This window comes from Accipiter gentilis, chromosome 32 (assembly GCF_929443795.1).
Source record: "Accipiter gentilis chromosome 32, bAccGen1.1, whole genome shotgun sequence".
In the NCBI taxonomy this organism is placed as follows: Eukaryota; Metazoa; Chordata; class Aves; order Accipitriformes; family Accipitridae; genus Astur; species Astur gentilis.
In genome coordinates, this window is record NC_064911.1 from 15741698 (window position 1) to 16895130 (window position 1153433).

A 1153433-nucleotide genomic window follows, 5' to 3' on the forward strand; every position below is an offset into this window, starting at 1 on the left:
CTCTCTGATCTTTCTTTCATTCACCGGGGGAAAAAAAATACAATTTCCTTCCAAATGTCTCCCCCAAAAGCTTTTAAGAGATAAACATTTCCCCCCTCCTTTATTCTAATGTAAACTTGAACCCATAAAGTTTCATTAGAAGAGTGTAAATCTTTCCCCTCCAGAAGTTATCTGCCATGTTTCTTCTTATCCTTTGGATGACTGCAGTAATTTTTACACTGTGCTGTCAGGAGTGTAATGTTAAGTGCTTCATTAATGATGATTTGTGCCATTGAAAAGTTTAAAATGGGCAGATCCTGGCAAGGGCCTGACATTATTTATTTTCGCTCTTCGTATTAAACTCTGCAAAGAACATTTTAAGAGCAGTTTTGCTTCTATTTGGGGATGCTATAAGCAATATTTCACATGCCATTGCCTCAGAGACAGCATTAATCGGGAGAACAATAATAATGGCTGCAGACATTGCTAATAAATATTTGCATTTATTTGTAATAAAAGGGATACATTTCACCGTGCGAAAGGAAAGAGATAAGTAGGGAGATGCTTGTCTGCATTTGGAAATGATGATGATTCCGGAGATTTGCTGCTTGAAGGGTTAAGAAATAATAATTGGACCTCGAGGACCCAAGCCCTGCAGAGCGTGGTGCAGCGGAAAGAAAATAGAACTGGGAGCTGGGGATTGCCCTACGGGACAGACTGGGGCTCCCTGGGGTACCTCGAGTAAAAGAAAATCAGGGGATCACACTTTCCTTTGGAGATAGGGAGGGATAGGATGGAGCCAGAGGTGGGATGGGATGTCTCAACGCTCTGAAGCGCTGATGGGTTTAGCTCCTCACCTGGCTCTTGGCTTGGGACCTGCTCCTGGGTTTGGGGGGTTTCCAGCATGTTATTTGCCTCGAGAGTGAAGCAGGGGGCAGAATTCATGCTAAAATACAGGTGGGATAAAATAGTTGCAGCACAACTTAATGTCTGGAAACTGAAAGACTTTTTTAACATTTCACTGTCTGTTGGAATATTAACCTTTTTCTTTTTTTTTTTTTTTTTTTTTTTTTGTCCCTCCCTACAGTATATTCTAAGTGGAAACAGAGGCTCATTTGCTAAGCAAAATTCTTTGTACAAAGATCAACACAGGGTGGTATAAAATGCATATGTTTTTGTTGCTTGACTACAATTTTTGCAAGGTGTTGTAAAAACATGAAAATTATTGGAAACAAATCTGAAGGAAATGTAAAATTTGGTCTATTTGATCTAAATAGACATTTTACTACAGCTCAAATTTCACATGACCTCATTTAAACACCAGGCATAGGGAATGTCAAATGCTAGGTAATTCCATTTGTGTGTTTTAGTTCACTCTGACTATATTTCTCTAGGCAGACTGGGGCTTAAGTATGTACATTAGTAAACTGGAGAGAATTACTTCTGAAGATTTGAGGCTCTTGTCTGTGAACTCCAAGATGGATTCTGGAAACAAAGAATGGGAATAAGCTGCCTTTCACAGTCAGAAAAAAAAAAAAAAGGTTAAAAGTGCCGTGTCCCAAAAATCAGTTTTAGGAGCAGTATTAAATAACTTTGCATGAAAGGAAAGGTCAAACACAGTATTAAAGGGCTCTGAATTAAATACCCTAGAGAAATTAAATTGTTAATAAAGACTCTTACAGCCCCTTTACGATTAGTGTTTCTTGGAACTTCGAAGAGACCAGATTGCTTGGGCAATGTAAAATGTCACTGGAAAAATATTTATTTAATCAGCATGGACTAAACCATATGAATCTTTGCCTGGCTTAACTCAGCTGCAATAATTTTCCAGCCCACATCTGCAGCGGTCAGATACCAGCCTAGCTGGGTCTGTGGTTCATAGTTCAGTCATTCATTGGTTCCCCTGTACCGGAGAAATCCAGCAATCTGTTTTATAGAGTGAAATTCTACAGAAATTACAGTTGCCACAATAGAAATAATAACCCAAAGTTAGATGTAAAGGGGTCCTCATGAATTTCAGTGGCCAGATTGCTATTTATTTCAGTACGACTGGGGAAAAAAAACCCCTGCACGAATGGGCTAATGACAGAGGAATTACTTACTGCAGATTGTATTTAATTTTACACTTAATCAACAAGCATAATTTAATTTAGGGGTAGAGAAAAAGAGCCAACGAGGAGGTACTTGCCATAGGAGGAGTCTGCAGGGGGAAGAGGAAGGAGGGATGTCCAGCTGGAAGAGCAAACTGGTGCCAGTGCCCGCAAAGGGGATAGAAACTGGGATCCCTCACAGCTACCGCACTTCTCCTCACAAAAAAGAGATTAACTTCTCACTAGGTTGCAGGATGCGGCAACCTTGACACGCTGCTGGTCCGTGGGATGATATGAAAGACAATAAAAGAAAGGAATGCATTCAGTGTAATTGATAGGGAAAAAAATTAACAGAGAAGCAGCAAAGAAATTTTTGTGAAGTAAAGCTTGTCGGGGACAGGCCCACCTTATGAGTTGTCCAGGCAGTGCTATTCCCAACAAATCCAATTAATCTGAAGTAGTGATGTTTATATCCAGGATTATGATGACCTCATGTCAGCAACAATTTGCTGGCAGTGTTAACAACAGCAGAACTCATACTCAGAAACTCCCGACACATTTAAAGCCACACAGATGTCATACGTCTACTCCCAGTGAGCAACACAAGATATTAACAGGCTCAGCGATCAGTTTTAAAAAAGTTTTATAAAGCCTACGTACACCCATTTGCTTTTTGACTACTGAAACTGCCTTGAGGTTTCCTTTTCCCCTCCCGTTTTCTCCACCTAAAAGTAGCAGTTTAGGAGTCCCATTTCCATTACAGATGCTGTTGGCGCATAACAGGAGAGTGCTTGTGGAGAAAGCTCTGGATTAGACATGCTCCCTGTGGAGTGCTCAAAACCCATTTCCGATAAAACGTGCTATTTGAGTTATTTTTCCTTTGTAAAGAATCTTCTGCAAAACCGTGCTGCAGCTTGGTCACGGTACACAAAGTGTGCGGTGCCCAACACTTGGTGTACGAAGAGAAGCTACAGCCGTGATGGGTAACGGCCCAAGCGTAGGGTCTGCTTAGGAAACTGCACAACCACCAATAGAACCGTGTGGAGTTTTTCAGATTAATGAATTACTCTCTTGAAATATATCTATCAATAAATCAAAATAACTTGTCAATGTGTGCTGAATTTCCTAAGTAGATTAGCATTCCACACCTTCCCTCCTTCCCAACTAGTACACGAAACCACGATTTTTTTAAACCTATTTTTACCTGGTTCTTCTCCCACCATAAACCTGGATCTGTTTGCATATTTCAGATTGACCATGCTGTGGAAATCTCAGTTGTTATATTTTAACATATTAGGGAACTGGCTAGATAAGGCAAATCCTGTACAGGCCCACTTTGAAAAAAGGCTGAAGTAAATATTCAGTTTGTGTAAATTATCTGAGGCTCCATACACAGAGAAAAGAGGATGCATGTCCTGAAGGAGGCAAACATTGCAGGGGGGGGTTAATGCCTCATCAACTTAGTCATCAGAGACTCAACTATAATAAATTAATCCTTAAGAAACCAAATTTCATTAGTTCCAGTCCTCACGGCACTAGAATCTAAATAAAACTTCCTGACTTTTATGTGTCAAATGATGTTTTGAGGTTAAATGGATCTCCCCCTTTCTCTCTCCCCCCACCCCCCCAATGCACCACAGTTAAATATCCTGAAAATTAAAGAAAATGTTGAGTCTCAAATGCAATCTTCCTCACTTTAGGAAGAACACTGAAAAATATTTCTTTAGGGTCACCCAAATGTATTTTTTTTTTCCATTTTTTATTTCTTTACCATGATTTAAAGTATTTTATTTTCAGAGTTTCAGCCATAAACTGGAGTCCCATCTGCTTTGCCACAGTTGGTGCAGAACAGCATGCGTGGTAAAACTTGCCTTTTATTTTGTGTAGTGTCTGTAAAGAAATACCCATTTCTTTCCGTGACACCAGACCAGAACTGCTCTTTCTTTCCAAATCCCATGATCCAGAAGAAGTGGGGAGCACAGAATTACTTCGCGTGCAGTCTTCAAATTTGGGCAGGACTGGGCGCGATTATAGCTGCTCTGCCAGATCTGCCTCCTGTCTTCTGGCAGGCAAGGTGATGCTTTTCAAAACTGCTATGTGACCAGAAAAATAGACTGGAGGAAGACAGAAAACTCTGCCTTTAACTCTGATGTGAAAAAGAGAAAGGAAAGAACAAATAGGATTGGTGATGTGCTGTTTTAAACCCCTTTGAAAGCTAGTAATAGAAATCATGAGGCCTTTTTTTGCAGGGAACACATCGTGGCCTTCCACAGGTAGACGTAAGGGTGCTCTGAAAATGCTATTTAGTCTGGGAACTGTGTAGGTTCACCCGTGTCCTTAAACTAGCCAGCCTGCCCGCTGGAAGGGTCACTGCCACACTGGTGGCTGCATGAAGGTGACAGATGATTTTGGCTCATGCCAAAAAATGGGCAAAGTAACATCATGCCTGTCTGCAGAAACTGTGTCCTTTGTCACCTTCATGCAGGCATCATATATCAATCTTAAAAATAATGAGTTTTTCTGTTTTGTCCTTATGAACAACAGGAATGTTAGTCCAGGGTCTCACCGCTCTGGAAAAGTGGGAGGAAAGCGAGCAGCAAACAAGTAAAGCAGTAAAAAAATGGGAAGAAATCATTAAAACAAAGGCGGGGGGTGGGAAGGGAGGAATGTCATCCTCATCTGAGAGGAAGAACTTGGAGAAACTGAGAAAGGTGCGAAAGCATGACATAGCACTAATGGGGGGCAAATGCAGATGTAGGGGTTTCTCCTACACCAGGAGAACCTTTGGGAGGTGACCTTCATCTCACAAAGTTGTGTAGAGGGGACAAGACAATAAAGGAACAAAAAGCAGTGTGCTGTAATGTGGCCTAAATTGGATATCCTTTTTTTCTTTTTTTTTTTTTAAGAAAAAGTATTTCTGAATCTTCATTTCCTAATCAGGGAATGTCACAGTTCCCTGGCAAATCCATGAAATAGGACTTTGTCAAGACCAGCGATGATTTTGATAGCTGGGCTGAAAGCTTTTCAGTCATATGTTAAAGAAGGGGAAGAAGTTTATTAAAGGAATTTTTCTTCCAACTTTTTTACTGAGTCAACATGAATTCAATGTTTTGTGGCAGTCTGAATAAAAAAGCCATAAACTCTATGAATCAAACTCATGTTCTCTTTCAAAGACTGGGTGTTTTTCTTATGAAAAGTATCTATATCTGTGAAGCCTGAATACTTCCCATACTTTGACTACAGAAAATGCAGAAAGCCATACAGATCTGGTATATCAACACGCCACATTCGCGAAATGACCGTGCGTCTACTTTATATTGTAGTTTGAACCAGGATCGCATTTTTGTCTCCGCTTACTACGCCTCACATCTGAGAATTGTCTTGGAGAACACAAACTAGATTCCTCGATGAAAGTGAACTGGCAGATACTGTCCTGGTGTCTACGTAAGGCACTTCAGCCGCTAATGAGCAATTAATCGATAAAGCCAGAGTAAAGCTCGTCTGGCATACGAAGTGCTTATGGTACGTATGACAGGGTCGGGGCATCATCAGCAGACCCGCTCCCGTTGCTTTGCATTACTTGCTAATGTAGTCACGGCTTAAAAGCGCCAGCACCCAGTGCTCGAGGGAACATCTAACCCACGGGGCTAAAGCGTATTTCCCAGTTGCCCGTTCTGGATGCCCACCCTGGTCCTTTTTGGTCTGTGTGCCACGGCGGGAGCTCAGCGTGCGACGTCTCGGGGAGATCTGGCCCCACGGCCGGGGGCTGAGGTGTGGGGTGTCTGAGCAAGTACCTGGGCTGGAAAACTCAGGAATCAAGACGGTTGGGTGTGCTACGCTAACAGAGACCAGCTGTCCACAGCTGATGAGAAATAACTGCTCCTGTGCCGAGTTGGAGGCACAGAGGATGAATTATTTGGGGCCAGAAGGTTTGTCTTTATGTGGAAATATTTCTCCTGAGAGTCCCGCGTGTCATTCTGGATGGTTTCTGTCTGACAAATGTAAAGCCCTGTGCTTGCTGCTTTTCAGAAGTCGCAGCTGCCTTAGGCAAATAGGGTATCTGTTCTGAACGTACATTAACCATTCCTCTAAACTCTGCTTGAAATTCAAATTAAACAGATAATGTATGAGAAGCCATAAGTTACTGGTAACGTGTACAAGAATGTTTTACCTTATTCAAGGCAATCGCAAAATTAAGGAGAAACACAACAGGGAATACAGGGAAGGCCCCAATTTTCTAAAATAATATTTTCTTTTTTTCCCCTCAGAAAACCCCAGTCTGCCTCCTCAGGTGTAAGGCCTCATTCCAAGGGCTTTATTTTTAATGAAGAGAAACCACCTCAAGGTTAGCCTTGAAAAAACACATAGTAGTATATTATCGTACTAGACAGACAGCTTTGTTAAATGATTTTTCCCTTCATAGGTTTCTCAGGCTTCTTAGACCGTATGTGTGAGCAGTATAGCACATACAGAAAACAATTTCATTCTGGACATAGAAGAAGAGGTCGGAATACGTATCACCATATAGACACTTGTACTCGCTCATAAACATACATGTATACTCACATGCACTGCCAAATAATCTTAAGAACCTGTCTTTTGCCATTCTGGCGTGCATACAGCTACAGAAGTATCAGTATCTATATCATTTTGACCATCTATATTTCTTTCTGTGAATGATAAATAATTAGTGGTGTAGCTATAAAGCTTATGTATTTCTAGCCAATGACACCTTCAAGGTCCCTCTGCTGCCTACTGCTTGACCTTGGTTTAAAAGCACACAGAATGGAAACCTTGAAACCAAGATCAGCAGGATTCATTCTGACAGAAAACAGATGCAGCACAATAGAGCAAAATACACATTTAATTTTAATCTTTTTTTAAACAGCCTGACTATTACCAGTTCTTAAAAAAATCTTAAGGTACAGACTGTCCTTCACACAAGTAGCATACATTTTAATACTCCAATTACATTTGCATCGGATAACACTGCAACTACAATAACTATAGCAATGTCTGTATTATTCCTCCCTTTAGACACGGTAGCAGGAGAACACATACGTACCTGGGGAAGTAACATAACAAAGGGCTACGGCCTTAAGATGAGCCTTCTTAATGAAAGATTCCTGACTTCATAAAAGTACAATAAGAAGCACTTTATTTCATAATATTTGGACAGGAAGGTTACGAGGCTTCGGTATAGACAGATGATACACAGTGATGTGACCTTAAAGATACTGCTTTTGTCTTATGTTACTTTTCAATTTTATGTTCTGTCTCAAGCCAGCTAATCTTGGACACGGCTTAATAGGCTTCTCATTTTCTGAACGGGAACGAAAAGAATATCTTTACAAAGTGGGGAACAGAATTTGAGATCACGTCACACCACACCGGTGCCGGTCCATATGAAATGGACAAAACCAAGCCCGGCTCTCCAGCTGCGCTCGTCCGTGGGCAATGGTCACCGAGTAGAAGGCTGTTTCAAGTCTTCCCACCAGGACGACCGATTGCCCCTGCATTATTCAGTGCTTTTATCGGAAAGAAAATATAAACTTTTGCCGATATAGGTTTACAACGTCACAAAGATGAAAGCGGTGCTTAAATAATAAAAAGAGGCAGATCACTCGTACAAAGCTGCCTGGATTGCTTAAGCTGCTCGTGACCAAAGAAAGAATGTCTTAATATTGCTAGACCATAGGAATGAAGAATATAGGACAATGTTTATGAGGTTATCCTGGAAAGCAGCAATACTTGAAAGAATTAACTTAGAATAATGGTAAAAAGGACTAGCGTTATAGTTGGATGAAAAAAGGAGGACATACTAAAGGAGTAGAAAAAGATACTTATAGTGGCATCTGTAGGAACAATACTGGAAGACAGTGTACATATCCAAAGTCTGTTCTTCATAAGAGTATGTGGAGATGGTTTGTAAAGACAGGAAGGTCTTGAAGACCTTTCTAATGATTTGGGTAATTTAAAGAATCATAATGTGAGCATCTGATTTTTGGAGGCACCTGAAAATAAACTACATTCCACAAATGGTTGAAGACTCAATGTAATAATGATTGTTGATCCTACTCTGACAAAGTAAAAGACGACTAACAAATTGAAAAAGTGTGTGGAATGGATCACTGTGACAATTGAATCTTTCTGTCATGCCACAAGACATTTCTGCAACAGCAAGGACTATTCCTTCTTTTTACACAGGTAAGCATTGTAGAATCTGCTAATCCATGACTCAACCTTTCTCAATTTGTGGACATATAACCATTTTTCAGCATACAGGCACAACCTTTTAGAAATTTCATGTATGCAAATGGTTAAAGAATTTCTGGACTTGTTCCCTTCTGTGAATTACACAGAAGCAGCACATAGGCATCCAGAGGTTTCTTCATCACACATTAAATAACACAACATTCTCTTTTCTGTAATGGGCATCTTTATGGACCTCAAATCACCGATGTAGTCTCTTTCCAATCTCTCCATTTTTCTACTTATCCAGTTCAGTGCTAGCTTGATGACAATCTTAGCCCTATAATTCAGCCCAATATTTGCAAATGCAAGAATTGCCTGATGTTTCATGCTTCCTTCTGGTGTTTTCAGGCATCACCATGTCATGGCTGGTCTCCCAGTTTAGCACGGACCAAACTTCTCTTTTTGCCTTTTAATAGGAAAACAGAAACTTTAATTCTCCATTTCCTTAGGGATCACTGTCTTCGGGTATAGCCAGAGAGCCCTTGTAGGACCTATTTTAGTAAGCTGGTTTTCATCTTTGTTTCCATTCCTGCGTACACACATAACCAACATACGTTCACACCCATACCTGGATATTTCTGAAGCTCAAAAAAGTTTGATTGTAAAGCTAAGTGGAATTGTGGAAAGAAAGTGCTTAATTTATTCTAGGAATATGGTTATGTATAGTTGAACAGGAGGTTTGTCTGCTGTGTTATTATACAAGGTCTTTTTTTTTTCCTTTTAATTTCTTCTTTATAAATTGAACTTTTTTGTGGGAAAAAGAGCAGATAATAATGAGAGCTTTAAGCACAAAATGTCTGATGACAAGAACAATGAGAAGACAAGCAAGATGAATAAGAGAATAAAGACACCGTAAGAATGGCAGAAAAAATCCTGGAAATCTGCACACAGGCCTGGGAGCATATTATTGAATCTGAACCATAAACTGTATTTAATAGAATTTTATCCATTGCACCTAACTACAAGGGTGAATGCAGGCAGAGGTAGGAAATATTTCTATGAATTGTTATGCTTACTGTTTCTCTCTTCTATTTCTTTTTATTGATAACCACTTGAAACTAAATTAACTTTTAGTTAAGACCCTTTTGTCTATAAAACTATAAATGCCCTATAGCATGTTTTTGAAGGCAAAATAAGCTCCTAACCTGAGAGACAAGTAAGAGGAGCCTGAGGTCTTTTCATCAAAGCAGCCTAAGAAATGGTGCATTGCGGACTTCAGCTAAGATGGCGCAGTTAAAGGGAAAGTCAACTGATCCCAGGAAGAGAAGAACAAACATCACCATTCTTTATAAATTAGATTTCTAAATTATTGTGGGGGATTCACAGTTCACAGTTTTGGGAAAAGGTTAAAGCAAGAGATTTTTGTTATGCAAGAACAAATCTCTCTTGGGAAATTCATTGCTGTTTAACTGATCCTCTGACCGGTTTTCCACCATTAGGTTGCTGGAACAAAGCCTGGGGACCAGTCTCCTCACCAGTGGTTACTGTGATGCTGGTTAGGATATGTCATTACTTCTGTCTGTACTGAAGCACCATAAATTAGTTAGCAAATTATGTATTTCACCTTTTAAAACAATGAAATCAGGTAGAGATTTATTTTTTTTTTTTTTTTAACATGAACTGGCCTTCACAGGCTTATGCACTTGGCAAAACCTTTGTTTTATATTTTAGAGTGCTGCTTTAAGCTGCTTAATCATAAGTAGAACTTTCCCCTCAGAAGCTGCTTATGTTGTTTTTGAAGATCTATTCATGAATGGGGCAGGTGTCAACTTCTTATCTTTTGAAGTGGTGTATCTCAGGGAGTCTGTTTCAGCTCTGAATTAACCTGCAGCTCTTGCAGGCAAACACAAAGCACTGACAACTCTACAAATACAGACAACTCTATAAATAGAGACCAAGTATTCATACACTCCAAAATGTGTGCTGATCACTGAGAAATAAGAAATGGACTTCAGAATATTGAAATACATAGGAGACACTGTCTTAATTAGATTCCTGTATCAATTTAGAGCTTAGAAGAACATTCTCAAAAGGCTTGATTCAAAAGGAAAAAAACAATACTTCTGATTTTCTGAGTAACAGCTGACAATTTCATTTTACTGACATCTTCTAGATTATAATTTGGCAACAGGTTGTTTTTTCTTTTTTTAAATGAGGGTCTATAATAAGTCCTACATTACAGTGAAATAAAATACGACTTTAGCTTTGGCTTTGTTCCAGCTCTTAAGCCAGAAATTGAATTTTTAATAATATCAATGATTTATCTTGAAATTAATATATTCAAACTACTGTTTAAACATTAATTAATATTAACTTTGCTTCCAAAATAATACTATTTATCTAATACCTAAAAATACGGAGCAGAGCATGAGGCTCCTGCTTATCGGCTGAGTTAAGCTGTTCAGCGAGTTACACTTCAAGCATTTAGAAATTTTTTTAGAAATTAACAACTCGACTCTATACTTCTCAATCAATGTGTACATATGGGCTTTGCCTACCTCTTTACCGATAGTGTAATTGTGTTGAAAATGTAACAGCAGCTGAGTTAGAATCGGTGTGGAGGCTGGCTGAAAGCTACCGAGTGGGTTTGTTGCAAGAAGAGAGTCCCCTTCCCTCCTTCGCCCCGCCTGGCCCGTGGTGACATCTCCTCTGGTCCTTGCCAGGCAGCTTCTGGGACTCCAGCATGTCGTGACGTGGAGCCCTTGCGCTGCTTGAGAGCTTAGAATCATAGAATCATCTAGGTTGGAAAAGACCTTTAAGATCATCAAGTCCAACCACCACCCATGCCCACTAAACCATGTCCTGAAGTGCCTTGCCTACACGGTTTTTGAATACCTCCAGGGATGGTGACTCAACCGCTTCCCTGGGCAGCCTGTTCCAACGCCTGACTTCATTCGTTGCATCTCCAGTTAGCTTTATTACGGCGTAAGACATGCCTCTGGCCATCCCTAGCCATGAAACACTGACCAACTCATTTTCCAAAGCTGTTGTGTTTGGCCAGTGGTACAGAGCTTCAGAGACCTCAGAGAGCTGCCTGCCTTGTCAGTGCTTACCTCCAACCAGGTCATAAAGCGACCTGAGATCTGGGAATCCATAGTTAACCGCAGCATTACACTGTATTTATACAATAATCATAAGTCACTTTGGACGGTCCATTTTCGGGAGATGACTGCCTTGCTCCCCAGACTGAAATCTCTATTCCCTCAGCCTTGTGACTCTCAATGCACCTTTAGCCATATTTTAACCTTCAGCACTGCACTCTCTGTCACATCGTATCGCTTAATACGTGCTGTCGAGCACAGCAACATTGCACCACCAGGTAAACCTCAGTGACTTCTGTATGAAAAGCAAGTTCATTTGCCTGGTTTTTAATAAGAGTTCCCCTTTAATATGAATGCTTAATATGAATGTTCCCCTTTAATATGAATGTTGCATGCATGCCCTTGACATACTTGCTCGATAATAATAATAATAATAATAATAATAATGATGATGATGATGTCTGCGTACACAAGGGTAAAACAGGGTAGTTTTTGCCATATTATAAAATCATGCTGGTTTACTGGGTTTCATCTCATTAGATTTAGTAATTCTGTTTAAAAAGCCAATTGAGCTGTAAACCACAATAGATTTGGGGATGTTTCAGGAATGACTTTAATCTCTTTACATTCAGAGACACCTTCCCTGCCTTCTATGTATTTTATATGGAATCTAGTGAAGTAATGGTAGCTGCAGAGAGGTAAAGGAGCCCTGAAATGCAGTTGATATTTCAGATGTATCAATAGTTTATTCTATGGCTTTACAAACTGTATGCCTTTACAAAACCACATTCTATGGCGAACAAAACGTCCTGTGCTGTTTCAAAAAAGAAGCTACTGAGGAATATGATATGGGGTTGCTAATCCTCACCAGTCAAACATCACATTAATAAAAAGATAATGGGAATTTACCCTATATAATCTTTAAGGGGAATTTTTTTTTTTTCAATTTGTCTTTTGGTTGTTTTCACCCTTTGGAAGGAATCTATTTGTTTTCAGAAGGGTATAAAATCCTAGGATCACTATTCCGACTCTACCATGCACAGGAAATAGAGACCGCGCTGTTTATTACTCAGCAACATCCCCCTTTTCTGTCCCTGTTCCCTGTGAGGGATGTGAGGAGCTGAGATTTTCATTACCTGTTGTCCCTCTGGCCAGGATGCAGAGACGACCCGTTCACAGCTTTTTCTTGGAGATCTTGTTTTCCCAATTATCTTCCTGCGCTATTTGCTTGTGACCATCCCAGTGCTGTTAGGGAGCTTCCAGCTCCCACTGGCTCCTTCATGCTGGTGGCAGCCGCTCACCATCCCTGGCAAGCCCGGCCCATCACTGCTCACTCCCCTTCCTCCACAGCTCTCCTATGGACACCTCCAAATTCCTCAGACCCCCCGTTTGAGTCTCCTGCGGTCACCAAGAGGGTTTTTCACACCAACCAACTCCAACGTGGCGCGGTCTCCTTAGGCTCCTCTGAGCCTGCAGAGATGAGGGAGCTGTGCCTCCAGTGCAGCTGGATACAGTAGGTGCCTAAAACTAGTCAGAAGGAACAGTGTTCTTTGTTTCTGAGATCTTAGACAACATTATTTTACCTTCTCCAAGATATGTACAGTGCTCTTATTGCTATTATGGCTGCAATTGTATTGATCATAACTGTGCAATTATTGTAATAATACGACAGTGTATAGCAATAACAACGATATTAGTTATTTTATCCATTTCAGTGAAAGACCTTATATTCCCAATACGGTAACACACATTTACTGTTCTACCACAGAAGAATGGATTTCTATCAATATAGGCCAAGATTTTTTCCTAGAGGCCCCTCTAGTTAAACCCCTCAATCCATTTTTAGGAAGCCAATTGCAGATTCTTGCTACTCTTAACTTTTGACAATGGGTTCACTTATGTGCTTACAAGGAGAAAATTTTTCTAAATCTTGGTTTTAATTTTTAATTATGGCATGAATATCTCAGATTCATCATAGACATTCAAAACATAATTTTCTGTTTAGAAAGCGGAAGCCACGCATTTTCCTCAAATGAACACTGCATGTATTGCAGTTTTTACTGAAATGTGACAGAATGCATCTCTACAGTAAAATTTATGGTTAAATAAATACCAAACAGGACTGGATAGGGGAAAACCAGCAATATAATCCAAACGCTTCATTCCAGGGACACTGCTTTTGTTTCTAGATAAGAATTTCTTATACTTCATACTGATAATCTTTATTCATAGTGTTTCACTAATGCAAAGAGATTAGACACTGACTTTCAACCTGCCTTTACCTCCTTTCACCACACAAGGAAATTGTGTAACATATTGAAAAAAGCAGCAGAAGATACTATTGGCCAAAGACCCATTCAGATCTTCAGATTATTAATGAAGGAGCGATACAGATTTAGTAACAATAGAACGTACCTTGCCCCTTTTAAATACTTAGGTTTAGGCATTCCTAGTGGAGAATAAAAATATCTGTTGCATTTGTCTTACCTGTTGTATGCTGGAGAGGGTGTGGCAAGACTGGTAATTTGGGAGGAATATTCAGTGACAAACACAGTCCTAGAAGGGGGCCAGTGCAGTCCAACTTTCAGCCTCTTGGAAGATAATGGTAGGGCCAAATTCTCTACACTTCCCCATGTTCTTTCAGAGAAGATAATGCTTTCTTCAGTGTTCACCTCAAGTGTCATTCCACTCAGATTTCAGAGCCTGCTCATAAGGATTTAGGGAAATTAATTGGAAAACCTTCTCCTTGAGAGTTTATGGAAGCGAAGACGTCACCAAAGTGATTAGATTTAGTCATACGCTAGTGAGAGACAACGAGAGACTGAGTGGGCTACTAGCAAGCACAGATTTATCTCTGCAACTGCAGCCAAGGAAAAGCGTCATTAAATCCTCTAGCCTTTGCTTCATTACTAGGTAGTCCTTGTTATGGCCTTATTTTCTCACCACAATAACCAGGAACGGGAGCTTGGCCAAACCTCTGTAGAAGTGGGCTGTGGTGTGGGAGGCACGGATCACATTGCTGCTCCTTGGGTCACCAGGCAGATGCGTTTTTGTTTCAGTGGTGTCTCCTGCAAGTCCAAATGAGGAGATCCTGAGGAAGATGGTGATGGAGACAAAGAACTGATTTCGTCCTAACTCAGGTTGTATCTTGGCTTGAACCACAGCCCCCAGCCATTAAAGCGAAAACCAAGTGGCTGGCAGACACTGCTCCTTCCCTTTTAGCACGGGCTGCAGCACAATTACATACGCCTAAACTGGGTGACTATAACCTTCTTAGTAGCCCTTCAATTAATCCAAAGATTTGCAAATAGCTTTCTTAGCTTTAATCTGCTTGCTTTTATCCTTTTCCTGCTACTTTGATGGATTGCCCAAACAGGATAAACAAGTGACAAGACAAATACTTTCAGAGGTGGGAAAGTACCAAGTTCGCAGTGCAGAAAATGCATGTCCTCTAGCGCTGCAGCCTAAATTTTACCTTAGGAACTCTTATTTCTGGGAAAGAGTAAGACGATGTCACCTTTCACCTGGCCTACTGGATGTGTTTAAATTAGCGCTTTAATTTGGATCTGGAGTAAACTTTTGAAACTACTCTCTCAACCCTTCTTGCTTGCGGTGCTTTGGTGTGCACCATGGGACAGTCTCAGAGCGTGGACTGGATTTCCTTCAGCTGAAACCAAACCCAAAGGAATGATCCAGGAACACACCTACCGTGCTCCAACCACTAATGGGCATTAATGGGCTCGACTACAGTAAATCTGAAGAAATCACGCTCTGCACTCAGAGGGTGAACGCCAAGTCTCCAGATGTAATGGTTTCGCTCTACGGATCGGTTCCCATTGCCCTTTTTGACTTGCTATGTGGCTGTAAGCAGACGTAACAATTGCGAATTGTTCAAAGCTCAGACAGAGTAAGCAGTTCTTATTTTATGCTGCAATAGAGCTGTCATGCTGCTTAGGTGTGTGCATACATAGCTTGAATATATAGAGGCACCTCAGGCTGGAGCTGCTTCTATCAAAGACAGGCTTTTGTAAGACAAAAAAAATCCTAAACCAAAGAGGAAAGTCAGGATTCCTGCACGGGGAAAGCAAATCTACTTTGCTTTCCACGTTTGGAAGCCAGCAGCATTATTGTCAGTGAGACAGAAGGACCTATGCTATTTTCTGTGTCCGAAGACTGCATATAGGCACCAACAAAAACTTCACATTGTTATGTGAAATCTGCAGCGGCAGATGGGATTAGTTTCTAGCAAACAGAAAGTCAGAGTGAGGATCTAGAGCTCGGAACCGTATCGAGTGCAGATGAACAAAGGACGTGACTGGAAGAGGAAATTCAATGGTTTATGAGGGTAAGGCATCTAGATGGTAAAACTGAACATCGTGAGACAGGCACGCGGGAGCTACAGGGGCTTGCGAAGCATTTGGGGAGGCACTGACAGGTATTGACGGAAGAAGAGATGTTCAGGGTTGCTGCGACTCTTTTAAGCAGAAGTACCCGTAACATTGCTCAGGCTAGGAGAAGGAATAGTGTCAAAAGCTGACACTCGTTTCTCTGACTGGTCGTGACAAGAGTCACATCTATTTGCTTATCAAGCTTGGGAGACACCTGTGGGAAATCTGAGTTAATTCTGGGCTGCCTGGTTTTTTTCCCTTGGGCCAAAATAATGGAAAGAAATACAGCGGAGAAACTACAAAATATTAGATTCCTCTGAAAATGGTTAATGGGGCAAATGGCTACTGTATGCAAAAAAAATTATTTTACATGCTTCCTGAGGATGTGGTAATAAGATCAGCCTGCATGTCTTGAGCCATCAAAGAAGAGATTGTGCAAAGTATGTCCAGCTCCTCTTTAGATCCACAAGACCTGTGAGTGCTCAGCACCTTCCTCAAGTCCAGAGGGGATGACACAATCTGCAGTAGACTTCTGGTGATTAAATACAAATATTTAAAGTAAGTTTAAAATGCTTTCCAAAATCTACTTTTACAACCTTAATAGTTCTATTCAAGGCTGAAAATAACTTTTGTTCTTTCACCTGAAATTCATTAAGATGCTAATTAACAAATCAAACATAGCTCATTAAACAAGAACATAGTAAATGTAATTTTATTCAAAGTTTCACCTTGGAAAAAAACAACAATCTCCTCAGATGACAAAGGACTTGCAAGTACTAGAGAATACAATAAGAGAGAAGGCGCAAAAAACATGCAGGTATACTCTTTCACCATGTGCCTTCCCTAACTGGAAAAAAAGGATAGAAATGAAGAGTCCTGTTTTCTCTGCTAGTATTAAACAAAGACCGATGACAAATATTATTGAACTGAATAATAAATAGTACTCCCTGTGATCTTAAAAATAGTTACTTCAATGTCATAAAACATTTATTTGAAAAAACCCTTATTTTCTTTTAATTCTATGGGATTTTTCTGAAAGGTGAAACTATTTTGATACTATTTAATACACTTCAGTGAAAAATTATTCTTTCTCAGTAGAAGTTTCAGGGGATTAACAGCTATCCAAACACTAATCTTTCATATCATGCATCATTAGCAGAACTAAAAACTCATATTCTACAAGGTTTTGGAGCACAGCTGTAGAATACCCAGAGCACACCTTCCAGCAGCAGAAATTAAGTAAGCAGTTGCATGGTTTCATACAGACCTCAGCTCTCTTAGTCAAAGGGTTTCTACTAGAACAGAAATTTCATCCTTTCTGTTCCAGACACCAGCAAATCAGGTAAGCAGATAATACTCACTTTAAACTTGTAGTTACATTGTTTGCTGGATCAGGACCGTAGCTGAGGTTCTTGATCTTCAGCAGAGGATTATTGCTCAGAGGCACATGGAGATTCAGACAGCAGTGCCGTGAAGTAGTATTGCATTTGTAGCAGCTGTATTTATTAAAAAAAAAGCTGTTAAAGTCTTTTGTGATCTGTGAAAAAAAAAATATTAAAAACCCCAAGAAACTCCCCCTCCAGGAGCCTTTTTCTTGTTAGCCCAGAGTGCTGTGATTTGAAATATGGCTTCGGTAATGTACTCAGCATAGAAAATTCTGAGTATTCCACTGGATAAAATGAATAAAAACACTAAAAGGTTCCTGCTAAACAATGAGATTTTTAAAGATATGAATAGCATTCAGGCCTTGTTTATGAGGCTGAGGAAGAAATATGTGAAGGAAAATGCTTACTGTGAAACTGGTTTTTTTATAGGTCAGAATAATCTCCCCAGCCTTAAATAATTACTTGCACATCAGTGTAGCCTGCTTACTATGGAGGAGAGGGGAAGAAGAGGGAACTGGCTGATCCATCCCTTGCAGCTCCGTGTAGGATTTTTCCCCTGCCTCTGCTGGCCATGTGAAACGGATTTGGAACTCCTCATCCTCTTCCCATCCAATACAGTGAGGACCCTGTCCTGCCACTCAAATACAGTCACATTCTTGCTAGCTCAGGTAGCACAATGTGAAGCGGTAAAAAACGTGATCTCCAATGCAGTCACATCAGCAGGACTTCCTACTGAATTGCACTTATACTGCCAAAACTGCATTTTAAAAATATAGCTTCCTTTTCTCAAAATTCATAGCTTTACTGTGCTGGCTATTCTGATAGAAACAATCCACAGACCTACCGGTATAACTGCAACTGTTTTCTGCCAGGGAAAGCAGCTCCTAAGATAGCTTCCCTAAGATAAACAAGGCAATTTATTCTAGGAAAAGAATGCCTACGTGGAAAATTACACTGATGTAACTATACAGATGGAGCAGTAAGTTTCCTCAAGACTGATCCTTCACTGTACTTTCAGGACTGGTTGCCTGAAGTTAGATCCCTAAATCTATTTTCTGGCACACAGACAAGTGACCTGATTTTCAGGAGTGCTCAGTGCTCGGCAGATTGCCCAGGAAACAGTTTACTTTTTAGTCACTACTGCTACTTTCAGAAATACTGCAAGACAGATGAATCTGGGTTGCAGGGTTTCCTCCAACTATTTATATATGGTAAATTTTCTTTTCCACTCACCTTGCCAAAAAATAGAACAATGCTACCAATTTCATTAATTTTCATTCCCTTAATTAAGAAACCCTCCATGCTTAAACAGCATCTCACGTTATGACTTTTCTCTAGCATCTGGGAAATGGTACAATCAAAATGCCATTCCTATCCCACGTGATATATGATTCCTCCAGGGAAAGAAAGTCGAGACCACAGATAATGCATTCTCCCTTTCTAGCTATTACAGACATTATTTAATACCGCACACAACTGTTTGTTCAAGTATATATAAATGTCTTCAATGAACTTTAACCCAGAATGCTTTAAAATGAAAGATACAGTCATTATGGTTGGGTAACGGAGAGAAAATTAATAGTCACAGATAAAGAAAAATACGATTTACGACCTGTCGGTTGTTAACTAACTAGTACGCGTGCCCGCACACACGTGCACTCTCTCTCGGGAAGCGCGGCCCAGGAGTGACGGCGGCGTGGGACGTGCTGCCTTCTGGCTTCTTTCCTGCTACGGGGCACCGGTCGGATCAGGGAAATTGCTGTGGGAAGGGAGGCGTTTGGGCAGTTCAGACTGTTTTCCCAGAGGAGCATTGGGTGATGCCACAGCTGCTTTGACACGGTCGGGGTCAACGATTTGCTCTTCAGTTGCGCACATGACAGTGCTAATACACGTTGTTCTTCATTTAGGATTTGGGGCACTGTCACAGCCTAGTCCTAGTAAAATATGAAACAGTGCATTGTAGATTGTTACTGTGCTGAGATTTTTGGAATGGAACATTCACATCTTTTTATATAGTTTTACTTGCTGCTATTTGAACACAATGAAGAAGTCTGTCTGCTTGCTCTAGTTAACATTTGTTGTGGTGGTTTTTTTAAGTCATGTCTGACCTTGTTCATGTTGTTTTGTTTAGTGTCCTTGAGCTTAGCTTTAATCTTAAATAAAAGCACAAGAAATGCTACGTTTTCAAAGGCAAAGCTGAAAAGCCATTGACAACAAATATTGCAATATTTTTATTGCACTTTACTAAACTCTTCTACTTGTTAGGAGCTCTGATTCAACCAAGCTAACAAGGTTATCAGATTATATGTCTATTGTCTTGTTATGACTTCCTTGGCCGAGTTCCTGCCGTAAACAATGCTGATGTGAGGCTTTGTTCAAGTAGCAGAACTGGAGGGAGCTGGAGGGAGGGAACGGTGCGGGGACGAGGGTCATGGAGCTGTCAAGGCCTCCACGGCGGTGGTGCGGCGGGGAGTGCTACCCGCGGTCAATATTAATCAGTCTCGCTACATGTGCTCTAGGTAGTCACTGCCGATCTGTGACAGCCAAGGACCCAGGTCTGGGAACCTGCAAAACATCCCCCAAGATAACAGAGACGCAAGCAAGCAGGACATTGCAGATATTATTTATCCGAGCTGACACATGCCAAAAAACCTTTGGAGGGAGGTAATTAAAACCATTTAAAGGCAGTAAACCTATGCATTAACTTAAAAATACATTTCCACTCGCTTCGTCGTATGCCAGAGTGCCCGAGTTACAAAAGGGACTGTTTAAATTTCCAGTAAAAAGGAAACATCATTGCATGCTACCTTTTCTGTTCTTCTGTGTAAATGCCACGTGCATTCAGATTTCCTCTAAGCACTGTCACAAACTTGCTGTCTCCCTGCCGGTGTAATTAATATATGCAACTATTGCTTTCTACATACCAGAGAATGCCAGGGCAGCAGCTGCACGGTTGCAGAACCCACATTAGCGTCACGCCATTTGGCTAGTAATTCTGGTCACTTTTTGGACTGTCACAGCACTTTGAGAAACAGAAAAAATATTAACCCTTTCTATAGTATCAGTTGGTAATGTGGAAGTAACAGGAGTACCTCACGGGACTATGGCAGGATTTACAGCAAAATTCAATATTGAATTTTTTCTGGAATGGTGTATGTGGAAGTAGAAGAGACGTCCTGGAAACCTTTGGTGCTCTTTCCCCTTCTTCCTCCTGCTCCCAGCAACTTTCAAGCAGCTAATGTTCTTGTTCACATACTCACCAATAATTAGGGATTAGCTGAAGACTCCAGTGAGTCCCTGTGCAGGTACCAAATAGGGATAGGAGACCTTGATTCCTGATGTCCTTCCACCCATGGGGAGATCTCCTGGGGCCGTACCCGGCCGTCCTCCCCATCTCCCCCAGACAGGACCCATGTCCTGCCCGTCCCCTTCTCTCCCCGCGGCTGGGAAAGAGTCAGCCGCGCTGAAACAGTCCGTGTCCGCACCCAGGCATGCCCCTTGGTAGGACAAAAGCTCCTCCAGTTAGTACTTTAAAAAAGCCTGCTGTAAAATGCGCTTCCAGACTGCTTTTTTGGGTAGCAAGGTTCTCGCACTGTGTGCGTACCATGCACAAGAATAGCGTTATGATTTCAAAAAAATCCTCTGGCTCCCGACAAAGCCTTGCTGGGTCACATTCGTTTCAGGCCATTGCAGTAAGGTATTTAACTCTCAGGCTGTTTGATGTTCCTTGCTTCCTAACACTTCAGAATCTATTTTACTTTCAGGTCAAATACAAACAGGGCACTTACTATTCATTACAACTAGGCATGTGTTACTAGCATTGATAGTGAGTCAAATTTTACTTTTTCAAAGGGAAAAGTCACAGGATCCAGAAGGGTTTGTGTATGTATTTTTCTTTTAGATGCTGGGTTTCACCTGACCTTCACCTTTGGCAGTTCTCTTTGTACCAGTACAGTTTCAGTGGATAGAGCTAAAACCAACTCACACGGGGACTTCACCAAAACGTCTTATCCCTATAGAAGCAAATAACTGAGTCCAGTCTTTGTGATTCAGGAGATGGTGATCTACACAAAGGGCACCAAATGCTTCAGCAGAGCCTTTAAATCTCCAGACCCTTTGAAGATTTGGTTTTCAAAACACAGGGAAATTGTGGCATTACAATTAGAGAGGCCTGGGTGAGCAGTTCATGACTGCAGAGTACAGAGACAGCTTAGTCATTTGGGTTCTACAGCTTGAAATCCCTCCTGAAGAGCCACACCTCTAACCTTTCAAATCAAATACGATGGCATCCCCTACGACCACCCGTGAGACACCCCCCCCCCCCCAAAAAAAAAATCAAAACTGAGAGAGAAAGAGAGGGAGAAAGAGAAAAGACCATGTTTCACATGGGAACACCTGGCTAGTAGCAGTCCTTCAAAAAGGATCTGGGGACTACAGTGGGTGACAAATGGAATGTGAGTCAGCAATGTCCTCTTGTTGTGAAAAAGGCATACGACAAATTAGGATGCATAAACAAGGGTAATGTTTTTAAGGCATGTCAAAGACTCTTTGCCCAGCATAGCGGGGAGTTGGCTGCATCCAACTCTGGACACTGTGCCAAAAGTGTAGAGAGTGTGCGCAGAAGAGTAACAGGATGATCAAAGTGGTTCCTACATTGCTGGTAGGGAAAAACACAGCAAGTGGGTGCATTATTCTCCTTTCTGGAAATGACAAGAAGTCACAAGCTTAAAGTGTCACAAAAAAAAAAAAAGGTGAAAAGACAAGATGGAGGACTGTGCAGCAGTAAAGCAAATTGCTTTGGGAAGTCGAGGGAATCCTGTCCACATAGGATTTTAAGAGCAGGGTAGACACACCTCTGGTAGGAGTGACATATAAAGCTTTGGTTTCCTCAGGCAGAAGAGGAAAACGGATCCGTGCAATTCCCATTTCGCATGAGAGTTTTAATCACTGAACCTCCAGGTGAAAGGGAACAAGAGGTGTTCTGTGAAGTCTGCTTCACATGCTCCATTGGGTGTGGAAAGGGAGACAGTTGGGACATTATTTGTCTGCTGAAGTGAGTTTTCAGTTTTCTGCTTGGCACTGTCCAACCTAGGGGTTTTTTTTTCAGCACATCCTGATGTGGCTTCTATGTTCCTGTGTATAAGTATCCATGAAAGCTGGTAGTTTTAGATATCCTCAGAGGTAAGTTGAAAGCAAGCAGGAATTTTGGAGATCTGAACTTTGGATGTGGATACTTATCAGCTTTTGGTCTCCCTGCATCCTTTAGAGGAAAGACTGTCTTGGAGAGATGGCAGGCAAGAAGGAAGATGAAGATCCAGGGAACTACAGGCTGCTCAGCCTGACCTCAGTCCTTGGGGAACCAATCTTCTTGGAAGTCACTTCCAGCCACATGAAGGACAAGAAGGTGATTGGGAGCAGCCAGTATGGATTTACTAAGGGCAGATTGTGCCTGACCAGCCTGATCGCCTTCTCTGAGGAGCTGACCGATAGCGTGGACGAGGAGTGGATATTTACCTTGCCTTTAGCAAGACCTTTGACAGGGTCTTCTGTAGTATTCTTAAATAGGTGAGTTATAGACTGGATGGTAAGAGTTGCAAATCGTCTGGATTGTTGGGCTAAAAATAAAAAGATGGTGATCAGCAGTACAAAGTCCAACTGATAGCAGGTTAATAGTTGTGACCCTCAGGGTTCATAATGGAGCTAATACCGTTCAACATCTTTATTAACGATCTGGACATCTGCCTGGGGAAGCAGTCAGTACGAAGGAGGAGGAGGGCAGGTTCATTCAGAGGAACCCAGACAGGCTGGGGAACTTCATGAAATCCAGCAAAAGCAAAACCAACGTGCTGTACCTGGCACGGCACAACTCTGCGCAGCAGTACATGCTGTGGGCTGACCGACTGAAAAAAAGCTTGGCAGGAGAGGACCTGGCGAGACAAGAAGTTGAACATGAACCAGCAGCAGGGTCCTGAAGCAAAGAAAACCAAAAGCGTCCTGGGGCACAGCAAGCATCTCTAGGGAGATGATCCTTCTCCTTTCTCTGGGCACTGCTGAGACCACAACGGAAACCCTATGGACAGTTTTGTGAAGTACAAGTACGAGAAGGTTCCAGTATGAGAAGGACACTGGTGCGAGTCCAGCTCAGAGGTACCATAGCGGGCAGGGGGCCGAAGCACACGAGGTGTTGAGGAGCAGCTGAGAGATGTGTGTTTGTTCAGTCTGGAGAAGAGATGCCTCAGGGGACATCTCACTGCTACCTACAACTGCTTGATCAGAAAAGACGGAGCCAGACTCCTCTCAGAAGTGCGCAGTAAAAGCATGAGAGGCGACGGCGAAAAGGGAAATCTGGCACGATACGAGGAAGAACGTTTTCATTATAAGGGTGGTCAGACAGTGGAAGAGGGGCCCAGGCAGGTATTGAAATTTCCATCCTTGGGGAGATTCAAAACATGACAAGACACGGCCCTGAGGTATCTGCTCTAACCAGACCTGCTTCCAGCCCACAGGGTCCTGGGATTCCATGCAAAACTCTGGACCGGAGTTTCCTTAAACAGATTACTTAACACAGGGTTTTGGTTTGCAGATTAGGATGAGTAAAGGACAGCAATACCCATGTGATCTTTCTGTTTGAAACTACTATTTAGATGAAAATTAAATGGTCAGGCAATGGGCATTAAGATGCTTTTCCAGTATTGAGGCTGCTATATATATGGTATAAGTGAGCAGAGAATCTACCAGCAAACCCTGGTGGTGCATCGATCTTAAAGACACTTTGCCCTCCTATCTGCTCCCTAGCTGTTCACCTGAGAGGTCTGAGGAGAGAGAAAAGATCTCTTCGGCATTAGGTGTTTTCCTTTGGTATTTGATTAGGCATGCTTGAATTTCTTAGCCTTTTGTATCCTGGGAACAGGTTGGTGTGCATCCAATTTTGCAGGGAGCGATATATGCCTGCTAAATGTATATCTGCTCCCCTGCTTCCCTTCCCTCTCTCACTTCTATTATAGAACCAGGAATACACAGCATGAGTCCATAATTTATTTAATATTATTACATATGTTTCACAACACAGTCTGGCTGGCTTGCCATAGCTAAACTACCGATCTTCAGGGCTCACCACCAACAAAATGTATCTTTTACTTGAAACAAGTTTTAATTTGAATCACAAATTCTTTCATGTCTGATTTATCAGCAGCGTGTTGTACGGTAAGGTTATGCAGGAATGAATCACTTTCCAATTCAAGCTCTACAATACTACCAGCTTATTGAAATTACGTATATCATACCCTTCAGGCATTTCAAGTGTACTGCTAAAATTTCAGTAGACAATTCCACAGCGTGCAATATTATTAAGATGAGCGGGTGCTTTACTTGAAGTTCATGCCTATCAGCCATAAGGCTGTGCCAGGCACACGGTTCTGATTTTTAAAATAATCCTTTTTTAAGTTTTTGAAGGATGACTACCAGACTGAGTCATTTGCAGCTGGACAAAGATGACACGCCATGACCTGATCAGTGACGGCGACTTCTTCGTATACGCCTTATAGAGCCCAACATAATCTTAACTGGGACAACCAAACCTTTAGGAGCCATACATACAGGGCTCATGAACTAATTAAGAATAAGCTAACAAGCTCATGTGAGACCTGAGCTCCTGTCACATCTAATTCAAAACTCAAACCAAAGGAAAAATAACCATCATTCATGACACTAGAGTTTGGTACATTTTTTAAATTCTCCAGCACAGTTTCCTAGCAGAAGAAAGCTTTTGTGAGTTTGCCATCTGTCTGTTAGTCCCCCTTAAACACTTTTTAAATGTTGGACAATTTTTAACAACAGTGAAAGAGATTTAATGGCCTCAGAGATGTTGCATTTCTGTATCTGGCCCACATATTTTATTGTTTCAAGCTATCATTTCTGATTGGTCTCATGCAGGATGTGCTTCCTGGGCCAAGAAATGAAAAAGCAGAAATTCCATTTCTATAACAACTCTTCCCAGAATGAGACAGGGGAAAAAAAAAAAAAAAAAAGTCCCACATGTATGCTATTCTCTAAGACTCTCAGCATAATTTTTTAGATTTCAGACCTGCATACACACCAACGCATGCACACACATCCACACACATGCAGGTTTTAGTTATTTTCAGTGTTCAGTGGAATATAAAATATAAGCTTTAGTTATTAGTGTTCCTGTTTTTCGATCAGAGCTGCTGTTGGGATTAGATACCAATAAATATAATAACTAAATTCTGCAAAACTCCGGGCAAATAAGTCTTTATTGGCAGACCTCCCCTTCTGATTTCTCTCTTCTCTACTTAAATTGTAAGCTTTTCAAGAAAGGGACTGTCTCTAAATACATTTTTGGACAACCCTTAGCATCTTGGGCTTGGTCCTCTGAGCATGAATATAATAACACACACACACACACACACCCCCCCGAAATAATATTTTTTCAGACTATTATGTGGGAAAAAAGTAAAATCAGTTATATGGGTAGGATTAATATTCTGTTAGGGTGGTAGACTCATAGCTCTATCTTGTGTGTGGCTGACTTGAATAATGTGTTTTCTCTACTGAGAACAAAACAGAAATCTTAATTTAAACCTCAGAAAAAAAAAAGTTCTTATTTTGCCCATTCATTCTCCCATCTCATTACAATTCAAATCTTTAGGAAAGCCAAAACCAGATTGTTTTGCTTAGCACTATTACAAAAGAATAAACTGAAGAAGAAAATATTTAGTAAGGATTATCTCTAAGAAATCAAAGTGGTTTAATGAATATGTTTAAACCCTTTAAGGCATTACCTCTGAGGCATGCCTTTTGCAAGCATTATTAATTTTAATTATAGGGATGTGACGCATATACGTTTGACTCGATCATCTTTTTATAAATTACTTAGCGTTAGCCTGCAGACTCTGCAAGATGAAAACTGTTTTGGAGTCCAGTGTTTGCAGAGCCTAGCAATAAGCAATACAAATAATCCTAATTTAGCCTGATCTATGCAGTTATAAATAAAGGCGATAGCTGGGTCATCCTGTCCCAGAAACATTTTCCTTACCACTGCTGATTTGAAGCATTTTTGGCATTTCATTATTACTTTTTTTCTGTTTTTCTTGGGAGCCATTTGCCTGGGAAAGCTTTCTTGAGGTGATTTGGCAGCAGGCTTGACTGCTGGGCGTTGGGAACGACTTCTTTTTCCTATCAGGAAGATAAAGGAATGGGACAATATAATTTCACATCATCTCAGTTTTGTGGGACCAGGGCTTGGAAGTGCAATATTCAGGTGACCTTCCACAGCAAATTAGGAAATAGTATTGTGGTCTTTCACTCTCTCAAGTGCCTAAGAAATTAAACTAACTTGGTGTAAGGTATTAAGATATCTTTGGCAGTTATGATGAATTAAAATATAGTACCCACGCATACCTTCTGACTTTGGCCTTTTTTTCTTTGGAATCTGACATGCTGGACCATGACTCAGACTGAGTTAAATCTCCTTCCTTGCAGCACACAAAGTCAAAGGTCAGAGGATCTGTGTACATTTTAAAAGGTGCTGAAAATGCCTGTGATGTCACTGCATGAGTGGGATGCATTTTTCTGAGATAACGTGCTGTAGGTCACGCCGCACTGTTATACTGTGTGCGATATACGCTGTAATATCCTATCTTGTCCTTTGTCACTGATTACCATGCAGGCCAGTAGAGGCAGGTGGGAGGCTAAGTGTATAGTTAGGCAATAACAAAATGTTTTTTCTAATTTTTCAGTGTGTCCAGTCTGTCTCTGGTGATGGAAATATGGTGATGAATTAAGTTGTTTTCCTTCCCTTCCCTTCTGCACTTCTACTTATGTCTTTTTATAAAGAGGTATAGCCAGAGATGGACCTGAAACTCTTGCCCTTTTTCCCAGGTCCAACACTCCTGAATTTTGTGCATGTTTAAAATCAAAGCTGTATCTAAGAATGATAAACAATCCTTATTTTTATAAAAACTCAAATAAGAAGAGGCCTTATGCTGGAACTGTACACCACTGATATGGGAAAGGATGGAGTTGGGGTGAGAAAAGCTACCTTATACTATCTAAGGACCTTGATCCCATGCTGAATTCCATGAGGTTTCATCTTAAAATCCAGATTCATATTAAGTGGCTTATACTTACGCTTTCTGTGAGTAGAAGTTTTAAAGAACAGAAAACTACTACTTAGCTATTTACACCGCAAGTTTCTTTAGTTTCTTGCCTATTATTAAGCTGAACACTAACAGTGATTTTGTGAGATGCAAAGAAATCCTACATCTTACAGTTCAGTCTTGAAAGAAGCTCAACAGAAGCACACGCAGCCTATCGCTGTTCTTCGTATCAGTAGCTATATACGTTTGCATAGCTCCCCTCACCTATGGCAGGTTAACAGCAGCTTCACAGTGTCTTAGTACTGGAAGCAAAATGACAATGATGGTAGATTGTCTTTCCTCCTTTTTTTCTTTTCTTTTTTTTTTTTTTTTTTTTAAGTTTCATTTAGTGACCTTAAAATTCCTCCAGAAAAACATTTACTTCGGTTTAAACTGTGAGTAAAAAGTAAAAGGTTAATGCATTATCAGCTCATTCTACCGCCTATTCTAAGCCTTTCAGTTTTAATTATCTATCTCCTGCTTCTTACAAGTTTAACCAGAAATGAATGAATAGAAATACCAAAGCTGAATAGATAACGTTGTCAATCAGCTGACTTTTTTGCTTGTTCTGCTTCACAATTTTTATTCATCTTAAGAGAGGATGAAAAATCATACAGGTACACATCTTTAAGGCACTAGGGCTAGCCTGTGATTTGGAGACTCATTCAGTTGCTTGCCCTGAAACACACTTCTTGTATGACCTCAGGCTCTTGTAAAATGAAGATAATGGCACTCTGTAGCTCACACAATGTCGTTAGAATGAATACACTAAATATTTTGAGATGCTTCAAATAGACGGGGATTAGATGGGTAATGAAGGTAAACCGGCAGGTGAATTTATATCTTGTTTTCTAAGGAGGAAACTAACGTTTAAAAGCACTGAGGTGATTACCTAATAAATCAGTAAACCTCAGTTTTGCAGTTTCAAGTTCAAGTAAAGAAATTGGGAGCACAAATTCCATAAAAAGACAACAGGTTTAAGTTTTCAAACCTGTGGAAAAATATACCTTTTTTCTTTCCCTTGTCCCTATAAAATGTGAAAGATGGCTTTATTGCAACATAAAAATAATTATCAAGATTTAGAAGGAGCTTAATACAACTTCAGTTTTCTCAAGTAAGTTTTTCTGTAACACCACAGGTAATTTAAAATGTATTTGGACTTGTGTCCTGATAAAATAAGGTAAACCCTGGGTCGGATGAATGTGCAGAATGGAATACAAAAGTCAGTGTATTTGTTCCTTCAAGTACTAAACAGCAAAGTTTGGAGTATCACAGGAGACTAATGAACAGCAGATTACATAAAAATGAGAGCTCAGTGCAGAAGCATAAGACAAATGACACAATACACTGAAGAATCACGATTTGTTTTAGAGACAATTTCATTTGCAGGAGTTCTGTTTAGTGCTTGTAATTGATTAAGTATGGCCTTAGCATATTTGTCAGGAGGAAAAAAAAAGAAGCTTGTTTTCATGGTATCTAGGTGAACAAGGTCAAACCAAAGCACAGAAAAAGATAATACCAATCCTAGTGTAAATATGAGAACACTTTAGAGGCTAGTTAAAATATTATAATGACTTTTCTAAAACGCACCTCTCCTATGAGAGGTTTGAATGATATTTCTCTGCTCCTTTTTAGGGTACATGTTATCCACAATAAACCCCAGAAATTGTCCATAATAAACCCACAAAGTTGTATTCTAAGAATAATCAAGACTTATTGTTTAATCAAACCTAGCTTCTCTTCCTTGGAATGGAGAAATGCTATTTTTTTTTCAAACCCTTCAAATTCTTTACTAAGCAATGCTGCTGTTGATGCTGTTACAGGATGTGCCTACTGTTATTAAAAATAATAAGAAAAAATAAGAAAGGAGACAGTTTCCTAAAATTTACTATTGAGTACTGCTGTCGATTAGGGTGGCAGCCGAGCTATAGGCACTGCAAAGCGTGGCAACGCGCAGCTCTCCCCTTCGTTAGCAGTGTGCTGGCTCTGATGATCGCTCACTCTGTGAAGTGCTTCAGGTGAAGGTCCAGCGCTTTATTCTGTAACATGGCTAATGCTAGCCTATAATATATCATGGTGAGAAGGCTGACTTTTTGGTTCATGGCAATTAGTTTCTTCTCCAAATTATTAAGATGAATAGTTACTGTAATTGCTGTCTCGGCTATGGCAACTGCAGATGCTGTTCTTTGTACGTTGGAGCCTTTTAAAAGCCTAAGTCATCTGCCTCAAGTATTTTCTATTTTCCGTTTGTTACCTTGTGTTTTCAGAAACTGCCCTCTTGTCCTTCAAAACAGGAAGGCTCGGTTGGCCCTCTCTGTTCTCTGCATTCTGTCGTATGCTCGTATCTTTTCTGTGCTTTCTTTTCCCAAACGGAATAATTAATCTTTTTTTTAATCTTGTTTTAAAAGGGAAAACATGCCCCCTTTATTTCTCTTCATCAACCCACAGTCTCATTTTGCCTTTTTTTTTTTTTTTTTTTTTTTTTTAGCTTGGTTTCCTAAGGCTTGCATGTGCACTCTCTTTCTCTGTAGATGTCTATATACCCTTCTATGTCAATTTATAACGGCATTCAATTCACGGACCAATTTTATCTAAATTTGTCAGGGGACAGAGTTCTCAAAGACAATTACCTCCTTATAAATAACTTTTAAACAAGCGGTTAAGAAAATGCAGCAATGCGACCTCACTTTAGCAGACCTCAGAGAATTCACACCTGACGGGGCTTGAGAGCGCTCCTGGGGAAAGTCTCGTTCGGAGAAACTGGGCTGCCCGCCTGCAGGCACTTACCAGGACCTCATGGAAGTACCTGTTTTTAATGAGGGGCATCACTGAGAAAGAATGAGGAGCTGCCAGCACGTCCGGGAAATGAGCGCGCGTTTAATGCGCAAGCGTTAGGAGGTGTTTAAGCACCTCTTGAAATGAGTGCTACCTCATAAGCATATACTTATTTTAGATCAAACCAGATCACATTTTTCATTTTTACACTCAATCTAGTCTTCTGTTAATTCTGTACTAATATTACGTCTATTCTGTGTGTGCAGGAGAGTAAAAAGGGTCCAAATGGAGACATCTATATTGTTCAACCACAGCCAAACTAGAAATACTAGAGGAGGTCAAAGAGGATGATAATGGTCTCTGTTTTGCCTATATGCATCCTTAAGGAGTATTTTGCACTTCTTTTTTGCTCTTTTCACCTTCTGCCTTTTATTGTTACTACTGTGAAATTTCAGCTTAGGGAATATACTTGATTATTCCTGGTACCACTACATGCTTCTTTGTGTTAACTTGCTACAAGAGATGACTCTGGTAAAAAATAATGCAAAGACAGGGCCTGTGAAACTGAATAATCCTTACTCATGTGAGCAGTCTCAGTGAAGAGAATTTTTCTAACAGCTGACTATTCAAGTACTTTTTGCTTTGTATAAAAAAAAAATTATTTTGTTTGCTTATGCTTTTTTTCATACAAAACCTGTTTTAACTGCACATGCTGTTTGACAAGTAACTTGACGCTTATTGAGAGAGGCTAATTCCCACAATACAAGCAGATCACAGTAAAGAATATGCTGTTTTCATATAATCGGAAAATAAAGTTTCCTATTTCCACTTGAAACAAACAAACTGCTTTCACCTTTCCAGTTATTAGTACTCATAAGGCGACTTTATCAGTTACTAAGGTAACATGGATCAGGAGACATATTTACTTATCTTTCAAGGCCACAAGGTTTTATCATAGTTAAGAGACAGTGTTACATTAACCTAAACATCTGCTGTGCATAACAGAAAAAAATCCAAATTATGTTTTGAGTGTTTACTATTAATTATAAATAATAAGACAGCTTTTATTGTAATGACATCAGCTGTGATGCGAACTTATAGTATAGGGTGTATTTAAAACTATTCCACCCATTTGTATATATTTGTCATTGATTTTTCTTTAACATTAAATGGCTTTTAAAAACACATAATTCTGGTGTGCATTCAATTCCTATTGTGCAAAATTTGCCAGATAGGCCCCTCCTCAAATGCCAAGGGAGGTTTAGGACTGGTCCGGCAGGCCCTGCCAATGATCTGCTATCTGCAAGGGTTCTGCTGAATTCCCAAAGGAAGTCAGTATTACCAGCCTGCTTAAGATGGTAAGACTGGCCCTCCTACGAAAAAGAAGACAGGTTTGACTTCTCTAGCAGTAGCATTGAAACAATTTTCAACATAATTTTTTATTTTGACAACTCCAATAAATGTCTTGCCTTGCTCAGAGAGATGCTTCTCTGATGCTTCAAGGGAGCAACATTCCCTTGAAGAACCATTAGAATGACTACACCCATCAGAGGACCACATACATCTTCCCAACAGAAAGCAACATTCATAAGAATAAATATAATTATCATGGCAACATCTTTGCAGGGCTCAACAAATCAAAGGCAATTTCTTGAAAAAATAACATTAGTATAATCGAAGCAATATTTTCACAATTGGAGATGTGAATGTAGGCTTTTTTTCTATAACTCAATTTAAGTGATTTTGCCTTACATCCACAGAATTTAGAAGAGAGTCGTGTACAAAAACCATACAGCAACAGATTTCTTTGGACCTGTTTCCAGAACTTGTCTTCATTTAATGTAGTTTTGTAGAGACAAATGCCCTGCTGCTAAAATGTCACAGCTCTCCTAAAGCCAGTGCTTCTGCAGTGGATTCCCATTGAGGAAATGCTGTATAGCATGAGATGCTGAGCATCTTCCACACACAAGTAGTAGCTATCTCCCTGGAGTCCAAGAGGCATGCAGTCCTGCAGCTTTCCTTCGAACAGGAAAACTGTTTGTCTGAAGCCAGTACTAAATGAACCAGAGAAATTCAGATCTATTAGGAAGAGCTTATATTTCAAAATGTGGCCATGCACTTTTTTTGAATTTTATGAATTCAGCATAATTTTATGTTACAACGATTTAATTATTTCTATTCCAGAAATTTTGCTTCAAAAATAAAAATGTTTTAAAAGTTGCTGTAACAGAAAGACTATCCCTTTCCAGAGAGTCGGTGGTAACACTCATCTGGTCATTGGGTCAACTTGTCTTCTGGCAAGTTAGAATTTTTTGCATTAGTCAAAGATCTGGGGAAGTGGAGCATGGAAGAGCAGTGGAGTGGTGACACTGTTCGGTGTCAATGAGGGAGCAAAAATGTGCACGAATCCAGCAGAAACTCCAGTAAGGCTGCAGCTGGCATGCCAAATGGACTGGGATCGTGAGCCCCTGCCCCCAGAACAAGGTCTAGGCCCACCAGAAGCAACGTGGCTCTGAGAAGAACATCTGCAAGACTCTTGTATCACTAGGGGAAGCTTGGCCAAGTCATCAGGCAAGCCGCAGAAGGAACAAGGTGAAATACCTCGAAATGAGGTCTTGATCCAATCACTAGAAAGACTCTGCCTTTAGGAATCTGTGGTCATTAGAAGATTTTGTTGTTTTATGAGAGGAGGCAAAGTCTGGGATGCTCCATGGACCAGCGCTCAGATGTTGTGCTTAGCAATGCCTGAAAACCACCACTGGTGCTGGATGTGCTTTTTTAACCGAGTCCGTGATTTTTCCCTCTGAAGTTCAGAATTTGACACTGTTGGGTGTATTACGGGACAACGTATGTTGTGAATTACACCCAGCCGGGGGGGCTGTAAATGCAGAGGCTGAATACGTGTGCTGCTCAGAGTAAATGGGTATTCCTTATTCGATGCTCGTATGAGCTGTATTTTTATAAGCATAGAAAGAAACACAGGCGATTCACAGAGCCACACAAAGATTTCTTCCTCTCAGGGCTTCCTGTGAGCACAGTGAGGAGAGCCTGAATCCTGAAGCATTTTTGGGGGGATGAGTCACAGTCCTCAATTACCTGTGAAATGTTCACAGCAGTCAGCCCTCCACCACCCACCTTGCATGGTCGCAGGTGTGTCATGGGTAGTTCCTGAAGTGGAAGGGTACATTGAGATTTGGTATTTACCCATTCTGCTTCTGACACTTGAACTGGCTTAATATCACTACCTACAGTGGATTGCATAGTGCATGCCCACCCTCAGGCACGGAGCTCAGACCCCTTTTCCTTAGGGGATAGAAGGACCTTTGGTTCAGATTTTTCTCTGTTGGTTGCAGAACAGCATTAACTGCAACAAAGTATTATATTTCAGTGAACCATTTTCTGGCCACTTTTCTCTATTTCCCAATTGATATTGTGGCCACCATTGAGTACAGTATCTTTTAATCTTATTTTTAGTCATAGGGTCCCCACCAAACTTATTTAAATTTTTCAGAATGCATCCCAACAGGTAAAAGGGCACTCAGAGTTGAAAATGTCGCACCTATTTATGACAAAAGGTTTCGTACACTCGTCTCCAATCTATTGTCAGCAAAGGTGAGAGGACCTTTTCTCTGCCACTCATCTACATGTAGAAACACCAAGTACCAAACATCAAATACAAAACAAGATATAAAATCAAGATATTAATAACTATGCCTGCAGGGCTTCTAAAGGGAGCAACAACCACACCCCAGAGTAAACTTCCCTCCGTACCCTTCTAATACCTCCATTTGGCATTGCACCGTTGAGTTGCTGGCCACGCCGGCATGGAGGAGGGATCATCCGGAGTCCCCGATCAAAAGGTCGGTGCGCGCTGGAGTCTTCGTGCCGTTCCCGCTGCCGGGAGTCAACCAGACGAACCAGGCAAAGCCTAGGGCCGTCCCATTCGGGGTGCCAAAATGTCATCCCAGAACTTGTGGGATCGTTCACCCGGTGTGTGAGCCAATAACGCACAGAATCGAGGTATTAGCTGTTTATTGCCGGTTCTGAGCAGAAAGCAGTGCTAAGGGGTATCCCCGCAAAGCTAGCGCACCCAGCACTAAAGAAGTCATTCGTTTACACGTTGCAAATAAGCATGATTACCACACTCATTGTTTATTAACCTTTTACTGGTGCCCATAATTCCGTATTTTAAAGTTGATTGGTGTATAGTGTCCTCGTCTTCATTTAAAGGTGCACTGTCTTTCAGTTTTACTGCGTGAGCTCAGTGGGTGAGGGTCTTCAGGTGGAGGTGGGTATCCTAATTTCTAGAGGTGTGGTCTTCATATTATTAGTAGTTAAGGTCACCTAAAAGGCATGTTTTTAACTGATTCATGTGGTATAGCCAAGCTTCCTGGGCAACCAGCCTACTGAAGTTTCTGGTTCCTAGTTTTAGGTCAATTTGTTCCTTCTAATTCATTGTCTTGTCAAGAGTTACTTATGCAAGTGATTTACATTGATCACTTATCTTTTGTTCCCTAAGTTTGTAAAAATTACAACCATAAAGATTTCAATATCAATGTTGTGTAAGAGCTTGCTCCAGGAGACTACCATGGTTCATTTTAGCTTCTGTGAACTTAGGAAGCTATTACTTACAGTTGTAGTACTTGGTAAGATAGCCCTGTATGTTCTCTCATTAGCTGTTTTTCAATAAATATCAATGGTTTCATGATGGATGTTACCCCCCTGAAGAATTAAGCATTAGATTTTTCAGTTTCAGTACAAAAGTCAGGGAAGAGGAAAAGCATACTGTTATGCCTATATTAAAATACTTTTACAGCCGTTAACTTGAGATGATTTATTGTTTGGGTCTTAGAACAGTGACTTGAGATGGGGCTGGAGGGCAGCTCTGCTGTCAAAGGTCTGCCTACCATTCTGGATTCCCCAATCTGGATAAGTTTAAACAAAAAAGAAATCACATGTGTATGTGTTTCAAAGACATGCTAGCCAAATTGACTTCGTTAGAGATTATCAGAGTCTGGAAATTAAATTTTTTTTGAGGTTTCTTTGCACATGGGACACTCTGCTGCCCAGAGGTTAGAGCACAGGCCTTCCTGATGGTGCTCACCTCTGGCTTCAAGCATCCCTCTGCTCTGGATAACAAAACTGGAAAGAGGATGCGTATCTCCATTATGTACTCATCCTTCTTCGTGGCAGGACTCCAGCAGTACAGAGGGAAAGAAAGAAGCAGCAGTTCCTCATGTTGCAGTGGTTTGACTTTGACGTCTACAAATAGCAGAAGTGGACATTTAAAGTAAGGAACACTGGAAAGGCATAAAGTTATGAAAAGGTAAGCTAGCACCATTCCTTCTTTTTCTTTTTGTCTTTTACCAGAAAGCACTAGCAAAGTGCTTCTTGGTTGGTGATATTGCTCATCAATCGCTATTGAAAGTCTGATCAGGTGGTGAAGATACCCTTCAGCCTGCAAGAAGGATTGCAGTGACAATGACTGCTTTTGGGGGACAAAGTAAAATTAACTTCTAGGTTATCCCCGTCAAGGACCATTAAGTCCTGAACTATGAGGGACACTGTGAACAAGTCATATTTTAACCTCCCGTGAGCACAAAAGCAGGCAGGTTCTTCTCCTCCCCCCAACAAATCTGACCTTCGCTGAAATTTATGTGAAAATGAAAAAATAAAAGAAGGCTGTAGCCCTGCCAAACTCTGATGATGTGACTCATTTTAATTACTGGTATTTGGAAATTAAATGGCCTGAGTTCCATTCGGTAGTTTGTTTCAGGAAGAATGATTTAAGCAAGCTCCAGAGTTGCAGCACCTTTTACAGCAGGTGTGAAGCAAGGCATTCATTTTTCTTTTAAAGGTGTCCTTGTAAGCATAATAACAATTAGGAAGCTAGGTCTTCACATCAGAATCTCCTGTGCGCTCTGACATTACCTCCTTGGGCTACTTCATCACTTCTAATTTTCTCAACAAGTTTCTCAAATACCAGTTTCAGTAAAATGACATTGAACAACATTAGACGTACATGATATCTCTAAAATCAAAACATGTAAGAGACATAGACAGCTAGAACACATGCACTGATAATGTAAGCTTCTTAATTAACCGAACTTCTTTCCCTTTGAATGCTTTCCCCTCATCAGCTTCATTAAGCCAGAATATCCACTACACCAAAATAGTAATTCTTCATTCTATGTATAGAACAGCTGAGGAAATAAGAGCTGTCTTAGGAGAGCAGTGGTGGGTTTCCTTGCTGTTGCTTTTTTTACATAGTTTTCTTCAAATAGATAGAAATAGAGAGAGAAAGGATCAGAGGAATACCTAGTAGCAATAGTAACACTACCAACTAATTCTTATAGAAGTCACAATACATTTATTCTTTTTACAGCTAATCTAGCTGTATTTCAATGGAGCGACTTTTCCATATATTTAGTGTGTCTTTAAAAGAGCACAAATCAGCTTCAAAAGATACAGGAGTTTGCAGTGCTATCTCAAAGAGAGATGATGGACTCTCTCGAAGAGAATTTTTCAGTACCGTTCAGTGTTTCTGATAATTTTTTTTTGCAGAAATATGAATTCACACATTCCGGAATAAGTAAATGAGGCACAGCTTTCCGATTTAGTGTGGAGAGGAGGGCTTAAAACATTAATTTGTGATTCTTGATTTTACTGAAGAATCCTGGAATTATTCTAAATATTTTAAATGTGGTTAGACTGTAATTTACACGGATGTTTTCAAATACGATGGTAATGATTATTAGTATTTTTATTACTGAGGAAGTAGCACCAATTCAGACTGTTAAACACATCTTGTTGTCAGCTTTTGAAACTGTATTCTGTACAGCATCCAACAACAGCAGGGGATAACCAAGGTATTTCTAACTGTTTTGTAAACTATGCTTTAAAAATGATTGGAGAAGTGAAGTTGGTACTTTTTATTAAAAGTCATGTTTTCCTCCTTGCATATCGCACTGAAGGACAAGACCAAAGGACTGAAGTACATTTTTAGACTGTTCACTAAAAGAAATTCTTAAAAAGAATCAAACAACAAATCAGGTTATAAATACAAACCATGAAGAGATACTGAGAATCTCTAGATATGAGACAGAAGTAAATGTATATGTCTGATGTGTGTTGTTAGTTCATTTTGACAATCTGTTATTGTAAAAAGAACAGCATATATCACAACACCAAGCAATATATATTTTGATATGGCTCATCTCAGCTGTGCACTACAGGTACAGGTTTTGCAAAATAAACTCATTTCCTCATTTTCCTGTGTCCCCATTTCCGTGAGAACAGGAGGCTAAAAAATGTCATAAAAACTAAAAAACAGGGAAAGACGTAAAAGTGAGCTTTGTAAACAGAGGTAATGAAAGAATTTCAGGAAGACATCATTATAGTATATTAGTCTGTATGTTCTTAAACTTACATTTTGAGGACCAATTAGGAAATATTTATTAACGGAAAGATTTTATGGAAAATCAAACACATTTTACTGACAATACATAATTAACCCATTATAAAGAAGGACCTTTCATCCTCAGTTCCATGCAGATTAAAACTTATTTTCTTTAAATGTTCTTCAACACTCTTGAACCATTTCAAGTTAAATTCTAAGGAGGCGTTTATGAGGGTCATAGTGGCTGAAGTAGAAGCTGTGGAATAGTACACATTGCATATGACTCCAGCTAACTGCAGAATCCTGGACCATCTCCTTTAAGATAATTTTTGTCCACATATTTTCAAAATATTTTAAACAATAGTGCCTGGCTGAGATAGGTACTCTCTTCCCTGGAGTTTCTTCATAGGTTTGAGGAACTGGAGTTGTACTTTGGAGGAACAGCAACTCAAGCTACGATTCTAAAATGGAAATACATGCCTAACTATTGATCAGAAAGGAATTAAACCACACCTACTGTTCTTTTGGATAGACAAAATTTCTACCGTTATTGCTTCTTTGGGAGATCCTCCTCATAACACATCTATTTGAAGGCTAATACTACAGGACTACATTTAAAATGGTAGTGCTATAGTTCCAATAGTTATGCTACAGAAAGCTTCAGAAATGAAGTATACTGTACCCGATCTCAGTTACGGAGCTAGCCAGTAATTCTATACCGAAATTCTACGAGAGTCCAGATTTATTGATGGTCTAGTTAACCAGAGCAACAAATGGCTGAAAAACAAAGGGTATGCAATATGTACAGATTAAGGTAAGGTGCTAACAGCTGTACTCTGAAATGAGCAAAGTACATTGTACACTTTAAAAGGGGGATCAACACTAAATGGTCAGCAAATGCATAAGATGCCTTCTTTAACTGAAGTATTCCTTCAGTTATTGGAAGTGAAGATTATAATAGGAAAAGGTGGGAAAGAGATGGATATTGCAGCAGGGTTTGCAACTACTTTAGTTCTGAATTTAAACTATACTCAAAAATTACCTTATTTTCAGCAAAGGAAAAGCTAGGAAATGGAGCAGCAAAAATATGTTGCAGTGGTTTCTAAGAGAGAAAAGATCTCCATTTCTCTGTAGAATGGTTATTTGCACTGTTATAACTACACACACATTTCCATTCCTGCATTTCTGGAGAGCAGATGTTTTTCCTGGTGTACAGTATGAATTGTGGGGAAGGTTAGCAAATAATCACAGAGGAATACACCCATGAAATGAGGTAAGTCTGTTATATGGTAGATCTTAGGTTGGGTTGAGGGCTCTCGACTCTCGGTGAGCATCTGGTCTGCTCCCCATCACTACTGGGCTTTGGAAAAAAACAGAGGAGGGCATTACTTCATAATCCCTCGGGATGGAGACTGATTAAGTAGGAGCTTAATTTCCTTTATACAAAGGGTAGCTTAATCGTTGTTCTGATGACTCTACTCTGACAGCTGCATGCTCCATTGATTCATATTTTACTTGTATGCTTTGGCGGAAAGAATTTGATACTCAATTTTGAGTTGAGTCTATAGTTTGGAAAAAGAGTACTGAGCTAAGTCTGATGATTTTGTTCAGCTAGAGATTCATTAGTGTCAGGGGCCCTGTGATGTACACACCTGTCCTCTAAAGCTGTAACTCTGCTCTCAAATTCAATAACTGCATAATTCACGAAAAGTCACTAATACAAGTATCGACGGAGAGGATTTCTCCTTTGGTGACATACAAATTAAGGTATCTTATTAAAAATCATGCCACCGTGTATCCTAGCACTGGGAATGTCAAAAGACTGATAGATGTAGCTTTTTCCATATTTTCTGTTGAATTTTGAAAGATATTTAATTCAGTTCTTGTAATGCAAACTGTATCAGGAAGAAAAAAGTAGGGAAGAGGACTGGCCTGTGTTTATTGACACAGTACTGTGATGAGATATAGCCTGTCAATGTTAGGTGCATACTTATGTGGCCATTCCGATGACATGCACATGAAAAGAATGATTTTTCACATGAGGTAATCACCTTGAATTATTCAAAGTGCAGCTTCTTCCTTCCATATCTATCATATATTACTGCTGGGTCAGATAAGTCGGTGTTAGATGGTGGTGACATATTTCAGTCCAAAGTGGGCTTTTAAAGATGAATTATAAACCCCTAAAAATAAAATAGGAGTTTATCATGGGACCTTCAACTACAGAAGCACTAGTAAGCATAATTAATACTGAGCTCCAGAATGGGCAATCTGCTGCAGTCCTCCACTGGAGAAGGAACATTACATGAATTAGAGTGCCTCATGTAATGAAGAGAAAGAGATCTATTATTACCATAAACTCTTTCTGGTTCCATTATCTTCACCTCCAAATCTGTATCAACTACCGTAGTGGTATCTATGGAAGGAATAAGATAGTTGCCTCAGGAATTCTGAAATAAATACAATCTGTGCTAAAGCTACAACATGTAGCGAGATACCAGCCTTTAGTTAATGGTCAAAAAAGATACAAGCACCAGAAATTAATGAAAGGTTAACATCAAGGATGAAATTGGGATAATTCTACCTGTGCTATAGCTTTATGGAGGGATAAAATTGGACTGGCCTTGCCACTCAAGCTACAAGGACCCTGATTAGACAAGCTGAGAGCAGGTAACAGGAGAAGAGCTCTTAAGATCAGACTGAATCATAGCTCTTTGGAGAAAACACGTTTAACAGTGAAGAACTCGGTACAGCAGGATTTATAAAAGAGAAGCATCTTTTGTTTGGCAACAGCGAAACACTGAATGTCAAACCTACCTTGATCCTCAACCATGGATTCCTGAACAGTGGATTCCACTCGTACTTTGACGCATAAAAACACAACTCTGAGTTTTTCACACCCCTTGCATTATTCTTATATTCATATCTATAGTTCTATGTGTACTATCACATATATTAGTCACAAAAGACAGAAGCAGCATTTTGCTGTGTTTCTAAATAGAAGCACAACTAAAGTCTACTGCCAATGGTATTTAAGCCAATAGTAGATCTTTAGTACCATTCACAAATATCTGCACAGGCTAATTGAAATATCTGTCTAAAATGTGGGTAATTTTTCTTTGAAATACAGCATACACAAAATATGAAAAATTTATTTTTAAACAAGCCTACGCCTTATTCCTCTTTTCTTCTATATTGTCTTTAAAAATAAAGCATGAAGAGAGGGAATAGTAAATCTTACTATTTGTAAAATAGTAGATAATACAAAAAATGTTTTAATTTCTTTTTAAGAAGATCCCCATCAGCCTGTTCTTATTTCTTCGGCAATCTCCACACTAGGGCATGTTGTGCAGCTGTCCCTCACTTTCAGATATTTGTCTATTTTAAGCGTCCTTCATCCTTTTTTTTCAGTTCTCATTTATACTTTCCCTGGCCACAAAACACCAGGATTCTCTCCACTGCACCATATAAAACGATATAGCTTTCTTTGTGTGTAGGTTTTTTTTTTTGCTGCAGTTGATAGTTATGGGTCTTAACTTTTTAAGTACAAGTTGTTTCACTATGCTTTCATAGTAGAGAAGGGGCAAGGTTTACAGGGAGAGGGCATATCTTTTACTAGAACAGCTGGAAAAAGTGTATGGATTTAAAAAAATACAATTCTCAAACGTAATGTAATTGAAGAAAATGTCCTTAGATCATTACAGCTGCAAAAACATTAAAACTGCAAAAATGCAAACATCAAAGTACAAGAATATACATGAAGAACAAAGAATCTGAATCAAGTATCTTATTTCTGAAGGACGTCTTTTATATTTATGTTATACTCATTGACAGGAAAGTGTACCTAAAAGCTTATTTATTTTTCCAGACATCCCAGTTGCTTTTAGTAAAAAAATTTTCCTTTACTACTTATACTATGCCTTGCTTTTATCCATCGTGGCTGTAACAATGCTACTAATTTTGAACATAGCCTTCACCTTGACTGAGCTTCATGTCATTGTTCCTCCTGTTTTCTATATTCTATATCTCTTACTGTACCAGTAACTTTGTAATGTGTTATTGCTATTTCATCTTGCTAAAGCATCTACATTTTTTTTCCTTTCTTTAAGCCACCCAGCACTTGAATGTATAAAGGCTGAAGCTTGAATTTTGGTACAGTTTAGTACAGTGTCCTTTTATCAGACAAGCATAACCTAGCTATAGGCATATGCAACTATATTATTGCTGTAATAATTCCTTTTTATCCAAAATATAGTGAAATATCTGCAGGTCACTGCAAGAGACGGAATGCCAAAGGGTGATTTTGAACATTTAAACATCTTGAAATGTTTAAAAGCTCCATTCAGCAGTCTTGCTCATATTGCACCTAGGAGAAGAGGAACTGGGGACAGAGCTTTCTTATTTTAGATCTATTTTACCTCCTAAAATGTCTTAAAAGTTTGATTAAAAAAAAAAAGGAAAAGAAGCCTCATGCTTATTATTCTGCTTGTGTTATGTTAGGATGCCTTATTGTGGGCCTTAGAAACAAACAAGGAAGAAAAGACAGAAGCATGTTCCGTTCTATCTGCCATTTCATCTCAAAGTGAAACAACTCCAGGTGAAGCAGTAACTTCTCTGCAGATAACATGATCTCAGCCAGTGCAAAACTTCTGTAGTGACCAGAAATTTCATCTGTCTCCGGAGTTTTAATACGACGGTCACCAAGTCCCTAGAACTGCCACTCTGCAACACCTCTGTTCACATCAGCAGCAAATCGAGTTTGTGCAAAGCCTGTTGTGGATACCACGCTGACCCAGGTGATGCTCCATCACAAGACAGGTTAGCCAAAAACTGTTCTGCTTCCAGAGCAGGTTCTACAAGTCTCCTCCACTATACAAAATGTCTTTTCACCTGTTTTTAAAAATAGTTTAAGTCTGTGTTGAACGATAAGAACATTTATTAAATTGCCGCACTGGAAACTTAAAAAATCTCTTCTCCTTGATGAGATACATGAAGCGACCGGTCATGCCCCGTTACTGTCGGCCAGATGAGATCTGCAAGAGTGAGGCTGGAAGCTGCAGGAGCAGCTATACCAGCTCATTTGCCTCTGTGAAACAACAGACATTACTCCCCTGGCCATTACTTCCTTCTCAGAGGCAGTACAACAACGTAGGCAACAAAAATACTTACGGAATGAGGAACTGGCCAGCAGAATGGGAAGCGAGAATACAAGCTCGTAGTACGAGAAGGAGGGCTGAGTGAGCACGGGACCACGGAGCACATCCAGTTTGGCAGGGGACAGGGAGGGGGCTTGACGTGAATTCTTACAATAGAGGAGAGATAGGGGCTTTTAACCTGGACATCTCAAAGGTCGTGGATCTCTGTCCTCAGAGACACAGTTTGTCCTTTAAAGACCCAACCGTACAAAGCCCCGAAAAAAATGGCCTGAACTCAGTGTTGAACCTAATTTGAGCGGGAGATTGGACTAGAGATGTCTCAAGGCGCCTTCCAAACTGAATGTTGCAATGAGTCAACGACAGCTGTACACGTGTGGATCCGTAGTGGAATGCTGCAGCACCAATGGGCCCCGGGCAGGCTGGACTGACTGCGCAGATGAAGCTGTTAAAGCAGATGGAGTCCTATCCTTACCACGATTATCAGGACGGTAGTGAGATTGCCCACGCAGTTAAACAGGAGACTGTTGTGGCATGGGAAATTGAGTATTCAACATGTACTGTATGCATACAAGGCATTTCACCTCTAGAAGCAACAGAATACACAATTTTCCACTTAGAAACACATATTTAATATCATCTGTGATCTTGGAGAGATTCTGCCCTTTGCTCTCCTGCCTGAGTCTGAGAGGTGCTGGACTGACCGACCACCCGCTGCGCCTCGGCCATGCGGCCGCTTGTTGCTGATGAGTTTATGGATGTTACTACTCCACGGACCCACCTGTGGACCATTTTCCTATTATCTGCTGCTTTCCCCAACAGTTTTTTACTGAAGCTACTGGTACCTTTTTATTTGATGTCATGTTTGTATTTCTTGACACATTTTTTAACCTCTGGCTAGTTCCATTTTCCCCATCTAACCCATTCTCTCCTCTACCAACAGATGCATTAGTTAGCATTTACTTTCCTTCCATATTTCCCCCCTCCAAAATATTTTTGTTATTTTTTCATCAGGTAAAGCTTGTTTAGCTTGCTTTCAAGGAATTTCCCTTTTTCTTCCACCTTTTGTCAGTAATTTTTCAATCACATCAGGATGTCACAAAGCCAGTTACGTAGAACGGTTACAAAAGTAAGGAAGCTGTTTAACTTGTCACCCTTCTGAAAGCATACCACCACCTGTGAGAACTATCATGTAGACCATATATGGCTGCAATACTGTTCAAATTTTATCATATTGCAGGTAAGATACCGTAGGCCACAGCCTTGACTAGACCATTCATAATGAAATGTGACAGAGGAGATGGAGAACCCTGTCATCCTTGTATTCTATATTACGCATTGTCATCCTGTCAAGTCAAATCTAATATAAATGAATCACATCAATCAGAAAATGTGAATTTCTGTTTGACAAGCTAAAGGAGCATAACATCTTCAATTAGACTAGCTACCTAAAATTAGCTACTGACACAAGCAAGTATACATGGTCAATTTGCCTGCCTGAAACTGAAAATCAAGTAAGACATATTAGATAATAGATAGCCCCAGAGTGAATGCAAGGCTGTAACTCATCCAATGGGCCATGCTGACGTCACATGAAACCAAATTAATTCAGCTATATATTCAGTTTAGGGTCATCTGCTGGCATATGATTTATAGTACATATTTTAACCTTAAATGCTTCAGGCTTTGTTCATCAATAATTCAGTTCTTTGGTTAGAAAAGATGGTAGAAGCTGAGCTCCATCTTGCAGGTGTATTCTTAAATCTTGTGCTGCTCTGGGATCCCAGCTATGAAAAAAAGATAGCAGGCTGGATAGGCCTTCTGTTTTTGTTGGTTCAGTGCACAGTAGAAACATATTTTCCACAAGTTTATTAGGATGAAATGAATGGAGGAAAGAGGAATAGGGAGAATATACACATGAGCAAGTGCTTAAGAGGCTTGAGTGTAGAAGATAAGGACGGATGGTTTCTAGATGAACTCACCCTGAAGCAGAGGCTAGGAATTGCTGAGAACCTCCCAAGGCAGGGTGCTAGCTCATGATCAGATGATTGCCCTGTGGCTGCCAAGTATTCTCCAGAGCCCTGTCCTTGGAGAGCTGTGGGTATGTGTTCCCTTTTCAAATGGACAATACAAAACCAGTTCTTGGCACCCTGTGCTCCACAGGTATCAGTGTTTAGACTATCATTACCCAATTACTGACCCAGAGATGTGTAAATCTGCTTCTCAAGGCTATGTTAACTCTTGCTACCAGTGTGGCAGAAAGAAATTAAACACACAGTAGACTCTTAGCAACAATTATCAGATATTTCTAACCTTTTCCACAGGGAGCCAGAGCTAAATTCAGGGGCTAGATGAATTGCTTTTCTTACCACTTGCCTTCTGGATCTTCAGAAACTAAAACAAAATAGATGAGGCTAAAAATCTGTAATATTTCCAGGTTTGAAAAAATCTATCTTCCTTCCATACAGACCAGAACTATAATAATTATAGAAATAATAAATATCAATTACAAACCAAATTATACTCCAGCACTCGCAACATCAACTTCCTTTAGGCTTGTGCAGCTATGATAGTGTCTGATCGACACAGAAAGCTCTGTACCACAGCTAAATAAGTACCTGCTCTCTCCTTCTTCCAGCTCTCTTTCTTTCTAGGCTTCTTTTCCTTCTCTTTCACATATTCCTGGTGGCTCACTGTTTTTCATGTATTTTTTCTCTTTCTGAGAGTAAATTCCTCCAAACTGCCACAATCACTTTGATCTAGTATAGGCTACTTCCATTTCCAGTAACAGCTCACACTCCTTGATTAACCTAAAACTCAATTAGTCTGGCAGCTTAAGCACTTCTAAAGAAATCTACTTCCAATAGAGAAGAATAAGCGGAATAAAGGCATATAGATTTTGAGACCTGAAGAGACCACAATGATCATGTAGTTTGACCTGCTGCACAACGTGAAACATCTTCTACAGACTGCTGCATCAGGTACTTTATCAAGCTTTAAATCTCTCACTGTAGTCATGTGTTACAGAGTAAAGAGTTTTCTCTAGTTAGCTCTTCTACTATGTCAACACCTCTCCTTACTGTCTGAATAGCTACTCATCTTCACTTTAAAAGGGAGGTTGATAACCATCACAACTTGTCCTTTGACTTTTCCAGAATGGTCCTGCTAATACATTAGGAAAGAAAAATGGCCACAGGCAAAGATTAAATACTTTGGGCATAAGGTGGGCAGGCAAAAACATTGCTTTCCTTACTGTAATTGGATAAAGACAAAAGAGAACAGATGAATCAAGAGACAGAAGTTCAATACATGATGAGACATCACACGTGTATTGGGCAGATGAACATACCTTTCAAATGTCTGGCTGCACCTACCATAATACAGAAATACAAGTATTTTGGTCCCATAACAGAGTAGAGGACATCAGGAAGTAACTTCAGATGCCAGAAATAACTCATTAAGCCACCTCTGTCCATTCCAATACAACGTTGAAGGTACACCTGGAGAACAGAGCATCAGACCAGTTGCACGACAGACAAGTTGTCCTGGAATTCACCCATTCTGCAGGCTGCAGACCAGTCTGAAGAACTGCTTCAGGGCTCAGGCACATGACTGACTTGCAGTAGCCCACCATGAAATTTCCGGATTGAGTTCATCATGCTTATCCCAGGACAGCAGTCTAGGATGAGATGAATGATGGCAAGGGTGCCTCTCTCTGCACTGACTCTTTCTGAAGGGAGCCTAAATTACTTTGATAAAGTCTGCCTTTTATTTGAGATGAATTTCACCTCCTGCTCCATGAGATGGGAGCTCATCCCTGTTGCACTGCTCAACTTAAGTATCAGAGGTTTGTGCTGAATAGAGGAAGGGTATCGTGCAGTTATGTTGACCCAGGTGATGAGCAGTAATATAGTAGGAAGCTACAATCAAATTGTCAAATCCTTACAAAATGGAGTTCTTACAACCCTTTAAGAATTTGGACCTTTGTCTGCCGTGTCATCTTTGCTTTGAGAGCAGCAGTTCTTTATAGATAGCACTTTCAGCCACAATTCATTTGAACAGTGTACTAGCAAAATACATAATGAAGAGCTGCAAAACTGTATTTGCGATCTAACACCAGAAAAAGACATCTACTAACAACATCACTTATCCTTTTCTTGGCAGGGCTATGCAGTATCTCTGGACAGCTCCAGAAAATACCGCAGCTATGGGAAGAATTTGATCCAGTTTGGATCCCATTGATAAATCATTCAGTGGGGTTCAGAGGAGACTGAAAATCTCACTGGGAAGTTTGCTTTAATCATGGGGAATATTTTTTTTCATGTACTTGACTGAGAAACAAAGACTAATTATATACATAAAAAAGGAGTGTTATAATTTTCCATTTCAGTATCTTTACAGTTTGTAATCAAATACCTCCAGCATCTTTTGTCAGTTTTGCTTATGGTTTTTAACAAGTTAATTGAAAACAGAAGCTTAAACAATGTTTTTACTCCTTTAGACTTTGCCTTTTGTACTTTCTTCTCTCTGTATCTCTCATAAATATAAAGTTAGTACTACTATTATGAACTTCTTATTTCTAGGGCTTCCTTGGCAGAGTGCTGCCCTTTTAGTTTCACTTCAGTTACAAGAAACCCTATGTGGAAGTGTGGAAGGAAGGGCCAGAAAGCTAACACAATTTATTTGAATTACGTGTGAATGATGCCATTTACTTGTAAACTATATAGCAGCTCATGTGAAGAGTGGGCTGCTCAGGGGTTCACTGCTGTGTTCCATTCTACTACAAAAAATCGGTTCCGGCCAAAACTCTGGGACATTGTCCAGAATCTTAATTACCTGCATTATTAGCAACTAAAAGGGATTTCTACTGTTTTTATATTAATTTCTATAAGTAGCAGAAGAACTTTGTCATGCCTATTTTCTGAACGATGATGTAATAGCCAGCCATAAACATTTGCAACTCTATGCTGTTTGCATCTGTTGAATGATTGCAGCTAGTTGTATGTATGTACTTTTCTGAAAATGGGATAATAGATATGGTAACGTAAATAGGATACTTTACAAGTTTTCTTGCACTTGTTGTAATGTGAGTTCCTAGTTTTGATTTTCATATTTCTTAGACTGATAGTGCAATTAAAATTACATTAAGAAAAGGAACAGTTAACATGAATCAAGGCCAAACGATGTTTGGGGCTCGGTTGTTTGATTGTTACTATACATAGAAAGGAGAGGATATTGTCTATACAATAATTCATCCTATTATTAGCATGGATCATTAAAACATACGTTCATTCCACAATCTTCTCAACCTTCACTTACATCAACAAAAAGAATTCCCCACACCAAAGTCAAAATAACATCATCACAACACAAAGGTGATGTTGTAAAGGTATTATTGTTTTTTTGGCAAGTTGACTTCTCCATGACAGGAAAGTCAAAGATCTTCATAAACTAGCAAATGATGACAAAATCATAAGGGCTCTTGCAATAGGGATCTTCAGATTTTCAGCATCTGTGGATTTATCCATTTCTAATACTTCACAGAACTGCTAATAATAAAAAGGAATGACTATGGAATGTTAATGCCATATATCTGAACATTGAAAAAAAATCACAAAATATCATTTTGAGGATATAACTTATCAGTGGTGTCATTTCACATAGTTGCTAGAGCTACTATGAAGACTGGGCAACGGGTCTGTAGAGTATCACACTAAACAATAAAAATCTCCATAGAATTTCAGCCTCTTAAGTGACACAATCTCATCTGTACACAGTATGGAGGCTCTACTACTTCTGCTGATATCAACAGGAATGCAAGGCATGAGCACTTTGCCAAATAAAGCCTCCAAATCTCTACCTTGTCTGCTTATAAGGAGAAATGGGCAGGCCTGCCCTATTCTGGTCAGGTCCTTATGATTTTAGCTCATGTTTTAGAAACATCTCTCTCCTGGAGTTTGTGTGGAAGGATTGCTCTTCTGTGGATTGCCTAGGTTTCAGAACACTAGGCTGATTTGGTAATAAAACCCGAATTTTCCACCCTATTAAGACAGCTGTTAACATTCAACTTTGTCTTCACAAGTATGGGTTTTTACAACCTTGAGAATAAACATATCAGACTGGAAACAATTAGAAGTTAAACATACATTCCTTTAAAATTGGTAATGACTGTACTGCTCAGGAAAAAAAAAAAAAGAAAAAAAAAAGGGCACTTTAACTGCCTGTATGCCAATTATGGTTTTGAGAAAAAAAATAAATACAAGAAAAATTATATTCACTTGACTGGTATTATCAGGCACTGAGGACAAAGGAAGTTTATAGGCTCATTCCAGGATAAGAGAAAGTTTGAAGAATTTGAACTACTGCTTCCACGACGAGTTTGTCAGATTCTGAGTACATGGTATTGTGCCAGCATCTGGCCTGAATGAAAGACAATACAGCTATAAAATTTATTAATTGGAGATGTCTGAGTGAGTCAAGAAAACCCCATGTTTATAGAGTGTTTTTATTATGAAAAATGAAACATCTTTAAGTGTATTGAACACTATGCTTTCCTTCTCCTTTTTTCTTCTGGAAATTCGTCCCCTCTGGATCTCAAATCCCAGGGTTGAAGCAAAAAAACCCCAAACATCTGGAGAGGAGAATTCAATATATTCTTTCCCCAGAATTTTCTAATAAAAGAGAAGAGATACTTCTTAATCAGATACAGTCTCTGGTTTTAATCAGAGTTCAAAAGATGAGCTTGAATATTTTCAATGGCCAAACAAACAAACAAAAAAGTAATTCAAATAGAAAGTAATTCAAATAGGACATTAAGACATAAGATTTGAAGTAATTTTCTTTCTTCCACTTGGGTACTGACTGTTTTGCATAGCCTCACTTAAAGAGGGAAACACCTAAGGAAAGCGCTGGGCAGCCCTCCAGACCAGCAGTTGTTCCTGTTTCCCTGACTGTTGCAATTCTGCTTATATTCTTTTTTACTCCCACTCAATTAAGCAACCTGTGTTTCAATTCCTTTAATTCAAAGGGATTTCCACTACAACTGTATGCATCTGAGGATCTTCAGTTCTCACACAAACTCTGGAATCCACTGTCAGTGACCTCATGGATTAAAGAAAAACAAAGATTGACAAAGCAAAAAACAAATCGGCAACAGCCACCAATATCAAAATAAACTGTCAGACAAAGGAATTGCAAGCCTTTGAGCTGGAGCCCACAAGAAGCTTCAGAGCTCATACTGAACTGAAAAATTAATAAAACTCAGTGGGTATTTCAAAAAGGATGATGCAGTTTTCACCTGTGTAAGACCTCTGTGACTTTAATGATGTGACTTTTGGTTTTATCTTTGTTACTGCTGGATCTCTGATTACATGTAGCCCAGAGAATCAGGATATACTCTGATGCCTAGTTCTGTTCCACAAGTTTCTCTCTTCTGCAATATTACCCAATTTTCAGACAACTGCAAAAAATTTAAACCTCCTTGGCCTCAGTTCCTTGAGTGTACGGTTCCAGCTGTGACCCGTTCATTGATGACTGCAGCTTTGCTCTCAGCCTTTACACTTTGGCAATAAATTTTGTTATGCAATTTTTGCCTCTTTTTCAGGAACCTTTTGTACCTATTTAACTAGGCTTACAACAGGGCAAGGGTTGGAGGGCCAAAGCTAACATCAGGCATAAAAATCTGTCCAAAGTCATAGGAAACCTGGAACACTGCATGCTGATGAAAGATTACAAAATGGGCTTCACAGCCTGGATGCATCTCAGCCACTGATAATGCTGAAAAGATACTGTGCCTGTTTGCTGAATAAACATCACATGGAAGTCATAGAAAGCCCTGATATGGCTTATGCAAACACATCCCTTGCCCAGGGATTTTCCACAGTAGGTTTGACAGGAAATAGACCCATTTAATGAGCTTTCCATTCATTTACAATGTGATTATTAAGGGCAAATGAATGTTTCATTTTCTCAGTCTATGTACTTCAGGTAATATATCTCACAACAGCTGTCAGCGCCACTTAGAATATAATCTTTAATTCATAGGAGAACAAATAATGGAGGAGGGGTGTAGGTAACAGGTATAAACTTATTTTTGCAACTGATAGTTTGTCTGTCTCTGGGCACTGCAACTTCTCTCACCTCTTCATCCCCACAAACCCCATATATTCTTTGGTCTACCCTCAGTTTTCTCTTGCTACCTTTCAGGACAGAGGGCTGCTCAGTAATGGTTCTCCATAGGATGCCAGTCCTTTCTGCAGCTGCCCTGCTGCTTGCTCAAACTGTGGTTTCACTAACTTTTAAAATTTCTAATAAAATCTCGCTGGTTGCTCACAGGATCTCAGCTGCAGGAGGAGAAGCCAAACAATGCTGATTTTTATTTTCTCTGCTTTGAAGGAATTCTTGCCAGATGCAGAATTGCTGAAGCTCAATTTCTGCTTTCACTTTGATAAAAGCACTAGGTCAGTGATGTTTCCTCATGGCAAGGCTATTATTAAAAATCATAGGAGAGGTTATTACATGAAGGCATTTTATTTACCTGCAGATTAACGGGAATTTTTTTGGCAGCTGCTCTCTTCCTTCTCTCCAATGGCTACGAATGTCTATACAAATAGTTTTGCAATTGATAGAATTTATTCAGCCTTGCAAAAGCAAAGCAATAAAGTTAAACCACCTGGTTAAAACATATCCTTTCTGCTGACCACACCATGTGGTTTATCTTAGAAAATAATAATCCACAAGTAGTCTTCTGTCTCCTTACTCAGCCTTCTGATCATACTATCCTTAGCAAGCTATTCTCATCAGTTGCTGAGGAATCTGGCACAGAAGCATGTTGACCTGAGAGAAGACTGAAGGGGAGAGGAAACGGCAAAAATATAATGGTCATATTAAGACTAGTATTGATGTGTGAAGAAATTATTCTCTTGTGAAACTTTGGCATTACTGCTCTTTGCAGGTGGGTTCTGTGGCAGTAATTTTGAAAGCTTCAAAATACAGGTTTTCATATGTTAATTTTTAGGCATCTTTAATGTTTAATAAAGACTTCAGACCTACTGATGGGAATGGATGAAACAGATGTTGTGAGTAGCTTGGAAAAAAAGAGCAATGGCTGCCTGGAGATATATGGACCAACAAGAGTTGCATATAAAGTCTACGTGAAGTACTTAAAAGACTGTTCTGGTACTTCTATTCAACGCCATAATTCTGTGTGAAAATTCACAGTAAAGGTTTTTCAAGAAAAGAACTAGATTTATGTTTTGTAGAAAGCCTATTCTGAAATGTAACCTTAGCTGTCAAATCACTCTCAGAACATTTTGATACCTACATATCTTTGTCAGTCATCCTTCTCAGCATATTGAAGAATATACATTCAATCCCTTTATTTTAAATAGGATTGTACAAGTTCTCACCTCTTTTTTTCTTGCTTTGCAGAAGTTTCGTTTGGAGAAGACAGCAGAGACTCAGTTGCCTTCTCAGAGGAAGTTGCAAAAAGAAACTTAAGAAAAGCTTCTTTAGCTAAAACTGAGCCATTATTTTTGTTTCATGCTTATTACTGAAACAGTGTTCAGCATTCATTTTCATAGACCAAACAGGATACTTGCAATCCATTTATGATTTTCCACCTTGCTTCTAAAAGTTTTTTTTAAAAACGAACCCTTCAGAAATCACTAGATTTTTGCTTACATTTTACTTCCCCCCACCATCATTAGCTCTGGCTTTGACAATAACATAAATACTGTATTGAGAATATAAGGTGGCAGTCTAAAGAAAACGTCCTCATTTGTTTGCAAACTGATGTACTTCCACTGAAGCCAATGAAGCTATGTTAGCTTCCTGTTGATCCTAAAGACTCTTCAACTGAAATCTAGCATGAAATGAGATTACATACCAATTGGAAAAAATAATGTAGCGTTATTTCTTTCAAATAGTATTACCTATCCTTAAAATGGAAGGTAATCTACTTTTATACCACAGCAGAGAAAGACCTATTTTAAGGTCATTAACACAAACTAATGAGGCTAGCACTGTGAGAATGGTACAACCCTGGCAAAAGGCACCCTGTAGTGTTTGTTGACATTATATACCTGAGTAACAGAAGTATGGACAGGTGACTTTTGAAGGACACTGCTGCTTGCAGGAATAGTTTATCATATATATCGTATAGATATCATATATAACCTACTGAAAGATAAGAATATGCAGCCTCTCACAGCAAAATATAGGAGCTATTTCGATTAAGTCCTGGGCAAAGTAAAATTACTTCATTATTTACTCATTGAACGAAAATCAATTGCTGCAACATAATCCTATTGACAAAACCTGCATGGACACATGGCCTATCAACAACATAAACAGTTACAACACTAAAATAAATAAGCATTCAGACCTTGAAAAAGACAAACTAGTCATTTTGGGTTTAGCATTAGAACTATCACACTCCTATGCCAAACGGTCACCAGGTTAACAAGCTTTTATTTCAATTAATTCACGAGAATGAAAAGAATTCTGATTCATCTCTGCTGTCCTTCAGAAGTACTCCAAGCTATGACCAAAGGACTCTTAACACTGGTTCCTCTTAAAAGGAATACTATTATTGGTATCACTAGTGTGTAGCACAGGAAACAGACAAGGCTGTTTTTACTGAGTGCATGCTGAAATAACTAGCACTTTCCACATTAGAGCTGTCATGATAGCTTCTGGAGTGGATGAGCCAAACCAGCTCGGCAGTGCACAAATTTTTTAAGCAACGTAGGACTTGGACATTACAAGTCAGATCAATGAGTTTATACAGGAACAAGCTTTAAAGTAGAATAATTTTGGCTATAATCCAGGGAGAGAGATGTGTGAAATATTTGAGTCCATTATCAACTCTCACTCCACATGCATTTTAATCTGCTTCCCTAAGGAAAAAAAAATAATAATTAGGCAATCGCTCTAAATTTGCTCACCAGTCTGCGTGGCACTACCCCATCTCAGTAACTTTTAACTGTTTGTCCAATTTCAACCAAAGTTGACACAAGTCACAAACCCACTACATTCCTGTAATATGTGAAGTAAGTAGGTGGGAGCAGTGGGAAGGATCCCTGTTAATGGTCACACTTCAAAATAGGCTGGTTTATGTGTTTTCCTCTCTTTTGACATCAGAAAAATCTGTACTAGTACTTTACTGCTGAGACCAAGAGGCAGACCTTGTTTTATTTTTAGCTCACACTGAGAACACTGTGTGGGACGCGTGTTTGTGCCATAAGCAGGAAGTATTTAAACACTTAGTCTTGGGGCTTTTGCCTTTCTGAACATTTCAGAAATGCCTCGCTCTCTGATAATCCTGCAAATGCTTTTGCAGTATCTGGATGTCCTCCAAGAAACAGTTCAGGCAGTCTTTGAAGAAGTCATCCAGAATTTAATTTTGCAAGATAGATTCATTACGCTACTGAATACATTTTTTAATGCATTAATTTTAGCAATTCCCAAGAACAGCAATATCAGAACCATACCCACAGTATTAGAGAAGCTAAGAGGCAACACTGTAACTTCATCTTCAGAAGTAGAAGATGACTGGAGCAGCACTTTGGGAATTCCATCATCACAGGCCCCCAGAACTCACTGGCACTGTACAGCACCTATACAAAGATCAAGCGTGCATGGATTTCAAAACTGTCTCTTTGCTATAGAATTCCTGTTTGAATGCGTGACCACAATTAAAACATTTCTTGCCTTCAATACAAAGATCACAGTTCTTGGTAAGATTTCACTGTTCTCTTTAAAGGCTTTTGAAAGGGAGTAGCATTATTTTTTGTCACGTAACAATTTATAAAAAATCAAAAGAAGCCCATCAGCTTTTGAACAAATGATGTGAAGGAATCAGAATTTCAATCAGCTGTGAGGGATTCTTCAAAAGCCTCGTGAGCCATTTAAGTGCTGTCACAAAGGCAAATTTCTTACAAACAGTACATTCTAAGCATAATTAGATCAAATCACAGTATTTACTGTAAATCTAATACTCTTATTCTTTTGTTTCCTTGCACTACCTGTTCAACGGCTACATTTTCTGGATAATTCAAGAAAGCTAAGTACCTCTGTGTTTTCCACACCATGAAAGGTTTTTGGAATATCATGCATATGTTCATCTTGCAATAAAGTATAACAGGTAAGAGAAAAAATGGTATTTAAACAGAAATTGGAAGTTGGTGTTGCATCCATAAGAGATTGCTACAGCATCAATAAGAAATATAAAAAGATGAATAGGACAGCTGAGAACGCATGAGCACATGTACAGTGTTGGATATCAGAAGTTTCAAAGCAGAAATGGTGTGGGTAGTGTAAGGGTGACTTTGAGAGTTAACTTTCTTATTAACTTTTAAAAGTAAGCTCTGCTAAACTGATTAATGGAAAAGTTTTTAATGGCTCAGAAGTTTAACTAAATTATTTCAACGTGCTGCAATACCAATTTACTTTGTTGTGATTTATTTCACTTAAGAAGCCTTTATAACAAAGACTGTCAGTGTCTGTTGGATCAATCATTGGAGGAATAATATAATTTAGGGGAAGAATCCATTTAGAGAAAATACTAAGTGACATGCAAATCTGTGCTTCAGACTTTTCAGGCTGTCCTGAATTTTGAATGCAGCTAGAGTTCCAACTGCTGTGCTCTCCAGAGCTGAATCTAAACTTGCATGCTACCAAAAAATATGAGAAAAGAAGGATGTAGATGAAATTTAGGAAAATTAAAACAAATTTTAAGCTGTACACTATGGTTGGAATTCTTCAAACCATCTGGGCTAACCAAACTGGGCTAATTCTGTTCTCATTGTAAGGCATGCTGGGGATAATGAGGGGAAGGGATCACTCAGGCAGTGTCCAACTCCTGTTGCAGAGGACATTATTATACAGCCCCATATGTATCTGCTAATGGATGCAGAGTTAGGCCAATGCCAATGTCAAGGAAACCATTCCTAATGCAGATTGTGTATGAATCTCGAGGGAGAAATTTATGCATATGAATGTTCTGGTTCTTCGTGGATTTGCTAAAATTAGAATTTTGTTAAGGCTTTCCACAGTGTCAGTGTCTTTTGTTGACTCCATACATTAAGGTTGTCACATACCTGTCCAATCCAGTAAGCTACTCAAGAAACAGTATAACTCCTGTATATGTGTTTGTCATTGTGTGCAGATTCCTTATAAACAAGCAGTAACTGTTCATCTTATACATATTTGTGTAAAATGTGGTTTCTATAGGTGGGTTACAAAATATTATATAAATATATGGCAGCTGAAAAAGATTAATTCTTAGGTCGGAAGCAGAAAGAGTTTTACTTGGAGAAGATATGTTTTGTTTATGATAGTCCAAATACCATTGGTTTTTTCATTAGCATCAAGTAAAAGTGCATTTACCATTATCTAGTTACTGTATTTAGTTGAGTCTGCCTAGCAGAAAAGAGCATTTCAAAGTTATTTTTATGTAACAGACATTCCCAGTATTACAGGACAAAGGAACTGAGACATGAGTTGATGACCTGATGAAATCAGTTATCAGATCTAAACAAAGGAAAGTCTATAGGTGTAAATTTCTCTTAAAAAGACCCTCTCAAGAAAGGGGTACCTAAAAGACTCCACATCATGTGCTTTCAGGAAAGAAGGAGGATTTTAAACATTATCAGATTTTCTACCATTAAACACTGTGCTTTTATTGCCCTCTGGTAAGATACAAGCACATCAGCCAAGCAGAAGCAAGTCAACCCTCTTTCACCTGGCCCCCAAGAGAGATCTTATTTACCTCCTAACTTAAGAAGCAGGCAAACCTTGAGGCAGGAGTTGAACAAGATGGAAACAGCAACATCTGGGATGACAAGAAGTGGGTTCTGGGGAACATTCTGGATGTTTGGGTAAGGAACAAGTTACCTGCCACAGGGAATCCTAGGAAGGGATCTTTCCTGCATCCTTCAATAATACATATCTCTGGATTTCACCGCAGTATTCAGTGTATAAAGTCAAACCTAATTCTTTAGAGTGCAGCCAGCCAATTTCCTTTGCAATTTCCCTTCCCACTAGTGTATCAACTGTGCCACTCAGCTTGGTGTCATCTGTAAATTTGCTAATGGTGCACCCAACCCCACTATCTACATCATTAAAGAAGTAGCTAAATAATAATCGGTCCCAGTACAGATCCTTGAGGGACACCACTCATTACTGGTTTCCACTTGGACATTGAGCTGTTGACTGTAACTCTGGATGCAGCCACCCAGCCAATTCCTTATACATTTAATAGTCCATCCATCAAATCCAACTCTGTCCTCATTAGAGGTAAGAATGTTGTGGCGGACCAAAGGCCATTCAACCAGAAATGCTCCATTCACGTAGTTCCAAAACATCATTAACTTCATCTATGAATAGGAGCACTACCAAGAAGAGCAATCTTCATATTGATCATTCTGTATCTTCAAAATTTACTGCACTTCCCACAGAAACATCCAAAGAGAAGTGTTAGGCTTCACACTGCAGTCAGTTGATGATATTGTGAAGGTCTTAGTGATGTTGGCTTTGCTCTCCTGGAGAAATGTTCCATGTTTGGTTTTGCCACGAGGCTCTTGAGTGTAGTACAACTGCTCTGGGACAAGGCTACAAGCATTTCAGCACTACGTGATATCTGTGGCTTGGCAGGTCACCACACAGACTGACTCCGTGTCTGCAAATGGTGATACTTTCGTCCCAACCTTCAATTCAGAATCTTGCTGCACACCAAGTAAGTTATATAGAATAGAAAATGTCGGAGAAAGCAAAGACATTGCTGGCCTCTGCCTGCATCTATGCTTTTTCTGTTCAATCTGTTCCTGAACCCTGGTCTGATCACATAAAAATCCTCCTTTTCTAAAGAGTTGTCTCCTACTGCTGATTTGTCTCTCATATGGGAGTTCAGTTTACTCTCTTTTTCTCCCAGGGCTCTCTATATAATAGAGTTCCAAGAGCATCCTCTACACTGAGCAATTTCAGTTGTTGAAACGTAGCCTTAACCTTCCTTCCCCTGGAATAATTTTGTTTCTCATGTCCATCATACTGGGATCTGCTACAACAGCTCTCAGGCAACAGCTGTGTGAGGGATGGATAGGCAACATTACATAAAGTAGAAATACAATCACGCTGTATCTCCATTAGCAAGTACTGCAGTGCAGCACAGTGGGAGCCAATGTGCAGAATAAAACAGTGCTGAGGATTCAGCATCCATACTATATGCATTTCAGGGGTTTTACTTTGGGCTAGCTCCAGTTTGGTCTGGAGAACCAATCCCATTAGCAGCTGGAGAGCATCAGGTACATTTCTGGGGAAAATCTTTCGGTTTAGCTTCACCCAGAAGAATCTAGTTCGCACAATCTAAACCCACACTATAATGCAAATCAAGACATAGTCTGTGGGGATATTGAGGAGATGCATTTTGAGAATGTCCTTCTGAGCTAACCTAAAATACTGACTGGACTGCTGTATTAGGTTCCTTCCTTGAACTTCTTTTCTTCTTCCTTCGCCCCTTCTTTTTATCCTTCAGAACTGTGTGTGAAGTAAGCTCTCTAAGATAAATCAATACAGTGTTCTTTTTAGCAATGGCACTTGTAATGATGGAAGGAAAAGCTGAGGTAATATTTTCATCTGTATTATACTTTTCTTCTCTTGATTTTCTGCTTAATATTTGCAGAAGCACATAGTACAGCACTGTCTCAAAGAACATTTTCTTAAAAAGTATCAGGCAAAGACACACCACAAAATACTAGAAGAAAACAGCTAAATCATTGTGAAAGAATTTGTATACAGAAAAGCAAAATATATTTCAAATACCATCTTTAAATTTGACATCTATTGTGCCTATACACTATTTTGAATATTTCTGAACTGTTAGGGATGGCTTGTTCATTGGTATCAGAGAATTATCTGTTTCTTAAGAAATGTCATCAGTAAATTCAAGTGAACTGGCAGAGCTGTTTAAGTTAAAAAGAAAGGAAAATAGTCAACCCATAACTGTCAGCAAAATTAAGTGAAGAAGGAATGGAATAGCATCAGCTATTAAATGAAGGTAGATTTTTTAAGAAGGAAAGCAAGCCAAAGATAGTAGATATGTATTCATACACGTCTGCCATCCTGGACAAGACAAATGAAGCAAACTTTGCATTTTAGCTGACACGCATGGTAAGAAGAAAGTAGAAAAGTGAGCGTGACTTGAAACTTGTCACTCAGAAGTTCCAGAAACGACGTACATCAATTAATATGCAGACAAAGGTAAATTTTGAAGTAACAGTCTGTAGACATGTAAGAAAACATATTCCCTTTAAAAACAGACTGATCTGTAGCCTCAAAAAGGGGCCTCAAAGCTCACCCTTAAAGGGGTTTGCTGTTCTTACTGGAACTACTGCTTTTACTTTTCAACTCACCTGCACACAACTACCCATGAACCCAACAGGGAGAATGGCACAAGAAAATCCCAGGACATACTACAACTAAAGTGGCCATTTTTCACCTCAAGTCACTAGAATAAATTCTGAACAAACCAATCAATTAAAAATGAAGTTGATGACTTTTTTCCATCATAAATGTCACTGGCTTTATTACAATGTTACAAAATTCTTTATTGATAATGCCATTTATTGAAAATGGCTTTGTGAAAAGAAAAATAATCAAAACTAAACCAAAACAACCTGCACTCCAACTCTACTAGATAGTCATTAAAAAATAGGCTTTATAACGCCCAGAAAGAGTCTGCTGCAGAAGGAGAACAAAAAGGCAGAAGCATTTTCCATAAGGAAATATAACCCTTTTCATACATCTGGTTGCAACCATGTCACCTGCCTGCTGCTGCCTGCTCCCTCTTTCAGAGGTTATTGCCCCCAGTAGCCTGGGGGCTCAGCTCTTATCCAAGCATTTGGTCCAAATCAGGTCAAGTTCTTTTTATGTATATCAATTTGCTCTGTAAATTCCCTAAAGAAACTAAGATTTCATATTCCTAATCTTTCATCATAATTACTTTTGAAATGGGGAGAATTAAACTAACCACAACCAAGGAAAATTTTAGAAAACATAACTCCTTATCTACAAAAGACTTGGGCTATTTACTAATTTAATAATCTAAAAACTAACTTCCCTCAGCAGTTTTTAGACATTTTCACTAGTGCAGACCTTAATCCATATGTCCACATATTTTAAGGAAAAATGTGGTCAAACTCTTCAGAAATGCTAGAGCGCAGAAGAAGGAGGCGCTATGCACAGATATACCCCAAATAGCTCTAAATGAACTACCTTATACAATGAAATCCGTAACAGTTTTGATAGTGCGGCTTTTCAATCTGCTGCTTGGCTGAACCATACCGATACAATTACACTGCTCACTGCACTGCTATCAGAGATAATCAAGTCAGTGCCCAGATTAGCTCTGCCCATGTTAAACGGTGCTATGGAGACTATTTCACATTGAAAACCTTAACTCTATTACGGGAAACAGTTGGAACCCTACATTCAAATTTTGTCCAGTTCTGGGGAATTTCCAAAATAAATTCTGAAACCAAGGTGGATTCAGGCAAACTCCATCTGGATTTTCAGGAAAATCTTGTTCACTTCATTATTTTCATTGTTTTGTATTTTGCTCAAAGACTGGTACTCCCTGCTAATCTTTTTCTTTTTCACTTAGATCTATATCTGTTTTTAGGAAACAACAGTATTTTTGACACTGCCACATAACAGTTTGCTGTGCAAATACTGCCATCTTTAAACATGTTTTGATGGAAGTCAAAGGTGTGAATTATGAGACTGATAGCAAGAATTTAGGGAATGCCAAGGGCTATTAAAGTAGTAGTAGATCTCATGTTCTCTGACAGGTATGCAATTCTGAAAGCACTATTAGCAGCTAAAGGCACTACTGGATTAAGGTTAGTATTCAGCTCTGCAGCTGTGATTAAATGCACACAGAATTGAGCTGTTGAGTGCAATTATTTTTAATGTAGTCTTTCCTGATAGCAGACTTTCACCTTGAACTAGGCTTCCTCCAGAAAGTCTGCTGAACGGTTTTCTCATTATAACCACACAGCCTAAGGGGAAAATAACCATAAGTTCCATCCAGTCACAGTATGCAAATATTAAACAGCCAAAATTCTTAATGTAACCACTTAAAATATTTCAGTCGCACCTCTTCCTATGTCCTACTGGCAGCTCATGAGCAATACAAACCATGGATATCACAGTGAGCCATGACATCTTTTGCCTAACTACTGATGAAAGAAAACTGTGGCTTAGAGATATGAGAAAAATTTATAATAATAAAAAAGCAATCAAGAAAGGGATCTGGTGAGGTTACCCATTGTCAGCTACATTTAGAGCATCTGGGCACATTATCTTTTACCTGTGTTTATCACAAGACATGAACTCTTTCCAGATTTGCTTGTAATGCTTAAAAAGAAAGGTTAATGAAAACCAGAGATTTGTAGATATCAGTAGCTGAATTTTCTATAATTAATGAATCTTTTTCTTTAGACATTACTAGTGCATAGTTTGGAATCATACTTCCAGTTAGAAACCTTCCATCAAACCTGTGCATTGCAGCCTTCAGACAAAGTCCTAGCTGCAAACAAACTTTCTATTTCTAGTCTCAAACATTTGAGAGCAAAGACCGTAACTGCTCACATCTAACATCAACAAAGTGGAAAATTTCTTGAAAAAGATGGGTCTCCTTCCTTCCCTCTTTCTACTGGGTGTCACTTCTGACCCATACTGACAGACCAGCATGTACTTAATCTTAGTAGTAAGAGATGATTCTTCAGCACTGTTTGGAGTCAATCCTTAACCAAACACAAAGTGTAACACTTTGTAGTTCCTGTCTGGAGTGTACTCTACAAAGACATACTTTTATATTTTGAAGTCTGCACATGTACTGTTATCACAAGAAGCTGTTAATAGTTGCCCTTTTATGTTCTTTTAAATATAATGCAAATCCTTATCCCATTTGGGATTATTCTGGTGATCAGGAGCTAGTAACACAGCTTGAAAACAAACTTTTGAAGTGCCATCTAATTCTGCAGTGTGGCAATATTTAGGTTTAAATTCCTTCCTATAATTGGTCTTTGTATGGAACACCCATTTTGGATAGTGTGGTACCAGCTGAGGCCTGTACTAGTATGACCATTTCCATTTTATATACCACCGCAACTTTCTTCTTGCCAACAATAGCATCTCTTATCCTCTTGCAGCTCTTGTTCCACAAGATGCTGGCTACCCAAAACATGAGCAAAAGCAAACAGAGCTGCCAGAAGATGGACTCCGCATAGCAGCTAAAAACTTTGGGATGCTTAGAGAACTGCTCTGAAAACAAAAGAGAAACCCTGCATGTTAAAAAAGCCATCACGTTCAGAGATCAAAACTGTTGACTGATGCCTACTAAAAGGCAGAGGAATACCTACTCCACAGTTTTATTTTTAGTCACTTGCATTAGCCACCACTGCCTTTTACATATTTCAGAAGCTGGGTGTGAATTAGTCTCAAAGCCCAATACTGTCCATCCAGGTTCTTTTAGATATTCCACACATGGAGGGTGTAATGTTTAATATCAAATTTAGTTAGTTAAAGGTTATGTTACATGGGATTTCTGATTTAGCAGAGTGATACAAAATATACTGCATAACACAATACAAATGTAAGTTACACTTAGCAAAATGCTTATATAGCAATTGCAATACACAGTTCAATCACAATACCAATTCCCGTTATCACCAAATGGTGATTCCCACTACCAGCCTCTATAATATGCTCACCACCATGACGCTGGGTATTCCCAGTCACCAGGAAAGCATATGTAGGCTGAAGGCAGCTCAAGCCCATTGCTCTCTTCAAAATTCTTTTGTTAGTTGTTCAGGTTTTATACTCTGTGTTGGGCTGAGGCAGGTATTCACTCCCCCCATGCTGGTCTGGCTAACTCAGGGAGATATTCACACTGTTCTAATGAACTGGGGGAGAAATGTTTACACTGCCAGTTGATCTGCTCAACTGTTGATCGCTGTGTACCTAAAATAAAGGCCACCCTCTGGTCCCCTTGGTGTTGAGATAAGTCAGCTTTTTTGCAACAGCCGTGGTCAGTCACACCCTGCATTATTCCCTGAGCTTCATGGGCACATCTCCTTGCCCATCTCCTCTGAGCCTTCTTCCACTGTAAGGCCTTATTGGTCCATCACGATTAGTCTTAATTTGCAGACTTTAAAAAAATCATCAGGGACACTAAATTCAAACCCAATTGAAAAACATGGAACAGAAAGTGCTTGAGTCAGTGGATATGGAAAAAAAAAAAAAAGTACGAATATAAAAAGATAAAGCTGGAACTTAGTCATGCTCTGAGGTGCTGTACAGGAGCAACTTGTTCTAGTAGGTGGAATACCTCCTTCCTAGGCATGCTATTCATAACCTGTGTCACCGCCCTGCATTACAGCTGACAAAACTATCAAGTACCTATATAAACATCACTGAATAACTGTCTCACTGTCATGAATAGACATTATTTTGAAAACATGCCTCTGTGGTAGGAAGGTATTCGTCCCCTTTCACAGACTGGAAACTGAAGTCTGAGACAGACTGTTTTATCCAAGGTCAGTCACAGTATCTGCTGTCCAAGCTGGGAAATGAGCAGAGATCTCCGTTGTGCTACACCAGTACTCTGCCAACATCCCACCTAACGCTATCATTATGTTTATATTGAATCTGACCTTAATTTAGATTTGACATCAGCTTAAAATAAGCTGCTGCTTGCAAGCCTCCTTGCAAGCTTGTAAGGAGTTAACACGGTTGAAGCTAAAACTTTCAGTAAGTGAGAGTTACTTTAATTACAGCCCACAACAGTATGGTATTTTTTTCTCCAAACAACAAGGACATAAGTCTCTATACAATAACTTTTCCAAATAATTAAAGAGAAAAATAGGTCAATATCAAGGATTAAGTGGTACAGCAACACAAGGTTAATCAAAGTTAATATTTAATTCACCAGGAGAATAATCCCGTTTTGTTTTTTCCAGGCTATACTTTTAAATGAAGAGCTAAAATGAAAATACAATAGTGTTTCGCTTTATTCCTTTTCAGTTCTTAACAATTCTAACATGAGGTCTGTAACATCACATCTTCCACTGCTGTTAAAGCATGTAATACCACAGGGGTCCATGATTCCTATAGCACAGTAGAATGTGTTAGATCTAAAATCTGAAATTTATAGTGCCAAATTCATATCATTAAGCCAACTATATGGACCTTTATAATCAAGGTAACAGTTATAATGCTTTCAGTTTGTATATCCGTAATTTTAATTGTCTTTGCATGAAGAAAAAGCTTCACAAATAAAAATAGAGAAAACCTCTTACTTTATGCTTTAAGGTGCTGATTAACTAGAGAACCATTAACACATGGGAAAAAATACAGCATCTAATGGCAAGCGGAAAGATGAAACAGGTGGTAACCAGAAATAAAGGTACCGTTAGGAAAACACAATAGGCAAATTTAAGTCACTATTACATTATTGTGAATTTCTTGAGTTCCTTCAATGCGCTGCCAGCATTTTTGTTAAACAATACCTTTTTTTTCTCTCTGAGGAACATTATATTTCTATCGTCCTTGGTATCTCTTCAGATTTTGTTATTATGAAATCATTTCAGAAGAGTGTTTCCAGTGAAAAGGACACTTGGTTTGTCACTGTTCTTTGCTTTCTGAATAACTTACATCATGTTTTTAAAGGTCATAGATGGAACTTTTAATAAACAAACTTTTCTTTAGACAAAATCCCCTTACATAGGTGTACAAAGTTGTAAATATTTTTGTTTATCGTTTTTGTCCACCAGTCAAACCATAGACACTGAAATAGAAGCAGAGCTGTTCTGCTTAAGTTTTTGAGCTGACCGTAACCATTTTAAATCTCAGAAAAACACACTCAAAAAGCTCTCAATACAATCACTAAGTGAAGGAAATCAAGGAAACCGAACAATAAAAGAAGTGGATACAAGACACCTTTTTTCATTGCTGAATTACAAGGGAAAAGGCAAATAACAATACCACCAACAAAGTCCTAGTCCCTGTTGTCGCTATATGTTATGGTGATGGAGCTAATGAAAGTCAGAGGAACTTAGGAACTGTTATGCACACTAGCCAAGCAAAGCTCCATTAACGCTAATGGAGCTCAGAGTAGCCTGGCACACCTGTAACAGATGCTATAAACTCCTCTAGACAGAGGTCTACACTTCCACAATTCTGTGAATTACCATACACATTTATAACATATTACAAATTATCAGTACCATATTTTAAATATAAAAGGCCTCTGCTCTGAGTGATTGCTTTTCCATAAAGAAAACCTATCAGTCTATTGTGTACTTTAGATCTCTGGACCTTTGCTCTTTTACCTTCGCAGCACATCACAGTATAATTGCATACAACAGTATGTGTCTGTGTGGTATACTTGAAACCGTTCGACTGACAACTATGTACTGCTGTCTAAAAATATCATTGTTAATGTGCTGAAACATTATCTTGTTGAAGTAATTTAGAGCTATAACATGTTTCCCTTCACCTTCCCTGTCTCTACACTCTGTGGTGCAGCTCTCAAGCACTGTACTTCCATTGTCCAATGATCGCCACAAAAGCGGGTATACAAAAAGGTGAATTTCAAGCAAACAGAAATGAAAAATTCACTCAAGGAACTGTGTCATAAAAACAATGGATGTGGTGCAATAGACATTTATATGATTCAACAAGGAGCTGTGCAAGCTAATCAGAAAAAAAAGTGATTTTACACACAGTTCATGCAGTATGGATGGACATAAAATTGAAGAAGTGGCTCTAACATGTAATAAGAGTTTACTTGCCTATTCTATTGCTTAAATTCTGATTCCCAAGCTGGTGGATAAATTTGGTTTTAATGCCATTCTACAGCAGATACAGTTTAAACTATCTGCTATTATTTTCCAAAGCCAAAAGAGACTATAGTCTTAGCAGAGCAGGATTTAGCATATTTAAGACTTTAATGATCTACTCTGAAACAGTATTTGTGAGTATCTATCTGGAGGGTTTATGTACTGAGAAACATGAAACGCTGCTGTATCCTTAATTCTGTTGTTGACTTGCTTGGAACAGTAGATAAACCACACGTACCTACTTCTCTTTCTGTAATTTGTTATAAACAATAATGAAAAGCACAGGCTTTGTGTGTCCCTAATTTACAACACGTAAATAAGGAATTACAAGCAATTAGCAAAATGAGGCTCTGATTTACAGTGAAAAAAAAAATAATGAAACAAACCCCAACAGAAAAACAGAGGGGTAGAATTCCAGGATATGTTGGTTTGAGTGAAGAGAGACAGATTTTATTTCATCTTTAAACAGATACTGAGCTATTCACCCTCCACTGGCTATGCCGAGTATTTTTTTCTAAATATTACTAGTCTCATTACTAAGACCGCAAGTTGCTCGTGGTATTTTAGGAGGCATATTATCCTCTAAAGAATCAGCTCCAACTTTCATAGGGGTATGGGTAAATTCTTCTCTACAAATGGAATTTCAACATGTAGCTTACAGACAATAGGTATAGAAGACTGGGTACTCAGAAAGGGTGCAAGTCACCTATAGCTGCCGATATGCTAGCACCATGCAGTTCGGTAGTGCTGGTTTTGTGCTTACATGAATAGAATTTGCCTTTCCTTTGCTGATGTTCTGAGAAAAGCCTCACAGGCTTGTAGGAAAAGTAAGAGAAAGCCAGCACAGTTTCATAATGTGCTGCTGATAAGAATGTCTGAACTATTACAGTCTATTTGAAAATGTCCTTGGAGCTTTAACTTAAGCTTCTCTGGGGGAAAGAGAAGTTCTAATAGATCATTCTTCTAATAGTAATGACAGCAAATAGCAAATGATATCAGTCAGCTGTTGTATATCAGGAAAAATTGCCTCCTGTTTATTTTAAAATGACATGGTCAAACCACATCTGCACTGTCTAATCTCACACATTTTCTGGAGAAAGGGCTTCTCCTGCTTGTTACTTAGTAAGGGAATAATAATAATTAAAGGAAAAGTCAGTGGAAAATGGGCACTAGAAGCCTTGCTGAAATAACATGTGGAGATTCATAGCCTACCTATGACAACAGTAAGCTGTTTGAGTCAGTAAATGAAATGCACACTGTAGTCCCACTTCAACGGTGATGCATGATGTAGCCTGCATTTCTCTTTACCCAGTAATGACAGGAACATCCTACTGTCTACTGACTGAAAAATGGCGCAGGCATTTTTGTTTACTGATGAAATTTTTCTGAAGGAGTAAAAAAAATGCTCCATAGTGTGGTAAGACAAATGGTTTTGAGTTAGGCTGAGTTAGGCCTGGCTGGAACAAAGTAGGGAAAAGGAAGCAAAAGCTACAGAGAATCCTGAACTAGGAATCATAAGCAAAGAGAAGGCTGAAGATAGGGTTACTGTCTTGCTTTGTTTTCTGGTTACCACTAGAAATTTCAAGTCAAAATCCAGGAAGCAAATGTGTCCGACACAAGAAAAAGTAGGGCTTTTTCACAATACTTTCTGCAAAGGCTGTTTGTGATACACATCATTCTTGTTGAGTTGATATGGTAAAAATGAAGAAACTTAATTCTACTACAGGTTTTCCAACAAAACAACTGCATTAACAATAGGAAAGAGGAGTCAGACTTACTTTTTATTTGTTTGAGCATGTAGAAAAGACCTGTCTTAAATATAAGCAAAAGATTTAACAAATTAATATAGAAGAGCTTGAAAGGAAAAGAAATCCTCTAGGCTTCTATTAAATCCACAAGAAAAATGATCAATTGCATCACTAACACAATAGTCCCTGCTCAGAACAGAACTCTGGGACAGAGTCCAATCCTTTCTTGTGTGGAGGAAAACAAATACTCTTTGTTATAGAAAAATCACATAACTGCCTATATTTCTGTCCAGTGACATGCAACAATCTTGCCCAGAGGTTATATCCAGTGAGAAGAGAGAGAAGTTAGTTCATTTGCTCTTTGCATGGAGACTAACTAAAGTATATGGCTTTTATTTTCCCCAAACCTGAATACAGGAGCAATCTGGTTTTACTTTTTACATACTTCACGGCAAAGTCTTGCTCATTTCAGTAGATCTTTTCCTTCAGATGAAATGCTAAATCAACAAAAAACCCCATAAACCAAGAGGACAAAAAAAATAGTGAATTTGCCTCATGAATCTTCTTGGTACAATTTAACCATCTGCTGATCAAAACTAATTGTATGTGTAGACAGAAAAGCTAAAGACTAATGATAAAATATGAAACTGCATCAACAAATTCTGAGGTATCTTCTGCCTCCCATAGGTCCTTACCAGTACAAGCAGTACTACAGATTTCAGAAGAAAGATATGGAGCACGGGTTACTAGATGTGACAAAATTCAGCCTTAAAAAAAGAGAAAGGAAAATTAAGTTTTTGAAATATGGTAATTCTGTGGGACAAAAAGTATACTCAAATGGAATGGATTTCATCTATACACATTTACAAAGTATGTATATCTATATATAATTATGTACAAAATATATGAACATATTTCAGAAAACTGAAAATAAAGTCCAGTCAAAAAATCATCTAAGAAGAATGAAGTGCTGTGAAGACAGAATGGGAGCAAGAGAAGCAAGACGGAACCCTGAAGTGTACAAAACATGCAAATAAGACAGTTACCTTGCCTTTAATAGCAATAAGCTGTAACAGCAAAGAACACAGAGAAACTTGTAGGCTTTGTCATCCAAACTTTGAGATGCCAAGAGTGTTTTCAAGGTCCTCAGTGTGGATGCATACTCCAGCTACACCCTGAATCCGAGACATGATGCGGTTGTATCAAGACACGTTTCCATCCTAAATCATCCCCTCATCTCCAGTGCCTGGGCTCGGTGCTCTGTGGCACCAGAAGTCAAGGACATAGAGGAATTTGTACTTGCTGCTCAACGTAGCTACTGAAGCTATCATCACCTTGTTATTTCTAACCTGTCCAATGTGCGGCAGAACCAAGGCAATTTGTGTGTCAGACCCTCTGTAAATGCAGGCCTGAACGTCATATGGATGATAAACTTTTCTAAGTAGTAAAAGAACTATGTGCACGAAACCAGTTTCTGCCAGCAGTTCTGCAAGTGCTGCAAACTGTCAGCTATAGAAATGCATCTATTATTTTAAATAGTTAAAAAGTTAAAAATCAATACTGCCAACCATCAGGGTGGAGAGCATCCAGTTAAAAACAAGTGAGAATGTACAAGACAGTACATTATTTCATTTTAGTAAATCACCCTTTTTAAAAAAATGAACTTAATACTCCAGTCAGAGTAAAGATGAACATGGACTATTTAGGATACACTAGACACAGTCTAGTGCCACATAAACATGGGGTGGGGGAGAAAGCAAAACTGCTAAGATCTCTAGCTTATCCATTAGTGATCTTGGATTTTTTCATACACAACATATTGTAGTGTTTCTACTGTTCTGAATTCTAAGTAACAGGATGGTCTACTGTTGTAATGAATATGCAAGCTATGCAGAATGTGTCTTCTGCATTCTTTTGCTAGAGCTTCTGTTGCTCTAAGATCCTCTTTGTGCCATTCCCATCAGTTCCCAGTGAATGAAGCCAGGGCAGAAAAGGCCTGATAAGACAGTTAGATTTTCTCTGTTTCACTGGTGAAAATGTCTATTAGCAGAACTGCAGCCAAGACATTAGGAATAAACCAAGCAAATGCCCAAAACTGTTTGAATCATTTGGTTTGACTTTAGGTATTACAGGACTAAATTGCAAGGCTATGAAAGAGTTGACCTGAAAGAGAGAGGTTTAATTTAATTTCATTTAATTTAATTAAGTCACAAAGGCACATTCTCCAACACTCTTAAGTTTGCAAACATTATGCTCAGACCACATTTCTTGAATCCATGGAAAATAATCATATGCCTGAAGCTAAGCACTAACAGAACTTTCCACTAGTTTGGACCTTAAGTAATGCAGTTAATAATCGTGATAAAATGTAAAATGTGAAATGGAAAACTAGCGATTAACTTGACCCCATAACGGTAGGATACAATTTATATGAACACTGGTCAAGCTTCTGCTCCCCCTGATTACTGGCTGAGCACCTTTTAGGACCTGGCTCACCTATGATCTTTTTGTACTGTACAGACTGAATAAATGAATTAAAAAATCACCATAACTGGAGGATTGAGTAGAAACTAATTCAGACATCAAAAATATTAGGCATAAAATAAAATTCTAGTTATGGAGGGAAAGGAATGGATGGATGGATGGGTGGATAGATAAATGGATGGATGGATGGATGATGGATAGCTCTCAGAGTCAAAATAAAATGAGCTCGGGGACAAATCAAGGTGTTCACAACCTCTTAGAACAACTTTCTGATACAACTATTTGTCTGAATCACACTGCAGGTCATGAATTGTTTTTCAGTCACTCTTGTTATCCTGATGTTTTTCTCCATCACTTCTGCAAATACTCTATTTTCTGGGTGTTTTGTTTGTTTGTTTGTTTTGATTTTATTTAATTTTTGGGGTGGGTGGGTGTGTTTTGTTTTTTCCTAGTTAATTTCCAAATCAGTGGATTTGATTCAGTTGTCTTATTTTTTAACCAAGGACTTAGGGCATCCCCAGACTGGTAAATTTAACATTGAGCTACCAGCTCAAACCATTGACGTATTCGTTTTCAAAAATACTACTCCTGTAACCACTGGGAAATGGACTTGTATTCTTATTATACACTTCTATCGTCTAAATAAAAAAGAAAACCAAAGCTGGCAGAGAAGGTTTTATGAAAATCTTTAAATCTGATAGTCAATCAAATGAATCTGTGTTGCTCTATGATCTTCACTCTAATTGATTAGAGTGTTTTAAGAAAGCAATCAACTTTTCAGCAGTCATCAGATCTTGAACTTTTCAATTCATTAATACAGTCATGATCTGCTTCAGAAACACCTGCATTCAGAATGAATAAAGTACATCCATATGGTGAGATGTATGAATACATATTTCTGAGGCAAATTTAATATCATCCCTGGCATATAAATCTGAAATTTATGGAAATTGCTTTTTTTCTTTTGGCATAAGCAGAAAAAAAAACCTGGTCTGCTTCTTGAACTAGATTTTCTCCATTGCCCTGAGTTAAGCACTTAGTTCTCAGCATCAGACAAAAAGGACTAAGCATGTAAGAACATATGACCATAGAGGTAATAAAGCTACTTAAAGGAGAGCATAACTGTACCAGTTTACTGAAAAAAATTCAACAAAATAATTCAGCCAGAAGCACACATTTAAGGGTGAATTTAATGGAACTAAATAATCGCACACATTTTTCCGACTATTTGGTGTTTAATTAAAAAAAAAAAAAAATCACATATCTCTTACATAAAATTAAGTACCAAATAAATCTTTTTGATATTCAGCAAACAGTCTTCTCTACTGGGAAACTGTAGATATGCTTGCTTGGATTATACAAATTTTGCTCTGCCTACTTATTCTACCTATCCTGTTTCCATTCCCTTCTGCATGGCTCTTCACCTGCAATGAAGTAGCTAAACAAATGTAAAGTTGCTAAAGCAAAGAGCAATGTGTTTCTCTGTACTTAACTCCAGGGTTCATTATTTTTATACCTGTTTTCATTGGTTCACTATGGGACTGTTAAGCTGTACTGTTTCACTGACCAAAATTACTGGGCTAAGCAGAGTTACATGCCCTGATAGTAAATATGTAATATGCAACAAGGTTATCATGCAGGCACAGCTTTAAATTGGGAAAACAAAGTCACTCCTTCTTCATTAAGCCACTATTTATCACTAAATTAAAACACTGAAGTTTTCACTCATTTTTAACAGTCAAATCAAGGATAGTAGAATGCAAATTGTGTGCATTAAGTTGGAATCTCACAATGCTGGCTTTTTTTTCCAGATGGTGTCTGTGAGGGTATTAAGCATATGCTTAATTTCAGCATAATGCTAGGTTTCTGCATTGGAAAATCTCTGTCTTCTTCCTGTTTGTTTATGTTTTCATTTAACTTAAGCAATTAACACAAAGAAATAAAATACCACTCTGATGGCTTTTGATGATTATGGAAGAACAGACCCTCCTATCCAGCTTTTCTAACCATATTTTCTTCTTCCCAGCCCCAATTCCCCAGAAAGAGTGCATGTGTTCAAGAAATGTGACACAGATGTGAGGTAGTATCTTCTGTGTTTTGGAGAAAGCTACTACAGATATGAATGGATCCTGAAGTTAGGGGCCCTGTAATGGCTACAGAAGCATTTTCAGAGAAAAACTCGGGCTTTAGAGAACAAACACCTGCATGAAAACACCATACAAGGGAACAAAGCAGATCAAGAAAAGTGGAAGAGGAAGTTTTGCAGAATTTAATCTGCCCTGGAATATTTACGGGGTGGAAAGGGCTCTGGCACTTCATCAGCAGAGGACAAATAGGCCAATGTTGCCAATGGTGGTACTAGAAACGTTGATTACTCCATTGATGTTAACTTCCACTATTTCTCTGAAAGTGGCACTTTGATCCAGAACATTCAATAGCCAGCACGATTCAGACCTTTGTGAATAGTGCTCACATTTCTCAATGCTTCATTGATGAGGAAATTGGCTGACCTCTGTTTCAGCTGATTAGAGAACCAAGTTTCCAATTTGTTTTTGTATGTTCAGCCAAATGAACATACCGTATTGAATGTGGCCTGTGGTATTTTAAAATAAAGTTGTATACTAGGCCTGGTGTGGAATGGGGAATGAAGCAGGGAAGCCATAATATGTGGGATGAATCTTAGCCTCATTGAATCTAGGGGAAAATTTGCTGCTGGCTTAAACAAAGCCATAATTCCACTGATAGATTTGCTCCCAATTCTGTTTTTGATTTCCTAAATAACCTCAGGCAAATAATTTCACCTCTTTGTTGCTTGTCCTCTCTGGCTTTGATTCTCTTCAGTCAATTGCAATAGTCCCTGTGCCAAACTGTTGACAGTCTCTAACTACTAGCTACAGAGTTCCTAAGCACAATGGCACTCTTATCTCAGTCTTTAGTTATCATCATACTACATAAATGACAATATAAAAGCCGACTGTGTCAGGAAATCCATGAGCACTTGGTATTTTCACTGGGCCAGTTGCAGAATTGCTGGGACTAATGATGAGTACTTACACATGAACCCTCACTGAAGAGAATCTTTTGATAGCTACAGACAACAGCAAACACCTAATACAGAAAACTGCACTACTCTGAGGCACATGGCATTGAAAACAGCGTATTGATACAAAGTACCTAAACCAGACAATGTGAGAGAATTTAGAATAGGCTCTCTCACTACATTCTTTCCCTTGCACTTATAGCACAAATTACACATGATATGTCTGCTTCTGTGTCACAAAGCCTACTGCATGTCAACACTGACTCAGAGCAGGGCAATTTAGGGTGACAAGTACTACTTGAGGTATGTCCTTTAACTTTCCTTAATTGTCAAACTTCAAGAGTTATCTTAAATTTAATTTCGTTGCATTTAAGGTCCAGCTTTATGATGATATAATTTATTTTGGACATTACCAGTGACATTGTTCTGCCTGTCAAAGGAAACATGAAAGAATATCATTATAATGAATACCCATGGACTCACATAAATCACTCAAAATACTTCAGATATGCATGGAGATTTTCCATTGACCCTGTAATGACTTTAATAAAACTGTTTCAACATGAGCTGTGTCAGCAACAGAGAGATGAAATGATGGTGTTTCAGCAACACCACCTTAGCTTTTAAATATTTTAGAAAAACACTGTTAATTTTCTTTTAGTAGTGTATCATCCTTCCCAAATTACAGTCTCACACTATAGCATAGACACCATATGCCAGGAACACATGGGATTTCCTTTTTATGTTGCTTGATAACATCAGGGAGCTCTAGTTATTACTTGGATCAAATCAAAGGTATTAGAAGTATGTCTACTCATCAAAATGAAGATGTGAAACCACTGTAGCTTTAATTTAGCCTTAGGAATGAAGGTGATATAACTGACAGCCTGGAGGACTTGGACAGTGACTGTCATTTCCATCACGTCAGTGCTACTCCTTCTAGACTTACTAAAACTATTCTTGTTTAATTTTGCAGGGTGGATAAAACCTTGGAGGACTTTCTTTGAACAGTCAGAAGCACTGCAGTTTTACATCAGCCCTAACACTGGTGTAATTCCAGTAATCAGAGAAGAATGCCACAAATCGGGGTGGAGTTCAGCATCTGCCACAGAATGGAATCAGACTCTTCATATCCTTTGGTAAGCAAGACCTTGGAAAAAAACCCCACTCACCCAGTTTCAGTTACAGTAAGGTAATGTTTCTCTCTCTTCTTTCCACATTTTTAATTATAGTCTGAACTGCTTCAAAATGAACTGCTCTTTGCTTAGCAGGAAAGACTGGCAAAGATTCAGGCTGGCTATGACATAGAAACTTTTATAAGAACCAAATTCCTCTGGGATTTGGAGGTGGAAGGGAAGAAGACTGTTGAGAGGAAAAGGAGGTCTCCAGGGAACTTCTGGGATTTGTGTGTGTAAAGGACTAACCCTCGTCAAGTTTGGTAAAGAAAAGCACACAAGTTTGCCTTAGGAGAAGTAAAAAGAAGCATCAAAAAATCAGATTAAGATTTCTATTCTTTATGTGAGAACTATTATTGTAAGGACAGAACACAGCTAATTGAAAGTAATAAGTCATACTTCAAATCAGAAGTAAACATGGCTGTTTTACTCCAAACTCTATCCCTCATGTAATTGCTAAAAGTTTTAGATATTAACATCTACAATCAGCAACATCCTCATTTCTCATTCTCAGACCATGCTCCTGATGTTCTGAGATTAAAAGTCCAAGGTAATGATGTGATTTACTGTGTTACAGGTGTACAGAGAAAACTTGTCCTTGAAAAGAGTGAAAGATTTAAACCGAATATGGTTCTGGATGCAAGAAAAAGACAATGAAGTGTCAATGATGACATTTCAGTTGTTGGTTTTTTTTTCTCCTTCTAATGTGGATCCTCTGCATGGTGCACACTGGTAAACAAAATAAATTATGAAGGTGTGAAAGAAGGAATTCCCAATCTTCCTCTTCTAAGGCTTTCCACTTCCAGTTTTCTAAGTTAAAGTTTTCCTCAACATGCCCACTTACTGTCCCTCATTTTCTATGTCATATGTACATCTTATGGCTACTCTATCACCATCCAGTGGCAGTGCCTTTCATCCTTCTTTGCAGGGACCTATTCTTTCGCTTCTTCACACACTTCTCCTCCGTCATGGGTGCTTCTCATCTAGCAACAACAAACGTGTTTCACTTGCTTGCCCCTCAGAACTAAAGGTGCTAGTATGGACATTGGAGACTAACAATTTTTTGCTCAGTAACTTTTCTGTTCAATGCTTTGCATTTTCCTCCATATCTAGAAAAAAACCCTCAGCAGATGATTCAGTAATGATGAACAAACTTCCTCCTCTTTTAACTCAGCATTTAGTGTCTCAACCTTCTCCTTGTCATGGTCACTGAAATACCCACAAATCCTTCATATTCACCAAATGTAGGAGGAGTGTAACACTAGCCAATGCTATTAATTTGAAGATGATTAAATCATAAGAAGATTTTTTTTTTTACTTCAGTTCCCTGAATCAAAATGAAATGAGAAAGGTATATATATACATCAGTGCTGTAGGCTCTTTTTCATCTTTGCTTCTAAGCAGATTAAAAAATCCTAACACATAACATGCGTTATCCAAAAGTTAACATAATATAAATGGCATTCTCTCATGGGCGCACACTAAATTCTAGTTCTAAACGAAGTTCCTTTATTGCTTGATTAGTATTCATGGCAGAACATTCTAAACATTATTAAATTGATTGCCTATGACACCCTTATTGAACAATTAACTCTGAAATACCTTGATTCATGTGGGGGTTTAAGTGAAATTTATACTATTGATTTCAGTATGACTATCCCAGTATTTAGAGTGTCAGAATGTTCTGAGAAGTGGAACTAAAAAATGCAAGCCTAACCACTCAAGTCTGTAGACATGAGAAGCATCAGAAGATTCAAACTCTCACAATCTTCTTTCCTGTTCTTTTTTCTTTTCTTCTTTTCTTTCTTTTCCTTTTCTCTTTTCTTTTTTCTTTTCTTTTTTCTCTTCTTCATTTTCTCTTCTCTCTTCTCTTTTTTTTCTTTTTTTCTTTCATCTTTATCAAGTCTGTCTTCTAGAAGCATAAACTGCTAGCTCTTTAGGCGGGTTCATACTTACTGCTCAGCTAAGACAGTTGTGTGGGTAAAGAGACCAAACAAGGGTTTGACATGAGGGAGAGAGACACTAAAGAAATGCACACTTATGAAAGTAAAAAACTTCAGTACTAGCCCTTCAACAGAAGTTGTTTACAGAATCAAATAGCTTCAGTGCATGCCCTTCTTGAAACTGTTAAAGGAGTCTGAACTAGGTAGGCTACAACAAGGTAACAGCCAGGCACAGATCTCTCTCATGTACTCTACCATCAGTCTCAGACACTCAAAAATGTAACCCTTGTTATTAAAGTATCATGAACAAGCCACAGCTTATTCACATATCTACCACTCTTCAAGAAGATACTGCAGTGTAATTAAAAATGGCAAAGTTTTTGAAAGATGACAAAATGAAAAGATTTTAAAGTATCAATGCATTACTCCCATTGTTTAATTAATACAAAACAGTAGAGAAAAGAGGGTGTATGTAGTCCAGCATGTAAACAGGACATGAATAAACAAAGACTTCTAAGCCCTGTCATTTTCTCCTGCCTTGTTTTTGCAGCTAGTGATAATGAGAAGCAAAATTATCTGTGCACGACTCTGCTGACCTGGCTAATATTTTTTTCCTCAGAAATACTGCTTATGATGTTCTCTAATGATGCAAGGTCAAGAGTAAACATTGCAAGGTAGTATCAGTGCAAAGTTTGGGGTGCACATCTGAGATGAAAGTGCCTGGTGCAATAATACCTACAACCACCCATATTAGAAGACACACAGTAGAAGACAATGTGTCTTAACAGCTCTGGAGATGCAAGAGGAATTGTACTAAAATCGATGTACTACTGGAAAAGTGAAAGAGGACATCTGAGAAAAAAACACATCTAGACCTATTGCCAGGAAGTATTAGAAAGATGGTGATAATAGCTAAAAATAATACAGAAGTCAAACAATTAAAGGATTAGAGATAATGAAAGAAAATGACTGTAATGGAAGACATACAATTGAGTACTGTAGTGAGTCACTGTGTTCTAGCAACATAAAGGTATTTTTAAAAATAATTGTCAAGTGTTGAATCAATGTTAATAGTTTTCCAATACTATTCACAGTATCTTAATACTTATCACCTGTTTAACAGTTGATGATTACCACTTTAAGGTTTTGAAATGGCTTGAGTATCCATATGGATCTTAATACCCATCACAAAGTGGGAAGAAGTTTGCAGCTTTGCCTGCATTCTTTACCAACCAAGGCTGATTTACAATTCAGGTGCTTCACTAGAGGCTTGCAATTCTGCTTGTCATTACATTTCTTAGTTACACTCTACCTGCAAACCTACCCAACTGCATCTTTGTCTAGCTGATTCTGAGAATGCCTAAATTGTCAGAGCCAAGAGTACTTCCGAGCTCTTTCACCAGCAATGTGCAGCTTTTGATTTGGGTGAACACCAAGCATGCTGCACTTCTTCTTCCCGTCTTACTCCTGTACCTTGGTGCCCATGGGAAGTAGCCTTGTGCCAGGAAAGAGCAGGAGCAGCCTCCTCTGCAAGGGATGGTGAGTCAAAGGCTGAGGATCACAACAAGGTGGACAGGGGCCATTTCCTCACTGACAAGGTGTGCATTCCCACAGTACCTCAACAAGTAGAGCGGAGCAGGCCCAGTGATGATGACTAGGGTCGGCCATAGTCCAAAGATCAGCAGGTCCAAGGCCAAGCCAGGAAGTCAAGGCAGAGGGGTCAAAGTCAGGTTGAGCAAAGTGCAGGGCCAGGCAGAGGCATATCTACAACGTAGCTCAGACAAGGAGCAAGGGCCTGAGCATAAAAGCAACTCCTGAACAAAGCAACTCCTGAACAAAGCAGGGAAGGCCCCCAGCGAGGCTTCTCACAGCTCTGTCTCACATAGCTCTGGCCTAAGGATACACAAATGCACATATCAGAACCAGCTTCGAGCACAGGCAGCTAAACCCTGAGGGTCTGGAGAAAGATGTTGCAGAACAGAACCTCTGCACCTCACTTACAGCCATGGCACCCTGTGTGCGTGGATTCCAAGAAAAGTACAGGGTATTATGGCCAAGTCCCTGATCTGGACAACGTGAACAAGGGGATCATGGAGTACACTATAATATATCACTCTGCCTAGGTTCAGCCAAAAGTAACCACTCAGATACAACATTCTTTAGATTCCTGGTAAGGCATTTTCCTGAGTGATTTGACATACCAATTAAAACATCAGCACTATGCAGTATTAAATGGACAAAACACACTTATCAAGAAGAATATTTCCATCTCTAACTCAGAGGATGCCTAGGCATTCTTGGATGATGATGATCAATGGCGATGAGGAGAAGAAATCCTAGGCCAAGAAAGCTCTCCTCTTGGATTGCTGGACCTGTTCACATTAAATGCATTATAATGCAGACAAATGCAAAACTGAAACAAGAAAGGCATCCTACCTCTGTTAATAAACAGCTCTCTTGTGGAAAGAAGGAGATCAGAAAATTATTCAGAGAGTCACAGCAGGCAAGCAATCTAACATGAGTTCCCAGTGAGATAATGACTCAAAAAAGTTTATATGATCCTTTAATGTATGAGAGCTAGAGTAATGAATGTGAGTTGAGGAATGACTATGTATCTCTCTATCACACTGTTGAGAATAGCATAATTGGAATATTCTGTGCATTTCTGATGTCCACTCTTCAAAGGGTGTTAGAAATTGGCAAAATGGCCACAAAGGACATCAATGGAATAGGCCTTCAGACAAAAAACATGTTCAGAGTGTTAGTTTTCAAGCTCTGCCTGTAAGCTGTTTCACTTATTAAAAGATGAGTTACTACTGACAGGCATAATTCCTGTGTTCTTAAATTAGTAGGGAAAGGTGTATCAGGAGCCTAGAAGTTATAAGCTGAATCTGGAAAGTAGTAGTGCAGTGTTAATTTTAGACAGTAAGAGTGATAAAATCCTGGATAAACAGACAGTGAGGTGGTGGGCTTTTACCTCTGGGACTGAGTTTTCAAATCAAAAATGAATGGTTTCCTGCAGAGGCATAGAGAAGGGCAGAAGTTGCACTTCAGTCAACAAAAGCTCAGTGTTTAACAGTGCCTTTAGGAAGTCCAACAAGGGGAGCTGGTGGTTCCAGCCAGCCTTAAAGTCTCTGAATCTCAGACTAGCCAAGGATGTTGTCTGGCTGCAGCTGAGATAGATTAAGATGTTAGTACTTCTCACTGTACTTCAGGCTATCAATGGCTGCAAGTACACTAGATGTACCAACATAACTGCCGGGTCACTCCCTAACCCAGTGTTGTTGAAAAGATCTAGGTTAGCAAAATCCTGTCTTTAAAGAGGGTAAGCCAACCTGATTATTTTGACAAAACTGAAGATGTAGTCTATCTTGTCTGCCAGCAGGACAGAATGCCAAATGATTTTTCTGCTAGCTACAGAAGTGTGTATTTTAGAAACCTGGTGAATTGTGATTGAAGCAAAGAATGTAGCTAAAGAACTGCAGAAGTTATTTGAAGATTATAAATATTTGAGATACAGATTTTAGATTTTAGGGTGAACCTATAAATCACTTATGCATCTGTCAAACTCATGTATGAAGAATGGTAAAAAGGAAATAAATAATTTTCTAATACCACAACATGAAACTGATTTAAGGAGAAATTATATCACTGATTCACCAGAAGGACGGTATTTTAAAATATCTAACTTGGGTGAAATATGTCTGAATTAAAATCTATGGAAAAATGTATAGATTTTAAAAGCCCTCACATTGCTTTTCAGATAAAATGCATGCTTACTTATAAGCTTATTTAAATGTAAATTTTTTATGAGTAGCATATCCCATGATATTACTCACAAATGTAAGTTTATTTGTGAACCTGTCAGTCTCAGTCAATCGGCTGCAATAACGTATGTATTTATACAGAAACGTCAACTTAAGAATTGGTGTAACGGATCCATAGTGTCCTATTGCCATAGTAGTGCTAGAATGTGTTTTATTCTTTATGCCACAACCTTGAACAGTGTCTTAAAGAGCTTAATTTACCAGCTTTTTGCCTGTTATTCATCTGTTGTTCTGTATCAGCAATGTATTCCTCAAGGCAAATAAATGTAATAAGCTCAGTAATTCAAAGGTATTTCTACACCAGTATTTTATAACACAATTCCCTTATTCATGTGTCATTAGGAGGAGTACAGATCAATTTCAGATAGCATTTAAAAGATTAATTTAAAACCAAAGATTGCTACAAGCCCTCTCCCTCCTACCCCTAGTTTTTCTGCTCTCAAGGTTTAGGGTTTTGCCTCCCTGAGGGAGCAGTTCCACATGGTGGCTGAGTGGAATAATGGCTTGCAGCCATAGTCCCGCTCTTTCCCCTTTCTCCTCCCACTCCTGGAAGGGAGGTCAGGCCACTCCTTTCCACCTGCTCCAGCACTGGTCTGATCCCTAGCTGAATGAGTTCAGTTCAGTGAACTGGCAGAAAATTGCATGTTTTTTCTTGATGGCCTAGACTTTTTGCTGATTCAGCCAAGCAAAATTCTGCCATATCACAACTGTTACAGCTTGTCAGATTGGGCAGAAACTTCAAAACATTACGGGGGAAAATAAAGCAAGGAGAGCACATTTCAAGGCTACTTTTCTTGTAATGACTTACAAAAATTCTGCCAGCTTAATAAAAGGATTTGGCTTACCTAGGAGTCACGTGAGTGCCAGAGCTGGCACAAGGAAAGCAAGTGCACCTGTGGAAGTCACTCTTTCAGCTCCAATGAGCTCCTAGATTGGCTCGGCTGGTCTTATGGGACTGCACTCCTAAGATGCCACACTGGGAGAAGTCTGGGAGCTGTACGAACTCACTTTGGACAAAAAAAAAAAAATAATAAAAAAAAATTACTTATATTTAAACACTGAAATGGCCAACCCCCAATAGCATACCTAAATGGTTTTAGATTGCAGGGACCCACAGCTCTTTACAGAACCCAAAAATTAATCTTTTTTTAATGAGGAGCTGAGTGCCTTTAACTGGAAAAAGCTGATAGTGTTGCTTCTCTTCCCCTCATTTTGCCTCCTCCAAAACATAGTTTCACTAGCTAAGGTGAATTAGCATATAGGTGCAACAAAAAAAGGTCAGGGATATGTGAAGGCCTCCTTAAATTGGCTATCTGCCAGTGGAAATATGACAGTTAAGTGCATGGTCCAACAACAGTAAATTCAAATTCAGGATGCCTACTTCTGTATCCAAAATGCCATGGCTCAGGTAGCATCAATCAGGCTCTTAATATGATCCTCCCAAGGAATCCATTGCCCATCAAGAAAGGAGACAACAGTGCCATCAGGGATACATGGTACAGCATATAGGTAGAACATTACTCATGGCGATACTTTTCCTTTAATCCCCACTTATTTTCAAGTAAACACTCCAGTAAAACAGGGGAACTGTGCATGGTGGTCAGTCTAACAAATGGGCAGTCACAATGAGAAACACATGAAAAACAGCAATATACTTAAATTCCAAAACTTTGTTTTAATGGAGTGTCTCTTATACAAAAGACATCTTGCCAATCATATCCTTGTAACATATTCCACACTCAACCCTTTTTTTCCAGAGAAAAAGTTAACTTCGCTTGTGCTAATCACCAAACTGAGTCTCAGTTTTTCATCTGATCTTGAGATCAAATTTTATTTTTCAGCATTTAAACTGGAAGGAATAGTAGGTGTTTAGAGGATATCAGGATCCAATTCCCTATTGGAAAAAAGCTCTCTCTCGAGCTAATGATGCACTAAAGCACTGACAGCATAAAAACAAATGCTTGTTTGGTCTTGTTCTGAAACTGAAGTCTTGCCCTCTGGCCAAGAACCAAATGTGCTACCAGATGAGTGATACAGAGACACTGAAGAGCAACATGAAACAGTAAGACTGCCAAGACTGCACTATATCACCCTCACATCCAAGGCTTTTGTCTGAGTTTAAAAAAAATAATGACCCACAACCCCTCCCCCCCCAAAGAAAAACAACCAAAAAAGTCACGAATAAGTACTCCTTTGACTGGAGGCATGTAAATCTATACATGACTGTACCATAAGGAGCTTGGTAACACTCATGTAACATCAGATCTCTTAGCAGAAATCGGACACATCCAGTTTTTGCTGAAAGTGTTTCTGTGCATTTTCCGTCAAAACAATTATCTGTCTGTGAGGGATTTTTTTTTTTCTTTTTGGTTTTAAATAGAAAGCTTTGTTGCCTTTAATTTAGTTTGACTGCTATGGTCAGGCAGAACTCAGACTTGAAAATAAAGACTGTTCAAATTGCTAAACTTCAATGTGAAAAACACTAATAAGTATTTCTAGGACATTCTTCATGTTTTAGCTGGGAAAGGGATGATCTACCCTGAAAAAAATGACATGTACATTAGGATACATTAAGATACATAAAGAGTTAGAAAGAGAGAAATGAGTGGTTACATGCAGTCATGAGGAGGTACACTTATAACTACAGTGATGTAATTTCTGGCACTGCATAGTAAATCAAGTTTCAGTTTCAGTATGGGATACCCATGCTGACATAGTTATCAAAGACAAAGCCCTTCTGTGTACGTTGGTTTAGAAAATAAACTGTGTCAGCAAAACCACTATAGGACAGTAACACTGCATCTACATTTGAGACTTGGTTGAAAGAAAAATGCCTTGAAAATTAAACACCTGCAACCAATATAGCCACATCAGGAAAAATTTCTATTGTAGACCTGGTATAAAAGCTAAATATCGCCTGTGTCTATGGCCCTGTGTAAGCAGCATCCTCCCATAAGAAGCAGAATGTTCCCACAATCGGAGTCCAAGGTCGAAACTGCAAGGGCAATGATCTGAGTCTCGACTGTACACTTTCCCATAGATACCTTCCAAGTCACAAACTCATAAAAACCACAATTAGATTCCACAGTCAGTCTAGTAATATGTACCTCATGGGAGAAGTGCTAGTCAAACCAACTAAAAGCTTAGGGATACTCATTTTCTAAAACTTGGCAAGATTTATCTCTGAAGTTAGTGGAATCCCCGCCCCCACTCCCCCCCCAAAAAAACCACAAAACAAAACCCACCAGCAAACCCACAAAAAAATAAGAAGAAGGAAGAAGACTAAAAAGGTAAAAAGAAACCCTCTAAAATCCCAACGTAACAATGTTGAGAAAACACTGATGAATACAACAGGGAACAACAGAGAATGGCAAGGAAATGTTCTAGAGAAGTAAATGAGTGTTTTCCCATTATCAGCGATACCTTTCAAATGAAAAATCTGGTAACACTTGATATTATTAAATTTCTTTTGGAATTCTAAGCATTATTTTTTCTTAAAGGATGTTCGGTGAAACGTCATTGCTACTCCAGGGACCCAACTGACCTGTCTGCAAACTGTAGACATCACTTCACTGATGCAGTATAACAGTTCTCCCCTACTGCAAAGCCAATAAAGGGCTTTATCATATTTGGGTCTGTGAAAAAAATGCATTTCATAGGTAAAACCAAAGGTATAGTACTCCAGATTGTGGACAACCTGCATTTGGAAAACAAGGTCTACTTGAGGCAGATAACTCACCAGTGCTTTATATAAAAGTGCCTTTTGTGCTGTTTGTAAAGAATAGCCCTTCTGAGTCCAATTGTGAAGAAATACTTGGAGAAAAAGGACCTATGTAAGCTGATAGGGTGGGACTGACTTCACAGGGAAAAGAAATTGCTGAGATTCAGCCTGAAGTCATTCTGTTTCTAAGAAATCCAAAGCACTCAATGATATTTGCTTAAAAAACATGCATACTTTTATTGAAAGAAAATGTGGCTTTCCAGGGGTCATTTAGACATCCCTTGGTAGCAAATAGTGATGGAGCAGGTACAGAAGGTTGCTTGCAACTGGCTGCTTTCTCTAAATCTGTGCCAAAGTTCTTCCAGATCACATGAAGCATAAAAAGTTTGTTTTAACCCACATGCAGCACACAGAAGTAACTCTTTACTGTACTCTTCTCTGCTGCACCTACTTTTAGTTAGGCTAACTGAGAAAGTAAATGTGCTTATTTTTCATTCAAGAGTAAAATCACATTTGGACAAGCACTATTCCCATATCCCTCCTGTGTAAACATCAAGCCTGAAAGGATTATTTCCTTGCTTTGGAGTCCATATGCCACTCAGAGGAGATGGGTCTCAGAAAAGTAGGTATCTGAGTCTAGAAGGAAAGATTCACTTCAGAACAAGCAGAGCCTAAAAGGAAAATCAAAATGTTTTAAACCGATGGATGGAACAACATAAGATCAGAAAGATGAGCCATGCATTGCAAAGCAGAGGAAGGGAATTATTCACGGGGGGTGGTTTCGTAGGGGACCCACATAGAGGCTGCAGGGGCACAAGCCCCACAACACCCTGATGGAGCCTTGCTTGCCCCCCAAACTCACAGAGCCACCCTGGTTTGGGCAGGAGCATGCCTGCTTCTCCCTCCCCGCACAGCAGAACTGAGGTGTTAATTAGGCACACGGGACAGCACTCTTTAGGACAGGCACATGTAAAAGCCCTTGGCATCATTAGCGGCGTCTCCTCTTTCCCCTCCACCGCGAATTGCATTCCTCGGACCAATTCCGCCCTTCCTCCCCTCAAAACACCTTCTCCTGCCTCACACCGCTCGGCTGCACGCCGGCCGCCATTTTGCGACGAGGCCCCGCGGGGCTCTCAGGGGCCGACGGCGGAGGGCAGGAGGGGAAGGCCTCGTCCCACCCTGTCCTGCTCAAAAAAGCCCGGGATAACATAAAACGGGCCGGAGGGGGAAAGAAGGGGCGAGAAGGAAGGGGGAGAGAGGGCCGGGCGAGGAGGGGGGCGTTTGGCCGCTCATCGCGCCGCAGCCGATAGACAGGGGCGGCCGCCTCGCCGGCTCCCTCTAGGCATCGCTGTCTCAGGAAAGGAGGAGGGTTTTCTTTTTTTTTTTTTTTCCTCTATTCCTCCCCCCCCTCTCTTCCAGCCAGTAAAGAGTGTCTGCCCCTTTGAACCGCTGGTACAGCGCCTGCGGCTGCACACACACACGCACACACACGCACAGCCGCCGGCTATAAATTAGTTACGAGCCGGGCAGAGGGCGAGCAGTGCGCGTCTCCCAGCGGGCCGAGGCGGCGGGGACCGCGGCCGCCCCTCCGAGCCGACCGACCGGCCTTCCACCCCGGGGTGCCATGGCGTGCGTGGAGCGCTGCCGGTGCTGCACGGAGAGCAGGCGGCACAGCAGCATCCTCTACAACATCCTGAGGAGCGAGGAGCGGGCGGCCTGGCCGGCGGGGCAGGGGCCGAGGCGGGGGCAGGCGGCCGGCGGCTGCCCCTGCGGGTCGCGGCGGCGGGTGGCCCTGAAGAGCCCGCAGGTGGCGTGCAAGGCGGCCTCGGCGGTGCTGGTGAAGACTCTGCGCTTCGTCCAGAACGTGCCCTGCTTCCAAGAGCTGCCCCTGGACGAGCAGCTCCTGCTGGTCCGCAGCTGCTGGGCGCCCCTGCTGGTGCTGGGGCTGGCGCAGGAGCGGGTGCACTTCGAGACGGTGGAGAGCGCCGAGCCCAGCATGCTGCAGCGGATCCTCACCACCCGGCGGCAGGGCGAGCAGACCCCGCCGAGGGGACCGGCGCCGGGCCGGCCTCACCACGGCCCCGGCGGCCCCCACCTGCCCTCGGCCGGCGAGATTCAGGCTATCAAGGGCTTCCTGGCCAAGTGCTGGAGCCTGGATATCAGCACCAAAGAGTACGCTTACCTCAAGGGGACGGTGCTCTTCAACCCGGGTGAGTGACCGGGCGGGGCGGGGGGGGGTCTCTCTCTCTCTCTCTCACAGGCGGCGAGCGGGCTGACGGGGAGAGCCCGCCCGTATCCCCAGCGAAACGCGGCCGACCCGCGGCTTTTCCTCAGGGGGAAGGAGGTAGCGGAGGAGGGAGACGCGGAGGAAGGTTTCACCCGCTGTGCCCTCTTCAGGGCCGGCAGCGGCCGCCCCCCGCCGCCTGCCTTTACCGCCTGGAGGGCGTCCGGCTGCGGCTAGGTCGGGGGTCCCGGCGCCTTCTGCAGAGGTTTTCGGCGAACAAAACAAACCCCAGGCAGTCGCTTAGGGAAAGTTAGGAGTCAGGAGCGGTTCCCGGCTCGTTTCCGAGCGGGGCGCCTGGCGGCGTCTCCTCAGAGGCCGGGGCGGGGGGGGGGACGACGGTCACCGGCTGTGGCGGGTCTAAGCGTGCTGTGCCCGGGAGGTCTGCCCGCCGTGGAAAGCGAGCAAGGCAGGGCTCCGGGAACAAAGTGCTGTTTGTAGCATTTATGATGGTTTTTGGGGGGTTTAGCCATCGTCTCTCGGTGTGGAGATTTCCATAGGTGTAGCTCTGCCAAGGGATTGATGGTCGTGTCGGTGACCTGCCTGAAAGGTAGCCGGCGGGTGAGATAGGGCAATTCCTAAATATGCCACTACCGCGTGGAAGTGGGACGTGGCTCTTCCGTGCTCCCACTGTCAAACTGTTGGTTAGACTGAAAAGGGGAAATCCTGCACGCTCTGTCGTTCTGTACCCTTACTGTGGTTGACCAGGAAACTTTCTGTGGTACGCTGGAGTTAATGCTGCCTGCCACCTGTAATCTGGAGCTACTCAGAAACAGCTGTCAAAAGATGCCTAAAATGTGAATGATGCATTTTGTAGGAGTGAACAAGTTAACAAGTTATTTTTATTGTCTTCCCCGCTGTTTACAGATCGCATCTGTCACTCTACAGGTGTCTCAGAGAGCATTCTTCAAAGTTTTTGTTTTATCAGCTCATCTATTTAACGCTTAAGTGAATGTTGGCAAACGTTGTATTTCAAGTTTGTGTAGTGGAGTATTATTGGACATCCAGAACACCAACATGATAAGATTTTGAACTGCCCTGTAGAACTTGGCGTGTTGATTCAGCATACAAGAAGTCCTCTAGCCATTTCATTTGTTTCATTCCTTGAGTGATAAATACAATCTGTAAGCTGTTAGTAGTTGTTCTGTAAGAAGACTGTTATTTTGTAGACAAAACCTATGTAAGCAAAATAATTTATTTTTCTTTTCAGATCTACCTGGACTGCAGTGTACACAGTACATTGAAGGACTGCAGAGGGAAGCACAACAAGCTCTAAATGAACATGTCAGACTCATTCACAGAGGTGATGAAGCCAGATTTGCCAAGCTGAATGTTGTTCTATCCTTGTTAAGATCTATTAATGCTAATGTGATTGCCGAACTATTCTTTAGGCCCATCATTGGAGCAGTGAACATGGATGACATGCTTTTGGAAATGCTTTGTGCAAAATTATAAAGGCATGTAAAATAATGAAAATAAATCCAATGCAAAGGAAGCCCTAGAGCAGAATAGTGTAAAGTACTGTAAATAAACTAACTTATTGTTTTTACATAGATAGTATTTTTGTATTCCATAATAAAATATTCTTTGAGTTCTGACATTAATTTTTATTTAACACAGTGTTTTTGGAATAAGATTACAGTCATCAAAGCAAGCTTTATGGTTGTGGAGAATGTTCATATCCAAAGCCAACTGGCTGTTCTTTTACCATGTCTCTGAATAAAGATCACGCTTACGATATTGTACTTTCAAGGTGAGTAATCACTGCTTTTTCAAAATAAGCAGCAGTCTAGGTTTACATTTTAAACATAGTTGGCATACAGAAGGGGGAAAGAACAAGCCATTTACTTCACATATTTCAGTAATATTAAAATAGGGTACCATCGTCAGTTCTGCTCATAGTTCGGATACTGGCTCTGTGAAAGGCTTACTGAAGTCAGTGAACTACTTCTGTTGACTTTAACAGAGTTGAAGTCGATAAAGAACATTAAAATATTCACCTAAGGCTTTCTTCTGTATGGGGAAAATGTGTTAGGAATATTTTGAGACTTAAAGTAGCTTGGCCAAGTTGTAACACTGGGAGTAAAACATTCCATTCTGCACACATTGGGCTCCAGGAGAGGACAGTAACTCTATTCCCCAAAAGAGCAAACAAAAATGCCTCTAAAAATATCCAAACAGCAGATGCTTTACGGGGTCAGGAGAACTACTGATATGCACTCCGTGTTTTTCTTTGCTTTTCATCTAGGTAATTGCTAGGTAGGATTTTGAAAGCCAGATACTTCAGGCTACTTTATTCCTACAGAAATACAAAATTATTATGCTGAAACATGGTGTACTGCTGGCACATCCATCAGAATTTGTCAGCTAGAATGAAGATGTCTTAATTAAGCATCAAGCTTATACATTCTTTTTTCTTTGTTTTGTTTTGGCCTTGATCCTTTCTCCCAAAGCAGTTGTTTGTATTGAAAAAAGTCCTATTTTAAAAGGGAAAATCAGTGATTTAAGGGAGATTTCTCTCATGATTTTCCTTTCTCTGTGTGCAGTTTTCTAGCCTTTCCCCTGGGGAGTATTGGTAAAAAATGGAGAGAGAAGTGTGACAGCGTTCCTGAAGTAAAAGTTACCAGCAACTCTATGTATTGTTCACATATACATTAACCACTAGCAATAGGAGGTGTTTTTTAAAACACCATTAATAAAAGTTGAGGCAGTTACTCTCCTTAATAGGAGGTGTGTGGGGAAGAGAGGAACGCGTTTGAAGAGCTTTCTTTTGCTGCCACCTTGCGCAAAGGATAATCACAGCTCCTACACTCAGGTAAGGAGCAGGGGGGACACTTGTTATCTTGTACCTGCCCTACCTTTGGAGAGGCAGCCAACTATTCCTAGGGGGACAACTTCACCCATAAGTAGTACCACAGATCGGGATTGCCATGGCAATAAAAATCTCATCATGGACTAGGATGCTGTCACTGAGCAAACAAAACAAAGCAAGAAACACAATCTCCATCCTGAAAAGCAATGGTATAGCTTATATGCACACTCTTTGGTGCTTACATAACTGGGTAGGGCTGTATGCCCTGAGGAGCTCCCCAAAAATGCCAAAGAACAAAAAGTATGTAAGTAACATGCTCTTCACTACCAGTCCAGACTTCAGACCAGTTCAGACCATAATACAGCAGGCTTAGTCTATGTTGATGCCTTTATATGTACGCACACATGCATGTAAACATACATAGCAAAGACAAATATATAGAGAATTATTTACTGTGTATGTATAAATGTTTCATGAGTTTACAATAGCTTCTGAGCTTATCTAACATCTGTAACATAAATATATATGTATATGTTTCCCTCTGTGAACAGCATATAAGCTTACAATAGTTAGGATGTCAGTTTCAAGGATGCTGACAAAGAAAGCTCTTCACAAAAGCACAAAGCATGATGATAAAACTTTTAAGTAGTGGTTAATGGCAGAAGATGAATCTGTGGTAAAGACTAAAAAAAAAATTCAACAGCCTCAGATTAAAACAACTTCATCTCCACTGAGAATTTGTTAATATGCACACTAGCATTCAGACTTTTCTGCTGAGTGGCAGAAGAGACTTTGTGGGAGTACTCCTAACAACGAATTGTAATAGCTGAACCTTTGTCACAGGCAAGGATTTTCAGCTGACGAGTCACTTTGAGACAGTTTGGATCTATTGTGCCACTAAATACAAAAGTTTTCATGACTCAGGTGGACCTGCTTACATCTCTAGGTTTGATATCTGAACAAATTCTGTATTCTGCTCAATTTTCTGAAGGTTGTCATGAGAAATGTTGCTTCTGTGCACAATGAATCCACCTTGAACTCGCTGTACTCATCATATTTTTCTTGGACCAGCAATACTGTTAGTCATTTAGCTGTTGTCTATTCAAATGGAAGCACCTGGGAACAGTAAGTAGGAAATCTGAATGGGAAAACCATTTTATCAAGGCTTTCTGCAGAGAACTGGCAAAAGATGTGTCTCTTCATAGGTCAGAGGAACAGGAATGACAAAGCAAGAAATTAAAAACTGACTTGTGGGAGGAACCAAGCTGAAGGCTTGGAGATCCACGCAGGAACTGGAGAGAAGAGACTAGTATGGTTCTGGAAGAGAGTGGGGAAGGGTCTGATTTTAGTGTGGGGACAATGTGCCAAGAGCTGACTGGAAGCAGGCAGAGAGAGATTGTAACTCACAGGACGAGGCAGACCTTGGGCAAAAGGGTGCCTGTGGGAGGACTCTGTGTCAAGTCCAGAAAATATTGCAGAGCAGGGAAGAACCTACCCCAGGAGCTGACCCAGAGGAGGCCACGGGCATCCTCACCAACCGGTCCGGGTGGCCTGTTCTCTTCTCCACCAGTGCCTCTGCTGAAGAAGGGGCCACAGTGGCAGCTGTGATGAGCGAGCTGCTCGGTCTTTGCTAGCAGAAGTAAGCAAAACTACTCTGTTGCCCCAGACCTTTGATGCTGGGTGCTCTACAGCACAGTTTTCCACCGGCAAAGACCGCTTTCCAGTTCAGATATTAACATGGCTTCTGAGGATTTTTAAGCATTTTCTCTGCTCTCTATCCCCAGCATTCTGGGCATGAATCTTCTCACGAGCACGGGGTTTTTCCAGCCCTCTGGGAAGTTAGGAGGCGTTTTAACTAAGAGCAGCCTCCCAAGCAATTTAATCCTGCAATCCCCACAGTGACTGTCCCAGATAGATAGAAGCGGTGCTGTACAAAAAGCCATTCCCATCCCACCCCAGCGTAGATGCCCATCGCCTGTGGTCAGGACTGCCACGCCGGCAGTCTAGGCACCGGCTTCTAATCACAAAGCGCCATTCGGCGGCGGTTACCGCTGCGCGATATCCTTCCCTCTGAAGAGATCTGAGAAAGGATAATACGGAAACAAACTCGCATTTTTAGTTATTGTGGTTACGAGTGTTTCTTTTAGATAAGAAAAAGCATGGCATTCATTTATAATCTCGCTTTTCCAAGTTTAACATATAACCTTTGGGTAGTCTTTCTAACAGTTTATTTTAAACTTCGGAGCAGTTTGCTGTTGTGAATAAACTGTGAATGCTGTTAATGCCTAATAAACAGTAACTTTGCTCCCAAAGGAGGGGTTCTGCAACCTAAATTTTCTTGTTTTGGTGTGACCTCATATACTGGCTTGAATTTATTATACTGTCAGTCATTTTCATTTCTCTTCAAAGACAGAACTTATTCCTCTAGTGGACCTTCTGGGAATTGCAATATATGGCAAAAATAAAAATAAAATAATACAATAATAAAATAAAATAAGACAAAATAAAACAAAATAAAACTAAATATCAGAAAGCCAGTTGGGGATCTGTTTTTCTTTCATTGAAAAAACATCCCAAACAGTGTAGGCAAGTGTTACATCAAGACATTTTGAAATTTTGAGATGCAGCTTGAGATCTGTGCATACATATTAACTTAGCACTCTTTAACGCTTGCTTTACCTTATGGAAGTCTAGTATTTTAAATCCAAAATGTACATAAGTAAGATTCAATAGCCGAAACAACTTGAGACTGGCAGAGGAACTTTGACAAAAATGTCCTTAAATCAACAAGCACTGTGAGGTCACAGGGCTATAACTTGTTAGTTGGCACTGTACGCAAATCCACAAATCATTCACGTTGTTGATATAAATCAGTAGTCATTTCACTGCTTATGTCAGCAATGAAATTGGCCCAGCTTCTTTTAGATATTGACACCCTGCCTAGATGTAGGTAAATAACCACAGGAGTGCTCATACAAGCACACATGATACACAAACACCTTTTCTTCGGTGTGTACTTAGGTTATATAAGGAAAATTGCACTAGTTTCAGGTTCAGAAAAAAGAACTTGTCCTTTCGTTTTATATAACCACTCACCGTTTTGACGCATAGGATGACTTTCACCTTGCTTAAACTGAGCTGTCTGAAAAGTTGTCGTGCAGTCTAGTTGGGGCATCAAGGCTCTGCCTGGAGCGGGTGGAGAGGCACAAAGACCTCCCGATGGCGCTGGATCCCAGCGTACCTCTTTTACGGCGGTGTTGTTGATTTGTACTTTGCAGAATAAGGCTAGATTCAGGTTATACACTGACCTATCAATCACTACAGTTTGGCAAAGTGAAACCTGGAGCCTTTGGAGTCACTTCTGGCAAAGCATTAGTCGTCTTCTCTCAGCCGAGACTGTAGTCCAGCTTCTCACATAGACACGTGTCCCTACACAGGTACAGATGAGTAGCAAAATATAGCAGGACAATTCATATCTTCTTTTTCTAATGGGGCTGGGTTAAGAGAAAGAACAAAAAAGTCAGTAAAGCCTACAAGAGCAGAAGAGAGGTATTTAGAAAGAAACTTTTCTACACATAGCAACATTCATGCTAGGAGCTAGCAGGCCTGCTGCTCCAGGTTTTAAGTACACAACTAATATCTGCCATCTTTAAATAAGAATTAGCCAAAGAAAATGAATCCATTTCTCAAAGAAAGAGAGAATCCAGTTTATTTTGTCTCGCTTGACAGATCTTTTTCTTATTTTTGAAACTGAAATGAGCTGTTAGGGCTCAGTGACCAAATGACCAAAATGATCAGTACTGGAATAAGGATGCTTTTTTTTTCCCCCCTTCTCTCTGTTTTTTCCCCCCCATCTTTTCCCATCTGATCTTTACTGGATCAGGAAGCCATAGGAACAGACATGACTCTGTGTTCAGAAGATTGCAACTTAGCAGGCAGTCATCCAGTGTGCTACTACTTTGTCAAGAACTCTGGTGTCCTGGTGAACCAGAGCTGGATGTGATCTTTAGGGAGGATTTCTGGAAAGCTGGGGAGCAGTGTTATATTTCTAATGTCTGGAATGATTAGGTAGAAACCCTGCTTCTCAATCAATTGACTCTCCAATAAGGTAAAGAGAGCAAAATCCTGTTGCAGGTGGGATCTGAGCTGGGAACATCAGCTGTTCCAAAACAAGGTGAAATGACTGAGGAAACTTTTATGACCTTTAACGTGTAAGTTATTTCTATCTAATTTCCAGACAAGCTAAACAGTGCTGAAGTTGAGGGATGTAAGAGTGACAGCTGAGTGGGCTCTGATAAAGAAGTCCCAAAGCTCAAGAAGTTACCGCTTTTAAACTGATTTGCAACAGCTTCTTTCTATCACTTCTGTGATATTTGAGTTCTGAATAGAAAACTTTCACTGACATTTGCTGTGGACAAATTATCACAGCCCAGTTAACATGGAGTAACTCTTTAAATTAAGGTTAAGTGGATCATGCAGCTGAACTTTAAGGCACTTAATGGGAATCAGCTGGAACTAGTTACTCTATCTAGAAATTCTGCTCAGAAACAGCTCAGACGTTGAAAGTCCAGCTCAATTAGAAGAACTGTGCCCTCCTGTGCCTGAATACATACCCCAGCTCTGCAGCAAAACTACAGTGGGTACGGCAGCAGTTTTCTCTCTTGGTTCTCTTCCTCCCTGCCTCATGGTGCTTTGGTTTTCATAGGAAGGTCATCAAGTATGTGGGCTGAAAGTAAGTTGTGATTTCTTCCAGTTAGGTCTTTGAGCTGGAAAACCATAGAAGGGTAATTGAACAAAGAAACCCTTTTTCCATCAGTTATTTTAGTACAGAACAGTAAAGGTGACAAGAGAAAAAAAAAAAAAGAAGATAAGCAGAAAAGCTAAAACAGGTTATAAATTATAGTGGGTATATATTCTGTTCTTCTAAGTAGGTGTATGGCTGGAAGGGATTTTGGGTGATCATCTAATCCATCCTCCTGTCCTGACAGGATGAATTATATACCATGTTATACCTGACAAGAGCTTATCTAACCTGTCTTTAAAAATTTCAGTGATGAGGTCTCTAAGACACCCCCATTCAGTCTATTTCTGTGTTAATACCCTTAAAATTTGAAAGTTGTCTGGGCATCTAAGCTGACCCTTCTGTATTGTAATATAATCCCTCATTTTCTTAATTTATTCACCAGCCACACAGATAAACTTTGTGGCAGAAGACCCTTGCATATTTGAAGGCTATTAATCTTAAATTTTGTGGAAAGCTACTTGCCTGAATTCTTTCATTACCATTTTGGTAAAGCAGAACACTTTTCTAACCTTGTGGTTGTAGTACTTGATGTTAAATGCGGATATATTTGAAATATCTTTTGGATTTTCTTTTTTCAAGGTGGTCTTGACACTTGTGATATCTTAAAACTCAACTGATCTAAACAGTTAGAAATACCCTAGAGGGTCTGTTCTTAAACTGTCAATGTGGGTGGGTGTGCTGGTTTTGGCTGGGATTGAGTTAATTTTCCTCACAGTAGCTGGTATGGGGCTCTGTTTTGGATTTGTGCTGAAAACAGTGCTGATAACCGAGGGATGTTTTGGTTACTGCTGAGCAGGGCTTACCCAGAGCCAAGGGCTTTTCTGCTCCTCAAGGGCTTTTTTTCTGCTCCAGCGCGGAGGCTGGGGGGGCACAAGGAGTTGGAGGGGACACAGCCGGGACAGGTGACCCCGACTGACCCGAGGGATATCCCAGACCATGGGACGTCGTGCTCAGCACATAAAGCTGGGGAAGAAGGAGGACGGGGGGACGTTGGGAGCGTTTGTCTTCCCCAGTCCTCGTTCGGTGTGCTGGAGCCCTGCTGTCCATCTCTGCTTTACCTGTTAAACTGTCTTTGTCTCAACCCATGAATTTTCTCACTTTTACCCTCCCAATTCTCTCCCCCATCCCACCGGGGGGGAGTGAGCGAGTGGCTGCGTGGGGCCGAGCTGCCGGCTGGGGTTAAACCGTGACAGTGGGGAAACTCGTTGGATGCGTAATTTTGAGTGCCTAATTGCCTTGTGTCTATGAAATGCGGTGCATTACATCAGTTCATTACAATATCAGCATGTGCCATTGTCTCAATGATCATTATGATGTTTTCCTGAGAGAAACAGGTTCTACTTAACAGTGGATTTAATTTACTTCTTTAAACTGTCTTAAACAATAGAAGGGAAAGAAAAGAGGAAAAGGAACCAAGTGCTTGTGTAACATAGCAGTTCTGCTGGAATTAGTATGCAGAGAATATGAAAGGAAAGCCACTAATCTTGTTTGCAACATGCCCAAAGAAGAATGCTTTACATCAAAAGTTAAACACTATCATTATTGCAGACCTTTTACTTCACAAACAACACAGGCTTTTATACATCAGAAATTTTGCTGGAGCAGAGGAAAAATGAAATAAAATAGAAAGAAAGCAGAAAGATTAAAGGAGCATATGATGGCTGCTATAGAGCCTGGCAAAATCTGCAACACAGCAGGTCTTTCTGTGGCTGCTATGCCATGCTCTGTCAAAAGCAGCTCCCAAATGTGGTGAAGGAAACGTTAACATTTCTAATCTTGGAAACATTCAGTGGTGCCATCTCAGTTTCATCAAAAGCCTGTAATAAAAAGCATCCAGAATGCTTTCTCTCGTGAGAGCTCAGTGAAACACAGATGTTGCTGCTGTGTTTTCCTGGAGACCCTCACCAACTCCTTTCACAGAGACTGTGGGCTTCCCATAACCCCATCGCTGCCTCTAACAGCAGCCTGCCATTTCCATCAGCGTTTTGCTCTGCAGAATTGCTGACGTTGTGCAACACCGTGCTTTTCTGCACGTTAAACTCGTTAAAACTAAGGCAGTAGTAGCATATCGTTGCTATTGCTGGGGAAGAATGCAGATACTGCTCGTATGCATCCTAAGAAAGAAGGAAAAAGCCCCAACTGAAGCCTGTTTCAGAACTTCCTTACAGAAATGTAAAAACAGCACAGCCCAAAAAGCAAGGGAATTACGCTAATCAATATTCACCTTATGCCCGTGAAAGAGCGATTGGGATCCATGCTGACATTATCAAAAGCTTGCTTTCTTGCTCATGTACTTTTCAATAACAGGCTTATTTTCCCTCTCTCTTGAGACTGGAATAGCCAATTAAGGCTTTTAAACATCTATGGATTTTTCCAGTAATCTGCACGGTGAATATTAATCATCTTCTGTATCTTACAATGCTGCTTCATCAAAGCCAGCATTTTTAGCTATTATGTTCTGTGACATCCTTCAGTTTTCCTTGAAATCTCATTCTTTTTCTTGATCTCTATCGAAGTATTATTTTTTCTTAGTTTAAATAGTTTCCTCCCTCAAAATATTTTGCATATGAATATTGGTATAACACGGTGATTCCTGTTGAACAACACTTTCCAATACTGTCATATGCACATGCAATCACACAAATTTTATGTATCTAAGCAAGTCCTCATTAATGTGCCTAGTTATTAATTTGGAAGAGCAATCACTGCTTACACTTGGAGCTTTGAAAGTTAGGCGTACAAGGCAGTCTTTGCACCTTGAAGAACCTTTGTCCATTTGTAACTCGGCTCTGTCTGACCTTTCACAATCTAACACTTAAATGGCAGCATGTATTAAGATGTATTGTTGTATTTGAGTAGTTTTAATGGGGAATTTTAAATCTGCACGTTATGGTTGCCAGCACTGATTGAGGACCTTGTGGCTATCATGGTGACCAGTGGACTCTTGGGGCAGACGTTACTTTCGACAAGTGAAACAAATCTGTCCTGTCAAAGGGAAGAACTGCGCTGAGGAAGCTAAGCAGCAGACCTGCTTCAGACTTGTTAAAAACTGGTGTTCATTCTGTTAGAGGAATTTGCAATTGGAAATTCCGACTATATCATGATAAAGTATATCACGCCGGATCTGACAGCTCAGGGAGGTGAGGCTGCTGCCACTCTGTGTCCCCAGGTCCAACTGGTAGTGAGGCTGAAAATGTATTCCCAGCAGGCACATGCGTGCACCCCACGTATACAGATACGGACAGACAGCTGGCTGTGGGGGTCACAGGCGGACGCTCGTGGCATTCACAAAACACAGGCAGCACCAGTGGCCTCATCCTGCTCCCCTCTGTGGCTGAGCAGGACGGAGGACCGTTAGTGGGAGTACACAGCTGTAGGCGTGAGGTGGATCCATCCAGCTCTCTCCATCTCCCCAGCTGATGGCATCTGGATTTATGAGCTCCCGAGGCTGCAGCCCCGCTCCAGTTGCTGGCACCACAGATCCCCAGACAGACAGACACACGCAGAAGGTAAAGAGCCCCTTACTGGAAAGCAGCTGAAGGTGGTCTTTAATAAGTAGACAGGCAGACTGCCATGATCGAGGGCAGGGCCAGACAACTGCAATGACCATCCCTTGCTTACGTGCAAATGGCCCCTCCGTTTGTTCCTCCCCAAACTGCCTAAATCCCTTCCTTTTTCTCACCTCTGATTCCTCCCTTAAACACCCCATAGTAAATCCCGTGCAATCCTAAAGTATTCTTCCCCTGCATCCCATAGCGTGTCCCACCCCTAGACAGCAACCACCCTTAGTCCAAAAGGTGATGCAGGGAGCTGCTCCCAGTGCCTCCTGGTGATGGGTTTCACACCTGGATACTGGGCCTGGGGCTTTGCTGGGGCAGCTCTGAGAAGGACCTGGACAGGGTTATACCCTTCCCGTTGAGTCTTCAGTTGGGGTTCCCCCCTGCCCGCTGTTGTGCCCTGGTGCTCCTCTGGGCTTTGATGGGCTGATGGCTCCTGGGATGGGCCTGGCAGTGGCTGGGCAGGGTATTATTTGGGGTCCCCCCCTCCGTTGCCTCTCTGACCCCCTTTGTGGGTGCGCAGATGAGCTTTTAGAAGAGAACCTCACTCATTCAGTTTGTCTTGTAACTGCAGTGACCAAAAACTCAGTAAGACTGAAAAAATAGCTCAGCTGCAAGAGAATAAAAGAGGTAGCCCATGCTAACCACCTGCCTTCTGAGACAAATTTGATATCCCATGTGCTTTTGTTTTAGTGATATACGATAGCTATGGCCGTTCTATTACAGATATAATTTGCGTGTTAGGCTGGTTTATCTCCCGTCTTTCAAAATGCACTCCCATCACTACAGGAAATACTTTTTTCTGTATTTCTTTGAAAAACTGCAGGATGACAACATCTCTTGAATAAATTTTAGTAGATCATAGATAATTTCATCACCAAAATTACATCAGTTATCATCCTGTCTACATTTGTTAGTTTTGGGGGCGAGTTACTGAGGAGATGTGATGATGGTGTGTCAATGCGTGCAAAGGCAGCTTTTGATTCCTAAGCACTTCATAAAAGTAATGTTCCTCTATGTAACTTCACAGTGCCGTTCTTACCTCCTCCATTGTACTTTGTCCAACTCATGTTACCTGCAGAAAAAATTTAATGATCCACTGTGTCGTTTCAAAGCAATGTCAGTAGGTTAGCGCATTCAGGCTAAGGCGAGACCCTTAGTATGCATTCATTCAATGCCGCTGATTTTTCTACAGGCAGGAGAAGTAACTTGAGCAGAACTTGGCCCACAGCATGACCGACATTTCACACAGCTATGGTGCCGCATCGCCCACCCCCCATCCCCAGTGGTATTTCAGCATCGCTTCTGAGCACCAAACTCACTTTCCAGCTTCCGTGCACAGTTGTGGCGTGAGAGAACTCGGTAAAAACCTCCTTCGTGTTTGGAGAGTTTAACAGAGTTTCCTAAGCAACAAATGTGCTAGAAGTGGAGCTGAGAGCCACCTATCCCAGCCTGCAAAGTAGTGTTAAAACTGAAGGGTAAAACATGCTGTCAAGCACCTGAAGAATGGCCTTTTCTACTCTGCCCCAGAGCAGTCTGTGTTAGTTCTTGTTCAGCGTTTGTCTAATGGGTGTGCAAATGCTTTATAGGATGGTAAATTCTAAGTCATGTTATATTTACCTACATAACATGCTGAGAGTATTCCTAGCTGCAGTGCAGCTTGAACTTGTAATTGAGGTCCTCTAGCACAACTGAAGTCCTAGTTCAAAAAATAAAGCTTGACTTGAACCGCAAGACTCAGGGTAATTTGAAGGGATTACAGAGATTATACTAACAAAGTAACAGTCCTAAAGTTATCTCAACAGATATGTAAAAAAGTGAGCTTTTGCAGCTGGTCGTGACTAGTACCCAGAACAAAACCCCCTTTCTTCTAACACAGGTTGCCTCAACTAATTCTCCGCAAAATGCGGTCATAGCTGTTTTATATTGACAGCAGCTCTAATTTGCTCCTTTTGAAAATGAAATGGGGGAAAAGCAGACAGAATATAATGGAATTGCTTGAGCTGGAAGCTAGACACGGTATCAAGGCTAGTACTGGAGAACATATAATAGGATTTTCAACTGATAAGGAACTTGATCTTATCTCTTATCTTCAAAGGAAATACTTCTAGCAAGCTGGCGTTTGCTACCATGGTGAAAGGCACGGATGCAAGGAGCAGACCTGAGGGAAGCATACTGCCTAGTGAGTTACCAACACCTACACATCGCGGGATTTAGATTTTTTTTTGGAAGCTTCTCACCCAGATACTATCCAGCCCCATCTGTGCTCAGCTTGAGAGCTCTGCTGTAGCCAGAGCTCAAAGCTGCAGGCCAAATTGGAGATGCATGAACTGATAAAAATTTCCTCTAATCCTACCTCAAGAATAAGTAACTGAAATGAATTCCATCAACTCTATACATTTGCAGCCGTGCCCCTGGCGCATTTAAGCTGATTGGCTTATTGCCATAATGGTTTCAGAAATATACTGCACTATAAATGCATGAGTTCTTCACAGTAGCACGTTACAATCAAAATTCCTACACATCTACACCTGCTATTATTTAAATTGCTTGCTGCAACTCCATTGAACATGGCACTTTATTACAATGGATGCTTAGCAAGAAAATCAAATAGGAGAGGGCAAAGGGGTAAAATCGCAAGAAAGCGAGAGCACATAATCAAAGAAAAAATATATAACGCTTTGGGATCTCCACTTTTATCCTCACGATATTAAATCATTCTCTTCTAGTCTGTAGGGGAGAATCTGAGGGACCAAGAAGGCTAAATGCAAGTTTGCAATGCTGAAATAGACACTGACGGGTGAAAGAAATCATGACTACTTAAAAATCATGATTGAGCCTCTCAGCAAATTCAGCATATCTAGGATTTCGTTCCAAGTGACTACAAGTGTCCAAAAAGGATTCCAAATAAGTTTAATACATTTTCTTCCTCATAACTTGGAGCACCATGTAAATCATACCCTGCCTCTAGAAAGGGAGAATAGATTCAAAACCATGATATATATCTACTACATTTTTCAGAGTAAAATGTTTGTAGGGGGCCCATTCAGCAATCCAGCTGCATGAAGTCTTCTGCATCTATAGGTAGCACAGGCCTGTGCCTCAACTGATACTTTTGGTTTTTCCTAACATATAGGCCCTAGCGGCCACCTTTCTTGAGATGGAGCTTCTCAGTTGGAAGAGCTGAATCCGCTGAGAATGTGCAGTTCTATCAATATTAAAGTTTCAAGAACTGTGTGGATTCTGACAGGAATTTTATTTGAAAAGAAATCCGCGGAGGTTTTTTTAATAGTCAAACATCCTTCTCAATATCATTGAAACAAGAGATCCATTTTTGTTTTCAAATTGCTTATCTAGTTTTGTCTTTATGTTTTAACTTTGATGAGCACCAATATGAAGCAGCAAGAAGCAGGATTGATTGACAGACAGCATTCTCCCCGCCCCCCCCCCCCCCCCATGAACTCTTTTGCAGCTTGTGTATCCAATTCAAAACAAAGACAATTTTGAAATTCTCTGTGAAACAGAATTTCCTTATGTAGTACACCTTTATCATTAGATATCTCATTCACTAATGGCAGGTGAAATGTTTGGACACATTTGGAAAGTATTTCCTACTGGATATTCTTCCTGGCTAATGATTTTCCAGTTAGCCGATACATTGCCTTACCTTGGTCTCTCTCGGGCATTCTAATCTTGGAAGAGACTCCTCAAAGTCCCACAGCAAGAGAAATTATTTGGTTTAAAACCTGTGGTGTTAAGGTTTCCAGTGGCACATTAATACTTAGACAATAATAACCATCTTCGTAGTCCATCTGACTGTGCTATTTTCCATTTAATTACCCAGTTGATTTATTAAAAAAAAAAAGTTAGTGAAATCTAAATTCTCTAACTATCTAATTTCAGTGCTGTCCTTATTAGCAGAGAACTTCATGGTTGTGTAATAACCTGCTGTATGCCTCTTCTTTTGCTACATTCATCCCCCTCTTTTAGGAATCCATCCACATTCTCAGGCATATAATAGGAACATATCACTTTCCTGATATCTTTGTCACTATTACATTTCCATGCCGTTTTCATTGCTGACTGTTCTCAAGGGCCACAGTCGCTTTGTGCCTGTATTATAATTCTTAGGCTGAAAGGACTAAAGCCTGAGATTTTGTCTATCAAGAAAAACATTTTGTTCCTATCTGGATATGAAATGCAAACAGCATAATATGTCAGACTCTTTCTCAATTACTAAATATAAACTCTTTCTGTATCATATACAAGCTGCTCTATGTCTCAGCCCTTTCCAACTCTTTCTCTATAGGCAATCTGTATCGTATTGTTTTTCACAGCTTAAACTGCAGGCATTTTTGTCTCAATGTTCAAGTAATCAACTTGAAAACTGGAATACTTCTCAGTTTTAGTATAAGTCTCTCTCCGGGAGCTGAAGTTATGCTAAAGTTAATATGGGGGGGGGGGGGGGGGGGGGAAGTGAAAAGTTGCTCTGTTGTCTTTGTATTCAGTAAAATCTTTGCTATATTCATTTGCCCCCAACCCTGCCCTGCATTTGTAAAGCACTTGTGGACGAATCAAATACTTGACATCTGAATTCTTTAAACTTTGCTATGAAAAAAGGTGATATTATTACTTGAACAAATATACTTTGTGACTTGGCAATAAAAAAGGGCTATAACTGAGATCCATGAATTGCTAAACATCATTTGAATTATGCATGCAAAGTTTATGGGACAGCCTATCAACTGATCATCTCCTTTTTGTCATTTGATGCATATTAATTTTATGCTCTACTGCTTCAGCTGCTATTTCATTAGAATGTTTACTGCTGTTTAAGGTATATTGCTTCACAACAGAAATAAAAGTTGTTGTTACATGCACATATTCTTTTCCCCTTCAGCATTGTAACCTGTGTAAAATTTATTTCCTTCAAAATTAAATACAAGAAGATAATGACTACAGTGTTGTAACTTTTGTGATTATGCAGGTATATTTTTTTCTTTTCTTCAAGATTTTTAAAATTAATTTAAAAATCAACAATGGAGAAAATCCAGGACCTCCTTCTTAGGTTATAGTCTGAATATTTTTTTTTAAAGACAGGGGGTAACGGGAAAGTTGGGAGCCAACAGAATTGTCTTGAGCCAGGCAACACATGGACAGATGACATAAATATTTCACTCAGAGCTCCTGGATTTTTTAGGACTAAAGATGAATTAAATTAGAGATGTGGGATTCATATATATAGCCATACCCTACCCAAACAAAGTCCGCCCCCAATCTGTCCTCAGACTAGTTTAAAATATCTGCAGTTTTCAAAGTGATATCGCAAGAAACAAGTAATTTTGCTGTGCACCTAAAATTCTCTTATTTCTCTCAATATGGCGCTGGGTCCTATTTTCAAAAAATGACTTTATCTAAGTGTCCCTGTGCCTTCACACGACATAAGAGCGGTCAACGTTAGCAGTATCGTTTGGATTGGGAGTGTACTTTTGAAGTGAATTTTCCAGTCGCTCCCATTTACCGTGCCTCGGCTCACACCGTGGACTGGTCTCGAAGAGCAGGAGCTGGGTTCCCTTCAGATGAAACTAAGCCAGGAGGTGAGTTCCAGCTGCTTGCAGGCATCCAGTTCATGGGCCTAGGCTAGAGTTAGTTCAAAGTAAAATATCTTTACGGCCTGTAGTGTGAATAAAAGGTCTTCAACACAGTGGTTTACTCTACAGGTCCTCCTGTGCTGCCCTACTTCTAGTCTAGGTTTGGTCTTTCATCCTGCTGTGTCTTCGCTTCTACCCCAAGCAGGTTTTGCTGCAGTCCTGCCGCTTTCATCCTCTCCTGACATGCTCGTCAGCCATCCCCAACCGTAATCCTAGAGAGCTAGTGGAGAAAACCAAACAGAACCAAACCTGGTGATAATCGGTTAGGTTAATGCTTTACTAAATCTCTTTTGGAACAGCCAACGTTTCACGTACTCATTGGTCATAGAGATTATTTCCCTCTCTAAGCTCCGATTTTGATGCTATACCACAGAAAAGGAGAATGAAAGATCCTTTGATCCTTATTATGTCCTTTTTGTGAGAAAGGGAAGACGATCTTTGCCCCTTTCTTTTCCTATTGCCTTCTCAGAGTGCGTGCACTGAACAGTCCTTGCAGTTGATACCTTGAATAATCTTCAGGACATTATGGTCCATCTGGCTTTGTAAACAGGCTGGGTCAAAGCACTTGCAACTTTACTCCTTTAATGTAGGTCTGATCTCCTCCATTTTGTTATCTCCTTAGCCTGATGGATGGAAGCTGATGCTTCCAAGTAACAAACCTACACATCCACAGGGAAATGCAATCACAAAGCCTGCGTAAAGAGATGACATCTACATTTGCATGCCTGCCATAGGAAATTAAGAGAGAGAACTATCGGCTACAGAAAATGCATAAATAAGGTATGTAACCTGGAAAGCTGAGATGGTTTGGGGAAAGGAGGAAAGGGAACACGGCTTTCGGTAATTGAGCACCGCCGGTTCTGGGGGTTACGGGGCAGGTGCCGATGTGGATGGGGTCGGTGGTCACCTGCAGGTCACCCCACGTTGGGCAGAGCGGCTGGGTCACGGTGGTTCCCTCCAGACCCAGGAGGTCTGCCGAAGGTCACACAGGCTCCCAGACCAACATAAAGTGAATTTTGTATGTATTTTGAATTTTGAACTTTGTATGTAAGTGAATTTTATGTATAAAGGTCTTAGGAGAAGTGAAAAAAAAAAAACCAAACTAAAACCCAAAACCAAACAAACAACCTTTTCAAAACTGCTTTGTTTTCATAGTTATGCATAAACTAGCAGTCCCCTGTATTGCATATACTTCTTTTAGAATATTAGGCATATTCCTGTAAGAGGAAGAAGATATGCTGCAGCTATCAAAAGATACAGAAGAAATGAGGAACATCTTCTTAAAAACAATCACTATCCTCAGAGGAAATCTGTGGTATTTTACTGTCCAGGTTTAAACCAATAAGAACATGGCTTCTTCTCAAGCAGTGTAATTTGTCACAAGGGACTTTAACTTTTTATTTTGTTTTCTCACACAGTATTTCATGACTGCTGTTTCCCTTACTTCAGTGGAACACTAAATTTCATGGAAGTGTGCCTTTTCCTTTCCAGTTGAAATATTAGGCACTGTGAATCGCAGACTGTTTCAGAAAAATAAGCAAACCAAAAAGCTTGGAATATTTTTTTTTAATACAATACTTGCCATTTGTGAAAAAAACCCTGTATTTTTAATTTGTGAAGGAATAAGGTGTCTGAATTTTCTGTTGTGAGAAAAAGTCTTCTTGAAATGTTCCTTTTTATTCCAATAATGTTAATGCAAATGGGAACCAGAAAAGGCATGAAAGACGTAGTGAATCAAACTGCATACCCAACTTAGGATACTTCAGTTTTAATTCTGTATCCTATCATAAATTTCCCAAATGATCAAACCTGACATGAGATAGTTCTGTCATGGCTGCTTCTAATACAGGGAGACACCTCAAATACAGTTTACTAGATGAGTGTCCTATGGAATATTGTTTTTTAAAGTATGTGGAAAACATAGCTCTGAAATTTCGATCAGTTATTTCAAGATAAGCATTTATATTTGTAAACTTATATTTACTTTTCAGAAATACAAATATGTAATGCATTTATGTAAATATAGCTGTATTAAAAAAAATTATATCAAGTTATGTGTTTGCATATATTTGTAATTATATGATACTCTTGTAGTTAATTTTTATTCTGGACTTGGTTTGGGCTCTAATACTGTACAAATAGTACCTGGCAGGAATAGTAAAATAGCTGAGCTTCTTGTTCTGGCTTTTGCAGCCCTGAGCACATGCTGCTGCACTGTGATGAGAAGGTCTGGCCCCTCGCAGGGGTAGAGCTGCGGCACATCCCATGCGTCTCTCTTAATTGCTGAAGATATGCCCGGTCCTGTCCACTCACTCTCTTTAAGGTATGAGACCTCTGGTTTAGCTGCAGTGTAAATTTGGCTTTGATTTCTTACTGGAGCATCATATATATTTTAGGTCTGTGAAACAGCGGTGCAGGATAATGTCACTGAACGCTTACTCTGCGAGTAAAACTGGAGCAAACATTCTCTCCTGCTTTGGAAAACCGAAGCCACGCATTTTGTACACCCGCATCTGAAATTTTGATTCATGCCTTGCTCTGAATGAGACAGCTACCTTACACGGCCAGCTGTGTCCCACAAAAATATAGAAATGAGCTGACTGCATACAGGTGTTTGCTGTTTGAAGGGTAGAATAACCTGGCTTTATAACACAATTTTACTACCTAGTTGTGGTAAGGATCTGCAGGTGGCACCTCGCTGCAGGCGCGCCGCTGAGGAGCGGGGTACTTTGGTGTGCGCGTGGGAAGGGGTTAGAGGAGGAGGTTGGAGGATGCCTTTGGAATCCATGTCGAAATTGAGGACTCCTTCTTCTTTGGCATCCTTTTATTATCGTTATCAAAGCCTCCCTGCTTATGAGACGCCGTGCTCTCAAGTCCCAGGTCTAAATTCCATTGTCTTGCCCTCTTGCCAGATTTTGGACACCAATATACCACCGAGACACATTTAAGACACTAATTTTCTTGTAAGCTATCTGTAGCCTACTGAGAAAGTACAATGAACCTTGCTGCACTTGTAGTAAAGAAAATAAAAATGCATTAAGGAGGTGGCAGGGGAGAGAACAGATCACTGCTTCTGGGAAGCACAATTAAACAGATTTTCTTCTCTTCTGCTTCGGTGTGGCAGATGTGAAATGCGAAAGTGGTAAAAAGCAGGTTTTGTACCGTAGGCGATGCTTTGAAAACCGAGCGGGTGAAAGAGTCAATGGGACGCTGCTAAAATATTGGAACGCAGGGCAAGAAGTGGGAGGATTTGCAATATCAACTTTTGACTGTACTTGAAGGCCCTGTAAGTACAATTTTGAGATAAGCAAACAAACAAACAAATATATCCTGAAGCATGAAATTTACTGGGGACTGACAAGAAATTCTCATTAGCATATGGAAATGAGAACTTTTCAGACACATGGGAACAACAGTGGCAGTAAATGGTATTACTAAATGGATTGTTTATCTATCACCTCATCTCCTGTTCACCTTCCTCAATGTTTTTAGATGGCTTACTACAGCAATAAATAAGAGTTCTGTGTGCTCGGAAGGCTACAAAATGTCTCCTTGCCTTCCTAATCTTAAGACTTAAGGATGTTATTTAGCATATACAATAGTATTCAGGTGCTATTATTCGTCAAGTATCATTAAAATATTTGACTCCTCACAGGTAGCTCTCCAGATTTTATGCTTATTACTGGCTTTAATCTATTTTGTAGGGCAGGCAGGACAATTTTTGCTTTGTATTAGCTTCCTAAAGCCTCAGCATTTTTTTACCATTTGATTAATTATTCTCATAATTTTTTACAGATTTTCTAAGAAATGGTTATTACAAATTATTACAAGTTATTTTATTGTCTTATCATTTTGTTAGGGTAGCTGAATACTTTTTACTATTTTACCTCAAAGCCATCCGGTTTATGCTAGTAAGCTCTCCTTCCCCTGAGATAATATTGTTTCCATATCTACCTCCTAAGTCTATAATTTTTATTTTTAAAAAAAACAGAATTTGCACATGCCAGGAACATTTTCGGAACGCATTTCAGAGCAGTGAGGGAAAATGTCAAAATGTAAGAGAAATTTAAAAATAGCTTACCGTTTCGAAGGAAAGAGAAGCAACCCAACCTACAGCAACCACACAGGGCAATCACCTTGCTGGCTGCTAGATTTAAAAGGCGCCAGTGAGAAAAGCAGGCTGGGAAAATCCTTGTCAGAATACAAAGCCATACCGAAACATTCAGTGATACCTGCAGGGAAAACTAATAAAAGAGACATTACTGGGGCAGAGACAATCTAAGTTTGACAAATTGAAAAATTTGAGATGATTATGTCACTTTGCTTCTAGGTGCTATTATGATTGCGTGGTAATAAAATCTAGGTTATTTTAAACAAGTGTTTTGTACTTAAAATTTAGTAGCATAGTAAGTCTCTTACTTTAGTATATGAAACTTTCATTGAAATACAGAACATATCGAAGTCCTTACCTACTTCACAATATGCTCAAATATGGGATAAAAATGCCTACTACAATACTGTATCTGCTCAAATACGTCATAAAAGTGGATTTGTTTTCTTGTTTCTGCAAGAATCTTTAAAGACTTTAAAAGACCTAGCAAAATAATTTACTCCATTCTAAGTAATTAACATTTTATAATTTAAAAAAATCCTATCTCTCTATATAATTTACTATAATTAAGTAATTTAACAACTTGATTTCATCAATCATAACCATGATCCTGGGCTTCTACACAGATGAGTCTAAAAATTTAGTAGCATATTTGAAGAAATATTATGGTAAACAAGGAAGCTAAATAAAACTGGATGTTGTCATAGCAAGCTTACTTTTTTTCCCCAGTAGCAACTGAATTGTAAAGAAAATTAACATTTCTTCCATCATCTGAACTTTGAACTTTTGTTCCTGAATATTTCACTATCGGTTGGTTATGACTGTATTGTTTTTATACACTGCAGTGCACAAAACTTTTTCATTACCTATTACTTCATATATTTAATGATTCCCATCTTTTGGCAACCATAGACCTTCTAGCTTTTCAGTTTTAAAGGTCCACCATACTTTGGCAAATTATAGTCAAATACCTAATCTTCTGGAGAAAAACATAAACAGCCTGCACCGTATATATCATTACTATAACAAGACTTCTGTTTGCCAGTTGACCTATTATGCAGGCTTACGAGATTCATTGGTAAGTCTTTTCATACAGTAATTACAAAAAAAGAAGTAAATATATCAGCAATGTAAATTTATTGTAGGTTGAAAAAGATATAAATTATAGCCTACTAAACTATCCAGAAAGATTGCTAGGTAGGAATATGTAATTTAACAATAAAGATATGTAATAATAAGGATATGTAATAATAAGGGGAAGTGCAGCCTCTATGACCCTGTACCTTTTTAATTTTATCTTCAGTCAATTCCTTAGTGCATTCAAAACCCCTCCTTGGCTGGCAAGGGTTCACACTACTTTCTGATTCAGAGCGGCTCAGCTTCTAGCCCGTGAACCACGATCAGCTTACAAAAATGCACCCTTCAACCCCTGCGTCGTTTCAGCTTTCCAGGGATGTATAAGCACATGCCAGGGAATAATTATCTGTTGCTCAGGTGGCACCTGAAAACTAATTTTTGAGCAGCCTCCTTTCCTGAGCTCTGTTAGTACAGGGTTGGCAATGCTGCATCCGTGTGAGAAGAAAGGCTGGAAAGGATAGTCGTCGTGTGTTTCTGAATGTGTTCCTAAAAAATCTTTGTACTAGTTGTAGTCCCTAGTAGTTCATTCTAGGTGTTGTTCCTAAAAGTGGCACCTAGTTCCTACTAGGTGTAGGCAATTACTGACAAATAACATGGACTTGTATAACCCAGAATGCGTAGCATGCCTTGTAAAATACAAATAGTTGTTTATTCAGTCCTTCCTATCTTTATGTTTCCAGTGTAAGGAGGACAAAATCCTGATGCTGTTGAAGCCAAATAGCTGTTTTGCTTTTGCTCCAGCAGTTAGGCTCCTTTTTCCCCTTAGGAATGCAGCTGCATTCCTGCCTGGAACCAAAGCGCAGATTTTCAGCTTAACTTTGAGATAAAATTTCAGAGAGAACATGCATTCACCCCCACACATGCTGTAAACACCCCCACAAAACGAGTGTATATCAAGCACGATGGTGATGTCGTTTATTTCTGCATAATGAACAATATTTTAAAGAGGGAGATTTTCTGCTGTAAAAATGGAATTATAATAATGACAGGGGAATGGAAATAAAAATTGATGACTAGTCAGGAACATATTTGGGTGTGGTGAAAAGATATTCAACTACCATTTATTTCAAGGTTAAACTATCAAATGCTCAAATATGTCTGCAACTGACTCAACAGCATTATAGCTGAATAGACACTATGCGATCAGAATACATTATATCCCCACAGAGGCAGCCCAGGAGGAGTGGTGCTGATAAACATGCCCAGATTAAGAGGAGTGACAGAAAGACTAAAAATAAACCTTTCCGACAATGTAAAAGTGCATTTTTTTTTCTAAATATTTTATTGAAAAAGGCCATATTGGATCTGCCAGCATAAAAGATGGTGTAAAATTCAGGGATTTCAGGTTCTGCTGCTTGTTCTGACGAAGCATCTGACTAAATTACAGCACCAAGCAAGTATTTCAGGACAGAAATCAGGCCTCAAAACAGCTTAAATTGTCCTGCAACGCTTGGTGTGATTCTTCTCGCTCTTCCCCCACTCTTCCACTCGTTCCCAGGGAGGTTCAGGAGAAGGCTGTGCAAGGCTTTTTCAGTTTGACTGTAGGCAGCTTCCATACGCTTGGGTTTTCTCTCAATCCAAGCTTCCCTGAATGACAACTTGTGCTGCAAAGGCTCAAAAAGGGCAGAATCAACTTCTAAATTTTCATGTTTTCCCAGGCTGATTCAATAACGTTATCATCTCTAGCCTGATAGAGACTATAAAATGAAATGTTTATGGGTAATTTTGGTTAGTGTTAGCTTGTGTGAAAAGTACAGCAGGAGGAATGTAAACTCTAAATTTTCTATGGTTTTTTTTCTCCATTAATTTTCCGTTCTGCTATAGTTTAGTGTCTCATAGGTCAGTTATGCAAATTTTACATAAACCAAAATGCTGTTGCAGTTAATTTGATAGAAAAAAAAAAATTAAAAATGGACCAGTCAAAGGAAAGGTATTAGATGAGAACAACCAGAGCAAAATGATCAGAACATCAGTGACTTTGTAAACTCGTCTTGGGAGTACATTCTTGTTCTTCAGTGTCTGAGCTCTGGGGCTCCCATAACAAACACCGTTGCCCCATTGCAGTTTGGATTCAGCCGTGACTGCAACTGTTTTAGTTTCAGTCCCATTACAAACCCATCAGAACTTTCAAATACAGTTTGCTTTTTGTTCTGGTTTAAGCCAAAAAGAAAGAAAAAAAAAGACTCCTGCTTGTTCAACTCCTTGTTATCCATTACTCTGAAATTTGTCTTTTCAAAACACATATATTTTTAGGTGCGATAAGTGGTAAGGCACTTTACTACTTATAACAATGTTACTTTAAAATTTGAGTCTGTGGATTGTGTATTTCTGAAGAATACTTTGGGTGAGAATCAGTGTGTCCCGGCATAGATGAGACGAATAGGTAAGTAAAAACCTCTTCCATAGAGCTGATTTTATCGTATTTGAAAGTGGCTGGCATATTTGTCAATTTGAGGATAATGGAAGATCCATTCACAGCTCCTGTTTTTATCTCAGAATTTTATTCCTGCGGTAGGTACACTGAAACACATCCCTGATTCATCAATAATAAGCTGAGTTTACACAAGTTATTTACTGTCAGTTCTAATATTAGGGATTTACCTTTGCATAACGCTGACTACTTACAGTGGTACAAACGGTACTATGAACATGGAAAGGTCTAAGTAATACTGAAGAAAAACCACTGAGCTTTACTTAGGTCAAATTCAGTAGACTATTAATCATCTACTTCTGCCCCCACAGTCTGGTGTCTGAATAGTTGATTCTCTTGCATATCTCCATGTTTTAGCTATCTTCAGTTAGCATTCCCATCCAGAACGGTTGCTATGCTCTCATTCATAGCAGCTAGGGAATACGTGAACAATATTAAGGACAGCAGCAGGAAATGCAGAAATACAGGCAGAACATCTTCCTTGAAAAAGCAGCATTATTTTGTAAGTAACCAGAAGCATGCATCAAGAACTGAACAAGTACATGAGCAGCAAACAATGTGGCACACCGTCGCCGTCGATTACCACTTCCAGACCAGATATACGTAGCTCACAATAGAAAACATACCCTGCATTAAATTTCAATTTGTTCCTAAAGTCCCTAGCAGGGACAAAACAGTTAGGGAAAAGGATATATATAGTCTTTGCAATAAAAATAGTCATTTAGTACTACTACTGTGCAATCTAATGATAATGGCGAATCAAACGTGAACATTATCAGTGATGAGGAGGAGGAGGAAGGGCAATAGGGTGGCATCTTACAAACTGTGTAAAGCTATAAAATTTTTCTACCCTGGAAGAACAAGATTAGCATAACCCTTGTCCCTAAGTAGTAATCAGTCCTGCTGATGTCAAACTGAGACTGGGCAGTAAAATTTGCATTCTTTTGATTAGGAGAACTGAGATTAACATTGGAAGTCTCCTCTGATTATATCTGAGAAAACGGGAAGTCCTGTGAGAACTCCAGAGGGAATGTGATAGCCTCCAAATGAGCACATTTTAAATGGAAGCTATCAGGTCTCTCATTCCTTTGAAGGCAGAAAAAACAGAATAACTTCAGACTGGTACCATGCGAATCTCATGCAGTTTATCTGATGTTCACTAACCACTTCAGAGCTGCTGCCATTCTAAAGGCCAAAGGAAAATGTGATAGTAAGAAGCAAAAGGAAGTGGAAAACACTGGTGGAGGAATGTGGAAGAATCCTGAACTGAGTAAGAGAAAAATATAAAGCCACTTTCATGACTAGTTGTGCTGATGTATTTCATGAGTAACAATGAGAATTTGCTTTTAGACATAAAATGAAATGAAAGAAAATACATAAATCCTACCCAACAACTTTTGACGAGGAGGGGTGGCTACATTTCTGTCTCTTACAAGGCCAATTACAGACTCCTCACAACTTTAAAGAGCTGGGTTAAAAGTAGGAAGATATCTATTTGAGTTTCCCCAAAGAGAGGTAATAGGCTTATTGACGCAATCACTTTTATCAATTCCTTTTAGCACTATGCAATATAAATTCAGAGTGACAAAATCTCTTTACTCATGTTCTGATATCTTCTGTTGTGGCAGTCTTCTCAGGCTCCAAGCCTGCGTGCCTATCTTTTGGGGTTTTTTGGGGAAACATCTAGCAAGATATACTGTTTCTTTCTGCACATGTTACAGTGGAGAAAGTTCCATGCATAGCTCATTATTTTGCTTAACATGAATTATGGTTTACTAGACCTTTATTGGCTTTTTTTATTCCTTTGCATTTGAGATTTTGTATTATATTAGTATTAGTTCCTGCAAGCATGCTCGGCTTTTTCTACAAATACAGGTGTAATGGATTCACTGAGTCAGGAGAAAGTCCACTGTACTTGGGTATCTTGTCCCTATTAGCAGCAAATACAGATGTCTAGAGAACGAAAACAAGCCACAATGCACAAGAACTCACAAAGGAGCTCAGAAATTTAGGGATTTCCTTAAAAAAAATTGCATCCAGACTACTCTTTTTCATAACATTTAAGGACCAGCTCCTCCCATCTGTGCAGTGGTCTAACTCTTTTCTGAACCCACATGAACCCACAGAAACCTCTGGCAGTAAGTTCCACAAATCAGTTGTGCTTTTTGTTTCTTTGAAGATTCTTCACAATCATTGCTTTGGTGCCTACCAGGGACATTTTTTTCTCCTGGTGGGAAATCATGGACACATGTTACAGGTTTGACGTCTCCTCACCGCTGAAGATTTTTATTTTTTTTTTAATTTGTGTTATGGAAAGAATTATTTTTCTTTCAACATTGAAAACTCTTGCTCTCAGAGCACTGTGCAGCCCTCCAGAGATTTCAGTTCAAACCCACAAAGTAAAATACTCTTCCTTCTTCAGAGAAACCCTCAGATTATTAGGCATGCTAGAAAGACCCCTGAGCCAGAAGAAACAATAGAAAATACAAAATTTATTCTGCGCATCCCCAAGAGGTATTCAGCTACATACTGCAGACTGCTGAGAGACATTTTTTTAGTCATACATGGCTGTGCCTGAAGAAGATGCCCATGGAAACTCTCCCTGCTCAGGGATGCAGGAATATAGTCTGTAGATGGCACTGCTCCCTCACTAGTTCTCTTTCCAAACGAGCCATGACTCGCAGTTTGTATTGAAGACATTATTTTTTCTCCTAGGGACATGTTTACTTTGTGCATCCTGAGCCACAAACAGAAAAAATGAGCTCTCATTCAATGTGATATTAGGAATGAAAATACCGTTAAACCTTTAAAGATCGGTATGGGCCATGTTTCACTTACCTTTTGCATTGGACTGCTTATACGGTTTTAATAAAATTGCTCTTCCTGGTTCAGTGGACTAAAGCCCTTGCTTTCTGTCCAATTTAGTGTGGAATTCCTTTGTTTCTAAAAACAAAACAAAAGGCTTGCAGGAGCCCACTTTACAAACACACAGACCTTGCAGTAACATGAAGACTTGAGTGTTTCTTTAAGAAAAAGAAAAATAAACTTTCGATTGATGAGCAAACAGATGAATTAATGAAGGAATAAATTACACACACACACACAAAGAAAGAAAAGTAAACAAATGTGTCCTACTTCATGCAGCAGCTTATGTTTGATCAGGCTTTCACTGGAGATACAAAGCTAGCAAGTAAATTGGACAAAGAAGAATTTTCTTCTCTATTCTCTGCAGCGTGGCGCCTCGGTAAGAAATGCTGGCTAAAATTTAACACTGGGCTGTGGCAAGGGAAGCAGCATACTGTAGTAATTTGGTGGCTGCGTGCTCTCCTTTTATTTATCATAAGCAGAAATAGCAATAGTGCTTGCAGTTAACATTTCATAATGTTTTCAAGACTTGTTAGATAAAGAGATGGTTTGCCTGAGTTACAGGATCTGCAGTTGTTTCTTCGAAGAGCCCTGTTGTCTCTGTTTGTTAGACAGTGGATTTCAATTTTCGCAGAGGTCTAATCTTGAGGACGTAAAGGTGGCCATCACTTCTGCTTGATTATTTACACTGATTTGACCCGCTCGTAAAGCCGTTCAAAACCCCTGTCCTTACATGTTTAGCAGAACTCTTTAGAGACTTGCTGTAAAAATCTTGCAGCATTCAATTTGCACTAGGCGTACACTTAACTCTACAGAAGGCTCTGCAGGTCGCCTGTCTTGAGCACAGCTTAAAAAACAGGAGCGACGCTTGCCGCTGCAAGTACAGCTCCTGACGCCGCACAGACAAACCTCAAAGTCTGCCGGCCTTAGGTGAACGTGCACGGGGCAGGAGAGCCGCCAGGGATTTCTGTACCACCTCCACATCTCGAGGGGTTGATACGGCTAGTCGCATTTAAGGGCTCCTAACAAGGCAGTGACAGATAACCCGTTTTATCAGGTGTAACTGGGCAGATCCGCTCTCTTTTTGGTCCCCGTCTACGCAGTACTTGGTTCTGAGGCTGCAGCCGCTTTACCGTGCTGTTTATCAGAAGGAGTTTGCTGTGCCCAGGCAAATCCATCGCTGCTTCTGCTCCTTCAGGTACCCAGAAGAAGAAGGGGAACGCCAAACTCTTGACTTGTCGCATTTCTCCCATGTCCCATAAATTGTAAACCGCTGGCAAATTGGAGGGCACGTCTCCTGTTGAAGACAAACTCTAATGATTGTTTTGCCCAGCCCTTAGCCAGCCACAACTACGGCTGAAGTTAACTAGCAGAGTAAAGCTGAAAGCGGATTGAATCTGAGATGTTCCTGAGGAGTTGCTGAATATTTCCATCCTTTGCCTTTTCTCCTTACACTCCTGTTACTCTTTTTCTGCTCCCTGTTTACTTACTGATGGCAGCCATTTCCCCTCTCCCCCTCCTCACCACGAACAAACAAGCTTACTATTTTCTTTACTGTTCCTATTTGAATTGTCCCTGTGTAAATTCACCAGGACGATAGAAGTGTTATTGTGCTATCTACCCCAACTGCAGGTCTTACGGATTTAAACTCAAATATGCTAAAACAAGTTTTAGATGATGATTCTTCGTTCTATTGTCTCTACAGAATTCACTGTTCTAAATGTGTTACTTTGGGAAGAAAAAAAATTAATATCTTGTGCTTGAGGCACCCTTGGAAAAAGCCAGTGCCCCACACGTACAACAGGGAGATATTAATCTGAACAAACGTGTCTGTTAGACGTATGAAGATATTCTCTATGTATTCTCCTTTGAAAAGCTGTCCCAGTCTCACCCACCCCACCTCGTTTCCCTCTGGCTCATTCTAATCTGACTCCTCTGAAATTTCCTTGACCCTTCCTTACTACTCTGTCTTGACTTTTCCATTTCATGTCTTTATAGATGGTAGACAAACAGTTTTCTTTGTACCTCTGACAGCTTTTTTTATAGCCACCCCTGTGGTTTTGAACAGCATTTATCTCTGGGCAAAATGGCTTTTAACTGGATTATTTAAAAACAGAAAAACAACAAACCAATTTATATGATGTTCCAAATGGAGCTTTTTAAGCAAGAAGGAAAAGGAAAATATTTAGCAGGACTGAAAGGTAAGCACTTCAGATAATGAAAGCTGATTGACAATTACTGTTGCTTTTTAAAGGGAACAATTGGACTGAAGTATTGGGAACAACTATTGTATCAGCTAATAATATAAGGAAGAGAAAAGCTTGACTTACTGATGCACTAACAAAGGTAAGTGCTAATTGCCTTTTAAAATGAGTAGGTTTTAATACTGAGCAAAAGAAAGTTGACAGAGGACTTGACAAACTACAGCACGCACAGAACTACGTCCATTGTTTTCTCAATGGTGTATCTAGGGTTGGCTTCAAGCATAAAGAAAAAAGACAGTCGAGCGGGTCAGCAGGGTAGGAGTAGGGGAAAAAGAGAATTACAAAGTGGCCATCCCCTACTGACTACTCTGCCTTGGTTGAGGACCTGCAAAGACGAGCTGACTTCTGCTGTGTCTGTGGGAAAGTCTGGGGGATGTAGGGCAGTAAGGGTGGCTGTGAAGAAGTAAAGCTCCTCTTGGAAGTATCCGTTGTTCTTTCCATCTCTCCTGCCTCACCGCAGGTTGCGGCAGGAGCAGCAAACCTGGTTCTCCAGGATCCATTCAAATCTGATGCTTCCAGAAAGGGAAAAGTTTTTCTTTCAGCCCTCCTCTGAGACCACCCTCATAGCTCTGCCTTCTCCTCTGGCTTCTTCTGTCCCTGTGGCAAAGCGGCCCCCGCTTGGCTCCACCACCTCGCAGAAGCAATTCACCAATTCAGCTTGACTCTGGATTTTTCTCTTTGAAACTGCTGTGAACGCATTACACACTATATAGAAATAGATCATCAAAACTAGCAAGCCAAAGGCTGTCAAATGACATAATGAAAATTATTGGCAATTTTTTGACATGAATCGTTCTATTGTAAAGTCCAGAGCTTTCTGTAGAAAGCTCTGGTTCCTTCTCATCTCAGCCACCACTGAGATGATGTGAACACAACTGTCAAGCACTGAGATGCTATAATGCAGATAGATACAGAAAACCCTGTGAGGAAATTAATAATGCTTTATTTTCATAGCAGGGATTTAATAACGTGCAGTAAACAAGACACAAGGCCACTGTTAAACAGTGAAGATAAATATATAAATACATATAAATGCACACACCACACACGTAAATAAATACATAAATATGTCTGTAAAATAGTTGATTCAGTTAAACAATCATCTATTGCTGTTAGTGAGGTTGTTTCCTGTGGAAAAAAAGAAATAGCGTGCAGCATGTAAATAAAGATAACCACATCTGCAACGTCCACAGCTAGCAGTAAGCAAATTAAAATCGTACACGGTACTCAATTCTTACCCAACCATTAACAACGATCTTCTGGATTTTTTAGGTTCTTGAGTTGAAATTGTCATTGTAGAAGAAGAAACAAAAAAGGAAACAAATCAGCGGGCTATCGCAGTCTGTATCTCTGTTGCAGAGACCTAGGCCCTCTGAGCTGACAGAATTGCGGGGGGAAGAGTTATCTCCTCATTGGCACAGCAACCCTCAGCCAGGGGCAAGATGCTTTGCAGCGGGTTTCACAGTTATCAGCTGATAGCAGAGAAACCTAAAACTGGAGTCCTGTTTTCTGTTCCAAGCTCTGGGCATATGTTCTGCTGGGTTTGCGTTCCTCTGCTTGTTCTTCTCTCGTATCATCACCTCTCCCCTGCCTTTTTCAAAGTTTCCCTCCCCCAGTCCTGCCTCCTGAGGTTTAGGGCAAGAAAGTGCAGGGTTTTTAAATCACTCTCACTAAGTTTGAGGGAGAGACAAGAGGGGGTCGTGGTTTAACGCCAGCCAGCAACGAAGCACCACGCGGCTGCTCACTCACTTCTCACCATCCCAGTGGCATGGGGGAGAGAATTGGAAGGAAAAAGGTAAAACTGGTGGATTGAGATAAGAACAGTTTAATAGAACAGAAAGGAAGAAACTAATAATGATAATAATAACAATAATAAAATGGCAATAATAGTAACAGGATTGCAATACATAAAACAAGTGATGTACAATGCAGTTGCTCACTCACCCAGTTAATTCCTGAGCAGCAACCCCCCCAGGCCAACTCCTCCCAGTTTATATACTGGACATGACATCACACGGTCTGGAATACCCCTTTGGCCAGTTTGGGTCAGCTGTCCTGGCTGTGTCCCCTCCCAACTTCTTGTGCCCCTCCAGCCTTCTCACTGTCTGGGCATGAGAAGCTGAAAAAAATCCTTGACTTAGCATAAACACTCCTTAGCAACAACTGAAAACATCCCTGTGTTAGCAACATTCTTCCCATACTGAACCCAAACCACAACACCATACCAGCTACTAGCAAGAAAATTAGCTCTGTCCCAGCTGAAACCAGGACAGAGGGTAAGTTTTCCACATTTAATTTAATTACCCAAGTTTCCTCCAGCGTACCTGGAACAGTCCCTGCAGGAAAGATGTCCTCAAATCCTTATAGCCCTTTGCTGCAAGCTGCTTCTCTTGCTGCAGAGATGGTGCACTCACTCCCTCCTCACCCATGGGGGTTGAGAGGGGACAAAGTTATTTCCAGCTGAACAACCTAAGTAATTCTTCACATTTTCAAAAGCTTATGTTAGTCCAGATGTCAGCATCTTTTCACGAGAAGGCTCAGACAAATCACAAAAGCCACTCTTGATATTGACAAGTATGAAACCACAGCATAGCCACAGCATTTCAAATAAAATATTTCCATATTTTTTAACATTTGCTAAATAATATGTTTGCCATAACTGGGAATACATCAAATTTAGAAAGAATATTACAAGCACCTGAAAAAGGGCCATCTTAGAGGAAACGCTGGACAAGTTTAACAGCAGAGGTTTTCACCTCCCCTGTGGTTGTTAATTAATTGATGACATATTTATTATCTTTACCTGCATACCCTTTAACATTTTCTTTGGATTTGGAAGACGTATTTCTAAGCACAGTGTCCTGGTTTCAGAGGTTAAACCACGACACACAGCTCTAAAGCTACTGGTGCTGTCCCATGGAAAGAAGAGGATAGCTTTGTAGGTAAAGAACTGAAAGGAGCACAGGAAATTAAGTTTTTTTGAGCTCCTATCAATATAAACTTTAATCTTTCCAGTCCTTGTTTGCCAAAATACAAACATTCTTCTGTTTACAGCTTATGCTGTTCTTCTAAATTAAAGGCCCCCACTGAAAAAGGAAAAAAAAAAAAAAAGTCATTAAAAACTGAGCTTACTAGCCAGTTAGATGGTAGACACCTCGTTCCTTTAGGGTCCTTTTGAACTTATAGATTTAACTTGCGAGCTTTTAACAGGACTTACGTTTTGTGTTTATTTGTATTTATTTATTTGGTTTTATTGTCCACTACTTTTTGCATTCACTGTAGTAGAGAAATGCTAAGGTAAGCTTAGACTGACTCCTATTGCAAAATAAACAATAGAGAACTTGCAAGTGCAAATGGGTATTTTGATGTGTGCCTATATAAAATATGCCTAAAAATAAAAATTTACGGTTTCTCACAAGCATATGTACATCTTCAAAATGCTGTCACAATTTTAGACATTCTGCTTGTAGTTATGTCCTCATTATCTTAGGTCTTTCAGTCTTCCATGTTTCAAAATAACTTGCTTTCCTATCTTAAATTACAGTGTGAAAACCAACTCTACAGCCAAGCATCTTGTGAACCTATAAACGGTGGTGCCAAATGAGGCCATTTGAGCTCTCCTGGATCACTGTGGGCTGTGACCAGCATCTCCCTCCAAGGTGGACGGACGCCTCTCAGAGCTCACGAGCCCTCTGGTTTGTGAAAATCAGAGGACCATGCCTGAAAGCTGATGATGGGACCTGAGCTGAAACCCTTCACTCCTTGAGGCTCAACCCTCGCCTCTTGAGAAATGCAGAGATGTTTGCAGTGAATATTTCCATGACCTCCAGGGGAATTTTGAACAGGTATACCTTTGTTTATATATATCTATACGTCTCTTTGCATCTGTGTGCATGCATGTGTGAATTGACCTAGGTGTCCAGCAGCTAGTGTAAATATTGCCATTTCGAATCCGTAATTAAGTCACTGTTGTGATTGTAGTAAATTCTACTGAATCATTTTGTAAATGTGAAGTTGGTCAATGATTAAGCGCTGCTAAATCTTGTGGTCCACCATAAACTGTGAATGACCCTTAGACTGCTTCTACACACATATAATCCCTTAAGACACAAAGGGTTGACCAAGTCTGGGACTAGGAGTGGATCCAGCCGCACCTAAGCTCCATCAGGAGTTTAGAAAGCAAGGGGGTCTTCTCTGAACCTTGTGACTCAACGGGAGGGTCTTCCTTACTCTTTTGTGTCTTCGGTCTCTGCATAAATCATTCTAGTTTGATTCTAATTTGATTTTCCTTTGTATGCTTCATGCCTGTATTAAGCAATAGAGTGAACCTTCCCATCGAACTTTGTGAAGTCGCGCTTTTATAAACTCCTGTGAAATCTCTTTTGCTCATACCCTTTATGGTGATTCTTTAAGCGGCCCAAACCACTCATTCACGACAAATTGGCATAGTCGGCAGGGTGTAAAGTAGTATCACTGATTACTTATGAAAGCACACTATTAACTGAAACCACATCTTTTCAGGAGAATATGAGTCCGTGGTAATTGGGATGAATGGGAAGCGATAGAGAAGCAATTGAATGATGCAAGGGATATGACCAAGGATGGAAAAGATAAAGTAATTATTTATATAATATTTAGGCACCTGCCTAGAAGCCGCCTGTCAGGAGAGGAAAAACCAAAACAGAGAGAAACAAGATCTGAGAGAGGAAATAGAAAGCAGAAAGGCAGCTGAAAATTGAGCAGCTGCAGAAGCAGTTACAGGAAGAAAAGGAGAAAACACAAAAGTTAGAAGAAAAGATCAAGATGGTGCCTATGCGGGCCCCACACCAGCCTAACCCCATGCAAATGAAGATATTAAGTGTGCCCAGAGGACTGGGATGGTGATATTTGGGTGATCCTGACGACTATGATGAAGGAAATGGTGACCCCTTGTTCTACTCAGATTCCTCTGAATATGAAGCAAGAGCCATCATTAAAGCAGAATACATTCCAATTCCAGTTGGTCTTCAATGACAACTGGTGAAATTTCTAATAGATATGGAAGCAGAAATTTCAGCACTAACACAACGGGATGCCAAGAAGCTGGGTGTGCGACCCAGGCGGTAGAGAGTTAAAGTCACCGGAGTAAACAGAGCAAGTGTTATTTGCCAAACTGCAAAAGTTAATTTATGGCTCCTGGGCGAGAAGCGCATGCTGTCTACTTGCTTTGTAGTTAAAGATCACAATGAAAACATTTTGGGGTTTGATGTTTTAACTAGATGAACCTGACGCTTGCCAGATGCCAGCGTGTGGTTCTTGGTACAAGTCCCGACCCCAGCCCCAGTAGAAACTGGGAGGCTACAGTGTGTGTACCCTGTGCAGCCCCTGCGCTCCCGGATTTAAAGATTACTAATGTACCGCAATACCTAATTTCTGCTGCAGCGTGAAAGGGAATTTCTGAGGTAATAGCAGACTTGGAAAAAATGGCATATTATTTCCAGGACACATTCCCCATATAATTCACCAGTCTGGCCAGACAGAAAACTGGGTGGGAGACAGCGGCTAACAGTTGATTACTGGCCCTTAAATGTCAACACAGCCCCACTACTAGCTGCAGTACCCGATATTGCAACTCTAAGAGCCACCCTACAAACTGCCGCACACCCATGGATGGCAGTGCTAGATGTAAAGGGTATGTTCTTTATGATCCCTTTGCAGGAGGAGGATAAAAAGAAATTTGCTTTTACTTGGGAAGGTATACAATATACCTTTAACAGACTGCCACAGGAATATAAACACTCACCTACAATTGCTCATGCTGCGCTTGCTGAACTCTTACAAACAGTCCCATTCCCTCCAGATATGAAACTGTACCAGTATATAGGTGACATCCTAATCGGAGGGACCTTCCCTGAAAAGGTGGGGGAAGTGGTAGCAGCAGTGTGGCAAGCACTACACGAAGCAGAAGTTGAGAGCTCACCTGAGAAATGTCAGGGACCAAGCAGAGAAATAAAATTTTTGGGTACTTGGTGGAGAGCAGACAATGCAGTAATTCCTCCAGATACTTTAAGTAAAATAGAAGAGTTGCAGATGCCCCAGTCTAGGAAGGAATTACAACCGCTTATGCATACTTTAGGATATTGGAGAAAACACGCACCTGGTTTTCTATCATTGCTTGCCCACTATACTCACTTTTGTGAAAAGGAAAACCGTGGAGATGGAACTCAGAATATGAAAAGGCAGTCAAAACTCTGATACAGGAATTAAATGCTTCAGTGTACGCCGTATCCCCAATCATTGCGCTGGGGTTAAATCACATCACCGTGCAACTGTACTCGCTCTGTTAGAACATAGAGTATGGGCCCAACAAAACGGAAACAAATGGCAAACTGTCGATGTTGATGCATGCGTTGTACAGGAACAACAGGGATTCATTTGTGAAAGTAATACCCTTAAGGTCCAAGATATTTGTCTTGACACTGAACAAATCATTTGTCATTTTGAAATACATCCTGATGAAACCCCTGAGACTGTACTTAAATATATTGGAAATGGATGTATTTGTATGAGAACCCTTTGTGAGTCTATATTTATAGACAACACCACTGTAGAGACAAATAATCACTCAAATATCTGTATGTATAATTTTACTGAAATTATGGGATGCGACTTTAAATGTTCAGCTCCTGTCACAACCTATCAATTGCTACAATCTAACTACACATCATATCATGACTTACTACCTACCCCCATTGGAATGGATTTTACATTGATGACAAAGCTGTTGCAACATGATGACCTGAGTTGATTGCTAAAACAAATTCAGAACAACAGAAAAAAAACCCTAACTACTGTCCATCATGATGCAGAGGAGATACACCATACCCTGGAAAGAGCGAAGAAAGATGGGGAACACCACTGGTGGGATACCTTATTAGGATGGTCACTGACAGCAACAGGAACTTTGAATCGAATGTTACATACCATTGTAATTTTACTAATTTTTGTTATATTATGCTTGTCATTGAACATTGTTCTATACGTTAGAGTGTGGAGGATAACTAGACAAGTATGTCTGTTAAGAAAACCTCCTCTCATACATAACATTGCTTAGTCACAAATCTAACAAAACATTAATAATTAAGCAGATCAACCAAAAATTTCCCTCAAATTACAGTTGGAATATGGCATCAATCTGTTACAGGCAGAGAGGCAAGAGGTGACCACAGCAGTACTCTGTGAGATAAAGACAGATTGACTTTGGTCACGGGATGGAATATGGTGGTGCAGCCCCCACCTCAGGCCACGTTGCGATGTCAGGACCAGCCAACATTGTGTTCTCCTGCAGTGAGTTGGGACAAGCTGGGACTTTCTTGTCCTGGCTATGGTATAGAGAGTTCAGATGATTAGGGACTCCCTAACCGCACCTGAAACTCCTGCTGGCGGGATCATGGCCCGCCCTGGAAGGTGCCAGAATTACCTGACAAGAACTATGGCCAGAATGGAAACACACTGACCAAAGCCAATCATCTTGCGAACCTAAACCAGTGGTCCCAAATGAGGCTCTTTGAACTCTCCTGGATCACTGTGGGCTGTGACCAGCATCTCCCTCCAAGGTGGACGGACGCCTCTCAGAGCTCACGAGCCCTCTGGTTTGTGAAAATCAGAGGACCATGCCTGAAAGCTGATGATGGGACCTGAGCTGAAACCCTTCACTCCTTGAGGCTCAACCCTCGCCTCTTGAGAAATGCAGAGATGTTTGCAGTGAATATTTCCATGACCTCCAGGGGAATTTTGAACAGGTATACCTTTGTTTATATATATCTATACGTCTCTTTGCATCTGTGTGCATGCATGTGTGAATTGACCTAGGTGTCCAGCAGCTAGTGTAAATATTGCCATTTCGAATCCGTAATTAAGTCACTGTTGTGATTGTAGTAAATTCTACTGAATCATTTTGTAAATGTGAGGTTGGTCAATGATTAAGCGCTGCTAAATCTTGTGGTCCACCATAAACTGTGAATGACCCTTAGACTGCTTCTACACACATATAATCCCTTAAGACACAAAGGGTTGACCAAGTCTGGGACTAGGAGTGGATCCAGCCGCACCTAAGCTCCATTGGGAGTTTAGAAAGCAAGGGGGTCTTCTCTGAACCTTGTGACTCAACGGGAGGGTCTTCCTTACTCTTTTGTGTCTTCGGTCTCTGCACAAATCATTCTAGTTTGATTCTAATTTGATTTTCCTTTGTATGCTTCATGCCTGTATTAAGCAATAGAGTGAACCTTCCCATCGAACTTTGTGAAGTCGCGCTTTTATAAACTCCTGTGAAATCTCTTTTGCTCATACCCTTTATGGTGATTCTTTAAGCGGCCCAAACCACTCATTCACAGCAATGCCCCACTAGGTAATACCTGAGTTCCCAGAAAAGCAAAACATTTCTATCACCGATTCGGTCAATTATACCATGTCCAATGTTGTGATATTGTCCTTCGTAGTTGTATTTCTGTATTAGCTGCAAATTGCTTTTTTTTCTGTGCCTTTAATAAACCCAGTACCAATAATGACACATACTGTTTCTCTGAGACAGGCTGAGGCTAAGAAATATGCAGAGCATGATTAATTAGCCAAGTGAAAGAAACTACCCAGCTGGCAAAAGTAATCATTGGCCCAAATGACCTTTGATGTCTCGGTGCTTTTGGCCAGAGGGTTTGGCAACTGCATGAGGGGGAAGACTAAAATAATCTACAACTAACGCGCATATTAACATTCTGAAGATAGGCTATTTTCACTGCAGAAACAGTGTGTTTTAAGAGAAGCCATTTCAGTTGTTATAAAGCCTGGTGGATTTAGTATTCTGGTAAAAGAAAAAAGAATCGGTACCTTAGTTTTTAATAATATATTCTCCATCTCTACAGTAAAAAAGAAGCACCTACACTTTTTAGTACAGTCAATATATTTTCAGGCTCTGGCACAGTGTTAAGCCTATGTGGTGGTAAATCCCACCATGTGGCAGTCATCTATGAGACTGATACTTTTTAAATAACAGTAAACCAGTTTTCACTGAACTGAAATATTTGTAGAAACAAGAAAACTGAAAGGCAGGAGCTTTGAAAACTTAAATAGTCAAGATAATGGTCATTAGCCTCTGTGGTTAATGAGAGAAAAAAGCATTTCTGGAGGATGTTTCAATGTACCTGTCTTAGACACACTTTTGAGAGTGGACTGAACAGATTCCTCGCTGTGATGCTTTTCTGCTCTACTGCTACAGAGAGACTAGATGGCTTACCAAAACTAGCTCCCTGACTTTGTAGGAGTTAACTTTGGTGAGATGGATCCACCCACAAGTACATTGGTGCAGTGATCTCTAATGTATACGTGTATATACACATATTATACATAATTAGTGTATTGAATTAGCATCACAAGGCCTATACAATGGGGTCATGACTCTTGGTTGGATCTCTTGTCACCACAATAGAAAGGAACAGAACCACAATACGTAGTATGTAGAGGGGTTCATATTTTGCCAGAACTTCTTAAAGGAATTTGTGGGAATTGTGCTAGGAAACTGCTGGAGAATCCCAGTGGTTGCTGTTTCCATTACAGGCATCTCAAACCACTACTGCTTCTCACTGGAGTTCAGTTTTGGTTTGGGAGTGTGGTCTCATCACATGAACTGGGTTCCTTTGGGGTGAATTTAAACAGGAAAAGGTGCTCCAGGAGTGCACCTAATGTGTTCCAGCCATTACAGGGCTGGAGTAGACTTAGCCTGAAGTAAAACTGCAAAGCACATCCCGTGTGGATGCCATCCAGCTGGTTTTGCTCAATAGATCTTCTCATGCAGGGCTGAGCAAGCTGATAACGTAGGCATAGCCATTACATACTAGAGATCATGCTTGTTCGGTCATGCCCATCCACAAAGTTTTACTCAGCACTGCATGTGTCACTTAAGCTTGTTTTATTGGAGGAAGCATGGTGAGTAGGAAGGTTATCATTCCGGTGATCAAAAAAGAGCCAGTTTGTACAGCTGAACCAGTCGCTTGGATGCAAACAAAAGATCCTGCTTGCTTATAGAGGCTTACCTGATTATTTCAGTTTAATCCTGACATGTATTCAGTCCTTGGCTATCACCTCCTCTCAAGTATTCATCATATATTTCTTAATATTTTACTCAGCAATTTGCTTAGCATGCAGTCCAACTAACACCATACGATTGCTCATGCACATGCCATGTCTGTCTGAATGACACATTTTTGGTCATTCCCTGGTCTGCAGATCCCCCTTTGACCCCTACTCTTTCTGTGGCTGAAAAAAGACATTGTAGGTACCCTTACGGGATTGGTACAGGCTCAACTTTTGAAACTCCGTTTGCTGTGGTCAGTGCCTTCCCTACTCTGTCACTCAGCTGTAAGCAGTTAACCACAAACATGACTTAAATCCTTTTCCACCCAATGTATAAGTCTCATCTCCCTTCTGCCAGTTCTCTATTAAATCACAGTTGTGAGAGTAAAGTGCCCTGGGCCGCTGCGAGTCTGTATATCTCACCCACCATATGAAATGAGACTCTTGGCTTTTATGTTGCTACTGGCCTTTGCCTCCTAGCCTGCACGGTGTAATGGAGCGACATCCTAATCTGTAAGTGTTGAAAGATGGGAAAATGATAACGTTTGTGACAAGTGAGATAAAAAGTGCATCTAGCTTAGATTTGGACTGTGAGAAACAGCTGGCCACTGTTAGTATTCCAGCACCTCCTCCTGTACAAAATTGGTCCAGGAATGCATGTACCTAAGTATATATATAACGACATATACAAAGTTCAACAGAGTTAACCTCATATTTCTTAGGAACGGCTGGCTTACAAAGTACAGCTCAGCCTCATCCTTCCCTGCCACACACAGCTCAGAAACCTTTCTGCTAAAATAAAATTTAATCCACGCACCTGAATCAAGTCCTACCGAGGCAAACGGCAGACTTTGAGAGAAGAGAGTCAGGCTGTATTTTTACTTTAAAGACTGTAAGAAGCATCAGCTTTAATCTTTGCCCAATGTACTGAGGGACTGTATCACTGCAATGCCTCCATCTGAGAGTCCACTGCCACAATTATATAGTCTGTGTGGTCTTCGTTTTATATTCCCCAAGGATATAGATACAGTCAGAAGGCCAGCAGTCCCGGAGATAAGCAATGCAGGAAATGGTGCCCGTTAGCATGCAGCAGAGCAACACCTCTTTTACTTGCTTTGCTGCAGAACTCACAACTCTTGAAGACTGAAAATGTAAATGTTGTATTAGACACTTGCTAATAAACACAACGTATATTGTCGCTAAGATCCTGAGTAGACCTGCAGGTATAAAAAACAGATGGCATGACTTGCGGATGTTTTAATGAATCTTGACTTGAGAAATTCTGTCTTATTTTAATATCATTAACTGACATTTTGTCTAAGGAGGATTTTTAATCTGGAAATTAGAGAAACTAAAAACGCCATGCACCAGCTATTGGTATCCAACACAGACGTGTCTGATTCGTTGGAAGCTGACCTTTTTTGGAGGACTTACGCCTCTCATTTGCTACCAGGAATGACATAGCAACCTCATTGGTATTTAAATAAAGGCAAAGCATTCAAGTTTATATGGAGGTGGTCTTCTCAAAACTGTAACGTTTTCATCAATACTTTTGAAACTTGTTGCAGAGCTGGCAGATCAGCACCATTATGCTAACAAAGCCATTTTCTTCTTCCAACTTGTGTTGTCTTAGAACCACAGCCCTTTCTATGCTGCCCAGTTGGACTTGCTCCTTTTTTTGTTTCTAGAAAATACCTGAAATTCTTTAAGTAATGAGGGTCAGAGAAAGGCCATTATTTCACTCACCTTAATTGTATCTCTGAACACCTAAAATTAATTCCTTCCTTAAACAAACTGACCCACCCCAACCTACTGTTCAGATTTTTTTTTTATTTTTTTATTTTTAAATTGTGAGAAGGTTCTGCAGAACATTTGATGTTTTGATGGTTAACCAGAACAATACTTTGGACATTCTTCCTAATATACCTACAAAGAATCTACCTTGTGAAGCAAGTGAAAGCGCAGAAGGATAATTAGGATATGAAGAATTCCACTATGCCGGTGTTATTCCAGACAGCAATGTCTAATGAATGAGAACACAAAGGCATGCAGCAGCTGTCAGTTGAATGCATGCCACAGTGCAGAGCAGCCCTATAAATGCTTCTGAAAGATTTATAGACTTTTATTTCTATACTGGTATTCTGTGAGCGCATTTTATTTGGAGGATAACGTAGGGGGAGATGGGATAAGGGTGGAAGAAAATGAGATCCTGAATTAGATCACAGATTAAGATGAGGGGTAGAACTGCTCATGAATTATCATGGGCTCATAACAGAGCTACTGTATATTCCATACCCCCGAAAAGCACTTAATACGTTCTCCGTGCCAGGGTGATTTTGGTTAAAAAAAAAAAATTAAAAAAAAATTAGATGGTCTTACAGCTCGCTTTAGCTAAGTAGGCATTTAGTAATTAATGCTTATTGGAAAGGGTTGCTCAGTGCTTCCTTACGCTCGTGAAGCTGTTGGGCTGTTTTTTTGGAAGCCCGTGTGCTGGGATACGCATACATGTCGCAGTATGTGCTCTCAAAGAGCAGAACAGGGGTCTGTGCATGAAGCCATGTCTGCAGGACGATTAAGGCGGTGACTATGACTGGAGCATATGGCTATGGAAGATATATATTTGCTTCTTTTGAATTTTTGTTTCTTCTCGTTTCTGCCTGGCATTCTCTGTCAAGTTTCCATGCTTAGCTTTGTCGGTCTTCCCTTCCCTGCTAAGGCTCACTGGGAGGAATTCAGCTCTGGAAATCACTCTCTAAAACTTGTTAAATTAGAGCTCAACTAAACCATGTTCAGCTGTACCTCATCTTTTTTTGTGACAATCACTGAAATAATAGCTTAGGAAAGGTTACCAGGAGTTATCTAGTTTATCACTCTGCACTAGGGTGGGATTTGGTCTCATTAGGAAACCTATGCATGTTTTATCTAGTCTACTCTGGAGTATTTTAAATGGTGGTCCCCCAATTACCCCTCTTGACAAATCTTTCCATTGTCTAATTGTCCTTGCTTTTAGCATTTTTATTCCTTAAATCTAACCTAAATTAATTTTCTTTCTTCAAGTTTCAGCCCATTACTTTCTATTATATTACTCTTAATCACTTGAAGTAATTCCTCCCCATATTTTGTGTTACGTCTCCTGAAGTAGTTAGACACAGTTATCATAGCTGCTCTTTGCCATTTTTCTCTCAACTCACAGGTTACATTCCTTCCTGTCACTTTGTAGATCATGCCTGCTAAACTACGTATTGTTTTTGCTGCCTTTCTTGCCATTTTCTCTAATTTCTTCCTGTCTTTTTATAGTCGGGAAGCCCACCTTACACAGCCAAAATAAAACCTGTTAAATAAGGAAAAGTGAACATGGTATCTCATTTTGTAGCAGCCATTTTAAGAAAGTGTTTTGAAGGTTTATCAAGGTATCACGCACCTAGTTAGTCACTTCTATAAGTACTGAGTCACCGTGTTCTGTGTCAGCACAATTAACTTATGTTAATGTATCTAATAAGTAGTCTGAATAATCAACCTTCTTAAAAGTGAATATATCATTTAATACATTAAAGTTTTTGTTTGGTGTCCTGGCAGAATCATTCAAAACCTGATTTAATCTCATGAACATTGCTGGATTTGTAATTATTCTGAGTTACACAAATAGTCTTGGAAAGAACAAAAATTTCTGAATTAAGTAGGTTGCGGGTCACGTTCAACAGGAAAAGAGCAAATTCACAGGTGACAGAAGTCGGCTGATGGCAGTAGAGATAACCGCACCTCCGGCAGCGAGGAGGAGGCAGCCCTCGTTTATGTCGAGAGTGTCTTTCATGCCGCTTCAGCTTGAGAAAGTCATACGTCAGAGAAGCCTTTATTAAAAAATAAGTGTTATATGAAAGTAAAGCTTTGATCACCTTATTTGATATGACCTTATTTTGCCCTTGGGCAGGCAATTTCAGAAAGCTGCTCTACATTTGAAAACTGGTAGTTGCGTTTTAGAACCACACCAGAACTCCAGCCAGCCACAGTTGGCAGCGTCTCGGATGGGGCCCACGGCAGCGCAGAGAGGCTCCGGAGCCCAGGCGGTTGTCGCTAATGCTTCTTGAGCAGTTTCTTGTAATCCAGAGTGAACTTGGGAAGGTTTGGTCAGGAAAGCTGCAGCAATTAGGAGCCCTTCGGTGTTACCGTTGGACACCAACGTCAGGACATTCTCTTCACTGAAGAGTTTATAACCTAAATATAAGACAAGGGACGATGCTCAGGAGAAAGCGCTGGTTACATCTACTTTGTGTTCCCAGGTTCTGGTGCGCGCTGGATTATGTCTCCTTTGTAGGGGAGGAAAGAGGTGGGTGCACGTGTCTTCCACTTATAATCTTGGTTTCTACTGCCAGAGAGGAGCCATGGTATAATCACAGTATCCTGGTGCTGGAGCTTGGCAGAGCTCAGCCAGGGCAGGAGATCTGGGCTGTCATCCCGGAGAGTTCAGAAATGCCACCGTCCATTGCAAAGAGCGCTTGCTAAATTCTTCTTCGCTTTGTGTAAATCGCAGTGAAGTTTGTTCAGGGATTTCTTTTTCTTGTACTCCAGGAACAAGAATGATAAGAAGAATCCATCACAGTTTTACCCCAAACTGTTGCTGCTAGTGACAAGCTCCAGGATGCTTCATTGCATGGCTTTGATCAGTCTGTGGTTTATATTTTAAAGAAACAAAACCAGCAAGACATACTAAGGTCAGACTGAGTTTTATGAATATGCATTTTGATAAAAATAGATTGTGTTTTCATAAAAATCTTTGCAACGGAAGTGGCTTTTGGGTTTGGGTATTCTGGGTTTGGGTCTTTTTTCTTTTTTTTGAGACCTAACGCACACGGTGTCTCCCACGTTGCCTTTTTTTCAGTGGAGCCCTGCCCTAAACGACATCGCTTAAATAGGCACCTCTTATAGAGCGGTGCAATTACATGGCCAGTCTTGCAGGTCAAAGAATTTGTATATCCTCATTAGGAAATAAATTATAGCTATATTCTCAGGACCATTTAATACTGCATTAGTTACACTGCCCAACCCTTGGAAGGTGCCAACTGTATGTGACAATATGTGATTTCTTAATTGAAATCTAGCCTATTATATTTGCAAATGCTATGCATGGCACTATAGCACACTGATCATTTTCCTCCAGCTGAAGCAATTCATTCAGGAGCCACGTGCCTGTTTGGCTGCTCACTGGAGCTGGCCTGACCCGAAGCATATGCTGTGTGGACGAGGGAAACAGGATGAGAACGCGTGGGTGGGAGACCAGACTGAAATTTTCCCAGATTCAGGTCCTTAGAAAAGCAGGGAGACCATTTCATCTAATTTAATGGCAGCGTACCATGCTGGCAGCTTGCAGTCATTTCATAAAACACAGTTGAGAGAAATGAAAAATCAACAAATATTATTGTCCATTTGAAAGCAACTATAATTCAGACAGAGCTCAGCAAATGGATTGCTGTTATTTAGGATCTGGGGAGAGCTGCTTATAATGCAGAGCTGAGCTATACAAGCTATTAATCCACACTAGTTGTGTTTCACACCTGACCAGGTCCAGATTTACTTTCAAGAACAGATAATTCTATCTATAACCATCAGTCTAACTCTCCTTGCACATATGCCATTAAAGAATTAATGTATTTCATCACGCCCATTGGAAAACCTTGTGATTTGACTCAGAAATGTAGGTCACAATAATGCCTTCGGACCATGCCGTTTGCCTGATAGTCCAAGTGAGCATTCTCAAATAGTCTGAAAGAGAAAAGCTTAAAAAGAGGAACAAGAATTCCACAAATAGCATAAGAGGAATTTTAATCCACACCAAAGTTAAGTTTCAGTAGGGCTACTGAAATGGGAGGTATGGCTAGAACAAAATCACTATGTCATCACACTGTTCTGGAAAAAAAATCTCTGCATGTGCCTCTATATGTAAGACTAAGATAGCATACATCATGGAAAAGTCTGAAGGAAAAACGCATACTGGAGAGGATCTGAACATGGTGTATGTTTCACCAAGAAATGCTGACAATACTTGGCCTCCCCTCTATTAAAAATAACTCATTTGGCTAACCACTTCATAAACTCAATATATAGAGAAAGTTGGTAATAAAGATTTTCATAGATTCATAATCAATATAAATAATTTTACATGAGAGAACAGATAGTAATTTCTGGATTAAGAGAAAGAAATTAAGCAGGTCTTGCTGGATAATGTTCTTAGAACTTCTCTAATTATTACTGTTAATTCCTTCTGTCATTGTGATCTGGCAACATATTTAACAGTGTTTTATTGTGTAATTTCTATAGCATTGGCCCATGTGTGTTTCAAACATATCAACCATATTTACAACATTTTGTATTTGGTAATGATTTTAAAATTATTTTACTGTTGGTGGGGCCACAATTTTTCCGAAATTTGTCCTATTTGGAAATACAACCTCGACTTAATTGGTATTTGGATATTTGAAAATCTAAGATGGTCCTGTCTTTTCAGTGCTATCAGTAAAGCCACATTGGAATTGGTTTCTTCCAAATTTTTATGCATATATTTATTTATCTTGTAGTCAACTGCTGTAGTTCTGATAAGTAACTAAATTTGAGTTTAAAATAATCCTTGCTGAAGGCCTTCAGTTGGCAAATGCCTTTTATATAAATAACAACGGGTTCAATTTAGGTTTTCATTATTTCTGATGGAAAAGAACTAGTAATACACTGGAGCTGTGATAATGCAAATTGAACAGATGGAATTGGATGAAAATGGCATAAAATTCTGTTTAATTATATTTATTCTTTTTTTTTTCTTTTACATGGAAAGAGCTTCATTGTTTGTCCTTTAAATAAAAATAATGAAGAGGATTTTGTAGGAGATAATAAAATTTAATCATATTTAATATGAAATAAGGCATTGCAAAGTAACTCAGTTGTTATTGAGAATAACTTTGTAGGGAAGTCCTTAGCAGTACTCTCGCTCAGGAATACAGATAGGGTACAAAAGAAGCAGCCTGTATTCTTGTGAAGTTTGTCGATGTATCCACGATAAATGTTAATGTGTTCATCAGTCTCAGAATGAAGTATCTCTTGTTTTCTTTTTTATGTTCCACAAACTTGAAAACAGCAATAAACAAAATCATACTTAGATAGTAAACTCTTTCAGAATGATTAAGTCATGACTGTGCTCTCATTTGCGCCTTTATAACAACAAATTTATAAACCCAAATATTCCAGTGTGCATTATCCCCAGCTTACATTACAGAAGAAAAATTAAAAAGATCATTTACAGCTTTTCTTTTTCATACGGCATTAAGTAGAAGCCTTAATGATCTGTTCCACGGTAACATCTGGAAGCCTCCGTTAGATAAAACGCTTTTGTGTTAGGTCCCCTACAAACATACGGTTGGAAAAAGTCCAACTCCGAAGGAGCTTTCACTCGCAGAAATGCTCGAGGAAGGGAAAATAATGACTCACTTTTTGTAGCTGGAGACACGAATCACAGAAAGGTGATGTGACTTGCCCAGGGATATACATGCAACCTCTGGCAGAGCTGGGATTTACGCTTTCATCTCACTGCTCAGTGCCTTAATCAGAAAACCTTCATTCCTCATGCAGCCTGAAAGTGACCCAGCTTTGCTGCAAAACATTTCTGGTTTTGAGGAAAACGTGTTGTCCAGCCGTTCTGAGCCCTAGTGTGCCTTGGGAACTTTCGGCACGAGTTCCCAGTCCCAAAATCTCCCTGCAGAATTTAAATTTGAGGGTCGATTTGCAGGACTCACAATACACATTATTAGAGACTGAGGGGCTTTAGCACAACTGTGAGAATGTATTTACAGCTGCCATCACATGCATCAGCTCTCTGAGATCTCTCAGTCGTTAAATTAGAAAAAGTGACTGAGTTTGTTTTAAAAGCATTTCTTTGTTTATACTCACTTGTATAGCTCTTATCCTGTGTTCCTGGCAAGCTAGCCTGTTCTTTTGTAATTAATAAATTTGTAGTCGACAGAATATAACAGCTGGGTTTAGTTCTTGTTCTTACAGTATTTCCGTTGGTTACCAGCCATTGCCATGCAATGAGGTTTGATATCAGATCGGGGTGAGTGGGCCGAGTTTCTGTGTGGTTGACATGTTAACAGCAAGGTTTGAAAGGGCAGATTTTTAAAACAGTGAGCAAAATGATTAACGTGAGACTGAAGGGCAAAGTAATAAAACTTTAAAACCACTAACTAAGCCTGGAGGCCATGTAGGAACATTGTAGTAGAGGCACAGATGGCGTGCATACCGATGAGCAGGAAAACATAAAAGAGAGAGCAAAACTGTATGGCTAAATGAAGAATTACGTAACTTTTACTGGGGCAACAGATGCATTATTTTCTAAAGCAAAACCCCACTGTAGGCAGCAAAGAGAAACTCAGATGGAAAGCTATAGTAGGTTCACTACCAAAAGAAAATCGGGGAGTGAAGCTGTGGAAGAAACAAATAACAAAAGATGGAAAATAATGAAGCGGCAACGGGAGATTTTGAGACACAGAAAGGAGTTATGCACCCGGTTTGCAACCCTGGGAGCCAAGAATCTCCATTGATGGTGTTGAATCTCAAGGTGTCTATAGTCATCTTGTTGGGTTGTCTTGGCTGAATGCTGAAGTATTGCAGACGTCAGCCTGTGACCTCCTTTATTCTCATCTCCTGAAGCTTGTGAGCTTCATGTCTTCTGCCTTTGGCACTGAACTACGTGTGTTGGTCAAAGTAATGACACACAGAGTAATCACTCTCGAGGGAAATCTCTAAATCATTCCCTTATTTTCAGTCCAACTAAAGAATGGATGACTCCATCCATGTTATAACAATAATAAAACATTCTGCCGTCCTATTCTCCTAATAGTGGTAACCTCTCTATTTTAAGGGGCTAGCTTTTGCCATCTGCAGAGATGAAGCTAAAAGTACAGCAGATAAAGATGCAAATTTTCTCTTACTGCCTTGGAATAACTGCCACCGAACCTGAATTTTCATTCGAAAGATCATGGATACCTGCAAGAGTTACCATCATATATACTCCCAGGTGATTAATAAAATGGTATTTTTTTTCTGAATCCATGCTGCCAGAAAGTCCTGAGAGCCACATTATTGTGCAGCACCCTTTTCTACCTGAAAGGCTCAGGTCCGGATGGGAATACAGCCCTGGGAGGGTCAGCTGGGCATGTGGGAAGCAGAGCAATGGGGAAGGTCAGGCAATCACAGAGGTTGCTGATCCAGCATTTCCCTTGTTTCCAACAGATCTTCTGAAGCACCTAAAAAGCCTCTACTCATTGGTTAAACTCTTAAATCGTTGCTGTCACCAGGGAGCACCATCAACAGATGCTAATTACAACTCTTGGGTTGCTATTACTTAATCTAGCCTATCAAATGCACTGCTTCACAGCAATAGAAAAAGATTTTCCATAGAAACTGAGAAAATATTCTCAGTCCTTCTGTCCAACTTTTTAGATGCAGGGTGGCTCGCTTCACAGTCTGTCTTTGAGGCATCTCATCCTGGTCACCAGCTGTGTTCAGATCCTCAAAGTCAGTTCCTAAGTTTCCTTCATTTTTAAGTTTATTGCCATTCTGCCCAAACTTAATCAGTTCTTTTATCCCCGTCTTCACTGTTCAGTGCCTACATACGTGGAGCTCTTTTTGCATCTTCAATTTAGAAAACATTAAACATTAGCGATATCACCCCTTCTGTTCTCAAGCTGACACAGTAGTCCTTGACCCTCAGGTAGTTTTGGAGCTTCTCAGCTCTGCTTCTGAACTCAGCATGAGGAAGTGTCACGCACTATGGGAGAAGCAAAGAAAGGTGAAATTAATTCCATTTCACATTCGTCTAATATTATACCGATAGCAATTGACTCGTGTCCTTGTGGATGCTGCACTTGGGATCTGCAGCTGGACTGTTACCTTATAAAGATGACTCCGCTTTTATTATCCATTAACTCTCTATGGTTGCGAAATAACTTGTCCAAGTATATGTTTGTGATAAACAGTACTGCTGAAATGATGCAAAAGCTTTAAAGATGTCATTGCGGTCTGTGTTAATGGACATGTTTTCAGTAGAATTTTATTTTTACGTGTGGCTTCAAATTTCACAGCACTTTAAAACAGATTAACAATGTTAGAAATGTGGGTGAAATACACTTCATGAGGCTATTCTGTGCCAAAACTAAATGTCTGCCCTTAATTCAGGGGCTGTAACTTCTGCATTCTTTCCATATTTTAGGCAGGAGTGATGAGACCCAGTGCCACGACTGGGCCAGGGGCATTTATTGAGCTTTCTGCTATTGTGAAGCCATGTGATAGCGTCTGAGGTCTAAAAACCTTTCTGATCCCTGTCTCGAGAAAGTCTGGTTATCTATAGTCCTCTACCTTCCACGTATAGTGGAGATACAGCTCACTGGACCACGGCATCAGTCCCTCTACTGGACATTGCGGAGGGCTTTCAGCAAAACCGGGGCATGTTACCAGAAGCCCGCTATGAGATATGGTAGACAGCAGTATAAGTTGGGCTTAAAGAGCTGAGGTACTTATTCAAATGATACATAGAACTACATAAGTTGCTTGGTCCTTCCGCATAGCGTTTCTGAATTCACTAAACTATACTCATTGGGTGCCTTTTAACAGGCAACACATTTCTATTCATAAGCACCAGGTTTTAATAGGAGATACAGAAAACTTTCTTAGGAGACAAAAGCAGCAACAGTATATCTGAATGATTGCTAGGTGAATCACTCCGCCGCCGTAATATTGACAGCAGTCTCTCCGTCTGTTTCCCCACCTTGCAACAGGCTCTTTAGCACAGGCTTTCTCCGTTCCGTTTATAAATCACCACATACGAGCCTATATCTCAGGCGTCTATCATCCCAGCACCTAGCAATACATTTGGGCAATCCTGCTCTGTCAGAGCTCGCCGGGCTCTGCGGTTGCTGAGCGTGAGAACCTCCTCCTCGCCCTCCTCCATAGGAGCATCCTCTCGCTGCCGCAAGGCCATTAGCGTGGGGAGAAGGCGGTGAGCAGGATGCTCGGAGTTACCGGGAGTGGCTTTTTGCCACTTCATTTTTTTTTCCTTCCCGATGCGTTCCTACTCTCTGACCGGTATACGGTCGTTTATGTTGACTCCCGAAGCGGTTTTGAGAAATCCTGGCTCGAACTCACTCCTGTGGGCACTGACACATGGGAAGAGTTCTTGATGTGCCCTCGCACCAGCCCTGGCCCAGCTCTGCTCCTCGCAGAGGGACAAGAGAAGGTCGGAGAAGGTCCCACGGTCCCTGCTGCACCCTGACAGGACACGCAGGGGTTGCAGGGGGGAATCCAGCACGGGTGCTGGTGGCTCCGTGCTGCTCACGGACCCCGAGGCTCTGTTCACAGCGGATCAGAAGAATACCCTGCGGGACAGTCGTATAGATTCGCTGTGTCTTAACCTTCCTTCCAGAATTCCTTCTTAGGGTGACAGGATGATGTGAGCAGGCTAGTGATCATAAATACCACACAGAAATAAGAGAAAAGCATCACGGGCATGGATGCTGGTGGTTATTTATGGCAAAGGAATGGCATTTTAGAGTGGATTTTGCTGCTTAGTTCACCCAGCTCATAACCTTCTTTCCCTGCTTGAGTATCTTTCCCAAGAGCTCCTCAAAAACCATCTGTAGGTTTGACAAACTGCTCTGCTGGCAGTGACATCTCATTCTCTGCCTTTAATTTTTCCTGGGGGCCTCGTGATTGCATTCGATTGTACGACATGCCCAGACAGGTAGTCGTAAAGGAGAAGGGAATAAAGGGCCTTTGGAAAAAGAAAATCTAGGAAGGAGCTGCCTCTGCTGTTGCCAAAGCAATTATTCTGGGTCTTCCCTATATTGAGTCTCTGAGTAGCTCCCAGGACAGAGCGGGGTTTGTTGCCGATCACCTGGGTTGCTCTGCTGGCTGCAGCTCGGTTTTGGTTGCTCTCTGCTCTGGTACACCTCAGACGTAGGCAGGGATGAATACCAGGATGAGTGGACTTTGCATGGAAGTTCTGGAAACGTTATGGGGTCCCTGTGTCCAGGGTTCTCCATAGAAAATGGCCTGTGGGTGTTTTAGATGAAAATTGAGCACCACTTGCCTCTAGCAACCCCTAAGAGCTATCTCCTGTTTAGAGCCCTGCAGTGTCAGGTCCCAGAGACACAGCCCAAGGTCAGCATTTCCTCAATTTGGGACGGGTCTGCTAAATACTTCATGTTGAATTCCCTAGGTGAAAAGAAACTGCACCCTAAAATGTTTGTCTTCCATAAGTTACTTCTAATTGCTTAACTGTTTCCCAAGCACTTTTTTTTTTTAATGAAAATAACTGTCAGGTTCCTACCAATTTGGGGTGTTTCACTTTTATTGTGCATTGACGGTTACTCGGCTTTTATAGATTGGCTAAGTGTTGATCCTTACTTGTTAATACAGGTGTTATTTAGCACACATAAAATGAAATTCAGTGTAACTACAGGAAGAGCTGTATCTTGCTGGGGAGGTGTGTGTCTGTATTATGTATGCATCTAGTTATCTTACAGCAGATATAGTATAGTATATCTATATAGTTTAATATGCAGATACTTTATAGAGGTCTCATATTCATGGTTTTCTTTTTAAAGAGACATTATAAGCCACATAATAATCATTCTAAACACATACAGCAGAACAACTCAACAAAAGAGGGTTTCATGACTAGAACTGATGAAGATGCAGCACTGTGTTGCTTTGGGGAAAAACAAAAAAAAAAAGAAAGATTTGGAATGAAAATTATTCCTGGATCAGAAAAAAGGCACAAGGAAACATGCTGATTAAAAAATGAAGTGTGCTCCACTTTTGATTGTTCAAAATTCTTTATGACCAAAAAAAAATTGTAAATGCTTAAAAATTCTAAATATTCACCATTAGATAATATTCTCTTCTGCAGAACACAACTACTATTTCCAGCTGTTTCATACCAGGACTTCCTAAATGTTCAGCTCCCCACATCTTCATTTCCTCCCTGGCCAAACTTTAATGAATACATAGAGTTAATATTTCAAATATTTTAAGCCAAGTAAACTAATTACCTTGGTGTAGTGTAAAGTCGAGATACCTATACATAAAGCTGTAACTACTGTAAACAACAGGAGTAGTGGTCCCAGGTGGTATATCTTGGAAAGCACTTTGCTTAAATTTCATCAGTAACATTAATGAATTGCTTACCGAATATTACAATTGCCTAAATATTCTGCAGCTGTACAACTGAGAGCCTGAGCCTTCTCAGTTCTTGTGTTCCTTTGAACAGTGTATCTCCTCTTAAAATCTTCTAAGATTTTGAAAAAGCAGAATAAAATATTCAGTAGGAAAAAATCTTGAAAAATATTGGTTTATGATAACAATATTAATAATTCTAATACTAAACCAGATCTTTTCATCTCTTCATAAAGAATTTATACATGAAAGCAACCTTTTTGATTATGCAGTAGTTCTTAGTCCTGCCAATGAAAACTTGGTTTGTGCTTTCATGTTTTTACAAGGTACATGCTGTGTATCCAAATATTTGAATACATCTCTTCATCTTTTATCTGCATCGATATTATTTTTATACTTATTTTCAACCTTCACGTGGCACTCCTTTTTTATTTTAAACATTGGGGAACTAATAAAAAAGCTTAGCTTCTTCTATATGCTTAAGGACATTATCATTAACTTCATTAATGCAATTTATAAAATCTTTAGCTTTTTGCCAAGAAGTGAACTTTTTAATTAATTCAGAAGTATTCATGGAAGAAGAATTGCTGTTCTTTGTATGTTGTTGCAGAAATTCCAGCTCTATTTGCAAAAATTGGACCATTGTTGTCTAAAATTTTTCATTACCCCTACTTTTAAATCTTGTAATTAGAAAAATCAAACTCTTCTCCCACTTCACAAGCCAAAACATTATTATCTTCTATTTTTGTGATTACTGTGAAAAGCATCTTCAATCCACTTCAAAGAGATAAAGTACAGCCACAGCAGGATTCTTGAACAACTCAAAAATCTTGGACACCTATCCTGTGAGGGGCAAAAAACCCATGTACGTCAACATGCTTATTGACTCTTAGTTGCAGAGATAACCATCCCTTTTGATATTTTTCAAGCCGCAGGGGGAGCTGGTTTATAGCAGTTAATGGAGTTGTGGGGTTTGGGAAGGAGTACCTATTGCCGCGCTTCCACGCCGCTGATGGGAGCGACCCAGAAGACCAGTTAGAAAGACCCAGAAGACTGGTTAGAAACCCAGCCCACAACAGACGTGTTTGCATTGAAGTTTTGACGCAACAGAAGGATGGGCTTGATGAGGTTACACCCTACCCAACCTCAACTTACAGACAGTGTCTCTCGGTCAGCGCATCTCGCAACAGCTGAAATCCTTATCCCAGTGCTGGCTGAAGATGGAAACTGGTATTGTATCCTGGGTTACAGGCTTCATGGACTATTATAATTTCTGCTGCTGCCTCCACCTGTAGAAGAGGACCGTGCCCCGTGACAGAGCCCACGCTGTTATTTGAATTGGCGTGTTGCGTGTACAGGTTTGCTAAAACTAAGTAAACCCATCTGTGCGGTCCCTCAGAAGATCAGTGGGCTCTCAGAAGTATTTTCAGAAGAGAAATGAGAGCAGTGCTGGACACGGTGGTGACTGAAGAGACAGCTAGTGAATGGCAGGGATCCCATTGCTGATGACCGATGCCAGGACAGTGCGGTACAGCTCAGCCCCGACCGAATGCTGATGACACCGGCCCATGCCTCGCAAAATCACAGAGTGCATTCAAGTTGGAAGGGACCTCTGCAGGTCATCTAATGCAAACACCCTGCTCAAAGCATGCCTTGCGATAGACCTCATATAGACATATGTCTGCAGTGAAAATAGCTTGTATGCTGAGATTCCTAAGGAATACCTCCTCCTTTATGTTATTATACACTATGAGTTTCAAAACAATTTTTACCCTACGTATAGGTGTCTCGGAGGTAGTAACTGGCATGGCACCATTCCAGGGAGTGGACCAATAAATAGTTCCCGTGTTATATTTAAGTCAGAAACTATTTTTACTTGACAGCAAAACTATTTACATCATCTCCCAAGTAAAACATCTCTGCCGATCGTGGGTTTTGCATGATGTTGGTAGCTGGATTCCATGAAGGCTATGAATGACAGAATTATGAGCCACCATATTCATTTATGGTCTGACAGCAGGCAGGGCAGGCAAACCAGCACACCCGCTATAGTGCTTTTTTGTTGGAAGAGTTAACCTTACAACCACCTCTGAGCGGAGAGTCTGAGTCTGGGACACAAGCCACATATAAGTCCATACTGCTAGTTCAAATTTTGCGAGATGCACGGCAATTCAGGCTGCAGGTGGTCAGCCAGGCATGCGGTGGCTATAGCATCCCCCAGCCACGGGGGAGAAACTTCTACCTCCAATGGCCTGACCAAGTCCAGAGCAGGGAGAGGACTGTTGCATGGAAAGGAGAAATTATCCTAGTTCTTCTGGCAGTTCTGATAAAGTGATCCCTACCAGGATACTCATTTTCAAGTTCTTGTTTAGTTTTGCCAGTATGCCTGTTGTGTTCTTTCTTCCTAACCTGTGGAAAATTGGGTTGAGATTGTCATCTTAAAAGGCAGCAATAAAATCCGTCAGATAGCTTTCTTTCCAAATTTCTGTAGCATATCTTCTGCATTCTCACAGTTTAAATCTGCAAAGTAAAAAAAACTCAAACAAACACGCTTCTCTCCCAGGAGTATAGGACCTGGGTAGGTAAGCTGATGCAAAAATATCTAAACATGAGCTGAAGCAACATTAGGAGTGGAGTGTATTCCATAAGCCAAATCATCCCAAACGTCTTGCATAGCATACAGAATTAGCATGCTTATATCTACACTTTCAGTTTTAGACTAAGGTCTTTCATCACCCTTCCGATGCAGGCAAAATCTTTTCTTTATTATGTGTTAGGACCTACAATATGTGAGAGTTTTAAGGTGAATCCATGTATATCTTTAGCATACAGAGAGCTATTTTATGTTCTAGTAAAATATGGCATTTTCCTTTATGCTTAAACTAGAAAGATTAGCTTTCTGAACAGAGAAAACTAAAACTAACCAGTAAGAAAAAGCAGAAACAAATGTCTTAAATGTGATTCTACCTCTATCCATTGTGTCCTTGCTTCTAGTCTTATTTTCAGTCAGCGTATTGTCTTGCTGAGTTTCAAGAGGCTCTACGTGCACAAGCTTCCTCTTGTGCCTAGAGAAATTTGACCTTGAGACCTGGTTTGCTTGCTACTTGCTGAGAATTTTATTCTCCTGCCACACTCTGCAGCACCTAGAACTGTTTCTCTCCTGAGCAAGCTCATCTACCCTCCAGGGTATACCAGCTGCTGATTTTTATTTTTTTTTTTCTTTAAGGGGACCAAGAGCAAACAATCCAGACTCCATTCATCCCAGTCACGTTTTTTTGGAATAAAATTAATTATGTGCTGACTGCTGAGCTTATTTTTGTTGCATTATATCCAACTGACTTCCCTATTAAACCCAAAAATATTCCTGTTTCATTGAAGTCTAAAACTATCAGAACAAAAGTTCAGCAATTAAAATTTCAGTAAATTATCACATTAGGATTTATCTGTGTTGTACTGAAAAAGTGATAATAAACTGACAAACACACAACCAGCAGTCCAAGTAAGGCCCACTCCCTCAGAACCACTTACAAAGAGCTGCAGAAGAAAGAGCAAATGAAACAAAGCAAAACCTTCATTACAACACTCCCAGTCTGAATACAAGCATAAAACCCAATCATCCTGCTTTTTACATCTGTAGATTTTGGTATCATGCCAAGATAATCAAGATAATTGCCAGCTCATTTTTTTCTAATGTTAAAATAAAATTGTTCAGCAAGCTTCTTCACGGTAATCAGGAACACCTCACATCCGCATTATGAAATGGACAATTTAAAATGTTTAGCTTAAAGCCACAATGCAAGACAAATGGCATCCTGTATTTCACTCATCAAAACAACAGGACACCTGACTGCAAAAAACCAGAGATCGTCACATCAGACAGGACAGCTGGCCACGTTTGAGTCACAAATATGCTTCTCAGATTCAGTATTATCAGGTAAAGGCCAGGAATGCCTTCTCTGCCTTACTTTAGCTTTGGAATGAGAAGGCTTTATTCGAATTTCTGATGAGAAATATTTCTTGATATCCCCTTTAGGGACTGCCTGAGAACATCATGTACTTGTGGCTGTGTGGAGGCAGAGGGTGTCTGATTCTATCAAAATACCAAGCACAAGCTCTCCAAATGATGGCATCTCCTCCCACTTGGAAGCCACCATCCCAAGCTGAGATGAAATCTCTAACCTTCTCCCAACCAGAGGGACATTCCTTGGTGCTATCAGACAACGTTAGCTCTCACTGAGACATTGCCTCAGTCCTGTTTTTGGGGCTGGAGAGGGATGTCTGGGCTTTTGTGCTCTTCCAGATCCCCTGGCACTAAAGGGCAAATGGAATGTCCACCCGCAGAGGAAGGCCGTCGAGTGCCTTTGGCACTTCTCCGTGCTGCCTAAATCCTTAATTATTTCTTGGGTTTGAGAGAGGCTGGCACCTACTTGCTCTGTATCCTGACGATACACAAAATAACCCCTGGATGTGGATGATCTGGGTTCGAATCACTTCCAAACCAGAAAAAGGGGGTCAGCCTCAGCCCCAGCCTTCTACATGAATGAGAGCCAATCGTCAGCCACGCCAGAGCTGCCTGGAGGCTTTTTTGGACAAAAGTTCATGGAAAGTTTTAGCTCTTCAAAATTTCCACGTCTAAGGGACTATCGGGGCGCAGCACGGCTGGGACAGGCAGCGGTGGGGTAGCGGGGCAGGGACCTCCTGCAGTGGCCCCGTCCCACCGGAGGTGGGGAGCAGAATTGGGCTGGGGATGGCGACCAGGGCGAGCGAGGCAAGGACAGGAGAGGGACTGGGCTGGGTACAGGGCTGGCACTGACATAGTTTGGGCCAGGACCAGGGAAAGGCTTGAGCTTAGAGGCAAATCCTGGGCAAACAGGACGAGGGCGCATGAGAGGAGGTCACTGGTGGGGCTGGTCAGGGTCAGCAAGACCAATTAGTGCGCTCAGGGCCCTGACAGTGAGCTTGGTTCGGAAATACTCATTAAAGTCAGCACCAGACTAAATGTCCTTTCATCTCCTACCAAAGGGTGGTGGTGGTAGGGAAAGGAAGAGCGCAGAAGGAAGACTGAAACCTCTTGCCACAAATGCAAATTAAAATATGTTCAAAGCAAAACATGTGCATTAATAAAACATATCCTACTGAGATAATTCAGCATATGAGATTATCTATACAAGAATGCAGCTAACAAACTGTCTTCTTCATTTTCATGTAAAATGAAATAAAGTAAAATTTTTTCAGACCAGTATGTAAATCAAAACCTAAATACAATCATGCAGTTGTTGACCATCTGCTTGCAGAGAACATTTTTGACTGTGATAAGCTATTTAATGATGTTGCCCACACTAACAATGCCTCTGAATTAGAGGAGTCATGTGCCTTGCAACGATGTGCTCTTATGTGTCTTTTCCTAAGTACCTTTATTGTAGTTGTTATACACTGGAATTTATCCAGAGTAGAGAGTAATTAAAGCTGGCTGAGAGCTCGGTTCTCTGAGCAGAATGTCGAGCTCGGTCAGATGAATGCTGTTTCAAGCTCTGCCAATGACCACTGACTGGTATTTCAGCAAAAGGCAACATTTAAAGTAATATAATGTACCTGGTCATGTTTTGCAATACTGTCCACGGCTTATAAATTCTTACTTGAACCCAATGTGATTTACTTTATCCTCTGTCACATGAAGCTTGATTATCCAGCTTATCATGCGTAACTGCAAACATCGCCCATAAGATTATTCACTTCTTTTCAAACTCAGCTGTAGCGTATGAAGGCTTGAGCTCCTCTAGCAGTGGATTGTGGAAAGCCTCTCTAAAACTCGTAAGTTATATTCACTTTAAATACACACACTTGTTATTAAATGTATAGCATGGCTTACATGGTTGCAAGAGAAACTGAGTAAGAGGTTTTGAGTTTTCATTTCAGGACACAGCATGAAAGAAGGTGATATTAATGTCAACACATGGCAGCAGCTGAAGCAAGCCCTAGGCTCAGGGACCTCACTCCCTGGGAAAAGGAGGAATGTCGACTCTGCCTAGCAGGATTTCTGAACTTGTGGACTGTACGCGGGATGAAATTCTTCAGGCTTGTCTCGAATCTTCCCAAGAGACTTGGGTTTGTACCTGTAGAAGTCAGATTAGTGGGTTTTATGAAAGGGACGCTTCAGTCACCACATTACTAACAAAGGGGAAATAAAACAAAAATTAAGGATCCAGCAAAACTCATCTCCAGAAGGGTTCTGGGGCTAACACCATCTCATGGCACACTACAGTCAAGTCCTTCTGTCGTTAATTACTTGCTTGGCTTGCAGTAGAGCTGAACAAAATGTTCCTAGTAATACTCCAAATGATGTGAAATATGCTTGTTTCTCAGGTTTCATTGCAAACGATATCATTACAGTGGTTTTGTTCAGATTCACAAAAATGTTTTGAGTGAAAATGGGTCTTTGTTGAGGAGAGAGGAATTGGTATTTATAGCAAAAGCATTGAAAAAATGCTAGTCTTTGCCATTCTGATGTGAAAGACAGTAGAACTCGCCTGAGCTTTATTTTATCTTCTCTGATCCTTAAGAAGAACCTCAGGAGTTATAAATACAGGTGGAAAAATGAAACATGAGACTAAATGATAACTTATCATGTTTCACCTTGCTTTGTTCCTACTACTTATAGCTAAATTAGTAAGGGAAAAGAATTAACTCATTAAAGGGGTAGAGATGATGCCTTACAGAACTTGAAAAATCTCATTACTTGCATGCAAGATAGAGTGGGCCTAATTTGCATTTATGTAAAACCACTGGAAGAAATGCAATTATACTAGCATAACTTAATGTGAAGATGAATCAAACTTGATGTCTTTCTTTATAGCTGTGGGGAAAAAAACTGGGTTTCACAAAGACCCTTTAAGGTGAAACTTAGGTTTCTAGTTGATGGGTTATTTCAATGTTTCTGCCTCTGGAAGGCAATTAAAAAATCCCCCCTCCTCCCTTTTTTTTTTTTTTTTTAAAGGTGACGTGGGGGATTTACTGGGAGTTACTTTTGGGTTATGCACATATCCATCATGTACACTTTGTAACTGAGCTGGCTGGTCAGCAAAGCTCAGGTTTGGTTGGGCTACCCTGCAAATTCCGCCCTTTGCAGCTAGCGGCATCAGGCTCTTTTAGCAGGGGCTCAGAGATATCTGGCCTGCCTGCCATCCACCCCACGGTGTCCCCTCAAGCCCCGATCAGAGACCGCACGGTGCAAATGTCCTTCATCCCTCACCCAGCACTCCCTCCCTCCTCACAGTCCCGCTTGTCCCCTTGCTCACAGCTCATTCCCTGCTGGGCTCTCCGAGCATCCTCCCCGCAGCCCTTTGCATCCAGAGCCCACGTAACGTCAGTGATTATATCAATGCAGGGGTGGACAACCATCCATGCAAATTCTTGTGCAAGTAAGAACCCATGTTTTATACGCTTAAAATAAATTTTTTTCCAGACCAGATGTTTGAAAACAATAATCTACGAGATGCGTCTCTCCTCTCTAAATTGTCATTGCCAGGGAGCAAAGCCCTGGAAACCTTGGTCCCTGTTTACTGGTCTGAATCTCACAGAGGACTAGTTTTTTAAAAGAGGAGCTCTTCTGGACGTTCCCCCGTATTTTTTGCTTGCTGGAGTTATTATATGATGTTCGTAGTTACAGCCAGTTCTCTGGGGATTTTTTGAGATGGGGGCTGAACAGGAAGAGCTGTCACTCATTGAAATGACTCCTTAGAGTCAGCAAGAAAGTAGTTATCTGGAGCTATATTATTTTCTGCATTTCAGACCAGACGTCTAAACCAGCATTTTGCAGAATGACTATGTTATCATTCTATGTCAGAAACAAACATTTCAGTAAGTAAATTGGGCATTCTGTGTTCTAGAAATAAGGGTCAGGAAAAAGATGCATTGTCTCCAAAAGATCTAACCTGAACTGACACTGATGTGTATCTGGCTGCCTTTTTAATATATATCACATATATATATTTATATAGAAATATGTTAATATATATAAACATATACAAACAATCAAATATATCAACATTTACTTATATATGTACCTGTATCAATATTCCAACAGAGGTATAGTATATTTATAGTATAAGTGAGAATAGAAGCAGCTTCTCGGAACTGGTTATTTTACCCAAACAGCAATTCTACTGTTTCATTGATTTGAAGACCAGAAAGAAAGGCCATTAAATAATCTCCAGCATAACACAAGAACATTCAGAAGCCACCTGTGAAGCTCATAAACATGATTACAACAAGAAGCACTAAGAAGCTCTGTCCATGTTTCAGCGTAGTCAGCTTTACATTAGTTTAGCTCAGGTACCAGAAACAATCTCATTGTAAGATACTGAGCACACTTTGGGGTTTCCTCAAGGTGTGTGTTGCTGAAGATACACTATTTTTACGACTCATACTGGTGTGTTTATAACTAGCTCAGCTGTCTCTAGGTGAGGGAGAGGCATAGACAGGTTCCATCCTTTGATATGCTTGGTTTAATGCATGAACCCAAGAAAAAGAAAACCTAATGGGCACCCCCTCCCAATTGCCACAACACTGCAACAGCATCCCTGAAGGTGTTGCAGAATCCAACTGGAAGTTTCTTGTCTATGTTACTAATTCAGCCCCATTTTTTTGGCAGGAAAATTTTAACAGGAAGGTAGGTAGGTAATCCTGTACGTGATTTGTACGTAACGTCAAGCGACATAATAAAGTGTACAAACATAACTAGAAGAGTACTGTAGTTTACTGCAGTCTCAGAACTAAATGGGTATTAAATTAAGTAGCAGCACAAAAATCAACAATAGGAACGTACAAGTCACCTGATCATAAATTGAGTTTCTTACTACATTACGTCTCAGCACAATCCCATAAACAAACTGTACGTGGTATTAGCTAGCACATTAATAAGCAGTTGACCAATATTGGCTCCAAAACTTAACACAAAATTAAGTTAAATATAGTAAAGAAGGAAAGAAAACGAAACTTTCTATAAGTAAATATAATTTTCTAAGTGTATCTGATATCTGTGGCATTGTGTTACATTTTTCCTGGTATAGTTTGTTGCAGATTTGAGTCTTCTTGAGTGGGTGTGTGAGAATTATATAGAAATTCATTGAGTTATCCAGGCTTACTAAAATATAGCTCTTGCTACATGTCATTTTCTAGTGACAAAGGGTACATAGTAATTCTCAAGGCAATAGGAAAAGATTCATATAGCCTATCTATGGCCATGATTCCTGTGTGCATTTGATCTCCCAAGAATGCCTACAGCCCCGTCAACATCTTAGAGTCAAGCACCACTCAGCCTTAAATTTATAATTTAGCATGTGCGTTCCTGTCATAGCTTTGATCTGAGATCTATTGTACCAAATACTGTACAAACACAATTAAAACAGTTCACAGAAGAGGTAAAATGGACATACAGCGATGGAGCGTGAACTACACAGTAACACGGTGGGTTTGAGGGCTTCCCTTTCTATGTCGTCTGTCTTTCAGGTATGTGCCTTTTCCACTACTGGGGTTCCCAGGGCTCTGCCACTAGCCCAAGTATAAGCCTTCCCTAAATTCACTGTCAGTTGTGGGTGTTTATTCCATTTTATATGCCTGCTTCCCTCACTCACCCATTGTCTGGATGATTTAAAGACCTAGTTCTCCCTTGCTAGCTTTTCCATTTCTCCTGCTGACACCTAATCTCCTCAGCTCCTCCTCCCTCCTACAACTTTAGCCTTCTTAGCAGTATGAAGCACACATAGCTGATGAAAACAGAAAGGGAAAATGGAGATGCAAACCACTAATTTAGTATCATCTTTTTTCAACTTCATCTTTTTAGAAACTCATCAGGGAAAATCATAGTGCTTAGGCAGAGTTTAACATAATTTTCAAACTACCCTAGCACAACTGAGCTGCATGATATATTCTGGTATCTCCAGAGCCAGAAATGACCCAGAAAAATTAAAGGCCCAGATGGGGATCATGGCTTGGTCTTGAGCAGACTGTGGATTGAAATGTGCAACTTTACAAATTTTGGAATTTTTCTTCAACCTGAAACTTGAGAAGAAGGACACCCACCAGCATACTGTTCGTATCCCAGAAAAGATCTGAACTTTCCTTGCATCCCACCAGGAAGCTGCTCTGCTCCAAAAAGACTGGATTCCCAAGGTTTTCAGTTCACCTTAGGAGAACATGCTAGTCAAATACAGGGGAAAAACCGAGTTCATGTAACAGTACAATACAAACCCCTGGTGCTTTCAAGTTAAGAGTGTGGCCACAAACATCTACCACTCCATACCTACAGAGCTGACCAGTGAGATCTGTTCGATGAACGAGAGAGAGCGCAGCAGAAACCTACAGCACTCGTGGTACTCCTTCATGGGAAGATCAAATGGCCAGTACCGGGGCTTGTTGCTGCAAATGAGGCTGAAATCCCATTTCTGCTCCTCCAGAAATCAAACACAGCAGACTCACGCTCAGCAAAGCAGCAGAGGGTTTCTCTTTTTTGGTAAGAAAGGCAGCTGAACCAAGCAACGAAGTGCCGTTGGTCTACTTTATTTGACAAGGCAAAAAAAAACCAACCACCCAGGGAACTTGGGGAACCTTGTAGAACAGTGCGAGAAGACAAGCAGGAACTAGCTTCAGAATAACTTTGTCTGCCCCCTGTCTCAAAAAAACCCACCCCACAACCCAGTAAGAGGAGACTGTGGGAGGAAAGAAAGGTCTGAGTCACAGCAGAAACAAAAAAGTGATGCAAAAAACCCAGCCTCCATATGCCATAATAAAGAGACCTCTTATGTCTTTAATTAGCTCATTATAGAAGGGTGTAAAGCAGATAAAGGAACCCAGTATAGAATTATTAAATCAAATGGTATTAAAAAAGAAAGCGGGGAGGAAAGAAGTTGCTCGTGATACAAGTTGTGCTGATAGTGTGTCGTTCTAAGCAGAAAGGAAAAAGAAGGGATCTGTAAAGGGTAAGGAAGAAGGATGACATGGAATGAAAAAGTTTGGACACAATCTGCTGTACTGGACTTGTCCATAGGAAGTGAATGGCGACATTATATTACCGCCAACATTATTTTGCTTACATGTCTGTATTCCTGAAGAGACTTCTCTTTCCATATCCATATTCGCTTTCAGCTCTCCAAACACAGTAATACCCCAGGTTAAAGAAATGTTAAAAAATTATGTGGTGTAGCATGATGTGTCAAAATGTAGACATCAAGTGTAACATTATCCTGACATTTAAAGATAAATGACACCAATTTCATGCTGTATCTACCTAGCCTCTGCTGTTATATGTTCTGCAATTCTGTAGCAAATGAAAGGAGAAGAGCACTTTAGGTACTATAAGTGTTCTGGCTGCAGCACACCATCAGCATAAGTTATACTTTTCAGCTCTATTGTCACAGAAATGACCTGCTAGATATTTTGGCACATTCACGCTTTGTGCTTCTTTATATTCCTTTGAGTTGCCAAAACAAAGCAAAAAAGGCAAATAGGCTTTAGAGACCATGGCATAATGCACTTAAACAAGTTCAGCAGCTTCTGGAAAAACAAGCAATCACAGAATAGTATCGGAAACACAAAGAGCTGCCTTTGAACTTACTCAATGCAAATGGAGTGGGAGGGTCTTGTAGTAACCTCCTCTGTGCCTCTCCATACGAGCTATGCTAGATAGTAGTTGGCATGACTTGGATCCTAGACGACAGGTATTTACTGCTTTCGTCCTTTTGTGGCTACACAGGGGATTGCAGGGGTTGTACTCTTTTATTCCTTTGGCCTGGTGAGCTCTTGCACGCGGGAGAAATGCAGGAATTCCTTCTTCTGAGCAGGAAAAGTCCTACTCATGGGTGGAGAGATAGGACTTCTTCCAATACCTCTACTGTACAGTACTCTCTGCTGTCTTCATTAGCAATCAGAGTAGCTGAAATGATGGATAATACTGAAAAAATGATCTAAAAAGGGGAAGACGTAAACTCTCAGTCTGAGGCGGGGCAGAGCAGGGGAAAAATTAGAGCAGCTCTCCGCTGGCTATGTAGCCCTGGGTGCACCAGATCAAGATGGATGATGCAATGCTAATCTCTCCCTGTTGTACCCTATGCTAGCTAAATTACAAATCTGACATCTTCCTGGAAGGAAACATAGAGCTTTCCAGTCGTTTTGGGTGCGCACTTAAAAATAAATAAATGCTGCGAATTTTACTACCTCCGAGACTGGCTGGTGAGGGCCATCTCCTACCTTGCAGCATCTTTGACCCTGTGCCTGTGGTGCATCCCGTCCTGCAGAGGGACAATTTCTGGTTAGTTATTAAGAGAGTAAGCTACATGTGAGCCGAGTGGTTTCTCATGAACATATGGTATCTATATCAGTAGCGCAGGGACTTTGGTACAGAGTTTACGCTAAGCCACATAGAACTGCAAGTACGTGACAGCCTAACCCTTCCCGTAGCTCTCCGACTACCCTACAGACTAACGCTTCACATTTGCTCTGGTAGGAGCTGGATACCGAATAGGCAGGTGCTGAGAAATGGTGAACTCGATGTTACCCGCACGTAAATAAGCGGAAGGATGCGATGCAGGTGAGAACAGGATCTCGCAGGCCACAGTCAGGACTTGTGAGTCCTTTGCAGTTCTCTACACGTTGCGTTTCTAAAGAATTCAGGTAGGCGAAGCACCACTTACCTCTCAGCTTCAGTTCTATTTTCGTGTTTCTCTTTCCCCACTCCCTAGTCTCGTCAGACAATTTATCCAACTGTAAGAAGGCCCCAAAGACGTAAATTCAACCTATACATAAAAGCCATAAAAATTTCACATGGTACATAAAGCTGTTATTTAAATTGTATGTGCAGTAAAATAATTTAAAATCAACTCTAGTTGTGAATTCAAAGTGTTGCAGTTAAAAATAGCACGGGTATTAAATTTCAGAATTGAAATATCATCAATTTGTTTTACACTAATTTACTAAAATTTTAGGTTACTGTATTCTGAGTACTGAATTTGAAAATTGTTATATCTTAAAATTCCTATCTTTCTTTATTTGGCTAAATTTTTCCGATACTGCCTGGATAAGTCTGGAATTTTTATTCATTCCTCACATAAGGAATTTAATTTAGCTTTTAACTAAACTGGTTACGCATACTTCATGACTTTCAAGAGAGAAGAAACTCTTCAACAGGAAAACATCTTCCGTGGAGCTGCCTATGAATGTGACTTTTTGCTCCCTTCTTTTTCTTCGTTCTTGTATCTGCCAGAAAATGGAGAAAAATGGGACTCTTCCAGTTTGTTCCATCACTGGGAACTAGTGTTTAACAGGTGCCCAGCCACGGCTGAGAGCTTCTGGTGGTTTCCCATCTAACTACTAGACTGGCCTATCACCCCTCCATTTCCCCCATTCACCTTAGTGCAGTCAAAACCACCAACCCTTCTTATGTAGGACATTATAAATCACTGCCCACATTTTCTGCAGCTATAGGACTGGTAAACATAGATGCGTTTATTTATACAGTTTACAGTGCCAAGAGCGAGGACCCCGGTTTGCGGCAGCCCAAAGCGTGGGCAGTGAGGCAGCCCCATTTCCAGCCCCCACTGAAAAAAAGGCACAGCCCCGTACCTACACATCTGAATGGTGCTGAGTTGCATCCTCTTGGTTTGGAGTTTGATTAGGGCTAGCTCGAAACTCTACACAACCCTTTTGGGAAGAAGCTTGTTACGCTTCAGTGGCTCTTACCCATATTTAGGGCTTATTCTGCCTCTTGTCAAACAGCATCGCAGACCTCAAGGTCGGAGGAGCCTGTAGGAGGGTACCTTGCTCACTTCTCACCTGTCCCAGGCTCTAAGGCAATATCTCATTTACCTGGGGGAAAAAAAAAAAAAAAAAAAAAAAAGTATTGAAGCATAACTGCTAGTCTAGAAAAAAGAAAAAGCCCAGATGCCTTTAGACATTCAGAAAAAAACCCAAACCCAAACCCATGCTTTGGCATGTCAACTGCTGAAAGACCTCTTCTTTAAAATGTGCATTTCCTGGGGAAATGCTAGGAATTTGTAGTGTCTTTTGAAACCATGTCACTCAGTTATCCTATTTAACTACCTGTGACATTCAGAACAGCAATACGGAAAATGTGAGATAAATATCAAGGGCTTGATCCTGCCCTTTGGTACAGCAGTTGAGCATCATTTCCAGTTGTTTAAAATCAGCTTCTGACTGCATATGCCCTCGAAATGTGGGAGGCAAAACAGGAAAAACTCCTTTGGCTGTGTGTATCTCAGCAGAAAAGGTGATGGCACTTTATTCAGGAATTGCTGCAAGTGATTTTACCTTAGTTTGTTATGTGAGAAATGTGATGTTCAGTTTGAATTTACACTGCCAACATAGAGCAATAATGCCGCCACAGCAAAAATGTAAGAACAGACTTTGTAAAGAAAATGAATCCAACGAGCCAAGTGAACAGTGCCCACGCAACTCAGTATCTCTCAAAACCACTGGCATTGTACTCATTTTCTTTCCAGAATTTTTCAGAGATGTTGGTTAGGCTTTTTTTTTTTTTTTTTTTTTTTTTTTTTTTTTTTTACACAATGCTCATTCCTGGCACCACTGAGTTTCACAGAGGTCCATATTGTCAGAAAAATAGTTTTAAAACAACTCATAAGCATAGTTTGGAGGCAAAACAGATTCCTTCTGTGTCTGACTCTATTCACCCAAAAAACTCCAGAAAATTATGCCTTTCCTACATGTGGCCAAGAATCCATAATATCTGCTGTAATGGAAGAAATATAGAGGGAGGGAGGAAAAAGGAATGAATAAAAGGAGAAGTGAGACAGGACAGATTCAGACAAGTAACACTAATAAAATACCTAAAGAAAATTAAGGGGAATGGGATGAACAGAATAGAAGGCAGAACAAATGATGTACTGAAACAAGCTGAGCAAAGGAGTTAAAAATCTGATAAGGGAACAGAGATGACAGAAACAAAAAAGAAAAAGGAAAGAATTAAGTTAAAAAAATCCCAGAGGAGAAGCAGAAATCCAAGTGCCTGTTCCTTCATTTGTGACACAAGCGTTATTTTTCCACTTACTTTGATGGGAATGAGATAAGACTCTTAATGAAAAGTAGAAAAATAGAAAGTTTTCTTGAAGATGAAGGAAGGGCAAGGAGAAAATGCTCCTAGAGAAAAATAATGAGAATTAATTCAACATTTTGAAGATGAAAAGTACTCTAAACCTGATATATATTATTATTGGGAATTGTAGAACTCACAGAAATTGGGAAAGAGAATTTATCACTCTCTTTTAACAACTTACAGTGGTTTCTCTTCTTGTCATAGAAAAAGCTCTCTGAAGAAGTGCTGAATGGCAGTTTACATTTCTGCCTCTTGTAAAGTTTTTGCCTTTTGTCCTTTCTTACCTCCCTTCTTCCTGATAAGATCAACTGAAAATGGGTATCACTCTATGGAATTTGCCTGGTACGTTGATCAATGGGGTGTGCGGCGTTTTTATGCTCCTAAAGTATGCTCAGAGGGCACAGGAGAAATACCTGCCAGTTAAAGCTGCTTCTCTGTAGCAAATCTGGAAAAAGATCAGTCCCTGCCACAGCTCTGGGGCTGAAAATACGATTTTTACGATTACCCTCCTATGCAACAGTGCGGCATCCAAACGTGATGAGGGAAAGGTGTTTTGTCGCTGTCGTTGTACGGGTGCTCCATGTCTCAGTGCTCCTCAAAGAAGGGAGAGTGTAAGGACAGGAGAGGGAAGAAGTAAAGGGGTACATCCAGTTCAGTGTGGAGTTCAAAAGGCACCCCAGCACAACCCTCCCTCTCCCTCACGGATGTATTGGTGTATGTATATTTCTTTATATTTTTATATTTTTTTAATGTATGTGTATGTTCTTCTATGTAGATGAGACTTCTGTCCTCCCCTTCCCATTAACTTTGCCTCTCCATAATCGCACTTTCCTCTTTTGTAACTACTTTATTTCCTTCACAAAGGGCGATCGACCCCCCAGAGTAATGGGGAATACAGCTAACTGACCACACGGCGGAAAAATATAATGATTTGAGAAGCCCTGCAAGACTGCCGTGGGAGGGGAGGAAAGCAATGGACATCACCTGCAAAGGCAGAAGCGCGGAAGGCAGCGGGGTCCGGGTTGCGGAAGGAGGCAGAGAAGACAAAGAGGAGTTTGAATCAAATCCTTTTGCTGAGAGGAACGAGTATGAGCTGGGTTTAATGGCAACGCTATTAAGTGAAGTGTTTCTGCTGCAGCAAAGAAGCAAAATGTTGTGGGAACACATGTTTTGCTGGTAGGGACAGAGAGGAATGACTGGATTTCTCGGATACATAAGAAAGAGCAGCAGGATTTAATGGCAATACTGAGGGGAAAAGAAATGAAGAGAGAAGTTTAAAAAAAAAAAAAGCACCGACTTTGTGACACTGATGACTACAGGAGATGAGAGAGTTGCCAGTGGTGACAAACAAAGCGGAGGATTTATGTGAAAAATGTGTAAGTTAACCTCCAGCAAAATGCGAAGTATCAGCAAAATCTGGGAAAGGAGGTAGCTACTGGATGATTTATCTTGCTGAGGATCATCTAGATGTTGTAGTAATTAACTTCTGAAATCCTCAGCTTTGAAACATTTCAGACACCTGCATTCCTGGGTTTTACATTATTCCCCAATTAACCAACAAAACTGTAACTTGACTAATTTCGGTTTTATCTGTGTGACTTCCTGGGAGCTGAGTGAATTGATGAAAGGAAAACGACATCACATAGGGTTGAACTTGAGAAAGTTCAGTCTCGTTGTGAAAGTAATCACTTTAAAATAACTCCCACTGTTTTCAGTACATTTTAATCTAACTCCTGGCTAAAAGTCAGCCTGTCCTTAGTGACTGAGTTTTGCTGTGTTTCGAGTGCTCCTTGTTGGCTTCCAGCTGCCGTTATTCCTGTATGAACTGCTGTCTCACGATAGGAGAGGAAAGCAATTATATGGGAATGTCTCAACATGGCATTCGCCTTTCTTCAAGACGCGTTTGCGAGAGGGACTTTGGGTTAGGTTCGGGTAACTAAAGTCTCATGTAACGAAAAGACCTCAGATGTGATCGGCGCTTTGGGCTCTGATCCCTGTCCTAGTACGCCGTGCTGGAGAGGTATGAAAGCAGTCTAAAATATTATAATCCTTCCCAGGGAAGATCCCTCTAGAGCAGAAAGTGTGGAAATTGCCAGCAGCTCTGTGGAATCAGAAGTTTTAATGACTCCTCCTGCCTCAGTTTGCCGTTTGAAAAAAATGAATGCTAATTTACCTGCACTTTCGAGATACTGCGGGAGGTGACCCACTTAAAGTTTGCAAACCGTTTTCCTTTATAATTTTTAAACAGTGTTATTTAGCTAGATTGAGAGCACTCGTGAGCGATTGTAACCATGGGCTTGAATTCATAATTGTAAGGCATATTTTGTTTAATAAATTCACAGTGAGAGCATTTGTAGCACCTTCAGTGGTTTCAAGTAACTTAGTGAAGGCTCCAAACCAAATATATGGCCCCATCTTGGTGAAAGACCCTTCTTGTCTCATTGTTAGCCTAAGATCTAAATAACAATAATAATAATACTAACAACAACAATAACAACAACAACAATAATAGTGGCAATAATCATCATCATCATCATCATGAAGCGCTCTGGTTTTGGTGACTAAGAATCTTCCCATTGATTTGAATGGATACTCGGTCTAAGATCAAGTCATCTCAACTTAACCTCCTTGACTGGATCTTTGTATGAAACTTTGTGTAGAACTGTTGATGTCACTGTTGTAGCAGGAATTCACAAAGTATAGCTTTCAAAGTTTAATGACCTCCAAAGATACTAAAAGCCATAGAGTCAATTGAGATATTGGTTTTGTGGCACACTGCGGTTTTTCCCAAGCCATTTCCCGATAACTCAGTGTTCTATAGGTGATAATTACTAATTTCTCTTTTTGTCCCGCAGGAGCCGATGACCTTATCATCTCTTCCTTTTCTAACATCCCTTTTTTCCTGACTGATGCCATCCACATTTTTCTCTCAGATTGTCTAATTGAGTAGCATAATTAAATTAAACTCAGAGCAGTTATTTCCAGTCTAGAACTGCTTTGAGATTGCTACTTCTATTTCATACCTAAAAAAGATCTATTATTTTCCTCTTTTTTTTCCCTACATATTTAGCCACGTGGTAGTCCAAAAACAGTTATCACCTTTCTTAAAAATCTTAACTCACTGAAGTCATTATCACCCTCATTATATAAAAGAAGAAGAAAAAACCCATATGTATCCATGTTTTAGACTGTATTGTGAGTTTTTTGAAATGTTTTCTATAGTCCCAGTTGCAGTCTGAGCAGTGTTGTTACAGAGAAAAATGGGAAGGTCCTGTTCTGTAAATAGTCACACACTCTATAATGCCGACAAAAAAAAAAGAAAATGGAACTGCCTGGGGATGGTCCATCAGGACATCAATTTTCTGCTGAAACCTTCAAAACTCTGTATCTGAATGGAGGTGGGGGTTTTTCCCCTACAATTGTGGAAGGAAGAAAAGTTAGAACATATATCTAACCCCCCAAAGTCATCACACCCAGTTTAAATCCAATGAGCACTTCTGACAGAAGGCTACATGTATATAGGGTAGGTATCATTTTATTATGCTGTATTACATTACTCATTGTGACCTGAAATAAATATTTGCAAAACTTTCTACTCTGGCTCAAGGACAGGACCAAAAATGAGAACGTAGGGAAATGTAAGTCTTGTAGAGGAAAACTATGTTTTGGACTAGGCACTGTTTGCTTATTTGTTTGTTTCCTCCAAATTACATAGTTGTTTTTTTTGTTTTTTTTTTTTTTTTTTCTTTACTATCATATACAAATTCTGAGTTAGTAAATCATCTGCTTTCCAAGCTATGACATTTACATTATTGGTCGTCTTGGTTGCCAGGAAATGGTCTTTCTCCACTGTTCCTCAGGGAAGCTAAAGAGCATCTGAAAGAGAAGCCGCAGTTACACTTTCTTACACCAGAGCCCACCATGCAGCTGGTGGAAAGAGCCTGGCTTGAAGGAAACCTCTGGGAGCAGCACTGGGCCCCAGGGGAGGAATTGCCCAGAGCTTGTTCACACCCGTCCTGGCAGTTTCTGCTGTCAGCAGATCTCTCGAGACTGAAATACTGCCCCGTGATTACTCTCATTATATCTATTATCCCAGATCCAACCAGCTCAACACAGGAATAGAAAAAAAGTGATGCTAATTACTCCCTAGTTATGGCTGTTGTGGGGTAACAAATTCTTTCGCCTAAGAACACTTATCAGGAAAGCTGGTGAAAGTTTAAGAGAATATCGGTAAAGTGCTGACTTCCTTAGCAAAAAAAAATTGTGTCTCATTCAGCTTTTAAAAGAGCAAAATTAGCAAGAGTAGAGAATCTCTCCCGTGTGTCTGCATGCCAACTCCTTTTGTTTATTTTTCTGGCATGACCGAATATCCACTAACCCTGCTTCTGAAATATATTTTATTTTGGGATAAGAGTCTAGATCACAGACCTCATGATAATTTTTCCAGTCTACCGTGAATGACGAGTATGGGTTTGATACGCTACCAGGTAATTCAGATACGGGTAAGCCCACCTATATCAGCTAGGTAATGATTCCCTTCTCCCTTTTAATTTTACAACATTAACATAAGAAAGAAACTGTAATGCAGAGGCATGGGCACGTGCAAAACATGCTACGGTATATGAATTTACAGACAAGCAATTAATCTACAGTAACTGCCCTGGGCAAACTCCTCTCCCACAATGTATTCTGGGGTAGCAAATGCTGTTTTCACTCAAAGGCAAACAACATGAATTTACATTTACCAATGAAAAATTGTGACCTGACTCTGTAAATTCACTCTCTACCTTCCTTTGTGGTAGATTGTTCATAATTTCATATACTAAAGCCTGACTGCAAATGAACCTCCACATCTCCATCTCTCTTAGCAACGCAAGGAATTGCTTACATTGGGAAAGTTTGTTTGAGAAAGTGGGCAAGTTATGTCAGTAGGAAGCACTGGTACACTGGTATAACTGTATTTACACTGGAATTGTAGCACTAAAGTACTAGCCCCTTTCATGTGGCAATCAATGCAGGCTAATGCAAAACTTGCATAGATTTGATCTAATATATATGCTAATGTACAGTAGAAAAGTGCCCCTCCTCTGCTCAAAATGACGGAATAATATGCACACAGATCAGCTCTCTAAGCAAAATCCTAGCATTTGCTTTTGTGTGGTCCCATGATTACTAGAACAAAGATGGATTAAAGCTAATTTGTACTTTGTCACCTTCATAGAATTAACTGCTTGTATTATGCATGTGCCAAATTTTTTTGTAGATTGAAATACAGACTAATTTCTTAAAAATTGATCCACGTTATATGACAGTAAATGAACAAACAACTAATGAGCAGGTAATTTTTCCTCACTGAAAAGCAAACAAATCCAAAATACATGATTTTCTTTATTATTTGAAGGGTGACTAATGAACCAGTTTCTTCTAGATTATTTGAAAGGCAAACAAATGGTTTTACTTTACGTGCTCCAAGTACCAGCAATTTAATGGTAGACGTAGTCCTAATTTCAGCCCTGGTGTTTAGTCCGTCTAGCACAATGTTCTCAAACGGAGGATTATAACCTTTTCGGGGACCAGGAAAAAATGCAAAAAGAGCTGCAAAATATTAAAAAAAAAAAAAGCAGTACTTTTCTATTTGTCTAACGCCTACTCATATCAAGAAGAGGAGATGCTGCTGTCATTACTAGCTACAAATATTTATATAAAGATATGTCAAGGGTAAAGCAAAATGCCTTGGAGTGCCGTCCCTCGTACAGCTCCCACAGGGCAGAGGAATGAACATTTACACCCACGCTGCATAATTGCAGAGTTCTCACTTTCTTGCCCCGAGGAAGTTGATCTCCAGCCATCCCAGAGATTAGCTGAGAAGGGGCTGCTCTTCTGAGAGGTCTGAGATGCTCTAGTACATCCAGCGTAGCCCGGTACTCAAAAAAGCTGGGCGCGCGTAGAAGCGAAAAGTCAATGGCAGTGGCAAGGACTTGGCACCTTGGGCAACCAGGCCAGGAGGCATTCTCTTAATCTTCTCACAGGTGGGTCAAGTGGGACAGAGGCCATGAATAGTTCAAAGCTCTTAGAAGAAGGGGTGTATTTTGTCATTTTTTCCACTTCTGCACTCTCTCTCACCTTCCATTTCTGACATATTTTCTAACAAAAACGGCAACAGAAAGAGCCTGCCCTGTAGCTGGTCTCTCTAGTTTAATTAAAAGCTTTATTTCAGCTTTGTACAGATTGTGTGTGCTTCCTCGCAGCAGTTTCAGCAAAGAAGAATACTGTCTTTGGTCCCACCAGTCATCTCCAGGTCAACAGCAGAGGTATGGTCCAGGGGACAAACAAGGACAATCCAGATTACTTTCCAGCTCGTCACTCACGTACTTGTGTTTCATCTTCATCTTTGTTTCACTTCTTCCTTCTTCCTTTCTGTAAAGGGTAAAATCTTTTGCTCTGCACTTTTTTTAACACGTGTAGTGCTTTCTGTAGAAATGAACACTCATTTCCCTTGTCACTGCCCAGCAACAGACTCCCCTTAAGATGAAACTAATGCAGTGGTTAAATAGAATTATTTCTCCAAATTCTCCCAAACGGCTTGGAGTGGCTGCAGTCTTTGACAACTCTACAGCTGCGTCATACTCACCATAACTCTATCATGCAAAGGTGCCTCTTGCTCTTCTGCATCTCTGAAGGTTTAAAAATAAATTTACCAGGAGAAAAAAAAATAATTGTATATAAAAAGCTCAGTTGTCTTAGCATCCTAAATTCCAGTCAGCCATAATGGAATCTAACTGGCAAGAGACAATGCCCCACAAGGACTGCATGTGTTGAGATCTGAAATATTTGCAACAATAATAACCCAAATGCCAAGGACAGGTCCACATTTCAGCCGCTCACCTTCAATCCATTGCTCCACTACAGCTCCATTTTTTTTCTGGGCCATGCCAAAGTGCTCATTTTGCCGTTCCTAGAGCAGGATGCCAAGTATAATGGACTAGCTTTTGGCTTGGATTTGATATTATCTCTCTCACAAGCACTCAATGTTTACTGCTAGCTTTGAATGGTAAGCTCAGTATAAAATGATAATTTTTTTGGTCTCAAATCTGTTTACTTTCTTAGTTTAAAATATGCAAATTTCACCTCAATCCAACAGGTTAGTTTGAATAGCATTTATTTTCAGATTGAGCTTCTAAAATGCAAAAAACTTCAGCTTTGTGCGATACATCATAGATTTTATAACAGGCTCAAGTGGATTCATAATGAATATTTTTTGCTGGACTAAAATTAAAATCAATAATATGTTAGTTATGCAATTCTTTCTGTTTTGTAACCCATTCTAAAGACATCCAGACATTGTCCTGGGCAACCAGCTCTAGGTGTCCCTAATTGAGCGGGGAGGGTGGACCAGATGACCTCCAGAGTTCCCTTCCAACCTCAACCATCCTGTGATTCTGTGATTCTTAAGGATTGAAAGGCAGCACAAGAAACGAAGGGAACATCTCAGTATTCTGAAGATTTTTTAAAAGAAATTGTCATGACCACGAAGATATTTGGTTATTAGAATATAATGACAATTTTTGTTGGTGGGACCCAGATATTGATGGGTTTTGGGAAGCAGAATGATGTTAAAACCAGGAGGATTAGGGCACTTTTTTGTATTCAATGAGCATTTTTAACACCAAGGCTGTTTCTGTTCTTATCTCAAAAAAAAAAAAAAACCTTTTAAGGATTTTCTCCCAGGCAGCCAGAAAGAGAGAGGCAAAGATCCCACTGCTTAGAATTTTCAGCTGACATATGAGCATGTGTAAGTTCTATGCCATATTAGGACTTACCCCCTTTCTTATAAATTGATATAGTGAGGGCTTCTTTTGGGTTAGCCATTTCTTTTGCACAAGGCTGCAGAGCACACTTAAGTGGATGTTTTCAAGTGATACAAGGTTAACTGCAGGTAGTGGTTCATCCTGTTCTGTTTCCTCTCATCCTTTCTTTCCAGTGAAGGCATATGGCTGATGTAAAAAGAGTTCCAGCCAAGAAAGTCTTTGATTTTTGTCTCCTGAAAAAGTGAAGGGGATTTCTCAGTAGCAAAATTGTGTCTTGCCCCTAAAGGTGTTGGCGACACGGGGCACTTTATCGCATAAACTCAAGAACTAAAAGCTGCTCCTGGACTTAGTTAAGTTAAACAGGCATGGATAGAGGACACTGAGGTTCAAGACCCTGGTCTGATTGACAGAATTAATTGGGAATGTCAAACTGTAGGTTTCCTCTCTTACCACTAAGCTACTGACTACTGTGGAGGTGTCTACCGGTGGGTGGTTGGGTAGAGGGGAATTCCAGCAGCTCAAATATCAAATTGGGAATATTTTCCAAGCACTGTGAAAACAGCTGGGTTATTTTTGACACATCAGAATTTTCTGATTAAAGATTTATTTGATGTTTTCTAATTGCTTATAAAGCTAAACAGTTGGGACTTACGGGATAATCGTATTAGGAGATTTTTACAATGATCATCAGTGGTAATTACTATTCTAAAAATTAAATGTATGCAATTACAATTCAAAACGAAGACCAACAGGGCATTTCCTACTACTACATGATATTTAAGACACCAAACAGGTTAGTATTGGAAGATATTTGAAAGGATGTTCTTTATAATGACAAATTCTGCAGTAACCAAGAACAAAGAAAAGGACTGTCTGACAAGGAACAGATTTTAGGGCAGCTGCAAAATCACTAAGGACAGGGGTAGACACACATAACAAAATTAAACAATTAGCAGTAATTGCTTAGAATAATTCTGGAGTATCTTTTTCTGATTTCTGACTTCCCTAGTGATTTTGCCTGAACAAAACCAAAAAAAACCCCAAATAAGTACTGAAGAATCTCAACTACTTGCTGCCAAAACAAGAGAGACACAAAAATGCCATCATGAGTTGTATCTTATAGGTGTCTTCTTCAATGCAACTGCTGTGGCTGAAAGCCCTAAGTGCGACAGATCTTAACTAAAAATATAAAAAAGTAATGGCTGCAGCTGCATATGAAAAGCAGACATGTTTCTTAGGTAACAGAGTGAGGAGCAAAGCAATATAAAAAAACATTTGTGACTGAGACTGTATCTAACCTCAACAAATTTAGTCACTGATGTATAGGTTTGTTTCAGAGAAGTCAGGGAACCAAAAGCTGACATTACAGCTTGTTCTGTCTCCTAGGCACCAGTCTGTCCTCAGCCCTTGTTTCTGCTGAAGCCTCGTTGTCAGGCCCCATTTTGCCACTTGAGCTGTGATAATCTGCTTCAGTTCTACATCCAAGACAGTGTTATTTCTTCAGTTTCAATATCTCCAGGTGAGCAAATCCCTATTTCCATTCCTAGTTCTCTTTCGCCTGTCCATAACCCTAGCTGGAAGCTACCTTGATAGCAGTTTTTATCCAGGGCTTGGAAAGCAATCCTCTCAGCATACAGGCATCCTCAGGGCCGTGAGAAGTGTAACTGTGAGAGCCTTTTACCTCCTATTGGCTTTTTCTTCCTAATAAAGTCCTGATAAGATGTATATGTTGTCCCCGAATGATGTTGTCCTGGTTTCGGCTGGGAGAGAGTTAATTTTCTTGCTAGTAGCTGGTATAGTGCTGCGTTTTGGATTCAGTATGAGAAGAATGTTGATAACACACTGACATTTTCAGTTGTTGCTAAGGAGTGTTTAGACTAAGTCAAAGAATTTTCAGCTTCTCCTGCCCAGCCAGCAAGAAGGCTGGAAGGGCTCAAGGAGTTGGGAGGGGACACAGTCAGGACAGCTGACCCAAACTGGCCAAAGGGATGTTCCATACCATGTGACGTCATGCCCAGTATATAAACTGGGGGGAGCTGGTCAGGAGGGGCAGATCACTGCTCGGGAACTAGCTGGGCATCGGTCGGTGAGTAGTGAGCAATTGCATTGCACATCACTTGTTTTGTATATTCTAATTCTTTGATTATTATTATCATTTTTTCATTATTATTATTATTATCATTAACATTATTATTATTTTCTTCCTTTTCTGTCCTATTCAACTATTCCTATCTCAACCCGCCAGTTTGACTTTTTTTTTTGCAATTCTCTCCCCCATCCCACTGGGCGGGGGGAGTGAGCGAGCGGCTGCGTGGTGCCTAGTTGCCTGCTGGGGTTAAGCCACAGCAGATGTACGTATTTCATGAGATGGATGGGAGCGAGGAAACTATTGGAGTCCTCTCTCATCGGTCCCTGCTCTGCATTGCTGCCAAAATCAGATGATCATGGTGACAAGTTCACTGTCTCCCTCCCTCCAGCACACTTGGTCCCAACATCCCTGTGTTTTCTGGGGGAAAGTTGTAGTAAAGGAGGGATCCGCTCCTGGAGGAAGAACAGCGTGGAGACAGCCCTCAGCCGAACCCGTGGAAACCAGCTGGGGAATGGGCAAGGAAGGTGGCAAGAATGCTGGCCTCGATGCGTCGTTCCCAGGGAAGTCCGTGTGGGGACACTCTGATTCTGTGAACACACAGATGCTGATGTAATCAGTGACAAATGAAGGCTGGTAATCACAATTATAATTGCATTCAGTACTATTTTGCTCAGGTGCAGTAACTTTTCACTTCCCCAAAACAACTGCAAGTGACTCTATTAATGAAGTGATTAAAAATGCCCCCAAAAGACCTGCGCATAATATGAAGCTGTGCTCAGAGCGCTGCCTGCAATCACGGGCAGGTTCAGTCCGAGACAAATCACACTGAGAAACCACTCTGATGGCATCTGATACTTCTCATAGGGCTTGGGGAGGCAGAAATGACTTTGGACATTGAAATCAACATTTTTCTCTCTCTTTGCAATATAATTTATTAGTCTTGCATATACCCACACATTCATACACGCATACTCATGTCCTCCCTGTCAGCTGTGGTGACACAAGTAAACCAACTTTATGATTAGTGAGACAGATTAACTGTATATAACATGAAGAGAGGAATTTGCCTGATCAAGTGGAACAAGGAACAAAGGTAAATTTGCCAATTCAAGGAGAGAATCTTACTGCACTTAGTATATTAGATAGGCATTTTGTTTCACCGTCTCCTCTGTAATGCGGCTAAGTCTGTAATTGATTTATACTTGGAAGTGTCAGAGTTCATTTAAATAACAGTATAGAAGGGGGGGGGAGGGAACTTTACAGAGACAGGATTTAAAAGCATTTACTGGATTAAATCAAGCAGGGATTGTTAGTGAACAGGATCTCCTACAAGGAACAGTAATTTCAATTCAAACAGCACCTCCCGTAATTGTGAAAAAGTAACGCTTTACAGAGGGAAAGATCTTCTACAGTCCACAAAACCAGTTTTTAAAATTGAATCTAAGAAGTTAAGTGATTTGGTCTGGGAAAGTTGCTTGGTAATGTCTGAGGTTTCCCTGACCTTTACTTGCTTAAAGGAAAGTTTAACTGGAATAAGTACCAAACTGTGCATGTGTGCACCATCATATATTATGAAATAAAAGCTTCCTTTTATCCTTTTATTTGTGCTTGTGAATAAAACATTTATAAAAAAATATACTACTTGATCTGAGATGTGATTTGTGTTTTGTTTCATGAAAGAGGCTGCAGCTCAATTCATCCTCCATAAAGCTGCCAGATTTGTTAATAGAATCAGCAAATATAAGACCCTGGTACACGCCAGCAGATATTTTTTACAGTGGCATGGGAATTTGAATGATAAATCCAAAAGAAATCTTCCTGTCCTGCAGACTGAGTAGATATTACAAACGAGCTCCTTAAATCTGAAGACCAGTTTCTCCCAGGAGAACCGGTGGAATCCCCAGTGCTCAACCCACACCAGATGTGGTCAGCAAAACACTGGAAAAGGTTGTAGGGTAGGGAACAAGTCTTCACAGGCCAGGGAATAGACTGGTGGACGGAATAGTCTTTGCCAACTCTTCTTTGATGAGATGCCATCAAAAATCTACTGGAGAAATCACAATGGAATTAGCACCAAAATAGAATTTTTAAGAAGTTTTAGTGAAGAAAAATGTAATTATAGCCCTAAAATACTCTGATCTTCTTGGCCTATGGATGAAAATTCAATGTAACAAATGCAAGTCTTCCACTGGACAAGAAGTATCTTTGAGAAGCATGTTTTGGGGAAAAGAAAAAAGAATTTCAGATTCTGTCTTTGATTTGAGATATGTACCTTGGGTTGCACTTGAGGACTACTGAAGTCTAAAGGAACAGTTTTATTCTATAATGTTTAGTCATTCTGAAAAGTGTAGGTTAAAGTATCAATATTTTATACTTCAGGTTGCATGTCATATCACTTAATTTCTATGAATGTCGTGGTTTAACCCCAGCCAGCAACCAAGCACCACGCAGCCGCTCACTCACTCCCCGACCCCGCCAGTGGGATGGGGGGGGGAGAATTGGAAGGAAAAAGGTAAAACTCGTGGGCTGAGATAAGAACAGTTTAATAGAACAGAAAGGAAGAAACTAATAAGGATAAAAATAACAATAATAACATGTCAATAATAATAAAAGGATTGCAATATCCAAACCAAGTGGTGCAGAGTGCAATTGCTCACCACGCACTGACCGATGCCCAGTTAGTTCCCGAGCAGCGATTCACCCCCCAGGCCAACTCCCCCCAGTTTATATACTGGGAAAATAACCTCCCAGTCCACATGCCCGGGTGGGAGCGGGAATGCTCCTTTTGTCCCAGAGCAACCCCTGCTCCTACATCCAGCCCGCCTCCCGCCACCTCCTCGAAAGCCCCAAATCCTGTCCAAAACACCCCAGACGGGCCCCCCTTCCCCCTCGGAGGCTGCCTGCATGACCTGAGCTTGGTCATACCCTCCCAGCCCCGTATCACCCCTCACGGACTGTCCCAAAATCCCTCACGCTTCCCGTGCCAGCGTCACCATCCGGGGATCTCCCCCCGGACCTGTTGGCCTGGGTCAGACCTCAGTGCAGCACAGAATGTCATGGGTGGGTGGTCTTGCGTGTTTTATAAACGTGCTTATAACTCACGGTATATCAGCTTAATATATCAGCTTAATCACACTTAGGGGGTGAACTGGAGGGTGGGAAAAGGAAGCGGTCTGGGTAACAGAAGATGCGTCCTAGCTCTGCTTTCACCGACGCTACGAGGCTGCAGCTCCCACTCTTAGGATGCTCGGTGTCGTGGCTTTTAATACTCTGTTACGCTCTTGAAAACGTTCCGTCAGGGAGAATATTAATCAGTATTTTTGAGATTTTCAGTCCAATGCGGTTAGACGGAGAGGAGGGGAACTGTGAAGCATCAGATACAGTCACTCATCGTTGTGCTGGTTTGGGCTGGGGCAGATTTCATTTTCGTCACCGTAGCTGGTACCGGGCTATGGTTTGGATTTGTGCTGAAAACAGCCTTGATAACCCAGGGATGTTTTCGTAACTGCTGAGTGGGGCTTATCCAGCACCAAGGGCTTTTCTGCTCCTCACCCCACCAGGGAGGAGGCTGGGGGGGCACAAGGGGTTGGGGGGGACACAGCCGGGACAGCTGACCCCGAGGTGTGACAGTCCACCGGAGAGGGAACGGTAGGTTACAGCTCCGTGAGCACCTCCACGCCTCGCAGTAAATTCGTGCTTGCTTCCTGACGAACTGGCACACCTACTTTGTACCAGGCTTGCAAACCCTGGGGGACGTACTCAAAGGAAATTTTTCGTTATAATCCAAAAGAATTATCATATCAATTCTACTGTAAGGATAGGGCTTATATCCTCACATAATGTGTTCCTTTTCCTTTGGGGTTCCCCTGACTCACTGGAAGTATGTTAAGTATTTTCTAGTGATACTTTTCAAAATAAAAGTAAAATTTTCTTAAAAGAAGTTTGCTTTTCTAAAAAGCATGGTGGAACATTTTGGATCAAAACACTTAGCCAGAAAGGCCTACTTTTTTCTCTGTCTTAAGTCTTTGTACTTCAATGCTTTCAATTCTTCACCTTTGGAAATGAAAGGAAAACAAGTAAAATAAAGGAATGGGGAAATAAATAAATAAATGAAATACAAATCAGGAAATAATGAGTTGGAAAAGTTTGAATTAAACAGGGTTGAAATGTTTTTGGTTTTTCATTTGCTTCATTTCTCTTAGGAAATCAACATAAAACCTTTCTGCTTTAAAGGGAAATTCACTACCAATAGTAAAATTTTCACCATGTTTGAAAAGTTATTTTCCAGCAAAGAAATTATTGATGGAAAAACTATAAATAATTCTTATTCCACTAATGTGTATAGCACTTAGCTGGAACCACAACATGCATTTTACAGATTAGCTGTAAATTGTCTAAAATAAACATTTCCTTTCATCAGTTTAGAATCTGACACTTGCAGTTGTGTAAGTTGGAATAAAGAAGAGTTCCAAAATGATTTGTTTTGTTTACCAACTCCATACATTTTTATCTTGTTCAGTTCATTTCCGCAGTAAACGGTCTTAATCTTCTTAATTAATCTCTTTGTGACTTTTTTATGCTTACAATAATTCTTATTGTTTGCCACTGAACAGTCTCAATTGCTATAATGTTACATTTAGTTTGGATAACCAGAGCCAAATACAGTATTCAATGTGTGGTTGTACAATTTTATTTGAAGACTTTATAGTTGGAGGATTATTTCTCTACCACTATTTATGCTCCTTGCAGATTCCCACGGGCAGGCAAGTGCTTTTACGGCCACAGCCACAACTGGACTGAGGCTTATTTGGAACGTGAAATGGTCCTTTACGTTTAGCTAAGAGGTTAGTTAACTTAGACCCCACCAAATACACTGGGGTATGTTGAATTATTGTCTTGCATTTATCAATATCGAACCAAGGCTGCCTCCATGCTCTGTATGAGATCTAGCCAAGCAGCTCCGGGGTGTCCCTAGCCTTGAGGGGGATGCTTCGCCTGGGACTGATCTTGTCTTGCTCTCTGGTCCCTTCTCTAACTCGGGAACATTGCTACTTGTGTGTCTGCGATCACGCCCCACCGTTACCCTTTCGCCTTACTGAAAACTGACCGTTTTTTCTGCTTTGTTTTCTGTCTTTAGCTGTTTCTCATCCCTGACAGTACTTTGTCTTTCATATCATGACAACTTACATTCCTTAATAGCTTCTTGTAATGTACTTTTTCAGAAGCTTATGAATAATATCTGATGAATCACGGATTCAAACTGCTCTCTGAACGTGCAGGGGCCAGGAAACAAAAAGGGAATCAGTAGATGAAAGTAATTTTGCATTATGCCAGTAAATCCAAAACTGATCAGACTGCTGGCTTAAAGAAATACTCTGCCTGCTGCAGAAAAGACAGAGGCTCTGAAACATGAAATGGAGTCCGAGGATTGTATTTTGACACGGGCACTAATGCACCAAATTGTTGACCTCTTTCAAAGCCAGTTGAAAAATATCTCACCTAAATGTCTAAGTTGGGTCTCTGTTTTTAAAGTTACAGACCTAGTGTCAGCTGGGTGGTGCTGGGAAGGGAATGAAAACAGCATGGGAGGCTGAAGAAGATTAAGCACAGTCCTCATGCTGTCAAAGGTTTAGCTCCACAGATATTAGTGACCAAGAGCCTTTGACAGGAGAAGATTTGCAGCAACACAGTGGAAAATATGATTCTTGCTAAGGGCAGGCTGTACCTGACTGCCATGTGATGAACTGTTTAATAGTTACGTTATTGTAGTGCTTGGGGCATCCAGGTAGAAGCCAAGTCTGCATTTCACTGGGTGCCTGCACATAGAGAACAGGAGTCTTGAGGAATGTTTCGGCCCCCTGAGATCATTTCCTTCTCCCTGGCAGAGAAATGGGAGCTGTGCACACCGCTGGGTTCGGTGGGAAGCTGAGGGTCCCTAGAAACCAGACCGACAAATTGGGCTGAACAGTTCTCTCCTTCCTTCATCCCCTTCTCTCGCGTGTCGCAGAAACTGTGGCATTTCACTAAAAACCAAAACACTTAAATCCATGAGGCAGTAAAGTGTATTTTACCACGAGATGATATCACCACGTCATCTGAAAGTTGTAGCTCATGGACTTGAAAACCTAGGTGTCCCTCAAGGGAGCAGTCAAACGTTAAGCTGTCTTTTCCCAAATCCACTGTAGTTTCCTTACCGTGGTGGCCTCTGAGACGTTGTCAACCCTGGGGTCCTACAACCAGCGTGTGCGAAGGAGAGGGAAAACCAAACCCAGAACAATTTGTTCTGGGAATACACTTGTCTTTCTTCTATTTATCCTTCAGGGCAATTTAAGATTTCTTTTAAGCCTTGAAAATGGTCTTCATCTCCCTTCCACTGTTCCTTTTCTTCTAAATGTTAATTCTGTAATGAGATCATTTAATGCTCCAGCTCTCCTCCTAGATTTTTTTTTTTCTCCTGGTTTCCCTAGTATTTATCAATGCAAACTACAAAATCAGAAAAATACAGACACGGCTGCCAAAATAACATCTGCAGTGGAGAACCTTTAGTAGTTGCAGATTACATAGGCATACTCAAAGTAGCTCTAAAATTTGCAAGTTTGAACGGTAATAACAGCTGCTGCAGCTGCTAAGACCTATTGAACATCTTTTTTAACACCTGCAGAGTCCTTTGCTGCTGCTGCAGGCTCACCCTCGTCCAGCGCTAAAACCACGACGAGTGTTCAACTGGTCGCTGTGATTGCATTTCTGGGAGGTGCAATGGTACCTTTGACTACGGTGTAGACATAACCAACAGAGATGATGAATCACCAGAAGTAGTAAAATTGTCCGTAAGTTAAGAATACAGAATGAAGCTGTTCTCACCTGCAAATTTCCATTACAAGGATGAGAGCTCTTCTAAAACATAATATTCTTGAAGGATGAAAAGACAGTGGTTCCCATGGTGATGAGAAAAAGGATATTGGAATGAACATGTGGAGGTCTCTTGAAATAACTAGCAAACAAATGATCAGTCGTGTTGATGAAATGGTGAGTAAACACAGAACTATGTATGGTTGAATCAAGAGAAAGGCACAAGCTATGGGCTGCTCTGGGGGTCAGGAAACACTTTGTTTTGTGTTGCTTAGATATATATGACTTTTGTGTGTGGGAAACCTATGTTCACTTCAAAATAAAAAGCATAAACCTCATTTTTATGGCTAGATATGGATGTATTTTTTCCCTCTAAGTATATTTATGCTGAATTGTTTGGGTTTTAAAGAAAAAAAATATCTTAATTTTACATGAAAGCAGTTTGGACTATGCTATTAACGTCCTATTTTAAGAACCTTTCAGAAATTGCGGAATTATATTGCCTTTTTGAAGGTCGTCAAATATATTGAGTCTGAATTTACACATCTAGGATTTTTAGAGATCGTAGTAGTGGTATAAAGTTTAAGATCAATCTTGAATTCTTCAATCTACTAAAATTTTCAATATAGCACATCCAGACTAAATGTCTGTAAGCAGATATGTTGTTAACAGAATATTTCTAATAACACTTCTCCCCCTGGTCCTCCCCAGGGAGTTAGTGTATTTTAGAGATTGTATGTCTTTTAAAACATATGGCTGCAGCATGGTAAATCACCAGCTAATTTTTAACTTTTCAGGCATGTTCAATCCCCAGATTTGAGGCATAATGAAAGAACGAAAAATCGTTCTGTGGTTTTGCCAAAGAAATCAGGCAAATCAAATGTAGATACAAAATTATTTGGTAGACAGAAAAAAGTCATTTAAAGGAAATGTAAAATCCCTTCCAGTGCAGGTGAGAATGTGACCGAGAAAAAAAACCCAGGGAACTAGAAGAGAAGAACAACCTGAGATCACATACCCATATCCTTAACTGGTCAAAAACTTCAGGGATTAATCTGGGTTTTGACACAATGAAAGAAAACTGTTAAAAAAGCACATCTCTTCTTTAAGTCTCTAACAACCCGGGGAGAGCACTGCAGGGATTTGGGCTAGCGTGGGTGCTGTATTGTGCCTTTTAACCGAAGCTGGATCAAACTGCAGCCTCTTTAAAACACTACCAGCTTCCTTGCCTGCCTTATTGTTCCTCTCCTGTGAAAAATGCACCTGACTTTGTCTTGGACTCTGCCAGCTGCTGATGGATTTAACCAGCCAGCCCTATTCACATCTTCCTGCTCGTCCGTTCTCCAGCTTTTAGGATCTCACGCAATTCCTGAGAGAGAGCATTTAGAAATAAATCTATCAAATGACCTCACACAGGAAATAATCCATTTTATTCAATTTCCTTTGCCATGGATTTAGCTTGCAGACTTGATATACAGAATCCTCATTTTGGTGTACTAAACAAGATCAAAGGTGACTGACTATTCCAAATTCCTTTGAAAAGCTAATCTGAATCATTATGCTTTAGACAACTTCTCTCCTAGGAGGCTTTTCTTTAATGAACCATTATTCAACATAGCACAGGATCTGCTCAACTAAAATAAACCCCAGCATCTCAGAATTTTACAGCTGCTGCAATTAAAGAGACATTGTCAGGCCAAACTTTTCTAAAACCATGGAGCAGAGTGTATTTTTGTTAGACGTTTAGATATATCTGTGTGTGTGTGTGTATTAAATTCAGTGTATCAGTCAAGAACGTTTTCAAGAAATACTTTAAATCCAGATATAATTGTCTGTTGCCGATATGCAAAAAACTGAATAGGGAACCTGATTCAGTGATCATTATGACCGAAAACACATTTGAGTTCATTGCTGTGTTCAAGCAGAAGACAAGAAATGATCTTATGAAATGTTAGGGCTTGATCCAGTGGCAGTGAATTAAATAGAACTGAGAATTAAAGTGAATGGAAATCTTTAAGCTCTTTGTCTTTCAGCAGGTGATGCTACAGTTCGTGGTAGCATTAAGAGCATCTGATTTCTTCTGAAAATATCTCTGGGCAAGAATATCTCTTCAGTACGCCAACCATGGTAGCTGTAGGTACTAAAACATTCAAAGTATTGTCATGAAAATATTCATAAGACTAGTGCTTGGAAAGACAAGAATCCATTTTCCATAAGAGAGGCTGATTCCATTATCTGATTTCCTTTAAGAAAATATGTGGGTAAGTTTTCATGTTTATTTATAGCTGCTGCTTTCATTATATCTTTCTTTCTTATGCGCCATTTCATACATTATGCAGGAGCAAAAATGAAACAAGACCCAGTGAAAATCTGGCTACAGAACAGCCCTGAATTTCACCAACTGAAATCCCCTGAAGTCTTTGGAAAAGGGAATATTTTCCGCTGCTGGTGAGAGAGGCATGGGCTGAGCCAGGGTGGTACCCAGGAGTGGGCTGGGCTCCCCATCGCCCGAGGAGGAGGAGGAAGAGGAGGAGGAGGAGGAGGAGGAGGTCAGCTCCCACGTCTCTGTGGCAAGAAATGGAGAGCCATGTCTGAAACGTGGCCGTTTTCACTTACGCAAGGGAACAAAGCACAGTGGCTTTCACTCTCATTATCCACACAGCCTTCAAGTATTGCTGCGTCTAATCTGACGTACAGAATTTCCAGTTGCAGGCAATTGATGCCTCCTCGGGCATCCCATTGATAAGATGCCTTCACAGATTAACAGCACTGGGTATGATTGACCAACTCTTACATCACCTTTAAAAGTCTAGGGACACCCTTTGGTTTTAATATCTTTTAAAAGATGTATTTTCTCTCTATCGTTTCTTTCCTGGACTTCCAGGAATTAAAAAAAAATAATTTTTTTTTTAAAAAAAAATCATGGCACCCTAATTCATGTGACTATTTCTACTCCTTTTTAATCTAGCCAGACTTCAACCATGAGAAAGATAATTTTATTCTTTTAACATTTGCTTTCACCAGTCTTCTGTAAGTTTTCTGTTAGCTGAGAAAGCTCTTTAAGGCATTTTATTACAGGTATTAATATGACATCTGATTAATACAGCCACCATTATAATTACAAACCCCTTGTTCCAAGAGGATAATTACATTTCATTTTCTTTTGATTCAATTATATTAGTATATTACACTTGCATTTTAATTTTCTGGTTTTAGAGTGTTACATTATGATAGGAAAGTTTGCTTTCTCTGAAATTTTGAATGTTTTTAAAGATTATATTTGGTCTCAATTATTAGATAATCAACAGAAGACATATAGCCGTATATAAAAGAACCTGCTGGTTCTGACAGTACTGTATTTTTTTCTATAATTTGTAACTTCCAGACTTTGGCCAAAAATCCACAAGAGTAAACAAAGTGCCCAATAAAATGTTAAAAAATAGTCACTTTCTGCTACGTGGCAACTGATACTGAGCTGGCCGAGAGAGACTGGCTGAGGATATGGCAACCTTCGGTGTAGATTCTGTGAACAGAGTGTGTCCAAATAATCATTTGAGTCACTTGCTGTTAAGCACAAGAACATTATCATTAACATTTTAACCTAAGCAAAATGGTAGAGTTACCAAGAATGATGTGTCATCTTCAGCCGACATCTTCCCACATAGTTACCTGTCTCGGGCAGAAGAATGATGCTTGCCTTCAAAAGGTACGTGCACACACAAGAAATTTGGGGAGAACCTTTAACATAAATAACCTCCCATGAAAAATGTCAGACATGCAACCTGGACTTAAATCTCACTCTCAAGGCGCTTCTGGCTGTGGCAAAGCTTTAAAAGCCAGAGACCTCATGAGAATTTCTCTGGGCAGAATTAACAACGTCAAGATTTTCTGAAGTAGCACAATAGTTAGTTGATTGATGAAATTAAGGTTGTAAGCGTCATATGCAAGTTAGATTTGTTTTTTTTTGTTTTTGTGGTTTTTTTTTTTTATAACTTGAAGGCTTTTCCTTTTCCTTCCTGCCCACACAATCATTTTTGTTAAAACCCTTCCATAGGGTGTTCTGGAAAAACACCAGATTGACATTTTGGAGACATTCTGGTCTCGGCATGTGCACAGAACAAGGAACAGCACAGAAACAAAAGTACAAATATCAATGTACTGGCCCAGAAATGAAGTGTCAGTCTGACTCTGAACATTTATAAATCAAAGAAGGGTGAGATTACTATCCACTTGGAGTTCTCCCCTCCAGGGTACCCAAAAGCGTGCCAATTAGTGCCAGTTGTGCTGACAGCTATTCATTAAGTCTATCAGGAAACTGCTCTGAGATTTAGGGGTTTCATTAATTCCTCTAAAAGCATCAGAGCCGGCGCTTTATCCATAGCGGGAAATCCGACTGCTTCCTTTTAAGATACCTCATGTATGCTTCAGTCTGGTCGAGAATAATTTTGGTGAGGGTCATAAGTGGCAGAATACGCTGCTTGCTTTGCTCTTGCCTGCTGAATTAAAGCAGCCGGCACTTAGGGGCAGTTCTGGCCCTGGCAGCGAGTCCTTTTCTTTTCTACTCCCCGTAGCAGAATCTCACCGCGCACCCGCTCTGCCCGAGCCCGTGATGCGATCTGTAGTTCTCAGGGATAAGTTCAGATCATACAGGCAAGCAAGAAGAACAACAGGAAGAGAATTTCCACTCTCAAGGATTTTCCTACACTTCAGAGGAGAGCAGCTGGGGTTTCCCCCCGCGTCCCACTCCCCAGAGGGGTGCCCTCAGCACCAGCTGCCTCCCCCAGCAGAGCCTCTTCTCTCGTGAGGCAGAATTTGTCGGTGCAGACCTCGACTGTCTTGTGTTCTGGGATTCACTTGGCTTAATTCTCCCTAGCAACAGAAATTACTATGGATGATCTTCCTCTTTAGCTTATGACATGAAGGATGAGAGATTAACTCTTGATACTTTCCTCTTGACTGACACAGTACGGATGCTATTATTAGCCATGTAAAGCTCGAAGTTTCTCGTATGCCAAATTTTTGAGGTTCGAGTCCCAATGACTGCCTTTTCCTCTAGAAAGAAAGAACCTCTGGGCACTGTTTCCAATTTTTACTTAATATCTTTCCATTTTTTGTCACCACTTACTCTGTTTTATGAAACCTGTGAGTTTGCGATGGCAGCTGCGATTTTATATATCTCTATCGTTATATATGCCTTGTATGTATCTCTATCGTATAGCCTTTGTCTTGTAATCGCATTAAACAGGCTTGGCCATTGAAGTCCTTCACAAATCAATTTTTTAAATTATTTTTTATTTCTTTTCTCTTAATTACTTCTTTTTCTATGCTATAACTTCAGGCAGGATGGCAGAACTGAAAATACTATTGGTACTAGAAAAGCAACAATAATTGATACAATCTAATCATCTCCATCTAAGTCCATCTCTATTTTTCTTTTTTCTTTCTTCGTCTTTGCAGAACATTAGAGTTAAGACTTGAGACAGATAGAATAGAGTTTGCTTCAATGCAATTCATGTAGATATGAGTGATATTTTTTCTTCTCATTTTTTTTCCTTTTTAACAAAGGCATTTCAATTTACTTTTACTCACTCAAATTCCAAGACGTGTGTTTTAAACAAAATGATTCCCATACTGTGTTTTTGAATTCTCATCTTTCAAATCTTTCCAAATGCAACTGGCATATTTATTATTAATAAACCTAATTTCACAGCCTCCCCACTTGCACATTGCTATGATCTTACACAGCCTTAACTGAAATGTGTGTGCGTATACCCATATACACATATGCGTTACATGAAATCAAGAGCTGCTTAACAAAGACGGTTTCTTTTTCCCCTGAAAACATTAAATATCTGTCTTGATGGCATAGTTTCAAAAGGCATTGTGTAACTCTTCAGGATACACTGTGAAATTCCCATTAACGCTAATGGGAGAAGAATTAGTTTCATGAACCGAACACTTCTGAAAACCTTGTGAAGACTCCACGCGTACAAACGTTTGCAGAAACTGTAGAAGGGATCCGGGGCTTTTATATTCTCCATCTACAATTTGTTAATGCATTAGGCTGTATTAACTCTGATATTTTTTTCTTTCTTTCTTGATTTTTATGACAGACTTTTCTGTCACTTTTGCTCAGAGCTGAAAAAATAGATGACTTGAGCAAAGATTTTACCATTCAGGCAAGTGTAAATGGTATCTTTTTTTTTTTTTTTTTTTTTTTCCCCTAGAATTTAATAAAACTTTGAGTTGAGCTGCTTAGCTCCTTCTTTCTTTTCTTTGTTATTTTGTAATTATTTATGCCCTTATTTCTTTAAGTGATTCAGAAGGTGACCTTGAAAACTAAAAGAATACGGATTTTGAAAGAAATAAAAGCACTATATAAGCACTAAAGCCTTGTATTACATATTACTATTATTAAGCTGGGCAACTGTCTTGCTATCACAGGTCTAGATCGGCCCCGGGGCGGGGGGGACGGGATGCCAGGGAGGGCTCAGCTGCCCCTGGGTGAATTCCCCCTCCAGGAACCACTGCTTTAACTCTTTATTACCTCTAAATTAGATTGTCCACCCAGGCTGCAAATAACCTTGCCCATCACGTAGCCCCCGGGCAATGTCTCTGACTTTCTCCAATTCTAAGGCCAATTAGGGTCTGTCTCTGGCTTTTCCTCCATTCTGGCCTCCCTCCCCAAGCGTGTTACAGAAGTATGACATTAGGGACAGTTACTCGCCAAATTCTTTCATTGCTTCTCCTTTTTTCCACCTCCTATCGGACTCACCTCTCCAGTAAGACCCGAGCAGATGCAATCCAGGGTCCACTTTCCCGAGTGGTGCTTTTGGGTGGGTTTTTTCCACGTGGTAAATGATTCAAAAAGGGTTCAGAATGGGACTGTGGCCATTTTTATCTGACTAATGGCAATTTATGTCCATTTCTTGATGGCGTTTGTTCAATTGTATCTGTGTACTCAGGTGACATCATGTATCCCCAAAAGAATTTTTAATTCTTACAGGAAAACCATGTTCCTACTAAGAAATGTAAAAGCAGGAACTACCCCTGAGACTGACAATATTTTGTTATAACCCTGATCTTTTCTACTGTAGAACAGTGAATTTCAGTTGATCAATTTATCTGTGAAATGCTTCCTTATGCCATAAAGTACTATAGAGGAGGATGGACTCTTCAAACAACACAAGGGTACTGCTGCCAAAATGTCTTTTACTTAAATAGAATTAGAGTCCACATTTAATGATGAAAGTGCTTACATGTGATGAAAGGGCTTCTACAGTTGCAGTGACTTTCTGATTAACACTTCCCAGCTACAAACCAAACTAACCAAAAGTAATTAATTTTATTTAACAGCTCCAAAATTATGACAGAACATAAGATTTACAGCGCTGTAAATCTTTCTCCTTCTCCTAAAAGAATGAAACACTTTGTCTAAAATACTAAAAGCAATAATTTCTTAAGTTCAGTTGATAATGGGCACTTGAACAAAACATAACCAGAAAAAAAAAAAAAAAAAAGAAGAAGAAGAAGGAAATTCCCATGAGAGCTGTAGGTTTCCATGCTTTTAGGAACCACATCCCTGGGTCAGGTGTCTGTGTCCTGAACCCCCCCTTGCCAAAAAAGGACAAAAGAATGAGCAGAGCTGTCCAAGGCAGCTAATAAGAGATTTTGAAAAGCAGGCACCTCCTTCTGACTGCGATTCTTTCTCTTGAATCTGGTTTAAGGTTATTACCTTATGCTGGCCCTGGCTAATAATATACGGAGAGGTGCGTATCTTTTGAGGTAGAGAGAGCAGAAGAGGAGACGGGCAGAGGAATGATGAGTTTAGGAACGCGCACCACCGCGGTGCTGTTTACTCAAGCAGGGATGCTCTGCCTGCCTGTGTGCATGTGCCTGACTTTATATACAAGAATACTTTATATATAAGAATACTTTATATATAAGAATAGCTGAAGTTTTGGCCCCTTCGTAGCCTACCGGAGTTTATGCACCAACTTTAATGGAAATGAGTTTTTGGTCAGAACCAGGGAACTTTTTTCACAAGCACATTTTTTATATTGGAATATAGTTTCTCATAGGAAGTGTCAAAGGCAATAATACTAATTCACTTCAAAAGCTTTTTTCCATTCAGCTTCTGTGATCCTATGAATGTTTTGGTTTCCATTTCACTTACACTAATATATCTTTAACTCCAGCTTCAAGACTAAAAAAATTACATGTGTTATATGCCCTGTTTGGAGAGACTTTTCCTTACTAAATATCACATACTTCATCAGATTAAATGAAGCAACATTTTGTTTAATAATCATGAAAATAATGAGAAAATCGGTGGTGCATGTTTAAATATGTAGCCAGAGCACTAGATCCAGCTGATAGAAGAATGTAATAAAATGGCATTTAAATTCTCAGTCTCATAGGCAATCATGGTGACATTTCTAAATAGATGTTACTAAATGAAGGATTTCAGTTTACACTCCCCCCCCCAAAAAATCAAAATTTTCTGTAGAGGAAGTTAATAGGTCCAATTTTCCAACTAGCACTACTTCAGAAAACTTCAATTATGAAGACCATTAGTCTGACCTCATTTACCAGCACAGAATTCACTTAAAACTGATTGTAGAAGCAACTTATCTGTCATGCTCTTTTTAAATACAAAGAACAAGAAAAATTGAATCAATGTAGTAATTATACTAAAATATCTTCATTTTTCATAATTGTTTTTACATGTTAACAAGCAAGAACAATGAAACCAATGAAGTAATTACTTGTTTCTATCTCATCCCCACTTTTGTAAGAAAAAAAATTAAAACCCTGACTAATTATTTTAAAAGTCTTCTTTTACCCCGCCTTACTTTTTATATCCTGGAAACCAGAAATTGATGTGTTCAGTGAAATAATTAACCTAAATGCTCCTCTTTTCTGCATATATTCATGTAATGTGTGCTGAAGAGAGGAAACAACAAACAAGTCTGGAATGGACTACTGTAGAAATTGAAATCTTTCTATTCTCTCCTGTTTGGATCACTTGTCCTGGGCTGAAAGGAAATACAATTTGATGCCTTTTCTAACACGGTTTTAAATAGGATTGCAGCTGGGCCTTGCCAGCAAGGCGCTTAGAGGCGTTTGTATTCTGCTCCCTTCCCTCCTCCTATGAGCTGATGCTGAGTAGAGCGAAACGCCGCAGGCGATGCTCAGACACCGACGTGGGTGGGGATCCACGCAAATACCGCTCAGGAGAAGTGCGTCCCCTGAGGTGGAGTGGCTACAGTTTTATAGGCTGTCACTGGTTTAAGCTGAGGTTAAAATGAGGACTTGCCTTAGACGTAGGTTAAGGGAAGAAACCTGCTTCGGGAGGATGCAATGCGGAGGGTAGGATCGAAGTTGGTGCTTGCATTCGCTGGTTTGTTGAACTGTGTCGTTGTCTTCTGCAGTGAACAGAAGTCTCTCGCTACGGATAAAGGCGGTGCCAAATTTTACTGTATCTACAGCTGCACGGTTATAGCTGGATGTTGTACGTCTTAATGTCAGATCCAGGTCACCCCTCTTTGGCTTCCAAAGTGTACGTAATCTATTTGTGTCTCAGAGACATGGTAGGACATGTAGTAGTGGGCATGGTGGTCTTGGGTCGATGCTTGGACTCGATGATCTTAAAGGTCTTTTCCAACCTAAACAATTCTATGATTCCATGATTCTATGACTTTTTCAGAAGTCAGCAACAAGTCCGCATTCTGTGAAGGCTGCAGGCTTGAGTTCTACTTCCGTGTTTACTAACACAGCCCACCTCAGAACCACTTCTCTCTTCAAGAATTTAAGGAATTACAGGTACGATACTCACCGATTCAGCTCCTTCAGTTTGGAACTGTTCCTGAAACCTAACTTAGATTCAGTCCTAAGTCAAGATTTAGGAATGTAGATACATATATACATGTGTACATATACATATTCTACACATATCTATCCCTTTACATATACACACACCAAGAAACACACCCACTCATGCAGCACAGCGACCACTATTTCCCTGGAATGACAACAAGGTATTCAACTTACTGACAATTGCTCTCACCCGGTCAGGACCAGCAATGAGCCTAACTAACTCATCAATCCCTGCTGTCCCCAAAAGAATCCCTAATGTTGAATTTACTGACATAGCCTTGCGATGCCCATGTTCCTCCCTTAAACATTCCTGTTGTCACTAATCCTCGTTCTAGTATCAGAATGTAGAGTATTATCCATGTAAGCACTTCTGGCTCCAGGCCTGACTGCAATCCCCACTAAAGCCAAATTATCATTACAGCAGAGGACCTCGTTATCCCCCTAGTTAACGGTAATACATCTTTACAAACCCTTACCCTTGTCCTGTGGTACTTGGGCAAGAAACCTAATATTTCAGGTTCTTCTGAGTCCTAACTCCAAATGTAACACCATCATCAACATGAAACTCGATTGCTTCCAGAGTTGCAGTAAATCCTGTCTGCGGTCAGAACCGTGCCACTACTTTTTGCACTTTCAAACAGGCTTCATGCGAGCCCTCAGCTCCTTGCACTTCCCAACAGAAGACTGAGGTCTCTTGCCTTTTTCCTGAGCCTCACCCATAATGCAGCTTTAAACATAAAGAGTCTACAACTTTCCATGGGCTACTACCATATCCCTGAAAATCAGAACTGATTTTAAATTATTTGCTTCTGCCGATGTTCCTGATCCTAGCATTAGCAGCTTGAGAGGATCTTGAAATGAATGTACCTGATCACCCGCTGCTTTCAGCCTGAGACATGATCCATGTTTTTCCAGTATCATAGCCTAGTTGCACCAATACAAACTAGCAGCATAAATCATAATCTCAGCCCCTGCTGACACCCAGACGGTTAACTCTATAAATTTAGAAGCATAGAGATACAAACCTAACTCCTGAACTGTAATCTATATCTGAACGCCAAGTACCATCCTTTGCTTATTTATACTCCAGCAACCTCTTCTTGTCCAGGACTACCCTTCAAGATGCAACTACACCAGTTCAGCTCAGCCCAACCCTGCAAACCTTGTACCTTGCTTCAATCAAGAAGCAAAAACTTTTTCCTCTGCCCTTAGACCAGAGATTGCCATATTGCTTGTTTCTAAATGTAAGCCTTTGTTTGACCACAGCGATAATCCTAGCTATTCAGTCTTTCTTGCCCTGAACCCTGGACTGAAGCTGAGCCACAGCTTCCTCATCCAGAAATTATCAGAGATGCATTACAATTTTCTGTAAGTTTTCAACGTCTTAGCCACGAGGATATAAGACGATTTAAGCAGTAAAACTATTTCTTTAGACATTACTGCCTCAAACTCTAACTCTAATATGCTTTGCTGACAAGCGGACCCTTCCGGGTCCAGACAACAATACGATACTTATTCCTCCCAGCCAGAGCCTTCTCACCAGCCTTGCACGACCCAGTTTATCCATTATTCTTCTTTTGTCTGGATTGTACTTCAAGACACAAACCTAACTGCAATATTTAATGTAGCCCAGTGACCTAAAACCTCCTAAAATATAAACCTAGCCTTATCCTCACCCAGAAACAATTGCACATCTTAAACCAGTAATTGTTTTTCACATCTGTGAATGCTCTTCCCTCCTGCTTTGGCAAGCAGATGAGCATGTGGTGAGATCAGACAAGGTATTACTGTTGGGACTGGCAAGATTTGAGTTAGAATTACATTTCGCTTTACCATTTATGACAGCAGGGGTTGGGAGTGAATAAGGTTTAATATATGAAGGCCCTAACCTTCAAGCTAACCAGCATCAGAGGCTATTTTAGCCGGTGATGGCTGGGAAGATGAACAGGTATAAACATATAATCATGTGTAAATTGGAAAGTTGTGTGGATGCTTGTTTTTGTTGGTGTGTCAAAGAGAAAAATGATAAGTTTTCTTCCTTTTTGGGGAGGGATTGTGGTTAGATTGCTGTTCTTATAGCTATTTATATAAATTGTCAGACAAAGTGATATAAGTGGAAAACTAATGGGGAAAAGTCTGAAAAGCTCATCGAACTAGCAGTGCCTGCAGCTTGCTAAGGAGTAAGAATTATACTTCTATATATAAAACATCAACAGGGTTCAATATTTGTTTAACTTTCGCCTGAACCAAGGAGAAGTTAGCTGTTTGACTGGGGGAATGGTTCACTGAGCTCTGGGTTTATTTGGGAGGCTGTGATTTGACAACCCAGACACTACTGTTTATTCATTAAATAAACTTGACTACCACCTCTGTTAAATATGCTTGGCTCCTGTCTTTATGAACGCTACCTGGGCCTCTCCTGAAACTGAAAAAACAAAAGCACATGTTTCTGATCCTGGTAACCTGTTTAATTCTATAATGCCAGTACGACTGCCTCCGGGCTAGCTGAGGGCTGTGGCTAACATGAAGTCTGAGGACTGATAGAGAGCTGGAGATATTAATGATAATGCTAGGATTTCATCAGGCAGAATTCATGTTAGAGTTTGTGATTAAGATTAGTACTCATGGCTTCTGCCCCTGGTGGGGACAGAAGCTGGTTTCCCCCCCAGAGTCTGTAAGAGCTAGGAGAAGGGACTGGTGCTATAAGCATATAAAAATTACATCCTCACTCTGTGGCTCTGGCATGATGTAGAAACACTTGGTTCTTTAAATCCTGTTACTTCTAGTCTTAATCCTAATGAAATTATAGTGCCACCGCCCATCAATTCCTAAGAGTGTTTTAAAACATTCACTTGTGAAAAACTCCTACCCTAGCCTCACAGGAGTGAGCAATAAATCTCCCAGTGCCTTCCTGCTCTCCTGTCCCCTAACTCTAGTCTTAATCTATCCATGACAGTGTACAGCAGAATCTGTCACTAGCTCAAGAATTAACATTAAAAGTCACCCATGTTAGTACTGGCCAGGAGCTGGCAAGAGATACCTGCTACGGCTGTTCGAGCTGAAGTAAGATTTAGAACAGTGGAGCCAGCTGTATATTTTGGTCCTGCTAAGATCAATAAAGGTCGTTGCTGGTACAGACAAATACCTTACGCAGAGTTCGGGAGGACGATGAATTAGAATGGGTTTCGTTACGGTTGGGGTTAGGTGTGGAACAATCCCGTGCTTCTGCCTGCCAATGCTGCGCGTCTAACTACAAGGAGCAATCTTGGAGCAGGGAAAGTTAATCCTGGGGTGTTTGAGGACTTCCAGATCATCCCTGGAAGAGGAAGGAAGGGTGGTCTGGATCTTTCAGGATACAGGGAGGGATTTTTTTAACCCAGGGTTAGAACTAAGGATAGCAGAGGCTGAAGAACTAGATTAACTCCTGGATTATTACTGCCAGGTTCAGTTTATAATTGATCCTGAGACTGTGAGGGTTAGTGCTTTATTGTGTTAAGGCTACATTTAGGCTTGTAGTCTTGTAGTCTCTGAGTTAGGAGAATGAATGTTAAGTATGAATTCTGCACGGCACACGGAACTGGTCCTTTTAGAAATATTTTGTGATAAGGTCCAGGTTAGATGGATCTTATAAAGTGTTATATTAAATGTGGGTTTGGCATTAGGCTTTAGGGCTAGAGGGAATAAAAATTATTGTATTGTATCAGGCTAAGTAGGAGTGAATGCCTACAGAGGTAAATGCACTGTGATTGCTGCCAAAGAGAGGGTTGCTGGTTGACTTTGTTGAAGGCAGGGTTACATCTGAGTCAGACTTAATGTCAGTCTTTAGGAAGACAGGCTGAATTTAACTAGGGGTTAGCTTAATCGCTTGCCTGTGTGCGAGTAAGCTAGCATCAGGTGAAAACACAATTTGGTCTTAAGATCCAGATAACTGCCACTGGAAGAAGAGTATGACTGGAAAGTGCTGAATAAAGGTGAGCTATATGTTTGTGATTACTGCTTGGGTTAATCGAGGTCATTATAGTATTATGTTCTTGCATAATGCCAGAATTTGGTTTAGGATTAGCATCAAGTCTGACAGTTGTGGCTCACTGACAGATCCTACAAAGCCTGAAGAGCTAAGATGAAGGTCAGTGCCAGCAGTGGCATTTGGGTTTCGATTGATATTGGGACTCAGGAAGGTCACTGCAGTTGTGTGTCAATGGTTGTGTTAGGGCAGGCATTTGAAACAGCAGAGCGAGGTTTATTGATCAAATGCGCAAGATTACCAGGGCTAGGATGGTATCTTAAGTAGGTCATGCGTAGTGCAGGGTCTAACAAGAATTGTTGCTCTACTGTGTGAAGTTTGTAATTAGAATTTGCTGTGTCAAGGACTAAAGAGCTGAAGCCAGCAGACTGGAGAGGAATCAAACCGAGAAGATAGGCTTGTTGTTTGTTCTGGACGTAATTATCCCTGGGCTGTGGGATACCTGATAGGATAACTATGTAGATATGTCTCCATGAAAAAAAATAAAATAAGAGGGGTGGGACAGTCTAGCTGATGGAAAAATTCTGATAATAGCCATGCCCTGAAACTGATTGCATAACCTTGCTTCTAGTCTATTACAATTTATAAAGCTCAGACTGCCTTGAATCCCCTCCACTTTGGAGCTGGAAATGTTGCCTAGCTCAAGTATAGGGTAGCAAAACCAGATTTATCCTGCTCAGGTACAGCACTGAACTCTAGCTAATAAGCCTTCTGAAATTCAGAGCAGTGGAGAGCTCTGGCTGAGCACAGACTCATTCTGCACCTGAGGTACATCAGGACTTATTATTTCAGATGTAGCTGAGACTGCCCTGAAATATTTTTCACTTGTAAAGCGTAAACTTCTGGTGAGTTATGGAGCAGATTTTGGGGAAAAACAATACAGCACAAACCACCCCAATTCCCCCAAAATTAAAAACCACCATGATACAAAAGTTGAGAACACATTTGCAAGTAACTGAAGAATAGGTTACTTTACAACCATAGTGTAACTATTCTAACTAAAATACTACACTTGCCTTCTACATATATGGAGTTGGAAGAGGACTTCTTTCTTAAAGTCTTCTGTGAAAGTAAAGTAAACAACAAGAAGAATAAGTGATATTCATAATTCCATTACTAGACATATTAATAAAAAATTACTCTCTTCGTTTCAAAAGGAAGTTTCACTTTAAAAAAAATGAAACAAATATTGCTAAAATCCTAGACATATTTAGTCTTGCTTTGACATAAGTATTCAATATATAGCCATATAGCAGTTGAAAAGATCTGAAAAAAAAATAAAACATAAAGGTCCCAAACACTTTGCAAAATGGTTTTAAACACTTGTCCTAGCTGAGCGTCAGAGAGCAGCTGATGTGAGCATTTCGAAGCAGCTCAGTCAGATTATGAAATAACATTGATAATGATGTTTGGTTAACGAGGTTTGGGCTCATTCTAGCTGTAAATGACAGGGACAAGGCTGGCAAGGAAGAAAAAGCCAGTGGTTAATGGTGAACAGAATGGAGTGATATTTTACACATGCATCCCTAATAAGTAAAAAAGAGGAAAGAATTAGGACTTGCAAACAGAATTTAGAAGTGATAGATTTTAAGGGAATTTTCTCATCTGCCACAAAAATTTTAAATAGACACTGAGAATGGGCATTTCCATACTGAACTACGGTTATCTCACTCTTCAGCATATATTCCAAGTTATGCTCCCTTTTCAACTAGAGGAGAGATAGGCATCCTCGGAATGGGAATAATTCCTCCTGTTTTAGCTATTGCATTATGTTTGGCTGGATTACTCTCTGGAGACACCTTGGCCTCCAAATTTTGTTTAGGGTAACAACAGAATAGGGAAGACAGTGTGTACGTTTTTACATGGAATTACCTGTTTGATTGTTGGAGTTGAACCATAATGTTTCAGTTGCAAGCACTCCAATATTAGCATGGTAACAAGTTCAAAGAGGTCATAATCCTGTCTGAGACGTTTGGATAGTTTCCAAATTAAAAAAAAAATATATAAAAAATCTGAGGACCAGGGTATATTGTTTTGATCTTTAATACAGAGAGCCAGCTAGATCTTCTGCGGTGTGCTTCACTCCTCTCTCACAGTGCATTCATCATCTTACAAGTGCACGCAAGTACTTTTGAAAACAACATACGAGGGCTGATGAGGCCTGCTGTCTCTATAAAATCATTTTGTCTGACATTTTTATAAAACCTGCATCAAAAGTGCTCTCACGAGGCTGTACCCAGTTAGGTGAGGTCAGTATGTTCCTGTTGTTATATGGTAAACCTACTCATTTTTCTGAATACGAAATGATTTTCTAAAAATAGTCAATTGTAAAACGATCTTAACTGGGGTAATGCAGCCCGTGGTAACGATGGCTGTTCTCCAAATTTGTGTAATCTTGTCCACTTCAGTGAAAAGTAACATGTGCATATATCGGCTGTAATCCTGCTCTTTCAAAAATACCCGTCCAACAGATACTAAGCAATGCCCAGTCACGCTAATTTTATGAACGGCCATTTGCATTTCATTACATGTATACTAGTGTAGAACGATTGACACTGGCGTTGTCCAGAGTTCATGTTTGCAGGCAATCTTGCTTCCATTTCGTCACAACTTTATTTTTTTGTAAGCACAAAGAAGGGAAAGGAGCGGTTGCGCATCCGTTCCTCAGTCAGGTGCGGCAACGCGAGCGGGGCTGGAGAGCAAAGCGGCGGGTGCCGGGCAGCCCACGACCACGGTACTCGCATTTCAAGCAGGGGGACAAGGAGGTTTCAGGCCAAGTCTTCTCTGGTTCCAGGGACTGACCCCCCCACTCGCACGTGGGGCACATTAAGTGAACTCCTGGAGAGTTCGCTGAAGTTCAGTTCCATCCAAAGGGAGTTCAGATCAAGTGCTCTGAGCCACCTCTGCGGTGTGCACTAAAGCATAAAAAAGAGGGAGCATTGGAGGAACACTTTGAAAGAGTACTCCTGACCCAAGTGAAACACTAATGCAGACGCTCAATGAGAATAGGCCTCAGGAAAGTACTAATGAGAATAAAACGAACATTGTTTTCACCCCCTTTCAATTATGGAGATGTAAGAGTCAATTTACCTCTCGCCATCACCAGCTGGCAAGTGAGATGAAGCAAACAGATTCCTTTCCTGTTTGCCTATAAACCTTGAATGATCTTAATCTTCTTTTAAATTCTGCTCCCTGGGATTATCATGGGAGATTTTGAGACTTAGACTAACGCTTCTAATTGCAGGCATAATACCAAAACGTATGCAGATGTGGAAATACAGTCCTTATTAAGTAAACAGCTGCAGAAATAGTCCCTTTCTTACTGAGCAAATTGCTAATGCAGAGAGTCAGGTTACCCTCTTCTTTCTTTATCAGCAGGAGAAGTGCTGGGGGGTAGCAAGGCAGTTTGGGACAAAACTGGCAGGCGCCCAAGGAAAGGTTTTTCCTTTGTGAACTACTGAAAAGTCAATGCTACCTATTCTATCTGTTCTCGCAAATCTTTGGTGAAATCATCAAACCGGTAGCGACTGAAGAAATGTGTGATGTGAGAAGCAGAATGTCATTCCAGTTGCATATATAACATCTGGCCTGAGGGAAAAATAAAATATGAGAAAATGAATTAAAAATAAGTTAAACAGAATAAATACAGAGCATGGAAGATGTCAGTGTGAAAAGGCCTTTTTCTGATTAAAAGTTTAATTGAATTTCCAAATGCTCCTCTCCAGCCAAATGCTGAGGAAGCTCTGTTGTGTATTCACAATTTCCTGGATGTCCTAGAACTGATTGATGACAAGCGTGCTATCATTTTGTCACAAGAGACAGTTATATATGGAAAGAAAAAGGAAATATTTTCTCAGCATGAAAACTGCAGGTGTATTGAAGAAGAAACTTGTTTTTAATACAGTGCCGTTGCATTTTCTTAATAGGTAGGACATCTGTGATCAATCACTTAGGCCTGAACACTCAGATAGATTTCGAAATGCTACCATTCAGCAGACTAGCCTGTAATTACACTGGGGATATGAGTTTAAATGCTCCCATTTAGTTAATAGTGACAGATTATAATGTAATCAATACACAGAAGCAATTGTTTACTGTTTGTGATAGCTAATGATGTTTAATTCTGAGAACTAATGACTTGGATAAAATGAAGAGTAAAAGCCGAAATCTCATTTGTGAGTAAGGCAAGTTTCAGTTTTGTAAAACTGCACACTGTTCAGAGAGTGAAAGACAAGAAAATGCCACTTCGACTACTACAAATACGTCATTTCAAATCGAGGGTGTTTTTTAAGTACTGCAATAAGCAACAAAGAATGATGAAAAGAAAATTCGCGTTAGCCAAAGCACAAACCAGGTTTTTACCAAAGCGTAACAAAGTCTCACAGAAGCCACTAGAAGGTTGTTTAAAAAGTGCAGTTTTGGTTAATTAAATTTACAGCTCTCAAGGACATTTATTTTAAAGGATTTCATGTCATTCACAAGTCATGTAGTCAGACATAGTCCATCATGAAATTTGAAGCATTAGCATCTTTATCAGTTAATATTGGAGCCAGAATCAAGGGGTTTATGATCAAACACCTGGGGGTTTTTTGTGCTTTTAGGGTTTTTTTCTGCTTTGGGAAGATGTGCTGAACAGACCATAACCTCAAATGAAGAAGCAAATAATATTATTGTTTTTATAGCTACTAAATCACACTTGCTAGTCCTCCCATGTCAACTTCCATTTTCTCATCTGCAACCTACTGCATTCAGTTGTGATTTGCTATGAGCTCAGTTAGCTATCAAAATAAATCAAATGTGATAACTTATTGGCACTAGATTGTCATTGTAAATATCAGTTAGAAGTGTGCTATTTTTAATTTTAAAAGGGTAAGTCAATAAAAGCCAACTTCATGTTCTACAGGGTGTTCAGAAAAATAGGCAAACTGACAAATTTTTGTCTCTAAGGCAGAAGAAAAATGTAAGGTGCCATTGTGGTTAGTGATCTTCTGATACACGCTATGCCTGTGCTTTTCAGGAACTAAAGGATCTGAACCTTGTTGCTATTTTAGATTTAAACTTTGGAAGAATAAAATCTGAGGGAACATAATCAAACACTGAAATGAACAGGATTCTGACGTATTTTGTCCTTAATAATGACATTAACATCTCTTTACAACAAGCGCACCATTGGAACTTGTCAAGTCAGCTTCCTGGTAGGAAAAAAACTGGATTGGTGACGTGGTACTAGGGTATCACTTGTTCCATCTAGATGCTGTGCATGTCCTTTGTAATGTGGATGGTCATAAATGTCAAATTCCACTGGAAGTTGCCTCTTAGGTGGGGTAGGCTGCAGAAGAGGACGGGTGGCTGCGGGCAACCCCGACCACCGCTGTCAATCTTGCTGAGATGCACTTGGGGCTTTCTTCAGAGTCCTCAGCTTTGACATAATACCCAGCGGCTGGAAATAAGTGCCTCTGAAATTCACTGTGTTCTAGGAAATTAAGGCAGGTAGCTTTCCATCTTCCCATATCTGCCCTAAAGAACTAGGTATACAAAATCTAGTAATGAGAACTATTCCCCCCCCCCCCCCCCCCCAAAGCCTTACATGTAAATGCTACTTGCTTAGATGTAAAAGCTATGTAACTATTCCCATCAGTCTTGTCTTCAGGAGGAAGGATGGAGTCGTGAAAATGAGCAAGCAAACACAAGACAGCACAATTGCTTTCATGATGATGAGGTTATTCACGTTTTTAGAGACTAGTTGTACCTACAGCAAATGCAAATCGAAGCTGAAGAGGACTGTGGAAAAGAGGAGAGGAGGGGAGATCCGCACAGTCCCCGCTGCTCTTCCCGGCAGCCGCCCGCAGCAGGGAATGGCAGAAACAGGGCTTGTGCCTCTCCAACACCCTTACGTGGATATGCGCTGTCTTGGCATCCAGTCTGGAAGACCATCTTCAGGAGCCACAAGACAATCTATGCAGGCTTCTGTGCTTTCGTATTTGGCTGCTTCTGCTCTAAATTTTAAGGATGAAGGCAATGGGTTAAAGACATCCCTCCTGTAACTGCTCTGAAGTGGAAACAAATCCTTAGCCAAGGATTTGCAATGGCAAAGATTTATGCTTTATTTACAGTCTAAATTCCTCCAAAAATTTGGAAAGGTATTTTTTACCACAGATTAAAGAGAAGCTACCCCTGGAGACAAAAATCCAAAGGTGGCAGACTGAAAGGGTCAAAAAAAAAAAAAAAAAGAAGGTTGACATTGAGCTGGGGCTTCCATTCTCTGCAGTATGTATTTCTGCCTCAGCTTATTTTTAGTTGCTTTTTCCTTTACTAATGTTGATGTTCCTGTTATTCCTGGCAAAACCAGAAATATTACCTTTGTCTCAGCTTCGTCCTTATCATCAGGAGTTCTTGAGGGATAATTCTCTCTCTGAGCTCTCCACAGAAGATAAACAGAAGGCCACTGCCACTGGAGCTGAAAGTCTCTCATATTTAATCTGGTTATATCCATGATATACTAGGATAAATATCTTAACCAGCTAGATATATAGGCTGGTTTACAAAGACATTAAAGAAAGTACTGATGTACGCCCACTGTTGTTGGGAATGTTCCCAAAAAGACTTGTCGCATTAGATCATTTATTCATGGCATGCAGCCTGAGTGCAGCTGAGTTCCAGCTGCTGACAGGTCCGACGTTGCTGCAGCCAATATCGGGGGGTTTCTAGGAAAGGCCGTGACAATCTTCTGCATCGGATGCCATCACTGCAAGGGCATTTGGAGGTTTCACACAGCATCAGGAAAAACTATTTGGTAAGCACGTGCTGGAAAACATCCCAAGGGACACAATACACTGGAGGTTTTCTCAAGGAGCTACTAGCATGGATTACTCCAGAACGTGGCAGGACCATAGGCAGGACAAGATACAAAATTTAGTCGTGGAATTAGATACATATTTCACCTGAACCATACTCCCTGTTAATTCACCTGTGCGTTAGGTTGGATCCTGAATGGCTGCATAAGCAGTAAGGAGGTTAAGAATCCGACCCACTGCGTTTTATACTTAGTACGGTTTTTGTTATTGTTATATATAGCGCAACAGGGGCATCTGATGCTTGACAAGTAGGGAAAGAACTACTCTGTTAAAACTGTCAGCAATTTCCATACAGCTTTTTAAAAAAAGTGTATGGAATTAAGCCAATAAAAAGCAGAAGTTTCAGAAACTTGGCGGTCGGTACAGCCTTGTACTGAAGATGACTCCCCACTGCAGATCCTTTGCGGGCTTCTGGCATGGCCCATAACCAGGCTGCTCACAGCCCTCCCTCTACTTCTCCCAAACCGAGACCACAGTGGTTTAATCTAGATGGTGACATGGTTTATGGTAATAGTCTATCATGGTGTCCATTGCTTTTCTGAATGTAGACTCTCATCCAAGTTGTGCCATTACGTTCTGGTGAGTGTATATCACATCTCCTAGGAAGGCTCAGGTCTGGAGTGTTGTGGTGACTAAATGGGATGGGGACGTCTACTCTGTTGTCTCTCTTTGGATGCAAACCAAATGATAACCACAAAGTATGGTTTAGTTTGTTGCTGTTTTTTAAAGGAATACGTGCACATAAATAGATAACATCTAATACCCCCGGCCACTTAAGATAATTGTTTTTAGACATATGCTATGTTAGTAATATTTAAATTCAGTCTGGCTTTAGTTCCATTTTCTGCACTGCTCAACTGAATTTCAGATTCCTTATTGTTATTGAAAACAGATATAAACTCCGATAGAAAGTGATTAAGCTATTTGTCTAGGGTAATTTAACATTTTGGAATTTTAGATAGTTCAGGTTTTAAATAGCTGTAACAACTTCAATTCTTCTTAAAGTTATATACTTTTACATTTAAAATTCTACTAATGTTTAAGTTGCAAATAATAAAAGCAATTAAGTTTTATTAGTTTAATAAAAGTGATGAAAGTGTTGTATTTTAAAAGATAATCTTCTAAGTAAACTCTAAAAACATGAAGTTTGCTGTTCAGTTAAGTGGGACCACTGAAAATTGCTTAGGTCACATATGCGTTATAATTTGGTAATTGCTGCAAAATTAGTTTGAGACATTCTATTAAAGATGCTCCAGAAATACAATGTACTGCTCATTCATGTGGATGCAGGAATGATCACAGAAAGAACTTAAAACTTTCGTTATACTTCTTATGAGGGTGCTGAGTTAGGTCATGCTTTATGGTAGCCTGAGAATCACTCTCCCTCTGTTACCAAAATGGATTTTTTCTTATGGGCAAGAAGATGATGTTGGCAAATATGGAATAGGGAGGGGGGAACAAAGGCCGGATCAGCATTATATAAAAAATCATCCATCTGAAAAAGGAATGAACACAATTCTCAACAATATTCTCCTCTGAATTACCTTCGAAGCACATAGCCTCTTGTGAAATTTCACTCTGACCATCCTAATCGGCAGACTCCAATGCCAAGCGTGCTCCCGGGAGGTGTGTCCGGATTCATTACAGCTGGAGCAAGGACTGTCAGACAGAAGAGGCAACGTGGATGCTGAGGCTGAATGTGCACCATGAAGACTAGGAAAAAAAAATTAAATATATGTGGGCATACATTTTTAGATTTAGTTTTGCTCCTGACTTAATCTAACAAGAAGTAATGTGTCCATACGTAGGTACTACTTAGAGCTACTTTGGAGTCCTTTTTAATATTCAGACACTTACCAAATGATCGTTTTATGCTTACAATGCTTTAGGTTGGTGCTGCGTTTGTTTAAATCAATGTCTGTTCTTTTGTTCCCTTGGATTTTCTCTTTCTTTTAAATGAAACTTTCATATTTGTGGTACAATAAGCTACTTCTTGCAAGGTAAGTCATGCGTTCTGCACCCAAGAGATGCCAGAGAGCTCCAGCTGAAGGATGCTATGCTTGGTGTAAATATTGCTGAAATCACTGTGCCTTACTCATGTTAGATAGCTGTCAGATCTGAGATAGCACAGAGCTTGGGCAGACAGTGTTTACAAGGCTCTGTACAAAAGATATGCAAAACCTTACATGAGAAACTTAAGTCTGAATACAGACTTTACTTGATTTTCCGTTCTCTATTTGTGGGACTAGTACAGTAGTCACCACTAGTGTCGGTACAGTACTATCCCAGAAAACAAGAAGCTAAGGATAGTAAAAATATGGGTTTTTCTGAAGACAAATACTAAGTCAGAAGCAAGAATTTTTGTCCTATTCTTGCAGTCCATACCATTGTCCTCTTTAGTGCTTCTGCCATCTGTGTCATGGTAAGCTTTAATAAGTTATGATTGCTGTGTTTTCTCCACTTATCTGAACGTAAAAACAATGAAAAGCCTATTAAAATATGTATCTGACTCACAATAATTTACAAATTATTAGGTAGTCATCTTCACCTACTTTCATGTATCAGTTCTTGTGTTTGTTTGCATTATTATTCCTGTCATATAGTTATAAACTCTTTGTTCCTACTGGGCATGCTTTTTGCCCTTTAATCCTTCAGGAAATTCAGGAAGGAAAAAAAACCCCAAACATTAAAGTCAACCTGTTTACTTCTGTCCAAAGAAAACAGCTAGCAAGAGATTCTGAGGCATTAAAGGCAAAAGGCACCTATGTCAGGCAAGAAGAAAACAAGAAAAAAGTTTTTTATTAATGGATGTGAAGCACTCTATAGTTTTCTTTTTAATGCCTGAACAACTACAGAATTTTTCTCTACTGTAAGGCCAGTCAAGTAATGAAAAAGTACATTTGCTAGGTTTTTATGAAAACCGTCTACCTTTCCATAAGCACAAATAAATTAAATAGAGGAAAGCACAATAAAATAGTACGAGCAAAGGAGAAGGACTCCAGGGAGATTCTAACCTTTAGTCAAGGCTGTAAGAAATCCCACCTGTTTGAGACAGATTCTTAGACATGCTTTTCAAGAGGCAAAAAATCCCACCTATGGGATTTTCTAGATCCTCATCTCCCGCTGAAATCTTTCCATGTTTAAGTATCACTTCTCAGGTATTAATCTCATAGTTTGTCCCATCCAGGCATATGTTGCATGGATTTACAATGAAGTCAGGAGGGACTTCTGGGAACTCAGCAATAATCTGGTGTCAAATCATTAAAGAAACTGTGTCTAGGTTTCTAAATCTCCAAATAGAAACAAACTGGGGAAAAAACCCCCAAAACCAGCAGTATTTATTATCTTGTCTTACAGAACTAAAATTTACTGTTACTAATTTATTTAATTGTTTTCAAAAAGTGCATGTTTTCCTGTGAAACAATAAGTGACCAGAACAAAGAACATTGCAAAAAATCCATCTACTAAAAAAGGAGGGCTAAATTCACTGAAAAAACCCCAATTTATTCTGGGATACAATGCCTTTGGTTGTCCCACATTGCTTGGGAAAAATCTAATAATTTGCTGGAGAGGGTGAACCTACAAACTTTAAGCAAAGTGGGAATGGCATGAAGGTAAAAGATATATGAATTTAGACATCCTCTTCATAAAGAAGCTCCTTACCCATAGGTTCCAAAGTCATTTTTACCTATTCTTTCTTTGGACTACTGAATATTTAATTACTGTATGTGAAGTAGAACAGCTTCAATGGAAGGGATTTATCCTGCCTCAGAAATCCTTACCTGATGATGCCTTGACGCTCAGCTCAGGCGTTGAATTTCTGTTGGGGAGAGACAACCCGTGCTGGCCTGAAGGGAAACGTCTAACTCTGAGAGAGAGCTACAGTTTATTATATGTTTGTTCTCATCGTTTTGTATCCTCTGGCGTAGACGTTCATTACTGCGTGTGCTATTTTCTGTGATTCGCCTTAAACGTGAGGTTTTCTTCCTGCACGGTGCAAAGAACATAAACCCTTAGGAAGGGCTGTGGATGTCTCTGGGCAACTGTGTGCCATAAAGATGGGCAGTGCATTGTCAGTCTGTGCTCTGAGACTAATTTTTCTTGACCAGTCTCAAATTCCTCCGTAAGGACACGACGCACGCTTGTGTTTTGACAGGTGGCAGTGACCCCGGCATTGAAAGATCCAGTGACGGGCAGACCATGCTAACAAAACTATACTTTTGGTTTTCCTTCTCCATCCAACTTGAGACATCAAAACCGGTCTTTTCCAACCTCCTTTTTTCATTCTTTGTAGTAAATGCTCTCCAGGTCAAACCATACCCCCCGTGTATATTGCTGCAACCCTACTGATTTCCCCATTCCCTTGGTGACAGCTGTGTAGTCACATTATCTTCATTTTATGTCAGCTGTGGCACCTAGGCAACCCGAGGACATCAGTAAATTGGATCATTGCCTCAGATTGCCTTAAACTGCAGCCAGGGTTACTTTGGTTATTTCTCTGAGGAAGCTCCCACTTACACCCAGCTGTAGCTGGCTCTGCAGGACTGATAACAGCAGAAGCAATAAAATCTTACATTTGTTACCACATTTACCAGGTATTACCCTGAATAAGTATCAGAAATGATCCTGCTTCATAGGAAAAAAGAAACATTTTTAATTTAGGCACTTTGCAGAGCCAACTCCCTGTTCTCCGCCCCAGTACATTTCAAAAATTTGATGTAAGTTGACAGAAGATAAGAAGATTTGAAATAATGCCTGACACTTCATCCATAATCCTCACTGCGGTGCCATCTTCCTGCCCTCTTTTAATTTAGTTTAATACAGTAGCAGGTGGCAAGGACATGTTAGGTGCCTTCACTTCAGATTTCCTGATTCTGTTAGACCACTGCATTCATTTGCATGTCATTGGTATACTTCATAATGAGAAACCTACTTCCTCCTGCGTGGAAAGACAATGAACAGAGCCACAAAGAACAAACAAATGAATTCTAAACCGTGGGCATGGGGTTAAGCTAAGTAGGAAATTAGACAATTGAAAGGTGCTTCACCCAGGTGAAGCAAACCAAGATAAAGTTGAACCACCTGTGCACAGATTTTGTAAGGGAAGTATTGAAGAGTTAAAATTCAGTTAAAAAGTACCTTAATTGGGCAGGCCTGTTGCTGGCCAAAGCTGAGCTGCTCAGCGACAGTGGTAGTACCTACGGGATAACACATTTATGAAGGGTAAAATCTGCTGTACAACAGCAGCTGGGAGAATGATGTGAGACTATGTGAGAAACAGCCCTGCAGACCTCCAGGTCCTGTGGAAGGGACCCACGCTGGAGCAGATCATGAAGAACCGCAGCCTGTGGGAAGGACCCACGTTGGAGAAGTTTGTGGAGGACTGCCTGCCATGGGAGGGACCCCACGGTGGAGCAGGGGACGAGTGTGAGGAGGAATAAGAGGCAGAGATGAAGCGTTATAGACTGACCGCAACACCCATTCCCCATCCCACTGGGCTGCTCACAGAGAGGAGGTAGAGAAGTTGGGAATGAAGTTGAGCCTGGGAAGAAGCGAGGGGTGGGGGGAAGGTGGTTTTAGATTTGTTCTTATTTTTCTTTATGCTACTTTGATTTTGACTGGCAGTAAATTAATTAATTTCCCCAAGTCAAGTCGGTTTTGCCCATGATGGTAATTGCAGCCAGCCAAAGTCAACTCACGACGTGCAAATATAGAGAAAACCCAAGATTCTACAGGAATAGCTCCACAATAAATAAAGAAGGAAATAAATGTAATCTCCATAGCAGCATGGATAGAGATATGTGAAATAAGAGAAGTTTTCAGCAATACAGCAAATACAGTTCAAACTGGAAGAAAATATTTTCAGTAATCTGTCTTCAAAACTTGTCTTGAAAGCTACTGGTATTGGTAACAGTTGCATGAAATAGCATCTCAACAATTCCACTACAGAGGAATGTCTCAGGGTAAAGATACCAAAACAAAGCAATAGTTTCATTTTTTGGAAATTCTTTTTATGTTAATCCAGATCAGGAACTTTCTTAAGATACTCAAAATTCTTTTCAACAAAATCAAATAGTATGACTAGAAAAACATGGTATTTTTATGTAATGGGAGGCAGGGAGGCCTAAATCATGTCTTGGAAAAGCTTGTTGTATAGAACAAAAAAAACCCAACCCCAACAAAACAAAACAAAAAAACCCCCACTGACTGTTGTTTTAGAGACAAAGTGCAAGATTTACTAATGTGTACCAGCTTTTTCTCTTTTTCTCATATTATACTACTAATAATGTATCTTTGTTTCAATCTGTGATTTAGCTGAATCTCATTTTTAGATGGCACAAAAGAAATCTCATGGTTTGCTTTCTCCTTTTTTTGCTTGTAGTTGGCTGTTCTTTCAAACCCATGAAAAGCATGTTTCGAAATATTACTTGGGTTGTTGTTTTGTGCTTTCAGTTAATACGTAGCCTGTCACGGTCTGATATTTCACATCAGAAGATGCTGCAGACTTTGAGAAGCATATGCACTGATTCATGTCCCAGTCCAGTTTTCTCTGGGAAAAGCTGAAGATTATAGTTAAATTAGGTCAGTAGATGGACTGAAAATGCAGAAGAAACTACTGAAAACACCTTTCTTATTTCTTCAGTCTTGATTAAGTCTACTGGTATAGAAATGAGGAGAAATAACAATCAGAGTTCAGAATACCATTTATGGAAAATTTTGTGTGTATGTAGTAAGTGATATTTTTTATTTCTCCACTGGTAAATTAAAAAACCCCAGCCTATCAATTATATTATACTATTGAGCTGAAGGCAGCTACATTCTATATACTTCTGAATATTATATAAGCTTAATTCTTTTTGTCAAGTCAAAATATGTTAAAATTTTATTATGATCATTTTCAGCTCCTACGAACAAGGAGAGAGCCAAGGGTTCTCTAGGCTGTTCCAGTTTCCTTACTATCTTTTTGGGGACAGAAGATACTACGTCCTTCGTACTTCACCCTACATACACAAGTAGGTTGACTGTCTAAGAACTCCTCTGAAATCTGCTTGGTTGCAGGCCAGAGGATGCTTAGCAATGTTGAAATTATATGAAGTCTGTAGTCTAAAGTGGTCTACAGTATCAAGTATTCAAAGCTCTCATCAAATTCACAAGACATTTGCTATTAAATACGGAAATATTTCAGGTCTCAAACTTTAGTGTGGTGCTGCTTAGTGTTTTCAGATGTTTTTTTTGAAATCGTGAAGATTGGGCACTTTTTTCTAAAAAGGATGGTAAAATTATCCCAAATTATTTCTTTCTAAGCGCTTAAGCTTTAAGACATGCTCCAAAACGTGTGAAACTCATTATAAGATTGTGAGAATTAGCAACTTTCTGCCCTCGTTTGCAGTGGATGTGAAGGAAGAGCTGGGGAACACAGTGACTCATCTACACGAGTTAATTAAACATTGCCTGTGGTGCTCTATTATCTCACTCTCACGTTGTTAAAAGGTTCTCTGGCATGATTTTGCTCTGGGCCACCAAGGGCTTTCCTAGTCGGTGCCTGAGCAAGTCTGCGTGACCATTCCTAATAGACAATTTGGATAAGGCACCTCTTTCAGATGCCAAAAGAGTTTAACAGTATCAATGCACCAGTTGGCCCCAGGGCCAAAGAATGGGCCCAGTCACTGTTTGATTTGCTAGTTTCAAGGTGACCAAAGTGAGGAAGACTTGTGAAAACGTATGTGGAAAAAGTATAGGGAAGAGCAGCAGACTCATTGGGAAAATCCCTTCCTCAAAAAGAATAAAAAAAAAACACACTAAGGAATAGAAAAAAGAGATACATACTTACAAAGTCAACTTAGAGGTCTCTGCTCAGATAAAATCAACAATGGCAAAAGTCAAACTGAGTTAGAACTTGCAAATAAACTTATGTCATAAAAATAGTCATATAAATAAACAAGAAAAGACATCCCACCTGCACCCCTGCTACACAGTAAGGATGGAGCAAAGATTAAAGGCAGTGTTGGCATGAATCCAAATGTAAATCAAAGCTTTGCCTTTTTTTCTGATAGGATTGATGAGGGTGGCTAGCCAACTATCCCAAAAGATAATGGGGAAGACGGTAGGCAAATGGAATTACTAAGTCCAAGAATAAAGTAAAACTCAATTTGGAGATATCCATCCCAAAGGTCTAAAACCACTGCACACTAAATCTAGGTCAAATAGTCAGAATTGTTAATACATTTCTGAAGTTGATAACTGTACCTCTTGGCTAAAGAATTGGAATTGTAATATCTACATTTAAGAAATGGAGAAAAAGTGAGAGCTGAGTACAGACTCCTTTATCTGACTTTAGCAGTAAGCAGGATTTTGGAATACTTTAGAAGAGACTACTGAAAGTTATGGAGGCAAATAAAAAAGAAGTTGAATAGTGTGGGTTTATCATCTACGCATTGTGCAACACCATCCAGGTAAGCCCTCCCTAGAAAAGAAATGGAAATAAAATAGATTTAATCAATCCAGGTTTCAGTAAAACACTTAATATGATGCTGTGTGGGAAATTATTAGTCAATAAAGAGAAATTGGTAAAAGAATAGATAAAGGAGATTATGTTGGATTATGTTGAAAAGCAAATCTTTCAGTCAGGAGAGGCTGGTGATGGAGCTCTTCTCCGGTCAGTCTTGTGGACAGTTTTACCATCAATGTCTTTGTTCTTAGCTGTGTTAAGGAAAAGTTCTGATTCACGACTTTGGGATGCACTGTCAATAAATAAGTCTAAGAATAAGATGCATAAACAACAGAAGGCCTTAAGACTTAACTAAAGGCTGGAAATTGATGAGGGATTGTTAACAACTGCATCCAAAAAACCAAAAATGAAAAATAACCGCTAACCCCAAACCCTTACATATAGAGTTCATAGTTTATCATAAGGCAATTCTGAGTCATTGTCCTAGACATCCATAACCAAAAAATTATTGTAGTCAGGAAAAATATGTCCGAAATAGAGACAGACATATCAGTGACATTTTACAAAGCATTGCTTGGAGATTTCTTGCAGATCATTAACAGGATACTGCAGGCTCAACAGGATTCAAGAAAGATGTTTTCAAACCAGAACCATCATGGAGAAACATTAATTATGCTGAGGGGGCCGAGTATTACGGGAAGACTAGACTAGCTTGTCTTGTTTATCTTAATAACAAAAAAGTCTGAGAAGAACATGGATGATACCAAATATCCTATTACTCTGTGTGTAAATGCAAAGAATGAGAACCATTTCAGCATAGAAACAATATATTTAGGATAAATGTTTAATGACTTCTGAACAGTAGAAAGTGATGGACTGGAACAATACACCTAAGAGAGAACCAAGAACAAAAATTATTTGGATTTAAGCTTAAGAAAAGCACCACACTGGGTACTTATAGTAAGGACTGGACATGATGGCCAGTAGTGTTTGTTCTAGTGCAATATTTATAGGATTGTGCTTTAATTCTAGTCAGTGGCACCTTCTAAGAGCTATCTGAAGTACGTACCAAGCCTTTTTTGGACATCTCTGGGCTTCTTTCATGGAGCGTCTTTTTCATAATTAATAGACATTTACACTTCTACCCCACAGCTTTGCAACTTATTTTCTACAGTGGCCACATCCTACAAAGTATTTTAAGACAACGAGGTTCTGAAGAGAGAAAATATTTCCCCAGAAATAATTTCCCAATTGAAGGAAGGGTGGGAAAATTACTTCACACCCCCTGTAAATTCATTCGTAGTTCTGGGAAGAGGGTGAAGGTCTCTCCCTCCCACGGTTAAGGCACCTACAAGTAGGAGTCAGGAGGAAAAACCAAATTCTTTTCTGCTGTTTCTCAGTGGATATTTTTTTACCAAGTCTAATATAAGGATGAACAGTTGCATAAATTCCTGATCTGTGAGCATAATCTCTCTAGGAACAGAGCTACCTCTCTCCACATTGAAATAAAAGCTCCATAACACTATAATTTGTCCTCCAGATTCTGCTGATGTATAAAAACTATTAGATGGCAAATCCCAAAAATTATCTACTTACTTAAAAGTTAATTCAGCTTCAGACTACAATAGCTCTTGTAAAGTGGTCCATGTAGGTTTGAAGGCCAGACCTCATTTCTCAGCCCCGCAGGACAAACTCTGAAGGGAACCTCCAGCAACTGACATTTTATTTTAGCGAAAAAAACCCACAAAAAATCAAGGATGGAATATCCTTCTGTTTTTTTAAGTCTGACGGCTTTTGTCACTTTTGAATCAAATCCTTGATGGTATTTAAGTATTTGTTTAAAAGAATTTCCACTTCTCCCATTTTTAATTAAAAGTTATAAAATTCATTATTTACCCAGGAGATTAGATCAGAGCCATTCCATCCTATTTACAACAAAGAGAGCCTGTACTAAGTCCTTGAAACCCCTTCTAATCTATTATATAAATATTTATTTAATCAGTTTAAAAATGCTAATTATTTACCAGAGAGACTAAGGCAACTTCTACAAAGTTGCTATGGATGAAAACATAGTTTCTGAGGGTTTTTTTGAGAGTTTCATGTACTTAATAGCCTGAAACAGTTCCCTTACAAGATGCTCAAATCTTTTTGGCAAATGTATATTTAGATTGCTATCTGTTTATTGTATTTCATTTAGCTATAATCTAAGGAGAGGGTTTTTTTCCATGCATCTATTGATTACATTAATTGCTAACTATTTGCTTAGAAGTGTATGTTCTGTGGTTTCAATCATTAGAAGAAATGCTGCTCTTCACAGTTACTTACCATTTTAAACTACTCTCTGCTTTCATACTCCCTGTACTGGGTTTGCGTGGCAAGGTTTTGGTAGCAGGGGGGCTACAGGGGTGGCATCTGTGAGAAGCTTCCCCCACGTCTGACAGAGCCAGAAATTAAACTAATTTCCCCAAGTTGTGGCTGTTTTGCCCGTGACAGTAATTGGTGAGTGATCTCTCCCTGTCCTTATCTCAACCCATGAGCCTTTTGTTATATTTTCCCTTCCCTGTCCAGCTGAGGAGGGAAAAGAGATAGAGCGGCTTTGGTGGGCACCCAGCATCCAGCCAGGGCCAACCCACCACCCCACCATATCCCCACTTTTGCATACCCAAACAAATATACGCTCCTTAACTTTACAACCATTTTTCCATGAGAATGTCCTCTTAGATGTATCAAAACAAGCAAGATATCAAAAGCAAAAACTATCTTCCCAGAAGACACCAAAATAATGTGGTATAAGGATAGTAGATGAAATGCTATGGCCAAGTAGAACATATCATTGGTAGTTTTACCCAGATGAGTTTTGGAGGCTAATTTGGAAGAAGTCACCTCTTGCAGTAGGGAGTGTGGAGGTGGCCAAGCTAGCGCTGCGTGGAGGAATTCAAACGATGTGGCTCAGCATTGTCCATCTATATCTCCTCTGTCTGGGGCCACAAACTGGGGCGAAGCAAGGTCTGGCGGAGGCAACAAGGAATTTATCACGTGGGGTGAGGTGTCAACCAGCATAGGAGGAAAAGCTCTTTTTCTTGCATCCTCTTTCATGGTATATTCCTTCTTTAGCGCTTTTATATTCTCTCCATTCTCTCCAGTACATGTGGTGCTACTGTGGGGTGCAGGATGATGCTTGCTGGAGAACAAACAGCCTGTGGTGGTTGTTGGCAGCCTATCCAGTGCTGCTGACAGAGAAGCCACAGTATATTCCCACATCAAATATTTGGGCTATGTTGCATCTGACAGCTGTCTTCACTATAGCCAGTACTAAATCTGACGATAGCCAACACCTAATTTCTCAAGACAGAAATTAGAGTGCCATATAAAGTAATCGTAAAGGGCACAGGCTTTGTCCTAGCTTTACCTTGCTCGGTGCACATTCCTCTGCAATGTTAAGTATGGAGAACATATTGAATTGGCTAAGGTTCATCAGTGTTCATAGCCTAGAAGAATAGTTATTTGATTTTGTGGCGTGCATATTGATTTCAAAGAGCAAACCCATTCTGAATGTAACTGGAAAGTCAAGCACTTTAAAGATCTCTGACTAATTTTCTGGAGCCCGTTTTTCAACCTCTAGACAATGCATTTAGACATCACTTCTCTGTTACTCTTTTATCTCCTCTGTTAGCATTATTCTCAGTACTGTAGTTCCCGTTCTGCTGAAAAATACGCTTACTGTTCATTTTACTTTTGACATTTGCTTTCACTGAGCTTTGAAACTAACCTGTGTGTCTGGAATCTGTAGGGATTGGCGCTCGGAAGATCTCGCGATGTACGGAAAGAGAAGGGTTAAAGGAGGCGGGATGACCGACAGACAGTATATAAGGGCGTGACGCAGTTGAATAAACGCCATTTGCAGCATCCTCATATTGGTGTCAGTGCTCTGTGGCCCAGGGTATGGTGGACCCTGTGCCGAGTCCCACGGGGTGATCAGACGAATGTCTACAAGTGGTGACCCTGACGTGATTGGACATCGGCGGATTACGCGGGGCGTAATCGAAGGCCTGGCCAGGCATGGAAGGAGTCCTGAAGGTGTTGGACTCATGCTCTAGAGAGGTAAAAATCCCTATGGGACAAAAAGAAGCGAAAGCTTGCCTAGAGCGGCTCCTGAAAGAGGAAGCGATAGAGCGCCCGGGGGACATATTGTCTCCTGAGTGCTGGCCGAAATGCACCGCGGCTTTAGCGGAACGGGCTATGGCGACACAGCATGGTCCGGAGTTAAAGACGTGGGGGCGGATTAGGGCGATTTTCAGGAAAGTGCGGGAGGAGGGCTTAACATGGAAGGAAGCAAAGAGATTGATGCACGCGCAGGCGGATCGGGGCGTGCAGGCGGATGGGGAGGCGCGGACAGAAGGGCTAACGGAGATAGCAGAGCAGACGCCTCTGGTGCTCCCAGTGCAGCCGTCGGCACCGGCCGAACCACCGGGATACCCTTGGGAGGAGTTGGAACGGGAGCGTGAACGGGCGAGAGAGGGGGAGCGGGAGAAAGATCGACAGTTAATTCAGGAGGCAGAGGAACCCGTGGCGGAGCAAAGGAGACGGGAGAAGGAGAGGCAGAGACTAGAGGAGGCGGAGAGGGCTGTGATGAAGGGATCAGAAAAGGAGCAGGTAGAGGAGGGAGCGGTTCCCCTGTATGATCCGGAGGATTGGGTGCCGGGACGTGTTTTGCGAACCGCGCCACAAGCGCACCCTAAGATGGCGCCGACATCCGCTTTCTCCCCGGATGTCTCTCCGGAGGTCGGGAGAGGCGGAGCACGGCCAAAGGAAGGAGGAAGGAAAGTCAGGACACTCCCACTTCCGCGCGTAGCGGAAGAGGAAGAGAGTGGGCCGGACTCAATCGAGGGGTCGGCTCAACGGTTAGAGGAGGCGTGGCAACTGGTGGGCGGACACCGCTGTCGTCCGCTGCACGCAGCGATAAAACAAAAGGCTATCTCCGGCTGTAAGGCGCAGTCGGCAGCAGCCAGTGAAACGGCAACGCCTATGCCTTTAACACCTGCGCCCGACCCAGCTACAGATCCGCTGCAGATGTTGCAGCGAGTAGTAGAGGAGATACAGGAGCAGGTGAAGCAACAGCGGCAGCTGCTACAAGCAGCTGGGGAACAGAAAGGAGTTCCCGATTCACCGAAGGTCACGTTGCCAGACTGGAAAATTGTAGCAAAGGAATGTGTTATGGACGGCATACGCTTTGAAGGACCCCCTTTAGTTTGCCCAGTCCAAGCTGGTCCAGGCGGTGTAGGGGTGGAGTGGTCTCCGTTAGATAGCAAGCTTTTGCAACAAGTGAAGAAGGCCGTGGATGATTACGGCTTCGGACATCCCATGACAGGCTCTCTTTTAGATGTGGTTTTTTCCGGTTCACTGACTCCCTGGGATTCGCGACAGTTTTGCAGTATGATTTTGACTCACACCTTTTTCTTGATTTAGAAAGAAGCTTGGACAAACAGATTACAAGCAGCACTAGTTGAGGCCCAACAAGAAAGACCCAGAAACAGGAAAGTGGGAAGGTGGGTGGCGCTTGGTGACACAGGGAAGAGCGTATGCTGCAGTACAATCATCAGAGCACCCAGACTCACGCGTGCGCTGGGTGCCGGCACGGTGGTTGAAACCAGACCTCAGTCAATAACGATTTGTTGTGAGTTATTTTGCAGGATGCCGTTCAGAAGATCATCTGAGTACCTGCACTGTGGTCGTTGTGACCCTTGGGTGCTTGTCAAGTATGACCGCTGTGGACAACAACTCTGGAGACGCACCAGCCGAACATCAAAATGGTGTGACCGATGTTTTGAACACCGCAGATCCACTTTACAGCAACCGCTGTGTGTACCCCATAAGCGGGGGACTATGATATGCTTTTAGACAAAGCCAATCAATTACAGGAGGCAGGTGACAGTGGCTTGACAATCTCCTCTCGTCGACCTGGCAATGGCTCCTGTCTTTGATTGCCTGAAAAACGTTGACCCTATTTGGAATCCTTTTGGTGGTGGTTATTATGGTTTGTTGTGGGATACCAGCACTGACTGTTTGCGTGCGGAAACTCTTTATACAGAGTGCGGGTACCCACCAGTACACGAATTACCATGAGGTGGTGGGATCACTTATACCTGTAACGCCAGTTTGTACCGTCGGTCATCCGCCATAGGGAGGGGGGACTTGTAGGGATTGGCGCTCGGAAGATCTCGCGATGTACGGAAAGAGAAGGGTTAAAGGAGGCGGGATGACCAACAGACAGTATATAAGGGCGTGACGCAGTTGAATAAACGCCATTTGCAGCATCCTCATATTGGTGTCAGTGCTCTGTGGCCCAGGGTATGGTGGACCCTGTGCCGAGTCCCACGGGGTGATCAGACGAATGTCTACAGGAATCCATGAGTCTGTTTCAGGTAAGGATGCGTTTCCCAGACCTTTTGGAATCCATTTTGAAAACTCAAGTTGCAATTACCGATCTACCTTGCATTGCAACCCCTCTTTTTTTTTTATCCTCAGTATCACCTTTTGTAGTATATGACTACCAGGGTGTCTTTTGTGATTCTTAGCAGGTTGTTTAACAGAAGACCTTGGATATAGTCCTCCAGTTGAAATAAACCAGCTCTTTACTTAGAACAGTTTTATTTGCAGTTCAGTGGATACCATAAATTACCTGAGTATTTAATTTTCAGTTATGTACGTATTACTTCAAATGACATTCTGATGTCCCTGATGCAGTAGTTAACATATAAGCTCACAAGCGTGTGAATAGTCGTATTTCAGAGCTCTGTTCAAGAACCTATGTTTCAATTAGATACCACACTGAATTCCTAAGGCGGCAAACCGAGTACTTAAAAGATGCATATTTTTTCATTAATTACCAAATTCAATTATCTATGCAAAATAAAGTAACTAAAAAAGAACAAGTAAAAAAAGCACATTGGGAAAAATCTAAAAGGGAAATAAGTATTCATAAAGAAGAGGGAAAAATCTATAATCTAATCAATGAATGAAGTTGATTATAATAATAATCTGGTAATCCAAAAAACCCTGGAAAGCAGAGATAGTTTCCTATGCTCAGGAACTTTGTTTCCCGTATTTGAGTTACAGTGTGCTGAAGGGGAGGGCTGTGTGGGGGCAGGAGCTCCTAGCAGAAGAAAAGAAAACATGAATGGTTCTGTGGTTTTGTCAGGAAACAGCCATCGTGAAATGGAGTTCCAGGTAACCACTCTGCGTGGTGGTGCGGGTCAGGAGCACCCAAAAAAGCTTTGCAGATGTACTCCAAGTATTTCAATCAGTACTGGAGCTTGTTGGTGCTTTTTCTCTGTCTTTCAGTTTGTTTGGCTCTGTCTCTGTCTTTATTTATTTTTTGGCACCAGGACTCAAGTGCTCTTCCAAGCAATCTTCTTGCTTACTTACTTTTCCTTGTGATTGCCTCTCTTCAAGCATGCAGCCCTATGTGGCTTCCCAGTCTGTTTACATGTGCATGATTTTGGGAAGGAATACCAGCAATTAATAAAATTTCTGCATTTGTACTTGTCTCAGCCGTGAGTCTAAGAATTGCAAGGAATGCAGAGTAATGCAGTAAAGAATAGAGCATTGTGTTCTTGAATTTTTTTTTTTATTAATGTCTGTTTAATAGCAATATTTAAAAAATGTAACTAAATATACATAAATATTTTTTGAATTTACAGTGGATACCATATTTCTGTGCACTTGACATGCTGGTAGTTAAGTAATCATAACTCTTACGATGTCTAACAGAATGCTAAATGCATTTCCTCCCACCATACCAGGCCAATGAATTGTGGTGATACAGGTGAAACCATGATCACTTAATCAGATGATCTTACTGATCTTTCGTATAGCAAAGACAAAAATCTCATGAGAAGTAGATGCAGCAGACCGCTTCAAAGTTCGAAAAGGTGACTGTCTGTAGAAACAATATTTTGTAATATAGGTCACCTTGACTCCACGCTTCGGACTGCAGGTGCAAAATACAGTGGTTATATTAAAAATGCATTTAAATATGAGTCGCTGCAGGTAAACAGATCCAGTTGTCATGTCTTAAAAGTCTTGTGATACTCACCAGCTACAAAGACACAGGGTGGTCTGTGGCCTGGGAGCAAGAAGATTGCTAACTCTTTTGCCAGCTTCAGCTCTAGCTACAGCATATGCTCAACCTTCGTAAGAGCTGCTGTGCCCTGGTGCCCGTCTGTTATTGCAAGACCCCAGATTCTTGTGTCACAGAGGTTCAAATTTGGAGCAATCCCCCTGGAATCTGAGGGGATACACAACTTAAAAAAAAAAAATAAATAAAAAAATACAAGGAAGCAGTGGGAACAAGTTTCTTGCGTCTTTCAAAGAGTTGAGGAGATGAGGGTCTTGATAGGAAAGCCAAAAAGAAGGTGATTGCAGCTCATGCGACTGGTATAACGTGGGTATAAACCCGTTGCCTTGAATAATGACACTCATGATTTATGCCATTGCAGTTGAGAAGAGAGCCACAGAGCTCACAGTCCGTTCAGAAAACCAAGGACGGAATTTGTCCTGGCCCAGGCACGATGTCATATTCAACAAACTTAAAAGCATTCTTCCAGGTTTTCAGTAATGCCCTTTTGGACATTTTCTTGGTCCCTTTCATTTGTACAATGACAAGATTGCGTGATTTGAGCTATTTCTGTTCCGGAACGGTCCCTGTATCAGTCAGTGTCTTCCACTCTGCTCACACACACCACACACACTGCTAAAAATAAGTTATTCACTACCGTGTTACTCTATTCCCCTGTCACCCTGTGGTTCCAGCGGACCTAAACAGTCATAAAACTTGACAATGCAGTAGTAAATCAAACACATATGTGTGCACCCATACATGCACACAAAATCTTTCCCTCGGAGAGTTACGAAACTGCACTACTTGCTTTACTATAAATAAATCCATAATCCTCCTTTTTTTTTTTTTTTAAAGAAAAAAGAACACGCATAGAATATATATATCCTAAAGAAATGTCCTTAAAAAATAAAATAGCAGAACAAGAGGAAATGACAAGAAAGGAAATATTAATGGAGGGATATTTACTGTTAAAAGTATTATTAAGCAAAAGGTCAGGTTCTCAGCTGGTGTAAGCTGGAGCAGCTCCATTGCCTCCAGTGGAGCTGTGCCAGTTTATCCAGTGCGTATGCTCTGGCCCAGTACGTCCTGCAAGTCAAATCACTGAACTGGAATCTTCAAAGCCTTCCCTATCATGCTGTTAAATTTGTACTGCTATTAGCAACAATTTCTTTTAAAAAAAGTTTGCATACGCAAATTATTCACATTGCTTTATTTTTTCTTTGTCAGTTCACAAAAAAAAGTATTTCAAGTTGTCATAACCTTGCATTTAGCCAGTGAAAGAATAATCTTGAAAGGAGAACATTTTTTTACAAACTGGACACATACCCTGTTTATTTTTCTCTAAAATTTGCACACCATAAAGCAAGTAGGGTTTTTTGTTTTGTTTTAAAACCTCCTTCAGATATTATTATACAAAAATATTCATATGCAAGTAATAAAGATTTTTGTTTTAAACATCCAACTTTTTTAAACCTAAAGCAAAAAGTCACACCAAAATGATTTTTTTTTTTTTTTTTTTTCCTGTGGTTTTTAAAATCTAGACAAAGTACACCTTGTGCTTTAACAAACCTACGGCATCATGTGCTCTTTACAAGGATTCTGGTGAATATGCTCATGTGTCATTATTCATTAAATAATGTAAAACTTGCCTACTTTTGTGGATTTTATATTTCCCTTAATCATCTCCCCCCGTGTTATTTGTGTTTGTATATATGTGTGGAAAAGTTAAGGCAAGTGCAATCAAAGTTACAAAAAAATCAATATTTCTATTGCTAACATGTGCAGCATTCATATTTGCTGAGTGATGTCTTTTCTCCTGTAAGAATAAAAATTGATGAAAATACAAAAATGTTTAATATGTTATAGTTGTTACAATAAGCTGTTCAGTTTTGTATACCAGGCTTGGTGAATTTTCCAAAAGTTAGGATAACATAAAACGTGTTCTTTTTAAGGTAACATACACTGGAACTAGGTAACATTTTGATCACAACTCTCTTGCTTCTCAGCAATGTGTATAATAGTACTACAAAAATGCAGTTGCTTTTAGCTATGACCCATCTAATTTTTTTAAAAAATAAATATAAGGTAATCTCTTCAGGTAAATTATTTAATATACAGTAGGCATAAATATAGGTTGATGACCTCAACTTTAGTGCTTCTATTTTAACTTAAGTGATTTTGAACAACGTGTATAAAGGAAGAAGCGTATTTTCCAGTTTTAAATCGTATCTGTAGCCTTAAAGAAAGCCTCGATTAGAATGCCTATGTTAATCTATGGTTTATATGGCAATAGTAATAAACATTTGGAAAAGGCAATGATGCTGAATCTTCAATTAAATTGTAGAATAACCAGAAATCCATGTTCACAAATTCTGGGCCTGATTCTGCTCTTTTTTTGCACCAGTTATACTCAGCCTTTATTCTGCTGACTCAAGTAGAATAATTTTTTACTTTTACCACCCATTAAGCAAATTGAAAAGAATGATCCCAAAGCCTAGCACGGCACTTGCTTGTTTCATTCCATCAATGCAACGTGGTTTAAAGTTGGCAAGTAGACGTTTATACCTTCAATGTATGTGCATGGATTCCAAAGGAGCTACAGAGCATTTCAACTGTGGTTGTTCCCAGGATTCCAGAAGGCCAGCTGAGAGCTTTATTAACAAAAAAGTGCTTTATCGAGATGCTTATCCAGCTATTAACTTTGAATAGCAGGCTCCCAAGACGGGACTGTTACTGCTTGGGTTGTGTTGCTGTGCTGCTTACGGACAGCCAGCTCCTCCGGAGCTGAGTGAAGTAACGGAATAAAATTAAAGAAACTAAATCCCCTAGACAAATTGCCGCTGGTAAAAAGATGCTGCAGTTGACATTAGAATCAAGCAATCCTCTACAGACCTTTGTTTCTTTATTTGTATTACATTTGCAGCTTTTTTTTGTAAAAGTGAAGGTGGTGAAATTTTTCCTCTACTAACTGCAAGTAGGCACATGTTCCTTCTTACAAAGGTCTTTTTGGTCATGTCGTTTTCTTACCTTCTGAAGAAAGCGCAGTTACGTACAACAGGCGAATAAAAATATATACCTATGAAATGGTGCATATGCTTAAGTTTATATATTACAAATAGTCATATGACACTAGTAACTGCACGGACTTTATAGGGTGCTTTTCTTGCAAAACTGATATGTGACTCAAAATTGTCAGCAAAATTGCGGTCAAAAGTGACAGCGGTGGATATTTGGATGTAATGTTGGGAGGATAATTTAATTCCATTTTACTGTAGGAGCTAAGAAGAATATTTTTGCCTTTTAGCACCCTCAGCTCCCTAACAGTGTTGGCTGCTTCACCACTGCCCAGCACCGGGCAGCTGCCTACTTTATTAGCTGCAGAACAGGTATAAAATAAAAACGATTAACAAATCTGCAAACCTTTATGATGAAACCAAGATGTTATTTTAAACTATTTCTGAGTTTGCTGACTAATATAGTAATAAAAAACCCCTAGATCACAATTTTACAGGACCTGTAAATAAGGTATAGCCGGTGACTAGCTGGGGCAGAAGGACAGGAGGAGGTGTGGGACGAAGGGGCAGATATCTGCGTTCTAGTCAGCTATTTGAAACAATCAATGATGATATTATACATTATTTCCATTGATTCACCTTGACTTTGAAACACCTGATTTTATTTTATTTTTTGAGTCTTAGGAGAACCTTAGCAAGCCAACAGATGGCAATCAAAAGGCCAAAATGAGAAGGAAACCTCCGTTTTCTCACAGAAATCTCATCTCTTAGTGAGCACATGGCATCGGATTCACTGTGTCTGAGACTCCGGGTACTACAGCACCTGAAAACACCATTTTCCCTTTCGAAACCTCTTTGTTGAGTGCCTCTGAAGCGGAGAACTGCCTGAAGTGGGAGCTAAGGAAATTCAGCCTAGTTTACGACGACTTTCCTCCAGTTCTCTGGAGCTCAACTCCATTCTTCCTAATGTGGCTTTGCCATCACTAAACTAATGTAGTGCAATGGTATCTCAATCCTGACGTCTGTTACGAAAACAAAACAAAATAAAGCTAAACAACCCAAAACCCAATACAAGGAGCAACAAGGAATGAAAACATCCTTGAAAATTATATGCATGTGCGGTTCAGTCTGTCTCCAACCCCTTATGCTCTAGAGTGCTCTTCGCCAGGATTTTGAAAGCAGCATAGCTGGTAAGGTGCCCAAAATGACTGAGCAGGGAATTTTTCTTCAACATTCCCTAAAGAACAACTTGGCAAGTGTCATTTCAGGCAGATAGTGTCTTTGCTGCTGTTTCTCACTCTTCAAATATCTAACAGTAAAAAAAAAAAAAAGGGGGGGGGGTAGGAATGCTATTTGCTTTATGTCACTGAGAGCTATTCACGATCTCTTTTGTTTAGGAGAGTGAAAAGGTAAGTGGAGAGAATAGGAGATGAACCGTACTGACTCTAATTATTATTTACAACGATAGGAACTCTGGCAGATGATTCAGGTAGATCCTGTCATCTAGAAAAAAAAAATTTCCTACCTCTAACAAGCTTATATAAATGGCTTCAGATAGCACCCAGGAGGTGAAGGAAATACCTGGTAAATTTGGGTATCTAGTGTCCTACAGGCAAAGGACGGCTGTGATCTCCCGTGGCAGCAGGACTAGATGAGTGCTAGTCACGTACCACCTACCTGGCTGTGGCACGACCAGGAAAGATCTTCGGTGTCCTTCGCCCACCCCGTGTCACCCCTAGCAATGGCCTGGTTGTAAGTTTGTCGTCTTCTTGCAGCACACGGAAAATGTTGTTCTGTGAACAAACCCAGGTTTGGGGGACTTCCTTGAATTTTTAGGAGAGTGCTACTTATTTTATTTTGTTGTACTGTTCTGTGATGAAATGATTAGAAGTTAAAATACCTATGTATAGGCATAAAAATGGATAAAGTGCTTTTTGTGAAGTAACAAAGATTCGACAGTGCTTATTGCAACAATTTTTCCGCAGGTATCTGCCCATTCTGCAGATTCATGTGTTTCGCTGAGGTAGGCGTAGGTTAGTGATCTCAAAGAAGGAGCCTGATGTCACTGAACTATTTTGCTAAGATAGATGGAGAGACAGTTTTGTCGCCGTTTTCCTCTCTGCTTTGTGTTTATGTAAATGTTCCATTCCATGTTGCCTGGGTTTTAAGAAGATAAATGTACAATGTTCTAATGTGATGCTGAAGGTAAATGTATAATACTAATTGTTTAAATTTTCTACTGAAATGTCCCCAAGAACTTAATTAGGTCTGCAGTGAGCTGTTCGCCAGAGAATATTAACTCTGGCAAACAATTTCTTCTAAGTCTGTAAATTCATTGCCGCTTGTGTTTTAAACTTAAAATGAAGAATGGGACTTTCTAAAAAAAAAAAATAGATAAAATCTCCCTGTGATTTACCTGTCATGCAAAGAATTAAAAGAAAATTTAGAACAGTCTCTCACATAACTTCCTACAAAACAGCAGGAGAAAACAACCTTCCCTGAAAAAAAAAAAAAAAAAAAGCAGCCCTTAAAACCAGGTTTAAATAGGGTTTAGTAATTGCATTGCTATTTTGCATTTCTTCGTTTATTTTTGTTTTTCGAGTCTGTGTGCAGACCCTGCAGCTCAATGGCAGATGCATGGGTGCAAATATTTTTTGCTCATCACTGATCTTTTTAAGACTTTCTTTTTACTTCACAGAAAGTTCAGGACAGTATCAGGATGTATCTTCACGTGAGCACTCTGCAGGGATGTGCAAAATGGTGTGCGAACTGCGAACAAAAAGAAAAAACTTTTTCCAAATCAAAGCTTTGTTCCTGTAAGGATCTTCTCAGGAGAGAAGACATCTACTCACCCCAAACATCTCCGCAAAGAGTTTTTGCAGGTACCCCAACCTGAGGGGTCACAGCTAGCTTTGTGTGCTTGTACTTTTAATACTGCCTCCAAGGTAAATGGTGGGGAGGGGATGGGATGGGATGGGATGGGATGGGTGGAATGGGAAGAGATGGGCTGGGGTGGGAAGGGAAGGATGGGGTGGGGATGGGATGGGATGGGCCAGGGTGGGAAGGGATGGGGTGGGGATGGGATGGGATGGGTGGAATGGGAAGAGATGGGCTGGGGTGGGAAGGGAAGGATGGGGTGGGGATGGGATGGGATGGGATGGGATGGGCCAGGGTGGGAAGGGAAGGGGTGGGGATGGGATGGGCCAGGGTGGGAAGGGAAGGGACGGGGTGGTATGGGGTGGGAAGAGAAGGGATGGGATGGGATGGAAGTTGCTGTGAGGCAGCTCAGGTGCGGTACTAGCTGACTGAGACGGCAATTTCCCGTAACTGTCATTCAGTGGATTGCACTGCACGCTAACCCAGCAAACTAACCTCTTTCTATGCTCAGTGTTGGCTTTTATGGGAAACACTGTCATCTCTTTCTACTCTTTCGGCTGCTTGGCAGTAGGGTACCTGTACTTAGCCAGCTGACGGCACTCGCGTTTTCTGTCACTAACGTCAAGGCTTCCTGCTCACCTTCTCTGTGTGTTGCCTACAGCAGGTGGAAGAGCCGTGATGTATTGAGCCTATAGTTCCTACTGCACCCACCTGACACAGGAGTAACGCAACACGGTGGCCAGAGGGCCCTGTGCTCGCTCTCTCCGCGCACACGGTCTCCCCACTGGTGAGCTTCTCAGCTGCGGCCATGTGGTGCAGCCCCTCACTCGGGTTTGCACTTTTTTATCCATCACCAAATGCGTTTGAGAGTATGGGCTCCGTAGGTATTCATTTGTCCTGGATGATTTTTGAGGGGGGCAGAGAGAGAGCTAATGTTTGATAAACAGAGAAAAAGAAGGTTAAAAAGGACAGGCATTTTATTTTCGGAGTAATTTCTGTGTTCCTTCTGTCATGCCTTGACGGTTGAGAGAGATGTCATTATAAAAAATATTAAGACTATCTCCATCAAGTTCTTAGCTCTCAGATTTTGCTTCAAAATGTTTTTCTAATAATAGCGACCCAGCAAAGAGATGTTCGTACTTTCTGTAAGGTCAGTACTAGATAGAGATTATCCACTTTATTTAACATATAGATCCTAAAGAATCATGTTACTCTTAATCCACCAAAATAAAAATATTTTAACTGACTACTGAATATTTCTGAAATTACATTATATCTAGGGTATTGGCTATTTAATGTTAGAATGCTGATAGGCTTTTGGAATGAGGCTGGTTGTTACAACAAACAGAGTAATTTCCTTCAACAACCCTCAGTCTAAATGTATTCATTTTTTAGTAGTCTGAGCAGCTTCAGAATTTATACATTTTCCAAGTAAGGTACCAGGCGTGCCTTTGTAATTTCTGCTCTGACTACTTCATGACTCTCTGGACTCTTGACCTTGCACCCGCAGAGCTTATTAGTCCAGAGCAAAGCTCCAACTTTGTCTTAAGCAGAATTTAAACAAACAAAAAGCATAGGCAAACTCTTAATAGCTGAAGCGTTTCTATTAGTTTCTCTCCCCAGGGCAACATCTCCGAGTTCTGGAACATCAACCCAAGGCCAGCTGGAGAAGTGCGATGCTGCCAACACGTCTTCTTGGAGGGTACAGCCGGAGTCGATGGGAAATAGCCCAGCAAAATTACATCACAAATGACAGCTCAGCATCCATCCTAAATTCAGTGAATCTCAAATGAAAGACACGATAGTGTTCTCCAACCTCCACTCAGTGGGCTAGTTAGGACGTGAAGAGTTGTGATAATACAGAAAAATGCAGACAAACTTGCAGGATTCATTATATGAGGCTCATTGTTATGAAATTGCTTACATTTTTTCTGATGCCAGTCATGAATCGCTCGCTCAGCTGAGAAATGGGTTAAAAAAAGTGTTCTAATAACAGCAAATCAGATAAGGGGTGGGTGTGAAGGAATCTAGTTACTCTGGATAATAAACTAAGGCTGTTACGGAGATTTTTTTAGCACTGACAGATTTCTGCCATCGTCTGTTTCACGACAATGGAAGACACACCAAAAACTCTCTGTGCCAGACTATCACCGAGTACAAAATCATTCGGAAGCGTATCAGACATACAGGGACATATTTGGGTTGCCGATCTGTCTGGATAGGCCACAAAAAAAGCCAGCTGCTCGATGTAGGTGAGCCAGGGTACGGAGCTTTGCGTGACAAAAAAAGCCGCAATACAGTCAAAAAACTGGTGTGTATTTTGACCTTTCTTCTCCATTGGCCTTTACGCTATTTTTGAGATTACTTTGCTGCGGTGATTTTTTTTTTTTCTTCTTTGGATTTTAATTAAACTCTCCTTAGGCTTGCTAGCTTGACATTTTCTTCTTTTTTTTTGTTTTCAATTTAAGAATGAAGGAAGCCTGTTTACCAGGCCAGTTTTCCCCAAATCTCACTGCTTTATCTATAATTTAAACGTGTCATTAATGCACAATATCCAAGTAAAACTTTGTGAATTTTAATCAGGCGGGTATAACAAGCTTTCCAATTATTTTGGAGCTGATTATCACCCATTATGTAACATACACATGGTTCTCACAGCTTTGCAGTAATCGAAAAATCTTAGTTTGCATCTAAGCCTAACAGTATTTAGCGCTGAAGCAGATCATATTGAAAGCGTTTGATGTTGGCTGCCAGGTGAGAACTGGGTCCCTAATAAAATGCAGAAGACATTTTGCTGCTGCTTTCCTTGTGGCCAAGATTTCGGCTTGTCACAGACTGCAAATATGAATTCCTTTGCTTTTCCAATTTTCTTCTCTCACACAAATCAATCTTACACTCATTCAACTTTATTAGCTTTACTCTCAAATCATACTGCTGCAACTGAGAACAGAATCAGACCCAGCAACGCACTTTGCCTTCAAAATAATTAGCTGCATACTGTACAGTCCCCCATTTCTGTCCAGCTACATGTGCTGTCCGGAGAACCTATATACTGAATTTCCACAGGTTGTGCAACAGAGTCCTTTAGTTTTATATCAAGGACTACCCTGATTAGAGAGAGCCTTAAAAAGACAAAGCACCACACTTGGATAATTCATGTGCATAGAATCCACATACAGACCCAAAGTTATTGACCAGGCAGAGTAAGTTTTTCCGATCGTCACACTGTGCAGTTTTTAAAATAAAGTGCTATTTGCTTATGGCTAAACCTTATATGTGACTATTGCATGCATGCTTCAGGCTGCATTGTCAAAAACTGGAACACCTTCACCAGAAAAGGATGGAGCCTAAGCACTGGGGCAATGACAGGTTTGGTTGAGGTTTTGTGTTTGGGGTTTGGGTTTTTTTTTCATTTTATTTTGTGTTCCGACAGAACTTTTGTCAAACATAGAGCACGTGAACACGCAACAGTTTTCTTCACTGTTCCCCACACAGAGCTGTTCGTAGGGATGGAATACTAAGGAGGAATATTTCTGAAGCCATAGACAGCTTCTCCATTTATTTCAGGTTTCGTTTTGCGGTTTCTTTCTTTTGTTTGTTTGTTTTTCTTTTGTTTAATATTATGACAAAAGATAATAAGAAAAACCTTTTTTAAGTAGTGTGACTATCAAACAGTATCCATCAATCCCTGAATCATGCTATTCAAAGTGCTTAAATCTACACTAAAAATAGAACAACAGAAAAGTACTCCCCATGTGGCTAGGGAAGGAAACACGTACCGATCGCCTAAATGTGACTGTGGTCAGATAGTTATATCCTACATTTTTTCCACATCCCAGTCTTTACCCCAGGGCATGTAATGGGGAGGGAAAGGGGAAAAATAACGCATTGCTTTCAGAGGATACCAGGGTATTTGGCATCCAGGCGAATGAAGGAAAATGCCATCAGTGTCTGACAGGTGTCTGTAAGAGCAAATAAATAATAGCTTTCTTACGCTAGGAAAATAACTAAATGTGCAAAGCTCTCTTAAAATTTTATCTGGCCTGGCAGCTTCATTTCCATTTTGTGGATGTTTTGGCACATGTCCAGAGGGAGACACCGTAATAAAGAGCAGATTGTAGAAAAGGACTTGAGCAAATTGTCAGAGAAATAAACATTTTTAAGCAAATAAAAAGCAGCGCGCAGCCCAAAGCTCTATTAGCTTGTTATGCAGATACTGAGATTTCTTGACTTTCACAACAGGAGCATAGTCATTTCCTCCCACGCTGTCAGTTCTGGATTACTCCCACAAACATCCCCCAAACTGCAGTTTAACCGCTCTCTACCCATCGCTTCTCATTAAGAAGACCAAAATATGATAAGCTGTACCTTTCTCATTGTGACAATCAGGATGACCGAACCCCACACATCCATTATATCGGCCAATATCATTCAGCTACCATAAAAATACCTAAAGCTAATTAATTACATAAATAGACTATAAGGTCTGATTGCCAGGATACCAGTTACGTTTCTGCCAACCCATGACTATATGACCGTGTGCTGCAACCAGTAAGTCTGCCCCAGCTCCTCTGCTTCTGCTAGCAGAGACCAGCAGAGAGCTCGGCCTCAATATGTTGTAGAGCTACAGCACCGCTCCCCTCTCTCTCTAAAACCAGAAAGGACTTTTCCATTATTTAAAACATGAGTAAGATGCTTATTTCATTTGTCTTAAAGATGCCCAGATGTAAACATAGCGGTTGGGTTGGTTTTTTTTTTTCTTCCCTGGCAGCCATGGTGCACGCATTATTTGCAACTCCTCAAAGATAGAATCATACATAAAAAATAAAACTAATTTATTTATTCATTAAAGTGAATAAATTGTTTTTAATACTTCCAGGTCTGATTTAAATATTAATTTTGTATAAATAAAGTTTATTCTGAAAACAATGATATTTGTTGGTATTCATGTCATTTTTTTCTGCCTGAGTTCTTACTGAAATCATGTTGAAACTAATAAAGTTTTACTTATTGTTACAAGCTAAAACCAAATGAAAGCAGAATTCTTAATCCTGAATATATCATTTTAAAGCAAATACAGTTTTTGGAACATTAAAATACAAGGGGACTCTGTAATCCACAGCAAAATAATGTTTTGCTCTTACTCTTTTAGAAAATAACACTTTCTGTAATACAAAGTGACAAACCATCTACAATACTGTCTTTTTATTCCCCTTTGGTTTGGAAGTCGTCACTGTAAATATCAGCAGGACTCTCTGCACTTCAGTGCCTATTGCCTCCCTTGTCTTACTCGCCTGACGATTGCAAACGATCTTATTTGCAGGATTTTGAAAGGGGGGAAAGAAAAAGTTAAATGCTTAAAAATAAAATCCACAACCACATTAATATTTTTCCAGGAAGTGTTAAAAATAGGGTTTGCTTTTATATTTATAAAAGGGATACAATCAACTCATTCTTAAAATAATAATTGAAAAAAATAATAATAACCAAACCCAAGAAAGCAAAAACCAAACCGTCTCTAGTTTCTACACACTCTGTAGTGACTACTGTGAAGCAACCGATACAGATTGGGTATATTCTGTTGTTTGACAGGTATCTACCAAGTTACATGTTAGATGATCAGGCTGTAGTGTTACCCCGAACGGGGGTCATTGTAAGGGCGGGGAAGGAGCAGTGTACATTACGGGAGTAGAAACGAAACTGGAGCTCTCAGTGAGGGATGGGGTCCTTCTAAGAACAGATATTCTCCAAAAGAGGTGAACTGCAGCAGGCATGGCCTTCAGGAATCAGGCTAGGCAGGCCAACAAAATGGATGGTGCTTCTGATATCAACATAGCTTTGTCCAAGCATTCCCAAGAAAGGTTAAAACCAAACAAACCAAAAGTCTAAAACTATACTAATGAAGCAAAAAAGTTTCCTATCTATACAGCAGTCTCTTCATTTAAAAAAATGTAAATATACAAATTCCAATGACATATAAAACAAAGTCGAAAATGTGAATGGGAAGAGACATGGGTAAAACAGGAAGACTGATGCTACAAAGAAATTGCAAAAACCGTATGTACAAGACCCTGTTTTTCCTCGTATGTTGTCGATTGTAATGCATGTTTAACAGCAGCAGTCGAGGATGTAGTTCCAGGCACTGGACTGCAGACTCAGCTCCTACTCAAGGGGGTTGACGGCCCCTTGCATTTCGGTCACCAAATGACACTCGATATACTGGTCTCCCGTGGCAAGAGGGGCAGTATCGCACTGTTTGTGTGAGCCTCTTCGGGATTCTGCTCCCGGTTAGTTTTTGTCTGTGGCCGCTGACCGTTTATAAGTGTCATAGGGATGTTGCAGTAGGTATGCTGGTTACCTATTGAGGTAAGCGGCAGGGTGCCGGTAGGAGGTACATCGTATTCATAGCTTCGATAATAGTGTTTCTGGCGCATCTGTGAATGATATGTGTTATGAAAGGTGGAGCGCAGGTCCGGATGGGCAGTGGCAAGAGCAGTGGAGGTGGCAGCAGCCATGGAAATTGCGGAGACTGTCTGCAGTTCCCCAAAGGGCCCCTGCTCACTGACATCTAAAACCTGCTCGTGTGTGATGGGTTCAATCCTCTTAAAAGGCATTTCGTACTGTAAACGTTTCCAGAACTTGGAATTCAACTTGTTGCATTTTGGTCCGTGCCATTTAATGACAGTGAGGAGCTTGATGGTATGTTTCAGGGCCTCGACCTCCTGGTAGTTCATAACTCCTCGTAGTTCACTGCATTCAATCAGTATCACTTTGATTTCGCCCGTGACTAACATGTTTCGAAGCCGCGTTTCCAGTTCAAAGATGCTCCAGCCTCTTCTTACCACGTAATTTGGAGTCATGACGATGATCAGTCGCTTGCTTTGGTCTACACATCTTGCCACGTCTTCAATGTAGGCTACAAAATAAGACAATCGCTCAAAAATCAATCTAAGAAAACACTCTGCAACACTCTGCTCCCATAGACTGGGGAGAAACGACAGGGGCAAATCCCCGCTCCCAGAAGAGCTCGCTGATATATGTAAAAACATCACTTGCAAACGTGCCAGGTTTACTTCCCAGGACACGGTCCTGGGCAACCTGCTCTAGGCGGCCCTGCCTGAACAGAGAGGTTGGACAAGACGACCTCCAGAGAACCCTTCCAACCTCAGCCATTCCGTGATCCTGCGAAACATCTGTTCCCTCAGGCGCTACGGATTGTGAGTGTTTGTTTATGAGCTGTGGTTTTGTATCAAGATCTGTATCTTTATTGGAACACGTGTGTCCGCCACCATTTTTTTCTTTAAAGAGGCAAAGTCACCCAGGCAGGTAACAGAGCAGCAACTGTGTGCTTCAGGGCTTCAGTCCCAAACCCAAAGGATACTCTAAGGTCAACTGTAGGGTTAGATTCTACTTTTCCTTTCATGCCCCCACCACACACACTCACAAACCCAGTGTTGCCTCCTGCAAATTAATGTTCAATTTGCTGTAGATTCAAAAAACATCCATGTGATCATTCGATGTTGTGCTTTGCCTATATCAAGCATCCTTTCTTATCTTTAGTAAAAGGTACTGATCTTAGTAGCGGTCTGTACGGTTACACTGAAGTTATGAAGAATGCTAGAGCAACTTACAAAAAAAAATCACTGTACGTGGGTTGTAATATGTGAAAGAAACATGAAAAAGATCTACTTGTTTGTACCAGCTGGAATCAATTCTCATTTTCAGCCTGTGAGAACGATCCAGTACCTCCACTACACATTTATCAGCAGCGGACACTAGCAGAACTCACTACTTTGCCCTACTGTAGATGGTATTACTAACCCTTGCCTTAGTCCAAACACAACTTTTTCTTTCCTGTCTGAATTTCTGTAATAAATACTTAGAAACCTGGCTACCTTTCCAGGTAAATTCTAAGGAACAGAAAACAAAGACCTCATTTGTAATGAGGTCTTCATTCCTAGATGGGCAAGCTCTCAAAAAATCTGTGAAAAAATGTTAGTCTCATTCATTTCCTTTACTTATGCATGCCCTTTCTGCACTGTCTCACCTTCAATCGACATAATACAAATACTAAAAAAATAATCCTCTTATCTGGCAAATACACATGAAGTACGTTTGGTGGCTTATCTTCACCATTCTCTAAGACAAGGGAGGAAAGGTGACATTCTGAAGGAGTAGGTATAGAAACGATACTAAAACCATCGCTGCAAACGCTGCATTTGCTGTTCAGGAAACACACCAGCATGAAGACATGACTTACTTCCTGTGGGAATCAGATCTCTGTCTGGTATGAACAACTTGTAACCATAATGCTTTTCAAGCATATCTGGTAGGATCTCAAGAGCAAATCTTTCTTCTTCTCCAGTTTCTTGATTCCACTGGTCAGGATCCACTTTGGTATAAGATAGATATGCATCATAGTCTTTGTTGTCTAAGGAAAGAGAGGAAGAAAGTAAGTTAGCTGATCCATTATTCTTGCAGATGTCCTAGATAATTCTCCAGGAATTATTTCTGGGACCATTTCCCAGGAATAGGAAATCGTTCAGATAAAATGGCAAGCCTTCACCCAATCTCCAGATATAAATCCATTCACCTTTCCCGTTTTACCTGGTAGAGGCAATCTTTACGTACACAGAGGCAAGGGAGAAGGGATCCATATCCATACACTGCAGTCAGTTTGTTCATAAGCATTTGTGTAAGGCTCCGTATGAAGGAAATCCACTCAACTGTGGGGGGACGGCTTGGGAGCCCAGAAGAAAAAAGTTGCTGAAAAGAATTGGAATTCTTCTCTAACTTTCAAAGGGAAAAGAAAAACATGGAAATATCTAAGCTAATGTGCAATTGTTTCTGTTGCATAGTAAAAACGTTTCAGTCTTGCCAAATTTTTACAATAAATTTAGGGCTTGGGGCTGGAATGTTCTAAGCATATGTGTAGCTTACTTGTAAAACTCATTAGCTTTCCAGGTCTGAAATTATTGCCAAGCTTAAATCTTTGCACCATCAGCTCCTGATAATGCAGTTTAAATCTCTTGAATTCTGTGTGCTTAAATTTGCAAATTTAATGTTGCATTAATGTACATTTCGTTACTTAACAGTGTGTTATTTCATTTCAATATGAGAAATAAATGTGCCTGTTTCTTAAATGTGCTTGGTGTGCATACTTGAAAGGCTGAATTAAAAGAGCCATCATTAATTTTCATTAGGAGGTCAATAATGCCAAGTGCTCTGGAACTAATTCAGTGGAATAAGAGGTCACGTTTTGACTTCTGTTGTGAAGAAAGCAGAAAAAAATCAATGGTGAGAGTAATGAAATGTTAACATCCTTCTAACTCGCTCGACAACACTATGCACAGGCTATCGAGAATATCAATTGCTTGTAAAAGAGACTTGATTGAATACTCATCTGTGTGTCATAAGTAACGTCATATTCAGTCAATGCTGACTTCAGTTATTTACCGAACCAATCCTTTCCTCGTTTTACACCTTTTTGTACTCTGGTAGCATTTTTTGGAAAAGCCTGACAAATGCAGGATAGGTGCAAAGAGTATAAATAAAATTAATGAAACGTCGCTAATCTTGAATAGTCCACTTCCTCTTCCTGAGGAACCATGTATACTATGCTCATTGACATTTGCAGATGACAAAATTAAAGTGGTAAAACTGTAACTACTTTCAAACTTTCCAAACCCATGAAATGACCGTGTGCTCATTCCCTCCCCTACAAAAATACACTTTTTGTGTATTGCCTATCGGATTGTTATATCCCCAGAAAACAAAACAAACAAACAAAAACAACAACAAAAGAAAGGGAAAAAAAAAAAAGAAAAAGAGGAGCACTGCCTTCTATGGTTCACTCTTCCCATTATTTTTCTTTGGAGGATTTGTGAAACCACGATCCTTAACGCTAGACAAGTGCCTAATGCCTTTGACAATGCCTTGAGATAACACTGAATGGATCAAGTATGAGGTAAAGGGAGATTACACAGCAGGTTTTTGCTTCTACAGTAGGACAGTGTTAACCCAGCAAGCGAGTTAACACACAGAAAGGTCAAGAGATATATGGGGAAATTATGACAGCCGACAAAATGATGATGAGGTAATGCCATTTTCTGCTGCCACCTTAGTAATGGTCCTAACCATAGCGCATGCTCAAGAGCAGTGTTGCTCTGTTGGAAGTCTTTGAGTAAAGATGAGAATGTATAATTTCTCAAAGGGATAAATAATAAGAAATAATGCAGTGTTCAAACTGTTTCAAAGGCTCAGGGTATTGTCTGTTAAGATGGTTTGCACATTCTTATTTAGAGGGAAAATTATTCTTGCTATCCCACTGTTTTCTTGCATATGTAATTATCGCACTGATGCATTTATTTGAAATATACATTTTTCATACCACGGAGGCTCCAGAATTTCTACTGACTACAACTGCGTTAGCTGGTATTGCAGGGAACATATTTATTTCCACCCTAGTCCCCTAGTTTTAACAGCATTTGAGGGGCAAAGAATGGCCAGGATCAAGGGTATGTCTACACAGATGGGTTCAGGCAACCATTAATTTATTCAAACTCCAATCCGGCAAGATACGTAGTCTGGTTTGGGAAGCTGCTAGATGCATTAGCACAGTGGTTTCCCTGAGCTATTATACTCCCCATCTGTCAAGTTTCTTTAATTTTGTTTAATGAAAAGTAAAAAGTTCAGCTTACAGCAGAATTACCTTATGTGGTAATTTTATTATTTGATGGGCTGACATACTGACATGAGCAGACAATCTGCAAAATGTGAAATGCCTGGGATACGCAGGGGATGATGACATATGCCTTTGTTTTACTTCCATGATATTTATGTATTAGCCTGCTTTTAGTTAACTAAAATTATTTGGGTTACATTGCCAACTCTGTGAAACATTTTAAGAACTACAGCAGGCAGATAGTTACGCAGCCATCAGAAGCCATCTTTTCTGTTATGTGATCAAAGAGCAATGGCATTATTTACTACTTTCTCTAATTGTTACGGATAGTCAAAAAATGTAGAATTTCAGTTGTAATGAAAAAGGTGAGAACTCATAAAATTGTTGAAATCTCCCATCTCCAGGCAAGTATTTAAATACACAGTAGGTAACGTCTCTGCATGTTGTTCTTCTCCGTTAAATGGTCCCACCTACTCCTGCTTGTAATGGGTGGGACTGATGCCTACATTCTAAAGAACATCTCTGATCTTAATTCAGGTTTTTTAATGTGCTGTCCCAATGGGCTGAGAGGAAAAGATGGGAGCCTGCAGACATCCAGATCTTACAGCTGAGTCAAACTCTGGGAGCTGGGGCTCGTATCTTGCCAGACTCTTGGCCACGTCATGTGGAACCCCTTTGCTCTCGGGCTGTTTCCCATGTAAACCTTCCTTCGAGCAACGCTTCCAGAAGTCCCCAGACTCCCAGCAAGCATGCAGGAAGTCGATCACTGCTTTTTTGTTTTCTTCATCGTTCACTGGAACAGCTATTTCACCCGTGAAAATATTTGGTGGCAGCACACCTGCCTTTTCCAAGAAAAAACCATTTCACCAGAAAACTCCTGATCTGTTCCTAATCACAAATCAAGTCATAAAGGACTTGATATTACTGCTTATGTTATTATGTAGTATGATAATTACAGATTTGGCTATGCAATAAGTTCAGATACTGGCTGGATCTAATATGCAGTGTCAGAAAAAAAGGGCAAAAATCTAACTTCAGAACAAAGCTGGTGGCAAACTAAGCTTTTCTTTGAAATGAGAATGTCCTCATTTCCCTTCATCAGCAAACAATTAAGTCTTCTATCCAAGCATCTTCAGAATGAAAATGTGATTGATTGTTGCTTGCACTTTGGCTTTAGATATAGATTATGCCATTTCGAAGATTTATTTTTTGCCAGGCTCCTGTGCATTAGCAATAAACTGGAATATAGTTACTCATTACCTGTTTCCTCCCACACTTAGGAAGAAAAATACGTGTTAGTAACCAAAGGCAGGGATGTTGATAATTTCATCTGAAACTTTTTTTCTTTCCCATGGAGACTGAAACCAATTATCTACGTATACTTTTGTACCTGAAAGCAGTCCTATCCTATTAACCATTTCAGGATTCTTTTTTTAGAAACATATCAGAATAAGTTGATCCTGAATTGCCTCAAGGTATGTTGCAGAGCTGTATTATGTTACGGCTGTCCTTTAATTTAGTGAGCACAACTGGGTGTGACGTGTGCTATCATGCAACAGCAATACTTTGAAACATTTTGGCGTATTAAGTTTCCCCTTCTCATTCTTTGTGAATGGACAAGTAATCCTCTCCAGTTATGTGGTTTGTAGTTGCTTTCTGCTGCCTACAGGTAGTATACAACTAGGATGGAGCTCTTCAACTCAACAGCCTCCATTTCAGTGAAGTTTTGTTGTATTCATTAATTGAAAATATTGAAAAAAACCTCTAAAGCACACCTTGCATGGCCAAATTCAGCCAGACTTGATATAAAAAAATTCTTTGTTATTCTACTGTAGACAACCGTGAGAGCATGTGGAAGCTCTGGATAAGTTAATCACAATGGGGCCAAATACCGCCCGTGCTCAAGGTATGATGCATTCATTCCACAAACGTTTCAGCCATCCCAAAACCACCAGTACTGCAAGACTCGGGTCAAAACGGACTGTGAGGTACAAACCTTGCCATATCATTTCAACTGTTCTATAGAGTTGAAAGTGAGGACACTGGGTAATGGCCATGGAGCTGTGCTCAGCCACAGATCTGACGAAATTGTTTGGATCGATCTTACGGGTAAACATTGAGGGTGAAATCCCAGCTTCATAAATAACAGGCAGAAACTTCATTTAGTGGCCCAAGATTTTAGCCAAAACACCTGTTGCACCATTGCCACATGCATTCTTCAGTGCTGTCCATTCCTTTCGGTACTCATCCAAACGTAGAATATATTCTCGTATTCCCTGTAACTTTCTACAGTGTTAATCCAGCAGAAGTGATATAAACTTCTAGGGCATGAAGTTGTAAATGCTGCTTGTTATTCCAAGGATGTGCTCGGCAGCAGTCACTTAAAGGCTCAATGTAAGCATAAAATGAAACCCAGACTCTATACGCATCTACTTTGTCACATGCAAATGGGATCTTTGGGTAAGTAAATTGCTATCAGACATCTAAGAACTCATCTGTATGCATGCTCTTTTAACAGCTACACATGAAGAAATGGTAAGCTGGTGCCTACAGAAAGACAGATGAAACTTCCTTTTCTACACGGACCAGCAAACAGATTCAACTTTGAATTTGTATTACAGATGTACATGTTTTCTAATGATTTCCATGCACTCCAAGATGTCAGAAGTTTGGGCCTTTTATTAAACCTTAAACATTGCAGATACTTCTCCTAGTGGGGGACAGAAGTATATATATGGATGAAAAACCAAAAATAAAAAAAAACCCTTCATAGAGTCATTTTTTTGTTATCAGTCATGTTCAAGCAGATGCCAAACTCTGATTTTCAGCTGGCATGATATATTTTAGCACAAGACAGATTAATAGATCGAAATAAAGAGAAATCCCACAATGTCATCTTTCACAGTGAATCTTATCTCATGAAGCTGTAAGACCGAGACACCAGGGTCAACCTCCACCTCTGCCCATCCTGAAATCCTCCAGAGGAATCAGCAGAGACTCAGACACACGTTGCTGGAGTCTAGGAGCAATGCGCCGATTTAACTGAGTTCCAGGATTTCAAGTAGGGGTCTTAGAAATGACAGACCAGATCCTCCCGTTGCTGTAGGGAGTTGAGGTCAAGCAGATGCAGGAGGCTTTCCTCTTTAAAAAACGTGCTGTGTTCAGGAAAGGTTGCAAAGTACTGGGCTTTTGAAATTTCCCAGAGACCCTAGTTGCTTCAAAATTATAATGACTATGGCATTTCACAATCTGTATTTGTTTCATGATCTGTGGGGCCACATTTAATGTACACACTGCAATAGTGTTCATCACCCTTAACGTAATAAAAAATGTAATTTAAATGCTTAGTTGAGTAAAATGCCCAAATCCTAAGTCTTTCAAAATGCTTATACTTTTCCTCACACTATTTACTGTTGCATATGACGCTCACCATAACATTTTCTTTTCCTTTCAATGTTAATAAAAATTAAGAATTACCAACACTAGCTTTTTCTGTGGCAAAGTATTTGTTAAGTGTAGCATTCCTAATGATAGTTCATATCCTTGTGCGGAGTGGGTAATGGTGAATTGGAGGGAGGTTTTGTAAATGAAACACTGGGGAAGAGGTTAAAGAAATGTAATCAATTCTAAATAGATTCTGGGGTTTTCTCAGCATACTGCAGACCAGAAAAAAAAAGGGTCCTTCATCCCTAGTAGGCACATTTATAAAAATATTAATGCAATTGGCATGCGTTTCTTTTTTTTTTTTTTTTTTCTACTCCTCCTCCCCCCATTAAGCCACATTGAACTTTGGAAGTCTAAAAACATGAAAAAAATAAAAGAAATACCAATTTTAAATTTGATTTTATAAGAACATTTATGAAAACCCCAAGATATCAATGCTGCGTTTGACATTTCTTGAAAATTAGGAGTGATTCCCAGCAGACAAAAAATTCAGTCAAAAAATAATACAATGACATGATTTCAAGTGTAAAATAAATTCTCTCTGTAAGCTATATTTTCCCTGGTTTTCTATAATTACAGCTAAAGTTTGTCATTGATAGATACATAAAATAGAATATTACTTATTTAAACCGAATAACCTATTATTAAAGTTAATTTTTTCTCTTATATTTAGTCTGATTTTTTATTCCTAACTAAACGAAGAGCACATCTCAAATGTTTCTCAGTCATTCTCATTAACACGGAAGTTTAAATTTATTACTACTACTGAAGACATTCTACTTTCAATATAAAAAAACTTGATGAAGCATTAATTTTAGAAGTTGCTCTTGACAGATATGAAAACTCGGAGATCCTTATAAGAGTTTCATAATATTAAAAAATTACGAAAGTTAAAAGATGGTGCTAGAAATTATTCTCTTGGTTGTTATGAATTATCTGCAGGTCAAATGCCAAACTAAGAAAAAGCCGTATTATTAGTAGATACTGAAAGACTGAGTGGAAACTACCTAGCTGGAGCCATAGCATAGCATGGTAGTTATCTATGAAAGACTGCAGGACACTAGCTACTATTTAAAAAAGGAGAAAGCAGGAGGAGGCACTAATAAAGAGGGTCACGTAAACTCTGAAAATGGAAGAAAATATTTTTTTTCTATACTAAAGAAGTTCCTTAAATAAAAAGTGTCAAGAAGTGATGCTCTTATTATGGTCCTAATTCAACAAAGCAACTAGCTCTAGCTACCTGTATAAAATACATGCTTAATTTTACGTATATTCCTTAGCTCTGTTGATCTCAGTGACAGTACTTGTATCCTATCATTGGGTTAAGTATTTTGGAGATAAGACAGCCTTGATCTAGGCAAAAGCAGTGAAAAGTTAAGTAAATCATTATAAATATAAAAAAAACCTCAAGGAAGGAATGGCTTGGAAACAGACTTTCAATCTAAGATTCTTGAAATCAGATGCCAATGTGCTGTGTTCATCTCACCTACCTCCAAAATCTGCAATGTTCTTTGGCCTTTGATAAAAAGACCTTCAAAGCTTAGAACCATTTGACAGAGCTGCTGGTTGAGGAACAGGAGATATCTCAGTCTTCACTGATTTATATATGGGAGTCTTCCCCCCCCCCCCCCCTACTTTACATCTGGAATTTCTAACCTATAACAATCTTCTAGTTTGGAGTCTAAAGATGTTCCTGGTGATATTGTTATTTTATTTTGTAATATAGATATATATATATATTACACATGTACTTTAGATGCTATAAAATAGGAGGAGAGAAAAAAGCGGTTATTTTTCTTTCAATTAGTAAGTTTCAAGGAAAGAACCTAGATAATCCTATATTCAGTGGAGACATAAATTGAGATCTTACTGTTTGAATTGCCTTTCAGATGTAAATAAATAACATAAACAAGAAGTTAAGAGAAGCAGTACTTTAACAATAAAATTGTAATTAAATAAGAGGAAAAACCCTTTTTGTAAGCAGTAATATTTAGAAAGATGAAAGCTGCATTTTTCTAAAGGTGATTTTAATAGAATTTGAAATTGATATTCATGGAGCAGGATTTCTTATTGCCACAATTTGCCAATAGCCAATAAGAATACGTACGCAGTGGTGAGGCGGCTATTGCAAACTTATTCTACGGGTCCCCAGGGAAGATTCTGTAATTGCAAAGTCACTAACTTCAGCAGTAATTTCAGTCTAGCTATACCTGCATAGCATAATCATTAACACAAGTGCTTTGGCGGTGCCTAAACTGTTGGTAGAAGTTATATTTGAAAGTTAGCAACTAAGTCACACTGAAACATTAAGAATCTGAAAGCGTTGCCTTTCCTTGCTGCATAAGAGGTTTACTGGAATGAAACCCGGGAAGCCACTAAGAAATGTATCTTACCTGCTCTTGTCTTGTACCGTTAACAAGATATTATCTGGGCAATCCCATAGGTCTCTCCATGAACCCTGTTAGTCTTTTGCAGCTAAATAACGGTAAGGACAAAAATCATGATTACCTAAGGACTCCCAGGTGCAACAGAGACTTCAAGGCAGAAACGGTTTCATCAACCTCCTAATTCGAGCATTGATTTGCTTCTCCTCCGCGAGCAGTAGAAACTCATCTCTTAAGAAAGTGCAACCAGCACAGCCAAGAACCAGCCACTATCGATGTCATGTACTGAATCCAAACAAGATTTCCTGAATTTACAGAGCTCATCAGTGACACATTTTAAGCACGTTAGGAGCGCTTTTTTTGTAATGCGGGAAAAACAAACAAACCAACAAAAAGCAGCAACGTGCAGAACTGAAAGTGAACTTTCAGAGTTCAAGTGAAAGTTCAGAGGAACTCGCCAGCCCTGGCTCCCAGGTGCCTTAGAATCATAGAATCATTTAGGTTGGAAAAGACCTTCAAGATCATCGAGTCCAACCATCAGAAAGGAAAGCTGAGAATAAGATCAGGGACACCGCAGAGAGCTCCTGTCCAATGTTGTAGAAAGAGCTGATGGGACCTAAAAGCACCAAGGGTCATCGTGACGGTCATCATATTAGCTGCTAAGCAAAGCTCTCACTTTCTAGTTATCAGCTACCTAGGGTTTTTTTGTTCTTGAGCCTAAAGCTTGACTTCTTGGCAGCCTAGCTGTGAGAAATGATATTTATGTAAATTTCATTAGGAAACTATTTACAGCACATTTGTTCAGACTTTCTCTTTAATTGCGACTTTTTTATTCTTATGAATTTTAATGCCAGCCTCTTAATGTAGAATTTCTTCTTTTTTATCACAGTGTTCACCCCTTGGTTATTAATTCCTTCATACAAAAACTTCCACGAATTTAAATGGTCACTAATGTACCCAGGTAACGGTAGGGGCTGGTGCCTGCAGACTGTTCCTGCTGCTAACTGTACCATATGGTCTTTTCTGTGAAACTGGAATCTGGAATGCAAATGCAATAAATACGTTCATGTTTTTGAGTAATTTTGCCTATCTGACCGTGTCCAATGGTTTTCAGCCTGTCAGCCGTAGACTTCTGGATTTATCCTTACTATACCTTAAAGCTGGAAACTCTCAGGTCTTGAAATGGCAAGAAAAAGTTGAAAATAGCCGTTTTGATGACTTTGAGCCTCCTGTCCACTTTCAAGCAGCATCATAAATGGTGGTACTTAGGCAGTGGTCGCACTCCCCTCTCCACCGTCGCTGTGTCTGCCGGGGCTGTCATGCCTGGGGACTGATCCTTGCACGATTTGATGAGCAGGAGCAGTCTCACAAAGTACAAAGTTGTCCCAGGTAAAATCCTGGGAAAATTTCCATAGATTTTAGGGGGCCTGGAAGTCAGCTTGTATGTCGGCAAAGAACGGATTTTTTTTTTTTTTTTTTTTTTTTTACAGTGGTATGATCTCTTCTGCTACAAGTAACCTTCCAAGGTCACAGAGTGCAAGGTAGAAAGAAGTCAGGGCATGTATTGATTGCAGGTACTTGTAAATGTTTACTTGCATTTTTACTCTTCTCTGTTAGTTAAAGTACGATAGTTTGTAAATCAAGCCATTTAAAAACTGGGAAAAGCAGCAAGGGAAGATCCTTGGGAAAAAACCAAAACATAAAAAGTAACTGCTAAAACACTCAGAGGATGATCACGGTATAAAATTTCTTGTGTTGGAGCTCAATTACGGCAAAATAGAAGAAATCATCACTTCTAAAAGTGGTTTTCACTAATAATGTGTTAGTTCTTAAAGTGCGCTTTATGGACAAGGCTTTTTAAAATAAGCTTTTAAGTTTAGAGGTGCAAATCTAAAAAGATTGCCTGACATTTAACAATAATCAGCCCTAAGAAGTTCCCAGTGAAGCATCAATTTCTGAAGATGTTGTTGTTTTCAGAACGCTACTGGACCTTTCTTTGCATACAACTCCAAGGTATCACCTTCATCATGTATGCGGGGAGATCTTGAACTGAAATTCTCCACTTAAATTTGGGAGACCACCAAACCGGTAGGGGTGAGGAAGCCTCACCAAACCTGCGGTGAGGAAGCTACTGCTTTGCCAAGGGTCAGAATGTTTTTCTCGCCGCCGTGCTCCAGCTCCCAGGGGGATCTGTCAGACGTTCCCAGTGAGGTCCCCCGACTAAACACCGGCACGTCGCGATGCTCCACACCGAAGGACACAACAGGGTGTCTGTCACACAGTCCCCCGGTGTGGAGTCAGTACAGAGTGGAAGAAAAAGCGATAAAACAGGAGCTGGATTTGATTTTATCCCAATTTAGTAGGAAAGGCAGAGAATTAACCATGAAAACAGAAAAGGGGGCTTCAATGCCCCTTCCCAGGAGACATTAAAGGCAAGACTGAGCTAAAGTGTTTGCAGGAGAGAGAAAAGAGCAGAAGGAGAGTCTAGTCCCCAGGAGAAGAGAGAAGATGGGAAATTCAAAGCTGCAAGTTAGAGAAATGAGGAATCAGCAGCTGCGATCCCTTGCTTAATCTACAGTACCCCTACAGAAAGTAATAAATTAAGTTGCATTAGCTGTGAGGGTTAAATATTTTGTTTTCAACTATTTTTCACAATTTACCCATACCTCCCACAGAAATGCATAAGCTGGCCTCAGAAAAACCGATGTGTCTAAGGCTTGGGAAAGGAAAGAGGAATTGTGATGAGATTTGACATCCTGAAGGGCTTGTTCTCTGATCAGGGAAGAAAAGAAGCCATGCATTTTAAAGGAGATTTTCAACTGAAAATTTTAATTGGACCTCACTTTTAAAGCGTTTTGAATCCTCTCTGGGTACAATATAGTGCACACAAAAAAAAGCGCCTGTGATATTTTGATGTTTGCTTATCTATATGCTGTCCCGAAGTATGACAGAACATGGTGTAAATTATGAATAGCACGTGGGCGCTGTGCTGTTGCACTGCAGGAGATGCGGTTAGAAGAAGATTTTGAGAGTTCAGCATTTCGTGTTTGTCAGTAACAAACTAAGCCAAAGGAAAGGATCTGAATGTACGTCTGTAATTTATTTCTGCACAAGCCATGGCTTGGTCTTCTGTCGTGGCATTTTCTCTCTGTCTTCTTGCCTTTGCAACAGTGTAAGTGAAAGAGAGTAAAAAGCCCAGCTGCAATAATTTCTTTGGCACAACGGGGTTTATGCACGTTGCTAGTACAGTGAACACAGTAGGAGCTACAGGTTGCTATTAGGAATCTCCAAGTAGTATTTTTCTTCTTATATTGCTGCGGTTAAGCACCCAATCTATCAGTGCTTGCATCGATCATCTAAGGAGAATCCCTGCTTTATCTCCTTTAACAATGATCTTTGCTCAGAAGGATAAACTGAATGGATATTGATTTTCTTCCTTTGGAATCCCAGAACAGTATCCTTTAGAGGTCACTTTTGTGCTGTTTAAAACGTGTGATTAAAGTATTGTTGTTCCCAGGTGACCAGTGTTGGGGATGGGAGGAGAGAGAGGCAAGCACGTAACACCTGGTAGAGCAAGTCTGCAAATGAATTGGAATCTTTTGAGATAACAATAAATGACAGCCGTAAAAGTAAGAATTACTGATACTGAGAGAGAAAACATTAAATTGCATCTATTTAAACAATGATTAATTAAACTGTCTATTTCTGCGTAATATAATATGACTATTAAGAAATTCACACAATTCATACAAGTAAGCATGCCCCTTTAAACTGGGGGCTGCTTTGTGGAGAAGAGACGATCTCAGCTCCTGAAAAAAAAGGTGTCTGCCAAAACCCGCCATGAATCACAGTCCATCTGGGCCTCAGTTTCCTCCTCTGTAAAATAAGTAGAATAACCTGATTTCCCCCCCCCACTGAGCTGCTATATTAATGCATCCTTCTTGTAAATCCAGTAGAAGGATACAAAATGTTCTAAAGTTCTTGGGCTTGTTGTTCTGAGCATCTTCTATTTTGAATCCTTGTGCATTTTTAGATGGGAGGCAGAAGTGGGTCATTCCCTAGTGATCTTATTATGGAAATCTTTCCCTTATATAAGGACCTCTAATTCTTCTCACTTATCGGTGAGAGATTTGGCCAGCGCTTGTTTATCAGTACGTATTTATTTTAATATGTCACAGTGGCTTCTGCCCACAGGCTATTACCTTGAACTGTAAAATAACTTATTAGTCTTTCAGTAAAATAGAAGGTCCTGTCACCAAAGACATAGTGGTAGCACAAAACATCAGGAACTCTGACCCAAGAAACCAAACGAAATTAATCAGAGCCTGCAGCTCAACCCAGTTCACTGTTCAACAGCAGTTTTGATTAGTAGGGCTAGAGGCAAAGAAGACCTTTTCCTTCAGTGCCTAAAAAGAGAAGGAAAGAAAATGCACGTATACATTTGACACAAGCCGGTGCATACGTTGCGTATTACTTTTGTTTAGGCTGGGTGTCCTTGAATCACAGAACAACTTTAATGACCATTAGCCGCTCTCTCAGTGATTAAGTAAATGAACTCAAGAAAATGAACTGCCGGGTACATTCCCAAACACTCGGTACAGTTTATTGAAAGTGATCAGTTTAAACGAGCAGTAAATTGAGATTCACTTCATCCTCTACCTATTTGGCGAGTACAATTAGGGAAGACAATCCCTAGCTTATGGAGAAGCGAAGCTGGCTTTCGGTACTGACAGAAAGTGAAAACCTTTAATGCGTCAGCGTTGCTAATCTACATTCAGTGTCGGGAATAAAAAACTAAAAGACACGGGTGTCTTCTGGAGCTCCAGAGAGCAGCGCGTACATCAGCCCAGCAATCACTGCTGCTAATGTGCTGTATGAGGAATGCATATTCAAGTCGGTGCCTAATGCAGCGAGAAATAAAAATTGCAGTTGTTAACACATCTTGAACTGAACTGAAATTTGGGCCTTGGTGGAGAGAAATGAAAGACAGGCATACTTAGAAAGTAGGAAACGTACTAAGAAGCTGCCTTACCTCCATCTAGTTCTTCAGCTCCAAAATGATTCCTGTAGAAGAGCATAATCTCTATCTTGTAACACTTGTAGATAGTCACTAAACAAACAAGCAGCAGCAGAATAGCACCAAGTCCACCAGCAAGCTCAACTGTGTACATCAGCTCTGCAAAGAATTACAAAACGCAATAATAACCACATTGCAAACCAGAGAAAGATTAGCAGCAGACCTCGTGCTTACGTTAAACATTAAAATAAAACAATGAATGATGGGTTATTTCTGTATTTTGTGATAGGGCCCTTGAAGAAATACTAATTCTAACTAATAGAATTTTTTTTCCTTTATTAAACTACTTTTTCCTCTGGTACACCATCTGAATTGCTCATTTAAGAAAACAACAATTGCTGGGGATGTGTGTGTGTGTGAGAGTACGTGCACATATATAAGAGGTATTTGATAACTCTCTTCCTTCACGCTCTCTGTAGATAGATCACAGTTTGCTTTACACAGATAAATGTTGACATTCTACTTACAATGAAAGCAGAGGTGACTGTTCCTTTTTGGGGGACTATAATGCAAACACAGCTCCTCCCTTATTCCACATAAAAATAAGAAGAGTTTCAGTCTATGTGATAAGATTACACTGATTTGATTCTTTTTTTTTTTCAAAATAAAAATAAATTTAAAAAAACCCCCAACAACACAAAAACTTGAGAGATGTGAAGACAGATTATCCCAGGAGCCCCACAGCCTCACATCTCAAGTTGCGTGTTAATATCTTTGACGCAGTTTCCCAACGATCTGCAGTTCATCTTTATTCTCCCCTTTCGCCCAGTGGGGTCGGCTTATACATAATCACAGCAAACCATCCCAATTTGTCCGTTCTGACGTTCCCAGCCTGACCGTGCCCCGCTGGTGTCTTTGCTGCACTCCGCCACTGGAGACCCACATGATGGATTGAGCTCGTCGCCACGTAGCTCCGGTCCTGAGGACGGGGACTCTGGTCAAATATGGCCACAACTGTCTACTACCAGTAGTATCCTCAGTGGGGCCACTTACCAGTGCATAAGCAATATGCCATCATGGACTTTCACCTCCCTCAGTCTTAACCACTGCACGCTCATAGAGGCTCACACAGCTACGTGGCATCCATTTTGTTGTTACTTTTCATTTGCTTATTGACTGAAAACTGGAGATGTTAAAAAAGGAGGGTGGGAGGAGGAAGAACGTTACTGAGAATTTTTAATCTGAAATGAGTAGATGGCAAATCTGAAGACCACCCATACTTTTCCAATATCACTTGGTTTTGAGGAACGCCAAGAAATCAAACCTTGGAAATCTAAGATATACAGTTTGCTTCATAAAAATCTGTGCCGGAGAAAGCTCAGTTCCGTCTTATTTTCACGGTATGCTCTTCCAGTGGGCAGCTTCTGTCTGAGTGAAGCAGGGTAGCCCTGAAGTAACCTTTTTTTGTGTGTGGTTATGCAGATATGACACTCCAGCACAATACAATTCAATTAGAGAAAAAAAAGGTTAGAGGAAAAAGTGACAATTCCATTTATTTTGACTGCGTCTACTGAGAATCACACACTTTTTTTATTATTTTCAGGGAACTGTAAGAAGATTTCATTGCTCTCTAGAAGACACTAAAAATGTAATAAAATAAAATAAAAAGGCATTTATATTCCATGTCATTCTCTCCAAAACTGTGCTGGAAACTCCTTTGTGTTAGATATTTTTAAGACCGACATGGTTATTTCAGACTTTCAATACTTTTCTGGTCCAGAGAGGGGAATGTTATTAAAAAACACCCAACAAAAAATTGTTTGCATAGACAAGTAATACAGTATTTTAGAATATAAATGGAAATGGAAATTACTCTGCACTGGCTTACTATACCCTGTTTATCATTTTGTACTACAGGTGATGCAGCTGTTCAATGGTAACTAGAAGAAAGACTTTAATATTTCGGGTTGCTAGGCACAAAGTACTCTATGTGCCTGCTGTTATGACTCATTAAAGGCAAGGGAAAGCTTTACAACTGGAAAACAGAAGTTTTTCCTAAATTAATGATTTCGAGATTAAAAGGAATAAATAACTGCAGGTAGTCATCTGTTCACTGTGCATGAAATCAGACTGCACTGCATCACTTTTGCCAAGAGAGTCCCTCTTAGTTATCTTTCTCCCCGTAAAATAATTCAAGATCATGCCTATACTTTTACTTCAGTAAAGTCTATTCAAACACACGTGAAACTGTCCTAAACTAGGCAACCAAAGCAAACAACAAAATTCCCTAAGTCGCCCTGTAACATACTAGAAATTACCTTTTCATGTGCTGCCGCTGAGCCCATCCTGATCACTTACGAGCACAAGGATAAGGTGGTTCTTTCTTAAACAGGTTTGTTTGCAAATTAAGCTTCACGCTCTCTCCATCTAGCACGGCAAGCTCGTATTTTCCTCTGGGCTGGACAACACCTATCAGCACACGTTCGCTCCTGCCTTGGGTGTTATTCGTCGGGGTTCAGAGGCAGAGAGGAGCAGTGATTAGCTTGGCAGACGGCTCCATCCTCACACCCAGACCTGCAAAAGCCCGAGCTAACCCCCAAAGCGCTGGAAGAGGGACAGGCACATCTGTGCAGCGCGGTGGAAGGCGGGACGGATTGGTCCGGGCACCGTGCCACACCACGCTGATGGCTTTCAGGCCTTTGGGTTCGTGTTTTTTCCAGGATGCCAATCCGTGCCCCAGGGGAGGGAGCGCTGGCTGGCTTCGAGCTGCCGCCGGGATTTTAGGAACGGCGTGACCCTGTCTTGCGCCCAACTAAAGGCGTGAGGAGTAGAAGCCTCGGTCCTGCCTCCGCTGTCGGCCCCTTGGGTGACCGAAGCCGTTTCACATTTCTGAGCCTCGTTTTTTCCCAGGGTGAACTGGGGAGGGTGCTTCTGCCTCCTTCGTAGGAGAGGTTACTGGTGGAAGGTGCTCTGTGAGCGCCGAGGGCGTTGGTGATGGGTATGTCAACAAGGACGTGGTGACTGTCAACGCTAAGTTAAAGCGTAACAACAAGGTTAGAGTGGAAGGTTACCTTCACAATAACAATTGTTTCCGCTGCTTTATTCTGCCCTTTGCATTGCGATTTGAGCACAGTTGCTGCAGCAGGCGTTACGCTCCCTTTGAAGTGTGATCTGTTTTTCCTGCTGAAACTCAAGTTTCCTGTAGTGGCTACACGCTAAAAAGATTCCATTTCAGCAGAATTCCACATCAGAGGGGAGAGACGAAAAGTGCAAGCCTTTTAAAACCTATTTAGCCTCCGTGTTACGTTGCTCAAATTACAGACCTGGCCCTCCTTAAGGAGCTGAGACTGAATGTAGAAAATAGTAGAGGAAAATTACTCGGCTAACCCTTAGGGGGACAGGCGTTCTGTTAAACACAACAAATGAGCGAGTGCCAGGGAGTTACATCCAGAAGCACAGCAATCATTTAGTTACAGGCAATTAACAATAGTCCTCCAGTAGCACAGGAACAGTTCTACTCCAAGGGAAAACACATTGATTACTGCAGCAGTAGTAGATTGGTTTCTGAATAAATAGCTTCAATTTAAAACAAGATTTGTTACAAGCATTTTGACCAATGGCTACAATTTTTTTTCCTTATCGGGAGGCTTTGGCCAAGCAACCCAGTGACAGAGATGGCTAATTAAAACAAAGTACTCATCCTCTCCAAATATCAGGCACGATACGGCTGGTAATAAACACACTCATTTTATACCGATTCTGTCCTAATTATAGGCATATTTGTAGGACAGATCTTTGATCTTCACCTGGCTTTAATATTTGATAAACTTCCTTTCACTGTGTCACGCAGGTAATTCACTTATCGTAGCTGGAGTTGTAACAAGAAAGTAAATAGAAGGGTGCCTCCAAAGATTCCTATCTTTTGACATACACGACATGCTTCAGGGACTTTACATTTAATGATCTGTGATCATTTAAAATTAATCTTATTCTATTCATTAGTCCACATACAGCTGAGCTACTAAGAAAAATAATTATATTTCAAACATTCTTTTCTTGTGATTTATAACTCTTCGAGGACATGTGATTTATATCTGTGTATTCAATTTCTGAGCCTGTTTCAAAATCCAATTACAGTCTATCTAAGGTTTCAATTTTGCAATCACTTACGCAGATTGCTTAACTTCATGGACTATAAGTAATCCCTCTGAAGTCAACAGGACTATTCACGGAGCTTCAGGTTAGCGCATACATAAATCTTTGCAACTTTGTGGCCAAAGCTCATTTCCATTCTCTGCTTGTCTTGGACGATTTAGCCCACGAAGCTACAAGGTTTGGTTAGAGACAGTCCTCAGTTTCTCTAGGTATGCTTTCATAGACTTCAGTTACGAAATGAAACATAAAGGTAATAAATAGAATTCGAAAGGGGAGCAGCTGAAGACAATACGAAAGCTCTCGTGACGACACCTGAGAGAAGGTAAAGAAGGCAGATGCTGACAACCAACGCAAGACCGCTGTGTCGTCACGTGCAGCGTTCGTTGTAAATGGGTGTGTGTCTTCTAAAGGAAGGAGGAGGCTGGCTGACACAGGAGTACTCATCTGAGTCTCATTTCAGACCTCAGCAGTAAACAGTGGGCAGAGTTTAGGTTAGGAAGAAAGAAACCCATACTCACAGTTTAAAAATGGAGAAGTATGTGCTTTTTTTCTGTCTCTCTTCCCCCCCCCCCCCCCCCCCCCCAGCTTAATACAGTATTCATTATGACATGGCTGTAAAACAATTTATCTTTCCAAAGTACAGCATATGGATACAGCATATGCATATCCAATAAACATATATATATATATATAAAATCTATTTTCTACTTTTTAGGATTGTTTGTTTGTTTCAACGTTCTAAACAAAATCTGTTTGCATTTAAGGTACCTAGATAGCTTTATGAATACTGTTGTGCATAATTATTGATAGCTATTGTAGGACAATAATACTTCTGATACCAGTAGAAACAGATTTGGGATGTTCATTAGCTTGATTATGAAATCATTTCTTAGCACAAAGTATATGCTTTCTGCCAGCATAGGCCACGCGTGCCTGTAGATGTCTGCAGAGTTGACTTAAGGTGGCTAAATATAGTTACAGTTTTTAATATGGTTTTCATTGCAGTAGTTTCATTTTATTTATTAGAGCTATTGAGACCTAGTTATCTCACTTTATTTTTTAGACCAATATATATATAGGACAAATTTCTGATTCATCTATGAAAAAGAACTAGTCGGGTTGGGGGTTATATGTACATATGTATACATGTGTGCAAATACAAGAGAGGGATCTTGTTAACCTATTCATTGGTATGGCAGGCAGCATATCTGAGCCTTGGTGCTGTTGCGTTTCTAGTGTTATTATAATAGAGACAGTAAATTATTATAATAGAAGTATATTCTTACCGATGACATTTTTATTTCTTCTGAGAAGTGTGGGATACCTGTTCCCAGCAGGAGAATAATTACACTGACTATCTCCAACAGTATGTTAGCTCAAAAGAGGATAAGGTTGAAAAAAATATAGATGCTGCAATGTTGCTGAAGTTTACTACATTTAAATACAGAACACTGCATTTTAAAGGCAGGTTATACTTCAGGTTGAAGGAACAAAGTGTCTTGGTGTGGAATTGCATTAATCTCTGGTTAGCTTCCCCAAAGAAATTAATTGCGTATGACTTCAAACCTTACTGATTAGGAGAGCTTCTATTTGCTTATTGCACTACAGAAATCAGACAGCCCACACAATTACTTCTTTTAGATCTTCTGAAAGAAATGAATGTAAGAAGCACTGGGAGGTGCTAAAATGTGGGGAAAAAATGGAGTACCAAGTTCCAAGGATGTAAGATCATAAAACATACTGTTTACATTTTTTCTGAGGATAGCATTAATGAATAATTTAGCTCTGCATGGATTATGGGAACAATTTGTGACATTTTATTTTAAAATATTTTCATCCTTGCCAATCAAGGTTAGAACTGCACTTAGACATTATATAAAGAGACGAGCTATGAAAAAAGTGGTACAAAAACCGTTTTAAAAAGGAATCTGTTGAACAAACCAACTTGTTTGACACTTTGTCAAAGGAAAGTTAGATTTGTCAGAGGAAAGTTAGATTTAGGCACATGCCAAGTAATCTGACTAACCTTTTTAAAGGAGATCTCTTAGTCCAAATTTCTAAAGGTAGCAAGAAACCTTACTGATGAAGAAGATGGTCTTATGGAGAGTTTCTGTCAGGCAGCAGTCTAGTATTCTACTAATTTACCGATTTTAGATGAGGTCGAGTGTAAAAAGAACAGTCACTTTCGGTTAGGTCTGGGCCAGGAAGGGAGGCGATATTCGACTTTTGTCCCTATGTCATGAACCTCTTGGGCGACTGAAGCTTTGCCCTGCCCAGCACAGTGACAACCTGAAGGCTTCTTCAATGGCCATAAGGGGCTGAAAAATCAATTCCTTTCAAATCAAATCAAATCAAATCCAATTTCAATTCCAATTCTAAAACCTGGTGAGGAACTCAGAAAAGCTTTTCCTGCATTGCAGAATAAAAACTGAATGCTTTATGCGCTGGAACGTGTACATGTGTAAGGTCTTAACTGACCAAGTGGGTCAGAGTTTCACAACAGTTTTGCTTCCACTGAGACTCAGAGATTTGCTGGAATGTTCAAGTAATTAGGACAAATTAACAGAAGTTTAAATATTAAATCCATTGCTCTCATATCTCATGTGATGAGCTCCCGTTCAGAAATTTCAGAAGCATCGTGAAGCTTTATGGCAAAAGGAGCTATAACACCTGCAGTTGCTTTGCAGAGGTTAGAAAAGAACTAGTTTCTTTTCTCTTTTAAGTTGTAATTGTCATCACTGCCACTGTGTGAAAGAAATCGTGTCCTACTGACTGAAAATGCTCATGAGATCATAAACTTAACGCATTAAAGTCCTTAAGTGACAAACCAGATTTACACTGTTATGTGAATGACACTGTAATTTAAGGTGCTCATCAGCAATTCTGTTATCTTTAATAACCATGTGAAGAAAATTCAGAATTACTTGCTATTCAGAATTTGCTATTAAATTGTACAGGAAATATTAATATGATGTTTATGCATTAATAAATGATGAGTTTAAAGTATGCCTACCTATTTGTAGGTTTCCTCAAGATTAATTTCCTATAGGAAATATTAAATTGTTTCTTTTTCAAACAGATACTCTCACGGACAATTTCAAACAGGATAAATCCCTACCTCTAAACAATTTATTTCAGTGAAAGTCTTTTTTTGTCCTGACAGAAAAAAGTTGTTTTAGGCATCTCTCATCAGCCTAGAGTCAACAAGAACCATATATGCCCATTGAGAACACCTAAAAGAGAGGAAAACAAACCCAAAACATAAAAGAGGCCCAGGAAATTAGCACAGAGAAAATGGGAAGAAAGGGACGGGGATACTTTGAAAAAAATGCATAATGTATTTTACCTGCTCTCAGTTCTGGTGTCTGTCCCATAAAAATTACAGTTATATTATTAAGCTTTTAAAATAATATGAATAAGGTTAAAAAAATAATTCCAAGATAGAATTTGAGATTATTTTTTCTTTGGCGTTTTAGTTGGAGACATGCAGACAAGAATTCACACCAAAAAAAATCACGAAATTGGGTAATAATCTGTTTCCAACATAGTCTATGATTAAATGAGACTATGAAGGCTTTGATCCAGCATGAAAGTCATACTTCTCAATACCTAACATTGTAGAAGAGCGTTCTCTCTCCTTATGCGTTACATTTTTATGTACTACATTGATAGACTATGGGCTTGTTTCTTGAATTAAAAACCTGTGAAAAAAATAGAATTATAGTGTGTGATCCACCCCTTATATCACCTCCAATATGTGGTCTGCTGTTAATAAATTTGTGCTTAGCTGCTGTCAGTACCACTCGCAAAATTAATTTCTAGAAGGTTCCTCTACCTGCCTGAACACTAACATGTAACTGCTACAGATGATAGATGATAGCTATCACCAATAAGTAACAAAATCAGCCTTAGATCATAACACGTAGTTTTTTTTTTTTTTTGCTCACACAAACGAGAAAATAACTTGATTATTGTAAAGGTGATGGAGATTTGGCCAACGGCTAGAGGAAGGGAATGAAAGTTAAATCTCCTGGGTTCCGATCCCTCTCTTTTTCTGATTATTTTTGGACAAATTTTGTGGGAATGGACCAGAAAAGGAAACAGCATTGCCACTGTCATGCTTAAAATGCTCTAATGCCTTTAGCTCTGAGTTAAATGCTCCCTATGCACAGCATCTGAGGCAAGTTAGGAGTCTAAAAATGGTTAGCGGGCTGCACAAAAACATAGATCATAGGTTTTCTCCGCTGGTAGTCAGAAGGAAAAAGCAGCTTAGGAGAAAACTGGGGCTCAGCTCCCCGAGGTGCAGAGGGCTGGCGTCTGAACTGGGTTCTCTCGTCCCGCACGAGTGATGTTGTGTTCCGCTCCCCTCCCCAAACTCCTCTCGGGAAAAGGGAGGCTCCGGGTTTCCATCCCAGTGCGGCGGCAGGGAAGGAGCAGGAGCCCCCGGTCCCCGGCTGAACGTGCCGGGCGCTGGTTTGCGGTGGGGACCACCGTCGGAAGGACCCTGCTTGTGTTTTTCTCCGAGGGGAGCGGTGTCCCCGCCGGGCTGAGCACTGGGAAGAGCGAGGAAGATGCATCCAGGTTTTTGCCGGTGATTTAGACTCTGAACTTCTTGCCCTTTCGGGGCTTGTGTAATCGCAGGCATATCCAAAAGCTCCCTCTGGAAGTTGAAGTTTACGGAGAATATACTGACCAGGGCGAAGCAGCAGTTGCAAGGGTGTTTGAAAGGCTTAAATTTTGTACCTGAATCCCCGCTGCAGCGTTTAGCCCTAAATACCTCTTTTCCCAAGAAGGCTCTTTGTTCAGTAACAGAGCTTTCTGCTTCCCTGTCCCTTCTGATCCTGGTGATAATGTACCACACATGAAGTTTAAGAAGGATTATAATTTCTTTTTCAGGTATCCAGTGAACAGTCCAGATTCAGCATTTTCATCGGCTTATACTGCTGGGAAAAAAGATCGCTAACTAGAAAACCAGCCAAAACTGATACCTCTGCAAATGCCTCGGTGTTCAGGAAGAAAATGTACCTATCCGTTAGGTCCCAATTGTTCTAAGTGAGCCAATAATCAGAAATTAATAAACAGCTAACTCATTCCTAGCAGAGACTAAATATGGATCTAAACAAGGAAAGCTAAACCGAAGTGTTGTCATGGTGATATACAGGAGACTGAGCAAGCAGTGCAAAGCTCCTCTTCCTAGGAGACCTGAGAGACTAGCTCCAATTTTTATCTGTCATGGTTAATTTATCATTTCACTGAAACAGTTGTCAACATGCAAAGTATGTAGAAGGCTTGTAACAGGTACCTTTTGTTTTTCGAGGGCACAACAGATTTTGTTTCCAAATGACAATTTCACATCCAGCCTTACTTAAAGAGGAAAAAAAATAAAAATATTTGGGGGAGTTTTTGCTATGTTTAGCTTTTTGGTATTTACAAGGGCAATTAAATATTGAGATTACTTCCTCTTAAGCATGTCATCACGATGCCACATACTGTGGTGTGTTTGACATACTGATTTCACCAAGAAAGGAAGCAAGGAAAGTAGACCCTTGCAAAATTTATGCAGGCACACTGTTAGATTAAAAAGCTGCTGGTCACAGAACAGAAGAGACTTATGCGTTGTCAGTCTTGGAGCTCCAGCTTGTATAGAAGGGAAAATAAGGACTCACCATCAGCATGTGACTTAAGACACGACGGTTAATTATGTACTGGTTTTAAAGTAATTTAAGCCTTAACAAAATCCTTATTTTCAGTGTTCCATGCACTAATTTCATTATTGAAGACAAGCCATTGGATTTCAGTGTTTGTTGGGTTAAGATCTTGCTCTGGGTTCAAACGACTCTGATTTAGGAGTATGTGACTACTAGCTGGTAAACTGTCGAGGTTCAATTACTTAGCAAGTTAATTTCCCCTCTCAGTAAATTCAAGGAAATATGGCAAATGCCAGGCTAAGCAGGACATCTGGTTATTTACATCTGCATCGCTTAAGAAGCAATGACAAGAGTCCAGAAAAATGGCTACAAATTAGTTCTATTCAATTAATTAGAGGCACCCCAAAATACGTTTAAATAAATGAGCCACACTATCTTGATTTATAGCTTCCTTTTAAACTTAGACAGACTTTGCATGCTACAGGACTAAAACTAGGGAAGACACCACTGCTTTGATACAAATTGAGATGCCACAAGTAGTTCAGCACCGCAGTAAGAATCCGCTTTGCTCACCTTTACAAAGAGCCTAAAAAAAGCGCGGTAATGACAGCGAAGTACAGACGCTGCTCCTGATTATTCCTTGCTCTCTTAAACCAGCGGGATGCTGCACGAGGGTGGGAAGCGTCAAGCCCAGGCATGCGGAGCACCCTCTGGGAGGTAAAGTGAACAAAGTGGATCTGGGAGCCTTGCTTTGCAAGAGATTCTCCACCTCTCCGTAATTATCTCCATGGGAGATGGCCGTGGCCATTAGGCAGGCTGGAATCACGGGATGTGAGCGGTGAGTCGAAACAGGAAGGTCCTTAGAAGTTTCTGTCATGATACTTCACTTTAGAAGTGTTGGTGTTAAACTAATGTGTTAGAAGAAAAATGTCCACAGCCGGGCTGTGCAGGAGCTCCCCCGGCATGGGGTTTAGGTGGCATTTCTGATAGAAATGGAATGTATTTTTGTTGGCTTTTCTAATATTTGGTTTTGTTTCTTACAGAAAATTATTACAGTTGTATTACCTGTGGCTTCCTATTATTTATTTCTCTATTGAGCCTTTATTAGTTTCAGAGTTCATGAATTATTAAATGCATCTTTTATATCAATATAATTAAAAGGTGTTACTGTATTTCTCCCAGTGACAGCCATAGTTAATAACAACCTTTCTGTTTGATTTTGAAAGTTGGACAAACGCCTGGGAAAAAATAATCATTGCCTATTAATATCTCAGGAAGCCAAAATTCATGCTTGCATCAGAAGGAATCTCTACAGGCTGACTGCCCCTATAATGGACCATTTCATGGAGAAAAGCTGCGTATTTACCCCTTTTATGTAGAAGAATACTGGCATGTCGGCGTCCATTTCCATTCTCGACGTAGCACGAGTAATTCCCCAGGTCTGCCTCTTCCACAGAGTCTACAATCAACGAGATGGAAACCTCCTGCTCCCCAAGATGTTCCTTGAGAACCCTGAGGAAAAAAAGCAACGATCGCTGCTATTCTGCTTGTATCATAGCGGAGCATTAGACAATCATGACATAATAATGCTACTTACAATTCACAACTCTCTGGCTTCAAATTTGGCTATGGTTTGATGAAATCTTAATTAAATTATATCATGCCCTTTTCTTCCTCATTTCTAATGAGGAGGTTTGGCTTTGTAAATGTTAATGAGAGCTTCTGTTAATTGTCTTTAAGCGGGATGATGTGCACACTGATAACATATTATTGCACACTCTGATGGAGACCCTGATCGGTAGTACGTGAAGTCTTGAAATGTTAGAAGACAGAAAAGTGAAAACCATTATTTGGGGGTTTAGGGTCACACTAGGAGTCTGGACCAAACCCACTATCTGTGCTCTTTCTGAGGCTCTTCAACATGTCACTCAGAAACTGTGTGTTTATGGCAGGGTCTGAAAAATTATTTCTTGAATGCATTTTAAAACGTGACCGTCTATTATAAATCAGGAGAAAGAACTGGCATACCAGATGCCACTCCTTCATACAGATGATAAATAAAAGAAAAGACCTCCTGCCTAAGACTCCACTTCTCTCTGCATTGCCTTCTTTACCTCTTAGCACGTCCATCAGCGGTCTCAGAAACCCAGCAAAGCAAATGACAAACCGCTCTAGGCTGCTCCCTCACACTCACACCTGACAAAAGAAGTGGAAACCGGCCTTCCTGCTCCTCCCTGCCCCAAATGAGGTTCTTGTCACTTTTTTATCAGTTTTCAGAATGCCAGGTCTCGGGCTAAAGGAAAGCTTTAAATGTGAAATACAGCTGATCTGGTTGTCACGTGCCATTTAGTGTATTGGTCTTGAGATTTATGGGATAAACTCGAAGCACACTGGGGGGGAAATATGCTTCCATTTTGCCTATATCTGGGGACATGGAGATGACCTTGAATGTCTATGTGGCCTTCTTGATTTTGGTAAAGGAATTGTCTCTGTTACTTTGGTTACACTGAAGAAGTCCAAGGCCAAGCTGAAAATGAGCATGACTTCATGTCTTTTGATGAGATAGTAAACTCCTATGTAAGAGGTGAAGTGTAAATAAGCTCATTATGTTTTATTATAGACAATCACTGTAGATAACACATCCGTGATTATTTAGCTTCCTTTGTAATGCACATTTAGATTTGCCTTCATTTCTGGGTTTGTCCGTGACATGTAGGCACAGTGGTATACACACATACAGGATTATAAATGGAAAAAGAATCTCTTCAGATCTGAGTAGATACTTCATATTGGATAGAAGTTGGTACTCTATGTCAAGCATGTAATTCTCAATACAAACCCACTTTTTTCTTAATTTCCAAATGAGGCAGCACTTTCAGGAGCAGTAAAAGTACATGACGTGAATTGCCAGATCCTCTCTAAAACAAGTATTTCGGCAGATATAAGCAGCCCACATAACAGGATGCTTGGCTCTCACAGGCCAGATAACATCCCAGGAAACTCAGTTTTTTCCTTGAAGAAAAGAAATCAAAACGTTCCAAAAGAGAAGCCAGACTTCAGCATTTATTTAAGGCTCCATGTTTTAGAAGACTTCCTTGGAGCTGTTTTCCTTGATGTATTTATCTTTCTTTATTTCATCTTAGTAACTGTCTTAACGGTTCTTATTGTAGATTGCCACAGTTTGAAAAAATCTCAGTCGGTGACACTACGGTGCTTGTGGGGCAGCTATTCTGCTTTTGCAGCCCTCTAACATCAGATCTGGCCAAGGCGTGCATTTTTCTGTTCTCTGCTGGTGGAGTTAAAAGGTAAAGAACGGGTGTTGCAAAAATAGGGACCGGGCCCAAAGTGTTCCTGAGCCAGTCTGTGATAACAAGTATTACATTAATTACCAAAACCAGATATTGACTGAAAAACAAAATGCTTTTTCTTTTACCTGATGTCACTTTCCCAGACTCGACTATCATCCAAGTCCTCAATAAACTTCTCCCCTTTCATCCAGTAGATTAAAGGACTGACATCTCCACTATATCCAAAGAAAGCTCGGCAGGTTAGATTAGCAGAACCGCCTGTTACAAAGAATGTAAGAAAATAAGTTATTTCAAAATTTCTAAAAAAAGTTTCATTTTTGAATCAGTTGCTTTTGTTGATTTAAAAGAAAAATATATATCTGTAGAGACCCTCAATTTCCAGCTGCTGTTGAAAATGTCCAAAAGTATCTACTTGTCTTGCAACTGTTGTTCAATATATTTTCTGAAAATAAATACAATAAAAACAAAATTAAATGTTACATAAGAACAGGATTCAATTTTGTATTCTTTCACCAAGTTTTCTATGTTTAGTAAGGAAATGAAAGACTATGTTTTTTTCAAAAAACAGCTAACTTAACCAAAGATTTCCATGTTTTCACTGAAAATAGATAAAGGTTAGGTAAAACAGACATGCAATCACATCTGTGCAATGGTTTTTGCAAAGAGGCGGGTAGATTCCTGTAGGGTACCATTTCCAAGGGACAGCCAGTAGAAAGATGTATGCTCATTGCTCAGTTATCTTTGCAGCAAAGTATTAAACACTGGAACTGAAAAAAAGAAGGCATCTGAACTCATTCTGTATGCTGTGGGACACATCTCACTGTATGAATGGGAATAACCATTAGGTACAGGCAGCAAGGAGCAGAAATTCCATATATGTGTGGCATTACTTATTTAATCATTACAATGAAAATTAAAAATGTAATACGCCTTCACTTTGGTTTATTTTCATCGTGTAGTCTTATATTGTGTTAGTACCACTTGGCTTTGGGGTTTCAGCTAGAGAACATCCAGGGATTGAAACAGTACTTTGCACGCATTTCGTGTGTTGGTAAGAGAGGATAAAACTAGCTATACTTTGGACAGCCACATAGTTAAAGATCTCCCATTCATGCTGTAAAGATGTTTGTCACAATATGCATCAACCCTTCTAAACTGCGATGTGCATTTCTTCACTGGAAAATTACACAGTGATTTAAAGAAGTGTTGTGATTTAAGGAATGTTTCCCCCCGCCTCCCGAGGAGAGTATTTTCATGGAGTTTATATTACTGCTGAGACCAAATTCATATTTTATTTACACTTTCAATTTTTGATCTTAGGATTTTAAAGCTGACTGACCGGAGCTCCTGGAAAAAAAACCACATGCATTACTAATGCTACTTCATTCTGTACCGAGATGCCATGAGAAGTCCATCTGGGTTCAACGAATTTCCTTAAAAACACACTGCTTTGGGTCAGGACCGGGTCCTTCTCAAACATATGGCATCAATATTTGAACATCTTATTTACTTTTTAGTATGACAACAAATGCAGGATGCTGTATAACAAGAAGATTAATTATTAAATAAATGTCTTATTTATCGGAAATGGTTTGTGGTTTTCTGCAACAGCATCTGACTCCTCTACCAGGAACTCACACATCCATGCCAAAAAAGGTGCAGAATCCAATGTCTGTAATGAAAATATGAAACGTCAAGGCAAGTACCATCTATGTTGCTTTCGCAAGCTGTTTAGGAACTGAGTCGCTTTTAGTCATTACATGAGCTTTTGGGCGGTGCCGCACCCTTTCCCAGCAATGCCTGCTGAGGAGACAGGAATATCCCAGAACTTGAAACGAGGATGGAGAGGAGGGTCTCATTCGTAATCAAAAGGTATGAAATCAAATCTCTGACTAATGAGACAGTTTGATAATCCCATCTCATTTAGAGCAAAGTTACCAACTGTAAGCTGAACATCTTCAGCGAGAGGGCAAAAACTCTCTTTCTAAAGACAACCACAACTCCTGTTTCCACACCCCAGGGACCAATGGTCAGGACCTCTCCCTGGAAACCCACCCCCTCAATCTCTACACAGCTCAAGAAGTGCCATTTGGAAGGAGAGAATTTTTTTCGCAGTCTTGAAGCCATTTGCGGGGAATGAGATGAGCGTTGGGACACCGCTTCATGTGGGTCAAGTACATGAAAACTTGTAAAAGAACATGATAAACTTCCTGGTTGTGCCCAGGACATTTTATCAGACGCAAGCCCAGTTTCTTATAGCAGTTGCATAGCACATATAAACGATCTTTTTTTCTTTTTTTTTTTTTTTTTTTTTTTATGATACATGAACATGTGAAAATGGAAAATTCAAAACCTTAAAGGATTATGAATATCTTGACCACAGTCATTCTATCTAGCACATGTTCAGGGCTGTGAAATGCCTAATAACCACAGCAATGGTGGACTCTGATCACTCTTGAAATGGGAGAAGGTATCTGCACATCTAAAGCAAAAGCAAGCTCCTGTGATAACTGGATAACCCACATGGCACTATCTACCAGTCTTAGAGGGAAGAGTGCTACCTAACCCATCACTGCCACTTCTTGGGCTTTTTCTGGAGCTTTGCCACCAAGTCAAGGCCCGGTTGAAACTTTTTAGCTTTTAAGCATTGGCACGATCACAGCTGGAGGGACTGTAGCTTCTGGCCAATTTATCCAAAATTCACACAGATTAGGCACCAACAGGTACTGAACCATCAAAGCTCTCCAGGCTCTTCTAGCTAACAGGCACCCACTGAGAGTTGACTTTCGCACTGTGCAGGCCTCTGAGCCTTTTACAGGTGAATATTAACACTCGTAAGTTTGGTTTTTAAAAACAAACGTCATTTGTTAAGGGCAAAAAATGTGAGAAAAAAAGAGTTTGTAAGATTAAGGCTTTCCTCCTCATTAAATTCGTAAAGAGATTTTCCCCTTAAATAAGACATGTAAACATATTTTTAAACACAGTACCCAAAGTTTCAAATTATTTCCGAGAAATAAATTAGGAAAGATGTAATGCCTCTTTAGTAGTACTGTGTGGATCACAGTCGCTGAGCAAAGGCCATTAGCTTGCCAGGTGTTCAGCTATAAATTCCCTACAGTGTCTACCTTGACCAATCTTCACAATAAGCCAGCGGGAAGTTCATTAGCAGGTCATCGAGAAAGATTCAGTGACCAGCTAATGACCAACTGTGACTATTAATGAGGAGGTCTCTTACTCCGGAGCTCACGGCTCGTTGCAGAGGGTGGCGGAGCTCACGCGGTGGAGCCGAGCCGCTCGCAGCGGCGGCCACATCTACGTAACGGGCAAAAGCTGACGGAAGGGTGATATTACGAGTGGACAGAGTATTTTGGGAGGATATCTCGGGCTCTGCTCCAGAGCTGCCCTCGTGTGAAGGAGTGTGCTGTAGGATGGGCAGCGTTTGTCCCTCGAAGCGCACCTTTGAGGTGAGCGGGCAGAAAATGCTTATTCTGGCACGGAGCGGCTGCTCTGCACTGAAGAAGAGCAGCGTCTGTTTTGAAGAAGTCTGCAGATTATTAGAGACCACGCAAAAGTTCAGTAAATAAATACAAGAGCTGCTTTGCTTCGGGTTTAAGCGAATGTATAACCCAACCTGTCAGCCAATTAAAAGAAATCACTCACAGTTAACCCTACGCAACTCTTTCCCTTCATGTGTTTTCTGTGCCGAGGAAAACTGTAGAAGTGATTGGAAAACTGTGAAAGTTTGATGAATGGATATGCAATGCTTTCTATGCTATTAATTTAAATTTTCCTGTAAATGCTGGATTATTACAGTTTTATAGTCTGTCTCTGAAGGAATTTAAATACACCTTTTAAATTAACTACATGTTTTAAATTAAATTATTAGGGAAATCTCTCTCTCTCTCTCTGTCCCCTTTGCTGCGAGATGTTGTAAATTCTTGAGAATGTTCTGTCCCAAGTTACGTCCTGGGTAAACTGCCTTTTTTATGGACCCTGGAAAAGTCCAAAGGCATGAGATTAGAATTATTAAGTGAAACTGATAGTGTTGGTGTTTTTGTCCATCCCCCCCCAAAAAAAAAAACAAACCCACAAACCCAAACAAAACCCAAAACACCCTCAAGAAAGGATAAAGAGAAAAATGGCACTTTTGACTTCTTAGTGTAATTATCTTTTTTTACCGTGAAATAGTGCAATAAAGGCATGTAAGAGAAGACCTAAAAAGTAAGGTTCAGCTGCATATTTCTCCATCGCCCTTATTTCTGAAGATGAATATGCTCTTACTGTATGGAGCTGACTTTTGTAAAAATTGCGCTATGTAACGCTACATGTTCCTGCTGCTGTCTGATAAAACTGCACTTTCAACTCTAGCCAACTGGGTTCAAGATAAATTAATCGAAAGCTCCTTGGCGTCTAAACGGCGAACAATTTTTGTTACACAGGATGCTTTCAAGTAGAGCAGAATGCAAGGAGGAGGGACCACAACAAAGTGTACCTCCTTGAAACCACCAAATCCCTTCGGCAGACCAACACACCAGTTTTGTGGCCATTTTTCTCGAACTGGCAACAATTCCTCGAATTAGAGGCACTTTGCAAACTACTGCTATGGGAGCCTGTGTCCAGGAGAGGGCACTGTCTAACTTCTAAACATTAAAAAACCCCAACCAAACCTCAAAGTCAATTCCTAGTGTATAAGCTCTAATTAAAAACATCAGCCTGCTAAGAAGCCGCTAGATGTAATTAGCAAATAGTGAATGTTTTGTGGTTAGTGAAATGTCATCTTGTATGGGCAGTCTAAATTACACTTGCACCATTAGTCATACAAGTTAGCATACACCGTGATGGCACCCGCCCTAGCCTTTAATTTAACAGATTCTTCAGTGAAAGACAACCAGTTTGGTTGGAAGCAATGCTAATTATCAGGTATCTTCTGCAACCCCTTTTTAGAAGAAACCTCAAAGACTTTTTATGGCAGTGAAGCGCTTGAGAGCCATGATCAGCATTTAGTAATGTTGAGGGCCAAAAGAGTGGCAATGTTAAGTGCACCAAAATATGGGACTTTCTTTTCCTGTACGTATCACATAAACCATTTAAACTTATGTAACGTGTAAACTTATGCACAGGCAGTACCTACACACTTATAAGTATGCCATTTATTCGTAATATTAACACTTCAAAATGAAATTATAAAAGGCCAAGGCAGACGCAATCAAAATCTCTCACTCACAAATTAAATACCACTCTTTCCGTTCGCGTTGGAGAAAATGTACTGACAAAGTATCAGTCTTTCAAGTGGAGGGATGTAAAAGCTGTTAACTTCCTCGCTGTGGCAGATAGGTGGCAATTCCTCACAAAGTCAATGACAAACTTATTTTGCCAATGACATCTGCCAAGCCCAGCGGGCAGGTAGGTAGAAGCTGCTCCTGTTTTCAGAGAAATCTCATGTCCTAAAACAGTTCAACAGTTCTTGAAAGCCTTGTTGTAAATGTAATTAAGGTAAAAAAAGAAAAAAAAAAAAAAAAAGAAAAGGAAAAAAAAAGGAAAATAAGGTACCACTTACTTTTGAGCCATGATCCTTCATATTCTCAGGATCTGTAAATCTTCCCTTAGAGCAGGACGAACTGCAGAGATTCCTCTCAATTCCTTCCTTGCCTATGCACAGTGTCACCTACTGCTATGCTGCCCTCCAGTTTACATATATATTTTCACATCTTGATACCTTGTACTCTTTTACCAGAGTAACTGTCTTGCTCCATATTTGATATAGCAGGTTAGGCCAAATTGTAAAAAAAAAATAAATAAATGATGTTTTCCAAAATATAACTGCAAGCTGGGAACTGCTAAATTCTAGTCTTGTTACTGAGTGGTATGTTGTGAAGCCTTTGGCAAGCCATCAGGTCTTGCATCCATACAATTGTGAAGATACAATGTGCAAATTCCCTCTACTTTGAATTCAGTGGATGTAGGTTTGAAAGAGCTGGGTATTATCATTCCACTAAATATTATCATGCAAACATCATACGAAGTGGCTGAATGTGATTACACAGCTGTATCTCTTCATTAATAGATCTGTCCATATTTTGCTATGCTGCAGAGCAGAATGTTGATTGCATGGGACTCTGAATTACATATTGAATGAGTTCTTCAGGCCATAACTGTGTAAATTTACAGTACACACAACCATTCCTCCACAAATAAAAACCCATCAGCTGAAGGTTTGCAACAAGATCAGAGAGAAGTTGTAGCTTTTGAACTTTCACTGAATTTGTAGATATCACTACTTATTGGAGAGGTTAAAACAAATCACTTCCCTGAATTTCGGATTTATTTTTTTTTAATTGGAAGAAAGCCGAATTCTTGTTCATTAGGGTTTTCTTTGGGGTTTGGGTGGGGTTTTTTTTAGCAACTAGCCTTCACCATAGGGCTAAACTCATTTGCCTGCTCTTAGCCCTCCAATGCCATATGAAAAGCCTTTTACCCTGCAAGGCTTCCAGCTGCTGAATTCCAGCTCAACAGCAGGACACTTAATGGAGGTGTCTGCTTCCATGTTCCCTGCCCTGAGGTATTTGAGTTTGCAACGCTCAATAAGGTGCTATACGGAAATGCACATGGTAAGATCCAAGATTAACCTAAGAATATGAAAAAATTTTTGGTGGACTGCTTCATAGCTCGTGAAGGAAAAGAAACCCAAATCCTTTCTGCTTTGAATGGGCTCCTCAGCAGCAGGACTGTCAGAGAAAGAGTCAATGAAGACAGCGACCGCCACAGCAGACTGCAGAAAGAGAAGTGATGTATGGGACTTTGGGCTCGAAATGCCCAGAACATCTCTCAGGTACGTACCCTGTTAAACTAACCTTCATTTCACAAGAGGTAACAAACCCCCTGAACCAATAATCTTGATTTTCCTAACAGCAGGCCTCTCCTCTTGATAGATGGTAATGTCAGGCTGATAAATTAGTTGTTCAGCAAGTATTTTTCATTCCCTCCTCTTCAGAAGTAGAGACTGGAGTGGGAGACAACTATCACAAGCATAAAGCAAGAGGTGCTAAAGAAAAGGAAAGTCACTGCAATTGTTTTATAAGCTTGACTTAACTTTTAATCTAGAAGCTCATATTTTCTCATGCTTTTTTTCAGACAAATGCATTTCTCAAACACTTTTTTCCTGTGTGCTCTCTGTCACAGAAAAATAATTTCTATTTTAGAACTTAGCTGTTTTTAGATATAAGTCACAAGAAAATATCCTAGGTAACAAAATATCTCCAATTGAAAAAAAAAAAAAAAAGAAAAGAAAGAGGTGGTTCTAAATGTCAAACTTCACATGGTTTTTAGCTCTTAAAGACTTACGACTCGGGAGCTTTAAATCTGTCCACACCGTGCATAGCTTAATATTGTTCAGTGTTTTGTTTCTGGATTCTTTTTCAACCATACTGCCTTTGACTATGGTGCTGTGGCTTTTGCATTTTAACGATGCTACGCGGTAAGAAAACAAGCTTAGCGTAGCTAGCAGCCTTGCGTAAAGGAGTCCCATACAGGTGCCTCAAAAGCGAGGCAGGGGGGTCATGTACCCAGGGACGCCCCTCACCAGACCTGACCCCCCCCGAACGGCCGCTTGCGGCTTTAGCCTTGTGAAGTTCTGCTCCGGGTCCTGTTTTGGGAAACTCCTAGAAAAGCAGGAGAGGTTTCCTGGTTATCTTTTTACATTTCAGGGAGGTTAGGTTAGGCAAAGAATTAAACCAATTCAATGTGTGCCATAAAAGACATACACATCATATTTATTGGTAAGAAATATATTAAGAACAGTAACCTCCTGGAGTTCTGTAGATGACTCTGTGCCCAAGCAACTTCAAAGCTGGAATAATGTCTTTCTTAGTTAAGGAAGACAGTTTCAAGCCATTACAGCTCTCACAACATTTTCCTCCTTCCCATACAAAATCCAGAGGCAAAGCAGGAGCAAACTGAAAGTGGCACTCAGGCGGCTCCTCTGAGTTAGCACACAGCTGTTGCTAAACTTGTTTTGCTAAGGAGTTACTTAAAGCAATGATAAATCCAGCCCACTCATGCCTACGATGACAACAATTTTCTAATACAGCACACTTGCAATAGCACATCTCCCATTTCACTTTGCTTTCTTTTACCTGTGCAAGCTGTAGAAAGAACTGACCTTTTTTTTTTTTTTTTTTAACCTGAAGAGTGTTGGCCCAACAAAGGAAAACATTTAAATCTCTTGCCATGGAGGTTTGTTATAAATCCTGTTTTCTTGTTCTTTCTGAACAGAATATAGTGGGTTTGCTTTGGACTCTAGTGGGTGCTAGTCCACGTCAAAAACCCCTGCACATAAATCACAGCAACCAGCTGCAGCCCCAGTACCTTCTCCAACCTCCCTCCCAGTTGCACCGCACAAGGCTTTCCGTACAAGGGAAAAGCAGACTATGTCCTGGATTCTAGATAATGACAAATAACACACTTTTTTTGCCAAAAGAGGTTAACTCTGGGGAGCTGTAGCAAACAATTTACTGTGTCAGATCACACTTAAATGAAAATATCAATAATCTTAAGGAACAGGTTTGGCAATTCAGTTTACATACGAATTATCGGCTATTCAACCTCTTGCGGCTATTTCAGCCCTTAGCTCCTCAGCCAGTTGATTTCTTCAGGCAGCGCACTTAATGAACAGCGTTAGAAACTGTGTTTTACTATGATGTCTCATAATACCTGCTCTTTAGCTGCTTTGGAAAGAGGGATTGTAGTGTTTGTGCAATCATTAGATAATTTGAGTATATATAGCAAATTCTCAGCTTTGGAGTCACATGGATATATTAAATAATAAGTTGTGGGTTTATTTTCCATTGGTCAGCCTGACTACCCTTTTCCTCCCTTTGCTCTTTCTTCATAAGCAAGCCTACCACGGACCGAGTAGGTTGCAGGGAATTATTCAGGCAAGGAAGTATTCTGAAGAATACGGTAGAGGTGCTGCATACGGAAGATACTTCATAAAAGTAAAACTTTTGGAAAGTAGCAGGCACAGTGTCACCTACACCTGCTAGGTGGATATTAAGGAAATTGGGACTCCAAATAACAAACAACAAATAAATGCTACATCTTCCTCTGGTGAGCTTTACTCTTCAGCGCGCACTGGAAACATTAGCCGTTCTAAGATTTTAATGAACTAACCAGTTCTGTCAGATCCCACTGTATGATGGAAAAAGTCCTTTGGAAAAGACCCAGGCTAGTTTGTCAAGGATGTGGATGGGGAAAACTACCATTCCCAAGAAGCAATGTGACACAACAGGATAAACACAATTGAAATAAACCACATCTATTACGTGAATCAAAATATTTCAATTTGGTTCAAAATGATGTGAAACCACTTCTCTGTTTAAATTTTCACCAGGAAAGCCATTAAGCACCACTGAAAATTGGAGCCCTGATGAATTGAACCTGTTGATTACTAACAAAACAGATAAATAAAATCAACACCAACTTTCCCTTTTACTGCAATAAAGCCCCTGACCATACGGAGGTATTTTATGCTTATTCATACTGGGGGTTTCTATGCAAACAAATGATATATGTATAGTTTAGATGTGTTTCTGCTTTAAATCGTGATGTCCCCGCCTTATGTCGTGAAGATATTGCAATGAACAGAGAAAATACTAGTTCTTAGCATATCCTCAGAAACAGCTGATGTTTGCCATTTACTTATCACATGGACTAATATTTGTTTATATAATTTAAAAGCCCTAACACATCAAATAATTCTACTGCATAAAAATGTGACTGCATGCTGTTTCTAACAGCACTATGTTTTCCATTTTTATACGAGAGCCATTACGCCATGTAGTCTTTCTACTTCTCTTGCACGTGAGAGTTAGTCCCATTTTCCAAAGAAAACCCTGAAACAAAATCCATGAAAACAAACCCCTATCATTCACGAAGACGCAAATGGAGAAACTCGATTGCTTGTCCGTGACAAATATGCTATACTCTTGGATCACACACGTGCTGGAATCTACTGCTATTGATCAGCGTCCTTTCTACACGAAAGGCAGACAGGCTTTTTCAGTATATACCGCTACGTAATTGCATACTGATAGACAACACTTAGTGAGGGCAGCTGCACAAATGCCACCAATGGAATAAAAAGAATCCAGCTAGCACTGTACACGTGCTATGTGATTTTAACGGGAAAAAGGTATAGAAATAGGGGCAAGCTTGAATTCTCGATGCTGTACTCTGCTTTCTGACCTGCAGGTATATGAGCGGAGCAGAGGACCTGTGTTATAACCAGAATTCCCACAGGAAAAAAGATGTTCTTGCACTACATAGGCAAGAGGGGAAGACGTGTTCTTGAACTCCTAAATAACACCCGCCGGAGGGCTGGCTTTACGTCGGCGATCACTCTTTAACACGAAAATGGCCTGGCCAGGCTGGAGGAAGAAGCAGAGCCTGATGTCTTCATCTGTGCTTGAGGTAGGTGCGAACCTGGGCATCATAAAACGTGCTTCTTCCAAAACAACTTCCTTCCCAAGAGTGATTAATCATCAAATTATTTTGGCTTCTTGCACATTTTTGTCAAGAGGAGATGCTCTTGAGTACTGCGAAGTCTGGACAACAGCAAGGCTGAAATGATTTATCTTCTTGCAGCAGCCACATGGGCGTCATTTCTCTAGTCCACCTTCATTCTCCTTTAGTTGTAATTTCCATAGTTGAACCGTACAGGGTCTTGCCAGCAAAACTTCTGAGAGATTTAAGGCTCCTGTATCTGAAGCCAAATACCTGAGGTCAGCAAGCAGGATATCAATCCTCATTACTAGCATAATTGTGAATTTCCTGATCAATTTGCACAACCTACCCTCCTCCTGCTGCACGCCCACCAATACTGTAATTTTTGTTTTAATTTTCTAAGTGCTCTGAGAGGCACGGGACTTGTGACATTTCTTAAAAGTAGAAGAAAGTGAAGGAAAATTTCACCTTGCTCCACAAAAGCCCCAGGAACGCCGAACGTTGTCTACAATGTTGTTTGTGGTTTTTAACAGTTTTTGCAGGTCTCAAAGCAAGGACTAAAAGCAGAGTTTGAGTGACAATACAAATATAAGGTACGACAGCTGCTGGTTACAGGAACAGAGACAAATATTCGTTACGCAGTATTTATGATACAAACTGGGCAAGGAGAGATGGGGCAGGCTGGTGTTTCTGGCAGTGCAGCTCTCTGCAGAGGTGCTGGGTGCCAGCCTGACCAGCACCCCCACTGCTCACCCAGTCCTCTGCCCCTCCACACTCGAGGCTGCCCGTCATCCCAAGCCGCACGACAATATTTTTTAATGTGGACACCCGCCCGCGAGGGACCAGGGTAAGTTTGCAAAACCCCTTTTCACTTGTGACTTGGAGCTAGAATTTTACTCCAGGTCTGGGGAAGAAGAAGAAGAGGGCATGTTAACCCTTGCACTACGTAGCCCATCATCAGGTGTAAAGAATACCGTTGCAGCTATAGGCTTTGATTTGTATTGATGCAATAATTTGAGAGTGTTGTTACAAACTACTGGGTAATAAAAAAGGGATGGATTTTTAGAAAGGGCTTAGTGCAGTGTTTACTTTCAGTTCTTTGGCATCTAAATGGCAACCCTTTAAAAATGTGTTATAATTGCGGACATAGGAAAATGAGTATTATTTATAAAACAGTCCAAAATGAATAGCCTTAGGCATTCAATATTGCTTGAGTACATGTCCAGCCAGTTTCCTAAACGTATAGTGTACACTCTCAATGGAGTTCAAATCCATACTATCTTAAATGAAGTCATATGGATTATCTAAAGTGAGAATAGTGGGGGAGGGGGGGGAACCCACAACACTTTAAAATCCTCCTTCTTTCACAAAAAAGTGGTTTTTTTTTTTTTAAGATGGTAATTTGGGATCATTACTCTAAAAAACCACAAGAAGTGGGAAAGAGGAGAACAGCCACCCACAACGAATCAGAGCAAAGATCCACTATCCCAGCACCCTGTACCCGAGAGTATTCGATAGCAGGAGGGCAAACGTCTAGATACGAGAGTCATAGTCCCTGAAAACAGCCTTAATTTTATGATGAAAATGTTGACAGACTTTAAACTACAGCAATGCCAATAATAAAAAGCAAGATCATATGGCTGTTCTCTGCAGGCAATTAAGCTGCCTGTTCTAACAGGATATACATATAAAAGAGGACCAGTAATCAGCTTCGTTAGCACGAAGAGACAAGAAAAAATAGCCTGCTGATAGAAGTTCATCAATGTGCTTTTTAACAAAACATGTGCATTTATCTGAGAAGTTAAAAGACAGAAAATTTATTGGTATGATAAAAAGCAGCTAGGTGAGCTTATCCAGTTGAACGCTTTGCCCCCAACTTGCTATCTTTTATCTTCTCCGGGTTCCAGGATAATCAGAGATAGCTATGACTGAAGTTTGGCAAGAGTTATTTGGGTTGGGTTTTTTTTAAATGCATTAGATTTTGGATAACAAGTATATTAAACTTTATTTTACCTAAAGTATTCTCCTAAAACACTTTGTAGTGTGAGATGATAAAGTTCAAGTGTTAAATAATGAGAGAATTTAAGAGGCATGGAAAAAAGAGGGGAAAATGATAAAAGGCAGAGGGAAAAAAGGCAAAGTTGTTTCCACCCTAGGTGGTCATTTGATGATGAAGTGAGGATTTTTTTCAGGACTGTGACGGCAGGCAGCGTTTCTTTGGTGTCAAAAGCAGGTAATAGGATGACATGGAGTGGCTGGTCCTGTAATTTTCTATTTCCTCCGAGTCAGTCTCTAAAACTAAAACCTGTCCTGATGAGTGTGAGAGAAAAGCTGACTCGGTGGGAACAGTAGTAACTTTTAAATGTCCTGCTGAATTGTATCCCCTTATACCACAGTAAGAGATTCTTGCAAAAGCTATTTCCCTTTTTAATGTTTAGGTCAGTATTGTGTGGAAGGAATAGCTGGGAAGCGGAAAAAGATTGTTGCTGTTGAGATTAGGACCTGACCTCTTCGAGGGTGTGTATATGGGAAGCTGGACGATGGTAATGAGAGGATAATTTCCCAGAGATGGGCTGCTGGCACCTACCCAGTGACTCTGCAGCTGCTGAAAAGCAGGTTCTAGTAAAAGGCTGAGCTGAAAGAGGAGGATATTGCTTTTTCTCCTCAAACCAAAAGCCCGCAACACTCCTGTTGCCCCACGTTTCCACAGTCATCCTTTCTCATCCCATCACCTCCTCCCCATCCTGAGAGACCTCCTGCAACTTCCAGCACCTCCAGGACTAGACCTCCAGCACCCAGCTCAGGCGAGAGGCAGCCTGATCCCTCTTAACATGGAGATAGACGTCTTACACCTCTGTCTTTACACATAGAGTTACGAAGGCTGGAATCTGCTAGGCCCCTAACATAAGAGATCATCAAATATTACGGAATTACTTTGAGGAGTGATCCAGAAGCAAAAAAAAAATAAAAAAAACAAAACAAAAAAAAGAAAGTAAAACACTGCAAAAGAGATGTGGGAGAACCGGCTGACAGCAGCTACTTTCCTTCACCCATGAGAAGAATTCTTCTGCTGTAGGTTTAAGAATGGCATTACGAATAAGAACTAGCTAAGAGCAGCAGTTTGCCATCCTGAATAAAATGAATCATTCCTAATATGATTAGCACATGTTACATATTAGAATGAAACTGAAATGTAAGTTTGAAAAGAGCATTTGTTGAAAAGGCAGAAGAAAAAGGTTGACATGACATTTTCTGCATAAATGAAGACTTTGAAGGGAAAAGAAATCTGCTTTTTATGTTCATTTTAGAGATATTTCTATTAAAAAGCTATTAGTTACTCAAATGTCAGTTTTATGAATAAAAACTTACCTTGGTGACACGGGTGATACTGCAGGTGAGCTGTTGTTTGTGTAAAGAGCTGCAAGCCCCCAGATTTTCATTAAGACAGACAAAAAATGCAGAACTACTAGCTCACCCTTTCACTAAGTGGGCACATGAAAAGCTCCAACAGATTATTTAAAATTACCCAGGCAAATCGTTAGATTGGTTAGACAGGAACAAAACCACATCTCCCATAGAAATTTTACAGTTTTACTTAAGAACTGACCATAAATGAATGATTCAGAGACTGCACACACTGTGTTCAATAGAATTAAGTTTCTGTACGTTAGACAGTGGGATGGAAAAGCAGAGGTTTCCAATTAAAAAAAAGGCTCGCCGTTCTGTTTTCTTGGATTATTTTTTTTTCTGTATCTTGATTTATTTACTTGGAATGGACTAGCACCTCCGAGCTGTTTGGCCAGGCTAGTCCCAAGAGCAAGGCTGGCCCGTTAAGCCAAGATGCTGGGATCTCTCCCAGGACTTGCAGGCTCTGAATTCAAGAGCTGCAGGAGGAGGCTTGGCAACCCTGCTGGAGCTTGACCCACCTATGTTCTGGGAGTTTCTGAGACGACAACTGTAGCCCACAATTCAGAAATTCAGACTTCCAGCTTTACTGATTAGGTGTGAAAGGCCCCGCATGAGTGTCGATACTCAAGACCGGGACATTGTAAACCTGGGGATCTCCACTGACTTGCCATAAATCTCAGAAGTTTGATTTGCCAAAATGCTGCGAAGCCCGTTTGTTCTGGGTGACGCTATCTTTTACCAGAAATTTCTGACCTTGACATTTAGGTGCAGTTTGAGCTCTGCTACGTCTGTTCTGTATGACTTTGGGATACTTACTGACACTTTCTGTTCTAATTTACCTGCCATCAGGGCTCAGAGAAATTCGTCCTCCCATCCTCTGTTTTGTTTAATTAAACTGCAAGGGCAGCAAGTCAATGAGATTTGGCAGTCGAGACTCCCCAGCATCAGCTGAATGAACGAGTAGGCCTGGGTATATTAGATGGTAAAACAATATGCAGGTATAATAACTGAAGTCCTAAAAGCGATATAGCTGTGAAGTGCTGTATTACATCGTCCGTACTGCTTCTGTACCAGAACTTACTCATTCGGAACCACATCGGCGATATAACTGTAGGATGCGTTGCATACTGTGGATCTATCATTACTTTTTCCTCTGTATAAACGAGATTAAAATTTCAATGGATCCTCCTTCTGGTGGAGGCCAGTAAATGTCGCTGTGATAACAAGCATTGCTAGTTACATTTGTGATTGTTCATTTCTTCATTCACTATTTCCTCGTCTGTTCCTCAAAGAGGTTACTTGTTTTGGCAGGCTACGTAAAGAAGTGTGAAGAAAGGGGAAGAGTTATTAATGCATTTATATAAAGGGTGTCAAGTTTAATTCAGTATAATCTGTAAGGCAATATTAGTTTCAATTTATTAGGAAAAGAATAACTAAAGCTTGAACGGCTAGACATGGGAAAGGGCTCTAAACAAATTGCTAGTGGAACCTTAGCAAAAAGCCCCCTTGTTATCACTCCGGTCTAGGCTACACTTCTGCAATGAGGAAACTGCTTAACACTCTGTAAGCTACGAGATGACTCATATGCTTCAAATCAAGCATTTACATAACTGTTTATAGGCTGGGGGCGTTGGATCATAAGCTTCAGGGTGGAAGAGAATAATTTCTTTCGTGCTCATCACACACCTAAAACTTCATTCCTTTTCCAGAAATCTTCCTGCTTCTAGTCGGAATATCTTTGCAATGTTTGTTATAACATCCCAGACATCTTTCTACTTCCTTTTCTTTTCACTATTGACTTATATCAAATATAGTGCTTTCTGGATGTTTTTGTTCTCGAAAGAAAGGCACAGGTTAAATGAAAAAAAGGCAAAGTAGTAAAGATAAAAATCAGGGAAAACATTTTGTCATTTAATTCATTGTATTAGAGAAGGAATTATAAATGGAAGAAAAACGTGTGCCGGTGACTACTTTGTTAATCTTATATAGAATCTCCATGTCATTATCCTACTATCAAGATGAAATCTATCTGCGTATGATCTAGAAATAGATGTACATTCTCGTGTGAATGTCCACGTCCTATTTAATGGTCCGGGTACTATTATTTCAACAGATTCCATGTTTCTTCAGTCAGTATGCGTGTAAGTCTTTCAAAATACACCCCAAAAGCACAATTAGTTGTGAGTGTTATTATAATAGGGATGAATTTGGACCCTAACAATATATCCTGATGAGCTTTTACTGGTTACAGATGATATTTGCTAGAAGATACAGATGTGAAGAAATTGAAACATTCATCACAAAGTTAGAACAAACACTTGTCCTGTCCACCCCTAATTAAAATCATTCTCACTTCCATGTTATACAGCCAGTGTGTACCCCATATATCGATTCACTTTTTTCTTCTTTCTGCAATCCAGTGGGAAACTTCGACCTGTTTCCTTTCCCAAAATGATTCATTTCACCTCTACTTTTCTGGATAGCATTTTGTATTTCTATACTGCCTTCATATCGACCATCTAAGATATTCTACAGTGCTGTTAAACAGCACAGCAAGTTTTCCAATACAAATGGCTGGCTTTACGTTTCCTGCCCGGTAGAACATAACGAATACGCTTCTGCGATCGCTAGCATGACGAGAAACCAATTGCTGAAGTCCTGCCCAGGCTGACAGCGAACCTCCCGTCCTAGTCTGGGATTTCACCCACTGTCTTCACAGCACCACAGCATTTTGCACAGTAATATGCCATCTGTTGATGGCTGGCAAAAGAACCCTCATCATTACCACTGCCCAGCTCAACAGCTGTAGTAGTGTAATAAAATCTAAAACCATTTAAGGCTCCTATTGCTGCGAGATAAATGCATGAGGACAGTCCATACCACTCCTTCCGTGCAAAAGCGTATCATCCTGGGGTCTTTTACTATGGGTGAACAGTAGGCAAATGGGATTTGGGTGTTTCTGTGGACTAAAAAGAAGGGGTTTAGTCAATCTTTCATGCCTGGGTCACTGACCAATTTTCAATGTTCACAACAGTTACTGATGTGCTGCACCTTGTACTTCTGGCTCATGTTATCAAGGAGAGCCCTGTCGAATGCCGCCTGTCTTCCACCCTCCAACGTGTTTGTGATGATCACACAACAAAAGAGTGCGGTGAACCGGGAAGAGGAATATCAAAGTAGCTCCTTTGAGAGCTGAGAAGAAAGATTAAATCTAAGTCAGCTGGAGAGAGTGAGTAATTGTGAGGAAAGACAAATCAAATCAACCCATACCTTGCAAGAAAGGAATTTTTTTCTGGTATTAGGGGATGAACACTTACTGTTAATACAAAAGGCAGTCATGGAAACACAGTGGTTGCAACAGAGAACTTTCAGACCACGGAGTTCACGTCCTTAGCACAGGATATAGTTTTCATACTTCCAACCTACTTAGTAGATATTAAACTGATGTTTTAGTAGAGCTTAGCCAAAAGACCAGCAAGAAAGTTGCATAATTATGTGTGAGATTTGGACAGATGCCAAGACAAATGCTTTTGCATTAAATACTATATAATTAGTTTTTATTCACTATAATGCTTTCAAATTCCCTGGAATGTATCCCCTTTATTGGTAGATTGAAATAGATTCCCTTTGGGAGAATGTTGGAGGGAATATTTACCCTCATGAAGTAAATACTTATTCTCTTCTCAATCGCCTGAGAACACAGTTGTGGTAATGGTTCTTTTGCCAGCTTTGCCAGTAATCTCCGTGGTTTGCTTGGATTCAAGTTATATCTTCGGGGGGGGGGGGGGGGGGGATGGGGATGGGTAATAATTCAGTTTAAAAATTAATTCTTTCTTCCTCTTATTCTAAATTTGCAGAGAACATAAGGTTTCTACATGTTAAAGATGCACTAAGAAAATCCTCTGGGTTTTTTATGCATAAAAAGGAGGACTATCTGGAGACTATAACATCATGGGAATTGACCTATTTAGTAATGCTTCCTAACTAATTCTTATCCTCCTCAGAAAGTCATCTTAAGTGAATTAAAAGGTTCATGTATATAAATTGCCTGGAACTATTCAAGGATGATAATAAAAACAAGCTGAAATTTGTAATTCTGTTGGTAGAGAGGGGAACTTTGTTAGAGATGGGAGAGAATGGAGTTGGTAGAAGGAAGAAATACCTACTAGTCATGCAAGGTAAGACTACAGGCTCGTTCACAAACAGAGACAGGCAAGGTCTGTCCAGATGCTTAGCAGGGTGCATTAGCTCTCATTCAGAATTGTGACAGTTCCAGTCAATCAGGACACTGGAAAGAACAAAATTCCCAGTAAAAGTCCATGTAGAACGGGACTATGCCTCCTTCCTCAGATGTACACAAAGCTTTTCTGTAATTCACTTTGCTTTGACCAAGGCAATGTTTTCTGCAGTGAATATCTAATTTGAGAAAACAAAGGAAGAAAGATGCAAAATTAGTTGTGAATTCAGATGGGTTTTGCCTGACAGACTAGAGAAAGGTAGAAAATATCAATAGAGTTCTTCTGACATTTTCAAGTAAACTTTGTCAATATTTCTTATTCTAATTTATTTTATTTTGAGAAATGACCTACCCTGACAAAGGAAAGATTTTTTTCAAAGGGGATTGGATTAAAAAACTGGAAAGGAAATGCAACTTATTGTCTTGTGTTGAATGAAAGAGTTGGCTGCTCCAAAATGAAACACTGCATGACATCATTGTTGCACCAAATATTCCTGAAAAGATTATTGAATTTCTACCCTTAGAATTGCACTCTTGTTTCTTTCCCAAGTACTGAACCTTGGCAGAATCAAATCATGAGGGCTGAACTGTGCTCATTAATGTGAGACCAGACTTCTCTAAGGTATTAAGCTCCTGTATCTAAATTTTCCTTTCACCATAGCCTAGCCTTTCAGGCAAATGGTATTTGGTAGAACAAGAGGGAAGGGAGAGGTATTGCATCTCTAGATATTTGAGTTCTGACAAGGGGCGAGATATGTAAACACAACATAACACTTTACATGCCTTCACGTGCTTAGACTTGTACAGAAACATGCAGAAAACATGCAGAACTTCACTAAAAGACTATGTAGGGGTTTTTTCTGCCAGCCTTTATATCTCCATATGTGACAGAATGGGAGTGGTACGTAACTTAATCTTGCTCAGCATACACCTACTGGAAAGACCCCAATCTGACAGTCATTGAGAAATCTGCAGAGCAAGGATTGTCTTGGCCAAACTATCTTCTGTGAGTTCCAATTTCCTTTAAAATATGCCATGTGAGTGATTCGTAATAGATTACGTGTTTGTATGGTCACTGTCATCCTGCTGGGATGCAGAGCAGCATGCGGACTTTAAATTACACAGAGCCTACGAAATCATGGAAGAGCCTGCATGGATTTTACTTGACTGCTCAGTATTCTAAAATCAACAGACTGAACCAAAGGACTTGGAGAAATGATATGGAAAGAGATTTTCTGTAGGTCCTGATTTTCTCTGGGCAACATATCTTCAGAACAGCAACAAATTTTACAGTATTTTAGCCAAGAGATGTTTATCTGTTGCTCTCTATAACACACACACAAATAAAAAAAAGAGAAAAAAATTTTTTGGTCATGTATCAAAATTGAAATAGACCATAAATCGTTAGGCTTGGAACAGTGTGCCACCACAGAACAGTTTCTATTTAGGTTACAGTGCTTTCAACATCTCAAGTTGAGGTCATTTTGACCTTTGTTTTAGCACTTCTATCCTAATATAAAGCCAGGAGAATTACTTGTGAATGTCATAAGAATAGACAAAAGGTGTTAAAATTTGCTGAACCGTTGAGACAATGGTTTGTATTTGGAGTTTGACTTGCATTTCAAATAAAATATTCTTTTCTGTGTATTCCATGCACCTCTGTAATTCAGATTTAACTATCCCAAACAGAGTATTAACTGGCGTGACGAATAACACTTGCCATGTGGATCATTCCACCTGTTCATGCTGTATGTACCCACATGGTATGAGCGAGAGAGAATGATATTTTTAATAAAGGTTTGCTTAGGGATTTTTTTTTTTTTTTAATGTTCAGAGTACTTTGGATTCATATTACAGAAGCCAGGTTGAAGAATTGCCCCAGGCACTTGGAGGGCAATGCTGGGGTTTCTGCCCAATGATTCATCAGAAAAGTCTCCACCACAAAATAAGGTTACAAAGAATTTATCAGTGTAACTGTAGAACTAACCAAGGACATATCAAAGCTCTCACATCACGACATAAACAAAGAGATAATTTATTAAACCAAACGTGCGGCTGATTTTTCCTGATTCTGAGGTGCTATGAGGATAACCCAGTGATCTGGTGGAAATGGCAAACAGCCATAATTAATCACAGATGTAGGACACAACCTTTCACACTGATTAAGCCAAAATACTCTGGAGATGACCTCTTGTTTTATATCTTGTCAAGGTTTTGATTCAGCAGCATGGAACGTGCTTTAAAGAACATGCTTTAAAAATCTCTGTCCCATCTCTGCTGCACTCACACAAATTAAATCAATTAGGCAAAACTCACAGTTTATAAAGGAAAGTACTTAATTAAGAGCTAAATTGAACTGGTATCAAATTATCTTTATGTAAGGGGGAAAAGATCATTTCTATCCACAAGTCTCAGTACTGGTGTAATAAACATTATAAAAACACTACAGAATTACAAAAAATACATTTCATGTTTTTATCCTTGCTTGTAACAGTCCTTATTACGGATGTTAAACTCATTCATCAAAAGGTTAGAGGTAAATTACAGAAATAGATTAAAGATGTACACAGATGTATGTGTTTGCTTAAATTTAAGTACCTGGTTACCCGTACTGAATCATTCAGATTCTTGAGGTTGAACAAAGTTTTGTTTTGTTGGACAAGTATCTCACAATATTGGATTTTCCCAGTAGACATTCTCTATAATGAAAACTACACCAGGCCTTTCAATTTCAATTGTTCTTAACATCTGGAAAAATCCTTTTATCCACTTTTAAAACCTTCCAAGAGAGGTCTCAGTCTCACTCACGACCACTGCCATTGCCTAATTAAGAATAAATGAACTTCATACATTAAGACAAGAAAAGTTAATCCAATAGAAAATTATACCTGGCAAAAATAATTGTAGGCTATTTTCAGCACCATGAGAAGAAAATACTAGTTTTAAATCATACTGAAAAGTTTGTATTCATGGCCATTTCAGCATTTTTCATTGTAGTTTGAATTAATATAGTGAGAACATAGCCATGGAAAACAAATTTTAAGCACAATTGACCATGTTAGACATACCATATATCTGAGTATAACATTGGCTTATTTAATACAGATTTTCACAATAACAGAAGATTTTCCTTGCTAATCACAAGTCCCCCCAAATCTATAGTCTAATAACATTCTTTTTTCTTGAATGGAGAATAATCATGTAACACAGTAAGACCTCTATTTTAAAGATCCCAAAGACAGGAACTTAAAAATATTAGGCTCAGCTGTGCCTACATGCTACCCTTTGGTTTCAAATGGAACTTGTATGGGAAAAGAGAAAGACGTAGTCTGCTCACATGCAAGTTAGTCTGAAATTCGTACAGGTCTGGTTTTCAGTGACTAAAGGCTGAATCTTCAAGTTTTAGTATGTCTGTATTTAATGTGTCCTTTATTAAAGTGTGAATCATTTCAAATGACTGACGAAAATGTTATAAAAAGCCATTTAATCCTCCTCTACCTTTCCACTGCATCCTGAAAGGTATGAGTCTATTCATATACTATTCACATGACACCATTCCTGAAAACCGGCAACATTAGGCTTGAAGGCTGCTGTCATTAATAAAATTCAGAGCATAAGGTGATATGTATGCTATAAAAAGGAGATTTCAGGCAAATAGGTCCGAAAATTTTCCATCACCTTTACGTTATTACCTCTGCTATTGCTCTGTTAAAAAAAAATAAAAAAAATAGTTGATTTCATCATGGCAACAATCTGGGTATGACGTTGGTTTTATATTGTTATAACAGGAAGTTTGAAATAGATTGACATACTATGGTAGATACTACCACAATCGTTCTGGGACCAAAAACTTGCAGAAATGCTTCTGTTGCTCGTGCATGCCATAATTTCATCTGAATGCCGGGTACAGTTTAAGCAGGCACACGCTCACTCGTCCCTGCTATGTGGGCACTGCAGCTTTTGACTCCTTGCCTGCTGTTGTTGAGCAAGTTCATAAAACAGTTTCCCAGGGCAGAAAGACTACAGGCAGCAACCCGGAGAAAGAAAAATATGACTGCACATCTTTCCGTAGGCTCAAGAGTATGAAATGACAGTAACTTACTACTCTGGTCCGACATTGTATAGCTCATGGAAAAAAGTAAATAAGAAATCTAATAGTATGGAAAGGAATTTTATTCAAAGTAAATTCTGTACGGTCACAGTTTCAACAGTCTTCATTAAAAACCATGCTACTTAAAAAAAAAATCCCACATGGACTTACAAAACATGGACTTAGAACACAGTAACTCTTTTCCATAGATGTCTATGCAATCATGGTCAACTAAAGAGAGACTCCATAATAATTTGAAATGAATTTACATTACAAGAGCCATTGGACATCACTGTCTCCTCATTTTCACTAAATGAAGAGATCTAATGTTCTGTCTTAGCCGGTGTTCTGCTCCAATTATTGAACATAAATTGCAAATTCTTTGCTAGTCCTAGACTTCCTTTGACATATGATTTAGGAAGAACAATGATCTCTAGTACCCTGGGATCTCTTTGAATTAAAATGCTGTAAACACACTGCTCATAAAAATGAAAAAAAAAAAAAAAAAAAGACTCCACAGAGGGTAGATGATGGGGACACTAAAAGAGGAAATTACATTAAAGAAGCCAAAAGGAAATAGCTTAACACCTTCAAAGATTTGGATGTTTAGACATTTCTAAAAATGGGGAAGTCAGAAGTGGAAGTACCGCTTGCTTTCTGCACCCACCCAAGGGACAAGAAACCATAACGTGCCCTTTGACTGATGGCAATTGCTTGCGTGTGACAGAAGAAAAGCAATTGTGAAGAGATCCAGCTCTTGCTCTTTCCCATGCTGTGAATGAAGAAGGTGTCTGAATCTTGTTATTTTCTTCCATGGCGTTTGTGATATCTGCCCTTTCCCAACAACCCTAACCTCTGAAGATCCACAACATCCCATCTAATTTCTACAACAGCCTTCTGTCTAGCAGTCTTGTAGAATGTTCTCACCCATTGCCATAAAAACCTGACTACCTTCTTTGAAAGCAGCTTTGACTATCAAAATCCTTCATGTCCTCACCTGCAAGGTCATTCAAAACCACTTTTACTCTCTCCTTATTCAATCTTCTTATTCTTTTCTGTTATCTAACAGTTTGCTACTCCTAAATTACTCCAAATAATGAAGTCCAGCCCAATCTCTTAATAAGGTAAAAAATACTGGAAAAAAGAAATGGATGTTTTGTTTAAAAATAGAAACAAAATTTTAAAAGGACCAAATCTAACACTATCTTGAAAAGTTTGGACTGATCTGACTTATCTTGAGATTTTAGTTCTTTAAAGCTTTTGTGATTTTGATTTATTTATTCCAATTGAACAATTTTGGGGGAAAAAGGTCATTGTAGGTCATGAAAACCGCCTCTTAGCCAGCTATGGCTCCTTGTATAGATACTTGATTTTAAAGTGGATACGTACACTGCCACTTGACAGAAAGTGCTTTTACTGCTTCCTTTTCATCTAAATCTTTTCCATTAACCAAGTTAGGGGGGGTTACGCTGGCAGAACAGAAATGATTGATGCATTACCATGGTTTCAGTAGATTCGGGATGCAAGTATAAAGATCTAGTTCATAGCTTTAAGTCCCTCCCTTTTGCCCAATGCTGCTGGTCTTAAGGATTTGTAGTATCAAGTAACTCGTATTTCTGGTTAGAAACTTTCTCAGACAGAGTTTAGCTGTGATAAATAAAGTTTACAACGGTCCAAGTTTTCAGTAAGGGAAAGACCCCGCTAGAGACTTGAAAGAAAAAGTAATTTAGAAGCGTTATTTCTTCATTGCCTACTACTGAGCTTTAATCTTCATTAGCAAATGGATGAATGGATACAATTTTCATCTATTCATTTATCTATCCAGAAGAAGTATTTCAGGACATTTTTATTACCTTTGGAATTTGGGATGTTTACAACAGCTGTTTTATACGGAAAATAATCCTTTCTGCAAAGGTGCACGCAACGAGGTGTACGGCGGGCAGAGCTGGCACCGTGGAGGCACGGGAGCAGAGGGAAGGGCAATATATCGCACAGAGCAGAGACGTGAAGGACAAGGGATATTTAGGGCAGCGCACAGAAAGTCAGCCAAAACAAATCGTTCAGCTCCATCTCAGTAACCTGTTGCTCAACTACCGATACCACAGGAGAACCCAGATGCCTGCTCTTTGCTAGTTAGGGGAGGAGGATTTGCGGCCATTAGATCACCACCTGGTTGCTTGCAGAACTCGCCTACCATCGACGCTTTTTTCAGACGGGAGGTGGTAACTCAGGAGTTAGCTAACATTGGAAATAAGCCATGGAAAACTGGCAAAACCTGATAGCTTTGCTGAGTGGAAATGTCATTTTTCTCAGCCTGTGGTGTTATAAGGTTGCAGGTTCGTAGTGCCTTCCGGTCTCTAGGTCACGCAGGGCACTCTGAAAATAAAAAGATGGTTTTTACCTAAATTCCCAGTCCTCCACACTCACAGTGGGATCCCCTACACCATTTTCACATGCTCACCGTTCAAAGTGGAACGATGTTGTAAAGGTTGTCTCATGAACTGAAAATTTGACATACGAGGAAAATTCCAGCATAAGCCCCCAGCTGGATGGTGTTTATCTCTGTTACACCAAGTCTTTGATGTCTCAGAGTTCGGCTTCATGCCCGCGTCCCTTCACCCACCGTGGCCCCCTTAAATTAAAATTCATATTTGAACTACTTAGCTGTATTGGTACTTGGGTAGAAATAGATGACATTTTCATTTTTTCCTTCAAAGGGTAGCTGTAGTGGCTCACTACGGAGTTAATCTTACACAAGTTTATCATACGCAAGATAAAATTTGAATCATTTAGACCAGTAGTTTTAAAGCTGTACTGTTTTAGTTGTCCTGAAATAATTTTTTTTTCCTTCATAACAAAACTCACTCAAGGGATATTAATATTGCCAATTTTTTGAACATCCACTTGCAGTTTGAATAAGATGCAAATAGCTACACTCTGAGAAATGAAGAAAACTAGGCTGCCTTTATATTTTACAGCACAAGGTTGAAATTAAACGTGCCATTTTTCACCAAAATATTGTTTCCCATTACTGAAGAGAAGTGATGGGCCTGAGGGCCTCATGCATTACAAATCTCATGTGCTTTAAATTGCTAGTAAATCACTTGCGGTTTTGCCTTTGGTAGTTTCTGCCGAGCTCAGCGTTTATTGCTTACAGCTGAATACAGCCACCTAAATCATCCATCACATTTTTATAACCTACTGTAGCTTTCCATTTCATACACCAAGGAACTGGCACGTCTTCAGAATGGGAATGGGCTAGCACACTCTATATACACTGAATAGTGCTAGATGTGCAGTTCGACGCCGTTTTTAATAGCGGGGGGTGGGAAATATCCTGGAGTTTCAGCCATCAGCAGCCGCCGGCGCTCGCACCCACCCACGGGAACAGGGACCCAGTGCCCGACCCTTCCCCGCAGGCTGAAGTTCACAGAGATTTTGTATCCAAATGGATATTACAGCCCATCCATTTACCCCAAAACTGTAAAGTCACTTAGACACATGCTTAGCGAGAACAAGGGGCTTATTTCCCTGTCATTTGATTGATCTGTCCTTTAGATGCTATGGCGATAGATTCTTACTGGAAAGGGATAAGTAGTTTTACTGCAGATACACTCCAAGTGGAATTTATAATTGTAATCAATAATAATTAATAATAGCTATTCATCATTAGTTACTAATCAGTATCAACTAATCATTATTTAGCAATTAATCACATTCACCTAAGTATTAATTATTCATTAATTGATCAGTATTAACCAACTAATACTTAATAATGGATTACTATTAACTACCTAAAAGCAATAAACTCTTCCTTCACAAAGGGACGCTTTTGACATTTTTCAAAACTTCCCTCATATTTATTTTCTTCCTCATACTTTTAAGGGGGGACCCCTGCTCCCAAAGATATGTCCTCTGATCCTTTGGGCGCACAGTCTGTGTTTGGGTTAGTCCCAGCCTGTCACAAAAAGCCCTATATCCTTAATTTGTCCTGGTGAATTAATTCACTCCAATAGACAGTGATGCATTAACAAAAAGTTACAAAAAAAAAAAAAAAAAGGTAAAAAAAAGCCAGTCACTGAGTTGGTACTTCAATATTTGAATATAGCTTTTGGCATACTCCAGACAACTGAGTGTCACTTCAGGAAATTCCAAGACATTTTCGATCAAAGCCCTTCAGAATTCATTCTTTTTCATTGTTCTGACATGCACCTTTAGCTTTCCTAATTCCGAGTATCAAAGAAATATCTACAGAGGTGCTAATGGGATACGCCACCCAGGAATTAGAAGCCCCTTTCAATGTGCTGACTGCTACCCAGACAGAGACAATCTGATGCTTAACAGCCCTTGCAGATTAGTTTGTGGAGAAGTGAAGACTAAAGTATGTTTCTTCTAAGTATATCTATAGCTTTACATGTATTATCCCAGAGTGCAGAGTCTATCAGGAAATACGATCTCATTTTCTCCAGGCACGACAGAAAAATCTTAAATTTGTGGGAGTCAGGCCAAGCATTTAGGCTGTACAATGCCTATGGAAATCCAGGAGTCTTCATCAAGAAGACTTTTCTAAGGAAAAACAATATTGAGTTTTTATTAAGGAAAAATAATATTGACACTCATTTCCATTTTTTTGTTCAGACTGCTTCTACTCACTAAATTCATATAAAATAGAATAGAAACAAAAGGAAAATGAATGTAATAAAACTGGGAACTCTGTGATTTCAGAAGCCAATATGTTTTACCCAAGGTTAGACTGTGTTCATAAATGCATGCACTTCACAATTTAATATGACTGATAAAATTTATTGCTGCTGAAAAAAATGTAAGTTTCAAAAACCAAGACAGAAATGCAGACTGGTATATGATGACCCATTGATTTAGGAAAAAAACCCCCACAAAACCAAACACTCGAGAACTAAATTTGCTCAGAACAAATTCTTATTTTTAATTGGTTTTCTACAGATAAAATGAAGATTTAAATGATCTTGAGCTGAATGTATCTGCTTATATAATAGGTGGTTGATGACACATAATGTGAGGGAGATCACTGAATCTCCGATTAACTGACTTCCAGTTGTAGTTTGGTTCTTATCTTTTTCTTTGAGTAATGGAAATGTTATAGCCACGCTGGATCTGTTTCAACCTGTGTTTATTCATCTGCTCTTTAGACCATAGTAGCTTTTCTGGCTATACCTTCATTCAAATATTGGAAAAAAAAAATAGAAAGGATAAACATGCCTGGTCCACAGCTGGTATAAATCAGCGCAGCTTCTCTGTCTTCAGTGGAATGACACCAATTTATAGCAGCTGAGGATTTGGCTCTTGGAGCCAAGTTATGAGCCAGATGAGCACAATGGGATGCAAAAAGAAGGCATAATGTGGCCATAAATTTGCTCAAAGGCTCTTCACATTTCAATGATAGTCTCTTTGTAGAATTCAATTAGCATTGCTGTTTCTACTCATAAAATATATGCCCTTCCTGAATCATTTTTTCTTGTTCTTTTACAGTATCCAGAGGCCAAATCTTACAGCTGCTACTGAGGCTAAATTCTACTGATTTCACAAGATGCCTTCAGTATATAGGCTGGACTATTTGAATAGCTACGTTAAACAATATGAACTCAGAAAGCAGTCTGGAAAGAGTCCTTGGAGTGCAGAATCTAACATTTGCCAGCTGTCTCAGCCCCTCGCAGGTTCAACCCACAGGTTTGCCTTAGCGCAGTCGTTTTATTTTTGAAATGTATCAATTACGTTTTATGTTGTGTTAGATTTCATGTGCTGTTTCCCTGATGTTGTACTAAAAAGTGTATTTGTGTGTGTGAAGAGTATGCTATAAATCAATAAATAACAAAAAAGAGTCAAAATCAAGTATCTTACTTACTGTGGGGTAATATTGCAAAAACTTGAGAGAAAATTACAGGAACAGCCTTTTTAATCTTGTTCGTTGTACAGCAAGTGAGGAAGTAATTAAAAACGACGAGTTTCTGTTAGTATGCCACTTGCAAACACCTCTGCCTTTAAAGGTTTATTAGAATTTTCAATATATGTAATGTTCTAAATTAAGAAAATGAGACAAAGCCCAGCAATACATCGCTACTGTTTTCATGTAGTTTCCTGCCTATTTAATCTTAATAGCTAGTTTGAGCCTTTTGACTGAGTCAACAACCTAAGAGGAGCAGTAATTGTGACCAAATTACAGTCCCTTCCCTGTCATTCCTGGGCTGAAAAGTCACGGCAACTGCAAAGGTCAGACTGTTCTCCTCCTTCCATGCTGCCATTAGCTGCATTTTTGAGATGCTAAATCAAGACTCCTTTTCCCGTCTACCGGAGAGTGATATCTGCATCCCAAAAGTGGCCGACCTTCTTGAGTCTCTTCTAGGTACCAGCCAGAAAATTTTACAAAAGAAAACTGTTCCTTGTGCCTACACTAACGTTCCGTTTGGGGTACGTTGTATGTTTGGCCTTTTTCCAATTACATCTCAAATTTCATCTTTTCACTTTGCCTGTCCAACTTCCAGTCCACTTTTTCACCCAGTTGCTAATGCAACATGTGCCCAGTCTCTCCCCTCTCCTTTCGAATTCCTCCTCAAGAACCCTTCTTAGAGATCAGCCACAAATTCTAACCAGTTCCTTTACTGGTATTACTAAGGAACTGACGTAGCGTAGTCTAGCATAGTCCTCTGGATATGGACCTTTTTAAAAGCGTTAGAAAAAGAAGCTTTATCAGCATTTTTGTGTCTAATGCGTCTGCCCAGTCATTGCCCATCTACTTTGTCTGTAAATTTTTAGGGCAAAAGCTATGTCTTCTTTTATGTTCTACAGAATGTGGAGCTGGTTGTGAGTGATTCCCGAAGATGGATAATCACAATAAACAACAAACAGCGCTCAGACTCCTGAGCAGTCCTTGGGCTGGGAACACATAAGACTTAAGAACATTCCAGAAGAAACTACAAGAGCTGGAGAATGTGCCTGTACCACTACAACGCAGGTTTTGAACTGTTGAAGAGAAACTAGATCACAGGGTGTAGCATTTAGGAAAAACACATCCTTTAAAATAAACATTTATAGTACATTGGAAAATCGCCTGGCATAGAAAGTTTCAGAAAGCTGATTTTATAACCAAAACTAAAAAGTATGAAAAAAATCATTGGAAACAAATCCAAATATTAAACCATGACAGAATTAACAATATTCTAAGGGTAAAAATAGTGACAAAATAGCACAAGAATTCTTTAGCAAAGCCATAGTGAATTTTAAGATGACCTCTATAAGATTTTCTGTTCCATTTTATCTGAGCAACAAAACCTTCTCAGAAACATTTTAATCGATGAACATAAACTTCCCTTAAAAAATATCCTCTGATTTAAAGGAGTAAAGCTGCCATTTGCTTTTGCGATTGGTAATTTTTCATCATGTCTGGTTTTTATTTTTCACATCCGGTCTTATAATTCTGCAAACTCAGGAAAAAACTTGCAAATTTTGCCTGTTAAATTATGCTAAACCAGTATTCAAAGTGAACCACTGTTTTTGTTGGGTGCTATTGACTTTGGAACTGGCCAGGCAGCTCAAAATGAATTGCAGCAAGTTTTGGATGTTCTAGTCAGATAATATTCAATCCGCTTCTTTAGCCATATATCAGGAATGGTATTTTTGTTCTTTTCTCTGACAATGGCTGTTACATACATGAGCAAAGAGCTCCTTTAGCAAACAAAAATTGGTCATGTACATGTGCTCTTACCCTGGCCTTCATTCTTCATTGCCTGTGGCCATTTAAGTCTGTATAAAAACGAACATAATGAAACTGTTTAATTTTGGCAGTATTTTATTCCCATACTGCTCGATAAGCAGTCTTTAAGCAACAGAGATCCGAGCACATTCTTTCCTCTCACCCTCTTTGTGCAGCTAGGGTGTTAGTCTCAGGATTTTTTCTCTTCAACAAAGACAATAGTTTTTTTAAAAAAACCTATGAGAATAAGGGCTAAATTTTAGTTTCCATTTCTTTTTATTTTCGGTGATACCAGTTAGGCTCAGAAAATGCAAACAAAACAGCCTTTCGTTTGGTTTCCCATACTTAAAGCTTTAATTCCGTGCCAGATTCTAAGTGAATTTATTCTACTGGCACTGCCTAGATGCCTGAAAAGAAATCACAGGAGAACCGACAAATTTTTTCTTCGTCAGGCAGAAAAAGAAAAATTATCTCTTTTCCTCCCATCTTAACTTGAACTCCCTAAACTGCAATGATTGCCAAAAGAATGCCCTGCAATTTTATTTGATTTTTTAAATCTGATATTACTAACTACCTAAATTAACTAAATAGTGTGAAGAGACTAAAGCTGGAAAAGAAATTTTTTTGCCAAAACCATCAGTCAGGTGAAGATCTGTCTTTCATATTTCACTGGAGGCTAACAAAGGCTGTAAATAACATATGGTAAAAAAAAGATTCAGATGAGCATAGCAAATAATTGGGATTCACTGATAATATGTACTTACTACAACAGTTTTCTATGGGTCTGGATTTTGATCAAATGGCAATTTTAAAACAGGAACTTCTCCTACTTTACCAATTTACTTCCCATTACAAAGTTATAAATGAGATGAAATCCCAGTTGTGACTGAAGCTGTCCATTTTCATGTCCAAATTACTAAGGTTTGATTAAGAGGAAATACTGATACATAGTTATGACCATCTTTTACTGGGCTGATGATGGCTGTATGCTGGGGTCCCACAACTGACTACAAAAATTAAAATTATGATATTTGAAGGAATCTCTCACAGAAATGTCGAAATAAAAATCTCCTTTTCTTTTGTTAGAAAGGCCATTAGAGATTTGTCTTTTCTAGTGAATCAGATTATGAAGGTTTTAAAAGATTCTTTTCAACTTAGAAATATATATAACAAAAGCATTGATAAAGTCAAAATCCATCATTGTTACAGCAGATTTTTTTAAAGAATCCAAGTATGGACTGCTATACAATTACTACCATCTCCCAGATATTAGAAAGAAATAAGTGAAAAGCAAAAATTGAAAGGTTTTGAGAGACAGTTGCCACTTAATCATTTTTATCTGCTCATTATCATCTCGGTATCTCAACCTCTGACCTGAAGGTAATACTTTACATCCTTTCTTCAGGTTTCCCCAAGAGAACAGCATTTGGAATAGAATACAGATTGTGAAACCACCTTCTGAAGCTCACCCGAGGGCTTTGATTCCTCTGGCTCAGAAACAGGGGGAAATTATCCCCTGGATGTCAGAGCCCCTCCCTGGCACTGCTGAAATTGGGGCACCATGACGAACCCCCAGGTCCACGAAAAGTTGCCCTGTGAAATCTCCAGAGAACTGGTGTTCCCCTTCCTTGGCTCTAACAACAAGATTTGGAACTGTGTGTCTGCAGAACAGTTTATACATTTAAAACTGCTTCTTTCTAAGTTGTTTTAAAAAGTCAAGGATGACCTTGGTCATGACTCATGAGTCTTGGTCATGATATCATGAGTCTTGGTTCATTTTCTGTTGTTTGAGAGGTACTGTTCCATAATGTTTCAAAACAATGATATGCCTAATGTAATTAATTACTTCACACAGAAACCTTTTTTGTCAAGGAAGCTTTGTTCCTGAGGGATACATCATTTTGTGTTGTGCGAGATGTGAAAGGAGAAGACTGTAGGTCACGTGCCTTCTGAAACATATGTTGTTAAACGTATACTGAGATGTGCTGCTAGATGGCATCTGAAATTCCTATGGCTACAGTAATATATAAAAGGATAACTAAAGAATATTGGCAAATATTTTTTGCCTTTTCAACAGCTTCCAACTTTCAAAAATGAAGGAGGAATGAAACACTGAATTTGCACAGTGACATTTGCCTAAACTACAAGTTCAATGAGTTTACTACATTAATAACTGCTTTAGGAGATTTTCTTCATTTTTTACTTTACATTCTTACGTTCTTGCAGTTTTTGCATATGATGCTTCATTTTTTTGCATACGATGCTTCATCAAAGCGCTTCATGTATTGCTACAGTCACACAGCCCTGTACTTTCTGTGCTTCTTTTGTGCCTTTTTTGCTGTTTTTACTCATAGATCTGTGACATATTCTGAAATCTGCAGCTGGAAAGAGACATCTCAGTGACCAAGCTCCCTGTATCTGCTTGTTGTCTTATTTTACACAGTTTTCCCGGGGAATGGTAATATCTCTGTAATGCACTTGCCTGTTGTCTAGTACAATTACCCCAGGGCACTAACACAATACAAAGAAATACATGAATAAATAAACAACAAATACGATATTGCAAGTCTGTTTGGACTTTTTTGATATACCACCTTTTTTGAAATCTTGTAGACAATTGGGATTAATAATCTGTTGCTAAAGTTTTCCTTTAGAAATTCAGAGAAATATTCTTGTGCATTGAATTATTTATATATATATATGTATCTCATTTGTTTTACTCTTGGGTTTGACTCTTTTTCTGATGTCATGCTGTCTTTGCTTTTCAGACAGCTCACCAGGATGAGACCACTTTTTCTCTAATTCCATGCATCAGTATGATTATTTCCAGTCACTGAGTGCCACTTAAACTGTGGCATCGTGGGGCACTGGACTCACCAAATCTTCAGGACCCCTGTGTTGAAAATCTGTCGCAGAATAGCTGGATTCTATCCACAGGCCACTGATTTCACACAGGTTTCAGATAAACCCTATGCTTTTTTATCTTTGTCATTATATGACACTTATCTGCATGAAACACTAGGAACCCTTCCTTACAAGCTGTTTCATAACTACTTTGGCTACTTTAAGTATGAATGATGTTCTAGCGCTATTTTTTAACTATAAAACTGGCCTAATTAAAAGACATATGAAACTTTCCTTTTCTGTGATTGATTGAACTTTTAGGAGGTAATTTAAGGTAAAAGGCTACACCTCACATGCTTGGGAAGAGACTTGAAACCGCCTTGTTTTCTTTCATTATGCTGTTAAAATTTTTAGTTTCAGGGACCTGAACATTTGAACCCATGCTCTTCTTGATGTGGGAGTGCTGGATAAACTTTTGTCTGTAATAAGCCAAGATGTTTTTAGAGAGGTATAGACTGGTAATGCAGATTTTTCTTTGATAAATATTTATTACTCTCCTACATAAAGCTATTGATGGATCCTCAAGTGATGCGAGCTGTCTGATCTTTACAGGAGGGATCACATGGCGAAGATACAAGAAGATTCGGCAACTGGAAATATGTTCTCCTGACATATTCTCATTTATAATACCTCCAATGGCACGGGTAGAAACAAATGATGTTAATAAGGTAGAAAATACTGATGTTCAGTGAATAATTCCTAAGAATCTCTAACTTTTATCATGGTTTTTTTGTGGTTTTGCTACTTCAGGTCATCTAATAAGAGATATTGCTTCCTACCTCCAACCTCTAGCGCTCGATCAGTGACCACTGTCACATGGGGTCCTGTATTCCGAGGGATTCTGCGTGCTGGCAACGCTTGACTGAAAATAGCAAAAAAGCTACTTCGGGGCTGGAGTGGTGGGCTGGTGAGGAAGGATGATACTGTACTCCTCTTGCCTAAGCACCAAACTTCTGCCCGGCTTTTCTTGGACAGCCGGGGAGCTGCGGTACCCCACTTGCTGTAGGTAGGTAGAGCTACACACTGCCACAGGTAAGAAACACTCCCATGCCCCAGAACGAATTCATCCAAATTGTTGTGGAGCTTTGCCCAAGCTAAAAATATGTAATTCGCCGCCGTCCTGGGAGGTGCTGCGACAGCATGCTACTTTATCGTCCATATCGGCTGTGAAACATCTCTCGTCTGCTTTTCAACTGTCACGGCAGGAAAAGCTTCATCCTGAGTTCATCTTTTAAGGCCATTATAATAACAAGCAAACAACCCGAGACAGTCATTACAGATTTAGTTTTAAACCCTTTCCGCAGGAGGGGGACAGAACAGATTGGTATTTTACCCCAACAATTTCAGAACTGCAATTTCTCTTTTGGAAGATGTCTCTACCTTGCTCCGTAAAATCTCTGGGTTTGGTAATAAAGGTTTTAAATTCAGCTCTCACTGTGGATGATTGATAACTAGAATGAGTATGCAGAACAGAAGGATTATGGAGAAAAATACTGAAACGTGTAAGAGGTCTGAAGGGATTGACATACAAGAATAGATTAAAATTTTAATATGTGTAGAGTAGCTAAACAAAAACTAAGAAGGGATTGATAGTCATGCAGGGAGTAAACACAATAACTTCAGGCAACTGAAGGAAATTAATCAGAAGAAAAATTAGTGAGAAAAAAATTAGGAATAGTAGAATCGATTAATTTCCCAGAACAAAAGGGGAATTCCCAACACTCCAAGTCTTAAATCCAATATAGAGGAAAACCATAATAAGACATTCTCTTGGGAGAATTCCTGCACTGCAAACAGATATTACTTCCTGACCTACTAGGTCCTTTTTGTCACTAATTTGTCTGTATATGTAATTAACTTTTGGAAGAATGCCAGAGAAAATACTGCGGCAAATCCTGTAGAATACTGTCTCCTTATTTTCACATGGGCAAAGGTGATAGATATGAACTGTGACATACTATGGGAAACATGTACTGATTCTGTGGTTTTTAAGAAAATGATGGTAGACTGTAAGCCAGGCCGGAAACTTCATGAATATTCAAATTAAATTATCTTTTTTTCCTATCCTCCCTACTTTGCCACCTGTACATTGTAATGTCTGTTGCTCAAGAGGTTACCCAGAAACAAGCTCTGGGAATATATTGTCCCTTGAGAAAGGTAATTAATTACTATTGTTTCCCCCAAAGGATTTCACTTTCAGATCATTTATTTTCTAAAGTCACTGATGAGCTGACTGGGAAAATGAAACACTTGAGTTTAATTACCAGTTAAAATTACAGCTTTCTAAGCAGGTACTTCATCTCATACCCTTTTTATAATTGTCTCTTCTTATGACATAATATGCAGTTATATCTGCTGCCTTTCACACTGTTAACAATGTCTTACTACCACTTTCAAGGCAAAATGAATATAAGATGATTGTAAGATGACTTAAGTGTGGCTTTAGAGTGCACTAAGCATAGCACAATTTAATCTCTCACAGATGCTTACATATTTTCCCAAGACTGGTGCGGAAATGAAGAACGGAAACGAACAAGTAAATTACTTGAAATGACATGTTGGCATTACAACTTCAAAATCTTTTCAAATTTTAGTTTATAAAATGTAATGCAAATGAGACAACGGATATAAACTGCATTATTAATTTCAGTGGTACACTTCGGTGACCACTGAACGTAGCACTTGAGGCCAGATTCCCAGCAGAGGGACCATAACCTCAGGACCTGAGCTTTCATCTGCAGTGGGAGCATCCTCACGGTAGGGTCATTTATAACAAAACACATATCAACACTGCTAGCCGCAAAAAGACTAAAAATGTCGAGAAGGAATATTTTATTCACCACTGGTTTTATAAGATCTGATTTTGTTCCTAAAGAAGAATAGCTTGCTTCTTCCTTGCTAGCTTGCTCAGGTATTTACAGACATGTTAGTCTTTACGTTGCTTATGCTGGATGATTAAATGGAGTTGCAGCTGAGTAATTAGCTAAACTAATAGTTCGGCAGTCTTTTGACCTCCATCTTCTTATATTGCCACCCTCATATTCTCTGGTACGGTCTTTGCAGCATTATTCTTTCTTCTAGGAGATGGGAGAGAGGAATTCAGTGTAGATGAAACTGTGAAAATCAAATTTAGGAACGGACCACACCAGAAGCCCAGCTCTGCAACTCAACATTTGGTCTACTCCAAGTAGAAAAACGTTTATTGCTATGACCTATACCTTATAAATCATCATTAATTCTGGTACGTATCTAAGCATACTTCAGGAGTCTTAGCCAGCAATTTTGTTTTATTTTACATTCGTAGTTATAAATTAGAATTACTGGAGCTAAGCGAGCTGCTAATGGGATGGAGTTATCATGCAGCTAATAACTGCATATCTTCAAAGATGATAAAGATTTTCTTTTTCAGGCATGGATAAAATTTATTCTTATTAATTGCAGATGTGAATTAATGAGACAAATATTATGATTTGAAACCATGTCATATTTTCATTTGTGTTATGTGTTGCCTAGGAAGAGTGACATCTAAGAGAAAGAAATAAGACTATACAAGTGTAAGGTCAGTTCTTAGGATGTTGACAAACCATTTGATAACACGCTGTTTACTGAGCTTTAACACATGCACACATAAATCAGAACTGAAGATCTCCAATACCATTACTGTTTATCTGGCTTCAGACGACGCTCTTATCAACTTATTGGAATGCTTCCGCAAATAAGAAAAATCTATGATGTTCAGTTGTTTGTTTATGTATCACTGACCACATGTCACTTTGCTTCTGCCTCCAACAAAAAAATTCTATGTGCTTTGACTCCTCCAGAATTCTCTGTCTCCTCCACTGAGAAAAACCCAACCCAAATCCACCAAAGACACAAATGTCTCTCCAACGTACTCTCTATAAATTACTGCACATTTCTTATTATCCACTTCTTCTGGCTAATACACATGGTCATAGGCCTGAGTTACCTCTTGAGTTTTACTTCTGTTGGTTTTGGGCTAATAGGAAAAAACGCAAACCAACAACCCCCCAAAAGACCAAAAAGTGCTAAAATCAGCTGTAGAGACCACCCAGAGGAAAAAAGTACCCCCCCCCCCCCCCCATCCCCTACCCCCTCTCTCCTTGGTTCTGGGATGTTTATTCCTTTTATGTTGATGGTGTAAAGTTACCAGCGTTTTTTTCAGTTGGGCTTTTTTCGGGTTTGTTTGGGTTTGGTTTGTTGGGGGTTTTTTTGTGTCTCACACACAAGATATTTCTTAAAGTTTTTCACACATAAACTTTCTGGGTTTGATAGTTGTTTATTTGATTTGCCAGATTTGAGACAGGATACAGGTGTATCATGTGAGCAAATGCTCAGAATAGAGAATTTCTCATGGTGAGAGTAAGGGATGTTGTAGGTAGTTTTGCTTCTCCTCCCCTTCTGCCTCCCTGGTTTCCCCTATGGTATTTACTATATTATGCTTTCAAATATCTGAAGTTTTTATATGACTTGACTACTAATATTTTTGAAGGCAATAGTAACGTCTTCATTAGCATTTATACTGTTTTACTTTCAGAAGACAGGAGAGATGACGTTAACCCTACCCATCAGGAAGGATAATAAAATCTTAAAAATACAAGGATCCAAATTAAGATGACAAGAAGCAGCACATTCCATGTGAATGTGTTAAATTAAATAGAATCCTCTGATACATAAGGTTACAGCATATGATCTATCTTCTAGAATATTTTGCACAAAGAATGGGTTACCTGTCTATTATTCAAGTTCTTTATAGACTCCAGCTAGATCAGCAAGGGCTTTAGAAGTGAAAGCACTCGAAGAAACTCTGCTTAAGATTTTGATCAGGAGTAATTTGTGCACAGAACAGAAGAAATGTCTTAGGTCACCAGATTTAATTGTCTCATCTTGTTGGCAAATAAAGCCAATAGTCAAAATGCAGCACCATTTCCTTAGGATGTGCAGTACCTTAACCTTCAGGTTTAGATTAAAAGCTTCACTAAACAACAGAGACTCAAGAATTCACAGTAACTTTTAACTAAGAGACAAAAATGAAAGAACTGGAAATGTGCTTGCTATCTGTTTCCAGTTATAATGAAAAACGGGGTTTGTCTCAATAGATCATTACTGACCCTTACAAAATGGAACATCCCTCCTTCAGAAAGCGAGATCTCTATAAGACATTTAGAAAGCCTGATTTCCAAAGCAGCTTCTCCCCTTTTCCCACTTCCATTACACCTGCAGCGGGTGAGTACTAATCTTAAGAATAGTTTAAAAAACTTAAAAAACACTTCCAGTCATTGCATACACAGCAAGCTGGGAAATCTTGTCATCCATTTTTATATGAAGATGCAACAGTGTCACCTGTTAGGCCGAGCTAGAATCAGATAGTTCGCATTGATCAAATGAGGAATACCTAACTGTGAGGAATTTGATCTGCCTCGGGCATTTTCTAGTGTTTGCTCAAAACCGTAAATCTGTTGTTTTTCTTAGTCATAAAATGTGCCAGACAGGAATGCAGCCATTTATATTAAAAAAAAAAAAAAATCAATATAAACTATCTTTTTTCTTGTTTTCCTGCCATAACAATGGAAACCAGGGTAACATCAATTTTATCATTATTATTTTTAATGTGGTAGCTAGGCAGGATGACTGCCACATTTCTGTTGGCAGTGCATAAGCAGAGGGACAGACATATTCCCTACCCCACAACGTCTAAAGTCACAAGCCGTTAAGTGGCAATCAGGTCCAGCGGCTTCCCATTTTGAAATCACGGGATTTCAAATCTTAGGTAAGGGATTCTTTGGCAAAGCTTAGACCTAACAAAGCCTTCCTTTGCTTCCTGTTTTCAGGAAGGCAAACTCTCATCTGCTGCAATGTCTTTCTGACCCGCCTCGGTTTCTGCACGGCTCACAGAGAGCTGCATTCTCCTTATCCCAGCCTACCTCATTTGAATGTGCTCTTGGCACGATAATATACCATCGTCATTCATTATTAATTGAGGCGGAGTGAGTCAGTGACTTTTCTGTATTATTTTTTCAGCTCAGATCTTGCCCTGCAGAGGCAGCTCGTGAGCCATTAAAGGCAGCAAGATGTTACGAGACCTGTAATGCCCCATAACTTTGATATGCAGCTCTCCCCAACACCTCGTTCAGGCAATAAATATTTTAGAAGGGAAGCAGACAGATAAGCGAATACGTTAATTACTTCATAGATTCTTATTTATGAAACGCTCGCTCCCAGATTCCGTTAAAAATTTACTTATTAGAGAAATGGCAATTTGCTTTCATGAAATGACCATAAGCCTCTCCCCACCGCAGAACCCACGCTGCGAAGGGCACACGGGCCAGGGCACAAGCTCCTCTCGAAGGGAGAACGCTTGCCCTGCTTCAGAGATCGAAAGCCCTGACAAAATTGTGCTAGTCTCATCGCACCATTTGTGTGAGCAGATATGCCCATCGTTGAAGAATAAAAAAGAAGTCATTTCTTTTATTTATGGCTCATTACCCTGGAACTTTAATGAACTTGTGGAGGGTCAGAAATCCTGTTGATGCTTCAAATAAAGCTGCCTTTCCCCATTGAGATAGTTGGTCTCTTTCAACTTGTTCCCTGATAAACGTACAGTTGCGTTGATGCCACCTTTATATGAAATACTCTTTCTTCTTTCTCCATCTGTGACATCCTTCACTTGGAAGATTTTTTTTTTTATGGCAAAATATTTATCTATCACTTCACTACTGGTTTTGATCTGTCATGGAAACGGAAAATACTTTCATTTCTCAAAATATTTCCCAGCGAGACCTAATAAAAGATCCTGATTAGAAGCCACGATTAACGTATTTTAGACCAGTCTGTTACATGAACTGAGTAGGACAGACTGTCTGAGGGACGTCTTCCCCTGCCCCCAAAGCAACAGATATGCCTGCACCGTGCAATGCAGGAACATATCGTTACTTCCAAAAAAGAGGATTTGTCTGTACGACACAGCTGGGCTGGGCTGGCAGCTCCTGTCCTAAACGTGTTACAGGCGTGCTAGCAGTTTGTATATGAAGTCTTCTACCCTGAATGCAGTTGCTAACGCTCCTGCCAATTCTCGGGCTAGCCCAGGTCTGTTGATGCAGATGTTGTAACACATGGTGCAGATCTGCTCAGAGAAATGCCCTTCCTTCCAGCCAAGGCTATTTGCCTGAGTGAGAAGTGGTAGTAGCAAAAGCAACATGTCTGAACTTTTTGACTGTTCTTTTTTCTCCTTTTTTTCTTGTCCTCCTTTGACTTTGGATGTTTTTAAATTCTTTTTAACGGATATTTACCACTACTGCTTCCCATTTCTGAACTATGACTCACTGAGTCCGCTTTAGTCTGTATCCCGTAACATCCTTCTGTAATTAGCTGTCCCACGGTCCCTCTGTTCCACCGGCATTTTTTCCCACCTTCTGTTGTCCTTGGGAATCTAGCAGCTCCCCTGTCTCTCACCACCTTCCCACACCTTGCGATAAAAGGACAGTACATGAAATACGTTCAGTAGTCTTGGGAACGATAGCTAGCGACTAATGAGGATTTCTCCCTTTGAGGTCAGTGCGCTCATGGCAGGACAGAGAATCACGCTCTTTCATTTGCCCTCTTTCTGGCCCAATAAATATCGCGTTATTTCTTGAAAGGGACACATAGTTCCTAGGAGCTTGCAGCTAACGTCCAGCAATCTTTTGGAGACAAAGGCAAATTTGTGTCCTCCCACTTGAAGGATGCCTGGAGTGCAGCCCTACTCCTTCCATGTGCGACAGCAGAGGTCACAGCAGAAATGGTCCCACCACCGTGTTTCAAAAGAAAGGACTGATCCTCCGCTCCATTTTTTTAAGAGAACAGCTTCAGTTTCAAACTCTGTGACAGCATTTAGATGCATGAATCCCAGTCTGACAGGAACTCTTCTCTGCAGACCTGAGTTAAGTACCAAAGCCTCTGAGAAGAGTGACATTTAAGTTAAATCCTGCTTTTCAGTACTCATACGAGGCACTTGAGGTGGCTCTCTGCCGCTCTGAAGCTTATGGCAAGTGTCTCATTTTCCCCAGACAGGCAGTTTATGGGACTGTTTTCCACTTTGGATTCCAGTAACTAAAAAATAAGACGTGGTAATGTTTAACTCTGCAGTGCTTAAGACACTTTTTGAATTGTTTTTCAATATTCTTTACACTCTTTAATCTTTATATTGCAATCTTAATGTTTTCGCTGATCGGTGCCACATTGGACTGACGAATCTCTTCATTCAGTCAGTCAAGCTGCACCTTATTTTTCAAATCAAAATATATACCACTGTCATCAGATTGATTAATACAAATAATTAGCCAAAAGAGACACCCATAGAGCTCTCATTGACCTAATAATTAGGACCATATACTCTAAAAAGACGAATGAAAGATGGTGGGCTAACAGGCAGATAATAAGCTTAATTTTTCAGCTGAATTACAGTTCATTAGTTTTTCCCTGTACACAGCTGAAGACAACAGACTGGTTTTGCATTGACTTTTAACATTTTGCAGCAGAGTGATGTTAAAGTGGATACACAAGCATTATTTCTGTGAGCATAAGTCTCTGATTAAAACCTTGCATTATTTTATTTGTGATCACATGCACTGTGAATAACTCCACAGGACATCTGCCTCTACAATGTACAGGATGAATAAAATTTCCCTATGAGTAAATGTCCCATGCCAAATCTTCTATCTCTACAGTTCCATGACACATCTTTCATACCAAAACTTCAAAATAGAAACAACTGAGAACAGAGATCCTGGAGCTGAAAAAGTCTAAATTCTGAGAAAATTAGGATTTGGGGTTGGGCCTTCGGAAAGTATGACTCACATTCTCCAAGTGGGTATTTCAACTGTCCTTTGCTTTTGGTGAAGGAATTGCAGAACTTCCTAACAGTTGTTCTTACTTTTCAGTCCCTTTTACTTCCTTTTTAGTAAGCCAGTAACACTGAGAAGTGCTGGTTCATTGTAGCCAGCGCTCCCTGATCAGTCAAGAACTTTTCATACTTCTGCTGTCACCTCTTTTCTTCTTAGGTTCCCTTCAGTTTGCAGAGTGAGCAACAAACACACATCTTTTTCTGTGAATTCTCTAGTGGAGACTTTCTTTTTCTGAACTCATCCATGTATCCAAGAACTGTTACAACCATACAGTAAAAGTTTCTGATAGTTCCTACATCGTGCTCAAGGTCTTTCTTTCATATCCCATGGGGTATAGACCGACTTTATAATTTTAAAAGAAAATAGCAGCTAGGATCACAATCTGGCAGGAGGAAGAAGTAGAAAGCATTGCATGCTTGTAAAGTTTAGGTGAGACAGGGATCTTTATTTCAGTGATATGAAAAGCCCTCACCTGAACTGATATTTTAAGAGAGAATAAGTGAGAGAATTCTTAGCCAGCTGAAATTGCTTGATTTTATTTGAAAAACAGGACCATGGACTCATAGCTACTATAATCAAAAGTCAAGATCATCCATATTTTTAGGATAAATTCTCATTCCTTTTAGCAATATATTGCTATTTAAGTGTGCGTCAGTCAAATCGGATAGGCACTACCCTGAGCTGACTGAATCTGGGAAGAAAGACGGTTCTGCTATGTCGAGAACAGAGCTATAGCCTATTTATCCCTCCTTTTCCTCCTTTTATAAGTCTCCACTTGAAACAGTAATCATATTATCACACATTTTACATAAAATTGAAAAAAAACCCCAGTTCTGCAGATTCCAAATGTCTAATGCATACGTGCTCCAAAAAACCTGCACATCAGCTGAACTTTTAGTGCAAACTCTCTCTACTTTTAAAATAAATCCATGGAAAAAGTTCTGCTTCCTTTTTCCTATAATACTACAAAGCAAAATAAGCAAGACACACTACAATGCCAGAAAGGAGAATGCCACCTAAAAGCATATTAAAGGCAACAAATACTTCATTGTGAATTCACGGCAATATTTCATTTCAAACAATCTCCCGTTCTTGAGTGCTAGAAATGACCCATTGTTGAAAAGCTATGTGATTTGTGACAGTTCAACGTAGGAATCTGTAACACACTTCAATTCTATTTCAGTAATTGCTGAAACGAGCATAAAAGACCATTTTTTAAAGATTTAGGGGGTTTTAATTTTTTTATCTGTTTCTTAAATCCACATTTAAGCAGACCACAAAAATTCCTGACTTTTCATCCTCATATGGCGCTCCTCACAAACGACACCACTCTTCGGGAGATCATTAAATTGACAACTTGCAACTAAAGCTCCCCCAAAATAAACACGTTGCAATTTATTCAGGGATACAAGCATGTCTCACCTTGTCAGCTTTCAGACTGTTGAGCTGAGAAAAATAGGTGCAACTTTCCATTAAAGGTCTGCTTTAAGCCTGGTAGTTAAGAACATAAAAATGGTACCTTAAAGATGCTTCCTAAATCCTAACTATGAACTGCTTAGAGCATTGATTTTCTGAAGTGCTGAGCACTCTGTAGTTCCCTTTAAAGTCATAGATTGGTCAGGGCAAGATAAATGCCTAGTGATTTCTGTGTGTCCAGCCTTAGATGCCCATATATACGGGTGCTTTTGTATTTAGGCTACATGTATAAGTGCTTAAAAGAAGACACTCCTTCCTTTTTACTAAAGTTGTTCTACGGGGATTTGTAGGCTACAAAATGGCTTTTCAGGGTGTCAGATGGTGTGGTCAGCTACAAAAGCCCTGTTAAAAAATTTCAGCTGTGAATTCTGGGAATGTAATCAAGATGAAAACACGCAATAGAAGCACAGCGGAGAATGACTGCAATTTGTTTCCCTTGTTTACCTGATGAGCCTTGAGTCTGCTGATATTCATAGCAGACCTAGCTGTTTACATGCGCTTTCTCTGAGTAAGCTGTAATAGCTACACCCTGTGCTTGGTGTTTACACAACATTTTACAAATGTATTGCAAGGCATTTTCTTAAAGACTTTGCAGTGACAGTCAACTCAACCCACTAGGCAATACTGGATGGGATGATTATTCATGATAACAAGAAATGACTGAAGGAAGCTTGCGAGTGGTCTCTGAATGCTAGGAAAGAACGCCGGGGGATGAGAGGATGATAGGAAGTCAAGAGAAGAAGAGGAAAAAAGTAAGGGAGAAGGAGGAGTAGGGAATGTGCAGATGAAGAGAAACTAGAAATAGAGAGATCAGTGAGATTGCAAAGGGTTTTGTCATCAAGAATTAACAGCTTTACCATGAAACAAAGAAGCAAAATAGTCAATAAATGGATTCAGAAAGGAGAGTGACATCATCAGAGCAAGAGATAGGAAAAGAAGATTCCTTTGGCAATGGCACTGAAAACACATTAAAATGGAAGAGTGTGGCAAGCAGTGAGGGTGGATAATTTTGGGGAATCAAATCCAGCCATGCTCAGCTCATAAACACCTGGATTTCAGCAATGCAGTATTATAGAACCAGTGGCTTCCAGAGATGTTAGAGAGGAAAAAGCCACATATTCTAAGGGTCTGAGTATGTTTGCGTTTTAAAAACATACCACCAGTGGGTCTGTACTTCACTGGAAGACACATTTACATTGCAAGATTAAAGTTGTTCCAAGAACCCTGAATCAAGGACATACTGCAGTCTGTCTTCTTGAACTCTAGCCCTCATTACCTTAATGGGCTTAACTTAGACCCTTAATCGCATCTAATACTGTCCATTGCTGTAATGATATTCCTCAGTCACAGAAGGAAGATACATGGTTGGCAGCCTGCTAACAGCACCGCATCAGGCTGGTCTGGAACTAATTTAGAACGAACTAACGTTCTAACGAACCAACGAACGTTCCTTTGCCGTGGGGTCAGGAGGACACGGTCACCCCCCTCCCAAGTCCTGCTATTCAGCAGAGATGATAACGAGGAAGCTACGCTCTCTTTGGTGGCCTGGCACCTCATTTTTCTATTTGCTAATTCTTTAAGACTGGATTAGGGAAGATCTGGGAAAGCTGTAGCATTTCTCTGCCGGAGATGCTGCTGCTGCTTGGTCCTTCTGTTTTCCAAGTGAGTGAGTCCCACCCCACATAACTGCTGTCCCATTTTACACCCCAGATACACATAGCCTTGTATTGCTACTGTGGTGGGATTTTCCAAAAAGGGGAAAAGGCATCAGGGGAAAGAGGTTAATTAGGCAGAGAAGACTTCTGTCCCTAAACACTGAAGCAAGTGCCATTATAAAAGTCAATGTAATGAGGCAAGTAGGATGGACTTTGACACAGTGATCATGTCAGGTGGGTAAAATTACCCCGCTTTCCTTGATAAATAATAAAATATAATTTATACTAACAAAAGTCTTAGCTCAGTGGAAATCTTCACAAATATAGATAAAAAGTTGCGCCTTTCCCTTTTTATTAATTTTTAAAATGCTCTCTCCTGTGCTCTGAGGATGTGGCCCACGGGTGAAAGGAAGATTGTCATTTATTCACATCACCTGGAACAAGACTTGGGCTGTTAATACTGGTGTTTAATACAGTTTATGTTTGGGAAACCTTAGCTAATTGAAACCATTTTGCTAAGGTGAGTTGGGCTTTTAGCTCTGCTGATGTCTATAGAAGACTTCTCTGTGAAAGTATTAAACGTAACTTAGCAATATGGTCTCAATTCAGGGAATCTTGTCCACTTCAGAAATGTCGCGGTAACCCCTACAGTGAATATTATTGATTATTCCAGTACTCAAAAAAAGTCTGTGAACTATGTGAGTACGTTATTATTTATTTTGTTGAAACAGACTCTCTAGTTTTTGAGAGCGACCAAAGTCGCAGAAGAATCTGGCCTTCAGGTGTCATCTCAGTCAATCAAAGAAATTACAGACCTCGCCGTGCCAAAGCCGTGCCAAAGCCATGCCAGCTTCTGCTGTATCTGAACCCCAGGCAGGTTTCAAGGTTAAAGCCGTATTTGTGTTTTCAGAGTTTTTCTTCATAATTTGTGAGGTTATATCTATGAATATTATAATATCTAATCTGAAAATTTCTAATAGGTTAAAAGGCAATCTATCATCATCTTTAAAATGTGATGTTAACAGCTTTATAGTTAAATTAGGCCATGAAAAATGGCTAAAGGTTGTCTATGAAAAAGCTCTTTTTTATGACAAAGATAATTGAACCCATAGAGAGGAAAGTATAAGCTGAAAATAATTCAGAAAATTTATCATGAAAGAGTGTCATTAGATTAATTTAGAGAGAAAATAACTTTTTTTTTATTTACCTATCTCTGATGAATTAATCTTTCTCCATACAGAGAAGCTAGGAGAATGCCAAAATGTTAATGATGAACATGTCAAAAGTTAGACTTTAACCTTGTCATATTCTGTGTAAGGCTGAGCAGTTAAAAAAAGTGTTTCTGACGTGCTTGTAATGCAACATGAGATGAATCTTTGTGAGCCTTTTTTAATTTTTTTGTTTGTTTGTTTAAGGTTAAGAGAAAGATGTTTGGGAAAATTTGAATTCAATCAATTTGTTTAGTTTTTCTCATGTCAATGTATTATGCAATGAAAGAGTGTTCTAGGAGCACTAAAAATTTCACTTCAGCCTGCATATAAAATGACTTAAATTATTCTCAAAATGTGGTTCTTTATCACAAGATAATGCAGATGACAGAACAGAATATGAAGAAGGGCATTTCAAGTCCTGTTACTGTTTTTTAGCTATGAATATTAGTTGCAGTGCCACTGACTCAAAATTTTTCCATTTTATCCATGTTTGTCGAGTAATTTATAGTCAGCACTACTAATTGCCCCAGTAATGAAACCAATGAGCATACTTCTAGAACAAACAATAATGAGGCAGAACATCCGAAGTAATAGATGATAACTAAGCTGTGTCACACCCTGGCACGTGTAACTTCTTTTTAAAATGAGTGTTCAAATATCATTTATCTGTTCCCTTAGACATTTTTCATAATGAACCTTCATTTTAGTTCTTCATTTTCTTAGTGTTCAAAGATAAAAAAACATTTTGAGCATCTCTACCTAGTGTTAGGACTCTGCAGAATTTTGTGAATTCTCATAAGAAACAGACATTTTCTCTTCATGACAAATGAGGAGTTTTAAACAATGAGTATGGGCGATATGTCATTTTTTTAAAAAAAAAAAAAAAAAAGAAAGATATGAAACTAAACATTTTATTGAACCTACTGGATATTTAAGTGGTATTCACCACTCATTAAATAAAAATTTTGTAATTATTTCTATTTTACTAAAGTACTGGTTCAGCCAAGAAATAAATTTTCCTCTTCAAAATGTAGTTGAAAGATCTTCTCTTTGGACAGGTTTTGTAAAAGAAGAAAGGCATATATCTGGGGATGTTTAAATTTGAACTTGTATATCTCAAAAACTCCATAAGCACTGCAATGTATTAAGGTGAACTACTGACACTTATCAGTAGAAAATTGGGGCTGTTTCTGCTCTCATTTACATTGGCTTCATATGGGTATATGCTGTTTACTTCTGCTAAATACATTTTAATTTAAATAAGCGTATGTGAATGTAAAAAGGAGTCCATTTGGGTTATTTTTTTCCCCATTATGTGCATATTTCTATACATTTCATTATAACCAAATTACAGCTGAGCAGCTGCTATAATGCATTTGGTCAAAGTTCAGGGTCGTTATGCCTCTGCTCCCTTCTCCCCCCAGTTTGCTAAATAGAACAGACAAAAAAAAATCTGTTCAGAAAAGGAGAGGAAAATGAAATCTGTTGTTCTGCCTATGCTTCTGTGGCAGTAGCTGGATGCAGTGTAAAGGAGTAACTGTGATGATGCTGTACCATCTTATTGTTCCTCCACAGAGCAAAAATCAATAGTTTGATCAAACCAGATATTAGCACAGAAGACAACAAGCTCCCAAGATATAAGGAAGGAAATTTTTTATAATGAGAGTGGTGAAACCCTGGCCCAGGCTGCCCAGAGAGGTGGGAGATGCCCCATCCCTGGAAATGTTGAAGGTCAGGTTGGATGGGGCTCTGAGCAACCTGATCGAGTTGAAGATGGCCCTGCTCTCACTGCAGGAGGGGGTTGGTCTAGATGATCTTATAAGGTCCTTTCCAACCCAAACCATTGTGTAACTCTATGAAAACAAACTGGTCTGCAAAAATGGCTGCACTTATTCATTGCATCATTTTTTTGTGTGGATGGGGTTGTGTACACAAGGACACAAAAATAAAAGTATATGTCTTCCATGCTCAGTGGATTTAAATCTAATGTTTGTCACTGGGGTACCTAATTAAAAATACATTTTTAACCAAGTTAAAGTTCATACAGAAGGAAGTTTATAGAACAGCACACAAAAATCTCTAAATTCTCTTTATATGAGAGTAGAAAAACTATGAACTTACTTCAAAGAAGAAAAGTACAATAAAAAAATTGACTTCATTACCTTTTGTCATAGATGACAAAATTTTGCCATAAATGGAGGGTCAGATGAACAAAAGATATTATCACAAGTATAATTTGGGAATACCTTTGATTTATTTCCATAACAAAGCACAATGTATTAAAGATCAATGAGATCTTCCACCCAGTACTTTTAGATGACATCACCTGGCTAGCTGCAGATACCGAATCAATAGCCCACCGCTTTATGAAGCTGAATTGTAAATTAACACACAGCCTCGGACATGTATTTTGAGATCTCTATGTAAACACAAGAGAGCACATTTCAAAATAACAACAAAGGTGTTTATCATTATCAGATAGAAAACAAAAATATCACTGTTGAAAACAAACTACAAGTGAAGTACTAGTGACCCACCCTCCTAAATTTAAATCCACAAAGAATGGTACAGGGCAAGAGAAAGGAGAATCTAGTAGTTTACAGTAATTCTCTTGAATATGTTGTTCCAGAGACATAGACTGTTAAACCTGGTTTTAATTATTTTTCTTTTTAATTAAGAAGCAAATAACCTTATTAGAATAATGTTCTTCAGCCATTCAAACCAGTTTTCTCCAAGAAACTCAATTACTGAAGTCTCTGCATGAGTTACAGAGACGATTCCACCAATCAAGAAGCAAAGGAAAGGTCGTCTTTTATGTTTCATATTCGGCATACTTTATCAGTGCTGTTAAATTACTTTTCTGTGGATTAAATTCCTGTTAACTGGTTGATTTTTGCATTTCATTAACTCAGATCATTATTAATGTCATGATATGTGCTAATGAAATACAGCTTCTTTCACTAATAGACTCTCACGGTGATGCTCAGATAGATCTTTTCCTTGGTAGTCTTTCTCTCAAGTACGCCTGAGATGAGGAATAGCCAAATCAAGATAAGAACATGCTAAAATAATTGGAATGTATCCCTTACATCTACACCTTCTTTCATAAAGATCAGTACACAGAAGAGCAGGGAAGCTGTAACTCCATCCGTCCTCGAGAAAAAGGAGATAGTACACAACCTCTCCTCCTTGGCACAGTTTTGCTGCTAACTGGGAATGACTCGGTGTACATCAATCTTTAAGTTTCTACGGTTTTTCCAAAGATGCTTTTAGGTCAATAAGCCGCATGTTTGGGAATGTAAAGAAACCATACAGACAGAGCGGTCATCATCCCTCAGACAGTCAGTGCAGTAAGCGTTTATGTGTATTTTGGGTACCACGGGTTGCCTCGGAAATTGAAGTATATGTACATATATATCCTCATATGAATTTAAGACTTATTAGCATACCTACCAGGAATGACCCTGTATCTAAGTAAATTTTTAAGATTTTTCTCAAAGACTTCAGCCATGAAATGTGATTATTGAATCTTCTTTACGTCTGGCCATAAGTACAAAAGGTCTCACTGGATGACCCAGAATGTTGTATTGAAAGAAAAAAAGGCCACAAATGCTGTCGGTGTGGGTAAGCTTCTAGTGGGCCCCCAAAATGGCAGTGCAGAATAAGCATCCTCCCATGACACCTTAACCTTTCATAGACAAAGGAACTGATAATCTAAAGCTGTTTTTCTGAGTCAGGAAAAAGGCGATAGGGATAACGTAGTGCCTAGTTCAGAATGGGATGAATAATTTTCTGGAGTCCACTGCGTTGACTATTCCTGTATTGACTCCACCTGTACTGACTACAGCAGGAATGTAGGAGCCTGGCTCACATCTAGACACGCGCAGGTAGGTATCCTAATCTGTAAATTCATTATCAATAATGAAACTGTAATATGTGAAGAATTCTTATGAGGGAATTCACAATTTATGAGGAGATGCTGAGCAAAAATTATCAAGCTGTGTAAGTACCCAGAAAATGAAGCAGTGTCCACAGCACCAGAACTTGAGCAGAATATTATTTCTGAACCTGTTATATCTCAGGTATTTTGTCACTAAAAGCAGGGAATGCATGCATACACACGCATCCTCCTGGTCTCCTGGCTTTTAAGTAAACAACTTGAGTGTAGAATAAATTGTTTAATTTTCGCAGCAAGACAAACTGACTTCTATGGGACTATCTATGCCCCAGATAGTCCCAAGAAACTTGTGGAAGAAATCACAACCTGTAGCATTTCAAACAACTTATTTAGAAGCACTGCATGTTTATCACAACTTAATTAGTGACAGAAAAAATAATAGTAGTAGCTAATTCATGTTCAATCTAATACCCTATGCATTTGTAAAACTAACCCCAAACCTGCTTTTCAGAGAAAGCATTTGGACATTTTGCTTATGAAGTTACCTAGAAAATCCCAGATTCTTAAAAGACAGTTTCAAGATATGTTTTCAAAAGCAAGGTAGCATCAAAAAAAGCAAGGTGTTTCTGGTTTTGCTTTCTTTCTTTTCTTTTAACTCCTTTCTTCCCCCCCCCCCCCAGTTCTTCACTGCCCAGACAAAATGCAGTAAAGTTGAATATTATGTTAACTGCAATTACCAATTTTTCTCAGACAACTTGTTATCTGAGCTCTTTCAATTACATCTGAAATCATTGGAATCACAGTTCTCCCAAGGGCCTTGCTTTTTTGTCTTCTTTTACTCAGATCTCATTGTGACAGTCTAGATAGAGGAAGCATTTTGTAGCATTTATTCGAGTTTCCTTCTTCTGCTCTTATCTCCTACCGCTCCAAGGGCAGCTTTACTAGAGTTGCCCGGCAAGTGAGAATGTTTCTTCTGGATTTAGTTTAGTCTTTCTATTTGCTTCAGATTCCTCTTCCCCAGTCTTACTAAGTCTTCGGATGATCCATTTTATTGACTGCATTTCAGGTTTCAGACCCATGGATCTGTTGTTCCAATCCAAGACCAGTCACAAAGATTTCTGTGCAAACAAATTCTAAAATGCAAACCCTGTTTCTAATTGGGATAAATTAAGAGAAATTAGAGTGAAGTACTATGGATCTAGGCCAAAGTGGCTTTTGTTTTCCACTTGAGATTTTAAGAACCCAGTTCTCTGTATCAGTTCTCTACAGCTATATCAGCAAAGACCAGGGTGATGTTGCCCTGAGATAAAAATCTATTCTGCAGAAACGGGGACTGAGCATAGAATGTCCTGCCCTGTAAGTCACATATTTCCTATATCCTGCTTACAGCCATGTGGACATTGGGGTGGTTTAAGTCTTTCTGCAGGTGACTATGTTTAACTACACATGACATGAGAGTCATGTTCTCCTTCTGCCTTACCCCTTTTTTGCACATGGATCACCCCAAAGCTTTTGTAATAGTGCCATCCATATGAAGTTTGTCTGACAAAAGAAGGCGCTTTTATTTTTTATACAGTTGTACACTCCAATTAAAAGAGTTTAAGCAGGATACGCTTTACTGAATGGCACCGTGCTACCACTGAACAACTGCAGCCCAGTGATGATGACTTTAAGTGAATACAAATAAAGTTTCCCAAACAGAAATATTTAATGCCTTTTTTGGGGCATTTCATTTACTTTAACTATTACATGTAAAATAGTTAAGATAAAAATATTTAGGCTATAAAATATATCCTAACATAACTGATTATTGCAACAGTCTTTCTGTTATTGTGTTCACACGGTTCAGGCTTAGAAAGAATTGAGAGCCCTAAGCAAAACCTTGTGCATGCTTAAATGAAGTGATCTTTCTTGAATCGCTTGCTAAACCACTTCCACGACTTAAGTGACAGTTTGCTCCTTTTCACATTCATGTTTTACTCATATTTCTACTCCACGATCAGCACTTGACTTCAGCACATTCGCTGTCTGACTGCAGAACAGCATTCAATTGAATAGAGAAGGATCTGGGTATCACATGTTGATGGAAAGTATCTGTACACAACAACTAGTACTTTGCTCTTGTCAGCGTTTGATCATTCCGTCATGGCAGGAGATGGTGCCTATGGCTCAGTTCAGATAGTAATGCATATGTCTCGAGTGCCATTTCAGTTGCACTTATCCAAGACGTTTTGCGGGATTGGTTTGGGAGACCAATGTCCTTGCAGCTGCAGAATGGATGGGATACCCTAGGCTATCTCAAAGTATACATAAAGGTGATTGAATCCTTCCCTATCTATCCTATAAGTCTATTTCCCCTTAGTCAAGAGTTAGAATTTTAAGCTGGTTCTTCTGTTTCTATTGCAGTAACACTTCCCTAGTTTTAAAAATATGACTGTTTGAATCTTCTTTTAATGGAGACTTTAAAACTCACCACCACCTATCTTTTCAAGGAAAAGGTTCTGCACAATAAACTAGAGCAGTGGTTTGGGGTTTTTTTGGTTTATTTTGTTTCTGAGATACATGAACTAGAATATGCCGGAAAAGACATCAGTCACTTCTGGAATTTTAATCACAATATAAGCACTATGAAAACAGTACCACTGTCTTCGCTGTAAAGGACTACATAGTCAGTACAGAGCTCAGGACACAAATTACATACAGCCCATGCTCTGGCAAACTTTGGCACTGCTGATGGAAGTTCCAGATTTACAAAACTGCAACACTAGCGAGTCTTTCAGTGGTAAGTGGCACTCTCCACAAACAATCATTTTTAAAACATCTGTTTTAAAATGTTACCGTGATTGACTAGGGCTGAGACTGCTCAGACTAGGTCAGGTCAAAGTTCCCTCTACCCCGGTACCCAGGCACCACTGGGGGTAAATAGGGGGTACGGAGGTCAAAACTGAAGCAGCAAACTGTGCTTGTTCTGAGATTAAGAAGATGCCGCCGTGCATGTCAGGGCATGTAGGTGCTTGCTTGACCCTGCTCTCTATTTAGCTTGTGGAAGTCTCCTCTTCCCTTAGCATTTAAATCCGAGATATTCTGGTTTAGCTCTTCCTCTGCTATTTTCTATAGGGTGAGTTAATACGAGGAGGACCGTATTAATAAATCATGAATCTCTAGCCCATTAAAAAAATTCTCCCTACAGATTTCATCAAGCTGCTCAGAGCTGCAGTGCAGTTCTGCAGGCAGACCTCTGCTCTGTTCTATTTACCAGGTACAGACAAAGTTTTCAGAGGAGCCTTGGTGTGAACTAAACTCTTTAAAGAGAGAACCCCACGTGTGCACCGAACCTGGTCCCTTTGGGCAACTTTGAGCCACATACGTGGAGGGGCTGTGCAGTCACAAGGACCGGTCTAAATCTTTCTGAAGTAAAACTCCAAAGTATAAAACACTGTCCAAATTCAGGCCATCAACACAAACCACCGCCGTCTATTGGACTACTGATACTGCACCAAATTGTTCGTCAAAGTAGAGATACTCACTGCCTCCAAGCTTCCAATTTCAGTTTATAAACTCCAGTGTGAAAGTGTTTTTCAGCTTCTTAAATCTCAGAATTCCCCACACTGGAAGGAAAACATCAGGATGGCATATGTTGTATCTATCTTTCAGCTGTCAGTATTATTAAACCGTTCAGGGCACAAATATAGCTTAATATTTGAGACAAAAAACCCAAGCAGATAAATAGGACTCCTGATGGCAAATTGTATGCTAATAAGAAACCAAAAGATGATTTATGAGTTGCAGTCCTTCCCAAACACCTTTCAGATTACTCAATTCACTCTCCATTTTTCAGCTTCGATTTAAGCACAGGACACAGTATAGCTGTATGGAAGCTAGCAAAGTCGTACTGGAACAGAACATTAGCTACAGATATAATATCTCTTATGGAAACAGGATAAAGGTAAAATTGATACATAGGAGACACAAGGGCACTTGAGAAAAGCAAGAAAGCCAGCAGCTTAAAAGCCTTCATGTGAACTGATCTGTGACATTTTGAGAGAAAAAAGAAATTAACATTTCTTCTGGAATGTGTAATATTCTTCCATGGGGAAAGGATGGAAAATGTCGTCATTTAAAAGTATACCAGATGTCAGATCTTTGGAGAAGATGATTTTCCTCTGTAGGAAAAAAAGCATTGGCAAGAATGGTGGATTACAGGAGCTAATTATTCTTTTTTTTATTTCTCTAATGCCTATAATTATATTATGACTAGGAAGTTATGGAAACATCGGCTACCAGCTTGCTGAGTGGCACGGTGTATTCCAGTAATAGCTATAGTGCATTCCCCTTTATAAAATTAATTAAGCTTTATTAAACCTAAAGTAATTTATTTCGGGAAAAGGCATATGGTATCTTGTGAAAGGAATCCATATAGATGCTGGAGGAACTGCAGTTGTGAACAAATATATCCAGTTTAAAATAGAATATCACTATCCCATGGACACTCTTTGATAGGATAAAGAGGCTTGCATTCCCATCGTTTGGGCTGGTGCTACTTCACAGGGCAATGGAGCCAGAGACATTGCAAGAGGATCTTCACATGCCAGGGGAAAAAAATGTCGATATAAAAGTGACAGAGCAAAAGGTCACTAAGTAGTGGCAGTTATACAACAGCTTTTGAATCTTAAATAGCAGCATGAAGGAGAAAAAAACCAAAACCCAACCACAACAGGCTGTTGTGGTCCTCAGTCTCAGATTCCATCAGTAATGGAGAAAGAGGGAGGGTTAGTAGAACTGCAAAAATGAACAGCAGTTTTCTTGGTACCATTCAAGTTAACTTAAATGGTATCAATGCAAAGTTGTTTGTTTGTTTATTTTGTTTGTGCTTTGGAGAAAATGTTCAGAAGCAATTCATCTTCATGTTAAGAATTTGCAATTTAAGATTTACTGTGTAATGTAGCCAGTGATAAATGGGTTTATCTATAACCTGCACATGTTAAAGCTTGGAAACATTTTTTAAACTTTTTTTCTCAGAAGAACTCTTTATTTATTTTTCTCCCTTTCCTTTTACTTTCTGGTTTAGACCAGTTCTTATTCTGTACTTGGAAAAAAGACCATGTTACAAGGTCCCTTAAATACAAAAGCTGGAGTCTTTTATCATAAATGTGGCCATCACTTCAAAGACACTAATCAGCAATCACATCTGGTCTCAGTTATGAGCCTATCATGAAATGAAGTATTAATCTCCTTTATTTGTACACATGAAGTTTGCAAAAATCATAGCTGTTGTTTTATATCTTTCTGTAAAATACAAAGTGCAACATATGGAAAAGACTTCCCATTGAAATATCCGTATTGCTGTAGTAGGTAAGAAAGAACATTTTACTCATAGGTTAATGACTTGCTAATAGTTGAAGGAAGAGAGAGATGTCTGCACCAATCCTGTCTAAAGGCAATTAGCATTTAAAGAGAAATAAGAGCAGCCCACGAAGGAAACTTCTTTGTGGTTAATTGCCTGTCAATATTTTCAAGGACAAGAAGAGATTTTGAAGTTAAATAAAAACATAAGCAATGGCATAAGTATGCAAGTTAGCATTCTCTTCTGTCCAAAGACTTTTCTCATGAAACATATTCTGAAGACGAATGGCTGGCACGAGGAACAAGCTCCTGACTGTGCAGGGTAAGTATGTGTCTACAATCTGGTACTAGTCCTAGGGAGAACTCCATCTAGGTTTACAGAGATTGGATTCTCAAATAATCCAAATACTTTCTTTTCTGAACACTTCTGTCTTTATAAACTTTGCTGCTCTTTTTTTTTTTTTTTTCTTTTAGGTTTTGTAAATTAATTTGTTTTCCTAATGGCATGGCTTTTATTTAGAATGATTTCAAGATATATGGGTAACATATACCTGTGGGATATTGTATACTTCCAAGATGTTCCTATGGCTTACCAAATTTCTGCAGAGAATCCACAGCATACTTCTGCACAGATGAGTTTGAGTGTCAGTACTGAAACGTCTAAATGGATCAAACACGAACTGGCAACTATTCTCAGCTAAGAAATTTCTTGTTCTGAAGGAAGTTACACTTAAGGAGTACACTTAATTCCTGATAGGCCTAATGGAGTTTATAATACAAGTATGCAAAATGAAAATTAAGATGAAGGACTCTTAGAAAGATTAGATGTTTCACGTGTGTTGGATATTCTCCAGCTAAGTCAGAGGACGAAGGTGTCATTTTGTACTTCTGAAACTACTTATTGCTAGACGGGAACAACAGCTACTTTTCAGCTCTATAAAATAATGAATCTACAATACTAATGCTAATGTTTTCTTCTGCAAAGGTTTTGTGATACTTTCTTTTGCATTGCAGTGTTGTTAAAAGTGACATAGTAAAACCCATAGTTCTGGGGGGAAAACAAAAACATAGAGCCAAAAGTTGCATTTCTACCAAGACATGCCAGGTACATGAGTGCAAGATATTTCAGAAAGAATTTACAATAATGCAGAGGAAACTCTGATTTTTTTCTTTAATTATTATTTTTAATAGGAACAAAATAATAATTATAAGCAATTTGGGAGGGGAATGTCTGTAGCTAACATTAGATGTATCAAAGTTAAGTGTCCATAGGTGAATGAATTCTTTATTGTTATACTTATTAGTAGTATTAATTTTCATCTCATAAGGAAACAAAGCAGTGCGATAGCCCAAGTCAGCAAATATTTACGTTAGGCCATCAAAAGGTAGAACAAGGGCACTAGAGAAAGGAACAGAAAGGGCAGGGATGTTACTGTCCGTACTGACTGCGAAGTTCTGGAAGGTTGTATGACAGAGAGCGCTTTGGAGACGCGGCGAGATTGTCTCCGCAGAAGAACTGGTCAAGGTGGAGCCAGCTGGGCTGCCTCGTACACGCACCGCAGCTAAACCACAACGCACATCCTCCCTCCTCCCACGGATAACTGGGACTTCGCTGCTTGCTGCGTCCTTGTTATCACTACAGTTCTCTCGCTTTCTTTTATAATTAGTATGAGCTAAATACGGGCAAAGAACAGTTTGGCATTCAGAAGATTTGAATTAGGCTCTATCGCTGATTTGTCTATGAATGCATGGGATGGGAGTGGGTTTATAACAATTGCTCTCAGAAAATGACTAAGGATTAAGTCACTTTTAGGTAGGAAACCCTGTGCATTGTCTCCCTCGCTATTTTTAGGCTTCTGCTCTTTGACACAAAGGGAAGTACTGAATGTATATGGAATGAGGCAGATCTATTATCGTAAAAATTGATGTTTAAAAGCACTAGATAGTTCGAGTGCCTACACGTTTGCATACCTAACTTGCTATCGGTTTTTCTAAAGGGCGCCTTGTCAAGCCTCTGTAAGCAGCCCTACCTTTCCCTTAAGCTACCTTAGCAGCACCTCAGTGTAGACAAAAAGCACATAAGTAATTACTTCTGAATATCCAGACCACAGTCTGTATGAACTCTGAAGCATGAGAGTGAGTAGGGACGATGGCTCTAAACTCGATGAATTAATTCTGTGAAACCAAATGTCCTTTTCTTTATTTTTCCCCAAGAACTCCCAGTCTCCTAAGGGGGAAGACAATGGAAAAATAATACGTCACTTTTAATCCCAGGGAACAGGGAAGAACATATTCAAAGTTTCAGGTCATAAAAAGAAAAAAAAAAATGTTAAGAAAAGAAAGAAAAGATTAAATTAACAGTGTCATCTCATTACTTCAGCTTGCTTTCAGTCTCAGTGAAACTACCAGTGGGAGGAGACACCAGGAAAGAACAAGAAAATACGAGGACAGGAAGAAAGACTGGTACAAGTCCTAGAGCAAAAAGCATTGTATCTAAGAATCAACAGCTCAGACACCAGAAATCATCATTATTATTAGCAGCAGGTTTCCCAGCAGCATCAGGCTCTAAAGCAGATGAATTTGGAAAAGTGACAGTAGTAAATGGCCTGCAAAAATGCTAGTGACAGGAGGTCTTCCAGGCTGGTGTCCAAATGTTGGATGATGCCACTTCAAAATAAAGCTTATCTATCAAGAATTTCTATTTCAGAGATGTCCAACTTTTAAATTGTAACATAAACCTTACGTAGTCTCATGTACCAGTACTGAGCTCACAAGTTCTTGAACATCTGCTATTTCTTGCCCTTTTGTAGCTCTGTGTAACCGAGATGTGGGCAAATCTTCCCTTCACATCCCCACAGCTGAGATTTGAGCCAAGCCCTGCAGTGGAGCCCAGTCACCATCGCTTCTTGATCCAAGAGACTCAAAGGATCTTTAAAAAACAGTCTAAACTCATGTTGTATAGGAGAACTACTGCCCTGGATCAGACCCAACCTTGAGTAAGAATGTGTAGAGCATTACTCCCCACCTATAATTCCAGTTTCTAAGTCTCACCAGTTTAGAAACTTCCTGAAACGGCTCTTGCATCTGTTAAGGAGCTCTTCCACAAATTTGCTTCTCCTTTCTTGAAGCCATTTCTATTTTTTGCTCTCAGTCACATCCCAACACACTAATCTTACAGCTGCTGAGAGCTGGTCAATAGGAAATACTCAGGACAGAAGTACATTATAGCATCCAGCAGCGTTCAGATATTAATGATGTGCTATGATTTGTTCCCTCCCAGTACCCCAAAATCAGTTACATTTGTTTGGGTTTTTTTTAAAAAGAAACTTAAACCCAAACACACCACCACTACCACCCCAATTTCCCTTGTCTTTAATAACAAGGACAAAGTATTTAAAGTGAAATGAGACCATGGCTCAATCCACTCACTTCCAAATCACTTCTTTTGTCTCTCTTTTTGTCTCCTTGATATGTAGGCTAAACCACTACTGGTTTGCTGTCTTGAAAAAAACCTCCAGGTACAGGAAAAACATAAAATTCCTCAGACTTTTATTTGAAAATTTTGCATGTGGGGGAGAGGAGAGAGGGGTTCCTGAGTTTAAGTTAATCGTGCTTGTGACCCCTTCATGAAAAACACCGTCAAGAGCCAGGGAATTTAATTTCCTTTCATAGCAAAGGAATAATTAAGACAGGATTTTACTTTTTGAACATTTGCAAAGTCTACATTTACACAGTCTACCCTGAAGCTAGCTGACCCTTGGTCAATGGAATTAAATAAGGACTTGTAAGATGCAGTTCATCCGACCTACTTTGGGCACCACTTGCATTTACTCCGAAGGACATCCAGATCAATAGATCAGAAGAAAATATCTACATTGCGGATTCCTTAATTTGTTCAGATGACTTTCACCCCTTCTTTGGATCCTGAAGGACTTGACTTCACTGTATGGCAGAGACAGTTCTGGGCATGTGTGGAGTCACAGATGTGGCTGGTAACTAAAACAAATAACTGCTCCCAAATAAAGCTGAGGCATTCCCGCTTGAGGTAGCAATGAACTGCCATTTCAAAGATTACAACTGTCTGTACAGAAGGCCTGAAGATCCACTACACCTTTCAGCGCCTAAATTCTTGTACCTTACTCTCTTTTGTAGGAGGGAGAACTAGGTTTTAGGAGGCTTTGTTGTTCATTACACCTTGTTTTCAATCTCGGTGTCAGAAACGGCCGCTACTGACGAGAATCACATTTGCCAATGTGTCAATAAATCGCAGGCGAAATACTCAGAGGTTAATGACTTGACCCTTTTTCCATCCCAAATTATCTTCTGAGACTGTTCTACAAGCGTGGTTTTTGTTACTTCATCTACTTCTAAAAACTATATTGCTTAGCTTTAAGAGGCAAGATGAAGAAGATCTATAAAAACCCTTCAGCAACCTGTGTATTTCCTGCTATTGGGCAAAATTCCATTTTTTATTATTTTAATTTTAATATGTAATAAAGATTAGAAAACCATATTCCCACAGAGATGAGCACACTCTAAAATTGGCACAGCTAGGGTTTGCTGTAGATTCTAAAGAAGACAGAGCTGCCTCATTTGGTTTTAAAATGGATACATTGAATATAGCACATGTAGGGAAGAATTAACTAACTGTAGCAAAATGTTTTTCTCAAGTGCTTCTCTCTGCTGGAAATCCCACTATAATACTTAAAATCTAAGATAATGAGAAAGCCTCTAAGCTGAAAAAGCAGTACCTCTAATCATTTCAATCCCCATTTAATATACAATTTTATAAAACAGAACAGCCTTCCTTATCCCAAATTCAGATTGAAATATTTTCTTTTCAAATTTTAATATATTATTTTGTTGCATATTCTTACAACATACTGCTACCCGCGCTGGCATCTGATCAACAGCAAACAGGCTCTTGCTACGCTTGGGAGACAAAAGCGAACAGGAACGTACAAAAGCCCGGTGAAAAAAAGCACCAAACTGGAGGTAAGACGCGGAGTACACGCTGAGGTGTGACAGCAAGGAATACAGCGTGCCAGCAACAGACAATGACAAGATCACACGGATATACACGATAGCAGGACCTAATCTGAAATAGCTGGGCTCAGTGAGAAATACTGCCAACTCCAATAAGAGTAAATTCCTCTACTTAGGCGAGAGGAATTTCGTTCAGCCGCAGGCGCGCGAGACTCCGGTATTGCTGAGGTGTTGACTTTCTTCTTCTGCTTATGGCACCATGGGGCACTAGGGACAAGTACGGAGAGCAGAGGAGTGATTTTCCAAGCGTGCTAGTTAGTGCCTAACATTTGCCATTTAAAGACTGGCTGTCCAGTTCAAAAGAAATCCAGGTTCCCTTTGTTATCACAAGATCTGCTCCTTGGGGGGAACTTTTCCAGGTTCATGTCTAAAACGCGATAATCCTCCTTCGGGACACGTCCCTCTCTTGCTCTTAATTATATAGCAATTCCAGATGCTTAACGTTCAGATAGTCAAAGGTAGGAAACTGAACCCTCTAAAGTTTGGGGAGGGGGAGCAGGGAAGCAGGAGGAGGGATGGAAGAGAGAAGGAGGTTTCTCATTCATTTTTATGTTCTTTTTCTCTAGTATCTAATACTCAACTAGTAAAGATTAATATTCATTCCTGCTAATAGCACATACGCCACATGAAATAAATAGTATCTTATTTGCAAAAAAGCCTCCAAACATTTTGAGAAACATTAATATTTCAAAGTGACGAAGGAGTTCTGCATGCCCGAAAAACCTGGAAGCCACTTCACTCGTAAGTCTATTGACTGAAAGTAAAAACAACTTTCACAATCTATTTCTGTTCCACAGGTTTTGTCCTATGAAGTGGCAAAATGGAAAAGGGAGTGTATTTCAATAATGCAGATGAGGTTTCTGAGTAAATCCAAAGCTTTCTGCACACTGTGCCGTCCTGATGCCCCCTCCCACTGAGGTAGCATGCCAGCAGTTTGGCTGCCATACCGGGATATGGACTGGAAATTTATTTATACACAAAGTAGATTAACCTGACTTTCTGACAGACATGAAATTACATCTGAACTGCTTTCAAAGTAGCTGAAAAGGGTGCTGAATGCCAGACGTGCTGGTCTTCGTCGATGAGCTTGAAGGATATAGTTTTCATTGCTTTTTTTTTCTCACTAAAGGGCCAGTATTTATAAAAGTTTGATTTCACATTGTATTTGCAGAAACTGCATTACTGAACTGAATTATTCCATTACTGTAAAGTTACGCGAAACTATGTTTCCTCATTGTTTTGGTTGGGATAGAGTTAATTGCCTTCTTGGCAGCCCGTAAGTTGCTGTGCTTTGGATTTGTGACCAAAACAGTGTTGAAGATAACACAGGGATGTTTTCGTTATTGCTGAGCAGGGCTTACCCAGAGCCAAGGGCTTTTCTGCTCCTCACCCCACCCCACCAGCGCGGAGGCTGGGGGGGGCACAAGGATTTGGGAGGGGACACAGCCGGGACAGCTGACCCCGACTGACCCGAGGGATATCCCAGACCATGGGACGTCGTGCTCGGCACATAAAGCTGGGGAAGAAGGAGGACGGGGGGACGTTGGGAGCGTTTGTCTTCCCAAGTCCCCGTTCGGCGCGATGGAGCCCTGCTGTCCACCTCTGCTTTACCTGTTAAACTGTCTTTGTCTCAACCCACGAGTTTTCTCACTTTTATCCTCCTGTCCCATCGCAGGGGGAGCGAGCGAGCAGTTGTGAAGTGCTTATGTGCCTACCGGGGTTTAACCACAACACTATGTGCTGTCTCATTACCACCTTTACAGAGGCAGAGGCTTTACATCCAAACATACTTTATGGAGCGCAATTTCTAGTGTGAATGTAGCCAAGTTTTTGATGGATAGATTCTTGTAGTCACTTGTTTGCAGAACGTTCAAACACGAGTTTGTATAATTTTATATAATTATGTAATAATATCCAAATCTGGGAGCATTATTACTGAACTGCACAACAAATGTTTAATAGGATCAGATCTTTATGTAATGATTTGACTCTTTGCATTTAGAAAATAAGGAAACATTAAGTAAACGTAAAAAAATAAAATAATGATTTAAATTAAGAATAAAAGAGATATCATCTGCACATGTGAATACACTATGCATATGACTTGGGTTATGTGCTGGTTTTAACATTACATGCTTTAGAGCAGCATTATAATGCAAGCATAAAACAGAGAGGCAAGTTAATAACGTTTGTGCAGTATGTCCTTTTAGAAAAAAGTATATGAGCTATTTCAAAAGCATGTTGGCAGTTTGCTAGTTATTACTTCTGGAAATAGTCCCATAAAATGAGTGCAAGCTGCCCTCTAAATTATAATGTAATTTTCTTATTTTAGTGGAAGGTAAGCATTTGGAATACCATCTTGTTTATCGCAAACAGGGAGCACCGCATTTGCTCGATGGAAAATTTTAATCAGTTAAGTGAAGTTTGTGGATCCAATTTAACCTTTGTTAGGAGTCTGGTTTAAATATTATACTACGGAATATGTTCCTGTTGAATTGAAGACAGTGACCCATCCGCAGAATTATCACAATTACGCATGTGAAGTTATGCGCTGCATGAGAATTTTTGTACACTGGAGTATCAACCCTGCCTACTGGACTTATTTTAACCAGTTACAAGGAGAACATTCTAGCGTATAATAAAGTGGGGTCCCATAAAGGATAACGAGTATCCCGAGACCCAACACATAGTCTTGATTTTGATCTAGTTTCCCTTGTTTTGTGTGGGGATGGGAGAAGCAGGGCTCTGGCCGCTTCTCCGGTTGCTGCACATTTGAGTATTTACTTGTCTAAGATGTGTGTAAGAGATGTTGGACCTACTGTACGTTTATGCACTGATTAATGATTATGAATAACTATTCGTATGCAGTTAATCCAATATATTTGCCAAGGCAAACTTAATGAGCATGGTAAGATCACTGTCTCTGAGCATGAACAACATCTACAAACCTCCCCAGATATGTCAGAGCCCTCTTTATTTTATGCATGTTTTGCACATAAGAACTAGGTCTTTTATGTCGCAGCATAACAAGCTCATAATATATGTGCTGTTCTATTAATGTATATGTGTTGAAGGTAGAAATATGGCAATCCTATCTGGAGAAGGTAAATCACTTCTCTGGGCAGTCATGCTTGGGTCCACTGTAAGTGGATCACAAAAGATGCCACCATCCAGCTCTTGTAGCACTCAAGCCCAGAGCGAAGGAAAAATTTCCCTGTAAAAGGGATGTTCCAGTGGCTTCACTGAGTGATACTCGGGATGGTTCAGTGGCTTCAGTAACCCCGGGTAATCAGGCTTAAAAAATCTCCAAGGGCTTTCTTCTCAGTGAGCAGTGGTCAAACATTACCCTGTACAAAGGTGTGCCAGAGTGTAAAGTATGTGGGCAAATACTGAACTAAGGACAGTACAACTATTTCAGTCACAATCATAATACATGTGAGGACTACCCGTCCTACAAGTTTTAATGTTACTTTGCTTACTAGTGCTAAAACAGAATGAGGCTGCAAGGCAGTGCTCCTGAGAGCCGGAACCTGTTACACACACTGGCCATGCGGCGCCAATGCCTTCAAAAGAGATTAATTGCAAAGGAAGATAATGTTCAGTATGAGAAAGGACAACGTAATATAAACCTCAGAAGTTTCAGAGGTTTGTGTCCAGAGGGAACCATTATGATCATCCAAATTTGATTTCCAGCAAAACAGCCCCAAAAGCTTCAACTACTAATTCCTTCACTGATCCCACATTTCTGGTGGAGTTTGAGCATATCTTTTAAAAAGACAGCTAATCCTAATTTAAAGACTTTAAATGATGGAAAGTGCTCCACAACCCTCAGCAAATTGTTACACAGCTTAATTACATTTTACTGCTGAAGAAGTCTACCTCATTTTGACTCTGAATTTATTAAGCTTCTAATTCCAGCCACTGGGTCTCATTCTCCCTTCATCTGTAAGATTAAAGAGCCTTCCACTACCAGAAAGCTTTCCTCATGTGGGCAGCTGCAGACTACAAACAATTCACCTCTTAACCTTCTTTTTGTTTAGTTAAATAGATTGACTTTTTAAAGTCTTTTACAGTTGAGACAGATTTTTCAACCTTACATTATTCTTTGCGTTCTTTTCTAAATCATTTCCAAACCGCTGACATCCCTTTTACACTCTTGAAATGAGAACTTGACAAAGAATTTCAATAAGTTCTTGTTAATATCGTGGATAGCACTAACCACCTTATACCTACTTGCTACTCTCACCTTTATAAAAACAAAGTCTGTGTTTGGCTTCAGAGCCACAAAATCACTTTGTGACCTCAGGTTCAGATGCTTGTGCCCTGGGGCCTCCAACTGGTCTAATGGAACAGGTAAAGGTCCTTTTGAAATTTTTTCATTTTAGATAGAGATCTTATTAAGCTATAATTCTAAATAACGTTCAGACAGAACCATAGTAAGAAATCCTTATATATATAAAAAACTGTAGTGCATGGAAAAAGCCATCTGCTCTTATGCATTATTATCCCAGGAATAAAACCATTCATTAGCTGAATAGGCAATAATATAGTGCTAATATAAATAATATTTGAATTAATTATCAAATTTTGCTAAAAGAATTAGGAAAAAATCAATGGGTTATAAATCATTGCTTACTAGAAACAGTTTCCACTTGGTTAACGTTAAATCGAAAATCAGGGGCTTTAGCTGAAGCTCTTATCCATTAAACGCATAAAGAACCCTACTCTAAGCTAGACACTGAAGTTTATCCTGAATAGTTCTGATGAACAGAGGTTTTAAACTACAAACATCAGTCCAAGAAATCAGTTTAGGATTTTAAATATCTTCGCTGTATCTAGAAATTTTCCACTTGCACTCAAACTGAAAGGACAGCATTACTCCTCCTCCAAGCGAGTAAGCAAGCCAAAAGGAAAACAGGCATTGCCAGATTTTTCTCTTATAACATTTTTACCACTCATGCTTTGGTCCCCAAGCAGCAGAGAGGTACTAGTTATAGTGGTTACTCATGGCTGGGTTGTTTAGGGCAGAGTTTCCACGTTCACAGAATTTTAATGATTTGTGCTACAAGACAGCTTCTTAAACACGAATTAAATTTTGAATCAGTGGCTGAATTGGTTTTGTTCCAATGCAAACAATTTTAAACACGATTTTACAGTTCTTAGTTCTAGGGATAAAGAAACATTGTTCTTGGCTTCTACTGCAATGATTGTCCATTTTCCTGAGGGCTAGACAGATCTCCTCAGCATCATTTTGGGGTTTCCTTCCTGTGAACGAGAATCTAGGGAACACATTTTCATCTGTATCATACTTCTCCCTAATTCCTTCTCACTGCTGCACTGTGTCTTTGAGGGATGGACAAAGGGCAGCAGTTAGCTCCTGCTACTGATTTGTAGCCTAGAAATTCTCCCTCCGCGGGACTTTAACTAAGTTTGTCAAGAACTTGGAAAGAGAGCCATGTCCCTTCTCTTTCTTCACATTCCTTATGGACACCCACCCCCGCAAACTTCAGTACAAGAGCCACGAGGAATGAACACCATCACTTTTCTATCCCTACTTTCCCTCGTACTGTAGACATCCGAGGAGAACCTACAGGTTAGAAAAGCCAGGCTTGTGCCGTTCCATCCTCCACATGTCCAGACTGGTCCTTAGAAAGCAATACTGCAAAAAGCAATTTGTTCAGCAGCTCGTATTCCTTCAATATAAGTGCTGACATTTGAAATTCTGAGATAACCTCTTATTTTCACACAGCTGAGAGAAACTGCTGCACACCTAGGGACTAGTGACATTCGGTAGATGAGCTGTGTTTTTTCTATTCAGCTTCTAAAGAAATTACTAGAAATTGCTTCCATGCCACAAAACTGGGGACATTCTCCTTTCTTTCCCCGTTTTAGCAAGTACTTAGAAAAAATATTAGCTGCTTTCTCAACAGTTTGTGGAGCTGTGTGAAACTGAATTCCTCACTTGCTGGAAGCAGTGTATTCAGTTTTTGTTCGTTTGATTTTTTTCATCAGTGTCCTGCTTGCGCACGTTGAGATCTTCTCTGAAAGCCAGATTATAACAGCTCCTAAACCTCAAACAGGATTGACAAATTTCACTTGCCTTTGCATATAAAACTATGTAAAGCCCTGAACTCCTCACCGAACTGCAAACAGCATCTTAGTACGTGGCTCACAGGCTTTGCAGCGCAGAGCCAAATCGGGATGAAGTCCCAGGGTCCGCGCAGCCCTCCAGTTCCCCTGTAACTTTGTGAAATTACATTCGTCATCTTAAAAGTTCTGCATGGCGCTAATGGGTAACCCTGTGTCATAGACAAATACGAGATTTGCAACCCTGTAGATTTTTAAGGTACTCCCCGTGGGGCCTATTTTGCAAATATTGATTGCAGTCAATGAAATAACTCATAATTATAAACAATGCTGTAGTTAGAAAGATATCCTGATCTTGGGTTCTATTTTTAGGAACAGAAAACAAAGCATTTCTGTTAAGAAACATTCAAAACCACTCAATGAATTCCAAGTACAAATAGTTGCTGCTGTTTCTAAGGAATAGTTACCAAAACATCGCAGGATGCTCATCTCTTTTGTTGTCCCACAGCAGTACCGCAGGCTGAATGCAAGTTCTGCACTGCTCCATGCTGAGATATATGGAATGCCTGTCAGGCTCAGAATAAAGTTTTGTTAGTCTCCTGAGCACCTGTATTACATGGTAGATTGACTTCACCCGCTGCCCATCGTTAAGGTCTCTGGAATAACTTTTCGAATGTTGCTAGACTTTGCTTCACGTCTTTAACTGAGAATGTGTTATTTTTGCTGGAAGTGTATTTGTTCACATTTTTTTTTTTTTTTTTCAGGTTGATGTTTTTTAGGCTAAATTTCTAATCTCCATATAAATACTAAATCTCAATATAGATTTTATGACCTCTTTGTAGTAATGTTACCACTGATATGACTTCTCTCTCCTGTTCTATATATCATCAGTAAAGACCATTCATGTGAGAATCATTCCAAATTCCACAGCAAAAATTAGGTATTAATCAAGATGGATAGTAAAATCTATTCCTGTGGAAAGCCACTAGACACTTCCAGTCAGCAAAATGCTATTTATCCTAATGATTAGCTTAGCTGTCTTCTGAACAACAAAAAGCAATTTGTTGACATTTTGTGCACAGAATCTTGCCCTCCATAAAACAACTAGCATCTGCTGTCAGGAAAGAAAAAGGGAAAAATATTTGTGAGAGTACCACAATTAGCTATTTATAGTTACTATGGAAACAAAGCAGAATCAAATAAGCACCAGAGCTTGTGTGATTACATTTTTGTTCATTTGACACTGTATTGAACCATAAGCCTGCTTTTAATAGCATTTTCTTTCAAATATTGATATAATTTAGTGTGATGGATTTTACATTCAGGAGTACCCTATTTCATGATGATAAGTGGAGAGATAAGAAGGCTTAAATTCTGCTAAACTATAAACACGAGCAATGTGCAATATAGAAAGTTTTACATGTCTAAAAGAACAAATTACCAAAGTAGGTTGTAGAACAGAAAATGTTGCTGCTCTTTGCCAGCTGTTCTTTACTAAAGAAAAAATAAAAGATCTTGCTTTTTCAATTCATGAAGATGAGCTCACTATCATGAAAAAAAAACATTTATGTAGACCTTATTGGGCTGCATGGATTAACTATATCACAGATAAGAAAATGGAAGCTTCTCAAGCTATGCTGAATCTGAAGATTGTTTTCATAAATGGAAGAACTTAATCAAAATGCTTTATCTATTTTAGCTTCTTTTTGCTAATAATACAAACATCATGAAGACAATGATACATGGAGGAAAGATTCCAGACAATACTTTTGTTCCAGAATACATTTTTGCTTGATAATGAATACTAATCTGATCATTGCCAAGTCTTATTGCAGATGCTTATAAAATTAACTCTTTAGCTGTGTAACAAATTGACTGAGAAAAATAACTCCTTAGCTGTGTAAGAAATTTATAGCAACACCAACATAAAAAACCTGCTTTCTTCTTCATACCTACCTACCTACTTTAAAACCAAAAAAAAAAGGTCAGTTTCAGCTTTTCACATGGTTTTCAGACAAAAGACAACATACAAATTATATATACACATAGAAATAAAAATTGCATATAGAAAATTTGCTTTGTAGTCCAGTTTATTCTTTGCTTGTACTTATATTATATTATGTTATGTTATTTACATATATGACTTGCGTGCAGTGTGTGTGGAGGCAGCCAAATAAAAGTTTATCCAATAGCTCCATCACTCTCACTAATACCGCTATTTGCCTCTGATCCCTCTGGCCTCTCTTGATTATTTGACAGGGAGAGTTATTTAGTGGTATGTTTTTGAACAATAGTACTTCTAAAACTGTGAAGGATATTAGTGAGATTTGTACACAAGAGTCTTGCCTGCAAACTGCAAGAATTGTTACCTAGTAAGGAAATCAAGGATTATTGGCTATGATTTTTTGCATGCAGAAAGTTCACTGTCAGAAATTTAGGATTATCATTGCACATCATGCTGAATCTTTACTCATGAAGAAGTTAGATTGCATCATTTCTGGTTTGATTCTTGAAAGATTTCAAACATCACTTTACTGAAATAAGCCCACAAAAAAATACCTACATCTTTTTGCCAAATGGAAATATTTTGTGATATAATGTTTTCACCAATTCTTTAGGAAGGAATTTTGCCATCTAATAACTTCACAAACAATTTTTTAATATTTGGTAACAACTATGATCTTAATTTCATCCAACTATGTAAAATGTAGTCATGAATATGATAACAGCTTATCTTTTGGTTTAACTTTTTTCCTCCAACTGAACACTGAACAATGCATGGATATTTTGTTTAAATATAAAGTTGTGCGTTCATTTCCATAATAATCAATGGTCTGTTTTTTTAATTCAAAACCCTGATATAGCTCCTGGAAAAGGTAACCCCACAAAGAACCAGGCAGACTGGAACTACTCCAAAAAAATTAACATCAATCATAAGCAGCTGCTACCTGTTGTAAATGTTAGCTCAAGCCCTGGAATATGGCATTAACTTGAAAGGGAACTTGAAGTTATGTATAAAAAGAACATCTTAACATCAGTGTAGAAAAGGTTTTCTTAAATGTGGGAGGGAGGCTCAGAATGCCATACTTTCTGACACCTCAAATACATTTGCTTTTTTGCACTCCACGATTTAAGTAAAAAATTGTATAATTAATTTATAGTTTAATTATGCATTAAAAATCTAAAATTTTACATTGTGCCTTTGTTCATATTTTTCTAAGCTCAAGATAGGCAAGTCATGTGGCACGGATTTTTATTTTGGGACGGGGACAGGTTGTCCAACTATGAAACCTGGAGAGACGCTGATGTGTGAGGTAACCTAGAACACGTAGTGCTAACGTTATATAAATGAGTTAGCAACTGATGAGGAATCCAGTGTCGTTCCTCACACAGTGTTATTCCCTGTCACTGATATGCTCCATGCAATTAGTGCACCTCCTCCTTAGGTATCCAATTCATGGAAAACGAGGAGAATGCCATTCTGTTTCTTTGTGTTTCAGGACATTTACGTTCTATCTACTTTATGTACTAGGCTTTTGCAAAACCCAAACCCCAGGATTAATGCTTAGGGGGAAAAAAAAAGTACATGCTTTAACTTTTTGTGTTATGGTACATGTGAAAATAGGGTTTTACATATAGGATTGATGCACGCAGTCATATCAAATCAGTAAAGATGAACCAAGCGGTACATTAAAGGGAAGAGGAACTTAGTGACGTCTATGAAAGATTAAAAAAATGTTGAGAGCACAACTTAAGCGCATGAAAGTAACTGCAGCATTTTACACAGTCCTTAGATGCAACTAATTTTAAATATATGGATTATTTTGGAAATGATCTCAATTTAAGAGTATTAAAACAGAAAAAAAGACAATACCGTCCTCTTACTGAAATTCACGTGTCCAGGCAGGTACAGGAGTGCCCCTGACGCTCGGCACAGATTCAGAGGTATTACACGTATCTACTACTCTCGCTGTTGTTACCGCTCATGGGCGTTACCATGGCAGTAGCCCCTGGGCATCTCTATCATGAAGGACGGCCAGCAACAGGTTGCTGTCTCACACATACGCTATCCATCAGCGTGTTTTCCTGAGACTCCTTCTAGCATCTTAAGTAGCTTCTGATTTTTCTTGGTTTTATCTTTACTCCCTTTCTTGGAGGAGGAGGGAGTTCATCTCGCCACCGCAGACAGAGAAGCTGCTTCACTGCTCCTTCCATAAAAAAAATCACAGTAATAAAATGCTTTAAAAGAAAGACCAAGCTATGGATGAAAACCAGCGCCTGCAGACACAGAGGCCACGAGTTGTAATTGCAACGGTAGCTCTACGACAAAAAGAAGAAGCTCTCGGTTACTGGAGTCCAACTTGCTCTCACACCCAGAAAGATTCCGACTACAACCTATTCTGTATTTATTTCAACTAATCACCAGTTCAAAGATCCATTTCAGTCATGTAAAGAGAATGACAGTGATGGTAGCACCTAATTTTTCTAATGACAAGGGACTTGTAGGTACTAAGACTGTAATCAAAGTTGTTGAAAATACTTTGACATCTTATAGAGTGCACACACGACTGTGGTGTGGTATAACGCTTGTATTGTTACGGCTTTGGAAAGCGTCCTGTCTCCCTTCCCCCCTTTCCTGGTGATAAACCCATCAAAACTCAGATTTCTTTTTCTTTACCACAGCTCATCATTCTAGTTCCTCAGCTGGGCTTGTGATAAGTTCTGTATTTAAATCAGCTTTTCTGTTAAGAATGAAATTACTTTATGGATGATATCCTGGTTCAATTTACATCAATAGCAATATTCCTTTCCCTTCGTTGGAGCCAGTATTTCATAATACAAGCTTAAATTAATTTTAAAATTATTACTGTAAGAAATGCAGCTTCCAGAGGCAGAATTTGTCTTGTTTCCAAATGCTTTTAATAATATAATTTTTCACACTTTCATATAAGTAAACTGTATCCTTGTCCAGGAAAAACAAAAGGACAGTGAAAGAGAAAAAAACCCTCCACTTCCTATAGTGATACCAAAAAAAGGGGGAAAAGCAATGATTTCAAGAATAAATTTAGTACAGTTGTGTACCACAAATGCTGTGACACATTAATCAAACTGATGGGTTTTGTAATGCTATTTCAGAAGGTTTTATCTAGGACATATTTATATATGTCCTGCTTTTCCATATTTTAAGACATTGGCTTCAGTTTCAGTATGAGTAGAACTCCTGAATTTTCTCACTTTAGAGGTATCATAAAATCCTTGTGATGTACTTAGATAAGTTTCCAAAGAACAACAGATTCTTGAATCTCAATTTAAATTCTTTTTTTGGACTGAAAAGGTCCTTCTATATGTTATTATGCCACTAATTGTTGACATGAGTCAAAGACATGCTTGAAAAATATTTCTATCATTTGGTGATGAACTTGCTTGGGAAGTGTTCCTAATACCTTAATAAATAAATCACTTCATATCAGATTATTTAATTTATTTTTTTTTTTTTTTTCAAACTGTAACTGACAGGCACATAAAGGTCTTTGAAGGCCTGAAATTTAATAAAAAGAACTACATTTCTTAGCCTCTCTTTCAGGTCTTTTTCACATTTGGTTCTCATTTTTCTGCCATCTTTCTCCTCTAATTTCTGACAACATCATGTCTGATGAAATTGAGTGAGTCAGTAAGAAAGAATGTGTTGCAGACTTCTGTTTATAACCCAACATCTGACTGATTTGAAATATTAGAACATCTTGTCAGCTATGTGAGGAAGTACAATGTGTTTGTTAGCTGGATTGTTGGTTTAGAATGTTTCTGGGTTTGTTGATAAAAATTATTATTTTTCCAAATACTGTATCATCAGGGAAAGGAAAGACAAATGTTTCCTCAGCCTATTACAATTAAAGAAGGCCTTCTGCTGCCAACAAATGTACATGTGTTTGCTTCTAAAGACACAGTCCTTATGAAAGAATTACAATAAATACATTTTGGTTGGTTTAAACAACAGATGGCTGACATCTTTTACACTTTCATTTTTCCAGTGCTATTTTACCACCATCTGAAAAGCTTGAATTGTAGCACTTCTTGTGGTTTTGTTGATTTTGTGATAGGAACCAATCTGGGAAGGCGTAATGACATCTCTGTGAAGGGCAAATGTTTTGCAGCAGTTTTCCGCACGTAAAGTCTGAGACAGTGAAAAAGAATAGGTAATCTAAAGAGTTTAGCTTTAGTTATGAAGCTTAGCTGGTGAGAGATTGGAGTGAAGAAAAACTGTGCTGGCAAGAAATTTCTAGAAAAGGCAGCGTGCCTCCTTTCTCCTTATTGAAAAATGTCAGAAATTACTGGAAACGTCCAGTTCTTATTGCTACACCAAGACCTTTGACTTTGGAAATAATTGACATTGTAAAAGCTCCTTTTTTCCTCTCTGAGCAATTTACAAAGTGGAAGATGTGATGGAAAGCGGAATAAGGACGGAGAAACTGCAAGGTTTCTAGATGAAACAGAAACGTTTGGTCTGAACGCGGAAACTCCTTAGGCGTGGATTCCCTGGTGAAAGCAGTCGCGTCAGTCGGTAGAAGTAAAAATCTAAAACTTTGTCCTTGTAAACAAACGCGAGTATGCCCAACTTCCCCGTGAAAGGCGGAAAGTCACGCTACACCCAACTACCTTCATCTCACGTTTCTCAGGCGCGGGCAGGAGAAGGCAGCCCGCCGGCTCCGTGTCCTCCCTCCCTGACCTTCTCCTTCCTCTCCTCCGCCCCCAAAATACCGTTCACACTTCTGCAGGCTTTAATCTGTCGCAGGGTACTCAAACGGATCCCGGGGAGGCTTACACAGAGCAGGTGACTGGCAAAAGCAGAATAAGTTGCTTTAAAGCAGAGTTAGTCAAATCTTTCTGGCAAGGGGAATGGCATCAAAATGTTGTTTTTTAGAAAGCTGAAAAGCTGCCCAGAGATGTGTCAGTTTAGACAAAGATGAAATTTTTAATAAGACATGTGTGAAGAGAGACAGAGAGACACAATTCAAGGTACAGGCATAAATGTACCTGCATTCTCACCCAAAATGCTCAGCCAGCATAACTCCCTTCTTTGAAAATGTTCAGGGGTTTTGTTTATCTTCCAACAAGTGATTTCAAAAGAAAGAAAGAAAAAAAAAAAACCAAACAAAATCCCAACACCTTAAATTTTGACACAAGATAGAATTGAGACTGCTAAATTTTGGACAAGTCTAACTTAAGGTGAGACAACTGAAAAGAAAAAAAGAAGATTTTTTTGGCAGCTTTCAAAAAATCCTGTAGTAGTTTACCTGTAGCAGTGTTAAAATAGAACTTTTTACGCTCAATTATTGTAGCCTTTAAAACTACAGTTTGAGAAAGTTTTAATTACGTTACTTTCTTACAATAAGCAGTGCAGGGAGAAATACCTAAGTATTACCTCCCTGTAAGAGAAAATTAATTGAAGACTGTGCTAATTTGAAAAATCATGTAATGAGGCAGGATGAATTATTATTGCATTTGAACACAGTGACATGTAGCTGCTTTCTTTTCTATTTTTTTCCCCCCATTTCTTGAGCAGTGTTCCTTATCAAAAGTATATCATGTTATCTGATCTAAAGAACAAGTTGGAAGAGCGCTACATATATATCATAGTCTGTATAAGTTGTCATTTTTGGGGAAAGGAAAACAAGAAAATTGAAGCACTGCAAAGTGCTTCAGTATCCAAAATATCCATATTGATTCAATGTACAGATGCGCTAGGAACTATGGTAAGTGATCTGAATTTACAACTCAGTCGGCACAAGAAGAAGTGTCTTGGAGCTGAACACTTCCACTGCTCATTTTTCCACTGTTCTGAGATGTATAGTGACTTTTTTTTATGAAAACCAATTGGCTTTAAGGACATTGGATAGAGGAAAGCAATATAGTGCACTAATCTCTGAGATACACAACATTTTGCAGAAGCTTTTGGGAAAAGCCGTATTGATTTGGAAGGCAAAGAAAGGAACTTCCCAATAGGAGAAAAGGATAAAAAACTTGTACATGGCTCTTAGAGACCAGGGTAGAATCTCAGCTGCCCTATAGATATACATAGTCATGCATATATACTGTTTTTCCAGTGAGAATTCAAGGTCGCTCCTAATGTTTAATTAGAAGAGAGATAAATACTCTTTCAGCATTTGGTTTGGGTTTGTGCTCTTTTCTGGAAAGCTGGCTTGCCTCCCTTCTTGACAGAAAGTAAGAGAATGAAACAGCAATGGTTGTAGAAACCCTCTAGAGGTACATCCTGAGTGAGACTTGGTGGAGCGGGGACTAAGCCACAAGGAGATCACGAACAAAAGCCTGTCTTCATATCTACAGATGAGCTGTACCCATGCGAATTGGCCATCACAGTGATGGAGAAATGGAGCGGGACACAGCCTCGCTCTTTCCACGGCGTGCAGAGCAGATGCCACTTTGGGAGGTCCTACCTGGAACCCCAACGCACTCCCCTTCTCCGTGCCGTTATTCCGTTCCAGCTGCAAGGTTTTGCGTTGAGCTTTGTTGAACTTCCCGAGTTTTTCTCCCGCTCATTTCCCGAGCCTGCTGAGTGCCACCCCCCCGCCCTGCCCTCCAGCACATCAGCTGCTCCCCAAAAGTGAGATGGAGTTAATGTGCCTTCACGCCTGATAGGGATGGGTTTTCCAGGCCAGGGCCTGAGTTTGATGGCTGTGTGCTTGTGCCGTGATAAAGACCGAAGATGAAAGTTGTCTCTTTATTAGCTGTTAGACTTAAAACTAATTCTGCCTTTCCGTCGCAAACCAGAAAAGGATTCACCCTTTGCCCACCCAAAGCATCTTTCGGCGCAGCACCTTCAGCTTTCCCTTCTTGCCTTGAGAAGGGTCCATAGGTCACGTGAAAGGAGGATATGAGAAAAAGCAGGAGGCAGCGTTACGCCAGCCCCATTCTCAAGACAGCGTTTATTTTACATTTTATAAACCGCTAAATTAAAAGTATCAGTATGTTATGCGTACAGCCTCATTAACACACAGAGCACAGAGTGGATTCTGCAAACAGTTAGATGAAAGGCTGGCTGCTGGCACCTCTCTCACCCGATATCTTTCTACACGACTCCGGGAAAATGCATTTTGTCCTGCAAAATGTAGCCTTACAGGTACAGCACCGGCGGGTACTTGCCTCCATAGCCACAGACCCAAACTTTTATCCTTGGGGTCAGTGCGCAGTGAAGAACAGTTTGAATTCATTGCACTGCTACCTGTGCAAGAGACGGGGAGGACAGGAGAGAATGGGCATATACAAAGTATTTTCTTTTCTTCTTGTGTAAGCTCAGAAGTGTCTCTATTTCTGTCTCTCCTAAAGAGACACTGGATAGAAATCATAATGCAAATGATCGCCACAGCTAGAATAAATGAATCATGAAGATGTACCTGTTCTTTAGCCGCTTTTGCATACTAAGGTGGCATTCTTAAAAACGTGTCTTTTAAAGTGTGGAAATATCGGAGAACTTTTTGAATTAAGTGGCTGGAGTTATTCAACAAAAATATACAAATTTAACAAGAAGCAATGTGAAGTCTTGAAGAATATAATGCAAAGGAATTTTGACTTAGGACTTTAAAAATGAACTAGACTTAGTATACAGAAGTTATTAAAATGATTAATAATGACATGCAACTACTATTGTAATTGCTTTACTAATCATAGGGGTATTATGCAAAGTTCTTTAACATGAACAACATCATTTGCATGCATGCTATTGCTAATTAGTTTGATGCTTTGTGCCAGCAGAATGATCACACACTAGGAGCGTATATTTAGAGTATTTGTAACAAGGAATTTATTAAAGTATATTCTTCTATGCTTGGTTATGATGGAAGACTTGGTAACTTTGTTGAACACTGGATGCCGTCATTGCCCTTTCCCGACTATGATAAAGGAGGGCAATGCATTCTCCGTAGTGACTGATGCAAAGTGGTGACAAGAGCCATTTATGTAGTTGGGAGAAAATAACCCACAGCACTTTGTGAAAATGACATTAAGCAAACCAATATCAAAACCAACGACAGCTACAGGCTCTTGAAATTCCTATCAATAACACCCTTGTTTTCCCCTAGTGACTTAGAAAACCAGAAGAAACACAGTAAGTCGGATTACACGAAAGGTCCTTTGAAACCTTTGGTTCTAGGGAAGGAGACCATCACCAGGAGGGTGAAGTCAGGTTGGTATATTCAAGAGACTCCTCCAGATGTAGGCTACATCCAGAGACCTATTTGAAAAGGTTAAGGAAATGCACAAAACCATCATGCTGCCATTAAAGAGTTTTCAATCTACTTTCAGCTTGGCAAAATTAAATATACATGCTTACTATTACTTTAAATAAGGAATTTATTGTTGTTGCATTGAATATTTTCAAAACTTTCATGCAGTAAATACTGCAAAAAACATCATAGCACACTCATTCATTTTAATTAGCCATGTTATAAATTATGCGAGTGACAGTGCTCAGCTGCCTAGCAGTTAAGTTAAATGCCATTTCTGTATTCACATGTAAATAACTGTGGGTGACAATTAAGAAAATGTTGATAAAGGAGTATATAATTACTGCTATTATCATTACACCTTAAAAACAATCGAGCACTGAGTTATACCTGTTAAAATAGAAAGCTCCTTTGAAGACAAAACCTAAAAGATTCTTTTCATATGCTTGTTTTAATCCAATTGATTATTATATGTTTAATGAATGCACAATACAAACCAGTATGGAAGACAAAGCAATAAGGAGCAAAGAAAAATATTTTTCTGATGATTGCATGGAATAAATTCTAACCTACTGTAATACAGTTTTAATTAGTCTGTGTTTGATACAAAGTGAGGATGAGAGGCAACTGACTTTTATTTAAGTTTTTCTTTTCTGTTGCCATAATTGATGTGGTAATTGTAGAACCTTGTGAACAGGTATGGACCAAACTTCTGTAACCATGAAATATTTTGTTAATTCATTTTGCAGTGAAAAACTGCTTAGATTAAAAAATGTATGTATTAATAAAGTCAAAACATTAAAACATATTTTAAGAGAGCGTTCAATTTGATTCGTTGTTTTGCAGTCTCTTCAAACCTTATTTTAAGAAACATAAACAGAATTTATTAAAAAGCTCTCATTTTCATGCAACTGTCTTGGTTTATGCTTCGTTTGATCCAAAAATAGTAGTTTTTAATTGTCAGCATATTGAAGGATTTTGTACAGCCCTATTTATATATTAACAACCCGAAGCTTAGGTAAAGACACGGGATTGCCTGCGTCAGTGTCACATCAGTGAGCTTTATTAAAAAGAGCCATCATATGTGTTGGCGAGATATTGACAAATGCTATGAAATGTAAAATAATTATTTTCCTCATGCATTGGCTGGGAAAAAATTACCACTAATAGTGTCAGCCAGTTACATTTTTTAAAAAATTGTAAGTTGTTTGATTTCCATTGATCATATAATTCACATGGTAATTAATTCTAGGTCATGGGATGAATTAACCCTGTGTGCTCAGAACAGTAAAAAAAATAATACATTGGCAGCATGTCCTATCTACAGCAGCCTTTTCTGGTTCTTTCTGTAGCGTGTCCACATGAGGGACACATGTTGTCTACTAATTTCCCCCTCCTCCCTCTCCCCGAAAAAACCAAAATAGGATGAAGCCACGGTTCTTTCCAAAGCACGCTAAGCCCAGCTGCATCTGGGAGGTCCTAATTACTTCTCACCACACCAACAATGCCATCGTGACTCACACGTTATTTATACTCCAACACTTCTGCCCCTAACTTCTGCCAAATTTTCTCCATCGCATAAAGTCACAAAAATGCACTGAGGTATTTCTCTTGCTGCGTAGCGAGGGTAGATTCAGCCGCGTTGTACATGGAGCGCTGTGTACCACTAATGCACTTCGCTCATCTCTTAGCATATAGGATGCTGAGCCAGTCTTGTCAGTACGGGTCCACTCTCGGTTATGGGTCGTAAAGCTGAGCCCAGTCACCACATTAAACCTGATCTGTAACTATTCCTGAATACTTCAGGTGTTCTGTCTGAAATATTTTTAGAAATACAGTAATTCAGTCATTTTCAAATTGCCCTACGCTTATTTAGTTGCCCTTAAAATCTGATGTCAAACTGCCATTACTGATGGAAGTGCAGAGGAAGAAAATCTGTGCAGAGCAGTTCCAAATGGAAGCACTTCAAGCAGAAAGTCATGAGAGCTGCTGGGAGCCCTTGCAGCAGTGACGGGTCTGGTGATAGACTGATCTCCCTAGCGTAAGCCAAGCCTGCTGGCAGCAACAGCTTGTCTCTTTTTTAGCTGATTTCAAAAGCATCACACAGAAAATTAGGTAAAAAATGAAAGGTGATGCTTCTCCTTTCTAAATCCCACACCGTGCACGATACAGAACTTTGCGTGGTCTGGCAAAGGAATGCAAAGCAATGAACTTGCAGGTAACGTTCAAGAGTGCACAACGACTTCTAGCTGGGGAGCAGTGAAAGAATTTACAGCATCTGTAGAGAAAAAACGTGGTTGCCTACGGCCCCTGGAAATGGGGGAGGGAGTAGTTCAGGTAGGGCTTCAGTAGCCCCTGGAGAAATGAATGACGACTAACTAAAAAGAGATGAAGGAAAGACAGTCTAATATTTGCTTTTGAGGACAGAGTGGCGATGACAATATCCTGGTGGATCATTACGCTCCCAGTCCAAATGTCAATGGCAGTGGCAGAAGACTTTTATTAGCCTTACCTTACTATGAGCCTTATCTTACTTTTTCACATATAAAAGCAAAGTTTGTTGGAAGACTTTGGCTGAAAATTATTTATCTTAGCTGTTCCTTCAGATTCCTTCAGTTTTGGCAGAATTCAAAAGCTTCAGGAGTGGGCACGAATAACAAAGTCAATAAGTAATTTGGTCAGTAATACTCATTTGCCGCCTTCTCTCCTTGCTAACAAATGGCACAAATAGTAAGACCAAGACACACACTGCAGCAGTATACTATCAAACTTCATTGTGGATTCAAATAAAATGGAAAAGGAAATCAGAACAAATTCTACTTGTAAACTTTCTGTAAAAAACAGATGAGATGCCATCCTAAAAAGTATTATTTCCATGTTCTTTCTTTTCTACAAAGATGGAAGAGGATCATTAGGAATATATATAACCCAGCAGGCAAGCAAGGGACTGTTAGACACCTCTGCAAATAGTGCATAATAAATCAGCGAAGAAAACCCATGAAGACTCCGCTCTTCAAAATATGTTTTTTAAAAAATCGCTACCCCTGCTATGACAGATGTAACTGGGTGGTCTAGCTTAAAAAAAATATCCCAGACAAATGAAAAAGGTTCTTCCCAGCAGCAGAGTCCTCTCATTATTTCAGAACTCAGGTTTGAGGCTTGAAGAAGCAGCAGTAGGGTTATTATCCTCTGTAAGATTCAGTCTCCGGTGACAATTTTTTGACAAACTCTAACAGGATAACAAGGTATGCAGGGCTGACACAGGAGGATGATAATGCACTTGAGATTGCCTTTTGAGTAATTACGTGATCCCAATTAAATTATTCTAGTTTAGAATGTCTTAAAAGGCAGGTCAAAATTTGGTATTCATTGTCCATCTTTCTCTAGGAACTGAAGTCCTGCTCGGTACACTACATAATTGCCATGAAAGTAATGATTAGAGCCTCATTGTCAGGCTTCATTACCGAGCTTCCTTTGCAGCACTCACAGCTTAGGTTGCTCCCCAGTTTTTCTTGCATTCGAATGCGTGAGGTTCTGGTAATAAACGTCATTTAGGATATATATAAAGGTACTGTCACCCCAGAGATGCCTTCAATCCTAATTAAGCATTTGCAGTCTTTCTAGAAAAAAAGGTTGCTATTTATGCTTGTTCTTTTAATAACTTATGAGTCTGGACCCTATACAGTCAAATACACCTTCTGATCATAATCAAAATGTAGATGCACTTTGGGAAAAGATATCCTTTGGTTAAAAATGAATTGCTTTGCCAATTTTGTCTCAGAAGAGTTTTTGCACTAGTATTCTAGAAGTAATCTTTCAAAGAAGCGCATTTCATCATGCAGGCATTTTTGATTACTTTTCTGCACAAAGTACATAGATTATTTGTCCTAAAGGACTGCAACTGACGGTGAAGAGACTGTTTCATTTACTTTAAAGAAAAGGATTAGCATTCAAAGTATCATGGGATCTTGGATGCTCTTTCTTTTTAGTGAGACAGCAAATGACTTGCGTTTGAATTTATGCATAACTGCTATGTAATTATTTTGATCAGTGAAAAATAACTAATTCAGGTCTACAAGAAATGTAGGCCAGAAATGGTCAGTTAATTTGTTTTTGTAATTAACTGTACCCTCTTACGGTTCTCTCTTCTTTGCTTCTACAGCCCAAAAATATCCTTGTATTTAGCATCAGTTATACCGCTCATCATTCAAGTAGAAGAAATTGGTCCATCTACCAACAGAGCATTTTCAGCTCAGATGTCAGAGAATGAGACGGCACCCAGCTATTCAATGGCAGATTGGATGCAACTCCCACTAGGCATGCAGTGTCAAGGCCCACAATCGTTACTTCACTTAAATGATGTCTTTCTATAATTTGGATCCCAAATGTCAAAAGCTTCATCAGCCTGCCTGTATACATGATGGTGAACAGTGTTTACCTCTTCGAAAACCCTCAAACCATACCCAAGCTAACAAGAGAGAAATGTGAAAAGGTCACTGGCAAAAAAACCCCTATGAGAGGCGATCAAAAAGTATTTAATAAAATTTGCATTAAGTAACAACATCATGAGCTTTGATGTTCATTCTTTCTCCAATACAAATTGTTGCAAAATTACTTGTTCACTGTAGGAAGCTACTGGGAAACAATACCTGCCTTATTGGTTGAGGTGGCTAATGCCTTCTTCTGGAAGGAAGGGGGGCTGACCCTTTTTGTGAATAATGATGTAAAAATGACTATTTAAAAATACTAGCTTCTCATAAAATAGATTTCAGCAATTTCTTTTGTGTACATATGTGCATATATAAACTTACATTACAAACATAATTTGGCAATGTGCTATACTGTTCAAGCAACATCTACAATGGTTCACACTTGTTAAAAAGCTTTCATAATCCCAAGTATCCCGTTAGACCAAACAAAATAATCACAACAGTGTTTAACCAAAAGCTTTTCTGAGTATACATATTTGGGCTGCAGAACTGGAAATTACGTCAATCTCGGAGACAGTGAGGGGAAAGGGCTCGAGGGGCTCGAGATCCGGCTTGCTACAATCCTTGACAATGAATTGCTACCGTTAATTTTTTAACTCACTTGTGAGTTGAAATCCAGAGGTGAAGCCAAGGGAATCTTCCAACTTCAAAGATGCTAACAGTTGGACAGCCAGGTTTGGTGAGCTATTGTTCTTTCCTTAAATAAATTTTCATTGCTATTAAAAATAAATAAAATCCATCTTTTTAAGAGCATGTCCAGTGTGTGCAGCTGGAATTTTGTGATGGAAAGAGCACGGTGTAACATTTGAGTTGATACAAGATTGGCCTTTCCCCAAGAGAAAATTATAGATTTTTCTACCAATCACAATGTAACGCATAGTTTGCCAGGCTTAAAGTGCTTAGCAATATTCTTGGCAAAGGCTGATATATAATCATCTGTCAATTACACTACTGCTGTGTGTGGGAAAAAGAATTCATTCTGACTACATTAAAATTTGAGCTCCTTAATCCAGGCCTTGATATCTTTGTTCTAGAGGAATACAGTTTTCTATGCAACCTAAGATAGAGATTTCAAGCTTTTCAGATTATTCCATTAACACCATGCATTACCTGGAGTGAAACTGGAAAGTGAGGGGAGTACTTTGCCGTTCAAGTTACAATAAAGCAAACTACTAGAAGTATAATTTGAATTCTCTTTCAACAGAAAAATGCATCAGTTTTAGTCCTAGCGTAGCCCAAAGAAGGAAAGCCAAGATCATCCAAAGCTTAAGGGAAAAAAAGCTGTTTACAGTATCACTTCACAGGCAACAAAAAGTTGTCTATTGCAACAATAAAACATTATGTTTCCTTAATGCAATTTATGTCCCTCGGTAGCTGTGGAAAGCTTTGTGTTTTTCTGATTTTGTGCCTACATATGTGAGCATCCCTCTGTATTCATCTCTAATAAACTAAACTTGTTTGTACTTTATGCTTGAGCTTCGTGCAGTTGAAGAATTTGTGATTCCGCCATGGTGCTTGCTTGTGAAACTTCTGATCCAACTTTCTGCATTGAAAAATATTAATGTGTCCTCAATATAATGCCATTAAGTAATTCTGAACTCTCCTGAGCCTCCCTTTTTTCAAGATTCAGATTTGCCTCTTATAATCTAACATACCAATCCTTAGAGTTTTAAAATTTGCTTTCTCTAAGCTTCTGTTGTGTCTCTGTTGTGATGTCTTTTCTCCTTTTTTCCTTGAGAATCATGAGGCCTCGTGAGTCCACGGTCAGAGTCAACAAATTCATTTCAGTAATCAGAGTCAAACTGAAAAGGTCTCCCTGTTCCTCTCTTCTGCAATAAAAACCCAACAACTTCAAGCACTGTCAGACACCTTGTGCTTTGCTGCATTCTTCACCTTGTAGCTGCCTGAGTATGTCAAGTCCCCTCTTACTACCAAATCGTGCCTTTCTTTAACTGCTGGGAAATAAAATCTTCATCTGTAAGATTCCTCCCTCCATATGATTCTCCATTTTAGCATAAACACATGTCTTTCTTCTGTTGTACTAATGAAATGAGAATTCAGTGTTACTTCTGGAGAGGTTTTTTTGGCACACACACAAATAAAAAAATTAATAGGTATTTAGGATATCAAAAGATTGTAAGTAAACTTTAAATTGAAACCTCAAAACTTTGTCTTAGATCTGGAAAGAAAAAAGCATAGGTTGGGGAGAAAATATCTTGCACACTCAACATACTGAAATAGTGTGTTTAATAATCTATTTCATTTTAATCTTGTAAAATATTAATGGTCTTTGCATAAACACTACTTCAAATCCTAGATTTTTATTTGCTTGGACACTATTCCATACAGTGCTGAGTTCCACAGACTATCTACATGTTGTATAAAGTAGAACCTCTCATTTTAAATGTGTTGCATTTTAATTTTGAATGGCCTCTTCTCCTTCTGGTACTGAAAAGGGTTAATAGAATTTAGTCTGTATCATTCATGATTTTATATATCACATCATGTAAAGGTTTGCTTTTTTCCCCACAGTAAATAGGATTAGTCTACATAATCTTATAAAATAAAAGCTTCTGCTGTTCCTGCCTCCAGACTTAATTTTGCAGTACTTTCCTGAATTTTCCAATTCTATTTATTTGTGAGATTAACTAAAATCAAACATGTTTTGTAATCAACACTTGCTGTATTTTAGAAGAGGCCATCCTACTAGTTGCGTGATGTTTCTAAGTGCTCTTAGTTCAAGGTGGGTTATTTTGGAAAATTGTGCTAGCAATTTTAAACTAGAACTTCATAATAAAACCTCATTTTTTGTGACGGTTATTTAACAGACTGACTTGTAAGTCTAAATCCCATTGCAAATCACTGAGACGAGGTATTATTGAAACTGCTGCCTCAGATATTCCTCTCCTTGCAAGGTGAATATAATCTAGCATCTTTTGTCACGGACTAATGAACTTAATTGCACCACTAGCATGTTAATTTCAAATGCCTTCTTACTATCGGCCCATCTCTTTTGATAGGAAGGAAAATTTAGGATTTTGAGAAAAAACAGGAGGAAGCGTACTGGACTTCAGACCAGGAGACTGAGGTCCAAATCACAGATGTGATTTGAAGAAGGAAAACGTATTTCAAACTCCATTTCATTTATTTGTCTTTTCCTCTAAACAGCTTAAAAGGTCCCTGCTTGCCCTTTGGGTCTATCCAAGACGGGGTATGGTTGGTCCCTTCACCTGAACCTTATTTCTCCCTCTCTAACTGTGAAGAAGGATCTGTCCCTTCCTTTTCCATAAGCTTTCTTTTCTGTCTTTCTTGAAGAAAGGACCTCTTTGAATTCTCACCTGCATGCTCAGGTCTCTCCGTGCCAGGCTGTACAGGACTATTTACCACTGAGGACTCGCAGGAGACCCATGAGTATCCAGTCACCCATATGTACTGTTCCCAGACTCCACGGTGTATCATGGTGTCTATGGTTGGACTCAATGTTCTTAAGGGTCTTTTCCGACCTAAATGATTCTATGAGTCTATCTCTGCACAAAGGATGCACCAGTGAGGCTGGCGCTAGCTTAAGGATCATTGCGTCTTGTCCTGCTTTTATGTGGGCCATTAAGCTTTTGGTAGACCTTGCATAGCTCCAAGAAATTCTCTGATTCTTACTCTTCACAGTCTCTCCCCACCCCCACCCCCAAAAAAAAAAAAAAAAAAAAAAAAAAAAAGTCAAGCTTGAGGATGGAAGTCCCTGATGTGCAAGGTAATGAAGTTTAGGAGAATATACTGGGGAATTAATACCGTATGTATGCTCTTCTCTAAGCACTTGTTACAGTTTGTCCTGAGATGAGAGTAAGGGACTAAAAAGATCTTTGGTTTGGTCTGGTGCACTGCAGACATCCTTTTGTTTATGTAGTTCAATTCCTTCCTGAAGCTTTCTTCAAATGTGCATGTTAGCTACCTCCCAAGAATAAGTTAACTGTATAATAACAGATGGCAGACATGCAACATTCAAGTACCAATAAAAGGAATAGAAATAAAATATTAAGCAATCCCTCCCTACACACAGGTGAGCACAAACACACAAAACGTGCACCGAAAATCTTGGTTTCCTGTACAAGCAAACCCCCCATGAACTCTCCAGGACAATATCCTGGGTGAGCGTCTGTATATATTTTCCCTAAGCACTTTGTTAAAACATAATAAAAAGAATCATGATTTGGATTTAATTAATTCACAAAAGCTGTTTATTGTTTAATATTCTGTCACCCCTAATTTTACCCTTCAATTAATTTTCTGCCATACAGTTATATGAGAAAAATATTTGTATGAAGTCATCTTCTTAAAATGCATTTCATTTTCCTAGCTGAAACAGACCATCTGCATGAGTACGCTGAGAAAATGAAAGGAAAACTTCACATATTTAATTTTATAAATCAGAATTATTCATATGATTAAGCTTTGTTGAGTTTAAATAACCAGCTGATTTGACATGCTCCTAATCAATTTGCAGAACTGTTATCTCAGGAAAGTAACCGAGATAGGGACTGCCTGACTGTACGCGGAATTAAGCGTAGGAAGCCTTGCCAGAGGGGCGGAGGGAGGGAGGGAGGGTGCCCTCCACTCTTTCTCATTGCACAGGATTTTATTTTTCCAAGGTGGGTGGTTGCCAGGAAACAGTAAATACAACTGAAGAAATGGATTCATTTGACGTGAATCCCATGAGCGGCGCGAGGGAGCAGAACACCGTGCAGTGACTAAGCTGAGGATGGGTTGGAGAAATCCACATTTGTTCAGGTGATTACTGAGCAAGCTACACACAATAATTTATTTTCGCATCCTTTCCTACCCTGTGTCCATCCCCTGAAAAAAAAGGAAGATGAGCGTAGAGCTGGCAGCCCCACGGGCTTTGCCGGCAGCTTTGCTGGGGTGATGCCTGGCACCCAAGAAGCATCGCTATCGCTCTCACGTGCCGATCGGGCACCAGGGCGCTCCCCGGCTCCGGTCCCACCTCCCGGACTCCTCTCCTTCCTACCCTGCTCTTCCCTCCTCCTTCACCTCTTCCTCGTTCCCTCTCGCTTAAAACCGTGGAATTAACGTCACATTTGCTTCCAGCTCTGCTTACACAACATTCATTTCCCATGCAACTATTTCATCCAGACTGAAATCTGCTGGATGCAAAGCCCATATCCTTCTTGGTATTTGGGTTTTTTTTTTCGTCTGGTACAATCAGGCGCTATTCTTGTTTGTTGCCATGCATCATCGCTGCAATAAACGTAAATAATAACAGTATGCGCAAATTATCCATGATTAACTGTTTCTGGGGTGAGATTATCAGCTCTCTGGGATACACCCCTCCCATAAGAAGTCTGTAATCTTATAGTAATATTAAATTATTGAAATGATTCAGAAATGTTAAAGCAGGAAGACTTCAGCAAGGGAAGCTGAAATCTGCAACTCCCTAATAACTGCTCTGACATTTTTCTGTAAAGCTATTTTTCAAAATACATTTTAATTGACAAATTTTGTTACAAAACTTGCAGATATCCTACCCTGGTAATTATATGTACAATTAATTTGGAAGTCTGTTGGAGAACAGAATTAGTGCAAGTAATTTCACTGTAAAAACAGGTATCTGTGGAAAGACATAACTTGAAGACCACATACAAAAATATCCCACTTTCTTTTTTATCCATTCATTTTTTAATAGATAACTGGTGAGAAATTCTTGTGTCATGGCTCACATTTCTGACTTGTCTTTGCTGTAATGTTGTAGACACATAATATTCTAGGAAAGATGTTCTGAGTTGGGTAAAAGGATATGTCTATCCAAGCAGCTCGTTACAACTACTGTTGCTCCCTGAGTCACCATATTTTATTGAAAGACTATCAAAAGTTTAGTTAGTAACTTTGATCTAAGTAGGGTTAATATCCTTTATCTATTCAACACAACCCTGTAATTCATACAGATTTGAGGACAGTAGGATCTTCTTGACCTTGAATTATTTAATCTCAGAAATATCAGGTTTAAGGACTAGTAAAAGAGAAGATTTTCCTCCATTTAAAAAGAAAAGCTACACGTCACCTATAAGAAACCAAGTTCTTCAGAGAAATCGGAAATTCAAAAGTGTAAACATATTTTGCACTGTGTAAACAACATCTACATCAGTTTTAACATTAATGTATGCCCTCTTTTACTGCACACATTTTGCAGAGTTTAAGACTTGGAAAGAAAGATCAAAGCATAAAATCGAGTCCGTAATTATACAACCCAAGCCCATGGGAAAAGGGGGGAAAAAAAGCATAACTTCTCATGAAGTCTGGCCAAGAGCTGGCTGGAGGTCTTTGGTGCCTTACGGAGCTAAAAAAGCCACCATTTCCTGGAAGTGGAACCTGCCTTGCTGCCACGGGAATGCGTGTGATGGAAAACTGGTATACGCTTACCCTGAGTAATGTGGATGTCCGCCAAAATAAAGAGATGTCACAGATGTGCCACTTACCCCAAGTGACGTTCCTCATGTCAGCACATATACTGTCAGGAGCACAATGACCAGAAATCAAAATTTCCTGAATTGCAAGCCTGTATTACTTCTCTCAAATCCCACTGCCGTAAGTGTTTACACTCTTTGCAGGAAGATTTGCCATAGGGAACTACTATCAAGGTAGGTCACACTTCAAGCCTAACAATTTTGACAGTATCCTTTCAGTACATTTCCTTTTTCAAAGGATCAGTGTGAGCTACTGCCACTTCTTATCATGTAAGAACACTCGCTGATCTTACTACAACCAACTTCTTCTTTGCATTACTTACTGGAAACGTAGTGACAAGGTAGAGCTGTCAGGAAACCATGTCCTCTACAAGTATCTCACCTTAGCAAAGTGCTAATTCGTACTATAACCATACTATATTTGTATTATATAAATATGTCTGTTCCAATGCATGCTCAATAGACAAAACTATTTTTTATACAATACAAACAACCATGGAAAATTTGTTAAATTTCATGATGTATGTACATAGTTGCAAAAAAATAAATCTTTATAGAGTTTTATTATTGTTACTTTTCTTGTTGTTTTTTTTTTTCTTTTATTGTTCTTACTGCTATGAAATATTACCTTGAATTAAATAAAAACACCCAGTAAATTGCCTATTAAGTGCATGCACATATGTGCATATACACAAATCCCTGGAATGATGAATACAAGAATCTAAAAATAATGCTCGTGCTGTTTTGGTACCTTTGATTTTTTCCTGTGTTTATCATTGTTCTCATCATGCTTTTCAGAATACCACCCATATTTTATTTTATTTTTTATTTAATTTTTAATCTTTGAACACGAAAGTACTTTAAAAAGTCGTCAGTGTTATTATTGCCATTTTGTTGATAGGAAAGATGAGGCAGAAGAACATGAACTGACCTACTAGTGGTCATACAATGTCAAGCATGGTCTTTGTCATGCCAGAAGTTCACCTTTCAGTCTTCTACACATGCAAGGTGTTGCTTTCCTCTCTACCTCTGTCCTCAAGGAGCTCAGCATCTTTTCTGGACTGTTGAGTAGAGTGATTTCTTAAAAAATATTCAGGACGAGAATCATGCAGAAAATATAGTTAGGCAGCTAGAATTACACTCATTCCCTGCTTCCTGATATTGCTCTTTTCCTAACTTATGTCACGAGAACAAGGCTGTGCATTCTTTCACTCCTTTTCTTGTCCCTGCGGTACAGGAAATGCAACGTCACAGCTGTGCAAAATAATTTCATCAGTCTGCCTGTAGTGGAAAAGCCTGGGTAGGTTTGACTTCAATAATCCAGAGATGTGGGTGTGCTGAAGTGAAGCAGATGTGGGATGGTAGAAATGCACTGGAGGGAATGGGAAGGGAATGAAGCAGAGGGAAGGGGGAACCCCATTTACTCTGGCACTTTCTTCTAGCTGCTAATCCCGAGGATACAGATGTCAATAGCATTCTTGGTCTGTTCAAGCCAGAAATCTATTACCTGCTGCCCTGCCAGATCCACTTAGATCCAGGACTATCTGTTCCTATGGTTATTCCCATTTGTAATTAAAATCAGACCTCTATCTATTTAAGCAGTCAGATACCATAGAATACTTGATGGTGGTAGTTTCATTTACTAGTGGTATATCCTAAGGCTTATTTTGTAAAATAAAAATTTAAAAAAAATTAGTATTTGCAATTGTGTTATTAAAAAAATACGTAGTCTTTCAAAATACACTTTGAGAAAAAGATATTTCTGCTTGAGAAGAAACTAAAGCCAGCCACATGCTAACTTAATAAAGGAATCACGGTATTTCCAACTGCCCTTTACAAATTTCTGAATTTCTTTGTGGTGTGGAAAACCTATGTCAAATCAGAAGTGTCTCTAGGTCAGGACTGACAAGCCTGTTGCAGTTCAGTGTGCTTAATTATCTAATATAAAGAAGAAGAGGAAGCTCAGTCTATGTACATTGCATGCTCATGTACCTTTTCTATAAACGATGTCACTTGCTCTTACTTCAAAGATTTTTATAGAAAAGCCAGATAATGTCATCTTCCGCTGAAATTTGGCACAAACATCAAATGTTTCTGGCAGCACATGCTCACCTTGCATGTTACTTTTACTTTTTGTAATATAGTATATAATCAATGGCTGTAGCATGGTTCCAAAGCAATTTAAACTACAGCCTGTTTTTAATTAACCAGGGGGGGGGAAAAATCAAAGCAAGCTCTCTCAACAATGTTTTGGCTGAAATGATCAATTTCTGTCTCAGTAATAAGGGATAGGGACTTAAAATAATTCAATTATTTTAAATATTTATGGAAAATTAAGAAGTAAAATTTGCTTCCTTTAAATGAACACTTGACACAAAGTTACAGAAGAAATTAACAGGTCTCTGGACTAAATACAAATACCCAGATAAATATATTTGCATATATTTCAAAATATCTGTAAAAGCAGCAGTAAGTGTGTAATCTCAGCTTTTCAGAAGCATACCTAGTAAGGAAACTGGGGTCCATTTACAACCAGATTTCCTCTTTATTATGGGCTTAAACTGCTTATGATACTGTAGTGCAGAGTGCAGTGAAAGCACAGAAAGTATCAACCAGCAAGATTATTAGAAAAAATACGTTTCTCTTCTGAACTCTGCTGAGAATTTATTCTGGAAGAGAGATTGCAGGCTGCCCTTTTGCAGTTACATGCTACCAGCTTGACGTGATGTAAGTCCAATTCATAGTCTCACTGGCATAAATGTTTGTGTCTCAGCCACTGAAACGGGTATTGGAAAAACTCAAATTAAAAGCTTGCTGATATCAATCTGGGAAGTGATATTGGTATCATTGTTATTGATATGGTGTGAAATAAGGAATACAATGACAATTTTTTAATTATTTTTTTTAAATCAGTTGATTTTAAAGGATTGGCTTGTGTGGTGGGTTGGTCCCAGCCAGCAGCTAATCACTCACACAACTGCTCCCTTGCGCCTCCTCCACGGTAGGATGGGGGTAGACAAAAGGCGAGAAAATTTGCGGGTAGAGATAAAGACAGTTTAAAGAGTCAAGGAAAGAGAAAAACCCATAAGCAATGCAAACTGCAAAGGCTGAAAGCAGCCACTAACAATCCCTGGAAGTGAATGTACCGTAAGAAAGGGAGTGAGCAACGGATCAGGTGAAGGAGCAAATAAGTCAACCTCAGGACCAGCAACAGAAAGTAACGGCCTGCCAAGTCACAGCTAAACAGATGTCGCAGCTATAAATTCAGGCTAGCACACCTTGATCAGGTCTGTCATTATCTTGAACCCCTTGAGCCCCACTCAGGGTATGAAGAACAACTGTGGTAGGTTGACCCTAACCAGCAGCCAAGGACCTACACAACCGCTCGCTCACTCCCTGCTCCAGCAGGATAGGGGAGACAATAGGAAGAAAAAACACTAAGAAAAGTTGTGGGTCAAGACAAGACAGTTTAACGAGTGAAGGAAAAAGACATAAGCAACGCAAGGGAAATCCCTCACCACCTCCCATAAGCAGACTGATGCCCAACCAGTTCTTAGCAAAGGCCACCATGGAAGCCAAACCAAAAATCCCTTCCTTTACCTCAATTTTTTGTTGCTGAGCATGACGTTACACGGCATTGAATATCTCTTTGACCAGTCTGGATCAGCTGTTCAGGCTGTGTCCCTTCCCAACTTTTTACACCCCTCCCAGCCTGCCCAATCGCTTGTGGGGAAGAGGACAGGATGAGAAAAAGAGAAAGCCTTGATGGTGTGCAAGTACAGTTCAGAGAGAGCCAAAACACGTTACCAATAGTGGTTTAGTCACAAATCCAAAACAGCACCATACGGGTTGCTACGACGAAAGTTAAGTCCATCCCAGCCAGAGCAAGTACAACTTGCTACAGATGATACTTAATCGCTTACGTTGCAAAATTAGCAAAAAGATTAGCAATTAGCAAAAGGGGACTGTTGTATATGTCCATCAATGCGACAGGGTTTGTAAGCAAAGAGGGGCAATCCAAGACCTTCCCAGTTCCTAGACAAGTCCCAGGAGGTTCTCGGAAAAGCCCTGAAGGCCTCATCACCTGCGAAGGAGGAGGAGGAGGAGGAGGTCATTTGAAGAAGTACTTCCCCACGTGGCAGGTGCTTGGATGACTACAGCATGAGTTGACCTGATCTCCCTCACATCCCGCTACGGAAGTCTCCAAGTTGATAGAGAGGCTGGCTTCTGGGCTTTCTTGAATTTGAGAGAATTACACCAGTCTGTTTAACCGGGAAATGCAGTGCTAACGTCACCTGACTTTTAAGTGCCATCTTAAAGCTAGCCTATCAAGGACCCCTCAGTAGTCGCTGAAGGGTATAATGTGTTTCCTTAGGGAATTCAGCCAACTACTTTACAGAGGTGTCTTAGGGTGGGATGAATCATCCACTTTAGGTACTTATTGCTCTCCAGGCGTTGATGTAGTTGTTCAAGTGCCAAAATGCAGGATCAGAAAGAGAAACTGTGCATATCACAAATTGAAGAGCTATCTTGAAACAAGGGTGGAGCTCCAAAATATAACATTTAGCAAATCTGCCCAAAGTAGTCACAGTTCATAACTGATTACACTTTATTTGCTGTTACTGACTGACTTTAATGCTTGCTCTCCAAAGGGGAAATAAGACCCAAACGACAACAACAAAAAAACCAAACCAAAACCATGATCAAGAAAGATATATGAATGCAAAACCAGAAGACAGCTGGACTTTTCCAATTGTAAAGTGAATTTTGGCCACCGTTTTCTGTCACTTGAAAGTGGTTTTGCAACACTAGCAAAATCTGGACCGGTCCTTTGTATAAATCGAATTTATTTCAAACAAGCTGAATTGAGAAATTGTACAAAATGAACTCTTATCAAAACCAGGTGGAAAAGAATTATTTTAGGTTTATTACCCAAGACATAACATTTCTAAATACTGAGTTAATATTTCTGAAAATAAGTTAACTCATTTTCCTTAAGTTGCATAAAGAAATAGCTGACAAAAAGGTACTTTGATGGTTCTTATCAGATTCCTTCACTCCAAACTCTCCAGTACATTTATTGCCACTAATTAGTATGCTGCTATACTGTCAGAATAGTAACTAACTTACACAAAATTCAAGCAAGTCTGGTAAACAAAATCACTGGCTATTACAATCATATATGTATATATGCTAGAATCATTAAAGGTGAGCTGGCAAACAAAATTATGAAAGTTTCATCCACTTAACGCATACTCACATGAGCTTGGTGAAGAGACCCATTCAAGCACATAACTGAGACAGACTGTTCTTTCCTCAGGCTTCAAAGATTTTTTCTTTTCACTACATTAAACCCTCATGCTGTTTGGAATTGTATTAAAGATCACAGCAGTATCACATGGTTGTAAAAATAATTTGAATTATTCTAAAGGATCTAGCATACAGCTGGGATTGAACGAGGATGGGGAATAACTATTAAAAGTTTTACGAATATTACCTGAGCCTACCCTGCTCTTTCTTTTAGTCTGCATCTTGCTAACCTGAACTGGGGGTGCCAATAGAAATGAGAGGTATGGGCAAGGTTTCTTCCACCGGTTCTGTTTTTCATATCAACAGTACTAAAATACTTCTTGATAATTAACCTGGATTCCGGTAATTTCTTGGGTTTTAAGAAAATGAATAATTCATCTCCGCAATTATAGCTAATAAAATAGCATTAAAGAGAGGATAACAACATTTTTACGAATTAGAGCTGAATTTTTTTCAGATGATAGTGACAACACAGAGATGCTTTACTGCTTGTAAACCAAAACTAAATCGCAGCATAGAACTAAGACATCCTTTTCTTAACTGATTGTTCGTAGTATTATGTTTTCAATTATAACCTCATCAGTTTTAGTTTCATTTTCATTTTTTGGCTTTTTTTTTTTTTAAAAAATATTAAGTAAAAGGTAAAAATGAAGAAATTAACATGTTATGGTTTCATTAATATGTACTGCTGTAAATACCTAACCCTGGGAAAATAGTCTGTAGTCACTAATGTAAGAGACCATGAGGAAAATAAACAAAATATAATCTATGGTGTTTCTGTAATATTTTCCACAGTTGTTCCAGAAGTGTTACATGGTCTGTGAGAACCTGCAAATGTTGCAGACAAAGTGTAAATGGTCTAGTAAATCCCAAACCTTTCATTTCACAGACTATCAATTGTCAAACGTGTGGGCTGAAATATAAGCTTTACAAGGCAATAATTCCATTGCAGAGTGTTTTTGGAAATGTGACATTATCACCTGTCGGCTTTTTTTGCTTTGGGTAACTTGTGTAAAAACTCCAAGCCTTTTCCATGATGCAGGCTTTATGAAAACAATTTTCCATAAACTGGTTAGTATTATATCTAAAATTAATGGTTCTCTTCTATGCAAATATGCATGTGATGCTTTTATAATGAGTGTAGAAGAGAATAAAACACTTAAAATTGATGCGACTGAGAAACTACACAAGGCTCATCATACTCCCAGAGAAGCTGTTCAGCAACTACTAAAATGAAAATCAATCCTCTCCATCTTGCAATTTATGGCCCACTGCTTCTGCTATCTTTAAAGATACCATCCTCAAGGGTCTACATATTTCCATGCAATGTTGGCACTTCTCTGAGAACAGGCTATACTGCAGCTCCTAAAGCAGGCATCCATCCCACGTGAGCTCCGATCTTTCCTACGTGCTTCACTTTTCACTACCTGGAAAACCTGAACAAAGTCTAGGATTTTAATGGCTGTTTGATAATTATATATGACAAAATAGAGAAGATTTGACAATTAAATTGACTGTATTTTTAAGTTCAGACTTCTGAAAGATGTTATGGATGTTCGTCTTTTTCATCAAGTTTGTAGGTAAAAACAGTCTATGGCTAAACTAAGATCATTAAATTGCTGGGCTCTCTCCTCAACTCTTGAGATTTAATGGACAAGATTGGATTTAGACTCCTAAAAAGTACAGCAATTAGTATTTCAGTGACTATTCATTCTCTTCCAGTGAAAAATACAGCTCAAGCACAGTCAGTCTAGACAAAACATGAAGTAGATGGCACATGAACAAGCTAATTTATTCCTAGTCAGTCAGAATGAAACCACTACGATTCTACGGGAAATTTAGAAACCGCTACCAGTTCACCCCAGAGTCGTATCCTCTGCACAGAATTTCTGAGTCATCCTATAGAGAGTATACATTTCTATAAAAAGGATGTAATTTTTCAATGAATGCTACAGGATCATCCAAATTTTTTTAAATTAGTTTCAAAAATCTGTTGGAGGTCTGTTGGGCTTCTACGTAGAACAAAACATTGGCTCAAAGAAAAACAGAGGAGTTCTGTTCAGGAAACAAAGACTAGGGTTAATGTTATCTAACATTAGCTGGTCACACTGCAGTCGTTGACACCTGAGCTAATAGTCCTGTTTTAGCTCTATAGTGAATTGAAATGATCACATTTAGGCTATTGGTCATCTGACCTCTATTAGTCATCGATATTAGGATGAAACATGTATTTCTTTCTGTTGACAACACAGAGTTCATACAAGTCAAAACTCTGCTTTCCAGCAGTCCGCATTTGGCCAAATAAACGATTTCCTTTATTTCTAAGGTTACTTTCTGTTTGGTGGGGTTACAGGACCTAGATGGATGCAAAGTTCAGAATCTGCCATAAATAAAGTGATTTCCTTATAGAAGACGATCAAGGAAGAACATTTGTAGAGAGATTCTGGCATGTCTCAAACTCAACAGAAATGTAGAGAGTTAGGGAATATAGTAATTCTCTCATATTTTGACTTTTGAGCAACATATTGAACATGTTGAAATTCTTGTTCAGATTCAAGCTATTATTTTACAAATTTTGTAGTTCCTAGAGCCATTTTGCAAACTTCAGAATTTGTCGCTAATATTTATATGGTTTTATATGTTTACTTTTCTTTACACTTTTCACTATATATTTATTTTAATACGCATTAATAAAAATAAGGTTTATTACATGATTTTCTGGGTTTCACATATGTCTCAGCGGTATTTCCTCCTTTGTCAAATACACTGATTGATAGAAAATCTCAGCATTCACCAACAATAAAGTATATTCACACAGTTTGTGATAAAGCTATATTACATATCTCAGACACGTGAAACAGAAGTCATAGATTAGGGCGCAAAAATGTATTACGAAGATAACTTAGATAAATAAAGATATGGCATGTTTTGAGTAGTTGAGGGATTTCTGTGAAAGGTCATTTCAGCTGTTAAAAACGAGACTCCACTTCACTTTGAAAGGGGATCAGAAGGATGTTAAGGTCTTTGTTCTACAAATTAAGCATCTGTGGAATATGTATGTTAACCCTTCTTTGCTTCATGTGTGCCCTAGGAGTCTTCGGTGCTTAGAAGACGTTAAGATTCTTGAGTACATAGTAAGACAGCAGCGTAAAGCGTTTTTCCTAACCCGAATAATGTGACAAATGAGCTCCTCTTTAGAGTATTTTAACAGTTTCCCTGACCTGCAACAGGAGGTGAAGAGACATCCCATTGTCCAGCCCGTCTATCTCAGGGACGGATATCAGCGTGATTGATTACAAGAGCTTGAACCCAGCCTGCAGCAAAGCAGCAGCAGTTTCTGATCGCTAGGGAGGGCTGGGCTGGGCTGACTAACAGCTTCACTGAAGTCGATCGCTTTTACACAAAGCATCTGTCAGGACTCTGCTACGAGACATTTACAAATCGCGGATCATGACAAGTACAGAATGTTCCCTGCTTCTGTTTTTCGCCTGGTTGAAGTTAGCAGTAAGATGATTTGTATTCAGTACTCTTGTTTTTCACCGTGTTACACCCTATTTTGCTTTAAGTACAGTTCAAAATTTCTCACCACAGCATAGCCAAATTAACTCAAGTTCTTCCCTGATTTTGCTTATGTAAAGGTACTGTAGGAGGGACCGCCGGGGACAGACACGCTGCACTTCTTTAACGGTGCACCTACCAAAGTTTTTTTCCTCTGCCATCTCTGCCCCACAAACTGATTTCAGGGTATCTCCTGAAGCCAAACTCTGCCACAGAGCTGACTTCATAGGTCGAGGTTAGGGGAAACCACACTATATGGTACCAGTTACTTAGCTTCTCACTAAAAATTATCACCATTTTGACATGCTCATTTGTCAAATCCTCTGTGTTCCTCCATGCTTTTATCCAGTCTTCTTTTTCTTTTAGCAACTTCGGAATGTGATAAAATATAATTATACATAATGAGATACAAAGTATAGCACTATCACTTTATGATAGTTGTCAAAATTGCGTTTAGAAAACTGTATGGGCTGCCTGTATGAATGCACTTCATTGCTGCCCCACCGAATTCGGCACTAAATTTTGCTAGCGATGCTTTAATGGAAAATCAGGAATTAGTTATCAAAATGTAAGGACTAATATGATCCCCAATGTTTTTAAATGAAAGATGGTGAGCAGGCCAGAGATTTTCATACTTAAAGTTAAAAAACCATGTCATAATTAATCCATTTATACTGTGCTATACTTCTGCTATTTCACCCATAGGCTTTTTCCTGTTTATTGTAATGAAAAACAGTGGGGAGAGAATTGGTAGGCCACTTCCATTATCATTCAAAATGCGGTACATATTTCATAACGCAATGTACCACGTATTCGGTATGCTAAATGAGAGATAAATGCCTATATTAATGTAGAATGAATCATGCTGGATGTCATATTCTTGACGCAAGAAATCACAATGTTTTAGCAATTGTTAAAGCAACAAAACCAGATTACATTTTCTAAAAGCATAGCTTTACCCCAGAATGAGTATGCAAAGGACACTTAATTTCTACTATTCTTATACTGGGAGGTAAAAAAGACCCAGAAAACTAGGTACAAAAGAGTTTTATACCATTGATGGATTCATAAATAGGTGTAAACAAGTCTGGACTTGGCTGAAATACAGGATACAGACCAGAGTTCATTCAGTGTGGATGTTAGCACCTTTACTCATTCTGACTTTGTAAAGGATGGGAAAAGCGACAATTGTCAGTACTTATGCAACACTTTGTCAAGCATGAAATGTGCTCCCTGCCAGGAAGTGTCTTTTCAGTTTAACCTCAAAATGTCAAAATTTCTCTGCTTCCCAAGTTTCCTGATCACCCCTTTTCCCAGCAAAGCCTAGAAGAAGGAAAAAGAAGAAAGCGTAGCAGAAGAAAGGAAAGAAGAATTTTAGTCTGCAGCAGACTGCGTCTAAGGATAAATATTCTGACACTGATTTCCAAAGCTTAGATATTGGTTTCCTTACACTGATTTTATAGTCCCATGTTATGTTCAGCAGTGATCTTTGGGCCATTAAGCAGAGAACAGTTTGAGAACACTGAAACTTAAAATATATATAGTTGCCAAAAAGTAAGCTTACGGATGGAATACAGTATATTTCTTGCCCAAGAGCTGACAAAGAAGAGCTGAAGCTTTTGGTGGTTTTGTGCTCTAATTGGAAAAAGCACAAAGCGTGCACTCCAATTTCGAGAACTGCATCCTGATTTCAACTAAGACATCACATTAGTTCGAGACAATTACCTAATTAGCCTTCTTCCAGTGTAGCCAACAGATGAAGTATTCACCCCAAACTTAGACACAGGGAAAAAAACAAGGCTGACAGCAAATAATGCTGTTTAAAGGGTTTCTTTTGTATTGTTTTAGTCCTTAGTAATGAGACTAGCTTTCCTTCTGTTCAATCATTAGTACACAAGTTACACTGCAGTTAATCTCCTGCACTGGCAGATTGAAAGAGTAAGAAATACAAGAACCGTGTTCTCAGGGGTGATCCCAGAAGTCATTCTGCATAAGATCTTAATTAGAAATAAATAAAAATGATGGACGGTGAAACAGCTTTTCTAAGTAATTCAGCTTTACTTACATTAAAGAAAGGCACAGTATATTATTCCTTGTGAAAAAGGGACACGTTGAAAGAATTTTCCTTCGTTCGTCTCTCATGTACAAGCTTTGAAATGAACATAGCAGAAAGAGAGGTAATTTTAGAAAGAAGGTTTGGATTTTTCTACTGCAAACCTAATGCCAATAGGGACACAGGAAAATCTAACCAGGATATCAGTAATCAGTTTTGCACACTGGAGCCAAACTTTTTTGCTCTACAGTAGAAAACAGGCTGCAGCTCAAAACCACTGAGGTCACTGCAGTTGCACAGATTTATACCAGCCGGGAATATCTACCAGCATTTATTACGCTGGCAATATTAGAGCTTTCAGTTTGCCTCTTTTAGGCCTGAATATGGGTCTTCTTACAAAGAAAAATCTTTCCTAAATCTGCTCCTAAACTGGTCTTTTTTGATAGGATTTTAAAAGACTTTTGAATGGGGGAAACATCACATATATTTTTCCCAGTCAGATATTTGTTTAATGAACTGTATTGGCTGATATGCCATACAGCATTATTATTCTTAATGTATTATTAATGATAATGGTTGCACCATCACTGATGCAGATTTGTAAATATTTGTATTTACATACACACAAACATACATGTAAATCTACCTATATATGTATACGTATGTACGTATGTGTGCGTGTATATATAGACGCACTTATAGTTGTATATCTAGAAAAGCAACTATATGTATAACCATATATATACAGAGAGATCCCAGAAGCCTCCAAGTCCTTAATCTGAGAAAGTGTGTAAAAGCAGACACATAATTCCTGTGGCAGCCTAAATTATACGCTGTGCCTGATAAGAGAGGCAGTATTACGTGCGTCTGTGACGTGACAGACCACAGATTGCTGGGACTCTGAAAGAAAAACCCAAGCCTTTCTTATTTTGTGTGTTCCCTGTAGTTAAGTGTAAGTGTATAATATTTCTCACAAATGTGTCAACGTTAGCAACTAAAAGAACCTGCTGACTTCTATGGAAGAAAGTTCTTTCTAACAATAAAATATTTAATTTTCTTCCATCTTCATTTCTAAATGAATAATACCATAAAATCGTAAATTTCGACATAAACATAATACTGACATGTAATGTAAACCCTGATGGAAAAATACATACTATACATAAAATTTTCCACGACAGAGAATTTAAATCTTACATAAATAAGTAATTTTACATTTTGTCTTTTAATGTGATTTATGCCAATTATTTTTCTTACAGAAATAAAAATATATTATTAACTGAAAATGAATTTATGTTAATAAACACTAGTTTGAGTAAATGTTCTGCCTCTATTATTTGTACATATGTGTTTCTCTGAGAATTTAATTTAAAAAGACTTTCTTCACTATTAATTATTATATGAACAAGATAAAAAGCCATAATAAAAAAAAAAAAAACAACACACGGAATGAAACTATTATTGATTTAAAATGTTCCTTGAAGAATAAGAATATACTAGATACCATATGCTGTTTCCTTATAAATTGGCTTTTATGTCCAAGGAGGTGGAAACTATACCACAGTGGGAAAAAAAATAGAAAAAAAAGGGATGCATCTTCAAACATAATTTCCTTTAAATTTAATTCCGAAAGGTATCTCTTTTTCCACGACTTCATAAAGTCTCGTAAGAACATAAACTGCCATTTAACACCGATACTGAGTAGGTTAATTAGTCTCATGAATCATGCACGTTGTATCAGGACTTCTGTGGCTCAGAGGAGACCACCAATGGCCCTGGCTCTTTTTCCATAGATGACAAAGGGCCTGGAGTAAATCCTTAACATCTAAACCTTACGGAATAAGGATAGCTCTGCGATCATCAGGGGATGCAAGGAAAGCTCCTTGCTGGCCTGCTTAGTCCACATTTTGTTCTACATCAAGCATTCTCCAGTTTTACTTGGAGACCAGAGTCAGAAGGACCTCTGATTTGCTCCAGCATGGTAATTCCCAAACGGAAAGTCTCCATAGCCAAGATGCTCTCTAATCTAAGCACACACAGAGGAACACGTGTTTTTGCTAGTGTTCTGCTCTGAAAGGTATCAGAACATGTCCAGGAAGAAGACAGCAAAACTGTCGGGTCGCTAACGCGGGCCAGCCCGCGCTTCACGTGTGGCTTTTCTGCCATCGTCCCACCTGAACCATTTCTTCCAGCCCGCCCCCAATTCCATGTGGTTACTCTCCATGAGATCCCCCTCCAAAGTCCTTCATCTGCCACTGACACCAGGAAAGACTCTTCTCTCTATTGGGAAGTTCTCCCGGCCATTCCTCCTATTAAAAATCGCGTTACTGTTTAAAATAGCTCTCTTCCACGTGCTATAGGGCTTCAACTTTCATCATCTAATGCAATTGAATTTTTTTTTCCTTGTTCTTTGACTCTTTTTCGTGGAGCAGGGAGTTCCTCCGAATGCTTAGCTGGGCCTGAAAGCGTTCTATGTAAACACCTCAGGAGACAGTGTCATCTCAAACCAACTAAATACGCCTCAAATTAAAACCAGTAATAGTCTGCCTGTCCTGGTGTAACTATAGGCTTCTGCAACAGTCAAGGAAAGTATAGACAGGGTCTAGGCAAATATATGCAAACTCAAGATATTCAATTCCTTTCAGCTTAAAGGCAGAAAAAGTATGATAAAGTATTAGCCACCTAGAACCTCCTCTGCCTCTCCCTGCAGGCTGGATTTGCTTTTTACCCTCAATCAGAAACAGAGACTTTGCAGCCAGGAAAAATATCTATTCTGTGGCTGCATTAATTTTCCAGTGGTTTCTCTTCCTCCTAACGAATTGAATCTCCTTTGTGGGCAACTGCTGCTAAAGGAGTTCCACTTGCCGTCTTGAAAAACGGGACACCTGAGTAAAGAGTTAATCCTGGCTTCCAGCCCGTCTCTGGGGGAACCGAGGACCAGCCCTAACAGTCATAGGCTGAACAGAAAATCCTTGATGTCACTATCAAAACTTTACGTTACGCTACATAGGGCTCCGATCTGTGATATCACATCAGGGATTGCGTACTGGGCAGGGGCGGGGAAGCAGGAGGAGGATGTTGGTCACCGCAAAGAAAGTTACCTCGGAGATACTTTTGGCTCTGCAAAAGGCAAGTGTTTAAGCCATAAATGAAAGTGGTCGTTATATTTATCTGACAGGGGAGGTTTGTTTGCTGTGGGAAACGTGGCAAGCATCCTGCGTGGAGAATGAGTGCGAGCGTGAGAGGTGTCCGGAGGTTGGGGAGAAGACGTGCCCTGGTGCCATCCCGGTCACTTGTAGATCCCAGGCTTTGCTCCTTGGAGGGACAAGCACCTCCCAGGCGCAGTCACCGCCACTGTTAGGACTTGCAGTCTAAACTATTATTTCAAGTGGAGATGTTATCTTTTAGGAGCTTCTTACATCTAGCTGGTTGACAATTTATAGCTAAAAGCCAAAATGCCTGACGTGATTTACAGACCTTTCATTAACATGAGCTTTCATTAACGTTAAACAGCTTCTACAAACATTTTAACCTGAACGTTCACATTAGTTACCTGTGCATAAACCTTAGAGTATCTATTCTGCAATAATTATTTGAAAGAAAGCCAACAAATTGTACAAAGGAAAGTCTGCAGATAACAAGAAAAATACAAACGAAAGTTTTTGACTGAACACATGTTCACGCCTTTTTTTCCCCTCAATATTCATTGAACTCCACTGGCAAGCTTTAGAAAACCTTGCAGAAATACGTACGGAAACAAACCCCATTCCCCTGTGTAATTCACCCCTCCCAACATTTTGTATACATTGCTTAGATTTCTGTACACTGTGCAGAAGCATGTTGCTGGAGGGGTTTCTGCAGCTCTTTTTAAACTGAGATAACCTTTCAAAACACACTGAAACATTTCCTGACTGCTATGTTGCAAAATTTATTGATTTTGGAATATATTAAATATACTCGTACTCAATTTATATAGCTATGAAAACCATAATAAAATAACAAAAACCCCTATTATTTTGCAGTTATTTAAATAATTTAATATTAAGTATATGTATTTCAATAAGGTTGAGCGCATGTGATTTTGGTATATTCTGCCTGAGGCTCTTTAAGTGCTTTTCGGACATTTATGCTTTCTCACAACACTGCAACAGAGATAGTAAATTATTTTCTTCATTTTGTCACAGAGCAAACACATTTAAAAAAACAGGTACCTTTTATTAGATGACAGAACCATCATATAACTTTGTGATGAAACATTTCTCCATCAGAACAGAAGCTTTTTATTTAAATTCTTTCCTTTTTGGGGGGGGATTTTTTTTTTTTTAATTGTCTTTTTTTTTTCTTCACCTGGAGGGATGGAAATCTGGCCAAATAAACTTCTGGTCCTCTATAGGTCTGCATGTAGAAATAGCATAGCTAAATATAGCTTTATGGTCCTGTTTGATTCAGTTTGCCTTCTCATGTCTCTTTTAAAGAGGTTTTACTGTGTGTGAATAAAACTACTTTTTTTTAATTTTTTTAGGCAGAAACAGGAACTCGCCCCCCCCCCATCACACAAGGCTTTTCAGAATGAGGCAACTGTGATGAGGCATGATCTTTACTCATTGCTGACTTTTCCACAATGTTATAAATAGCTTTCCTCCCCAGTTGATGAAACCTTAAAACATTTTATGAAACAGAATTCTCATGTTATGTTTTCCAGCTTTTAGCTGTAAGCGCAGGGGAAAATATCCCTATCTCTGGGCTCTGACAAATGATGATAATTGACATTACCATAACGTCTAAGAATTCCAGCCATGTAGCAGAGCATTTTCATGGCAAACACTACAACACTCATAGATGGTCTTAAGCTTGATGATCTTAAATCTATAATCTACATTTAAGACGAGAGGCAACAGATTGATATAGGCAGATGGAAAAATGCAAGGGAAAATGAGGCGATGGCATTAAAACCAGCAGTTTTTGCATACTAGTAATCTATTTTCCAAATTTCATCACAGCATCATAGTAAAGGAGAGTTTTAAGGAGGAATTTGAAGGAGAATGATAACAGCTCTGCAGAAACTCTTCCTAGCAGCAGGGACACCGCAAAAAAAACACCACTAAAACCAGAAAAGACTTTCTTGGTAATTTACACCACGTAAGTGAAGCACTTGGCTGAGGGAAGAAGAAAAGGTCTGCAGTCAGGGCAAATGTGGACCAGCCTGCAAGTCTAGGTGGGGATAGCTAGCCATAGATGAGAATGGAGAATGAGACTTGCAAAAGAAATCAAAAGGAAAGAAGTAATAATGAGAATTTAAAGGGCGGCACAAAAGGACCAGCTTGCAACTGAGGAGATAAAGGATCTTGTGCCCATCAGATCCCATCCTACTCCAGAGTCTAAAATGACAGCCCCGTCTCATATCAGTCTCACCACTTCCCACATTTGTTTTACGGTATTTCCAGGCAGATGCAGACTTGCTTTGCCTGTGGTCTTCACCGGCCAGATGAAAACCTACTCTGAATTGAAAGGCGAGATATCTTAGCTTACTCATTCACCGTGCCAAGTGCAGCTGCATTTCTGGCTAAGCTGACATTCAAGTAGGTAATGATGGCATCCGTTCAGAGCGTGGAGGAGGTGGCATTCTGCTTCTTGTGAAAAGACCTCATAGATATGTCATAGGAGTCCTGACTATGTAATGTCCAGACTATATTGTTTGTGTTTGGCATGTACTTAGCCTCACGGAATAGTTAACAGTACCTAACACCAGCACCCAAACAAAAGTATATCTTCTTTTCCCCCGCCCCGTGGCATGCAATAACAATGTAAGTGTCACCACTTGGCAGAAAGGTGCAGGGTTTGACTTGACCTAGAGGTGGGAAGATGGATCACTGCGGGTGAATCATTCCTACTTCTCCTTAGTAGGTGGCAAGGTGCTTCCTTGACTCCCTATGGGCTGACTTTTGATCTGAGCGTAAGAGAGGTGCCGTCTGCCAAAAGGATACTAGGGGTTTCCATAGAAAATACTGTATGTCCTACCTGATAGCTGAAAAAGCATTTACTTTTCCTTTTCACAGCACTAAGAAATACACTTTGTACCCGTTTCTCTCTTTCACCCTTTTTCACGTATTTCATCAACCTACTTAGTTTGACAATCTGGAAAGTTTGAGTTCTCAAAGGTCACTGTAAGGAATGGAAGAACATTTGGGCAACCTCAGAGCATTATTCAGTGAGAGACCAACCGTGTGTTGGAAGCAGAGTAGAAGATGCTTTGACTCCTAAGCATTGTACTGTGAGAGCAGGTGCTGCCACGAAGCCATTCACAAGTGGAGAGCACATTAGGTGAAGCTGTAGAGGCTTACGGAGAGAGGGGGAGACAAATATGTGCAGAGGTATAAAGCAAGCAATCACATTAACCCATAAAGATAACCCACAAGTAATTAGCCTGCTTAAAATGTTTAATCAGTTCTGTTCTTCTAATAAAATAACTCTACAGAGCAACATAACTTTCAGATTTAAACATGTATATGTACACAGAAGCACACAACCAAAGACGGCGTATGAGGGTGCAGAGTTTTCACAGTATTTGTCTGCAGACTATTCGCTTTATCAGTGTGTGTGAGAATAAAGATGCCCTCTCAGCAGCACAAAGTTTATGTGTATATTTTCTCAAATACTGTGTATATAATTTAATTCTAATTACAAAGTACGTACTTGGTAGAAATATCAATAGAATTGACTTCTAGCAGACTATGTGAAGCAAAGTTTAAAGAAATATATAATTTATGATCGTCACTGCCAGTGAGATACTTCTTCGTATTGGCATTTGTATTTATCATTTGGCTTAAATGAATTCTAATATAAGGCAAAGAAAAGGATATATATGGTTAATACTAAGCATTCATGATACTTTAAATGTTATTAAAATATCTCACCCACCCAAATGTTTGACTAACTTCCAATTTTGCCTGCTTTTCCTGGAAATTCTGTTAGACGTTAGAGAAAACAGAAGCATAACCCATTAACTCACACTATGGTACGCTGACTAATTCAGAAAACATAAAAAATGTCTCTGCTTTTTGCATCTAGTTCCACCTGTATCTTAAAAAGATGGGATTATTATTATACCCCAGAGGGTCACACATGTTAAGGAATGCTTTCTTGCTCTTTCTTTATTGAGACTTTTAGTCAGAAAACTTTTACAGAATTGAAGATTTTTCCATTTTAGTTATAAAAAATTTAGTTCTGAAAGAAAGAAGAAATGCTTTGTTATTGTGTGTTTTTTTTTTTCTCTGAATCCCTGAATTCTTCTTTAAAATGGCAAATTTGATTATTTAGAGCCTGAAGGAGTCTTTTACTGCCTTGCTGTGCAAGTGAAGGTCCTGTAAACATGAACTTATGTCGTGCATGTATCAAGGTGAGAAACGATTCTTCTTATATTTGGAGTGGTTAAGCAAATTATATCCAGCATTGTGCATCAATACTAATAGGAGAAATGTATAAAACATATCAATTGAAGCTTGCAGGTGACGCTGCAGCTATCATATGAGTTCAAAGGTGCAATTTATGCGAACAGCTTGTTCTTGATACTAAAGCGAGAGTTTGTCATCCACTCCCACGGACTCCTACTAAGAAAGGTGGCTCGATTTAAGCTTATCTCCTATCAGCATTATTCTGTATTCCTACACACTGGACTTCTTCCATCTCCTTTTCTAGCATTTCAAAGCTGACATCAACCCTTCTTGATAAAAGATGCTCTACTGGATTCTTACATGTGCCTCATTTTCCACCCTATTCCACCCTGTACTCCTTATCTCCCTTTCACAGTATGAGGCTGGTGTGAGCTCTTCTGAGAGATGTGAATTTTACCTTGAGTTAGTCCCTTCTAGAATAAAGGGACGTTAACCTTGCCGTGAGGTTTATCAATGGGCAGCTACACTCCACTGCGAGAGTGTGCTGCTCTTTTTATACTTTTTTATACTGCAACATCGCTTTGTTCACGCACATACTTCCAGACTCTGACATCCAGGACCAAATTTCAGTTCACGGTTTCCTACTCCAAGCTTTACTTTCCTACTGGCACCTTGCTTAAGCTTTACGTCGCAAAGCCAGTTGAAGAAGGAGGCACCGTGTCTGCACAGCCTTTCTCGTGAATCTAGTCCCTATCGGTGAGTCCTGTACAGAGAGCGCGATAAAATCCCTGTGACGGGTTACATTCCTTCATCCCACAAGTCACTATGTGTTTTTTACAGGATGGACAGGTAACGGAGAGGTAACGTGGGAAGGAGTAGGTCTTGAGATTATTAACATGAGGTAGATAAATAGCTGTGCAATTTATGGGGCTAACCTCCCACGTTACCTACATAAACCAGTGGAGAGAAAGAGGTATTTCCAGAGAGTTACAGAGAGTAAGAACCCACTCAAAATGCTCTGTGCCGCCTTTTGAAATTTTTTGGCTCTCAAGGAAGATGAGGCACCTAAAGAACTGCACAGAGGAGGGAAGAACAGATATCCAAAATCCTTCTGAACTTTGAAGAAACAGCCCACAGCATATCCATGGGTGAGAGAGATGGGTGAAAAGGTCATATACAGAGTACTGGGTAAAAGAGCTTCGGGCTTTCCTTATAATAATGCAGTTCATTACTGACTGAGAATAAACCGTACTCTGTCATCTTCCCTAAGGATAAGACACTAATGTGTGACATGAATCTGTACATTATGAAAAGAAGGTAGATAGGCAGCCGGGGCTTTTGGGCTGTTTCGTCTGCTGTGCTGATATTTCTGGCTTTTTTTCTGAACTGGGAAAGACGAGATAATCCCCCCTGCAGTGTCAACATATCCTACAAAACTCATTATAGAAAGCTTATGTTCTTGAACATTAAGAATGAAAGATCATTTAGATGCTAAACAACGGCAGCGTTTGACCTCAAAGTTAAAAAATCACTTTAAAGTACAGAGTTTATCAGATGTCAAAATACTGCATGTTCTCAGTAGTAAAACTATGTTATTCTCTAATCGATGTAAGCTAAGAATAAACATTTTTATTGATGACTGAAATTTATAAAGCAAAATCCCGTGAAAGCAAATTTCAGGCCCTAATTAAGAGATAAAATGAAATCTGAAACCTATTTGGCTATGTTATCACAGTAACAAGCAGGGATTTTTCTTCTGTCATTCTCTATCGTGTTGCAGGGCAATGCATCACCTAGCCTAGAGCTGAGGAGAGAACAAAGTGAGAAACCGTGTTTTGTTTTAAACTCTAGTTGTCTGTATATCTCTTCTAGTTTCGTTGTTGGTTTCCAGAGCACAAAGCATTCTTATTCTTCCTCCCTGAGAAGTAACAATGTCATTTCTTGATAGTACATCAAATACGTTCCCGTAAAATCTATTTTAGTTTTGCCTGCCTTCTTGCCAGACTTGAAGTCTGCGGGTTTGTCAACTCTTTCCAATCCCCCTGCAGGAAACAGAGAAAGGGTGACTGAAACATTTCTGCTGCCCTTTTTGTCCTGTCAAGGGGAAAAAAATCTTTAGCATTCCCAGATGTTCAGGTAGACCCCTTCACTGATCTCCTGTTCTCTGAAACACAGCAGCAGTGCAGTACAAAGTTCCAAGCAGACATTGATCTTGTTTCATCACTATCCAGCTCGGATAACTCTGGGTCAAAATAAATTCCAGAGCGATTTGAACATGCACTTTCATTTATATCTTCCAGTTCTGTAACTTCTGCAATAGCATATTCACGTAAGGCAGAAACTGTGCATTGAAATCAACAGCAGTATGTGAGGGACAGTGGAATTGGCCTGTAAATCTTCCTCATTTAAGCGTTTCTAGTTACGGAGATCGTCATCCACTGAGTGACCGCTATGGCCTACAGTGCTAATATTGAGGTGGAATACATAAAGGCTCCTGGAACGGTTGTTTGGGTACGTGGTGAACGGTTTGCTTTTATCAGTGGAGGTACAGTCATTACCATTATGGAAACTACAGCTACTGTGTGAACATGTGTACAAAGCACTTGTGTGATTCAAAGAATACTCTGTCTCTTACCGATTGCTCTGAATGACTTAAATGCAACTACTAGATGACATAATCTGCTCAGTTTTTGCATTTCTGTCTACACTAGAGCAACTCATTTTTCTGCAAGATTCATATATAAACGTATTATATTAATACTGAAATAATTGTGCAACAGTTTGCCCAACAAGGGCACACCTGAACTTTGAAAATCCCATTCCCATGAGCCAATAGATAGTACCTCAGTCTCAAAAACAAGGCAAAAAAGACTGTCGATGAAGGCAATTGGCCACAAAAAGTGGCTACACAAAAGTGGTTACATATTTCGCCTATGTCTAAACCTAGGACAGCTGAAACTTTTCCTTAATCTATTAATGCTAGTCAGATAAGATAACTGTGCCTATCTCATGGTTGCATGTCTAAGTAAATAACAATAAATCAAGGAAATACGATCTTTCAAAGAACACAAAGAAACCACTTTCAATTACTCTGCAAACAGAATTAGGTATTGCTGACTTAGTTTTCAAATCTACGGTCTTAAACAGGAAAGGATTCATTAATATTGCATTCTAACTTCATAGATTTTAAATTAATTTTTCAATTATCTTCATACATTAAGAACACGGGAAGAGCTTACAAAAAAAGAAGACCCCTCAGGAAAATAAACCTTACATACTCAGTTAACGTATCTGAGAGCTACATTTAATTTTTTCAATTCATGCTTGTGATATGTGTTATTACATCTGCTTAGGCAGCAATTAAAGTCTAATTAATCTATCATGGCAATTATACAGAGAAATTAGAAAGTTTAACCTGCTTGGCCATTGGTGGCTTTCTGTCAACTTTAGGTATGAGTCTGTTTTTAATGGTTTCATTATTGTTTATTTAATCTGTTTTTCTATTCTTTCCCTTGCAAAATTATCTCACCAACCTGTGAATAACTCCCACGCCCCTCTTCTTTTCTTCCCTTCTGACTTTTAGTTACATTGGTGTTGCCAGCAAATACATATGGACTGTATGCAGGTAGGAGCCTTCTCTGCTGTTGTAAAAGACTCCTCAGCACGCAGAAGATAGTTACCACTGAGATGTTTCATGACATTCACGCCCTCCCAAACACCCACCACCACCACTGATGCTATCAACGTTATTTCTTATCGAACTTCTGGCACGAAGGACTAAGGCAGATCAGGGAATGAAGGTGTACTGTGGCCAAGGCCATGTCTGTCTCATCCCTAATGTCCTTAAGAGTCGACGATGCCCCAGGGGTAAATTTCTCCCATAGCCTATGACGGCACTGGCGGTCCCTCCTTCCCTGCCCTTTGCTCAAATTATTGCACTCTACCCAAACCATCCTCAGGTCCCAGAATCTTCCCCTTGGTGTAGCAGCTCCAGGATTTTGCTGAGGAGCAACATAAATGCAGCAGAGGGGAAACAGCAAATCTAGCTTCTGCGTCCCCCACTCCTGGTATGGGGTGGGAGTGAGAGGGTTATTGCTCTAGATCTTGGGAAAGAGAAAAGGCGCAGGACAAGGCCAGCCTGCACGGCAGAGCATGGGACACAAGCTGAGTGGGACACAAACTTGCTTTAGCAAGGAGCAAGTCTGGTGTCTTTCAGCTAACGCAAATTTAAAATCACCGTACTACCATCTTGTCGACAGATTGCTTTGTCGCTAGTTTAACAGGTCTTTGAGACAAACCATAAAACAAAGAGTAAAAGAACAGCTTCAGAAGCAGCCATAAAGCCAAGGAAAGGAATAGGAGAGGAAACAGGAAAAGAAAAGAAATCTCTCCATGGTGGTGACAAAACACAGTATGAACAACATCGTGGAAGCACCTTCCCCCTCAGTGTTACTGAGCAGCTTGTATAAACAGAGCATGTGGCTACAACATACTATTCAAGGAAGTCAGTAACTATTCATCCGACACAAATACTCAGAGATGCAAATGGCGGCAGGCAGAAATATTAAATACTTCTGAAGAAAAAATGGACTACAATGCAATTGTTCATTCTATTAACTTATAATATGAAATTATTGAATACTTTGAATGCCTATCTCCTCTATAAAACCAGAAGGACATGGCTATAGTGTTAACTACGGAATTACGATTTGTTGACCCTATTAGAGTGACAGACAGTTCCTATAGCTGTTATTCATGAACAGCCGCGTTGGACTTCTCTTCCCCAGGCCACTTGGACAGATGACACTGCAGACAAATCCTCTGGTCCTTTACAGAGCACACGGATGCGAAGGAGCAGATGGAAGCTATTTGCTAGTGTAAGAGAAACACTGACATCAGGTTCAACGAGAGTATCAGCAGGTAGGCTTGCATAGATAGAGCTGGAGTGGTTTAACAAAATACCTGTTACTCTAACATGCACAAATGCAGGCATTAGCATGCCGCATGTGGTGATCGGAACTAAGGAGACATTACATTAAAGAGGGTTAGTCATGTTGACCCATGTGGATGGCAACCTGAGCTAAGCAGTAGAAACAATCAGATTAAGGTAGATCTACAAGGAATTTTTTTCCCCCATGTTTTCCAGTTAGTTTCTTTCACTCCTTCATCTGGAATTAGGCATAGACCTCAAGAAAATATTTCCAATACAAAGTTTAAAATTATCTATGGGGTTTAAGAAAATCCTTGTGCACACAACACACGCAACTGATCCTTCAAATCAAACTGCTTTATTTAGTTCTGTAGAGAAAATTTGGCTAAAAGTTGGAAGACATTGAGGTTTTCTTTAACTTTAAAAACAAGAATCTAATACAAGAGTTATATTTGCTAGACTAGCAGGTGAAAAAAGTAATTTATGTCCCCATAATTCAGGACATAGGAAATAGAAAAACCCTCAGCTTTTCTGCTAGAAGGGAAGGAATTTTGTCAATGCATCTGGGGAAGCACTGTTTCAAATGCTGAGGACAAAAGTAAATAGTGATTTATTTTTCCATGGGGAGGCAGCATGCCTACAGCTTCTCTACTGTCTGTCCGTGTTGTGTGTGCAATAGAGCTTCATGTCCCAAGTTTTCCCAGCACCAGCATGACAAGTGAGCTTTCTATCTCCTTTTTACTCAGATTTTTATGCTGTCTAAAGAGGAACACAACATCTTTCACATACTGTGAATCAATAGAAAGAATCCCATTGCCCCCCCCCCCTTTTTTTTTGTTCTTAGATCATGTTTTAAGAATTCATTCCTCATCCTCTGAAAATCAGGAATGATCACAGAAAATACGGCATATGGACAAACTACCTGATAGTTATTCTACCTACACACATGCACAGGAACCCATAAAAGCTGTGTGTTAAAAATGAAAAGAATTTATAAATATGTAATTAAAGCTTATTTTCTAATTGCATTTTTTACTGTCTGAGGACATCCTACAATAAGTAGCCACACTGAAATATCTGAGGCTTCCCATTGTGCTTCCACACTGTACTTCTCTGATGTTAGCCCTTTATCCCTGTAAAGGTGCTTTTCTGGCAACACAGCGATTAATGGAAAAAGAGGCAAGTTGTTAAATATTTAGCTTTCATGTCTTGTATTCTCTTGACAGAGATCTGCAAGAGCCTCACGTACTACAAAACCCTTTGAAATGCTGCATTTATAAAATCGTTTTCTAAACACTTTTAGCAATTAAAAATTGAAAACCCAGTAGTTTTATATATTGTGAAAATGTCAGTAAAGGCTAGGAAGTTATTATTATTTATTCATTTATGTTTAAATCAGGAGGATAGAGTGCTACCAGTAAATATAACATGCCCAACACTATCTCCTGTAGCTTTTAACGAACAAAAAATTCCCAGCTATCAAAGCCTGCAGGCATAAGAGGAAACGACTACTTAACCACGATTTTCTAGTGTTTTCTTCTTTCATCCTCTTAAAATACGTCTTTTTATTTTGAAAGTATGATTTTATAGTGCTTGTCCATTAACACCCTATTCTATATAACCACTTAGGGACAAGCAGCATCAGTGTTTCTCTTTCTGACGTTGTGTCTCATAGGTATATTGCCGCAAACGAACCTAGTGCTACAGGGCACTTTTTTATCGGCGTTTTTCAAAATAGATTATTACAGGGAGACCGAAGAAACTCCTCCCAACTGATGACACCACTAACCCTAAAAAGACAGCTCTATGCAAGGAATTGTTTAGCCATTAGTAGCTCCACAATGGGTCTTTCTGCTCTATCCTCTTTTCCGACAAGGGGATAGCCCTGAATATGTACAATAAAAGCGGAAGCGTGGCGGGGAAGGGAAAGTCACTTGCCTGCTGTTGGCCACCAGGCTCACTGGGGAAATGTCCACAGCTCCTGACCCTGGCCCGTCTCTGTAAGTGACAGTGATTCATTTCCTCTAACTAACCTAAGCCTTTGCCTTTCCGTGAGGACTGCAAAATGAATGCTGATGGCTTATAGTTAGACCCCATGTAAGAGCCTTCAGTTATTGCCTGTTGAGTTACTGAGTTGGATTCACACAAGTGTCTCCCAGGAAAAAACACCATGTATTTCTTAGCTGTTCCAGTCAGCTGAACCAAACCTTTCATGAAGAATTAGCTCCTAGAAATTCCAGGAGTCAGGTTATCAAAGCTTTGCTTAAGTGAGGATTAACATGACAAATTGCCTGACAAAATTTCCCTTTAAGAACTGTTTGTGCGTTTCAGTGGGTGAACACATATATGTAAAGGGACAGGGTTGGATACTATAAGGTCAGAAACAGACTCTCTACCTGATGACAATTTCAGAACTACTTCTGCCCTCTAAAGGCATTCCTGGCCTGCGTGGATTTGATGACTGCACAGATTTTTGCTAGCAAACAGAGAAGAAAGTGTGAGTAACAGAGATAATCCAGCATATCACAGCTCAGTACAATACCAAATGCAATATCCCATGGTCAGCCCAGAGAGGTAAACAGTCACTAGAAGGCAAGCATACCCTTGTTCAAGATAGTGCAGAGTTCTACTGGACAGGGTCTACATCATCCTCCATAGTTGATTTTAGTCATGAGCAGTCATTCTCACAAATCTTACATGACAGTAATAAGCTTAAAACTGAGAAAGAATAGTTAACATAAAAGTCTATGGGACCACAAGAGCTTTAAAGGCCAAATGAAGAGTGCCCTATCAATCATTCTCAAAAGACAGAGCACTTCTTGACCATCTTTTCCATCTTTTTTCCTCTTTTTCTTCTCTCTCTCTCTTCCCCCCCCCCGCCCCCGCCAGGAAATAAAAATATCGTGCTTTCTGATACATGCATCATATTTTCTGACACTTATTGAAATCTGCTTTTATATAAAAGTATTTAACAGAAACACAACTGGATAATTATAACCCAGCATGGTCTAATATAATCAGAAAATGAATATATTTCCTGGAACAGAATTTGTTTACATTTCTTTCAGTTCCAATTTGACAAACAGAAGGAATCAGAATTAGCCTTGCAGGCTGACATTAACCCAATTAGAAGATTCTTAAGGAATCTCTCACTTGGTATCTGTTATAATCCCGGCAGCACGAACAAGACAGATTCCTTCTGCTATGCCCTTATGCCCTTCCTTTACAGACATAATGCAGCCGCCCAATACACAACCTCCTTCCCTTCCGCATCTACCTGCTTCTCGTAGCACGCTACACTACCCCAACGAGGGACTCTATGGATTTCCCTTTCCTCTGTCACCCAATGGGGACCATGTTTGGATATTCTCCCTAAGGGGTATGTTGTACCCCACGATTCCCTCCTCTTGCTCTGCTGTTTCCCAGTCTTTGCTTGTTTTTCCTCAACCCCGTGAGGACATTTTCCTTGTTGGCAGAGGCTTTGTGTGCTTCCTGCATTGTCACCGCCTGATGCCTGAACTTCTGGTTTTGAATAGCCTTGATTTTTCATTCTGCTAGAGGCTCTCTGTTTATGCCCATTATACCTAGTTTCCCAATCTACTTCTTATTTCTTACGCTAATTACCATACACATCTCTTCTGCTTTCTCAGAGCCAGCTGTTTGGTTAGAGATCTTCGAAGGATACCTTGCATATCCTTAAAGTTATTTCTAAAGTTTAGGCTGTGCATTGAAATTTGAACAGAACACCAGGCACAACATATTGGAAGATTTCAATTCCAAATATCATACCTATCATTAAAAATCAACATCTGATAACAGAGATAAGGAATATAAGAAGCACTCGGGAAAAAATCTGCCATGAATATGCAACACAGCAAAAGATGCTGGGAGCATGTGAAAAGCTCTTGCATGTTTCATTAAGCATTTCTACACAATGGTTCTTTCCATAACTACGTAAACTGCTAATGAGGAAGTTTGTGTGTGATGTCTTGCAAACTCATGTATGCATAGCTCATTAAGTCACAGAAACTATATTGCTGATACAAAGTGGTCTAACAAAAGGCAAGCAGGTGCGCTGAATTCAATAGTATGCATTTTAGCATTTCTCATCAGTCTAGTCCATTCCAGAAGTAATGTAGTGCCAGAGAGGGAAACATGTTCTCTGTATTGCTGAAACATGAACAGGCTTCTGCCTGCAAATAATGATTATTTGGGATCAGTGTGGAGAAGACTACTAACAAATACTGCCTTGAAATCTGTAATCACTACACATAGTTTTTACTGCACATATGCATGCAAAAGATTTTCTTTACGTTTTATTTCCCATGAAAAATTGTAGGATGGCTAGATGGTGGATGCACCCAAACACATGGTCTGATCCCTTGCAAAGCTGCTGAAATAGCAAATGACAACTATACTAAGCAGCATATTTTTGGATCTTGGTGCAAGGACTCCTTCTGAGATTACACTATGACCTGACAGAGTTTTCTGTAGCCAGAAATGTCAAATGAACAATACAAAGGATCACTGGCGGCTTCTACCTTCATAAGAGTCCTGTGGGGTGCCTGGCAGCTGCAAAATGTCTTCTAGTAAGAAGGTTATTGAATAGATTGTATAGATTTTTTTATTTATCTAGTAGCATTTCCAGAGATATTTGTACTGTATGGAATAAGTTTTGTCCTCCTTTTCCTCTTTGCCTTTCTTTATGTTCTCGACTGGGAAGATAGTGGTGAAGGCAGAAGGAGAAGACAGTGTCCTTTACAGGGTTGAGACCTTTATGGGGTTCAGAGAGAGGCCAGCATGCTGGAGAAGAAGAGACTGAGGAGCAGGAACTGTAATCTAAATCTCTTTCCCAGGAAAGAGCAAAACAATTATTGCTATTGTGATAACAGCTCCAATAACTAGGTATCACTAGTTGAGCATTGCTCCAGACAGTCCGTACGTAGTAGAAGTCTTTCCTCCAAAAGCTCACAGTTTTTGTTTGTGATGAAACAAACGTATGGATAAACACGTAGAGAACTGTGAACCAAGCAAGTTTTAATAATTTCAGTCGCAGTTTGCTCTGCCTGGCCAACCTGGGTAAATGTATTTCAGCAACAAGTAGTCTGGAAGAGGATGATAGCTGCATTAACTTTTTTTTGGCCATGTATGAAATATACAGGTATCTGAGTGAGTGTTAGAGGATTTTTGATGCTCCTGTGGTGAGTTCAGGTAAGTATGTGGGAAGATGAAGAGGCTTCTGAGATAACGACTTCCTCTTGTTCAGTGACTTATCTGTCACTTTTATGGAGGATCCCGGGGAAGGAGAAAGTCTCTTCTACTCTCAGGATATTGGGTGAATCTTCAGCAGGAGTGGAAGCCCCTTTCATTACAGGAACTACCACTTGCAAAGCTTCTGCTGTTCCAAAAAACGCTCTTTCATGCAAATCTTTCTTGTTTTACTGCTACAAGAAGTGATTGTCCCACCTCTGCTAGCAGTATAGCCAAAGACTAATTGGAAGGTGAATACTTGTCTTTTAAATGTCTCTCAGACAGACAAGTGGAGAGCAGTCCATCACTGGCAGGTAGTCTAGCACTGCAAAAGGCACGGTGTTTGAATCCCAGATAATCCCTTGCAGTTACACTGGAATAACTTTCGGGAAATAATAATGGTAAGACAAGGCAGAGCCCAGACTAGGAAATCATCGTGATTCATTACAAGAGAAAAACATTTATGGTAAGGGTGGGTAGCTACTGTCTAAATAGAGCAAGCCAACTATTTGCAAAGAGAAATGTAAGAAACAGAACTGGAACTGGCAGAAAATTTGGTGGCTTTGGCCTTTATGTGAAGGATACGTACGCCAGCAGTACTGCATGTAAAAGTCTATCTCCAGCAGGCAGGGAAGATTACTAAAGAGAAAAGTGTGCAGCCCTCTAGAGAGTGAAGCCTGGGAGAGAAGGCATATTTTACATATAGATAGAATAAAATGTTGAGAGCGCTTTTTAAGTCTTTTTAAAGAAAGAATTATATTGTTTTTCCAATACAGAATTGATTCCATTGTCTTCAGGCTTCTGAATCATTTACATCCATAGAGAGATGCAAAATCTTGAATCTCTACTTATCTCATGTACCTAGAAAGGCTTTAAATTGCAAAGACATCTGAAGTTGATTGGCTAAAGAGAATCAGCAAAAGTTTGGGACAAGAGAAACTCTTAGAATTCCTTTGAATGCAATAGTTCTGAAATTAGTTTCATCATTACTTATGTATGTCAAACTTCCACCTCACTATTTTTTTGTACTTACTACTCAAAGCAGTATATTTTTTAAAAGTTTTATGAGAAGCATATATAATTTAAACATCCTTAATAATATTATCTACTTTAATCAAAATTCATGTAAAGATTCTGCCAGAGACACTTTTCCCCAGCATTAGTAATTATTGGAAAAAACCCCTAACATTAATGCAACACAAATTTTTTCCTTCAGCTGCACATTAGAGATTGTCCCTCAAGCCACCTACTTCCAGCTTATTTCTTTTACCATCTTATGGTTTTAAAGAGGCAACACAGATCTTTACAAATCTTGACTTTTTACTAATAACTGACTGATTCTTTTTCTGCCTTCTCCCCCCGATCCCCTTTCTCAAGTCTTTGCTTAAAGCAAAATAAGTATTCTTTGGATCAATGTTTTAAGTAGGCAGAACTCAGTAGCACAAGTGCATAAGGAAGAATAAAATTGATTGAAAAAATTTTCCTTTTATTGTCTTTCTCCACTTTAAGTTCCCGTATTAAACTGCAGATTTAACTATAATGTATTTATCTTTTTTTCTTATTTACTGCAAAACAGTCAATAGACAAAATCCAACTTCTCCTTGTCTCTTAAGAGACTTTCATGGCTTACTGCCATAAGGACAATGATGCAGGATGTGTTTTTTCATCTCTGTGTAAGATAACATGTTTTTTATGGATTTATTGTTATTCCATACAGCCTGTAAAATCTAGAATTATGGTAATCTGGTCCTACTGGTGCCTGTAATCTACACAGGCAACATGTGGATGCCAGAATCCTACATTTTCCCTTTAAGAATCTATATTTAAAGGCAGACTGCTGGCTTTAAAACAATATATCCATCTATATCCTTCATAAAAAGAATATTAAGTATTCTTTTATGCATAGAATTTACTAGGGAATAAAACTGATGATGCTTACATATCATGTTGGCTTTTCATTATTTAGACTGGATAGTCTTACATTTCCTCTAGTTTGAACTGTAAAATTACAACAAAAAAATTAGTTTTACTTTCTTTCAGGTTTTGTTACTGTTGTCTTCTGACCTAGCTGAGCATATTTCAGTGCTGCAAAATATGAGCTACAAAGACCGCTGGTAATCATTTTTAGATACTTGTATTTGGTTGGTTGTTTTTCTAATTAATTTGAAAATAAACCCGAAAGTTTAGTTCAAATACACTATCATGGTAAATTTTAATGAACAAAGTAAATTTATGTACATATATTTACCTGTAAGATATATAATGCGTTTTGGGGTAGGTAAATTACAGCTGTTTACTGTATGGAAAAACACCCTTCAAATTTGATATCTAAGTTATCATTCTGTAGGCAAAGGTCATAAAAAATACATATAGTCTCCTTTATTGAATGTGCTTGTAAGATAGAAAAACTTTATGGTATGTCCCTGCTTTAAGAAGAGCTAAGGAAAAAAATGGAACTTCCTAGAAATGGCATTCATGTATGATAAATTGCTCTACTGCTGGCAGATAACAGAAGTGAATATGAAAGAGACTTCGAGGTTTCGAAGTAGAATATAACTTTTGATGTACTTTTGATCTACGCTGCAATGTGCATACGCTTAAAATTCAGTGCTTCCCAACAGAAGTTAAAATGGTCCAGACAGTCATTTCTACTAATTTGTCATTACTAATTGTGAAGGAGCTGTATTTTGTTACCTTCTGAATAGTCAAAATAGATATTAGAAAGATAATTTAGTAAGGATTCCGTATTGTTCTTTAACTCACAAATGTGTTATCACGGTTTAAAGGAATTGCCTAACATCTTTTGTGCCACAGTAAGTGAGAATGTGTACTGTTACCCATTTGGAAAGCCAAGAAAATCCTGCTGTCTTAAACGTCGGCAACGCTTTACCTTGCATTGACAATACCCTAAATACACACCACAGGAACTGCTGCTAGGGGTCAGTTACTGAGGCTCAGCTGATCTACAGCTCAGTCGCTCTTGAGACCCCAATGAAGTGACTCGGAAATACCCGGCAATTATACATACACCACAGCTTCCATCTTCAGCCATCTCTACCTGGTGGAATCCTACTTTTCAACCGTGGATTGCTTGTAAACTGCTACTGGCAGCGCAACACTTTTCTCGGGGCGGGGGGGGGGGTTGAGGAGTTGTTGAAGTAGCACCTAACATACCGGGCATTTGCACCGAAGTGGAATCAGCTCCATTCCCAATTTTTTTTGGCACATCCCTTACCTACTTCTACCTGGGATCAAGATTATCAAGGAATCTTACACTCGCTAAGCGCCACTGTCAGCAGCCTGGTAGTTAAGGCTTTTCCTATAGGGCATTAGATTGGTCCGCAGTCTCTCTCAGCTTGGTCTTTCTACTCTCTTCTCCATCTGCCTGAAACCTCTGCTATCCTGAGGATTTCGACAACTCCTTGGAAAGCTCAAACGTGCTGAATACAGACCTAGAAATAGACTGCTTTAAACTCTCTTCTTTCCAAGAAGACTTAGACTCATTTCAACCCTAAAGCATGGGCTGCCACCCGGAGGGTAATCCAGCCCCCAGATTAATGAGACCTTTATATAAACCGTGCTTAGATCCAGGGGAGCCTCCTCCCCTGCGGCAGCTCAGAGCTGCCTCCAGGCACAGCACCGGCACTGATTTATCCCGCCCGGCGGAGCGACTGCCAAACACCCGCGTGGATCCCTTCAGCCATTAGGCTAATTCTGAACGGAGCGTACTGAATTTAGGACACCAAACCTCATGAATTACATTTCGTGCCTTGGGATATTATAACAGCTTAGAGGAGTTGGTCTACACCCACACTTGTTAACAAATTGCCACAAAGTAAAATGGGAGATAGGGGCAGGGACACTGCAGAGTGACGGATGGATCAGTGACACCATCCTGTCGTAATAAGGGTAACGCTTCTAAATGACAAGCAAAGTTCAAAGGAGAAGATGCTCAAGCTCTGAGAGATACTGACTTCTCTTGGTACAGTCTTTTGATCTGCTTCAGGCTGGAACTCTGCTTCTAATTACATAAAAAGCTGAAGCGAAATGGAGTTGGGAAAAAGCATGTGCGCAGACGCTTGCTGAATGCAGTGAGGGTGGGGGTTCGGTAGTTTGGCACCTACAGCAGCTCGCTATTCTTACAGAAAACTCTGCTTTCCACTGTAAAAGGGAAGAATTTCAAAAGCCAAGTGATTTGCTTTTAAAATGATTAATTTGGAACCATTTTCAGTGATGATTGCCTATAACATAAAGTCAGACCAAAGTAAAAATAAGATATCCCACAATCCTAAGATTAGCCATATGATACCTTTTCAGCGTATTGTACAGATAAAGTGGAGTCAATAGCCTTACTTGTGCGGATTGTATTAAAGTCAGTATATTTTTTCTATAACAAAGCAGTATTTCAAAGGCAGGAACAATCTTGAGATTATTTTTTTAATGCCACTAAGAGGAGCAACTAAAAAAAGTCTGAAAAATAAATCTTTTGGCATGACAATATTAAAGGACTGAAAATTTCCAATGAAAATATCATCTGCTAAAATTAAAATTGCCTTTGAAGTTTGATGAGCTGTATGACTAAAATCAACCCTTAAAAAGTATTTTTTATGTTGTTCTCAGTATCACTAATTCATCATGTATACTTCTGCTGAAAAGCAAGAACCATCAACCAGTATGCTTTTTTACTTATATAAATGAGTACAAAGGAGATGAAGTAGGAAAAACTGATAAACAAAATTAACTGAATGTCTAATTAAAGAGTTGATATGACTAATATACTTTTTTTCTTTTATCACAGTAAAATGTATTCCTTGCTCTCAAGTTTCTGTAACTGGATACCAGATAGCCAATTAAGTAACAGTGTGATTCATATCTAGCTTTAAATAACATCAAAATAATGATGGAATTATCTCTTGTGTTTGGTCATGGTAAATCATTAACACATCTCAGTTCATGGAGCTACACTTCAATGAATTTAACAGTCAAAAATACAAACACATTAGAAGACTTGGGCTATAAATTTCTATGATATACCATACCTATGACATTTCCAGTTACGAAATTCATGGTGTTAAATGGTTCAACGTTAACTGTTTCTGAAAGCTCTACATTAAATATTTTTGAAAGCCTGGCATTCACCTGCTGTGTACAGGTATCATAAAGGAAGATATTCACACACTCCAACTGCAGGCATATCATCCCAGATGTCTAAACAAAGAACCTAAAATCCTCCACAGTGAGCGGAGCGAGTTGTCAGTGTGCCAAAGTCCAGACAAAAGCCACCTGGATGGGAAGATCCAGGTAGCTGCAGAGCAGTTCCACTCTGATGTGATCTGATTTATGCCACACAGGTGCCTCTTGATCTATATCGACCCTATGGGGAACCTACTGTGCCAAGTATTGACTTGGAGTGATGTTTCGTAATTGATTTGAGCCAAAACACCTTTATGCTGTCTTCTCCCCACTTTTCTCCCCGGCTATGGACTCCCATTCTCACCATGTCTTGGCACTAGGGTTTGCTGCACTCATGTCACCATCAGCATAGCAAGCCATCTAGCTGAAATTGGTTTTCTTTCCTTTTGGATTGCTTTTCAGCTACCTGACGAACCTTGTGAGCGTAAGTGCTGAAGCTGGCTGAAAGAAGAGGAGAGTGAGGGGGCAGGTGTCAGAGCAGCACAGATTTACACCGCATTAAAGCAATCCTGAAACATCACACCATTAACGGGTAACCTACCTGCCAGATGAAATTGTGTGCCCTCAAGAGGCTCCACTGACTAATTCAAGAACCTATTTGAGCCAGAGGTCTAAAACCGCACAAAGTGAACACTCTTCTTAATACATAAATAGCAGGAGCACAAAGGTATTGATAGCAGAAGTTGTTAGGCATCTCAATGTTTTTTGTGCATCTGACTCTAAATGGATTTTTATGTTTTTCACAGCTTCCTCTTTCATGGTCACTGTGTCAGAAGCATTTTAAACGGAAAACAACAAAAACAAGGGGTTTGCATGTCCAGAGATTGCAGGAAACGGTAGCAAAATTTGCCTCCTCCCCAGGCTTCTCTCTTCTGTAAAAGTAGGAGCTTGTACGGTCCCTTCTCTCTTGAGCTGCTGGTGTGCTGGCTCAGACCGCCCTGGGAACCAAACTCCATTTTCTTCCTACCCTCTTCTCCTTCCCTCCAGGAGAGACTGATCTAAGGAACTCCACTCCCAAAATAAAACAAATCTGAAATAAGATGCAAGTATTCATAAAACTAAACCAGCAGGCAGGGAACTGTAGCAGGTACCACACTCTTAGAAAAGTCTTTCAAATACACAGAGTTATTCTTTGTATATGTCCCTCCAGTAAATACTACAATAGCATTTTAGTCCTCATTTTAATTTTTGCCTTAAACGGGGGTTAAATGTTATTGTTGGTAATACGATAGTGTACGTGTCTAGTATAGTAAGTAAATTATTCTGAACAACACCCTGGACAAACTAAAGATTGTTCATTCCCTAATAATAATTCCAAATAATTTCAGTCTTGGACTTCACCCTTGTAAAGGTAACTTTTGTTTATTTGTTTGTTTTTACAAAGAAGAATAATCTCACTGATTTGAGTGCTCACATGATGGGATGTATTTGCATTTATAAGCTTTTAAAATGCCTGACCTTTCCAAGGCATTGGGAAACTAAAAAAGGCACCTTGGATACTGTATCTATGATAAAATATCTGTTTTGACATTGATTACCACTTGAGAAAGGAAAAAAAAAAAAAAAAGAAAAAGAAAGATTCTATAATATTGGCTGCTTTATTTGTAAGTCATCTTTCTTCATATGGAAATTGAATATCTATATGAAAAGTAGAAAATGTCTTCCAAAAAGAAATCCTCTAATTTTGACTTAGGTGGGGTGAACGCTTTGCTTAAAAGAACCTAGTGAGAGATTAAAAACACACACAACAAACCCACAAAAAATCTTTACTGATATTTAAACTGTAACAAACCTGTATGTATCTTTAGTATCAATCTCTAAAAGTATTATAAAATCAGGACCAAGAAGCTAGCCTTCCTATGTTTTTTAATGAGCAGAAATGTACCATGCATGCTTTCAGAAATCCCATGAAAAATCTGACCGTGAATGAATCATTAAAAATTACAAGCATTTATTACTTCAAATGAATTGCCTAGAAAGCTGTGAAAGAAACAAAACATCTGACCCTACAGCCTCATATCTCCAATCTGTCCATTACAGTAGTATAGAGAGAGGTAATTTTGTAATGCTTGTTATAATTTTTTCTTAATAACCCTAATGTGCGTTAACTGAAGTATGTGCTTCATTTGTTTCAGTAGTGAATATGGATAGTCACTTCATATGTTTTATTTCTTGGTAAGTATGACACTTTTCTAATATTTCCTTCCCTACAAATATTTTCAGTTACACGCTAGTTATTGGAGTGAGATCAGTATACTTGTAATACAGCATGTATCTATTTAAAGGATACTTTAAGCCATTGAAGTGACTGGTACAGTAGAAGGTGACATTTACTGCAGAGTTCAAGGTAGATAAGCAAGTCAGGCCTTGCAAATAACTAGATCCTGAGGTATAAAAAAATTAAATTCTGGTTTTATTGAACTGGATGCCTTCTCTCTCTTTAATTTCCTAGCTCCATGGTTCTCAAGAGTTACCTCTGAGTTCAGTGGAACAAGGGCTTAACACCAGTTTCTTTGGACTTTTTCTGTATATACATTCAGATCGGCATGAAACCTAAGTGCTGAATAAATCTCTTGTTTCAGGTGATATTTTACTTTCCTGTGTGGAAACAAGAAAAAGTCACTAAGTAGCCCATTGTCAGAACTTTACCTTAGGCAAAAGGATAAGAAATTGAAAGAGGGCAGATTGTGGAAAATACTGCTGGTTTATCTTTTGCTTATAGCTGTCTAGAGCATTCTGAGAAGGATTTAGGGCAAAAATTATGATTGGCATGTGAATGTTGAAGCCATTGCTGGTAATTTGTTGTCAGATATGAAATTTGGACCAATAACCATCTGTATCCCATTATCCTCAAGCCTAACCCAAAGCAAAGAAGTTGACTGACCTACACTTCTTGATCATGCATTCATCACTACTGAAGTGTTATATGAAGGTTTCCAATACATGCCGTAAATAAACTATTGTTGGAATTTATTTTTTTTTTAATCAGTTATGCTATGTAGCATCAAACTGAATTTCCGTGAGTCTTTTTTTTTTTATTTGCAAGTTCCTCAGATATTAAAAATGATATAGAATTAAATAGCTAGTGAATTGGACATTTATAACAAATGTGTCTTGATTATATCTAGGGATAATATATCCTGTGTATTCATCCATAACACGCTATGTAAGCAGACAAGAATAGCGCCTCAGCATGCAGAATCTGAACTTTCAGTGTTACACATCTGTTAACAAATATAAAAAAGATCCTGTTCAACTGATTGTTTCGAAATATTCATACTGTTATGATGTTCTAAACTGTAAGAGTTTATCACAAGCATTTAAGCCCTTCAGCCCCTCAGTGTTCCTACAAATAACTTGCCATTTTCTATTGACATAACCATCAGGTCCCCAATAATTATTGCTATTAAGAATGCATGTGGATTTAGATGGATTTTTCAGAATGAAACCTGTGTACAGCACTAAATCGTAATACAATCTATAAATCCACAGACATCTCAGACAAAAATAACGTTCAATGCAGCTTCTTGTAAAATTACTCCTCATTTGGACTGCATATGTAGACTTCACCAATAATGCTGAAAAGAATTTATTCTAGAATGGGAAAGCAGAGTAATTCCTGGGAGAAAAAAACTGTACTAGTGTTTGTCATTCTACCGATAGCCTGAAGACATCTTTACTGAGATCAGCTTTACACGTGAAGACCATTGCTGCTCACAAGAGATCTGTATCTCTAGAGCAGAATATTCTGGAGGAGTTCATTAAGTTAAAATAGTTATCAATTATAAGTACTTAGAAGACACTATTAAATTTTGATTTTGACTTTTGCCACTTGATATTTTATATGCTTTTGCATAGTACCATTAAGGGATCGTTTTTTTTGTATACAAGGAAACACTTGTGTGTCTTTCAACATTAGATACGATGAAGAGGCTACCTATAATTTAAAAACACAAAGTACAGCTTGAAGCCAAAAATCTGGCTAAAATGATCACAGAACAATGTGATTCCTGATGTTTCAAATTTACACAATTACAGTCTTTTTAGGACTATAATTTCACGGGGTGGAAATCATGTACAGTATGTGCCTATTTCTAAATTGCATTTCTTGGTATATGGTATTCTGTATTTATTATGATCTTGGTTACAGTCAGTTATATCCTGCTGATTCCCACAGAGGATTCTTACTGAAGTTTTGCTGTATCTGATTATATTTTATTCTGCTAATAAAAGACATATGATTTTTGATTATTTAAAAAAGTCTTAAATAGGAACCCAAACTTTTGGATGATTATCCAACTGATATGGGAAATCTTTTGATTTTCCAGTCTTCTCTGATATTATAAAAATCAACTGGATGTTTAGCTTTTTAATAGGAAATGTGAAAAATTACACAAACAATCTGAAATAGAAAATTCTCATGTATCTAATCTGTACCTAAAGAATGAAATGTACATAGTTGCAGAGGGACTGAACAGACACTTTTTATCGCATTAAATCCTATTTAGATGCTTAACATAGTGCCTCAGATAAGTATGGTTTATAGTATCCTCTAGAGCAGACATTTCTTAATGGATTATAATCTAACATGAATAAAGAAGTTTTATTATTCCATCATTAAATCAGATAAATGTCTCCCAGACAAAGCATTAATAAAGTGAGATAAAATTTGAACAAATACATTGTCAAATTTTGTCTATACATATATATGTTCTATATATATGGAGAAATTAGGCATACATGTATATATATTTATTCTCAGATACACACACAGATGGAGAAAGAGAGAAAAATAAACATTTAAAATATGTAGATATGCTATTTCTAATATCTGAACTCTGACCTTTTAGTGTTTGTTTAAATTAGGAAAAAAGAGTGGAAGGAAAATCAGTTGACGTGTTGTCACTGAGCTGTAACTGCCAACTTTTTCTTAATGCAGTTGAATGTTTCTGACTCACTCACTGTCTCTTTTTTAGTAAACTATGTTTGGCCCTTCACGGACAGCCTCAGCTACAGAATAGTTCAATTAATGCAATCTGAAGGTTGAAAGTCTAAAGAAGGGACTATGGGGTACTTAGGAAACATTTTTGTTTTTTCTAGTAATCACATCTTAGTGATTAAAAACTCCCTTATTACCATGAAGTTTTCTTCTTTGCTAGATTTTTTTTTTTTTTTTCCCCCCTGAGTCAAGACCTTTGGAAGTCCTCAGTCCATTATTTATTCTGGGAAAATAGTTCTCTGCTATTCTTCTCTTTTTGGAATTGGAAAGGTGAGCTGAAAATGCCAAGACAAAATTTGAAAATTATTTTCTCTCTTTCCAGTAGAATGTGTAAAACAACACATATGAGATTTTGGTCACCTTGTATCTGGTTAGATAAAAAAAACTACATGCATGGTAAAATAGGTATTCTGAGTTTCCTCATAGCATTGCTTTGGAGAAAGAAACCAGCTTTTTGATCTTCCCTTCCCTTCCAACTCTGCCTCACTGAATGATACTGCTTGAGCACTTCTATAAAAAGCAGAAGATAATACTTATATTGACTAAATTTACTTAAATTGACTAAAACCCCCACTGCTGTTATTGCTGTTTCTGATACTTCATGGGCCCCCCGGTTTTCCATGAGTCTCTCCCATATGGTCCTCACTGAGCCTACAACAACAGGGCTTGAACTGGTTGAGGTATGTAGCTATTATCATTGACAAAAAAAGACAATAAAATTAATAGCAATATAGAAACTGTCACCCGGGTCAGAGTTAGGTAAATATTGTCCGTACATGATTTTCCGAAATGGTTGGTTTACATTTTGATGTCTATCTCTGTAGGGAAAAGTGATCAAAGACACTTTTTTTTTTTCACCCAGATGGTGAAAGCATACATATTCTTCATCCATCTACACCACATTTCAAACATTTGAGTTTTCATGAAGCAGTCTGCAGTTAAATCATTAACTGTGCAAGTGAGCCTTTAAGCAAAGCTTTTTCCATTGAAAGTCCTACGATTTGACTAGGTGAGTATATGAAACTGAACTTTAGCCCACAAATTATACGATATTTATACAAAATATTTTAGAACAGTGAAGTTATGAATTTCTCAATGAAAACTTTCTTTTAAAATATTGGTTTGTTGAAAACTAACTTTATACAATTAATAGTTCAAACAGAAAAAAAAAAGGACATTTTTTTTTTACCTTTTCAAAACACCCCTAGTTGTTGTGTGAAAGGAAAACCCCAGCTCTCAGATAAATAAAAAAATAGATTATATGTGTGAAGAAAATTTTGAATTTACAGTTTTGTTTATTCCCATGTGAAACTGGTGCCCATATTATGTTAAACTAGTCATAGAATATATCAAAGAACCAAAGTGTCCAATTGAATCACATGCTTTAAAAAAAGCTCAGTTTGGTTTAAAGAATGTTGGTGTAATCAAAGAGATAAACTTAAAAATCCCTTCATCATAATTAAAATAAAATCCGTTCCTATTACAGAGTGAATATAGCATTTAGATGAAATGAGCAGAGGTAAAAATTTATAATTGTAGATATTCTTTCATTTAATTTTCATCCTGAAAGGAGGCACAGATTGCTAGTTAGTTCATATCACTTGAGTTAATTTATTTATACAGCTACTGATTAAGCTAGTTAAGGAGGGCTTTTACGATTAACAAGGTCAATTTGTGTGGAAGATTTTAATGACAACACAGCACTATAAATGAAGTAGCACTCTACTCTCCCTGATGATTTACCTCTGGAACTTCTTTGTATTCTTACTTAAGAAGTAATATATTAAAAGCAGTTTTAGTGACATTTTTTCTTGAATATGCATGGGGAAGGGGGAGAAAGAAGCAAGCACCAATTAACTAGGTGATAACAGTCAATTTGATTTTCTTGAAATAATGCCCTAGAACAAATAGGAAAAACATTCATTGCATATTTGCTCACAAGACATTTTAGTGTTGGATGAAATTCAGGGAAATGCATTTCATTCAGATGACAGAGAAAGTGTTTAGGTGCCTGTCCAAACTTACGGTTTAGGTCCATTCATATAGTGCTGGAAATCCTTTATTCCTTTTTTCTTTTCTCTAACATCAAGCCTAGCTAAAAATAATTGAACAATTGCTTTATTTTTCTAGGTGAACGTTGGCATTTCAAGTTACAGCCTTGTGCAGAACCAGAAAATGCACTGAAAAATGGAGAGGACACCGGTTCACTAGCTTGTGAGGTGTCTAAAGTAATTACTGTGTGTTTTGCATTTTTTTAATTCCGATCCATTACTGCCTGTTGCGGAGGCACACCTATCTTCTTTAGTAACATGAAGATGGACTAACTGGATACTAAAATCACATTTTCTCAAGTCAGACTAAAAGTATTCTTCCCGTTTCCTTGAGGAGGACAGATATTTGACAGTGCTGGTGGGAAAAACAACGTTACCTGAAAGACAGGCAAAACTGAAAAGACTCAGAATTTGCCAGTAGAGAAAACAGAACATATTTTATATATGAATATTTATATAATGGATATGATATATTTATATAATAAATATATAACATCTACATGAATCTAGAGTTAAAAATGGAGTTATTTGACGTTTTAGGATTTTTCATGTGTAAGAAACAAAGTTAATTCCTTTCGGAACAGGTCTGAACAGAAAGGGTTGTATTTTTATTATTATTACAAGGGGTTGTTTTATGTTAGCAGGGATTTGTTCATTTGATTTTGTTAGCGCGTTGACGGTAAGAGGAAGAATATTGTGGGATGCGGTTCCTTGGGTCATTATGTTGTTCTTCATTAACTGTGCCTTGCCTCCCATTCATTGCCTGCTTTTCTCCCCTCCCGGGCATATGCTGCTGCCAGCCCACAGAGTGGCTCAGGGGAAAAACACTCCTCATCTGCTTATACTTCCAAGCTTCCTGCAGGCTGCATACTTCTGTAGGCTGTATTTGACATAATATTTTATCTGGAGTCATTGTTTCCAGAGAAGCAGTTTCTATTGAGGTCACCACAGCTACCTAAGAACCCTTTTAACAGGAGAAAAGCTTAAAAAGAAACCAGTATTTTTACCCTTGCAACAGGATTAAGTTATCGATTACAAAATTGGAAGTGAAGTTACAAACAAAAAACATTAAATGCAGAACAGGGTAAGTCGGGAACTAATCTTTCTTTCCTCATCTAGGATTTCTCTGCTTCGTGCTTTGGCTGTCTCATGCTGTCTTTTAAGAAAAGCCTTTGAGAAATGAATTTCTCCTTCAATTTCTATCTTGTGCTGCTATCCTGTGCTTTTCTGGTTCCTATTCAGTGTAAGAAAAAGAGATCTGAGATGAGGTCTCCAGATTCCTGTGACTCTCTAAGGTCGCTCATGGAGGCGATCGGCTGCAGGGCAGGCGCGGAGCGGGGGATCGTGGCGTACGGGGGGATTCCTGAGCCGGGGAAACCCCAGGGGAGCGTGGAAACCTGCCGGAACCGGCAGGTCCGTGAGGGAGAGCAGCTGACGAAGCGTGGGCAGGGCCACGCGTAATGGCGGCCGCTCCCCCGCTCCCACCAAGGGCGGCCCACGGGAGGGCGGTGAACAGAGCGGGCAAACAGGCCGCGGCGTGTCAAGGCAGAGCGCGGCGCGTCAGGCCAAGGCACGGCGCGGCAGTTGGCGTGGAAGAGTCCCTCTTCAAAGGTTGGGCAAGTCCACCCGACCCAGCAACCCTGGGTCCACACAAGGACCACACAACCCAGCACACGGCTCTGTGTCCGAGTGGAGACCAGTGATGAGTGGAGTTCCTCAGGGGTCGGTACTGAGACCGGCACTCTTTGACGTTTTTGTCGGCAACATGGACAGTGGGATCGAGTCCACCCTCAGCAAGTTTGCTGACGACACCAAGCTGTGTGGTGCGGTCGACACGCTGGAGGGAAGGGATGCCATCCAGAGGGACCTGGACAGGCTTGAGAAGTGGGCCCGTGCCAACCTCATGAAGTTCAACAAGGCCAAGTGCAAGGTCCTGCACATGGGTCAGGGCAATCCCAAGCACAAGGACAGGCTGGGCAATGAGTGGATTGAGAGAAGCCCTGCAGAGAAGGACTTGGGGGTATTGGTGGATGAAAAAAACTGAATATGAGCCAGCAAAGTGCAATAGTAGCCCAGAGATCCAACTGTATCCTGGGCTGCATCAAAAGAAGTGTGACCAGCAGGTCGAGGGAGGTGATTCTCTCCCTCTACTCTGCTCTGGTGAGACCCCACCTGCAGTACTGTGTTCAGCTCTGGGGCCCCCAACGTAAGAAGGACATGGACTTCTTGGAGCGAGTCCAGAGGAGGGCCATGAAGATGATCAGTGGGCTGGAGCACCTCTCCTATGAAGACGGGCTGAGAGAGTTGGGGTTGTTTAGCCTACAGAAGAGAAGGCTCTGGGGAGACCTTGCAGTAGTCTTCCAGTACCTAAAGGAGGCCTACAAGAAAGCCAGAGAGGGACTTTTTATAAGGGCATGTAGTGTTAGGGCAAGGGGTAACGGCTTTAAGTTGAGAGAGGGTGGATTTAGATTAGATATTAGGAAGAGGTTCTTTACTGTGGGGGTGGTAAGGCACTGGAGCAGGTTGTCCAGAAAGGCTGTGGTTGTCCCCTCCTTGGCAGTGTTCAAGGCCAGGTTGGATGGGGCTTTGGGCAACCTGGTCTGGTGGAAGGTGTCCCTGCCCGTGGCAGGGGAGTTGAAACTAGGTGATCTTTAAGGTCCCTTCCAACCCAAACCATTCCATGATTCTATGGTTGCAGTGCAGCCATGCTTAACACTCTCCCAAACATCAGGTGAATAGCAGGACACCTTTCCTACAACCAACTGCAGATAGCTTGAGCGTGATGGGAGCCTGTAGGCTCATAGGATTGAGGCGTGCAGATTCTACAGCTCTCGTTTCTTTCCTTTTGTCTTAGCAAGTCAAACTGCCGTTGTTTGCTTATGCCATAAGACTCTACCAGTCACCCCTTAGAGAACTCCTTCCTTAACGTGCAATCACCTTTTGGTCTGATGCTGTTTTACAGAAGCCATGCAACACAATAATGCAACAGGTCTGTGGTCCCGTGACATTAATTTTAATTGCTGGTGTATAGAAGAGACCAATATATATCCGCAATAAATGTCAGATATCTCTGTCACTCAGCAGTGCTAGAGACTAATTAAATGAGATATGCCTGGAGTCTTCCCACCTTGATCTAGACAGTGCATGGAGGTGCCCTGTTTAAGAACTGAACTCCAGTAGCTCCCTCAGCAGCAAACACACTGGGGTTCTTGAGGGCTTCCTCAAAAGTGTGCCCAGCACCACTCCCCAGAAGCCTGCCAGCAGGGGAAGATTTTGAGGTGAACCATCACTCCTGACGTTTCAGCACACCATGTGCACCTGCAGAAGCACACACATCCCTGTAAATCGTAGATGTGCCCCCCCAGGGCAAGTCCTGCCTGACACTTGCAACCTGCTTCATTTCCAACTCAAGGTGGAGGACTGCAAGGTGAGAAGTACAGAAATGTGGGGGGAGAGCGGGGATTACCCCAGCTCCCCACCTCACCAACTGGTGACCTGCTAACGAAATCCCAGACTACCTCAAGCTCCTACTTCCTTGCTCTCCCTTTTCTGTGCCACCCGGGCCACTTCTTCCCCTTCCACCAACAGGTTTATTTTCCAAATAAGGGACAAAACCACCACCCCGAACACATTCTGGAGGACTAACACGTTTTCTGGCAGTGTCTAGACCAGTCTGCAACATGTGGTCACCCCAAGCCTCAGGTGGGTGGCTTAGGTGGCTCTCTAAGGTTTGACCAAGTGAATTATTCCAACATTAAAATATTTTGTATTTTTTGAAGGGTATGAACTGGCCCCCTGAAAAGAACGCTAGCTTTCCTCAGTGAAAGTGAAACATAGACCTTTCAAACATTATCCAGCAGGACCGAGACATTACAACTAAGAGTGGAACAACATAATTTTCGTGTCAGGGAACTATCATTTTTTTGCACTTACTCCAGTTCTCACAGGCTTTTGAACAACAAATTAATATATTCCTGTAACTTCTTGATATAAGGCTAAGTATTGTAGCTTCACATTCGTTTGCGGTCAGACTTTCCCATCTGTGTCTGAAAGTGACATTTTCAAATTAACTCCTTCATATTCATCAATAGGTATTTAGTTTTCTGAAAAGTGTCTTTTCCAAGCCCAGCACTTCTCAGATAATTTAATCTGTTTCTCAGAACTATGAGAAATTGAAGATATGATTAATTCTAAAAATCATAGATAAAAAGCCTCTAGCTAGCTATTAATAATTACAGTCTTATTGAAATAGTCTCACCTATGCAGTATATTTAGCAAGACAACATCAAAGCCCCAAAAGGTTCTGCCATTTTTTTTTCCCATCAAAAATATCTCAGTAAGTAACACTAGTTGGGAAAAAATGTGTGGAGTCACTTTGCTTTCTCTTCCTTAGGCTTGTGTTCAAATGAAAAGGTAAAACCATCTAGGATTGTCATAAAGGAAAAGTTTTCTGAGTTGGTATATCAGAAACAATACGTTCCGAACAACAGAAAGCAGCTATAGAAGGAAATATGTTACATCTCCCCCTTTCTATACAATTGTTTCTGAAAACATTGTATATCAGCATGTCAGAATATTACCTGAATAGCATGAATCATTTTAAGTAATATTTTATGAATATCAAAACAAAGATTAATTATTCTCTGGCCACTATTAGCCATAAGCTGGCAAGCACCATAAAATGTTCTGCCAAAGACTGTCAGAATTAATTTGCAAGCCTTCTGCTTTTTCTGGTGCTGTGCTGCAGAATGTACCGAGTTTTGCTTGCTTTATTTCTTTTTTTTTTTTCTATGAGATTTAGACAACCACCAGATTTGTTTCCATTTTTTCCCTGTAGCTAACATGCTAGAAGATCTATCAATAGGTTACTGTTCTGACACAAAAGCATAATTCCAGTGTAACCTACTGAGGACTGTTTGTTTCTTACAAGTTGCCCTCTGTGTCAATCCACAAAGGAGATGGATTGTTATATCCTGCAAACCGTAGTAACTCATGCACTTAGCTTTGGAGCCTTAATTACCTGCATGGTGGTAGGAAACCAAAGTGACAAAACATACCCACTATCCACTAGGCTAGAAAAAGTGAAACAAAATGGTTTCTTCATGCATCAGTTTCTCTCCATTAATCTTTACATATATATTCATACATTCAGAATAATCAGATGCTATTATGTTAACTTCTCACTGTTTGCTGTATGTTTTTAGACCAGCGCAACATTTATAATTACAGAACATCTTTGCAATTTCCTAAGTAATCACCAAAGCAGTCTCGCAAGCAGAATTTAAACCACAAAATCCTACTGAATCCCACAGTAAATATATATAAATATACAGAAAAGAGGAAGTTTAGCAAGAAAAGCTCACGTACACTTATAACTACAGACTTTCAGCAAAGGTGAAAACCAGCATCATTAATATTCAAGAGCTTAGTATTCAGTGTTAATTACTACCAATTTTTTCTGTGAACAACAGCCTTCTAGACGGTGTATGATACATCTCGGCATGGAAACAAAGTATGCTTAATGCCTTTTCAATGAAATTATTAATGCCAACATACCATCACGTGACCATCATACATTGACACATCCAATACCTTCATAAAATTTGAATAGAAATTATGTGTTTGCTACTTACCTAACTGGGTCTCCTGAATTGTTAGCTTACTCTCCAAGGGGTGTAAAAGCTTTGGTGGTTTATCTGTTAGTGGTGCTAGAAAAGAAAGAAATTCACATATATAGTTTTCTGATTATTATTGGGTAGAATAAGACTTGATTTTATGCCTATTGTTTCAGGAATGCTTCAGATTTTTCTTTTGTTTAAATAAAGTTCACACCTTCAGTTGCTGTTAATGTTTTTTTTTTAGAGAGTAAATATAGCACCAAATTTAGAATCTTTCACATGCCAAGGTATTGAAGGCACTTGTGTTAAGTCATCTCTTTAAACCCTTACAAAAAACATGCACTGACATGTTAAAATTTTGTATTTTCATATCTATTATCCAGCATTTCATACTTTGTTATAATATTCAATTACCTTTCTATTAAATATAGTCATTAACAGAGAAATAATATAAACTAAGTTACTGTAAAACAATTCTGAATAGTTGATGAAAATTTTACTTAAAAAGATATTACCATCAGTGAAAATTTTGAAAGTGGATTACTAGAAAAAGGCTCAGTTCTCAAAATCCAGGGGATGGGTACAGTGAAATAATGTCAAGATTCCTAATACGATGACTTCCCTCCTCCCTTTTGATCTACCCTGAAATAATATTAGTTGAATTGGAAGAGTTTGGTAGTGGTCAAAACCTTCTGAAGGTTGTTGAAGTGTGTTCAATCCATGCAGCTAAATAGTGCTGCTATTCTACTAGATTCATCATCTGTATACTTAATTCGCAGCAGTGACATTGATTATTACTACTTTTGCTGTTGTTAGCAAGTGCACTCTTTACTGATCTGACAGATGAGTGCATGTTATATGAAAAAAAGAACATTCATTTATTTTTTTCTTTAAAATTGATAGTAAATGTTCATGGGAAAGCTCCAACTTTTGTAGTCACTTGGAACATTTTGATATTTTGCCTTTCAACTTTCAGTCTTTAACAGAGATTATGGGCTGTCAGAGATTTAAAGTGCATTTGACATTTTGATATAACTCTATAATATTTGTTCCCTCCAACTTGTCAAAATCACTGTTCCCTTTCTTACTGACACACACACATCCACATGTATATGGGTTTAATCTACTAAACACACTCATCTCCTGTCAGCTGAATTGCAGGAGAGCTTTAGTTGCATTCTCTTTACTATGTTTCCCCTGCTCTTTGAGTAAATTATCAATGCCCTTTAAAATCTACAGTATTAATTTGAACTGTGCACCAATTATAGAATGGCTTCATTATCAACTCATACATTTCTGCTTTACAGAGGTTTTCCTTTACCTGACCAGAGCGTAAACCCACCCAGTTGGTGTCTGGGATGTTGACCCATCAGATCTAGGACTGAATCAGAATATCTCTTCGAGGATGGGAAAAGAACTGGATTTGGTCCACATACCCTCTTTCAGTTCATTCTTCCAACAACAGCTTCTACTCTCTACAGGAAATCATTCTGCACTACAGACTTTGGAGAGAGCCACAGCTGTGACAGACTTTTTGGCAACATCTCTGGGTTGTTACTTTTCTTTACACCGATTTGAATGCTTTTTAGCTCTCTTTGTCTCTCTCTTTTTTTTTTTTCCTTTTTTTTTTTTTTCCTTGGGGGCTAAAGTGGGTGGAAGGGAAAAGGATTTGAAATATATTTTCCCTTAAACTGCAAAATTAGTCATTCCCATTTCTTAACTTCTCTGTAAAGGCTCATAATTTATCAGCACATTGACATTTTTTAAACATCATCCACTATGAATTTAAATTTAGTTTTGCAGTTCTGTCATTCTCAACAAAATTACCATTCATCAGATAATGTCTTCTGAGTCACTGTTGTTCTAAATCTGTTTTGAAACTCTTTGAGCAAACAAAGTTCTCTCATTGTAAGTAAAGATATAGTAACTGGTAGAGTTAATCTGAATGCAACAAATAAGTAGATTATAAAACAGTATTTTTCTCAGTTTAAGCAAAGATTGACATTACTTTTGTGGTCCTGTACTTCAGGTCTCTAAGAGGCTTCCTACTTTTAAATGAATAGGCACAGGATATTAATATATGCAGATAAATCATCCTTCAACAACAGTATGAAGTTATTATACAATTTGTGCCCAGTGTAATTTTCCCACAGCTTGTGAGGTTCAATAGATAATTTAACAGAGAAAATGTTACTGAAAATAATAAATTAGACACATAACTGATGTATCAGAATCACAGGAACATGTGGACTGGAAAAACCCTCTGGAGGCCAAGTGGTCCAACCTCCTGTTCAAAGCAGGTCCAATAGAACAGGTTGCCAGGACCTCACCCAGTCACGTTTTGAACATCTCTGTGGATGGAGATTTTACCGCCTCAGGTGTTCCAGCTCCCAACCACCTTGTGGGATGCACTAGACTCAATCCGGTACATCCATGTCTTTTTGTATGCCGGGGACCCCAACATTTGTCACAGCATTCCAGACGTGCCCTCACCGATACTAAAGAGATGCGAAGGATCACCCTCCTGGACTTGCTAGCTAAATTCTTGCCAACTTGCCTTTGCCAACTCATGCTCAACTTATTGTCCACCTGGGCTACCAGCACCTTTCCTGCAAAGCTTTTTCCTTTTCAGTCAGTCCCTGGTTCTGCACTGCTGCGTGGGGTTTTTCCACTCCTTGAGCAAGACGTTGCATTTGCCTTTGTTGGACTCCATGACTTTCTCCAACTTATCAAAGTTCTCTAAACAGGAGCCCTGGCCTCCACTTTGTCACCCATTCCACCCATTTTGCTGAGAGTGCCCTCTGTCCCATCATCCAGAAGTACATAAAAACCCTAATCGACATTAAAACAAAGATACACCAGAGGTGAACTGTGTTGTATATTTATTTTAAAGTGATAGTTACCAATATTTGTGGCCAGGAAGAATTCATGCTTAATAAGACAGTGCACCTCTAAGCTCTCTAAATTGAGGCAAATATCGGTATTTCAGTGTTGCATTTCCTACTGATGCCTACCAACCTGACGCTGTTGTGGGTATGTCTATACTACAACCAATCACATCTCCCAGGGCCAATTCCTTCACCCATCTGGAAAAGAGAAAGCATCCCTGGGTGTTCTGCATTCCAGAGTTTTAGGCTATAGGGAAATACTGTGACTGGGAGTAATATAGGCAAGGAAAATAATTTGAATAACTTTGTATACTTAAAATATCAGATTTTCGAAGGTGATTTGAAATGTGCCCTCAGTCGATCAACACCTTTAGTGTCTGTTATTTTATCTATTTTTTAGCCTACAAATGTATGAATGTTTTCCTGGCAACTAATCCAGGTGGACCGAGGCAGAGGTGGGTATTTCTCCAGCTGCCTCTCTCCCTTTCAAGTTTACACTCTCCCCAGATAGCAACTTTAATGGACAGCAGAGTTTCTGCAATCCTCATTTAGTTTAGAAACTCTGAAGTAGACCTATGCATCTGCTACAAGCTGTTTCATATCTTTCAAACCATGGGGTGCTAGTAGATCAACCCACCATGCAACAGGCTATTCAAAATTAATACAATTTTCAGATGGATATATTGAGGCACAATTATCTACTAAATTGAACAGCAGAACCAGAATTTAATCCTTTCTTCCTAAGCTTTTACTAAATAGCAAGAATCAAACAAAAATTACAATTACAGCTGGTCTCTTAAACAGGTTAAATACTTTTTTTAAAAGTGAATAGATGGAGGAAGGCAATAATTTTCATGTCCTACAAAAATATCCATGATTTCAAAGCACTTCCTGTTCTGTACTGTATGCAAAGAACCAGAACTCTTTTGACTGTGTTTAAAAAAAAATAAAGAGATGGTCCTCTTCCCACCAGGTAGTAGTTATCAACATGGTTGTCATCCAGGAGGAACAGAGTGTTCCGATTCCTATTCTTGCATGAGAGAGTTCTCAAGTCTCTTGGCAAGAATCTTCGTTCTTGAATATTATTACCTACCGATGCATGTGTGCACTTCTCCCTCCCTCTCTCCCCCTTCCCCCCCGCCTTTTTCTCTTCCTGTCTTTCTTTCTCTGTCACTGCCTTTTTTTTTTTTTTTTTTTTCTTTCCCACTTAAGAGTCGAGAACCTTATCCCAGACAAAGTTAACCAAAACTGGTACATTCCTCTCAAAAAAATAGGGTTTGACAGGTCAGATTCTTTCAATGAAAAGCTGTTGGATCATAAATCAAGTTTACAGCCCACCTTGTATTTGATTTCTGAACCATCACTGATGAATCGTTTGAAAAAAAATAAATGTGTCAAACTTGTTTTTCATTTGAAAGAAACTAAAGTTTAAAAAAAAAAAATAATCCCAAGTAAAGTAACCGATTCTGAAGCTGTATTAAAAATATCTGACTTCAGGAGATACCATTCAGCTGCAGACATATTGATCCTACTCAAAGAGGAAGTGCCTAAATTCACATTCCATGTCTATCAGATTGGCTGTACATTTAAAACATATTGAACAATTTGTCTTGCGGTAATGAAACTGAGAGCCACCACAATCAGTCACCCAACTGGAAACTAGCCAGAAGATAATATTTTTACATCAGCCACCTACTTCCATACTCCTCCTTCTAATCTGCCGCTTTAGCTATAGATGTTTACGGTCACATGATACATTTGCTCGCTGCAAAATTCTGTTATTTGAAGAGACCAGCCACCTGTTAGAATTTAACACAGCTAATGAAGAAAAGCGTAATCCAAACGGTACATCAAAATCTGGACATCAAAGAAGGAACTGCCTCAAAACCCACAAGCTTTATAATAGAAAAATAATAATTCCAAAGATCTATGGTTATGTCTGTTTTACAAAGTGCTCTCAGATTCGTCCTTGCAGATAGTAATGATTACAAATAATTTTCTTTTTTTTTTTAGAGGCACACAGGCCTGTGTGGAGTTGTCTGCACTTCAGAAAGCCAGTTATTGGCTGGACACTTCCCACAAGGACAAAAATTCACAGGAATGGCTGCCTTACCTGGCCAGTCCGAGTTTTCTGTATTTCAGAACAGTTCTTGTTCAGCTTTTTTATTGAACTAAAACTTACTTTCCGACGATGAAAACCCTTCTGATCTTTCTGAGATTTGAGATAATACAGTGAGATTCAACCTCTTATGTTTATGAACTTAGACCATTTTTAGAAAAAATGACTGATGTCCCTGGAAGATATTGCAACTATAGCACAGGATTGAATGGGGGAAAGAATTCATTAGTATGCTAAGCAAAATGTTCCTATACTTTGAAGTCAAAGGAAACCAGAGAGATGGAGTTCTTCTCTTGAAGTCCACACCATTTCTTTGAATTCATTCTGCAGTTCAGGAAGATTCCTCATCCCTTAGCTTGCCCCTAGAAACTAAGAGAATTCCTCATTACAATCTATTTTCCTGATGATTTTCTGAGCCTGGGTTTCTTTTTGTCCTTTCTTCATTCTGCTATTTTTGGCACAGGCAAATGACCTCGGGGACAAGGCACCTCTGTCAGAAGATGGATATTAGGTCTGATTGACTATAAAGCTGAACCTTCAGGCACTTAGATTGCTAAGTGTCCACTTCATGAGAGGGGTCTTGAAATAAAGCACTGCCATTGGAAAGCCATCATTTATGAAAAGCTGCCGTAGATGGCAGTATTTAGGAATCACAGGTAATTACAAGAACAGGAGGAAAAACTATAGTATTTCAGTTGATAACTGCAGTACCTTGGAAAACACTGATGTATGCTTTTGGGTTGCTTTTTTTTTTTTTTCCCCCCCAACAGTAATGTCTGTAAAAGAAATAATGCAGTAGCAGTAGTCTACAGTAGGCTGCAATAAAATTAATTATGTGCAGCCTGAACCTGCAGTCTTGAAACACTAATATACACAGTCACTGTCCAGATGAATATTAATATTGAGAACTCTGAGGTTCCTCAGAGCAATCGTGAGCAGAGCAAAACTTAAGTAATGCAATGCAAGGATGTTGGGTTTTTTCTTTATTTCTCCTAAGTATAGCCCTATGCATTCAGATATATCACTAGAGAAATCACTGCCTTTTAAAAAATAAATACATGGCAAGGTCTTCCGTAAAAAGAGAATCCTTTATACCTGCTTGAGACTTCTAACAACCTTAAATCTCATTTCTCAGTTACAATCAGGTCAGTTTCCATTCGCAAGGGCATCATTTAAAATCACGTATGCTATGAATTGCACAGCAGCCCTGTAAGAATATTCTGCCTCACTGTGTGAACAAGCCTGGTTATACCCTGAATCAAGCGGTTCAAACCGAGGGCAGATACGTATAAGGATAGTAAAGATACGTGTGTGTGAAGCCATAGGCATATGACCGTAAATGAGCTGCCTAATGTGACTTAGTTATCACTATGACTGATTGAAGATCAGCTTTTATCTTCTGAAATGTTCCCATGAATCTTGCATTGAGAGACAAAAAGTCTGCCTCTTCTTTCAGTTTATGTCTTTCTCATTGTCTTATCCTTACCACATACTAAAAAAACCCCACCCAACCCTATCACTTCGAGCATACAAATGAAAACGGTCTTTATTTCTCGTACCTAAACCTTTCTTCTGATGTTTTTCCCAAACTGAAGTTACAATCCTCAATTTTTTTACATAAGAAAATCTTCCTAAAAGAGCTATGCAATGCATTAAACAGAATATTAGGACTTCCTCTGAGAAAGTGCAGAAGCAGATAAAATGGTAACTAATAAAGAGGCCATTATTATGCAAAAGTTTCAATGATGCATATTGAGAAAAGAAGAGGCATTGCTAAAATGAAATATTAGAAGATGGAAAGACTATTTCCAAGAAGTCTTTTAAAATGTTTTGAGCTTGTGAGTCCCCTGTGATTAACAACAGGTTGAATACTGGAGGAGAAGAGCAAATGCAGCCAGATGTTGGCGTTGTCATTATCTGCTCATCTCTAATTGAATCTGATGTGACACTTGTGCTACCCCTATGATTTCAGAGAAGATCTATGTATCGCTCTTTTTTTTTCTGTTAGTTTTCTTGAACACACAGTGACATTTCCCAGTGGTCTCCAAGGAAAAAGTACAAATAATCAAAATGCTGTCATCACAAATGTTAATGCAGTCTTGAAATACAAAAGAACTAAGATTATAGGTAGTTAAAACTACTGAGTGAAATATCAGCCTAACATCTCGACAGTATTGGTCTCTTTGCGTGACAGATTTAGAATTTATATTTCGATCTTACAAAGAGGAAAGGAAGGAATAAAGCAAGGCTTTGATCCTAAAAGACTTTCTATTATAGGGACAGGATTCCCCCTCCCCCACAAAAAAAGAAGAGACCCAAAATACAAAAAAAGCATAAAAAAATATTAAAGGATCTAAACTATCTAAATTATATTTTTCTCTCTCTTGCATGAAGTTCCTCTGCATTACACCACGGTTTCTGTACAAAACTAATCCCTAGAGCAAGAGAATGGAAATGAGGTTTTCTCTGTAGGTATATGAAAAGGATGTCATGCTAAAGCTTGATCTGTCTGTATGGGCTATTAAATTTGTCCCTCCACTTCCATCTAAGAGACATCAGATAATCTGAACACCCCCCCCCCCCCGAGAAATAGTGAACAAGTTGTTTGCTGCTGTTGTCGCTATAAACGAGCATGATATATTACCTGTGTGTTAATTAAAATAAAAGCTCTTAGCAACAGAATGAAACCATGCATCCAGGACAACTTCTAGCAGGAGATTCTCTGAGGTTTCAGTTTAATGGTGAAGCTTACCAGCATTTCATTCAGCAGGAATTTTGTCTGTTTTGCCATGTGTATAGTGCTGGCTCATACGAGTCCTCTAGGTCAAAAGAGCCATCTCTCGTCCTGCCAGAGTGCCCTAAGTGGATGCTTTGCGTAACCATTTTTCTACTTCTGGAGGAGGGCACCCACACCCGTTGCTTGTCACACGTGCCAGGGCACTCTTATAAAACATGTCAAAATGAGAAATGGCATTTTGTGCAGTCTCGAACTCTTCCTTCTGCCCTTCTAGTGACAACAACTAGCAGACAAAATAACCTGAGGATGGAGAAGACCACTACAGTTGGCATGTTTTAGTACTCAGGCACTATGCTCCTGGTTTGACTTTGGCTTTTTCTCCGATTTTATCTACATGGAGCTTTCCCTAAAACATCCTTGTCTTTACTACTGTGTGAGAACAGGATGAAGCACATCCAGTTCACCTCAGTTAAACCGTATCTGCTGCAGTTTCTGCTATTGTTTCTATTCCAAGACAAATAAGAAGTTCTGGGAGGCTGTCTCCTAGCAATCTTAAGTCTGGAAGCCCATACTAATGTTTTTTGGAGGGACCTACATGGACCATGACCCTTACTGTAACTACTTGTAGACATACTTATTTGCAGTTAGAACACATGAGAGTATTTTTTTGCTCCTATACCTACATGTTAGGTTATGCCTTTGTTTAGAAGAGGCTTCAGTGAAGTGGTGTGTTGTATAAATCTTGTATAAGGCTTGTGAAACAAATAGAAACATGTGCAGTATTCTTAACAACTGGGCTACCTGAATACATTACATATTCATGAAGCTAAACAGAGAGTTATATAAATCATGAGGTTTAGGCAAACAAGTAAGAAAAGCCAGACTCGCACATTTCACATCAAGCAAGCATTCTGCAACACACACTATTAAAAATTCTCTGCATATCATCATAGATTTCCTTTTCACATAGTTCCCTCAATCTCTTCTCTTTTCTTTTTTCTCTAGGTTAAAATATAAAAAATTGGGGGGGACGGGGACGGAACGGAAAGTATCATAAGGTTATGTTCTCTGTGACTAGACCAAACACACATTGTCTTAACAATGACTCTATTATTCTTTATGGAAGAAAATCTCATTTAATTATCTGATTAATTAGGGATACCTACATTTTCTTGTTCAGCCTCACTTTCATGCTTTCCAGTTGAATCTTAGTGTTCACTATTATTTCTCTTTCTCAATCTTTTCCCAATCATTAAAATTTTTCTCTGAAATTTATCATTAGTTTTCATTTTTGGTCTATTATTTTGTATACCCTGTCTCAGATTTAGATTTCAAACTCAAGTAACTGGAGTGTATTTTCCCTCATTTAAAGTCATTTATTGTAGGACACCGATATTTGGAACCGAATAATAATATGCGTGAATCTGTTCCTGCCTTGCTCTTATTAGTCTCTCCTTTTTAGAGAGTTAGGGCAGACAGTTCTTGGAAATACTGTAGCTCATGACCTTTGAATACAAATTCTAGATACTCTATGCTTTTTTTTCATAATTAAATCTTTCTGCTGATAATGCTGACATTTCAGAATAAGATTTCTCAGCCTCTGAGGAGGCCTTGTAAAGGGAATAGGACCTTATGCACCCTGACCACTTCAACTCTTCCAAAGACCTGACATTTAAAGGCCTTGCAATTAAATTTTTTACATATTGCATGGAGTTTCCTCTTTCAGGATTTGTAGTCAACCTTTTAATTCTGTTGCTCTATTTCAAAATCATCTGATTTAAAAGGTGACCTGCTCTCATGCTCTCTGTTCCGGTTCTGTTGTAGACCTGCACACCTCTTTCATTTGTTCTCTGAGTCATTTCAGTGATTTAGTCTTCTGAATCTGTCTTTGCTGTGCTAGAAATTTGGACATACTATCCTTTCTTGTGGCCCAAAAAGTAAGTGTGAAAAATCCATAATTTCTACTTTTGTGAACACTGTGAAGGCTTTTTTTTTTGCTTTCTGTATTTCTCTTTGAGTGCACATTAGCTTTCCTGTCCACTTAGGCAGCTACTTCTGATCTGCTCCATTCGAGCAGGCTTTTTTGCTTTTAAGTTGAGAGATTTTGGACTGTAAGAAAGCAAAGGTCACTCCCATCTTCAAGAAAGGCAAGAAGGAGGATATTGGGAACGTAGGCTGGCCAGCCTCACCTTGACTTCCAGGAACGTGATGGAACAAATAGTCCCGGAAACCATTTCCAGACACATGAAGGACAAGATGATGATTGGGAGTAGTCAGCATGGATTTGCAAAGGGAAAATTGTGCTTAACCAACCTGATAGTCTTCAGTGATGAGATGACTGGCTCAGTGGACCTGACGACAGCAGTTGATGCTGCTTATCTTGACTTCAGCAAGGCTTTTGACGCTGTCTCGCGTAACATCCTCACTGACAAATGGATGAAGTATGGACTAAGTACATGGACAGTGAGATGGGTTGAAAACTGGCTGAACTGCTGGACTCGGAAGGTTGCAACCAGCAGCACAAAGTCCAACTGGAGGACTGTACCAGCAGTGTACCCCGAGAACTGGTGCTGGGGCCAACACTGTTTAACTTCTGCATTAGTGACCTGGATGACGGAACACAAAACTGGGAAGAGTGGTTGACGAACCAGATGGGTGTGTTGCCACTCAGAGGCACCTTGACAGGCGGCAGAAATGGTCTGACAGGAGCCTCGTGAAGTTCAACAAGGGGAAATGCCAAGTCCTGTCCCTGGGGAGGAATAACCTCAGGCTCCAGTACAGGCTGGGAGACAACCAGCTAAAAACCAGATTGGCAGACAAGGACCTTGGGATCGTAGAGAACAAGTTAGACAGGAGCCAGCAATGTCCTCTTGCAGCAAGGAAAGCCAACAGCACCCTGTTGTAGGCAGGGTGTTTGTTGTAGGCAAAGCACAGCCGGCAGGTTGAAGTAGGTGATCCTACCCCTTTACTTAGCTGTGATGAGACACATCTGGACTGCCGGGTCCAGTGCTGGGTTCTCCAGTACAAGAGAGGTGTAGACATACTGGGAGAAGGACAGTGAAGGGCCACAATGACGATTAAGGGGTTGGAGCATTTTGTACAAGGAGAGGCTAAGAGAGCAGGGACTGCTCAGCCTGGAGAAGAGAAGGCTCAGCGGGATCTTGTCCATGTGAAAAAAACTTGATGGGGGAAGTAAGGACAACAGAGCCAGACTCCACTCAGCGGTGCTAAGAGACAGGACAAGAGGCAATGGGACCAACTGAAACACAGGAAATCCCCCTTAAACATAAGAAAAAACTTCTTCACTATGAGGGTGGCCACACACAGGAACAGGTTGCCCAGAGATGTTGTAGAGTCTCCATCCTTGGAAATATTCAAAACCCAACTGGACGTGACACTCGGGAACCTGCCCTTGCTGACCCTGCTCTGAGCAGGGGACTGGACCAAAAAATCTCCAGCAGGTCTCCACCTGTTTTTTCATTTTTAGCAAATATTTGTACTTACAATCAGGTTTAGAAAGTCTGGAGAACTCCCAGGGTGTCCTGAGTAGGTAGTGTCTGTGCAGCAGAGGGGATGGGGGTGGAGTTGGGGGACATGCCGTGCAAATTGCCCTCTACATCTCTACAGTTTTCATACAGATGTTCTGCCTGGTTCTGTAGTGTCTGTGCAGACCCTCCCATTATAACAGCAGACATCCTGGCACAGGGGGCTTCAGGTTTGCATTATCTCTGTACAAATCTTGCCTGAAGTCTAAGCCCTGAAGTTTTAGTTTCCATAGCTTTTCTGTTTTGTAACATGGTAGGAAATCAAGGTCTACCATAGGACATTAAAACCAAAAAAAGTTACACAGTCCCTGTAAGGGGAGGGAGGGGAACAAGCCTGAGAACAATAATATCTGGTGCTTATTGTCCATTTGATGCACCAAGCTTTAAATAAAGCTCGCTATACAAACCCAGTATGGCAGATGTTATATTAGCACATATCATACGGTTACTTGGCAACAAACAGAGATTAGACATCATAAACATTTGGTCTGCAGAAATGTTACCAGAGCTGGTGGTTACACAACCATAATTTAATGCTCGGTGCATAAAAAAACCCACCCTAGTTGTAAAAAATAAGTGTATACTTGTATATTAAAATGTCTGTAAAGCAAGCTCCAAAACCAGAAAATCTTGTTGAAAATAATACTCCTATTACATATTGTTTTAAAAGAAAACAACACAAAGCCCCCTCTTTTAATTACAAACAAAAAAAGCATCATTGCTGGCAAACAACATAGATCACATTGAGTTGTTTCTTTTTCAGATACTGTAAGTGGGAGAGGATGACAGACTTCTATCTCTTTAGTTGACATTTTTTAAAAGAAATCTTCTCTTACTTTCCTTTCGAAACAGAAAACAGTGGTTGGATAAAGTTCATTTTATGAATTAAGGAAATTAATGCCTATTAAAGCATCTGCACATCAGATCATCTGGCAGTTTTCCTTGGCCAGAAACATGTTTTCTTTGGCTAGAAATCCATGCTGTCCTATTTCTTTGCAGAATCTCTACCATCATAAATTCACAATAAGTCTCTTGATTGCTATTACTCAGTTCTCTTCATAATCAAATATCTTAGGCCAGAGGAATTGGAATTGGTAGGCCTTCCCTTATTTTTCCCCAAGCTTGTCATTTCTTCTGAACGTAAGGAGGAATTTGTAATGGCATGTGCAGATTGTTTACACAGAAAAGTAAGGGTTAATCAGGAATTTTCTAATTCTGGAATTTTCAGTAGAAATGTCTACCTTCCTTGACAGAAATATCTTAAAAACACCACAACACATTGTTTTGGGGTTTCTGGGGTTAAAATAGAAGTGTACATTTTGGATACAACATTTAGAGTAAGGTCTCCTTAATATTACTCTTTGCCTGCCTAGGTTTCTGCTTCTTGTGGTACAAACACATTCTATTTCACAATACTTTGGTTTGAATCAAGGCCAAAGTTAAAAGATCAGAAATACTACAAACTCAAATTTCAACTGAGGGACTAGCTAGCTGTGTTAGCATCTCCTAATCTATCTTGGAGTTTGACTACAAGGCACTATTCAGTGTCATGCAGAGCTGTATGACCCCATTAGAAAAACATATTAAGACACTGTTGTGTCTGGGCTAAAAATGCTCTATTTCAGGAGTTTAATGACCTGTGCTGGTGAGCGAGGGAAGAGTGCCCTGCTAACAAATGTGTGCTGCTTCCAGCATCTGAGCTAACTAAGCGCAACTGCACAATACTTCACTATAACATATCATTAGTGATTTAAGAGCCTTAATCCGGTTTTCAAAAATGGTATAGGTACTTAGGAGCCTAAATATCATGCCAGTTCTCAAAAACTCATGACATGATATGGATCCCATTTGTTTAATTCCTATGCTTTTGAAAATCCCACTTGGTACCGTAATCCTTGTGTAAATCTTGGAGCAGGAATCTAAATCCCTGGAAAGCAAGTGACTTGTCTGAAAAGCTTTCTTTGGCTGAAACCTCAATTTTCCAGCAAATTAGACTCTTTCCCAATGGATAAGAAATCTGTAATGGAGTCTTTGTAGCAAGTATCAGCGTAACTCATTTTGCATAGAAATACTCTCTGCTTCTAGTTTATATGGCTGACTTCCCTTGCATGTTCAAAGAAGTGCATAACCTGCCACGCTGGAGAAATGAAAAAAAATAGTTGTCACTTCAGCCACAAGATAATAAAGCCAAACCTATTTAGAACCTAAAAATGTAGAGCTGTAGCAACCTCATAACAATTGAAGTTGTTTTTACTGGGAAATAGAGAAAGAAAAAGATTGAATCAGAAATATTGCAGCTTTTACAGATGCCAAATAAAATTATAGAGAGAATAGGAAAAGTTTGTTATCTTGAGAAAATCCTCATTCTTATATAGATTGGAAGATTGTTGCTTGGAAATATTTCATCTTTGTGGCTTCCGTGTTCAGTTTTGATAGTAAGGAACAAATTTTCATCCCACAAACAGCTGTGGGAAGTACCTATTACATTACACGGCTCCGGCTCCTCTAAGCAGAGAACGAAGGCAGATAAAAGTTATTGTGCTATGTAGTGCATTGGCTAGGAGAGGTCAGTCTGCCCCAAAGACTGGGACCTCTGCTTAATACTCTTAAATTCTCAGTAATCACACAGGGTCTATGTTGCTGTTAATATTTAGGCAGTAAACATTAGGACACAATGCCTCCCCAGACAGGACAGCAAGCTGCTCTACCAGAGGAAGTCATGAGGGTCTTCTGCATCAAATGAACAACAGATGATACTTTGTGCTCCTACATTACATTCCAAGACAAAGTAAAATAATCTCAGAAAGAAGCAATGCAGCCAACAAACCCCAGAAGACTAGCCTCACCACTTTTGCTTTAAATAAAAACAGGTAGGCACTAATTTAGACATGACTTTATGGATGTTTTAAATTCACAGTAATTATATTAGTAAATTCCATGTCTTAACAAGGGTGAGGGACAAGAAACAAGCATTTTAAAGGTGTGCATTTTAATTACTAAAATATGCAGACAGCTAGATGCATTTTCAAAGTCTCTGGATACCACATTCCCACTGTACCCCACAGGCACTAGGTAGTTAGGAAAACTAGGCACTCTGTATCAGGTACAAAGGGTCAGAATACGTGTCACAAGCATAAAGACTGTTCTAATATTTTCTTTCTGACTCAGTTATATCTCAGTTACGTATGGTCACATTGTTTGTTGTTTTCTTCCATGTAACCTCTCCCACAGATGATCCAGAAACTATTGTCTCCCTCAGAAGTTTAATCTACCTGTAACACTTGTTGGTGGCACGTATGGAAATTTTCTCCTGTGTTGTCTCGTACTACCATCCAGCTACGATGGCATGGTTTTTACTATTACAAGTGGGTTTCAGTTGGACTTCAAAAGCTATCACAGGCCCTTCTCATGACGGATTCATAATATATAACCCTGGGAAGAAACACTGAAAGTATCAGATCAGCGCCAAAAGTACATAATGACACTATTTTTCAAATCAACTACAAAAGAAAAAGGTAATTAGTATTACTCTTTTTTAGCAGTTTGAGAAACGCCATGCTTACGGCGTTCCTCTCTGCTTCCCTCCCCTCTGCTCAGCTTTCCGATTTGTCTAACACAAACCCAGTTAAAGCCTCATTGTAGTTGTTTAGAGCTGATCGTTGGGGAACACCCAATAAAAGGCGATGTCGCAAGGAATGGTACCTCACTAGGGCGGTGACAAGCTAATAGGCTGCAGTGCACTAACTTAGAGTAGTCATCGAGTGAACTAATTACAATTGCAAATGTAGACACCGCCGCACTGGAGGCTCAAAAGAAAGTGAAAAAGCACTCCAGAAAAAGGAAACTTGAGAGTACTTTGTGTTAGGAATATGTATCATTTTCAAGCATACTCAGTGACAGAGAGGAAGAGAATGAGAAAGGAAAGCAAATCACTCCCAAATTCGCTTTGCATAAGGAAGAGTGGAGGAAAGCATGACAACATCACACATTTCTGCTGAAATTATCTGCTTCATGTATATATGCAAAGCTTCAAATTCTTGCAGCACTTGAAGCTTTCTCCCCTATCATTGCTACTTATTTTGACAGAAATTAATTTATCAAGTGTTTGTGGGGTCCCAAACCAATTCCATATGTATATATTTACCCTTCATGTGTATTTCAAAAATATTCATCAATATGCTACAAGTTAAGCATTGTTCAGCCAGACTTACTTCTGATAAATTTGAAATGAATGTATTTAATTCATGACAGCAACAGAAAAGCAAGTAAAGAAACAAATAATGAAAATGGTATGAGGCCAGATATATTATTCTGTGTTTCTGTTCTGGAAGTACAACTAGCTTCAAAGTACAAGGTGGATTCAAGCTACCAGAAATCAATAAGCAAGAAATTGGAAAAATTTGTGATGTGGAAGAACCCTGGAGCCATGCCATAGCCATTTTCCTGGGGAAAACCTCATGCTAGGAAGCAACATGGAAGGCAAAAGAAGTCACAGTGAATGGGTGTCCCTTGATGTATGCACAACTTTTCTGCTGCTCCCTCCTTCTTTTTTAAAGGGCAAGTTGAGAAGGGAGGAGATTTAGCTTTAATACATACTTCAAACCAAACCAAACTATATCCACCAGCTAATAAAAAATGGAGTGCAAAGAAAAGCAAAAAAAAAATTATAAAATTACAAGTATATAGCAAATCATGCTAGAAAATTATCATGTGCAATGTTGGACAGATTTCAAATAACATATTTAACAATCAAATATTGTAAAGATAGTAAAAGCAGGCTGCAATAAATCTTTTTGAACAGAAAGGGACGCTGAAAGATTTGTAATTTTTGCAAGTATTTGGTGCCTTATATATTAATCAGAATGCCTCATCAATATGTGGATATTTCAGAGAGAGTTTCTAAGAGTGTAATCATTGTGTGAAATATCAGAATCATAGAATGGTTGAGGTTGGAAAGGACCTCAACCTCGGAGTCACCGAGCCCAAATCCCCTGCTCAAAGCAGGGTAAAATAACCAACTCATGGTCAAGGGACCTTAAAGAAATAATCTTTGTTGTGTGAGCAAATTTTTATCTTCCTAATCACGTTGCTGTATTTTTTTACAATAAAGATGTTCTGGATGAAGAAGGGAGGCTGTTTTGTTCCCACCCGCCTCTTCTTTGCCCATGACAGACCACCCTCGCGCTGGAGTTCTGACCCAAGAACTCACACGAGAATGAAACTCTCTCAAACTTTCTTAAAACAGGTTTTTGACTGCTAAAGTTTTTACAAATTTAACTTTTTACAAATTTTACAAGGGCCAATTTCTCTGCCAAGTGTTGTCACTTTTTGAAAAAACAGACTTACTAAAAGCTGCTTGTAAGTGATAGCCAAGTTATTAATAGCTGAGCACTGGCAGCAGGCTTAGGAACATCTAAAATATGTTTTTAATCTCAAGAATTACTTCCTACAATAGACTTTATTAATTTTATGAATCAACATCAGAAAAAGGTACTTCGAAGTTAAGAACAATCAGATACACTGAGATCATTTGCACACGTTAGCATTTTTATTATTGTAAATGCACCTTAAGATGCACTTACTAAAATGGATTTACCTCATTAATAGGCATTTCTACTTTTGTACTCTTCTGTATAAACCGTTGTCTTCACAGTCTGCAGATATGTTTTAGCTTCTCCACTCCCCGACCTCCCCAGATATTTAAGTAGCTATGTTATGCATTTTTCTGGGGTTTTGGAAATACACAAATGGAAAAGAGACAGGAGTTGAACACAGAAAAAGTAGACAGATGTCTGTGTGCTAATTGTAAAATAAATAATAAACATTTCTGTAATCCAAGGATGGCTAAAAGTTGGAACAAGTAGGAGCAAATCCTACCGACCTCTAATGAAAGTAGGAGATTCAAGGAAATAAAATAGACTGTCTAATACCCTCTATTAGCAGAAAAACAGTTGGTTTTGAGAACTGAAAATTAAAATGTGCAAAATCCCCATCGTCCTTCTATCAGCTGAGAGTTATTTGCTGATAGAAGTATTAAACTACTCTGCCATAAGGTAACTACTTAAATATATTCATTTTTCTTACAGATTTTCCTGCTGCTCAGCACTTTTGTCTGTATTTTATATTCAACCTTATAAATATTCAGAGCAGTCCATATTGAACTCCTCGACAGAAATCATTTCCACAGAAACCATTTCCCAAAGTAGATCTGGGTGCAGGACCCACAGTCCCACCTGTGGCTCTTCAGACAGACCTAGAGGAGTTTGTCCTAAAATCATGAGCAGTGCGTTCGACTTCCCTCCCGATTTAGAGAGAACAAGCTCTGCCTCTGGGCCAGTTGGTCCAGTCCGAGCCCATTCTCACAACGTGACACCTGGTGCAAACCCAGTGGGCTGGTCTTCTGTGTTATTTGTAGGTAACAGGTCCACCGAGCAAACTAAATCAGCACGGAGCTCCCCTTAAGTTGGTTGTTGCACTAGGAATGGAAGTTCAAGGTCCCAGAACAAAACAAAAAGGGGAATAAATGTTAAGACTTATAGGTAGACACTCAAAACTTATTTTCCCTGCTATACTGCAGGGACTACAGTTGAGGGGATGGATGGAGGAGGAGAAAAGTCTTAAAAACCACCTCAGTGACATCAGAAGTGATTGCCTGAAGTTAGCCTCCTTATTTACTTCCTGCTAGGCATCATTGGCTTAGGCATTTTGGAAAAAAAACCTTACATGATAAATGAAAACTAAATGCTTAATTGAAATTTGAAGTTACGAAGAGTCATCAAGAGATCCACATTTCCAAAACCTGCGAACAATTCTGGGCGCAAAACTTAAAAAAAGAAAAGAAAAGTGACCAGTTCAGGCTCACAGTGAGAATATGGGAAATACTTTATAGGTCTTATCTAGAAATTTCTGGATCTTCTCATTCAAGCAATCAACATGAATAAGCACAGTTTTCCCCATCTGATTTAATTAGCTGTAATCATACCGAACTACTGTAAGTTGGGCATCAAAGTTGTATGACACATCTTTTCAAACACATGTAAAATTATTGTGAAAATGAGTGTAACAGTAGCATCCACTAGCCCAAGGCAATTACAATTATTAGAAGTGTTTGTTTGGTAAAAGGTCACAATGTGATGGCTTGCATTTGAATGAAAGAGGCTTGTCGCTGCACAAGCTCTAACAGTGAAAGCATATTTATAATCAACCACGATTTAGTAATTTAACTTTAGAACTAATTCCATGTGCTTCTGAATATTTTAACAGTGAAAATTTAAACTACATTATCTTGACAGAAACGTCAGATTAAACTTTTAAACTGTTTTTTATTTCTGTACTCAAGCAGTTTATACCTTTACCTATGGGCATATTGCTGAATAAAGCATGCCGGGTTTATGAAACACCAACGCTACGACCGTGATAATTCCTTTAACGCGATGTGAACTGCTACAAACTTTTTTAACGACCCTTTCGAAATCACGTTAATCTTCAAGTTTCTCCCCACTGTCTCCTGATTAATTCACCCGCGTTTTGCTGGAGGCTACCCGCGGAGAGCCTTTGCCTTCACCTGAAAGGCTGGGGAGGCTGCTTTCGGTACAGGTCACATCACGTCAATCAAGGACCAGCGCTCTTCCTTCATCCAGCCACGGAGTATTAGTGACCCGGTTCCTGGAGCTGGGATTCTTTGCCAGAAACCAGTTTTCTAGCCTGCATTGTAACGCACTACAGCTGTAGAGGATGTAACGTAATTAGTCACTTTAACATTTGCTGCCAGCAGGTTGTCAAACAGCATTTAGGGAGAGAGGAAGGGGAATAGTATAGAAATTGAGAGAAATCTTAAAGGAGAATATTATGAAAATAATTATTTTTTAAGCACCGTGTGCCTCAAGAAGGAAATGGAATGAAAATGGAAACTAAGGTGGTTCCTGTTTGAACAACATGCAGAAAATGACAATGCATAAAGTTCCTGGTTTGCATCATGAATTACCCATGATAAACCTACCAAACCCATTTAATATGCAAAATCTATTTGTGTGTAGGGGGGAAAGCTATAATGATAAAATGATATCAAATCGATGAAGCATCCCTACTAGACAAAATAATGGTTGTTTTCCCTACTCTATAGTAAACTATGAACTTCTTAGGAGATGGTTTCATTGCTCGGGTTTTTTCCATTTTGATTTATCAATAAAAAGCCAAATAATATGCATAATTTAAAGATGTCATTACAAGCTGCCAGCAAAAAGTGCTGCAATATAGGTGCGTACTGAAAAAGGATGGTTCGCTCTTGTTGACTGCACGTACAGGTGAAATATAAGACAGAGTGCTGTGTTTAAACAAGGCATAGTATACCAAGGCACAGTACGGGTATTTGGAATGACAAATTATCTTAACTGCACAAATAAGCAGAAGAAAGATAATACAATCAGAGAATTTACAAATTAAATAAAAGAATCTACAACTTACTGAATTAAAAGTCTCTTACTTTGCATAACCTGTCACACATGGTGACCTGTGTCATTGTTTTAGGGACATTGTTTCATCTGTTTCACCCCCTTATCCTTTCCAGCCATGTAACAAGCCTATTGAACACCACCTGCCTTCCTATGAAATCCTGTATCCTTTCAAACTTCTGGTTTGAAGAAAACCCATATACTTTATTTTCCTTTGGAAAAACAATTCATCACTATCTGAAACACCGCTGTAGTCTTAAAACTTAAATATATCCAACATTTAATATACAAAATGCTTTATCTTGTGTCCCAGGACAAACAGCAAAATATATTTAAAAAAAAGCCGTATTTTTAAGTTTCCCAGCTATTGCCACATATGTCCCCTGGGAATTTTCACACAAAAGAAGAGGCTTTTTTAGCAACAAAACCAAACTGGGGATTTTGTTGCCATCTATGTCTTCTGAAATAGAACCAAACTGTAGACTATTTGCTATCGAAATAATGTAAGTGTCTAGCTACTTTTCTCTATGATTAAACTACTTATTGATTCACAGACAGACACATTGTAACTAATAATAGCCTTCTACTTCCCTCTGTACTTTCCTGTAAAGTAAAAATAAAATCAGGAAAAGTATTCAATCTTCTTATAAAAATCATTGGCAATGACATCTGAATCCTTTATTACCTCTACACGAAAAAAAAAAAAAAAAAAATCACATTTTTCCACAGGATATATTCTTCTGCATAAGAATCTATAATTTCTGTTTTCTCTAAAAAATGGACTCAGTTCATGCATGACTTATAAAACTGTCTTAGTATTTTGAAATTATTTATCTTGCTTAGACACCCAGGACAAACAGTGATTACTGTCAATGCACTTCTTATTCATAAATATGTATGGCAAGTATTATAGAGCTACATAAGTGAGAGCAAGTCTGTGAGCAGTACAGGAATGTCAGAACAAAGCTACATCAAGTTATTTATTTATTCAACTTCTTTTCATAATATCCAAACATCTGGTCTCATCTGGAACTGCTGGAAGTGGAGCTGTTCAAAACTTTATTTATTTGAATTAAAAGCAGTTGCAGTTTGTCTATATTTGGAACTTTTTCTTAATCGTATTTAATTTACTGAGTGCAATATTCACAAGCACGCACCTTAAGCTTACATGTTTGTTTACCAATTCCAGTTAAGCAATAGCTGAAGATGTGATTCTCCCATCTTCATCAGGTAATTAATCTCAGCACAAATGAATCCTCTCCAAACAAATTTTAGATACAACAAATATCAGATTGGCCTCTCTTTCTAAGTAGCCAGGTTACGATCTTGAATGTGAGGTTGCCTTTCTTCTGCTCCTCAGAGAAGACAAAACTGCCACTCAAGAGTTTTGTCTTTTCTACTTGGGGGGGGAAAAAACCCCCACCAAAAACCTCCTGACTACTAATGTTGTTTCTAACACTGAAATGTCAAAGCTTATCAGGGTGCTGCTTACCAGTATTAAAACTTTGAACTTTTTCATAGGTATAACAGATAGAAATGCCAAACATAAATGTAAAAGTAAGTCAAAGCAAGTAAGCAACAGAACAGCAAAAAAGAGGAGGACAAAATCCGAATATCCTTCCTGTTTCACACAATATCCAAGTTCCATATTAGTGTTGAAATTTATAGCAACGACAGTGGTGGAAAATATCACGAGCATATGCACAAACATGTGGTTTTGGGGCACATGACAAACTTTCATCTGTTTAGTAATATCTGTATGAATGTATAAGAGAAAGGACTCATGAATCCTCAGCGTAGACAACGACCCTTACCCGATGTGCAGCGAGCGTTTTGGAGAGTTGTATTTTTAGTACTTCATTTATTTTACTGCTAGATAATTAAAACCCAGACAAACATATATTTCAAACCCAAAATATACTATCTAGACTTCAGGTGCTCTGTTGCCTGAATGTAAGTGCTGTTTTTCTTTAGAGACGCTAATTGAGGCGAGAGAATGAAGAAGACTTTAGAAAAAAACAAAACAAACCCAATACTTTTAGTACCAATGCTGGGAGCACCATTTCCCTGGGCTGGTGGGGAAGCAAAGACCAGAAATCATAGCAAGGAAATATGTAGGCACACACACCAGCTACTAAATGAGACATTTTAAGGGGGGGATGTCACAAACAGGTCACTGGCAGGTTCTGAAAAATGGTTAAATACGAACTCTAAAACTAACGTGACTTTCTATCACTGGCCACAGATTTTGAAATGCGGTCACTACAGGCATTCATAGGAACGGTCTGTCACAGGGTGAGCAGGAATCTATAAAGATTTGTTCCGCTGCACAATATATATATAAACACACATATATGTAGATATATGTATATATGTTCAAAAACATATTTGCAAAGAAAGTTCGCTGCAACTCAAATAAACCATTTTCAGAACAACAGAGGATCAGCGATATCTGAGCACTGGAACTGCTCTAGATTAAGCCCCAAACAAGGGACACTCCAAACTTCTGACCTTGTGAAAGACACAAAGCTCACTTTAAAAATACAATTTTTCTCTCCAAAGAAGATTACAGAATTAAGGTTGGGATACCCGGCACAAGACTCCTTCAACACATATCTCTTTACAAATTTTCCTCTATGCATCACCATCCCTTGAAATAAACATGCTCCCGAAGTGCAAGATTTCTTTTAGAGGAAGAGAAAGAACATTCTCTCTCTTGCAATTCTGAAATAACATATGATATGAATCAGAAGTAAACAGAGCAACAAAAGCAGTCACGCCTCTAACAGCCCGAAATCATAAATGCTGTAAGTATTATGTGCTCTGATTCATCACAATGAATTTCACCAGGAATCTGAAAAAGGTCATTCAAATATTAAACACGCTACTGTTTCACTGAAGACAGCCTCCACTAAAAGCAAACTGTACCTCTAGTCTATATAATCCGAAAAAGGAATCTCAGCTGCCAAATGCCCCGATGTCCCGGGTTGCAGCTTCACTAGTGCTAAGCCGTCGAAACTTCGTTTTCTTCTCTAGCGCCTAAGCTACAGCTAAATGTTATGAGACTGTCAGTGGTTAATAAACCTGTCAGGAGCAACTCAGGCATTGAAATCTGGGGAGTTATTTGCAACGGAGAACTAGGAACTCATAGACTGAGGTGCACCTTGCTCCCCCGGGACCAGGAGGGTAAACCTCTAGAGCAACAATCTCTCAAATGGTTCAGTGCCCACAAAGTGCCCACCAGCCACCCTGTAAAACAGGAATTCAATATGCTCTGGGCTAAGGAGGCTTGTTCCAAGTCCCGTAGGATTACAATATTCAAAACCGTAGGCGGTGCGATAGCTGTCTGGTGGCAGGAGCTGTACCCGTGGCATCCCGACTGGGTCCCTTGGCGCTCTCTGCCCACGCACGCGGAGAGGTCGGCCGCAGACCTGGCGCGTCCTGTCGACCAGCTGGAATTGTCAGTTCCCGTCTTAGACTGGTTTCTAATCACAGTCAGAGTGGATTAAACTTTTAAAAGCTTAAACAGATGAGCTTGAGTAGTTTTAACTTGACGAGACGCTCTTCAGATCATTACGTCCTCGTCAAAAACCAAGGGAGTGTTATACTGTCATTCATTCACCAACAGGTTGGGATGGAGACAATAGCAAATGTCTTGAATGCAATTTCCTTGCTTGCTTTCAAATTTGCTGCCATATACTACACACAGAAGACGTTCATTTCATCGGCTAATCAGATGCCAGCAACCTTTGATCTTTGCTACCGATTATATATTGTTAAAAATACATTTGTCAGTGAAATCTGTCTTTAATAGAGCTCTTCGGAATCATTCAAAATATCGGAAAGAAGAGCACGATGTTTTTATCAAGTTTACCGTGGGGACTGAATTTCTACAGTTGTAACAGTACTATGGCCTATATTAAAGCCCGACTGATAACCATTGCCATGGTAACCAAAAAGCTTCAGAGAGCTTGTAAGAGTTTCCATAGGAGAGCTTCATAATAACAAATTTATACTTTTTTTTTCCCAAAGAGTCCATCAGCTCTAAGCAAACAGTTGTTTTATATATGAGCATGTATAAATAAATACATTAAAATATGAAAGCATCTTGCAAAATTAATTACGTCCGTGGATTTATTGCTAAAGTAGGTAGATGGTAAATTCTTCCTTGCAAGAAATCTAGATTTTGCAATGAAGTTAGAAAATTGATTCCCTCATTTAGTCCAATAGGAAGGTACTTATAATTAGCTCAAAGCTATCTCCCACCATGGGTCACAGGCAGTTAATGACACATACATTGTACAAGGATGTTTGACTTTAATGGTTGTACTGTTTGTCAGTAATTGTATCAGCAGACTGGGGTTTTTTTAGGTTATCAGAAATTGTTTAGGCATGCAGTACCAAATGGGATGAAGATGTATGTCTTTGCTGCAAACACTTAGATTCCCATCACTTTGCTGTTTAATGTGACTCCAGTTGGGAAGACGAAAATTTCAATAATTTGATGTAAACTTGGCTAGCTCTATAAATCACGGAATTCATTATTTAACATTTCCTACTGAAGCAATTTCAGACTCTCAGCTATGATAAATAAAGAACAGACAGGTTCCAGCCTCTCTTTAACCTCAGAAAATATGTAAGCCATATTTTTAAAAATACTTTTCTCCTCCAGGAGTTGTTCTAATGTATATTCTACACTTCACAAAGCTAATCTTCTTTTTAAAAATCAGCAAAATAACAGATATATATTACATATAAAATTGAGTATTTTAGCTAAAAGCAACCTTGCATTTGTTATCTAACATGCTTACAGCTGTAATAATACACCTCTTGCAAAGCATGTGGAACACATTGTATGCCTTATATTTATATCCCACACAACTTTCTCCATACTTACAACTACACTTTCCTAAATGTGATATATCCAGTTTCAAAATCATAAGCATCAAGGCATAATAATTTATATTAAAGCTCAAATGAATACAATACCAATTTCAGCATGATACAGTGGTTATAGATTATCTTATCAAATACCCATAAAATGCATTGTTATTATGCATATGTAAACAAACTGAATTGAACGAAATATGGATTTCCCCTTGAATGACCAACAAATGTTCAAAATGCTTGAACAGAATCTAAAAAAACCCCTCTCTCATTTTCAGTTCTTCCTTCTTCCACTTATCCTTGTTCCAGTCTAATGAGAAGTGAAGGGAAAATTGTTCTTCAAGGACTTCCACAGCCATGATGCAAAAGTGGTGTTTAGAAGAACACCCAGTAAACATTCAATATTTCAGAAGTGTATCGAATCGGAAAGATATCTGAACTCTGTGAAAAGCACCCTAGCAATAATTTCGAGATATGTGATAACTTATAGCATGCAGATGAATACAGACACTTTACTTTCTTTTTCCTAAAGTCAACACTGTCAGTCAACAGTGTTAAAAGAGTTGATACAGGGAAAAATCATTTAACTACTGTTTCTGTACTTCAAGTTCTTCATAGATGTTAAAAATAAGAGCTATTTCAGTGACGTGGTTTTGATGACTTTTTAAATAAACAGTTGAACACTCATGCTCTAAAATGATATGGTATAAAGCATAATGAAATGCTGAAGTATTACAAAATTATGACTCATTTGAAGAGTAATAAGCTGAAATCACACCATCATGCATGGCAATCGTATCTAGAGATTTCCTGGATTTTGCATATAAAAAACTAGCGCTGTGTAACATTAGGAGTCTAATATAAATGGGCTTCTTGCATATTCATTAATTATCATATATATAAGTGGAAATGAGAAGCATTTAAAAATGTGACCATCTATCATTTTCTATTAGAAACCCAAAGAGATGTGCCTCTAAAGTAGACATGGAGGAGTAACTGGTTCTTGCCCTCACGACCCCCCACTAAAAATCTCCCACCTATCAAATCATGATGGCCAATGAAACCTTGGTCCACCTCAGAATACAGTTTTCCAGGGGCTGTCTTCAGACAAGATCTATAGAACAATTTTTTTCTCAACTCCGTCCATCTTGTGTGCATCTGACTGTGCAAGAAGGCTCAGTGCTTAATATGGACACTCAGTCATGACGTCGGTGCTTAGGGCCTATTTTTAGGTGTAGGAACACCCAAATTAGCTGCTCAAATCAGCTACAGTCTGACGGAACTGTCAGCACGAAGCCCAAAGTGGGTAAGGCGCCTTCTCAACTCCTCTGCTAAACAGAAACGAAGCATAGCCCCTAAGATTCGTTCTTTCTCGGGTCGTTCAAACGATAGGTCCACAACCAGGCTAACTCAGAAAGGCAGACAAATGAAAGATGAGAGAAAACAAAAGCAAATAAACCCCCAGCTTGCTTTAACTTGGGGAGATTTTACAAATACACAATCAAACAAACAAGCAAGCAAGCAAAAGATAACTTTTTTTTCAGAAATGACTGGACCCCAATAGAGTATTAAAAGCTGTATTTTAAAGCAAAAGGAGTATATGTTCTTAAGTCAATATATGTTTATCTTGTGCCAAAACATCCCTGAGTGGCTCCACTCACTCTCACTACGTTTGTGTAGTGCTGCTCTTTGTAAGTACGCTGCTAATCAGCTAATGATTCTGAAGTCTTTTTATGTGTTATGAAAGAGCCAGTTACCAGTATAGTTATATTATTATATTATGGATCACTTAAAATACACATGCATACACATTTTTCTTTGTTTAAAAGTATCTAGTGGTTTAATTTTTAGGTTCTGAATTGCAATAGGAGAATGACAGAAAGTTGAAGTCCCTCTGGAAACCAGTGAATACAGTTCTGTTCGGACAATAACCTAATGATGCTTTTCCCAGTGTATTTGTTTAACCAGTTTGTTGTAATAGCCATATTTGAAGGGGAATGATATCCTTCTCTACCACGTCCTGTACAAGGCTGAAATCACTACTATATTTGAAATTTTATATGATAATAATGCTTATGCTAAGAGCAAAGATATATAGTTGGAGCTATTTGAAGACTAATGTATTTAATAACTAATACCATGTCTCACAAGGGATTAAAGACAACAGTTAAAAAAGGGCATTCTAGTTCTAAACATTGTCCTGCTAGAAGCAGATTTCCCACTTATACCTCCAATCATCATGGAAACATGAGTTATTAATTACCCTTCACTATAATTCCCAAAATAATCGAATTCTACGCACTGCTGTCTTGGCTCTTAGTAAACTACCACTGCTACTAGACTCTTGAAAGAGTGAAACCATCTTTGACCACATGATTTAATGTATCTGAAATGAGATAATTTACTTGTACTGAAGTATTTGAAAAATCAGGTGGTTTACACTTATTGGGATGCAACTGCCAGAGCTGCCAAACCTAGATCAGGGTATAGGACTGTATGTAGCTAGGCACAATGTCCAAAGATGTATCGGTACGCAAGCTGGTGTCCAACCCAAAGAAAACGGGAACTTTTGTGATTGTCATCACTTACACCAAACAGCTGTAGCCAAAAAAGTCCCTGCCACCGTGGGACTAATTCTATGTGTAGAGACCAGGGTGCATAAATCCCCCAAATTCCCCCCCAAACCAAATTACATCAAAAGTTATTGTCAGTATGAAATCAGACAGCACATTATTTTTAGTTTTTATTTATTCTAATTTTAGTTCTAGACAGAGTAAATGAGAAAACTTATTTTTGCTTTACGGCTTTTCAATTTTCAGCCTTTTTTCAAACTATTTGTACTCATGAGCATTGCCCATCAGAGTTCAAACGAACAGCATTAATAGTAGAAACATCAATCCTATATTTAGATTTTCATAAAGGTTATCAATCCACATCTCCTGCTAGTTGGAAAAAGCACCCCGCTTCCAAAAAGCATAAAAAAATTGAAAGCATGGTGATAGTCATAATCATGGCAAACTGTACTTTTTATTTTACAACTCATTATTTAAGGAACTCTTCTAGTACGGTCACAGTAATTGGTGATCACACAGTGTTAGCATATCATCCACCTTGTTCTGAATACCCTGAAGCAGATTTTCTGTGTATCATCTGCTGAGGTGATTAAGCTGGGATTTTTCCTTCTTTCTACTAGACTTTCCAGCACGTGTGTAAAATCAAACTGGCTCAAACTGTAAGAAAAGCACAGGGTTTTCCTACTGTTTGAGCCAGTTTGATCTTAATCCCTTAAATTGTTCACCAGATCTACAGAGAAAAAAGTACAAAGCTAATTTTTTCATGCTGGAGGACCACCGGTACATTAAGCAGCCATCGATCTCTCAGGATGAGCATTTGCAGCAATGCTGCTTCCACTTTCTCCCTGGTCCTTTCATAATTTCTGGTCTTCCCGTCCTGACGCCCAGGAAATGCTCCTTTCCCAGTGTCAGAGAACTTACTCTAAAAGACTCAGATATGTACTGCTCAGGAATCCTCTCTGAGTTTGGAAAGCTAGATATAAAATCTTTCTTAAAGGGGGTCACTCACTATACGAACAGTTTATTATTCTCCTCCCAGACAAGAATAAAACTAAATACCACACCAACAGCTTCTCTACATTGTTTTTTACAGTTTGAAGGCATACCTAAGCTCCATCCAGAAGCAAGAAACACAGACAGTTACAAAAACTATGAAAAGAAATGTTCAAATGTTGGCTTTTGACATCTAAATGAAATATGTATTATACTTAAGTAAAGCTTTAATGCAGGGTTGAAATTTGTACTGCAGAAGGGCATCTAACAAAAATATTCCCTACTCAGACAAATGTTATAGGTGAAGATGATTAGAGAATCCGTATGCCATTTCGTGTCTCCTACTCACGTGGCCAAATCACTCCCACCTAATAAAAGCCTTTTCTCAAGCCTTTGCCTAAAATGATTTTTTTCCCCATGCAGTTTCTCCCTACTTAGGGAGAAGCAGAAGCGATGCTCTGTGGAACAGATATTTTAAAGCATAGTATGTGCTTACGTGAAATGAACCAAATAGACCACTTTTGTGGGTTTTTTTAAGTTGCCAGTGGCCAGTAAAAACTGTATAATATAACTTACGATCATTGTCCAGAAGCAGTTTACATTGAAGAAAAGTGCATTAGAAATACATCTAATAAAAGCCTTTTGCTTATTCAATTTATTTTTTTGCACTAACAGAATAGCATTTGCTCAGCTGCTCAAAAATTAGTCAACATTTCATTTAGACATTGTGAATGATTTGGCACAATGAGATATGAGCTGAAAGTACTAATTTGCAGGTCAAAGGTAAAGACTTTTTATACAGCAGCATTGCTGGATTTTCTTTGTGTAAAAACAATACTGAAAAGAGGATATATAGCTAGGATATATCTCAAACCTCCTATGACAAATTCATATTTTGTTGCTTACAGCTTACAGTGACAGGAGCTTGTGTCACGAACCACGTATTCTGTTTGCTAAAAGCCTATATTACTTGTCAGTTGATGTCTCCTAGATGCAACTGTCTCCCATGCCAAATACTCAGTAAATCAGATAAAGTCTTTTCAGAGTGCAGTATTCACCCTGTGGAAGTTTTGTAGAAAATAAATAGTAATTTCTGAAGTGTATTTCTAGCTCTCTGATGCGAAGGAGCTCTAAATAGATTTTGTACAGCTTTTCTGATTTACTTGGATTGGAGCTATTGATACCAGCTGTGAATTAATAGAGCCAGGAGACACAGGATAGCTATTTGTAGAGTTCCTCACGAGGCAGGTATTTCAACTGTACCGGTGTCCCGTTGGCTGGTCATCAATGGCAGCTATTCTTAAGTAAATGTAACTCTGCAAGACCGTTAGAAAAGCAGAAGAAGAAATTCTACACAGCAGTTTTCCCGATAAAAGGAATAATATCTGCCTCCGTGACAGATGTAATGGCAATATTACTTTTATCTGCCATTTGTGTCGGAATTAATGATTATTTTTTGTTGTTGTTCTGGAACTTGCTGAATGCTGCTTGTTGTTTTGATTACACACCTTAAGGAAATATAGTGAATTCCAGCCTTTCAGTAATTGAAGACAAATATTAAAAAACGCTCGACTTTACAATGGACAAAATTATGAATTCAAGTCTCACCAATACTGTGCTGGACAAGGTGATGTTGGCAATCTTACCATCTTTCCTCACTGTGAAACAGTGAAAAGAAGGGAAACAATAAATCAGAAACATAAGAGACTGCCCCTCTCATCACAAAACCTAATGCTGCACAAGCTGCACCACTTTAAAATGAGTGGTGGAAAGATTGAAGATGAACAATAAGCAAACAGCCAAACACAGGGAGATGGCAGAAAAAAATGTGTACAGCAGCTAATTGCTTAAAAAGGCTAACTGGAAATAGAAGAACAAAATCTGAGCGTGGTTTCTACTTACATTGCTAGCCGAGCTTCTGAATGACCTCAGACTTTTCTTTCCGACTCATGCATTTCACTGAGCAGTATGTAATATGAATAAAACAGGTCTGAGAGCTCATTCTTTCATGGAACAGTAAAAAAAAACCCATTATGATGTTTTCAAAGAATGAGCAACCGTAAAAATAAGTATCTGACATTCCAGATGGGGAATGTTCCTGTGCTCTTCTCGGCTTTTTTGAAGGAGGTCGACTTTCACAGGATGATCAGCACAGAGGAGACACATATTAAAAGCTTTCTGAGAGCAAAATCCTACCTTTTTGCCTGCATTGACTTTTGAGTATGTTTGCTACACAGAAAATGCAAATGAAAGTAGCGTGCACGATTTTTTTTGAAGGAGGTCATATAAACCCACAAACATAAATGAACAAGTTTGCCCGAGACCCTTCCTTAAAGAATATATTTAGGATTCTTTAGTGTTGAAGGACTCCTACAACTGAGTGCTCTCACTGAGACTCATGTAAAAATACTCATTTACACCCTAATTTTAAAGATTCAAATACACCTTACAAATGTGGGCTGAGTTGAGGCATCCAATTTTAATTTACGTGTGACCCTATCATACTAGGACTTTACTAACAATCTGTATTCAGACTTACAGCATTTCCAATGTACAGGCGAAGACCCCGGGAAGGTGCAAGTCACAATTTTATTCAGTTAATGTGACACATTTTTCAGAACTTTGTCCATGATGATCCCATGGAATTTTGTAATGCCTTACTTTTTGTTTTCCCCCTCATCTCTATGCCAACAACAAAAGGAACGAGCCTGCCTAGAACAATTGTTACAACAGCAACAGAAAAATCCCTCAAGTATTACGGTACATTGGAACTACAGCAGAAAGTAATCACTCCGTGTGCACATGTCTGTATACATTTATGCATATGTTACTTTGCCCCATGGACTGAAGACTTATTTTCCTTTTTATGAAAACCAAAACATAATTCTACTTTAATTTTCATTTCTGAATTCACTGCAGTATAACAAGTTATTACAGAAACTATGGAATAGAATTTCAAAAATGCTATCAGTTCTCTCTAGCCTTTTTTCCATCTGTAGCCTGTTCCTATAATCCTCTCCAGATGAAGTCTTGCTAGGGAACTGAGGGGAACGGAGTGACTAATTTCAAAAGTGGAAGTGATAAACACAGGACGCCACACTCTCAGCTCTCTGCTCCTGTTATAGCTAAACAATAAAATTTTATGCCAGCAATTGATGGCGCTAGCATGGTGAAAGTCTACCACATAATAAGCTTATTTTGATGGTAAATTTTTTTGATTGTAGTTTATCTAGATAAAACTACGCTGTAAGGCTCGCCAGCTCCCGTACCATAAAACAACCTTCCGCAAGCGGTGCAGGACAGAACCTTTGGATAACCTGTTCTGAAGTAGGCCTACAAAATACGTCCTTTTCGAGTCGTATTACCACATCATCAATAGAATCCCACAGCCATGTTGCACCGTAATCAACTTTGCTGTGATGTGCTACTATTAAATAAAGTTATTACGCCTGCTTTCTTTGTTTCATCCCTGAAGTCGGTGAAACCATCAGGACACTTTAGTGCAGCTCACAGTTCCTCACAGCTTTCCATTCCGATTAAAGTAGTTGCAAGACCTGAATGTAACCAGAACGGAAATCCGGGGGAAAAAAATAAAAAAATGTAATTTAATAGGGTTTCTCCGTTACAGCTAACGAAGTTGTTATCAAGAAGCGTCATATTACACACACACCCCAGGTATTTTTTTTTTTGGTTATCGGTTTCTGGGGTGTTTCAAAATGGTTTTACTCGGAATTTCAAAGGCCTACCGCGGTACAGAGAGGAGCAGGAGAGGCTGAAAAGAACTGTGGCGAGAGGAAATCGAAGACCAGGAGGTCTCCTCCTGAGTCTGTAGGACCCGCTAAGCCCTGTCGAAGGACAGCTGGGGACAGAAAAGGCAAATTGTCAGGTGGGGAGAGACAGAGAAGCTGTCCTACACAGTAAAGGAGGAGATACCTCTTTTCTAACCAGTACGACATTTATTTAGCCAGTATTAACTCCTATAGAGGAATAATGTGTGTCAAGTCGCGGGGACAAAGGGAGGGTATGAAAATGAAACAAAAGGTTTCTTTCCAATCGGAATTATTTTACAGGGTAAAATCCACCTGCTGCCGCCAGATTATGGCATTCATCTGGTGGATCCGCACCTCGCCGCAGTTTGTAAAACTCCGGAGAAAGAAAAGGCAGTGGAAACGTTCTGTTGCAATGGGCTGACTGAAATCACAAGATCTGATGTTCTCTGTTTTCACAGATGCTGGCAGTTGAAGAAAATCTCCATCTGTACATTCCCAAAAGAATCGAGCTTAAACTACATATATTTTCAGAATGTAGACATACCCTACGGGATTGTCAGCGCCAGACAGGTGCTTCTACACCATGGTTTGTCTCCTAAAACCAGGCAAAACAGAAAGGCGAGTTGTCCAACATCACGCATTGACACCTAGGGCCAAAGCGGCACTTTGATCACGCTCTGTGTTGCGGTCTGGAACTAGAGAAACCAGAGAGTCTATGCCGAAAACAGCAGTCTGATGCGTCCGCTAAGGGTGCTTCATTAAGGTATTGATGGAAACATAATGAGATAATGAGTATGCAACCTCCGCAGCAGGATCAATGACTTTCCACATGCTAGCCTGTGTGCTAATCATCAATGAAGAAAGACGAGTCTAGATACAGTGCTGTAGCTTCTCTTTGTAATGAGAATAAGCTACTAATTCTGGTTTAGATGAGAAATAAATTATACCTGTACAAGCTATTTGAGAAAATTAAAATAATCAAGCATAGAATAAAGATTTATATAATCTTCAGTGAAATGAAAAAGCAAACAAAATGCTATGACATTTTTTCCTCACGGAGCAATCAGAGAACACAAAACATGGGTTTATATGATTTTTAATTTTTTTTTTTTAAAGAACTGAGATGCCCTGAATTCTGCATTTTGCAAGTACTTCAGTAAACAAATAAATTCTCTCCTCAATGAAATTGCTCAAGTACATTTGGATAACATATGAACTTATGGACGAAAGTAATGACTCTTTGTTTCCACTTAGACAACAACTCACGCTATGTATGTTTGAAACTCTCTGATGATATTAATAAGCATATATGTTATACAAGCACACAGTGCATCATAAGATATAGCATATGAGGTTGACAGCTGCATTACTTCCCCTTTGTAATGGCAACATGAAATAAATACACAATTATGATTAGTGCATAAAAAAATGCCTCAGAATCATTAAACTGATTTTTATGGCAAATTTCTTCATTTTCCTCTCCGATGGTATCACTGCAGGGCAGAATGGAAATACATCTCCATTCCTTCACATACTTTAGATTTTTTTTCACTTAATCTAAGCAATGGATTTTCTCAGTTTACAAGTAAGAGTTCTACTAATAACTGCTTTATGGGTTTCCAGGCACCGTGACTGGAACATCTGGCGTGGGCTGGAGTGTATCAGGATCCCAAACCCTGTCATGTTATTAACTGGATACTCGTTGTAACAGCGGCTCTGTGTCTGAGAGACAGGGAGACTAATTTTAGTTTAAATTGAAGGAAGTTTTGCCCCTCAATACTGGGGAAACTGCTATTGACAACTACTTTAATGTGTATAGTAGATCTAGACAGATAACTAGAAAATATTTATAATATTTTAGGAATGCCTAAATGACATTTAATAGCTCAAAACCAAATAGGAGGCGTGCAGTCATTGCTATTATATTGAACAATAAAAATATTATTTTCCCAATAACCAGTATTTATACATGAATAATTAATTAAGCAAAGATTCCACTAGGCAGTAGTTTTGAAGAATTGTTTGTTCACACATGGATTGCTTTTAAATGCTTGATTTAAGTGGAATTGAATCTACTGATACATGATTTTAAATCAAACTCCGTCTTAATGGCATTTTTTCTCTAAATATAATGTAAAACTACTGAATATATTTGCAATCCATATAAAGTGGAAACAAATGCTAAACCTCCCCTCCGAAGACATTATGCACTCGAGTGAATAAATAGCTTTTTATGAACTGTTTGGACATTAGTCAATTATTGTAATATTACTTAAATGTATGTTCAAAATTTCATAATCACTTTATTTTAAAGACCTATTTCTAGCTGTCAGAACTGATGAATTGATATCTTCTGTCTAAATGTAGAGTTACACTTTATTATTGAATAACATAGCGAATTTCCTGCTGAATGGGAAGTAAACTGCCATATGCAAGAATAATGTACTAATGCAATATGAAAGTGATGACAGACATCAGTTGTTTTTACTCTGTTTATAATCAGCTTCCAGGCCTCAGATTTTCCATACTAGTACTTCACCTTTCTCACCTGTTTTCTACTTAAAATATTCATCGAAACAGACATCAGAACATGCATCTGAGGATGAAGAGAGTGTGAAAACTGAAAGAAAAGCTTCATGTTGGTGTTTTTAAAAACAGTAAATCCTTTCAGGAGTCTCAATCAATATTAAGAATGATATAGAAATCATAATACCTTGACTAAGAGTAATGGATTGATGGCTACAGCAGGATAAAAAGGAAATATCTCTTTCAGTTGGAGCTGCAGGTATTGAGTACACCCAGGTGTAGCAAGTAAGAACATTGATTTACATTTGCTTGGATGAACTAATGGAAATTCTGATCAGGGCACTGATACTGCCATCTTCTATTTGACAATGCAACTTTATGTGTTTCGAGAAGGCCTGGAAAAAGCCAAATAAAAATGATTGCACGTTCAGAGCCAGAGATAAACTGTAAAATCTTTGTAGCTATATAATTAAATGAGAAAGTTCCCTTTTGTTAGACTAATCGACGAAAAACTCCACTGTTTTTTACCATCTTCCAAAGGCTGAGATTATTGTGTACGTTTTAAACTCTAGAGGATAGATGTCCAATTTTTACAAGAAACCGATAAACTCCTCTGTTCCTATAATATTCATAGCAAATCAATCCCTATAGCAATTGGGAAGAACACTTGTCACTCAGTTTCTCTGAGACAAGGAAATAAGATATCAAGCAAAAGCTTAAGGAACAAAAAATAACATAAAAACCATAAGCTTTTGAAAATGATTACAACTAGAAGACTTAAGCAAATGTAATTCATACTTTGGTACCGTTAGTTTATAATATATCATCTTCATTTCACCAAAATGCTGTGGTTCATTAACAGGACTTAGAAAAGTTGAATGCAAAGACTGGCAAGCCAATGTAACAAGAAAGCTGACGAATGAAGCTGGCATATTCCATGTCTTCACTTATTAGGTCCTTCCAAATTTTTAATTTGTGTGTGAACAAATGTCTTGATGCAGACTAGAAAGAACTAAATCAGAAAGAACAGAAAACACTTAATTCTTTATGAAAATTCTGTCCCAATCAATTAAACCAAATCAAGATTGTCTGCTTTAATCATGGAACCTTTCTTTAAGGACTCAATCAAAATAAAGGTAGCAGAACAGACAAAAAGAGAAAGCTACACAAAATCAAGCTAAAAGGAGAAAAATAAAATAGGTGTACAGAATAATGGATTTTTGCATTTAATAAAATAGGATTTTAATCGTAATACAGGTTTTACTGCCAAAAACTTGAGTGATTCATCACACAGTCACAGAGCAAATGTTTCTTTGTTTCATTTCTAGTCATGATGGAGGTGCTTGGAAGCATCTGCACACAACAGTTCTCTTAAATGAAAAGCCACAGTCTGATAGGATAGATTGCACTGCACCTTTAAATAAAGATTATACTATTACACATACACACACATACTCACTGCGCATATAACACTGTCACATAATGAGTGAGAGGCCTCATTTGCATATATTTCGGATTCGTTCAGTACAATTACATATTCCTCTGTTGTATTGTCCTACACTGCAACACGCCAAAATAGCATGAAAATAAATAGCGACAAGAAAGCATCACCACTTGGATAATTTCCCATGTGTAGTTGTCAGCATGTTTCACTCAGTGTTTACTGGACGTGAGTATCCACAAGATAGAATTGTTCTCTGTCCTATCTTGTACACAGTATGTGGATTTTTCTATCACAATTTCATATCCTGGAAAAACATATTTTGCAAAAAAAGAAAAAAAAAAAAAGTGTTTATGCTGAAACACAGTAGCTTTCTTTCAGCCTCCATTCATTACTACAAGAACGCAGTATTACTAAACATTCCTCTCTTTTAATGGCACACTTTCTTTTTAGATGTCCAGCATGAAAATTCTAAGAGCTACCAGAAAAGGTAGAGATTGTATTTACGCATTGATACCACGCCAGCCTGCAAGAAAATGCAAAAAGGGATGGCAATACATATTCCTGCATGAAAAAGACATTAAGCCAACCTAAAGAGGTAAAGAATAATTGAGAGACCCAGTCATGTGAAACTATAATAAAATTAAAACCCTGAAAACAATCCTTCCTCCACCCTCTCAGGTTGAAAGCTAATTGCAAGAACAATAGCTAGGATGAAACAAAATTATTTTGTCTAGAGCTCAAATTGTGTAAGAAAGTTTTCTAACAAATAAGAGGAAAATCAAGATTAAAAACAAGATCAAGAGTATTTTCGTCACACTTAGAGCCAGATTTAAGTAGACAGTAATTTCATAGCATCAAATACCATTTATATGTAATTTGGTACCAAATACTTTTTGACAGGGAATATAATTTTTTTTCCAAAAGAAACAAGCAATATGAGAATTCTGAGATTTAAGTAATTGGATTTTCACCAAAATAAAAGGCTTTTGTATATCGTCTTTGGATGCAGTATTTTTATTCCATTTTCTTAATCAAGTATTCTCCCTGGAGCTATAGGAATAACAGCGCAGTGCATGTTTTTTAGATTTCTCACTTAAAAATCTTTTTAACGCACAGATCTCGATGATTTATTACAAATGTGATTCATTATTTCCTTAGACTGGCGGGGTGGGGCCATCAGTATGTGCTACAGCAGTACTCAACCATTCCATCTCTCCTGCTGGTTCACGTAGAGGAAGAAATTTTGCATTTGTTTAGAACTTTTCACCTTTCTTTCCTTTGCAGCTGTGCAGTTTGGGAAGTTGTATTACAAAAGAAATTTGGCAACAAAATAGAAAGTAAAAATACAAATTAAAAGCACAAAAAGGAACAATACATTTTAAGTGGAATAACCCAGAGCACTCATAAATTCAGATGGTCTAAATAATTGTACTTTAAGAAAGGTTTTAGTTGCTTGTTGCTTGGTTTGGGGCTTTTCCCTCCTTTAATTTGATAAGTATTGATAAACAGTCTCACACCTTATGTATAAGTAGACCTACTTCTCCAGTTCAGTAGCGGGATTTTGGACTCATCTCCCGGAGTTAACTTTATACTTTTAAATTTATCTCACTTTTTTTGCAGCTGGAGTAATGCAGTTCAAATCAGACATGGCCTGGATGTAAGAATTCTCCCGAGAGAGAATTCTCAGCCCCGTTTCTCACGGGCAGAACCCTACAGTCCCTACAGTTGAGCATGTTTCAGTACTGTGTGTTTTGAAGTATCTTGTCTCAGGAGAGACAAGTCTAAAGCGGCATGAAAATAGGATTGTCACTCAATAATATGTGGAACATGTCTGCTTCTCTTCCTCAGGAGTGTGATCCCCGAACACAAAATTTAAAGGTGCTCACCCCTAACTAATCAGAACAAAATAAAGAGCAACAGAATATTTTTGCCAATGTCATGCTTTAGTCTTTGAAAATAAAACTGTTTGAATATAATACCGAAGTCATGGAAAACCAAACTGAAGTATTTTTCTGCTCAGAATTGTAAAGGCAAGGCATAAATGAAAGACGGGACTTAATACAGGAAGAACAGCGTATAGTAACTTCTATAGATTTAATTTCTCCACTTCAAGTTTTATACTTATCTAACAGCTGCTGTCCACAAATAAAATGAATCTTTTTCAATGCACCTGCAGGATGACTCTCCCTTAAATAATGATTTGTTTGGAAACATATGAAAGGGAAGTAGGCTTTAAGGCAGTATACACAAAATGTTCCAAACCAAGATTTCTGGATAATTAAAGAGAATAGAAATGTCACTGAAGGTTTTTTGCACGATGAATAAGTAGAATTTTTCCAAGACATAAATCTCACGGGTTTTTTGACATGAACTGTAATTTTTCAAGTTCTAGTCTAATTTATTTTGTGATAATTATACATTGCTCTGGTAAATAACAACTATTAAATCCTCATACAAGATAGTGACATTGCTGTGTCCTCAGTGGAAGCTCACAATGCCTCCAAACTCTTCGATTTGATGGATCTTGCTGAAAAGTTAGTTATGTGCCCATATATAACCATGGTAACAATGAACTTGTTTATCTAGCTAACAGGTTCAAAATTAGAAAACTGTCTTCAGGAGAGAAAATTTTAACCTTCACCCACTAGCTTGATGTTTTATAGGAATAAGCTAATTAGGGAAATTTTAATATTCAAATCAGAACACATTTGCATATGCATTCCATAGATTAAAATATCAAGAAACCAACTGAATATGGTGTTAAAAGACAGTTGCAAACTAACTGATGTTGTTCTTGTAGGAAGTAAAGATAAATAACAAAAGAGAAGAAAATGTACAATGTTATGTTTACAGTTTGGAGCTTTCAGAAATTAACTGTAAAAGATTGTCAGAGTTCCACCCCCTCAGTCCCCCAGGTTCTTTGCAGTAAATGTAGCAGAAAGAATGGCTCACGTATCCTTCACGTTTCTTCTTGATTCATTAGCATTAAACGTGAATGGTTGTGACACAGTAGCAGTTAAAGACTATTTTACAAGGACACAATCAGCATTTTATGTAGTAGAAAGGTACTAATAGAATAGATGCTGGTTTGCTCGAGTCATTTCACTATTACTGGATTTATAGTAAAACATCCAAATACTGTACAAGATGTACATAATTGCTGCAATGGATTTACTAGTTCAGCAAGTACTTTCCCAGGTCATTTGTCTGTGCAATGTAGATTTCGAAATATTTTTTTAGCTTGCCTTGAGGAAATTTCCGTTCTTTAAAAAAAAAACAAACAGGCAAACTAAAACAAAAAATCAAAGAAATATTGGACTGTACAAGATGTACAAAAATAATTTCAACACTGTAAACTCAACCATACAGGAATTTAAAGTCACAGGGATAATTCCAGCTACATAAATGTCACTGAAATTTACTAAAAAGTGGGAGTATCTTAATTACATTTAAAAGTATTCTTCTATGGAGCAAATCACAGCTCTGAGCTTAATGACTGTAAATGGACAAAAATTGAAAAATATTTGAAAACCAAAATCTTCTCTTTTCATAGGAAAACACAGTTCATCTGTGCCATAATAAATAACATTTTATGGTCGGACTAACCATAAATTCAAGAAAGGTGCAAAATACTGTCATATTCAGGTCTACAAATCAGTACAAATTAAAAACAAACAAACAAAACCCAATATTATTTATGTTAAAAGTTTTTTCACTAAAAATATTTTGCAGTATAGTAGTATTTTATAGTATAATAGTACTTTAAAGTATAAAAATACTTTAAAATTATTTTCATTTAATAAATGAAATAGTAGCCATAAAACTAATACTAAAGTATTGAAAAAGCACGATTCAAGGCGAAAAGATCTTACCCTCACATTATTAAGCTCAAGAAGGCACTTCAGTGCTCTGAACTTGCAAATTCCTTTTACTATTGAAGTTTGTAGAGAGTTGTGGTGAAATAACTTGGGTGTTTAGTCCTTAGATTTTCCTCAGTCCTTTTCAATGGAAATGATGGAAGTGAAACTGGTCTCAGTAGTTTATAACCCTTCCGTAATGAATAAAATGTTAGATGACTGTGAAGATTTCGTATATGTCAGAGACTTCCATACATTTTTGATGATGTAGCATCAGTATAACGGGTCTTCCATAGTTAGATGGTAGTCCCCCGTTCTTTTCTCCAAGAATACCTTGGAGGATGATAACGATCACTTGCTCACAAGCAGCGATATCTCCCCAAGTTTGGGAGCTGTAGAGGTTTTATCGCCTTTCTGTTTCCTATATGAGGTTGTTATTTGTCTAATTGCCGCTGCGTGTTGGCTAAATTGGGGCCTTCTTAAGTGTTGAACTGGGATGGAATCTGAATAAGACTGAATTGAATGGTAAACAGGTAAATTATGATGAAAATATGGAGGAAGGTTGCTTTGGCCATTTTGTTCAAAAGACCCATTCTCCTTTTGAACACACGTCAAAAGTAGTGTTAAGACTTTGGGATGCACCTTTTGGCATACGCGGACACCTCTCTTTTATCAGTTTTATTTGATGAAATTGCGTAAAAAAATTGCTGATGTTGAAGGCTTTTTTACCAAAGCCTACTAATACAAACATGACAAAGCAGACATGATATTACAGCTCAGTGTCATGGTTGTGTCTACCGATAACCAGGGCATCACTGTGAGCAGGGCTGCTCCAATGCAGATTTCAAATACAAGCAACGAAATTCAGCTACTCCAAATCTGAGACAAGTTATAAAAGCAGTTTGCCTGGCTGTAATCCTCGAGCCCAACGTGCAAAGCACATAGTGGAGAGACGCGATCAAGCAAATCTTACAAACAACATTATTCTCATGGTACACCAGAGAAACTCCCTTTGGTTAGGGGGCTTCACTTCAGACCTCCAGGATTCTCGATGGGCGATGCACTCTTCCACTTATTCCCCAATCTCAAATACATTGATCGCATCTAATTACTAATATTCCAATACCAAAACTCCTGTCACATCCTCCCAAAATTTGCTTTGATCAGCAGTACTTTCTGCATCCTAAGATATAGCAGTAAAGAAGGAAAGGATTACCCCTTTTACATATTACTACACAACACTGCTGATCTCCAGGATCTGAAACACCGACCACCTAGATTATCATGATTTCTCACTGACACGGACAAAAGAAGTCACCAGCACATATTCCCATCCCTGTATGTATTTGGAAGGAACTGGGAAAGGAATGAGAAAAAGACAGCAATTTCATACAGATATGCTGGAGGCTCTTGGAAAAGGGAAGGAAGGACGCTGGGGGCAGAGCTGGGGTAGTACTGGCTCATTATTGCCTTCCTGAAGTGTCCCTCTCTCACACATCATCCATTGAAAAGAGAGGAGAGCTTATCAGAGCCTTATTAAGGATAAACAGCAATTACTGTTTTGACAAAACCCAAAAATCTCCGATAATAATTTGTTTGTGAAAATTACTCACTGCTCTTTCATTTCTTAAAAAAAAAAAGAAGAAATAGCCACAAAGGTCTTTTTTTGTTGTTGAGAATATTTCCATTTTGAGCAGGTTTGTACACAAGAGAATTATTCTACTCAAAGGGCTGTACTGAGTCCTGTTCACATCTTTTTCCTAGTAAAAAAAAACCCAAACAACCAAACAGCACAGAAGTATCCCATGAAAAGAAGGATGTACAGGCGGACCAATCCTCTCCTAAGTACAAAATATCTCCAACCCTGATTCCAAAACCAACAGTAAATCTCAAAATGATGCATACATTTACAGTAGACTGAAAGAATCTGGAATTCATCCAGCCATCCAAAGAACAGTGATGTTTCCCTTTGTTTAGTGGAGATTTGTATACTTAGGTTGAACCTAGTGGAACGTTCTTTCCTAGATAACTGACAACATAAGAATAACGACCAGCGAGGAGAGAGGAAATCAAAATTTCCTATCAGTTCCGAGTCACAAAATGCATAAATAGCTCTTTTACGGTGCTGCGTGCAGACAGGAGAGGCTCCCACGGTCCAGTCTCCAAGCGCAGAGCAGGAGAAGACGACGTTTGTTCGTGTTCCCTGCCATTAAAGAGGATCGAAAGAAGGGCATGAGGCATCTGGGAAAGCATTAGGAGTTGGCAGGAGGGCAGCAGCAAATCGCCACGTATGTCTGCAAGGCTGGAGAGCTGGAAATACATCCCCGTTGGTGGGGCAGCACGTACAGCACCGACACCGGGAGACAGGTCGCACTGGGAAGGCAGCGGCGGAGGGTGGGATACCCACGGGTGGTCAAATCCACTGCCAGCCACCGCAAAAGGAAGTTTTGGGGGGATGTAGGGACGAAGGGGAGAGAATGGGCAACCTAAGAAATGGAAAAGAAGGAGGCGGAGATAAGTCTTCTAAAAGTAACAGTTCTGGTACAGAAACAGGTCTAGTGCCGCCTGTACGGTTTGTACAACTCCCCGCTACAGACGATGAAAGTGTGACAGCACCAGGCACTCGCTGGTATTTTCTCCACATTGGATTTCAGTGCAGAGCTACCGCTACAATGCTCAGAAAATTGATGAATATTTCATATTTAAAACAGAATCGGATACTAGCGTTACTCTATGACAAGGGAACTTCACAATGCAATAGTCCCTTATCTCACATGTGAGGAATGAAATTCTCATTTTGTAGGTAAAGACTCAGGTTCAGAGAATTTAATTCATGTACCCAAGGTGCTACAGGGAGCCTTTGGTAATAGTGGAAAGTGAGATGTGTCACACTCCTAGGCTAGCGTCCTGAGTACTAACCAAGCGTTCCGAAAAAACACGGTGCAAATTCAGTCAAGCACTCATGAATATACTTGTGTTTTTTCCTCCATGCTGTGGAGACATATACTCTACTTTCTTCATTTGGGTCATAATGTAACATGAAGCATGTGTAATCACAAATCTTAAATGGAAACTTGTCAAGTAAATTTTGAGGGAAGAAAAGGAAAAAAAAAAGGAAAAAATAAAGGTGCGCTCTCATGCAACTGCCTTGCACTTATGCTGACCTTATCATCCATATATCAGAAAAAAATCAGTAATTAGGAATTTTCTGACAACACATTTTATAATGAAGCCCTTATTGGAAAACATTTTTCCTATCAAATGCGTGGTAATAAGTTCTGCAGCCAGAAAAAAGCAGTATTTGGCAGTAATCAAAGACAACAGAGATTCTCTTTGAACTGCCATCAGAAGAGGAATACTTAAAAAAAACCCAAAACAACGTTACAAACTAATTGTAAAATTCGGTGAGAACGTTCTCCAGAATTCATTCTTGTGTTTTCCTCTCACAGACGGGCAGAAAAGACCTGTACCAGCCACGGTTACGCCCCTTCCTCCAGCTGCAAGGTCGTACGTATACAGTGCTACAACCTACGCAGCCCACGGAACTGCTGCAGAGGGAAGGTGGACTGGGGATGCGAAGTGACAGCAGCAGGCAGAATAAAATGCCAGAAGGAAAAGGATCTTGCTGTCACGTTGAATCAGGATTAAACTGGGGCATATGGTGTCTGCACATGAGATGTTGTACCCTCTTGGCATGGACCCTGGATACAGAAGTGGAAAGGCAGAGTCTGTGTTTAGGTATTGGGCCCTGCTCTGTACCAGGGAAAGAGAACTAGCTTGGAAAATAATACCTAGGAGAAGTAGTAGTATCGAAACATACTTTTTAAATCACCTGTCAGAAAACCTGAAGAACTTTCTTAAAAAAAAAATCCCTCTCTATTTCTTTTTTATTTCAACTGAGGAAATTTTTACTATTGGATTCTCCCAGCCAACCCACCTCATTAGAGCTTGAAAAGGGAGAAAAAAAAAAAAAAGAAAAAAAAAAAAGAAATCATCTTTTGCTCTGCTTTCCCCAGGGGAGTGTCCATATCCACATAGCATTTGCAGGCAGAGTGTCACTGCACCTGAGACTCCTGAAATTAGGCACAGCTGGGTGACTGGAGCCAGCTTTCAAGAAGCGACTGCCAGAGTGGGTCTCTAGGCTGAGGAGGGAAGGAGCACGTGAGATGAGAAGTGAACTAAGCCAAAGATTCACTGGATAGCCTGGCTTCTCCATCTGTCTTTTGCTTAGCTACAGCTATATTTTCATGCTCACTTCCGTAGTTATGGACACAAATACACATTCACATAAGAAATAACTCCAGTCTCTTTAGTGGTAATAGGTTCCGGGCAAGCTTATCTTATTTCCAATAGGCTTATTTCCTTCTGGAGCCTGGAATTAACTAATGGCACGTGTACTTTTTCCGAGAAGAAAAAAAGCAGTGCCCAGCACCGCAGCAAGTGTCTTGCTACCAGTGTGTTACACACTCTCCAGCTCCCAGTCTCATTCTAACTATAGAACGAGCAAAAGCACTTCGATGCTGCCTGGAGAAGTTGTGGCTGCCCCATCATTGGAAGTGTCCAAGGCCAGCTTGGATGGGGCTTGGAGCAACCCGGTCTAGTGGAAGGTGTCCCTGTCCATGGCAGGGGGGTTGGAACGAGACCATCTTCAAGGTCCCTTCCAACCCAAACCATTCTGTGATTCTATGATGCACAAGGATCCAAGGTTTTACATGGCAAGAGTATCAAGTTCATATTTTCTGCCCCATAGGTGCCTTTTTTTTTTTTTTTTTCTTCCCCTGTAGATTTTCTTGTATAGGTCATTTGAAGTAAGGATGTCAGCTTTACAGGAAGACAGACGCAAAAGCGTGGACCTCAAAGGTAATACTGAACATGCTGTAAATCTAAGAAAAGGGTGCTACTGAACCCTCTCCTTAATTCTCTGAGGTGGGATGACTCATTAAGGAATTATTTCAAGATTAGGTTGAGAGCAGGGAAGCGGCACCTGTGGCTCAGTGCCAGAAGAATGGAGAGATTCTAATAGGACCTTGGGTTGGAGACCTTGAAAAGAATAATCTTTCTGATGCACAATGTAATTTTTCTATTTCTTTTCTAGGAATTCTAACAGCTGTCTTCCCAGAACTGTTATATACCATTTATTTTAAAACACTTTTTCATTTCTGAAGTGAATCATTTGCTATAAAAGACTTTGTAATGACATCTTTGTGTCCCTCCGTAAGAAATAAGGCAAACATATTATTGCATTCATGACATATAAAATGTAATTCTCACTGGACTTCCAGAGTGACTTCATCTGCATGTTAATAATCTTTTCCTATGAAGAACAGGAGAAATTTAACATTTTCTCATCAAGATTCTTATGCAACCCATTTGTTGTGGTTTAACCTGGTGGGTAGCTAAACACCGCGCAGCCGTTCGCTCGGTCTGCCCCAGTGGGATGGGGAAGAGAATTGAAAAAGAGGTAAAACTCGTGGGTTGAGATAAAGGCAGTTTAATAGGACAGAAAAGGAAAGGAAAGGAAAAATAATAATAATGATACAAGAATATAAAAAGAGAGTGACGCCTGATGCAATTGCTCGCCACCCGCTGATCGATGCCCAGCCAGTCCCGGAGCGGTGGGCTGCCACCCTCCCATCCAATTCCCCCTAGGTTTATTGTTGAGCATGACATCCCATGGTCTGGAATATCCCTCGGGTCAGTCGGGGTCAGCTGTCCCGGCTGTGTCCCCTCCCGACCCCTTGTGCCCCCCCAGCCTGCTCGCTGGCTGGGCAGCATGAGAAGCTGAAAAGCCCTTGACTTGGTGTAAGTACTGCTCAACTAAACCATCAGAGTGTTATCAACATTCTTCTCAACCTACATCCAAAACACGGCACTGTACCAGCTGCTAGGGAGAAAATTAATCTCAGCTGAAACCAAGACACCATTTAAAAAAAATACTATCTTAGCAAATAAACTGCAGATTAACAGTGTAGTTGGGGGGGGGGGGGGGGGGGGGGGAAGGAAAAAGAAACTTAAAAGCATGTTTAGGTGAAAACAATGATAAATTCCTCTCTTCAGGCAAAAAAGAAAAGAAAATAAGGGGATTCTAAAACAATGACATAAACAACTTTCCTTTTTGATTTTTTTCCTTAACAAAGAGGTAGAATCTAAAAGTTCCCTTCAGTCAACACTAAGATTCTGAAGGTGTTTTTTGTGGAGAGATTTCTGGAGAAAAAAACCTAGTTGGAGAGATGCAGAAAGTATAAGGATGGAAAAGAGGCATCGCGCTGAATGCACTTTTTAGTCTTTTACTTTCTAATGTCTAGGAAAAGCTCATATATTTAAATGAAGATCATACTTGGTCATCTAACATTATTCCTTATTATCCAAATTTTGAATATTGCCTCAATTCACATATATTTCACAAGACCCAGCTCGCTTTAACAAGGCTAAGGCGTCATCTGAAAAAAACTTGTAAACAGTAAATGGAAGCAATTATTTTAAAGAGTAAAATTAGCTTAACTAAACAACTCCCAAAGAGTACTTCAGAAAACAACCCATCGTGCCCACAACTTTTGCACAGCTTTGAGTCTGGCCAGCGGCGGAAGGGATTCCCACATTACCCTCAGGAGGCTCAGACTTTTTGTTGAACGATCATCTTTAAGTATAAGAAAATATACGTGCTCAGAAAAAAAAAACAACTAGCACAACGGGAGAGAATAGAAGGTAAGAACTGCTCAGTGTGGCTGCTTGCCCGCTGGGAACTCTGGGGAAATTGTTCACCTCATTCCACGAGTGGCTAATGCAACTCCGCAAAGGTTCCTCAAACTAATTGGCGTGGGGGCATTTTGATTGCAAATATAGTTGTTAGCAAACCTGCATTTTTACAGAGTTGCTGTTTAAATAGCTCTCAAAGTAGGGCATCTAATTTGTCCATTTTTTATAACCTCGGTTAAAAAAAGATGGTATCGGCAGTGAAGGGAGTGCAAAGAGCCAGTGAAATAATGAGATAAACCAGAAAAACCTTGTAAGGGTGACAAGACAGGAAAGCCTCTGAAATACCTCTAATGGATGACTGTCGTTCTAAAGCACAAGTTATGTTTTAGAGCAATGCGTGATATCAATTGACAGCTGCAAAATAAAGAACAAGTATTTATGTGTACATTTATGTGTAAGAGATACACAATGGATACACAACTACAAAGATACATAACTATAAGCTCAACTCTGACATCCAAAGTCACCTTGTTCTTTTTTTTTCTTATTTTACTCTCATCATAAATCAACCTATATTAGTGGAATCTGACATATTAAGCACATATCTCAAATTACATTAATTGAATACATTCCTTTTGAGGTGTACATTGCTTTAGTTTATGTTTGTATGCTTACATCCTTACATGAGTTAAATATGTCTCAATATTATGATTTTTGAAAAATACTGGGATTTTAGTTAAATCAGAGAATGACAGAGTTGATTTAACTGGACATCTTTTATGTGGAAATTGCACAAGGTGTAGATGAAATAGAACACTTTTCATTATTATTTTATTTTTTTAATTAGCACTTATTATATATTACTTCCCCTATCTTCCCTATTCAAATTGTGGAGTGTTTGGATACTAATAATTTATTTCAAAAGTCTGGACACTGTGGTAACATTTAGGTTGCATCTTCTAACTTTATGGACTAAAAAAAAAAATAAAAATCAGGATATTCTGAAAGTACAGACTTCATCTAAAAATATTTTTATATGGCTGTTGAAAATTCATAAAATAGTATAAATTATTAGAACGTATTGTTTGACACTGAAGAAGAGAGAATGGAAGGTAGGGTTGGCTAAGCATTTATAACAGTGCTAATGGAAGGAAGGTTTTCCACTTAATTTCTGGTTTGATAAGGAATAGAAGTAAAGATGGTGGCTTTTAATATACTATAGATGAAGCAAATTTAACAGATACTAAAGAAATCTGAAGTTTTGTCTTACTTTGACCTTTCTCTTGTCTGTCTTCATGGTATTATCTTTGTGAAAAAAAAAAAAAAATCACAGATGCTCAGGAATAAGATTACTTCTGCGCAACAAGGATTTAATCATGTAATTTCACTCAGTTGGAACCAAGTTGGTTAAAAGAGATATATAGCACAGAGAAACAGAAGGAAGGCAGACTGAAAGAGAAAATTAATCTTTTCTGTGGAGGTCATGTACAACATTATAATGAATACAAAAAGTAATATTTCACTGCAATAATAATTCCTGTTACTAGCTTGATAATCATCTAGAAAGGTCAGAATATTTCTGTATACCACCCAAGTTATCCCCTACTGATACAAACCATGAAAATATTATTTGGCATGTTGTTTTCTCAAGAGTTAACATTTACAACCATGTTGAAGCATTTAGAATAACACATCTTCTCTGAGGCATCCCATGATATCTTCACTGAGCCTAGTACTTTCAAAGTTGAGCGTAAAAGCAGCCAAAAAAGGAAACTGCATAATAGATATGTAATTATTAAAATATGAATATCAAGTATAAAGACATAGAGGGTAGACAACATAATGACACCTAGTGGATTGAGTTAAAAGAAAAACCTTGTCATCCGGAGGAGCCATCTAATTCAACAGAATTTAAGGCAGTCCCATGACTTTATTACATAGATACACCATCTGGAAAGCAGGTTGGTAAGGTTGCTTTCTGTACCACAACAATTTAAGCCTGAAATGCGTAACAAAGTCCTTGGACTTATTCTGGACGTAGTTTGGTTTAAATGGACAAACGCCATAACTACAAAGCAATTAAGGACTGCTCAACAGACCGGACAAAAATCTTTTGTCGGAAGAGCTGGGGGGCTCTGCCATAGGTTCTCTGCTGGATGTCCTTCAAAGTGCATAGGTGTCATTTAAACTTTACACACAGGTTCAGAAATGATATAAAATATCATTATCGGTAATTCAGTTCAACTGTTCACCGCATGTGTGGATTGTTGGGTTTTTTTATTATCCTTCATTCAGTTGATTTTATTCTGTTTATGGTTTTGATTTGGTTTTAATTTTTATTTTGTTGACAATTCTTAGCATGACAAAGCTGTGTGGGGGTTTGTCTACAGTGTGGAGGGGACTGAAGTTCGTTTCTGAAAGTGGTGGAACTAGCTTGAGGTAGGTGGCTTCGGTGCTAGACCAGTTGAAAAACGGCTGTGCAGAACTCACTACAGGTAGCAAAATTTGCCTTCTGAAGTTAGTGCAGAGAGATAAGGAGGTTTAACCGAGCTGGGAGCAATTTGCTCTTGCTTGAACACACAAAGGGAAATTCCGGAAGGTGCTTGGCTTTGTCTTCAGATGCCAAAACGTGTTACAAATTCAGTTCTAGCAGACCGTTCCAGGACAGCTGACAGAAAGCTTGTGGCAGACCATGGCATTGTGCCCAAACCCCTCATACTACTTTGTCTCATCCGTCCAGCAGACCGAAATTCTTCTGGAAGTTCTGGGGTTTGCACATTTTATCAAAACTATTGCATAAGGCAACACGCAGTGATCTAGACGTGTGTCTTCACAGCCATGTAAATATAGTTGTCTATGAGCAAATATAGAATATTCTTCATATTCAGACTCTTGATTGACAACATGAATCAGGGCTAAAAATACAGTTAATCACTTTCTACTCTTCTGCAACTGACAGACCAAATGTGACAAAGATTAGCCATCATAATGTGTTAAACATGCTCTAAAGTTCCCACTGAAATGTATGATTCAGCTGCTTTGATATGCACATTTTGCTGAAACAGCACAATTAGTTATCTTCGGGAAAGTATACAATTGAAAGAGCAAAGTCTGCTTTTGATCACCACTTTGAAAGCTTCATTAGCACAATTTTATTCAGAGCTGCAGCTGCTTCTCTTTGCTGGTGGAAACTAATCAATCAAACTGCAAACTTATACTTCTGAAAGACTACAAAGCAGCATCCAAGGATCAGTATATTTTTGGTGTGGCTTTAAAGCACACTAATAAGGAACAGAATATGTAATTCTCTTTATACTAAATACACTATTCACAGCAATGACAGTTAATTAGCAAGTAAAACACAGAAGTAAATATTTGGCAAGATTACAACTTTTAAGAAAAGGAGCATAAAGGAACTACCGGGGCGAGTAACAGATGTTTCCATATTGTGTACCTGACAGGAGGGTATTTTAAATGAGGTCACTGACAAATTCTTTAAATTATGTTTTTTGTTTTCATTCAGGTCAGAAAGGATTACTAACTTGTCCCCTGTGATAGTCTGTAATTTATTAACTGGAAGCTGCTCTGTAGTTGTTGGTTTTTATCTCTTGACTGCCTCAGGCTACAGGCATAATTGAGGCTGCCAAAAAAACAGAACTAACCGGAAGGAGGTTGTGAAGAATTTTGTCTGGTTTTCCATCAGCAAATGTCTATGTACTAGTATGACCAAAAATTCTAGAGTGATCTTCGGCTGGACAAAGTTGCCTTCCATCACTTATAAGGAAGACGATAACCCTTCATACAACTTTGATGAGCATTTATGAATGTATAGCAAGCAGCAAATTCTATTTTGGATGCTCCTTTGCATGCAAGTGTTATATAATTTCAATTAGTTCAATGGAATAGTGCAGATGTCAACACTGGCTGTATATTAATTGGTTATAATATAGATATGGGACAGGTACAGGTGTCTATACGGCCATGTGGTGCACAATGGAAACACACTCCTTGCTGGATAGAATAGGGCTGGAAGGAGAGACACATTTTGCAGGGCACGGCGTCCTTAGAAAAGGAAATTATAAATTATTCCGGAGGGAAAGTATTGTAATTTTGGAATAATTAAGAGGGGCAGAATTAGCTTGATCAAGCAGCGTTCAGCAAACTCTTCCGCAGCACTCAGTAAACTCTATTTTACCAGTAGAAAGGCAAACACGGCCACAAAAGCAGTTTGGTTTGATGCAGACCCCAAGCTGTGCATAGAACAAGCCTGGGTGAGCCTGTTGGGTGTCGTACCAAGGCTCAGGGCCCTGCAGAGAAAAAGACCTGTGGGGATCCAGGCTGATTCCACGATGACTTGCTCGGGATGCCACTGCATTACACCTACCCATTTCATCTGGGCATCTCAGCCCCTCTGATACAGCCAAATTTGAAGCAATGCAAAACAGCAGTAGGAAGGAAGTTTTGCGACGCTAACAAAGTATCGAACACTGTAGATGATCAGTGCAACACCATTGTTGCATGGCAAGTTAAGATAATGTAGATGTCTCCTTGTTTTCGTTACATGCATTCAAAATAGGTACAGTGAGACTGAGGGCAGCTGAGGCTGCAGACATGTCATATTCCTTGTTCCAAAGCATCTTGAAAGATGCAAAAAAGCAGGTATATGAACTCATCGTTTTTAGGCTGGTGGCCGAGAAGTTGCAGTGATTTTAGCAAAATCCTTAACATTCTGCAGTCATTGAGCTAGCTGATAGTGTCAACGCACTGTGAAATAATGTAACATGACAATAAATTCTTTTATAGATCTACAGGTCAAAATCATCGCGTATCCTTGCCTCTATTCTCTGAAAAGAAACTGTCTACTGATGAGATTTCCTTTATGATAATCTGTTTTATGGTACCAAAGCCACAAACTGGTAGTGATTTGTGGTATTCTTTTCTCAACTTCAGCAAAGAAGGCATAATAAATCACTTGAACCTAAAAATCGTGGCCTGTACATATTAGGAAGTTACAAGCCACTGAAGAAAGCTTTTCAAAATGGACAGGCAATATTAAATCCAAAAATACTTTCTTGGAAGAACTTATGCAAGTGAATAATCCTTGTTCTGATACGTAGTTGAGCTAGCCCTAGGAAAAGTATATGCTATGTGAATGAAGAAAAATTTGTAGCTTCTCAAATAGAGATTTTTATTAACATAACGGGTATATGAATAATGAGGTAAAGCCCTCCCTTCTATTTCCCCCTCCAAGACTGTTTTCAAACAGTTACTTGGTTCTGTCATAGGCAATCTAATAAAAGAAGATATATTCTTCTTCAGATACTATTAAAATAGCCCGTATAATTTTTTAAAAGCAATTTGCAACAGACATTTTATTGTTCCAGAATTTTCATAGATGCCAGCTACTATAAATTAATGGGCATGTTACTCACAAACACAGGCTGCAGACAAACAGTTTTCCCAGAAATCCTGATCTCATTCTGTCATTCAGAAAGAACTCCCAATTTTCTAACATGGAGAAATCTTCCCATTTAGCACAACGTGTACACCTATGATCAGAAGACGTGTTAATTCAAATGAACAGTAAAAGGTCCGGCAGACTTTGACCCTTTTCACTCATATTCCTTTGAGGATAACATAAGTAATGAATGGGGGGTGATTTAATTAAAAAAATTATCTCTTCCTGGTTATGCCTGATTAAGTTCACAGACCAATAAAGATTAACACTTAACATTTGCTTGTTTTAACAATGCTCCACGGGCCTGTAGAACCGTGTGAGGACAGCATTTTCTCCTGTAAGAGCCAGCCCTATTACAGTGGGGGATCCAGGCTGACTCTGGAAATGGCTGGGATGTAGAGATTTTTAGGGGAAAAGCCATCATGGGCATTAAAAATCATTCTAAGACTTTAGAAAATTTCTTTTTAGATTTCAAAGGAGAAAACCAAAACCGGTCAGGCGGTGTTGGTGTCATCCTTCCCATAACATACCTCACCACCAAAGTTACAGCATATATAACTGTGTCAACAGGGTAGGGTTTCTTAAGCTTTCCTGTTTATGTGCAATTTCATACGTATGCTAGCAAGTCTGGATTAACAAATGCAAAACTCTTTTTTTTTCACATATATCCAGTGTATACGTGATCCAGATAAGAGAAAAATTAAATTGTCCCTATTGCTGGAAATTAGTTTAACTGTAAACAGTTAGCAAAAAATATGATATTGTTCTGGTTTTGTTTTTTAAGCATACATAAGGCTAGATAATGCTGTCCTCAACACATGCAAATAAGAACAAATGACATTCTGCCCATGTGAAATTAGTGTTTATAACCTCATGAAACACTACATTGACACAGAATTCTAAAGCCCTAAAGTTAAGGCGGCACTTTTGCCTTTCAGCTTCAGGGATATGAAAGGTAAGCAACTCACTTAATGTAATCAGCTGATTTTCTTCCGGAGTTCCTAGCATCTTAACATCCCATTAGATGTGATGAACCCCTTGTAGAGATGCCCATCTGCCTCTTGTGAATATTGCAGGGCTTATACACCAGATTTTGTGTGTTCAACTCCCATCACGAAAACATACATAGTCCTTAAACGTATTAGGCTATTAGACTCTCAAACGTCTTTTACTACATATCAGACTATAGCACACTAATAAATAACTATTTGTAAAGCTTACAGATTCTAGGGAAAGCCTGAGTTACTGTCCGCAATATAAAGAAGATCTTTTCCGAGTATGAAACAATTGCTAAAAAACTATTAAAGCTCCTAAATCACGCTCTCTCTAAACAGACTCAGAAAGTTTGTTGTCTCGTAAGGAAATCTGAAGAGATTAGCAAACAACTGAAAAAGTCACAGTTGTGACTCAGCAGCTTCCACAGGAAATTTCAAAGTTTATGTCCAGCAATAATTCAGGAGTACGCTGCAATATTTGACCATATCTGAAAGACCCTGCTGCTTCAGGTGATGGAGGGGCTCAGGGAGGAAATTTTCATGTAGCCCATAGAACTCCAGAGAAAACAGATCTTTCATAGTAAACGGGCTTTTCTGTGAGTGGGCGAGCGCGCTGCATTCATCTTCAAAAAGTATTTTGCTTTCCAGTGAACTGAAGCTGGACGTACAGATAGCTTACAGACAAATTATACGCTTACAGAAAGATTTCCCATACTGGACTTTAAAACTTTACCACCCATTTTGCACGCTTTCAATGAAGAACAAAATGTATACTAAATATTTGGGAGGAGTTCAGTTCTAGATGAAGCCTTACCAGGATTACAAAGCTCTTTACTGGTGCGTCTTACAGTGATGAAATATTCTTCACAGGCGGCACCGATGATGGAAATATTTGTGTAGGAGGGGGCTTCTGCCCAGTAATCTGCTCTCAGGATTCACTTCCATTGTATTTTGCCACTGCATCCTCCCTGGGCAACATGACCCATTGCTGAAGTGTTCTCATTGGTGTGAAGACATTCTTAACATTAAATCTAACCTTTGAGCTGCAGCAGTTTCCACTCTGGATGACAGAAGTCTCCCTCTCCCACTGGCCTGGTGTGAATTTGAGTGACCCAGACTTTTATTTTATTTTCCAAATTCTGCTAACTCGTTTTAGTCTGTACCACATCTATCTTTAAAGCTCCTAATCCTTATTTTCTCCTTGTCTTTGTACTGAAAGCAGGATGCAAAAATTCAGTTTATCCATTTTCAAAGCTTTCCCTTTACAACCAGTTCCTTTTCAAGATTTCCAGCGGTACAACAGTACCATCTCATTCGGTCATATTATGCTGGCATGTAAATCCTCTGAGGTTGACAAAGAAAGCCGGGCTCCACTTGCCCTCCATAGCTTGTAAGAGCAGCTACTGGAGATGCAGCACGCTTTCCAGTCTCTCTATGCCACCAGTGATGTCCACAAACAGATTATATACATATACTGGATATCAAAAATAACAGAGGATAGGGATGCATTTCACAGTCATTTACTGAAAAGTTCTCTGCAGGGACTGTGTGAAGAGGTTAACAAATCTGATAGTTTAATCTTTGGTGATATTTTTCCTGGATCTTTTATTTACAGGAAACAAGAGTTGTGGGTTTGCCTTAGTACAGACCCATACATGTCAGCTGGGTACAAATTTTTTGGTTGGAACTAGAGAATTACCTGCCAAGCTTAATGCACAGTGAACTTCACAGCTGGAGGCAGACTTTGTGTGTTGAAAGACAAAAAGCAAGCGCAAGAATTGTGTAAAACAACCATGCAGACATCACTAATTACTCAACATAAAGTTGTCTGGGCTCCATACCAGCCTTAAACCCTATCAGGAATTTGAAAAGAGCTGCCAAATTTGATATGCCACTAAGCGGAAAGTCCCAAACCTCTGCAAATTCCTACCGGCAATAAAAGCTGCAGCTACGAAACGCTGGTGGGGGGCCCAAAAGAAGGCAAACGAGGGCAGCGTCAGAGCCCGGAGAGCTTTGGGGTGCAGCTGGGCAGGGAGCGCTCAGGGGAACCCCCCCAGGACCTGAGCTCTCCTCCCGAGCGTTGCCCTCAAACAGCAGCTGAGCGGAGCTGCCAGCGCTGTCTGCGGGAAGAAGGTCGTAAGGAGCTTGGCTGCAAATGGTTTTCCAATAAATCAGCAAATCAAGTAGCTTACCTAGGTTCTGATGAGGCAATGGAAGAAAGCAAGTACTCTAGGCGAGCTTAAAGAAGACTCAAATCCTTAAGATTAATTTTAAAGAATATTTAACAAGATTTAGCATCCCAGTTTTTACAGATTGTGCTATTTAGGGAATCGTCTACGTATCACTTATATATCATGCACTCCCACAGATGGTTGCGTGCTTAAGTTCACCACATCCTCCTTCATTGATACACACATGCTCATTGACGAAATGGGGGGAAAAAACCTGGCTAAAGAATAAACTAAGTTTTGATAGAGACATTCGAATTATATTTAAAGATTTCGTCAGAGTTCCTGTTTCCTCAGGAGAAGAGACTCCCTAGCAACAGCAGACCAAAGTTTTGCTGACTTGGCAGGAAATTCAGGAAAACATTTTGCTGAAACACAACCAATAATTGTGACGGGAAAGTTGGCAAGCCCAGTTACGCTAACGGCCTCCCTCTATCTTGTGCGTTGAGAGAATGAGAGGAGCTATTACCCTCCAAATGAACTAGTAAATATTAAAGTTAGAACATTAAAAGAGAAGTTTCACTTCTCCAACTTAGACTTATTTACAAATAAAAAATGTATAATTCGATATGAAATTACTTATAAAGGTTTAAATGTGTACAAGAGTACAACGCTAAATACAGTGATGGGCCTATTTTCTTTCCCCTCTGGTTTGAGATGTACAATGGCTGTTAAAATTTTAATTTACTCCCAATTTATCATTTACGATCTCAAAATATGATTCAGAAGACCTTTCAAATCTCTTGCTCCAGTGACTTTACAAATAAAGTTAAACCCCTGCAGATTTAAAAATTGACAGAAATTTAAAAAAATGGACATTAACCACTCACTTTTGGGTTGGTTGGGTTTTTTTTTAATTTTCTTTTGGGAACAGACCACTGTCACCAAAATGTATTGTTCAAGAGAATATGTCACTTTTTTGATTGACCCCAAATTTCTGAAAGCATATTCATTACTCATCTGAAATCAATTAAAAAAAAGCAAAACACTACCCCATAAAATAACTAAAACAGTTGACTGGTGTGTATCTCCAGAGGATATCTTTCTGTGAATTAACTTGAGAACTATTCCTGTGATGAGGGAAGATGGTCTGTTCATGTATGTACAGATTTTACATACTCAACAGGATAATTTTCACTTTTGGCTTGCTCTTCCACAGGGGATATTGAAGCTGATGAGAAAAAAATGCTATGGGAAAAAAAAAAAAAAAAAAAATCGCTGTAGAAAAATGAAGGAAGTTTCACTGCCTGCAATATTTAACAACTGCAGAGGGCAAAACACTAAAAGCTACAACCAAAATAACCCTCTCTATAGATGATCTTGATCTTGCATTCCTTTAAATATAAGTGTCTACTGACTGAGAAAAAAAAATAATCGCTAGCTCAAGCCAATATTCAGAAAGGAGATTACACAAACAAGCTAACATGTTAGAGTATGCAGATCCCATAGAGACTTGTATCTACTTAGGATCTTATACAAAATTATATCTTTATCTTCCTCTCGCTTTCTAAGGCGACTGTAGGACATTAACAACCAGAACACTTGTTAAAACTGAAACAAGCTGTGGTTGCATTGTTGTTTGTGGACAGATTAGGAAAGACCTTCCAAGACTGTGGCGATGGCCTAACTTTTGAAGATGGTTATGGCTACACCTGCCCTGTGACACCTTCAGGATAAGTTGAGGGTTTTGCTTCTCAATTCTTTGCTATCAAAGAGAGCAAAGCAACAGCCCACGCCTGGCCAAGACTTCACACCTTCTCCTATCAACGTGCGGAGCAGACCATGTATTTTGCCCCACGAGGCTCGATTACTCCAGCTCAGCACACCCAGGTACAAAAGCACCCTTCTAGAAGAAAAGCCATAATTGGCACAAAACGCAAAAGACCATCTGCTTAGCAACTCTGAGGACACGTTATCCCTCCTTCTGTCCGCTCTCTCCCAGAGGAATGGAGGGATCAGCTCAATCTCTCTGTTCTGACACCTAAAGCCATCGGTAGTAGCTGCCTTCCCGCGGCGGCTATCATCTCTCCCCCTGTAACCTTCTGCTGTGCTCTCCCATAATAATCAAACCGGTGACCCACACGAAGCCCCAGGAGTGCAGGGAGCGACCCTTGTATTTCAGACGGAGCGGAGTATGACATTTCTGTTGCTAAAGATGCAAGGAGGACGCCGAATAGCGCAACTTCCAGAACCCAAAATTCAGTATTTCCAAAAGGCAACTGTCCTTTCAAAATCTTTACGTAGAATAAAACCCAGCCTTATCCTCCCTGACATAAATCAATGAACTAATAAAGCTAATTTTATAGGCTAGAGATATTTCTATTATAAATCCAGACAGCAGAACTTTGTATAATATAATCTGACCTCTTGCACAATAAAGCCCAGGAGACGTCACTGAATTTTCCACTTGAAATAAAAATTATCTTCTGCACATATTAAAAAAATCAAATCCTCATTTAAATGGTATTAATAATAATAATAATAAAAAGCTCTAATTGCTATTCTTTCCAGTCAAAAATTTATACATATTACAGGAATCCAATGTTTTGCTAGAGCTTAGATTCACTTCATTCTCCATGTCACTGCTTTTACGTAAAATATTCTCTGCCAATTAAAAGAAGTAGTAAAAAATGATTACTTGGTAAAATCATTTTTGTATATGCTAGACTTCTAATCTACACCCCTCCCGACCTGGAGGTTCAGAAAGCATGTGGAAACAATACGGAGCTAGTTGCAAAGGAAGTTTACTTATTTACCAGACAGAGAACGAAATTTTTAATTACAAGTGCCAGTACAAATGTAATGACGCAGCCATTTACAATGAGGTACAACCAGCAGATCTGAACACTTATTAATTTAAAAACACAAAGGCGAGAATTATGTCTGTCCTAACTGAAACTTTTAAATAATAAATAATAAGGTTATAGTAAATGACTGGGCCAAAATCCATTAAGCTCTTAAAAAACCACTGACACCCGCCCCTCCCCAAATCCCCCCCTCCAAGCCTCCCCATTTTTAGATTCAAAAAGCGCTTTGCTTTATTAGATTAAAACTAGAAGGTTTAGGTTTTTTCAAATAGAAACTTAAAGGCATTAGAGAAGACAGAGCTGCAACAAGTGGTTTTCATCCTCCTGTGCCCTTCTGCATGGCAGAAAGCCCCGGATTTCCCCGACTTGGTCCATGGAAACTCCTCCCGACACCTGGGGGCTGGATGTCCCACTCACCCACCAGTACCTCCCCAGGTTTTTTGGACAGAATTGAAAATACACACCCATGCACTGGCATTTACATGATAAATAAAAAGTCAGAGCCTATATTCCACACTGGCCTTTTAGCCTGTCTGTTTTAAAATACATTGCTATTAAGGATTAAAGAAAAACTTCCACCTTATCTATTTTTCTGTGGATTTTTTTCAGAATACAAGCATAGTATACGGCGTAGCTCCGCCTCAGTATATTAGAGTAAATATATAAAGAGAGGACAAAGTAAAACATTCAGGATTTTCACTGTGAGGATTCAAAACTATGGAAACATTTTATCAAGAAGTCTTATAACTTTAGTATATTTATATTGATACTGTTTTCTTGTCCTACAAAGACATTAACCATAAACACAAATGGGCCATGCTTTAATGATTTACAGAAGTTGTTTTTTATTACATTATCCCTGTTTTCATTTTGAGGAGTTTCACGAGTCATTAAATCAGCCAACAGTGCGCACACAATAGAATGTCAAGTAAGAGAAAATTATTTAAAAGAGATGGAGGTTTGTTAATAACAGCAACAGGAAATTCACTCTAAATGTTAACTTCTCATTAAAAATTGATTTTATCTCTACGCTATTAAATCTTTTTTTATGCATTGCACAGTCACTTCTCCATGTCAACACAGGATGCTGTACTTCTTTCTGATCGTTGGCCCATTTAAAATCCACACCGTACTAAAATGTACTCACCTTTTAACTAATGAGGATACAATTTTAACACAAACACAGAAATCCTGTGCAAACCTGAGAACATTTTTATTTAATTCCTTAGACAATTAATCCGCACAAGATGATTTAATTTAAGTATTAGCAATTTGATGTGACAAAGATTAGAAATACAAACTGCTTAGATTAATGTAAAGCCTGGACGCTGGAAGTGCAATTATCTTTTGCAATCAATTGTCATCCTTGTTTCATTTGAGATAAGTAGTAAAAGTCTAATGATTTTAATTTCCATACAGAATTTTGGAAGAAAAAAGGCAAGTGCAAAGTTACATAACAAAATACACAGATAAAACTCTGTGGTATTAATAGTAGCGATTATTCCTTTCTCATAAATTTTAGCAATATTTGGCATTGCAAATATTGATACTAGTATGCGAATATCAGAACCCAGCAGCATGTTTCCTTAATTGTATAGACATTTTAAATAAAAATGGGAGAAAAAAACCCCAAACTAGCTACTAGGTATTCAGTGGGATACATACCTAAGAGGGTGTTAGTGCTAAATATCCAACTCTCCAATGAATATTATATACAATTATTTGAGGGTCCTTTCAACATTTCCTGAAGAATACATTAAAAACTCCTTGTGATTACATAATTAATTCTTCACATAATTCATACAAGTCATTCTTTTCTATAGAAGCAAGAATTTGGCAAGCATACCATGATGTAGAGATATACGACAGATGAGTCCTAGTAGGAATTTATGCAGAGGTGTAAGTGTAATATGGGCTTGGGGAAAACTTTGCAGCGTAACAGATAAGACCACAGAGATATTCAGCAAAGACTAAAAGCATTGTTATATGTAAGGATGCATTTATTGTCATTAATGCAGCCTTGAAGAAGTGGGTGTTAAATAGAAGCACACTCGTGTAAATTAGCTTAGGAAAAACATTCTGTATGCAGGGGATGACTTGGAAGAAAGTGTTTTGTAGTTCCAGACTGATGCTGTGCCTGGAATTCAGAAAGGGGGATAAATGATACTATGAGACATAAACTAAGTGCACTTTCAGGTGTTTCCAGTGAAAATATCTCAACAAAAAAAAAAAAGATAAAATGAAGTGTTAGATATAACTATTATGTGTGGCAGAAAATAGGTGTTAGAGTGGATTCATTTATAATAGATTAATTTCTGCTTAAATGGGAAATGGAGGGGTTTGCATAAATCACGGCCTCGTTAAAATCTTTTTTTTTTCCTAATGGAAAAACCTGGATTTATCTGGATGTGAATTCTCTATTTGGTGGTACATATCTGAGATACAACCAGATACTCCATAACCACTTTCAGTCTGCATAGTTTGGTCTAACTTTTGGCAGATTGCTCACATCAATCAAAATCTTAGAGGCTACAGAGATCTTCCCCAATATATGTGCATTATCATGAAAAAAATCAATGTGTAGTTTACATATGAACATAGCTGAATAAAAATAACAGGAGCGGTCATTACATCTGTACTACAGCTAGCAAGTACAGACCGATAGAAGAGCTGTCAAATCAAACACCTGGTGCTGAAGACCCGACACACACACACACACATTTCGGGGTTTTCTTTTGTGCACGTGGATGACTGCCCTTTTTAAACCACAAACCAACCCCTTCAGATTAGCCCTATTCTGAACCCACAGATTGAATGACTATTTCCAGCTTTTACAGCTGCAGTTCATCCACGTGTGCAATGTAATGTGAGAATTGATGTTTATGGACTGGAAGACTACTTAAGCTCAAAGCTTAAGTATTTTTTTTTAATCCTTTTTTCAACCAAGTAGAATTTAAACTAGGTAGATGGCATCAGAATTATTTTCTGGCTTGCTTGGACTAAGATGGTTTGGACATTTTTGTCATAGTTCTGTATGATGTCCCAGCCTTCAAGGTTATCGCTTGATCAGTCACTGTTTAACAACTCTAGCATAAAGCCAGTAATGGCAATATATTGTGAAATGGGGCTGATCACAGTGTCTCTGCTTCTTCAGACTTATACAGACCGTAAAGAGTTATGAAAACTTTTAGGGTACCGCAGTCTAAATATGGAAATCCATTACGGCATTTGTATTTACATGACACTTTTAGATCAGTGCATACTTAGTGAATTAACAATGTGTGAATTTCTATTTTCTGTTCAAAAAACAAGCAAAGAACTTCACTATGATATGCTTTTGGCTAGCTTTACATTTCAGCAGAATAAAATAAATAATTTTAGTTTACTATGTTTATTGTGTTATAAACTTGCAGTGATATAGGTTTGTTTCCAAAGAAATTACCAAACTTAAGAGTCAATTTTTTTTAAAAAAAGTGGAGAATAACATAAGCAAATTGTTACAGAACAAAAGAACAGGACAAATAGAAACAGAACCAGTTCTTTATAAATGACTAACAGCTATTTAAATGTGAGCTGCAGATGATGGTTAAAAAGAGCATAACAAATACCACTCTATAAAACATGAAACGTAAGTTGTGGAGAAAATTACCCCTAAACCCACTCTTTTAATTGTAATATATTTGTACCGTAGTGCATATTAATTAGTTTCCACAGTACATTGTAAAACTAACATTTTTAAAAATAAAAAAGTAAATGGAAACAGCCTTATTTTTTTAAAATTTTGCACTATATTTATATTCATTATAGCTTTTTTGGGCATACTGGGTAATATAAGCACACAGCAAAATAATAAGCAAAACTGATCTAAAAGCCAGCACGTAATACTTCAAACCACTTTCCCTCCCTTCTTTCCAAAGAGCCTATTTTAATGCAGTGTCTAAATTTTCCCTCCATCTCATCTAAAACCCTTAGGTTAATCCAGCAGACAGTTATTTTGAAGCTGATCGTATATTCTACTCTGGGTTTACATGTCTCTAATGGTCTGTTTTGTTGAAAAAGCAGAAAAAAAGAGAGCTTTATCACGTGGTATTTTGAAATGGCACTGATTGCTCGCTCAGTGAGCACTGCACTAAAGGCATGACTGTTATAACATCAGCTCCTCAAACCCGGACAGTTTTCTGAATGCCTAAATAAAACTACTGGACTGATGCAGCCAAGTTTAAGCCAAGTCACACACGAGAAAAAAGGGCAAAACCTCAGACTTATAAAAGAAAACAGCTGAAATGACCCCAGCGTACCATACTCTGCTGATAAACAGAATTTCCCCCTTGCCTCCAACCCACTGCCCCAGCAGCCCCGTCTTTGGCTTTCATCATGTTTCTGCCCTGAACGGCAGAGACTGTCCACAGCTCCTGCGAGACGTGTATCACCCCGTCAGAAGAAAAGACTGCTCATTCATTTTAGCGTTTTAAATTATTTTGCTCTAAATTCATTGTAAAACTTGTGCTGAACAACACATGGACAGGGTCCATGCACTCTAGCATTCGACTGAAAATCTTAACAGAACTGAACACGTTAAACAGGAAAAATATATTTGAAAGCGGTATTTCAAAACGCTGAAACATCTCCAAAAGCTACTGGAAGAAGGTATTTGAGAGAGTTTCCTCTTACAATGTATTTTTAAACTTCAAGGTTTAAAATTTAGTTATTCGCATTGGCATAATCACTCCATATCCCTGCTGTCACAAGCTGTGACTATTATTATCACTAAATTTCACTGAAATAACATTATTTCAGATAACTTATTTAAAATAAACTAAATCATATTAGTTTGTCATTTGGGCAACAGTATGGACTGGATTTTATTTTTTAACCTTGACTACATATAATAAATAACTTATGCCAAAATGCAAATGTGACTTGATCTTATCTCATTACAAGCTATATTGTCACAGAAGTCACTGTTTATAAATTGTTCCACATTGGATCTATTCAGCAAGTGATCCATTCTGTCATCCCAAGAATCACAATGTGTTAGCAGCATACTCCAAAATTATTCTTGCTGCAATTTCTGAAGGTTATTGCAGCCAGCTACAACTTTTAGTCCAAATTGCTTGAGAAACACTGTGTATCAGTACCTAGGAAAATCACAAAAGCAATGATAATTGTATTTTACGAACCAAAAAATGTTTTGGAAAATGATTAAATGTTTATACTGAATGTTAACTCCAACTATTTAACTATAGATGTGCTCCTCTTAAGTTAAGAAGAACTATATATTTGGTTTTGCAAAAATGGAATAAAAATTCAAGTGTACATTCTAAGACTTCGAGCAGAAACTAACATTCAAACTTTATGAACTTGGATGAGCTTTTTTTGCAGTTTCCTGACTGAATTAAATAAAGCACTCAGCCAAGAGCAGATGTGTAATGCGGCATTGGCAGTGGGGGCAGGGGAGCTGAGAAGTAACATTATTTAGTGGGTTTTCTCGTCCGTGGTCTAAAGAATAAAGTCTTTCATTACTGCAGTACTCATGACTCCTTCAGAATTTTCAAGGCTAATTATTTAACAGATGATTTAATAAGTTATTCAGACATGAGGCAGTACAATACACTCAAAACTCAAGGATGGAAGAAACTAAACATTCTGTTAGATAGAAAAATGTCTAAGTAACAACTTCCCAATTTCAATGTGATTCCATGAAAATGTATTTTCTTGTGCACATTTAGGAATCCGTATCCAGAGAAATGCAACAGTCCTCATCAGAAAATCAGAAAAAATCTGCACATATTGCAAATTTTCTTCTTGAGACGGTAGCTTACCAAAGCATTGCACAGAAATTGCTCTAGAAAAAAAATAGCAGCATCCTTGCCTTAAGTATGAACACTGGAAAATTTAACTTTAAAGGTAACAGAGCCTCCATTCAGGGTTACAATAGTTCATCCACCAGCAGGTGTTATTTGTTTGACAGGAGGCTTATACTCCAAACAGGACTGCTAGAGAGAACGTGCAGAGAGCGAGAGAAAACACAGGGCATCCTAAAAATGGAAACCAAACGAAATTCATATGGGCTCATGCTCTATTTAGGACATGTATTTTTAAAAGGGACCTGGAAATAAATAATAGGATCTCGAAAGACAACAAATATCCACTGTACGCCACCACAGAATAACGACCCATTCAATAACGTGATACTCTAAAAGACGGCAAGTTACGTAGCCTAGATGAAGGTTGAGCTGGCGGGGCGTTTTGGTGTTCATGCTGTTCCCCACACAGTTCTTTCCTAAATTTTGGTATTTTATTAAGATTAATTTTTTTTTTATGAGGAGTTTGGGGTCTTTTTGGTCAAAATATTTAAGAACTGTTCGTATTAGTAAGTTTACTAGGCAAGAAAAAGAGACGCCTATAATTTTCTGGCTGAGATACCTAGCTAAACAAGATACAACGTGAGGTAATTACCCTATTTTTATATATTACCGTTTAAGAAGGAATGAGACATGCCCATTCCAGAACAGCAAATCCCTTGTGTTTACTATAGGAAGCTTAAGTTCAAGTCCCTGATTTGGATTTCTAACATGTCTTTTAGTCAAACAAATTTTTTCAGGAAATCTTGGCCTGCCCCAGGCTTTTCTAGCACAGTTACTTTCCAGGGAGTACTAAACAGAAAGTAAACATTTTCAGCCTTCCCCGGGTTTAATTTTTTAATCCTTTCCTGATGTGTTTCTAAGTTTCCAATCTGCCTTGACGCACAGACCTGCTCCTGGACTTTGTCCGTTCTTCTTCCCTGCCTACTTTTAAAAGAGCGCAAAGGCAGCAGACAGTAATACTTTCATTACCTGTCCATATTCTCGTGCTCCTGAGAAAGCTTTTCTGGCTCCCATTAACCTTTCCTCCCCCAGTGTGGGGATTAAGCACTGAATCCCTTTCACTCTAAAACATATTGCTTCTGCTCTGACAAAGGAAAATGTTGCAACCTTCTTATTTTTTTTAACATTTGCTAACGGCAAAATCAATAAAAAAAGGCCATGGAAAAAGTTCTAAAATAGCTGTGTTTAAACAAATTTGTACATATCATCTTTATCTTTTGGAGGTGTAAAGCCTATAATAAAACATAACTGCACGGTTGGTAAAATGCTGAGATACAAACTGTTTATGATAGAAACTTGCTATACAAAATGCATTTTGCCATCGCCCCTTGTAAACAGCTACCATGCTGATTCATTGGTCTTTTTGTCTAACTTTCACATCGGGGAAAAAAACCATTTCAGTAATCATATGTTCTCTGAGGTACTTTCCACAATAAATGTACTCTGTTAAGAATCTGCTAGAAGATCAGTGGACTATCATGGAGGAAAAGGAAATACAGCAAGCTTGAATAGATGAGTTTGCTTAGTCAGAACCTGTTTTTTTTCTAGAAAGCTAAGTGGAAAATAAGGTAAGTGCACACCGTAATCTCAACATATCTGTAATGTGACGATAGTTACATATTTTTGTACACTTAAATGTGCCTCCTATAGATCATTCAAATATGTTCTTTCCACTTGAACTTTTCAAAAATATGTCTATGTAGAAACTTCGTATTGTAGACCAGATTGCACCACAGCCAGACCAAGTCAGCCAGAATTTCTGTGCCCATCAACTGTATCAATTTGCATTTCAAGAGAGAAGATGGTCACTAGTAAGCTACTAATGCTCATCCTTCCAATTCTGATGATACATTAGACAATGATATTTCTTAGGTGAATTATTCTTATTAATTTTTTAAAATTATTATAGTTTTTTTTAAAGGAAGAGAGAAGGTACTTGAGACAAGCTAACGGCTTGGTGCTTCTCAAGGTCCTCACAGATCCATGAGACCAAGAAAGCGTACCCAGCGTTCAAGGAGCAGTTGGATTATTCCAGTACAACGGTGTGCATCCTGCCACATACCGCATGGATGTTTACAACAACTGTTGTTATGATTGCAAGTCACGGCAATCAGAATCTCTCCTTTCCTATCTTTCTGCTAGTTGCCATCCACCGAACTCGTTTCTTCTCTTTCTCGCTTTTCATTATAACCTCCAATTCACGTTTACTGCATGCTGCTTCGTTCTCAAAACGTGTTTCACTTATCCTACCTGCCACAAGAACTGTATCACGGTAAGTATTAACAACGCGGTGTGGCGGTTACTGCAAGCACTCCCAGATCCCTTAGGATGGGCATTCCCAGTTTCCTGAGTTCACCCCGACCCGTGAAGGTCTGCGAGACCTCTTGGTCAGCCCTGCAAGCCCACGTGCAGGCCCAGGGCATCGGGGCGTCCTGCCGGTGTGCCAAGGCTGCCAGGAGAAGGTGTTTGCCCATCCCTGTATCAATGCTCAGAGTCTGGGGTCTCCAAGGCTCTTTCTCCCCTGCTCTTCCCCACCCTACTGCAGCCTTTGTGCTGTCTTTCCAGCTCCTTTCCCTTCTGGGACCTACAGTTTTATGTTCTTCCCCAGCTTCTCCTGACACACGGTTCACCGTCCCCATTGACCATCACTTGGGTCCTCGGTCGCAGTTCTTCATCCTGGAGTTGCAGCTCCAAGAGTGACCCATAAATAAACAGTTCTGCAGCTATCTTAGCCATGATGGTGTCACCTGTGGCCCAATAAATCGGTAGCTATGTTCATTCAGTAATTCAGCAAGCGATGGTTGGCTTTTGTCTTGCCACGAGCAATTCTACATTTTTGCTAGGTTGACCCCAAAAATTTGTTTGCAGACCCTCGTCACCTCAGCCTTTCCTGATATCAAAAGAGATTTAAATTTCCTACTGCAACTTATCATGCCAAATCTAAATTCCTCCCTATATTCCTCCTTTAATGTTCACTCTCCTCAACTGCATCTTACTCTAAGAGCCTAAGAAATGTCCAACTGTGTCAGGTCAATGTTGCACCTAGCTCAGCAGCGGCAACAGATGTTATTCAGAGCCTGGCCACTTTCTGCAAACCTTTCCCCCCACAGAGTTTATCGCCCCTTTTCCCCTTTCACATCACAGCACAAACATGCTTAAGTCTCCTGCATTTTCTAAAAAAAAAGTGCCTTCAACTTTCCTCTCCAGCAACTCTTTTTTTGCCCTTTCTCTTCAATTTCCATGGGCACAGAATATTACAATGTCTACGCCTAACTGGGTTTCCATATATTTTCCAGAACCTATTAAAACAGAGCCCTAAGTATCATCTGTCCATAGAAAACAAATTTACCTTCTATTGTTAGATGGCAACACATCCCAGCACTGTAGTCTTGCGAAAAATTTACCACATGTAACTTCAGACATTTGGATTTGACATATCTTATACCTGTGCTAGTAAACCACATCTCTCCTTACTGCCATTTCAGAAAAAAAAACCAACAAACCCAACATTTTTAGGGACTGATCTGTTTCATATGGCTTTTTTAGAAAGAATGGGCTCCTAGTTGTGTCTTACTTCTCTCAGCTGTAAAAGAGCTTCTGTGGTTAACTCAGATGTTGAAGTCAGATAATCCCACTCAGACTTTGACACGATTTACTGGATGCCCGGCTGTAAGCTTAAGTTCTGTTGCCCAAAACAAACTTGTTCCCACTGTGCCTCCTTGCTACCATGTTCTTGTTACCAAAAGTCTCTATCCATCTCCATTGATCCAGGCTTTTAACTTGGATATCATCTTCAAATCATATTTCTTACTTGAGTCATCACATCTAGGCTACCTATATCTTGACAAGTTTTACTTTTACAATTAAGACAATTTTGATTTTTTTTTTTTAATAATTTTAAACTTTCCTAGTATAAACCCATTTGCTTCCATCTCAAATGAAAAGATATTCAAGAAGCTTGTGCCAAATTCATAATTCACTCTTATAACTCTGATAATACGAATTCCCTCTTTTTATTTATTTGTTGAATTCCTCTACCGTATCATAAATGAAAGTGGAGACAAAAGACTTCACAGAATATTGACAGTCTTATAATTTCTCCTTCAGTATCAGGGATTCACCTTGCATTTCCCACTTACTCACAAAGCGCTTCCTTCTCCATGTCCTCAAGAGCAGTTAACTATTTACAGTTAACAATGGCTTCTTGTTTCCTTCCAATCTAACATGTAGTAATCATAACGCTCTTAAGGATTTTTTCAGTCTTACATGGCAAGCTATTTAGGTAAAGAAGAGATTTTCTTCATTATACAAACACCTTTTAAGTGAGGTCTGGATAAGACCCCCTTCTATTGTGAGAGCAGAAATACAAAATTATATAATTATATAATTAAAATGTATTTTGTTTCGCTGCATCATTTTTGGGTTCATACTTTGTATAACAGGAAAGATTCATATCAAAAGGTCTTTCTAAGACAAGGGGAGCCATTAGCTCTCTTCCTCAATGGATGTTCTGTGGCCCATGGTTAAGTGGATTAGCTTCACTAAATTCATGTTGCCCAGTCCTATACATTAAATTCTCAATTGCTATCTAAAAATTACTTTAGTTGTAGTAACACTAAAATACAATCTGTAGGTATTCTGTGAGCTGTACTATCGTATTATGGCAATTATTTGGTCATTTTTACTTTCTAGGTTTCTTTTCATTTGCAGGAAATTAAGTCATTCCAGTATTCTGCTAGGAAAATGAAATATAAGTTCTTTTTGCTTTTTTTCCCAGTAATTATGATGCAATTTTGAATACTAAAGCAAAGGGTAAACGATGGAAACCACTTAATTATTTGATCCGTTAAATGTAATCAGAGCAAACAGTCCAGAAGGAATAAAGCACCACCTCAGAGTGAAGAAACTCGTTATAATCTGCGTTTCTTTCCTATCATCGGAAGGGTACAGTAAAGAGCGTGATATCAATAGGCTGAAATCATGGGAAGGTTAAAACTATTGCACTGGGAGATTATCTGAAATATTTGTCCAGGGAATAACTCTACCACGGCACGACGCAATACATGAGATGTGCGTGCAAAACCACCGAAAGGGCAAGTCACTGTACACTTAGACAACCTCTCACCAAATTCACCCCCTTGGGGATTCACATCAAAAAGCTGTCATATGCAGGAAAATTAGTGATGTTCTGAGAGGAGCTTTATTTCTGGTAACCAGCTTTAAATTCACAGCTGGACTTAGTGCCAAGGTGCTAACACAGCCTAGGAGGAGACACCTACAAGACTGCCAGCCCGGCCATCAGTGTGACGGAGGAACCGTTCACATATGGCTGGTGTCATAGAATTGCATGAGGCACATGTAGAGGAAGCATTGCCGTGGTTCACAGCAACAGAGCAGGAAAAGAAATTTCAACTAAGAGCTCAGGTACCATTCTTGAAGGGCATCTTGATGGATGTTTCCATTTTCTGAATCCTGGTTAAAAAAACTTATCTGCTACGAGCTGTAAATTATCTGCAAATCAGATCAATCTTTATACTTGCATTTTGTGAGATATATCATTAATGAATCAATTGATATTTCCCCCCACCCTACAATTCCCTGAGTAGTTTGTGTAACATACAAAAGCTGGCTCTGGGGAGGCAGGAGGTATATCAAATTTAACATACAAGTCTCTGAGTTTTCAGAAAAACTGAAAAATAAAACCGATGATTGATTACAGATGTTTCCTTGCAACTTACAGTTTGAAACATCTTAGTATATTAAAACTAGAAGGACATTGCTTAAAACTTATGCCTGTTATCAACCTAAGGTTGAAATTAAGAAAATTACTACTTTCTTTAGAATATTTTTCACTGTACATATAAATTAACTTCTATCCCCATCACAATTTGCTTTCACAGCTGGTTTTTTGACTTCTAATCTGTAATTTGGCTCCTGAACAGAATACACAGTTCAGGTTTTTTGTTTAAAATTCAGTCCCTTTCCCTAACCCCTTGTCAGGAACCAACTTTTGAAAACTAGGATTGGAAAGTATATAAAAGAGTATTGTAATTGTTCATTAAAAGCTTTCTGCGTAATTTTTTAAGTACTAGGAGACCAGCAAGAAAATCCCCTTCCCTGAACTTGTGTATTTTCACACAAAGGTAATTTTGCAATCTTTTCTAATTCAGTTTTCAGCAACATTTACCAACTGTAATAGTCTATACTTAAGACAACATATAAATGAAAAGGTTTTCTTCATAAGTACTTAATTTATATTAACTACGTCTTTCTCAAGATGGATTAATGTGGGTAGACTAGTGAGAGATGATAAAATACTCTCAGCAATATTTATGCACAAAGTTCATAAAAATATGCAACAGATTTTCTTTTCTTTTTGTCAGAGCCCAGTTATCAATATTTATAAACAATAAAACTCTAATAATAACCTTTCTGTAAAAGCCTGTTGTGGTATTCCAAGGAAAAGGACTTTAAAATTTCAGATTTCAAAATAAAAACCAGACTTAATTATAAACTTTCTTTGTTAGTGGCAAATAGAGACTCATGAGAAATAAAGTAAGAACAATGTACGCAAGATTATTTGATTCACAGACTTAGCAAACGTCACTTTTACTTACGTAGAACATACCAATGCATACAGACATACAAGATATTGCATTATTACATTAATGAGTTATTATAATCACTTTCAATAAGACACACGAACTTCAGTTCTGTTCTTTGTTTCAGTTTGTTAGCTCTTCCTTTCCATCAGCAATTACCAAACTACAGCAATAATAAAAACACATCATGTTGCTTTATCTCATATGAAATATATTAGGTAGGCAACTTGTCACCTTCTTTTGGATGACGATGAGAGGTCCAGAAGTATTTTCCTTACTTATTCTAATGGACATTTTTCTCTTTTAAGCAGATCAAAAAAGATGCTTTAATTTGCATGATGCAGTTCTTAATCTGTCTTTTGTTTGAACCACAAACCAGAAATTCAAGAAAAATTGCCCATTCTTTCAGATTCAACATCTGAGCAACTTCAAAAATGGCATCATGTAGATTTTAAGTATATGTTCTTTCATCATTGTTTTCCAGTTGGTTTTTTTTACATTTTGGTTTTTGGGGTGGGTGTTTTTGTGGGTTTTTTTTGAAGTGTAGCTATTGAATAAGCATAATGCCTACAGCATTTCTGGTTTGCTCCTCCAAAGGAAGTATGGGAGCTGAAACCCATTAATCACGTAGGGGCTGTGCTTTACATCGTGACATTGGACATGCTAGCCCCTGATCGACCAAAAGCACTGTAGGGGCATTTAACTCAGTCTGAGGTCTAGAAAGGAAAACCATACATTATTCAGAGATGTCTGGAACTTGAGGTCAGGAAGACAGATTGCCCAAAGTAGTGCAAAATTAAAGGAGTCTTAGGTTCTGACATGGATGGAATAACTTCAGAGAAGAGAAAAGTGTGGAATAACAGTAATGGAAATGTTATTTATTGACCAAAAAACACTGTAGTACAAGTTTCCTATCTTAGTGAGCTATCAGATAATAATGATCTTCAGATGCAATTGACCTGGATGAATTTAAACTCGTGACCCGAAGGTGACAGACCATATATCCCACTATGAGTTCTTGAAGACAGCAATCTGGCTTTGGCAATTACTTTTTTGAAATAGATAAAAGCATAATAATCCTTGCATGGCATAAACAGGGATCACACAATAAATGCTAAAAGCTTTGTAAAAAAATGTTGATTTTCAGCAACTTCTTTCGATAAAGAGAAAAGATTAACAAATTGATAAATGGCCATCATATAACAGAACTATTAGATAATTGGTCATGCAAATTATGAGGAGGACACCAGTTGAGAAGCATTCATACAGCCACCAGCTAAATTCCAATTATTTCTATTATACAGCTCCTCAGAAATAGTTTAAAAATTCAAATCAAAATAATTTTTTTTAAAAGAAATACTATGCAAACAGTCTGAATGAAAGGCATTTTGATGAACTATCATTTCACACTGCCTTTACATCATTATACACTTCTGTAAGTCCTAAAAAAAGATTCATGGAACAGGGCTAGCTTCCATTTCCCTCTTCTCTCTCCCTCTCCCTCCCTCCCTCTCTTTTTTAACCTCTCTTTTTACCTTTTCACTGCCATTATCTCCTGGATTTCCCTGGCTGAAAGTCTGTGCAGGCCCCTGCTTCATCGAGATTACTTCGATAGCATTCTAGTACTAATTCTACTCAAAATAGTTGTACAGATTAGAAGAAAATATGCAAATTGGGATTTCTACTTGAGCTGAATTATAGGAGTGGCATTTGTTACCTTATCGGACAGATAATGACATTTCTCCCAAGTGCCTTTAACGTGACGTAGAAAAAGTGGCAAATGCAAAAAACCCAACCAAACAACAAACCTTCTAGCTACCATTCATTCACTTCTCCCTACTTCTATAAATATCTATGTAGAAATACTAACGATTATGTTATCCATCTATTTTAATAAGTAAAAGTAACTATATTAATAAATGGGAGGCCCTGCAAAACCAGGGCCCCGAGCAGAGAGTTGGAGGGTGGTCGCTTGCCAGGATTCGCGTCCGACGGGCCCTTGGGAGCCAGCTGGGCACTGATGACGTGATGAAACCCTCTGATGGGCCCTGCAGGGCCAAGCCATTGCCATGGTGTTCGGCAGAGAGTTGAGGGGGGTCATGCCAGTGTAATATCTTACAAGATAACGTCATGCTCTTACAAGGCAGGCTTGAAAACCAAGGTGCGTTTAAAGTATACTGGCATTATACAGTATAATGCCATCATGGCATTGGGTGATTTGTCCAACTTGAAAGCACAAACAAGATTGATACATTACAAAATAATTTGGGGTCCTCTACAGTTTTAGTGAGTAAAGAAAATCAAAGTAACCCATTTTAAGTAATTTTGCCTAATGAATGTTCTCTAGATGTCTGTTAAAAAACAAACAAACAAAAAACCCAACCTAAAATATAATAGTAAGTTTGTACATATGAACAAAAATCTAGGTCTTTCCTCATCTGTCTTATCACCCATTTTCATTTACCAGGCCTCCTCTTATAACGATATCTCCAATGCCTCACTGTGTTACACATCCAAATAAGCCTTACAGGAGCAGTTCTACAAAAGTAACTCTATATTCCAGACTCCTCAGCTGTTGTATAGCATAGAAATTTCCACCAGTGCAAGCAAGTATTTCAGAATGCCATGCTGCTACCTTCCTTCCACGATTAAAGCTCCTAATTTTCCCTTCTTGTGGAATCCTCTTTCTTCACCAAATTTCAGTGCTTGACCTCTCATGTCATGGCTGACAAGCTTGCCAAATTTTTTTCAATGTGTTTTATTGAAGGGTTACCTGAGGTGATCATTATCTCGGTCTGATTATATTGAATTAGTCTACATCTGCATGAACAACCATTCTGCAATGCTGGTTATTATATTCCTACATCCAATTTCTTTAATTGGCTAAAATGGACAGAAATCGACCTTTTCAGCCTCCAGAGAATATTCATCACTCCAAATAACTTGTGTCTGCTTTCGTACTGACAAATTGATGGTACCAGCTGACCAGTCATCTCTGATCAGGTAGCTCATATTTAAACAAACTAACAAACAAACAAACAAGCTCTCTTCAGGAAGATTTACATGGACAACAAATAAGAATACCAGATAAATCTGAAATGAAAACATACACATAGTAAACATTTAAGGCATAACAAGGTATATCTATCAATTTGTCTTTAGAAAAATTTTACTAATTCCTTCACGTATGTTGGAAAATTACCACTTAGCCTCTCCAGATTTTCTCAGCTAGTCTGCTTGTTTTCATTTATTTATTTGTGTCTGTCTCACTATCCATTGATAAGCAAGTAAAACATCCTTTTCTAGACATTTCAAGGTCACAAGCAGCACTTAAAAAGCACGGATACCAAACAGTGTTCTTCTATCCTTCAAATACGCAGGTTGTCCTACTAAAAATTTTTAACAGAAACTTCAGCTGAAAAACCTCAGGTCTTCATTTTCACCTAATTTCATTTCTAATTGCCTGGTTCCTTGTTTTGGTTTATCTGACAGACAATGACTGACTCTGCTGCCTGTTAAAAGCCCTGATCGAACCTGATCCAAGGCAGCTGGACCCGTTTCTCTTTCTGTGATGCAGACTTGCGCATAATAAGACAAAACTTGGTGCCTTCCAGCATTTCATTTGCTCTCATAAACTGCCTTGGTAATGAATTGCCACTCTTTCAATTTACAAAAGAGTAAAATAACAAGTGGGGTTTTTTGTTGGTCACTATGGATGAAATGCCACCTCCAGGTATCCTCTGCTCTGCCTGTGCTTTACAAGCACCAACCACTCAGTGCATGGCAAACAACTGTAAAAGAAAAAAAGTTATAAACTTGCCACACGGTTGGCACCTCTTTTTCTAGTCGGTGTTTCATCACTTCCTCCTCTATTAGGAAAGTTTCACAAAAGTTTAATCATCCCTCCATTAAAACAGGCCCTCCACAGTAGCACAATATTTGTCTTCCAGAATTTCCTGCAGCTTGGAAGGTGTTTCCAATATTCTTATAATTGAATTTCCATTTAAGTCGATGTTATTTACATCATCAGGACTCAGAGATAGAGATGCAAATATTGAGAAAATCTCTTTCTCATATAAAGTATCTTTACGTGATAAATTGACGAACATTGACAGAGTTCAGCCAAAGCTCAACAATATTGATATTCATTAACTAAGCCGTGCTAAAAATTAGTAACTGCTTCACCTTCACGAGTCTTGGGAGACTTCATGAAGCAAAATTTCATATATAGGGAATATATCCATGAATACATCCAGAAAGTTAAAATCTTTCAGCAACTGCTCACATAAAGACAAAGATTTACTTAATGATTACTGTCACATTAACGCTTTTTCCAGACCACCAACAAAGGGGCCACACCGGCGTACAGCGAGAGACAACATGTTCCTTTAGTCATTACTAACAAAAGGTCAAATGAAGTGCATGTCCAAGTTCTCGTCTGTGTGGGACTGAAGAATACAGGATATGTTTCTACATTTATTACAGTGGGTGCCCTATAATGCCTTTGTTTTAAAAGATTTATCCCTTCTTTGTTTAAAAAACAAGCGTTTCTCAAAAAAGGCATTGTATGATATTTTATTATTTAAAGGGTTCTATTTCAGAGAACATGAGCGGTACTAAATTCATCAGTGTCTCCCTATCATCTTTAAGCAGAAGGATTAAGCAAAGAAATATTTTTTTTTCTGTGCCTTATCTGCAGTCTCACAGGGAGAGGACTATGGCAGACCTAATTATATTCACAATGAACTCAGAGGAAAGTGGTTCAGAGGTGAAATTTTCATTAAGACAATTACTCATATCTCCATATGTTAATTCATATACAGATGCTGAACTGTAGACTGAGGAGTTTCTAAAATATGTATCAACTGTATTTGAGTGTTAATGAGCTTTCTGAATACTTGTCATGAGAAGTCATGTACTCAGAAATTTGATAAATCCCAGTGACAGAGAGGAATAGACCCATTCAGACAGTGAACCTTCAAATTACATTCAAAGCGTGACATTTTCCTCCATGAGGTATCCGAATTAGCCATTAACCAAGGTAAGTGGAAACAACCTGACACCGAATGTCATCAGCAACGTGCAAAAAGGTCATCAGCTTGTTAATGTTATTCTCAGCACTTGAGCAACATAGGGTGGTATTACTTGCATCACATGCCACAAGAAGGTTTTTTTTAAAAAAAAAAAAGTTTTGTATGAAATGATACAGAACAATAAAATCTTGTTTGAAGAGAGTTGCAAGTGAGTGTTTAATACTAGAAAAGAGAATGACAATTACTGTCCTTCACGTTCAGAAGTTAAATTTTAAGACACAATTTTTGACACAGAAACCCTCTGCAACTTGATGTTAAAAATTTGTTAGTATTTTCCTCATGGTTAACTTGAACAGTATTTAGTGATACCTAATATTGCGTGGCAACATGTATATTTTTTATCACGTTTGAAGTTCAGGTCTAATAGTTATTTCTCATTGACATGACTAGGGCATTGCAAACTTTAGCATCTTTCTTCAAATCAAGTAATCCCTTCAGCCTGGTTGATATTGCAAAATCTGCCCCAGGCATTTTCTTTTTAGCACCATAAATGACATAGTGTTCAGCGCTCTTGCATACTTATGCTGCATATGAAAGTGGGAAACATTTATAACTATTGCTGAAATAAAGTGATGCTAAAAAGTTTAAATTTAACCTTAAGAAAAGTGAAAAGCGATGCATGCGTTTCTGTATTTTCACTCAGATTAAAGATGCTTACAAAATACAGAGGATCTGCAAATGCCTGGGTGAGTTCAAAGAAGCATTAGAGAGTCCTGCCGTCCTTAGCTGTATGACTATGACCAAAATCATAAATGAGATTAGGTTACCAAGAGGCAGGGAAGTAAGTTGTTCCTACGTTTTTCAAGTTTTTAGTGAAGTCAAATGCATATAAAATTATTGAAAAATATGCCATTTCTTTTTAAAAAATAATAGTTTATAGGTTTTTATTTCTTATATAACTACTTAGGCTTAGATCCTCAAATGCAATAGGCATCTAATATTAAACTTGGTTTAAGCAACTGACTCACAGTAAATATAGACTGAAGTGCAAGGCATCTCAATACCTTTGGGAATCTGAGTCATGGTAAACAATAACAAAGCAAACTAAATGAGGTTCACAGTGTCAATCAGAGACAGCTATTTCAGAGGAATTAAAAAATAAAAACAACAAAAAAACCACAGTGGACAGTGATAAATACTGTTATTTTTTTCCCACCAAAACCAGTATTATTACTTTAGGGACTCTATTGTCAGCACTTATGCACAAGCTCAAGCCAAAACACGTGGTTTCCATGAGTGATTTATATCTTTGGGAGGAAGCACACAAGCAAATTTCAGAAAAGACCTACAGGCTCAAGCTACGTAGTAAATTTTCTCCATGCTCTGTGTTGTATATAATATATATACAACATATACACTGAAGACATATAGACTGAAGTATATAGCTTCAGTCTCATTTCAAAAGACAAATTACTTTTCCCCACCAACCTCCCCTACATTTACCCCTGCAAATCAGTGGTTGATAGGTCTGTCCTCTCTGCTATTTTGATTTAATTTTATCTTGTATTAAAAATGTACTTTGTCTGAAAGTGTTCTATAGAGGTACACAGGTATCCTAGATTCCTGCAGTATTGCTAAGGTTGTGCCCTTTAAAAATCAGCTTCGTTAGCACAGACTTAAAGACTTTGAAGCGGCCAGTGAGATGATGCAACACATCATTTGCATTTTTCAACAAAGCTGCTATAGCTGTGACACAGCCAAGTGATGCCCCCCATTACTGAAACATGCCATGCTTTCTGCTGTGGGAGAGCTATTAGCTATTCTACTCGCCGCTCTCTAATTCTCCTTGAAATACTTGGGAAAGCAGAGAATCTGCAAATGATTAACCCATTTATCATAAATAACTGATAAGCTACAGCGCGGTTTTTATTTAGCAATAGCTTGTAGTAAGAGTAGCCAATGGTGTTAATAAATACGCACACGTGTACATCCAGAGAGAGAGGAGAGGGGAAAGGGAGGGAAGAACCATTTCCTTTTCTACTAAAATACAGCATTCTCTGCAACAAAATGAAACAACTAAAAACACTTCCGAGAACCGCACAAGACCGGAAGTGAACACCGCAGCCAATTACAAGTGCAGGGGCTAATTACTATTCGGCAGACTGTAATTAGCCCTGCTGGAACCTATCCAGAAGACGGGCTCCGACCCAGCCGCTCAGTCAACCCGAAAGCTGGCTCCGAAAAGCGAGCGCCCGGGGCCGAACGCTGACTGTCACGCAGGCAGCTACCCGTGGGCTCGGAGATAGCCCCGAAAAAGCCCGGCCAAGGCAGCCTGTCACAAGACCGGGGCAGCAAAAAGAGATCCTCGGCTTCTAGCGGGCGATAATAAAACCTCGTCTCTCGTTTTTCAGGCACGTACTCCCTCCCTGCACATCAGCTGACTGAATAACTGTCACAATTAAAGGTGCTTCGGTTGATAGACGTTCCAGCTGATTGATAATTTCAATGAAGTTACAAAAAGCCAGCACTGACATAAATTTCTCTTTTTCCGACTGGTATCACCAAACTTCAGGAAGGTTTTATATTGACAGTTTAACCTGACGTGCAACTGTCAGACTTTTTTTTTTTTTTTTTTTTTTTAATTATGGCATTTACATCTTATTTGTCCTGCGTACGGCTGCCTAAAGTCTGTAAAGAACTCTGTAAAAAACGAACGTAAAAAGTTCAGACATAACCTCAAGTCAGAACTTTTGTGCTTTTCTACCCCCTTTTGCATTTGCTTGCAATGACCTCAGCAGCCTCTCATTAAATAAAAGGATGAGGCAAGAGGCACGGCACAGCACAATGCTTAACAAAGGCAGGATTCTTGGACTGACACTTCTTATCCATATCTATTCATTTAGCCATATTTTGTTCGTTTATATATTTTCTAAGACTCCCAGAGGCTGGAAGGCACCTCTGGAGATCACCTGGTCCAAGCCTCTGCTCAGAGCTGGGTCCACGGCAGCAGGTTGCTCTAAATAAATGTATGAACATAGTTTGTACGCAACTAAGTTCTTTAACTTATTTGCTATTTTTGTTATCCATAATTACTCATTTTACTGTGAGTCTCCCTTATTTTTGTAACTTCCTTTTGGTTTGCTCCGTAATGGAAAAGGTACTTTTGGTACTGCTGATTTTGTATATGCCACTACATATGTAATAACTTATACAAACTTTTCCGATTCATTTTTTTCATGTAAAAAAATCTTCATAAAAGAAAAGGCTTAAAGGGTATTCAGTCTCAAGGTACATTAAACTGCGACAGTTTTATGAGTTTTCCTCCAATTTGTTGCTGAGGTAAAAGAATATTTGTAATGAACAATGAATGGGTTTGTCACTGTAAAAATATATTGATTATATGATACCTGAGGGTTTACTAATGTGTTTAGAGCTTGCATTTAGTAGTTAATACATAAAATCATAAATGTACCTACACCATTTTCTCATCTAAGCCCCGGTGTTTGGTTTCCCTTTGATCTCAGAAGTTTCAGAGTTTCTAGAAAAAGAAATGGATTTTAGGAAGCATGAGAAAGGTAAAGGGATAGAAACGCTTGTTATAAAGTAACAACACCGATGTATTCGAAAGTATGTAAGAACAATATAATTATAGTCATGTCTCTTTTTCATCATGTTTATTGAAAAAAAAACAATTGGCAGAATTAATTACCATAAGAGATGTAAGTGCCCGTAAGAATTACTGTAAGTGCCTATAAGAATTACCATAAGTGCCTATAAGAAATTAGGTGGTTAATTAAATGAACTATGTGAAGCTTTTCTTTCCCTTCCAGGATGGATCGAGCAGAGAGTATTTTGGAAAACACAGTAGGTACAAAGGTACGTGCTGCCCTGTTTGAACCCCTCTGACCTACATATGGGAATATATTTATGAGAAGACAGCGTCAGGGAGAAGTGCTGCAGACCGGACTTCCTCCGTGCGAGGGAGTTAAGTGAGAAAGATGAAGAAAAAACAGGGCGGCGGGTGGGGAACAGGACGGAAAAATAAATGAAGAGTTTGAAAACTAGTATTAGGAATTTTGCTGTGCTAAACACATCCGTGACTTTTATGGAAAATTTCTTTGCTGCGGTACAAATTATTTCACATGGCAAATTCAAGCAGGACTACTGAAGACTTTACGTAACGTTTCAGGATGGCATGGAAACAGTTTAAAAATACGCCAGAGAGCTCTGGGTGGATTTCACCCCTGCTATGTTTTACGACTAGCTGGGAGCCGTTGCTAGTACTTATCAAGCCATCATACCAATTACAGACCCTCACTGAAGACTGCATGTCCTCTGTGAGTAAAGGAACAGAGTTATATTGCTCTGCATAAGCAAGAATGCTTTTTCTGCAGGTGGTTCTAGAGTATCATCAAAAAAAGGTTACAACTTCCATCTAAAAATGCCAATATAACCCACGTTCTCAAGCATGTATTACAATGGAACCGTATCAATATAATGTTGTTACTACATAATCTATTGGATTCGCTGTTACCTTCTCTGAAAATCACATACAATTCCATTTGGTATTGCTAATTTGATCATACTTTCAGTCACCTGCTATTTCAGCTTTCTCGTAAAGGTTAACAAGGACATAAGCTGTAATCATAAGTTATCTGAGAACAAGGACCATCTTGACAGCATTCAAACCCTTCACAGGCTCTTACATTCTGAAAATGTCATCTTTGCTCAGTACCCCACAGTTCACTCAGTAGATGCTCCTCCTACCCACTTAAACAGCAAAAAGCACTCCGAAAAGATAGAATATCTTTTCTACTTCCTTTAATATGGAGCTAGATCCTTAAGAAACCTTGCTAATGTCACATCAGGAACTATACATGCAGAGTTGACAGTTTGGAAATCTGGACTATGCCCGTTGGATTGCAAGCACCTATAGGCTGCTGCACGTTAATGGGCACAGTGAGTTTAAAAAGTTCCTGCACAGACACATGCCTGGGATCTTGTGTGCGAAGCCAACGAGGAGTTATGTGGGATTCTGCCATTGGTGTGTTATTGTATTACAGGTTACGAGCATCTAAGCTAATTATTTTGTCTCAGGGAGACCACCTACTAATAGACACTTGGTTTTCAAATAGCATTATTACATGGAGAAACCAAATAAGAGACCTCAAAACCTTTTTTTTTTCCTGACAATGTTTTGTACCTTATTGGGAAAAGGAAACCGTGTATACTGCTTTACTGATCTCAACACAGAAGAGTTCAAAAGAATTCAAGAAATGATTGACACTTGTAAAAAACCTGTAAGACAGTCTCTCTTATAAGCATGACACTCTTAAACATTCATGCCAGTACCTGAACTCAGTTTTTGCAATTTGATTGATCCCACTAAGAGATATACACCGTTCAGTCTTCCAGGAGGTAGATATACAGGAAGCAACAGCTGAAAATATGAAATAGAGGCTCAGTGGTTAACCACAGAAACTAATAAAATTAAAGTTTTTGTGCTCATATGATGGTCACCAGATGAGTATTAAGGACTAATGACTAAAATTTACCTTGTTTGTCAACTATCTCTATTATGCTGAATTCTATTACTTTATTCTACTGAAGAAGTTATTATAAACCAGGATAAATTATATTTGAAAAAAATAGTTCATGGTGGTAAACTCTCTCTCTCTCAGCACCTTTAAGAGTGACAAAGGTAAACGGCAGGGTTCACAACAGGGATACTTTGAAATCTTCATAGATACTTGATTTTCTGCTCCTAGCAAATCTTCAAAGCCACTTCTCCATCCCCTTCTTTATGGATGAAAAATTCCATCCCAGACAACAAATAACAGCAAAGGAGAATGGTGAAGAGAGAGATGGATTTGGGCACTGTTCTTAACACCACTTTTGTTTTTTGAAAGCTACTGAGCTTCCAACAAGTCTGCACGTTTCAGTGCAGATTACTATTTTGTAGCTGGAAAACACTGAGAGATACAGTGTTATAGTCCAAAAGTATGATCAGTGAGAGCCAGTAACAAAATAATCATTCTCTGGTCCCAACTGCAATTTTTATTCTCCGTGCCATATGAATTAATCAGCAAAACTAATATGAGAAATTTATTAGGAGTGTCAAGAATTAAAATATGTCACAGTTTTAATCCTTGAAATTCTTATTATTGATCTATTTGTATTTGGAACAGATTTAAGGATTCCATTACAGAAATTCTCCAATATTCGTTGCACCAAGTAGCATGTTTTGTAGGCACCAGTGTTTAATTTTCAGACATAAGCCTAAGCTCCATCTATTGAGTATTTAATGAGGTTAAGATACATATTACCAGACGGGAGTATTTCTTATTAGCATTCTCCTCATACTAATTGTGTTGTACAACAGCAACACTGTAAATTGTTGATCAGTTCCAAATCCTGGGCTAATATATTCTTCTTGAGTAGTCATCTTATGTGACAAGATCTTGATAAAGCTTTAATTCCTATATGCCATGGCACCACTACATGGGAAGCGCATGGCCTACATCTCTCCAGGGTGCTACTATCATTATTTTACACTGGTATAGATACACAAATGAGAGTGAGGGTAGAGTGGAAAGAGGAGGAAATTGATAAAATAGAAAAACTTGTTCCAGTTTTACCGCATGCTGGCCCTCTTTTGTCTTGCTTAGCGACAACTACGCGTTGGTCATTTTTACTGAATTAAGAAAAAGGTGCTCCATTTTTCTTCATTTGATGCTGACTACTGTGAAATCCTTTCACGAGAGCAGCATTGAAAACTGTGGATTTGGATATTCAGATCTCAGAATAATTCACTGTGAGCAACTTGGTATTTAGTTTGCTCTCCTGCCCATTTCTGGGTTGGGAGCAAGAAGAAAGGAGGTTTAGATGAAATACTGATGATTTCTGAGAAAGGTGATGTATCTTAAATCCAGCGTATCTGATAGGGAACACTGTCATTTAGTATTTATGTTGCAGAACTTGCAAGAGACTTCAACACACAGTAAAAAAAGTAAAGGACAATCTAAAGAGATATACTGTCTGACAAGCAGGAGAAGGAAAGTACAATTGTGCCCTTTTTTCAAAGGGAAACCGAGGTACAAGGAAGGTAAATGTCAGAATGAAAAACAGTAGCAGAAAGCTGAGAGTACCCGAGTACTTCAGCCATGAGTCTGCTTTTTATCTCCGAAACAAGAATTGAGCTGCTCTCAGTTCTAAGTGACTGAGGATTTTTGCTTACCCGGAATGGACAGAATTTCACTAACCACAGCCCTGTAAAGTGTATACAGTGTCCCGTAACTGGGCTAAGAGGGAAACGGACGCCCCAGGCGTGAATCAGTCAATCACAAGATGTCCTCCGTCATCCCTTGCTGCTCTCCACTGATTACGGCGAGAGCCTCGATGACTCGCTCAGACGAAATACCTAGTGTTTTTCTAGCCTAGTGGCTAGAAAAAGGTGAGAAAAAACTACATGCTGACTTGCCACTATATACGTTATATGGGTTTGTACTTTTGTGGAGGTTATTTCTCTTCAAAGTCTTCAAAATAACTTCAGCCTTTGGGAGCATATCTGGGTGACTGCCTTATACTACTAGTATTTTAAATTGATTGCTATTTTATCTGTACACTCTAACTTCTGTAGCTCTAAAAATAATGAAAATTTTAAGTAAAGCTGAGCATAAAAGCTGACAGATTGAAGAAATTGAAACCAGCCAAACAAATACCGCCTTCACCTCCTTCTTGAGCACATTTAAAAACCCAGGATGCAGACTTCTTGTGAATTTATAACTCAGAAAATTATAAAGTATTTTCACTGGTTTCAGCACTCTTTGCACTACCATTTAGTTGAAAACATTTCAAATCACGTACTTTTAGATTTGAGAACCAGAATATCCTATAGCATGACAACAGCATCTCTTTGAAGCCTCAATCAATGTCCCAACTGTAAAATCAACTTGTTGATGTTCAGCAATGTAAATTGGACTAGAATTAATCACTGTCAATAACTACTGACAAATATTACATTTCCTCTGAATGGCGTGTACTGATCATAAATACCAGTTTTACAACTAGCATGCTTTCAATAAGCGTCTTAACCTTCGAGGACTAAAAATGACCTGTCAAGATATTCAGCTAGACAGAATAGGCACTTATGACCATATGTATGTACAATATTCTTATCCTGTCCTACAGATGATACTGGACTCGCATGATGAGAAGAAAAAAGTTTTAGATTTTTTTCCAGATGAATTATTTTCACCACCAAAAAATCCTAAACCACATAAAACATGTACAGAAATAGATTAAGAATTATATCAGAAATAACTTAAAGTATTTATTTGATCGCTAAGAGATTAAGGCAATATGGAAAAATAAAAAGAAAAAGGCGGCACAGGTAATGGAAGAAGTGACAAATCTCAAGTAACACACTTGATCTTATAGAATAACTTCCTCAAGTATTTGTTTTCAAATTTGTATAGTTGAATATTGTTTTACAGACATACATTCTTATAAATTTCTTCAACATAAGAAGCAATGCTCATATGAGGAATAAGTAGATAACTTGAGACTTTTCACTCAGAAAAGAGATGGCTGAAGGCAAATAGTAGGGAAGGCTATAATAAAATCATGAGTGTCCAGAAAAGCTGGGAAAGACCACTCACTAGTTTTTCTTATACAAGAACTCAAGAGCATCAAACAAAAGTAACAACAAAGTTTCAAAACAAACAAACAAACAAATCATTTTTCACACAATGCTTAGTTAAAGTAGTGGAATTCTTTCCTGCAAGATGTTGTGGAGGCTTATAGGGTACATAGGACTGGTCAAACAAGCGGTACAGAGATCAGAAAACCACTATTAGGTACAGTCAGCAGTGGAAGAATTCCTGGAACTTCAGGTAAGAAGAAACTGGAGGATATTCTCAGGAAATATCATGGTCATGCTGACCCTGTTCTTTCATTTCTCCTTATGCAACTACTATAGTTCCCATGTGGAGATATGGGTTAATTCAGAGCGGAATTAGTAACTTTAACAAGAGCTTCTGAAAGGTTCTGTAATTAAATCCCAGAATCCTCTAACTGAAAAACCTTTTCCCAAGACTAAATATGAGAAGAAAGCTTACTTCCACGAGCTATAGTACATGATAAAAAGAGTTTTAAATATTAAATGATATAAGCAACCATGTATAAATACATTCCGTATGAACGTGCGTCCTATTTAACTTTCTCAGCATTTGCCTTCCATGCAGACTTCAGTAGCTACTTCGTTTGTCTAAGAGAAAACTTAAACATACACTGTAACCGCTTTCTTATTACTTCAATGAAAAATTCATGTCTTAGGCTACAAATTTACGTTTTGTTCACTAAGTTTGCTATCTATTGGGAACTTAGAGTGTTACAGCTCTGCAGTTTGAAGTTATTTGGGTATTCAGGGAGAAGGGTAAGAGAAAACATGAAGGAAAGCTGATTAGTCATCTTGTTTTACATACATTTAATCCAATACCACTCGTATATAGTATTTATTTATAGCCCTACAGGCAGTACCTACAGGTCGATACTGCCAGTTTTAATATGAAATCACACATTATTTACTACCAGCGCAACACAAGATATAATTCTTCTTTTTTTTCTTTAATTTGAAGTGTTCAGAGTTATTCAAAGACTCTTAACCATGCTAAAAATATAGCAAACAGGATTTCTGTCTAATTAGAAAGTCATAGAGGTGCACATGAAAAGTTAAAAAATTAGTTACGTACCTTGAAACACTATAATGATAGAGTGATAATTAAGGCAGGAAAACTTTATAAAAATAAAACTAAATCTTCAATAAAGAAGTTTTTGGCATTACTATGAATTAGTCCCTAGAGCATTAAATATAGATATATATTTGGGTTTGTAATAGAATATATTGGGTCTGCAAGTCATGTCGTACCTACTTGTCTAGAAGCTACTAATTTAATAGAGACATTCAGCTTAAAACATATCAATTTTTATCCTATAAATTACTTATTCGAAAGTAAAAGCAAAAGTCAGGCTAGCTTCCTTGTATTTCTCTTTTTCACTACTTAATACACTACTACCATTTCACAAGCAGAACGCATATCCGTTTTGTCATTACAATAAATCTAAATTTACACTCTGTTGTGGTGTAACTGAAAGAATAGAGTAGACAGCAAGAGGGAAAATAAGGAATGTAAAAATGATTAATATACAACGCACATAGTAAATAAAAATATTATGCACCTTTAAAAGTTATATTGCACACCTATCCAAACAAGTGGTTGCGGTTTTATAGAAGCTCACGTAAAGATCATTAATGCTCTTTCTTCCTTAATAAAACTATCTAAGAGCCCTTTCAAACTTTATGATCTGTGCCGAAAATACTAATAGATCTTTCTGTGTTACGCTTCTCCTGGTTGAACTCAAAACCTAAAAATCAGTAGCCGCTCAAATTGATGCTAGCTATTGGCAGCAGACTTTTGTGGTGACAGGGACTTCTGCTCAGCTGGATCATAGGTTTCTTTCCCCAAAGAGGATCAAGCTCTGCTGAAAGTAACCGATAGATGCAAATAGGAGTCAGTTCCAGTGCCAACTAACAAAGAAAAGTCTCACATCAATACAAACCATTAAAGATCCTTTTGCACAAATATAATTTTTTTTCTAATGGGAGTTTAACAGAGTACAGCGTTTCTGATGGATAGAAATGCCTCATGAAGGAAGCTGATAATTGTGGCGGGGATATCAGTATAAACAGGCGATTTATGAGACTTTTGGGTTTTCCCTTCTTATAGCTAAACCTTATCTAAAATCAGAATTAGAGCCCGGCTAGAGAGCCTATGCTTTGAAACATAATTCTGATACACACAAGGTAGCAAGTTCAGTGCTTCTAAGGAGGCAGCCACCAATCAGTCGTGCCAGCGAGGTTTGGTTTGCCAAAGCACGGCCCTACTATCTAAAATTGACTTTACTTCCATAAAATATGCTACTAATATAACATATACTCATCTGAGAGGCAGCATCTTTCAATTCTTCTCAGAGAAGAAACGCCCTACTGACTTCCATCTCTCACTACGCGGAAAGAACCGTCATTTCTCAGATACTGTGATATAATCAAAGGGAGGAAAGTGATGTCAAAGGGACCTTTAATGCCATCCTATTTTTATCGGCACAGTTCTCTTCTTTGAGAATACATATAAGATTATACACAGATTCATGCTCCTTTTTTTCCCCCTCTATTGGCCATGACCATTACTACTTTAACTTCTACACATCAAACAAAGCAATCAGAAAAGAGACTGCTTGGCAAACTTACTGTATAGTGTCCTAATAAATATATTACTCCAAATTCAAAATGATTTATTAAAAAAAAAAAAAGGGCAAAAAACCAAACAACAAAAAAAAGCCTGAAACAAAAAATCCCAACAAATTTTCTTGGAATTTCAGTGGTAATGATGATTTTTAGAAATAACAATTTCAGGAACAGATTAATATTTCTAATTAGAAAAGTCTTTTGCCAATCTGAGACCTATTTTAAATACCAAATACAGAAGAAATAGCCCTTCTACCTTCAAGCAGTCACTTCTGCTTCATATTTTCACAGTTCATTACATTTTATTACAATTTTTGTGTAGGGACTAGAAATAAAAATATTCTTCCTTTAAGGAACAGAAGAAAACGGTGAAGACAATGTATTTAGCCTAACAACATGACCTTTTTTCTTCTGTCACTCTATTTACTCTATTTTTTCCTCTCTCTTTTTTTTTTTTCCTTTTTTCTGCAAGGGACTGGAAACTATTGCAGACAGATAAAAGATGCACTGTTTTGAGAGAATAGGACTGCCATTCTACAGCTATTTTGCTGCACAGCCTCTTTCCAAATTGATTTTTTTTAATCAATTCCTTCTGTGTTTATAAAGCTTATTTAGTTACTTATTGCAAAGCAAATTTCAAAAGATCACTCCCTTTTTCAATGCAATGGATAGTGCTCCTCCACTTTGATTATGTTCTGCTCTTTCAGGTGAACACAGTTCTCAACTGATTCCATGAATATTTAAGTGAAATCATAAAAGAATACAGTGAAGAAATTTTTTTTTTTCTTTATTTTTATTCTGCTGGTAGGTGATTATAAACAAGCCAGCAGTGCTGTAGTGAAGGGAATGACTAGAACCAACTGGGTATTTACAGTTAATATATTAAACGTCAGAATCATTGACAGTTAAAAGTGGTTGCTAAGAGCCCAAAGTACCATGACTAACACCAGAGATGACCAGGAAAGATGCAGTCTTTTCGGTTTGGGTCAAAATTAGAGGAAAAATTGGTTTCATAGGAAGCACGTTTCAGGTCCCAACAGCCGTATTATTTATTCTTGCCTCTTTGTATCTGTGCACGCATAGATGGATCTATGAAACTTGTGCCTATTTTTCACTTCATAAGTATCTTGTTCCTTGATAAGTTAAGAGTCAGAGAGGAAAAGGTTATCTGGAGGAAAGTCGAGTTTACAGACAGCTTGCTCCTGATCCAAGGGCAATCTTTTGCTTGCCCCAAAGCAGCTCTAATGGCAGAGAGAGGTATTTTTGTCACGCTAAGCCTTGACCTCCCGGGGCAGCAGAACGGCAGTCCCGTTTGTCCAACCTGTTCGCTGCCACGTGAGGGGAAGGGAATGTAGCTCTAGAAATGGTCTGAGGGTCAGCGAGGGGCTAATTAAAGTTTTCCATGAAGGATGATGATCCAGGAAGGAACAGCAGCCTACGGTAGCATCCAGAAGATATTTCATATCTTTCCTTTTCTATGCCTGCAGTTCTGAAACCGAGGGCAGTATTAATTCAAAATGCTTTACTTTTTGAACTAGTTGGTTTAACTTAAAAAAAAAAAAGTCTTTCTATAAATCATTCAGGGTGAATGCCGCATTACTTTGATCTCCACATGCTATTTGGAACATAATAAAGTTATGAACCTAGCTGGACTTACAGAATCTGAAGTCAATATCTGGGGACATTTCTTGCCCTCAGAATCCGATCAGAAGAATTTGTGACTGGAAAGACAAGCACGCAAAGAAGTGTTGCATGTCTCCATTTGTAATAAAGCAGTCGAAAGTTGCTTTGGAGAAATTTTTCCACGCTTTACTGAGTACAAAGCTAATGGTTAGTCCTAGCACCGCCACATCCAACCCGTCTTCATAAAAGCCTGCAGCCGACTAGAAAAATCTACGTTAGTTAGAAATGAGCGGGGCTCTTACCTGCCAACACCACTCCGCGAGGTTTACTTGTTGCATCAACAGCATAAGGGTTGACAGTCGTAGGCAACGGCGTACTGTGGAGTTTTCACTGTCAGTTTGACACCTCGCCTAGTTTAGAAGCGCTGTCGTCTTTCGACAGAGAAACGATTACCAAGTGGGTGCTGCTGGAAAGGATTTTGCACAGCTCGCCTCCACGGAGCAGGGCTACGGGCAGACGGAGATCCGGGGGGGTGGGGAGAGACAGGGAGCAGCGCAGGAATATTTCGGCTGACCTTTCTGGAAAATTTCAATGCCTGTCTCAGCTCTCACAGCAAAGTTCAGTGTTTCGTTTGACGAGATTGGAGCGGTAGCAGCGCGATGCAGCCGTGAACTTAAAGGCAACGGCTTTAAATTTGGGCAGAACGCTGACAGCAGAGTACAAATGTTCTGCCTTCCCTTCACAGTTTGGGAGAGGCAGGGCAGGCTATCACTATCAGTTTTCTTGTTAGTTGGCAGGGGTTTGTTTGTTTGTTTTGATGCAATACGGCCTTTCTGAATGCTAATACTGATTTTCACCCCATAAATTGCTCTTTGAAAACAATTATCCAAAAACTGAGTAAAAGGATTTACAATTTAACCAGTTTAATACCGTTAAAAAGTACATCTACCCACACCGGTCTCATAATAACTGTCTCCAACTTCATTTTAAAACTGCAGAATTCTTTTGTGAAGTAACGCCTCACAGAAAATACCAAGTGAACTCTAGGATCGTGATTACAGCAATGATGAGTTTCAAATGCAAGCGGCAAAGGCTGATCATCTCTTCAGGCCATCATCAAGAGTTAGTGCACGGACTGATGCCTACTGTCAGCTCCTGAACTATGTGGCTGCAAAATACAGCTGGGCTGAAGGGATCTTGTAGTGACATAAGGGAATATCGCAAATATTTTCTTCCTTTCTGTGTGAAAAAAAAAAGAATTTGAACCCAGCCAATACTTTAATAACCATCTTGATTTGACATTCAAGAGTTATTCTTCCATTTCTACAAGAGCCGCGGGCAAACTCTTGAAAAAAGTTTAGAAACAGGACACAGCCCATTTAATTTTAAATGAAGTTACTTGTCCCGAGTAGCGAACGACCACGGTATCGTGAACCAAATTCTTTTATTTATCTTCAAACCAGAGCAGAAGAGAAGGTTTCTTCAACCCTCCTTGGCTAATGTACTTTTGGCGCTCTGCCTACCAGTGAGGCTGGTAGCGGAGCCTCCAAAACTATTCAAGTCTCATCTTCTGTGCTGAGAGCACCAGTGAGGGTGCTAATTATCGCTGTCACGGCATTTTCTGTGATGTAGACATTTGTCAGACAGGAATCACAATGAGATGAGTCAGTTAATTTATAAACAGAAATTTAGTATCTTTTTCTCCCTCTCCTTATGAGTCTGCTACAGATGGCAGAGAGATTAAGAAAGATTTTGAGTTTTGAGTCTGAATTCATCAGCAGTGAAACTAAAGAAATTTTTTTAAAAGATCTCCAAATCTGGAACTGTCTAGACACATCCAGAAAGCTCCTGCCTATTACTGCTCTTGTAATGCTGTATTACAGCAGCTGCTTAGAACATGTTATTTATTTGTGGTGTTGGTAACAAAAATGTGTTTTTCAAGAATGACTGCCAGACAGGGGTGACGCTTCACCGACTCCAGCAGTGTCACAAAGTCAGCATTTGATGGAATCACTGTGCAAGAAACAGAATTATGTCACTCAAAAGACTTTGTGAACACTGCGATCTTTCAAGCAGCACATCCTAATAATTCATCACCAGTAGTATTACTAAGATTTTTTTTGAGCCTCATTTGCTGCAGTATCTGCCTCCTCTAACATATGACCTCCTCCCAAATTTCCTCACTTCCACACAGGTTAAGTTCTCAATTATACTTTTTTTCACTTATTTTTGCATTCATATTTCACTGACCATTAAGACTTGACTCGTGATTCTGGGGGGGGAAAAAAAAAATCTAAATAATTTTAGCTAATTTTTCCCGCTGTGTTAAGCAGAAATAAATCTCCTAGAAAGAAAACAAGGCATTAGCAAGCAATGTTAAAAGCCTGATTTATAATGTAAGCGTTCACTTTCTTCCAGATGACATATCAGAAAAAGATTAGAAGAATTCTAAGTGCTTGTCTAGTTGTTAAGCTGCTTCAGACTCACTTTTAGGATTTTTGCAGCTTTCGATCTAACCCCTATAACAATGCCTCAGTAGACTACCAGACACGTGGAATCAAGTTCCACAGGCCAGTCAAGGTTATTTTAAAACAATGCGATATGTGGATGCAAAAATCTCCCCTTACTTTTACCCGACAAAATAAAAAATATTTCTTATTTTGCCTAGCTAAAGTGTTGGGCTTTTTTTCAGTGCAGCAAGGGGAGGATGGAGGAGGGCTTACAGGCTGTGACAGGTTATTTGTATAATAAAGCCACATGAAACATTAATTTCATCTTTTAAAAACCTATTCTGATATTCTTTATGGATTTACATTTCAATATTATTTAACATTTATGCATAAGATGCACAGGTATTTCTCAAATGTCGGTATAGTTTGGCACCATAACCTTAGGGAGGAAGAAAAATAGGGTCATATATTTAACAGTGGTGTTTGTTTTGCTATAATGCTATTCCTAGATTAAAAGCAACTAAGCAAGTAAACCAAAACCATGCAGTACATTACATAGTAATAGTTTCAAAGGCAATTTGGAGCCTCTCACTTGTTATGTTACTTAGAATGAGGACAACGATTATAAAGCTTTTTAAACAGGAGAAGGCTACATAATGCAGATGAAATATTTCATGATGACAGGTAAAGGCAAAGCTGACAGGTAAAGGCAAAACTCTTCAATGGATTTCATATAAATTCTAAAATGATTGGGAACACTACCCTTTGGGGGGAAAAAAAAAATCATTATTTATTAAATAAGTAAATGATGCCTAGCTCTGCTTTTAGCTGGTGTTTTCACTGGATCAATCTACACAAACCTTGGGCAGTAAACTTTCATGAAAGCATCATTTCAGTGAGATTCAGGTAGGGCACATTCTTCACCAGCTGAATGCAGAAATACATAGTGTAAAAAAATTAACTAAATATCCATCACCTTTGAACTTCTCCCAGAATCTGACTACTCATAATTCAAATGAGCAAATCTTGTAAAATACTTGTTATAGAGCCTGTTGTTATATAAACAACAAATTAAAAGCCTTACATAACCTTTTTTTTTAAACAGAAATTAGAATAAAAAAATCAGTGTGATATCTCTGATATTCATAACAATATCTCAATATACTACCTCAAAAATGAAAATCCATTTAATAGTTTAAAGAATGCCAAATAGGCTTCACTGTAGCCACAGCAGTATTTTACCCTTCCCATGTATTCATACCTTTAATTACTTCTCACAGCAGTTTGCCCTCTTGTTTTTTCTCTATCTGCTATTTCTTTTATAAATCAGTTGTGCAGAGTAAAAAAGAAGTCTAAGCATATGCATTCCACTTATATTGTTTTCTTTAATGGAATGTCGACGACTATTGTACTTCTGAAGAGCTCCATTGTACCACGGACTGCTGAAACCTGCAACGGGTTTCAGAAGCTGTGATTACAGCAGCCATTCACGATGGCAGGTACAACTGTATTCACTTAAATATATTCCCACCTTTTGCCTAGCTCACCACAGTCTCCAGCGAAATACCGCCTTGTGAAAAATGGTACAGATTCCCGCGGTAGGGAAAATCATAAATACATTTACAGTAGGCCTTCTTTAGAAAAAAATTACTGTCTTCTCTGCGTGTGTTTTTCTCATCTACTAGTGGAAGCTTCTTCCTCCTTCCACCTTCGCATATTCATTTTCTCCCATACCCACTGAATCTTTCAGGGTGTATTGTTAAAGTCTTCCCGAGCTCCCATTCCTCGGTAGAAGGAAAGATATGTTTGTCTCAAACAAATGCTCTGTTTATCCACTCTTGAACTACTGTCTTGGTTTGAATTCACAGCAAACCTTTCCTCTGTGCCTGGCAAAACCATCATCTTATTTAGGAAAAAGAGTTGGTGCATCACTATAGGCATGAAAATCTGCCTCTTATCTCATAGAAGAGCTTTGTAATAATATACTCTAAGCAAGATTTTAAAATTATATTTCTCCTGTTAAAAGTGTCTTTTCCTTCTAGGGCGGAAAGTCACATATATTTCTTCAAAGACGTGTTACTCAAAATTTGGTAAAAGTTAAATACAGCTACATGCTGTTAAAAATATGTTTGTTTTTTTCTCCCCGCAAAATCAAACACCCACACAAGGAACTTATTCTCCTCTCCTCCCAGATAAAAAGTCAGCAAAGATTTTGGAGAAGGAAGAGAGGATTTGTTTGAACTGCGAATGTTTTCTGTTGACCGGTCAGCTCCATTCAGATTTAGTGAATGGGTCTGTGTATGTGTTTAATTATAAACATTTAAATATTTTTAATTAAAAGCACAGCAGGTAAAACTGATTTTAAAACAGTCATGTGACTATGCTTTATATTTGAAGGAGTAAAAAAAAAAAAATCATCATATGTCTCTTAGCTGTAGGGTGAATGCACTTCTTGGGCTCTTTCAAATCTTTTGACCTAACAGCCCACCACTGCAGTGTGAATTTTTTTTTTTTTTTTTTTTTAATTTTTTTTTTTAAGTCCTGTACAGACTACGATAAAGCAGGAAAATGCAAATAGTGTCAATGCAAACCCACTTCAGTATTTTGATTCCATGACAGACCTATTCCAGCACTAGCCTAGCTTCTTTTTTAAAAGGCTGAAATTGCAGAAAACAACTTTTTTCTATCCTAACACGCCGATAATGCTGAAAGACCTCTAACAAAATAAACACCCTTTTACTATGCGTGGTGAAGAATCGATCCATATGCTGAAAATTTAACTGTATTTCAGTTAATTTAACTAGATGTTATCAACTGCCATAAACAAACAAGAATTAAGACCCCCTCCCATTCAGTTCTTGAGTCAGAATTGCATTTCGTGCTCTACTTACTTCATTTACTCTTCCATAATGTACCTGAGTAGGAGCTATAAGGACCTTCTAAACATGTAGCTATCCATTCTGTAACAATTTAATTATTAAAAAAAGTCTCCTTTCTGCTCACAAAATCCTTTTAAAAACCCAAGAGTAGATTCATCATTTTTCTATTGACTCAGATAGTATTTTTAATCAAGTTAATGCAAGTTTTCTGTCCTTTGATACTATGAAGCACTCAGTTTAATAAGGAAACTAGGTCAGCTGGCATGTTTTTTTAGAAGAGTTACTTTGCCATACATTCCAAAATGGAAAGAAAATTTTCAAGTCATGAAAGTCTTAATTTGGCCTGTAAGACCTAAAAGCGTCATTTATATTGTTTGGGTTTGTTTTATCTTTGCTGAATTAAGGAACGTTTTTCAGAATTGCTGTTTTAAAAAGACAGGTCAGGAAAAAAAAAAAAGTAACACTGACAGCTAAAAGAAATTATCATGTTTCTTACAGAATTATTAAGTAATAACAGACCCTGAACTAGTATGTAAAGATAATATTGTCTTCCAATTCACATAAAGTATAGCATAAAGAAAGACATTTTCAGTGCTTTATGCTTTCTGTCCAGCCCACAGCAGGCATATATACCTGTACATCTTTCTGAGAGGAGTTTATAAATCATTATTCCCTCGGCTTTATGTGCATATCAAATCTACTATGACAGATCACGAGGATGTTCGTGAACCACATAGACAAGACGACACCTAGAGCAGAACAGTACAGAATTCAGCTTTGAAAATATGAGATGTAATCTGCCAACTAGCATTTATAATATATTAGAATAAGGCATTACAGAGCACATGCAAAAGTCTTTTGAAACATCCTTGACTTTTCAGAAGCCAGAAGAGCTCTTTCAAATATTTTTCTCCTTCAGTCTTTTGAGCCTGTCTTTGTCAGAACAGTAGCTGCGTAGGACTATTTCCTATTAAGTGTACAGCTTTTTATTTGTGCACAAGAGTAGGCAAAAATAAATGCTTTCCCTGTTATAATCACATAATTTCCAGTAAATGTCACATTACCCACATTTTGCAAGTGTCTTTTCTGCCTTAATCTCTGTTCCTGCCCTCCAATTCATCCTAAGAAACTGTCATTCCTCAAATGTGACCAAAAAATCTAGATATTGCTGGCTGTACAAAAATGACAAACAGTTCACCTAGCCTTATTTTTCTTTTTTCCTGAAGGTGTCGGAGTAGCTCCTCAGAAAACTGAATTTGCTCATAAAAATCTAGAATTTTTTTATTTTTTTTAAAAAGCATATGCAACCCACACAAAGGAATGAGCCTATTTCTATTTAAATTAGCTTATCACAATGCATTTTTTGCCCTTTGCCAAGTTATTCATGAGTGACTTTTTGAATTCTGAATGCTAGCTCAAAAATTCCAAAAAACTAATGGAATTGTTTTGAAGGAACAAATCACCTGAAAAAAAAAATCAAACCAGGATTTTGGCAACGCTCTGCCGCTGCATGGAGGGGCGATTGCCGCCTCCATTGCTCGGATGGAGGTGGGTACGTGGAAGCAGCGGTTCCCGCGGCCTTAAAAAAAATCGGCAGCGGGTTAAAAAATAACGGCGAGTTCACGGCGAGTAACGCTTGCCTCCCGTGCCGTGTGTGGAAGAGAGAAGGCTTCCTGCCAGAGCTAGATGATACCCAAATAATCACCTCTCTCCTCAGGTTCTTCACCCGCCTGGACATTAATGCCAGTTGATAGTGACATTAAAAATGCCCTGTTGGAAGACACGTGTAAGGAGTGAACAGAAGTAGTAGTTTAAAATAAATTTACCACCTCTACACTGAAATATCATAACCCACCTACTTACTAATAAAACATTTATTCTGTTTACTGCAGCTCTCCAATCAAAACCTTTGTTTTCAGAGAGGACTCAAGTCTCTTTAGGTTTAGGTTGAGTTGTATTCAGAATAGTGAAATATAAAAGGAAAGCTTTCGGTTGTCTTGTAACCAGAATCATCACATCAAGGAAAGAACAGAATGGAAAAGGGTACACTCTGCGTTACATGTGAAGCACAGTTTATTCTAGCTGCCAAAAAGAATCAAAACAGTAATATCTTAATAAAAAACCCTATACTTATTTTGCACAATGCAGCTAGCTTAAAGAAATGCATGCTGTGATTCCATCCTAAGAAAACTTAAATACCATGAAAAACAATAATAGAAATGTTGTTGTAGACATGATGGCTTAGACAAAACAAGGTAGAAGCAATATATTTTATTAGGCCAGCTGGTATATTAAGCCCCTGAGATCTGAAGACAGCCTTGTACACCCAAAAGCTTGCTTATTTTTTTCAGCTGTACATCTCGGTCTAAAAAACAAATAACATTCACACTACAGATTTGTTCTTGTCTGCTTCAAAAAGCTGTCATTAATTTTTGGACTTGTTTTATAACAACAAAATATTATGTAGAGCCAGCTTACCACTTTTAAAGATCATAAACATAACAACTGTGAAACCTTAAAGTAGGATTCATATAATTTAGATGCCTATATTATAAATCTACATTTGAGTCTGTCACCTAAAGCTCCTCTGACAGCCAAGAGATGGAAGTGGGACTTTGTATAACACAACTCATCTGATGTTTCGTGCATTGGCATTAAGAGGAGACAAGTCATGCCACGGAATCACTATGAAGAGCATTTACCTCATATGCAGATGGGCGTTAAGTATTAAACTTAGGTGAGAAGAATCTCACCTCTAGAGAAAAAACACACAACAGATCATATACTCAGCAGAAATAAACTTCCCACAACTTGAGTAGAATTATGCTGTAGGACTGTTGACTCCAGAAAGGTCTTATTAAAGACTGAGAATGTTTCTTGTCATATGCTGTGTCTGGAGAAATATCATCATCTTGTTGAACATGGGGAGGATGCAGCGAGAGGAGATGGAATGATTTAGAAAGGGAGAAAACTCACAGGCATCTTTCTATTCTAGTTCCTCCCTCTCCACTTTGTTTAAAGAACACAGAGGAAATCCACCGATTTATATCACTCCTCAATCTTGTTTCTATGAAGTTATATCTCATATTTTTAAATTAATGCAGTTCTGGATGTGAATATAATACTCCAAAGTGAAAGGAAAAACTGTATTAAAGAAATGAAAAATGTCATTGCTAGTTCCAGTTTCTTTCTCATATTCAGACAATTACCGTGTGTTATCAACTTCCCACAGCAAAAAATAAGTTGGTGAAATTGTTTTCCTATATTAAGCTCTCACACAGATAAGTAAAACATCAGAAGGTAAATTATGATATAATTTTGATTTATTCATTCCTATTCCTTTTCACATATCTTTCATTTTTAAGCTTTTCAGATAAAGTACCCTAGAACAGAAAATTTGTTCTCTTGGCTGCTTTATGTTAGCCCTGTACCAGTAAGCCAGTAGGTGCTTTATCCATACTGATTCCAGGAAGAATAGAATCAAACTATTCACTGAGTAAATTAGGAAGAACTATAGTTTCAGCCAGATCCAAAAAGAAACCTGTATTTTAGAGTCATGTAGAAATAGATGGGCAGGTTTTCCCCTTTTATTAGAGTAAAAAAATATTTCATCCACTGTTCATTCTGGTTTGGATGGTCACTATGCAGCTATCATGCCTTTTTTTCCTGTTACTAAAACACAGTGATGGTATTTTTAAATTTCTTTTTGAGAAGTAACTGATTAATTGAAAGAAATTCCACGAGAGAATAACCATTAAATCATCAAGGTGACTTGCAGAGTTGTATATTTTTTTTAAATCTGATTTCACTTTTTGAAATGAACTTGACTTCTGAGCTTTCTTAACACAAAAGTCAAAAGATGAAATATTGGCTCTGTTAAGTCAATGGGGAAACTGCAACGGATCTCAGAGAAACCAAAATTTCACTCTTGATTCACACTTGTAAAAGAATTCCAAGTAAAATTTGTTTCTTCAATTTGATATGCACTGTTTTTCCATTGTTTATATACTATGGTATTTTAGATGGTTAATTAATACTGTGAAGCAACAACATGAAAAAAAGCCTGATCACTTCTTTTTTTGGGGGTGGTGCAGGGGAGAGGACAATAATTCTCGGGTCATCCCAAGACATGAATACTCTTTTAACATAAGTGTACTTTCGATATAGTGGAATGTATCTCGGATACGTTCTATGTGATTTTGAGGCCTCCTAACACTGTATCCAAGCAGGTAATGCTGCAGTAAAAATGAGATGTCTGTCTTCTTTTTCTTTAAACAAAGTTTTTCTGCCTGTAATAACAATTGCAATGATTTCAGATAGATGCATTATCTGGAATTTCTTGCTGAACATATGTACTACCAATATTGTTTCACTTCATAGATCCGAGTTAAGAATTTGACTAAGCCAATTGAAAGCTACTGAAAACAATGGAAAATTGTCCTCCATTGTAAAGCTAAATACTCAGTGTAATTGTGTACAGACTGTTTTTAAGGATGCGTACAGATTGTCTTTAAGGATAGAGGCAACACAAGGTCCATATGCTATTGTACTTGTACCTTTGATACTCTAGTTTATTAAAATACCATCCTGGAAGACTCCACTGTACACATAAATTATCTAAAGCTTTCAAAGAAAAGCTAGGGAAATGATAAATGCTCAGTTAGGACAATATTGTTGGATTTAACATTCTCCAGGGGAACATAAAAGTAAAATGAAGTCTTCTGATTCCATAGCAATAATGCGAAACATTAACATTGAATGTCATTTATCTACATTTTAAAAGGTTGCTTAACAAGCATCTTGGGTGCCTTAAGAACAGATTTATTTAATTTTTGTAACATCTTATTGAACTAAGGGTTTCTAAGACTTTTATGTCTTTAGTAGTCACTAACACGTACAGTTTTGTGATAAACACTTTTGTCTACAGTTTCTTTCTCTCTGCAGAATGGAGCTCATCTTAATAACTTCACCACACTAAACTGAAACAATGGGAAGCAGCACCATGGTAACAACATCCACTCTAAATGTTTATATGTCAATATTCTGATATGACTCATGAAGAAAGGGAAACGGACTCACACAAGCAAACTTCCATCACACCAGGAAATGGCATTTCCTTAAATTTTTCTCAACTGTTGCAAAAAAAAAAAAAAAAAAAAAAAAAAAAAAAAAAAAATGGTTTGAAGTTCTTTTTTTTAATCTTAGTTTTTTACCTTAAAAAAAAAAAAAAGAAAAAAAAAGAGTCTAAAATAAGTTTTAAAAGTCATCAGGTTTCTAATAATACCACTATGGACAGAAATAAGCAAAAATGTCATAATTTTAACAACAGTGTACACAGCAACACACTGCACTTGTTACATAATATCTAATTGAAGTGGAATTCTTCATTTTTGTCAGGGAATAAGAAGATTTCTTCTACTGAATACAACATGTTAAAACAACCCCTTAACTTCTACCAACGCCATATTGTCAACAGGGGGTGCAGGACTCTAACAGAAGCCATGACTATACCATCAATTACACATTTTTTTTTTTAGCATCTGTTCAAGTAACTATCACAAATCGTACGTATTTTTCCCACTCGTTAACATTGTATGAGATAAGGAGACGCATCAACGGGCATGGCAGATAGTGAAAAAGGATGATTAAAATAAGCTTGCGAATTCTGAAATTTACTGTAATGTACTAAACCCAAAACTTTCTAATATATCTTAAGGTTTTATAACTAATGTTTTATTTTTACATTATCTACGCAAAAAGCCGCAAGAGACTGATCACCTCCTCTTCTGAAGACAGACTATCAGGTAGAGAGGAAAACTCAGGTTATAGCAAGGGAAGTGCAAAATATGGGGTACTTGTACAAAAAGCATTAGTAAAATAAGAAAACTCAGCAACAGTGGCCACGTCCTGGAGCATTTCTTGATAAATAACAGAAAAAGATGGCAACTAAGAAGGAAAAAATGTTATAGAAGGTATATTATGCATGAATTAGGACTTTGTCCAGGATGACGAGCATGTAAACGTATCACCCAAAGGAACAAGTTATACATCAGATCCAATTTAGCCAGAGGAAACTCTACTCCTTCTAAAGCCCACAGAGACTCTTTTATAAAATAAGTTCTGACCACCCAACTCTGTCTACTTCTCCCAATTACTGTCTGGAGGAGCTTCTCTCTCTCCAGGGACGATGGATGGGAATAATCTCCAATTATTAAAGCTGGCCTTTGCGGGAACCCTAATTTAGCGTATCACAAAGGTAGAAATGTCAGGTCACCAGCAGCAAGGTTCAAAATAGAGCTGGGACTCTGTCTCCCTTTAACTTTTGCATCTGTTCTTTTGCTAAGTTGCTGAAGTTGGTTTTCTAATTCATAATTTCAACCTATAGCATACAGTACATGACATCATTTGCACTTACTTGGAAGTAAAATACATCAAGCTTTGCTCGTTGCCGTCTTCATATAAGCCTGGTTTTGCATAACCCACTAATCCCATTTGCAAGGAATATGTTAAATGAACATTTATAGAAAATGTTTTAATCAAATCTCTACATAGCATTCTGATTATTATTACTTAAATGTACACAGGAGAGTAATTCAGACCCTTGTTTTCAGCCAGACAAAAATGATTGTACTATAAAAGAAGATCACTCATTTCTAATTAAAAAAAACCCAACCCTCCAACCCACTCTTCAGCCACAAATTCGTTAAACCTACAGGATTTTATGTATTATAGAAATGCTAAGTTGGTATTTTGAACATGCTCCTTTCATAATAAGTCTATTGTTTGCTTTATATTTTATTAGTCTTTGCACAGAATAATGGTAAATAGTATTTCTATCTGAGTATGTTCTGGAGTTGAATTAAATTCAGGACGAACAAAAGGAATGAGCATCAGCTCTGATAATTATTAGGATCAGCTGAAGCAAGGAGGGGCTGGGTGCATTCAAAATGGTTCATCCCTGTCATTAACTGCAGAAACCAAGCAGTCTGTTCTCAAGCTCTAAATGCTTGGAAAAAACCCTCTTTGTTCTTTAACACTTTTCTCACTTAGCACCTGCTAAAAATAAAGAGGTACATGCTTTTTGCAGCACCTTTCTGCATTCCAATGTGTTCAGCGAGAAAGAGAAGAACGGGAAAGAATTAAAGCCAACATTTTGGGGGAAAAAAGGGCGCACATTTTGTCTCACACAGTTAGAATACAGACCACTTACAGCAGGCTAAAACCTCCAAAGTTCCCCCTGCCGCCTTTTTTGTCTTCACAAAATATGGTGACTGGCCACATATATAAGATCCAAAAGTAGAGAGCTGTGAGGCTCGGTATATAATTCAATTATCATTATTTCTTCATACTATTTATTTTCACAGTGGAGTTTTCAGCACTAAAAATACGTATGTACATATAGTTATTTAAGATTTTCTGCTATGCCGGTGAAGACTAATTCTGCCAGAAAGCAAAAGAGACAAAGCTTATTCAACAAATCCCAACCTTTAAGCAACACTACAGAGTCAACTACTGTATAACTGTGAAACAGACAAGTTACATGCCCTTTTTTTGCCTAAAACCCTAAGGATGAAAAAAGCTAGGGGTAGCAGATGGAAAAGAGTAAACTGGCACTTTCAAGAATATTACAGAAATATTTTAAACCAACCAGGCTAAATTTAAATAAGACGACTTGTATCAATTTCCATTAAATTTAGTATTGCTATAGCTTGCCTGTGAACATGCTCAAATCTCTAAATCGAAAATGGTGCTCATTCCAGCAGGACTTGTTTTCAAGGGGATTTAAGGGGACTGATCAATGAGTAAAGACAATAAAGGGTATCTCTGAGGAAAGGCTTCCGGAGTAAGAACCTACTGACTAGCTCTGGTTCCATCTCTGAGGTGTAAGAGCTTCTTACTTTTAACAGAACGGAAACAATATTTTAAGAGTTAAAACTAAAGAAGTCATGGAGGAATTGAATAAGTAATGCTCCAACTGGAAGGCTGATGGGGTCTGTCTGCTTTTTGACGATCATCATGGAGAATTATTTGATATTGCAGTGGGGACACATATACTCTCTCTTAGACCCAAGCTGGTCTTCACTGGACCTGAATGAAATTCTGCAAAAGCAGAAAGAGTTTGTGCTTGAAAATGTCTTGGTACTATAAGTAACAAAAAGATTATTATTAAACCTAACATTTAATTAAAAGAAATCACTGCTGGAAAATATTTTTGACCCATGTTGTGCACTATGACTAAATTAATACTATGCTGTTAAAATATGATTCTTTCCGAAGTCTGAATGTACACTTAATTAAGTATGTCACAGAGAGCAGGTATGCCTTAATTAAAATTCCACATATAAAAGAAAAAACTGTTAATCTGACCATTCTGAAGGTATAATGTCTTTGAACATTGCAGGACTTTTTAGAACATGTAATTACATAACCACAAACCAAGAACTGCCAATTACTCTGTTTATGTGAATATTTTCATTAGTTACAAGCTAGAACAATCAGTGAATAGTTTGTATGTTGCAAAGCAGATAATTTCTAAGTCAGATCTCAGAACAATAAGGAAATTGATTCAAATCACTATTTGATTGTGTAACTCTACTCTCTGGATAATCTGCCTGTTTCTCCTTGCCTCTGCTAGGTAGAAGAAAGGACAAGAATGCTGCTTTAATCTAGATCTACTCTCTGCTTAACACGCTGAATCCTCTCACGTCAACAACCAGATACCTGTGATTTCTTAGCAAAAGAATTAACCGTTTGATTTCTTGCTAGACAGATATTCACCTTCTATGGACTACTACAAATGTGTACCTATGTAACATCTGGCTCAAGGATTTCTTGCAGCAGAGGTGAGGGTTTTTTCTGTTTCTAGAGGAAAGGCAGTACATTGCAGGACAGAAATGTAGAAAGTCCAAATTCCAATCTTACTTAAACACATACATGGAAACATAGCACACAGAAAATGGAAAAAAATAAGTGACTCTGTTTTCTGATCGTGGGGGTGCGATGCTGGCACACCCGCTATTACCACACGAGGTAAAGCTAATGAATACAGAGAGTCATTTTTCATAAATCCCATTCTGATAGACACATTACAAGTTGATAAACACATTACAACTTCCCATATGTTCCGACAAGTCTGAAGCAAATTGGTAATTCTTACTCATATTTTTGAATTTCATTTATTCTAACTAAAAGTATGTTTGGCAGAAAAATTTCAAATATCTTAGAAATAATTTTTTCCCCTCCTGTGGAGCTGGGATTTATTAATGGAATTTGTTCTTAGGAGTGGTTCACACAAAAGTCATCATTTATGGACACTGCCTGGAGACATGTTGGAGACTGTACATGAGAAAGATACATCATTCCTTTGTTTCAAATAATTATGTTTTCATTAACACAGTAAAGCAATCAACTATCAATTTAATTTTCTACTTTTAATTTGACATTTACAACATTTATTTCAGAGTTCCTGAATTAAAGTTTAATTCCCTTTTGAAAAAAAAACAACAAACAGTCCCTTCCAAACCCCATTTATTCTATATATTCCTCAATGTATGTCCAGGGCAACTCAAACTGTTTTTTCAGCTCACAGAGAAAGCATCAGAGAGGCACCTAAAAGCGTGAATCTCTTCCTCTAAAGCATTGATTACAAGTCTTATCAAGACATCGCTGCAGATGTAGTATAAAATTAGTAGTACTACAAGTAAACCTGCTTGTTCTGTTTACTCCCATAATATTATAAAGATGATACGAAGACCTCCAGTACTACCCAAGCAGTTTACTAATTTGGAGGTTGTCCTTATATCTGCCGGGGTTTGCAGAGGTGGAAACTGAATAATTCCCTCCGTATGTATTCATTCATTTTTAGCACATCATAATCAGCCAAGTCTCTTTCTGTCTCTGTCTAGTTAAACATTAAATACTGAACTCCTACCTACACCACAAGTGATAAATTCCATTTTTTTAAACTATTACTACGAATAGTACCATGCGTCTGGTTCCAGTGCTTTTTTCTTTCTCCTTTCTGTCAGTCTGAGCCTGTTTGAAATACTGTTGTGCAGTGGAGCACCAACCCGAGGGACAGAAGGGATCACCCGAGGACTGAGGGAATATGGACTCTTTGAATCCATTCGTCAGGTATTAAAAAGATAATTGACAACCTCCTGGTATAAATCAAATTCTTGAACACTTTGTCTCTGCTTTCTTCATATGAGAGTCAATCAAAGAGAGTATATGGATGTTTACTATGAGGTTAATCACTAGACAGTAATTGCCTGTCTGTACTGATCAAATAAATCAATTCCATACAAAAGAAGAAATATTAAGAGATCCTGGATTTTGAGCTTAAATATGATTGATTACTTGAATTCTCTCAAAACAACATAAACAATATGATTTCCAGACTAATCTACTACAGAAAATTACAAACCATAATTCACTATAATTTGTGATAACAGAGGGCAAATGGGATACATCGAAATAGAAAGCAAACTTTTCACCATAAAAGGAAACTTGCAATTTACCCTAATGCACAACATAAGTGCTGTTACTAATTGTTGGTGTGCAATATATTTATATATTAGATACTAAAGAGGAACAAGAAAAGCCCACAAAACTCCTTTTCTAAGATTTGTTTCTCAGTTTATTAGGTATTTTGAAGGTGCAAGAACTTATAAATGCAAGCATCTTTTATCAGCCATATGGAACTAGTTCACCTCCAGTTTGCTAGGAAAATCCTGTTTCTGCCTTCTTTTAGGGAATATACTGTGGAACTACACTACATTACATAGATAATGATGTACTCCAATGTCATCCTATAATCCTAGAGGCTAAATTTCTACCTTAGCTATACACTTCACATGTTTGTAAAACAGAGGTTAGAGGTCTGGCGAGGAACTGGAAATTTAATGGAGCATTCTTCATACTGTTCTGCCTCTCCGGACATTATTATTACAGTATATATTTTGTTTACATCTGTGATGGATTTTACATATTGATACGGTAGTTTTATATGCAGATTATATTAAATGCATCTTCTTCAAGTGCTGTTTCCTAAATTGTAGAGTTTAATTATGTTACATAATGACTCTGTGGAACTTGATACTTCAAAACGTTTTTGAAGCCAAGAATAAATGGATTAAAAAAAAATAATCAGACTAATGGAGAATAGGTTATTTGGTAACCACAGCACATGACGACTGAGATGAGGAAGTTCTTGAACTATAAGCTACAGCAAGCTGGGAGAGAATACCAGAGGAAAACTGCTACCATCCTTCAGTGACGCGCTGCTCAAACACTAACCCCTCCGTACCTGTCACCCAGGTGCAATGGTCCCACTGGGTTACATCTACTGCTGTGGGGTTGTAGCTACAGCTATTCTTATGTCCCAAGGCATTTAAGCACGTGAAGAAGTGTGATAGACTTAATGATCTTTTCTTCTGTTAGAGGTAGTGCTTGCTGAAGTTACCTGTTCTTTCACCGTATTTTCCATTCAAAACCAAGACCTACCCACACGCTTTTGGAATAGACCAAAACTCCGCCTTCTTCAACATGTTACACATACTACTGTGAAGTATTCAGGACAGCTTTAACGTATCAACCGTTCACACCTAGGCACACAGCAACGTGGTTTACGTAGGTATAGTGACTCAAATAACCGCAACTCAAACCACAATATTCAATGTTTGTTCTAAATATGAGAGATAGCAAGAGCCTGTAATTACCTGTAACGGTTAATTCCGTAGTTCTTCTGACAACAAAGTATCCATATTTTAACTCGCAAGTGTAATTTCCAATGTCATCCTCTCTAACTTCCCGAATGACAAGAGTGTCCTTTTTAAACGCAATACTCGATCTCCATGTCTTTGACTTGCATTCCTGTTCAAAGATAATATAACACGTCAGTGACTGTGTTCTTACACTGAAACTGGTCCGCTGTTGACAATGCTGCTCAGAGCCAAGGCAGCTAGAAAAAAGTCTTTCGATTGACTGTCACAAAATATTTTACTTGATTATCTTAGCATACTCACTGTTTATACAGTAATGGCTTTTTAAAAAATATTAAAGTATAAGAGGTTGAGTTCATTCACACAAACGCTGTCAATGACTCTTAAAAAGCCAATCTTTTGAGCTTTTGTTTAAGAAGCCAGCCATAGTTTTAAATTTGATAAAACTTCAGGTATTGATTGTATTACAAACACAAAATCCAAGATGAGTGTAAGCAAATAATTGGTTACACACCTCCTATCTTAGACATGCTGTCAGTTAATTTGGCCAGAATCCTTCTAGGCCACCAGTTTTTACTTATTAGATAGCATAGTCTTGTGTACCATATTTAAAAACATTTATGTTATCAGGTAAATTATCAGACTTTTAAAAAATAATTTGAATGCGTGCCAGCGCATACTTAAACTAGGACTTCCTATATACGCAGACATCTGTAGATGCCTGTGTAGGCAAAATACACAGAATCTACATTTCAGATTTACTGAACTGTTTGGGGACTTTCAATTGTGTGCATTAAGTACTAAAGTACTGAGTATTTATTTCCTGCACGGGGTAAGAAACGCAGAGCTCAAGCTGCTGTGCAGGGAAGTTCTAGTGTGCTGCCCAGAGGCAGCACTATTTTAAAGAACTTGGCCCTTAAGTAACGGTCTGGAAATCAGGACACAATTTTGAAATAAAGTTATTGATAAAAACAATGAGATTACATTTGCAAGTAAAAGCTAACATGTAAAGACCAAAGTTTTGGAAGTCTTTGCTGGATTTTATGCTGCAAAATTAAGCCATTCGTTCAGATAATAGCAGGCATAGCTATCCTATTTATGTCTTTCCAACTAGAGTTTACGTCTGAGTTTTTAGAAACACACTCTTTAGCCTGGTATAGCACAAGCAGTTGCTGTATAAGTAGCTCACATGCCTTTACCTTAGCATATCAAACCAGACTGGTAACACTTTTCTTTTTTTAGCCCTCTTGTGAGCAAAAAGCTGCCAATTCTTTGTGACATCCATAAATGGATATTAAGAAAATACCAGCTCTAAAGTTTACTAAAGGAAGGATTTGAATCTCTCTCTCAGTTCATTCTTTTCTATCCTTGATTCTGTTGTCTGTTCTTAACACATTTTAAAACAATCCAAACTTCATATCATACATAGATCATAAAAATCATAAGAACATTGCATAATATCTTGTTGAAGGAGAAAATCTTTTGCATTCCTTACCTTATACCACAGAATTTCAGGCTCCCTAAATGGAAATAAAAAATCCTCAATTTCAGGGCATGAGATTTCCTTGCTTTTGCTAAGTTCAGCTTTTTCAAAATATTTCATCTTTGAATTGTAGCAGAGTCCGGTGTCATTTTCACCCACCGTCAGCGAAATGGACACTTTCATACAGTAAGTTGAGTTTCTGTAATGCAATAAAAATAGAAATAAAAGTCCAACGTGGAAAAAAATAATAAATGCCAATGTACATGACATTGTTTTTAAGTCATTATTTTCATTCACAAGCAAAAGACAGAAAATCAGACACTGCATTTTGTGTGTATTTTATAGCTGCTCATAATTTTACTTCTTTCTCAGCCACTAACTACAATATTTAGAAGGCGTTGGTCGGCCTTACTCTACAACTCCAGGTTTCTCTCTCCTTTTCATCAAACCCCTCCTAACATTACTGTCCTTACTGTGTATTTGAGAACAATTTCCCCCAAAGTAAATACGGGATAAAAACTCCAGGTACTTATCAGTGAAATTAGACAACTGACATCCCGACAGACACCGTTCCGACAGCTCTCCGGGACGAACAGATCCCATTGTAGTACCACGGGCAAATGCCAAATCCGAACCGAGCACCACACCAAGAGCCACCTACTCATCAGATCTGAGCGTGCTTTAAAGTGGAAGTGGAAACTTTTTTGCAGCCTTTAATTAAAATGAATCTTGTGACCCTTCCAATTATAGAAAAAACGGATGTTTTAACCTAACAGACTGCTAACTCGTTTACCTCAGCCTTCAATCCCCATACTCCCAGGCCAATATGTTGCTTCTGCATTTTCTATAGCCATCATCAGTTCAGGCTCTCTCCTGAAACCTGTTACTTCTCCTGCTGCTGGATGTTGATACGCCAGGCAGCCGGAGGTGAGGGACCATCGCCTGCCTTCCCACATTTCACTATGCACTTTCATTAGGCTCAAAGACAAAATTACTTGATTCCCCCCCCCCCCCCCCCCCCGTTTGAGTTTCCAGGTGGGCAGCAAATGAGTGCGTAAAGTTGAGCTCTCCCCAGGAACACAGTGCGACAATGCAAGATTTCTCTCCTACTGTTTTGTAAATGCATTTGACCCCTGATCTGCTGAAAGAGGATCCTGCAGAGAGCACTGAGGAAACATTCATTTTCTTGTTTCTATTCTCAAACTCTATGAGCCGATTGCTGATTTACAACACTCTCATGTGTATTGGACATGGCAGAATATCAAAGATGGCTGCATTTTCTCATTCTCTTTAGATTTCTTAATATCTGTTTCTTTTTCTGTTCAAGAAGAGGGGACAGAAATGCCTAAGGACAAAGAATACGAGGAATTTCATTCAAAGAACTCTATGGCCCCATTTTCTAGAGAAAATGTAAACCTGAAAAGGAAGATATCTAAGTCACTATCGAATTAGGGAATATTCTTCCAAATGTAAAATCTGGAACAGAATGACCCTTAGCTATGCAGCTAATTCATGGATTTGTAAGGAAAACAAACACAAAATTAGTTCCTTATAATGAAGCTGTAAGTATAATTTATTACCCCATTCAAGAATCTGGCAGCTTAAAGCAAATAAAGTTGTTTAAACTTTATGCAAAGCAAAGAATGCATCCACTGAATATGGATCTCTCATGCTCCTTTTAAGCTGTTTAAGAGCCCATCACCTTTCTTACCTGTACATGTAATTTAAAAACATCCAGTATTTTAAAGAACACATTTTATTACTGCACATTATGCCATTCCTCCATTAAGGTGCTACTTGGAATACTTATTTATTATGTGGCTTGAAAACATCATAAGTAGTCATCCAAGCTAGTTTTTCCAACTTAGTAAAATAATCTTGCTCTGTTCTTGAAAGACTTATCCCTTGGAAATAGGAAGATGGTCTAAACAAACCATCAAGCTCTGGGGGTCAAGAGTACAATAACCAGATGAGCGGATTCCATTACTGGACAACAGAAAGCAATACATAGGGAGGTATATGTTATTTAATTTGCACATTTAAATGTACTCTTTTATTCTTTCCCATGTGTTTGGGCATTACATTGTGTTCATGTTATTGAATCTCATGATTTAAAAATTTCTAGAACGAGCTGGGATAAAAAAAAAAACCAAACACCAAAACCAAACAAAAAACCCACAAAACCCACTTAACTGTCATCCCATTCTCTGAGGAAGCAAAATTTTCATATATGTTTTTTTGTCTTCCTGCAGTTTTCAGAGTGAATTGGCCAAAAAATCTGATTTATGTTTTGGTCTACTAAGAGCTCTGTTCTGCAACAGTGGTAATGTCAATTGCCAGAGCTAGAATTCCTTCTGAGGCACATCCAAGTTTCCATCGCAACAGCAGATCCCTTACCAGATGCAGCTTAGGCTTCCTGCTCTGTAAGAAGAGAGGTATTTTGGAAATTTCTCAGAATGTTTAAACCCATTGTTTGAAGAGGATGTTGGTATTTAATGACTCAAAGTTGTGTGTGTCTTATGATTTGAGTCATATGGATATAAACCTCCTGCAGACAGAAGCACAAATTGGCTGAGCTTTAAGGTAATTATGCTCTAAACTGTCAGCTATAAGGTACTGAAACATTTTGGGTGGATATTTTGCCAGCTGAGTTCCCTAACAGAATTTTCTCTCAAAAGCCCGAAGTATCATCAAAAGAACTTAAAGCTCCAGGTGCCCCCCGGTGACACAGACTTTCTTATTGTGACTCTAAATACTAACTGCACTGTCAACCTGACTCACCTCGTACTCTGTGTCAGAAACCAAGGCTGTTGGGATGAAACAAAACTCAAAAAGAACGATACAAAAGGTAGAGCAACACAAACAGTATGAGCAAAGGAAACCAAGCTAATGGGCTCACAGAACAGAAAAAGAGAAAGAAAATTAAACAGTCCCTAGGTGGGAATGAAGGAGGAGGAGGTGAAATTGCTAATTACAACTGGAGCATGATGGAAACAGTAGATGTGGAGCCCCTCAGCTAGCAGAAAAAGTAGCAGGCAGCAGAGCCCTCCAGCAAGCATGCATACACTGCAGAGGCTAAAAAATGTTTGTGTGTTCCAACTAAGAAAATTTGCCATATGTCTCTTACTGGAGGCACCAGATCATACAAACAAAAAAACCAACAAAAAAGTATGTCATGAATTTAAGGAAATTTTATAAACCAATGGAAACCCAATGTTACATTCATTATTAAGAGCAAATGCTGCAGACAGTTTTTCTCCTTTTGCTCTCCAGCGTGGTCCAAACTGTGGATCTTTATCACCAGGCAGCTACACTTCAAAGCAGTACAAGTCTAAAAACTCAAATCTGCAACAGCTATTCAGGTAATTAAAATCACACAGGTTACAAATACATTGTAGAGGAGGTACTAGAACTCCCTGTATTTCCTCATTCTTATCCGCAAGACTAAGTTGCTTATTAGGACTCGGAAAATATTCATCCACCTGCTACCACTGATGAATAAAAACTATTTCATATGGTACGACAGAGGGTGTCCCATTGTTTGACATGGACTCATGCGGTCATCTTCACCCTAACGTGTCATTTATACACTATTAGTCTATAAGTAAAAGCAAGATAGCAATCATAGCTACTAAATATATTGATTCCATTACAGGTCTTTTACTTTTGTAGCCATTTATCATCCTTAACATTTTAAAGCCCAGTAGCAACGGATGTGTGATTGAATCCTGTGATAACAATAGGACAGAAGAGTGTATAAATGGCTTAAATTCTCCGTGACTTCTATATCCCAGGAGTAGTTGCTCTAACGCCCAGCTTTCCACAGTTCCCTTGAATCAATGGTTCACCTTTTCTTATCTAATATTATTTAAACTCTTGGTTGTGCAGTAGCCATGTGAAAGCACATAGAGCACCAACTAACACGAGCCTGTTTGAATAAGAACAGGAGACTTCTGCTTTTTACCCTTTCCTCTGCATGAAATGACATCCACCTCACCGGTTCATCAGTACCTTTATCACCTTAATGTTAGCTGATCTGCAACTGTCACAGATGTACATTCAAATATAGGATATCTGTCAGATGAGATACCTCGATATTGACACCCTGTGCTAGAGAAGAGTGCGACGGAGAGAAGAGCAGAAAAGCTCTACATCGAAAACTAAAAGAAGGCGGTTAAGTTTGCAGAAGAGCATGAAGTATGGAAAAGTCTTGTAAAGAAAACAACGGTACAGCTGAGTAAAGAGGAAATCTTGATGAAAAGCAGGAAAATGTAGGTTAAACAACCACAAATACAGCCACATTACAAAGTCTCTCAATTCTCCAGACAGTGACCCAGAAGTCAACACCCTGAAGACGCTGCTTGATTCATGACGCAAGTTAGTAGTTTCTAAAATAAGATCAATTTTTATTTACAGTCTTCTGAGATTCTCAATTACTATATACAGCTATATTTTCCTTGAATTAAATGCAATTATAGCAATTTGTAATAGACGGGCCTCTGCAATACTTCACTCTTACGACTAAATTAATTAGGTAGACTGAATGTCAAAAAACTTAGCATTGCAATTAACTATTTCTACAAAACAAAACTTGAAATAATTATTAGCCACTGAAACTGTTTTATGACTATCACACATTCATCAGCTCAAGGAATTGCAGTACTTGTTGCTATTTTAAAACTTCATTTTTCATATTATGCAATTATAAATTAAAGTGAGCCAGTGGAGTAAAGCTTTTCATGTACCTACATAAGCCATGCTTTAGCATCAGTATAATTATCAACACTAACATTATCAAAAGGTTTTCTTCAAGTGAGCTTCTGAGCTGAAGAACCTCCTGACATTTTGAAGATTTCTTTTCCTTTCTGTGTTCCTTTTCTCTGCTTGAACTGACATCCTCTTTGGGATGCTGTTTCTTTGAGATGCAGGCTCGAAAATACACATATGCATTTCATGTTTTTTCTTAATTGAAAAGAAGATGGTCAAAGTAGAAAAAAAACCAACGGAATGCATCTTGCATTTTAGGTATTTAGTCTAGAAGCATGGCCCACCTTCTTCATGTGGATCTCTACACAGCGGAAGAAAAAGACAACTAAAAAACACCTACAGGAAAGTCTGTGTGGAAAAGTGTGGGACTGTCCTGCTACAGTATCATCTGTCTCTGTTGTTGGTCATGTCTAGCAAAACGAAGACTTTTGTGAAGTTCATCCCGAAATAGCTATGAAATCAACAGTGCCCAAAGATCTATAGACTACCGGGATGTACAGGTAATATTCTCTAAATATTTTCAAGGTCTTAGCTTTGGAGTATTTTTTCATATCTGGAAAGGCAAAGACATATGTATTTCACATCTAGGTATTTTTCTTTGGATCAAGCACTGTGATTATAAGAATATCATAGAGGATACGCTTTTGATCACTATCAGTCAATCAAGTAGCAGAGAAGAAAATGTGAGCTGTTGGCAAGAATCATGAAGGGTGAATGGACCTGCAAATACAGAACTTCCACTAATTAATACAAGGCTGAGAGCTTGTCTTTAAATACTTGTGAAGTGGGTCCTTATTGAGTACAAATGATAAAAGCATACAAAAGATGAAAGCATACATCTAAAATCTTATTTTCAATGGATTTTTTTTTTTTTTCTCTTTTTAAAGAAAAAAAGGCAGAAGTCTGTACTATAATCCAAAATATCCATGAATGGACATGGATCAACTTTCAAACCTCAGACAAAAGTCTATACAAAGAACAGCTTTGAGAAGCTTAAAGAAGGTAGAACTTTAGGAGTAGAAAGATTTGAGTTGAGAATGAGTTTGCTCTAGTAAGATTAGATTATCTTTGTTGGTTGTTTTAATTTCTTTGGGGTTTTCCAAATGCTTTGCATTTACAAAGGCACGACAAAAACATCTTTCTGCTTCATAAAATCAGGTTATTAATCTTCTCCTCTAATACTAAACAACGTAACACATAACTTTAATGCACTCTTAGAAGAAAGACATGAGAAATAATTTGAAGAATAAATAAGACAGGATGTTGGAAAATTCTTCACAGCAGCCTGTGAAAACAAATTTCACACACAGCTGAAAATTAACATTTTCTCAGTCTACCCCATGTGAAAGAATGCAAGGAATATGGATTAACCATATTTTTCTAGAAAAGCAGGACACTTGTCTTCACGTTCAATATATACCTCAATTCTCTTTTTAAGGGTCAGTATATAAAAATCTCTTATAACTGATTTCTATCCCCCCCCCCCTTTTATAGTTCTCAGGAGGTTTCATGGGTTTTTTTCACCTGCATTTTTCATTCTATTCTGCATTTCACCTGTAAACAAGAATTGATTACACAGAAAGCATCTCCTTTAAACTTGGTGAAACACAAAGCAGAAGAGAGAAGAAATAGGGATGGATTTATCACTTTGCAGAGAAAAAAATATTTCTCTCAAAAAAATGGCATTTATTGTCATTTAACAGTAGGAGGGAGGAAAAAACACACACACTAAACCCCACAAATTAACTTCCGAGCCATCAAAAAACATTTCAAATAAAAAAAAAATAATAGGCACATTACCAATAAAATAGTAGAAATAAATCTCTTACAGATCACATATTGAGTCACTATACTAAATTCCTTGTCAGGCAGGCAATAGACAAGAGTAAACATTACGCTTCCAGGTTAAGTTAAACTTTTAAAAGAGAGCGGTATATAAAAGACATCTGTGTTTTTTTCGTTTGGCTTTGCTTTGCATTTCTGTGTTGCGTGTGAGCCTGCTGAACATATGTGGTCAGGAACATTCTGCACATCACCTTCAGGCTCTACCTTTTGCCAGGCTGCTGAGTTTTCCATGCCACTGGAAGATACAGAATCCCACAACACTGGATGTGGGATGTATGTATGGATTTTTTGCCCTCGCATGGAAACTATCCGGGGGGCAGCAACTTATGCATCACCACAAGAAAAATCAGGGCAGGAAATTTTTCCTGTATTTCTAAATTCTACCATGTCAAATATTTCCAAGACTTTTCTGACCTTCATATAAGATGTCGCAATTACATTTTTGTACACTTACATATGCTTAAGAAGGGTCTAAAATAACTCCTGAGTATAAAGACTGGTTAGCACTGCCTGTTGCAGTAGTGTTAACACCATTTTGAAATTAATACTTTCATAGGCTTGCCACCATGCAAAAACCTGTTTCTACTTTCCCTATCATTAGAGTAAGCAAACTATTAAAAACAAATAAAAAAATAGACTCAGGCAGAGATGAGATATTCATCGGCAGTAACATTAAAAAGCTTGGTGGTTTTGACAAAATGTGTTACTCGAGACTTTTTTTTTTAACACTATTGTACATAGTCCAATGTGGTATCAGTTAATCCAATACAAAAGTGTCAATACATCTGCACAAGATGAAAATACAACAAGTTATTACATTAGGAAAGAAAAAAAGAGACACATGTATTTTAATTCCTACTGTTATACTCAATTTTGTGTATAATAGTGCTTTAATATGTAGCACATAAAAATTAAAAGCCATTGTAAATTCTATATAAAAACAAACTAAAGGAGGAGGTGACAAAGTTACTAGAAGTCTCACAGTCACTGTAATGTTCAATGGTTAATGGTTATTAATACGCTAGAGACTCAGCCAAGTTGCTAATTTCTGTGTCCAGGAAGAGAAGGAACAATCAATCTGAATGAAATTTATTTCATTTTTGATACAAACAGATAATGAAGAGAATCATCACAGAATACTAGTAATTAGTAATAACATTACTAATAGTTTTTTTCATTAATTACCACTGACTAGTGATACTTGTACCATGTTACCAAATGCAGTTATATTTAAAGCAGTAACAGCTCCATTTAATCGGAATTAAGTTACATTCAAATGCTACAATATTATTAACTTTTCCATACACACACAAATGTATCCTAACTGTAATTCTATCCGACTTGCTACATTTGTATAGAACCATTAAATTTAAAAGAGGCTAAAGCAGCCATACTGCCCATCTACCGATGTACAGATTTGTGTTATAGCAGCCGAGAGCCTGTGGGGCAGAGTCACAAAGAATCGTAATATTAAAAGAAGATCCCCCCCCCCCGATGTCTAATCTCAGATTTTGCCTATTCTCAGTCAGTCTATCTGCTGTGATGTGGTTGCTTTGAAAAAATGGCCCTGGGTAACCTGTATTGGCTCAACTAACAGCTTTAACTCACTTATCGCATGATACTTTTGGGGGGTGGGATGTTCTGTTGTTTGTTTATTTGTTTGTTTCTGAACACGGTAATAAGAAGAGTTGACAAGCCAGTCAGTGAATTGTAGCCTACTCTGTCCAGTCACAAACGTTCACATGTGTAAAATTAGCTAGAACCTTTTCCTACATACAAGTGAAGCTTTTCATTTACCTATTTTATTCAATAGATTTTCAAGCAGTAAAAAAAGGAGATCTAAACAATACAAAATACAAAACCCAGAAGCAAGAAGCTGTTTGGGGATTTTTTTGTTTTAAGACAACAAATCCATTTAAATCAAATTTATCTGAAAAAGAAATTAAATTAGCAGGTAACTTATCGGAGAGAAAAAAAGAGGAGGAGGAGGAGGAGAAGACACAAGGGAGAAAGACAAGAGAACACACACAGAGCAAGAGTAGTTTCTCTGAAGTTTAGCACTTACAATATTGACATCTACATTTAAAGGAATTTCTTAGAGAAATAGACACTTAAAGCATAATTTCTGTATAAAATACATCTCTAAAACGGGCCAGTTGGGTTACTCTCACGAAACTCCGCTTTTTGCCTGCACTGAATAAAACCCGGTAATTGTCAGCCTCCTCCTCAGCCTCCCCACGGAGAGCTCGGCGGTGGATTTCTACAGCTTGGTGGATTTCTACAGCTCGGCACTCCCCAGGCAGCATCCCTCATCGTTCCTATTCATGACAGGAGGGAAACTGGGACTCCGTCCGTTCTTGTCCTCTCCCGCGCGTAGCCTTCACCGGCAGGACAACGCCGGCGAGCATAGCGTGTAGCTTAGACCGAAGACACGCCGCCTCTGGGACTAAAAAGAAGCGCCCTTTGGAAAAGTCCTCCCCACCCTCCTGAAGAGGGAATTTTAACCCAGCCCCTGTTTTGTGTGGTTGTAGGCTGCAGCCAACTTGCTTTAAATGGGAAGAAGCAGTTCCGCTCATCAGAGGTGTGGAGGGGAAGACTATCTAGTACACAAAGGCAGCACTTGAAGGAGAGATGAAGAGGGCAGACAGACCCCTGTTGATCCCGGCATTGATCACCAGGCACAACATCGTCTTTCTGCCGTTCTAAACAAGGTGTGACGGAACCGCTGTGCAATAACGATACCCGCAAATGCAGCCAGACCCTCTAATAATGTTTTTCATTTAAGACGGCAGTCTTAAGTCTTTGCATTCCTCTGCATACCCTTTACTTCTCCTTCATTTTCAAGGGATGTCATACTTGAAGTACAGGGCCTGTCATGACACTGGATTTTTGCAGGGTATATTACACACGATGACTAATCGGGAAGTTAACTGGCAGCAAAGTAGACATGTATTTTCAGTGTACATCATGAGAGCAAATTCTTTTTTTACCCTTGCAGTAGCATTACTAGAAAAATTGCAGGTTTTGCATTAATAGAAATCAGTTATTTGTACTGAATTATGTTACAGTATTATGCTATTTACCAGGGTAAACACACTGGAAAGCAAACTGGAAGCAAAAAACCCTCTTTTATGTTTCGCCTCGTCATACAAGCTGAGTTGGGAAAGCAATTTTATCGCCAACTCCTCCAAAACTGGACATTAAAAAAGAAAGTCTGAGAAATGCCTTTTCTTCACAGTATTTTAAGTTTTACTAAGTAAACTTGGCCACTGATGTCAATATTCACTTTCTATAAACGGTCCATCCCATTTCAGGGAAAAACTTTTGTTGACTTCATTAATTAGGGTTTTCATGGTTTTGTAGACACAATTTGGTCCTTTTTCAGTCCAACTAACTACCATTAGAGTGGTTTGGATGCCTGAAAGCTGGAGAGAAAAGCATCCATTCAAGAGAAACACAAAACCACATTATTGATAAGCTACTTGCGCTCTTGGCCAGTGGCTCCAAAGGCTCTTTGTGAGGTTTAAAACTTTCGCACAAAAAATTTTCAAGCCTTTAGAGACCAGTGGGGTTGTTTGAGGACACGCCTGAGGTTTTGGGCCACGGGGCGAGGGAGGAAGGCCAGCGTACGTCCCCTGCTGCAGCCAGAATTGCTGCCGCGCAGTGAGGTCTTCTTGGTGGCGGGGTCTGATGCCCTCAGCACTCTGCGGCTTCTGGCCCATTTGTTCAGTTTTCTCACTTTTTCTGCAAGGTTCCCTTTTGTTGTGTGTAGTGGTGGTTGGTTTGTTTTTGTTTTTTTTCCTCCCAAACTCTGGGATGGCTGGCTCCCACACTCCCTGGCTCTGGTAGCTGAAATCACAGATTGCCTTTTCCACAAAGCTTCCAGAGCCAACAGAGCCGCAAGTGCTGGGGCTGCAAGAGCTGCAGGAGCGGGGGAAGAGAGAAGAAAAGTGGAGGGAGACAGACAGAAGCCGGCTGGAATTTTCCTCTGCGCCTTCAAAATTATCTCCTGCTTCCACACCCCGGGGGGCCAACCCAGTTTGAAAACTGCTTGTGACCTCAACGGAATTACATAAGCCCTGATTTCTTCCCTCAAGGGTCACCTAATTACGTGCTTGATACTATGAAATAACGACGGCCCACGAGCCTCTAGGACTATTTGAATATCAATGCTCTGCAAGATACTTGTTTTAATATGTTTGAATTAGTCACACCAGAAAATATTGTTTGGCTTTAGTGCCCACTTCCATCCTTGGAAGCCAACGCTTTCACATTTTTTTCTTCTGACACAAGTGGTACATGCTGCCGCCCCAAGTTTCCCCTTCTCCTCTCCAACCCTGCCAAAAGAGAATGTCAAAGTACAAAGTCTAACTGCATTAGAATAACGCTCTCCTTGTGTTAGAGAAAGCTACCGACTGACGTGAAAGGCTTTTATTGATGTTCTGGACAATAAAAATGAAATACAAATTAGCCTTTAGAAAGGGAATTGAATTTTCTCATCCTTATAATACCTTAAAGCTTCTTCTGTGAGTAAGCTAGAAAAAAATATATGTGTGTACACTTTTATGTTATTGACTTTTCTGTATGATCTCTGTCTTTTTAAAGTCTAAGTGAAACTTATCCCTTTGTGAGAGCTGGAATCAATCTGACATTTATTTCCACATTTTAATAAAACCTCACTTTCTTAGTACAAAATGCTTCAACAGAACTATGACAATAACCTTAATTAAGAACTTCTACTGGCAATTACATGGAAGGCAAAATTGCATAAAATTAACTAATTTCCCCATAAAATATATTTGTTAAAAATTAAAGCTTCCTTTCAGATAAATTAAAAAATAATAAAAAAAATCCATACTCTTACAGTAAGGGAATATCTAAATATTCCTATAGTGAAACTCTGTACTACATTATAGGACTATATATCCAAATACATTTTATGTGAAGTTAAAGCTTTCTGTCAGGTAAGTTTAAAAGAAAACTCCCATATTCTTACAACATACATTCCTCTTCTCTACATGTCTATACATATATATGTATGTATAAATCAGTCATATGGGTGTATTAGGGATTCCAGTAATTGTAAAACTAATCAGAGTAGTGTGTGTTTTAAGAAAGTTATAAAAAGGTTTTTAAAGCATATTAATACTATACCTATATGTTATTCACTGCGAGTAATGCCCGTTTTTTAAAACAAATTTCTATTAAAATATTTGGTATGTGAACTCCTTCAGAGAATAGCACTTACATATGGATTGCAGATAAAAATGTTAGAGGTGGTTAAAAAGGATGGGAACTAAAAAACCTATTGTACTTCACAGAGTATATAGGGTGAGTACAATATGGATTACCACTAGTCTGAATTTAATAGTACGTTTAATATTTTAGTGTTACTTACAAATTTAGTGCTAAATTAGCTACTCATTTCAGTGAGGCTTCCCAGGATCGTTAGTGAAGAAATTTTGGGCCAGTGAGTCATAAAGCGCTAAAATGGAGACTTGTCAGAATGATACTGAACGTTTTCGCTGCGGCAGATCAATGTATATTCCCAAAGGAGACAGAAGTATGAAGAGCTGTGCAAGTATACTCTTACAGATGAAAATCCCTTTTGTTTTCTACAAACTGTAGTAGGGAGATAATACCTAACATGAAACACCTCTAGTAGCCTATCTCCTCATAATTCAGAAGATGATAGTAATTGCTGGTTTTTTGGAAACCAATGGTCATAAAGAAGAGTAAATTTTATACCTTCCTTAGAACCATAGGCCCGAATAGCAGAAATGCAGTACTGTGGCTTCTTTGGAAAATGACAAGTTAACAGAGTTTTATTATTCCTCCCATTTCTTTCATTTACAGAATCACAAACCAGGTGAGGTTGGAAGGGACCTGTGGAGGTCACCTGGTCCAAACCCCTGCTCGAGCAGGGCCACCAAGAAAGGCTTGTCCCGCACCCTGGCTGGCCGCTTTTGAATACGTCCAAGGGTGGAGACTCCCCAACCTCCCTAGGAAACCTGTGCCAACTCTCAGTCGCCCTTAGAGGAAAAAAAGCGGTTCCCAATGTTCAGAAAGAGCCTCCCGCGTTTCAGCTTGTGCCCGTTGCCTCTTGTTCTGTCACCGGGCACCCGTGGAAAGAGCCTGGCTCCATCCTTGCACCCTCCCTGCGGGTATTTGCGTACATTGATAAGATCCCCCTGAGCTTTCTCATCTCCAGGCTAAACAGTCCCAGCTCGGCCTGTGCTCAGAGGAGAGATGCTCCAGTCTCCTAGTCAACTCTGTGCATCTTCAGTGGACTCTCCCCAGTCTGCCCATGCCTCTCTCGTACTGGGGAGCCCAGAACTGGACACAGAGCTCCAGGCGTGGCCTCACCAGTGCTGAGTAGAGGGGAAGGATCACCTCCCTCCACCTGCTGCCACTGCTTTGTCTAACACAGCCCAGGTTGTCATTAACCTTCTTTGGTGCAAGGGCACAGTGCTGGCTCACGTTCAACTTTGTTTCCCCCAGGTCCTCTTCTACAAATCTGCATAGATCATTATTCATGGAACACCTGTTTTCTAGTGGGTTTTTTTTTTACTGGCAGGGAGTGGAGGGCAACTCTTAAAGGAAAATACTTTTTCAAAGTTTTATATAAAAGGGAGAGAAAAAAATAACAGTTGGTATGAGAATGAAAGGAAAAAAAAATGCTTACTAACTGAAGCCAGAGGCCCTTAAAATGATGTCTACCAGTTGGTGCAACAGTGCATGCCCGAGCAGCTGTGCCTACGCAGGGTTCTGCATTCAGGAACAACTGAGTGCTACTACATCCTGATGACTCAGAAGGTCATCAAATATTGGAACATCTTTACCACCAAATCATCCCTTTTGCAAATGCAATCTGTCTTCTTTTATAGTACCCAAACTGAAAGCATTATTGGAAACAAAGAAGATGCTGAATGGCTTCTCCCTTGTTCCCTCTCTTTGCTTGATGAATTAGCACAAGTGCAACCTACAGTTCTCAACTAGAGCTAAAGGAGGACAGATCCTATCGTTCAGTCTCAAATAGTAAGTTAGATTCTTCTGTTCAGCTGTTAGGCAGCTGCATAAAGAATATCCCTTGAAGGTTTCTGTCTTTTTACTGAATGATTAGGTATTTATCTCTTGCTAACTCTGCATGAGCTTGTCTTTTTCTGAATAGAGATTTCTCATGTTCCATTAACACAGTTACTCATTAAAGGTAGATATGGACAGTTATCCAAGAATTATAATATTTATTAGAGATATTAGAAGAATGACATCTGCACATGAATAAGATTCCTTTGAAATTTTCTCCATAACTCTTTCCCGTATCTATCCAGTAAAAATGGGAATAACTACGACTTGCTTTGAAACCAGACACTAAGCTAGAGAAAAATCATCACATTTATTAGATTACTGCTTCAAGGCTAACTGTTTCCTAGCATACTGATGCCGCTTCTCCAGACTCCTGGAAATTCTCTAATGCAATTGCATTACAACTCTCAGTTTAAAAAGTAAATAATTCCAATACTTATGACTGCTACGTTTGTTAAGAAATAGTTTTAGCTATTCCTGTTTTACACTTACTTTCCTATGAAGAAACAACAATTCAGAAATCAGTCTTCTCCACCAGAAGCAGAATTAGAGAGAAGGTATCTCAAGTAGTACGACATCCCAGAGATGAGTGTAAGAGCACTGCTGTATGCAGATCGAACCAGAACTCAAAAGAAAGTACCAAGTTTCTGCAAAAAAGTCAGTCTTTGGCAAAGCTCGACCTGCTATCAAAGCACAACTTTAGAAAGGTGCAAGACCTTGATGAGATTTATACAACTGAATACCTCAGAGCAAGTCTTGAATTCCCAAACAAAACATTTACAAGCTGAAAAGAGAGCAGGATTTGAAGAAACAGATCAATAAACAAAGGAATATAATACAATTTGGATGTGTCTTTCATCCAAGGGCCATAAAGTACATAGAAAATTTATCTATTAACTATTTTTGGCTGTATTCATATGCAAAATAGTTTCCAAAATTGCCTCACTGTGATCTGTATCGACACAATAAATATTTTTAGCTCACACTAATTTAGAGCTCTAAAACATGATCCTGATCCGCTTCAGGCTGTTGCTGAAGATCAGAGTCACGGAAGCTCAGAAAACAGAAACCAAAAGTCAAATTTTATGCATGTTATGTTCCTATCAACAGCATCCCTGAAACCAGATAACAGGCAAGCAAGCACCTCCACCCACCCCAGGTCCCTACTCTGCCCAGTGTTGAAAGCGTTAGTTCTCAGTCCAGCCTGCCTGGCTGCCCTTACATGTACTAAAAGCCATCTTTACGTCCACACGTTCAAAGGAAAGCGTAGAAATGCAAGCTTTATCCAGCATCAAAGCACTCCTTCCCTAGTCAAAGCCGTAAAATCTTTTGCCAAAGAGACAGCGTGTCACGATTTCTTCTCACGCTGACACCAAGAAGAACTGTTGCCCTATAGAGCGCCTCCTGAAAACACAAACCACGTGGTCTGCATGTTGTCCGTGGTCTCCAAGACTGTAAGCATAAAAATAATCAACTTCGCAGAGAAGAAAAGAGAGCTCAGTGAGCCATTTTAGGTAAATGGCACTCAAGGATTCCATGGAACTAATTTCTTGAAGTGGCTAGGGCAGCCAGAGGGGCACGCTTTTTGTTGCAAGGCTCTCAAAGCACAAGTTGAGACTCCGTGTAAAAGAATGAGTAATTCTCTTGTTCCGCAGCATCCTCAAATAAACTCATTCTTGTTTTCCTGATCCTCTTGACACGATGTAAAAAGCTAAGAGCTGTGCCCCTTCACGCCTCTCGATGCCAGGTTTCCATCTCCAGTGGCCAGCCCCAAGCAGAACGTGACGCATTTAAGAATTCAGCAGAGCCTCAAGTTTCAAACATATGAAACCATACTATTGTTTATTATCAGCCACCAAGCTAAATAACTCTGAGGTGAAAAATGAAAAGGTTACAGAGGCTTCAGCTGCCCCAACAAACAGAGAGGTTATCAGGATAAAGCACAGGCAGGTGCCAGACACTCTGACTATATATTTTCATTTCTTGTTTTCGTTTTCAAGCTTGCTGCTACCTCCCATCCTCACAAGCATGAATCATCCAGAATATCCAGACATGAAAATCCAAAGTCATGTGAGCAGTGGCAAAATGAATGTATGAAAGCGTTTCTGCATAGACAGCTTTGAATAATTTTACCTAATTCAAGCGTGCCTGTGTAAGCTATTTTAGTTTGACAAAAAAGAATTTTTGCTTTACACGTTTTAATCCACATCTCAAATGTAAAAGGTAAACTGAAGGAGGCTAAATACATTTCAGATAATTGAAAGTCACTTTCTTTTTCACTTGGACCCTGGCCCAACCTTTACGTGCCAGTGTCTTTCAGCAGAGATATATGAGGGACAGTAGCAGAGACCTCTCACACATTATTTTTTGGTGGTGGTCTCACAGAAAAGCCCACTTCACTTGTCAGAAACGCAGAATGTCTACTTTGGCACGGCTGGCTGCCTCCTCCTGTAGCAGGACACAGCTTCCAGCTGGGCCGGTGCTGCCAGCTTAATTATCTGCTGGTCCTTGTGACCTAGCTTCACCCCCAAATTCCCCACCAACTAAATATAGGAATAGCTGTATAACACGGTTTAGTTCAGTTTATAAATACGCTATGGCTCAAACCCCTGCCATCAGTTTGTAAATCAGTAGAGAATTGAATGACTATATAAACTCCTTCCGAATAGAAAATTTATTGTCATTTATGTACCACATTTTCTGTTTTATATTTTTGTTTCTGCAATCTATTTCAGTCACAATTTTTTTCTTCGGATTGGGCAAGAAGAACAAAGAGAAACTGTAAATTCCTGTTGTGATTAAACATTTTGTCACATTTTTCATGGCTGAATTCATACCTATTTGCAAGCATTTTAATATTCACAACGATTTGGGTTAGCTAGCTATTTTCTAGCCATTTGTTCAGAAACGTGACTTTCGCTTGCACTCTTGATGCCTTTGTTCGAGGCGGTTGAACCCAGTAACCAGAGAGATGAGAAGATGCTGCAGCTCTGTGCACCAGGTCCAGCCAGGCTAAGCACCCGATACGTGAGGGTGCGCAGGCACACACGTGTGCCCACACGTGCCCATGCGCAGCCGGTCACGCCGGCAGACGCCTACACAGATGCACAGCGCTCGCAGGGACGTGAGCGGCAGAGCTGGCCCAACGCAGTTCTTCCCCTCCAGCTGATGAAGCTGAAGTCAGCTAGCGGAACGTATACATATACGTGCATAAGACCAGGAGCTGGCCCCAGGTCCCGCTGCTCTGCCCGGTTGCTGGCACTGGCACGAGAGGTTCGCGGCACCCAGCAGCCGCTGGAGCTGGGACATCTCCTCCTCCTCCTCCCCAGCTGAAGTTCACTGCCACGCACCAACACCTGCTTAGCGTAGACAACGCAGCCACGTGGGAGATAGAAACGCCCTTTAATGAGAAGACGGGACAGACTGCAGGGCTCAGACAAGAGTATCCACCGTCAGCCTATTTACGCCGGACGGCCTTTAATCTCCTTTTCCCCCCAGCCCTTTGCCTTTCACCCTGTACTCCAACTATTTCCCACGCTTGTTCTCAATACGCCTTAGTCCTTTTCCCACCTTCCCCTAAACATTTCAAAATAAGTTCGCCAGAATCCCTTCAAGACATCGTTCAGCAATATTTTTTTACCTAAACAAAAAATGCTTTTCCTCCGGCATCCCTTAATAAGTCTCGCATGCCCTTCAGCCCGAAGGCCTTTGCGAGAGGGAGCCTCTCCAAGTGATTTCTTTGGGTGGTTTTCCACTCACGGGTCACGGGGGTTTCTTACCCATCACTGCTCCCCTGACCCTCTCTGGGCCTTTGTGGTTTCCAGGATCATCTTTAGGCACTAAACAATCTGATGAGACACTACACGTGTGACAGCAGACGAGGTATCAGTAGATTTATGTTAAAACCGAAGCTCGTCAACCCGTTCTCAGAGACGAGACAGGGTGACGGTCTTGACAGGCCACAGCCATCTTCCAGGTCGTCTTAGTTTTCTCAGCTGGGTTTTTCCCTGCATCTCTTTCTAACTGGTCTCTTCTGCTCGCTTCATCACTCTCCTGGACAAAATCCCCATCAGGTTTCTCTCCAAGACCGTTTTTTTTTTTTTTTTTTTTCTCTAAAGTGCTCGCTGTTTAATCTAAAGACTTTCAATTCATGGCATCTTGTGGTAAAAGTAACGATCACACTCACAAACTGTCACAGCTACATTTGAATGCATCATATTCTGGCAATGTTGTTGTCTAAAGATTTTCTGAAACTTTCCAAAAATCAAAGAAAATGCACACAAACCCTCTAATCAGTTTCCGCATCTTCCTAGAAAACTTGAAATACAACTTCTGTTTTCTTAGTGTTCAGCTTCACAGGGGTATTTCTTTTACCCGGGTTTTCTGTGAAAGTTATGATTTTCTTTTTGCCTACCATTTCTATGAATCTCCTTATAAATATATAGATAACGCATCAATATAAATTCCTTAAGTCCTAAATATTCTCAAACATTTATTTTTTTAGTGTCCAAGAAAATAACAGAAATATTTATCTTCTAAGCTAACCAGTTTTGGAGCTACTACAAACAAAACAAACATAAAATAGGAGCTAAAATACCAGATAAAATTCTGGGATAGCATAATTATAAACGTCACCAAATTTTACTTTGAGGAGAGAGAGAGAGAACATATTTTAAAAAAAAAATCAGAAAAATCTGTTTCTTTCTGAACAACTTAGGGGTTGTTTGTTTTTTAAACAGGGCTTGTTACGGGAAATCTTCCATTGTAATTACGGATTAGCAACTGCTACTCCATAACACTGAAGCTTTCCGTGTAATTTCTTTTTTCTCTGTTTTTGAGGAGGAAAATAACTCATAAATATTTCAATTTGCAATTACTGAAAGATAAAAAGCAACACTGAAATGCCGAGATCTTGAATAAAAGCACAACTTGTAGTACACCACAGAAAATATGCAAGGAAAGGGTTTTGTTGAACTGCCCAAAGCACCGACACAACACAAACGTTTTGAGGAAGATGATTTTGAAGCCGTCGTATTATATTCTGCTTCCTTCTTCTGCTGGTTGGAATTTATGAGACTCTCTTGCTGCTATTGAGATCAATAGCAGAAGTCCTACAGTCTTCAATCTGCAGAGGTGGATTCTTCCTTTTTACATATATACATTGGTGTTAGGGACAAGAATATCGTATGTTATTGCAAAACGTGCTTACAACATAATATTTGGCCTTTAAGAATTTATTTGCACCTTCTTTAAGGATGCACATACAATTATGGTCTTTTCCTGTTATTAAATTCAATCAACCTAATTTTTGAATCTCAGTCATTACAAAATATCAATGGCTGCAGTACAGCTATTAATCAAATGCATAAATATACGTATATTGAAATGTAAATTGTCTCAGAATTGAAGGATATGTTATCAAAACTGGAACAATAAATGGAAGTTTTCTACATTTTCTGTATGTTTGAATCAAGGATGAATAAGCTCATATTCCTCCTAACACAGTCAAAACATCTGAAACATGGCAACTTTATGTAAGCAGTCCAGAACTCAAAAAAATGTTAAAAAAAACCCTAAAATATATTGCATCATAAAAGCAAACATCAATTTTAATGTATGAAAGCTCTGACAAACATCAGTATTACCCCAAGAGCCCTCTAGGATGACAGCAACCCAGTCTATTACTATGACAAGAAAATAGTTATAAAACCAAAGTTGTTTTCACACAATAGAAAACACTCGTAGGAAAACAGTATCGGAACAGCTTTCCTGGCTTCATATGTGTTTTTTAGTTTCTACAGCTATTTTGCAATCAGTATTGATGATATTAGTCTTTCACAGTAAACACGGCAAACTGCAAAACCTAATAAACCAAAACCAAACTGCGCCGATAAGTACTACTAGCACTTGAGGGTTATTTGTTAGAGCAAGATGGAGGTTCACTAGGAATAGAATATTTGATTATTCCTTACTCCTGCAGCTTCTCATTGCAGACTACCCAGCTAAACCAAACTACTAGGAAGACTTAATTCCACAAATCGTGGGGTTTGGAAGGTGTTCCTTCCGAGCATCATCAGATGCAATTATGCAAACAAGACGTATGTTTGAAGGAAAAGCCATATCCCGCGGTTATACTTCGGTTAGAAATAGTTGAGGCTATCTCAGCTGTCAGTATTTATAACCCAGTCCCAGAAAGCCTTGGGATTTCAGGGCGCTGTCCCTCCTTTTTAAATTAATTGTAAGCTATCAGTTCTGGACAAGCAAGATTGAACACCAAAAAGCAAGCTGTGTGTAGATTTTACTTATTTGAGCAGATTTTCTCAATTTTGGTGCAAGCTAATACAGCTCCGTATCAGGAGTTATGAATCTCCCTGCAGAGAACAGAATTGAATATTTTTGTTGGTTTTTGTTGTTGTTTTTTTGTGGGCAAAGCTGTGTAACGGAGTTCTGTTTCCCATATCAGTTCAGCGACAGCTCATCATTACTTTGTGACTGAAGGCTGCGCTGAACACTCGGCAGAACTAGGCTTATTCTGTTGACAAAGCGGAATTTCGCCGCAATCTGCTGAAACGCCTAACCAGAGGAGAGATGGGCCGCCTCTTCCAGCACACACATTCCTCCAGCTTCCTCCTGTAGTTTCCCTGCACAGCTGGACTCGTGGCTTAAAGAAAAATATCATCTGTGGTGGTTTCAGACAGCAACGTGGTATGTGATTTTCAGAAGCAGAGGGAAGTCCCTACAGTGGCATGCAGCATATGCACGTTTATATATAGATATTCAATGTTTTAAAACTAGGAGAATTTTTTCAAAATTATTTTCAAAAGCATTGCCTTGATTATGATGAAATGCAAAAAAAAGAGGGAGGCCCTGACTTAAGCGGTAACTATATGCCTTTAGCTCTACCTTCCTGTGTAGTTACAGTGTGAATCAGTCATTAGTTATATGATTATACGTGATTTTTCACTGTGAACTTCGCTGATTTACACAACCAGCATAGATCAGAGATTCCTAACTTTCTGACGCTTAACGTATCAAACTACAAAACTTTCCTTTCTCTAAAAAGCTAATTGCCAATTACTAAATCTCACCGGACGTGTTGGAATTCAGAGCTGTGGCTATGAGGCATGCCATGGTGGGGCTCAGGAGCCCCTACAGATACCTTGGTTTATTCAGGGGGGGAAGGAAGGGAGGGGGCAAAAGGGAAAAAAGGGGGGCAAGGGGGAAAAAAATTGGGGGGGAAGCTACTTCAGGGCAGAAAAAAAGTGACATTATTCTCCAGAAGGTCACCTGGGCTACTGAGGCCCCCAGGTTAGAATAGAGGCATGGAGAGACCCTGTCTATCAAGCGTAACTCAAAAGAAAAGAGAGTGGTTATATAAACCCTCCGTCTTCTCTCCCCACCAAAAAAATCCAAGAATAAGATTGGTTTTGAGGGGAGAGTGACAGATCTGACTGCAGCACCACTAAAATATCATTCTTTTATCACTTGCCCTCATTTCAGTTTTAATAAGCTCTCTTGGCTCTCTTATCTTTTTATGTTCACTCCGCAGCAATTAAACAGAAATGCAAATGTCATACCCGTTTTTATAACAGCGCCTCTTATAAAACTGCAATAAAGTCAGCAAACGATATATTTGTTAAATGATCTATCGTCTTTTTGTCAACAAAATCCAGCTAAAACGAGGATAATGCCTCTATATGTACCATATGTGTGTTTGCATGTTGTATAAACATGGGAAGATTATTAGTTACAATTCTAGAACAACTTCCGAGGAAGCATTAGATTTTGAAAGCTCAAATCAGTTAAATAAGGCAGGAAGAGAGTTTATGAATATTCAGTTTGGTTTTCAAAACAGCTGTTCTATTTGACCATTAAAAAAATTATCCCTTTTTCATTCAGTATATGCAAACATCCAGTAAAGTGAGATTACGTTCACACAAATATCTGGTAACTACTTTAATTCAGACATTTTTTCATACAACCCTCTTCCCCCTTTAAAGGGAAGACTCATCACAGAACAAACAAGAGAATTCAGATTTATTTTTCCCTGTTTTTCTCCAAAACCAATCCAGCGACTGACTCAAGAAACTGAGTCTAGCACACAAAATAATTCAATAACCATCCATCTTGAATAATGAACAACGTGCTCTTGCAGCGATGACAGCTGCTCACTACCACCAGCAGAAAAGACCTCACCCAAAGTATGAGGGGTACGCTTTGCCACTAGACGTATTTCGACACAAAACGCCGTCCGTCTCCAGCTCAGGTGTTTGCCTGTGACCTCAGCCAAAGGCAGCCGAGTGTTTCACACTCTGTAATACGTTTGCCTCATCATCCATGAAGCGTAAAAGTGTTATTTTGCAGAGGAGTAACTGACACGGAAAGACTACGTCCCCACTCCTCCCCATAGTAATAAGACTAAATATCACAGAAATAATTTAAATCCAATTTTGAACACTTCCTTTCCATAATCAACTCTATTTCTGAATCAGCGTGTTACAGGGTGAAGGAGCAGGAGCCAGAAAGAACGTACGAAATAAAAAGCTGCATTCCTATTTCATTTGTAGCGTATGAGTACGACCCTTCCTTGTGACTCTTATCATTTTTTCCTCCACTTGTTCAGCATTTACACAAACTATTCATAGCCACGTGTAACAGCAGGAAAATGGCAAGAGTGAAATCAAGACGCGGGTAGCCTCAATAGCGGTGACCGAGCCTCGGTCAAACAGCAACACATTCCGGGTAGATTGGAAGAACCAGGCAAAAATAAAGGACTGTAGTGGGTTTTCAGGGCAAGGTGTTGGCAGCGGAGGGCTGCAGAGGTGGCAGAGAAAAAAGGTGCAGAGATTCCCCTGCAGCCCGTGATGAAGACCCCGGTGAGGCAGGCTGTCCCCCTGCAGCCCAGGGAGGTCCATGGGGGAGCAGATCTCCACCTGCAGCCCGGGGAGGACCCCACGCCGGAGCAGGGGGATGCCTGAAGGAGGCTGGGAGCCCGTGGGAAGCCCACACTGGAGCAGGTTTTCTGGCAGGACTTGTGACCCCGTGGGGGACCCACGCTGGAGCAGGCTGTGCCTGAAGGACTGCAGCCCGGGGAAGGGACCCACGCTGGAGCAGGTCGTGAAGAACTGCAGCCCGTGGGAAGGACTCGCGTTGGAGAAGTTCATGGAGGACTGTCTGCCGTGGGAGGGACCCCATGCTGGAGCAGGATAAATGCGTGAGGAGGAAGGAGCAGCAGAGATGAACTGTTAGGAGCTGACTGCAACCCTCATTCCCCGTCACCCTTTGCCACGCCAGGTTGGCGGGGAGGAGGTAGAGGAGTTGAGAATGAAGAAGTGAAGTTGAGCCTGGGGAGGAAGAGGAGACTGGGGGAAGCTGTTCTTAGTTTTGTCTTTGTTTCTCACAATCCTACTCTTCTTTAATTGGCAATAAATTAAATTAATCTTTCCCAAGTCAAGTCTGTTTTGCCCATAAAGGTAATTAGTAAGTGATCTCCCTGTCTTTATCTTGATCCCCAAGCTTTTTCATCTATTTTTTTTTCCCCCTATCCTGCTTAGAAGGGGGAGTGAGAGAGCAGCTGGGTGGGCATCTGACAGCCAGCTAAGGTTAATGCACAACAAGGGCAAATCATTGTTGGCACTGAAAGTAATTTTGAATCCCAAAGGCATGAGAAAAAAAAAAATTGGTTTTAATTTTTACTGCCGCTTATTCTCTAATATTTTATTAGTCTACTATCCTGCTCTGCAATATCCTTATATGTTAAAAAATGACTTTGTTTTAGATAGGCTATTATATACTGTAATCTTCAAAAAGTACATTCATTAGACATGAGTTGCATGATTTTCTGCAGAGTTACAGAAAAAGGAGACAGAACCAACACAAAGATGACATGGTAGGCAGGAGCATCACTTGTTCGAGTATCACTCGTTTAATCATCACTTTTCGAGACTAGACAAGAACATTACTTTGATGTACCATACCAAGTATTCTATTATAATTTTGAATACTAAAAGGCAGAAAAAGACCATAAAATGTAGCATGACTGAAAAGCTGTCTTTAAAAAAAGACCAGAAAAACACTACATTGCAAAAGAAATGGTTTGAATCACACATTGGGGCAACTATGCACTGAGAAAGGACAATAAAATACCTTACCTACAGCCAGGCCAAGCCAGAGTTCTTTTCTCAATTTGAAGTAATTTATTTTGTCTATTAAGTTTTAAAGGCGTATTTGTTACTTTCTCTTCATTTGGACTATGACTCGACATTTTTACTCTGTCATCCTAAAAAGCTATAGTTTTCTCTGCTTTGCTCTGACTTTTTCCTTTTCTTTTTTTTTAAATCTACACTGCATCAATAGCAAAAACATCTTGAATCTAATCCTTATGTGTCATGTAATGTGATGAATGGAAAAATAAATGCAGAATCACACAAGTTTTCAATAGTGCTTCTCAAACACTTTCCACAACACGTGTAGTACAAGCTCAAAGCCTCTGTGTCTTGAGGTAGAGGAGTAGCTGTAGGTACAAAGCCATGTCTCCAGTATGTAACAAACAATAATAGCTCGTGAACAGATGTTAAAAAAATGTGGGGTTTTGCTAGAGTATTTGGTGTTTCTCATAATAGACTTTCAACCTTCATTTCCGTAAATAGTAAAAATAACAACAACAATAATAAAAAACCAGTAAAAGGCACAAAAATAATTCTAATCAATACCTCGTCCAAAATAAATCACTTCCAAAAAATGAAGCAACCAGTAGAGTAATTGAAAAAGAGACCAAGCGGCAGTATAGTAGAGCAGAACTAGCACAGAGCAATTCCTGCTTTCTGTCCCGAGAGGCAGTAGTGTTCCGCTGCATGCCAACAATCTGGCCCGCTCCCTAGAGAAGACGCTTGAAAGGGACGCATCATTCAGTACTTCTAAAAGGTTGAACCAAGGGTTTGGATGCTTTCATCGTCTAGAAAATGGAAGGAACCTGAATGCAGCTGCTATTTACTAAGCAGGCTGGCCTTTATGATCTCTTTAATAGGTCACAGTTAGATACTCAACGGTAGAGGCATATAAATGTTTACAACGGAACATAGATTTTACAAATCTATCTCTCTCTGTACACATCAATTTTAACCCCATTCTTACAAATGCCTTTATACTGAAAATAAACTGAAATCCCACATGCTTTTCCTGTAGTTCAAGTCTTAGAATTGTAACATATTATTTGTATTCTAGTAGTGTCAAAATGCTCCGGTCAAAATGAATGCCTCCCTGTTTTAGGTGTTGTGTATAAACACTCCAGAAGAAAGCCCTTGACTGAAAATCTTACATTAGAAAAGAATCGACCTTTCAAAAAGAGGAGGAAGAGTGTTTAAGATACAAAGCTACATTTTTTGTTTTACTTCTTGTTTCTGAAATTTTACCTTTTTTTTTCTAAACATGCAAAGTAAGCGAAGACAAGTGTGCTTAGACTACAACTGGTGACAGGTAGATCATTGAGAAAAAAAACCCTGAACTTTTAAAGAAGTGTTTGAAACTGTTTGTGTCCTGAGAAGCAGCAGAAGATAGGCAGGGCAAGCAGAAAGGGCGGCCTCGAGGAAGCCCGGCACCGAGACGAGTGATCTCTTAAGCATCACGGAAAAGGATTAAGGTCACTTTGTTCCTCATCTGAAGTCAGTTGCAGCAAACAGGAACTTTTCCACTTAGTTCAACAGACTTGGAGCAAGGCTGTTTTCCACAAAGTTTCTTTCCTGTGTGAGGAGGAAGAAAAGGTGGAAAAAAATTCTTTCAGAAGTCAGTCAGCTCACAACCATGTGCCTTCACAAGGGCTTAATTAGACTTCAGGTGTCCTCAGCTCACCCCGCAAGAGCCAATATCAGAAACAGGAGTAGAAAGCCTCCCGAGTCGTCTCTGTGCAAGTCGCCCTGAAGATGCCATCACAGAGGTTGCACCAACCCCGCTCCGGGACCAGGCACGCACCGTGCGCGGCCTCGTGTAAACACGGCCGAGGACTGCCGTTCGAGGCCATTTCTCAGCCTGCCTTTCATTATCCCGAAGGGAAATAAATCTTGTTACAATTGGTAGAGCGGTAGGGAATTGGATTCTTAAGGAAACTATTTCTCTAACCCAAGTAGTCAGCAGATGCTGGTGCATAATATCCTCATTTCCAACAGCATTTTTGTGTGAAGAGCTGAGGACAGAAAAATGAAAACCCTTGAAATAATATTAAATTGGTTTATAAAATAAATCCATGAAAAGTTGCTGCAGAGCGTAAAGACCCATATGCCACTTGCATATTTTAAGGAGATAGGAACAGGATCAGCTGCAATATGAAGCGGACAATGTGTTCCAGAAACAAGGAGGAAAATATGGGTTTGTCCGGGTGTTTAAGTTATAATTAAGCCAGCATCTCATGAGACGGAGGTTAAAGAAAGATTTACACTTCCAAATAGTGTATTTATAAAATGGGGAAGAGAATACAGAGAAGATATGGCAAAGACGTACTAAGCCCACTTATGCGGAAAACATTTTTAAATACCTTTCTGTACCACAGTAAAAATGCTGTGACTACACAATTTCTTGTTTTCAGATAAATGAAACAAAACAGTTTTGAAAGCAGAGAGAAAAAACTCACTTTGAGAATTATTGCCTGTGTCAGCAGCTGTTACTCAAATTTCTTACATATGGTGCCAAGAAAAAACATGGTCTTCAGACATATTATAGTACATTGCATCATTGTGTAATTCTGACAGTCTGAGAGATATTTATTTCTTGAATTCTGTTTAGAAGAATACATATACCAAAGCTGAGCAGAATTTAAAGCTATTTAAAACAGTCAAAGCTAACAGAGTAAAGGCCCATATGCCAATATACAACCCCACCCCAAAATATAGCAGTTGTGTACACAGACACAAAATCATCCAGGACATACTATAAAAAAAACAAGTCTTGAATGACTGCAGGCAGACACTTTTCCAAGGAAAATCAAGGAGTAAAAAAAAAACAAACAATTTTTTAGTGAGAAAAAAATTAAATAAATCAGTGATTGCTCTGAGGAAAACTAAATAATGTTTCCAATAACTAAAAAAAACCAAACACACAACCCAGACTGCTTTGCCACTAGTCCACTCAAGTATGCTTCAGAGCCAGCCGTGTGAAGACCATTCCTATGACCTGCAGCAGAAGGTACCCTCTACAGGGAAGATGAATAATTTCAGTAACCTGGTATTAGAGCATTAACCAGGACCATGAAGCTCAGCTATGGAACTACTCAGAAATCAATACAGACTATAGAACAAAAATTCAAAGTCCAACCAAGCAGACAAATGGTGCAGGAAGCACTAAGGCTTTAGGTGAGAAGGTACAGACTCACGAGATCTGGTTTTTTAATGTCTTTTTTCCTCCACTGCTTTTACTGGTCTGTCCTATGCTAAACTGCTTTTCAGTTTTCCCATGAATCAATGGGTAATATTAACACTTAGATAATAGAAAGACCCATACAATAGTTGTGCCTATTCAGTCTTAATCTTCCAAAGACATTACGGGATGGTTTATACTGAAAAAAACAACTTGCAACCTTTCCAAATGCAGAAGGAAAAGGAAACTTTTTAGCTTTAGCAATTCCTTGATCTGCTAAGAACATAATGATAATTTAAAAAAATGCACCAAAGCACTTTCTTTGGTGACAAAAATTGTTTTGCAAAACTTAACTTAAATATTCCTATTTTTAAAATGAAATAGGGTTCCTGGGTCTTTGGGTTTTGCTGAGTCTTGAGTGCAGTAGACAGAAATGCTGATAACTACAAAGAAAAATGATCACTAGTTATTAGAAGTCTATTTTTCTTTGGCAGACCTATGGTGTTAAAACCCTATGCTATTGGGATTGCAATATTAATCATCAGGTAGGAATGCTTTACTAGTGTTCAAGTATATACAACCCAAATGTTTTGTGATTCTCTGTGCCTAATGTTTCTTAAAGCCAGTTAATAGAAGGTTTTCAAAGACACCAAGCTATAGGAAATGTGGTCTCGTAGACCTTTCTGGGAATTCCAGCAATTAAATATAGTTCTAGAATATGCTATAGTAAAAAGAAAAAAAAGTAAAAAATTGACTACTTATAGTAAGTTTCAGGAGATGAAATTGTAATATATGCCTCGAGTTTATTGAAAAAATTAAGATTTTAACTATCCATCTACTATTATTTTTCAGGCTGTAAACTCAGGGTATTGCTGTTATACTGTACTGATATGAAATACGAATTGTAAATAATGTTTCATTTATTTTCCTTTCAAAGAAATGCTTAAAAGGAAATTATTGGGGGGAGGGGGGGCTGGCTGTAATATATGAAACAGCGTAATTAATATTGCTGTGCCAATGCATCTTATTCCTTTCATAACCAGACTGCATAATCTCCAAAATTCTCCATACAGTAGCAGTGTGGACATCTTCAAAATATATTTCTGAATAGAAACACTGAAAAACACACTGCACTACAATGATATGAGCACAGTCACTGCTGTTGAGCCATAGTTGGGGAAAGACACCTCATTTGCTAAAATACGCGGTTCCTTGTTCGGTAGTGTCTTCTCAATACCTCGACTGCCCGTTACTTCAAAGTGGAAAGAACTCATGACAATTATTGCCACTAATCCAAGAGGACTAGGAGTTTTGCACCATCGTTTCTTAGCAATGTTGGTCACACTTTGTGCGGTTTAATAATAAATGTAAAGTTTAATACCTTTCAGTGCAACTTTCTTTGTGCTTAAAGTGACTAGCACACCAACTTTTTCAACAAATGCCTAGTAGTGCAGTGGAACAGCATCCTAATCTGACGTAATAAGCCGTAATGAATGAGACAACACAACATAGACTTTCAGAAGGTGTACGGGCATATGATTGACATCATGTGTAGCGTCGTTGTAATTTACGGCATAAGCAACAGAACATTTTCAATTGTGTTTACATGCTTTTCTCTAAAAATATTAATAATTGTTCTGAAGAAGAATACTAGCCTAAGCCATAACCATGCACCTCAGATTGGCAAGTCCTTGAATGAACAGGAAGCTTCCATTTGTATAAGCATCTACCTGAACAATAGAGGAGATCAAATTATCTTGTTATTAAATAATACCCGTATGTATGACTAAAGAACTATACTTGTGGAATTCTTTCAAATACCACCTAAGTTTCTTTACAAGATATAAAATAGAAATATATTGACAAAATCTATTAATAGAGAGATTTACAGGACTGAAAAGACAATTAGACACACATCTAGCTTGTACTTCTCTAAGTTCCAAACAATTCTGTCACTTTTTACCTGTTCAGCTGACAAATTGAGGAAGAAATGCTTCATAGTACCTTGGCTGAGGAGACTGTTTTTCAGCAGTCCACTACCTTCATGTTACTCTCATTAGGAATGTCTATTTTGCAGATAAATACAGCTTTTCAAAGCCTAGATTAATCTTTAAGGTGATTCAGATACTAGATCTGTACATTTCCATATCAAATTTCCTGCTCTTTAACTTCATAACCAGAAATTTCTACCTGTAGATAGAACGTTATCTGCTCATTCCAGCTTTAGAAGTCAGCATGCTTTTATATGACAATGTGCAATTATTAACTGGTAAGAGAATAGTAAGGACAAATGCCACAGCTTGGGGACTATTAAAATAACATCAAAGAGGTAAGACTCACATTCTCATCAAGGCAATATAAAACACTCACTCTGAAACCTTTCAAAATTTAATTTGATATTTTGCATAAAGAAGGAAACTGACATTTTATAAGCCTAAAAATGAAATTGATGGCCATGGTTAATTTATATAGAATATGTTAAATTCAGTGAAACTGAGTGAGCATTTGAGAGGTGAGGGACTTGGATAAGTTGACCCAAGATAACAATAACAATTAACAATAAAGCTTGTTTGGCTTTTCCCGAACATTTCCATGTGCATGCGTTTTTCAATGTTAAAACTACAACAGCTGAACTGTGACTTAAATACCCTTTTGAACCTTGAAATCCTTATTCTCCTCCCAAAAAGAAACCAAAGCAAAAGAGCGCCTATAAGCAAAATGCTCAGTCTTTTAATGTCTGTATTGGGGAACTGAAACTGCCTTTAGGAGCTTTTGAGTGTTGTTATTATCAGATGGAGAAATTTCAGACAGAGCTTCTTATTACAAACCGCGTTGGTTATTTTTTTCCTTTCAGACAAAAGTTTGGAAAAATATTCCTCCATTTTCCTCCAGAACAAAAATGTTACAATGACAACAGTTTGTTTGAAACAGAAATCACAACTTTTGAATTTGTCAGATTTGGATTTTAGTATTGTTTAATTCAACTCTTTAACCATAAGACTAAGTAATTTATAAGAAAAGCTATCTCAATAAAGTGACTGAGTTTTGCAGAAGGAATGGTGTAGGAATCCTCAAAGGCAGTTGAAAGACGCTATTTTCTTAGTCATGAATATTCTTCATTGGCATCTGAATCCCTTCCAGGGGAAGATAGGTATATGGGTAATGTTACACAGTACTTCGCTAGCATAGTCTGAATTTTTTGTTTTGTTTGGAGCTCCCTGTCATCCCTCAGACCAGGGATTCAACTGTCTGATCCACAGCCAAGCGTGTGCAGTGCAGCTTGGAGCCTTTGGCTTAGTTCTGCTGAGAGAATTGTTTTAAGATGTGAGAGTCTATGTAATCTAAAGCCATAAAAGATTGGAATAATAACCGTAATTGTCGAGAAAATAATAGCTAAAGATTTCCAGAGGAAAGACGCTACCGTGAAAGTTGCGACATGTTGAAAAAAACCCAACAGAAACCCCAGGAACAGCACGACTCGGCGTGCCTGAGGATCAGCCCCCCTCAAGGAGCAACAGAGGCCAACTCTTCCCTATCCCATGGCTGTCTCGCCATCGGCATCTCACACACATCGGGGGGCTCAGTCACAGTATGGATATATTAAAGCTTAACACGTTACTGCCAGCTGTCTCCTGTAGGCGTTGGTCAATAAATAGCTGCCGAACTTCTCTGTAGTCTTAACTCGTGCGCGTACTGTACGCGGAGCCTGTGCGCAGCGGACGATGTCTCACCGAATGGGACCCACCGACAAGTCATTTCTCTCTCCTCGGGGAAAGCTTCTCTGGAAAACCGAGCGCTCTTTTTGCAAAATATAATTAACCAGACTAGTGGATACGTAAATGTCTTTTGAAGATCTGGACTTCAGCCTGAAAAATGATATCTGTGTATGGTTTTTATAGGCTTGTCTTAAAAGTTAAGCTCCTCGGTAAATGTTTTTTGAGAGGCAGGAAAACCACACAGTTAACCAAGGTGCTGGTCTAGGGTTTCAGCAGAGGCAGTTTCAAGTTCCTCTGCCACCATACATTTTCTGAACGATTTTGAGTTAGTTCAGTTAGATACTTTTAAATGTTTAAGCACTTAAAGTTCATACAAAGCAATGGGATTTAGGCTCCTACATACCTAAATGCAACCTGCCTGGACTGTGGGTCAGGTCCCTCTTCACTCCCTTCCCCTCAAAGAAGTGTTGCAAACATGAAAGATTGACAGTTGTTCGGATAAGGTACGATATTATATACTACATTAAAAGTACTTAAAATCAACAGACTTGGATCAGGATCTATTTTGAATGGTATTTCAGTGACTAACAAGGTTTTTTAAACTATCAGGGGAAAAAAAAAAAACCCCACAACAAAACACCTAAATGCTGTGTTGCAGAAAAAAGTTGCCAAAGGAATTCAGATACGCTGTTCCCAATATTAAGGAGCATAATGAATATGGTCAGTCAAAATACAGTAAAGTGATTGAGGAAAGTCACTTCAATTTTACGCCTGCTTATTCATCTTCTCATTCCAGTCACTTCCAAAAGTTTTCATTCCTGAAAGTTTGTCAAGTATCCTAGGTTGGCACCTGTGGAATAAGTACTTTTGATTTACTTCCAAATACTACCTGGTCTTTACTGAAAGTTATGAACCACATATGGAATCACAGTTACCAGGTCCATACAGCCATTAAAAAAAATAAAAAAAAAAAAATATCATTCTGGTGTTTTACTTCACCACAGCAAACAAAGAATCACAGAATAATAGAATCATGGAATCATTTATATTGGAAAAGACCCTTAAGATCATCAAGTCCAACTGTTAACCTGACACTGCCAAGTCCACCACTAAACCATGTCCCCAAGCACCACATCTATGCATCTTTTAAATACCTCCAGGGATGGTGACTCCACCACTTCCCTGGGCAGCCTGTTCCAATGCTTGACAACCCTTTCGGTGAAGAAATCTTTCCTAATACCCAATCTAAACCTCCCCTGGTGCAACTCAAGGCCGTTTCCTCTTGCCTTTTCACTTCTTACTTGGGAGAAGAGACCAACCCCCACCTCACTACAACCTCCTTTCAGGTAGCTGTAGAGAGCAATAAGGTCTCCCCTCAGCCTCCTTTTCTCCAGGCTGAACAATCCCAGTTCCCTCAGCTGCTCCTCATCAGACTCGTGCTCTAGACCCTTCACCAGCTTCGTTGCCCTTCTCTGGACACGCTCCAGCCCCTCAATCTCTTTCTTGTAGTGAGAAGCTCAAAACTGAACACAGGACTCGAGGTGCGGCCTCACCAGTGCTGAGTACAGAGGGACAGTCACATACAGCGAACAAAACTCTTTAAATGTTATCTATAAAAACCATAAATTCACTAAAAAGAAAGACGAGCTGTTTGGAGAGAAGCCACAAAGTTCAGCAGGCTGGACACCAGAATCAGTGAACTTTAATAAAGTGAAACTCGCTCACAAAATGCAGACCTCAAATGAAAATATAGTGAATGAGAGTACTATTTCTTTTCAATTTAAAGGAGACAAGAAGGTTGCAGTCATCAGAACAGAGAATTTGGATATTTTATAAAGGGGAATCATACATCTCTTTTTTTATTTTTTTTTTTTTTTTAGTATTATTAGTTACAGTTTGCATCTTTTGCAAACACAAATACGTAATTTTAAAAAATTATTGGAGAATACAGCTCTAATAAACTTTGTTCATGAACATGTGTAATGTTTACAGAAAAAATATCTTACATAATTGTGTGTGTTTGTTTTTAAACTATCAGGAAGATTCAGAAAAAGCTCAGCAAAAGACAAAACGTTAACAAATTTCTGCTGCTTCTCCAGCTCGTATCACATCAGGCAACTTTGTACATTGTCTTTTGAAGTGTCATGGTATTTAAAAATGGAGACATGGCATCTAGTCTCACTTTTCAGTATATTTTCTCATGGAAAACAAGGAGACATTCTCATAGGCCTCTGTTTAATCCATCTTATCTACTTCATGCACAAGTGAAGTTTGTCTGTGAAAGACTTGCAGATCTTTATCTGCAAGGCACTGTACAGCAAAAATTACTATTACCGACAATAATTGGTTGTGATGGTATTTATGCACTACACTACCAAACAAAATTATTGAGGACGCTTTGCTATAGTGTTTAAACCATTAGTAATTTAGGATTCTTCAACTGCTAAGTATGAGATGTGGGCAGTTCTGAGCACTCTTTTCAGATTGATTTTTTGGATGAAAAGCCTTTAAAGATGGCTTACATGGAGAGAAGATGTTCCTTATTATTATTATTCTTTAACAAATAAAGGTTCAGTAATATGTTATATCAGACTGTGTAGAAAACTACGCAACAAAATCACTAGCATCTAAATAATTTTTGTCCACCACATACTTCTGTTTCTTTTTTTCTTTGTTTCTTTTTCTTAACCAATAATAATTACAAACTCTGGAGAACTGCACTGTGGTTCTTTCCGTTACTACAGGAGAAAGTAACAGAATCGACTAAAAACCTGAAGGATCTCCTGCAAAGCAAGAGAATGTCATCAGCACTAGAAAAAGCTTTGCTGGCTGGGCTGCTGTCTCTTCTGCAGAAGCCTACGCCCATTATATCCATCAAACTCTGTGCTTGCGTATCGTGCTCCGTGAAAACTTTCTTCTGACGTTATTCTACCCTGAGCATACAGTTGTGATCGCAGCTCCTACTGATTTTCCTAGTTAGGGGCAGGGATCAGGCTGTACGCAGAACTACTGTATTACGTCCCCTCATCGCTCAAACAGGGAAAGGGAAAGCAGCGTGGGAAAATCAAATCCTTGTGGGAGCTCAACTATGAGAAAAGGAAAAGGGGTGAGGGTGAGAAATGAAATCTTAGGGATGCCCAAGGATGTGACATAAGAAGTGAGAAAGTGGGATCTCCCCCTCCTGGCCCCCGCCCCAAACTTCTTCCCCTTTGTCCTTGCTTTTTAAGGCAAGGAGGAGATGCAAGAGATGACGGGCTTTCAATGAGAAATGAAAAATAAAAGGGGAGGAGAAAAGCATAGCCAGCAACTCAAGAAGAGGTTCCAGAGAAAACAGGAAGGAATTACAAAGCAGGGTGCTCAACACCTGCGTGCACTAGGGCCGTCTTCTCCCTGCAGGACAGGCAGGAGGTCCTGCGAGAGTTGTCATGAGTTTACACCTACTGCTCCAGGAGAATCTTCTAGTTTGTATTCCTGAGCTAATTAGAGCCATGGTATTCACAGGCAGCAGAAGCTTGCCCACCCAAGTGCCCCTCTTGGACGAGAAGGGCAGGACCCAGGAGTGAGAAAACAGAAGCTCTCACACGCAGAAGGGTTTCCAAAGACCCACCTGGGATCTGACCAAGTGGGTGTCACACCACCACCCGAGGTAGTTTGGGGGCCCCAAACGGATGCCCCATGGGTGTGGGTGGGGGCTGCTCTCCCCCCGAAGACCCCAGGCGCAGAGGTCAAATTCGAGCAGGTCCCCGCATGGCCAAGCAAAGGGTGGGGGACTTGTCAGGGTCTTCAGTGCCCGCAGCCTTCATCAGTGGTGGAAAACCTAGACAAAAGATGCTTTGGGGCTGGTTCTGGCCAGCTTCGTTTGCAGTAAGAGAATCACAGTCTGAAACTCTCATGGGAAACGAAGCAACTCTTTACGCTTTTCAGTCATTCTTAGTTGTCTGACCACACTTATGGGTAGGGAGGAAAAGAAAGAATAGATAGATATACAGACAGATAAATCAATCACAGCTATATCATTACCTCAAAAGTCCTTTTAAGGCACCATCATTTCAACTGCAAGTCATCAAGTCAGTCTTTAAAGTGGTGGGGAATGACCCAAGTTTCCTATTCCATCTTTGATATAAGCATCCACTAAAACATTCATCCTTGCACACACTTCTCAGCGCAGGAGAGTTGGATTCTAGGTAACTCTGTAGCTCCTTATAATAATAACCGTCATATGCGAGGGAAAAATAATCAAAAGCAAAAGGTTACATGAAGTATCCATACAGAGCATGGATTCACAGCTGTACTCATTTCCTATATTGTCCATCCCTTTGGAACTGCTGCATGGTTTTGGCTCTACATAAATGGCTTCACATCAGAAATTAATTCAGACCAAATAAAGCCTCGCTATTTTGAATATTTCGTAACCAGATATTCCTATTTCAATCAGATTACCTAAAGCATTAAATCTGTATTGCCAGACACAGGACAGTATATTCTTGAACTTTTTGTTGCCAAAGGGCCATATTGCTCTTCTGTCCTATTCACAATATGTGGTAATTGATTCTAAATTTAGTAGTGATTATGTTTTGTTTACGTTACTAAATAAAAGTTATTTTCAAGATTCCTGTACTGAGATTTCAGAAATCTTTTTTCCACTTACACATTATATTAAGGATGCTGATACTTTTTTTTTTTTTTTAAAGCACAGTGGGGTGGGTTGCATGAGAAGAGACTGAATGCCAAATATTTAACTTTTTTTTTTTTTTTTTTTTTTTACAGTTAACATAAAGCCTGCTTAGTAAGTCCTATCAGGAATATATTTTTATTTTTGTTAATATCACATGGCTATGACTACCTTAGTGATTAGTAAATACAGTAGAACAGATTATAGCATTGAATAATTGAACTTGTACAGAGACAGGTGTACGCTGTACCTTTGATTTTCTTAATTAGAAATTTTATTTAAACTTTTAGAACATAAAAAGGTATTTGATCTCTCTGCTGCTATATAGGTAAGCAGATCATTGATAGTAAACAATGATAAAATTGTTTTTCACACACAGGCAGTTCCACACTATAAAGCTGGTTCCATGCTGAAACAAACATCAGATTTCCCTCATGTGATTGCTTTTCCAAAATATATTGAGTGATGATAATTGATAACTTCAGAAGCTCTGTGCACTACAGTGAAAAGACAAAGTATATATTTTTGATGGTATGAAATAAAATTTTCTGCAAGTTATCAAGTGACTCACAAAACCATCCCTTTCAATAGGGGACTAGTCATAATTCAAATATACTATGTAGAGTGGGGAATAGCCAAGTATGGTATTAAATGTGTACTGCCTATACAGCTGTTACTGTACTGATCAGCACTTGAGCATGTGCATTGCATACAGATAAAAAATAATGAGTGTATTCATTATGAGTGATTCACAATAAAAGATAATTAGGAGGTAAAAATCATGATGCAACGCCTAAGGAAGAGTGTACAAATAATAGACAAAAAAGGAGGATTCCAGGCTGTTGGATAGTTTGACTTCACTGAGCAGTACTAATTTCATCATGAGAAAAAAAAAGTACGTATGTTTGCTACTAGCCATTGTCTCTGAATAAGTTGCCCTGTGTGACAAGTCCAGATTTAAACCTGTCCAAGGTTCACCGAGTAAGCCAAGAATCTTTTTTCAAATGGCAGAAAATACTGGACTGATCAGTATTAATAGTAATTATTTTCCAAGTGGCTGATCCTGAAAGATCCCAGAGTAGGACAAGACCTTCAGTATGCTGAGGGAAGCAGCAGCCAAAATCCTAAATTACAATCCTATAAAAGGACTGCATGAGAAAGATAAGCCTGAATGCATGTTAAAATATATATATATTTCAGAATTTAAAATTCATCAAGATGAAAAAGTTTTCATTAAGATGTTAACTCAGGTCCTGTCAAAACAGTATTACTGCTTGTGCCAGGAGAGAGAACACTCAGGCCATCGTTGATTTCAGAAGTGTGGACTTCACCATTAGTGGAAAAAGAATACACTCATACTCCAGCTACAGCCTTTTATTATAGGTTTTGAGGCACAGCTCAAGTGAAGAACATCTCACCTTGCATGAAAAAATACTTGAAGAGCAGATATTGCAAATGGGAGAAGCAGCATGCTCAAATCAAGGGAAAAAGCAATAACTGTCATGGACTATTTCCCAAGATTGAGCCATTCATTTTTCAAAAACTCATAAAACTTCTCTTAATCTTCATGTTTGCTAGGTTGCCCTCAAGATCAATCAATTTCTTAAGGCTGTATGATGAATTAAAGATGAAATTGCTGCTATCTGATCCAAAATTATAGAAACACACGCCCCTTGCAAGTAAATATACATGTAAATGGTTATGACAAAACTTGAAAAATTAAGAAGAATTTATCATAGTCACTTTATAGATATTCTCTAAATGCCTCCATTGACTATACAGGCAATGTCATGGCAAAACTATGGAGACATCATTATTTGCATGCTTTTTAGGGCTGTTTTTGTGTAGCATTATGACTGAAAAACAATTAAAATTCAGGTCTTCAGAGGCCCAATGGCAATGCTGTCACAATGCAATTTTAGACAATTCAATTTAGATGCAGCAGCTGCTTTTCAATGAGATTTTGATGTTTACCCAATTTTGCTGCTGGGTTAATTGAGTCATATTGAGGTCAAGTGGCTTGTCTGCAATCACCCAGATGTAGGCTCTGTGAGAATTACAGCTCAGGACTATCACAGCTATAAACCTTTGTTTCCTCCAATAGGGCAACAATACAAACAGAAATAAAATAACCAGTGAAACACTGTCAGGAGAAAACCGTCAGCTGCCACAGCAGAAGATTACTTGGGTTACTTGTATTACTAAAGAATAGCCATTAAGTAAAATGCAAGAAAATACATTAACAAGAAAATGAGAATAAAAGCGGAGCTAAATACTTTAGAATTTATTTCATTTTAACAAACTGACTTATTTTAAAACATGGCAACAAGTTAAACTTGAGTAATAACCTGAACAGTCGAGCTTAAATGAAATCTCTTCCTTTTGCCACAGGACAAAATAATTTCTTACTGAACTCATTACATAAACTGACTGCTCCTCTGTCTGAAAGCAATATCCAACATCGTAGGCAATGTGAAAAAACACATGCTCAAAGAATAACTTGAGCTTCTGAATCCCATTGCTGAATTCTGGGAAAAGGTGTCACGGAAAATGGTTCTATGTGCAGCTGCAATCTCAGCTGCAGCAATAAATAATTAAAAACTCTAAAGTTTTACAGCGGCACACATAAATAATTAAGATGAGCATATTTTCACTCTGAATATCATACTCCCCTCACAAAACCATATTTTAAACTGTTAAGGAATCCTAATTCGGAAGTTAGCTATCCATTATTAAGGTGCAAGCTACAGTATGCATGACTAGAGACACGAGTTGTGATAGGGTTTTGGAGTGAGGGGGGAGATTTTGAATGAGTGCGTTCCCACGCACAAGTACAGGTAAACAGGTACTCCAGGACGGAACTGATGGCTCAATTAATAGCAAATGTGATGGACAGAACACGGCTAAAAAGTGCCAGGTCAGAGAAGCAGAAGCGGTGTATCATTTAGAGGAAGAAAAGATAAGGAGGTGGTGGTGTCACTAAGACAACAAACTAGCAGCAGTAGCATTTCAAAAGGCCTTGAGATAGGTGACACAGTTAACACCAGATGAGGAAAAGGACTCACGGAGATGAGGGAAGGAACAGAGCAGCACACCTACATTAGCATTTTAATTTGGATCAAGAGGGCACTTTCAAAGATAACTTGTTGACCATGCCTACTGCAGTCTCCGAATGTACCAACCAGGCTCTTTCAGAGGAAAGAAAGCTGAAAGATTGCTCCAAGATCACACTTAATGTGCTCCAGCCACCACCAACAGAAGTTCACTCCAAGGTGCTGGACTGCATCTAGGCTAAAACAACACACCAGAAATAGACGTATAACAGATGTCAGATCCACAGCACCAGTTGCTTTGCTCTCCATCAAACCCTACAGCCCTGCATTTCCTGCAGGCAGACGTAATCCTTTAAAAGCATTTAGGACTCGGTAGAACCTGAAATAGTTTCATTTGGGGAAAGCTAGAGAAAAGCAAGGCAAAATTCTTTGCAATTTGGGGTAAGCATCATCTTTTTAAAAAACAGAAAAGGAGAGATAATCACTATAACTCTGAATGGACCAATGTAGTCATAATTTAAGTTGACCTTCAGGGGTCATCAAATCCAAACCCCTACTCAAAGTGAAATTTAATAATGGACAAATTTGCAAGCTCATCACAGCCTACTCCAACAGTCAGATTTTTCATGAATAATCTTCATGCTATGTATATTATCTGTCTATCATACACCTATATGTACATTCCTCAACACTTACTGACAGCTATGGGGGTTTATGTCTTTTTTTAAGAAAAAGAAAAGTCCAGCTTGCTTTGAACAATTATCTAATCGCCCCAGAGACACTTCAGCCTCCATACTTGTGTAAATAATGCCTAAAAATATACAAAAAAAGTTTCTTTCAAAAATACATGAACAGCATTCCATAATAAAGCAAAAACATATCAATATTCTTTTGGAATTCCCTACTGTTGTTGCAACAGTTCTTGGAAATAGCGCTGAATCATTAAGTAATGCTAGTCCTTAGAGGCCTAGTCATAACACTGGAACATTAAAAAGTTAGAATAGCAATTATATTTTGACATAGTAACACCTACTTTTTACTTGCTGCAAATCAATAGTTAATACACTGACGAATGCAAAGCTATGCTCAAGAGGAAAGGAACAAACTAATAAAGAAGCAGAAATCAAAGTCTGCCACTACCTAGTTATGTTTTCACACACATATGTATATACATATTAGCATACATATATAAAAACACCCGCACACATATATACACACACATACATATATAAAAGATATTGTCAGTATTTCATTTCAACAAACTGTTTTTTCCAATGGAAAACATTTTTCTTAAAGGTAAAAATATAGAACATGCCCATACGTTTCCTTTTGGGCTAAGAAACTGAAAGTACAGATTTCAGGTGAAATATTAGTCACACACTCTCTCATCTTGAATCTCATCACTTGAAATTTGTATCTGTGGCCGAATCCTTTAATTTGAATTCATATTTTCATGAAAAATCCTAGCAAACCACTACTCAATTTCCCTCTGTTTTTAATTATCACAATCACCAAAAAGTGGGCCCACTCAAAAACTACTTTTACAATACAGCGCATAGCTCTGCTTTTATAATCCTACGACAGCACCGTCTCAAAGGTGATGTATGGAATTAAAACTTAACACCATACCGAAGCAGGTAAGGGCCAAAAAGTGTTTCTCCTCGGAGATACTCTTGAGCCAGCTGGCCACGGGCAAGCAGCCGTAGGCAGCCCTGCTTGAGCTGGGGGGTTGGACCAGGTGAGCTCCAGAGGTTCCTCCAACCTCAGCCGTTCCGCGATTCTGCAATTCTGTTATTCTGTGATCGAAACTGATGTCTAATCAGGTGCAGGAAAAACACCGTCGTATCACAGCCTGCGTTGCTAGACACGCTCTTAGGAGTCTCCAGAACGTCTGTCCTACGTTAACAGAACAAGAACTTCACCCTCCGATTTCTTTTTCTGGTGGGATTACAGCACCACATGTAGGACCAGGATTCAGGAAACATGGCTTCTATTAACGCTCCTCCACCTGCTCTCGGATCACGCTGTCGTTACGAGTCCCATCCCCATGTGGTGTAACATGTCAGGTGCCACAGGGTTTAGTTAGTGGATTAGGATCTCTCGCTTGCAAACAGCTCCACATCAGCAGGTTGTAAGTGTAACTGCAGGAGAAATAAAGCCTAACAGTACCTACCTGTTCTTAGCACATCTGATAGACTAATTCCCATGATACATGCTTTGTACCTTTCGGGGAGTGCTTTGGTACGGTTGAAGAAGTTCTGTTATTCTGGTTGAGAGAGGATAAGCTGCTATTTTATTTAATTTTTGCCCTTCTAACTCGTGTTGCTGATGCCTCAAGACTTGGATGGGTGCCCCTTCTTTTGTCATCAAAATGAATTCATTAGTTCCTGCGTCAGAAGAACCAGTTTCAACCAGAAGATGCAATTGATCACAATTTTAAAAAATGAAATAGGAAACGGGGTGGAAAGCTTATCATTCTGACCTTGTAAGTGAATCATGAAAATAATGTTCAAAGGGATCTTCAAGAACAGCGTTACATAGCACACACTGTCATTTTTTAAAGTTGTATTAATAACATTTGAATTTAACTTTTCAACTGCAAACTTTGAGCTTTGCTAATGAGAAATATAACAGCAGTAGAGAATTCCTCTTTAGAAGAATAATTCTCTTTATTAATGCATGATAGCACGCTCTTATCTTGACTTTTAGGTACACAGACAAATGTATGTATACACAGACAATGGATGTATATACAAAAACACTTGAGGTTTTTAGCCTGCTGACTCCAGAAGCTTTAGCATTTGTTCTGTCTGTACTAGTAAGATGAAAGGATAATATTCATGTAGCTTGGGTATGCTAGGCAATAAATTGTTCTGGTGGTTGATTAAATACTAGACCAAAGCCAAGACATTTAATCAATGCATAAAGCCCTTTGTTGCCTGCACATTCCACCGTCATGAATTTAACTGCTACTCTGACAAAAATAAAATACTTATGGACAACATGATCTTATAAGCTGCCTCTCTTCATAAGCTCCCTTTCTTATTTTCAAAGCGTTACACGTGATGTGATAGTGACACGATTCATAATCCACAATGTTCTCCACGATCCAATCTCAAAAGATGAATCTATCTGCATACATAAGATTTATTAATTGCTTTCACATTAGTTTTGTCCCTCATGCATACCCTCACATGTGGAAGAAAAAAAACAAAGTACATTTTCAGATAGAATTAATGAGGTTGATTCATTGTGATTTTATCCACGTTATGTGTTTCATATCAAAGGTCCATAGGCTACTTTGGCTGCCTGTCCATTAATTTCAGTGAAGCATCTTGCTAAAATCATCTATGAAGTTTTGTCTTTTCACATGTAATATGAATTATGTACAGACCACACATAACACACAAAATAAGACAAATGCATATAAATTCACGATCTGGTAAACATTTGCAAGGATCTGCCTTAGAACTCCTGAAGTTTTTCAAATGATGTATGGAAATATATTCTATGTCCTGGAATTCTTTGGAACCTTTTCTTTGTGCTGTTTGTAATGTCTTTTTTTTTTTTTCCCCATTTGGTATGACTGGACATTTACATGTTATCATACATACATCATATCATCCTTCACTACACTATTGAAAAAAGGATTGAATGAAAGAGCAACGAAGAATGAGTGAGACAGAAGGAATAACAAGGGTACTGGTCAGACAGGAACACTCATTTAGCACAAGAATACAAAAGAACAACTATTTCACAGCATTACGCCCGTCCCCTACTTCAGGCCTTTCGAAGCTCCTTGCTAAGTTTCCTGGATAGAACTATTTCAGGTTCCTTCTCAGGGAAAGATCTGTTACCTAACAAGGTGCATTTTGAGGAATAGAAGCTGTCATTCCATTGCCAAAGATTTTGGTTTTTTTTAACGTCAGAAGGGATCATACTGTAGTCTCCCACCACAGAACCTTGTCCTGCCTTTTGCTGAGCCATCCTACTCGATGTTCCCACCCTCTGTCACATATTTAGGTACTAGATGCAGAAACTAAACAGAAGCTCACGTCTGCTGAGCATTATTTACAATCACTCCACAGACCTCGTCAGTCACCGCACCCCTAGGCAGAGTTCCTTATCCTATACATGGGATGCATGCTCAGTTCTAGAAGTTTTAACGCATGGATGATGGGATGAAATATATACATTTTGGAAGAGACTCCACATTATGAGAATTAAAATCGGTGTCTACAGCTACCTAATTTGTCATCTGCCAGATGTCTCACTTGTGTAGATCTGCCAGGAATGATTATTTATTTTCTCTAGAAAATGGAAATCTGATGGCCAGAGAAGGGATTGAAATGGTTAAACAACCCATTACAAATATATAGTCCTAACACAGCAGGATTATCTCTGCCTGCTGTCTGTCTATGAAGGGTCTCAACTTTATCCCCATACGCTCCTGAAGGTAATTTAGTTTATTAATTACCTCTGCTGGACATTACATAACTGGTACACTTCAACACACACTTTATTTCAGCTGAACTCCTAATATTTCCTCATTGGAAAAAAAATGTATAATAACAGGCAACTGCTTATTTATAGACTTGACTACGCACTTAACCTTTTGGAAAACAAAATTTTCAAGTTAGTTGCAAGATCCTTGTCTGTTAGCTACCACTATTACAAACTTGGAAAAACTACAGCAGGATTTGCACAATACAGGAAAGCATAAAAACATGGATCACGGTATGGTTTTGTAAAATAGCTGTTGTCATATTACAGTACTTTGAACGTAATATATTGCATTCTTGATTTCACTTGGACTCAAAAGAGCAGTATATAAATGATCCGACTTTGTTTTCCACAATATATTACTAGATGGTTAGCGAGATATTTCTGGCTTGTTTTCTTTCCTGAAATTAAAATTATTCTGAAGGCATGATTAAGATACATTTACAATATATTTTTTTTTAGGTTCCCTAAAGCCCATTAAAAATCATTGCAATTAAATAAGACAACTATCTCTAAACTGCTTAAATCACCACTTAAATCATCCTTCTTCTCCGAGAGTACTACATACTAGAAGAAATAATGGGCTGTGAACTAGAAGACAATACCTGCAACTGTCCCTATTTCAGTGTGTAAGAACATATATATTCTTGAGGGAAATCTAAACATGTATATCCTCCTCTCCCTCCTTTCCTATACATACCCTAGAGAACTGGAAACATTTTATGTTACTATTTGAAGAGGTCAGCCAGTTCTCCAGCAGAAGCCATTTATTCTAGCAAGAAGCTAACCTCTCCAATTTACATAAGAGAATCATGCATGCCTGCGCATAATGCCTGTTCTCCGAGTCATAAAAGATTAAAAAGAGGAGGCATCATTTTCATTGCCTCTGAGGAGAAAATATGTATCTTCAAGGCTATAGGAGGAAAATTCCACAGAGATCATAGAATATCTCAAGTTGGAAGGGACCCATAAGGATTGAGTCCAACTCCCCGCTCCTCACAGGAGCACCGAAAACTAAATCATCTAGAGATACAGTGGTAAACATCGGAATTTTCAGTAAATATAAATAACGTGAACTCTCATATCCTTATTTTTTTGTGATCTTTGGAGTTTTGGCTCGTTTTGAACAAGATGTAGATTGGCTTTTGCATAATTTCCACTTCCATCACTTATCTAAATGCATTTTCATATAAAGTTCATGACCTAGCCAGGATCACAAATACTGTAAATATGGAAAGGCCTTTTTGACATACTCTGCATGTCAAACCCCTTAAACTTCTTTTAACTGAAGTAGTAATTTGCTAATTAATGAAGCTGAAATTACTGAAAAAATAGACCCTTTAAGCACTTAAAATGATAACAGAAAAATAAACTGCAACAATTCTGAGAGCGTAGTACAGGATGAGTAAATTACCCCATTTGCTAGTGATTGCTAACTATATTGCGACATCAAAATCACTCTAAACACATGAAAATTACTTCCTTACCAATTTCTATCAATTGCTGCATAACAGTAACAGTTATTGAATAGCAGAAGATGGTCCCCTTGCACTTAATATTTTCTCCTTTTCTTGGTGACAGAAAATCAAAACCGTCATCCTACTCTGTGATTATTTATACTTTTAAAGGAAATATCATCCACGATGCAATTCAGATTTACATGAATACAAAGACATATCATTTTCTGTACTGTAACTTGCAAAATTTCCAAGTTTGATATACAGTGCTTCAACAAAAATAAATTTGGCTCTCACAGCTCGTCCAGATAGAGCTATTAAAGAATCAGAAAGAGGTAAATGTTGCTGCATATAAAATGCTCGCAACTTTATTAATCATGTAGCTGCTCACTCAAAAACATTACTCCCCCTTTAGCAGTCTTCACACTGCTAAAACAAGAGTCTGTAACAGTCATTCTGTCACTCAAATTAAATTTCTCTGATGCATTTTCTAAACACCAAAGAGTAAAACACGGTGGTCAAAGTACCGCATGTCGATGATTTTTCTCAGTGGCAGCAAAGGACTGAAACACAAGCAGACCGCTCATTTAAAATTACTGTTTAAATGAGACTGAGAGAAGAGATTGACAGTAAGGTTCGCTCTAGATTCCCAAAGTTAAGGTTTTCATGCAACATTAGAATATTACACCACAGGCTGCTATAGAGCCTCATCCCCATTTTCACTCTGCCCGTCCATCGTTGTCGAGGGAAGACACACATGCTTGGATACCCCCAGTATCCCAAATAAGACAACGCCTGGTGTCCCGTGTAAATCACTTTATGTCAAGTCTTATGTGGGAGACCCAGCAGGGACCCACTGTCCAGCACAGCTTAACTCATCCAGCAACCAGCCGTGCCTTCTCTGCCCTGGAGGGACTGGGGGACTCTCATTTTCAGGGCTTGAAAAATGCCTCAGAAAAATCTGGGTCATAATGTGCTTTTCTCATATTATTTTGTCCATGCAATTGTATCTTACTTTTTTCATTGACAGAATGTAAATGCCACGAAAGCTGGCACAAGTCCTGTTTTCAGACCATATCAAGTCCAGTGAAGTGGCATTTACTGATTAATCTCGTTGGTCTTATTATTTTGGATAGAAGCACATGTTAGAAAAGGGGAGAAAAAAATTCATCCAAACTCTTCTATTTTAGCTGATTTCATTTCATTTGCCCTCTGCCAATTTTCCTCATGCACTGAACACCCACAAGATTTGAAGACGTGTGGGAGGATTTTTCTCATAAAGAATAGGAAAGTACAGCTTAAAAGTACCACTCTAAACAAATGGTACTTTATTACATACACTGCTGGTTTATTGCTCTAATTAACAACTAGGTATTTTCTCTCTGGTGAGCCATAGGAGAGGTTAACAGAGTCCCTGTTTTCATTCATTCCCTTTTGAAGACTCCCTGTGACCAAGAAGTCTAATGCTGGGACTGGTACCGTTTTAGAGGGATCCCCTAAACAAAAAATTCCTACAAAAAATAAACAAACTGATACAGAAAACTACTCGTAGTGGAAAAACTGAACAGTTTTTCAAAAGCAAGGGGCAATATTTCAGGGCGGACAACCGTTCTAATATAATACCCCTTGAATAATGAACAGACCTGAGCTTGAGAGGGCGTTCCTGGGGCCCATAAAGGAGTGTGCACGCTGGTTTGGCTTCAGCACTTGAGAGCCAAATGGAAAAATTAGCAATTTCAATAAGCACGAATGGAGTATTTACCGCCAGTGTATCATAACAGTCCAGCAGATCTCACATTTACCCGAGGCCATTCTGCTCATTTCAAGCGATGAATGGATCGATGCAACATTGCTGTCAGCAGGAAAAGGGACTGCCACTTTCCAAACCCGAAAGCAACGCTACCGCGAAGGAAATCTTTTGGGGGGAGGGTATTTCGGCAGGCACCGCCGGCATCGAGCGTGCCTGCCTGGGGACGCCTGTCCTGCTCATTCCTACGGGGGGGGGGGGGGGTTACAAGAAAAAGACAACCTAGAAATGGGAAAGCTGCGTGCGTCGCCATTAAATCTCATCACCATCTTCGAGAAGTTTAAGGACAAGGACTCAATATAATTCTGTATAACGTTAAATCTACACAATTTGTTAATAATTTTTCTACCTATAGTGCTGTAGAGCCTGGAGTAAAATTTATAGAACAGAAGAGTCGGAGGTGACATTAATTTTAACAAGGTGTACACACCCCATTAAAATTAAACCCACACAATTCTACTGCCATGCAATCTGTAGATTTAAAATACGTGAACCAAAAACGTGAAGTAAAAAAAATGAGATGTAAAGGAACGCAGTAATTAAAGTTGCCTTAATCCTGTCACCCTGTGTGCCTATATTACAATGTTATCTTTAAATACCACGAGCACATTTCTTTTTCCCCAGCCTTTCCTCCAGTCAGCCACTTCCTCTTCTTATTTGGCACCCTGGATGTACAATGGATGTACAATCCCCAGTAAATGTGCTCTGATCTCATCTTTCTTTCTATCTTACCACTCAGTATGCAGGTCCCGATTTTACTTACTGCATATCCTGAACCGAATACAAAGGATTTCATTTCCTTATAAGCTCGTATATAGTTTTATCGCTGCACTATCCAAGTTTTTCATTAACCTTTCACCTTTCAAACTAGAATATTTGACTGCAGTCTCCCAGGGAAATTATTTGTCCTTTTTCTGCCCTGTCCTGAAAACTTGAGCCAAACAATTCATAAAGAGCTAGTTGTTTTCACTGGAGAGTTAACTGAAATTTTCTGTTCTTACATTAACTCCTCTCAAATAAACCTTGACTGAGTGAATGTGACCATTAAATGACATGTACTTGGAACGACTGCACGAGCAGCTGAAAACTCTTAGCTTATTCCATATGTAACTTATGTAGACTCAATTCCTGAGTTCCAGCTGCTTAACTGAGTACCCCTACATTCAAGTTAAGGCTCTACGTGGTTCACAAGGACATTACCAACAACACTTGAATTGTACTTCAAATGAAAACACATTAGCGATGATAGAAGGAAAGAATGTGTTTGTATTTTTTAACAGCTCTGCAGCTTTTAGTGTGAGCTGATAACTGCAAATCCAGGTCCCACTGGAGTTATCAGCCAATTTCCAGTGACTAAGAAGTCAAAGTCTCAGTCAAAACTCAGACGCTTTGGGAGGGAACAGTTTTCTATTGAAAAGTACTCACATTTTCTACACTTTACGAGCATAACCCTTTGCTTATTGGGGAAAGAACTGCTCCTAAAGCAAATGAGATGCAGGTGCCTTGAAGCCAGAACAGTGGCTGCAGTTAACGCCGGGTTTTGCCGCAGCATTAGGTTAAGTGCACATCCTCAAGATACTCTTTTCCAGCTCAGCTGGGAGTCATGGCAAAAACCGCCTGTCAGTCCTGGAATATTGCATATCCACTGGTCCTGTAGCGAACTGAGTCAAGAGTTTTGTTTAGAAGCCTCATCTTTTGATTTTTACACTTTATTATTACTGTCATGCAGCAACATGCTGCAGGACGCTGCATCCCACATGTCCCTTTTCTGCATTCGTGTCGAAAGACCTGGGGTTTGCTGAGGATCTGCTCTGTTCAGGAGCTGAACAGACACAAGCCGTTATTGAAACACTGTCCCATCAGTTATTCAGGACATGTTTTGGTGCTATGACACACAGTGAGACCAAGAGATACAAGACGTCAGCATGGTATCTTTTTATTTCCCTTCATGTAGTTTTTGTAGGCATCTCACTTGGGCATTAATTGTGTAATCCAAAGCCTGATTAATACCATACAAAAATCCCCAACCTACCTGGCCTTGGCCTGAGGCTAGGTGCCACACATCAGAAAGAAGAACTCCCTTATGTTGTCATATTGGCATAAAAACTCACAAAACCGCAGCAGAGGTAGAATGAATATCGAGGCAGAACTACACCTGGGACCAAACACTGAACCGAGCTGTTCATATTGAATGGGGTTAATTGTAATGTCCAGAAAAGGTAGACAGACACTTCGGGGCAGGGGGGAACAAAATGCCAGAGTGGCCAGAATCCACAGTGCAACCCCAAAAAGAGGAAGGCCAAACTCATTCCAATGACTTGGCCATTTTCACATAAGAAGTCTGTGACGGACAAAAATTAAATCCAGTTTTCAAGCACATCCTCATCAACCGTATTCTGACCATCCCCTCCTGCATTTAATTCTCTTTCTTGGTTCACTATGCACATATATATATCTATGCATATGCTGGTGTGCAGCTATGGATATACATGTGCATGCGCACGTGTGTGTATTCACATGCAGACATCACCTTCTGCAATAAGTGAAAACACGGCCCTCTTCGCTATCCGATCTTGACTAATTTTCTAAACGAGGTCCAAATTTAGCACTCAAAGGTTATACCATAATGCTTCCTGCATTAAAAGGCTGAATTAAGATTATAGAGACAATCTTGACCTTTGATCATCTTCCCAGCCTCTGCAATTAAATACCTCAAGATCTGCTGGGTCAGCCTCGTCACCTTTGACATTAGCAGCACCAGGCTACATTACTTTGACAGACAGCAGCACTAACCAAGCACCAAATATGCAAATGTCATTAGTTTTCCTCTATAGTGGGAATTTCTGCACAATATTACTTTCAGTGTTACAACTAATTTTCACTTGCTAAGTCTGCTTGTAAGCTTTATGTCTGGAAGATATAAAAACAAATAAATTGTAAATTCACCGATGTCAGACTACCATCAAGCCCGGATATATTTACTACAAAAGAGCTACACTTTAGTCATTCTACACTCACCACTGGAACTGATGAAAGAATTCCTTATGAAATATGGTCACTGCAAACATGGACCTTTATTTATCTTATGCTTACATGTGAACTCTGACTTTATCATAGCAGAAAGAGAGAGAGAAATATTCTTTAAATCCAGATGATTTAAGTGTTACAAGATCTCATTTTATTACTTCTAGCACATCAAACCTAAAGTTACTCTGAGGTCTTGTATGACTTCTCCAAGTACTCTACCCTCTCCACACTGGACTATTGATTCAGGTGCATCAGCACTTCTGTGGAAAACCTGCTCTTTGACATTGCCAGACCCCACAAGTAACTCGCTTCGCCTCATGTCCTACGTTTCCAAGGCAATCTTTCACCAACATACAGCTGCGTGAAGGAGTTATCTGCTGCTTTTGTCCTCCAGTTCCCTCCATGCTCACCAGCTATCAACTACCTCATAATGCAGTCATGAACTGTTTGGGTCAAACACCTTATCCATATATACTTTAATGGACATGAACATTTGAGAATGGATGCTACTAAAAAAATTATTATTGACCAAAATATTTTTTAAAATATTTAATCCAGATCCCTCTCTTTCTCAGTCTCAGGAAATATACAGATGTAATAACATCCATTAACTGTTTTTCAGGTTATTTACTATCTTGAGGCTCTGGATCTTCATTATTCTTCAGCAACAATGTTAATTATTAACTATGCCATCTCAGTGAGATGGGCAGCATCTAATTTACATTTTGAAAAAGAAACAAAAAAACCACATAAATGCTAAATGTCATTTTTAGCAGAACAATGATGCATAGTCTTTCCAGTAGTAGTAGGTTATAATTATAACATTTTACATAATTATTATTTAAAAAAAAAGTATAAGAGACTTCCTTTAGCATCTATTCTCAAGTTTCTGTTTTTATTAGTAGACTGTCAGATTAGTAAAACTTGATTAACCCATCTGTGACTATTGGAAGATACCCTTAAAAAACAGGAATAATGCATCTTAATAGCCATCACTGTTTAAAACAATTTTACGTAAGAAACCCTTGCCATAGTGAAAACAGATAAAATTCACAGGCTTCATCAACATAATCCACTCCAAAATTATTTAGACATGACTGGGAAAACAGAGGGATTTCTTTGTTTCTTTAAGACTTTAGAGACTGAAAAAACAAGCAAAACAAAATTAAGTCAGAAAGCTGCTTTCCAACAAGAGAATATTGATAGCTTGCCTTCAGGATTCTGTAGGCCAATACATTTATTCTTCAATTTCTTCTCCACTTGTTTATCACACTCCCCTCCCTTCAACTCATCCCGCTCTTTCATTTTGATTAGAGATACCATTTTACTTCCAAAAGGATAGCCACAAAATTTTTGATGTTCAAAATCAGTGAGGTAAAGTCCTCAAAATAATCAAGACAGTTTTTTAATCTCCAAATTATTCCCTTTATTATTATTACTACTTTATTTGGTCTTCCTACATTTAAAGCTTTGCATTTTGGTCATGTAGCATACCTGATTAATTTTCCTTCATAAGTCTTGCTAATGAGAACCAGGTACTTTTCCCCTGCCAAAACAACCCCAAACCAAAACCACACAGAGAAATCTGGAGCCATGTGCATGAGCTGAGAGATATCTTACACGCTTTCTCCAGTTCTTGCATTTTTATTTTTTTTTAGTGATTCACTGCTTTCAAGATTTTCTCTGGAACAATAATATTACTATTAAAAGTTGTTTAAAAAAAGCAATCAAATAAACAAAAAAAACCCCAAACACACCACACCTGAAAATCTCTTACTAGTGCTTTTGTCTAGCAGCCAGAATTTCAGTAAAATTATTTACTGGACTGCCAAAAAAAAAAAGAATCTGTTACACATACCAGAAAACTTAAATGAAAACATAAAATTTATTTAAATACTTTCTACTTATTTTTCATTGATACTTTTACCACTGGTTTCCCCCTCAATGATTTTGTTTTGCCTACAAGTTTCCAAATGTCCAGCTGACTTGGATCTAAATTTTCTTGAAATATTTCTCCTCATAGGTAAGAAATAAAAAAAAAAGAAAAACAAAAACCCCAAGCCCCAAACCCCCAAACATTGTTCTCTTTTTAGATTTTTATCACCATGCCATCCTCCTACATTTACCAAATTTTCCACAGCACACATGAACACCTCCTTGATAAAGAATAAAGCCCCAGCCTGAAGACTTGCACCAAAGATGTTTCTCCCTCCTTCCTAGATCAGATAAAGAGGAAGGCACAGGATTTTTTTGTATTTTGATGAATAGAGAAGCTTGAAGAGAAGAGAAAGAGGGGCAGAGGCCTCGACCTTTCCAATCTTCTGTATGCTGGGGACCACAAACCTCTTCCTCGTTTTTGGTCATGTTGGGTGCCTTTGATTTATGGAGGGAGAGGAGAAAGAAGCACAGATCAGAACAAGGACCACGAAAGAACTTCGGAACGCTGCTAGGATTGCTTTGGATCAGTCCTGGTTTGGGGGAAATAGTCTAATTGCTGGGGGAAACAAGGGTTGATCGAATTGTTCCAAAGACATCCGGAAAACATAGCACCTTCTTCCCAACTTTACTCATATTCCTACCATAGCAGCACCAGAACGCAGTCAGTAGGCAGGTTCTCTCCTTTCTCTCTGCTGTATTTGTAAACTTTCTGGGTTACGGCGCACACAACCCCTTTTCAGATTCGACCCTTCTGAAAAAGTCATGCAAGACTTCACCGCAGATCTTCTAATATTTGATGCTTCTTGGAGTCTGACTAAAGAATCTCAGCTGCTGCTTTTCTTTCCCATTCCTAAAGGAGCATTTGTAATATTTATTTGTGCAGAAACCTTGGAAATGTTAATCTAATTACTGAGAGAGCGCCTTGTTTGTTGAACGGATGGCTTTTAAGTCAGTTTGATGAATTTTGGGAGCCTCAACCACTATTTCAGATTTGCATTTCAGAAGAATTTAGATTATAAGTTAATTCAATCACATTACAGTCCTACATTATAGACTCTTCAAATAAGTTTAATATTTTAAAATGTCAGTCTCATGACATAGCACTGAGTACAGAGATATGTCCCTTAACTTTCACATCAGCCAGTGCATTTCCACGTATGTGATGTGAATACAGCAATGAAGTTAATTTAGTTTGGGATTCAGTTTAGGACATTTCAGTTCTGAGATCCACTTACATTCATATACCTGTTTGCTATGTCTAAACTCCTACTGTAGCTGTCAGTCTGGCTGAGGGAGCCTAGCAAATGGTTTAGCTGAAAAAGCTACAAAAAGCTCATTTTATTTACCAAAGAGTGGGTGCGTGGTGGCATGTGGCTTGCCGAAATGTATCCCACATTCAGCCTCCTCCAGATCCAGTGCCATATATGTCATTCCCTTGCAAATGTCTTGGAAACGCTCCTACTGCCTCTAAAATAGTATTAGACACCTATCCCTGTGTAACCGAATCAAGCCTTCACTATATTTTAACGTCAGCTAAATTGCTCTCTGGCCAGAGAACAACAGGAATTCAAGAAGAAAACAATTCTCATGGAGCTATTTAGCATCTAGATGCTTAAACCGAATTCGATGCCCACAACACAGAGGTAAGCATTTGCAGGACAGAGATTCAAAATACAATTTGAAAGAAGATGTAAAGAGCAAACTGAAACGGTCATACAAGAGGTAGGAGGCCATATTATTACTAGCTACACAACTTGGTTGTTTTGAATTCTGTTAGAGAAAGAAAAAAAATCTATAAACAAGTTTTGGAGACAAAGAAAAAATTGAAGCCATTGTTTTGAAAATATGTGCAAGTCGGTTTAGTTCTTTGCCTTTGTGTTCCATCTTCTCTAGTGCCTGGAAGAAAATTATCTACCCTTGACTTAACATCTGCTATATGGAATCAATTTTACCTGTATTTTCTACTTCTCCCACATTTGCTAAAAGGGCAACTGATAGGCAACTTTTTCCACATTGTTACAGGGCTTTTGCTCTTTTCCCAAAATGGACGACGTGAGCAGGAGAGGGCAAAATGGACGACGTGAGCAGGAGAGGGCAAAATGGACGACGTGAGCAGGAGAGGGCAAAATGGACGAAATACCACCTAGTCTTTAACAAGAGAGAAACTGTGTTTCCTACTACAAACAACACATATTAAGGCAACCTGACTACAGCTTAGGACTTTTCCCACTGAAATTACAGCTGCAAAACCAAACATCACAGTCATATTTCACTATTATACTGAAATGAGATCTGAAACGTTACTTTTTTTGGTCAGAAATACTAATTTAGTTGTGACAAGAAGAACTTTGAAGAAGTTGAGCAATCAACTTTGAACAAGAAGAACAATCAAAGGGCAAGTGAAACTCATTTACTAAAAGCACTCTTAGGGAAAAAAACCAATAATAATAATAAATAATAATAATAAAATAGTGGAAGCAAAAGTCAGACTTAGTTATTTGTTACATTGCTGTATTTCAGCAAATATCTCAACAACAAAAGAATTAGTAGTAAAAGAAACTTGGTAACACATAGAAGGCTTTCCTTCAAATAATTCTCTCCTTAAGCATTGTCTATGCCTTTCCTGTAAGTTCCGAGCTGTTAGAATGGGATATTAAGAATGCCTTCTGCTCAGTCACACACACCAACCTCTTCTTCTCCAATATCAACATGCTTCCCCTATTCTGTGTAAGTACAGGCATTACTTATTTTCCCCTGAGTATAAATTAATATACCTTTTAATGGAGTCTTACCTAAAACAACTCTCTGGACTAGCTCTTTTAGCACTCAGACTTGCTTACGTCTAGTCCACCAAGACTCTTCACTTAAAATCACAATTACACCCCCTGTAAAGATCACATTGCTCTTTTATCTACTCACCACCAAGCTCGCTTGTTTTTCAGCATCCAGTTCTCCCTAAGCCAAGCAAATAGCAAACACGTGCTGGAATTTAGCATTATACATAGCTTATATCAACTTAAGCACGACAAGAACTACCCTGCACTCCCCTGTTTCTCTCTTCAGTATTAGGCACTCCTTTTGTCCTAACACATGTGAAAAGTATTTATCATGTACCATAACGATGCTAATGCCAGACAGCTGACCTCCTGCAGGGTCAGAAGGACGGGGGGAACGGTAGATTTCTATCACCTGACTTCTAACAAGCATCAGCTTCAGGGAAATCCCAGATCTCATTTATTTCTAAGAACTAGCAACTGCTTTTTCCATCTGTACAGGACACTTAATGTAAGCTCCAGCAACCCAACCTGTATAAATTCCTAATGTTAGCCTGAAGGCTTTTTCTACTCACCAAGGCATCCCTAAGTCACAATGAAAAATTTCATGGATGTCTACCAAGCTTACATTGGAAAAGGAGATGGATCAAACCTTGATCATTAGAAGAGACATTCCTAGTCAGGGTTACCAGGCGCTTTCACAGAAGAAAAAGACCTTGGAAAAAGCTCAGACAAGCTTACAAATGGAGCGTAGGAATAATGAAGGCACAGTCAATTGCCTGCCCTGCTCTCTACAAACCAAAGCGACACGAAGGAGGGGACCCAGGAAACTCCATCACCTGCGTGCAGTCAATGTTCTGAACCTGCAACACCACTGCAAGAGCCTGTCAGAGTTGTTGACTCCTGTGCAAAGACCTGTAACGGTGGTTCGAAGATTTAAATAACCCAAATGGTGCAGACATCTCCATCCTCATTTTTTTTTCTCTTTTCCTTTTCCATCCCCTCAGTTTTCTCGCCATATGGCTACGAATGCCTGTTTTCTAAATGCTTACAAAACTACTTTCTTCTTTTTCTTTTTACTTCGTGGGCCAATGCTCTAAACCAGGACTTCCAGGCTTCACTCAAAAGCATCCCAATAAACGCAAATCATGCAAACTTGCAAATCTGCATTCCAAACTACTTTGGAGTCATTGTAAATCTGTTTCTAGTGCTCTTTTTCTGTTAATTACTTTACCACTGTGACGATACTTAGTTAAAGGAATTAATAGAATAGCAGGCTCTTCTGAGAGTTATTTCTGTGTATTGCTAGAACATTTGGTCTTCCTTTAAGAAAGCTTACTTGTACTATCCATTGTCAGATTTCTTTGTTACTAACAGAATTAAATGTAACCAGGGCTCCCATGCAGATCTAGGCAACACCATGGGTTTGAACTTGTAAGATAAATTGCTGTAAGGCTTAATTTTCAGATATTTTCTCTTTTTTGTTGGTTTTGATTTTCATTCAGATTTAAGATCTCATTATCTGAACACTTACTCTTAAGATAATCGTTGGTAAAAGCTTTATAAAGAAATAAAAAATATTTGTAAGTATATATGGCCAGTGTAAAAGCCTTTCCTACAGTAAGACTGATTATAAAAATGGCTGGTACCATGAAATGGTAATTCCCATTTGTAAATATGTTTTACATTATTCAAGAGGTTGAAGAAATGGTGCTTGCCCAAGGTTTATGAAATATTAATTGTATTTCTTTTTTGCTCACCATTTCCTTCACTAAAGCAACGGTTTCCTTATACATTCCATATTCAGGATTTCCGATAATGCATTAAACAATTATGCGCGTACATACTATAAGTACATGCAATGTATGGGTTTTAGGAACCAACAGAATGATACATATAGAAATAGATAATCTTCTTAAAATGAATAGAACAAGACTTCACAATATCTGAAAGAACACGGGTAATTCAACAAGTTACTGCAGGGGATGGTTAGGCTCCATTGTTTATAAACAAACAAACAAAAGGACTGAGGGAATTTTCTCTAAAAATAAATTGCATCTATTCTTATTTTAAACTTCATATTTATTATCTCTATGTATTTCACAAAATAACTACCTGCTGATAATAATGCGTCATTCATATACCTGCAATTATTTTAAGTAGCTATACATAAACAAACAGTTAAATAGTTACATTGCTTACATAAGCTATAATTGACACGATCTATCAAAGCTAGATCTATTAAACTACAGAAAATCAATATTTTTGTATTTGAAGATGATCAGCACAGGAACACATCATACCCAACAGAAGAAATTTATGCTATCTAAAATTACAATGAATTTTCACATCATGAAGATAAAGGAATATTTTTATAAATTCACAGCAATCTCAGGTTTCCAATCATGTCTAAGAAGAAAAAAAAAAAAATAAAAAAAATTTGTATATTCTTCTACACTGTGATGCTTTTCAAAGGAAATTTGAAGCAGTTTTGGTTGAAAATTTTATAGAGAAAATTAATGTTCTTTTATTTAAAACCTCTCTAAAGATATTCTATTTTATTTCTGTCCTAAAAAATGATACACTAACTGAACTATATGGCGGGGAAGTTATGTGATGCAGCAACATAATGTCTGTAGGTGTGGATGCATGTGTATATCCCTGTGTAAACATAAAAACAAAACCCACAACTGCTGTGAAGTTGAGCAGAGCTATTTAAAATACAGCTGAACAGCAAAGATTGAAGCCCACCTTAAAAAACGAGTTAGAAACAGGCATGTTTGAAGCCTCTGCCTCCAGATGTGCAAGGCCATAGCAGGGGTAATGAAGCTAAATACGAGACTGGACAAAAATCCTTCCATCCTTCCTTCCTCTCTTTCTTTCTCTCTTTCTTCCTTCTTTCTTTCTTTCAGAAATAAATCCAGAAAAGTCTATATGCATTACCTCTTTGTCTCAAGTGCTAGACTGTGTGTGACTAACAGAAACCGTTAAAGATTCCCAAGCAGATGCTCAGGTTTGTTAGTGACTGGGGCTGCAAAGAGATTTGAACCATCTCCGTAGTTGCTGTTATTCCCAGTTTGAACCTGGCGGTCAGGTCTGAATTTGAAACTTCAAAGCTGAATACGATTGAAGGAACTATAGGCAGTATTTTCATGGCTGTTAAGTACCTAATGAATTTATTTTAAGTGTGTGAAAGTTGGAGAAGGCTTTTCATCTGTAATGTAATTTATAATGCAGTATTTAAACTCCTATTGTTACCGGGTTTTGTCTGGATCTTGTGCTTACTTTATAGCCACTCACATGTTTCCGAACAAGGCTTGGTTGCTTGTATGTATTTTTCTCCACTAAATATTTCAGCTTATCAAAGCAATTCATGTTTGTAAACATCCAAACACATAAGTCTGCACAAAGACTCAACTACAGAAAAGTAAAGGGGCTACTACCACCATCATTAAGGACAAATGGAGGACAAAGTAAGATGTTACATATTTTAAGTCCAGAGTGCTTTCTACAAGGGAAGATATATTATCTCTAGCTCTAAAGTGAGAATTTCTAGTTACAGATGTAAAAGCAACCTGATTTAAAAACATGAGTTTAAAAACGACAAGGTCATTAGTTAGTGTGGGCATATTCAGATTCAGAAAGATGTCTGAATTGCTACTTACACTGTATGCAGTAATAAAGATGATTTCGAAACACTATTTAACTGATATACCGATGCAAAACTCTGGCTGAATGTATCATAAACCCCTATTTTGTCTTTTGCGATACAACCCACTGTAGCACTTTACCATAAATCCCAGCCCAGCCTTCCTCTCAGGCTCCACTGACCTGAGCTGATGTTAGGTTGGGCCATTACTGGAGGTACTGTAATAGAAGTTTCCAGGCAGGGAAGGAAAAAATGAAAACATGAAGGAAATGTCAGTTTAACAGGAACAATATTTCAGCTTTTTTTGTAACATTGAAGGGGGCAGAAAGTTTGTCAGAAACTACTTAGTACCTAGTGTTATTCCAGGTGTGTATATATATACACATTATTTCTGGGAGCTTGAGTTGAATACATATATATATTAACTCTTTGTGCAGCTTATCTAGTTATATTTACTGCCCATATACGATAAACAAGAAGCAAGCAGGTGACGTGACATCTACTGAAAGACTTAATAATGTATATCTTCTGCTTCCTTAAAATTGCAGCATGCAGAAATTGCAGCAGAATGGTACAGTGCTGTACCTGAAACAAATTAAATATTATTTTCTTCCTTGAAAGCAGAGTATAAGCCCATAGATTTTCTACCAATCAGCTCATAGTCCCTCTTTTTTGACTGTAGTAAGCTGAAAGGTATTTCTAGCTGCCTATCTCCTCTTTTCCAGCTACGGCTGTGCAGCAGTGCCTTGATAATAAGGCTCAGTCTTGATTTTCTCAATTCCTTTATGGCAGCCAGCTTCCCGTAGGAAGAAAAGCAGGGATAAGAAATTAAAGGTGAGAATATTGTGAACACTACCGGACAAGGATGAAGGTCGTTTCTTTGCTTCTGAAGGAAAAAGAGCCAGCCTTCACTCCTATCCCTAGGTTAATTTCACTGAAAACGTGAACTTTTCTACCTAATACAACTCCATGTTTCTACTGTAATGTAGTCACTGTAGAAATTAGTTTGGCCCACTACAGTCTGCTCCAGCATGTTGTTCTCTACATATCCCATGTAATAGATATATTTCTCTTCCTTACTGTTGGCACAGGTAGCAAAGGTGCAGAACTGTGCAGAAAGGAGCTTCCGAGCAGAGAAAATAGTAAGTACTGGACTGTTCCACCCCTTCGAGTAAGTTTGAAATAAAACTAGGCAGAGCCATTTATTCAAAGCAGAGTTCTGCTTTTGCTCATTTACCCTTTACTGCCTGCCCTCGTTACCTCGCCGGTCCACCTCTTCTGCTCTCCTACTCAAGTTACTGCAAGCGCCGCACTCAACAGAAGTTTGCTACTAGGTAATTTTAATTCTTAACTGAGCTTCTCAGTTGTGTCTTCAAAACTAAAATAGCTTATAACATCATTCTGAAGGCGTTTAAAGCCCTTGTCATTAAAATAAACAAAAACTTCAAATCTGTAAGAAAAATTTCCTAAATCCCATCCCTGCAAGCTTCACTTTGTTCCTTGAAAGAAATTACAGTTCTTGTTCACTAATCTGCCTCCAGATGCTCTGGTATAATCTACCAGTAGCCAAGCTTAAAGTGACAGTGGGGCCGAATATTCTGATTTCAGTGATGAGACTGAAGAGCAGTAAAGAGCAGTAGACAGCTATTTTACGTGAGAGGTTTTTCTAGATATTTCTGAAGCAATAACTTTGGAAGTACAGAGAGAGTACATAATTTTGCCAGATGGCATCAGTTCAGCCTCTTATATTTTTCTTTGTCAGATAATCACTTTTTAATGTAACAATCTGAAGGAACGAGGGAAAAAGGGAACCATTATATTGCCGAGTAATTAATTTTATATATTTCAGATTAAAATATCAAATACATGCTTATCTCAGGAACATAAAGTATTAAGTTTAAACTTGATTCCAAATGGGCATTCAAAACTATTTGAAAGTAACCTTTGACTGTATGCACACAAAAAAAAAAAAATAAAAATAATAAAAAAAAAAAATCTCTGATACTGAAATGAGGATTGTGACTTCTACCAATAAGAGTCTTGATCATACTCTTGAAAGGTTCCATCCAACAAATCTAAAACTGAAACACTGATAGAAGAACAAGCACAGGCTCCTTAGTACCAACCCTTTAACAAATACTTGCTTATTCTAGTGGGTCTCCTCGAGGTGAAAGGCTTTGTACCTGTTCATAAGAGTATTCAGGATCACAAACTAATTAGTACTGTATTTTTTTAAAATCTATCATCAATCTACACATATAAACACTGACAACTGGAAATTAAGCATGTGCTAAGAAAGCAGTTTGTAGCTCAAAGTAGATTAGAACATGCCCTTACCCACCTCCAGATTAAAATCCATTTACAAAAAGCATGAATAAAGGTTGACATGGTAAAGACATTTTAAAGTATGTCTGATTAGCTAAATTCAGCATTAAATCATACTTGCTGAAAAGTCCAATATCAGCTATTTAAGGTTTTCTTTATCTAAATAGAGGGGACTCATTATGGCATTTTAAATACTGCTATGGAAAAATTGACAAAACTGTTGCCATTTTCATGGCTACTGTTACACCCTTAGGTGAAAAAATATTAATTTAAACATAACTAAATACTCTCCTTAAGTAGCTTAATGTGTAGTTTTTTGTGGTTTTCTTTTAAAGAAAACCATCATCATCATCAGAACCACGCTGAAAGTGCTGCAAAACGTCTCACAGGTTATGTAAAGAGCTCAAAGAATAAATGTTTCGAAAAACACATCATCTGGTAAAAACCTCCTTCACCACATACAACCCAGGCAACATTCCTTGCCTCCTCCCTCTCCCCACCAAAAAAAAAAAAAAAAAAGTAGCCACTAAACATCTCCAGGTGCTGGTAAAACAATTTCCTTATTTTCTTTGCAGCATTGTGTTCCTTTTCCAGCCACTCAGTCTTACTCTTTCTTTTTGACTCTTTCTATTGTGTCTCAGCAGCAAGACCATTTTTATAGATGTGCATACAGAGAGGAACACTGCTTCATCTGTTCAACTAACTGCAAAACCCAAATTTTTCAAACCGTTGAACAATTGGTAGCGACTCTTCTCTGTACTTTCTATGTACAAATTCTAATTTGCGTCATTTCGCATCTAGTGAAAATCTAGTATAAGGCTGTGAGACAACATGAAAGTGCCTAGATGACCTTTTTGACTGCAAAGGGCTGGAAACAACATCTCAGTGCAAACCATTTTAAAGATGCAAAAAGAAGCTGAACACCTGTTCCGGAAAGCAGGAAGCAGAATCTAGTCCAATTTATGGTGATGAAGCTTGGTGCATTGGAAGGTTAAATACCTTTGGAAGATATCTGGCATTCAGCCTCTATTATCAGGTTAGGCCAGATGTGTTTCTAGAGGGTGTATGTCTGTAAAAATGCTGAAATTTCACCTTCCATTTTCCTTGATGCAACTACTTTATGTCAAATAACAATTTTTTTGCAGAAAAAAAAAAGAATTAAATGAAACCATCTAATAAAATCCATATAAAATTAAATCTGAATGTGAATAAGAAACTTTTTACGCTAGGATGGTGATTGTAGGAGTTAAAGCAGAATCAGGAGGAACACATGACTTATGAACCCAGTCCCACCCCTCTTATAAATTTTAGATTTTGCTATAAATTACTTAAATTTACACCAAAAAAAGGATATAAAATGTTCAAGACACTCAATAGTAATTTCTACTTAAGCGTGAAACACTTCAGGGAAGGGAATACCAGGAGGAGAAGGAAAAGGAACACACTCAGAAAACATTTTTCTTTGGCACAAAAGTCTCACTCTTAAGAGCCTCGTTTCATATCTGATTAATTAAAATGCAGTATATTAAAATACAGTACCTTATAACACATGCATAAAGCCCGCTGTCTTGTACCACTGTCGGTCGGAACCAAATGGAGTCTTCTTCTTTGCTCATTCTAGTTCCATCAAAAGCTATAGGTTCCTCAAAATCTCCGGGTCCAGAGCTTTTGTACCACATCAAACTAAGCCCAGCACTTTGGGCCAGGGAGTAATTAGCTCTAATATATCCATAAAAGAGTGCGCATTTTATACGAACAGGTTCTCCCACTAGAACTTGATATTTCTTGTAATCCACAGACCAGTCAGTGCATCCATCAGCTAAAAGAGAAGAGAAAATGACAAAAGATTATCCAAGGCTTCCGAGAGCAGTATTCACGCAGCGACCTTTATCGTGGGAAAGGATTGCATTTGAGAAAAGCTCCACTGAGTGACTAGCAGTACTCTTTTGATCCCTGAAAAAATAACTGCATTTTCACACCGTTAATGCCCGCACTTGTCTGTGCAGAAGAGAGTTATTATGAGATTCTTGTGTTAAATGTTGATGATTTCTGAGATAACTGAGCAATTGCTCTTTTTTCTTTTGTGGAACTCCAGCATGAGCAATTATAAAATACCGGAGTGAAATCAGTGCAAGAGAGAGGCCGTGTGGTACACAGGGTGTCATAATCTGTGAGCTGCATCAATCAAATACCTCCAGGGTAACCATGTAAACGAAAGAAGGTATTACTCAGTGTCAGAAGACATTAGGACAAGGACCTGTGGCCTGAACCAAAAAGTGTGAAACTTTGGGTTACATTTGGAGAAGAAACTGTCTTAACAAGAAGAGCAAATGTGCAAAACGACACTGCCAGGAAAATTACTGTCAGTATTTTTCATGGATTATTCAAGAACGACTTAAGCAGATCTTACTTGAAATTCCTGGCTTTCTAGGAGTACATTACAAATTAATTTAAATTATTACTGTTTTTTATTTTCCCCTATCGTGATTAGCAATAATTCTAGAATAATTTTTATATTCTTCACCTGTTGAATAATGTCAGCCACTACCAATACTGTCCCACAATAACTGTTCATCAGAAAGCAACACTAGATTTTTTTTTACTTTCTCAACCCCAGCAACAAAACCAAACCCGAAACACAGAACCCCCACCCAACCTCCCTCCCTCTTCCTCATTATTTTTAGTTAAGAATACCAAAACAGCAAAAGGAGAACTGATACCTTCTACAATGGTTTGCTTAACAAAAGCTTATGGGTTTTTTTCTTAAGGAATTTCCACCATGGAAATTCACCATTAGGTTCATTCACTTAAAAATTTGGTGTCCAGCCTCAGCTAGTTAATCAGGCCCCTGATCCACTCAGTAGAAAGCAACCAGTACATCCAAAGGCCAATTTTTTTCCATCTTAAAATGAATATCTATGACACATATAAATATTTGGTCTTTGAATTTTCCACTTCTTTTCATTAACTTTAGAGCTGGTTGAATACTGACTTTAATGGAGAATTCAAGCTACTGTGCAAGATAAAGCAGTATTTGTACTTTAAACATAGACAATGTTTTCAACTCTTATTTGGGAGAATAGAATGCCAGTTAGTGCTTTTTGCAATTTAAATTTGGATAATACCACTGTACCTACTATACATAGCAAAATAAGGAAGACACAAACATCTTCAAACATCACTGTAATAACAGTATTACTGTAATAAGTAATAACCGAAGTTGATACAGCATTGAAAGATGGAAAAAAAACCCAAATAAAATTAAAATATTAGAATTAATTTCGATTGTGAACAGAATTCACATAGAGAAATATTTCATATATCTTTGGATTGTCTCCTCCTGCCTTTACTTTTAAGACCAGAAAGGGACAATAATATGTCCCTGTTCCAATTTTCCTACTCAACAGTCCCTAAAAATTAGCAACCTTTACAAGACCCTAATACGACATAGATATACTCTTGCAGAAATTGAAGTGAATGGTGACAAGGCTACGCTATTAGCTTCCCCATAGGCATTAAGAAACTAACTTCCATTTATATCAGAATTCATTTACATCTTTGATAATTTCATTTTTTACCTTTCTGAAAGAGCATTCTCTCTCTGATCTGATTCTATTTCTCTCTGCTGCTAAATCCCCATGCCAAAAAATGAATTAACAGGCACCTCTAAGCAGTGTTAATTCCATTATGTAAGTTACCAGGTAATAGCTTCTTCATCATACTTTATTATCAAATTGTAATCTTGCCTTTCACTGCCTAATTAAGTTAGTATACTTTGGTTTCTATTATTAGTCTGCTAGTCATGTTTTCTCTCTCAGGATATTCAGTTCTAATGGTTCCCAGTTCCTTGAGCTTGATGAATCCATGAGAACATATCATATAATAACACCAACTCTATTTCAAGCCTTCGTATTGAATGAAGGATTAACTATGCAAAGCAGATATCCTTGACTTTATTTCAGCATGCTATTCCTCATAAAAAGGTGCTAAGGATCACCTGCAGTCTAGTTTAGTAGGCTTAGGCAAGCATGTTAGCAAGTATTCTATACTCATGCTACACCAGAGAGAACTTTATCAAACTTTTGAAAATTAACATTATTAGAGTTCAGTTTCTGAGTCTTAAGGAGAATTTTAATAATAGACTGAATGTGTAGGCATTGTATTTACATTAATGCTCCGTGAAATAGTTATTCCAAATATATAAATTGGATGACAATTCTATGGAAAGAGAATACAAATCGAACACTCCTAAATGCCTAGAATCATCTACAGTTTCACATTAACGCTTCATATCACAAAGTACAACCAACATTACATTTTATGCTAACTATTTACTGAACTATTTGATCATTTCTTGGCACTAACCACATCAATATGTCCCACCAGATACCTTATGAGAATCTCAACTCAAGCAAATACGAATACCGGCATGCTCAAAATATTACGGATTTGTATTTTATGTTATATCTAGTGGTGTACTCCAGGGGTGAACGCTGGGCCCAGCCCTGTTTAACATCTCCAGTAATGATCTGGATGATGAGGCAGAGTACCTTCAGCAGGTTTGCTGATGATACAAAACTGAAAGGAGAGGCTGATACACCAGAGGGTCATGCTGCCATCCAAAGGGTCCTCAACAGGCTGGAGAAATGGCCTCACAAGAACCTCATGACATCCAACGAGGAGACGTGCAAAGCCCCGCACCTGGGGAGGAGCGACCCCAGGCACCAAGATGTGCTGGGGGACACCCAGCTGGAAAGCAGCTTGGCAGAAAAGGACCTGTAGTTCTGGTAGACACCAAGTTGAACATGAGCCAGCAATGTGCCCTTGCAGAAAAAAAAAAGGTATGCTGAGCTGCAGTAGTCAAAGCAGTGGCAGCAGGTGGAGGGAGGTGATCCTTCCCCTCTACTCGGCACTGGTGAGGCCACGCCTGGAGCTCTGTGTCCAGTTCTGGGCTCCCCAGTACGAGAGGGACATGGACAGACTGGGGAGAGTCCAGCAAAGATGCACAGAGTTGACTAGGAGACTGGAGCATCTCTCCTCTGAGCACAGGCCGAGCTGGGACTGTTTAGCCTGGAGATGAGAAAGCTCAGGGGGATCTTATCAATGTACACAAATACCCGCAGGGAGGGTGCAAGGATGGAGCCAGGCTCTTTCCACGGGTGCCCGGTGACAGAACAAGAGGCAGCGGGCACAAGCTGAAATGCGGGAGGCTCTTTCTGAACATTAGGAACCACTTTTTTCCTCAAAGGGCGACTGAGAGTTGGCACAGGTTTCCTAGGGAGGTTGGGGAGTCTCCACCCTTGGACGTATTCAAAAGCGGCCAGCCAGGGTGCGGGACAAGCCTTTCTTGGTGGCCCTGCTCGAGCAGGGGTTTGGACCAGGTGACCTCCACAGGTCCCTTCCAACCTTAACCGTGCTGTAATTCTGTGATTTATTACAGTTAACAATCAGTGATAATCGTAAGAAAAGATATCCTCTTCTCAGTGAGGTCTTTCAATGAAGTGAACATGAGTGTTTCTCGTCCTGCTTACAGAACCACCAGTTAAACTCTGCCAACACTGACATTCGAGTCACTTAGAGCTGTATTAACCTTATTACAGCCGGAAGCTTTAATACCTTAAAAATCTTCCAGAAAATACCTCACGCTACTGCTCAGCCAATGTGCCTTCATCTCTGAGAAGGTGCTAATGGAATTTTGACAGATGTAATAGAAGTTCATCATTCTCATCATAGGACACAGACACCCTTCTGTGATATTTTGTGATAACAGTGATATTTCAGGAGATAACTGTCTATCTGTGCTTAAAATGCTCCTATTCCCCTGTAACTGAGGAGTATAAACAGAGGCTTAAAACCAAATAACGGAAAGAAAAATAGACTGTCATGTCCTTAAAAATGAGATTACTGTGAACACTCAGATAGATGATAACGTGCATGCACAGTGACTGACATGTCCTGTGTGCACTCTGAGCACACGTGCATTCTTCAGTCTAGGAAAACTTGGATGTATCAGAAACCTAATATAAAATCCTGATTTCCAAATTCCTTGAAGCATGTAAAGATACATTTTCAGAGACCCAAAGATGAATTATATTCATGATGCCTTTTACATTCATAGAAATCTTTAGATTTTTCTCTTGACATTGGCAGCTTAAAAATGTTACATATTTGCATGTTAAACACTCGTGTTACTCCATAAATAGGGATAGAAAAGAGCAAAGGCTTAATGTTCATTCAGACTCGTTAATATTAAATAGATTGAGGGATTTCTGTTCAGTTTTGTATTCTAACTGTGGTCCATTTCTACTTTGACTGGATTTGCTTTCTTTTCTTTGTGTATAAGTAGGGCATTGACCAAAGAAAATATCTAACATTTCCCTTCTTAGTTATGGCTGCTACCAACACACAGACAACACCTACTTTTATGCTGGTTCAAAACAACTGTGGGAAAAAAAAATACAGTCAAGACTTTTCAATGTTTTTATTTCTATCGTCACATCATCAGGCAGTCAATCATCTTTATTGTATTTTATAAATTGGAAAGTACTTGAATAATTCAACAGCTTTGAAATTTCAGAACTGCCTTCAAATGAACGGTTGTAGTCCCTGATCTCTATTTTAATATGCTGCCAGTTATTGCTACACATAATAGCACAATACAGGGTCCAGGATGAATATCATTCACTCGGTTATTTGCTTGAGTGATTTCAGGGTATGAAATAAACCACACTACATCACTGTCCTCATAATGAGATCATTCTGCTGGATAAACAAGCTTCTTGCAGGCTGTACCTGCTGATAGGATCCAGCACACAGAATATTTAACATTACTGAAAAGGTCTTCCCCTTCATTTTTCAGGATCATATGTATCATTTTCAAGGCAAAATTCAATGCTAAAAAGGAGAAAAAAAAATAAAGCTAGTAACTCCTGGGTCCACTGCTACAGCCTGGCTTCGTTCAAAAGCTTCAATTCAATTAGTAGGCTTCAGAGTTAGTAGAGGCGTTCAAGTTTCCAAAACATTGGTGGAAACCTGAATTCCAGACATCTAAGAAATTTAGGTCTGACAGATGAAAACAGTTCTCCTAAAACATTTATAACAGTAACAGCAAATTCTCCTAAATGTATTGCGCTTAATAATATGTAATAAAATAAAAATTAACAGGTTGATTTTTCCCTGCTTATCTGTTTGTAGTTCTGTTCTTAATGCCATTTCCTACAGAGAGGTTTATGCAATGTCACTGTGCATTCTCTTTATTTGTCAGCCACTTCAGGATTTTTGAACACATTACACATTTGCAACCAAATCTGACAAAGAACTGATCTCATAAGCTGTGAAAAATGTTTAAGTAAGGGAGACAGCACCAGGTCTTGTTCCTAAAGCTGGGAACTTGTCAAGGATGGCATTGGCGGATGCAGAAATAAGAAAGTAGTATGTTGGGAGAGTAAATATGATGGGTAGAGAAAGAAAAGAAAGGATATTGTAGCAGTGCTGCTAAGATTTTTGGGCAGGGTGGAGATGTATGGGGCATAATCTGTCAAGCAAACAGGCTTCCCTTAACTGGCTGTTCATAAAACAACTTTTCAAAAAGTTTATCAAGTGATGCCTAAGACCTGAGGTTACTTTCTTTACAATAATTTTCACAACAATATTTTACCATCAAAATCACAGTCTGTTCTAGATTGTCTCTTCTCACCCTGGTTGTTTCTTTTTGTTTGTCGCTTAGACTAGCTAGCATTAGAAAAAGAAGAAAAAAAAAACCAAGATTTTATACTTTATAGCACAATTATTACAGTGCCTGAGACAAATAACTCTATGCAACATAAAACATGGTATTCTAGCATCTATTTTTGGTTTGTGTATCCTTTTATTTGCTGTAAAAATGAACTCTGACAGGAATGAAGAAGCAGAGCTTAGAAATGCAACACACTACGGAGATGCGAAAGAGAACATGGTCAGTTCTATTCTTAGACCACTTAGATTTTGTACTTTCAAAAAAGTATCAGTATAAAATCGGAAACATGAAAAAATATGGATTTACCATTACTACTACTGTTTTCAAATGACGACGTCAAGTATGTTTTATACAGGATTAAATTCCCTTTTGCACTAAGACTGCTATTACAGCTTTGCACATTACTATGCTGCACTTTGGTTTGAGATAGCATTTTCATTTTGAAATGCCATTTTTCATTCTCCTGAAAATTCTTACAAAAATTATGTTGTAGGCTAAAAACTTACATATTTCATTCTCAGTCTAGAACTGTGTAGTGGCTGGTATCAGGGGGTGCCAATAAGGGAAAAAGAAGTTGAAGGACATTTGAGGGAGACAGAAAAATTATTTGGATACCATCATCTGCTAAAGAAGTTAGCTCCTAAAAATTGCAATTGTCCCAGCCCCACCTGAGAGAAGATTTAAAAGTGGCAGATTCTGTAGTTGAGGAATCGTGGCATATGCACTAGCCCACAGGAAGAGGAGTAATGGAAAAAGAAAGCTATGGTTCACCATAAATTAAAAAATAAAAATGCTGTATTTCTTGGCTTCAGAATACTGCACTAACATGAAACAGAGTACATGTGCCTAGATATTGGACTACTTAGAGGCAGAATAAGTGTAAAAATACCTTTATGTCTATCTGGGGGGAAGTTTTTATGTCATTCTCTCTTTTCCCTAAACCAAGCCAAATTAAATAGTATTTTTGTCTGAATTAACACTAATCCTTTAATTATCACTATTATATTGTAGTAAAAGTTAGACCATGAAAGTTATTTTTAAGAAAAAAACCCAGAATAAATATACTACGTAAGACAGAGGAACCAAAGGAAGAACAAATGCATGTTGAAATTCCTAAGTTCCTACTCTAAAACAAGAATTCTTCCCCGACGCTCATTCAGTCCCTCTCGCTTCTTTCAAACCCTTCTTTTCTGGTTCACCATGTCATATAAAATAGGAGGCTTAGTAAACACACCTTTAAAGGTAGCCAAGCTCATACTGACCATACTGGTTCTGGTGGGGTGACCCCAGCCAAGCACCCACACAGCTTCTCTGTCACTAAGCCCCCCACGCAACAGGACAGGGGAGAGAATAGGAAGGGCGAAAGTGAGAAAATTCATTGGTCAAGATAAAGATAGTTTAAGAAGGGAAGGAAAGAGAAAAAAAACACCGAAGCGACGCAAAGGCACTCACCACCCACCTCCCACAAGCAGACGGATGCTCAGCTAGTCTCTGGAACTGCAAATGACTAAAACAAAGAGTAACCCAACCTGAAAAGAAACTACCATGGGAAGTGGTTACACTAATTTCTAAAAATTGAACAAGCACATGTAAGGATGTCTTTCAGAAAGATTTCCAAGAAAAGAGAATCTCTGGGCCATACTGGTGTATCATGTTTTACAGCAGATGGCAAATTATTTAATCCCTTCCATAATCTCTTATTGTTGAAACTGCTTCCGAAACTACATTCTGTTCTCCAGTAGCTTCATTTTGGAGATTATGAGGACGATCAAGGATTTCTTCATGTGGGAATTTCAGTAGCACTTGAGTAGCAGCTGCACTTTATACCTTTAGATCTTTTTCCTACAAAGAACATAACTGCTGAATATCACAAACAAGTTGCTGAATATCAGCTGAACTGTGATAACTAAATATGTGAAGACTCTCCACTTGGAGTAAATATAAGAAAATTCAGCAGGTTAGTTCATAATACAAGGGGATTAAAATTAATCAGATTAAGACGTGCATAGGAGAGTGCAAACACCTTGTTGCAGTGTCTTAGCTAGTGGAAATTTCTTAAGCTCCATTATCATGACTACATGACTAGGCCTGTGCAGAAATGGAAAGAATTGCAGTGAGTGCTTCAGAAGAGCTGAGACCAAAAGAAACACTATTTATTTCAAACAGGCAATGAGTCAAAGGATCAATTTTTACTGTAAAGTCTCAAAGATTAAAAGTTCTAACCATATAATTATTCAATATACATAGGCCGTCAGGTTGCCAGCAATAGTATATATTAAAAAAAATAATTACATATTTCTGTTTATTAATCTGTTCTACATCACCTTCACGCTTAAAATACTGGAAGAGAGTTGATATATTGAAACCGTGCTCTTGAATTAACAATATCGATATTCTTTGTCAAAGTTTATGTTAACTGCATACGACTGCTAGTGATTCTGATGACTATTTATTGCCTACAGGCAGTCCTACTAGACTCAAGCTGTAGACAACAGATTTATTTACGGCTGTCAGGGCACCAAAGTGTGGCCTGGCCATGAGAACCGTTGCATCGGGAGACAGGAGAGTTTTTCCACGGGACAGGTCAGACGGGGGTCTGCATTGCCCTGCCATCAGACAGGGGTAAATAATGATTAAAGATGGGAAAAAACCCACAAGCTGCACCTTGCATGTAGCTGTCTCTTAAGCAGGTGACCCATGTACTTTAAAACATAGTTGTCCTTTTTAAGAGAGATAAGCCTATTCTATGTTGTGCCATTACATATCTTAACAAATTGAAAAAAATACACACCGTTAAAAGATATTTCTAAATATTTGGTGTACTCCTTTGTGTACATGTATACAAGCACGCAAGGTCCAGAAAGGGATACATTTTCCTTCTCTTTTGCATTTCTTTTTAATCCTAAGAGCCCTTTAAAATTTTCTGTGTGAACAGCAAATTGGGAAAATAAATTCTTGACATTACTCTGAAGCTTACTACCAGCACACAATACATCACCCAGTACCACAACAGTTAGAAAATACGTACTAGCCAAAATAGGAAATGTAGCCATTGTCAGTTTGGAATTTGTTAACTAAAGTAGATCCCATTTTATATAAAAATTACTGTTATTTAATGACTACTAAAAGTGGAATATAACAGACTGGGGGGGGGGGGGGGGGAGGCGCGGGGAGGAAAAAGTATGCTTGTTCCATAAAACTACAAGAAAAGCTTCCATATATGTGCAACACTGGGATAATTTATCATCAAACTGCTAAGAAAGAACACATTTGCTTATGAAATAGAAATTAATTTTTAATTGAAGAAGTTTTTATGATATATGGTCTTTTCCAGCAGATGTTACCAAGTACAAAACATGGTAGTTTAAAGCCAATAGGAACCTCATGAAAGACTTAGCCAGGAACAACAATATTAACTGAACTTTAAAGATAAAATATTAGCTACAGTAAATCTGCACTCCATGGATTACAAAAAGTCATTATAAATCTGTTTGTACACTTTTTTCTGTTTTAGAAGAACCCATATTATTATAGCATCTGGCATTTTCCTTCCTTTTTTTTTTTTTTTTTTTTGTCCATATTAAGTCTAGAAGCTAAAGCTTATGAAAGATATTAAGTTTTGTAAATCTTTGCTCCCCAGTTTGACATTTCCTCTGTTCCCATATGCCACATGTTTGCCACACTTGAGGCAGCTTACCAAAGAGAAAGAGGTCACCAGAGTAATACAGTAGTTCAGTACTTTAATCTCATTAGGCAAAGGAAATGAAAATCATTACTATTTGAGTTTGAGAAGAAAACTTTGCTCCCTTCACCAAAGCTTATTTTAAAGCTTAGCATGAATGTTTTGGCTGAAGCAAATCTAAAGAAATAGAATGGATTTAATTGAGTTAGGAATCCAAATCTCACAAGAACCAGATAAAAAGCTTCCTCGGATACCTTTGTGGGTTGGGTAAGCATGCTGATGTGCCTAGCAGCATTGAATTTCAAAGGTGAAATCAAAACATCAGAGCATTTCCCTTTCCTTCCTTATGCTATATCCTAGCATAGGTCCAAAACAAAATTAAGACTTGTTAGATAAAGCAAAGAAAATACATTCTTATATTCAAATACATTTTTGCATCCTGACTCAATGCATACCATAGAAATATTTTTGGAATGAAATACTGCAAACATTTTCAACCAGAAAAAAATGTCACCTTCAGTTTAAGGACAGATTTTTAGTATATTATGAAATAAACTTTTCATTCTGGGTTAGTGAACAAACACAGAATATTTCTTTGATCGTGGAACCGCTTTTTCCTACAGTGCCGTTAGGACTCATGACCAGGTCAGACGGCCCAGGTTTGCCCTAGCAGCCACATTTCTCAGTGGTCATCTCATACAAGATCCTTGCAGCCATAAAAACTTTTGATGAATGATGAAAACCAAATTATGCCACTAGACATACGGTTCAGCATGAAAGTTGCACAGGAGAAAGGATTTGGACTTTGGTCATCCAAATCACAGCTTCCAAGGTAAAGAAGAATAATGCAGTTTTATGCTGATTTACTTCAAGAATTGTTTTGGTAGCCCCATACTAGCTACTATGAAGAAAATTAACTCTATCCCAGCCAAAACCAGCAAAACACCAAAACGAAATTCCACAGACTGGGTCAAACCAACTTCAAAAGATTTTATGATGTTTTAACTGTTCTTACTCCACAGCTAGGTAATGTAGCAGAGACTCATTGAAAACTTAAACCTTATAAATCCCACTGAACAGAAAGGAAATCTATATGTATTTCAAAGAAAAAGAAACTTGCACTGTCGCTATAGTTCTAAGTTTGCATGCAGACAGGCAAAGTGGATCCTGAATGCTCATCGACATTTCTCAAGGCAAGAAGTAAAGAATTCAGCCCAGTGGTGGTCTCCAACTCCAGACTTTTTTCCTGGATGTTTACCCCCCGCAATCAACATTTGTACGATATTTATGCAGTACTCCTTACCTTCCTACATTTGGTGCTAGCCACCAAGAGGTGAGAGAAGGCTTTTCTTTCTTGGTGTAACAATTTGGCTGGGAGAAGGGACAGCATTTGCTAGGAAAGCAGTGGTAACTAACCAGAGACAGAAAAAACCTAGGGCAAGAAGCACAGATATCTCTGGAGAGAGTAAAGTTCCGCAGATACTAATTCATGTGCCAAAATTGAGAATAAATTCATAGATAAAGTTGGCATCAAGACATACATTTCAGATTAAGGCTGGGGGATCTTTTTGCTATTGCTGTCATGTTTGTTTATGCTATGCAGCATAGATAACCTCATCAACAGGCAGCAACATCAAAATCCCTGTGTTTTAACTGGGTTTAGCTGTTCTAAACCTTAAATTTTCCTTAAAAACGCTTTCCAGAGGAAAAATTGCAGTTCTGATTTTCAGAATGCTACCCCTTTGCTTCGAATAAATGGAATCTCATGCTGCATTTTCTTCCACAGACTAGAGAGATTCCTTAGCTGACCTGTAACTATTTTCTATGAGACATTAATCTGCCCTTTCTTAGCCATTAGGTGGATCCTTACAGGGTATATCATCCAAAGAAGCCAGGCACACAAGACCAACAGGACTAGGAATTACAGCATCATATATGATGGTAGCAATATCCCCCCCCCCCTTTTTTTTTTTTCCTTAAAGGAAGAATTATTTTTCCTTTGAAATGCAAAACACCCTAAAATAAACAAAACTAAGTATAATAAACTATCCTTTCCGTTAGGCTTAGTAGTCACATGGCTGTCTAAAGATAAAGATGTTTCTTTAGTCCAGAGTAGACACTAGGCATGACTGCACTAGATAAACATCGTAAGAAATTTCTTACTCTCCATGCTTTTAGTTAATTGTATAGCATATGGTCATACTTGAGTTACATGAAAAACTGAGCTACTTTTAATAAGTGAACAATTTTTCTGAACATGTTCAAAAATCCACTAGTGCAAAAAATTAAATAGAAACGTCTATTTTTTAAATTAAAGAAACTGGCCTACAAACTCATACTACGCCGTTCCAGTCACTGAAGGAATGAACATTTTTATAAAGGAATTCAGTGAAATTAGAAATGGTTGTAAGAGCACCTTATAACCCAAATATTCCACCGAGAGTAACTTTTATTGAGTGATGCTTCACTCTGTTTGATCTCTGTGCAGCCTTTTTGCTACCTCAAATGCACCGAGGTAAAGAAAACGCTAGTATATTTTTCAAGATAAGGTCACAGAGTTGAAACAGACTTTGATCTGTGATTATTTAAAATTTCTTCAGGGATTGTTCAATTTAGCAACCAATTCACCTTCTATCTACCCTCACTGTCCTCCTCTGCACATGTATGCACACTTAAGTACACGATTTAATTATTAACGATGAATTTTGCTGCACAGTGTAAGGAATACCGATGAGAGAGAGATCTGAGTGCAAACTGGAGCTGTGCAATTTGAGGGTCGTTGGTGTCATAGCCTGCTGCTAATATCCTAGGAAGGCAACATGTGGAATGCACAACCATTGGCTCAGATTTCTGCCAGGAGAGAGGAGATGTGACTGAAGCAGACAAATAGATGCGGATCCCATCATCCGTACGGCCAGAGACGAATTTGTGTTTGTATGTCCAGACTGAGAGGAAAAAAGGACTTTTTCTGTCAGAAAAAGAAAACCGTTTCCCTCTTTTTCTATCCCAAACTAAAGGGAATAAAACTAAGGGGAATTAAGTAGAAAAAAGAGGATATTAAAAGTATCTGAGAGAACCAAGACTGGCGGACACTGAAAAACAGAGAAGACGACATATGAAGATACAACACAGTTAATAAAGGTTAACGTTTGTTTATGAACACTAGAGCTTGTACTGCTCCTTGTGTTTTTTGTTTTGGTTTTGTTTCTTCTCAGCATCCAATCCTTTTTTATATAGATTCAACGACAAACAAGTGAAGTTCCTGGAAGAGTTCATATTATTTCCCCAAATTTCCTTTTCTGGGGTACATAATATATATCAACTTCGAAGACGCTCCAACAGTAAGTTTATGCATGAACATGTTTGACTGCTTTATGATGTGTTAGGCTTAAGGTCTCTCTCTTATTTTCTTTCTGGAGAGAACTGCAATTTCTGGTAGAAAGATATAAGAAGATATGGAAGAGCCTAAAATGACAACATTCAGTTCTGAATTTCTAGCAATTCAAATATGGGGAGGAAATTTCACCGGAATACAACATCCTTTTTGCTAACCAAGTTACTCATTTTGCTTGGGCTTCCTGCAGTTTCTATGCCTTCAGATGAAAATACTTGGGACATTCCCGTTGCTCCAATGGGTTTTTAGGCACTGCGTTAACTGCCTGAAATGCGGATACAGTAGGAGAGCAATAGTCTACCAGGACTCTCTAGGGAGCCAGGAAAAAAACGAAACCCAAACCAACATATGTAAATATACACATATACATGTTTTATTTTGTTGTTTTTTTTTTTCCTCCCTGCCTCCCATATAAATATTCATACCTATTCTGAGTGAAAAAAACAGTTTACATAGATGTATAAGGCAAGATGAGGTTGGCTGAATTTAGCCTGCCCTGGACACGAAACAGCCGAATATCAGCACAGCAGAGTGCACAAGCGGTTCAGTTTTGTACTTGAGGTTGGGAGCAACTCTGCGCTAATGAGACCGCGCAGCTTCCAGCCTGGAGAGCTGCAAAGCTCAGGACTGTCAGTGCCGGCATCTCCAAGCAATGTGTAATTTCTACTTCTCTTCCAAAGAGCAGCTCCGTCTCTGAAAGCAGCCAGAGAAGTTACATCAACCCCTCATTCATTTTTCCACACGCGGCCCCAAGGGTTTTGTGAGTAGTGCCATTCATTGGTCATTTTCTAGTAAGAAATCAGCGCCGCTCCAGTAGCCCAGGATGGCTGTTCACGTGGTATTTTTTGGCATATTAGCCAAACAGTAGGAGAAGTCATATGTGTCTCCCATTTGACACTCGAGTCTCATTTTCCACTTGGGTTTGTAAAGAGACTCAGAAATAATATTTATCAAGCTTTTCCTCAATACAGTCATCTTACTATCAAGGGAAACTTGTCTTTGAGAGCTGAGCAATGTTTTCTACGCTGCTGTGTTGCAGTCCTTAAGTAAACTTAGCTCTTAATACGGGTCATCAGCAGTTTAATTACCACCTTTCTCTAAGGCTTGATCTTTAATGGCAATAAACACACCTGAGGAAAAGGTTTAATTTTGTTTGTGGCCTAACCTTAGCAAACAATGTCTTCCACCAGCATGTATAAAAAGATTACAGCTTTACAGAAAAGACCTGATTAATGTGAATGACCCTGATGTGGAAGATTTTGATAGGAATCTCTTTGTCTTTCAGCTAACCTTTGAAATAAAGGCCAACATTTTTCAAAAGGATTATTTTTATTTAGAAAAATCCATATTATGATACCCAGAACTACAAACAGCAAGCCAGAATAAAGAAAATCTAAGGTAAGATTAGACGCCTCCTGAAATGGCAATTGCAAATCAGTTCTTTGGTGTGTCACTAACCAAGAAAGGTAGGCAAGGAAACAAAAGCAAAACTAAAACACGTCCCCTGTGTAGTACGTGTGAAATTCGAGGGGGTCAAACCTCACTGTATGGCATACGGTGTATTATTTCACACATGTAATAGAGCAAATAAATGGGATGAGGCATGTAATTACTAATCCCAAGATTCTCACAGCCTTCATCCTCAGGAGTCTTGTTTTCTGTTTCCTCAGAAGTGATTTTGCAAGTGGTGACAGAAGAAAGAAGGAAAGGCTATTTTTAATTGTACAAACCGAATGATCAAAATTAAAATCCAGGTCTCATAATTAATTTGGAGCACTTTACATGATTATATATGAACTCTAGATGATATGACTTTTTTATTATTATAAAAAAAAAAATAATTAGTAACTCCATAGTTAGGGCCACATTGAGATTTGCACTGAAAGCGGGATTAAAATCCTTTCATTTCACACTTCGTTGACTGAATTTCTTTTCCAGAGTTAACACACTATCTTCAGAGCAGAACTGAATTTTTTTTTTCTGGAAAATACTACCTCTCAGAGAAAAAATCATAATACGAAACTGATCCCTTCTGGAGTCCTCTTTCATGTTCTAGATGCCTGTTATTTTTCTTCTCAAAATCACAGTAATCACACAGTTCAACCTTACATTATATATGCATGTATATAGCCACATTTTAGACAGGTCACGTTTCAAAGCACATTTTATTCTGTTTATGCATCATAAACCCACAGAGAAGTGGAATTACAAACCTAAGAACTTCTTTTCTTTTTTCTACTATTCAGCATCTCACCCTATCACAATGACTAGTTTGTCTCTTCAGCTTTTTGAAGAAGAGATAACTGCAGAAGCTTCAGCAGAATTATCTGTTCAATTCGCTGAAATCAGAGTGCCTGCGAAACTGGGTCAATCTTAATCAAAAATCTTTTTTTTTGAAAGAAAGTTGGAAAAGAAAACAAGCGGACAATATTAAACAGTAAACTCAATAATATTTTCACTTTTCCTCTAGAAATCATTATATTTTGTATTCATAGTACTGGCACACCAATGTGGGAATTTAATAAAATATCAGCGCTTGAAATAAAACATTTACTAGACTTGAATTTTTTCTCCTTTTTGTGTGACAAAATGGTCAAACATTGTTATTCAGAACAAATCCAAGTTTTAAAATGAACCCTCCTTCACAAAATGGTATTGCCAGCCTCTGGACTTGCCTTATCCTGTAAAATCTCTGCTTTCCTTTCATTGGAAAGCTCCTCCTCTATAAAGAAGCTCCCCAACTCGACACTCGGTCAGGAGTCACTCAGCTTTATTCTCCAGGCAGAGTAGAAATTTTCAGCTTGACAAGAAAATTAATTCATGTATAAGACTTTCACTTCATCTTTGACTTCTCCACTTTCTCTTTAAGGGATTCTTATGCTCTTTTTTGTTTTGTTTTGTTTTTTTTTTCCTTTCCTGCAGATATCCAACATAGCACTATAAAGTTACTGAATATTGTCTGCAATGAAAAATTTTCTTTAGAATATCAAATAATTCCTATTGTGATACAAATACCTTGAGAAGGAATAGAAAAAGTTTTTAGAACTAACACTGCTATATGCCTGATATTTTGTTTCCAGGCTGAAATAGCCTGAAGATCTATTGTGGAAAGCCTGTTTAAAAGACCCATTTGAATATCTAGTCCCATCAAGGCATTCAAACACGTAGAATTATTAATTCCTTTGTGAACTAGGCCCTATTGAAATGGTAACTATGTAATGTAAGAGTAAAAGAATTAACCACTGCAGATAAAAGAAATTGAAATGAAACTCTAAAATGTTAGACTTAAAAAAACTTACATAGTAAACATATGGTAATGAAAAATCATCCAAAAAATAAATAAGAAACTGATGATTTCATAAATTAATATTTCGATCTTTTTCTTGAGTTGGCAACAGCTGCTTAGCTTTTAATTTAATCTGCATATAAATGCATTTTTCTATCATTTATTAGACAGTTCTTGACATCATAAGATCCATTTCACCAAAATGAACATGTAGAGATATTGGAGGTTAATGAAAATAACCTTTCACATGAAAATATGCGATATCTGCTTGAATACTAAATAAAATGAAGTATACACAAATGGAAATGAAATCCATTGAGTTGTATCAGAGAGCAAAACTACTCCTAGACACTGTCATATAGTTTGCCTACTAGGTACAGACTTTGAAAGAAGAAAAAAATGCCCACTTTTTCTCTCCCTTAATGAAATCACCCACTGTTCTTAATGGCAGGACTGGGCCAGGTCTTTTGAGTCACTGGCTCTAGTTGTCTATCGGTTCAATCAATGGAGGAAATAGAGAGTCTTACATTAATTCCTATCTCAAGACCACTTAAATACTTTTTTTTCCTGAAACTCCTGCTGGAAATTGCTTCATAATCTCCTTCCTCTAGTGTTTAGAAATTATCTTGTAACTCATAGCCCAGATTTAATTTATAGCTTACATTCATCTGTGGTCAGTTTCTATTTGCATTTCTTTGTGCAATCGTACCTCATTTATCTTCTCTTATTTGTGACTAGCAATTTGGAAAAGCCCCTGCAACCACCTTATGGTCATCTCTTATGCTTATCTGAAATGCAGAGGGGAGAAAAAAACAATTTGACTCATTGACGTGTACCGTGATCACTGTAGTACAAGGAACACTCCCTTTTGAAGAGGTGGGATATGACTAGTAGTACCAAGAAGCATATTTGTAGCATAAAATTATATTAACAAAACAATGATTTTACTTTTGAAGAGACATTAAAAATCTTGGAACAAGGGTATTTTAAAGATGAAATTACAAAACAGAAGCACTGAAAAAAATTGCTTCAGCTACAAGTTGGCCTCTATCAAGATGGGTTTAGCTTTGTCAGAAGAAAAACACAACTGATTTTAATAAATCTCTATCAAATAAATCTCTATCAATATCTTTATCAATACTCAATATAGTCACATCAGACTATATTCAGTTATTTCCTTTAAAGGTTTCTCCGGTTTGATTAAAACAATTCAAGTTTTTACTACAGTCTGTACAGTCCATACAAAAATGTTGTGATGTCTCCTTTGCTTTTTTTTTTCCCTTGTGTTCCTAACTAAGCAGATACACACTACAGATTCAGAACTGAAAACTTGATATGCTGCCTGGCAGAATCTGGCATCACTCCATGAGAACAATTACATACAATTTTCTTTCTCTGTTTGGTCATTATGATATATTCTTGACATTTTAGACCTATTGTAAAAGTACACACAGAGAAGCAGTGGATCCCAATACAGCAATTTGAAAGATTGGAGAGATGTGTTTGTAAGAGAGAGAAAACAATGTCATAAGCAGTATATTTTCTTCATTTTACCAAGAGATGATTCTTAAGAAAAATCCAATTCGTATATTGTAAAACATATGGAAAATCGACACTTTAGAGTTGGAGTTTGGAGTCAGATTGTCTACTTCAAGTATCTAACTTAAGTGCCTAACAGAAATGTGGTTTTCTGTCTACTCTGTAGGGAAAGGTCTGTGAGGGGGCAACCCGGAATGTGAAAATTAAAGACTTAAAATCAGGTGGTGCCTAAATTGCCTGCATATGCAGACGGAGACCCTGAGCACCGAGTCCTGGGAGGTGAGACCTCACCTTGGGGTGGCAACAGCAGCCCCTGCCCCTGCCGTCCTGTGCTGCAGCGACAGATCATCTGCCTGCCCAGGAGCTAACGAACAAAGACAACCTACAGCATAACAGATGGATTAAAACCAAGCAGATGAATTCAAACCAAGCTCGTTGCCAATTTATCCAATGATACTTCATTATGAACTGGGATGGATCCTGCAACAAGGGGAAGAAAACGCAAAGGAAGGTTGTGCTGCGTAGCCACAGATAATAACCACTACAATTTCTAAGACAGAGAGTCGGCACTTGTATAGCAGAGCACCTACACGTGTTTGCAAACGGACTGTTCCTTTTTGCTAAAAGGACAGAGTAATCCCCAGTTTCCCAGTGAAAGAAAATCACATCCATACTCACTACCGAGATCCTCATCCCTTTCCCCACGCCCCTGCCAAGGGGAGGGCTGGAGGGCAGGAGACAAAACCAAGGTGGCATTGCGTCCGAGAACCCCTGGTCGAGCATGTTTCCTCTCCTTTCAGCAAAACACAAAATGACTCCCCCCGCCATGAGTATGAGTCTTCAAAAACCAGCTCTCAGCGGCTGCCAAGCAGGAGTCAAGCTAGCAAGCCCGTGTGAAGGAATCAGGCAACTGAACCAACCCAGGGGCTGAAGTCAACCCTCAGCGCTCCACAGATATTCCGCTCGAAACCATTTCAAAATCCACACACAAATACATCACAGCAGATTGCTTTCACCCAGTGAGAAACAAATTAACGTCTATCTACAAAATGATGCTCTGTTGTACACTTTGTCCTTCTCTGCAAGTCCCTCTCCGGTTTTCATTCAATTTTAATTCCTGCTCAATTCTGGTTTTCTGAAGAGTGAACAACTCGGGGATTGCAATTCTGAGCTGCATGTTTTCTAGCTAGTGAAAAATGTATGTGTTCCAGTAGGTGTTCTTGCCAAGACAAATACAATGTAAAAACATAGAGATTTTCATTATTAAGCCTGCTTTGTCAGATATGGGATTTTCAGAGTCCCTGAATTCAGTCATAATATTATCTGCTCTAAGAGATTAGGTAAGCAAGTACTAATTAAACTACTGGACAACAGCCAAGCTATCACTGCTAACCAAGAGTTACCTGAACAGATGCATCTCAAACAAAGGCAAGGGATGCTACTTTAAATACCTGTCTGGTTTTTCAGTTCATCAAACCTTTCAGATGATACAGTCTGAAGCTTACAAAGCTACTGGATTTTGTCTTTTGATTTTGGAAAAAAAAAATTAACAAAAGAGTTGAATTTAAAAAAATGACAAACCACAAACCAATACTCTTAATGGATGTGTGATTTCTGTAAATTCTGTAAGTTTCTGGAAGGCAATCTAAGTACCTTGTCCTTTCCAGCTGCAGGAAAAGTTTATCTTTCACCTGGCCGTAGATCAATGTAATATAATTAGTTAGTCGGGATGTTACCTGCTAATTCTAGTACCCATTAAAAAAAAACAAACACAAACTATAGGATGGTGAAAGCAAAAAATCACTCTTTCACAGACATATAAGCTACCACACTGTATCTCACTGCTGATTTTACACAGGCCACTAGCTCACGTGAATTCAGACTCTGAAGATATCTGTGAGTAAGGTCTTGCAGGCAGTTTCCTGTTACCCATCGTGAAAATCAGAAACGGGATTTCAACACTATGATCGTTTGAAGTCTATTAAAGCTCTTCACAATTTTCAACCGGATCTTCACTTTGATAGCTAGATCAGTTCAGCACTTTCTACAAGTTTTTTGTAAATGTGATGTTGTGCTTGCATTGATGAAAAAGAGTGCTTCAAATGTGTAATACTCTCTTTCTCAAAGAGTAAAGATCCCACATACGTTGTTTTAAGATGGAGGCATTATGTACCATTCCATCAATCTCATCTGTACCCAAAGTATAAAACAGTAATTAATGAAAATTAATGGGGATACTAATTAGGTGGGTTTGAATACCTGCTCCAAACGTGTAAATCCAAATAAATCAAAAAGTTGTAAAACCAAAGTATAAAAAACCTCCGCACAATAACCAAAGTTGCTCTGACGTGCACTGCCTGACAATTTCCTAAACTACTGAAATACAAACAATTGCTAAAATGAAAGCAATGTGAAATCAGGCCAGAAATGAACGGAGGGGGGGAAAATGTGTGCCAAAGTGGACATTTCTCAGTGTTCTAACTGGCAACCACCAGTGCAGAAGTACGGCGTTGGCAAAAAAAACCAACCCAAAACCTCAACATTTTTATACTAACCAACAGTACTTTGAGGTGCCAACTTCTACTCTGTATTGGCAATGTGAGCTTTACTTTTTTTTAATATACACTGTAGCTAGTATTTTTCTTTTGATATTTAAAGAGAAGGACAGAGGATAATTAAAAAGTAAGTTTCAGTTACTACCAAATTGTTTTCTTAACCTTCACCTATGCTTTTTGACCTTCATGGCAATAACATGATAACAGCAAAGTAAGAAGTAGCACATGGTTTTTGGTTCCTTCGTATCTTAAAACATCTGTGACAGAGGTTTCAGGAAATAATTATTTTGATGATCTTAATTTTCTACTGAATATAAAACGATTTCATGACATTCCCAGCTATTAGGAAAGTGAAACAATTAGGTTATTTGTGAGCTACTGGTGCTTTTTTGTTTTGAGAAGTCACTGCATCATCATTACTTTATAAGTTGCTATCAAAGACGCTTCTAGGAATGAATAAAATCTGTATACGCATTGATGTTTACTACTTTGCACCAGCAGAAATCGCCGTATTTATACATATTTTAGTTTTGGTATGACCTCGATTATTTCTGTTGGTCAACTCCAGGCATCCAGCTCAGTGACAATCAAATACAGTGTTAACCAAGAAACAAAAATGTATGATAGATAGCCTTTACAAAACAACATTGTTCCAATGTATGTGAATATTGCATTATTAATTAAAATATTCATAATTAGAAATAATAACTGCAATATATTAAACGTATGGCAGGTGAAGTATCATAAAAGGAGTAGTAATACCAAAACATACTTTCTCTCCTTTGACAGGGAGGTTGAACTTCACAGGTATGGTATTTTAGGGGGACTAATAAAAGGACTCAAAACCTCATAACTTTTCCTTATTACCTACACTTACCTCGTAATTCCATTTGTCTTCTGTGGGTTCAGAAATCCCTAAACTGAGCATCTCTAACCCTTCACTCTCTGTATCTTTTTGCTTAAAGAGAAGTGACCACTTACAGCTTGGGCTACTTACCAGGTTTTAAACAATAAAAAATTAAGAATGCATGTAAACAAGCTTTTATCTGTATTCAGTTCACCTTTTACACAGGAATGATTAGCTCAATTTTCATAATTTCAGATGACAAGCTGTCAAAAACATGCTTTTCCCGCTCCTGATTTATCTTGAAAAAGCACTACCTCTCTCCCATTAAGTTATTCAAAATCACTAACCAGAATATTTAGAGTGCTTTAAAACAAACAAAAAAAAAAAAAAAAAAAAAAAAAAAAAAAGAACAAAACATGTACTACTGCAATACAAAGCTGCGTACGATGTATATGAGTTTACACAAAGAGCCATTTTTCCTCTCCCAGGCATCAGATCGAATACTGCAGATATATGTCAGGATTGTCAGAGGGTAGCAAGACAGTATCTACAGAGAACAGGTGAATTAATGTTGAAATACCCTAAGTATTGATTTATAAATCCAGTAAAACAAATCAGTGAAACATCTATTTCTTGAAATAATTCTCATCTTTCCCACATGTCCTAAAAAGACATTTTACATATTAGATGAGGCACTGTGCAATGCTGATATCCATGTAGGAAAACCCAGTCTACTCCCACTTTGACTGTACTATGCTGGTCGTTAAGAGTTCAGGAGGCTTACAACATACTTGGGTTTCATTTCTATTTCCCCCTCCAAATTTCTTTCCGTTCCCTAGAAAGTGTATTTCTCCTTATTGAGTTCTGCTCTTAGTTATATACATTTTTATTAATGTTTGTAGTCTGGCTTTCCAACTTTAAGGGTTTGCTAAGGCGTCTCCCGGCGGGATCTGAACCTGACAAGGAATAGGAGGACGAGATGGATGCCAGAGTCTTGGCAGCTCTTCTCAAGATATTAAAACCTGGATCCTGCAATACTTACACAAAAACAAAGCATATTTTAAATAATTTGAATGGCCGAAGTTAATAAGACCTCCCACGAGCTGAGACCCAACAGCTTCTCCTCGGCTTCTTTTTCTTTCCTGCTTTTCCACCCTCCCTTCTTCCATTTCAAGCAGGTAAGAAGCCACGAAGCAGATTTGATGCGGTAAAACACACAAACACAGGGAGCGTGTTTGTCAACGGGATCTGCCTCTATCGTATATTCGGCTTACTGAAACTCAGACCGCAATTCAGTATGCCTGCCCATACGTCAGGGAAGAGTCCCATTTTCTGAAGCTTTTGCCAGAACAGGCACAAATGAGCCAGCACCACGCAGCACGGAGGCTCTCCAAATCTTTCAGTGCCTTACACATCGGTAATTATTTAGTCAGGAAGCATACAGAGGAATTAATCCCTACCTGAGAACCGTTTGTTGTTGCAGCAATAAAACCCCTTATAGCAGCATGAGTTGTCCATACTTTCATAATAGAGCTCTTTTTTTCCCTCTAAGCTTCATGTAATTACATACTTAGAAGAATTCAGTGCAGCAGACTTCAGCTTTACCTATCAAATGTCTTCCAGACCTCATTAGGAAAGAAAGGAATTGTATGAAAAAGCTAATTCAGTTTAAGGTTCCAAACACATTAAGTTTGCAGGTGGATGTTAGAATTTTCTATCATTTTTCTCTGGCATATATAGTCATTGTGCCTATATAGGTGTAAGTATAAGTGTAAGTATATGTATGACATAGGTTAAAGAGTGTTAAAGGTGCTTCTAATCTGGTGACGATGAACATTAAAGCTAGCACAGGTTTTCTATCTTCTTGTATTTCCTTCCTAATTTCAAAGAAGTCCTCCTCTCCCCCTTGTTCAAAAAGTTTTCTTCTCAGAAAAACAAACACACACATAGACAAAAAAAAACCCAAAACAAAACAAAACAACAATCACCAGGTCTGAGATTCAGAAATTAAAAAAAAAAAACAAAACCACAAGATCATGAAATGGAAAACACCTACTCGTAAATAAGCTTTTCCTTTCTTGGTGCTGTTTCACACACATACATTGGGTTTCAGACTTGGGTTATGATTATGCAAACACATACATAACACTTAACTACATCCTTGCCTTTCTTCCTCCTATTATATTTAAGCTGTGCCTCATTTTGTACTATTAGTTGTAATCGCAGTCATGACAAATCCACAGGATTCTCATAAAGTCTAAGAAATTATGGTTAAAAAAAAAAGGGAAGAAAAGCTCATTGAGTTTGAAATGATTGATTCATCCAACTTGTCCAGCAGCTTTCGTCAGATCTATTACAGAGGTATCAGTAGCAACACCACAGTTAACGCTGTATTGAGATGTACACATAAAGCAGGATTAAAATTCTCCCATTTCACCCTTCAGTGATTAAAATTAGACTCCAAATGATGTAGCAACTTTTCAAAAGATAAGCATGTACCAGGCAATTTACAGATGAATATTTGAAAATAATTCCCTATTAAACATTTTCCCCAAGAGCCTCAATGCACTGGCATCACCTTAATACCACAAATGTAATGATTTTTCACAAATATACCCTAATCTTAGAAACTTTCAAATTCAAAATGCCTTTTAGGTAAGCATTTAAACGTTGTTATTGACCTTGTTTCTCTTTTTTCTTGTACAAGTCAAACAAGATCATGTGCTGAATCCTTCAGCTGTGCCTAAGCCATGTAAATACCTCTGTGCTTTATGCGCACTACTGCCTGGTCACCTCCATAGCTCTGACTGTAGCTTTTACTATAATTGATTACGACTACAGATTGATTACGAAAAGAAGAAATTGATGTCAGCACTGACAAGTCCTTAGATGTTCCCCAAACTTTTTTTTTACTGGAAACCCCAGCAAATTCATCCAATTCCTTAAGCCAAGGAAAAAAGTATCATGAGAGGCAGTGTTCAATTAAAAATAATAACAGTCCTGCATTTTATATTGCCTTCCTCAAGTACTCTTCCTCTCTCGGACCAGGGGTGTTCCGAGGTAGCGACGCTGTGTTAGCCCAGTGGGATCTGTGGGCAGCCGTAACAAACCAGAACAATTACAATTCGCCTCAGCCACCAGGCCATGCATTTCCCATGAACCAGACACCAAAGTATCTTCAAAATCAGTTCTGACATATTTTAATAAAACAAACAAACGCAGTATTTCATAATAATATTCAAATCTTTTTAACTAGTTACAGGGTTTTTCTGTTTCAGAGTGATGGTATCTTTTGTATTGTGTTCAAGAAAAGCAGCAAGGAATACTGGGTAAAAGCAAAGTTTTTACACTGATAATACTCAAAGGAATTAGAGGTATTGAATAGAACATTGTGAAAAACTTAAGCAAATCCAGTATGTTGGTGAAATACCTACAAATAACTCAAGGTATTTTAAAAAATCTTTCTGTGCCCTATAGCAGAAAGGCTTTTTCCTACAGAAAGACTTTATTAGTTCTATGAAATGACTGTGAAGCACATTTTAATGTGATTATAGTTTCCATCCACGGATACCAACATAACTCAAGTGACACAGGTGTGGTATTGAATTTATACTGTCCTTTATGTCGAAGCCCCATGGTGTTTGCCAAAATGATTAAAAATTAATACCAAAGTAATATATTCCCGTAGGATTGATAGGATCTTATCTAGTAGAGTCACCAGTGGTTCCTTGAACATAAATCCTAAGTGGAGTTACGCTGTGCAAACTGTCTTTTTAATCTCCTTAGTTTCTTTTAACATCTCACCATGCCTATATTATCCGTTGAAACATCAACAAGTTTCTCTCTGGGTGGTGGGCAAGATGACATAATAAAGTCTTTACAGTAGCATCACACTGTTCAACAGATAGATTTTTAGCATAGAGTGCAATAATTTTTTTCCGATATACAATGCCTTGTATGCAAACATTAAAGCCAACAAAAACCCTGTGACTTTCATATTGTTATTTTGTCATAAAATAAATTTTATTCAGTTTAGACAGTCTTCCATTGTGTGTGTCAGGGTGAAAATTACCAGTAGAATGCACAAAAGCCCAACCTAAATACTTGCAAGACCACAGTATACAGCATTTTAAAGAGAAAGACAGTGGTGCCTACTCAATGGTTGGAAAGAACCATTGCAGATTGTGAATCTTAGGTGCTGTATAAGAACTCTAATTACTTAACAGTCAATATTTGACTTAAGGCTTACTACCCATCAACAAGACTGCAAAAGCTAACTGGTAAGCACCAGACTGTTGTGTTTTGAATGAAGAGTTGCAAATTAAGGTTTGGACTTCTCACGGTGATCCCATGCAGGGCTTCCCCTAGAGAAATGGTTCTGGTTCAAGATCTTCTGAAGGAAAATTACATAAGCTGAAAGACATTTCATTTTACTCACTTTATTTAACTTGTAATTGATTTGTGACCTGTGGAGGTAGTAGGATCCTCTCTTCCTCTGAGATAAAGTTCTCCGAGTAGAAATTAGTTGGAAATCCTGCCATGCCACTCTTTCCAAGGGGTTTTAAATTTTGCACCCTGCTCTAGGTTTGCTTAAGCTTTGCATTATCCCAAGGCAGCCTCAAAGTTGAGTTTTAAGCAACCTGACATCAAGGCAAATAAGGATGTACGTGACTCAAGCAGTACCCCAAAGGACCCCAAAGTGTATTTCCTCTAGCTGTTCCCAAACAGATGCCAGATCGTTCGCCGATGAGTCTTTCGTGAAACTTTCCAGTATCCCAGTCAGCCTCCCAGCCTATTCAAATGCCACTGATTTTGAGGACAGTGAAAACCCACCACTCTGACATACTAACACGAATTGGCCTTCTATGACTATTAAAGTACTTTGCCATCACAAGAAAGTTTTTTGGTTTATTTTGCTGCACTCAGGCATTCATGCTGCCAAATACCAAATGGCTCTGCTGGAAATCATATCATGTTCCATGGAGATGGCAGGCTTTTTTAATTTTATTTAGAGAGAAGTAATTGTAGAGGCTGCTGTGCTTTCCAAAAATAGATATCTGCAAAACAAATTAATTTTACATTTGCATTTTATAGCCTCTTCACGGAAGAATTTTCCCTCAAAATATGTGAGTTCGAGAAAAGTAACACATTATTAGTCACTTTCTCAAAAGCACCAAACATGCAATATATATTATCTAAAAGCCTCTGCTTTATTTCACAGCATAAGTTTTCTCCTTTGAAATGTTTTACGTGAAATACATGACAGAATTGTCACCTTATGTTGGAGTTTATGATATAAACAAGGTCACTGTATAATTCAGAGCATAAAAACTTGTTTTCTGATGGGGAAAAAAATGGAGTCTTAGTGTCACGCTATAAAGTTAATTGGACCACTGGGAAAATATTTCAGGCAAGTAGCTACAGTAGGTATTGCTTTGCTACCATGTATAGATATTTTCTCTGAATCCATCAGTTTGGTTACATTTTCTCTAAGAGAGTAATTTAAATTACGCATAAAGCTTCTCTCTAACCTATTTTACGCTAATATCAATACAACATGCAAATCTTCAGCAAGATGCTCTTGCTGGGAAGTGAAGTTCACTGCAAAAGGCTAAGTTTACAAGCAGTTGTGAAGGCCTTGTGAAGAAGCACAGAGGTTACTACCAGATCAGCCGAGCCCAGAGCGATTGCTCCTCTTTTATCACTTGCAGTAATAATAATGTTCCGCTTTAAGCACAACAATTGATTACTGGTCACGTCTTTCGGTAAAGTTGAAAACAGAGGAAGAATTAACTCGAGCTAAGGAAACAGGTGACCGAACCCTTATGAGGTAGGATTTATCCATGGATGACTCTCAGGGCTAGGATTCAAACTTAGAGCAATGACATCATCAGATGGCTCTGACGTTTCTTGTGGTGCATATTTAAAATCAGAAATGCCAGGCTGGGGGCACAGAGCCAAGCTTTATAGTTCCTTTAGCTCTGCCTGCTGATCTGACCTTAGCCTTAGCTGACTTGCTTAACTGGCCAGCCTCCAGATGGAAATAACTTCCTGAAGAACGAAGAGAAACACCAGCTTTATGATTTCAGCAGAGTAAAGCAGAACATGGAAATAAGGATAGAGAATTTAGACATCCTGTAAGAGAATAGGAAGGAAGGATTACTCAGAAGGATTTCTTCCAAAGCACTAACATAGCTTTTTGAGCCTTTGCCAAAACACACCTTTGAGCAGAGTTAAAAAATATTTATACTATCCTTTAAGAAAGTATGCAACAATCTGTAGAAATACAGGTACGTGTTATGCATGCGGCATTTCTGGTGCTAATTGTTTCAACTAGATTTTTTCAATTTTAATATTGGTATAATATTATGAAGTGCAATCTGGAATAAAAAGAATGGCTGTGAGAGTGAATAGTAAGTTGCATTAAACAGTACTTCCAGCTGGCGATGCTTTGCCTTAAGTGATTCCTTGAAAATGCAATGTAAATTAAAGGCCAGCTCGTGTAACGGGACTTGATACTAGTTCATTGATTATTTTTTTTAATATAAAAATTCCTGTCTATGAAAGCTCTTATGTAAACATTTATTTCTAGGCAAACATAATCATGCATCTTCACAGCCATACAAATTAAAGAGGAAAACAAAACATTATAATAATGGATAAAGATTCAATTTACATTCCATTTTCTACACACGTATGGGAAAACCACGTATCATTTTATACAGTCCTCTTGATATGTGTGTACATATAAGAACAGCCTCTTAACGTCTTTCCAGTTGTTTTTCCCCTCCTCACTCAAATAACACCTTTGAATATTAAGACTGAATTATCAGGCAGTGACGGTCTAGTTGTATCACTGGAACCGTCATACGTGAAACCCACAGATGGACTGCAAACATCTTCTGGATAAATAATATTTATCATGTTCCTTTGAACTTTTCACCTGCATTCTAATCATTAATATAGCTTCCCCTCTCCCAATTCTTTTAACAATGCCAACCTCTCCGCATCCGTCAGGAAGCATCCTGTTACCAAACTATTTTGCTTTTTCTCTTCCAAATGTTGATTTTTGCCCCCCCACCAGTTCACATTATTGTGAAATCTAGGACAGTCATCACTCAGTCCTGAGCCTGAAAAAAACCGGAGGATCTCTTGCTCCTGCTGAGTCAGAAAAGGTTTCTTTATGCCACAGGAAGGGAGTAACTGACAGCTTTATAATGGGATTCACTACAGGAGGTAAACGCAAAGCGGAGGACTGACTTCACGCTAGGTACGCTAGTTCACCGGTTTCGATTATATAATGTTACTGGCACATAAAGAAAGAAACTCAAAGGTGAAGCAAATCCTTTCAAGATTATTGGAGAATATACTTGTAGAATTAATTATCTGATTGCTAAACCTACGTTCACGTAAGGAAAATTCACCATTAGTCCCTCGCTGTGAGGCAATATAAAATTAAATCACGTCACATCAGGCACCTCGAGGTTGGCGCAGAGGCAAAAACTCTCACGTTTTATGTTAGATGATATGGAAAATGAACAGCAAAGGTACTTTTGGTCTTCCTACCTTCAGAAGGCTGTCACTGGTAGCATTCGGTAGAGTCCGACTACTACAAGCTTACATTGCAACCTTTAGCAAATTCTGCCCTTCATCAGTTCTTCATATTGAAAATCCTTCTCTCATAGCTTTGTTTGGTTTTGTTCCATGAGATTTGCAAGGTATTTAGGGCTGGACAGTGCCTTTATGAGTATGTGTACACTGCTCACCACCGCCAGATTCTGAGCTGTGCCAGACACTGTAGCAATACTAGGATTATGATTTACCATACCGCTTTCATCCCCGAACAGGGTTACAAAATTACTTAAAATTCTCATTGCTTTTGAAACCCTGGTTTTTTCTTATGACAAATATGGGAAGACACTTGTAACTTGGTAACAGCACCTGGAGACTTACAAGAAGGACTAAAACCCCAAAAGACACAATGAAATGCTGTTCTATGATAGAAACACAAGTAGGGAATTATGAGGAATGGAGCACTCCTTTTAAATCCCTTCTGTCAAACCTGAAAATTATTTGTTTTTATTTAGGGTATACATATGAAAAATATTACTCCAATAAGGATGGAATGCCTATAAAATGGTATTTATACGAGAAGAAAGTCCAGCTAAAAAGAATGGTACTGAAAGAAATGTTATGTAACTTGTTTTTTTTTAAAATAAATTTTATTGTCTTGCTCCTTAATTTCCAGTAATCTACAAAATCAGTCTACAGGCTTCAGCACACACCAGGGTTGGTAAATTTGACCTAGAACTGGCTTCCAACTGAAAAATAATGTTGGATAAAAGCCACCTTATTGCTCTCTTCTTACCCGCAGAGATGCTATATTTCTGCAAGTCAAGCTGTACATAATCTGTGCAGTGTCAGAAAACGCACTCGTGCACTCACGCTGTGCCACATAAGTAAACAAGAGCAGCTGTAATCCCAATAATGCAGGACACCCCCACTCACTAATATTTCAGCTTCTCCCTTGATTTGCCTTAAAGAAAGGGGGGAAATCCACAGGAGTTATTGGCACTTACTGTGATCATTTGACATAAGACACTCAGGTTCAGCAACATCTTCCCTGACAAGCAGATTTTACTGTTATATATCCCTTACCAAGAGCATCAGTGTTGTAAATTTTTTTTCTTATCACAGTATGTATTTCTACAATCTCTGACCTCTTTGTGCTCTGAGCCCAGAATAGTCCCATATCCTTCAGCAGCAATTCTGTACTTTCTTTCACCAGGTATGACTGTGATATACCTTCTTGTCAGCTCTTGGCAGGCTGCTCGCTTGCAATTTTCATTTCAACTATAAATCTTTTTTTAAGTAGGTATTTGTTTAGCTTATGTACTCAACGAGTTGCCTTTGGGTTTCCCCCCCCCCCCCCTTTTTTTTTTTTTTCCCCTCCCCCAAAAAGAGAAAGTCTGAAATAGGTATTCTGGAATGTGTTAAATTTCTCTCTTTTCTTTTTTTTTCTTTTTTTTTTTCTTCTTAAAGCTGTGAAGTCTGCAAACCTTGTTGACATATCGAAGACTATTAATTTACCTTCATTGTAATGTCATATCTACCAGATTTAACAACTTCTTGGCTCTCATCCTAGCTTTTTTATTTTATTAACATGCTGCTCTCATGTTTTGGACTTTCAACCCTGTGGCCATGATCATCTCTTTGTGCACATGTTCATGCCACAGCTACCTGTAACTGTGGATGTACTAACACAATATAAATATGAAAGTGTAACAGTAATGTTTAAACACCTCTTAACACCTCTGTCTCCTAATTTTGCTCCTACTTGTCTATCCACATTCAGTAAAGCTGATGGTTTACAAAGCATTTAGATAATGAGCTTTACCACCAGCAGTTGTTCACAAATATAATCAAAATCACTGATAAAATAATCATAATTTAGCATCAGCAACCTTCTAGAATATTAATCTTAATTCCCCCCCAAAAGTGAATCTTCCCTCCTCCCTCCTGTATTTCTTCAAGAATTCTATCAAGAATTCTGTCAGCTTCAAGATAACATCAAAAAAGCTACTAAATCTTTCTTCTAGAGTTTGAAAGAGACATTGATTTGAACTGAAATTTGACCAGATATTTTCAGGAAGGTTTGGAGGTGTCTCATTATTGCACTTGTAACTTGGTTGACGATGCAAATCTGAGTACCAAAATCTCATTTGAAAGGCAAAGCATTTTTCTGCCCAAAGTTAATTTTATCAGCCCAAAAATTAAGGTCAAAACCAAAATGCCTCCCGTCCTTAAGTCTCAGCCTGCCAGAAAACACAGTGTTTACAGTGCATTCTCCACTTAAGCTGACTACAAAGCCTTCCATTACAAATCCCATATTTTTACCAGAATGCTAACGCCACAAACCATGACAAAATAAAGTCACACAGCTCAGTAAATATCTGTACTACAATACACTGATGTACTACAATTCCCCAGATTCCCAATTTTTCTTGTTACCCAAGGCTAAGCGGTAATGTTACAATAAATTTTCTATGTAACTTCTAAGAGGCCCACTGGACTCAATGATCATTTCTCTTTTTATGTAGGAAAAATATGTGCTGGGGAAAAAAAATTGGCAGGTTTAGGATTTCAAGATGTAACCTAGTTATAACTTGTTACCTACTTGTAAAGGATTCTTCCCCCCAAAATAAGCTTGTTGGGTTTATTCCAATCGTGTGTGTTGCTTTCTTTTCCTGATCATTTGTACTTTCTTCACTAGTTTACTTTGCAATTTATCTACTGCATTTAGTTTTGCCTGTATAGAGTTCCTCCCTTTCCTAGGCTCCCTTCACAAGGCACTAAAAATTTTCTAATGCGGCGTACCATATTACTTCTTATCTCAGCATTCTGGCCGTGACCTTCAAAATTAACACCCAGGAGAAAAAGAGATTGGTGATGCAAAACATATATTTGCAATAAGAGATACGCAAATACAGGAACACCTGTATAGTCCACTCGAGGCCTATCTATAACTCCATCAAAATTCTATAAAAAATTCAGAAAGACAAAATTCTCGCCTGTCATCCTCTTACATAAATCTTCACCTCCTCCTAATCTGTTTAAGGTTACCAGAATTTTGCACACAGGCTAAATCTAAATAATTGAGTTTTCGATACTATATCCATAAACTAAATAACTGAGCACTCTTTTAAAATAAGTATGTGTAAATTAAATTTTTAGTGATAAAACCAGGGCTTTTCCACAGTAACGTGGAATCATAAGATACATGCCTAGAAATTACCCAGATTAACCTGCATAAGAGGTTATTTTTTAATGGTAGCGTAAGTGTGCTCTAGGGAAGAAAAAACCACACATTTCTATTCCTTGTATAAACTTCTTGTGGACACACTTTAAAAAAAAAAAGTCCTTACTCTCAAACGTAGCCTGCAAATGGAAGGACAACTTGTTATCTTCAAAACCAAATTATCCCACACGCAGATCTAAAAAGCTGATAACCAGATGTCGAGACATCAGCTGTAGCAACTAAGAGGTTTCTTCATTGTAAAGAGCAGAAGATTGAGTATTATGTTCCATAAAGAAAGACCAGGACAATGAAATGCTCTCACCAGAAAACTGACAAAACATCTACTGCAGATTTAGGGGGCTCAATTTTTCCTTTTCCCGGGGTGGCGGGGGAAAGGTCTAGGAAACGATGTGCCATTCCGCATGCATGTATCCAATGGGATGCTCATAAAAGAACTGTTAAAGAACAACTTGTCCTACGCAGCTAAATAAAAGAGCATAAATAGGCTCTCACGATGAATCACAGCCATCTGTGCAGGCCAATGTATGTAGAATTAAAAGGTGGTTCTGGATATTATAATATCCCATCTTCAATTTATGGAGAAAAAGCAAGTGACCTACTTCAATCTCTCCCTAGGTGGATTAGATGGTCTTTTCCCTGAAAAAAAAGGGGGGGGGGGGGGAGGCATTTAAATTACTATTGGACAAATGTTTTTCCAGTTTTTAAGATCATGTACACAAGAGCATAACTGTCTCTGTCTACCTATATAAGCCCGGATACCTGCAAATTTGACCTAGTCTTTTTAATATACTTGCAGAAAACCTTCCAACCTCCATGTTGCTGCATAACCTTAACCCAAGACCGCTCTGGCCTAGGGAAAGCACTAAGGCTTTGAATAAAATATTTTTATATTTACATTTATTTAACTACGTCAGGGAGTGAGAATTAGCTACCATTCATTATTTTTCTTCAACTATATTAGGCTAAGGCAGAACTACATTCTTTCCCATTGGAGAAAAAACTCACAGGCTTTTTTTTTTTTTTTTAAGTAAAATACTTAAGTCCTGGTGGATTGCATGACTGCCAGGAGAAGCGACCTAAGGAGGGCAAGCAGATCAAAACTTTGGCAACTCAGAAATGAGCTATAATTTCTCAAGTTCGAGCACCTGTTTGTAGCTCAAGCTTAACAGCACTAGTCTGGGGGCCAACTTTCCTTTTCTTCCAAACAAGCTCTTCTAATTCAACCTCTTCAGTGCTCAGCAGTCTCCACATGATGGCACCATAAATATCTGAAAGTGCTTTGCTTGACTCTGAAATCAGGCAGAAAGCCTGGTGCCAGTGCATCAAAGTGCTGAGATCATTGTTACACCATACCTCTACCCCAAAACATTGTATCTGGCTACTGGTTTGTCCCTAATATTCTTAAATAGTTTTGAGTGTTTCTCTCTAGTCAAGAAGCAGGGTAACTTCTTGATCATGCTTTTTTGTTCTTTGACCAAAATATGTGACAAGCAACAATTTTTCTTCTTCAAAGACAAATAATTTAACTTCAGTAGTTAACTTGAAGATAGGGTTGTTTTTTTTTCCAATAACTGTTATTAGCCAAAAGATTTTTAATAAAATGAACCAGGTGGAATATCTTACAGGTAAAGTTGTTATTTGAATTATGCAAGAGGACTATTTTACGTTTTTTAAGATAGAGAAGTTGCTAAAAAATTTAATTCCCTCCAAACCACTGAAGTCAGCCGCAAGCTGACAAACAGCTTTATAACTGTTTCAAGCAATAAGGAAGAACTGTTTATCTTTCTACCTGACAATCAGGAAAACTTGGTAATTTTTGTTTGTTTATTGCTTATGTTGCTTCTGATAGCAAATTTTGCCTTACCTAAACTATATTTAGAAGTTCTATGAGTCAGGCCTTATCTGAAAAAAATTTTTATCTTGCAAAGTTTGAGATTTTCAATTTAGGAAAAACCAGAGACAAGATTTTCAGAATAAAGCATGCAAGATTCCTGTATTCACAGCAGGCTCCAGACAACTTCAGAGAACTTTCGTCGCAAGGGTGGGAGAGGGTAACTTTCACTGAAGTTACTCAGTCACTTTCACTTCCTTCATTCTCCCAAATACAGCCCACCTTCCACACTTGTCTTAGAGAAGGTGATTAAGTAAAACAATTTTTAAGTTGGCACCAGAAAAAAGGTCATCAATGCCTTAAAGAATTTATAGTATGCTACTTTAACAATGGCTGGCTACATCAGAAATATAAAGTATGCGATTTACTTTAATGAAATTAGAAAGTGGTTTGAAAGAAATCCAACAGTCTGTTTTAACCCAATGACAGAGCACTGGATCTTTTGATGCCCTGTCGTCTTAGGATCCCAAATGAACATTTGGTGTACTCTTTTCCTTCTGTCCTTTTTTTTTTTTTTTTTTTTTTTTTTTTGTGGTACCTTCACTGGGCTGTGTGAAATTCCCTGTCGGGAAGACCAGCTTTATTTAGCATCAGTAGATCTTTCAAGAAGGAAGTGACTTATGAAGAGGTTGACTACAATGTTGATCACAGTGCCTCAAGCTTACCCATTTGTGTGATCTCCAAGATCAAACTACTCTGCCCCCCTCACCCAAGGTTCGGAGCATAACTCTCCTACCGACCTTTTTAAATCTCAAATATTTCACCCCATTTTTTTGTTGAATTACATAGGTACTGTAGGAGCCCCTCACAGAACAAAGTACATTATAGTATTTATCATCACTGAGGTCCATGTCAGCACTAACAGAAGGGTTCTGTGCATACCTAGCTTGTATCTGAAAACTAACCCACAGTAGTTTCCATCAGAGGAGCAGAGCTGTCGGAGAATGTCCACGTCATGGGATATAACACAGTTTGTCCTCTCATTTATGACATAACTCAGAGCCTTCTAGCATAGCCTACAAACACGATCCACTAGAATTTCCACCCTGAAAATATTTATACAGATATGAAACAGCCACAACTAACCCAAGATGTGACATCTACAGTTTCATAGAACTGCAACGAGCTCCCCGGTCCCAACTGCACCAAGTCTCTTTGCTAACGAGCTGCACATCTTCTCCTACTGCGAGCCATGTGTGAAAGCAGGAAAGACTTTCATACTGTTCCAAGAAGTTATTCAATTGTTTTAATTGCCTCTAGTGTGTCTGCAGGGCAGTAAGTAATTTGTTTAAATGCCTGCAATGATTTGGAATATAACAGGAAAAATGGAAATAAGATGTTCATTAACTTGTTGAATATATTTGCATTAACGTCAGTTTGAAGGCATGTAAAGTGTAGATCTCTAACTCAATATACAAGGAATTATCACAATATATCAGTACAGAAAGCACAGTGACAAAAAGTTAATGTCAGTAAAACCCAGCACAGCTTATTATAAACTCACAGGCAATTTGGAACATGAGTTTAAAATAGACTCTTTCAAATACAGTTGCTCTTGAGTGACTTATTTTATTTTTGCTAATGGAATAAGGTTAAAATGACATGATGATAAGGAGTCTCAACTTTTTAATTATGTATCTCCTCTCATTTTAAGCCTCCATTCTAGTATAATTTCTCTTCACTGACATACAGGCTCTGGCTCGACTGATGAAAGCAGACTCCATCTGCCCGTAGTTATCAGCTGCGCCTTCGCTGCCGCTGCCCGGGCACGGGAAGGCTGCTGCCACTGGGATTGGAGAGCGTGGCTCCGTTCTGGAAATGCAGCCTTGTTCCAGCATGCCAGGTCTTGTCTAGGGACATCACGGTCCTCCTCCTCCTCTTCCTCACTGAACCCGAAACAAGTAACTAATGTATTCCCTTAGGTAGAAGCCTCACACAGTCCTCCTTGCTAGAGGGTATATATGAGATCATCAGCCATTAAAAATGGAAAGGGTTAACGTAGTGCTACTTTTATGTAAAATGCAAGTATTTAGTCATTATATATAGTGCCAGGACAACCCTAATTTTGTACTTAAGTAAATTAGCATATACTCTAACCATTTCTATTGAAGAAATATTTTTGAATTTTTATGCTTTATGCATAACTTCCTCATTTATTATTAATTCTCACTGAAATACTTCTCTTGCCAAGTGGCAAAAGGTATATTTAAGTTGAAAAAAGGTTAATTCACACCCGTTTCTGTCCTTCCCCTTAGGAAGTTGAAGGAGGGAGAACAAAGGGTATCTTTACATCCCACATTTTCCCTCTCACATTTGGGTCCCTTGGTCTCCCCTGCAGTGACAAAACAGTTTCTTGGGTCATCCTCAGGGAAGCTCCTAAGTGTGGGAATGTAGAAATTCTGGCAAGAGGTAGCGGGAGCCGAGCGCTGTACTTGGCAGAGGCCGGGGTTACCCAAGGGTAGTTAATTCTACCAGAGGACATCAAACAGCTCCCAGCAGCTGAGTGAACGCCCGGGGAAATCCTCAGCGTCCCCCCCGCTTCATGCCCTACAGGACTGCGTTGATGTCGACAGGCCATGCCATGGAGTACCTTGCCAAGTCACTCTGTCAAAGCGTGTCCTAGGACGCTGGTTTACCTCGCACGAACGGGAAAAATCCGTGACCTAGAAATAGCAAAAATGACTGCCATCATCCCACCCAAGACAACCGCCAGCTTGCAACACGCTATCGACAAATTCGCTGTTAGAATTTATGTTCCAATAGCGTATTCCTCGAAGCACTATCTGCTGACTCAAGTTTCAGTGCTCTGTTGCAAATGCATTCAGCATGGCCTCTCTAGAAATCGATCCATATCTGAGAAAGTCAGAGGAGCTAAACACAACGCTACTTTCACGACTGGAAGCCCTATCTCCTTTCTTTACAACATGATGAAATTAGTTATTAGTGCTTTGTCAAAGGATGGTTCCACTTCCCTTTCACTTGCTCCACAGAAAATGTTTTCCTTTCTGTGAATAAAGGGAAAAGCAGAAATATTGCGTTTGTGATTTTAATGCTATGGTTCGTGGGAGCTGCAGTTCAGAAAACAGCCACACAGCTGCAAACAGCTGTTTCCCAGATGGACAAACATCTCTTGATTTACAATGAGTTATGGGAGATACACTGGACTCCAATGCTAGAATAAAACTGAAATAGTTGCGTAAGATAACATGAAGACCACCATAAATACACACATTGCTTTTGCTTACATATATACACATTGTCTTCCCCAATCAGCAAAATTTGCATCTGATTTTGTGAAATTCTGAGGATTTGTTTTCATGATTTTGGTTTCCTTTTTGTTTTTGCTCATGTTTTCCTTTTTAAAAAAAGTTTATCTCTGATTCTAGTTCTCTGTCAAATATCACTGCAACATTAAAAAAAAAAAAAAGCTCTACTTTAAACATTTCGTATTTTATTAAGACTTTTTATTCTTCCATACACTTCTAAATAACATAAAGATTTAAAGATTATGATGCATATGAGAATTAAGTGACTTCAGTGTAAAAAATCTCAACATATCATATCACTTCTGGTTCGTAAAAAAGAAACTCCATTTATTCCTTCTTCAATCAATATATTTACTGCTTTTAAGAAAAGTTATTGTATTTTAAAAGTTTTCTCCTCTAAGACAGCAATCTTAATCCCGAAAGGGAAAGAGAGTCCCCTAACAATAGAAGTAATGGCAGTTCCACTCATGTCAACAGTCACTTTTCAGTATTAGCTGGATATATAATTTCAGTTATTTAAATTCAGGTGTTCTTGACCTAGTTTCTTTTTCTTTTTAACCTAAGTAACTAAAATATCTAGAAAAAGGCTGCAATGTTTCTACAGAGATTGACAACATTAAGCATATGATAATATTGAAGTTACATGCATATATTTCCTTATATATTGCCACCCTGCTTGAATATAGAAGGCTGAATCAAGTGAGGAAGGTAAGAAAAAGGCAAAGCAATATCAAAGATGACATTCCCCACGCTGTTTCATGACAGACAGTTAAATAAGCCTCAGCCTGTCACCTGCTCAGGTGGTAAATTTTCCTCAAATGGAAAGAAACACTCCAACCATAAGGATGCTGGTCTGGAAGGCAATGGAACAAGAGAGAGGTGCACCGGGGCTGAGTTACAAACAGCCCACTGCAAGAAAAAGTCATTCTACCCGAGGAAGAGATGATATTAATTGGGCTAAAAGGAACTGTCAAAACTAGGCAAGGAAGGATCTCATTTTATGGAAGACTTGTAAGTATTCTGTGCTTTTTTGGTTTTGATCCCTTTGTTCTGTAGGTTATAAAACTTGGGATGAATGAATGAACAATACTTTATGTGGCAAAATCTTGTGGTTGGTTGTTCACTGAAAAACTGTTTCACCGCACATTTATTTTTTCAAAGGCTCATGGGCCAATACTGATTTGGCTTCAGGCTAACGGTTTTAAAAGCAGCAGGATTTCAGCCTAATAATGCTTTTAAAAGCGGCTAGGTGGTCTGGCCTCTCCTCAGAATGAGGAGCAGAAAACAAGATTTGTCATTAGAAGGTGCACTCAAGAGTAATTAAAATTAATTTGAAGCATAGCCCTCTCTGGTACTATAACATCTGTTTTGTTTTACCACGTATTTGGAGTAACAGTTGGTCTTTGCTCTTAACGGCTTCCATAATGAAGTGAACCTTAAGAACTAATTCCTAAACATCACCAGCTTGGATTCCTAAGCATGCTCAATTATAAGCCTTCTCGTGCCCAGAAAGGGCTACTAGTTTCTTATTACGGATAAAATATATATATGCAGGGTACCACCACTTTTTGCCAAGAAAGTATGTTTTAAAAGAGATGTTCATATATAATTTCTACTGCGTGCTACAGCTGAGACTGTAAAACAGCAATAAACGCTTAAATCTCTAAACCCACCGCCTTTTGCTAACATGAAGTAGGAATAAACTGTCATTTAATCACATGACTTAGAGTGGGGTATATTCCATATAAACCTTAATATTATGAAATAATGCTAGTTGCCAGAAGGGTCTAAACTGAGATATTTTTAAACCACTTCTAAGCAGCATTTGATTTGTATCTTTTGTCCAATTTGAAAATGACCAATGGGTTTTCTTAAACTATGAAAACCTGCTGAATGCATAGTTCTTTGTCGAAAGCTTTATGTTTTTAGAATATGCTGGGCATCCATCCATATAACTTAAATACAATGTTTCACACAACATTTTTGAAAACTAATGAAACGCAAAAGTGATCTCTCGAAATACAGAGGTCAGTATGATGCTTCTGCTTAAGGAGTCAGTTCAGTTTTCAAAACACAAAATGTTTAAAGAAGAGAAAGGCAGGAACATGAAAAAGAAGCCATCATTTTAAACTGATTTAGTTAGAACTTTATTTTCTATTCATTGAACTTCACAGCAAACTCCCACTGGCATCAGTATTGCTGGATTAGATATTAAGTGACACCTCTACACTCTGCGGTTAGACTGGCAAAGCCAGTGTGGTTTCCTACATCGCTTTTAATCTCTATTTCATTACTTCTGACCACTTCTTATTGATATTCCTTAACCACCAATAATAGTTTCCCAATTTTTAAATTGCTGAGGTCACAGAGGCTTAGTTTTAAATACTATTACTCTGCATCAGTTACCAGCTCATCTGTTCCTCTTTTTCTGTTACATTCAGTACACCTAGTGCATGCCATCATCACACATTTTAAGGAGCTGCAGGCAAATATTTTCTTGCATCGCTTTGATTTTATTTTTTTTTTTTAAATTTAGATTTAAAATTTGTGTTTGGATGTAATTTCACAATGATGAATTGAACTAAAGCTTTCTTGGGTTTGTTTTTCTTCTTCTGAAATGAAGAATTATATCCAGAGTGGAAAAGAGTGTTCCCCCTCACAGACTGCCTTGGTGAGACTTCTTATAGTCTTAAAAAATGAAAAAGAAAAATAAGCTACTTAAGAAAATTAGTTTCAGTGGAGTGTCTTCTTAAATTAAATACTTTTCCTGATATATTTTGATAAAGTAAATATCCTCATTAGTGATTTAAAAAAAGAAAATCAACAAAAAGATCTGGTAATAAATTTTATACTTCATGCGATTCAGCAGCAATTCAGAGAGCTTTCAACCTAGCTTTTGTGACTTGTGCCCATTCATCCATAGGAGAAGATCAGCTTCGAGAACATCTAAGGAACGTGAAGGTGCACAAGTCCATGGGACCTGGTGAGATGCACCTCAGGGTCCTGAGGAAACTGGCAGATGAAGTTGCTATGCCACTATCCATCATGTTTGAAAAGTCATGGCAGAGTGGTGACGTTCCTAGTGACTGGAAAAGGGGAAACATAACCTCCATTTTTAAAAACGGGAAAAAAGGAAGACCTGGTTGAATACAGGATGGTCACCCTCACCACTGTGCCTGGCAAGATCATGGAGCAGATCCTCCTAGAAACTATGCTAGGGCACATGGAAAATAAAGAGGAGATTGGTGACAGCCAACATGGCTTCATCAAGGGCAAACCGTGCCTGACAAATTTGGTGGCCTTCTACGATCAGAGTTACAGTGTTGGTGGATAAGGGAAGAGCAGCTGACATCATCTACCTGGACTTGTGCAGTGACACTGTCCCACATGACATCCTTGTCTCTAAATTCGAGAGAGATGGATTTGATGGATGGATCACTCAGTAGATAAGGAACTGGCTGGCTGGTCACACTCAAAGAGTTGCGGTCAACGGTTCAATGTCCAAGTGGGGACCAGTGAGGACTGGTGTCCCTCAGGGATCTGTATTGGGATCAGTATTATTTAACAACTTTGTTGGCAACATGGACAGTGGATCGAGTCCACCCTCAGCAAGTTTGCTGACGACACCAAGCTGTGTGGTGCGGTCGACACGCCGGAGGGAAGGGATGCCATCCAGAGGGACCTGGACAGGCTTGAGAAGTGGGCCCGTGCCAACCTCATGAAGTTCAACAAGGCCAAGCACAAGGTCCTGCACATGGGTCAGGGCAATCCCAAGCACAAAGACAGGCTGGGCGATGAGTGGATTGAGAGCAGCCGCGTGGAGAAAGATTTGGAGGTACAGGTGGATGAAAAACTGGATATGAGGCAGGAATGTGCAACAGCAGCCCAGAAAACCAATCGCAACCTGGACTGCATCAAAAGAGGGGACTCTCCCCTTCTACTCTGCTCTGGTGAGACCCCACCTGCAGTACTGCGTCCGGCTCTGGGGCCCCCAACATAAGAAGGACATGGAGCAGCTCTAGAGGAGGGTCGTCAAGATGATCAAGGGGCTGGAGCACCTCCCCTGTGAAGACAGGGTGACAGGGTGCTTCTATGAAAAAATGATAAACCAAACTCTTTCTGCTGTCAAATAATAAGTGCATCAAAACGTTGTCTGCATATGATATCTGCAATATAAGGAAATCAAAATCCTAACCTTTTGTGAAGAAATTTAAAAAACAGCTCTTCATGACCTAGAAAGCTTGCAGCATGTGCTATTTGTACATACATGCTTCAATTAATTGCCAAATACATTGCTTTAATTTCTGAAAGGTTTTTCTTCCTTTTTGTTTTTAACATGTTCTACAAAAATCTCCCTACTGGGAAGACTGCAAGTGAGCAGACATATAGAGTCATAAGTAAATACACTGTATTTCAGAAACTGAATTTTATATATTAAAGTCAAGGAAAGATGTCTGGATGTGTGCTGTAACATTGGAGTTTTGCAGACGAGTTGTGTAGGACTGCGTCAAACTTAACACATTTGATGGAGGTCACAGAGTTGGTACATGGCTTTCAGGGGAATTTTTAAAATGGGTAAGAAGTATGAATAGCAGCTTTCTCCTGATGTAGACAGCCAACAATTATCTAATGGAGTTGCATGTGGTTCTCTGTTCTAATTTAGCAGAAAAAAATCCTCTGAATTCAGGATGCACATCAGAAGTACTCAGCCTCCTCAGCAAAGAGAGGCCCCCCTTTTCTGTCTACCTCTTCTTCCACTACCATGTGACAAACATAGGGAACTTATTTGCTTCTATGTTTTCTATCCACAATACATTTATTTCTATAACAACTTCACTGGCACTCAAAATCTCATTCTTTTCCCTCTAATTTGGTTTGTACTCTTTCCCCATCGTATTCCTTTATAGAAGTTCATTCCAGTCTAAGCCTCTGTGGTTAGAAAGATTTCCACCACCACATTTTCTTACTGTGAAAATGTCTTTTCCCAATTCTAATTTTTTCACCCCAAGTTTCTTTGCAACACAAAGTTTTCTTTTAAAAGCATTAAAGCATGCTAATACAGAGTTGAAAATAAACAGAGTCTATGAAAAAACATCCCACAGAATGCCATGATGCCCAGGACATTTGCATGATTATACAGAAACTTCAATTTCTATCTGTTCTGCTGAAATCTGCAGATGGGTTTTTAAATGAGAAACTTCTCTCATGCGTGTCATTGTAAGAAGCAGCGGTAACAACACCCACCCTAATTCAGTAACTGTTTATAGGTGCAGCTCCGTCCCACACTTGCTTAGAGCTCCCTTGACTCTCAGAAGTTCTTCAGAAGTTCTCAGCATGGATACTGCATCTTATACACGCTCAGTTAACCACAAGTCCAGCACCTTTGCCAGTACAATTCTTCAAAGATGTCAAGAAAAAAAACAAACCCTTGCCTTATTTAAAGTACTGGCAGAAATCCCACCGATTTTGCTTGAAGCAGGATTTCACCCAAAATGTGGCAGTTCGCAGGTTAAAGAGCAATGGTTTCAGTTTCACTCACCTCATTCTCTGTTGGTAACATGCTAGTCCAAGACAGTTGCATGAGCTTAAGTTATACGCTTTTGCTTTCTGATACCAAAACACAATATTAGCACGTGTCCTTCGAAGTCTCAACCTGCCTTCTAATGGTCTGAGATCACTTTTGTTTGAAAAGTATGAAAGGAAACAAATCGAATGGGCATACTAAAATTACTGTGTCATAGCATTTGATTCACCATATCTTTCTACCTAAACACGCTGTAATACTGGTGTTGAAAATGGAAACATTTTTGCAATTACTTTCCCTGAAGAGCAGAATTTCAAATTTGACATGGTCATTCAGTCTTCCCTGTGGTCACTAACGACAGCATAAGAATTCTTAGGATTAACTCATTTTAATTACACTTTTGTCTTTTTCCTGGGGAAAAAGATAATAATGTGATCTGTTGTGTCAGGAATGGTCATAGTGGTGGTGTTCAGCATAGAAAGAAAAGTATTTCTTAAAATTCAAAAGGAAAAACCATGACTGGTCAATCACTGAGTTTGAGGAGAACAGGCATTGGGGAATATGGTAATGAGAAAAACAGGTTAGGAAAGGCTTAAAAATGTCTTTTGTGAAAGAATTCTTGATTGCTGTTTTGAGTCCTCAGTTCTCAACCATAGCATTTTAAACAGTTCTAAACGGTCAGCTTTTTATTAGAAAAATCATAGTAAGATCAAATTTGGCTTTTAAATAAGTGGATTTTTTAAAAAAAAATGCCCATTTGATTTAATTTTCAGAAAAGGGAAACTACTTACTTTATGGGTTTTAAGGTTATAATTATTTTGATTTTGTTTTGAACATAGAACAAAATGGCACATGTCTCTAAATTTAAAAAGGATTATGAAACACTTCCATAAAGCAAAACGACCATTCTCCAAACCCTGTTGTTACATGAAAAGGAACAAAAATGAAAGTGGCAGTAAAGGTCTTCCTGCTTTCATTGTTTTGCTTAAAGGTACAGGCACCGAAGAAAATTTATTACAGGGCACAAGTGGATGTAACTAACTTCTCAGATCACTGTACATATAAAAGTTCCTTTCAGGATAATTCTGGAAAGGAAATTGAGGAGAAGGACGCAAAATTTTAGTGATATCCGGATAGATAGTCAATGTATCTTTGTCTAACTTGTATTTTTCACTGTAGAATAAATGAGCAACGTAGGCAACGTTACAAAAATGACATCCAAAGACACGCAAGCTCTTAAATACGGTTGATGCATGTGCTAGAATGCATGATGATAGATAGGGTTTTCCATTACAGTGCAGAATATCTGAATTCAGTACAGTGCTAGCTACTATTTCGAGAAAAGCACAAACGCCCTCTTCAAACAAAACAGATTGTTATTTCTGAGGACATGAAAAATAGCTTATCAACATTTTATAGTCAAAAACCATTATGGATCCAAAAATCACCACAGGACGACATACCAACAACATTGCTGCTCCAAAAACTTTGTGTTGAATAGTCTTAGGTTTAAGACCTTGCAGCTATTTAACTATTAAAAAGGCTCTTGCTAAACTGTAGTAAACACTAAGCATTTTTCTTCTGCGTTATCAGCTGAATTTCCTTCTACATTTTCTCCAGGATGAGTATAGATTGATCACACACTCAAAACCAAGCTCTAAGGAAGTAATAGCGGAGATAAACCCTCATACTAAAGAAAGCCAGTTTCATTTTTCTTAAATTATAATGAAGTGAGCAAAGAAATTCTGAAAAGAATTTCTTGAAGAAGGGTTTTATAAATAGGAGTGAATCTTCTTTAACGGGCAGAAATGAAGTTTTTCAGTAAAAGAAGCCACCTCACTGAACACATTTTTTGTCAGCAGCTTTCTGCAGGTTTTACTGGAAAAAATGTAGTTAAAATCTAAATATAACTTTCCTTTTTCTTTTTTTTTTCACACCAAAAACCCCCACCAAATAGATATCTCACCACCCGTTCCCAAGGTAAGTAGCCCAGAGAACTCGCCGAGCCCTACGGATTTGCAGGACGCTGGAGCCGGACAGCTTTGGGGTGAGCCAGCTGAAGCCAGAGCCCTTCAAGGAGCCGCTGCTCAACCCAAACCCCAGGCGCCCACGTCGCTTCGAAGGTCGGCGCCACCGCAGCCGCGCGCGCCCGGGGACCCTGAGCATCCGCGATGCTGGCGACGGAGACAGCCCACCTATTCCTGCCTGGGCGGGACTCCATATTTCTCGCGGAAAGGACTCGTGGGGAGGCGTTTGGCTCGGGGCACGCGTTTTCCTGCCCGAGGGCAACGGGACAAGGCTGGAGTCCAAGTTCATGGCTGCTACAGAAACCCCGGCTGGAGACAACGCGGGGCACGAGGGATTCATGACCGCGGTCACTCTTTTCTGGGGGGTGACCTTTTCTTTCGCCGGGTATTCTGATTACTTCTTTGAAGAGTAAACCCAGGTGCTTTGCATTTGCTATGCGATCAAGCCTTCTGCTTTAACTCCAACATGGACGCCACTGGCTATGAACTGCTCTTGACGCTCCAAGGTCTCCTCTAGGTATGACTGCATAGCCCCCAGTACCTTGTGATAACACACTTCGTTTATACGTGACTTCCTCTCCTTGCCACTTTGTGCAAAGATGCCAACAGCTTATGAAACTTGAGTTAAACTGCTGGAGAGAAGCCAAGCTAGAAACATGAATTTCACAGGCTTGTACAGATAGGCAGATCGAGCGCCCTAGGAAGGGCTCTGACACATATATATATATATATGTATATATATAAAACTCTGCTTATCAAATCAAAGAAGGTAACATTTTCAACAGGCAGCTGGGCAAATCTTACAATCTGAATACTGGAAGAGCACCTTGAAGGATCTTAAATTCAGAAAATAATAACGGTCAATATAAATGGGGAAAAAAGGTATACTTCTCCCATCCCTCCAAAAAAAGTTTTTATTTTTCTGGTGGTTTATTTTACATAAATTTTCAGTACTTTGCAATGCTATATTATGAAGTAGATGAGATTCATCATTTGCCCTGATAAATATGTTTGTTTGCAATGAGAAAAATTAAGCTTCCCTTAGATTCACCTCTGCATTCTGTGGCAGAGAAAAATCCAAATGCAAACTGAAAGCACATATTCCATTTCATCTGTAGAAGCAATTTCAAACAACTGAAAGTACAAGACTATGTTGCTATAGTTCCAATTTTAAAGCTAGAACTACACCTTGAATACAGCTGCTGTTATAGAAAGTACAGAATGCTGCCCTAGAATATATTATAGAGAAGAGTACCAAATGTTTTAATGTTAAAATAAGAGAACTTTTAATATTTTAAAAGAGAGAAAAGCTATACTTAAACGTTATCTTCATTGAATAAAAAAATATAGCCACTATTTTATTTTTTAATAAAATTCAGATAATAAGGTAATTGCTTATTACTGTTTTTTCAGCTTTCTTATTTCTGAGCCTCCCTCTCAAATGTGCTATTAGGTCTTACATAAGCACCACCAGCAATAAACACTACAATGCTTGGTTTAGTAACAAAGCTAGAGGTTTTCTACGATCATAATTTCCCAAATAGTATTAGGAGTCTATGACATGAAAAAAATCACAAAACTAGAACATAGTTGTTCACTTCCAGCCATCACTGCCTAAATGAAATCTGTCTGCTTACCAGCAGCGCTTTAGTTGTAACTTTACGACTTTGCAGGGGCTCAGAACGTTTCTCCACATTATACCAGGAAGATGATGTACAGACCAATGCCACTGACGTGACAGAAAAAAAGATCACTTGACGGAGAAATAGGAGATTCAAACAAGTTGCTCGTTTCACCATCGCCAATATCATAAAAAATTAGCCTTCCCTGATTTTCAATTTGCTTGCAATATTCCTCTAAAAAGGACATGCATTTGAGCAACACACAAAAAATATAGAGAAAAGTAAATAAGACTAGAAGACTTCTTTTTCCCCCGTGACTTTTTAAGAAAACCGGAGAGCACACCAGCACAGGCACAATCCCTGTCTGCAAACATCTGCAAGTTCATCCCATGAAGATGAGAAGTTCCAAAGACAATTGGGTTCCATTTCTTAGTTCTTGATAGCCAAGGGCTCAGTTTAATAGTAACTCATTTTACCTATTGAAAGTATTATGTTTATCATATAGAAAGTATTCTTCTGGCACACATTCCTTAGTAAATATTTTTCTGCATGCTAGAACTTCTTTAGAAACTGACAAACATTTCAGTTTTCAGATAACGTTTGAAACATGGGGAGTCAATCCAGATCTTAGACATGTAAAGTTTAAAAACACTGCAGTCCAGGAGTTCAGTCTTCCCAAAGCCAAGAAAAAAAAGCCAACCCCAAATCTAAATTATTATGTTTAATAGCAGAAACTTTATGGAAACATAATCTATAATAGAATCTAACTATAGCCCATGTCAGCAGATTATAATATTTTCATGCAAATTGAACTGACAATAAATCTGTCTGATAAAGAATCAAAATTAAAACTGTAATCTTAGCAATAGTTGCATGTAATTTGCATACACATTGTTCATTTCCCAAGCATGTTTCATTGACTAAAAGTAGGGGGGGGGGGGGGGGGGGTTAATGTAAATGTGTGTGTATATGTCTATGTGTGTGTGTACACATAAAACTCCCTTAATAGAAAATGTAAGTAAAGAGTATATGAAAATTGGTAATTAAAATAGTTTCGTATTAGGAATGTAATTGTGTAACAAATCCCTAGAAGTAATGTTACAAATATCATTAAACAGGAATCTCTAACTAAGTAAAAGAGAAAGGTTAGGTGTATTTGCACGGTTACAAATGTATAATTGCTGGTAATGCTGTATGATTCTCACAGGGAAGAAAAAAAGTTCTATGTGTTTTTTTAGAACAAAAATGGAACAAAGTTATTAAATTGGCTATGTTGTATTTTTCCCTCTCCTGCACTAGATTTTGATTCTTGTAATACTCTAGCTAATGCTCGAAGATATAGACCTCTATGCAATTACAAACAGTGTCAGCTGGCAGTTATCTGAGCGGAGCAGATAATCCTGGTTCACTTCTATTACAGTCTAAATCTATTTTTTCCTTTTTCTTTTTTTCAATCAGATGCTCTGTGTCATCTAAAGAAAACAATTTGATCACACAGGAATGAAAATCGCTATGAAACATAAGGCATGGCAAATGAAACAGACAAGTTCCTCATTTACGAATATTTTAAACCAGCATGACTATCCAAGCAATGTCTTTCTTGAGTTCTACGACTCTCCATATTTCTCACTTTTCCTTTTTTTCTTTACATTTTCTTCTCTGCCATGTCTTTATTACTAAAACAAAAACGACTCAAAAAAACCCCCCAAAAACGCCAACCCAGAACCAAAACTGTATTTTCGTAAGATGAGTTGCTGTTTAATGCCAGTCTTAGATTCTGCTTAACAGTACTGGGTGCTTATTGGCGAGTTATTTTCATGAGGCGACATTTGCATATGCCAAACACAGATAAAAGAACTCCCACAATTAAGCATCCTCTGAAACACCACCTTTGTAAGCTAAATATCAATTACCTCTGAAACGCCACCTTTGTAAGCTAAATATCAATTAATTAGACATTGACCAAATCCATGCATTTTGTGGGAGATACCCGAGCAAAAGCTTGCAGGGGGACATGAAATCAGTCATTTATGTCCTCCTAATGTTCGCATAAACACATTGAAGTCTGCTGTATTGAATAGCTTCAAGATGTTGATTAAAAGTTTAATTCTCTTGGAGTCACAATAGGTTTTCCAATATGAAATATCCAAAACCTTAACCATTCTACTTTCATCTGCTGTCTTTGAAATGGAAAATAATCTTGAGACCCTCACACACCTCATCGCTAAAGATGTCAGATTAGCTCTGGTGTTGCAAGACCAGTGTAACCCTACACAAGAGAAGCACATTCTATTTCTTCTGTAAAGTTATTTTAGCACGTGACTCCTTATTACTTGGAGCTGAGTTTTCCCTGTTAAATGTATATGACTCTTCTGAAGTGCTTTTCTAGAAAACTGAAAGATGTTTTATACAGTAAGTGACACAATAGTGCAAGTACATTGCAAATCACAACATAATAGCAAGGGGCATTAGTCATGCGATTAACAAAAAAATCCTGCAGTTCTCTAGTCTAACACAACTAGCTATAAACTTTCCAGAAATAACTGAGATGACATTAACACCTGGCTGGAAAAGCACTCAATCTTGAGTTTAAATTTCCCAACAATGAAGAAAAAGAAAATTTTGGAAATTATTCTAATCTGAAAAGTAGATGCTATTAATTGACTTTAACCCTTTTATCAAGAGTCTTTAAAATGTACAACATGCAAAGGTAAGGAGGCAACCAGAAATAGCAATTTGGAGTTCATTGCAGCCTGATTCACCATATTTCTCAGGGTGAGTTTTCAGGTTTGGGAACTGGGAATTCAGGTTTCAGAGTTGGGAAGCCTGATAGGTTGGTATCCACAGAAATCAGTGCAGTCATGGTACCATTTACTTTTATGTAAGCTAATATATACGCGATTCATCTAAGGACCACACAACGTGAAAACTTTACCAAGTGTGCACAGATTTTAAAAACTAAAGAAATATCTTGTCACAGTGCATTCAATACCACTGAAACCAGGATTTAGTAATGCACATCCAATATAGAGAGAATTCTGGAAATAATATATCAACCAGGTTTCTTAAATGTTTAAAAGACAGGTATGATACAGAGGATTTCCTTACTTAATTCAAGACTGTTTAAGGGAATCTGCTGCCATCAAGCCTTCCACACCAGAGAAGGCAGTTTCCTTCCCCTCCCCACCATCATAACCAAGGAAATGTTAAGGCTTAGGAGTATACATTTCCTGCTACATTCTAAATGCTTTTCAACTACTTTCTGCCACTCCCAAAATATACTGAGATGACATTTATCTAGAGGACAGATATAAATGTGGGTTGAACACAATGTGTTTTGGAAGTAAACCTGAAGTTCAGCGTGGGATAATACAATAAAAAAGTACGTCTGAAGCAGTTAAGAAAAAGCCAAAATATTTTATGTGGTTGACCAACAGGAAAGGACAAAAGATGTCTTCAAATGGTAACGTCAGCCTGTTTTTAGACCATACTTAGAACCCTTGTTGCATTTTCATTGTGTTTTATATTTGAGCTAGCTGTGTGACAGCTGGGATTTGTACTGATGATGATGTCTGATGAAAGAAAACCTGAATATTCAGTAGAAACTTTTTTTTTTTTTTTAAATATAGAGGAATTATATAAACTCTTCAAGTTTCATTTTAAATTCAGTATGTTTGCCCTATAATTCTTCTCAGAACACTGTTCCAAAACTTTTAATGCTTAGAAAATTTGTCAGTTCTAACACATTTGTGATCAATTTATAGCCACTTGATCCTGTACCAGCATTGCTTTTTTAAATTATTTCCTTCTTCCTTGATGTTTACCTTTTGGACAGAAAATCATATAAACCCTTAACGTTTAAGAAGACTAACGACTTGATTATTTCTTCTCATATGAAGAGCCCCGACCAGTACTCTTAACCCATTCAGTTTAAGTTAATATTTTTGATTCTGAAAACCTGCAATTGTACATAATGTTCCAGACAAGACCTTGCTAAATTTAAACTTATTCTATCTAGACTTCCACAGTATCCCTCTTCCTATCATGGCAAAAGATAGCAACATCTACACTAGAGAAGAGATTCACGCACTCTAATTTATAAACTTCACAATTTAGTATCTTATCTTCAACGAAAATCCCAAAGAAATCTAAAAGAGCAGTGTAAGGAAGTTCAGGTTTCTCAGTGGATGGCATCTTCCCTGAACATGCAAAGTTGTGTCTTGTAATTTTGTTTTCATCTTATCTCAGAAGCTGCGGGAGATGTTATGGGGAAAAAAAAAAAAAAAAAAAAAAAGTTTTGTTTTGAACTGTCAAAAAAGTATTTGGCTTCAATTTAAAATCTTATCATAATGTGTTCCATGTTATAATTATGCAGCATTCAAGTTCAAAACCAGCATTCAGTTTCTTGACACTTACAAGGTTAAGTTCTCAAGCTTTTGTATCGCAAGAATATGAAATTAAGAGATCTAGCCTAGTACTGCAGAACAGCCACTTCTCTCCAGACATTAAAAATAGATCTGATAATGTTCTGTTCCTTCCTTCCAACATAGTAGGTATTTACAAACTTCAGATATGGGGATGGCCTTTCTAAGTTACCAATTTATTCTATTGTGAAACAAAGCACATTTTCATAGGCAGACCGTAGCAGAACACACAATACAAATTAAATAATCTATCAGCAATATTTACATCATGTACACTCATGAAACAAGTGTATAAAGTTTTTAATTCCCTTATTAATCATTATTATGATTAAAACCAGATCTCTTTCCAAATGGGTACTTAACGCCAATAATATGCTTTTACTAACTCAGCCTTTTTTACCTTGATTTAAAAAAAACCGTAAACTTAACAGGAAGGACTAAAGAAAGTGCAGGAAAACAAAATTCATTTCTAATGTAGCAGGTTAGAGATATGCAATGTATAAGCACTTTTCAACTTTCTGCTCACAGAAATGTATCTCTGCACTTTTCAACTTTCTGCTCACAGAAATGTATCTCTATTATGACTTTAAAAATTTAACTATGCCATGAAAATAATTCTAAAACTTAAATCTACAAAATTAAAAAATATTTCTGTAGGTTAAGAATTTAATCTCCAACATCGACAGATCTTAAACTTTTTTTAAATTTTTTAAACCTGTTTTTCAATATCAGATTTTTTCTTCAATTCTGTGGCGCTGATAAATGCTCAGCTAGCCACCAGTTTCTATATTCTTTCCACCACCTGAGGCTTTTGCATACCTTATCATGGTATCTTGTTTAACGTATTTGCAATTGCTTCTAAACACATATCTAAAAAAATATAAATTTCATGGGGATATCAATGCCAAACTTTCCAAACTAAAACTTAAAACTGAGGGCTACAAAATTGTTTCAAGTTTCCATCCAAGTTAAATTATGTAAAAGAAATAACTAGATACACATTATTGACCAATGGTCTACATTACGTTTCCAGACCTCTACTAGGACATACAGCATAGATCAAACACTCGCTCCTCACTCCCCTATACTCGTCTTTCCTAGTCATACCCATATTATGAGAAACATTTCCTAGAGAAAATTTTTTTTTAGGCATCCTTTTACAAAGCCCATCTCCCACTGTAGTGGGGAAAAAGGCAAATCAAAGCAAAAAAAGTAGTGCCTTTTCATGTGTTTGTACAAACACAATTTTTAAAGTGTGATTTCTCTTGTTTATTCTGATACAAGAAGAATAGAGAAACAGAGTTTCTGAAACAAATACTCTCATTAAGTGAAGTAGAATCAGTATGACTCCATTACATTTACAAATTAGTAACAACATATAATTGTGATATTGAACTAACACAAAGTTTTCTCCATTACCTCTGAGTGAGAGGAATTTAACTAATCTTTTCAAAGAACTGCAAGAATTTCTCATGGAATTGTGGTAGGTTTAACCAAAGCTTTGGATAAGATATTCTTTAGCTTAATCATACTGTAATGCAGTACAATGCAAATGACTGAATAAGAGATTAAAAGATAAATGTGTCCAAGCACTTTTTGGTTGTCTTTTTTTTTTTTTTTTTTTGTCTGTTTTGGAGTTATAAAGCAACAGAGACATTTATTTTCTGTTCTGTGACTGGATATGCTAAAGAAGATAATCTGAAAGCTAAGGAATGGAAAAAAGGGTGATGAAAAAAATAAATGAAAATATAAATGGGGTAAAAAAAAATTGCAAATCTTGTTTATATTTTCAAAGCAGCAAAAAAGCATTAATTACTGAATAAAAAGAATTAAAAAATGCTAACACAAATTACTGAAACAATTCAATATGTATATAATCTTTAAGCATAAACATGATTTAATATTTTCAATGCTGTTGTAAAAAATATTTTCAATTAGGTCTGTTTATCACATGAAAAATATCTTTTTATTGACGTGTCAGCTGTTAGTAAAATTAGGTCTAACCTCATCAAAACTTTACAGTGTTAGGAGACTTTTTCATATTTTATTTTATAGACATCTTTAAGTATGAAACTGCAGCTGGCACTAATGTCACAGATATAATGTCACAGATATTATCAGTTTTCCAGAGCAAGGGACTTTGAAACAAGACAGCATCCAAATGCATAAAGACTCTAGAACAGAACAGAAATTATATTCTCAGTATGACCCCAAAGCCATTTTTTAGAAACACGTTCTAAACCCAGCTCCCGAAAAAGGTAGAGAAAATGTTTCAAAAATCTCAATTTATCATCCATCATGCTGTATTTTTATTATGTTATACTCAAAAGCCCTTCAGACTCCTCTTAAAATTACTAGGTTAAATTTGTCCTGTCACAGGTCTCTCGTTAATGTAATACAGATACTTTCTTCAATACATCATTCACCAAATATTGGAACAAGATGTCCAAGAAATCCATATAATCACTAACGTTTTACTTAACTTGTTCCATGACTGAGACTTGTTAAAGCTGGGGCTCCGTTGACTAACTACTGACATACTATCTCAAAACACTCGTCAAAAGCCATGCCTTTCTGACAGCTGTGAAAACACTGAGCAAATTTCTACTGTAAAGGAGTAGTCAATCACTTTCACCATCCCTGCAAGGCTACTCATTCCAAAATATCACATTATTATTAAAAAGAAATACTTATTTTGCAGTAAGAAACTTGACGAGGTTAGCATGTCGCTTCCAATTATCACTTAGTAGATCTCTGCTTTTTAGGATTTCTGATTTCTAGGGTCAGCCTTTTTAAAACATTTAAGGAAGCATTTTACTTTCTTTAACAAGAGCCATGACATATTGTGCATATGTATATCTTTCCCTTTTCTTCTGCGAATAACTGGTTTATAATCATATTTTAAGATAAAAATAAAAGTTCAATCAATAAAAAGAAATACGAACCCCCAAGTACTCGGCCTGTGTTAGAACATTAGGCACCGTATTAGGCAATTAGAATCTTTTGGTTGCTACTTTCTAGCTTAAAACTAATTGTTTACAATTCTGCCTTCTAAATGCCTCCCACAGGAGGACACCTGAGGTTTGTAATAAATAGCTAATGAGAATAAATACACCAGGATAAATCATGCTGAGAGGCCACCATTTACTTCAGCTTCTGTCAAGAGAGGAAACCCAGATGTGGATACAGTTCATACATTTTATGCCAGAAAATTATAATATAACAAGTTAAATTGTTACTGTGCAATTAATTAGAAAATATTTTGCCAAAGGTATAAGCAACCCCTTCAAAAAAAAGTTTAGCAATGTTTATATGGCGTAAGCAATCATCATGCACAGTCTTTGCAGCTCTCCAGAGTTGTTTTTTTTTTTTTTTTTTTAATTGGGTAAAACAACAGTAAACATCTTTTCGAGGTGTTGTATGTGAAAAGAAACTAAACTTTCTGTTTTGAGTGAGCTTATTTACTGTCATCATAAGATATTAACATATTAGTATTTATTATCCAGATATCAAGGGAACTAAACTGAACAATTAAAAAATTATCCTCCCCCAGTTGTAACAAAAGGCATTTATTACTGTAATTTAAAACCTTCTTGTGTTTTTTAGTGTTAGGTTTGGATTTTTTTTTTCTTTTTTCTTTCTCTAATTAGAGCTTTATGAAACAGAACGCTCCTCACCTGTAGAAAAAAAGAACTACCTCTGCTTTGCACCTCAGGGCACTTTAATAGTGCTAAACACTCAGGACCTTTTTTAACAAAACCGCACAAACACAAATGGCCAGCATAAACAAATAGCTGAATAAATTTCCGTGTTTATACCTGTGCTTTCAAAAATCTGGAGTAAAGCTCTACCTTGGCACGAGGCTTCCCATGAGTCTCCATGACCCACAGGTTCACCCGTTTTCCTAGTCTTAATCATTTCAGATCGTGAAAGAATACACAACAGTTTTTTAAGCAGGTGTCATACAAAGCAGGTGATGGACTACAGCTTCATAAATCTAGAATTGAGACAAGTGACATTTCTCTCATTTGATATCTAGCTTTGAAATATAAACTTCTGAATCCCATTTTTGTGAGAATTAATTTCTTCAGGACAAGCACGAACAGGACTTATCTAAATGAGCCATAAAGTAACTAATATCTATTATTAGCTATCACTTCAAAAACGGTGTAGCTCCTGCTGAATTCAGTTAAAAGATGGGAAAGATTCTCTTCATACACTCTTAGGAAAAAAGCTGTTTATCACTCCAGCTGTCTGTGAGAAAATCAGTATCTTCTTACTCTAGCCTGGTACACAAACCCCACCATCAACTCTCCTCTCAAAGATTATTCAGTTATATCCTTCTAAAAACCATTAAAAATAAAACTTTTGTCATAACACAGTCCTCTTCAGAACCAGCAAAAGAAATCATTAAAATATGCGATGAAATGAAATATTTACTCTTACATGCAAGAGAAAGCCTACTGGTATTCCTGACAAGAAAGCGCAAAGAGGAGGGGAGCCGAACAAGAACAGGAGCTTCCTCCTGTACGTCTTCACATGCATGTGATTAGTTCACAGGTATGTTTGGCAAAAAAAGATTTTTGCATTTTGGATTTCAATTCTGGCTGTTCAAATGTCCCTAGAATCCTTTTGACAGATTTGCTTTCCGTTGCTCAGGAAACAGGCGATGCCACTATTTCTCCCCCCTTCCCCCATTGCTTTATTATCTAAATTAATTAGATTAAAGCCAGACAGTAGTATTCCTGGCACCCCCCACCTTTAACAGCCCAACTGGACTGACCTGCAAAGAGTAAAAGTGAGCTCTGGGAGCTGCCGGTGCTGACAAAGAGTTATGAAAAGGAGAAGATGGTCACGGCAAATTTCTGTAGATGCAGAGACTAGATTAACTTTCTTACATGATAAAGGCGGTACATTTATTTTAAAAGTGGTGAACATAATTATGTGTATGCTTTTCGATTTACATTTATTTCAACTCATGGATATGGAAAAAAATAGCTTGATGATATACAAAAAATACACTTATTAATTATCCTTCTGTTGACCTACTACATTCTCATTGGGTGAGATTCATCCCACCCATTAACTGCAACACGCGAGTATGACCTATCATAGACGTTTTACCTACTCAGAACAGTTACACTGTGAAAAGCAGATCCAAAAATCATACTACAGGTGTGAAGCAGAGATGTATAAGAAAGATGACTATACATTCATCACAGAGTAATAACGCGGCAGCTGTTAAAGGCCAGCTCACATCCCAGTGAACTCAGGGGACATTTCCTGAGTTGTTTCAGTTTGGAGTGGGTTTTAAAACCAGGTAGCTAAAGATTGGTCATGCTTTCAGTTCGAGGCAATCAACAATAAAAGAAATATTCGACTTTATTTTAAATTGTGCAATGATTTCTATTGAAAGTTGGCAGCTGCCAGCATTCCAGAAAATGAGCCTGCTAATTTATATGCCAAAATAGGAGCATTTAGCTGCTGAGAGACTTGATAAATCTATCTCTAAATGACTATTTGCTAAATCAAGTACATATTTATAATTGTGTAAGATTATATTCTTTTTTCCCAGCATGAAACTAGGAATATGAATTTCTTCTGCATAGGAACAGATCCACTGGATTTAGTCCTATCCGTGGCTTAATGCTATACTGCTCAAAATGTTCTAATTATAAGATCCAGCCCGAAGTTACCCAGATCTTGTTTTCCTATCAAAATAGCCAAGGAACACTTTATTATAACAATCAAGGATACTATTTAATGAGGTAAAATTTAATTTAGAGTTTTGACTTAAGGAATAATGCTAATAATACTAGTTTACTGTCCTTAATGATACCCAACATTAATAACCAAGAATATGTCAAAAGACATTAGAATGCATTCACCATACAAGTTACAGTAAAAATTACCTGGAGGTTTCAAGACTAAGATATCATTAGCTAACAAATACAAATAAAGGCACTTCAGTTACTTTGGAAATATAAACAGTGACAGAAAACATGTAACATACTGGATTAAAGTCCCCAAGCTTAAAACAATTTTTTTTTTCTTATTACCTCTTCTACTGATTAGTGTCTGCAGAATAAATTGAAGTTAACAGGATAAACATACAAAACCTAATTTAATTTTCATGCATGTAATAATTTTGTATCAAATTGCAGTGGTAATAATGAATGTTAAAATTCTAATGAAATTGTTAGTTCTTATAAATTAAATACGTGTGACTTGACAAACAGTAATACCCAAATATTTCATATGTTACAGCTGGAGATGAGATAGTATTCTGCTAGATTTCTCCAGTCTTATTTTTAAGTGGCATCTGGTTTAAATGCTAGTTGTTATAGGAACATTAAAATGAACTTTTCAACAAGTTGGTACTGAACAATTTTCATTTGCAGTTGTTAGTTGTTATTGTTAAAATAACAGTTTCATTTGCAGTTGTTAGTTGTTATTTTAAAAAAAAAAATATTTGTATGCTCCTGGTTTAACTGTGGTCCTTGAAAGCTACTTGCACCTAAGACCTGAGTTGCACCCAATTCCTTTTACCTCAGATCATTCTAGACCTATAAGAATGGAATTATTATCAAACATGAAATGGTGGCCTTATGGTAAAGCAAAGTTGATATGGAATTATTTCAAATAAGTCAGGGATAATAGATTTACAGTCGTTTTCCCTGAAAGCTACTTTGTGTCACCAAGCTTGACTACAGCAATAGTTTCCATAAGCGTCATAAAACATAGATGGTGTAGTAGAGTGGCTGGATATAAATGAGTTGCCTCGCCTTTCTGCATTGCATTTGCTGAGTTTCCAGAATTTCAATTCCTCTGAGAAAGCTATAAATAAATGGTCTCTGGTGATTTCACTTGCCTGTATAACTAAAGGTGCAGTCAATTTTGGTAATCATGACTGGGAGTGGGTAAACTGATCTCCTTTCTTGCAAGAACTATTATCAGAGACAACAAAAAAAACCCTGCACGGTGTTCCTTCTCTCTCTTTCCAAATGGATCTCTCATCGGCCCACTAGTTTTACTCAGGATTGTAAGGTCACAACTCATACTGTACAACACAGAACCAGCAGTTCATAATTCCACTATCAAACATGTAATACCTTTGATAAATATATACACAAGCACACATTGAAGCAGAAGAAATACACAACTTGTTAGAGAAGAGAATGCAAAGAAAATGCTGTGTGTGTATACAAACACATTTCGCCCTTCGACTGATGATTTATGGAGCCTTTCTTCTTCAAACCCGATGGCATAAACCAGCGTGATAACTATCTTGAACATCGAGGTTAAGACAAGGCATTACAAGAAATGTATAGACAGTAGTGAACTTATCTCTGTTTTGAGTATTTCTGTGAATTGATGTGAATGGTTAAAGTAAGAAGAGTACAGCAAGATTTCATTCAATTAAATTAATAATTTTAGACTGATGGAGATTTACCTTCCATAAATACTTTAGAATTCACACTAGATATTTGGATTTTACTACAGTACTAGCTCTTGGCATTGCAGCAAATACAATGGCAACTGCTAAAGTCAGTGCGTTACATGAGGCAGTTGTTTTTTGTTTTCAGTTATTTTGGGGACAGCCTAAAATTGACTATTACTACTTAGGATAGAATTATAGTAGGACTTTTCTGTAAAGTGTTTAAACTTAAGGTCATTACAATGTTTCTCAGGCAAATTCATTTTATTCATATACCATTTCAGTCAAATTTTATTTTTCTTGTTTTGACTTATTTTCTCTATAACTTGATACAGTGTATTTTTACAAGTTCTATGTCCTTTTTTTTTTTTTTTTTTCTCTTGCAATACTTCTCCTACTTCTAACAGACTCTATTTCTGTTTTTCCTTCTCTTTCCGTTATCTATACTAACTCTGCAGGATTTTGTATATGCTGATTAGATGTTATTTGCAGCACCAAGCTTTTGCTTAAAAGATCTTTCTCTTCCCAGTCTCCATAACCCTAGAAAGCCACTGAAAGGTAACTTACAAATATAGTCTGGACTATTTGACTTTCTCATCTTACATAGACCGGTCTCCTCAAAAATCTTATCTAGCAAAGTCTCTATTTCTTGTCCTTACTTACCACGTTTCCTGCATTTTATGCCTTCCAAGTTTTTCTTAAACCAACATTTCAAAAGATACAACTTTGAATTTGACAGCCTATGAAAATCTCTCAAATTTCTAATTTCTCAGAGAACTCAATGTTCTCTTAATTAAGTTGGCCTAATTATGACAAAAATTAAAGAGAAAATACTTCACTTTTTGAAGTGTCTTTAAGGCACTTTAGCACAGAGCTGGTATTTAACGAAGGCATTACTAATGAATTCAGGTATTTAAGCTCATCCTAACAGTTCAGGATGTTTTGGGAGCTTAACACCTAGGCACAAGCTAGTTAATTCTCATGGAATTAATCCTTTTATGAAAGCCCTTTAGCTAACATTGTTTCATTTTAAAGGTTTAAGGAATCTGTTTTGATTTAAATTAAATGAGTTCTTGAGTATTTAAAGTAGTTTATCTGTTGTTTTTCAGCTTTCAGTAATTCCAAACGTGAGTCTCTTTTAATAACAGTTATTATAAATGGCAGAAAATGCTCAAGATATAGTTCAAATTATTTACACCTCAAGTTCTATCAACGTTAAATAAAAGAAAAATATATTTGCCCTGCCTCCCCCCACGATTAAGCTGATCTTCACCCACAAATACAAAGCTTGTTGATGTCGGACAACGCCTTCTACGCCTGTGGAGCCACAGAAAAACAGGGACAACCCGCAAATACAGAACCTTGTTAACCATGCTAACAGGAATTTGATGATTCACGACCTAAAAGAAAACTTCTTACCATCCCTGAGCTGAGCTAGATCTATAGAGTTGATTACGTGACAACAGTTGTCAAAAAGTAACACTTGATTTCTTTCTCAAAGAAATGAGAGGTGATAGATAATATACAAGTAGCAGATCTGATACTGCTTATGTAGGACTTTCTTAATTGGGTCCCAGACTGCATATCAGCTTAATTTAACATGGTGAAACTCAATTAAGCTGTTTTAACTCAGTCAAGCGCTTGAACCAGTTTAAGTCCTTAAAATGGTGTACAATTTACTTTAGAAGTTTAATGAGTGTAAGGTAGTGATTCAACTCCTAAAATGTGTCTATTGACATTTAGCATTTTTCCTTTAAATAGGTCTTACAAATATAGAATCATCATTTATCTACTCATTTAACTGACTAAGCTAGTTTTACTTTTTTTCCTGTTTAGTTCTGATGGCACTGCATAGCTAATTTGCTGATGGGAAAGCCAGCTGGAACCTCTTATGTTTTATGAATGTTAAGGCAAAACTCTGACCTCAGTTTAAACTGTGCAGGATCACTGATACCAACAAGAAAAAGTGGGAACATAATTCAAAGACAAGTGTTCTGCAGTTGAAACGGAACAGATAATTTGGCTTGGTTATCTATTTTTGTCACAACATTTTGTAGTTTTCCATGCAAAAGGAGCAATCCCACAATAGAGTTTGAATTATGGCCCCCAAAAAACCCAAACCCAGAAGAAAAGCGAAGGTCTTAGATGAGAACACAAACTACTTGGAACAAAAAATGGTAGTCTGCATCTATAGGTAGTCATTAAACACGATACCGGCAGTTTTAGGTTTATACAATGAAATGCATTGCAAAACAAGTCAGAACAGAGCGGGATTTTTTCCTGCAGGGAAAACAGTTTAAAAACTTTGTAATGCCAAGTGCAAATTCAAACAGCTTTGAGCTGAAAGTCAATGACATGCAGCAAATATGCAATCCCCAAAATGCCGAATTAGGAAACGCTTTCAGATGAGAGCCACTTGTGAGCAGGAAATGCTGTCTTAGTAGCTAAAAAAAGTACAGCTTGTATTCAAAACCACTAGCTTCTTCTGAGAACCTAATAAAAGTTGGGACCACAGGACTGAAAGATATAACTCAAAAAAAAGACTGAACAGAATTTCTTCAGTCTTCATTTTCTCCCCTTGAAAACTCAGAATTTTCTGATTTATTTTTTTCTCATTTTTCCACTTATAAACCTCAGGTGTACCTCGTCTATTGCTCACATGTCAATACCTGCAGAAGACTATGAAGTTTATGCTCCTTAAAGAAGAATTTGTGCTGTCTCTCTGCATCCTGCTCTCTTCTTAGCCTACTGAGAACCTTCCACCCAACTGTGGAAAGAGAGGACTGGGGAGCTAAGGGCAGGGCTGCACACAATTCTTCTAGTCCCATTAAGAAATTTCACTGAAAGCCACACCTTGTATCAACTCCATTTGTAGCTGAAGAAATACGGCGGCCAAGTCTCTAACAAGACTGTTTCACTGGAAGTGGAGCAGTGAGAAGGACCAGTCACGTCTACAACCTGCCCCATTTGTCAGTCTGATGAAGAGCCATGAGGCCTTCCTACCACCAGAAATAGCAGGAAGGTTTCTCAACCAGTCCTTGTCACACTTTAGGCAACGGCTAGCAGGCTTTCCTAATTTTCTGAGCTGAGGCAAAGAAAAATCAGACGGGGGCTGAGGGTTCACAGTATGAACCAGTGAAGTATCAGCATGTTTTAATAAAGACTTACAGGGATGAAGGTTTTAAGTCACAGAATTTAGGCAAGTTCTTGAGCTTTAAATAATTTTTTCATGTTATTTTGAGTAAGAACACGACACTGAGCGTACCCAATGTCTTAGAAAACTTAACTACCTACAGCAAATTCAAAATTTATAAGGTTTCCCCAATTGTGAACAAATTCTTACTGAATACGCTGTATAGCTGAATACCATGTTTTCTGAGGGACATTAACAATTCTTGACGGATGTTTCTGCAGAAGCAGAAATAGAAGGGAAGACAAAAGATTACATTAGAAGAGTCCAATAAAAATAAATCTGGTTTATCATTTGGATAATCCCTTTATTTTGTGGGATAATCATGGGAGAGAAAAAAATATCCTCAAGACCTTACTAACATCCAGAACGCTTCTGTAATTAACAGTCCTGTTGACAAATCCCTAATATGCAAAAAACCCCCATGTCTTATAAGTGTGGCAAACACTTACAAAGATAGGTACAGCACTCCTTTTTCTTCAGAAAAAGGAAAGAGAAGTTCCAGCCAGAGATACAATTTTATCATACGAAAACTGTGTTCCTTGAAAAATGAGCTGGGAAAGTAACTTAAGCTATTTGTAAACCCTATAAGAAATGAGTGGCACTTAGGAATCGTACGGACTTGTGACTACTACCTAGCATCTTAATGACTGGCTTTACACGATAAAAGTGTCAAAGAAGATGATGTTCATGAGTCACACATTTGTTAAGTATCCAACCTGCACACGCATAGTGAACCTAACAGTGAAATGACTAGCCTACTGAGGAGAAAGACCTACAGTCCCGCTAAATGGTAGCCCTTCACTCTCTTATCATGGCATGTTTCCTCGCCCGAGCTTTTTCTTTTTGTTTGCACTAACTCAGAGAAATAATGCTCCAATAAAGAGTCTCATTTTCAAGTGTTATCCCATACTCTGTGACGGTTAAAAAAAATCTTCAGGGAGACTAAAGGAGGTTTAAGAGCCCTTTTTACAGATGAGAACCAAGACACAATATAGCCTTCACTTTAGCTGCCATGAGGATGAAGTAATTGAGATTTTTGAGGTATATGGATCCTTTGACAACAGAAGCTCTACAAACTCACAGTTAAATTACTGCAGTAGACAGCTTCCTACCTCTGCCAGTGGATGCCATCTCCTGCAATCACACATTCCCCCACAACATTTTAGAGGGGAAAATAAGCAGGTTAATCAAATGAACCTTGCCATGTTTCTTTTTTTTTTTTTTTTTGACAGTTTCTAGTGTCCAGGCTCTTGAACAATTCTGAAAGCCTCTTGCTTATTATGCAGGATTAATTTCTACTCAGTTTCCATGCAAAATCCTTAGGATCTCATGATGTGGCTTGATTAAAATGGATTTCATACCTTCTATATTGCTCTCTCTTTCTTTTATATTCTATGTCCTAAAAACTTTTTCAGTTACCGTGTTCTAGCAATAAAAGTTACAGTGCTATGCAGAGGCAACTTATCAAAGTGACAAAGAAAACCTATGATGAGAGAAATTGGTTTTAGGTGTCTGAAAGGCAAACACTTACAAAGATAGGTACAGCGCATGGTATTCCATTTTTTCCTTACATTAGGGAAAGGGAAGAGTTCCTGTGAGAGAAAAATGAGCTTGAAAGCTTCCATCCAGACCACGCTCAGTATGTATTTTCCTTCACTTTTTCCCTAAGTGCCTTTTGGTATATGCATGCCTTTTTTCACTGTTGGAAACCTTGAATAGCTTTTCCCCTCCCACCTTTGGTAAGTTTTATCAAACATGGTGTATATTTCCAATTTCCATTTCAACATATCTCAGAAACACGTTGACAGAATTTTCTGGTCTGTCTTTCAGGTCATATAAGGAAGTATTGGGAAAAAAGCATCCTGGCATATTAAATAGAATGTGAGATGCTTCCTGTAAATATCATTATGATCTTAATCCTGAATACCATTTTTTTCACGGAAATTTGCATTCCTTTTCCAAGTAATCACTTCTATTGAAGAGAAACTGAGGTAGCTTGGGTCAAATTTTAGGCCAGACTAACAAAACAAAAAGCAGCAGAGATGGTAACAAAAACTAAGTGCATTCTTAAAAACAATAAAATACCTGTTTTCTAAACCTCACGCTTTTCTCTCTCTTTGCCTATGCACCTTCAGCTTCTTGCTCACCTCTTCCGCCTCCAGTCATTTGTGAGCCTTCCTCCAAACCAGAAAAGTTTTACCTGGCATCTTAAACTGTGTTTATGCTGAGCTAAGACACAGAAGAAAGAGAAGCCAAACTGCAAACGTCAAACATATTTTTCTAAAGCCTATAAAATACTTGCAGCAATTACTTTTAAAGGGGTTGACTGCTTTGGTTTTTTTTTATGTGAACTAGGAAGCGCGATGCCAGGAGTTACACTATTCTTCCAACACACAGGTGTGCAATAAGGGACTGGAAAGGGTGGAGAAGGTTTGGGGACCACCACGAGGAGGAGGGAACCACGGCCACCACCCACCTCTTGGTGCTCCAGCCCACCACTCGCTCCAGTGGAAACCCAAAAGGTTTCTTTTCCCACCAGCCTCTTTGCCTGCTAAGAAGATCCCAGCAGATCGTAGTCAGTACAGAGCATCCTCTTACTGCTGCTACTCACATTCACCTACCTGAGCTTCTGCTGGAGCTCACTGGCATGAGTCTTTAGAAACCACGTTCATTTTCTGTCTGGAAAGAGCTGTCTCTGTATTTCCTTTCCCCCGCCCTATCTGAAGGCAGCTGTTACAGCCAACATGCGCTACGTTCTCATGGATTCCCAAACCACCACAAACATCAGAGAAAAAAACGGCTTTTTAAAATACAGAGCAATCCCATCTAGTGTGTTATTTCTGGTCTAGGAAATCACTGGACACTGCAGAAGAACAACAGAGCAAAATCTTTTTTTCTTCATGTTGCGTTTCAAAAATCCTACATATTGAATGAATTAACCCTTAATTGTGTTTGTTCTCTATTCCTCTTCTGTTTATGCGGCGATGAGACATACAAATAAAAAGGGTAAATGGACCAATACTGCCCTACTAAAGAAAATGTATTATCTAAAAGTCAGGTGTAGAAAAGTTCTAAAATTAGAGATTAAAACTAAATTGTATAAAGGAGAATTTGGAAAGGGCACCTACGTTTTTGTACATTTTTTTCATTTTACAGACAAAATAGTTACTAAACATCTGCAGTTAAGCTGGTTTAAAATATTTTTCAGCTAGTTCAGGCCTGAGCTTTAAGCTATATTTACTCTGACCAAATTCCAAAACAACGTGGCCTTCCTCTGCATACCAAAAACGTGCAAAAAAAACCACCCACAGGTTAGGTATTACTTGATATTAGCAATGCTATTTTCTACTTCCAGGTTAACAATGCCTTCAGAAAACTAGCTAATAAAGAAACATCCAGAGCTTTTTTCCAGTCCATTAAATCATCACCTTATGATTTTATGGGTGATAAATAAGGAGTTTTATTTTAGACACACTGTCAGGAAGATCTTTATTTATAAATTCATATTTATATATGCATTCATTGAATAGTAAATTCTAAAATGATGGTACATGCTGCCCATAATTTAATGACATGACCTTGTGTTTATGCTCTCTGAAGGGACAAAAGGTGGAAGCTTGCATTTTAAGCCAGGAAACATATGATCACCCTTTTATAAACCACGGTTCCAATACAGTTCTCACTTAACTCATTGTAAAAGTCCTTCACGCTTTAAAAATTATAGAATTTTCTATGCATGTATTACTTCCTCACACCTTGTTTGTGGACAGTATGATTTGGAAGAGAGGAAAGAGGATTTGTGCTCTGTTTGGTCCTCACCAGCATTACAAAGCATGAGGAAAGATCACCTTTGCTTTTGTCCTTACATAGGGGCATCACAATACCCATTTTAGAGAGTTTTCAACAATGACAAAAATTTTTTTCACTTCTGCAGACAGGAAAAGTAAGCAGTTTAAGTCCTTTCAGTGCCGCTACAGGTATCCTTGATCTTCACGCTCTTCCTCCAGAAAGCTCCAACCCGCTCGTATTTTTCCAGTACCACCTCGGTTATACCTTATAAACTCAACACAAACCGAAATGCTTAAGGGAATTGTTTATTCATTTAGGCTGTTTATTTGTCTTTGGCATGGGGAGTGCACCTACTCAATTCAACCACAGCAACCTGCATTCGACGCGGTAACGTGTACCAGGTAAGCAGGGGCTGGTCTGGCCATGCCCTGTGCCTGGTCTCTCCCGTCTTCGCATTAAACTCCATTTTGGGCTCTTTTCCTGTGTGAAGGGCTCTCTATCTGCACGCACGTGGGTGTGGGGGTGTCCACGTGGCAGTATCTGGAGTGGGATCAGGGCTTACGGGGCCGTGCGTGCCCGCCGGCCACCCACGGGGCTTGTGACGGTGCGTGTGTCAGGGCACGTCACCAGCGAACATCAGCCTGGACGGGCTGGTGAGTCGGGTAAGCGGCCCCGGATCCGGGGATCCAACAGGCCCTAAGTCTGGGGAAAGAGGTGGGAAGACCAGAGTCTACTGGAGGGGCCAGGGACTCCATGCCAGCTACTGGAGAGAGGCGAGAGAGAAGCGTGCGTGTGGACGTGTGCGTGGACGTGCGCGCGCACATCCACACGCGTGAGGAACTTGGGTTGAGAAGGCCCAGGGCTCACGACTGGGTAGACCGAGACTGACACTCCAGCTGAAGGGCAGTCGTGGGGTGTACGCATGCGTTCATGAGCCTGCTTATCTTTTGGTAGCGGCTGGACCCGTAGGCACGGAGCTGCGGCAACTTCACCTCTACCAGATTCAGCTTTCACACGATTTATGCACATCTTCTCCGCGTTGAAGATGCGTTTGCTATTACAGCCACGGCAGATTATCTTTGTTTTTCAATCTTTTAACACACAAGGGTTCTACTTGGCACACAAATAATTTAAATAATTCATTAACCTCTTGACCTCAATCAACACAAAATTATTCTTACTTCCTCCTCACATAGCTTTTCTAATCTTCAGACATTTCACTAGATCATATGATACAAAGAGGAACGAAGATGAATAAGCTCAGTAAGACGCAACACCAGTCTTAACTAACACATCTTAAAATAAAGGACAGATGGCCTTCCAGAACACAGGACACACTGTTTTCTCTCTCAGTTATTTGTGAAAAAACTGTTAAGGCTCATGAAGAAGTATAGATTGTCTTTTCAAAGCACCCAGGTACTAATGAAAAATTCATTTTTTCCCTCAAAATCACACTGTTTCAGGAAAGAAGAAATACTAATAACTACATAAGAGGCACCTTACCATACAGGGTAAATTTTACGTTACTGCTGTTCCGCTATTTCCATAACCTAACATTCTCACTTGCAGTGTGATCATCCAAAACAAACAAAAAAATCATCCCTTGCTTTTAAAAAGCCGGAACACAACAAAAACTCACTTTCCAAGCAATTAAACTATTTTATCTGTTCTGGCAACTCTTCCATAGCTCCTAAGCTGTTCTTTACCTGGAAAACGATCCAGAATGGAGGACAGAAATGTTGTAAAATTAAAGCGTTTGATGAGGAAGGGCTGTGCTAGTTACAATCACAGCTAGGTCCAGTAAATGCAGCAGTGGACCCGATTACAACCAGTCTAGAATAACTTTGAAGAACACTGGGATCATTAGACTGCTTCAAGTAGTTGTAAAAGGCTAAGTATAGATAGATAAATTTTATTTATGCATATACATATATATACATACACACACATACACACACCCAGTAAGACTGCAGATAATCTATGGGAAAAGTAACTAGTAAGCCTATTAAGGGCTAAATAGACATCTTTTAGATTTATAACATCAATGTTTACATCTCTATCTCTGGTTAGGAAGCAGCATGTATTCTCTTTTAATGATTTTCCCTTTCTGACTTTTTATTTTCTGTTTCTTCACATCAATTTGTTACATCCACCTAATGACAAGCCAATGCATTGAATCTCAGACCACAAAACCATGACAATATAAAATTGGTCCTAGCAGGAATAAAACATTTGAACGGCCTTATAGATGGTCAATCAGACCCATATTAAAAGCTTCTGTGCTAGGGAGGAGGGCAATGATCTGAGGAGGGTGAGAACCTCCAAGGCACCTGAACAAAGATTTCAATTAATAAGAAGTTAGTACTCCCTTCAGCTCCTGTCTCTCTGCTGCCGGCAACTAAAAATGTGAGGATCCACTGCAACTTAATACATGGTCTCCTTCCCTTCGCCAGGGACTGTCCAGTATCTCCAGGTCTCAAAAGTTCTTATTAGACCAAGTAAGATAGGAACAGGAGTCCCCTTTTCTCTTCTTCAGCTCTCTTCTTCATTATTTGTAACTGCACAAACTAATATTCCTCCTTATTCACCCCCCCAAATGGCTTTCACATGCTGATTAGATGTTTTCCAGCATTTATTCTTCCCTTCATCATGGGAAGAATAATGGGATATGGGATATTCGTAATGGGATAACCTGACAATGGAACACCTAAATATTCATAAATTATAAGCAGAACTTGGGTCTGACAAAAATATAAGTGCCTGCACATGCAACACAAAGAGTTTAAAAGTGAAGCTGTTTTTACTGTGAATTCATTCAAAAGGGTAATGGAGATAATAAAACCAGCTGAATATTGAGTACATTTTAGACTTCTCCTATTATTAAAACCATTACATATAATATAATGGTAGCACTCAAATCATGAATCCCCTTTAAATACAATTGCATACTATCACAGCAATTTAAAGCAGACAGTTGTTTTGCATGTCTCTTGAGATCTCTGATGTTTTAACTGTGTTTGTCTTGAGCAGATACTGTGAACTGCCTAAACTTTCTGGTTTACAGTGTGCCATGCTATTACAAGGTTAGTAATCTTTTTTTTTTTTTTTAGTTTAAAAACAGGGTCTTCAGATTGCATTTAAGATCAATAAAATTCCACATCCTTATAAAAATTAAAAAAAAAATAAAAATAATCTTGCTTATAAAACACTTGAGGAGTATTTTTGCAGACCTTTCCATACATGTAAGTTCTTGGTGCTCACAAAGGGATTATCTGGTAACCACAAAGCAAGAGATACTGGTTTTATTTACTTAGCTTAAGACCTGTTTAACGAAAGCCAAGAAGAGATTCAGACTGCTGTAAAGGGAAGAAACATCGGAGAGCACTGAGCAGAGAATGTGTGTGGGTTTTATCACACCAGAGCCAATTCTCAGCGTGAAGTCTGCAGCAGCAGTGGTTGTTGAACAACTGCCTCGATGTAGTGCTTCAGACCAAGTTAACTCCAAGACAGCAGAAACAATTACTTGTCTGCCATGAGAGTTTCTGTCTGAATTATTTTTTTTTTAATCTAGAAATAAAACTTATAAGAAGCAGCACTAAGAGCAATCACAATGTTTTATCAGTTCTAGGAGGCACAGTTTTCAAGGCATCTCGCTTAAGTCATTATTATAGAGAAGAGTTTTTACCTTTCCCCCCATAAAATACTACATACTTTCATTTCTAGCATTTTTCTCCAGCAATATCACTCAGAAATGCTCAAGTGGATGTGCATTTTTAGCCAGGGTATGTCATTCTCTACAGTATCTTTGCAAGAGAGATACACAGGGAGTGTGTGTGTGTGTATATACATATTATTGAGCGCCCTTAACACGGTCTCACTTCTGGACCACCGCTATGTGTGGTGTCAACTTCAAGACGTACCAGAGTTTGGAAGGTCCCACCAGAGCCTTTCTAACAGAAGACTGAGCACAGCTATGGCAGAGCAAGACAGCAAATTCCAGTCATTCTGCAGTTGGCTACCATCTCACAAACGGATGAGTAGAGGGAGCAATTTTCCAAAGACGAGTTAAAACTTCTCTTGCTATTCATGACCTTCTTTATCATGTCGCACTAACTCCTTCTCTGTGAGGGAACAGAATGAATCATCAGCCTCCGTCATTTTCAGCACAGACCCCTAATCTACAGAGGTATTGTCGAGGGTCAAGGTCTTTAATATGGTCAAAATCCATGCCAATACACTGGGATTAAAAAGAAGTTGAATTTCTAAGTGGAGAGGCACTGCAGATGGCACATGTGCATCCTAACAGAGTGTTTTACAAATTCTGTTCTGCTTTAGAGTACAGACAGGTTTTACTGCCGTCCCAGATGACCTGTTAGAATTTCCTAGATTCATTTCTTATATCAAAAAAAGAAAATTGTTGTATGGTAAATTTTCAAAAGCAGCCTACAAAATGAGTATTATAGACGTAAAATTTGTTCTCACAAATATCTATGTGATGTTTATTTGCGGTTGATGCTTGTTAACATCATATACGTATTTAGTGACTTGATTCACATGCATCAGTAGCCATCCTGGAATGACCTGAGTATAAATCTGGAGGAAGGCTATAAAGTTTGTTTTCCCAAAATATAGAACAGTTTTCTCTCTTCAATCCAGCCAGCTTTTTGAGAGCAATGAATCCTTAAAAATCTAGTGCTTTTATTCTCTACCAGCTCTATCAGTCTTTCTCTTCGCAAAGTACTTTCACTCAGACTTTGTATAAATCAGAAAAAGAATTTACTCTGTCCTATCAGAGTTAACAGCATTCTTCCCTTTGAGTGAAACTTTGCATTAAAAAAAATAAATGTTAACAAGCAGCTGGATTATCATCACCCAGTTTTCTTTCTTTGTCTCTATTTTGGAGATATTTGGAAGCATTTTGTTATTAACATCTATCTGTGCAGTCATTACATTTGTAAACAATAGTTTCCTGATCATATCTCTATAAGTGTGTATGCATGGAAATGGAGAAATAATGATTAAAGAAAACTGACAAATTAAGACGGAGAAATAGTATTCTAGGAGCAAGTCTGTGTGTCTTCTAACGTGCCAGCCTTGTCCATCTACACTGCAGCTGGACTGTAAAAGGTGTACGGTGACACGGTTGACAAATTAGACCTGCCAAGAGCTACAAAGAGAGGAAAATGGAGGAGATTTCACTACACAAGAAAACAGCATACTTTCTTCGTTGAACTGATTTTACAGAGAAACCTAGTGCGTGGTTTAAAACAAACATATGTAAATAGAGGACTTTTTACAGAAAACAGTCCTCAGACAGAAACCCTTCATAACAATAGCCTAGTGAATGGAAAATTGAATTGACCCGAGTACAAAAAGCCTGCTATCACTCTCTCTTTCTTTTCCTCCCGATCCAGCGAAGCAGAATAATACCTCACCGCCTGTACAGTCTTTCCGTTCTAGGCTAGGAAAAACATATCCTACCTGACAGAGCACCAGATTCCCTGGTGCCAACCTTCAATTTAATTATACAGACAGAAAGGATTCTGAAAAGACTGATGTGTCAGTAGCGATCAAGATCATTAAATCCAATCCCTATGAACAAAATGTTGAGTCATTTTCAAGAGGCTGAACTGGAATGGCTCCTGGCCTTTAGCAAACTCATTTTGAATCAGCGCCCACCCTAGCTCTGCTTATGGCATACAGAATCTGCTTTTATAAAATTTCGAGCTGAAGAAAAGTGTTTGGGCCCCTTGTGAAGAAAAGGCTCCGGGGCTGCAGCCTGCACACTGGCAAGTTCTTCACCAGGTTTGCTCTATTTGCATCCCACGCTTAGATGAGCTCATTTGGTAGCAGAGCTCCCAGGTGTACATTACTTTGATTTCTGGACCCTGTGACTAACCTACATGCATCTTCTAAAATAAATTAAAGTCTGATTCCATTTCCTGACTTTAACATTTCCAAAACGAATGCAAATTCATTATTGATTAAGTTAGGGTCATGAAAATTTTTAACTCCTGATTCTAGTTTCATTCTGGTGTTTCTCCAGTATACGGCCATTAAGACTACCGGAGTCACTCCTGATTTAAACAGACACATATAAGAAGATTCCTGACACTACGTTAAGAGCAGATATAAGCACTGGGCAGAAAAAAAACTATTTCCGTGCACAAAATTTAATTGAAGGCATCCGAGAACCTATTGGCATTTAATCATTGATTCAATTATACGCCTCCACAAGCCTGAGAATATATAGGTTTTTAAGTGAAAAACTGAGTGCCTCATAGTATCACAGAATGCAGTAGACCATGTTTTTATTTCAAAGCTTTAAAATACTTTTACTATACACAGCCACAGAGAAAGACAGCATAAGGAAGAAGAACGGCATATTTTCTGACACGTGAGAAAGAAGAGAACGCACTAATAATCAGTTGAATTTTAAAGTTCACATTTTCTTACAGCTTTTCATAGTGTTTTGCTGCAGTTTCCTTTCAAACATTTTTTAAAGAGAACGACCCTGAATATATTTGAATGCGTGGCTTCCTGTCACAATTATCCTAACCAAGATTTCACAGTTCTCAGCTTGAAACCTATAGACTTAAATGAAGCGTGTGCCCAGCTTGAATGAAAATCTCTCCAGAACGGCTGTAGAAGATTCAGAGAGCTGAGTCAGTATATTACAAGCAATATGCCCACATATTACTTGAGGTCGTAAGTGATGTGCCCGCTTCAGCCCTCTCCTCTAACATGTGGAGACAACAGAAGGAAAGAGCATGATCAGATTGTGTCCTATTTCTCCTTTTCTTGTGAAACACCTCACTCCAGTAACAAAGCATTAATATGAACTAACACGGAGGTTTGACAGTCTTTCCTTCCAATGGTATCCTCGTACTCACTGTGGGAAACAGAGATCATTATTCTAATACAAAAAGACAACTTTTTCGAATGTTAATCTACCCATAAAAATATTTTTTTAAAAAAAAATGATAATTACAAGGGAAATAAAGTTTAGTGAATGTATCTTGCCTCTACTACTTTTGTAATGTGTTTGTGTCCACGGCCTTTGATCTACTTATCCTTGCAATGAAAGCACGAGACGATTTTCCTATTTTACGAAGACTATGAAAGGTATAGAGACTTTACATCTAAGCTACAGGATTTGGGAGTTTTCAACCACATTTGTTATTCATATCGGAGTAAGCCCATGCGTGCACAAGTTCCTCCACCTCTCAGCTGAACCACGGATTCTATGGAAAGGCAGTGCAAGTGTATGCCTTGGATAGAAATCCTAGAGGGATGTGAGTTCAGTTGCAGCTAAAGATGCTAAATAGCGTGCCATCAGTGTCTGGAAGTCCTGGAAAAGGAAGCTGGTCATGTGTAACCCAAGTTCGAAGTACATTCTTTGGTATGGATGAAGAGCGACTTGAAGCAAGTGGAATTTCTCTAGAATTAAAAATGTGTGAGAACACAATTAGACTTTCTTTGTCCCTCCGTAGCGAGTTACCAAAATAAAAACTGTAAATATAGCTTTCATTTTAAATGCAGCCAGTTGAGATTAAAAAGTGTGCCAATCTTTTTCCCCCTATAGAGCAGCATCACACATTAATGGAAATTAGGTCAAGAAAGAACTTTGCATATCTGGTCAAACCTCACCTATTACAGGACATTAACTTTCAACAATGTATTTATCTCCCAAATTTAATAACTGATAGGTAGTTTTCTCAACTAGATAAATACACCTAGTATTAAAAAAAAAAATAGGCCTTACTTATTGTATGAATTTGGTGCCAGCTTGTAGGTGCTGACTCTTTCTATACCTTTCTCCCTTATATTTCCTCTGCATTACTTTTCTCCATACAAGGCTATTTATATGATAAAATAAAGTTACTACAGTGCCCTTTCTCAATGGCATTTTCACCAGGTTTGTTGACCTCTTCTGTGGGTTCGTTTATCCTCTAGTTTTCTAAATCCTTCAAACAACCTGAAGGTCATAAATGCCGAAATATTGGCCACACATGTGCTCTGCAGAGAGAGAGAGAACTGAGTGTGGATTGGAAAGTTTTCTTTTGGCTCAAAGTTTATTTTCAGCCTGAGGTTGAAAATGTTATTTTCAAACTTTGTTCACCATTATATTTAGAAATGTACTTATTATTGTTGTTTTTTATATTATTCCAGGATGAAATAAGGTATATTGCAAAAGGATATCATGTCAGGGTTCTATAATATGACATAATATAATAGCTGAATTATTATGTTATTTAAAAAAAAATAAAGTAACTTCCAGCTGGTACGATTCTCCCCTTATTTTCTTCTTCAGATTATCTATAATTTTGAGGTAACTATTGAGGTAAATATTAAGTCACTTTTATCTTTCAATAAAATGAAAATGTGCTGAGAGGACTAGGACATGGAGAAGTAGTTTTCAACGGTCAAGAAAATAATCCAGGTTAACACAGGTATATTGGCAACATCTGTTCTCCTAATTAATATATTTAGTGATTCTTCTGCTTCACTGTGGAAAGTGTCAAGATGTCAGAACAATTTCACACCCAGTTCCAGTAGCTAAACGCCTGGCATTTCATGTCTGTCACTCCACTCTTCCATGAACTGCCTCCAGATGCTTCTTGGTCTTCACCTCTCCCCGTAAGAAGCTGGGACAAACGAGCCCTCTTTGTATTTCTTAACAGATTGGTGAAAATAAAGGGGATACACCTGAATTCACTATGGAAAGGGAGATCCTAATATACAGAATTTGAGTTCTACTCTCTGCCTTCCATCCCAGCTTTTCTCAATGGATGACTGTCCTTCTGAAACCACAATATTATGTCCTGGTTAATCCATGTTAAATGCAGAGCTTCAGAATCAAATGCAAGATTAACATGGTAGGAGGCACTCGCGTATGCTTATTGACTTCAAATTAAGCATCACCAAACAGTTAAATCAGTGAAGGAAGAAAAGATTAAAGGCAAGGCCTAATTTTCCAACTGTGTTGTAGCAGGAATGCTGATCTAGATGGTAACATCTCTTGTCAAACTGCTGACTAATGATATATTTTCCACCTATGGAGTTCTTATGCAGCACTGTCACTTGTATGCAGTAAACACGTGTTGCGTGTGGCTGTGAAAAAGACCTATGAGTAATGGAACACTGTTTGAATCGGAGAAAAAATTCCCTATCCATCAGATTTTTGTCTTTTTTAACATTCTCTGTTATGAGTTAATTATGCTGCACATTATAAAACCAACAAACTGCAAATGATTAAAAGAAAAGCATGTAAACAACTTTGTTGTTCCATTAATTTACTTAGTTATACCCAGATTCTTGTAAAAATAACAGCTAAAGTATGTGATTGGCCATTTGTGATATGGCCTCTTGTACTGACCCATCCAGAAGCCTTACTCTCATCCAGTTTTCAACTTGCTTTAGTCTCACTATTGCAAAATAAAAATTAACTTCCTGCTTTACCTTTTTTATCATTCGAGTCCTGCCAATTTGTAAATTGGAATCTTAGAATAACAGTTTCGAGAAATTGTCTCTCCTTAACAGCAAAAAGATCTATGGGAAGAATAAGAAACTGGGAAGTTTCTAAAAATAAAGGCAAAACCAAGGCCATTTCCATGATGTTAAGAGTTGGGTAATGATTCTATTATAAAGAGAAAGAGAATACAGCAATCTCTTGAAAAAGGTGATTAAAACCAGGTGTGGTTTCTCCCTCTGATACAGGGAAGAACTTGTGATATTAATTTTGTAATCTATGTCTTAATGGTTCAATTTCAAAAAAAAAATTCTAAATGAATGTAGTGAACAGTAGAGACCGAGTCTCCATTCTGTATTATGTTCTCTTTCTTCATATTCAAATAATTCTTTCTAGTGCCACATGTCGATTTGGGTAATCTCGGACAACCTGCCTGGAATATTACAGCTTCCTATGTAGGATAAAACATGGGAATGACTTTTTCTTTTTATCCACTAAATCTTTCAGCTTAAATATATATCTATTTCAACTCCCACATACCTCCCTTTTCCAAACAGGGGTAAGATAAAATATATCTCCTTTTATGTTTCATGCAAAAGTATCTATTTCTTCCTTTTTTTTTTTTTTTTTTTTTTTGGGGGGGGGGTGGGGGCGGGGGAGAGGCAACAGGCTGAAGAAATCTTTATTTTAACTATCCTTTTCTTGTGATGGATTGGCGCAGGTAGGTGCAAGTAGCAGCAGCTCTGTTTCATTTCTTTTCTCCTGGACAATATACCTGATTTTCTGTTATCTGTGGCTATAAGAAAGATAATTTTCATATTGACCCATGTGATAAACATACCGAACAAAAATGAAGGGTATTTATCAACTATATTGATATAAACTAGTTTGCACTGATCCTACGTATAGATAAATAAGTAGACAACAGACGGAAAAAAAAAAAAAAAAAAAAAAGGCCAGGGGAAGAAAACTATTTAGGCTGTATCATGATAACTGTGAAAACAGTATATCCGTAGTTTATCTCTTGGAAATGATATCTCTGGTTTGGAGATCACCATGTTATTTTAAAATGTACTAACCTTTTGCTTGTATTTCATACGAGCTACTTAGCTGCTGCAGTAAACTTATATAACATTGCTGTTTGACAAATAGAAAAAAACTTACGCTCAAAAAAAGCTCAAAAAACCAGCTTGCTAAACAAATACGATTCAATTACACTATCACTAGCTATATGTAATATGTTAAAAAGAAACTATCCTGGAAGAATCTTCATTTTAAGTTGTTTTGAGAGTATTGCACATTCCCAGCTGAAGTTCTCAACTGAACTATACTACGGGTAAGTGCAGGTTTTAACCAACTCATGCAGTAAGTGTTTCATTTTTTATGTTTTCCAATAAATTAATTTCTTGCTCTATGTACTTGTCCTCTTTTTCATAAATGAAAAGATTTTTTTTTTAGACTGATTTTAATCTTTTCTTGGAGCCTATAGTACATATAACATCAATATCACCTTACTTTCAGATAAAATTCAAAGCAGGAGGATAAACATTGTTTTATAGGAACAGCCCACTGTCCTAATGACCAAAATTATTAAAAATTACTAAATTATTACCAAACTATTAAAATAATATTTAGCAATCATTAAAGCATCATTAAAACTTTCATAATAAAGACATTATAACTAGTAAATTATTTATATTATATAATAAATTATTATATTATATTATATATTTATATAATATATATTTATATTATATAATAAATTATTTATATTATATAATATTATTATTATATTATTTATTAATAAATTAATAAAGCAGGGGCTTCCAGCATGTTCTGAAGATCATACACATGCAGGTAACACTATTGCATGCTCCTTCCCACTTCACAAAATAGCAATAATTTAGCTAAGCATGTCCTTCTAAAATGTTTAAAATATAAGTTCCTCCCTCATTGTAGTACAAATATTCCAGGATCCCAAGGACTAATTTTATTGTTTAATAGATAACTTCATTGCAGCACACTCCCCAAACAAGAGATTTCAGCTAATTTAGTCTGCCATTCAAGTTTCTCATGAGGTCTGATACATTCCACCCAGATGGCAAATTACTCCGTGGTTCTGCTTATGACAAAGTCGTGCATCTAACAAAATAATTGTCTACCTACAAATTGTCTGCTTACAACAAAGTACTCCTTTGAATAACTTCAGTGAATGAAGAATGATCTTTTTCTTCCCCAGCACGAACAGTATATCTGTCTTTAACAGGAAACTCCTTCATGATTTTTGACATTTACATTTATTTTGATCCACCCCACCAAGAAGCTGAGGGGATGGGTCATGAACTTCCTTCCCTGTGCTGTCGGAACGCGCTATGTATATTATAAAACTATCTTCAGCAATACTTATTGCTGTTATTAGTCTTTTATCTAAGTTTCTCAACAAGCTTTGGTGAAGATATTGGGCTTAATCTGCTCCTTTCTCCACCAAGCCTGTCTCAGAGCTGAAGAAAAGAGGAACTTACATTACTGAGAGAAACACCCAGTTCTAGGGGTTTTGCTCACATTCTGGTTTTGTCTTGCTGTGTTTCTTTCCATCAAAGCTTTTCATCCTTTTCGTTTCTCAGCAGGGGACATTTTTACCATCTTCCCCTAAAACTCCTTTATCAGATAGAAGGGGTCAAATTCCAGCAACAAATGGACCAACACACAACTTTAATTTGAGACCAGAGCTTTGCTGACCCTCATTACTTTTTCAGATACAAATGCTTTGCTTTCCTTCACTCTTTCATTCTCCTCTATCTGCCCCTTAATGTCAAAAGGAGGATGTTTTCTTATCTCTCTCATTAATCATCTCTGACACTCAGCTAGAAGCCTTATCCGCAGCAATCGCTCTGTAGCATGCTATAAGCTGGGTTCACCTCACCGTAGAAGAGGACAGAGTCTTTGACACTGTGATCTACAGACACGGTCTAGGTGGGCTCTTTTGCTCTTTCGGTGGTTTTTATGGGGAATCTTCATCATACGATGTCTTGTCAACCTACGTTACCTAAGCTTGACAAGATTAAAGAACATCAGCCTCGTGCACGATGGCCAGAAAAAACTTCCACACTGCTATGCGATGACACTGACTGATAAAATGGCTGTAATGAAAATTATCAGGCTTTCCTCAATGTAATTTCAAGAAAAATCTTACTGCATCTTTAACAGCTCTTGCATATTTTTTTCCTCTTAGAGACAGGTAAATGAGGTGTAATAAGAATGTTATTATATATCACATACACAGCTGCTTATGTATATTTATATAAGTATACATATGTATGTATGCAAATGTATGCATATTTGTGTATATAAGTATACAAATACACACATACTATATGTATACACTTGTATTTATGAACACGTAAATTTGTATAATGTCACCTACCAAATGTCTAATCCTGCATACAGCTTTATATACTTAAAGTGCCTTTTTGTCTTAGGTGGGATGAAATCCGACAGGATCTCTGACCATGAAAATGTCACAGCTAATATAAGTTGGATATAAAAATCTGGTTTGGATTGTCAAAAGAACATAGACATTCTTAATGCGTACCAACGGAAGAAAAATGTGACTAATCTATGAAACTTGGGGATGTGATCTTACCTGTAGCAAAGGATAAAATTCATCTTCTTAATGCCATTTAGTACACCGAAGAAAATATTGCATATTTAACATGTTAATTAGATTTTCTTCCCCAATTTATTTTGTTCATGTTGCAGGAGAATACTACTGAGTTGGTTAATTAGTCTCAATGTTTGCAACAACAAAAGCATTAATGCCCCTGAGTGGCATAGAATACTCATTGGAAAGCTATGTTGCAATGTTTATTACTTTACAGCGTTTCAGAGTTACTTTTATTAGACTTAAAACCAAGCACATCATATCAGATAGATAACTTTTATATCAAAACACAATTCTGATATTTGTCTAGTATAACTATTTGACTATTAAATGATTTTTTTTTTAAAAAACAGTAAAAACGCATTTTCAAAGAATGTTGGAAAAGTACGTTTTTCAAAATAATGGTATATTCACCATTATTGTGCACAGAAAGATGTGCAAGAGGACTTACGATCGGTAGTAATGAGAACTTTCCCTGTGTGTGTTTAGCAACTGCTGGAAAGACTAATCTGCAAAGACATAGGAAACATCTAAAGTATGGATTCGTATTTAAACGGAAATAAGTTCTGTAATATCTAATATTTCAACTTTAAGAAATAATATGATGAACGCACATTCCGAGCCTGGAAGCAGGCCAGCTGTGTCCCTGCGATACTGAACAGAACCCCCCAAAACTAGGTTGCTCCCAGAGAGAAACCGCCATCTCTACAGGACGCTGCGCTGGGTGGATGGACCAGCTCCGATAGCTCCTAGCTAAAGATCAGCAGCTATTTAAACCGCTCTCTTGCATATGCACTGGAGAAAAGCAGCAATGCTTACCCAGTCCATTAATTAGACTCCCCTGTGGGACTGGTAATGGGCTACAAGGAAAATCACTTTTGGATACACAGCATTGTGCTTTCGCGAGTTTGGCGGCTGACTGCAAATTCATCTTTAGTCCCAAGAGGCAGAGGAAGTGTAGGATCACCTGCCTTTGGCAATCTTCGGTCAATACGGCTCCCAGACATCGTGAAAACTAATAACGTTCATATCTGTGTAATCGATTTCTAATGGAAAATAGCAATTGCTGCATCAACCGATCTATTACTATGCGCTGAAATAGAAAACATGCTATTTTTGTACAGACCTCAATGTAATGGCACCGTATGGACAATATTCCTAACAGTACAAACCAGCAAAGTTTAGGGGTTTTTTTGTAAGTGTATTTGTCAGGAAATATCCTTAGATTGATTACTTGCTAATTTTTTTAATGTATCTCACGTTAATCCTTCAGGATACGCAAGGCAGCTGAAAATCAATATCAAGCGGCTATTAATGGTGGCATTTACATGACTGAAAGATGGAATACCTCTTTGGTGCATCTTGAAAAAGACAATTTTCTTTTGTATAGAAAAAAAAAATAATCTTTCATTAAACTTTTCCTTTCTGTGTGCTTCAGGACCCTGCCATAGCCCATGCAGAATTTCAAAAAATATAGTCCTAAGCAAAAAAAAAATAAAAAAAAGGCAGATAAAAGAGCACCAGTTACGAGTCATTTAATGATAACACGAGTCAGAATCTTTCTGAAAACACTAATACAAAACTAACCTAAAAATCTTTTACTCTCAGGCCCTGAAGCATTACATTAATATGACTAGTAGCCCATACTGAAAACAACCAATCAACCAACGAACCGCAACAACAACAACAAAATCTCATGATATTCTGTATTGGCAAAGGGAGGGGAGGGAAGGGAAGGGACTGTAACTTAAGTCACACCAATATTATGACTCTTGATTTCTAAAATGTATCACATCTGAGCAGCCAGAGAACTATCTTTTTGAAAGAACAAAAGACATAGAGCATAACAAAAAATTCAAAGTCATTATGGACCTATCAAAATGTCATTAAGAACTGCAATATAAATAAAAAATATGGCCCACAAGTGTTGCAGAGGGAGTCCTCATGGACCATATTAAATGTAAAAATAATGCGAAACAGTGATTGAGAATCGGAAAAGCCAGTTTCCCACCAAGGACGTAGCAAAAGAAATATATACTGCCTAAGCCCCATAACTCATGATTCAAGGCATTTCTGAAGTCTTTGTGTTTTCCCAAACTAGCTGAAGTGTTGTCAGTTCCTAAAATATATTTCAGAACTAGGCATCATTTAGGAAATATGCAGTCATTTCGAAATGTAGTGACCTTTGGCATATTGAATCATGAACATTTTGACCTTTGGTCTATTAAATAATACATCCTTTGTGTAATGCTTTTGGACAGTGTCTCCAAAAACTATGTATACAAGGGCATAAGTTTAAGACTAGAAAACAGAGAGGCTTTTAAAATGTAAGCTGTTATTACAGAACCTATCAAATAATTAAGAAAAGGATAGGGACAAGTGTCATGTAACAGAAAAACTGCTAAAGATTTTCTTGCCTATAATATAGACATATTCTAATACATTTAGTCTGTTTACCAAACTGAAGAATATGGAAATGAATACAATGCATCATATTAGAGAATAGTAAGTGACAGGAATGTAGGATTCAGACTTCACTTTTGAACTACTGCAATATGTGCCTGAGCTACAGAAACAGAGTTCAAGAGCCTTTAGTTTCAGTAGGTCAGACAAAACTTTCTGTCCAATTAATATTTTGACAAAGCACCTTTTCTCTGAACGACACTGACAATAAAATCCTGTATAATATTAGCAGCTTGTATTTAACAGTCTTAGATTACTTCAAACTTTCCAGTCGTTCTCAAATGTTACGCACAGTCGGCAGTTGACATGAACAGACCAAGTAACGTGGTCCAGCTGGAAACAGATATCCCCAGAAATGTTTTTCCTCCGTTGGCCTGGTTCAGCTGCAAGGCTGACCAACAGGGCCATTCCCAGATGCCATGGTCTCCCAGAAAATGCTCCAGATTCTTGCAGAACATTTAAAGAAGAAGTCATCAAACCCAGATGACTTAGATACTGCCCAGCAAAGTTCTTTCTATCAGACATACCTCCAGTGATGCCCTACTGCAGCCTGGGAGTCTTGTGGCTCGCACACAGCCACACTCCCAGTGACTGCTGCTCTCGGAAATTCTCCTAAAAGAACCTTTCTCACACAATTACTCTCAGTCTGGCCCCAGGCTTTACCCATTTCAGTTCCCTTAGTTTATCGTGTGAAGTAAGTCTATGGAAAAATCAATATGAAATCCAAAGATAGGACACAGTAGGATCAAGAAATTTTGCCTTCTTTACTTGAAAAATAGCGTATACAATATTTTCTCTACATAGCAGTGCAAATGGAATCGCAATCTGGTCTAACACTTACAGGGGAGTCATAAATAACTCAGTAGAAATACATTTTTGTATGCTGTTTTTTCCAGCATTAAACTGATTTTGTTCCTTTAGAGAGGTCAATGTAAAGTGTTTACATTACTGTATCTTAGCGTTTTCCATGTGCTTCTGGTAACAGTGATGAAAGAAGTTACAAAGTGTGAATTGTGTTGCAGACATCAGTAAGATGTCATTGCAGTATCAGAATTTTTTTAACGAGAGAGCTGTATTTCCCTGGAAACAGAAAAATTCAATGAAATTAGGTTTAGCGCATGAGTCATCTAAGCGAATTAACTATTTCTCCTGTATATAAAACATTACTCACTTAAAGCCATAAATATATCATTAAAAATATAACAGTCTACAAGTAGAAATGCAAACACATACTTAAAGTTTTGTACAGATAGCTCCGACACCTTACCTTAAGCATATCGGCAAGCTACTTCAGTAATTTCAAACTCTGTTTTGCTTATTATAATTACTGTATGGAAATGTACTCAGGGTATTACACGGCCAGCAGCTAACCATTCATGTGAACAGGTCTATTAGGTTGGCAGAAACCAACGAAACCCCAGAAAGCACCTGTGTTTCAGTATGAAAATCTAATTCCGTAGCAATAAAAGTAAGCTAATATTACATTCACCGAGTTATGAAACCACAAACAGGGGGGCGAAAACTCGAGCCTTTCACGTGACGGGGCCCCGCAGCGACGCAGCATCAGGGCGTCTCTGTCAACGTTTTAAGTTTTTCAAAATTAAATTCCCCTGGGACAGCGTGCCGTGCAGTCACAGGGCATGACAGTTCTCCGGGCAAAAAGAACCAAACTCGAGTACAACAGGTAACGCAGGAAAAAGCCGAGCGGCGCTGGGGATAGAGGCGGTTACGTTTCTTCGTCCCCAAGTCTCGGCGCTTCTCCCTGTTTTCAAGCCGAGAATGGGGAGGGTGGAAAAGGAAAGTGGGCGCCTGGCTCTGCTGTCCCTCCTCTCCCTTGGCTAACGGAGGTGCCAGCCATGCCAGCAGGGCACACTGCACCGAGCTAAGAGATAAATGATGCTCCTTGCGTACCTCCGGAGCCGAGGGAGACGTTCTGTGCTTCCCAAAGCAGTAACTCCCGGGGGCTCCGCAAGGCAAACAGAGATCTGCATCACCCCGGCTTGATCCATCCCCAAACAGTCACAGTCTGGCGCCCCAGCAACCAAGGGACTTCCAGAATGTGACATAAGCCCTTTCCTTCAGCGAAAGTAACAGGTTTCTCCAATTCATTAAGAGAAAATGAGGTGAAAAATCCCCACAGAACAGGGTTTCATTCCAAAAGGCACTACTAGCCCATGCTCCCTGTAAGCTAATCCACACCAGGGAAACACCATCTGAGTCTTCTTGAAGAAACTTTATTTGAACAGCTTGATTGCTATTATGAACCTTGCCGTGGGAGTTTGGCTTTTAGCATATGTGAAAGTAAGCACGGTGTGCTCTGCTTTATGCATATAAACAATTTCCCCATAGTAACATAGTAGAGACCGCGCAGACGAGACACGGCCACAAAGCCCGAGCACCTCCTTTGAATGACTCTCCTTGTTGAGCAAGTTTTAAACCAAAAAATCGTTCAATAAACTGCTGTTAAAGTTATTGTGGGTATAGAAAGGGTACGTATATTTGGGGTATAAAAGGGGAAGGCAAGAAAGCATGAGACAGATCTCCAGCTTATTGTGACTTAAGCAAAAGACAAACTAGTGATGAGGGGAATAAAGAGACCACACTGTGGGGTCCAGCACATTTATAGAGGCTTGATATGTAAGGGCACTCGTACAGAAAGACTTTTATGCTGGGGAAGAGGCAGAACTGTGTGCATGGAGCGCTGCTCGTGCTGCCACATAAAAACTTGAGCAGAGAGTACTGTGCGGGGCTGCTGAAGGAAGCTGCACTTCTTTTTAAAAAGTAGGTAGTACCTCAAACTTATTAAGTAACGCAGCACACGCTGATGCACAGAATGCTCGTAGAAGAAAAAAGAAAGGCGATGTTTTTAAGCACTTGCGGGCTCTGCCACCCTAAATATTTCAGAAGTATTAGAACATTGCCCTAAGCGTCGAGAGTCCTGTTCTGCATTACTGGAGTGCCCTCAGAAAAGGGCAAGGAAAGTGATCTCCACTGGCACTGGCCAAGTATGCGGGGATGGATCACGGTTCAAGGCTCTGAGGGGGAGAATGCACACCCACGATTGCACATGATTTCAAAGTGAGTTAGGAACAGGAAGATTTTAATACCCTAGCAGGCATCTATTCAACCTCCGGATGGCTAAATATCTTGTAAAATCTATTCTCCCCTACCAGACAAACAAAGAAAACCAGGTAACTTTTATGTATTTCACTGCTAGCTACAAAATTGCTCTAAGATGATGGAAACCTTTATACCCCCAACACAGAGGATGGGCCTTCTGGGTTTTGCCAGCTGCCTGCAGAGCCGTCTCCAAAAAGGATTAAGAGACTCAAACAATCTGAAAACAAGACACCTTTATTCTTTGAGTTGTAGGATCAATCGTTCACTGCTACATATTGTGCCCCGTGTCATTTTTCGCTTTTCCAATATTTTTATTTACTACACAAGTTTCTTTTCTTTGTCTTCTGCCTTTTTCTTCCTTCATAGGATGGAATGGCTGAAAAGGATCTGAACAGGTCACCTAGTCCAACCTGTTGGGTCAGTGTCAACTAGCCAGCCCCTGTGGGTCTCTTTTTCTCCCTTTAACTCCTTTTGCTGAAAATTGCTTCTTCCTTCTCTAGATTGACTGGGTAATTTTACAGCTTTCCAAAACATAATAAAGCTTTTCAATCACTTGTCTGCATATTATGAAAAAAAACCACTAAAACCCTAGGTTATAAAAAATTCAGCATCCGAAGACATGCATGGCTTGTACTTTATTAAACTGAACAAAACAAAAACCCCTCTGAAATAAGTACTTAATGTATTTTGCACACATTCTTCCTGTAACAAAGGAATGTTCATTAATATGTGCATCTCTCTGTTTTCTAAGCAAATACCCTACCGGCATTGCATAAAAAGATTTTGAACGTGCCATGTTGCCCCAGTATCTTCAAGCAGTAGAATAACCACTGATTTATGGACCGAGAGTCTGAAGAACTTCCACAGAAAACAGAGAAGAATAAACAATGGCAGAAAAGGTTGACAATGATGTATCAGTCAAAGCATTTTTTGTCTCAGTAGACAAGGTACAACCATTTTTCTTGTAAATAGGAATTTCATCATATCTCTGGTCAACCTGGTGATATCACCCTAGCCTTGATAAAAAGTCTATAACATGCCTGAAGGATAAGTATCAGACGCTAAATCAAGGCTCCTTTGTAGGTGCGCTGTAAGGCAATGAAATATCTTCAGAGCAGTATTTCCCAGTTTTCTTTCCTATTTCTAATTCTTTGAAACAGAGTAATTTAGATTTGTTTAAAAAAAAAAAAAAATCTAACTTCATAATACCTGGAAGTTTCCAACAACTAAAAATCAGAATAAAATAAACATTGTTCTATGGTTTTAGACGTTTCAGTTTTAATTGTCCTATATTTTGTACAAGTTTCAACTTTGTACAGGTTTATACAAGTACCGGGAAATTCTAAAAACTCACCTAAAACTTTACTTAGACTGATTTCTTTTCTAAAAAAACACTGACATGAACTCACTTCCACTTACTTAAAAGCTTGTTGTATGCATAAGCATGATGATAGATTAACGCTGTGACTAATTAAAGCTTCAGGTTTAGTTAATCATCTCATAATTTCATATTTTTCAAAATCTCAAACTTTAATATTGGAAAGAAAAGCTGAAGCGACCTCTTTTTGTTTATTTCCCAGTCAGCCAGAACAAAGGCCTATCATCAGTGCTTTTCAGGCAGGGAAAATTGATGAAACAGGGAGAGTTTGGAGCAGTATCAGAGAAGGAAGAGAATCCGATTTTGTTAGACAAGCCCATGGAGATGATGCTATCCAAAGATACAGAGAGGCACATAAAATGGGTTGTTGTGTCCTTTAAGGTTCTTGGAGCAATGCCTTACTCTTCAGTCATATAATGAGCAATAACTAACACCCCTAACCTGTCTGTGTGCCAGCAGTGGTCAACCTTGGCCCAAGTGGTCAGGTGGACAAGGTGAACACTCCTTAGAACAGAAAAAAAATTAGTATCTCTAGAAATTGCATCCATTTGACATATAGAATAGTTCTGAAAGCAATGCAAAGCTTGCTTATGTGTTTTTCACTTCACACGTATGTCTGTGTTCTATGGCATGTTAGGTAAATAACTATGTATTAAAATGATAACATGCACTTTGATACATCAATGATTATTACAGTTTTAGAAAATGATGCAAAATTATATTTCTTTTCAAAAGTAGGCAAAATGTCAAAGTTACATAAACCCTTAAATCCAATTTTGTACTGGATTTAATGAAAATTTCTATTTATTTAAAGTGAATATATAATTAAAAGGTATTAATTTAGTTTTGTGTTGAAGGCTATTTATACAAAGCAAAAATTGGGTGAGCTCTCCAGCTAACATACAAGAATAAATGAGAGCAGGTTCCGTGATAATACAGCACACCAACATTAGGGCTAACAGGCTAAAATTGACTGTTTTCCAACCTAATAAGGTAGTTGTAAGTTCAAAGTAGGTTCAGAGAAAAATATTTTGACCTAAACTTTTAGTTAGTTTTGATTAGTTCAGTGGGTAAAAAGCAAAACCTTTCTGGTTTTGGCATACAGAAAACAACAATAGAGAATGTACTTGCACTAAAGGAAAAATGGCCCATTCGATTTCTGCTGCATTCTTTATTTTCTGAGTCCAAACATGACTGTATTTTAGGTGTCAAGTAAAATTATGTTAGACAGGTTTTCCTTGTCCTTGTTTGTTCACATCACAAAACTGGCATGTTTTTCCAGTTCAGCTGGAAAGAAACAAGAGAGTTGAACTAATGGACTCAGGTTTGAAATGATGACAGTAAAAGAGCAGCATTTCTCTGCACCATACTTAACTGTAAAGTACCTTGCAAAAAAATCTACTTTAGGAACAAAAGGCTAGTTCAGAGTGGCCAATAACTACATCCTGAATCCTTGCATGAAAGAAAACATGACCTAAATGCTTTACTTTGACGCCATATGCTAAAAAAACACAGCAAAGCCGGGATTACCCCCATCCCCGATCCTACAAATGCGTAGTAGAAAGCGCACAATGCTTGACAGTGGCTCAATACAACATATCGTTTCTCATCCCACCTCTAAGCAATGGCAGTTTGGCAGAATTCTGACATGTTACAGTTTTGAGATGTTGCTTACAGAGAAGTGAAACTTTAATAAACCTTCATCTAATAATCTCCAAGTAAACAATCTTTTTCTTGTCTTTTTTTTGTTTTTTTCCTTTTTTTCCTAACAAATTTATTTTCATTTGGGTTCTTCAACAGCCTAACAGAACTTTGAGTTCCCAGGGCTTGAAAGTATCCAAATAGTTAGCATCATTCCCCTAACACATATTTCCAATGTGAGGGACCAACGGAGGATGTATCTAGAGTTATCTGGATATACCTAGAGCTGTGTAGATATATGTAGAGATATATCCTGGAGAGGTGGGAGAGAGGAAACCGAGGAGGACAACGCAGCATAAATTTCTACTTCCCATCTCGCTCAAAGGACCTTCCTGTCTCTTTGCTCTCTGGAAACAGATAGGTAATGACACTGAGATAACAGTTATCTCAAAAAGACAGATCCTACATATACGTCCTTAAGAGAACATATCTCTGATTGCACTGCCTTCAGTAGTAAACCTCGGACTGACGCGCACCAACCCCCAGTGATAGAGGACTACTGCGTTCAGAGTTTTCAGTACTGCCTTTAAAGCGTAAGTGAAATCTTTACTTTTGAAAAGTTTAATGATCTTCATTTGCTAGCAACACAATTTTCCAGCCCCTCAAGTCAGAATGCTACTGCACGTGTTTAAAAGATTTTTTTTTTTACTATCCTGATGATCAACATTCTCATCTGCTTCTGCCCTGCAACCAATATTGGATAATATTGGAAAATATGTTTTGATGTAAAATGCTTCCCCTGACCTGTGGGGAAACACAGGGTTATTAATCATAAATATGCTCTCTAATGAACCAATTTCTTCACTTGACCAGTGCCTTTTGTTTGTCATTGCTGAAGATTGACTTGGATTCTGACCTACAACGTTATCTGGAAAGGATATTGAAGAATATTTCAGTAATGAATATGTTTCATTTAGAGACAATGTTAGTTCACAGTCACATTAAGTCAAAAGAGAATGTTTTATTACCCTTACATTAGTGGGGTGATTGATTTTTTTCAATGTACTCCTGAAAATCATTACGTATTCTCACACACAATATTGACGTCTCCTTTATGAGTTTGAATTTGTTGTGTAGAAATGTCATTCCTTAAAATTTTCAATGGAAAATTCACAGAATATCGAGAGCAATTGCTTTATCTTCTCTAAGTCAACATCCCATCCCTGATCCCGTCACTTCAGAGGAAGGTTCTCTGGATTGGACAATCAGAGAGTAGATGTGAGGAAGGTTTCCTCTTAAATCTGCAAAGCCAGAGAAAGTCTGACTTATGCTCTATAGCTCGTTTTACACTTTTTCACATCAATAGCTTAAGTTTTAACACCAAATAGTTTTGCATTCTATATCAGTGACTTATCCTTTTTCTAAATGCCTGATAAGACACAGTGGCCATGAATTGCACATTGTGTGGGAAAAATGCTTTTAAAAACATATTTCTTCTCTCCATTACTATTTTTTCTGTTATTATTATGGGGAAAAAAAAATAATCTTTACCTTTCTGTTTTACCTTTCCTCTTTCTAATGTAAAATAATATCTTCCCAGTCTTTATTTAATGTCTTCATCTCTTTCTAACAAGTTTATTCTCATTTCTCTAGTTCTATACCTATTTAAAGTGGAAGATCCAATAACTACAAAATATTTGAAGTGTAGACTGTATGGACTACTAATTTATCGTTTATTGCCCCACCCCAACTGCTCTGTATGTCACTCATGTAATGCATCTTCTGGAAGAGTGTAACATTAATTAAATTTCTTTCAGCCTGATGAAGGTTCTTTTCACAGAATCTAGTCAAACAGACTCTAGATGATGGGGAGAATTTTCTTTGTTTGATTCACAGATTCTGCATTTTCCAAAATTACTATTTAACCTGGAATAGAAACTTTTGAAGTATCTGTTTATTAAGAGGAAACCAAAATGTTATTACAGGAAGGAATTAGTGCATTTGCACTGAAACACAGTATCTGAAAGACACCATAGGGATTTGGGGCTGCAGAAGAGCTTGATGTTGATGATACTGAGATAAGTAGAGGAAATGGAAAGAAAGGGTTTAACCGAAATGTTTGAAATATATTTTTTGGTTGGATTGTTGCTATTTTTAAAAACTTGAAAACATAAATCATCAACGTTAAATTCTAACGCAAAATTGTGTAAATCCTTTGTTCCTATTCACCTTTCATCTGTCAAGAGTGACGTTTTTTCCTCAGTGTTGCCAGTGATTTCATAACTCAGGGTCCTTCCCTCGGGGTACCTGTGCGTTATGGATACGTTACGAAGGGTGTGGATAGAACCCCGAGTCAGACAAGACCTGAAGGGTAGGTATTAAGGAAACCGCTGCTCCAGGAGCGGTTCTGAGAACTTCTGCCTGTTAGACGAGCCTGTAGGTCATGATTCTTCCATTTTTGCCCAGCTTTAATTTATGACGTGCAAATTTGGATTCAGCTGTTTGAAGCAGCTATAAAGCCAAACATACCCTGGGTGTACACCCTCGAGGAGATCTCTGAGGACTCATGCCTGAAACATACAGACCAAGCTGCAGTCTAGCTCCTCGAAGGCATCAGAAAGTAGTGAAAGAAAGCAGAAGACAAAAACTCGGTTCTACTTCTTTCCATTGGCCTCTTTCAATAGCTTACTGCATAGGCTTTTGCACATACCTTATCTTTCTCTAATTTATTTTCCCTATCTGTAAAACACAGAGAGCAGCAGATGTACCACAGGCTGAATACAAATCAGATTCTTATGAAGAACTTTTTGAGATCCTGAGGTAGAAGGCATCTTGTAAGTGCTAAATATTATTATAATTACAGCATAATTATATGTAGTAGTATTATCTTTTTGTCACTATGAAATCACCTTACTACAGCAGTATTTTCTTAATTGCCATATACCCTGGTGGAATCAGGACTGTGCCATTTGACCAATTGTCCTAATTATTTGAGATCCTGAGAAATATATCACGCTGGGAGATTTTTTTAATTACTAAGAAAACAGGCTTAGGTGATGGAACAAATACCTTTCTCTATATATGTACCTGGTAACACCAGAAAACCAAATCACATCCAAAAAATGAAGTCAGAAAGAGTAATTAATTTTAAAAACCTGGGTGGAAGTATGTTTTATTCAATAATCTTCTCAACAGACTGGGGAAAAGCTCAAGTAAAATAAAAGACAAAGTAGGGTATCTGTCACTACGTAGAAAGTTGTTCCTGTTAACTTCAATGAATTCACTTTTGCACTAGACCAACTGTTTTGCCAGTTAATCAGACCAACATCACCTTCATCCACTGCTTTTAATTAAAATACCCACTGCACTGTTACTTCATTTTGCTGCTTCACCTGTTTCTTCTGAGTGTTTCGCCTGGACTGGGAGCTTTCTCATTTAGGTATCTTTAAAGCTCTGGCAGTTGCAAACCCCTCGTATTTGATGTATAAGCAGTTGCAAGGCAAATAAAAGCAATACCAGAGTACCTTCATCTCTTCAGAGTAGTTCTCTTTATTAGAGTATTGCGTCAGCTTAATTATTTCATACCAAAGGACTGATATGTTACTCTAAATAGGAGTAATACTATTTTGTTTTATTACTAACTTGCTTCTTTTATACTGGTAGTATTCTCTGTGCCTCTCTCCCTCTCCTCCCTCCCTCCCTTCATGGCTTCTTTAGGAATTATGGGAGAAAGAAAGACAATGAATACAAAAAGAAGAATGAGCACCTCAGAAATTCATTCTGATGTTGAGACTTTGAAACGAGACCCATGTAGACGAAGTCTAAAACCTCAGAGTCATAGTCCCGTTACGAAGAAGAAAAAAAAACAGGATTTAGTTTTGTAGACTCTTGCAGACACAAAGCATCCGTAAGCGCTCATCAAAGCAGGGCTGTAGCTACTGCACTGCCTGTGATGGGTAAACAAATAGAGAAACAGTTTCCCTTCACACAAATGGGGACTTTAATGGATCTTTTTAAGAATACTAATGCTAGATAATGCACAGGGACCTTCCTTGGGCTTCCCTCCGTCTTCTTAAAACTAAATACTTCATTATTAGTATTATGCTGGACAGTCATTTTGAAGCAAGGAAACACATTCTTGTGTCGTACCCTAAATTATGCAATTTCCTAAATTCTATTTGGCGTGGGCTGACCCCTCCGTGGCAGGTGGAATGAATACCCCTCTACTGGCTGCAGATGCAGAAAAATAGAGAAGTAAAGGTCTGGAATATGGTTTCTATGAGTCACTCAAAAGAATAATTAGTTTAAAATTACATTTCAATAAGAATGAAAAAACATCTGTGTTTGCTGGGGAAATAAAAAAGTTAAAACCCATTAAGTATCCTGCAGAGTGTATCACAAACACCTTCCCATCCTGCTTTACATGTGAGAGTATGACTACCGAAGAAAACGGGCAAAGGGCCCTCTAGGAACGAGGCTTCATATCTTTCCTCACTGATGGGGTGTCTCCTTCCCACCATAGGATATGTCGTTATTAATTTTTATTTCCCCTTTAGGAGTCGTGCTGCGGTCTCAGTCACAAATTTGCATAACGTGTTATGGTACCTGTTCTCAGGGACTAAAGGGAATACCATCCTGGAAACTATCAAAAAAATCCAGTTACAATCCCACACGTCCACAAACTCCAGAGTCTAAAGCTTTAAGCCCCCAGCTCAAGGGGCTTTGACCCAGAGCCCTGTGGTCAGCAGAACGTGCAATAAAAGATTCAAGAATCACATTGCCCCTGCGAGGAGGAGGAAGTCACACACCCTGGCAGATTCCTAAGCCAGCAGGTTCCTGAAAGAGGAAATCCTTTCTCCAGACAGTGTGATTTTTGCTACATCGGGGGACGTTCAGATTGGACATTAGGAAAAGTTTGTCACTGAGAGGGAGGGTGGTCGGTCACCGGAACAGGTTCCCCAGGGAAGTGGTCACGGCACCAAGCCTGCCCGAGTTTAAGGAACGTCTGGATGACGTTCTCAGTCATATGGTTTAGATTTAGGCGGTCCAGCAAGGAGCAGGGAGTTGGACTCAATGATCCTCATGGGTCCCTTCCAGCTGGAGGTATTCTATGATTCTGTGATTCCATAAAATCCTGTGATTTCAGTCACACCTCAGGTGAGACAAAGCACCCCTTTTCCTGGCTTTAAAAATACATTATTTTGGGGCCTGTAGACATAAAATGAGCTGCTTACATGTTGGCAGTTTGTTTGACAACAAGAATGCGTAACGTCCGCAAAGAAAATTTTCAGTTTCCTTCTATCAGGTTTTCCCTGTTGCTTACCAAAAACAAAAAGCGTGCAAGCCCAGTACCAATCTACCTCCGGCAATTTAAGAGTGGGGAAGAGTGAATTTCATGCTAGTTACCTAGAAGAAAGACAAAACATTCCTGATGCATGTAGAAAATACACAATTATTCCTTCAACCTGAAAATAGGACATCAAAATGATGAAGCTAAGCAAGTTTATAAAAATCACCTGTTGCCTGTTAAAAAAACCCAAACCCAAGAGCCCCTGGAGCTGTGTTACAAGCCTCTTGTGCATTACCTAGCAGAAGCCCTTTTTTTCCCTTTTCTTTTTTTTTTTTTTCCCTTCATTCTTTTTCTTCTTGTAAATCTGAATTTTAGGTCAATTCCTCTCTGTTTGCCTAAAGTATGTATTAAGGATTAAGTAGATCTTCCAAAAAGCTGCATAAAATAATTACTTATGATTAGGATGTATCTAGTAAATTGGCTAGTTATATTTCTTCCATTCTAAACATTAACTAAAATATGCAACTAGTTGGTTAATTCTAATCTACTATTTCATATAGTTAATGAATTATTCATAGGTTCATGCAGCTGCTGAAGTACTGCAAAAGTTTAAATTTAGCACTCAGATGGTACACGTGGCAACTCGGCAATTTTTATTTTTTGGAATATGGCTTTTAATTTATATTCATATGTGATTGATGTGATGTGACATGCTGAGAGTACAACAGATAGTTTAATCAACAAATGGTCCTTATGAATAATGTTGATGGTAAAAGTTCTATTCAATTTCATGTCACTTTCCTCATCCTAAAAATGAATTTCAGTTCTTGTTCAGCTCTTGACATTCAACGCGTTGTTTTCTTCCATAGCAAAACATCTTAAAACACTGAGGGAGGATGGACAGAAATTCAAATAGGAAATAAATTATGATAACATTTAGTGTTTTCTATGAGTTTCATTTCCATTTCTACTTATCTTCACTGGCTTGGATTTGGTGCAACATTCTCTACCAGTTACAATAAGGTTTTAGATCAGACCCTATAATTTGTCAATATATATAAAAATATGGAATAGAGTTGCCCTAATTGGCATGAATATTTTTCTTTATCAGAAGAGCTTCTAATGACGGTTAGTGAAGTTCCTTAACTCATAATGGTCAAAATATCATCAAGCGGCAGAGCACTTATTTTCATGACACTGGAGAGGGGTTTGCTTTCAAGATATTATGGCAGCAAGAACCAAATTCTTAATAAGCTAGACACTTCCATGGAAACATGGGAGTGGCAAATGTCTTTCACTCTAAATTGCATAAACTCTTGCTTTGTAAAAGCTAAAATTCAAGTACCTACTTCTTTGAAAAGCAGAGCAGAAAATAAATGTAGTATTATGCTTCCTAGCTTATGGTCTAGGAAAGGTAGAAACCCATGTGTGATTTTCACATATGCAGGTTGCTGGAGATGGAAAATGTTACCTCCAGAATAAATGTAATGCTGTCATTTATAACTCAATAAATAACTGGCAAACCTCGAAAATACTACTCTAAAACTGAAGATGACTATAGATCTCAGAAAAAAAAATCACAGAAAGTGATTGACAAGCATTACTGCTACGCTTTTGCTCACTGCTACTGCGTAAAGACATTGGGTCAAACAGACGGTAGACTTACTCTGCCCTTTGGATACTGTCCTGAAGACATGCCCTGTCCTTCGGAAACCCCTTCTCCCAAGTGGGAAGGGAGCTTCCCACAAGCTTGCATCTGTACCCCCTTCCCACCACTGCTGCGGGTAGGAGCTTGCAGTCCTCCTGGCTCCAGGTGCTGCGGACACTTCCAGAATCTTTATTTCTCTTGTCCCCACTCTTACCCCACCCCCGTTATAGCACTAAAGCATGTGACTGTCATCTTTCTCTAAGAATAAGAACTAGGGTCCAAATATGTGCTTGGTATGTTGCTTTATGTTGCAGCTACGTGTCCTATTAAAAGCCGTAATTTGATGTTTTTAGTATGACTGGAGAGGAACACATACCAGCTTTCCGAGTTATGATAGATATGAGCAACTAATAGGATTTAAAGACATCATAGTGAAGATAAATCCATTGGTGAGGGTAGATAAAGGCTAACAGGTTTTTTAGGTATTGCTTCTATCAGCAAAAAGCTAGAAAAATGTTTTTAACTAGTCATCTCGTTCTGTTCCATCTGTAAAACTTAGCAGTTCTACAAAGATTATACTCAAAACAGAAAAATGAATCCTCTTTCCTATGCTGACTGGGGAAAAAAAAACCCCATGATCTTCTAAATACCTAAATTTAAAAAAAATATAACCTAAGCTTTCACAAGACTATCTTGGTTTTCTTTCATTAAGACATTTTCACAAGTTACACTGAATATTAAATGGTGTTTTATTAGTATTCAATCTTCAAAAACATAAAAATAGAGAATTGAGGATAATGAGGAGTCACTTTCTTAGACTAATTCTGCTCCTCTGTAAGCACCTAAATGAATAAGCCTATTTTATGAAGAACTTACTTTTCTTCAGTAACAGTGCTGCTGGAAATTTTGGGTTTGCCTAGAGGTAGCTAAAATATGAGTATTCCAAGCATTTTTAGATGCTTGATTTTTTTGAAAATCTCAACCTCAGTCTGCCCAAAACAAGTTAATTAGGGCTAAGAATGATCTTGAGATCTTAATAGCCACTGTCAAATATCATTTTATAGCAACATACAAAAAGTAGAGAAAGACATTGAACTCTACGGTTGTCTACCATTTGCTCTTTGGGAGCAGGCACCTGGAGCATGGACGTTCTGCCTATCGCTTAGAAAAAAGTACCTATTCAAGACATTGAAAAATGCAATGGCATAATTTGCTAGTTAAACTGACTGGTTGAGAATTCACACTCGACTAGGTTGAAGAATTGTTCTATGCAGGGAGTCTCTCGGAGACACAGAGACTCCTCAAGTGCGTGAGCATATGGCATGATCTACACTTCAGTGTAGGGGTTGCATTCTCTGCAGAAGAAACTTAAGGTGTACTTGTTACGCTCAAAAGCTCTCTATTGGCAAAAGGGAAAAAAAGCAACCCACCTTTTATGTAATATCAGGAATTTATCAGTTCTGAAATTGAAATTGCACAAAGAAAGAAAAAAAAGAAGAAAAAAGAAGGGGGAAGAACACTATTTCAGGAGAAAGTCTCAATAACACTACAGTTATAGTGTTATACAGGGATTTCTTACTTTGTACCCCTTTCTGTGGGGTTAATCTTACCCTTCCACTGCTTCTATAGGTCCTACAGTCTGCAGCATCAGTCTGGGACTGGGGGACTGTAGGATGCCATCAGCACCCCATAGTCCTTCCCCGAGGACTGTTATGTTGACATTGATAGCTTCTTGCTCCTCATTTGAGGGTCAGTTGTATTTGTTTCGAACACATTTTTTTGCACCTTGATTGGTTTTTGGTTTGGGTTGGGTTTTTTTTTGTCTGGAAGGCTCCTACTATATCGGAATCTACTATATGTCAAACACCTTTCCTATCTTGTATACTTGTGCTTTGTTCTCCTTGTTACTTCTAAAAACCAGTTCTACCCAGCTCTGAAGGCTGCATTTCTTTAGCAATAGGTAATTGACCACTGATGAGTTGTTTATAGCCCTGGGACTTCTAGTATCACCTTGTGCCACCTCTTAGCATCCCATCCCTGTACTCTCCCTACGCTGCACGCTGTTTTCCCACTTCTACGGGCTCTGCTTCACTCCCATTCTTTTATTCCATTACACTACATCACTATGGTAGGGTCATAAATAGTTCATTCTACACAGAATAATTACTTAGTAGTACTATCTATATAAAAATTATGGTTATACTACACAGTTACACAAAGCTCAGCAAAAGTAAAGCAAATCAGGGAATAGCCATCTGGTCATTAGAATATTGCTTTTACAGCTAAACAATGTGAAACATAGCTCTGAGCAGTCCAGGAGAAGTCCTGACAAAGGCTGAAAAGTCCTGAGGCTTTGCAGAGCTACTATGAAGCCTGAAACCTGTTATTAGCAAGGTCAATACTGTATTTATTAGGCTACAGGGCTTCACTTTTGGATTGTCTCATATACATTCAGAATAGCAAGACTTGCCTAGAACATATGACTGATTTTTGTAGATTAATATAAATACATATTAATTGACTTGGCAATGCAATGGAATAATACACAACAAATAATTACTGAAGGTTTACGATTTATGATATGCTACCCAAGAAAGATAACTGAATGGCTGATCTACAGTGTAAACTGAATAATCATAACTTCATATTTTTTCAGCAGAAAATGATTTTGATTAAAGGCCAAGCTTTGCCCTTAGTTACATATGCACAGCTGCTACTGATGCCAATTGTAGTTATGGGTGTGTGTATCTGAAGGACGGATCTGTCTCTGAATAGGGATGGAAATCGTATTATTATTTGCTTTCAAGAAATAATAGCATTCTGGAACCTCAGATATTTCATACATAACAAAAGGAATTATTTGGTAGAGCTAAAAATCAATTGGAACAGATTCTATCACCTTTGTGGAGTAGTACCTATCTACCTATTTGATAAATTACCTTTCTGATTCAGTAGAATTATATTCTGTATAAGAAGTATTCAACATGAATAACAGAAAGAAGAAAAAATGGTCTTAGGAGCTATAAATGTTTCCCAAAGTTTAAGATGTATTATTATACAGAAAATGCAGAAGACATTAAAAGAACTCATTTCTGAAACTCTTTTTATAAGTCATGTAAATTCAGATTCAGTCATTTTAGATGCAGGTAGAGCTCTCATGAATTTAAAGCATTCTAAATTTGAAGCAAAACCACTTTGCCACTCACATTACAGAAAATTACCAGTACGTATTGAGTTGTATATTGACAAATTAGGCATTAGAAACTCAGATGACCAGAAAGACAATAGCACAAATTACTTTAAAGATCCTTCAATTAAAAACACATGATCTTGTTCTTACTTGCATTTCTGGGATATAAATAACACACCAAAATAGTTGGGTTTACACAAACATATTTTTTCTTTTTCTTTTCTGTGTATAAGTAAACAAGCAACTGTGGAAAGTACACCTAATTTGCATTACGGTAATTTCAAGCTATATTTGATTGTTTAAAATTAAATTATACATTTAACACTCCTCCTATTGAACATACGTTGACATACACGGAAAACAATTATTAACATTTTTCCTCTCCTGTAAAGTTTTCTGCTAGCTGCTAGGAAGAGAAAACCACGACTTCTCTATCTTTCTTTTAAGATCTGCTACGTTTCTCCTTAATGTTTGTCACAAGTCTGTACTTTTCAAATTTCACCTGAAAAGTTCACCCACTCCGCAATTTGATAAAAACATCCACATTCTAACGTGCAGCCTGTATCCCTATTTTCTCATAACTTAACTTCCAATGTCAGCAAAATAAGAATGCCTATTTGCAATGCATTGTAATAAAAGCAGTTTAATACAAACAAATCAAATACTCATTTTTCTTCAAATGTAGATAAGATCTTAAACTTCATGGATCACCACCAAAATCATTTTAATCCAAGCATTTTTGATAATAGAGTCACTATTTCGCTGACTATACCACCTTTATGCAAAACAAACATTTACTTCAGTCACCGAGCGGGAAGTTGCCCACAGATGTACTTTATAATTCAAAGTTTCTCAGGTATAATTTGTGCTTTGTTACCTTTCTAAAATATACCTACTCTTCTTTTAAATGTACTTTTGCAGCAGAAACATGGGGCCCTGAATTTACTGGAAGTTCTTCTATAGAATTGAGAGGGTAAATGTGGAGAGGTAGAGAGTAAGGTTCAGTGATGCTCTATCACTTTGCACAGTTGCACATAATCTCCTTACGCTTGTCCTATGTAATAAATACATGTGTGCAATAATCTGCCATACTCATAGTAACAAAAAAAAAAAAAAAAAAGGTAGATATTTTTAGTTTTGTTTTTAGGCTGGTCATGAGAATGAGAAAGACCTTTCTGCATTCTCAGCGTAGACAGCTGTAGCGTTGTCACACAAAAAGAGGCAGGCTGCTGCCCTCCATTGCAATCCCAAGTTATTTTTACCTCCTGTCTTTACGAGTGGGAATGTAATGGTAGAGTTGAACTGGTAGAAATGAAGCAGGACTTTGGGGCTGATGCCAGTGAAGACAGGAGGAACAACAAGACTTCAATAGTAGTGGTGAGCTGTTGCAATAGCTCAGTTGTTTGTGGAACTAAGGTCTTAGCAATATGCCTTAGTTGACATGAAATTTGATGGAAATAATAAAAACAAGGAGTACCTGTCAAGCTGACACAGCTCATTCCAGAGCTATGGAATTTATGTCCCACCGGGCTTCCGATATTTAAGGCGCTGAGACTGTTATGTGTCATGGGCGTGCAGAGTCACTCGTGTCAGCATCCACCTATGTCTGCATTCTTAATTCTTCAATTAATTAACAAAGGCAAGGAGATGTGACTTTAGGTCAAATGCCTGATTTTTCTATAGTTACAGTGAAAATCTGTCCTTTGATCTTCGGCATGTGCTGACCACGGAGGAGGAGTAGGCTTGGTGTACACGCTCCTGTTAGCTATGCAGACAGGGATCCAGACTGACAACGACTTCCAAAAAAAAGAAAGTGTTTGAAGGCATGTCACTGTGAAAGGAAGGGGAAGGAGGAATATGCAAAAGAATATGCAAAACAAGTTTGCCACATTATTATGGAAATATCGTTCCTATGGTAATACCTTGCTGAATTGATGGGTGGGACTAGACTTCAGAGACAGTGCATAGCCACGGACAGGGCACTTCACGAAATACCCAGTGACGGTTTGGTTGATCTCGGCTTCCTCCGTGCTTTCAGATATGCTTCCACACAGGCACAACCTAAATATTTTGGAACTTGTCAACTGACAATCCCAAAAAGAAAAATTCGTATTTTATCGAATCCCTCAGCTGAGGTTTCTATCAGCCAAAGCTGGTATAGTCTTTCAAGGCATTACATCCAGAAACCAACGGAGTCTAACGTTTGGGTATTTGGTTGTTAGATTTCTACTTTGTTTTAGCCACCTAGATTTAAGTATGATATATCCTATTTTGGAGAAGACAAAAAAGAAAAGGGGAAAAAAAAAAAAAAAAAAAAAGGTGAATCTGTCGCCAGCTGTACCCAGCAACTCAGGGTAAGAAAAAAAACCAAACCAAACATTAGGCACTCCCTAACTTTCTAGCTTAGCTACTAGCACCAGTGTTTAAAGCATGCAAATGTGTATGTAACCTCAGGATTTGGGAGCTGCGCAGCTCTCTACTGGCATGTCACTTTGCAAACTATTAATTTGTTCTGGGCTTTACTATGCTGTGCCAAAAAAAAAAGGATATTATTCCTCCATGGCCTACTTCATCAGGCTGCTGGGACTGTATGCTGAAGTACGTAGAGAACTTTAAAAATATATAAAGATAGGGAAAACTTGTTATTTTAACTGAATACAGAAACGGGATTTTGAAAACCAGAAGGGAAGTTTACGACCCAGAAGAAAGTCAGTGGGACGCTTCTTAAATTCTCCTCAGTATTAATTTCTCTCCTTACTCTGCTGTAGATAGCTAAGAAATAGGAAAAGCAAAGCTCTGTAGTCTAGGGTTTTGTTTGGTTTCATTTACTTTTTTAGCCTGCCATACCTTCCTGTATCTTTTCAAGCAAATAATTTCAAAGCTAAAGTGTGGTCTTTTATCTGCTACTGATACTTTGAAGCACTGACCTTAATAAATTCACAATAGAATAAATTTAGATGTTGTAAAATAAGATATTATGACTGTAATCTCTCTCACACACAAAAGATACCTGTATATATTTCTAAGACAATCTAAAACTCAAAAATTAACTGCATTATATTCTCTTATTTAGAAAATTGAACAGAGATATATCAAGTTGAGTGTCCTATAGCAAAAGTTACTTATTTCTCTAATGCTGAGGGGATAAGACCAGCCAAAAAAAGCAAAAATAGACATTAGAAAGTATTCATAGTAGCTGATTACAGGGGGGGTTGTATACTATTAAGAGTTAAAGATGCAAACAGAGATTTTTTTTTAGGAAAACTTATGCTCTGAAGAGAGCTGAGGTCCCTCTGTTAAACGGTAGTGGATTATCAGGCTAGCATCCCACTTGGTAGTAAGCCACTTAGAGATGTCAACAAATAAATTTATCTTGTTAGGGAAATCGCCTTGAACAACCGCGATCCTGAGATACAGAGAACAATCTCTCCAGCCTAAGCTGCTTTTAGAGATTCAAGGTCATCTGCACACCAGAAGATCTAAGCAAAGAGGGAGGAAAGACATAGTGGACAACCTGCTTGAGTCTTTAGTAGTACAGCTTTAAAAGACAGATAGTGAAGCATAAACAATAGCTCCTGGCTTTGGAGATGGATACTAAAATGCTCTAAGCAGAAGTAGTAGAAATACATTGTGGCATTCTGTCTGGGCATTTGAGTTGGGATAAAAAGCCCTGCCCATCCAGGAGAAAAGTCAGTTCCAAGTGCAATGCTTTATAGTCTTCCCATAATTCAGGTTTCCAAGACAAACCAAGAATTGGCAATTGCTAATAAAAGCAGTCATTATCTTATTCCAAACTTTAACAGGTAGCTTACCATTCCTGAATCCAAGAAACTTGAAAAAAATATTATTTCTATTGGATAAGAATATTTTTTCTCTAGGTAGTTTACACAAGTTCTTACACCTTTATACCCTTTAAGTAAACTAGTATGGAATAAAATTTCAAATGAATTTAAGTAGAATCTATTCTCAACGTAAAAAATTACAGCTAATGTTCAATGTTTATTATGCTTCTGCTTTCTTTAACCTCACTAAGCAAATTCGATATGAACTTTTTGCACCCAAAAATACTATGTGTGTGTCTATCCTTTTATGATTTCTAGCAACAGGCAGATAAGCAGGTACTATTTCTGTATGTATAAACGTTGTATAGACCATTCTCAATCAAAACGCAAGATCTCAAAAAATGACACTGAATAATTAAGTGTGTGCAAAGTGTGTTAATGTTGCCCGTTTTTTCTACCCTTAAAAGCCTTCTCTTAGAAAACAATACAAAAAAAATATTTCTCCAAAAAAGGCTATGTAATAAGTTCTGTCCCATAAACAAAACCTCGGAAACATATGGCAATGGGGAAATATTTAGTCAAAAAAGGCGGCTCTCGGTCTGATAAATAACAAAGAAAAAAAGAGAAACAATATTTCAGAATCAATGTATTACATAGGTTGAAAAAAAGTAAAGCTTTGTTTTTTTTTTTACAAAGGTTTGTACGTAAAAAACGACAGATATGCAATTTTGTGAATTTTTGTAACTTTCCCATATTTTAAGGCTGACAGAATTCCTTAGACATAGTGAAGAATGAGCATCAGAAAACTACACTGAATTTTTTTTTTTTTTTTTTTAAATATTCTAGCCAGCTAATCATTACAATGATGCCAATATTAATACACAGTCAGGCTGACTTTCTCCCTTGGAAAGAATAGACCGAGTGCTAAGATGTATCTCAACCACCTTAACAATGCATAAACCTAATCCAGGTCTTTACGGCATTTAGGCACAATGGTCTCGGAGGACCTACAGCACAAAAAAAGCTTATCAATGTTTAACAGACCTCAGCACAATGCTGAATATAGGATTAGAGACAAACAGGAACACATATCACAAGATCCTTAGGGTTTCTGGCCACCAGCAGCTAAATTTGTCTGTAATTGGCGCATACGGAATAAAACAGAAACATAAAACATGTTTATTCTCATCCTTTTTCCTTCTCTCTTTTCTTTAACCAAGAAGAAAATTTTACCTACAAATTATTTCATTTTTCACACTTTTTAGCAATATGTGTGTCAGGCAAGAGTGCACAATGGTAAAACGGCTGATCACTTCTTGCTTTAGGAGAAAAAAATGTAGTTTTAAGATTTGCCATTGTTCAGGCTCAATTTCAAAGTAGTGTTTATTAAAGACTTTTTAACAAAGATATTTTCAGTATAGCTGTATAGCACAATGCAAAAGATTATGCCTTTGACAGTTAAGAAGATATTTTCAAAAGATGTAGGACTCTTGAAAACACTAATAAAGCTGAATGAAGCTATTTGCTCAGAGATGTAAAAAAAAAAGGTTGTAAAGTAGTTTTGGGTTTATTTGCAGCACTTTCTAAATGCTTTGTGCTATATTTTCCTGCCCCTAACTGTGCCAAAACTAGGTTTTATTTTTGCATTTGAAATTGAAATGCAAAGTTAGGTGTTTCTTTCATTAAATATAGCCAGTGTATGTAGATTTTTCTAAATGCAGATACACCTGCTTAGTATTTGACACTCACTAAAGGATATACTCTCAAAGTAGAAAGAGTTAAAGTAGAAAGGTTGAAATTACAGCAGAATTATTTAAAATTAAATGGTATCTGGAGGGCAATATGATAATAAAATACACTTCTGAACACATGAGAGGGGGCTGAAGTTCCAGGAAATTGGCTTAATTCTCCTAATATACATATTTTTTTCTCCTTAGGCTTTATACACTTTCCACTTTTGGCAGGAGGCAAAAGTGCCGCTGTTGCTGTAAAAAGCATTTCTACAGTGTTTCAAACATGACCCTAAGGAGGGTACACTACAGTTCACATGAATTAATCCTCCTAACTTCGTAGGCTGGCTTTGAAAACTTCATCAACCTGCGACATTTGGGTATAATTAGTTGAATCTTCAAGCTTTGGATCTGCATTGCCACGCCTTTGAGATTTGGTAAACTGTTGTCTTAAAATGCCATAAAACCTCTGAAGGTCTTGGCGAATAATTTATTCAAAGTTCGTTCAGCAAGTCACTGTACAGTACGGCTTACTGATCCCAAAGCACTGCATGAGACAATTATGACTTGGCTGAACTGTTCTAAAAGACATCTCAGAAGCATGAAGGTTTCTTCTTCCCAGTCTTCTTCCCATTCGAGAAAGAGATGATGCTTGCCATGATCGGTGTTCGCTTCCATTTTTACCGCAAACTTTTCACATATTCTGCTTTGCATATTTTAAAACAGAAATTCTGCGTTAAAGGCAAAGCTAAATGTTTATTCTACTAATACAATTAAATATCTTCGAAGAAACTTAAAAAGTACATCATCAGTGCTTATCCTTTTATCTCTTTGAAGTTACTGTGAAGGATTACAATTATCAAACTGAAAATCTGTTTAGAAAATATAACTTTTCACAAATGAAGATTTAAGATTTCACTTAACAGCCCCCTTTTTCTATCTTTTCTTGGGCGACTCCTTTCCACTGGTTGCCTGTTTAATAAACAGAACTGTTGGATAGAATTTAATTTCAATGTGAGGAGTCCCTCAAAAGGGTTTCTATTTATTTTAGTTAGATTAGGAAGACTGGGCATTTTTGGTTATTATGTTTGGCTGCAGGCCAGAATATTCTCTGTTGACAAACGTGAAGAATTTTTCAAACTAGCTTAATCCCTTATAGGTTTTGAAGTCACTGTGTTCATCATTAAGCATTTAAATAATCTTATTAACCTCATTCTTAAGAGTCTGAATTCCAGCTAGGGGATGGCAGCCAAATACTAAAATCCTGTTTATAATGGGAGGTAGTCTAATAAATCACTTATATAGTATTGAAAATATTGCCCTGATGAATAGGTTGAAGAGGAATTTTCTTTTATGGGCACATTATGCAGAATTATCCATTATGAGGTTTTCTCTTTCTTCAAAAGAATCACCTCTGACTCCTGTTCCAGTTTTTCGCTCAAGTCTTATTTTTCTTATACCTCCTTAGAAGTGAAGGTATTAGAGATCATTTTGATACATAGAAAAATGTCTGTGAGAAGATCAACTGCATGTCAGAAGATCATCTGATACAACCTTCCCTCAAGGCAGAGCTAATTTCAAGGTAGAACAGGTTGCTTTCAGCTTATCCCGTTGAGACTTGAGCAAGTCGAAGAACGGAGATTTCACAGGTTTTCTGGGACAGCGGAGGGACAATTGAATATGTTACTACGTTAGCCAAATAGTCCTCTTATGCCATGACTAGCGGAACTGCTTCTGCTTTATCAGTGCTTGGATGATTGTTTGAACCCAGACAATGACCACTAAACTTTCAAAGATTTCAAATTATGGGCTGTGTTCCAAGAACCCTTTTTCATATTCCTCAGTCCCTCAGGACTATTGCTGTCTTTCCATTCCAGAGCTTTCTCACTGCAACAACAGTATCAGTGTATCAGCGTTTAAAAAAAAACCAAAAACCAAAACCCCAAACTCTCAAACTAATTGTGCACATAATTCTATTACACCAACACTGCAACGTACAGAGGATGGACAGATATTACACATAAAAGTATAAAATGATATAATAACAATTTAAAGTGAATGTCTTTGTTACTGTGGGGCCTTTTCCCCTAAGAATTTGCAAAAATTTTCTTCATATAATTGTAATACTTACAGGAATATACTCAAGTTATCAAACAGTAGAGTTAAGAAGTCCAAGATAATGTATTTTAGTCATTTGAGTTAGAGAATGGAGTGAAGGGAAGAAGAAAGCTAGAATACTTTTCAATGTCTTATGGGCTTGATGGAGACTCATAAACACATATACTTCTGAAATTTCTCTTTCTCCGAACTTATCGCAAATAGGAAACCAAAACAACTATGTTTTACTAAAAATGAGACACTTATACAGGCTCCTCTCCTAAAGTTGGAAAAAATAGCTTTGTGGGTAAAGTATATGAATTATTTATGACCTATAAATGAGGAGAAATCATTGGTCATAACAGTTGTGAATGTGCTTCAAACCTGGCCTGAAAACATGTCATTTGGGAATGCAGGAATATCTTTGGTTCTAACTTTCTAAAAGGAAAAAGGAAGAATGGGCACAGTGCCTGGAAAGGCACCCTCTCACATCTGCAGCCATTCAAGAGAATCAGTTCTCCTGAACCAGTTTTTGACCAGGTGAAAAGAAGTGATGAGGACTCTGACAAGCTGCTTGAATTCCTCAGCATAGATATGGCTGGTGGCACGCACAGTTCTTGAATTCCCTCATTACAGCACTTGCATGCCGTGATAGAGATGGAAGGAACAATTCGGAACTTCTAGTTTGATTTTCACTCTTTTCAAATCTGAGGGATACCTAGCTTAAACATAGAAACCTAAACACACGTAGATATGTAGTATGTGTGCACATATGCACACGTGCACACACACAAACATCCATCTATAATACGAAATAACACCACAAAAAGTTTTAATTACTGCTGCGCTGAATATAGATTACATTTTTGGTGTTCCTGTATTTCTTCCATGTCCCTCTGTTTGCTTTGTTTATCCATCTTCATAAACGTGCATTATGTACTTGCAAAAAAAATGGCATTGTGCTGCACTCCTGAAACTTTACGGACCGCCATTGATCCAGAAATCACAACGCGATAAACACTGCTTTACACAGTTTGATGACAGTAGCTCTTTTTTTTTTCCTCTATGAAGCCAGTACACTGCACTATTTATATACATCCTTCATAATAGAGCTTTCAGTTGTCCTTGCTGAATGGTATTCCTGAGGTTTAATCCAAAACGTAATCCTACTGAACTACTTGGAAACACAATGATTATGCAAGCCCTGCAGACCTTTCTCATTGCAGTGACTATGACAGAGACCGGCCTCCCGTGACAATTTGTAGGCAGAAGGGTAGGAAAAGAAGCTGAACTAGGCATTAGATGCAAGCAGGGATAAATTTGGGATTTACATGGAAATGGGGGCATATATTTCCCTTAGCATCTTTCAAACTTTACAGACAATTGCTGAGTGACCACCACTTAATTTCCAGGAAAATAAAGAAATGCTGGTACTATGTCTATGAAAACAAACAGAGCTAAACAGCTACAGTGGCCTGTGCTGAGTTTAACTGGTACTTCATTTGATTACAACTTTTGAATAATTGCAGATATTCTGAGCAAAGACAGTCATGAACTGTACAAACCTGACTCTCTTCCTCTCTTTTCCGTTCTCTATGTTGTTCATCAGATTCTTAGATCAGGAACCTACCTGTTAGCCTACAGGGCTTTTAAGAACTTGAATATACAAATATTTATATTAGCAATGATACTACAGTGTCTGTACTTCTCTGTCTGCACATGTTAACCTATGTGCAGAGCCACTGGCACAGTACAGAGAAGGATTTGTAGGATGATTAAAAACCAGAAACAACTATTAAATGAAAGAAGGATAATAATGTGCTGGAAGGCTGATGTGTGGCTAGCTTGGGCTATGAAACCAATGGGGAAAGACGGCTTGCGACATTTCCTTCTGGCAGGGAGTGGGAAGGAGAGAGGGGGAGAGAAAGGGCAGAGCAAAGAACAGGAAGCGAAAGCTGCTGTTTAAACTAAAGGACCGGATTGGTACAAAAATACATGGGTGCAAATAGCCAGGAAGATGGGACCGTAATTTTGGATGAGCCTTCTAATAGGGCAGGTAGACGACAAAACTAAGGTGGACCTTTACCAATTGCTGAAGGTGTGATATCCCAGAATTCAAAAGAATTTGACCTGATTAACCTGAATGTCCTCTTGTCCTGAAGAAGCAAGGTTATCAGTGTCTCTTCTTCTAGATACCAATAAAACCTAAATACTGATTGCCTGTATGCTGATTTAAGTATGCTTGTGGATCTATAATTACCAAGTATATGTGAAGCATTACAGTGGCAATTTCTTAATATGATTTGCTACCTTAAGTAGTTGGATCATGCCTGACCACAGGTCATACGAGTAAACCAGCCATACATTGTGTGCTTGGATAATACGTGCAGATGAAACAACGGTTTCTGTAAAAAAAAGGCTCATGTGGGCATCACAAGGAGCAGGGCTTACTTTGAAGCTTGGAATTAAAACCTTTTCTGATGCGGCATTAACACTATTTGCAGATATACATAACACTTCCTTTTATTTCTGTCATCTCTCTCCTCATTATTACTGTATTGTCTAGTACATTGTCATCTTTGACAGATGCAGAAATCTTTGCTAATGTTTGATTTGTAAGTGCGCAATATGAACAAAAGTAAGAAAAGTCATCCGAGAAAATAGCAGCTGAATTTTAGTCTAGTGCAAGAGCTCTAGCAGGTAGCACAGAGAAGTTTCACTGCTGAAACATCATTGAACTTTCCGGTAGAATAAGAAAGAGGATTGTGAGAAAAGTGCCCTAGTGCAAAGAAGCCTCACAAATACATAATCACCCAACAGAACAACACAGGAAAGGTCAAACTGGCTCACTGTGCTTGGAAGGACACAGGAGAAAACTACTAATACACATCTATAAATGGTGGAAAAGGACGGCTGATCCAATAAATGCTAAATGCTCCCCCCTCCTGGGTCCTCAGGGAACGCATCACTTCATCAGAATGCCTACAGCACTTTGCAGAACTGAGCAAAGTAAATATAAAAGCATTCCGAACTAAAAATAGGGTGACCACTGAGCTCTGAAAAGGAAGACTAACGTAAACTATAATAACCGATCTCTTTATCGTTTGACAACAATGTGCCTTTTAGATGACCATCTAGTAAAAACTCATTGACTGTTGCACGCTGATGAGTGAAAGGGAATCAAGGTCAAGTTGTTAAGGAAGAAAAGAAGATGGAACAAGATCCCAAAATCAATCAGTGCAGTCCAGAACCAGGGAAATAAAAAGGAATCGTACATACAATAAACAGTGAACAAAATCAATTGTTTTCACTTCTTGCAGTGATGCCAGTAATTATCATTTTATAAAAGCTCAACTTTTTTTTTCTATTTTTTTCTTTAAAAAAAAGGAAAAAAGAAACTATGAGAATCTGAGCTTCTATTTGCAAAGCTAAATTTCTAAATTTTATAGGTTTGCATAGATGTTTGAAATACAGAAAACATGAAACCTAGAAGCTCTAAAGTAACTCCAACACAAAAAGCGAACAATATTATTTAAAATTTTCATCGTTTAAGATCAATGTCATGATAATTAGTTTAAAATTTACTAGTTTGTGATTTTTGGAGAGTATTTTTTTTTCATTGATGGGGAAGAAGAGATTTCTCAAAAATGGCAGAAATGAAAAAAGACAACTCAAAAACTTGCAGAAGCATTTAGATCTGCCAATCAAGGTGGCAGGCAGACTTTTTGTAATACAATGGTCTGAATAGAATTTATTTCACAAGCAATGAATGTTGGTTCTACAACGTCACATGGACCTTCCCTCAGGAAAATATACTGGTGCCAATACTGCTCAGCATTATCATTAATGATCCAGACGATGGGACGGAGCACACCCGCAGTGAGTTTACAGAGGGTACAAAACCGGGAAGAGCGGCTGGTGCACCAGATATCGATGTGCTACTGTTCAGGAGGACCTCAACAGGCTGGAGAAATGGGCCAAGAGTTTCACGAAGCTCAACAAAGGGAAATGGCAAGTCCTGACCGTGGAGAGGAATAACCCCAGGTCCCAGTATACGCCCCACGTGGAAAGCAGTTTGGCAGGGAAGGCTCTGGGACCGACACCAAGCAGGACACGAGCCAGAAGCTTGCCCTTGTGGCAAAGAAGGCTGATGGCATCCTGGGCTGCGTTAGGAAGAGCGTTGCCACCGGGTCAAGGGAGGTGATTCTTCTCCTCTACTCAGCGCTGGCGAGACACATCTGGAGTGCTGGGTCCAGTGCTGGGCTCCCCGGTGAGAGAGAGATGTGAACCTACCGGAGTGAGTCCAGTGAAGGGGTTCGGGGAACGGAGCAGCTGACACACAAGGAGAGGCTGAGAGAGCTGGGACTGCTCAGCCTGGAGAAGAGAAGGCTCGGGGGGGATCATAAATACCTGCAAAGAGGACAGAGCCAGGCTTTTCTCAGCAATGCCCAGTGACAGGACGAGAGGCAATGGGCACAAACTGAAACACAGGAAATTCCACTCAAACGTAAGGAAAAACTTCTTCACGACACAGGTGGACAGGAACAGGTTGCCCAAAGGTGTCGTGGAGTCTCCGTCCTTGGAGATACTCAAACCTCAACTGGAAACGGCCTTGAGCAACCTGCTGCCGTGGACCCAGCTCTGAGCAGAGGCTTGGACCAGGTATCTCCAGAGGAGCCTTCCAGCCTCAGCCGGTCTGTGAGTCTGTCGTTCTGTGTTTTAATGAACAAGTTACACAACTCAAACTTCTTTTCCAGAGTAATTGTATTTTTAGATCGCAATCTCTTCTTCCGTGCTTCCCTCTCATTAAACTTGTCAGTATGACCGATGTTTTTATAATGCTGATAACAAATTTCTACCTACCTAACACATACAGCACTGCGTAAGTCTGGGAAACCAATTCTGGTAAACACTGGCAGCTCCACAGCCGCTACACTCTTCCTACCTTCCATCATAACGAATGAATGCTGATGACTTATTTTCTAGAGGGAGATGAAATGAATCTTCATAACCCTCTTTTCTTTACGCCTTGTGTTTCAATATTTTGATGCTACGTCCACACTGGTCACTGGCAATGTATGTGTACTTAGTAGAGGGAATGCTCCAGTAGGCACTAAGGGCATGACTGATCTTTCTCCACAGATTTAGTTGTCGGTGTAATGCAAGCACACATCTAAGCACATATGTACCTCTAATGAGTCGTAAGATAAACAAGGGCTTTGGAAGAAGATTTATATTTTTAGAAAATTTCTGAATACCTAAATAATTAAAACCAGTTTTCAATAGACTCAGAGCTAAACATAAGATATACATATATATACATATATAAATATATATGTGTAAAATATATCAAAGTTATGGCAAACTCCTGGAAGAGAAATTGGGAATTTGAGCACCACAGCAGGTAGAAGAGTTGAAAGAGATTTTTAATGTAACATCACATTCTGGTTGTGGGGTTTGGTGGTTTTGGGTTGTTTTTTTTTTTCTCCATCTGTACACAGCGTGATTAAGAAGCACTTTATTCAAGATTTAAGACCAGGTTGGTTTGTGTCCATCTGACTGATATCGGCAGCCCAGACTCTAGTCTTGAGAGCAGGGCTGTTATTCCCAGAGGAACAGAACTCAGCTTGATCTGACTAGAGACTTCGTGCTGACTTGGACAAGGGCAAGGTAGGTTGCTCATGTGGACATGGTCCAAGTCTCAGATCAATGCGAATTATCTTGTGCATGCACCCGTTAAAATAAAATCAGCCTGTCCAATATTGGGAAACAGCTGTTGCAAGTGAACAAGTGAGGTTTGGATGTCTGTCTTCTGCAACAAGCTCTAAAAATTGAGAAAGGAAAAGGACAACCTAGCCACTGTGTATGAGGCAAACATAGAGACAAGTTGTGAGAAATCCAGGTTAGTCAGGACATGATGATTCCAACTAGTATGAAGCTGTTCATAAGTTTACCTGATTGAAGAACTGCTCACAGCTTGTCAGAACTTCAGAGCTCTGTAACAGAATTGAAATGAGTATGTAGCAGCTTTCATTACACAGAAGCAAAAAATAATTGACATCGACCACCTGCTGAGAGACCATCAGCACTAATGTAATGAACTTCAATTTGCAGAAGACAAAAATGCTTTGCCACGGTGATGAACAGATACTACTATACACTTGACTTCTCAAAGTGCTGTGAAAAGCTGGAGTCCTTGAAAAGACCATAGAAAGAAAATCATACTCCATGGTAGTTTTACTGAGCTAGCCACTCTGGCAGCGAGGGTCTGTGGGCCTCCTTCTATGCCTAAATATGCATAGATCCATAAATGCATATTCTAAATATGTTTATGCATATACACGTGTACACATATCCATACACGTGCATACACTTATGTACACGTGCATATACACACGTATTTGTATATTCACACACAAACTTATGTAGTCTCAGTATATATTCATCCAACAGGGCAAGCTGGAAAGCACAATGAATGGTCATGAAGAATCACCCAAAAAGAGCTCCTAGTTCCTAGAAAATCCTTGAAAAAGAACTAAAATATACATGAAAATATAAGAATCCTCAAAACAGATTAATACAATTATGTAAAGCTTTGCAGAGTCTACAAGTGCATGAGGGGTTCCAGTAATAAATATAAAAAGAGAAAAATAACATCAATGTTTGAAAATTTGGTATGCCCTGCTAAAGGAAGGAAGAACTGGGAGGACGAGTGCGCTCTGTATAGCTCTCCAGAACCACCACGCAAATGCAAAACTAACAAACCTACAAATCAACCTGTGGAAGATATTGAGAGAAATGACTCCAGAGAATAAAAGGTCACTAAATTGTTTAAAAGCCACACATTCCTTAAACCAATGGCAATTAGAAGCCAGAAAGTATTTCAATATTTGTCTACACATGTCTATGGGCTGAATTCTTTAGACCTGTAGGTGATGCTGATAAATAAATCTATGTCACGGGAGCACTGCCTTTAAACCGAATGAGGATTTGACCCACTAATGCTGAAAAAGTCTCACTGGAGATGAATCTGGAGAATTATACTTGATAGAAAGTCAGAGATTTTAGAAAACAATGAATTACAGCCTGCATGCTTAACAGTGTATTGTCATGAAAAAGCATCCCTGCAGTTCTAACTGTGGGCTCTAACGTAAAAGCTGCTACGAGCCACCAGCATTCTGGTAAGCACTTCTGGAAAAGATTAGGACTGAAGCACCATGACAACATTTTATTTTTATTTTTTAATATACCAGTGTTTTTTTCCTTCATCTAACGTGTTTCTTACTCAAGCTGTGCTGTTTATTCTGCTCTACACCCTGAAGAACATCACAGCAGAGACCCCTTTTTTACAGAATTTTCATACAGACAGACATGTTCTCTCCTGGCACACAGGCAAATGAGAGCAGAATTTGGATGTATTTCTTCACTGACAAGGGAACTTGCACAATATTTGGTATTCTGAGAACACTATGTTGGTTAACAAGACTTTAAGTCAGTCTTTGATACTTAGGCTACCTTTTGGTGCAAAAATGTGAACATTTATTCAAGTTAGATATGCTTTTTTTTCTCTGCACACTATACAGAAAAACTATGCCCAGGGGTTTCTGTCTGTGGTGGAATCACAAGAAACTTTGAAAACTAGAGAACACAGATATAAGGCTAGTGAAAGTATGTTACATAAGAACACGCTTTTAAAATAATAATTAACATAGCGTGTAATCAAAACCGAAGACAGTCACCCCTCAGCATAAGGGTTTTTCTAACAGAAAAAAAATCCCAGTTAGAATTATATGAGCACTACCATTGTAAGTGACATCATACTGATAAACAAGAAAGACGTACCTTATTTATGGGAGACTAGTATCGTCCTTCACAAGGATATGTAACTCTGTATGGCAATGATATGTGGAAATGGCTTTTGTTCAAATTCCTGTATTATCTACTATTTAAGATAATTTGCAGAAATAAAAATCTGTGATGCAGCAATTAGGTGAAAATCTATGTAGAAATAAGCTGATCATTTCCATAAATCCACACAGATTTAAAAAGGGGTCAATAGTCTCAGAAGTTCAATGCAGAATTGAACTGCTCCACCCTGCCCTAAACTCTCTTCTAAGTTATTTTCAACTGTGATTATTATAAGGACACCAAATTTAATTAACTGCAGATTAATCTACAAGAGATATGAAGATACTTTGCAGAGCTCTGGAACAACAATTTCTGAAATATAAGACGATGAACAGTTGAATAGTCAAAAGCAATATGAAAAAAAAAGTTCTGTTACATGTTACCTGAATTTCCCAATTCAGACAGAAGAAAGGTATTCAGGTTTGGAAGTGATGCAGGTATGATACATGTATTTCTAGAGTAAGAGAAACCAAGCTGATAGACAATCTATTTAAAAAAATAATAAACTATATTCCTTAAAAATATAATCCTAAGTGTCTCATGTTGTTTTGAATGTAGACATGTTGCCATTTATAGCTGGGACTGTATCTTGCATGATACTCCCTCCTATCCATTGGTCGCACTGGAAATTTTAAAGTAACAGCTCCCATGTCAACCCCCTTTTCCTCCCACAAAATCTGCACTGTGCCTGTCTGAAGCGTTGTCACATTGTATAGAAAAACAACTCCTGTATTAAAAAAATCCTCGAGCTCCTGTAATTCACATTCACTCCATAGAAAATAGTAAATTTTCTCCTGATGGCTTAAATTCCAAACGAGGGTCTTTTTGGAAAATGTGTGCTAGCCAATCCGCAAGTCATCCTGTAGTCAGACAAAATTTAAAGCATTTCCTGAAGGAGCGCCTTGACATATGGCTTATAGACAGTTAGATGAAACGACTTAACGGCCTCTTCTGGCCTTAAGTCTATAAGACTATGAAAACTATAAAACAATTTAAAAAGTCAACAGAGGAGTCAAGATCATTTCAAACACTTTGAATCTGATTCCTAGTACAGCCCCAAATACATGTAAGCTATCAATATATATTTGACTTTTCTGGTGGATCAATGTCTCTCTTCTGAAGCAGTTTAAATAAAGGACACTTGAGGATTTTGACTGAGAAAACCATGCTGGATTAGGATGATCACTGCTCTCAGATCTTTAATCAGATGACCACAAGTGTGATTAGTGGGTTTAGTGTATCTATCACATCACCTCTGTGAGTTAGAATGATACCGTCGTCCCCATTTGTAGTTGGCAAGCAGGTGCTAAATGATTTACTGAACACAGAACAGAGACTTACTCAGGATGGAGCAGGAAATTGAACCGTCCCAATTTTTATTTGTTTGTTGCAAATATTTTGTAGACAAAGAACAATTATTATTTTCAGTTATTAGACTGTCACTTTTAAATTAAAGGAACAGTGACAGCAATCTGCAATGCCAGTCTGCGGTTGTCTTCTCCATTGCACAGACGAGGAAATTATTTGTAGCAATAATTGTAAAACTTTATCCCCTAACAAAGTTGTGTGAAAATAGATGAGACAATAACCCTGGCTTCCAACAAAAAAAGTATTAATGAATACATGCAAAGCTTGCATGAAGGGTATGAAATCCTATATATATAATATACCAGTATGCATATTTATATATTTTATATATTTATATCTATTCATGCCAGTATGTACATTTATACCAGCATAAGGTATAAATGACTTACAAGTACAGTCAATTGGATTTTTGATACGCCTTACTATGTGTTTCGGCTGGAATTATGTACTATGGAGAAGAAATGCTGTACGTACACTGGATCATCTGTTATCTTACAGGAACTGCTACGCTGGAGCAGACCGGTGATGGGTTCAGCGCTCTGTCTTTAACACTGGCCAGGGCCACATAGATCAGAGGAAGATGCGATGTACCCATGGTGGAAAATGATGGAGTAATCTGCCTCCTTAAAACATATCTTTGTGCTCTTGTCAGTTAAAGATTATCTTGTGCCCTGAAGAGCGATGTTAATGACTTCGAGGATGAAGGATTGAAGCTTCTTGTTTCAAGCTGCAAAGTGTGACAGATATAAAAAGAAATACACTCTCCGAATGGGTTGTGAATATGCCTGCTACAGTACTCTCTGAAACATATTATCTTCAATGGTACCAAAGAGAAAATACTAGACTAGATGGACTACTAGTCTGCTCTTGTCTGCTTGCTATTTCCTTTAAAATATGGGAGAATCACTTACTATCCTTCAGTTATTTTACTATACAATTTTATACTTATAACAGTAGCCAACAGTGGTAAGGATTAATATTTTGTAGACAGTTATCCTCTAGGAACTGGGAAAAGATATGTCATGTTGCTTTACTAACCGTGTTAAAAATTTGACAATGGCAGAGTTAAAACACTGGATGGAAACACCTCTGTTTGTTTTTGCATTTAAATTCTGAAGCACATATTCAAATGTGCTTAAATGAACAAGAATATTTTTTTATTAAATGAGTAGTCAGAATGTTGAAAAAAGTGTCAAAAGGTGCAGAAGAGTAACGTGACAGTACAATAGATAAACCAATACTGAAAATAATAAAATGATGCATACTGGATAAAACAATCCTGATTTTTTTAATGTAAACACTGAAGAGGACTTACTACTGGTAATTAGTAACTACCCATTGTTAACCTTACTACATTGACAAAGATCTTGCAATTATGATGAAAAGTTCTATGAAAGTATTAGCTAAAGGCTAAGGAGTTAAAAACCTGAAGAGCAAAAATTAAACCAAAATGTTTAAGAATGAGAAGAAAAGGAAGAGAGAATAAAGCAGTTCTGGTCCTCATATCCCCTAAAGGATAATAATACTGGAGAAGAAGCAAAGAAGGGCAGCAAGGATTCTCACAGACATACAAACACTTCTGTGCGAGAACTGACCTTTAAACCTCAGGCACGTAAGAGAGGTCTGTGAAATCATGGATGCCAAGAAGGTGGTGAATAAGGAATGAGTGGGTTTTGTTTGTCATAAAACAAAAATGGAATTAAAGGACTGAATTCATCAGACTGGAGGTTCAAAGTAGGAGATACGCTATCACTTTGCCCATGGTTGAACTCTGTGCATGCAGGTAAATGATTGCCTCAGTTTGCGTAGGCTAGAAACATTTCTCCTAATTCATGGGAGAAAACAATCATAAAGAATGATTCAAGATAACAACAGCTGGCTAATAGACAGTATGAGTAGACCTGAAAAATATAATAATATAGTTGCCCCTTGCCTCTTCCCTGTCTGCCACGGACTGGTGTCAAAATTAAGGTGCTGAACTAGATTTAATTTTTTTTTTTCTGATCTGGTATGGCTAATCTCATACAGTATTATAGTAAGTTTAAGCTATTACAATGCCATTTCCCAATCTCTGTTTCCAGGATTGCTTCCTGTATCTTGTCCTTTGCTAATGTATCATCATCCTTGCTTTATTTCCTTATTTTCTTAGGCTACTGTATTTAATTCAATCTTTTGGGCTGTCTCATTTTCAAATGTTACTATACATTTACTAAAATATATGTTTTATACATATGGATATATATATCTCACATATATGTATATAATATATATGCACACACAATATATACACTACAGTGTCATACAACTTTATACAAATATAATTATTCTTAGTAATTTTCTGCTTGGTTGGAGGAACATTTTCCTATCATGAGGAACTACTAGGTAGTTTAACAATAATAGGTGGAATGGTTATAGAATTCAGTTCTGAACTTTAATGAGGAATTCATATCCTTGTTATATCAACTACTGAAATTCCAGGTGTCAGGAAAATAGGAAAATAACTGAGAAAAACCAAATCCTCAGTCATAAGATAGTTTTGGATTCTGTTGCAAAACTTGACACTGATTTGAAGCAAAGCATTTTCCCTTCTGGCAAAATATTACTGCTCCAAAATAACAACCATGAATGTCAAGGAGATTCTTCCAGCTTCCTGTAACAGAGTTTGCCCTAAATTCTGAAAAGACATGCAACAGAGCTGGGTTATGACTTTCCTGTTTTCTGATATAGTTACGTCTACAATTGATACTCTAGGCCAATATTTTAAAAGATACAGTTGCATTTTTCTGGCTCAACAAGAATATATTTTCTTAATATAATCTGTAGGTAGAATGAAGGAAAATATACTTAGTCCATTGACTTTCAACTTCAAAACGTTTATTGTGAACTTTCCCCTTTCAGGTAGGAGTTCCCAGCTTTGTCTATTGTTCTCTTGGAATGAGAGCCCATTTTTTAATTAGAAACAACATACGGCTTTAATTAGATAATAAAACCACCTCATTTTCCTTGTTGTTTCTCTGGTTTATGTTCTAAAATGAATGCGGTACTTCTAAAAGTTGCCTGATGCATTGCTCTCTGGAGATTGTGTTCGAAAGTACATGTTCTTTATCCTATTTGTGGTGATCCAAGACATACCATTCCTTACTGGTTTAACAATTTGAAGAAGCAGCAATACCTACTTTTTTTAAAAGCCATCAAATGCAGTCTTTTCATTACAGGCAGTAAAATTATGATCTTTAGAGAACCTTGTGTTTTCTGCAAGTCTTCTCTACTCAGGTATTTATTATACCTATACAGGGTAATACTGCTTGTTTCCTTCACAGAAACAAATATATGTGACTTAGTCACTCTTAAATGATAAATGATAACTGACAATCTGAATTCACTTAAAGTCTTACGGAAACAAACCACTTGGCATTCTCAAGAAGATACTATTCTCAAATATACTAAAGCACAAGCCAGATTAGGCGAGCAAAACTCATATAGATTTGTAAGTGACAAGCTATACATAGAAGAATGTTCCTGGTTGAGACTTTAATTATGACCCAAACACAAACGTGGAAAATTATGATGAGCAAAATGAATAAAAAGTAAGGCTATTACTTGAATTCTATTTTCTTTATACTGGAACGTAATGAGACATGAGTAATGTAAGCATGTTTTTCAGCATTTATATTTTAAACTTAAAGCTAGAATTTCTACGTGGAACAAAGCAAAATTTCAGTCCAGTAATGCAATTATGCAAGAGGTTTATTATGTGTGTAGTCAGCTAGCCTGAGCTCAGCTCCATCCTACCACGCTTCTCAGGAACACTAGGAACACCCTACACTAGGAACAAAACCAGCCAGCTGATAAAAACCCAACCAAGCCACGTCTACACTTCACCGTAACAGTGTTTCCCTTATTCTCCCCTTTCCATCTTTTCCACTTACATCCTCAGAGTATACCAATTAACTCCAACCAAGAGCCTTTTAGAAATCCTCGTGCTTCATTCAGCATCGCAGCACTGCCCGGCCCGGGAGCCGACAGACGATGCCCGTGGTCCCTCGGAGCGACCGTGCCGGCCCTGACCAGCCGCTCTGCGGCCGTGGGTCGCCGCTACCCCTGCGTGGGTGAGGGCACCCAAAAGAAGGGCTCCTGTGACAGTTCCCACGCGTTCCACTTGCAACTCGTTCCCTCGCTTTTGCCTTTGAATGTGCCGCTTCCTTGCAACCACTTTTCAGTGGCACAGCAGAAATGGGTTTTGGGTTCCCCCCCCGCCTTTTCCTAATCTTAAGGAAATTTTAAGTATAAAATTGGATAAGTTTATAAAAAGTAACTTCCCCTGTTCTTACTGAGAATATGCAAGAACATATGAAGAGTCTACAGCAGGAGTGTTTGTCCCTGTAAATATATACATGAAGCATTGCCAAAAATAAACAACAAACAAAACCACAAAACAAATAGCAAGGAGAAAAGACACCCCAGAACTCTCCTAAGGAAGTTTGTTTTTCAAAATGTTTATATTTATAGAATAGCTTCCATATTGTTCTTTTGTTTTGTTTACTTTCAAAAATACATTTAAGAAGTCCATCTGTCTAGTTACCTGGGTGGTCTCTTCCTGGCTGTGATTCAGCTAAGTATCATTTTCCAAGGAAATTCCTATCTCCTTTTATCCTCAGGAAAGGCTGACTGATGCTCTTTCCTCAACCCTGACAACCCAACGTGACATCTAAGTGCCTGCTGCAGCAGAAGAAATGCCCGTTGTTTATTTGCCAGGTGGCCTGTAGCTTTCCAATTCTTTTTACCAGCTCCAACTTAGCGCTGAGCTGTGCTCAAGCTGCCCATCATAAACGGGTCTGTAACAACTCCTTTCAGATCCATCAAGCTCTTTTTCTTTGAGAAATATCAGTCATAGCTTGGTGGACATGGTCCCACAAAGGCCATCCCAGACTAGCTGTTATGGTCAGCCACGTCGCTTTTTGAGTTGGTTTATGCTGGCTGGGTGAAAGTGCTTAAAGCAGCATAGGAGAGCAATGAGAAATAGCCAATGCATATTTTCCAGCTCTGAAAATTTATTTTTAATTTGTTGCTTGTGGTTTTGCCAATTCAGTGGGTTTACATTTCACTGCAATATAGAAGAAAAGGTAAGCATGTCAGTGGTGGTCGGTTTGATAATGCCAAAACTTAGCTTCCCTAACAGAATTTGGCAACTTTTTCTCCACTTGAAAGCCTGACTTTCCACTCAGAGGTAAATAGCTTAAATTTAATGCTGTTAATAAAGCAGTTGTTTTATTCTGAAGTAACTTATACCAACAATATTTCTAATACCATAGCATTGCTGTCTCACAAGATAACCCCCAAAACCAACTGGAAATACACTAATATAATGAGTGATTAAGTTCAAAAAATCACATATAGAATTCCAATCTAATGGATTTACAGATGGTAAAGTGAGAAAGAAGGTAAAGTCTTAAGAAATTGTAATCCCTTCCTCTTCTGTTACCCACGCAGAATGTACTATATATACTTTTATATTAACTGTTATATTCCCTGCCCCTCATGATTCACAGTCTAATAAATGTCACCATATAACAAATTTTCCCTTACATTTAGCTTTAATCGTCTTGAACTTTTCCTGGGCAGTTAAGGACATCGGCATTCCCAGGACAAAAGACGCTTTCACTCTAGAAGCCTTGGTCAACACAGAATCATCTGCCGCGATGGCTGTTGACCATTGCATGACAGACTGAATTTTTTGTTCGATCGCTTGCATGGCACTGAGGTAGAGTAGCAAAAGGTTTTATGATTGTGAGTCCTATTTCTAGTACTCACACAAAAACAAAATATTTTTTTCATCATCACAAAGCTAACCGTAGGAGAAAAAGCGCTATTAAGCAGAGAAAGGTACTGATGAAATATGAATTTGAAGGTTAGGTTTGAACCTTCTCAGTTCTGTCAGTGCAGCACTTTCAAGCACAAGAATTTCTGATATTTAATACTTGTAAGTATCTGCTGCTAAGTGTCTAATAAAAGTCACTGATTAGCATGTCATGAAGGAAAAGATTAAACACCATTTCTTTGATTCCTCACTTCCAACGTAATTTCAGCAGTTAGATTACAATTTTCCCTTCTAAAGTTCAACCTATGGCTCAGAATATGAGCTGTGGTGAACGCAGTTCTATCTACTGTCTCTTTGAAAGTAATTGGTAGCTGCCGTGTTGTAATTCAGCATTTTAAAAGTCAACAGGCACTAAACTATTTTTTTTTATTGTTGTTGTTATTATTATTAGTTGTAGCTGAAGGAATATGTGCACAGAAGTTGGTAGCTTGGCACCAACAAGGAAGAAACTGCAGGTGATGGCATATTTTTGAAACAGCTGGGAAGCTTACTTATTCAAAACGTCTCAAAAATACAACAAATAAGAGATAATCACTTAACTATGCACTTATGGTAAATGACTTGTGGGAAATGAGCATGAGCAACTCACATCAAAGATTTATAATCCTCATCTTCATAATTCAATCTGAAAATTTTTCCATTTGAAACAAATACGCTCAAAGAGAAGGATAAGATATCCACACTGGAAAGCAGCCATTATCCTTTGCATTCTGGTCCGTGAGGTATTGCTTACTTTAAAAACCCACCTTCAACAAACAGAAATGCCCACATAAAACCCACAAAGTCTTATTCCCTTATGGCAGCTATGCCCACTCCCAAAAAAGAACTGGGACCTGACAGCTGTGGTTTATCCTTTGGTTCCTGCAGCTCCATCTCCGTTGGCCTGTTGAGAACGGGCATTGCTGCTGCTGGGGAACGGGAGGCAGTATACGATAGCGACAGTCAATCACAAGCGAATGATAATCAGATGATGACTAATTAGAAAAGTGGATTACTTGACCTTCTGGAAGCATCTACAGGATATTGAATAATGTTATTAAAAAGGTCCTGTGGAAGCAGAAGCAAGTTCTAGGCTGCTAATTGGCTGGTTTATTATAAGAAAGGATGCATCATTTCTATATATTAACAAATCATTGGCATTCTATAGACTACCTTAGGTTAAACAACTTTTTAACAAATATTCAGAAAATTTAATTAAATTGTCCCCAAAATAACAAAGCCGTATCTGAAAATACCTTTCTTCTAATACTGCAGTCTTCATCTTAACTGAGACAGGTAAGCATTGCCACATCTACTTACGTTGATAAACTATATTAAAGCGAACACAAATAATCCAACTTTTGAGGGAGGAATAGATGAAAATTCTAATGATGATAAAATATATTATAATTTATTTATTTTTTACGTTAATACAGAAATTATCCCTACTAACTTAGAAATACTGTAGCATGAAAAACTATCATCCCTGGAGAAACCAATTTTTTTGAGCATCTAATATTTTAAAGGACATATCACTAGACCACAGTGTATTTCAGAGTTACTTATTAAAAAATTCTGTAATTCTTTCTTGGGTTTAAAGGCGTTATTTCGGGGAATGCTATTTCTTTTCATTAACGAGTGCTTCACTGCTTCAGTGACTTGTGATAGTTGGGCAGTTACAGATAAATTTGATAGACCTAAGGTCTTGATATTTTGATGTAAAATAGCCAGGCATTTTTTTCCTCAAAATTTATTTTTTACTATTGTAAAAGAAAGTCAGACTTTTTTTTTTTTCCTATTAAGTTTTCCTGTGTGCCTTTTTGCTAGAAAGTCTTTGTATGTCCTGAAAGTTGAAAAAGACTTTTTTACTTCATTAGCTCTTCATATTTTTATCACTCTAGCAAAGACAGGAAACAAACTGACCTCAGACCATCCTAAGTCTTTTTTTCCAGAACTCTTGAGCTACGACTGCCTTTTCACTTAGTACATGGTTCAGATATTTTCAGGACTGTATTCAGTATACCAAACAAAAGAAAAACAGAGGCTACCTTTAGAGGAAAGTATCTCATTTTCTAACGCTAATTGTGGGGTTTTTTTAAGTCCATGCACAAATAGACCACAATAGAAATTCTGCCTAAATACCAAAATATATAAATCTAATTTACAGAAAAAAAGCATGACAACTAGAAACACACCAACAATTCTGCAAGTTGCATAGTGAGTCTGCAAGGATGCTGGAGATGCCAGCTGAATCCTACACGAAACACATACCAAATAAAATGTGCACCACAAGCACCCACTAATGCATTAGCCATGTTGCACAAGAGCTTTCAGGGCTGAGGACAGTACCGGGAGCTTTTTCTTCCCTCACCTTTGCTGCTTCTTGCCAATACGGTCACGCTGCGGAGAGAAAACCGCCACAGCCTCCCGGGGGACTTCAACCTGCAGCTGGGGCCAAGGAAGCAGGAGAGAAGAAAAGATTCCCTTTTTTGCCCTCTTGATTTTCAGACTTTGGACTAACTAGACAAGAATCAGTTCCTTCTTTTTACAGGATTCTCGTTAGGACTCCCTGACTCCCAAGACACAGCCCCTCTGCCCGACACAATCCTCCAAGAGTAGTGCTGTGTATACAGCAGTCGAATCTGTACTTAAGAGTTTTGGCATTGTTTAATATCATACACACCTAAAAATGCATTATATTTCCTCTCAGAATCCCGTCTTCAAATTTTTTACACCAATATCCCAGCAAAACTTGCTGTCTTTTAACCAACACGCTGCCAAACAGTTAAAAACCCGTCATTTTTGGAAGGGCTATTGCTATTACACTTCTATTGACATGAGAGCTCAGCAGTTTTAGAAGTGGAGGAGGAGAAAGAAGAAAGACTGATCAGAAAAATAAAAAAAAAAAGTGCTGCTTTCACCTGCATTTTGTGCCACCTTTCAACACTTACATATTCTTTCCCTCTCTCCTTATATTCTCTATGCTCCTTGAATTGTCCACTTCCTAATTTTTGTATTGTTCCCTCATTTTCTGTCCCCGGTATTTGTCTCTTTCTTTTTCCACGTCTCTTCTTCATTGGTTTGCAGTTAAAGCCTTCTTTAAGACCGGCTCCTTCCCACGTACCAGCTCCCCCGTCATTGCTGCATTATCAGGCAACAGAGACAGAAGGAGCAAGGAACGCCACCCAGTCTAGCACAGGCGAAGATGGGCGAGCCATTTTTGTTATCAAATGGACAGAAACAATTTCACACAACTTGACAGATGCAAAGAAACAATATTCCTTAACCACAGAGAAATATTAAGTTAAGAGCTATTTGTAGGAAAATAATTTTATTCTTTGTTCAGCTCAAAAACAATTTCAAACTGACGGCGCTCTTTTCAACTTCATTTCACCCCGCATGCTCTAGGCCCCCTGGTTTATTTATGTTCAGTGTTTCCAAGTCTGATTATCATTATTATTTCAAGGTTAAATTAGTGTTTGCTGTTCTTCTCCTTACAGTTTAAGCTGACTCAAAAATATTACTCTGAATTATTTATTGCCTTTTTTCTTGTATTATTACATTCAGAAAGCGCTAGTTTGTTCTAAAAATGTGAGTGGCAAAACCTTTGCCCTTACTTTTTGGCCTCACATTACAAGGACCAGTCAAAAATGCTCATCTCCCTCCTAACATGAGCTATTCACCATTCCACTCTGTGCCATCAAGTGTTAAAATGGCTTTTACAACCTAGTGTAAATGCTAGCGCATGAAGAATGGTTAACTGGCTGAGAAAATAATTTTATTGCTGTTTTGAATCAAATTACACTGTTAGTATAGGGGAGGCGAGTGTTTCCAGACCCATTCCCTGTATTCTCCCTTCTCTTTTTGCTTTAGCATGATGACGTGCTTATTTAAGGCCATTTTATTAGACACAGGTTATACATATATGTATATATACATATTTATATTTACCTATAAAAATTAACCACCATCCCCAGCTCTTCTCATAGGAGTTTGAAAAAGCAGAGATTGTCATGAAATGTGTAGTCATGCCCCAATTTTACCAGCCCCATGCTGAAGTCAGCACGTAATAGCTCATCCAGTGGAGAATGCTGAGATGCCAACTTGTCAAAGACTAAATCGGGGATTATCTCGGTGATGCTTCTGTTTCTTTGAACAAGACTCTCTTGGTGCTCGGCCAAGCTGTTGTTAAGTTACATATTTCCATGTCTGTCGGTCTCTTTTAGAACATAATGAACTACGGAGTTTTGTCAGATTTTGAGGATTGTGATTTTTGCATCTTTCCCTACATATGAGGCAAATTATAATTATATCCTTACATAAGGTATGCAGCCTGGGCTCCTTTTCTGTTTTTTTAATTATTATTTTAGCAGCTCTCATAAATACCACAGAGTAAAATGTGAACTTGTTATTCCTTTCTACTTTGCATGCCAGGAATTATAATTCTGCAACACTTATTAACAAGTCTAGCAGAGGGTTTCATCTACACTATACTTCCCATCAATACATATTGCCAGGATCAAGCTTAATAAGGTAGGTACTGCCTCCTCCTGAGCATGGGAAGGAACAGATCTGCAAACAAAATGGCATTATTCTCCACTCACTCTGCAGCCAGGGAAGTCTCCTTCCGAACTTGAATTGTGCCTTCATACAAACCACCCTCCTCTGATATCACACCCTGTTATATTACGTATGATTTCTAGACTAATGTCCTTCTGCATCGTTTGTTTGGTTTTGCAGGAGAAAGAAAAACATTTCCTTCATAGAAGTACATCCAACAACTTGCCTAAGCGAGTTAGGATCAATGCTATTTTTCTTACTTATGCTCTATATAGATTTTTCAAATACATACAGATCTAGATGACATTCCTCTACCAAAATTGTAATCATGTGGGTCTCGGTACTTTTTTACTTGACTTTTAATGGCCTTGCCAGGGAATCCTATGCTTTACTACACAAAATGTCATCCAAGTACATTGGAGAATAAATCATACCAGCCTACACCTCTGAAGAGTAGATGGAAAGTCAGTAGATTTAACAATACATTGATTAAAATGTCCTTCTGATGGAAAAGGCGTAATATAATATATCACAAAACCACACCGTTTTTTCACATACCCTGATATCTCAGGGAAAGCTCAGTTTCTATCAGTTTTGTGTTGGGTTTTTTTGTACGGACTAAGCGTTGAGAAAGTCCAGTGCTGAAAATGATCGATAAACTACATTCCTTCCTGTTAACCCTCATTTTACTGTCATTCTAATGTGGGAGAACATATGCATTGTACTTAAGGGACAATGTGGAGCGGGGGGAAGAAAAAACAACCCTAATTTTTCAAATGCTATTTATATTTTAAAATCAACCAAGGAATTTTTTTTTTTTTTTTTTTTTTTAACATCATGTCTAAATTTGATAAACTGAAACAGGGGAGATTTCAAATGGATTTAAGTTAAAAAAATTTTGCTGTGAGGATAATGAAGCACTGGATCAGGTTGTCCAGAGAGGTTGTGAAATATCCATCCTTGGAGGTTTCCAAAACCTGACGCGACAAAGCCCTGAGTGACCTGGTCTGAATTCAGTACTGTCATCGCTTTGAACTCCTGGTTGAGCAAACATTGGGCTGGAGACTTCTGTGGTCTCTTCTTTCCCGAGTGATCCTATGATTTGTCAATGAAGTAAGGTGTTCAGATCATTATTCATATCACTATATGGCAAGCAGTCAGTAGCTCAGCATGGCATCGGGGATAAGCTGCTCTAAGTTTGGACTGCAAGAAAGCAAGCTTTTACCAGTAACAACATCTTCACATTTCTGTCATTCTGCATTTGTAAATCCCTGTTCCATTTTCCTAGTGCTTTGATTCCAGCACCAGTAAATTCACTATACTCTTAAGGACATATACTCTCAGGACCAGATGATTATTTGTCTACGTGTACGTGACTTTCTAACCAATAAAAGCGATACCCATGTTTTTAAAGCTCTTTGGAAAACAAACAAAAACAACCAAAAAAACCCAACCACCCCCCACCCCCCCACACTTCAAAATAAAAAGAAAACAGAAATACATTAAGTGCTTATACAGTGTGATGCTTTTAGTGATGATTTAAAATAAGTTGGGAAGATTCCTAAGGTCTGAAGGTCATATTTTTGCAGTGACTTAGATGACTACAAACTGGGCTGTTTTCCAAAGTGCCTAATTACTAAGATTTAATGGGAATTATTTGCTCACCCCATTTCATTTCTTCTGAAAAATACATCTATCCACTCACCTTCATTTTAATGAACGTATATACATTTCAAATTAGCCTTAAAGTAACTAGTGTTTGAATTAAAGGTTTAAATTTTTCATTACTCAGTTTAAAATCCTTTTTAAAAGATCTAATTTTTTTAAAAAATCTACTGCAGTAAAATTTAGCCTTTCTTCTGTCTTGCATTTGCTGTTTAATACAAATGATTGAAAATACTACTTACTTTGGAAAAAAAAAATAATAATCTCGACCTTATAATTTTAGGTCTCCCTGAAACACAAGTGACCAAAGGCCAAGATTTAGCCTCATTTTATTGTCTTATACTTGGCAGCCTGTAGATTTTTCTACAGCAACAAAGTTTGTTACACAATCATCGGGTGTATCTTGTTATCACAAGACACAAGGATGAATTGGAAGCGTGGGCATCAGCTTGGTACGCACCGATTAGGCACGGCTGCTGCTGTTTGGATTTCCTGAGGTATCTGGTAGACACGGCCTGTAGCAGCAGTACCTCACCTTCTGGGCAGGCAACTGGAGACCAGAAAAGGCACTATGGAGTGTCTAATATAATGCTAAATGCTTACGTTGAGGCAAATGAATTACTCCCTAATAGCCCTTATGCAAGATTGACTCATTAAATATAGTGGAAAATAGTGGAATGTTAGTTGATAGACTTTGTCTGTGACTTCGCAATTATTTTAATTACAGAAAAAAAGACCTGAGCTTTGATACCACCTATGTATGTTCACTACAAAACAAGTAATCTACCGTAATAAAATATTTCTCACTACTTTATATCATCTCCTTGGAAAATTAACATATTAAATAGAAAATAATGAGATTGTAGAAATAAGTTATTCAGTGACCCTCCAACTGATACTAGATATATCACCTAACGGTCTCCCTTACAGGCCATCTTTTATAACTCCAGTGGTTTTGTGATTGATTTGAGATCGTCTCTTAAAGACCACATTTATTTCAAAAGTCCTGTAGTTACAGAATTACATAGCAGTCCACAATTCTCCAAGGAGCTATTATACTCAATTGTGTCAGCACTACCACAGATTTTGTTCTTTTGTCAACATTTTGCCCGCAAAAACTCAACCAGCAAATGCAACAACTGTGGGTTCATCCAATGGTTAATGCATCAAGCTCCACCTTTTCTGAGGTGGAAGATGCAGCAAAGTGCTCTTTCATTCAAAATTCCTTCCATCCTTCATGGGCTTGTCACACATGAACAACAACGGCGAGTTCACACATTTTTTTTATAACATGTATTACCACAGAAGATAGTATTGTAACTACTTTGTATCCCTGGTATGAGTTTGATATGTCACGTATTTATGCGGGTCCATCCCACGGGACAGAATATCACATAAAACGCAATGTTACATCCTAATTCCAGAGCACGCCAAGGCAGTCAGTGAGGTTCGTCTCCCCTTCAAGGAAGTCATCCAGGTCAGAGCTTTCTTTTGTAATTCAGAGGTGGAGAAAACTAGTCAGCCGCTCTGCTGACCTTTCTGTCTGTCTGCTTCTAGAGGTGCCTTCTTTTCCACGGACTACAGAGCGAGCATCAGGTGACTACATCTTATTTCTAGACGATTAAATTTGGCCAGATGAATCCTACCTATAGCTTCCATACCACAAGGAAGACATCACAAAAATGGCTTCTTATGTTAAATGTTATATTATATTGAGACAGAAATAAAACATCAAACACAGTAAAAGCTGGTGGTAAACAAATTCAGATTTGAATACGTCTTTTTTTTTTTTTTTTTGTCTCTACCTTGAATTGGTTGCTGTGGTTAACACCACTGGACTAGACTGCAGATTAATTACTTTCCATTCTTTCAACTAATGAGAAGCACTGATGGTGAGGAAAAAAAAACACAAATTCCAGCCAGTTGCACACAGGGTGCACACTCTTCACACACTCATCACGGAGGGGGGGGTGTATGTTTCTATGATATTCAGGTACGTAGACAATGACGAATTAATTTCAGAAAATGAAATCAACAATGTCTAATAAAATTATTATCTGTTCCTTTCAACTAAGAGTTATCTTCCCAAATCGATTAATCTTGAGACTCTTATGTCCAACAAATCTATCACAGATTAATTTATTATTCCACACGCTGCTGTTCTCTATGAAACCTAGCAAGACATTTCATGACAATAATGCAAATTTTTAAAGTCCCTTCTGAGTTTATTGTTCCATGAACCACCAACAAATAATAAAGTTGTCTCAGGGCAAGTAGAGTTCTGCTGTCTGAGTGAAGACACAGCTGAATGAAATTATATGGGCCTAATAAATAAAAACATAACTGTGTCCTTCCAAATATAAAATGATAAAACCCAACAAACTAGCAAAGACATTGCTTAAGCAAATGCTTAAGCATTCCTATCCAGATTTAGGAATGTTTTAATTATCCTTTAAGGAAATATAATTTATTTTAATTATATGATCTACCTCATTTTGGTGGTGGTGGTCATAAGCGAGAGTGATTTTTTTCCTACCAAAGTAACATGCCTTTTCTCCTAAATGGTGATTTTCACACTAGATTCTGTAAATAGGAGGAATACTGATTTTTTTCAGTAATGCCCTTTTGTATTGTATTTAAATTGATTTCACTTTCCTTTAAAGAAATAAACTGCACTCATTTTAAGTTTAATCTGTATGCAAATCATCATTTGCTTAGATGTCAGAAGCTTTACTTATGTTAACATTGAGGTCTGGCCTGTAGCTCTTTGTGCTTGAAAATATGCATTTCCTTGTAACTTTTTCCAAGTTCTCAAGTACTCCTAACAAGAAACTCGCCTTGAAAAATATAAACCCCTAAATATTAATATTCCCTGCTCAAAAGAATGAGGTCAAATTCTTGTCGTGATCAGCTTATTTGGAAAAGTACTTATCATTACTTGCTTAAATGTCAACTCATGCCTTTGAATCTGAATGTTTTATTTAAGCTTTAGAGAAAATACTAAAATAAAATGAGGAAAAAATGTGTTAATAAACAACTTTAACCACAAAATAATTACATTAGTGTAAAATGAAGTGAAATTTCCGTATTTAATACAGAACTAATTTTTTCATGACTCAACCTACGTAATACAATAGATACGATATAGTTAATGGAGAAGATTAGGTATGATACTACACCTTTAAATACACATGAAACATATTTAGGCACAAATCTATGGTTTTAGAAAGGAATTGTAAGTGAATATATAGCTTAATAAAATAAATGATTCATAAATTGACAAATTTCCCCTATTTTCAACTTCTTTTTTTTTTTTTTTTTTTTTTCCATCAGTCTGGTTGCTCCTGTAAGTTATAGAGACATACCATATACTGTACCACATTCACTGGGGAAGCAAAGAAAACATGCCTTCAGAAATCAATTTTCTAGCTTACCCTGGGCATAAACACTAACTATTCTAACAGTAACCAAATGCATTAGTGTGCAGATTCACAGAAAACCATCAAACTCAGGTGCTGCCTCTGGCAGCTACTGGAAGAACATTATAGAGGTGACAACAGGTGTATCTTCCTACCATATGCTTAACAACAGCAAATCCTCCTTTCTACAGAAACTTCAATAGCCAGACAATACTTTGTGATTTTATTTTTTTCTTTTACTTGATTGCTCAAATAGATCTTTAAAGAAGTAACAAGAAAATTGTTTTTTGTCCCAGGAAAAATGTATTTTGGAATTTGTATTTTCAGTTTTTTGAATCAGAAGAATGAACAGTTTTGGAACTGATCACAAAATGAAATGAAGAAGAAATATTTTAAATCAAGTCAATGCTTTTGAGAAATTCAGCATTTTATGAGATTTATTTGGATTGACTTAACTTTTTCTAATACAGTACAGAAGGATGACTCCTACTGTGTCTGTTCCATAATAAGAGTCACTGCAGCAGTGGATTCTACATATGCTTGCAAACCGCTGTAACTGAAAAAAAAGCCACAATTTTTACAAAAATCAATAATAAAAAAGGATTTGGTTTGGTTGAAGCATGCAAATAGAAGTTGAAGTAGTGCTCTAAACACATAATTTCAATTTCCACCATTGACTGCTGGAAGTACGCAGCCCCTGTGGCCTCACTGAGAAAACAACAGCCAAAATGTTACTATGGGATTTTTTTTTTCCTCCCCTAAATGTGCAAATTGCTCACGCAACAAGAGTCTGCAAGGGGCACTGGTAACAATGCCAAGCGCAAGAGTTCAGAGAAACCATTTTAACAGAAAATGACTGACTTCCGAAGTTGTTTCAAAGGAGCCAGAGCTACAGCCGTACACAACGTTCAAGTGCTGTCCGCTGCAGAAACCTGGGTAGAACCTGGGACTTGTTACGCTGTACTCCATCTTAACCGCTTCTCCTGGAAAATACACCTTGCTAAAGCTAATTGAAAAGGAGGTCTGACCCTTTTACATAAAATAACAAAGCAGATGTGCTTTACACATATGATCATTCTGCGCATCGGTACTTTTCTAGGTGGGTAGTTGCTATAGCAGAGTACCAATTAATCGATTAACTTAATTAACTCCGAGAGAAAAGGAAAGATGACAAAGTAATGAAAACACAGCTCCCGCAAAATCAAACAGAAGACTTGCTGAGATGCACGTGAAAGTTGGAAGGGGGCAGTTCCTTACAGGGCACACATATTCCGCATCGATGACGGAAAAGTTGCGCGAGGAGATGGAGGTAAACAAAAGGGAGACAAATCAAGTGGTGTACGCCAGTAGGACACAGCTAGATCCAGGGGAGGCAAATAAGAGCAGATGATCAAAAGAGCTTTTGGAAACTTATTCTGACAGGAACGGCTCCTATTGCTTCATCCTGTTCCACCATCTGCAATGGCTTGGTCCCTTGAGAGGTGTCCAAGGTTTTCATGGGTTAAAGCATGCAAAAAGCATGCCCTGTTCTGTCGTTGGTGTGAATGCAAAAAGCACCACACAAGTCACTGGGAGTGAATCCTGTATATCTACAGAGAACCTACTGTGCCTAACACATAGTTAGAAAAAAAAAAAAAAAAAAGAGAGAGAGAATAAAAACCACAAGGTGTTGTGTCTTCTCCATGAGTTAGAGAAGAGAGGTCAACTCAACTGCTTAAAAGATAGCAAAGAAAATAAATATAACGGTCAAGAAAAAGCTAAAACATAGGAGAGAAAATGACCACTGAACTCCAATATGGCAAAGCACAACAGATGATGCAACATCTCATTAACTTCGTGAGGGTTATGGTAGGAGTAACATTTTATAGAGGATGAAATGATCTTGATCAGTTTTTTCTGTTTTAGCACCAACAAATAATCAGATAATTTAGTATTTAACAAAATGAAATTAAGCTTATGACAAGTAAATGTCCTTCTTTTAAATAAAAGCAAAGAAAGTTATTTCCATCACTTGCATTAACAGCAAAATTATTAAGTAAAAAATATATCTACTGCAATGCACATCTCCACCTTTACTTATGTCTCATTCTCTTCAGATGGTTGGTTATCTGATGTTGTACCAAGTTTGCTATAAGGCAGTGTCTTTCATTTTTTAAAGAAACTCCCCAAACCTCCTGTGATATCAAACTCGGTACTTCACTGCACTGAAAGTCCTCCTCCCCACCAGCAAAAACGGCAAGACCTATTTGCGCCAGCATTTCAGCCCAGGTAAGGATATCAACCACAAGGAGTGTAAAAGTGAGAGCTTGCCATTCACTGGGGTGACTCAGATTACAATTTATGCATCCCTAATTTCAGACAAGATAAATGTCTGTAGCTAGAAGAAAACCATCAACTGCAGAAACTTTTGAAGGGCTTTCTTAAATTGGTAAGCACATTGACCAATAAATGGAAAAAGAATGTCTATTTTACTATGTCTTGCTACATAACATTACTATATCTAAAATTATTTGTAATCGTTTGTATAAATTTTGTTACTATACCAAAACCAAGGAGTTTTATACCATGCAAGCCTTTCTGCAAAGCTTATGGGCTAATGAATATCTAGGATTCTCTCCTTGATGTCAGAATTTCTATGCATTTCTACTCATAAACCTTGCATTTCCTGTGAAGTAGGTGGAAAGATAGCAATGGAAATATCATGTGCCTAGACATTTCTACTTTAAAAAAATAAATAAATCCCTGTTTGGGGAATTCCTTAGCTGACAGCAGACTTTATCATTCTCTAAGGTTTGGATCAAACATCTAAGAAACATTATTTCTTGGTTTCATGTAAACCCATTGAGATTTGATGAAGTTGTACTATTTTTTATTTTCATGGATGGGGAAAGTACATGATCAAGCAATTAATTATTACAGTATAACACAGCTATTAAAGAAATAAAAATTTTCAATAAATGCTTTCCTTTTAAGGATTTCTCTTTGTAACCATACTATCTTTTTATTTTTAATTTTCCCCATCTTAAAGCAACTCTCTGTACCTGTACTTCCTCTTCCTGACCAGATCTAGAGATGCTTTTGTAACAGAAAAATAACTTGTCATTTCTTAGCTGCGATAAAAGACTGTTCCAGTGTGCTGCTCAACAAAACAAAATATGAAAGGGAAAGCCTGCAAATGTATTACAGAAGAAATTCAAAGTCTATTAGCACAGGAGGAAAGACTATGACCCTGGAAAGACAGAGAGCTGTTTGGCAAACAGTTCATTAGAAAAAGAGAACAAAATACTAAAGATCACAGGTGGTAACCTAAATTATTCTCTTTAAAAGCATGGTATCCACACTGTTTCCTTTCATCTTGTCTCCAGATAACTGTGTGGAAAAATTTTTATATGCACATACACAAAAGACACCGTAAAGGTGATTATCACCCACTAGTAATTTTAATTCTAGATCCCTCAGAAAAAAGGTCCATGGTCTCTTCTTCCACCTTAGTTCACTTATGCTTGGAGCACTGGTGGTTTTTCTTGTATAAAATGATAGTGCTCTGTGTAACAGCTGGGAATTTTTTCAGATTTGCTAAGAATAATGCTGAAGAAGTGCCAGGTTCCCTGATTTTAGCCACGAAGATGAGGGAGAATTATGTGAACTGTGTTTATAAAAATCACTATCATTCTAAAAGACCTCACCGTAATTTGTGTTGTGACAAGCAGAAAGCAGTCCACACCAAAATAGTTTTTGTACATTACTCTTAAGAAAGAGAGGGAAAGTCCACAGAACTGTAGAGAGGATCTCAGATATAGGTTTACAGCTGCAAGTTGTCAGACAGAGTGGAACTGAGAGAAGAGGAATTTTGATAAATGAGGAATTTTCCACCTCAGGATGCTCTTGGATAAAGACGACTCTGCAGCCCTGTTGCCAAATTTCGCAGATAAGAAACGAAGTTCTGTGGCAGCTCATATACGCCAACGACGAGCAAATATAATTTAATAATGGAGAAATGTCAGTACCTATATTTGTCCTGCAGTCCAAAAAAAGATGTTGAGCAATTATTTTAAAATTTAGCATGCACTGGCAATGATCTGATCCATTCAAATGTTTTGCTTTCCAAGCTGTACACGTTCTTAATCCATTTACATTTGGTGAAGTTTTTCAGAGAGTTAATATAAAAATAGTAAAGATTGAAACATATCGATAATGACCAAATTTCACTTTACCTAGTTTTAAAGCAGTGTATAATGATGAAGTAACAATATAATAACAATATTTTTATTACACTCCAACTCAATTGCAGAAAAACTGTCATGAACTTAAGGTTATCCACTGATTCCTTATGTATAATCTATTTCTGAAATGAAAAGTTATAGCAAGGCAAGCTGAAATTTCTCAGTTTCATCTGCCTACTATCTTTTCAGTAGTACTCTACAGGCAAGGCCCCAACTTTCCTAAGTCTGAGCACTAACCTGATGCATACGGCTGAATAAGGCCAGTACAGAATGCCTGAGCTTTTTAGGATGAAGTCCTAAAATTCAGGCTTATTCCTGACTACATTTGGCCTACACAACCTCCACATAAAGCACTCAAACTTAAATCTTAATACTCTTTCACTACAGTACTCAGAGTTCCTGCTGGGTTTTAGTCTTTTATTTTTTTATATATATATATACACACACATATATATATTCTCTTCAGTGCTCACTAAATCCTGGATAATGTCAATCTTCATGGTAAGATCCTTATATTTATAGTAGCCAGCATCGAAATAGACCACATATACTTCCTTAATATATGTTTGCGCCAACCGCGGCAAAAGCTCTTCTCTTCTGTCTCTAGTGAGTCCATCATTCAGTATGGTTTCACCTCAGAGTAACACATCTATAATACATGTTACTATCAGTTTAAAGACAACTGCCTTTTCTTTGTATTTCCTTATATATGTTCCCCATTGCTTCGTAAGTTTTTTCCAGCCAGAAAGCACAACTAGTTCATGCTATCCCTTAGCAGAGCCTGTTGAATTATTACTGCTTGGATGTGTTAAACTTACCACTTTCTGACAGCCTCTCTTCCCGGCACGAAGGCTGCGAGAGATGAGGAACCTGTCATCAACTGGCAGCTTGCTAGCCTTTGAACCTCTCCTTCTTCCCGGGATGAGTTCCAGAAGACACAGGGGAAGGAGCCGTGTTTTCCCCAACTTTGTGTTCTCCGAGATCTACATTTGTGTTGCCTCAACCGAGGTACAAATAGCGCCCAGAGAAGAGGAGAACAGCGAAGCGCTGTGGCCATGGAGATATTCCCACAGCGCGTAAGAAAGAGCATAAGTAATTGAGCAATACTAATGGTGGGGAAAGATGTCAGTCCAGATATAGAGTCTTACAGAATAAATCTGTGCTTGCCTTAATAATTCATTTTCTGGTTTTTAGAAGTTCAAATTTAATAATTTCTTGTCCTCTAAGTGCGCGAGACGTGACTGAGCAATTTTGTGTCAACAGCGTTTTAAAGTAATGAGCAAAATGACAGGCTTTTATTTGGATTTCAATCCACAATGCACTGTAGAAGTGATTAAAGAGGAACATCATGAAGTTGGTTGGTATTACAATTTCTTCATATGGCAAAAGATATCTATTTTTGGAGGGTGCTGCAGAGCACTTGATTACATGATCAACATTAAACAGTTATAATACCTCCCTTGTAGCCAAGTAAACCACTAAACAGACTCTCTAGATGGATCTGAGAAAACCCGCAATTCTGCAGCTGCGATTTGCAGAATGAGGATAAGTGGGAAAAAGACGTAACAGTAGCTCAAAATACCCATCGCCCAGGGAAAGGACATACAGGGCTCCCATTTCCTCGCTAACATGATGTTAGGAAGCAGGCACTATTTTTGTCCTGGAGGTAAAAAGCAATCTTTTTTATCGTATGTATGGGGATGGACGTGATTCCAGACACTGGCAAACACCTGTAGAGCTGGATGAAGAACCAGCCACCCAGCAGAATTGCAGCTAGAAAGGAATTAATAGGGAGTAAAGAAGGGAATTCATTTATCAGGTATAATAGCTATGCACTTCTGTTTCTAGGAGATTCTTGAACATCAGTATTTTCCTTTTTTGGTATGATTTTGAACAGTTCAGCTCAAGCTTTCTGAAAGCGTGATTCCCCTTTTTAACTTGCCATCTTTTTGTAACCTCCTAACGGCACAAATTTATAAAATGTCACTGTCAAATGTTTAATGGAGAAAATAATCAGCTTACTTTAGGGATTGATATATAGTTTCGTTATAGAGATAGACAATAGATATAGATAAAAGTTCTAGATTTTTCTTCTTTTAAAAAAAAATCTTTTCCAAAATACTTGCAACCACTTTTGAGTCCTTTTATGAACCTGAAGTGGAGTCACCCCTCTGAGACCACTGCTTTGCACTCTAGCAGGAGGGTCAACAGGTATTTCAGATTCAGCAGGCAAAGCAGAAATAGAAAATGCCAAAAGCAAGCATACAAGGTAGGGAATGTATTTTGCTCAAATATGAGATGACTCTACATGTCTTATCTTTTTTCCTGGCATTTTTTTTTCCCCAACAAATGTCTTGTGACCATTCAATGAGAGGTCAAAGGCTGCTTAGTGAGGTAAAACCTTGCATTTTTTTAGCTTGCCAGGGCACAATATGCCAGGAACAACATTCTCAGAACACATGAACCCTATTTTAACATGATTCATTGTGACAAACTTGCTTAAGCACAACATTTTTCTTATACTTACATCAGAAAAAAACTTAAGATACAGAGTTTAATCCAAAGTTTTGTGACAAACGTAATTCTTCAAATATTTGTTTGTGAACTCTAAGCAAGTTTCATAAACCTTTGACACAGGGAACAAATATTTCGTGAATTTACTTATTTTATAATGTTCTGATCGCAGAGATTGCTCATCAAAAAGTGACCTATTATTTTATCTTCTTAGCTTTTCTTTTGTCCCTCAGACATTTGTAATGGCCTAACCAAAAAGGCTGCGAAAGTTGCCTATCCTAAAAGCATTTGAGATCAGCTATCCCAAACTGTAACAAAAAACCCAAAGAAAATTAATTTGGTAATTTATAATTTTCTGTTACTAAAATTCAGAAATGTTTCATGCAGATATTTACCCTTTCACTTCTCCATTTATGCATGCAGTAACTCTCCTGCCAAGGTAAATGTGACCTAGAATATAATTAAACTTTCATTTTGAGAAAGAAAAGGTCTCATATTCATTACTTTAAGAGTTAAAAATGGTGGCTTGAGTTACAGGTTAAATAAAAAAGGGGCTTTTTGAATGATGGTATCTCTTTTCCAATGAAAAAAATACTATAAAAATTCCTACCCATCCCTTCCACCCAGTGTTCAGTTCTTTCCTTGACCTGTAAATTTGTAACGTTTTCCCCACTAGAATTAAATTCTATCATATGGTTTCCAAACTAATGAGGAAGATAAATGGCAGGACAATACTCAGAATGGTGAAAACAGAATGCATGGTCCAAAGAGGAAACATGCAACTTTTCACAGCAAGTTCCTAAACCCGACTCCAGCTCTGACATCACTTCCCGGCTCTATATCTATGTTCCACTTAAATATCCCAATAACTATCACATTTTAATTTTACATAAAAGGAAAAAAGAAGCATAAAGCAATATAGAAGAAATATAACCCACTAATTTCAACAGGGAATAAAGAGAAGACTCAAGGAATTAATATAAGAATAACCCTAAAAATGCAGGGTAGATTTTGCATCAGTTGTTTACACAAATGTAGCAAAGGCAGGGAAGAGCTTCTAGGAAGAGAAGCTTCTGCTCTGCCATGTTAGGTTAGCAAACAGGTAGAAATAGCAAGATTAGTGGCAGGATGATAGGAATACTGCGACACTGGCACTGGCATATACCACAGAAATAATAGAAATGTCTAGAATTACAGTTTAAAAAAAAAAAAACAACAGAGGAATTTTTTTGAAAACTGATAACTAACAAGGAGAATTTTCCTAAAAGAAGCCGTCTCCTGATGGGCTACAAAAAAGGCTGTACTGGGAAGATGTGATTCTCACTCTGAGGAGACCAACAGGGGATGATGAGGACAGTGGGCTAGAGAGACCATTGGGCGGGGGGGGCAGGTCCATGTCTGTAGGCTGAGAACAGAATGCAAAAGGGATTATTTTTAATTATCCCAAGGGCAAACTCCCTTTGGACCTGCTGCATCAGCAGGGTAAGCTCTCTCCTGGACTGTTACGGAGGAACCTGTTCCGGGAATACGGAGGAGATACTTGTCTCTCGGACTGCCACCTGCCTAGAAATTTCCAGTAGCTTTATATTAATTGGCATTTGAAACTATTAATAAGGAAAAAGAAGACTTTACGAGAAAGTTCATGCCACTAGATTTTGTTTGTTTTCCCTGTTCTCTCTCTTTCTGTATTTTTCCTTGCAGATTCGTTTTGCCTATGACCTAAACAAGATCAGTCTCAGCAAGAGGTACTTCCTGAGAGGTATTTCAAAAGTACTATAGGTCTTATGAAAGAAGATTCTATTTGCCATTGAAAATGTACTGGATTTTATTTAGAAGGACCAAAAGAAATTAGTGTTTTCCGTATTCATGAGAATTCTGCTTTAAACACTGGTTTCGAGCTTATTTTCAGTACATGAAACCCCACTAACGCAATAATTTTTTTTATAGAGTTCATACTGAAAGCCTCGTATCTTCACTGTTAAGTCTCCCAAAATCTCCTTTGTGCAGCTAAGCTATTTTTCAAAATCCAACCAAAGCCTTAGAGAATACTTTTGAACTCCAAAACACCTAGTTTCTTATCAGTTTTTTTCTTCTTGGTACAGGTTTGCACCAATTTTTACTCTCAGCTTGTTCCTTAGACAACCTACTGTTTGAGAAGATTTTGGCATAAAATACAGCTCGGGAGAAAATAATGTACATTAAAAATAGCAGGGATTTAACAGACATGAAAGGCCTGCACTCACTGGTATTTACTTGGATTTACTTTTAAAGTCTTAATTCCAAGTTGTAGATGCTTTCATGAAACACAGAATAACAAAATCATAACATACAAACTTACCAACAGCCTTTAACTGCGCGTTCCCCCACTATGTCTCACATAAAGCTATTTCTTACAGAGACTCACTGGGTTTTTTCTTTTCTATTTTCCTTAATACCTCATTCCAACCCACTATGTGTAGAATGAACAATGTTATATTATTACGAAGTCATCAGATCTGAGTTCTGTCACGGCAGACTAGTGAATTCCTAAATCTAGGGTACCTGGCAGAAAAAAACAAGCCGTCCTGAAAAGCAAATTAATTTCACGTTACTTGTATTTCGTTTTGAATGCAGTATCGAAATAATGATGATCTTACGCAGTGAATAACACAGTTTGCATTGAAGGCAATTTCAGCGTGTGACACTTTTAATATTGTAATTTTTTTTCCATTTGACATTTTTGTGTTCTTCCTCTATGAGTCTAGTTTATCAAAAGGGGTTTTGCTTTGTTTGCTCTACTGTATCTTTGGATGCATTATTTTTTCTACGCTGATGAGCAGTAGCCATTGGCTTTGTGTTTATTAATAGTCATAAGAGATGTGGGATGGTCATGAAATAACACCCAAGGTTATGTGTAGGCCTGGACCTGCTGTTGAAGAAATACAGCAGATTAACATTTTGTAATGAATGTCTTTCTGAAAATTTTCCAAATCATTTATAGGGAAAGACTTCTGTTGATACCTATCATTTTCAAAAATGACTGAGAAATAAAAAGTTGTTTAAATCTTATCAGGACCTTTTCAAAACGGGGGGTGGGGGGAGAAGTTGAATTGCAAGATAATAAGTAAAAGGAAAAAAATAAAAAAACCACTGTTAACAGAAAAATGCTGGGCTCGGTTTACTGCTGTATCAACATACAATGAAACATTTTGACTTGTCCAACATATTTTGGCATTTTATAAGGTATGTGGTTAAAACTGTTCATTTTTTATATCTCTGATACACTTAAAAAGATTAAAAAACCATCCGAATTGTGTTTTCATTGGGATTTTCTATTGTAGCAATAGGCAAAACCTTTTAGAAAGACATTTTTATTATAAAGGCTTGTGGTTCTAGAGGTCAGGGTAGAGTGAAGTAGTCCCAGCATCCTTGTTCTCTTTTCCTCCCAGTGGGGGGGGAAACAAAAGTAAAACTGTACAGTTTAATATAATGGTTATAGAAATCTTGTAGCTAGACACTGCTGACAGTTGTTTCGGGAGCGTGGCACCACCAAAAAGGCCCAGCTGACCTATCAGAGCATGGCTTTGGGCAATCGGTGTCCTCGGCAGACAGCAAGATAGTGAAGCAGATTCTTGAAGTTCAGCTCTCGCCCTCCTTTTATTTTTCAATCACTTTGATTAAAATCAGCTCTCGATCATTCCCACCCTGTGGCTAGCAGCGTGCACATCGTGCCGCAGCTCGGATGGCACAGGACAGCCACAGCGATGTAGCACCAGCAACAACATCCAAGAGACAAATCTGTCACCTGGTCGCCTCCTGACTCTTCTTGAGCATTCCTCTCCTACTCAGCACGTCAGCTCCCCCAGTGCCTTTCTATAATCAGTGATTGAATTATCCTAGTACCTACCCTCATTACCAAAGACTGATCAGCATTAAAAGGTGGAAGTTACATTATTATTAATACAAAACATTCGGTTCCCTCCCATTTCATCAAATTAAACAGAGAACTGGATTGACCAGTAATTAAGCTAGGCAAAAAGCAAAATACACAGTAGAAATCCACACTTTATATTATTTTTTTTTTTACACTGAGGAAAAAAATATACGGTAATTGCACAGCTGCTTTGTTTTCAGTAGTTCTTACTAGAACTGAAAGAAATATGATTAGATTTCAAAAGAGATGAAAAGTTTTCACTGGTGATAGAACATATATATATATACACACACACATATGTATTCACCTCAGTTCAACAAAGCCAGAAGCCTGAGCTTAAATTTCTCCCTGCTTAGTAAAGTACATAAAAGTGCATTTAACTGTTTAAGGCATGTAGAAGAGCTATTTCCTTTGTTGCTGGCTCATTTGCTGCTCACAGAAATAGCAATTAAATGACTGATAAATCTCACAGTTCCCACTCATTCAGTACCAGTTAAAGTATGTCCAAGATGCATGAAATGGAGTGATCTGCAGTGATTTACATGGGAGTGCGTGTGGGCTGGGAAAAACCTTAACCTGGTTTGACCGAGTCATTGCTGCACTTAAAAAAATTACAAAGTGACACATCCTATTTGTATTTCACAAACTTCCTACAGCCAGGGAACTGGGGGTAGGGGTGGTGTGGTTATCTCCTTATCCTTGGCCTCTACCACTGAGATAGAAGGATTATAAAGTTTTAATTCTGGAAAGAATTCCATTCTTCTAAATTGGACAATAGAGGTTATCTGTCTTCCACCTCTTGGGACCTGGAATGCCAAAAGTGCTCATTGTCAGATTATTGTGTTTATGCCTCTTCACCCTATTTTATCCGGGTCACGCAGCCAGGCTGACCTACTGTTTCTGGTTGTGCATCCCACATTCCCTCTGAATACTTCCTTCACCCGTTCTTGCTCTGCAAGTTTGCCTGGCATCTTAGGAAATGTCGTGCCTGAACTTTTCAAAAGGGCAAGGCTATAGCTTCGTTTATACAAAGGATATCACAGATCTCAAACAACATGTCCACCTCTGTTTCAACAGAGCTAGAAATGAATATCCTACAAACTTTATCAACACTGCTTTCCCAGCTAGCAATCAAACTGTGAAGGTGTTGTGACAAAGTCTGACATTTCTCCTCCTCACATAGAACGTGCTTTGCACAAATTATTTTCTTCCACAACGCAAGAACCTCTTCAACTTTGTCAACTAAATTCTTCCCTGCGGTTCTTCCTGTCATTTCTGCTATTTTTACCACTTTGAGTATTTGTTTGTATTGCATCTGCAACAATTCTGTATTTGCAGTTTGAAGGCATATGAATTTTACAGCCTATGCTTATAACAAAATATGAAATTCAGTGAAAAAACAATAGGTACCTTCCCTTCTTCCTTCCCCTAAAATGTTGACAGATCCAAGAGTTTTTTGTCAGGTGGCTTTTATTTTCTGTCCTTCATGTGTTGAAGGTGACAATGAGTAATTTGAAAGTCTTTTTCATTCGACTGGTTGAAATGTATGTGTGTGCGCACACGTGCACACATGCATGCATGTGTATAGATATGCATGTCAACTGAGGAAATAAACCCCAATACTTATTGTCATAGAAGATTGCAGCTAATTAGATACTAACAACATTGAGGAGGAAGTCAGATCAGAAACCCATGAACTACAGGGTTAGGCCAAATATATAATAGTAAAACAGAGTAAAAGGCACATCTAATCTCGCTGATTAAAAATTAAATAGGTGATCAACCTCTCTTTTTTTTTTACTTTTTCTCACTTGATACATAATCAGGAATGCAAAAAGGAAAAATTCCCCCCCAAGCCATTCCAAATTATATTCAAGGAAACTAACCCTCGTATTTGGGCTTGCTTATCTATTTTAATATATATTTCTTGTTCTCAACATTAAATACGTTATGACACTGTAGGAAAAAAAAAAAAAAGCCTTCAACAAATTTCACAAGAACCATTAGCGTTGAGTCTCTTCTGGAATGGTAAAAGACTAAAATACACTTACAAGAGAGGCATACGTAGTGATCCTACCTGGAGGACCACAGTACACTGTGGAGTTAGCGATCCACATAACAGCTGACGCCAGCAGACATCGGACAGAGGATAAACTCGTTTGACTAATCGCGAAGGTCATTCTGCACATGCTCCCACTTGGAACTGGGCAATGACGCCACCATCAAACCCTTCTCTCTATCTCAAATCCGTGTGTATCTGAGAAAATACTATAAAAAGTCCAAAGACTGCAACGTTGTGAATCCTTCCTGGACAGGATTTGCGCAGCGTGCTATGCCCTGACTCTACAGCCCCAAAGCCGCAGAGCTCAGGGTTCCCAGCATCTGAAGGGACATAAGGTATAGCTCCAATAAATAGTAGTTTAATCCAATACCTTACGGAGTATCTTTTTTAATGGCATCCATAAGGAACACTAGCATTGACGCAGTACAGCATCAGTGCTCTTACTGCAAGTCTTACCTCACAGAAGGAGAAGGAATAATTTTCAAATACCCAGTAAGTGATGTGTGCATGCTTGCTCATGCGTTAGCAGCTCATTTTGTATGTTAAATAATATCTATTCCTACATATTATAAACATATATCTAGAAATTATAGAAAGGCAAATACATAAAAGATAGATACTAACAAATACATATTGTGAAGGAATTAAAGTCTTTTCAGTTCAGCTCAGCAAATCAGGTTTCCTGGAAGTGACGTGCTTCTATTTTAAAACTTATCAGATCACCTTTCAGTCAAAAAGTACAGGATTTTGTAAGTCACGCTGAGTCCATTCTATTAACTAAAGAAATGGGGCAAGCAATATGTCTGATTTAGATTAAGACAACCAAAAGAGAATTCAAAAAACCAATGAACTAGGCTAATGCTGGCTGTGGGCTGTGAGATGCATATGCAGGATGAGTGGGTAATAACTGAAATGATGAAATTCGAAGGAAAAAGGATATTGCCTCATACAGTATCCCAAAGTGATAATTTTTATACATTTAAGTATACACTGCCACCTTCATATTGAGACATAGTATTTCTTCCAGCAAAGATTAGAAAATAGTGATTTATAAGACGATTAAACTTTTTTCAAAAATTTCCATGTTCATGTACAATGACATAACCTTTAAGCCTCAAGAAACTTTCTCACCTATTGAAAAATCTGACATCTGGGGGGGGGGGGGGGGGAGGGGGGGAAGTCAACTAAATGTGATATCAAGTAAGCTGTTCTACTTGCTAAAAGAACAAAAAATAGTTGAAAAAATGGGTTAGTCTTCATTTGCATGAATAAATGCAGTTACAGTCCAATTACCATGCTAATCTAATTACTACTGGACAGATCTCTGAGTACATCTGCAGACTTTTTGGTCAGAACTGAAAGAGAAAATAGGGAAAAATGTGACTACCTTTGTATTGTCTAGATCCCTTGGGCAGCTGCAGCCTAATTTGTTTTGTAAGACAGAGCAACCACGAAACTGCTCCAAATCGTTTTGCCTAGTAATTGTCTCACAGGGGCTGTTACGTTGCCCTCACCTACCAAAGCACATAGGACATTAGCTGTAATGCCTTCATTTTAGCCTAGTATTCTGTGACCTCTAAGGAATTCTTAGTTTTTCTATTTAGGAAAATTTCTGGCTCCACATGCCATCAAGTTTTGATATCATTTTGTCCTATATGAAATCATCTCTCTTTAAAAATTCCATTTCATTTCTGCTTGTGACAATGGAAACAGGACAAAGGAAAAAAATTAATTCTTCTGTGTCATACTGAACAATATAAAGTGCTTGACCTTTCCTAATATGCTTAAAGCATCAAAAAATAAACAGCTGCTGTCCTTATTTTAACAGTTCTTTAATTAGATAGCACACTGTACACAAACCCAGATTTTATATGAGATTACATCACATTAAGTCACTCTAAAGTCTACTGCAGATATTTTAAAACTGTTTCTTTTTACTTAAAAGGAAGCATTTGCCAAAAAGTTCAACACATACCTAGCAAAAGCATTCAGGGTACGCGTTTATTTTAAGCCTGGATTGTGTGTATTAAACCTGAAATCCCTTTGCAGTCTCCAAAACTCACTTCTAATGCGATAACTCTAAATCGTGACCTGGGATGTCACGAGTTTCTTTGCGCCTCTTCTCTTTGGCACAGGATACTTTACCTTCTTGCCTTTTAAAACGAAGAACCACAGACGATGGGTGACTCCCACCTCCGAGCGGAGAGGGGGCACGTACGGGCTTCAACCGCTGGTGCTGCACGGGGCAGAGCCCACGTCTCCCACTGGGTGGCTTCCCGTAAAGCACCAAGAAGCTTTCAGATGAAAGCAGAGGGACAGAGCGCTCAAGAAAAAACAGGACTAAATTCCCACTACGGTTTAGAGAGGACACATTATCTCTGTTGCGTTTTTCAAAGTAACTTAGGCGCCTAAGTACAGACAATTACCCGACAGCACAGGGTATTTCTACACTCCCAAGTCCTACGCTGAAGACCCTCAAAGGCCAACAAGTATTAAGACGTACCCCTGTATCTGACATTTCCCACTGACTGAAAATTTAGCATACAAGCTGTTCCAACTTTCTCCCTGAAATAACACTCTCCAGACCTTGTACAAGAAAAAGCCTAATTAGACGAACCAGTTACATAGATGCGGATCCCAGTTTCTCAGTGCTCTGGAAATACTCAGACCGAACGCTCCTAAAAGTCACCTTCCGAAGGCAGGAAAGGGTTTATTGGATCTGGGCAGCAAGTGCAGGTCTGTCGTCCCACAATTTTGAACTCTCCCACGAGCTACAGACCACTTTGGGCCCACACGTCTCTGTGTCCTTTCCGTAGAAACCAGGGCAAAAAGAAAAGACTGTCCTGCCTGCGTGGGGACAGGATGCAACCCAGACATTGTTTTAAGAGACAGAAGCTTGAAACTGTTCCACTACACACAGTTGAAATATAATCTTTGAGAATTAGTTTGTTGTTGGGTTTTTTTTTTAAATTATAGAAATATGGCTATATTAGGCTAATGCGGCTAAAATTTCAGTAATGAGAATTAACAGGTGAATCTTCACAATTTCATTTTAGCTTAACATTATTCTCATCCAGTTTATATAATTGTAAAGCAAATGTACCGCACAGACTAAAAGTTAGAAATTTATTATCAGCTTCTGTTAATAAGGAAAGTATTAATAAATTTCTCACTTTTATCTAACTGACATTTTAGCCCTAAATTGTGAGATTACAGATTCCTTAAGAAATCTAAGTATGATCAATACCCAACAAGGAACTTAGCAAATACAGAAAGAAAAACTGGGACCAGTCATAAATCAATATGAAAACAGACTTTTCCAATACCGTTCCTACAAATCCTTCCAGGCAACGACAAGCTCAGTAATTAGATATCTGACCTTTCCCATTGTTCACACTATGAGTGTTAAACTTCCCACATTACCCGTTACTGTTAATTTTAATGATTAGGTCAGCCAGATGTACAGCATATTAACATTCTGCCCAGAAATCAAAATGTTCCTTCTTTCACCCACTCTATTTCTGGTCGTTTATAAATTTGCATATGACAATATTCCCTTTTTACATGAAACGTCCCCGACTTTTGGCTCAAATTTGCAAACATTCAGAATAAATTTCTTGTATGCATCATTTCATTGCTGCAAGTTGTTGCATCAGATTAGAATAATGAATATAAAATTAGTAGAAAATATTACAAAATAATAGATTGTTTATTTCACTCTGAACCCTCCATGTTATGACTAGTTTAGCTATGGAGCATCCAAAGTTTGCTTCCTCAGATAATTTTTTTTTCAGGAGAAAAAATGTGCTGTACAAATAGGTAATTATTATTATGGATAATAGCTAATATTATTCAGAAAGTAGAAACTGCAATAACAAATTTCGTGCACATCACGACATTAAGTGTGAAGGAGCATTTATAGCAAGGAAATACGAGTGTAGTACACTCACTTCCAGTTGGGCTGGAAACATGACTTACAATTTGCACAATGAAGGAGTTTTCAGCAGTAAAAGCTGAAAAGGGAATATATATTGCAAATGAAACAGGAAATTGAAAATAAACAGGAGGCTATAAAAACTCTTACCATCTATTCTGTCCTTACACCTCAACTCCTTATCCCCTCTGATTTTCCCCACCTCATTTGAAGAATGTAGCTGCAGCACTGACAACAGATTATGCCTTATGCAAGGAATAATATGTGTATGACATTGTTCAAGTTATTTTACTTATAGTTTGGTGTTTTTTTAATTTTGTACAATGCTACCTTGTTTAAGGTTTTCTTCAGGGACAATTATTCATGTTGCCTCTGTAGACTAACATACCTATTAAAGGGAGCAGGAAGCTTAATGAGATTGATCCACCCACAAAAGTGAATAATGTTTTCCTACATACAGTTTGACCTTAAAAGTTCATTATTCTGAGAGACCTACTATCTCTGGAAACATGGAACACTTTTATCTTGACCACTTCTATGATTTTCAATGTTTAGTCAGCATACTCCTTGGAATGGAAAACGTAAATGAACAAAGTTGTATTTGATTGATTATATTCCTTTGTGATTCTGTATGAATTCACCCCCACATACAGACATACACCTTGGCATGCCCGGTTTTCTTGGACACCCATCAATATCAACCAGAAGTAACTTTTAAAATGGATTAGTTAAACTATATAAAAGTCCTGCCTGGACACGCTCATTCAGAATTAAAAAGTCTTGCATTTGGTTTAATTTAATTTATTCAGGGTGTGAATCCACTAATCTACTTTAATTATGGTGCTCTGAATTCACAACTTTAGTCAATTTGGGTTAACTTTCCTGATTGCCTTTATGTAGACAAGTCCTAATGCAATTGCAAACCTAAAGCAGGATTACCTTATAACCAATTTACATATTCTCACTGTACATCCCAAGTCAAGATAAATTTCACGGGTTCCTGGATGGCTTTCATAGGTTTGTGTAGCTAGAAAGGCCAAGATGCAATCTAAATTCACAGAAGACACAGCATTTCTCTTGAGTCCACCAAAAAACCTGTTCAAACAATCTGCATTGAGGTAAATGCTTCTAGCTGGAAGATAGGTGGGATGGACACTTTAACCATGTGGGTCACTAAGTATCCCATAACACTTGTCACAGGATTAAAAGTGTTATTCCCGAGATACCCTGAGTAATTACCTTCTGTCTTCCTAACTCCCCCCGCAATCTCGACTGGATGCAATATTCTCTGCTCGGCAGTGGAGGAAGGGAAATCCTGCTATGACTCCTGAGCGGCTGCCACTTTGCATTTCAGGGGCGGATTGGGTGACCCGTATCACCAGTTGAAATACGGTTAGCAACCTCAGAATCCGCAGAAAGCAAAAATATATAATTATTTATACACTATTTTTTTCAGTTGTTGTATTCCCTGAACTGAAGAACGCTACGTATTGGCATTTCAGTAAAAGGGAGATTTGACAGCGGTTCTGTCCTTAACAGTACATCAAATGCTTCCCTAGATATGAGAAGAGGCCTAAATAAGCGTTAAGGAAGTCACTATTAAAATTGTATTAATTGGAAATTTAATTAATATATTAATTGACTTTTTAATTACATAAGTATCAATGCTTAGATTTGTTAAATACAAACTTTAAGAAACCTCAAAAGTTTTTTTTTAAATGCTACCAGCCTAAAAAACCTGAGATGATCTTCAACTACTGAAAATAAACATATTTCTTGCACGCCTGTCTGTCACTGTAACAACAGATTTTGATGTTTTCTTACGCCAAAGCCTTAGCTAACACTATACCTGCTACAACAAAGCAGGAGGTGCAATTGTTTCAAAGTCAAAAGGTATTTTTGTTCTTGCATCTAATCGCTTCAACTGATAAAAGAAATCCAATGTTATAAAACTAAGCATAATGGCGAAATGACTGGACAACAATACTAAAAAAAATTCACTGTATTTACAGATAAAGATATTCGAAAAATGAATTACTGTTTAGATCCTGAGAGCCCCAGGATGACACACCCCCCCCACACACCCCCCGTACACACACGCACAAAGACTTTGGCACTGTTTTCTAAAAACCATTCAAAACACTTGAGTATCTGCTTTCTCCTTTTAAATAAAGTGTAACTATTGCAGTTTACTGTACTACAGCGTGTTGTAAAATTTGTAAAGTCTGAAAGAGTCTCTAAGTAGATAGGAAACAATAGACAAGAAATTTCAGATATATTACTGTTTTAATCAAGAAGCAAAAAAAGCATCCTTTTTTTAATTTTAAAAGACATATTGGAGTTTGTACTTTCAAAAACTCTTGCATGTTGCCTATAAAAATAGCTTATTGTTTTCTTCACATGGAAACAGCTAAAAGCAGCAAGGACACTGAAGTCAAAGTCCTGAAAAAAAAAAAAAATCACCTCTTCGGTGTTTCTTCTCTTTTCTCTCCTCCTAAGTATTTAACTTACTGCCATTAGAGTAGCTTTTCTGATTTTCATCCAAGCAGCAGTCAGGTATTTCTGGAATTGCCGCTAACATTATTAATAATGTGTAGTATAGCTTTTTTTTTTTTTTCTTTCCCCCCCCAAAGTATTATGTGATGGCCTGGACATCACAGTATGCTAACGTTTCAAAAATTGGTTAGGTAGCAGGCAAATGGAAACCTTGATCTCCTAAAAGCCTAATAAAGGCACTACCTACCTTTCAAATTGCTACTATGAATGTCTTTTCATTATAAATGCAGTGATGGTGAACATAATGCTTCTAATTGTACAGCACATTTTAGTCCAGAGATCTGAGTATAGTACACAACAACAGGTAAGTAATCTGTATTCTTTTTTTAAATAGAGAGCAACTCCTGCATGGAGAGATTAAACACTTCATCCACAGCCACACTAAACGGCTTATTCTCCAGCACAGAACGGCTCAGCGGAGGTTGTAGAAGAGGACACCGTACTTCGTACACCAAAAACCTTCGTTCTCCTACCTAAGTCGTTACCATCTACCTGGCACATAGAGTTGCTATGGGGAAAACGATTCCAGTTTTAAAAAGTTTAGGATGCAGGCATCTTTGAGTTAAAAACGCGTTCTGGAGAAACTGCTCTATCAGCAAAAGCTCAGAAAGATTATTAATGGTAGCACTTGAGCAGGTCAGCTCTGGTAGGGACGTGACGAATCCTGCGCAGAACAACTAAATCGGTGCCTTGGGAGGGGAACAGGAGGGGGCCACGAACACAGTGCAGAGGGAACTGAGGATCTGTAATCGCGCCGCTGTGAAGTGGTATGAATTTACAAACGTATTGCTTCAGATCTAGGGCCTACATGCAGGTCTAGGTCTCCCTGAAGAAGCTAAGGAGAGATAACAGTGTTTAAGAGCTAATCTTTTGAGTCTAAATTCCCCAGATAGATGATACTGGTCTTGTATTTTTAAAAATAACAGGGGGACTTCTGCCTACTCTGGTCCCTCTACCACTTTTTTATCATTTCCTGGAGCATTCGAAGGGTTTACAAGGAGGTTCTTTGGAATACTTTTTTTTGTTCATTTCTAAAGTCAGTCTGAAGCTCCTGAGCTCTGCTGTATCTCCGTTTGAGGCGCTGAGTGGCACTTCGTCGTCTGATCCAAATGGGCAGAGGGAGACAAGTCACCGTTAAGTACAGCTGTAACTACTGCCCACTTAACAGGAGTTCTTGGGAGCAGGAGGTGGGATTTCTCTGATATAAACCCTGAGCATATAGCCCTCTGAGGATATATTTTATAGATATTTTGGATTTAGATGAAATGCCAGTTATTTTAATTGCAACTGCCTAAGACCTTGGTCTTAACAAGTAGTGCTAATGTGGCTTTTGGGCTGTAAGACCCCAGGAGCAGGACTAGTTTTTCCTCTTGGTGTAATAAAGAAGAATGAGGTATCATCCCCTTTATAGAAACTTTTTATGCTTCTGTATTAATTATCCACTGAAGCAACCTTAACCTGCAAGTAGTTAAAGTAAAAGCTTGGTAAGTAACCATATTGGCACTGAATTTTTAAAATTTTTTTTAGACATCTGCATTTTAATGGTATAAATCTGCTTTAGCAAACTACGTATTTACATATTTCTTTAAAAGTACTGTATTTCTGGGATGTGTGAGCATATGTATGAGGCAAAGAATTAACAGACCTGAAAAAAACTTTAACAAAAATGTCACTATCACTATAATTTTTTTCTATTATTTTGATTTTCACAAATAGATATTAATCTTTCCTACTGAGCTATTGGTGATAAGATGACCAAATCTATTCAGAACACACACATAAAGAGAAGGAGAGAAAGAAAAAGAAGAGTTGTTTGGTGCGATACCCTGATTTATGTTGTCAGGAAAGCTGATATTTGTCCTTTTATCCAACTATTTTAGCATCTGTTATTCCATGTAGAACAGATCTTCAAAACACTTATATACAAAATCATTTTTAAATAAGGAACAATGGGAAATTCTAAATTCTGATTTCCAGGAAAAGAAAATACCTGGTTGCCCTCTGAAAATAATCTGTATGCTTATTTTTGGTTGGTTCGGTCCTTTTTGGAGAAGGTCCATGAACAGCTGAAACTATTTATAAAGTGAAAAAGCCTTAAAACGTGAAGGAAATAGGGACATACATTTCTGTAACAATCATATCTTTGTAGTGACTCTCCAGATAATACATTGAGATTGTATCGCAAACTCACATATATCCATACACAATAAAGTCAATCAGCCCATTTACAGTCTCAAAACAGCACGGATCACTCTGATGATAAAAGTGAAATCCACTCAAGATTATTTTTCCATTCACTAAAATTACCAAGAGGCAGGTGAAGGCAGCTTGCTGAACCACTGTTTGGGATACCTCAACAATATCGTTAAATTGTAAATTCTAACACTGTGCCATCGATTACTCTTAAAAAGCCTATGACTAAAGCCCACCTAGACTGACCACAAGGACTTCTCAGGAGAAATACCATTTCATACAGCTCCAATAAGTACACTTTTCGTTAGAGCAGCAGGCAAGAGAAACTGGTTGCAAGCCATAGTAACATGGAAGGAAAAGTGTCTGATCCTTTAAATGTATATAGGGGTATGTGTGCATTTGTGTGGGTGCACCTACAAAGATATGTATCTCTCCCCAGTTGAAACATGTATGATATTCATACTTATTTTAAAAGAGATATACTTAATGAAAAAAAGAAAAAAAATGAAAGAAAGAATCTCAGTTCAGACATAAGTTAAGGTAATTTTCCTACCTAAAGATCTATTATGTCCAATAATATAAAAAGGGACCTTTTTTCCCTTTCAATGCTTATGCAATTTAATATTGTTGAAAGGTGGTTTGGTTTTGGGTTTTGTTTCATTTTTAAGGTTTTAAACTATTTTTGTAATAAAAACATGAGGGCATGGATTTTACTAAATCATTTTTTCTTCCCCCCCCCCCCCCCCCCCCCCAAACTGGCAAGTTTTGTTACAGCAAGGTACATTCACTTCAGTGCTCATAAGCTCAAAATAACAGGTACAAACTATACCCAAACAACACTCACTGGGTTTGATAGAGGTATATGCAAGACGTTAGGGCTGTGTTTTGGTTTTTTTGGGTTTTTTTTTTTGTTGCTGCTGCTGTGATGAAGACCGCTAAATCATCACCGAAGCAACACTAACCAAATGAATTTCGGCTGATCACCTCCAGCAATGCTGTAATCTACGACGGGAAGCGCAGTAGCTTTTAAGAAGCAAGAAAAGTAACAGAATATGCGCCAAATTGAAATACTAGGAAAGAGGTTTTCTCATTCACAACCACCTCAGGCAAGACACTTAGTTGTCTGTCACACAGAGTTTTATCAATAGGGAATGTAACAAAGTTATAGATAGCACGGATAGCTTTTCCAATCAGTGATCCTACAAATTCACGTTTGTTAGTGATTGGCTGCAAAAACTGAGGTGGTTTATCTAATTTCATTGTCAGGCAGCTTATTGCTCTGTAGTAGGAAAAGCTTAAGATGAACTCTTCCTTAACATTTTGAGTGTGCAAAATATCATTCTTCACTAAATTTTACAATTTCGGAACAGAAGCGATCTTAAAGGTTAGCAGCCTCAGATCAAATTAGTTTGGTTATTATTTTGCAAAATGGCTTTGCCTAGTCAGCATCAGTATTCTGTTTTGTATTTGTTTATTTCTTGTAGACAGTCACTCATTAGCAGTCGATACAGACGGCTAGACATAATGATGCTGCTTAATCTCACAGGTTTTATAGCAAACTGTTAAATGTTTACCACCTTGCTGTAGCTGGGTCTGAAGATAGCAGACTTTACAGCTTTGTTACTTAAATCCAGAGCTGATTTTCAGGCATAATTCTGAGACCAAGTCTGCAAAGGAGTTCCAGGTACTGATTCTTTACCTGCCCTGTAACAAATTTTTTGTTCCAGAACCATGAGTAAATGACCTTAAAAGAGCCACTGAAGAAGAGCCTTTAAAAAAAAGCAAACAGCAAACTACCATCCAACTTAATGCCACGTGATTAGGCTCAGAAATTTATTTGAGATTGAAATAGATAACCCGATCCATTCTTGCAGTTTGTCCAAATATTAGTCAGTGCCTAGTTCTTTAACCAAAAGGGCTTTCAGGTGATACGGGAAGCCAAAGATTTAGAGAATGGTCTAGCAGGAGAGCAATTTCTCCTGTCATTTCCTATGGGTTTCATATTGACTTGAAAGTACATAATTTAAGAGAAGACAATTAGCAACTTTTATGGAAGGCAGTGTATAGTATAATGGATATGCATATACAGTTCCCAGTATAAAACAGAATTCAAAACTGGAATACAGACAGATTCCTCAAGTCATTATGCAAAAAATCAATATTCTTCTTCATTATATGAATTAATATAATCATACAGAAAATCTCGTTCTTTGCAAATAGTAAGAAAAATGTTAATGAGTATTACCTGAACCATAGAACTGCCCAGGTTGGAAGGGATTTTGACAGATCATCTGGTCCAACCTCTGATGGGAAAGCAAGCCTAGATGAGATTAGCTAGCACCCTGTCCAACCGCATCTTGAAAACCTCCAGTGATGGGGACTCTACCACGTCCCTGCGGAGGTTGTTCCATTGAATGATTGCTCCTACTGTAAAAATTTCTTCCTTATGTGGAGATAAAACCTGTCTCGGTGCAACTTCTACCCACTGCCCCTTATCTTGTCCACGTGGCTCCTTGTGAAGAGACAGTCTCCATCCTCTTTATAGCCACTCTTGAAGTATTTTGCTTTTGCTCCTCAGTACACTGGTCCAACACACTACAGTTCATTTATTTTCCAAGAATTTTGTGCCAAATGCATCTCCATGGGACAAGATAAGTGACAACAAAGCCCTTGAATATCTTACTATTTTAATTTATTATTTCTTCTTTATTTTCAAATTAGTTAGAATAAATTCTTTTTTCAATCATATCTGCACCTTTGTCAGCTAAAGTTCCTCTCTTTTTTAGCTTCAGAGACTGGACTATACACCATTATATAAAGGAGGCCTTAACAATGCCTAAAATCATGACAGAGTTTTTGAGGGGTATATTATATATGCAGTTTGGTTACCCATAAGAGACTGATTAAACTAGAGCTGTGTCCTGAACTGCCACCTCTAATTTATGTGCTTTTGGTTTTTGGTTTTGTTTTTTTTTTTTTTTTTTTTTTTTTTTCTGATTAGCTATGAACTGCCCCGGTTGTCTTCAGTATTACCAAAGTGCCCATTGGCATATTTCTTGTTCTTTCTGTAATGCCATTAATCAACATACTAATGAGGATGAATCTGAAAAATTATCCTTCAAAAATTTCATTACTAATCCTTATCTGGAGAACTCTTCTTTTAATATAAACCCTGTGCAGTCTCTTGCTTAGCCAGTTCTTTATCTCCTTTATAGCTCTGCTCCTTATTTCCATCAGCTACCCCTTAAGTCACTCTACTTCAGCAATTAAATTATCTATTTCAATCAAGGTAAATTAGAAACCCCACATCATATCTGTCTCAGACGTTATTTTTGTTATGATAAAAGCATATTTAAATAATTAGATATCATTTACCTTTGATATAATCTTGCAGATTTTATTACAATTTCTATTTGTTCCCCTGGGAACATTTGCTCTCCTTTAGAATCTGTTAAAAGATGCTTGAAAATTGGGCACCTAAATCAATGTATTTTTTCAAATTCCTGATTAAATGACCAATGTCTTCATATGTTAATCGTCCACTTCAAATAAAAATAAGTCTATTCTGAATTTTAAAATTAAGATTGTGTGCTCAAATTTGAGTATCACAGTTATTTTGCTTGATAAAGTCTTATTCTTAAAAATATTTTAATAATAAATATTATAGCCCATGGAATCAAATATATTTGCAAATATTTTACTTGCATTTTTCTACCATTTGACTTGTTTCTAATCACTGTTCTATAACAAACTGGCTGGGAGGAACAGCAAAAAAATTTTAACCTGTTTTTTTGCTATCTTTACTTTTGTAATATTCTAGTCTATTCGCTAGTAGTTCTTTGCAAGTCTCTTCTAAACAGTAGTCACCAGTGATGTCCCGATGATATGTCAAATACTAATGCCTGTTAAAGAAGCAGCAGGAAAAGAACTAATAGGTTTCTAATGACCTTATCTGAAAAAATTTGTAATATTTTAAAAATTCTAATTGGACTGTTTTTTTCTTTTTCTTTTCTCTTTTTTTAAATTAGCAATATGACTGGGGGGAAATGATAAATACATCCAATTAGTATATTTCAGTTTTTCATCATTTTCAAAATTGATAGCATTTTAAAGATAAACTTTTCTTTAAAAGTAGACTTCTTTCAGTAATACTCTCTGTGAAAAATGACTAATTTGAGTCTTTATGTTCTTTTTCAAATTATATGAAATCATATTAATAATGGCAATTTTTAAAACAATTTCATTAACTTTTTTGGGGGGGAAACACAGAATAGGGGATATAAAAGCTCCATTTAGGGGTCTGTAATCAGCTCGTAAATGATGTGACCAATTGACCATGAGAGGATATGACTAATTCAGATACGAATTGAAACCTATTTTCAAGTTCTTCAGCTGACTGTAATCGTTGTAGCAGTAACGTGTCATTTGCAAGTTAAATTTTTCCCAAGTTACAGAGGCTGAGCTGAAGGGTTGCAGCAGGGCTTGCAGAAGCAGAAAAAATATTTTTTGTATATTGTTGCCTTTGTGTAAGAACTTATACTCAAATACTGATCAAAGTAAATTGAATGTTCAGCAATAAAACATAATTACATATCCAGAGAGCTAATAATAAAGAGTAAAACAAACTGTAATCCAAACACAAAGGCAAAGCATGCAAATGAAACAAGCAGGTTAAAGATGATGAATTGGCAGTGTTAACAAAGATTTATAGAGAAAGAACATCATTTAGCATAGCAGAAAAAAAAAAATCTATTAGCAAATATAATCTCCCTGATGCACTTCCTTTTCGGTCCATGTTAATTCTTCTATTAGCAAATCTCCAATGATTTTGCACTGAATATTCAAGGGAACTGAATCAATATTAGGGAATCATATTATTCCCTGCCAGAAAGGATTCATTACAGCTACTGAGAATTTGTTTAAACATATGAAATAAAAAAATGCCAAGACACCGTATCAAGTGATACAGGATCCAAGTGCTCGAGACCTATGGAGTTCTCATGGTAACCACCAGCCCTGCATCTAGGATGTACGAGGTCTGACCGGGAAGCAGTATGCCTAATTGCTCCTGCCTTAATTTAGATTTTTGTTTCTTTCCTTCAACTATTATGTTATGAAGTACAGCCAAGCTTTATGTGTACGATAAATCCAAGAGATCAATATATTATAAATTAGATCCTAATGAAGAACCACCTTAGTCAGCTCTTGTGCATGGCGGAGTACCGTGCTCCAGTTCTGGTCTGGAAAGCTTTAAACCCTTAACTACTACAAAATGATATCCCTACCTCTTAAAATGAGTACAGCCAAAGCACTCTGTTGGATAGAGTACGAGCAACTGATTTTCTTTGTGCACAGCTTACATGAGCGTAAGTTTACCTTTAAATTTACTTTTGTATTTAAGAAAAGTCAAATATAAGAATTCAACATACATCCGCAGACTATCCACGTTTTAGAAAATCTGGCAGAAAATCCTTTCTCTTTTTGCGTGCCTCTCTGACTAGATTTTGACTCGCTGCAATTAGAACGTACCTAACTAGCAGCACCTAAAGTAGAATACAGGTAATTTGATTTTTACTTGGCATAAATGACTGGACAGCATTTAGACTGCAGGGCGATGTCTAGAATTATTCATATACACTGCAATATGTTCCTCACCGTTGATAATTTCTACCCAAGTGAAGCATTAATTACATTCTGAGAATGTTTATCATACAGCTACTGGGATTCTCCACTAGCAAGTAATACACAGTGTCTACTGCTTCAAAAATGCTCTTCAGTCCGAGTTAGAGAAGGGCTCTGCTCCGTAAGGCGTTAACATTTGAGGTCCAAGCTAATAACCACAACCGACGTAGAAAACATGATTTCCTACTATCAGTTCTGTCACAGTTACAGAGGGAATATAATTTCAGCTAGAATTCAAATATTTGAATCTGGAACACAAACTGGCTTATAGTTGGCACAAACCTGTAAGCATTTAATCTTCCTAAGGGACCAGAAATTACACCAGCTTTTCACGCGGTATCCAACGCTGCCGGCCTGCAGTTACTGCTGAAAGACTCGGCACAGGACCTGAGCCCCTTGAAACCCAAGGGCGATGCTGGGCATCGCTGCTTTGCCGTTCCCCAGGCGGGCTTTTGCCCACTCCCCAGCGCTTCCAACACGGTTTCACTCCTCCCATTTCCTATCCCACACCTCGATGAGAACGCTTCCTTTAGCACTTAATGACTAGGGAAAGGGGCAGGTGAGGAGTAGAGAGCGCAACTGATAATGTGTATAGCTCTAATAAAGCTAAATATGTCCATCTGCTAATTCAGTTATTAAAAAATGCTCCCTCTATAACCTTGTTCAGAAAAGCACTTAAACATTCAAGAGGTCTCTCTGAAATCGGTGGTGTTATTCACACTTTAAAGCTAAGTGCTTTGTTGGACAAGGGTCTTCATACAGATAATAAATGCACCTATTCTCCATTCCCATCCAGCAGCTGAGGAAATTTCCTTTCAGAATAACTAAAAAAATTGTTTTAGAAAGACTTTTTACTACAACAACAAAAAATTATTTTAACTTACAAATAGGATAGAAAATTTCTACCTTCAGTGACAAGGCTAAGCGTTTCATCAGAAAATTGAAAACCAAAACCCGAATACTGTTGTCTTCTGCTTTTCGGCGCCTGTTTTCGGTACTTTAGAATAAAGAAAAATGTTTTAAGGTTTTTTTAATATATGTTCAGCCAAACTTTACATTTCACGGGAAGGAACAAAGCCACGTGACAACGACCTACTTCAATCAATTAGAAATTGTAGATGGTGGTTTTGCACTTTGAGACGGGTTTTTCATTGAGCTAGTTTTATTATGTCAACAGTCTTGGCTCCTCTAAGAGTCACTGCATTGCTACCACGGTGAATGTGTCTGAGGGTCTGCGTGTGCTTTCTGCTTTTCTTTCCTGGTGGGAAAGAGAAAGCTCCTGTGCTGTGACAGCTCGACTACTTACAGTCATCCTGAAGTCACACCCAGAGAAACAGTGTACTTGGCAGTGTCAGGAACAACTGGGTTACTAACAACAGAGTATTAAAGTGGAATCACAGAGGTAGAGGATCAGCGAACAGTAAGATACTGTGATATTGAAGTCGTTTTTCACACCTCTAGTATAGTGAATACATTACACATTCATCTGTGGCAGACCTTACCGGTCAACCTGCGTCTGTGGGCTCACAAGGCTTTTAAAAACACGTGTCACCTGAACATGTGCACTATTACAAGTTTCATTAAAACCATATTTAAGACAAGCCAAATTGGGTTCTTGGTCACCAAAATTTAACGGTCTATTGCCTATTTATCTTGGCAGCCAGCTAATCAAATGCAACGAAAAGTGACACAGCAATGCCTAGTCGGTGAACAAACACATGTGTTTTTAGCGTTAATGAAGATCTTACAATACTGACTACTGTCAGACTTGGCTGGTGATGAGAAATAAAAAAAAAAAAAAAAAAATCAACTCTCCTTACTGGTGTGGAGTCTTATTCGCATACATAGATGTTTTAATAACTTGAGTTCTCTGTAGTTCTTAGGTGTAACCAATCCGTAATGAGTTGGTGATCTTCTAGGTGTCCTGCATGGAAATATCTAGTATTTCTGCAAGTAGAGATTAATCTCCTAGCTGGTACATTCTTTGCGCTGAGTTCAGTGTACCACAGTAGTAGTACTACCACTGTACTGTAGTACAGTGTACCACCATATGTAGTTCTACATACTGCCTTGGTGCAAGATAACGAAATATTAACCAACAAAATAGAAATATTTTTGCAAGCCAGAAACCATAAAATCATAAAATTCAGTATATTTCATGCTCATAGCTATTAAAAAACTAGTCTGCAACTGCTAGTAGTCTTCTGTCACTGGGTCCCTGTTAAAAATCTCCCTGGAGCAACCTTTCCAGCAATAAAACTCCTTTGACCTGGCATTCAAACAGTACTGTGGGCACAAACCTTGGTAGCGTGTGCTTTCCAGAGTCTTAGTTATGAAAATATAATGCAGATGCAATTTCATGTATGTTTTTGTAGGCAACTATACTCTAACCGTAGGACGGATTTCAAGCCACTTCAGTTCAAGGCAAATCAAAGCAGAGAGGAATAATTTCCTGCCTCTTTGACAGGGACACAAACTCTGAACAGAGTACAGTCGCATTCTGCCGGGAAACTGTAGCAGCTGCAGCAAACATATGGAGCTGCCATGGAAGAAAAGCTGTTCGGTTTGTGGAGTGAGACCCTAATCAAAGTGATTGATGCTGGATATGATGCAGAAATGCAGCAGATATCCCTTTTGAAGGAAGATACTTGAGAGAGAAATACAAAATGCTCTAACAAATGGGACAGGCTGAAACACCTGTAATACCTCTAGGATACATGTTAAAATCACTTAGAGTTATATTAGCAATGAATCATTTTTGCTAATAGAAAATATAGAAGTTATAAAGTAAAAATGAATCACTGGTCCAGGACTCACCACAACATCTGGATTACAGTCATTCTATCTCCCTGCTGCGCATATCTGATTTTTTACACTATTAATTTATCCTCTTGTGGTAGTTGGAACTGTTACATTACTTACATATTGGAAAAAGGGGTGATACAGTAACTTATTTTTAATAGGATACAAAAGTAGGGTGTAGTCACTGAATCTTGTGTTAAAGGCCAGATTCTGGTAAACTTGCTTTCATTGAGTAATACCATCAAAGAGAAACTATATTAAAGCCACTGGACCTTTTCCATTGCTGTTGAGGGAAACATCCTTTTCTTTTTGAGTAATCAGAGCAGGATTCTGCAGAGAAGGGAATATTTCCTCCTAACGAATCAACTGTACATAGGTATGATCAGTCATGCTACTTTTCATCTTTGTTAAATAAACAGTAGGATGAGCGATAGCAGTTGCAGTTTCACAAGTTCATTAGCGCCCAAGAGATAAGCTGAGAAAGCTATTACTGACATACTATGTTCATGAAGAGTTGGTAAACTCGGGGTCCCTCTGTTCCACACATATGTAAACTCTAAAGATTGGGTTTGGGTTAAAATGGCGTGTGCTTGTCCTCTAAACCAGTTCTGGCTGCCATTCATGCTCCCCCCCCGCCCCCATCTTCTATTTATTATCATATAGAAGGAAAATGATAATTTGTTGTTATTAGGTGTCCATTTATCTGGATAGGATGCTAAATAAAACAATAAACTGCTAGACCTTAATCTAACTCTAAAGAAAATTCTATTGGTTCAAGTAAATGATTAAATACAATCTCAAACGCAACCGAAGGATTCTACCGTGTCTTCAGCTCTGAGGCCAACAGACGGGTCTGGATCCAAGCAGACAATGTTCTGTGCATCCTCAGACCCTCAGAAAGTGCCACCTTGACGATACACCTGCTGCTCTGCTAGCAATACGTGAAGAAAAGACATTTAGCGACTACTATGAAACTGGATAAGCATTGTAAGGAATGTGTCTGGATGAATGCTAGGACGCCAAAAAATCTGAATATTAAAAGTATTGTATTTAATTAAGGTGAAAACTGTTATATTCCAGGCAGGAAAAAAAAATAACATGGCTACCAGTAAAAGTTAAGCAAGCATTATTAGAATTTCATGACAAGACTCCATACTGTGAAACACCAAAAATGTTCTGTTTTTCTGTTGCCTTTATCTAACTTCTGATCCTTGCTTTTGCAATATGATATGGAAACAAGCTTCTAAAAAAAAAAATTTTTCCCCAAAGGTATTCATATGTGTTAGATCATGCATATGCACTGAGCCATAGAATACTACAAGTACATAACTACAAATACATACTGGTAATTATGGAATTTTTAAAGAATGTCTTCTTAATAAAAATGCAGAGTAATGGATGTTTCAGCATAAAGTGAATTCCCAACAGTAAATATAATCTATAATAGACAGAAAAGCACATGTGCAGATTTCAGTAAACCTATAAGAAATCTCCCAGTCAAATGAGTCTTACCTCCTCTTAGATCACTCTAGTGTACTGTACATCAAGTTTCAAATTAAAATAGTCAATTACTTCAGCTACCATACAGAAGAAGAGACTTACAGTAAACATTAACACTTCCTTTAATGCTGCTATTTTTTTCAGCTGGATTAATTTTCTTAAATTACAGTCCTATTTGGATTACCAGTGAAGGGAAATACATTTTTTATATATCCAATGTTAGCCTGTGTTGCTGTCATAAAAGCTAACAAAAAAATTCGTTTCCATGTGTAGCTTGGGAAGATACAGTTGGACAGACACATTCAGAATTAACTAATTTTCAGGCTGCTAACTTAGAGTTAGATGAAGTGAACTAAGCTAACTATTTTGTTAAGCTTTTAGTCTAAATTGTTTTTCTGAGTATTCCAGCCATTTAATGAGGACTAAAAAGCCAAGGGAAACAGAGCTGAGGTATCTAAAATGAGTGGAATAAATTTGCTTTTTGGAAATTCTAGTCTCTCCCCTTGACTTTAACAGATGTCTACACAGCTAACTTAGAACAGACAACTAACTTCTAAATAGCTCAATTCAGGGGAGATATTTCCCAGTCACTGCATCAGAATAAGAAAGAACATGTTTTCTGTTAAAATAGTCCAGCTGGTAAAGTGATTGGCAATAAAACCTACTGCTTCCAGATACAGTGGAACTCTTTTATGTATTTATGATATTTGGCAAATGTTCTGCTCTTAAAATCCCGGGTGCATTTACCTCCCACTGAAGTAATTGAAAGCCAACAATTCTCAGGATCAGTAACTATAGGACTCCATGAAATTATTTCAGTTAAGTCCTTTCTTGTATAAGCAAGCTTTTCCATATGCAAAATGAATTTTCTTTCATAAATATTTTAATCACATAGCATCTGACTGATATCAAGACGTCTTTGCAATCAAAAGCAGCAAAGGCTTTTTGGGCAACCAGCAAAGCCTTCAATTTTTCCTTGCAATACTTCTGCTGTATGCTCCAAGCAATTATATATAATTTAACACATATTACATTCTGAAAGGAAAGTCAATAGCTTGCCTATCTTCTGAACCTTTAAAATCTGATGAAAAATATCCTTGACAGTGGCAATAATCCTGTATTTGGCCAACCATATATTTAGGGAGAAGACTACAAAAAGGTTTATATTATAATTTTCCTCCACTCCATTCCTCTAAAAAGAATGATTTATTTAGGGATATGCAATCGCTAGTCATGCCCTCACTGCACACACACTCACGCTCTATCCCCACCTGAGCAGAGAGAACAGCTTACACCCAACTCCTCCTCCCTTTACATCCTAACACCAAAGGGAGCCCGATTTCATAACTGCTGGAACTGACTCACGACCGTGGGACCCTCGTGGGTCCTTTCACTAATAGAAACGCAAACGTCAACTGGTAAATTGTACCTAATTTCTGAAGTAATATGAAAAAAAAAAGCCCCATTGCACTCAAGGGTAGTTCTCCAGAGATTTCTTCTCTCCCACATGCAGTTTCTCACTTTCAAAAACTGTGAAGAGAGTCCTACTGATGAATACTGTGTTAAAAGCTTGTCTTCCATACGCTTATTCTAGATACACTTTAGTCTTTAGATATACTAGAGGCTCTTGAAGTACTGAAGTTGCCCTCTACATCCAGATGTGGAGAGAGTGTGAAGAGCTGTCTCTGAAGAATAGCCACGAGCAGGTTGAAAGCTTAAGGGTAAGAACCAGAGACCGAGGCAACAAAGGGAACCTTGTGGTTGGTGTCTACTACAGGTCGCCCGATCGAGGGGAGCCCGCTGACGAAGACTTCTTACTCCACTGACAGGAGGCATCGCGCTCGCCGGCTCTCGTCCTGCTGGGGGATTTCAACCCCCCCGACATCTGCTGTAAAAGCAGCACGGCGAGCTGTAGGCAAACCAGGAGACTCCCGGAGCACATGGGGGATAACTTCTTAAGCCAGGTAATAGACAGCCCTACCAGAGGGGACGCGATACTGGACCTGATGGTCACCAACGCAAGCGAGCTAATCGGTGACGTCAAGATTGGAGGCAGCCCGGGCTGCAGTGATCATGCACTGGTGGAGTTTGCAGTCCTGAGGGATATAGGTCAGGCGAAGAGTAAAGTCAGGACACTGAATTTTAGGAAAGCAAAATTCCAGCTATTCAAGGAGTTAGTCAATGGGACCCCCTGGGAACCTACCCTCAGGGACAAAGGAGCAGAACAGAGCTGGCAGATCTCTAAGGACACTTTCCATAGACCGCAAGAGCTCTTGATCGCCAGGTATAAGAAATCAGGAAAGGAAGGCAAGAGACCGGCATGGCCGAGTCGAGACCTGCTGGCCAAACTAAAGGGCGAGGAGGACATGCAGAGGCAGTGAAAGCACGGACAGGTATCCTGGGAAGAGTATAGGGACGCTGCCTGGTTGTGTAGGAACAGCATCAGGAAGACCAAGGCAGAGCTGGAGCTGAACACGGCAATGGACACAAAGAATAATAAGAAGGGCTTTGACAGGTATGTCAACTAAAAAAGGACCGCCCCAATGAGCAAGACTGACAAAATGGTAACAACAGACGAGGAGAAGGCTGAGGTACTCAACTTTTTAGCCTCAGTCTTCACTGGCAGCGTCTCTTCCCACAGCTCTCAAGTGGATGGACTGCAAGATGGGGACTGGGGGAGCAAAGCCCCTCCACTCTAACCATATATTTAGGGAGAAGACTACAAAAAGGGCCTGTTGCAATAGGACGAGGGGTAATGGTTTTAAACCAAAAGAGGGTAGATTCAGACTAGATACAGGGAAGAAATTTTTTACGATGAGTGTGGTGAAACACCGGCCCAGGTTGCCCAGAGAGGTGGGAGATGTCCCATCCCTGGAAACGTGCAAGGTCAGGCTGGACGGGGCTCTGAGCAACCTGATCGAGTTGAAGATGGCCCTGCTCACTGCAGGAGTGTTGGACTAGATGGCCTTTAATGGTCCCTTCCAACCCAAACTATTCTATGGTTCTGTGCTTCTGTGATACTGGCTGCAGTATAGCCCCACGCCATGGGAGGGGAGTTTCCTCTTGGATAACTAGATCCCAAATAATGTAGTAATATGAAGGAAACTCATCATTCAAGACTTTCTTTGTGTATAAGCAAGAAAACCCTTCATATTTTTCACTTCCTGAACCTCTGAGGACAAAGAATGCAGCAGAAATCACAACCACCTCAGGAACAAAATATTAGATTCTCTGACTGAATACAATACCTACTGGGATCAACAAAAGTACAGCACCATGCCCACTGCAGATCATTAGAGACTTCTATAAACTCGGTTATAAATGCAATAGCTTTGGAATAAATAGACAGAATAAAAGAAGCGACATGAGTCACAGGAGGTAGGCTGTGAGGAATTAAAACATTTGGTTTCATTTCACTTGAAAACGGCCACTTCCTCCACCAACAAAGAGTACATACGTGCTTTCCTTAATGTTTTACAAAAAAGCGTTTTCCAAAACCTCCGTGCCCCAAGTCTGAATCAATCTTAAAAAAGAAGAAAAGGACAGCCAACCAGTACTAATTAAGTTCAGTATGACTATCACAGCCTGATTTATCTTGATTCTCCTTAAGAACATTAATTAACTTTACAGTAAAGACATAAGCACACAAAGATATATCTTTTAAAACAGGACATGTACTTTCAAAAGACATAAGTTGCAAAATACTTCACTATATTCTGACTGTATACGTACAGACATGACTAGGAACATGTGAATTTGTAAAATGATGACTAAGCAAGTGGTGTACGACTTTGAAATGAAAGGTTCATCCTTGCTTATCAAAGAAAAAGTGATCGTGTTACCTCAAGAGATAGTATTTCATCAAAACGCTACTTGAAAAGGCAGCTTTTCGTTTATACAGTTCAGATTTTAGACAGCACATGTGCAAGAGATAAGTACCAACCAGGTATTGGTAGGAGTACTGGTATTAGCAGCAAGCATAGTAGGTGACTGGTATTCTTTCCATAAAAGTTAAATATTCATAATACTTATAAGGTAGTCAAGTCTTGTTTAATCCTTCTTTTGAAAGGAAGTTACTTTCTTTTTCATACAGCCAACAGTTGCTACTAACCTCCACTTCTCAGTGCTGTCGTCTTTTCACTATCTAAACATATTATTTAACTCTTACAAGTCTCCTAACTCGAGGTGCATTTGTTGCTGTCTAATTATGTTGAAGATTTAACAGAAAGTGGTTTGCTTATTCTTTTCAGATTTGGAGGGGTTTTTTACAAAAATTTGTTTCATTCTAGCAAATACAGATTTAGTCAAAGGTCTATATGAATCAACCAAGGGAATTCTGCAAGAGGAAGGAAAAGACAGACAGTCTAACTCTCAGATATCAAGCTTTCTATTTAATGCTCTTTATTGCTTTTAGAGTAATCTGTCTGTAATAGGTTGTCATAGACAAATGAGTTTTTAGGGACCTGAATCAAATTCATTGACAGGTAGAAATTACATTTGTGACCCTATCTAAAGCCTAATCCTTTCCTAAGACAGTTCCTTCTCTTCCTCCTCTTATCTTTCAGCTTCTTATACAAGCTCCTGTAGCTTGCATTGAATTGATTTCCTTCGTCCAAGGTTTCCCGGTTTTGCAATACAGCTTTTTTCCCCCGAATGCCTGTAGGTTTGCCATCCTGACCTGTCCTCATTGCCGTCTACATGTTATTCATTACGTTCCTTAAAACGGTTCCTATCTTCAGTCAGACTTTTGATTCTTTCAGACTTTATCCATCCCTGCCTCTCAAATATCATTTACTGTCCCAAATCAACATAGCCAAAACGTAAGATCTCGTCAACTCTTCCTCTTTCCATCGTGACTAGTCTTTGGATCATTCTCCTCCAAGGTTTTATGAAGTTTAAAGATAGACAAACCTGGACTTAGAGAAGTTTAGAATACTGCTTTCAGCAAAATACTATTCTTAAGTACTGACATATGATAAATATAATTCTTGGATATGTATCAGTATCTCAAAGCTTGAGAATATTTTGGTGCCAAAATTCCCATTGGATATATTTAAAATGTGCTAGGATATTGACTGTTTGAAGGACAGTTGAATATGGCTGACATTTCTGAATCTTTGATTCTCATTTATTCTTTGCCTGTAAGAGATATAAATTCCCAGGAAAGTCTAAACTTGAGTTAGAATCTCTTTTTCCTCCCTATATCTATTTCAACAGCTTCCTATTCAATCTCTTTCTCCTAAATCCTTATATTTTCCTGTTAAGTAGAGTTTTTATTTGTGAATGGTTAGATGTCAGATATATGATTGCACCTTTGAGTTAACATATGCTTGTCTCCCATGACACACTTGGGTTCCAGAAAATTAGAAAGCTGATTAATTATACCAGGAACTGAACTTCATTATCTCTAAGGAAAGAATGTACTATGTACATACATAGTTTTATGTATACACTTTATGTATGATTATTATGTACAGCTAAAAAGGTATTTGAGTTCACTTAAAAAAAAGTAATTATGTCTTGCCTGTAGTCCTGAAGAAAACAGAAGTTATTGGTTAATTTTCAAGGGAGTTATCATTAACAGAAGAAAGGAATGTGAAACTCATAACCAGCAAAACAAATGAGGAAATAGATATTGATTTCAGTAGGAGTAGAGTTGGACCTAAATTTGATAAACTAGCAAATGCAAGATAAGATTGTATCGAGGGTCCTCAAAGAACACTGAAGTTGAACGTCCAACTGTTTCCATCTGGTTTATTTGCTTTGCTCCATTAGTAATTCATCCTCTTTTGAAACAGAAAATGAAATCAAAGTACAAAATCTTCTAAACCTAGTCAAGAAACTCATATGAAAAGTAACATATGAAAATAGCCACACTTTGATTTGGAACTAGGTTTCTGCACACATAAGTGAGAGGATAATCACTTATTTGAGAATTACAGCTGTATTTATTTGTCCTTACAGATTTTGCACAAATGAGACTTTACATTTATAACAGTTTTTGACAATGTGCTATCTGTATTGTGACACTACACAGATCATTAGCATTCATTTTTAGCCACAAACAGAAGTCGTACTGCTGAATATATCAAAACCTGTAAAGCCTATTAATTAGTAACACTGGCAGTTGTGTGATATCTTATTGTCATTCATCACACAGCTTTATTTTGGTTTAAAATTATATAACTAAAGGGCTTTTTTCCTCTGTCATTCTTCATTTACAATCTCAAGCAGGGACAAACCCACACAAACCCACACATAATATGGCCTTATTAACTGAAAGCAAATGCATCTGAAACAAACAATCTCTGCTCATAAAATAATATTTGAGCAATTTCTGACAATAAAATAGACAAATTGCTAGTCCAGCAATTCAAGACGATGCACGTCCTAGAAACAAGTGACTTTAGCTGATAACATTGTAAAAACTACATTTCTTTTGAAGTAACATTTACAGGAGTTCTTATTATCTGTACATAAATGCCAATAATGTAGTCTGAGTGCTGACTGTAATAAAATCAGACTTTTTTTTTTTTCTGTATCCATTAGAAAAGCTTCCATCTGTTTTATTTACTTGGCTTCGTTAGTAATTTATCACCTTACCTTTTGAAACAGAAAGCAAAATCAAAGGACAAAATATTCTAAACCTAGCCAAGTAACTCTGCAGTTGTACTGAAAGAAAACCCAGACAGGCTGTAAAGTCAGTCCGTCAGTTTTAACATGAAGTCAGCAATACAAAACCCTGCAAACATAAGAAACCAACATTTACAGATGCTGCAGTACGTGCTGCTTGTAAGAACTCACAACTCATTCTAAAGTCACAAACCTCTTTCACTTGGAGAGGAATAATCTTAACTAGAACGACAGAAGCTTCTACCACAAAGCTGTCATATGCCTTTAAACAGATGTTATTAGGTAGCAATATTAACCAGCGGGTCAAGCATTGCATTGGTACTCGGGAACCCCTGAACAGTAGTCCGATTTAACTGCCTAAGCATATGCATCTATTGCCAGATGAGAGATAGCCCTCCTTGAAATCACCTGTTGGTCCCAGAACGGTGCAAATCTCTGCAGGCTGTCGCACACGCCGGCACGAGGATGTCTGGGATAACCCAGCACACCTCAAATAGCAATAGATGGCTACATGAAAATACTACCCCGAGTCAATGCAGGCAGTGGTCTGCGGCAGAGATTCACTTTCCTACTCAGTGTGACCACTTCAGAGGGAGAGGAGTTACTCTTCAAATACAGTGACTTTATTTAGCTGGTCTCTATTTATGATAATGCAATTTTGAACACATGGCAGAGCTGTAATTACTCCTGTAGACACCTGAAGAAAGGTATCTTACTCTTGAATGGTAACCCTGCCTCAGACATCCAGTGTCTCAGTAGCCTATCTAGAGTCCCCCAAATAAATACCAGTACCAGCAAATGAATCTTAAATGCAGTAAAGATTAATGAAATGTTTACAAAGCAGTATGAAAAAGAAAAGTGAAATTATATAAATTGGAATCTCGATTAATACCAAGTATGTGAAATGAACAGAAAATAAAAAGCTCCAAGAATGAAAGACTTCCAGACTATGGAAGAAAAATGTGCTGAAAGTTATCAATGTAGTAGTTGAATTGTGAAGGAGCTGGGAAAAAATTACTCTTTGGGAGGCAGAAAAAGAATTGTTATTTTCTTCTATTTATCTTCAGAAGTCTTACAAAATGTAAGCATTTCGCGTTTTAAAGGTCAAAAGTAGATTCCCTGGTGCCTTTTTCCTTCTCATGAAGGAGAAGACAGAAGTTGTATTTATCATTTTAAGTCTAAAGAACAACATAATTTTGAAATATCACATCAGAAGTTCATTAGAGAAGCTCGATTTCAGAAAAGTCTTCCTGCTGCAATATATCACTAACATTTCTCAAAATGACTGTCTTCAAAAGAAGGAAAAATTCTTTCTTCTAATGAGTAGAAGCACATAAACTATGCATAAAGTTAATTTGATACAAATCCAAATGGTGGATTCCTAGCTAAACTTCTTCAGGTTTTTGACAGAAAACTTAACAAATCATTTGGCAAGAACATTCCAGCACCTAAACCAAGCATCTCCATAATTGAGACAGAACTTCTAAGCGCTCTCCCTCTGTAGTGCTAAGGAAAAGAAAAATGTTATGAAATGTCTTCTGCTAGAAACTAAATATTTGTGCTTAGCCAGTAGTTGAAATAGCCCAGCAGAAAAAGCCCTATATTGTTCAAAAATGGGTACTTACGCAGAGCCAGGAAAAAAACTACCCCAGTTCACTTGTCCTCTATGATTTGTATAATAGTTCAGTAACTACCAGACTAATATTTCAGTTTTCATCTCATAAAAATCTGTTTTCTCTCAAGTAGCTGTTGTATTTCATAGAATGTAAGAAATGAACTAAATAATGCCTCGTGAATCTCTATTTTACCACATTGTGCACAATCTCTGCTTTCCTTATGACCTGTTAAGTGTCACTCAGTGCGTAAGAAGTGAAAAACACACTTGTTATGACAAGTATTGCCTGTGGGCTCTGAAGTACCCCACTTCCTACATAAGTTTTGTCACCGTGTATAATTTTAAATATTTGACTGGGAGTTGTCATAGAAAAAGACTGACTGAATGTGTGGTCTTGCACAGTGACATTATACTGGCTTATTTTCAAAGATGAATACCTTGAAATCTGTTTAAAATGAGATGATGTTCCACGACAATATATAACAGCCAGTCTACTGGACAGGTGGAAGAAAACAAAGGCATTCATCACAAAGAGATCCGATTGCTTAAAGAGAAGAAGGAAAAGCAGCACTGATACATGCATTTATGTCCACAGGTCCAAAAGCAGCAGCAGTTTTGCTCAAGCCAGACTTTGAATTTGAGTTATTCCTAAAATGAAATGATGAAGTGGAATCATGATCCAGTGGTCTCTAAGCCTGAAGTGCTTCACTGTCCCCAAATGCCTGCATTTTCTCAGGAATTGTTCTAGTATATCTGTCTATTTTTGAGAGACAAGAGGAGAGAGAAGGAGAGAAAAGGAGAGAAAAAGGAGAAAAGACATTATTCTTTAAAAAGTTAATTGTTGTCTTTCTGCTTGAAACCACTTTAGTTGACTGAAATTATGAACATTGGAAAAGGACAGACTGAGACTATATTCTGCAACTCTGCAGAGGAAAAAACTAGTGAAGAGGAGTAGAGGCACTGTCATGATACACCATAGCATGAATTCAGAATTGATTTTCTTTACTTGCTGGACAAGAGCACATTTTTATACAAAGCTCTGTTCATGTCCCATAGCTATTTAGGGTCTGTAGGAGGAAATGTTGACAGTCTCTTTCTTAAGCCTTCTTGTAGCTAATACTGCAGCCACTGCCAACTTGGCATTGCTAGGCTTCTATTGGACTCTGTGTAGGATTTGTAAAGCCCAACAAATCGAGAAAAATACTTGCCTCACAGCAACTACAGGATTTTCTCTTAGGAGATAAGTTTTACGAAATGTGTGTTGCTTTAATGATTAAAAATTTCTAGCATTCAGATAGGCCACAAATCTATGGACTTACTGTGATTAAAATCTATACTTTAAAATACATCTTTGTGTTGGAAGAATCAATGTTACATCTTTTAATATCTCTGCAGGGAAAATACATGAAGATTTGCAGTGACTCTGAAACAATGAAGAAGTAACAAGTGCCATTGCAAGATGCTATACTATTTATTGTTTTAATTAAATTCACAATTAACATTATAGTACAGCTTTAACTTTTTCCTCTTTTCAGTAATACTACTCGAATGGGCCCTTGCAACACAGAGCAGATAATTCCACATCATTTTAAATATGAATCTATACCAGAAATACAATTAGCAAATATTGCCACTAAGAGCCAGTGTGCTGCATGCATTGTTGAGCTCCAGAATGGTTAAGTATTTTGCATTTTGAACAGGCATAAGGTTCAGGAAGAAGCAGAAAGTGGGGAGAAATTACTGACATTTTTGCTGCAGAACTTTATTCTGTATTTCTGGATTCTCTTTTTGTCATGAAAGATCTGCTCGTACTGTACTGAACACATTTTCTGACGGTACAGAAGAACACAGAAATGACTGTGTTGAGTCAGATCAAAAGCCCATCAAGCCCAGCTTCCTTCCCACAGTGGCCAATAGCAGATGCCTAAATAAGAAAAAAGGCACCACAGCATGGTATGTGCCAGCACTCTTCCAGCCTCCAGCACTGCTCTTCTGCAAGGAAACCTTTGGTTCAGGTTTCAGGAGAAAGGAAGAAACGTCCAGGCTGAGTATATGACGGGTATTCACTGTCACAAAGTAATTGTTGACCTCCTTTAACTAGCACCCAGCAGGAACTGAACACCAACAGGCAATAAGAACAACACTGGCTATTGTAAAGGGGAAGGAAAACAGCCCGGATAAAAGCTGCTTCTTGACTTTGTACTTTGGAGTAGTGTTATGTCCTCAGGTTTTCATTTACCTGTAAAAATCCTGGGGGAATTCAGGAGGAGAATGCTGGTGCTGGGGGCAGTGATAACTGAAGACCCTTCTGGCTTTCCAGACACTGCGTGTTCATTCAGGTCAACTTCTGATGTGATACCGTATTCCTGCTGATATAGTTTAGAATGGACTTAAATCACAGTACTGAAAACTGTGGCATATGGTTAGGTCATTGATCCCCCTCCTGGTATTCCAGTGAATACTAGGATGCAAATCTAATCCTATGCTGTATCTTCAGCTACGAAACTGTTATTTTAAAGTACTGGTCTATTGCCATTCAGAAAGTAAAGCCATTTTCTGAAATTCACAAAAATGTGTTCAGTTACACTATATTCAAAGTTTTGTCAGTTCATGAAATCCTATGCTACTGAGTCTCCTCATAGTCTTACCTTTTTTTTTTTCTTTTTTTTTTCCTCTTTTGTTTTTTAAAGTTGCTGCTGTTATGAAAATGAGATCAAGCCTTCAGGGACGTTGGGACCTGTATTTGGCATAAAAAAATCAGCTGCTGCTTTCACATGCCCTTATCTCTTTGTTCAGAGTGAAACCCATTAGTGGCAAGAATTTACCTTGATATGCACCTCTATTTTCTCAGCAACACAGTTGTTTAAAAATTTAAAATGGCAATGATTTGTGAACAGCAACAGTAAGTGGAATCGCTAATGAAAATATCTCCTTTATTAGTTCTCTAACTGCTCCTGTCTCTCTCTGCGCCTTCTGTAAGCTTGATACTCTTTCTTCCAGGTTAGATGAATGTTTCAGATTTGTAGCATTTGGTGGGGAGGAAAAAGACAGCTTATCATCACCCTAAACTAGGTGCCTGAAATACGAAGCTAAACTGAATCGCCCACTTCTTCCATCACGGAAGTGATTCTGGTTTTCCATTGTCTATAGAAAGACTGAAATGACATTAGGCTCATAAGTCTGTTACCAAGAGTTAGGCAGTGTGAATACGTAATGCACTGAAACATGCTTGAACCACCACAACGATGCCGAATAGACCCTGTAAAGTTTCGTGCATCTTACATCTCATTAATGTTTCTGGGCACCCAATAATCTTGCTCAATTGTACGTATACATATTTACAGAAGACGGTAGCCATTAAAAAAAGGAGAGATTTAGTATCTACAGTATTCTAAAATGACTCTGAACTGTAAATTTATATATATACATTATATATATACACATTTTTAATATACATATATATATATAAAAGAAGACATGACTACAGAATATAAAAATCTATGTGATACTTATGTTCAGGCACACCCCAAAAAGTTAGCCAATAAAACAGTTATTTCAGTGTTTCCAATCCAAGGTTTCATGTGGAATCTGCTCTCCAAAAACTATACATATATAACTGAATGTTTACTTCATCATCTTGTCTAATAACTAAAACTAATTTAAGAATTCATAAGTTCCAAATACCTTGTAGACTGTCAAATATACATCAGAGAGTTTCCTTAATAATATCTACCTAATGCAATAATTGCATTTACTCCTTTACTGTTTGTGTGGGCAGGAACAGATTTAATTGTAAAAGCAAAAATGTAGAGCTTTTAGCAAACTGCTAGTTTCATTCGTTAAAGAAAAAATAAAATAAAATGTAGGCCAAACATTCTTGAAATCACACCCCCCTGGTTTCTTAATGCTACAACAAATAAACACAGTATTTACTATACATCACCATGTCCAATAGAAATTGATGCGGACAGTAAAACACTTTGTGTTGCACACCTGACATCTATGATGTACATTTTTTTGCGGGTTTTAGTTTAGACTGGTTCTAGTCTAGCTCCACAGGCTGAACACGCAATCGTGACTAGAGATTTTAGTCTAGTTTTATGCAAAAAGAAGCCCGACTATTCATTCCAAGACTGTCCAAAGATACGAATCAAAGTACAGTGTGTAGGGGAAAATAAGGACATTCACTTAAAAAAGATCCCTCCTAACTTCAACTAAAACACTAAAGTACATGCAGATTAATTAACGTAACAACTCCTATATTTATTGCTGCTTTAGTACTACTATAAAATGAAATCTCCTCACTAAGTTATTTCTTTTAGTTTTGGTATCCATTTAATGAAAGAGGAATTATTCTAACCAATTACAGTTTACAGCATTTGGTTATACAACTCTTGGCTATTTATGCCTCTTTCAATGTGACACTTAAATTATCAGAGCAAAGGCTCAAAGTTGCAATACCTGAGTAAACATCATCTACTTCAAGAATAAATAAGATCTATACTCTATAAATCTGGAATGTCTAAAGACTTGCAAATTTGGGCAGAAAAAATTGCAACCATTTTGAAAAAAATACGTTTAATATTATTTGTAATTTAGAATTCTGCCTTTAAGCACCAATCAGCTAAACATGAGACTAAATGAAGACAGTATATGAAAAGATTAAATTTTTCATTCACAGGGTAAGAAAAGGAAGCTTTAAATTTCTTAGAACAATTGCTGAAACCACTTATCTCTTTTCAAATCTACGTATAAAAAATTGAAACGCTCATCATCTCCTGAAAATATCATTCAATATTCTGGAAGAGTCTCTTCTAGTCAAGCAGACGCCCCAAGGCCTAGAGCACATTCCCGTGCTGGGCCATCCTGCCCAGGGTGCCCCATGCTGTCAGTTAAGCCCTGGGGGCCTCTAAGGGTGCACATATGCCCTTAAAATTGGAAAGAGTAATTTGATATTCCATTTTTATTCCGTTGCCAAAAAAGATCCAACCTCCCAGTTTTCTTGTACGAAGCAAAAGGTCTACTTAGGCTGCATAAAATCATATAAATGTCCAGTTCAATAGGACAGAAGCAAATTAATGTCCAAACATTTAGGGAAATGAGTCATCATTATCCGCATCCCAAGTCATATCAATGACCGAAGAAATTGTTTACACTTTTTTTTTCTATTTTCTACAGACATTAGGACACGATCATTTAAGCAATTTTAGCGCAATCTCATATAATCAAGTATGTGTGAGTTTGTTTGGGTAAGGGGAGGAAAACAGAATTTCTTTCCTATTTGATAACAGAAGAGACTGGTAGCACTGAGAGCGACAAGCCTTTTCACAGGGGGTAGGAGTAGGGTCCTGGTTCTTCTCCACGTCTGAGAAACTTTGAATGGCGTGTAATTAAGCGTCAGTTGAAGGGATGGAGAACTCGGATCAGTTACTGTTATTTGACTATGAAACATTTCAATTGTTTACATGTCAGCAAATTATTTGGGGTAACTGATACAGAGGGAAAAAAAAGTTAGACTATAATCATTTTCACAATGCCATGAAACCGTGCAACTCGGAGTGATAGGAGACTTCCAAACGAAAACAGATTTCGCTAAACCCAGAGGCTGGGAGCTGCAGAGGCCCCAGTGAGTTAGGAGCTTTGATAGAGGATTTTTAGGATCTCTGCAATGGAGCCATGTGCTCAGTCAAGCCTCTACAATTTTACTATTTGACATCTTATTTCAACACACCCTGAAGTGCAGCCGTAGTGGACTTACAAACTCCACACTATGAGCTGGGAAGATCTTCCCCCCAGCCCAAGAATCTAAGACACTGAAGCCAAAATACTGAAAGCCTTGAATGCCTTTCTAGTGCCCCCAGAGCCTGGGAAGCCTTGCCATGCATGTTCTCTTGGAATTTTAGACTTACAGTACAGGTGATTCCCTGCTCTATTCTTTCTCTTTTTACTTTGGCTATGGCAAAAAAAGTCCAATCAGCTATTTTCATAACCAATTTCCCCTTCCAGAATGAGGATGCTCAGTCAGAATATTCAAACAAAGTAGAAAAGGTAGCGTGAAACTACTTCTGCACAATTAACTAAAATATCCCCCCCCTTTTTTTCCCTTTATGTAAAATAGTATAGATTGCATAAATTTTGCTGCCTGCAACTTTGGAGTACAATATACTAAGACTGTGATATGAAATATCTGGTTAATTCTTTTCTATTTCCCAGGTGGCAGTACTAATAGTATTATTCAATCCAAATAGAATGTAATAAATAAACAGTATAAAGGTAGTGCACATAGCAAAACATCCATAAAGAACTAGTAGCTACATTTTCCTTGAAAGTTACATGTTCCGGTTCCTAGTAATATAAATCCACAACAATTTCTTCCAGAATATAAATATGCCATTCATACACACACACATATCTTTTAATAATATTGGTTTCTATTTATTCAACCGATCTTCCTGACAGAAGACTTATATACGTGACTCATTGTTAATGGGTAAAAAAATACTAAATATAACTCTATTTGATAGTCAGATTATAACTAAGGGGAAATTACCATACATTAATGTCACAAAAATCGTAACAAACTACCAAACTGAAATTTTATTTTCACACAGTGCTGAATCACTACTTTTTCTGGCTATTATCTATATTCTATACGAGATACTCTACCCTATATTAGACTGTGATTTGAAGAGAGAGAAAAGACATATGAAATTTTACCATGAAGAGCCATGCATAAATTGGAAAGATTTTATGAAGATACCATTATGAAATCTTTTATGGTTTTCTGCTGAAAAATTCTATTTAAAATGTAACATGCCATTCAGAAAGTTTCTGAGAAATAAATTAAAAAAATATCTAGTGCCATCTCAAGTTTAGCTGTCCAGGTATTTAACTGTTACTACTAGGAAAAAAACCCAAAGTTTTTTTATCTGGCCTGACAATGCCTTAATTGCAGCTCTGACCACCAGATATTCTTTTATTGCTATTTGACATGCCATTACTCTCAGGCAAATCTTTTTCATTTGAGTGCTTGCCCTCCTCATGCAAGGCAGCCATCTTGCATATCTTCTGGATGCATTAAATAGTCTCTTTAGTCTCCTGCTGTTTCATTCATTTCATTTTTGTCTGAGACCTATATAGACATGCAACTTGTTTTTTCTTTTTAGTGGCCTGACTTTTATTATATTTTCTTTTATATGTTATTATGTGGTAACGGTAGTTTCTTTGAATTTGTATGATAGGACTTAAAAGCCCCAAACTCATAGCAAATAATATTTTTAACAACAATGAATTCTAACGAATTAAGTCTACAATAAGTATTAATGACCACACACCACATTCTGCATTACTCTGTTAAATACCCCCAAAACTAACTCATAAGCAGGAATTGCGTGGGAAGAGAATTTGTTCTTTTTTTTTTTTGTGAGAGATAGCACTTGTCTTTAAAGTACCCGCCTATTTGGGATAGTTTAGAAACAGGCAATTGCTAGAAAGTCTATTCCTGCCTTTAAATTAGTGACTTGAACTGCAGATGGACTGAATCCCAAATAAACATGCTGTAGAAACAGATTTTACATGCACCATTGAAACTTATACAATGTTCTAACCCCCACAGTCACTAATACAGAAGTTTACAGAACATTACAATCCAGTCATTTGTGCCACAATATTTAGAAAAATGTCACGGAGAGTTAAAAAACCAAACAGCTATTTTTTACTGAGGTATATAATACAAAAATCCCACATCACCTCCCCCTTTTTTGTGCATTGTACTCTGTTCTAGTACCTAATAAAAATAATATTGCTTTGAAGATGTTAAATGAAGACATTCAGTACTTCAGTTTTATTTGTGTAGAAAAAAATTAAGAGCTTGATGCTCTATTTCTTTCCATTTGCAGATGCATAAAGCAGTCACTTCAGAAAATGAACACTGTTAAATTTATAGCTAGTGTGTTCTCATTTAGTCTAATCTCTGCTAGCTCAGCATAACACGCTGCCTTTACAGAGTGCCTACTAGTAAATGCACCCTAACAAATTTTCTAACAGCTAAGGAAGGGAAATCGTCCCTTTAAATGTTGGTATACTTCACAGAAATAAAACGGTGTAATATTTGCATAATAAAGGTACCATTAGAAATAAAATAAAGTTATAATGCAACTTCTCATTTTGTAGCTGAGCACCTGGACACAGAATTGTTATTTCATAGCAGATTGATGACAATGTTTACCTTTTTATATTAACAAGGATGTAATTAATTTTGACAAAATCATTAAAGAGCCAGATAGTATACTGTCAACTGTCTCTTGTTCTCAGATACAGTAAACAGCAAGCTTACATCAGCTATAATCCTTGGAAACTCCTTTCATAGTTCTACACTGCAACTCTGGAAAATTATCTTCATGAATAGATTAACCTGTCGAGATGTTGGATGCCACTGGTTAATCTGCAAAACAGAGTTTTTCTTCCAGCCTCAGAACATGAAAAATATTTACTGTCTAAATGGTTTTAATCGGTAAGTACTGAACACCTCTGAAAAACTTTGGTATTTTAGATCATTTTTGCATAGTGGCATGTTCACCTTGCCAGAATGCATGTCTAAATAAGCTTATCAGGCAGCAATGACATTTCAAAATAATGTCACTGGTTGGATCAAAAACAGATATTAGTGCAAATGTCCTTAGATCACTGTTGCATGAAGATAAAAAGCTCAGCAAACGTTAAGTACGAAATTGGCTTGAACTTCAAAGTTTTCTGACTCCTGCCTGCGTGTTTCAGACTGTACAATTAAGAACTCGCATTCCTGCAAATCCCCTTTTCATATAAGTTGCTTATGAGCATCCTGGACTCCAGCCCTAGCTAAAATTACATTACCTTCTTTATGTCCCAAGCACCCTAAACAGTCTTGGAATCTTTGTCCTTGATAAAAAAAAAACCTTCTAAGATCTGATGTGGACAGAAGATCTGATAAGGTGCAGATCTCTTACCACTAACCAAAATGGAGATCAGAGAAAAATTTGGTCCTCAGTATGAGAATAGTCTCTGTTTATTCATTTGAACATTAATGATGTATCTACAGTTCTGATGATTCGCTTATATGGATCAGAAAATACACTTTGAATTCTTCATGTACTTTGCAATAAAAATGTTGAAAGATTATGTTTTAGATTCCACGTGGGGAGAAGAAAATGTTAAATCTCTTTATCTGAATAGATCATAGCTATAAAAACAATACCAAAAGAAATAAGAAAAAACCCTACTTCAGCTAGAAGAGAAAATGCTGATTTTTTTTCTTAGAGAACATACACTATGAAATACATCCTTTCATTTATCCTCATATTACGTATGATTGAGGGTCTAGAAGGTAACCATGGAGTTCTAGGGATGAGTAAGTTAAGCAAGCTCTCTTCCTTATCAAGAGATTCACCTAAGGAGTACTTCAATTTGTTTAAAAAAAGTTACAACAAGAAAAACAAACCCCACCTTTCTGCACTACAGAATTTCGACCTTAAAAAAAAAGTTCTCAGCATGTTTTCCTGTTATTTTCCACACTTCTGTATCTAAACTACATACTAAAAACATGATCAGTTTTTGTAAATCTATGGAAGGGATGCGTGACTGGCAATGGGAATATTTGGTATCACTTTTCCATTCTTTTTGATAGACCTTGTTTCTGGAATAATTAAGTTGAATTATCATCTCTGTTAACTAAAACATTAAAATAATTCTCTAATTTTGGAGACTATCCACACTAACCAATCTATGAACACTACAACCAATTAATTCTTTTCTCCTCTTAGCTTTATATTTTTGAACTCTGTAACAATCAGACAACGCTTGATTAAAAATACAATATTTAATAGATGTATTATCACTAGATCTTTGCTCTTACATAATCACAATTATTTAAGCCCAGGAAAAAATGCATGACAAATGGTAGTCTACTATGCATATTCTAAGTGGTGGCATAAAACAAGCTAATTTCATTTTCGATGGAGTTTGGTAAGTTTAGGAGAAAATATACACAGTTGTAGCAAACTGAACTTGATGACTCCTTTGGAAGGGGTTTTATATCAACTTCAGACTTTTTGTCCCCATACACCGCCCCTTTGCAGAGTTAGTTAAAACTATTATAATCAAAAAGCACTAGAGGTTTGGGGTGACATCAAGAGACATTTCAAGCATGTTGGAAAAGCAAGTCCTTAAAACCTCACAATTCTCGAAGCAGGACCTAATTCAATTTTGGTTCACTGGGGCTGTGTGGTTTTCTATTCTGCACAACAGCCATGCGACTGCAGAGAAACAAGAGGCAGCACCTTAAGGTTAAAGGAGGAAAGAGCAACTCTACACACACATGCATGCACAAACCAACTCCCCCAGACCCCCAAACACGAAAAAAGATGAATGTTGACTCATCTTTGTCATTTCTTTTCCCAATTTGCTTGTCTATTGCCAGGCACATACCATACATGTTTCTGTTACCTTTGAAAGAGCTTCCCCATGCCTCCAGTACACAAAATTGGTATGTCTGAATTCTGTTCTACTTAAACTGAAGTATGGAGATTGAGTTTTAAATGGTCTCCCAACATATTTTTTTTAAGAGAAGCACTACTGATGTGAGCTTTTAGGGTGAGGTAAGTTATTCTGCTTTTAAGCAGATAAATTTTGAATGTAAGTGATGTAAGAAGACTATCTCACCCTTCCCATAGGTTGGAAGGTTGAATTTTGTCAGTGCTTTTGGATTACATAATGACTAACTTCTAGAACAAAAATGTCTCAAAGAAAAGTTCAGGAAATCACCTGACAAGAGTGGATGGATACTATTGTGGGATTGTATCAAGCAGAACCAAATTAATATTACAAATTACTTTTAAAAACAAACAGAAGTCCTTGTATGTTGCTTTTACATTACATTCTAGGTCCTCTGACTTGACGATAAAGAAAAACTGAAGTGATAGTGATAGTAATTAACAGTAATTAATAGCAACAGTATAGCTATTTTATTTGGTTCTTCTTATCTTCCAAATAAGAATTAGGAAGAGGGAAGGGACAAAGGAAAGGCAAGAAGAATGGAAGAAACAAAGCTTAACATATGGAAGATGTCTCCTTACCTCAGTAATCTGTCCCAAAATAACCTGGCCTCTATTCAATGTTTTTAATAGGGTCTGCCTACCAATATATGATGTCTTTGTTTTTCTCTTGTCATGGATACTAATATAACCATCTGTATTGTGCACTGGGGATTGTTTCCATGCTGTATGTCCATTATTTCTTCTTAATAGTAGATTATTTAAATAGCTGAAGCAGAAAACTTAAAAAATACTAGATATATCTGATAGCAGACAAAGAACAAAAAGCTACTACTGTTATTCAGGAGAGATGTAACTCTCGGCTTATTTACCTGAATTAGATGAAATAAGCCCTTTGAATCTGAAAAACGGAGTTACAAATCTAAGTTTTCTTACTGTTTATTATCTCAGCTCAAATAATGAAGCTGATGACACTTTTATAAAAAAGTTTAACAGTAGAGAAAAGACAATCTCCTGCATTTGGTCAGTACAGTTTGGAATGGAAGAAACTTAGGAATATTTATTCCAACATCAGCAGCCAACACATCATGATCTATCAGAGCTTTCATACTTGCTCTGTGAAATAATTTCTTGAGTCATAAATCTAGAAGAAATACTGAAGCAACTACGTTGTATTTTACAAATAGATTACCCTTCTTAATTATTTTAGAAACACTTTCTATGCCATAACAATTTGTTTCTAGATCAACTATTGGTCACCATGTACCCAGGTAGCTGGGAAACAATCAAACTAATGATCAATAGATGATAACCAAAACCTTCTGTAATGTTGGTTTAGGACATGCACAAGTCATTCAATCTCTTAACAGTTCAGTAATCACAAAGCTATTAGCAAGAATATGTGTTTCAATTTAAATCTATGTGTCAGAATCTGCTGATCTGTGCCTCAGTACTTTTGTCAAATAGGGCAGTAGTTTTGGTCCAAAGCATGCAAGTATCCAAGCCATGATACTTGGATTGGCAAATACTGTGATGACTGAAACAAAGTTTGCACTTGGATAAAAGAGAGCTTTGTTACTTCACTATTAATTAGTCTGCAGATGGTAGTAAACACTTACAATCTTTCAGAAGCTAGTGCTAGGAAAAAAAGAGGCTAATAAAATGTTTATTATTGCTGTGGCAGTTAATTAAATTAAATTTCTCTTATATGAAAGCCTACTTTTCTAAAGCACACAGCAGTATACCAAAAGGCAATATATAGCTCTTTAAAAATACTGATCAAAGCCTCTTGCCTTTGAAGGCACAAATAATCTATGTAGCCTCATGTACAGCTTTATTCCTCTTTGTTTCCCCTGCAAGACACACAGGTCTTGACCTTGAACAGTTCAAACAGTGACATATGAAAATACCTATTTAGTTTCATGTCTGAATTTCTGGAAGTAATTTAGATATTCAAGAGTAAGTACACCAGAGATGATGTGGTGCTCATAGCAGCAACATGGAAACTATATTTGTGCAAGATACTAAGAATCAAGACCCTTGGCTTTTGCTGTTAGTTTTGACTTATATTGCCTTGGGCAAGTAACTTCACCGCTTTACATTATGTTTACAATAAATGAAATAATAAAAACCTGCTGAGTTGAGAGAATACAGGATTCTGAGAGAGCTGAATTGTACAGGTTGCATTCCCAAACTATCATGGTGGGGATAGAAATCAAGTGAATCCAGAAATCACATGTTAAAGTAAATTGTGAAAAAGTTATTCTGTTAACTAGCATCAGGTATGAATTCTGTGGAAAGTCTGTGGTATTGGTGGATTCTGAGGTCTTTTACAGGATTAATTTGATAGAAGGCGGTGTTGAATGCTGGTTTTAGTGTCCTAGGATTTGCAAGACATCTGTGTGGGTCTAGCAGATACGGATCTCTGAGACCTCCACTGCTCTGGAATCAGAACCCGAATCCTGATGGGAAAACCTACAGAATCTACTACACTAGACACTGAGGGCAGCGCTAATTATCTCCTCCTTTTATACGAATATTTACTATATTTACTATATTACTTCTAAAAGTTTCTCTTAACACATCTCATCGCCATAAGTTTTAGCAAACTTAAAGGGTAAACTCTCCTCGAAAAATTTTATTTACTATGAATATTCTGCCCTCTTCTTGGGCAGTTTGCGTAGCCATCAGCACCCATGCTGCAAATTATGATAATAATGCTCAATGTATACTTGAGAGTGAAATACAGAAAATAACATCATAGAGCAAAACTCATTTTCTCAAGCCCGACTGACACACACACACACACCACCACCACCCCAAACAAACAAATACCTAAGTGGTACTTCTAACCAGTAATAACCACTGGTATATTCCATTTACACACAGCAGTCAGAGGTTAGTGGATGTGACTTCTGCAGAATGTGTGTTCACAAGAAAAAATGAAAAATGAACATGACCTGGGAATTTCAAGTTTCATTATTTATCCCATGTTTGTTTCATTGTTTATCCCATGAATTTCTTCCCACTGATAGCATTGGACTGAGAGAGATTTTGTAAAAAAGGAAAAGTGAAAATAAAATCTAAATATAATGAGGCCTTTAAAAGGGCACCAAGATATGACAAAAAACGTTAGAAATAGACCTATATTTGTGCTCCCGAATTTTGACACTAGTAAAGTGTGAGGCAAAGCTTGGATCTGACTTCATGATAAGATGATTCTTTTAATTTGATTGCAACACTTATACTTGGGATCCAAACTTCTGAAGAGTGAGTTGTTCGGGGTTGCCAAAGTGGTGTCATTAATATTTTACTCCAGTTCTACCTGTTTATGATAGCTTTAGTTTGAGGGAAATTATGTAGCATCCAGAAACTAGCTGTACTAACTAAATCCGTAGCTATTCTAGTGGAAGCTTTCATTATTTACATCCTGTTCTTTAATTTCTTTTAGAAGTCAATACAATACATACCACTACATTTTGAATTTTATTTTACTTCTAAAATTTTAGAAAAATCAGGTCTTTTCATTATGCCAGCAGTACACAAATGTGTCTTTTCACTTACATCCTCTTGTTTTCTCACCTGCAGGCTTGCAAATAGCCTTACAAGGTGGAGCAGATACAGGAACAGGGAGCAGTGGGATGAATTTCGGACATTCACACCTAAACCTTCTACAGCCCTGCTTTGTAGCAGCTTCTTTCCTTAGGAGCTGCAATGAAAGAAGCAGCTAGAAACAGAACCAGATGATTTATGAATCCAGGTTGTTATGGCTGTTAATGGCCTTAACAGGATTTTTTGCAGCATGGGCATGGTTGCAGGGGTCACAAATGATTTACTTGTATCATCACTCATCTTGGAAAGAAATGTAATCAGTTTGGCTGCAGGAACTGGAGAAATGTAGAGACACTCAATTCCTTGGAATATTTTGGAAGAACACAGTTTCCACAAATAAGTGTCTAAACGTTACACATTTTGGGAATCCTGCCATCAGTTTGAACAATATGGATATTAGACCTAGCAAAATCAGAGAGTATTTCAACAAACAGAGAATTAATTTCGCAATAAAACAAGCAAATAATAACAAACAAAACCCCAAACAGTCTCTAGGAAGTGACTTTGTTCTGAAGCAAATATCATGCCAACATGATCTCTGAAAAAGAGAAGGTAGGATATATGTTAGAATATGTGGAGGAAAAGGAAAGTCTTTATGTCACCAGAAGCAACAAAGAGGGACAACTGAATCGTTAAATACTACATGTTCTTCTAGATAAAAGGAAAGGGCGTCCTGTAGCTACCACAAAATAGAAAAAAAAAACCAAACAAACATAGGAAGAGCCACCTAGCCAAATGGACACTGGGAAATAAATGTATAGTGTAAGCAGCTGGAGATGGATGAAAGAAAGGTCTGGGTATGGCACCAGGCTAAGGCATTACATGTCTCAGGTCTTAATATCTGTCATCAGTTTTTATACGCAGGTAGCATTGTAAGAGCTAGTTTTACATGAAGTCTCATTAAACTTAATTTTTTTTTGAGAAATTTAAAAGTTAAGCATGGATTGATTGATGGGAACTTCACCTTCACTTCTTAAATATTCATTAAGTTAACCACTGTTTTCCACTTTTATAAAAGACATTAAATGATATTCAGTTCTAATACAAACAGGATGAATGCATATGAGTTCTGGAACATAAAAACTTCTTTAAAAGTATTCCACAAATACTTCTTCATATGACATTTAAATCTGTCTTCTGAGAAGAAAAAAGTAATATAGGTATTGTTAATTTTGCTTCTCAGTTCAACTGTAGAACTTATAGCATTGCCTGTTGCGATAGGACAAGGGGTAATGGTTTTAAACTAAAAGAAGGAGGATTCACAGTAGGCCTAAGGAAGAGATTTTTTTATGATGACGGTGGTGAAACCCTGGCCCAGGTTGCCCAGAGAGGTGGGAGATGCCCCATCCCTGGAAATGTTGAAGGTCAGGTTGGACGGGGCTCTGAGCAACCTGATCGAGTTGAAGATGGCCCTGCTCTCACTGCAGGAGGGGGTTGGTCTAGATGATCTTTAAAGGTCCCTTCCAACCCAAACCATTCTATGATTCTGTGAACACCGTATTAACTGCATGGCACATAGAATTATTTTTTTTTTAAAAAGCTCAGGTCTGCAAAAGTGAAGGTGACACAAGAAGTGTGACGTTCTCCTAAAATTGAAAAGCAGATAAGTTAAGATCTCAGACTCGCACCTACAACCAAAGCTGCCAGCTGCTTCCCACACTGCCCTCCTCATTTTAGCATTGCATAAGAGGAAAAAAAAAAAAAAAAAGACAAACAAACAAAACAAAACAACAAAAAAACCCCAAACAGAAATAAGTAAAATGGGTGGTTATTTCATTAAAGAAGCAGCAGCCCTGTATTTAACACATTTATGTTTAGCACCTATATACACATATAGCAACATTAACTATTGTAGCTCTTTTTTAAAAAGATCTTTTGTGTAAAATGGAAAGTATTACCAGAATGATCCCCAAACACTTCTCATATTTAGGGCTGTATTAAGTCTGACAGACTGCAAAACACTGCAGATGGAACATTGTGAACATACTTCACGCTTTATTATAAAGAAAAGAAGGATGTTCTCATCTGAAAAGTTTGCAATGTCTGTGAAGCTAATCTAAAATAGTAAAACGAGAAGAAAGAAAAACAGGCAACTAATATATTCCCTAAGGACTGAGTAAGCTTCATTACTAAGTAGAAAGTTATACTCATCTTTATCATTTAGTGGAAAGATTATTTTAATGTATAGAAATACGGTATCATTTTCTCTGATTGACATAGTACTAAATAAAAAAAAAGAAAATTATAAAATATTGACTAGATAAACACTTATTTCTTCCCTGGAACTACACTCCATCACAAAAATACTCAATTTGAAGCTCTGAAGCTATAACAATTGCTTGCATTTAGAAAAGTACAATATATGAAAAGAATCTTTGTAACCTAACCAAAATTGGCAGGATATTTCAGGCTTAAAAGAAAATAAAAACTGGGATGTTTCAGAAAATAAAATGAATCATAATTGGAAGATTTAATCAAGAAATGCCTAGCTTTGTACTCAAGCCTTTTAGTTTAAATTACAGATGGATAAAGAAAATATAATAGACTAAATAATGTGAATCTGTTGAGTTCAGTGTAGAAACTCTAATAAGAATAAATAGCAACCTAGTGCCATCATTCCTCTCGCTTCTCAGAACAAACTTTTACATTTTGAGACATGAAAATCTATCAAATTATTTACTGAGGTATTATAATGGTTCCAACTCTCTCCTGTGCCCACAATGCACAAGAACTGTACTGCTAACATAGCTGAAAGTTCATGGGCAGATTCTCCCCTGCAGGTAACAAAGATAGTCCAGTTTATGGCGGTTAATTATCTGGCAAAAAGAAAGCCATGTTCTGATAACCGTAACACGGAATAATCTGGAGTGCCTTTTTTAAGACACATCTTAAACCAGAAGGTATGATTCTGAGATATTCAGTTTATCTTTTGTCTAACCCTGAAATACTGCACTTAGTTATTAGTATCATTACTTCTACCTGAGAAGCTTCATAGGACCTTCTCGTTTTGATGCTCCCTCTACATTTGAACTTTTTCAGCAATACCAGATCAGGAATAAAATCAGGACATAATCCAGGAATTTTTAATCATAAGGGAATGCGATATGGTATTATGACAATGTGTGGTATCAGATACAGTTGTATTTTAAAGCGAAGCTGTAAGAAATGTTTATAACTACTAATTACAATTGTCCTATAGAGGAAATCCGTATCACTCCTCTGTCTCAAAATAAGGTGGGTCACCTTGCTGAAAGGAACTCAAGTATCAGGGTTACAAATAGCGGAGAAACAGGAATCTGACTTTGTTGCTTAGTAGTAAATCTCTTTATCTGGGAGAAGGGAGACATGGGATCCGATTCCTAGCCTCTTGGACTAGTTTCAAATTAACCGACTAAATTTTGCTAAATTTATCAATGGCCCTAGAAGCAAGGAGGAGATCTGATGACTCTCCTAATCAACTGAATGATCCAACCATTACGCTACTGGGAAAACGACTATCTTTCATATATTCTCCCTAGCCTAATGAAACTTGCCTCCTTCTGCAGCACAGGAGAGCTGTAGGGAGGAGGTGCAGAGCCCCCTTTTAGCACAGCTGGGGGATGAAATCCCCCCCCCAGATGTGTCAGACATACAGTCTGAGCCTCCTGGATGAAAGCTCAAGCAATATGAAAGAGCTATCTAGGCTCAGGAAAAAACACATATCACATTTGTGTCTTACTGGATAGTTCTAATAAATGCACTCATTTTGGATGGTTCGCAGTTAGCTTTTTGGTGGTTTATGATCCTACTACAACATGCTCAACCGTTCCTGTGCAACATACGGCACAGTTCTCTGAAAGAGAGCTCTGAATGTTGTTCTTGTGATTACACTCTATATGTACTATCACTAGCTTTCAGGAATACACAATACAGAATCTTTAATGGCCGTAATCCTAATTATTCCTGTACCAAACGGCATCACAACCTGTCCTACCGGGACTGCAGTGGTCCTACAGCGGTCCAGTTCACAGTCGTTGGGATACATCAGCCCAGTGAGATGGGATGTCACCCGTTCTATTACCTTTCAGCTATGGGACAGAAAGGATGGGAAACCCAACAGCTGAAAAATCTGCTTTAGGCCTGGTATTTATCACTGTATCCATGCAGCCCTGAGCTGGGATCTGGCCGCTCCTGCTGAACAGATTGGACTTCCCAGTAGTATGCAAAAGGATGATAACGTCCTTTCTGAAGGTATTGATTCCTTCCCAAAAAAACTGAACATTGTTTTTGTATAACTCTCTGTCCCCAATTCCTGCCGCATTATAGATGGAAATACATCAAATATGGAAAACATCCTGGTTACTTGCAGTCTTTACTTGTTTAGGACATCCAGAAAATTTATAAGGCCTTCCCATGCACATAAGCTTAAAAGTCTGAATTCATGAAATGAAATTATTTTCTTTTCCAGTCTTAATGTTGTTTTAACATATTTAGGGGTTTTGAAGTTAATTCCCAAGTTTACAGTCTGCTGTTACGAGAGTGCTTGGAATAGCCCACGTTTTATCTTCCGCCCTGTAAATCTTAACAGTGCAGAGCACTCCACGTTTCACACACCACGTAAAAGATACGTCGTAGCCATTAACCTTCCCCTCAGTTGCTGATAAAGTAAAATAGGCCCATTCTTTACAGTAACAGTAATGTATCTGTTCAGATAAATATTCCTCTTGCTGCAATAAAGTGTAGTATTTTACAGCCGCATACCATCTTTGCAAACTATAAAGTGGCAATTAAAAGTGAATATGAACAGAATACTAAGTGAAGATTCGAAGGCAAAAGGGACAAAAGAGCTTTTGCTAAAACTTCCCTCAGCAAAAACTGAAGTTCAACATATAAATCAACTAATATTTGCTTATGTGATTTTTGAATCTATAGCAAAGATATAATATTAATGAATTCCTGGTAATCACTTTCTGAAGGCTGTAAATTTGATATAGTTAAGCATCTAACATTCATATCCCTGGTCCTTTTTTTATTGCACGCAAGCTAGTTACATCAGGAGGCTGTAGCTGAAGGACCGGTATAACTTAAATTTTAAGAGGCTATTTTGTAAATATATAAACAGCGTTACACTTAACAATATCAATAATTTAATAAAATGTACTATGATTTCACAATTGTTCATAATATTAAGTCTAGCCAGAGACTGAGATTGAGGAGCTCTGCCTTCGTCTCGTTTCCCACGTAGCCTCGTGCAAATCACTGACAGTTTCTCTAGGATGCCCACACCGCAAGATGTACTTTAGCATCTCCCAACCAAGGAGCATATTTAGGATCAGCTCAACACTGACTGTGAGGATCAGCTCATCACACTCACATGCAAGAGTCGGGTGGTGGCCTAAGACAGTGAGAGCCACAAAGTTACAGATCTCCTCTTTCTTCATATTTTGTGTACACGGCACATTCACACAGCACTGATCCCAGAAAAAGACTTGTGATGCTATAATGCCCGAGAAAATATGCAGGATTTGCACTATACAGTAAGATTAATACTCCTGAAAAAAATCCATTCATGGCTCTCATCATATAATCTTATAGCCCCAGAAAATCTTTACTGGGTGTGGCATGAAAACAGCCACATTATTTGCCTCCTTCTTGCATATTTTACTCATGACTTTTATCACTGAAAGACTTTTTGACTGACTTATTTTAACTAAAAGTTAAAAGAGATTCTGGAAAAGCAAATAGTAACTTCAGATACAAAGTAGCATAAGGAGACATGCAGCTTACCAGTTTTGGAAACTACTGGGAAATACATGCTCAAATACTGGTTTGAGATATTTTTCTATTTGGATATCACTGTCAGTATAATTTTAACCTCACATATCAAAATCCACTTCAAATCAGCCAGAAGATTTTTCAAAACAATAATTTATAATAAATTACTGATCAAAGTAAGAAGACAAATCCCTGTTTTTAAGGCGCTCTAACTGCTGATCATATAGGGCCACAGACCTAGTGCCACACAAACTGTGAAGTTTGAAGCCATACTGAACTACTTGTGAAACAATTCTCTTCCCTTTTGCTCTCTGAAAAATGTAATTCCCAAAATTACAGAAAAAAATAACACGAAGAAGTGAAATGAGCTATACCTAGGTCACTGCCAAACATACAAGATTCAAAAGACAATAAAGTGTGTATTTTTGCCAGTCAAAACTATTCCCATCACAGTCCTGTTGTGCTGCTTGCCACAGTACCAGATGAAAAATAAGCAAGCAATATAACAACTTTCCCCTGCCCAAACCCCCCAGTCTTAAACATTAAAATCATCTGAACTGGAATGAAAATTATCAACATTTATTATGGCATCATTAAGTGATTCAAGCTATACATATTGGGGTACAATAAGCCAACGCGTTCCCTAAAATGACACACTGATTTTTTTAAATGGAACACGTAAATATATATTGAAATATACTTCAGTCAAATTCCACCTTGCAGCTGAATAAAATAAATAATTTAATATGAAATAAGAAATTGTTGTGCATCAAGAAATAAGAAATTGTCATGCATCTGAAGGTAGATTAAAGCCTCATGTGCACAGTTAGACACACATGTAATATGATGCAAATATACATTAAACCCGCATGATACACCCACATATGATAGATATGTATATGTACGGCATGATACCCGTTCATGATACAGGTATGATAAACATATATGCAGGTTTAGCTCAGGCAGCCTGTACAGCTGTAAATTGCTCCTAAGTACTGCTAAATTGATTTGCAGATGTGAATATGGCACAAGGTTGGAGCTGTATGAACATGAATACAGAGGGTTGTAGGGGATTTGTTGCAATTATGGAGTACTGCGTATACTGCAGAATTTTAGAAGGGGATGTAGATTTGACTAAATTCCATAAAAATACGCTCAAGCACTGGTGTGGGCATTATTAAACTGTAGATCTTGAAACAGTCAAGGTGCTTGAATTACGTATTTACTGCTTCACCCATGATCTTCACCTGATGCTTTTTCCATTGCTGTACTTTCAGGTGCCATGCATTCTCTTCTGTTTTAAACATACCTGAATGCAGACTTTTTATCTGAAAAAAAACCACCAAACCAACCACAACCAACCAACCACATATTTTATTTTTTACAGATTAAAATAATAACAATAATAATAATAATAAAAATACCCTCATAAACAATAGGCATCCATGGCCCTGACTGCCAGAGCTTTTCACCACTCGTGCCTCTTTCTGACTTTCCTATATCACGTGTGAGTGCTGTGGGAATAACTTCCATCTTTTTTGTCCAGTTCTCAATTTAGTTCATTATTGTTCTTGTAATTTTTGAAAAAAGAGAAAATACAAAATATAAATTGCAGTTCTAACAGTGAATGCTACTGGAACAACTAGGAACAACTTCCAGCTTCTGTGCCTCAATGACCACTTTTTTTTAAAACCTTAAACTATTATTAACTATTATTAAACTACTATACTAACAGGTTTCTGTTACTTATCTCCCAGCACTGCAATGGAGATTGGAATGTTTAGCTATTAGCTGTTGTGAATTAGACCGGAGATTAAAGGCACCAAGGATTATAATACCTGTCATTCAAAATCTCATACTTTATGTTATACTGGCGATTTATACTAATTTCAGCCATGAGTGACAATTTGCTTGTAGCCAGTCAACTCTGAGAGCTTCCTGATGGTGGCTGCCCTATAGTGTCAAGGTGACCTACATCTACAGCATTGACCGAAAGATAAAATCTGACTTCTTCCCTTGTGCTGGCACAGGCACTTGCACACCAGCCCACTGAGTCAGATTAGCGACTTGACATGTCGCTAATCATTTCTTTTCCATTTCTTCTTTAGTTTCCAATTTAGTTTTTCTAATAAGGTCTCTTCGGACAAATTAAAGTTAAAATGATACCTAAGAATAAAACAAAACTCAGCCATATGCCTACGCTGTTTTTCCTTCGTAATTTGCAAGAAGGTATATGTGTTAATCCCAGACAAAATTGTACCCCAAGGAGTTAAGAAAGCATCACTAGTTATGATTTTTTTCTAATGTTTTTATGAAAGCAGCCAAAGAGAATGAAAAAGCTTCACAAACTGGTAAAATGCTTTGGGAGATATTGTTCTATGTAATTACTGTGGAAGCCCTGGACACCTGATTGGTAAAAAACAACCTTTTAAAAGATGACAGCTGCTGCAATCATGGAAGGGAAAAGAACAAAGCAATTGTGAGCACTGAAACAGAAAACAAAATAGTCATTTCTGTAGTTAGTACAGCATTTTTGATGCTACCAGCACATCAAAATCCTTTTTTTGCTTCTTTTTTTTTTTTTTTTTTTTTTTTTTTTAGCAACTTACCTAACATTCAAGAAAAGAAAACGTATATAGGGTATAGTCATTTATTATTCTATTGAAAATTGATTTTACTCCTCCAGAACGTTTTATTCTCATGCACATTCTGGCATAAGCAGGTCTAAGTTGCAACAGATTCTTCATAAGTGAACTGTTAATCACTGATTCAGTACCTATTGCCTTGCAGTTATTCATAACACCAGATTAGAAAGGATCAAGATGAAAGGCTAATTACAAAAGGGAGGCAGCAGAACAAGCCAGTAGTCAGACCCCCCAGCACAGAGCCCATTAGCAGAGGCAGGACAAAACAATGTGCAATTTCTTACATTAGATGTTGCTCATTGTTGCATTTTGCACCTCTTATCAATTCTTCACTTTTACACTTCTACTTAACAATTCTTCAAGACTGTGTGGTTCTAAGTAAAGATCTAAATAATTGTTTCCCCTTGAATCACAGTTACAACTTGACATTAGTATCTCATAAGTATGCACAGCAGTCTACAACAATAGTATGACTAGGATGGTTGAAATACAAGATTCAAGAAAGACTTCAAGTCTTTAAAAAAAACACCTTCTGGTTTATTGTTTTCTGTATCTGGGATTTCCAAAAAGCCTCCCACCCAAATGCCAGCAGACAAGGGACTGGCTGAGTTCCAACACCAGATACATTTAGTTTGGTACGGCAGGGCAATCCTCTGTTGTTTAAAATTTAATACAAATATACAGTAACCATGCCAAGATAAATTATAGCTCAACTAGAAGGGAAAGGCTCAATATAGAAAGATCTTCAAGAAACTCCATCAGTGGCATTGCTCTTTGTATGCTACTACATTCTTGTGTAAGGAAAGTCTGATCGAACACAACTGTCTCAGTTTAAATGTTACATATACACGTACATATCTGACTGTTTTACTATATCTGTACTAAAGGATAGATCTAACTCCGTTCCTCAATTCCACTAATGTCTCCTTGTTGGCTTCTAAAAGGCAGCAGGGTCCTGATGCTGTAATTACTTAAGAAAAATCCTATTTCATGACAGACTCAAGAATTTCATGCTTAGGAAGACAGCTACTTGTAGAAGTGAGGAATTTTTATCCTGGAATATTACATTCCATACTCCTGAGGCATGCTAAAGTCAGCTCTCCACTAAGCTATTTGAACAATCTTTTTCAACGTCTTTGAACTGCATTGTTTCCAAATTTTATCATAAAGTATTCACTGTAAGTTTACAGAAAGCATTTTTGTTATTGAGCAAGCAGAGCATCCAACCTAATATTATTCCAATGCTCAGAAAAACAGGAAGTTATAGGTTATTTTACACCTATGTTAATTCCATAATAAAGTTTTCAGAAATAAATGCATAAAAATAGTTTTAAGAATCTGTGAAAATATTCTAATTTACTATGGTCAATTTTTAACATTTAATGTGTTGGTCACAGTTTACTTCATGTCTTTCTCAATGCATAAAGAGAACTGAGGTAAGCCTTGTTTTTAGAAATCTGACTCTTGTTGAGTCTTCACTTATCTAAAAAAATCTTGCAAAGTGATCCTTTTACTGATGGTGATTAATAGTACATGTTATCAGAAGGCAATTTAGGAAAAATAGTTAGCAAGAATCTTTGTTTAAAAAGATTTACAAGACTTTGCATCCTTAGTCACGACTTGTGGAAAAAAATACTGAATGATAAAGGATAGCTTTTCATCTGAATTAAAAGTTTAGTCACAATTTGTAGGCAGTACTCGTAATCTTTTAGCAGTTTGGATGCTTAGTCATTTTTCTTATTTAACAAGATCCTTCCCTACACTTCAAAACAAAAGAATAAAAACCCAACATAAGCTCTACAATCCCCTTTTATTCCTCTCACCATTACGGGGAAATATCCTAAATGTCCACTGCAAGATGTTTTTGGAAGCATTCCTAAGACTGTACAACAGTAAGGCTGAATGGGGGAGGGAGAAATGGCCAGTGACTGAGAGCTGAGCAGTTGCCTAGAGAAAGATCTGCACTCTGCAAATCTGTTTCAGAAAAGCAGAAGTTTTCATTCAGCAAAGTCCAGCTTAGATTTGCAGAAAACAGAAATGAGAAAATGGCAGATAGGTGACCCGCTCCTGGGGAAATGCAAAGAAGCTTCATGCTTACTTGTTCTGCTGTGTCAAGGTTTATGGAGTTCATGTAAATAAGGAATCCACTTGATTCTCTGTTCATTTGTGAAAGTGGTATTATTAGGAGCACGTTAAGTTATTCTACTGAACAACCTTTTTAATCTCAGTCAAAGAATTTAAATCTATATGAGAATTTTTAATCTTCCCATGAAGAATTATTTTTACACTGTTCTTGTTAAGTATACTTTCTTATATATATTTATGTGGACTTTGATTTCTCTTGCAAAACATTTATGATTCCGATTGTACAAGCCAGTATAGAGATAATGAATTTTAGCAACTACTAAAAATCAAAGCAAACAATATGTCATAAACTAGGAATATGTCTTTCCTGTGTAATATTTCAATCACTCTTTATCTCTAAATCACCATTTTTCTTTCTAAATCAAAGGTTTACTTCCTATGACAAACATCTGATTCTAGAAATACTGTTCAATAGTGATGCCTATTTGCTTCAGTTTTTGCTGGTTTCTCCTCTTTTGCTTTCTCTAGTTGTTAAAAAATGGCTTTCTTTGCTAAAGTTTGTTCTCTCAACGGTATTATAAAATCTGTTACTATAGTTGTCAGTTTACTTTGTTGCAGAAGATACAGAACGGTACAACTGTTCCAAGAGTTCCCTTTTTGAAGGGAAAAAAAAATAATAAAACTATAGTCAAGATTGACTGTCAGTGTAGTGTTTGCTAAGAATGCAAACAAAATATTAAAATATCAGTAGCACATACCATGTTACAAAGCTAATGGGACTATCATGAAGTACAAGACATGAGTATGCTGTAAATGATTTCTGATACAGAGCCCTGGCCATTCAAAGTGATCATGATGAATTATTCTTCAAAAAGAAATTCCAATTCTGAAGAAATAATATAGTCCAAATAACATTTTTCATGAGGGTTAATGAAAAAGCATTCCAAAAGTATTTAAGATAGGTGGGAAACAGTAGGGATTTTGTAACAAAAGAAAACAAGTATTTATAAAGACGTATATACAATTCTAGTTTATCAATCAAAACGCAAATACCTGCAGGAAAGGCTCCATTTCACATCTAACGTCGAAGAACTGTACCTTACATAATGCTAGGAGAACCCTAGAGCTGGGATCATACAGTCAAGAACAGCAGATAAAGAGGATACCTGAAAGAGTGACTGGTCGAGCTGATGTATTACCCACTGAGGGTCTCACAGCATTGCACTGCAAAGCAAAAGTCCCGTTTTGCAATTTTTAATCCACGAGTAACAGACAAAACCGTGTGCAATTCTCTCAGTTTTGGGAATAAAGTACATACAGCATTGTTCTTAGTTAGAATTATTTAATTTCAATTAATTAGAATCATAAAAACGTAAGTTGATAAGAGTAACATATGCAGAGATTGTAAATGAAAAATCCACAAATTTGGAATTTTATCACCACAGAAAGCAGAAAATACTTAAAGGAGCAACTTCCTACCTGATTTGTGAATAATGGGAACATTTGCATTATATTTATTGTTATTGTATGCCTTTATCACTTTTATTGTTGTGCTGTAGTATAGCCCTTTGAAGGTCTGCCAAACCACTGCAGCTTGCTCAAATGCAGGGCTGAATTTTAATTAAGTTTAGCAAAATACTTATTGAATTTGCTGAGCCTGATTAGTCCAGTCAACCTGATAGACATGCAGAGGGCATCTTGCTTACTTGTTTTAATAACTGACAGAGGCAATTAATAGAGTTTTGTGAAATATTTAATGTGAAAAATACAGGCTATCATCACCTCTTTTCACTGAGAATCTTAGGGTTTTTTGTGTGTTTAACATGGCTACGAAAGATTTCTTGGAATTATGAAGTGCTGAAAGGTAATTCAGTATTCATACTTGTGAAGAGTAACTCTAAAAGATATGCACGTTGTTTCGCTAAAGTATTCCCCAAATATCACAGTCCAGTGAAAAGCAGTTTCCATGGTCTCTGCACAGTAATATTAAATATGGATGGAAGTGGATGACTTCTTACAGACAACTTTTTACTTTTTCATGGAACTGATACAAAGACCTCCTTCCAGCTTATGCAGTTAGACCATCCCCTTTTTATATATATATACACATCTTCAATCTTTCCTGTGAAGCATGACTACCATTTATTCTTTATCTTTTTTCTCTGTGACAGCACCAACTTCACTTCATTAGAAGTTCAAGACACAGGTGGGTTTTGACATAGTAGCAATGTCCTTAGGACACTGCTTAGGAACATTGGTTTTCCTGTTTTCTTCTACCTAGTCCCTCAGTAAGTTTAGGGGAAAAAAAGCTTGTGATGTATTAAAAACAAATGTATAATAGCTGTATAGCTATCCAGCCAGTTATTCCTGAAGCATTCTAAGAAAGGAATAATACTACTTAAATAAGGCAAAGAATATCTAGAAGGATATGTGACAGCATTCACCGTAAGATGTTCTAGGTCCCAACTCAGATATGAAGCATTAGTAGGGTACTGAAGTACCCAACCTTTAGTATGGTGAGCAAGACCATTGATACTCTTTAACTTCAGTATTATTGTCAAGAAAGGATATGAAAAGTACACCAAAATTAATAGAGAGAATTTACATTCACTTCGAGGGGCTTGGTATCCAGCTATAAGTAAACAAATTTCTAACTGTAAAACTAAATAAAGATTCCTTATGCAGTGACTAACTTCAGTGATCAAAAAAATCCCAGAAAAAACGAGCGCAACTTGGAGCAGAAGCAAGAGTAGTAAATAAATTACCACAAACCACAACACTTAAAGACTGAATTACAAAGACCTAAGACCTGTCCTTCCTCTGACTGAAAAGCTAAGAAAAACAGAAATAAGGAAGATGTATAGTTGAAAGAGGGAATAAGTATAGTTAAAAGGACAGTAAATTAATGTTTTAGTGTCCTTCAGTTTAACTAACAGTTTGCCTATGCACGCAGAGGTAAAGGGTGCAATAGGTGGTGCTAGTGTTTGATTTCACTGTTCAGCAGCAATTTTCTTTACCTTTGGTGTGCAGAATCAAGGCTGACGGTACCAAAAATACAGAAGTACTTGGAAAAATATTCCATTACAGGACTTTGTCTCAGTCTACAGACAAATGCCCAGAAAACAGAGTAATATGTTTTTCAAAAATATTCATTACACGTTTTCAATTCATTACAATTTTCAAAAACTGTTCATTACACCTCTTTCCCCAGCCTCTTGTAATTAATCATCTCTGTTACCAATCAAGTTAAAGAGACACAAACCTATGTTATCCTTCCTATTACCTTATTAATCTGAATGTGTCTATGTCTAAGCAAAGGATTTGTTTTTACTAAGCATATCAGAATTGGACAAGAACAATATCAGAAAACAAACAAAAAACAAACCCAACACCAGAAAGCCCTTTTACCAATTACCTAATCTACTGATCGAGAGAAGCTCTATGGCAAAGGATTGTGTGAATTGCACAGAAAATTTCCAGCAACATTGGCTGTCGGAAAATTTTGCTTGGGGTCAAGTATTTAAACTTATTTTCTGCAATCCTGTTGCCACATAAAAGAGGAAATGAACACTTACATGTACTGTCAGCACCATGTTCACTGCTGCTGTCCATGGCATCCTCATGTTGTCCCACTCAGAAGGGTCAGCCATATCCCCAAGCTGGTGTCTTAATTGGGGTGAAGCCTTTATTGTTCAAAGGACTGATGAAGTGTAGAAAATAATTAGCATATTCCAGACTCTGACTTTACTATGTTGTTTACAGGAATTTCCCTTTGAGAGCTCTATCAATTATATGCAAATTCTTTCCTGTATCACTGCCTAGCTTCAAGGATATCAATCTAAATTTATAAAGCAAACTCCACCATTACTGTTTTTTTATCAAGATATATAAGCTTTATTGAGCTTAATGCAGCTCATTATTTCCATTTTTCATCTTATAACTCTTTGCCACACAGATATTATGCATTTATGAAAAAAATCTACAAGATTAAGATAAATATTGCATTATATTGTTCAGCAGACAGATCAATGTCACACAGTAAGGAAAGTAGAAGCAGCATTTACCTTCTCAAGAAGCTTCAAATAGATAATAATTGTTTATCCTTACAAGTTTTTCCCAAAAATGATCTGAAAATTGCTAGCATTTTTGGTCTATGTCCAGAAGAATGATGGCATTATCCAAGACATTCAAGAATCATTCATGTAAAAATTAGTTTGATACGGTTACAGACAGCTTTGCCAACAGTAATGCTTTATCTTTTGGTTTTCCACAAGTACAAATACACATTTTTTCCAAGAGATGTTATGAACTAATTTCAAAGATCCTCTTCGAACATCAAAATACTGAATCCTCTTTTTTTCCTAAAGCAGCATTTCTTATTGCAAATTTTGTGGAATCTAGGCACCTTTCGAGCTATTTGTTCACAGTAAGTGCCTGCCCATCACGAGCATTAAATTTTTGGCAGGCTTCCATGGCAGATACCCTCCATCTGTTACTGCTTCATAGAAATGGTACCTTGAGGTCCACTTGACCTATGACCCCCTCAGACTCTCCAGCAATTTAATAACATTTTTTTCTCAGTCAATTAAGTTGACAAAAAATGCTGCGTGGAAACATCTCAGGTTCTACACTTTATCCACGCACAATTCCCCAATCCTGGGGTTTTCAGGACTTCTCCGAGAAACTAAGACTTTCAGACTCTGCCTTATGGCAAGAGTACCAGAAAGCCCCAACAAAAGGTGTCAAAATTTTCCCTGAACCTTAAAAAGAAATTAACTCAAGTGTTGTAAAGCCTGGGGCTCTCATGATCCAGGGTTCTGGTCTCTAATGAGAGAACATGGAAGTGCTGAGGTTGACAGACTCAGCTGGAGGCTTCGGGCTTCTGGGGTCCCTCCTTTACAGCCAGAGTTTTGGAGACTGCCTTTGAGAAGAGGAATAAATGTTGTAGTTTCACAACCCATGCATTTGGTGGGACTACTTTAGAATTACAAAGTTAGGGAAACTAACATAAAAAAATTCTGTTACCACAAGCATGAATAATTCACAAGTGTGATGGGATGTTCTGCTTCCCAATGTTTAACAGAGCACCAAAACCAAGTTCTATTCAAAAATACTAATTGTACTGATACATAACAAGAGATTTAAGACGTGACACCACAGAAAATGTGCTTTTATTGTTCTGATAATAAAATGCATAAGGCTTCGGCATGCATGACACATTTTCTGGTCATCGTTTCTTTTGCATTTATAATAGAGAATCTGTTGTTGAATACGTATTGCAGAACTATTCTTATTTCAGAGGAATCATCGCGTCACAGATTCAATCGACTAAGAAAATCTAAAAGCTGACACTTTGACTTGGGACATTCCTATGTTAGATTTCTGATTTGTTGGCAAAGGCTAATTGTTTGATCATGGCATCATTTCTCAAAGATTGTGTCCTGAGTTGTCTGGTTACCTAGTGAACCTTAAAACTTCCAGTTACCCTAGAGCAAAATACTAGGAAGAGAAAGAGAATAGTAGGAATGAGGTTGCTCAACTCTGAAGGCCTGGGCAAACACATTAGATGGGGAATTGAATAAAAAGGGAAGGGAAGGGGAAAAAACAAACATATAAGAGAGAGGGTGGAAACAAGCTAAGTGCTTTGTCTTACAATTCAGAAATATTCTACATTCCCACCATCAGAAACAAATTCTGAAAATAGAATGCGTATTTTTTAGCATGTCTACTTTACGTCTTGCGAGTATCTGTTGTAGCCTAGTTCCAATTATATTAATGAGAAGAGAAGCAGTCACTGACATCCTGATATAGCTCAATACCATCAGACTTCTAGGCAACCAAGTGAAGAGAATTATTTCAGGATAGCACAAAACCTCCAAGAGGGAAAGGCTCACACGCACACAGATGCATACATAGATCATCTGCGGTCAGAAACAGTATTAACAGAATATTGGCTTCACAAGTATTAGATGCACATCTTCATAGAGATTACATTACCTATTGTCAATTGTTCCGAAAAGGGAAGACTTAAAGCTATGAAACCAACTTTTTCTTAAAGTCACTCTTCTTATAAAGTCACATAGAAAGTTTAAATAATTTTCACAAACATTTCTAAGTGGTTTTACCTACTACACATTTTTTTTTTTTACTTATGAAATAATATGCATGAGTCAAGCTGAAGTACATACAACAAACACAAGTCAAGCTGAAGTAGAACCTACAGTAGAGATTTTTTAGGTTATCTATTTTTATGCATGTACTTGCATGGGTGTGCATGTCCTTGTGCACAGAGGAAGAAAAAGAGAAAGAATATGCTGCAGCGGAAGCTTGTTCTGAGGAGAGATGTGGGAAATCATCACTTACAATGCAGCAGCTATCTAAGAACTGCATCTGGATCTACAAATGAAGGCCCCAAGTCTGAAATAAAGAGAAGCTAGTCTACTTTGCTGAGAATGATTAGCTTTTTTTTTTTTTCCAGAAATACCAAGGAAGAGCACTGACATTTCAAAAGTTTACATGACAAAGCAATAAAACTTACAGCTTTATTTTCAAACACACAGAGGAATTTTATTCAAAAGAATTTCCTTTTTGTTACTTACATCAAAAAGTCCTTTTACTTTAGCTCTTGTATCCAAATGTCTTGTTGGCAAATACATCAGTACTATAGGAAAAAGGTGAGGAATCCAATTTTGTTTAACGTGGCTGGCTTTTTTTGGACTTTATAAACGTAAGTACATGTTCCTGAAATGAAATCCTGGCCTCAGCTGCAGTCAACTGCAAAACGATATGTGACTACCTTATCGTCCAGACTTTATAACAATACCCTTTTCTAAAAACATTGTGACTGACAAATAAACCCCTACAATGGAAGAAGGCTCAGAGGAGATGGGCAAGGAGATGTGCCCATGAAGCTCAGGGAATAATGCAGAGTGTCACTGACCACAGCTGTTACAAAGAAGCTGACTTATCTCAACACCAAGGGGACCAGAGGGTGGCCTTTATTTTAGGTACACAGCAATCAGCAGTTAAGTGGATCAACTGGTGGCATAAACATTTCTCCCCCAGTTCATTAGAAGAGTGTGAATGTCTCCCTGAGTTAGCTAGAAAATATTGCTAGAGCCCTTTTTTATTCAAAAAGAATAATTTTCAGGAAAATACTGATGCTTACACTGAACATTAGAAGAGAACCTTGCAAAACCGGTAGTGTCCTATAATTCAAAATCTTAGGCAACACAGCAGAAAGGAAAGACAATCTCCTAAAATCTTATCATTTTTCTAATCCAAACTTTTTATTGATTTTTTAAACAAGAAATTCAACAATATGTCACAAACCTGAATTCTAACCATGTAAGTATTTCGTCTGGTCTTTCTTTTATAATTACTGCTCCCTAGTCTCCTATAATTTCCAAGAATCCTGTATGCATCAGCTATAGTAGATTTTCTCTAACAACTTCAGCGCTACATTATCCGAAATGCTACTGCTATTTCTTATGTTAGCTATTGAGAAACACTGCAAATATGATGCTGGGGTAATTGATAGCAAATGTTGACATTTTAATAGCAGCTACAAAAACAGGTGAGATTAAGGCCAGAATGGATGAGCTATTACTTCTGCACCCTAGATATAAATGGCATTCCTATGATTTATGAGTAAATTTAATGGCTTTCCTCTTTATTGTGCTCTACAAGTAAGGAAAATAAGTGAAAATAGAAAAAAAAAAATCAAAATTCACACAACACAATGCTTTAAAAAAATCTAAAGCTAGAGCATTCTCATATCCTTTTAAGAAGAACAGAAAGTAAGATTAAACATTAATTTTTATTGCAAGTAAGAATAATGACTGCTTGACAACTTGTTCATGACAGATAATGCGGCAAAACTTTCCTTTGTTTTTCTAGAAGTAAGACTTACTGAATGTATTCCATTAACCGCTCAGTACCTGGTCTGAAGACCTCTTGACTGTTCCATCTTTAAATACAAAACACCCTTAGGAAACCTCTCAGGAAGACTACTTAAAAATGAAGAAGTAATACGCAGTGTCATACTTGCCTGTAGCACACTCAGTTTCTGTCCTAACGCTTGCATAAAGGCACACTCAATGCGTGACTGTGAATGCACAGAGTAAGGATTGCTTTTTCTTCCTCCCTCCAGTATTTATTCTGTGCCTGGAGCTTCTGACATGATCATAAAAGAAAATTAATAGCATACATTATTCCCCTTTCCAAGAAAGCTTTACTTACATAGTGCATATATCAACTCAAAGGCAAATACAAACTAAATCCATTATCTTCACCAGGTAGCGGACAATTTAGTGATGAACTAACTGGTAATGAAGTAACACGTGGTCTCCAAACACGATCATTTGATTAGGTCTTCTGTGGTCATTTGAAAATCTGTGACCATTTTTTTTTTCCTCCTGACTTTATGTAGCAACAAGAACATGACAAGAAAAACCAAGCAAACAAAAAGCACACAGGTGTAACATTCCAGATATGTAGGATAGGACCAATGTATGGAAAAGGAAGGAGGGTGGGTAATGAGACACGTTTTTAACACAGAGAAGAATCTGTCTCAGTTCTGACCAATCTTTCACGGAGACGTACTATAAGCCTTATCTGAAGTCCATGGCACCGACTCACAGAGAAGATGAGGCAGGAAGGCACCTCCAGAGATTGCCCAGTCCAACCCCCTGCCCAGAGCAGCGTCAGTGAGAGCAGGTTCCTCAGGACTGTGTCCAGTCGGGTTTTGAGTATCTCCAGGGATGGAGCCTCCACAGCCCCTCTGTGTCAGTGTTTGCCTTCAATAAAAAAGCATCTGTTGTGTTGACAAGGAACATGATGAGTTTTGGTTTGTGCTTGTCGGTGCCTGCCCAGTCAGTGGGCACCACCGAGAAGAGTCTAGTTCCCTCTGTATTCCCTCCCATCAAGTATTTACACACACCAGTAAGATCCCCCTGAGCCTTCTCTTCTCCAGGCTGTCCCAGCTCTCTCAGCCTCTCCTTGTATGCCAGATGTTTCACCTCCATCATCTTTGTGGCCCTTCACTGGACTCACTCCCATATATCCATGTCTCTCTTGTACCGGGGAGCCCAGCTCCGGACCCAGCACTGCAGATGTGGCTTCACCAGGGCTCAGTAACCAGAAAGGATCCCCTCCCTCAACCTGCTGGCAAGACTCAGGCTCGTGCAACCCAGGCTTACCCATGTAAACCCCTTTTTTGCTGCAAGGGCACACTGCAACCTCATGTCCGACTTGGCGTCCACCAGGACCCCACGGTCCTTCTCTGCAGAGCTGCTTTCCAGCCACCCCTGGTCTGTACTGGTGGCTGGGGTTATTCCTCCCCACGGGCAGGATTTGGCACTTCCTTGCGTTGAACTTCGTACCGCTCTTCACAACCCTCTGGGCCCAGATGTTCAGGTAGTTTGAAGTCCACCCATCTAAGCCATGCTTCATCAGCCTGTCTATGATGATGCTGAGAGACGGTCTTCAAAAGCCTTACTAAAGTCGAGGTAAATGATACCCACTGCTCTCCCCTCATCCACCAAACCCATCACCTCGTTGTCGAGGGATATCAGACCGCGTAAATGGAAGGAAGGGTTTAGTTTCAGGCCTTTGGTTTCTAGGTGAAAGGAAACTAATGGATGAGGTGAGGACAAGATAAAGAAGATTCAGACCAAAAACATATTTTGCAATAGAATTTTGTATTGTTAGATTACTAATATTTTGAACTCAAAAGGGTGAAGAAATGGGCATCCTCTCCTCTTCCCTCTCTTAAGTAATTAACCAGGACATTGAAATGTTGAATAAATACAATTCCAAAAATCAGTACTGTTTCTGAGCTGCTCAGCTCAGTTGCATGTGTTATGAACAAAGGAAGACAAACATCTCCCTATACATTAACGTCATTACACAGGTAGCTGTTTTGTCTCAATTCAATAAATTAAAAGGATTTCAGTGGGGAAAAAATAGCACTGCATGTACATTTTTAAAAAGAAAACGTTAGTGAAACATCACTGTCAAAGAATTTTAGAACAGTAAAAAAGATATATATACCTTCAATACTCAGAAGTGCTTCTTAATCAATTAGTACTTAAATCAGTTAATAATAAAATGCTAGTTTTGCCAGACATTACCAGTACTCTAAAAGAAAAAGTTGACTTTCCTGTAGCAAGAATGTAAATTCAGCTTGACTATTCTATATAACCAACAGCCTCCTCTGAAAGAGTAAGTATGCAAGAATGGGATGAGAAATCTCTTGGGTAGCAGATAGCCAGACTCAGATTTGGAAAAGGATTTGCCCAGTTATTTTAGTTCGTGACTTCTCTGCTGAAGGACTTGGATCATGTATTTAAGTGCTTTGCTGACCAACAGAGCAACAACCTTGTATTTTGCTTGTGTGCTTGACTGGTTGATTGGTTTTGTTCCTTCACACATACCAGTTGCAAAATTAAAACATCTGTCTAGTTTTGATCTGATACTGTGATAACCATTATTATATCTGAACGCTAGCTACTTTCCATGTTGAAACAGATCATGGCCTAATCCTGTACCCTTACAAATTCCTCTGGCTTTCATCTGCTACATAAGGATTTAAATAGGCAAACAGATTACTATATTATCTTTCATTAAATAACAATCATTCATTAAATAAAAACATTAAAGCAAAAAAATTTAGATAGATTTCTCTTTCTTGGCTGTTTTCTCAGCCTTGAGATCTCCACCCTGTATACTTTGTTCTCAGGATTACAAGTTTTACTAGAACTAGAAAAAGTCTTTAACCTTGGGAGACATGGCGGAGACAGATTTCATTAGGTGTCCAGGTCTCTGGGGAGAGGGAATTGGATTGATTTTGGTTTAGAAAAAATAAGACTGCAGATTTGAAAAATAGAGAATTAAGCAAGAGCATACATTTTTGCTGGAATATCTGACTCTGCAAAAAGCAGAGATAAGAATCTCACCAAAAAAAAAAAGTCCTTTAAGGTAGGAAAAATATTTTTAATAGTAAATCTGTAAGCTTTTATTGATTTACTGCCAATATACTATGATGAAAATACTAAATTTTAACTCATCTTAGGAATTATAAGGGTACTTTAAGGAGGCATTCCTTTGTGAGGCAAATCTTCTCTCCCACACCCATAAGTGTTTTTTTTTCTTTACTATCTTTGTACTTGAGATACATTTTAAATATACTTAGTGTATATATTTTTAAAATATTTACTGAAACTTGGCTAAAGCACAACTATGTTAAAAATACGAGGACATACTGGGGGAGTGATTAGAGAAAGGGAAAATCATGAGGAGAATAAAAGCACAGAGGCTGTGAAAGAACAAGATTCAAGAAAAGAAGCGTGTTCAACTGTGCTGAAGGCACAGGAAGGATGAGACTGAAGTAATGGCTCTGTTACCTGGCGAGGAAGAGGTCATTTGAGTATAGTGCCAGGGAAAAAAGGCAAATTGGAGAGGGACTGGGTGGGGATGAAAGGAGAGGAGCTCCAGACATCCATTAAAAACAATGTTCCATGAACTTAAGAGATTAAAGCAGTAAAAGGGATGGTGTGGTCACTGGAGAGGTAAATCAGGTCAAGTGTGTTTCCTTTTCTGCCAGGGAAACTAGGACATGTTTAGCTTGCAAGAGAAGAGTACCAAGAGAAACTGAAATGTTGAGGAGAAAAATAAGGGAGAGGGAAAGAAAGGCACAAGAAAGAACAGCATGAAGTTCAAAAAGAACCAGCAACCGTGACTATTGAAGAGGGGACAGAGAGGGCAGGAGCCCACGAAAGAAGATAAGAAGTCACCAATAATCTCCTACTAAAAATCACAAAAAGGTCAAGGTACTGATTTCAACAGTTTCAATTTTACCTAGTCTTGCATTTGCTTTGTAGCTTTAAGCCTTCAAAGGTAGTTAAGTGAGGAACAGTGAAGTCAGGCAAAACACAGAATTTAGAGGGTATGAGCCAGCTACTGACCAGGCTGACAAATCAATAACAAAAAGACCAAAAGTCTTATCAGACAAGGCTAGTGGAAACGAGGGACATAGAGAGCATGTAGCTAATACAGGTCTACCTGAAGTTAAAAGTGAAATAACTGTTATTAAAAAAAAGAAAAAAGGAATATACCAGAACTTCCAGAATCAGGCCTGAAATGTCTATTATGCAATTTTTTTAAAAAATGCACATACAGTTAAATTGCTGAATATTCACAGTATGTCCCAGGGATAACTCTCCCTATCTGTATTATAAAGATATAGAAATATATATAAAGATAGCTATGATTCCTACTGGAATTAGAAATTATTAACAACTGAAACACTAACAACATCAAAAAAGATTGGATTTTTTACCTGAATAGCACCCAAGATGCAGTCTCGTTTATTTAAAACATAAAATGTGTGATTCCTGTCTCTGTGTTTTCACATTCTAAAAGCAATAAGAAAAAGAATCTCAGAGTGAAATCCTGTTACTAGTATCTTGTTTCAAGCTTCACGTGGATGTCAATAGAACCAGGATTTCTAAGCAGAGATATTAGCAGTTCTCCGTTATATCTGTTTAGTTGTGCCTGCGTAAAGGAGAAATTAATTTTCCCTCCTCTGAACACGACCTATGAATAAAGATACATTTATTAGATATAAACCAACTATTCTAACAGAACACTTACAGTATTGCAAAACTAACTCAGGCCTGAATATTCAAACCCTCTGCATATATATATGTTTTAATGACATGGCAATACAGGTTTGTTTTGTTGGTTTTTTTTTTTCCATAGAATCCCTGCTGCATTCAATTATATAATGGGCTGTGCTTGTGTAATGACAAATTACTCAACATCCTCTTTCCTCCTCATTGTTACACCCTTCAAGCCATTTTCTGAAAACAAACTGCAACATCTCATCAGCTTTTTTGACTCTTCATAGCCATCAGTAAATAATTTCTGCACCACTATGAGACAGGAGTGCACTACTGTCCCATTCTAAAGAAGAAAAATAGAAGCACAGAAAGAAAACTAAAAAACTCTTCTAATTTCTTCTAATATTTTTACAGAAGATTGATAATAAATATGCAAATGCAGCAGAACTGAAGCTGCAAACTTCCTAATGACTTCCAATATTTCTACAATATTAATTAAAACAACATTAAATCTACTGGTTTACTACATTTTATACACTTAATTTCTATGATTTTAATAACAGTAAGTGCGACAAAATGCATCAAATGAATCATGGCTAAAAATATGAATAATCCACAGATTTCTGAAACAGTAACTAACAACAGTAGCAATTTACTGTCTACAAACTACATAGTGAGACACTGTGCTTGAAAAATGTCTGTCTTCTAATATCAGAGGAATGGTGAAACATGGACTTCGAAGTGTCTTCAAACAAATACACACTCTTCTACCCCATTCTCTCTGACCTTTCACTCAAGCCTCCGCTCCTTGCCTCAGACTCAGGCATTTTTCCTTAAATGCTTCATCCAAACACCACTTTTCTCGATACCATACTGTTTCCTAGTTTCTTCCCTTTTCTTATACAGCCATTCCCTCATTTTTGTCCCAAATACCTTGATCCATGTTCACTTGCCCAGATGCTCCATTCCTGCATCTGCTTCCCCAAAACCGTCTCCTGCTCACATCTCCCCTCCCAGGCACTACCCATGCCCACCCACTAACATCGGTCTCGGTCCCTTTCTCTGCCTGGGTCTCCCCATCGGACCCACCCTCCTGAATGCCTTCTTCCCTTCTCTTTCTCCTCTTCCTCAAGTTTCTCTCTCAGCCTTCCAGTGGGATTTCAAGGACACCTCCCATGTCTGCCTGCTCCAACTCACCTCCCGTGAAAAGGGCCAAGATTGCTCCCTGAGTTTTCCAGACAATTTAAGCATTGTCCTTTCCAGTTGCACTTCAGAGAGATCTATCACTGGCTGCAGGAGAGAGGGAAGGAGACAGGACTCTCCTACAGCCGTTCCCTGCTGTAGAAATGACGGAGTTCATGGAGCTCCACAGTAACCCTAGAGAGATAGGGTGGGTTGCTTTGGAAAACAGGGATGCCATGCAGCAAAACCACCAAATTGCTGAGATCAGGCCTGGGCAGGTACAGCAAGAGAACTGTGATCAATAGTATTTCCTTATTAATAGCGTCAACGTCTAATACACCAGACTGTCATCGGTATTACGTACACTGAGAGTGCGGATACGACTGTATTGTCTGCACAATGCCGCCCGTTACTTGGCATAGGAGGTTCTTACTCCCAGCACAGAAGAGTGTCTCCTTCTCTTACTTGCTTTCGGTTCAGCTGCACCAGCGCCGGTTGTGCCCCGTGCAAGGCTCGCGTCTTCGCCAGCCGGGCTGCCGAGTCCTGGGAAAGGCCAAGAGAGCCAACCTCTACAAAATCCCCGGCAAGGGTCAAGTCTCTCCCCTGGAACACGTGCTAGACCTTTCCAACAAACAGCTACCAGCACTATTACTGTTAAACGGGTAAAGCTGTATCTTTTCCCCTGCTTTTTGTCTTGAAATCTGCTCACCGGTTTGGACCAAAATGAGTCAAAACTGCCTTGAGGCAGATTAGCAGTTGAGCACTAATCCCTGTGCCGCAAAATCTGGAAATTAAGTAAGAAGGCGAGGAGAGAACTTCCTCCGTGTTACTGCAGAGCCAATTTAATTTTCCTTCGGTACGTACTCTGTACATAACACTTGTACACCTATAAAACCTCCGCATCCCTTTCAACAGTAGTGGCTGCACACTGGATCAATAACTGCTCATCTAAAGAGTCTCAAGAGGTCTGCTTCCCATCAGCTTTACATAAAAACACAATGTTTTGTTCTTTGTTTTCACTTAAATCACTCAGTTTCAGGATTAGGGGGTACATGGGCCTGAAATTAAGGGGTTTTTCTTCTTTATAGTTATGTTTGGATTACTTAGCAGGGTAAAAGAAATGCCATGGATTTTACTTCCTTTGCTTAAATAAAAATAGGGAAACATAAAGCACACTCTCCTCAAGTCTAGCAGGCTGGTATTGGTCCTCACAACATTAATATTTTTTCTTCTTCTGACATCATTCTCTTTTTTCAGCTACTGAGTGTATGCTATTTTCTGAAGCATATTTTCTCTTAATCATTGCACTGATTTATATCAATAGTTTTGGTACGTGTTCCTCAGTCACAAAACCTAACCTAAGCTCCCTTAATCACCCTCCTACAGGCATTTTGCTTTGCCTACGTGCTCATGAAAAACTTAGAAATTTCCAGATATTTCCATTATTGTCAGTAAACTCTAAGTTGTCTTAGAAAAAGAATCCGGTTTCTCTCTAGCCCCACTATTATTTTAAGATAATAGTCTGTATTTTTTAATTTAGTATTTGCAGGTTGAATAATTTAAAGTCGTCATGTCTTATGACTCACTAATGGTTAACAATTCAAAAAGCAGTAATTAACATTCTGCAAATTCCACTGACAATTCCAATTATACACCACTGTATTCTCATTTGACTACATCTCAGATTATGAGGTGGAATGAAAGGCTGTACTCCTTATTCTCTCTTTGTTTTGGGCTCAGGAGGAATAAAAGGGTAGCTATATATTTATATCATTGTGATTCCATGACTTGTAACTCCCTGGCTGGAATGTAAATGATCAAAATCCTAATTTCAGACTTTCTAAATTTTTGCTTATCTTCCCCATCATTCAGAATAAGAAAGGCACTTGGGGACCTCCATCTAATTTGGCATTGTCAGTCTATTGTCTCAGTTTGCAAGTCTTTAGTGTTATTTCCACTACCGGTTTTGATATGCATGAGCTAAATCTCTTGAGACTGGTCAAAAAGAAAAGGGAGTTATGAAACTTTAAAATAAAAGCTCAAAATTCAAAACACACAAACATGTAAAAAAAAAAGACAAAACAGATATTCCGGCAACCAAATAATATTTTTAAGAAAATATACTTTCAGTATGTGTTTTCTGAGAGACAAATATCAAATCTTCAATATGAATCCAGATTTATTTTTTTTGAATGACTGTCTTCATAAGCTACTAGTTATATTCCACTACATACAGTGAGCAAAAAGCAGGGATTCCACTGTGTGTGTGTGATTCAGCTTATTGGATGAACTCTTGTTGACTTGGTGAATTTATTCTTCTGCATTATGCTAATTTTTGCTCTACTATTTGCCTGGCTCAGGCATTTGTTGTTTTGTTAAGCAGAATAAAGAAAAAAAGTTTTCTTTCAGTATTTGAGAGTTATTTCAGGATAGTTGGTAGAATTTAGAATCTCAGAACAAAGCTGAAAACTGTCAAACCTGAAAAGTGTTTCACATTAGTTTATCAAATACTTATGATCAAATTATTTGCAAGCAAATTGTACATCTTTTTATATATTTTCAACTATAAATACTGAGAAAGAGAAGTTGTCAATAAGATAAACATTGGTAGAAGTTTAAAAATTCAACAGTCACTTTTTAATCTCTTTAATCTTTTTAAACATTAAGATCTCCAGTGAAGTCAGCAGAGTATTTCCAACTTATGTCAGTTGGTGCTCTGCCTGTGAAAAGTAATAATTTTGTCTTCCAGCATATCTAAACCAAACATGAAAATATTTCAGAAGTATAATAGCCCTACAAGTATTTTAACGATTATTACTTGCATACTTTGTACACAATATCACCTAAAGGTCAAGAAAAGCTCCAGTGTTTTGTGGAATTTGTTGGTATTTCGTTCATACCCAGTGATGCATTATGCTGGTTCTCAAAATGTTTTCATAAAGTTCTTATATTTCTATTAAATCCCAAGGCAGAATAAAAAGATAACAAAACCCCAAAACAAGTATGTAGTCAAAAGTCAATTAACAGACTTCTGAGAACCTATAAAGTGTCCTAAATATTCATTAACTGCTCCTAACCTCCAATAGCAATAAATACTTGTTAGAAGTGATGACATTTTATATGTAGGTGCTCATTTTGAAATGCTGAGGAGGTAAGCAATCGCCTTAGACAAGGCCTTTTATTCTCTTTTTCATAGAAATGATCATGGCTTTTTCAACAAATAGAAGAAAATAAAATTATTTCGCTGTATTATGAAGAGGACATCAAAACAGTATTTTCTCTTAGTATTCAGATCAAACCAATTATTAAAAGTAAGACCCAATGTAAACATAATACTTTGATTAGTAAGAGAAAGGTACATTGTTATGTTTAAACAGTCATTGATTTTCTTAATATAAAAGGATTTATTTTACGTTTATGATGGTTTATGGTGTAATAGCAACCATGTTTCTTTATTCTGTTTTTCACAGTGCAGATAAAAAACTATTTTAAATACCTGACTACATTATTTTCTTACATGAGAATAAATATTCAAGCTTGAATAAACCCACTGAGGATTTTAAACTATATCATTATTTCGTTGCAAATATATCTCACTGAAACACTAACCAAAAATACTGATGTAAGAGAAATGTTTAGCCAGTATTTGCATTCTCTGAAATTATTGGCAATTTTTTAGCTTTTTTACTGGCATGTGATTTAACACCTCTACATTTAAATTAGGAAAGAAACATAAAATAAATGTCAAAAGTGTGTTCCCCTTATCTTATCACAATAGTTTACATGCAGATCCAGTGGTGATGAACATAACTTCTCCTCGGGAAGGTACCTCCAGGCATCACCTCATAGTATAGATGTCACTGCTGCTCTACTCTTCTCACATAAATTTTGGGTTAAAATGTTGTCTCAGTAGCACAGGCACTTGAAAAAGCATTACACTTTGCTTCAGAAGTCTTTCCTTGCATTTTGATTAAGTTTGCTTAAAAGGCAGAGGTTGAAAATGCCACGGTTACACATCAGTTTGTATTGAGGACTGGTATTCCCAGGGGGATTGAGTATCCTTAAGGCTCAGTGTAGAGATTGGGGGTTTGGAGCTTTTTTTCCTGAATTTTATGAAGTTTAAGTCTTACTTTGTGATGCCTGGTTGCACAGTTTAGAACAACTACAAAAGAGTTCGATAAAATACAAAGAGTAGCAACCAAAACGGATAAAGACGATAAAATGCGTGAGGAAAACTGAGAGATAAAGGAACAGAGCGTAGTCTACAAAACCTGAAAACTTCAGGGGATGGATCATATCTTCAAGGTAACAATACAAATGAAGGAAATAAATGACCCCATTTCTGAAACAGTGAAATAAAGAACAATTGTCCACAGAAGAAAAAGCGTGGACTAGGATAAATTAAAAAATAAGAACATTATAAATGAAAGTGGGTAAGAAGCATCATACAAAAGTATTTACAGACATTACGGCTGTAGTCACTTAACTGACAATGTTAGTTGTCAGACAAGAGACCTCTCGTGTTCTACAGTTAATAGATTAATCCTCTATAGGCACGATAACCTTCAAACCATGGCAGCTCCCACTGGGAACAACAGCATCTCTAGGGAATGGGGAACTACAGCTGAGTCAAATACTTGCTTGCTACTTGAATCAACTCAGAAGAAAGAAACAAAAAGAATAATAAAATATGCATTACCAAAATGTAATGACAGTTCATGACCCTTTTCAGAAAAATCATCTGAAAGCACTTTGATGTAATTAAACAAACTGTGGCATCTTTGGGGGACTAGAGCAAAACTGACCTCAATTTTGTAGTTTAAAAATTTTAGAATATGTTTTCTAAAGAGTCTTTAAAGACTGAATACTTAAATATGCCCCTGAATCCCTCTCTCATTTCATCATTAGATATTTATAATACTAGTGTTTCAACAAAACTGATATACAAAAAGTGCTATTATGGACATGTTCATTTATCATGATGTCAGTATTATATTATGAGGGCTACGGGGAATTAAAAAAAAGAACCCCAAACAACCCAATTTTTGCATGCCTGTCTTTTCTGGAGCTAAACTTTCCCAAAGTGATACCTCAGAGGCAGCTCAGTTCTAAAAAAGACATGATTCTAAAAACCCCTGACAGTGCACATTTATCTGCTTTTATTCTCTCTTCAACTTTATATTGAATCTTCTTATTTTCCTATGGAAAAGTTATTGAGCTGTTCAGACCTTTAAATAATACGGCAAACAGCAAAGAACCACAATACCTCTTGTTACAAGAAATAAAGTTCTGACTTAAGTCATACCTCTTACAATATTTGTGCAATATTATTCTTTTAAGACGACTCACCCGGACAGTCTTTCAGAACATCTTAAAGGGCTACTTACGAATAAGGCAAAAAAAAAAATCAGTATTAAAGGAGACTTGTGTGAATGTAAAAAATTATCCTCAGGTTCATTTACAGCTGGTTGGCAGTTATCTGTCAGGAAGCAGACAAGGCTGGGTTACAGCCTCGCTACTCTCAGCCTTAGTGAATTCGGGGAGCTCGCGGCTGAGCCGTGCAGGCAGGACGCGGGAGAAGGAAGCACGAAGCGGACCCAGAGCTCTTCCTCCGGCTCCCCGGGCAGCCACACCAGCGCCGCTACCTCTGCTGACAAACGGGAGATGCTTATTGTGTACAGTAACTGCCCAGTTCACTCTGGTGAATAATAAACTAGGCCCTTCTAAAGTCACTTTAATTCTGAACGAGATAGTCCACAGATGTTTAAATACCATTACATTTCTGTATGTTCACTTCACATCTTGAGGGTTTAAAGTAATTTTAATTACGCTTATTGACTTCACCCGTGAAGATGGTTCATCTGATTTCTCGGAATCTTGGTCCTAGTAAGACCAAGCAGTAAGGTGTGTTTATGCTTGTTCTCCTCACAAGAGAGGAAGTGCTAAAATAGTTAATCCCGTCATTAGCCTCATAGGTAATAATATACAGCAAACTCAGAAGACTGGATCTGAAGAACTATCATGACATACAATTTAAACCAGTATCAATAGAAATACATTTACAAAAAGAAAAGAGTATAGTTTGGGTTTTTTTTTAAAAAAAAAAGCAATCAAGCATGCCTACAATTCATCTGAGGGGAAAATTTTATGCCTCAGAAATCTTGTTATTCAGGAAAGATTTCCTTCCCAGTTTTTGGAATTAATTGTTTATTATTACTTGTTCAAGCTGCAATTACCATGTGTGCCAACTATACTGAGGAAAACAGAAAATCTATTTGCTTGAGATTAAACTAATTTAATTTTCTATTATTTTATACTCACAATTTATTCTGAAAGTAACACAAAACATAAGAACTTCTCCCTGTATCAACTACTTTGATAAAATGCAGTATCTGATAGATGAGCAATGGGAGAGAGAGTTCTGTTTTGGCTTAAGAATTCCTCTGAGAACACAAACAACATTCAGCTGGCTATTTCAAGAGATAGCACGAAGAGAACTAACTCAGGGTGGATGTTCTCACCATATTTTCTATTGAAAGGACTGTCCCCAAAGTCGGTAACTTCTCAAAAAATCCCTGATATGTTACTTACTACTAGTGACTGACTGCGAAGTGGAATACCACTCAATTGTATGAATACTATGAGGTTTTGAAATTTGCTAATCACCACACTGAAGCATTATGGAATATTGTGACTCTCAATCAATTCCTTAGACTCGCTCCAGATTCTTTTTTACATTTTAGTTACAAAATTCCATCTTGGACCCAAGAAATGATCCTAGCATATAAAGAAATGCTTTTATATAAAACAAATTGTTTGGTAAAACGGAAGTTTGGAATTCCTTACTGAATTCATGTCACCATCCTGCTTCCAATCTCAAATAACATATCATAATCATTTAGTATGGTGTAAATAAATACAAAATAAATGGATAGGTCCTCTCTCAGACAGTTTACAGTTTAATGATTAATATATCATTTATAATTTGTATGTGTTTTGTTATGATAACAACTATAGAGGGTTGCCTGCGTTTTCACCAATTCTACAGAAAGAGCAGGATGTGAGAAACGCAGATTAGGAACTGTAAAAAAAAAAAAAAGAAAATAAAAGAACAACTTATCAGTGATTCTGCCCTTTTAGTTAATAGAGAAAAATGCATAACAATTTAAAGATTAGCCCATAGCTCTCCACAATTTTCAGTACCTGCCTTTCAATTATTAATGTCTAAACAGAGTCAGGACAAAGTCTATGAAGTATACATCTGAATGAAAGAAGGGAAAGATTGTGCTTGGTAGTTTATTAATTATACTGGCATTATGGATCATTCCCTTTTGAATTTTCCTGTGGGGTAGGGACCATAAAAGAACTCTAATGCTGGCTCCAATGTGATTAGCTGAAACGTCTAAAAGTTGTATATCGAGGTCTGTGTGGTCTTTTGGAATAAAGTATTTTTTAAAGGATTTGCAAGCAAGATTGGACTCAAAGATAGGAACATTCTATTTATTTTGTAAGCACAGCATATTAGCCATAAATGCGGCATAAAAATTATGCCAACTGACCTTTTGTTTAACAAATTTTAACATAAAATATGGTTTTGCATATTCTTTGCTGACATTTTGATGCATTTATTGAATACCAATATTTTAATCTGTGAGGGTTTTTTATGTAGCACGATGTACGTTGCATCAAGTACAGATATACTAATTCTGGAATGCTTACAACTGCAGCTCATTTAGCTGTGTAAAGCACTTTCTTTCATATATTGCTCCTTCTTTATAATTTGCCCAGTAGCCAGCCATCAGCAGCAGGAGCCATCAGCAGCAGGAAGAAAGAGGAACTCATCTCGCAATTAAACACTAGGTAACAAAACAGTGCTAGGGATTTCCTCTAAGGTTTGTATTCCTTGCAAATCTTGCCCTTGGTCTTACTCTTAAGAATAATTCCATAATTACAGGAATTTGTCTACTCTGTGTACCATATTTTCAGTATTTCAACTATTTGAACTTTCTGAAGTTAGTTCCTACAATAAATTTATTTTCTATGCAGTATCTTCTGAAATGCTTATCACCGTAGTATTTGAGCACTTTCATTACACCAAACAGTGTCCTTACCCAAAACGATGCATAGCTAAGGAAAAAAGTTTTTCATGTACTAAAAGTACATTTGATTATAATCTCATTATGGAAACACACCTTCTGAGCAGCAAAGATGTATCATTTTTTATTTACATGCTGGTTGTTTTTTTTTAAAAAACAGGCTTATTCTGGTTCAATTCCCAGACATATGTTAAAAGTTCTTTTAAGCTGTATATTGTTGTAAAAATACATTACTGTATGTCCCAGAGGAGACAGTCTAAAAGAATAAGTTTTGGGGGACTTTTAATAGCTACTCTCAGTTGTGCCACTGATGTGCGCTTTGGCCTTGGGCAAGTAAAACCTGTCTGCCTTGGGATTCCCCATACATAAACTGGATTACAAGCAACCATGGGAATGTAGTTTTGATTTTTCTTTAGAATTTTCTGCTGTTTTCATCATGGGAGGTCCATTTCTCTAACCAGTTTCTATAGCTCTCATTTTACAGTGCACAGGCTGCTCTAATACATAACCAGCTCTAACTGTAGTTTTAGTACAGTTAGGTCTTTGTAGACCTTTCAAAAACGTTGGGTTTTTTAATTCTTCTTTTTAACTAAGCCAGAGACGATACAAACGTAAACACTATGGTATGTGATTTCAGCAACCAAAGGAGATTCCCTACAAAGTTATGTTTACTGGTACTTTCATTTTTCAAGCTAGATGAATGTGGAAACAAATGAGTCACTATCATTCATAAATGTTCCAGGAACACATCTCTGGCTCCTCCAAAAAGCAAGTATCTGCAGCCAGCTACATCGTAATCACAGTCAAAAATTCAACAGAAAACAACAGAAATAGGGTAGGATCAGTGGAAGGGGGAGGTCCCATTGCTAGCCTTTCTGAATTTGGCTTTCCTTTCTAAATCTTATCTGTGGCAAAAAATGTGGTTTTGACTGAATGAAAAAACAGCAACATGATTTTAAATTCATATTCTGGTTTTAGTCTTGGATTACAAATAGCTGCAGTTACTATATGTTCTACTACTGATGTTCACAGGGAGGTTTTTTTTTATATTTATGCATTTGATTATTACTTACTAACACCAAGACATCTGCACACTATAAAAAAAATCACTCATAAAATATAGCATAAAATATGGCTCAGCAGTATATGAGGTATATGAGCAGTGGTTGCCAAAACCAAGTTCTACCAGTGTACCTGACAGAAAAAGTCTTAGACATTGCTGTTTCTTCTTTATTTCACTAGGGCTGTGGAGATCCATACAAAACTAGCAGATAAAAGTACAGGCAAAGCCCCAGAGGACAGAAGAATACGCATGCTTCACAGTGCCACAGGAAATTAGCATCCTTAAATAAGAATATTTTCCAAACTGTATCTTGTTTCAAAATGTACGATGGTTCAGGTATTGGGGATTGGGGATACAAACTGAATCACAGATTATGAAGTAACTCAGATGTTATCAGTTTCTAAGTTTAGGTGAGTTCTTGGTTTAATATGTATGTAATACCAACGTGCTCTTATATGTAACACTACTCCTTGATTCCTTATTTAGAGCTTTGTTGTTGTTTTTTGGGCCGTGGGTTTTTTTTGTTTTGTTTTGGGGGGGGTTTTTTTTTTGGGGGGGGTGGTGTTGTGTTTGTGGGGTTTTTTTTGTGGGTTTTTTTGGTTTTTTTTTTTTTTTTTTTTTTTTTTTAAATGAGCCATACTCAGATTTCCTTCTTAAAATGAATTTTCCAGAAGTTCATAGTTCATGACAAACTTTACAACGTTGAAAAAACTCACGTATCTAGATTAAACATAAGTTGTTATTTTAACCCATTATGTACTGACTAGCGGTAAGAAAACTGAGTGCTTTTTAATGTTATTTTAGTACCTATTGCACTGATACAAACTTATAAAGGAAAAGATAAGGCTTTCTTAGAGGCTTTGAAACGGAAACAAAAGTTTGAAAGGTACATTTGTCTACTAAAAGCTTTTTTTAATATTTCCTTTTGCCTAGTGATGAACAAATACACTAACAATTTAAGAAAAACACAACATACTCTAATACGTTTTCCTCCTTAGTTCCCCCTCTTTCATTTAATTTTAACCTTGATGGCTCAAGGTTGATTTCTTTTTATTATTTTTGTCGCTATGTAATATATGGGAGTACCCATGCGTGCTTATATTTGTTTCTCTAGGACGGTTCTGAAGTGCCTATGGGCTGTACATTTACTTTCTGTTTGACCTCATGCCTAGCTTGTTAATTTGCTTTCCTTCAGGGGCTTTCCTCTGCTTTTATTTCTAGTTTATCCTAAACTAATTGAAATGTAAATTACATCAAGGATATAAAGTTTGAAAAAAAAAAGTGTGCCTTAAAAATAGTAATATATTCATGTGCCATGGATAACCTGTGCACACGGAGCAGCAAAATTTATGGAAAGAAGTATTCTTCCCATCTGCCCACTCCTGTAAAAAAAGTTCACTTTAAAGAGATCCTAGAAAGACCAATCCAGAAAGGGCAGAAGATATTCATAAAATATATGTATTTCTGCCAATAACTATCTGAATAACTTGATACTGAAATTATACTGCAAAATTTAGCAACTACTTCACTGTACATAAAAATTAAACAAGAGATTCTGAAACAGATAATTTACAAAAAGCAGCAGCACATAGAATAGTCTGTAACACATACAAGTTAGAGATAATTTTTCATTTTTCAACACTTTTTGAAGAAGAGTCAGCATCATAGCTGAATGTGGGAAAAAATCTCAAAGAATTAATGGGTGAACTGTAAATAATCACACAGTTTTATATATGAATTCTCTGAGAAAAATAAGTCACCATTTCTAGAACAAATTTCACGTAGGGTGTTTTGTGCTCTGACATCTTTGTAAATTTCTTAGGATTCAAAACTCAACAAGAGCACTCTAATTAAAATATTGTAAAGTTTTCAGTTGGATTCCACAAAAAGCATAGCTCATAGATATGCCCGTGATGTGGCAACATGGACAAATATTCCTGCATTTGGAAAAGCACGCTAGGGATGCATGGGATTAAACTGCTTTGCAAGGATTTGCAAGCTTCAGCAAATTCTGCGTATCACCAGCAGAGTATGACAAAAGTGTTTCTCGGTTAAAGACCTCTCCACAGGAAGAATGGACAGGGGTTCAGCAAAGGTGAGGAAATTAGGGTAAACTAGGCACACACATCCCATTATGGAATAGGTTACAGGTGCCATATAATGTAAGTGTATATATCACTAGTGTATAGTGATATTAATACTGAGAAAAAAAGACATAGTGAAAGGTAACTGTGTTAAACACGTATAGAGGTGTCAATTAGGGAAAACGCATTGGGAATTTGCAAATTGTGACCATACATAAGAAGAACACCTTACTGAGAGAAAATTACGTCTAATTCTTTGTTTCATTAAAAGAATGGTTTCTCTTTGAAATGTGTTTACAAAACGCATGAGATAGCAGAAGGCATGTCTAGCTATCACTTGGTAAATCAGGAAATTTCAGCACATTATCATGCAGAACTGGAAAGGTCCACTTACCGGACATCAAATGTTTTCAGTCAAACGACATTAACACTGTTTCTCTTATGCCAATCAAGTGTTACGTTCAAGTGACTATGAAACACTTAGCACTATTACTAGCATAGCAGACCAGCAAGCCTCCTTTAAGGCTAGAGACAAGTATTTATTTGGAACTACAGATTCACTGTTGAATTCTGGAGAGATATGGGAGGAATAAGCAATCTCACAAAAGAGCGTTTGACAGGAAAGCAGAAGAGCACATTTCAGAGCTAGGCTTTGGACATTTCCAACACAAAGGGAAAAATAAAATCTCTTTGCTTTGACTGTTACTGCCTGTAATATCAGTTACGATGGAACTCTGAAGAAAATAATTAAGGATAGCAAGAATGCCTGGAACACTGCATTCTCAACCCTTTTATCAATTTAACACAGAGAGAGCAAAATATAAGATAGAATTTTACTTAAAGGCACCATGTTATTGATTCTTAAAGCGTTACAGAAAAAATGTGAAAATTTTATGAAATTCACTTGAATACTGAGCAAAACAGGAGATAACATTTCATAGTGGCCTCATAAAAAGTATTGCTTTTTAAGAAAGATACTGATGCTTGTTTTGTGTAAGCAGAATTCAATCCACATTAAGCAAAGGAATCCATGCTCCTGGCACACAGCAGTGGAGGTTTTACAACACAGTTCCTTCACAGTAAGCTCTCCTAAATAACATAGGGAAGGTGTTGAAAATTAGTGTGCTTGCTTTGTTCTGGTCAATCTTATTATAAAGCTGCCTCCCAGTTAAGTAAACATTCTGAACAATACATTGTACATATGATTCTCGGGGATTAGCAGAGTTTTTAGAGTCTTAAATAATTTGAAGTTACCTATTTTTTAAATACTGTTAAATATAAGGTAAGGCTTCAAAAAAGACAAACAGTAATTAAGCTGAAATCTTCAATGGAAGTCAGACATCTGAAAGTCAGAAACATCCCCCAGATCCAGTTTTGAATGGGTCTGATTACTTAAAACGCGTGCTATAGCAGTACTTAATTTCCCACATCAGAAACTGTTCCTTATCGAGTAGCTAGTATAAAAATGCTAAAGTGACAGTCTTTATCCCAAATAGATTCTAATCTACTAATGAACACTGCAGGACTCAAAATTTATAATTTGCAATGAACAAATATGGTTAAGAACTGGTATGGCAACGGAAAAAGGTAGAAGAGGTCTGAGATTACAGTTTGAAGTGTGTAATGATTTACTACCTGCCAGAAAAATGTTACAAAAAGCAAATGCATTGCAGGACTTAATCTAATTGACAACAAAATAGCTAAACTGCAAGGTCTTCACCAAAAACAGTGTGATAGTTGATGTTTTGGTTTGTTTTTTTTTTTTTTTTTTTTTAATTAGGACTGCTGTGTTAACCTGTAACTTATGCAGTCTTAAACTAATTTCTGATAAATTCTAGCAGATATTAAATTTATTCCCCAGGATGGTGGAAACACCTGGATACACATGAATTTGTAGGGCTGTGATTCTCAGAAGCATGATGAAGAAAACCCAGACTAAATATTCACATACTGTGAATACTAAAAAGACAAGTCTCCTTCTCTACCCGACTCCGGTACGCTGCCTATTTCAGAGACTGTTTTGGCTAGACAGTACAATTATTTTCTTATGACTACCTGCCTGTGATTTATAGTTCTGACTAATCTTTGTTGAAAGTTCCAGAACAAGGAAATGAGCAGAAGGAAAAGATGTATTTTGTTCAGTCAGTCTTGGCTTAGGCAGAATTGAAGATTATTTTGCTGAAATGACAAGAATCAAGCTAACATAACTTGAATCATTCCAATTTCAAAGGAAGGGTGTTTACCAGCAGCTACCAGTTGCTAGAGATGGAAATGAGAGTCTCCTTACCACCATGTAAAGAGATATGCCTCATCTGATAAGCAGCTGAGGCCTCATAATATCTGCAACCAAAACACCTGTTAGAATTAGTCTGAAGTATCTATTTTTAAACATTTGGCCATCATGTAACTTTTAGGATTCATTCAAAGTCATCTGGTAAAGAAGTAAAATCCTATGACTAGCCTTGTAGCTGCTTTGGAGCACTTGCACAGTGGCTTTAATTGGGCACCTAAAAACCAACAAATCACAGACATTTCTGAAGAATGTGGAAACTTGAACTGCAGAGAATATGGGTGATAAGTCTGGATGTCCTGGAAACTTTTAGCTTAACTTTCACTGAATACCCAACAAATGTACACACACTGCTATCCAGAAAATCTCAACAGTAATATGATATTCCCAAATATCCCTGTCCTCTCTACCTTCTCAGGCAGCAGTGCTGAATGTCCTACCACACATAGTGAAGCGTATTCTCACACCTTTCATCTCATCTGCTTCTTCCTGCTGGAAACCCAACACCTCACACCAAAATCCCCAGGTCTTACTCTGGCTTGGAAAAATCCAGCCCCATGCTTCATGTTCCATCTTTCCTCTCCCACGGTGAATTAGAAGTCCAGATCCCAGAAAGGGATATGACAGGGAAAATGTACATCCACTCAAATAAAGTGTGAAATGAAGAGACCAAAGTTTTGTGCCCAGCCATCATCTTATTCCTGCTCTCCACACACAGTTATGAATGCATGTCTTCCTTTTTCTCCTACTAAACTTTAGCAGAAATTAATTATTTCTCCCTTTACTTTGTGAAAATGTTCATAAAGAGCTATATAAAATCAGTGTTCCTAGTTTAATAAAAAATATCTGAATATAATTAAATTTATAATAGATGACGGTGTCTGTCTTTTCCCCCCTTTTCATCTTTGGAAGGTGAAAAATATATTCTGGATCACAGAAATGCTCCTTTCAAAGTTTTTCTCAAATATTCTATAGTACATAAGCTAGTTTTACCCTAATCAATGCATACAGTTACACCTTTCAAATACCTTGAGGGGAAAAAAGTCTGACCTTTTGTTGCAAATCCGGAAAAAATCCACGATGAGAGAAAATGGTTATCGTCATGCTGTCTACTGAGTGATTGCTGATTACACCCGTGTTTTGAGTACAGATGCTTCGTCCCCAAGTTCACAGTTAATACAGAAATACAGAATGAAGATTCTCAGCTGTTACAAATCAACAGATCCCCAACAACCAGGGCAGGATCAGTAGGTGGCCGAGAGCTGGGCTTCTCTCCCCATGGGTAAGACTGCGACAGCGAGGACTCAGCTGGCGGAACACCCAATCTCCATCGCTGGCCAGTGGCCCGTGCCCAGCAAACACTACGAGAACACCCATATCCCAGCACATCTCCAGTTAACCCTGTCAGCTTCCAGCCATTGCTGGCTCAAGGACTTCCCAAGCCTGTGGTTGTATCATTTGGTTTTAACATCCCTTAATGGACTACTCTTTCACGTGCTAATCTTTTTGCAGCCAGGCAAACTTTACCAATGCGCTCTAATGAATCGCTTCTGTACCTTTGCTCTGTCATAAACAATCCCTGAGGATGGTGATGAGAGTCTTGCAGAAATCAAAGAATATCATTTTTTGTGACCAAGTATCTAAGCACAATGTCTATAAAAGCATAAAACCTTAATTTGTTAGTGTAGGAAAGCAGCGTGAAATGAATGGAAACCCAAAGAGGACTCCGACATCCAATTCAATTATTATGAAGTAGTGAAATTTTAGTAGCACTATTTCAGTTTTACACAGCTACACATTCTGTGATGTGGGAGTTACACAGAAAATACTTATGATGTGGAAAAGTATTATATGAATTTAAAGATACTTTACTTTCAATGGAACAAGGAAGAAACACCATTATTTATTCTGAGATTCAAAAAAGTAATTTCGTTATTCTCTTCTGCCTAAATGTAACTTCATGAAGTACCAATCAGTATTTAAAAGCAATCCTGAGGATTTTTTTAATTGAAAAAATTCTGAATTATTTAAAATGCGACAGTAATTTTTAGCTAACATTTATGTTAACAGCAAATCATTGCACTCCTTTAAGACTGACTTGACATTTTTGATTACTAAGCAAGGTTTGACACGAGTGATATGATATAACAACACACATTTTAAAAACTGAGGTGTCTGGATCAACGAATGAATTTGACTTCTTTAAATCTCTATTAAGTATGTAATGCTGCATATAACTTTAAAACATAGTAAAGCACATGCAAAGGAAAGATTCAATTTCAATCTCTGCCTCCAAAGACGGATAAATCAACCTATCAAAGAAGGTAGAGGTGAGGAGAAAAATGAAATATCAGTGCAAACTCTGCTCTGAATTTCAATATGCTTACCAAATGACCCTCCTATATTTGGATGGGATTGCTTCAAGTACAGGTGCCTCTTATTAAAAGCAAACAAGATTCTCTGTTTCAGCATGTTACTTCACAGCACCTAATAACTGACCGAACACGCTTACCCCAGGTTGTAATTCTGATAGCACACCAGTGGTGCTGCTGTCCCTACTAGATACTCACAACAAGATGCTACCAACGCATTCACAGAATCACGGAATGACTGAGGTTGGAAGGGATCTCTGGAGGTCATCTGATCCAACCCCCTGCTCAAGCAGGGCCACCCAGAGCCGACTGCCCAGGACCGTGTCCAGGCAGCTTTTGAATACCTCCAAGGAGGGAGACTCCACAACACCCCTGGGTAATCTGTGCCACGGCTTGGTCGCCCTCATGTTCAGACAGCACCCACCACGTTTCAGTTTGTGCCCGTTGCCTCTTGTTCTGTCACCGGGCACCCGTGGAAAGAGCCTGGCTCCATCCTTGCACCCTCCCTGCGGGTATTTGTGTACATTGATAAGATCCCCCTGAGTTTTCTCATCTCCAGGCTAAACAGTCCCAGCTCGGCCTGTGCTCAGAGGAGAGATGCTCCAGTCTCCTAGTCAACTCTGTGCATCTTTGCTGGACTCTCCCCAGTCTGTCCATGTCCCTCTCGTACTGGGGAGCCCAGAACTGGACACAGAGCTCCAGGCGTGGCCTCACCAGTGCCGAGTAGAGGGGAAGGATCACCTCCCTCGACCTGCTGCCACTGCTTTGACTACTGCAGCTCAGCATACCTTTTTTTTTTTCTGCAAGGGCACATTGCTGGCTCATGTTCAACTTGGTGTCTACCAGAACTACAGGTCCTTTTCTGCCAAGCTGCCTTCCAGCTGGGTGTCCCCCAGCACATCTTGGTGCCTGGGGTTGCTCCTCCCCAGGTGCAGGGCTTTGTACTTCTCCTTGCTGAACTTGCTGTACCTATATGTTTCTACGTGTCTTCTGATGGATAGCTATTTCTGTAGTCCCCAAAAGTATGAGCACAAGATACAGAGGCTTTGAACCCAGCAAGCACAAGATGTATCAGAGGCCCAAGGGCTATCAACACAAATCATAAAAAGTCAATTACTGTTTAATGAAAGACCTTTAGAGCCTCGGTAAAGATGGTTTTGGGGATAACTGTTAAAGAAAGATCAAGCAACCGGGCTGTGTTATCAAAAGTATAAACACGACCCCAGGCAAATCTGCAACACCCCGCAGCCACATCACGCTTCTACGGGTGAAGGACTGGGAACACAGACCACTTGCTGAAACTCTGCCCTTTCGCAATAACTGCTTGTCCATTGAGACGGCTGTTGCCATTGAATTTGGGATCCAGAGGATCAGGGGAAGGGTAAGCATAACAACAGAGAAAGGGTGAATATGAGAAAGTGTTTCAGTTTTCACTGTAACACTATTGAGAATTAACAATATTATTAGCTAAGACAATCTGGAATTTGTTCGTTTCATTGCAATTTGACCTCCACCTGCCTTCTCCTAAAGCCTGTGGCATTGGGACACTGACCTAAAGCAGAACTGCACATGGCAAGCACGTTTCCTGCGTGCAACAATTCCAATCTGTTTTCTGGTTTGGTGATAACCACCACCAGCAGAACACAAGAAATTAGCTTACGTATCAAAAAGCAATGAGGCGATGGTGACCGCTTATGAACAAAGCAAAGGAGCAAATAAAAGAGGAAGAAACTTCAGCCGGGTCAAGTCTGGACTGATAGAAAACCTTGCCTATGCAACTTGCAGAGCTCACACTGTGCTGAGGCTCTGCTTGCCCGCACAGCCCAAAAGGATCTAAGGATTTTGGAGCGCAGGCAAACAAGATCCAAACATCTGAAAAATCATGAATTGCAGATAGCAACATCTCCTTTGTTCCTGAAGTAAAGAGAATCCTCATGACCTAAGAACCTTGTCTACTCAAATTAGCACTGCTTGGAGCAATTCGTACTAATAGTAATTCTTTGATTAGAATAACTCTGAATTCTCAACTTTGCATACAAGGTATGCTTCTTTAGTTTTCATAAATTAGACAAGATATTTGGTTTGGTACCCTGCCCAAAACAACCGGTTGTCAAATCTGAAAGCAACACCAAACCACACGGCAAATCACAAAAATGTCCACTCCTTTTGGCTCTAAATAGGGTCTAGTTCTAACTTGAAGTGCCTAGTTCTTAATTTTAAAATCACTTATAGTCTTGAACATAATTTCTTCAACAAATTTATACTGCATCATTACAATTAGATGCATGCATGCATGAACTCCTTAATCAGAAATAGCTGAAGTCAATAAAAATACTACACATGCAGACAGGTATAATTTAAAGTGAAAAGTTGTCTTTCGACTTTTTTAACAATAACAGCATCGCTATATCCTTTCTCAAGACAACAGAAAACGGGTTTTAGCAAACACTCTACAGGAAATTGGAATTTTAAAATTTAAGGCAAGCTGAAGTACTAGTGGCTGGCACAATTTCTGGATATCCAGTATACAGTGAATGTGTTAAACTGCACATTTGACAATTTTCAAAGTCAGCAAGGATGTGACTACCAGCATTTCAAGGATTTGGAAGTCCCTGAACAGGAATCTATTTTTATGGCTGAGATTATTATTTTTTTTATACATATATGTATATATATATATTTAAGTTAGGAAGAAATCTATATTCTCACTGAAATTCAAAGTTGGCTTCAAGAAATAAATTATAGGGGGTTTATTATAAATATTTTGTATAATCAAATATTTTGTAATATATTTCACTCAGAGGTATACATGGCTGTGAATGTCACTGCATACTTAAATGATCAATTCTCATATTGAATACAATACACAGAATAGATAAATTTATATTTCCCACTTCTCCTCTGAGTTATAAATATCACAAAGCCCACTAACCTAAGACAAGAGCGTGAGGGGCAAGTTAAAAAGTACATTCCAGCAATATTTTTTTTTCCAGCAATATTTATTTTTCCAAAGGGGAACAGTAAAGAAGCATGGGGGATTTTGTTTCTTAAGCTTCGCGCGTCTTTGTTTTCTGAAATGACTGGAAAGACAGCGACTAAGTATGACAGGACTCCGGCAGACTTGCAGGGTAGTTTAGCTCGTACTGACATCAAAGTTGAAACCCTAAGCTATCACTCTTGCAGTGAACTAAGTATCACCTTGCTTTTCTTACTGGTTTTGAGCAGAAATTCTACTCAGAGAATCTGAGAAGCTTCATCATAGAAATCTTGACATTCTTAGGAATTTTTTTTTTTTAATAAAATAAATTCTCTGGTGAAAATTTTTAATACAAAGAACAAAACGAGAAAACTAAAGCCAACATTTCCAGCAGTCTGCTCAATAGTTTAAAGGAGTAACTCTCAACATACACTATTTCCACCAATTATAATAACACAAAGGCAAAGAAATACAAGACTACTTATGTCATTTAAACAGAAACTACAAAATAAAAGCATATGTAATGGTAGAGAGGGCTTTGGGCAGGCCAACTCCAATTGAGTCTTGTATATTTTACCAGAGCTTTAATTGTCTTCCTTCATGGACAATGAAATATGGCACATGTGACATCTTCTTAATTACTTCTTGGGCCTAGATTAGTTATTTTATTACATAAAGTGTTATATTGTTAAGTTGTGTTTCATACAGATTTATAGATCATTAGCTAATTATATCTAGTATGAAACAGGGTAATTAAATTGTCATTAATGACAGTTAATTTGATGTTATTAAAAAAGTGGCAATTTTATTCTACTTAATTTTAATGCAGGAATGAAGTGCACTATAGCTTAGTTACAGCTATGCAAATAATTAAAATAAGAAGTCAGAAGTGTTCTAATAATAGCATCTTTTCCCCCTTTAAAGGTACATTTACTTATTTTGGTCTTAGTCTGAACTTCAATAACTTGCATTGTACTTCATTAATTAATGAATACTTCAAGAAATCACAGAGCATGTAGTACTGAAAGGACTGGACATAAAATATCCTGGTATAACATACTGCTTCAAGCATTTCAATATAGTAGGGAACACAACTGCTCTCTGATACATCAATTCTATAATCTGTTATTTGGAAAGGAGTATTTCACACAACTCTCTACCTCTTAGATGAATATATAATAAATACAGAAAACATAATGCAATGTAGATAGCACTGAAGACATTCTATGTTGTCATAGTCATTGATTATTCCAAAAAAACTTGCTGACATGCCCAGGAAATTTGTATTCATTTGTTTAGGATCTGTGTCTGTACTCTTCTGAGGAGCAATGCATTGCTCTTCCACTTATCTTCTTTTAAAACTCTCTTTTAATCTGAATCTATAAACCAACTTTACCTAAATGAAACCACCCAAACAAACTCTTTCCCTGTATTTATTATCTATTTTATTTTTTTTTTACTATTTCTAAGCCATGAAATTACAGATCTGCAGAGCTCTTTAGGTCTGTGCAACACCTTAAGGAATCAAAGAGTCTGGCTGTGTGCATGCCTGATCCAAACACTAATTCTCAAAATTCCAATTTGCAATTCACTAATTCACATATTTGCAAAAATGGAGATTGAAGTATCACCCCAGATGATCAAATGAAGGAGAAATCAATGTCTCTAATGAGACACATCATGTTCACATGTAACATTAACCATCAGATTACTGGGAATTCGCCCATGAGGAATCTATACAAAAAGAGTTTCCACATAAAAAGTAACATTTCATATTTATACTGAATACACATGATTAATAAGATCTGTCAAGGTGACCTCTAACATGAAGAGTTTCATAATGGAAGAGGCACATTATTTCATTAAATCTCACTATGTCACATAAATTCAGTAAAATATGCATGCTTAATAAAACTATGCATATAAACAATAAGCAGGACTCAGTTGTATAATTAATTATTGTTTAGCAATCATGGATGAATGTTCAATAATCACATTAAAACAAACTCTTTTTACCATGATGCATTATCAAGACGACATGGGTGATTTTTCCCTTCTATCAAATGCATCTGACTGATTTTTCTTGTCTACAGTTTCAGTTCGCCCATCCAAAGAGTTTTAGTGCCTTCAGAAACACTCTTGATCTACAAGGATTCAGTTTTCTGACAATCTTCCAGATGATACGAGGAAAAAATAGAATTTACTAAACTTATGGAAAACTAAAAAAATTCATACATATGACAGCTGCAGTTCAAAATCTCATTAATCAAAAATCTATCTGCACTAAAAAAAGTAATTTCATAAGCCATCTTTTAACCCAAGACTTTGGCTAAGGACTTCAGTTCTGCTACTGATGCTGAAGAGCAGAAATTTGATATAAACTAAAGCAAATGGATTTTTAAAAAAAAAAAAAAAACAACAAACCCACAACATTTTTATTCCAATGTTAAATAGGCACAAGGGATGCCTATGAAAAAGAGAATATAGACTGTAATGCAAACATTCTTAGCTAAGTTTTCAACCATAAAGGGGAAACTGTATTTGCCAAGAGAATACACTCTAAGTATCAATGTTTCACAATGAAACCTTTTGTAAAATTATGCTTGTAACTCTTTAAATAAGAGACAGCATCTATCTTTAGTGATTGCATGTAACTAAGGATGTAGTGTTTCCCATTTCAGAAAATTTTTTACAAGCTGCTTAACAAATGCAAACATTTGAGTACTTAATATTAAATATTTGATTTTGTAACACTGATTTTTTTCATGCTTCTTCAGTTACCACTGAACATTGTCATATAATACAATTCAACAGCAAAGACTAAGCAAGTTCTCATCCCAAACCAAAATGCTCAGCTTGGAGGCTGGCAGAGAGGGTACTTTTCTCCCTGAATCAGTAAGAGAAGTTCTTTCACATTTTCAGAATTCAGGACTGTGGGCTGCAGTTTTTCTTTCATAATGCAACTTGAATATCTAATTATTTTCTACCTCACAGCTTGAAGCCATGAAGTGTACTTAAGTCCACTAAATGATGGTGAACAGTAGTATTGCAAATTTATCAACAAATCAAGCACGAAGTCCTCCATGTAAAGACCCTGATCATCGTGACAGCTGAAACCGGACAATAAACTTTATGCTGTTGCAACTGTATTATGTTGAATTGTTTTATAAACTAAAACCAAATCCAATTTCCTGAAACTTAATTGGCAAAGCAGTTGCCGCTTAGTTAATTTTGCAACTCTATCCAAAGCTCTCCTCTACTGTGAAAGTAAAAACATTTTCAAACATGAAGAACCCACTGGTTAAGCAGAAATGGCTATGTTGGGTAATATAGCAGGTCTTAATGACCCAACAACTTCAAAGCTTTTTTGGGATCATGAAGGCTCTGGTTCAGAATATTAAATAAAGGTAGAACATTCAGATTATAGTATATAATACAAATTAATCCTAGGTTAACAGTGAAGCAATATTGCTGTTAGGAGTATTTTCAAAAGCATGGGCTGCATTTTGGTAAATCCATTTGGTAAATCAGATTTATGGGCACACTTTGCAGATAGTTCTTAGAAGAAAAAAGAAATTTAAAAAGGGAAGCATATCAATAATGTGGCAAGCAAAGAAGAAATAGAAGTTGAAGCCACTGCTATTTTCTTGTATTTTACCTATTTTTTCCCCCCAATATAGTTTGAAACAAAGATAGCTTAGCCAGATCCTCATGCAATTCAAATGAGCATAAAATCTATTAACATCAACAGGGCTATGCTACAGAAAGATCCTCCTTCTTTACTATGGCCATGCAAGAAAAAAGAAACCAATGGCACTTGCCTTACAATTTGCATCCAGAAGCTGGCAAGACGCCACTGTGCAATACTGGAAAGACATGAATTGTAAGCACCACACGGACACAATAGGAAAGGAAGGATTCATAATTCATGGGGCTTAATAGGGCTGAGCTACATGATCTGTACTTTAAATACTGCAGAAATCTGTAGATAACTTCTTGGAAAACCAAAGTTAATCTACAGAAGGAATTTGGACTTCACCTTTCCCAGCCTGAACTCCAGCTACTGTGTGACTACCAGCAGACAAGGAAGGAAAAAGATTATGTCATCAATGTCGGCTGTGTTCTCATTCCCTTTTTCTGGGCAGGAACAAAGAAGTCAATAACATTTTTATATACAAATCTTGGAGGCACAGTTTAAGACTATGTTTATAGAGTACACTCTGGCCCAGAAATACACAATACTGTTCTGAAATGCTTTATTCATCTTGCTATATTTACTTTTATAGCTTCTCTCTTGAGTCAAAAGGTTATAAAACACTTTTAAACAATTAAGCCTAAATTAATGTTTTTATCATGCCATTTTAATTCTTTGTGCAGTGTTCATGTTAATTCAGTAAGTTAAAAGAAAAGCTCATTAACTTATCATAATATGAAAACTAAATTTGCCACAGTGTAATATTTTCTGAAGTTAGTTACGTAGTCATGAAATGTACTACTGAAGGTCATCTCAGAGATGAGCTCATGACTGTTTAAGTGGCTTTGGAAACTTCAGCTTACATGCCATAATACTTTTGTCCTTAAACTGACAAAAGAACCGTACACCTCTACAATGAATGTATGCACCTTGATATAATTTTTGTACACGTTAAAATATACTTCCTTCTTGAGTCATTTCACTGCAACTATTTCTTTCATTAGACAGATTCTAGGGGAACAAGGGCAAGATTGTCAAAGTCATTTAGGCACTTCATCATGGAGTCCAGCCATTGCTAGGTCTTTCAAAGTATGAAAGTCACATTCCTGCATGCAGGAAATTGTTTCCTAATAGACTATGGTAATTTTAATATTTTCATGTGAAGCTTCAGAGGTCTAACTCCTACTACAAATCTACGATTCAGTGAGCCTCTGGTAATTTTTAAGTGCCTAAGATTTTGATTTTGTTATACTAGTTGTTTCCACAGCATACCAGACAGCAGCACTGTATTAGAAGAAATGCACAGTGTCAAATATAGACTCTGACGCACGGTACTTATCCCTCTTTTCCTATTTTCATTTGAAGTAAGGAGAAATCTAACATCTTGTAGTGGCAGCATAAACTTGAACCCTGACAAGGTATTACTTGAGTGTGAGGTTCTAAACCAAATATAAACCTTCTACAAGAAGGTTAAAGTGGTTGATATAAATGAAGAGAGACATTGATATAAAGGAAAAGAAACAGTCGATAACTACTCGTAAGCAGAAAATGTTGCTCTGAGATGTAAATGGATACTTTGCATTGAAATTAATGATCTTGACACCGTATAGTTGTAACTAAAGGAACAAATAGAACACAAAATACAGCGAAAAAAACTCAGGGAGCAAGGTTTTTTGTTTGAATGGAGTGCACTGGAGCCTATTGGTATTCATTAATTCATAAAACTTCACAACTGATCACTCAGATTTGGCCAAACAAACATTTGTCGCCATGCGTGTATTTTCTACTCCTTCCAGTCTTAAAACGAAGAATATAGCTGAAGTACTTTGCAAATCCTCAGTGTATTGAGTTTATACTGATATTCCTCAAATGCTTTCTCAACCAAAGATTCAAGAGCAAAAATTCACTAATAACCAAAAAGCATAAGTAGTGAGGGTAGGATTCAAGTGGGGAGAATGAAAAGAGGAAATTGGTAAGCATTAAATTTTGCTAAAGACTAGCTTATTTGGGTTTGCTTCTGTATGTGTGTGTTTGATCATCTGTTCAAGACGCATCCCTAAACAAATCCAGATACCTCTACTGAAGCCAGTTACACTTTACAGAAATCATAAGATAATCAGATTCTCATAAATACTACAGCAATTTCCTGTTGGTGCTTTTGTAAGTGGAAATTGAAATAAAAATTACTCATATTTTTAATGCCATATTTATGAGGAGAGAAAGACTGGGGATGTAAGAACCAGTCAGTTTTCATTATCCCAAACTGTCCTGCTGGAGATATATGCCCCTTATCAGCTGTGAAAACATGGAGAAGCAAACCTGTGACCTAGAGCTTTTATCAGACTGACCACTAATCATAAATCAACTTACTCGAAGGGTTTTACACATCAGTAGAACAAAGGCTTCTTAACCCTATTTAAACAGGTTTCATTAATAGAAAGAAATACTGAAGATGAAGAGGAAGGAGTTGAACTGTTTTCAGTAAGGAGCCCAAATCGAAGTCATTTTGCAGAAGTATTGTTGTTTGCTGATTCAGGAGTAAACGATGGAACCATTAGGGGAAGAATGAAGAAGAAACAAATACAATGATACAAAAGATGATCTAAAAGACTATTCTAAAATGATACATTATATATAAAACATACCTTGGGCATTACAACCACATTAGTATGGTTTTTTGTATTAAAAAAAAATCTGAATAATGCAGTTTGTCTCAGGATGGCCAACTATCTTCATAGCACTGTTAAATAACTTCAAGATAATTATGAATTATAAAATTAGTCAGCCAGTGAGATTATGAAATTATACTTTAGTTTAGAATTTACTCTGAGTATGTAATGGGCTAAGAGTTATTGAGCACTATTTGCAGTATAAACATCCTGTCTAGAAGGTATGCTTTATAAAAGTCCCAATAACAGTGGTCATCAGTGGGATTGGAGTACTTAACTACCCTTTACGGTTCTTAAAGTTCTAGCTTTCTGCTTCACTGTTCATTTTATTTCTCAAACTATAGTCTAGAATGTATATATGTTAAGTAATTTTTCATATGGTTTGTCATGTATTTTTTTCATCTACTTATATTAAAATAACTATACCTAGAATGTCTGCCTTATGGAAAAAGAAGTGGATACACTTCTATACCCATCTAGATTTCATGCACTGGTGAGGTTTCGAATGCAGACTAATTAGAGAGAGACATAACTGAGAATGAGGAATTAGAGACGAAATTGGAGGAACTATACTTGGTTTCTGGAATAGAATTCTTTCAGTTTTGCTTTTTTTTTTTTTGTCCCCCAAGTTGTCTATGGTTTAATCTCCCTGTATGTATTTGTCATTAGAGCATGGCATTTCAGAATACACATTTATTCTTTATAGGAATGAATCATAGAAAGTCTCTCTACAATTAAAAAAGTCTGTGTTATTTTATCTATAGTCAATGAATCTATTACCTTTTCTCATTTTTTAATTTTAATATTAATTGCTGGTAAAAGCCCAGTAAGAGAATGCATCAGCTGTGCATTGGATTTATGAATACATGAGAAAATGAGGTTAATATACCCAACTAACTGCTGTTCTAAACTGTTAACTACAATACCGGTTCTACAATAACATTTGGACTAAGCTGTGCTCTGAAAAACATTAAAGAAAATAAAATTTCTTTTCATGAAAACATACGTATTGTGCATTTCTTAGTTTCCTTAATCTTACCAACCTGTATACCATTGCAATGTGGACACCATCTTTTGTGGTCGGTCATAATGAAAAAGGTTTTTATTCCTCATTCATTTCTCTTATGGACTTATCATCTAAATGACAATTATCACCGAGATACAGAATACACAAAATGTATTGTATCATACGGTGCTAGAACCTGTAGCACAATTCTGGACATGATTCATAAGAATTCTGGTGGTTTAGCATATTCTAGGATTAGTCCTGTGTGGGAAGAGCCCAGGTCTTCCCTTAAGCACTGGCATTTTTTAGTTCAGAATTAATTGTGCCTTGTGGAAATTCTGAAGAGGAGAATGAAGTCTTTTTTTATGCTAAATGTCTTCAAGGGGTTGCAGTGAACACAGATGATTTCTCATGCAGTGAATGGGAATTCAGGTGTATTTGTTCATGATTCTAATTTACTGCTTTCACCTACATTATTTCATTCTGATTAGGTAAAACTTTGGCTATATAGACAAATTGTAATCATGTTCATCTGTCAGGAAACTTCTAATTTATGCATCTGTCAGAAATAGATTACATTCTTTCTGAATTTGTTCATCTTTTGCAGGTGAGTGCTGGTCTGTATTACTGATGGAACTTCAGCATTTCCTTAATAGGATGAAATTTTATTCTTTGAAACAGGCAGACCTTTTCAAGGCCTTAAAAAAAGAAAGGATATACAGAGACTTTTTAAAAGCTATTGGTCTTTGAGATACTAAATAAATGATACATCAGCAAGGCTACATATAGTGACAGTCCTTGGCCCTGACAGCCAAGACAGAACTTAATTAATCCATCTAATTTATTAATTTAGATGTAAAAACCCTTCAAAGCTAAAATCAGCCTTTCGGTCATTCTGAGTTATGAAGTACAATTTATTACATAACTTCCATAAGAGGAAAATTAAAAAAAACAAACCATCAGTCATCTAAAAGGTGCTAGCCAGGCTGGTAAATTTGTTTCTAGAAGTTCTATCGGACTCTTAAATTTACAGTAGCTTCTATTTCATGTCAATTTGTAATGAAAACAAATCTGCTAGATTAATTACTTTCTATACCTTCTAAATGGTATGGATAAATGTAACTACAGTGTTACTAATGTTCTCCAGTTAGGAGGTTATACAGCCAGTCAGACTTATAAAAGAAAAATCCTTACCTAAAGTTTTAAATTGTACAATGACAGAAATGGTTTCCAGTACTTTCTCTGAGACTCAAAAATTCTCAAGAGAAACAAAGAAACCACATGTTCCAATATACCCTGACACTTAAAACAGAGTGTGTATTTTAAGAGGACTTGAGTCCCAGCAATTTCCTGTACAGATGAGTCAAATAAATTGCTGTGTCATGGCTCTTTAACAAAAATAAAACATTTTCAAAATGCCATTTATCACAAACACTTATCTGTGATTCAGTTCCAAAGTCCATTCCACCAGAACAAGATTGCATCAAGTATCCTATCATATCATGATAAGAAGATGCAATATAAACGTTTACCACACACACACACACACAGACTTGTGTATTAGATTAACACAAAGATAGGCTTTTTTTTAAAAATACATACAACTTTCAGCACTTCAATTTAATTCATGGAATTATTTCAGCCCAAACTAGCATCTTAGTCACCAACCTTCCTCATACACCCAGAGCAACACCTAAATCTCTGCAAGTCCACTAGCAGAACTCTGAGTCTAAATTGCACTTTGTCAGTTTTTCATGCCTCTCTGTGCCGAAATAGCAATAGATGAGTTGTGTTATTTACTTCTCACACAGGCATCCTCTAAAAGATAACTAAATACTTAAATAAGTATGAATTTACCCTGTGTCAAGGCATGACACAACCCTTTAAAATAAAGCTCATATTTCTCCCACACCTAGAAAGAAAATAATTTCTTTAAAAAACTGTGATATTTCAGTGAGCTTGGTATTATAGAAATGCAGAACTGTAGATACGTTATCCTCCATTGGATGTGAGACATTACTGGGGTTTCTTTTATACTGGCAGACTGTTCAATTGAAGAAAATGTGTCAGTATTATAGCATAGTATAGAAAAATCATCTCTCTCCATATGTTCTCTTAATGACTTCATTATTCTTTTCAAGATCTACGAACAAAAAAGAAATTGATATGTCGCATATTTGAAAATTTGATGATAGTAAGTGTTGTGAACACAAAGTGAAAGACTGGTAGCATGGCACTTTTGTAACAGTGAAGAGCATCCAAGTCAGCAAAATGTCTAAAAAAAAACAGGAAACGGAAGGTAAAAGTAGGAACACATACAAGCACAACTTGGCTTTGCATCTTGAAAGAACCAATCAATCAGAGCTGCCTACAGATTTAAGCTCTGTTAATATTATTACATGAAATGATGCAGAATTATGATGAGATTAACTGAAATAACTTACTGGAGAATTGTATATATACACATATTTTCCAGGTAGCTGGATTTAAAGCAGCCTGGTTAGATACTGCTCAGCACAATCCCACCTTACATCCCTACAAGTCAATCAGATCACAACTACTGACAATCAGGAAAGGACATCACTTATAGTGTCCACACGTGAGCAAGGCAATCTCTTTCATTGCAGATCAGTCTACAGCCCTTTTTTATTCCTTTGGAAGCCATTTTATGTAAGTTTCCTTAAGATAACCGGAGTGAGGAGAAATGTTGTTCACTTGATGGAATAAGAGAAACTGGAGACAATTTTGCATACAAACTGAGTTTAAGCTTGATGTTTTTAAATGAAATTTACAGCAACGTTAATTGTTTAGAAAAAAGATTTCCCTGCCTTATAGTCACCTGCATTTGGAGAGTGGAGAAGTGGGAGGGGCACAGCTAAGTAATCATTTAATTAAATGTATCTTTTACTTGAACATAAAGTACAGCCCTGAATCATACACTGTTCTGTCTGTCACTACATTTTTCAGGGACCATCTGAAATAGTCATCTGGATTTATTTAACACTCAAAACCAGAAAGGAAATAATTTTGGTTTCTTTTTTCTTAAGAACTATGCTCTGCCACACCATTTCAGTTAAAGCAAGATAAGCAACAACTCTGACACACCAGTTGGCACTCTTCACATAACAGGTGGAGAGGCCTTTAGCACCGTGCACATTGTTAAAGGATTTCCTCTGCTCTGGGAAAGATGCAGTTATGACAGAAGTAAAGGCCAGAGGTAGTTTTTAAAGGCATCCCTAAAAGAAGTAGATGACTCCTAATTGTATAACAGATGAGCAGGTGAGATGGGATGAAATTCTGCTTTCTTTGAGGCATTTTCTTTCACTGAATTGTTTCCACAGAAGCCAGGAAGAAACTGTGGGATGCATCCTTTTGAAAGGGAGCCTACAAGGTAAAAAAACCCCTATCATTCCAATAGAAAAAGTAGCCGGGAAGAAGGAAGGAACTTTATCTTCTGAAGGAGGGTCCTGCTTCGAGAAGTCCTGCAGGCAGAGAAGTATCTGCATGGCTCTGTGCAGCCAGGTCCCAGCCATACCCGGTGGGTGCTCCAAGGGTGCCCGGACTCATACCAGCCTCCAATGGTAGCCTGCCACTGGCCTAACGCTGGACTTAAGTTACAAGTCCTTCACGTGTCAATATGTGTGTAATCTACTACATACCAGTAACGTAACTTCTCGGGTCAGTAAGAACCACTGGGGCTGTGGAGGAGAGAAAAGCCCAGAGCACAACGTCAGAGGCTGGGTTTCAAGTGTATGTGAAGCAAGGCAAAGGTGGATTTACATCTGAAACCTTGCCATCACAGGTCAGTCTTCTGATCGCTTATCTTTTTTTAATGGACTGTGTCTTTCTCTTTTCTTCCGTGCACGCTTTTCTTTCTCTAGTCCTCAGCTTCCAAACATTGCCAAATATTTGTTCAAAATGTATGCCTTTCTATATGAAGTGTTAGGACAAGCAGAACTTGCCTACAGAAGTTGGTCAAGAAAATGACATTCTAAATCAGTTAACAAAACAATAAGGGCAATCAGGTATAGCTGCACTACTCAATAAAAGATCATTTAGCTGTTAAAGTTGTTTGGATATCCTCTCAAGTCAGAGCAAACCACTACACCCATGTCCTGTTATAAAATATGTGGAGATTATCACAGTCCTTTAAAAGGAGATTCTGCATTCTGCAGTAAAAGATGGAGGGGAAAAAAAACCCTTGATCTTACCATACTTTATGTATTTGTATAAGCAATGAATATCGTATGCCCCAAATAGAATTGCTATTGTCTTTACTAGTCACTACATTAATATAAGCAATAAAGAGTAGACTAATAAATGAAGCTTTAGAATTAAAATACTTTATCTTAAATAGTCAGTGTGTCTTTCAGAATGCAATGATTCAAGTCTCTGATCACTTTTGCTCTTTTTCTTGGAATAACAATAATGGAAGGAGAAGACGATGCAGAGAACGGATCCAAAGGCAGGGAGAAAGTATGATCCCATTTTGGTCTCAGAACCCTTAGGGGATTGCCTTCTCTCAAAAACACAAGACTAATCACAACTAGTGAGTAACTACCACCTACTGTTATTGTTAACATATTACAAACCTAAGTACTGGTTTTCTTTTTATTATAACAGATCAGCTTAGGAATATTTTAAGGCAGAGAAAGAACCCTACTAGCCCTATCATGCTTACCAAAATTAGAAGATTGGGTAATAAATATTGCAAGATATTAAATTATTATACTGATATGGTCCAACAGAAATTCTTCTTGATATAGAGAAGAAAGCCATTTAAGATCTAAAGAAAAAAGTCATTGGAAAAATGGAAACTGAATTTCCATTTTAGAATAAACTCTCAGTACCACTAAAAACATTTTTAAAGTGACAATAAAGAAAGAAAATATAAAAATTCTGTGTTATACAATGCAAAACACTGGTACTGGTTCATTAGTATATAGCTGATTGTGCAGTACAAAGATACTATTTTACTCTTTTCTTGGTATTTTAAACATTAGCATTAGGAAAGAAGTACTCAGAATAACATTTAATCCAAACACTTCTGTTGACATGAAAAACTCCAAAACACAATTTTTCCACAAATTGTTTCCAGTCTTTTTCAAGTTAAATCTGTTGTTGATACTCCAATTTTGACAATGAAGTCACGTGCTAGTGGAATAGTTTATATCCAACAGAAAATAAAACGTTGCATTTATGAACAGCATATTTATTTAACTAGTGCATTAGGTTTTGTTTAACATTTATTTCCTGTTTCATTTTTTATTCCTGATCCACACACATATAAACAGATTTTGTGTGTCTCTTCACAATATACTACCTCCTGCTAGCAGCTCTCAATTGTGAGCTTTGGTAATATAGTTCTGGCTGGTAACAACATTCTGCCTCTTTTGATTATTGTTACTTAAAAACTGTTTATAAAAAAGAAAAACACAACAAAACCAACCAAAACCCCCAAAATAATATTAACAGTTTCTGTAAAAGGTGCTGAGAAAAAATTACTTCTGACTATATTGAGGTGAGAATAGGATAATCAAAGATTTAGTAACATAAAGATTTCTATACATGTTCTTAATTTTAAATAACTAAAAAAATAAAAATGCACCATATTCCCTTTCTTTAGATTTGTTATTTTATTTTTACAGTGAAGGAAAACCTCCCAACTTCCAACAACCCATTTTCTGTTTTGTTTTTCCTTTAAGATATTATGGAGGAACATATTGTGGCATGAGTTTGACATATAAGAGCATCAAAGTTCTGAGTGTCTCCTTTTCATCTCAAGCGCTAATTGGAATGACTAACGCATATAAAAAGTCTGGTGTTAGTAAAGATCTCAAAGTCAATCATTGCTCCAGAAATATTCAAGCGGATATTTTCTATTGCCCTAAGCTATTTGGAATACAGTAACATTCTGATCGTAATAACGAAGTTGTGATGAAGCATGTTCTGCACAGGCATCTCACCAAATATGTTTCTGAAGCATTGCTGTCATTGCACAAGTTCGCCATAGATCATCATCACTAACGTTTCTGGAAAGGCTTCTGTTGAGTGTGCATGAAGCAAAATGATAGCACCAAAATGACAAGCAGCAACTGAAGTTTATTCTTCACTGAAGAGAAATACATTTTGTTTGCATGTTTTACTGGCTGGTAGAAACAGACAACTTAAAAGGGGAGAAAATTACACACAAATAACTTGGAGGAATATAGAATTCATTCTAAACATGGTCTTAAGTTATTTGTTTCTTCCTAACATTATTAATGAATAAACCACAGTGCCAGACGTATCATCTAACCCGGCACAAAATAGCAAAGGTGGCTATAATGAAACATTCTATCCCTATGAATTAGCACAGTGTAAGAGATAATTAGTGTTTGACAGGCATGCTCCCTAGAATATAGTTTGCATCAGATATTCTTTTGCCAGTGTATCTGAGCCCATAACTGCCTGAATATAACTCACGTTGGGTGAACTATCAACAGCAGCGATGGATCCCTAGAGCTCTGATTCCTGTATCATGAGTCAAATCATCAGTTGTTCTGTATAGGCTTAGCTGATTTCAGAGAACAGACCCCTACATTGAGAGACTACTGTGCATTCCCATTATCTTCATAATGTAGCCCTCTACATATATTTTTCTTCCATTATCAACCTGAAATAGAATTTATTTCCCTGCAGATAATTTCTCTTAGCACAGTTGCACATACACAGAAATAGGGTATTTTTTTTTCTCTTTTTATACGTAGAGGCTAGCACAATGAAGTTGTTACACTTGACTATGACAGCACTACAATAACACTAAGGAAGTATTTTTCCTATTTCTTATCCCATGAGGAGCAGCAAAATCAAAGCAAAATCATGTAATCCATTAACAATTTAAGGTTTTTATTTGTTCCTAAAAAACCTTTCATATCTCAATGTCACACTATTTTCTCCTACATTATTTCCTCTAAGTCAGAATATATTTACCATAACATTTAATAACTGAAGGAAAAAACTAGTAATTTTTCCCATTTTTATTATTCTAGGGTGCTTAGCAGCAGCTGTAGATGCTTGGATACAGGTAGAAGAATGGTCCAAAACTACACAAAACAAAGTATCTTAAAACCAAGTGAATTTTCTGGTTCTATTTTTGACACTCAATGCAATAAAACTGAAAAGATGATAAAATATGAGTAGGGAAAAAATTAAATATGCTTTTGTTTGGCTATGATAAAGCTATACTGGGATAGTGATAGATTAGGCTTACACCAAGCAAGTCGAAGTGGCAAAGACTATCAGAATTACTCATCTGTTGCATTTCCAATTTTCAAGATTTCAATGCTATGACAAGCAAAGCTAGACTGTCCTTTTCAAAACCTCTTGGAAATCCCTCACCGTGGCAGCTGAATCTGCCTTATTGTTTTCCTCAGCTACATCATAAGGAGAACCCTCGCATTTCACTTAGAAAAAGAAGAAATACATCACATGGTAAATAGAGAAATTGAAAGAAACTGAAGTAAACCAAATCATAAGTAGAAAATTAAAATAACATTCAAGACTATCAGAAAAACACAATCTTGTCACAAAGAAATTTGCATGAGCAATGATGACCTTTCTCTTCATTCTGGAGTACTTTGTCATACAGCAGAATACCACACTGTGCTATTCCAGGTTTGGAATTTTCATCTTTCATTTTCAAGATTAAGGTAATTTTTTTGTCCTGGTGGTGATATACTAGAGTTTGAGTTTTACACTCAATTTCAGCAGCTATTGACCCCAGCCCTATGTCTCTGGAATTTTCTTTTTGGTATTATCCCATCTACAAAATGAGTAAGAGATTAATTTCAGGAAAGAATGCGAGCCAGATAAATAAAAAATGACCGTCATTAGAGAAGAGAGAAACACAAAAGGTCTATTGGTGAGGAAGAAAGAAAAGGCAGAATAAAGAGAAACAGAACTGCAGCACCTAAAGACATATCAGGTCACTCAGGAAAACTAAACAGGTGGAAGAGAGGCTTCTAAATTTTCACATTGATTCTTTGCATTATTCAAGTGAATATAGAACCCCATTATAATGTGGTGGAGGAGAATAAGGAAAAGGTATTTCCTAACCCAAGGACTTTGCAGAATTAACGAACAAGCCTAAACATCACAACAAATTTTGAATTATCTCTTTAGACGACTAACAATAGTTCTGCAAAAAGGCTTTTAAGTACAAACAAAAAAGTTTGTCCAAAACACAGAATCTCCTGACGCTAAAAGAATATGAGGATAAACAGAGCTTTTTTTGTCTGTTAGCTTGTTTTTTGTTTAGGACATCTGTGTCTAGTATAATAAGCTGTATTGAAGAGACTCCTTACTGTAACAGAAATTTTATAGATATTCATGAAATCCCAGGCTTGTGTGTTATGTATATACTTATACAAGGTACTAATCTGCTACCAGCCCACACACATACATCACACACAAGCTTGTCACCAAGATGGTGATTAACAGAGTGCTTCTTATTAGCATTCGACCACTAACTTTTTCTGACTCGTGTTGGCAGGTGTGCCTCTATTGCTGGAGGCAACTGCGGTAAAGACAGGGAGATCTAGAAGGAATCATTGAAACAGCCAGGTTTGGGAATGAAATCGGAGATTTGCAACCTGTTATTATGATTTCAGTGACAAAGGGAATAAATCCAAGGGTGAGAGTTTGAACTTTTGCACCATTCATAGCTCCTATGGGTATGAGAACGCAACCCGCCCAAGAGTTTGGTATTTTCGCACACAGGCATGGTGAAGCTTTATTGTTGCTTTTGATAGCACAGGGATTGTGAGACTCCATGTGGCTCTGCCCCACAGGCAGCTCTCAAAAGCCTTACTGTCTCAGCTAGGAGTCACCGGGACTGCCTCTGGCGCTCAGAAAAGCTCAGAGGTGCTGATGATACCATCACTCTGCCATCCAGATGAGAACAGTCCTTCACAGGGATGCAAAATAAGGAGAATGGAACGTGTATTCACTAGCATCCTTTTTCCTGCCTAGGTGCTTACAGCAAGACGTAAAAGCCAGAAACTGGCCTGGATGAGCAAATGAAAAACCGAAAAAACCACTTTTAACATTAAGAATGAAATCATGATAAGCAACATATGATCTACCTACAAACCACAATGTATAAGCTATTCATACTATTCTACTCTTATAAATACATAGGCAAGAGACTTGTGATGCACAGGGAGAATATCTCCCTGAATAATTCAAATTGGACTTTTAAACACCGAGTTGACACACAGTTACCCTAGCTGGGCACAGGAAGCACTCATCTGGCTACCAGGAAGACCAATCACAAGAGCCACAGCTGGAATTTACATGGAGTGTTAATCCTACAAATAGTAACAGATACCACCAGTCTGGTGGTTTTTCCCAGGAGAAGCAGCAGACTGTTGGCACGGTAGACAAAGATGGTCACACTTCTCTCGCACGCTCAAGCTGTGCTTCACAAGCCATATTGCCATTTCACAATGAAAAATAAACTGACATTATATAGAGTGCTGTGCAACCAAAGACATTACTTACTGGTTTTCTTCTGAATTTTAAATTTTACATGGGAACACACAGTGACATAGGCCTATATTTGCTTAGATATCTGAGGAAGTGCCACTGCATCTGTAGAAATGTTAACCCAATTAGTAAACTCCAAATGTCAGAAGACTAAAACTGGGAAAGCCTAGTATGTATAAACAATGCACAGAGCTATAGCGCTCAGAGGAAAAAAAAAAGACCATCGAGTTTGTGCTAAAAGGTGACTGAGATAGAAAGACTCTCAATTAACATACATTGCTGGTATACACCATTACGGTCTTGTAATGAAGGAACTTTTTTACTGTTCAGAATTACTTTAGGATTTAACGTGCAAAATATGTTCAACTGAAACAGATTTTACACCCATACAAAAATTTTAAATGTACATTTTAAGTGTATGTCAATTATAACCTAGGGAAAAGTTTGAATAGAAACTTCTTTTTTTTTTATTCATTCGTTTTTCCCATCAGACAAGAAGGATGGGAGTGCAAAGGTTTTTTTTGTCCTTGCCCAAAGACAAAGAAATAATCGGGAGTACTGGATGGATGGACTTCCATTTACAACCATTAAATAAAAGCCACTAACAGTTGCTTGCAGGCATGAAAGACACCTTTGGGATTAGCACTTTATAAAATTCTTTTGGCTTAATAGACAAATGGCTGTTTATATACAATATATATAAGCTCCTATTCCTCAGACACTTAAATCCTCTTACTCAGAGAAAATGTACATGCTTTGTGATTACATATCCATTGGCACATTTACCAAGCAAATAGTCATAAATAAAAGTGGGAGAAGGAAGGCTGTATTTCAGGCTTGCAGATGTTACCCAAATTTGCGGCTAGATGTCAGCCACAGTTACTCATACTTTTTTCCCAAAATATCTATTTGTTTTACACAAATTGATTGCATGTCCTATATTTGGCACTGAAACTTCTTCCCACTGTTCTTTGCAACACTACAGCAAAGCAAAACCAGAAAGTATCACAAACTTCAATCATTAGGGTTTTATTTGAATCTCAGACCCTGAGTTCCTCAAGTCAAATGACCTGAAAAGGAAGAAAGATGACAGCCCTCCAATCTGGCTGAGATGGAGAGAGAGAAGGGGGTGGCAGGAAGAGGATGAGCCCCTAGTCCAAGTCTAACAATGCATTTAGTCATTTGCATTTGGAAATATGGGGGAATCTTGGGATGAAGATGAAAAAAGGAGGGGAGATTAAGTGAACCCAGCCAAAAAATCCAACAGAATATATAGAAAAAGGCAGATTTATTTTAAGCTTGATATTTCTAATCAGAACTTAAATTTTCAGAGGTCTGTAAGATAATCACAGGGCTTTGAAAAAATACTGAGCTCATCATTGTAGTATTTATTATGCATCGTAAATATAAGTATACTTTTTCAAAAGATTAACTGACTGAATCGGGAAAGAAAAAATGTTCTTTGACAGTTAGAAACATTTGCATTGAAAATTCAGAAATACAGAAACTACTTTTTCATATCTATTGAAACTGTTCTATGCATCTTGGACAGACTAGACAAAGCAATGCTGTATTCATTCTACCTTTTAAAAACTAACACATTACCCCCCCCAAAAAAAAAATTAGGGGTTAAATTACACTGGAAGAAATGTGTAAATGTAGTTTTGTAATACTGTGGAGTACCATCTTCAGCGTTGAGAACAACCTAAAACTGTCAGAGTGCTGCTGTGCTGTGTTTATCAACAATTCATAAATACTGAAACAAAAAAGGTCCATTAATATGGCAACATATGTGGCACATATATGTCCACACATATACATAAAACTAGCTATAGGACACTTTTGTAGTAATTCCTATCTGAACTGGAAAATGTTTTTAGGAGGAAAGAATTCCTTGTGGTGGGTTGACCTTGCCTGCCAGACAGGCACGCAGCCATCTTTGTTAAAAAAGAGAATCCGCCACCATCACTCTTCCAAAGGTTAAACAATCATACTATAAAAATGTCTGCTTGATAGCTAATCTAGTTTTCCAGCTTCAACCTTCAGCCATGTTGGAACTTTCAGTCTTCGTGATTTTTACTGCTACATCATGGATATTTGTATTAATAAATGTCAGGGCATATTAGAAAGAATGATGCTTTTAAGCATTCATTTTCATAAATTCATTTTGCATTCACTGCAATAACAGCAGTCGGAAGAAATTTGTTTTGTAGTAATGTGGCTGTCATATCTATTTTAAAAAAAACTTTGTTCCAAGCTGGCATGATTATACTATTAAAATTAGGTGCCACCAGACAGTTCAATAAAGATTTATGATGTAGACATGTAATGTAAGCAAATCATTGCCTGATTATTAGTTAAAAAAAGATACCATAGAGGCTGTGTAGGTCATCTCAAAATTTACCATCAGGAAGGTTTTAACTGATTAAATTCTGGAATAATTTCTTGTAAGAAATAAACAACCTGCAGCACTAAAAAATCCATCCCTGACCGTTCAGCTTCTAACAAATCTGTAAGTCTGCAAAATATACATATAGAATTATCAGCCTGTTAGCTTTGAAATACTAAAATGCAATGCAACATCTGCCCTTTCCTCTGAGGCTGTAATGAACTCCAAAGATCCCTTCTCACAATCATCACATCCACTTTACTGAAGAAAGCACTGGTTTGCCACACAAACACAACAAAAGAAGCAGACAAGCACAAATGCAATTTGTTTAAGAAAAAAGTTAATGAAAATGAAGGAATAAGCATCATTAAAACTCCTGTTTTAAATACCGTAGAAAAGTGATGACAGATCTGAGATGCATTTTTGGAGACTTCAGTCTTGAAATTTCTCCCAGTACTTCAACATATCTTTTGAAATTTTGTCATTTTAAAAAAAATTATTAAATGTTAGAGGAACAAAAGGGTTTTGGTTGGGTTTTTTTAATACATAATTACCAGCTCTTCAGAATGATTTAAATGTCAATGTCATGCTTGTTTTAACTAAATCTTTCACCATCACACAGTCAGTGAAGTAGAAAACAGGTTGTAAAACAAATGAGGAAAAAACTGCCCTCTACCAGCTGTTTCAGTGATTCACTGATTAAAGGTTTTTAAAAAAAGAACAAACCAAAATTTCATGCCAGATTGCTCAGGTTAAGTAGTTTCTCTGAAGTGTCAGAGTACAACCTGAGTGACAACATTTAGAAGGATGAGTTATCTCTTTACCACAGTAATCCTTAGGACACAAAAATACACAAATCTTACGCATGATTAAGATTGACAAGAAGTGGCAATAATTCTACAACAGGACCAATCAGTTCTGCAGGTCCATGCAACAAGCAGTGCAGCAGAACAAACCATAACATACTTCAGTGACCTCAACAATTACTGAGATTAAATATTGGGGGTAGAGGAAGGAATAGCTCCAACAACAAAAAATTCCTCACATTCAAAACAGCGTAGAAATAAATTTTTACAATGGTGAGGTTGTGGATCTGCTCTCATGGGAGGTTTCCAAAGCTGAGGACGCCTCCACTGAATAGAAAAGCCACTACAACAGGCTGGAAGCAGAGCCTTATCCAACAGCCTCCAGAAACTCTGCTTTTACTACAAGCCGCTGTAGATGTTTTTGATTGACTGGATATCTACATCTCTGAGGAATTTGTTTTTTCCTTTGTTGAATTACAGGTATTCGTGGAAATATGCAGGGTTAACTGAAGATTTTTCTAAGCAAGCAACTTGACTGTGTCTCAGGAGGGTCTGTTTGGTTCTTCCAGTACTTAGGAGCAGCATGTATAATTACAGAATTTAGCTTTAACACAGCCCATGTGCCTGAAGTTGTTAATAACCAACGAACTTCATAAATGCCTAAAAACTGAGTTGCATAACTTGAACATTAAATTTCCATTATTTTAGTTTCTTAGCTGTCGTGCATTGCCATTCAGAAGTTTCATAAACAATCCACTAGCTACTGAAAGGATGAAATATAGAATTGAATAGTCAGACTAAATAATTTTGGCTGTCTTGGAAATATTGATGATTTAGGGTTTCTGTTAATGGCAAAAACATCAGGCTTCCCACACCTGGCACTCTGTTCCCTGCCAAAGCATGACAAATAATAAAATGTGTTCTGAATACTAACATACCCCATGTCCCAGATCACAGCAGAGTATTTTCAATCCAAGAGGAACACCTGTTTAAAGATTACTGTATGCTTATTGCGAGAGCTCGGGATTTTGAGTCACAGTTGCTTACCTTTCTTTAGAGGTGAATCAGACTAAATATTAGGGGCTTTAGGTTTGTTTATGGGTTTTATTTTTTTACAAGCACATAGTAGTACATAGGGAAAGTTTCTCCTTCATGGTACACATGATCTATAGCCAAGCTGATAAGATGTGCAAATTAAAGGATTTGGACGGGACAGACGCCAAAAAAACCTAGGTAATTTCTGTATAATGAAAAATATTAGTGAATTAAAATACTACTAGGTTCGTGCAAAATATGGAAACAACCACATTAATTGTACTAATAGGCAAGACATTAAACAATAAAAAAAATATAAACAAATGAAGGGTATTCCTATTTCAGAGCTATTAGGACTCTGTATGTTATTAGAAAGGTAAATACAGAACACAAATTATATTACCTTTAATGAAGATAGGTGCTGTAAGCTTGCAACGTATTTTTATGAGAAGGGGATCTATTTGGTATGTACATACATATCAGATTTCTAGAGGATCTCTAAATAGCATAACTTCTGTTGAAAGTATTGAATCATGACAGACAAGGAACAAAGAAGCCAGAATATATTGTTATCAACTGTTCATTTGGATCACCGTCTCTTGTCATTTCTGCAAAGAAGGAATCTACCAAATTCCATACATAGTTCTCCCCCAAGGAAAATTAAGCCAAAAAAACCCAAATTTAGATTTCACTCTCTTTCTTTGAAGGTAATTCTAATGTTGAAGTAAAATGGAGGTATTGGATAAACAGATGTTTGCCTGGTTTTCTTCAGGAATGAAGTACTGATTGAGGAAAGATAGAGACATGAGCCAACTTATGAAGGAAGAAATAATCAAAGATATAATGACAAATAATTATTTGAATACAGGTTCATTAACAACAAACCTACGTGGGTTTTATTTTTCTTTCTCCTTGTATTTTGCTTCCCATCTGATAAAAAAGAATTTCCATGACACATTCAATTTTTATAAGCCAGATTCTTTCAAGGATTTTGTTACAGTTGACACAAAGCTCCCTTAAATTCACACACTGTTGCAATATGAAAGCCTTCTCCTTAAAAATCACTAATCAATAGTGATGCTTTCAGTTTGTCTGAATAAGTGAAGAAATCTCAGCACACACAAATGAAACCTGACCAGAAGAGGTGTCAAACCTTGATGCATTTGTCAGAGAGAGTGCATGATTTGGCTTCATAATTGACAGACCTTGTAGCGATCTGGAAAAATGAAGGAAAAGATAAAAAATTGGAATCTCGCCACAACTTCTCTTCACATTCTGCTTTTCCTCTAATGGAAGTTAACATCTGATAAACAATTATCTAGTGAAACAATAAGCCACAGAAATGCCGAGTGGTTTGTGATGAAGAAATGACTTACACTAAAGGTATCTGTGCAAGGTGAGATGCCTGGAAATATTATTTTTTTTTTACTTTTTTTTCCCCTGTATTTTTAGCATTGCTGAAAGTGCTCTATCTCTGATCAGGTGGTTTTTGTAAAATGCCTTTTCAGCACCTCAGGGATGGAAAAAAAAAAAACAAGTTAGGAGCATGTTGGAAGGAGAAAGCTGTGGTTCCATTTAGGATTTCCTCCTTAACTTTGTGGAAGAAATCTGGAAAAAGAGAAAGGCATAACCTGAACTGGGCCAGTTGGTACTACTCAAAGAACCAGGGAAGCTGTAGGATTTTGACTCTTATGCAGATGAGCAAGAATAAACAAGAGAAATTTGGGTCATGGGAATAATTCCTAGGTTGCCTTAAGGAAAGCTACTTTGAAGAATGAGAAGAGTGAATGTCAGACACAGATCGGAATATGTTCTAGATTTATCAGACTGTGCCTGATTATATTATTTTAAAACCTGGATAGTTAGGGTAATCAAATACGACCTACCAAACAGATACAGCAAAGGCTTAATTACGTTAAAATGTGAATGGACTTCAAGGATGCAAACTGCAGTACAAATCCAGAGGGCAAAATATGTGATTATGAGCAATCTGATAATATCTCAATAACTAGTCCTCCTATTTGCTCACAATTGATTTGTCCTGTGGTGTTTAGCATGAGTTATACTGATAAATACTCATGGATTATCAAGTTAGCAATGATGCTGAAAAGTTGCTATGAGCCTTTTGAAAATGTTCCAGTGTTGTAGTTTAACTCCAGCCCGCAACTAAGCACCACGCAGCTGCTCACTCACTCACCCCCATCCAGTGGGATGGGGGAGAAAATCGGGAAAAAAGAAGTAAAACTCCTGGGTTGAGATAAGGACGGTTTAATAGAACAGAAAAGAAGAAACTAATAATGTTAATACTAATAAAATGACAACAGTAGTAATAAAAGGATTGGAATGTACAAGTGATGCGCAGGGCAATTGCTCACCACCTGCCGACCGACACCCCGACGGTCCCCAAGCAGCGATTCCCTGCCCACGCCAATTCCCAGTTCCTAGATGGGACGTCCCATGGTATGGAATACACCGTTGGCCAGTTTGGGTCAGGTGCCCTGGTTGTGTCCTGTGCCAACTTCTTGTGCCCTGGCTGGGCATGAGAAGCTGAAAAATCCTTGACTATAGTCTAAACACTACTGAGCAACAACTGAAACCATCAGTGTTATCAACATTCTTCGCATGCTGAACTCAAAACACAGCACTGTGCCAGCTACTAGGAAGACAGTTAACTCTATCCCAGCTGAAACCAGGACATCCAGTAATTGTTTTTCATTTACTCCAAAGAGCTATACTGCTATCGCATTTATAGAATCAGTTTAGTACTTAATAGGATTTAATACATTTCAGAGGAAAGAAAGCTTGTCTATGATTTGCCCTATTTTTCAGGATAAATACTTCAGTGCAAATTCTTCACTGCCATTGCATAGACAAACTCCAAGCAGTTACTGCTTGGATCCAAGTTATCAAAAAATCTAATGCATTTAACTTTGTTTTCAGTTCAGGTGTTTCTGAAAAGAAAGCTTTAGGGAAGATGGTGAAATATTTTTTTTACTTTGTACGCCTGCATGAAAAACAAATAATACTATTCAATAGCCCACTGTCATGGGACTAGATGAAAGGGGCGAGGGGGGTCAGAGGGGAACTCTCTTCTGCTACTATTTAACATTAAGGTAACCAACCCTGTGGCATGATCCTGTCAATACAACCAGAGGATTTGCCAGTTCTCTCACAACAAGTATTTGGAAGTCAACTTTGTATAAAAGCAGAGATAGTCAGAAGCTAAAAGTTTTAGTCTAGTAAAGACACTCAACCTCAACCCTTAATCTTAAAATAAAGAGAAGGGAAAGCGTGCATGAATATGCAAGGACTTAGTCTCTTATATTTTCTTTTGGGGTGTTCAATTATTTTACCTATTATTTCTGAGAGCACCTAGGCACCTGCTCTATAACATCAAGTCTGAAAGCAAACACTGTGCAGGCAGAAAAAAGTGATGATGTACCTCTAGTATTATGTGAATTATTGTCAAATGGGTCCTAGGTGAGAGAAGTTAATAATATTCTGACCTAGTTAAACTACAGACTGTGAATCGTAACTTTCTTCCAGTTTTCTAGTTAAAAAAAAAAAGTCATTGTCCTAAAGAATCCACACTCCAATCAGTGATTTTTATAGCACTATTTTACATTTCCCTGTAATGGCATTAGTTGCAAGCCAATAATAATTCTGTCCAAAACCCAAGGGTTTTGGTAGGACTTGCTCCCTCAGCAATATAAGATACCTTTAGAATTGCCATCTTCACAGCAGCAATTCTACGCATAGGTAATGGTATCAATATTCATACGAGAAAATCATTGACACAAAACCAGCACTCTATACAGACACATTATGTTGCAAAATATAATCAGATACAGGCAAGACAGCGAATGCCAGAAAAAAGGCTTAATATGCAGATTTCTATTTGGCTGGAATTCTACAGAAAGTAGAAATAAGAAACAAGGGTTATGTCACTGTTTAGCAAAAGCAATTTTTTGGCCCATTGGCTCCATATATTTTATTTTAGAGTTTGCAACTAAAGAAGATAATTTTTTCCTCCTTCTCAGCCTGCCTTAATATAATTTTTTGTCTTGGGTTTTATGTCTAAGTAAAATGGGTTGGTAATTATTAGTAATGGAAGAAATAATTATATGTTCACCACTACTTCAGTGAATAAACTGTAATCACTGAACCTTCTACGACAACACATTGGACATTAAGTTCTTCAAGTGTAAGTTATACCATGTACTCTTAAACACATGATTGTATTTCTTTCTGAACAAGTAAAGGGAAGTGTTGATTGGATTTACAGTCTGTATCTTACATTATTATAGTCTATTTCTTATATTTACAGCTCAAAGAAAGCTTCCTGTCCCAACCCTCAGTAATATAAATTGTCAACATTTATTGCAGCCAATAAGCACAGTGAATTTATATCAACCGAAGATGCATTCTACCTTTTTTAAAGGTTGATTTAAAACGTAACATATAAAGGAATTAAGATAATCTAGTTGTAAACTTAGTTTTAATGCTTTGAAAATACACCAGATTCCTTTGTGAGAAAAAAAACAATGAAAATTAACAGGCAAAACAAAATAGAAATATTTTGGATGGATACTTATACACTTTTTCAGCTGAACCATAACATAGTAAAAGACGGGTACCATTTTAGGAGTTTAACATTTTAGTTAAAAGTTTTCTTTTAAATAGCCAGATTCAAAGGAACGTATTTTTCACCAGTTTCTTTTGTTTCCTACACTCTGTTATCTCAAAAATACTTTGTAAATGAGTTACTATCTTAGGTGTGCTCTGCAAGCCTATTTTCCCATTCTGCAAAGTGAAGTAAAAGAATCCACCTGAACGCATTCATCTCAAAGACATCCTCTGTTACCACCTAGGAAATGGTACTTCTTGAGTAAGTTTCTGTAAAGCACATGCTCTGATAAATTTCTTTACAAAGGAGAAGACATTACGTATATGAAAAGTGGAGAGTATAAGACCTTGATTTAATGAATAAAAAAAATTCAGTTAAGTGTTTAAATGATGGGGAACTTTTTGGTGCATTAAGAATAAGGTTTTTAGACTAGGCTGCAATGACGTAACAGCAGTACGTTGTAAGCATTATTTCATAACTGTGTTTTCTTTGATCTTTATGCTAAAGGAAGCCCTAAAACCCGAATATCCTGATCATGTTCATACTTAACACAGCAGCTTGACCTCAGGAGCTCTTTCTCCTTCTCTGACCTTTTCCCATTCTTCAGAGAGAGAAAAATGCAGCAAATAGAAAATCTGACCTCTAGAAAGACTCCGCTTCACCATGTAGAAAGCATAGTTTGTTTTGGTGACAGCTTTATTCACACAGCAGGATGGAAAAGCGGCAGTATCCTAGGCTGGGTGAGGGATGTCTCTGAAGGTTATTCTTTCAGTGTGTATGTATTGGGTGTACCTGGCAAGGTTTTGGTAGCCGTGGGCTTCTCTACATTCTGTGAGAAGATGCCACAAGCTTCCCCCGTGTCCGACAGAGCCAGTTCCAGCTGGCTCCAAGACAAACCCGCTGCCAGCCAAGACGGAGCCCATCACTGACATTGGTAGTACCTCTGGGAGAACATTTAAGAAGGGGACAAAACTGCAGAGAAGCAGCAGCTTTCACCATACAAACTATCACCTCTGAGAAAGTATTGAAAAGTCAGGTTCTATGTCTAATATTCTGAATTTGAAACTTGACCGCTGTATTTTGAATTCACATCCTTTGTGGATTTTTTGCTATGACAATGAGGAGCTTCCCACAAAGCTCAAAGTGCACACTTTAAATACAGTGTGCACACACACCCCCACTCTCAAAAAATCTCCCAAGCCCCACAGCCAGAAGACAGGAAGAGAGCCAATTACTTTAGAGTATTAATACTAAATATCAGGCAAGAAGCAATGAAAAATGGGCATAAACCGAGTCATATTTACAATGAATTACCCATTCTGCTCTTTCAGCTCATGCTGCACTGGGCCTTAGTTACCAAGTATTGCGACCAAGATGAATTCACTAAACCCTTAGAAAGACTATTAGTAAGACTCTGAGTATTCTTGGCAATAGAAAAGAGTTTGCTTACATTCCTCTGCTTGTCCAGAACCAAATGAAACAGAAAGTGTTCCTTTCCCCCCCATCTCTTTTTTTAATATCATTCTTACATACTTTTATCTCTACTAGTTCAAATAAAATTCTTCAGATTTCTTATGCCTTGTTGATTTACTAACTTTCCCAAAGAACAGACACAGGGAGTGTTATTTGTGTCCCTTACTACGCATGATGCACTCACACGGCAAAGAAAAGTATAGATTGCTCAAGATAATAGGCACATTTGTTGACTTTCTCATACTTGTCCTAGGTCTACATAACTGATTATACAACAAAATTCTCTTTGTGTTTTTTTAGAACCTGTTTCATTCAGTTATTTACAAAATTACACAGACAGAAAACAGCTCTTAGAAAATTATATGTTCTCTTTCCCTTAAATATAAAATGGACTTTGTCCATTTGTACAGTATGTATGCATATTGCATCAGGAACTAATTGCACTTAGTGGCATTTTAGAGAACGCATCAAGAAGACACTGATACATAAAAAGTCTGTGATGGTGATAGCTTTTTTCACTTAAACATCTTTCACCAACTAACCCATTAGAGGCCTGTCATTCCCTTTTCTTTCTTACTGTTAACATTGAAGAATTCTTTGGGAAAAAAATCTACACAATCATAGATAGTAGCAGTAGATCAAAAAAATGCAAGATTCATACAAAAGTTAGTAATTTAACGTCTAAAGCTGAATATGAAATGAGTCAAAGGTCAAAGGCCCAGTTTTGCCCTCTGATTTTACAACGCACTGTATTTTATAAGCCATTTGCACATATTGATTAAGATAGGAAAAGAACAATACTCAAGGAATCGCCCTTTCTTTCCCAAGTAGTATTTAGGCTGAAGTGCTAGGAGGCCCTTTTTAGCTTCAGAACTGCAGCGGCTGAGAAATCTTCACAGCATTTTTGCATAAAATAGCGAGAATAAAAAAATGTATAAAAGTCATCTTGCCTCTTTGATCAACAGTGAAGGAAGGAATAGAGGACAGAGAAGCCACAGTACGATTTCTTCATCAAATTAAATAAAACCAAACCTACAGCAGGGCTTGATGTTTTTAGTTTTTTAAAAAGTCAGAGTTACACAGATCAAACTCTAGAACACAAAATGCAAAACCTCCACATTATGGATGAACCGCTCACACATTTGGTACTTGTGAACCACCACTGGAGAGGAAGTTTATCTCACCGACATCTCACTAAGCTGCAACATAGATCTGCTTTATTTGTTTGTTCAGCATTCATTGTGTATGCGCTTGTTTTTCTTTTCAAGGGTGAGGCTGGACACCAGAAAGGCAAGCTGCTTTACCCTGACTGCTGCCCTGTGGCTTGAATGGGACACTTCTGGGGGAAAAGGGCATAGTTCTCTTCTTGACAGTAACTGAGTGTGCTCAGAAATAATTTCTGAGTGCAAATGCACAGCACAGAATAAGAAAGACCATAAACATGGGATCGGTAGAGGTGGCACAGGCAAGAAGTGTCCTGTGAAGGCCAACAGTCCCAGAGGTCTCAGAAATAATGAAGATTATAAAATTTTCCTAGGGATCCACAGGACACTACAGAGTTTTTGTAAATCCATGAGCCACTGAAAAGTACTGGAATGAGAAGGAGCCCTCCTGAAAGGACACAGTGGATTGGGAAAGCTTATTTTCAAACATCCTGTATTAAACTGCCAGATCCAGAAGATCTAGGATTTGTCTATTGACAAAATTGCCTTTTGCAGTTGAATTCTAGCAAAGATGTACTTCTGGTAATTAGCCCCTTTCACTGTGTTATTGGCATCCATACTTAAGGGAAAGGATGGGGCTCTTCCCCCTCAAAGTTTGGTGATTCATGATCCCATCACACATCAATATTAGTAGGATAAGTACCTTCTTAACAAACTGGAAAATTCGGTAACAGTTAACAGGTGCTCATGCTGGTATAAGAAGCCTTTCCAGAAAAGAGCTGTGAGAAATTAAGTGGAAGAATCTATTCTTCTGAAAACAGAAATTCTCCCTATATCATCCTTCATTTTTATTTTTTAGCTTAACAAAGGTAAGCCTTAATTTATTTTTTTTCCCCAAGAAAAATAGTATCAGTTTATGCCTTTAAACTTTACCCATGACGGAAGATCCCTACTTTGTAAGCAAGGACTTGCAATGAGGCTTGATGCCAAGCTGAGGACAATAAGGAAAATGTGACAAAATCAGAGGCTGCAAAGTCAAGGGATAATCAATGTGAAAGCTGGAAATTCACAGAAGGAAAGTAGAAAATTGGTCGAGAGAAAAGTCTGGGAAAGCAATAAACTCTATGAATATTACAGTTGGTAAAGGCTCTGCTTTGATTTGCTTCATCCTTAGATGACAATACTTACGTAGCCTTTTACACTGAAGATGTCTGTAACTTTTCTTTAAAAAGTCCTTTTCCATCTCAAAATGGAAACAACCAACCTGACACACTGCTGAATAAAAGACTTTCCTCATGCAAGTATGGAATGTTGACTTCATCCTAGTCTAAAGCCAAAAGTAGGTGGGGTTTTTTTTCATAGGAGTCCTATTGTATCAAAATTGTATGGAGAAGGCCATGGAACGAAATCAAACTCATGAGGTAGACACATTTTTCTTGCATCGGATCTGTTTGTCCACAACAGTCATGAGATGGCCAGATACTGTTATCCAACAGCAAGGAACAGCAAGTCACTATGACCCCTTTGTACTGGGACATCAACCACACTGACCTTCTGTGCAAGAACAGTAATAGATTGATCTATGGAGCAGATTTCTTCAAATGGGCTTCAAATTGTTCACCCAAAAAAAATCATAAAACTGCATAAGGTTTTTCATGCAAGTGGTTTACATAATAAAAATTTCCATGTCTGCGATGCAGCAATGTGCTGCAACAGAAGCCAAACACTGATAAACTCTTGATCAAACCTTTGCAAGCCTAAGGCCTTCTTGGATATCGATATTTTAGTTGATACATAATAAATTAGCAAACACTGTGGTCTGGACTGGAAGATCATGAAAGAAACATGAGCGGAAAAACAGTTTGCAGGAACCACTATCACCACCAGTTATATTCTTCAACCTGGCATCCAAGCAAAGACTGATAAGCCTCAGGCTGAATCTTCTTTGCAGTCTGTTATATGGGCATAATAATATGCATGCAAGTCTTACAAGGAATGATATCCTACTAGGATGTGTTAACAGGATCTGTCTCTTTCCACTTTGATTAGCACTCCGTTTTTCCTAGCCAAGTCTGTATTTTCAAAGTGTTCATCTGTACCAAACTTGGCCTGCAAGCAGCATAAGGGAAGAGACAGGCACTAAGGAATGATCCGCTTCATCCTAGGAGAAGGGAAGTCCCCACCTCTGGATAGAATTTTCTCTCTCCAGACTTCAAACAGGAAGCTGGAATGACTTGCTTAAACCAAAATTAGGGGAGATCAGTATCACTGCTCAGAAACATCTGTTTCCACCAGCTGATCTAGCCACTCATGACACACACTGATTTAGGTATAGCTTCAAATGCACAATATTTCAAATATATATTTCTAGAGATGACCCCTCTGCAATTTGAATACCTTCTGTACATTTTTATTTTCATTTCAGGACTTTCCAAGATGTCTGCAAAACAACCTTCCTGACCAAACTCTCAGCTCACAAAACCACTCTTAAAAACGGGAAAGAAAAAATTTGCTTTCCTGCGTTTCACTTTTCTGTGAAATATGTAATCTACGATTATAATATTTAAGATAATCAACAATTCTTTTAAATATTTTTCAGACAACCTGAAAGAAAAAAAAAAACATCTGAGCATTATACCATGCATTTTGCTGATACAGTCAAGCCTATTAGGAAGTAAATATTCATGGCCAACTCCCACACCCTCTTTGTGCCAAGAGAGTGAGAAAAAAATATATGTACATTACTGCCACAGTAGGATCATTTGAAAAGTGAGTCATGGATGAATGAAAAAGAAAATAAGATACCAAAAAATGCAGCATGCAATGAGGACTGAGATAACACCCAAAGCACTATTATCTCATTATCTTTCCAATATCTGTACAATGTCCTTGCATCTTTCCTACTTAAAAATGAGTAAAAATTGCCTTAAACACTTAGGGTCACATACATAAGTAACCTAGATAGCAGTATATGTTACTGACAAACTGAATAGTTTGCTTTATTGTCTTTCTTTGGCCACATACACATTTGATCTCAGCATGTTGTGCATTTGTTTCATGTCCAGTGTATAAAAACTCAGTACAACATATATCATTTGCATGTGTCCTCTCAGCTATTTACCTGTGATAAACAGCAACTCAAGCCACACTTAAAGCTATTCTTGATGTTAAATGAAAGTTCTGTCAAAGATAAAATGAAACAAACTGCATTTTGGAGTTAAAGCAGAAGACTAACACAAGAATATATTTATTCACTTGAGATGCCAACACAGTTCCCTTTAGTAAATGGAAGCATTGCTGTTTTTCTTCCTCCAACCTTCTCACACACCTCACTGCCTTTCTGAGATGGTAAATATTACAAAGCACAACACACGTCTCCTCTTAAAAATCATTTTGGCACAAGCAAACATACTTGCCAACTTCAGGCTGCAAAATTGCATTATATCTTAAAGGAGTACAAAAAAGTTGCATTTACTCATCAACATAACAAAACAAGGAGCTCCACATACCAGGGTTACCTTTAAATACATAAATAGATACCACCTGGTGGTGAAATTCCCAGGCAATATTAGGTTCTTTTGTTAAATACTGTATTTTCATCAGTGGTGGTAAAGACACTAGTAAACATTTTGACAGTCATCCCTAAACACAGCCCTCAGAAGTATTACAAAATCTTGGAGGCTCTTTAAGCACTAGAAATCTTCCAATAGGCCTCTATTTTATGGATCCATATTCCTAAAGGCTTTTTGGCACAGTGACTGCCAACTGCTAATATCCAGCTGATGAAAACAAAGAGAAAATAGCTTACTTTAACTATTTGTTTGGGTTTTTTGTGGTTTTTTTTTTTTTTCAAAAAAACCAAAGCAAATCTGCAGGAAAAGAAATCCTTAGTTGTTTAATGAATACACTCCACAGGACTCCATTTAGTAGGTAATCCTGAACCTTGAATTAACATTAAGTAGTCATGTTAAACATATTAATTTTGTACAAGTCAATGTCAATATTAGTATCAATTTCAGTGTATATTGACATCAAAGCAGGATGCAGAAAACAACTTGCAAAGGAAAAGAAGAGATACAAAGGCTGGCTATTTGGACTGCTGGCACACCCATCAGTGCCTGCTATTTCTTTGGGTTTTTTTTCTTCATTGATCTTTAATACCTCTTTCTAGCATGAGTCAGTGGTATTTTCAATGACTGAAATCAGTAAAAAAATGTTATTTCTTTCACAGATATCTATGAAGAGGAATAAAGACAGAGAATTTTAGTTGAGATCTTTTCACTAGGAAAATTGCTCCTCATATTTACCTAAGGTTGCAACATTTGACTTCAAAGGGCCTGACCAAGCATCCACTGATGTGTACTACATTGATTTGCAACAGACTTGAGTTTAGCCTCTAGAAAATTGGCAACTTTTACACAGAAAAAGAGTGCATTGTTATAACAACCTTTATACTTCCAGTGGTTGGTTTGATTGTTTTTCAATTCTCAAACTGTTTCTTCATTACTTTCACCTTTCCCAACTCAAAGCTTTTCAACCTACTCTATAACCATTCAATCCCTTCACAGAACTAAAGTTGCCAGAGGAGAGGAACCTCAATCCATCCCACTCCTACCAGTTTGATGCCAGTGCCGGCAATAGATGCCCAGAGCCTGGAGAGGGATCCCAGGTCAGCAGGAGAGCCCCTGAAGAGCAGCACAAAGGAATTCCAGCCGCTCCAGCCAGTAAGGCAGCTTCATCAGGGGCCCAGCTTAAACACCTTTATGCAAAAACACATACCATGGGGAATAAACAAGAGGAATTAGAGACAGGCACATACCTGCAGGGCTATGATCTTATTGGCATCACAGACATGTTGGGATGGCTGCTATGACTGGAGTGTTGGAATGGAAGGATACAGGCTCTTTGGGAAGGACAGGCTGGGAGGATGAGGAGGGGTGTCACCCTCTATGTCAGTGACCAGCTGGAGTGCCTGGAGCTCTGCCTGGGGATGGATGAGGAGCTGATCGAGAGCCTACGGGTCAGGATAAAAGGGAGGGCAGGGAGAGGTGACATTATAGTGGGGGTCTGCTACAGGCCACCCAGCCAGGAAGACCGAGCAGATGAAGTCCCCTCTAGTCAGATAGGAGCAGCCTCACGTTCACAAGCCCTGGTCCTCATGGGGGACTTCAGTCACCCCAATATTTGTTGGAGACACAACATGGCAGGGCATAAGCAATTCAGGAGGTTCCTGGAATGCGTTGATGATAACTTCCTTCTCCATGTGATAGAGGAGCAAATGAGGAGAGGTGCTATGCTGGACCTTGTTCTTACCAACAAGGAGGGGCTGGTGGGCAATGTGCAGCTCAAGGGCAGCCTTGGCTGTAGTGACCGTGAAACGGTGGAGTTCTCAATCCTTAGGGCAGTGAGGAAGGCACACAGCAAGCTCGCTACCCTAGACATTGGGAGAGCAGACTTTGCCCTCTTGAGGGATCTGCTTGGTAGAGTACCACAGGATAAAGCCCTGCAGGGAAGAGGAACCCAATAAAGCTGGTTAATAATCAAGGATCTCCTCCTCCAAGCTCAGGAATGGTGCATCCCAACAAAGAGGAAGTCAGGCAAAAATGCCAGGAGGCCTGCGTGGATGAACAAGGAGCTCCTCGACAAACTCAAACACAAAGAGGAAGCCTACAGAGGGTGGAAGCAAGGACAGGTAGCCTGGGAGGAATACAGAGAAATTCTCCGAGCAGCCAGGGGACAGGTCAGGAAAGCTAAAGCCCTGAGATAATTAAGCATGCACAGGGATGTCAAGGGCAACAAGAGCAGCTTCTATAGGTATGTCGGTGATAAAAGGAAGACTAGGGAAAATGGGGACTCTCTCCAGAAGAAAATGTGAGACCTGGTTACCCATGACATGGAAAGGATTGAAGTACTCAACTTTTTTGCCTCAGTCTTCACCAGCAAGTGCTCCAGCCGCACTGCCCAAGTCACAGAAGGTAAAAGCAGGAACTGGGAGAACAAAGAACTGCCCACTGTACAAGAAGATCAGGTTCTAGACTATTTAAGGAACCTGAAGGTGCACAAGTCCATGGAAGCTGATGAGATGCATCCGTGAATTCCAAGGGAACTGGCAGATGAAGTAACTAAGCCACTATTTGTCATATTTGAGAAGTTGTAGCCTTCCAGGGAAGTTCCCACTGAATGGAAAAGGGGAAACATAACCCCCATTTTCAAAAAAGGAAAAAGGAAGACCCAGGGAACTACAACCCAGGGAACTACAGGCCAGTCTTACCACTGCGCCCAGCAAGATCATGGAGCAGATCCTCTTGGAAACTACGCTAAGACACATGGAAAATAAGGAGGTGACTGGTAACAGCCAACATGGCTTCACTAAGGGCAAATCATGCCTGACAAATCTGGTAGCCTTCTACAACAGGCTTACAGCGTTGGTGGATAAGGGAAGAGCAACTAACATCACGTACCTGGACTTGTGCACAACATCTGACACTGTCCCACATGGCTTTAAATTGAAAGAGGGTAGATTTAGATTAGATGTAAGGAAGAAGTTCTTTACTGTGAGGGTGGTGAGGCACTGGCCCAGGTTGCCCAGAGAGGTTGTGGCTGCCCCATCCCTGGCAGTGTTCAAGGCCAGGTTGGATGGGACTTGGAGCAACCTGGTCTGGTAGAAGGTGTCCCTGCCCGTGGCAGGTGGATTGGAACTAGATGATCTTTAAGGTCCCTTCCAACCCAAACCATTCTATGATTCTAAGTATATGTTCAGTACCAGAAACAGTTTCAGAACAAATTTGGCAAACTGAACTCTTTTTCCAGGGTTAGCATAAATTCCCCTCAATGATCTTAAAAGCAGTAAGTAACAATACAGATAAGAATTCACTGGAAACTGTGAAGTATCTCAGTTTGCACCTTATTTAGAGACAAAATTTCCAACATATTCCTTTGTAGAAATAAATAAAGACTTATAATTAATTAATTTAGCAACAAAGATGGGAGATAAAAACAACAGCTATTACAGTTCAGCTATAACTTTCAAACAGCTGTGACCATCTTAAAAAACAATTCACCTGCTTTTGTCTTAGAATAGAAAAGTTAAGGTCTGGAAAACTATATATTTCCTCTTTCAATAAGTTACCTTAGAGAATCTATGCTGCACATTTCAAGACACAGGGTAAAGTTAACATTACTGCATTGATCAAGCATAATGAGACAGTTGCTCTGTGATGTCTGCTGCCGATGTTGAACGAGCAGAAACTGTACAGTTTCACGCAATATCATACAACTTAACTCTATGAAGTGAATGATGTAGCAGAGAGGTAGCTTACCCTTCACTATTTTATTTTAGGAGAGAAACTGTATAAACAGCACTTGAAACTAGAAAGAATGTAATTACCTAAAAAGATATAAAAACATATGAAAGAGTTCACAAAACTTTGTGTTCATTCCCATCCCCTCCACAAACAAGCATCTGAAAGTTTGCTATTAGCCCCTATTTAGGAACCTTAAAGTACATGATTTTCAGAAATGTCCAAAGAGCACTTCTTAGATGAAATAAGCTTTCAAGTTCAAGATTCATTTTAGTATCAAATTTGATTTACCAAAAACCTCAACTGAATTATTTCCAAAATTAAGATCTTCATCAGTACTGTAAAAAATGGAATTTTATCATGGAATTAAGTTTCATAGGTAATTCAGCAAAGTCCATGAACATTTTTTCGTTTTCCTCAGAGAATACTGAAACAAATATTTATAGTGGACTGATTTCAACATTTGACTTAAATTCAAGACATGAAAATATCAGGAAATACTGTAATCATCATGCAGTGCATTCAATTTGATAAAATCTAACCAAAAGAACTCTTCTAATGATAAGTAGCAGTCACATTAGATAGCAAATAAAAATTACAACCATTAAAGCTATAGAGTCTGGTGGCACACACATTTTCACTTGGGTAGAAGGAACTGAACTGATTCCCTCCATGGGAACTCCTGGTGGTTAACAGTAACTGGGTAAGTAGCAACTGATCAAGATTAATACAGAGAATGTGGAGACTGGACCAACATTAAACACATTGAAAAATTATCTGAAGAAAAAAAGTATTAATCAAGAAACTGAAAACAGCAGAATTCAGCCTCCAATAATACATTCACACACTGCTGGAGAGTGTAAGCACTGATAACGGCAGGGAAAAAAAAGGGAAAATTAACCAGATTATAGAAAGGATCTCTGAACACTTTAAACTGAGACTATAAATTACCCTAGATAAAGTTCCATGTTCAGCACTGTCATTGATAGGTACAGGAGGTACTAGTGTCTGTATGATGACACATCTGATACAAAACTGTACTGGTCAGATATCATTTCATCCTAATGATCCCAAAATACTATCTTCAGACTTGTAGATGTGCTGCCTAGGTTATACTGAACGTCCTGCTCCATTGCTGTTTAAGATCTTCCAATCTACTTAAGAACTTCAGGGTAGTACCATGACTTTGTTTGTTTGCCATTCTCTACACACTTACTTGACTTCTGCATGAAACTAAGTTAACCTTACCACTCTTCTCATTTCTTCTTCACAAACAGAATCATTAAGTTTGGAAAAGACCTCTGAGATCATCAAATCCAACTGTCAACCCAACACCACCATGCCCACTAAACCATGTCCTGAAGTGCCATGTGTACGTGGTTTTTGAACACCTCCAGTGATAGTGACTCCACCAACTTTGAACAAATCCTATCTGTCCTATTTGGGAAAGGGGGGCTGGGGGAGGACGGACCAAAAACATTAATAATCTTATTTAATCTTTAAAAAGAAAACCGCGTGCCAGCAACAGTTTAGATTTTCATTTCAGTCATTTTATGCAACCTTCCTGAAATGAAAGGATAAGCATCTAAGGGTATGATTACTTAAGATTTTGGCTTGAAGACATCTGGGTGTTTTTTTCTATCTTCAAAGCTGTGACTCAAGTCATAAATTTGACAATGCTTTCAAAATTTTTATGCAGAAAAGCCTATATTTTCTTCTCTTTCAACATTGTGACCATGACCTTGGATTCTTCATTCTCAACATGATGACAGCAAAGGTAAAATGAGTAATCAAGAATGATGTGAAGATAATTGTAAAATTGAAAGTAAAACCACAGCTGCTCTGAGGAAATAAAAGGCACCTTATGGCCATTACTTTAGCATACTCTGAACGGAAATTGCTTTTGCTACTCTTTCACCACAAGAAAAGACTGCTGTTAGAAACGTAAAAAATATCCTCACACCCAAGTTGTAGCTTATATAATGTACATTATATTCAAAAGAAAAGTTTTACTCATCTATTCAATGGAAGATTAAACAACTTTATAAGGACTTCCAGTAATCAGTAGAAGGGCTTAATTGAAGTGAGAATTATTTTTGTACACTATTTTTAGGTTCTTAACCTCTTGAGCCAATGCCTACTCAAGTGCCCTAGAGAAAAATCATAGCTATAAAATGTTAGAGACTACTACTACTACTATCTTCCCAAAGCATAGATTTGTCAGCAGGATATTTCATTAGTTGTCACTGACAGAGGTTAGAAACACATGTTCAAGTTAATTCAGAAGACAGTGTCAGAAACTAGGTTTTATATTCTTACACTAAAGGGTGGCGTCTCTTTGCAATTTCTTGGTAGAGCTTGCAAGCCATATTTACTAGGTAGAGTACTAGTGAAGCTGAACAGTAAGAAAATGCATGCGCACTCTTCAGATTCCTAGTTGGAACTTAGCAATGCATGCAAGAAAGTCATCAGCAGTTAAACTTTACTTCCTTTAAGGAAAGATAGCACAGTTGAAGTTAAACAGGTGTCCTCTTGACCCAGTTTTCTGAAAAAGATAGCCCAAGCCTAATAATGAAGGCTTCAGGAATATTCTAGAGACCTGTGATCTAAAAGAATGGAGAAAGGTTCAAGAGTAAACCTAATAGTTTTAAATTATTCCCTCTGCCATGCTCAAAAGAATCATGGAATCTTTATGTGCACAGATATTATTCCACTGCAAAAAAAAAAATAGAAACAACATTCTCAGAGTTTGTATAACAGCAGCATCCTTCCTTTTCCTGTTTTTCCTTGGAAGTTTTAATCTAGAAAGCCCTTCCACAAGGGACAAATCAAAAAGAATTTGTAACTCACAGATGCCACCAAAGTTAGCAAAGACTGCATTCTCACATCACGCAGCTGAATATTAGAATTTCTCTGATAATCATTAGCTCTTTATTTCATCTCTTTCTTTCTCTGAAAACACATGGCATTTCCTTTCCTACTGGAATCAAAGTGAGACAAATAAATCATTACCTAGTTTCCATAGTAATAGGCAAACCACACAGAAACACTCAGAGTACAGTAATTCCTGTCTTGGTCTTATTTCCAACAGTTTTTAAATTCTTCTCTATTTGAATAGTATGTCTACGATTTAAATATTTTATGCAAATTAGAAGTTAGCAAAAGAGAGAAAACAATCTAGTTCACAAATCAGCCAGTCCTAAAATCTCTCTCATTACTCACTTCAGAAGAAAACTGATTTTTTTTTTAATGCTCCCCTTTTCTCCTGCTCTCCTCTAATTCAGGAATGAGTAGTAGGAAAAAAAGAAATCACTTGGGCTATAATCCTGTATATATGTAGCTTTTCACTGTCCTTAGAGTCATTGGTAAATGAAACCAGTGAAAAATGTGAAAATTTGTAGGATCAAAGTCTGTAATATTTGGTGGAAGTCATCTAGATCAGCAAGAGCTATCAAGAGATGAAGGAAGGCAGTTTAAATATTCTTTTAAATAAATCAATTTTAATTGCCACAGTCCTAAGATTAAGAACATGTTGTCTGTCTCAAAAATTATATGTTAAAAAAAGGAGAAAAAAGTTTTGTTAAAACTATTTGCATACTAGCTGATGAAAAAACCACAGGCAAACTTAGGTTACTTTTTTCACAGAACACCAATTACAAAATTTAGAGCCTTTCGACCATCATTTCAAACAAGTCTCTTTGTAATATCACTGAATCTTCATTTAGTTTCATTACTGATTAATAAGTTAATCTAAATCAAATAACTTATTCAGTTACAAGACTTTTGTAATATAGGAAGTTTTCTGATAATTTGTTTCAATAATTGCTGGCTTTGATAAAATCCAAAATAGACGTAAATATCAACCATCACTTAAGGTGATCTTAATCACTTGGTAGTCAACACATGACTGTCTCTTGTTTCATTTATATTCATTCCTGCTGACCTAAACCAACGCAGAGATAACACAGGGGGAGAGTGCAATGGTTCTGAGGGATGGACCTTTTCTTTAAAAACCCAGTTTGCTTTTAGGCATAAAGTGGGTGAAGTCAAACAGAGGTTGCAATATTAATATGTCATACCAAACACCCAGAGAGAATAAATGTCATAATATTTTCAATGTGTATCACTAATGTATTAAAATATTTATTATATTCCAAATTAAGTCCAGTTAAATCATCAAAAGGCAACAACTAAAACGAGTGTAAAAATGACAGAAGTTGAACATGTTGTTTTTTTTTTTTTGGGGGGGGGGGGGGGTTGTAAATCCAGAAAAATTAATAGTATTGAGCAGCATGAGTAGTGAATCACCACAGAAGAGAGATTCAAACTGTTCCTGACTCTGAAGACGACTTTCAAGATTTCATAATTTTATTTCTTGTATTATTCACATCAGTATCCACTGGTACTGCAGCTTATCTATATGTACAGCAGTGATAATTTATACAAACTTAGAATTTCAATCATTATAAATTATTTTAGTTGGTGGATATATAAAAGAATTCATACACTAAAATAATATTTGGTCAACATTAAGGATGTCTGAGTAAAAATGAATCACTACCCCCATATCGAGTCAGCAGTTCTATTACCCTGAGGTAAACTGCAAGTAAATATTGTATAATACAGCCATCAGTAATCTATGGGTCTGAAATGCCATTTCAAAGTGCATAATATTTTTTTCCTAATTTTAGTGTCTGCACAGTACCTCTTGGTGAAAACTCTAGGTTTTGACAGTAAAATTACTGATTGTAGATTGGTATTCTCCAGGGTGATTCATGCTTGCATTACGTTTTTCATTATTTCCTCAAGCTGCCATGAAACGTGGTGGTTACAAGCCAATTGTGACTTTTTCAGTTTTCCATCTAAGAAAGTTAACTGGGTTTTACAGAGGCTTCTCTGTGAAAAATACATATTTATCAAATACCTGTACTTCCTTACACCTTTACTGAAAAGAACTGACAAAACCCCATATTTGTCAGCACAAGAAATAGCAGACATCCTCAGATGATTGCACTGGGCTAAGGGAAGCATTACATGCTTCACCACTGCAGGTTCACGTCCAGAAATAAAGCTAGATCCTGATTTTAACTACACGCATCCTTCAGAGGCAAGTCAAAGTGTGCATGTAGGGTCAACTCCGCAATTCATAGCCATGCTAATTGAGGAAAGCAGTTGCTGTACTTCATTTACTCCATCCTTGGTCATTCTCCTCTCCAACTCCCAGTCTGGACAGAGAAGATTTGGCAGAGCCTCCTTTCCCCATTCAGCAATGGCCTGAGCAGCTCAGATCTGCCTTTGAGGGAGGAAGAGGCAAAGGTCAGAATTTGCTCCTGAAAATTATTATTCTGATAATAGTGAAATAAAAGAAACTATTGCAGGGACAAAGATGGGCTTTGAAGGAGGAAACTTTCACGTCTGTCCATATGGTAGGATTTCATAATGTGAGCCTTCTGACCTTGAGCATCCTCAGGGCATCCTTGCCTCTGACACATTCACTGCAAATTTTGAGGAAGTAAATTTATCATCCAAGAGAAAGGAATTTTGTTCTGAGGACACTGACTGGCTTATCGTCCCAGAAGTAACACGGACACCCAAAGTGCAACAAGAAAAATATTTTTTGTAGGATGAAAGCTAATAGCCAAGTCTGACAATTTTTATATCAAAATCAGGTTAGTATTCCGGATGGATTTCGATACCAGTTTCCAACATCTGTAGTCAAACACATCTCTTACAATGCTAGTTCTTACCAGTCTAAAGACACTCCTGCAGACCAGACATTAACTTCAGCAGGACCAAAATATCTTAACCTGCTTCAAGACAAAGACACAAATCCATGACGCACAGCTACTACACCACAAAGTCATCAAAATCCCCGATGTTGGTGAATCCCATTGCTTAGAATGGCCCTTCAGTGGGAGGAGGAGTGTCTGCACGCCCGAGTGAAACACCAGAGAAACCCAGTCCTAGGACAGAGGAATCAACTATTAGCTGGAACGCATCTTAGCAAGGATGCTGCTGTTATCGTGCAGTCACTATTGGCGGATGGAAATTCTGTCACGGAGGAAAGACAACTAAGCACCCGGTAGATTTCTACCACTAAGTATGAGTTAAGTCACAAGATGAGAAAGTCAGAATTTTCTTACAGCTGAGACAATGAAACTCATGTCTTTCCAAAACAATGGTACCCTGACCTTTCTCTTCCGTTTTAAGAAAATACTACTCATAGGTTCATACAGATAGGCTGTAGTGTGAGAGTGTATAGAGAAAACATTATAAATGTCATCTGCAAAACAGTTGTCTTTTAGCTTAGATCACAGATACTCATCATTAAAAAGCAAGGTCAAAACATCAGCTGCTCCTCGATCAATTGATTTTCCACAAATTTTGGTGTAGTAATTATATCAAACTACAAAAAATTCAGATCACCATACTAGCAAAGCAAGCCTCACTACTGCAGTAGTAGAGTACAAAACCAGCATCTTTATTGCATCAGGAATTGCAGAGAGCATTTGTTCATAAGGTAAAATATGCTTAGTGTTTAAATCCTACAGTACAATAGAGTAGTTATAAAGCTTTCACAGTCTCCAACTTCATAAAATGCTCAAGGGTGAATTGAGTAACTGTAAACGTGTCTGCTCTGTAGTCTACTGGAATATTAAGCATCATAGCAGACTTCAATACAATAGATACTGAAAAAAAGATTATTGGGAGAAAAAAAGAAGGAAAAAAGGTCCTCCTTAGAAGCTTAAACTATCAAAAATACTCAAGTCACCACTTTTTACTAGAACTCCAAAATTTCTCTTCCATCTTATTGAAAAGTTGTCCTTCCCCTAAATATCTCTAGTAATTTTATGGTATGTCTCATCAACATAATAAACACAATGAAAGCAGAAAATAATTTAATACAAGAATATGGCAGCAATATGCAACAAGACAACCTGCCTGAAATACATAAGCCTCTGACATAAATGGCATTAAAAACCTGTATAATTAAAAAAGGGGAAAGAATCACATTTGTTTGCATATGTATTCAGAGTTTCAGCCAACTCACTAATATTCCTTTTAATAATGGCAGTATCTCCGCCAGATAAGTGGTGGCTATGAATACATCATTTATGAAGGGCTTCTTTGCCATAGAGGAATGATTTTAATCTTTCTTAATTGGAATGAAGAACAACAAATTCTACTTATGCCTTCTATTTTTAAATGCCTTTGTGCTCATTTTCTATTACAACTGCAACTGTATCCATTTGTTATAGATTTCTTTCATAGTGAAAGAACTATGGTGCAGTTACTTTGGATAATGTGCATCCTATCCAGCCAGAGTCCTCTGGCTACTACTTCTTTGACCTTGGGAAGTCACAAATTCTCTGAATAGGGATTTCCAAACAGATATGGTTTATGAATTAAAAAAATTGACTAATCCCCTCCCAATAGTTTCCTGATTATTTCTTTTAATGGCAAGTACCTAGTTTATGCAGAAATGTCCAAGCTATTTTTTTTTCTCTAGTATTTCTATTTTAATACATCGCTGTAGGGTTTCAGACAACCATGTATTTGCTGTTCCATTCTTCTGCTCTGTTTTATATAGCAAACTTCCTAAGTAATCTACCTTTTATCCCTTCATGAACCCTGGAGACATACAATATCCCATTCTGAGGAAAGAAGATGATTGGGTTCAGAGTCAAAGACGGGGACTAGGTACATGATGAATATGGAAGTACAGAACCTATAAACTGCCAAACATCCACAAGGAATTCTTTTCAAGCTTTGACTGGCATATTCTAGTAGAGGAACATTTAAACACAAATGTGTATATATACACAGATGTACAGATACACAGTTCAGCAGAAAGTTAGATCTCACAAGCTTTACTTAGAAACATGTGAATTAAAAAAAAAGCCTAGATGTAGAATTGACCAGAAAACCAATATTCTATTACATAACAAATATCAACATTTTACTTTGTTATAAATTGCTAGTAAGAGCAAGAGACAGATTTGTGGGTTTTGTTTTAAATTTATCCTTCTGTAAAAGGGCTACTACGTACTGCCTCAACCATTTATATAAAACATAGGAGACTCAGATTCACAAACCTGTTCTGAAGTAGACAATTAAAAATTTCCTGTGCCATATTTCTTTCTTTTGAACTAATATTCCATTTCAGCTCTGAAAATATTTCCAAAGCTTTAAATTTATACATCAGTATTTCCTGCCAAAAAAAAAGAGAAAACCCAAAACCTCAGAACACCCCCCCCAAGCAAACAAAGTATTCCTAATTTGCCTTTCTTCCTTTTTTTTTTTTTTAATTCTACACTTTCTATTTCAGGATCTTAATCTGTAATCATAAAGTACATGAATATGCATCATATTCAGAGTGCTGCAGGCTTTGCGATATTTTAATGCTTGAAATTTTTCTTTTGCTTGCCTCTTTCAAAACATAAAAGATGCCCAATGGCAATGAGTTTTGTATTATAATTAAACAGCTTTTTTCCAAAATAATTCTGTTTCCTGAGAAAGATATTTCTGATATTCATGCTCAATTATATGTGACTACATCACCCACTAACCAATTTTTAAACAAAGAGACCAAAGGTTTGGGTAACAATTGTGTCTTAAATTCGTAGTTAATATGTATAAAACCAATGATTCTCTTTAGCAATGAAATTTGCAAGAAAGAGACCAGAGACTGCAGAAGTTCACGTACCTAATATTATTGTTCTTTTCACTAAGTTACATAGATTTAGTCTTGTGCATAAATTTACTTACATACTTCTAAACCCTTTACAAGGATCTAAGTTCAAGCATTAATAAACTGCACAAAATGAGACTAGTGTAAGAGAGCAATGGATTATTCTCTATTTTTTCACCTCTTTCTGCTCTCCTCCAGAACAGTACTGTAGCACTTAATATTTTCAAAGACCTTTACATATTTTATCTTTCCTACAACATTGCTTTTAAGAACGTCTGTCTGTATGTTGTATATTTCTGTTTTAAATTCAAGGTGCTGAATTTGAACTTTAAATCCATGAAGTAATGTGGAAATACTTTCCTCAAAACTTTACTTCAGAGACCATAGCTCTTAATTGAAAAGATTGTCTTTCTTCTGTTTCATACATAACAGAAGTTAGCCAAGGGAATCAAAAGTAGATATGTCTTGATGATGGGGGTATATCTAAGGTTGAAAAGGCTAAAACTGAATACTAGAATGAATGACAAGACTGTAGACTTTTACTGAAAATTGTGTTAAAGAAACACACTTAAATTATTACTAAATTACTTAACTGGAAAATCTGTTCTGATTTAAGAGTATTGCACAACAGGAACCACAAAATGGCTTAGTCCTAGGCTATAACTCAGAGGTTGCTTAAATGAACAGAATGAAACTCTATCCTTGATATAAAGATGAAAAGCCAAATATTTTTTCTTTTTTATTAGTAGCATCAAGATTTTTTATTAAACAAAATATCAGAATTCTTACACCTTCAAGTACTAGGTTTTCTACTGTAAAACTACTAGACAATCCTACTGAAAATACATTCCAAGTTCTAAATATTCTATCTGTATTTAGATCCATTTGTTTCACTCAGAAAGAAACAGAAATCATTACAGCAAAGCATATATTCTCCATTCTGATTTGTAGAAATACATTTTTGAGATGCGCCTTACTCTTATCTTATATCTCCCATCATTTAAGCAAAGATGCTAGAATTCAGTTAACGGAAAAATACAGCGATACTTATCTATGAAGTAACATGTAAAAATACCATCTTAATAAATTATGACAGTTCTAAGATGATACTTTTTTATTTCCATATGTTTTGAGATAACGTTTTACAAATGGTTTGATATTATCTACCTGTGAGCTTTATTCTCCCTATTCCCAATCCTTGGCCATGTATTACCAGCCATTCCTCATTTTATATTTTGGGTTCTTCCCTCCCATCAGATTAGTCATCCTATGTGACCCTCTGCATGGACATGTAATTGCCAGTGCTGATACCAGAAGTAGCAGGTGAGGTAGAACCTCCTTTTCCAGTAGCAACCCAAGATCAACAAAAAACCCCAACCTTAGCTGTGACATCAGGTATAAAGGACTAAAGCAGAAGAAACACTGAATTCTCTAGGGCATTTGTAGATTCCAAGGGCAGTATAACCAATGGCCATTACAATGTCTTGGCTATATAACAGAAATAATGAATCAATCTACAATATGTATTTTCCTGAAGAAAAAAATTAGGTCTATTCCAGAAGGAAAAATTTGTATAAACAACTGTTACATACAAATCATAAACCTGAACTCTGGAAAGTTTATACACACACATATAAAGTCACATATAAGAGTTACGCATACACATATATGCATGCTCCTTCTATAAAAACAATGGTAATTCTCCTACCAGCTGTATTTGTTACTTGGAAGCTAATTAAAGAGTTAATATAACACCGAAAATGTCAGAGTTATCTATATCAACTTTTTCCAAAACATTTTCTCCAGTATGCCATATCAAATGGTCAGGCAGAGGCTGACACATTCACAGTCACTCAAAATTTCCCACCTGTATGCAGCTTACAGATGTGATGCAGGAACAAAGGGAGGCTCTGCTTTTCTGCACGAGCAGCTGGAGGCCAGACTAGATTCCTCAGGGTATCTCAAACAGTGCTACACACTCAAATTTAGGCACCTGACTAGAGCCCTAACAGGCTCTTCCATCAGTAACATCAACCAAAAAAAAGTTCTTAAAATTTATTTAAATAAGAAAGGTCCCAGAGATTGCTTGTTTGTTCACCAGTTGAAATACTCAAACTTCGTTTTGTTTACAGAGGACCATTATCCCTAATGTCAACAACACATTCTTCTAAAACATATTTTACCACCACTAGTTAAGTTTAGTTTGAGGTATCTAAACAGCTTTGAAAAACTGCCTTTAGATTGCCAGATATGCCATGATTCATAAAAGCAGCCAAGGAGGAGGAGGCAATCAGCTCCAAGTCTCCTCATATCCCGGGCTGGTTCCCACTTACAGATTCCCTCATTCCACTCCAACATTTAGTGTGATAAATTGGCACATTTACCTCATCAGTGCTGATTCTCAGTGGCTGTACCAGTGATTTAGCAATGAGCAAAGGGTGACACCAGGAACATCAGGAAACAGAAACCTATCCCTAAATTTCTGGTTTGGTAGGTGACTGACAATGAAGTTGTTTGTTTACTTTAAGAAGAGAATTTTCTGAAGAGAATATTCTTTTCACTTTTAATATCTGGAGGTGAAAAATGGCTTAGAGCCACAACTCACTTCTATGACTCACTAAGTGCATTTCAGTTTATCCTTTTCCCTACTTTAATATTTCTTTGGTTACACATACAGCTTCAGAAGTTCGTCAAATATTTTTTTCCAAATTGTAACTTTTTAATTATTTATTTTCCCTTTTAGTAAATGCAGATATGCATATGTATACACAGTGTTTACAGTAGCACATTATTCGGTCTATGTACTTAAATACCTACTAATAATTACAAATGTACACACATATTAATAGGAATATTGAATAAGAGAAAACATCAACGGGTGATACAGCATATCCACTACAAGAAAAGAGGCTATAAACAATGAAACCAGAAGAGAGTTTTGCAACATTCCACCCTTTTGGCATACTTCCTGGCAGTCTCTAGTAATGACTATATTTATTATGAATTGCCACACTCACATGAGAGTTATATTAAGCTTCCTGGATTCTCTCTTATCAATCTAAAAGCAGCTGCTTTAAGTACCCTACCAATTCTCAGGTGCAAGACACCTAAATGCTTAAAAAAAAAAATAAAGCCCCCTGAATCTCAAATACCTATGTGCCTGTAGTTGTCACCCTCATAGTAGCACTTCTACAAGAAAGCTATTTGTTTCAGGGTTTTCTTTAAAACCTACTTATCCTAAAGTGTTCTGCTTTTAAGAGTTTCATCCCAATTTTTATCCTGTTATATCATTATATAATGAATTTGGTTGTGAAAGGTCAAAAAAATGCCTAACATGTTTAACTAAAGAGTTAGTAAACTGGATGGCATGAAACTCTTTTACCTAGAAGCTTTTCCCAGTCAGAGCACTATTGGTCATTTTTCTCCTGAACTGGCTCCAATTGCACAGGGTTCTTCTATGACATGAAAGAGCTCAATAGATAACAGGAATGGGCTGTTGAGGAACAATACACCGAAAAGCAGAAAAATCTACACAGGATAGAATCTACACAAACAAGCTTTTGTATTAAATTATCAAAGTATTATATTCAACGTGACTGTTGATGGGAGAGAGATGACATTAAGACATCTGCTTTAATGACCTGAGTGTTCTTTTTGTACAACTGCAATACAAGCATTAAGTTATAAATACATTTTGAAGAAGTCTTTTCTGGGTGAAGCCAATGTTTATGATAAAATACCTGCTTGTTGTTTTGTGGTGGTTTTTTTTCTAAATAGTTGTGGCTTTAGGATAGAGCATATTCATGGTTTCGGTTTAAAGTGATGATTGTTCCTGCTCCCTGTGTTACTGAAAATAATCTCTAAATGTATATGCTGTCTACCTAGACTGATCAGAAAACTGAGCCTGCAATTCTCGCAAGGGATTTAGTATGCATGGCTGTTCTTATTTCTCCAGAATGCTCAAAAGTGTATTTTAATGATGGAATTTTAAACATGTCAACCTACAGCAAGAAATTTCACCTTCATGAATCAAGATCAAATCGTTACATGTCAGGGGAAAAAAGTCATATATAGAAAAGCAGACAGTACCATGTACAGGATTCTTGGTGGGAGTTCCCAGTACTATTTGATCTGCTTGAGCCAGCAAAGTTTTGAGGCGATTACTTCCTTTAATTTTGTTAGTCAGTGCCCGTCTATTTGGTTTTTGTTTGTTTCAGAAGCAGCATTTGTCTTTCACTCTCTCCGAGATGACAGGCTCCCTATTCTCCTATTTAGGTCTCCAGCTCCAACACTGCTGGCTCCTGCCTGAGGGACTCTATAGCTATCATCTCAGTGCCTCCTCCAGGGAGGGAGGTGCAGCCTGCTTTAGCACTGCCATTTAACAGTGTGAATTAGAGAGCAAAGAAGAGACTCAGCATGGAAATCAGTCAGCATGGTATTCTGGCAAAGCATTTAATTCCTCCCATCAGGACAAGAAGGAGGAAAGAAAAACAGTTGTGTGTCCATCTCTATGAGAGACACTAAATGAACACTAAAATGTAGCATCGCTTTGTCTTTGCCAGTGTAGTTACACTTCCTAGGGGGGAATTAATTTTTTTATTAAATGGTGCTTTATGGATGCATAGGTATTTTCAGATAGGAACAGGAATTACGCTGGTGCAAAACATTTATACTTATGAAAATCCTTCCATATTAAGGCTCTTTCAGCATGGAGGAAAACCAAATTACACCACTGTTTAAATTAAACAGCAGTACTTCAAGTATAGACACTTCATTTAACACAAGAAAAGGAAAGGGAGGCAAGAAGTTGATATGTGAACTCTGCATTGAGTTTATTACTAGGATTTAGGCAAGAGCAAGAAATTTTCATCAAGTCATTTGATTGTCTTAATTATACTATCTTTGTAAATGTGCAATTTTATTAACTGAGATCCACCATAAATACAAATGCAGCAATAAATCTTTGCTTTATGTTTTGAAGAAATCTGATAAAACATCCTTCCTTGGCCAAAAAGAACATAATTGGCTTAGAAAAGAAACCTTGCATAACATGTGATAAACAACACTTTGGCTCTGGAACATCTGTTGGAGGCATAGATTACTTCAGCTCTACAACTTTGCACAGATTACTTAAAACATCCTCAAACTGATTGTGAATATTTTTAATCCTTCCAGTCTTTGAGTTGAGTTCACAGAAAGCCATCTCTTGTTGCCCTAACCCACATCATCTTCAAGGCAGGAAAAGTAACAAATCAAGCTTAGTTTCAAGGAGCCCAAGCCGAAGAAAAAAAAACCAACCAAAAAAAGACTGATAACAATACGTCCACAAATAACATCAATCTTTATGCATTTGGTACTGAGTTAGACTCTTAAATTCCTGATCTTTCTTGAAACACTCCGATTTTATTCTTTTATGGCAGTGGCAACTTTCAAGATAGACATTTTCACAAAACATGCTGCAAAACATCCACAAGAACACAAAAGTGTCTGAAAGATAAAACCTTAATTTGGCCCAGGCGATCCCAAAACACTTTTGTGAGTACAATAAGCATAGCAGTGAAATCTTTTAGTCACTATATACAAAACATGAATTAAAGCATCTTTAGTGTAATTTCTTGATGCAAAAACTTCCATCTTGTACAACTTTTGAGTAAGATCCCTTCTGCTGAACATAACATTCATAATTTTGCCGCCTCTGTTGAAAAAAAAAGCATAATTAGGCAGCATCTCTTATGCTTTCTGGATTGTTTAAAACACCATCATAATCTGGGATGTTTTGTTTTACAATAAAAAGTTATTATTACCTAACCAAGACCACCATCACAGCCCATACTGAGGACAGAACAAATATCAGTTCTCAGTAAAAACAACGATTTGTAGAAGTTAGGTCTGAACAAAATTCAATCTGTACTCTTTCACAAAAAACTATTTACTTTGCTCTTTCATGGCCACCTCAGCTATAATCATAGCTTGTTGCTTCAAGAAGCTATAATAAAAATAATTCATTACAATATTTTTCAGTGAAGTAATGCATGTTTCATGAAAAAGAGTACATAAATTAAACAAGCTCAGTTACATTACCTAATTTAACTCAAATCAAAATATCACCATATGGCAGATTTAAAAAGTCTTGAGAGCCTCAGAAGTGGAGCATGGAGGACATCCCACAGCTCCCAAGCACTGCCAAAAGCGTAATCGCACTGTAGAAAAGGCCCAGTTAAAGGATACTCAATCTACTCTCAGCAGTTCTCTCAAAGCACATTTAGTATGCATATGGGAGAAACGAACAACCCAAAATTAAACATGAAACATAACTAAACCAGTGCTCTCTATTGGAGTGAAAGATAATAATTTAGTCTTGCTGAAGAGCATGTGACTGATGCAAAAAACTCAGTATCTTTGGGGAATGCTGCAAGTAACTTTAACTCCTTTTACTTTGGTGGTGTACATGCATATATGATTTTCGTCCAGAATTCATACCCTGACACACAGTCATACTCTGACAGTACATTCAAAACAGGTGTATTGTTGTGTTTCTGGAACTGTCTCAAGTAATTGCAAAGAAAGAAAATGAAACCCTTCTGTGACAGCCTTCGTGACAGCCTATGGTAAAAGTTTGTAAATGACCAGTGAATTTGGGGGATTTAAAAACAATGAATTGCAGTATGTTAGCATCATACACTGTTCTCTAAAGCCATATTCAGACCAAGAGAAAATACTAAGGAAGGCACAGTTTTAGAGTGTTAACTAAGTATACCTCTCATCAATAAAGCAGCATCTTGGTCCTAGCTACATGCTTTGGATATTTGATAGGTTAAAATAATTAGACTAAACTGCAACCTTACCCGTATTTTAGAATATATTTTGATTCTTTTATGGATTTCTATGATTGAAAAAAATTAACTTACATCACTAAAGAATTTGGTTTTAAGAAACTGACAAGTTCATAGTGTTACTCGATTTCACAATGAAAGAAGTTGGTTTGGAGTTGGTAATGTACCAGGTTGAACAGCATATTGGTTACGATATGTTCTTAAAACTATTAGAAGTAGATGTTTTTAGATTTCTTAAGTGACAAATATGAATTCCCAATTGCACTTATAGGAAAAGGGGTTTAGTAAAGAGAAAGAAGTGCTTAAGTAGACTCAGTAACAACTCTACAATAGCATTCAAATCCTCATACATTGACCTATGTATAGACAAATTCCAATTTAAAAAACACAATGTATTTGTTTTTCAAGTGTGAAAAACCAGCAGCTTATTAGTTCAAAAGATTACTGACTAGATACTAATGTATTCAGAAAGCAGTAATGTGCTTTAGCTTTCTGCTATTTATACAAGACATGACTCCACCAAAAGCTGCAGATGTGTCCTCTCAAAATAAACAGAACTTAATCCCTTTTTTGTGACTTTATTTTTTATTTTATTCTTTTATTAACTTGCTAGTGGGGCATTAAAAGATCAAGAGAAAGTATACTTTCCTTGTCCCTTGATTTATCAGTTCATTGTTTTTCTTTTCCTCAAAGCCCAGCAATTTCAAGAAATAATGCTTTTGTCTTATTTCTGAAAATTCAGAACCAGAGGAAGACAAAACAGTAACTATAATTCTGTAAAATACATTCTCATCACACAAGTAGGCAACTGAGTCCAGAAGTGACTACACAGAACCCTACAGTTTGCATCATAAAAGATCAGATAATATAATATTCCCCTTCAGGTTTTAATTTCATAGATTCTATTAAAACAAATCTTTTAACTAAAAAAATTTGCCTGGTGTCAGTGATCACTGGGATTTCACACAGTTATCTGGAGAAGGTTAATTTTTTATTATTCTATAGAGAGAGTTTTATTATCAAAAGCAAAGTACCAGTTGAGGACTCTTGTTTTCAAAAAACAAGTTTGAATCCATTTCCTCTGCACTACTAACTGAAAAAAAAGCAACAATAAGTGTATTTTGATCATCATGCAAGATGACAGCAGTCTAATTAGGAGGATCAGGCAGGAAAAGATGACACCACAAGAATATTTTTTCTACATGTGAGAAGAAAAAAAACACATGGTCATTACTGGCTATATTACTACTTAATGAAATTTTAATTACTGAATCTGACAAATATTGCTTAAGTGAGTTACTTTTAATTAAGCTAGGAAAAAACAGATAGTAGATACACTAAAAAGTTAATGTTATTGAATATTTGTACTAAGAGATTATAGAGTCTGCACCGTAATTACTTCCCTAACTTTATCCTACCTGCACTTATCAATAAATAAGTCTGATCAATACTGCTGACAGGAAGATTTAATTAAATGTATGCATTGCTAGAGCATAATATAAAATGTGTTCAAAGACCTTGCCAGTAAATGTAAAGTCATGAGATTTTTTTTTTCCAGATTTTGGGGAAATGATGGAAAAAGATGAAGACTTCTTCATATCCTTTGATTTTAACAAATGATTGAATAAGCTAATTAGGTCATGCAAGCTCTCTGCACACTGTATTGAACCTCTTCTTACTACACATTAAATCCTGAAACAGAGCTCTTAAAAACTAAGTAAATAGTCCTTTAATTATTAATTGCATATGTAGTCAATTTTGTATTGTAGCAGCAAAGTCTAAAAGGACAGGAAAGGCTAATTTACTACTGCATAACACAAACTAAGATACTTACAGACTGCCAAATTCTGAAAAGTCAGTCTCATCACCTGGATTTTATCAGAATATTCTTGCAAAAAGACAGTCCAAAGTAAGTGTTAAAAATGGCATTATGTTATCACATATATAAGATTCAATTTGTATTAGGATAAATTTTTATGGAAAGCTACTGTGATTCAGTCCTTAAGTATTTCTGCACAAATTTGTTTATCTCCTGAATTTTATGTTTTTAAAAATCTGGATTTTAACACGTATTGGCTGTAACTTATTTTATTTATAGAATATCTCAGGGTATGAGGCCTCATATAGGAATAATTCTCAGACTATGCAAAAGTGTATTGGTAGAACGAGAGGTACTTTCTTAGACAAGACTTGACCCTCTTAGAGCAAATCTTGCTGAGCTATTCATTTTCCAACAGAGCTAAAAAGCATTATCTGTGTTGTGATGGAACAAAATGCTTTTTACTGTAGTAAAGGTTTGCAGTGCAATAATCCTGAAATATATACTTCAAATCTCAGGAGAGGTTATGAGGATCATGTAGCAACATCAAACTGGCTATATATCATTAGAGATGCTGCTAAAAAGGATGCAAATTTTAATTTTGCCAAGAATTATTTTTTTAAATTCCCCCTACCTTCATGTTACCTAACATTTTAAATTATTAGTATACTATTCATTAAGCATGAAAGCATAAAATATTTTAAAATATGACTAAACACCAACTCTCTATTGTTTCCACGGAATACAACTACAAGTATCTGAAATATTTCCACTATCAGAAAAGTGTATAACAACTCATTTGATACAGCTATACTATGGATAACATGCATATAGTAAACAGTCTAAGTTAAATGAATCTATTTTCTTGAGTATCATCTAAAGAATATTATACTATCCAGAATCAGTGAAAATCGTCCATATAATTTGGGAGTGGCACAGGGTCCCAATGAAAAGAAACCCTTTACCCTCCCCCCGCAACTACAAAAGAAACAGAAGTGCCACAAGTAGTTTATACTATACTTTTTCTCTCTCATAGCAGGTGCTAAGATCCATAAATACTCTCTGGTAGCAGGAGTTCACACTATTGTCCTACCTGTCTTAAAGCTGAAAAAAAAAGCCCATGCCTCACTTTTGTCCGTGAAGCGATTTCCCAATTATTGGTGCTTCTCATTCTCTGAAAACTAGTTTCCTAAAAACTGATACACCTGAATCACTCAAATGTAGAATCACATGCTACCTCCTATAAGAACACAGACTGTAAATATTTTTACTACCTCCAGCAGTTCCTTATGAATTTAAGAATACTTTGGGAAACATGCTATTTTGCTATAATTGCATCTTTACTCCACTTTACTGCGAGCTGATGAAAATTCATACAGCACGTTAAAAAAAGAAGAAAAAGTTATCCTCCACTTAATTTTCCACAGTTTCTTATCAGCCTTTTGGAAAGAGCAGGTACACAGCTCTGACATAACCAAGCTTGTACGCACACTGTGCCCTCGATCAAGGCAACGGAACAGGAGAGGGAGAATTAGTAAAGTATGAAGAATGCATTCTGTTTGCAAATTTTGTAAGGAAAGGAAAGCTACTATAAATTTTATAATAATCAAAGATTTGAAAATGGTTTTAATGATGACAACTATGGATGAAATTAGGGAATCACAATCCAGATTCCAGTTTTTCCTTGTGATTTTTAATTTTACCCTAAACTTGAGAGCACCTCCATCTACAAAAAATTAATCTTGAAAACACAATGAATCAAATAAATGAAGCAAATAATTCTGCATTCATGGACTCATATTAATAATGATACTCATGTAAGCCCTTTCTAGAAAAAGAAAACAGCAGCTCTTTAAATGTTTTGGTTTACAATCTGAAAACGAAGAGAAGAAAGCCAGATAACTAATGCATTCTCATTTCATGACTCTTTAATAACAACTTTGATATAAGACAGAAGAGTCTGACAGGTTGCTTTTTTTTTTTTTACTTTCAGTATTCATTATGAGAGTCAAACTTTTCTTTTTGCCCATTAAATGTTCTCTACCTTAACTGAAACCCTTCAGAGGCTAACATACATGGATTTTCCCCCCCCCCTTTCTTTTCTTAGTCTGCATCATCTAGTCCATTAATTTTGAGTCAGCTGCAAGTAACAGAATTGTATACTATAGGGAAAAGGTGAAGTAAATCTATTTTGAAAAGTGAAAATTATTTTAGGCACTCCTATTTAGCAACATAATACTGTAGGACTTAGGAAGAGCTTTATCTTCCTTATTTTCTCCTTTTCACTCCTGAGCAGCCATATGAGTAAGACCATAGTCAATTTTCTGTTGCACACTTCAGTGGAGCAGTGCTTTCTTTACCTCCAAGCCTTTATTCAGTAATTTCCTCTTGCCCCTTTTAAAGTTAAGAAGCAAATAGCTATGTCAAAACAAAATGTTTTATTCTGTGCTCATGTACAGTCAGCAGTAAAAGTTCATGCCCTATTCCCAGAGCTATATTACCAGGGTGTAAAAAAGGAAAAAAGCAATTCTTAGTGACTGCTGATTTGTGTCCCCTCTGAAAAAAAAAAGATATTAAAAAGATCACAGTTTACCATATCTGGAAGGACAATATTGACGAGAATAAAAAATATATTCAGAAGTTCACAAGAAGGCACTGTCAGTGACAAGGAACAAATACAATTAAAAAACCATCTTGGCACACTGTCTTTCAAATTATGCCACGTGGGTTCGAATTCTTCAACAAAAAGTCATAAGCAAAGATTGTTACTCTGTTTTTAAGATATTGAAAAACCACTTAAGCTTTCAGAAATCAGGAGTCATTAGTACTGTATACAACAGGGAAAAAAGATACTATTAATAACATGCTCCTCCTTCTATTATACCCAACTGACAAAGACACATGACTGACAAGAAGCAGAGAAAAATGTATACCATGTTGTGATGGGTTGACCCTGGCTGAACACCAGGTGCCCACCAAAGCCGTTCTATCACTCCCCCATCCTCAGCTGGATAGGGGAGAGAAAATATAACAAAAGGCTCGCAGGTCGAGATAAGGACAGGAGAGATCATTCACTATTACCGTCACGGGCAAAACAGACTCAGTTTGCAAAATTAACTCAATTTATTACAAATCAACCAGAGCAAGGTAATGAGAAAGTAAAATGAAATCTCAGAACACCTTCCCACCACCCCTCCGTTCTTCCCGGGCACAACTACCCTCCCGGATTTCACCACCAAGCCCCCCCAGCGGCACAGGGGGACAGGGATGGGGTTTATGGTCATCACACGTTATTTTCTGCCGCTTCACCTCCTCAGGACGAGGGCTGATCACACTCTTCCCCTGCTCCAGCGTGGGGTCCCACCCACGGGAGACAGTCCTCCACGAACTCCTCCAACGTGGGCCATTCCCACGGGCTGCAGTTCTTCACAAACTGCTCCAGCATGGGTCCATTCCACGGTGTGCAGTCCTTCAGGAGCACACTGCTCCAGCGCGGGTCCCCCACGGGGTCACAAGTCCTGCCAGAAAGCCTGCTCCGTGGGCTCCTCTCTCCACAGATCCGCAGGTCCTGCCAGGAGCCTGCTCCAGCGCGGGGTTCCCACGGGGTCACAGCCTCCTTCGGGAACCCACCTGCTCCGGCGTGGGGTCCTCCACGGGCTACAGGTGGATATCTGCTCCACCGTGGACCTCCCTGGACTGCAGGGGGACAGCCTGCCTCACCAGGGTCTTCACCACGGGCTGCAGGGGAATCTTCGCTCCGGCGCCTGGAGCATCTCCTCCCCCTCCTTCTTCACTGACCTTGGTGTCCGCAGGCTTGTTTTCTCTTACATGTTCTCACTCCTCACTCCGGCGGCAGTTTCTCCCCGTCCCAACTTTTTTTCCTTCTTAAAAATGTTATCACAGAGGCGTTACCACTATCACTGATTGGCTCGGCCTTGGCCGGCGGCGGGTCCGTCTCAGAGCCGGCTAATATAGGCTCGCTCTCTCTCGAACACAGGGGAAGCTTCCAGCAGTTTCTTACAGAAGCCACCCCTGTAACCCCCCCCCCCCCCCCAAAACCTTGCCAAACAAAACCAATACACATGTGTGGAACCCAGAGTAAATTATTTGCATTTAGACTACACTAAAAGGAAATTCCCCTGTGATGACAAGTTAAATCACCAACCAGTTATCTAGCCACTTTTTTTGCTGAGTGAATAGGCTTTATAGTTTGTATTTTACTGCATGCACTGATTGGCCTAAAGATAGGAAGGACATGTTATATATTCTATGGAAAAAAATCAGGAAGAAAATGGTTTTTTAAACAGTGAAGATTTGCTATTTTCTGTGTAGAACCTTTAAATTATGCAAAATTACATTCATGTCTGGCTGTTACTGTGGTGGTATTACCTTAATATAAAAAGTCAGTGCAGGAAAAGAGGATCTAGCAGGCCAGAGATCCGTATACACACAGAAACACATGCAGAAAGATTATTTGAATTCAAACTTTTTTGATAGAAAAAAGTGCAAATTATAAATATATATTATATAATGTCCTATTTTAAGTCTCTTTCTACACTTAGGAAAATCATAAAAGGAATGAAAACAGGTAATAGTATTAGATTTGCCGCATACTTTCAAACAGATCTTTGATTACTCAACAAGACTGTGGTAGGTCTGTTGTTACTATTGCTATTATTATTGTATTATTAACAGATGGGCAACAGTTCCATGGAGGACAAATTAAGCTAAACTGTATTTTTATGGTTTCCTTCAAGTAGTTTCCTAGGCCTAAATCTTTGTATCTAAACAGACAGCCTAACTTTTCAAGAAGTAGTCAATGACTAACAACTTGTTTTTACTTCCAATTCAGTTACTGACCACAAACAAAACGGTGAAAATTAAGGGATTTGCATACCTCCCTAAATTCAGTCTTAGTCTACCCTTACACACAAGTTTGGGGTGAGGGAAACAGCCAGAATATTTTATCCCATTTTTCCATGTTGTTCTTCAACATCATGACTAGGATTCAAAACAAAACAAAAAAAAGAGTATTTATGCATTAGTAGAATCCTTTCTATTGGTTTATTAAATGCTAAGAGATGTTTTTGTGAAAGAACAGCAAACCTTCCAGAGTAGGCACCTAATGTCCTGGCGAGTTTCCTGGCATTCACTGCCATCTAGAAGGGAAATTAAGCTCTTTCTGGGTGTTATTCAATGACTCTGATCATTCCTGCTGGGTTCTTGCTCTTTGGAAAATCTCTCTGTAAGGATTTTAAGAGGGCAGATTAGCAGACAGATGATTCAAGGTTGGGGCACTTCCCAAGCTTTTACCACTAAATTTCCCACTGTGCTAGACGTAGAACTGACAAGATTCTCCTCTTCTCTCTCTCTTATGGGCAATTGGAAAAAGCAGAACTCAAATCAATCTAAGAAAAGTTTTAAAAGTGTTTTCAAAGAGTTTGTGGAAAGCTTTTAGTGACATTCAGTAAATAATCAGTGGAGTTTGAACAAATAGTAAAAAGATTTTACTAATTTAAACTTTTTGTGATCCATCAACAAAAAAGTCAATAGTTTCACATTGCAATGCTAACAAAAAATGCAGATACTTTTTTGAGCAGAGATCTTGTTAATAATAGGTAAATAAGTATCTTGAAAATGTACTTGGTAACAAAGGATCTTTCTCCTTAAAAAGATAAAGCTGAAACTACAAGTCCTACTAGTTTCAGGCTCCACAAATGGCACCTCCAGGTCAGGTATAAGGCTCACATTTAACTGCATTTACTACAATTTTCAGTTTCCTTCCATTTCTCAAACGCTTTCACTTTCACTGAAACAAAGAGCTGAATTCTGCTTTTAAATATGAACCTTAATTACTGACAAAAGCAAAGACCATGCTTCCATCAAAACCTCTTCAGCCAACTCCTGAATTGTCCTACCACTATTGCAAAGCTTTATGTTTGTAGGCAAGGAAGAAAGAAATTCTGATTATTGAAAAAGGGTAATTAATTCTATTATTTTGACACCCAAATTATTAATAGGCCGTTTTTCAAATACAGCACTATTTTATTAACTGGGAATTAACTGGGAAAATAATTATGCTGAAAAAAATCAGAAACTGCTTTACTCTTCTCCTTAAACCCTTTTTTAATTTAAAACTTGGAAGGAAACATAGCTATGAAACAATTTGACAGTTATACAAAAAGAGTGACAAGCTCAACTGTAATGATCTCTTTAAAAGCACTAAAAAAATAGGCACAACAGAGCCTGGATTTGTCCTCAGATTCTTTAAAACTCTGCACACTCCTCTGCTTCACTCAGGTGGACAAGACTACATCACTTTTCATTCCAGTCCTCAGTTAATGAAATCTCCAAGACTGTTATCAGGTATACAGCAACCTGATTTATTGCAATACTGTTTTTACAGTTACGAAGACTACATTATTATTATTGTCAAAATTAAAACCAGGATTGACTACCACAGGAAAAAAATTAAATCTGACACACTCAGTGGATGGCTGAAATAGAACTGGTTGTGTGACTTGCCACATTTCTAGAAGAGGAACTTTGAAATAAAATAATCTTAAAATATAATAACCTTAGGAAAAGAAATTAAATGAAGAAATGATTAGAGCAAAACATGTGATTTATTCTTCTTGTAAATTTGAATGTCTTCACCTTAAATTACTAACATGTAAAGGCACTGCAGCATTTCATTTTCCAATTTCTATTAGCTCTGAAAGACTTTTTTTAAAAAGTCATTCTATTGTAAAAAAGTAATGATGCATATTTACTGTGGCATCTCTCATTTCACAAAAACTTGAACAACTAAAGAGCTGAGAATTGGTTTATTTCTAGAGTTATACACTGAGTTAGCATTTCCTAAATCTGTTGGAAACAGCAAACATCATACTACTGAAGACTTCTTTGGTTGTATAGTAAGAAAGTATTTATATTAATTTATACAAGCTTTACAAACTTCAATTTTTTTCCTAACCACTATGTTGCTTTCAAAATTAATTCCACAGCATAATTTGTTTGCCAATTGTCTTAAATTTATTCTTGTTAAATGGATTACGCACAAGTGTGCACACAGATGTTCAGAGTTTGATTTAGCATGAACCCACAGATCCTACAAACTTAAAACAGACACACAGATTAATTTTATCATGAATGTGTGGATAGAAGTGACACGAACACAGCTTTTATAAATGTTTCTGAACACAGAGAAGCTAATATCGAAAACCATTTAAAAAAAGTAGCTTGATTTGGTGAAAAAATGTAATCCAGTTCAATTCAGAAAACTACTCTGTGTGAATCCATTCATATTGTTCAGCACAGGAATTACTGATATTTTATGTGCTACAGAGAGCATACATGGGAAACAGAAGCTCTGGAAAAATAAGGTAAATACCCATATAGAAAGTGGATCAAGCACAACTGAATCTGGGCATCACAAGTCCAAGTCGTGCCGGGGCTCATGGTATAAATGATAACACTTGCTGCTGATACTAAAACAGCAGTGACACCAAGGAAAGAGAGGAGGCAGTAAAACAGAGAATGATTTAAGTTGCACAGGAAAACAAGCACCTTATGCAAATTATCATGAAGAAATTAATGGAGACCAGGGGAAAAAGGGGAAGGAGGTGAATGCATTCATTGTACATGCTACAGACATACTGGAAGACAAAAAGGATCTAGGAATAGAAACAAAATTCACACTGTTTTGCACAGCACATAATAGCAGTAAATAAAATGACAACAAAATTCTAGCATGAGTAAATAATAATATTGAACATATCCCTGCCCATTCTATTTTAGGACTCTAAGAAAAAGTAGCCAAGTACAACAGGAAATAGTATATTTGAGTTTTGGCATGTGCATTTATGCACATTAAAATGAAAATCACAGAAATAGCATAGAATATAGAAACTAGAGGCTTTTAACTAACTGAAGTTTAAGAAAGGAAATAAGATATTTTAAAGCTATTTTCCAGTTTTTCTAGAAATCTTGGAAACTACATGTAGTTACTAGAAGATGCTTACAAGAAATCCCAGGGATTACCACTGATGAATAGAAAAATAAGAACACTGGAAGCGCACTGGTAAACTAGCAGTGTTATATCTGCTGGTTAATAGAGATTTTAAGATACTTTGCACGCATTGTGGGAAAAAAAAAAGGTAAAAGTAGCCTAAATAATTCAAGATCTTCTTGCCAGGACACAGGCTAGAACTATGCAACACAATGTTCAAAAGATACAGAGAAAAGAGCTCCAACCTATGACATCCTGTAACTGTAACTAAACCTGCCTGTAGCAGAAAAGGTCCTCCAGCCGCTGTGGTTTTACACCATAGAAGGTCTTTAATGGTTGCACACAGTTATAACGAACCACTTCCACCCTGGCCCATCTAGAGCGAACTACAGCACACAAACACAGGATAGTCTTCATATACCTCTGAAGATGTCGTCAGTGTTAGGATAAGTTTTTAGATATGCAGCAGATAAATACCTGGAATCAAGCACTGGGGTATCAAAGGAATGAAATTATGGTAACAGGTTCCCAAAGGGTTTATAGAAGCATCCAAAAGGAAAAAAATCAGCCCCGACTACAAAATAGAATAGTTGAGTAATCCTCAGACTACCTCTATTAAAATACACTTTAAAAGTAACAATAAGAAAAAGAAATGTAGGTCTATGTTAAAAAATCTTGTTCTTTCCTTGAAGACCATGTCTTAGACATGCATATTCCATTTCACTATTCTATTTCTTGTATCACTTGCTCCTCTGAATCTCAGACAAACCCTTGAAATGCACTATAGAATACTTAAATTACACTTGCTTGAACATCATTCGATTGCAAGCCAATCCAATTCATTTAAAACCCCTGAAGATTCAGGTTAGACTTTTTTTAAGCCAAATCACTGGTATCACAGTAATTTCCATTGACTTGTCTCTAGCACTTATTAAAATACATAATATAACAATTTAGTTTCCTATTAGCATAGCCCTATCAGACCTTTGTCTGAGGGTCTGACTCACAAGTAACCAGCAGATAACTATGAAAGTCAGGAAGACCCTGTTAAATTGGTGCAAATGAGGAGAATCAGCCTACACTAGAATGGTCTTTTAAAACAAGTCTCAATTATTTTTTTCAACTCTTTGAAGCTCTAGGGAAAGCAGAAATCAGAAGACTAAATCTGGCTTCCATTACAGCATAATAAACATGAAAAATCTCCATATGTTGAAAGAAAAGAAAACATAGGAAATAAAAAATTGCCAGAAATAAAAGCAGAAGTGATTGAAACTAACTTGAGTATATTTAGACATATAAGTAATCTGCATAACTGAAAAACAAAGTGTTCCATTATTTTTAGTGAATGTAGTTAAGTGAGAGAGTATGCTAATACTGACTGATTCCAGAATATAGAATCAAATACAGCAGCACGTATAATCAGACACCATATAAAGTAAAACTCAATTTCCATGATGTCATAGTCAAGGAAGAAAAATTGAACCTAAAGAAATTGTAACTCCATGGATTTTCTTAGACTGATTTTTGACATCAGTGGGACAAATGTGTACCATGTCCTCTTCACATTTGGTTTATAGCATAAGTATTTTTCCAAGAAGATTGATCATTCCATGAATTTTTCAGTATCTAAAAAATGAATTAGGAAGAACAGGGTTAATCTATTAACAGTTTGCTTTCTCTACTGGCTAGTAGCTAATGAATTCCTAATTAACTGTAAAAAAATATCATCCCCACAGGCATGATTCAGATGAACATTGGTCTTGCAATGAAGCTAAACTGTCTAAAGATAAATTTAAAGATTTAAATAAGGTTCACAATAAGTCTAGTGGAAATTGGAATGGGTGGTGTCCTCCATTCAACAACTGAATGGGAGGTTTCTGTGTAAACGCAACAGTATGTTGTAACTGAATTAATCGTATTTTTTTACTTCTCACTAAAATAACATGCCAAGTGGTTCTTTGATGAACCCATATGTAGCTTCAAGTATTTACCTCTTATTTACAGCAGTGCTCAGATATTGTTTTTTGCCTTTGACCTAGCTTCTACCAAATTCCTTGGAATGATTATTGTACAAAATGCCTGCAAGTGTTCCAAGCGTATTCTCTATGTTCACAGCTTAAACTTGCATCACCCTTAGTGAAAACAATCTTGTTGCTTTTATTCATATACATGGCGAAGTACACAATCACAGATAGGTGTATACTTCCAGAAACTTTAACGTAAGTGTCTACTTTAATAGGGTTAAATAAAAATTTAAAAAATTTGTTTCCAGAATTTGGCATTTTATTACCTTAAGATGTCACTAAAGCTTGCGTTGGAAAAATAAAGTTAAATACATGCTTCCTTTTCTAAGGTACAGGACTAAATTAAATGCATCCTATTTCTTCCAAAAGCAGTGAGAGAGGATTGGACAGATACTCCTAGAGTACACCAAAATAGATATGATTAGGCACCATAACGCTCAGGACGCACAAGTGACAAATCTGGATGGATTGTAAACCTATTGGAATTTTATATAGCACCCTATGAAGCTATTTACAGTGCTTGGAAGTAGAGAGATAACTATAAGTATCAATCTTTCCAAAAAAAGATACTTTTTGTGGAGGTGATTTGTTTTCTATTTCAGATGCAGAATTTAAAATCTGATGTTGATAAAAAGATGTAGCTTTTAAAGGCAGTTTTGTCGGTATGCTTATGTCAAAGATAAATGAATTAAGTAATCAAAGAAATGAAAATATTGAAAAATATCAACCTTTTAAAGAAAGCCTGGATTTTAAAAATTTAAAGTCAACTTCTGAGGCTTTGAATAACTGGTAGTTAAATTTTAAGTGAGACATTTCCAGTGATTTTGATCTTCTCTTCACTCTGTGCATGTAGTTATATAATTACAGTCCAGAAAAATATTTTAAAATATCATATATTCATAGTAAGCAAACTCTGAGAACTGTAGCTGAACAAAGGGAGACAAATGTATTTTAATAGTCAGTTCCTTCCCCGGGGAAAAGAAACATGAAGCAATGCGCAATGCAGTCAGGAGGTCATAGTTAAAAAACAAAGACATTTTTTTCTTGGAACATTGAGATGAAGCATTACATCATGTTACTCAGCAAAACATCACTTTCATTAGACCACTCAAGGTTCTTATGTGCAATGAGACAGATGTTAGATGCTTTAGAAAATGCTAGTAGGGCTTACATTGCTGATGAAAGATGAAAAGTAACTTTGAATAAACAGCACTGGTTTCTGCTCCGCACGTACATCATGGAAGAAATATGTCTTCTTTGCAGACAATCAGATGGTTATTATCAACTGACTAAGTATTGGAGGAAGTGCCTCAAACCACATATGGAAACATATGATACTGGCATCAATGAAACTTAAATTTGCTATGGGACGTTGGGAAGCCTCTATGGCTAAAGATCCATAGAACTTTTCTGTCATGTTCCCTGCTCAACAAGGTGCCTCTTCCATTGCTTCTCTTAGCCTTTGTGGAATTGAATGTTAAGTGTCTAAACCGGTCCTATGCACTTGATGGTAAAACCCAAGAGCTTCCACAAAACCACCATTGCTCAGACCTCAGTCACTATTCTCTGCATTTCTGAACTTTCTCTGTTGAAATGAGCATAAGTTTTTGAAAGGTCTCCAAACAGTTTCATATATGATAGCCACATACATTATAAATTAGTTCATCACATCCAGACCTAAATGTAAAATAACTGCCTTTAAGGCTAGTAGTCTTTAACTCCTCTCTCAGAAAGTGAAAAATGCTTGTATGAAGCCTCCCTTAACTATGTTCTGTTGTTTTTTAGTACCACATTGTAAATGAAAATCTGCTACAACACTACCTGCTTAACTTTTTAAAATTAGAATTGATAAAATTTATCTCTAGACCAAAAATAGTCCATATCCCCAAATCCTAGCAATAACACAGAAGTAAGAGAATTCTGAAATATGTTAAAAACAGGTGGAGTTGAACAAGATTTTTTCCTTCATGCTTTAATAAACTCAGTACAGTAACAATGTCTGTTGGTTTTGGGAGAGAGCTTTTAACATTTCATTAACAATTCAGTTTCATATCTGCTTTATGTGGACTGTGATACTTGGAGCAATTTTTTATAAAACTGCAAGTTTATGCCCAAATCCATGTTCCAGTCTTTCCTTCCCTGCTCTGTTGAATACAAAGTCTACGTTGACTGCCACTTTTATTTTCAGAAATTACTATAAGTCAATTCTTTAGCTGATGGTAATTGACAGGATCTCTACCATATCAGCTCCCACACCAGAAAAGAATCAAAAATAGTTGAGAGGCATGTTCTGAGATAATTAAACTGAGAAGCACCTGACTCCAAAATGCCACATAACATGTGACTTTTAGTATTTAAATTTTGTCTCAAAGTATTTTGTAGAACCTGCCTTCAGCTGAAGGGTGTTTGCTTAACTTCTTTCCTTAGTAATATAACACTGCATGGTCACAGCTTTGAATTACAGTACATTTATAAAAGTCAAACATCAGAAAAGAAAATTACTCCTCCCTGTGACCATAACATAAATTTAGAAGTGGAGACAAATTTTATGGGATTGAAAATGATGTGGCTATTAATTTAATAAAAGGCTTTTGTAGAAATGCCAAACATATCATGCAGTCTGCCTGACCGCAGCCCCGCCAGTCCTCCCCACCACCAATCGAACAGGTTATCCCATTGTGTTATTTTTGATCTACTAACATATTTCAGACTAGAAGGCACAAATATACACTACACTGAACAGAGGAAATAAATGTGATGCCATATAATAGAATCTCTCCTAGAATCTTAACATTACAGAAAGTGTTTTATTACTTTTTCAAAAGTTCTCAGTCAGCATATCAGGGATGTGCAGTGCAGCACTAAAATAAAAGTTATATAGCCATTCACAGAGAAACAAACAAATAGAAAAATCTTCTTTGATGGTCAAAAGCAGAATTTCAGAAGTCAAATACTGACTTCTGACATTTGACATCAAAAAACATTTTGTTTTTAAAGCAGCGAGTTGGACTCAGTCCATAGCTCCACTGATTTAAATCTGGATGTGCTGTTTTGCAAACACTGAAGGAAACCTAGCCCCTCCCTAAAGATTAGAAACTGTCTTTAAAACATTAAGTGAACACATGAAAAGTGCAAAAGTTGAACATTCATCCACAATTTAGTTGAACTGCAGGCAAAACTAATTTAACTTCACCACTTTATTATTTGTCATTTTTTGATATGCACTTATAAATGTCAAAACACTCCTACTGGAAAGAGATGAAAATTAAAGGGCTCAACTGTTACTGAACAAGGCACTTTCTCAAGACTAATGCAATGCAACATCTCGCCTCATTCTTTGTTCAGTCTGTTGAAAACATGGATCAGGGAGCATTTCGTGGCCAGAGAATTGAAGCTACACAGATAGGAAGAGATGGTAGAGGAGAAACTGGAAACTTTATGCTAGTAAAATTAGGCCAGCAGCAAATTACTCCCTTCCTTGCCCAGAGCAAGGATGACACAGGAGCTGTGACTCAGATACGTGTCTGAATTTTGATGCCTCTAGGGCATATCATGAAATAATTCCATCCAACTATTGCACCTTCTGTGCTTAAGAAAGGCAATACAATGATAGAATCAATTATTGGGAGAAAGTATATAAAAGTTCAGGCTATTTTAAAATACATGGATGATCCCTAAGGGCTATAATTGATGAGTAATTCGCCATTTTGTTTCTTCTTGTGAAGTAAAAGAATGAAGTGTCATACAATTCACTCAGTCTACTGAGTTTCTTGAAACTGAAAAGATTTACATTTGTTGTGAATGCGTTCTAAAGATTTTTGAGGAATTTGATTGTCAAGAGCAGTGATCTTGAAAAACAGCTAGAGGAAGTACTTTTTATTCACAGAGATTGTCAAGTTGAGAAGCTCGATAACAACTCAAAAGTGAAGGGGGAAACTTGCCAAAAGAGCTGGATTATTGGATAGAGCTATTGCTGGGTAGAAACAAGTGAATATCCAGAAAGGAGGAAAGAGTACATTTGAAAAGGTAAACATTAACACACATTTAATTAAAATCTAAGAAATTATCTTGGTAGACTAAAGATTGAGATTATGTTCTCTGCTTTTTATTATTTTTTTTTTTAAATACACACTCCTCATGGAAGTACCTAATTTATAAGTTAACATTTTCCTTATATTCCCACACAAAATATTTTATAATTGCTATGTTTAACTATACTAAAGTCCCTATGTAAGTTACTACTTTTACTTGTTCAGGATAAATAACGTTTCCCAGATCTTCTGATATCTGAAATACACTAATGTGGCTGACTAAATAAGGATGGCTTGGTTGTTAGACACAACTGATTGGAAGATTCCAAATCATTGTATTTCGAGATCTCTTCAAACCAATGCTGCACCTTTGTGTGTGTCTTTCTCTCTAAACCTGCAGCTGGCTCATCACATAGATACTTCCCATATGTGAAGCAGACTCATGCCACCGATGCTCTGTGTGGGGCTTGCAATTCAGTACAAGGCAAGTTTAAAGTTGCTCATCCAGATTTTGTTTTAAAAAAAAACAGCTCTCCCTTCATCTTAGAGTGCTTCACTTCTGCATAATCCCATGCTAGCTTCCTTCAGCCAAGACTTCCTTCAGCCAGTAACAGAATGCTTCTAAAAACCAGTTCGAAGTCTCAGCTTTAAATGTGAACCACTCTGCTTTAGGACTGTTTTGTTTATGACATTTGTATTTTATTTTAAAGCATTTTTCCAGACACAGCCCTATAACTGTCTTGGGAACTGAAGAAAATGGAATGTTACACAAAACAAAATGAATTCAGAACTCTCATTTTGGTCTGTCTTTGGTTTTAAATCACCTCATCTCCTACCTCTGGCCAGAGATTTATCTCTTTTTTTCAGCAGAAGCAATTCAACTCCCCTTTAGGACTCCGAGTTTAGCTATATGTGTATCAGTTCAATTACCTGTGATTAGCTTCTGAGCTGACACTAATCCCTTTGGATGTCAACCTCAGAAAGAAAGCAAAACTAACAAAGCAAACCCCACAGAATCTGACCACTGTCTCTATGGCCCAACTTTGACCTATATTTTATAGTTACCCAGCAGAGTCCTGAAGAAGGTATTAGAAACTGGAACATCCCATTCAGAAGACTCCAAAAGTGCTCTTTCTACCCTTTAAAGCAAAGTTTAAGTTAAAGATTAAAATGCTGTTGAAAAGTCAATTGTGGCCAAGGAGATTTGGTCTACAAACATTTTGGTGCTTACCATAAAAAAAATTATCCACTGATCCCATCTGAAACAGACAACATCCCTAACCATGCTGGAACTTCTCTGTCCCCCCACTCCCCTACAGTTTCCATCAGTCTGCATAATTCTACAGTTTTAAGACATATATTGGAAAACAGGACTCTACGCATGTAGGTAGAGATAATTATATTTTTTTTAGAAAAAACAAGGATATTCAAAAATATCATGTGCAGAAAAATAATGTTCAGAAATATTTACATTATATGCAGGAGATGCAGGTAACTATAACATAAATTACACAATATTCAAGGTAGGTAAGCTTTTGCTTGGGAAAATTTTGTTTCTCAGGGACAGGAAAGTCATCCTTACTGTAATAAAGTTCCAAGGAATTGTAAACTTGAACATGTTTACTTCTGAATTATAAAGCCCTATAGAAATGGAATACTTTCATGATAGTCCAGCTTAATCATTGTGTCCACTGAATTTGGGTTAACTCCTTAACAATTTACTTTGTTTTGCAGGACAACCCTTCATTATATATACACTCTCCTCCAGGTGATCTGCTGCCCCACATGACCCAACAGTGACAGGACAACCTTCTTCAACAAAGCACCCATTCATCTAATAGAAGATATTGTGCTTCCTAACAAACCTTTCCTTGTCTATATCCTTAAACAACCAGTGCTACAACAGTACCATTGTAAGTTATTAAAACTTACATGAAAAAAAAATTTTTTTTACATATTTAATTAAGAGCTATAATGGATTTCTCAAAACAATAACTGCTAACATTGTGCTGTTAAAAATTGTGAACAGAAGCTTTACTGAAACAATAGTAACTAATACTGTTAATGCAGCTATAGGCAATTATAACTGGACACTTTATTGACATTACTGCTGGATTTCTAGAATAAGGATGAGTCCTTTTGAATGATTGAAATTGTGCGGTTTAGTATTTTTGTGCCTATTCCCTAATTAAAAGGAGTAATACACGTTAAGATTTCTATCCAATACAAAAAAAATACTTTATTTTGTAGTTATTTGGATAGGTTTTTTTCAAAGGACAAAGTATAACAGTGCTTATTATTGTCCTCTTTCTAAAAAAGTCATAGAAGATAGCTAATTCAAACCTGAGCTTGTTACTCAATAATTAGTGTCATTCATTGTTTCAATGAGGTATTCTAGTACACTAGATATGTATCAACTTAAAAACAGTTTTTTGATAGTAGAGGTTTTATTGCCAGAGCTAGCAACACTTCTTCGAATTTAAAAGAAAATATTTATTCTAGTGATCAACAGAATTATAAAACTTAAGGCATTTTTGAAAACTCTCTAAAATTCTTCCCAATCACATAGTGCGTTTCAAAGGTATTACTCTTAACTACTAATATATTAAACAAAATCAGAATTATTTATTTAAACCCCCCAAATTTCATATATTATATTTTGAAGGTTTTGCAATGAAATTAAATACATTTATATGTCAACAAAATAAAAAAAATGGAGTGGTCCATCAGGCTTTTACTCACATCAGGAATTTAATTTCCACTAGCCTTTAACAGAAGCAATTAATTGCCCTATGGAAAAGAAAGCAAAAAGCTTAGATAAAAGAAAAGTATACATATGGAAACAAGTTATGCAGAAAATTGAACTAATTGTATATTAAATTCTCTTTTGATTTCATCATAGAGCTTTTTTAAGCAAAAAAGTTAATTTACTTTTTTTTAATTGTTTTTTGGTATTTTACTGAAGATGAGTTATCAATCAAGCCTATTATCAACTAATTAATTTTGCATGTTTTTGGGGGTTTTTAGTGTTGGTTTTTTTTATTTTGGGGTCTACATCAGGCATAGTTTTTAATTCATGCATTAGCTCATTCTGAATGATGAGAGAATATTTTATAACAGAAGAGCACTAGCAGAAGGCAAGAGGCCAAAAGTAACTATGTCAGCTCCCCAGAGAATATGTGCAAGCTCTATCCCTGAAGGTTTTAAAACACTCATCATGTGGATAAAGCCCTGAGCAACCTGGCTTGATCTCAGAGCTGACCCTGCTTTAAACTTGAGACCTCCAAAGGTCTGTTCCAACCTGAATTATCCTACAAATCTGAAAAATCAAAAGTATTACTTGGCCAGCTTCAGCTCATGACTAAATCTTCATGCCAACAAAACCACCTAAATTTAAAAAAAAATCTTTTGTAGTCAAAAAGCACTTCAATATTATTCTAACAACTGTACCACAGGAAATCCACACCAATTACGTATCTCATTTAGTTGTGTTTCCTCACAGGCCTATCTTTAAATCATGCTGTTTAACCATATCCTTATGACAACAACATAAGGATGCACTTTGCAGAACAGTAATACAACAAACCACCTCTTCCTTCACTATATGATAAATTACTCTTGTATAAGCAACTCACTGATGTTTTTAAAATTTGATATATTCTACTTAAAATTAGTAATTTGGGGAATATTTCTATATAGTTAGCATCATTACATTATCTTGTTTCTGAGAAGTTTCTCAAAGAGTATTCCAATAGTTTACTTACGCATCAGGTTGCTTTTCTAACACTGTTGTGACTCGTATTGGGAAGATATATGAAAAGAATAAAAAGAAGTGTGGCCAGCAGGTCGAAGGAGATGATTCACCCGTTCTACTCCGCTCTCGTGAGACCCCACCTGGAACACTGCGTCCAGCTCTGGGGCCCTCAAAATAAGACAGACATCGACCTGGGAGAGCGGGTCCAGAGGAGGGCCATGAAAATGGTAAGAGAAGTCTCCTATGAGGAAAGGTCGACAGAGCTGGAGCTGTTCAGCCTGGAGAAGAGGAGGCTTCTGGAGAGACCTTACTGCAGCCTGCCAGTACTTAAAGGGGGCTGATGAGAAAGATGGAGAGAGACTTTTTACCAGGGCCTGCAGTGAGAGGATAAGGGGCAATGGTTTTAAACTACAAGAGGGTAGGTTTAGATCGGACAATTTTTACAATGAGGGTGCTGAGGCACTGGAGCAGGTTTCCCAGAGAGGCTGTGGCTGCCCCCTCCCTGGCAGTGTTCAAGGCCAGGTTGGACGGGGCTTGGAGCAACCTGGTCTGGTGGAAGGTGTCCCTGCCCATGGCAGGGGGGTTGGAACTAGATGACTTTTCAAGGTCCCTTCCAACCCAGACCATTCTATGATTCTAATTAAAATTACTGTTTTTATTTTAATGAAAGTGCCATGCATACGTATAAAACATGTAAGCAGTAGCATATATAGATATATGACTCCTTTTAGTCTGAAATACTAAAAGCTGTACAGCTTTCCACCAACAACCAACCTCATTTTTGCATGCTCTTTTTTCTTATCTAAAAGTAGGTATAACCACAGTTGCAGTCTTTCAAAATGTTGAAAGATGTTTTCAACTTTATTAGGTTGAAAATTTGAATGCATTGAATAGTGATCAATGTGTCAATGTAAAATTCCTAACAGGCATTAGAGAAAAAATCCTCAGGGTCAAAATGTGGACCTCTTGCTCAGGTTAACTAACCAACTATAAAACAATCCTACTGAAGTTAAGTTATACTTAAAAAATTATCTAATCTTAGTAAAGAGATCCAACTTATTACAATAAAAACAGACCTAAGTAAAAAGGTTAATGGTAATTAAATGAGTCTACATCTATTAAAATAAAAAGCTAAATAACCAAAGATATGTGAAAAAAGGGTAATGGATAATCTACCATGCCATCTGCAAAAGACAACATTAAAAGGTCAGCAATGACTGAAAAAATTATTTATCTTTGTGAAGCCTCTTTCTCAGAATATTTGCTGTTTGTGTATCTTATCTTTTTGTCCTAAATCTTGCTGTGTGAATTTCTGTTATTCATTACTTCAGGTTCAGGACTGAAAGCTACACAGTATGCATAATTTATCAATAGGTGTAAGACAACTGTTTTCCTATGTGTTTTGGAGGGAAGATGCATTTTGAAGTGGAACTAACCATCACAAATACAAAATGTACAAAATTTAAAAAGTAACATTACACAAGAACCTGCCATACTACTATTTCAGTAAAGTTATAAAATTACAAACTTCAGATTTAACAGTAGCTAAAAGCAAGTCATTTGTGGTAGATTAAATATTTTCTCCATTTTTATCTCATTCAAATGGAAATTATCTTATCAACTCCGTATTTGTTTATTTTCATATGCACAACCAACTTTAATCATTTGTATTTAGATTAGGTTATTATTCTCCTCTAAGTCAAAGACTTGTTCAGCAGGTATTACGATTTCCCCCCAAAATGACAAAATATACAGCACTGTACTACTTATACCAAAACTAACTATAATGAAAAAGAAATCCAACCCCCAAAATAATCCAGAAACACACAATAAAGCCCAGCAAAAAAAGAAAGAAGTCTTCAAGAAGGGGGAAAAAAGCAAATTCACCTTTGCTTTGACTGAAGCAAATGTAAACAGAAATTACTCTCACATGCGACTTGTCACTGAGAATTCATCACAGCAGCAAAAGACTGTGAACAAAGCATACATAACACATTACTATGCTCTCTAGAGTGTGATGGAACTTGATGCCTGACCTTTCCCCATAAGAGACAAGATTTAAAGCCTTCATACTAAATTTGGCCTAGAAATTAAGATCAGGCAAATGGGAGAGAAAATAAAGAGCTATTTTCCATGAACTTATTAATGAAATCAACCTAATAAAACAGAAATTAAATTCAATTATTTTAATAACTGCAGGTAGAAAAAGAAAGGAACTGCAAAGTTTTCAGAGTATAACAAAGCAGCTTTGATGTAAGCAAACAAAGAATCAGATACTTGTAAAATTACATGGCACAGTGTGTCACAGTAATTCACTTCCAAGAGTTTCTATATATTGCTAACAGCTGCAACTGCCTATCAGAAAACTAGATTCCTGTGATTTTCAGTTTAAATAAAATTGAAGTTCTGCTTGACAGAGTTTGGAACTTGGACATAAAATCCTCAACAGCAACGTTTTTGAAGAGGACTGTTGTTGCACTGTCTACAGGTATGTAGGAAATTGCGTGCAGGAGACAGAGGCCTCTTTCTCTCCATTGATCACAATTGTCAAAACCTTGAAGTTGATGAATGCATCTTGGCACAGAAAACCAGCTTTTAAGCCCTTTCTCAGGTTTCTCTGCCCAGGAACATCTAACAATTTGCTGTTCAGTGATGGGCAACTACCATACCTTGTTACATCTTTCACCTTGTGTGTCTATACTGAAGGAAATGGGAAAAAGTCTTAAAGTACCATGGAACATGCATTTTTCCCTCACCTCTCTTACTGAAAGACTGAGTCATAGAGAATAACTAAACCCAAACAAACAAAAAACCATCAAGCCTCGTCTCTCCCCAAAGTTATTAATTCTGGAGACTTAGCACAGGACTTTTGATCTCATGGCTAGACTTACCAGAAAGGAAAATTTTAGTTATTTCAAACACACAATACATTGATGGTGAGACAGCAGCTCTGCTGAATAGTCTTGTTCAAGCAGTTTGAAATGAATGACTGATTCTCCCCACTGAAAACAATAGCATTTGTAGGTATGAGCTATCATGAATCTTAGGTGCAGCACCTACTCTAGATTTGCTATCAACTGCAGCATTTTAATGTAACTGTCTTCAATGCCAAACACACACAAACATTCTGGCTTTGTACATGTATGAGAATAGCATGACCTACTTTGAAATGCAGATTTATTACACATGCCTTACTTAACAGTGACAAAGTGGAACAAAATCATGAATGAAGCAGTCCACCTAGTTAAACATGAATAAAATTTCAATTCTGTTAAGTCTGCCCTGAATTACAGAGAGCACAACACCAGTCACATGATAGCAAGGACAGCTGCATTTGAGTCAAATCTTATTGTGAAGGAGAGTTAACAGCTTCTCTAGGCACTGTAAAAGTGTAATTGCACTGGAATTCAATCACTGCATTACCTCCTAAAAATTGTCCTCTGCTTTTTATAGCACAAAGTCTTTTTTTTTTGGGAGGCTGGGGCAATGACTTCTTGCATTTTGATGTACTGTAGTAGTAAACTCATATTGATAAATTTTTAGGTTAATGGCATCCTGTCCAAAAATTGTAAAAAAGTAGTTCAGATAATAGTAACAGTTGATGGCTATTTCAAGAGAATCAATAAAATTTATTAATAGACTGAACTATGTTTGTCATGGATTTGTCGTCTTAGAAAATTTGGGAAGAAATAATAGGTATTCTCCTTATCACAAATCTTACGAATTATTTTCAAGTGGTTTTTACGAAATACATTTCAAATATATAAAGAAAAATTTTTACAGTTAAAAAATATAAGCCATCCTATTCTATCATTCCTATTGTTTCTATCAAATAGCAATTTGTTCCTCCTCTCCTTGACATGACAACTACTTTTCCCAATAAAAATGCATTTTCTGAGAAACATGGTTTGCCACGATTTCTTCCCAGACTATTTTAAGTTTCCTACTTGATCCGTTAATAGCCCCATTTTGCTAAAACTTCACAGCAAGTAGTATACTATAAAATGAATGCATGCATATTTGTAAGCTTGCAATTCTGCTGAATAATTGTTTCAAAAAAATTTTATTACCCAACTAGAATTTTCTATTACTGACCCTTATTCAATTTCCTAGAAAAATACAAAGCTTAAAACCAGATTTTTTTTCTGTCTCAAATTACAAAAATATAAATTATATTTAAAACACTGCCAATGGCAAAAATAAACCTACAATATGAAAAAGTGATTTTGTTGCCGAGTGCTTAAAGTGGCCTGGCACAGTCAGCAGAATGAAATCAGGGCATTTGCTGGCCTCCAGGAGGCCACAAGGTATGCATTAGTCACTCCTAGAACAGGCAGCTTGACTCCTTGTCATACTTGGCTCAATCTGTTTGATTAGAAAGCGCTCAGTTTGACAGTATTGCCCCATGTTTTCCATCCACCTTTCCTGTGCTGCACCCAGGCAATCCCCGATGCAACAGCTTAACAACGTCTCTATAGGCTCCATGATCTCTAGGAAGGAATTGAGCCTTCCCTCATAGCCCAGATATCTATGCATACGTACAGCGATTTTGCATTGCTCCTTGTCCGTCTGTTTTGCCTTCAAGATTAACTCTGGGTTACATGGCAAATGACATTCAGCAGAAAATTTAGAGTTTCAGACAAGCCAACCTTGTACTTAAAAATATTAACAACAGTTTTACTTCAGGCTGCGCTCTTCTTATCTGGACGACCCATGTATGTTGCTGGTTTTCTTGAGAGTTGTTGACTTTATGGCCTGCTCTTTCATTTTTAATATCCCATGTCACTGTCTTTGTTCTACCTACTATGAGAAACCTCACTAAAAAAAATAAGTGAATTATATAAAGTACACATGAAGGTAGCATTCCTACTATAAGCCAATTACTTTTCCCGTAAGAAAATACTACGTTTCTTGTGTTATCAAGGATATTAGCTATGGGTAAATGTGAGGTGGCAAGGGAACAGTAAAACACACATTATGCACACTCATTTTTCCATGGTCTTGAAATAAAGACCATAAGAGCAAAAACAAGCCTGAGCAAGAATGGCAGAAGATTTCAGTACTGCAATATAAAGGACGACCTTCTCTTTTCATGCAGTTGCTTCCCACATATCTGTGTATGCAGCACTGACAGCACTTTCTCCCTCCATCTTTCAGAAAGAACAAGTCAGTAAGTATTTTAATCTAGGATAGATTTCATCAATTTTAATTTGCTTTAAGTGTAGCAACAAAACATATTCTAATGGGCAAAACTTATCATCACAGCTCTTATTTCTGTATTTTAATAATATTTCACAACTGAGTACACTTAAATAAAAAAAGACAAGTCTATCAGACAGTCATCACTTGTCCTTGAGGTTTTTTTGTCTCCTTATTCTCCACAGTCATTATTCTACACAAAATTGACAGCATAATATTCAAATAAATAAATCTTCTGCAACAGCTATTTCTGATCAAAGGTCACTTGTTCTTTTACATCTTCTAGGCCATTTGCCATCAGATGCCAATCAGTGAAACAACCACTAACCATTCCCCAGGGAAAACAGGGACTGTGGAAGCAGAGAGTCATTCTAAACAGCTACTAAAATTCAATGACCGAACTATGTAAGAATATCTATTACTGTCCTTTTGGCTTTAGATTTTGCTTTGTCTCCTTTACTATCATTAGTCATTTCTTAATATGTATTGCACACTATAAAACGTTGACCCTTTGCTACCGCAAAGACAGTCTTTTCACATACTGTGGTATTATTCACCATCTCCCAGGACTCTGAAAAGTATCAGTATGGATCCTAGCAACAACAAAAGGTCATATAACTATTTTTAAAATGCCAGCCATCCTGTTCATAAATGCTCACAGGACAAGTAACAGTTACTGCTTTCACAGTGCCTCCAAAGTAAGTAACATGTCACAAAGGATTTATGCTTGCAATGCAATCATTCCTTATTGCTCAAATCCTCCAGCAGCACAGAATTGTGTTTCCTTCTTTCTTTATACTATAGCTCCCACCCCCTCTATAGTAAACAATCCACATCATTGCTGTTCATTTGACATATTGAACAGTGTCTTTAGCTTAAAAAAATAGAGACCATTGGAGCTGAACCATCCCCATGGCCAAGCATCTGCTTAAGCTCACCAGCAAAACTAGTATTCTTTCCAACAAGATTATTCTGCAGTTTTTTTTCAAATGAAAACTATACATTGAAAATCACTCCATACCAATGCTACACATACAACGTTCTGTAGCTAGAAACATGCTGTATTGTAAAGTATTATTCTTTTAAAGAAAAATACACACTTCCCACATACAGTTGGCATAGACAAAAAAACAGGTTCAAAATCATATACTAAAGGAACCCTTTAATTCCCTGAATATGCAAAAAGTTACTAAGTTAAAAATTAACTCCTACTTTCTTCCAGTATTCCTTGATTCACAAAAAGCAAGTCATCCTTTCCTCCTAACAATAATTAGGTGGGTTTTTTCCTTCATAATATAAGGTGGCGAGGACCATATCAAAACTGGCAGAAATGGCTTTGCCAGAAATGGCTGCAGGATGGGGACACAGATACTCTTGCTGTCTAAATAAGGTGCTCAAGGACACTAATGGCTCTTAACATCCGGAGTCCATGTAGAAATAGCAAGCCACAAAACTTTTCTGTGGGCTATATTAATTCCAGGAGGCCTCACGGTTCTGTCAGACAGCAAAAGTTCAGGACAGAGTGAAAGCATTGAAGGGGACAGAGCATTTACACAGTCCTCACATCTCTAGATCATCTAGACCGCCCTCCCTCCCAGCAGGCATAAGGCATCATTCATCTCCATTGACCCCATTACTATATATTTAGGCATATTGTTGTTGAAGATTTTCTATCTTTATAAGAAATGTGCAAGTAAGAAAGCAAATACCACCCTCCCCCACTGACACACACTATACAAGGTGTATGCCTTATAATTAGGCAAAATCCAAGAAAGTGGATACACTCAGTCAATTCACTGTTCAACTACGAAGAAAAGGTTTTAACATTAAAAATAAACTTTACTGATTTCTACTACACATTAAAACAGGGAGGAACAACCATCTTTAAATTGGAACAAAAAGGGTGCAAAAAGTAAACAAAAGCATCTTTTATTCTTAGCATAAAATGTGGAAGAATATTAGTGTTAAAATCAATATGGAATGAATGAATAGGTCAGGACATAAAGGTGCCTGAGAAAGAACAAGGTATCTCCATAGTGGTTTTAACTGCTTAACCTCATCTTTCTGTTCTCCCTCAAAAAGAAAAATGTTTCACAGTTTTCCCCATTGAGTCCCACAGCTACAACCACAAACAAGGCTGCATATTTATATGCCAATTCAAAATGAGTGTTTTGAAACAATTCTCATATGAAGTAAGGTTCACTTCTTAATCAGGTCACAATGCAAAAATATTCCCATCCCCTCAATGAAATAAAAAGGTACATACATCTTTGCTTAGGACTGACTTTCACTATACTTTTGCTTCTTGTCACCAAACAGAAACAGAATAAGATTTTCATTGTAATAACAGTAGTCTTAATTGTTCCAACTTAAAAAAATCCTTGCTCATAGAAGTTAATCTTGTACATCAGATAGACATAGATAGACTCTAAATATTATTTCAGGTTCTGTGTAACCACCCAAAAAGCCACAAGCCTCATCAATTAATAATGGAAAACTAACATTCTGTAACAGAGTGAAAACAACAGCTAGGGGCCATTAATATCAATTGACACAAACTCCTATGGCTTACAAGAAGCATATCCTTTAATTGCTGTAAATGCTTTGCTCCAAGCTCAGTGTACTTGGAGTACTGTATATGTGAGTGTTCTGCCTACAAATTGTGTAAGAAAAAGAACAGATATATGCCTATCCATTTATTTTTTGAACCATCCAATTACTATTCAACACATATCAGAACCAATATGACATTCATCAACTAATTACCTTTTGACAAGAATCCAAAAAGAAAATATTTAGGCAATCAAAACAGGCAGAAAGAAAAAAAGAATGGCACCACTGAAGGAAAGACACTAGGAAGAATAAGATGATCGATGTAGTACTCTGCACTTAGGACACCAAGTCTCACCCAGAGGGTTATAAAAAAATAAATAAAAACTACAAATACTCAAATACTGGGTACCAGACCTTTGCTAAGCCTCAGCACTTAATTGTGTGCAATTTCTCGGAGTGTTTTTGCCATGTAAGCTGGATTCTATATATAGATATGAAATTATTTTCTGCAAAAGTGACAATTCAATTATTAGGTACAAACAAGTAAGCTAAATTCAAAAATTCTTCCTATCTGAAAAGAGTTCTCAAACTGTCTTGACTTCTGTAGGTATATCCCTTATATACAGCACAGATGAAGATTTTTTTTTTAATGAATTACTGAGCTCTCATTATGACATTTGTCATGAGGTGTAAAATCTTGGCATTGTTGATGTTAAGCCCTACATTGCACAGGTCATGTGTTCCTTTTCCAGTTAAAAAGTGTTTTTAAAAAAGAAAAACTGTCTTGTTTGTGCAGAGATATCCTTTATACATCTGATATTATGCTCTAAAATATACTTAATCTTACATGAGAAAGAACTCACAAATTCAGAGAGCCGTAATTTAGAAAAATGTCTGCTTATAGTTCTTAAGGGGTATATAATTTATCAAAGAAAATAACTACTTGAGATTTCTAGTATATATTTCCAGTCTGTTCCTCAAAATTCCACTTGTTTTAGAAGCAAAAAAAGCCTTGAATTATTTTTACCTAGTTAGAATTAATGTTTTTCTTCTACAAACTAAAATTCAGAAATACCAACATGACAACATCAAAGCTCTTTACTTCCTTTTTTCATAATGTTTATCTTCCATACAACTAGAACCACCCATATTCATTCATAATAGCTAAGGCACAGAAATACTAGATATTAAGAAGAGAAGTAATCTTCCGCTACCTGACAAAATACATCTATAGACTTCAATCTCATCATAATGATGTGAAGCATCTCATACATATCCTAATACCCCACTGCTGGAAAGAATGTCCTTCCAGTTAAATTATTCCATCACAGAATAAATTTGACCTAGAAGATTTCCATTCACAATAGCAGAACTGAACACCAAATATTAACTCATAAGGCATAATAATCTGTAGAAAAACAGAGAACTACAGACAGTAATAACAAGTCTCACTTTTTTTGATACAAGGCAACACCAGTTTGCTATTAGGCAATACGAGTGTATAAAATGCCACTACACTAATACTGTCTAATTATACTAATCAAGTCATAATTCTTAATGTAATTTAAAAAATATTTTTGCATACTTTTCCCCCCATTCTCCCTTTTAGCAGATTTTTTTTAACAAAAAATAATTTTATGTATTGTGTATTCAGCATCCTTGGAAAAAACCACCAGATGGCAATGCAGTGTTCATACATACATGTTACAGGAAAAAAATCTGTATGGATCAGCATGAGGCTCCTTCCTAACCTACTTCCTCTTTGATGAATATTAAATAATTCATAAGCAAAAACTCTATTCACCACAAGTGATCAAATACCACTCAATCTGAAAAGAACAGACTTTAAGAAACTTGAGTTTCTTAGGATGAAAAACCACATGGGTTAAAAATCCACAATTTAGTTCAAACTATGAAACAGGAAAATTTCAGGAAAAAAGTCACTGAAAGGAAAACATTTAGAACTGTATTACCATAAAGTTCTCAAAATACTATCAAGAACTGCATTGAGCAACACTCACTGGACTACACAAAAAGTAAATCTATGCACTTTTTAGGCATACTGTAAATTTATATGAAGTTTCACAACACACTAAAAACCAGGCATTATTTCCTACGCTTTTGAGGTTTAATCCAATTCCAGTAAAACCACATGCTGAACAAAATCAAAAGGTGTAGGCTTTAACAGAGGAACTGTTTCATGAAGCGAGATGCTTTGAGATATTTCAAAAGGCCAAGAAGTAGTGCAAGAGTCATCTTCCCATTTAGCAGATCACATCTGATAGCCATTATGTGCCAAATGAAAGTTCATCTTTGCAGTTACTGTTGCAGGCTCTGAAGCCTCTCCAGAAGTTCACAGAGATTTCACCAAATACCTAAAATGCCCAGTTAACAACAATTACATCTACTCTGAAGTCAGTGGTTGGAAAGGCGAGGCTTGAGGCAAAGGATCTTTTCTTTCTTGCTTGAGAAGGCATTACAACTTGTAGGTGTTGTGCATTCAACTATAATTGACAGGGAAAGATTAGGTGTGCTTAAGTCTAATTTAGTTTTCACATACATGGATATAGGAAGAAGTTTAGTGCATAATTTGCATTTATTAATGGAATTGTTACTGGAACTGCTCATCCAGCCATTCTTATGTAACAAACAGTTATTACATGCTCTAAATGTAAAATAAATCCATTCTATGTTAGAGTAATTTGAAACTGTTCATTGTATTACAGAAATTATTTAAAACATTAACTGGAAAAAAAAGATGTATCTTCTGTCAGATAGGAACAAAATCATACATACAAGATAAAGTGTTAAACAGGTACGTCACACAGCTGTGAGCAAGCTAATTTAAAGCATGTTTTCCTGCTAATGTAAAATTTGATTAATACACTTCCCTTTATACCCTATATTATTATATTTAACTGATGAATAGCACACAGTGGTAGGAAGATTCAAGGACTGCCTTTAAGTAATGTCATTTAAGTGCTTTGCATAATGACAGCTCTCATGATCAGAGATTTAATCCAATGCAGCACAACCTAAGCTTTCTCTTGCGATGTTTTTTAACCTGCTTTTCAATCAACACAAAGACAAGAATACTATATTGATCCTAATTGTTTACATATATAGCTAATTATTTGATATGACTTCAGTCCTGAAAGCCAACAGACAGTTGGAATTGTTATCCATTTTTAGAAATAAGACCAGAATTTGAGTCTATAGATTATTCCACATTTTCGGCACGCTGTGAATCCTCACTGACTTTCTGAAGGTAGGTTTTCATGTTCTTGACAGATCAGAGAAGTGGTTGGAAATGTACTTCTACCAGATGGAGAAACTCATACTTTTATTAATCACTATCTTTTTAGCACAGCTGATAAAAACTTACAAAAGAAGAGAGCTGAAGTACTCTAGTAGGAAAAATCCAACTGACAATATAGAAAAGATGTATGTCCAAGGATAGATCTCTTTTTAACATGAAATACTGAAGCTAAATATATAAAGAACACAAGATTTGTGTTCTCAGGTTTGGTACTTAGAAATAAGCTCAACAAAAGTGAATTAGAAGGAGTAAATCACAATTAAGACAGCTATTTAGCATATTGATGCAACAGCTTCTTTACTTCTGATACATTCCTTTAATTCATGACAGAGGAGGAAGTACATAAAAGCAACACATCTCTAAAGGTGGATACTACTACTCCATATTTGTAATTATAACATCTCGTAAGTATAAAAATATGCAAACATACTTATTTTGCTATTCATGTTTACTTTAATGCTGATATTTCAAGGACAAAGTGAACTCACAAGTGGAACTGACTAAAGAGACATAAACCATGTCCTCACCATCCTCTGCTTCTGGTTAACATGTTCGCATAAAACTAAAGGTCTATTTTCCAAGTTGATTTTTTTTTTCCTACTTGCAATTATAAGTTGCATTAGTTTTAGGAAACCATTTCTATTTTCATATTACAGATAAGTGAATCTTATTTTGCTAAAACTTCTGTTAAAATAAATAAGGTTTTCTCTGTTGAAACACTTCAGGATTGCAAAATAGGCCTCCCAAGCACCCAAGGGAGGAAAAAACCAAACCAAACCAAAGAACAACATAAACAAATCAAGCAGCATCACACATGTTACTACATTCCACCTACTTCTGTGGAAGTTCTTCAAGTCTAAAGTCACTAAACAATATGACCAAAGACAGCAAGATCTGAGATTTCAGTAAATCAGAGATTTTTTCCTTTGCGCACATACAGTATGACAAACAGCCCTCTTGGTGGTACTGCTAATCGAAACTACACATACGGTAAGCGGATCTCACGGGAAAACACCAAGAACCCCATGCTACAGTAACATATGATCCAAACACTTCCATTACAGTTTTCCCTTTTCATTACAGCATCAGGATGAGAACACATTCTGTACATCTTAAAAAGTATTGTATGCTCTTTCTTTTGCTAGACAGCAATTATATTACTTTCCCAAGCAGAAATTAAAATGTATATTTACCATTTTTCTTTGCATTGGTTAATCAGAGGAATCAGTCCATGTAGTCCAGCTTTCCTAAATTTAAATAACCCCAAATATATTTTAATCTTAAGTTTTGGTTGAGGAATACCTTACTTTATAGTGGTACACCTTATTTGCCTTCCCTCCATCTACATTTCCAGTCACTAAAATATTGGAGACAATCAGTTTCATAATGTTACAAATACATTCCATTGTCAATACAAGATACAATTTAAGCTCTTGCCCAAAATGTATAGAAGAACTGTGTCCTCCCTAAGCACCAGTTTACAACAGCTACCAACCAACTTGTTGGAAACAGATTTAAAAAAAAACAGAGCCAGACTTCTGGAACAGTATCACAAAAGCTACTTAAAACACTCCAATGAAAAAAGGAAGATAACTAGTAACAACAAATCTAATTAACTACCTCCATCAACATGGGAGTAAGACTTCCATCAAGGTTTTAGTGTCCTTCAGTGCCATAGAGCAAGGCAGTTTGCAGAAGTAGTACCCTATAATTTTTTCTTTATCCAATGAAAAGTGAAAGAGGGGAAAATTAGAATTTCAGGGTGACAGACAAAAAACGAACCCAAAACCACCCAACCATCTCAGTATTGGTGTTCGCTTTATTTACATATGAAGATAATTCATCTATAGTAACAGTATGAAAGATGTTTGGTAAACATGTCACCCTCTGCTTGGTTTCTGAAAAACTGCTTATATTTTCTTTGCTGAATTAAACTCTTCAAGCATGTATCAGGTAGCCCTTTCAAAAACACATTCTGCTGTTCACTTTTCATGGTTATTAAATTTAATGTGCTTGATCTATTTGTTTTATTACAAAAATCAGTAGCCTAAACCAAAACTGCATGATCTCCATTTCCAAGAGATTCTTCACCATAAAGTATATAGTCAAACAGATAAATCTAGCAGCTCACATGAACAACACTGACTGCAACAAAGTCTTTTAAGTTAAACAGTTCTGGGAATAACTTTCCTTTGGCAGATGAATTGTTACATTGATTTCACATTACATATCCAATTCTAACATTTTTGGTTTTTTCATCAAGTTCACATGACACAGCATAGTCTAAAAATATAGAGAAGCTACTAATTTTTTTTGCTGCAGAATTCGAAATCCACTTCACTATGTTCCAAACCACCATAACAACACCTTAGTATACATTTGCAAACATTAAGCACTTCTTTCCAAACCACATTGTAACCACAAAAATAAAGATTTACTTACCTGATCCCCTTTTGGTCACAACCTTCAAGCTCTGAGTTAGAGTAGCATACAAGAGAATCAAGTTGGGAATAGGAGCTTTCATCTTCTTTCTGTGACTGCTTCCTAGAGTACCAAAAAGAAGAAAGAAACACTGATTTTATATTGGTGCTGAAAAACTTGAAGTAACTAATCATAATATTGACATTGTGGAACAGCTGAATACAGTGTTTGTGAGCAATTTAATGCACCAAAAATCATCTATTGCTCCTGAAAAAAATATGTAAACTAAAATCACCATGAAAAACACATGCACACACTACATTTAACCCTGGAGCTTAAGTTCCACTTTTGTCTACACATTGAAAATTCATTGGGTCCCCATTAAAACTTTACAACAGATCTCCTGAATGAAACAACTTGGATCAATTTAATCCATGAAAAAAGTCTTATCTTTTCACTAAACCTGCAAAATAACATCTAGTTCTTTCTTTTTATCACATAATCTATTTCCACTCCCCCTCCCCTGAGGAAAAAGAAAATAATGCCCTTCTTCATTAGTTTTGCTTCTATTTATTAATTCCGCAGATTGAGCACAAGATTCACAATGCAATGAACCATTAATTAAAACCAAATCCAGTCATCTTCTTAGGAACAGCAAAAGGCAGAAACATAAGAGTGCACCAGAGAAACCAGCAGGGACTCCTGTAACTTGGAACTGAGCCGAAACCTCAGGAGCAAGTTCAAACTAACATATTCACTGCACTAAATCAGAAGTGAATGTTACTAGGATGGGAGAGGGGTGGATCACAGGTTGTGGCTCAGCCTCCGCCTCCAAGATGTGAATAAAAGTTCTGCATTTCTGTTACTTGTGTCCTCTGGGGATTAAGTGGTATGAGCAGCTGGTGAAAGCAGGGACTAAACATTCTGTTAATTCCCCATATAACTAAGAATCTGTCGTCTAGTCGAGGTGATTATCAGCTTTGTTCTGGAATGCTTGACAGGACCACCCTCTCACATTTCAATGTGTTAAAAGGTGAAAGGGAGGCCAAATGTGGGAACCGGGAAAAAGAACCATATGATCAATGGTTCTTTAATATTATAAAGACCCAGAAAAAAACAATGTGGTTTTGATATTGACCTCTGTTAATCACAGCACTGTACAGCAACTGAAAAAGTTCTCAAAAGAAACCACGTAGTACAAGCTTTGATTTCAAAAGAGACCATGAATCTTTTGCATTTTCATTGACAGTCAGGTGACTGAGCACCCAAGACATTTTTGAAAGCAGAATCTTAAAATATCTTAATCTTAGAACACATTAGAAATAAGAAATCATGGGGGTGTGAAAGAGCACATTATGGGAAGAATTACTTAAAACAGTGATGACTTCATATAGAAACCATGTTATAGCTTTACAGTTTCAAGACATTTGAGAACAAAGCACAAACCTACTGCATTCATGATGATGGCCTTATTAAAGATGTGAGAGAATACAGTTTGACAACAACATTTTGTGATAGCTTATTTTTTATAACAATGTTTATACTCCCAGAGAAACAAACAAGCATCAATATGTTTGCTCATTCATTGTCTGCAAACAAACTTTAGCATTTTAGCATCACAGGTGAAGGACTATCATTTACCTACATTCACATACAACTTCAGAAAAGTAGGCAACAGATTGCTTCTCAACATAAAAATTAAAATATGAAATACAGGATTTCTGTGAGTTAAATTATGTGCAATGGTAACATTTTTAGTTAAGTTTATAATTTAACTAAGTACCATGACAACTGGCAGTTATAAATAATATAGATCCTTAGAATTTTAGAAGCTAGAAGTGAAGGTTAATTTTCCAGGGGCACAGTGAGTAGATATCACAAAGTGTCATGCCATATTTTACTGCAGACCTGAGTCGAGCTTTTGGAAATGAAAGTCTCATTTCTCAGTCACTGCACTAACTGATGCCACAGGAAATCCTGAAGCTGATATCTTCAGCCTCCAGGGTACTAGCAAGAGTCAACTCCTTGCTCTGTGGGAGCCTAATAAATACTGTCCGAAGAACCACAGGATCTTACTATGCAATTACAAATTCACTAAATAGGTTCTGACTGTGAAAGCAGATCCAAACACATCCTTTTTGACCATACATCAAAAGATGATATTGCTGATCACTGAAAGAAATGCAAATATATACATACAATTGCATATATGTATGTATATATGTATGCATGTATCCCTATGTATTTATACATATTTTTGTAGGGAAACCATGCAGTAGCTATAAAGCTTGAAGTTATCAAAGAAAGGCTCAGTAAATACAATAATATCAATAAAAACAGTTCAGTCAACTAAATCCTTCTTTTGGTCCATGCATATATCACTCATTTAAGTTGTCAAGTCAACCAGAAGAACCATATTTATTACAATGGTATAGCAAGGACTGCCTTTTAAACATGCGATGCCACTGTGGAAGCCGTTGTGATGTACACTTATTCTCAGAGATTCAGGTCTAGCTTTAAGGCATAAGCAAAATTGGCTGTTGCCTACATTGCTTGTGGTAAATCCCTAGAAAGTAAAGTCTGCTACTGTCTCTGAGATAGCAGAAAGCACATACTGCTAGAGGGGAAAAAAAGGGAGGGATGGCTCCCAGCAGCAGCCATTGCCTCTTTGCAGCAATATGAGCAACAAGTTAGATCTCACATGGGCTCTCCCCAGAGTTTTCCAACCCTTCTCTTCTGTTACCACTCCCTTTTCTGCAGGAGAAGGTTTTCTGCTCTCTTCTTAATTTTAAAAATCAAAAGCTCAAACAAAGAGTTAAAGATCTGTGTAGTGGATCTGGTGCCTTACGGCTTTGGAAGTTGTCTGGGAGGTTGGAAAATCAGCCTCATCTCATTTGTATGACTGATTCAAAACGGGTACTTAACATTGCATGTCCCCTGTTCCAGGTGAACACCTCAGCAACTGGCTTTTCTAGAAAATGGCACCCTAGTGAAATTGGTTGTAAAAACAAAATAGGAGAGTCAGAAGAAAATAAAAAAGAATCATCCCAAGGGAGATCCCACAAGTCCACTTGTGGGAAACACCCTCACTGTTGCAACGAGTATGCCTGAGGCCTAGACCCTGTAACATTCACTTAGGTTTTAAACTGAAAAAACAAAATAAAAGGCATAATTTTGAGATGCCAAATTCTTAACACTAACTGGAGTGTGATATCTCATGAATTGGAAACAGCGTTCTTTCAGCAATGAATTTGTTAATGAAGAGACTGTTTTACTAGTCACCTAGCTGCAATTTAATTTTCTAGAATAACATTAAGAAATTCTGATTTTTAAGAAGTAGAACAAGTCTGCTGTTTCTTTAAGCAATAGGCAGATAAACAGCTTACATACACATCTACAAAAGTCCTTTTTTTTTCTCCTGGTTTTCAGTTACCTTCACCAAAAAGCTAAGACAATGTATGGTAGTTATAAACTTAATTGCTGCTTTTTAAGTTGCATCAATGTTGGCACATTTCACATGGTCTTCGGCTATAAGACTGCTAGACTCCATGGGTGAATAGCAGACTACCAAAATCTTTTAGAACCAGGGATTTTTGGTTGCCCTTTCTTTATACGATAGCAAGAATTGAAACATTTTTTCATCTTTAAGCAGTATTCAAAACTTCAGATTTTCAGTAGTGGGTTGTTTTGTTTGCCTGAACCACAACACTGAAAACGTGTTGAATATTCCTGGATAAATATATTCCACACAAATGTTAAATGGACATATTTTTTCAAAAAGTCTCTTCTGTCAAAGGTGTCATTGCTTGACACAAAAATGACATAGAATGCCTCTAGCACCTGTATCACCAAATATCTCATTTTCCAGTTGAGACAGAAATGGAAATACAGCTGTATCTCAACACTAACATTCTTTGGGGAAATGCCAAGAATGCTTTTTATCTTAAGCTGTCATAAACACTCACTGTGAGGAAAATGCATACACATATACACATGCTTCCCAAAACAGCTCAGCAGAGATTAAATTAACAATAGTAAGGCAATTCCTGATAAGGCAGGAAAATGGAAAAGAAAATTCTCATTTCCTAATTTTACTTATGTTCATTTTGGGCCTTTCCCAAAACTTGAATTAAACTTAATTGAAGTAAGAAATTTTCCATTGGCTCAGCCCCTTACAATAACTTTAAGGGGTTGATTCTCAGTTAGCCTATAAATGCTAGCTAGCTTCCATTACCTAATTATCTGAAAATAATTTTTCTTCCTGTGCTGCCCTTCTAACTTTGAATAATGTTCTTTTATACATGTTCAAAATCACTTCATTATCTTCCTCCATCATATCCCCTTCAAAGAAAAAAAATTAAAAGATTGCAGGATCCTGTGAACCCTCTTAGCAGTGTCATGAAAGTGCTGTTAGCTAGCAAATTAGTCTGCTTTAACAAAAAACGAAAAGCAAAACATACAAACAAAACAAAACTCTTCACTTAAGCCTGTGTATTTTCATGCGGCAGAAAAGCCTTTAAACAGTTGTAAAAAAATCTCACAGTTTTCTCTTTCCCTTCTTGACAAGTGATAACTGGGGTACGCACTGAAAGGTTTTTTTCTTGGTGCCAGTATTGTGAAATAAGGCACAAAACTACCGGTGGTAAACTATGAGAGAGTAACAAAATTACAAGGAAACATCACCTGAATACATAAGAAGCAAAAATGCCTGTTCAGTAACAGTCTTTTTTTATGTGGCAGTTCTTTACAAATCTCTGAAGAGCATGTCATTAGATCTCATGAAGTATAAAGGACAGTACAAAACATTACTATAGTATTAGCAAGTATCGAGAACAGAACTCAAACAGCTTGAAAACAATTGCTTTAAATTCTTAAATTGCAAGGAAAAAGTAAAATTAGAATCAGTGCGATTTCATAAACAAATGTCAGTTCATTGTCATGATCTGCTATGTTACTGCCCTAGAACAGAGAGCAAGCCCTAACAATAATTAAAAGGTTAGCTAGAGGAAAATACACCTGTTTCAAAGACTGAAGTCCATAAAAACAGTCCTTTCCAGAGTCCCAGAAAACAAAAAGATTCAGCAATCAATTTTTGAAGAACTCATGAGAAACCAGTCATAAGCACCAGGAAGGCAGTAAGGTACTGGGTTTCCTTTGCAAATCACCCTTGTTCCTCCATGCTAAGCAGCATTCCTAAGTTCAAGAAAGTCGTGACTGTCATGACAAAAAAACCAAAAGGAGATGATTAAAAAAAGCAGTAAGAGTTGAAGGAATGGTGACAGCATTTTAAGCAGCAATAAACAAAAGCCAATATGCAACCTGTCCAGCAGAGCAGGCTGTGAATAGGAACAGCGGAGTCCTTCGGAGAGCTTTCCGACCAACTGCATCATGGCATCTCCCCTAAACCTGGCACTCATTACTGCTTTCTTTCAAAAATACTTTTTATTGCTAGGATTTTCATCTCCTTAAGACACCATCCATCATGCAAGGTACAGTACACATGGCAGTTTGGCTGGAGGAATTTAAGATCGTTCCATGTATCTCTCTACATAAAAATATAATCTGCCATTCCCAAAACTTTCTGTTAAGAAACATGCATTACTTAAACATATGAAGTAGTTAAAAATTATTCGACAAGCAAGAAACCTTCTGTCAGGACCAGAATCCTGATGGTCTGGCTCAATAATTATTTTCCTACTCTTGTGTAAAACAGTAATGTCAACAACAGCTTTTGCACTTAACATGATGGACTGGCAAACATTCATATTTTGCACACTGTTTGTATTGCTTAATGTGTTCCTAATTACTTCATTAAGTGACTTTTTTGTTTGGTAGGTAACAGATAAGACTTCTGAATAGTGCTTTTTCTATTATGAGACAAATAAATTGCAGCAGATTGCAGATACCTGAAATGTAACATATCATATGCTTGAGAATCCTCTACTGAAGAAATAGTTGAACATCTTGTCCCTCTGAACTATAGATTAAAATAGTTACATAGCTGAAAACTATCTAACACATACTTTGGGGAACTGCTGTGGCTAAGAAGAGAAAGTACAACTTCAAGAGAGACATAAAAAAGGGAGATGACAGTGGCTTTCCAAGGGTCTCATAGCACTTCATGGGATCCAGGTCAGCAGGGCATCCTTCTCAGTTCCAGATAATTCACCAGGGTTGGCTCAATCAGTCAGAAGTGCTAGTACAAAAAAAAAGGCAGGAAAGGAAAGCCTTGGATAGCATGCCAGCGAGTTATTTACTCTCAGAGTAAGGGAACAAGGGATTGACAGGAGCTTCTGTTCACTCCTAAGAGCCTTTACATTAGATATAGAAATACATCAGCCTAGGTTTAGAACAATCTAGTATTGTTAGTACAAGTACATGCCTCCATCTTCATAGTAAAGGCTTTTGCAACAAAACATGTGGAACCAAACTGGACGGAAACACTTGATGGAAACAACATATCTAGTAGAATACATAAGAAATGTGTGGTCATGATGCTAATTAGGCCAATGGGTTAATGGAAAATTTGAAACTGTAATTTCTTTTTCTGGAAAGAAAACAAAAAAAAGAAGATAGCAACTTGGCAGCAAAGTTACAGACAATACTCAAAAATTAGCTCAACAGCAATGTTTAAAGCTAGTTGGAAAATAGTTGCACTATTACTTAGTTTCTAAAGGGAGATAGACTAGCAGTGTGCAAGAGAATAAATAAAACACTTTGCCCTTTTCATAGTCTTAAGTACGTAAAGTTAGATGAAGAAGAAAGATTCAAAGATGATCTTCAGCATGGCTTTGAAATGCTGTCCTTCCGGAAGGGAAAAAAGCCTTCCTTCCAAATCTGCGTGCATGGGTAACCAGCACTCAACTTATTATGGCATGGTTTTGGCATGTGAGATATCTAACCTTCACCATCTGCTCTTGCATTGGTTCCTTGACTATTCTGTATCTTTGCTTTTTGGGGATGGGCAGCCTTGTTCTTGTATCAAGCTGAAATTCCATCTCTGCCAAAACTGACAAAAAATTTTAATACTGCAAATATCATTTCATTGGATAACTCTAACTGGCTGTGTTTTCAGGCAACCGAATGAGCTCTTGAAATATTTACAATAGCAGCAGAATAACCTTGCTCTGCTAAGTATGTTCACCTATATGCGTTTGTGGAATTCAAACTCCTTTTCTACATATGGTATATTTCCAAAACTATTTGCAGCAAAACCAACAGCAGAAGAGCTGGAAAACTGTAGTTTCCTACCAGTAGTTTTCTCCCATTTTCTACTCAGCAAAGAGTAGGAGTTATGCAGAAACATAATACGTTTGAAAAAATAAATTTGCAAGATGTAACTTAAAGTAAGAGTAGAACTCCAATTTTGAGTTTAAGTTAGGATAAAAGCACTTTTTAAAAAGTTCAGTCTTCCTAAAATTCTCTGAATAGATACTTGATAAAATAAGCACAATGTTCCTCTGACATTGACAGAAGATTCTAGGCATTTCAACTAGCAATAAGCATTACAAGAATGATTTAATCCCCAAAATTCTCTAAATAGTATCTCCCATCTGATTCACTAATGAGAGATATTTTCCCTCAAAACGAAGGACAGAAGGATGTGGAGGATGAAGCTCCACTGTGGATATTCTGACAGAACATTTACATGCAGGATAATAAACCCCCTCACCATCACAAAGATTATCGGTTTACATAACACCAACATCAATTGTTTTCTTCTATGTTATATACAGTACATTATATATTTCCCTTTTTCCAGTGTTGATACTTGTAACACACTCTAACTAATGCAATGTTATCTTACACCCTTAGAGCATGACCTATTTCTAATTTAACACTTACTCTACCCTGCCACATTAAGTGTTAGGAAAGTGGTCTGTAATTTACATTGCACTTCATACTGCATGAAGTCACTTTGGAGTTGTGAAAAGGGAGAAATAAATGCTTCATTGTCATGGTTTAAACCCAGCCGGTAACAAAGCACCATGCAGCCGCTCACTCACTCTCCTCCCACCCCGAGCCACAGTGGGATGAGGAGAAAATATAAAGAAACACCTGTGGGTCCAGACAAGGACAGGGAGGGATCACTCCCCACTGATGGTTACGGGCAAAAGACAGGCTCAACTTGGGGAAGAAACAAAATCAATTTAATTTACTACCAATCAAATCAAAACAAGGATACTGAGAAGTAAAACCAAACCTCAGAACACCTTCCCCTCATCCCTCCCTCCTCCCCAGCTCAACTCCATTCCCAGTTCTCTCCACCTCCTCCCCCCAGCGGCGCAGGGGGACGGGGAACGGGGGTTGGGGTCAGTTCCTCACCCCTTGTCTCTGCCGCTCCTTCCTCCTCAGGGACAGGACTCCTCACTCAGCCCCTGCTCCACCGTGGGGTCCCTCCCACAGGAGACAGTCCTCCATGAACTTCTCCATCACGGGTCCTTCCCATGGGCTGCAGTCCTTCACGACCTGCTCCAGAGTGGGGTCCCTTGCCCGGGCTGCAGTCCTTCAGGCACAGACTGCTCCAGCGCGGGCTTTAACATGGAGTCCCGGCCATCTCAGGGGGCCTCCACTCCCCTCCACGGGCTGAGGGGGCACAGCCCGCCATTTCACCACAGGCTGCAGGGGCACCAACCTCCCTCCACACACCTCCTCCCTCCTTCTGCACTGACCTCAGTGTCTGCACGGGGGTTTCACATCCCAATCTCCTCCCCCACTGCGGGTTTCCCCTCCTAAATCTGCTCTCCACAGGTGTTTCCACTTGTCGCTGATGGGCTCGGCCGGGGCCAGAGGAGCCGGGGAAGCTTCTGGCAGCTTCTCACAGGAGCCACACCTGTGGCCCCTAAGCCCACTGCCAAAACCCTGCCAGAAAAACCCAAAACATTCATTTAACCCTTCTCTTTCAGACGCTAACTGGCAAGCCCTTTACACTTGTCCAAACCAGATTTTGACAACCTGCGGTCAGACCCCAAGAGCACTACTGGGCCTGTCTCTGTCTGCCCACCCTCCCCTGAGCCTCCCCCCACGGGCCCAGGACCCCATTTCAGCTCATCGCGGGGGCTGTCAGTCCCTGCCTTGGTGACGCTGTAGGAGTGCTGGTCTCCAGCTCCATCTCTGACCCTGCCTCCTGGATGGGATCCACACTGGATCAGTAGCCCGTCTCAGCACGGACCCTCTCGTACACGCACTGTTTCCAGCCCTGCCTCTGCCGTCACCTCCTTGTGCTCCTGGCTAGAGGCTCCGGATGGCCCCTGGCCCTGGCTCACCGCTTGCCACACCAGGGGCTGTCGACGGAGCCGCACGCCCTGGGCGAGGGCACGGGCTGTGCCAGCATCGCCCTTGGGACCCGGCTTCCCACTGCAGGGGGGTCGGTCAGCCCCCACGGCACCCTGACACCTTGCTCCTCAGCAGCGTCTGAAAGCCAGAATAACCGTTCGCCAATGTCTCGAACCTGTTTGTTTCCAATGGGAGAACATTGCTCATGTTTTAACCTGGGAAGAGTCGCTACTTCCCCTTGAAAATGCAGGGATTTAAAATAGTTCTTTGTTTACAGAAATAACAATAAAAAGCTTTAGAAGTTCACAATTTTACCGATTTCTTTATCTATAATAAAATTATTTTAAGATGTCAGCCCACTATAAGAAAGAGGCTCACATATAAAAGCATTTGGGTAGCTGCAATTCAGCATCTGTATGGGATTTCACAGGCAAGCTACTGTCTGATAAAGACAAAAGGATCCATATGATGAATTTACTGTTTGTACAAGAACAACCACCACCTGAAGATAAATTAGCGGACGAAGGATAAGCCAGCTTTACCGTTCAGGTACAGCATCTTGTGTATAATAATTAAAAGCAGAACAATTTCTACCAGGATCACCATCATTGAATTCATTTGTAAAGGATTCAAGCATTGATGATATAATATATGTCTCTGCAATTTATTAAAGTTGTAGGTAGAAAACTTCAAAACTGCATATGACTAAAATTAATTATGTCCACATGACAACTTGTTATGCCACATTGGACTACCCAACACAGTGGCTGGAAGATAACCACTATTTCAAAGGAGAGGGATTCCTCAATTTTGCTTTATTTTCCTACAACAATGGTGAGTATAGCCATCATCACAGCAGCTCTTTCTGCTCTGTTCTGCAGTCCATCACTGCGAACCAGCTTGAGTACAACACTGACAATCACATCACAATTTCCTAAGTTCTGATCTTTTACTGTAAAGAAGAGCAGAAGAGTATAAGGAAGAAAGGATTGTAAATGGCGCTAAAGCTCCTCCCATTAAAACTGGAAAGAGTTTAGCTGCACTGAACGAGACAACTTTGAAACTGCCCAGGCCCATCGTTCAGTGTGGAATGACATTCCTTAATCCTACTTCATTTTTAGTGTTGATTTTGTTGCTTTGTTTGGCTGGTTTTTGAAAAGCATGTCTTGATGCCTTTTAATTTCTTAGCCAAACTCTGCTCACTACTTCACTGCCCTAGCACCAACTAGCTACCTAATAATCCCAAAACTAAAGAAACTTTCATTGCTTGAGTAGAAAGTAGCAGACCTATGACTCTGTTGCTTACCTACATCTGTGATCTAAAACTGTACTGAGATCCAAGGTCAGACAGGGGTGACGCTGGCCTAACCAACTACAACTTTTAAGTGCTGCTGAATAGTACCGCTTATTAATAGCTGCAATTTATGGTTTGACACTAAAAGGAACAGGACATTTCCAGAAGAGGCAGATCTTCCTGTTTACCGATGACGTACTACCAATGTGTATCCATGAAATACACAATGTACAAACTTAAAGCTGCAACTTAAAGCTGATGGATAACACTAGCTGTTCCAAAGCCTTCAAAAATTAATTTCAGATTATAACAATGGAAAATATAAATCAAGTAAAGATTTACATATATCTAGGTCACAGGCTGAGTATTACACTGTAATTGCAGCACATTCCGTATGTTTCTGGCAATTTTCATAGCTGGGAGCTATTATAATGACATTCTTCAAAATCTTGATTTGAGAATAATGATCAAAAATTACTTTCCTCTGGAAATTAGGAACACTGTCTTCCACCATGACAGGTACTCATCTACCCTGTCAAAACTGGGATTTCAAATACTCATGGATTAGGAGGAGACTGAGAACCACTTTGCTCTCAGCTGTGGTAGATAAGACTTGGGATTCCAAGCCCCTAATTCAAAGCTTTTTGTCTTAAAATGGATGAGATGCTTAACAGAAATAACAGAAGAGGAGACTGGAATCCTGGGACGCTTCCTTTCCTACAGGAGTGCCATAACTATTAAGCCAGAATTTGTCTCCTTTTGCTTCTTTTCCAGGCCCCTGAATTTAGTATGCACAGCTGCACAGTGCCTTGTTTTCCCTAGAAATTATAGAGATTGCTGTCATCAAAATAATTGGATGAGGCATTTGGGAAATGTGGGTTCAAATCCTTCAAATCAAGAAGACTTACAAAATAATGCTCCCATTTCCTGAGCATGTGCTGTAACTCTGTAACACACATACACATTGTGTGCTTTCAGAGGAGTAGTTTGCACTGAGTAAAATGTTATCGTGTAAAATAAATGCAGCAAATGTTTATGGGTAGCTCATTCAAAACTATTCAGTTAATTTCTACCCTGTTGTACAGGGTAGAATGATTCTCATCATATTCACTAAACATAAAAGTAGAGCATTCCATAAAACTTTATCAGCTCCTATTGTGAAAGCCCCCAGGAAGCCTTAAAACCTCACCAGAAATGCATCCAGTTTCCAGAGAATTCAAAACTGAGCATAAATGCATTTGTCCATGAATCCATCCTACTGACTGACTACCAATAAATTACATATACAAAATCTATATTCAGGATAACACTGCTGAGGTTTTACCTTTTTGAAAAATGGATGTCTAAAATGTAAGATTTTAGGCACATTCTAAAAATACATGCATCAACAGCTGATGGTTATAATATTTCCACAGGATTCTTAATTCAGGCACATACTCCCCCATGCACACTAAGAAAGAACATGATCTCTCACTCTCTAATAGCAGCCATCCCAGCCTCAGACAATGAACTGGGAAGGCAGTATTTTTGGGGTTGCTGCAGAAGTACCAGAAGACCCGCAAGAAGTGCCAGTCATCCGACTGTTCCTGCCTCTTAATTGTTCGAGGCTGTTGTGCTCACACATTAATTGGGAAATTGGAAGTGGATGCATATGCGAGGTAAATTTATTTCACAGGCAGTGAATTTGATACCATACATACAAATCTTATTAACTCTTTGTTGGTTATAATACGATGATATTAATAACAGCTATTACAGGTATTAAGTAAGCTAGAAGTAGAACAGTTTATGGGGTTCTAGTCCTTTCTTCTTCTTTTTTTTTTTCTTTTCTTTTTATACTTATTTAATGGAGGTTATTCTGGGGAAGGAGTTTGACCTAGGGTTTCCAAAAACCAATTCTGGAGTAAGAGTCTTCCATTGTTTCATCAGAATGACCAAAGGACAATCGTTTAGAAGGTCAGATACCAAGTGGACTTCTACGCAGCCTGTTGTTAGCTCAGTATTATTCATTAATTGTTCACATGATGAGAAAAATATTTTATTACATTTCCAGATTAAACAAGGTGGAATGAATTGCATAAGTGTTTGAGGTCAGGGACAGTACTGAAAATTATCTTGACAGACCACAGAAATAATACGAAAAAATAGAGAAAATGCTAGAGAAACAATTGTAAATTATCAAATTAAGCAGATGTAATCAAACAAATACAGAAAGGATGAAGAACAGCTGGCTAGATATTGGTTCTCTAGAAAAGGACCTATCAATTATAGTAGATTAGAAGCTGAATACCAGTCATACTACGTTTCCTAAAAAAGTTAATTGCCATCCTGGGATGTGCACAAAGCAGGGTAATTGTGGAATCCTTACCTTTAAAGATCTAAGGATCTTTACAAAAGTACATTTAAAGTTTACACACATTGCCTCAGTACAGCTGACCTTGACATTGGGCAGTGGAATAGTTTTATTCCATGCTTTTAATTCTATGAAACTTCCTCTGAAATTAAGAGTGGGATGTCTCTGAAGCAAACACGCTCTGGAACATAGTCCTTCAAAACAAACAAACAGGGAATAAAAGAGTCGTTAAGAGAGAGCACAGAGTATAGAGCATAGATAACCATCAGTTCACTAGTATTGGCAGTAGCCACTGCTCCGAATGTATTGTTTAGAAACAAATGATGGTCCTATAAGGACTTGCTCACAAGTTAGTGCAGCCAACACGGGTTGAAATACTGGTTTTGTCTGACCTGTTCAACATTCAAAGACAATGAGCATTCCTAGAGTAGATAACGGCATTGCTCATGTTTGCCCACAGTTTTGGGATAAGAAATTCTGAGGTGGATCTAAAAGCTACATGTATGTTTCATTTGTTATGGCATTGTAGCTTATGACAGTGTCGAGCCTGGCCTATCTGCGAAATTAAAGCCTGTAAACAATGCAGCTTAGCTTGTGCACCACACCTCAGAAATAGCCACACTATCAGCTCATCTCATATTTTGTGGTAGGAAGGCAACCTTCACAGGGTTTCCTATTAAAAAAAGAAAAAAAAAAGAGAAAAAAAAAGAATCAAAAGAATGGCTTAGAGGAGATGAAAAGACACTCAAGGCAGATGATTACATCAGTGTCATTGGTTTATGGTAAAGCACAGCAACATGTGGCACTGTGAGTCCAGGCATCACAAAGTGTAAGGGGTATAACTAGTGAGTGAAGAAGTAGGCATTTAGCTCTGGAACTGGGAATCAGGCAAAAAGTAGCAAGGAGGAAATGTGAATTGGGAGAGCAAATCAAAAGTAAGAGAACTGCTAAATTACAGGTGAGCAAAAGATGAGGTTTTTACTTGTGGGTATTGTGTCTAGAAGAGACCATCATGCTTGAAATGCCCCCACAGTGACTTTCATCCTTAGCCATGCTGGAGAGAATATAGGGAGAACATAAGAATTCAGGGTGAGGTGTCTTTCAGATCTGCATTAGATCCACTTTACACAAAAGGTGTAAGTATAACATCCTTGCTCCTTGCTAAATTACCTGTTGTAGCTTGATACTTACATCTAGCCATTGCCTGCTGTTCATTGCCTTATATGTCCTGCTCACAGTTGTACACACTTTATGGTGTAATGCCTAATAGCTGCAATCATTACATATAATAGGGCCAGCTAAAGAAGTCAGAAGAGTACATTCCTTACTGACTTTTGTCCATTCAGGACAGAAACCTATTTTCTGTTTAATGTGCATGCATTGTTAGTAATTATGTGCAAATGAACTGTCAAAGGAGACAAGTGTAATAAGAAAATCCTTAAGTAAGCAGAGGTTTTAGCAAGTGCAGAATATTAGCACAGCTCTAATGGAACAAGTCTTAGATACTCACCAAGAAGCTTTTAGCTCTATTATATATAAGCCATTAGATACTGTCAAAGTTTTGGCTATCATCTTGTATCAATCAACTAACTTGAACTTCAATTTTTAATACAAGTATTTAATAAAACGTCTTTCAGTCCCATGTGAATCAATTCATCTCCTGCCTTCGAAGCAAGGGACATGATAAGGGTTTAGCATTCTCAGGCATACTCTGTTTTCTGTATCTGCCATCAGATAGTCACTGAAACTTTATATTTTATACAGAATCTTCTCAGCACATGCAGTATTTCAAGGTATTTCATACAGTCTACAATATTTAAAAGACATTAATCTGCCATAAGGATAATTTTGTCTTTGAAGTACATATATTTGGACAGGTAAGGTAATTCTAGTTTTATAATGTATACAAGTTTTAGGCTTTCTTGCAAACTTGTTCAATGAACAGAACGTCAAAAAACTTTGCTGAAACACGTACTAGAATGAGCAGAGGACAACTCCGAAAGAAATGGAGATGCTGTCTATCCTGACAACAAAACCTTTGTTGTACGGTAATTTTTAAGCAAGTATTAGCACTAAGCATGTTCAATATTACCTAGGCAGAATATGCTCCTTTCAATGCTACTGATTTTAGGGCTTGTCAATACTAAATGCTTTGTCCTGAGAGTGCAGGGGTAGGTGAGGTGTGTATACCTCCTGCTTAGGGAGAGAGCCCATGGCTTATGCTGGGCACTGCTACTAAATCTGCTGCCCACACAGACACATGACAGTAATTTAATTAGCTACGAAGTATCTAGGGTTCTCAACTGTTTACTTATACTGCAGGTCAGGCAACTAATAAAAAGGCTGCCTCCTGCACAAAAATCCCTTGCCATTTTGCAGAAAGGACTGGTTTTTACTTCTTTTTTTTCAGAAGAACCTGTTTAAGGTATCGCCAACACAGGGCAAAGCTACAGTTTCAGTGACGAAGCAAGCATCCCAGCTTGCGTTAAGACAGAAACCCTCATTTCCTCCTCAGTTTTACGATACGGTGACACAAGCACTAGAGGTACATATATGGCAGTTAAAGGGAAATCAACGTTTAAAGCGTTTACTAAACTGCATTTATTCTTTAAAAACATTAAGCTAACTGTGTGAAACAGCATCTTCTGCTTTGACTGAGCAGATTCACCCACGTCACAGCTCCCCACCTCAGGGCTCCCCACGCGAGGACCGTCAGGGCAGGCAGGGCCCGGCAGCCGGGGCCTGTCCCACCGCCCCAGCCAGGAGCAGGGCACCCGCCATGGGGGCACCGGGGCAGCCCCAGCCCCGGGCATCTCCCCTGGGTCTGGGCCCAGCCAGGCCGTGGGCCCACGGGTGGGCCCGGCTCTGCAGGCCCCACGGTGGGGCAAGGGCCGAGGCGCGGCAGGGCCTGCAGCTCGGGGCCCACCATGGAGCCTGGGGGTATGCGCTGAGGAAAATCTATTTCCAAATTTCAGTTCGATTTAATGAATTGATAGGGGTCCTTATTTCTAAGACTGCTTTTACTCTGTCCTCCGTCACGCTCTGTAAGGTGAGACAGGCGTTGTACCAAGGGTCTTGTCAAGGACTAGCCTGACAGCAGCATAAATATATTCTTTTATACTGAAGAGTGTAAGGGCTACTCAGGAGCTAGGAGAATAAAAGTAACAACCACATCACAAAGAAAAAATATTTTCTCCAGCCTGCATCTGCAAGTATACTCCAAAGCATGGCACTCCCCCTCAAAGCAGAATTAAAAACTGCTCTTTTGAAGAAAAAGACATCCCCTCCCCCCCCAAAAAAGCTACAGGACTTGTAAAGTCTGAGAGAAAGGAGTCTAACTATGTGAGGACACATATGGCAGAATCAGAAGAGGCACAGATGTAGGCTTGAGGCACTGCTGCAGACGCTGCAGTCCTAAAAAGGTGCCTTGCTCCATCACCCCCTGCCTCTGGTTCCCTTCATCGTGTATATGCATTTTGTGCTAGTTAAGAAGTTCTAAACACTTTAAAATACTTTCTTCGCCACCATTCTGGTGCATCCCCAAAGACAAGACAAGACTCCACCAGAGGCAACAGGGATAAATGTGATGGTGTGGTAGGTAATTAAGCTTTGCAGAGAGGTCTAAAGAGAAGGTGGAAGGCAGCAAAGTCAGGTTGCATGATCACACTTCAAATGAAGTGGCTAATTAGCATTGCATGTGACAGAAGGCATGGCAGAAGCCAACGCAAGATGCCACTCAGACTTACAAAATTTGAAGCACAGAGTCTTAATATGGTGAAACTCTACAGCTGTTTGACAGGTGTCCACCAAAAGAAATTTGACTTAAATTGTCACAGGTAGATTAAAAGATTGATTTATTAGAGTAAAACAAGTCAGATCCAACATCAAGATTATAGAGTACGTACATCCCTATGCTTACTTTATTAGATACTTGTCTTTCAAGCATGTTGCTGAAGGGACCCAAAGATTCTGTTGATTTTACTTCTTAATTTTTTCCTCATTTGATTCTACAGTTGAAAAATAACTACTTGGCAGTTCTACTTCCATTTTTGCCGCCACCCTTTGTGCCACCATTTAGCATACATTTCACTGACCAGTGTGAGTGTGCTATTCACTTTTGCTCTGAACAAGGAATCTTCAAGGAAGGGTCAGATGATGTGGGAGGGAAAGAAGAGATGGAAGTAGGTAGCACAGCTACAGCTGTCAGCGCTTAGGTCTCCTTACACTGTCACTGAACCCCTAGCTTAAGTCACCTACAAAGTTCATGACGCCATCCTTCTATCTTGCTGAATAACCTGACTTACTGCAATGTCCGAGTACAGTTTTGCGTCAGCAAAGCACGTAAGGTTAGTGTGCAATGCATTTATTAATTCTGGATTAATATCCTGTGATATCAAGCAGCAATGAACTATCTATATAGTTCACATAAATGAAGCTAGCTTCAGACAAAACAGTTATCCTGGAACAGAACTACATATTCAGCTTGCTGAGAGGCCCAGACCACCTACATAAAAAAGAGCTCTCCCCAAACATCCAATAAGTGTTTGTGAAGTGCAGTTTCTGAAATGAAAAGACTGCATTTGGACCAATTGAGCAAAGCCCTTTAGCGTGGATTTAAGGGCATGCTTAATTAGACCATTATTAAACAAACTAAATAATCTTAGTTCGACTAGTCTGCAGTTTTTCCACTTTTTAAGTAGATGAGACACAGTATTTTTTCAATAGATGCAGCTTAATTTAAGTAATGTTATAGTGGTATGAACCAGAATCAAATCAGAATGCTTCTCAAAGTCAGATTTCTTTATTGAATTTTTACTTTTCAATAAGATATACAATTTGAGTAAGTCATTTAACAATTAATTGCTTATCACTAAACATGTATTTAGATGGGGAAAAAAATCATGACTTGTATCTGAAGTTGCTACTGTTGTAAGAAGCATTGTTAGAGTATTGCACACTCTCTTGCAATAGCAATAAACTACAAAAACTTTACTGAAATAATTTAATGGAATAATACCTTTACTGGAATAATTACTACTGAAGTATTAAATATACATATTACGAGTTTAAATGTACAAGCTTTTTGTTTTGTTAGGTTTACCTTAGCTGGAATGTTTTGTGCATCTCTTCCTCTAAACTTCCACACATTAAATGGAAGCTTTGCATATGTTAAGTAGACTAAGCATATGTAGCTTGTATGCTAAGGAAACAGAGTTAAATATGGCAGTTAAAGATTAGCTAAGATTTGGGTTGAATGGTTTATCCTGAGAGTCTTCTGCCACTGTAAGTCTGTCACCAGTAAAGGTTTGTTCTGACTTTTGCCAAAAAGAGTTAAAAATCATGTCCATACGTTATCTTTTCCAGTTTATCGTTCATACCAATTTATCAGCAATTTTGTGAAAATATCAGTATTACAGCCAAGAAAGTCCTTCTTCTGAGTGTTGCGAGTTTAAAATTACTTGTTTTACAATGTTCTCAACAAGGCTAATTCTCCTTTCTTTGACAATATGTCTAATTGTCAATGGGAGTTTTTTATATAAAAGGGATGACTTGCCTCAAATTGTAGTCTCTGTTCATCCCAGTTAGTTGAAAGTTTGGACTGGAGAGGAGAAGACTGCAGCTCTCATTTAAATTCATTAATACTGTTATGAAATCATTTAGCTGTTTTATGTATTACAGCAGCTGCTAGTGTAAGTTAAAATAAAATGGGAAGGGACCATTCTGCTTTCAACAAAACAGTCTTTACGGGCTTGAATTTGGTAAAGACATCATGCTATCTTTTGATGACTGTTCCCTGGATGACTATCTCCGTAACAACAGATGATGCTTGTGTAAAATTGTCTGAAACAAAGGGGCTTCAGTTTGTAATCCTATTCTCTGCACAGTTTGATTAACAAAACAGGCAAGACAAGGAGCCAGATTACTTAAAAGTATCACCCTCTCACCACCAGTCCCCCCAAAGAACCTGAGGTTCTTACTCAGAACATTGTATCTCAGCTTAACCACATCACTTCTGAGTACAAGAGACCAGTTTTAGGATTAACAGATCTCTCTTCTTGCTTTTCCTTACCCTTCTTAAAGGCAAATTGCTTCCAAGAAGATGAGATCTCCTGTTTTATTCCTATAATCTGCATGCTCACCAAAGTCTCTGAAGACCATCATCTGTATAAGCTCCACCAGAAAATATTCACCCACTTTGGGTGAGAGCATAGACATAAAATCTCAAGGACTTCACAACTGATTTTCCTGTCACAATCACTTTTTGGAATTAATATGTTCTCAAATGCATCTGTTTTCCAGGTTTCTTACCCTTCATTTAAATCAGGAGTCTGATAAGGAAAGGAAGTTTTTAAAATATCAATGGTACGCATCAATGTTTTTCTGAAAATCTAGACATTTCTTTCACTCATTATGGTTAATATATATCCAAAGATGTACCCTCAAGCCACTATCTCATAGTTCTGCTGCTGAGTAATACTCCCAATAAATATAACTATATCCATAATGTTTATGATTTAATATTAAAAAAATGAATTTTTCATTTCTATAAGGGTTGCACACCCACTTCTTTGTTTTAAATAGTAGCCTCTATGCAGAACACAAAGGGCAGACATGAAAAGAGCATGGAAATGTTCTCCGATAGCTGAAATAAAAATGGTAAATTAAAAAGGAGAAGAAAAAAAACCCTAAGAAAAAAGCTTGAACAACAGTATTTGCCAGCTTCCCCCTTATTCAAAGGTTGGAAAATAACAGCAAAGCTTATTTGAATATATTCCAAATGACAGCCCTTGTGAGGGACTGAAAGGAGTTCATGAGATTTAATAATTAACCTTCACAGAGGATGTACACCATGCCAGAATGTTTTTACTCTTCCCATGCTCTATTTTGTGCCTTTAGATTTTTATACTTTAGGCAAACAGTCAATGAGGTACAGACTTCTCTGAGAACCCACTTAGAGACCCCATTTTCATAGAAAAATACATTTGCCAAACAGCATCACTTATTCTTAAGCAAAAACAATGAGTCATTTAGGAGTCTAAATTAGAAAAGATCAGAGTAATAAAACCTTTACAAGCTGTCAGATGGTTCAGTGTTTGTGCATATGACTTCTGTGAGGGTAAACTTGGAAAATCCTGAATAATTCTGCTATAATGCTGTTTGGAACAATCCTTAACCTTTCAACCAAATCAATTATTTATGAAAGAGTGAATGCTTTGCTTACAATTGCATCTGTATTTTTAGGAAGTGCTGGAGTAAACATGATTTTGGTGTTTAATACCAGCCTAATAAATTCTGAGTGCCACAGCAGAGTGGACAGGAGAGAGAATAAATTCTCTGAAGTTTTAATTAAACGCTAATGTGTTTTAAGATTGTAAGTGTGTTTTGATGAATTGATGATTACAAAACAAAGAATTCAATTACCCATTCTTGCTTAGATTTTACAAATGCATTAAGTGTGTGTGGAAGGAAAAGAAATTAAGTAACAAAAGGATGTCATCTGTCAGATCTACTAGGGACCTAAGGGGAGGAACGTGCTGAGCCTTGCAGGGAATCTCCATTATAGTGCATCATTCCCTGCAGACTGTGCTATGACATCTGCAAGAATGCACTCTGAATTTATCTTTTATACCTAGCATAGTTCTGAGTCCTCCACAAATGGAAGAGGATTTTTAGATTCATGTTAAAATGCCAAATTCTGACCTGGCTTTATGGAAGATATTTTACATTTAAAATAATAACAATAAAAAAGCAAGTTTCTTTTCAAACTTTTTATTCCCTGTTCCTGCTTGTTCAAATGAAAATGAGTAAATGGTGAACTCAGTTTCATGTTGAGGATCACAGAAGGATTTGGTTTTAATTTCTGGTTATATTATACATGTGCACCCATCAGTTATTAATTTTAGCGTTGAGTGTTTCCCTTAATGTTTCTCTATGTCCTTAAAAAGTTCTCCTGTGTTTTAAGATTTATTGAACATCTCTCCAATTACAAAGTAGATATATTTTGGCCATTTTTAGACAGAAAATACTTACTATATAGGTGTAAAAAGGAAACTACATGAGCTAAGTGCTAGTCTCTCTACTTTGTTGATACTCAGTGATAAAAAACATACTCAGTAGTAGAAATTGGAGTGAACAGAAAAACTCTGTAGTCAGGGTTAGCTTGATGTAACAGAGAAGCCTTGTCCTTTTAATCTGCTCCTTAACCACTACAAAGGGCAGAATGCTGGGCTGGCTAAGTATATATGTCAAGTCACAGCAACTGTCCTCATGGGAATTAAGACTGACCTCCACAGCACACCTTATTCCTAGATAGTCCCTGCTAAATTGAAATAATTTTATGCCAGTTTAACAATCCAAAGCACATTTTGTATTTCTTCTTGTACACAGCAATAAAAAGAATACAAAAATTACCGAGGTAAGCTTTCAGAAAATCAACAATGACCCACTTTATAAAAGAATGTTACCACATTGTCTTGAAATGCTTGCTCGGCTTAGAAGTTTGAATAACTGCGGTGATTTTTGTAAGGAAGTGTTAATTTAAATTGCTAAGCCCACTGAATAGCCAGCAATCATAAAAAGGTTTTCAGGTTTAATGGCATTATTTATCTTCATGCTGTGAACTGTACTTGGCAGCAGATTTCTAATGTTTAAAAGATACTCAACTTCTCATGAAAGCAGAGAATAATCTTCTAATGTAGGAAATGTCTAACTTTGATACTAGCAGCTGTATACTCTTTCAAGGGCTATAGCAGAAAGACAGGACTGGAGAAATCTAATCTAATAACAGAAACAAGGGAGATCAGCTGGAATCATGACATTCCGTAGACTTTATCATAATGCTTCCTTCCACAGGATTGTAGGAAAAGAAAAAAAAAAGGCAATGCAGAGAAGAAATGCTACTCTTTTTAAGGGATAACCTCTATGGCAGCACTAGCAACAGCTGTTCATTTCAAACAATAAACAGTTTCTAGACCAATCTGGTTTTGTTCATTCCTTTTCCCAAAGAAGACTATTATGTCCTTAAATCCTGCAGCAGAATAAAAACAGTAAAAAACACACCCTGCATATATCAAAGCAGGTGTGAGGGAGCCGAGTCAGATAATAGTCTGATAGAGCAGTTGAGATGTTCCACCGACAATACCTCTTTGGTGACCTCTGGATAATATGTGCTTCTGGGATAGGAATCTCAAAATATTCCTCTAAGGAAAGCCATACAGCAAATTGCTTGAGTGTATTCCCTTTTCTTTCATTTACTTGAAAGGAACTTGACCAGATTTTTTTTCCTCTCTCTCTCTGTGTATTTTCCCAAGGAGACAAGAAAATGAAAATAATGTTGAAATAGTCAGACCTCTCTGCCCTCCTTTAAAAAAATGAAACATTTTATGGGGGCTGGGTATTTTTGAAGGTCAATACAATATGAGATTCTCCAACAATTTAGTTGATTCCTTATCCAGAGGAATAAACTGTACACTTTTCTGTTATATTTTTGCAAATGAAGAGCTACTTCCCAGCTCCTGGACTAGCAGTTGTCTTCCTGACTTCTGGCTATCTTACTTAGAAGTTGTTTAAATAAAATACAATTGTTCCTATTCTCCCCAACCCTTTCAATTCCCAGACTGACATCCCTGGTAGTGTGCGTCCCATGTATTTACTGCAAAGTAATCATACCGCATCACGAAATAGTGATGAAATGGAAGTGGACCAAAAGAGTAAAATCCTGTCAAAAGGGATATACTCCTCATAGGTGCAGGTGGCTTGGAAACCATATTGAACTATCTGGTGTACAGGTAAAAAAAAGCTACATCAGGAAACACAGAATCAAGGATTTAAGCTACTTCAGCCCTTTGCCCAGTGCCATGTGTCTCTGTACTACATGTAACATGGTTACATGTTGTTTAACATCCTATACATATGAGAGTTCTGTCTGCATACTATAACATTGCCTTCCATTGACTTCTCACTGAACAGGCTGATATACTGAGATTTATGTTTTGATGCTCATTTTTCTCAATAGAAACCTGAAAAATTACATTCTTGAAATACTTTCTTTTCTATCCATTCTTTCCATACTTTCCATACTTTCTTTTCTGTACATTTCCCCCAAATGTGATGTAAGGTATAACATAGCACCAGGTCTTAGCACCACAGTTCAGACCAGAAAATCACCCAGGTCAAGCTGTAGACCTCAAGATATTAGGGCGATACACACATGGAGATAAAGCAGGAGACAGCTGAACTGATACAGCCCCTGAAGGGACAGCAGTTGGTGGAAGAAACCGTGCTGGAAGAGTTGAGTGATGAACAGGGAGCAGCAAAAAGCAAAGAAATCACAACACACTGACCTCCACCTCCTCCCGCGCTGCCCATCGCCTTACCGAGGGGATGGAGCATAAAGTGCTGCAAAGAGATTGGAGAGCAGGGAAGAGGGGTGTCTGGAGTGAAGCCGAGGCATTTTTCTCTAAATGTTTAATTGTTTATCTATTTATTAATACCAGGATCGGTAATTAAAAGTTTATGCTAACTGGCAATAAATTAAATTAAATTCCCCAATTAGAGATTGATTTTGGCCCATGACAAGTACTGCAAAGAAAAAGGTTGAAGAATATGAATGTACTTTATTTCCTGACTTATTTACATTGGAAGAAAAGATAGTTAGCTTCATAAAACCTGTTTAGTTCAATTGTACAAAAAAAAAAAAAAACAATTCTGCAAAACCAGATTAAAAATGTTCTTAAGTATCTGGAAGAAAAAAAAAATCATCCTTTATTAAACACTCCTAAAAAACTTATTTCTCTTGCACTTCAAAGGTTATAGGGTTCACCCCACAAATGTTCAGATTTGAAACGATGACCTTTTATCCACTGTCTCAACTTCTGTGCAGTTTAATATTCCTATTCAGTAGCCACACCTATCTTCTTTAAAAAAGAATAGAGAAAGAAGAATGAGGCGAGGGTAAATAATCCTTCTTTCTCAAATTATTCTTGCAGACCTATGATATTTACCAAAGTTTTAAAGGCAAATAGAGCTCAATATCACAACCATTAAAAAGATAAGAGTATTATTTAGGTGAAGCTAGGTGGCTGGCATTCATTAAAAAAAAATATGCTAAGACTGCTTAAGCAATTCTGCTGGTCACAGAGCTCTGCAAATTACATTTTACAAGCTGTCTAGAGCAGATGAGCCAGAAAAAGCTTTATCAAATGATTTTTAATACACATGACTCATATTGAACAAACAATAAATGAATCCAAGTGAATGAGACCTGATGTGTGTAAACAATGTAGTTCAACTGTCCTTATTCAGTATTTCTTTCCTATGTTATAGTCAATGTTCTGACTATTATAATAAAATATTCATGAAGTAAATAAATGGCTAGAAGCTTTTCATTTATATGTCTTTTTTTTTTTAAAGTGTTTAAAACAGTAAAACTCACCTTTCTGAATTACAGACCACAGTACATTGCAACTTAATTCAGATGGGCTTTATCACACCAAGAAAACTAAGTTAGTTTTGTGGGCAGAACAGGAAAGGGGAGGCAGAGAAGGGTAATAGTGTTGCATGTGACATGGAGCAGGAGGGTGCATTTTTTCAACATTGCCATTATTTGTAAAATGGCAATTTCACCTTGGGATAGTTGTTCTTCCTGTGTATCAGCATGAGATAAGGATAACACCAAGCTTCAGAGTTTAGCATTTACATAAGCATGCACACATACACACACAGACAAATAAAAAGGTAATTTAACAATTCAATAGTACAGCAGCCACGCTTAAAACAGCCTAGCAAGGATAGTTTATGACAACTGAAAAATAAAATGATGCTGTGTCAAAAGCTTTGTGCCTGCCTGAATAACACAAATCAAGGATCACAATGATCTCTGCAGTGAAAAGTTTCTTTTTTTTTTTGGTAGGGGGAAATGGAGTAGAGGAACAAGATATTATCGCCTTAGAACAGTCTTGACACATACAGCAGTAATCCACAGTAAAAAATCCACAGTAAAAAGTGTACATCTAACGAGGGGACACGTACTAGCTTAACAAATATTTGGGTCATAGTGTTAATGGTATAAATTTGCGCTATTTTGCTGACTTGCATGGCGCTGCAGAAATTTCTGTCAGCTGGAGTGTGAGCCAAGGTACACGCTCATTTTACAGTGAGTAATACACATTTGATTCAAACAGCCATGCAAAGACAACGGACACTCTCTAAGCTGACTTTACAGAATATAAATAGATGGTGAAACACTTAATTAAATCCGTTTCCGTAACATTTTGTCTGATGTACTTCTATAATCATTCCTTTGGAATTGACCAAATCGGGAATGGTGTTTAGAAACCTCACGATAACTCCATGCATCGTAAGATATCCTTGGAAGGTGAGGACACAATACCTTCTCTTCCATCAGCAGCACATCTCTGTCTAATACTGAGATCCCATATGCTCTTTGCTAGCTCTTGCCAAAAATCCCACTGTACTGTGGAGCAAAATTCAGCATGGAGAACTGGAGTTCCCGAAAGACAATGCTTATTACAATAATACTCCGAGGGGAAATGCTTCACCGGTTTGGCTTGCAGCGTTGGGTATTTGCGGGAAACCAGTCCTTAACTCAGATTGCTCAAATAACAAAGAAGACACCCCAGCTCCCAGCATCACCCCCTCTCTGTCTCACACACACATACCCTCACTCACTCACAAGCACACCTGCGTTCCAAAGACTTCTTGACTTAATAATCTTCTAAGAATCATTTAATTACATTCAGTAGGAGATGGGGATACGGTTATGTAGTTAAGTAATTGAAAGGAGAAAAAAATAAAAGGAAACTCCGTTTCTTCTTCAGTTGGCAGCTTTGTCTAAAAGTAAGGCTGCATGTGAAGCACAATCAAAAAGCCAGATTATATAATTAGCTAATAGCCACTATTGACATGTAAATTCAATTTATGACAGCTACCCTAGCAAAGCCAAGCCAGTTTAATGCAATAGATGGTGCACCATTCACCTTTAAAGTTTAATCATTGTAGGTATGGTAAGGAAGATATATTATGCGTGTACACCCAGTATGCATACGTACAGTAGGTACCCAGAAGTCATGACAAAATATAACCTAGAATGCAGCCAGCCTACGTACTGTCCTCGAGAGAGTAGAAAATTCAGCTTTGGCACTGGCGTTTTGCTAATAGCTGTCTCCAGTTTTGAGAGCAGAACTCTTTGGTGAAGTCTATGCTGGGACAGAGCACTGTTGCAGAACGGCCTGGGGCTAAGTGCCAAATATGACCTCAGTTCTGGCCCCAACAACGAAGGTCATTGTCAAGGCTAGTATTGACAAGGTTCACATTTTCTTTCTTCTTTCTCCTACCATCAGCAAGAAACCTATAATCAGCCATGTCTTTCTTGAGAACAAAAGCTGTAAAGTGAGGTAAACAGCAATGTTCTAAAACGTTGAAAAGAGAGTTATATTAAAAGCAAGCTAGATTTGCTTTTTCATAAAAATTGTGCGGTTTATAATTGGCTACTTCTTAAGCCATATACTTGTCAGCTTTCAAAACATATATTCACAGTAGGGAAGCATTCAGCTGGAAGGTTTTATCAGATGAAACTGAAGCAAGCCTTTAGCTGGGGGGCAGAATACAGTTGTCAAGATCCATGCAACCTTAAAGCTTGTGATTAATTGCATTGTATCTGGGAGTTTTAACTTCAACAGGATTGCTTGTGCAAGTGAGGATTATACAAGTCAGTAAGCATCGGTAAGTCAGTCCCAGTATGTACATTCTTTGAAGTGCATACAATTCTAGAATAGAACTGGGAACATCTCGTGCATGCAGGAGTATACTACAGGTTTTTATTCTGCAACATTGAAGATGTGCTAAAGCCAAACGTTTTACATGAAATTATCATGTTATCAGAAACTGTATCACAAAGATATTTCTTCAAACATGTTAAAAATATTCTCTAACACTCCATTGTTACAAAAGTTATTGGGACAAATTTAGTGTTGGTATATGATCTCCAGAATTCCACCGATTTCAGTGAGATAGCAGAGGATATAAACCAGCACAAAATATGTTCTTTCCGCATTCAGTAGGCACAAAACGATAGTATCAAGGAGACAGGAATAAAGTTTTTGAAAGCAATTAGGAGGGGGAAATAGACCTATATCTGCTTTGTAGGTTATGAATCTTTACGAGACTGATAACACTGAATGAGCACTGAGGAAATAATTTAATTTTCTGTGTACATTGATTTTACTCAGCTTTCAGATTAGTGTTGATAACAAAGCAAAAGATTTCAATGAAAATTAAACTAAAGATATGGTGTCCCTCTAGGATGGAATAAATTAGTGCCTTCACTGGGAAAAGCTATATAGCATTCAACAGAAAGTAAATTCCTCACCTTGAAACAGCAATACAAGGTAAGTATACAAAAAGGTGAAAAAATAAGAATCGATACAGTCAGACAGAAGAATTAGAACTAAAAGCTAGTATGCATTGGGGTAGAACTCTCATCTCTTCCAGTGTTTTCCCCAAACTCTTATTTTCCCTTGTCTGTTGAGAACTAAAGTTTGCCTGGGATTTTGTTAAGACTCATGATGTGACAATTTGTATTCTCTCCTCAGAGGTTAAATATTTTTCATTAAGCATTTCTACAAAGGCAAGCAAAACAAATATTTGTCTGTTAACGACAGCTGTTCTTCCTGTGACCAGGAACACCTCAAAGGACAAGAGTACTTACTCCAATTCTCCCCGATATGGACAAAATGTAAATAAAAAATATTTCCTAAGTGAATTCTTACAAATCCTGGGGAAATTCTATCTCCAGACAACTACAAAAGTTTTAAATTCACATTCTATTTATCATTTCATGTCTGCATAATCCACTATTTTCCCAGACCTCTCCCACTCTCACATTCCCTGGCGATCCATGCCTTGTTACCTCCATGGCACCTCCCGTTCCAGCTTGGAGCCGCTGAGAAAGTGTCCACAGTGTCCCTATGTCCCTTAATTGTGTAGGTGAGTGTGTGTGATGGGGTGGAATGCACTTCAAACTTAGTATTCCCTAAATTTGTCTGAGCTGAGCTGAGCTAAGCTATGGCTGGCTGAGAAATTCAGAAAAGCTTCATTATGTATCCTAAGGACTGGAACACCCTAGAGTTTACCAAGTCATCACAGATGGCTTTATCAACATGTATCACAGACGACTGTTACTTATCATTCATCAACACAAGCTCTGAAATGAATACTGAAAACAAAAAAAATGTAGAAGACGAGAACACACTTCTAGACTTTATTTCATTTTTATCTGACCTTGCTGCTTCAGCATCTTGCAGCTACCTGGTCTCCCTACAATATCCCTCAAGCTCCCACCAGAGTACCTCTGCTCGTACTCCCTCCAGAGCTCTCAAACAGTAAGGCAAATTGGCGGCATTATACAAAACGTGGCCTTCTTACTTCAATGGCTAGGCTCTCCAAAACCGTGTAAATGAAATGGAACTTGTAAAACCAACTCTAGATCTTATCCCAAAAACTCTTTGGAAATATGTAATGGAATTTTTTTGGATGATGGATATAGATACCAGACACAAATGATGATTGCACAATTGGCTATGTTCTAGAATAGTGTAAGATTTTAGTTATTCATGCTAAAAGGGAATCTTAATGTTGTTGAAAAAGACTTTGGGGACACAGAATTTATATTCCTTCTCTGTTTTAGGCAAAATGAAGCAATGACTTTGTTAACATAGAAACATCCTAACCTTGAATAATCAGGTCAGTGGACTTTATGCCAAAAAGGCAGTAAAAGGTAGCAGTACAAAGTTGCTAACTTCTTTCATAGAGATTTACCGGAGTGGCAACACGAGTTTTACCAGTAAATATGACAGCTCTTTAATGGAGCTATTTACAAGTCCACATTTCCATGACTGGCAAGTATCAGTGCTTTATTATTTATAGAATAGTTTCTTTGTCCCCTAACCTTTTCCAACATCCATAGCTCCTGCTTAGTCTGTGTCATCTGTACTTCTTAGTCTTCTGTACTTCTGTCCATATTCCCAGAAGCACTTGCTGCTGATCTCATTTCTGTCTCCATCTACCATGCTGTTCATATTTCCTTCCTTCCTTCTGCCACTACACAACTATAGTTTTTTTGTGTGACCGCAAATATCTTTGCCTGGATCTTCAAGCAATGCAGCACCTCCTGCGGGGAACAACTGCAACGTTCAACTCCTGCAGTCAAGCCACATGAGTTCAGCATGAAAATGCTCTGTAACCATGAAGCATCAGGAGATTTTTCAGATACTTTGAATGGTAGAAGTCTGTGTAGCTTTGTAGCATATGCAGACTGATTAACATAATATGCTCTTTCACACAGGACATGCTATATATGAGGAAACCACACTTCGCAAATTTTAGACTCCTCTTCCAAAGCATGGAGATACTAGCACATTTAAAAACATGCTATTTTAAACTTTTTTTTTTAAAATTAAGAGTGTCACATAGCCTTGCTAAAGGTGATTTTCAAGTCTAAATATAAGTAATTTTATAACTACTCGTATCCAGGCTCTCAGATACGACTCTGTAGCATAACCTAGGGATAAAAGTTACACTAAGCAGCCATATTCAGAGGAGACATGCAAGCAATATCAATAATTCTTTAATGTTTTCTGTTGTCCCCTGTTTCAAAACTTAGTCTTTTAACACGCAATAAATCTATAGAGAGTTTCCTCCCCTTTAATATGAGAATAAGCAGTAACAGACAGATCAAAGCAATATGAAGTATTATGATTTCACTCAGTTTCTGGAAGCAAAACAAATTTTTATATGGTACCTGTAGAGGCACGTGCCCTCTAAGCATTTTCTTTAGCATATTCCATGTTACAGCTCAATACAAAACCTGGAATCTGAAAACATCAGCCTGCTGTGGTTGATGGAGACAGAAGCAGTTGAAATCACATATATACAAAATACTTTTCATATACATAAAACCTGTTTTCTGTATAAGAAGTCATCACATACAGATTGGTATTGCTTTAAGTTCACTGAAAAGCAAATCAATTAATGCAATTAGTTCTCCTTCCTTACAGCTGAAGAGCTATTATCAGATTTTCATCAACACAGTTTGGCCTCCATTTAGGCTTTACAAATCCTGCCCTTCTGAGGATGATGTCTGTTCTCTCCATACTGTTTTCCCTCTTTCAGAGCTTCACAGCATTTCAAAAGCCAGAGGCGTTAAGTGAAGCTAATTCAGGGAGCTCCGGAAATTACGTTTACACTTTCCTTCCCTTTTCCTCCAGATCCTTATTCTTGGTTGTGGGGGTGAAAGCTGGATTTGGGGGGGGGGGGGGGGGGGAGGGGGGGGAGAGAAGGAGGAAGGCAGAGAATTCAAAAGTAATGCCTTTTTTCCTGGTCAGTCAGCATTCATGGTCTTCCTCAATCATCAGCTCATGATTCACTGATGACTTTCTAGCCAGCTTTTTTCCCTGAAGGGAAGCACATTGTCTCTTTATTTTTGCCTTTAATTCAATGCTTTCTTTACACTAAAAAATGCCTTTTTTTGTTTGTAACTAAGCCTGAAGGTTCTTACAGTTTGCCATGCCCATCATCAACAACAAAAGGGGATAAGGCCAGCCGCTAAGGCTTTTTTGCACTCTTTAATAACTTGCACAGGTGTCTGCACACACCTGGATGGATTTGCAAGCTTAATTCCTACAGATAAGGCTTGTTTAAAACAATTTCTTCTTTTGCATTTTCCTGCTGTACAGTGTCATTCTCTTTTCATTTGAGTAATTTAGAGTAATAGAGTTTTATCTTAAACTGCAGCAGTTGAGCACACATCCCGGAAGGATAGCAAGAATCTACAGTAGACAGTAATAGGAACGGTGCAGCCTTCATTCATTACTAAGGCCATTCCTGTGATTCCACGCAAAATGGTTATGAGAGGGGGAGCTTACACACATGCCAAAGAATCAAGTTCTTGAGAACAGGTAACACACCACCCCAACAACAGCACTCAACGCAATCAAGGAGAGGGCTTGTTATTATGTCAGATCTTCTTCACTCAACAAATATTCACAAAAGCGAGGGACTGCATTTCATACCTTATTCTGCCTCTGAAAGACCCGAGTCATTGTACTTCCTAAACCTTTACCTTCGTTCCCAGGGACTTCTAACTGTCTGAAAAGCTCAGTCTTCGTGAGGTTCAGGAAGGAGAGCAGGAACCCAGAAAGTCTTTACACCTATTATTTAACATAATGCGTAGAGAACAGAGCACACAAATGCCTCCCCAATTCCCACCGAACCCCTGCTTTTTGAAGTACCTTCTCACAATTTAAGACACGCATCCCAGTAGGAATACAAGGAATTAAGTTCCACACGTTCTCCGAGGCGTTCATCAGGAAAACACCGTCAGCTCACAGGGGAGCCCGGCAAATGGGCAGTGCTGGCAGCCTCTGGACCTGCTCGCTCTTAGAAAGGCTTAGCCACACCTGTACAGTATCACGGGCATTTTTAGCATTAAGGCTTGGAAGATATCAGTGGGGAGGTTAATTTAATTCAGAGGTGACACATCATTCCGCGTTACAAATGGCAATCCACAGTGAATTGAACGGGGCACGTAACCTAGATCAGATGCTACGGCGATTGGTCTGACAGCTGCTTGCCTGCAGTCCGCTGTACTTCTGTCGTACGTTCGTACCGCTGGAAAAGGCGTCAATAGCAGCACAGCCAAGGCTGGCTGTTGGTTTGCTCCTTCTACTCTGCTCCAGCGCCCAAGAGGAGAGTTTGCCTCCCTGAGAGCAATTTTGCATGTCTGTGCATCCTTCCTTTGGAGAAATCTGCTTGGGAGGTGCAATAAGCAGACGGGCTCTATGGACAGTCCTGCCGTGCTCTTATGGGAGCTATAAAGTAAATCCACGTTGTGTCCTGATGTTCTCCTACCCCTACTGCTGCTTATCTGACCTGGGAGACTTGCGAGGGAGACAGAGTACTGCTTGCAATCGGGAGCAGATCCACAGCAAATTTTCAGAGGCAATGGAAAGAAGGAGGGATCCTTACGGAGCTGGAGGTACGGCACAGCATCTGTTGAAACTAGAAACTCGAACCTGGTCTTCAGGCTGAGACCAAGACTGAAGGAATGGATTCTTCTCGCCATGACAAAGCAGACATGGGACAGGCTGGGTTTCAAAATTGCTGTTATACACGACAAGAGAAGAAAGCGGTCCTTCAATAATTTCTCTACTCAACCAAAATTTTAAAGCTAAAGCAAATGGAATGTATGCATTGCTGGGGTACTATCCACCTCACTGCTATTTAGGTAGTAACAGGTGCCAGAAGAAAACCTTTCCTGATTCACCTTCAAGTGCTGACCTTGCAAAGAATTGAAGAAATAGAAACAATACTGTATTTTCCTTTCCAGGGACTGGAAAATCAGTTATTCTATTACAGAAGTGGCAGAATTACTTATAGTGACCAAAAAAATCACTATTTTTTGTTTATGATAGTAAAATGTTCACCACGGCTGTGATTATAAACAAGTAAGATATGGTAAACTCTTCTGTTCCCCTAATTAATTTACAACTATTTCAGCTTAAAGTTTTGAAGAAAAAGAGCAATCAGAAGTCTGCTGCACTCCTTTATATCATTCCAAATTACAGTTCTATAACAGCACATCTACTGTTTTAGTTGACTTCAGAAAAGGCAAAGGAAGACAAATTAATTCATAATTAATTCTCAATGATCAGACATTTAATATACTGTAAAATGTTTCCCAGGAAAGCGTGACATCTGTGGAACATGGAAAAGCAGTGTGGTTCTTTCACACTATTTTATACATTAGTATTTTGTACCATTACATGAATTACTTGCAGGTTCATTAATCATTTTTGCAACTGGAGTGTTAAATTATGCTGAAAGTGAAAATGAAGTAATTAAACAGTTACAGTCGTTTTGTGAAGAAAATAAGTTGGTGCTATACATATATTCAGTGAATGGGTATTTTGTTAATTCACTGATATGCTCCACTCTGTGAACTATGTTTTACAGTTCTGTGAAATACATTTTACAGCTACATCCAATGGGTAACTACAGTTCATTACTGAGTCTCTATAGTACCCCTGTAAGACAGGTGATGGCTATTCCACCTTACAAACAGAGCTGAGCAGATGATTTTTTTAAAAAAAATATTTTTTATTTTAACTCTGAGTGGCTTAAGCAGCCCAAGTAACTTATACGCAGCAATGCCATAGCTGAAGATAAGAATTTATGATTCAGCATTCCAGGGTCAAACCCACCAGATTATGCTGTTCTAGGCAGACTTCACAGGTCTGGTCTGTTCAAGGCTATTTACAACTGGCCGTACAGTGTTGGTCATGTAATTTAACAGAGCTCAGCTCAGGTATACAGGAGAGCTGGAAAGCTACTGGGAAAGAACAATGTCAGTTTTGCTTTGTTTTTTCATTTTTCCATGTATGAACCATTTTAAATTAAAAGGCTGAGGAAAAAAATTAACTTTTATATAAAGGTGGCTTTAATGTTACCACTTTAAACATTTCAAATACAAATTATGAAGTCATAAAAAGTGTAGCCAAATACATAGTTTATCTAAAGTAAGAGGTAAGCATAAGAAGTGTGGGGTTTCTGCATTTCATTAATTTCAATTACATTTCCAATTACTCTCTATATACATTACATCACACTGTATAAATTATTCTCTTTTTTAATCAGTTTAATATTCTTTATTTACCTGGAAAAAAAAATTCATTGTAACTTTCTCCTATGGCCTCAGGAAGTCATAATAGTCAAAAAGATCAAAACGCTATACATATTTGAAACTGAATTCAAATTTACCACCTACTTAGTAGTAGGACGTTTGTCATTAACTGGTGATGGAACCTTTCTCTGACTATTTGAGTATTTGCAGAATATTTTCAAGCAGGGAGAGGAAGAAGATAAATAAGTTGGCCAAGAAAAACACATCCAACACAGAAAATAGCCTTGCCTCAGACAAAATGTATTTGAATACTTCCTCTTATGTGATAAAGATCTGGGTCCCCTATTATGATTTTTTAATATCAGTCAAAGATTTATACACCTAATTAGCACTTTGATAAATTCAGATGCATGCAGTTAACAAAATTAATAGACTAAAATGTTCTACCCGCAATGATCCCACATTTGAATAGGTAAATAACTCTAGAGAACATTATGATGTTTATTAACCAATAACGCTATGCAGGAGGGGTCTTCTTTTATTCTCAGAATGTCTTCTTTTTGTTTATCTTGATTCTTAATCCCCAGTACTTCTCCTGTTCCCCTAGTTCTCTTCCTGGGGAACCATAACAGCTGAATCTTGCTAGCTCTTTTACTTAGAATGCACTATGCTTTCCTTATTAAAAGATGTCAAATGTTTGAAAGCACTTGCTCAGAGATAATGACCCGAGTAATGTTATCAGTATATGACACATGTAGAGAAAGTCTTCATAAATGCAGAACAGATTAATTCATATTTCTTACAGACACTTTCGAAAGTGCTACACTGTTATTCCCTATTGCTAGAGAGAAAAAAAAAGTAGGGGAAAAAAAAAAAAAAAAAACAAACAACCTCGCCCACCCTTGAATTTTGAAACTCAAACCAGGCCAAATCCTGATAGGTACTGAGCTCTTCTGTCTCTTGACTGGAGCTACCATTAGTATTGAATGCTCAGAACCTCCTGAAAGCTTCAGAAGGATTGGGAAAATATTGGCTGAGATGTAAGATGTTCTCTAAGTAGCATACTGCAAATCCAAACCCATTATTATTCTGTTTCTGCATTAAATAGCACATTCATATGTGATGCTTTATGATTGTATATGAATGTCAAAAACTTTTAATAAGGATGCCATATCTGATTTCATAAACACGGAATTGCCGGGGTGCTGAGTGCTGTAGCCAAAATATAAGGGTATTAATTGCAGTAAGTCAGCCGTAGCAGTAGACATGTTCGGTTTTGTCTTACAACAACTTTTGAGCTACATGTAGCTACTAATGGGCTTTTTATTCCTATGCATCAATTTCTTGTCTAAATATTCCACCAACAGGAGATTTATGAGCTTCAGGCTTATTTTCTTCTTTTCTACAGCTATATCTGCCTATAAATCTTGATTACATTTCTTTAATATTTGATTTACATTTTTAAAAAAAAAAAAACAAACATAAACCAAACTAACAACTGTTGCTTTCATTTGAGACTAACTCCTAAGCTTAGAAATGCTACAATCCCTCTTCCTGTAGAAATGTGTTGTTCAGAACAGTTCTCTCTCTTTCTCTCCCCTTATTTGTTATAGTAATTATTCTTGAACTAAAATTCATACATCTCTGTTATCACTTGGCTGCCTGGTAATATACCTATCTCTTTCCCTCCCACTTCTCCCTTTCCATATGTTTGAATAATCTGTGACAAAACTGTTCCAGAGATGATTTCACTCATACCCACTGTTGTCTAAGAATGGCAATCTACAGTTAAAAGCTTATAATGGTGATGGAAATTTAGTTTGGTTTTCATCATCTACTGAAGACACGTGCATAGTTAAGAAGCTTAAATTATACTTAAATCCTGGAACGCACTAATCCTTTGTAAGAATACCACCAGGACTGTATTCCTTTCTTTTTGTTAGTTGTTATCCCACTGGGGACAAGCCTGAAACCCAGAACTGAGCACTCCAAATCTAAGTAGGAGTTAAGATTTGAATCTAACCAAGCCTAACCCATATTTCAGCTGCCAACCATGCTTGTTTAGCTATTCTGAAGTACAAAGCTGTTCCTGCTGAATGCTGCTGCTTTTCTTGCCTTTCTTCTGAAAGGTAAATGATGACCGTTATAAGAATTCTTTTGGCATTTTCACCAGTCACCTTGTACTTCTCTGCACTTGCAATCCAATAAAGTTTTTATTCAGAACTGTGAATGAAATATGTCTCCATTAAGTTGTCCTAGGTGTATAACAGTTCATCCTTGATAGGATACTCACTGGCCTGGCACACGAGCCTTTTGTGCAGCACTGTATCAGCGCTTCTGAAAGTCCACGTACGTTCTGTCCACGCTCTCCTCTGCCTTTGCTCCCTTTCCACGTGCACACACGAACACACACACACAGACACAAGCTTTGTTAAACATTTTGTACCTCTTCACCTTAATTATATCCTACCTTCGGGAGGCGGGGTGGAATACTGTGGCCCCTGAATATTTCTTTATTTCTTCCCTTGTACTGCAGGTAACGGTCTTTGTATCCCTGCAAACTGTTTCGTTCCAGTGAAATGTTATGTATATTTTTAACTCCCAAAGGTTGCTGCAACTTTTTTAGCATTCTGAATATGCCTCATCCATCTTTGTCAGTCATTAGACATTTTCTTGATCACCTTTTTTCTTCCATGAACCTGATTACTGTAATTATTTCCCCATACTTTTCCCGAGTTAGGTATTACCTCTTTTAGTATATGTCACTCATCACCAAAATTTCCAAATACCACAGCAAATAACTTGCTATTTTTATTCCAATAAATAGATGTTATGTTTACATGAGAAGAATCCCGAAGCACCTAATCTTTAAAACAAACCACAAGCCTCCAAACAGGCAAGATTTCTTTTCCCACTGGACAAAACATCCAGAGAAAATTACTCATCTGCTGTCCATTCTCCTTTTTCTCAAAATCACTGCATTAGTCATGACCTTTCCTCTACGACATGATTCCTACCCGGTAATATATTTACTATTATCTGCCTAAGGCACTTGTTTTGTCTCCTCCTTTCTCCCTTGCCTCCAGAACTGCTATGGTAGCTTCATGTACTTAATTTTAAGCCCCTTTCTGAGTCAAGATCCACATGAGGAGCATTTTCAGAGGAAATCTGAAAATGGAAAATCAGAATTCAAATTTTGTAGTGGTTTTACAATGTACGATATCAGAAATGAACCACAATTTTGCAGATCACTAATTTCAGACTCATTTTTTGTGACTTTTAATGGAATTTAACTGAATCAGTGGTATTTAAATGCTATGTGTTTTAAGGAACATAGGAAAGACATTAACTTTGTCAAGTTAGAAAGAGAAAAATCCACTAAGTGATTGAAACTAGAAGACAATTTAGCAAGCCTGAATGTAATTAACAGTGTGACTAGGACCTTCTTTGAAAACTGCCTGGATACTTGGATCAAGTAGCCTTTTCCTCCTTATGCTGTATTAACCCTGAATATTATTTCTGTCAGGAATCCCACTGACTTATCACAACAAGATAAGCTATAGAATTTGAACAGTTCTAAATTATTATAGACGAACATCTTCTTAACATGCTTGCTTAAATGTATGTTGAACACCGACTACTTTGAACTGCAGTTTCAAATAACATTTGCCCTTCCATCTTTTGCATGACAGTCATGGGAATTCAAGTAATGGTCTACCTGGCTAGGACATGCGAAAGTTAAGTTTAATACTTTGTAGTAAGGTATTTATACATGACTGTGACTGACCGTGAAAGGTGAATTACTTGAAATCTCTAACAAAAGGAGTCCAAACCCCCTACGTTTGCCTGGTTCCTGTGAATTTCTCTTCTCTGGTGTGGTGGGTTGACCTTAGCTAACTGCCAGCTGCCCACCAAACCACAGTATCATGCCCCCTCCTCAACAGAACGGGGGAGAAAATACAACAAAAAGCTTGTGGGTCACGATAAGGACAGGGAGATTACTTATCAGTTACCATCAAAGGCAAAACACACTCCACTTGGGAAAATTAATTTAAATTATTGCCAATCAAAATCAGAATAGGATAATGAGAAACAAGAACAAAACTAAAAAACCCCTCCCTTCCTGGGCTCAACTTCACCCCCAAATTCTCTACTTCCTTCCCCTGAGCAGCACAGCGGGAACAGGGAATGGGGTTTGGGGTCAGTTCATAATGCTTTGTCTCTTCCATTCCTTCCTCCTCACACTCATCCGCTGCACCAGCGTGGGGTCCCTCCCACGGGAGACAGTCCTCCACAAACTTCTCCAAGGTGGGTCCTTCCCACAGGCTGCAGTTCTTCACGACCTGCTCCAGCGTGGGTCCCTTCCCCGGGCTGCAGTCCTTCAGGCACAGCCTGCTCCAGCGTGGGTCCCCCACGGGGTCACAAGTCCTGCCAGAAAACCTGCTCCAGCCTGGGCTCCTCTACCAACGGAGCCACAGGTCCTGCCAGGAGCCTGCTCCACCACGGGCTTCCCACGGGGTCCCAGCCTCCTTTGGGCATCCCCCTGCTCCAGCATGGGGTCCTCCCCGGGCTGCAGGTGGAGATCTGCTCCCCCGTGGACCTCCCTGGACTGCAGGGGGACAGCCTGCCTCACCGGGGTCTTCATCACGGGCTGCAGGGGAGTCTCTGCTCCGGCACCTGGAGCATCTCCTCCCCTCCTTCTGCACTGACCTGGCGGTCTGCAGGGTTGTTTCTCCCACATGTTCTCACTCCTTTCTCCATCTGCTGTTGTGCAGCAGTTTTTCCCCTTCCTAAATATGTTCTCCCAGAGGCGCTACCACCATCGCTGATGGGCTCGGCCTTGGCCATCAGCGGGTCAAACTTGGAGCTGGGTGGAATGGCTCTGTCAGACATGGGGGAAGCTTCTCACAGAAGCCACCCCTGTAGCTCCCCTGCTACCAAAACCTTGCCAGGTGCACCCAGAACATCTGGTTTAAGAGCTATAAAAGACTTGGCCTTCTAGTCATTACAGCCTTCAGAAACTACGGGTTTCAGGGTGGAAACACCAGTCACTAGTCAGTACTAGTCAGTCTGCCATGAAGTCACCAGAAATCACCAGTTTTTTCATTATCTATTTATCTGGCTAAACAGTTATCTATTTCTGTCTTTACATAAAAGGACGTTTTCTTCCTATCTCCAGGAACAAAGTTTTACCGTGAGAGGATGGTATATTCATGCAAATAATGCCAGATTAACCTATCCCTGATAATCTTTCAGAATTGTTTATTGAAATGTTTCAGATTATCTTTAAGTCTATCCCTGATCATCTTTCAGAATTTGGCAGATGAAGTTCTCTATTTTCAGTGACAAGGGTAGGAGTAAGTTTGTTATTTTTTTTTGTTTATCATTATGTAAAATAAAACAGTTTATTGATATCTTGTAGACACTTCTGTCAGTTCCATCCTGCCCTAAAAGGAGGATGAATCGGAGATGGGTATCTTCCCTGAACCATCACCTCTCCAGCCCTTGTACAGAGATCAAAATAAGTCATTTTTCCTGTACACTAACCCAGGAAAAATAGTAGAATTCTAAATTAATTTGTGATTTGTATCTCGTGATTTAATTTCATGTCTGGAACCCACACTCAGAAGTTTGAGGTTTTCTTGGGCATAAAGTTTCAAAGCAGTTCTAAGTCAGGCAATGCAAAGTTGCGTATAACAAACAAATACATAAATATCCAGTATTAGAAAAATTTCAGCCCACTGTTCCAAAGAACTGATGTCAGGAGACTACGAGAGTAACTTACCACTGACCAAAGCATCAGAAATCTTTGTATGACTTCTAGCAAGCAATATGGATCTAACTGTCTCACCTCTGTTCTCTACTCATAAAAAACCATCTTCCCACCTGATACAATCTATCCCGCGTCTTGTAGTTCTGATGCTTTCAGCTATGGACCAAGTACCAGTTAAATACCTCTTTTGTTAACCTTTACTTCTCTGAAACACTCTACTGAGGCAGGTTTGCTTTCAAATGCTCTTACTTATTCTTGAGTTGAACAACACATTAAGGAGTTTTCTCTAAAAGTTTCTATCCAGGGAGCACTTCTGTTTTCTAGAAGTCTACAAAGCATATTATAAAGATTCTATACCCAATTCCATAAATACACTTTGTGATAATTAAACTGCAGCCATGGGATGTGTAAATACATACTAAGCATTTATCAAAATCTTGATAGGTAAAGATGGAGAAGATACACCCGACTGCTTAGCTAATCATTTGGAAATGACTCATTTGGTTACGTTACAAATCTTCCTTGCTTTATCAGTACCTAAAACGATGAGGTTGACATGCTGATTAACACTCAACTGTTATTAGTTTTGAAATGTAATAAAGATGGGCAAAAATATAGATAGCACATTTATATTCTTTTGGAAAAAAAAAAAAAAATTACTTTGCTTCTGTACTATCAATGATAGTGTCCAATCACTGAATATTCCATAGATGATTTACTCATATAGAAACATAAACAATTCAAACAAGTGTTGAATTCAAAAACAGTCTAGTGAGAAATGAGTATCCATATGAAGTTTTTGCACCAGAAGACACTTTGCTTTCTGTTCTCATAAATACTCCTTTTGCTGGCATTCCAAACCTTTCATTCCATAAGCAGAAAAAATATGACATGTTATGTAAGGCTATACAGATTACAAGTAATAGTAGTCTAGAATTATAACTGAAATAGCATCACACTCCCCAAGTTGAAATACATTCATATAAAATGTTTAGATACCAATTTTCAATGCATTAAACATCAGATCGTGTTTACTTAACCCCACAAATTTTTAATACATGACAAAACTATTTCTTCTCTCCAGGACTTTCATAAGTATGACATCAGGTATCATGAAAATTTTTTGCGTTTGCTCTTAAAGGAGATTTCAATACATTGCCTTCAAAACCTTGTCCTGGGGGGTTGTCAGGAGGAATTGCTGATTTATTATTAAATCCTTCTGTTTGTCACAATAAAAAAAGCTGACTTACCTCAATTTTTCTGTAGATCCTTCAAATTTTTAAAATTGTAAACCACCTGGAATTATATTCCGAGGGAATGAATTAGTGTGTGAAGCATTTCACACTTCTTAAAACTAGCCCCAATGGTATGGAGAAGCTGATTATAGTCAAATTCCCTTTCCTTGCATTCACTGTGCATTCATTTTACACCGCGTAATTTACAATCTACCTGTGTGGCACCACGAGTGCCAAGAATGTTAAATAGTTATCTTATGCTGAATTTGATAGAAGCTTAACATTAACTTCTGGTATTGTACCAGAAGCCCAAAGTGAGCACTTAGTTGAATCTATTTGATCTGAACAGGAACTCAAGGATGCATATATTTGAACTTCCGAGAAAATAGAGAAATCATTATGAGATGAAGACGCGTGTGTGTCAAACACCTGACATGTCATGCCACCAGCTGGAAAAAATCTTGGTCTGTCTCTAAGGTATATTGCTTCATATCAGTCAAACAGATACAGAAGGAAGGAACCATTTCATTTGGAATGGGCGAAGTTCAGTGCCACCACTAAGATTTCCAGACTCACTGAGAGGAGCTCCTCAGCAGGGCAGCGAAGTCACTAAGAAGCCCTCTCAAACAGCCGGCACCAGACCAGAGAGGACACACGGTCTGGGGAGTTTTGAGTTGTTGGCGTTTTTTGAACTAAAGAAAAAAAAAACCAACATAATTTACTGTTGCCTTCAGGACAGAGAGACAGAATCCTTTCCTTTTAAAACAGGTAAGAGAAAATAATAACAACACTGACATAACACTGATGGTATTACAAAATATATTATCAGACCAAATCTAAAAATCTGTATCCAGGCTACTGCTAACACGGTACTATCCAGATTGTTGCTCCTGCTTCAAGTCATCCAGAGATAACAAATCCACATGAGAGCTATCTAAGATTTCCCTTTCTGCACCTGTTTGTTCCAGGAACTAAACAGTATTTAAACCATAAGAATCTCACCTACTTTAAATGCAGAATTTTCAACATACCTACATGAAAGAATGAATGATTCTGGCTCTTACGAACTAGGATATTGTGCAAGAAGTGCCAAACTATTCCAGATGTGATACTTGATGGGAAAGGGTGCTTAGTACTCTGTTTAATTAATCCCTGTAATCTTTGAGTATCCTTTGAGTCAGTTGATTTGGAAGTTAAAATGTAGAAATTAGCGCACAGTGGCTTCACTTCAAAAAATACAACTTCAGCTTTTAATTTAGGTCACTTTATCTCTGCTTCCTTCCCATGTACTCACTGTCAGAAGACTGGAACATAATGTGACTCAGCTTGACTCTTCTGGCAGTATCTCCTCAACAGAGGTTCAATGTTAAGACATTTGCAGGTCAGGGCTGATGTAGACTGGTGGAGCACTGCAAGCATTAGTGTGCCTATCTGCCTGCAGTCAGAGCTATCAGTGCTTTGCTTTTTATCAGGAAAAAGTTCATTTCCTATTTATATATCGTTCCAATAATTAACTTCGTAGGAACATAACTTCATAGTGACACTTCTATTTGCTTAATAGCCCTTTCTTGACCCAATGCCAAATATTCCTGCAATCATTAACCCTTAGCCTGTGTTCCAGATTAGCATGTAAAAGACTTTCTGCAGCTTACTGCTTTAACACTTTAGCAGTCAAATGTATTATTTCTGCAGTTAACTGGCTTTTAGCCTAGAAGTGGGTCAACTGCATCTACCAATCTAAATTGGTTATATGCAAACATGCACGAAAAAATGCAGGGGCATTTGTGTGTCTCTGACTTGTCTGTGGAGCAAAGGGGTTTGGATAGATAAAACTGCGATTCGGGTCACTTTTGAGAGCGTGCCCTTCCATGGCAGGGATATAAGCAAATACCCAGCATATCACTTTTCGCAGCCTTTTCTTTTTAACTTTTTCTGACATGTGCCTAAAGGAGTGATCAAGATACAAGTGTCTCTTCGAGGAGAAAAGTAGTAAAATGACATAAGTGAGAAGAGGGAAAAGAGACATCAGATAATACATCAAATAGAAGCTGAAAAGCCACACAGACTCCAGCAGCACAAAGCAACATCAGTACATGGTCGCCCTACACTGAAAAAAAGAAAGCTTCAATAGAACAGTGACAGCATGAAGTAACAAAACAGAGTTGCACAGTAATGATTTTATGATTTCTTTTCAACTGCACTCAGGGACAGGAGGGAGTGCTCTCCAGCTTTTCAAAACCGAGCACTCTACATCATCAAGAACTTGCCAGGTTTTTTTCTAACAGATTCGTTCAGTTTCTTGTTCTGAAAGATAATCGCAGCAAGATTTGTATTTTTTAATCTTTTTTTTTTCAGTTCTCTTCCTATCATGTTTTTTTTAATCTAATTGTAAAGTTGAAACTCATCTTCTTGCCTAAATGCACTAAAACTTTACCAATAAAAGCATGTTCATACCAGCAGATGTACAAAAATCTAATTCAAAGTTTTCCAAATAAAGCCTTGAACGCTACTTTTTTTTTCTTAATTCTGAGACAAATAAGTTATAGTAGTTTGATACTTTTTCTCTGGGACTCATCTACTAGCTGATTTTTTATATTTGCTGTGATTTTACATATTATTACAACTATGTCAACCTATAATGGCCTTCGGTTACATTTTACGTGACTTATCTGCATGTTCTTTTACAGTGGGGCAGCAGGGCCACAATGTAAAGAATAATACAGGCCCTAAAACACCTAGGTACCACTGCTGAAACAATCTCTCTGATTTCCATACAGTGCCCCGGGACTTGTGACTGCGCGGAGTCAGCACAGCGAACCTACACATTGAAAGCTGTCGCACTGGGCTTTTACAGCCCTGCCTCTCTTCCCTGACAATTTGCTTTTCTAGATCTCACTAGGTTCACACTATTACTCATCATTCTCACTAGCATGTCACTATTACTCAGGATATCCTTCCTACGTCTCTAAAGCAAAATCTATGTTCTACACCTCTTATTCTTGATTTAGTTATTGACCTTATGAATTCTACAGAATTAATACCTCTGTGTTTGTAGTAAGCTATTGCAAACTACTTTCATAAAAACTCTGGGTTTGAAACAAAAATGTGTTAGAGTTGTCTCAAAATATAACAGTGTGCTAATTATAACACCAGTTGAAATGCAGTGCCCTGAGATCAGAAGAAAGATCTTACCAAAGGACCCCTGTGTGATAATTTATGTTTATTCACTAAAGGCAATTAAGTTAAAGGCGTATTTTGACAAAAGAAACTGCAGATTGTGGATATGTCCATATAACCAGTGCTGCTACGGAACACTTCAATAATTGCAGTATAAAATCAACATCACACAGAGCAATTAGTTTCAATGAAAATAAAATATTACTGAAATTCTAAAACATATACTCAGATCCTTAAAAAAAACACCAATCAGCCATAAGAAAAAACCAAAACCCAAATAATAGAAAACCAGAAAAAATAGCACGGCCTGTTAGTGAGCACTATCACATCGCTTCGGTACTTCTCCTTTAAAATACTAGTCCAGTGGAACTCACGTCTGTTCTGCTCATCGGACAAGTGTAGCCTTACTTCACCTATTTAAGGTTTATTGCATACTTTCTTCTATGTTCAATCAATTTTCGTCCAGCATAGAGACCAAGAGGTGAGAAAAGCACAGGAAGAAGCTTCTTCACAATCACTCTGATAGCAACAGTAGCCTTAAATCAGGTTGGCGTTCAGGTAAGTGGGAAAAAATATGATAACCCTAATCCCTGAGCTATGAACATAAATTAAAAAGGAGCTAGGGAGGGAAAGGTATTTTTTTACATCCTTTCTTTCTTTCTTTTGTACTTAAGAGATTCATTTTAGAAACGGGCCCCCAAAGACTGTGTTTTCAAGAGCATTTACTGTAGTTTTTAAGGATATTATAACTTGTTAGATAGGCAAGGTAAAGCTCATTTCCTTTGAGCTCAAATGCTTGCAAGGATCTTTGCAAAAAGTTAGAGCTTCAATTTCTACATGAACAGTTTGAGTCAGTGGTTTTCTGACAGATGTAATTTGGAGAAGGTACTTCCCTGTCACTTTCTGTTTGCATGTGCTTATGCCTTCTTGGTTTCAGGTTGTTTAAAATGCTGGTGAAGTTTGCATAGTCTGGAATAGCTGAAATTTTAAGTGTCTCACTGAAACTCATTCCACACCCCTTATTGCCTGAAGGAGACTGTTCAAGTTCAAATTTATCATACTTTAATGTTAAAACAGTTCCTACTCCTACTCTACTTTCCCCCAAACTGACTTAAAAGGTAATTTGCCTATGAAAATTTTGTAGACAACATAGTAAGATTTTCATCTTGGTAAGAGGTTGTATTTACTGATAATTGTGTTCAACACATTTGGTATATTCTGGGGTTTTTTATACATATGTGGTTGGTATTTGGTTTTCAGTGCTTTGGTCTTGTGTGGCTGCAATGGAAAACCATGATTTGCACATTAAGTGTTAGCTTTTTAAGAAAAAGTAAAGATGAAGAGTGTAATTACTTCAGTGCTGTAATTGAGTCTTTCTGGTAGGCATGGATATCTCTTAATATCATAGTTTATTGTAAATACATAAAAGTGTTTGTTTGTTTGTTTGTTTGTTTTTCCTGGTCTGTTAATATATGTAATGAAGAGGAACAGTTTTAAAATATTTTGTATCCAGTTTAGCCAGTCTGAAATGACAAGTGAATAAAAATCTCACTAGGAAATTCACTGAGGAAAATCCACATTTCTACATACCTAAATTTAAGCCTACAGAGACATTGACTCAGGACACTCAAACATTGTATGGCAGAAACTAAGGTGTAACTGTGTTGCAGCCTGCAATTTTATGATCATATACGTGTAGTCACGCAGTCATATGCCTTATCGAATGAGTATAGATGATGAACATAGCTGAGAAGCTAGTCTGTGTGTCTCCTGAGGTTTCCTTCCTCTCTTCTCCTTTGAGCAAAATTTAAAGTCCACTACCCAATTTCCCAGAATTTCATTCTATTGTCTGTATCTCAGCTCATAAGAGATTCACACTGAATCTCTTGCTTCTTATGGCTGGCCCTTTGCCATCCAGCTGAAACACACTGTATACTGCATAGAAAGACCTCCTTATTGATATTATGCTTGGACAACGTTAAATTATTTTTTTTCCTTATAATTAGTAAGTTCAATTGGTCATTACACAATTAAAAGAGATTTCTTTTTGCTTAATCTTTAGCTGATAGATGAACTCCATCATTACTAAATTTATCCAGTCAACCACAGTGGATTTCCTCGCACGCAATTTTTGTACTCTCAGCCACGTTCGCAATCTAGTATTGAGTGTCTGTCACACTCTGATGATGAATACTTATCATCCAGCACAGCACCTACCTCTCCCAACTGTATCACTGACTAGATCAGATACTACAGCACTAATGTAACCTGTCCAGAGCAATTCAGGAAACTTCTTTTCTCTCCCACTTAATTCCATACCAGTTAGCTTTCTGAAGTTTTTCTCATCCCACTGAAAATCTACGTCAGTTATAGGACTTCACGGCAGGAAGTACTGATGTTGGTCTTGTCATCCCATGAAGGAGATACAGCTGTGATCCCACCAGCCCCATATAGCCATATAGCCACATCACTATCTTACGTTTAAGGAAAAAGAGGGCAATTTTTTTTTTTTAAATCCAGTTCTTCCTACCAAGGTATCCCTGCATTTGATCCCTGTATCAAATGAAGAAAAATGTCTCTAATTCACTTGCATATTGATGGCCTTTTATGAACACCCTGTCCCTCTTTAGAAATTTAGCATCCAGCATGACCTGAAATTCCATATCCCCACCGAAATCAGACCATTACTTTTATTACACAAAATAATATTTTACTGTAACGATAACACTATTATATTGACTCAGGAGGAACCCCGTGCTTCCTTGTCATCCTTCATAGCTCTGGTCACACTGAGATGACAAAGTGTCCCTGTGCAACAACTGCAGTCCGTAATCTGCCCAGACTGCCTCGGTGAGGTGATGCTACCAGGCAAACGCCCCAGTAGTACTGCGGCTGGCAAAGAGTTTCCTAACCGCTTTCCACCTTGAAAATGAGTTGTGTAATTTGCATCGTGAAGGAGGTGGGATTTATCCAGTGTTCACTGCAAGCCTGTTCCTGCATATTTGCTTCGGTGCTGGCTCCTCAAAGCCGTCATCTTCTTTCCCTGTTTTTCTTCCTCCTCCTCCAGAATTGCTCCGACTGCATCGAGCCCGGCCTTTCCCCCAGGATGCTAACTGGAGGTCTGACATCCGAACAGGTTAAAAGCCAGAATCGTGTCTGACTTCTGTAGGAAGCAGAACAGAGGCGTAGCGCTGCACTTCGCCAGGACCCCAATTCCTGATTGTAACTGCAGCCAAGGCAATGAATGATGAGTAATAGCCTTGAGCAGTTGTGAATCAATGCTGTCATTGACTGAGGATCCGCAGAGGTAAGAAATGGACGAGGCTCCCCTGGCACTGTCATTCTCGAAACCAGAGCCTCGTGACTTTAAAACCTTGACCAATTTCCCTCCCCACAGATGCCTCTCCTCATACTCTCCCTACGTCCCGTTGTTTTTAGCCCTTCCGCTGACTGCAAATCTCTAGCCGTAACACGTCATCTGACCTCTTCATGTTACACTACATAAGACTGTCTCAAAGCCTGCCAATGGAGAAAAGATTTGTGTATCTGGTTTTGACGGCAAATTTTTAAGAGACTTTTGTCAACACTGTTGACAGCACATTGTTGGTTTTGTCTTCTCCTGGCTGTTATCCCTTCCAAACCCTAAGCAACTGCCATTCACCCCAACTCTCCCACATGCTCGGCTGTTCACTTTTTTTCTTCCTGGTGGTTTTCATCCTGCCAGCCCCCAGGGAGAGCTCTGAAACTGAGCCCTACCTGCATTTGCTCAGCACCCTCTTCCCCACGCGCTGTTTCGACATCCTCTTTATTGTCTGGACTACTAGTTGGGGCAGAAAAGCGTACCTTCTCACCCTGGGGAGGAATGGTTTGACTGCTTGACAAATAACCATCCCAGTAAAGGTCTGGGAGCAGGGGGGGAGACACATTCGGTTGATTATACACCACGAGATTTCACTGTGCTAAATTCTACAGTTACTGTTAACAGAAATTGCAACGACCACATCTAAAATGGTACTGGAAGAACATCCTTCCAGTATCCTGGTCAGCTGAATCTCAGTTGCTGTGCTGACCAAGTCAGAAAGATTTGTGAGGCTTGCTCCCAAGGTGTTAGTGTCAAATGAGACTGGCAATATTGATGGTCTTGATGTCCATATTCAAGGCACCTTGTGTCAGCAACTTTGACACGGCTGACCCTGGCATTAACCCCAGTGAAATACTGCCACATACCAGCCGTTTGCTTATCCTCATACAGGTATCACTACAGAGGGTTATGTCTGTGAAGTCTCCTGAAGAAAAACGAGTAGCATTAATAGCCATGCAGCAAACATATGGCGCCTCAGAGCAGCTGGGAAAACACTGTGCTCCAGCTTTCTTGATGGAAAGCACTTTCCCTCTGCCAACTGCATTTTGTAAAACAGTTCAAAGCCTTTTACCAGCTTTCAGGGAGCTGCTTGCCACAGGGAAATGCTTGTGAAAGGAGTGGGCAGGCAGGCACCCAAACAGCAGAAGTCATAAGATACCTAGCTACATCTCCCCATCTTCCAGCTTCTTCACAGAGTGCTGGGAATAACTGCCGAGAGCAAAAATTGCTTACAGTATTTGGATACAAGTAAGCCCCCTACAACCACAGGATGGCCGGTTCACATCATGAGATAAACTGGGCAATCAGCCTTATAAACACACTTTCTCTAGGAATGGTATTGCTGAGTCAGCCTCTCCCTGCCACCCACTTCTTTTGACTACGCCCCACTGAAATCCTCCTTCTTCTTGGCCCACCTTTCTTCTCTGTGGTCAAACACCTCCTGATCCTCTATCTTGCCCAGTCTGTATTCATACTGTTAACTTCAGGTCTAACGTTCAAGCAAATAAAACCCCTGGCTAGATCCAAAAGGTCAGTTGATTGGCATCTAGGAGCCCCCTTTCACCTTCTCCTCCAAGGGCAGCCACCCTACCTACATTTCTCTACCAGGTTCTGTCAAGTACTGCAGCCGAAGTTCAGGCAATGGCACTGTCTGTCCAATTTCTTGTCCTCGTTATCATAGCTCTCCTTCAGACTTAGAACCACAGAACCACAGAACAGCCCAGTTAGAAGGGACCTCAAAAGATCATCTGGTCCAGCCTTCTGTGGGAAACAGAGCCTAGAAAGAAAGGAAGAGTTTAAGAAAGGAAGAAGAACGTTATGAACATCGAGTCTATCAGTAGAAGCTATCATACAGAGGATAGGGAAAAATCTGAATCATACTCAAAATATTTTCTTAGGTCTGCTCAATATAAAAATCCCTTTCATGGGACAGCCACATACCATTTTGCTTCCCAGCTCAGAACAGCAGCATTGTGTGACAGCTGCTCCCTCAAAGAGTAAAATAACTGGAAGAAATATAGGATTGCCCACAGGAATCATATGTTCTCTATGTGTCCTTAGTTAGTATTTTCCCATTCTGGAAGGGGAACCATACTGCATATTCTGAATCGTTGCTGAACATAAAGGAAAACTGTAAATCACAGGTTTCCGCCTCAAAATAAATGAATATATCCCATGATAATAAAGCATCACTCTGAAACATTGCAGTGAGACCAGCATCTTTATCGAACAATGTATTGAAATTCCTCTTTTCTCTCAAAATGTTAAAAGAAAAGGAGGAAAAAAAGGAAAAGGTACTGCTGAGTCCTACATATCAACAGACACAGGCTCCAAGAGATTCAGGGAGCAAATTCCTTAAAAAGCAACCCTTTCCTCCTTACCCTCCAATAGTAACAATTAAAAAAAAGATAGCTTGCCACCAACTTACCCTTTCTCAAGCAGGGGAACTGATTTCAGCTGTGACTGCACCACATAGGTGGCCCGGAAACCAGACCCTAAATCATATTGGGTTCCATAGGTCAAGATCGGCATCTTAACCTCTATCCAAAATCTAATCGGCAATAAGTGAAAGCTACACAGCACTATATGAAGTAGACCTTAGAAACTGGCTTTCTGTATTCTCGACTAGTTCTATTTCCCAGACAGTGCCAAGATGTTATCTAACCACTTTGTACAAAGAAGAGAGAAAGACGCTAGAAGTATATTCAACTGAATTCTTACAGTGTGAAAGCAGCTGTTCTCCCTCAATACCTCACAGACCATATAGTGTATATTCATACATTTATTTTGAAAAAAATCTGGTTCTTACACTTAGAAATTGTGGTCAGGAGATGAAGCGGCATCCCTGCCTGCTAGAACAGCTACTAGGAGTAAAAATGGACTAACCGTGCTCCTACATTTATTCAATTCATTGTAATCCTTCTCTTTTCCTGAATGTTCATATGAAGGGAAAAAGTTGGATCTTAGTATGGAAACTTAGTTAATATAACACTAATTGTATAACAGCAGGAGTAGTATCTTACTTCGAACCATATTGTCTCTGGAAAATCAGCATGAACAAAAACGTGTATTTGTCCTTGAAATGAAACGATAGGACCGAAAATCAAAGTAACAGAGAGCATCTTTACAACATGAACTTCAGAGAAAAAGTGCTCTTCAGTAGACAAATTGTGTCAACGCCTACAGAAGTAAAAGAGAAGCGAGTGTATAATGAACCTCATTCTCTCCTTAGCACTATTAGTCTAGGAGCCTTAATTCAGGTAAGCTACAATATGAACACCATAAGGGAATGGTATGGCAAATCTGCAAAAGCTTTTGTCACGGATGAGCATGCCCCATAGTCACATTTAGTCTTTGAGTGCTGCCAACTACCAGGAGACCTAGACTGGGAGCTACACAAGAGCCACGCTGGAAACATGATTATGCTGTATCCTGACATTTCATGTACCTCCTGATCTGCTTCTGCGCTCCTCCTAGAGCACTCCGTTGGGTCACACCTTATCCCACCGTGCATCGTTGCGGGAAAAATCTATGTTTCGTGCTTCTTTTAGCACTGGTAAATATATGAAAAGTAAAATCATGAAGATGAACAGACAAAAGATAACAAAACTTCGTGGATGATATTTCAAAGCTCTATGTGTGCAAATGTGCATTCACTTCTAAGAACACGCGGATCAGCTAGTACTGATGGCACTAAAGATTTGTGTGCCTGATTTGGCCAGTCCCAAATATCAGGTGTTTATACTCGTACTGTCTTTTACATCTTCTTTAGTTAAATAAGAATACAAATTGTCTACCAAGTGTTTGGGTCTGTGAAACAGGCCTGAATTTCTGGTAGTTAACAGAAGAAGTGTTTCTCAACTCTTAAAATGTCGGAAGACTGATTACTTTGAGGCAAACACCCTTTTTTTGCTACGAAAAGGTGACTCAAGCTTGTACAACTCCTATCCAGACAAAAATGCTGTGCTTTTGTAACCCACTCATTCTGTGATCCTAAACCCAGCCAATACACAGTCTCAACTACAGTGTTGCAAGGACCGGCATTTTCTTAAAATCACTGCAGTAACTGCATTGAGACATAATGCCATTGTTTCAAAGAGAACAAAAACTCTCCAGATTTTGGAAAAGGAATGATACCCAGTTGACATAGCTGAGGAAATGAAAGTCAACAGAATATAATTTTCTGACACAGTAATTGGTTAGGGCAAGCGCTATTCTTCTAAAGCATCCCATACAATCTATAACAACCACTTGAGGGCACCTCTTTATTTTAAGGTTCTTTTAAAAGACAACAGCTTTCAGAAGCAACTTAAGAAGAGATTTTGGTGCTGAAAATATTCAAAGGAAAGACTGCCACCTACTGAATCTTTCTGTCCCTATTCCTCTAAGTCCTGAGAACATTTCCCATCCTTTAAGCACTGGGAAGTCCAACCTTTTCCTTGCTAAACTTATTCATCGGGCAGGACAACATCACCACAAAAAGAAAAAAGAAATAATGGATTTATTTTTATCCTATTGAAACTTCTATAAAGAGGTCAAAATTAAATATTGGACACATGACCTTGGTTTTTAATCAGTTTCTGTTTCATGATTAAAAAATTCTACTTCAGGGTGTAGATAGATTATGTGCTACATATAAGTACTCTTATTTATATGAAGCTAAAAAAGCCTTCATAAACCACAGCACTTCTACAGTAACTTCAAACCTCACAAAATAACCCATGAAGAATCTGTATTTGTTTTCCTCCATTTAGTTTTCAGAATTAGCCCAAGGCCATTTTTCAAATAGTGCCCTGGCATATTCTTCACCTTATATTCTTAAAAAAACCCTACAGTTCCAATGGAAATTATTACATCATGGCTCCTTAGCAGTAAAGACAACAGCAAGATTATCAGAAATAAAACACACTAGATTGGCTTTTGCCATTACATAAATAGTGACAATCAAAGGAGATTAAAACTGAAAGTACAAAATATATTATATGTTTGTAAGGTGTTAGATAATACTCCCAATCTAGATATTACTGCTCATTTCTCAGGATTATAGATTCAGGTATAGATAGTATCCAGGGCTGTTACGGACGTGAATGAATATACCTTGATCTCCCAAACTGGGGAAGCTTTTTCTTTCAGTCTGTTAGCCCTCAGGTGGATATACTGAAATATTCAGATCTCCATGAATTACAATCATTTATTCATTATCTAACATATAACCAAAAAGCTATAAAATTGCTTGAAACCGCTTCACATTAAATTCTATAAAAACATTCTCAGGAAAAAAAAGAGGATTTGTCCCAACAAATTTGGAATGCAGGCTCATTGTTTCCACACCCTATTTTATATCTCTGATATATCCATATTTAAAGGAAGAAGTAAATGTTTCTTTTACTGTCTAATCTGAACTGAAACATTATGAAGCATTTCTTAGCATCTTTCATTTGTTTCTACTAGTGCCTAGACAACTTGGATCAAATTAAATAACTTTAAGCACTGTCTTCAGTCAAAACAAATTAAATAGCTCTTTTGTTACTCACCCTTTCTCTAGTTTGCACTATAGACACTAATGAGAAGACCACAGAGTAGGTTTCATAGCTGAGGAATAACTAACATTAGGTTTTTTCTACTTTTGCTTCACCTTGCACTTAAGCTTGTCATCAGCGCATAGGACCTTTACTTAAATACAGGCTATACAAGACAATGTTTATACAGAATAAAAGCTACCACCTTTTCCTATGGAGATCGCATCTCGTGAATAGATCTGGTAAAACAATTTTCACATTGGTGATTATTACAACTTTCTCTTCAAAATATTAAATGGTGGCAAAGAAAGGGCAGACAGTATGCCCAAAGAAAGTTTGATGACTAAGGATGGAATACCAGAGAAGGCAACCCTCCACGTAATTTCTGGAATCAGTGATGATCTAGCAGCACTTCTACTGACATATATACTGGAGAAGAGTTTTAAATTGTAATTACCCTTTCAGTGATACTGTGGAGAACCTAGTCAAGGTCAGTAGAACAATAAATGTATCACTTGAGAGATGTGATCTGATAGCTAGGAACTGTTTCCGATAATCCAAGAAGTCCTCCAAGTCATTTGTTCCTAGAAACTACGCCTTCAGAGTCAGTGAAAGCCAGAGGTTTATTATGAGGCAATGAAATCAACACGTAGATACCATGATGTGCTCCCTTGTGTTTCCACAGGATTCACCGAGAGCAATACCTTGTGACTTAGTAGCTCTGAAAGTAATACCGTGTAAAGGGATGATGTACATGGAATGAAGAAATCCATCTGCACCAAGATTGTGCTTTAATAATCTAATAATATTTCACAGATACTATTTTGCTTCATGGACCAATAAATCCTAAATTTATCATTACAAATACTTCTCTTTTTTTAGGGGCTGGGACAGCTTTCCCTTAATTTTAGAGTCCTTCCCCTCAGAGAAGCCCAATCCATCAAAAAGTTTTGAAAACGTGGGAAAAAAAGGAATTTCTGAGTGTTCTGATAGAAATGGTCTTGCAAGTTTTTCAGTTTGATTTATTCTTCTACATAAAAAGACATTCCTTTAGGTTTCTACTTTATCACAGACCCACATATCGTAGAATACAATGATTCTGAACTGAAGCACATTACTGTAGCTTTGTTAACACAAAAATGTATTAATAAGGCCCACTTTCTCCAGATTCCTCTAGCGGGTAGCATGTATTAAGTTGTAGAGAATCATTTTGTGATTCCCGCATCAGAAATATTCTGTGAAATATTCTGACAATAATTTCTGTGCTGAGCTAGCTTTCTCTTCTTATCAGTCACTTCTTTCCATAGCTCCCTTTACAGGACAATTCTTGACGTTCAGACCAGCTGCAGAACTATATTCAGCTCACCCAGATGCAGGCACTTCCATCCAAGCACCAACTTACTCTCTAGTTGGCATTGACTGCGTTGACTAGATCTCTCCTGACTACACTGGAAGGACAGATTTTCAACCTATCTAAATCTGGAGTTGAATCCCTACCTATTGTCTTCTCTTGAGCTGGCCTATAACAGTTTTTATACTGACAGGGAGGAGGGGTGGAAGGAGGGAAAGGGAAGGGGTCTGACTGGCAACCTCTTAGTCACCATGAAGATCACTAGACTTAGTTAAACCTGTTCAAAAAAACTAGCATTTTGTTATATATATATTCCCTGTCATAACAACATATGTTACTTAATCTGAAAATTCTAAAATATCATAAATATCAGGTGTCCCCAAAATTTGGTACTGCAATACTACAAATGACTTGTCAATAAAAGCATGTGGTTCCATTAACTGATAGATCCTATATACTTCTACGTAAGTACACCAACATATCATCAACAACTCTGACAAAAGGCCATAAAGTTCACATAAAATGGAAAAAACACTACAGTAAACTCTATACACCTATACAGGATCAGCTCATTAATATTGTTCTGCTCTTATCACATCCTACATCTAAAGGGGACTAAGCAAGGTACACACTTTATCTTTCACCGAGCAAATGCTTTGTTCGTGAGGTCAGAGCTGGTATCTGGAGACTGCCTGATAAGAGCTGGAAGGTGTTAAGAGCTGGGAAGGATTTTAGCACTGTATACTCAGAGAGCAGGTAATCATCTTTAGATGGTGACATAATGAAAGGCAGAACGAAATCAGACAGAAAGCCCAGTCCACAAAGATATTCAGTCACTGCAATCCAACCCTTATAGTGCTTCCCCTTTGGCAACCTCCTGCCTAGCAGAGATTGCATGCCTGACTCAAATGAACAGGTTCATCATGGATGTAAGGAGATACTTTCTGAATCTTAAGCCTTGCATGCAAGAAAAGGTAAGAGGAAGGTAGATTTAGGGAGCACAACTAAGTAAGATACTAAAGTCGAAATATGGAAGCTGCAGTGAAAACCTGGGCAGAACCAGGTTTAGACCCCACCTCTGCTTAAACTGGAAAACAGACTTTGAGTTTACGTCACTCTCCTGCCAGATTAATGTTTTAACCACCAGACTGTTAGCGTATTCTGACCATTCTCCCCTAAAATACTCTCATATTGTTTAAAATATTCCATATCTGACCCACGGGGCCTGACAGATAGTAAGTAATTTTTAGTCACCGTACAAATCCGGAAGCAATACTTAAGTGTTTTACCCAATGTAGATTACGTTTAACAGGTAACACTAAGGAATTATTACCCAGAATATCCAGTTATGCAGGCAACTGTTATCCATGATCAAGGTCAGCCACTTGCTCCACAGTACTTGCTCCTTTACCTATGCAGAAGGGGTATGAAAAGTTCATTCCATGGAAGTGCCTGAAGCACAACATGAGGAAATTCATCATCTACATCTCCAGAATGCTTGTGTCTGGGTGAGTCATGCTCTCCTTAAGGGGCATGCAACAGGAACAAACTGCAACGCCGGAGGTTCTCTCTGAACATGAAGAAACACTTTTTGACCGTGAGGGTGACTAAGCCCTGGCACAGGTTGCCCAGGGAGGTTGTGGAGTTTCCATCCATGGAGATATCCAAAAGCTGTCTGGACAACGGCTCCAGCTCACCCTGCTTGAGCAGGGGGTTGGACTCCATGACCTCCAGAGGTCCCTTCCAAACTCAGCGCGCTGTGATTCTGTGATTCACTACTGTTGAATTTGCCTCCTCTACAGTTTAGGTGAAGCGGAATGTCTGTTTTGGGAATTTTGACACCGGGCCTCAATGGCAGGACAATAAGCTTCAAGATCTTTTGTTACCTCCGAACTATCATGTTACTTTCAAATTATCACCGCTAGGTTAATGTTTTGACAAATCTTAGGAATATGTAATGTTGCATTAAGGGGTTTAATGTGACTGTTATCTACAGAGTTTGTAGTGGATTTATCCCAAAATGAATGACAAAGAAATCAGAAATATTTGTTAGACTTCAGTCTACACAACCAAAGTACGTATAAGGAAATATAAAGGGGCTGGATGGAGAGAGGAGAAATGGAAATTTTACCTTCGAGGATTCTTTCTGAGATGTAACACAAAACATAATGACTATTAAACATATCGCAATGATCACAGTAACCATGCCCCCATTACATTTCTCTATACCCTGCTCTGACCTGCTCCCTCCAGGAGAGATCTGTGTTTGATGACAGCAGGTAGCGCTAGTGATGTCATACTAGAGTCATTTCTCCGTTAGAAAATAACTTAAAGTTACAATGGGGATTTAAAATGAAGTTTCAAGCCAGTCTGTTGTAAGGAATGGAGACACTAGCGCTCTGGTCATTCCCCAGGCAGTGAAAGGCACTTGTAGGGCCGTGAAAGGCTGCTCCAGACCTGAACGTGATCCTTCCTCCCTTGAGCTTGTCGCTGTCTCAGAAAGCCTATCCCGTACGAGGTAACCGGCAGAAACTGGCATCACCAGGGACTGAATGGAATTGGTGTGAATGAATGTTGTTTTCTGCCCCCTTTGCATTACGAGACACACAAATCATGTCTGAAACTTGAGGATACCCCATACGAGTGCAGTAGAGCGACAATGTCATTGCTGCTCAATGTTCCAACAGCTACTTGACTTGCTGAAGCTTCTTTCCTTTTCTCGTTTGCTTGCTTGCTTTCCCTTCTTTCTCTGTCTCCTTTTATTTTTTTCTTCCTTTCTTCCTTTCCCTCTCCACACCTTGATTACTTAAAGGATATGCAAAATCACTGCGTCGAGCACTAAATGATGCATGAAAAAGAAATGGCAATATACTTGCCCTCTGTGTGGTGCTATGCAATCACTGCTCTGCTGCTAGGCACTGCTTCATATGTGTAACTGCAATATTAAGCTCAGACTCATGTAGAAAGAAAATAACTATTTTCTTGTCTCTCACAAGCAGCCAGACTAAGCACACTCTGAAGTCTTCCAAGCAACACAGGAGTGTAAGACAAAAATGCCCTTCACTTTTGTGGGAAGAGAGTAAGTACATAAATCTAAGAGATCCTTCTTACAGATGAGGATGGCAGAGCCACTTTCTACCTCCTGGTTAAACATTCTGAAAAGTATTTCTCATGCTTATATTTTGAATTTGGTTCCATTTCTGACAAATACTAGAAACATCGCACTCGCTTGCTTACAAGCTAAACAGCGACACAGACAAATTGTTTGGCTAGTCTGCAAAAAGGGAGCTTTTACACATTCCTCTGTTGTTATACCCATCCATGGCTGGCTGACCTGTTTGATGAGTATAAACTAAAAAAAGACTAGGATTTTTTTCTTTACTTTTTTTTTTTTTTTTTTTCCAGAAATGCTATTAGTATACCAGCATTTACTAGTCTTGATTCTGACTGCAGTCAGTACTATACAATTATACATTATTACAGCTCTAATGACTTCTATAAATTCTCTAACAGATGCGGAAATCTAGCTTTCTCCCTGTCTTCTTTAGCTTAATGTGATGGAATTACTTGTAATAAGAAAACTGAATTTAATCCAGGATAGTAAGAATCATAAGTAAATATTTAAAAGTTTATGTGTGACACAGCAAAAATGTCCTATTGAATGGACAAATGAAGATTTTATCTCTTGATTCAAACAATACCTTTTCAATCCATGTGTTTGTTTGCTTTTTAGCATTCACCAGGACACAGTCTACTTTTAGAACATGCTCATTCTGTGCTTCTTGCTTTAGCTTCAACCTGAAGTACAAAATACCAGAGGTGTACATTTCTCATTTGCTAACTAGACCAACAGCAGCAGAATGCATTAGTAAGCTGGTGATATTCCCATGCCAACTGGCAGGTCTGAAAGGCTTTTGATAAACTTTGGCAATGGGCTTCCCAAAGACGTGAATGAATAAACACAACCTTTAGAAGTTCAACTATATCTCAAATATGCAACATCCATTACATGTACTTGATAAATTAACAGTCAATTTGTAACAAGCACTTAGAGAATAACGAATGTGTGGGGAAAAACACCACACTTCAATTGTAAATGTAGAGAAAGCACAGAAGTAACCTCTCTGGGGTGATAGTCAGATAACTGTTGTGATTTATGTCCATACAGCGAGACATGAGAGACGATACAGCGAGACATGAGAGATGATGAGTGTTTTTGTCATCTCTTTCAGAAAGAAAAAACAACAATAATCAGGTAATATATTCTTATCATGAGAGAAGAAGGGGGGAGGGGGCATTGGTTGGTTGGTTTTGTTGGTTGTTGCTGTTGTTCTTCTTCTTCGTCCCCAGAATTACCTCTTAAAACACATGCTGAAACTTCAGTACATTCATAAAGAATGTGTCTATGTAGCATAGCCTGTATTTCTTAAGGTCTTGCCAGGAATTTCTTTAAACATATAATAGAGCATCCATTTCTGGAATTGTAAGTACTTTGGAAAATCCTTCTGGGAGAAAAAGAAAACAATGGTCCATAAAGCTCCTCTTGCTATGTGAAAATAAAAGCATCTGGTAGTATAATGAGTGTCTTGTTGACTCAGTGCAGTTGATCATCTCTGTTCTCACAAGCACATGCACTCCAATCAATGGAAATTACTGCAGGAAGTACCTGGGGACACAATGATAATTTGTCCACTCAAAATGTGCATTTTATTCAATAAAAGGTAAATGCTATGAGAAAATACTGGTAGCAAATGTATATAAAAGAAACTCAAGGTATTAAATAACTTTGAAAGTGGAAATAATTGTTATCTTCACAACTATTCCTATTGATAGAAAACTGAGAAGCTGAGTTTTAAATGTTTTAAAAATAAGCAAACAAATGAATGGAAAAGTAAATGAAAGGACATAAATCAGATGACTCAGCTTTATCCCAAACCCTGGAACTCTGTACAGAGAGTTGTAGCTGTGGGATTAGATGAACTTCCTTATCAGTTTAGATGTAGCCTACCTTTTTCTTCTTATTTAGTGTAACAAGGTAATAGCTGCTTGTATTTGCAATTTAAATAGTCTCTAGTCTGAAAAGTGATTACAATGGTGTAATATAATTATCATTTTCTTGCCAATTATTTCCAGGTCAAACCCTCTCAGTTTTAAATGAGAAATATGACTTTTTGCATTGCTAGCCCTGCGTATACATTCCTGAATCTGAGAGTCAGACTGTTCCTCTCCTCCACATCTCCCTAAGCTGTTTTTTTTTTCCTTTCCTTACTTACCATCTTCTGCAGGTTTTGTAATAGTATCTTATCCAGAAGTTAATTTCAGCAGCCTAGAATAGCACCCTGTGGTTTTGCCTGAACTACATTGAATACACAGCACCAGCAGAAGTGAAAAGTAGTCAGAACTATCTCAGCAAAGTCAGCAGAGGTGACACACATAAACACAAAGGACAGGCCTGTTGCAGAAGATTCACTTTTTGTCACTTTCATCAACCTAAGGAAGATTAAAATACTTCCCTAGAAAAATATCTCCTGCTCAAAGAGAAGCAAAACATGGTTGCTCATATGTTCTCAGAAAAAAAAAAACAAAAAAGAAGAGAGCTTATTAGAAAAAAATGCTATTGCTACTGTCTTAATCCATATCAACATGATATTTGTAATACCAGATGACTGACAGATCTAGGAAGTAAATGCATGTAGATGGATTTTAAGCTTGCAAAACAACCCCAGTTTGATCCAACATTTAAGAGTAAAACCAAACTGATTTGGCTTAAAGATTTCTGGAAAAGCTACACACTACTGAAATTCCTCTACTCTCTAAGCAGTCCTTACTTACAGCAGGAGTCCTGAGCCAGAGCAGTCAATAAGCAACAAGGATCAGTTTGATACATTCCTGAGCATGCGCCTGGCTTTCTAATAAAAAAAAACACATTAATTTATTTTCTAATCCTCTAACTTATCTGTACAAGGACAGGAAATGCTGCTGCTTGGAACAAGAGATGCAAAGGGGCAACGGAATGAAACTGAAAGAGGGCAGATTTGGATTAGATGGAGGAATGAAATTTTTTATGACGAGGGTGGTGAGGCACTGGAACAGGTTTCCCAGAGAAATTGTGGATGCCCCATCCCTGGCAGTGTCCAAGGTCAGTCTGGATGGGGCTTGGAGCAACCTGGTCCAGTGGAAGGTGTCCCTGCCCACGGCAGGGGGATCATCTTCAAGGTCCCTTCCAACCCAAACCATTCTATGATTCTATGAAAAAGTGGGGCTTATCAGGATCTTTCCTTTTCCCCAAATGTTGTCTCTGCAAACACTATGTGTATACATTGATTTTTATATACTTTTAATTCTACCATCTACCCATACCTACATTTTCCTTCACATATATGCTAATGTTGATTCAGAATGCAAAGAAAGTTAAGCATACATTTTGCTGGATCCTAGCCGTAACTCTTTTAGATGACTACCTGAAAATAAGCCTTTCTGCTAGAGAAACTCTGATCAATAGAGGTCAAAAATGTTATCCTTGCCAGCTCTCAAAGTGGAGTTCTTACGTACAGTTGTAATAACATGTTTCATCTTCACAGGTTTAAGCCCCAACGGTTGTGAAGATGACAGCTGTGATGGCAAAAAAGGATCCTCTAAGATGTTCACCAAGCTGTGGGGATCCTATCCATGGCGAGCTGCCTTTCTGTACAGCGGCGTGCAGTCCACCAGCTCTTCTGCACACACAGCAGTCAGGTCTGATGTATTTATGAAGCCTTATTCCTTAATGCAATCTGTAGAAATTGCACCAAAAGCCTGATGTCCCTACACTGGCAATCAGATTTGCTCTCTGTAAAACGGTATCGAGCAGGGTGTATCAATAAGTTGCAACCAAAACTAGCCATAGCATGGCAGACAGGAAAATGTTAACAAATGGTGAAATGGAAGTTTTATCTCATGGAAGATAGTCCAACATTTGCAGTTGATGTGTTCTGATAAGGAAAGGCACATATTTTTCATAAAGGAAATAAGTAGAAAGCTCAAAATAAATAGCAAGCTGATTAAAAAAGTCGTGAGTGAGGGAAACAAACAGCAAAAACCAAGCAATACATGCAGAACATGTATGCAAATAAATAAAAGCTGCATTATCTCCTGGAAAATCAGTGTATAAATGTTTGCGTTTTGGGGAGGCTAATTCCCACCTTATCTAAGCATCTCTCAAAAATCATGCTGTAACTGTTGGTGCTTAACACTGGGAAAAGGACCTCAGTGGTTTTGTATTCTTCTGGTTTTGATGTCATCTGTGTAACCCAGAGCAGCTTGGAGAATCCACCTTCCTTTCTAAAATTCCTGAACACTGGAGGAAAGTATTATCTTAGTAGTGTGGGGAACAAATCCCTGCTATTATTTGCACTATTTCTATGAAATTAATACCTATCAGGACCTAGGAGCACTAGCTACATTTCTTTTGGCATTTTCTAGGAAGACGTGAGAGACCATCTTTGCCCCCAAGAGACCTATTCAAAATTCACATGGTGGTCAAGGAACAGGAGAATATTACGTAAGTCCTGATAAACTATATGTCATACATTCCAGTTAAAGTACTGCTCTAGAGCATAGGCCATGAGCAAAAGACGCATCTCCCTCTTACCAGACCTTTGCATCATCAATTTCATGATACTTTGGCTTGGTGTATAGGATTGCTTTGCTTTGTATGCTTACAGCAAAACATATTAAAGACTCTAGCCTGTAATATTTCACATCGGATGCTTTGAAAACATTAGCATAAATATCCAAGTATGGGAATAACAGATAGATTTATCTTAAAATCAATAAACATTTAGGAAAAGATTATGAGATAGCATACTTTAATACCATTTGTAAAGTACCTTTTAAAAATTATGTGATTGCATTCCTTTTTAAGAAAGGTAAGGCTGGAGCCCCATGTTGTCCATGAAACAACGTAAATGTTTTAAATGCGTTGCTAAATATTGATCATATTTTGTATGAACTTGTATTTAAGATAGGATAAATATGCATATTCGTGGACAGGAAACACTGCTAAGCAGCAGTATAATAAAGTTGGAACCAATGAAGCATCGTGATTCATTATTATTTTAGTGTATGTTACTATAATTTCTCTGCTATAGCATAGGTCTCTTGACCCGTTCTGCTTTTTTGCTATAAATTTTCATTGAAAACTCAGCTGTGAACATATGCTGTAGAGTAATAATACTATGGAGATCATTGTTAAGACCTCTTGCATATTCCTTGTTTGAAATTTTAAATTAGCATATTTGAATGTTTGAGCATCACAATTAGAGGCGTTCAATTTTTGAAATGATAACTTTTCCTATTTTCAAAAAATGCTACTAAAAAAAGCACTAGCATAAAAACATACATAAAAACACCCTCTTTCTTCAAATATTATTATTTGCATTGTTAGTTGCATAAGGTTGTTCCCCACCACGATAGGCTCTATACCAACAGTTCATCTTCAGATACCTTTCACTCTGAGCATTACCAATTTAGGCCTAAATAAAAGAAAACGAACTTCCAGTGAATTTCCATTAAGCTGTTTTGGGAACCCAGCCTCCAATAAAAAAAAAAAACAAAAACAAAACCTGTAGAACTCTCTGCCATACTGTTGCACTAATGTTTGCAGCCCAGTTAAATTACTGGGAAGAAGGAACAGCTACCTTTTTTGTTTCTTTTTTTTTTCTTTTACCATTGATGCGAGCTAAACAGAAGCCCACTGAATACAAAACCTGGATATTGTACTCTTGCTGATTTGTATTGCATGAAAATAAAAGGCAATTCTTCATTTACTAAATGTCAGCAGTTATCAAATATCTTCAGTTGCATAGGTAACTGTTAAAGCACTTGGACTGGAGGCACCACATCTGTGAGTCATGCCATTAAATCTCTTTCAGAAGGCGTTCGGCGTCTGTAAGGATACCAGACCTTGGCCCTACAACAACTTATCCACATGAGTAACTTCAGTTACATGAGACAACCTGATGAGCTTGGCAACGTCATTAAAAACTCATAAAACTGGCTCTGAGCCAACACATGAAAGCCCAGCTGATATTTATATATTAGTAGCAATGTTCCTCACTGGTTTTCAAAGGCGTCAAATGAAAAAATGAATGTATTTACCTCATCTAAAAAAGAGATGACGTGTAACAGACACTCTCTTTTGTTTTAATCAAAACACCTTTGCCTTTTTCCAAAATCATCTGCCGCACTGAAAGCGAGCTCCAAGGAGCTCCTGGGGATGCTCCTGCTGGGGTGGGAGGAGGAGGAGGGAGCCCGGTCTTCTCCCAGCTCAGCCCACGGCGCTGGTTGCCCTTAGCCCTTCCTCCGTCACCCCATCAAGTGGGGTGAAGGGGGCACGCACAGCACGGTCCTCGCTTCTTCACCTCCCGTTTTGCCTTCCATTACCTCATTTCACTGCCCCGCTATCTCTCTGGAAAGAGATACGTCTTCGTAGAAAATGCAATAGCAAATACAGATACATCTGTAAGACGTAAATGTATGGCAAATTGTGTTGCAGCGTAGAGATGCTAAAACCAGCACGAAGAACTAATTGCGAGTGTCGTTAAAGGTTTTAATAACAGGCTATGCAAGTGAAAAGAAACTTTCTACGATAGTAAGTAAATAAAAATAAAAATTTCAGTGCTATTTAAATAAGGGTACCTTGCTCAGGTCTTAGATCAAAGGAGACCTTCTTAAGGGGCCAGAGGCAAAATAAAGTCATTTGCCCTATCTGTAAACGTAACATGGGTTATACACAATAGTGAAACTTTCAAATAAAGTAAAACTGATTGGGTTTGCTAGTTCCTAATCAGCACTGCCCTTCACTACTGTGCAAAAGAGTGTGATACGCTCAGACACCATAAATGAGCACAAGCAGCGAGCCCAGGTCCTTTCCCATCTGAAATACTTCAGCTGCAGCTTGCGTGAAGGGAGATTGGATTGTGCCATAAAGGGTATAATCTCACATTACCATTTTGCGCACCATTACAACACTATGGATTGTGCTTTAATATTAGCTGTTCTGTTTCTTTACCACCTGAACCACCTCAGTGCCCAATGAAATTAAACAAAAACTAAAGCTAAAAAAAAATTCAGCCTTAAAAAATTATCATAATCAAATGCAGATGGCAAAAAGTATCAAGACAAACAAATATATGAACCTGTGGCCTGTGAATCCATCAGCCACAAAAGCATTCATTTACTCCATTTTCCAACAGTAAATCCTGAAATTCATCCTCTTCCCATTGCAAAAATGTCTTTTTTGTTTTGTTTTGTTTGGGCCTACTATTCAAAGCTTACTTTCAATCTTAGTTCATTCTAAGTTGAATTATATTATCTTTCTCAAATGTTACTTTATAGGAGATATTTCAATTCACTGGAAAAAAAAGTCATAACAGATTAAATCAGCAAAATTGTCACCTTTTGAGGTCTGGCAACAAAATTTAAGGTAAACTCTGTAGTTCTGCAAAACGTAAGTCTCCATTAATTTTTGCATGATTCATCAATGTATTTTCATTGACCGTTTTCCATACAGAGAACAATGACACTTGTAAAATAATATATATTGATACATTTTCAGCAAAAGACTAGTTTTTGAGAGCATAAACAGACCATCTTCAACGTAAAATGCATCTTCTATATAAAACGTAAGAACTACTTGAGAAACTCTTTTACAAGGTATTTCCAATCTGAAAACAGCAAAAAAAGAAATGTTCTTCAGGATCAGATACTGAAAGTCACCTGCTCTGCTTTGTGATGGTGACAGGGAACCACCAAGCATATCCCCATCCTTGACTAATGAAAGTCAAAGAAGCGAAAGCGGTTCTGTCAAATGGCTCATCCTAAGGCAGTAAAGTAAATAAAACAAGCTTGTTCTCGTATACTAACTATACAAAGAAATATGTTAGAATTATGATTTTTTTGAGAACTTTATTCATATCTCCATCCAGCAAAATTCTTGTCTGCTTAACTCCAACCACAAAGAACGCCTGAAGGCTTGAGTGAAGCCGTTAATGACTTGAGCATGTGCTTTGTTGCATGAAAGCTAGAGCACTTGGCAACCTGTAGAATCACTCTTTCACATATAAGAACAAGAACAAAATCCCTTGTTCTAGTCAATAGTTACAACCAACCTCAGTTACAGTTAAAAATCAAAAAAGAGTTAACCAAGACATGCTGGCTAAATTCAGGCTGCTACAGTATTATCTTTTGTTTCAGGACTGTGACCTATTCATCCCCTCTTTCTAGATTGGTCATTTTCAGCATAATGAATATTCAGCACCCTTCTTCAAGAATATTGATCAAATACAGCATTGCTTTCTCTGAATGGCTATTAAATAGGTAAGCACAGGTTCTATATTTTTTATTTGTGAACTAGACCAAAAAAACTATTCATGAGAACTATTTTGAATATTTTGTGTAATACTTGAGTAAGTTTTCACTTTTGCACTACATGAATTTCACATAGTTCAATTTTTTCCTTAGTTTTGTCTAAAATACTCTTTTTAAAAATACTTCTTTTTTTTTTTTTTTTGTTACCATGAATTAGGATTCTTTAACTCATTAAAATGGTTATCACGGTTAAGTTTCCTAGTTGGAAATGTATCATAGTGGAGATCCCAAGACCCAGAGAGTACTGAACAACATACCAAGACAGTACAAAAAGGCTCAAGAGCTTACGATCCAGGTAAAGTTACTGATTTTTGGCCAATGTAAACTCAGTTTAGCTAATGCAAAATCTTCTTTAGAAACCAAACAAAAAGAAATACACAGAGCACCAGTCCTCCAGACTTTTTAGCTCCTTGAGCTATGCCAGGTGCGTGCAGATTTGATTCCCAGCAAGAGGCAGTAGGTGTGCAGGGGCTAAACCCAGGTCTGCTCAGACAAGCTCCTGCCCGTTCCAGCGACGTGCTGGGTGCACCCCTTTCCTACTGGGCTGCACGGGAATTCAGGCTGCCCAGTACTGGGCAGCAGCGGGACCCACCTTCTGGATATTTTTCTTTTTTGGAAGAGTTTTATAGTAGTTGCTTAGGAATGTGTTTAGTGAGACTACAGCATGGCTGGAAAGCAACGAAAAAGGGGCCGGAGAAATCAAGTGTAACTGAGCAGACCACTTAACGGGAGAATCGGATGTTCCATGCACACAGGGTACGAGGTGCCAAGAAACTACTATGTACTCAGGGCTCAATAGCTTTTATTAAGGCAATAATAAAGTAAGCCTTGTTTGTCTATGCAGCTGGCGAAGTCTCCTCAAGTCGCCGTCTTCCAGTTTCTACGCTAACATCTCCTCCCCCAGCTTCCCTTCAGTAAAGGAATGACCGTCAACTAACCTTATTAAGACAAATGGCATTTTAGAGTTAAGTAGCGAACGGAATTTGTGTCAATAAATTCTTACGCATAAAATACCATTAAATTAACGGAACTGCATCTGGACTCAGCTTATGATATTCAATGAAGCAATTACTGCAATTAAAAAAACAGGGACAACTGCCATTTGAAAAAAGCATTTATGTGATGTGTCTTTACGGGAGAAAAGTTAAAATTTAATACATGCTTTGTATTTTTACTATTAAGACATCATTCGCTACTAAGACAGCACCGACTATTGACTAATTCTTAAATTCAGGTGGACCTAATCTACTGACCAATTTAGGACTCCAAGTTTAAATTTGGATATGAAACAAATAATGCAAATAAATGCAACCTTATTATATAACTGCATACGCATCTCCAAAATTTCTTAGGTCTTTGTAGATTCTAGTAAGTGGCGCTACTAGAAAACCAGTCAGAAATGAAAACAAACAGATGTAATTTTGCAAGTAACATATTAATTGCAAATATCATAGTTCAGCTGAACACAGTTTACAGCTGCCAAAATCTGTTGTCTTTGTAGTGCTGTTATTCTAATGTTGCAGGTCAAAACCAGCCAACAGCTGTTCAATATCTGAGGATTTTACTAAATAATGCAAGACTACACAAACAAAGGGATATGTACTGAGCCAGCCTCAGAGGAAAGCAGAAAATGGGAAAATAATTATTTTTAATCCTGTTATGGATTAAAGGGCCATACGATATAATGAATTTCTTATGAAACCTGACAAAATAGTGCTATGAAATGTGTAAATCTCCTCTTCCATTTTTTTTTAAATTTCTGTCTTTCTTTCCTTTTCTTCTTGTGCCAAAGTGTGATTTCAGCAGTTTTAAAACTATTTGCAAAACTGGGTCAGATTCAGTAACCCGTTTCTGCTTTAAAAAGTTTGGTTGTCAGATTTACAAACTAGCTGAAGAAGTGGAAACCTCCTTTAACCTAGGAGGGCAGGAGGGGGAGGCTGGAACACGCATGCACACAGCTGATGCTCCCGTTTTAACAGGAGCAATGGCAGCTCTAGAAACAAACTTCAGGCTGAGCACTTTAAAAAGCCTAGCCCACTTGGCGGTACTTTGTTAAATTTTTATTTAATTTGCTGACAGATGGTTTTAGAGGATTATGTGAATAGTAAAAGCACTTACTAATTATTACTCATTTTCATTTTTTACTAGGAAGCTAATTTCGTCCATAAAGGTAAAAGGGCTTCTTCATTCAATTCATTCACTTTATTTTACCAGCCCACATACGATACCCTTCATGCATTTACCACTATCCTCATAAACTGCCTTCTTTTCACTTCTTCTGGTTTCATATCATTGGGCTTTTCACCTTTTCACAAAAAAACCCTACTCCCGTATTATCAGCTAATTCATGGCAATCAGAGTGAAACAATAATTGGAACAAACCCCACGGCATGGAAGCCCCGATTTCTACACCGTGCAGTAGATTGCATTTCAGAATAGATTTAATCTGGCCCTTGAAACCAGGTCGGGGCTGTCCGGAGTTTCGGTCGGGATTCGGTCCGAGGTGCAGAGGTGGAGGGAGCTGCCTCCAGTGCTCCGTCCTCCAAGGAAACCCACTTCGTCCGCTCCGAAAGCTGCCTCCGAAACTGAACCGACCTGCGGGAAATGCTAAACGGCCAAGGGATTTGTTTCGAGATTGTGCTAAGGTAGGTCGAGCCCAATGCAATTGAGAACTTTTTTGTGACAGTCAGCTTAATTACCATTCAGCCCACAGCAACATTCGCTCTGACCCAGTACAAGAACGGGCAGGGCTGTTTGTTGTTGGCTTTTTTGCTTAGTTATTCCTTGGTGCCCTCTGTTCTTTGTTCTTATGAATTTTTAAGAAGTTATCTCTGAGAGAGAAGTGCATTAATTCTCTTTAGAATCTCATGTTGAGGAAACCGTACTTATCTACAATATAACAATTCACTTTTTCTTGTATCCAAGAGTGGTTTAAACTTTACTTCATTGAACAACATAAATCCTCTCTCACCTTTGCAAACTGGAGAAGAAATATTGTGAAATTACTACTTGGGGAAACATACTCATTTCCTGTATTCTCCATGTAGTTTGTTTCCTCTAGTGATATGGAAATGTGCATGTTGTTTACCTTGAAAATATTCAAAATGATGTGTAAATGCCATGAATACGATCACCTGGCATTTATTAACTTGACTAAATGCACAATATTAATTTCTGCAGGGGAAAGTAAAATCAAACGAAAACAGTATCTAACAAACATCTCTCTATTATTTTCCTGTCATTTTTTTCAGGTGGTGGTGTCTGGGGAGACTCATCTGGCACGGCTGTATTACTACTAGCAAGTGACAAAACAGTTTTACCTAAGGGGAGGGGGAGAAGACATAAGCCTGAAAAATTACTGCCCTTCCCCTCGAGGAAATGCTATTTCTCCTCTGGCTAGCTCCTCCACACTTCTGCAGGAGCAGCCTTAAAGCAAACCTTCTTCCCCCCGCTGCTTCCTTGGGCAATTATTACATCCTGCGCCAGGATGAATACACCTTTGCCTAGCTGCCTAAATATACCCGAGATTAGTAAGAAAAGCAATTTTTGCTGTGTGTCCGGTAGTGAGACAGAAGGGGCTGTGAAGGTGCTTCCCGTCTAGATGTGTCTCATTTGGCTCTCCTCCGTCTGCTGTTAGGTAAGAACATATTGTTTCTGGATTGCTTTTTCCTATCTGCCCTTTCCCATCTTACTCATTAACGAAGAAAAATGATACCATTTTTATGCAACGTGGGACTTGTTCCTATATTATATCTTTAGTAATTTCTTCCTTAAAACTTCCTCATTTACCTTAATAAAGAATGTTACGTCAGTATCCTCACCGCTGCACCATATATATATATATATATATATATTAGGACATCGCTAATGCCCTTGATTTCTCCTGCTCTCCTTCTGCGGCACACTGTAATTTCTGGGGCTTTTTTTTTTTTTTATTCTAATTAATTATAGGATGTTGGGAGTTATTAGCTTGGAGTTCGTGACATGTCAGTCGTGCGGGGTTGGTGCTCTGTAGCCCTTTTTAAACTAACCGCGTGTTGTGTCTTCACAGCCAGCTAGACTCCCTGGCTGCACCCGCGCTGAACAAAATAAAGCCAGGAAAAAAGCTCAAGCGCTGGACGTGCAGCCATCCCCACCGCTTCCCTGGCGTGGCTTTGGGGTGGGGGAACCGTGGGTCCCTGCCCCGACGTGTGGGCATCCCGTTAGGCAACACAATTATTCCATTTTATGCTATGGAAATGCCAGGCTGGCAGGCTGCGGCAGTGCCCTCGCATCACGTCCAACATCTTCAACTGAAAAAAAAACCCAAAAAAACAGAAAAAAAGAAAACCAAAAACCTCTCAAAAAAACCAATAACGATGTTTTAGGCAAGAGGATTACCCCTTTAGGCCATGAATTACAGAGGAGAAATAAAGCCTGGCCTCGTCACTTGTGGCCTCAGGGCCAGGGAATGGTCCACGGCTCTGTTTTATTCAGCAGTACAGGCACGGCCACTTCTCCAGGTGGGTTTCTGGCATCTTAATCCTACAATTTAAAATTATCTGATACACCCTCCCCATCTTACTGCTATACTTAAAAGCCATTCTGAAACACTAAGTGCCTAACATAACTGCATTTTTTAATACTGGTTATGCAAATTTGAGATGATACAATCAAGGCTGGGGGTTCCTAAAGTAGTTTTATTCTTGTGTCTGACAGATGTCACTGTCATTGATGATCATAACTCACATTGGCTATACTGTAATTTTACATCCTCAGGAAAGCTTAACTGTATGTAAGATGGAGAGTTTTTTAAGGAAAATTTGGTACACGACGAGGCCATGGGGCTGAGGAACCGCTAATGAAATATTTAGGATACCAAACACAGTGTTTGCCACAAATACTCTATTAAAGCTAATTTACATTACTCCTAGCTAAACTTAGCCAAAACCTGGGTTTTATACTTAAAATCATGGTGATATTACACTTTACCATCACATGACTTTCCTAGAATCCCTTCTTTTGGAAGCTCATGCTTTTCCTATGCCAGGTGCATTATTCTTCTATTTCTTGACTTTTTAATAATGAGGTATCTGAGTATTGCCTGTCCTTAACATATGCCATGTGAAGTTTCTCTAAGTCTGAAATAAAAAAAACCCACAATTTTTCTTAGCCGCATTTGTGACTTGCATTGGAATGCCAGATTAGCTGGCATGGTTTTACAGCTGAGAGGAGGGGATTTTTAAATAGTATCTGATAACTATAGGAACCAATGAGAAATACAGTGTCTTGTTATGGTAAGATAAGACATATTCTGCAAGGTCTCTGCCTCACGCATATCACTATTTCTGGGGATTCAGTGAATGTGCTCACACTCCGTGAGTAAAACTGACCTGCTCAGTCTTACAGACCTATATATCAGTAGCTACCACGATATCCTGTATAATATACCTAGGAAATAGCACTGAAATAGGGAATCCTTCTGGTACCAGGATGAATTTTTAAGCAGGCTTAAGCTATGAACACTTAATGCCATTTCCCACATTGCCAGAAGAAAGACCGCTGTTAAGAATGCTTACAAGAGCAGAGCGCGCAATACTTTCGGCGACTGTTCAGGTTCTAGGCAGATTCTCAGCGTTAAATACATATTAAGTAAGAGTGGTAAAGCATTACGGATCGGCTGGGGCAGCCACAGACTCCCCGTAAAGCAGAACGCCACTACGCGCCGGGTGTTAGAGAAACCGAATGGGATAAGTACAATCTTCTAAATGACAAATCAGAATGACATATCACTGAATAGCTGCAAATTTAGCACCTGTATTTTTAGACAGGTACATCGGAGAGCTACTCCATATGGCAGTAGTGAGACCTATTCCAGTGTAACGCAGAGGCTTCTGGCCAGTGTTCTCCAAAAGATGAACCCAGATCACAAGTGCAAAGACGGCTGCTGAAGGGCGTAAGGGGCACAGAAGTCTAACTCAAACAGAAGATTGTAGCTTGTTTATTGTGATAAATATCAGAGAAGTTATGACTGCTTTCTGTATATCATTAGGGAATAGACATGAGTCAGCAGAAAAGCCGTGTCAATTAAAGGGCACTAAATCTGAGCCGTCCAGCAATTATTTTGGCCTTGAAAGCAGAAAGCAGAGTAGGACAAACCCAAAAGCAAACTCTTTTAAGAAGGACTTGGGACTGCATAACAATAAGGCCTTTTACTCTCTTCCTAAGCATGGGTACATGTATTGAGAACTGGAGTATATCCTGAGTAGCAAATAATAGGGTTTACAAAATAATTCACAATTAAAGTTTATGTATCACTGTAAAATAGACCTTCAAAAATAAACACAAAGATAACTTGTTCCAGGAATCATTCATCTGCTGAACAATTTTACTGTATTAGGGTAAAAATTAATGTGGCGCCAGGAACATGTATCTACAGATTCATGTGGTGGTTAGCACATGTTCATCAGTGTCCTGTCTTACATGGAAACAGCTAGACAGAAAAAAGAAATTAAATATTATCTCATATATGAATTATGTTCATTCATACTAGAAATAGAAACCTGTGTTATTTTTTTTTTAAAGATCTAACAAAAAAAACTTTACAAAGGGGCTTTGAATAGCCACCTTCTTACTCTGCTTTACTGTGCAAACACCCATCATTCAGAAGACATCTTTCTACAAATTTCTTTCAGTAACTTCTGTCTAGCCTGGGGATGGCTATTGGAGGACAATTAATAGGGCAATGCACTTTTCAGAAACAGACATCATGGTCTATGAGCAATACTCACAATTCAATTAATTCTTTCTGACTGATAAAGGTAGTAATGATGATATACTCAATTTAGATTGTCATAAGGTGTTTCATTTGGTACCATGTGACCTCCTGATTATTAAGAAAGTAAACCGACACAAAGTCTGCATTAAAAATTAAATATCCTTCAAATTCAAACAGATTAAAACGTGCTTATTAATAAGAGGTTAAAAGTCTGTATTCAATAAGAGCCCAAATATTTTACTTAAATACTCTGAATACTGTGTAATATGAAATTATGCTTATCTCCCCTCAGTGATAGTCTAGTTTTCTGTTTTCTAAACTTAAAATGTTGGGATTTCACTGATGGGGGAAAGATTTATGCCAGAGAGTTCTGAAAGGCTCATGGGAATTTGTGCAGAAATTTCTTCTTCGTAGGTAAAATCACCTTACAGAATCAACACGATTATGAGCAAGTTAATTGTTTTGATAGCCCAATGAAAACTGGGCTATTGATTGTTTTTTCTTAGGTGACATGTGCAGGTGGTCTGGCATCGTAGAAGCTTTGCGCTCTTCCTACAGACAGACCTCACCCTTTGTGAGAACTGGCTGCCACAAAATTAAGCCTGAGGTAGCTTTTTATAGCCTTCCTCAATCATTCAAGCAGACTAAAAAGACGGTGAACTCCAACCTCTGTTCCTTCAAATCCCTTCTCTACTGCGATGCCTACGAAAAATTGAGAAGGCAGTGGTAGCTGACGGCTACTGTCAATAGTGTTGCCAATATGGTTTTGTTATTACCTTGTGCTCCCCAGCTGCCCCTATCCAATTTCTCTCTCTTGTAAGCTTCATGGTATGGGTTCTGAGCATGCACAGCGTGGAGGGAAATGGATACTGGGCGATTATGGGCAATCTTATAATAGGAAGAAATAATAATAATTCCTCCACCAGCACTAAAATCCCTATTCCCATCGAAACCCTAACCACCATGCCTGCCTCCTCCACCAGCAGACACTATTGCCAATTCAGACAGGGCAAGGTAAAATAATTTTTTTCCACAACTTAATCATAAAAGCTTTCTAAGGATACAGGCAGGTGCACAGTTTGTCTGTATAAAGTCATTGTATGGAGTTACGTAAGGAGAGGAAGGAAAAAAATCTGCTGTGAAAAAAGTCCAGCTTGGCCTTTAAAAGCAATAACACCCTTAATTAAAATCTGCTGAGCAAACATGATCTGCTGGAGTGCTGAGTGCATTTCAGTTCTCCTACAGATGGGGATTATGGCTGTGTCAAATTCTGCTTTTCAATGGAATTGGTTTACCAATCCTTTGTTTCACCGGCCCTTTTTTGGCAGGACAATTTGTGGAAAGGAGTGTACAAGACCAAGAAGCTTTGTAGCTCGCTTCCGAAGAGCAGCTGTGTTACACAGCGATACCCCAAATGGGACCTGCGCTGGGGACCAGTTTGCCTTCCCAGTCCTGGTTCGGGGAGCAGCAGGCGCACAACTCCCCGTCCCGACGGGGATGAAACAGGCCGGGGGAAAGGTGCACAGCTCTGCACTGACCTGTCTCGACAGCGTTAGTGATGGGAAACGGGTTTCTGAGCCTTTTCAAAGGGCAATAAAAAAAGAGGCATAAGCATCTTAGAAGCACTAATACAGCCAGACAGCGCTCCAAAGTGTAAGGCTAAGAGTGAGCGAATTTATTCTCAGGAAAAAAATACCTGTTTATAAATATGCTCTTCATATTTAGTTAGATTACCCCTCTTTATTTCACCCTTCCCTTTCACGCGTGCATGAGTTTTACAATGTAATAATTAGGAAGTACCATCTGCATAACAAAATCCCCCAAAACAACGGCAGAGCCTGTGATTATTAGCTTGCATTTCAGAGGAAGCATGCAGCATGCATTCATGCTTTCCTGAAGGAAACCCATCCGTCTTCTCGGACAGGACTCTACCTCCTGTGCTCTCCTCACACCGCAAAACACCACATCTTACCCTATCGTAACATCTCGCCGTCTCTAATGGCTCACCATTCCCTCAGTGAGCCGGGGAGAAGCGCTACCGCCCCGTTCTGCTCGCGGGAATGGAAGCCAGGCAATACGCCCGCACCGCCGACTAACGCGGTCCTTGAGTAAACTCCCTCACGCCGTTCCCAGCCCACCCACGCTGCCGAAAGTCAGGTCGTGGCTGGTGTCTCCTTGGAGTCAAGAGATGAGGGAAGACAGCCGACTGACTCCAAGGACCTCCTCGAACATCAGGGGGAAGGGCTTGGTGCAGTCTGTATTGAACTGGCCCCCGATACCATCCCACCCCATAGCTTATGCCTGCGCGTAGTCTAGGACACGCAACATCTACCATCAGTTTTGTGCGCGGAAAAGGTCTCACGTTGAGGGGGGGGGCTGCACTTCTCACGATCGAAACTAAAAATACTTCCCAAACCTACAGAAAACAACAACAGTAACAGCAATAACTAAGTGTTGGGACCACCACAGGTGGCTGAGAAGAGACCCAAGGCCAAACGATAAATCCTGTGGTGCTGGCCAACTTCCTTGAGAGCGGATGGGCACCGGGCCACGTGGCTATGAAGTGCTCTCCACCACCTGGCCGTCACGGCCCAGAGCACGCCGTCCCTCTTCTCGGCGCCTGGCCGGCCGTCCCCAAAAACCTGTGGTGGAGGGACAAGCCCCCCCACCTCCCCCGGCCAAGCCCCCTCCTTCGCTTGGGAGCTGATGTTAAGCCAAGGCTTGACATTGGCCTAGGAGGCAGGGATGGGCTCCCTGGCAGCCAGACCACAATCTGCCTCTAGAAGAAGGTTGAACTTTGTCAAAGCCAGGCACACGATCTAATGGCGGAGGCTCCCGTTACGTTAATTGGCAGGTAGACAGCTAATCTCCCATCCGGGTTATGAAATCTCAGCAACGACGTACTGCATGAATACAGTATTGTCGTATAAGGTAAGCGATGGGTGCAGAAGGGAGTCGCAATCACTGTCAGTGACTGGTGACAGCCAGAATGTCTCAACCGATAAAAGTTAAATTCCACATGATTAATGTATTTGTATATCACAGCACATGAGATATAGGACCATTTAAGGATATTTATCCCTATAGCTTTGTTTTCCAGTAAACTTTCACTAAAAAAGAGGTGTGGCCACCCGGAGAAAGTGAAATCCCCATTTGCTCACGGAAAGTGATAAAATAGTTCTTGTTTCGTGCATGTATTATAGATTGTGGTCACCTTAAAACCTATGCACCATGCACATCATGTAACAGTAAAAGTGGGCTAGACTTGCAGACATCAGCAAAACACAACCTCCTGCTGAAATCCATACGTCAAACACCAACAACTCTGTGTGCTATAAAACTTTTGCTTGAGTTCCGTAAACTAAATGTTATGGAACCCCAAAGAAGTATATACTATTTTGATACTAAAATCAGTGATGGTGCTCCCTTCTGTATTTTAACTATTTCTCACCGTCTAAAGGAGAGTGAATGTTGCTGGACAGCATGTTTTGTTTAATTTTATTCCTTGATAAGGACTGAGTAAAAATTGGTCCCTGTCATACTGAAGCTATTTTAAAAATAATCTTTAATAGTAAGAGGGACAGTCTGCCCTCTAAGACAAGCAGAAAGCCAATTTGCACTTTTAAAAAAGTTACAGATTTAAAGAAACGTGTATTTAAATTTAATTTCCAATCTAGTTACAAAATGTTGTCTCTTTTCTGGTGTGCCCCTCTCCACTTCAGGCGTTTTTTGTGTGGCTTTTTTCAAGTCTTAATAGATAATCCTTAAAACAAAATCAAAAGTTTCTGCGTGTAAAAAAAAGTGGTGTTGTTTGAACATAGTCTTACTCTACTATTTTTCCTCTAACCTGCAATAACCTTTAGAATATACATTTTCAGTAAAAGAAGAAAAAAGAAAAAAACCCTTCCTTTTCAAGCTACGAATACCGTGCCAATTTTGGTCAAAAAAATTACAAAATAATGCTATAGGAAACTGTCTCTAGTTGCAAATTCAGTCATCCTCATTCATCACAATAAAGCATAAGGTTAAAAGCTTATTTGAGAGCACTCTGCAGGGTTAAAATCACAGAACCAAAAATAATAATAAAAGCAAGGACTGAAGAACTACAGTTCCTGCCAAACAAACCAGAAATTTACTTATTTCCGTGTTTCAAGTGGCACTGATACAGCCTGATACACTTTGGACTACATTATATTTACATTTCCATTTTCACTTTCAGGTTTTATTATTAGGTAAACCACAGTCTGACTACATATGTTGCCTTCAAGCAATGGTTTTCACAGTCTGTGTCAGTGTGGGATTAAGCACACCAAAATACGTGTTAAAATCCCGACTCCTACTGTAATCTAAACCCATCTACGCAGCAAGCAGCTCCTGCCAATCTATGAGATATATACTGCCCACAGCTTCCCCTATTTTACAAAACACCGACTCCCTCTGAGTTATGAATTCAGGACTAACACAGAGCCAGTAGCCTATCTTGCACATGTCAAGATACCGTCATTCAGCTGACTGGTGGCCTCTCGACTCCTTGACTTTCAGAAACTTTGAACCAGCTCACGTGGTAACGCACGAAGGAGCTCAGATGGAAAAACACGTGTTGGTCTAAACTAGACATACAGGCGAGACTTTGCGCAGTGGGTCTTGGTCAAGTATTGCAATGTCCAATTCAGTGCTCTTGAACTCCCCCGGAACAAAATAAAGGAGCATTTTCTGTCTAACAGTGAGTTGGACCAGGCAGGAAAGCGCAAGGAAAGGGAGACTCTTGCGGTTAAAGAGCCCTTAACTGTGTAAATACAAGGATAAAAGTAATGGTAAAAGGTAACATACGAAAATTGACATTATGGCTGTATTCTTCAATACTAACACCTCTGATTTTGTAGTAAAAGACAGGTATACACATGTGTACCTCTGCTTATATTTATATATATGCATGTATATATACATCAGCATTCTTTGAAAGATGTCAAAATAAACACAGATTAAAGCTAAAAGATTCATTTTGATATGAGGCATTTGAGATGGCTGGCAAGCCTTATTTACACGTTTCCTGTGGTTTTATATACTTAGAAAAACATCAAAGGTTTTTAACAAGAAAATTATATTCTCACAGCCATAAAGTACGCTCCTGTGATTGCATTAGAGCGGCTGTACAATATAACTTCTTTGCTTGCTGGCAATGGGGTTTGCTATGTTAATTAAATAAGTAATGTGTCTGTGTTCTTTATTCATTAAAATTAATGCAATAATATCTATGTTGAAGGTCCATATTGGACTCAGCCTGGCAAGCCGAGTGAAACGGCTTCCCTGGAGTTGCTCTAAGCTTATTCTTGATGCAACGCAGAGCTCTGACAGGAGTTTCCGCGTGAAATCGGTTTACCCTTGCTTTGCTGACTATTATTGCCCATCAGCAAACACGAGGGTCTTCGGAGCAGACAAAAACGCCTGGTACTGAACAAAGCTACGGACACCATGAGTCTCCAGGCGTGGGGCGAGAGGTCGTGCCAGGCGCGGAGCCCGCTGGCCGGCTGTATTCGGGTGTCCGACCGTGACGGGGGAAACCCGCCGGCATCGCCGCCGAGCTCCGTGGGCCGGCCACGGGCGAACGCCGTCGGCCGGAATTAGCCCAAAGGACGGCACCGAGCATGGCTTGTCCGTTCTAGTAACGAGACTTGAAACAAAGGGCAGAGGTTTCGCGTATGAAGCCCAAGATCCCCTTGTTTTGCTGGGATTATCTCCCGGCGAAACGGGAACTGCCTTGCTTCGGCATCCCCTTCGGAAGAGCTGCTCGTGGTGACGGTCCTGCACCGGCAGGCAAACGCACCGCGAGAAGCAAGAGAAACTTGCTGCTAAGGTTTTAACATTCCCAAATCTAATTCGCTACACACCGAGACCAACGGTAGCCTTGTCAGCAACTCCTCCGGCGCTGGATTAAGATCTGATGAATAGGAGCAAACATGGCATTAAAGTTCAGCATCCCTATTACTATTAATATTTTTGTTCTGTCAACTCAGTGGGTGGTTACACCTGCACCCTGGCAAAAAGGAAAAACGCAAGCTACCTTTGATTTATGCCCATCCATATTTTATATACAAGTAATCCAGGCAACATGGAAAAAGAAGATGAATAGCGAGGTAACCTTAAATTAAAAAGGCTGATTAATATTTAGGAAACAGGCAGCTGACCCAGCCACCCCCAGTAGTATGACTCACAGTACTATTTTCATATTTGTATTATTTAGCATCTGAAGACCTCAGCTGAGAGTCCTGTTCTGCTAAGAACTTGCATTAAGTACTCTGAAATTATCTTCCCCGATTAATTTTCTACAGGAAAATAAAATGTTTTCATTAAAATTTTACGTGTAAAATGTCATCTTTTGATTCGATCCTCCCAAATCCAAGTACTAAATTAAAAAAAAGAAAAAAAAAAGAAAAAAAGGAAAAACCTCACCCTTTAACCAGCATGGAAATTACTTTTTTTCTGGAGGAAAGCAAATACTTGCCATGATTTTCACGGGCTGGCAGAAAATTGAATTTCCACTGAGGTAGGGAGAAGGAAGTGACACGAACTCTTCCTCTAACCCTACTCCACATATAATAAAACAGAAATCTTAAACAAAGATTTTATATCATAAATAGATGAAACACTTAAAAAGACAAGAAGGCAGGAGGTGGTTTTGTCTTCCTGAATTTAGAGACAGGAAACTGAAGCATGGATAAATTTAGTAAAGTTTTACAGAGAGGAAATATTTGGAACAAGTGCAAGGGACCAATTTCAGGCCTTCGAGGTCCAACACCTTCAATTTAATTTTATTAAATATCAACAGTCCTGGGACAGTAGTATGGTAAAGCAGTAACTGGAATTACATGTCACTCATCTGTAATTGTAGTTTTATTTGTCTTGTGTTGAAGTACTCAAAACTCATTGCCAAAGACTTGTTTCTTTGTTCCTACCAGGAACATTCCGACAGGGAAAAAGTTGATAGTGACACCACGGATCCTAAAGCTAGTGTCCGGCTCTCAGTTGCCCCTGGAAGTGCGTCTCCCTTCAGTAACGACAGAGAGGGCCTCAAGTTTTGGGAGCCTTCAAGGAAACCCATCTTCCTCTGCTACCTAACCTAATTATTGCTACTATCTTTGTTTCAAACCTGCAAAACTCATTTTAGGATGCCGAAGAAATAAAAGACATACGTTACATTAGCCAATATGGAAGTCTTAAGCATTAAGTGCTACTACAAACAGACACAATCCAGAGAAAACACTAATTAAGGAAGGTCCCTTGTAAGTGAACAGCCATAAATAGATGTACAGTGTCTGTCCATTGAGCCATGTGATTGTCCTTTAATAGAACATACGTTATAAAGCACTAAAGAGGCAATAGGAAGGTGGCTATGTTAATCTAATTAAAGAATAAAACATATCTGTAATTTGATTAACCTGCCGAATTTTTAGAAAGAAATAGCTCAGGATGTACAACAATACCGCATATATTTTTAGTGATTATTTTTAAAGGGCTTTATGATCTTCCCATCATAGCAATTGAAAGCACCAGAGACTAGCGATGGCCCAACAACCTTTCAAGAATCTAGACACTCCTTTCTACGAAGAAATCAAATATGAGGGTTGCATATCTTTTAATGGCGGAAAGTGATAGGACTGACTATGTTGTCAATAACATAGTGAAGCTTTATTGAATTCTATTAAAGTTTACAAGATTTTCTTTTTCTAATCAATGTTAACCTATTAAAGATAAGAAGCAGTTTCACAGAAACTAACAAAAATGAGGAAATTAGATGACAAAGCTGGAGATTGATCCAAAACCTACTGAGTGCAGTGGGCATCTTTCCATTTCCTTCAGCGGGTTTTGGATCAGGACTTTAGTAATGAGGACTTAAACAGACAAATGAGGTTGCCCAGTCAGCACTAATAAAGTCTTTCTCAAGCTGTGCCGCAACTGCCGGATTTGTAAACCGAATAGGTAGTGAAGAACTATGCTCACAGGAACACACTTGCAGTCCATCTAGTCAGACAGCAGACCTCCAAGGGAAGCTCGTAGCAAAACCTTCGGATGAAGCATCCTTTAACACTCTAGAAATCCCAGACGCACACATCCATTGATTACACTATAACTGGAAGTTAGCAGGTGGTCCTTGGGGTACACAAGGTGATAGCCTTCTAATCTATCTGTTACACAGGCTGATAATCTTCCTATCTAGCTACCTATTACAATGTAAAATTTTAACATTTTGTTTTTATTCATGGACTTACTCAAGCTATTCTATTCTACCGGACCTTTTTTTTCACTGTGTCCTTGCCAGTAAGAGAAGAAGAATTTGAATGAACTATGTAAAAAAGTGCTTTCCTCTACTCATTTTAGATTTGTCACAATATGATTTTACTGGTCATCAGGAAAACAATATATGAGAATCCAAAGTATCTGTCAATAGCCATCAGTATTTCCCACTGCATCCCCTCTTCTCCCATATCATATCTTCCTCTTTTTTCTGAATAATACAAAACCTTCATCTCTTTCTTCAGATGGGAATCTTTTCATGTGGAAGACTTTTCTTTTTGCTGTCATTCTCTGGTCCTTTCTTCCTTAATAGCTTTCTGAGTAAGAAGTGACCAAAGGCAGACGCATTATTCATACTGAATATGAGAGTCAACAGCTGGTAAAGCAAGTGTTACACAAGAAATACTGAACAAAGTTTTGCATTCCTTTTATAATATATATAGCCTGCTTGCTTCTGCTATCAGCTGAGCAAATACACTGATCGAAATTTTCCATAATAATGGACAAGAGATTTTTGCTAGTATCTGTTGTTCTGTTGGAGAGGTATACAGGAATCACTCAGATTGCACCTTCCAAAGCGTTACCATGTATATTTCTAAAATAACAGATGATACCATACAGCCCTGACTGGTGGTATTTGATAGTCCTTTCAAAGTATGTTTTAGTTGTGGCATTCCAAAATAAGTTTCTGTTGTTTTCAAATAAGCTGCATTTACATATTGTTAAAAAATAAATTAATAATAAATCAACCCTCAAAACCAGCTACCATCTCATGGTATGTTTGAATAGTGTTATGTTTCCTACAGGTAGCCTAAGAAATAACTAGGTTACTTTCTCTTTATGGCTTGCTCGCAATCTTCCTATGTGGATGTATGTGAGTAAATGCATATGTATCTGAGTAAATGCATATACATGCATATGCATACGTAGGCATATGTATTTGTGCATGTGTGTGTGTGTACATAACTAAATACATATATACATATGTATATACATGTAAGCATACCAACTTCAGCTATGGGAACCCCCAAAGAAATGTCTAGTAGACAGCTGACAGGCCTTTTCTGTTTCGTAAGAGATGCTGAATAAAATAAACTCTATGTATAATAAATATGCAGATCTTACTGATAGATCGATACGCAGACGTACACCCATATCTCCATCATACACACAACTTGCTGAAATAGAAGTGCCATGCGTTTCCAGCTACGTTATTCTAAAATGAGCAAAGGTAAGATTTCCTGGAAAAAAAAAAAAAAAAAAAAAAGTTTTCATCTGGGAGGAGACAGCCAGAAAGCATTGAAGAAAAGTCAAGGATGCAGGAATGCCAAGGTGCTATACGGTAACAGCTGTGCTCTGCTGCCATCCTGAAATTCTGTGCACTGAACAGCAACCTGACAGACACAGGGCTAAAACTGTTGCCAGGGATCAGTGCCACACAAAAGCATCCCGGCCAAACACGTCCCTCTGCAGACATTGTGGCTCCATCCCAAGGTTTCCATCATACCGACAGACCTTCTTGGTGTAGGAATTACCCTTGAGGCATAGGATCCACTGAGCTCAGAGTCAAATCCAGTAGAGATGCGCTGCCAAATGGATGTAGGCAGGGACGAATGTACGTGCAGGTCCCTCACACCGTTCAGGCACAGCAATTCTCCGTCTGAGGCAACCGGTCTGGCAACGCAGACGGGTCACTGCTGGTTAAACTCACCGCTAACATCACCAGCAGAAGCCTTTCCCTGTGCATTACAATGATGCACATTACTTTGACTTCATTTTCCTTGAAACAGTCTAAACTTTTGGCTGGGATTGAGTTTACCGAAATTGCTACTGACAGTCCGAGCACACATTATTAAGTGGAATTTAATAGGTGAAACTGAGATATCACGGTTTTAGGCAGCAGTCGCACTAGCTTTGTAAGAGGCAGTCTTGTAAGAGTGTTGTGAGATTTTTGCTGGAAATTCCAACGGTTTGTGCTTTGTCAGAGGAAAATTTGATTCGCGTCAAGTATCTGCCTTTTCTAAAATAGCCAACAGGAAACATTTTTTCTCTTGTGTCCCTGCCACGAATTTACTATTTTATGGAGAAGCACCTCAAGTTACCTCAACTGAGAGATCACAGTCTCATTGCATGACTGGAAACACTCATGAAAACGAAAAGGTGATGGCCCTCGCGCTGAAGAGTTTACGAACTTAAAGCATCTGGGTCTCACTAGTGAAGAACAGACAAAAGAAATATAGAAGTATACCCCATCTCTGAAGAGACGGGAGCTATATCACCAATGTCTGTATATTTATACGTTTCTCTGCCCCCTTTTTTAACCCATTCTGCTAGTCTCCATCTTCTTCCTCTTTTACAATGCACTATTCATTGAGGACAGCTGTGAAGGACCAGAGAACAGAAAACTTTCTGACACCACTAGCCATCCTATCGCCCAGTAGTAGTACCCCTTGTCTGCCTGTTGACTGTATAGATTTGTATAGATTTTATCGGCCCTCTCAACCCATGAATTAGGTTTCTGTGTTTCTTTTCAGAAGCTACACTGAGCATTTCCTAAATTATGCCCACAACTGAAAATAAAATGGAAATAATATCTGCTGCATTGGCAAAAATCTAGATGTTTTCATTTTCTCCCTTTCTCCTCCTTCATCCCCAATCAAAAAAAATCTTTGTGGTTAATTGCTGCAGTTGGTGCTATGACCATTGAAGGACTATTCTATGTTTGTGTGCTGTTCTTATGAAATTTCTAAGCACAGAAAGCAGTAAGACTGATGTCCTTGGATCGTTTGTTCAGAGCTAGTTATTGAGGCATAAATAGTGGGCTGTGTAACACCATGAAATGACCCAGGAGTGCCTATAATACACAGGTACAGTGAGACCTAGAAAAACAGAGTACCCAATGTTGAAACAGAGAACCAGCACTACCTGATTTCCTTGCCCTGGTCTTACACAGCTTTGACGAATAACACAGGATTTTCCCCTTTTGCAGTAGATGGAGTCCCACATGTGACTACCTTCGAGGAACGTGCAAAGCTTGAATATTAACACGAAAACCCCACAACCTTTCATCTTCATTCTTCCCCCTTCCCCTCCCCCCAAAAGAGCTTTCTTCCAAATGTGCATTAATTTTTAGCTATCACAAGTAAAATTCATTGTTGCATTTGATCTGGTTTTGTTTTAAGAATATGAAAACAATACGAAAGTGCATGAGAAATGACAGGTTAAATGTTCCCTCCTGAGTCACTGTGGTCCATCATCTCATATTTAATTACCTTTTAAAATGAAACAGGCATACACTTGAACTGATAGAGCATAATGGCTGCTTTGGTGCTGCTGTAGATGTACATGTCAAGACTTAAAGAAACACATGGATTACTGACCTGACAGGCCATGACGGTAATCCAAAACAGCCGTTATGGTCTCTACTGTAAATTCTTCTTATTTCATGGACCCTTGACACAACGGATGGCAACAAGATAGAGGTTTATAATAGAAATGCTGACACAACCTTATCTATAGCTGTGCAAATGGTGCCGCTATAATTAAACTTTACAACTTGAGCACCACTAGATAAGTTGCTAGTTTTTAATCATATTAATCAGAGCTTGGACGTTTCAATTGCCATATATTTTCATGCAGCGTGCACTATAAAAATAAGAAGATTCCCAGCCACTAAAGATCGTAGCTGTTATGAAACACAGAAGTATAGCCAAACACTTCTCTGCAAGTGCAAATACACTGAATGTAAACCTCAGTCGGTTATCCATTTTTTGCTTTGTTTCCCAATACACGGGTTCGACATAATAGCCACAGAAAGTACTCCGAATACATTACAAGAATATCACTGAATAGTAAAAAAGCTTCATTAAGATCTGCCCCATATGTTTCAAATTTTCCTATCAGCAGTAAAACAAGTCTACTGTGTTCAGTGACGACAGTCAGAAGCCTGCTCTTTCAGAGGGAGGCACTGAGATTATTCTTCATGCACTGCTGTTTTCTTTAAAAGCCGGCTTTCCAGCGCTAGCGAGGAGTGGGTGGTAAAACTCTCACTGCTTTCAGTGGTCTGAGATTTGGAGCCTGGGAATGTTTTATGTAAATATTTCTCTTCACATTTTCTCTTCATTTGTCCGAGTGATTTACAGTTTTACTTCAGCAAGGAAAGTTTCCTCTCAAAGAAGCTATATTTGGTGCAAACTGAACGGATATCGCATTGGAGCTGAAACCCTCTATTTTTACCAAATGGGTACTGCTAACTACAACAATGAAATTAATCTATAAATAAAACTTGGTTGCTTACCGGCCCGGATTACCCTGCATTTGCAAATCCTCGCATGCTGCATGCCAGTTTACATGCACCATGCGATATATTCCCACACTGTCAATGCCTGCTCTTTTACAGCACCGGTTTTATAACACTTTCTGTAGACAATTGTGCTTTCCTTTAAGACGGGTGGCACAGGTATGTAGCCTGTGTGTCACAAGAAGTCCCGTAAGGAATTAAATGGAGAGAGCGTGCCCATAATCATGTGTGGCGGAACAGAGTATGCCATGGACATTTCTGAAAATTTTAAGAGCTGTAGCAATGCATAGGAGTTGCCATAGTGTTATTCTGACCCCTGAAGGATGGAAACAGAGTTAACTTCGTATCCTTTTTTTTCCAATTTACTCAGTATACTCTATGAATGTCAAACTCTAAACTACATTAGCAGGATTTATTAGTGCTTGCCCAGAGTTATCCTCAAGAAATATGAAAATAGTCATGAACTAATGGTGAACCAACTTTAAAATACTGATGTTTTCAGGGAAGCAGAGGAAAAAAATGATTTTTCAGGCTGGTTCCATGGTAAAATTACTGTGAGCTTGATAGTGCATTAAATCTAGTAGGTATGTGAAGATCATGTTTATCAAGAGATGTAAAACCCACTCTGCCCTCACTTCTTCTTAACTGAAAAGTATTTTAGTGAAATTTTTGCTAGAATGAATTCAGAGTGAACTGAGGAAGGACATAGGCCAAGGATGATAAGATCACTCATTTCAGCTGAGTTAAGATTTCATCAGGCTTACATTCTTCAGAAAATGCATCCATTAGAGGTAAGGGGCCTCAGCAGTGCCTCTGCAAGCTTATCTTTCTTCAAGGAGAACTCTTACCCCCCCAAGACACCCCCCCCCGCCCTCCCCGCCACCCCCTTCCTCCCAAAGAGATAAGAATAGTGATGTACGATTCTAAAAAGGATATTAAAGTGAAGTATATCCTGATACTACTATCTTTGGGGACAATTTGCTAAACAAAGTCCACCCGAGTTAAACCGAGGGGACTCCTGTCACACCTTTGCTCTTCACCTACTCACTTCTGGGATGCTTGAAACGCGTTAATGGACCCCCTTTTAGGTTCCCTGCAAACGTACAGGTCGATTAGGCTGTTCTATCTGACAAGACTTTTTTCTAAAGTCAGCCACGCTTGCACTCTAAAAAACCGAAGCAGCATCCTGCTAAAGCTGCGAGGCAGCCGTCGCACGCACCGAGAGAGCCGACGCTAGCCGCGTTAAGCGCCGCAAATACTCGGGGCGAAGCGGCATCAGCTCTGCCTCGAGCGCTGGAAGAGGGGTCGGTGGGCAGAACGCCGCCTTCGGAGGTAAGGCGACGGCGAGGAGGGGAGGAGGATGGGTTTTAATTTCGGGTTCGTTCCTCCTCGCCTCAGCTGTTGCCACGCTCCGGAGTCCCAGGTTGCAGCGTGACCTTGCCGAGGAGCAGGCAGGCGGATCTGGTCAATGGGACCATTGTGCAGCCCCTCGCAGGGGCTTTTCTGGAGCCCTCTCTCCGCGGGTGTGACGGAATTAGCGACTAAGGCAGCCTCCTCCTTGGCGAACTCCCTGTCCCGGGGAAACTCCAGGCTGATGCAAAAGGCAGCCTGCAAGAGGCAAACCCCTCGTCAGGAGCTGAGCGAGGATCTCCCCTCCTCTGCCCGGGTCGGGAGCACTACAAAGTTAACCCAAGTGATCGATACGCTATATGAGCATATTATTCCACTATCGGCGACCGATGCCACTGATGTAATCAAGTTACATAATCGCCGTCTTTGCACAAATACATCCATCTTCCTACAGACAGATCTGCATATCTTCTTCCATCCATTATGCATGAACCCACCAGCAGTACATAAGGGTATATATTCTCGCACACACTATATAACTTTAGCATTGCAGTGCATTGCACTGCACAACGTCATCACTATCGATTCCCTCAACCTTTTCTCTCTCAGAGTTGATTTTGCGGAGAAAGATCAGCAATGTGCATTGCCTGGATCCCTTTAAATCTTTAAAGGCTGAAGTGCTTCCCTTGCTCGCTTCTGTTCTTAAGAAGACGATCTTTTCTCTCCTTTTCCTCCCTGTCTCGCTTCACACCACAGCTAACAGAGGAATTAATTCACACACAGTCCCTCAGCCAGATGCATATATGTATGAAATACCGAAGATAGCATCTCTGTTTGCAAATCTGCAACTCCCATACACGTGGTCTGAGGTTTCGGTAGGTAAGTTATTGGGTGAAAAAAATATTTTATAAGAGCAGGTGGAGGAGAGATTTTCTGGCTAGTGTCATTTATGGTATTTCTCTGCTATCGAGATGGGATTTTTTTTATTTTATTTTATTTTTTTTTTCTCACCGTCCCTCAGTTTAACATTTCCTTGCCGGATTTACAGGAACGGTTGTAATCCCAAATTACCAGTGGCATTTAACCCCCTTAGCACCAGAGCACCGTACCACAATCGGTAAGGATAGCCACCTTAAAGTTTAACAAGTTGAAAAGCAGGCTTTCTCTGCCTCCATTGCAGCTATGAAATGCAGCAGACTGCTGCACAGAGTTGGAAACATTTGTTTTACCCAGCGGATGGGATCCGACCTCCTGTTAAACAGATTCCATCACAGGGAGCTTTACTATCGCATACCCTTTCCAGTCAAAAATATTACAACCGGGGGGGGGGGGGGGGGGGGGGAATAAAAGAAGGGGAGGAAAAATGAAAGACTCCTTGCTCTTACAGTACTCCCCGAAATCCAGAGGGTGCAAGAGCAGAGGGAGGAGGAGATTTTTAATTATTTTTTTACTATCATTTGCGGCCAAAACCACTCACCACAAGACCTACTGCAGTTATTCCACTCAACTGCCAGCGAGGGCTGGAGCCCCTCGCACCGGGGTTAATGCAGCAATCCCGAAAGTAACCCGTTCCGACCACCCGCCGCCAAGTTTAGCCACGCCGGGCTTTCTCCTGGTATAGAAACGACCTTACCCCACAGGAGTCTCCCGAAAAATATCCCTCCGGCGACGATCCGTCAGCGAGGCGAGTGCCGGTCACCACACTGCGCACTCGGCCGGAGAAGCCCCGTGTTTACTCCAGGGGCTGAGCTGGCCGCCGGTGCCGCGGACGCGGCGCCCATCCATCCGCCGCTGCCAGCTCCGCCGCGGGCGCAGGTAATTCCATACAGACTTCGGCGGAAAACAAAAAAAAAAAAAAAAAAAAAAACACACAACAAAAAAAAAAAAAACCCAACAAAAAAAAAACCTTCCCCCCCGCCCCCCCCCAAGTCGCCCCTTCCTTCCTAGTTCATAAAGTGCCCGCGTCGCCGGCGGGAGGTACCATCCAGGTGCGGCGGGGGGGGGGGGGGGGAGGAGGAGGAGGGAGGGGGAAGGTGGCCGCCCAGCGCGCCGCCGCCGAGGGCCGGCTCGTTCCGGGCTGCCGCCGAGAAGTATCCGGCGAGCGGCGGTCCGGTGCGGGGAGGGAGGGGGGTGCTTGTTGGGTCCTAGCACCTTCGCCGCCGCGCAAAAAAAAAAAAAAAAAAAAAAAAGAAAAAAAAAGGGAGGGGGGGGTGTGGGGGGGGAATCTCCAAAGGGAAAAGAAGCAGCGGAAAAAAAAAAAAATTAAAAAAAAATCGGTTGTCCGCTTGCCCCGAGCGATACTAATCCCCGGTGAAAATGACAAGTGATCGGCAAAGAGGAGGTCTTGACTGATAACCACAATCCACCCAAAATATCCTAAGGAGCAGAGGGAGAGAGGGAGCGAGAAACTGCAGTGCACGAACGATCCCCGTGTCTCTACGAGCCGGGCTGGTTCGGCCGAAGGCGTCCTCCGCCGGGCCGGCACCGCGCTCCCGCTGCTGCCACCCGATGGCTACCGTCGCGCTCAGCCCGGCCGCGCACCCACGCCCGGCTTCCAGCGGGCTCCGAGGAGGAGGAGGAGGAGGAGGAGGAGGGTCTTGGGGAAGCGGATCCCGGAGAAACTCCCGGGCAGCAGCGGGGCCGCCCCTTCCCTCCGCCCCGGCTCCGCCCGCCGCGCTGGGGACGCGGCGCGGGGCGGCCGCCGGGCGAGCAACGTGCGCGGGGAGTCGGGGGGGGGGGGGGGTCAACCTGCTTCTCTTTTCCTGTTGTGGTTTATTTCGGTTTGGGTTTTTTTTTTTTTCCTTCTCCCCTTTCCCCTCCGGTTTCCGAAGCGAAGTGTTGTTTTAGGAGAGATGATACATTATCTATTCTTGGATTTTTATAAGGCAAACTGTGGGCCTCGCTGTTGCCATGGGATCTTCTTTGTGCGAACTCTCTGAACTGTGTGGGAACAGTTTTATTTCCTTCCCTTCAGATTTTTTTTCCCTTCTCTTTTTTTTTTTTTCCCCTTCCTTCTCTCTAACTCTTCTGAAGATATGTATCAGAATGTAACTGCATTATTGCCAATTAAGATTAACAGCAGCTGCAAGGTGCATCTAATTAGGAATGTTAATTACTTCATGAAATAAATAGTCATTTGCAGATGTTTGTAATACTAAACAAATGTTCCATAAAATGCAACTCTCAAATTCTGATGTCTCCCCCCCCCACCCCCCCAATAAATTTGATCGCATTCCTGCACAAAGGTGCAGGGGAGCAGGCACCTCCTCTTCCACAGCACTAGCCCTGCAGGCGCGTGCTCACGGGAAAAGATGAGTGGAGTTGCCTGTACGTAGGTAGGCGGTCGGGTCAGAGGCATTTCATACTCTTGCAACCCATTGCGTGGGGCAGGAGAGGGAAATACCTGAGCAATGCGAGATAAACACATACAGTTATGTATCTGTTTGTGTCTGTGTAAATGGCGCTCTCCAAAATGGGGACAAAGAGACTGGGTGACGTTCAGTTACCGCTAAACCCATCCTGGCTTCCTCGTAGGGCCATAGAGAAGAATTCAAACTGCCACAGTTGTTAAACCCCCAACATCTTACAAGAGAAGAGAGAAGAGAAAAGCAGCACGTGGGAAAGTGTGATTTTATTACGGAACATGATAAAGGATTATCGATAGGCAGATAATGTGCCATGCAGAGTCAGTGGGTTGCAGGAGCGGTGGGAGCTGTTGCAGAATTTGTGGAGCTCGCTCACATGCCACCCCACCTCTCCTTATGATAAAAGAACAGCATTCTTCATGTTGGTTAAAAAAAAAAAAACAGAAAAGAAACTAGAAATGAATGCAACAACCAGTAGTCAAAATTCCGTTTTAAAACACAGAAATTAATGTGGCTGGTTAAACCAGGCATTCGGGTAGTACTATGATGAGTGATCCATTCGCGTGGGTAGGTAAAAAAGACATGGAAAACTTTATGGGATTCTCTTTGCGGATCAGTACAGGGCATCTTAAGTTAGCTAAATGACTCATACCATCTACTTTAGAGAGCTGGTTTGGGTGCTTGATTTAGAAACCCAGGCGTCCTAGCTGGTTGAGAGAAAGAGAGACGGGCTCCCGACTTTGATTCTCACCGTTACCCTTTGGGAGAGCTGCTTTCTCACTGTTGAGGAGCGATACCAGGCTCCCAGCGCAGGCACCTCCATTACGCGACATCAAGGGTCTTCTTTGTGCCCGGACAGAGCGATGAGCGCTCGAGGCTGTTCGTGCTCTGCAACAGACAGGAATTAGGAAGGAGGTACTGGGGGTTACCACATCAGCCAGGCACTTGGCGCGTTTGCCTTCAGTTCCTGAGGTTTTACGGATTTCTCTTCCATTGATAGGCAAGTCATTTAATCTCTCTGTCCTTTTGTTCCTTCTCTGTATAATGTGAGTTAACACCGTTCTTATTCACAAGGGTGCAGTGAAGATAAAAAGGCATTAATGTTTGTGAGGTGTTCGTATACAGCGGTCATGGGAGCTATATAAGTTCCCAGAGAGGCTGATTAAGGGTCTGGCAGGAGAAAGGGAAAATGAAAAAGGGTGGAAGCCGCAAGATGTGAACAAAATACAATATAATTGCTAAAATGGCTGAAACCAGACTAATAACACAGAAAAGCTGTAGACCATTCACACGTGCAGAATACAAAGCGCCTGCGTTCTTGGGTTAAATTCATCCCTGGGTTAAGGAAACTGGATTCAGTTCATTTCTCAGTTACTGAATTGCTATGAATAGCAATGCAGTTGTATGGACACAAGTAAAAGATATTTTAGGTAATTTTTTATTTTTTTTCTGAGCCACAAATTGAATCTCTATTTGGCTTCGTTCTCCCATTAATAAGTATGGCATGTGTAACATAGAAGAGGACCTCCTTTGTCCTCATCATGACTTGAGTATTTTCAAGATACTTCACCAAAGAGAGAAAGAAGGTCTTATGTGTTTTCTAAACATTATTTTAATTCCGTGGCGTTCGATGCATGCTGAATGGGTTAATACGAATGACTAGCATACCTTGTACCTGCACTGTGTGTATGATCTTAAGGCATTGTGTCTGTTGATGTAAGAGGCACAAACCACATCCTAATCTATACTTCAGTAAGTGACTTTAAAAGGATTACCCCATTAGCCCATTTAAAGGAAAGCAAAACAGTGCAGTCAAAGTAAACTTCCTTTTCTAAAAGTAATACATATTTAAAATGAAAGGGCTGACAGAGGGTATAGCTCTGAAGAGTGCTAACATCATGCAGAATGCTTTTGGTTAGTAAATTCAATCTGCATGAATGGGTAGTACCCAAGAGCTAATACCATCCCAAAAGCTGCATGGTATCCTTCCAAACTTCCTGACCTCGTGCTCACCTTGCTGGCAAGTCTGTCCAGAGGGCCCAAAGACTGGCAGGTCTTGATTTCTCGCTACCTACTTGTGGACTTCAGGTATTAAGTAATGTTTCCATTTGTGTATTTAGCTTACACTTTTTAGCAAATGCAATGGGAGAAACGGGCTAAGTAACACGGAACACCAGCACTTGCACATTCTCTTGCTTAGTGTGCATATATAATAGAACTATGACATGATATAAATCTAACAGCATGGAAAACAAGCATAGTTTTTTAGATTAAAAAACAATTAAATAAAAATTTCTGAAATATACCTTTACTCCCTCAGTAAAAACACCAAACAGAAGCCCTGCTCGTGTAAAAATCTACATCTGAACCCTGTAAACAGCAGTCTCAATCTAATTACTAAACAGTTTCAGTAAAGCAAAAAGGTCAGCATTTTATCTATTGGGTTTTTTCTTTTCCCCTTTTCAAAACACAATTGCATTGATCTTATTAAAAAACAGCTTCCCTTTTTGTCCACTTTTGGCATGACTAAGTACTCTGGAATGCTTCAGAGAGAGCGAGGTAAAACCTGAAAACTGCTATCTGGTTAACTTCTCTGTTTCTCCTTGAATTCTTGTGTATTTTTTATGTTTTTAATTTATATACAATTACATTTTATTTATTTTGTGTACTCTATATATTGTACATTACATATTACATACTTCTAACGAGTCCAGGCAAGAGTGTTCAAGAGAGCAGACATTTTAGAACGAATAATCTGTAATTCCATGTCACGTGAAAATTTCAAAAGCAATTTCCTCTACAGAGAAGCCCGATTCTAAAGAGTACATATCTAGTCAGGGAATAAAACTCATCTCATAACTAAGAGATTTAATCACAACAATTCTTGTTTATAGTCTTAACTACAGTTATATGTTTCTCTTCCTGAACTACATGTACCTTTCCGTAAGTCTAAGCATGCCGTACTCGCTGATGAGCTACGTTGTCCCAAATGCTACGGTTTTACCCTGCTTTTTCTGTCGGTACCATTTCTGTGTGACTAATCCCACAGCTTTGTGCAGAGCATGTCAGACAGCTCAGGCTATTTGATGCACAGCTCTACCAGGGCCTCACTGTCTCTATATGCAGCTGAAACAAGCCTTCCTATGTCGAGTAGGCATCAGTTGTAGGTGGCCTGAACAAAGCACGACGACACCTATAGATGCGAAGTGACATTACATAAAAGCTAGATACCTTGCTACTACTTGGGTGGGACGATACTTTCATTCAGAAAGCCCTTCCTTCGAAACGGGCATTTCGTTGACTCTTAATGATTGAAGAAGATGGAATTAGATATATAGAGACATAAAAAATTAGCTTGGTTGTCCTGCAACTTGCAGCTTGAACCTAATTCAGCAAAGGATAATGTCAAGATAATTAAATGCTCATCTCTTGCACATTTTTAATTTTGTAGAATAAATGGTTACTTGCTGTTCCTCTAGTCTCTCATTAGGGTATCTCAAATGAAGATAATATCCATCCATAAGCTACTTAGACTATATACCTCATCTATTTAATTAAATAGTACTCTATCACAAGATGAGAAAATAAAAAAGATGGGGTGCATTCATGCATTAAAAAAGATTTGTATGTTTCATTTCAGAGTTGCCGCTTTGGGGTTTTTTCCCAAAGACCTAACAGAAGGCAGTAATGAGGGATTATTTTCCTTTGAGGGTCTGTTTACTTTTAGAATATTCAGCAATGTAAATCTCATCCAATTCCTATGAATTCAATAGAAAGGCTCCTACTACTACAACAGCAGTTACGGCAGGTCTTGCACTACTGTTATCCAGTGAAAGATCATAAACTGGAGATTTTAAATATAAACATTATTTGGAAAAAAGCTGCATAAGGATGATTGACCTGAGTTAGGAGAGTAATGCACCTCGGCCAGCGATGTACGCCCAGCAGCCGCCAGAACCGAACGACAGCGGGTGAGAAAGGCAGGGCAGAGGAAAAGCAAAAGCGATACTCACGTAATATACCTCCCGATTTCTGACAACCGTCGGTTCAGGGATTTTCACTTTTCTTCATGAGAAAATGCCAATCACGGATATGAAAAGTGTTAGAAATTGAGAGACAAATGTGATCTAGGAAAAAAAACCACTAAAGGAAAAAGCAAGAAAGCAAGCAAAACCTTGTTGAGTCATCCAGCTGCTTTGTGAAAAACTATCAGTCTTTCTTTTTCTCTTTTTTCATTCTAAAAATCGCCAGAAGGTGGAAAATGTGCCCAGGAGAGCAGATCCCACGGGCCACAGGTCCCTTCCCGCTGTGCCTCTCCCCTGCCCGGGACACCACTGCCCAACACCTCCACCGCCCGCTCCGGCCCACTGAACCCCTCTGTCACTGAAAGATTTATTTTCAGAAGAAAAAGGATTTTGGCGGGGTTGGGGGGGGCGGGCAGGCCAGGGCAGGTGGCAGCAGGCCAGGCCAGGCCAGGCCGGAGCAGGCCAGGCCGGGGCAGGCAGTGGGTGGGCGGCCTGGCAGGGACCCTCACCCCAGCAGCCCCGTCCCACCAAGCCCAGAGGCAGCGAACCGAGCCGAGACAAAGTATTTGTGGCCCGGCATCTGTGTGGTGAACAGCAGGCAAAGGCAAGGGCCAGAGCCAGGCCCAAGGGGAGTCCGGGGCCTGCAAGGCTGGGCAGGGACAGTCGGGCCTGCTGGTGCCATCAGGGCCCAGCAGCGCAGGAGCCTGGGGGTGCAGAGTGGGTGTTAGATGCAATTTAATAAATTTTTGTTTTGCAGTCCTGGATGTCTGTCAAAACCCGCCTGTTGTCACTCTGAGGTGCAATATTGGTACTGTTTGCACGGCTGAGGTTCGGGTGGTCGCCATGTCGTTAATGGGTGCGTAATACAAATTTTCTTCCTTTGACTGCAGGGTCTTCTGTTGAAGCACTCACTCGCTGCTGAAGTGACTTCTGCGGCTTTGGTGCAGGTAGACCAACCAATATGTGAAGTTGTGTAGGTCGGTGTAGCGGTAGGACTGCCAGAAGCAGGGCAGTAAGGTGTTCACTCAGGTGCAGCTCCATATGAGCGAATTCCCAATGGAGTACGGTTACTTCCATCCTGAAGTACAGTAAGTACTGAACTTTCATATATCAAGGAGTGTGACTGACAAAAACAAAATCAAATCCAGAAACTGCCTGTGTAGATGTAAACCACTTTGACAGGAACAGACCAAAATTTAACTGGTTTAAAGTTCCTGAGTAAAAATAACCTTTTGGAAAGTTATGAAGTAGAATAAGAGACTGCTAAAATCAAAGCTGTGTGAATTACCTATCTCACAGAGCTCATGAATCAATTACAATAAAGCTATACATGTCAAAATTAATTAACCTAAGAAATGTTTATTATTCAGTGTTGCTGATTTTCTGTCTGCCTCCTACGCATGCACACATGTGTGCATACAGAAGCACTTGATTTTGTGCTTAGCAATGCACCCGATTTAGCAGCTGCAAAGGTTTATCCCAGTTATTAATATAAGTTATTAGAGTTTATCTGCAGTCAGTATGGGTTTTAGCTTCATTTTGCTGTTTGGATGCCATGGGGAAATCTAGACTTCTACATAAAGGTATGGCCTGCGCATGTGGGAATAACTTACCCGAAGGCAAGGCAGGGACAATGCACAAAATGGAAAAAAGGAGGGGAAAATCAAGTTCTTCATTAGATGGGTGACAGATCTTGGTTAAAACACCTGGATGGGAAGAAAGTACTAATACACCTATCCTATGGACCACCTATCTAAGATGGTGACAATAACTATAAAGGAGATTAGAAAGATTATGAAGGCAAACAAAAACCAAAAAAGATGGTGATACAAAACCTCAGTTACTGTATGTGGACTAGGTAAGTTATGGTGGAACATGATGTGGCGATTAAAGTTTAAGACATAAGAAACAGTTGCTCTCTGGAGCAACTAAGCAGAAAACTCACAAGAAGAGAAGCAGATCTTTAGTTTTGAACAGTGCACAGGACCCAGTTCAAGAGCCAATTATTTAAGTGCCACTGTACAGTAATCACTGTGAAGTATTCAAATTCCTGGAGCAAATCTCCCCTGATCCCTCCAGAAAGATACCAAAACAAGCTCACCTTCTCTTACTGAAGCATTGCTTTACTGTGAAGAGGGGCAATACCTAAAAACATAGAAGTTAGGTAAAATGAAGTTAAAAAAAAATACCCAAAAGGGTAAAAATGTTCATTGGTGCAAAGGACACCGTTCAAAGCCATCATGTTGCATGCTCAGTGAATGAACCCATCAGATCCTTAAAAAAGGGCTAGCTTGTTTCAGCAGAAGAGTAAAGGGTCTTTTAGAAATGAAAAAATAAATATTTCTTTGAAATATGAAAATCACAGCCCAATAATTGAAGATTATGTGTAGTAAATTAAATGTAAAGCTATAGCAACTCAGCCCTGACAAAATTGTTGAGAATCAACCCACTAACAGCATACAGCATAGAGAAAAAATATTTTCAAACTCATTAGAAGATGAAGCTTGTCATCATTGGTAACAGCAGATGATTCAGTAGGATGAGAATCAGTAGAAAAAAATCAGTGAACAGAGCAGTAACAAGCTGCAAAATATTAAATTTATAGACAATAATTTCATTATTTTAGTACATATGAGATAAATAACCCTAAGGATATTAAAAAGTCATTGCTACCACAGTTTGAACTGGTTTTGATTCCACAAAAATCTGGTAGTACTCACAAGGGAAACTATCAATATCACTATCAAAATTTTTCAAAAATGTCAGCTTAATGTTTAACAGTCTTCAACAAACAATCAAACCATCAAGAATGACTGGGACAGGAAACAAAAACAAAACTGGAGAGAAACATTATGCCACTGTATTAATCCATAGTGCACTTGATCTTGAATATGACACATGATTAGGTCATGCCATCTCAAAAAAGTCATAAGTAGTAATTAGTATTAAGCGAAGCAATTAGCAAGGTAGTAGCCAAATACAACATGTTTACTCAGAGAGATGGAGGAACACTGAACAGAGTAGGTCTGTTTCGTTTGCAAAAGATGATACAGAGGGAAAGATATTGAGACCAGTGAAGTTACAAGTAGTGATAGGACCAATGTTTTCATTATACAAGAATTAGGAGGCAGCCAGTGAAATTATGATGTGGCATGTTCAAAACAGATGCATAGCAAGTAAGTAAACTGTATAATTCATTCATTGCCTCAGGATGTTTTGAAGGCCAAAATATGAATCAGTTCTGAAAGATTAAGTACATTCTTGTTGGAGAGGCCCCTCTTTTGTATTCAACAGTAATCTGACTACAACTTCCCAGTCAGAAAATGCCTAAACTACACATGGCCAAGGACACACCAGAGAAAGATCTCAGTCTGCTTCACTTGTTTTTTCACCCTTTGCCTAGGCTGCTTCTACTAGTCATTCTTGGAGACAAGATAGTGGGCTAGGTGGGTCTTTGTGCTGACTCTCCGTGGTCATGGTTTTTTCCTTTTATGGTATATGGACTGTGAAGGTTTTGCATTATTGAAAGAGTTAATGCACATTATGCAGGATTAATGCAACACAGAATCTGGAAACAAATGACAAGGAATGTTGCTGGCCTGGGTATAGTGTACGGGATTTTCATTTCCCACTGGTGTTTACTTCCAGCTAAAAAGGGACTAAAAAACTACTAGCAGGTAACAGTTTCTGCATTGATTCAATGCTCATTTTTACAGGTGTAAGTAAGCAGACATGAATGCAATAGGAAGAAGACCAAGAGAGCCTGAAAAAGCAGGAAACTCAGGCTGAATTTCAGCTCTGTCTGACAGGCCTAGGTAATAAAGAAATCGAGACATATTAGGTATACCAGTTAAATGGTACAAGTTACACTTTTACATGTTTGTGGTTTTTTTAAATCAGTCTATTCCTGCCCTACAACCTGTAACCTTACTAGCAGAGCTGCTAGTATTTCAGGAAAGTTAAAAATTCTGTTCGTAGGACAGAAACCTTCCTAACATTCCCTCAGGATTGGATGGACTAAAAAATGCATTTGTAGGTGACAGCAGCATGGCAGGGCCTCTGTGGTATCAGCAGCAAAGGGGTTAAAGAAAACCGGTTTTAACATGGCTGTGGGGGAGTTTCTGTTGCTGTCTGAATCTTTCTTCAAGTCTATAGAGAAATATGAGAGCCTTGGTGGGAGAGTCTTGTACACTACTGAAATGCTCTGTGGCTACAGGACAACTTTACAGCATAAACAAATTTGAGGCTTCGCACAGCTTAATAAGGGTGCCAGCTTTTCCTGATGTGAATGTATAAACAATTTCGTCAAACTTTTGTCATCCATATTCTGAAATTCAGATTTCCTGGATCCAACATCTTCTTTGTTCCGTCTTTATTTCTTATGTTAAATATTCTCTTGAAATAAGCAGCATAAAGAAATGCTACAATTTTAGCATGATTGTTACAGAAGATCTGTGACAGCACAGAAAGCAAGCTGCAGACAATGAAAAATGGAGCATCAGCAATTACGAAGATTTACAAGAACACTCCTGTGTAACTTTGTTCTGTGGACCTGGAAGAAATGTAACTTCAATTTTAATGTGTAGTTTTGCCTTGCTTTATCTTAAAAATGCCAGTTGGTTTCAAAGGCCAGTGTTTGTTCTTCTTACAGGAGGCAACAAGCTGTCCCTTATGAGAGCAACAGTGACAGTGTAGCGTTTCCTGAAAGAAGAGAGACGACTGTCCAATGCAAAGGAGAAAGTTTTGTTTTCAGCGGTGGAGATGATAGATGAATCAGAACAAGAAAGAAGAATAAAGGCAGAGAAGAGTGGCAGGGTCTGAAATGAAGGCAATGTGATCTGAATGTTGATGAAGAGGCATTGACAAGATGAAAGATCTCTCTCTGTCACACTCTCACCCTCTCATTTCCAGTGTGTAAAATCTGTCCTGTTGACACACTCTTGCGCTCTTTTTATATCGGAAAATGGGAAGAAACGGGATTCACAATCAGTGGTGGTGGCACAGTCCCTGTGATAGATACTTGCTAAGGGAAGGGCTCAGCAGCTGCCTTCCATTCTCCCCCACTTTTTGAGACCCTTCAGTGCATGGAACTGGAGTTCATCAAGATTTGAGAATTCTTCTCTGAGTAATTCAGGCTGAGTACAAATAAGGGAGGTCTATGAGGTAGTGACAATTCACATCCACTCTCCAGAGAAACATACAATATAGTTAAATACATTAGGTATTTTACCTATATGTAATTTAAGTGTATTCATGATGTAACATAGTTCTCTCTTGGATGTCAGTACTCAGAGGAAATCCTGTTTTGGGGAAAAAAAAAAAAAATCCCAATCAGACATGCCATGTTTGAAAATAAAAGGTTGCCAAACTTTCAAAAACATAAAACACCTTTACAGTAGGTACACTGACAACTGCTGAAGTTCTTGCCTCAACACATGCTGCTGCATTGGGGAAAATGTCACTTTCCAGCCATCAAGCCATTGGCTTTGATGGCAGGTCCTTTCAAAGAATCAGAGTCTTCAGATGAGCATGGGCGTTGCTCAGAACAGTTTGTATTCTCCCAGTAATTATTTTTTCACAGTTTAGGTCCAAACGTAGTGACATATATCAGCATAATATGGACCTAAATGGGTTGCCATATTGTGAAGTATGCAATATACAGGCCACAAAATATAAACAAAAAAACCCCCAGAAAACATTTTTCTAGAGTTTACTTGCTGAGGCAGTATTGGCTTAATTGTCCTAATGTATAATGGCTTTTTGTAGTACTTTTGAAGCTTTTTAGTTTTTCCCTCTCTGTAGTACAGCTACAGGGAAACTGTGATTTCACTGGAATCAATCAAAAAAATCAAGGAAACCAAGGTGCTATTTCAAATCCTGCACTGTTTCGTAAAAGGCATGTTCACTTTTGTAGCTAATTTGCCTGACTAGGAAGTAAAGAGTGAAAATTAAATAATTTTATCTGCATGATATATAGGAGTCATGAGGTTTAGTTAGTTAATACTGGTGTTGCTTTCATAAAGGTACAGTACATTTGATAATTGTTTCATGTTTAACAGTAAGGAGTAGGCAGAACAGCTTAGTTGTTAGAATTTTTCAAAGGCACTTACGGTAGGTTTCCCTGAAATTCAGTAGGTCTTGGATGCAGTAAAATCTGATTTACTGAGATGCTTGAATCAAAGCAGATTTGTTACCTTGATACATATCTGTGTGTATACTCTTATTTCAGCATAAAAAAAAAAAAAAAAAAAAAAGGTGGTTTAAATTTGCCTAAGTGCAGTTTCAAAAAATAAATATGACTACAGTGGATGCAAAATTGCTAAGACATCCCAGACAAAATTGTTAGCTTGTAGGCAGTTGCCTGGAGCATCAGACTTCTGGGTACTATAAAATGGCTGTAGCCTTGCTTCCTCCTTTGCCGTGTTAGGGCCTCAGAGAGCCAGGTTTGCTACTGATAGTGACCGTGTGGTAACGTGGACGTGTGGAAATGCCTTGAATATGGGCCCGTCATCTTCTGGGGAATAAAATTCAAAATTAAGTATTCCACTGAGAAGCATAAATTTGCTCTAGGAGAAACTATAACTGCCTAACCTCACCTCCATCTCCTTTTACACTTAAGATCAATGTGTTACAGTACTATTAGTGCAGCCTCATATCCAAGTCACACCTTAATCTGATCACACCTGTGCTGAGCAAAAAGCATGAATTGAAAAAGAAGCTGTTAATGTTAATGCAACCCTAATCTATTATGATAATTAGGAAATTCTAATCTTTGTTATTAACCATGGTTCAAAGACAAGGAAAATACAGGGAAAAAAACCCCAACAAACCAAAACTGTAAGCCAAACCAGTTTCTTTGGATGAATTCCTAATCACATTCTCAGTTCTGAACTGAATACCTGTCAGGTGGAAGGACAAATTCAAATATGAGTGTTCAAAGGCAGAATGTCATCAAATTGGCTGCTGTTATGTCTTCTACATCAAGTTATGATAAGGATAATTAAAATTCCTACCAGGCTGAAAACACTTAACAGCAATATCCCATTTACAAGAAAAAAAAAAAAAAGCATAAATCACAAAAAGAAAAAATGTACATCTTTTTTTATAACTGCATCTAGTATTAGGGTTTGGAACAAAGAGCAGTTAACTAGCAATTCATTTTCTCAGGACATGGGGGTTTGGAATTTATGTGTCAATGAACACTTTGTGTATTTGCAATAATTTTACTATCTCTGGTCAGTGCATTCACACTATCACACACATTTTCATATTGGGTAGTAGGGACCTCTTCTTGCTGATACACAGAGATACAATAGAGAAGGATTTAGCATTAATAATAAATTGAAGGATTATAGATTGAGAGGTTTTTTTCAGGTCATTTGTTTCCTCTCTCCTGTTTCATTTCCCTGCAGTTCTTCCCCACAATGCCTTATCTCTAACATATTTATTTTCTGTGGTTTGACATTACATTAAAAATAAACCCACTGAAATAAATGACCAAGATGTTACTGCCAGGCTGTTCTGAATCTGTGACTTATGTTTGACTGCATCTTTATGAATTTTTAAACCAGACATACTAACAGTAAAACCACCAAACAAAATTTGAAAAAAAACCAAACCCAAACCCAGAACCCCAAACCAAACCCCAAACCAAACCAAAACCCAACTCCTCCACAAATCAAAATCTGGTTAAGTGCTGTAGCAGCAATGATGGAAACAGTTTCAGGTGTTTCCACATGGGCTTATAGTGTAATCCAAATATATTTTTATGTATATATATATATATATATATATAAAAGAAATTACAAGGCAGTTTCTTAAAGTGAAACATTCTTAAACTAGTCTTTGATTTTAAATAGAGGCATGACTATCATTAATGACAGTGAAAATATTAAGCTTCTTTGTCAGAGGATCACAAATTGAATAGTTACTAAAATTGGTTTTAAAAGATTTGTCAGAGTGAATACCAAGAAAACTTTGTAACTAATTAAAACAAATTTTCTGCCACTGCAATCTGCAATGCTAACTCTGATAATTAAGGCAGAATTAATCTTCCATAATTTTAGTCACTCGGAGTGTCGTCATCATCCTGAGCTCATCATCCAGACTACCTTTGTAGGCACTGGGGAGAAATAGGAGCTGGTTTAAAATGATTCAGCTCATTCTAGTGTAGACATCTTAAGTGAATCTCACCTTTGAAGGACCTATTTCACTCTCTCAGCTAGACAGAAAAATAGATGAAAAGCTTGGAAATAGAAAGTATATGACAGATTCCTAAGTCTGCATGAGGTTATTCCTGTCATTAATACATAAACAGGATGTAAAGTAATAAGTAGAAGTGAACTTGTAAATTTAGAAAGTAAGGCATCACAGACCAAAAAAAGTGATTTTCCAAGAGTTCCAATAGTGGTAGCAAGAAATATTAGTAAAATTTATGGAGATTATAGAAAAAATATATCTTTATTTATCCTTTATTTGTGCCCTTGCATGCAATACAAGGATTCCAAAGGGCTGGTAAAAAAAGCTATTCACTAGCAGAAATACCTTCTTCTATGCCTAGAAACATAGAAACAGATAAACATATTTTTTTGTTGTTGTTTTATGATGCTTTATAATAGCATACTTATACAGACACTCAACAACTTTTGCAAAATAGCAACTCAATACTGATATCCTGAAATCTCTAAAAACCTGAAGACCAAATACGGGATTGTGATTAAAGGCCATCAGGTCTAAAAATAAAACTAAAAGCACAGGTTTTCAAACCCACAAATAGATCTCTTCTTATACCTTGTGATTATATCTGGCATGATGGGCAAAGCCTTATAGGAGAAACCTAGGTATGTCTTTCAAAAAGGAGAATCAAGTGAAGATTATAAACTTTCTAAGGAATCTCACTGTTGAAATGTGCTCCAGCATCTACTGCGCTCTGTCAGTGGGCGTCAGTGAAACTCAGGAAAACATTTTCACTTATTTCAGTGATTACTGCATCTCCGAATGGGAAGCAACTGAAGTCACTGTCTTTTCAGGAACAAAGCTGTTTGAGACACTTTCTCTGATTTCTTTTGTTTTAATTAGCTGTGGTGGGGGAATGTCATTAGTTCTGCCCTCAGCTCCTGTATTGAGATTCCATTCACGGGAACTCCCTTAACAGCTTGTTTACATGCACACGAGAAAGTTAAGACAAACCAGCTTAAGATATCTATTTCAAGCTGTATTTATGTTAAAGCACATTGTATGGATAGTTTACATCAGAAAGTAGGTATTAAATACGACATACTTCTGGTTTTGTATGGGATTATTCCTCAGGGATTTTAACTCATTATCTTCAAATTTACAGCTTAAGTTGCTTTACCTTTTACCTTGATTCTAAACAATTATCTAAACTATGTCAGAGGTGATGAAAAATAGACCCAGAACTGGAGAAAGACTCATTTATCTCTTACTTATGCCTACTTCTCAGGACATAGTCAAATAATCAACAGCTATTACTTTTCCTCAGGGTTATGTCACTTTGGCTAGTGTATTTTAATGACTTAATTATAAATTTTAATTTCTTTTTCTCTTCTAAGTGGCAAGATGCTTCAGTCTTCAGTGGGACAAGAGAACAAAATTGGAAAGTTTCAACAATAAGGAGTATTTATCGAGTCACCTTCTTTTCCCTCTTTTCCAGACTGAACTTGTGCTTGTGCTCAGAACGTTTATCTAGCTTCAGAGATGATCACCGCTTGAAGTTATCCCACAGTATTAAGAGTATGATGGGCTGATAGGAATCTGCATATATAAACAAGGTATGATACTGGAGATTTTACTTCCATGTGATATAATACTGGCATCTAATGCCATCGATGGCTATGGTTTCATTGCGAAGAAATTAGCAATCTTTAAAGTTGTTTTATTACTTGAGATTATTAATTTTGACAGTTGCCACTGTAATTTTTCCCTCCATCCATATTTGCAGATGTTCTCAAAGGTAATTATAAGAGAAAAGAATCACACTTTTTAGGGGGGAATGTCACCTTTGTCCATAAGAGCCAAGAAAAAAACCAAAACACTAATGAAAAATCTTTCTCCAAATTTCCCTCCTCACCAAAAGGACAACATGACATAGCGTGAATAAATTCTTAACTAAGTATAGTCTGTCAATAAACTTCCAATTTCATGGATACTGAAGCAAAAAGACATCAAAGCTGAGGTTGTAACTAATTTGTTTTGTCAGGAAGTGGTTGCAAGAGCTTAAGATATCTTTGAATTGTAATCAATGTTCTTTTCTCTCACAACTACACTTCTTTTTTTCTTGTGGTTACAACTATTTGGTCATTAATTGATTTTTTTTAAAGCTCAGTTAATTATAATTTGCCTGTAAAAGTAGCGAGTTTAGACTAAGGTAGAGAGAGGCTCCTCTATTAAACAGGAGAAGGCAGAGAAAAAAAGTATTTTCTGAAAATGAGTGTATGCTTATCATCATCACCAGAGGTCTAGAAAGAGTGAAAGAAACTAAGGGAATTCCTAGTTCACGTTTGAAATTTTTATAAGGCAGGTCTTCCTCCTTACTTTTTGAACTCTGAACACACTCACACACACCCCACACATACATACATGCACTCTCCTTGCATTAAAATAATTTGATTTTTCACCCAATTAGTGGTAAAAACTGGTGGAAAGGACACTCTTAGGAAGAAATTCCACATTTTGCTTTGGGAGAAGCTGACAGAAAATAAAAGGTGAAACACGACTATGAGATAGGTATTGTGAGGGTAAAGGTCATCTGCTGGCAATGTCTATGGAGAATAAAGTAAGTACAAGGCCCTATTTCAGAAAAAGGTTTGTAAGTTGTTGTTCCAAGTTATTAAAAGCTGAAGTTATATGAGAACTGAGACAAAGTGATGACAATTTTGCAGTTTCATCTTCCCCATTAATTGTATTTAGAGCAGACGTATTTGTGTCCATTCACTTTCAGGTTGATAAACCTGGTTTCTCTGATACCCAAATTTCAGCACACTTTGGGAGTCCTGAGAGCGCTGACACTTTCCATTCATATCCCTAAGGACACATAGTACAATTTGCACATATTCTGCCCTACTATTTTTTCATGATCATTGTGTGCTGTTCAGAAACTCCATGTGCAGACAGGCTGTGCAGCGCTCCAACACCACCACGGTGAGTATTGGATCTGTTCCTGACAGTATTGAATCTATTACAAAGTGCTGAACAGTTTTTCAGTCTCTTCTCCATATTGAAGGAGAGTTTAGGACTTCAGTTTTGGCAACAGCACCCTCAACAGGCACATAAGAGTTTACTATCTAGCTTTGGGCTAAACAAGCTCTGGGAAAATGAGAAGTCACACTTACGCCAATGCCAGAGAAAAGAGAAAAAGTGTAGGACTGCTTAAACTGTGAGCATGAGATGTCTCAGAAACTCCTAATCAGGGAGTTCAGCGTACAGCCTGTGGTCATGGATCAGTCCACCTGAGTGGATGAGCGGGAAGTGCATCTCTTAGAAGAGAGGGGAGACAAACAGTGGCTGCTAGAAGACACTTTGCCCATCTCAGGGTTGAAGAGTGGCTGCTTTGCAGTTGGTGTTCAGGCTGGTGTCCCTGACCACCCTTCTCAACCTGGAGAAAAGGTAGCAGAAGACACTACAGCAATGCTGCTTCTTCACCCACAATAAGAATTACAGGCCCTGCCTGGCCAAACCCATAAGGATCCTTACAGCCTCTTGTCCCTGTTTGTCCTTTTGCAGTTGCCCAGATGACAGTTTGTCACAGAAAGGGTGTGCAGCAAGTTCTGTGAAGACACTGACGTGCAAATGCTTTCTATATACGGGAAGACATGGGACTAGGTATGGACCTAAAGTGTAGTACAGTGTAAGTGCTTCTTGAATTTCCTGGTGTAGCCACAAAGGCTTGTGCAGTGTGTCTTGCACCAAGAGGGGCTGTGCTTTCAGTGTTTCAGAACTACTCCACGAACGTGTCATGCTGATGCAAGCGGAACGGTCTAGACTGAAGCAACTACTATTGTCTTTGGGAATGTCTTCACTCCCACGTTCAGCTCTCTGTATTTAAAATGGAGCTGAAATTTGTTCAGAGACCTCTTATGGTTCACTATATTTACTTACAGCTCCTTTGAGAGCTTCTGAATGGGAGAAGGGGCTAGGGGATGACACCAATATCCTTGCTTGTACACCCAAGAGGATGAAAGAATTTGATGGCACCAACGTAGAACCAAGTATTCCCCATGTCAGCTAAACCCTGAGTAGGCAATCTCTGTTTACAGGAAAAAGATTCAGCCAAATCTTTATTACTCTCCAGCAAGCACAGTGTAACTCAGGATGTTCTTGGCCCAGTTAAGCAGTCACGCCTGCCCTAGGTCAGTGGGAAGGCTGAAGCCAGAATGGGCCTTCTCACTTTTATAATATTTAAAATGAGCTACATTTGAAAAGAGGAGTTGTAGCATTTGTTAAAAGGCTGCATTTGAACTGTGGAGAAGCAAAGGCCTTTTAATCCTTTTTCTCCTCATCTTTCCCTTGGAATTGTTAGCTAAGAACACACAACAAAGAGAAGATATAAAACATCCTTCAACTTTTCTGTGAAGCAGCAGGGTTGCCAAAAATTCATGCTCAATCCATCTCCAAATAATCCTAAGTAGAGCAGTTTTATTATCCCCCATCCCTGAGGATAAGGTAGCTGAGACTAAGGTAGCTATATCGTAGTTCTCCCTCCCTCAAGGTGTCTTTAGAAATTTCTCACTCAAGAGAACTAGGCCTGTGTGACCAGGGGATCAAGACAAAATGCATGGCTTCATTTGGCTCCATGCTATGGAGCTTCCTAGCCCCAGGATTTGTTCCACAGCCATTTAAATTAACATAGCATTAAAATATGACAGGATTATGTTCTACGGACTCATTAACACATTCTTCTGGTGCAATGGGAGACAAGGAGTGCTTGAACATTCAACCACCCGAGGCATGTATTAATGTGACTGACACCCCCTGCAATGTCTCAATACATTAAAATACAACTCCTATTGAATACAACTTTCAATTTACATGCAATGTTTCAAATGTACTGTGAAAGTATTTATCTTTTCATTCCACCAAGTAATTCTCAGGTTTGTGATGGGAGAGGAAGCATCTCTGTGAAGCTACTATTAGATTGTAATATTTTCCTCATTCCTGTGCCCTTCCCTTCTGTCATAATTTTCTTGCCTAACTCCCATGAATTTAGCAAAGCAAACTATGATACTTCAGGATTTTATTTTTTTCCCTTGATGCCTCTGCCTCGCTGCTGCACTCAACAGCCCTTCAAAGGCAGGCTGAAATGCTTTCTAGCTTGTTTGTAGTTAGAAAGCTAAATGGAAAGCTGATCGCTGTTCCCCATTCAGCATTTAAATACAAACAGCTCTGTATTTGTGTTTGTAAATACAAACAACTATGAAATCAACTAGCCACCTCTGAATCTCTATTAAGCCTACGGGCAGTGGAGGATGCAAAAGTTTGGAACCAAAAGAAACCAGCTGTAACCTGCACTTACCTACAGATCATTAGGTGGCACTCTTCCCTCTGGCTTAGCACCGAATCCAGAAGGGCAGAAAAAGCAGCCCGGTGTTGGAGCAGACATTGTTTTAAAAATACTAAGAGACAAAACTGAGATTATTAAGATGTGTAGTCATTAAAGATGTCCAACCGTTTTGAAAAGAATAAGGTTTTTGGGCACAGTATTTTGACCACATTCAATTAAGAAAGCTTCTCTATTCCTGGACATACCATTTTGGCCTCAACTGTTTGTGGGTGTTACCGCAGGTGATCATGTAACAAATGAACACGTAATATATGAAATGTGAAAATGCATGGCTGTAACTTAAAACCTACGTACCAATTGTTGCATGTGCCTACTATGAGATTCATGTTCAATTTATATTGTTATAAACAGACAGGAGTCCCCTCGAACAAAAATGAGCTTCTTTCTAAAAACCCAGACATTTGAAAACCAAAAAAGAGCTGAATATATTTCAGAGAACAGTTTAACACACCCGTGCATACTTTTTTCTCTGCACACATACATGAACACAGAGCAAATCAATTATTCTTAAGTCATAATTTTCCCTCAGTATAATATATTTTAAAGCCTAAAGAATGCATGAACTTATCTTCTCCTAGTCCTTGGGAGATAAGATGGATAATCCCCATTTTGTAGAATGTTTAAGCATTTTGCCAGTGGTCAATCAGATAGTTTGTAGCAAGGCCGGGAGTTGAAGCAGACCCAGATGTTCAGGTGTCTGCTTTCCTTATCTGTTATTCCCTGTGACAAGAAAGCCTGCAGTGCCCTCTGTAAGATGTTATCCAAGTAGAACTTGATACTGCTTGCACTTTAAGTCTATGTTTGAGCCCCTCGGTATCTACTGAGCTGTTTTATCCAAAACTGAGAAGGAGAGTTCTCTTGCTGTCTTTTGCTGTAAATGCTGTCATTTACAACTTTGTCTTAAGTCTAAAATTTGTCGATGAAAGCTGGGAAGTGTTGATTTTGTTGGACTAAATCTTTTCCTGCACCGTTACCTGGGATTGCAAAAGGCAGGAGACCTTGAGCCCTCTAGTAAATTCTAGTCCTATGTTTCTGCGAAAAAAACGTTTTTCAAAAGGTTTGTCTTCTAGAATCACTTTTTATCCTGATCTGCAACGCAGCCTGTTTGCATCTAGAAGAGTGCATGGCAGACAGCATCATACTTTGGTCTTCCTTTGGGTTTACATTGACCTTTTTAACTTTGTGGGGCTGTAAATCACACTGGAGGGTTCATGAGTTGAGAATTGTCACCTGACAGAAACAAAGTACCTGGAACCTCTCTTTACAACACAGACAGAAAGCTATGAGTTAAGCTTCACAGAAGGAAATTGGATAGGACAGCAGAAATGAATTAGGTCCTATAGTATAAGTGAATAAAAAGTTGAAGGACATCCTAAGTTGGTGATATTTTTGCACTTAGTTTCCCTCGTCCCACATTATTACCTGTAATACGAATACATAAAGAAGCATAAAGCCTGTGATAAAATGAATGTCTCAGTCCACTTTTGAATTTTTTGATTCCACCATGAGTATGTTTTATTTTAAAATCACACCCGTTGACTTCAGTCTGTGTGTGAAGTCAAAAAGCTGTGGGATTGTTTGCAAGTTTGAGCCAAATGTAGAACTTAAAGATTTCTAGCTTTCATTATACCCTGAACATTTTTAGCCACTTCTCTCTACATTTCAAAATAATGAAGGTGAGAACCTACCCTTTTGCCATCAACAGGTGCTCATTTTGCAAACAGCTGCTTCAGTTAAAGTCTTTAACACCATCCATATGCCTATCATCTTCAGCTGTGATGGTAGAAGGATGACATGAGCAGTCTGTAACCTCATTTACATGAAGTCAGCCAGCTAAGTTTATATACCAAAAAGCTAATTTGAGTGATTTACTTGTCTTTGAACAACTGACAAAAAATTCTATGCTACTAAAGGTACAACATCCCGTAGTGAGTGTGTGGCGTATACAAATAGAAGTAACATCTTCAATCAGCTCTTTATCTTCAATAAGATATTTGTCTGCTGAATTATTTATCTGACTGTAAATGGGGAAAGTAAAAACTTATCTTGCTTGGAAATTGAAGTTTTTACTTCAAGGATAAGGTATTAAGTAAATGTTAAGAAAAGTTAATGCATTGCTTTAATTCTTATAAAGTTTTAAAAGAGCTTTTCTTGGCTTCTAATTCATTACTCCATAGAATGCTTAATGTTTTTATTTTGTTTTTAAGGGGGAAATTTCATAGTTTTTTAGATTTAAACTAATATAAGTAAGCCTTTATGTAACAGTAAGACTTCAGCAAGCTAGGTTGCCTACCCGTTTTCTCAATGGGCTTTTCTTTGACAACGCATCCTCCCCCAAATTTATAAAAGTATGCATGATAAAGCAAACTTTTCAAAACAACACCATGTAGACTTAGTTGTTCTTTATTCTTTAAATCTTTTCTTGCCTGTGGTTTTGTTTGTCTTTTTATTTTTTATAGGATTAAACATTAGTTCCTTGCAGTTATAGTACACCCAATATCCAAGGGCAAAACCACTCCATTGGTTCTAATGCTTGTTGAAATGAAGTGATGTAGACTTATGCTAAAAGGCTGAAATAAAGTCTGAAAAGAGGGAGTTAAAAGTACACATATGATGAAATACTAGGTGCCTTTTCTTTTTACTTTGTCTGCTTTCAGGCCTTGAGCTGTTATATGTAAATTCAATGATTTGTAGTTTTGAAAGTCAGTTGTACTTCCTGTCACCAACACAAAACAGTACGCAGGAAATATTTGTTTTGACTGGCCAAAGTAATTAGAATTAGCCCGGTTAAAATGTCTGTTTGGCATTACAGATACGTACACAGTTTGTACAATGCAATGTTGGGAACTGATGCATGATCAAACATCGTGGCTGTGGTCCTCTTTTGGATTCATGACTGTAAGACCCTGGTTATTCAGTGCACACTATCAGTTTTAGTGGGGTTGCCTCTGCAAGAAATGCAAGCTTATTGTTGCTAATAGAAGAAGCAAACAGCATTGAAGAAAAAAGTGTTTGTGTTGGGGGACAAACCATCAAATTTGTTTGTATGTGGTAAATATTTAATTTTATTTTTAAGAACAAAGTAAAATATATTTCTGTATTTCTGCACTATCTTTTCATAAAGACACTTGAAGTTATGTTCTAAATCAAATTAGGCTTCAGGGTACCTTGGATATTCTCTACAACATGACTGGAGATATTACATCCATGATGTTTGATGCATGGACACAAAGGCTTTTCCCCATTCACATCAGAAAATAAAATTTAAAAAAAAATGGAAGGTTTTCAGAAATAGTCACAAAGAGAGATTCTTTACTAAAAATATTATTACCTAAGTACTAAAGATAAAAAACTCAGTCTTCTCATGGATATATGAATATAAATATGAAGAGATAGATATATATGCCTTCAGTTTGTATATATGCACAAACTTGTCCCCTCCTTTTGTAAGTAATGAAGGAAAAAAAGAAAAGAAAAAAAAAAACGAGAGAAAAGAAAAAAAGTAATGCCTGCCTGTCATGTCATCTTTTCTCCCAACTGATAGAGTACGAACCTTCCTGTGTTTGCCGTATGTTATTTTTGAGTATGATAAAAAAATATTCTGAAGCTTGCAGTAAGAAAAAAAGCTAGACATCATTTTCTGAATACAAGAGAAATAGTAGCAGAAAGGTAATTAACCTTGCTCTGACTGGCCTTGCTTTTTAATTAGTACATTTAACTATATTTAGTAGAAGTATTGTAGCACAAGGTATCCTCACTAGCAATATATCATTTAGACGTTCCAGTGCTTTTATGGACTTTAAACCAATGCTGGTTTAATTCTGAAAGAAGTACTTCTGTGGTTCTTTATTCATCAGATTGTTTCTCTGAGAGTGGTTTGACACCCCCCTCCCCCCCCATTGTCCCAAAATTTCCATAAGACGTTTATATCTCTAACATTTAAACTAGCCTTTCAAGTATTCATGCTGAAAGGAAACCACAAAGATTTGGCTACCTCCTGATGACTGAATAGTTATCTTCAAAAACATTCCTGTAAATCTGCTGAAATTATACTGACAAACTTTATTTGTTTGCAATAGAGGCTGTAGCAACTCAGAGTTGTTTTGGGTTTGTGTGGCAGGGTTTTGGCAGTGGGCTTAGGGGCCACAGGTGTGGCTCCTGTGAGAAGCTGCCAGAAGCTTCCCCGGCTCCTCTGGCCCCGGCCGAGCCCATCAGCAACAAGTGGAAACACCTGTGGAGAGCAGATTTAGGAGGGGAGACCCGCAGTGGGGGAGGAGATTGGGATGGGAAACCCCTGTGCAGACACCGAGGTCAGTGCAGAAGGAGGGAGGAGGTGTGCGGGGGGGAGGTTGGTGCCCCTGCAGCCTGTGGTGAAATGGTGGGCTGTGCCCCCTCAGCCCGTGGAGGGGAGTGGAGGCCCCCCGAGATGGCCGGGACTCCATGTTAAAGCCTGCGCTGGAGCAGTCTGTGCCTGAAGGACTGCAGCCCGGGCAAGGGACCCCACTCTGGAGCAGGTCGTGAAGAACTGCAGCCTGCGGGAAGGACCCGCGGTGGAGAAGCTCGTAGAGGACTGTCTCCTGTGGGAGGGACCCCCGGGGGAGCAGGGGCTGAGTGAGGAGTCCTCCCCCTGAGGAGGAAGGAGCGGCAGAGACAAGGGGTGAGGAACTGACCCCAACCCCCGTTCCCCGTCCCCCTGCGCCGCTGAGGGAAGGAGGTGGAGAGAACTGGGAATGGAGTTGAGCTGGGGAGGAGGGAGGGGTGAGGGGAAGGTGTTCTGAGGTTTGGTTTTACTTCTCAGTATCCTTGTTTTGATTTGATTGGTAGTAAATTAAATTGATTTTGTTTCTTCCCCAAGTTGAGCCTGTCTTTTGCCCGTAACCATCAGTGGGGAGTGATCCCTCCCTGTCCTTGTCTCAACACATGAGCTTTTCTTTATATTTTCTCCTCCTCTTACCTTGGCCGGGGGTGGGAAGAGTGAGTGAGCGGCCGCATGGTGCTTTGTTACTGGCTGGGCTGAAACCACAACAAGAGTGTAAAAGAGGTGTTTGCAGCTTTAGGTATAAAATATCAGAGTGTTCACAAGTGACCTTTTTCATCATTCTTTTTGAACTTGAGAGAGAGAAAATATAAAATATTGTTGTAAAAATATAGAAAGAAAATTTTGATTACTTAATTATACATTTTAAATGCAAAAAAAGACAATTGTGATGTATTTTCTTTTATTAGAAATGCTATATTGCTTCCTACCTGACCCTCCAACCCCTGGCCCCATACAAGAGTGTCTGACTTCTTGCTCGGAGTTAATTTTATTCCTGTGCTTTTTGTTTATGTCCAGACATGAAAGAACAAAAGAGGAGGAATATAGTTGATTCCTTATATACTGTTTAACAGAGGAATATGATAATTCTGGTTTTCTGAAAATTTTCTTGCAGCAGTTTTCAGATCTGTTTTCATATTCTACTTCTCATTAATCATGGGTAGTCCTCAATACTTCCTATTCCTTCCATGTGTAAAGAATAAAATGCCAGAATGTCTTATTACACAGCATCATTTCTTAAAGCAAACATGGTAAATTATGGGCCTCTTCAATCTTCCACCAAAGAAAAAAAAAAATTAGAAAGATTATAGTTCCTGCCAGGGATCTGACTAAGCCTCCAGCTGTTAGGACAGATGGAAAATTCTGTAAGTCTTTGCATGGTAGCCCTAAGAATTGTGAATTTATAGCCAACTCTTCATATTTCATTATTCAGCCATCCTTGACTGAAAAGATAAGTAAGAGGAATAGAGGCACAAAGAAGAATATTTAGTGTTGTCGTTCCATGCCATTGTGGCAGATGAAGAAGAAAACTAACACAGATTACTGATAAGTCCTTTAAGTTGTCTACCGTTAATTTTGAATTAAAAAAAAAAAAAAAAGGAAACCTTATTTGGGGCTGCATATACAGCAAACAGAAATTGGCCAGTTTCATCAACTTTAATTGAGTTATATGGATTTTTATCAGATGAGAGTATATCCCATTGCAAAGATTTCTGGTCTAATGCATCAACAATGTGTTTCTAGTAACTATTTCTCCAGAAAAACAGGAGAAATAACAGAAATGTAACAGGAGATATAACAGAAAAATGAAACAGCTTCTATATTCCACCTCACTGTAAAATAACTAGTTGTGTATTGATCGGCAAGTCATATTGTATAAACATCCAACAATACTTGGCATCTAATGTCAGCTTCTGTTTATAATTCTCATCTCATGTTAGTTATTCTAAAAAGACTCTTATTGACTTAGTAAAACTGAAAATAAAAGAAGGAGAATGCATATTTTTGTCAGATAAAATTCAGAAACTCTTGCAGTTAGTGGATTGTGACATGCTAGCAAGGGAACCGCTTTGTTGCTTTTCTGAATGCGTTTTTATTGGAACAGTGCAATTTATGGGTTTTTTTTTGTGGAAAAGAGGCAAAAATGTTATGACTAAAAATTGTTAAATACACAAAGGACTTAAATTGTTATATCTGTTTAGTATAAAAACATGGGTTTGATGTGTGCTTATGTATGTATGCTTTTTTCTGATCCTTTTGCACTCAAATATCTTCCTGATCAGCCAAACTCACTGAATATCTGCTTTGGACAAAGAAGATTTGCTTTAAGACCATGTTTTTAGTCTACCTGGTAGATTTATTTAATTTTAGACCATCAATTCACAAACTGGGCACTTAAATTTTATTTCTGAATTCAGAAACTCGTATATGCTACTTTATTGGCTGATTTACTGGACATGTATTTTCCCTGTGTCTTTAAAGGCAATCTAAGGTCATTTGTTCAGACTTTCCTATTTGTTAGAGTACATGGCTCTTTGCTTAGCTATTTTGCCCCACTCTGATAAAGGAAATAACCATGCCTGTTTGTATGTGGTTTTGGTTCCAAAATCTTATTGTGGTTCCCATGTTCCTAAGAACCCTTAGCTAAGGTTCATTTCTGTGTCCTTTGTGTAGTGTTTTACTACTTTGTTTCACAGGAAATTGTTACCATACAATCACTAAACATAAGAATTAGTAATGCCATTTTAGAATAGCTGTAAAATTGGTCAGCCTAGTCTGAGGAATTCCAGATCTATTACAAAAATGTCACTGTGATTACACAGTGTTTGTGCTGCTTTGTGATAGTGAACGCTCTTTCTGTAAATCACTTTGCCTTCATAATTTTTCTTCTCAGATTTATAATATGTGCTGTATCTACCCTGCTTATTTTCTCCCATTTCTCTGCAATGACAGGTGGATAGATTTCACCACAACAGACTTTCTCCATGTAAAGGAGCAAAAAGTGCAGTAGTACGGAAATTCATCCACGAGCTTGGACTTGTTTCACTGTGCGTTGTCCGTTCCTAATTTCCACAGGTCAAATATACAAACCTCAAATTCATTAGCTATTAAGAAAAAGCAAACTGGTGAAATACCTTAGTTGATAACTCCTGAGCAAACCTAACTACAGAATGGGCTCCTGGAGGTCACCTTGTCCAGCCCCCTGGCTCAAACTGGGCCACCTGGAGCTGGTTGCCCAGGACCCTGTCCCATCAGTTTTTGAGTATCTCCAATGATGGAGACTCCACAACCTCTCCGAGTAATCTGTTCCAGTGCTCAGTAATCCCCACAGGGTGACAGGTGGACTACTAGTTGTCTATTAATTGAATGCTGAAGACCTGAATATAAGTTAATAAAAACACATAGAGAATGTAATCAAGTAATAAAAATACATAGACTGGAATAGCAAGAAAGAACATGCCAATCTAATAACTGCTTTAGTAAATTAAAATATATCCAAGGGCAATCATTTCTGGGTTCTCATTGGGTTATGTTGTAGATAGCACTATGCAAAGATAACCCCATCTACCCTAAAATTTTCATAATTCAAGAAAAAATAATAGAAATAATGAAAGCCAGAAATAATAATAAAGTTACTGTAATCTCTTTGTATATGTCTCCAGAGAGACGATTAGCATAAGTCTACTGCACTGTCAGATTTAGTAGACTGTAATTCAAATCATAATATATGGAAATAAACGAACTTTCAAATACTGAGTTTGAACATGTCACTACTGAAAAATCTTTTGGACTATCTGAAGTAACCTGAAAACCTATAATCCTTAAGTAATCGTGTTCAATGGTATAAAACCATCAAGGGCGTATAAACTGAGGTAAAATAAGTCGCACAAAGCATTGTCTTGAGGTGATAAAAGGGGAAGAAAAGAAATAATTTCAAATTAAAATCTTACTATTTCTTCTCTTCCAAATTTGCTTCATGTACCTTCTCCAGGATTACAAAATGTAAAATAATCTGGTTTCTGAAATGTTAAAATCTTCTCTATTAAATTACAGAAACTTTTCTGTATTTAATTAGTTATTATAGGCAAGAAAAAAAATAAATCAGTGCTATGAAAATACACTGCAGCTTCATCTTAACCAGCACCACTGAAGTTCTGGCAATGCTCTGAATCAGGAAGTTGCTTCTCCTTGATGTTGAAATGTATCTTTTTTTTTTAATTCCCTCTTCTTCTACCTTCTTTGTTGTTGCTTGCTGACCAGTGAATATGATGAGCTTTGATAAAAGTTGTAGAGTATACAGTAGGAGCAGAGGGAAAACTTCTTGTTGAATTCAGAGTTTTCGTAGCGTCTTCCCAATCAGTTTGTCTTTTACAGAGGAGAAAGAAAGGTACACCTCTGTCATACTAGACTGGCTGCAGAATTAGTTTTTTTCACTCTTGTTATCTCAACACCTTCTTAGGGGTTAACATTTTTTCAGTAGCACATGAATAGTTTGAGGAAAATGTGTAACTGTGGGAGAAGGATGTGAGAAGAAGGGGGGAAAAAAATAATTCTCTTTAGTTCTAATAAGATCCCCAGCACATGAATGAACATATAGTTTGCTTAATGATGCTCTAGCTGATTTTTAATAGGCATTGTTCTTGCAGAAAGTTTTCAGGGTATTCTCAAAAGTGAAAGTAATGAAAGAAAATAAACTCCTCCTTAGCCATTTCTTACTCTCAAGACTTCAGTAGGAACTGAAAATCTACTTTCAGTGAGCCCAAACAATCTTACTTTTATATAGAAACTTTTATCTTTGGGGAAAAAAGTCCTTGAGAGTGAAGGAGAATATGATACTTAAAACATTTCTTTAAAGTATCCTTCTTCACTTTTTGTGGAGGTGACTGAAATTTTTCTAAAGGAAGAGGCTTAAATGTTGTCATATTTTTTATCAGTAGGAATTAATATTGTGGTTTTCTCCCTAAATGTCTCCATAAAACCACCCGTTGTGACTGTGTGTAAATGTACATAAACCAATTCATTTTTATCACAGATGATGAGAAAACTAAAGTTTGAATGTTGATGTGATGGAATACAATTATTTATACATTTTAAAGAAAGGGTGCTATCTCACACACAGAAAGAAGTGCTAAGAACTGCGCTGTGGCTCAGATATCAAAAAGGTAGTATAATCAAGATCTGTGAAAGACTTCTCACCACAAATTTTCTGTTTGCAAATTAAAGATGCTTAGGTACTTAACTTCTAACTGGAAAATATATATACTTATGCTGGAAATGTCCTACATAGTTTATTGACTTGATTATACATTATTCTTCTAAAAGACAGTATCTTCTAATAAGAGGTTTGTTCTTTAAAGATTATAAGGTTGGTTATTTGCATATTCATATTATTTAGGTATTGATACAAGCTTTTATTTTATTTATGTGGCATAAATTTTAGCCAGTGTGTTTATACATTTTTTTTCCTAAACTAAAAGTAGAAAACATTAGTGAAGAAAAAAATAGTTAAGATAGAACTTACAAAAGCTGATTCCACTGCTTGCATAAATACATTTGGGTGTTTTATGGCACTTGAGACTGTGTTCGGGTAACAAAGCAGAACTCTCCTAGAATGTGTTTAATTAGCTGTAACATTTGCCACTACATTTTGTAAGCATTTTATATATAAGAATAGTGTTTGCATCCTCACTGAACCCGTATGGCAGTTTGTGCTTATTTTAATGTGTGTGCAGTTGTGTATATTTTTTTAAAAGCAACACTTTTATAAAAACATTGAACTTTTTATCCTAACACTTAATCAAGAGCTTTCAAATCCCTAAAGAGTAGTGGAAAAATAAAATGATTAATCATACTTATTCTACCTGAATATGTTTGATATAATTAATGTCTTTAGTTTTTGGAGGGATCTATTGTGTAGGCTATTTAGCATAACTTAAATGGTGTTAATATTTAAAAAAACATTGAGACCACACCTATACCTTTGCAATAGTGTATTGAAAAATTGTGAAAGTGACAGGGACAGTGAAGCAATATTTTTTAAAAAGACAGAAAAAGCACTTCAAACATGAATGAAGAACAAACCAAGAAATTTCTCTTGTTAGTTCTTATTATACCAAACAATCTGAAATACTTGTTTTAATGGGAGAGACAAATAAGACTGAAGACAGAGTTTAAGTCAGTAAGGGACTTTATTACTGTATATGGAAAAAACTAGTCTACTGAAAGAAGAGTGAGAATTGACTAAATGCCAAGTAATTCTAATGCTGAAAAAGGCTTGCAAACATGTTCAGCAGACCTGAAAAAAGGGCTTTCTACCCAATAGGCGTTGGGGTTTTTTTCTTTCCAATTATCTTAGCTGAACTTATAAAAAACATTACTACTTTACTAACATTTCAACATTTAGCTTAATGTGTTCCCTTGGCACTAGGTAGAGTTAATCAGGGTGAGGATACTCTTAAATATTTTCTAGATTATGACCTAATATGCAAGCAAGGGGTCAGCATAAAAAATAGTTTCAAATGCATTTCAAAGAGCCATTTCAAATTCTCTGCAGCAGAACTGCAGAGACTAACACAAAAAAGTAAACAGCTAACATAAAAAAAATGCAAGTTATTGAATCCTGTAAAGAAATCACTTTTCCCCCTGTGATTGTTAACGTAATTAGAAAATTTCTTTGGTTTTTAAAAGAGTTCCGATTTGGGCAATATTTCTCCAGTGCCCAGAGAGATCTTTGTCACTCCAGTGTGTAAATCTACTGTGGATAAAGGATGTAAGCTGCACTGGGAAAAAATTTTATGTGGTTTTCTGTAGCTCTATTCTGCATCTCGAGTTCATACTGCTATACAATAATGCAGACTATTATCTGACTTAGAAAGCACGTTCACTGGGAATGGATTAGAGAGTGACGTGAAACCAAGCGGAAGTGAGCTGTATGAGGACATATTTACATGTGAGGTTAGAAAGCACTGACTGCTCAACATTTTTGGGGAAATCCTTTCATAACAGTCTTATGCTTGTAATTGAAAATGTATTGGTAAATTGTGATCATGACTGGGAAAGAAGATAAATGTATTTTTTAATCCATGCCATCATGGCTGTAACAGGATGCTATTACTAATATCAATATGTCTGTTTGAATGCATTATTACCACAATCGATGCTGTGAAAGCCACACACTAAAATTGCAAATAGCTGGATTGAAACAAATCATTTCAAGTCTAAAACATTGATCTAATTGAAACATTACACCCTCTCAAACTATGTCAGGATATGTTCATGGAGTCAGAGACTGCTGTGCCTCTGCTGAACTATATATGCAGGCATATAACAATGACAACCAAACGTGTTACTCACTGGAAGCAATCAGAGGTACATAAGCATTTACCATTGCTATTGGCTAACTTCCAGATTAAATGCCATTTGAGAAACACATTTATGCCATTTGGTGCAATCAGTTCTTTAGAGCTTAAATTGAGCTTATTTAATAAGGACAAACTGCCTTATTTAATAGGGACAATCTCCAAATTCAGTTGTTTTATCCTCTCATAGGGAAGTCTGCCTTTATTTCACAGCGTCTCTCACCCACCTTTGTGTGACTTAATCAGCAAAGGACACTTGTGGAAAGATGCAGGCATCTAAAGTGAATAACCTGACACGAGGGACCAGAATTAATAATTCCAAGCATTGAGTGTCTTACTGATGTTGAATCTTCAGAACTCTAATGAAGCCCAAGTTGTCATCTAGAAAAAAATAGACCACCAAAACCACAGAGATTTCTTCCTGTAGGTAAAAAAAAAGGTTTAATTTTATTTCATGGTCTATGGGGCCAAAAGTCTTGGGTAAACAATTTTTAATGTAATTTATATGCAAATAAGAAAGCTATCTGTGCCTTGATTTCCTAAACTAAGGAATAGTTTTAACTATATTCACTCTAAATGTCATTAACCTAAGCACCTTTGCAATATTGAAATATGGTTTTTGATGTTTAGCTTCTACAGCCATACTAAAAGCAGCAGATAAACGTATTGCTCCACATTGCAGGAATGTACAGGCTCATATTTCAAAGCCCAGACAATTCTTACCTAAGCAACAGTTACCAAAAGTGCAGATGAAGAGCAGTTTTGCCAACAGAGCACCAGTACCTTTGCCTTCAGATCAGTTATACTGCTCCAAAACATTCATTCTGTTCCATGGAAAACAATATATTCTTGTTCTGGATGAATTCTGGTGCCCCCCTTGCCCCCCCCGCCCCGTGGTTTTGATTTAATAACCCTGTATTTATTGCCTTTTAAGGGCCTTCACTTGGTGGGAACATGAGACACAGCTCTGTGTTGCAGTCACCACTAAGACCTCTATTTTAGCCACTCTAGTCCTATTGACTTGGGTCTTGGGGAAGGTCTGAACCTTAGGACTCTTCCCTTTCCCAGAGGTGTCCCCTGAATCACCAGGCTGCAGTTATGCCCATAGGTTGTCTCTCCTCCTTTTACTACCAGCTTTGCTTAATGAATTTGCAACTACTAGCAACTTTCAGAAATGGTAGTCGTAAGTGTGCATCCCTTTCTTTGTTGCTGCGCTGTGACCTGTTGTTATCCAGACATTTTCAAAGAAATGTGTAAACCTCTTCCCTATGTGTTCTTCCTGTAGCAGATAAACTGGATCATTCTGTACCAACTATATGTGTGCCTCATGATCCCTTCCTTACTGTGTTTGCATTTACATTTCTGGGCAAGGAGTGAAGAGAAATAGCTACCCCAATTACTGTTTGGATGGTATTTAAAACCAAAAGAAAAACAAGCTATTGCCTTTCAAGAGAATGTTCTAGGTTCTGAACCCAACGACTGCATGTGAGTCAACCTGGATTAGAGTGATGGAATGCAACAGAGCATTCGCTGGCAAATGAAAGACGCTACAACATGGTATTCAGGGTTTGGGCTAGTTTGAACGATCACTGAAGTCTCTGGGTGTATTTCTAGACCATAGTGAGTAAGTTGGTGAAACCAGGTGTGAGGGGCTGAGAGGGCTTGGACGCCTCCACGGCCGCGGCGGGGCAAGTTCTGCCGGCAGGCGAGAGAGGGCTCTGCCTCCCGCAGACCCCGGCCCAGCGAGGGAGCCCAGGGGAGCAGCGGCCGCTCGGGTCAGCCCCGACGAGCAGCCCAGGCCGGCGCTGGAGCCAGGGCCGGGGACGTCTTCCTTGGGTTTTTCCTCCTCTCGTTCTTCCTTCCTTCTCCCGTGACCCCCAGGCCTCCACCCTCCAGGCACAAACCCGCTGTTCTGTGACCGGGCCTGGAGCGGGAGCGGATCCAGCCGCCCGCGGGCCCTTCTCTGAGGAGGAGCCTGGAAAGCAAGGGGGGCCGCTTGGAGCCCCCGACCCAGCGGGAGGGATCTCCCGATCCCCTTCCCCGAACCGACCCCCCCAGAAGCGAGATGTGTTCTTCTCGGAGGTGTTCGGGGAGGGAGGGTTGCCGCGGGTTACACGGGCCCGTTCCTGTGGTGGGGACAAACTCCCCACTTCGGGCCGCTTCTGCCCTGAGTGAATGAGGCGTTCCACGGACCGTTTGGGGTCGGTTCGCCCCAATTTAGCCCGAGGGATTTCCGAACTCACCACAACCCCTCTCTGCTCTGTCCACCCCGGGTCGTGACACTGGCCCAGTTTTATTTTAAGTACATCTCCCTCCGCATCCACAGAAAGGCATTATCTCATCTCTAGTTCTTTTTAGAAAGCAGATGTTTTTACCGTAAGGTTTGCATTTAGCTGTTGATGTTTCTGAAACATTATTTTTGCAACTTTCTTCTCTCCCAAGACTTCAAGGCAGAAGAAGTTTTCATTGGAATACTAAACATAATTGCCCTGTTTATAATTAAAATTTTATTTTCTTTAGTAGATCAGAAAGCTAAATTTTGAAGCCCTAATGATACCTATTTTCAAGCAGGCAGTTTCCAAAAAGAATTTGACTGTGTTCCTGCTTGTTGAAATGCTGAATTCAGACCATGAAACAATTAGTTGGACCACAAATTAAATAAGAATATTTTTCCATTTTTGTAGTTACTTCTTGAATGCCAGCTCAAAAGGAATGAAATGGGCTCCTAGTGTACCTGTTACAGACAGTGATAAACTATCTTTCAGCTTTTTGCCTAACACAGTTAAGATTTAAGCAGCTGATTTGGCCAAGCCTGTTTAAAGCAATAACATCTTTTTTGTACATAAAACAGTACTTCATTCTATGTGAGCAATGAACTATTTCACTGATTGTGAAGATAACTATTAAAAATAAATTAGAAATATTTTGCTAGTCCTTAAATACAACATTGAACCCAAGATTTACAATCTGCTCCCTTTCCAGTGTTCATTCTGATAGATGTTAAGGGGCTATTTTTGTATGTAAAATGCTAATTAATATGAATACAGGTGATAGACACAGGGTCTTTGTACAATACCTTCCCTCCCAAATATTAATAACTTATGCAACATTTGGCAAGAATGGGAGCCTGTTCTCTCCATAAAGTGTTAACATTACTGTGGTTTTTTGTAACTAGATAAAAAATCCAGGAATAAATACAACTATTGCGTGGGCTGTTGCTTATAGCTACATGCTAAAATGCTGACTTATAAATGCAAAATCATTCCCTCTAATCCCCAACTCCTTAGTATTTTATGTCAAACCACATTACTCATTTTGTATGATTCAGTTTATGAGGTGTTATTGTTCAATTGTTTACTGTGCACCTTTCCTCTTTGTAAAATACTTTTTCCCAATATTTGACAGACATAAATGCAAAGAAGACACAGAATATTAATACCTGAATTACTTTAAGCTTTAATTTATACCTGGGGCCCACGAAGTTGGCTGGAGAGGCAAGGGTAGAAAACCTTTTCTCATGGTAGCTTTCAGACTCGCGTCTCTTGTAAATTAAAAGCTTAGGTGTGAAGTGGATTTGTACCAAAAGGGCAATACAGAGCACGGTTAGTGTACTGGGTCTCAGAAATAAATATCAGGCCTAATCTAGCTCTCATAAATGTGAATGGAAATCTTCCCCTTTATTTCAGGAGGAGATGTATCAGACCCATGCTGCTAATTTCGTGTTAGCCTCGAGCAACGTTGGCCTGAAAGTTAGCCCTGGGCACTGCAGAGCTCCATGGCATAGCTGTAGGAGTTCAGAGACTTGGATGCACACGTTCTTATCCATTTTGACACAAATAAATTTATGATTAGTCTCACACGGAAAATAGTTTATCTGTAGGCCTTAGAGACCTGAATACTTTGCCATTCAGGGTTATATCCCTTGGCAGGGAAATTTATTACCCTTGTCTTTGGCATTTGTCATCTCTTGGTCATAGTTTTACCTCAATTTTTATCTCTGATCTAGTGATTCTTAACTCCTCTTCATCTATGCTTCTGACTTTGTCTCTGTCCAGATGTCGTTTTTTGTGATTAGGTAATGAAAGCTCAGCTGCCAGCTTTTATGACAAGAACAGTGCGCTCTCATATGTATTCTAGTATCCTGCGTCAAAGCAGACTTTCATTTCAGTACCACAGTGAGATGCACTTAGCTTATTTTTCTCCATCTTCATAAGTCAAGGAAGTATTCCACACACCTTTCTGACAAAAAAAAAAAAAGTGTATTAGACAAAGCCAAATATACATGCCTATAAGCAGTGCTTGCTGCTTTAAGAAAATCTAAGCTAGTACTCAGTGAGGGTAAATCATGCAAAGTCTTTGTTACTGAGCAGGTATTAATGAAATAGAAGTTCAAATGAGGAGGAAAAAAGTCTCAAATTACTTATGATTTTGAAAGCTTAATGATAAAGCTATAGGAAAAAAATCTGAAGAAACCTAAAAAGGCAAAATAAGAGGGAAGGACCCCCCCCCAGGTGCTACATCAAAGGAAATACCTCTTCAAAAATTATGTGATTAAGTCTCCTTTTACTCTAATCTGCACTCTTGTCACTCAGTGTATAATAATTTTTATCACCTGATTTAACCTGCTGTGAACTGGGGAAAAAATCAGGTCCATCTGTCAGCACAGAAAGGTTTTGATGGAGGATTAAAAGATTTATTCAAATTGAAAAAAAAAAAAAGTAATTACAGGAAAAAAGTTCCATCCTCCATGTCTGTCTCAGAGCACTAGCAGTTCTGCCATTAATATATAAAATAAAGTGTTTCCTTTCTCTAACAGGTACTGAAAAAAGTAGTGCTCCCCTAGTTTCAGTAGACTTAGTATCTAGTAGGTACTTATTTCACAGCAGCCAGAAGAAGAAATCATCACTGCTTTTTCTCCAGAGGTTAAAGCACTCAACCTGGGTCATTTTCTTCTTTCACCTAAGAAAATTCAGGCAATCATAACGTTTACCTATAAAGTAGTGTCCTAATGAGGTGATCAAATGAAGCTAAACCGCTAGGTAAACAGACACACTTCCTGCTTTTTCTGGTGGTGTAAGAGAAACAGGCAAAAGAATCCTTCTGAACCAAGCTCTGAAGGGGCTGCAGAGGGAAAACTAATATAGCAAACCCAGAATGAATTGAGAATGAACTAGACTGGAACATGGCAGTATCTGTGAAGGCTGAATCATGTTTCTGGGCTCATGCAGCAGCGGAAATTGAAGTGTCTGGAAATCTTGTAGAAAACTTGAATGTGTCAGGATGACTGCTCAAAGTTACTTCCTCCCTTGTGATATGAAGTGTCATGTGTCATGCTGACGCCTGTTGGTGTCATAGATGGTGAGTTTCTGTTCTCCAGGTGCAAAGTATCTGTAAACTCAGCCTAACTTGATGATACACTCTTTTGCAAGGGCTCCAATGTCACGAGAACAATGGATTCCTGCTGGCGTGGGCTAGCAAACTTCATCCTTCTGCAAGCAAAAGGAGCTGTTTGGAGCAATACGTTTCACCTTCTGGGTGATTAATTTGCTAATTGGAGTTGTTCTGGTCTGCCTCAGTGGAGCTTGGATTAAGTCAGTTCACCACGTAAAGGGAGGAAGACTCCTTGTCCCCTGCACTCAGGAGGAACTCTGGCTGACTGGTACTCAAGACATGCTATCATCTGTACTTACCATATTCTAGTCTTGATGTCTAATGCCCGTGCTTGAAAAGAAAAAGAAAAATAAAAAATGAAGTTCCCTTTTCCATAGTAGTTTTTGCAGTTGATGATTTTTGCAAAGCACAGTGAGATCTGATGAAAAATCAACCTAAATAAAACCGTGTGAATAGGTCTCAGTTGCCTGAGATACTGATGAAGTTAGCCTTTTTGTCAAAACAAAAACCAAAGATCTATTCTGGCTGACTCAACGAATGATAAAAGTACATACTCAGACTTCTAAAATATCCATTGCAGTAGGCAACAGTTACTACATGCCAACAAAAAGCATTAGTATGTTCAGCTAGGATACAGGAAGCCTAGATTCTCTTTTCATTTTTGCTTAATTATTCATGTGTGATTTCCTAATGAGCAGGAGTAACCTCAAACCACTGTGTAAGAGACTATGGCACCACAGAGCTTTCACTTGTTACTCTGTTTTGTACAGTTTAAAAGTGTTTATTGAAGAGATGCTTTTTCTGTTGTCAGCATGCATAGTATAATGTAATTAAACTGGGAATTCAAGAGGAGAATACCTTATGTCCCATAGTTTCAAAAATCCAATCCCAGTATAATTTTTCAGCTGAGTCGTCTTGGCCCATTGAAGCCAAATTTACTAATAGGTTCCAGGGAAACATAGCAGAATGCTGGAAATCAGTTAGTTGGTGTATTTATAGATACATGGTTCTCATGCATATAAATATATGCATACATATATGATTCTTGAATAATTCAAGCCAATGTGATGCTTGAACACATCTTTAATTGTGTAAAGATTACATAAAAAGGATCATGACAGAGCCATGAAAAAAAGGTTATTGGTGTTTTATCCTTAATTCTGCATTCACTTTGCAAAACTTAACATGACTACCATGCCAGGCAGTAAAGTCCTCGTCCCTGTGCCAGAGCTAGATGCATTGTAAATGTTCGTAGCTGCTTTGAAGACCCACAACGAGTTCACCCTAGCTAGAATTTATCCCTCCACTGCTCCCATGCACTTTACTAATGGGAACCAAGTACTCTTTTTCATGCATGTGACAATGAAGAATTGATCCCTAGGAGTCAGAAATGTTAGATTCATGTAAAATGGATGAGGTTTTGTACTGCCTCTTTTTTCCTTCTTTTTATTACTCTCTATTTATGCCATTGATCACTTTTGATGGTGCTCAAAGTTGTTTACCAGTAATGGCAGAGCAGCACCTCCACTGCAGGCTCTGTGTAAAAGAGTGCAGTTTGCGTCAACTATTATTCCTTTTGCTTTCATCAGCTGAGGTGGTGGCTGAGGCTTGAAAACCCTCCTCACTATGGGCAGTTGCTTGAAAGAACACTCCATATATATCGAGTTTCAGGTGAAGTGATCTTCAACTATTTCTGATTTCTGACTAGAATTCTAGGAATTAATCTACTGCCTTTCAAGTGCATTGAGCTATATGTGCTGACTCTGACTGAACAACCTTTTGTTATTTGTGTTGGTTCAGTTAAGATACTCAATACAGTGCAGTAGCAGAGAGAAAAGGTTCCTTTTAGCAGCTTTTATTTGGGAGATACATAGCCTCTTAAGAGTGAACTTGGCAGCTTGCATCTAATGTAAAATGATTGAATTTAACTACTACACTGAGAGTAACTGAAGTCTTTGAAGCTTTTTACTTCACATTGAATCAGGGATTATTCCAACCATGAAAAATTGATCTGTAGAGATCCTGTACTTATTGTTAAAGCAAACATCTAAACCCTGCTTCTTCTTGTGTTACACAGTACGTAGATTGAGATTTACGAGGTGGAGGAATCACTCCTTTAAAGCTCAGATTGAAAAAAAAAAAAAAAAAGTATTATTTACTTTTAGTGGTAAATGCAGTTTTTAAGAACTATGCAACATAAGCATACTAAACTAGAGAAACTGGGCTAGTACGCTTTATTAAATTAATAATCAAAACAAACTCAGGGTGGGCTGAACTTGTGCACGTGCACAAACACTACTGAAAAATGGATAAATTATCAGTAAATGTTCAGAATACATTTTTTCTTGCTAACATACTGGTGCAAAAAAGAATTTACTTCCAGGATAGGTTGTCACAGCTTAAAGTCAGTCTCAGTAAGCACAAGCTGGTTGCTTCCAGCGCTGTCCATGAAGCTGCGGAGGTTAAAGCAGCTGAAAACCTAGCCCTTGTATGGATGGCTACTTCAAGTTTATAAAGGTAGTCTTGCTGCTCTGATGATAGCAGCTTCAAAGAAATATTACATGACAGAATAGTTATCACATAGCTTGACACTGCACTGTCAACTGTTCGTCGTTGCTGATATTTGATGGTGCTATTGCTGATATTTTCTTGGTGGCTTTCAGCTGCTCCCTATATTACGGAAGCTAGCAATGATTCTGTTGCCTTAGTTTCTCAAATGACTTCCTGTTACATTAGCAAACTACAGAGGAAAATAGCGCTCAATGAGAGCCACCAAAGCAATGTAGACTGTCATTAGTGCTATAGTCTGTGATTTTCAGGTTGTGTTTAAAAAGCACTTAAAAGCCACAGTTTTTCTTTGTGGATCTGCTGTCTGCTACACTCCAACAACTCAGTTTCTGAGGCCAATGACAAGGTCTTAGCCATGTAAGTGAGGAAAGGAAAACAGTGCTTTTCCTTCATATGCCTATACAGCACATTCTTCATTGCTTAAAAACGTCAAAACTAAAAGAATCTTTAATTCTCTATAGAATTAAAATTGGAGCCTTTAAAAAGGCTTTGTTTTATCTTATCTAATGAAAAAGTCCTTTTGCTTTTCTACCACACAACACACATCTTCAATTATTGCCCTTACATACTGTTATAGAGTGTTCTTTTACTGGTAGCAATGTGATTCCACTACCATCTCAAAAGTAAAAATAAAGGTGTGTTTTCTTTCCTCTGCTAAAGAGCATTAAATGCATGCATGCACATGCAAAAGCATATTACTAAACCACATCTTGGGTTTTTTTCCTATAGTTCTTTGTCTTAACTAGCAATCCTTTCCAAATACGCTTGTCTTCACATTCTAAGTCGGTGAGAATCACTTTGGTTTGTTTTCTATAGTTGCAGCTTCAGCCTGGTAGGGTGGTGGCTGACAGAAGATACCGTCTTTACATGGTTTTTTTCCTTGGAGCAAAATTTATTCTTTTTCCTTGGCTTCTTTAACTTATCAATAGACAATATTGCAGGGATTAACATAAAACTTTTCTTTCAGAAGTACATTAAACTCTGACCTAAATCCTTTCCAAAGTTCAGAAGGGGTGCTCACAATGTGTATGTCCAGATTGGGAGTATTTAGGAGATGTAACTGATGTCAGACAGAAGGCAAAATACCTGACTATATGCAAGACCCCAGTGCCTCTTAATTTACCAGAGTGCTAATATTGTACAACTATTTGCCTTTCCCACATTCTTATATCTTTTACTGAAAACTTATATGATGATAGTTTACCAGTGTAAACCAGGAGTAAGTATATGTGCACTATTATCTCTGTTGCCTAGCATAGGTTCCTAAAACACCTCATATATACAGTGGAAAGAGCAAAGAATGCCCCCATCTAGAAAAGTCAGGGCATGAAGATCAACTAAGTTAAGCAGTATCTTCATGTTGAAGTAGCATGGAACTATCTTCTGAAGTTACCTCCTTCTGTTGACTCCTTAGGATGGCTAAGAAATTATAGTCCTAACTAAAATACGTGGGTGAAGTTAGGAAGTGCAAATGTTTGCCTGTGGTACAAGAGTGCTTTCCACCATTAAGCCCAAAGATGAAGAAAAGGTGATGGAAACTATGAAGGGAAAGAGCACAACTGCTAGATTATCTAAAGAAAGGCCGTGCAGAGCAGACTCAGAGACCCTGCAAGAATCAGGGGAACAGTGATAAGTGGAGGACCTCTAGTAACCTCATCAGTGAAAATGTAATCAGTGAAAATTACAGAACACCGAATGAGCTGCTCCTAAAACTATCAAAGGAGAAGGACTGGACCACTGAACCTGGTGTGTAACCCACCAATATAAATTAGTGAAAGAAACTCTCTTTGCAGTACCATGTAAACTGAAGTGGACTATTGCCTATGGGATGCAGGAGGGAAGAGCATTTTGGGATTGTGTAAAACTTTTTATGGGATGTTTTAAGGGGATTGTTTGGGGGAAGGAGCAGGGTAGATAAGAGAGGAACAAACATGAGAAAACAAAAGGAAAAGGAGATTAAAAGGGGCTGCTCATGTGCAAGCAGGTTACTGGTCAGCGTGCTTGTCTGATTGATCCATGCACTTCAGCACAGTTTATCCTTCCCTCTCACTAAATCCCATTTCCAGCTATTTTCAGCGTATGTGCACTCTGTCTTATGGGTCTGTGTGCATGAGCACTGATGAACACCAAGCCAGCTGAAGGGTGGGTGGTGGTGGTGGTGGGGGAGGTTAAGCTGACTGCCAGCCCTGGAGAGAGGCATGAGGCTGAGCGTGCTGCGGGGCCCTGGCCAGCAGCCGGAGACTCCCAGCTGTGGGGCCAGCAACTGGGTATACTGGGTGTTCAAGAGCAGAGAGTCCTCTCTGTGTATGTGGACTGGACGTCCCTGATGCAGTGTGAAGCAGAAAGCTTCAAAGGCTTCAGTTACTCTCAATGTAGTAGTTAAATTCAATCATTTTACATTAGATGCAAGCTGCCAAGTTCACTCTGAAGAGGCTATGCATCTCCCAAATAAAAGCTGCTGAAAGGAACCTTTTCTCTCTGCTACTGTACTCTTTTGAGAATCTTAAATGAACTGTCAGATGGGGATGGGAAAATCCCCTGCATCCTGGAGTCCACTGGGTCTGGGTACCTCTAGCAGTAATGAGCCTGTGCAATTACTTCCAGGCTGGTGTTGGGGAAAACTGAACCAATTGATCTTCTCATTTGCACCATTACCCAGTATCTTCATATTCTTCTTTTTTGAAAGTAAGAATCAAACTGCATCTTGAAAGACTAGGGAGGCCCAAAGCTCTAGTCTTCAGACCACAAAATGTGTCTATTTACCAAACAAAAAAAAAAGATACAAATAGACTGAAATACCTAACGTAGGCGACTGAGAAAACCTCAATCATTAATTTTATTTTAACTGCTTAAATATTCCACTTCTTTTACCCTTGCCTTCAGGCTTCCAGCTGATATAAGTCAAATGCCATCAGTGTAATTATTCTGATTGAGGCACTGATTCAGCAATGTACTTAAATATACTGCAGAAATTAAGCAAAGCTTAAACTGTGATGTGTATTGAAAGAGAATGTGGTTTTGTGAATCACAAAGAAAATATTCTCATAATAGTTTATGCATATATTTGTACTTTGGATGGACATTAATCTTGCCTCCAACAAAGCATCATCAGTTGGGGTATCTGTCCTTTATGTTGTTAAATCTGGGATATTATTCACAGAGTAGTGATATCTATCTGTTCATTATATGAAAAATGGTGAATTTCATCTGGATGGTTTTTGGGCACTACAGTTAAAACATCTGAGACAGTTCTCAGCTGCCAGATTTATTGTCCTGTCTTTCTGTACTTTAGCATCCTGTTGATGTTTTGTAACACCCATCTTGGCTTTATATATTAAAGGGATTTTTGCAGTTCTTACAACTAAAAAAATACTACAATATAATGAAAGGTAAGATTTGGGAGAGCATACAGGGCTTTCAGATATAAGCCTGGTAAGAATACATACTTGTGTACTGTTTGGGAGTTTTGAATTTATATGTGCAAATCAGAGATTCCAGTGAAGTCATTGAGATTAAGTGTGTACTTAAAGATGTGACACTAAATAATTCCCCAAGGAAATATTCCTATTCCCCAAGGACTTTTCAGTGATAAGAGTCTTGGTTCTGAGATATGATATATTAATATATAAAGATACTAAAATTTGACACTAAGGTTTTTATCCAGTTTGAAAAAAAAAAATTGATTACAATTTAGAAATAATAACCAACGCTATCTGAAATTAGAAATAAGACCTCTGTCATTTGTCCAGGACCAAATGTAAAGTATAGGGAGTACCCCTTTCTAAAACATAAAATACTACAAGTGTGTTGTGTCCTTCCCTGAACTACAGATGTTAACTGCAACACTCTCCCTCTCCACCTGCATAGATACACACACATATAGATATACACACACACATACATCCACAATGTCACTTTAAAACAAAAATTGGATCATTATTAAATGCAGCCAAATAATATCTCTGCTTATGCTTCTGCAATATATTTGCATTACATTTCTATACTTTTAAGTGCAGACTCTATCCCTATTCAAATAGGATACTCTGTAACTTCACAAAAAGTTAACAAATAGACACAGCTTGAAGTACATATCAATATAAAGAACATCTCATACACTGATTACAAGATAAAATATCAAGAGGTAGGAGACCTGCATAGGAGTTGACTGATTAAAACCAAAAGACAAAACAATTCTAAAACATAATTGCTTTCAATTAATTTCCCAAAATGAGCAGAAGTCAGTAGAGGTGGCCATTTAATGGAAACAATTCAGTACCCTAGAGATTAGCCTTAATTAAATGGTTTTTTTTTTCAGTATGTTGTCCTGGGGGACAGGAGGAAAAAGATACTGCTTCTTATTCAACTTGAAATGATTTCCAGGCATCTCATCTGTAGTAACAGAATTTTTCAATTTGTAGTTATGATATGGCCTTGGCCTTTGTGTAATTACCTTGATTTTTCAGACATGATGAATACTTGCCATTCACGTTAATACAGTGTTTCAGAAAAGGAAAACAAAAATAGAAAAATCAAACTTGCTGGAGTATTTAATAGCATAATCTCTTGATTAAGCAATAAAACCTATTCACAGCCATTTGGTCAGATTAGAAACAGTTTACTAGTGCAGTTGCTGCAATGAACACTCAGGACACTGCCCAAGACAGTCCTTAGCTGATGGATTGTAGGAGTGCTAGAAGTCTAACAAAAACATTAATAGCAGAATCCATCTGTAGCAAGGCAGCTCCTAAGAGAGTTATTGTAACAGTTTATGTTGTCACCTTCCACTCTTTTAAAGCTACTCAGGGCAGAGTGGAAACACCCAGATTCCTCTTGCTTAAAAGCAGCCTGATTTCAAGGGCAGATCAAAGTTAGGTTATTTATTCTCCTGTCCTTTCTCATTTAATGCAGTGTAACTGTTTAAAGGGAGGCAACAGAATGGAGACATACAAATATCCTAATGTAGAAACAAATAAAATAAAAACTCAGGTGATAAGTTTATCTTTTCCTCTCTAACTATATAGTGACATATGCATAATTCAATAACAGTTTCCAAAGTGAGGATTTTCACACAGTATGGCTTAGCTGCTAAACAGAAATGAAACAGGCACTGCCAGGGTGTTGTTAAAATGTTGCTCTGTTTTCAACTTGACTGTTAATACAGAAATAAGTAGCTCAAACTTTGTCTTGCTTCATTTTCTTCAAAGAAAAAAAGGTGACGGGGAATTTGCTTTCTCTAAATACAAGCTGTGCAACTATCTTGTTATCAGAAGGCGAAACAATAGGCTTTGTTACTTACCAATCCACTTTCCCCTGAGATACCTTTTGCCCCTTGCTTACAATAGTAATGCATGGCATTTTAAGAAGATTGTTATCTTTAAATAATTTCGTAGTTATTCATACGTGACATTAATATTCATTGTTATGTAGTACTGATGTAATGCAGTAATGAAGACCTAACAAACAATTTTATTTGACAGAAATTGTGACACAAGTTACTGGCATAGTTCAAAGTAGATCTTAAAGGATGCTGGAAGTCAACACTAGGTATGGCACCAGGTTGTGTTCAGGTCAAGACATATAATTCTTGACTTTCCTGAGAAATTATCAAGTAAAATTAGAGATCTAGTCTCTGCAAATATAACTACACACAACTACTCTTCAACACTTAAGTCATTCTTCTTCTAGTTGCTCATTTTGTTTGTGACAATTTCCATATCTACTACCACTTTAACAATTTCATTAAATTTCAAGGTTAGCTATTTTAGTTTTGTCCTTGTAAATCTACAAAAACTCTGAATCTTGACCATATTCTTTTCCTACAAATTGAGCTATACCCAGCAGTATGTATCTGTCCCCTAATATTATTGAATAACTTGATCTGTTGGATTTAATTTCTTTGTTTCTTGTGGACCAGGGTCTCCAATGACTCTTCTAGAACCTGTTATTCCATTGCTGTATTAGGGCTGACTCCATTCTCTGACTTTTACCATCATACTGATGACACTTAGATTTCTTGTATGCCAAAATATTTGATATCATCTTTATCAACTGAATTCTGAAAACACTTGACATCTCTAACACCATTCTTTCTGTCATGCAGGCCTGTAATTGATTTTGTTTTTACCTGAACTTTGCCTTTGACATATGCATCTGAGTAATCTTTTAAGTATTTTTGATCCATCTGCCATAAGACTTCTATAATGTGAACTTTCTTCTTCATGCAAATACTTTTTGCTCTGAGTATTAGAACTGTTTTAAGTAGGTGTTTCTGATATCACACACTTTCTTCCCCTTCCTTGTCTTTATGAAATTTTTTCTGTAACATGTTGAAAAAGCCACTCATCTCCACAAGGCACCTGTTGAACATCCATTTCTCTCCTCTCTCAGCATGCATTGCTCTGAAACTACAGTTCCCATGACAGCTTTAGCAGATGCATCTAGCTTCACTCTGTATTCAGCTGAGATTGCATTTGCCTGAATTACAGGCAATCAGGAACTTCTACTACACTTTTTCTAACACTGTCTGCTCATTGAACCCCAAATAGCAGCCCAAAGCTGCAATATACTTCAGGGCTGACGTGTGCCACTTCAGTCTTTGCCAAGTGCCAGGAGTGCCTGTAGACATTCGTCTGATCACCCCGTGGGACTCGGCACAGGGTCCACCATACCCTGGGCCACAGAGCACTGACACCAATATGAGGATGCTGCAAATGGCGTTTATTCAACTGCGTCACGCCCTTATATACTGTCTGTCGGTCATCCCGCCTCCTTTAACCCTTCTCTTTCCGTACATCGCGAGATCTTCCGAGCGCCAATCCCTACAAGTCCCCCCTCACTATGGCGGATGACCGACGGTACAAACTGGCGTTACAGCTATAAGCGATCCCACCACCTCATGGTAATTCGTGTACTGGTGGGTACCCGCACTCTGTATAAAGAGTTTCCGCACGCAAACAGTCAGTGCTGGTATCCCACAACAAACCATAATAACCACCACCAAAAGGATTCCAAATAGGGTCAACGTTTTTCAGTCAATCAAAGACAGGAGCCATTGCCAGGTCGACGAGAGGAGATTGTCAAGCCACTGTCACCTGCCTCCTGTAATTGATTGGCTTTGTCTAAAAGCATATCATAGTCCCCCGCTTATGGGGTACACACAGCGGTTGCTGTAAAGTGGATCTGCGGTGTTCAAAACATCGGTCACACCATTTTGATGCTCGGTTGGTGCGCCTCCAGAGTTGTTGTCCACAGCGGTCATACTTGACAAGCACCCAAGGGTCACAACGACCACAGTGCAGGTACTTAGATGATCTTCTGAACGGCATCCTGCAAAATAACTCACAACAAATCGTTATTGACTGAGGTCTGGTTTCAACCACCGTGACGGCACCCAGCGCACATGTGAGCCTGGGTGCTCTGATGACTGTACTGCAGCATACCCTCTTCCCTGTGTCACCAAGCGCCTCCCACCTTCCCACTTTCCTGTTTCTGGGTCTTTCTTGTTGGGTCTCAACTAGTGCTGCTTGTAATCTGTTTGTCCAAGCTTCTTTCTAAATCAAGAAAAAGGTGTGAGTCAAAATCATACTGCAAAACTGTCGCGAATCCCAGGGAGTCAGTGAACCTGAAAAAACCACATCTAAAAGAGAGCCTGTCATGGGATGTCCGAAGCCGTAATCATCCACGGCCTTCTTCACTTGTTGCAAAAGCTTGCTATCTAATGGAGACCACTCCACCCCTACACCACCTGGACCAGCTCGGACTGGGCAAACTAAAGGGGGTCCTTCAAAGCGTATGCCGTCCATAACACATTCCTTTGCTACAATTTTCCAGTCTGGCAACGTGACCTTTGGTGAATCGGGAACTCCTTTCTGTTCCCCAGCTGCTTGTAGCAGCTGCCGCTGTTGCTTCACCTGCTCCTGCATCTCCTCTACTACTCGCTGCAACATCTGCAGCGGATCTGTAGCTGGGTCGGGCGCAGGTATTAAAGGCATAGGCGTTGCCTTTTCACTGGCTGCTGCCGACTGCGCCTTACAGCCGGAGATAGCCTTTTGTTTTATCGCTGCGTGCGGCGGACGACAGCGGTTTCCGCCCACCAGCTGCCACGCCTCCTCTAACCGTTGAGCCGACCCCTCGATTGAGTCCGGCCCACTCGCTTCCTCTTCCGCTACGCGCGGAAGTGGGAGTGTCCTGACTTTCCTTCCTCCTTCCTTTGGCCGTGCTCCGCCTCTCCCGACCTCCGGAGAGACATCCGGGGAGAAAGCGGATGTCGGCGCCATCTTAGGGTGAGCTTGTGGCGCGGTTCGCAAAACACGTCCCGGCACCCAATCCTCCGGATCATACAGGGGAACCGCTCCCTCCTCTACCTGCTCCTTTTCTGATCCCTTCATCACAGCCCTCTCCGCCTCCTCTAGTCTCTGCCTCTCCTTCTCCCGTCTCCTTTGCTCAGCCACGGGTTCCTCTGCCTCCTGAATTAACTGTCGCTCTTTCTCCCGCTCCTCCTCTCTCGCCCGTTCACGCTCCCGTTCAAACTCCTCCCAAGGGTATCCCGGTGGTTCGGCCGGTGCCGACGGCTGCACTGGGAGCACCAGAGGCGTCTGCTCCGCTACCTCCGTCAGCCCTTCTGTCCGCGCCTCCCCATCTGTCTGCACGCCCCGATCCGCCTGCGCCTGCATCAATCTCTTTGCTTCCTTCCATGTTAAGCCCTCCTCCCGCACTTTCCTGAAAATCGCCCTAATCCGCCCCCACGTCTTTAACTCCGGACCATGCTGCGTCGCCATAGCCCGTTCCGCTAAAGCCGCGGTGCATTTCGGCCAGCACTCAGGAGACAATATGTCCCCCGGGCGCTCTATCGCTTCCTCTTTCAGGAGCCGCTCTAGGCAAGCTTTCGCTTCTTTTTGTCCCATAGGGATTTTTACCTCTCTAGAGCACGAGTCCAACACCTTCAGGACTCCTTCCATGCCTGGCCAGGCCTTCGATTACGCCCCGCGTAATCCGCCGATGTCCAATCACGTCAGGGTCACCACTTGTAGACATTCGTCTGATCACCCCGTGGGACTCGGCACAGGGTCCACCATACCCTGGGCCACAGAGCACTGACACCAATATGAGGATGCTGCAAATGGCGTTTATTCAACTGCGTCACGCCCTTATATACTGTCTGTCGGTCATCCCGCCTCCTTTAACCCTTCTCTTTCCGTACATCGCGAGATCTTCCGAGCGCCAATCCCTACAGTGCCTCCCCTGTCACTTGCCTTACCTTACTACAATCCTGACATTAATCGTTTGCATAGAAAGATGTCTGAAAAGACAAGAATGTATATTTCCATTAATGACTGCTAGGAGAGGAGTTACACCTTTGCTTTTGTGTTCTCCTATTCAGTTGTCTCCTTTAGTTCTGCCTTCCTTCTTTTAGGTAAACTCTGTGGATAAGAAAAAAACCCCTAACACTGTACGCTTGTCCTTAGAGATAAAGTTAGTGCTGTAAAAGTCTCTTTAGAGACAGGAGGAGAGAGACTGGAACATCTGTATGTATCCAGATATTATTTTTATGAACACATCACTGTCCTGGTAGCATTGTTTTACTATTTTTATAAAATACTCTTCACAAGTTCCTGTTTCTTTGAATCAACTGAAAAAGAAATCTCCACAAAGGGAGAAATTGGTTTCCTTCCTAGCAGAAGGCATTAGGGAGGTGCATACCACTAGGGCTTTCTGAAAGGAGATCCCTTCCTGGCATCTTCACGCTTCTTAGTGGACACAGGTCCTCTGCCCTCTTTGTCTTTGTAGGGAGACACGGGCAGTGGTGCAGAGTGGAAATACGCAGCGCTGAGGCATATGTAAGGGCAAAGGATCTGCTGAATTGTCTTTAGAAAAACTTGGGTGCAACAGTTGGTGCCAGGCCTACTTCAGTCTGGTCCATGCTACCCAAAGCGGGTGGTGAAATAGCCCCTCCAGCACGTGCAGGTTCCTCTGCCACAAGAAGCTGCTGGTGTAAGCTAAAGCAGAGACCAAGCACACAGTATCACATAGATGGTATGCATGACGGGAACAGTGATGATACAGATGTTTTGAGGAGAGTAGTCAAGTCCTAATGTCATACTATAAAACCAGACTATAAATACTTCTGCCCTGAGAAATACCATCTCTATTGCATCTAACCAGATAAGGAAGTAATTTGTACCTAAAAACATGAGCTCAAATCCTTTGTTGTTACTGGAAAGAGTCTCCAAATCTTTAGTGTGCTTCACTCCTTGTAATTCTTAAAGGTTTGGGTGTATCTTCAACCCCAGAAATCTTTTTGAAGTTGAAGACAATCTTTGCCCCATAATTCAAAATAGATTTTGAATCGTCTCTTCTCCTGTCCCCCAGCTTTTTGTGTACATGTGAATGTTAAAGGTCATAACGTGTTTTTTGAACTTAATACATCGTGCTTTCTGGTGCTTGCTTTGTGAAACATAAACCTTCTAAATTATACATTACTTTATTTCATAGCTATTCACATGGTAATTGGCATTGTATAATGCATGAAAAACCAGTTCACTGAGCTGAACTCTAGTTTTCAGTATGGTTCTGACATATATTTTATTATTAAAATTATTTTTAAATGCCTTTTGTGTATTTGTGTAACAGCTTTTTTCACAGAGGCAATCTGAGCTTCTGCACTGCAATGGAAGCTATGGCTTTGTGGCATCCTGCATGATTTTTTTCCCTTTGACCTCATCTTTCCTCATGGTGGCACTTAATCCTGCACAACAAAGGAGACATAGACCAAAATTTAAACACTGCTTAACACAGATTGTTCCAGTTCCCACAGGCCTTGCCTTTCCACCTGAGAACTGAATACAGAAGAGCTATATAATGCTTGACTTTGAGAAGAATCTCTTAACTTCTGAACATTGAATGCACTGCATGGTTAATTGATTTTTTTTTCTATATTGGGATTTGAAAGGTGGAGTGTACTGGCATAGGTATAATGTCAAGCTTGTGCAATTTAAAATTATAAAAGTGACAAATATTTTTGGTATTTTCCTTTTTCTGCAGTTAAAAAGTATATCTTGTCAAGTAAATGAATCAGTTTGTTTTTCTGGCTTCTGTCTTAACATGAAAATGAACACAGTTGCTATCTTTTCTGGATATATATATATGCCAGGAAGGAAAAGGAACCTGAGAATTTTGTGTGCATTAAAGGAAATGGACTCTCAGACTTTTCCTTAACCTCCATTGCATACAAAACACTAAAGAAGATCATATTTGAATGTTGGATGGTGAGAAGAAAAAGCATTCCTGCACCTTCCCCTGCTACCACTAACTGTGCTGGGGGGAAGACGCAGTTGTCCCTTGCACATCTCTCCTGAGTATGAAGCTCTCTTAAGTTATGGAGCAGCCTTACTGACCTTCATTTGGAAAATACTTTGAATTACCTTGTTGGTATATCACAGTGCTGGCCAGCTCTGAGATTCCAGACTCAGGACAGAATCTCTGAAAGTGGCATGTGTAAGATTTCTAGTGCTTTTATTTATGTATTTATTTATTTGTACTTTCTTCCCACTCTCCTCAAAGCCTGTCCCAACTTATTCAGGAGTAGGAATTGAACTGAAAGTTCACAATCCTTTTGAAAGCCGTTGGATTTTCATCAAGCTGATGTGTTGGGTCCTCAAGCGCTGAATCTTTGTGTGTTTGCCGAGATCAGTAAGCAGTTCCTCTGGCTCCCTTCCCAGGCATAAGCTTTGTTTTTCTGATCCCTTTATGAAAATAAGACTCTAGAGCTGACTCCTCAGGCCTTTGTGGAGCATGCCAGCTTGCTTTCCCCAGCTCACTGTAGTTAATGTTGTTTATGTAGATTCTTGTCAGCGATTCCACCCATAAGGATATTCTGGATTTTTCGTTTAGGAACAGGTTCATGACCTAAAAAGAATCCTCAGATGTAGTTTCCCAGCTTTACCTTTACAGAGAGCTATAACAGACTTTACATCTGAATCATTGGCTAGAGTTGTACCACTAAGTAAATGGATTCTTCTCTTTTGTGAGCCCAAGTGACGTGAGATGATACACATCCACCATACATAGTATTCATCTATCAGTCAGAGCCCCTTTGTGCCACATGGCCCTAAGATATAAGTTATTTTTGTAAGTAGTTTTTTTCAGTCCAAAGTACCTACAATAATGTGAGGACAATGTTTCAGCTTAGCGGAGTGTTGAATCAAAAGGGAGGGCGTGCAGTGGTGTGCTAAGATGCCAGGATACTATTATAAGACACTATAGAGCAAAGAGAAACGAAGCTGGTGCAAGTGTCCACTATACCTAGTGAGAACCGGTATCCCGTTCATTGGCCCCTACTGGTAGACCCCATTCTGTGAATTGTGTTCGGGCATTGTCCTGCAGAGAGCTAGTTTGCTTCAACCACGCTCGTGAATGTGTAATTAAGTTGTAGGGGTGATCAGCCCCACAGTATTGAGCTTGCTCCTGTTTTAAATGTAGGCACTGAGCCTGTCACCTGTCTCGGTGCTGCAGCATCTTTTGATGGCAGCTGGCTCCTCGGGCATCTGTGTATGTGTGCCACTGCTCACCCTGGGATCCTGGGCTCCCCGGTGCCCCCCGATAGTAAGTTGTGGCCACTGCGTGCCCAGATGAAGGGTAGAGTTGCCTTATGTGGAAACCAGAGTGCAAAGAGAGAAGGCAAGGTGCTAGACTCTCTCCCCGCCATGGGAGCAGACACGGCTGGGGTATGCCCCTAGCACCAAGAACTGAAAAACACATCCAAGCCCAGAAGTGCAAACACTGTCACAGTTAATCAGCATGAACTTGCGTAGACTTCTTCCTTGCCCAAAGCTGCCTCTCTTACTCTGTCAGGCCCTTGGGTTTAAGTCCTATCATGCATATTTGTTTCCTTGCTTTGCTTTTGTGCATTTTCTAGTGCTGTTTCCTTTCCCTGTAGAGAAACCAGGGGAACAGCATCTCCTAGATTAAGCTGACTCATTACTCCAAGGTGTTTCTACTGAACAATTTTGCATTATTCTTTGTCTGACACATAAATGACACACCTGTGACACACAAAGACTGACAACTCTCTGAGATCTTCTGTGCTGTAGCATTATCTATAACATCAGCAAGTCTCCATAAGGTGCTAATAGGTGGGTTATACAAAGCAATCAAGTTCCAAAAAGCATTAAAATTACTTCTCCATGGGTTGTGCTGTGTGCTTAGTACAAATAGGAATGCCTCAAGGTGCTGCAGAAGTCTTGGCAGAACAGGCCACTTCTTCCATTTTCTCTAATAAAATACAAAGCTAAAATACTGAAACTTTGCACTTTTAAATCCATCCCTGTGCCTGTGTTTCAATTTCTTTCATGTTTGTTGAAATCAATGGGTTTTTTACTCAGGACAACACACGAGCACGGTTCAGTGTCCCTCCCCATTTCTGACACCAGCAGTTCATACACCACCCACTCCTCTCAGGGACTCAGGGTCACATCCTTGTGGGTGACTCCTCCTTGGCATCACATCACTCATTTCAGATGAATTGTCATCATTGCTTAACTGGGAGTGGATACTTCTTTAAAAAAAGAAACCTTTAAGAAGGGCTCATTTACTAAATTGTTGAACATTTTGAACCTATCAATTTCTCCCATCATTTCATTCCACTAAAGTCAGTTTAAACATAATTTCTGACTGTACAACTGCTGAACAGGAAATTACACAGGAACAACATTTTGACTTTTCTCATCACAAGATGTGCTGTTGTACTACACTTCCTCTCCAGACCAGGATTTGTCTTCATTGCTTTGGAAATTTTTTCATGTGAATAATATTTTTGGATTCACTGAGCGCACTCTTTGTTTCCTAAGTCCCAGAATGGCTGTCGTTCTGTGCTAACATAACCCTCTGATGTACCTTTCTAAAGATAAAAATTATATTCATGCAACATGAGAAAATCTAAAGATAGGAAAAAGGTGCTTATAATGTTTATTGATGACTATCAAAAAAATGTTTTCTGGAACGGTGAAGTTTTTTTTCTTTAACAGATATAGAAGAAAATTTTCCCCAGAAATAATTATCTATAAAATGTTCTTTACTCTAACTAAAGAAGAGCAGCAGCAACAGCAGCAGTAGCATGAAGTCTTGAAAGCAATTAGTATAGGATATTTACCAAATTGTATTCTTGGTTGTAGAGTCCCCTTTTGCTTAATATCTTGGTGGCAAGAAAGAGAAAAAAGATATTGGGTAAGCATTTCTTTATTTTTTCTTGATTGTCTCATACTTCCATGCTAAATTTTGTTGTACTGTTATTAAACTAGAAATTATGTTCGACCAGCTATATGTCCAGCCAAAACAGTTCCCAATGTGTGACATACTTGCCTGAAAAAGGACAACATTTAGAGGTACATCTATTTCTTTACATTAATTTAGAAAGTTGTTAGACATTCAGTTATCTGGATAAACAGAGACCGTGGGGGTAGTAACTCAATTCTATCCTAAATGAAAAGTTGCAATTTTAAGAAGTAAACTCTGGCTATTATGGGTACTGCTGGTAAATTCATTGCCTAATACTTATATACTGTAGTCAGCAAATCCTTGTTAAAATCTTTAATGTGTCTGAAAGGCCAGATAAAGTGAGGCAGCAATAGTCTGAGCAATTAAGTGAGTGAATCTTATTAAAATTTTCTCTGACTGGAAATTAAATGCCAAGTGAGTGAATGGAAATGTGTGATGAAGAGAAGTCAGAAGCAAAGCTGTATAAACAATTTGGCTGTGCCTACACTTGTCATTCCTAATACATTTCTCAGCGTAGTTTTAACAGTACTAGAGGTGTTTGAGAAAATGTTCAAATACAATAAAACATCCAGACGCACCTGCAGAAAGTTAGTGAAGGCAGCAGTGAAGAGACGCAAGTGTCTGAGAACTTGAAAGACTTTTATGCCTGAGGGTTTCATGAGAAGCGATTAAGTTCTTTTTTAATTTGCAGCATCTGTATATGGAAAAAATATTTCTGAACTTATAGTTTTCTAGTTTTCGGGGGGGGGAAGACAGATGTTAAAGCCATTTGAGCAAGAAGATAGCAACTTCCAAAGTTGAAGAAGTTTTGGAGTACAAACAGACTACCTAAATTTTAGACTTCTAATTCATGTAGCTCCCATATTTCAGTTAGACAACGATCTTGGCCTGTAATGGTCATAGAATCTAATTTATTGAAAGATATAGGTGCAAATAATTACCAAAAGAACCCGGCATTAGCTGCCAGACATCACAAGAGCAATGCTGAAGCTCCTGATTCTGAACAGAACATGTTCCGGCACTTTTTGGACAGCACGTGCTTCAGCATTCGATTGAGCTAGGCACGATGAACTCCTCCAGCTCATGCTTTAACCTGTCTTTTTGCAAGTGCAGGAGAAGTAAGGACAGTGACTTTTCCCTGTGTGAATTCCTTCCTCTTCTGTCAGCAAAGCTGTGGGTGATACCCTTGCATAGTAAATACAATCAACTGCCATTAACATTTCAGTCACTGTGAATGCCAGTAGCGGTTGTATAGCCATTTCTCCACCAACTGGAGGAAACTATGGCACTGCATCCTTGGTTCCCTCCTCTGTTTCAATGGCTTATTATCTGATTCTTAATAAGGGCATTTTTTGTGAGGTAGGCTAATTGCCATAACAATGTTATAACTGATTATAAATAGGAGTTGTATGTGTAGGCTGTGTCTTTATTCTGTTTTCTATATCATTAATCTACTATTATCTTTTCCATGGAAGAATGCATTGCATAGGTCTAAAATTCTGCCTGATGCTTTCAAATAGTCTTCAGATGCTTCCATGCTGTTTCTTCAAATTTACTGTATAATTGTTGTTTATTCTCTTTGCCTGTATTTTCCCAATTGCAAACCATTTATTATGACTTTTTTTTTTTTTCCTTTAGATTTTCAAATTCCATTCAGCCTAGAGAAAAGAAAACTCATGGGGGATCTAAGCACAGCCTTCAAATACCTGAAATGTAGCTACAGGGAAGGAGGAGCTCCTTGCTTCACAAGGATGCACAGGACAAGAGGCTGTAGGCACAGGGAGAAATTCTGTCTAGATACATGAAACAATTTTTCATGGTGAGAACAATTAAATATTTGAATAAGTTACTCAGAGAAACTGGTAGGATATCTTTCACTGGAAATACTCGTACTTGGCTTGCCAGGGCCACAGATAACCTGATCTAAGACCCTGCTTTCAATAAACAACCAGACCAGTTGTTCCCCAGGGGTCCCCGCTGTCCTGGGCTGTTCTGTGATTCCAGGGCTCAAAGTAAAGCTCTGGCATAGAAGAGGAGGGTTGAAGAATCCTCTTGGGCCTTTAATCTATCAGGGGAGATACCAGATAATCGGGATTAATGAATTTTTAAAATGCTCAGAAACTTTTCCAGTCTGAATCACACAGACCTTGCCTGAGGCACAAGTCCTGGAAAAAAATGATGCTATGTTTATTGGCAGCACAGTTTAAATGTAATTTTCTCTTGTCACATTGAGATAAAATAATTGCTTGCACATTCCCTGGTTACCAAAGCTTCAGTAACATTCTTGCCTGGCTCATTTGTTTGATTCTGTGCTAATTCTTTGGCAATGACAACAGGACCATATCCCCAATTTGTACAGTATGTAAAGCATTTTTCCATCCAACAGGAAATATATCAAGGGTGTTTCATTAGTTGGATTATAATTTTCTGTCTTTATCACAATCATTGATCCAGAGTAATTGCATGAGAGTTTGAGGCCCCAGTTATTCTGGATGTGGCTGGTTCCTTGCTCAATTTAATCAACACTGTGTAAGTCTAAACCTAGTGGTTTTTAAATCTGTGTCATTTAAATCTAGTGTTTTCAAAGGGGCAATATATGTTATTTCAGGAGAAATAATTTTTAAAAAGTTTCATTTGAAAAATCATATCAAAATCTCTTTCATTTTGTAAGGCTTATTTCCTATCCATTTGTATTTCACATTGTAAATATTTTGGAAAAGAGCCTTGATTATCCATGTCAAGGTTTTTATTTTGTTTTCCCCCTCCTTTCACCGTCCATTCTACTTCTCGCCTTTTATTCCAAGTGAAAAAAAAGCAGAAAAAAAGAAATAACAAGAAAACCCCAAAACCCGTAAGCATTGAAAGTGTGGAAACTCATCTTTTTTTCCTCACTTCAGTGTTTGAGGAAACAACTTTAAAAGAAGTGCAATAAGAAAAAAGCAAACCAGAAGGGATCTGTCCTGCTTAATGCCTCTGTCAACAACTTGGATGGTGGCATGGAGTACACACTTAACACGTTTGTAGATGACACCAAATTGGAGGGGGGCAGGAGGAAAAGCAAATATGCTCAAGGGCAGCGTTGTTTTTCAGAGAAAACTCAGTAAGTCGGAGGGATGGGCCCGCAAAGACCTTATGCAATTCAACACTAAGTCCTGTTCCTGGGAAGGAAGACCCCCTGGCAGCTACAGGCTGGGGGCTGAGGGTCTGGGGAGCAGCTCTGGGGTCCTGGTGGGCACCAGGCGGGACATGAGCCAGCAGCGTGCCCTGGCACCGAGGGCACCCAGCAGCACCCCGGGCTGCATTAGCAACAGCACTGCCCTCAAATCAAAAGAAGGGACCGTCCCTCTGGAATGCTGCCTCCAGTTGGGTCTCCCAGTAGAGAAGAGGCTTGGGCAAACCAAGGCAAGTCCAAGGTTACCCCCAGGATGGTCAGGGTGGGAGCAGTGGCTCTATGAGAAGGTGCTAGGAGAGCTGGGCTTGCTGTGGGGCCCCAGCAGCTGCCTGCCCCTTCCCACGGGGAGGCTGCTGAGTCCAAGGACCCCGGCTTTTCTCAGGAGGGTGAGGGACAGTGGGTGGGAAACACAGGAGGTTCAGGCTGGTCCAAGTGGTCAAGAAGTGAAGCAGGTGGTCCAGGGAGGTCATGCAGTCTCCAACCTTGGAGGGCTTTCAAGAAAAAGCCCTGAGCTGCCTGCTCTGATCTCATACCTAACAATGCTTTGAACAAAAGCCTGGACTAGAGACCTCCCGAGGTCTCTGCCCATCTGAGTTATTCTGTAATTTTATGATACACAGAAAAAGGGACCACGTTAAAAGTGGAAAAAGAGAAAGAGAAGTGAGTTTAAAACATACTTATGTGTACATGTGCCCCCATCCCGCAAAGGAAATAGAAATTCATTTCTACTTTAAACTTTAAAAAAATGAAAGAAAGCTTTACATTCTAATGAAAACAGAGCACAATTTTCCATCACAATATTGTATTTTAAATTAAAACACCTCCTGGAGAAAAAAATAATGTTTCTGTTCAGTTCTGCTTTCTGAGTGCTTACTAAAAGCACTGAAAATCTTATTGGACTCTTGTCTTGCAGTTAGACTAATCATACACAGTGAGCAGATCATGAGTAATCTGGGACAGGATCAGACCCTTCCAGTTTGGTGCCTCTGCATGTTCTGGCTCTGGACCGGATTCTCCTTTATCTAAAACTGTAAGTGGCTTCTTTGAGCATTTATGCTGCAACACATGCGTTTACACCAAATGAAATCCTGTACTTCTGAATCTTTCTGCAAGCAGTTGTATTTGTAAATCCCAGTGAGCTAAATATTTTTAGCGGAGTGGAACAAGTCCCAGCTTTCCAAAATAAACATACTGAATCTTTAAGTGAAGAGAGGTAGTATTTCTTTTAATCTTTTTTTGTTTGTTTGTTTGTTTGATAACATTCAGCTGCCCAGTGAAAATTGATAACATTTAAGATGTTTTAATATATTTCATAGATTTTTTCACAGCTGGAAAACATTTAAAAAAATCAAATTGAACAAAGGGTGAAGAAAATGCTCTCATTTCTGAGTGATAAACCATTCACTTGAGCTCATTCCACTGCAGAGTGCATCAGGCATTGGAAAGTTAGACAGATGGCATTGAAATGATATCTTGATGATTACTTCTCACAACTTTTTTTAGCTATTTCAAGATTTTTCTTTTAACAGAGGATGATTTTTATGGAAACCTCCCTTACTGAGTCATTTGCAAGCAAATTATTTCATTCTTACAAGAAAAGTGTGGTGCTCCTAAGACAATTACCTGAATATGTGATACTGCTTTCAGTTTATGCAAGGATTTCACACAGACTTCCATAGACATATGAGCTCTTTCTTCTCTTCTTTCATATGAAAATGTCTTCCAAGCATATCTCCTATTTTATGTCATTTGCAAACAACTCTTCTAAAATCACTACATACAGTCAAAAGCTAGAGAAAATGGAAAAATGAATTTCCCAGTGGAATTCTTTAGATGAATGATTTCATATTGTTACAATTTATCATACAAAGTCTTAGCATAAAATCTCACAGGATGATGTGAACTAACACTAGATTTCATTAGTAGAGGCCAGTTTAGATTGACTGAAAGGTGTCCTGAGACTTCTTGTAAACTCATGTATCCTCTTATAAGTCTTATGATTTACACTTTCACTCTGCAAAAATCTATAACAAAAAGATTGAAAGAAAATATCTTATTTTTTGTGACCACAAAATTTAAACCCATTTTCCATTTCTATCCTTCAAGTTACGAAGGAACTTAGCTGAATACATAAAACAGAGTATTGGTATCTTTTAACAACACATGCCTCATATTGTGTCTGTGGGTAAACATGTGTCTTTGCCAAAGTCTGATGGATTGTTACTTTTTGCATTCGTAAGTCTGTATCTCCCATGAAAAAGTCTCAAAAAGCTTTAGAGAGAAAGTAATATAAAACTATCTTACATATCCCAATACATTTTTTGTTTTTATCCATCACTTTTTGAGACCGTTAGCAGGAATAATATGTTGTAAATGGATATTTGTTTGTGCCACTAAGAATATCTTTTTTAAATATGCAAATTTTGCAGTTTTTCCTTTGGCCAGTAGCAATTCTTTTAGTGCTTTCTGATAGTCATGGGGAAAAACTGCTCTAAATCAAATCAAGATCAAAGCAGTCTATTGATTTCTTAAAAACATGTAAATAACTGTCAATCAGTGAACAATAAATTCAGGGCTGATATCACTAATACAGTAGATAATCTGCAATATTAGACACTTGCAAAGTAAATAACAAACAAAACAACAACAACAAAAACGACAAAATAATAATAATAAAAAAATTCCTAGATGTTCTTCTATAACTAATCCCCAAAAGTTCATATCACATATGCGCATACACACACACACATAAATGATGTTCACAGCTCGCTTCTCCGAGGACCCAGTAACCCCCCACCCTCGCGGGCATGGGGGCTGCCCCGCTTGCATTCCCCTCCTGTGGGAGACGTAGAAGCCCCAGCTCTGTGCGTACCCTGCTGCCCCTTACAACCTGCTAACACATACACACACACACACACACGCTGATGGGAAACGGCCCCCCAAAAGTCGCTTACACACACCTGCGGTGGGTCCCTGCTTGTTGCCCCTACCCCACGGGGAGCAGCCGCTTGCCGGGGCAGGACCCTGAAGGCTGCTCCCTCTGCCCTGGGCAGGGGCTGTGATGCTGCAGGGCGACTTCTGGCAGCGCTGAAGCAGGTTTCACTCCTGTTTCCACTGCAAAGTCTCTCCCTCCAGTTATGAATTTTCATGCTTCTTTTATACCACTCCCAGTAACTCCTTCTTTGTATCAAAAAACTCTTTATAATTCCCCCGTTGCTGTTTAATCCAGCTGACAATCACTTTATTCTCGAGCATGAGCAGTTTGGTGTGGATGTTCCAAAAACCAGGTTTCTGTATTCAGTATGTACGCATGCGCGCGCGCGCACACACACATATCCCTACTGTTCGCGCTCACATTCCCACCAGAACAGGTCATTTGCCAAAGGTGGGCTGTGCAGGCACCCCCGCACCCATCACCACAGGAACGGCGTGTGACTTCTCACTCTGTGCTGAGGCGATCAGGATGGGCACTTGTGGCATTTGGCATTAAGTAGTCAAGTAGCTAAATTTGTGAATTGGTTAAAATATTTCATTTGAAACCAGAATTTTCATCTCCTCTCTTCTTCCCAAGAGGAGAAGAATCTTTCTTACCTCCACCTATTTCTCTTCTTTTCACCAAGGTCACCCAAAATTTCAGCAAAAAGAGTAGGAAAATATTTATTTTCTTTACTTTCAAGAAAATCTGGAGAAAACATATTTCATGACTGGCTCTCCAGTCAGTTTTACCATGTAGCCTGAACAAGAGCTTGCAGGATGAGCAGCAACACCTTGCTGCAATCTGGCCAGTACGAGTTGCATGAGGAGGGGCACCGGGGCAGCCCAGACTCCTGAAGGGGCTGCAGAGACCTCTGTGGAGCCCTGAATGCCTCAGCTGTGATTGGAACCTGTGCTGGTTTAGTTTCATCCCCAATAGTTCTGGGCCAGGTGGATTATGATTGTTTAAATAAACAATGCGAGTAATTCAGGTTATATACCTGACTTGCTGCTCTTTTCCTGCATGCAGGACAGACATATCCAGGGCAATTTCACTGAGAAAGGAGGCCACACGCAGCTGCAGGATGGAGTAATTTATACTGCCCAGTGGGCCCTTTAGGTTGCTGGTAGGATAACCACATAAACCTGTTCATCTGTCCGTATCATTTTGTTTCTGATCTAGTGGTGACTCTGGCACCATGGAAAAAATCACTTCTGAAAATCCTTGTGGTTATCTCCATATCAAGAACTAAGCAGTGAAGCAGATATCACAGTTGACTGGTAGGCATAGATTTTTAAAAAACTTCTTAAGGTCTTCAAAGTACAGTGTAATGACTCACCAATTTCTTTCTAGCACACATCAAACACCATTTAAAACTCATTTCCATGCACATTGCAAAAGTGAGAGGCTTTCCATCACTTTTCTAAGAGAACATTCCACTGTCTTAAAGGTCTTATTGTTAAGAAGATTATTTTCTTCATGTTTAGCTTAAATTTGCCACTGCATTTTACCCTTAAATCCTAGTTCTATTTGCTTCATCTAATTCATTCCCAAAATATGATTGTCCTTTCCCTCTTTGGATTTTCAGGGATGCACGAGGTATAACTTGAGGTCTAACCATTTACCTGTAGGATTTTCTAATTTAACTGGAATCATGCCAACCTTTGAACCAGTGCTTACCTTATTCCAATTTAAGATGTATCATGATGTCTTAGATTTGATATGGTAGGGAGGCCATTTTTCTCAAGGTGATCTCTGTTTCATTCTAGAAACTCCCCTGTTAATAAAAATGGGTAACTCTCCATCTCTGAAGCAAAAGCTAGACCTCACATCACAGAATCATGGAATGGTTTGGGTTGGAAGGGACCTTCAAAGGCCATCTAGTCCAAACCCCCTGCCGTGGGATTTTCCACTAGACCAGGTTGCTCAAAGCCCTGTCCAACTTGACCTTGAACACTTCCAGGGATGGGTCATCCACAACTTCCCTGGGAAACCTGTTTCAGTGTCTCACCATCTTCACTGTAAAGAAATTCTTCCTTATATCCACCCTCTTATACCTTTATATCTACCCTCTTTTAGGTTAAAACCGTTGCCTCTTGTCCTGTACCTGCAGGCCTTGGTAAAAATTCTCTCTCTACCTTTCTTATAAGTCCCCTTTAGGTACTGGAAGGCTGCTGTAAGGTCTCCCTGGAGCCTTCTGTTCTCCAGACTGAACAACTCCAACTCTCTCAGCCTGTCCTCATAGGAGCAGTGTTCCATCCCTCTGATCATTTTTGTGGCCCTCCTCTGCACCCACTCGAACAGGTTCATGACTTTCTTGTACTGGGAGCCCCAGAGCTGGATGCAGTACTGCAGGTGGGGTCTCATGAGAGCACAGGGGGCAAATCACTTCTTCTGACCTGCTGGCCGCACTTCTCTTGATGCAGCCCAGGATACGATCGGCCTTCTGGGCTGAGAGCACACACTTCTGGCCCATATCCAATTTTTCATGCACCAGTATCCTTCTCTGCAGGGCTGCTCTCAACCCATTCATCCCCCAGTCAGTACTGATATTGGGGATTGCCCTGACTCATGTGCAGGACCTTGCACTTGGCCTTGTTGAACTTCATGAGGTCCACATGGACCCACTCCTCAAGCCTGTCAAGGTCTGATCTGAAGGTTACAGTCTTTCACCTTTTTTACTCCTCTTTCACTTCTCATATTTTCCAGGGTAGAAGGGAGTTTGACCAAGATATAGGAAGAAGGTGGTTTAGTCTTGATTCTGTGTATTAATTGCCATTGCGCTTGCAGTATGGAGCACGAGGTTGAAACGGGGGAAACACACCAAGAAAGCAGGGCATAAACAGTGGTGTCCCTTTAACAGAGCTTGATTGTACATCTAAATCTGCTTTTACATTTACAGTGGCTAAAAAAGAAAGGAATGAGTTCGTTAGATAATATGTACTGATTAAAGTGAAAGATACACAGCTGCTTACTGTGTTTTTCTTTTAGTAAATAACTATTCTCTAGAACCACATTTTTCATTCATTTTCATCACAGTAACCAGATTCCAAACACATTTCATTTCCTGAGGCCTAAATCTCATAATATTTTGATGTTTATAAATGTATTGCTAAAAGTTGACTAAGTGTTGGAGCCACCGTTCTCCACAAGAGTAAAGGACAAATGATTCCACAGTATAAACATCACAAGAATATCAAACTTAGTGCCCCAAAGAGCAAAACACTAAATGTACAAATAAGATTTATCCAGATGCTGCCAAATCTGAAGCCACAGGGGACTGGTTGAAATACCAGCTGATGTTTGCTGCACCTGCTAATTGCCATACTTACTGTTGAATACCGTGTTGTTTCATTTTGTCTGAAAGATCTGTAGTAGCTAGCTTTGTTCTCAAGGGGGATCAGAAGGCTTCTAGTTTTTCCTTGAACACAGCTGGATCCCACAATAGACTATGTCCCCCACCACGCCTTGTCTAGCATTAGACTGCCATTCATTACAATTTTTCTATAACTTCACCAAACATGCAAACTTCTCTGGACATGCTGTTTTAATTTCTCCACTTGGCTGGACCTGGGAAATTGGGACAGTGGGACAGTGGAGGCAGAATCCAAGGGCTGGGGGTGGGAGCTGGATCATGGTGGCCTTGCAGAGAGTGTCAGCGCTGTCATGCTTGCGTCGTGGACAGGAAGGCCATCAGTGTCCTGGCAGTGCATCACCAGCAGGTTGAGGGAGGTGATCCTTCTCCTCTACTCAGCCCTGGTGAGACACATCTGGAGATCTGTATTCAGTGCTGGGCTCCCCAGTATGAGACATGGACATACTGGGGTGAGCCCAGCAAAGGGCCATAAAGGTGATTCAGGGCTTGGAGCATCTTGTTATATGAGGAAAGGCTGAGAAAGCTGGGGCTGTCCAGCCTGGGGAGGGTAAGGCTCAGGGGGATTTATCCATGTGCCTGAAGTGGGGAGTAAAGGCAAAAGAGCCAGGCTCTTCTCAGTGATGCCCAGTGACAGGACAAGAGGCAATGGGCACAAACAAACACAGGAAATTCCACTTAAATGTAAGAAAAATACATTTTTACTATGAGGGTGATCAAACACTGGAAGAGGTTGACCACAGAGATTGTGGAGTCTCCATCCTTGGAGATACTCAGAACGCGAGTGGACATGTTCCTCAGCAGCCTGCTCTCACTGACCCTGCTCTGAGCAGGGGGTTGGACCAGATGATCTTCAGAGGTGCCCTCCAGCCTCAGCTGTTGTAGAAGTTGTTAAAACATTTCTTTAAGATATGGGCGAGAACCTTGGCTAATATAAATGAATTTCAATCTGTGAAGGTGAATGGTTCTATGTCATTTTACGAACAAGCAATATATTCCGTTAGGAAGACATTTAGTGAAAACTTAAGTAAGCAAGAGTTTGAAATAAATTCATATTGTATCCATTGTTGTGGAGAAAGATACCACCTTTTCTTCGAACTTCTGCCTCTACCTCCCAGTCAACCAGACACACTGAGAAGAGGTAATATTGCAGGTTTTTTTGAACAACAAATGCCCTTGGGTAGAGTAGAAGCAAAATAAAGGTTACAATTAAAACAAGGCATTAAAACTTGCAGTAAAAATTTGATCACTCAATTAACTGTGTGTGTTCAAGAAAAGAAGCAGAATTGTAACAAGGCTACCAAATTTTGAAGAAAAATCTACATCTACAAAATGCTTCACCTTTTTTACAGACCTAGGATTTTTTGCCATTCATATGCATGAAACCTCATGCACCTTACAGTTACTATATTTTCTAAAGATATTTTATCATCTCTATATATCTTTGTATGTTCCTTTTGATTTTCAGTGTGGGTGATACCCATAACAACCCTAAAGAATGCTATTTTTCCATGTAAAAGAAACTGCAACTGTGTCAGTCTCATTCAGTTTATTTTATGCAGAGAAGCAAACTTTCATATCATACTAGCATGGCCAGATTAGAGCTCTAAATTGGTGGACTATAGCCCAGTCACTAAACCCCTATGGTAAAACAATAATGTGTTGCACATGCTGCTGTTTCATTGCTTCTCTCCTATTCACATTAATTTAATCAAAATGTAAGAACCACTTTGTTGGCACTATCAAAGAAAGTAAATAAGCCAAAGAAAGTTATGATACAAATGATTACATGATAATAGAGGTTAATCCACTTGACTTGGTCTCACCTTGAAAATAAGTGGGGAAAATAGAAAATGCAATTTACATACTTTTTTTCAGAAAAGAAAAAATATCTGATGTGACACTTAACATGTATTAAGTAATGAGAATTTTACAGGAAAGTCACGCAAAAATGGCTCAAGAGATAGCTGTCGTAAGGCCGATGAACATACTTCCCATAGCGCAGTAGCTATCTCTTTTTTTGTTCTTCTGTATGTTACATGTTTTTCATCTACTAATCTCCTCCATTGCAAGATTGTAACTTCTATTGTCATGACTTGGTGTCCTGGTTTTGGCTAGGATAGTGTTATTTTTCTTCCTAGTAGCTGGCACAGTGTGTTTTGGATTTAGTGTGAGAATAATGTTGGTAACACACTGATGGTTTAGTTGTTGCTAAGTAGCACTTATCCCAGGTTAAGGATATTTCGGTTTCCCATGCTCTGCCAGCAAGCAGGTGCACAAGAAGCTGGGAGGGAGCACGGCCAGGACAGTCGACCCCAACTACCCAAAGGGATATTCCATACGGTCGAATGTCATGCTCAGGATATAAACTGGGGGGAGTTGGTCAGGAGGGGCAGGTCGCTGCTCGGGCATCGGTCAGCGGGCGGGGAGCAATTGCATTGTGCATCACTTCTCTTTTCTTGGGTCTAATTTCTCTTAGTTTTGTTATATTCCTTTTCATTATTATTATATTTTTTAGTATTACAGTTGTGATTATCATATTTTAGTTTTGTTTAGTTAGTAAACCATTCTTATCTTAACCCACAAGTTTTACTTCTCTTTCTCTGGTTCTCCTCCCCATCCCACTGGGAGCAGGAAGGAGCAAGCAAGAGGCCGTGTGGCTGGTAGTTGCTGGCTGGGGTTAAACCACAACACTTGGCTTACAGGGAACTTCTGTTGATCTGTTCATATGACAAGAAGTTGCTAGGAATTTATCTTATTTACCCCAGATGTGCTTTAATTTTAGCAGTAGATGCCTTCAACTGAATCAAGGACAAATTTTTCTCAAAATGAGTCTGTAGAGGTGGTCTCCTGAATATCTTTCAGTGTTACCTAGCTTTTCCACAGTTACTGTTAAAGGGCTAAATATGGGAGACGAATATATGGCTGCACGTGGATTCCCAAGAACTTGCACGGAGGTCACGTGGCCTTTGGTAAGGAAGGCTTGGAAATGTGGTATGAGAGTAGAGTCATGGCATGTTTTGTGCTGAGTCACTGAGACTTAGATATGAAAAGCAGCTCAGCAGTGTTGGGAAGTTAGTAGATCCAGGCAAACAGATAGCATGAAAATTAATGAATATGGGTTTAACGTTTTCAACCACTCCTTCATGAGTATGTGCTACTTTTCCCCTTAGTAAGAGAGAAATATTTTCTGTGCCGTAGGGAAGCACTCAAGGTGTCCTAGGAAATGTCAGCTAGTTCAGCAGTCTCATGCGATCCCTGTGGAGAAATGATGGCCTCTCTCCCTGTCTCCCTCTCTCTCTCATTTCCTTTGTGCTCACTCTCAAAAGGAATTGTATTGCTGCACCGAATATGAAAGAGTAATTTAAAAAGAATGATTCCCCCACATGTAAGATGAAGGACTAGATGACCTAGTAAGGGCTTCCTATTTCTCTTCCAGGAGGGAAAAAATACAAAGACATCTTCCACTGTTTCTTCTTTAAAAAGACACCAAAATTCTTGATTGTTAATGTTGAATATATTTATTTAATGTGTTTTACTGTTTTTTTTTCCAGATTTTATGTATATGTGAATATCCAGACATACGCTACTTCTTCGTCTCTAGTCATGAACACAGGTGAATGACTTTTCTTTTATGAAGTCAACCTTCTGTTTACTGGTTTTCCTTTGCTGTTTCCCAATTTGATTCATACAGTGGAAAGACAGAAGAATAACAGAAATGAAAACAAGTCGTGTAATGCTGCACTTTCCCCCTACTCTTTAGCAATATACTCCTATCTTGAAGGTTTAGGGAAAATTAGAATTTATGCATGATAAAAATCTCTTGTGTAAGCTGTTCATATTCACTGTGCTCTGTGAATTCACCTCTGATGCTGCAAGTTCCAGTGTTATACACAGAAGGATTCAGCTTCCTGCAGCCAATATTGAGCTCATCATATCTTTTTAAATGAGTCTGGAAAAATTCCCCAGTTATGCATATGCCTGCTTTTCTAACCCATACACCAGAAGGTTAGGCTGGCTCCATGTATTCCTTGAGAATTGACTTCTCTCACTCTCTCTCTCTTCCCGCTGAAACATCTGCGTGTGATTTCTATTTGTCAGCTGGCAAAAGGAAGCTGAAATACCTCTGTGACACTTATTCACAGACGCACAGTTTGTATGATCCATCTGTAAAAAGTACCATGTGTCATCTGCTTTCCACCGAGGACCAAGGACTAGATTTGCAAAATTATGTGGGTATCTAGCTACACTGTAATCAACCATTTTGGGGCTTACAAATAACTGCCCAAATCTACAGTATATACTTGATCACTGTTTAGTTTTCTACTGAAATTACTTTGTAAATATTGCAGGATTTGAATTTCTTCACAGTAAAGAAGAAAATACGGAACAAGAGATGCAGAAAAGGGGAAAGAACATATCTGATAAGAAGTGACACTCATAAGAACTGAGACGTATCGGTTTTCATGGAGTGTAAGTATTTCTGAAATCATGTTTTACAAAAACAAAGCTCAGGTTCTGATATTTGTTTTGAATAATGTTAAGGTGAACAAAGTTTTCATGGGGACTGAATGATCTTGACAACAAGCTTTGTTATGCTTCCTATAACATCATGCTCACAGGATACAGTGAAGGTAAAACTTTTTTTTGAAGCTCACTACATCATGGGTGAGGACAATAATCTACAAAAAATCAAAATGAGCAGGATCTTACCCACACAGGCTCACTGAATGAGATACAATTCCTGTTTTAAGAGCCGGAACCAGTTTTAAAAACTGTGCGTGATAAATAAGCGTTAATAATAATGTAAAAAAAAGAGGTGGAAGGAAGCAGAGGGATTGTAGAGTTATCTTATGTGATAATTTCGACTGGATTGAGATGGGTAAATTGAGGAGTCGAAGGATGCATGTATGAAGGTCAGAGTAAAGAAGTTAGAACAATGCATGGAAGGGAAGTGTCCTTGGAGTTGATGATGATGAAGCAGCTTACCCCAGTGACAAGGCTGCATAGCTGATCATTACTGGGTTCTGTTCTGTCTGGTGTGTTAGTATAAATCTATAATAAAAGCAATAATATGTTGTCCTAACGGATGTTATCCCTGAAATAAATATTAAGCTGTCTTCTAACTTAGGTGCAGGTCATTATTCCACCCAAAAAGATTGCACTGAAGTCAATTCTCACTGGACAGAGAAATTATCATTATTTTGCTCCCTGACTGATGCTATGGGAAAGGCTGGTGAGTGGCACAAATAATGATAGTACTAAACGCAGTACTGCACACTGACTGAACTTCAGTTAACTCATTTTCTAACTGGATGTTTCTAAGCCTTTAAAATTACCTAGCTAAATGGAAACAATAGCAAAAGTGACTATATACAGTTTAAACTGTATTAATCTGAAGTAGGTACTTGATCTTCAATTGTTGTACATCCTTGATTTTATGTTAGTTGAAAATCTAGCTGTATTAAACATTTGAGCCACGTCTGGTGTTTTAATTTTTTGACTCTTGGTTTCTTTGATTGAATGATGACCACAGTGGGTATTTTTGTTGTATCAAAAATGTAAAAGAGAAAGAACTGCTTAAAGCAAGCCTCTCAAAAGTTAGTACCTGCTGTGCAATAAAATAGAAAATTGCCACATTAAAAAACACTTTCTAAGTATAATCTAGTTTCCATGATTCATTAATATATACTGTCAGAATTTTGATTTATGCACATTAACTTTCAGAATCAGGTATATTGCTCTAATTTATGTATGCTGCATATAAAACTTATTTAAAAATCTTAAACTTTAGAGTACAGATTTAGTATGTGAGTATATAAATCTTTCTGTTAAACTTTCAGTTTAGTTTCCTGATTTATATACACAAGGTTTCATGCTATGTATGGATCATAATGTTAAAACTCTAATTTAATACTGTAGTTACTGTAAGAAGCATTACTACAATAAAATATGCAATAGTTAAGAGGCTAGGATGAAAATAATCAATGATTTCTGCAGACTGCACCTCTGGCCCAACTTTAGCTGGTGTAAATCAAAAAAACTTCACTTCAGGAACTTTCTCTGGCTCACAGCGTTTATGAATCTTGCTCTTTAGTCATAATATGCAAATATAATTAGAAGCATTGCATTTGGAATGGTTTAATGAAAGGAGATGTTATATCATAGAAATACCTTTTCTCTTTGATCTCAACTCTTTATGATCTTAATTTGCCAGTCATCAAGGAAAATATACCTAGCAGAGATGTGCTGTTACAGATGCTCTCATGAATGTTTTGGTACATTAGCGTATACTTCATTTCAGATAAATGAGATGTTTTGATATTCATCAACTCTTAAAAAAAAATCATAATACAATTCTAGGTCATAATTCACTGCTATGTTCAGTTTGCCCATGAGTTCAACTGCTATACTGCTAATCTTTCTTACACAATAAAATACAATATAATATAATAAACTATCAGTTTTTGTTTTAAATAGGCAATATGAGTTAGTCAAAAAAACCAAACATGAAATCATCCTTCTATGCAAGAAGAGATATTAAAAGAGTTCAGGATGAAACACTGGTGAGAACTATTTCCCAAAAAGCAACTACCTGCTTTCACAAATCCATTTCACAGCCTGAGAAGCCAAGTAGCTGAGTGTGTAATGGGCAGCTGTGAGGTCTCCCAGGCTAGAAGGACCCTCCTCTCTCTAACAACAATGTGCTCAGAGATTGATGTAGAAGTATCTCCCATTCCCAAACAATTATGTCTTACCTAAAATGGTCAAGGAAACTAAGCTATATTCCTGACCCATAAAGGGTCACATAACCTCAACTTACTCCTACTTTTTTGCATATGATATGTCTGGAGTAATTTTGTCTCCAAACACCAGTTTTACACAACAGACTTTCCACATGCATATAATCAGTTTCTTTGTAACTGAAAATATTTATCTTTATTCAAAACAGGGAGCTGACCATACTCAAAAAGAAAGGAAGAGCATAATGTTCCTCTGTATACCACTGAATAGAATGACAGAACAGTGGGGAAAATGTGTTTCAACAAATTAACACTTCAGAGACAAGAAAAGCTTAAGTTATCCTATGTCAGTTAATTTCCATAGTCTAATTGAAAAAAACCAGTGGCAACAAAATGTTCTCTGTTTTCCATTATACTGTATTTTGGGCTTAGGATCTTCTTCCAGATCCCATGGAAACTTCCTATATACTTATACATTCCTTGTTTTCTGTAGGCAGATGAATTCGCTTTGTCTGTTTCTAACCCCTGGGACAGGTCATCTGGCAGGGAAATCCCCAATTCTTATGTTCCTTGCTGCATAAATAGATGCCTTCGCTGTGGGAGTTGCAGACTTCCTACAATGACCCAGTGTGACAGTTCCGCTCCTTCTTCGTGAGTGGAAGTGGCAGTGACAGAAAATCTTTATCAACCCTTCGCTAGTGTGGCTACAGTTGGACGACACACTCAGCTGAAGAGCTGAGCATCCTGAAGTCTTGTCTGTTAGACTAAACGTGAGGCCCTGGCAAAAATATATTTGAAGCCAAAAAGAAAGTAGCCCAAAATATATTTGTCTATGCAGTTTTAATCAGCAAGGATGATTATAACAGACTACGATATGATTGTTTGAGTTTTTTTAATGTTAAAACTTTGCTGTAAACAGCCCATCAGAGATGTGAAAAATGGTCATTATTAAGGGTGCACCTGTGAGTAAAAATAAGAGGAGGGTAGTGATACGTTGTGCCAACTTCCTTGCATTTTTCCACTAAGCAGTCTTTAAATCCTCTTCTGCTTTGTAGATTTGAATGTCTCCTGCATCAAATTTAAAACTTCATTTATCTACAGAAACAGAAAAGTGATAGCCATGAATCATACAATAATAGTGGTTTGCTTAGAGGCTTGGTTAGCAGCACCTCACAACAGCCATTTCATGCAGTCTTTTCAGGCACTCTCACGCATGATTTCAGGACCAAAAATTTTGCTATCATCAAAAACCTTAATTAAATGAAGAAAAAAACCAAACCAAACCAAACCCAACCAAACGACAGTAAGTACCTGGGTTTAAAACTGTTCCTTTGTAAGCATGAGCTGATAATGCAAATAATGACGAGCAGAAAACATGATTTCTGGGAAATGTATATCCATAATATAGAATATTCCAGTGGAGAGTGTAATAATCCTGCCCTGCCAATGTTTTATAGATTTAGTCATGCAGAAGCATGCATGCACACACACACGCACAAATGCTATCTGAGACCTAAAACCAGATTCCAGTGATTCCTGTGGGGGTTAGTTTGAAAAAGCCAGCGCTGCCTTTTATATTAGAGCTCATTTTCAGCAGAAGTTTTTCCTGACTCAGAACTGCTGGCTTCAGGAAAGCCAAGTGTGAATGCTTCAGCAACCTGGTCATGCATGACCATGGCTCATCTGGGTCCTTTAATATCCGGAGCTGCTTGAGCCAGGAAGCTCCCTTCCTATTGCCCATCAATCGTTCAGAGACAGTACTGGATGACGTGATTCCAGGGACTGGTCTTGTCTGAGCAGCTTCAACAGCAAGGCTTTGGGAGAAAAGTGGGAATAGACTAAAGGACTGGAGAGGGAAGAATCTGGAAGGAGAAGCAAGCACTAAATTTGGCCGTGAAAAGAATAAACAGCAGGAGAATTTCCAGAAAAGGATAAATTGAAGGACAGGAGACTGAGGCGTGAATGGATAGTAATGGGGCAGGGAAGAAAAGGAAAAGAAAATTATTTGCTAATTTTCAAACTTAAGTCATGTATTTTGTGAAGTGTATAAACACTTTTAGCACTGCAGAACATTGAAGATTCAACTTTTAAATAGTATCTCAAAGGAAGCAGAAAGTCCTTGTCTGTGATAGTCATATTTCAGATTGTCACCAATAAAATTAAATAAAAACATACATACGTTGAATTTATGTTTAACTTACGTTACCTTCCTGCCGATTAACAAAAATTGAGAGGTTCGGCATCATTATCAGGGTTTCTAATAATTTCTCATTAAACACATTTAGACACCAGATCAAAGTTTCTTGATAAAAATAATTCTTTAATTAGGATTAGAAAAAAATAATATTTTCAGCAAACCTGGAAATGTTCTTTTACTGATTTTTTGGTAGATTCTGAAGAATTCCTTTTACAAAACTGTCAGTTTAAAAGCAACCAGACATTTTTACTTATCTCTATGCATGCACATACATGGGTGTACATTTGGGAGTGATGTGTCTGCATACAACTGAAATCAGTATCAATGAAGAAATTAATTCTAACGAATTTTTCTGATTTTACTTATATATCCTCCATACAGGGTAATTGCAGATACTTAATTCAAGTTAACAGGCTGAGTATAAAAGAAGTGGTTTAGTTAAACTGCATAAAATCCCTGTGTGAAATCTGTAATGAAAATTAAACAGGGTTTGATTCAATGAGTTTAAATCACTTCCAAAGTAAATCAAGCCAAATCAAATTAAGGTCAATACAGTTTTCTAAGAGACTATCCAATCAGGGGTTCAACCCAGATTAACCACATCACTTTAATGACTAATTCAGAATGATTTTTCCGGCTCTCCTTCCCTGTCCGGACCAGCCCTTTGACTCGGTCACCAACACCTACCTGTGGGGGCTGCCCAAGCAGGCAGCCTGCCTGCAGTGGCAGAATTGCCTTCTGCCTGCTAGTTGCCCTCCACAAAGGAGTTCGCCACAGGAGGCAAAGCTGTTCCGGCAACATAATAAACTTCACTTAGGATGCTGATGATTATTTATATGAGTGCTGGCATCCCAAACTCATTGAGAGTTCCCTTTTCAACCTGGAGACTGCCTGTATAAAGGCTTAAAAAAACAAGCTAAGAAGACAAAAATGCATTTAAAATAGCAGCATTCTTTGAAGTTCAAGTGTTACATTGCGAGATTTTTCTCTAAATGAAAAAAGAACTGAGCTGTTCCCGTGCTCTAGGAAATACACATTTCTTTAATTATTTATTTATTCATTTCATGCTGGTTTATCCCAGCCTAAACAACGCTTGAAAGAAGTGAAGTTGCTGCCCTGGGGAAAAGATCTAATTTTTATTTATCCCCATTGCTTTTCCTTCTTGTTACAGACAGAAGCACTATGACAACTAAGAGCTACGCCTCCACAGCTCTTCTGATGCATGGCGCTCTGACTTCACGTCAGGCCGGGCAGCCGACAGTCTCTGGGTGCGGTGCAGGTGTGTAACTACCCAGCGCAGGCGGGAGGAGCAGAGGCGCGAGCGCCCGCCTGCACGTATATGCCGTACACGCCCGAAAGCGTAAGCCACTTCTCCCCCAAGGCTGCTCGCCGCCGGTGCCGCCACCCGTGCCAGGGGTGCCGGCCGGCAGTGCCGGCGCTGCGGTCCGTCTCGGGCTAGCGGTGAGTGGGGTGGGTAGGGGGAAGGCTCGGCTGCCCCGGCCCCCGGGGGGTTCTGAGGCCGGGCCGAGGGCGCAGCCGCTGGAGGGAGCACCTCGGGCAGGGCGGGTGCCACCCTCGGGGCTGGGCGCGAAGGGGGCCGGGGCTGCCGGCCAAGGCGAGCGGCCGGGGAGGGGCTGCGGGGACGTGCCCCCGTCCCCGCAGCCTTCCTTCGCCAACCTTCCCCTCGGCCGGCTCCGGGCCCCTGCGTCTCCTGGCCCCGCCGCCATCTCCCTCCCAGCCAGCCCCGCTGAGCCCCTTCTCTCCCTCCCTCCCTCCCTCCTCCAGACCATGGCTGTGGGCATCACCCACATCCTGACCCTACTGAGCATCGCGCAGTACGCGCCGAGGGCGGGCGAGCGGGCAGACGCCGTCACGCGAGACCTCCTGCGGCAGCGTGAGGAGGAGCAGAGGCAGCAGATGACCTGGCTGCTGGAGGAGATGGAGCAGAGGAGCGGGAGCCGTGCGGCTTCGCCCAGCAAGGCGTGCTCCTCGCCGCCTGCCAGCGCTGGTGGTTTTGGGCCTCTGCCGAAACCCTGCTCCTCCTGCTCTTTGGGCTCTGCTGGCTGCTCAGGCAGAGGAGCGCCGGCTCTGACGGCGACGGCCAGCGGGCAAGCGAGGGCGGCGCGCAGGCGGAGGAGAACTGCCAGGCCTGGCCAGACCCGCACGACACCCCGAGTCAAGACCAGCCTCTGGGCGAGGCGGGGGCCTCCGCCGCACGTGCTACGCGCTTCCCAAGAACGACTTTCTGAGCGGGCTGCGCCCAGCCAGGGGAGCGGCGGGCAGCGCCTCCTGAGAGCGGAGCGCCCACGAGGACACCACCATCGACCGACCGCCTGCTGCTTGTGCCCCCGAGACCACCCCCGGGGCACTCCTTCCGCCGGAGCTGGGCAGCGTGGGCCCAGGCCAAGACGCCAGTGAAGTAGCTCGTTTGAAGAAACGCTCTGTCCGTGGATGTGTGGGCAAGGCTTTGTCAGGGGCCGGGGGCCCCTCCGAGGCGCTTCCGTGCTCCGCTGCCGACGAACCAGGAGAGTGTTCTGTGGAGAAGCGGGTTCGGGGGCTCTCTTTTCACCCACTCGGTAACTCAGGTTCCCCGCCTGCCCTCGCTCCTCCGTCAGGGGGGAAAGCTGGTGGGAGAGGCCGGCACCGGTACATCCTGGGAGCTGGCAGCACTTTTCCCTGGGAGGCAGCATGGGGGCTCAGCTGCCTGCCAGGGCTCTGCCGGGCACGGCTGGGAGGAGAAAGCCTCTTCCTCCTGTGGGACCTGGTGCTCCCACTGCCCTGCTTGCCCTCCTTGAGCCCTCCTCCGGCTGGCAAGGGCCTTTCGGAGCTGCTTTTGGTGGGCAACTAACCTCCCCGGTGCCCTGAGATGGCCAGGGAGTAAGCACAGAGATGGGGTCACCTGGGGCACTGAGAGGGCAATCCCACCTCACCCGGAGCCCTCAGTACCCGGATCAGGTACCGAGATGTACCAGCACTTACGCTGCTCTACATGCAACCACGTGGCTGTCCAAGCTTACTAAATGTTCAGACTTATGTTAAGGTATAAGCAGAAAGCTATTATCTTAATATCTGCACTTGCTCTCAGCCCACAGTTCTTTGCAATTATTTCTATCCAGTTTCTGTACCTAAAGGCCAATCAAAATCTTTATGATACTTGATCCCACAGAAGTAGTTATATTTTTTTCTATACACCTGACAAAGCTCAGAGGAGATGTTTTGCACACAGCAATGAGGCTTTGTGAACCATATCCAAGTAGTCATCTGCCTAATTAATGCTTTATACTAGCCAAGGAAACAACTAAGAGGAAAGAAAAAAATTAAAGCTTATTTGGAGAGTACTCAAGCCTACATCAATTGTGATAAATTTCAGGTATGCCAGGTGTAGCCATGTATGTACTGCGAAATGACTGTCCAAACCTGATATCACACCATGAGTTAACAAGTTCCCTTAATGTCTTTCAGATCTACTCAAGGGAGATTTCTTGTAAAGATGCTACCTGCTGTTTCTTACCTCTAGCCGGGACCTGGAGCAAAGGAAACATATTTTAATGCTAATTTGAGAGCTTCACACACATTATTTGTCTGCTCTTTTTTGAACTGGTAACTCCTCACTCTGCAAAATCTCCCTGGCTATAGCATTTCCACAGCCCTTGTCTTACTCCTTGTGAGCTTTCTTCTTGCTGTCTCTCTTTGCCAAACCATGGTGTTAGGTGAGTGACCTCTCTGCCTGGAGTGAATAAGGGGTGAAGGAGAAACGGTGCTGGGAAACCGGGGAAGAGGACTGTTGAGTTTTTAGTGGAGCCTTGGATGGGCAGCACGGTCAGATTCAACAGGCTGCTGCTTAAGATTACATCGCCAATAAGCAGATCAAGTAAAATGTGCTGTGAGGTAAGACTGTAGCCAAGAAGATTAAGCTGACACCCAAGATTGCAACCAGTGGCTGTGGGGAGAGAGGCTATGTGCTTAGTCAGAAGAATAAGATTTTGTGGGAAGTGTAGTTTCATATGAGGGGCGATAACTAACAGCATTAAATGTACGAGGGTGCACAGCCCAAGATGATATCTAAGCATCACCCAGATGCCCTTGTTGTTGCCCACAGACTATAAAGGGACCTCAGATGTATTATCTGTAATGGGAAGTATTATTTACAAAAGGTAGATCTTTCATTTTAAGCAGTGCTTATGTTTGGACATATAATTTTAGTTGTATGAATATTCCCTTAAAAGAGTTGTTTTATTTAACCTGGCTGAAAAATACAAACATTGCAATTGCGGGAGGAACAGTTACCATGCTGTGATTTTTCACCTTGCCATACAGGTATTGGAGGAAAAAGCTTACAAGTTATAGGAAATGGCGCAATGAAGCAATCCGAGTTTCCCAATTCATATGCCCCAATAATTAAACAAAGCTGCCCCAACAGGTAAATGACGCTTACCTCATTCATAGAAAAATTATAGCAAACATATTATTTCAAAGTGCAGTCTATATATATAAGCTTCTTTTAATGAAGTCAAGGTGAGTTATCTGTCTAGATCTGGTTTTTTTCCTCTGAAGTCCATTAAATTGCATAAACATTACAGTTTATAGTTATGCATAGTTTATACATGTAAACATCACTGCATACAGAATACATATAATGTCAAGGTGAGTTATCTGTCTAGATCTGGTTTTTTTCCTCTGAAGTCCATTAAATTGCATAAACATTACAGTTTATAGTTATGCATAGTTTATACATGTAAACATCACTGCATACAGAATACATATAATACTACAATATTTCTTTTCTGCAGGGCAATTTCTCCAATCTTTAAAAAGATGACTAAAATGGGTGAAAGTATTAAGGATAACTAACTTTGTCCAGAAACAAAATGCTTACAGGGCAAAAGTTAGGCAACAGGAAAATATTCTACGTATTCCAATTGTGCTGTTGAGTCCAACATTATGCAAGATAATTCAGAGACTGATATGAATTTATGTTAAAATAATAGCTTTCAGTCTAACAAAGACCAAAAATCCTGATTGGGTCCTTGGGCTATAATATAAGCAATCATTACAATAATAAATAAATTCTGCATTATTCCCTAATAATTATTCATTAGAAGTTCAAACAGGAATAGCTTATACAACAATGAAGCAAACATCAAGATATACAAAATATTGAACATATTTTAATGATGATATGTGTCAACAATTGTTTTATTTAATCATGCATATTTAGAAAGCAAAAAATACCATATAAGATTTCACAATATTCAATAACTCAAGAGAAAGTGTCTCTGATTTCAGCAGAAATTGAATGTGACCCTATCATTGTGATATAGATACAAAGAAAGAACTGCTGGTATTTTGGCACTGCTCAGGAATGGTTGTCAGGAACTTGTATATGTATGTACAAGTGTCTGGCATATACATGGACTGGATTTCTTGATCATGGTCAGAATTGTGTATGTACTTCTATTACAAAAAGCTGGAAACATGAAATGTTTAAGGAACGTCTTCTCTCGGTTTGTACCTGCATACCTCAGCCATGCATGTAAGTGTATTCGTACTGTAATTCACAGAGATGGTACTCTCTGGACTGTGGCTGCTATCTCAGTTTAGTACAGCAACATGCTGGGACTTCTAAATGTGTTATGCAGGATCCTCTTGACTTCCTCTTTGATGAGTCAGTTCAGGCTAAATCGCAAATTTTACTCAACTATTCTTCAGTTACTCTAAGTGGCTTCCAAGTGATGCCTCCAGAACTCCAGCAGAAAACTCTTATTTTTAAGATACAAACTATTCAAACACAAAGACTATGAAAGGTTACTTAGTACTAAAAAAAAAAAACAAACAACAAAACCCAAAAAAACCCCAACATGTAAGAGCTAGGCAGATTTTGCATTGAACAATAGTTCAGCATAATTCAGATTTGAAGTGACAGATATCTGTTACGCCTTGACTACAGGGTTTCTTTAAGTTCAGTGTTTGTCCATTTTCACTAAAGAAACCACAATAAATAATACCACCTACAATTAGAGGCACAAAATTCAAGTGAAATTATGAAGTAGCTAATTCTGAACCAGTTACATGATTGCCTAATGGTAACTTCACTGGGAGGATCTCAACTGTAACAGGTGAAAACTAGAGCAAAAAGTGTTTGAAAATTTGCCCTTGCCCATCTTTAGATTTAAAACTTGTATATTTTTGCTTCCGTTCTTACATTCAGACCTATAGAAATGAAAAAGAATTAAAAACTAAAGCATTTTTTATAAGTGAAATAAGGTAAGGAGGGAAGAGGAATCATCATCACAGTTCAGTACACAATCCTTTTAGAAGCATTATGATGTAATCAGTTTATATCACAAAATAAAATGATTTTTAAATATTTTACAGCAATCAGCTTAGCTTTATTTATACATCAAAGAAAAAATATCTTTCTGTTCCATGGATGTTAAACCTAGTGGGCCAGGCAACATGAGCTAAAGAGAAAATATTTTTTCAAAACTGGAAAAAAAAAGGGGTCTTCTTATCTTCTTTAATAGGTTTGTATCTGTATGTGTAACAACTAAGCAAATGAGCTAATTCCTGTTATCTAACATCACATTTGGTTAATAATTCAATCTGTTTGTTGTCTGGATAGAAAGTTCACATGGGGTTTACATTTAAAGTTCTGTTAGCTTTCTTCCCTTCATGTTGCTTAATAAAATCCAAATTAAAAACAAAAGTATTTTCTGGAATTAGTGGCCTTTGTGTTAAAAAAAAAAAAATAATCTCACTGCACTGAGGGTAGTATATCAATTGCCTTAGGGGAAGATGGCATGTATGTGCACACAGTACAGTCAGATCATTGTCCCAAGAGATGTGGTTCTTCAGGTCAGACTTACTAAACTGGGGAAGCTCAAAAAGATATAGAATTAACACCAGGAAATCTTTCAGAAACTATAAAGCAGACTGAAATCAAACGGTACCTTCATCTTGTCAGAGCTTTGTATCACAACAGAAGAACTGCCATCATACTAAATTGAACTGAAAGTTCATTTAAAACTGTACTGAGCAGAAGTAGAGGTTTAGGAAAAGAATATGGAAGTGTCACTGTCCTTCCTGTGTACTACTGCATATTACACCCTGACTGCTTTTTCCCTGGGTTTTTATGATTTTATATACAGCTCTATCCTGTGATAGTCATTTAATTTCTAAACCAGAGAGCTCTTGTCTTTTTTGTCTCTTCTCATTCAAAACCCATTTCATACTTGTTTCTTTTTTTACGTACTGTGTCTAGCTCTACTATAACTTTCCTGATATAGAAGAATGAGAACTGCCTGGAGAAGAATTGCAAAAGGAATGTGCTGTATGGATTTATACAGTGATACATACCATGATGGTTTTTGTTTCTTCCTTTGCTATTAATTTTTGAGCAGCTATCTAATATTTTACAAATCTAAGCACAACTGCTCAAATCTCTCCTGAATGCCAATAGCTAGAGTAGATCCTATGATTTCATATTACTTTGCTTTTAATTACTTTAGGCATTTCATCCCCCACTCAATCACTATTACAATATCTTTCATAAACTGTCATACTGAATTGTAGTTCCTACTTCCTTGAAAAACACCATGCCAGTAAACTTGGTAATCATCATACCTTTTCCCAGATCACTTAGGAATATGTTCAATAAGAGTGATTCCCGTGGATCTCTCCATAATGGTAAAAGCAACCAACTTTTCCAATGACTTTTTTTCTTCTTTAACCACTTATTAACGGTTACAGGAAGATTTTTCTCCCTTGTTCCATGGCATCCTGTTTTACAGAGGGGATTTCTCAAAAGTATTTTGCAAAACCAAATAGATATACCAATCATTATCTTTGCCTACTTTATTGCCTTCTTTATAGAGAATTACGTTACATTTCTGAGGCATCACTACAGAACCTGTTGGCTTCCTACTACATCATATTTACTCCTTTATTCTTAATCATAGGTTCAACAGTTTGCTGAGTGCAGATATAGACTTTCCATTTTATAGTTCTCCCAAGCCCTTTTAAAAAATTTGTATCGCATTTGCCATTTTCAACTCCTCCCGTACAAAGGACATTTTAAGTGATAGATTACACACTATAGTTAACAGCTCAGCACTTCCATATTTCATTTTCCTTAGAACTCTATGTGAATACCATCTGTTTCTGGAAGTTTGCTGCTATTCATTTTATTAATTTCTTTGAAAACTCTTATTAACATTTCATCTGAGACAATTCCTGAGCACTGACTTCTGTTACAAAAAGCTTTCATGTATGACACTCCTTGCACGATGCGATAGTTAATTCATTTTAGTTTTGTCCTATGGCTTCATTTTACTCAGACAGCCCTTACAACATATTGATCTTTGACCATACAGAATTTTGGAAGACTCCTTGGTTTTGGCATTGGAATTTGTTTGAATACATTATTATGGAGGCTAAATATTTTCCTCAAACAAGATGTTTCTCAAAGTCTTGTTTCAGCTGTTGTAGTACAACACAATTTACAGTTAAGTTATAGTTTCATTATTTGTATACAATTTCTCTTTCTTAAATAAGTCTTTTCTAATGCTTTGCCTCAATTTGTATTTAGCCATGCCAGCTTTTTGGTGTTATTTATAAAAGATACTTTTTTAAAAAATTAAGAAGTATACTTTTAGACTAAAATTCTTATATAGTAGTAACATTTTTAATACAAACATTTTATCTCACAAGAGTTTCATCATTTTAGCTGCCTGCTACTGCTATATTTTCTTAATCTTTACAAGAATGTTATTTTTGACATGTTAATATATTAGATTTTTTTCCCTACTTTTTATTTCTTTACTCCTACACTTATGCTGAATGCATGATAGTAATTTTTCAGGTTAGCTTTTTACTAATTACGTCTTGATCCAGGTCTTGTACATAGATTGAGACTACCTCATCTCTTTATATTTTCCAATTATTTGTTTTAAGGTGAGATCATTTAAGAAAAAATGCCTTAAAAATTTTGTTTGTGCATAATGTCCATTTTGACACGAATCTTCATGAGAGTAACAGTTTTCTGAGTGTTGTCTGCTCTCACAGCTTTTCTGATTTTTCTTAAGATGCCATAGACTGGGTCACTGTTTTGTCTAGCTAGCCTAGCTAGTATTTCTCTTTTTTAGTCTAAATTTTCACATAGCACTATGTTCCATCAATATTCCTTCATCATTTTTATCCACTGAATACTGCAGCAGGGGCCTCCAACAGTGTAAATGTAGGTTGATATCAGAGGCCTTGAAAGTACTGGGACATAGAAGACCTCAAGGCTATAAACACAAATCGCAGATGATCAATAACTGGTCACTAACAGATTTCAGCCTGGAGAATCAGGGTGGACTTCTTTCAAGGCATCTAAGAAAGAAAAAACTGGCATATGGATTCAGTAAATAAAAAAACCAAACCAAACCAAACATCAAGAAAACACAGTGCAGATAGCAAGAGGGTAGAAAAGACAATCAAATATACAAGAATGGAAACAAAAGAAAAATAAGAAGAGAGGAACTGCTCCTACTCCGTACCGCCAACCCACTCAGGATGCTGTGCCTCGTTGATACCGCTGCTTATCCACTGCAGGTCCTTCCTCTACTCTGGCTGAAAAAGGACATTGCTTTCTGTTTAGCTGGTCTCGGTCTGGTTACCTACTGCTATATGTTATGCTTGTATGGAACTTTCACTATTTTTTCCTGTTCTCTCCCAGAGTTTTATTCACCTTTAACTTGTTTTCTTTGGAGGCAGAGGTTGCTGATTTCACTTGTACAGAGTGTATCATTTAGCTCTTTCCATTCTTGCATGCTTGTTAGGTTTTATCTTGTCTTTAGCTTAAGCCCATGGAAATAGTTTTGGGGGTTTGTATTCTTTTTATTTTAGGCTTAGCAACATAGTTTTATTGTGTTTTAGATAAAGCATGCATGCCCACAATAGGCTGTATTTATTCCAAAATCATTGCCTTATTTGCTGCTTCTAATTCTTGCCCCTATGTAGATTTTCTGTCTCTGGACACACTAGTGCAAATATTTCAGAGAAAACTTCCCATTCTGTAACTTACACGTTCTTTAGTATCTCTTTTCTTCTCCTACATATGCATTAATTCTCCTAAAAGTGGACAGAAGGAACCAAGACCTGCAATAAACCTGCTAGATATTTTACTACGGTACTAAATGCAACAGCTACTATTTTTTTTTTTTTTTTCCTGTAATACCAAGAGATTATTTTCTGTTGTAAAGGAAGGAAAGTAAAGTCGCTACTTGGTATTTTGTCTGTCTTTTAGAGGTATTCCTTTCCATTCACTCAAATTAATCTCCAGAGGTTCTGTCAAACACAAAGGTCACTGGACATCATCTTTACAGAAGTGCACATACATATAAATGCAGTAAGTTGTGTGTAAACTCTGTATTTCTCAACTTACTTTCACACAGCCTTACCTTTCAGCTTCTAGGAATAATAATTTAGGTCCAAATGAATGGACTGTGCATTCTATCTTTTAAATCAATACAGCTGTGGAATGCATACCATTATGTGAGATATGATGGAGGATTGTAGGTAGGAGTTCTTAGTTTTTTAAGCAAAAATACTTAAGTCACTATTGTGTAAGGCTTCAAAACAATAGTATTTCAGATGTATCTTATGTACACCAATTTTTATGCACATTTCAGTTGCTAATCAATTAAGTATCTATACTTACCCTTATTACCAAGGTGCGTCTGCCCTGATCCTTATAACATTATACAGATTTGCTAATATTCATTTATATACTGTCATTGTGCTGACTCCATTTACATGTTAATTATGTTCTTTTAAAAATATGAGCTATCCATTTTGCATGTAAATATGGTAATGAATCATTCATTTTAGGAGTAACCTAGTCTTACAAGTAATTCAAGAAATCCAGTACAGTAATTGAAACATAGATCAGGAACAATCAGCAATCAGTAAAGATTCTCACAAAAGCAGGTAGCTGTTTCTTTTTCTAGAGGCTATATGACTTTATTTGCCACAGTCTCTGAGAAGATCATAGACAGCAATAGGCATTATACACACAAAATCTGGAAAAAAAGTGAAATAATAATTTAATTCCAACAAAAAACCCCTAACATAAGATAAAGCATAATATAGTCATAAGATTAAGTATTCACATACTCTGATCTGAAAGACTGCTGAAGTTGAAAGTCCAGTGTAAGCTTTGTGCCCTAGTTCCTATTTATATAAAAAATACATAAGAAATGCAATGTATTGCTGACCTCTGTAAATATACATATGGTGCTGGCATCCTATCAGGTAATTTGGCACTTTCAAAATTAAAAATATAGAACATGAGTTTTACAGGATTTCAGTACGATTTGTATTGGTACTTTGCAATTTAGAAATCTTCAGCCATATTATAAGACTATACTATCAAGCATTAGAAAAAACATTGAATTAAAAACACTCTTTACTTCCGTATTCCTTTAACTTTTTTCTTTTTTTTTTTCCCCCAAGATATTTATTTATTTGATTTACATTATTTGTGCTGGAGTCTAGAGTGTAGGACAAAAATGTTTAACCATACAGTATCACATGCTTGCATACAAAAGTATTTGGTTTATTGGGAAACAAAAATGACGAAGTCTAAGTCACAAGTAGTTCATCCAGCAGCTGATGCTGGCCTGTCTTTATCTCCTCAGTCTTTGTGACACTTAGTCAGCTTTTACTAACACTTTCATGTCAAGATATTTTAAAATATCACAATTTAAATACTGCAGTATGATCTTTGAAACTCTTACCTCAAGTTTGCAATATTCTAAGCTTTCTTTCCACGAATGTTTCCGAGCAGGCATCTGTGTCAAACTTTTCATCACCAGAGACAAGCAAGCATCTCTTTTGTGATGCTGCAGAGTCTGAGCGCCTTCAGAGACTGTTAATAAATGTCTACAGAGATTATAGTACCTTACAATACCATACTTTCTCTATTTGTAAACACCTACACATATATAGAATCATATTTCCAAAACTGTCAAAATCTCTATGTTCCAAAATATATATTGCCAAATATACATATTGCCAAATACACATTTTCAGAAGTGAACTGCTTTATACACTTGTTTCTCTAAGAAAAATACATTTTGTTTGCAAAATGCCATCCCTTTAAAGTCTTACAACTGTACTTAGAGGCAAAACAAATGCAACACTGTCCCTTCAAGATTTTCAAAATTCTTGAACTTGAAAGAGGAAGAAAGAAGCTATTTTTAGGAGAAGGAAATTAGATTGCATGGTGAAATGTACTCTTCTGCTTGCTACCTAGTAGGGTGCCTTTGTAAATGCTGATAAAATGTATTTATTCCAAACATTACTGTTAACAGGTCACTGCCTAACTGAAAATAGTTTCCCTCAATAGGTGCCATTCTGCCCAAAGTGAATTCAAGCAATTGATCTGATGAATGCAAAGATAGCACTCAAACCATGTAATGATGAATTGTATATGAAAGTTATAAGTAGTCTGAAGCTGTAATGTGCGAGCTGTAAAGACTTTATAAAATTATTAGAAGCAAGGAAAGAAACTACCTTTATATCATCACATGAAAACTTATTTTCTTTTTTTTTAAAATATGTTTTCATAATTACCAGCTAATTAGGACATTCTTCTTCAATCTGAATAGAACTTAGGTGTGGCCATAGACACATCACCATAATATTTCTATGGCAGCAGTATGAATCCAAAATTGTGTATATCTTCATATTGATTATATTGTTTAATACATGAAGGACTGTGTTCTGCAACCTAATTCCATTCAACTAAATTTATCTAAATATGAATGAAATAAAATCAGCCTCATATTTTGTTGTTTTCCTGTCAGTACCATTAGGTTTTAAAATTTTATTGCTTTTTTTTTTTTTGAAAAATATCTTATATTGGTTTATAAAGCTGTAGACTGTTTTCTTCTAACTGAGAACTTATAATTCATGGCATATAGTGTAGTACCTCTTACATATATACACTTTACCAGGCTACTTGATTGAAATGTATCTTGTTTAGTTTTCCGTAGAAGTTGTGTTCCCAGAAAATGCTGCACTAAGTGTCACATGCTCCAAAGAGTGGAGAATGGTAGATTTTCCTGGAAACACAGAAGATGTGTATAAGATATAAGTCTTAAAATATAAAAGTTAGTTACAGTTTTGACACTCTTATGTCTATTGGACTGAATACTTTGAGAGACTTCTGACAAGCAGCTGAGTCTCTTCTTTGGTGAAAATACATACTGAAATGTAGTCACCACATCAGGTCCCATGCTGCTAATATATGTAAGTAGCAAATTCCCTCAAGGGTACTGAGATACTAAGACCAAATATCATATTTTAGGCCAGAACTGTTTGCATACCTTTAACAGACACTAGAGGAAAATCCATTATTTATAAGCATTGACTGTGTTGGTTGTTAGATGTTTTTTTCAATACATTTTTTAGTCCTTATTAGCACTGTTTAGAAAGAAATACCTACAGAGCCCAAACATTGTTGATCTTGTGCCAGCAGAATACCACAGTCAAGTATGGGGTAATGAGGTGAGTGCCAAAAGACATTTTGTAGTACGATCTCCATCTATTTAAGAATTTATTGCCAAAAAAATTGTTGTCTGCTCTAAAATATTTCTGTGAAAAGACAATTCTGTAGTGTGGTTCTGGTCCTTTGTAGTAGTAGTTTGTTTCTAGAGAAAAGGGGAAACTTTTCAAATTATACTGATGTTGGTCAGGGCACCCTACTAATCTGAAGAACATAAATGGACTATTACGCATGTGTTCTCCTAAAAGTGGGATGCAACTATGCGGAATTTATTTATTTATTTTTTTGCTTTTTAGCATAAATTTATTTTGTATGTCACACAGGCTGCTACAAAAGAAGGAAGCTCTGTTTCCATTGTCAAAATCTGATCTCCACAATTTTGATAGGATTCGGGATAGAAAAAAGGAGGATAATACCCTTATAATCTCTTTTATTCTGTTGTAGAATAATTACGTGAAACTTATGAAATAATAGTAATAGTACAAGATTTTTAAAGTTAGTGTTCCAAAACTTTCTGTATTGCTGTTTTCTGCAAAAATAATCTTTTTTTTTTCCTTCTTTTTAGCACTGTCATATCTTTAAGTTTATACAGCTGATGTCCAAGTATTTTGAGATTTGGGAAGAGTATGTCTGGGGATGTGTTCTTTGATTTGAGGGGAAAAATGAATAATACATCATTTTAAGTGTTGATAATTGTGCCGAACAGGGACAAAGGTATTGAATGGGTGCTTAGGAAAGCTTGTGATCTAATGGGCAGAGTCAATACACAGTAAAGACAGTACGAGATAAACTTTTAGAGGTTATTTTAACACATGATACTTTCTAACAGAGGGAGCTGGAAGAAGTCATAGGTAAGCATCATATGCGAACAGCAGACAGTAGAGAGAATGGTAGTAGTAAATTCTTCTCCACTGTGAAAAATGTCAAGTATTCATCTATAATTTCCAAAAAGACAGACATCAAAATGAAATCTTCTTTGCCAGTTTTCTCCCACTTCTATGGGAGTCGCCAGCCATCTTTCAGCAGTTGTAAATTACTCAATTGCTTCACATTATAAGTCTCCATTGCCACATAGTCTTGCTATTCTTTTTATGCTGTCAATTTTCAAGTCCTTGCTCTTATCGTTTATTGTTTCAATCCAGTGTTAAGAGTTGTGTACAAGCATTTTAAACCCTGTGCTGGAAGAAAGCTCACTGCCAGCGAGCAGCACTCTTGATTTAAAACAAACACTGTTCAAGTGCTGCTGCTGCTGCTGCAAGAGCAAGGTTTTCTTCATTCTTTGTAGCCAATACTTCTCAGATCATTAGCCTGCTAATTCAGAGGCTTTTTAAATTTTTTAAAATTGTCATTATTACTTATTAACCATGGAATAATTTTATAAGTGCATATGAAGTTGGTAAAAACTATTAGACTTCATAGTAAATTCCTGTCTGCCTCCACATGTCTGAACTCTCATTAAAGTTAGCGAAGAGCTACTCAGTGAATTTATAGCATGGTTCAATTCACCCTAAAGTAGACAGCTGGGTTTGGTCAGCTGAACACAATAGAATAATCTGTTTACTGCATCAGCAGTATCTCCACTGAACTTAACAGGACCTAGACCACATGAAGACACTCAGGCTGCAATTTAGCTGCCTAAAGAGAGACATTTAATGCCATCTGAAATACCCTTCAGAATCCAAGCCCTTGACGTCACCCTGACAGGTAGGACTGGCGAGACACCTGTGTCCTCCTCTGGTGGTGGCTGAAGCTAGGACAGATGTGTAAAATGGCACAGACACCTGAATGCTACCCCTGCAGGGAAACACATATAAATATCCTAATTTGAGATCTATTTCTCGACTAAGCACTGACTTCCAATACCACTCTAGATGCTTTAGATTCTCCCCTCTTGTTTCCATATGCCACTCCCGAAACCTGTGAAACACGTATTGATCTTCTAGCTGTTCTTCTGGCTCCATGCGAATAGCTTGGACACTTAAGGACTGGATGTCTGCCTTCAGGCTGAATTAGACCACGGATGTCCACGCACACAGTATGGGCCAATTCCCTTTCTGTATTGCAGTGGCATGATGTTATGTTCTCCATTTCAGTAATGTGATTGAAGAGCTTTTGAAGGAATAGCTTGTTGGAGCAGCTCCTTCCCCTTAGATACAGATTTAAAAAAAAAAAAAAAAAAAAAAAAAAAAAGCAGCTTTGTTTATTCATTCTTCCTCTTACCTAGGTTTGTTTTTCCAAAACTCATGGAAAATGGAATCTAGAGTGATTGCATTAGCATTTCCTAATGCGAATGTTTTGGGTTTTTTTTATTTTTTTCTCAGAACACACACAATTTGGGGGGTGGGGCGGGAATCAGGAAAGAAATATTTCCTCAAATTTTCAGAAGAAATCAATAAATACAGTGTGTAAACACTCTTCAGGTATGAATTTATGGTGTGCTCGCAGAAGCCCCTGCAAGTACATACCTATATGATTTTTCAAGCTTTTCCTAAACAAAATAGACTACTTCTTTCCCAGGATGTTGATTTCTCTGTGTTCTGCACAGATTGATGCAGGTTCCCAGCAGCATAACTGCAGCTGACAGCAGATGACCTGTTCTGCACAGTCTGAGCTCTAGAGATAGAAACTTGAACACTACTATGTACCTGTCTAGGTTTCTTTCTTCAACTGAAGCGTTCATCTCTCACCATTTTACAGCCAAAATCAGTATATTAAGGAATACTAATTAACAATTTTAATGGATAAGAAATACAGACATATTTGAGAGACACCTGGGAAAATATAAGAGAAAAAAAGTAAATTTTATATATGGAATAATAGATTTACATAGCAATATTAAAGGCCTGCTTTTAAAAATCTGTTGTGAAGATCTGTGTGTGGTCCTTTCCTGTAGGAAGCAGGTGAGAAATGTTTCTGAGGGTCTGTGAGAACAGACAGTCCAGCACGCAGAAAATTATATGACCGCTTCCAGTTTTTCAGGATTAAGCAAAACTGAAGTCTTGGTTCTATGACTGCTACTGAGCAGAAGGGCTCCATACTATGCACTAAATGGCAGACAGAATTCCACTGCTTTTGAATTACATTTTTCCCCTTAACTACTTAAGAGTGAAACAAATAAGCACAAATCCAAACAGCAACCAAAATAAAATACTGACTTAGTTTCAGCTCTCCAGCTAGGGGAAAATTTAATCTTGGCTTATCCAAATCCATGAATCTGTACTGCAGATATTTGGACGCATCCTGCATGATGTGCTGAAGTGGCTCTGCACCAGTGAAAGTTCCTGGAGTCTTTCCTACTTATTCTGCCAACATTCCTCCAGGACTAATGGGGTAGGACACAGCAGAGCATGGGCTGCTAAACAGACTGAGGTATGCATTCATAAAAGAAATACGTAGACTTTTCAGGCTACATAAATGCTAGCTTTGCTTCTAGATAATGTGTAAACTCTGAAAATTATTGAAAGAGAGCTCTGAAGAACTTTATGCAATGCACTACAGGAGCTACATATATGTATTACATTCGAAATAATAAGTCTTCCTGTCTCATGGATTTCACAGTCTAGATAAAGAAACTAAACAAAGGTAGGCAGAGGGGAGCATGAGTGTGATACATATCTGGCAGGAACTGAAGCTCCGAGAATTTAAAAGACCTGCCCAGGATCCATGAAACAGACCAAAATGTAGTATAAATTAGCTAAGTCCCTGCCTAAAATTTTGTTTTCCCCTGCTGAGGACAAATAGGGTCTCTCATCCTTTTTCTCATCAGTCCTTTTGATTCCATTAGCATTGCTAAAAGGAGGCTTTTCATTTGTCACCTTAGGGATTTTTGTCTTTGGGGGGGGGTTGGGGGTTTGGTGGGTTTTGTGGTTTTTTTTTTGTTTTGTTTTGTTTTTTCATATTTCCTTAAGCCTGTGATCACAGTACCTTGCATTTCTAGGTAGTGTCCTGTATATATGAGCATTAACTAAGCACAAGACTGCTTAGCTTTTGGCATGAATTTTGATTGGGATAGTGAAAGCAAGGGAACGCTGTGCAGCTAAAAAATACTTTTAAAGCCATATCATTTTCACTCAGCTGTAAGTACTGTGTATGTATTGTTAATGTAGATGATTATGTTAAACGTAAACAAGATGCTTTTGCAGAGTATAAATTGATCCTCTGTGCAACAAGTGCCATTCTTTTGATGACCATCACTATCAAAAATTTCCCTTTATATAATCCTCCAGGAAGAGTGAAAGAAAACCAGATGTTATTGTACAGTACTACAGGTATGCCAACAATTTTGCTATGGGGTTATTTCTGATGACCACAGCTCTTACTAAGCTTACAGACTTATGATAGAGCTGTGATAAACACTGAAACATTTTCCAAATGCTGCATGCATGAGTTTGAGTGAATAGAATCATTCAAGACTCCTGCTTAGAAGCTTTCAATCTCTAATTATGCTTTAATGCAGGCCATCGCAGGAAAACAATATTTGACTATGCGTTTGATCAGATAGCTTAATCAATTATTCACTGCTCTAGATCACTAATATCTCAGCTAATCCACAAGACAGTTTGTATTGTGTATGTGCTTTTACTAGAGGTGAGCCATGAACCTCAGTTAGGTTTAAGAAACCCTACAAAACTGAATAATCTTCAGCAACTCTTTATTTTTCATATTTAATACCATTTAAGCAACATCCTCTTGCAAGACACTCACAACTCAAAGAATGACTACAGCCTAGGTACAGCATTGCATCTCTAAGAAACCCGCAGAGGATATTGTTCCTCTGCACTATAGTCTTCCTAAGTCTAAAGCCATACAGTAAAACTAGGCTAGCATCTAGGTTCTGCTATGAGTATGTATTTAAGTATTTCAGTACTCCTTTATTTTGAATACCATTTTTTTAATCATCTCTTTACAAACACATGATAGAGAAAGGAAATAAATTAGAGCTTATGAATGGCTCCAGACCAAATGACTCTGGAAATTAAGTGGTACACAAATACTCAGATCCAAAAGAAGACATTTCTCTGAACATTTTTTTGCTTTCTTTTTCATACCCCTTGAAAGCATGTGTTGTTTATGGTTCCCTATTTCCTCTAATAAACCAGAACTATTGTAAAACTTGATTGAGGACACATCAAGCTGCGTGCCACCAACATTGTGTGCAGTTATGCATCTGGACAGTTGTCTCAGTACATACAGCCCCTGGGAAATGTTAATTTAAAATGCAGTCCTGAAATAGTGAAAATGCTAACTGTCCTGTGGGAAATGATTACCATTTTTACAGACACTGGAATGTATTTTGCAAGGGAGGACATGCCAGATTAAGTAAATGGAAAGGAAATATAGTAGCATATAATCAGGAAAATGTCATGAAAGTATAATTGCCAAAATCCATGGGGTTTGGTTTGGTTTGGTTTGGTTTTAATTCATCTGACCGAGACAGCTGGATGTTTGCTTGCTTGTTTGTTTCTTCCACTCCCTGAACATCTGAGATGTGGGTATCTGCAAGGTATAATTTTAAAACTGTGTCTTTATGGACTACCATATATTTTGCATACATTTCATTAAAGCTACTCCTCTTAGTTTATCTTATTCAACTGCCATTTTGTATTATATTTCACTGAAACCTGTCAAATTGCTTTCATAGTCCATCTTTATTCACAATATGTCACAAATGAAATAATCATTTAAAAGTTTCCTTTGGCCTGCTCAGTGACTGCCATGATTCAGAAATGTGTGGGATTCTTTTGAAAAGTATAGAAAGTAGATACTACTAAGAAGAAGGTAAAAGAAGAGAAGAAAAAAAGAAAAGTATTCTGCAAGGTAGAAGCTCCTTCATGTTATCCAGTATGCAAAGAGCAAAGGAAGGTGGTTGAGATATTTCTACAGACTATGTAGAAGTGGATGTTTCGGACTGATAATTTGAGGTCTGTTTCACTTCAGTTTAATGTGCATTTGAGATTGTTGTCTGGACTTCCTTTATAGTTATTGAGGGAGGAATGAACATGCCTACAGTACAACAGATATCAGTCTAAGGTGGGCAAACAACATAGATGAATCAGCCCCTCGAATTCTCCATGGAAAGTAAAATCAATCAAATTAGTAGTAGCTTTGATGCAGATGCCCAAATCTGGATAGATGAACCCTACCTATGCTGTCCTTTGACTTGCTATATGTCCACTCCTTGCCTCACTAGCTTAGGGGAACTCGTCTTCGTTCAAGGCAGAACTCATTTTCTTGAGAATTGTCAGTCCTTGAGTAGAACTGAGTCATGAGCCCTTTGCAGTCAAGGTGAAATAATTAGTGTTTTGAAAGTACAAATGACCCATATTTGTGTAACATATAGGCGTCCAAATTCAGTTACCCCTTTTGGATGTTTTTCAGTACTAAAACCAGAGAGACCGAATAATGAAACTGATTACTTGAAAATTACAAATTTTGAGCAGCTAAAGTAACGTACTGGTTAACATGATCGTGGGTCTGCAGTACAAGGTAAGCCAAATACTTTCTGCTGTCGTAAGTATTTCAAACCATTTGCTCAAGCATATTAGATGCAAGTACTTCTTTGTACACAGTAGAGGAAAATAATCTAAGGCGCATTCTGAGGTAAGAGATAAATTAGACTATTCAAATGCTCCAGAATTAGAATAAGTATGGAAATATTAGTAACCCAGGGTCAACTGATTCATTGTTTTATCAGAGAGAAAGAGGGGAAAGCATTTGTTAGGAAAAAAATTAAAATGTCCATATAGTTGACAAAATTGATAGTGAGATGGATTGTTATTAAAGTGATTCCTTTTAGCCTATTGACATCTTATAAGGTATTAAATAGTTTAGAACTCCTTCTGAGACCAGCCTGATATAAAATATTCAACATCCCTCCACATCATGCCAAAAATATTCCACTAAAATTAGAGTTAGACATCTTTAAAATAATTGGCAATATCAGCTTTGCACAGGAAAGCAAAAGGACTGGGAGATTTAATAATACTTTCATTGATCTTTGCCTATGAGAGTAATCCCCTTTGGAAATGAGGTTGTTAATGCAGGAATGAGCCGCCTTTTTTTCTGGGTGTACACAGATTCAAGACCAAATGCTTCTTCACAAAGTATTTCCTGTAAAAAGGAAACCAATGAGAGAGGCAAAAAGAACCTGATATCCGGTTCAAAAAAAAATCAGATATATCTGACTACTCAGAGAAATGTGCCTATATTCCAAATACCTTTTTGATATATCTTTTTCTTTTTTAATGCCACTTTTATGGATTTACAGGAAAGTTATTCCGGAGAAAGCTGGAATTGAGCTGAAAACTTTAAATTGTGGATGAACAAGCTATCCTAGGAAAACAATTGAAATTAAATCAAAACTTCATTTAAGATAAAATGCCAGCGAATCTTTGATATGCTCTTTATTCATTCATTTGATAAACATCTTGGCACTTCCTGCATGAATTCCTGAAGCTGCCAGAGATTGACATTGACTTTTCCAAACAACTAAGCAGACTCATGAGATTCCAAATAGTGTGGAAAAGATGTCAGACTTTTACTATTTATTCAAGCAGCATCTCCAAACCTTGATAAAAAGGTATGTGACTATTTAAAATGTTACGTGTTTGTAAAAGTGTGATTTATGAACAAACACTTAATGTGTCTTGAGCTGAGAAAGGACAGCACTTCATACACTTGCACTAAGATGACTCTGGCAAAAAAGAAAACAAGCTCAGAACACATTGGGCTATTGAATAAGTATTGATTGCCACCACCTTAACATTTTCAATAGTTACTATGTAGTATTACCAGTGCTTACAATGGGCCAAAAGAAAGTTTTCATGATAGGAAACAAGGCATAGCAAGCACTATTCCAGGACAGGCTCTATTTGCTCTGCTTTATAACTCTGGTCATTGCTGGCTGTTGCTAATAATAATAAGAGTCTACAGTATAAACATCATCTTTCTCGTCCAGGTGAAACTAGTTTTTACATAGACAGGTACTGCATCTAATTTAAAAGCTTACTTGCAAGCCATATGAACCAAACATAACAAGGACGCAAGAGAAGGACACAGAGTTTTTGGGAGCCTAAGTATATATGAGTTGAAATAAATGTGAATTTCCATGTATTTACTGTCTGCACAATTTTTTGACCAATTAGCAAACACAATACAACATATCAAGGTATATATATACTTTGGAGTGGGTTCTAAACTATGTTTTAATCTTAGTTCCTGGAGACCTATAATTTACTGTCTGTAGTTTGGGCAACAGTATTCCAATAGCCTGAATAAAGGAAAAAGTGACAATTCTGGTGTGAAACTTTTGGCTAGCAAGGTGAGAGATTGCAGGAAATTTTTAAAAAATAACAACTAAACAAAAGAACAATAACTCTGGGTAGAGGTGAAAAGACAAAAAGAATACCTCATTTCAAAAGAGGCAGGCCTCAGAAGAGATGTAGGGATGATCTAAAGCTGATCAAAGAAATAAGAAACTTTGTACTGGGGAAGGCATGCAAGAAGAGAAAAGGGAACATTCCACAGAGGTGAAGGCCTTATATTGGCTATGGTTTAGTCATAGCGACCTGACATTTGTAGCTCACTGCACTCACTAAGTATATATTTTTGAACTTTAAATAGACAGTTAATAAAGTTTAAAGCAATTTTTGGCATAAACAAATGGGGACACAAAATTTAAAGAAAGAAGCAAAAGCTGAAAATAATTTCAGCATTGTTCAGCAGATGCCAACAAAATCAGTAAAAATAAAATTTCCTGAGAGAAGAGAAAAACCAAGTGAAAGAAAACCAATGGCTACCAGAGTTAAAGAAAATAAGAAATCATTTTTAGAGGGAATAAAACCAAATGGAGATCTGGCCTCATTAGAGAACTGGCAAATTGTAGATCATAAAATTGAAAGTAGTGAAGCAAAAATCTCTCACTAGATTCTGCTTTGTACTTGGATGAAAATGTGAGGACACATCCATTGTGGATGACATTATGAATTAAATAGGAAACGCAGAAACCATGTGATGGAAGTGCCCTAGCTGACACTTAGGAAAGTGTCAAACATCTATCCTCCATTCAGATTAAGAAATCTGCTCTGTCCCAATTGTGCCAGTATTGCTTCAATATTTATTACAATTTTTTGGAAAAGTAAAGACAATATTTAAAATATTTAGGATGATAGGAATTACTGCCAATTTCAACATTGAAGAAACAGTAAGGTATTTCATTTTGAAATCCAATGGCAATCTGTGGACTTTTAAAAGCCTTATTTCACAGAAGTTCACCCTTCAAAAAGAATCTGATTTATAATTTGGGGTTTTTTTTTGTAACTTCTTGTTAGAAGTCTTTTGATGTACTCTGATCAGGTGTCTGAAGGTTCTCTTAAAACTTGCCATATGCAGACATCAGAGGCACATGTTGGATAGTTATATACCTGGGTGTTGCCATCTCAAAAATGTCAATAACTAAAAAAAAATTAGCTTATACAATAATGATAGTGGTTTTATTAGAGACATATGGCATAGTTTTGTTGTTTATCCAACAATGTTTATTGTTTTTTTATTGGAGATCTGCACAACTACGTGTTGTTTGCTGCTAAAGTATATGGAAATTTTATAAAACATTGAAAGAAAAGATTTAAAATAATGATTGAAGGGCTAGGAGAATAAATTTTGGGATGTCAGATTTAAGAAAATGCATCTATTCAGACTACTTAAGAGAAGATTTGAATATGACGGTCTCTGTGAAAATGTTGTCTAATAATAAGAAAAAAATTTGGGCTTGCTAACAAATGCATAGAAATGTCTGGACATTGAAATTAGATGAATTGGTCTTGAAAAAAGGCTTATTATCTTCTCAGTGAGGGTGATTGTGTTTACAGCTGCAAGTTATTGAAGTATCTGTTAGTTATGACAGCTTAATATTGCAAGATTATTCTTTTTTTAAATATATCTTTTCAGTATGTACACATATGAAGCAGCCAAGCAGTGGGATATTTATCTTCAGTTCACCATCAGCAACCTTTGGCTTTAGCATATCTACTTATTTTCTTATTTTTATGTTTCTCAGATGTAATAAATTGTATTTACTTTTGAAATGCTATCTGCAGACCATGAAACATGGTGAATTAACATTCTGAGGTAGCACACAAATCTTCCTTCCCACATCTTAGACATCTTACTTCCTTTTTCAATGTAAGAATAAAATTGATGTTTGGATTTGAAGAAGCAAACAGTTTTGCTGCAGGCTAGAGTGGAAGGCTTTGTCTTCCTGAGCAGCACAGACACGATCTGTGCAGATCACCAACTGGAATAATCCATGCACATCTCATCTCACCGCTTCCTTCTGTGCTCTGGTGCCTTCTAAGTTTACAACACTTCAGCCTCCCCTGTCCTTTGGAACGTAATATTTTTGTCTTCTCAAATGCTTTGATTTACCCTAAATTACCATGGATAGTACTTTTTTAGGTTACATGGTAAAAAGTTCATCACCATACACATGAAGGAAGGCAGAGGCACGTGGCCGGGGGGAACCTGCCTCAGCTTCTCGTCTCCCCAAGGTCTCACAGGAGGTCACCAACCCCACAGCCAGGGTGGAAACCCATCGCCATGGGGGCAGGGGAAGGCTTGCAGGTACCTTTGGGATTTAGAGTGGTTGGGGAAGGAATGAGTCGGGGAAAATAGAGGGATAAGGGGATAAAAGAGGCTAGTCGTGTAAGCAGAGACTGGTTACTGTGCTTATCTGGCGTGATGAGCACGGACTGTCCTTTCTTCTCATTAATCTCCATTTCTGACCATTTTCCTGGGTGAGGGGCTCTCTATCTGTGCGCACAAGGGTGTGGGAATTTCCGAGTGGCAGCAGCCGGAGTGGGACCGGAGCTCAGGGGGGCTGCGGGCCACTGCTGGAGTACGTGAGGGTGCGTGTGTCAGTGTGTGTCACCAGCGAGCTTCAGGCTGGACTGGCCCAACAGTAGGTCAACTAGCCCAAGAGGCTGCCGAGTAAAGGTGTGCAGCAGCTGGAGCGCAGCCGTGGGGACTCGTGTGCCAGGTCCCCGCAGCTGGGCTGGGCAAGGTACCAGGACAGCCCCTGGAGAGCCCACATGTCGGAGCCCAGCTGGCTGGGGGATCCGCATTGGACGTATGTGTGTATATATTCCCACTGACAGACCTTCATTCTGACGAAGGAAAACCTCCATCCTTACTCAGACAGGAGGACGGGATGAGGCCGCTGGTGCTGTTTCTGATTGCATGAGTGCCGCGCGCCCTGTCTGCGTTGATCTTGCGGCAGCCTGTGTGTACATGTACGTATGTGCTGCATACACGCATTTGTGTGTGAGCCTATCGGGAAGATGTGTCCAGCCTCACCGCTGACCGGACCTGGGAGTGGGGAGCTGCAGCAGGGCATCCAGGTTCAGCAACCCCTAACAAGTACAAGGGTAATAGGGATGAGCTAATGTCCCACCTCAGTACAGCATTTTCATTCATTCTTTTTTTTTTTTTAAAAACTCCGTGAACTACAAAATATTTATCACCTCTGTAACTCTCCACATTAAAAACCCCCAAACCTAGACCTCTGTGACGTAGTCATAGTGCACTCATTTATTGCACCCAAGGCCAAGTGCAAAAGGAGACTATATATTTGAGGGTTCAACAGTTACAGTTAAGACCCAGATATGTGAAGCAAAGTAAATCCTGTGGATGGATTTCTCTCAGTGATTTATTTATAAGATTCCAGTTCCTGTGGGGTTAAAATTTAATTCTTAGGACAAGACAAGACTAATCTTTAGATGCGATTTTTCCATTGTAAGCAAAACATGGAAAGAAAATATATTATCCATGTCTCCTATTATACCTTTGACATGACTTGAATATGTAGGAATTTTTGACTATGCAAGTTCACATTCCCCTATTTTATTTTTATCTCTTTTTCTTATGGTACTTATATGTGTATTTCACTCCCCTTGTTGCACAGAAGAAAGTACAGGACACATTTACCATCTGAAAACATTTATCCAGTCTTGCATTTTATAAAAATACTTTTAGGGATAAGTAGATTATTTTGTTGACCTATTAGTAACACCTAGTATCTAAGGTTTTTCCCAAACTTGATATTTCCTTAATCTCAGGATGGAAAGGGTTAGAAGCACTGGCATTTTTCCTAATGATGAAATTTCAGCATATGTACTTGTTGGTGCTCCTCAGATCAAAATTTTCCTTTCTGTGGTCAGACCTAATACTCACAATGCTCCATGAACACCAGAAGAGTAGGCCAAGTTAATGGTCTATGACTCAAAAGAAGAATTCTCTGTGCAGGGACTAAAAAATCTCTATCGCACAGACGATCTAGCTAGTCTCACTCCTAGAGAGGAACCTTCCCCAAAAGAAATTGAGAAAACCCCTCATCAACCGTTCAGTTTGATGAAGAACAGTTGATTGTTACGTATAGATTCAGTGTTTTGCTGAATTAGGGCCTACGAGAGAAATGGCCCATGTTTTAAAAAAATGCCCTTGATGGAAATAAGAGACAAGTATTTGTGTTGCCTGCATAAGTTATCAGGCATGGTACAGATGGTGAGGGACTTTGCACTGCAGATGGGAATGATTCAGAAGATGATAGAAGTGCTAAATCCAAACCCTTGCTCCATCACGATCTAGGGATAGACATTGTTAAAGGAAAGTTTACATATAAAGTTTACTTTCAGCAAATATGCATACTTGTGGGAGTGAAAGTTAGATGACAAGAAAATCCAAGCTTATCCAATGGTAATGGGAATTTTTTTTGTACTAAAATAATAAGTAAGCTGTTTATAGTATACAGCTAATACAGCTCTTCAGATGCTGTGAAGATGATATTATCAGCAAACAAAACTGCTTTGGGTAACTAACCTCAGCAGTTAGTAGTTTAAGGGCATCAGGATGAAACTTTACTCAGCTCACTAATATGCCAAATCTCCACAGTCTGTACTGTGCTGGAGAAATCTGCTAGTTAAATACACAGGTAAAATACAGACATTTCTATGGCAACAACAGTTGTACCATATATAACAATGCTCTGAATAACTAGCAAATTAATACTGACACTTAGCTTCAGTTTATCAACTGATTGATTACAATAACTGTTTATATGAAGGAAAACAATGGGAATGGGGAAACCCATTTTTCATGCCAGGAATGTCTTCTAAGAAGGCAAGCTATCGAAAATAGCAATACAACTCTACAGTTTGGATTTTATTTTCTTTGACTAAAATAATAATAGAATCTTTATACAGAGGAGGAAAAGATTGTTTTTTCTTAGATCTTTCCTTGGCTAAGACGTACAGCTGCCCTAAAAGAACTACAAACTTGTATTTACAAAATTTCTTTCTTAAATGAATTTCCTTTTCTTAACTTTTTTTTTGTAGCTGTCTTGCAATATTACTGAATTTTAGAAAGTTGAAAAGACCATTCTGAATAGTGAAGGTGAAAAACAGACCAAATATCTTGTTCGTGTAATTTAGACATTCTAGGGGCCTTCAAAAAATCACTTCAGGGCCCTCCAAAAAGTCAAGAGGTAAGTATGGCAAATTTTTCACAGTAATATACTCTATAATCACAGTAGATTTTTCACTATTTTTGCTTGAAATTGGAAGTGTGATGTTTCTTAGAATTTCTGTTTCATGTACAATTTAAAATTTCTTCAGTTTTTATTTGTTAATTTGCTATATGCATATGAGTCTACATTTAGTAGAGGTAGTTTTTTTTAATTTTCTAGAAATAGACCTGCAACTTTCTCTCTAAATGCCATTCATACCTAGAATGGGGTTTTGCCAAGTTTCTCATGAAGAAAAAGGTTCAACGCCACGAAGCACTTCTTAGGAAACTTCTGTGTTATTATGGATAAAATAGTTTATGTACTAGAATATATTAGCAAAACTATCAGTTCTTACAGTAGAATGTCTCCTAGTGTTTTTTGACAAGCAGTCTTTTCTCCGCCCGTTTGGTTAGAACTTCTGGTGCACAGATGTCCTTTTCTTTCTGGGAACAAGGAGACATCTCTAAAGTTTATTAGCTCTGGCTCATATAATTCATTTCATTTTGAATTATGGAGAAGTGAAATCTAGGTATGCAAGCAGACAATTAAAATAACAAGTAACGTTCAACTACAGCATTCCAGGGACTGACATAAAATGTTTTCTTCTGAGGAGTAAATGATATTCTATTTATGGAGATACTTAGAAATCTCTTAAGACAGTAGTTTACATAATCAAAGTGGCTACTTATGCAGGCCTAAGTGTGTTTACCACTTACTCATATTCAAAGTGCTTTGAAATATTAAGTAAAAAGCACAGAAAATAGTCCCATGAAATAAAGACACTATTTGGGTGATATTACAGAACTGTAAAAAAGGGGTATATAAGAAAGGATGGCCAGTTGACAGTCAGAAAGCTAATAAAGCCTTTAAAAACCTCTGGGTATCCTGCCCATGTAACCTCTGTGCAAAGCTCTACATAGTCAATACACAGAAACAAATTCAAGACTGACATAGTCCCAGAGAGAGTTCAAATACCCTCTAGTTTAGTTTTCTTGGCACTTATGGATGGGTACAGGGGGAAGCTGGAGAAGACTGTTAGATTCTTATTCTGTTCTTGTAACCCCATCGGCATGGTAACCAGGGACTGCATAATCTAAAATTCAGAATGGCTTTTTTCTATGACCACGCTTCTTGAACTCAGGTGCCTAAAACATTTGTGTGTCTACCTATAAACCTCTTATGAGAAGACATTGAGTAGCAGAATAAATCAGCTTGCACAGAACTACACCAGGTAGGTCTACAGGATTGCTGCTTGTACTAAAGCTAGCTAATTAAACCCAGCTCAGATATCTCTATAGTGGGTTATTTCTGAGACTGCGCAATGAAGCTATTCCCTCCAGCTGGCACTGACTCTGGCTCTAAACCTTTGTCTCCATGAATAGAATGGGGTTGCATCACTTCTCTAACCAGGAGGGATTAGAAGCTATTGGTGAATGTTAGCCAGCTGGTGTTGCGGACAGCTTACATTTCAGATTTTAAGGTGTCAAAAATCTTGGATGGACAAAATAATGTAATTATTTTACATGAGTAGAAAAAAAGCATAAATAGAAAAAATCAACTGATTAATCAATCAACTTTAGTCAGTATAGACTTGTCCTAGATAATTCACTCAAATTTGTTCCAAAGAAATTAAGTAAATGATCAAAATAAACAAGTAGCAGACCTTAAAATGCATGGCTTGAACTGTTGTTGGATTCCACTACTCAGTGCAGATTCTAGCTAAGAGCTATATTTATATTTTCTAGTTAATGTTTGCCTCTGTATAGCTTTCATTATTATGTTGCAGTCTGTGTTAGCTATTTTAGGCATTACTGCACCAATTTCATTTTCTATATCTAGCAGATAACCTCTCCCAGAAAATTCCATGTTCCTTTCAGTGGTATACTTCAGTACGAGGTAGTACAGATTTTTGGAATAAAAAAAAGAAACGATTTAGTAAATATGTCAGGAATCTGCAAATCTATGATCATTTTATCTATGTACGCTCAATGGATTTCATGTATTGCTTTCTCAGTCAAGACATCCAGATGTCCATTTTGATCTTTCATTTTCTGTGACATACTGAAAATCCAACCCACTCCTCTATCTCCAGTAGCATTGGATCAGCTCCAGGTGTTTCATCCAGATTTAGACCCTGGTGAAATCAGGTGAAAGCATCCTCCTGAAGATCAGAGGTATGGTTTTAAAATCCCTTAGGCGCTGAGAAGACCAAGAACACATCTTCTGTTTCTAGGATAACTACTCGAGATGCTAAACAGTATCACAAGACTGTTGGTATGAATGAGTTCTACCTGGTGTTTTTTTTTTCTAAAAGAACATTTTAGGCAGGCAGCGCCAGTGAAAGTCACCATCATCATCTATAACATGGACATTGATATCTCTTTTGCTTTATTCAAGTGTCTGATTTCTGTGGTGGGGTATTAGCTAATCCTAAAAAGCTCAGACCACAGTTTTGTGCACACCATCTGCTTCCCTCCATATGTCAAACTGGGAACCTACACACTTCACGGCTCTAGATTTCACTCTAGGTTGAGACATTTTACATCCTTTGTAGTGAAGAGAACCACAGGATGAGGTAGACTGGAGGGGATCTCCAGTCCAGTCTCCTACTCAGAGCATGTCTGGTTAGAAAAGGTTGCTCAGAGCTTTACCCGGTTGAGTTTTGAGTACCTCCAAGAGGTCCCAGAATCGCTCTCAGCACGTTCTGGGATTTTACTAACCTATGATGTACATTGTTACTGCTATTATCCTGCACATCTGTTCCCTCTTGTCCTCTTACTGTGCACCTCTGAGAAGACTCCTGTCTTCTCTATCTCCTTCCATGGGGTAGCTGAAGACAACTGTAACATCTCCCCAAGCCCTCTCTTCTTGAGAGTAAGAAAACCAAGTCTCTCAGCCTCTCCTCATCCATCATGTGCTCAAGGACCAAATGATCCTGGTGGCTTGAGAATTAGCCAATTTTGCACCCAGTTATCAGTCTGTATTTCACCGAGTTGGCTATGTGAATACTAGTGAGGGCCATGTTGAAGGCCTAGCTAAGGAAAAGGCCTTTTTGGTTCTGAGTTTTCAAGAGCAGCAGGCAGGGCCTGTGGAGCAAGAGCATGTTGGGACAATCATCACCCTGACAGTCCTTTATTGGAGTTGATCTTCATAAAATTACATGTATGTATTGTGTGATGATTGGCTTCAGTGTGGAAAATAAATAGAAAATGCATATAAGAATACTTACAATTATAAATATTTTCAATATCACTAAGTGCATAGGAACATCCTGTTCACAGCTATCCCAAATTACTATCTAAGGAAGAATGTATTTGCGTATACAAAGAAAAAATAGAAGCCTTATCACGCCACTTTTCTCCCAGCAATGATTCAAAGCTAGAATATGATATGTTGATTATCTGCCGTTGGAAATTTCATCAGTCAAAAACATTCTCAAAGGGTTAGATACAACAACTTTACGGCTATTCTGCATCACTGTAGTAATGAAAAACAGAGAGAACAGACCCATGTTGTGATACTCATTACACTTATCTTTTTTTTAATATATATATTTTCCACAAAAAATGCTTAAGACAGAGTTAAGTGGGAAGCCCACATCTTTTCTCTTTGAGCACACTATATTTTATGTCTGTTACATGAAAAACACAGTGGTAAATGTACTAAACCTCTTTATATTCGAATTAGGTAAGTGCTCTGTTTTGTAAGTGTAAATGAGTGTTCATGCTTCACTTACTACAAAGTAATATGCCAGTAGAAAATGAAAGAGTAAATGGAAGAGAAAAGAAATAAATAATGCAGAGAAAAGTCATAGAGCTTACGTTGATGACAATGCTAGTGCAGGTTAACACTATCTTTATGACTGACAGCTTAATAGCAGCAAACATATTGTTAAATATTATTTCATTGCTCAATATGTATAACTGAGATTGTCAATGGAACATTCCATTTTCATTTCGAAACAAATTGGGGCTCCTCGTTGGACTACAGCAAACACTTCATTTTCATTTATGTAGCCTAGGTACATAGAAACAGGTCAGTTTATCTCAGTTAGGAATTTGTCTCACATAGCTTTAGTTTGTTTTGTTCTCCCCTGAAAAAGACAAAAGGTTTGGACCTGAACCTAGAATAAATATGAGACAAATTCTGTAAATGGGTTATTTCAAACCAAGTGATTTTTCGGTGGTTACATTAATGGTTAGAATATCTTCATAAATAAAAGCCTGCATAAAGCTAAGCTTTGCATTTTTGTCATTGAAAAATAAATTAATACTTTACAATAAAAAAACTAGTAAGAATCGTGACATGAATCTCTCAAATAGACTGGCTCAAGACAAGAAAGATTGCAATGGCAGCAAAAGGGTTGGTAAAGCTTGACATTTTATCTAAAATTGTGAGTGTGACATCCTAAGAAAGATGAACTGTTAGAAACAGCAAAGGCCTTCACAACATCATGTCAGAACAAATAAAATCAGCACAGACTAATAGAATAATAACCCTGATAAATCTGAAAAAAACACCCACAACCATCAGATTATAGTCAGACTGAAATTTGGTTATGGTATATGCCAAGTAAAACTGCACATAATCTATGTAGAAGACAATTAAAAATTTGCATGAAATCAACTTAGAAAGAAATACGGGATCTTTGACTCTGAAAATCTCTTAAGGCTTTTCTTTTTCAATACAGAGAGCAATAAATGAGCTAGGAAACTCAGCAGCTGAAACATTCGAATGCATTTGTTTATGTTTCAGACTGTCACTGACAAAATGGAATTTAAAAAGCTTACCCACTGTCTATGTGTGTGCAATTCAAGTAGTATCAGAAAATCGTCAGAAGACCTTTTCAGATCATTACATGTGGTATACAGAATGGAGACAAATTAGACACCTTGTAAAAGACAGCTAGTACAAAGCAAATGGGAAAACTAATGGGAAAAGCTTTTACAGCCTTCGAAGTGAACACTGAGTAAGACTAGAGTTCTGAAATGCCACTTTCTCAATGGACTGGAAATAATTTGCATTGATTCTACAGTAGACTGAGAGCATCTAAAAGTTTTTAATGTTTTGATGACTGTTGGAGAGTTTTATAGAAAATTGTTTTATCACAGTAACCAATGGATGGGTCCCTCAAATTCACCATTGCAAATAGCCCTAATTGGCAAACTCAGAACAGAGTTTATAAAAACAACCGGTTCAGCTGAACTAAGGAAAACTAGAGTCCTTTTGTGGTTGGAACATTAGTCTAAGAGTGGTAAGAATTCCTGATCTTTCAGGTTTCCTTCTGTGACCTTCCCAAATTCACTCAGACCCAGATCCCCACAAGGATATAGGTAGAACTTAAGCATCAAAAGCCTAAATTCTCAAAAACTCTACTTACTTGATGGCCAAAGACAGAGGAATCTGACTTTCATAAAACACACTTGAAACATTAAAATTCTTCCCTTTTATCTCTGGAGACACACAGAAGTGTCTCAGCTGGAGAACATTTGAGCTACTTTAGGTACTTATTTTATTTCTTGCTGGAATCAAAAAATACAAAGCGTGACAATGCAAATCAAAACAGGAGTTGGTGATAACACGGAGATATGGGAGATACACAGACTTAGGTTAAACAAAGATTACTTCAGATGAAGTTCATGTACATCCAATGTAACAACATTTCAGTTGTGTTACCCATTCGGTAGATAACAGAAGTCAGTATGGGCCATAGCATTAAATAGTGGTAAATTAATATTTGCTTAGAAAAATAAATGAGGTACACATGCTGAAAACTCTCACCTCTGAAGGCAGTTATAAGAAAATTCAGATATGGCACAGAAGAACAGTCTGGTGTTAGCAGACTTTATGCCAGCATGTTACCATAAACAATACCAAAGTTAAAGGCATTTCCAAACAAACACTAGAGAAGCAAGAAGCAAGACTCAGTGATCCAGCTTGCTTCTATTTCAGGACCTTGAACTTCATGACTTTATTTTACCTTAAAAACCAGAATCTGCTGCTTGTATGTACACATTTATAATAACAAGTTCTTTGCTTCCCTATTAATCAGTGTCAGTTTGTACTGAGAAAACCTATCAATGTATATCATGAATCATCATGATCAGAAATTATTCTGATAACCCTCAGCTATTAAACAAGATTTAAAGTTATATATATATATATCACATATATGCACATATATATATAGATACAGGTGGAATGTCAAGCAGATCAATGATAACTAATTTGTACAGTCTAGGAAATTATATCTATCTACTTCAGGCAATCAAAGATTTCTTTAATAATTGCACTGGAACCTGTTTTTTAAGCAATTAGAACTCAGTTGCCAGCAAACATCTTAGATTAAAAGAAATGGTATTTTAAAATTACATGGATGAAAATTAAATGGAAATTAAGACTACCGTTGTCTAATAGGCAATCAGAAACATAGGAAGATAGGAATTCCCAAGATTATTCAAGTAAGTTTGGTTCTGTATTTCTCAAGTCTTTTGGAGTACCATTGGGACTGATCTTGTATGTACTCATTAGCAGGAGTTCCAGTGCCTTCAGTGGGAATTCTATATACCCCGTACCTAGGAAGATGAATCTATGGGACATAATATTTCTTGTGAATTCTTAGATGTGTACAAACCAGAGAACTGGCACAAAAACTTTTTCATTTTGATGCTGTTTGCTGCTGGGCACTTATTGCTCCTTGTAACCCATGTTGGAAATCCATATGTGCTGCAACAAGGTTTGAGAATCCTGGACTGATAATTGAACTTAAATATTATTTATTTTTATTAAACTTGACAGCCAATAGTATAAGCCTTAGATATTATGTTAAATACATTGTCCCATAGGATGCTTTGAATATTTTCTTTAATATTTAATGTGCTGTTAGTATCAATGCTGCAGATAGAAAATGAATTGAAAATCCTAATGAAAATTGGGTGGGTTTAGATAATTCTCCAGTGGATTTGTTATCTTATAAAAGTGGTGTTCTGAGGCATTTTGATGACTCAAGGGATCATCAACAAAATACGGTTCCTCTCATGTCTTGGTTTCCAAACCATTCCACGTTGTTAGTGCCTGAAGTTAGCACATAATGACTAAGGCCCATAAGATTGAGCAGTGATCTGGATCCCATTCCTGAAAGAATATATCCTCTGAAAGGTGGGAAGATCCTAGGAATTTAAGAGGTAGTTTGAGCTCTAAAAGAACTGTGGACAAATCTGACTGACTGTGCTCTGTGGACAAATCTGAGAGACAAAGAATAGCCAGATGCCAAGGCAATTTGTTTTTTCCAGGCTTTAGTTCAGCTAGATAGCAAATGTGGTGCTGCAGGATTTTATTATGAATGGATTCAATTCTGATAATGGATGGACTAGTATTTATTAAGCTTTCATAGTTCCGTAACCTCCTGCTAGGGGTTAGAATCCGTATGGAGAAAAGGCAAATGACTTTATATGTTGCAGAGACAATGAAAGTTATTTCCTACTTTTAGAGGAACTGAAGTTTTTTATATCATGCTTAACACTTAGGCACTTGCCTAGCTGTGAAGTCAATAGAATTGGTCACATACTTAGGAGTTAAGCTTGTAAGAAAATATTTCCATGGGTTGTAGTGAAGAAAATAAGTAACATGCAAAGATTAAAAGGAGAAAAAATTCAAAGGGCTTTTTAGATAAGTGCATTTTAATTTTTATGACAATGACCAAGTAAGAATCCATCAGTCCTAGCTACTACTACTGCCCTGAGAGCTGTTATTAATAATGGACTTAGAATAACAGTTGCACAGCCTTTGATTATAGCTGTGTATGATGATTTGAAAGAAAGTCTTCAGACTATTATAAATGTGATTCATTTTTAAAATCAAACTATCTAACAGCATTTTGGGGGAACAAGGTAGAAAGTGAAAGAAAGAAATGCAGGAGGAAGTATTTGCAGTGCTATGAATACTACTAGTAGATAAATAATAATTTTGCTAATGAAAGAAGTAAACAGAATGAAATTCTAGATCAGATTGAGCCATTAGACGTTATGCCAGCAATGTCAGAGCAACCATAAGTTTTCTTATAATGAAGTTTAATGAAATTTGGATTTGTTTACATTTCTGGGACATACTACTTCACAAGATGTTACAACTCAGGGGAAGCAAGAAATTTTTTCAAAATAAGATGGCAAATAACACTGATAAGTGTAGCCTACTTCCTAATATATACCCATAGTCTCTCTGGTCAGTCATAAATTGTCAGAAAGTAGATTTTACTTCACCTGCTATACTAGCAGAATGACTGCTGTCCAATACTGACGTCCCATCACAGCTGTTTCAGAATACTTTTCGCTATGAGTTTTAATTTATAACATCTTATCTTTCAAAATTTCAGCTGTAATTTATACAAACTGTCACCAAATCCTTGATTTTCCTATTAAATAAATTTCTGACTATATTCTGCTTTTTGTAATATGTATAAAAATCTAGATGTATTCTGTAGATATTCTGTGCCTTGCACCTTAGAAAAAGAAGCTTGTCTTTCTAACAATTTAGGGTATAAATATTGGCCTGTAAAGAGTTAATTCCCAAACACCTTCCTTGCTGTAAAAAAAAATGAGCCTCTTTCAAAATGCCACTAGGACTTTTCCCAACCACGTATATTGATATAACTCTTCTGGAAGTGACTGACAAATTTTTTTGCAGGGTTTCATTTTTGAGGACTTTAGTCATATACTTTATTATTTGGAAAATGGAATGTATTTATATTCTACTTAGCTTGGTGAAGAGGAGAATGGGGGGATAACAGGGGACCAGAGAGAATGTTCTGAGGCAAGCATTGTGCAAATATCTCAGCATCAAATTTCATTGTTTTCTTCATTTGTTTTACATATGATAACCGAAAGAATTAAAGGAAAAAAAATGAAGACACCCACAAAACTGCTGCTCAGAGATGCACTGTGGAATTGCTAATATAACACCCAAACCAGGGAGAAAGCAGAGAGAAATATATTTTCTCAGAAATATATGTAAAGTAATATTAAATGTATTTATTGTGTCAACAGAATACTTGCTCTAAGACTCCATCTCCCAAGTCATCACTTCAGAACAATTAAGTCAAAATACTGCAACAGAAATAATGAGCTAAACGAAATCTTTAAAAATAACTTTTTAATTAGGAAAAGTGCAACAGCAAGTGCTGAATAGTCATATTCACAATGTTCACACTTTGTTTCTCTATGGCTACCTTATGTGTTTGAAAGATATTTATAGCCGTAAAAATTAAAACCATTATACAGTATATTTTCTCCCAGTCTTGATATTCACAATCAAATTAAGATGGACAAAGCAATATGCATTACCAGGTACACACGTGACTTTATTGGTATTTTCTTTGTCAGAATGATATTTAAATGTGTGACTAATTTGAGAGAACAGTATGAAATCTAGTCCCTGATTTTTCCTTATCATAAGTGGTGGTTTATGGTTCTACTTCTTTCCTGCTTGTCTAGACAAGCCTAGTATCTGGTAATACTTGATCATTATAATAATTTTCTTCCAGTTATTCAAATTTAAGTGGTTTCAAACTTCACGCATGCTTGCACAGAGGTACATTTTTGCACTATACAACTGTTATAATCCTTCATCACTAGGTGCTGTGTCTTTATGTCCTCTCATCACAGCCCCAGTGTCAGTGTGAGGGGATACCTCCCTTCATATTCTGCTGACTGGGACATATATGCTCTGGTAACCTTTGGCATGAAAGATTTATCTTTTTTTTCAGGGAATTACACAAAAGCAGCTGTCTTAGTAGCAAGATGTTTTCAAAGTATGGATTAAATGAGATTATCTTTTTTTAGACTGTAGGTAACAGTCTTAGATTTACCATACATCCAACCTGCCACTGCTCTCTTAGCTTCAGCAGAGAATGACAAGTGGTTACACCATTACCTTTCTAAAAAGAAAATCACTCTTTGCTTCTCTCTGAACAGGATGCTGCCTTACCTGATGAGAAGGGAAAGGTTAAGTGAAAAAATTGGTCCTGCTTTGAGGGTTTAGAGAGGGTCTGGAATCATTGTTAGTAATATATCCTCATACAGACAGGGCACACTGTCAACATCTTTCTTGATAACCTTCAGGCTCTGCTCAATTCAGGGTAGACACGGAAATGTATTTTCATCTTCTTGCCTTCAAATACAGCCACAACGATACACGTTCCTATGCTATAGGCAGGCAGCCTTATGAGTCAGATTGACATAATTCTGTTCTGCATCATCCTTATGGTCATGAGTTCATCAGCCCAGCTGCTTCCAGGTACTGTGTTCACCTCTTAGAAGCAGAATGAAAAATTTAGTATAAATTATTCAAGCTCTTTTTTTTTTCTTTTAATTTAGTATAAAATACTGATTGATTACTGACAGATCTCAGACCCCCATCACACCTGTATACTGACTACATCTTCATACCAAGCTGAGGTAAGGTTTGCATGTCTAAGTAGCCATTTCTTTATATGAATTATTGACATCCTATCTCACATTTAATCATGCTGCAGGGCATCATTTTCACCTCTTACTGCTTTCTCTATTGTTCTCTTTTTTATGTCACTATCTGGTTCTCCCTTTTTTCCTCCCTTCATTTATTTTTTTGCTACACCTTTATTTGTTTTCTGCTCTGAAGAACTTTAAAAACTTGTACCTGTGCATTTTCTCCTTTTCTACTATTGTTTCTTGTTTGCAATAATCTAGATGGTGACAGACAAACATTGACATTACATTAACGGCTGTGCAGAAGTATGCTAATCTAGTATTCCAATCTAAAATTTGTGGAGTCAGGTGTCTAGATTATTCCCCTAGAAACACAGCATTTATAGGAGGTGTTCGTTAGGAGGTTAGTCTTTACTCTCCCCATTGTCAATAGCATGATAGGGGAAACTCAAGGCAAGTAATCTAACCGGTACCATGAACTACCATACATTTTTTCATTAACTAGAAATGGCCTGAATTTAATTCATGGTCCTTAAGGAATGAAATGATCCCACTAGAAGTCCAGATGGAGTGTGCCTGCTGCCTTCATGGAAACACTGCTCCTGCCTGATGCAGCCAATCAGCAAGATTCCTGGACTGGCTTTTGAAAATCTAATGTTGCACATTAGACCTTGTTTTCCCATTTTAGGGTCCCTACTGCAAACATACAAAACATAGCTCTACAGGTAATTTGCAAAAATGCCCTATGTTTGGTTAAAAAAACTATTTTAGACCATTTAGACCACTTCAAAATTGTCCCCATTTTCTCACTTGTGTTTTTCTTTAGTCTCATTTCTCCTCCTTTTCTGCTTCTCCAGCCAACCTTCCTTTGGTTCTTCATTATCTTCCTGTTTCTTTCTCTCATTGTCTCCCCACCTCTCATCTGTCAACATCCAGCTATGTCCTTTTTCCTGAGCCAGCCAAAAAAGTCAACCTTTTGAAAAGGTTGAGAAAAGAAAGTGTAAAAAATGAGAACTTTAAGCAAAAAGCACTATCATGTTTAGAAAGAATTTGCCTAGCTCCTGGGATAAATGCCTTTGTTATTCAATGTATTCATTCTGTTCCCATGTAAAATAATTCTTAAGTTAGCAAATTAAACTTACTCTCATTAATTTTTGTATTAAAACCCCTTTCCTTCCTCTGTCCCTCCTTCCGTTCCTTTCCTGCATTGTCTTTCTCCTTCCCTTTCTCCTTCCCCTCCTCTTCTTTTTCTTTCCCTCTTTCTGACTCTCTTTCCCCTTCTTTCTTTCCCTCTTTCTCTCCTTCCCCCCTTTGTTCCATATTTAGCTGATGTCATTTTTGATGTTTTTACCCTTATGCAAAGTTTACAATGTTTTTCTATGAGTGGCAAAGCTAATATGCTCACTTTTTATCTGGCATTTTATTTAACACTGTGCTAACCTTCCAGCGGGCTCGTTGTGCAGCCTGATCTAATAAGTGCTCCATACTATTGATGTCTTTCCTTTGTTGTCCTCATGCCCTGTTTGATATCATGCTTCATGGGGAGAGCAGCTCTGCTTGAATCCTCGCATTTTTCTGCTGGTGATATTTTGTTAAAAGTTGTTCAATGATTTTTGGCATTGCTTTGACTTTGATGATATTCTGAGTATCTCCTTTCCTTGATATTACTGCTTTTATCAGAAAAAATTCAGTTTCTTTTTCACCTGCTTCTTTTTCTACCTAAACTCATCACATGGTTCTGTTCTAATGTATACCTCTCTTCTTTTTTTTCCTACTTATTACTGTTGTCAAACGTATTGTCTAAATTGTTGAGGTTTCTGCCACTTGACCTATGGCCCTCAAACACTCTGCATTAGCTTGGACTCTGTGGTCTGCAGTATTTGCCAGTGGGTATAATTTTTCTTCTTCATTCGCTACCTTTTATTGCATGACTGTGTGTTCACTTAGCAAGCTGCGAAGCATTTAGACAAATTCTTAGGAGAGTTTTTTTGTAGAGAATGTGACTCAGGAGCAGAAGAATGAATGTGCAGGTTCTGAAAAGTTCTAAACAGGTTAAGTCCTGGGAAATATGATGATGATAAATGAAGAGACAGTAGGAAGTCAAGAAGCGCCCCAGTGTGAGAAACTAACCTTGCTAAACATACATGTCTAAGTAACGAGAACAAATAATTTGCTGGGGTTTGGAGGGTGGGGGTAGGGGATGGAAGGGGGCTGACTGGCCCTTGTGAAACACTTTGTGAGGAAAAAAGAAAAGGAAAAAAAATATATGAAAGTAATGTATAAAAATCATAGCTTAAAGGCATGTAGACAACAACAGAAGATGCTAAAATGCATCCCACATTGTAACTGCATGAACATTTCCGTAATCATGTTTCACCCTGTATGCCTCAATTTAATTCTTATTTCAAATATTCAGGTTCATTCATTTTGTGAGTTAAAGTTGAAACATGCTGTTAAATATATTCTTTTGTAGTGATATATGTATTTAAAATTGTTTTAATCTTTCAGTGATTGAAAAACTTTGGGTTTTTAATATGCTTTGAAGAAATAGCTTCTTTTGAAATGAAAATTAACTGGGTTTTTTACTCTCTCCCCCCCCCCCCCCCCCCATAGTTTACATTTTAAGTATGAAGCTAGACCCAATGTGTAGCAGTCCAAAGTACTATCTTAAGACATAACTAAAAATGAACGGAAGTTAGATACCTCAGAATTAGGACCCAAAATGTTGAAAGAAAGATCACCAAAAATTAGTAAACTCAAATTGCAAGTTCCAAATTCTAAGTCAAAGAGACAGGTCCTGAAAGCACATGACTATGACATTTGTGTCAAACAATTAAAACCGGATTTGCTCCTTATTTTGTTACTGTAGTCACTAGTATAATAATGTCAATGTATTTACATATCTATTCTACTCTTAAACTCCAGTGTTCATTCTGTAGACTGAAAACTTTTGGATTCATACATTACTCACAAAGAAGGCACAAAAATTAGAGAAAAAGCAAAACATACCACCACTAGTTTTAAATGTAATACACTGAGGATTGTACCTTTGCTGTAAAATTGTTAGTCGTTCATATATTTTAAAAAGTCGGAAGGTAGACAGCAAGGGGTGATATTCATCTTTCCTATATTATCTGTGCAAAAGTTTCTCTAATCTAGACATCTGATATTCTGTCAATAGTTAATGGAGAGAAATAGCTATATTCATAAGTTAATTCACTCTGTTGGTTTAGGCATCTGTCCTAAGGGAAGATGAAAAACTTCTCAGGTGTCCATCTGACCCCTGTTGCCCAAATCCTATTGGACATTGTCTTAGCCTGGACTATGTTGCAGGGAAGGTGTCACCACGGTTTCGCATCAGGTCTGTATCACAATGTCCCACTCCTTTGCCACTTTACAGCGACTCTATTCATGATAGTGTGCTTAAAAACACTTTACAAATGCAGAGGACCTAGTTACATCTATACTAAGTTCTTAAAAATTTGATTGGGTGTTGATGTGAACCACCAAAAGAAAGATACAACAGGGCAGCTGGAGAATTAGAACTTTCAGAGAGATGGGGTGCGAGAGAGACTGTAATTTATGGGGTTTGGAGGTTGTTTCACATGCCCTTATGGACTAAGTTGTTTGGGCTTTTTTAATATAATAAATTATTGGGTTGGTTTGTGTAAGGCAATGCTCCCATGAGGAACCGGTTATCATAACACTATGGATAGTCAGCTACTTCATGACAGTAGCTGTAGCACAAACCTGCATTTTATTCTTAGATTATAATTATTATTTACATTCCATAGATTTAGTCACAAGGTAGTCTGGGGAATAGGTAGTACCTGATTAATGTTTTTCAGGATAGCAGTACTAACCATAGATGGTTAAATTCTGTGCATATCAATAGGCTTTTGTTATGGTTTTTTTACATTTCAGTTTTAAATTGCATTCATCCCATACTAAATGTGAACAGAAAATCAATTTGGGGTAGGTAAGAATTCAGAGCATCAAACATTCTTAATGATTGATGTTTTAGTATACCTTCCAAAAACATCTAGGAATTTTTTAGAGATGATATATAAATATTTGAAAGCTACCTGTTAAGAAATAGGTGAGAAGCCTCTAGAAAAATAAGGTTTAAATTATTTGGTATATGGATTTATCTCCCAAGTAGCAACTAAGCAGTGAATTAACAAACTGAGCATTTTACCGACAGCCATGTTTATATAAAAGGAAATGGCAAAGTCAAAGTCACTAAAAATGGGAAAAGTTCTCTAAAATTACTGACAGACTCCTGAGAAGAGCTGATTACTTCTGATTCCCAAAGTTCAAAATTACCAACCATGAAGTCTGGCTTTTTTTTGTTATTTTTCCTGCAAAAATGAATTCAATGGTCTCAGGTGTTACCCTCTGTAAGTTGGTGTACTCTTGCAATGAGCTGTGCTTTGAGTCAATGAATTGAGAAACACCTGTTCTCTATTTTTTTACAGTTTCTAAAGGATTTGACCTTGAACCAAAAAGGCATTTTTAACATTGCGTTTCATTAACATGGAATTAAAAAGTAATTCATGCTACTCTTGGTATAATTTCTGCTGCAACCATTGAATTCACCTTTTATGAGCTACCAGGCAACTACTTGGCCTTTTCAGTACTAACCCACCCTAAAATAACAATGCTGAAATGTATTTTATGGTCAGATCAGATTAACTGGGCAGCTGATCTTGGACTCTTACATTCTGTTTGCTGCCCAGGAACAGATTCCACCACGAGTTGTATAAATTCCTGACCTGACCAGAGCACTGTATAAAACTGACAGGGCCCTGCCAATTTATTCAATTGTGCTATATGCTCAGAAGTAGTTTTCCTTCTTTTTACTCCATTTAAAAATGTAGAAACACTGTGCAGCCACCAGTTGCTGTGGAAATAGATCATTTTCATAAAACTTCTACACTCCTAAAAATGTTGTCTGCTGGTTTATTAGGAGCTGCTAGGCTACACATCAGGTTGTAAGTTTTAACCGCCATTATACTTCAAAGAACCACTACTTTTTTTTCTCATGGGTTGTACCAATAACCATTACCTATTATTCCACTCTTTCAATTATAGGTGACCACCTCTCGAGCTATCAGAAAAATCCATTTTCCCCAGGTGCCAAAAACCATAACACCTATTTTTTAAATGGAACAATCACAGCACCTGAATTCTGCAGCTTCTTTTTACTGCCTGTGTCATTATATCACCTTTCAATAGTCATTTCTGTTTCACAGCCCTGGTGAAGATCCTGTCCTCCTATCTCGCTTTGTCATGCCCTTTGCAGAACAAAATGATACTGATAACACTATGTGGCAGAGTGGAACCCAAACCATTACAAACCTCACTGGCTGTTCATTTATCTCAGGACTTAGAGAACAAAATAGGAGGACTCACAGCTGCATGAAGAGATTTTTAAAATGTCCTCAGTAGCCCATGTAAGTACTTCTTTTCCAAAGTTATTATGGTTTGATTTGGAAGAGGTATGTAAAGCATTAGGTTACAAACATTATGTAACTTCATGGTACGAAGAAATGAGTAATACTCATTGGTTTTTTCTCTGTTTAGCAGAACAAAAATAAAATGATCAAATAGAAATATAAGAGGTTTTGACACACCCCTTCACTATGGTGTTGGTAATCAGTGCACTTAAAAGTAGTCTTTGTGCATGCTATGTTCTACAGATAAGCACGATACAATCCTATGCATTGGCTGGAGATCAGATGAGATGACCAAAAGTTTATTATAGGAATGAAATGAAATACTGTAGGAACAGTAAGCAACTGAAAAATCTTCAACACCAAAATGCTCAGCAGTTCTCTCAAGAATATATCCCTTTTGTATTCAGCCCTCTAGAAGGCAAGGTAAAAATTGTGCTCTAGAAAGCTGACAGTTAACTAAGAGTAGGCACTACAGCAAGTGTACAAAATGTTCAGAAGAAACAGGTCAAGAAGTCAACTAACTACGGATGTTTTATGATGTATACGAGCCTATGTCATTCTTACAGTGCAAGTAAATGAAACAATATGCCAAACCACTGAATCTGGATCTAAACTTTTATGCAGTTGGTGGGTCAAAAAGGTTAGAACCATGCGACTTTTTCTTGAAAAGTGATCCATACTAATATTTAGAAAACTTACTGGAATAATAGTATCAATGATGCAACTCCAGACATAAGAATATAATGGCATTGTTAATAAGATTCAGGTGGAAATAACACCTTTAATGATGTGATTGGAAGGTTTCTTCACCTTTTTAGCTAGTTATTTATTTATTGGTTTTGTACAGAATGGTATTGATTTTTTTCATTGGTTCTGTAAGTGCTATCTCGGGCTGCTGCTTGGAGACGTTTCAACATCAAGGCTAGATAGATTTTGCTTTATGGAGAGGGAGGGAATTGATGTTGGTTAGCTGAATCATGCTACAGCTTTTATTAGTGTGCAACATCACTGCACATCTATTTAGTTTTAAATTACGAGACATAAGGTTACTGTACGAATAATTGTTTTGTAAGGAGCTGTTATCAAAAAGACAGCATTATATCTAAAGTAAAATAATACTATTCCTTTCATCTTTCACTGGCAGTGTTCACTATTTTCTTTATAAATACTACACTTTTTGCTTTTGGCAGGAGAAGCAAGACATTTAATCTTTCTCACTATGTAAAACTGGCATGAGTTAAAAAGTTACATCCCTGCAACTGAGATAAACTGCAGATAACATAGCATGCTATTCTGCCTTTGCTTTTTTCTTTTTTTTTTTTTTTAATTTGTTCTTTTTGTTTCAATGTTTGTTGAAGCTGATGTTAAATAGGCCTTCCCAACATCAGTGCACTGAATAAATGCTTATTGCAAGTATCAGCCCAAACTTGCAAAATCTTTCTGTTTCTTAATAGCTATTTATTTAAAACACTACAGAGAATGTTCTCAATTTTAAAAGAAATCATAACTTTACATACCACATTTGAGAAATAAGATTGATTTTATTATGATATAACCATCCAGTAGGCACACAGTATGCTAGCTAGCAATCCAAAAAGAAACAGAGTATTTATACATGCTTCATTAAGCAACTATCACTGCAAAAGTAGAGTGATTTATTTTATTTTATTTTTTAAAGGGAGAAAAGGAGTTTTAGGGAGCAATGTTTACTTTGATGTACATAAGTACATCATGTAAAATAGATGGTTCTAGAACTGTGTAAAGTTATTATGTTTTTAAGTCAATAATATTTATTAATTGACTAATCACATTTGCTCAGGCTTTTAGCCTGGAGTTAATTATTTAAAGCCATGGAAAATGTCAAGCCTCAAAAACTGGTTTTCAAGTGATACGTGTGACAAATATAATAATCAACCTTCTGTTTTCCTTTTCCTTTTATCTTTTCCTTTTTCTTTCCCATTCTTTTTGTTGAAACTATACATTCTATAGGTAGAAATAAAGTTGTAAGAAAAAAAAACATTTTGAAACCAGAAAACAATTTGCACACATCTCTCTTATTTAATGTTTAATCATTTCTTAATGTCAATTTAAATTAAATTGCCATTTCTCAATGGCAATTTGACAGACAGTAGTTTGAGTTCCCAAAACTGTTGTTGTCTTATTCATAGCAGAGGATCAGTTTGAATTCTTTCTTCCACTATTGCCCTGAATTTAAAAAAATTGACCTTTTTAATCAAACCCCATTTTTTACAGTTGGTTGGTAGAGAGACTAAGTCAATGTTGTTTCCTTTTCTTCTTTTATTTCTATTTTTTTCATTAAAAACAATGTTTCTATTATTTTTAGGTATATCTGAAGAGTTCGATGAAAAGTGATACCCATTAGTCAGTCCTTTCCTTCCTGCTTGTTTTCTTAACCAAGTTTCCACTGGTTAATAATTGATCTATGTGGTAAATATTTCATTAGCCATTACATTCATTGGTAAATATTCAATTTTTATTTTAAAATGTCCCTAAATCTGACAGAAAAGACCCAAAATGATCATCTGCCATTGCTGGAGATTAATTTGTTTGAGACTAATTTGTTCGAGTTTCTTTCTTAATGATTTTTGTATTTGCTTCTTGACAACCTGTTTCTAATTTTGCTGGCAATATTAGCACCTGTAGTTTTGATTGATGATCATGCTTTGGGAAGGCATTTATAATTTATGTCATGTCCCGTAAATGAGTCCCTCATTGCCAGCACAATATTGCTGTAATTTAAGACATATCACTTTTAATAATTACATAAGTGTTAAGTACATGTAATAAATACTTAGATACCTCCCTAATTACACTATTATAAATGCTTTAAACTATGTGTTAATTTGACATTTACACTGAACATGAAAAAGCACGGATCCAGATTCATACATGACTGCAGACTATGTTAGGAGAAAGAATATTCTCTACACTGCAAGAAAGTGGTTGTGACTTCTGATAGTGGCTATGAGAGAAACACTGTCATTGCATCTGAAAGGACTTGACACAGCTCTTCAGAGGTCAAGTCAGTCCAGCTTCTATGAAATGGTGGGATTTTAACTGAAGCCTTCCACAGAGAAAAAAAGAAAAAAAAAAAATGCTGTGAGGCAAAAAGTAACTCTTTTGCAGAAGTAAAACAAGGTTCTGAACCAGTAGTATTCAATAAATCACTTGAGTGTGCTTAGAACAGATGACAATTCATTGATGGTTGTTTTTTTTTACTTTGAGGAATAGCAAAAGGGTATATGAAGGAAACTAAAATGTAATGGAGTGTATGAGGTACTAGTTGCAATTGTAGCAGATAGAAAACAAAGAAAAATAATCATTCTAGCTATGAAAAATGAAACATATCTCTCAGTTCTGTAGCAGTAAAGTTCACGCATGTTGTTTCTGTCATTTGTCATCAGTCTGGAAAAGTAGCTGACCAGTGACATAGTCAATGAAACAAAAGAAAAAGACCAACTGGATGGGTAACTTCAGGGAACCATCAAAATGAAATGAATGAGTACCAGAGGTGTATGCTTAGACATGCCAGATAATTCATATTATCTGGAGAAATACAAGATGCTTGGGCATGATTCTATAAGCCAATTTAAAATTACTCTGTATATCTTGCAAAAATTATGACAGTGATGTCATAACAGATAAGACAGATGTAGAAGAGAATAGAAAATAACAGTAATAATGGTACAAGTTTGTCCATTATGGCACATCTGCATCTGAAATAGATTGCTTGGTTCTCATTCTATTTAAAGAAAAGTAGTAGGTGAAATGAAAATGTTTTAGGATCGGGTGACAATGCAAATAAAAGCCTAGAGGATCTCCAGAAACTGAGATGCTTGAAATGTTTACCACAGATGAAGAGAGAGAGGCTTGTGCAGGCTACGTTTGTATTAGTAGTTCATTGAAATTAGTTAGTCCTGATCCCACAGGAGCAGATCAGTAGGTGAAAGCTGATGGTTCTGTGGTTCCTCATGTTTCTATTGTATGTGGTTCATGGAGTTTACATGAGATAAAGCTGGATACTTGGGCCAAATATCCCTTTACACATATGAAGTTCTTTGATGGATATTTATTCTGCAAACCTTTGTTTCCTTGACTGCACACACTTCCTCCTATCTGCTGAGGAAACACAGTGTCATCTGTTTCACATGGATGGCTAGCACATCAGTGAATTTGTGTGTTCCCACCACCATTTTATAATCCTTACAGAACTAAAGCCTCATTTCTGTTCATGCTCTTGCCATCGCTAACCAATATTTCAAAATGAGAACGTATGGTGGCTGCTGCCCAACCTAACTGTCCTCTTCTAGTTTTGTCAGTGACAAAACAAGAGTCAGAGTGGAGCTTTCATCCTTTGACTGCAGCAACTAATGTAGGACACTGAATTATTTGATGCCAGCTCTGTGTCACGACCCGGGGTGGACAGAGCAGAGAGGGGTTGTGGTGAGTTCAGAATTCCCTCGGGCCAAATTGGGGCGAACCGACCCCAAACGGTCCGTGGAACGCCTCATTCACTCAGGGCAGAAGCGGCCCGAAGTGGGGAGTTTGTCCCGGCAGACGGCGGGGTCTCCCACCACAGGAACGGGCCCGTGTAACCCGCGGCAACCCTCCCTCCCCGAACACCTCCGAGAAGAACACATCTCGCTTCTGGGGGGGTCGGTTCGGGGAAGGGGATCGGGAGATCCCTCCCGCTGGGTCGGGGGCTCAGAGCGGCCCCCCTTGCTTTCCAGGCTCCTCCTCAGAGAAGGGCCCGCGGGCGGCTGGATCCGCTCCTGCTCCAGGCCCGGTCACAGAACAGCGGGTTTGTGCCTGGAGGCCAGAGGCCTGGGGGTCACGGGAGAAGGAAGGAAGAACGAGAGGAGGAAAAACCCGAGGAAGACGTCCCTGGCCCTGGCTCCAGCGCCGGCCTGGGCTGCTCGTCGGGGCTGACCCGAGCGGCCGCTGCTCCCCTGGGCTCCCCCGCTGGGCCGGGGTCCGCGGGAGGCAGAGCCCTCCCTCGCCCGCTGGCAGAACTTGCCCCGCCGCGGCCGTGGAGACATTCAAGCCCTCTCAGCCCCTCACACTCTATTGTCCTTCCCTTTAGTTTGAAAAGCAAAACAATAGTTGCTAGATCTGCCTTTCTAGTGATTTAGTTGAGGTACTGGCCCAGTTGGTGCAGAAACGTTTGGCAGTGAGGGGACAGTGGAGGTGCCCTACCATGAACTGGTCTTTGGCAACCTCCCTTCCAATTTTCAGAGCCTAAATGTCTCTTCAAGAGGTGGGCTGCTCTGGGGGGGAATTTTGCAGCCCGTGGCTCTTACCGCTCAGCGGCAAACCAGCTTGCAGCGGGCAACTCTGTCATAGTCCAGGTGATGGCCGAGGCCTGTGAGATGGCAGGGCAGCTGGAAGGGCAGTTCCAGGCTCATAAATGAGCTGAAGGGTGGATGATGATGAACGCGGTGCTTGCCCCTTTCATAAAGCACAAGAACCACTTCTGGTTGTCACAGGAGCTCAAGTGCCTTGTGTTGGCATATGCACAAAGCCTGTTTCAGAGTACCCCAGTGGCCGTATGGCCATGACCCAGTTCACAGCCTGGTGTTCCCACCGAGCGGTAGAGAGAACTTAGATTGGTTTTTTGTGGTGAAATTCCTGTTCAACTTCTTCACAAGGCAGTATGTGCCATAGAACAAAGCTGGTCTGCAAGCACGCTTTGCAAACCGAGTACAGAAAATGGAGATAACTGCAGGATTCTCTTCAAAAGCATACTCTTGCCTCATTCCAAGTTGTTAATGTAGACAGGTCTATAAAGTTATAGAGGTCGAGAAATGATAGGTAAATCTTAATCTAGTTCTTTTAACCTTTTTCATTATACAATGAAAAAAGAAATTAAGTGAAAATGGAGGGTAATTCGTTGAAAACTCATTGTCTCGAGATATAATTGAGGCCAAGAGCTTAGCGAGATTCAGTGAAGGATTAGACACATATGTGGATAATAATAACATTCACTGTTATGTCACATAGAATAATTTTCTTTTTTTAGAAGGGATTTAAACCTTACAAATTCTATTAACTGATACGGATTAGGAAGAAGAAACTTCACCTCTTGGCAGATCATTTCATTACTGGCCACTACAGAGTTTATTTTTGCATATTCCTTTCATGACTTTGCCACAGATCACTGTCAGAGACAGAATACTGGACTTGACTGGTTATGCAAGCAGTGTAGCACAAGAGTTCCAACATGCACTTCACTATGTCAAGTGTTCTATCAATACTGAAAATTTTAATTACAAATTGAAACAAACTTTGTTTATGATATATTGAGACATATGTAATAAAATGTGAATCCTGCTCTCAGTATTCTGAAATAGTTTTTATGTGATTCCTCCCTCTCCTTCCCCAGTTCACTAAACATCATATAAGTTACTCTTGTGGATAAATGAAAAAAGGATAAAAAAACAGCTGCAGTTTCTAATCCTGCAGAGGTAACATTAGCAGGGCATGAAATTCTACCAAACACTGGTGCAGCAAAATGTAAAAATGTAAAAGTACATTTTTAATCTGATATTTCTTTATTTCAGTTTGCAGAGTTCTCTACCCTGAGAATTCTAGATACTTTTGAGTTAGTGCCTGGTAAACTATACTGCTAGTAGTTTTATTTTCACAAACTGGTTTGATCTAACTAAAAATCTGGAAGTTTAAAGCTATAGGTGTCCCATGTAGTTAAATAAGTCAGTCATAATTTGGGATTTTTTTTTGAATGATAGATCAAACATATTCATTCAATAGTATTCTACATGTGTGCAATCTCTTGTGTACACCATTTTTAGCTTTTTATTCCTGAATGAAAGAGCATAACAGTATTAGAATGAAGTTTCATCATGACCTATCCAAGAAATGCAGTATAAACAAATGACAGAAGGCAAGAGCTTGGTACTTAGTAAATAAATAAGGGGGGGTGGGGGGGTGGGGTGGGGAAGTGAAGAAACTCAGTCTCTCTTTTCTCCTTCTTTTGTGGGAATATGAAACAATCCACAAACATCTTTTCAGGGGGGTGGAAAGAAAGATAAAATAAAATAATCCAGTGCTGTATTTAAAGTGGTAATAGGTAGTGGGAATTTTTATCTCAGTTTTCACCATGAAAAATCTATTTTTAGGAATGTTGCATTGCTGTGAGCCTCAAACGATCAGTCAGCACTCACAATTCTGTTTAGGAATATATAAGGTCTTTGCTTCAGGATACAGACTATCTTCAGAGTGGAAATTCTGTTTTATGAAAGTCAAGTGAAGTTTTGGAGTTTGGAACATGGATAGAATTTCAGGGGTTTATGGGCTTTTGCTTTTTGAGCACTCAGGAATAAAACAATAAACAGATGTCCTGTATGTTTTGTTATTACACTTCTACCTGGTAAGTCACTCTGCCTGCTTACACTACATCATCACTGCAAAGCATTTTCATTCATTAAAAGCATATACTTGAATTTAGTGCAAATGGATATACATTATTGGAAAGGAGACTGAACAGATGACAGTAACACTTGTTTAATTTCCCATTAAGTCTGGAATATAAGACATTGGTTGGAAATTTCTGCTACTGATGTACACCAAAATGTCAAAAAGCAAATCCTTACTATGTGATGAAAAAGAGGAACACACAGTGAACCCATTTGCATTAAACAACTGGCTACAAATATATTAGCCACTGATAGTAATTTCTGAGCCTAGATTGTGAATTTGCTTAGCAAGTACCTTAATTAAACAAGTGCAATGTCAAAGTTAATCTGAAAGATAAAAAAATTGTAATTCTGACCTAAAAAAGGGGGAGAACAATTAGGTCAGTTTTGGGTTTTGGTTTTGTTTTTTTTTGTTTGTTTGGTTTTTGGTTTTTTTTTTTTTTGTTTGTTTGTTTGTTTTTTTAACTAAAACCGTAAGAAAATATGTACAGGTTTCATTATAAAAAACCTACGTAGGTATCCACAGAAATGTCAGAAGTCACACCTGTCTTTAAATCTTGACATTAAACAAGATGGTTTTGCCTATAACATTAAGGATCTCTAAGTAAGACCCTTTAGTTTTGAGGTTAGGTTAATAAATTGTGAACATTGACCCTGGAACTCAGCTATTGATTAATCCTGGAGTGGACTCATTTAATTCAGCTTTTTAAAGGTTGTGCATCTGGTTTAAGCTTTTTAATCAGTGGAAAGGCATGTCCCCTCAAAGGCTGATTATTTCCCTCCTACAACAGTTCAAATGAAATACCCTATGGGTTACCTAGGTACTCTTTTAATCCTAAAGAACTCCCAAGAAGCTATTGACATAGCAAGGACTTAAACAGATTTCCCAATTTTTCATTTTTAGACTATGCACATACTTTTAATGGGAACTTTTTTTTTGTAAATGCTGCTAGACATATTTCTATATACTTAGGTACACAGAGATCTTCCTGAAAGTGGTCTTAATTTAGTAAGGATTTATCCCCTTTTCTTCCCTTCTGTTATTCTAACAGTTTTCAGTGCTTCTGTTTCATCATGCATACAAAGTAATTAAAAGTTGTTAGGTTTTCTTGGAGGTTTTTTTTTGGGGGGTGTTGTTTATTTGATGTTTTTAATTATAGAAAAGACACATTTTCAGATTGGTCTGGTGCAGGACTAACTACTAGGTTAGCTTGAGATATGTGAATGTCCTTAAATGCACAGACTTCATCATTAAGAAAAAAAATTATATCAATTCAAACCTATGTTTCTGATATTTATCCAGCTTGAACTTCTGTGCCACAAATTATCTACCTTTCACCAACAGAAAATCAATTTTTTTTTGTAATAAATTCCATTTAGTAAGCAAAAAGAGCTCTGAATTAGAAAATAATACATAATTGTTAGCAGACCTTTAGACATCAGTACTTCTTCCATGTTTAAAGATTTATCAAAAATGAATGACCCGTATGCCAAAAAAGGGGGTAATATTTCCTGAAATTCCTCAATACCTTGTTATCTGGGTTTTTTTGATTTGTACTTTCAGTACACTTTTGGTACAATATTTTTAAGATAACATTTTTCCTTGAGTTAACACAGGGGACTATGAATCTTTTAGTCTATTCCTATTGTTTATTTATATACAAAACCAGCAATATATCTGATGCTTTAGAAAGTATATATGAAATCTAAATCCATTCCCCTAAAGGTGAGCAATCTATGGAAAATTGTCATGCTGTCTGTGCTGTCAAGCTACCATTGATTTTTATGATGGTCATTAGGTGCTTTTGAGAATCTCATCCAATAACTGCAGTTTCAAGGTATTGGATATTTAGTTGAGTAAAAGCAAAGTTTAGTACGTATTGTGCTTGTCTCAAATGTGGAATGTGCTAGCTCTCATACATACTTTCCATTCATTACAGGAAACATAAAAGTGAAAATACATACATGTATTTTAATTATATTGTCAATGCTATTTAATATGCTGGTTTGTTTTTCCCCCATTTAGTGGTCAAAGGAGAGGAATATGTCAAATTGTTGTCATAGGGCATCATACGAGAGTAGTTACTTTGTGTCAACTTGCTGAGACTTCATTATAGTGGTAGTATTATCAAGTATCAAGATACTGTTATAGTGATACTGTTATCAAGTCAAGATAAGGATTAACAGTAAAATCCAAACACTAGCATGTTGAAAAATATCCAAGCAAACAAACAAACACAAAGTTTAAGGTTCTACAAAATAAAGACTGAATTCCAGTTGAAATACACACATCTGTATTCAAATATGGCTCTGCCTTTCAGCATGACTCTTGCTTACCTGCTGGATAACGATCATGTAAACTAAAAATGGTTGCAAAGCTGGGAAACTGCTAATCATTCAGTGTGGTCTACTTGCTGCAGGATCTAAAACCAATGATCTATGAGGAAAAGAAGTGTGGTTGTTTAGTCTGGATAAGAGGAAATGGAACATGGACATGATAACGGCAGGTGGAAAAATGAAATGAAACCGCTGGCCTTGAGCCCTTCTGAACAGGATAAGAAGTAGCAGCCAGCCTTATGGCAAGGAAGATTTTGAATATGACATAACAAAATGTTTCTGAGTTAAAAGAGTTAAGCACTTTAATATACAGTCCAAGGGAGCCCATAGAATATTTTTCTCTCAGAAACTTCTAAGAGCAAATTAGGCACGTGCCAGGTCCATCCAGACATCTCAACGATTCCTTGATACAGTTCTGTAACAGAAATTTTGAGTACTATGTAGTTATGTATTATAAGAGCTTCCCCTTGAGCTATTTGTCTATAAATGTGTGTTGATACCAAATAAGTAGTTTCTAACCATCTGCAACTTTGGTGAATATCACTTCTGACCTATTCTGGCAAAATCAGAAATGATTGACTGTCACAAATATAACACAGTGACACATTTTATTGTGTTCTGAATTTCTGTTACAATTCCTTTTATCTGATTTTGTTCCATTTACTTAGGCTCAGTAGATAATGGCTTTCTGGAATAAAATCGTATGTGATTTCTATGACTAGTAAAGAACATGAGTAAACTGAGCTTTTGTCAGTAGTAGAAGCAGTATTTGTTAAGCGCCACTGAGATTCTGTTCAAATTAAATAGAGATTGTTGGAACTGACCTTTTTCCCCCTACAAAAGTAAATTGTTCAAATAGATTAAAATCAGACTGGTAAATCCTCAAGGTCAAAATATGTATCTGGCATGTGTCTTCAATTCATACGATACTTCAGCCAATGTGTGATTGTTAGAAGAAAAAAACAAACAACAAAACCCCAACCAAAAAAACACAGAATCTTTCTTTTCACAGGTGTATTAAACTGAGTATCAGTTTCCTTGTTAAAAAATATATGGATGTTCTTTTTTGTAAATCTGTGTTCTTGCTTTTGTTACTTATAACTGTACTGAAATAAAATGTGATTAATTCATGAAATGATTAAATTGCCCAGTGTTTAAAACTGTGGCATTTATGTTTGGATATTAAAATATTTTACTAAAAAAAATTAAGTGTAGGTTCCATAGCTCAAGAAATAGCATGATTTCTCTAACAAAAAACCAATTTAATTTATAAAATATTCAGATATTTCTTCACACATAGCTAGTATTAAACTATACAGAGCTAGGCTATCATTTGTATTCCACATAAGGGGTAACAAAAGGAAAATTGAACCCTTAATAAGGAGCATTTCATTAAAAAATTAAGTATGATTATGCTCAGTATTGCACTAGAAACAGGAATGATCAAATACAGTTTTCTTCTGAAACTGGTGTCTAATTCAAACTGTAATAGATTTAAATATAACTCTCTAAGGATACACCTATAAAATATGCTAAAGCTAGACACAAGCCAGACTTGAGCACAATTCACTGTAAAGTCATCCTGCTTGAGTTACATTGGGTGGGTTCTGGAGCTTGATGCAGACGAACGCAGCCCACAGCCTGCATTTCAGCTTGTCCGCAACCACTGGGCCAAAGACCTTTGACACACCAGTTAATAGTTTCTAATAAAGACTGAGGAACAATAGGAGGCAGAGGAACTTCCAGGGGTTGGATCTGAGGATACTGTGAGAAACATCAGGACTGAGAGTTGTGGGTATGTAAACTGATTGGAAATGACACTATAGATACACCAGCTGCAGATCAGGTGATATACTTACCCATACAACATGCTCTTGTGTCCATGCTCTGTCAAGCAACAAAGACATATTGATACGCACTAACCCTAAGCCCACAAAAGTCGGGGAAAAACAAATTGGGCAACCAGAGGTCTAAAAAACCCTTTATAATTCTTCCATTGGAAGTAAATGCCTAATGTAAGAAGAATTACTGGGTTTTTTTTCTTCTACAACTGAATTAACATCTTTTTACCTACTTAAACACATCTAACTGCTAAAGATTTCCTGCGTGAATATTATCATGTTGGCATTCCACCATTACTGAGAAATAAATTATTTTCTTGCATATCTCAGCATATGACCCACTTTGCAGTCCCATTTCAAATTAAATTGAAAGCTTTTATACAATAGCTATTAACATTAACTTGGTAGGTTCTCAGCACTCTGTGAACCTTTGCATTCAGAACTGCATCACTAATTTTCTTGGAATAGCTTTTGTTCGTAAACATGGAATAAGAAGGAAAAAAAGGAAGGAAGATAATAGATGCAAAAATAAATGTTTTGGTTATTTCTGCTGTATGTCTCATAGTATGTTTTTGATATAATATTCTCAACAGTAAAAATAGCTAAAGTATATTCTACTTAATTCTAGAATCAGCAGTTAAGATGAAAATACCCAATATATAACAAATAAGTGTAAAAGGCACAAGTGCAATGGAAAAGATGAAACCCCAAATATTTCCACACCCAGATAACCTAGGAAGAGGGCTATCCTTTATGCCCCGAGAATGGAAAAACCCCTGATCTATGACTAGAATATGAGAAGACGAAAAAATCCACTTTGACTGTACAAATCTGGTCTTAGCTTCCAATTTAAGTTTGTGAGCTGGACGTAAGAGGCCTAATAAGAACTAAATCCCTTTAGAAGAACCTGTCCATACATACATCCATATATAGATGTAGTCAATAGCGAGTACCTGAGAAGAGATGGAAAAAAACCCAGAAACCTCACTGTGGATCAAGGAAAGGAGGATTCTTTCTTTCTCCAGAAAGCAACCAATAAAAAATTTGAAGAAGAGGTTTAATGGTTTGTTAATGTAATGCAGAGCAGTCAAGAACTATTCAGAATGTAACAACACAGTGGAAATATCCCAAATGTAACTCATCTTCAGGCATTCCCCTTTTAATGCACTGTTTGCCATTAATTTGTCAAGTTACATCCTAAAAAAAGACTTAATTCCTTGCTCTCACCATTGTATTTAGAAGACTATTCCGCTACTTGAATGATTGAAATAATTTGATTTGATTTTGATTGCCAAAGCAAATGTATTTCTGAACAGTATCATATCCCTTCTATACTTGTTTGGTTAGGCTTAACTGAGGCATCACCAGTGCAGTGGTACCAGTGAGACATGTAATTAAGTTTCTTTGCCTTTTTTGAAAACAGGGGTGTTTTAGTGAACACCACAAGTGTAGCCATACAATTTAAATGAATAACCAAGATCTAAAAACATGCATTAAGAGATGAGATTAACAGTACTGGATGAAATTAATAGTATTGATAAACATGTGTGAAGCAAAACAGTATGAAAACATTACATGCAGCATGTGTTCTTCTCAGGAGGGAAAGAACATGCATGTGTTAAATGCAGTAAAATGCAGACAGTGCTCTTACCAATCAGACAGAACTGTGTCTATATCAGCCATTAAGGAAAAAGCCTGTTGCAGTTCTGTGGGAGAGGAGTTGTGGAAAAAAAGTAGCTACAACCCAAATTAACTTCAAAAAGCATTTCTGAAGCTTGGGGAATATGACCTGATTATATAATCTGCTATCTCATATTCTGTCTGGTATTGCTAGTATTTTTTTTCCCTCTGATTGCCTAAAATAAATTGAGATTACTTCTCAATATTTTTCCTGGGCAGCTAATCATCTAAAATTATAGACTGGGGAGTAAACAGGCCTCACACTCACTTCCATGCATAACTCAGCTAGTGGGAGGGACAAAATTAAAATGGCTAAGGCTAAAAGAGATTAGGGACTTGGTTTTACTCTCACACTATGTGCATACCAGTGAACACCTGCAGAATCATCCTTGACTTACCTAAAGAAGACAGAAATCAGGCCTTTGACCTTGTCAAAATTTGTACTGTTCTCTTCACAGTTGGAACCAACTTAAAACTAAACTTCAAATTTTCATTTCAAAATAAATTCAGTGTCAGTTAATTTTTTTTGGCCAGTTAAAGTTTTGATAAATACTTCAGGGGAATGGGATAAATGCATGGTGCAGGATACGTGGGAGTGAAAAGTACAAGTTTTTTGGTTTTAATTTCCTAACAGAATTTGTTCACCTGTTTCCACTCAGCATTTCAGTATCCCATTTTCTTCCCCCCCACTGTCTATAAAACATGTTTTTGCTAAATTATACTGATTGCATCTATACATTAAGCAACAGCACACGAAAAATAAAAACATATTTTGAAAGTCTCGGCTCACTTGCAAAATTTGCCCTCAGAGTTGGCAGCTGGACATATCATTGAGAGTTAATTAGCTATGAATTTGGGAGACAGTTTGCAATTTAACAGATTTGTATTTTAATATGCCACAGGAAAAAAGGAAGGTACTATGTCTACTACCTAGAACGTCCTGAATACTTTTTATGGCCTTGGAACTTCCAAGGAAAACTTTTACATAGATTTCGATTTAGAAAAAAACCCCAAACTTTACATCTTGCCTTTTTGGATGTCCAAGTATATTAGTAATAAACAGGACATTTATATAGCTTTCAAATATTTGCTTTTTAAAAGCATGAATTGAATTAACCAGATAAAATATGTAAGAGCTACAGCAGCAAGTACTGGTCTGGATTATTCAGCTGGATGGACAATTTTCCAGTACTTTTCCAGGGTAAGTCTCAAACTTAACTTCTTCTATGGGTTGGAGAAAAATGGAGACATTTGTTAGAATACGTAAACATTATTCTAGAGAAAGACGAAGGAGTTATCTTTAGTATCTTTGTTAACTTTTAACACCTACTATAATTATTTCTATATGTATCTATTGGCACAGGGCACTCAAACACACACACGTGACTATGATTTGCAACCCTGATTGACAGTAGAATAATGTGGACATGCAATGCAAAACTTAATGAAATATTGTAAAGAAATGAAAATATGCTACTATAGACTCTATCTCTTAGGAAAAGAAAACAGAATTCATCTGGAGGTCAAATCCTGGAAGAATCTAAGCTTCGTTATCCACCCCCTCCCTCTGTCAGCTGCGCTTCTAAACCTGTTCACATTTTAAGAAGCATGGGAAATTTGGTGTAATTTTTTTGTTACTTAAGGCTTTCTTTTACTGAGGTAAGCCCTAAACCTGACATAAGTACTGAGTAAAATAATAGGAACACCTGCACCTTTATCTCCAAGATGCATTCTGCATTAAATGTCAAAATGCAGTCATTACTAAATCATGTAAACATCGTATTTTTTTTATTATCAACAGATCTAATCTTTTCATGTAACTGACAGCAAAAATAAAAGTTATTTAGTCTTCCCACTCCTGTTAGAACTGTAGAAACAAAACAACTCTCACAGAATAATCAAGTCTCTGACTCATTTGCCAGCAGCAGAATTATTAAACCATGCAAACAATGGCCTCAGCTTACTTGTCTGCACTGCAGCCAAGGGCAGGATTTGGAAAGGTTACACACAGAATCATAGGGTACAGTAAGCACTAACATTGTCTGTCTTATCCTACTGAATAATATAGAAGGATGTAATGAGGCTTCATTTCCAAACTTGAATTTGAAATGAGAATATTTAGGAAAAAAATTCTAATTTGTGAGGCAAACAGCAATGAAAGCAACAGGATCACCAACGGAAGCTGATTTTGGTCAGATCACAAAAATCACTGAGAAATCAATAGTGAAACTTCTTCTTTTAATTTTTTCTTAAAAAATCAGTCAGCGTCAATGAACTGTGATCAAGAACAATATTTTGTAACTGCTGTTCGAAACCTTTAAACTTTCATCATCTATAAGTTGTTGTATTAGAACCCTTTCATCTCACAAAAGAACAGCAAGTAACTGCTGTAGCCAATACAAAGAAACGTAAAACACAAAACCAGGGAAGAAAATAAATTCTGCTCTTCCTGCATAACATATGAATCTCAAACCAAGGCAAAGCAAAATAAAACCCAGATGCTTGTGGCAAGTAATTCTGAACCACTTATCGCATGTCATTTTTTTCCGGGCTCATTTCCTACAACTAATCAGCTGAAACAATGAATATCAATGAAAGTTTTGGCAGAAATGGTACGTTATTAGCAGGAAAGAATTCGGACAAACTAAGATAGGATAAGGAAGCATCTGATAAACCTTATACACTTCTTGCTTATCGGTAGGTTTCTGTGAATGTTGGCAAAGTGACAAACAGCTGAGGCCAGAGGAGATACAAAATACTTCAAGGTTCAGACATGATAATCATTGAGTGTCTTGGAGTTGATCTTTTTCAGACGTGTCACAGGCTTCTGTTGCCCAAGTCCCCAGTGTAAACTCACAAAGCTTCACTTCCCTGTGGGGAAAATGGGAGAAGACAACTAAATTTCTCCATTTTCATCTGGCTTATGTTTCAGTGGTCATATTCTAGCTTTTGCACAAGGCCAGCCAGAAGGATAAACAATAGTTTTACTAATAACAGTCATATTCGCCTCTGTTACTCTGAACTGAGAGGATGTTATCTGTCTCAGACAATTACCTGATGTAGATTAGGTCTTCAGACAGAGTGTCAGGGCATTCACTGGGTATATGTATGTTTTCACCTGATCTTCCCTTTCTTTTTTCACCTTGTCAGTAAGTGGTTTCTTTCTCTCTCACTTTAGTCTGGGATGCAGCTGGCAAGTGACAGAAAAAGATGATGTTTTCCATCTCTTACCTCTCTGAATAAGTACATTTAGAGGACTAAACTGTCACCTTCAGACTGAGAATTCAATCTAATATTACTGTGCGTTTATGTAGTGCTTAGTCCCAGGAGACAGGATCTCGGTAGGCACTCTAAAGTGCATTGTATAATGAATAAGAAATCAAGATGCTAATTATCAAGGGATTCTGATCTATTAGAAAATGATGTTCCTGAATATTGATTTATGTCCTCACATGACTTCAATTTCCCATTTCTGCAAAACTGTTTCTTGTTTAGTTTTCCTTTGCTTGGTTGTATTTCTTCTCAAAACCAAACACTGAAATGTAACTCGAAACTTATAAAAATGTTTTATTTACATCACTTTAGTTGTGGACTGTTGGGAGATTGGAGAAGATGACAAAATTATTCTCGTTTTGTCTGAGTCATGTCTCAGAATCATACACAATTATCCCTTGATCCTCCTTCCCTGAAGGCCTTTACTTTTAGAGAGAGAGAAGGAGAAAACAGAAAAAGACAATCAAAACTTCAAAAGTTATTGTAAAACACAGTAGTTGTCACTTTCTGGTCACCATCTGTAAAAATACAGCAACTGAGCAGTAAAAGACAAAGCATGCTGGTTTCACATTACTGACAAGAATATTATTGATATATGGGCTCTTTTAGGAACTGTTTTTCTTTGTACAGATTTAACTGATAGACATTATTTTATTTGTATTTGATTCTACTGTTTTTCCTACTATATTTCTTTCATTACAATGAAATAGCAAAAAAACCAAAAAAACCCACCCCAAAACGGCCACAAACCCTACACCTAGATATCATTTTGATTTTATAGTCAGGTGTAACCACATTTTAACTTTTCCACATACCCTCTACACAAAATTCTTATATACATTATAAACCTGCTATCCAAGGTTCTTTCCTGACTACCAGCTTTCCTTTCCTCCTAAACCCCTCCTAAATCCACGCGCCAACCCGACAGGAGCACAAAAAATAATGATGCAAATTAAAACTTATGTCTGTAAGGCCAAATGCAAAGTTAGCATGTATAAGTTGCTAGGATCAAGTGAAAATTGTGTTTTATTCTGTCAGCTGGAAAAAAGATGAAATCTTGTAGATATATTTTGTTATGTAATTAATTAATTATAAAAATGTAAGTACATTGAGTTGCTAGTGAGTGAGACAAGTAGGTGAGTTAAAAAACACTTTAAAAGTATATAGAAATAGGTGAAATAATTCCTTTATGAAAGATCACAGTCAAAATGCTGAACAATCCCTATGTGCCAGCAGAGATCTGTTTCAGTCAAGTCTACAGAAAAGATGGACCTGCAATATATGGTGAATAATTCAGATGTATATCACCTTTTTTAAGTACTATGTTACTTTGTGTCACTTAACAATGTGTGCTCCAGGAGAGGTTCCCTGCTCTGCTGATGTTCCTGGCAATTCAAGTAAAAGACAATTTGTCAGTTGTCTGCATTTTTGGAGTTAAATGAACGATACATTTCTTAAAGAAAGTTTTCTAACAGAAACATCAGTGTAAATGAAACTAACATTTTTTTTTATTAATAAAATATTAATTCCAGAATGAAAAAAACCAACCCCAAAAGACCTTCCAATAGGAAACATAAAACACATATTTAATTTCACAGTATGGGCATGGGCAAGATTGTTTTGAATGGACTTGGACTAAAGGTTTCAACTGAAAATTAAATAAATCTAAAATAGATGTAGTTACATGGGGGCATGTGGTTGGATCATTTCTTTTAATTCTAATAAATTATAGGTTTTTGCTGGACATTTCACAGTGGATATAACCACAGTTGCCATCAAAAAAAAAAAAAAAAAAAAAAAAAGAGTAGTACAGATCACCTAAGGCTGATTCTCTGAGCCCTCATTATTCAAAATGCACAGATAAGCAGCTTATTTCTGAGCATTGAGAAACAATGGCTGGACCCAGGAACAAGAGTAACAGAAGAATGAAAGAGAGGAGGATGATGAGGGAAGATGTGAATGGAGTCATCTTTCCTATTACCTAAGCTTATATAACATGTGAAGAAGACCCAAAACCTAAGCAAATTTAATCCATATATGCATGTGCATGCGTATTCTTCTTGCCTATGCACAAAATATTCGTGTATGCACATATAAACATATATGTCCATATTCACACACATACATTTATATATGTATGTAAAAAACCAAACCAAAAAACCAAAGTGGTGCGGCAGGAATTCATATCCTACCTGGGAGGGAAAAAAAAAAAAAAAAAAAAAGTTTTCCTAACTGAGAGTGAACAGGAAATTTGGGTGGGCAACCAGAACCGATGAAAATCCAACAAGGATGTTAAAATGTCCTGAATTAATTGTAGAAACCAAGCAGAAAGCCATTTTAGGGCTGAAGTATGTATCTAGGTTGTCCAGGCCATCTGCCTTATCCTCATCTGACTGTACCATGAAGGATATGTTTACAATCAAATACTGATATATTTCCTGTTTTGCAGCCACCACTGAAATTACAGAGATTACAAAACTGTCAGGCGTTGTCTTTTAAGGAACTTCTAATTACTAGCAGGTCCAACAAATGCATAATTGCTGAAAAAAACCTAGAAGAGTAAATTACATGTGTGTCAGGATAAATCATTAATTTTCCAGCTATTTTTTCTGCTTTGACACAGTTTAATTTTTTTTAAAAAAAGATGACATATCAAAATGTGAAGAAAAAACATAAAAGATCTTTTTTTTTTAATTTAAAAAAGATACTTCTTAGATAGAAAAATGACAAGCTGTGCAATAAAATGCTATTTTAACAAAATATCAGACTGATTAAAAATACCAGAGGAACAGAACATTGTTTCATAAGGCCCTCTTTTCCATGTGGATCGTTAGTGTGGGAGAAAAGCCTTGTAATTCTTTGCACTGCTCCCACACATACACCTACACATATCATCACTTGACTTTCAAACTAACAATAGAAGTGTTAGTAGAGCTATCACCATCTGCAGAGTGAACTGTGCATTTTTAAGGCTGCAGCAGTCTCAGACATTAGCAGCAGTAGTCACATAGATGGAAAGTAATACCCTCTTTCCCCAGGAAGAACCACGGAGGGGTCAGTTAATAGATATGTTTCCCCATTAAATCATGGATATAAGTTCCTCCGCATTAATAAATTAATAGGTTAGAAGCTCTTTTTCAGTTTCTGTGGTTTAATATGAAAAAATTAGCATCCACCTCGTATTGGGGGGAGCAATGAGATACAGCACTGCAGATGTCTCTATACTCACACAGGTAAATTATTTTGCTCAGTATTTTAATGACCTTGCAGGAAACCTTACAATGATTAACCAGTGATTATTGCAAATAAAGCTGTATGGGGACTGGAAGTTCAATTCAGTAAAGATTCTTGTATTTATTATCTTTTGGTTTTTTTCTAATTAGGAATTCTGACAAATCTACTGCCTGCTATGCCCCAAAATGAAATGTGTGGTACTCATTCTTTTCTCTAAACGTCTGTGTCCTCTGGTTATTTTGAAGAAAAACTTAGGGCTTCACAGGTTTGAATTCTCTAACTGTACGTAAAATTCTTGTTGCAGAAGGACGAAAGCTTTATGGTGCAGATTGAAAGACTACTGGTGTGGTAACATAGGCTGCTTTCTTTCTTTGCTGTATTGAAACCATCAAGAAATCCTCAGAGGAAATAAATATTGTCAAAATATTGGAGTCATGCAGGAAAGGAATACTCAGAATTTTGCGAAGATGATTACACAGGAAAAAAATCAAGAAACAGAGTAACAGAGATAAAAATCAGGCCGCGGAATAACAGAACTGGAACATAAACTCAGTCCCAGAATGCTGAAGGTGTCCCAAAGAACCACATCAGCATTGAAGAGCGGCAGGACACCGGAGACTTCCAGCAGACAGGAGGGATAGACTGGGACCTAGACGGTCTGGTCTGCACTTCCAGCTTCTTCCTCTGCCACCTACTGCTTGTGTCACTCAAGGCACATCATTTCAGCATGGACTTGAAAAACAGCTGCTCAGTTTCTTTTCAGTGACCTGAGATTTCAGTCTATTTAAGATATTCCTGGAAAAAAAGAAATCTGAGACAATGGCTAAAACATTAGCCCAGCATCCTCAATGTGGATATATAATAAATCTGGGGAAAATTTGAAGAGTTTCACATACACATCTTCCAACTTCAAGATTAAACTTCGGGGATGCCACAGACTGCTCCTAACAGTTTTGCTGTTGTATGGTATGGAATTTAGGGGTTCTCTGATGCAGGGAATATGTCCTATTAGGGTCATTTGTATACAAGTGTCATCCTAGTCGTTTCCATATAGAAGTGGTGAAAAGATCTGAGCTTGCTCTGTCTGTATCAAAGCCTTGCAGGAGGAAACAGCGGGACATAATTATTTGGGCAGTGCACTCTAACGCAGGCATGTGATTTCTGGCCTAGAACAATGTACACCTATCCACCACTGGAACTGTAGCATACAGCATTCCCATGCACTTCATTTGCAGACTAGCAGTGTGGGACGATGGATGTGCCTGTCAGGATTACTTGAACTTAACTGAATGCATAAAAAGACTGAAATCCTCCAATTTCTAATCACACTCCCCTAAACATCCTTGAGGATAGCTATAATTTATCCAATCTGAAGTTCTTCTGTACTAACTCAATAGAAAAATCTTTTTGTGTTTGGAGAATATTAAGGTGAAAAAAAAACTTGGAGTAAGGGACCTGCTGAGCTGGGAGACAGGTGTGAAGGCATTTTCAAGACATTCAGCTTGGACTCTCTGCCCAATTTCTGCAACATACTTCTTTAAGCACTTTGTTGTGTTTTCCCTTCCCTTCCCTTCCCTTCCCTTCCCTTCCCTTCCCTTCCCTTCCCTTCCCTTCCCTTCCCTTCCCTTCCCTTCCCTTCCCTTCCCTTCCCTTCCCTTCCCTTCCCTTCCCTTCCCTTCCCTTCCCTTCCCTTCCCTTCCCTTCCCTTCCCTTCCCTTCCCTTCCCTTCCCTTCCCTTCCCTTCCCTTCCCTTCCCTTCCCTTCCCTTCCCTTCCCTTCCCTTCCCTTCCCTTCTTCCCTTTTTCCTTTTCCTTTTCCTTTTTCCTTTTTCCTTTCTTTTCCTTTCCTTTTTCCTTGCCTTTTTTCCTTTCCCTTCCCTTTTTCCATTCCTTTATTTTTTTTTTTTCCTTTCTGATCTGTTTTCTGTACCATCTATAATCAAGGAATGAAAACACTTCACTATGTCCTTAAGCATCCTTACCAAGAACAAAAATTCTGTAATATATGTGAAGAGCTTTAGAGGCTACAATGTTTTGAGAGATGTGTGCATGGAAGCTTACACTGCCTTGAAAGGTCTTGCTTACAGCTGGCATTGCTTTGAAAAATTGTGTTTCATTTGGCTGCTACAACGTGGTGTACTTGATAAAGTAGGCATACAAGTGATATCAAGGTTATCTTGGGTTCAGCAGTCTGCCACTCCTCTTTCTGTTGACCTCCCTCTTCATCACAACACGATCTTTCCTCTAGACTAGTTTTTGTTTAGGTTTCCAAAAGAAGTCTGCCAATTAATGATGGGTTGGGTGAGTACTATGACAATGTAATACGTACATAAATACATACATACATATATACGGTAGGTTTTATAAAATTCAAATGTGAAATCTTTCAGTCTTAAAGCTAAGTAGTTGTAACACAAAAACCCCACCTTGTATTTCTCTTCTTCTTTACTACTTATTCTCACCTCCTTTTCCAGTAACTTTTGTCATCAATGCTACTATACAAATGGAATAATTTTGTTTCTTTTCAGATATAGGACTGGTATTATTCACCAAATAAAGGCATTTTAAAGAAACAAAATTATTTGGGGGGGGAAATTAACTGAATTCAGACAAAGTAAGGTGTTGGTTTTTTTAAAGGATTTAAAATGTCTCATGTCCCCAATCTCTTCTATGAAGAATGGAAAAAGATTTTAGTCAAAAATGAGATGAAGAATAGAAGGCATATTAATGAAATAAAAGTAGCTATGTGTACTCTTATCTGAAATAATTGTGAGTTTTTTTCCTTTATTTTACTATGTTGGTTTGATGATGCAAACCCTATCTTTGGGTTGATCTGAACGGAATAATTTTTCAGTTTGCTCAATGAACTAAAAAAATTATGCTTGCTGTTCTTCTTTTAGTATGTCAAGGAAGTACTTGGGCTACTATAGAGAAAGGGAAGAACCCATTTCATTTGCAACTTTTTGCCTATGTTGTAAATTAGGCAGGTCGATTTTTCCTTATAATTTGGAAAATCTGGAGTTTTAACTAGTGGGAGTCTAGGGTTTCTGTGTTCCAGAATCTCAGCTCAATACCCAAAGGAAGGTGGCATCATCATCCATGGAGTTATCCGTTTCTTGGTATGTGTACATGACTGAAATTTAGGAAAGAGAGCAATAAATCTTATGTTGAACAAACCTTAAGGAAAACACGTTCTGAGGAGTTATTTGGACAACTCGACTGGAGGCAGATGCTGACACGCCAGGTTTGGGGAGATTCACATTAGAAGGGATTGTGTTATTGTACCTTCTCATCTCTTATTCTTTCATATATCCAACACTGATTGTCCCAATAATATTTTCACTTATAAGTCTGGTTGACTTTCTCCTCTGGGTGTCTTGGAGCAACATTCCAGGAAGGGAGCTCAGGCTCAAGCTATCCAGAACATAGCTTGTCACTGTCCTTACAAAAACAGACACTCCGGTTACCAGCCACCTGGGAGTTCGTTTCTGAGACCCCTAACTGCCATACTCTTAAGAGTGAGGTCTAGCTGTTGTTACTACAGCCACAGTTTTAAGGGGATTTTTCTATCGATGGCCTTTTAGAGCAGGGCTGAACAAATACTCCTTTTACTACCGTTCTCTGCCTCTCAGTCTCAGTGGCAGCAGTCGTTCCCTCTGCAGTTACATTTATTTTTACTAGGATATGATTGACTTCTGCCAGCTGAATATCATGCAATAAGCCACCACCTTCTGCTCCCTGCATACGTTGGTAGATGCAAAAAGAAGCTGGAGCTAAGCAAATGTGGCTGTTGTTATGGGTAGGAAGATGGATTTCTCATTAAAGTGAACCTTAAAAGACCTAGATTCAATAACAAAATCATGTGCAAATCTGTTACCTCCGAGTATGCCACAGAGGCCTCAATTATATTGACTCATTCCCAGAAGGAGATCTTTGGGACGAAAGGGACTGGAGAGAACCTGATGACAGGGAATCGCTCGGATGGACATTTCGCATCGGTGTAGGATGGTTAGAACAGAGGCAAATAAACTCAGAGCTCCTGGATGTGGCAAGAGATAGATGCACCCTGCTATGGCAATGTCAGCTCAATCACTCCTTCCACTGCTTTATGTTTGAATGAATTCAGTGCTGGACAAGGACTATAAAAAATCCTTCCCAGATATCAGTTAGAGCTGTGTGAAAAAAATAACAGAAGAACCCACTGCCTTATGCACTTATTTTAGGAGAACAATTGGATGGAGGTACAGATAATTGTTGTAAGTTTGATACATAAATTTATGGCTTTGTAAAACCAGTAGGAGTTTTATATAAATATATAGAAACTAACAGCAATAAGTTATGGAGCCACAACATTTCACAACACGTGAAACACAAATTCTAACTTATTTATTTCCTGTTGATACTACAAAAATACTATCTGGTTTACCCGAGACAACCCAAGAGCAATTACTTAATTTAATCTTCACAGTCATATTTTTATCTGTGGGAAAACATAATTAGAAAGGATGATACAGTATAATTTTTTTTATAGACTATATTTCACATATGGTTTATAATCCAAAATGTTACACCATATTTGAGCACCTAATCCTCAAGTGGGATCAACATCCATAATTTCCTAAATCTGCTCAACATGTCTAGAAATCAGAATTTGCATAACTGAAGTGTATTGTTTTTATTTTTCTTCACCCGAAGATCTCTGTCATCAGGGAGAAGTGATGTAAAGCAATGTATCAAATCCCCCTATATCTGAAGCTATATTAGGATATGAATATGTAATACAAAATTTATTAGCATGTGCAACACACATACACAAACATGAAGTAGTCAACAACAAGAAACAGCATTCATTCTGTTTATTGAAAGTAGACAAACTTAAAGAAATTTGTATTTCTTATATATATTATTTATTATTTTCTGGACTAGAACATAAATGCTTGCAGTCAAATACTTACTGAAAAGGTATCTCAAGGTGAATACATTCAAATGAAACACACCTATGGAAATGAACTACGTAGACTGTAAAGTTAATTACTACCATGTATTAAAATGTAAAAATAAATTCATATTTCTTACTTGAAATAAAAGATCATAGACTATGACAGATGTGAAATCTTTTTCATTTGATCGGTGTACACATGTTCAAATACTTTTAGTTTGCTTAACAGTGAATGACACACTGAGAACTGTTTTAAATAATTTACTTCCTATTGAGGGTAATAAATTAGGGCATAACAATGTGCTCTAGATCCATTCAATAAGTGAAATTTTATTTTAAAATGCTTATGTAGGGTTTAATGGTATAAATGCCACTAAAAATGGAAGGATCATCCTTGTCAACATCATCACTCATCCTAGTCAGCATCATCACTAGACATAGTCATGCAGAAACTTTGTGGATCTTCAGGTAATCTGAAGAGGAAGGGTTTGTCTGGGCACAGACTTCTTTCATGTCTGGCTTTCGCCTGCAGATGTGGAAAGATGAATTTCGGTATCATCAGTATAGGTGTCTACAGGTGGGTACAGTCTTTATGCCTCTGATATAATTTGAGCTGCTCAATTTATCCAAAGAGGCATTTGGTTGACTACCTAGTCAGGTATCCACCTGTAGGTAGCTGGATGTTTTTCTCTAGGATCTATTGACAACTATGATTAGATCTCCACTGGGAGTAAGGAGAGGCTAGATATGCAGGAATGTGCACTGACCCTTCCATACAGAAACCTCAATTCAGGGTGCAAAATCTCGGTAGAAATGACCAGTGATTGGGAAACCAGAAAAAAATTCTTGCACCCCCTCAACCCCAACTATGCAACATTCATAAAAAAACCCCAACAACAACAAACCAAACCAACCAAAGAGAACCCCCCGCCCCCGATATGTAATGACTCTTTATGTCAATAAAATGCAACTGGTTTCAATATCAGAGTAAATAATCTGGAAATAAATTCACAATCTTTCATTATCTTGTTCAGTCCAAGTCATAGTGTAGCCATGAGTTTGTTGGTTTCTCACCTTCAGATGACATATTGAAACAGGGCAACTTTAAACAAATCTATTGTTATCTAAACCAGAACGCTGAACAAGTTAAACAAAATAATAGTCAGATGGCCATCTCTCAGTTTGAAAAATGCAATATCACAGTCATAGAAGACTCCGACTTTAGTAATTGGAAGTAGATTTAAAGAGAAGAGCTGTAATATCTGTGAGGATCTGGAGATAAAAATCACAGCTGAAGTAATTTGATATCACTGAATACAGTTTGTCCATTGTAACTGACTAGGGACATTATTAAATGTCAATTAATAAACAAATCCTCTTCTGGAAAGGTTGGTTGTTTTATAATCTAAACAACTTTTTTTTTTCAGTGACTGCAAAATCGCTCAGATATAAAGAGATAAATCTTGTATGGAATTGAAGGAATAGAGATCTGCTGTTTTCACAGGACTTTCATAAAAATGTTCCCTTGGATTTCTTTATTTTATTTTATTTTATTTTATTTCATTTCATTTCATTTCATTTCATTTTTATTTAATTTTTTTTTCACCATAAAGTTCATTTGCTTGTCAGACTATTTACAATTTCACATACTGAGCTACAGGAGGAATTGCTGTCAGCAGCATTTGCTTTTAATGCGGCATATTTAAACAGACTTGTTTTCCAGTCCTTGTCTGAGTGAATATGAATCTCAGTTGCTTAGAGAACACATAATCCTGTATGCCAGTTGTGCATTTATTAGAAGGCAGCTATAAATCTATGTATACTAGACCCTAATTTTCAAATGCCGTCATTTTAACCGTGATCAAACTAAAATAAGTAAGACCAAGAAGCCAGAGCTAGCTTCAACAAAGTCATGCTGTCTATCAGCTGATTATTCGGCTCATAAACTACTTAAGAATGCACACAAAAAAAGGAATTTGGTATTTACTGGCTTTATGTTAAACAGTGTCGGCTCTTTACCTCCTTATAGCTTTGTATTGTCCCTTACACTGCCAGGGGCAGCAAGTCACAAGAAATGTCCTCAAGTTTTAGTGACTGCACACTGGGCAAAAAAGAGTAAAGCTCATTATGCATACTAAATAACCAGATTTCCAGAAATTATTATTGTCTTGTACAAAACAATTTAATCTAATGAAGTATGCTAGTGGAAGTTCTCACAGTATTTGGAAAAGCCTCTGTTACCTTATCAAACCCTTGTTATTGTAATCCCATAATACTTTCCCATAGAAGAGAAAATGTGAGTGATTCAACTACAGTAGTAACTTGGAAGGTGGGAATAAGTAAGATTCATCAGTTTGGCAAATAGCTTTGTTTTTATAAGTGTGAAATATTGGAAAGCGCTCATGAATGTTGCTTGATTTTTCAAACCAGGTTTACAAAGATAGTATTTATGATCTATGGTTGCTTTTATAGAAAACTTGCAAGTTCAATAGAAATGGTGTATTTAAAGTACCATGTGAAAATACACAGGTAGAACTGTTTTAGGAATTTAAATGTGCATATTTACATTAGAAACTTAATTGTTGTTCATAAACAACACAAACATTCTAAGTAATAAATTCCTGCAAAATCTGTTTGCCATCAATAATGTCACATGCCAATGATGTAATACTGATTTATTCTGCTCTGAGTGATAAATAAAAAGAACTTTTCTCAAATTTGTGTACTGTATGAAAAGTGACTAAGTTAACCAAACAATTTACACTGTGAAGTACTTGTTGATGTAAATGATGAAGCAGAGGAAGAGACAGGGAAATTCTACTGTTCTACTTATCTCATGTCTTCGAAGCTTGCTTGGAAATAAGTAATACAATTTTGGTTTTCTAAAACTGAATATTGCTGAAAATAAACCCCTTAATTTTCTTTCAAAATACCTTTGTCAAGCATTTGAAAATGGAGATACTCAAACCCTCTAGCTCTTATTGAAAATTAATTTGATATCTTCCCTCCATTAATTCTACCATAGGTACATACCTAGTTTCTTGAGTTCCAGGGACAAACCAGGGAAAGAAATGCGATTTAACAAACATTTGCTTCCTTAAATTGCCTGCAACTATATATAGATTTGCATTTAGAAGAGAACACGTGGGTGTGCAACAAGGATTGCAGTCCGTATGGTGTGGGTAGGTGTAGAGAGGTTGGATAGCTGGAAATGGCTGGTGACTATGTGATAACCTATGCTTCTTCTACCTTTCAATGCAGACTGAAACAATTTTACCTTTTCTTCATACTTAGTGCCTAAATGGTAAAATGTACCCTTTGCTAGATAATTACATTAATAAGGGAATATAGCATCATTGAAGACACTGAGGTACCATGAGACTGTGTAAATGGCAGGAATGACCTTTAAGACAACATTCAGATGACTACATCTCTCTTAATGCAATCTTCTCTGCTAGGGTTACCTGGACACAGACATTATAAGAGTCTTTTGGGAGAGGCAATTCCGTTCTTCTTGAGCTACTGTCTAAAAATAACGTAACTGAATTGAGGCTTTTTGTTTTCTTCTTTGCCAAGGGGACTTCAAATACATTGGCTACCTCTTACAAGACCTGCAAACACTAAATCATTTGTAGATGGAACACCAAAGGTAATGCATAATATCTCTGAGTCATTGTTCTGTTTAAAGATATATTTAAATTTTTAAGCAACGTAGACATAATGGAACTTAAGCAATCAATGGACTTAGTAAGTATTGTAACTCTGTTACATGGTTTCTCTGAAATTTCTTTGTAGCTCTGTAACAAAACCCATTTTGGAACAGCAATAAAATGCAACATATTCATTATTCAGCCTCCAGTTCAACACACAGATGAAGGGAGGCACTAACTCTTCGGTTGGGTTAGAGCTGTTTGACATGCACCCGCATTCTCCGCACCGCTGACAGAGCTGGAAGCAGCCAGTCAGTTCTACACAGTGTTGATTATGCATTTTGTGCAAGAAAAAAAATTGAGAGAGCAGAAGAGTACTTTTTAAGATGTCGTTACTATACGCACCATGCCAGAATAATATGCAAAGAAATAAAAAAAAACCCAATGCAATACAACTTTAAAACAGGAGTAAATGGGAGCAATGTGTTCTCTCAAGAGATGTTTTTATGAATTAGTTATGTTCTGACTGACGCCAATCTGTGAAACACACTGATGGTACAATAATTTTTATTAGAAAGCAATGTGGAAAAGACTTCGAATAAAACTTCTGTTCTTTTCTTCTTGCAGATAGGATGCAAGGAAAAGGTCAAAACAAGGTTCCCAACAGCCAATTTTTGAAAAGCAAATATCCTATATAATGTTCTGATTCTTTCCTCTTTCTATTCTGCTACTGGTCCTTCTCTGACATTTGCAGATGAAGTTTCCATCTCATCCCATCCTCAAGCCAACTTACAAATTAGCAGTTATAAAGTAAGCAATTCATGTGTAATTCAATTTCATGGAATTGAATTCAATTTAAATAAGGGAGCAGACATGCAGGGTATATGCAAAACAGTTTTCATGCGTATCTGTAAGATAGCCAAAAGATACTGGGGCATTTGGCACTGTGAGATTTACTGGCACAAAGTAATTCACCGTGTCCCAGTTTGTGGTCACATATCAGTATGAAAGGGATTCCTAATTGCTCCTCAGTGTCACAGCCTGGAAATGTTTTGAGTCTTCTGACGGGCATGTGCCCCATTTGTATCTTTTAATTTTTACTTCTAAAGTTTATGTAGTCTACACACGAGACATAATTTTTACTATTTTAATAGCACAACTCAAGACATCCTAGAGAGAAGTTTTGAAACAGAAATTGACTGGAGACTAGCTCCTTACAGGAAAGTGGGATAATTGCAGCTGGCATAGGTACTAGAGCTCTTTTAATTATGTACTTTTCTGTTTGTTTTCAACCACCTTTTGTGATATAGGATGGTATCCCATGACTGATAAAAAAAATCTAGGATTAGAAGAAATGACTAATGCAAAGAACAAATAATTTGACCACAAAACTCTATGTATTTTAAAGAACTGCCTTCCCGGAAAAATGTTGGAAACCAGTTCAATTATTCTTCCTTGCTCTCACAAATCAGATTTTGTTGATCTACTGTCTATTTCAGGAGTCCCATTCACCTTTCTACTGCTTCTCATTCCTGACACTGTGGAAGACATAGTCACCCTGAAAATTTCCTTTGAATATTTGAATGAGCAGTCAGTGGGACCGTCCACTTACTCGGGAGACGTAATTCTCCACAGGGGGGAAGCAGAAAGGGAGAACAAACTGCTCCTTCAGATCATTTACTCGCATCGCCTGGAAGGCACAACTCACAGGTCCAGTTAGTAACTTTTTCCCCTGTTCCTCCTCTCTGGCTTCCTACTACTGATTCAAAGAAACAGCAAATATTTCCTCCAGTTATATTTTTTTTCTCAGTTCTTTGTGAAGAACACTTTCTACTTTGGCACTTTTCCATCTATATATCCCCAAATTGCTTTATCAAAGTGCTTTTTGTTTGTTTTCCTCAAATGTGCACACCACTTAATATTTCCATCTAGAGAACATGGAACTTAAAGCAATTTTTTTTAAATTTTTTTTTTTTTAAGAAAAGTAGAACACAAAACTTTAGGGAAGAACATTGAAATAAAGCAAAGTAAATTGCAGTGAAGCAGAGCAACTTTGCTAGACGGGACCAGAAATGTCCAGAAGATGATGAAAATAACAGAAAGTCTTCAATAAATTCCTTGACCCTGTTTAGAAATCTGTGATTATGGGCGGGCAGGTATGAATGTTTTTCATCATATGATGCTTAAGCACTGAACCAATCATAATTCAAGACTGAAAAGGTCATAAATCTGTTCGTAACACAGAGTGTGATGGATTTGAGGAAGACACATCAACAGCAAAATTAAAAACTGGAGGAGAAAACAGTTTGGAACTTGGAGAAGTTTTATTTCAGGTAGGATGAACTTACAGCTGCAGAAAGGCACTGACTTTCTTTTTGCAACTGCTTGCTAAATTTCTAAAAACTTTTTTCCTATTTTGAATTTGAAGCTTTTGAGAGCTGGAGAAGCTACTGTTTAGAGAAAGGGGGGAAAATGTTGGTGACTTTTTGTTAGAATTAGAGTGAACAACAACAAAAAGTATCAGAAAATGAAATTTGCCTTTTAAGAAAATATTGTTTTCAGCAAAAATCTTGTTCTCTGGCTGTCTAGAAAACCTTGATGTAATCCTCATCCCCATAATTTAGGTGTCTGTGATCCAAGGTTTATTTTGATGCCTCATAGCTCTGTGACCTTGGCTCAGTTTTACTAAGAAAATTATTGTTACAGTGTGTATTGGGTTTGCGTGGCAAGGTTTTGGTAGCAGGGGGGCTACAGGGGTGGCTTCTGTGAGAAGATTCCCCCGTGTCTGACAGATCCAATACCAGCAGGCTCCAAGTCAGACCCGCCGCTGGCCAAGATGACCTGATTAGTGATGGTGGTAGCGCCTCTGGGAGAACACATTGAAGAAGGGGAAAAACTGCTGCACAACAGCAGCTGGGAGAAAGGAGTGAGAACATGTGGGAGAAAAACCCTGCAGACCCCCAGGTCGGTGAAGAAGGAGGAGGAGGAGGTGCTCCAGGTGCCGGAGCAGAGACTCCCCTGCAGCCCGTGATGAAGACCCCGGTGAGGCAGGCTGTCCCCCTGCAGCCCAGGGAGGTCCACGGGGGAGCAGATCTCCACCTGCAGCCCGGGGAGGACCCCATGCCGGAGCAGGGGGATGCCTGAAGGAGGCTGGGACCCCATGGGAACACCATGCTGGAGCAGGTTTTCTGGCAGGACTTGTGACCCCGTGGGGGACCCACGCTGGAGCAGGCTGTGCCTGAAGGACTGCAGCCCGGGGAAGGGACCCACGCTGGAGCAGTTTGTGAAGAACTGCAGCCCGTGGGAAGGACCCACGTTGGAGAAGTTCATGGAGGACTGTCTGCCGTGGGAGGGACCCCACGGCGGAGCAGGGGACGAGTGAGGAGTCCTGTCCCTGAGGAGGAAGGAGCGGCAGAGACAAGGGGTGAGGAACTGACCCCAACCCCCATTCCCCGTCCCCCTGTGCCGCTGGTGGAGGGACGAGGTCAAGAAAATCAGGAGTGAAGCTGTGCCTGGGAAGGAGGAAGGGGTGGGGGGAAGCTGTTTTAAGATTTGGTTTTATTTCTCATTATCCTACTCTAATTTGATTGGTAATAAATAAAGTTAATTTCCCTGAGTCGAGTCTGGTTTGCCTGTGACGGTAATTGGTGAGTGATCTCTCCCCATCCTTATCTCGGCCCACAAGCCTTTCGTTATATTTTCTCTCCCCTGTCCAGCTGAGGAGGGGACTGATAGAGCAGCTTTGGTGGGCACCTGGTGTCCAGCCAGAGCCAACCCCCCCCAGTGTGAGGTGTGCAAGCTGAAACCCTGCGTAATAGAAAAAGATTGATATGCAGATAAGTATAATTGCTGAGAGAGTAGTTAGGAGCTCAAGGATTCAAGAGGAAAAATACAGGCATGAAACACATCATGGAAAAAAATGTTGAATTTAAAGTTGGCAATTCAGCATCACCAAGTCTCAGCACATTTCAAGGGGAAGCAGGAATGCTTTCCCAGGTGACTTCCTGGCTATCAAAGGCTCTCTGGCTATCTCACCGGGAGTGGGTCAGCATATTAATCCTTAGCTTACTACCTCATTAGCCCTTCATGTTTCTGTGTGCTCCTAAATTAGGTATATTCTGCTAGGGGAGTATCTCTGTGCATCCCTGAACAAAAGGGACCCAGTGGGTGAGTGCTATAGTGCATTTTTGACTTTACGAGTGCTCTCCTGAATATTTGACAAGGCCCAGAATTATCTGCCTAGCAATAAATGGCATCTTCCGTAAAGTATCTTTTGACCAATAGGACTGGCAAAGGATTTTTACACTGAGTAATACAGGAAACTACCAATTACAATTATTTTGCTTGTTCTATTTTGAACTAAGATTTCCAGATCTAAAAGTAATTGTACACTTTTTGTTACCCCTGGGTCATGTCGGTAATGTTATTAGATGAAATAAAATTAGAGTTATCTAAATAACTTTCAAACAGACAGCTCTAAATTCAAATACAGACATTCTAATTCTTAAATTTGAGTTTGGAAAATTTCTTAAAAAATAAAAACTTTGAAAAGCATTTGTGGGAACACCAAGGAGGCACACAACCTGTGTGCTGGCGTGCATCCATGGACACACACACAAGGTAGCCTTTACCTCTGATCTCACAGTAGAGGAATTCACATTATTCACATCAGAAGCAGTTTCTGCCTTAATGCAACTGTATACCACGATTTGATTTTGATAAATATAAGGAAAGTCCTCATGAATAAATTTGTGTGTCTCATTTTCATATCTGATGCAAGTCCTCCCCTCCAGTCTTTCTATCTGCTGCTGCTGCATGCTGTGAGAACGCTGAGACTGCCTTTATCATCTTTTCAATGTTGTTTCCACAACTCTGAACTCTCCTGTTTTATATACCCCTTCTCTACCTAATCCATCCACCAACTTTTTATGTGTACTGCTGGAGGCTTCTTCAGGAAGTTAAACTTAACATTGCCCAAAAGAAACCACTGATGGTCTTTATAAAAAAAAAAAATACCCATTTACTTATTTACTCTTTTTTGGGGTTTTTTTTTGGCATTATTGACAATATCACTGTCCTTGATCATCCAGCTCTTCAGCTCCTGCTCTCTTGGTTTATATAGACCCCTCCAGAAGTCCTGGGTGATTTGAGGACAGTAATTCTGCATACTTGCATTTTGTTGCTCAGAGCAAGCAATAACAACCACGTGAACAATTGACTGTTGCTCACATCTTAACTTTACCTTCCTTTTTCTTGTGCTGTCTACTAACCTCAGGTACTCATATTCCAGTCTGTCCAAACGTAGCTTCCATTACCCTGTTGTCTGATATGATCATTTCTTTGTTTCTAATGCTAGTCTACACGGCCCACTAAATCTGGCAATTACAATTGCTGTACTGGTGAATGCTGTCAGCCTGCGTCACTTCATCTTACCTCCTCCGTGCAAAGCGAATTTTGCGTGAAACCCTGTTCTCAGTGACGTCTCTGCTCATTATTCTGTTCATGGTTGACACTTATGAATGATACCTCATTATAGCTGCCAGCCAGAAAACCAGTGGAATATGTACATATACATATACCTGTATATGTGTGTGTCTATATATATACACACATATGTATGTATGTATGTATGACTGCTGATTTCCTAGTGGTGTGGGGATCATCATGATGTGTTTAACTAACCAACACATGATTATATAGTGAATACAATTCCGTGTTTATAGCTATTGTTATTCTATCCACTTCTGCTCTTCCAATGTGTTGTGTTGTGTTTTGTCCCTTGAAGCAGGAGCCATATTTTATTATGTATTGGTACAAAACCAAATCCAGTAGAATCTCCACTTTTATGTCAATCTCTGGATGCCACAAGGACAATAATAAATAAATAGAGATTCCACCTGGGGATGGAGTTCAGTATTTACATATGTTAATTTGGGAAAGTGAAGGCTTTAAAAATATAAACTACTTCAATCAATTTGCAAGAAAGGAAGGTATCAAACAGCTGGTGTAGAAATAGCTATCATCATTTTCACAGAAAAAAATGGTAACTGTTTTATAATGTGTATTGTGGTTTTGCAGGTGACTTGGCAATGAAGAAAATGTCATTTTCTCCAATGAACTGCATTTTATGTAGTTGTCTGTTGTTACATCTGTTGAAAGATAATCACTATTTAATTTTATTTACTCTGACAATTTCCACTGTAGGTGATTTTTATGTATATTCATTAGCTGTCGAGGTTTAACCCCATCCGGCAGCTCAGCCCCACGCAGCCGCTTGCTCACTCACCCCCTAGCAGGGTGGGGGAGAGAATCGGAAGGGTAAAAGTAAGAAAACTTGTGGGTTGAGATAAAGACAGTTTAATAGGGAAAGCAAAAGCTGCACGTGCAAGCAGAGCAAACCCAGAATCCATTCCCCCCTTTCCCACGGGCAGGCAGGAGTTCGGCCATCTCCAGGACAGCAGGGCTCCGTCGCGCCCAACGGGGACTGGGGAAGACAAACGCCATCGCTCCCAACGTCCCCCCGTCCTCCTTCTTCCCCAGCTTTATGTGCTGAGCACGACGTCCCATGGTGTGGTATATCCCTCGGGTCAGTTGGGGTCAGCTGTCCCGGCTGTGTCCCCTCCAACTCCTTGTGCCCCCCCAGTCTGCTCGCTGGTGGGTTGGGGAGAGGAGCAGAAAAGCCCTTGGCTCTGGGCAAGCCCTGCTCAGCAGGAGCAAAAACATCCCTGTGTTATCAACACTGTTTTGGTCACAAATCCAAAACAGAGCCTCATACCAGCTACTGTGAAGAAAATTAACTCTATCCCAGCCAAAAGCAGCACATTAGCAAAAAATGCCATTTTTCCCTTTTATAAACAAACAATAAACATATAAATCTTTTGAGTTACTCTTTTAATATCAATATTAATGGTCTTGTACACAGATGGGATGATCACGGTGAAATTATCTCTGACCCTATGCCTATTTAGTTCTGAAGGTCTGAAAGAGTGAGGAAATTTAGCCATCCTTTGTGTTTTGAGTCTGTTGCTCAGTTTGCTCTACTAGTTATTTTGGACAGCTATAGGCTCTGGTTTTCTCCTAAAACATTGTTTATGCAAAGGCTGGCTTACTTTAGACAACAGAATGAAAAATTATAGCAATCCAAAGTGGTCTAATGATCTAATCCTTAGCTAGAAATGTCATCCATGGATCAAAGAGCATTACTAAGTAAATTACATATTAGAACTGGCCAGAGAATGAAAACTTTGTTTCCTTTCACTGTTTCAAGTTAAGTGTTGCTCTGCTGTTTCTTTTTTTTTTTTCCTTCTCTTTTTTTTTTTTTTTTTTTAACAAAACCCACCAACATTTCAATGTTTTCATAAAATGGAAAAGATTTGAAGTGTACACCTCCAAATTGAAAAAAGGTCAGTGTTTTCACTCTGTTCTCTCTGGAGAAGTGACACAGGGATTTTACTTTGAGCCTCAGACACTTTCTATGTGAAACCTTGCTGAGCATCATGAGCTTTGAAAGCTTAATATCTTAGCCTCAGCATATTTTGATGAAAAGGTATTTAATAAAAAATTCTCCCATCTGTGCTAGTAATTTGCTATTACTTTTCAGCTATTGAGGAGAAAACATCGTTCTCTGAGACATGAGGCAACCTGAGAAAGATTTCTCCGTGTTTACCTCTTCACTCAGACAAACACAACAAGGATTGTAACTGGATTAAATACAGCCTCAAAAAAGCCCATATTACTGCAAGGTGTCAAGTCGGCAGAACTACCTTTACAATCATCTTTCTATCAAATACTTCAAATTCTATAAGTTCTGCATGAATAGTGGTCGAAGTAGTGAAACTACTTCTTGTATATAACAACAAAATAGGTATTTTGGAAAAGTTAATTTTCTTAAGGATAACGAACTGTTGCAGGTGTCATTCTACAAAAGAAGTAAAAACTATTACTTTTACAGTTTGAGAAGGTTAGATTTTGCACTAGAAGATATATTACAGGGTTGGCCAGGCTTTGTTGGAAAAGATGTGAATGATGCAAGGTTTACACAAAAGGGTGGAATGTGCTCGGCACATTTGTGCTCAGCAGTATGATGAACTTAGCACTAGTATTTTTAAAAATAAAAAGAGGCTAATTTTTGGTAGTGACTACTGACTTCAGGTATATTTTCATAAAAACAGGCAGAAAAAAAATGTAGGAGCTCTCAGAGTAATAATTGGGAAAATAAAAAAAAATACCAGAAGAAATGCCCATATACACAATGAGCGTGGAACATTTCAGGAATTTTGCCAGTACATAAACATGTTTGAATAATGAATAGAGAAAAGAGAATAATTTCTTCCTGCAATAATAACAACAGTTGTTGTCTTTTTTTTTTTTTTTTTTTAAGGAAACAGTGTTGCTTAATTGTATGCAAGATGGTTAGGGAACTAGGGTCAGCCTGGGGAGTGATTTCAAAGTTTCTCTGGTTATTCAACGATACAAATTTCTGATAAAGGGAAAGAAAAGAGATGGCTAGCATTATGCCACTGTGTCACTGGGAGATGGCAACAACTAAAACTTATGTGTAACTTCATGTATTCATATAAAAAGTACAGTTATTATTTCCTTGAAGTTAGGCTGGTCCATTAAGAAATTGCTCGCCTGTTTTACCTCAGACCTGGCAATGAGGGAAATTAGTGCCAACCAATAAAACTGTATCTGTAGACCAAACGAGTTAGTGCTGATGACTTGACATCCATATTATCAGAATTTCAGAGAGTTTTTACTACTGCTGTCTCTAGCCTGGTTTTGATGGATAGGAGTAACGGAATTGCTCTAGGTGTGCTGCTGGAGAACATCTGATTTACTTGCATCCAAAGGAAATCCAGACAGTGCACTCTGAGACTACGCTGTGATGTGTACGAAAATATGATGAATGGGAAACCCAAGCAGTTTGGTTCAAATAATGACTTTGATACAAGATAAAACACTAATGTAGATGCACCTATATCAGTGTTTTCAAAACTTTCAGCTCCTATTAAAAACATCTAATTTCAGAAGTGTTGCCTAAATCGGTAGGAATTGCTTTTAAAAACATCACCCGTAACCCACATTAATTTGTTGTAGTCATAGTCACATGGAAGATGCGACAAATATGCCACTCTCAGTCTTCTTCCAGGGTAGAATCAACATTTAAGGGAACGAAATTTTAATTATCCCTAACTAAGAAATATCACATAATAACACATCTCATGGCCTCACTCAAATCTCCAGACATTATGGAATTCACATTCTGATTAAACAAATATCAACTACAGAAACCAAATCCCCAAATTTTGCTTAGCCCTTACTGAGGCAACTTTGAAATGCAAAGGATCAGAGAAAATCTTTGGCTCTCCCTCATGCTAATTCCACTACTCTGTTTTGCTTTGTTCTTGCGGTTTTTTTTTTCTTCTTGCAAATATAATAATTTTATAATCATTTTTATGCAGATTTCCAGGATATATTTGTATTACTGAGGTGGAAAATGTGTTGGATTTTTTTCTCTTATAAAAAAGAAAGATTGATAAAAATTGAGCTATGACCTTATGATTTAGTTCAAAGTGGGCAGAAATCAAAGCTAGCACAATTGTTCTCTATTGATGTGTTAGGTGAAGAGAGTGTAAAGTGCACACGTGAAAATGTCGGAAAGTAAAAGGGACTATGGGAAAGAAGAAAAAAATCTCTTTAGCTCAGACCACCGATGTGTAGAGTGAAAAGGTTAATTCTGCAGTGAACACTCTTTCATGATACCTAGTTATACCAAGCTGGATCAACAGCTCATATAAAGTTGCTTCATGCAATTAAAATGTGCTGAATTACCTCAGGTAAGATTCTGTTCCAAGTGACTAAGAGTTAAACTTCTGCATCAGCTCTGGGAGAGTGAAGTGGCTCAAATCTTAAGTACAACATATTAATTTCTTATGCAACTACAGACTGTAAGCAAACTTGTCCAGAGAGGACATGCAGAGTAACAGGCTTCCTCTTCATCCCTAGAATACAAGATGAGGGCCAGACTCAGCAGGGAATAGATTACTTAGTGATCTTAAGCCCCTGAAGGAAATGTCTAGTCTTCTTACAGGTTTATGTCAAATTCTAGCAGGATCATCTCAGTTCCAAGATTCCTTCTCTTCTACAGGGACAATAATGAGAACATGGCTTCTTCTCATTGCTGGAGTGGCTTGACATGATACTATTGAATCAAAAATGAACCTCCTGCTTCTCTTGTTGCTGTGTTGTTACTGTCACTGACAGCCCTCGGACTTATTTCTGTGGACTAATAAGGTTGAAGCATAACAACGGGAGTTAAAGAATGGAAAGAATAGTATTTTGAAACAAATGCTAGCACTCTGCAAGACAAAAAAATGTACTTTGTGTATGAATAATATAACACCTTTTGTGGGCACTATTATGGATGCAATATAATTTCAGATAGGTCTTGAGAGAAAATATATTTCACATGATTCTATATGACTACTAGGGGAAAAACTCTTCGGAAAAGAAAACCACCCTGCCCTCCCGAGCACTCGTTCCCCGTAACTGTGTGCACTCATTCTTGGGGGAAAGGTGCATGAAGCTTATTAGATATTTGAAAACAAAAATGTCTCCTTAACAGCGTTGGTTTGTCAAAAGAGAAGATGCTCACAAAAACATGTCTGCATGACACTTCTTATAGGCTTTTCATTACTGGATTTGGTTTTCTGGTCAAACCTGTAGTGAATGAACAGGAATCCAAGGCAGATGATAGCTTTAAAAGGGTTAGACCACTCCCTTATGAGAGCTACATTCAAGTTCTTGCTCTTTCTAATTCACAGGGTTGATTTATCTTCACTAATTTTGATGTCTTCTTCCTACTGTCCTTGTTTGACTTTACATGGCCCCAGCCTCAGGGTCTTCTGAGGTGAACCAGGTACGGGTACATCAGTAGATATTCCAGCATCTTTCAGGACTTGATAATTCAAAACCCCCAAGCACGGTTATTTTCTGCTTCCCTGAGAAACCTCAGCTCATAACAAAATCAGTGCAAGTAGTCACGCTGTTTGGAGACATGCTTCCAGTTGCTGACACAAACGGTGCTCACAAAACCTCAGCTACTGTAAGGTGTAGACCTTTAAAAGTAGAGGTTTTCCCTCATCCTAAGCCCTCTGCTGATCCAGACAGCTTCCCCCCCCCCCCCCCCCCCCCCCCCCCCCCGAAATGCACGTATTTTTCAGGCTGTAGCTACAGTCCTGACCTAGTTTTCCTGTCATCAGATTTCGGATGGGAGAGTAGCACTTTGCATTGGGACTTATCATCACGTTTCTTGTCATGAGAACACGTGTGAGAAAGAAATATAGAACAACTATTGGCATGAGTCAGTGTTTCACCAAAGTTTGAAGCTATAAGCTACCGTGCACATATAACAGGATGTAGAGGACAATCATACTTATCGTTCAGGTACTCTGAGGAATGTTTTTACTGACATCCAGTACAAGACATTTTACTTGTGTTATGCTGCATACTTCATATACTGTTCAATTCTTGTTTACCCAGAATTTTGTTGCGGGGAGTGGGGAGGAGGTGTGTAGAGAACAAGCAGGAGATGCATTTGGAAGAAGTTAATATAGCAACAAACAGAACAAATTTTCAAGTTTTATATGCAGAATGATTGAAGAGCCATTAAACAAGCAATCAATCTCCTACCCCCCCAAATACCAGGAAGGAATATGCTGAATGAATCACGGTACTATTTTGCGCAATGAGGTATTACAACCTGTTAGAATATGGTTTGAAATGTTTTATTTTAAAAATTAGACCTCAAGATGAAAAAAATAAATCTATAAATTCTAGTGTTTAGAAATCAAATCTGGGCCTACATTTTCAAATAATAGGTTTGTGTACTATAGGCTAAGTCTTCCTAAAGTTGTATCTTAGGTTATGAAAGTGCAAAGCACTAATTAAAATGCTGAACTGCAGATCAGTGAAGTACTTATATGCAGACATAACTAAATGTGTAAAATGAGGTCGATGTGAGCAGCCGTAAAGTTGGCCTGTTTAGATAGGGAAAATTACCGAACAGAAGAAAACATGTGCTGACGAATACTGACAGAGCAGTTGCCTGCCAGCCTGGGAGCTGTGAGCCCAGGACTAGGCCTGGGAAGCAGAAACATCCTGGAGAAGTGGAGCTGGCCTCTTCGAAGTACAGCTGTGGTACCTAGACACCAGAGATATCCTCAGGTACCACCAATCAGTGCAAAATCAAAGAGCTGTAATGGCAACTTATTGTCTGACAAAGGGGCAACAGTCTAGGAAAGTACAATGGGTCTGAAAGAACAGAAAACAGCATCTTTAGAGGTGAAAAATCAAAATTAAGAGCATCTATTGGCTGTTCAAAGGGGTGATGTCCTATGCCTTTTTATGTCTTTACGACAAGCATTTAATTTTTACCCAAAGTGGAGCCTCTCTCCGAGAACTTCCCATGCTGCACACACTTTCCCTTTCCTACACAGGTTGAACTCCCTGTGTGAACTTTCTACGAGATCTTGGACTCTCACGGGGATGCATGGATCACCTCTGAAGTGAGACCCTGCCCGCTGTCTTACTGGTCCCCCTTTGGGCTCACTTTTGGGGTCGGTGCGGTTTGTCCTTCTCCCCTCTGGGATCCGTTTGTCCTTCCTTCTGGGATGGTTTGACCCCTTCTGAAATCTGTGTAATTCACTTGATACCGGCGCTAGATATCCATAGAAGTAAGCTACCATAAATATGTCTGCTGTGATATTGTTGACAAGTTTACTTCACTAATTATAAGTTTGTAGTAACTGCAATACACCTTACTGGTTTTGCTGTTATTTGTTGTTGCTAGAATATTGATTGGTACTATATTATTGATTGCTGATAGTAATTTGTAATAGCTTGATATAGATCAAGATAATCACAGCTATACTTGCTAGTGGTGATTTTGTGGTAGTTTACTTGCTAGGCCATGATATATTATATATGCATATGTACACACACATGTTGTGTTATAATTTTCCGGTGGTCGATATTACAAGTACTGGAGAGCTAAGAGATCACAAACCATGGAATCCAGGTGTTCCGAGGTTTGAATACAAACCAAAAACTTGAGAAAACTTAAATAAAAAGAGGAGGTCCTTGAACTGCTCAATAAACTAAAGCCATTTTAGGGAGACAGATGAGATGCAAGCTGGCCGCAGTGGCAATCATGTTATAATTTTGTTTTATCTGTTTTGCAAATAACAAAATAAAGGAAAGTATTTTCTCAATACAGAGAGGGGTTTAAGCTTTCATAATATTCGGAATTAAATCTTAAGAGGTAACTAAGGAGACATTTACTTGCATGTAAGAAAACTAGAAATAAGAATTCCTGTTATTTTTTAGAAGCTTAACCTGTCAGTTTTTATGTGTAAGAAGAATATGTACACAAGTCATTCTTGGTAGAGGAATTACCATGAAGTGTGATGGCTGACCTGCCGCTCACTGAAATCACTGGTACGTTTCCACTTACATAGTGGATTTTAGATGTCACTGTGTGACAACATGATCTCCTGTGGAAATAACTTGTGAAACAGTAGCCTTCTGGAAATACCATTTTAAAAATGGTATTATTCATACTAGTGATCTGTAACACCATCATACTACTTGGTGCCGTTTTTATCTCTCAGGAGTCACTTCTTGATTAGGACCAACCCAAAATAGAAGCAGATTTTTCTTCTCTCCGTCTTTTTACATATATGGATGAATTATAAATTTTGGGATCCCTAGAGGCATAAATAAGTGTCCTGCTTTCTGGCTTCAGCCATATGGTTACCCTAGGCAGGAAAATGGAACTTTTGCACATTGGCTCAAACACAACCACTTTAAATGAAACATCCTACCCTGAGCAAGATAATTGACCCCTAATCAATTTTTAAAGTCAGTTTAATTCTAAAATTAGTAGAGACAACACAGTATTAATAATAATTTATCTCAGTGGTTTTGGCTTTGCAAACAGACTTTATAAGGACAAATGAGAATTACTCCAGCAGTGAGAGACTGTAACTCATCAGGCAATACACTAATATTTTGTGTGAATATAAAATATTTATTATGATGGAGAAAGAGAGGAAGTGACAGGGAGGGAGCATGACATTTGTTTTCAAAATATGCAAGTCTTTTTGCAAAATGTCACTTTGAAAGAGAAAGAGAAAAATAAACCACAACTAACCTGTTACGTGATCCATATTAAGAGAAAAACAGTTTCAAATTCACTGAGTAATTGTTCTATGACAGAACCAAAACTTTGCTAAATGACCATGAAATTCTAAACCTTTCAGCCTGAATTCTTTCGTAATCAAAGCTTGTGTTTGCTAGTTTGCTATTTTGTCCTTCCATTCTTGATTTTGTACTGATGTCCTTTATCCCATAAAAGTGATCACTAGCAATGCATACTACAGCTTCCACAAGTGAGGCCAGTGGAGAGATTTTAATTGACTCAATCACCCACAAGGAAATGTAGAGATGAGGTCTCATTGTGCTAGTTTTCATAAAGCAAAACAGAGTTTAAAAGGCAGGGAAAGCAATAAAGCATAATAAATTGATATAAGGGTGGAAGTGTTTTTCTTTTTTAGTAAAATGTATGTGCTTTATTGCTTGCCTTTTTTTCTTCAAATCAAGTAAGCTATGCAGTATGAAATGATTCTACCAGTCATTCCAAAGAAAATGTATGCAAGTGACCTGAGGCAGGGAATAAAAGGAAATATTTCAACCTTATCTGACGGGAAATGGCTGAAGACAAAAAAAAAAAAAGGTGATTTTGTATTTGAGAAATATTTAACCATTAAATACAAATTCTGCATTTCATCTTTCTTCCCTAACTTTCTCTTTTTCTTTTTGTCTGAGGAATAAATATATCTCTTACTTCTAATGGTTTGTCTTCCCCTGATAATACATGGCGGGACCAAAGACAACATAAACTGTCAGAGATGAAGTGTTAAAATGTTGCAAAAAAGCAAATAAACAAACAAGTCTTTCAATAAGATATATCATACGTCATTGGTTAAGCATGTAGGGCTTTCACTTCTTGAAAGTACTGCTTGAAAGTACTGCTAAGAATAACTGTCTTATTTTTTGCTGAGGACAGCACTCACAATTAAAAACACCACAGCAAATTAAAGTCTCCATTCAGGTTATCCTGGACATCAATTTTAACTAATACCAGACCTCCTTCTGTGTCTCTGTGCAAAGGGGAAAGGAGAATTAGACTGGCCTCTCCTCTGAGACCTGGTTGGGAAAGTGGGGGTTTTTTTTATGACTAATTTTAATCCTTTTTAATTTGATTTTTTTTTTTTTTAAGGATACGTGTGAAGAATCTGAAGGCTGAAAATGTTATCTTTTTCAGCTTTTATTTTCAGGAAAAAAATGGTTAGCAATTGTTTTTAATGAAAAAAGTTATTTTGTTCAAAAGCCATTTTACAGAAAATGAGTATTTTATGGAAGATTTTCTGTCAATTGCCATCTGTTAATATATGTGAGAGAGTCAGATGCAATGGTAGTTAATGCCATAATGATACCTGCAGAGATGTGAAGCAATGGGTGAAAGAGGGGAGGAGCAGAGAGAAAGGCTTAGTCAAACAGGGGAAAAAAAAAAAAAAGTTTTATATATTTCTATACATAAGCATAAATGTTTTCCGTATTCAAAGCCATTCCTGTGACCACATCACAGGAAGAACTGACGGAGGGAGGACTCTATTATTTCATTATTTGGTAATTCTGTAACAATAACCCTAGTAGTGTTTCCATATATATAAGGGAAGTATAGTCCTATTAGTTTGTGGGGGACTGTTGTCCTCATGGGAGGTCCAAGTTGATCATAGAATGAAGAAAGGCTTTAGCACAGAGAAATTTTCAGAGACTGGATGCTCTTCAGATTCCCTTTTTCCATCTCAAATAAACAGAATTACTTGCTTTTTATGTGCATGGCACTCCAATCTGTCTCGTTATTTGAATATATAACCACAAGTCCTGTATTTCAATGACTGTACAGCTTTTCCTTTTTTACCGTTTAAAAGCATGTTCTTGTCTTATAGACAGAGCCATAGGATTTTGTGATGATTTAGTGAAGATTTACTGTACTTCACTGGTAGCAAAAGAGAGGTTGGGAAATCATTTCCATAATCTCTTGTACACGGTGCTTTATTGCAGCGGAAGCCTCAGTCATATAAGAGCTTTCAGGAAAAGACTTTTTGGCTCTTGACTATACATGGCTATGTCTTCCAGTTCCTGAAGGCATGCACAAACTGTGCTCCAGAGCTCATCACAACAGCGAGTACTGGCACACGTTGCAGTTCTATTACAATCTGAAGGAGGAATGATATTGGAACAGGCAGAAAAACAGGTTTTCTCTCTCCAAGCTGTAAAACCATAGGGGTATATTCTACATGAGGACAACTGCAGAAATGTGTCATAGGATAACAATTCCTGACTATTTCTAAGGGGGCAATCAACAATAACAGCTAATAGTTTAACATAAGCACTACAAAACCAAAATAACCTGCTGTGCTCTCTTCTGTTTTATCTCAAATAGAAGACCACAGAAGGTAATTGTTCTAAAATAATGGGGTTGTTTGAACACTACTAGCTCTACTCACATTTTTGACTATATGAGCTTACATAAAACTCAAACACAAATCGACACATATTCTCGTCAATATAACCAGGAAAACAAAGAGCTAATACTGTTATGGCTCGTATGTCAAATGATGTGCCTGTCTTATAAGGTAGAAAGGCTCAAAAGAAGTAAATGAATGTTGTGTGGATAGTCTAAGTTTCAAGCTGGTAGATAAAACTAAATTCTGCCAGAGGTTTCGGTCGCTGTCATTTCAGTCAGCTCTACAGAACAACCACCTGTATCTTCAACAGCTCTTGTTTTCCTTAAACCTGTTGAGTTAGTAATTATTTCAGACTAGCGCATGTCACCTAAAAATACTACTCCGTTCCTTTTATGTGATTCATGGAATTTGCCATTAACAGTGGATTCTGACCAGTTTCCTCACTTGCAGACGTTTCCCATTCTTCCCACTGATGGAAACTCCATCTTTGTCAATCCCTTTTCTTAAAACAGACTTTTGTTAATAACGCAGCAAGATGTTTGCATTGTTAGCAGGGAATTTCTGAAGAAGATTTAGAGCAAAAGGAAGCAGTAAAGCTAGGACCATGAATAATAAAGCACAGTTAAGCGGGTAAGCGCTGAGACATTTGGGCTGTAAGTCTTATGAGGGACGGTGTTAAGCCCTACATGAGTTTGCAGAGTGCTGAAGGACACAAAGATAAGCATGTGGGACTGAAAGGGCCATGTGAGTGACAGTGGCTAATTTATCCTAGTGCCCTCATTCCCTAGTTGCTGGTAGAAACATGGATCAACAGATGTTTAGCCTAAGAATTGATGAAACATGCCATACCTGCAAAACCCCTCCATTCCTCTGAGTCTATAACAAAATATTAAGACCTTTAGCTACCATTAAAGGAAAAAAAAAAAAAAAAAAGAGTCAGTAAAGCCAGACACTCAAAAAGTTTCCCTTTAGGATTGCCGTGATTAGTATAAGTGTTTTCTCATCAGTACTAGTTCATTCCTTTCAATATGCAGTTTATAGCAAAGACATAACACCGTGTAGACAGACAAACCTACACGGCTTTTAGATTACCCTTTTCTCCCAGGTTACCTGTCCCTGCTTCCACCTTCTGTATGTTTGAGTTGCAGACAGGTGTTCCAGAAAATTTCACTATTTGAACCGGGAATTTGAGATTAAGGGTCATAAATGGGTGTCTTGCTCAGGCTTGTCATACGACACTTAAATAAATTTAAAAAAAAAAAAAAAAAAAAAAAAAAAAAAGTGAGACAGAAACATTTCCATAGCCTGAAATACTGAAGAACTATGTTTTTACAGGAAAAGGTTATCAGGTTAGATAAGGTATATATGGGCAGGCAATGAATTTCATAGACATTTTCCAAAAAGCTGTAAATCCAATGCTTTAAGAATAAGTTTAATTAGAATCAGAACTTATACTAAGCCTTTGCTTCTTCCTTTTCTGTCACATTATTCTAATACTAATAAATGTCCAAGTCAGAGGCATCCACAAGCTGGAAAGAACTTTGAAGACTGTTTGGAAATGATAAATGACCTTGGGGAACCCTGAGTACAAGTTTCAAGGTGTAGCTTGACCCCATTACATTATAATATCTTACGAAGAAAGGTGCCAAACAAGGTGTAGAATGGGTATGAAACCTATAGCTTGAAAGACTGAATAAGCATGAAGGAAGGATTTTAATAATTTTGGAAGCAAAGGAATGGAAAAAATTGTTTCTGCCACTGGGCTATGAAGGGAGATGGCTTTGTGTGTTTTTTATTGAAGTTTGTTAAATGGGGGGGGGGGGGGGGGGGGGGGGAAGAGAGAGAGGGCTAATCAGTTGCTAGGGTTAAAAATCCACAGATTCAAATGTATCCATCTGGGTGGTCTGCACTTATTAGGCTGACAGCCACCATATATCCCCTCTCACAGAACCGAAATGAGCTATTTCACCTTGTTGACTTTCTTTTCATGCTCTCATTTTGGGTAATAAGAATGAAGAATAAGAGTATCTAACACACTTTCTCAGCAACAGACAGGAAAAAAAAGAAGCTCCCAACATTAAAAAATAATGGTTGGCTCAGGCAGGAGTTCTCAGTAACATTTTTATTTATTATTTCTGATCTACTGTTTGGATAATATTGCTATGTTAGGAATACAGATAGATTGTGCTTTAAGGTAATGGGAAAATATAAGCAAAAGATCTTTAACTGAGTCAAAGGAAATGGTTATTTTGAGGCCTTAACAATAAAAATAAATTATAGGAGTTTATAAATACTGTAATAGAAAAATACAGTCACATCAAAAAGAGGAAAAATGTCTCTTTTGTCCTATGTACAAATCATTAACTGCAAAATTAATAATTAGTATATTAATTTTTTACTATTATACCTGCTTCCTTGTGAAACTCAAATTGGTGACAATGTTTAACGTAAGTATTCTAAGAAAAATACATTAAAATAGCTGTATGCATTTGAACGTTAGAAAATTGTTACAAAGATTAATGTTTTTATACAAATACTTGTGCATTGTCTGTACAGCTTTTGTGGAGATAATTCTATAGTAATGGCACAGTTATTAAGTGAAAATAGATGTTGCTGGCTTAAATGGCATTTCTGCCAAGAAATTAGTATTAATTTAAGAATTTACAGTTAAATATATGGCATTAATGTGTGAGAGACATCCATGGATAAAACAGTTTATAGAGAAGTAAAGATGAAGGCCAGCTTTCTAGTAGAAATAAAAAAAAAAAGAAACTTGGTCTCTCCAAGTTTAACTACAGAGCTTTCCACTTGAGACCTTTAGTAAGCAAGCCATTTGCAGTAGAAGGCAAGCATTGATTAAAATTGTGCTGTATGTATATGCGGAAGTAAATACCTTTGTAGGAAAAGCTGAAGAAAGGCAAAAGCATGCTACTTAAAAGAGATCTATAAAAATTCTATTGACTCAGTTTAGGCAGCATGGTGGAAAATGTACATTTACTTCAACACAGGAAGGATAAAATTAAACCATTTTATAAGAGTAACAAATCTGGTTAAATGAGTCAAAAGAAGGTATTAAGAAATACATCATCTGTTAAGCCACAGGATCTTCAATTTTGGAACATTTAATTAAAAAGTTGGTAAGTATGTCCTATTTCCAGTACATTTAAATAATTTTACCATATCATGTTTTTATTTTAGAAGATCTTTTCACTGGAATCCATTTTAGTTCTGCTGATACATATATTGTCTGTTATAACTGTTGCACAAGAAAATATACTAAACCTCATGTTAACTACATACATATGGAAATAAAAATACTAAAACTAACACGATGAAGAAAGAAAAAAATTCCAGACTTTATCACACTTTAAAATAAATCAGCAACAAACACACATAAAAAGTATACAAATACAGAAAAGCAAGTTCTAAATAAATGTTGAATGTTGTATTGCAATTAACTCTGCCAGAATATGGGAAACACCTCTATAAAAAGAATGCATTTTTTTTTGCAAAAATAATGTATGTATGGCATCTGGTAGTACAAAGGACTGAAGAAATATATAGAACAGGCTGTTCAGATATTGTGGCAGTGTGGGCAAGTGGAATTTCTTATTCATAGCTTGTGAAACTGCCAACTTTTAGCAAACTTCACTGCCGAATATCACAGACTATGACATTAAGAAATCTCATGACCTTGTCCATATGCTCCCCAAAACTGCTTCCTTGTGCTGGAGCACTCAGTCATGTCCATGTTACAAGAGGCTTTCCCGCTGCCCTAGTTAAAAACAACAACAACAACAGCAGCAGCAACAAAACGGGATGTGTGGAAAAATGTGTCATTGCCGAGCTCAAGACTTACTTCACAGAAGCTTGTGGCAGTGCTAAGGAATCCGTCTTGCACACCCTCTTCTTCTTCATTTATGCCTTTGGCTCTGACACGCAGCCCTTCAAAAAGGGCCCCATACGACGGTGTCCTTGAAAAACCTTACAAGGCTGAGAAAATATGAGGAAGGAAAAAGGGAGCTCCAGAGAAGAAAGTAAATCTGGCAAATAGCAGCTTCTCACTTTTTTTTTTTTTTTTTTTTTTTTTTGCCTTGCTCATCACAGTCTTCTTCTACCAGCTGTGATTAGTATTGCCATGATACAAAGCAATACTTTGCTATTCTTCAACTTTTTAGTAGTATCTTTGCCAAGTTGCTGGATGCTGCTGTCACCCAGCTTAGCCTGGTACGTCCTTACAATTCAGGTCACGCATCGAAGCCTCTACTTGCTTTTGACCAAGGTGAGATGAGCAGCAGCCTACAACTAATTTGAGGCTATAGAAAGCCACATCAGGTCGGGTGCCAGAGCTAGAACGGGCTCGGGAACAGCAGCATACTTGTTTCTGGTACCTTATTGGAAACTGTAATCAGTGCCTGCTGAAATCCAGACTCACTAGACATTTACAGGTTTGTGAAACAACGGGTTAGCTTCAGTATATCCACTTTAAATCCATCAATACATTATATACAGGAGCAGGCCTGTAATTATTTTTATTTTAAATGGGTTTATAAGCTGTATTCTACCGGGCTCCAGTATTTTGTCAGTCAATAGAGGCCATTTGTTCTTTCCAGCGATGGCTAAAATGGCTTTGGGATTGACAGTTGTTTCAAAAGTACAGTGTTTGTGTTTGAGGACAATATTCTGCAAAATGACATCAAAATTGGGGATGGGAAGGTGCCTGATTATTTGTGTCAATGGTGATAATGCTTTGTCCCATCACCTTGCTGTACTCAGCCTTACTATCCCCACAAGGAGTTCACGTGCATCCGCAGGTGCTGCAGTTGAATTAATTGGTCATATAAAAGTCAGCTGCAGATTCCCGGTGTTAGGAGCTGCCAAATCTGGTAGAGATTGATAGGGGTGAGGCTGCTCTGGATCCATAACCCCACATGTGACTGGGGTCCCTCCAGCTGCCCGTGTGCCTCTGTGTGTACAGGGATCAGACTTTTGTCACGTAACCTAACACCCAGGAGATTGTTTTGTTATCAACATAAATGTATATAACCAGCACAGATATCAGCAGCATCACCACAGAAAGCTACGCCGTTCACAAGCTATGCAAGAAAGAACCCCTGAGCGGTCCCAAAATAAAGTTGTTTGCAGTGTTACTGTGACTCCTGTGAAGGGACATCCCTGTCTGACACTGTCCACATACACACTGAAGTCCAGACCACTTGAATTTTTCACACTTTCATTTGTGTGTGAAAGTCTTCATTTCACTCCACGGCTTTCCATGAACCTCCTCCCCCAAATCCTCTTTTCCTATTCAAAACACATTTCTTCATCTCTCCTTTCTTCATTGCAGATAGAGGGCCTTCTCTCTTTCCAGCATGTTGATGGAAACCTCCCCACCACAGTGTCTAGGACATTCAGTTCCCAGAATAATTTGCTTCTATCTTGGGTAGAGCTCCTTTACAGAGCACTTCATCAGAGAAGACATACTTGGCTTTGCAAATTTCTCCAACCATTTTCACACTCAGCCAATGTGCCTGTTCGTCTTCCACACGCTCCAGGTTCAGTTTTTGGCCTAGGTGAGAAATGGGAGAGCCATGCCACTGCCTAGTACTCAGGTGACAATAAAACGATTATCTGGTCCTTGTATTTTCCAAGACATTTGCACTTTGTAATTCCTATTTCTATTACTTTCTGGATTTTTGTTACAAGTCACACTTGCTGGCCATGCCCAGCACCTCAGGAATATGATTTCAGGATGTCAGTCATCGTCCATGAGAGAGCATGGAAAGGAGATAAAGTAATTCTGCAGTAGGACAAACCCCAGGTATTGCCCGCAGGTGTCCCATGGAGCTCCAAACCCAGCAAGTGCTCTTTTGCCCGATCCACCACTACAGGGTTAATAGCTCTACTGAGTTTGCTCAGGCAGATATTTTTGGGCATTTTATGCGATGCCTTTCAGTCAGAACTTCAGTTATTGACCAAACTGTCACTAAAACAGTCTGTGAGACTACGTCCTGTAAGTTTTCAGGACACACAGGGGCTTCAGCATCCCGGACCGTACATTATAGCGGGTAGACAAATATACAGCTCTGATAAGAGCAGTTCTCGCTATGGTTAAGAAACAGATGTCCACATATGAAAGATTTAAACAGCTACCTGGTTTGACAAATTGTTACTATTTCTTTTCTTTTTCTTTCTTTTCTTTCTTTCTTTCTTTCATTTTTTTTTAATAGAAGATTTATTGGTTTTATATAGCATAGTTCTCACCTAAGCCAGTTCTTGATTGACACGGCCTTGTTTAAAACGGCCAAATAGTAACTTTTACAGTCTTTAAGTCTGGATATAATTGTGATTTATATAGTTGTGATTTACTGTGGAAATAAGGGAATTATCTTTTTTATCACCCAAGTCACAGGCCAACCCTGCAATATTTGGATGACACAAAGCTGGGGGAGGGGAGCCAGAAATACTGTGAATGCCTTAGCAGCAATATCTGCTGGTTTTTGGAAAAAGTTGACACTCCCGAAATTTCTTAGGCCTTGAAATAAGGTCTGCAAGTGAAAGATACGACTAGTAAAGGTCATGTTTTGCTCGGTTTAGATTTTCTGTTTAATCTAATTAAAAAATAGGCTGATAGATGTTTTAGACTGACAAGCATCTGTGATTCACAGTCAGTGCAGAACTCTTCAGCCATGAAACAAGGTGACAACCAGCAGGTGCAAGATCAGTTCATTTTCGGTGCCTTGTCAATCCTCAACCTTTCATTTGGCAGCGGCAGTCTGCAGCCCTCTAGTCTGGATTGGCCTTGGCACGTGTTGGTTCCTGCTGGGTGTCATGGGTCTGGAAGGAAAGGGTACAGGCAAAGAAGCAAAGGACACGAAAACTAGATTTTGTTAGTCTACTGGGAATCAAGCAATTTGTTTCGAATGACAAATGATATAAAAATTTAGGGGAAACACAGTCACTTTGAACAAACTCTCAAAATGCTTAGAAAATATGCAGTAAAGAAAAATCTTGAACAAATTATTGTGTATATTAATATGATTTTTCAAGAAAAAAAATTTCCTGCTGCAGACAAACATTGAGAGTGCCAGATGGGTGGCTGAGAGAAGATACTCCCTACCTTCAAAACCAACCCAAATGAGGCTTTAGTGAAAAAGACTAGCTTAAGTGGCTAAAGTATACAAAACCAGTTACATGAAGGTCACTTCAGCAATTAAAAAAAATATCAAGTGAATGGTAGAAATATTTTAAGTGATACTGAAAGTATTTTGTGTACATGCCATCAATGGAGACCAAGTCAAAGATGTCAGCCTTTAGCAGCATAGTACAGCTTTGTTTTCATTAACTGGAAGGGAAGCATGCCTGTTTCCCAGGTTCATTTTCACCCTCCTAAAAGAACTTTACTGAAGGACATTAGAACTATACATGAGATTGTACATACAAAATCTGTTTTGTTTGTTTGTTTTTGTTTGTTTGTGGTTTGTGGTTTTTTTTCCTAGGAGTTTTATACTGAAGCAAATAATGTCTGAAAGGGGTAGAGAAGTTTCGGAAGTTTAGGTTCAAGCATTTTGTAAGGAAGTACAGATTTAGACATGCACTCACTAGCCACCATCATATTCAATTCAATGAGTTAGAAGCAAATAGCATGAAAATAATAAAAAAAACTGATTGAAAAACTCTGGCAAGTCAGGCACATATTTGTTAGCTTTGTTAAATTAGACACTAATACCAGTGAAACAAGGCTTGTCATTTTGAATTTTGTTTAACTGAAGGTGAAATAGTCTGTAACAGTATCTGCAAAGAAATCAGGGTTTTGCAAGAGTCCCATAAAGGCAAATCCCATGAACGGGATCTGCTACCATGTCACAAGTATGACTAATTGCGTGGTATATAGTTGCTTAAATATACATGTCATGTGGTATTTTGGAAGCTGTAAAGTATCTGGGACGTGTGCAGGTAGCTGGTGTTTGTGACACAGGAGACCTACAAAAGACTTGCTCCTTTCTAGAGCAGTGAAAGTCAGGTGGGATTCCACAGGACATCTAAAATGACACCAGGTGCCTTTAGTTCGGCAACTGAATCCAATCCCCTGTCTCTTAACAGAAACTGATAATAGCAAGACACAGAGACACCTATTCTTGCTGTATGATGAAGCGAATTTGTTGTCATTCTAGACAGACACAATGAGTAATACAATAGCTAGACTGAAGGGAAAGAGGGAAAAGAAGACACTGTCTTTTCTCTTTTACAGAAAAATATCTTAGTTCCGGGACAAACAGCCTGGTTTAGATTGGGGAAAAAAACCCCAAACGGGAAGGCTTGCTGTCTCTGGGAAGCCATAAGTCACGTCAAGCATTGAAAAAACATTTTCATAAGCTGACTTAGCGTAGATGTGTTACAATTTTGAGATTGTAGTTACACGAAAGTTGTTAAGTGCAAAGCTTAACTGAAGAGAGAAATTGTGATAAAATTTCTTGGAAGTAGCAGTTATCAAAATCTTTGCTTTTGGAATCTGGAAGCTTGGGGAGGTTGCCTACGGAGACAGTGGAAACATTCCAGTGACGATTTGTCTGTGGGTCTATGCAGAGTTCTGGAGTAACTGGCACACTTCCCCACAGTTCCCCACAATGTAACCATTAAAGTGGCTGAGGGTAGTTGAACACTGACACCCGTCCCCAGAAATCCTAGAGCCCAACCTGGATAACTACAACAACGCTATAGCTGTGGGTATGCAGGCATGAATCACAAGGAAGGATCTGAATGAGGATTCTGCAGAGAAACTTGGCAATCAGATACTGCATGAGCAAGTGCTATGCTAAGGATACAGCCTACAATGATGAATATTGTAACTCAGAAGATACAGGAACAAGGTCCAAAGAGCTACAGATCTTTTACTTAGGTCAAAGAAACAGAGATACAGGAATGTTTCCTGTCTGTGTATTAACTTCATGCTTATCCACTAGCGAAGGGAGAGAAGGCAGGAGAGGGTCTGGCAGGACACGCATTCATGATCATCGAAGGACCTTCTCATTTGGATTTAAACTATCTGGAGTATGAAAACTGAACGCTGACAGGGCAAAGACAGAAGAAAGTGGTGTATATAGTTCTGTAGAAGTTCTGTAAGTCATTTATCAAACCTACAGGCTTGTTTCTCAAACACTATACAATGAGAATATTTTGAATTACACATAATCCCAGATTTGTTGTGACTTTATTGCTGCAATTGAGAGACCCAGATACCTGACTTTTAGAGATCAATACATGTATCAGACTTGGTACAACATGTGAAATGTCCTAGATACTGTTTTTCTGATGTATTGTACCAAAGACAACAGTCAAGAGAGTTAAAAGGAGATCTGACCATAGTGATGTTCAGAAAGAATATGTATTTATTAGCTAACAATTAACGGTACTTTATTGATTTATGAAGAAAGCCGCTTTGTATTTTGGATTAATTCATGCCTGCTTATATTTTTTTCCTTTTTAAAATATAAAGCAAGCTTTATCCCATAGGACTCTTTCAAGTAGATCTTTGGAGAAGCCAAAGTCTGCTTTGCTGAAGTCCAAGGTTATGACCTTGCTTTTTGTGTTACTCCCTCCTCTCATGATCCCGAACTCCAACATCTAATGGTCACTGCATTCAAGACTACCTTTGGCCTTTATATCCCCAAAGAGCTCTTCCTTGTTGATAAGTACGTGGTCCAGCAGAGCATATCTCCTTGTTGGTTCCTCTATCACTTGGGTCAGAAAGCTGTCATTGATGCTGTCCAGGAACAATCCAGAGAGGAGGTTATTCCCTGCTTGGTTTTCCAGCAGATATCGAGGTGATTGATGTTCCCCATAAGTACCAGAGTCTGCGAATGTGAGGCTGCTTCTATCTGTCTTTAGAAGGCCTCGTCTGCCTCTCCTTCCTGGTCAGGCAGTCTATAGCAGACACCGACTACAATGTCACCCATACTGTTTTGTTCTTTAATCCTCATCCACAAGCTCTCAGCTGGCTCCTCACCCATCCATAGGCAGAGCTCCATGCATCCCAGGTACTCTCTCACATAAATGGCAACTCTACCTCCTCATTTTCCCAGCCAGTCCTTCCTAAAGGCATTGATTCCCTCCATCGAAGCACTTCAGTAACGTAAGCCATCCCAACAAGTCTCCGTGGTCCCAACAAGGTCATAGACCTGCAACTGTGCAGACATCACTAGTTCCTCAAGTTTATTGCCCATGCTGCATGCATTACTGTACCAGCACTTCAGAGAGGCACCCCAACATGCTGTTTTCACATAAAGGGTCTGCTGGGTTTCTTCCATAATGATGTCCTGTAGACACTTCCTTTCCTACATGTCAACACTTGTGGTTACCATGCTGAAGTCCTGTTTTGTTGATTTTGTATTCCCTTTTGTGCCCATTATCACCCCAGGCCATTTGCTTGTCAGTCCTGCCCATCACTCCCTCACGGGGCTACTGGTAACTCTCTCTCCCTTTTTGTTCCTAATTTAAAGCTCTTCCTACCAGCTCAGCCATCCTGCTGGCAAAGATACTTTTGCCTCGCTTAGTGAGGTGCATCCCATCGATCCCAAGCAGATGCTGATTCTTAAATAGGGTCCGGGGTGATGGAAGCTAAACCCTGTTCCCGACATCAACTCTGCAACCAGTTGTTGGCATACAGTATCAGCCCCCTCCTCTTTGCACCCTTCAGCCTCACCAGCAGACAAGATCGAGACCACCACCTGGGCCCTCAGAGCTCTCTAGTCACTAGTGATACTCTCCAGCTCGCCCCGTTGTTGCCCACAGGGAGGAAGATCTGGGGGTAACAGTCAGAGGGTTGGACACACCTCAGCAGTCTCTCCACAACACCCCGGATCCAGGCACCCGCAAAATTCTTTAGACAACAGGTCAGGTTGGCGGATGCGTTCTTCAGTGCCTGGCAGCAGGGAGTCACCAAATACTATCACTCACCAGTTCCGCCGGGTGGTCTTCCGTGGGTCAGGGCCAGCTGGATGCCTCACCTGAAAGCAGACCCAACTCTTCCTCAGCTTTGAGGGCAGTGAACCTCTTCTGTAGCGACAAGCCACTTACTTTTTGCGCTTCTTCTATTTTATTTTCCTAAGTTGCAGAGATGAGATTTAAGTACTATCTGAGTAGTGTAACTTCTCACTGCATCCTATCTGATACATTGGCATGCACTGTTTGACAGATGAAAGAAGTTCCTTTCATTGGTTTGTGCTCCTGGCCGTTGGCATGGCTGGTGATGAGACAATTAGCCACGTAAAGCTTTTGATAAAACCAGGCAGAGCTACTAGTCAGAAAAAAAGCCTCATTTGCTGTGCTCACATGCATAGTCCTATTCCCAGAGATCAACAAAACACCTTTCTATGCCCTGGAGAAAAAATTATAAGTAGTTTTAGTCAAGACTATTTAAAAAGTAAGCACTATGGTTGGAATGTGGGGTTTTGGCAAAAGTTTCAGCAATGGTAAAATACTTGAATATTCTTGAACATGGTGGAATGTTCAGGTTTTGATGAAAGCTGCTGTTTCAGTCAATGACTTGTGGCTGTATGGCAAAATACAGTGCGCAAGTAGTGGTCGGTATTAATAATGTTTGGCAGTGCAGTGGACTTACTTACTTGTGGTTTGTACATACAATTTTTGATTACCAAATAAATTGGCCAGAAATACTGCAGCTTATAGCTAAGTAAGTTAAAGCATACCTGAGGTATCACTCCCAAAGAATGTCTTCTGTGTGAGACTAGATAGAAGAGAATATAACTATTTTTAGTTTCCACATGAATACCTTATTTTCCTCTTTTTGAGGGGTTTTGTCATTCATTATTGCTATATGTGGCCTTGATATATGCCACTCCCGCATCCTCCATTAAATTTGTTTCTTACCTTGTGTATTTCAAGGTTATTGCTCATCAAAGACATAAATAAAAATATCCTTCCACTCTTTTTGCATTTATTTCCCCTGCATATTATGCTTTCCCCACATCTTTTATTTTTTCTAATTCTCGAGAGTTTTCTGCTAGTTTTCAGCTTTCAGATTCAGACCTTTGCTATGCTCTGGTAAACCTTTTGCTTCTATCCTTGGAACAGTGTCCTTTCTGATGAAGAAATACTTTCAAGAATAATTTTTCTTCACACACATGAATAGTTATACAGTACGCTCTCTTCTTTTGATGTGTCCTTTCTATTTTAGATTAAGGTGCTAAAGATTCAATCTATGTATCATGGAAACGTATGACATGATTAATAAATCAATCATACAAATAATCATCTCGGTACTTCCTAAACTTCAGAATACTGTATTCAATAAATCAATTTAAGTGAATAATTTGCCATATTTGCAATAGGTGTGGAATGTGTCATAAAAAAAATAAAAAAATAAAAAAATAAAAAAATCTACTGCTTTACCAAAGTTTATAATGGTTAAGGGAAGTTTCTGTCTTTCATAGTGATACAATATATCACATATCTAAAAAGAATAAAAATCAAATATACATGCTGTTCCCATAAAAAAAGAAACATTTGGGTTTATTTATTGTTTTGTTTGTGTTCAGACCTTCAGACACAATTATGAAAACAAAAAAAGGTTAAAACCAAATATAGCTAAGATGAATGAAACAAAATTGTTGTTTGTTTACTGTTATTCAGACTTTTATAAGGAATAATGATTTTTCTATATGACAAGTGAGAAATAAGAGAATTTATGTTAAAGCACCTGCTAAAATAAAACGTGTTGAAAAGGTTAGATTTGTAGTCCTGCATCTGAGTCAACAAGTGTAGTTTTGCATCAATGGTAGTATCTGAAGCAGGAGGAACTTACTTTGTGTATCTGTATCAGACCTGGAAAGGTTAAATTGCATTTGCAGCCTTTGGAAGATTCATTGAAATGTCCACTCTTGGCAAAATAATCTTGCTCCTTTTTATGATATAAATCCCAGAAGATAATGCTTTTGACCAAACTTTTGCTTCTGAAAAAACATTTTTAGTGCTATTTCTTTGTTATATCCTAATATCGAATTTTCTCCCTTAAGTCAGCTTTGGTGGTGGTGTGGAAACACTTCTTCACATATCTCAGAGGCCTGTCTAATCTACCATTGCTCATTTTGCCCTGACATTTATGCAGCAATATCTACTTGGAGTTAATATAGTTAGGTAAGTCTGGGCAATGTTCCAAAAGCAACCATTTTGCTTTACGATGAGGCAATTCCCACTCAACACGATTCCAAAAATATCCATCCTTGGCTGGGTGGCATATTTATGATTCTTCAATGTTATTTTATTTTTGTGAGTTCCACCAGTATTTGTAACATCTGTTGCAAATTATTTATTTCAGTCAACAGCATCAAGGCATTTGTGAGGCCTTCTGTGTTCTCAGACTTTATGAAATAAATCAATACAAGGGAAGGATTTTTTTTTTTTCTTCAGAACGTGCTTCTACACTGTATTTTGACAGAAGTCCTTCCAAACCAAATGAGCATTTACCCAAGGAAACTGTATTTTGATTCTGTGTACTTTTGAAAATTAGGCACTCCCAGAGTTTGATAAAGAGTTGTGCGAGCTCTTTCCCTTTGGCCATGATCACATGCAACACCTATCAGCCAGTAAAGAATAACAGACCTTTCTGGGACTTACAGTTTCTCAGGACAGAGGGAAAGACTGGGTTTATAGAACTGAGTTCTAGAGTACAGCAAAAGGAAAATGCAGTGTCTCTGTAGTAGTACTATCATTCAGAGATACTACAACTCTCTCTTAATCCAGCGAGATATCTGGATATAGAACACTGCATGCCAATCAGCAGCTATACGGAAAGTCACGCTTTCACTTATACATGGGTAAAAAAAAAGAAGACAACAACAAAAACCAGGAAAGCACAGATGTGTTACTGAAGGATAAATAAAGTCAAAGGACCTTACTCGTAATCTCATCAGCTCCAATACTGATTCTTTTGGGGTGGCCTATATCAAGTCATTGAATTTCATCATCAGCTTTACTTCAGACGTAAAAGGTAGTAGTCGTGCTTAACTACCTGTATGTCCTGGTTTCAGCTGGGCTAGAGTTAATTTTCTCCCTAGTAGCTGGTATAGTGCTATGTCTTGGGTTCAGTATGAGAAGAATGTTGATAACACACGGATGTTTTCAGTTGTTGCTAAGGAATTTTTACGCTAAGGATTTTTCAGCTTCTCCTGCCCAGCCAGCGAGAAGGCTGGAGGGGCACAAGAAATTGGGAGGGGACACAGCCAGGACAGCTGACCCAAACTGGCCAAAGGGGTATTCCAGACCGTGTGATGTCATGCCCAGTATATAAACTGGGAGGAGTTGGCTGGAAGAGGTGGATCGCTGCTTGGGAACTAACTGGGCATCAGTCGGTGAGTGGTGAGCAATTGCATTGTGCATCACCTGTTTTGTATATTCCAATCCTATTATTATTGTCATTATTATCATTATTATTTTCTTCCTTTCTGTCCTATTAAACTGTTCTTATCTCAACCCACAAGTTTTACTTTTTTCCCCTGATTCTCTCCCCCATCCCACTGGGTGGGGGGGAAGTGAGCGAGCAGCTGCGTGATGCTTAGTTGCTGGCTGGGGTTAAACCACACCACTATCGTAAGATTCATGAAGATTCACTAGTTCATACTTGTGGCATTTGAAGATATTAATTTTAAATAAATACTTTCTTATTAAATACTGACAGACTAGTTTTATTATATCTGTAATAATCTGGCTAACAGAAACCTCTGTGCATTTAGTCCTCTTCAAAAGTGTCTGCTTTAAACTGGTAAGCATGCTTCTAAGTTCTGTAGCTGGAACACAGAAATATGGTGAGAGTGTGCCCTGTACTGCAAGCAGTATCTGGGTACAGCTTCTCAAATGTATGCAGACTAAACCATGTTTCAACTTCTGGTTATAAACCTTTGTTCTCTATTTTGTTAGCACAGTATCTCTGGATGTTTACTGGCACCTGTCCAATGCTTCTCTCTGACTTTCACATGCCATCCTTGTTGGTGATTTTATTAAAAACCTCACCTTTTCAGGGGTTTAAAAATCAGGTGTACCTTTTGATTTTCAAGTGATTTATTGGGATATTCTTTAAAGTTATGAAATCACAGGTCTCCATTTAATTTAACATTTAGTGGGCCTGTACATATTAAGTAGTTTTGTACATTGATAATGGAACGGTAAATAGGTGGTCATTACAGTTTATAGTAATGGCCTGCATTTTAGAGGAAAAATAAATGTACGTAATAGCCATTCCATTCAATTTTAAGGATTAGCCAAACTGATTGTTATCTTCATCTGTTAGTGGTCATTATACACTTGATACATGTATTACATATCCACTACACTCGCACTGAGACGAGTGACTGAATTTTTACAACAAGAAAAAATTAGGATTTTATGCACTAAAATTGTATACAGTACACAGTATGCTCACTGCAAGAACCCAATTCTGCTGCGTGGGTGTTAGGTGGGTACTTGGTGCTTAGCTTAAGGTGGATCTGTCTTAATATAGATGAGAATACATAATAGGTAGCTCTAGATATGATATGTAACCTGTGATATCTTATGAATATCATTGTTGGTTGAGTAGTTTGAGATGTTAGTACATATAAGAACTTGATTCCATAGTAGATGTTTTAAAATAATACAGGCAGTTAAGAATCACACTTATTCAGACACTTTGAAAATCCTTGCCAAGTCAGAGTCATCAGAACATTGGATACAATTATTTGAAAACGAATAGGACCAAGTTCACGAACAATGCAGTAATCATTAGAAACATCCTCTTTGAGAGCATCCTCTTGACCAGTAGGCAAAAGAAAGTATTCAGTCCTGGGTTTAGGGGTTCTAAAATGATTGGAGTAGGATTAGAAGAGTCCTGAAATCAAAGAGAATTTTTCTCTAATAATGAAAGGAAGAGTAGAAATTAAACACGTAGGCAGGCTATTGACTCTTTTACAGAAATTACTTATTTATGTACTTATGGATGCACTTTCCATGACTCACTACTATCTAAACATTTTGCTTCAGGAGCTGGCTAGTTGATATCCTCTGTATGACACTTCCAGAAGGAAAAATCAAGAAGGTGCCATAACTGTGATGGCTCACACAGAGCTAAAAAAAAAAATGGTACCTGAAACACAGTGTGCTTGGACCCAGATCCATGGGCTGAATTCTCAGATTGCCTTTGGACTGGTCTCATACTGAAGTTGCCTGGCAGTTTTGCCTCTAAGCTGTACATGGTTGCCATCACCGACCTCCTCTCCTTCCCTTGCAGGGGTACTTGGAGCCTACGAGGTTGCTGCCTGTTGTCTTGCTTGGCTCCCAGCTCCCCTTCTCATGTGGGGCAGCCAACCTTTGCTGCTTCCTGACACGGTTTAGGTTTCACTGGAAAAATAATAATGCTCCACTCAGAAGAAAATTGAATATCCCAATACAAAAAGATTATGTGGGTCGAGACAGGGTAAATAGATGCTTTACTGGTCTTACTCCGAAGTAACAACATCCATATATGAATCCTAGCCTCAGAGTCAAAAACCATGCAAATGTGTTGAGTAAGACGTATTATGTAGCCTGTCATTCTTGGCTGAAGTCTCTACTTCAGGTATAACCATACAGACATTTACTTCCAGTGATGAAAAGTTTCTCCACAGTACAAAAAAAACCACCCCCAACAACAAAAAAGAAACAAGGAGAAAATTCAACCATTCATAGTGTTTTGCAACTGTACAATAAAGTGAATTAATTATTTCTCAGAAGCATGTATTTTATTAAATTATATTGACAGCATAAATGAGTGAGATTTCAGAATTTTAGACTGTTTTGTGGTTGGTTCATTGATGTACTTAGTAAATTAGTCATTATGGGAAGTATGAAGACAGACCTACTCTGGTGATATCCAAAGAGGTAACTAAAAATCATTCTTAAAGGCCTCATACTTTCTGCTGTTTCCTTCTGAGATTTGAGATGCTGTTCCTCTGGGGTTAGACTTATGTCAATTTTTAACAGCTCTAATTGCCTAATTAGCTGCTCCAATGCAAAGGCAAAGCTTCTCTCAATATTCACTATTAATTTTTCTATTAGTACAAAATATCATAATTTGGAAATTATTACATTGGATTCCCAGCACTCTCATGAAAATGTATCCCTGCCTGGTCTTTTTCTTTATGCAAGCGCTAAAAATTTCTTTAGGACCTTAGTGACATCAAGATCATCTGCTGTTAATTTGAACACAATGTTTAGATATCAATACAGTGAGTTGTTAGCTTAACTCTTTCACATCAAAACAATACATAGCCATTCTAACTCACACTTTGTTATTTTATATATCCATGAATGCGCCTGTTTTTCCATTGCAGTCTTTTTACTCAGTGCTACGGCTAAATTGAGGAAAGTTGAAAGAAGTAAAGCAATTTGCCGGAAGTCACAGAACAGATCAACCCAGTGAACGTTAGAATAAAGGACTAGCAGCCCGGAGGCAAAATATCAGCGCAAACTCCTTTCTGTTGTCTTATTTCAAAATGTAGCTTCCTTCACTTTTATAGATCCCATAGAAAAGAATGAAGGAATTTTTACAGGTTCAACTTTTTTTTTTTTTTTTAATATGGATTGTGAGTTGCTATTATTCTTGCGTTGACAGAAATACTCTGGTGATTAAGACAATACAATAACCTCTCAGAGATCAGAGTTTAATTCAAAAGCCCTGTCCTTGTGTCTTTATTAAGTTTTTATGAGTCCCTATGCTCTGATCTGTAAAACTGACCACTTAGCCTTTGTTTCTCTTTAGTACAGACTTAAAGCAGCCTTGAACAGTTTTTATGGAAAAATATCATGACAAATATGTTGCTGAGTATTAGCAAAAGCACTTAAGCAAATTTGAATTTATTGGCATATAATATATTTATATTATAAGGAGACAAAAAAAAAAAAGGCAGAAACACCCAGAAACAAAATTGTATCTGGAAAGCATAAGAAATACTGTGCATATTTATCAGTGATAATGCATGATTGTAAGTGAATAGCAGTGGTGTTCACTGAAAATTCGCTTGTGGAACTTCTCAAACTGAAACCTGTGTGCCCATTTACCTTATATTCAGTTTCTGTGCATATCAGAAAATTAGATTATGTAATTTGAAATTTTGCCTCATTTCAAATTAAAATACAAGCACCTCTTTATTTAAAATTCTTCATTAGCTTGAAGTTTCAAAAAATCTTTACTAAATGTTGTATCACCATGATGCTTTTTAATTTTAAAATGTTACAGAAATTAATCTAAATATTTGTGTTGTGGTAATACACATGCGCTTTCACATGTATCTATTTGGATGTCATAGAATAGCTGTAATTTGTTTTCCAGTTCATAGCTGACATTATAAAGACCTCATAGAGCAGTATGAGCATGATTGCTGAAAAGTGGTGTCCAAAAAGCTTGGTTCACATTCAATAAATGTATTTTCTTAATGTGTGGCTGTAAGTTGACAGAAGGATATAGGTTGCTTTCAAAGAAGATGGAACTCAGTATGGAGAATCTTAACAGAAGAGGCATTGCAGAAAAAGAGGAGTGGAGAAGCTGTTCAAGGCCAAGTATGGTAACATAGTACCAGGAGGAGTGTTTCAAGGACTCCATGACTGAACACTGTAGGTATTCCTCACTGAAAACCTTGCCTGCCACATGAAAGGTGAAGCCAGTAAGCTCCTCAAACAAGTGTTCTTGATTTAAAATATATTACGAAGGAGTGAAAAATGCTGTATAGGTTTCTCTTTCCAACTTTAGCTACAGGTTCATGTACCTAACGTCATTTGTAGACACAGGCACTTCACCACAATTAACTATTGACATGATCATTGACATTATAGTGTTCATCAACCATGCTATTTATCAATTTCTTTTCATAAGAATATTTGAAGAAACTTCCAAAGGCTCTTCCTGACCTCAAGGAAAACAAAGCAAAATCCAGATTCTTTCAACAGTATTCTTAATAGCAGACTTATAAATTTTAGCATATTTTTAATATAAATCATTATAGAAATTATTTTTCCTACTTAAATGGATATATTTTAGTATTCATATATCTTCAAAGTCTTAATTTATGCATGGCTTAGAAGAAAAAAAGAATATCCTTAAAGAAAGCATTGGATTTTATTGATTAATATTTTTAATTCTACTGAGTTATCAAACCAATGAAAGGAATAAATTTTGGTAGAACATTTTCCTCTGGACACTGTTGCCAAAATCTAGTAACTGGATAATATCTGGTATATTTCTCAAAATCTTATGCGAAGCCACTATTCATATTGGAAACTCAACATTTGTGAACAAGAATGTAACGATCATTTTCTTCATGTTTATTTTTGAACTGTAACAGTTGCGCGCACCTTAAATGCATAAAACCAACAGAGTTTCAACTAGAACTAAAGGTAATCCTGAAAGCAAAGAACATATGAAAAGGACCTTGCATTCTGCATCCAGAGACTGCAGAACACCCTTTGAATCAAGCTTAATCGAGTGTTTGATTAGCCACATTGCTCCAGGGCCATTCACAGAGTAAACAATGGTAATTTTTGAAGTTATGTCATTTAATTTGTGATGTATTTCAGGCCCTGAATTAAGTCAGCAGGGAACTGTGGAGACAAAGTGAAAAGCAGAAGCTGAACAGAAATATAAAAGGATGAAAATCAGTTTATTACCACTAGTAGAGAATGGATGTAAAAAGATGACACAACAGGAGTCATAATTGTGCTTGCAAAATTAGCCTAAGAATACAACAGACCAACTTTCAGGATGATCAACCTGAACTTGGGTAAGAGACTAGAGTGAGAGATATTTTTTGTAATTAACAAAAAACGAGGTAAATTTTTTCCCTGGCCTAATTAATTCATGAGTGTTTACCAAATGTTAATTAAATTGTATGTCGACATATTGAAATATATTTAAAATTAATCCATTAAAAAAAAACCCACAAAGCAAACCAACAAAAACCAAACCAACCAAAAACCACAGAAAGACAAAGGTTTAAAATTAAAAATTAAAAAGAAAATGAGGTAAACTTGCATTATGAATCACAAAAGCTGCTGGAAGCATCAGCATCCCTCCAAAATTTCTTTACTTATCTACAGTTCTTGAAGAATTTCCATCTCCTGTCCAGGGTAACACCAGATTCTGCAGCTCTGGTTCTAATTGATGCTGTCAGTGAGGACATTACAATAATACTCATACACAGAAAGAGATAACTAACAGTGTATTTATAAACATTCCTAAGAAGAAATATGTTTTTATCTGTCTTTCCATGTGGGAATATACTAACAATCTTTAAATTTTAATTCAGCTACTGCTGAACGTGATAATTTACATACAAATAACTATAAGAAACATACCAAAATAAGCAAAGCTGTTTTGTTCTATGATGGAAGAAGAAATTATATGCAGACATGAGTTGGATAGGGAAGAAGAGAGATTTAGAAGTATTTTTTTCCTTACTGTAGCATACAGGGCAACGGTCTTTCAGACAACAAATGTCAGTTTAAGGGACAAGCAGTGCGGATGAATGAGGACATATATTTGCCATCATTTGAAATTTTCATGAGAGAACCCAAAATAGCCAAAGCCTGTTCAGATTTGACATTCATCACAGCATCGAGTGGGACGATTTTAAAAAAACAACAAACAAGTAAACTGTGTTCAAAACAAAATCCTACTGTATATAGCTGCCTAGTGCAACTTCAGTGTGTTCTCTAGTTAAGCCTTGCTATCTTCCCTTTAGCACCCGCTTTCCTTAAAAATGCAGCTAGACACCCCCCCTCCTTTTGAGAGCCCTCCTTAATTGGCTCATTAAGGTTACAGAACACATCTGCCCACGCTAACTGAATCACAAAGCGCTTGACTTGCCTTTTCTCACACCTAGATCAACCAGACAGAAAGCAACGTGCAATTACTCACTCCTTAGGAATTCAGCACTGTGGGATACCCAGACCCCAGAGGGAACCCCTGTTGATCACCTCATTTACGCTATAACACATAAAACCTGTCTAAAGTTTCTTTAACAGTCTAGTTTGGTTGTAGCTAATAAATTAAAGAAGGTTTGCCTGAATGGCTGTATAAACTACTGGAGGATTTAGTATAGGGCTGAGGGCCCTGAACACTGCAAGCTCTTTTTTTTCACTGTGAGGTACAAATAATGCTTATCAAAGTCAGTGGAAGTTCTTTTATCCCAGAAAATAGGACTCTCTGTTATAATATCTTCACATCGTGTAGATTTTGATTGCTATATGTCTCAGATTGCCATCTGTAAAATGGGGATAATAAAGCCTAATTACATTCCACCTACAGCTGTTGAGGTTGTCACCTTTCATATGTCAGAGAAGTGCTGAATGTAAAATTTTCTCAAGAGTTTTCCCAGCTTCCAAATAAAAAAATGACATTTTTGTTACCAGCTTTATTTTTACCTTAAATTTAAGAACAAACCCCCTTTTCAGGTTGCAGAGCCCATTACCTTTAATTTTAATTCAGCAACTGATTTTGCCCAGGCTGTTTGATATTGTGTCAAACTGAAGTGTGAGAAAACTTGTACATTCACTGACTGTAATGACTGACATTGCTAGTGAACAACAGTGATTTCAAGCACGCACTTATTAATGTTTTTTTCCCCCTTTTTTTTTTCTTTTTCTGTGATGCAGTGACCACAAAACCTCTTTGGAAGTTCTTCCAAATAAGGGATTTTGTCATAGTCTATGCTACTATGACACCTCTGTTCTGTTAATGTCATTGCTATGCACAAGCATTCACCGGATTCACTAATAATCATGATGAACTTTTCAAACAGAAATAATGTGTTGATTGCTTGACCTGTATTTAACTTTTGTTACCGAGTTTTTAATTAGAATGAGAAAATACTTTCTCATTACAAATGACTTGCTATTAATTAGCTCAAATGACACAATCACTTGAACAGAATGAAAAGATGGAATTTTTAATTTACTTTAAAAGGCTGGTTTCTTCATGTTAAAAATGGCCAGAATGTCTGAGAGCAGGCTCAGTAGGATGAAATTTCAAGAAAAACAACAAAAGACAGAGAAAAAAAAATACTATGTAAGTTTCTATCTGAGGATAATTTTATTGGCTGAATTGTAGACCATGGTAAAAATAGGGATGTGTGTATAAATACATACATATTTATAAAATGGAAAAACTGACAGAGCTTAACTATAGTCATGCTAGTGAAACTATAATTATAATTCCAATAGACTGATTACAGTAGCAGAAGAAAAAATTATTTCAGCCATGAAAGACATTAAGTCCCTGCTACTCATTGATGAAGTTTACTGCAGCTATTCAGTATATAGCTGGGTTTTATTTTTTTACTCATAGAATATATTAAAAGAGTTAAAGGAGGTAAAAAACCAAAACCGTAAGCTTTTGCTTTGTTTTTCCTCTGGCCAAGGACACTGCTCCAATTAAATTGCCAGGACCAATGCACCTTCATTTAACCTACCATTCTACAAATTAAAAAGAATAAAACTTTCAGTAGCATGCACAATTTGCAGTCATTTTATATCATTCTGTAAGTACCTCTGAAGCCAAATTCCATGAGGCTCTGCATCGTCTTTGTCTTTGCATATGCCTGGGCTTTTCATGAGTACAGCTGGGAGGGCTACATATGGATATGACAAAGCACAAACCACCAACCTTTATGAGTCCTGTACACCTGCCCCCTCACGTGAGACCTGGACAGACCTCGGAATGCCCATTCCTGGACCCTTCCACATTCAGGAAGACATGTCCCAGTAAGTAATGGCATTACAATTTTTTTTTTTTTCCACACCATAACTTAATCCTTATAAAGATTCCCTCTTTGGAAAGGCTTTCCATAGCCAGGGATACCTACGTTTCTTATTCACTGAGCTATCAAAGGTCCATATGTGCTGGTGTGCTAGCCAGGAGGATTGTTCTAGGTGAAACTTTTTCATGGAAGGGACTCTGCATACAGCTATGGTCAGAGGAACATCCCATCTCAACCCAAAGCTGTAATGAGAAAGAGCTCCAGGTTTCCCATTCCCTCTGCCTCTTGTTTTCAAAGATAAAAATCTTCCTTTCTTTCACTAATCCTCCTCTCCTCAGTTCCTTGCTGTGAAAATGCATCCAATTTAGTAATTACCAGCTAAATAACCAAGACTGCTTAATGCTCATATCACAGCTCAGGGCAGCATCAACTATAGCACGTGTGTAAAAAATTTAAGATATTTGCTCTTGCGTAAATATGAGATACAACGATTATTATATCACATTGGATGACTCTTCAGCCCTAGTTCCAGCCATGTCTCCAGCCTCACTCTCAATTAACTGACCTGCCATACTTTCCTATTAACTGCAAGGAAAACGTACTACTACTTCTGAATATGGAAATATACAATAGCTACCATTTATAGCTATCTTTGCTGCCTTTGCCTGGGAGATAATTTGGCAGCTGTTCTTCTCACATCCAGAAACAGCAGAGTTCAGGAATTATGTAGATTCACCAGAAATATAAGTTGAAGAAAGTCATCTTACCTTAGACACTCTCCAAAGCAAACTTTAGCTGGTCAGATTTTAGAAAACCCAGAATGCATGACTTTACATGGATTATCATAAAGGAAGTAAGTAGACAGAAGCCTTCAGGGCTCAAGAAACATTTTAAACCATTGGTATTTTTGAAACTCACTTTGAAAGAAGATTTGATATGTCTTTCTATCTAGATCATGTAGCTGAGAATGAGGACAGGCAACTGTCAAACTCGGTGGGATGGCTAATGAAGACGACTTGAAAGGCTGTGACCTTCTTTGACGAAGTTCCTGTTTTGTAAGGTCAAAAACTCTTCACAAAGAGCACAGCTGTTTTGGGTAACCATTCTTGGCCGTCATGTGTTGATAAACTCTCCTTATCTTTCTTAGTCTGTCGTAGAGTCCGGATGCCAGGGGTTCTCAGGGAATAATGTGGGTGGGGTTCTCCCTAATGAATGGAGAGCCAGAAGCTGAGGAAGACCTCAGCCCGGACAGTGTCCCCAACAAAGGGTTGCAGTCCCCCTGGGTCTGAATATGCCGGGCTGAGCTGGTAATGGACACACACTGAGCAAGTGATGAAGCAGCTCTGGAGTCCTTCCAGCGGGGTTCACTCAGGGGCAAGTGGTGACAGGCCCATAGAAAAATAACCTTGAAAAAAGGCTACAACATGGGTCCAGAGTCCACTCAGGAGATGGAGCCTGATACAGGACTGGAGACAAGCTACTGTGTACATGCAAGGAGTCCACGTGGGAAACAAGCCACCTCCAGCATTTGTCTGATATGCATCCGAGAGACAAAGCCAGAGACAAGCACAGTGGGCCATTATGGTCTACTGGTGCCTTCAGAAACATGGAAAGGACCACCCAGCACAAAAGCTTGTTCCATTTAGGGACCTGTAGACCAGAAATTATTTTTCCCATCTCTATGAATGGTCTGTGCTCCTTCTGGGTCTTAGTAAGCTCTAGTGATTTTGGAACAGGCTGTAGGCTACCTACAAGGAGTGGGGGTGATGAAGGAAGTGTGTCCACATGCCAATGCGATTCAGCTTTGGAGTTTGGGAAGAAGTGGTGACTCTTTTTTTCATAGTATGCCAAATATGTAGGTTCAAACAAACTCTGGAACTGCCTTGGAAGTGGCTGATACAGCTACGTTTACAGGTTCAGTTCCAGTTCCTGGTCCATGATTTCACTCCTCCCCTCAGCCTTTGGGCCAAGGAACTCTAGAGGACAGAGGAGGACTCCTACTTTCATTGTGGTTAGGTGTGTGCAGGTCACAGCATGCTACAGGTTATTGGAAGGACAGATGTGTCTTTCCAAAGGTGCTGCCATGGCTGTAAGATAGCTATCTCATTTTAAAGAAGCCTAGTGTTGGGATCTTGTTGTAATCAGGGTACGTAATCCACGGTGTGAAGGCAAGAGGGATATCTAAATCACTATGCCACTGGAGAATAGATCAAAAGAACACCAGCATTTCCAGGAAGCCCTGACATTATTTTAATATTGGTCAGGGACAGGATTCAGGCTTAGCTGATTATTCACCTGTACTATCACTAAGATATGTAAAGGCAGAATAATTCATTTCTTCACAGAGGAACGGAGTCTTCCGATTCTTCTTTTTCACAGTAAAGAAGTATAGAAGTAAATTTGTTTCTGAAGTGACTGAAGATAATACACATTCTGTCTAAAAGCTGAAGATATGTAAGTGCTCCAAAGCATTTCAAAATCTTAGAAAACTCCAATGTGTAGAACCGAGGACATAAAACCTGTATGCTGCTCTGAAGTTGTTCCAACCATCAAATCTGTGGCATGATTTTCAGTGGTGTGAGGATTGCTTTGGCACACATCATGTCACAGAGTTGTGCCACATCTCTCTGTGCTTCTCCCGCGCAGATTCGGCTGCATCTCTGTACATCCAAGAAGAGTCTTACACACTTCATTCCAATATTTGCAAAGCAGATGGCAGGACTTCATAGTGAACAGCAGGGCTCAAACCTGAAGTTCTCCAGTGTTACCCATCTCCACATTTATAGTCAGACTGGCGCTCAGATGCAATATGGGTTTACAAGGTGTCTATAATTTTGAACTTTTTTTTTTGACCTACATCCGCTTCTTTTGATCCAGATGACACATTCTTGGAGAAAATAAGGTTATTCACTGCTGTGACACAATTGTAAATGCATTTCAGTAAATTCAGAGTATTTTCTTTGTTTCATATGTAGTTAAATTCATGTTTGACTCTGGATTTCTTTTCTATCATTTACATTCAATAGAAAATGCTGCACAGAACTGTTTTAGAGTGGAAAAGTGAAGATAGGAGAACATAAAATAATTACATGTTCATCAGTGTGAGCATTCCTAATTAAGAACTTTAAATAAACACAATGCATAGGAATACAAACAAAAACCTTTCAACTGCATTTTAAATTCAATTAAACACATTTTTTAAAAGGGTCCAAAACCTTCAAGATAAAAAAGAAATTTTGACAAGCTGTATTTTGGTATAGAGTTATTCTAAAGTCCTTGGTAAAATCATAAATCTTAACAAAATAATATTCAAGAAATGCACGTAAACCACCACAGTTTCGAAGAAATAACCCTAGTAAATATCATTGCCTACACAACCCAGTATTTGAAAGCTGTAGCCTCTTCTTCAGATAAAGACATGATCTTTGTTTCTTTTTAGCTTTAAATCTTCTTGTGAACACATAAAAAAATGAAAGCTTGCTTTCCTTTCCTGATCCATGAATAAAAAGTAGGTTAGAAATGCTGAGACCTGAGATTTGTAGAATTATGTGATGATAAAACTGAAAATAACCCAACTCCCTCAAAACCTGATGAATTCATTAATATTTTCTTTTAGGTACTCCAGGTTTTTTTGAAAGCAAGATATATTTTGCATTTGTTTCGTATCCAGCATGTTTAAATTTTATTGAAAAAACAGCAACCAAATTTTAGATGATTTTTTCCTGCACTTTTAATTAAAATACAATTTCCTTTCAGGAACAATTTGATAAAAATCACTACAAACCCAAATCTTTAAAATAACATTTTTAATTCTCTTTTTCTTGACATTAAAAATTCATAAACTGAAACAGCCAAATATAAGTTAAGCTTTGTAATTGCTTAAATATGTAAATAATTCATCTTTTTAGCATCCTAATTATTAATTTTTTAGGTAATGAGACTAAAAATAAGACTCAAATCACTTATGAAAATCTAGAGGGTGGGAACTGATACATCCTACTTTTGCCTAAATTGTGAACTACATTCATAAGATCCATTCAGTCCTGAGAAATATTTCTCCCCACTTTCCAGAATCACCTAATTCTGTTTATATTTAAATTCAAATCCAGGATAAGGGAATTTTTTCTTTAAGAAAAAAACATATCTAAAATACATGTAACTGTCTAACTATTAGATGCATAGATGCATAGATGCATAGATGCATAGATCTAACTATTAGATGAATAGATGCAGAACTCAGCACAGATATAAGAGCTGGGATAGAGTCAGGCTTTTCTATATTTGTTCTGTTTGAAATTTCATATTTGCAGGACTATTACCTGAGAAGAAAGGCATCGTGGTTTGATCAGTCTTTAGGGATGAGGAAGGTAGAAACTCAAGATTAATGACATCTAAAACCTAGTCTAAAGTCTAAAATAGTCATTGAACTGTTTTGTTAAATACAGGCACCAAAGTTCCTGCTGTTAGGTAGGCTATCTCAGAAAACAGAGAATGCAACTGAACCCAATAGTCTTTTTATACCCAGTTTTTATATATATATATATATATATATTCTGAGTGAAAAGTAAACTATTTTAATTCAGATTGAGTAGGTGACCTATTGCAGCCTTTGGGCAGTTAGTTGCCTATATATGTAGAGGGGACTATGAAATCCCTAGTTCTGCAAAACTGAAGAAATGTATCTCTGCCAAGATTTGTAACTTCGGAGAGACAGTATCAAAGTTTTGGCATCAGAATTACCTGGAATTAACATCAGAGACTGATGATTTTTATCAGTTGTTCAGGAGGGATAAGTCTAGGTTGTTTGCATGGAGAGAGCAATAAGGGAAAACAGACAGAAACTCCAGCATTCTTTGATGGTGAGTAGTGTCCTAAAGAATATCTTTTCTTCTCAAGCTATTTTTTTTCCCCTATGAATTTTCATTTTCTATCCCAGCTGCTAGCACTCACTATTACCAGAAACTTCTAAATACCACTAAAGAAGCAAATTTGCAGTTTCTATTTTTAGATTACATGAGTAGGTTTTCAAGCACTTGTATTGACTTCTGGTACTAATTGCTAGCTCAGTGTAGGGTATAACAGGCCAAGAAGCGCAAATAAAACTTCGATACAAAATAATACATAAATGCACTCCACCTTCTTTATATTTCTAATAATTAGCAAACATACTTTGATTTTGTTCTAATGTGAGATGTTCTCTTGAACACTCTTTTATGTTTAATTGCATGGGTTGAATTTTATTTCTGTATTTAAATTCTTTTCCTTAATTGCCACTGTCTTGCATTACAAAAATAGCACTGTAATGATTTCCACACGAATGTATAAAAAATTTAAACAGTGCATTGATTTTAAATGTCCCATAGTTTCTTAAGACCCAGCTGTAATTGCTGCCAAGTTTTTCAGAATTCTGAAGAGTTCTTAAATTTTGGAAGTAACTGAGTAATCTTAATTTGTTCTGAATTTTCATAATCTATTGCTTCATTAAATGCTAATGCAAAGTTACATCAAGCTTTTTTACTTTAATTTCTTCATATAAAATTCTAATATCGCTTTACAGATGTTTAATACTTCCTCTTTACCAAGAAAGGGAGTCATTAGGATTAAAACTGCACATTTGGCATCCTTCCATAATATCATAAAAGCATCTACAGGCTCTATCAAAATAGGGCTTTACTGTACACATTGTAATAGCATATGACCCTACCCACAGTCCATTGAAATAGGTAGTATTTCCCCCCACCCTGCCCTTTTAGTACTGTAGAGCTGCAATAATAGGTAGTTTCTGAAGAAATTTAGAAAATAAGTACTGGTGAGATGCAGGATGGGGTTACTAAAGTATGAGTATATTTTGCTGTATGTAGAATTTGGAGATAATGGTCTTTTTAGTCATGGTACTAGTAAGAGATTCTTTCTTTCCAGGGCAAAGCCATCAGACGCTTTCAAGAGATATGTGGAAGGAAGTAAAAATCCTCAAAAGGCTCTAAAGGTTAAATTCACCTCTTTAAAGTCTTTTCTCCTCTATGGTATTTTACACTTCTCATGCTGATGGCCTGGCATAGTCTTACGCAAGGAGTAGCAAGATAACAGAAATCTGTATATCAGGCATAGGATGAGGCACGAGTGAAAACTTGAGTTTGACCTTATATTTAGCAATCTGATATTTGAATACTAGCTAGTTGAATGGACCTTCACCTTCTGAAGTGTTTAAATTAGAGAGGAAATATCTTTCTAAAAGATAATTTGACCTCTCGTACCAGGTATGAAGGAAGAAGACAATTCCTGAGCCTGTCTTGTGTGGGGAATTTTATGTGTCTCCAGTATTAAACTTCCATGCCATGATGTCTTCTGAATGGATTAAATACTTTCTCCTCATCTTTCTGATTTAGATGGATAGAAAGAAGCATTCTGAATGAAGCTTGGGTATAAATAGGACTTGAAGCTGTATCAATGAGGTGGCATGGTGAGGGAGAGGGATGATACTAAGTGGGAGGAATAGGAACCCTAAACAGGAGCTGACACACTTAGATATTGGCTCTGTGGAAAAAAATGGTTTTTTACAGGAGTTGGGCTTTTTGTTGTGTTTTGGGTTTTCTTGTTTGTTTTGTTGGTTTGGTTTTTAAAGAGACTCTTATCCCTTGTTCCTTTCTTCTTAATCTCAGCAGATAGAGTGCAAAAAAGTTAAAAACAGCGGAAGAGGACATAAGTAACATTAAAAATCCTGTCTCTGATGGTTAATCTAGTGTAATTTGAAGCAAACCTTGTCGATGGATTGGAAAAAAAAAAAAATCAAGTAACTCAAAAGTAAATAGAGTATAGGGAAAGAGACAAAGTTCAAGACAAAACCTAAACCTTCTCCCCTTATTTAAATAATTTTTGTTTCAATCTAAACACACTTACTTAATTCTATTCTTATTTAAAACGCATTCATAGTATGGACAATGTCAGTTTGCGGTTTTTGCTACTTGCACTGTTTTACCTGATTTGTATTTCAAATATGAGGACAAGGAGTTCTACTTCTGGGGGAAGACAGCGTGGGCAGCAGAAGACTTATTTCTGTGCTTCATTTGTGCAATTACATGCTTTTACTATGTTATTTAAGTGGCCGAAAATGTAATCTCTTCCAAGAAGTTTTATAATTTTTAAAGTGTTTCTCATCCCAAATGGATAATTGTTTTCCAGAAAGCAAAGTTTTTCCTTGAAATATTTCAGTTTTGCAAGCAGGACATTTTCCACCAGAGAATCTTCAGATACACGTTTTCTATCCATTTCTACTGCTTACGTTTATAAAAGCCACTAGCACTTGTTAGCATAAAGAACTGGTTTTGAAGCTAAAAGGAAAGAACTTTTAAAGTTCTGTTCCCATGAATATATACCATACTTAGATATTAAAGTAATTCATAGAGAATATAAAATATTTTTACATATATATGTATACTCTTTTACCTAGCTGCATACACTCTGAAAATGTGCACAAGATGTTAGTTGTCATAACTTTCTCTCGACTCTTAATACACAACATGGAAAATGTAAACTAGAAACCAGATATTGAATTGCAAACATATACTGGAAATTCTAAATGCTATGTTGAATTATTTGCTTTTCCTTATTCATCAACAAACAGATGCTTTAGGGATTGCTTTTCTATTCTGTCCTTAATGAAAACCAGCTTTTTTTGCTCAGAGAAAGTGCTTCCCTCAATAGAAAATCTACGAGACATTAATTTTCTGGAAGTGCATTTCTATGTAGCAAATTTGATGCAAAATTCACTCCAGGAGAGCAGTACAACGACATCAGCAGACGCTGGTAAGGCAATTTTTCAGACTAGTAATTGCTACTTATTTCTTGAAATTAAAGTAAAATAATAGTCAAATAATGCTTCAAATACATTTTTAAAAATTTATTTTCTTTGCAAAATAGTGCATGTGGTTCACTGGACAGTATATAAAGAACAGCTATCTCTGCTGGTGCTAAGCTGGGAGGCAATTTGTTTTTATTTCTCTCAAAAGAGAGCTTGTGCATTCCTGAACATTTCACTTTGATCCACTAATTCTCACCTGTTATACTGTGATTACATGGATGAATTGCAAAGAGGCTGTATCAGTTAAATTGCCAGGTGAGGAGCATGGTGGTTTTCCCAAGAAAAAAAATACTTCAATTTAAAATTCATCAGAAGCTGACTGTGTGCTCAAATATTTCTCACAGTTTTAAAAGACTACAGATGGGCTGTTTGAAAGACATCTAATTATGCAAAGTGCTAGCCATCCCCCTTTCCTCCAGACTATAGGAACTAACCACAGGTGTCTGTTTAAGTGATGGCCCAGCCCCTTCTCCTGGAGCATTACCTAATTTCTTTGCGGTAACTAGCACTCCACCTCTCTGAAAGGTTTCCTGAGTCTGAGCTTGTCTCCTTTTGTAATTTCACTGGCATGGTTTCTAGGCATTGATTTGTCTCTTAATTCCCCTTAATAGCAAAGGGACCCTGTGAGCCAACTGCAGTAGACCTGCAAAGATCACCACTGACATCTCCCTAGCATCTTCAGCCAAATCCTGGAGTTTCAAACATGGCTTGTAGCTCATTTCTGCAGACCCAGATCTAACACTTGAAGTGAGGAAATGGATTTTTAGAGGATGTTGTAAAGCAACAACAACAAAACTCACTCTGCAATTTGGTCAATAAAAACAATATCCTGGCTTTGGCAAAGAAGCAATTGTACACAAAATCCTGCCTTAGCTTTCTTCTCCCTTAAGACAAATTTTGTCCTCTTGAAGCACCAAAACCTTTCTTTGAGTCTCATTTCTCCAAGTCAAGATTTCCTAGAGCTTTGTGGGGTGTCTCTCTGTGCTAACCATCGGTCTGAAATGTCCCCCTTACCCACCACTTTAGGGAAAGAGGCTTGTTGTCCTGAGAAGAAAACAGTACACATGGTTTTAATTATAACACTGATATTTTCTTTTTGCTGTTGTTTCCTTTGTGGTTAAATTCTATTCATCCAGTTTCCCCCTACATGCAAACTTTGCTGAAAACTGCTTACCCTACCTCTTATTCTTCTCATTATGATAACGTGTTCCTGTTTGACGGAAAACTGTGAATGTCTTAATTCTTGACCATACAGTCACACCTCCATGGTTCACAGCAAAATATTTGTTCTATATAGATCATATCTAACTTCCACAAAATCTACAGTGTTTTCTGCCACCCTGAGTGGGTGGTGGGTCAAAACCTATGAAGCTGTCTTACTGGTTTAGGCTTTTCTATTCAATTAACTCATGCTCCATACTGTCCCCAATCACTATATATTCTACTGTACTCTTCGGTCTTGGAAAGTCTTAAATCTCCAAAACACATATCAAAAAGAGGAAGACCTGATATATTTTGCAAGCGGTGAAAAATTACAGGTTAATGCAAGTGGATAGAATAAGAGAGAAAAGTAGATCTTTTGAGTACTTGCACTTGAGTGTAAAAATTGTTTCTCCTATGATTTTTCATCTGCAGTTTTATTTACAATTTTACTTTTTGGTTTCTTTCTGAAGACGGGGTGACACAACGCTGGCTTCAGCTGGTAGTAAATTAACTTTGAAAGTCCTTATTCTGAAGCTGTGGAGTCTGAAGACAGCAATAGAAAGCCTGTAACCTTAAACTTTCTCCTTTTTGGCAGCAGGAAATCCAACCTCTGTCAAATTTTGAATAAAACCAGATCTTTCCGTGTGCACATATGTGTATATGTTTCAGATATACACTATTTATTCTGAAGAAATGCAATCAGATTTTCAATATAAAGCAAGAACTGTCTCAATCTTAAACAGAACACAGAAATACGTATCTGTTGCTCTATGCATTCTGTGCAATTATAGGTTAGCTATATATAGGTATGCTTGACCTGACATATCCATACAAAATAAAATTCTTGTCATTGATGCCTGGGGCAGTGTTGGTAACATAAATGCATGCAGTACAGAATGGTGACAGAAAGCAGAACAGATGATGCTGTTTTTAGGGAGCAGAAAACGATATTGTGTAACTTGCTGCTGCAGTTAGAATGTTATACTTTGTCCTAGTGCAACTGTTAGGTAGTTTTTGCCTCTGACCCTTCAGCTGCTGTCAGAATGGAGATATTTTCCTGCTTGTCTCATTTCCGTAAGGATTTCCACATGTACCCCAAGACGATGATCCCCTAATTTCAGCAGGCACTTTTGCCTTATCACCATAATTTCATTCTATTTATGTACACAGCCATCCAAGAGGTTTGCAGTCTCTACTTGTAACCTAGAGCTAAACTTATATATGTGCATATGGAAAGAAAAAAAAAAAAGGAAAAGGAGATAGGAGAAAAAGAAGAGATAAAGTACTGCATTAAAAGAGAAACAGGAACTGCATGGCTAAGGTCTCTCCTGTTTCCTCTTGCGTCTGTCATATATAGATCCATCCCTGGGTCCATGATATCAGTAGGGTTTACATTATTTTCCTACTACCTCAATAGGGCATCCCAGTGCATAACAGGGCATCTCTTTCTACTGTCCCAAGAACTGACAGAGGTCTGACTGCTCAGAGACCGGTAGTGCACGTACGTACCCACCTGGCTTCCATTTGACTAGTGTTTTAATAACTGACAATAAAATAAAATTTGTTGTGTTTGCCTCTTCCTTGCGTACGCATAACATTAGTCATTGCTATCACTCGTGCAGTCCTTCATATTGGCATGTGTGCTTCTACTACAGCTCGGCTCTACCTCCTCTCATGTTTTTCTGTCAGGAAAACAGTGACTGCTAACACAGATGGCATATTTGTTTGTTTATTTTAAGTCTTTGAATCTACTTCTCTATTGCAAAAACTCTCTAGATCCCTATCTTGCTGGCAAATAAAAACCAAGAATTTTTTTCTTACTAAGTAGTTTGACAAACATTACTTCCTCTCCTTCAGCTGCTTCTCCTTACCTGCATGTACTCATCTTTATTTATTTTAATTGTTCCAATATTGCCCATTCTTTTAATTATAAATTTTTCCATTTGTTAGGATGACTGCTGCCAATCCTCATCAGAACTTAAATACATCCACAGTTCTGAAACAAAATTCAGGACACAAAAATATTTTTTTAAAAATGTTTTTCAACTTCCCTTTGATGTCTAAGAGCATTTATATACATTAATAAGCGAAGACTGTTCAGGTTAATAAAAGCTGTTTCTCAATGTCAAAACTAACACAGCTGAGGGGTTTGAATCTTTTCAAGTGAAATAAAAACCTGGTGTTTTCCTTTCACCTGTAAAGTTTCTTCATAAAGATATATTTACATATGCACACACTTAGCATATAATTGACTTGATCTCATTTGAATAAATGGGGCTAAGACCTGCAAGAAACTCCACAGGCTCCTTTTGTAAGCAGTGGAAAGACTTAAGGCATGATGATTTTCATCTAAAATAGGTATTTAAAATACTCCAGATGATCTGTGCTGTAAATGCACTTCTGTCTCTCCATTGACTGTAAAAGGATGGCTGAGACAGCTAAGGTGTCTGGCTCAAAACTAGGCAGCTCTCTGTAGACATTCACAATTAGATTAATTACTTTCCATTTGTCATATTTCTAAAAACAGAGAAAAGAGGAAGAAGATACAGATCCCCTTTCAGCCCCAATAAAAACTGTTTGTATGTACTCAACTCACTATCCTTGAGAAAGCTCCCATAGATACATGTTAAAAATTGTGTTCCCACACATCTGGTATTGTATGACTGCACCTGCTTTTATGTTTTAGTGGAGATCAGGAATAAACTTTTGAGTCACATTTCCAGATCACTCCACTTGCTGTTTGCACCATGGGACAGTCATGGAGAGTATGTGAACTGGATTCCTTTCAGATGAAACTAGACTAGAAAGGGTGCTCCAAAAATACATCTAATTCTAGCTGCAAATAGGCATGTAGTCCATGGAACTAAGCTGAGATCTGAGCTACTTTAACAAAAAAGTCCTTGGGAAGCTTGGATGACCGGTTCTCAGCGCCACTGTTTCCCGTGATCCACATCTATTGATCTGCACAGCTTTCTGCACACGAAGTGCAGCTATTGATAAGGCTTTGGGCAGAGGAAAAGCAATCAAATTTCTGATTACTTCAGGAACACTAGATGACAATCAATTAATGTACGTTGTCTCTCTTGTAGTCTGGATACGAAGGATTCCCCTAAAAATATGTCTCTATTTAACATTGTTCTTTCTTATAGCCTGGTATTATTGGTGTTTAACTTTTGTTATTTTTTCTTAATTGTCCAGGAATGAACTCTGAGCTCACACTTTCCAGTCATTCAATCTCTGTTGTAAACTTTGAATTACTAATCTACAACCACACTTCATAAATCTATATAAGAAAATCTCTCAAGTCAATGAATGGATCCTTGGGGAACTATGCTAGAGTCAAGGAAAAAGGGATCACTGCTGCATGATCTTTTTGTTTTGTTTTGTTTAATATTGTACTTTCAAGAATGGTGTAGTCTACTTCTAAAGACACGGACTAAAAATGCCTACATCTGACATCCTCTCCTTTTTTTCCTGTTCCCAGTTCTCACAGTGTTCATTATCAATTATATTTTTTTTATGCAGAACATAAAATATGGAACTTTTTAACACTTCTTATCTGCCTCTCTACCTTTGAAAGATTTTCTCTTCTTCCTTGTAATTTCACTCCAAATATAAATTCCAATTTATATTGTTTAGATTGTCAATTGTATTAATGTATTGTACAACCTATCTTGAAGCACAGCGTAAGTGAAAGATGCTGTATAAAACAAAAACTTTCTTAAATTGTATGACAAACTACAACTTCAGTTCTCTATTTTCCTGCATATATTAATATGAGTTTCTATTTAGAGTTAACCTTTCTAGCAGAAAAAAAAAAAAATTGGAGACAGAAATAAACAATTCCACTGCTCACAAAATATAAGCCAATCTTAAAAATAATAATAAAAAAAGACATTTCAGTTGCAAACTGTTTCTTCTTCTATGAAAGCTAAATCCTTTCCAGCCAGGCAATGGAATAGGATCTATATGGTATTGTTCATGCTACAATAAGGGAGACAGAAAAAGCAATGTTTGGTGAGCAAAAAACCCCGACAGCACAGCTACAGTGGGCAACAAACACTTCCATATTTTGCTTAGACCAAGGGAGCTTTTCTATGAGAGAACATATAATTGAAGTAAAAATGCCTTCACATTCTCTTCTTACACAATTTATACTGCCTTGTATTTAATTTTCATTTGTTTAATTCCTGGTCATTTTTTTGTTTGATAGGCTGATTCTGAGCTGAATGATTTTATTAAACAGCACCTTTGTCTGATATAAAACTACAGTGTTATTCTAGATTCTCAGGCAGACTTAAATCAACTGAAAAGCATATGTTGCTCTAGATTTAAAACTGTGCAATTGAAATCAAATGTTGCTTTTTCTATAGTGAACCCTATGGAATTGTCCCCACATCACTATCTGGAGGGTCTGTGGGAAGGGAAGAATTTCTGCCCAAAATAGCACGGACTGGAGGATGTACCAAGCACTAATCATATAGTTCCTGTTGGGTTTTTTCCTGCAGCTGTTTCTAGCTTCTCTGGATGTTTAATTCAGTTGAATCAATACTGATAAAGAAAAGCTTATCCAGCCATTTTGACTCTTGAATACAGTGGTGAAGTGACCTTGCAAGCACGAAATCCCTAAATTCAGAGACTGTTTCCCTAACTTGTTGTTTTATACACATATACTGAAAAAAATAAATAAAAAATAAGAGTTGTCAGAAATCCTAGCAAATTTTTCATTCGAATGAATAGCAAGTTATAGCTGTGAAAGCCATAGTAGGACAGCAGTGCCAGTCCTGCCTCAAGTCACCACATAATGGTGCCCTAAGCAGTTCCACCAAGAGTCAGATTCGAAATGGTTGTAAAAAAGAACAGTGCAGCATTCTTAAGGTGGGTTTTGTCGGTTTTCTTTTTCCTTTGGTGTTCAAATTTGGGAGGAAAGAGAAAGCAGCTCTCTGACGATCTGCAGATGCCTGATTCCTGAGAGGAATCTAGCTGAATCAATACGCTGTGTAAAGCAGTCGAGACAGACCATTTGCATTAAACAAAAATAATGTGGACGACAAAGAAGAGTAAGTACATTTTCACACACTGAAGAGTTAAACTATTGAAGTTACCGTTACGAAACACAGTGCATGGGAGATCTTTGGGTGCGTTCAAACAACAACAGGTTCCTGGAAGATTCTGCGAGGATGGGAAAACAAAAAGTCGATGTCAGTTTTGGGAAGCTATGAGGGCCCATTGCCAGGTTGCAGCAAGGCTGGGCCGTGAAGCGGTGAGCAGAGCCAAGATGGGGTCAGTGACCAGAGCCCACCGCCCGAGACTGCTGCGCCTGGCTGCGGGGACGGGGTGGCTGCAAGTCCAACCCAAAACCCAGGCGGGTGAGGTGGGACTGGGGTCAGCAGAATTCAAGGCTGACATGGCTGTTCTGGCCTGGGTCCTCCCTCGACGCTGCTGGTGGCCCTGGGGCTGAGCTCCCTGACGAGGTTTCCCAACGTTCTTCCTCACCGCGCTGCAGCTTTCCCTGCTGCCAGGCCCTGGCCCGCGGTGCCGCCATCTTGGAACTGGCCTCGGGCTGGCTGGGAAATGGAGGACAAGGCTCCAGAGCCAGTCGGTGCCTGTAGAGCTGTGGTACCGCTGGTGAGAGCTCTGCAGGGTGAAACAGCGGCTGCTGGGGACCTGGCATCCACACCACGAATGCCGCAGTGGCTTCGTGCTGTGTAGAAGCCCTAGCCTGCTGTTATCCCATTAGCAGCTGGGGCATAAGAGGCGGGGTCCCAGAGAGCCTCTCCTGTGTAATTTCATCTGCAATTTTGTGGTTTCAGACATTGCTGCCTACACAGTGAGTTGGGATCGTTGGGAGACTTGCTTCAGAAGGTCACTCCTGATCCACACTGCAACGTGTGCTTAGATGCCTTCAAAGCCGTTGCCTCCAGCTCACAAAGAAGCTCATATGAAGACCACTGGGAGCTAAGGTGCCGGCCATAGGTGCCGACCACGTATCTATGGTGAAGATGCCAGCTGGCGGCTGCTAGCGTGGTCTGGCACTCTCCTCCTAGGGATAAGTAACTAGGTACTGTGAGACATCACAGACTTTACTAAACATTCTGACCCTGTACAGCCATTTTTTATCTTCATTCTGATGGGAAAAAAACCCAGACAGTGAACATACACGGATCAAGTAATCATATAAATTACAGTTAACTGGAGTTGTGGGTTAGCTTAGGGCTTTTTATTATCCCAACGGTTGTCCATCTACATTAAGACCTAGCAGGGGAGCATTTGTCTGTAAGTGCATGACAGCAAATGACACAGTTGTAGTACACTAGAGCACTGTGGATAAAAACCATTTTGGTTGAGACGTGTGTAAAAAAGGAGTGCCACATTTTGCACAGTTGATTCAAGAGTCTTCCTGTGCTGTTACTTCAATTACCTTGTCACATCTCCACTTCTGCAAATATCCAACAATTTTCACTCTATCACACATATGAATTTGTATTTAAATGTACCAAAATAGTGTGATATGACCTTGTTAATGTGAGCCAATTTGAAACTTTGCTTTGATTAGATTTTAGAAACCCAGCTTCCTACTGCCTAATAAGCTGATAGAACTTCATTTTCTGTTATAACATTGATTAAATCTTGAGTATCTTTCAGCTACCAAAACATATGGTATAAGTAAAACAAGCACAGATTGAAACATTTCTGAGGCAAAATTGGTTAACTCTGTCATTTTTTTGAACATCAGAAACATTTAAATTTGAATTTAAATGATTAAATCTGATATTCATTTTTCAGAATATAAAAATATTTTAGCTTTTTTTTAATAAGATCATGAAGTGTTTTTTCAACCTCATTTTCCTTTACTGTAGAAATTTACATCTTCTTATTTAATTTATTTATTTTTAAAGCTATAGGACAGGGGAATACTCATATCAAGATGAGATTTAAAAAGCCATCCTAGATGGATTCAAATGTCTTAGATGTCCTCAGATGTCTTAGGGACATGGGAATGGAGCCATGTTTTCAGGTGTTCCTTCATAAACATATTCTGACCTCTGACCAAATGCAAAGGCCCATGAGAAATATCTGTTTCATGAATATCAAGGAAATTTTAAATTGTGGTCATGAAAGGTTCTTCAAGGAAAAATAGTGAGAACTCCTGAATTATGTGATTAATATTGGTCAGATAAAGAAAGAGGAACTTATGTATACCTCTGTATGTGTGTTTGTGTGCATATGCACTTCTACTTGTCCTGATACCGCATATCAAAAAATACAAATAAATGTCTCTGGTATATTGAGGGAACACTTTTATGTATCTCTGAAAATGTATTTTTTCTTACTGTTCACAAGCATTTATTGTTCCCAATCAAAATCAGAGCTCTTTTCAAACAATGTTAAATAGTAGAAATTCCAATGCCTACCAGTACAAGGTTAGAGAGGATGAACTCAGTGATCAGTGCTTTAATCTTTAACTTGACTTTAGATTTTGCAGCTCAGTAACAAACTTTTTTTTTTTTCCTTTAGTATTGGAATTAACTGAGAATTTACTGTGTGGAAGCTGTAATCCCTTTGCCCTGTTACAGCAGAGTATATAGATGATGATTTAGAGACAACCAGTTTAATCAATGTCTGACTGATGTGTCAAAATATTTATTCAAGTGAATGCATCTTGTTTAAAGGGTGCATGTTTACAGGCTTGTAAGAGTAGATACATTTAAAGGATCCTATAAAATTCATATTTCCTGGTTGAAGCTGAGGCTAAAAAGTTTCTGAAGTTTTTCCTCACCTGCCTCTTTTTTTCCTAATTTTTAGAGTAAAAAATCAGCTTTCACTGAAAGGCTCAGGAAAACAAAATACCTCTTAACTGTTAAAATATAACACTTTATGTAGATATAGCAGCTGTTCAAAGCTTAAATTTTTCTTATTTTCCAAAATAAATTGCTTTATAGGGATGCAAATCACATCTGGTCTAAAACTCAGTATTTAGAGATTTCATTAGCTTGCCTCTATTCACTAATTCACTCAACAAGCATTTATTGCCATAGTTTTCCATTACTTAAGAAATATTTTAAGTTTGTTTATTTACTTCTTATTTATTTATTATCATAGCTGTAATAAAATGTTTGCCAGAGTTTTGATCCCTTGGGTGCTAAGTCTTTCATAGCTGGTATGGCATAACAGAAAAAGTAATCCCAATATTGTACAAACACAAGTTACGCTGCAGAATATAAGTACCAGGCTAAAACAGTTGGAATCATAAAAGACAGTTTTAACAACGCAAAGCGGTCTATCACATAATCATTATTACCTCTTTACAGCAGTATTACTGCACAATTTCAATAAGAAAATGTAGCAAATACATAATAAGTTATTTGGAAAGAAAAGAAGAAAATAGGCCAACGGATTACCAAATATATTTGGTTTTATGGGACAAAATAATTACACTGAGCAGTTATGACAATGTTCTGCAACAATAGAGAAAATTGGGACATGTGTGTTGAGTAAGCAGTTGGCATCCTCAACCCCCTTATGCTCTGAACTTGCTTCAGGTTCCAGTCTAGAGCAAATTACAGTTTCTTTGACAAGCAAAAAGCGATATGGATCTCTATGCAGCAGGGTTTACCAGGGGAGCAGGGTGAGTAAGAAAGGCAGTGGGGACGTTTACTTTTCCTTTCTGGAATTGGCAAATTTTCAGTCTTTCTTTCATGTTAGCTAACTGTTGAATAATTTCTGTCCACATCAGCTTAAGCAGGTCTCAAACTTTCTCAGTTAGCCACTGATCAGATATAAAAAATGATTAAATCTAGGTAGAATTAACTATTAATTCTCGAAATGGTTTTATAACGGGCAATTCCTTCAAGTAGTAGCAGCAGGTAGTCCATAGACCAAAAAATACAAGGATGACCCTAACAGGGATTCCTAAGTATTCCACAGAAAGTCCCAACCTTTTTTCAAAACTGCCTGCTATTGATAAGCTTTTTAATTTATTTTCAGCAGAGTTTGCTATTCCCTGTAGAATTTGAGAGCATGTAAATCTACCCATCAGTTTACAGCTTTAATCTGCAGATAATGTCTGTACAAACAGGCCGGAAAACCTACTTAGAAAATAAAAATCAAGTACCAGATCCTCAAGCTGAAGGATTTATTATAGGTTCTTGCTGACAGGAACTGATTCACTTAGCTACTACCAAATGACCATTTCAGCATAGTCCTACACCTATATTTCACCAGTGATCTTTCTGGTATTATGTGAATCGCTGTGACACTCTGAAATAAGGGAGGGAAACTCGCCCTACATTTCTAACACCAGTTGGCTCACTTAAAGTTTCATATCACCTGTCCGGAATTCCCCACACATTTCAATAAACTCTTTTCAACAATTTTCAGCTACCACGAGGTGTGTATTTCCTTCACAAGTACTTCCTTTGGCCACTAGTAAGATATATGAAATATTTATCACTTCTCATACTTGTGAAAACAGCAGAAAGCTTTAATTTAAAAGTAAATCTGTAAAGTACTTCCTAATCCTTTAGTCGTCTTTCTTAAAGTTTTAAGTTTCCTTTTGTTTTAATAAGCAACTGTGACATACTTTGTCTTTATTTACAAGTAAGGGGCAGGTATGCTGCAAAACTTTTCAGGTACATGTGTTGGGTAAATTAATTTTCACATAAAGCTTGTTGCAAACTAATATCACTGGCTGAAACAGGCTTTGGTGCACGGCATTGAAAAAACATCTTTGATAGGTAAGGAAAAGATTTAAAATTCAACTTTAAATCAGCTTTTGTTACTGTTTATACTGTACTGTTCCCTCAAAATTGCATAGGATAAAACAGTAAATTAAATAAATTGGTTGCCATGTAAGTGAAATAATCCGCTTGCTGTCAGTCAGCTTAGATTTACCTTTATGTAAGGTGACAGGGGTCAAGTTCCAGGCTAGCTGAACTCCAACTTTTAATCAAATGAATATTAAAGAGCTTCCACAAGACTTTATAATTTGACTGTCTTTTGTGTGATTAAGCATTCATCTACACCAAGTCTTATTTCAAAGATTGTATCAGTGGAAAGCGGGAAAATGTAATATTTTTGCTCAGCAGTCAATTAAAAAAAAAAGGCTCTCATCAAAGCAACAAAAACACAGAAAGATCTTGGAGTTTTTGAATAATACATATTAGTTTCCTTACAACCATGACATGAAAAGCATTGCAGATACTAGTGTTACATCAATCCTTCCTAACTGTCTTGGAAAATATGTGCCATGTTACAATGAAAACAGCTCACCAGCTGTTTATGTAAAAATTATTTGAAGAAAAACAAGCACGGCCATATGGCACTCTAGCAATACAGTGGGAGCATGAAGAATAAATTTTGTAGATTGTAGTAGATAATGGTCATGCTAAGTAGGGTGTCAAATATTGACGACACATTGCATTAATAGTTAATCTCTCCTTTTATCCTCTAAATGGCTACATTTCTTAGCAGCTTGTATGTTGGAAACCAATTAACAACTTATTCTGATGAAGAATTCAATTTTGTGGAATGACAAAGTCTTTAATGTACTGAAGAAGTCTCAAACATTCTCTAAGTAAAGGATATTTTAAAAATATTATGAATTCATTTGAGTAGTATCATGCAATTTCATAGTAAAGAAAAAACTACCCTTAGAGGTATCAAGTAGTTTTATTTGTGGTTGGTTTAGACACTGCCAGTGCTTAATAATTAGTTGAAACTTTCACTATGAGGGCAATACAAAATTTCTCACTAAAAATGCAGGAAGACAGTCTGTAATTCAATCAAAATCCAATGTGAAGCCTCTGCTTTGGGGATGAAGAGGCGTTCTCCAGCTCTCCTTTTGTAGTAGCATATTTTGACACTTTTACACGCGTATATAATGTATTAAGGGTTGGACTCAATGCTTAGTTCATTTCTCTGGCTTTCCGTCACATCCACAGGAGCAGTAGTACTAGTCAGCCCTGTGCTGGTTACTCTCCCAACATGCTCAGGCACTTATGGCATATAAATAGACAGCACAGAAAACTAAGTTTGGGTTTGGGGTTTTATTTAACGTGTATATATATATGTGCATATTTGGAAGTTAAATGTTTATTTCCAGGGGAAAAACAAATTTAAAAATCTTGCATTTACTCCTGAAAAAAGGGCCTCAATGTGACAATCAGAGTTGTCAATACAGAGGTTCTGCAAAGATTTGTCAAACCTAAATGCATGTATCAAAGATATTTACAAGGTTAAATCCTAGGCAAGCCCAGAGCTACCAGATAAAGGATTAAAATGGAGAAGGAAAAGAAGCTTGGCAAAAGCCAGAGCTAAGTTGCCAAGTTGGAGAGTGAAGCACAACGGGGGGATCAAGGCAAGCAAATTAATAAGGAACACTTTTTAACAGCTTGTGTGTGTGTATTCTTAAGTGTGTATGAGCACTTGCTTTGGTTCAGTTCAGTATTGTGTACTGCTAAATATTGATTCAGATTGAATTCGCTCTCGCCTGCACCCTCCACTGGGAAAAGACATGGACTCAGATTCACCTGACACAGTTCTATAAATGTTGGCGTGCATTTATCCTACAGCCATGGGGTGAGAGTTTTTGTGAGGTGCCTTTATTCTATTATGATGAACTCCCTCATGTTCTCTCCCTCGTTCTTAAGCTGTTTCCTCTGTTCCCACAGAATCGAAAACGTAACAATGTGAGGGTTTTTTTCCCTTTCATCTGGTCAGAGAATCAAAATATTCACTTCCCATGCATTACAAAATGTGTTGGGTTTTTTTACTGCCATGAAACATATTTACAATTGTAATTAAACAGTTGTGCACAGATAGAAATAGTAAATCTCCCACAATGGTATATAATCCTATAATATCATTTAGTCTTAAAGGACTTTGATGGAATGGTCAAACCTCAGAGAACGGCCTGAAGTTAAATAAGGTCAAGTGGGAACTGGATTCCTGAATCAAGTCTTCCTCTGAGACACAGAATAATTGGAGATAGACTAATTGGCTCGCAGACCAGGACATTCTGCTTTCTCCATGGATTAAATCCTATTATGGTTACTATATCCATCTGTTAAATGGTTGTATTTTTGCCTGCTGAATAAAGAATGTTTTGAATTGTATTCAGAGAATAGCTTCTATTTTCCTTCAGTAAAGGATTCCAGAGCTAAAAGTC

The 1153433-nt window shown here is 38.4% G+C and overlaps 2 protein-coding genes and 1 long non-coding RNA gene across 24 annotated transcripts; 1 reads left to right on the forward strand and 2 right to left on the reverse strand.

Annotated features, from left to right (window-relative positions):
- Positions 1-1866: 1866 nt before the first annotated feature.
- LOC126053083 (uncharacterized) lies at positions 1867-85734 on the reverse strand. Of its 5 annotated transcripts, none has more exons than XR_007510262.1 (8): positions 85644-85734; positions 80586-80747; positions 18751-19072; positions 17115-17249; positions 16124-16285; positions 14309-14433; positions 12502-12892; positions 1867-2342 (listed from the first exon to the last, which is right to left on the reverse strand). It is a non-coding gene; the product is annotated as an uncharacterized LOC126053083 (long non-coding RNA). The 5 variants fall into 5 exon arrangements; XR_007510260.1 differs by having other exon boundaries at positions 13853-14433; XR_007510259.1 differs by having other exon boundaries at positions 12502-14433.
- Positions 84145-132628, forward strand: NR0B1 (nuclear receptor subfamily 0 group B member 1). Of its 18 annotated transcripts, none has more exons than XR_007510250.1 (15): positions 85683-86539; positions 86953-87045; positions 87363-87495; positions 88470-88557; positions 98111-98277; positions 99014-99097; positions 101816-101902; positions 102335-102512; positions 103189-103346; positions 104760-104889; positions 105734-105852; positions 115365-115456; positions 118919-119219; positions 119896-123155; positions 130045-132628. XR_007510250.1 is itself a non-coding variant. In XM_049834722.1 (3 exons), exons 1-3 carry the CDS (start codon positions 85086-85088, stop codon positions 87374-87376), a joined length of 693 nt encoding a protein of 230 aa, XP_049690679.1. In that variant the 5' UTR covers positions 84145-85085; the 3' UTR covers positions 87377-92376. The 18 variants fall into 18 exon arrangements, 3 of the variants coding, with proteins under 3 accessions (XP_049690679.1, XP_049690678.1, XP_049690677.1); XR_007510253.1 differs by lacking the exon at positions 88470-88557 and adding an exon at positions 129756-129802 and having other exon boundaries at positions 85684-86539; XR_007510251.1 differs by lacking the exon at positions 88470-88557 and having other exon boundaries at positions 85684-86539; positions 120013-123155.
- An 87153-nt stretch (positions 132629-219781) lies between these two features.
- IL1RAPL1 (interleukin 1 receptor accessory protein like 1) lies at positions 219782-949770 on the reverse strand. Its single transcript, XM_049834719.1, has 11 exons — positions 949683-949770; positions 861934-862031; positions 550889-551168; positions 489399-489585; positions 487901-488054; positions 382464-382538; positions 248539-248671; positions 246472-246617; positions 235318-235461; positions 222034-222204; positions 219782-220689 (listed from the first exon to the last, which is right to left on the reverse strand). Exons 2-11 carry the CDS (start codon positions 862013-862015, stop codon positions 219971-219973), a joined length of 2091 nt encoding a protein of 696 aa, XP_049690676.1. The 5' UTR covers positions 862016-862031; positions 949683-949770; the 3' UTR covers positions 219782-219970.
- Positions 949771-1153433: the final 203663 nt, after the last annotated feature.

What these genes read in the sequence shown, in the direction of transcription:
- NR0B1 (XM_049834720.1), top strand. Translation starts at nt 85,086, where the DNA reads ATGGCGTGCGTGGAGCGCTGCCGGTGCTGCACGGAGAGCAGGCGGCAC. An exon ending in GACGGTGCTCTTCAACCCGG is followed by an intron (nt 85,672 to 86,952) that starts GTGAGTGACCGG and finishes TTTTCTTTTCAG; the next exon opens with ATCTACCTGGACTGCAGTGT.
- IL1RAPL1 (XM_049834719.1), bottom strand. Translation starts at nt 862,015, where the DNA reads ATGAAAGCTCCTATTCCCAACTTGATTCTCTTGTATGCTACTCTAACT. An exon ending in CTGAAATTCTGTGGTATAAG is followed by an intron (nt 488,055 to 489,398) that starts GTAAGGAATGCA and finishes ATCTTTGAACAG; the next exon opens with GAATGCAAGTCAAAGACATG. An exon ending in GTCTGGGAAAGTGACATCAG is followed by an intron (nt 246,618 to 248,538) that starts GTAAAAGAAAAA and finishes TTTTTTCCTCAG; the next exon opens with GGTTCTCAAGGAACATCTTG.